The sequence below is a fragment of the Mauremys reevesii genome, linkage group 2, assembly GCF_016161935.1.
Source record: "Mauremys reevesii isolate NIE-2019 linkage group 2, ASM1616193v1, whole genome shotgun sequence".
Taxonomy (NCBI): Eukaryota; Metazoa; Chordata; order Testudines; family Geoemydidae; genus Mauremys; species Mauremys reevesii.
The window spans coordinates 54243910-55373860 of NC_052624.1; the positions used below are offsets into that span (position 1 = coordinate 54243910).

The window sequence follows — 1129951 nt, forward strand, 5'->3', positions numbered from 1 at the left end:
ACTCTTTTGAATCTATTGCAGGGGTCGGCAACCTCTAGTACGCGGCTCGCCAGGGTAAGCACCCTGGCAGGCCGGGCCAGTTTGTTTACCTGCCGCATCGGCAGGTTCGTCGGACCACAGCTCCCACTGGCTGCGGTTCGCCATCCCAGGCCAATGGAGGTGGCAGGAAGCCATGACCAGCACATCCCTCACCCACACCACTTCCTGCTGCGCCCATTGGCCTGGGACAGCGAACCGCAGCCAGGGGGAGCCGTGGTCGGCCAAACCTGCCGACACAGCAGGTAAACAAACTGGCCCTCACACTAGGGTGCTTACCCTGGTGAGCCGCATGCCAGAGGTTGCCGACCCCTGATCTATTGCCTCAATTCTCTATTGGAGTGGTAGTACTGAAATATATTTACAACAGAATTCATCAGAGCTAGTAGCTGCAGAGAAATCATAAGGATTTATTCCCGTTTGCTTTCTCTTTGCATAGGTGCACATGTGCTAATATAGGACTGTAGGGCGGGAGGGGGAGAGAAGTGTACTGCATGTAAGTTACAACACTCTACAACAAATCATTAGATAGAAATGTAAATAATCTCTATCTGAAACAAATTCATGTGTTTGAGGTTTGTCTTAATTCTGGCTGAAACATTCTTCAAATACTACAAAGCTTAAATAGAAAGGAAAAAGCATTCCAGAATCCAGGACCTCCCTACACTCTTCCTGTCCCCCATTCCATGTATCTTCTAGGGCTGAAGCAGTACCCAAGGCATTCTACCCAGCAGGAGATTAAACACAATGGACAGCCACACCCACACCCACCTAGCTGTGAGCACATTTTTGGTGTATGTGCTTATGAATTCCCTGTTCTCCCCCGCCCCTCACTTTAAAGATACTTTCCCCTACATGTATGATGTTTACCTCAGCATTACATAGGTACATTTGCATGGGTGTGGAACAAAAAAAAAATCTACTTATGAAAACTGAATTTATCTTTATTATTCTCTGTCACATGGTAGCTGCTGATAATTACATTCACTGGACAATAGCAATAGGTGAATGTGCATTGTTATAGTCAGGCACACACAGCAATCATTATGAGGTTCATAGCATGGTGCAAACAAAGTCAGGCTCAGCACACTACAGCAACACACATTACTGTGGCTCATTATTAAAATGCTCCTTCAAGGCCCCCTCAGCCGAATAGCCTCCCTGTTGATCTCCTCTTATAAAAAATAAATTAAATTAAATGTAGATATCCTATCTCTTAGAACCGGAAGGGACCTTGAAAGGTCATTGAGTCCAGCCCCCTGCCTCCACTACCAGGACCAAGTACTGATTTTTGCCCCAGATCCCTAGGTGGCCCCCTCAAGGATTGAACTCACAACCCTGAGTTTAGCAGGTCAATGCTCAAACCACTGAGCTATATCTCCCCTCTCTTATATCCTTGTGGTCATAATGCACAGCACAATACTGAAGAGCAGTGCAGGATCCATGCTTTGTGACAGATGGCTTGGCTTGCAGGTTACCAGGGCAGCTGAAAAGCAGCTGGATGCCCACAGAATGATGGGATTGAGAAACCTGCATCATGAGATGCTGAACCTGCCCTCATGAGGTTTTGCAAACCCTTCTCAAAACACCCTGCGGCCAGTTGAAAAATGGGATACCTCCCCACCGTGCACTGTTCTCTGTGTCCATGAAACAGCTGCTACTGTGGATGCGGTCCACCAACTCAAGGATCGTTGTGTGGACATGCAACCCTGGTTTACTTACAGCGTCAGCATAACTTAAGTTTACAACTTTGTAGTGTAGTCAAGGCATTAGTGTTACCTAAATGGCAAACTGTGTAGCACTATCATAAAATAACCAGTAACACTGTCTGTCCCTTTGTTACACAAGTGATAAAATGCATTGATTGATAAATAAATAAAGTGATTTATTTTACGGGTATCTAAGAACAAGAATAAGTATGTTAATAGCCCTAAACATGCTAATTTTCTATCTGAGGAAAGTTAGAAAAATAGGAACAAATGCCAAGAAGCTGCTATCTAAATAGCATAAAAGGGTGTTTTGTTTTATTTTCAATTGGGTTGTTTTTCCACCTGTGCTCAAGAAACAATGGTACAAATAATCTCTTCTTATGGAAAAACATTCAGGAGAATAAACATGCTCTAGAAACAGCACAAGTTTATCTATGAGCCGTTTCTTTTGTCTTTCAGGTTCGAAAGCAGCCATGGGTAGAGTGTATCTGTGCAGATTCTAGACTCTTCCAGAGATGGCTGGGAAATCTATACGGACTGCAGGATCCTCTCCCCAAAACCATCATGGTTCTCTTCATAGCCATGCTGCCATTGGCTGACTCCTTAGCCACCCCCGCCAGTTCACCATACAGAGGAGTTAATGCTCCAGCAACACTTACTCAAACACGGATTTCCCCATCAGAAACCAGCCACGTCCCAGGGGAACTTTGCTCCTGAGTGCATCTACTCCTTGGTCATTTTCCCTGCCCATCAAAATAGACCGACCAATTATTTGGAAATTTCAGCAGAGGGTCTTCATGACCCCTTGTTGCGGGAGGGTGAAGTGGGGGATACATATCTTCTCTGCTCATGTAACGCTGACAGTCCCTGGTCATCGGCAGGCGGGATCGAGCCTGAGACCTCTGGAGCTTAGTTCATGAGACTCTACCGCATGAACTAAAAGCCAACTGACCCTTAGCTAAGGCTGTAGAGCAGACTCTGACACACTCACACTTCACTACACTACACTTAGGAGGTATGTGGGTTACAGTCACACCCACGACAATATGCAATGGAAGATCAAGACAAGACAAGCGCAAAACCAACAGTATCCAGAATTGAGGCACTCTGGAGTAGAACATGTCCACAGGATGCAACTACTGATGCCAAATAACTAATATCCTAATCCTGAGTTTCTCAGCAGAACATTTTCAGACACAAAGGATTAGCAATATTGACTATATTGACATGCCTGCTTTTTGAAGCTGTAGCCAGTCTAAATCCTGCACAACACACTATACACAGAATAGTCTGAAAAGCCAAAGAAAACGAATTACAGTGAAGAAAGGCTAGCAGTGCCAAGAAAAAATGAATTAGTAGCTACTACAGTAGTGAAAGGAGAGCTTCTTGTTAGTGAAGTTGAAGGAATTGTTCATGCAAGCAAACAATATGCATTTCAATATGTTCAAATATAAAGTCATATCTAAGAACAAAGAATGCAGGCCATGCTTACCGAATCGAGATGTTATCCTGAGATGCAGTGACCAAAAAAACTTGGGGGAGGAGTGGTCATGGTGGATAATAGCTGAATATGAACACCCCAGGCAACACTGGGGCAAAAAGATGTATAAACTGGGCAATCTTGGCCAGGAGTAGAGAGAGAAAATTTAGGCTTGGACAGATTCAATTTAAATTGATAGCGATCGGTAAATTTTGATTTTGGCTAACACATTGCAATATCCATTGGTGGCAGCTGGTGGAAATGTAGCCTCATCTCACATCTGGCTTCTGCCGGGATTGCACTCCCCCAACCTTGTGGCCGAGCAAGGAGCCCTCTGCAGCCTTGCAGGGCCATGACAGCAGAGCTGCAGAGGACTCATTGCATGACCATGGGGCTGGTGACACTGGATCCATGCAGATGCAAGGAAGGCTGCGGTCCTGATAGGGCAGAGCAGAGACTGCTGGACCAGGGCAGAGCGAAGGACGAGCCCACTGCAGGGATCGGCTGTGACTAGCCCTGCAGCCATTTGGGGAGCCTTCTGCAGCTCCACTGTCACAACCCTGCTCACTCATTTACCAGCCAGGAGTGGGAGGGAAGGACATCCCTGGGCAGGAACCATTCAGCAGCAGAGTGGCCTCCCTTGTGGCTGGGGGGCCCATCCTCTTCTTTGCAGCCCTGGCCAGGTGTGTCTGCTCTACCGGACCAGAACCGCAGCCTCCCACACTTATGTTTAGATGTCTTGGGTTCCTCAGCCACAAAGGAAACCCCCTGCACCAACACTGTCAGTGCTGCCCTAACCCCAGTCCCCTGCAACTGTAAAAATAATTTTTAAAAAAATCTATATTAATCATCAATTTTTATATGCAACACCTCTATATTTTGCACTGGTGCAACCACTATGGGAATACATTATAGTTCTGGTGCTCACAATTAAAGAATGATGTGGAAAAATTGGAGTGGAAGAGGATTCAGCAAGAACCACGAGAATCATTAAAAGGACAGGAAAACATGCCTTATAGTGAAAGACTCAAGGAGCTCAATCTATTTAGCTTAACAAAGAGAAGGTGAAGAGGTGGCTTCATCAGTCTCTAACTACTTACATGGAAAATAGACAATAGGAAAAAAATCTCTTCAGTCTAGCAGACAAAAGGCAAAATGAGGTCCAGTCACTGGAAGCAGAAGCTAGACATATTCAGATTAGAAATAAGGCATACACTGCTAATAGTAAGGGGTAATTAACTAGTGTAACAACTTAGAAAGGGTTGTGGTGAATTCTCTATCACTGGAAATTTTTAAAATCAAGATTGTCTGTTTTTCTGAAAGATATACTGTAGTTCCAACAGGAATTAATCTGTGAAAGTCCTATAGCTTGTGTTATGATCACAATGGTCCCTTCATGCTTTATAAATTGATAAATCTGCAAAATATAGACTATTGATGTGGACATGGAAACAATGAGATACAAAGCTCATAGTATGGTTAAATGTAGAGGTGGCAACTTTATTTAAACCTATTACCTAACTTGGTTAGCCACCCCAAACTACATGGCACACTTGTTCCAGTGTGGTTCTCAGTGGGCACCAATCTAAGGCCACATATTAAGGCCAGGTCCCCATGTCGCCTTCCAATCTACCGAGGGATCCTGACTAGAAGCCAGAGTCCCAGCCCATTCCCCTCCTCCACGCTGGAGGTAGGAGAGATAAGTGGAGCCAAACACTATGTGAGGCACAGAAGCAATGCCATTTTCAGGACTATTAACCAAGCAGACTACTGGGTCACAGGACCTCAGACTGGACCCTTTCTAACCCGCCAACTGCACTGGAACCCTCCAAAGTTGTAACAATTGTAATTTAAACCCCACAAAAATCCAGCCCTCCTGGATGCCAGATGGATGGTTTGGCAGCAGCAGTTTGGCAATTTTGCCATATAGGAAAATCTCTTCCAGACCCCAAAACTGATAATCAGTCAGCATTACAGGAGATCAGATCCAGCAACTAGATTAAGGATGGGAAGGGTGGGGCTGAAACAGGGAGCCCACAATGGCTACTTCATCTAAGCAGCAGCACCCTCTCTTTCCGGCCACTCCAGACATTAGCCAAACTGCTACCAAACTTAATGGTAGCAGCAGTAGGTGTGAGAGATTCCAAAGTCTAGGCTCAGATGCAGCATGAGACACTCCCACACATACCCCTACACCATGCAGCACGAGGAAAGAGAAAAAGGGAGAAGAGAAAGAAGCAGTCCCCCTCCCTCATCCCATGCATGCTAAAAACAAACAGAAAACGGAGGGGCAAGCAGAGGAAGAACATGGAGCACTGTCCCAGCTGATCCCGATTGAGATATTCATTCTCTCTCCACTGCTCCTGGCCCCACCAAAGCTACACTCCTGTTAGTGAGGTGAGCATTTGTGCATGCATCAGGAATGAATCATGGCCATCTGATGAAAATAATAGTCATCTTTTTTCATGTAAATCTCTGCTTGGACTTCTCCCTTGTCCTGTTTAATTAAAAAACAGAATCAATACAGACCTTACAAATAAGACACATTAAAGATAGATTACTATGTTCATATTCTCAAATTAAAATAAAATATGGGATAGAAGTGAAAGAGACGGCACTAAAATGATGACTGAACAATAGGAAAGACTGGTTGGAGCAAGCACAGTGGAATGGAAAAATAGCAAAATAATTGTGGATGATGGCAGTTAATGGTGATTTATGTCAGCTCTCACAGAAGCCAGTGCTAGACAGTAATGAGTCGACTTCAATAGCAAAGAAAAGGGGAAGAACTACATTAGGCAGAACTGACATATCATCAAATAGCTACGATTCTAACTTGGGAACTTCAGTCGTTGTTTTATTTATGTCAAAAAATAACTAAGGTCATCAGGGAATTTTTCATTAAATTACAGACTGGTTCTGATTGATTAGGTTTTACTGAAGTCAGTTTTATTTTTAAATGGCTGATTCAATTAATTTACTATGCTGCTATCACTATCTTTTACATTACTGCTGGTATTCTGAATGATATGAAATTCTTCATCTGTACAAATTAACATTAGTGTATGCTATATAGTTGTAGCTTAGTTCAACTATTTAATAAAGATACTTAATTTGAAAAATCTGGCATTAGCATTAGTGCCCATGACAAGACAGTGACTAATCAGGGATCTTAACTAATTGCTCTGTCCCTGTGCAACTGGAATGACTTTGTAGTTGAACATTCTATGAAGGGGGAATCGTGTGCCCAGTCCATGTACGGGGGTATCCTTCACATACATACATATCCCACCTCACATGTGCAAGAGGGGGCTCTACCATCTCTGGGCAGGTCTACACTAAGGGCGGGGGTCGAACTAGGGTACGCAAGTTCAGCTACGTGAATAGCGTAGCTGAACTCGAAGTACCCTAGTTCGAACTACTACCGATCAGGCGCGCGAGGATCGAAGTCCGCGGCTCCAAGGTCGACTCCGCCACCGCCGTTTGCAGTGGTGGAGTACCGGAGTCGACCGGAGCGCGCAGGGAGTTCGAACTATCGCATCTAGATTAGACGCGATAGTTTGAACTCCGAGAAGTCGAACTCACCGCGTTGACCCGGCAGGTAAGTATAGACTAGCCCTCTGAGACAACATGCCATTCTCCCCAAACCCCTTGGAAGGCTCTCCATTGATCTGAAGACTAACAAGAGAGAAGAGGACAAGAACTGAGCAAGCATGGGGAGCCGTGGGCAGACCAGCTGTGGGGCCTGGGGGGAATGCACTTAGTGCCTGTCCTGGGGCCAGCAGAGTTTTCAAGGAAAAGCTTTTAGACTTTGGGGCTATATCTTTTCTACAAAGCCCTCTCTGATCTGTTTTAAGGAGAGGGTCCCTGAGGCAGCTAGGACCAATGAAACCAATTTGCATGGGTTGAGCGATGCTGGAGAGGCAACACAGAGGTGCAAGGTCCCTATAAGGGTGGCCCTGCCCTCCTGCTGATTCCTAACTTGGGGTCAGGTCTTACAGATTATCACATTGTGCAGCAGAATAACATGGAGGAACCTCTACAAGGGGAACCTCATGGAGATTTCCTCTCTCGGTCCTCTCACATGGGTTTTACTGCAGAAGGAGCAATCCAGCCCTATATAAGGAAAGGTAGCATTCCTGCCACACTTTTTTTTACACACACACAGTAGAGTCTTCCATTATATATAGATGATGTCACTATAAAAATCCTGTGTACCATAGATTATACAGGTAGTGGAAATATGCCAAATATTCATTGATGCACACTTATCCTCAGTTGTATAAGTCAGATCAGATATCATAAACATTCCCTTTCAACAAGAAAAACATTTCATACAAATGGGTTGGGTTTCAGTAACGTAAATTAAATGTTAATTTACATTAGCTTTCTTGATGAAGTTTCAACCAAAACACGTTCTTTGCACTTTGTTTTAATGTTGTTCCCCAAGGTATCTTATAGAAGTCATGCAATGAGAAAAATCTATCCTAGTTTACCAAGTAGAAAACCATCAGTGACACCACAACAACAAATGGGAAAAGAAAACAATCAAAGCATTAATCAAACATTCCCTGCTTGTTGGCAAGCAAAATACTGATTGCCTGCATTATACAGATATAAACAGTGCATTTACTTCTCCATGCAAAGGCAAATTACTTCAAAGAAAGCAATATGGTATACTCTTAAAATATACAGGACGTCAAGTACTAAACTCCACCGATCCTCTAAGAGTTTGACCTATTCCAGAATACATGGATCTCTGCCATCATTTTGTTCACATAAAATCTCTGTTTAGGTAACTTCCCAGTCCTCCTTGACTAAGAACTTAGAGACAAAGCAGATCCTACAAATAAGACAAACTGAAGTCCTAATATTACTAAGGCATCCATTTTATTACACTAAGAATACAAAAAACTTCTTCTGGTATCTCCTGGTCACAATGTATCTTAAATTATCAATCTCCAAGTAATAATATGTCCCAGAAATTGGCCCTTGAATCTACTCTGCTGAGTCTATGATTTTCCACTATAAGGAAAGTCTTTCCACCTTCCTATGGTGCAAACTCCCACGCACAACTTTATTCAAAAACTTTCCAGTCACTTACTCTCCAAAGGGGAGGGTGGGCTTGATGATAGAAGAAGAAAAACAAACATAAGAACAGCCATACTGGGTCAGACCAAAGGTCCATTTAGCTCAGTATCCTGTATTCTGACAGTGGCCAATGCCAGGTGCCCCAGAGGGAATGAACAGAACAGGTAATCATCAAGTGATCCATCCCGTCACCCATTCCCAGCTTCTGGCAAACAGAGGCTAGGGACACCATCCCTGCCCATCGTGGCTAATAGCCATTGATGGATCTATCCTCCATGAATTTATCTAGTTCTTTTTTGAACCCTGTTATAGTCTTGGGCTGAGTGAATGGTTCAGTCAAGAACATAAGATTTTACAACACAAAACCTGGGTTGTAAGTAGGCATCCTCCAAGTTATAGGAAAAGGAAAGCTGTGGGATGATCTAGGTCCTCTGCAAACTCATTCCTTCCCATTCCTGCCAACCACTGAGCCCCAACAATATCCCTCCCCCCACTAAAAAGAAAAATGACTCCCATTCATTTAGCCAATCATAGAAACCTATTCCAACTTTATGCTTTTGAAAGAAGAGAGAGAGAGAGAGAACACACACCACAGGGGGACAACAATTTCTCTCTATGGAAACAGTTACTCCCCCACAGCATGACTGATTGGTGGCTTTCCTTGAGTAACAGGATCAAAAGAGCTTTAAACTAGGTATTGGGGGGAGACGGTTGGGAGATGTCCAGGCATTCTCCATGCCAAATTTAGACATTGAGAGGGAGGACAACAGGATAAGAACGGATATAGCCAGAGGGAGGGGTTTGGACGTAAGGAAGAGTGGGAGGATGGATACTAGACCAATAGGTCATACTGGTGGTACTGTGTCCCTACCAAATCGGGTAACAAAGGTGAGAGAAGCCAAACAGCAAAAATTAGGAGGTTTGTTCACCAATGTGAGAAGCCTAGGTAACAAAATGGAGGAATTGGAGCTCCTGGTCCGAGAATTGAAACCGGATATCGTAGGAATAACCGAAACATGGTGGAACGGTAGTCATGACTGGAGTACAGGTATGGAAGGGTATGTGCTGTTTAGGAAAGACCGAAACAAAGGTAAAGGTGGGGGAGTAGCATTGTACGTCAATAATGAGGTAAACTGTAATGAAATAACTAGTAATGGAATGGATAATACGGAGTCTGTTTGGGCAATGGTCACATTAGGGAAGAAAACTATAGAGCCTCCCCTGGGATAGTGATTGGGGTGTGCTATAGACCGCCGGGATCTAGCCTGGATATGGATAGAGAACTCTTTAATGTTTTTAAGGAGGTAAATACTAATAGGAACTGTATGATCATGGGAGACTTTAACTTCCAGGATATAGATTGGGGAACAAATGCTAGTAATAATAATAGGGCTCAGCTTTTGCTAGACGTGATAGCTGATGAATTCCTTCATCAGGTAGTAGCTGAACCGACGAGGGGGGATGCCATTTTAGATTTGGTTTTGGTGAGTAGTGAGGACCTTGTTGAGGAAATGGTTGTAGGGGACAACCTTGGCTCGAGTGATCATGAGCTAATTCGGTTCAAAATAAATGGAAGGATAAACAAAATTGCATCTGAGACTAAGGTTTACGATTTCAAAAGAGCTAACTTTACTAAATTAAGGCGACTAGTTAGGGAAGTGGATTGGACTAACATATTTAGGGATCTAAAGGCGGAAGACGCCTGGGATTATTTCAGGTTGAAGTTGCAGGAGTTGTCAGAGGCCTGTATCCCGAGAAAGGGAAAACGGTCCTTAGGTAGCAGTTTTAGACCGAGCTGGATGAGCAAGCGTCTCAGAGGGGTGATTAAGAAAAAACAGAAAGCGTACAAGGAGTGGAAGATGGGAGGGATCAGCAAAGAAACCTACCTTATTGAGGTCAGAGGGTGTACGGATGCAGTGAGAAAGGCCAAAAGCCGGGTAGAGATGGACCTTACGAAGGGAATTAAAACCAATAGTAAAAGGTTTTTTAGCCATATAAATAGGAAGAAAACCAAGAAAGAAGAAGTGGGACCGCTTAAAACTGTAAACGGAGTGGAGATTAAGGATAAGCTAGGCATGGCACAATATCTAAATGAATATTTTGCCTCCGTCTTTAATGAGGCTAATGAAGGGCTTAGGAATAGTGGCAGAGTGACTGATGGGAATGAAGGTGCGGGGTTGGAAATTACAGTATCCGAGGTAGAAGCCAAACTTGAACAGCTTAACGGTAGTAAATCAGGCGGCCCGGATAATCTTCATCCTAGAATATTAAAGGAATTGGCGAGTGAAATTGCAAGCCCGTTAGCGATAATTTTTAACAAATCTCTAAACTCGGGGGTTGTACCGTTTGACTGGAGATTAGCTAATATAGTTCCTATTTTCAAGAAGGGAAAAAAAAGTGACCCAGGTAACTACAGGCCTGTTAGTTTAACATCTGTAGTATGTAAAGTCATGGAAAAAATATTAAAGGAGAGAGTAGTTACGGACCTTGAGGTCAATGGCAGTTGGGACAAATTACAACATGGTTTTACGAAAGGTAGATCGTGCCAAACCAACCTGATCTCCTTCTTTGAGAAAGTAACAGATTTTTTAGACAAGGGAAATGCGGTGGATCTAATATATCTTGATTTCAGTAAGGCGTTTGATACGGTACCGCATGAAGAATTACTGGTTAAATTGGAAAAGATGGGGATCGAAATGAAAATCCAGAGGTGGATAAGGAACTGGTTAAAGGGGAGACTGCAGCGGGTCATATTGAAAGGTGATCTGTCGGGTTGGAGGGAGGTTACCAGTGGAGTTCCTCAAGGTTCGGTTTTGGGTCCGATCTTATTCAATCTATTTATCACTGACCTTGGAACCAAAAGTAGGAGTGGGCTGATAAAGTTTGCGGATGACACGAAGTTGGGAGGTATTGCAAATTCGGAGAAGGATCGGGATATCCTCCAGGGAGATTTGGATGACCTTGTAAACTGGAGTATTAGTAATAGGATGAAATTCAATAGTGAGAACTGTAAGGTTATGCATTTAGGGATGACTAACAGGAATTTTAGTTATAAGCTGAGGACGCACCAGTTGGAAGTAACGGAAGAGGAGAAGGACCTCGGAGTCCTGGTTGATCGCAGGATGACTATGAGTCGGCAATGTGATGTGGCCGTTAAAAAAGCTAATGCGGTCTTGGGATGCATTAGGCGAGGTATTTCTAGTAGAGATAAGGAGGTGCTAGTCCCGTTATACAAGACGTTGGTGAGACCTCATTTGGAGTACTGTGTGCAGTTTTGGTCTCCCATGTTTAAGAAGGATGAATTCAAACTGGAACGGGTACAAAGAAGGGCCACTAGAATGATCCGAGGAATGGAAAGCCTGTCGTATGAAAGGAGACTTGAGGAGCTCAGTTTGTTTTCCTTAACCAAAAGAAGGTTGAGAGGAGATATGATTGCTCTCTTTAAATATATCAGAGGGATAAATATCAGGGAGGGAGAGGAATTATTTCAGCTCAGTACTAATGTGGACACGAGAACAAATGGATATAAATTGGCAGTCAGGAAGTTTAGGCTTGAAATTAGACGAAGGTTTCTAACCATCAGGGGAGTGAAATTCTGGAACAGCCTACCAAGGGAAACAGTGGGGGCGAAGGACCTCTCTGGCTTTAAGATTAAGCTTGATAAGTTTATGGAGGGAATGGTTTGATAGGATAACGTGATTTAGTCAACAGGTCAATAACGTGCGACCACTGGTAATTAGTACCGAGGGTCAACGTTGGGATATTGAAAGTCTTTTTCCTGAGTGTCTGGCTCGAGAGTCTTGCCCGCATGCTCGGGGTTCAGCTGATCGCCATATTTGGGGTCGGGAAGGAATTTTCCTCCAGGGTAGATTGGCAGTGGCCCTGGAGGTTTTTCGCCTTCCTCCGCAGCATGGGGCAGGGGTCACTTGCTGGAGGATTATCTGCTACCTGAAGTCTTTAAATCAGGATTTGGGGACTTCAACAGCTGAGTCAAGGGAGAGAATTATTTCTGGAGTGGGTGGGTCAGCTTTTGTGGCCTGCATCTTGCGGGAGGTCAGACTAGATGATCATAATGGTCCCTTCTGATCTTAAGTTCTATGAAATAATATATCAGCAGAACATTTCACCCCTTAATTGCTATGGAGGCTGAAACAATTATGCATTTCAAGAATTGGACTTCTTGAAACAGGGCTGACTCAAAGTTACTTGAGGCCCTCTGTGATACCCAGGGCCGCCTAGATGGGGGGGCAAGTGGGGCAATTTGCCCCAGGCCCCGAGCCCTGCAGGGGCCCCCACAAGTTTTTCGGGGCCCCTGGAGCAGGGTCCTTCACTCGCTCCGGGGGCCCTGGAAAATTCTCGCGGGGCCCAGGCCCCCGGAGCTTCTTCCACTCTGGGTCGTCATCAGCAATTCAGCAGCAGGGGGTCCTTCTGCCCCGGGACCCGCCCCCTGAATCCTCTTGGCGGCCCTGGTGATACCATTGTATTGGGCCCCCTAGCTTCACTGTCCAAGATTCAGTGTGAAACATTCTCATTCACATCCTACACATGCCTGCTGGGGGGCAGCTTTCCCATAGAGGCTGGGCTGTAGGGGATGGTTCCAAACTGATGTGTGTGTTTGTGAAGGAAGAGTCATAGAAACAGCAATCACATTTTTCTTGCTGCACAGGAGGAGACATGGGAGGGGAGAGGGGAAGGAGCAAGAGGGATGACGAACTTGTGATATGTCTCAGACAAGGCAACAATAAGGGGAAAGAAATCAAAATTCCCCCGTGGCTCAAAATTTTCACAACAGAACACTTGGTCAGCACAAAACAGCTCGTACTCCACGTCACACAGCAATGGAGCACAACCAACAAACATCACGCTGGTCTTTTAACCTGCTTGTAGGGCAGTGCACCTATGGCCTGGTAGTCCCTTTGCCTGCAGATTTGCCAGCATTGTCTGAACCAGCCAAACCTCTGTAGAGCGAGGCCCTGACTACACAAGGGTATTTGCAAAGTCTAAGAGTTTACAAAAACTTTTATTTGGGGCGAGAGGGAGCTGAAGTGCTTAAATGGACTCTTCAAAATAGTTTTCAATAACAGTTTAAGAATATCTATTGGCCAGCAGATGCTGGCACAGATACATTCAAGAAATTATCTTGTATACTATTTCAGGTAAGTTAGTTGAGAACACAGAGAATTTCCTTATACAGACAGCGTCTAAGCATCTTTCTTTAAGGAATCAACATTACCATTTGCAGGCCTGTCACACAATGAAAAATTGCATATATAATGAACAGCAGAGGAGTAATTTAGTCCTGAATTACTATAACTTCCAACCCTGTAGCACATTAAAAATGTTCAAGGTTACCAATCACATTTTTTCTGCTCTATTAATTAAACAATATTGATCAAAGTACATGGTATTGCCTGGGAATTAATGACCAGCTCAGAGGAGTTGATGCCTCACTATTAATCGTCTGTGCCCTACACTGAGGTTGTTAGTGCCATGGGAGCAGGGGGGGGGGGGGGGGGAGAATGTTAACAATCCTTTAAAAGTCCTAGGAATTCTTTCTGTATTTGTGTATGTGAAATCACTGATGAATGTATCACACCTTACATTTCATTTGGCAGTTTCTGGAAAATTCATGGCTACAATGTTGACTAGACTTCACCTGCCAATTAAGCTTATAGTTGATTAGTATTTCATTCAAAGTGCATAATGTAAAGGCATTTACTGCTCCTCTTTTTGAGGCCTGATTTTATTTGCTTTTTTTTTTTTTTTGTAGTCACAGTTTTCACAACCCCTAACTGAACACACAAATGTTAGAAGCTGCAACTTTTCTTATATAAATAACAAAAGAGAAACACATTCATTCATTTTAGTAATACATACCCAATGTACTGAGGTATGGCATGAGACACACAGCTGGTATAAATTGGCATTCCTCCACTGAAGTCTATGGAGCTTTGCTGATTTTTACCCACTGAGAATCTGAGCCATAAAATTTATCTGAATGCCTTTGACACAACTAAGAAATCTGCATATTGCCTGACAAATGTACACCCTGGATTGTGTTACTGAGCTTGTAAAAATGTCCATTTAAATTTTTAATATTACACAAAAAAACATCTAGTGTACTCCTCAGAGAGGCAATTACTCAAATGTTCTTTCTTAAATTATTTATTTGCAACATATCCAGTAACACTGGGGACACGTGACATAGAAAACACATGACACATTAAGAAGAACATTTAAATTGGGGAGAAAATATTGCAAGTTATAGTCCCCATGGTTAAGAGGAATACTAACCAGAGAGACCCTGATCCTCCACTCCAATATATCAAGTTTTATGCCAGTAAGAAGAATCAGACCTAGTGTGATGAATAAAATCATTTAACACTTAATTACATTTTAAATGTAGAGGTGCATATTTACAATGCATCTTTCCCACTATGATTACAATGAAATAACTTGTACACTACTGCACCCCAAATTTTGTCTCTCTAAGCTTCCAAATATTTTAAAAGCTACATAAGCCAGATCCTAAGGCCTGGTCTACACTACGCGTTTAAACCGGTTTTAGGAGCGTAAAACCGATTTAACGCCACACCCGTCCACACTAAGAGGCCCTTTATATCGGTATAAAGGGCTATTTAAACCGGTTTCTGTACTCCTCCCTAACGAGAGGAGTAGCGCTAATATCGGTATTAACATATCGGATTGGGGTTAGTGTGGCCGCAGATCGACGGTATTGGCCTCCGGGCGGTATCCCACAGTGCACCACTGACCGCTCTGGACAGCAATCTGAACTCAGATGCAGTGGCCAGGTAGACAGGAAAAGCCCCGCGAACTTTTGAATATTTCCTGTTTGCCCAGCGTGGAGCTCCGATCAGCACGGGTGGTGATGCAGTTAAAAATCAAAATAAAGAAAGAGCTCCAGCATGGACGATGCGGACGTGATCGCTGTAAGGGCAGGCAAATCTGTTCTATCAGCGCTCCATTACAGAAGACGAAATTCAAAATCATTTTTTAAATATCTCCAGACAGATGCCATAGCAGGGACTCAGCGCACTGCTGCGTGGCAAGCATAACGGAAAGCCAAAGAATCAAATGGACGCTCATGGACTGGAGGACTCAAGCTATCCCACAGTTCCTGCAGTCTCTGAAAAGCATTTGCATTCTTGGCTGAGCTCCAAATGCTTCTAGGGTCAAAAACAGTGTCCACGGTGGGTCAGGGCATAGCTAGGCAATTTACGCACCCCCCACCCCCACCCCCAGAAGTGAAAGGGAAAACAATCCTGTCTTGACTCTTTTACATGTCACCCTATCTTTACTGAATGCTGCAGATAGACGCGATGGTGCAGCACTCAACACCAACATCCTTGCTCCCCCCCCCCGCCATGGGTGGCTGATGGTACAATAAGACTGATACCCATCGTCATCATCAGCCTATTGGCACATGGGGCAGTGCAAAAGGACTGGTAACCATGCGTACTAGCATCCGTCAGGTCAATCAAGGGCGCCTGGCCCTAATTTTTCCTGGTAGATGGTACAATATGGCTGATAACCATCATCATCATAGCAACAGGGGGCTGAGCTTCATCAGCTCCCACCCTTCACGTGTAAAGAAAAGATTCAATTGCCCCTGGACTAGCAGCAGGATGCTGGGCTCCTCTCCTCCACACTCCTTAATGTCCTATGTGGACTATCATAGCAACTGGAGGCTGCCTTCCACTCATTTCTCACTAACAAGTCACTGTGTCTTATTCCTGCATTCTTTATTACTTCATCACACAAGTGGGGGGACAATGCTATGGTAGCCCAGGAAGGCTGGGGAAGAATGGAATGAACAGGTGGGGTTGTTGCAGGAGCACCCCCTGTGAATAGCATACAGCTCATAATCTATGCAGGATCTGACACAGAGCAGCTGTGCTCTCTGGTTCTCTGATACAGTGGTTCTCTAGTACACTTGCCCATATTCTAGGCAGGACTGATTCTATTTTTAGATACCAAAAAGGAGGGATTGACTCAGGGAGTCATTCCCAATTTTGGCTTTTGCGCCCCTGGCTAAGAGCAGCCAGGGGCACTTATGACAGCAACAGATGGTGCAGTGCAAAAGGACTGGTAACCATGATCATCTTTTTACCAATTTATGGATTGGTAGATGGTACAGTATGGCTGGTAACCATCTCTGCTGTCATGCAAAAGCAAAAGCAAAAGCATGCTGCTGTGTAGCGCTGCTGAATCGCCTCTGTCAGCGGCATCTAGTACACATACGGTGACAGTCACAAAAGGCAAAACAGGCTCCATGATTGCCATGCTATGGCATCTGCCAGGGCAATCCAGGGAAAAAAGCCACGAAATGCTTGTCTGCCGTTGCTTTCCCAGAGGAAGGAGTGACTGACGACATTTACCCAGAACCACCCGCGACAATGATTTTTGCCCCATCAGGCACTGGGATCTCAACCTGGAAATTCCAAGGGGCGGGGGAGGCTGCGGGAACTATGGGATAGCTATGGAATAGCTACCCACAGTGCAACGCTCCAGAAGTCGATGCTAGCCTTGGACCGTGGACGCACACCACCGATTTAATGTGTTTAGTGTGGCCGCGCGCACTCGATTTTATACAATCTGTTTTACAAAACCGGTTTATGCAAATTCGGAATAGTCCCGTAGTGTAGACGTACCCTAGGTCAGAAAGATTACATCTGAATGCCTAAGGGTTTCTCTGCTGCAGAAAAAGAAAAAATAAAATCAAAGGAGGAAACTTCAAAGGAATAAAATAGGCATATAAATGTATTAACATTGTTACAGGTTCACAAAGCCTCTCTTGTCCTTTGGTTGGTCTTCCTTTTAGACAACACAACTGACTCAAATAAATATAGATTGTCATCTTTCATGCTGGAATTAAATTCTCTCCCCCTCTCACCCCCGTTTTACAGGCAAACAATACTTGTTCAAAAGCTTTCCCAAATAAGCCTCAAGGGACTTGTTTCCCGGGAGTTCAAACTCCTGGATCAAAGTTTAAAAAAAATTTAAAAAAATAAATCACTCATTTAAATATGAAAAGTGAAAGCATGACATTTGAAGAGCAAGTCATTTTTTCTCCTATTTGTAAGCAAGTGCACGCGTACACAATGAGCAAAACTATCTGCAGTCCCATCAGAATGAGTACTGTTCACTATAGGCAGGGGTGGCTCCAGGCACCAACACGCCAAGCGCGTGCTTGGGGCAGCAAGCCACGGGGGGTGCTCTGCCAGTCACCATGAGGGCGGCAGGCAGGTTGCCTTCGCGGACCTCCCTCAGGTGTGCCGCCGAATCCGCAGGACTGGGGATCTCCCACAGGCAAGCCGCCGAAGGCAGCCTGCCTGCCATGCTTGGGGCGGCAAAATACCTAGAGCCGCCCCTGACTATAGGACAAAATTCTCTGCAATGGTGCTGTAGCTGTTTTGGTCCAAGGATATTAGAGAGACAAGGTGGCTGAGGTAATATCTTTTATGGGACCAACTTCTGTTGAGGAAAAAAGTTGGTCCAATAAAAGATATTACCTTACCCGCCTTGTTTCTAAAATTCTCTCTCTCACACACACGTTTTCTCTCTGTAGACCCACTGATTTTAACTTTTTATATGTAATCAGGAGAGAACACAATGGGATTCAATCTCACCAAATAGGGGGTAATAAATAATTTAGACCAAAATCTGTTAATATACTGCAAATGACCTATTTCAGAAATGTGGGATATGCTGGCTCAGTTTTAAGTTCAAATTACTCTTAAAATGAAAGATTGCTGAAGCAGAAAACTTATGACCCAGCCTCAGTTAATGAATGGCTGCAAGTGATTTCTGATTCGCCTGTTACCAACATAATTTGACAGATGTATTATGAAACTACAGAAAACAACACTGTTGGCATATAGAGTGCTTTGCACTGCAGAAATTAAACAAAACATTTTGCTGTATGGACCAATCAAAATTTTTTCTTTGTTATGAGTTTGTCACTCTTTCCCTAACCCTAAAAATAAAGTTTCAAAAGTGCAGAACACTGAGAAATAAACATCTTGAGTTCAAATTCTGCCTTCAGATGTATGTGCATAGCTATCCTTTAGGTAAAAAGGAGCTATCCATGCATACCCGGGGAAAGAATTAACCACACATGACAAAGGTTAGTTACACTCAGGGGTGAAAGTGAGCCGGTATGGGCCAGCACAGCGTACTGGTAAAAAGCCGATACCAGCTCAGACGCAGGCTACATTAAAGCGCTGCTGTGGCAGTGCTTTAATGTCCCTGCCCCTTTTGCCTCCCCTGTCAGTGGCCCTGCCAGTATAGATCCTACTGGCAGGGCCACCGACGGGGGGAGGGGAAGGAGCAGCACCATTAAAGCACTGCCACGGCAAAGGACTCTGCTTAAAGCGCTACCACTGCAGCGCTTTAATGTAGTTGCCCCTTTTGCCTCCCCTCCCCCCAACCTGGCCGCCGATGGGCGGGGGGGGAGGGGCAAAGGGAGCAGCTGCCCCAGGACCAGCGATTTAAAAGGGCCCGGGGCTCCAGCCACTGCTGTGGTAGCAGCAGTGGCGGCTGGAGCCCCGGGCCCTTTAAATTACAGCTGGAGCCTGGGGCGGCGTGGGCCAGGCGGCGTGGAAGAGCTGGCTAGGGGACGCTTACCCCCAGCCCTGCCCCTTCTGCCGAAGGCCTTGCCACTGGCCCCCATACCGGTAAGTCTTCAGAGTTACTTTCACCCCTAGTTACACTGCTTAACATACTACTATAAGGTGCTGAAAAACAACAGAATGTGGATGGCAGAAGAAGCTATACAGAATTCAATTTAAATGCCAAATTCTCTCACCCCTTCTCCCATCTCTTTCACAGGTGAAAGTGTGTGCAATGCAATATTTTGCTTCAGTAGGTTTTTGTTGGTAGTGGTTTTTTAGTTTGTTTGCTTGGTTTAATTTATTTTATATGTACACACTGCTGGGTGTTGAGAAAGCTAAGTTGAAGAAGTGTTCTTTGCACTTGGCAAGAAAAGTGGAGAGGTTTGTGATGGTTCTTAATTCCTGTGAGAGTTTGTTCCACAGTGTCAGACCAACCCTCAAAAAAACCCACCTCTGTCTCCTGCACAGCTGGGGTTGGTCCTGCTTTGAGCAGGGAGCTAGACTAGATGACCTTCTGAGGTCTCTTCCAAAACTAATTTTCTAGGATTCTATGATAGACAAGCTTCGCCCTTGCTGTAGAAAGTTCTGTTGTGCATGAGATGCCGTGTTGTTAACTACACTATTCATCCAAGAGCTTTCAGTGATCTTTTAGACATCCTGCGCCCAAGGTACTAAGTGCCTTGAGGATAAAACCTGAGACTTTGACCATGATTTTCTAATCAATGGGAAAACAGTGTAGTCAAAGGTAGCCCTTGTTGCAGAGGAGATGTGTGGCAATGTTCTGTAGTAGTTGGATTTTCCTAACGGGTGATGACTTCAAGTATACTGTATTGCTATAGTCCAGAGCCAAGATGTGTATCACTGAGGTCAGATCATTGTCTGTTGGGACAGAATGGAGTCTCAGACAGCTGGAGATGGTTGAATGTGTTACTCAGGGATGTTGCTATGACAGAGCTTAATGACAGTATAAACTGTATTAACTAATTGTGGGTGTGTATCTTCAACCCAAGGAGATGGCACTGTGACGGCAGCACCTCAAAGTGCTGTCCATTACCCATCAGCATAACTCAGTCTCTCTCAGATTCAGCTTCAACCAGTTGTTCTTCATCTGAGTTGATCTCATCCAATCAGGGGGTTATCTTGGTGAAAGTAATACGGCCATAGGTGGTGAAGACTAAGTTGAGCAGTGTCTCGTCTGCATATTCCTGGCACTTGAGTCCATGTCATCTTACCAGTTCACCTCTCTCTAGTTAGGATCTTTTAAATTCTTTTTTTTCCCCTATATGTTTTCCTACTTGTGTGTGTATTTATCTTAAAATTATCTTATGAGTGTTATTTTTTAATTTTCCCAGACAGACACAATGGAACTGCAGTTTAAGAATGTTGCAGGGCTGCCTTACCCAGTCTGGCTTCAGACTTTTTAAAAATGTCCACTGGCATTTTTAATATAGAAAACCACCCAGAGCATACTCCTCAGAGAGCTGCTGCCTCCATTTCCCTTCAATTCCAGCAGCTTAATCACCTGCTCACATCTCCACCACATGTACACTGCTGGCCTATCTCCTCAGCCCATGAAGGACTCACAGCTATGTTCAGAGTCTTTTTTCAGGTACAGTTTTATTCTCCAATCATAATAATTAGGCAAAATTTCAAACACCAAAACACTTCCTCAGCCCACCCTGGGCTATAGCTCCCAAGGGCTTTTCTCCTTTGCCTGTTAGTCCCTCCTATTGCAGCAGCCCATCTCCTTCCTGCATCTCCTGGATAATGGGATAAAATCATGGAGGTTAAATCCATTAACGGCTATTAGCCAGGAGCGGTAAGAAATGGTGTCCCTAGCCTCTGTTTGTCAGAGGGTGGTGATGGACGGCAGGAGAGAGATCACTTGATCATTACTTGTTAGGTTCACTCCCTCTGAGGCACCTGGCATTGGCCACTGTCGGTAGATGGGCTGGATGGACCTTTGGTCTGACCCAGTACGGCCGTTCTTATGTTCTCCTCCTGCCACTTGCCATCAACTGAGCGCTCTCAACTCATTTTAGGGATCACTTGTCTGTCCTTTTCCCAGCTGAGTCTGATAAATTGAACAGAGCTGGCTGGCCCCAGAACCCCAGACCCTTAAAGGGACAGACTCCCCGGATACAAAGAGCTAGTGCTTTCTGTTAGCAAGTGACACATATAAAATGCACCTCCCAGGCTGTTTTATGAGCCATCAATTGTACTAGTCTACTTCAGTATTTCTGCCACTATGCAGAACCTCTGTGGACCAGTGGAGAGATCTCTGTACTAAGAAAACATTCTTTCAAAATCCAGTGCACTTGGGAACCCTCATTTCACAACAGAAAAGTTTCAGTCCAACTCTACTACTATACTTTCATCAGCATAACTGCAACCATAAAGGATTAAACCAATAGCTGTTGTCAAAATGGCCAAATCAAGTCAATCCTAGCTGTTAAGATGGTGTACAACAGGGGTCCCCAACCCCCGGGCCGTGGACCGGTACCGGTCCGCGGCCTGTTAGGAACCGGGCCGCGAACCGACCCCTAGTACATCAAGCGGCGTGTCTCCGGCGGGGTGAGGGGGCGGGGCTGCGAGCTCCAGGCTGAGCTCAGCTGCCTCCGCTCGGCGTGGAGCTCCCAGCCCCGCTCCCTCACCATGCGGCTCTGAGTGGGACGGAGCTCAGGCCCCGCCGGAGATACGCTGCAGCTGTCGGGCGAGGCACTGAGGCTCCGGGTGAGGAGGGAGCCGGGGGTAAGAGGCTGCGGCCAGGGGGGTTGGCTACGGGGCAGGGAGTCCTGGGGACAGTCAGGGCACAGAGTGGGGGCGGTCAGGGGGCAGGGAATGGGGAGGGTTGGATTGTGGGTGTTCCAGGGGGTCTGTCAGGACTCAGCGGGGATAGGGGTTGGGGCAGTCAGGGGACAGGGAGCAGGGTGGGGTCCCAGGGTGGTGGGGGTCTCTGGGGATGGTGAGGGGACAAGGAGCAGGATGGGTCGGGGATTCTGAGGGGGGCGGGCAGTCAGGGGGGCAGGAAGTGGGTGGGGGTCAGATACGGGGCAGGGCTCCCACTAATTCTGCATTATGGTCAGTTGTATAATTATTTCATTATATATTACAATAATAATAGAAATAAAAAGTACAAAAATAAATGTGATGCGCTTGAATCGTCCCAAAACCATCCCACAGGTCCACGGAAATTTTTTTTTCTACGAAACCGGTCCCTGGTGCCAAAAAGGTTGGGGACCGCTGGTGTATAAGATCCACCCCACGTCCACCCCATCCTAACTCATTGTCCCTGGCTTCTTGTCTGTCAACTAATCATGAATTGACATGATCTCTCTCTATCTCATACAGACATATAGCTAGATCTTTCACAATACTTTCACACAGGTGAAATTCAGTTAGGTTCAGGTTAGAATATGGAAGTGAAGTGTGTGTGGGGGTGTGTGGAAGGTTACTAAAGATTTGGGCCTGCCTTTCATTGAAACCCAAACTGAAAGCATAAGGCATCTTGAGTCCAAAACGCAAAACAAAACTTTTCGTGGCTCCTGAATAGGCACACAGATTGAGAAACCAAGTTTTGTGGTTTGTTCTAGTTTCACTGTGAAACTTTGTGAAGGATGTCACATGGTGCAAGACACATGCTAGCTCCTCCTGATCCTTAATTGGCTGAGTCGACCATATATTATCAGGACAGCAGTAACAGTTGAATTTAGGCTAACACAGTGGGAGGCAGTGTTTAGAACACTTCTGTAATTCCACAGTACCCACAAGCACCAAAAAAGTCCCAATTTTAAATATTTGCAGTCATTGTCTTTGTACAGAAAGAAGGCAGGCATGTACTGGAAGTACAGAGGCAGAGGTTCTGACTGGAATTTGCCTCTGACAAAAATTGCAACACGTGAGTTAATGTTTTAAGAACACGTTAGGATCCTTGGATAAAAAGATGCTAGCAGTACAAAGTATTTACTTGTATGATTACTGGGCAGGCCTGAACTCAAGCTGTACAAAGCACTAAAATTTCAGTCTGTTAGGTTCTTTTTTCTAATCTTTTCATAACTCAGATAAAATTTAAGTGCTTAACGAGAACTTAAGTGTTTCAGCAGCTGCATGGGAAGCCCCTCACTCAAAAGCCATAATACTTTCCTCATAGAGAATTTATTTTGTGACTCAGTCAGATAAACAAAACTGACAAAAAGACAAATTAAGCTTTGTTGTATTTTGTGTGTTTTCAAAGTTGACATGCAGCATGATGCACCTACACACCATGATCATCACTTTTTGTAAAACTTTCAATGAGCTCAAAACTGGAATTTGGGACAGCTGTGACATCATAGAAAATGTAGGACTGGAAGGGATCTTGATAGGCCATCTAGTCTAGTCCCCTGAATGGAGGCAGGACTAAGTATTATCTAGACCATCCCTGAAAGATATTTGTCTAACATCCAGCAACAAAGATTTCACATAACCTGCCTAGGCAATTTGTTCCAGTGCTTGGATCTCCAGCATCCATCTCTCTAACAGGCAATTCTGGTATTTCCCCACAAAACATTCCAGAGTTACTGAAGAGAAGTTCAGTTTGAATTTGAAATCCTTGCCAGGAACAAAGCAGGGTCAGACTCAGCTAATGAACTGCTCAAGAGAGAAGCCGATGCTGACTCTGGTGACATTATGGTGTTGCTTGATGAGTGAAGCTGATGAGTAGACAGGCACAGAGGATACTAATAGTCAAGGTGGTAATAATGTGTGGCTAAAAATATGATTGCTCTCAGGAGGAAACAAGTGAACTGGCTACTCTTTATTGTACTATAATGTTTTACAATCTCTCTCTAGTCTGAAAGGAGAATAAGAGCAAGAGGAGGATGACACTAGGAACAGGTAAGATGCAAGGAAAGAAAAGAAGGATCGATGCTCCATTCTAAGATAATTGCTATCAGTATTGCATGCTGAAATAGGAGGCACAGCATACCCAAATCCTGCATCAGTGAACCTAAATACCAAAGCCAAGGAAGACATAATAGGCCCAGATTCTGCCATCCTTACTCCTGCTATGTTGTACCGTGCTCCACAATATTTCCATTGATTTCAGTTAGTAAATTCTACGCAAAAGAATAAATGGACACAAATCTGACATCAGGAATCATAACATTCAAAAAACAGTGGGAGAACACTTCAACCTCTCTAACCATTCAGTGACAAACTTGAAGGTGGCAATTTTGCAACAAAAAAAACCTTCAGAAACAGACTCCTAAGAGTGACTGCCGAACTCAAATTAATATGCAAATTAGATACAATTAACTTAGAGACTGGGAATGGTTGGGTCATTACATTAATTGAATCTATTTCCCTATGTTAAGTTCTCCTCATACCTTCTATGGGTCATCTCAATTATCACTTCAAAAGTTTTTTTTTCTCCTGCTGATGATAGCTCATCTCAATTGATTAGACTCTTCCTGTTGGTATGCATACTTCCATCTTTTCATGTTCTCTGTATGTATAAATATCTCCTGTCTATGTGTCCCATTCTATGCATCCGAAGAAGTGGGCTGTAGCCCATGAAAGCTTATGCTGAAATAAATTTGTTAGTCTCTAAGGTGCCACAAGTACTCCTGTTCTTTTTGCGGATACAGACTAACACAGCTGCTACTCTGAAACCAGTTAGTAAGTTATTACTTCGCCTGAGTAAGGATAGCAGAATCTGGCCCTTAATGATAATACCAAGTATCCAATCAAAGTGGTTGGTTGGTTGTGTCTGCCACAGATCAGCCAAGATGTAGATTAAGACTGTGCAGGGGCCTCATGTTTTAGTCAAAACTTATGGAGCACATATGCTGCTGCATGTTGGAACCCAGCAGAGAGATGAGGTCCTTGGAGAGGAGAACCTTGCTAATAGATAGGAGGGCTGGGACCAGCTGTAGAGGAGTGGGGGTCTGATGGCAGCTGGAAACTATTAAGGAAGGAATCATGACCTGCACTGGATGAGTTACTGCCGGTAGTTCCCAGATGAGATAAGTTAATAAAGTTGAGTCCTAATTAAACCACATCTTTTGCATCTTGACAATAGCATAACCACCACCAAATGTGTGGCAGTGTGATACTACTACACTGATTCTTTCGTTAAGTGAAGAATTATATAATTCACTCTTCTAGACCCAACTCCCACTCAAAGTATCAAGGATAAAAGAAATACCCAATTATTACTACATATATGCTACCTACACTTATTTGTGTATTTCTATATCAACAGCACTATGTACATTGCATAGCTGCAAGCACAAACTCATTTCTATTTCACTAGGACTATCATTTCTCTCTCTCTCAGGAAAAAAAAAGGGGGGGGGGGGGAGAACACAAAAAAAACCCACCACACCTTTCTGCTTCCAGTCTGGGCTCCATTTTCTTTTTAAGATGAAATGTTGGCATGTGTCCACTGCACTTGACACATCACATTTAACTACAAAAGTCATCATGACAGAAACGGAGCCTAGACCAACAGCAATTGATTCAGAGTCCCTGCTGACTCAGAAATAGCATGGCAGCTTTCATGCTTCAATTCATGACACACTAAACAAACTAAAATACAGAATTCTATTTTAATGAATGTCACAAAGTTTTTAAAGAGTGGTTTTGGGATTGGGGTTTTTTTTTCCTTGTTTGTTTCTTTTGTGGGATTGTTTTGTTTTACTAATTAAAAAGGTCCTATTATAGGAGATGGATTCTAAAGGGGTACTAGATAAGGCTTGTTAGAAAAGTCTAACATAACCAAACTTCCTTTTTACTGCACATTAGTTCAATAATTACATTCTTCCAAAATTCTACAAGAATAAGGCATTACTAGTTTTAGGAACTGGATCTTGAGCCCACTCCACATGAGAGCATCCAATCACTTTACGCTCATAAGAGTGATTAATAACATTTTCCACAGAAACATACATTGTTTCTTTTGCCTCACATTTCATTTTCACTGTAAGAATTTAGAATCATAGAAGATTAGGATTGGAAGAGATCTCAGGAGGTCTCTCTGTTATTTTACAGTTAAATTGTTTAGTACCAATGAAATAATAAAAATGACAAATGGACATTTATTTCTATTTTTTAAAAAGACCATTCAAGACGGGGGAGAGACTTTGGAAGGACATACTGGTGATTGAAGAAGCTGGTAGATACATGGCCCAGAAGGTTACAGAAGATTGGCTCAAATTATACTTTAGTGAATACTGTTTCATTGCACTGTATGTTATACATAGGGTTGTTGTTTACAAATTCTGTTTTGGTCTTTGTATCTAAAGAAAGATGCTAACAATGAAGACCTTGTTACTTCAAGGCTAGCTATTATACCAGTATATTGTATTTTATCCTTATTTGTTTTTCAAATTTTTCATGTTAATATTTTCTGTGTAGTTCAGACTATACTGAACACAGTTACCACGGTTGTGCTTCTCTCATTCCACCTCCATCAGGAAGTTACTAAAGGTTGAGGTGTGTAAGGAGAAGGCCATAACTGAATTGTACATTACAAATATTGTATATAATTGAAATCCTACAGAAGAAAATATAAATGACGTCTGAATATTTGTCATTTAACAAGCAGATTGGTTTATGAAAATTATTCTCTATTGTTTGTTCCTGACTGTATCCATAGTACTATGTCACTACAGAAGTTTTCAAATGAAATGATTCCTGAAAGGCCATTTGGATGGTCTGTTCGCTTATGAATGTGCATAAAATTGGCATGAATAACATCCCTTACAAATGACTTAGCCATGTGAAGCCCTTTTCCACCCATGGGAGAATAAACTCTCGTGTTCATTTATCATAACAATTAAAAGAGGGGTTTGGTTCTGCTTCATAAAATGATTTTTTTAGGAATCAAGGCTTCCATTTCTTTATTACATAGTGGAATATGCAGAGTGAATTTCTACTCTGTATAATAAAAGAAACATACTACTGTAGAGCTCCTTTTTCATTCTTTGTATTTTAGTGAAAATGAGGTCTGGGCAAAGAAACAGCAAGTTACTTATTTTATTAATATCACCACCTGTTCACAATTTGTGAACAAACATTATAATGCTCCCATATTTACTTATTTGAAACACTTGCCAAATAACTCTGATAAATAATTCTTGTCATGCAGATTGTGCACAAACTAGGGAGTACACAAAATATGAGCTATACAGAATACATAGGTCAAACCGTATGTTTCTTCTGCCTGACTGGATGCATGTAATTTCATTTTCTGTAAATGTTCTCCAAGATTCACTTAAAGTTTGCTGTTTTTGAAAGCATCCCTAAACTAAATATGTCTGCTATAAATGTTTCTGGAAAGCAGCCAAAAAAGGGACAAAGCACACAAAGTGAATTTGTTTAAAAAGTTCAAATGATTATTCACAGGAACTTTTTTGCTGAACTTGCCTAGCTGTGGTAATGAGCTCCCCTCTTTTTACTGGTATTTGAAATAAACAAAACAGAGGGGACACATGGAGCTAAGAGCCTGGAGGATTTCACTGTCTGAAAAACTGGAAATGGACATAGAGAGAGAGGAGCAGCCCAGGAGCATGAGCGTGGCACACAGGATGAGATGATGTGGATTATGAAGGACCAGACACATTGAGTCTGGTTGAACGTCACAAGAAGCAGCTTGAGGCAAGACTCCCTCTGTGGTCCCTGCAGAACAGCCTACAAACATGACTGTATTCCCCATTCCCCCAAATGTCCCAGGAGGTGCGGGGGGGGGGAAGGAAAAGGGGGGGGGGAGTTCAGTATTCCTTCCACTCAGCATCAGGGGAGGGTACAAAGAACAGAAGGTGGCCATTTGAAGACCTTTGACAAGCAAGAATACTGTGCTTTCATAGACAAGCTGACTTGGTTTTTCCCCTCCCAATGTTATCACAACATTTGCCCAAGATTAAAGAAACTGAAAGACCAGGGAAATAATTTATGTTTGTGCAATAAAATTCAGAGTATTTCATTTTCAAAACATTATTTATTCCAAGCATGAGGGCTTCGGTGGGAGGGGGGACAAAGGGAGATACAGGGAAACGATTCAATGGCGGGGATAGCATGGGTTATTATTGCCTTGGTATATGGCTGCTCAGCAGACAGTCTAACCGCCTCCATGCCCTACTCCTGCAGAAACTTCTCTCTTTGCCTCATAGATATTATGCAACAGACAAGCAGCAGCTATAACCATGGGGATAGTTCTTTCACCGAGGTCTAGCCTAGTAAGCAAAATGGGTCAGCAATCTTTTAAATGTCCAAAGGCACATTCCACCACCATTCTGCACTTGGTCAGACTATTGCTGAACCGCTCCTTCCTGCTGTCCAGGTGGCCAGTGTACAGCTTCATGTGCCATGCAAGCAAGGAGTAGGCTGGGACTCCCTGGATCACTATTGGCATTTCAACGTCACCAACGGTTATTTTGCAAACCGGAAAGAAAGTCCCTGCTTGCAGCTTTCTAAACAGATGTCTTCTGAAAGATGCGTGCGTCATGCACCTTTCCTGACCATCCCATGTTGATGTCAGTGAAATGCCCCCTGTGATCCACCAGCACTTGTAATACCATTGAAAAAGTACCCCTTTCTGTTTATGTACTCTTTGGCAAGGTGGTCTGGTACCAAGATAGGGATATGAGTGCCATCTATCATGCACCCTCCAGTTAGTGAACCCCAGTGTGGCAAAACCAACCACTATGTCCTGCACATTGCCCAGAGTCACCACCCTTCTTAGCAGAAGTCGATTAATGACCCTGCACATTTGGATCACAACAGCTCCCACAGTGGATTTACCGACTCCAGATTGATTCCCCACTGACCCATAGCAGTCTGGTGTTGCAAGATTCCACAAAGAGATCGCCACTCGCTTCTCCACTGTCAAAGTAGGTCTCATTTTAGTGTTGCTGTGCTTCAGGGCTGGGGAAAGCTCTGCACAGTTCCTGGAAAGTGGACTTCTGCTTTCAAAAGTTCTGCGGCCACTGTTCATCATCCCACAGCTGCATTATGATGTGATCCCACTACTTAGTGCTTGTTTCCCAGAACCAGAAAGGGCACTTCACTGTGTTCAACTGCTGAGCAACTGCCATCAGCACCCAGGAATTGTTTCATTCTATGGCTTGCAGCAGGGCTGCTTGATGGACATTGCAATGTTCTGCGCAGCAGCTCCTGCAGGATAAGGCACAAGGTGTTTGTAATGCTCACAAAAAGAGTGCACAGCTGAGCAGAGTTCATGCTTCTCAGGCTATGGTATATATGTGGCTAAGGCAGGCTTCTGAAAAAAGTATGGGTTGTTTGCTGTTGATATTAGGGGAGGGAGGAACATGCATCATGGGAGGTCAAAGCCATGTTCCCATTCCCCCCCTGCAACAATATTTTGGTCCCATGAGGCATTGCAAGCCCTTGCAAAGTAGGACAGCTATCAGCGGTGCACTGCTTTCTGCATCAATGCAAGCACTGCTAGCGAGGATGCACTCGGAGACAATGAGCATGGTGTGGACGTGTCCAACCAACTTAATTATGGTGGCAGCTGTATGTCAACTTAAATTAGGTCAACTTAACTTTGTAGTGTAGATATGCCCTTAGAATACATCTATACTGCAGCTGAGAGGGTGTTTCCCAGTTCAGGTAGCCAGACATGCATTAGCTCTGGTCAATCTAGCATGCTAAAAAATAGCTGTGAATAGCACAAGCAGTAGCTCAGGGAAGCCACCTCAGTACAAACCCTCCTGAATCCTTTGGTACACACTCAGGCATCTAGCCTGAGCAGACACTATGCTACCCTCTGCTACACTGCTACTTTTAGTGCACTAGTTCAAGTGGAGCTAGTGCATGTCCATCTACTTGAGCTGGAAAGCATATTTCCAGCTGCAGTGTAGACATACCTTTCCAGAGTTAATTGTATACAGTCAGCCCTAATATCACTTTGGAACTATGAAGATAACTGGCCTTCTACAATGAGTGCTGTTCTATAAAAACCGTAGACAGATTAAAAAGATATTGAATAACAAAGTGTGCTCTTCATCAGGGGCAGCTCTACCTTTTTGGCCGCCCCAAGCAGTCATGCGCGGGAGGCGCCCCGGAAGCAGCGGACCTCCCGCGGGCATGACTGCAGAGGGACCGCTGGTCCCGCGTGGCTCGGCTGGACCTCCCGCGGCTGCGGACGGTTCGCGGGTCCGGCGGCTCCGCTTGAGCTGCCGCAGTCATGCCTGCGGGAGGTCCAGCCGAGCCGCGGGATGAGCGCCCCCTCCGCAGTCATGCCTGCGGCAGGTCCAGTCGTCCCGGGGCCCGGTGGACCTCCCGCAGGCATGACTGCCACAGGTCCGCCGGCCCAGCCTGCCGCCCCCCCCCCGGCGACAGGAGACGGGCCGCTCCTCGGCTCGCAGCGGCAGGATGAGCTGGGGCCCCAGCCTTTTGCCGCCCCCTAGATTTTGCCGCCCTAGGCACCAGCTTGTTTTGCTGGTGCCTAGAGCCGCCCCTGCTCTTCATAAAATGCCAGAAGTGAGAAATAGATGGAACCTAGTTATTTGAGAAAAAGATAAATAATGGAAAAACTGTTTCCCCGCAATTTGTCAATTAATGGAAAAACTGTTTCCCCGCAATTTGTCAATTAAAGTACAACAGCTTCTAGGTACATGCACACCTTCATTTAGAGAGCCGAGGGTCAAATACTGTGCCCATTTAAGGCCTGATCCAAAGCCTACCGGAGTCAATGAGAGTCTTGCCATTGATTTCCAGGGCCCATCGGAGAACCCTTGCCTAGTCTGGCTAGGTTCAGGCCAGTCCCCTAGGCTCAGCCTGCCCACACTGACCTGTCCATGGTCCTGCTGCTCTTCCAGCCATCCAGACACCCCACCTTTGAGCTCCAGGCAGCAACTGACTGGTCTGCCTCTGCTCCTTTCTTTTATATGGCCTTTCTGGCCTTTGATTGGTTGCTCCAGCAGTACCTCTGATTGGCTGCTCCCCTGCAATCAGTTTGGGCTGCCTGGAGGACATCTCCACTGCTCTTTTCTAGGGCAGGGTGAGGCAGGGCCATGTGACCTCCAGCAAAGGGCCTCTAAAACTAGTCCACCCCATCACAGTACTTAAAAACTGAATAATCCCTTACAGAGAATAAAAATCATCATAGATTTGAAAATTTCTTCAGGATAATTATATCTAAAAACATCTTACTACAGTAGTTTCTTACATTGTTTGCATAGTCAGCATAATGGCCTCATTATTATTATTTCAGATAATAAAAAATATTACATTTTATGGATAGTTATTCCTGACAATCAAGTAACACCCAGCTGTCATAATTTATCACATAATCTTTTAGACAAAGGTCACTTTTAAGGATTAAAATACAATTGTGACACTAACTTATGGTTTTTTTGTATTATATGAGAAACAGTATGTGATTACATAATCAAATATTGTGTTGTAATGCACACACAATAAAAGCAGAATTAAGGTAGCAGATGTCACCTTACCATTAACATTTCCTGACTTTTGAATTTTTTACCATGAATCATAATCTCCTTTTAGCAGTTATTTGTGTAGAACACTATAATACAAAGATGAAACCTGTTAAAAATGCAAGCAACTGTGCAAGCATCTTCACACCATTTTACCGTTGTAAACCCAGTTCAGGAGTTACCACTTCTAAGGGGAAGAGAGTATTTGAGGACATGTGAACATTTAGATCTTGGCCTATCTGAGGATACTGCCAACAAAGAGGTAATTTAGTACCAATTGTAGTGGTGGCTTGCATGTCCAGTAGGAACTGAACTAAGACCACCAACTCATTTCACATGGGCCTGAGAAAGAGCAGTCAGATTGCAGTAACCTTCTCTCACTAGCTTTGTTACCAGTTCAGAGATGAACCGATGATCTAGAAGTGAAATGTTCTGGGCACTTTCAATCTTGAGTTCTCCATTGTTTAATTCTTTCATGAATTCAAACTAAAAAGATGCCACTCAGATCTCATGGTTGATGGTTAATATCTATAGCAGAAAATCCAGCATGACTAAACCTAAATTTGTAGGTGAAACTATTACAAGGTGATTTAAAAGGGTCGTTTCAACAGACTACTATGATACATGTAGCTGCCATTCTCTTAACCTTCAATAAACAAACCAGCAAAACAACAAGGAGCTATTTAAGGGGAAATAGCACATATTTCATTAGGTTATTTAACATAAAATCAACTTGATAACACGATGAAGAGGTTAAGTGAGCCTATTACCATTATATTATTCTTACTTATTACCCTTTATGGGAATACGGATGTGATTCATACACTTAACATGTATATTTCCATATCTACACCTGTATCACGTGGCCCCCAGGATTCAACAAAGTACTTAAACATGGACTTTATTTTAAATCTAGTGATATTGTCACAGGCATTTCCCTGCCTATCTTGCCTGTAGAGTCCACTCCAATAGGCATATTCCAAACACCCCTACAAAAGACAGCAGGTAGCAAGAGTATGTGTTTGTGGGTTGGGTTGTGGGAGTCCCAAGTTCAAGTATTAAATGGAGCTGGGGCTTGAACCAGACTGTCCCAGATTGCAGCTAAATGTCCTAACTACAGGTTACAGTCAATTCTCATCTTTCCTCTCTCTCTGACCCAAAGAATATTTATTCATTTGTTTGTACAAAGTGAAAAGCTTCACCAAAAGAGATTGAGAGAGCCCCATCCCAGAATACCCAACAGGCTGGGGTTAGGGCACTTAAGTGGGATGTGGGCCACCCGCTCCAAAGCAAGCAAAGCAGGGATTTGAAAACAAGTGTCCTACACTGCATGGGAGTGCCCCAAACACTGGGCTATTAGCTATAAAGAAGTTGGTCTCTCTCTGTTTTTTTTCTGTTTGTTTTTAGCAAGAACGGGATGAGGTGGCTTGGGCATATTACTCCATAAAAGGGTTCATAGCTGGGAGCCCTGAGCAGACATAGGTGCCTCCCTCCAGCCTATCATTCAGATGCCTAAGGCCCAGAACAATGGCACCTATATATCTTTAAAGATGTAAGCCCTACGCTCTACCCCCTTTCCTCTGCACTTCACTCTTGGCTATCTTGGGCAGCTCCTGCTCAGCTTGCTGACTTTGGAAAATCCAATCCTTAAGCACCTAACTCTCCCCCATATATAGCCTAGGAGCCTAACTCAAGGCTTCCCTGCTCCAATGCCCAAGATAGCTCAGATATGTCTACTATGCCAGGGTCAGGCCAGATGGCTACAGGAGAGTGTTAGAAGGCAGATTAGTCTCAGATTAAGTAGATCCCTTTTCCTTGGGTAAAGTAACAGGGGCAGTTCCAGAACAAGCAAGAACTTGCTGGAACCAATTAAGGTAGTCAGGCTAATTAGGACATCTGGAGCCACTTAAGACGAAACTGCTAGAATTAATTAGGACAGGCTGGCTAATCAGGGCACCTGAGTTTAAAAAGCACCTCACTTCGGTTTGTAGCATGAATGAGAGGAGCTGGGAGCAAGAGGTACTAGGAGCTAAGAGTGGGAAGGTGTATTGCTGGAGGATTGAAGAAGCTTTATCAGACACCAGGAGGAAGGTCCTGTGGTGAGGATAAAGAAGGTGTTGGGAGGAGGCCATGGGGAAGTAGCCCAGGGAGTTGTGGTTGTCGTGCAGTTGTTCCAGGAGGCACCCTAGACAGCTGCAGTCCACAGGGCCCTGGGCTGGAACCAGGAGTAGAGGGCAGGCCTTGGTTCCCCCCAAACCTCCCAACTCCTGATCAGACACAGGAGGAATTGACCTGGACTGTGGGCCCCACCAGAGGGGGAAGGTCTCTGGGCTGTTCCCTGACCCACATGGTGAATCTCTGAGGCGAATAAATCCACCAATAAGCACAGGACCCACCAAGATAGAGAAGGAACTTTTTCATACTACACAAACTGCACAGTATAGGCATATCCTAAGTGACCTACTTAAGGTCACTCAGGAAGTATGTCAGAGCATCTTGTGTTTTCTTAAATTGACTCCGTCGAACTACTGAAGTTAGGTTTTGCAGTGAACTGGAAGTATAGATCTTCCTTCAAAAAAAGTTAAACCACAGGTTTTGCATATCAGATTTCTTACATATTTGTAACAATTTTTAAATTCTTCCCCAATTTGCTACAACATATTTTATCACTATTAATATTTTACTAGAATGAGAATTTTTGTTCACATGTGTCATTTGGAGTGCATAACATTAAATGTTTACCAACTCTTCGTAAATAGTTACCTAACAAAATTTTATGATGCATAAACTTCCCTTTATATTCTTTATGCAGATCTCTTCTCCTTGTTTTTTAATGGACCTTGAAATTAACATGGGCTTTTGTTTAGTTATTTACGCACCAGTATCATTAATGTCAGGAGACTTCTGAGGCTTTGTCATTTAATTAATTACTGAGACAGAGGTAGCAAAGGGTACAAATGAGAACAAAATGTTATTTTTGTATTGATTCATATCAACAGACTAGTGGATTTTTAAAATAATTTTCAGACCCATAGGATATTCCACACCAACTATAAAAATTTAAAAAATTGTTGTTCTGAGCATAAATTGATAAAGTTCTATTAAGTGATGGTTACATGTTCAAATCAAGCCCAAATATTTCTCTCCAGTGGAAAAACCTACAGAAGAAAGCTCAGGGGAGGAAATCTCCATGAGGAACACTTTGTGAGGATCGGCCCTCATTTTCCCATTGGAGTGGCATGGTTTGATGCCCTCATCATGGCAGTAAGGCTCTGGGTGAGGCTCCATGGAAAAAAAATACAGTTCTGGGCACATCAAAATAAATAGAGCTGATTTGATGTACATAGTTTTATTTTTCTTGGGCTATACTTCGAGGTTAATTATTGCATTAAATGTTATTATTAAGTTAAACACTTCTCATGCATGGCAGTCCTATAGAATGAGAAATTAAATGCATACTGTAATAACAAAGTAAATTTATTACTTATGGTTTTAGAGCAAATCAGCAGCAGTAGCTGGAAGGATGCATCTAGTAGGTTCCCACAGGAGTAAGTACTGGGTCTCACACTAGTCAACATTTTCATTAATGACTTGGACAATGGAGTGGAGAGTAAACTTATAAAATCTGCAGATGACATCAGCCTGAAAGGGGTTGCAAGCACTTTGAAGGACAAAATAAGAATTCAAAACGACCCTGACAAATAAGTGAACTGGTCTGAAATCAACAAGATGAAATGCAATAAAGACAACTGCAAAGTACTACAGTTAAGAAGGAAAAATCAAATACAAAAAGGGGGAAAATAACTGTCAGTGGCATTTAAACTGCGGGTTGCGGCCCAGTACTGGGTCGTGGAATGTAAGGACTGGGTTACGGCAGCTCTGGTCAGTACTGCTGACTGGGCCATTAAAGGTCCTGTCAGTGGTCCTGTCCGGCTAAGGCAGGCTAGTCCCTACCATTCTGACACCGCGCTGCACTCTGGAAGTGGCCAGCAGCAGGTCCGGCTCCTAGGCAGGGACCACAGAGCTCCATGCACTGCCCCCGCCCCGAGCACCGGCTCCACACTCCCATTGGCCGGTTCCTAGTCAATGGGAGATTGGGGGGGGGGGGCAAGCCTGCAGGCAAGAGCCACGCGGAGCCACTTGCGCACCTAGGAGCCAGAACTGCTGCTGGCTGGTTCCGGGGTGCAGCGTGGTCTGTGGTTGCAGGACAGGCAGGAAGCCTGCCTTAGCACCCCCACTGGGCTGCTGACTGGGAGCTGCATGAGGTAAGCCTGCGCCCCAATCCCTGCCTCCAGCCCCACCCCAGAGCCTGCATCCCCAGCCCAGACCCCCTCCCACACCCCCAACTCCCTACCCCAGCCCAGAACCCACTCCCACACCCTGAACCCCTCATTCCCGGCCTCACGCTGCAGCCCTCACCCCCCTCATCCCCAGCTCTGTTGGGTCACAGGCTTCAACAATTTTCTTCAACTGAGTCACCAGAAAAAAAAAGTTTGAAAACCACTGCACTATGGCCAATAGAATTACAAGCTTCTTCGCACAAATGTGCTTCAGGTGAGGGCTAAAGAGACCCACTTTTAAAAAAGTGAGATAACACTTCAGTCTCCATGTCTATTTCTTGTTCCTTCTGCTGAGACTGATAATGAGGACAGCAACTGTGATGTTCATTTTTGTAACTATCCACTAAGGAAGGTGGTAAGAGCACTAACTTATTTTACACCAACCAACAAAAACTGCAGATGGCAACAATTTTTGATCACTAGTAATATGGTCTAAATTCAGTGACCAAGAGATGAATGATCTATATCCTTTGCCAGTTTCCCTAGTAGTCTGTCTCCCACCCCCCGCCAAAAAAAACACTGAAGAGAGAGCTGAATAGATTCAAATAATACCGGTATTTTATTAAGGCTATTTGCTCTACAACACTGACACAAAAATAAAAATTTGTCATCAAAATAAGTGAATAGCAAGATACAAAATGCCAAAAACAGTCTTAATTTACACCTGTGCATCTCCGCTGACTTCAATGGGGGTACCTGGTTAAAGACAAAAATAACATGTTTTACCCTGTAGTCTGTTCTCTGCTAAACTTACATTAACTAATACCTTTCCCCACCATTAGCCTCATTGAAATCAATGGGACTACTTGCATAGTAAGGTACAACAACAAAATAGATAAAGGTGGTAGACTTGAACTCTATCTTTGTAAAGTGCCATGCTTACTGATGTCCCAGTCACTGTTCCCTCTACTTTTTTCCGTCCGCGTGCAGAATGAATTTTGTTATGTGCACCGAGGCAATGTGTGGATGTGCACCACCAGTAGAAACAAAAAAACCCTAGATAAAATATATATATTTTTTAAAGTTACCATAAGGATAATTACTTCAGCCAGGGCAGGTTAGGTGTTTTAGAACTCACTACTAAAATAATTAAATTTAAGTGTAAGAGAAATAAAAAATATGAAATGCATAGACCAGTCAAAAAACTAAACCACCACTTGAAAGAATAAAATTACAGCCTTGTTCTGTCTCTCTTTAAGGCACTTACACCTCCTGGAAGGCTCATTCAAATCTCAGACCGCAGCAGCTCGCCTGCTCCTGAGCCCTGTCCCCCCTAGACATGGGGTACAGGAGGAGGGGGGACATGCTGATATCAGCACTCCGCTCCCCTCCGCACATCCAGCGGGAGGGTCCCAGGAGCAGCTGGCCAGGGGCTTCAAGGCAGAGGGCAGGAGTGATGTGCCTGCAAAGCACCAGGGGGAGGGACACCTGAACACATGGTGCCGGATGTGCGTGGCTCTACTCATCAAGTGCACGGCACTCAAATCGCTTCTGGGCAGCCACCTGACTGCACAGCTTAGAGGGAACACAGGTCCCAATATACCTTATAATGAATAATTAATGCAGTAGAAAGGTACCTTTTTTGTAAAGCACCATTTTTGTTGACATTCATACTTTAAAATAATCATTTTCAAAGGGCCCAATGTGTCTTCTTTCTACTTACAATCCCCACAAATGTTACATATTCATTCACTTTTAAAATTTAGATGTGCATTTTTTTCTGAACAACCAAAGCAATTAATATACAATTTACCCTATAGCCCCAAAAATACTCTAATGAAAACAACAGTACTTGTGGCACCTTAGAGATTAACAAATTTATTTGAGCATAAGCTTTCGTGGGCTACAGCAATGTGCTGTAGCCCACGAAAGCTTATGCTCAAATTTGTTAGTCTCTAAGGTGCCACAAGTACTCCTGTTCTTTTTGCGGATACAGACTAATACGGCTGCTCCTCTGAAGCCTTTTTTTTTAAGTTATAGATACTTCTAAAATATATCAAAAGTTGCAAAACATGGCCATGCTCTCTTATAAAAGATCAGGATTGCTTTGTTTGTGGTAAATTTGCCCTGAGACAAACCATTCAAACATTACGGCCCTTTGTAATGAAAGCAATGTGCCATTGGCTTTAAGCAGAATGACTTCAGAGGAGAATGTTATGCTTAAAACAGATGAAAAAATATGGCCCAAAGTAATTTCCCCCCTAAATTTAAATATTCTCGATATCTTGATCATGAAAGTTTAGCATTTAGAAAACATTGGCTAAAGCATAGCCCCTCAGCACTTCCCTTATTCTTCACATAGTCTAAAAGAGTGTGTACATTTATTACATTTAACAGGTAGGAGGAACAGGTGCAAACAGCTAAGAGTAACAGATAAACAAGGGTCCTCATAACTTATGGCTCTTAAAACAAGTTCCAGACTAACAGGTGAAATCAGTCCATTTAACATCCCCATTTATTCCTGGGTCCAGCAGCAACAATCCCTCTCTCCGTTACAAGGGGCTGAGATGGGACTAAGAGTAAGGACAAATACCTGCAACCTAACACAACTACTGAAGTTTAGAGTCCAATGGAATCCCTGTTTTTGACCCAGACCACCTCAACCCCATTCATGAGCTACATTGGGAACAGTGTTGGTGGCAACACCACAGGAGCCAATCAATTCCTTTTTTCACCCATTTTGGTCATCAAAGGAGTGAGTATATCCAGAAGGACTACATGTCTAGATCTGACCAGCCGTTTAGTATCATTGCTGTGGGACACATTTGGCCAAACTAGCTCCACTGTGCATCAAGGTAAGAAGCAGAGAGAGAGCTTTACTAAATTATAACTATTTGAGAAGATTCTCCCCCTCACACACACACTGATATCAATCTTTAAATTAGAGAGTTATTGTTTATCCTATTGTAGGAACACTTAAAGATGTTTCTCAGCCTTGACATGCAACTAAACTTCTGTGTGTCATGTAATATTGATAACTTTCCTCATTTATGCATAAATACTAAAGTAATCTTAAGGCTCTGATTTAAAACAAAAAATGGGGACCTTAAAGTTTAAGAGGAAACTATATCTACGTTGTACAAAGGCATCATTACAGCACATACATATAAAAGAATATTCACTGCAAGAGTCTGGACTTCCTCTGTAGAACAACAACCTACTCTGAGTGCAATACACATGTATGCCAACTGTTACGACAAAAAAAAAACAAAAACCACCTTTAGGCACTATTAGTTATTCTTTGTTGCACTAAAGCAGACCTAAGTAGAACAAATCCATTTGTGTCATCCATAATTAACTAAGGTTCCTCTTAGCTTCCTCATCATAAAGCCATTATCTAGGAATGTCCTGAGTTTTCATAACATTATCAATGCTCTTCTGCGTTTATCAGATTGTCTAGTTAATATATCCCCAGAAATTAATGCATAATTCATCTCACGTCTATTTCTTTTGGTATTGTAAATTTAGGAGATGCAACAAAAATGTATTCAGACATCCATAATAATTAAAAAAAATCCCTATACCACCACCCTTTTTGACGAGGTTGGCAAATCTGAACAAGCTGAACTTTTGCCATGCATATCATAGAAGGCACAGATTCTAAAATATTGTTGTTGGATGTTGTAGGTGTGCACAAGCTAAAAGATGGCAGAGTTGTTACTTGCTCAAAGACTCTGGTGAAGGATCTATCCTTGGCATCACTAAACAGCTTAGGCCCTTCATAAGGGAAGGTTCTTTACAATATTTTGTACCTCTCTGGGAAGGCCAGAGGATTGCAGCCATAAGGCTCGATGCATGACTATGGCAAATACTACAGAGCGCAAAGCTTTGTCCAATACATCAAGAAAAGCATGTGGGGAAACCTTTGTAATGAGAGCTTGAAACTGCTCTTTCTGGTCTTGAGGCAAATGATCAATAAAACGTGAAAAGATGCTGTAATTGAGTCATATTTTGCAATCAAGGCCTAATTGTTGGCAACCCTGAATTTGGTATAGCTTCAAAATAATAGCTTTTGCAGCCAAGAAGGTCCAGACACTAAAGTTCTTTATTGAAGGGAGTCGATCTGGATTTATACTATCTATTGCTTTCGTTGACAGCACTGATGACCAAAGAGTTAGGAGTAGGATGGGAGAAAAAGGTATTCTGCAACATGGCCTGTACATGATACTTGTATTAGCCCTTTGGGATTTGGGTGGGATGGTTGCCAGTGTTTGCCATGTCCTACTAGCTGGTGTTAGTAAGGAGTCATTGATGGGCAAGGCAATCTTGCTTCGAGGGGAAGTATGCAAAATACCCACCAGGGAATGTGGAGGTTCTTGTATTTCCATCAAGAGGATCTGCATGACCGCTACTATTCTTTTCATTAGATCTTGAAAGGTATTAAAGTCATCCACATAGAATGGTGGTGGAGGGGGCATAACTGCTTCATCTGGTGAGGAGGAGGAGGAGGAGGATTTGTTAGATGGTGGTGTCTCCTCTTCCTACTCTTAACTCCTGCTTCTCTGAAAGGTCTTCCTGAGGAAAAAGGTCTTAAAGTACCAGTGGTAGTTGATTTAGGCGGGTCCTCTTGATGAGGGCATCCTGTAGAATTAATTATAAAGGGCCCAAAGGTTCCAAAAAGCCCACTGTGGTGGGGCATAAAGAAAAGGAGAAGGCCCCCAAAAGATGTTCCTGCAAAGATTGACAGGTCTGTCAACTAGCTCCTGGGGTCTCATCCTTGGGAAATATCAAGGGAGGAAGGCTGGAATGGGAAGATGGTGGGATCCTGGACAGTGTTGTTGCCTTTATTCAAAGGAGGAGCTCCAGGGGTCACTACTGTTGGTACCAGCCGTCAAGACTGTGTGCAGGTGTCATAGCACCAAAGGATATGTTGGCTCCAGAGGGTATGTCAGTACCAGCAGGAAATCCCTCTTGCTCCTCAGCAGAAGGGATTCAGGCTCTTCTGTGACTTCAAGATCCTCACAGGAGAGGAACATAGTTAGTACCAGTGAACCTGGACCCTGTTCCTTAGGGTGAAGAGCATCGAGCAGTACCAGAGACTATATGGATTAACAATCTGTATGCTCTTTGTGGCCACAGCCTGAGGAAGAAGGTACCAGAGTAGCGGCCAAGGACTACTTCTTTGAGGAATCCTTGCTCTTCAGAGAGTTCTTGCATTTGGAGGGCTCTGATGGCTGCTTACTGAGAGACTTCTTGGTACACAATATGCTGGAAGTCTTTTTTGGTGGTACCTGCATCTCGGAACCAGAAGAGGCAGAAGCCTCAGTAATGCCTGTACGTGGACGCAAGGTCTCCTGGCTCCCTGGTCTTCTTAAAGGTGACTTTTCCATTCTTTTGGGTTTGCTCTCTCTCAGGGGAATGGAGTATGTTCCTCTTAGAAGGCTTTGAAGAGTCCAAAGCTGCCCCCGGGTCTTTGCTTACTGGAGCCCAAGCTGAAGACACTGCCAGAGCATACTAAGAGATTGGGGGGGGGGGGGAAAGAATCTCAGGGAGCACTCCCAACTTAACTTCTCTCAGCTTTCTGCATCTGCTCATGAAACCAGAGCAGACCTGACAATTGGAGAGGATGAGAGACTCTCCAAGGCAGCTGGAATGCCCATAGCTGAAGGGCAAGGACCTATGACAGTTCTGATAGGGTTTGAAACCTGAGTTTTTTGGCATAACCCATGTAGGAATGGCCACAAATAGACCGGCGCTGAGTGATGGAGGCCCTGACCACGAAAGAGGATGGGAACCCCATGAAAGCACAAGTCTGTGTTAGAAAACACTAAACAAAAATAAAAATAACCAAGGTAGCTAAGGCACACCACAACCCACTTTCTCAAGTCACAGATGGATGAGAAGGAACTGGAGTGGTGGCAGGTTTGTGGCACGCAGGTGAGGGCTGACAAATCTCCAGTCAAAAGTGCACAGGTGCACACATTCTGATGCAAAGCACTGATAATGACAATAATTTGTAGTAGTAGTCATGGATTCTATAATATTGTTGTAGGATGGGGTTTATATTTTATTTAGGTCGGCAGTATTTCCATGTCTCATTGAGTAGGTGGTTAGATATGATAATGACAAAGGAAGGAAGTATTTGTGTCGCAAAGTTAAACCATGAACTACATCTTTAGCTTTCTGTGGTATTTCTAATGTGCCTGTTGCCATAGTATCTATGCAGCATTTAAAAAGTGAACATATAATCACAGGTGGCTAATGATGTAAAACAGACTTCAGGGACAACATTGCAGCACAACAAATGACCAGACCTAAAGATTCACAGTGAGAATTTTAGTTCCCCCAGGAGGCTTGAGGTTCATTTCTAACCACTGTCCTTTTGGCTGTATAATAAAAACGTTATTGCTAGAAGTTGGGTTTGAAAAGACATATCCAGTACAGCAAGTTCTAAGTTAAAAACTAATCTTCTCTTGCCCAAACATGCATATTTTTCTTTTTATTTAGATCCAAAGTCTAGTACTGTTCTCAGGGGTGTACAGGCATCTCTCTAAAAAGTGACTTAGATGTCTATTTTGAGAAGAATCATTCAACTGCAGGATGTAAAAATGCTTAACACCACATCCACATATCTCTCTTGATGCTGGAACTCCAACAGTGATGTAGTTTGGACTAAAACAGGCATTTCAAGTACAACTCATTACTTATTTCCATGTTACTGCCTGAAAAAAAAAATTTACCATGCATGAATGGAATTCCCATTAACATCAATGGCAGTTCTGCATGAAGAACGAGGGCAATCTTTAGACCCTAGAGAATGATCTAATCCTGGTTTCAGGTGAAAATTTACTTTCTGTAGCTTCCTCAGATGTTTAGCAGGTTGAGAGCTGGCTGTTGAAGGGGTTTTACATATCTGCTAAGGTGAAGGCCTTAAGTTAAGGCAAACATCAGTTCTCAAGAACTTTATGTAGCGATGGGATAATCCACAGAACAAAAATAATGTTTTGGCTGTGAGTGACAGAAAAAAAAACCCTCATGCATATACATTTCATGCTATTTAGATCATTTCCAGCAGAAATTAAGCCTTAACTTAACCCTAGTGTGAAATTTTGTGACCGTCATAGTCCCCATGATATCCCGCACTTTATTGCCTGTAACTAAATGCATGTGCGAATGGACATCTATCCATTCATTTGCAGACTCAACATACCACCCACAAAAGTAAAGACCCCTTCTGAACATTTACACATTACAGGGTTTCAAGCTTTATATCAATTTTTCCTCAAATCAGCATTCTGAAAGTTCAAAATATAAGCATCACTCAGCATGAATAAATTCAAAAGTGAACTGAAAAACAATTGTACTTTGAAACAACGCTGGAACCAGCAGATTCTGAGTACTGTAATTTGATAGGGCTACAAAAACTCCTCACTTAACGTTGTAGTTATGTTCCTGAAAAATGTAACTTTAAGCGAAACGATGTTAAGCGAATCCAATTTCGCCATAAGAATTAATGTAAATGAGGGGGTTAGGTTCCAGGGAAATTTTTTTTCACCAGACAAAAAAGACTATATATATTACACACACAATATAAGTTTTAAACAATTTAATACTGGTACACAGTGATGATGATTGTGAAGTCTGGTTGAGGTGGAGGAGTCAGAGGGTGGGATAGTTCCCAGGAAATGCCTTACTGCTAAATGATGAACTAGCAATTGGCTGAGCCCTCAAGGGTTAACTCTCACAGTCTACAAGGCAGCAGGAAAGGAGGGCAGACAGAGGGCAGACAGAGACACGTGTGTGTGTAGGGGGGTGTGTGGGTGTGGGTGAGAGAGAGAGAGAGAGAGAAGGAGAGAGAGAGAGAGAGGTGCTTTTCCCTTTTAAGTATGAAGAGTGGGGTCAGAAGTACACTGCCTTGTTAATTAGATCAGCAAACTGGACCAGACCGCAGCTGCTGCTGCCTGGAAGCTCCCTCTGTCATGTGTCCCCCCTGCTCTATGGAAGATGGGGTAAGCGGGGTGCAGGAGTGGGGGGGGGGAAGGGGACACCCTGACATTAGCTCCCTTCTTCCCCCCCCCCCCCCGCCAGCAAGCAGGAGTCTCAGGGAGCAGCTCCAAGGCAGAGGGGGAAGGGACAGCTGCAATTGCTAGCCTGCTGGGCGGCTGCTGCACAGGGAACTTAGGGGAGCAAGGAGCTGATAGAGAGAGCTGATAGGGGGGCTGTCGGTCCACCCTGGTTCCAACCACCCACCAGCTAGCTCCACCAAGCTGCTCTCCCTGCAAGCAGAGGATAAAGCAGGCGGTTGCCAAAGGACGTTAGAAGGGAGCATTGCACATCTTTAAACGAGCATGTTCCCTAATTGATCAGCAACGTAACAAAACAACGTTAACTGGGACTACTTTAAGTGAGGAGTTACTGTATTTGTTTTCTTCACTGGTCCCATTCACCTGTCCATGGTTAGTGTCACAAGGTTAATATGTCATATGACAGAGGTCAGAATTCAATGAATGCAGTGGCTACTGGTGGATACGTTGATATTGTATGTATCTGAATTGCAGCATTTTATGGCTCTACATACATGTCGGTGTGATAATGCACAGAGCAGGTTGCAAGCTACAGCTGAAAAGTGGCAGATAAGCATTGTATTTCATAGCCATGCACACAACATGCCATTAAATTATATGACTCCTACTGAAAAGGTTAAAGATGTTATGTAATGGTAGATTACATGTGTTTTATTACTTACAATTAAAGGTGAGAGTGAATATTCCATAAAAAATAGTTTGAGACATTACTTTTTTGTCTTTTAGCTAATTGTGAGCAGATCAGTTTTCTCAAATGTATTAAATTATATGAAATGAAATTAAAATCCAAGTTATTTTGATTGGACAAATACAGGTAGGTATTTGTCTGTTCCTGAATGGAGAAGCATAACTCTTAGAATCAGACTTCCAGTAAGAATAGTCACATACATGAACGTTATTTTCTCCCAATAGTCTCTAAAATTCACTTTAAAATGTTTCTATAAAACAATCTTGCCAGTAACTCTTATTTGCTCAAATATCTGCAGAAAGTGAACACAAAAGGATACAAATACAGTCAAAGTGAATTTGTTTAAAATTACAAATTAAAATTAGTAGGTTGATTGTGTAGTATTCACTTAGCTCTATGTAAAAATATCCTAATTATCAGACGTTAAAAACAATGATGGGTCTCTGCACTGCTGTACTAGTTATATAAAAAATAATACCACCACCACATTTACTGCTTTATCTTCCTCAAGGTATTTTTTCAAATTCCTTAACCCCTGTAATTAATTACAGAGTAGCTTAAACTGTAAAAACTTTTAGGAAGTTATACATTTTAATCATGATAACAGTATATGATGCATGCTTGATGACATTCAGCCTCTAATCAACAATAAAAATTATACTTATCATAAAAATGTTTAATGACCATTTCAATTACTTTGGACTTGATTATGGTAGTTAGAGCATTGAAATATGTTTTAAAAGTAGCAAAAGAAAAAGTCTGAAACCCTTAAAAACAGTTGTTTTTAAACAAAATATTATGTTTTTTAAAAAGATTTTGAAAATAAAGAAGCTAATGATTTCTGCCAGGTAATACATGTTGATGTAATCATAGAAGGCTGCTTCTTTTTTTAAACCTGCCCTTGAAACTAGTTTGAGTCCATGGCATATTTTACCCAAGGAAAATTCTGTCTGTGACTTGCTCTGAATATGTAAGTACAAAAGTGAGATGCTTCTACTTCCCATGATCCACATACCAATGGATGTCAATTGTCACGTACAAAGGATGTCAATGAAAGTTTCATGTACAGAGCTAGCTTCATGTGTGACAGATACCAGTGTCTAAATTACCAGCTAGGATAGATACAGCAAGTTTAACACATGAACAAGTTACTCACCTTTCGCAGTAACAATGGTTCTTTGAGGGCTGTGTCCCTACATATGCTCCATTGTAGGTGTTTGTGCACCCCTGTGCTTTCGATCAGAGAATTTCAGTAGCAGCCCATCCCACACTCATGGCTCTGATAGCATGCAGGGTATTTCTCCCTCAGTTCCTTCTCTACCGCAGAGTCAACCAGTGGAAACTCTGAAGTAGAGGGGAGAAGGGAGGGTTGTGGAGGACCCATAGGAACACACACATCTCAAAGAGCCATCGTTACGGCACAAAGTGAGAAAATTCTTCAAGTAGCGTCCCTATGGGTGCTCCACTGTAGGCAACTCCCCAGCAGTACCTACCACTGGAGGCTGAGACTTCAGAGTCGAGGCTGATACAAATGAAAATACAGAGGCACCAAACTGAGCGTCTGAAGCCAAATTACTCAAAATGGCAAAGTGTTCTGTGAAGGTATGTGCAGATGCCCATGTAGCTGCTCTGTATGTCTCTGATATGGGGATAACAGACTCGAGAAAGCTATCAACAAGGAGACCGACCTTGTGGAATGCATGCATACTGAAGATGGGGGAGGGGGTGTTGCTCCACCCCCCTCCATACTTGGCAGCAGAGTTTAATGGAGCCAGAGACCCACTTGGAGAGTCTCTAAGCTGAGATCACCACACCTTTTGACCTATCCACAACTGAAAGGAAGAGCCCCGGAGATTTTTGGAAGGCCTTTGTTCTGTATAAGGCGGCCAAAGCTCTCCTCACATCGAACGTATGGAGGATGGCCTCTCTGTTATACATTTGATATTTTCGATAGAATGTTGGGAGTTGAATTAGTTGATTCATGTGAAATGCAGTAGTTATTTTGAGAGTCATCTTTGGGTGTGGTCTGAGCGTGACCTTGTCCGGAAAGACCACCATTTATGGGGAATGCGCCATCAAAGCTGCTAACTTCCCTATCCTTCCGGCAGAAGTGATGGCGATGAGGAATGCCGTCTTCATGGAAAGGTGAGTTAACCAACAAGTGGCCATGGGTTCGAATGGTGGTCTAGTCAGTCCTCTTAGCACTAGGTTGAGGTCCCATTGCAGAGTGGGGGTCCTGGGAAGAAGTTTTCTATACCTTTTAGAAACCTCTTTGTAGTCAGGTGAGAGACGATTGAGTTGCCTTCTATCTGCTAGTGGAAGGTTGCAATTGCTGCCAAGTGAACCTTCAGAGAGCTAATAGGGAGACCCAATTTCTTTAGGGATAACAGATAGTCCAGGATCACCAATAAGGTGGCTGAATTAGGGGTGACATCCTTGGATTAGCACCATATCTGAAATTTCTTCTATTTCTGTAGATAGGTGCGACAAGTAGCACCCTACTTACTGTTCAGTAGTACGTCTTGTACCTCCTCTGAGTAGGATGCCTCTATGTTCTGGAACCATGAAGGAGCCATGCTTTGAAATGTAGAACCCTGGATTGGTGTGAAGGGTGCAACCCTCATTCTGTGACAGGAGACAGGGAGTGATTGGTAGGGTCACCAGTGGACACAACGCCAGCTGAGACAGGTAAGAGTACCATACTTGTGTGGCCCAAGTGGGGGCAATCAGAATGATGTTTGTTTTTTTCCCTTTTTATCTTCAACAGAACCTTTAGCAATAGAGGGAATGGAGGAAAGGCATAAAGAAGGCCCTTACTTCCAAGGGAGGAGGAGAGCATCTCCCCTGAAGTGTCATCTGGTCCCCATCCTGGAGCAATACCATGGACATTTCTTGTTCTGGTAAGTAGCAAACAAGGCTATCTTTGGCAACACCCATTGCGGGCATATATCATGTAGAATGGTTGGCTCTACTTGCAATTCGTTGTCAAGCAGGAACATGTGGCTGAGACTGTTGGCCTTCATGTTGTGTATTCCTGATAAGCAGGCTGCTGATATTAGGACATTATGGAAGATGCATCAATTCCATAGCTTCAGAGCATCTATGCATAAGGAATGAGAGCTGGTACCTCCATGCCGGTTTATGTAGTACATACAGGCTATGTTGTCCATCATGACTTTTGTGTGGTTGTTCTTGATCAATGGGAGGAAATCAGCACACGCATTTCAGACCACTCAGAGCTCCAGCAGCTTGATATGGAGACATGTCTCAGATGGAGACGATTTGCCCTAAACAGTGCAGCCATTGAGATGCACTCCCCAGTGTACAAGGGATGCGTTGGTGGTCAGAAGAAGGGACAGGTAAGACTGAACGGGGATCCCATTCATTCAAACGTTCACTGGGTCCTTCTACCCAGTGGTGGGAGGGATAGCTCAGTGGTTTGAGCATTGGCCTGCTAAACCCAGGGTTGTGAGTTCAATCCTTGAGGGGGCCATTTAGGGATCTGGGGCAAAAATTGGTCCTGCTAGTGAAGGCAGGGGGCTGGACTTGATGACCTTTCAAGGTCCCTTCCAGTTCTAGGAGATTGGTACATCTCCTATTATTATTTATATTCAAGGATTGTTTCACTATGGTTGGCACCAACAGGATCTTGTTTACATTGTCTTCGTTTGGTCTGTATACTGAGCCAAACCATGCTTGGAGGCAACTCACGCATAACCTGGCATGAGCAATGACTGATGTGCCTGCAGCCACGTGCCCCAGAAGCTGAAGGCAGTGTCTGGCTGAGATGTGAAGGCTGGATTGTATTGTCTCTATTAATGAGAAGAGACTGAGAAATCTGTTATGTGGTAGGAGTGCCTTTGCCTGAACAGAGTCAAGGTCAACTCCTATGAACTCTAGTTTTTGAACCCGTGCTAAGGATGATTTTTTGTCCTTAATTTGTATGCCCAGTCTCAGAAATAAATCTTGTGTGATCTGAGCTATTTGTTGGGCCTCTGCAAAGGACCACGCCCTGAGAAGGCAATCGTCCAGGCAGGGAAAAATCATAATACCTTGAGAACATAGATGGGCCGCTACTACTAAAAAGGACCTTGGAGAACACCCAGTGGGCCGATGGAAAGCCGAAAGGGAGTACTCTGCCCTGGTAGTAGTCCTGGCCTAGCGTGAATCTGAGGTAACACCCGTAGTTCAATCTGAGAGATGTGAAAGTATGCATCTTGAAGACTGAGGGCCAAGAACCCTTTTTCTAACACCGAGATAATCATTTACAGCATAACCATCTTGAGTTTGTATGCTTTGGCCTACCTATTGAGAGCGCTAAGATCCAGTATAGGTCTCCAATCTCCCTTTTTCTTCGGTATCAGGAAGTAACAAGAGTAGAAGCCTTTGCCCCTGAGATGTGAGAGAACCAACTCTATAGCTCTTAGACTGAGGAGATGATTAACCTATTAGCATAGTAGACTCTCATGAGAAGGGTCCCTGAAGAGAGTCGAGGAAGGGTGTTTGGGATGGGGAAGGGAGAAGAAGTGGATGGCATATACAATCTGGACAATTTCCAGCATCCACTTGTCAAAGATTATCTGTTCCCAGGTGCTGCAAAATGGGGAAAGGTGATCTCCTAAAGAAGGAGTGGGGTTTTCTAGCAGGAGACTGTAAGAAGAATGTTCTACTGGCACCATAACCAACCCATCAAAAGTGTCACTTTGAAGTTGAGAGCTGAGACGTGGGCAGTTGTGGCCCTGATTGTTGGGCTTAGAAAATTTTGATTTCTTTCTCTGTTGCTCATACGATCTCTTTGATGAGTATTGAGGCAAGTACTGTGATGATCTCAGCTTGAACTGTGGTTGCGGACTGTATTTTCTTTTGTAGGCCACTGTGTATATTCCCAGGGATCTCAGAGTCGCTTGAGAATCCTTTAGCACGTGGAGGGACGCATGTGTCTTTTCAACGAATAGTTTTGGTCCCTCAAAAGGGAGGTCCTCTACTGTTGTCTGGACCTCCTTAGGGAAGCTGGACAAATGGAGCCAAGATGCCCTCCTCATAACCACCACGTGTGTAGACAGAGCACGCTGCTGTGTCGGCCACGTCCAATGTGCACTGCAGAGACATTTTCGCCACTACCTGGCCTTCATTAATGATAGCCATGAAGTGGTCTTTGTATCTGGGAGCTGCTCAATAAAGTTCAATTTTGTATAGTTCTGACAATCATATTTGGCTAGTAAAAGCCTAATAGTTCACTACCCAAATCTGGAGGGTGTTCCGACTGCCTCTGTCAGCTTGGTACCACATGTGCCCAATTCTAGATGGCTTTGACAGCATCGGTACTGAAGATAGAGCTAGAGAACATTTCAGCTTGATCTGGACTCACAGACCTCTTCTTACCAGTCTTTAGTGAGTGGTTCATTTCCTTAAAATCACCTGCTCTCAATATAGAAGGTTGCAGTGATGTCTCCATCTGGGACTCTGGAGGCTGAAGGGCTCACTCCATGACCAGGAGTTTTAGCCTTAACTCAGTCTTTCCTTGACCTGGGTTTTAGCTGTTAGCACCAACCACACTTCTGTGGATTGTGCTTCTCCCTGAGGCAGCAAATACATTGAAGGGTCATTCCATTACTGTGATGAAATCCATCTCTAGCTTAGGGCTGTTGAGAAGGAACTGAGGGAGAAATGCCCGTGCATGCTGGCTAGCCTCATGGCAGGTGGAGAGCTGTGCATGCACAGATGGGATGGACTGCTATTGAAATTCTCTGATCGACAGTGCAGGGGTGCACAGATACCTACAGTGGCACACCCATAGGGACCCTACTCAAAGAAGTGTAATTCTTATCAGCCCCAGTGGTGTTTCAGGAGGTGCTGCTGGTGCAGGATAAGACCCCAAAGAGCAAAAGTGGATATAAAAATGGACAAGGATTTTTTTTGCATCTGAAATAACACCTATTGTAAAGTTTTTGGCAACAGGCAATATATTTGTTCACCTGCAAGGGTATAGGACAACATATCTCCTTTAGACAGTATCTTTTAATATGTATAGCTTCCAAAAACAGCTGATTCACAACTAACAAGTATTCCACTTAGATCTAATATTAAACCTATGACTCTTGCTAACCATTGTAATGACATTGTCTTTAAAGCCTTAACAAGGAAAGGCATTTTAAAAAAGTGTATGGTACCAAATGGAATCTGCTTCAGAATCAACACAAATTATAATTACCGATAGTTGAGCCATATGATATGCCCCCACAGAAAATTCAAGGGAGAAGGATTGAGGGCCTACGAAATTAATCAAGGTTCACCTTCGGATGTTGCTTACACATGGTTCCTTCAGAGAAGGATTTAAGGAATTACAAAGGAAACAATGAGTATAAGGCTTCTGTCCCCGGCCCTGCTGGCTCTGGAGCCTATACATCCCCACTACCTTATTGATCCTCTTCTTTCCCCCTCCCACCTAGCCTGGCTTTCAAATCAGCAGCCACGAAGGTGACCCAATAGGAATTATCACTGAAATATGTGCAGGGGCTTAAGAGGTATGTGCAACAGAGTGTGGATGCTCATAGGTTCAACCCCTTCCCACAAGTGTTCACAAGACAGAGAGAATGTGTAGACATAGCACTTTCCCTCTTCCACTCCCCCTTTTGGATTAGTGTAAAGGAGAATATGGCCCCTTGTGTCCTCCTTCCCAGACTTATTTGATTCCCCATCTTTTCTCTTGTAGTGAACAGACAATTCGTTTGGTCACTTACCTTAATCCTTAGCAGTTCATATTGAATGTTCTGCAACGAGAGGAAAAAAAAAAAAAAACAAACACACCACAAACTTCAGTAACACAACAGGACTCAACCATCTCAAGTAGCACAGAAGAGTTCATACACTAATATCCTAATATGAATGTAGATGACTGAGGACAAATACAAATGGATTCTTTGCTCTGTCTTGTCTGAGACTTCTAATTAACTTAGAAACTGCAAATATCTTGCAGCATTAGAGTTAACACTTCCACCTTTTTAGTTTCTTTATCTCACCAAATGATGTAGTCAGAAATGAAAAACGCTCTTCCCACTCTATATATCAAAATCCATGCTATGGCCAAACTCAGTGAGTATAAAGCGATTAAAGAAAGGGGATTGTATTAAAGTATTATCATACCTTATACACTAAGTTTGCAGAAAGCACCCAATATATTGCTGAGTAGAAGGGGGCAGAGCCCTACAGATTTACTTCTGAAATCTCTGCAAGAATTAATTACTCCTGCCCTACACCTTCCACCTTACTCTGAGTTTTTTTTATTATTTGATAAATATGTAGATCACGTAATTAAAGAACATATCAATGCAATCAGATAAGGGAGAACAGCCTCTGTTCAATCTTAACTTTGCTTAAACACTTAAAGATTCAGAAATTTCATTGTTCAACCTTCAACTTTTTATATCCTATTTTATATGGAACATGCACTATAATTATATGCCTCCACAAAATGGCCTTTGAATTTATTTAATTAGCTATGAAATATGTAAAGAGATGCAATACATATTAATTAAAAATAATTCTTTAAAATAATTTCAGTTCTGTAAATATATGTACTGTGCTTTAGAGACGAAAACCACAATATATAGGTGTATGCTTATTATTGGCTTACTTTCTTCTCTAGACATCTATCAGCATGTTAATGTTAGAATATGATTTTTTTTCAATATTGCAGAGTTTAGAAAAGTCCATTTGTAAAGTTCAACAAATCCCTCTGTCAATGACAAAAGACATGCCTGTGACCTTATATTCATCCAACCTAAGTATGAATTCACAGAAATTCTTGGTAGCAAGGCTAGAATTTCCTCTTGTGCATTAGAAATACAACTGGAAATACTGGGTCATCCATCAAGATTATTTTTCTCATCACCAACCACAACAAGTAAAAACCTCCAAAGTTTACTAGTATGTTGTGTAATACAAACTGAGCTAGAAAAGTATCTTGACTGGTCATACAAATAACCATATGAGCTCCTTTTGTAGTCTCTGGATGCCTCAACTAAATTACAAGATATGGAGAAGTTTCTGTCTTTAGTACAGTTTTTAGTGATTTTTCAGAGTGACAATTTCACAAACTGATTATAATGTTTTACTTCTTTTTCAAGCATCAAACACTGAGTATTCATTTCATGTTGTTAGACAATAAGCACACTGTATCCACTGGTCATTCACCACTCTAGACTACCATTCATCTGGGATTTCTGTGCCCAGCCAGCCCTGCTGCAGGCTCCTCACATTTCTTTCCATCATGGCAATGAAGGGGGGCTATCCATGGCTCAAAGAGGGGCAGGAACAGATCAATTTGCATTTTAACAAACAATAACATGGAACCTCTCACCACGAGACCCCCATGGCTTCATCCTCACAGCTGGAAGGAGCTTTATATAGGAGTAACCCTCAGAAAAATGCATTTCAAATAGTAACTGGACCATAAAAGGGAGGGGCAAAAACATCCTAGGTTCTCTGTCTTTCCCCTGACAAAGAAAACAGACCATTGGACTTTGTGAGGGGCTCTGACCTGAGAATTTGGTCAATCCTGTTGCTGGGATCATATAGTAAGGATTTGACCTTGAACCAAGTTCAGTTTGTTAAGTTAAAAGCATTTACTCTTTATGTCTCTTGTAATCATTTCTGATTTTAATACCTTGTACTTGTATTACCTAATATCTATCGCTTGTAGTTAAGTAAACTTTTTTTTTCTTTAATCAACATTAATTCAGTATTGTGTTTAAACTGAATTGTTTGATAACGTCAAAGAAAGTAGCAAACTGTTGTACATTGCTCCTGTAAGGTGTCAATGAACCTCTAATTTCTGGACAGTCCAGAATAGGGCTGCACAGTGCAGAACACATGTTTTCTGAGGAAATTCCAGGACTGGGAGTGTGTTGAGGTCAGTCTGCCACTGGTAACCAAGGCTAGCGGATGCCAGAATGTGAATGGAGTGTGCTGGCAGGCTGCAGCTATACAAAGACACTCGGGGTGTGACCTGCATGCTGTTTGGCCCAGGTTGGGACCTACAGCAGCAATGCATTGTAAGGCACACAAGGTTGCACACAACCCTTCATTGGTCTGGATTGCACCCTGGAATGTTATACTCTTGTTGTGCCTACTCATGGCCACCACCTTTAGGTCCCAGAGGTATGGAAATAGACTTTTCTCCTTTCATAGATAGGCCCTGAAAAGACTGCCACCATCTTGTTGTGATTCTTTGGAGGGCTGAGCTACCTCAGTGCATGGCTTGCCACAGGCATTGCTCTCCTGCCATTTCCTGCCCCTAGTGTTTGAATTTAGGTCACTGTCATGGTATGACCCCCCATCCTGCAAGCACATAAGCATATGCAAAACCTTACTTATTTGAGTAGTCCCTTAGTGTACAATATGGTTACTCACATGCTCACTGGATTGAGGCTTTTGTATATGTTATGCAATACCTCAAATCACTGCTATAATACAAACACAAGCAGTAGCAGAGGTCAACTAGAGAGCCACTAGCCAGCCTGAATCCCCCATTCTGTGCTTTTGTACTCTACTCTTCTCCAGGGATGCCTTCCCATAATGGATCCCTGAAGCCCATTGTGAGCCTTGAAGAGCTGAAGACGAAAAATCCTGGTGACTCTTGCCAATTTCACAAGACAACTCTTGAACACCTAAACACTTATACATTTGTGGTAGAGGGGAAATTACTTGCATTAGTCAGTTTCCTTTGGCATTAAATTATTTAGATAGTAGAGGCTATCTGACATGATCAGGATTGCATAATCCTGCTAAGTTTCATTCACATCCTGTTCCCTGTATAAATCACCATTGCAACAGAACACTTAAACTCACACAGGAGAAATAACTGGGAAGTGGAGCAGTTTTTCATGGTGGGTGGCCCACAACATATGATGCAGACAGCATGACATATACTTTGGAGAAATTCGCTTTGGACAAATACACTGATTTTTTTTTCTTTTGGTCTCCTACTCATGTTGTACTCTGACCACAATAATAAATAAGTCTACAGGTGTGTGTGGGGAGGGGGGGGCTGGAGTCAAGAGAGAGCAAGAAAGAGCCATCCAAGTAGTCTTATTATGTATCTGTCCAAGGATCTGAGAGCACTTAAACATTCATTGAGTGAATTCTGCCTCATGTCATTCCTATGAGATAGGGTGCCATAAATCTTACCTTTCCAGCACTGGGATACGGTGTCCCTCAGTTTCCCCTGGTTCTTGTGTAGTTGGGCATTTAATGTGGTTACTCCCTCCAGCCAAAACTTGTAAAGCTTTCCTTTTCCAGGGTAGGAAGTCCAAATATGAAGCCAGACTGTGAACCCCTTACTAGCATTGATTAACTGTTAATCACACAAGTAGTCCCATTGAAGACAATAGTAAAACGCACAATGTTTTCAATGGGGCCAGGATTATATCCAGTGGGTCTACTCATGCCCATAACTGTTCATTAGTGGAACAAAAGAATTCATAACCTGGCCATGAACATGGGCTCTGACTAAATGCTCTACATGTACGTAAGTGCCAGCATTGCCCGTGTATCATGAAACTAGCCCACTTACCTCAAGTCAATTTCCCCTTCTATCTGTTTCATGGAAATTGCAGAATGGTGCAATCCAATTTTTTAGTATATACACAATGCTTTCAGCCTAATCTGCAAAAATACCATATACATTTCAATCTGACTACTTTAATAGCCAACATTACAAGCTTACAGTAGAACCTCAGGAGTTACAAATACCAGAGTTATGAACTGACCAGTCAACCACACACCTCATTTGGAACCGGAAGTACACAAACAGCATCACAAACCCAAAAGAGCAAATACAATACAGTGCTGTGTTAAATGTAAACTACTAAAAAATTAAGGTAAAGCAGCATTTTTCTTCTGCATAGTGAAATTTCAAAGCTGTATTAAGTCAATGTTCAGTTGTAAACTTTTGAAAGAACAACCATAATGTTTTGTTCAGAATTATGAACAATCTTCATTCCCAAGGTGTTCATAACTCTGAGGTTCTCCTCTAGTTATTTTACAGTATCTGCATAGTCATACCTTTTCAGTACAGCAGTAGGAAAAAATTATTAAGATGGGAATTTGAGCTTTTGGAAACTCTGATCAAAGTGAGGCACAAACTCTTTTGTGCTTAAATAAATTAGACATGAAAGGGAAAAAATGACTGATTTATAGCCTTATTTTTGCCCAAAAGTTGTCAGGTAGACCAAAATATAGGTCACCAAAAACTCTTAACAATTTTGACGACAACAACTTGCCCATATTCATACAGCTTCTGCAGAACTTTCTAATTTAAAAATAATAATAAAAAAAAAATTAAAACTGTATTACTACAAAAAGAAAAAAATTGTCAAAAAAATCCAAAGTCGCCAAATGAAGCTGAAAGGCTTTAAAAATATATATTTTTATAAAATTTGAAAATCCCTCTGCTATTATATACAGAAAATTTCATTTCTGCTCCATTTGAAGTTGCATGAAATTCAAAAGGATCAATACTGAGAAACTGAGAAACACTAAGAAACTGACATTTGTGTCACAAAAATGTTTTAAACACAAAAAAAGCTTACCTAGATGCTATTTTTCTAAAATGTATAGTTTATTAAATAGAAACACTATTTGAAACAGGATAACATTTATGTGCGGTGGGGGAAGTTACTGAATTCCACCAACTAGAACTCTAATTAGTAACACTAAAGTGACAGATGTGTTTGTAAATTCTCTCTTTTTTCCTGAAAAGTTTAGGACAGCACAATGGTGTCACAAGTTGTTTACTTTCATTCCAAACTGCTACTTATGGGTCAGTCACAGAATAATTAAGCAACCACAAAGTGCTTACATTCCTTAAAATTTCAAATGTGTGTAAAAGTAAATAAAGAAAATAATATCCCTCAGGCCCAATATTGTAAGCATTACTCAGACAAAGCCTCCATTATCTTCATATAAAGGCTAAAAATACTTCAAAGGGAAAAATGTTTGTTTTAGATTGTATAAAGCTGTTTTATTTGATGTTTTGGATCTATTATATACTGATTTAAAAAAAAGCATGCACACTGTATATATTCCTTTGAAAATGAGCAGACAGTGTACTCAGCAAGCCTGGCTGATACTATTATATTAAATCATTTATCTTCAGCAAATCATTTATTTTCATCACTGCATAATTAATCCATTAACAATATTGTTAAAAAATAGGTAAAATTAGACAAACAATATCAGTTTCAATGCCCAATATATTAATTTTCTGAGTGGCTTTTTCTCCCTGTCAGAGTATAAAAGTGAGGACACATGAAAAATAACTTTTTTTAAAAGTCACTTTCTAAACTTTTTCACAGAATTATTAATTGGTTTGTCCAGCTAGAAAGCTATCATATCATGGTAACCATTGTATAGAAAAATTACTGTGCTGAAGAACTATGTTACTACAAAAAATTTGACAGTATGTAGAGAATTATAATGAGAAAATTCCAGGTTACTAATAATAATATACACCACCACAACAGGTATTCCTGGAGCATTACAACGAATGTAAGAACGTTTCCAACCTTAAAGAGCTTACAACTAAAGAACCAAGTCATCCTACAATTGTGATTTTCCTGCATAAAGGACTACAATTTTTCTCCACTGCCTTTCATCTTGTGTAGTAATTTACTACTATCCAAAGTACAGTGTGTATATAAATTGCTAGCAATATGACTGGGTAGCACTTTAGACTACTTTGCACAGGTACACATTTTTTTCCCCACAAGGCTGAAGAGAATCAGTTCTATTGCTGCTTTTCTTTTTGAAGAGGGGAGATAGTGATTATCCCCACTGAGAACGGGAGTAGAGTTTAGTGGAACAGAAAAGGAGTTTGAGACTAAAACCAATTGATCTCAAGAGGCCATCAGAGGTCTGTGCCTCTGAACTGCCTCCTGTCCACCAGGGAGCCATATTCCTATGATGTCCCCCAAATGTTGTCAGCCTTCCACACTGCCCTTCAGGGGGATGGCATATCACAGTGAGGGAATGGGTCTGAATTCCATCTCCTTCCCATCTGTGAAGCTTGTTTGAGTTTCCTATGCTCCTGGACAGCATGCAACCAAGAAAAACTGCCCAAACTATGTCCCTCTCATCTCCCTGTACATATTTTATCCTGCTTGCTCTCTTTCACTTGTGGAAACAGTGGAGAACTGGCCACAGAGTAGACACAGCAGACCAAGGAATGACAAAAGGTAGGGAGATACAATATGTGTGGAGCTTTCATTATAAAATATGTTCTGTGTGACAAATTTAATTATAAAAACAGAGAAAATGCCAGAAATAATACCTGCTAAAAACAGACTTGTTAAAAGTATGTGTGGGGAGAATGTATATTTAACGCACTAATGCATTATAAAGGTCATGCCAATTCAAAGAGGAAATGAATGTTATACTAACATTCAAATAAGCTTCCGTCTAGTTCTTTGATTTCAAATAACTCGATTGCAAAAGTATAGTTTGTTTTAAAAGGGAAACTCAAAAGCATTTACAGATGCTACAATGTAAATATGCACTGAAAGCAGAAGTCCAGTTCTGTCATCCAGCTGACTATCTTTAAAGTTTTTAACAGTGTTGTCTTACTACCATAGGCTTAGCCAGCCTATTATAAGTTTGTTTGTAAAGATATCAATCAAATCTACTTCCTGTTTGGTGCACATGCTGCTCTAGCAGCTTTCCTACAGCTGTTTCACTATTCTCTTCATTCCTCCTCTAGTGATCTCAGCAATTGTCAAGAGCTGTCCACCTGCATCCTAAAAAGGCACCACATGGATGACATTTTGCCTCATAGGAGTGATGGTACAAAAATCCTTGTACATAGTAAAAATCACACAATACACTTTAATCTGCAATAGCTTTCCTACTCTCTGATTGTTTAAACTCTTAAAAAAAACAATCCATCCATCCATCTAGGTATTAATACTGACCCATTACTTCACCACCACTTCTCTCTAACATCCTGGGGCACACACAGCTACAACAAGCCCTGGCTGGGATGATTTAGTTGGGTTTGGTCCTGCTTTGAGCAGGGGGTTGGACTAGATGACCTCCTGAGATCCCTTCCAACCCTGAGATTCTATGATTCTATGAACAACACTGCAAATACCATATTCTATGAACTTATGAAACAGCCTCTGCAAGTAGCATCCTGCACGTATTTCCTCCTCCCAGACAAATAAGTATCTGTATTCTGTTACATGTGTGCAATCCTACTAATTCCAAAAGGATTAATAGTTCTGGCCCAAAATATTTAAAACTTGAGGGGGTGGGGGAGTTTACCCCTCTCTCCATTTTAGTCCCCTAATAAAGCATTGTTTGAGGACTTTTATTTCCTGATAAACAGCTGTTATTTTGCATGTTTATGTTGTTCCACCCCCACAAACGAACATGGGGCATCGTGACAACCCTGTAAGAGATTCTGCTTCTGGATGTCAGCTATTTCTTAGAAGCTGCTGTCATTCTGTACATCCTATCCTTTTAGCACACAATGCAGTATTTCTGGATTGTCATTTCTCTCTCACTCACACATACAAACAAAAATTGTCATTTCATCTGCAAAGCCTGGGAGGGGTCCAGGCATATTTTTCATAGGTCTAAGACACTCCTTGGAACCTACAGCACTTCCTAGAATTTTCAGAGACAATGGTGATCAGGTGGTTTCTGCATATGAAAAAAAATCCAACAAAACAGGGAGGAAAAAAAACAGGTTCTTAAACCTCAATAGGAGTGTGGCATTTCTCTTAAAAATAGCTGGGTTTTGAGTTATGGCTTCCCCCACCCCTGCCCCCATGTGCCTCCCCTCTCACTTGTGGAAATAATGCTACCTCTTTTCATTCTGTTGCCATGCCTTTTCTTTTTGCGGAAATATTTTTACAATGTTGGGCTGTTGGAAGCTATGCCAACTTGTTAAAATTGTTTTTTAAAGATGACTAAAACTTCTCCTTTTTTCCAATACTGCAAAAGGTCATTGGTTTTCCTGTATAAAACAATCTCCATGAGAATTACCACCAGAGGAACTGAAAGACTGCCTATTTGGAAGAGGAAGAATATTCATGATGTTGTAATGTTCTGAGGAAATCCCTAATCCACCTCAAAAACAGTGCACTTATAAGAAATTTAATGTGAACACTTCTGACATTTAAAAAAAACGTCACACTTCTTTAATACAACAAAATGAATCAAAGCACAACTGGACTTCGTAAAACATGAACGAACTGTAAATAAGTTGACCTCAGACATCTGAAAGTTTAGGCAAATACAACGTTGCAATATTTTTTATTCCTTCTTGGAAAGTCATTTAGACAAACAAGCTGCCACCTCAACAGAAAGTTTCAGGAGTTGGGCCTTCGCAGTTCAAGTTTCCGGTTGCATGTTTTGTTTCATCCACTCACTACTCTATTAGTCACAATGAATGCTTAAGAGACCATGTATATGGAATTTAACAATTGATGAAAAGCCAACAGGCAACATGACATTTGCTGTGGCATGAAAATGATATAGGTCAACGAGACAAATGGACTTGACATTAAGTAGGAACTGACTGAAGATTAATGAATCATGAAGCATCCAATGCACTCATGGCTGCTACAACTTTCTTCCTAACCGCTCCCATGTATATACGCACATATTCCCCTCAGCTAAGCTTTCAAGACTGCAATCAATCAATCTAAGCACCCGGTGATTTGCTAACTTACTGCAGTACGATGCAGAGCGAGCAAACGTGCACCTCTGGAGTGAGCCAGGGATCAGCACACCAGAGAGTAGCAGCATCTGGTCATCTTTCCTGATCACTGCAAATACACAGTCTCTGCCACCGTCACCTCTCTCGCAGGCTGCTGCAGCAGAGCCCCTAATCTGACTCCCCACTGAAGCAGCACAACACCGGCCTCCAGAACAACTGCTAACAGCAGCTTCTCTCCCTGCCCCGGCGGAAGATGGTCAGAGCTCTTCAGTCAACTGCGCTGCTCTTGTGCCAGGAATAGGCAACCCCAAGCCCTGCCGCGCATTGTATGCGGGCTTTGTACCAGCCAAACTCCCACCCCCTTTGGGGGAGGAGGGTCTCCCACAGACGCTCCCTATAAATCCCAGGCATTGCTCAGCGCCAGCCTGACACCAGCAAAGCGGCGGTACCTGTTGGCCAGCAGCGGCGTTTATCCTCCTGCGCTGCCTCAGTCCCGGGCCGCGGGCTGCGTCCGTGCTGGCTGGGCGCGCCCTGTGTGCGGGGGGGAGGCGAGCCAGCCCCGGCCCCGGCCCCGGCGTCTCCTGCTGCTGCTGGGTCTCCTCGGGAGGAGATGCGGGAAGGACTCCGCACAGCACCGCCGCCGCTGCTGCTGCTAGTGAGGAGGAGGCGGCAGCTGCTCAGGCCCCTCCCCCCACCCCCAGGTGAGAGGAGCGGCGGCGGCGGCGGTGGCTGCATGGGCAGCACTTACCTAAACTTCATCGGTTCTTGCCGCTGGGGGCTGTCGCTCCGCTCCAGGCGGGGGCGGCGGCGGCGGCAATAAACCCAGCGCCGGGCTCTCGCCTTGCCCCCTAGGTAGAGCCCGCGGACTGGCGCTGCCTCTCGCCGGGCATCTCAGCGGGTCGGCTGGCGCCCTGCGTCGGCGGGCAGCCCCGGGCGTGCGCCCAAGGCAGGGGGGTCAGCGTGCAGCGCCGGGCGTCGGCTGCCTGTGGGCACCAGGTATATCGGGCAGCGCCTGTGCGGGGGGCTCGGGCTGTGCGCCAGCAAACTGGGTGTCAGTCAGTGTGAGCTGCCTCTTCCTGGGTGGGTGGGTGTCACTCCCTTCCCCTCAGCTGCTCCGATCCTCCTCTCCCCCACACTGGGACCTCAGGCTCACCCCAGGCTCTGGCTACTGGCTGGCAGCCACCCTCAACATTTCACCAGTGCCTAAGGAACAGCTCAGGCACCAACTGTACATTCCCCTGCTACAAGACCCCTCTCAACCTACCCTCCCTTGCCCTTACCCTATGGGATTAGAGGAAGCTTCATGAAGGTGTCTAATCCAAATTCCGCTATGCACTGCCCCATGTATTCCCCCACTTCCTTCCCCAGACATAGGTCTCAAGTCAACATCCAACTGGGTATTTATTTATAGAGTTTATAAGAATTTGTGAATGAATAAAAAAAAAGTGGAACACTTTGCAAAAATTGGGCTTAAAGGCCAGTCTTGGCATCCCCACCCCCAGAGGCCTTCTTTCTTTTCTACCTACTTCATCATCTAACATCCTTATTTCCCCAACACACACCCCTTCCTCTGTTAGTGAAATAGAAGCTGTACAGAAAGTGTCTCTTCATTCATCCCAGAGCATTGTTTATTATTAAAACATCTCTTCCCCCATCCTCAGAACCAATGCCTAAACGACAGGAAATAGAGAAAGGTCAGATCTCACACTGAAGTTAATGAGAGTCTTTCCATAAAGGAGCTAGTGCTGGATTAAAGGACTTAATCTGAAAAGGTGTTGAGAGACCTCTGAGTGGTGCTAATACCCTGTTCTCCCACTTTAAGTAATTCCCACAACTCATTCAGAGCATAATAAGATCAGGCTGATGTAAGCAACCATTTCCAAAATGCCTGAACACCCCCATCACAAACATACACAACTGGGGGGTGGGGGGGAGTCTCAATGAATTTGGAGAAGCATTTCCAAGTGACAGTCTCAGTCAGACTAACTTTTCAACTGCAGCCAGTGATGCAGATAAAAGGTGGCAAAAACTGAAAGTAGACATTTCCTCCGTCCATGCAACAATTTACCTCAAGTACACTGATGGTCCCTATCACCTTCTAAATACAAGACATTGATTTCCCTTTTTAATGCACTATTTCAAGGAGATTTTTCTCACTCCAAAATGGAATTTGGCCCTGACATAAAGCAACAGAAAGGCAAGAAACCTAGCTTTAGACGAGCCGTATAATGAGTTGAACAAATGCCTTCAAACTTCTCAAAAAGAAAATGTATGCAATCATGCAGACAAGAAACAAACCAAAGGAAGACAGAGTGAACACACCACTTGTAAAAGATGCAGGGGGCAGACTGCTTGTGACAAAAAACAGTATGTAACTAATAGCACAAATACTATGTGGATCTACTTCATTGAAAACCCTTGAGAGACTGTGAATTGATTATAGATGTCGATGAGCTGAGGGAGTGTCAAGGCTGCACTGCTGAAGATGGCACTCGGAAAAGCAGCAGGTCCAGTCAAAATCATGGCAGAAGTGATCGAAGCCTTGACAGAGTTTGGCACATGCTGGTTCATGCAAGTCCTGCATGCAGTTCTTAAACAAAAGAAAAATCACAAGAGAAAGGAGAAAGTCCATACTGGTACCAATATACAAACAAAAGGGTAACTGTAATGAGACAGGTTGGCCTTCCTCCAAGCCCGAGAGCGTGGGACCACTACTCTCCCCCTGGACATAGCAGGAAGTATAAAAGGCAGGCCTTACAGCTCAGTTGGGCTTAAGCCAGATGTTTTCAGGCTGCTGCAGAACTCCAGAGCCAAAACTGCACTGTGCAGTACCAGGCCCCCAGGAGACTGACCAGGGAGAGGACATGTGCCAGTACTGTCATCAGCTGGGTATCCCAAGGAGACTGAGGACCGTTGGACTAGGGAGCCCTATACCCGGACTGTGGTAGGAAGTAGCCCAGGGAAACCAGCTTTTAGTTTGGTTTTGCTGCCAGAGAGTGATTCAGGGGGATCCTTGCTGACCCTGTGGTGGAACCATCCACTATTGTTAGTGCCCTGGGCTTGGACCAGGTCCCCCTACTGCCAATCCCGACCCTTGGGATGGCAGCCAACTCCCCATGGCTGGAAGGCCTGTAGTGTGTTTTTTGGCTTGTCCCAGCCAGAAAACTGTGGATCTCCAGACAGTGTTTGCTTGCTGCCTTAGCCAGGAGGCTTAGGCTCCCTTCTCTGCCCAGCCCAGAGGGCCAGATCCCAGACCCTGATTGCCACCTGCCCTGGCCCAGAGGCTTGGGCTAGAGACTGCTTACTGCTTTGCTCAGAGGGCCAGAGACTGCTAATTGACTTTGTTGCCTGACACAGTGAGACAGAGTGGCCTCCCTCCAAACCTGAGACTGGGGGATCACTACAGTAACGTACATGACTATTCAAAGTACTAAGAAATTAAGTGTTGTCCGACTGCATGCAACTATTGTAGAGTATTATAGTCACATTCACTGAATGAATAGCAGAGCCCATTTTAGGAAAGAAAGAGTTTGGTTTTAGAAAAGGAAAAAAAGGATAACATATCCTAGATAGTTGGTGGAAAAGAAGACAGAAGGAAACATCCAGCACAGTTGGGCTTCCCTCAATTTGGAAAAAGCATTTGACAAAGTACCTAGGTGACTGTTCATGCCTCTGTTACAATTGTATAGGGTACCAGAGGATCTTGTCCAGATGTATAATGGTTTTATGACAAAAAAATGTGGTTGCCCTTTGGTGTCACAGAGAGCTTGAGATAAAGGTTGGGCTCCACCAGGCACCAGCACTTAGCCCAATACTCATAATTGTGAGGGGCTTGATAAATAAACAAATCCAAATGATAGGCAATACGAAATTGATCTGTACACATGATATTACACTAATGACCCATAGTGAGGAAGATTTGGTCCAGGTAATGGATGCCTGGAACAAGGAACTAACAAACTATGGTCTCACAATGAGTAAAGAAAAGACTGAAGTGTTTGGGGCAGAACCAAGACAGATGAATATCAATATAAGAGCCAACATCTAACTTAAAACACAGAAATCTGATTATCTTGCAGGCTGGTTAGCAGCAAATGGAGAAAATTGACAGAGAACTGCAAGCAAGGCTGATGAACACCAGGGTGATTTATGATAAACAGACACCTACACTAACTTAAGGAACAACTATATGAAACTGTGGAAAAACAAGCTCTTCTGTAAGGATCAGAAACATGGGCAACCAAAGGGATACCTAAGACCTGAAGCCATAGAAATGAGAAGTTTGTGGGTAATGAGAGCAGTGACTTTGTGAACCACAAGAAGAATGTCGTTGTCATAAGTCAGACCAGGTGTAACAGCATGGCACCTACCTCTCACGATTGCCCCTTCTGGTCAGATGTGTCTGCAGTCTTTAACAGTCCCAGCCCTGGGATCAGGCCATACCACCTGAGGTTCCGTCCTGGAGGCAATGGTTTCATCCTCTCAGGGCCTTTCTGGCCCCAGCTCTGCAGCTGGGCCACTAAGTAGTTCAGCTCTCCTTCTCGGGGTTTATCACTGTCCAAAGGTAAGCCACTTCTCCAGTGGCCTATACGGGTGACCTAGGCCTGCCCATTACTGGGTCCCAGCCCAGGGACCCTAAGAATAACAGTCACATGACACTGTATCCCTTTAATGAAACTGCTTTCAGCTCCCTGGGCCACTTCCCTGCAGTCCTCACCTTCACTAAAGCTTCACTCTTACTTCAGGGCTCTTCTATATTCAGGCTCAGCAGCCAGCCAGGAGCATTCTCTCACTCCCCTGGTCCCTGCCAACACTGAGCTATCCAAGGTGCTGCAGTCCTTCAGCCCGCTAGGAACACTGCCTTCATGCTTCAGGCTTCAAGCAGCAACTGACTCTGATCTGCACTGCAGCTCCTTTTATCCTAGCCTGCAACCCTCTGACTGGCTAGCCCCAGACAGCCTCCCCTGATTGGCTGCTTCCTACGCGGTCTCTCTAAGCGGCTTGGAGGATTTAGTTCCACTGCTCCTTTCCTGAGATGGGTGTGTTGGGAACCTCTGGGCCTAGTCCACCATGTCACACAGGGTCTCTGGTATCATACATAAATTGCATGAGAAGAAGCTGATATGATATGAGCATGGATGAAGGGAATCCAATTTAAAAAAACTAACAGTAGCTTACGTCCAAATTATCATGACTTGATCACATTTATAATGTGCAAACAAAGTCCAGACCAATGAGAGAGAGAGAGAGAGAGATTTGGTGCTTTAAAATGGTCAATTTCACAAAACTGAAAACAATTATGAGCCATATTATCTGGGAGAAAGAGTTTAGCTTGGAGAAAGAATTTAATCAGTAAAAATGTTCATGATCATTAGTAAAGTTAATCAATTCCCAGATGCCCAAAGTCACAATCCTGCAATCAAAGAAGAAGGCTGTATTGGTTAAATAATTGACTTGGTTTAGAGGGAAAGTGAAGACAGCTATAAAAATAATATGTATAACAAATTAAACAAAGGAGAAGTTGATAGTAATGAATGTAAATCTGAGATTAGGAATTATAGAAAACTGATAAAAGCAGAAATCCATGGCCAGCAGAGTTAAGAAGAGTAAGCCAGAGATTTTTAATTTATTAGGAACAAAAAGAATCCTAGCAATGGTATGTGTCTCTTACTAGATGGAAAAGGTAGAACTATTAATAATAATGCAGATAGGGCAGAAGTGTTCAATGAATATTTCTGTTCTGTATTTTGGAGAAAAATGGAGGACAGAGTTCCATCAGATGATGATAACCTTCTTTCCATTCTACTAATATCTCTGGAGGATGTTAAACAGAAGCTACTAAATTCAGACATCTTTAAATCACCAACTCCAGATAACTTGCATCCAAGACTTTAAAAGAGCTGGCTGAAGAGCTAATTAATGCTGATTTTCAATAAATCTTGGAGGAATGGGGAGAGTCCAGAAGGAAGAAAGCTAATGTTGTGCCATTTTTTTAAAAGGATAAACAGGATGACCCAGGTGATTATAGGCCTGTCAGCCTGCTGTTGGTCCCAGGCAAGATAATGAACAGCTGATTTGGGACTTGATTAATAAACAACTAAGGAGGGTAATGTAGTAAAGGCAAATCAACACTGGTTTATGGAAAACAGATCCTGTCAAAACTCTTCATAAAAAGATATGAAGTTGATTACAGGTTTGGTTGATAAAGATAATAGTCTTCATATAATATACTTAGACTTCTGAGAGGCGTTGACTTGGTACCACGTGACGTTTTGATTTTAAAAACCTAGAAAGATATAAAATTAACATGGCACACAATTAAATGGATTAAAAATGGCTAACTGATAGGTTTCAAAATGTAATTGTAAACAGGAAATCATCAATGGGTTTGTTTCTAAAAGAGACCCATATGGCTGGGTTCTTAGCCCTACATTATTTAATATTTTTATTAATAATGTGGAACAAAACAAAGTCATCACTGATAAAGTTTGGAGATGTCACAAATATCTGGATCACCTGGTAAACTGTGTGCAAGCAAACACTATGCATTTTAATATGACAATGTAAATGTATGCATCTAGGAACAAAGAATGTAGGCCATACTTACATGATGGGAAACTATCCTGGGAAGCAGTGACTCTGAGAAAGATTTGGGGGTCATTTCTGGTTATCACCTGAACATCAGTTTCCAGTGTGGTGCTGTGACCAAAAAGGCAAATCCAATCCTTGGATCTATAAATGGGGAATCTGAAGTAGGAGTAGAGAGGTTATTTTACCTCTGTATTTGGCACTGGTGCAAGTGCTTCTGGAATACCATGTCCAGTTTTGGTGCCCGCAATTCAAGAAGCATGACGATAAATTGAAGAGTGTTGAGAGACGAGCCACAAGAATGATTAAAGTATTAGAAAACATGCCTTATATAGATAAATGCAAGGAGCTCAATCTGTTTAATTTAAGAAAAAGAAGGTTAAGGGGTGACTTGACTACAGGTAACTGCACGGGGAACAAATATTTAATAAATAGCAGAAAAGATATAACAAGATCTAGTGGTTGGAAGTTGAAGGTAGACAAATTTGACTGGAAAAAAGGCATACATTTTAAACAGTGAGCATAATTAACCACTGGGGCAACTTACTGAGGGTCGTGGTGGATTCTTCATTACTGATAATTTTAACTCAATATTGGATTTTTTTAGGGCTTCCAACTTAATCGCGATTAAAAAATTGTGATTAATCACACTGCTAAACAATAGACTACCATTTGAAATTTATTAAATATTTTTGGATTTTTTCCTAAATTTTCAAATATATTGATTTCAATTATAACACAGAATACAAAGTGTATAGTGCTCACATTATATTATTATTGATTACAAATATTTGCACTGTATAAAGATAAACAAAAGAAATAGTATTTGTCAATTCACCTCATACAGTAATGTAGTGAAATCTCTATCATGAAAGTTCAGCTTAGAAATATATATTTGTTTTGCTATATAACTGCACTCAAAAACAAAACAATGTAAAACTTTAGCACCTACAAGTCCACTCAGTCCTACTTCTTGTTCAGCCAATCACTCAGAAAAACAAGTTTGTTTACATTTACGGGAGATAATGCTGCCCACTTATTATTTACAATGTCACCTGAAATTGAGAACAGGTGTTCACAAGGCACTTTTGTAGCCAGCATTACAAGGTATTTCACCTTGAATGGCCCTTGAAATATGTGTTAAGTGGCCTGTTAACACCTATCCAGTCATACAGAGGAAAAGAGGGAGGGTGTTAGTGGGTTACAGATTATTGTAATAAGCCATAAATCCAGTGTCTCTATTAAGCCCATGATTTTTAGTGTCTAGCAAAGTTATGACTTTAAGCTCCCAGGGTCATCATTTGAAAGTGTTATGCTGGTTTCCTTTGAGGATAAGGACTGAAAGGCCAGATAGTAATTGATTTGTGAAATATGTTTACCCACAGGTAATATGGTGTTTTTGTCTTTTATCATATTCCTATGTAAGTTTATTTGAAAGTATAGCGATTGTCTGGTATCACCCATATAGTTGTTATTCAGTGCACTGGATGAGTTACACCACATGTTGTCATAGGCATGTGTTGGACTCATGGATCCTGTAAGGGAATAGCACAGTCAGCTATAATCTGGCTGTGGTTTTCAATGCAAAACTGTGTTCTAGAGTTCCGGAAGTGGTGTGCTGTATAAACTACACTCACTTCTGCCATCTAGTCTATCTGTTCATAGGTATACCATCTTGTGACAGGGGGACTCTGCTCACTGCTGGGATGGTGTCTCCACTTGGCCACTCAGGAGAATAGCTCACAAGGCTGACACCCCTTCACACAGTTGCATACCTTTCCTCCCCCTCTCTCCTTCTCTGCAGCCCCTCTCTCACACCAGGAGCTGCTGCAGCCTCTTCATGACTCAGGCTTCCAGTCACATCACTAAGTTGATTTCCCTTCTGGTGTAATCTTTCAAAGTCTCTTCTACCCATGTGTCATCAGGCAGTCTTCATTCCCACTCTCCTGACCCCTACCACTCCAACAGTGACTCAAGAAGTTTTCCTGTTCACTGCCCCCAAACAGTATCACTCTGTAGTGATTGGTAGGGGAACCCAGTCCTGTCCTCTACTCTGGGTTGTTATATCTTTTCTGCCTCCTTACTAGTCTCACCTCTGACCTCCTTCCTGCCAGGCATCTTCTCCCTTTTCTCAGGGAAGAGACTGCTGCCTTCCTCCTTACTACTTTCCACACTGTTGCTGGCCACTTGGCTTTGTAGAAGCCCCGCCTGTTCCCTCACAGGTGAGCCTTCATCTAATTAGCTTCCTCCAGTTTTTCTCCCTCGTTTGCAGCCTAATTGGGTGAATTCGCCTACTTGGCCTGATTTAGCCCTCTCAGGGCCAGTGTAAGGAGTACACCACACCAGACACCTGTAAATAAATTAGGCAAGATACAACAGCCCATTTCTTTGTTGGCAAGAAAAATAATCCAGTGGCCAAATTTTACAAACATGGGTGCCTAATGTTATACTCTTAAGTCTAGTTTTAGACATCTAAGGAAATAGTATTAAAGGCAGGTGCATGTTGCTCAGTATTTTTGAGACTGCTTATTTAGGTGCTTGTATATGGACTTCAGATACACATTTTAAATAAACTTTTCCCAAATCTTTTTTACTACTGAGAAGTTGTGACCATATATTCACCTGTAATTATGGTGAATTATGGATACTCTTAGAACCGTTAGGACAAATAGGCCCAATCCGGCTTGCCACAATCTCAGTGAAAGCATGATCAGGCTTAAAGAGGCAGATCTACAGCTGATGCAAACTATCAGAGCTCCATTGACTTCAGTGGAGCTATGACAAATGACAGTTAATACAAGCTAATGATCTGCCCCATAGTGTCTATTTATTAGAGCTTGGCATGTGCCACAAAACAATTTTTCATAAGTATATGATCACATTTTAAAGCTATTTAACTTTGGCCGTTCTTCCACACATTTTGTGTTCTTCTTCTGCAAACTTTCAAGCAATTGAGGTATACTCACACAACAGTTTTCAGAAAGTAGATGTTAAGCTTGTATGCTCAAGTATTCTCACCAGAAGTAGTGTATGGTATAGACTGAGTAAGGAAAGGAAGGAGTGAGAGCAGCAGAATAAGAACAATGGACTTAAAAAAAACCAGACTTTAACCGACACGGAGAACTGGTAGGTAAGGTCTCATAGGCAGAAAATCTAAGGGAGAAAGGAATTCAGGAGAGCTGGCAGTTTCTCAAGGAGACAATATTAAAGGCACAAATGCAAACTATGGGAAGGAAAGATCGGAAGGATAGTAAGAGGCCAGTATGACTCTATCAGGAGCTCTTTAATGACCTGAAAATCAAAAAGGAATCCTACAAAACATGGAAAGAAGATAAATTGCAAGGAGTACAAAAGAATAGCACATGTACATAGGGATGAAATCAGACAGGCTAAGGCACAAAGTGAGTTACACCTAGAAAGGGATATAAAAGGCAATAAGGCTATGGCTACACTACAAGGCTTTCAGCGACATGGCTGTGCTGCTACTACCGTGCAGCTAAAAGGCATTCAGTGTAGCTGCTGTTTGTCAGCAGGAGAGAGCTCTCCTGCTGAGAAAGCACTGTTCACACCGGTGCTTTTCATTGGTAAAACTTTTGTCATTGGGGGGAGGGGAGGAGGGTGTTTTTTAACACCCCTGAATGACAAAAGTTTTGCCAACAAAGCATCAGTGTAGACAAACCCTAAAAAGTGTTTATTTACATACACAGGAGCAAAAGACAGACAAAGGAAAGTGTAGGTCATCTGCTTATCAGGAAAAGAGAGCTAATAACTGATGACATTGAAATCAAGAGGTAGTCAATGCCTATTTTGCTTCAGTCTTCACTAAAAAAGTTAATGTAACCAGATACTTAACACAATATTAACAAAGGGAAAGAAAGCAAATCAGAGTAGGGAAAGAACAGGTTAAGGAATATGTAGATAAGTTAGAAGTATTCATGTTGGCAGGGCCTAATGAAATACATCCTAGGGTACTTAAGGACCTAGTTGAAGCAATCTCAGAACAATTAGCAATTATCTTTGATTACTCCTGGAGGATGGATGAGGTCCTTGAGAATTGGAGAAGGACATACATAGTACCTATCTTTGAAGAGGGGAATAAAGAAGACCTGGGGAATTATAGATCAGTCAGCTAACTTTGATACCTGGAAAGATACTGGAACAAATTATTGAACAGTTTGTAAGCACCCAGAAGATAAGAAGATTATAAGAAATACCCAGTATAGATCTGTCAAGAACAAATCATGCAAACCAACTCAATTTCCTTAATTGACAGGGTTATTGGCCTAGTGGATAGGGAGAAAGGAGCAGGCATGATATATCTTGATTTTTATAAGGCTTTTGACACAGTTCCATATAACATTTTCTTAAGCAAACTAGGGAACTGTGGTCTCCATGAAATTACTATAAGGTGGGTGCACCACTGGTTGAAAGAACGCAAGGGTCAGTCCTAGGTTTGGTACTATTCTATATTTTCATTAATGATTTGAATGATGGAGTGGAAAGCTTATAAAATCTGAAGGTGACACCAGAGAGGGAGTTCAATCCTTGAGGGGGCCACTTAGGGATCTGGAGCAAAAATTGGTCCTGCTAGTGAAGGCAGGGGGCTGGACTTGATGACCTTTCAAGGTCCCTTCCAGTTCTAGGAGATTGGTATATCTCCAATTATTACCTTTATTACCTTTAGGGATTGCAAGCATTTAGAAGGACAGAATTAGAATTCAAAATTACCCTGACAAATTGGAAACTTGCTCTGAAATCAACAAGATGAAAGTCAATAAAGACAAGTATAAAGTACTTCACTTACAAAAGAAAAATCAAATGCACAATTACAAAATAGGGAATAACTGTTCAGTTGATAGTACTGCTGAAAAGGGTCTGGAAGTTATAGTGGATCACAAACTCAACATGAATGAAATGTGATACAGTTACAAAAAAAGCCAATCTAATTCTGGAGTATATTAACAGGAATGTGTTCTATTAAGACATAGGAGGTGATTATCCTTCTCAACTCAACCGTGATGAGGCCTCATCTGGGGTACATTGTCCAATTCTGGGCACTACACTTTAGGAAATGTGGAAAAATTGGGGAGAGTCCAGAGGAGAACAATAAAAATGAAAAAAGTTTAGAAAACCTGACCTATAAAGAAAGGTTAAAAACATTTCACATATTTAATCTTGAGAAAAGATGACTGATGGGGGGCCTGATAAGTCTTCAGATATGTTAAGGGCTATGAAGAGGGCAGTGATCAATTTTTTCCTCCATGTCCACCGCAGGTAGGAGAAAAATTAATGAGTTTAATTTGCAGCAAGGGAGATTTAGTTTAGAAATAGGAAAAACTTTCTAACTATAAGGGAAATTAAGCTCTGGAATAGGCTTCCAAGAGAGGCTGTGTAATCCCCATCATTGGAGGTTTTTATGGAAAAGGTTGCGCACACAGTTGTCAGGGATGGTCTACGTTTACTTGCTTCTTCCTCAGCACAGGGGATTGGACTTCATTACTTTTCAAGGTCCCTTCCCAGCCCTATATTTCTATGAGTCTATACTTTAGTGGTGCTTTTCCCCACAAAATGCTTGATCCATGACATAAGCCAGACAAGAATCAGACCATTTTCTTCAGAACCAAGATCGCACACACAAATGCAATCATTTCTTGCTAATAGCTGTGGTAGATCAGTGAATACAATGCTGTTAGTATATTTATAGGGGATATATTACGGTGCTTAACACAGCAGGAGTACAGAAAAGTCCAAAAAAATCTTGCCAGAACAATGTACTTAATTAATTAATCAAGCTAGCTGAGACCTGCCTATTCTATTTGCAACTGGAGAAAGTAGGCAATTACTTTGTGTGACTATGATAAGGGGAAAAAAAGTAGAGCTTACCCAGCCAATTCATTTACCATAGCCTAAGCATTCAAGAAGTGGTCTTTTGGGTAAGAGCTAAGTGATCCGAAAGGTTTACAATTTTAGAAAACTCCCTAATCCTGCTTATCTGTTACCTCTGCCTGGATCATTAAAAACAAAATACCTTCAGACCCTCCAGTTTGTTAATCCAATCAGTGAACAAAATCAATAATATGTGACTTCTGACCAATCACACTTAAAAGCATATTTTGAATACTGATTATCAAATACTTATAGGGAACTGTTCTTAGATAAGGCCACAGAGGTGAGGGGGAAATTTGCAAAAAATTATATGTCTGCATTTGAGGAAATCATGACCTGCTAAAGGACATTCTGTAAGCCAGAAAAACATAATCTACATTCTCCAATTAATGTGTTGTGAATTATTTTTTCAACTTTATATGAAATAATTCTAATTGAATTCTTTAGATACACTTTGGATATTACAGTGAAGGTACAATACAAGAAGTGTTAAAAATCTGCAACTGTTGGGTTGTTACTGATATAAAAGCATGCGTGTTTGACTCCCTAGCTGGTCTTTACATTTTAAAATCAGCAGTAGTAGAACAGCTGTTTGATAGAAGCGATCGAGTAATAAGAGAGTTTGTGGGGAGGCAGTAGTGAAATTTCCATGCCTAATTACTGCCCATATAAACAAGAATTTAAAACAGATTTCTATCATTAAATTAATACAACTAAGTTATTGCTTTGTTTGGCAATACTCTGATTTGATAAACACTACAATGTTTTAAGGAAAAAATATGTTCACTATACAAATGGTCAAACTAAAATTCCTTTCAGATAAACTAGCTCTGGGGAGGAGCCAGAAGCTGGGAATGCACGATGGGATGTATCACTTGATGATTACCTGTTCTGTTCATTCCCTCTGGGGCACGTGGCATTGGCTAGATCGACCTTTGGTCTGATCCAGTATGGCTGTTCTTATGAAAAGGGTCATTCCCACTGAAATTTGTCTATGTTGTTTTCCTTTGTATCACTTCTCTTCTCCACTTTTAATTTTTTAACTTTCTCTCTGTTTATTGGTTTCATATGTATTTTGCCATCATGTTGCAGACACAGTGTGTACAGTAACTCCTCACTTAAAGTCATCCTGGTTAACGTTGTTTCATTGCTGATCAATTAGGGAATGTGCTCATGTAAAGTTGTGCAATGCTCCACTCTTACATTGTTTGGCTGCCTGCTTTCTCCACAGCTGGCAGCCTCCCTATGCCCCCCCTTCACCATAGTGCCTCCTGCCCCCCGGCAGACCCCACGGATCAGTGCCTTTCCCCTCCTCCCCCCGCCGTCTGCCTGTCGCAATTAGATGGCTTGTGGCATTTAGGAGGGAGGAGTGAGGACTCGATGCGCAGGCTCCCCCTCTCACCCCTGCCTCCTGAACACTGCAAACCAGCTGATTGCCCCAGGCAGAAGGTGGAGGGGGAGAGCCTGCGCACCAAGTCCTCACTCCTCTCCCCGCCCTCCCCTGCCTCCTGCCCATGGCAATCAGCTGGCTTGCAGCGTTCAGAAGGGAAGGGAGGGATGAACGAGGATGCAGCGTGCAAAGTAAGTGGGGAGAAGGTCGGGGAGAGAAGAGGCAGGTCAAGGATGGTGGCTTGGGGGGAAGGGGTGGAGTGGATGGGCCAAGGGTTGAGCCCCCAGCCGCCGGCAAAGTCAGTGCCTGTGCTTGCAAGAATAGCAAGAGGAGCAGCCGAACAATCCATCCTCTTCTACTCTTTGACTCCACCACCTCAACCAAGCTTCATACTCAGCAGTGATTATTGTAGAATTAAATTGTTTCTTTAAAATTATTTAAAACTTATACCTGTATCAAATTGCTTATTTAAAATTGTTTAAAATGTATATAATGCCTTTTGTCGGGCAAAAAAAAAATTCCCTGGAACCTAACCCCCCCCATTTACATTAATTCTTATGGGGAAATTGGATTTGCTTAACATCATTTCACTTAAAGTCGCATTTTTCAGGAACATAACTACAACGTTAAGTGAGGAGTTACTGTACTTACGTTCTGTCACTTGACTAACCATACAGGACTTGATTCTACTTGCAAGCCCCAATCCAATGGCCACTAAAGTCAATGGAAAGCCGTCCACCCACTTCAGTGGATCAGGACCATACTGAACTCCATGTTAAAACTTCCATAAGAATGTAAGAACATGAGAGCTGCCATATTGGGTCAGACAGAGATTTAGGATCTCTCCAAGCATGGGGTTGTATCCTTGACCATCTTGGCTACTAGCCACTGATGGATTTATCATCCTTGAATTTACAGGTTTTTTTGTTTTTTTTTTTAAACTCAGCTGTACTTTTGGCAATGAGTTCAACAGGTTAGTTGTGTGAAAAAGTACTTCTTGGTTGTATTAAACCTGCTGCCTCTTAATTTCATCAGGTGATCCCTGGTTTCTGTATTGTGTGCAAGGATAAATAACACTTCCCTATTCACTTTTTCCACACCAGTCATGATTTTATAGACCTCTGTCATGTCCCCCACCTCCCTTAGTCACCTCTTTTCTAAATTGAACACTTCTGATCTCTTTAGTCTCTCCTCCTTGTATGGAAACTCTTCCATACACTTGATCATCTTTGTTGCCTGTTTCTGAACCTTTTCCATTTACACTATATCCAGAACTGGATACAAAATTCAAGGTGTTGGCACACCATGGGTGTATATAGTGGCATTATGATATTTTCAGGCTTATTTTTTTCCTTTTCCTAATAGTTCCTAACATAGTGTTAACCTTTTTGACCACTGCTAAACATTGAGCAGAAGTTTTCAGAGAACTAGCCACAGTAACTCCAAGTTCTCATTCTTGGGTGGTAACAGCTAATTTAGAACCCACTCTTGTGTATATATATAGTTGGGATTATTTTTCCAATGTTGCATTTATCAACATTAAATTTCATCTGCCATTTTTTTGCCCATTCATCCAGTTTTGTGACATCTCTCTGTTAGTCTTTGCAGTCTGCTTTGGACTTACCTATCTTGAATAATTTTGTATCATCTGCAAACTTGGCCACTCTACTATTCACCGACTTTTCCAGGTCATTAATGAATATATGAACAACACAGGTCTCAGTACCAATCCTTGGGGGACCTCTCTCCATTGTGAAAAATGACCATTTATTTCTATCTTTTGTTTCCTATCTTTCAACCACTTATTGATCCATAAAAGGGCTTTCCTTCACATCCCATGGCAATTTAGTTTCCTTAAGAGCCTTTGGTGAGGAATCTTGTGAAAGGCTTTCTGAAAATCCTTGTCCACAAACTTGTTGACTCCCTCAAAGAATTCTAATAGGTTGATGAGGCACAATTTTTCTTTACAAAGCCGAGTTTACTCTTCCCCAAAAAATCATGCTTATCTATGTGTCAGATAATTTCTGTTCTTTACTATAGTTTTTACCAATTTGCCCAGTGCTGAGGGTAGGGTCATCAGCCTGTAATTGCCAGGATCTCCTCTGGATCCCTTTTTAAAAATCAGCATTCCATGAGCTACCTTACAGTCATCCGGAACAGAGGCTAATTTCAGTGGTAGGCTTATAGTTCTGTAATTTCATATCTGAGTTCCTTCAGAACCCTTGGGTAAATATCATCTGGTCCTAGTGACTTATTACTGTTTAGTTTATCAATTTGTTCTAAAACTTCTTCTACTGACACATCAATTTGGGACAGTACTTTAGATATGGCACCCCAAAAGAATACTTCTGATGTGGGCATTCCCACAAATCCTCTGCAGTGAAGAGTGAGGCAAAGAATTCATTTAACTTCTCTGCAATGGCCTTCCCTTCCCTGAGTGCTCTTTACCACCTTTGTCGTAGAGTGGACCCACTGCCTGTTTGGCAGGCTTCCTGCTCTGCTGTACGTCTTTTGTTAATTTTTGCATCTTTTGCAAGTTGCTTCTTAAATTCTTTCTTGGACTGCCTTATTATGCTTTTATATTTTACATGACAGAGTTTGTGCTCCTTCCTATTTTCCTCATTAGGATTTGACTTCCAACTTTTAAAGGATGCCTTTTTGCCTCTAATGCCCTCCATTTGTCTGCTGCTTAGCTGTGGTGGGATTCTTTTGGTTCTTCTACTGTCTTTTTTTTATTTGGGCTATACCTTTAGTCTGAGTCCCTATTATGGTAATTTTAAGTAGTCTCCATGCTTTCAGTTGATTTCAATGGGTGCAGGATTGAGTCCATAGTGGACTAAATTCAGAAGTGAGCAAATAGTGGGCACAAATTCATAAGTGCTGTGCCACAGCACAAGGCATTCTATGTGGCTTAAATTTACCTCAGAAGCAGATGGCTGATAGCTCCCCCATGTGAATGCTATGGGATAAAGACAGCAGAGTACTATCTCCGTATGTTCTTTAGCACTAGCTGCGCAGTAGGCAAAAGTGTAAATCACATTCACTATATATTTCTTGGTGTAGCATTATAACTTCCCCTTAGTGACCTGCAAGATTTTTTTTATTGCATACTATGTTTTCCTTCAGTATGTGCTACATAAAGGGCATATGGCCCACAGATTTTCCAAAAAAGTATTACATTTATGTGAAGTGTCTCAAATATGGTTCTAATGTATCATTTAAAATGGTCTTTTCAAATATAATTACCATCTGTATGTTTACTGAGGTATGACAACTATGTGACATCACTACAAACCTTTGTTGAACCTTAAGAAATATGTTCTTGGTAATCACTATTTTATTAACATTCAATAGCATATGTAATTTTGCAGCACGTAGTAACAACTGAAGCGCAATATATTTCCTGATAGTCAGTGATCATTTCAGAATTGTTGTTGGCCTGAAATATAGTCAAGGATCATTAAGCCCCAATCAGCTATTAATTCCCAGAAAGTGCCCTCTGCAGAGCTCATTCTTGCTATTATAAGAAGAACATACACAAACCTTTGAAAGGACCCTTTTTGTTGGTTGCCTTCTTTCCCTCCCTCCCTCCCACCTCCCACCCAAACAGTTTTCTTTTGAATTTTGGGATGTTTTGTGCATGATGTCATAGTCATATCACTGATAGTTTTGTGCTGTGTTCCTCAGAGTCTGTTTCAATGAGCCACAGGAAGAATGATACCTGCTGGAAGCTACCGTGGGCTATCCAGCAAAAGCATAATCCTATCTCTAAATCTAAATATGCAAGGAGAAACTGTTAACAGCCTGCCTTTTCCCCACTACTGATGAGTCCTTCACAAGGAAAGAGGAGCATGGTAGAACTGGGAGCATAGATTTTTTTACTCAGTGGTGTATTTTCTATTGGATAACAGAGTTTTTATAGATAATTATTATTAAGCAACTATATACTGCTGTGTATGTACCCAACATTTTAGAAGACACAGAATAAACATGCAGTGTTTATAATCTAACAGAGATAAGGCAAAACAGAGGACAACAGTTCAGAGATAACTGAAGGCACCAAGGTATCAATAGCAAGGAGATAAACCTAGGAAGTAGGGTTTAATTTGTGAATTTCAAGAACTTGTGCAGAGATTGGAAGATTTGTGGAAAACAACTAGGAGAATGTGTTACAAATTTCCAGGTTGTCATGGAGGAAGGCACAGAGCTGAGTGTAATAGGAGAAGACGAAGGGACCGGGACTGTGATTTCCCCCAACCTGTGTGGAACACCTAAAAATTATATGTTGGGGGAAAAGAACCATAAAGTTCTGATGAAATGAAATTTAAAAAAAAAAATCCCACACACCTATGTGGTTTGCTGCTTAAGTATCTCTCTTCATCAAACATAAAATGGTCATAAACAGAGTTCACAATAGAAGTTTGCAATTCTGTAAACAAAACACAAGAACACAAAAATTGGAGTCCTCAATCTACTAACTAATTGGTTTACTTAAATTGGGCTTTTTACAACCCTTGTCAGGAAATAAGATTTTTGGGAGAAGAAGGAGGATAGACAGAGGTGGAAGAGTAGGAAAAGAGGGCAGAGATATTCACTGAAGTTGGCACAGCAAGGTGTATCTGGCCAAGGGAGAATAGGAGAACTGTTAACAGCAATGGGGCCAAGATCAGGACCTTCGAGTGCTATCTTAATATAAATATTTATTACTGCTATTATACTAAGAGTGGGAAAGTGAAGAGTGTTTAAGAGTAAAGATAAGCAGCTCAGGTTTGGAAAGATGGATCTGAGAGAGCAGCATGACATTAAAGAGGAGATGCCTGAAGCACATCTAGAGAAAAGGGAGGAAGTCAGGAGTCAAAAGGCAGACGTTGGAATCATCCACATAGAAGAGCTGGAGAAGAGCAGAATGGATAAGGTTGCCTCAAGAAGAAAACAGACAGAAGAATGAAATCTAAGGGCAGAACCCTGATAATCATCAGTACACATAGGAGGACAAAGGTGTGGTCTGGAGTGGCTCACAACTGTGAGTGCCAATCTCAGCTCAGACCACCAGAAAACAGGGCAGATGCCTCAAGCTGGTGGTGTGTTCTATAATTAGATTTCACCAAGCCAGGAACAAATGTGAACTCTTGGATCACTATACTAGTTTTACCATGGAGTCACAGACAGTCCCCTTAGATTCTCCAATCTATGTTGCCACGCAAACTGGACTTAGTGATAATGGTCACATAAACCAAATATCATACCACATCAGGTTTCTCCCACTGGTCCCATGAGACCGATCACTCGCCCCAAATCAAGTAATACTCCAGATCTTATACTAAAGGCAACTCTGGCAACCAATTCTTTAGTAAACTAACTACAGGTTTATTAGCTAAGAAAAAAAGAATGAGAGTTATTGAGAGGTTGAAGCAGATAAAATATAACAGGTTAATCATAGTTTGTAACTCCAAATGGTGGCAACAATATAATAAACTGCCAGTTTACCAAACGTCCTTCAGGGCCACCCAGAATAACTCTGAGGAGCTCTGTCTTCTGGTTCAGTTATTCTGCCCTGTTAGAATCCAAACAATCCAGAGAGAAAAGATCTCTCTGAGAATCAGTACTTACAGCTTCTTTTCACAGACAACAATCTGACAAGTGTCTGTACCCATAAAACGGCCAATTACTTTGAATTTAGCACTCCTTCATTTGCATTCGATGAGTTATTTAGTTACAGAGATATACATAATGTAAATGCCTGCCATTACATTACAATAGGAATAGATAAGTGCAAAGAGCAGCAGACATTTAACCAAAAAGGAAATGCCTCTTTAAGTTGGTAAGGAAGAGGTAATTAGTGACTTTGTTAGTTAGTGATGCTGCCCGTGGAGTGGTGAGAGCAGAAGGTGAATGGAGGAGGAACAAGAATTAATGGGAAGGGTTGTCATAGAACAGCTGTCTCTGAGTGCCTACCCCACCTGGAATAGGGTATTTTACACCACTTTGGCCCATTTACTCAGTGTATAGGGACCAGAACTGGTCTGAGGATCTCTCCCATAATGTTTAAAGCCTTAAACCTGCAGTAGGCTGCATTCAGGTACCTGACTGTACATGCAGGCAATTCCAGATCAAGGCCTAAGTTTACACATCATAGGCCTGAACTTAAACCCTTACTTAAGTGGGTACCCCTACATGCTAGTTATATGCAGTCCCTGAACTTACTGTACATTCTATGGGCTAAACTGTGCAGTTTTATTCACAGTGACAAGCACTTTCTTGCATGAGTAATTTCATTTAAGACAGTAAAAGCAGCAAAGAGTCCTGTGGCACCTTATAGACTAACAGACATATTGGAGCATGAGCTTTCGTGGGTGAATGCCTACTTCGTCGGATGAGACGGTGGGACTAATCATGTGAGTAAGTGCTCACCAGTGTTAGTAAGGGTTGCATAATCTATTCTAGCCTTACATTATTGTAATAGTTTATTTTTAAATGATTTTTTTGTTTCATGGATACATATATGATCTGTAACTTAACTAAAAGATAATTAAAAAGGGAAACTGGAGCACTTATAAGTGCCAAACTAAAATTTCCTTATTGCTTAATTCCTGGTTTATTATTTTTTTAAAAACATACAATCAGAAACATTTACATTATTTCAAAAATACTTTGATTACATTTTATGTCCCCAAAAAGTCATATGGCTGTCCTCATGCCATCATAGTTATTTCTCTCCTCTCAAGAAATATGATGTCACTATTGCAACAACGTATTTAATTTTACAAAAGCTTTCAGCTCACCTTTAAAAGGTGACCAAATATTTCATGCAAAAATAATTACAAGGTTGATTTTAATGTCACAGAAACTAAAGCATAACAGATTCTTGATTAACTAATCTACATCTAATTTAGTGTGAAATGTTGTGCTTAAAATAATTGTCTGTAGTATTGCTATAAATCCACTTGTATTCCATTCTATGTTCTTTCCCCTGATGATACTGCAGTAACTGTTGATTTGCATTTGTATATTCCTCTCCATTTCATACTACTTTTTCTTAGTGCTTGTCTTTTTCAAACATCATAATGTGGTAAGGATTGTTCTACTGGAGCCCTCTGGGCTTTAGCACTATTGAGCACAATTGCTTTGACTATCTTCTTTTATATTAAAGTATTAGAAAATTGTTTCACAGTCTATTACGATCTGGGTGTGCAAATACAAGTACAGAATTTAGATTGCAATTCATAATATGATACAGGTACCATCCGTAGAGCTAATAGAACAGGAATGAAGAAAGATACAAAAGCTAAGGACTAGGTAGAATTAAAACAATCACATCCTGCTTCCTAGTTGCCCTGTATTCAGTTATCTACCTGGTAGATAACTGAATACAGGGCAGCTAGGAAGCAGGATGTGATTGTTTTAATTAGATATGTATGGGAATACCTTAGTGCAGTGTTTAAGATAATAAAATAGCTTAATACAATTAAGAGCCATATGCTCTTTGGTTCACACACGCATCTATCATTGTTTTCAGAAGAAGTTGCTTGTAGGGTTTAAAAGCAGTATATGGTTCTTTGGCTGTTCTGGAAGAACAATAATTGTACATAGCTTAAGTAGAACAGTGAGGTGTATATATTGTAAAGAGGGAATTTATGGACTTAATTGAAGAGATGTTTTTGTTTTTTTTAAATCAAGGGTAGCCTTATAAACAAAATCCTATTTGAATGGGATGTTCTGTGAATAAAATATCATTGACTTCACCTGCTAATCTGATCTAACAGTAACAGTATGCAGAGTGGGAGGGGTCTCTTTATTTAATAAACACTATCATTCAGGTTTGGGTTTGTTGTTGTTGGTTTGTTTTAATTTTTATTTTCTGGGCAAAAAAAAGTCCCCTCACAACCCTCCTGTGCCTATGTTTTTAAAATATTATGTTTGGAGAATGGACCAAATTAGGCTGTTTACTGCTTTTTATACCCTTTCTTTATAAACCAGCTGGGTAACAAAAGAAGCACCAATTTCCCACCAATGTTTAAACAAAATATCAAAGGAAAAGAAAACATTTATACAAGAAACAAAGAAAATATTATCAGGCTAACAAGCATTCAAACTTTACGCTGCTATCAACTAAACACAGAAGAGGCAAACTGCTTTTACATACTTTTACATACTCCAATATCAGTTTTTAGATGCTTGTACCTTCTCATAAGCTTTCCAAATTCAATCCACAGACTAAGACTTCTCCATGGGGATATCGCTTCTCCGTGCCTCTACCGAAACTATGAATATACTGATTACCAATTCCTGTCATTACAGCTCAATCTCCAAAATGTAAACAAAAATAAGATATCTGGAGTATAGTCAATATGCAGTGGCACATGAGAAGTTTAACTAAGACATTGGCTCCATTTCCCCCATTTTAGAACTTGCTCCCCCATGCAACCGTGATCTGAAATTGGGAGCACTGTAGAAATAATGCAGTTAACATTCTAGAGTTGATGGGCGAGAGTTGCATGCAGCTACCAATCATAGCTCAAATATTTGTATGTGAAACTCTAATTTTCAGTAGTATTCACAAGAATGCATGAATCTGATCTAGATACATTTTTTAAGGCTCAGATTGTATCAGACCCTTGTATGGGTGCTCAAGAGTGGGAAGAGCGTGCAACAAAACCTACCCATGCCATGAAGTGGGCAGCCACAGGGTGGCATTGGAGTGCAAGCCCTTCTCGCCCTTAGCATCTGCATCATTACTATACATACCTGAAAGAAAAGTTGAGGAAAGGGCTCTTTGCTACACCCTGGGGCCTGCCATGTTTGGGATGTGTGGGAAAGAGGTATAGGAGGACGGATAGATTGAAGGATTTACAAGGTGATATATCTATTATCATGCGAGCACTTGATGACAGAGTCCCTTGAGGAATTCTGATATTAAGATCATGGCTCTTCACACCTTCCAATGCCCCAAGGGTGTTAAAGACATAGCCTTGCCATAAATGGTGAAATTTTGCTTCAGACAATATGGAGGATTTTGGCAGACTAAGCCATGAGAAAAAAGAACGAGGAGTGCTTGTGGCACCTTAGAAACTAACAAATTTATTTGAGCATAAGCTTTTGTGGGCTAAAGCCCACTTCATCAGATGCATACAGTGGAAAATACAGAAGGAAGATATATATATATAGAGAGAGAGAGAGAGAGCATGCTTCTTTAGCCCATGAAAGCTTATGCTCAAATAAATTTGTTAGTCTCTAAGGTGCCACAAGTACTCCTTGTTCTTTTTGCTGATACAGACTAACACAGCTACCACTCTGAAACCTAAGCCATGAGAGAACACTTTCCATTTTAAATGTTGCCACAAACCAGCATTTTAGCGTGCAAAAAGGACATCTGATGGTCCCTTTGTGAAAAGGGTTTCTTCTTTATCTGGAAGCAAGAAAAATATTTTAAGTGAAACAGCTTTTCACAGAAAGCAGAGTATGATGTTTGTTCATGAGCTTTATTAGCAGTGATAATATGTAAGAGCTAATTCACAGGTGTACTCAGTAATCCATCCCGCCTGTAGAAAGTACTCAAGTGCCCCTCATCCATGAGAAGGGCAAGGATAGAAGTTTGGTCCTAACCTCACCACTATATAACGCCTAATATTGTCAAGCAAACCATATAAGGACATTAAGTCAATCCAGTCCCTTCAGCACACTCCTCAGGATTTTATTGTTCTGCCTAGCTGTGAAAGAATCCTATTAACCTTTTTTCCTTCCCTCTCAAAATGTAAAGAGAAGAGAAAGAGAGAAATTGGAAAAGGAAAGAGAACACTCTACTTCTTCTTAAAGTGTGGTTTTACTCTGTAGAAGTTAATCTGTAAAAAGGGGATTGCGGAGTTTCAATGTTCTTTGGCTCTTCATTATTTCCATATCAGCTGCGTTCATATTATAAGCATAGGGTTTTTGTTTTTTTTTTGTTACTGCAACCTCAGCTTTGGATCTGAGAATCAAATTAGGTTCATCCTTCTCATGCATCATTACCAGTAATAAATGTTCTGCAAGCAAAATTAGGCTTTCAGTTACACCTGTGTGACCCTGCTGTCTTCATTATATCCTCAGTGACACCCGCGTCATTCCAGTAGCCACAATAAGTTTACACAGATGTAACCCATTAGAAAAACAATACAGCACTATAGATGATACATAGGAAAGAAGAGAATCCAAGCTGATTCACTCTCAACTAACAGGAGTAAAGTAGTTTTAAAAAATTGTCACAAAAGGTAGCAGGCCTGAATTTGAGCACACAGGGAGCATAGCTGTTGATTTGAACTATGAAGGGACCATTTTTACAGTCACTTTTCAGAGCAGAAACACAAAAATGTATTTCCTTTTTTCTTGGAGAAGAAGCAGAGAAAAGCAGGGAAACAGAACTAAACAGAATACTAAATAAAGCACTGAAATATTGACTTCAGTGGGCATTTGATCAAGCTTTTAATTATTACACCAAGCACAATATGGTGTTGTAGAAGAGAAGGTAGACCCCCAAAACATTTTTTTTTATTTTTTTTTTTAAAGAAAAGACAGAAAGAAAATGACTTGTTTCAGCAATCAGTCTGGACTGTGCTTTGATTAAATCTGATGAGTTTAGCAATTATGAGGAACATCTAGAAGAGTTTTTGAAAAGCAAATAATACTGAGGAAAGCATACAACTAATGGTGTTCTTTGCTGTAGTTGGACCAAATAAGTGAAAGAAGTTTCCTTGGCTAACAAAGCTCATGGCACAGGGGGAAAAAGGGTGAAATTAAGTTTAATGTTCTCAGTGAAGTGTTGAGAGTTTTATTCACTTATGAAAATTGTCTTAACTGAAATTTATAGTTTCTGAAACAGCAGACAGCATCCAGGTGAAAAGTTGCCTGTATTTATAGCATGTTTTAAAGGTCTAGTTTCCCTGTGGAGGTTTGTACTTTGTTATGACAGCTGAGAGAGCAATTTGTGTATGAAATTAGCAGCAGGGAGAAACACAGCAAGTAATTAAGAGGTGCCTATTGAGAAAATGTGTTTTGGGAAAGAATCCTGGACATCATGAATAATTTTGAGATCACGACATGTTGCGTGAAATATTTTAACTGTTCTCAGACACTCCAGATTGACCACACGGCCACAAAGATTCAATTCAGGAGGGACAACAGGTAGCTGCATTAAAGGTTAAGAATAGCCAAGCTGTAAAGCAAGTGGAAATGTTCATGGTGTTTCTTCTATTGTTTCAGGATTATTAAGGGGAAGTGTATAGGATACCTCACTAGTAGTCAAAATACCTCGGTCCTGTTCCTGACTCTGACACTGCTGGGCAAGCCACTTCACTATTGTCTTCCTGCCTGTCTGTCTTGTCTACTTAGACTAAGTTCTATGGGGGCAGGGACTGTCTCTTACTATTTATAGGTACAGCGCCTAGCACAATTAGGTCCCAATCTAGGTACTATTTAATATACATAATAAATATAAACCTCCATTTCTGTGATGAAGGTTAAGAAATTCCAGAGTGACACATGTTCACACAGGAATCACGCTGGAAAAATCAGTGGGTTTAACTTTAGGCTTAAGCACTTGGTAAGCTACAAGGGGACATATGATAATGATACCACCCAGCACCTTTCATTAAGAAGTCTTGAAGCACTTTACAAAGGGGGTAAGCATCATTCTCCATTTTACAGATGGGGAAGGCAGGGCAAGGGACAGCAAAGTGAAGTGACTTGCCCAAGGTCACCTAGCAGGCTAGTAGTTGAGCCACTAATAGAACCTAGGTGTCCTGTGTCCCTGCTATCCACTATATACTGCCCCCATATGAGCTAATCAAATTGTCCTCCCTGACCACCTGCTCTCCCTCCACCCCCCCAGGATCTAAAGAGGTCATCTCTAACGTTATGTCTGCTGAGGAATTAAAGGTTGCTACTCAATTGGAGCATGCTATTATGTAACCACTTTTCCCTTTCAGGTAGGTTTCCAGACCAAATTGCCATGAGATTTTATGATTTCCATATAGTTGAGATTCTTTTCTGGGTAGGAAAGACAGAAAATATGTCATTAAAAACAGGAGAGAGGCAGAGAAGACCTTCACTCATCCTTTCCAGTAAATAATTAAAAGCTTTAACAATACAGCAAGATAAGAATTTAAAAATAAAAATGGATTCATGAATATACTTACTGGGGCTAGTAGCTTTGTTTTCAAAGGACCTTGTGCTTTATTGTACTTCAATACCCCTACATGGGCACTGAAGAAATTTCAATTTCTGAGGCCAGAGAAGGGCCTGTATACAAGAATTATAAAATACATTAGCTAGTGTCAGTGATTTGCTGCTTTTTAAAAAAAATATATTGTGTACACACACACACACCTCACAATAAAATGTAAGAAACGTGTCTAGTATTATTGAGGCAGTCTTAATTCCAGTAATCTCCTTTGTGTGTGTGTGTGTGTGTGTGTGTGTGTGTGTAATAAAACAGAAAGCGTTATCTTCTTTTAAGATGCCATGCTAAAAGACATCCACTCTCATTGTTCCACTTGTGTGCAGTGCTCTGACATTTTCTAATGTCTTGACAAGAGCCTTTCTTGTGTTATTCTGGTGTTCAGGCTTCCTCATAGAACCAGGAAGTGCAGAAACACTCCAACTAAATATCTCAGAAAAGACTATCTAAACTTTTGCAAAACCCCTTTGCAAAAGTTTGACTTGGGTTTAATTTTGAGCAAAAATTTGAGTTAGCTCTTATTTTACCCTATCAAGTCACCTATTCCTAGCTCCCAAATCTACTTAACTACAATAAAACACAAACTGAAGATTTGCAAATTAGATTTCCCAGAAGAGCTAACCAAACCAATATCTGTCAGAAAACCTCTAAGCAATCCAATCTCTTATTCTCTTTCCTCTCAGTTAAGAGTCTCCCAATTGTGCATCATCAAAATCATTAATATGCTGTTGATTAAGAGCATCAAACAACTTTCTTTGTGCCTAGGATTCAGTACCCATAATAAAGACAAGATATATTAACAACTTACATTTCCATTGAATCAGTCCGTGCTGTCAGTTGCCGCCTTCTTATCCAGAAGCAGTGTAGAGCACCCATACTGTAACAAGTTTCCTACCCAACCCCTGTGAAGTTAATTATGTGCATTCCCTCCAGCCCAGGCCCTGCCCCTCTTGTGGATTGCAAAACTCAATTAAGTTTCCCTACAAAGTGATGGTTATACAAAGGCAATGGGTCACCCATTCTCAGAGGCAAGGGAACAGCCATGGGGTGGATCACCAAAGCAAGATCTGGTTCTTTCTTTGTTTTTCCAGGTAGTATTAAGTATATATGCTTTGCCCTTACTCCTCCCATGTATACCTCTACCCTGATATAACGCGACCCGATACAACACAGGTTCGCATACAACGCGGTAAAGCTCTGACACGCTGCTCTGAGCAGTGTGTTACGGGTGCCAGGCTGGGGCCGAGGGGTTGGATAAGGGGCAGAGGGTCTCGGGCGGTCAGGGGCTCCCCCCGCCCATGCAGGGTCTAGGAGGCAGTAGCGATGGGGGGTAATTTTGGGGGGCCCACAGACCAGAGTGGCCCAGGGGATTAGCAGGAGGCCGGTAGCAGCCCGCTCCGCTTCCCTCACCCCAGCCCCAGCTGTGTCGCTCGGGGGAGGGGCTTGAGGGAAGGGATCCCCCTCCCCCACACTCACCGGCAGCAGTGGAAGCAGAGCAGCCTGGCCCCAGCCCACTCCACCAGCTCCCAGCCACGGCACTCGACTTCCTGCTGCAGGTGAGTGCGGGACCTTTCCCCAACTCCCCCACCCCCACCCTCCAGGGACACTGCTGTGGCTGGGGCAAGGAAAGCGGAGCGGGCTGGGGCCGCGTCAGTCCGCTTCCCACCGCAGGTGAGTGGATAGGGGTTAGAGCAGACAGGGAGCAGGGGGATTGGGTAGTGGGTGGGGTCCTGGGGGTGATTAGGGACATGGGTCTCTGGAGGGGATGGTCAGGGAACAAGGAACGGGTAGGGGGGGGCAAAGCAAGTTCGCTATAACGTGGTCTTACCTATAACGTGAGATATCGGGGTAGAGGTGTATATCCAAACCACACCTACTTTAGAAGAATTTATAAATAATATGCAGATCTTCTGCATAGATTTGTAATAAGTTGCTACTCTTTTCAGCATGCAAGTTATGAGAGCCTGTGGCTCACAGTGACCATAACAACATGCATTTTGTACTAGGTGAGAACATCAAGGAAATTTGATAATCTGTTTTACTTCAACCTCATTATCTCCCCATAACTGTTAAAATAATGTGTTCTCCAAAACAAATCCTCAGCCTAGCAGAATAAAGTCACTAGATGATCACAGTGGTCCCTTCTGGCCTTGGAATCTAATTGTGGGGTGTGGATAGGGCAAATTCTGGTCTTAGTGACACCTGTGTAAGTCAGGTATAAACAGAGTAATTTGAGCTGGATCCACGTCAGAATCAACAAGAACAGAATTTAGCCCCATATGCCTGAATTCAAGTCTGCTGGAGCTTTTAGGGTAGAGACTTTTATAAAATGAGGAGGTCTGGCTAGAGCCAGAATGATGGATGATAGTTGTTAATAATTTAGTCTCCTTTTTTATTTCTTCTCATTTTCTCTATTTTCTTTGAATGTATTAATTATTCATAAGTATATGGAGAATAATTTGGATGAATAATTTCAACATAATGGGGTGTCTGTGAACTTTTCTCTTAAACTTATTTTGTTATTCATGGTATGTGATTGGCCACCCATGTTACTTGGAATTGATATTGCTCCCCGATTGGATAACGGAAATGGCTCAAACAGGAAAATAACTAATCATGCATTTCTGGTAGGATTTTTTGTGGATGAATATCATTTGTGATTCATGAAACTTTAGCACTTTTCATTCATACTCAGCAATTCTCCTAATACTTGTAAATAATAATATTCCACAAAATCATAGAAACTGAACTGGATCCCTATATTTGCAAAGAAATAAAATATAAATGATTGTGATAGTAAAAATAAAAACCCTATGGGATTCCTATATAAGCACAAGATGTATTATTATTCAGGAATTAAAGCAGAGACACTTTAAAAGTTAACAAAGTTTAAAAAAAACCAGCATGTATAGCATCCCTAAGGAAGATGAATATTAGAGATGGAAGTATTCCTTTAATAATAGATTGTAAAGGTAGTAAGGCTATTACCCCGAATGGGCGGGGAAGATGTCCCTAGCCTCCATTTGCCAGAAGCTGGGAATGGGCAACAGGGGATGGATCACTTGATGATTACCTGTTCTGTTCATTCCCTCTGGGGCACCTGGCATTGGCCACGGTCAGAAGACAGGGTACTGGGCTAGATGGACCTTTGGTCTGACCTACTCTGGCCGTTCTTATGTAGTAAGAAAGGAGTGTTAGATTTGCTGCTTCTGTCTCAGAGCAGTATGCACATTACTGTGCATACAACTGTCAGTATAGTACTTTTGGAATATGGCATAATGACCCATATTCTGAAATAAGCAAGTGAATTTAATTTGAGTTTGAAGTTACTTTTTATTTAACCTCAGTGTTATCCCTGCAGTTCAAAATGGTAGATTACTCTCAATTCATGAATGAAAAATTGGGCCTAGATTGTGCACAACTCTTCCTGTGCATAACACAGGGCATAGAACTTCCCTGAAATAATTCCCAGAGCGCACCCTATTAGAACATCATCCAATCTTGATTTACAAATTGACACACAACCCTGGGTAAATTCTTCCAATGGTTCATTACCCTCACTGTTAAAAAAAAATGTTTTATTTCCAGTCTGAGTTTGTCTATCTTCAACTTCCAGCTATTGACTCATGTTATACCTTTCTCCACTTGAAGGAAGAGCCCATTATGCAATATTTGGTTCCCATATAGGTACTTATAAACTGATCAAGCACCCCTAAACCTTCTCTTCATTATGTAAAATAGATTGAGCTCTTTCAGTTTGTCATCATATGACAATCATTCTCATGGCTCTTCTCTGAATCCTCTCCAAAATATTAACATCCTTCAACTGTGAACACGAGAGCTGAACACAGTATTTTAGCATCAGTTGCACCATTCCTGAGGTAAAATAATCTCTCTATTCCTACACAAAATGCCCCTATTTATGCATCCAAGGATTGCATTAGCTCTTTTGGCCACAGCACTGCACTGGGAGCTCATGTTCAGCTGATTATTCAGCCAGATCCCCAAATCTTTTTCGGATCCCCTGCTGCCCAAGATAGAGTACCCCACTGTGTAAGTATGGCCTACGTTATTTGCTCCTAGTTGTATACATTGTTTGCTTGTGCCCAGCTCACCAAGTGATCCTGATTGCTCTCAATCACTGACTTGTCCTCTTCATTATTTACCACTCCCCAACTCCTCAAACTTTATCAGCAATGATTTTATTTTCTTCCAGGTCATTGGTAAAACTGCTAAAAAGCAAGGGCCAAGAACTGATCCCTGCAGGACTCTCCTGGAAACACACTTGCTCAATGACGAGTCCCCATTTACATTTTCAGACCTATCAGCAGGGGCGGCTCTAGGCACCAGCAGCGGGCAGCGGGCAGGCCATCCTGGGAGGGGCGCATTTGGCTCGGGTTCTGGCGCTCCGTATGCCCGCGGTGCGTCCGGCGGCGGGGCCGCCGCCGCCCCGGCGTGCCTGCTGCGCCGCGGGTCCGTCCGCCAGCGGCTCGGTTGAGCTCCGCGGAGCTGGGCTGCGCATGCCTCAGGCCGGCGGGCGGCGCAGCGGACCTGCGCCTGTCATGCCCGCGCGCCCCCCCCCTTTCCGCGGGCTCGTTGAGCCCCCGAGGCATGATGGCGCGGGTCGGTCCTGGGTCTGGGCCTGACCCGACGCAGGCATGGCATGCAGAGAGCCCTCGAGCCCAAAATGCCCTCCCCCCCCAGCCCAGAGAGGGGGGAGAGGGACCCGACCGGGGGGGGGAAGGCGGCGGGGCGCGCGCGCGCTGCTTGGGGCAGCCTACTTTGTAGAGCCGCCCCTGCCTATCAGATAGCTAGTTTTTAATCCATTTAGTGTGTGCCATGTTAATTTTCAAACACTATTACTATTATCAACCAAACTTGTAATCTCATTAAAAAAAGATATGAAGTTAGTTTGACAGGTTCTATTTCCATACACCTATGTTGACTGGAATCTCTTGAATGGAACTCGCCACTGTTCATTAATTATCTCGATTTCGAGAAGGCATTTGATAGTGTCCACCATCCAGCTCTCTGGAATATCTTAAAAATATATGGATTCCCTTCGAAAGTGATTAACATCTTCAAAGATATGTATGCCGGCAATAAGTGTTGTGTTCGCCATGAAGGACAGCAGAGCGAGTGGTTCCATGTGAGAAAGGGAGTTAGACAAGGGTGTGTTATTTCGCCCATTCTATTTCTTGCGGTCACAGATTGGGTGATGCGGAAAGCCACTGAAGATAGGCCAAGAGGGATTGCATGGGGACCCTCTGGTCATATTGAAGACTGTGACTTTGCGGATGACATCGCCCTGATTTCAAGCTCTCAGACGGATCTCCAAGAGAAGACTGATAGAGTAGCAAGGTGCGTAGGACTTAATATCCATGCCGGTAAGAGCAAAATAATGAAAGTAAAAACAGCCAGCTCGACGAAGACAGTGTTATGTGACGTAGAATTGGAGGAGGTGAACGACTTCAAATATCTTGGTAGTTACATATCGGCTGATGGCAATATTCAGAAGGAGATATCTACCAGAATCGGTCTTGCAGCAAATGCATTCTATAGACTTCAGAATATTTGGAGGTCAACCATCTTGCAAATGAAAACCAATGTAGAGATCTACAGGTCGAACGTCCGCTCTGTGTTGCTCTATGCGGCGGAAACATGGAGGACCAACAAGAAGATAGAAAGTCGGCTTCGGGGCTTTGAAGGAAGATGTCTTAGGCGAATTCTTAACATACATTGGCCGCAGCGTATCACCAATATTGAAGTGAGCCGATTAACGGGCATCAACAATATAGTGGATGAAGCCAAACAAAGAAGATGGAGGTGGCTGGGGCATGTGTTGAGAATGGATGCTGACAGACACCCTTGTATTGTCCTACAATGGACACCACAAGGAAGAAGGAGGAGAGGTAGACCATTGGGGACGTGGCGAAGGACCATTGAAGAGGAAATGAAAGGTATGGGAATGAAGTGGGATGAAATCTGCTGTCTCGCTCAAGAACAAAATGAATGGAGGAGACTGGTTGGCGCCTTATGCTCCACAGGGAGTGAAGAAGAAGAAGAAGATGATGATGTTGATTGACATTAATTATCCTCTTTTATTTCTTTATTAATCAAGTCCCATATCAGCTGCTCCATTATCTTGCCCAAGATCAATGCCAGACTGACAGGTCTATAAATATTGGCACAACAACATTTGCTTTCTTCCAGTCTTCTGGAACTTCCCCAGTGTTTCATGACTTACTGAAAATCAAGATTAAAGTTCCAGTTTGCTCCTCAGCCAGCTCTTTTAAAATTCTTGGAAGCAACTTATGTGGACCTGCTGATTTTAAAATGTCAGACTTCAGTAGCTGCTTAATAGTCACTTCCATTGATGTAAATCAGTCATAGCTCTCTCTAAGTCAATGGAGTTACATTGTCTACACTAGAGACCACTATGTAGTTATACTGGCAAACCTACTAGGTTAGACATATTTTATACAAAAGAAGAGAGTGTTTTTGCCAGTGCAGATTATACCATTTACCCAAAGGACACAAAATATATCAACAATAGCACTTTTTTGCCAGACTGCTTCTACACTAGGGCTTTTGCCCATATAGCTATGCTAGTTAGCAGTGTGACTTTCTCCACATTCCTAACCAACATAGCAATGCCAGTATAACTTTAAGTATAGCTCAGGCTGCTAGTATGAGATAGGTGTGGCTGTCAGGAGAATCAGACCCAACAAATCCCAAGCCCTTTGAGATACATTGACTTACCAAATGCTTGATTTACCTATGTATTCTGCATGGCCATCTGAACAACAGCACTCTGGAGAAGGAGAAAACCCTTCCAGTGGTTGTTTATTCAGACTATGCTTAAGATCAGTGTATATCTTATCTATATCTGAATATCTTCTATTCTTTTATAGCTATAGACACTCCAGTTATATCCTGAAGGCCAAAGAAATATTAGAATTACCTGTCAGATACGAGTTGGGCAGAGCAAGGTTTCAGTATGTTGTCCCTGTGTCTGGCTTCAACCTCCATTTCATCTGCAAGTGTTAAATTTAGATTAGAATGTCTAGAGCTCTCACCGAGGTGTAATGCTTTTACATATACAACGGTTTTGAAAACAGTTCAAAGCAAACATTGTTAACATTGTGAGTTTAAAACATTATCTCCTTAAACAAAAACAAATGCAGCTAAATTTACCTCTGGTGTAATCCCATTGAAATCAGTGTAGTTTCATCAGCTATTAATTTATTCCTGCCATTGATTAATAGCATGCATTGTTTGGGCTACATTTAGCCAAAAGCAGCCAGGACCAAATTCAGTGGTGTCTTAATTAGGTCATATAACAGCCATAAATGACAAATTAGAATAGATTACACCAATTTGTTATTCAATGGGTATACAAAATGAGTGTCCCAAGGGGAGACATAGCAGGAAAATCAATTAGCAGGAAGGTATGAGATACGAGTTCCTCCACCCCTAATTTAACTTATGCCCACACTATCCCCAACATTCCTGGAGTCATATTCAGCACTGCCATAAGAAGGCACAACTCCTATTAGATTTAATGGGAGCTGCACCTAGTTATGCTTTTTGCTAATTTTGATTCCACAGAATACCAAACCAGTTTCATTTTGTACAGCCACTGAATTACACATACACTATTTAACCACCATACTCTGGCTAATTTACACTTGATGTGTAATTTATGCTTCCATTTATGTCACAATTGATGTGACTCTGTCTTGCCTCTGAAAAGAAATGCTGTACCTCAAATCCACATTTGTACCTTAGATAAACCATTTGTAATGAATTCAGAAAGCTTTCATCCACTCACACATTTCTGGATAATTCATTTTAATTAAATACACACCCCTTTTTCTCTTCAGTAAGAAAAAGTTTACTCTGTGAAGATGATTTCACTACAAGAGTACTCCACAGCCAGTGTTTTGAGTGAACATCAATTGAACCATAAAAGCACAAAAACAAAGAGCTACAAGAGGTTATGTTTGCCGTAACTATAACTCTGTTTTACTGTTTTACATTACTTATTAGCTAATGATTCTTGTGGAATTTATTGCTTGTATTTTGCAGGTGGTCATCTTCAGTTTTTCAAAATGTATCCAATGAATTGTACTTTAAGAGTGTATAACAGGATCTCAATATGTGTTATCAATACAACAAGGTCCTCAACAGAGTTCTCAACTTTTTTAAAAAAAGTGTGAGCATTTGAGTGGATTGGAAAACTATTGAAGCTTTTACATCACTTTGAAGATATCAACTAACGAATGGTAGGTGAGCAATCTGCTTTGTGTGCACTAATGAGGCTACAAATAGCTTTCCAATTTAAAGTGGCCTCAGGAGCACTATTGATCCATGGACACAGGATATGTCTTGAAGTTAACTAAAGGGAAAGACTAGTAGCGAAGACATTTAACAATTTTTAAAACAAAAATCCACTTGAATGTGGCTGATATTTCTATTAATAAAACAATAGCCATTCTTTATAGCAATAAGAACAAATCATGTCCAAGTATGTGATTATGCTAAGAATGTAAGCTTTGCACATAAACAATATAGCTATGACATCTGAAGTACATCTATGATAAATAATTTTAAGAGTGATGAGAAAATGATCGTACTGTAGTTAATGACAGGAGTAAAATATTGTAAAGATTAAGGAACTACATTCTATCTTTGATACATTTATTTCCATTGATCTTTCTTGCACATTCCATTGCTAAGTATGAAAACAAAAAACAAACAAACTGTATCACACAGTAGCAGCATGAGGGACTTAAAATGCTGTACCCCTGGTCTCTCAGCCCCTTTCTGGTATCAGTTCAAAGGTCAAACAGCGTCATTTACCTAGTGGGCTATCAGTGGGCTCCAGACATGAAGCACTTTAATTAATTTTTAATGGAGTGATTTTGTATTTGTTTTTAATTGATTATTCAAGGTCACTTTCTGGGTGAATGGACAAGAATGAGATATGATTAAGGTCTCACTCTGTGTCATTACAGCCTCAGCCAGCCTCTCCTTTAACTTGATATCCCACCCCCTAATTACCTTGATTGGCCAAAAATCTCTGACTTAAGCAATAGCATCAGTGCCAATGAGGAATTGAATGAAGGAATCTTAAATTGCTGCATGAAGTGAACTCTTCGATAGAAAAGAAGTTTGTAAAGCTGCATTTTAAACCTTTGAAGCAAGAAGAGAAATCGTAACCCTTAGATCACAAAAAAGGAGGATTATGTGCTGAAGCTCAAGAAAATTCTTTCCATGGTCATGTCTGAACATCATCTAGCACAGTGGAGTCCTGTCTTGGAAAAGGCCTCTATAAGCTACTGTAACACAAATAAATAATCCCAATAAACGGCTAATATTCCTATATTAACAGTGTGATGGCTGAGTGAGTTAAACCCTTCACCACTCCACACACACACACACACACACACACACACACACACAGAGTCTGAAACTTATGGACATACCCTATAAAGCTTAGCATGCACCTGAGATTTCATGTAATGAAGTAGGTGCTAAGAAAACCTTCTTGTACCCTAATTGTGCATATAACACCAAAGAGAAATTTTTTAAGCTATAATTGCAAGAAACTTTCATACCTCTGCTACATTATTCTTTCATAATAAATTCTGCCTGATCAGTTTTTGCACAGGCCTACAGTAAAAGATATTCTATTATTGTTTATGGATAAAAGTGCATTTATTAGACAAGGCAGTGCCAAACTTTAAATGAAATAACTTATTAACAGTAACATACTAAATGGACTCTTTGTTACAAGTAGCTCCCTGTACACACACAGGCCAAACCTTGAGAATCACAAACCTCCACTCCTCAGTCAGACTGAACTCCTATGGAAGTCAACTGGAATTTGGTCTGAGTAAAGACTATAGGGTTTGACCATGAGTGAATAGAGACCCTTACACTTATATAACTGACTGATACACCATACAGTATTAAGCAGTGCTTTAAGAACCTTTGGCCTATAAGGGCTCTCCAAGGGATTAAATTTTGAGTGATGATACAACTTCAAAAGAACGGTATGATATATGGCCTTCCTAATTTTCCAGGCCGTATTTTAATTTCATGCTGTTTGATCCATGCCAAATAAGAAAACAGTGAGATGGGAATCCAATTAAGTGCATTATAGCTAAGGCTTGGTTTACACTCCAGAGTTAGGTTGACATAAGGCAGCTTACGTTGACCTAATTATGTCAATGTACACACTACAGACTTGCTCCCGCCGGTGTAAGTGCCCTACTACACCAACACAATTCCAGGTCCACAAGAGGCATAGGGCTTATGTTCGTGTAGTTAGGGCGATGCAGTTGCCTGTGGGTTACTCAGCGGCGGCAGGTGGAGCCCTCTCCTTCTACCCAAGGCTCCCCCCCCCCATGGCAGGAGGACCCCTGGGCCGGCTGCAGCCCCCCCAGCTGTGCAGCACCTCCCCTCCTGAGACTCCAATCCAGCCCGTGGGAACAATCTCATGTCTCTTCCCAAAAAACCTGACTTGATAAACCCAGGAAGCTGAGCAGCACATACTGCCTCCTCAGCCGCCCTGGAACCTGCCTGGTGCATAATAAGCAGCAAAATCTTCCCCTTGCAAACCCACAACTGGCGCCCGGTGGCCGCAGCTGCACCAGGGGAGGCTTAGCCTACCCTGGCCTATTACACCCACCGCCTATGGGGTTACTTACATCGGCTGTTGGCTGTCATTCTTCTCTGTGCTGGAGCCATGAAATCGACAAGAAAGCCAGACAGTCACCCGGGGGCGGGTAGGGGGCTCCAGCTAGAGCTGCCTACCCAGGCTGAGAAGAACCCTCCCAGCTGATGGGTAGACATACCCTAAGAATGTCAAACACCTTTTCTTCTGTATAAACAATTATAAACAATTACGGACCAGCAGAATCCTGATGCTGAAATGTATTCAGGGCATCTGCTGCTGCTATTTCAGAGGGAGATGGGGGTTTAGGTTATGCTTGGCTCCTTAGTCTTTGTCAGCCTTGATTTATTTTCACAGTAGAAAAATCTCCCCTTCACTATAGTTCATTTAAGGCCTGGTCCTGCAAGATGTCAAGTGTCTCCTGAGACTGTAGTTTGCAGGTTGAAAACTGTAGCCATAAAATTAGAGGTCATTGCTGAGTCATCTCTTGCTTTCATCCCAGTAGGGATGTGGATATGTGTGGTTATATTGAGAGTCTTTCCATTCCTGCCATTTGCAAAGGTTTTGATTGGAATTGGCTAACCACTTTTCAAAACTAACACATTTCTTTTAAGAGAGACAAAGTGGGTGAGGTAATATCTTTTATCACACCCACCTTGTCTCTCTAATATCCTGGGACTGACATGGCTTTAACTACACTGCATACATTTCTTTTGCCTATTTTAGTTACTGTGTGTGTATGTAAAGGAAAACTGATAAAACATGAGCTTACTAACATACATTTATCTGTAGAGCAGCAGCAACAAAACTTCTTACTAATCCTCAGTTTTCAGACAGTAGCAAAAGGAAAGCAGAGAATAGGCAATGCAAAATAAGAAACTAAAGTTTAGATTAAGTTAGTCTCTAATGGACACTTTGATATAGAGCAATTTTAAATTCTAATACCAGTGGAAACAAAACATCCATTTATGCCAATTCTCTTTGCTTAAATATTATCTTCAGTAGCTTTACTTCATTCTTTCTGGCTCATAACAAATATGATTATGGGACCTGTTATTTAAAAACCACTAACTCAATGTGTTTGATAAAGAGATGTTAATATTAAAAAAATATACAGTATTAGATTCTAAATGATTAATCTCTTTCGATTTCAGTTCACTGTGTGGTGCTGAGATGGGTGATCTCTGAACCAGGCTTCCCACACTAAGAGAAAAATCCCTGGTTCAGCTTCTCATTGTGTGCAGGAGTGGCACATGCCCTTAGGGTTAAATGTGCAACATGCTTCCATAGTTTACGAAATTTGCACTTATGGCAAACAGGGCCCAGCAGAAGAGATTCAACAATGTGGGCTCTTGGGTCGAGAAGCAGGGAGTGAAAGACGGTGGAACAGACTCTGTGCCATGGACTAGATTCATGAGGAGCACTTAGATGCCTAAAGCCAACCTTTGGTCACCACTGGCATTCACAAAACCACCACTCAACTTCACCTGAAGTCCCTAAGCACCTAAGTTTCCACTGATGAATCCTCTAAATTTCTGCTGGTGGGCACATGCACAACCACCTAAATTCTAACACAGCCTGGTTGTTTAGTGGCTAGCTCATGCCTAAGCCCTGCCTGGATTCATAAACTGGACATTTCCCTGCTTCTCTTACTTGATTTGGTAGCTGTGCTCTGAGCATGCCTAATACACATGTTATCGTACCATTGCTTATACCTAATAATCCAGTGGTTAGGGCACTTATCCAGCAGGTGGGAAACCCAGCTTTGAATCCCTGCTTTTCCTGAATTGGTGCAGTGATTACAGCTTGGGTCTCCCACCTTTCCGGCTTACTACTAGGCTGATGGGGGGGGGCGGGGTAGTACACTCTCAGTCTTTCCTGTTGAAGCTGTTCCACTTTGTATAAATAATTGAACTAGAGAAAGAAAGCCTCTTTCATCCCGTGAATATTTTTCTGCTTATGGACTTGAGCCTCCCTCCCCATCCCTTTTAAAAAAGGGGGGACTCTGTCCATCAACTGTACCTACTTTGTTGCAGTAATACTTTTACTGTACATGGAGGACAAAATGCAGAAAGCAACAATGAGTCCTGGGGCATGCGTCTGACGAAATGGGTATTCACCCATGAAAGCTTATGCTCCAATACATCTGTTAGTCTCTAAGGTGCCACAGGATTCGTTGCTTTTTACAGATCCAGACTAACATGGCTACCCCTCTGGTACTAACATGCAGAATGTACACTATCTGTAGTACAAATACAGTTCGTCTTGTTGGCCATATATTGTGAAAGCCGAATCCCACTGAAGTCAATGTCAAAAACTCCCATTGACTTCAAAGAGGCCAGGATTTCACCCATAATGTACATTTGTTACGCAGCCTTTACGTTTCTTGTTAAAGTTTGATAGCTTGCATGTGCATATCCTTATTGAGACTCTGTGTTGTACTGAAATCAATCACAGTCTGAAAGCTATCATTTTACACCACTTCCATAGCAAACCCTCAAGTGTAGAGCTGTGGAATAGTTTTTGGCACTGAGTGAGCACATTTGAGAATGGGGTATCTGCCAAAGGAACTGGCAGTGTATTTTCACAGCTGACTTCTTATTTAGCTGAAAACAGCTTGGGTAGCAAACATGTTTTCCAAACTTTTTTCCAAGAATATCAGCTTATTTTTGTTAACAGAGTTATTTAAATGATCCATTTTGTCAACCATTTGTGACTGACTACATCTCATTGCAGTTGCTCCATCTACATTCCCATGAGTGTCCTGTTTGGGAAGAGGGAGGAAATGGTATTGAGTTAAGCTTTTGCCAAACAACAGCAGGGAGCACTAGCGGTTTGGCATATGCCCCCAGACTGGGTACCGATTCAAATTCCTAGTTTTTTTGAGGATGCTGCTAATTGCTCGTGCTAGTGTAACGAGTGGAAACGAGTATTGTGTAAGTGGACAGAATGCTAGTAAAATCTGAGATTAGGAGTGTACTCCTTTTGGTTTTCTTTGAATTTTTAATTGTCAGGCTTACAGAAAATGTGCAAAATTGATACAGAACTATTAAGTGAACTGAGATGGTAGGGCGCATGGTTTTAGTTAATATAAAAACCCTGAGATGTTACTTGCACAGAATCAAACACCACAAAGATTGTATTTGTCAGAGATGGGTAATTCAAGTGAAGTACTGTATTAAAGGTTCCTGAAAGCCAAAACACACTCACAGCAACTCAGTACTTCAGTTAATGAGCCAAATCCTCAGATGGTATAAATCAGCATAGGTCCATTTACTTCAGTGGAGCTAGGCCATGCACATCAGCTGAGGATGTGGCATGTGGCCCAATGGGCTAGATTTTTAAAGCTGCTGAAAGATGCAGATAGGCGCTAGTAGGATTTTCAAAAGCACCTACCTCCCACTGAAATCAAATCTGGCCCCATCTCTTATTCTTAAGAAGTTTTAGAACGTGATCCAAAGCCTGTTGAAGTCAGCAGAATGACCCCCATATGCCCATTGACCTCAGTGGTCTTTTGATCAGGCCCTTAGACCATTCAGAGAAACAGTCCCATTTTGAAAACCAAATGGAATCTGTTAAAATGTTGAACTCCATGCATCCACTCAGGTGCAATCAGCTACTTCAATCACGTAGGGTTCAATCCTGCAAGGTGCCGAGCACTCTGGCCCCAATCCAGCATTGCACTTAAATATTTGTTTAATTTGGGTAGTTCTGTATAGTCAATGGGACTACACACATGCTGATAGCTAAGAGCTTTCCTAGATTGGAGGCAGACTGTTCAGCAGCTTACATGATCAAGCCCTCAGAACTAAATTTTGTCCCATGATATACAGACATGCAACTTGGATATAGGTAGAACAGTTAGATTCAATGTTAAAATTGTTTTCCTAAAACTTTAACAACAAATATATTTTTACTGAGTGAGACATCAAATCTAAAGTAATAAAACAGCTCTGAACCCATCTTTTGGCCCTTCTTGAACTTTCCCAAGTTATTCAAACTGCAAATGAAGATTTTACCCTTTATTTTTAAATTTTGAATGTTGTCATTAACATGTTCAAAAGAAAAACCCTTAAGTCCACAATTAATCGGTTTTTCCATTTTTATGGGGTCAAAGAGTCTCCATTACTCAACTGACCAATCCTTTTCATTTTCCAAGATCTATCCTAAAAAAACCAGGGTTAAACTTGTTATAACATTGAAAGCTAAACATTGTTTATGTTGGGGCAAAATGTCAGATGGTAACTACTTTGGATTGTTTCCTAATTTGATTTCTGAAATGGTGACCCACTGTCAAGATGAAAAGTTTTAGCCAATCCCTACACCATCCTGTCCCCCAGTGTGACTTTTATAATGCTAGCAAATGTTACCCCTTGATATGCCATATTAATGCATTTTTTTCTGGAATAATTCATGTTCTTAAACCTAACAATGATTATTTAATGTTTAAGCACATGCTGTCCCAGTTTGAGTTCTATATGTGTGCACATTGGTTCTGAGCCCACAATAAGATTTTTATGATAACATGTTATGTATGTCAACTATTGCTATTGTTTCTAGAAGCTTTAAAGATTTTTTGGTTAGTCTGGAAGTCTGTTCCAATTAAGAAATATTGTTATTTGGTGTCCAGAGGTAAGATCTTTTAAATTAAATTTTATTTGCTGTACTCTGGATAATAAAAAACTAATTTGTAAATAACAAATATGTTGCTAATCTATCTTTCTGGATCCAGTCAGTGAGGGGGATTTTCAAAAGCACCCAAGCATTGCTTAACTCTGTTGCCACTTTTACACACTGGGAATTTACCATTAACTTCACTGTGAGCAAAGAAGCTAATGTGGAGCATTTCTGAAAATGCCACACATGTAATATTTTCATTCAACAATATACTGAAGGGCTTGATACAATATATTGAAGGGCTTGATACAATACACTCCTATCTCCCCTCTACAGCTTTCTTCACACATACCTGCACAGGAACCAGATAGTCACCGGTTACATGAAAAAAGTTGCACAGGGAATCAGATGTGCCCCAAAATACATGAATGAACTTAACATTTTAGCTTCCCCTAAACCAATACTCAATAGCCCTAGCTAAGGTCGCAGTAGGCATGCCTAATAAAAATGCTTCATGGTTAGATAAGGTTAAAGGAGGTGATGGTACGGCAATAGACTGAACTCACAAGAAACATCCATGAAACACTACTGGTTAGAAGACCTGACATTAGCTTACAACAGCTGCAAGCCAAGAGATGAATACGGATGCAGTACTGAGGGTGTGGTAGTGCAGGACATCAGTGTGAAGGTAGTTTTGATCCAGAAGTCAGCACCCCTGCAGTACAGTAAGGAGGACGGTAGTTATGCCAACTGAAGGTGCACTTCCTAACATACTGGCATACAGTGCACTGTCCACACAATACCTGTCAGGCTACTTTATATGCAACTGTGTTAGACAGGGGATTCTGTCACAAATACGGATCCATAAACCCAATGAACAACATATACCAAGCATGCAAAAGTATGGATTGATACCAGCAGGTGCTCCTTAGAATCAAGTATATGACATATATATCAAGTCATCAACTGCTCCGCATAGCCTTATAGCATACTTTCCACATTCAGAGCAGCCTGTTTCAAACAGGATGCCATGTGCATTTTAGGCACCTCAGGGAGCCCACTTCAGTGTTTGATGGAAGAATGAAACTTTTTATTTAATGTCTTTTGTACTGCTGGGAAATGTAATGCATGTTTAGCCCTCAGGGTCTGAACCCAGAAATTTTAGTATCAAAACACCATCCTCTACCACTTGAGTTAAAGGAACAATTCCATTAATTGATAGAAAATAGAAAGTTATCCTCAAGTGGACCAGTCACTAGAGAGCAATGGGATATACATGATACTGGTGGAACAATCAAACACAAAGTGTGGAAAGTCTAGGGGACAGTATGAACCATGGGATTGAATTATGTATTGAGAAGGCATCACAGTAAAGACTTACATTTGTGAAAGAAATTTTCTTTTTGCCTTTCCTCCAAAGGAAATGTTTTATTTATTAATTTTTTTTAAGTTTCACCTATTATATACAATTCTAGGGAAAAAAGTTCATATGTTGATCAATTTTTTTTTCTAGAAGCATATTAGCTATGAATCCATCTGATTCTGACTATCATTGCTTGAAGATTTCATTAGATTTTGTAGACTAAACACCACTTTCATATTATCATGTAATTTATCTATTGAAATTGTGTTTGCTGTTGAAAATAGGCAGTGGAATATTATAAGAAAGATTTCAGGCAGGTGTTTCCCCACAACCCTCTATACTTTCACAAAATTATATGAAATATTTTAATGCAACTTGGGACACACACATCTCCAGTTTTTCAAATTTCCAATGATATTTCATCTTCACCATCACATTAACAACTTTCCATTATAATAAAAACACTGGATTTTCAGAAAATACCAGAAAGATTGATTTATATGAATGATCCAAATGTGTTGCTATTAAAGTAATATAAACAAAACAATTTTCCTTACCTGTGTGCCTGCCATCACCATAAGCTATCAAAATACAATTTATCTTTCAGTATTAAACCTATTTGTTTTCTTTTGCCATTTTGCCCTGCTTAGACACTGAAATTCGATATAGAATCTCACACTGGTTTTTAGTCTGTTTCCAATTCTCCCCTCTATGCTGTGGAATGCAGGGAGGTGTGTGGTTCATTCCATCTATAGAATTCTTTTTGTCTTTTCATAGCATTGTTTTTAATTATCCTTTCCTGCAACAACCTAGACTATTTGTCTTCCTTAATTTTGCCTGATCCTATAAATCCCGAGAGCTTTCCATTTATAAATGGGATGTGTCCACCACTCTGAAGAATCAATTCTTAAGGGAATGGATTTCTTTCATTTATTTTTTGTTAATTTTAGATGGACCTTCCCAAGCTCCCTTTCATTTTATCCCTACTTATTTTGTTCATGCTTGTGGCCACCCTCCTTCTGACTTAGAAAAATTGGGCACCATCTTTACTTAGCCAGCCAGTGTGGACCTGAAGGCCATCCAAAGTGGTCTCTTGAGAATGACTCAAGTATGAGAATGACTCTCCTTAAGGATGCTTTCTCTTGTAATGTACGAGCTAATGTGCATGTACAGTGCTGAATGTATACTACCATTTAGTGAGGTCGGCGGTAGCTCATGGAGCTTCTCATTCAGTCCCAGTGGTTTTGGAGGAGAAAGTCTCTATGCCACGTGTGCAGCTGACTGACATCTGTGGTGTGTGTAGATGTATGAAGTCCTTACACTCAGCAGTGCTCCCAGTTGTTGCTGTCCTGGGAAGCTTTGCTTTGGACCAAAAATTTAGACTCCTTGCATTCTATTATGCCATAAATACATTGTTGAATGAATCCTATATTTGTGTTAAAAAAAACAACACAATAGAACTCATTAAAGGATAAATTGTAATACACTGACATTGAGCAGTAATTTACTCTTCAAATAGTTCTATTGATTTTAATGGGATTAATCAAGGAGTAAGGTACTACTGAATGTGATTAAGGGCATCAGAATCTGAATTTAATATGAATATATTCATGATTTCTTCATTGGTCAACATTAACTAAACATAATGCACAACACTCACAATGGACAATTTTCACAATGCACATAAAATATGGAATGACAGTGTGAAAAAAAAAAGCAGAAGGTTTTTGTTTAAAAATAAAACCAGACTAAAAATCAATAAGTTCTAAAAATAAGTTAATTAATCAAGTAGTAATGGATCTAAGATTCCCTGTGGTTTTATTTATTTGGCTTTTTTTTTATTTAAATCATGAAAAGAAAGAGGTACAGCAAATTAAAAGAAGTCTAGTTAATTAACAAATCCAGTGGGAATAAAAAAAATCTAAATAAAACAGAATTAAAGATCAGATAGTGTTTAACCTGTTGCTGAATTTTAATTAGTGACTACTTAGAGTTTTAATTTCAATATCTATGCCTGAAATATCTACATTCTAATTTGATGGATATAAATAATCCAAACTTTCATTCTAATGAGTTTTTGAACCTTTTATAAATTTTGAATGAGAAATCAAAATGCTTCCAAAAATAACTGCATGTAATTGATTATTTATTGTTGTCATTTTCACATTTGGTAAACTGAAGCTGGTTTTTCTGTTGCATTATCAATATTACTCTAAAATAGAGAAAGATAAACATTGTGAGAGGCAGTGTGCTTATTGTTACATACAACACTAGGGCGGCTGACTGAAGGGAAAAGAATAATGGCTTTGTAGTGTGTCTTTGAAGCAGGCAAATATCTTTTTTTCTTTTTTTTTTTTGCTGTGTGTACTAGCTTTAGTGACTAACAGTAACTTGTACTATAGCAATGTACACGTGTGGTATTCTACGGTATATTCATACTCGATCAAACTAAAGAAAAATAAATATACATACTATTAGAACGAAGTATTCTTCTAATTCTTGAAACTCACAGTATAATCAATGTCACATCTGAAGAGAAGTGGTGATTTCAGGGGTAATTTTCTCTTGGAGAAATGACAGGGAAAAAAAACCTGTCCAGCTCAGCTTATCTGTTGAAAAGCAAATTCTGCAACATGCAACTTTGGGATCCAGGTTCAAGAAGACTTCATTGGATTGGACACATTTGGTAGAGCTGATCTTTTGGACCCATGGACCTCACAGCTGCAAGTACCACTTGTTTTGGGAGAAATTATCAGTTAAAACTCTTATTTTTTAACAGATCATGCTATCAGTCATCTACGAATAACTGTAAATACTGAGCAATTATTACTTAAGGATAATTTTGGGTTGATCTATATGATCTAATATAACACCTAGGCATAATTAATCACCCAGAGGAAATTTCTGTTGGCCTAATTCTCCACTTCCTTACACCACTTTTACATCAGCGAAACTCAAATTTTTAACTTTAACATAATTTATTTATGATTCTTAATAAGGCTCAAGTACCATTATATAGCCTATGAGTAAATTTTATGCGGCACTGAACGTAAAGTGGTACCATAAATATAGTAACTAACAAATGTTATGATGGATAGGTAGACAGATGGCTCTAGCTAGTTGGGTGTTTAGTATTTGTCTAAAGGAATCCTTGATGATCTTCTCCTGATTCCTTGGCTGCAGTTTTGTGACCCTGTTAAACAATAATACCTGGAGCCAAGTTTAGGATGTATGTAGTTAGGTCTTGCTCCCTTTCCTCATTCAGGGAAAATCTGTACAATTAAAAAAATAGATTTATTGTGTAACTCAGGAGATGGGCTTGCCACTGATAATAAAGTAACAAGTTGGTTAGAATTAAACAGTGTCTTTGTCCTGCACAACCAAGGTATGTGCTTATCCCAATTGGTCATCTTTGACTTTTACAATGAACAAACACTGGACTTAACTGACTGACTCATAACTAGAACTCATTTTCAGTCTCCATGCAATTCTCTTACCCACACTCTTTAGCACATGATCAGTTTGTACCAAAAGACACGCTGTCCACTAGCAGCTTATTTTACTTATTTCTTATAAACCAATCTTCAAAGGCCTACTTTAAGGAGATCCAATTGAGAACAAAGCTTTATTGAAAGAACAAACAAAACCAAACACCATTGTATGGATGATGTTGTATGGAGCTTTCCTGTATGTAAATAAGAGGCTGGCCAGTTTCTTTTTCTAAGTGCCCTTTTCTGACTTCATAGACTGTTCAAATATGAAAAAGGATTACAAATCATTCAGCCAAGCGTGCAGGGCAAGGGGTTGTGGTTGGATATATGACTTTATGAATTCTTGAAATTCTGATGCTCCGACCACAGTGGACTCTTCCCACTGACAAACTGCTATGATATACAATGTTTGCAGTGATGGTTCTAGGATATTAGAGACACAAGGTGGGTGAGGTAATATCTTTTATTGGATCAACTTCTGTGGGTGAGAGAAACAAGCTTTCGAGCTACACAGAGCTCTTCTTCAGGTGTGGCTGAAAAATACAATGGCTTGAAAAATGCATAGTACTTCACTGTTAAGCAAGATGTTGTTAATGATATTGCAGATATCTCTAGCTATTTTGAATAAACATAAAAAGCTACATTTGGCTCTGAAAAACATCCCCTGTAATCCATATGTAGGTGCTGCAGTGTTATTCTTAATCACTCACAAGGGTGGATTAAGATCTCATCTGGTGGTGCATTCAGCATCTACTCACGTACAGCCTTTGTCAAACTTTTGAGGTTTGGTTATCAGTGTTTAGCTGCCAAACTTTACCAATGCTCTCATCTGAGCTGTGCTTTGGACAAACTAAATGCTGCTCTTTGAGCTTTCTAGAGACGCCTGCTTGAATGCCCCATAGTATACACCCATCATGGATGTGAAGCTCCTCTTGCAAATTATAGAATGAAGAGAGAATACTTGTGTGTTCAATGCTCTGGACCCTCACAGTACCACATACCTAGTTGCTCTCTTGTGCTCAGTAGTAAAGTGTCTATTTGAGCTATATTGAAGCCATACACATAGTATACTCTGGAAGAAATGTTCTCACTAATCCAGCAGTAGTTGGCACAATCCGTCAACACTGAAATGCTTTGCCATGTTCTCATATTTAGTTGAGTATTGGTACCAACTATATTACAAAGCCCTGCATTGCAGACCAGCATCAGTTACTAGAGGAATATCTTTTCTGTGACTGAAGCTGTCAAAAGGATGATGATCTGTTTTTAAGAAAAAGCATCACCTTTAGAAATAAAGGAGATATTTCTTCAGCCATCACACCAAATTTTATCTACTTATGCATAATTATTTTCAGTGGTCAGTGAACGAGATGCAAATGAATCTGGTTTTTCACATCTGTCGGATAGAAGCAGTTATGTTGCATGTTCTATGAGAAAGAAGCATTAAAAGCCAGTTAAGTGACAGGTCATAATGCATGCACTCTCAATCAGAAGCTGTAAGTCCTTTTGACTTCCTTGCATATTTCTTCATATGCCTCTGTCCACTGATATTTTCTATTCTTCTGGAGGAGCACAGGGAGACTGGGCAGGATTAGTGTAACAAAGAGCTATACTACACAAGTCCTAAAAAAGAATATAGTTCAACACTTGTAGGATGAAGGACATTCTCTGCCACAGCAATTTTATCTTATGAGTTCTTGTCTATCACATGGACACAATATTCAACATTATTGTGAAATAATTCAACTTTGGCCTAGTTTGATTTTCTCTCGCAAGTCTTTGGCCTCAACAACACTTGGCTTAAATTTTATAAGTGGTTTGCCTCAGTTTTTGCTGTGATGATATCATGGAAATCATATCACATCACAGCCCTGGGCTCCAGGTATTCCATGATTCTTTGCTATACTGTAGGGATTAATGCAACTCTAACAGGAAGTCTGTTGGGCTGAGATTTTCTCTTATGAGCAGTGCATGAAATTCAAGGCCTACTTCCAATAAATAAAGATGAACTAACTTCACATCCTGATCTTCTGTCCAGCTGTTAATGTAGCAAACATAACCCTTGCCATGTATAAAAGATATTTCTCAACTTTTAAAACTGGATTAGTCATGATTTTGAAATTGCCACAAATTCTCACATCTTGATTTTTCTTAACAGATACAATTTGTGTTGCCGACTCTGTTTCATCTACCTTTACTAACAATTCTAAAAGTGCTGAGCAGCTAAAAATCCCAATGAATTCAATAGCAGCTGTTGGCACTCATCTTTGAAACAAATCAGATCACCTTTACTTACATGCCTGTATATGGAGTTAGCAACTTAACTTTATCTAAGAAGCATTCTGCCACCCCCCAGCATGCCGCCCCTCTTTATTTATGTGTCACTCCTGATCATTTGATCAAGAAATGCAAGAAAAGACGTGTACAGTCATATACTGTGAGTAGAATCTTGCTTTACTATTCCAGGTGGGTGGAGCTTGGTCTGTGAACGAACACGGGTGCATGGCATGAATTTGGAAGAGTACCGCTATCTCTTCTCCTCCCAAAATATTTGAACCCTGAGCACCCATCCTCTAGAATTTAAATTGTAAGGGATTGCTCCTTAAACACTAGATGGGTCACAGCACTTGTGTAGGAACATCAGACTAAGGCATGCCAGATAGTGAATAGTAGTGCCCACACCTGCTACTTCCCCCCTCCCCTGGGCATGGAATGGGCACAGCTTTGTCACCCTCTTCCCCCCACAAGCCACCAAGTTATCTAATCATCATCAACTGTAGGACTCATGTAGATGATTTTACAGCATAGGGAGGAAGTGGGAAGCCAATTGTAACTTGGGGTCACAATTTGGTTCTCAGCCTCCTACTGGGGCAGTGCAACAATGTGCTGCCCCTCTGTGGTGCTTCTGGTCAAGCCACAATTTTGTCCTATGTAATATTGCATGACAAACATGCAAAAAACAAGCAAATGATTTAAAAAAATCAAAACATCATCTAAAATGGGGTCTATGTGAATGATAATACAAATAAACTGTGACTGTTAGCAGAAAAATATGCTGCGATAAATGGGATTGGAGCTTAAATCATTTTAAGATCCATTTTCTTCCAGGACAATTGTATTAATCTAACACTACTGAACCTGGTATCAGCCAAAGAAAGTGTCAGGATTCTCAAAAGCAAAAGGATGGGCAATTCTACTGATTATTGGATCATGTCCTATTTAGAGATATAACCTTTTCAGCCCAAAAGAAAGGCAAACAAAGGCAGTTCAGTGTCACAGATACAACCCCCAAATTACAGTAATTTGGTGCTGTTATTGTATTTTGCTAATCACAGAGAATCAGCAAAGGCAGTCTGAGTCACCAGTAGTATGAACAACATTTTCTTATCAGGTTAAATGAACAAGCTATGGTTGAACACTAGTAAAGAACAGAAGTCTGAAAAAGCTTGTTTGGTTGGTTTGTGTTTTATCTGCAGTGGATAGACATCATTTGTTGCAGTAACTGTTTAAACAACAAGCTATACCACTATAAACACTAAACAGCGTATAAACCACATCTATTTAACATGAAATTATTGCCAATGTCAAAGGTAGTCAATTATAAATGAAAATGATCTCATGCATTTCTTCCCTAACTTCTATTCCATAAATTAAAAACTTCATTGAAAAGAGATAAAAAAAGTAAAGTAAATTTTTAAAGGCCATATATTTTAATTTACCTTATTCATGCACATGGAGTCAACCTGTGATCTAGCTATAAAGGACATCAGCATCCCCTTAGTCATGCATGCAGGCTACCTGTACCAGAGATTGCAGTGTACGGCAGGAGAGCCAGTTCTGCATAGCTGCTATTCACCTACCCTCAACATGGGTGGGTGACAATGAGCTGGCCCTTGCTCTGCATTCATAGCAAAGCCACAATTGAGCCCAAATAAAGTAACATTTATTTCCAACCGCCCCCCTCCACCTCCCAAAAATTCAATCTTTACCCAAAACTGATGTGCTGTAAATTTTGGTGAAGATACACTAGTTTCATCATCCGAAACAGAGAGCTTGAATCTCCACTTTAAGTGAAAAGCAACAGAGTCCTGTGGCACCTTATAGAGTAACAGACACATTGAAGCATAAGCCTTCGAGGGTGAATACCCACTTCGTCAGGTGCATGCGTCTGACGAAGTGGGTTTTCACCCATGAAAGCTTATGCTCCAATATGTCTGTTAGTCTATAAAGTGCCACAGGACTCTGTGGTTTTTTACAGATCCAGACTAACATGGCTACTCCTCTGATACTTGACACTTTAAGTGAAAAGCTGAAACCAGCCTTAACAGCAGAGGTGCCACCTCACCTTTTTCATGTCCTTAATTTAACACATGTATGATTATAATTCTTTAAAACAACACTTTAAGGAGTCTTGACAGAAAAATCAGGTCACTTGAATAGTACTAGATATTTAAATAATCACCTGTGTGTTGATTGCAAGCTATAAAATGCCTTCACTTTCCAAGCAGAAAAATGGTTTTATAGACAGCACCATTTTTACAAAGCTGCTTTATTAGCATAACATTTACTAGGGCTGCGTGCAAGAGGAGTACTCAGACTGTACGTAGTTGGAGTTCACAGGGTTTGGGGAAGTGAAATCCACTGCCCAGCCTACAACTGGGATGCAGAGATTCTGCTCAGTCAGTCCCGTGGCTACCAGGGGCGGCTCTAGGTATTTTGCCGCCCCAAGCATGGCAGGCAGGCTGCCTTCGGCAGCTTGCCTGCGGGAGGTCCCCGGTCCCGCGGATTCAGAGGCATGCCTGCGGGAGGTCCGCCGAAGCCGTGGGACCAGCGGACCGTCCGCAGGCATGCCGCCGAAGGCAACCTGCCTGCCGCCCTCGCAACCATCGGCAGAGCACCCCCTCTGGCTTGGCGCCCCAGGCATGCGCTTGGTGTGTTGGTGCCTGGAGCCGCCCCTGATGGCTACTATTCCAGCTTAGCATCTGCAGCCACTCTACACTGGTATCACAAATTGTCAGGGCCACCTACGTAATCCTGGCTATTCAGCCCCTCCTATGAGCCACCATATTATTGCAACTTTCATCACTGACTTAGGGGACCAGCACACAGACCCTTCCCTTGGCAGACAGGGTATGCATACAGGTATGCCTGAATAGCTGCTGAACCAACAAGTCCCTGAACTGCCCCTATGTGGAGGTAAAGAGGAGCAGAGGGCACTGTGCTGGCCCTTCCCACCATGAGAGATTTCCCCCTTAGCTAGACTGAATGGACCACAACTATGTGCACAAGTGCACATTTTTGGTACAGCTGTAAAGTAGAATGTGATAGATTTCAGAGTTTTAATCTACATTTCTTCATAACAGAGAAGCAGGAGCCCCTGCCGCAAGGGACTATATTGGTTTTCTTAACAGAGATCCTGCCATCTGATTCTGGAACAGCATTGAGTTCTAAAACAATGTCAGACCTGCTTGGCTAGAAATGATAGGTATATGATTTGGAGTTTCACTAGTTGAGAACGGGATGGTGTAAAAATGTGGGAGTGTGTTAGTGGAAACTTGATGGGGAGGTTACTCGGGGTTCCAACATGAATGCAGAGGACTCTGGAAAAAGTAGTTCTGACATACATAATATATTCTTTGAAAAATTTGTGGCAGTGAAATATAATCACAAACCGCATATACAAGTATATTCTCTAGGATAAACCCAATCCTCAATACTGTGCCTGCAGAACTATCATGGGAGTTCTATGCATGGATTGCTTACAGGATCCAACTCTCAGGGTAAGGATAAGCTATATAACATTTTGATTCACATAGTATAATTCCAAGAAAACATTTATCCTCTCAAGTCAGGTGAACACAAGAAACTAATCGTTGAATGTGTAGAGGAATAAATCACTTTACATTGGTATACAGAAAATGTCAAGGAATTATGCAAGGAAGTGTTTGTTTTATGTCAATGAATTAATCAATGTTTGAATACACTAAGAGTTGATCATGCAAACCATTACTCATGCTGGTGAGCACTTACTCACATGAGTAGTTCCATTGACTTCAGCGGATTTACATAACTTTTCAGTTTGTTATTGCAACAGGCTAAAAAGGCTTTGTTTTTAGCAACTGAGAACCTAGCAACAACTGGATTGTTCCATACAGGCTGCTCGTTATTTAAACAAACCTGTTTGTACAAAAGGTACAATATCTGTTTGACTATTATGAATCTTTTGACCACTTGTCCACTTGACCTGAAGTCCATTTATTTCACTGCAACTTTCTGCAAAGTGAAGACTGTTTATTGGCTCTGTTGTACACAAGTCCCTGATATCTTCATACAAAGATTGGCCTTGATCCCACTGAAGTACAGTACAGAAATCCCATTTGAATTCAAAGGGAGACCCTGTGCATGTTTGAAGACTATTGATTTAAAATGGGGGGGGGGAGGGAGAAATCCCTATTCACTTCTAAAATTAAATCTGTGAGATCTCATGACTAACTTTATACCAGCAATGTGCGCAGCTAAGTATAGTTTGCTTTTTTATTCCATTTCAGAAATGAACTCTGCATGTTGTGGATGCTTGAAAAAAATTAAACTGAAAATTAACCAGGGAAAATCTATGGCTGCAGGAAAATAAGATACAATGTGTGTGTATTCACACCCGACACACTATTGTAATAATCTTTGTACAAATATGCCTTGTGAGGTATCATCTGAAAACTAACTTTCTGGTCAATAATATCATAGTAAAATGTATGTAGCAACATTATATATAAAATGTACGGACATAAGCTGAAATTGTGACTGAAGTGTGTTTACCAGACAAGTGTGGGGAGTGGGTAGCCCTGTTTCTCAAAGACAAAGGACAAGTTGATGCTGGTGTCAAAACTGATGGGCCATCACCTATCAAGTGGCCATTCTTTGGCAAGGAAGGGTGGGGGCAGGACTAAACAGATCTGATCTAAGCAGACAACAGCATGAAACCTCTTCCCCACCTGACTTCATGTCTTTCTTCTTAGCTGGCGAGAACTTTATCAGGGTCACTCTCAGGAAAATACATTTCAAGGGGTGACTGAACTGTAAAAGCAAGGGGGCAAAAACACCCCAAGTTCTCTCCCTAGCCATCTCTCTCTTTTCACCTAAGACAAGAAAAGAAACAGGCTGCTGGACTTTGGGAGCAGGTCCTGGCCTGAGAGTTTGGCCAGCAACGTACTGAAAACATGTTGTAAGGGACTTCAACTTAAACCAACTCTAGTTAGTAAAGTTTAGAAAGGATTTTCTTTTTTTTCTTCTTGTCACCATTTCTGACTTAATGCCTCATTACTTGTGCTCACTTAAAACCTCTCTTTTTGTAGTTAAATAAACTTGATTTATTCTTTAGTCAAAACTAATCCAGTGTTGTGAACTGTGTGGGTAACTTCATTTAAAGTGGCAAACTGTTCTATCTTGATCCCCTGAGAAGGGCAATAGACCTATTATATCTGGATTTTCCAGGAGAGGGCTGGAATGTGCAGAGCACATGTATTTGGGGAAAAATCCAGGACTGGGAGTGTGTTGGGGTCACCCAGCAAGTAGTAAGCAAGGCTGCTGGAAACCCAGAGTGTGGCTCATGTTTGCTGGCAGGCTGCTGGCATCAATGCTACTGGACCAGCCTTGTGGCTATACTCAGGGTATGAACTGCATGCTGTTTGTGAGAAGCCCAGGTTGGGAGCTACAGCAGCAAGGCATTGTGAGGCACCTCAGGTTGCAGGGCAAGTAGTGACACATCGCCTTTCTGGTCTGGATTGCACCCCAGAATGTCATACTGTGCACATAAGGATCACTTTTTTTTTTTTTTTTTTTTTTTTACACACACACAGTAGGGCAGTTCTATGAAACCTGTACTCCACACATGTATAACAGAGAAATAATGAAAAATACATCCATCTTTTGTTTTCCTACCACAATGACAACTGATATTGTGTATTTCTACTATCACTACCGATTTTTCATCTGATCCCTTCCAAAGCAGCTGCGGACAGAGTGAGTCTCTGGTGGCACAGCTCCAATGGAACCACTCTGCCAGGGAGCTAAGGGCCCAAGTGGGCCCTTAAGCCAGCATGGAGGCGTAAGGGCTTGGCTGCCACAGAGATCTGAAGATCTACATGGATCCTTGAGGATCTCCCAGATTTGGTGGTAGGTTCCTTTGCTGAATTCGGATGGATGGTGTTGGAAAAGGAAGGAAACAAAGCTTGCCTAAAAGGAACAATGTGCATGGTGTCATTGCAAGGGGATATTCATAGAAAATTTATCCTAGGACAAGCCTCATAGGTTTTCTCCCCACTGGGGAACAGGGGTGACCACATCCTACACTTGCACCAGATCCTGCAAATGCATATTCACATGAATAATTCAATTAAACTGTACAATTGATTCCCTTATATAGTAATTCAGACCTTTCATCAAGTTACTTATTTTAATCCACATTACAAAGAATTGGAGGGTGAATTAAAAAATCTCTAAAAAGATGTAGCAAAATGACTATTTCTTAGTAAATTAAATTATTTCAAAGCAGCTAAACTCTCAAAATGCTGAAAGATGCTTGAAAAGAGAGACATCAAGGACATTAAAATGGGCTCCTCTCATTTTCAAACGAACAATTTGGGTTTGGAAACAAGAAATATTCTAGTTAATAATAGATCTTTGAGAACTATTTAAGTCCATCAGTGCTTTAAAACCTTAAATAATTATTCACATAGCAGCATAAGTCAGAAGGATATATCAATTTTTTCTCCATTCCATCTGACCAGCTGCAGCCCAGTAATTTCTTTTTCCTTAATGACAGGTAGAGAACTTGGGATGTTGAATGTAGGACAAGGAATAAATTAGAACATGTCCCTTCAACCGTATACACCAAGTGCTCATTTGATGACTCAGACACTTTGCAACTATTTTAGAGAAGTTTGTCTGTTCCTGCGGTCCCAAGGGATGTCACTATAAGGAAAAATTGTGCAAAAAAAGCCTTTCTATAGCAAAAGAAAGAAAAAAATCTATCATTAATAAAAATTAACAAGTTTTGAAGGTGTGTTACTTGTCTGGTTCTGTCTAAAAACAAACAAAAGCAGGGAACATTTTTACATACATTTCAATAAGTATAAAACCTCTAATAAGAGTCATTTGCAAGCATTGCTATGATAGTGGCTCAAGTTGACTAATAAATAAAGATGAGGCAATTAATTAGCTCAAACACTTCTGTATTGCAGACCACTCATTAGAGACTCTCCACTACCTTCTCTTTCATAGAATCATAGAATCTCAGGGTTGGAAGGGACCTCAGGAGGTCATCTAGTCCAACCCCCTGCTCAAAGCAGGACCAAACCCAACTAAATCATCCCAGCCAGGGCTTTGTCAAGCCTGACCTTAAAAACCTCTAAGGAAGGAGATTCCACTACCTCCCTAGGTAACCCATTCCAGTTCTTCACCACCCTACTAGTGAAAAAAAGTTTTTCCTAATATCCAACCTAAACCTCCCCCTCTGCAACTTGAGACCATTACTCCTTGTTCTGTCATCTTCTACCACTGAGAACAGTCTAGATCCATCCTCTTTGGAACCCCCTTTCAGGTAGTTGAAAGCAGCTATCAAATCCCCCCTCATTCTTCTCTTCTGCAGACTAAACAATCCCAGTTCCCTCAGCCTCTCCTCATAAGTCATGTGCTCCAGCCCCCTAATCATTTTTGTTGCCCTCCGCTGGACTCTCTCTAATTTATCCACATCCTTCTTGTAGTGTGGGGCCCAAAACTGGACACAGTACTCCAAATGAGGCCTCACCAGTGCTGAGTAGAGGGGAATGATCACATCCCTCGATCTGCTGGAAATGCCCCTACTTATACAACCCAAAATGCCATTAGCCTTCTTGGCAACAAGGGCACACTGTTGACTCATTCAGCTTTTCGTCCACCGTAACCCCTAGGTCCTTTTCTGCAGAACTGCTACCCAGCCATTCGGTCCCTAGTCTGTAGCAGTGCATGGGATTCTTCCGTCCTAAGTGCAGGACTCTGCACTTGTCCTTGTTGAACCTCATCATATTTCTTTTGGCCCAATCCTCTAATTTGTCTAGGTCCCTCTGTATCCTATCCCTACCCTCCAGCGTATCAACCACTCCTCCCAGTTTAGTGTCATCTGCAAACTTGCTAAGGGTGCAATCCACACCATCCTCCAGATCGTTAATGAAGATATTGAACAAAACCGGCCCCAGCACCGACCCTTGGGGCACTCCACTTGATACCGGCTGCCAACTAGACATGGAACCATTGATCACTACCCGTTGAGCCCGACCATCTAGCCAGTTTTCTATCCACCTTACCGTCCATTCATCCAGCCCAGACTTCTTTAACTTGCTGGCAAGAATACTGTGGGAGACTGTATCAAAAGCTTTGCTAAAGTCCAGAAATAGTACATCCACTGCTTTCCCCTCATCCTCAGAGCTGGTTATCTCGTCATAGAAGGCAATTAGGTTAGTCAGGCATGACTTGCCCTTGGTGAATCCATGCTGACTGTTCCTGATCACTTTCCCCTCCTTTAAGTGGTTCAGGACTGATTCCTTGAGGACCTGTTCCATGATTTTTCCAGGGACTGAGGTGAGACTGACTGGCCTGTAGTTCCCTGGATCTTCCTTCTTCCCTTTTTTAAAGATGGGCACTACATTAGCTTTTTTCCAGTCATCCGGGACCTCCCCCGATCGCCATGATTTTTCAAAGATAATGGCCAATGGCTCTGCAATCTCATCGGCCAACTCCTTTAGCACCCTCGGATGCAGCGCATCCGGCCCCATGGACTTGTGCTCGTCCAGCTTTCCTAAATAGCCCCGAACTACTTCTTTCTCCACAGAGAGCTGGTCACCTCCTCCCCATACCGTGCTGCAGAGTGCAGCTGTCTGGGAGCTGACCTTGTCTGTGAAGACAGAGGCAAAAAAAGCATTGAGTACACTAGTTTTCTCCACATCCTCTGTCACTAGGTTCCCTCCCTCATTCAGCAAGGGGCCCACACTTTCCTTGACTTTCTTCCTGTTGCTAACATACCTAAAGAAACCCTTCTTGTTACTCCTAACATCTCCGGCTAGCTGAAAGCTCTTTCAATAGAGCTTTCAGATTAACTACACAATGCACACCACCTAGTGAGCTAGCGAAGAATTTCAAGTTATCATGGGTTCTCTCAAGTCAAAGATGGGGGGTTCCTCCTTCTTCCTATTTTGACACTAGGTTTCTTCATCTCACACCAAAGCCCCTCCCAGGTTTTTTGTTTGAAAACTTTGATCAACCTGTAAGGGGAGGGTAGGAGGTGAGGAAGGTTGCAGGACCTGTAATTCCACCTCCTACTTTGGGCACCAGCCTCCCCTCGCTTACCATCTCTGGTGTGTCTGTCAGACTCTTTGGGACAAGGACGGTCTTTATTTTGTTTCTTATGTTGTACCTACTGCATGGTCAGTGGTTAACAGATATAAATTATACTAGAGATTTATGTCAAACCATGGAAGTACAGGAGGCTTACAAAGTACTAGTAGCTAATACTAATCTGGTTTTAGCATCGAGTTATTTTCTTCCCCAGTCCAACACAATAAAAAACATCTCTCTCTCTCACTCTCTCTCTCTCTCTCTCTCTCTCTCACACACACACACACACAAACACACACACCCCACCCCAAACATCTGCCAATACATTAATTGCTGGCGAACAGTTTGCATGAGGCTCAATACTCGTGGCTACAGGAGAATCAGAGAAAATGAACAACAAATCTAAGCAATCAAAGAGCTCAGTACAGTCTCCCTTTAAAAGCAAAGAAAAGTATATTCAGATAAGTTCCAGAACACTGGATGTTTCAGAGACACTGGAATTTTGAGTCACTCACCTCTCAGCCACTGGTTCAAATTGGACCCAAGTAGGCAGTGAAATTTGCTTCCATCTAACAGTTGATCAGGGATCTATATTAAAGTGAATGAGGGTTTCAGTGGCACGCTTCCTAGCATTATCAGCTGTGGTGTCAACAATTGACCATTCACAGACAGCACTACCCATTCTCCCTTCAAGGTGCCCCCTTCAGACTAAGGTTGGGACACACAGGCAAGGGAAGCCACAACACAGGGAAGCTTGCACAGAGTCTGCTCTATTATACTGCCAACCAGGCAGATATCATTCCCTCCAGCTGGTTCTCATCTCTGTGGGAGAGTCTTCATGAAACGTGGTTTCAGACCACAGACTATTGCACTGGTGTTTGCCAATCTTATTCAAATGTTGAAAGAACACAGAAGACAATGCTGTGGGGCACTAAATCCAGATAGTGTGCATGAGCTTCGTTAATGTGTAGTCTGCCTTCTTTACCCGCTGAGGCCAAAGCTAAGTGCTGTGTTTACTTTACATGTTATTTCCTTTTGTCAGCGAAGTGAATCAGTTTTACTAACTTGCCCCAGTCACTATTGACTCATCTGCTTCCCTTCCTCCCCTTAAATGGTGCCTTCTTCTCTTTCTCTCCTATGAGTGGTGTTCATGCTCTTACGTCCCCACACAGAGTGAGGCTGATGTTGCTTCGGAAGGAGGCGGGCAATAAAATAGAATATATTCCTTCATTCCATTCCTCTGTCCACCATGCTACCTCATCCCTCTTCTGGTGCTAAGAGTTTGGAGACAGGTTAGTGTTATTCCCCTGTAAATGCCAGAAACCAGCAGCTGAATCTGCTCCTTTATTTGAAATGGCCCCATGTGGCCAGAGGCCATGTTGACTTTTGTATTGAAAGACGACAAAAGCAGTGGTGACTAGGAGAGAACTTGCAACAGCTCTAGTACTGCTAGCAGAAGCCCAGGAAGCTTCCCATCAGCCAAAAAAGTCAGTCAGGGGACACCCTCTCATTAGAAAAAAAAGGGGGCCATGATTCCACTCTGAGCACCCCAATACGCACAGGAACAGGAGATGCACAGACTACAACATCCCTTCCCACATGAGCCAAACCCACTCCGCAGGCTGGTACTGATTGGTAGCAGTGCTAAGGACTCAAGCACAGCAGACAGTAATTTTAGCTGTGCCTTGGGCAGGTCACAGAATTATTGAGGCATGACCCTTCTGCTGCCCCCTGATGCATGGCCATGTAAGGGCAAGACATGATTTGGCCTTGAATATTTTAAGTGTCAGTTTGTGTTCAGTGTAAGAATTCAGGTCACACATGCATCTGCTCTGAGGTGAAAATACTGTATATAAAGGAAATGAAATTTAAAAGTATTTACTTACATAACCAGCAGTTTTTAGTGAACAGGTTTTTTGATCTAGAGAGCTCCCATATAGTTGGGTTAAACAGTTGGAAGCATTTGTCTTTAGGATGCTAGCATATCAATTACTATGTTTATGTTAAGACACTTACGCTCAAATCAATATATAGGCCCTAAAGTACCCAGGTCTTTCTTGTAGGCAGCACCTGAACCATCACTATTGTACTCCATAGCACAGTTAGAGCTGGAAAAGTTAATATTGTCATTTAATCAGATCTGCTTTAAAGCCTGTTACCTCTGGGCTCCTCTGTACACCAATGAAGTCTGTTTACACATGACATATGTATGTTTAAAGAGTAACTATCAATTATGGCCAGGCAGCAGTTTAGAAAGCAAACTGAGAACTAGAGCAGAAAACCCAGTTAAGTATACACCACTTCACTCCTTAGCTTTGGCCTCAGAGGGTAAAGAAGGCAGACTACACATTAACGAGGCTCATGCACACTATCTGGATTTAGTGCCCCACAGCATTGTCTTCTGTGTTCTTTCAACATTTGAATAAGATTGGCAAACACCAGTGCAATAGTCTGTGGTCACCTTTAAGTTCTGCCCTATTACTGTCTGTGACATTTATTGTTCGCTCACATGGCTGTACCCCAGTATATTTAATCAAATTGTTGGAAAAAATCATTGGCACTAAGTTGGTTATTAGCATCAGGATCATGCACTGCCAGTCCACCACTGAACAAACACCTCCTCTTAGTGCTGGTACACAGATTTCAGTGTCAGCATCCCAGATCATCACTGACTAGTTTAATTTGTTTTTTAAAATCATACATTTGGAAGGCCCAGGCTAGAAGTTCTTCCTCAGCCAAAACTCTCAAAGACTTCAGGATTGGGCCTTTAGAGCTGTCATTTATTGCTATTCAATTCCCTTGACTTTCAAAATAAATGTTTTTTTCAGCACACTGCATTCTCCAAGGAACCAGTTGCCACTCCAGTAGAGAGGCGAGGTAGGGTGGGGAGGAAAATAACATCTTTCCTAACATTTCTTTTGAGGGGCAAAGATTTTGTACTTTAATTGCCTTTGTGGCAATGTACTTTGAGCCCTTTGCAATTAATGGAACAATTCTCTAGGTACAGCTAGGGCTGGACAAAGAAATTATCTGTAACTAATTTAGCCAATTTTCCTGTTTGTGAACTACAGGTCTGTTGAATCTTATGCTGGGGTTACGTTCCACAGTCAGCGCGTAAAGCAAAAATCGAGTATAGTCAAAATTACATTGAGTGTAATGGCAGGCAGAATCACCCACAGTATTAAAATTGTTATTTTTCTCTCTTTTTTTTTGCCAACTGCATAAAGCTGAAATCGCGCATGTTAAATGCACGTAAGATGAGTCAGACCGGTATCCATAAAGTCAAAGGAATATTCATGAGTTGTTTCTGAATTATTCCCCTGTGCTAATTATAACCATTGTTTGGTACTCCAACAGTAATCAAACCTATTGTCAGCCCAGTTCAATCTTCCAAAATAGCAATTATATCCATTAGCAACCTAGTTGTCCTCCTGACCTCCTCTTTATGGTTTCTGCAAGACAATCCACCTTTCCAAAACCAGCAGTGCTCTTTTGCTGATCTTTTATGATGCTGATCAGTAGCTGATCATGAGCTCTCTCTCCATTTATGGTTATTTTCAGTCTAATTTTCTAGATCTTGAGGTTGAAACCCTTTGGGAAAGTGCCATACAGCATATAATTGTATTGCCTATAATTGTATTGTCTATAACAAGATCATACTATCTGTAAATCTGTGATGGGGTAAAACCATTTAAAGTCAACTCTGGTTTGTCTGAATCTGAATCCTTCCTATGCCATCAGACATCACTTAATTGCACAAACAAGCTCCACTATCCCTGTCTATCCTGGGCTGCTCTTTATATGTCCATTGGGTTAAGTCCCATACTTTTTCCCTCTGAGTATGTTTGAAGGAGGGATTCTTTTAGTCATCCCCCTTTGTGTGTTCTTCTAGCTGCCCAACTGCACATCTGGCATGGCAAACTGTGGCAGGGTCCCATCCCAGAGCGCACTCTCTTGTGGCACGGCATGGCCATACAGGCAAGACATCCTCAGTCACTTGCTTCTCCCTAACAACTTGTTCACAGCTCAGATAGTCCGTTTCCTGGAGTCCAATTTATTAAGTCTTTAAATAAAGATACTATCCCCTTCGGTCTCAGGCACTAACACTTTCTTCTTGTTAAGGGGTGCATAGCCCTGCTCTGTAGGGTTGTGCAGTGCTTCTCTCAGAGTAAGAAATTCCACAGCCCACCTTCCTGAGGCTGTACACTGCTTCTCCGTAGCCTTCCCTCATTGATGTGCAGTGGTTCAAACCAGCTCATCAGTAGCTGGGTTTCAACCCTGCTTCATGGAGCCTCCCTTCTCTCTCCTCCTGGCTCTCCAGAGGCTGAATTCCCACCACACCAGAAGGCCTGATTTTAGCCACATGAACTGCCTGTCATATGACTATTTTATCCACCTAGGAAGGCAAACCAAGTGTGTCACAGGTTGAGCTGGATCCATCACCCCTACAAGGGCCAGTCCCCCTTGGCGGGATTCACAAAGGGACTTAGACATTGCATCACGACACCTAACTTTTAGGCACCTACAAAGTCCCAGAAACAACACTGCAATTCACAAAGCCTGAGTTGGGTGCTGAAGCTCCCTCTACAATGAATAGGGAGACAGAGGCGCCTAAGAATGCAGTCTACGAAAGCCATCACAAATAGATGAGGAGTTGCCTAAGCTAGCCAATGGAGATGATGAAGAAAGGGGTATGTGCTAAGTCCCACCCCTCCCTTGGAAATAGACACCTATCTAGCTGCAGGAAGCTGCAGGAAGGTGCCTAGCTCTGTGTGAAATCTACAAATGGAAACCTTCTGCCTGGAATCAGATGGCTTAGGTGCCTAAACAGTTTCTTGCAGGAATGAGATAGGTGCCTGCCTCGCTGCATACAAAATGGCTGACAGAGGAGGAAGTGGTGGTGCCCATCTTATAACTTTAAGCCCAATAATTAGAGCTCTCACCTGGGATGTGAGAGACCCTGGTTCAGTGCCTGCATTCTCTTCCAGAGGGGAAAAAAGGATTGCCCAACTGTGAGGACAGTAGTCTAACTATTGCATTATGAGATATTTTGATGTGGGGCTCCCTTAATCTCTCCTGTTGAAGCTGATCCACCATGGATAAATGAGTGAGAGTCATTTGAGCAGGGGGACTGGACCTGGGGGGTCTCACATTTTTTCTCATGCTATTGCCCAATGACTAATGGTTTATTGTCATTGGGCTAGAGAGAGAAAGGACCCCCCACCAAAGGGGGAAATTGAATTTGGGTCTCCCACATCCCAGGTCAGTGCTCTAACCACAGAGCTAAGAGTTATAATATCGGCACCGCCTCATCCCGCCAGATTTTTAATGAGACCTGATTCAGTAGTTGTGCTTAGAGGCTGCCTACCGGATCAGGCCTTCCACAGGAGCTAGACTGCCACATGCCTGCCTGCCTTCCCTAGGTTTAAGATTAACTCTGGTGCTTTGGCAGGAGATAGGTATCTGGGCACCTAGCAGGAGGCAAGCATACGCATGCTCAGAGACAGAAACTTAGGCGCCAAGTGAGCTTAGGCACCTACAGGGTTTGGTGGGAGTTTTGTGGGACTTTGGTGCCTACGTGCCTTTATGAATCCCACTCCCTGTGACACACTTGCTCTGTTTTCCTCATCACCACATGTCCCAAATATTGCTATCTTCTCTTCTGGGTAACTTTAGAGATAAGAGGTTGTATGCTGTTATACATTCATTCCATTTAATGCCCAATATATTTAAGACATTTAGATGTCTGTCTATAACTTAGGTGGATTTTTAGCTTTCATATCCCTATGTTTACAGTCTGGCCTTTAGGTTGTATATTTTCTATGACCAAATCTTGTTGAAGCTGGTAAATGCAGCTGCCACCTTCCAAGTTTGACACATTATTTCCTTCTGGAATCTCCATTGGCATGAATGTTACGGTCACGGTGTGCAACTACATGTATTCTTTTGCAAAGTAATACTTAAGATGGGAGTTGCTCATTAGATTTTTTTCTTCACAACTGATTATAAACCACAGTCTTTCTTTACTTGTATGTTGGTTAAGCTGTCACTTAGCAGAGCTAGTTCATCAGCAAAATCTAGATCTTTTAGTGTTGTACTATTGAGCCATATGATGCCTGTGTTGTATCTACACTTTCTCATAATGAAGTCAATGGCAATGCCAGAGAGCAAAGGTGACACTGCATCCTTGTTTGATGCCCTCTATACTGGACTACTTTCCTAAGTCTGTCTTTACTTTAAGTGTGCATGCCGCACCTTGATATAAAAGCCTTAATTATGTTATTTATTTTTGTTGACATACCATAACACTTTGAGATGTTCCAGAGTGAATTGTGATTGGAGGATGTCATATGCTGTCTTGAAATCAATTAAGTTTATGACGAGGGGATTTTGCCATTCAGTGCTTGTTCTTAGGGTGAAAATCTGGCCAACATACGATCTTTTGGACCTAAATCCAGCCTGGTCTTCACTTAGATTCACCTCAACTGCTTCTTTTGTTCTGCTTAAGAGGATACTGCAGAAAACATTAGCTATCACTAGAAGTATAACAGCTTGCCAATTGTTGCAATCGCTTAGATCACCTGTTTTTTTGTATTTCGACTATACCGCAATGCCATTACCCCATTACTCTGGAGGCTTTTCCCGGTCCTATAATTTGTTGAAGTCGTCAATGATTTTAATCAATGGTCTCATAATTCTGGTTTTTACATTCTAGAATCTATTAAAAAGACAACAAAAGCATTGTTTCCATTTTGTCTGAATTTTACACTCTGGATTTAAAATTTAACCTCTTTATATTCTTTGGCTTATTACAGAATATTACTTTAAATACAAAGGGGTCCCTCCCAATTTCTACTGCTTAAAAAAAATTGTTAGTAAATATTCAGTGGAGAAATTATATATTTGGTTGTCCTTTATAGAAATAATTGATCATGTGTATGGAATTTGCCTTTCTTGTTGGCTGAGTGAATCAACTGAGTCAGTACCTTTGAGGAAGAGTCTTGTTGATTCACTTGTATTCCCTAAGTTTGTTTATCATTAAAAAGTTAAGCTTACCATCATACCCCTGGGAACAGTTCCTTAGCTTGTATAAATTTACAGTTTACACCAGCTGATGATTTCCTCCCAGGCATTCTCCTTCCTCTAACGTGAAAAGCTTTCCGCCTCTCAAACTAATAATGAAGTGAAAAAAATGTTTTAAAATTAATTTGAGGTTCATTTCATGCTCTGCCATTCCTCATTCCTCCATCTTCCTCTGTTTGTGATTTTTCTTTCCTCAAATGAATTTTAAAGTGATTTATCTGGCAAAAATCTAAGCCCTTCTCTCTTTTCTTTGTTCTTCAGTCTCTAGCTTTTAAAGAAGAGCATTTTAAAAGAGTTGTTTCCAATATTGTGGGGGCTTGTAATAGTCTCCACTTAAGATCTGGTTGGGAAGCGTGGCCTAGTGATCATGGCCACAACCTCAGACTGTCAAAGGAGTTGTGGGGAGGGGAGCCCGGGCTCTTCCACTCAGGGGCGGCTCTACGAATTCCGCCGCCCCAAGCAGGGCGGCGCGCCATGCTGCTCGCGCTGCCGGGCGCCGGTCCTGCGCCTCCGCGGGACCTCCCGCAGACGTGCCGCTGGTCCCGCGCCTACGGTGGAGCTTCCGCAGTCATGCCTGTGGGAGGTCCACACGAGCCGCGGGACCAGCGCACCCGCTGCAGTCATGCCTGCGGGAGGTCCGGTCATCCCGCAGCTCCGTTGGACCTCCCGCAGGCATGACTGCAGAAGGTCCGCTGGACCCGCCTGCCGCCCTCCAGTTAAAATGCCGCCCCACGCGCGCGCTTGGTGCGCTGGGGTCTGGAGCCGGCCCTGCTTCCACTCCACCAGGCTCCAACCCAGGGCCCTTTTGGCTACCAGTAGCCTGGAAACCAAGACTACTTAAGGCTGTCCTCCCTGGGCCTCTCCTCTCGTTTCCCCTCTTGGGGTCACCTCAGTCCAAGGCCTTCACCTGGTGGGAAAATCCAAATCACAAGGAAGCAAGAGGGAGGCGCCACTGTTCAGGACCACAGGATACTTCCCTCTCTGCTTGCCTCTGCAGAGGGTCCTCCCTTTCCTCACAGAGGGCCTCTTTGGGCAGCTGTGTCAGAGCCTTTAGGTTTCACTCTGCTCTGCTGGAGCTGTGGCCTGCAGGTCTGCTCACCTTCAGCACTGCTCTCCATCTGAGCTAATTTGATGCCTTTTAATTCCTCCAGCAGATGGAGCATTTGCTGCAGGTGTGGCAGGGCAGGGCTGGCTGAGCCCAAAATGAGCCCTTAAGTCCTTGTTGCTCAGTCTGGAGTTTGTACACCCATCACAGGCCTCAATGAGCATCTTTCCTTTTCTCTCTCTGAGCACCAGTTCATCACTGGCTTTCCTTCCTTCTATGGTGAGGAAGTCATCTTCAGAAGGAGCTCATGGGTCAATGAACTTTTTCTACACCTGATCATTATAGTCAGTGATTTCTTCATAATCCACACACTCAGAACTTTTTATCTCTGGGTAATCTGTGATTCAAACAGCATTTTCCTCAAGTCTTGTGCCTTGTGGCAAGCCTAAATGATACTGGCATGTTTGGCATGAAGTGTTTACCTTGAAGACAGGAAGTTAATATCATAAAGCTTTGATGGACCCATTGGTCTAGGCTTAGCATTGAGGCAGCCAAACTACTGCAAGCATGAAATCAAAACACTTTCTTCATTTGAACTTCTCAGTTCTCTTTTCAATTGATTTTCCTCGGTCACCTTTTGTATTTTGCTGCATTTGAAATCTACCTCATGTTTAGTTCCCTCCTCCAATGCTGAACATACTCAGATCTATCATTCCTTGGACACCATCTATCATGGAAGTCTGAATTTCAAGACAATCATCTTTGTTTCATTGTTTGGCTCTCTCAGGATTCTCTCTTTTGTTGAAGTATTCATGATTTCCTGTTTCTAACTAACAGCAATTCCTACCATCCTCTGTCCGCATATGCTGCCTGTTTCAGCTTGATTTGTCACTTTTTTGTCATTTCCATTTGCCCATTATGACATGGAACTCTTCTGTAATGGTTTTAGAGAGGATTTATTGACCATGTCAGAGTTTGTGCTGATCGTCATATTTTTCTCTCCCTCTTTTTCTGTCTGAACAGTTATTTACTGGTGCATAAAACCAGAATGATTCTCACTTTGAAACTCATGTTGGGTTCTCAATGACTTGGTCATATTTTGTCTGAAGGACTTTTAAAATCGTCCACTTTGAAGTCAAGATTATTTATGCATGTCCTTAGTGCTGAATTTCTTTTCCCAAGGTGACAAAGCATTTTATAATTTTAGAAGGGCTCTTTTCTTCCTCATTCAGTTAATCAAACTGCATTTCCTTCCCCGCATTTTGGATTGTTTACTTTCATCTCTGCTTGTTTACAGACGGCTGTCTGATGGTAATATAGTATGCAATATACTATGTCTAGAGGCAACAATATCATTTGCACTGTACCAGCAGAGGACGACATGATCCCTAGCTCAAAGAGCTTACCCTCTAAATTAAAAGACAATATAGTTACATGTCTCACAACAGATGAAGGCCCAATCTCAAATCATTGCAGATTTCTCCCCAGTTCCCACTCTGGTGGATTACCATTGAAAGGCTTCATGGAACTCTTTTAGAAGGACAGTGCTCTATGAAGAGAGAAATACCAATGAAGTTATAAAGTTGCTAACCCTCCAGGATTGTCCTGGAGTCTCCGGGAATTAAAGAATGATCTTGAATTAAAGATAATGTCTTGTGATAAAACCTCCAGGAATTCATCCAACTAAAGTTGGCAACTCTAATGAGGTACTAACATTCTGATCCTAGTGATTATTTGTCCTACATTTTTGTACAATCTTTCCTATATTCTTGTTCTCTCACACACCTCAAACAAGCCTTGGCTGAAATCAGCTCTATGGAATTTGAGTCTACAGGAGCTATCATCTGTACATCCTGTAAACAAACAGTGAGGATGGAGAATCGGCCCAGTGAGTTGCCATAAATAGGTGCAGTATGATTGCTTCAAATATTGATTTATTTGATCTCTCAACTGTTTTAGTCATTTGTATTTCTGTGTATAAAATAAAAGACATATTATATTGTATCTTTTACTTTGCACACAGATAGATCACAATTTTAAAGTTTGAACCAATCATGCTCACCTTAGTCATGAAATCAGTCCATTGAGTTTAACAGGACTAACTGCATGATTAGGTAAGCAGAATTTGACCCAGATTGGGCCATAATAGAATGCTCTTTTGGGGGTAACTGTATGCTAACAGGCTGGTCTGATTAGTTACTGGGCTAGAGTTTGTGAAGGTCAAAGTATCCCATAACTTTTCTCTTCAATATGGACAAGATACAGATACAATCACCCAGCACACCCCCTTTCACACAGCTAAACACCTATATCATGTTGAATATTAATACATCCCAGCAGCAGATGCCATATTTTAATTAGTTAACTCACTAATGAAAAACTACATATTTCTGTAATTTTATATCTGTATAAATTATACAACTTTAAGTAGATCCTGACATTATCTACATTATATAGCACATACCTTTGCAGTGAGACAGTTATTTGAAATGAAACAATTCAGTAATTTACCTGACAGCTGATGTTGGTTCAGAGCTGTTTATTTTTTTTTTTAAATAGGAAGTTCAAGTTGGTGTATAGTTTTGAAAGAAAAAATTAAACTCTGCAGGAAAAAAATCACTCAGGAAGTTAAAGCTGAAAGAAGCTTTCATTTACACAAATGAAGATAAGTAAACTCTTGATTACCTCTGCCACAAATATCTGAGAAGAATATGTTTCACAACTTAAGCCATATGTAATTTATTCCTACATGAAAACATTCTTAGCAGTTGAAGGGAAATTTAGTTGTAAAGATGAAAGAACATGGCACAGACTATGTGACAAGCTAGTTCACTTCTAAAACAGAAACCTTTAAAGCAGTGGCTCTCAAACTTTTCTACTGGTGACCCCTTTCACACAGCAAGCCACTGAGTGCGACCCCCCCCTTATACATTAAAAACACTTTTTAATGTATTTTTATGTATTTAACACTATTATAAATGTTGGAGGCAAAGCGAGGTTTGGGGTGGAGGCTGACAGCTCGCAACCCCCACCCCATGTAATAACCTCGCAACCCCCTCAGGGGTCCTGACACCCAGCTTGAAAACCCCCACTTTAAAGTTTGCAAGCTTTTGAAGCTAAGTAAAGTCAATGGAGAATTTTAAAGTCCAAAATAAATTAGCATACAAAGTCATTTAACGGGCTTGATAAAACTGAAAATAATGCATTAGTCTAGAAAGGCTTGTGTCCATCATTATTCATGTGCTATTAGGGGATATCAGTGAGGAAACTGTGGGAAGCAATAGTAGCCAACTCATCCTTCAAACAACAAAGCATAGATAATAACGTAGGCCAGGCTTGTGACTGATCACCTGCAACTAGCACTTAGTAGTAGAAGTGCTATAAATATTATAGGTATGAGTTTACTTACAGACCCCATTTTATCCCTTTGCAGCCGTGCTCACAACATACTTAAAATTATGAGTAAGGAATAATCAGAATTGGAAATCAGGTGCTCCCGAGCACTAATCTGGACTCCATCACTGACTAATTGTGTGGCCTCGGACAAGTCACTTGACCTCTCTGCCTCATTTTCCCTGCCTGTAATATAAGAATAATTCTTGCCAACCTATTTCACAGAGGTGCTATGAAGATTAGTTAGTGTTTGTACAGTGCTTTTAATGTGTAAAGCACTGTATAAATGCTACTGTCGTGGAGTCCCCAGGCGATGCTCTGGAACTGCTCCCTATGAAGCCAGTCAGGACTCTGGTGAAGTCTCCTCTCTGGGAGCAGACTGTCTTCAGGGCAAGAAGCTCACATGGCTTCCACCTTTCTGGGTTTGACCCCAGAGCATTCAGCATCCTCTGCCCTCCGTGCGCCTCCCACAGCGAGCCCGCCCAGGCGGGGTCCTGGGGAAGCCAGAGGTTCTGCACCCCCACTTCACAGTCAGATGTGACAATTAGCCAGCCAGTAAAACAGAGGTTTACGTAGATGACAGGAACAAGGTCTAAAACAGAGCTTGTAGGTACAGAGAAAGGACCCCTCAACTCAGTCTGCACCGCACTCCACATCCTCAGCCAGCCCCAAACTGACTCACTCTCTGGCCTCTCCTCCTCTGGGCTTTGTCCCTTTCCCAGGCCAGGAGGTCTCCTGATTGCTTTGTTCTCCAGCACCTTTAGCCATCTCCTTGCAGGGGGGAAGGGCCCAGGCCATTAGTTCCCAGGAGACAGAGTGTCGGCCATTTATGCACACTGGCCCTTTGCTCTGCAACAATCACACCCCCTTATCCCACCACCTAGAGACTTAAGAAATGCATAGGGGAAACTGAGGCACCCCTCCAGTATTCAGAGGAAACATTAAGAACAGTCCCACTTCATCACAGCTACATACCGACCAAACTATTTACATAGCAAACAACATAGTGAAGAGAAAAAAAAAACAACACTTTGTTTTGTTGTTTTAAGCAGTTGGACATTATATTGCTGTACGGATTACTCCCAATTTAGGTATGACAAGTACTGTATATATATTCTGAGGAATAGGAAAAAGATCAATGGAGAATGTCAAAATGAAGAAGTGAGGAAATAAAGGGGACAATTGGACAATGATCTTTACCATATGAGTGTTTTGTGGCATGTTCTGTATTGAATCAGTGGCAATGTCCCTGCTATACAAAAGTCTAATATTGAACTTGCTAGATTTGGGGGACTTAGAGACAGATTTTCAGTGAAAGAATTCTCCATATCCACTGAGACCAATAACAATCCATCATCATCAGGACTCCTTGCCTGAGCCTCAGTACCTGATTTATTATCTTATAGTAACTCAGTTACTATCTGATTTATTGGGACCAATTCCAGCTAATAGGTATGTGCTAACATTTGTGCCCTGCTTAGCTAGAACTTCCAAAGCTCATTTTGTACAGCTGCCGCATCCCCAGTGTTCTGGGACGAGGTTCATTTCAGCACATAACATCTGGATCCACTAAGATCCTTCCTCTAACGTGATTAAGTGATACTGCTGCCATTTGCAAATTGCATGGGCAACAGCGTGCTGGCAGGTCTTCATTAATATGCTCCCAAGTTAAAGACTGGGTTAAAATGCTCCCAAGAGAGTTAGATCAGAGTTTCAGCCTTTACCCACAAATAAGAACAGCATGAGGTGATTAATTTGGTAATAAAAGGGCAGACAAAGGTAAAAACTAATACTAATAGCAACACCTTCACATTGTTCACTATTTGAACGTGCTGGAACAGCTCTTGATAGTTGCACATTATTTCCTCAGTGAAGGAGGAAGAGTGGACAGCGAATCCTTAGCGATGTTAACTGGTAAATAAGTGTGTCATAGCAATAATAATGTGGATTCTGAACTTGCAACAGCTCACACTTCTTTAAGACAAAGCCAATCTGATATTCCAAAATGAAAATATGGAGCCAAAGAGTGGCTGGCATTGCACAAATGGCCTGCAATATGGTTGCAGAACAGAAATTTTCTATCCTATTCCAGCCCCCTATGTTCTTACAGTGACACTGCATCAATAGGCTGTCTGAAGGTATGTCGACACTACCCGCCGGATCGGCGGGTAGCGATCGATCTATCGGGGATCGATTTATCACGTGTAGTGTAGATGCGATAAATCGATCCCCAATCACTCTCCAGCAGTGCGAGAGGCAGAAGCAAAGTCGACGGGGGACCCGTGGCCATCAATCCAGTGCCGCAAGGACGCAAAGTAAGTAATTTTAATTCGATCTAAGATACATCGACTTCAGCAACGCTATTCTCGTAAGTGAAGTTGTGCATCTTAGATTGGAACCCCCTCTCCGCCCCACCCCACTGTAGACCAGGCTTGAGACAGGAGAAACAGAGTAATAGGGCACAGTAAAAGGGAAAGGAAACACAGCCTGCTTGTTAATACATATTTGCTCTCTGTGCATATTTGTCATTGTGAGACCAGACTCTTGGGCAAATTATTTCTGTTCTCAGTAGTAATGAATTGTGCAGGAACTGTGCAGAATGTGGGTGCATATTATCATCACCATCTGCACAGTGAGTAAGAGTTCCTTCTCTGAGAGGGACATTCACGTCTGTACTTGCCAGAATTTGACCATTTGATTTGCAGGGGCTTTTACTAAAGATTGAGGTAAGTGGAAGGGGCAGTCGATTGATATTCTTGCTACTTGCAGAGCATCAGGACACCACAGCTTTTACAGATATACAAAACAATAGATAACTTACCCATTATTAGATATTTTGCATCTCCCACCCCAAGCTTGAATCACTGAAATCTCATATTCAGCATAAAAAAAAAATCTTTCTTAAGCTATGTCTGCACTTGGAGCTGGGGATGGGAGGTGATTCCCAGCTCAAGCAAACATAGTTGTGCTAGCTCTGACCAAACTAGTGTGCTAAAAATGATAATAGCATAACTGCAGTAGCATGGGCAGCGACGAACGATGGCAGTCTTGCTACCCCAAGTTCATACCTATAGAATCCTGGTGGGTTTGTACTGAGGGCAGCTAGCCCATCACTAGGACCCTACCAAATTCAGGGCCATGAAAAATGCATCACGGATCGTGAAATCTGGTCTTATGTGCTTTTACCCTATATTATACAGATTTCACAGGGAGACCAGCATTTCTCAAATTGGGAGTCCTGACCCAAAATGCGGGGGGCGGGGGGGAGGTTATTTTAGGGCGGTTGCAGTATTGCCACCCTTACTTCTTCATTGCCTTCAGAGCTGGGTGACTGGAGGGCAGAGGCTGTTGACCAGGCACTCAGCTCTGAAGGCAGTGCCGCACCAGCTGCAGTGAAGTAGTAAGGGTGGCAATACCATACCATGCCATTCTTACTTCTGTGCTGCTGCTGCCGGCGGTGCTGCCTTCAGAACTGGGCTCCCGGCCAGCAGCCGCTGTTCTACAGCTGCCCAGCTCTGAAGGCAGCACCACCCCCAGCAGCAGAACAGAAGTAAGGGCAGCAGTACTGCAACCCCCCTACACAATAACCTTGCAATTCCCCCCCCCCAATTCCTTTTTGGGTCACTACAATTACAACACTGAAATTTCAGATTTAAATAGCTGAAATAATCAAATTTGCAATTTTAAAAATCCTATGACCACGAAATTGACTAAAATGGACTGTGAATTTGGTAGGGCCCTACCCGTGACGCTATCACAGCTACACTACTATTTCTTGTGTGCTAGTTCAATGACAACTAGTGGGTAGTTCTACACGAGCTGGGAGTCACCCCTCTAGATCCAAGTGTATGGAGCCTAAGTTTCACTTCACTCTCTGGCAGATCAAAGAATGAAATAAAACTCAAAGAATAACAGAAAATGTGCTTTCCTTTTCAGTCAGCCAACCTCTTTTGAAAATAAAAAACACTTAAAACCTAATTGAGCTCTCCTGTAGTTGTTACCTTTCTTCCCCAAACCCACAGCTCCAAAAACAACCAATCAACCAAACCACACGCACCATATCACCAACCAACCAAAAAACAGATTTTTTTAGCCCATTTGGAAATGTTTAGTTCAGCCGAGGCCTTGGCATTACAGTTGAATGGGAACTCAATGTGGGAGACAGCCTCCCTATTTGTTCCACAAGAGACAAGCCATTCTTTCCACCCCCCAAAAATTGATCAGAAGGAAACTCAAAGAAGGAAAACCACAGTTCTCTATCATCTTTGTGGGTTATTCCCCCATAGGGATTGATCTAAGAGTATATGAATACCATAGCAAAAGTTTAATTCATGTACAATTAAAGTCGTTACGGTAAATCAAAACTCTTATTTCAAAATATATAACACCTAGGATAAAAATTTTAAAAACTACTATGCCTTAAAAAGTATGAAAATGACCAGTTGAGGAGTTACATCAATATTTTATCCATACATCAGTTAATGATACCAGCTCACACACACAGAACATTTAAACTTACACATTCTAATAACCTTACCCTGTTATGTTTATTATCATGGATTTATAGATTCCAAGGCCAGAATGGACCACTTTCTAGTGCAACCTATATTCCTGGTTGAACTAGAGTATCTTTTTCTAAAAGATCCATTTTTGATCTAAATTGCCAGTGATGGAGAATGAACTAAAACTCTATAACATACTTTAACAAACAAAAAAGACATTCAAATTTTATTTTAAAACTACAAGTGGTAAAGAATCCACTATAAGCCTACTTACATTGTTATTAATTATCCTCACTGTTAAAATTTGTGCCTTGTTTCTAATCTAGATTTGTCTAGCTTCAGCTTCCAACCATTGGAATTTATGTCATTTTCTGCAAGATTAATGAGTTGTGGACTATCAGAAATCTCTTCCCCATGTAGATCATGGTTTACAAGTATCAAGTCACCTCTTAATCTTCCTCATGGATAAACTAAATATCGACTGAGGTTCAGTCTCTCCCTGCAAGATACATTTTCCAGAGCTCAAATAATTTTTGTAGCTTTTTTCTCAACCCTTTAGATTTTCCAACATTCTTTTTGGAGTGTAGGCATCACTTTATCCTATAAATATATGATTAATGCCACCTTCCCACTAGATATTCCAGGTATCACATTTGCCATCTTAACTACAGCACTACAGTGGAAGTTCATTTTGAATTGGTTATATACCCCAACCCCTGAGTCCCTTTCAGTCACTACTTTCCATGATACAGCCCCCTTTTTATGTAAGTGTCACCCACACTGTATTTTTAGATGTATGACCTTGCATTGTGTGTGATAAACCACCATACACAATGAATCTCTGAGCAGTAATTCACAGCAGAGGTACTTATCACCAATCTGCTTTGAATCATCTCTACACTCATAGGGATGCCTAATGAAAGTGAAAGCTCTGTTTGCATATCATATTGTATGTAAGAAAACAAAAGACATGCTTACCCCAATAATAGTGCCAATAAATATTTTTCTGTTGAGAGTGAATTTAGTGTTCATGGAAGTAAGGGATGAAATTACTCTTGTACAAGCTTCTCTATGCAATTCACCCCTAGCCTGCAACACTTCTAATAATGTGATGCTTATTTTCTTTTGAGAAAAATCTAGTAACTAGAGCCCTGCACAGATACAAAATTTGTATCTGCATCTAATCTGCGATCAGCAAACATGGTCCATGGATATCCACATCTGTGGATATAAAGTGGATATCCGCAGGTTTGCAGGGCTCTATTAGTAACTCTCTGGTTGCTTTGTGGATTGCATAAAGAAGAGCAGGATGAGATCCGCTCAGATTTACTTTTGCAAAATCAAGTCAGGATTTGGATTCAAGTTTAGAAGTATTTAGATTTTCAGCAAGTGCAAAACCCACCTCAGCACTTAGCCCCTAACAGTTAAGACCAGATCTACCAGTGATGTAAACCAGAATAGCTTCATTCAAGTCCATGCTCATTTACAGTAGCTCAGGATTCAGCTCAAAGAGTTCAGATCTAGGTGCCTGATTTGGGGCTGTGTGTAGAAAGTGGAATCCATCTCCCATTTGATTAGCAGCTGGCAGGGCTGCAAGCACAACTCCTGCAAGGCTGCTATTCAACCCTATGCAAGGGGAAAACAGTGTCTGTGTAACCCACACACCTCCTGGGTGTAGTGCTCTGTCCCATTTAGTGGCACTGCGACCGCTTAGCGATTAATGAGCCTGCTACAGACTTAGCTAAGGGTCATATGGCTTTTAGCTCATGCAGTAGAGACTCATGCATTTAGTTTCAGAGGTCTCAGGTTTGATCCTGCCCGCCGCCGACTGGGGTCTGTCGGTGTTACATCTGCTTCTCCACTTCTGCTATGTGAGGTGATTTCTTGATACTACATCCAAATATGTACTTCCCCTGTCCACTACTAGCCTATTCAGAACAGATGTAAAAGCTACCACTTGTGTGCATGGGGTGATAGCTCCCATCCCTACATGGCCTCTCTTCCCACTGCTAGCGTGGGTGTGCAAGCCTTCCAAGAGGGGAGGAATTTCACACTGCATTAATGATAGGGACCACTCCCAATAGGAAGGGGGTCCTTTTGGCTTCACTGAGAGTTTTCTGGGCTATGCAGCTATGGACACTGCTCCCAAGTCAAAGACAGCACTTCATTCTGGGCTTCTACGGCAAATGTGGAAAGGGCAGAAACCCCAGGAGCAGGGTCTATGACTCCATCCTGCCAAACCCTCAGGAATGACACTGGATTCAGGGAGATACAGAAGTGGGCTTCTAGGCAAGACCCTGTAAGTGTCCACATCCCAAAATCATCAGTATCTGCCAACAGCTCCATTCTGTCGACTAGGGAGAGGCCTATACCACCACAGCCAATAATGAGGGAAAGGCCTGCCCAGTGGACTGAGGATCAAGTCTGGGACTCCTTCAAAGCAGACTGACAAAGAGTAGACAGAAATTTTCCTCACAAACCCTGCCAGAATGCATTTTCTTTGTGGTGTGACCAAGCCAGAGAGCAAGTAGCAGCAAAGGTCATCAGTCTTACCTCACAGGGCTCTCTGTAAACGATCAAATTTCTCATATAGTTTATCCAGCTGTATGGCTGTAGTAACTTCCCTGTGCTTGCAATCCCCAGAATAGGAGAACCAAAACTAAAGTAGAAGGTGAATCATTTCCCCGGCACACTCCTACAGAGCCAGTTCCCCCTCCTCAGCAGCACGCTGACCTACCCTCTGGATAGGATGAGGCTCACTCGAACTTGGAAGTCAGCTGTTTTGTGATGCATAGGGCACTGTATATTTTAATATAGTGAATGATTTAGATGGACATTTTGCCTAAATAAGAAATGAAACACTGCTTACCTCATATACCACTAAGGACCCAATCAATTGTTAACCTCTTACCTGAGAAGATAAAAATCACTCATTAAGACTTGTAAATTTATAAAGACCTCAGTCTACTATCTAGCAATAAAAGAAAATCTGCTTGGCTGCCAACTTAATAAAACAAAGAATACATGCATTTCTAGCCACTATTTTGCTTGTTCAGCATGATACAGAAACACCTTAGCACAATGTAATAAAAAAAGAGAAAAAGTCAGACCTAATTCTAAGCAATACTGAACCCTTTATGCAGCGGCAGTGAATGATTTAACTTAAGATACTTGTGCTAGAGAATAAAAATGCATTATATCTAAAAAAAGACGGTTACTCACCTGTAGTAACTGGTGTTCTTCGAGATGTGTTGCTCCTATCCATTCCATGTAGGTGTGCGCGCCGCGCGTGCACGGCTCTTCAGAAGATTTTTACCCTAGCAACTCTGGCGGGCCGGCTGGGCGCCCCCTGGAGTGGCGCCACTATAGCGCAGGATATATACCCCAGCCGGCCCGTCCGCTCCTCAGTTCCTTCTTGCCGGCTACTCCGACAGTGGGGAATGAGGGCGGGTCTGGAATGGATAGGAGCAACACATCTCGAAGAACACCAGTTACTACAGGTGAGTAACCGTCTTTTCTTCTTCGAGTGATTGCTCCTATGCATTCCATGTAGGTGACTCCCAAGCCTTACCTAGGCGGTGGGGTCGGAGGTAGATGTCGCAGAATGCAAACTGCTAAGCCAAAGGCTGCATCAGCTCTGGACTGTTGGACCAAAGAGGCAATGGTCTGGATAGAGGACCAGGTAGTAGCACGACACATCCCCTGGAAGGGTATTGGAGCCAGGAAGGCAGCAGAGAAGCCTGAGCCCTGGTGGAATGTGCAGTAAGGTGGCGCTATGGAATATGGGCCAAAACACAGGAAGTGCGTATGCACAACATCATTGAAGATGAAACCCTCTAGGAGGAGACAGGTATGCCCTTCGTCCGGTATGCCGGTACGATGAAGGTTATGGGGGCGTTATGAGAGGGCTCTGTCCGCTAGATGTAGATTGCAGACGCCCTACGGATGTCAAAAGGAGGGCAATTGGTGCTCTCCACCGGAAGGAAGATATCCTGGTAGATATAAAAGGCAGACACCTCCGTAGGGAGGTAGGTCGGACGTGGTAATAACTGCCCTTGTCCTTGAGGAACACAGTATTTCAAGGAGCATGTTGACATTGGCTCGAATAGGGCAGTCGTAAAACTGGGCCGAACCAGAATGAAGAGCCAGTTTTATGGCGGGGCCCCACTGGGGGGGGTGTAGAAACGCTCCAAGCCCTGAGGAACCAGATGGAATGGAGCGGGATCTCGGCGGGAGAAACATTGCGCGTTTCGGAGCAGTATGAGAAACGCTTCCACGCGGCCAGATACTTGAACCGAATGGACGATTGACTACCACCCCGGAGAATCTCGCAGAACCGAGGCCGAACAACGTAACTCGGATCGGTTTAGCCACGCCGGAGTCCTGCTGTGAGGTGCCGGGATTACAAGACCGGGTGGTGAAGGTTGTCGTGATTCCGCGTCAAGGGGTCTGTGCCAAGAGGGTTGCTACCGACAGGTGTAGCAACATGGTGTGCAAGCGCTGCCCAGGTTACACTGGAGCGATCCCGATCAGGGGCGCTCTGTCCCTGCGGAGTTTGAGCAGGACCTCGTGAACCAGCGGGGACAGTGGACAGCGTACGGCAGATGGCTGATCCACGGCCTCAGGAAATCCTCCAAGACCGAGCCTGGGGAGAGGCCTTGGAACGAGGAGAGTCTCCCTCTCCCTTTCCGGTCTCGCGAGAGCGAGGAGGGCTATGCGGGGGAAGACCCACTTCTGGAAAACGGAATAGATAAAGACGGGAGGAAACCACCACTTGTGAGACAGGAAGGATCTGCTGAGACGATCCGCCAGCTGAATCGCCTGGTACACAAGGCAGACTGCTCTCAGCTCTCGGACATTGATGTGGAAGGCCAGGTCTTGCGCTGACCGAAGGCCGTGAGTGCGAAACTACACCAGGTGCGCACCCAGCCGAGAGATGGGCTGTCTGTCATGAGGGACCCCGAGGGGTGAATGAAACAGCAACCCCGGATGCACCGGGGAGGACGCCGACTCCCGGTTGAGGGAGCCTAGGCTGCTCGGGGGGAACGAGACGACCACGAGTATGCCACCTCTGCCCGGGTGGCACACCCAGGTGAGCCACGATTGAAGTGAACAGAGGCGAAGCCTGGTATGTTCGGCTGCAAACGTGTAGACAGCCATGTGACTCAGGAAACCGAGGCAAAGGCGAGCCCAAGCTGGCGGGAAGGTCCGTCGACCTTGTACAATTGTTACCCTCGCCTGAAACCAAGGCTGGTGAAAGCAGGCTCTGGCGAGTCTGGAGTCCGGGGCGGTCCCAATGAATTCCTTTCCCTGTATGGGAATCAGAGTGGATTTTACTATTGATTATCAGGCCTAGACACAGGAATAGGTTCGTGTCGATGCCCATATGACTGGTGCTTTGGGCCTGGGGGTTCTTCGAATGAGCCACTCGTCTAGACACGGGGAACGTGTATCAGACGGTGGTGAAGAAAGGTGGTGACTACAGCCATGCACCTTGAATACCCCTGGGCTGCATAGAGGCCAACCGGGAGGGCCGTATACTGGGAACAACGATGGTAGGCCCCAAACCGAGGGTACCTGCTGTGTGGAAGAGAAAAGGCAACGTGAAAAACACGTGCCCATCATATCGAGGGCGGCGTACCAGCCTCCGGGATCCCAGGATGGGATGACGGTCGCCCTGGGTACCATGCGGAACTCATCTGCATCGTGACCTGTTGAGTTCCTGCAGGCCTAGGATAGGTCTGAGACCTCCCTTCGCTTAGGGGAATAGGTTTCGCCCTTAGGCACCTCCTGTATAGCTCCGATGAGGAGGAGCGTCCGCACCTCTTGCCAGAGGAATCGCTCGTGAGAGGGGTCCTTAGGAGGGGCGAGGATGGGAAGGCTCTGCCCCATTGGTGGTCAGAAGGACCCTAATTCTGGCTCCTTTGGGGTGCGGATTGGTGGCCACGACCGTGTAAGCCACGCCCGCTGGCCATGTCCCGACCTTGTCAAGGCGTAGGGTAAGAGCGGAGGTTGGGGACGGAAACGTCGGCGCTGAATTACCGGCGTGTGCATGCCGAGAGAGAGCAAAGTGACCCTGCTGCCCTTTAAGTTCTGCAGACTAGGGCCAGCGTTGTCAGAGAACAGGCCTGTGCCATTGAAGGGCAAGATCTGTATAGCGTGCTGCAGCTGCGAGAAAAGGCTCGATAACTGGAGCCCGGAAACACGCCGCATGGCAACACCCGAGGCCAGAGTCATGGCAGCGGAGTCAGCTGCGTCCAACGAGGCCTGGAGGGAAGCTCTCTCCAGCTCCGTCTTTTGCTGCAGGAGGGTATCGAACTCGTGACGGGAGTTCCGAAGAACCGACTCTGAAAATTTGCCCACCGCCGCCCACAGTAGCGGATAAGCAGGGCTTGCTCGTGCGCTACACGAAGGTGCAGGGCCCCCTCCGGGTACATCGTATGGCCCAGTAAGACCACACGCCCAGCCTCTTTGGATTTAGGGGCTGGTTGCATTTCGATTAGAGGAGGGCCGGAGGGATATGTTCTTGCCCCCGCCTCATCTGGGGAGGAGGAAGAAGAAAGGCCCGGGACAAGCGGGTCCTGTGTGGGCTCGAGCTCCTGGACAACCTCCTGATCCGGTGGGATCTGGGAGCCTGGTGCTGAACCGGGGGTTGCTCTGTACTGGTCGGACGGGGACGACTAATTGTCACCTCTGGCCCCCAGAGCTCGGAGGGAATGGAGCGAGATGGGATCACCGGTATGCCTCTGGCGCGGTAGTACACCCACGGCGTCCAGACTGACCACTGATAGGTCTCCTGGAAGACCCTGGAGGGCACATCGGAAAACAGAGTGCTACGCATATGAAGTGTCTGCACGGGACGACACTGATGCGTGGCTGGATGGCCCTGGGGGAGCAGCAAGCTCTTGGTAGAGTCTCCGTCTGTAACTGACGGCGCTTGATGCGGCACCGGGGATCGGTACCGGTAGACCGACTGGTACCGAGAACAGGACCTGCCACCGAAGCTGGGCCGGGCGGTCGACCGAGGGTGCGAGGCTCGATGATCAGGAGTGGCCATGAGTGTCCCGGTGCCTGGGGCTTGATCGGTGCTGAGTGTCCCGGACCGGCGAACGGGATGCTGACCGGTGCCGCGAGCACTACTGGTACCAACATGGAGAACGGTGCCTAGACCTAGATCGGTGACGGGACCGAGAACATCTGCGGGACCGCGACCCTGAACGGTGCCGCTGTGCGGTGCCGAGGTAGGGTGGCCTGATCAAGGCAGGCTTGCCCATCGACTATGCAACCCCCACCGGCGGTGCCGGGGGTTGAGGCAGCGTAGAAGCTGTCGCTGCAATCAGCCCCCTCGCCGTGGACACTGTCTCCGGCGTGGAGGGAACAGTGAGCTCGACCATAGCTGGCACCACGGATGCAGCTTCATAGCGAGCTCCACCACGGTCCGTACCGTGGAGTGTTCCAGCACCAGACTCGACGGCCTTTGCCTGGCCGGAGTTAATGGTGCGGGCATTGTCGGTGCCGCGGTAGACATCAGTGCCAGGCGATCTGATGGAGCATAGCGCTCGGCTGCGGAGCAGGCGGCTCGGACGCAGCTTCAGGGTGAGCTCGACCACGGTCCGTACCGGGGAGCTTTCCGGCACCGGACTCGACGGCTCTTGCCTGGCCGGAGTTAATTGTGCAGACATTGACGGTGCCGCGGCAGACGTCGGTGCCAGCGGTCCCACTGAACATAGCGCTCGGCTGCGGAGCAGGCGGCACGGACGCAGCTTCCTAGCGAGCTCGACCACGGTCCGTACTGGGGAGCTTACCAGCACCGGACTCGACGGCTCTCGCCTGGCCGGAGCTAACGGTGTGGATACTGTCAGTGCCGCGGCAGACATCGGTGCCGGGCGATCCGACTGAACATCACGCTCGACTGCGGAGCAGGCGGCTCGGACGCAGCTTCCGGGCGAGCTCGACCACGGTGCGTACCGGGGAGCTTTCCGGCACCGGACTCAACGGCTCTTGCCTGGCCGGAGTTAACAGTGCGGATATTGTCGGTGCCGCGGCCGACATCGGTGCCGGGCGATCCGACGGAGCATAGCGCTCGGCTGCGGAGCAGGCGGCTCGGACGCAGCGTCAGAGCGAGCTCGACCACGGTCCGCACCGGGGAGCTTTCCAGCACCGGACTCAACGGCTCTTGCCTGGCCGGAGTGAAAGGTGCGGATATCGTCGGTGCCGCAGCAGACATCAGTGCCGGGCGATCCGACGGAGCATAGCGCTCGGCTGCGGAGCAGGCGGCTCGGACGCAGCGTCAGAGCGAGCTCGACCACGGTCCGTACCGGGGAGCTTTCCAGCACCGGACTCGACGGCGCTTGCCTGGCCGGAGTGAAAGGTGCGGATTTTGTCGGTGCCACGGCAGACATCGGCGCCGGGTGATCCGACGGAGCATAGTGCTCGGCTGCGGAGCAGGCAGCTCAGACGCAGCGTCAGAGCGAGCTCGACCACGGTCCGTACCGGGGAGCTGTCCAGCACCGGACTCGACGGCTCTTGCCTGGCCGGAGTGAAAGGTGCGGATATTGTCGGTGCCGCGGCAGACATCGGTGCCGGGCGATCCGACTGAGCGTAGCGCTCGGCTGCGGAGCAGGCGGCTCGGACGCAGCTTCCGGGCGAGCTCGACCACGGTGCATACCGGGGAGCTTTCCAGCACCGGACTCAACGGCTCTTGCCTGGCCGGAGTAACTCTTCATCCTCCAGGAGAGAGGTCCATGCCGAGGGTACGTCGGAGCCAGCGACGGTGGTGCCAGGAGGCCTTGGCGGCACCGGCGGTCCGGTGCCGAGGGAGCGCGCCGTGAAAACGAACTAGCGGTCGGCGCCGAGAGCGGAGGAGCAAGAGCTGCCTCCTCAGGAGCTGTTCAAAACGAAAGCCCCGCTCCCCTTTGTTCACGGATTAAGGGCCTCACAAACGCGGCACTTATCTGTGAGGTAAGATCCCTCGAGGCACTTAGGAGAAGATCTCTTGTCGGCAGCGGCTTGTGGCCGGCCGAGCAGTAGAAAACCCTGTGGACCGGGCACCGGGCCCGGCCCCGGGTGAGGGGAAGGGGATAAACCCCAACCCCTGTAAAATAAATACACTATTCTACAAACAAACAGATTTAACTACCACTATAAACAGAACGAGAGAAAACTACGAGTAGCTAGGGAAGTGGAGGACAGCTAAGCTGTGCTCCACTGTTCCAACGGCCGTCACGGGCGGAAAGAAGGAACTGAGGAGCGGACGGGCCGGCTGGGGTATATATCCTGCACTATAGCGGCGCCACTCCAGGGGGCGCCCAGCCGGCCCACCGGAGTTGCCAGGGTAAAAATCTTCCGAAGAGCCGTGCACGCGCGGCGCGCACACCTACATGGAATGCATAGGAGCAATCACTCGAAGAAGAACCTATGTTATTTGGCAAATAAGCATCGCATTATCAGAAGTGTTGCAGGCTAGGGGTGAATTGCATAGAGAAACTTGTACAATTTCATCCCTTACTTTCATGCAGAGCCAAAGTGCAACACCATTAAATATGTCAGAGATGAGGTTTTTTCTGCAGCTTACTTTAAATTTTCCTAGTTTGCCTGACTCCTGTTTGTGCTAAACATGCTCTTTGAAGTAGTTTCAGTTGACAAATTTAATTAAGTCAATCTTGATCTTCAGTCACGCAGCCTATCCACTTTCATTTATAATTAAATATTTTGTTCAATTTTCCAAGAAGTTAGAAATTACTCTTGCTACCACCTGACTTCTGTGTTTACATAACTTATTAGATGGTAATAGAAAATGCAAGGCAGATCTAGGCTGAGGTTTTTGGTAAACTGGGAAACATTTTGCCCCATTTTTCTTTTTAATGTTTTTAAGCGTTTTTTTTTTAAACAGAGGCTTAATTATTTGGTTTCTCCGTCAGTTTGTCCGTCCAATCAATGTTTCTGATATCAGATAAAATAGAGACATTACACTTTCAGAATAGATTTGTACATGACAGGTAGATGGTATTTCAGTCCAATTTCAAATAAAAATGCATTAAAAATGTTAATTATAATTTTTATTATTACAAATCCAAAATCATCCATTATGCTATCCTGCTTTAACTGCCATTACCACCACATCCAATATAGAAAGAAATAAGAAAACTCTTCAATGAACTTTAACCCGTATTTACAAAACACTCCGAATAAAAACACTGCGCTCTTAAAACATGACTTCACTTGCATTAAGTTTTGAAAATTCAGTCACTAGTTCTTTTAGATCCAGTTTTCCAGCTATTTTATGTTCTACTGACATTGTGGCAAGTCCAACAAGTCTTTCTTGCACCACTGTTGAACGCAGATATGTTTTTATCAATTTTGACTTTGAGAAGCTATATTCCCCACTAGCTACCAAAACTGTAAAAGTTAAAAGAATGCGTAGCGCTATAAAAATGTTTGGAAACTTGTCTGAGTTTATTTTCAAACAAACAAACTTCAGTACTCCTTCAGGAGTGGAATGCTTCTTAAGTCGTCTTGAAAAAGCCTGAAGCTCACTACACAAATCTGTAGCATCAATGTCTTTTGAATTTGCATGAGTCAATGCCAACTCCAGTTTTATACAACATTCTCTTATCTGTTTTGCTGTTTTCTTTTGAAAGCTGTGGATATCATATAGAAATCCAAATACTGATTCTAGCTGCTGCATCTGTTGAATTCTTCCGTCAGCCAAGTGAATAGCAGTATCAAGGACTGTGAAGCAGAAATTCACTTTGAGCCTTTGTTTTGGGTTCTGAATGGGTGCATCTCATCCTTCATACAAAAACCGCTGTTTCTTTTGCTGCATGCAAACTGGCTCTGGTATAAATTCTGTCAGAAAGTCTATTCCTTCAGCAAGCTCGAGATAATCTATCAGTGTCCCTTTGAACCCTTCATCACTTCTGAATTCCTCCAGAATATTTTTAGTTTGCTTCAGTTTTTGAATAGCAGAATGTATGTTCAAGTTCTTTTCCTGAAGCTGCTTACTAGTGATGTTAATCTCGAAAAGGCTATTATACCACAAAATGAGCGAAGTCACAAATTTGAACTTGGAAAAGCCATTTGCAAGAGCTTCTGCATCTGATCATGTCATATTGCCAGATGATCCAGTAAAGGTAGTATCATCAGAAATTTTAATTAGGGCATCATAAATGTTTCCAAGTTCATAGCTAAGAGGTTTCAAAGCATCAGTGCAACTCTCCCATCTTGTCTGACTAAGTGGTTTCACAGATAGAGAATTCACATGGCGAATCAGAACCTCCCAACGGCGTGTTGAGCCTGAGAAAAACACAAACATGTTGCACCAGGTCAAAGAAACTGCTTGCCTCCAAACAGCATCTAGCAGCCTCATTGACAACCAAATTCAGAGAATGTGCACTGCAAGGAACAAAAAAGGCCCTAGAATTGATTTCCATCATTCTCCTTTGCACACCATTGTCTTTACCTTTCATATTTCTTCCATTATCATAGCCTTGGCCACATAAGTGTTCAACTGACAATGACATTGTTTCAAGCTCTTGTAAAATAGTTACAGCCATACTTGCTCCAGTCATCTCCTTCAGTGGTACGAAACACAAAAAATTTTCCTTTATGAGCACTCCAACATTATCTACATCTGCAGACTTTTCCATATCCACAAAACAAAGGATCGTCATTTGTTCAACATGACTCAGATCTGGTGTACAGTCCAGTATTATTGAAAAGTATTTTGCAGAATGGGCAGCTTCTACAATTTTCTTTTTAATGGCATTTGCTAGGATTTGAATCAGTTCATTCTGCATATTTTTTCCTAAATAATGAACCTGTGTTTCATGTTCAGTTATTTTACGTAGATGCTCCTTCATGACTGGATCAATGCTAGGTATTCAACAAATTTTAAAAAGTTTCCATTACCTGGAGTGTATAATTTTTCATTTCTACTACGGCCGCGGAATGCTAAATTTTGCCCACCAAGGACTCTCACTAAAGCAATCAGATGCTCATTATTTTTGTTGCCAATATTCTTTTTTCCCTTGATCACACATAAATTTTCTTTGATAGTTTTTCCTTTTTTCAATCCTAATTCAAGTTCTTTCCAATTCTGAAAACATTCCGAATGTTCTATACTCTTCCATGTGAAGAGAGAATTGAAGATATGTTTTTCCAGTCCTTAGAACCATTTTCAGTAAGTGATGTACCAATTGCTTGATTTCTAAACAACTTGCAGCAAAAGCAAAACAGAGTCCTTTGACACTGAATATTGTAACCAGTTTCAATGAATTTCTTCCCCATTATTGAGTTTCCTCTTGCAATGCTGAGCAGAGAATTCTCTTTTATTTCCATCGTTAGGGAAGGGAAGTTTATGAACTTGTTCGAGTCCATGTTCCACCAGAATTTGCTGCACACTGCTGCACATCTGCGACATGAAGCTGGGTCCTCATACTGTAACTTGTTTGTAACTTCCTCATCCTTTCTTCCTTCTACTTCATTTACTTAAATTTCTGCAGGTCTCTCTGAAGGTGAATACATTGTCTCCACTTCCATATCAGTCTGATGCTGTGAGCTGCCTTCATCTAGAAATAAGTTTCCATCATCTTGATATTCCAAACTGCTTCCATGTGAATGTGAGCTAACCTCCTCTCCAAGTAAAATTCCTTCATCTGGATACTGTGAACTGCTTCCATCTTTAATTGGATTAAAGAGAAGATATATCAGGAAGGATCCCTGCTGTTTTTCTTGGTCCTTTTTACTTCTCAGCCTTTCATTTAAGATACTCAAGTCCTGAGGGTTTTCTTTTTCCTCTTTCTGCCATGGGGCATTTGAATATTGTTATGTACTGTGTTCCCAACTGCAAGCATTATAGCGTTAAGGACGGCTGACACACCACATGGTTGGCGATTTAAACCACATTGCAGCGATTCCAACACATCTTTTCACTGCTTAAAGATCCAATGATTAGTAACATACACTCACTTACCTATTAAAAGTTAGTTACAGCATTTACATGGAAACAAAATGACCTTTTTCGACATTATAACCCGACACCGGTTGTTTGGAAAGTAATCCCCTTCCTCATGGTTACCCACTTGGAGTGTGATATCATCACTTTTGTAGTCTATGAAGCATTAACACTGTTACTTTTCTTTTATGGACCTTATTTATTACATGTGAACCAGTTATAACAAAGAAGTTCATAATTATACAGCCTGATAATAATGCTAAGGTTTAATAATGCTTAAATATACTCACATTTTGGATTTATAATGCTGAAAGATGTTATTCTTTGACACCTAGAAACAATTTTCCACACTATTTGCTCAATTCTTAACCATCTACCTGCAACCTGTGTTAAAAAGACCATTTGACATGTATCAACTCGCGATATCTCCGCTCTACATGAATTGATGTATATTCGAGTTAGGTGTCACTAGCACTGCAGCTCTAGCCACTGGTGGATGTGTTTCATTGTGGCTGAGTTATTGCTTCTCAAAATTGCAGAGTGGGTCATCTTGACCCTACATCGCAAATTGAAATTTTTTTTTGCTAAAATATTTATTTTTGCAGTACATAAAAGATTTGATATATTAATAAATTCTCAGAAATGTAGAGAAATGAATTAAAATTCATATCCCCTCCATATGCGCACAGGAATTGAAATAATGACATCTTCGTTATTTGTATCTTTTTTCATCTTTTTCATTTTTTTTTAAATTTGATTTTTTTCCTCGAATTTGGCGCCCCATAACTTGGCACCCTAGGCGACCACCTAGTTTGCCTATATGGATGGGCCGCCCCAAACACAAATAAATGCAAGGGGTCACAACCAGCCTACTTTTCTTCATCCCAACATAGGAGTTACCATATTAAATCAGACCCATAGTCCATCTTCTCCAGTAGCCAACACCAACTGCTTCCGAGGAAGGTGCAAGAACCCCATTGTAAACAATCTGCCCCCACAGAGGTCTCATCCTAATCCTGAATCGTTAGAAATTAGTTTAAACCTGGAACATAAAGGTTTTTTTCTATTGCCTTCTGGATGAAGGGGAGTCCAGAAAGGTTTTTCTGGTGTAATATGTTTATTGTATAGAAGAGGCTGAGAGCCACTCACTAGACCATAGTTCAGTGGTGGGCGACCTGTGGCTCGTCAGGGTAATCCACTGGCAGGCCATGGGACAGTTTGTTTACATTGACCATCCACACGCCCGGCCACCCACAGCTCCCAGTGGCTGCAGCTCGCTGATCCTGGCCAATGTGAGCTGCAGGAAGCGGCGCGGGCTGCAGGGACATGCTGGCTGCTGCTTCCTGCAGCTGCCATTGGCCGGGAACAGCTAACTGCGGCCAGTGGGAGCTGTGGGCAGCCACACCTGCGGACGGTCAATATAAACAAACTGTCTCAAGGCCTGGGGATTACCAGGGTGGGCTGTATGTGGCCCACAGGCCGCAGGTTGCCCACCACTGCCATAATGCCTTTGTCCCAAGCATGTGGGAAGAAAAACAAGATACAAGGTTTGTGGTTTAATTAGTCTGCAATTTATTTATTTAACTCATCTGGGAATTATCCAGCAATAACTCATCAGTACACAACATGATTCCTTCCTTAGCCATTTCACCTGCCCAGCATCAGCTCCCCGCCCCTCTTCCCAGCCAGAGCCCCAGGGCCTTTAAATCTTGAAAGGCCCTGCCTCTTCCCATTGAGGCCATGCCTCTTCTGGTTGAGGCCATGCCTGCTCAGGACCCAAGCCCACCAGTAAGTCCTTTAAGTTACTTTCACCCCGGGTGCAAGGGGAACTAATGAAAAGTACTTAAGTCAGGCTTTATAAAGAAATTGAACTTATATTCTACCACGCTGGTACTTTAAGCTAATGATAGAGAACGCACAACTGTAGTTGGTTTCATGGAAAATGACATAGCGCTTTGAGTAATTTATTTTAGAAACAAGTATTCTTTATTTTCTGCAGTGCTTTTTGTGGAAAGCTTCTCCTCCCCATCCCCTCATCCTCCCCTTTCCCCTTTATTTTTTTAAAAGGGAAGAAGCAAATTTTTCAGGGCAGTAATTCATCTTTTTATCTTGCTCGAGAGAGATAATTTACTAGGATGCTTCTTCTAGTGCTTAAGATGTACTCTAGAACAGCAGTTTGGCCTGTCTGCATGCATTGCTAGACCTCAAAGACCTCTTTGGGAACATTTACAGCTTTATTTATTAAGTTTACTGCCAAGGTTTTAATCTCCTTTCCCCCCTTTATCTGTGTGGTGTTGTTTTTTTAAGACTGACCATTCATGTACATCCCCAAAGTCGAATTACACAGATATTGCTTAAATCATGTACATTGTTGAAGTTTCATTTCAATATGAATACGACATGAATGACAACATTTTTTGGCTTGTATTCCTTTCCCATTCACTTGAAATAACCTATCCTCCAAGGTAAAATAAAAGAAAAACTATGGATTCATGTAAAAAGCAATCCTATTAAATCTTAATCACAAATGTAATTGCTTTTGTTCCGGTAGGGATGTTTGAATAATGAGTGTCATATCGTTTCACTACTTATGCTGGTTTCATAGCAAAACTAAAGGAAGTCACTGTGAGCTGTCCACATTTAGAAATATTCTCCCATTGAACTTATGTAATAAATAAGTGAAATCAAGATGGAGCAAGCCAGTGCTATTGAATTAGGCTTGTGTGTTAAAGGACAGACAGAGACAACATACAAAGGATCCCCTTGAAGAGTTTTGGCTTTGGATCAGATTTAATAAGAACACAAACACTGACTGCTAGGGAAAATGCCATTTGGTTATATTTCTATGCCATTATTATGTAGTGTTATGTATTCCTAAACAGTTAATGTCATAATTTTGGCTCTGTGCTGTAGAAAATTGGAACAGCTGCAAAAATGTAACTCAGAAAGATTTTGCTAAACTTGTGATATTCCTAATGACTAAGATCTTCACAAGAAGCTTTTGCCAGCAGCAGTGTAATATTTCTGATGTGGGAAATGAGCATTTAAAAATATGAGATAGTGGAAGCCAAGTGATTTGAGAAAAAAATCTAGGATTATGGATTTTACAATATGACTGAAGTCCAGTACATCAAAGGCCCTGTGGCTAAAACTAACACGGCACAAAAAAATCTGAAAGTCATGCAGGAATAAAAAAAGGAAGAGATTGAAAGATTGTTTTAAATGACAAAGGTGAAAACAACTAAACAGAAAAACAAACTGAACTGCAATTATTTCAGTGCAAAAATGCTACGTACTTCCTCAAGTGCACACTCCTACTGTACTTGTAACAAATTTAACATGAAATTATTTTTCTGCATTAAAATAAAGTTATTTATACCAATACTAAGAAAATATTCCTTTTCTCTTTATTCTGATGGGCTGAAAAAGTAAAAGCATATACTGCTTGGATAATAAATTGTTCTTACCTTTCCTTTTATGTCAGGTTACCTTATCTTTGGCTTGAATACACCTTGATCCAATGTCTACATCAAATCATCCAACCTTACCATGACTAAAGGCTTGTACTAAGTGAGATGTTCTCATTTCTATTACTTTTTATACAAAAATATAGATGACAGATCCTTTTACAAGGTAGCCTAGAGTGTCTAGTTCTTGTCATAATGTTGTCATAGTGACAGTGACATCAATATACTTCATGACAATCAGTGCAGCAATTTATCTAAAGAAAACATCAGCATTGATTCCTCAGTGTATTTTATATTGATCTCCTTTTCGAGTCTTATTAGATTTTTACTATGCTGGTTCCTTATTTCTTAATTCAGATTATACTACACCAATTCTTCCAGTTGTAAACAAGCTCTCATTTTTTATATGCAAGAATATTTAAAACCTAAGTTTGTCCCTAAATTTCAAACATATCAAAAACTGAAACAGTTGTTTGTTAGTATAACAAAAACCGTCTGGGGCCTAATTCTACCACCCTGCCTCACAATACGTTACCTCTGCATATAATCCTATTCAAATCAACGGGGGCTGCTTACAAAGTAAAGCACTACTGAACATGAGTAAAAATAGCAAAAAAGGGTCCTTTATTAGGAGTTGATAGTTGAGACTGTATGTTTTTGCTCTGAAACGCTGCATATTAGCTAAATGGCCTTCTTCAAGACATAGTAATTCTTCACATCATAATTTTAAGTGAGTTTTTGACTTCATGAAAGGTGTCAGATTAGATGCTGAAAGCCCCTCTTTGTTGACAAAGAAAATGGAACATGGAGAGCAACAGTGAGAGTTTCCCATATAACGTTACCAATATGCCCTGCCTTTAGCCTGGAGAGACCACCTCTAAGATCAATGGTACAATATTCACATCCATGCGCATTTACAATTTGTGGTGTATGCAGAGTCTGCCATGACCAGTTAGCGCTGACCATGATCCTGGCTTTTGTAATTTGGGCAAATTTCAGTCCAAGTTGGTTTGAGACGCATTTCACCAAACGCCTCCTTCAAACTATGTGATTTTATAAATAAAGGCATATCTGTCTGATGATCTGAATGTGAAAGAGAAGACCACACTCAAAGAACTGAGCACTGATAGCATTTGAAATCCTGAGCCAGTCAAATTTGCTTTGGGCCTGGTCTACACTGCAAACTTAAGTATTGGGGATAGCCATGTTAGTCTATATCCACAAAAACAACAGGGAGTCTGGTGGCACCTTAAAGACTAACAGATTTATTTGGGCATAAGCTTTCGTGGGTAAAAAATCTGAAGTGAGGTTTTTTACCCATGAAAGCTTATGCCCAAATAAATCTGTTGGTCTTTAAGGTGCCACTGGACTCCTTGTTGTTTTACTGCAAACTTACATTGTTATAACTACGTCACTCAGGGTTGTGAAAAATCCACACGGTGAGCGACAAATTTATACCAACCCAGGGGTTCTCAAACTTTTTCATTCTGAGGCCCCCACAACATGCCATAATAACCTCCATGGCCCATCTGGGCCACAACAACTGTTTTTCTGCATATAAAAGCCAGGGCCAGTGTTAGGGGGTAGCAAGCAGGGCAATTGCCTATGCCCCCATGCCACAGGGGGCCCTTGCGAAGCGAAGTTGATTAGGCTTCGGCTTCAGCCCTGGGTGGCAGGGCTTGAAATCCCAGGCCTCAGCCCCATGCAGTGGGGCTTTGGCTTTCTGCCCTGGGCCCCAGCAAGTCTAATGCTGGCCCTGTTTGGCAGACCCCCTAAAACCTGCTTAGGGCCTGCCAGTTGGCCCCAAACCCCAGGTTGAGAACCACTGGTATACACAGCACTATGTCAAGGGGAGAGATTCTCCTGTTGACATAGCTACTGCCACTCATGGAGCTGGATTAACCACACTGACAGAAGAAGCTCTCCCTTTGGCATAGTAACATCTTCACTAAAGCGCTGCACTGGTGCAGCTGCTCTGCTGCAGCTTCTTAAGTGTAGAACTGCTTTTAGTGGCTTTTATCTGTTCTAAGTGGGGTATTTCCCCTTCTCAGTACCTGTCAGCGGCAATTCTGAGTTCTCAACCATACTTGCCTAAAGTCAGTTGCATAAGAATGACATCAAGGGAGCATGTTAATGAGGCTTCCCCTCACCCAACTGTCAAACCCAGGGCAGATTCTTTCATAGAAAGACAGACATGGAGAGGGATCCAAAGCAGCCTCTCTCTTGTTAACCTCCAAAATGGAGATATCAGCAAGGAACACAGACAACTACAGAGGCCTAAAGATTACCTTCTCTTCACTGTAAACCTGGTGGTTGCTCAAGAGCAGAGCAATCATTCATAAGTGACCACCACATTGCATTGTGGGCCTGTTTTTCAGAGGTGTTGGGCAGCTTTTATCTTCCAACAGAGTTATGGGTATTCAGCACCTCTGTAAATGCTCTCTGACTTATCTGGCCGGTATGTCTTGACAATATTAAATTATACAACATAAATTATCCTTTTTCTATATTTAGTGCACAAAATGAAGGTTATACAGGAACCTCAGAAAAGAAAAAAGTGGGAGATTAGAACTCACACAGGGAACCCAGAGAGGAAGAATAGGATTGGCTGGGCAAGGAGACTGGGATGGGATGAGAAACCTGAGGAGTGGAGACAGACTTGGTCTGCAAGGAGAATGGAACTGGGACTCAGAACCTGGGGTGGGGAAGAGACAGGATTGGGACAGACTGGAGATGATGGAGCGGGAGGAGTCAAAGCTCGGGAGAATGGGCAGAATAGTCAGCACCTGCTACAGCACTCTTCTCCCTCCCTCTTCCCAGAAAACAGAATGAAATCCAAGATTCTCAAGTGTCGTCATTCCTCTGCTGTCTGCAAATGTGTGAAACCTGCGGTCAAAGCAGGTGTCTCAGCCCCCACTTGCACTGCTGCTCATAAAGGATGATGACAATCTACCACCATCAGTTACTCCATTAGCTCAAGTCAGAGGTGGATCTAAAGGTTCCAACCTTGATGAACCACGTGGGTGTAAATATGATGCACCTGATGGAATTTATGTTTTTTTCCAGTTTCTGGAGGGGTTCTGTGAAAAAATGTGATCGTGTGTTTAAAGGTTGTTTCATAATATATATAGACAAAGAGGGGCAAATTAAGATTGCACAAATTAAGATTGCAAATTAAGCTGAAATTTCCCAAACAACTTTAACTCTGCTCTGAGGGACCCTACCTGCCTATGGGTCACAAGTTTCCCTGCTGAGGGCAGCCTAGCTTCTCTGCCAGTGGGAATAATGGGAGGTGGTAGCACTCTTAAAAGAGTGCACTTCTAATAATACTTGTGGCTTCAGGAGCCATCTTAAAGAAATTAGAAAGAAAGCAGTTCATTAAATTCTCTGAAGATTATTCATTAGTCCCAAATGAAGGAGAAATGTTTACTTAACAACAAAAATGACCATTAATCCTAAAAATATTTGTTCAAATATAACTATCCACAAGATTTCAGTGAGATTTAACAATATAGGAGTTTAAAGGGTCTGTGGTTTTTCATTGAGAAAATTAGTGGGGGGGAACTATGACACTCAATACTAAATTTCTTAATGGACCAATTAATTTTAACTCCTTAACTAATTAATGGATCTACTTGAGAATTCTCCACAAATTCATTCTGTATTCAAAGTACTGTAATTTTGAGGGAGAAATGTGCTGTATTTCCCCCTTACAATAGTATGGGGAATTCTGATTTTAATGGTAAAATTCTACTCAACCGTAACTATAGAGTTGTAACTGACACCTCCATAATGGAGACAAAATACAAGCAGTGGCAGTTTCCTCACATTGGCCTAGATGTACAATTTCTAAGACTGGAAGAGTTTAGTTGAGTCTTATTATGTAAGTTTAATCCTTGCCCTCTGGTGTGGCCAACTGTGATGGTCTGCATCATATATATCTATCTCAGACCATGTCTACCACTACCAGCTAAATCGGCACTGCTGCGATTGATGCAGCGGTGTCAATTTAGCGGATATGGTGAAGACTCGCTAAGTCGACACACTAAGTCAATGGGAGAGCACTCTTCTGTCAACATCTGTACTCTACTTCCCTGAGAGGCAAAAGCTATGTTGACGGAAAGTTATGTCAGCTTCACTTATGTAACTGAACTAATGTAACTTAGATCAACTTACAGCATTAGAGTACAACAGCCCTTAGTTGCTTATATGCCACCCGGTTATTGTAGGTTCTGAGCAGCTCACAATATTTAATGTATTTATTCTCACAACACCCCTCTGACAAAGGGAAAAGCTAGTCTCCATTTTACAAATTGAGAACTGAAACAGAGTTGTCCCAGGTGACCCAGAAAGTCCATGATAAAGCAGAGAATTGAATGCTGGTCTCTCAAGTGCTAAGCCAGTGCCCTAACCACTGCACCATCCTTTCTCTCATGCAGCTACCTTTCCACTAGTAACTGGATTGATACCACAAACTCAATTCTCAGGCACAGGATGGCAGTCATATTTGGTAGCTACAGAATTAGAAATAGGCCTGAGACACATCTGGTTGTGCGAATAGCAGTGCACACCGAAGTGCTGTGCTATTACTCCCTCATGTGGATGATGCAGGCACAAACTTAAAGGCAGGGGTGCTGGAACAATTTGTATAATGGGGGTGCTGGGAGCCATTAAACCAAACTGTAAACTCTGTATATGACTGAAACCACTTCAAGCCATGGAATGCAATGGCACCCCTAGTTCCAGCACCTATGCTTCAAGGTCCCTTTTTGGAGAGTACATTAGTACAAACTGGGGACCTGTAAGTTTGCACCCACAATATCCACATGGGGAGTTACAGCACAGCAGTTTGGCAGGCACTATTATCAGGGGTGAAAGTAACTCACAGGACTTACTGGTACGCCGGAGTCCTGGGGGTGTGTGGCCTCAACCAGAAGAGGTGAGGCCTCAATATTTAAAGGCCCTGGGGCGCCAGCTGTGGCTGGGAGTCCCAGGGCCTTTAAATCACCCAGGGGGCTCCCAGCTGCAGAGGTGGCTGGTAGCCCCAGAGGCGAACTAAAGGGCCCAAGGCTCCAGCTGCCATGGAGCTCCAGGCCCTTTTAATGCTGGTCCCAGCCCGCCCGCCAAAGCTGTGGGCGGGATTTAAAGGGCTCCTCCAGGCTTCCTGCCACAGCGGGGAGCTTGGAAGAGCCCTTTAAACCCTGGGCTCCAGCCCGGCTGCCGGAGCTGCAGGCCAGGGCTGGGGCTGGGATTTAAAGGGCTCCTCTGAGTTCCCCGCCGCCCGACCCAGCTGCCGTGGCGGGCCGGGGCTGGCATTTAAAGGGCTCCTCCAGGCTTCCCGCTGCAGCGGGAAGCTCGGAGGAGTGCTTTACATGCCAGCCCCAGCCTGGCCGCCAGAGCTGCGGGCTGGGATTTAAAGGGCTTAGGTCTCCCTGACCCAAGCCCTTTAAATCCCCACCACAGAAGCCGATGCAGTCCAGCACAGCATACTGGCTCTTGCCGGTACACCTTACTGTACCGTACCGGCTTACTTTCACCTCTGTTATGCACACCGCATAGTCCAAACTGTGTGACAATACAGGCATGCCCCTGATTTAAATCAGTGACCTAGAAGCTGAAAGATTATATCCACCATTCATCTTAGACATTTCATTCATTCATCTTTTGAATGTATTTCCCACTCTTCTCCCCCACAAGAAGTCTAAGTTTCCCTTCAAAGAATTGTTTTTCTTCTAAAACTATAGTGTAAGGGTTAGAATGGCATTGTCATAGGTATACAAATAGTGTAGTGGAAGATTTGTAGCCTGCTAATAATAAGTTCTGATAATTATAAACAGTAGAGCTGTATTTTCTCCTCCTGACATTTACTCTACCTCTATTTATGATAAAGATTGAGGCACTCAGCTCCCATTCAAAGTTGATGGAATTGGTTTCCTAACTGCCTCTTATGCCTTTGAAAAAGTCTTCCCCTGTGTTTGAAAACATTGGCCATGGACTATTTGACCAAAGTAATATTACAATGATGCAGAATAAATAATGGAAATCCTTAATCTTTTGATTAGATACTTATGCAAAGTCAAGTGATTTATACTGGTAACATATACTTACTGTAAACAAACACAAGTTTACTGATTCAGCTGTATAGAATGGTAATAAAACATGTCTTTTCCGTTATATACTTGAATCAAATGCAAATGTAATAAAATACTTTACAAAGGAGTAAGAGATGAAAAATTTGTAAGGTGACCTCTAACTAAAAAATATTTTTCAGCTATAAAACTAATAGAATATCTAACTGAATACATTTTTAAATGATCAGGTTATAATTGGTGTAACTTGGTGCCATATTTACAAATAGGACAGTCTCTGGGTTCTCAATAGAGACATCAGCTCTGATCAATATCCTTGAAAATGTAGATTAATGGATTGCTAAAAAAAAGCCACCTCACACACTGCAGCTATCAGCTGTTTCAATTAGCCATGTTAGGTTACATGCTTTATTCAAATGTGTACACTGATCTGCCTTTGAAAAATCCTTCGAACAGCAAAGCCTACCAGTGATTCAGTACTATTTGATCACGATTGAATTTGTTTAAGATCCATGGGAGGTTATCAAACATTTGTCTGAAATATCAGCAAAACATGTACATTTCTGCTGCTATTAAGTGATAATTTTTACCATCTCCTTAAAAAAAAAGAGCAGCACTGATTACCTAATCCCTATACCAAAGAGTCAGTTAACTCTTTTCTTAGAGATTTTGATCATAATAGATCCTATTAGTCTATGCCAAGAAAACCTGATTTCATGTGTCATAGGATCACAGCAAGAGTAAGTGACACCGGTGCTAGACTCTTGAGAATGTATTATGATGGCAGGTAAGAGACCCAAGTTAAGGACTAACTTTGGGCTATCCAGGCTATTTAAGAAGTGCATTAAAGTGGTTAAACTCAGTCTCCTTGGAATGGAAGAGTATGAACCACATAGCATCTCCCAACAAAGCTCTAGAGCAGTGATAGCAACCTGCGGCCCACGGGCCGCATGCAGCCCATCAGGGTAATCTGATTGCAGGCTGCAATACATTTTGCTGGTGTTGACTGTCCACAGGTATGGTCCCCTGCAGCTCCCAGTGGCCGCAGTTCGCAGTTCCCGGCCAATGGGAGCTGCAGGAAGCAGCTGGCTGCAGGTTGCTTACCACTGCTCTAGAGGCTTTGGAAGAAGATGCTCAAGTGTTAAAATGAGGTCAATGTGGAAAGGATGGATCGCTATATGGAAATATGCATCTTGTAAGCTCAGTACTGGGAACCAATCCCATAGGTCCAATAATGGTAGCATTGCTGCAAGTGTTATCATTTTGACCACCAGAAACCTATTGAAGAGCCTTAGATCTAGAATGGGTTTCCACACACTGTTGTTTTTTGGAACCAGGAAGTACCTGGAATAAAGCCCCTTATCTCTATGTTGTACAGGAACTAGTTCTAGAGCACGTAAGTTCAGGATGAAATCTATTTCCTGCTTTAGAAGATGCATGTGAGAGAGGTCCCTGAAGAAGGAAGTAAAGTGAATGGAGTATCCTACTGATATGATCTCCAAAACCCACTTGTCCATGATGTGATCCCCAGCTTGTTGGAAGTGAGAAAGAAGGTCCCCAAAGCAAGGAAGGCATGTGAACCATTGCAGCTGGTAAGGAGACAGAGGGAGGTAACTCAAAACCTTGACCATCCCATCAGAATTGATAGTTTTGATGAGAAGAATTGTGAGTTTGATGTCAGTGTAGCAAGTGGTTTCCTTTTCTGGAACCTCTGCCTCTTTCATTAGCATTCATAAGGTCTCTGGTAGCAGGAGAATAGGATAGGATGAGATCTCTGCCCTGTCTGGGATTTACTAAATTTCCTTTTATGTGCAGATTCCCAGAGAATGCAAAGTGGCCATGAAATGCTTTTAATGTATGGAGAGACTCATCTGTTTCCTTGAAAGGCTTCAAATTGTTTGTGGAGAAAGGTCCGGACTGTATTCTGGACTGCCCTTGGAAATCCTGAGAGTTGAAGCCCATCACATGACCACTGCTGTAGAAACAGAGCAAGCTGCTGTGTCAGCAGCATGCAGAGATACCTGTAAAGATATTCTGGCAAGGAGCTGACTCTGTAATGATTGCATGGAGTTGGTCCCTCTGCTCTGGAGGTAGATGCTCAAACAAATTGAACTTTGAGTAGTTGGTGTGATTATATCTCACCATCAATGCTTGATAGTTGGTGATTCTAACTGCAGAGTCGCCGATTAATAGGATTTGTGACCAAATAAATTGAGACACTTCTGATTTTTATCTTACAGCACTGATTTAGTGTGGTGCTGCCTTCCATGTCCATTTACAGCCTCGACAACTAGGGAGTTGGGCGAGGGATGAGTAAACAAATTCCAAAACTTTAGATGTAACATAATATTTCTTAGCAGCCCTTTTACAGGTGTTTAGTATTGTTGCTGGGGTATGCCAAATTACTTTTGCAGGATCCAGCAGAGCCTCATTAATAGGTAGCACAATCCAGGCAGACAAAGCTGTTTGCAGAATATTAAGCAGTTTATATTGTATGCAGTGTTGTAGCTGTACTGGTCCAAGGATGCAAGGTGGATGTCACAGCTAAATACAAGATCAAACAGATAGCACATATTCTATCTGTTCAATCTTGTATTTAGCTGTGACATTGAGTACCTTTTACAGACCTGAGGAAGAGCTCTGTGTAGCTCGAAAGATTGTGTCTCTCACCAACAGAAATTGGTCCAATAAAAAGTATTTTCACTCACCTTGTCTCTCTCTAAGCAGTTTATGTTTTGATTCCTTAACCTCTTCAAATGGAATTTGTAAGAAGTCCGCTATCCTTTTAGTGAGGTCCTGCAACTGTTTTAAGTCATCAGGCAGGGATGGTGGGGGAGGCTTGACTGCTTCATCAAGGGATGGAGAGGAGATGTTGGTTGGCAGGGTGACCTCTTTGTCCGCTCTCATCACCTGTTCCTCGAAGATCTCTTCTTGTGGATCAGGTTTTTTGGAGAGAGGGGATGGATGGGAGTGGGGGGAAACTCTCATGATAACGGTAGACAAATGATGAAAGGGGTCCTAGAGAATTGGTGGTTTGCCAGCAATGAATCCCAGTGTAGCTAATGAAAGGTCCCATGTGGTATAGATGGGGACACCTAAGAGTGCTCATACCACCAAAATGCAGCTTGAGGATGTTTTTCCGTAAATGTTTTAGTTCCCTAGAAATCTCTGGAAAAATATTCCTCTGATAGTGAGGAAGGGAGCAACTAAAATTTGAGAGAGAGGTGAGAAATCCCCATCATCTTAAATGTCACTTTGTAGAAGAGGAGCTCCAGTAAAAAAAAGGTGGTGACTTCATTGGTACTGGGTGAATGTTAGGAGACCTGCAGGATGGATCGGTACCAAACAAAGGGGAGTCAGGTATCTCTCTCTCACTGCAAGATCCCATGAAAAATCTCAACTCCTGTAGTACCAACATGGTGGTCGGTACCAAGGCAGCAGCCTGACCAGAGGGGACTGTGGCAGAGGAGCAGGCAGTACTAAAGGCTTTATGGTCTCTGGGGAATGTCTACTAACTGTTAGACTGATCTTCTGTGGTACTGAAATGTCAGGTATCGAGGCCCTGATAGATTCTACCGGTACTGACTTAGAAAAGGTATTCTTTTCCTGACATTGATCTCCTGACATTACTGATGATCTTCCAGAGCTGGAACTTTTAGATTTTTGGGTTTACTGGTGGTCAGAGTAAACCTGCAACCCCGTGGGTAAGTAAGGGACTAGTGGGCATTAAAGCAGTTGTCTTAATAAGCAACTGGGATTTCTTTGAGATAGGGAATCTATCTGGAGAACATGCTTCCTATTGTCTTTTTGAGAGGATTCTTGAGTCTTCCTCTTAGAAGCCCCAGGGGAACATTATTACCTCAGCCACTTTGGTGCAAACTTGCTCAGAGAACAACGTACAAGGGGCAAGAGGGCCCCCAGGCCTGAGTCAGAAGTCAAACAGAGGGAGCATTCCTTCATAAAAAGGCACAAGTTAATCTCCCAGTTCATTCTGGCTCTCGATTTTAAGGCCAGGCAAAAAATTACACTTTTGGGAGATATGAGGCCCCCCCAGGCAACAGACACCAGGATATTCTCCCAGCAGGAAAGGCAACATTTAAAACTGGGAGAGCCAAGCACACCTGCCCAGCAATCTGTAGTTCCCTGCAGGGAACAACTGAAATGACAACCATTCTTGCAAAAAAAATGTAAACTACTATCACTGATGATAGGCCAGATGCCAGCTCTTGCCCAGGCTGCAGGCATTAGCTAAGAACTGACAACTTCGTGGCTGGAGACCAGACTAGGTCACCTAAGTTCCCGCTAAGGTGTGCATCTGTGCGACCACACAGGACATCACCAAGGGCCATGAACTTAATTCCCCCAGCCCCAGGGCTGCGGCATGGGGAGGAGATGAGCCTCTCTCCCGCCCCAGCATTGCTGTGGCGGGTAGAGGAGCTTCTCCCCCTAGCCCAGGTGCTGCTGAAGGGAGAGAGAGGGCTGGGGGGAGTCCTCTCTTCCTGGCCCTACCCCAGAGCACCCCCAGCTGAAGCCCTCAACCCCCACACCCCAAGCCAGAGCCCGCTCCCACACTCCAAACCCCTTGGCCCCACCCCCTCCACACATCACCTCCATATTGGTGCACATAGCAAAATTCATTTTGCACATGGATGGGACAAAATTAGAGGGAACGTTGCAAGGTCACCTGTACATTAGTTTTGCTCAAAGCACGCATTAATCTTCTAAGAATGTATTTAGAGTTTAGATTCTATGAAATGCTTGTAAATTGCTACATGTATTAATCTCACTTACAATATGGTAATAGTTAAGTGTTTGTTCTATAATTATAACCCCCCTCTCTCATCAGGAGAGAAGCATTACCAATGTGAAGTACCGTTTTGTCACAGGAGGTGTTCTCCTGCCCAACACAAGAAGGCCCCTAGACAGCAGACAAGCCATTGTGGAACACTGGAGGACAAAATACTTTGCTGATTGTTTCTCTTACACCCATGAAGAGGAGACATGCACGTGAACTTGTCCCAGCATCTTGAAATCTGGGGGTAGGGATTAAAAGTCCCTGACAAAAAGAAGCTTCATCTTTTGTTGTTTGGACTCTGAAGGGCCAGAGACTCTAAACTGTATTTTAAAGAAGCCTTGCTGAACCATCCTTATGTTCAGAAAGAATAGCAAATATGGCAGGTGACCAGCTTGACTTAATAAATCTTCGATAAGCTTAAATACAAAAAGGAAGCTTACAAAAAGAGGAAACTTGGACAGATGACTAGGGAGGAGTATAAATATATTGTTCGAGCATGCAGGGGTGTAACCAGGAAGGCCAAAGCACAATTGGAGTTGCAGCTAGCAAGGGATGTCAAGGGTAACAAGAAGGGTTTCTACAGGTATGTTAGCAACAAGAAGGTCAGGGAAAGTGTGGAACCCATACTGAATGTGGGAGGCAACCTAGTGACAGATGATGTGGAAAAAACTGAAGTACTCAATGCTTTTTTTGCCTTGGTCTTCACAGACAAGGTCAGCTCCCAGACTGCTGCACTGGGCAGCACAGTATGGGGAGGAAGTGAGCAGCTCTCAGTCATGAAAGAACAGGTTAAGGACTAATTAGAAAATCTGGACATGCACCAGTCCATGGGGCTGGATGCATCCGAGGATTGCTGAGGGAGTTGGCTGATGTGATTGCAGGGCCATTGGCCATTATCTTGAAAAGTTGTGGCGATCGGGGGAGGATCTGGACAATTGAAAAAAGGCAAATATAGTGCCCATCTTTAAAAAAAGGAAAAAGGAGAATCCAGGGAACTACAGCCTCACCTCAGTCCCGGAAAAATCATGGAGCAGGTCCTCAAGGTGTCCATTTTGAAGCCCTTGGAGGAGAGGAAGGTGATCAGGAACAGTCAACATGGATTCACCAAGGGCAAGTCATGTCTGGCCAACCTGATTGCCTTCTATGATGAGATAAGTGGCTCTGTGGATATGGGGAAAGTGGTGGACGTGATATACCTTGGCTTTAAATATTGTCTCCCACAATGTTGTTGCCAGCAAGTTAAAGTAGTATGGATTGGATGAATAGACTATAAGGTGGATAGAAAGCTGGCTAGATTGTCAGGCTCAACAGGTAGTGATCAAAGGCTCGATGTCTACTTGGCAGCCAGTATCAAGTGGAGTGCCTCAAGGTTTGGTCCTGGGGCTGGTTTTGTTCAACATCTTCATTAATGATCTAGATGATGGGATGGATTGCACCCTCAGAAAGTTCACGGATGACACTAAGCTTGAGGGAGAGATAGATACGCTGGAGGGTAGGGATAGGGTTCAGAGTGACCTAGAAAAATTGGAGGATTGGGCCAAAAGAAATATGATGAGATTCAACAAGGACAAGCACAGAGTCCTGCACTTAGGATGGAAGAATCCTATGCACTGCTACAGAGTGGGGACCAAATGGTTAAGAGGCAGTAGTTTTGCAGAAAAGGACCTGGGGATTATAGTTGACGAGAAGCTGGATATGAGTCAGTGTGACCTTGTCTGTGAAGATGAGGCAAAAAAAGCATTGAGTACTTCAGCTTTTTCCACATCATCTGTCACTAGGTTGCCTCATTATGGGATATCTTTTCAAAATTAAAAAACAGGCAGCTGCTTAAGTGGGTGGGAGAAGGGAACTGTCCTTATAGCTGGTTGCTTCTTTGGGTCTCCATTTTAGAGAAGAATTTGTACAGTAGCCTTCAGTGGCTTGTTCTGGTCTCTTTTCTGTGCCCAGATGACTTTTCATGAATGGTCTATTGAGCTATCTACTTACACACATGCAATATCATTAGCTGAGTTTGTTATACTTTTAGTGTTATGTAGGTGACAAGTTGAAAAGTTAAGGAAGGGCTATATAATTAATTAAAGAAAAGGGCATTGAACAACATAGGTCCTGAGAGAGTGAGATCCAAGCTCTTATAGACTATAGAAACATCGTATTTGCTGCTCTGAAAGAGCTAAAGAGCTGCAAGACTCTGTTGATTCCATTAATTACTCTTATAATCCAGTATCTGGGTTTACAAGCATCCAGAGTATAATTTATATCTATAAGGAAACTAATGTGCTGAGTATGTGTGCTATACGATATGCAAATGGGCATACATTTATTTTCAGTGTAAGCAAAGTATGTATTCAGAATTAGAGTTGCAGCTATGCCAAGTGTGAAGTTTAAAAACAAAGTTGTCAGTGAAAAACAAACAACAAAAACTAAAAGATCAACATCTGAATATTTTTAAGAATGGGAAGGAGGATTTTATTTTCATACTAAGATGTCTGAAGAAAATTACTCTTTTTTTTCAGTTATACCATGAAGTCACAGACAGTCCCCTGAGAATCTCCAGTCTATCATGCCACCCAGACACGCTGGACTTAGTGATAATGATCACTTACACCAAAACCCACACCATATGTATGTTGCTTCCAGTCCCAAAAGACCAGTCACTAACCAAAGATAAATTGGTACTTTAGATCTACACCAACAGTGCCTGTAGCCAATCCTGTAATAAACTATCTAAAGCAGTGATACTCATATTGAGACGGGCAAGCCATGAGTGGCTTTTGAATGTGTCTCCTGTAGCTCTTTGCGGCACATGATATTAAAACACTGATTTAATTATTAACCAATCAGAATGCTTTACTATGATATTAACCAGTTATAGTTGATAAAATAATACTTCGTTAGTCATTTTGCTGTGACAATAATTATATATAAATAAACATAGTAAATGAAACAATTAATTTACACTTCTGTGGCTCTTTTGAGTTATCTTGATTGCTAATTTGGCTCCTGAACCGCTGAGGTCTGAGTATCACTGATCTAAAGATTTATTAACCAGGAAAAGGGAATTCGTTATTTACAGGTTAAAGCAAGCAAACATACACACAAACGAGTTATCAAACTAAATCCTAAGTGTGACAGAGTTGTAGTGATCTGTCACTTCAAAGTGTCTTTCAGGGCAGACACAGGAGGCAGCCCCTGGGGATCTCTGGCTTCAGTTTAGAATCATAGAAGATTTGGGTTGGAAGAGACCTCAGGAGGTCATCTAGTCCAACCCCCTGCTCAAAGCAGGACAAACCCCAATTAATCATCACAGCCAGAGCTTTGTCAAGCCAGGCCTTAAAAACCTCTAAAGATGGAGATTCCACCATATCCCTAAGTAATTCATTCCAGTGCTTCACCATCTTCCTACTAGGAGTTGGGTATCTGAGTGCTGGAGACAGGAGCACTTCTTAAGATGTTTTCAATTAAGCCTGCAGCTTTTGGTAGCCATAGTTCAGACCTGGGGCTGTGTTTGCAGCAGGCTAGCATGGCTGGCTCAAACAGGCAAGGTTCTGGAGTCCCAAGCTGGCAGGAAAAATGGGTCAGAAGTAGTCTCGGTGACAGTCCCAACAGGGTTTCTGTAATCCAACCCGTCACAGGCCCAATCCCTGAAATACTGACACTGTGCTATTTACTTCAAATGGGAGCAGGCCCTAACAGCCCAGTCCAGTCAAGTGTTATGTGACCTCAGCTCACACTATGCATCTGAAGAAGTGGGCTGTAGCCCACGAAAGCTTATGCTCAAATAAATTTGTTAGTCTCTAAGGTGCCACAAGTACTCCAGCTCACATTTAGTTCAGTGGACATTAGTGGCCTTTGTCACCTCTCAGGATCAGGCTCTTCAGCACAGAAAAAAATATTTTCAGATGCAGACATTTGATTTATGGGGAGAGAGGGAATAATGAGGAGTTACTTAGAGCTGTCAGTCTTTCTACCTTGAAGATTTTTCCAGGTATTAAAAGAGCAAATTTCTGAAGAGCTTGGACCTTTTAAACCAGCAGATTACTACTCAGTACATTTTATTTGGGACACCACCACACAGTTACGCCTTAATTTTTTTTACACTTGTATATAGCTTTAGCACTTCATAAACCACTAACAGTATTACAAGATTAGTAATGATATTGTAGCCATGTAAATGCATCCTGGGATTGATACCTGATATTTGAGTTTTTTTCTAGATTATAAGTGATTCCATTTAGGATATATGTCTATATTGCAGAGTTAACACAGGCTCTTACTCAGATGCTGCCCCAACCCTCTTCCTGGCCACACACAAAAAACCCTCTCACTTGAACTTGGTGGTGCTTTCCACCTGACCTCCCTGTCCTGGGGTATAGACTAAAGCCGTGGTGTTGCTTTTACGCAGGATGGTAGTATGCCCACTTTGCAGTGAGGACACAGGCTAAACCATTTCAGTGACAATAGTCCTCCAGTGCCTTCCCGTAGTTCCCCCTGTATGCCCAAAAGGACAGACACATGCTCCCTCATTTCACTGGGAAATAACACAGCAGCTCAGTTTAGTGCAGCTCAAAGACCCAAGGGTGTACCCCAGAAGTACTAGCAACACACATGGGTTAGCACAGCACCAGTGAGGACACAGGAACTCAGGTATGGCTTTGCAGTGTACCTGCTTACACTGGTCTAGGATAACCTGTTTAGGATTAGCAGAGTTAACTTTGAAAATCTCAGCCATTTTTCATTTCAAAAGGACTGTCCAGAGTTAACTGTCCAAATCCTATTGAATGACACTGGAATTTGGGAACCTAAGGGCTTGTCTACACTTGAAATACTAGAGTGGCACAGCTTCATCCCTGTAGCTCTGATACGTATGCTGATATCAGGGGTTCTTCCCTCAGCATGCATAGTCCACCTTCCTGAGAGGCAGTAGCTAGGCTGAAGGAAGAATTCTTCCATTGACCTAGCACTATCTACACAGGTTAGTTTGGCTTAACCATATCACTCAGGGGTGCTGATTTTTCACACCCCTATACGATGTAGTTAAACCCACTTAATTTTCTCGCTTATACTAGGCCTAACTATTTGGCCCCTTTGAAAAGCAACTATTTAATTGTGAAGGCTCATCCATCCCAATTAAGCAGACATCCTATTAAAATAAAGTTTTTCTAGGCCACAACTCATTTCATTCATCAAATGCTTTTGTGATCTTTAATTGCACATTAACACCTCTGATTTGAACTGATGACTATATCCTGGATACCCTCAGGTGAGACAAAGAAAAGCAACAGTCATGAGCAATTTCTGGCTTTTAACCATCATATTAACACCCCTAATTGTAAATGATAGAACAGTTAAGTCCCTCCCGCCCCCCCCCCAAATCTCCCTAATAAAGTGGCTTGAGAAATTGTCCCAGTACCACCACAGAAAGCTTATTCTGTTTGATGGGGGCAGGGAAATGATTTCCTGAGGCTTTCATGTGATTTACATCCCCTGGAAGTGGCACTGACTGTACATATTTCATGATAGCATGTTTTGAAAAGTGTTATATGTGTGGTATCTTGCCAGCTTAGCTAGTGGTAGTACCCTGCATTGCTACACGAGACCCGAGTTTGCCACCTCATCCTATTATCTTGCTCCCTTGTGCTTCAGTGAATATAAACTCAGACTGTAGCCATACCCCTGTGGGCTTTGAGCTAGTCAAATCTCACAGACTAAGGAAAATGTGGGCTACTGAATACTTGGATGGGAGAGAAAAGTATTAATATCTTCTTGTAAGCAAGAATTCTGCACTGGGCACCTAGTAATCCTCTCATATAGAACAATAAACTTTAACTGGAAGCCACTCCAGGAATATGTAACTGACTTATTCTAAGCACAAATTTCATAGGAACATTATAACTACCCTGTAGAATACTCCTCTTTTCTGGGCAAATGCCTTTTGACACAACTGCCTGTAGACCTGGAACCAACAAGGGCTCAAACATCAAAAGCCAGAGTCTACCCATTATAACAGTTTAAAGATGGGTCCTATAGGCAAGCATATTCTAGCTTCCCCAGAAATTCACACCTACCCCCTGGTCTGGCTCCTTTCCTCTTCTGCAGAAAGATCTTGTCCAGCTCCTTGTCTCTAGGCAACATCTGGTCCAGTCCTAGGCATCTGATTCCAGTGATTTTTCCCAATCTTTTAGATCCTATGGTATAGAAGACTATTAGGGGGAGCTCCACTCCTGCCTTCTTGCACTACAGAACACTACTGAGAGTTGTTATATCCTTGGGGGCAGCCGGTTTAGGAAGAAATCACTTGAGGCCAGACAGCAGACAGCTAACAAAACTACCATTTTATTTACAGATACAGAGCTCACCCAACCGGCCGAAACTGGCTGGGCTATCCCCTAATAATCTAACTCAGTTGCCATAGCAACAAAAACCATGACAACCAAATACACAACAAGAGTCCACTGGTTGGATAGCCTTACTGTGCTGTATATTTATGTTCCCTTCACCAACAACTTTACAGCTTCATGCAGCATGAGCCTGGAGCATTCTGCGCAGCCATTGGCCCTTCTCTTCCATAGCTGCTCAGCAGCTTCCTGGCTCGCTGCATGCTGTACTGCAGCCATGGAGAAAAGCAGTTCTTACTACTTCTGAGAAACCTAGGGAGAGCAGGACAGGCACTTCACTTGCTCTGCCTCAGCCAAGGAAAGGGCCTAACAAAAGATGTGGACGGTCCCCCACACAATTAGCCAGAACAGTCCAGGAGAGGAGAAACACTGAGAACCAATTGCAAATTATGGCTCCCTTCTCCTCTTCCCTGACCCTGGTGCAGGTTAGAGCAGCCTGGTGGTGCCAAGGGACCGTGTGCTAGATAGGAACATAGTATGCTCCATCTACATCCCCTCCTATTGAGCACCACCTTTGCCAGTGGTTGCAGTGAGGGAGGCAAAAGAGCTGGTTCTGATGGCTCTGCACCCACTGATGACTCCCCATACTAGGGAAATGCCTAGTATGGGGCTTAAAGGTGGTTTTGGCCCCCTTTGCACCACCTGAGAGGCTGAATGGCAGAAACTGTACCCCAAAGTATTGACTGTGACCCCTTGATCTTTCTATAACAACGTTTTAGTTCATCAGGATGAAAAAGTTGGCTATCACTGCTACAGTCTAAAACATTGTCATGTCCTTCAAAACCAAAAAAATTGGACTTTTCTGATAGTAAAAAAATGCCCACAATGTTTTTGAAGCAAATATTATTATTCCATATAATAGGTGTTAAACTCTGCCAGCAATGGGACAGATAAATCACCCCCTGGAAAGTGGGCAAGGAAGTACACGTGGCAGATGCTAGACATAGCACTTTATGCATTGCTCAGATACCACAGTATAAGCTCCTGAACAGGGATTCCAGCTATGAAATCTACAACACAAATTACTAAAGCTCAATCCTACAAACTTTTACTCAGCTGAGTAGTCCTTAAACACATGAGCCACCACATTGAAGTCCATTTGAAATCAATGGTACTAACCACAGGAGTGAGGATTTGTAGGTTCAAGTCCCAGGTTTATTCAGCTATATATAAAGCATTGTACATGATGTCTTTGTACACAGAGATCTCCAGCTCCCAGAGAAGCCTCTAACCTGGTTACTGATGTTAATCAAATCACTTTAAAAACAGCATAAATTGTACTTTCTTCCTCATTGCACTTAATTAGATGTGTCTGTCTTAATGTATCTGTCCAGCTTTAATATATCTGTCTTGTAGTGGGAATACACAATTTCCTGGTACTGCAACAGCTACACAAGCTTGATGAAAAAAAGTCATTAAGAGCTATCAAGTGAGGTCTAGTTAGAATAAAAATCCTGAAGTGTCAGATTCTTGGGCTAGGACTGTTTGTTACTTTATATGTCTGTAAAATCAATGCTGCTATATAAATAATGAGATTGGGGTAGAAGCACCAAGTAAAGAACAAATTGAGGCCCAAATCTGTGAAGTGTTAGGCTCCTTTGCACCAAGTAGCATCAGACCAATAATGTCCACAAATTGTTGTTTCCGGCCATTATGAGGAGTCATAATAAATTGTGGTCTTGTTAGAAGTAAAAGGGAAAAACTGAAGGAAAATTCACTTCAACTAGAAAATTATTTACAGGGACCTTCTAGGTTGATCTCCCCCTTTTAATCCCTCCCCCTCAACCATCGCTGCTTTCTGTGCCTTAATTCTATTTAGCATGAGAGTTTAGTAGTTGTAGCTTCAGTACAGCATAAAGATGACACTGATACTTAGTCTGTTGTACAGTCTTTGTTATAATTGTTTATGATATATAGAGGTTTTCTGTGATAAAAATTTGTTCCTTTATTATTTAATTTCTTTACAATTTATTTTGGACATTAGTAGAGTCTCAATTACAGGAAGGAGTAATTATTGGCTGCCCCTTTTGTCTTTAGATTTTGTACATTTGAAACCATCTTTTTTCCTACTTCTTTGGCTTACTCTGTATTATAAAATTAAGTAAAAACATGATACTGTTGCATCTTTTGCTCTTTACACAACAAAAACAATATGAAGTATCACAAGGAGACAGTTGGGTCCCGGGTAACTGTTTATATACAGGCATGCAAAACATAGGTACATACATACTGCTGCTCTAACTTGTTTCTGGGGGCTTCTGAAGTACAGATCGTAATGACCACCACTGGAAGCACACTTTAAAGGGATACTACCCTATTCCTATATACTATAAGTGTATACCAAAATTCATCTAACTAGCTTTTAAAAGATTATATAAAGATACTGCTCCAAGATAAACACTGGAGCCAACAGCATTATGGAGTTACAGGAAGGATAAATCTGGCTCTTAGTGTAAATTGGAACATCACTGTCTTAAAAAAATGCTGTGGGGAAAATCATCATTTCCTAACCAGCTCCATTTCAGATATACCTTAAAAAAAACTGAAAACTAGCCAAAGGTGAAACTGAGTTCTCCTGCCACACTCAGCTGTTGGGAAGGATAGTGCTAGGCTTCCTAGAAGGATGGCGTGAATAGCCACTGCCCAAAGTTCTTATCAGCATATGGCCCATCAACATCAGCTCTGAAGAGCTAGCCCCACTTCTTCTGAAAGAAAAGAAATATTTCTGTGTCTTCTCCCCACACCAGAGTCTCCTGGCTGTTGTGAAGGGGAAGGATGTCCAGTACTTTACCCCTCTCCTAGATCCTGTTGCTGCAAGGGAGTAGGCGAGACACTGGCTTCCCAACACCCCCTCAGCCTCATTTTTAAGGTTCTTCTCCCCATGAAAATGGATTTTAAGACCAGAAGGGACCATTATGGTCATCTACGCCATCTTCCTGCAAATAAATTCACTCAGTAATTTCTGCATTGATCTCAATAATTATGCCTGAGCTTGAACATATGTCATAGAAACAAACCCAGTCTTGATTTAAAGACCTCAAGTGAAGGAGAATCTACCACGTTCATGACTGATAACTCTTCCTGTTAAAAATTTGCAACATATTTCCAGTTAGATGTTTTTGAGCTTCAGCTTCCAGCCATTGGGTCTTGCTATACTTTTGTCTTCTAGATTAATGAGCCCTCTTCTATCAGATATGGTCTCCCCATGTAGGTCCTTATACATTGTGATCAAGTTGCTACTCCTCTTTCATAAGAAAGACTGAGCTTCGTAAGACTCTCCTGTAAAGCATCTTTTCAAGACTTTCAATCCTTCTTGTAGCCCTCTTCAGTTTTTCAGCATGGCTTGCAATATCTCCAGTGCCTGTCTCTGCTGCTGATCTTGTCTTCCCCAAGCAGATGCAGCATGAAATTGATGATTCTTGACAGCTTCCTTCCCACCTGGTTTTGACAAGCTAACTCGATGTTTTCTAGTTCACTCTACCGTTGTTTGGCAATGAATCTGTCTTAAGACCCAGCGAGACAACATTGCATTGGTTTACACTTTGTTCACGTGGAAGCAACTATAAGGATTAGTAACTTTTTTCCTAATAAAAATTTAATTCTGCACAAAATGATTATGTAGATACTGCCATATCTCCCACACTCAATAGGTGTGGACTTCATAGGCCCAGGTGACAGCAGCACAGTTATTTCTTTTTAAATTATGCAGAATAATAAGATGCAGTTGATGGGAAGTGTGACCAAACTACAGAGCCCTGTGATAAAACTTGCACCAGAGTTTTGAGATACAAACCTGCAAAGGAAGCAAAGACTGAAACCGATTCTCAAGGATTAATACAAGGCTGTCCGTCCTCCCTCCCACAAACTTGCCTCTTTTTTGGACAACTGAGAAGGGGCCTATGTCTTGTCAGATTGGGATCTGGTTCACTGAGCCATCTAGTAGGATTTAGCCGTCCTTGAAATCCATATCTAAATTACCGTTTAGTTTACTGATCCCTGTCCCTGAGCTGTGCTTCCTTGTAATAGGCCAAACAGAAAGTCACATACTGGAACCAGTAATAAGGAAAACATCAATTCACATAATCAATGTATGGGGATTTCCTCATTAAATTATATACAATGGGAAATAAAAGAACTGCATCATACAACATACAATCATAACTCTCAGACAGAGCCACATGGCAAACTTTCATTCTATCATTTTTTTATTCCAGATCTTTATGATTTGTATAGCTCATTATGATGAAACAAGAGTTACTAAAAAAGTGTGCTGGATTGGTTATGCTCGTATTCTAATGCCCTCTCCTCATCACTAACACAATTTACAGATGTTTTATCTCAGCCTTTTCCCTCAGTTGCAGTTTCTTTTAATGGTCTTTGTCCCTCCACTGGCTTTTTATCCATTGTTTTCCTCAGAGTCTCTCTTCCTTTCCTGACTGTAACTAACCTAGATTTCTCAGTTCCCACATTCTATCAAAGACGTGACCCAAATGCTTATTTACTGTCCATGCCTGAATTTCCAAGGCACTGACAATGTGCTGGTTTGAAGCCCAAATTGGCAAATCTTTTACAGCCAATCTATTTTTCTGCTTCCTAGTTTGAATCACTTCTATCCTGCTTCAGGTCACGAAAGTTAATTTCTTTTTATAAAGAGAGTATGTGTGACCATTCTTTAACAGCTAGTCACCCTGACTCCTGAATGTTAAGTTAAGAATGGGCAGAGTCCCTGCCTTCTCTCTCTTTCCAAATCTAACTGCCTCTGTTGCCTTTTATATATAGGTTCAGCAAGGTTGCACATTTGCTAGGTTGGCTGAAGCGTGGAAGTTTATGAATGGATATCTGGATCAAGCTTTGGTTTGTACTCTATCCTTCAGGCTAGTCTCACCACACTCGCATGCCAATTACTTGCCTTTTTTTTTTTAAACTCAGACTAGAGCAGCAGAGCACATTTTTCATGTTGAGAGAGCTCCTGGTTCAAAAGAGCCTTGAGTAGGAGGAGAAGGGTGCCTGTTACAAACCCAATACAGCATTTACACTCATTTCCTCTATCTTTTGCCACTGTGGGAAATAGGAAGCGTATATAAACATTGTGCATGCGGAACACTGGAGGAGCGCAAGGTGAATATGGAAACAGATCTTGTTTACATTCCACAGACCCCAGAACAGGAGATCCCAGCGCTGCTTAGGAGCATAGGAATTGCTATACCAGTTCAGCTCTGTAGTTCTCACAGCACCGTTGCCAAATTAGTCAGGGAAGGTGCAATAAACACGCTGCCCACAATGGAACTTGCTTCTTAACTCCCATCAGTTAGTGGTTGGTTTATGACCTTGTATTACTCCCCAGGGCACTCATAGCTGGGAGGCACTGCATCACCTGACAGGAATTGCTGTTACAAAAGAGTGAACCATTTTGCCAGCTAGCATCAAGGGGCTCTTAGGGTCGCAGTCCTGAAGCAGGATATATCCATTATATTTTTTCCCCTCATCTAATGTAACTGTGGATGCTCTCCTTGGCTATACAAAACGTTGAATCAGTTCTCTTAAGGTGCTTAACTCTGAATGCATGAGAGCTGAGAGGTATAAAGCCACTTGAAGTTAGGAAAAGGGGGTGGGAAATCAAGGATCAGATGAGGGTACATATCAAGGTGGGGCCGAAAGGAGGGCTAGGGTTCTTGCAGCTAGAAGCCTGGAGGGAATTTTACAATTGGATAGATTGGGGAAGGTTTGGTAGATAGCAAAGGACCGGGGCACTTGTTACTGAGCAGAAGGAAGTTTGGAGGAGGAGCGTGTCTTGTCACTACCATCTCTGAGAGCAGAGAGTTGGGCAGCTTGTCAGAGAGGAGAAGGTGATCTGGCTGATGGTGGGGATTCAGATCTCTTACTACATGGGGACTTAGGTTTGACAGCTGGGAAGTCAGTCTGGCATCTGTCATTGGGAGGGGAGCAGGAGCAATCTGGCCATAGGAAGGAAGAGTAGAGTAGAGTTTTTCTATGATATCTGCTTCCCTGTTCTCCTCTGACCTATTCTCTAGAAACAGTGCACCAGAGCACAGGCTCCACAATTACCTAATGCCCAGTGACCAGCCTTGTCCTACTGCCCACCTGCAAGAGTTGTACCACCATAGCAAGCCAGCCTTAAAAAACCCTAACCCCTACTGTGATATGTTGATATCTCAGTCCCACAGATCTCAGCACAGAATAATCAGCTTTTCAGTAGTATTGATTAATCCAGCATGCCTCAGCCTCCCTGACATACATTCCACAGACCCCAGAACAGGAGATCCCAGCGCTGCTTAGGAGCATAGGAATTGCTACACCAGTTTAGCCCTGTAGTTGTCTCACAGCACCATTGCCAAATTAGTCAGGGAAGGTGCAATAAACACGTTGCCCACAATGGAACTTGCTTCCTAACTCCCATCAGTTAGTGGTTGGTTTATGACCTTGTATTACTCCCCAGGGCACTCATAGCTGGGAGGCACTGCATCACCTGACAGGAGTTGCTGTTACAAAAGAGTGAATTATTTTGCCAGCTAGCATCAAGGGGCTCTTAGGGTCACAGTCCTGAAGCAGGATATATCCATTATATTTTTTCCCATCATCTAATGTAACTGTGGATGCTCTCATTGGCTACACAAAAGATTGAATCAGTTCTCTTAAGGTGCCTAACTCTGAATGCATGAGAGCTGAGAGGTATAAAGCTGTAGTTGGATCAGTAATATTTTACACCTTCTGATTCAACTCTTTTCACTATCAAATTTAAAGCTAAATAGCCTCCTGCAAGAAAGGAAACCACAAAGCAGGAGTTGAGGAGGTGGAAAACAGGTGGATACAAAAAGGAAAGCTAAACTAATTAAAACATATTCAGTGTTAAGATTTAAGCTTTCTTTATTTTTTAGGGACTTGTATGATGTTTGTTTACATTTTGTTTGGCACTATTTTCAGTGGTGTAAGAAAACCTTAACAAAAATGGAATAAATCTCTGTGTTCTTGGTAATAAAACTGATACAAAGATATAGCTCATAATCTGAAAATCCTGAGACTGTTGCTGTTTCGTACTAGGGTATTGCTTCTCTGCTTGGGAATTTGCGGCAACTGGGCTTCTACCTAACAACTCTATGTGGCTTGGTAATAGCTCAGAAAAACATGCACTCAGTTATGTTTTACTGCTTAATAAATAAAGTAACTTTATACTTCTATAACACCTTTCATCTGAAGATCTTAAAGCACTTTACAAACAAGATCAAACTTAAAAGGTTCTAGAAAAATTTCCTCCTACTAGCAACTAAAAGATCAACAGACGCCTTGCCTTTACTCACTAAGCACTCCAGGAATTGCAGCATACTATTAGCCACAACTCAGTCAATTTGTAGTGCCTAGAAAATGTTCTTTCAAAGGGGATAATTTGGGATTGGGTTTTAAAAATCTTGAGTAATCTCTCACAGTCTATGTGGACTCAAAATTAACTAATTAGTCTTCTTGGATATACCTTTTAATGGACTGTGTGTATTAATATATGCCAGTTGCAAGTATAACGTCAAATTAAAAGCGATTAGACAAGATTTGAAAAAAATAAATCCCAATGTGTACTTTAATTCACACACTGAAATTTCATTTCAGACTCTCTTTCTCAGTCCTGTGACCTCATTTGGCTGGGTGTGACTTAAGCTACTTAATTTTTTTTTGTCAGTTTAAAGTTTGTGATGCATTATCCTGCCTAGAGGTCTCAACATATTGCTGCAAAAATCTCAATGGACGCTTTCGATTTTCAGTGGCGTGATAGTGGGTTTTGCTCAAAGAATAGATTTATTCTTATTTTTCAAATGAATATGTTTCTTTGTGAGGCCACTATATAATGCATGTAAATTGCATAGTAATTGCTTTACCATTATAGAAATTAATTGCTATACAATACAGGATCTAGCATATAATTAGCCCCAGTAACATTAAACGTATTAACATACTCATAATGAGCGTCAAACAAAAGGGAAAGAGGACAAGCAACAGGGAGAAAGACAGTGATGGGGCAAAGGGGGAAAACTGAAGGGAAATAAAGAGAAAAATGAAAAGATGAGAGAAACGAGAACGGAACAAAGGATGTGAATCATAGGACTGGAAGGGACCTTGAGAGGTCATCTAGTTCAGTCCCCTGCACTCATGGTAGGACTAAGTATTATCTAGACCATCCCTAACAGGTATTTGTCTAACCTGCTCTTAGAAATCTCCAATGATGGAGATGGAGATTCTACAACCTCCACAGGCAATTTATTCCAGTGCTTAACTACCCTGACAGTTAGGAAGTTTTTCCTAATGTCCAACCTAAATCTCCCCTGCTGCAATTTAAGCTCATTGCTTCTTGTCCTATCCTCAGAGGTTAAGAGAAACAATTCTCCCTCCTCCTTGTAACAACCTTTTATGTACTTGAAAACCGTTATGTCCCCTCTCAATCTTCTCTTTTCCAGAATAAACAGATCCAGTTTTTTCAATCTTCCCTCATAGGTCATGTTTTCTAGACCCTTAATCATTTTTGTTGCTCTTCTCTGGACTTTCTCCAATTTCTCCACATCTTTCCTGAAGTGTGGCACCCAGAATTGGACATAATACTCCTGTTGAGGCCTAATCAGCACAGAGTAGAGCGGAAGAATTACTTCTCATGTCTTGCTTACAACACTTCTGCTAATACAACCCAGAATGATGTTCGCTTTTTTTTGCAACAGAGTTACACTGTTGACTCATATTTAGCTTGTGATCCACTTTGACCCCCAGATCCCTTTCCACAGTACTCCTTCCTAGGCAGTCCTTTCCCTTTTGCATGTGTCCAACTGATTGTTCCTTCCTAAGTGGAGTACTTTGCATTTGTCTTATTGAATTTCATCCTATTTACTTCAGACCATTTCTCCAGTTTGTCCAGATCATTTTGAATTATAATCCTATCCTCCAAAGCACTTGCAACCCCTCCCAGCTTGGTATCGTATGCAAACTTTATAAGTATACTCTCTATGCCATTATCTAAATCATTGATGAAGATATTGAACAGAATCAGACCCAGAACTAATCCCTGAGGGACCCCACTCATTATACCCTTCCAGCAGGACTATGAACCAATGATAACTACTCTCTGGGAATGGTTTTCAAACCAGTTCTGCACTCACCTATGCACATCAATCTAGCAACCTCCTCCTGTAGCTGTCCCTCCTGCTTCCTGAGAGATTGCACCAACAGGCACTTTTCACACTGGATGGACCCCCATCCTGGCTTTCTGTGAGTGGGAAATGCAGGCCACAGTCTCTGCAAATCCGCATCAGGATCTGGGTAGAGGCATCCATGGTTAGGCTGTGTGTCTGGATACAGGCGCAGGTGGAGGAGGCAGGAGCAGCTTTGGCATTGGCGATGTGGTCCTTCCTAACCATAATGATTATATTATGACTCCCTTTTACAAATTCCCTTTCAAGCTCCTCTTGGTTGCTTGGCCTCTAGTTTTTAAGGCCTTCTCTCCTAGGTCAGCCCCACCTCCCTCGTTAATCACACAGGGGGAGGGTGATCACAAGGCTGATCAAAGATGATCAAGGGAATAAAGGATCAAACAGTCCCCAGACACCATCTCAACTGACCCAGTAACTAAAATAACCCGAAAGAGAAAGCAAAATACAAACAGCCAAGCAAACTCACTCACCCCAAGGTTAGTACTCGCACCTTGTTCATTCAGGAGGGGAATCTTTTTCCCCCTCTCAAAGTCTCCTGTTTGCAGTCCCCTGTTCACTAACTAGAAAGAGGATGGGGGCGGGGGGGAAGGTGGGAAGGAAAGGAGTTTATAATTTTAAAAAATATTTAATAAAATAAAAACCAACTCATTCAGAGACTATCTGGTCTACACCAGGAAGATCCTTTTCCTTTTTAAAATAGACCACTGTATCTCTGGGTATCTGTTCTAAGCAGGCTAATAGTCTGATGCTGGACCCATTGACCTAAGTGCAGGATTGGACCCTACTGATACCAGTATCTCTTTGCAGTAGATTTCTACTGATTGGGTTAAAGCAGTCCAAGTGGCTTTGGCTTGCAAAATGCTATTTCACCTTATGATTATTATTTATTCCTGAAAATATGAAACCATGTAAAATGGGCCTCTAGCTCTGCTTGATAATTTTCCAGAGGTAAAAGCCTGCTGCTGGGCAAACCTTTGACTTTAAGCTGTTGGTTTACAAAGGCACCTACTGAATAGAATAATAGAAATGTAGGGCTGAAAATGACATCAGGACGTCATCTAGTCCAACCCTCTACACTGAGTCAGGATTAATTATACCTCCCTATCTTTCTGTTGGTTCCTGAGAAGGGCTGCACTCTGTGAGCTACTTTTCTGTCTTTCAAAAAGATCTAGAAGAGCAATGATCTCACCATTAGATTGGTGCAATAAACGCCAGTACAAATCCATCCCGTTTCATCTCACAGAAGCAGCTGGTATCTCACATGAACTTACTGCAGAGATGGCCCATATAAATTTTCTACATTTGTCTTAGAAAATGGTACCTCAGTAACTAGAGGATTCACTGTACAGCTGAATTTTCCTATCTGTAGTATAATATAATGTATTTTATAATTTGTATTGCAGATGTGCCCTCAACATGTTAGACATATTTCAAATATAAGGTAAATATAAGGCCCTGCTCCAAAGAGCTTACAAAAGCCACACAAAGAGTTGGTGCATGCAAGCAATGTGGTCATAATGAGAGGTGCATAGGCCCAGATCCTCCAAAGTATTTAGGTGCCTAACTCCATTGATTTCGATGGGCCACTTAAGTCCAATGAGAATCTATCCACAGACTCCAATGGACTTTGAATCAAGCCTTTAGCTTGTTCATTTCATACCCTCACCCCCAATTCCTGGGTTGCCCAAACATCCTCCCACATCCTGCTTTATTATTGTTTGCTTTAACGTTTTAAGTTTTGGCCAAGATTTAAAAAAATAGGAACCTAAAGTTATACTCCTAAACCAATACTTAAGCACCTAACAAGTGGCCCGATTTTCAAAAGTGCTGATTCCTCAACTGTTTCTATTGCTTTAATTTTCTTATATAGATTTTACATGCAGCTGGGCAAAATTTTTTGGCTGCAATTTTCCCCCCCCCCAAAAATAACACAGATTTGTGTTTAATTGTTTTGGGGGGGGGGGAAAGAAAAGAAAAGAAAAAAAAGAAGTTCCCCCAAACGTTTATTTCAACATCTGAAATGAAAAGTTGAGATTCTAAACTATCTTTTGAAATTTCCTTAAGTTTTATTTAAAAAAATTAAAAAGCTTTTAAAAAACGTCAGTGTTTCAATTAATCCAAATGAAATTATTTTGCCTTTTTGGTTTGCTAATTTTTTTTTTTTTTAATTATTACATTCTTGAATTTTTTTTTCCAGAAGTGCCAGGAAACCAAAAAAAATCAATTATTCACACAGCTCTAGTTTTAAGTCAAAGAGTGAGTGCTCATCACTTTTGAAAATCAGACCATTCAAGGTTGGGTTTAGGATCCTAATTTATGCTCTTACTTTTTAATATCCTTACTTTTAGTTTTAACAAAAAAATTAATCCTAGACAACACTTTGCTTTAATTCAGAAGTATTGGAGCATAAGCTTTCGTGGGTGAATACCCACTTCGTCAGACGCATGTAGCGGAAATTTCCAGAGGCAGGTATAAATATGCAGGCAAGAATCAGTCTAGAGAAAAGGAGGTTAGTTCAATCAGGGAGGATGAGGCCCTCTTCTAGCAGTTGAGGTGTGAACACCTAGAGAGGAAAAACTGGTTTTGTAGTTGGCTAGCCATTCACAGTCTTTGTTTAATCCTGAGCTGATGGTGTCAAATTTGCAAATGAACTGAAGTTCAGCAGTTTCTCTTTGGAGTCTGGTCCTGAAGGTTTTTTTTTTTTTTTTTTTTTGCTGCAGGCTACCTTTAAATCTGCTATTGTGTGTCCAGGGAGATTGACATGTTCTCTTACAGGTTTTTGTATATTGCCATTCCTAATATCTGACGTGTCCATTTATCCTTTTACGTAGGGATTGTCCAGTTTGGCCGATGTACTTAGCAGAGGGGCATTGCTGGCATATGATGGCATATATTACATTGGTGGACGTGCAGGTGAATGAACCAGTGATGGTTTGGCTGATCTGGTTAGGTCCTGTGATGGTGTCACTGGTGTAGATATGTGGGCAGAACTGGCATCGAGGTTTGTTGCATGTATTGGTTCCTGAGTTAGAGTTGCTATGGTGCGGTGTGTGGCTGCTGGTGAGAGTATGCTTAAGGTTGGTGGGTTGTCTGTGGGCGAGGACTGCCTCCCAAGGCCTGTGAAAGTGAGGGATTGTTGTCCAGGATGGGTTGTAGATCACTGATGATGCGTTGGAGAGGTTTTAGCGGAGGACTGTAGGTGATGGCCAGTGGAGTTCTGTTTGTTTCTTTCTTGGGCTTGTCTTGCAGCAGGAGGATTCTGGGTACACGTCTGGCTCTGTTGATTTGTTTCCTTATTTCCTCGTGCAGGTATCGTAGTTTTGAGAATGCTTGGTGAAAATCTTGGTGAAGATTTTCATCGCTGACACAAACAATCCATCATCTACAGCCAAGAGCTGAGGTATAACCGCATGTGCTCCAACCCCTCAGACAGAGACCAATGCCTACAAGATCTTCACCTAACCCCTGTGATAAACCTGGGGTGATGAACATGTGGGGCTGGCAGTCACACAAAGAAGCCACACGGTACCTCTGGTAGATAGTGAAGATGGGTTCATTACTGGTCCTAAGTAAGCCAGTAGATCAGGCCATGGAGGGCAAACTTGATAAAGGATCCCTGGATCCAAGCTTAGATCCAGTTGTGGAGGGACTGCAACTGAGATTCTAGTCCGTAAAGCTAAAATGTAGAGTGGACAGTTGCATTACAGATGAGCTCAGCAGCCTGCCCAGGGCCGGCTCCAGGTACCAGCTGAGCAAACTGGTGCTTGGGGCGGCAGATTCTAGGGGGCGACATTCCGCCCAATCCTAGGGCGGCACTGATGCTTTTTTGTTTGTTTGTTTGCTGCTCTGGCCACCCTGTAGGGGGCGGAGGAGGGGAGCACCCTGCAGCAAATTTGGCAGGGCAGCTCGCGTCCTTCCCTCCCCACTGACCGGAGCAGCTCTGAGCCCTCCCGGCAGGTGGCGTGGAGGTCGGGGCCGTGGGGTGAGCACCCCCCTGAAGCCCTGGCTGCCCCCTTTCTCTCTCTCCCCCCTCCCCACATTAGACCGGGCATGCACTCTGCAGCACAGGGAGTCCCCTGGCTCCAGCCGCCCTGTAGGGTTTTTTGTTTTGTTCTCCCCTGCTTTGCTGGCCGCGCCATTCCCCCACCCTGCTTTACCACTCCGGCTGTGCTGCAGGGTTTTTTTTTTCCCCTTCCCTGCTTTTGTAGGGATATTAAAGAAGGTTTATATTAGACATGGTTTATATGAAAAATGACTTATTGTTAATTGATGCCTTATAACTAAAGGTTTATGTTAAAAGACAATTTGTGATTCTAACCTGCAAGCCACCAGCTGTGTCTGTGTGAAGCCTGCTCAAAGAAATACTTTGTATAAAACTTGTTAAACATTAATTAACTCTAAGTAAGCCAAAACAGTAGCTGTTATAGTGTATAAATAGAGACCCCCACCCTCTGTAAGTTTTCATCTCACTTTATCTTTGCTTGTTAAAAGACAGGGAGTCTCACATAAATTGGTAACACCCCAAAAGGTAAAGAGACAGTGAAATAGATGTGATTAAGATAAAGAATGTATGTGACTGAATGGTTAGGGAGTCACCAGCCTGAAGAATTCAGTGTCGGCTGAAGAAGGTGTCAAGTGGGATCAACCAGATGACCCCCGGAGGGCAAACTGGAATCCACCCACCACACCTGAAAGGAAGGAAAAACAAAACATCTAATAACATGGAGCCAGCCATCTGCTGATTGATTTAGCAACAGCAGAATGAAGCAACTCCTATGAACTAACATAGGGAAAAATCCCTATAAAACTGGACTCTAAAGAATAAGAACTTTGAGTCTATGGTTCTGCTGCCAGCCTCCAGGAGCATCAGATGCATCTGACTCAGACTCGGCTCCATCCTCATGACCAAGATACCTGGCCAGTAACTTGGCATGAGCAATATCTAGGCTGGTAACTATAACATCTATACAGAACCTGAATGAATGATTGTGTGGATGAATATATCTATCTATCTATCTGTGTGTGTGTGTGTATAAGGAATAAGTAGTGATAGAAATAAGTAGTAAAACAACGTTGTTTGCTTTTGTCTTTTGCTGTCTTTTGTTTTCTTATGGTATTTACAATAAACGTGGCATCTTTGCCTTATCCCTCTTAATAAGATCCTGCTGGTTTTTATTATATTGGTATAACACTTTGCCGCTCTGGCTGCGCCGTGTTTTCTTTTTCTTTTTTTTCCCTTCACCTGCTTTGCCGCTACAGCGCCCTGTTCCCCTCCCGCTTTACCACTCCAGCCCCACTGTGGTTTTATGTTGTTGTTTTGGGTTTTTTTCCCCTGCTTTGCTGCTCCGGCTGTGCTGCAGTTTCCCCCCCCCCCCTTTGCCATTCCAGCCGCGCTGTTTTTTGGTCCCCTCCACCCCGCTTTGCCGCTCTGGCCCTGCTGTGGTTTTGTTTTTGTTTTTTCCCCTGCTTTGCCACTCCAGCGCCCCCCCCCCTTTTTTTCCTTGGGGCAGCAAAAAAGCCAGAGCCAGCCCTGAGCCTGCCCACACATTAACAAGATAGATTCTGTCCCTCCCACCCCACATTGAACCCCCTGCACAAGGCCTACCTATTCTAGCTTTGTGCAGGTGCAAGTGAATTTCATTCATAATATATAACTTTTAACATTCACAGCAATCAAAGAGTATACCTTATTTAAAGTTTTAGGTAACCAAAGGACTATGTCCTCATGATTATTTTACAAGCTGAATATGAAATTAGAATTATTCTTCAATTGGGTTGCGTACAGGTGGATGCTCAGAATAAAAGTGAATTTTTCTGGGGTGCTGAAGCAATAAAGATTAATTCAAAAGAGATGGCTGTTTACAAATAAAACAGTATTCCCTGTTTTTTTTTTGGCTTCCAGGCCTGCAAGCTGAACCTGACTCTTTATTAACAGCTTTTTGAAGTGTATCAGCTCTGGGGGGAAAACCCTACTTTCCATGTTGGTAGTTGAACTAATATTTAATATAACCGGAAGCTACATTTTCAGTGACTCTTTCACTAGTTTATGGCAGAGCACAATGTTCTATCACAGTTCAGTACAGTGTTTGTCCCTGTGTCCTGTAAACAGTTATCCATGTTACAGTATTAATCATGCTTGGAGCAGATCCTAATTGTCTGAACTACCATGTGACAGGCTTTGCTACCAGCAGTTAAAAAAAAAATATTTTGGAAACATATTGAGTTTGTCTGGTGGTAGTAATCTCAGCTGTGCAGACCTAGCAATATTGTAGGCATCCGTCCAAGAAATTTTCCATTTAGAATTAACACGCTGAACTTTTTTTTTTTAAATGACACTAGTTGGCAAGATTACAAAAAGCAGACCACTTTTACCACAAAATAGTAATCTCTTACTAAACTAATACATGATGACTACTTTCAATGGAGCTATACCTTTGGAAAACTGGAGTATAACAGTAGTGAATTACATTCACTAGGTTTATAGTGGGCAAATTAACATTACCATGAGAATCAAATTCCTGAGCTCTTGGGATTTAATTTCACAACAGACATTACATGGGCAAAGCTGTTCAAAAGACAAAAATCCAGCCAACATTCCAGCAAACATTTCTTATGCTGCTGATGAAAAGAGAAATATATAAATTAAGTGGAACTGCAGTTAACAGAAAATAGAATATTTGGTGTGGAAATATTTTTAGCAAGTCAGTTATCCAACCTCACATATGCATCAATCTTGAAGAAAAACAAGCAACAAAAGCACAGTTATGTTAAACCCAGTACAGATGGTTCTAACTGCGTAGAAAAGATGTTACTGACCATTAATTTGGGAGGATATAAGAGGGAAGATGAAATAAGAAATTCCATGGCATGTCATCATCATTAGCTTAGCCAGATGGCAAGGCAATATTATCCACCTGAGGACTATCAGGATGGCTTTTAAGCATGATTCATTTACAACTTTGAGAAGTGTATATAAAAAGACTTAAGAAATATTCATTCCTGACCCGTTATACCTTCTTCTTAGTCTTCAGGGAGTCAGCAGTTTTGCTGACCATTAACTCACAATTGATGATTTCTGTGCTTCAATAATGTGTAGACAGAAATATAACAAAAATAATGGCTGAAATTTAGTTCAATTATCTCCAAAAATTTGCAAAAAATCAACTACTACAATGAAGTTACATCAGGCATGAATTTGGCCCATATTATAATAATTGGGTTTTGTTAGCATTAGAACATGGTGCCAAACAATGACAATTATTAATCCCCAAGGAGAAATTTTCAAAGCACTTTATGGTAGATAAGTCCACAAATACTCAGTTTTGTTTGCCTGCTGTGAAAATGAATCCATATGTCTGTCTATAAACTCACGTTACTGTGTCTAACTGTGGTTCCTGGGATACTTTTAATCTAGTTTGTAGAGATTATGCAGTTTTATTCTCTGCAAATGTTTATTCAGATTTCATCTTTAAAACAATAATAAATTCTTTGGGTAAAATTCTGATCCCCACACAAAACCAGCTAACAGGTATTTGCACAGAGGACCAAAACGTGTGTGCAAGGGAGAAGTGATTCATCTGTTCTGTGGATATTACTGCATCTTACTGTAGCATCATCCATGCCTCCCTGACCTGTGTATATCCACCTACCCAAAATAATAGTGGGCAGTGGACCTATACATTTCAAACACCTTGGCTACACCACTGCTGCTGTTGTCCAAAATCCACTGCCTTCCATGCTCCTCTAGCACCCAAAGGGCTGCAGAATCCTCAGGCTGCAGAATCACTTCCCAACCCGCAATGCAGCACACTGCCACAGTGCATCCACGACATTATGGGCCTCTCACTGTGGCAAAGGGGCTTGGAGGACTTGGGCCTGACACTATTTCTACAGCCTATACAAAATTGCACTGATTTAGCTAGGAGACGCATAACAATAACTAGGTTTCTTTACGGCTAAGCAAAGATGCTGAAGATTGGACAAGCGCAAAAATAAGCTGAAAGTTTAGAAGGTGAATCCATTTAATTAAAAAATTCTGCTAGACCTTCCCTCAATACTTTTATTATTTGTAGCTACCAAAATTATGTCCTATGATGACTACTGAGTCCACACAGAGAATTATACTCTTGTATATTGAAATATTTTACAGGCTAGCAAGTATCCATGGCAGTCAAATGCTCAGACAAGAGAGACGTTCCCCCTAGACAAGAGATATTGAGTCAAGGTGTTAGCAAGTGTTGGTCCACTGACTGAGCCTAGCTGTAGAGATGCACCCCCTTATACCAAGACTGAATTTGACCCAATCTGCTTTTCTTTGACCTTCATTGTTCACAAAGCATCTCCAACCTTCTCTCAAGAAACTGGACAAGAGGGCAAATATTTAAAAACACATCATCAAATACCAGATACAACAAACAAATACAACATACAAAGGCACATTAAATAAAAATAAAAGCAACACAAATCCTGGCTTATAGCCTCATTAAAATATATATGGGGAAACCTTTTGCAAGTCAAATAAATGAGAGATTGTTTTCTTGCAACATGTGGTGCTTTGAAAAAAAACCCTGCAGATTTTGAAAAGTTGTTTTCGATTATGGTCTCAGTTGAATCAGCAAATAAAGGTCTCATTAGGGAACAGACTGTAGAACGCAATGCCTGATCTTGCATTTCTTTAGCACCTAAGACCTCCTGCTGACATGTATTTTCAATGCATACAGTTTGTGGGCTGAAATGTTCAAGTTTAGAGATGGTGCCACAACAAGAAAGAACCTCTCTGGTTTCAGACAAGTGTCAAGCATGGAAGGAGTGAGTGGGGAAAAAAGGTGGAGAGAACTAAACCATACTGAAAGTAGCCTCCACCATGTGGCAGTGGCTATTTTGTGTATCTAAAACTTAGACCATTTCAGGTTCAATATTGCTCAAGGATAATTTGTTCTGCTCCGGAGTGTGCATTTGTTACATCCCTCTATAAATAAAAAGCATTATTAAAATTTGAGCCAAAGAGTACTCATATTTAACCTAAAGAAAGTGGACTTCAGAATTATTAGTCTGACAGGTGACACCACTAATACAATTTACCAAATATCTCTCCAGACATTTTCTGATTATTGTGGAACCTTGGTCACTGTTTACACTAGGCACTCTCATAAATACTTCCCTGTACTTTGCATCCTACAGAATGCCTGGTTACTCATTAGGACCAAACCAGGAACCAGTAAAAAAACTTCCTTCCAAAGATTGGTTAAAAGATCAGGGTGCTGGATAATTTAACATAACCTGGTTATATGTGCATGATCTAAAATACAATTAAGTCAATGAAAGATTTCCATTGATTGCAATGGCCTTTGGATCAGGTACATACAGTAAAAAATTGTGGGTCAGATTCTGCCACCCTAATTCACATAGTACTTACTATACTTTAGTGGGGAATACTTTTTTGAAGTAGTGTAAGGGCATGTCTACACTTACCGGTAGATCAGCACTGCTGAAATTGATGCAACGAGTGTTGATTTAGCAGGTCTGGTGAAGACACACTAAATCGATGGAATAGCATTCTCCCATCAATTTGTGTACTTGACCTCCACAAGAAGCATAAAGGAAGTTGATGGGAGATGCTCTCCCATCAACACAGCGCAGTGTATCCACCACGGTAAGTGCATCTAACTACATCGACTTCAGTAACTGAAGTTGTGTAAGTTAGATTGATTTAACGCGGTAGTGTAGACCAGCCCTAAGAGTGAAACACTCTGGCCCTTTATTATGCAATCTCTTATAACCTGTTTGACAACAGATCACCATTTGCTTATCTTGTGCATTTTTGGAAGGGTGAAGCGACTGGCTGTGTTTTAAATTCTGACTACAATACTCTAGAGAGATTACCAGTTTGGTTTCAATGTGAAGAATTCTAAGGATACAACTTTTACTGGCAAATTTGGTAAGAGCATGTTTCCACATCAATATTACATCTTATACATATAAGCCCTGTCTCTCTGTTTTGCTAAGCATGTGAAGCACGTGTTTTACTGAATCCAGGCCTAAGACTATAAAAGGGTATAAATAGTAGAGTGGTTGCTATTCAAAGGTATTTACGATATTGTAGTGTTTTCCCATTCCTGCACCTATCACTGCATAGTCAATTCATTCCAAAAAAGTGTGTCGTCATTTGTGATGTGAAGAAATGGTAATTGGGAGAACAACATTTTTTTCATATGTGATAGAAGCCAGGACTTGAATGCAGGCATCAATATGTGAAAGCCACTGTGCTTAAAGTCCCCCTTTACTCCATATGTTTAAAAAAATTAAAGGACAGGTTAGTTCAAATAGCTCTAGAGAAGAAATCATTTGCAAGTCAGCAAGATAAAATAGGAAAGTAATACCCAGCATTTCAAACTGTTCTCCGATAGGAAGCATATACTTACCAGTTATGGATGTCTAGATCTCACTACACAGATGATACTGTATGTCCTGTATAATGTATTTGATCCATAATATTATAGTGCACATAAAAGAAAGCCAAGTTAGAAAGAAGAACAACTCAGCCACCCAGAGTAGTATGTGATAATAATGCGACAGAGTAATTAGAGTATATTTAGGGTAAATATTTAGAGCCAGGCATTCAAGACACATTATCTGAAACTTTAGAAAAAGATAAGAGGTAATCATACTTTAAAAAAACAAACCAATAAACTCTTATTACATCCTTGGAATAAAAGAGTGAATGAAGAACAGTGTATGTGGATAATGCAGCCTTAAATGCATCTGTGAAGCAGCAGCAGTCAAGTGAACAAACTGTGTGAATGAAAAGAAATGAGCTAGACTAGTGTAACGCTATTCTCTACGATAATCAATCTGATAGACCTACAGCTGAGAAGTGAAAACAGCTTGTAAATGCTTTTCATGATGTCTATTTGATAGTCACTTATAGATCGTAGGAAGGGAGTTAGGTAATGAAGACTTCAATATAAATCAATAGACCACTTAGTGCATTGCCATCTACTGCCGGCATTATTGCAGGAATCAACAGCCAGTTGTCATGAAGGAGATTACACCAAACATTAAGAATTTTCAAAATGTATGTTTATAGTAGCTTTAAAATCACTGATGAAAGCATGTTTGGGTTTTATTGACCTAGACAGAATTATTGTTTTTTTTCCTATTTAAGACCAAGTCCTATTTTTTAAAGGAAGAATATAATTAATAGTGATTGAAAACGAAGAAGCTGGATGTCCTCAGCTTCACAAGCAACAGATGTTTGGGAGAAGGCTCAACAGCAAAGGACATGGTGAAATCCTGGCCCCACTGAAGTAAATGACCATTTCCTTTGGAATGAGGTCAGGATTTCATTTCTCCCCAACACAGCCAATATTCTGGGGGGGAGAAGTTCTGTGCTTCTCTTCCAAAGCATCTAACTGCATTGGTAACATCAGGCCTAGAAACAAAGCCCAGCAGCCTCCACAATATGCCCAGCTTCTCCTCCACTTGTATCTCCTGCTCAGACTCTTCCCTGATGACGTCTCAAGTAGCACCACACCCAAGCCCCATGCAAGACAAATAGTTGCAGTTGGGCCACATAGAGAGACAGCAACAGCAAGAGATCAGCAAATGTAAGGCATGGTTATGGGATGGAGAAAGAAGAGAAACTGCATCATTCCCAAACCTCAAGAAAAGTTTGGGCTTGGGCAATAGGTAAAGGTTTGTGCCTGTTCTTATTTGGACTAACCCATTTTCCCCAGTACTTCAAGTGAACAACCATCTGAAGACAGCTGCTTTCCTGTCCTTGCTTGAGGGACACCATAGCAGAGGTCTAATTTATGAAAGATTGGATTGGAGAACCCTTACCAGAAGGCCAGGGCTGGGTCATGTCACTTGTGCATGATCCTGTAATGGGTAAACTGAATTTTTAGATATTTAGGTAGATATTTGTGGATCCCTATTTCATATAACTTAGATCATAATTGGAGGGATAGTCAAGTGCCACACAGAAGTTGTGTGGGGTTGGGGAGCTTCATAGGAGATGAAGAGTTCACTCCTGCTAAAATAGGACTAAAAGCTATTGTTTCTTAAAATGTACATTAATATGTTCTTTACACTATTTTTACCTTTTTCTGTTATGCAGTTTTCCAATATGACCATACAAAGGAAAGAGGTAATTAAAAATCTGCTTTGAGTTTTCTGGGCGGTAACTAAAGATATAGTATAAATTATTTAGGAAATCAAAGCAGTGGGAAATACAAACCTATAAATGAAGGAGCAGAGAGGGAAGGAAATTATTCATGTAGGAACAACAATCATAAAAGTGTCAGTGCTGGTAAATATACAGGTGGCTGTTGAAAATACTGTAAAGTTCCACTGAGAAAAAGACTATGTTTTCAGGGTCAAAGAAAAAAGTAGTAGCCTAAGGATTCAATTAAGTATGGGCCAATGTGTGCTGCAGTGGTGCCTGCTGAAGTAATTGCTGAGTAGCATGGGAAAGTGTTCTACTGCAGTGGAAAAGTAAGGCAGCCCTCTCAGAAACCTTTGGCAAAGGATTGCAGACTACCTCCAGGAAAGTTTCCTCGAGATCTCTGTGGAGGATTCATGGGACATCCCAGTGCACATAAACAAACTGTTCTGCAAGGTCCTCTCTGCCTAACTGTACAGAGGAATAAGAAGCAGATAGTTACTCTATTTCTACTGGTTATTTCACTACCTCTTCTAGCATGATTAAAGAAAGAGTAAATGAACAGATGTGTCCCTGCAATATCAAAACAAATGGTGTACTTACCTGAGGTTCCTTTCCCTGCATCAGGCTTGCCCATACTGGACCATAGGCTCGAATTCTCTGGAGTCGAAAACAGGTCCTGGCTCGCTGCGCCACTGGATCCAGTCGCCAGTCCTCCATACTCCTCCTCATCATCATCCAACACCTCCTTCTCACTGTTCACTCCAGGGGCCTTTGACTCCAGCTCCTCCAAAGTATCCCCAGGGCTCCTGGTGGCGGTGGGGTCTCTGCCTAGGATGGCATGCATTTTTTGTAAAAGTGGCATGTCTGAAGCTCTGCTCCAGAGCGACTGTTAGCCTCCCTTGCTAGATGGGAGCTGTGCTTGCACAGCCTCTTCTCCCCAAAGACCCAGAAGATCCACCACCTCCTGTGTTCTCCAGTCAGGAGCATGTCTGCAACATGAAGCCGGAATGGCCAGTTGCTAGGTGAGCTCACCATGCCAAGCAAACAGGAAATGGAATTTCAAAAATTCACAGGGCTTTAAAAGGGGAGTGGCATGTACCTGCATTCCTGGCCGCCCAGCAGTTCAAAACAGTGGCCAGAGTGGTCACAGTGGGGCATTGAGGGACAGCTCTCAGAGGCCACTAAAATCAATGTAAGCAACAGAGTGTCTACACTGACACTCCGTCAACCTAACTACATCAACCTAAGCAGAGGTGGAGTTAAGTCAGTGTGGCAGGCGAGTTACATCGTCAAAAGCAGCATTTTAGCATAGATGCTTAGAGAGTTAGGTTGACATAAGCTGGAGTGTAGACCAAGCTCTAGTCAAAGCCAAGAGATAGTGCCATAAGCATGATAAAGAGAGGGAGGGGTCAAGGTTTCTGTTTCTTTTAATTTTAGTGAGAGAAGAGACTACTCAGTGCTTTTTTGACATTACCCAAACTATCAGCATGATGACAAGGAGTCTAGGCTTGGAAGACAAAATTGATGTCTGTTAGAGGTACATAATGGAACAATAAGTTCTGGATGTTATAGGTTCTTTGTTGGTTATTGTTGTTAGGAGAATTAACCTAATTAGTTTTTAAAATAAATGTTTTGCAAAGCATATCTGATTTTCTATAAAAGCAGCAAAGATTCCTGTGGCACCTTATAGACTAACAGACGTATTGGAGCATGAGCTTTCGTGGGTGAAAACCCACTTCGTCAGATGCATGTAGTGGAAATTTCCAGAGGTAGGTATAAATATGCAAGCAAGAGTCAGGCTAGAGAACGAGGTTAATTCAATCAGGGAGGATGAGGGCCTCTTCTAGCAGCTGAGGTGTGAACACCAAGGGAGGAGAAACTGCTTTTGTAGCTGGTAGCCATTCAGTCTTTGTTTAATCCTGACCTGATGGTGTCAAATTTGCAGACGATTTTCTATGTGAGTGTGTTCAAATGCTTGGTCTACTTTTATGTGGTTTTTATTTGATATAATTAGATGAAAGGGTTACTTCCTTTTGTAAGTAATTATATGGTTCTTTTTATTCCCACAATGGTTAATATGTTTATCTTCCTCACAGCCTTGTGAGAGAGGTAAGTAGTATTATCCATATTCTACAGATGGAGAACTGAAGCTAAGTGACTTTCCCAAGTCACACAAGAAGTCTGGAGCAGGGACTCTTCCCTCTGTATTTGTTGCCATTATAACTCACATCTTAGTGAATCCCTCTCTGCTTCCAGTAGACTGAATGACCAGGAATCCCACCGTACTATGGTGATGGGCCCTATAGAAGCCCCAGAATGATAGACTAACTGCATACATCTCTATGCACATGAAAAGCTTTCGATTCCATTCCTAATCTCAGTTTTCCTACTCTTGAGCTCAACTTTGTTTCTTCAGATTGGGTAACCAGCACTTGACACTACACTCCAGATAAGTAAACTTTAAGTAAGGCTTAAAGTTCATTCTCTTAAATTTAACAGAATCAGAAGGGTTCTGTAGCTCACATACATTTCCACTCAGCCTGGGGGAGAAATCACTTTGAGCCTTTTTCAGTGCCAAATTTGGGGTTACTTTTAGTTTAGGTGGTTTGATGAGAGCAAATTAAAAGGAATTGGAGAACCATTTCAGCTACAAAATGACCTCTTCTCTTAGGGCCTGATTCTGTGTGAGCTGAGCCTCCACTGCAGTTGGCAGGAGTTGTGCACATGAGAGTGCTTGCAAGTTCAGGCCCTTGGCCATGGAACCTGCTTACTTTGCAGTGCCTAAACAACAAGATTCTCTACCTATTATTCACTCAGTATAAAGAAAATACAGAGAATGTTAACTCAGAATAATGGAATGATTTATTATAATTGAATATATGCTGGCACCGATAGAACCCTTTATTTGCAGCATGCAAGATCCCTCTTGTTCACAAGATGGGAGCAAGAACTACAGCTTTTCATTTATCTTATCCTCAATGGTATCAGTAAGGAGACAAGACAGTTATGCTCATAAGTCTGCACTCATTTCTAAAACAGATTTCACTAGTATTGCACACTGTCTCATTCGTATTTACTGTTTTACTTCCAGAGCTTTATCTACCATGCTGTACGCTACAAGGCATAATAATGTTAGAAGCAGAATTATTTCCAAAGGATCATACAGTCCCCTTCATTCTGAAGCTTGGAAGGAATCAAATACACATTAATCAGCATGGAGGGACACGTGGGCAGGTGGGGGGGGGGCAATGGAGTCAGGGAGCAACTGCTCTATGAAGCATGCTCCCATGGCAACCCACATTAATTTAGATGACAAATTACCACACCAGTTAATGTTGCATGTTCTTGTATTACCACCACCTCTTCTGGTCTTTGAATGCCACAGAAAGGAAAGGAGCTTACAGCAGGTGGCAGTTCAGCCAATGGCAGCATAGCAAGAAAAAGAGCAAATACTTGGGGAAGGGAGGGACTGATCTAAGTGGAAGACAGACATCCTTGGGATTTGGTCTTTGATGCACTGGCTCCATGCAGTTGGCAGGCTATGCCTTCTGCTCCTTCTGATAAATCAGGATGCGCTGTTGTTGTCCAAGGAGATGATATAGCAGGGGTAGGCAACCTATGGCACGCATGCCAAAGGCAGCACAGGAGCTGATTTTCAGGGGCACTCACACTGCCTGGGTCCTGGTCACCGGTCTGGGAGGCTCTGCATTTTAATTTAATTTTAAATTAAGGTTCTTAAACATTTTGAAACCTTATTTACTTCACATACAACAATAGTTTAGTTATATATTATAGACACAGAAAGAGACCTTCTAAAAAGGTTAAAATGTATTACTGGCACGAGAAACCTTAAATTACAGTGAATAAATGAAGACTCGGCACACCACTTCTGAAAGGTCGCCGACCCCTGTGATATAGCATAGTTTCCTCAGGACACTTGCTTAGAGCTCTCAGATCCTTGCATGCTACTTTTCACGGAAGGTAGAATCTGGGCCACAAAGTTTGTACACTTCTCATTATTGCAAGTGTGCTGAAATTTAGCCATGAAGAAAGGTACTGTTGCCCCTTTTCCACTCAAGGGGCTAGTCAAAGTTTGGGGATGTTGCAGTTGGGATTAGAAATTGGTATTAGTCAGACATTTCTTTGATACATTTTTGTTTATTTACAAAGAATGAACAAAGTCCTGCATCTCTGAATGCAAAAGGGATCAAATAGCAGCTCACAGGACCAAGAACGTTCTTCAGCCTGCATCCCTACCCCAAAAACCTCTCCCCAGGTTTCTTCCAGGGTCAAACACCATGCTCTCGGCTGTTCCTTCCATCTGTCTGTCTCTCCATATCTCCCAGCATCTGCCTGTTTCTCTCTCTCTCTCTCTCTCACACACCCCCCCCAATACTCAGCAAAACCCCTCTGTCCACTCAGCTCAATCTCTTGGGCAGGTTCAGGACCCCTTTTTTTCTTAGTTGTGGGGGGTGCTTCTGATGTTACTGTCAGGGTAAGTTAGTTAATTGAAGAATATTGGTCACACCCAGTCTCAGTGAGGATTGTGATCAAGCAGTCAGCAGTGCCTCTCAGCACAATTGTATTATATAGTATCCAAGGCATGGATGAGAGTTCTATTTTTAAAAAAAGCAAAACACAATGCTATGTGCTGGATATCAGGGGACCACTGTATGCTTCCCAATGTTTCTGATCTTAGCTACAAACAGATCCAGAAATACAGGTTTTTTTTTAGGACATCTGCAATCTAAAAAAAGAGCTGAGCCTGAAATATTGAGGCCTTGTCTACACTTACAGTGATGTAGCGGTAAAGCAGAGCCACTGTAGTGCGTAGTGAAGACACTACCAATGCCGATGGGAGAGTAGGTACTCCACCTCCCTGAGAGGCAGCAGCTCTGTCGACCGGAGAAGGCCTCCTGTCGACATAGTGCTGTCTACTCTGGGTGTTCAGTCGGTATAACTGCATCTTTCAGGGGCGTGGATTGGTAGTTATACCATCATAAGTTTGTAGTGTAGACCAGGGCATAGTTATTCCTAACTTTTATGGGAGTATTTACTGCTATCTTGAAAAGGAAAATAATAAAGATGATATATTAGTTTGTGTGTAGCAGGGTTCAGTCTGTGGAGCCCATGACCACCATTGTCACTAAAAGCACATATACAAGAAAAAGTACCTGCCCCAAAGAGTCCAATAGAAACAAAGTCTTGCACAAAATGGTGAATAAAAGAATTGCTGATCCATAAAAGTGAAACCTCTGCCTTCATCCTGCCCAGTGCCCAAACACTCGCTCAATAAGAAGTAGACGTTTGTATAATGATATCACATAAAACCAGCAGCATTTTGCCTGAACACTTCAGTAACCCTTTTGTACAGTGGAATACATGGGACCACTGCTGCACTCTAGGAAACTATAGCATTTTTAAAAGGAAGAATTTTTAATGGTGTCAACGTGCAAATCTTTGTTTATTCTCCTAACAGAAGGATAAATAAGAAGGGCTTCTGGCGCGCTCAGTCTCTGGGTGGAGAAAACCACACTAAAGAGAATTTATTTCAATGACTCAGTTTGAATAAGGGCTCTAAAGCCTTTATAGCAGGGGTCGGCAACCTTTCAGAAGTGGTGTGCCGAGTCTTCATTTATTCACTCTAATTTAAGGTTTCGTGTGCCAGTAATACATTTTAACGTTTTTAGAAGTTCTCTTTCTATAAGTCTATAATATATAACTAAACTATTGTTGTATGTAAAGTTAATAAGGTTTTTAAAATGTTTAAGAAGCTTAATTTAAAATTAAATTAAAATGCAGAGCCCTCCGGACCAGTGGCCAGGACCCGAGCAGTGTGAGTGCCACTGAAAATCAGCTCGCGTGCCGCCATCGGCATGCGTGCCATAGGTTGCCTACTCCTGCTTTATAGTAACAATTTATATTTATATATTACTTTTCATCAAAAGGCATTTCAAAATGGTTTTGAAAAGTAAGTAAGTATTAGCTCCACATTAAAGCATGGAAACCAGGGCATGGAGATGTTGTATAACTTATTTAAAGACCCAAAGGCAGTCTGTGTCTGTGACAGACAACAAAATAATGCATGTCTCCTGACTCCCCAGCCCAGGGTTCAAATGCAGCCTCAGGCCTAACCCTTCTCCATCTACACACAAATTGCACTAACCCCACAGGGATCGGAGAGGGGAGCGGGGAGGGTCTGAGCCTGAGTCAAGCAGAGACCCAGGGTTCAAGCCTCATTGCTTTTCAGTGTAGAGACAGCCCCTCCTGGACTTCTGCTGTGGGAGCCCACCAAAAGTAACCCACAATCCCATGGGCCAACTTTCTTTGTCATCTAGACAGTCAAGTTTCCATAACACTGCATCATGAACAAAGAGCTAGATAGGTCACATTTTGGGAGGTCTCTAGGAAGCCTGGGATATGGCTGGCTGGACTCGGACCCACATAATGCAGTGTAGATGCTGGAGCCCCAGGGTTCAGCAATTTCTAACCTAGGGTTACAAATGAGTGTTGATGCTCAAGCTCTAGGTTAACAAATCCAGGGACTGCTACTCAAGTTCTACTAGTCCTGGTCTTACATTGCACTGTAGACATACCCCAAGTCCTGTGCTCTAACCATCTGACCACATTGCATTCTTCCCAAATCCCTGAAAGGAAGCTAATGGCACCCTCAGGGTGTCTAACTTTCACCAGTCTAGCAGAAACAATTGTACTAAAGACTGAACCTCAAGTCTGAAGTGATCAACATGCTTAGGAAAGGCCAATAAATGAACCCTTATGGTCCTGATCTGTGATCCCAATGAAAGAGGGAGAGATTAAAAGGTGACATTCTTGGATCTCTTTTTTAAACACTTGCATAGTTTATAAGATTTCAGCCACACACGAGAATAGTTCTGGACTTTCTGAGTAACCTCCAGGCTTTCCTGAAGAATTTTATCTAGTTAAATGCCTCCTTTCTGCCTCTTACATAGGCAAATATTGATCTTTCAGAACACCAGAACCTAGGCTGAACCCTCAGGTACTCAGACACAATGCTAGTTCAACACACAATAGGAGGCATGGTCAAAATAACCTGAATAGAATCATATAGAACAACAACAATAACAACAATCATCTCTTCTCTAGAAGTGTTACCTCATGCAAGATGGGAGTTGTTAATGAGGGCTATAACACAATGCTATTCTAGAGAAAGAATGTATGTGACTACTGTCATGCTAACAGAAAAGGGAGAACACAATTGTATTGTAATATTGTCCTCTCTTCCCTGATATAGATAAGCCCTATCAAATTTAATAAATACTATACCTATAAAAATTACTTTTAAAATGTGCAGAATATAACAGAGAAGGGTAGTCTACCTATAGACTCATAGAATTTACTAGAGAATTATATCCCTGCCATAGAAATTCTAGAGTTCTATATGTTGGTTTAAACATCTTCTAGAAAGTTTATCAGCCTCTACTAAATTTTTATTGAGCTTTTCCATAAGCTTTACAGCAGGCTCTATTTCAAGGAGCCACTGACTCCTACTCAGAGAGTTGGATTCAGACAGCCTCACAAAAGAGTATGAAATAAATGCAACAATCTATACCCCCTTTAAGCACCAGTTGACCTTAGTGGGCATTGCTCTAAACATGGTCATCTTCATCTTTCTCAGCTGCACAAAGAAGCTAGATCTTTTTCTGCCACTCTTTTTAGCAGGGAACCTTCAAATTGTTAACTCAGGAACGTTACTGGGAAGTAGTTTAAAAAAAATGTTCTGCAGCCCTACTTTTTCCTGCATTATAAATGTAGAATCTTCTCAAAGCATCACTTCCAGTGGCAGCCTAGCCTCAGGCTGAACTTACCCTATTGCACAGGGAAAGATTAAGCGTTACTTGTATTACTGTTGCTAGAAGGCAACCGTATTATTATTCCTGCTGAGAGACTTATAGCAGTATGTAATGAATGCAAGTAAGCTTTGTTATCAGTCCATAACCATATGCAAAGGTAAAATTTGAGTTATATAAAGTGAAACTAATCCTAAATAACCTCTCAAAAGCCAAATATTAGCACTTGATTTCTGACAAGAAAAGCTGGCAGGGAGGGGAAGTAATCCTAGGCTGGGCTTCATAACACTGACATTAAAAAAACTTCTGCTTGTTATACAAATAAACCCTTTAGCCCCCAATGTTGCCCTTGTCATATATTATGAATTTCCCATGGAGTCCCCCTCTTTGGTGTAATTTGTGCCAGTGCTTTCCAGACTTCATCACATTTTATCGATAATTAGTTTCAGTAAAGCCTAAGAGATGGGATTGGGAAAGTAGGAGTTTGTGGAGGTAGCAATTAGAAGGCTACAGAAGGAATTCTGAGAAGTTTTTTTTAAAAAGAGTGATCTCCACAATACACATTATAAGGGAACCAGATTGGCTTATGTCAAAAAGTTGATCTCATTTCCTAGGTGAATTCTGGCTTTATGTTTACCTCAGGGTCTGAGCAGCTGAGGGAGAGCAGCACCCCATTCCTCTGAGGAATTGCAAAACAGCTTGCAGAGCTATTCTGGGCGCAAGTGGGTATGTCTTAATTAAAAGGTGTGATATATTAATTGCTTGGTTCTTGTAGGGTGGAAATTTGACTTTTGTTTCCCTATCTGATTTGGGAAGTCTATTGTTTTATGGATGTAGGTGTAATGTTCATATTTATAATAATAATAATATGGATGCCCAAATCAATTATTATATTAGAATTTCTAGTGTAAATTGACTATATCAGCTTGTCTGGGTACTTAGACCAGTGTACCATTCTGATATTTGCTTCTGATATACGTTTATTTATACATATATCTGTAAGCACACATCTTCACTGAAACAGTTATATTATATTCCACCTACAAAATGTGTTTATACAAAATGTGGCGCTTACTTTGCATTGTATCAGGTAGAAGTTGGTCTGAGCCACAGAGTTCAGATCTGGATTTGACTCCTAATCCAAATTTCTGAAAATATTTAATCCGATTATACCAGTGTTTTAGCTTGGCCCATTACAGTAATATAACCAAGTTGCAAGTTTTGGAGCTAAGTATAAATCTGAACTTTTGGATCTGGCATCCCAGTTTGAGAAAAAGGGATTGTTAAGATTTTTCCCTTGGATATCACACTGCTTCCTATCTAGGCATTTCTAGAGTGCCCAAAGTTCTCTACAGAACAACAAATTCAAGGAGAAGAGTTACTCTTGTTTACTACACAAATGATTATTTCATGCTTGGAAACACTGTGCCTACAATATTGTGTATAAGTAGTTCTAATTCAAACGGCACACAAGCCTTCTGGAAGTGTGAAACGTCCTGTATGAGAGCCTCTCAAATTCCATCAATCCTAGACACTCAAGTTAAACCTAAAAATGTTCTCTGAGTGAGCTGTTTAGTTAAGTGTTATGCAGGAGATGGGGTACAAACTCTGAATCTCATATACAGGCTAAAATTAGTACAATATATCAGCAGCTATTAGAGGAAGAAAGTATATTATAGTAAATAGGAAATTTTGTCTGTAAATAATGCTCTTTGTAAGAATCTTCTGGCTTCCATTCAATTTTTCATTTTCCATCTTTCTTCTCAAAATATTTTTGCTTAAGAAATATGGCAAAATATATTATATCTGGCATTTCTTTACGTCACGCCACCATATGTTGCAATGATATGAATGTAGCAGAAGGCAGCTTCTGCTTCAATATTAAACAAGACTCTACTTTGATTCCTCTCACTGACAGTGTGATCACTCATTTCATGAGCTAAAGAGGCTGATTTTTCAGAGTTAATTAGACACTGCCTACAAGCTCGCAGAAAGATGTGCTTCTTTGGGAAAGCCAGTTTGAGGCAAAACAAAACTCAGGATGTTGATCACAAAAAGAAGGATTTATATTGTTTAAACCACAAGATGAGATGCAGGGCCTTTCCCACGGACTAATGACAGGTTGGAAGAGCTGATTGCTAGAGGCCATTTAGTACAGCTGAGACTTAATTCTTTCAGGAAATGACCTGTGTTGGAAAAGTTGCTTGTACAATAAGGAAGAGGAACAAATGAAATTCCAAACACTCGTAAGACCTAATCTTCCCCTGCCCAGTCCCTTCAAAGCAGTTTGGCACTGACTGTATTTGTGTCACAACAGTATGTTCTCTCCTAGGTGGACATAAAATTGTTCTGTGAGTGATCATGGAGCAGATGGTTTATTAGCTGGAGGTTTTCTGGACAACTAAAAATTGCTTCATAAGTATATAAGAATGCCCATAGTGGGTCAGACCAAAGGTCCATCTAGCCCAATATCCTCTCTTCCAACAGTGGCCAATGCGAGGTATTTTAGAGGGAATCAACAGAATAGGTAATCAAGTGATCCATCCCCTGTGGCCCATTCCCAGCTTCTGGAAAACAGAGACTAGGAACACCATCCCTGCTCATCCTGGCTAATAGCAATTGATGGACCTATCCTCCATGAACTTATCTGGTTCTTTTTTTAACCCTGTTGTAGTCTTGGCCTTCATAACATCCTCTGGCAAGGAGTTCCACAGGTTGACTGAGCGTTGTGTGAAGAAATAGCTGCTTTTAAAGAAAAGGAAGTAAGAGTCCTGTGGCACCTTATAGACTAACAGATGTATCGGAGCATGAGCTTTCGTGGGTGAATGTGACATGCATCCGATGAAGTGGGTATTCAGCCACGAAAGCTCATGCTCCAATACATCTGTTAGTCTATAAGGTGACACAGGACTCTTTGCTGCTTTTACAGATCCAGACTAATACGGCTACTCCTCTGATTCCTTTTCTTTGTTTTATATCTGCTATTAATTTCATTAGGTGACCCCTAGTTCATGTGTTGAGAAGGAGTAAATAATGCTCCCTTATTTACTTTCTCTACACCAGTCATGATTTTATAGACCTCTATCATATCCCCCCTTAGTCATCTCTTTTCCAAGCTGAAAAATCCCAATGTTATTAATCTCTTATTAACAATATGGAAGCAGTCCCATATCCCTAATGATTATTGCTGCCCTTTTCTGTACCTTTCCCAATTCAAATATATATATTTTTTAAGATGGGGCAACCACATCTGCATACAGTATTCAAGATGTGAGCATATTGTAGGTTTATATAGAGGCAATATGATATTTTCTGTCTTATCTATCCCTTTCCAAATGATTCACAACATTCTGTTCGCTTTTTTGACTGCCGCTGCACATTGAGTAGACGTTTTCAGAGAACAATCCACAATGACTCCAAGATCTCTTTCTTGAGTGGTAACAGCTAATTTAGACACCATCATTTTATATGTACAGTTGGGATTATGTTTTCCAATGTGCACTGGATTTATCAACATTGAATTTCATATGCCATTTTATTGCCCAGTCACCCAGTTTTATGGGATCCCTTTGTAACTATTCGCAGTCTGCTTTGGACTTAACTATCTTGAGTAGTTTTGTATCCTCTGTAAATTTTGCAGCTGGTTTACCCCTTTTTCCAGATCATTTATGAATATGTTTAACAGTACTGGTCTCCGTGCAGGTCCCTCAGGGACACCCTATTTACCTCTCTCCATTTTGAAAACTGACCATTTATTCCCACCCTTTGTTTCCTATCTTTTAATAGTTACTGGTCCAGGAGAGGACATTCCCTTTTATCCCCTTTCTGAAATTAAATGCTACCATGGTGGGCTGCTGTGGTGTTTCCCGTCCCACCCCCACCCCAAAGGGGTGTTACATTTTATTATATTATGATCACTATTATCAAACGGTTCAGCTATATTCACTTCTTGGACCAGATCCAATGCTTTGCTTAGGACTAAATCAAAAATTGCCTCTCATGGGTTCCAAGAAGCAGTCATTTAAGATGGTCAAGAAACTTTGTGTCTACATCCCGTCCTGAGGTGACATGTACCCAGTCGATATGGGAATAGTTGAAATCCCCCATTATTATTGAGATTTTGTATTGCCTCTCTCATCTTCCTGAGCATTTCACAGTCCCTATCAGCATTCTGGTCAGGTAGTCAGTAATATATCCCTACTGCTATATTCTTATTGTTCAAGCATGGAATTACTATCCATAGAGATGCTATGGTACAGTTTGGTTAATTTAACTCTACATTTTCTTTCACATATAGTGCCACTCCCCGACCAGTATGACCTAGTCTGTCCTTCCGATATATTTTGTATCTGGTTTTATCTTGTCCCATTGATTATCATCATTCCACCAAGTTTCTGTGATGCCTATTATATCAATATCCTCATTTAATGAGGCACTCTAATTCACCCATCTAGGGTCTTAAATAGGAGTTGGGCACTCAGGAGATATTTTGAGCTGGTATTTGACTCTACTCAGGTTGTTAGAGAACACTGTCTTGAGCACTCAGTGTGTGGGTCAGGGCCTTGATCTGATAATGGCTGCCCAAACAGTAATTTCAGAAGCCTAGGGTGCTCAAAGTTAGTCATATCTGAGGCATGACTAAGTCACGAAATACAGCTAAGGTGGTCAAGCAGAAGTCCCTCATTGGTAGCTCAGACTACCGGGGTATGATCAAACACCAGCTGATCACCTAAAAACAGACACTACACAGAGTCAGTACTCTACTTCTCCCTCCCGCATCCCCAAACACAAGTAAGAGCGAGAAAGAGACTGATTAAAGGCATTGAGAGGGGAGGGAGGGGCGGGAATAGAAAGAGTTACAGATGCTATGGTGATGGGGGCAATTTAAATACCTAGAAAGAAATACAAAGAGGACTTATTGAGAGTTTGTGGAATTAGTATGGACAACAGGGTAGGCAGTTAGGATTAGAATAGGGAATAGGAAATGCAAGTGGTTAGAGGTGGAAGAAAGGGTTGGCAGCATACATTCTGCGTCCCAGAGGAGTGGTGGATGGAGGAACAGATTAGAAAAAGGCTCAAATACAGTCACTATCCCTGTTGGCTCCATACACCAGTTGTAATACATGTAAAAGACAAAAATGATGAACCAGGTCAAGGCTCAGAGGAGGAGATGACCTTATCTTTCTACTCTCACATAGGCACTGTCAGTCCCATGCTACCAGAACGCCTAATGGGGCCATAAGGAGCCTGACAGATTAGGATGTTTGGCTTTTCACTGGGGACCAGAGTGGCCCTCAGTGGGCTCCAAAATCAGGGGGCTGCATAGGTGGTAGAAAGACACTCTACCAATCTCCAGTCCTGTACTAAATACAGCTCAACTGAAAGAAGTTATGGTCCAATATTTTGTTTTCTCATTAGACTGTTAAACATATATCTTACTTTACAGAATGAGCAGTGTGTGAGTTAATGTTCCTATAAGATACTTCACTTTCATGCATCCTAAATGTTTTGTGATCCCATTTGTAACTTCATAATGAATTAATGTGCTTCTTGCATTTATTTATCACACTAGCCAACAAAAACAACCCACACAACACAGAGGAATTTTCTCCAAATAGGTATCCTTTGTGTACTTCAACACCCACAAGGACTTGATTTCTGAATGTTTGGTACATTTCTTGTTAGAAAAACAATCCCACCAACACCCAGTTTTCACTGTTTTTAGATGTGGGAAGATACTTACTTTTAAAGGAAATGTCAAGTAATTAAAAACAGAGTGGAGGCAAAATAGGGATTTTTTCCAGGCATTTATAAACTGATAAGTGAAGTCACATTTACCAGTAAGCAACAAATTGCCTTGTAAAGAAAAGAGTCAAGGCAACTTTGATCTTAACTCTATTATGAAATAATCCTGTAGAACAACGATCTGTGTACGTTTTTTAAAAAACCTTTCTATAGAAATTAACATTCTCCCTCTGATAGATTTAATCAGAGGATTAAAAACCACAGAGAAAAGGACATCTTCTTTTGTTAAATTCTTTAGCTTTTGAGAGTAATTTTCACAGACTCGTATTACATTTCTATAGAACCCTATTGGTTTCTTCTCTGTTAAATTCTGTTTGGTTTTCTTATCAGGGCTGCTTTTATTCTTAACTATCATGTTTAAATATAAGGTTGTTGTACACTATAAAAATAAATAGGTTTCCTCTGAAGAGGCAGAAAATGAAATATTTTTCTTCTTCTTCTGTTATATATTTAAATAGGTATTTCTAGTCATATTCTCAGCATTATGTCTTCTCTAGCAAATTTTATGTTTAAAATAGCAGATGATACCCACTATGGCTAGTTTATGAATATTCTCTGGGCCTTGCATCCACAGATACTAACCATGATTTACAGGAGAAATGCAATTTGTTAGGTATTATTTTATTTATCTGGATTTATAACAAAGCCAAAAAAATCCAACACACTCTACGTGCTCTTACAATATTTAAAAAAAATATCACAATACTGATGTTGATAAAGTCACAAACTGCCCCATGTCACCATTTCTTTGCTGCTAGCAAGATAATCCTAATCTCAACACATACATTTCTTAAATCCTCCAAGATATCTCCAATAAACTTTATCATGTCTCACCCCAGATGAAGAAATAAAATGTGCTTGTTAGGGAGTCTTGAAGGTTAAGAAGTCAGAATTCTGGAGAACCAGAAGGCAAGATCCAAAGTTAAAAGGCCTTCACAAAAAACTCCTTGCCAACAGTTCCCTCATGCTTTGGTTTGAGCACACCACTGAATTTAACTGAGCAAGTAGTAAACAAAAATGTCATCTCCCAGCTTTCAAGGTCCTAAATCACAACAGGCTTTATATTATGTAGGTTAAAACATAAAATTCCACCTGTAATTCAGAAGAAGCCAGTAAATTTTATAAGCACTGGTGTTATGTGCCAATTAAAAAGCAGGCAAATACACCATGCACCAATTTCAACTTCAGGAAGGGTGCACAATCCAGTCCCAGACAACATTACAGTTGTTGAATGTCAAAGTGACAAACATAAGGTCCTCATCCAAATTAAATGGTCTCTCTCTCTCTCTCTCTCACACACACACACACCCCTACCCCTTGTCAATTGGGGAGGGAAAATGTGCTGTTTACACCACCAAAATCTGAGCAATAAGTAGCAGCCCAAGATCAAGCAGAACTTCTGAAGCGTAAACCTGTGTCACAAATGACCCTCAGCCAGTGCTATTAACATTATCTGTGTCTCATCCAGACTAGGCCACAATCAGCTAGCATATGTAAAAGCCCCAATTTCTGCTATTCCACTGCCTCAGCAGGATCAAATGAGAAGGAAACAAAGGTTACGTGTTTATATTGGAGACTAACTCATGACTTCTCTGTAATCCTCCTAACAGTCTTAAACATGTATCAAATAGGAAAGGGGGGAAAAGATGGAATCTTTGATAGTCCACCTGTAAAACCTTTCTATGGGGTAGAAGAGTAATTTCCTGAAAGTCAGCATCTCTTACCTTCTATCTAAAAAGAAATGAAGTCACTCAAGAACTATTCTGTTCACTCCTGCCAGGGACTGCAACTCTGTCGATACTCACCACCTTTTGGTTAATGGCATTTGTTACAGCCCTGACTGAATGCCCCCTTGCCGATAGTCACCCATCTGCAGTATTGGACCCAACTCTTGGACCCCACTTGCTTTTAAGCCTGCTGGTTCTGAGCAATGTCCAAACAGAAGTCCAACTTCTCTGGAACACTTCTGGAATATAAATCCCCTGTTTAGTATCTCCTTCTTGGGTGTGGGATCCCACTGTCCAGCTGCCCTAGCACCAAAACCTGACTCCCAAGTCTCTCCAATATCTTAAGCACACCCTGCCCAGAGCTCCACCCTCCTGGTTATTCTGGTTTATTGTTAACTGCTTGGGGACCTCAAGATTAGAGGGAACATACAGATTCTACAAAGGAACATCTAAACCAGACACACACTGCTCATAGACAAAGCACACGAGTTACAGATCTATGGAAAAACAAACATCTGCACATAAATCCTCTTCCTCCAAGAGCTTTCTGGGTTTTAATGGTGTTTTCAGGTTTCCAGCACCTTCCTGCACTGCACTCCTCCTGCTTAGTCGTCTTGCTGTCAGCTGATGTCTGGCTGGTGAGAGAGCCCCAGGCCAGGAAAACGCATCCCTTAAATAGAGATCTGGTCTCCTTTATCAGGTGATCTCCTGCACAGCTTCAAAAACCCTGTCTGGTGACTTTTTGTTTAGCTCACCCCATGGAAAAAAATGGCTCCTTTGATTGCAGCAAGCCGATTGTCCTAAAGTAGTCCCATTTGAATGGAGCACCATCTAGATTGATGACTCTTTATGGCACTCTCAGTGTTGGCCTGTCTGTCTACTTAACACCTCCTTGGTATTCTTGCTCAAGATGGAAGCTACAATGCAAAAGTGAAGGGCACACACCAGTTTAAAATCAATAAGGTATTCACAGAACAGAATGGGGTTGGCTGATTGATATAGATATATACAGCCATATACTAACCTGTTAGAGTATCAAAGGCTGCTGACTGATTTTATTAAAGCATCACAAACATTGAATTGCTACCCATTTGCAAAGAGATAAGCAAGGAGACTCTAGGCCCAAGGTTAGGTAGCCAAGACAAGCATGGATCCAGCTCTCAGGATGTGGTCCGAAGAGAAATCAGTATCTCCAAAACCACAATGTATTACACTGGTGGAAACTCTCTGGGGCTGCATTTGTCTCCTCACAAACACCATAGCAGTAGGTTATGATCAACACACTCTATGAACCAACATGTACATTTCTGAAAATGTAAAATACTTGATTCTGTAAGGTAATGCCGGCACTCTGTGCTTTCCAGTTCTACCCCACCCCAGCAGACTGCTTTACTCTCCTTGTCCAGGTAATCAGTGTATTGAGAATTACATTAGCATTAAACTTCAATAAACAGATGCATAGAGTAATGGCAAGACATCAAATTAAGGTGTAGGTTCTTTCCAGACTGATTATCCAGAACTTTAAAGAGGTCACTGTCTTATCTTTTTTCTTGACATTTTCCCTCGTTAATACAGAGAGATTGCTTTTGCCAGCTGTAACAGTATCCTGTAATATCCTGGACAAACTTTATTGAATTGAGTTAAACCTTATTGAACTGAGTTTAATATCTTTGGTGTCCATTGTATTAAAAATGTGATTTTCTATGTGTTATTGAGGGACTGTATGTATTTCCATGGGAAGGGTAAATAGGAGAACAGCAGAGGGAGATTAAAACAAAATTCACTCAGGTTGTCACATCTCCAGAGAAACACCACCCCTGGAGAGGTTTGCATATACTAGTTCAAACTGGATTCTCCAGGGACTAACTGACAAAAAGGATAAATCGCCTGGTTTTAAACTGGCGCAGGGCCTCCTTTCTGATTCAGTGGATAGACAGGACTTCTGGTCAAGGTGGGGCCCAACCCTAAGGGAATGATTGGAAGGATTAATCACCAAGCAGAGGTCTTATCAGTGTGTGGGTGGGGGTGAGAGGGGTCTCGTGTGTAGGTTCTTATATTGTTAATGTTTTCTCTGAAGTGTTTTTACCCTTAGAATAAAAAAAGGCTTGCATAAAAAGAGCGCTGTGGTATCTATAACGGTGGGCAGTCACACTGTAAACAATTTCTGAAGAGAAAGCAAGCAGGTGTGCTTGGGCAGCCTGTGTCTGCTAGCAATAACAGTGAAGGCAGGGAACTGTGCAGCCTGGAAATACCCCAGTTAGAGGGCAGTGAGACATGGTTCTTCACTCAAGAAAAGCAACGGCTGGGAAGTTAGAAGCCTGAGAATAGGTGCCCTTGCTGGATCATAGAGGGGGAATACAGGTGCAGTTCCCCTGAACAGTGACATCAACCATTAACTTCCACCTCCTCTAGCACCCTTGGGGAAAGACATCAACTAACTAGAACAGGGTTAGTGGATGGATCTCCATACCAACCTCAGCAACAGCCCAGTCAGATAAAGTCAGAAAAGTGACCATGTAACCAATCAAACCAAATTAGCATTCAGGGATTCTTCCAGGTCTCAAACTGGTCTGAAACAAACATTACAGGCATTAGCTGAAAATAGAATTCCACTCATTCATAACAAAAAGCAGAGCACCTCAGCTTTTCTATATAAAACAGTGTTTCCTAGTTTTGTTAATTAATGATATAAGCATTTAAATATATTATTCAGGTTATGATCTTACAATGTCTATCTGGTGGGTCGTGTGCCTTTACAATAACATTTTGTCCTCTAACCAAGCCAGTCTACCACTAGATCTATTGGAAAGAAGTGGCCCTTCAAAATAAAGACAAGCAGGAAAAGAAGATATCAGAAACCAAGAAACAAAATGCATTCTCCCATTAGATACTGTACTCAAGAGCAATTGCACTGAATTCAATGCATCAGTGAGGAGGGAGAATTTGGTTCAATATCTCTAGACCTTTCTCTTGACATTCAGCTCCAAACAACATAATACCACACTCAGAAATAAATGTAAACCTTTCGATAGTAATTTAGGTGACTCATTCACTTAGGGTTTAATTTAACTTGAGCTATCAGTACTTGCTCAATGGCAGTTCTTGCTATCCTACAGCTCAGCTAATATACTTGTATACTACCAATTCTGACAAGCACATAACTCTCTCTTCTTTCTTCCCATCTGTCTCCTTAGTTTTTAGGGGGTGGGGGAAGGTTAATGGAGCAGATTTTTTGCTTTGGCAAGAGTTTTATTACAATGTATTTATTATTTAGATTGGGATAGCATCTAGAGGCCTCAAAGGATTGAGGTCCCATTGTGCTGGGCACTGTACAGTGATACAACAAAGAGATGGTCCCTACCCCAATAAGCTTGCAATCTCTGAGATGGCTTCAATAAACATATGGTAGGAGGTGGAGCACTAAAGGTAACAGTGAGACAAGTATGATCTGGGTAACAAGCAGCTTTCACAGCCCATCATCAGTAGTTCATGCTGGCTTGTTTGTGATGAGAAAATAAAACCTTGGGAGTGCTTGAGGAGGAAAAGAGTTACCATGATTTAACCCTGGCTGTTGCCCATGACTGTAGATCTGGACAAAGTGAAAAGTGAACTGTGAGGTGGGTCAGCAGCATGTCAGTACAGCTGAATTGCCATTGATGCAGTCAAGGTTGAATCTGAAATCATGTTTTACAACCAGCAGTTGGTTCTCAATATCTGCTATACTCACCAGGATGCCATCTAGCATTTTTTAATGTTATTGGTTTGTATTTAAACAATTTATGTTGGCCTGGTGATTTATAAGGTATAATTTCTTGAACTTGTCACTGGTTCATTGGACAAGAGGGAAAAAAACAACAAACTCAAAACAGGCCACCATAGGCTATTTACCAGATAAGCCAAGGTGCTTTCCAAGCATTCTGGATATATCCACTCCTGAATACACCATAGTGGCATTAGGTACAGCAATAAAACAGATTTCCTTACATTCCACTTACTTCCAAGGCAATAAGGTATTTTCCCTCCTCAGGAATGTGTTTCAAATAGTTTGGAGACATTTGTTTTAACTGATGAAGAACTTATTTCAGATTGCTTTGAAAACAAGCTCTTTTCAATATTCATTGCTCTTAATATGGTCTGATGTATTTGGCAGAGTAGTTAGTTGCTTGGAATTGAGTTTAGAATTTCATAACAACTTGGATAAAATCCCTTAAACCATGTTATCTTTCTAAACATTTGATTAAATAAAGGGTATTTTACTAAAGATAAAAAGATATACAGACATACCTCTGTGTTTGACCTGGAAAATGCTATACTGCTTCACTGACCAAGTTAATACAGAAATATGCATGGTTTACAGTAGGTAGTGTGATGGGGCAAGGCCAGATGGCTACAGTAAAGTAATAAGGAACAGGTATGTTAGCCCCAGGCTAACCAAATCCCTAGTACCATGGTAACCAAATGGCAGTTGCTCCAGGTTAATCAAGACACCTGGGGCCAATTAAGATTTTTCTAGAAGGCAGTGGACATAGCTACATTGATTGGGCCACCTGAAGCCAATCAAGGGCTGGCTGGAACTAGTTAAAAGCCTCCCAGTTAGTCAGTGAGATTCACATGTGAGGAGCTTGGAGCAATAGGCGCAAGGAGCTGAGAGTGAGAGTGAGAGAGTGTGCTGCTGGAGGATTGAGAAGTACAAGCATTATCAGACACCAGGAGGAAGGTCCTGTGGTGAGGCTAAAGAAGGTGTTTGGAGGAGGCCATGGGGAAGTAGCCCAGGGAATTGTAGCTGTCATGCAGCTGTTACAGGAGGCACTATAGACAGCTGCAGTCCACAGGGCCCTGGGCTGGAACCCGGGGTAGAGGGCGGGCCTGGGTTCCGCCCTATTACAGTAGCCTTCCTTGAAAAAGACTGTGCAAATCTATAATCCAATAAGCCTTTCCTCCCTATGACTGGAGAAGTGTTACCAGGCCACTTCACCTTGAATGACCCATTGAAATATGGGTTAACTACTTATGCTAAACAATCTGTTCCATCTTGTATTTAGCTGCAACACTCTGAGTCAGTTTCCCAGACCTGAAGAAGAGCTCTGTAAGCTCAAAAGCTTCTCTCTCTGACACACCAACAGATATTGTCCAATAAATATTACCTCATCCACCTTGTCTCTCTCAGACGGTGGTGGCCACATAACCATGAGGATAAAAGGTAAAATGTACTTAGCCATCCATAAATTTGACTTGCCCCTTGAAAAGACATGAATATATATTTATAAATAAATACATATTTAGGGAGGCAAGGGACGATAACGATGGGAGGAGTGAAGAGAAAAGCAAAGCTGGGCATGCACACTCATGCTCAAAGCCCCTTCCTTGTGCAGTAATGCTCTGTGACCTTTAAAGCTTTGCTGAAATGGTTTTACAGCTCTGCAGCAACAGGGGGTATTTTCCTCCCTTACTGTTGACATTTTAGTGCAGGATCAGTGCCTTTTGGGTCATTTATTGGAACTGGCAGGCTGATGGGGTAAGCAGCTAGAAGCTCTGAGCAATGTCGCTTGGATGAAAGCAGTTAGACCAAGCTGCACGCATGAAAGGCCTTGAGCACCAAGAAACCAGGGCCATCTGCAAAGCCAGCTCATGCTGTTAAATTCCTTCTCCAAAGAGCTTAAGACTAGCCGGCCACAATGGTGTAGAGTGGGGGGAGACAGTACATCATTGTGCAGATGGGCTGCATGCAGGAGCCCCTTAGACCTTCATGGGGCCTCTTACATTGCTGTGATTTCTCTCAAGTAGCCATTTCCTGAAGATTCCTTTTCTCCAGAGATCCTCTCCCTGCCAAGGGGACACTGAGGAGAGGGAGAGAAACAAAACAATAACAGCAACAGCTCTTGTCTTGAAAGAGAAAAAGGAGAGGTCTAGTCCAGTGGTTCTCAAACTTATTTTTCCACCCCCCACAGACCACTTGAAAATTGCTGCGGGTCTTGGCGGACCACTTAATGATCATTCCAAATGTTGTTTGCACCGTTAGCTAACTATTGTAAAGTGCTTTGGATAAAAGCGCTATATAAAAATGTTATCATAATTAAAGGTTTTTTTGTTCTACAGTTAAAAGCACACAACTCATTTTAATAGCAGTAGTCTTATTTTTCTAATGCCATGGGATGTGCCCTCTCGCCCCCACCACGGCAGCCCCTGAGCTGGGGCTGGGAAGGATGGGGGGGGTGTCTCTCCCCTGCCACAGCAGCCACAGAGTTGAGGCTGGGGGTCTCTCCCCAGCAGCCACAGCCCTGGAGCTGGGGAAAGTCAGCTCCTTCTCTGGCCTCCGCAGCCCTGCACATCCCAAATTCCACCCACCCCTCTTCCCCTCCCACCTACCTATTCCCCCCAAGGCCAGCCCCTCACCTTACATGTGTGTCTTTTCCAGGGTCCAGGCACCTAATAAGTAGAGCCACGCCTGCATGGCTCCATTAATTAGGTGGGTGGCCCTTCATTCTCTTTTGTGCAGCCGTCCAGGGGCACACCTTAGAGGGAACTATCTGCAGACCACCTGAATGGAGCTTGTGGACTACTGGTGGTTCACGGACCACAGTTTGAGAACCTCTGGTCTAGGGGAAACTCCTGCTTCTTTGAGCTGTGTTTGAAAAGCAGTCAGTTCTCTGAGCTGCTCCACCTTCTGGCAGTCCCTCAAGAACATTCAGACAACTTTAAATAAATAAATAAATTAATTAATTAAATTAAAAACCATGAGGCCCTCTATGCTGGAAGATGAGGCAGAATAGTCCAGTTTTAACAGATTGTGGAGCACCAGGGTGGGAGAAAAAATATTCAATGGCTTCCTCATTGACTGACCTCTGTGCATCCTGACTTCCTGTCAGACAGCCTTTGTGTCTCTACTGTCTCCACGGAAAGCCAGCTGGACCACTCCCCATACACTAGTCACTGAGCTGCATAATCTCTCACAGCTCATCAGCTGGTCCTAACTCCAGCTGTACTTGCCTTACTGCTGCATGATTCCAGAAACCTCCTGCCTCCACTTCCCACACATGTTGGCCTACTAGACCGCTAATTTGGTTCTAGATAAATTAGGGTATTTATCTTGTTGAAGGGGCAGCACAAGAGCACTGATGCCAGATGAACATTGTTCAAAGTAAATGATATTTTAAATGTACTATTATTTTATAGCAACCCAAAGATGTGCTAGGCTCTGTATAGAAATACATAAAGGACAAGGACTCTGTCCTAAATAACTTATTTTATTTCAGATGTGAAACAGCCAGGAAGTGATAATTTATAGGGGACACATTATTATATGCAAATCCTTGCAGGGTAGGCAGGATATACTGTCATTTGCAATAGTGCAAAACTCCACTTTGACACCACAGTAAACTGCACTGGTGAAAAATCACAGTTTACCTTATCTATCCTGTGGGTCTGCATGCAATAATTTGATAATTAACCAGGTTGTTATTAAAAAGTTCACATTTACCAACAGTTAGCTCACCACAATATGTGAGAAAGAACAGGAAAAAAAGCTGTTTCTTAGATTCTTAGATGTTGTGGTGGAGTAACTTAGTAAATATTGACTTTTTAAATACGCTGTGATAAATTGGAGGTTTCTTAAAGAAATGGTTCCATGGCTCAGGGGCAGGACATGTAATATATGCCACAAAGCTTACAATTTTAAGTATGCAATTTGCATTCAATACGGTTGAGAAATATTTAATTTGTATACAAAAGATTCTATGCCAGACCAGCACAGCCACTGCAGTGGCTGGCCACCCGTAGCTAGAATTGGGGCAAGAACCTGGTATAGACAAGATGTAGGGAGACTGAGTTCTACATAAAAGCTGAAGCAAGGCAGAATTGCTTAAAGACAGCTAGAGAGGAGTATGATTGAAGTTTTAAAAATGTGTATCTAAATATTTCACCAAACATAAAAACTATGGCTTTATGTATGATTTTTACTGAGGAAACACTTCACTCTCGCGGTTGTTTGAGCCACTATCCTTTGTCTTTAAAATTGTACTTTAATGCAGAAACAGAAGACACACAAATTAAACAAATTCTACAATCCTTTAAAGCTGATAAAGAGATTTAGACATTTACATGTAGTTGGATGAGTAGCAGCAAACAGGAAAAGTAATAGGATTTTTTTTGAGACATTTAAAATATTTTCCAATAAAACTATGTAGAAAAATGTGTATTCTGTATAGCATTGTGGTGGGGGGAGGGGGGCGCTGTTAATGAATAAACAACATGAACCAGAGCCAGCCAGTCTAATTTGCATAAATAGCCCCCTCTGTGAATGACTGAATTTTGCAAACAATGAAATGGCATCAAATATATTACTGACCAAAGTAATTCAGCTGCTAGAAATTCAGTTTTCTATCCTTAGGGGGGACTGCTGATGACAATCCCAAAGCTGATGTGTACTTTACTTCCCACATACGTTACACCAATATCATTGTGAATGTTCAGATGCAAATTAGTATAGTTTGTTGATAGATTACCTAATATATTAAACCTCTGAGCAAATGCCAGGCATTATTACTATTAGACTACAATATTATGTACCTGTAAAATTAATAAGGCTTTTTTAGTGCATTTGTATTTTATTTTTCATGTGCACACATCAAAGGTATTAAGTGTTCTGTGCTTGCTGACCTGTCTGTCACGTCTAAGATAATATTCTGGAAGTATTTAAAAATCTTTGCTGACCCAGCTTCTTTCAGCACTTCCTTTTGCAAGTATGTATTTTTGATACTGTTGTTCCCTGAGGCCTTCCCCCCTCCCCCCACCTTCACAAGTCTGGATGCACACAGGTAATTTTTTTTTTCAGGGAATCATGAAACACATGGGGTATTAACTGATCATAAATATTCATAAACTATTAATGAATTCCAGATAAGTTCATGATTATTCATCATCTGTTCATACTCTAGATTTTCAAATGAATTATTCATAAACTTTGTTTATGGCATGAACATCTTTAACTGGTTAATGACAAATCTTGGATGAATTTTTTTGAACTGTTCAGGACTGGCACATCCTTCATAATTAATTAAACCATACACTGCATTTCAGATTTATATGAGATGAACAGTTAAATCCAGAGGGGGGAAATAATTCAATTTGCAATTGTCTGGTTTGGATTTGAGAGCCTACATGTTATTAGCTATAAACTGAAAATCATCCTACAGATTAAATATTAACCATTCCAGTATTAAATTGAACAAAGTTGGAATGAATATAAAAATACTATAAACAAGTATAGGGTCTTTTTAATTCTGCATTTCTCTCTGTCCAAGTGGAAGCTTCAAAACATGAAAAGTGAATGTATCCTTTTTAAAATAATATACCTAAGTAAAAAAATTGCAATGACATCTAAAAATAGCTGTATTTGTCTTTCTAGAAAGTACAGATTGTCAGGGAACGTGGTGTGCTCACACAGCATGCAAGGTTCTCTCTGCTTATATTAAATCTGGGTTATTCTATTTTATTTCCAGAGACCATCAGTCGTGATTTACTTCCAACACACATGAGGACAGCAGGAGGAGGAAAAAAGTGGTCCCCCCTACACGCTATAAAGCTCCATATAAAACACACTATAACCTGAGAAAGGAAGGAATGCTTTAGCTACCTTAATACTAGGTAGTCTATTTCTCTGGGTTAGGTCTGTTTGATATAAAATGGATAGAAATTATCTGACTGAACTGTAAAATTAATGATGAAAGAACGTAGACCATGAGTTGTGAATGTATCTGGTAATGAAAAGGATTAATTAGTTTCTGAATATTGCCGGAGTGAATTAGGCCCTCATCCTCCAAGACAATGGGCTTGGCAACACATCTAATTATTTTACTATTTTCCTTATCATCAACTATTAACAAGCCTTTCCTTAATGGACTATTTGTCAGCTCAACTTTCCAGGTTCACTTCCTGTTTTGCCAGCCAAGTGGCTGATTAAATTCTCTCCCTTTTCCCCCCAAAATTATCTCCTGACTGAAACTGAGTCTAGAAATTATTGTTTTTATTGTGTAAATCTTCAACTTTATACAGACTGGAGTATGTGGCTCAATTTAGCATTGTTTTTCTCTCTATAATCTTAAAAATATACAGAAAGTAGTTCCTTTAGAATTCTTTTAGCAGTCACTCAAGGCTCTTCTGTATTCTGTAAAATTCTCTAGAATTTTAACAACAACGGTAATATTTTATGTTGAACATTTGAAGTTAATTGTTGGTGAGGAACTTTTTTAGTTAGTGAAGCTAGATAATTTTACAACTTTTGAAAGAAAGAGCAGTATGGATAGAAGATGTGAATAGTGTTGTGACAACTATGCAAAAATAGCAAGGTGGTTAGTCCTAAAATGCTGAACAAAGGGAAATCAACCTGACTCTAAACCATACTCTGATCTCTGTGGCTTGTATATTACTAGGTTTGGTCAATATTTACCCTGTATATCCTATGTCCTTTGCTATTAAATGTATTTCAAAAGGTGCCCAGACCTTGGGCGGACACTTTTTGGTATGGAGTTTGCATAAAACGAAAACCAAAATAAATAATCCTATAATATTGATTACGTAAAGTAGTTATGCACAAAGCAATAAATGTATGATAGGTATGTTTGGCAGAAACATCACAGTTTGTATCTCATATAATTAATGTAGACAATGTGATATATCAAGTTATAGGAAGAATATAACTAGAGAATTGCCATTAATAATCTGCTAATAGCAACTAGACACAGACAGTCAGACTGGTAACTCCTGCAATCTTTACTACTCAGATGTTTACAGATCCCAACTACCTATAATTACCCACATCAGAGCTACACAGAATATCCCTGCCTTGCAAACTTTGCCATTGCTACACACTCAAAGCTATAATTTTTCTCAATTCCATAATTATACCTTTCAATTTTAATCTTTCCCTCAAACCCACTTTATGATTGGTGAAATGTTACATAAAAGAAATCTAAAATTGCTCCCCAGGACTGTGAAAAATTCCTGATAGCCAGGTTAGAAATGTTATAGCATTTACAAATTACACTGTATATTTAGAGGTTGGAATTATTGATGGTGCATTGTAAGGACGGGAAAAACAGGTTCTGGGAATCTAAATGCTTCCAAGAGGGAGGAATGTTTAAAGCCTGGTGAATGGAGGTAAACTGCTAATCATACTTCCTCTAAAGAGCAATTTACATAGCTACCTGGGTATGTAAAGCTAAGCTAGCACAATTAGAGGCCACTTTTGAAATGTGTGCCTCACCACCCAGAGAGACAAGGTAGGTCAGGTTATATCTTTTATTGGACCAACTTCTGTTGGTGAAAAAGACAAGAAGCTTTCAAGCTACACAGGGCTCTTCTTCAGGTCTGTGAATGGCTCTCAGAAGTATATAAGGAATGAGCTCACTCCCAGCTAACTACAGCTTGTGATGCTGTACTAGGATTCCTTGGGGTTCCTTTTATAATAGGATTTACAACATGGCAATGCGAGATCCAGTCAAGGGTGAAATTTACCCCAGTGCAGAAAGCCAGCACAAGGCCTTCATGCACAACTTGAGTTCTATTTTGATGGGTTAGGTAGAATTTAAGTGGTTCATAGGCCTGATGGCATGGGTCCCCTCTTCATAAGGGTCAATTTCACCCTAGGACAGTTGTGGTTAGAGTACACATTCCATACACCAGCCTCCCTCTTTAGAGGCCTAATCTAGTTCCCATTGAAGTCCATTGGAAGATTCCCATGGACTACAACAGGCATTGGACAGGCCCCAGAAGTCCTTACTTTATCTGAAATTTTCTTGTCTATTTTGACATGGAGGGAACAAAAGAGAAGGAAAAATAGCCAAGATCTTTGTTTAACTTAAAGCTTGATCCTGAAAACCCTTACTTCTGTGACTAAGGAATTCGCCCATGTTGTAAGGGTTTGCAGAAATAGTCTTTTGGCACATAAGCTCTTGGAAGAGGCTGTGCTTTTTTTTTAATTGTCTGTCATGCAAAGACTAGTAATCTATTTCCACATGCAGACATGACTTCATTTCTGAAAGGTACTTTCTACATTGGATATTCATAGTACACTGTGCATGTAGACTGGTATGTAGGTAGGCAATTACCCATTATTTTGCATCTGACTGTTCTTGTATCCTGCAAATTTACACATGCAACTTTACACATCAGCAGTCCCATAAAACTCAGTGGGACATGCATGAGAGTTTATAGGACTGGGGTTTTAGACATTCATGTGTTCATAGTTTTCATCTAGATGGCTCTGTCTCTTACATATGCAAGTTCAGTGAAAAATGTAATCAGCAAGAACAGTCTACCCATGTATGGTAGAGACTGCTAAAAATGTTATGCTGCACTAAGGGATTTTGCAGGAGATCTGCAATATAGTCTCTCCATCCCCGCCCCACCAAAAATTAGGACAATCCTGCAATACAGAGAACAAAACAGTGGTCAAGAATTGCTACGTGTACAGTGATTGTTAACTTGTATATTTTATTTAAAGGTCTCTTGTGAAGCTGGCTAGTTTCAAAGCCCTATGACAGTGCAAAGATGAAACAAAGATGATATTCAAAGCTTTTGTTAGTTTGCCTGTTTTACTAATGAGGCATTTTCAGTTTGGTAACATCCTGGCAATCTTGTTACCTAACTAGCAAATCAGAGATAATTAAACAAAAAATGTCATTTTATTACTGGGTCATTATTGTTTCATAACATTTTCTATTCAAAATATTTTTTAAAAAAACTCTAAAACCAATGTCATTCTAGCAGGGAACTGAATTTAATTCCTGCTTGAAATAAATTGGAAAAATTGTGTATCATTAGATGTGAATTGATTTCTAATCACATTTGTGAACCTTTGTTTTATTGAGGTCTGAAAATCTAATAAGTCTATGGTACATTAAGGAAAACACAAAGGAGAATCTTACTTTCACCATTTGTTTCGTGTATAAATGAAATTTAATACCTTCTAGGGAAAGTAGATTAAATTAAGCAAAGAAAAAAAAAAGTTTGTCTCGTTTGTCTGGTACCACATACTAGAGGATATTTTAGCTCCACCAAGGGAGAAAACTGTTGGAGAAAAGTTCTTAGGGTAAAAAAAATGTACCACATAATATGCTCATTTCTGTATTATGCCTGACTATTGAGAAGAATTGAATTTTCTCCATCAAGCACAAATTTATGGATTTACTACAAACCGATTAAGTTTGCTTAGTTACTCTCTAGTATATGGACATTAGCTGATCTGTAAATAAAACAATAGTTACTGCTTCACTGCACTCTGAAATGGGTGTGAAACACTCCTTTACTTGCCAGAAATAATCCAAACAATACAAATCCACCAGTAAATCATAAATAATATTCACTCTTCCATTAAGGGGAGGCATCCAATACTAAAAGATTTCATAATACCTGAGGATGGAGGAACCAGAGAATCTTTCTGATCCTTTTAAGAGAGACTCGGAACATGAATCGGTTCACATTTAAGGCAGAACTTAATTATCAGTTATGCTCCCTATGAAAGAAATGTATTCCAGTGCAGAGGACTGGTGGAAGCCCTGTGCCTTACATAAGCCACTATTGGAGGGAAGCGTGGTTTTGTGCCACCTCAAAAAAAAAAAAAAGGCAGAGAGAAAAATTGGGGACTGGGGTAGGGAAAAAAGGAAAGAATATATGGCTAAGAGGATCCAGTGGCCCAAATCTCTTACACAGTGGTTCTGGATGGGCAGCAACCACTATTCTAATCCATAAACTGGAAAGACTGCACGACAACACCACAACCTCTTTTTAGATTAGGGGTGGGCAAACTCCATCCTGCCAACCAGGGCCGGCTCCAGACCCCAGCGCGCCAAGCGCGCGCTTGGGGCGGCGTTCCGCGGAAGGGCGGCAGGCGGCTCCGGCGGACCTCCCGCAGGCATGCCTGCAGAAGGTCCGCTGGTCCCGCAGCACCGGTGGAGCATCCGCAGGCGTGCCTGCGGGAGGTCCACCGGAGCCGTGTGACCAGTGGACCCTCCGCAGGCACGTCTGCGAGAGGTCCACCGGCGCCACGGGACCGGCGACCGGTAGAGCGCCCCCCGCGGTGCGCCGCCCTGCTTGGGGCGGCGGAAATCCTAGAGCCGCCCCTGCTGCCAACCACCCGTCCACATGGAATTCAAATTTCAATCAAATTCTGATTACTCCAAATAGGGAATTCAATTCAAATGCAGAAAAAGCTCATTTTGCTCCAAATGTGTCCCTTGCCACCTTTTGCACAAGGACAGACACCTTGGCCCAGTGAAGTCAATGATAAAACTCCTACTGGTTTCAAAGGAGCCAGGATTGCACCCAAGAGATATATTTGCCCCCTTTTCTTCCTTCACAGAACTGTAATTCATGATAATTATACTGTGCATCATTCAATTTAAATGTGTTTAAAACAGACAAAGTGGGGTAGGAGAAAGGAATATTTAAACTGTAATGAGAACTGAGAGAAACATTCTTAGTGAAACCCCAAACCAGGCCCAACTTACTTGGTTTCAACTTTCATGAAGGAGCTGACTTGGGCTAGGGTTTAGTAAATTTGGGCGGAAAATCATGCATAACTGGGAGCTCTCTCATGGTTTGGACTGAAAATCAAGCAGAAGCTGATGGTTTAAGCTGACTTCCCAGGTTCATTTGAACCCAAAACTCTCAGCAAATTTATGTTTGTGAACCAACGTGACCCTATATATTTGTATGTATGTTTCCCACAAATCCCTGTGAACTGAAGCCACAGATTTTCTCAAATATCTGGTTTCATAGCAAGATGTTGCCATCAGTGTTGTTTGACTAGGCAATGCTATTTCTGTGCAATCTACTCTTGCATTTGTACTGCAGGTTAAATAAGGGTATAACTACCAGAGCAACTGTATGGTGTAAAATGAATAGCAATGAGCAACCTTCCCCATGGATTAGCTTCCCTTTAAAACAGATAATTAAAGCCTAGCCTCATATTTTCTGTCTATGAATGTTTCTTTTAGTCATTTTTCCTACTTTATCTCCTTTTCACAAGCTGCCTCCCATATTGATCTTCTGGGGTACATTTACACTGCATCTGGGAGGTGTAATTCCCAGCTCAGGTAGATGGATATACCCTAACTTGGATCAAGCTAGCACACTAAAAATACCACCAGTGGGGTCACAGCAGCATAGGTGGCAGGTTGGGCTAGTCACAAAAGATATATTCCGACAGCTAGTCAGAGCTGTGATTGCCACACTGTTTTTTTTTTAACCTGATAGCTAGAACAAAACTCATTCATGTATGTCTACCCAAGCTGGGAATTACATCTCCGAGCTGCAATACAGGTGTACTCTTCGTGTGAAGGTATGGTCTATAAACCCAGCATGGTTGTGCAACTTCACACAAGGTGACAAAGACAATTCACACGGGCAAAACATTTAACAAAAAATTCTACCCCCAACTCTTGCTCATCAGCTAAGTACCTGTAGCCATTGGTGATGAAGATGCAAAAGGGGAGTCTAAACCCATAGTGGATTGGGCACTGAAAGGACGTGCATTTATGCAAGAACAGCCTTGCCTTCTTTAGGGCCAAATAAGTGGGCTTTGAGCACAGGATTTATGAGAGGTTTGCCAACGTAGGCCTCCCCTGAAGTTCCTGTATGCGACTTATATGGGTAGGCTTAGACCTATTGTTCTGTCCACTGGTTGGTCAACTGCCCCAACCATGGAGCCTAGCCCTTCCTCCACATTTCCACAGAGACAACATGCAGCTCCGCATTTCTCTCCTCTACATGGGGATGGCAGAGTATCCATAGCTGGCCTCTCCAGGGGCTGCCCCCTGTGTGCTGTACCCATAACATTTCCACTGCATTCCACAGAGGGACAGAAGAGGGTCTCAGCATTTGGCCCTAAAATAATGGTGTCCTTTTGTTAAGCTGTAGCAGATTTGGGAGCCTCATAGGTCAGTTTCTTACTTTGAGAAGAAATTGGTGATGCCGAGTTAGACATTTTCATAATGTAACTTGTTTATTTACAACATGTATGGAAGTCCTATTCCCTTAGCAGAAGTGGGGATAAAACACTTAATCAGTTTCCTATTCTAACTCCAGTCCCTGAACTTGAAAGCTAGGGAACCCTTTGTCATAGAGTAGAATTGGCCTGTTAAGAAGGAATAAATCAGTGCATGCATCAGCTGCCCCAATTGGGCTCATAAGAGGGTACCTGTGCCCTGTGAATCAGAGCTCCCTGAAGACATGTCTACACTGCAGCGTAAGCCATGCTTGAGCCCAGGCTCAACCCAACCCTCCCTCCCCGCTTGTGCCTATACTGCAATTGTGCTAACCCAGGGTCCCAGGACCCTGCTAGGATCCTAGCTCGAGTCAAACCAAGATCCAGGGTCTGTCCCTATTGCTTTTCAGTGTAGACACAGTCCTGCTTGACTTGGGTCCCGGGGGTCAGCCAGAAATATCCCACAAGGTCGATAATCTATATTGCAAATATTAAAGCAAATTCTAAAATTTATCATTAGCAAATGTTGAGGATTGTACAGTAGTTTTATTTTCAAGCGTTTACTTCTGCTCTCCAATATGGGAACCCTGGTTTGTAGCAATCTCTGATCATAGATTTTTTTAAAATGTTCAAATGGATGATTTCTCTGCATGCCCTTATTCATGCTCATTTTATATGATCCAATCCCCCCACACCCTATTGATAATTGAAATTAAACAAGATTGATTTGATTTCAGGATTTAATTTGCAACAATTAGAGCCAATTCAATTTCTTCTCTTTTGGTTTTGGAAAATAATCTAATTTAATACACCTTGCCTTATGTAGGGCACAAATGGCTCCAAGTGCTTCATGCAATCTAATAAAAATTGAGCTGTTTTGAAGGAAAAGTCAATCTTATAAATGTGTCAGCCTGCTAGCCTTAACCCTCTAAATGTTTCACATTCTGAATTGCATTCTCCTGAGAATCTAAAATGGTAGAGAACATAGCAACAGAAAGATTTTCATTCATAAGAGTTAAGCCATAAAATGAAGGCTGTTTAAAAATTATCCACCCTGATAGTGCCCATGATATAAAGTAGACATGGAGGATTGGTCATGATGGCAGCTTAATTATAAGGTATCAAATCAGTATGATGATATTTCTCAGGAAACCAGTTCAAGGACTTCTTAACACAGAGTGATGCAAAGGCTCTGGTTCGTTTTAGATAAGCAGAAATGTATAATAAAAGAATAACCTCTAGCAAACTAATGAATGAAGAACTGCGACTGCAAATTTCTACTGGTAGAAATTGCTCCAAAAGCTTGTATTAAAATGTTACTGTCCTCATAAGGTGGGATGGGGGGCTGTGAGGGAATATCAGCTTTAAATCTTTAACTATTTTTCACACTATTTAAAAGAATCTTGGAAACATTGTACAATGCCAACTGACTTCAGAAAAGACAACCAATATAAAACTAGGCCATGATTTCCACCTACTGCCTGATAAAATAGTAAAAGTTGTATTGGTAAAAGTGAAAATAGGTAGGGAGGAGATATCCCAAGAAATATTGTGTGCCAACTGCCCTGTAGCAGCATGACCTTCTCATTCCCAAACTTTTCAGACACTTAGCTATCATCTAAATAAGTACGTTTCACTAACACTGAAGAGATGACTCAAATCTGACTTTAGTATTGCCCAATGCAGCCAAGACTTTTGAGGCTGGAGATTTATTTAAGTACAGTCTGCTCCAGGCTAGCAGTACGGAGAGACATTTTAAATGATATATTTATTCAATAGTCAACCTCTCAGAGTGAAATGGCAACAACAAGATGCAGCAAGGCAAGAAAAGGAGACAGAATGGTCAGGCAAGGGGATGGAGCTAGAGAAGATACAAGCACAGTTAGCATTTTGTGCCCATAGATAGTATGGTTGGAGTAGCATGTCAGGAGGTGCGGCAGTACTAGTTAAGAGAATGAGCCAGATATAATAGGAAATGGATAATTAAAAAAAAAAAGGAGGTGGCTTCCTTTGTTCTCCATCTCATTACTACTCTTTCCCCCGCCCCCATCTTGCCTTCTGTTGGTCCCATCTATTCTCTTTTCCCCCTTCCCTCTATTCCCTAGCTTTTTACCATTAACTTTACCCTGCCCACACTTTCTCCCTTCATTCTCTGTCTACTTTACTTCAATCTCTTATTCCTATCCCATGTCTCTCTGTCTAGGCTCATCTACAAACATCTGTTTTGTTCCCTCCCATCTCTTAAGATTCTTGCCCACTCATGATGCTCTGCATATTTGAAAAAATCAAGCCACTTATTTAGGTGCCTAAACTTGAATTTAGGAGTCTGACTTTGTGCACTCAGGTTTGAAAATGTTGGCTTAAATTCATGTCATTTGACATTTTTATATTGTATCAGTGTTTTAAATACACAGAAACTAATACTAACTTCAGAAATATGGCTAACAAGAAGTAAGAAAAATGTAATGACTTACTACCTTATTAGCTTAAGTGAGCTATTTGAGACAAATCAATGTAATTTATTAATAAAAATAAAAGCAAGTGTTTCTAAAACTGACAAACTCCCCTTTTATTATATTTGCAGGAAAGATCATACAGTACCATGGACAGTAACCCATGAGCATCTAAATCAGTTAGTCTTAACCACTGTGGGCTGCATATGCAACTCTCTATGCATTATGTGGGCACACTTTATATATATTATACACACACACACACTACCTGTATGGCCCTGAGGATGTCACATGGGCCACAGCTGTGTGCTGATTGGGCCGCAAGTGTCTCACAGGCCATGGGTTGAGAACTACTTATCTAAAGCATCTGAAATATATTTACTCATGACAAGAATTCAGATGTGAAGATTAGGTTGCCACATTTCCCCAACAGGAACTTCTGATGGAGGATCAGAAATGACTCAGGACCTATGGAGCATTTCACCTCTAGAATGGTACCACTCCTAGAGTTTAAAATGCTCTAAGATATATTTGATTTAAACTACAAATTTAGCCTTGGTTCAGATTCACTTTCTTTTCACAAAGCAGCAATGCTTGATTAGAATTATTTTTTCATATGCTAACTCTTGACATTGTTTTGCTCTACCTAGGTATCTTCAGGGTTTTATGAAGCTCCTACTCACTGGTGTAGTATTTCAAGTTCAAACCACTTTCACCGGGAAAAGTCACAGAGGGCAGCTAAAAAAGAATTCTCCAATATCACTAATAGTCCTCTTTAAATTGCTGACAAAACCAGGCTTGTCTATAGGTTTGCAATGAGTTCCTCCCATGTTAAAAATAGCTTCTTCAAACCCAAACTTTTCAAGAACTTGGTCTCTTATTTGCTATGACAGAAAGTTTGAGAACATATTTTAGACATTTGGTGTAAATTCACATGAGATTTATTTAAAGGTCCATGGAACATGAAAGACCCGAATAAGAGAAGCTGTGCTGTTCTCAATTTCAACATGCAATTCAAGCAAACCACCTCATCTCCAGCCACTATGTTATGTGGGCTCTTTGCTGAGGATGTTCAATCACATGCCAAAAGGTTACTAGCTAAGATTTTCATTGATGGCATCTAACTAGCTTGCAAATAAAAGAGCTTAAAATTGGCTAATGAAGATCTGATGCAACCACTAAAGATGCTACTTGAGGTTTCATGCCTCAAGTGATACCCCAGCTTTGCAACAGCAAAGGAGACAGTCAAGGTCCTTCCAGCACCACCCGTAAGGAGCCCTTGCAACGAGTGTAAATATTTCTTAGAAATTAAAGCAACCCCTGAATCAATCAATATAAGAAATGCAACTGTAAAGCTCCAACTGATCATTCATTTAAACTCATTACTGTAAGCTGTGTATTAACTTTTTTTTTAACTCTTTAGAGATTAGTAGGGTGACCAGATGTCCCATTTTTAAAGGGACAGTCCTGTATTTAAGCCTTCCTGCAGGTGTCCCAACTTTTTCTTAAAAAAGGGCAAATTGTCCCATATTTTTTCTCCCTCTTCCCCACCAGTACTGGCAGGTCCTGCTGCTGGCCAGATCCCTGCTCGCCAGCCACCTGCGAGTGCAGGGGTCCAGTGGCCAACAAGGTGGTGAGTGTGCAAGCTGATGGCAGGGCTGGCCGCTCCCCCTGTTGCCAGCAGGCCCTGTCCCGTTTCCGGCTGGTGCTAGCTGTGTGCTGCGGTGGCTAGTGAGTGTGGGCAGACACCAGGAGGTGGCCAGTAATGTGTCACCTCTGCTGCCCACGCATCAGCCCTTTATCTGCTCCTCCTCTTGCTGTCCTCTCCCTGCTTTGCCCCTTCACACTTCCCAGCCCGGTTGCTACTCCATATCCTCCCCGACGGGGCATGTCCTGCTCCCAGCACTGTGCGGAGAACCTGCCCCTAGTCAGAGTGCTCAGCTCATCAGCAGCCTGGCTGACAGGCTCCTTCCTTTCCCCACTGCCTCCGGCTGGGCTAGCACCCTGGGAAAGGCCAAGACCCTCTGGCCCAGGGCGCTAGCCAGGAGGAGCTGAGCCCTGCATGTGACAAATCCCACACACAGTGCTGGCATTGGGAAAGCCTCTCCACCCCTCAGCTACGTTCTGGAGTGTGGGGGAGAAGCAATTTCCAGCCTGTTCGTGTCCCAAGCCTACAGGCTACACAGCAGCCCCCTGGGCAGGGGCTTAGCACCCTCTTCACCCGCCCCCCTCCACCTGTGCCCTGGGACCTGCCTCCAGAGGGCACAGGGCTGGCTCCATCCCCAGGCATCCTCGCCTGCTGAGCCATCTCTCTGGCCAGGTTCGCTGAAGCCCCTGCAGTCAGGTTCCCTGGGCCCTGGTGCAAAATGCATCCCTAGGGCTTAATCCCTTCCTGCCCACGCTGTAGCCAGGGGACAGGAAGAGGCTAGGTTATGTCCATGGCCAGCAGCAGCCTGGAGGTGTTGCTGCCTTTCAGCACTGGGCGGGCAGGAAGGGACAAGCTGCTTCCAGCCCCAGGAGAGCGGGTGGGAGGGGCAGGGGGAAGAGATGAGCTCTGCAAAGACACGGGCAAAGTCATCCCTTCCCACCCCACTCCTCCCCTGAGGCTGGAAGTAGCTCCTGTCCCTTCCCTCCCGCAGTGCTGAAAGGTTGCTACTGGACACATTCTGGTGTGAATCCTGGCAGAAATTTGGGAAAGTGGGGGCATGTTACCCTGGTGCCCCCTCCCGTGTTGCCTTAGGAAGACATGGCATCAGGTACCAGGAGAGGTGGGTCCATCCCAGGAGCCCAGCCAGGTATGGAGGGCAGAGCACACTGGGCAGGGAGGGTCGGGTCAGTCGGTCACCCACCTTGTGTAAGAGAGGCGTACGGGAGTGTGTGTGTGTCACCTCTCCCCAGGTGCGTGTGTAGTGGGGGGTAGGGGGGTGTGTGTGTGTCAACTCTCCCTGTGTCAATCCTAAAGCCTTAAAAGATAAGAAGGTAAATAAAAATAATCCAACTAGGCAGTATTTCTTTTTAATGGGGGCTCAGTCAACCTGATGTTAATTTGAACGTTTGTACTGCATAGTTCTGATTGCCACTGAACTCGCTTGAATATGAGTAATTTTATCAGATATCCCATATTCAACGTAGTGAAATATAGGCACCCTAGAGATGAGTGATTCTTATGCTTACATAACAGCACCAACTTCCACATAAAACTTGAAATCCCTCCCAAATTTTAAATCTGAAAACTAATATTTTTACCTACAAAAAAGTTGAAATTATTGTGCCATTATTTCATCTGTTTTTTTTTAAAAACCCTCACATTCCAAAACATACAAACCCTACAAACTGTCCCATACTGCTATTGTCTGAGTATCAATGCACACTTCCGGGGGGGGGGGGGGAACAGAACACCAAGCCTGATTATTATTAGGGGCCTAGAGAGCCCATATACAGGCCTTAGACACTTCTGTGACTCCCAGGTGAGGCATCTTTGCCCGTCTTGATTTAATGTTCATCTCATGACTATTGTAGCCTGTGTTCTGTTTCACAGTGGGTCCAGCAACATGAAAGACTGTGGTTAGACACATCAAGCCATGCTATATATGTGACTTGTGACCATCACAAGGAGCATGCGTAACTTCATATATAGGGGGGGTATTAAGAGTCTCTCCATGTGGAAACGTGACAGACAAGGGACAGAGAGGAAGATTCGTCGGTTTGCAACCAGGACGCCACGTCAGACCACCCAGCAGGGAGCAAGATTGTTTACTTTACTTGCTGTACTGTATCCTATGATCATTCATTTGGGTTCTATTGTGGTTTTCAATAAATGGTTAAAATCCACCTGGTCTCTCTCAAACTTAACTGAATTGTTCTAGGGGGAAGAGCAATTTGTAACATCAAGAACTGAACTTCCACACTAGTGACTAGTCTGAAAAGAGGAAACCCTATAACAACCAACCATGATTCTCCTTTAGTTCAAGTATCAGAGCCCTGCAGCTGAATGTATTATAGTATATCTTCAATACTGCATGGTACAGCTCACCAGGTGATGATAGCCATGTCTGATTAAATATATATCCACAGACCATTATTCCAAATCTAGTAGATCTATAATAGTTTTGCCATTCCCTTGAATTAGTTCTGCAATTTTTTTTTCAACTAAAACTGTAAACACTGTCTTTGCAGTAAATGGGCCATATTTAAGGCTGGACTCTGATGTTACATCAGGGAGAACAGGAATAATTCAACTGAAAACAATGGTGTTATATCGATGTAGAAACAGTGTAAAACCAAAATCAGACCTAGTTGGACTGAACAACTCTAGCAGGGAAAACAAATCATGAGACATGAGAGTTTGCAATGAGATTTGATCATGATTTAAAAGAGAATCTCTTCAAGCCCAACTGAAAATTTAGTTCTCACAGTGCCATTTCTCCCACATTGTCATCTGAAACCAACTCCACTTTCAATATTAATTATCTAGTCTTCCTGGTTAAATATACTCAATAAAAATACTATACTGAAAAAAGAGATTAAATTACTTGAAACTCCTACAACTAACTCTTTTATTACAAGAAGATCAGAATTCATATCTAAAAAAGCACTTCAGATGTTTATGACTATATCTTACTGGACCCTTATAATTTTGCTCAAATCTCCAACTAAAATCTTATACTATCATTTTGTCATTAATCCAACAGGCATAAAATCACCTCAATTATTTCTGAGAGCAAACCTCTGCAAATCTTTTCACAGTCCGTGTAATGCTGTTTTCTATCTGGGCCCTGTATGAAAATAACCAGAGGTTGATAATATTCCCCTACTGAGTAACAATTAAGACTAAATGCACATACATACATACACACACATATGTACCTCGGGAGACCATAGTGGGAATCAAGATTAAGCAATGTTTCTATATATTATATATATAAAAATAAAGCCCCTTATTCTCCCTACATCTCCATCTGAACAATACACTTCGTGCTAGCAGCATCCTGCAGCCTGCAATTCTAGGGAAGTACAGAAAGAGACGAGATTGTGCTTCTAAGCAGGGAGTGCGTGGGCGATGAATTCATCACGTTTAACAGCAGCAGCAGAGCTATTTTTAGTCTAAAATGGGCCAGACAGCCCCAGAAGTGCAAGAAGGCAAGAAGAAAAGAAAATAAGAGTGACTGTTGAGGTGTTATCACAGCATATATATAGCTGCTATTAATAGCTTGGAAAAGAGAGAATCTGCAGTTAACCCCCCCCCAAAGGCGCGGGGGGGGGGAAGGTATTTGGAGGAGATCAGTTTTCAGCAGACTTTTTATCATTTATTTACAGGAGCTATTCTCTCCCTCTGATAGGGTGACCAGATGTCCTGATTTTATAGGGACAGTCCTGATATTTGGGGCTTTGTCTAATGTAGGCAACTATTACCCCCTGTCCTGATTTTCCAACTATTGCTATCTGGCCACTCTACCCTCTGAGTCCTGAGTCCAATTCACACAAGTCATAACATTATCTTCTCCTTACCATAATGATTCTGGCCATAAATTCTATTTTATCTTTAATTGAAAATGTGAAAAACAAGACAAGAATTTCATCTTGTCATTTTGAGAAGCATCTATAGCAACTTTCAGGACAAATAAAAACCACTTGTCTATTTTTTTCAGCTGAATTTTGCAGTGAGAAAAACCTAAGAACATTCACACTACCCTTTCAATATTTTCTTCCTAATCTCAATGAAGTTGCCACAGATGTATCATCACAACACAGTTTTGAAGCAAACAACCTTGCAAACAACAAATGACCTGGCTGGTGATTTTTCTCCACCAAGAAAATAGACTAATTCAGAGGAAGTAACAGGAGCATCACTCTCACTATTAGAGCATCTTGGAGCAATAATAATAGCCAAAATTTACTCAGAATACTGTCTGTGCTTTCTACTCTTTAGAGATTTGAAAAGCTGCAGGATGTTTCTTTATAACTGCTTAGTTATGAGTATTACATTTTGCTGCAGAAATACAGGATGTGAGCCATCGACATCAATGGGCTTTGATCAGGCCCCAAATGGCTAAGGACTAGACTGTAATTTTATAGTCTGTGTGTAACAACACTGCCCCAAGAATAGGCCAGTGAGGAGATCCTTGTTTTGTCTATGTGATTGGCTTTAATACCTCTTCCTTTTATTTGAGGGTCTATTGAAAAAAAATATATATGTCTAGCGAATTATCCAAGGTAACTCCAAGATACATTAAAAGGCATTAGTTATGTCAATCTTCCATGCAATAGCAGAATATAAATCTCTGATTAAGACTATGTCAATAATTATGAATGTCATGTTTCTGCACAATTCAACAGTGTTGTCTTTAATATTCTAGAATCATGCTCACTTAAGAGGGGTCTCTATATGACTCAAGGAGGAGCTGGTGTGCCTCATTATAATAAAGACACTAAAGTAGAGCTTTCATTATATATATATATATATATATATATATATATATATATATATATATATATATATATATATATATATATATATATATATATAAAATTATACAAAGTGTCTTAATTTTTTTCATATCTTTTAAATCATAGAATATCAGGGTTGGAAGGGACCTCGGGAGGTCATCTAGTCCAACCCCCTGCTTGAAACAGGACCAATCCCCAGATTTTTTTTTTTAAACCCCAGTTCCCTAAATGGCCTCTCCAAGGATTGAGCTCACAGCCCTGGGTTTAGCAGGCCAATACTCAAAGCACTGAGCTATCCCCTCCCTGCCATGTCATGCTTAAAATTTGATTTACTGTCTGCACATGTGGATCCTCTCCCCAAATAAATTACGATTCCTATTGTGCTGCATAATTCAGGAACAACAGAAATAAAAGGATAGGCTTTGTCATCAATCATTTTATTCCTTTAATGCTTTCAGGATCCAAATGTATTTTCTATGGAACAATTGTATTTGCTTCCTTGCACGTTTTCATTTGACCTTCCATCTATTTATTTTATTTATGCTATAGTGGGGGTAAAACACATTTAATTGTGTCAAGTATCAGAGGGGTAGCCGTGTTAGTCTGGATCTGTAAAAGCAGTAGAGAGTCCTGTGGCACCTTACAGACTAACAGACGTATTGGAGCATGAGCTTTCGTGGGATCCGACGAAGTGGGTATTCACCCACGAAAGCTCATGCTCCAATACGTCTGTTAGTCTGTAAGATGCCACAGGATTCTTTGCATTTAATTGTGTGAATAAATCTAAGGTATATTCTTCAGTAAATTAAATACTGTACCTGTGTGGGGAAGACAGTTTGTTCAAAAGGCTCAGAATGTATGTAAATGAGTATCCAAGAGCCTTGTGTCCACACCAAAGATAGGGCAGAAGTAGGTAAGGATTTATACAATCAATCTCATCAACAAAGGATTATTTCATAGTTCCTTTGCTTGAGATTGAACAGTAATTATAGTACTTCCTCAATAGAGTTTCATCACATAAGAGACACTAAATATACATTTTTATGCCTCCAATAGAACATGTGCTTTGAAGGAGCAAATACCTATTGAATACGCCTTTCACGGTATTTCCCTATGTATCACAGTAATGTACATTACCATCAGCATTGTTTTTTAAAAAAAGTGTGTCGAGTTTTGAAAATAAATACGATTATTTTTCAGAAAAAAGAAAAGTTTCCTAAAGGATGTAGGTAGCATCTGCTGCAATGAAAACCTTTTTGTCTTTTTGAAATACCTAACACTTGCATTCCACTCACTTGCATTACAGAGCTTTAAGGTCCAGTAATAGATAAAGCCAAAAGAGACTGAAAGTTACTGAGAGGGGGAAAATGCTGCGAGTTGGGGGTGGGTGCCTGTGGAGTATTACTGGGGAAACGTACAAGTTGCTAGGACAAAGTACATAGAGGTCAGAGATATTTACATAGATATCTGTTACGCACAAACGCACATATCAGACACTAGGGGCCAGATCCCTGGGTTCAGCCATACCATGCTTGTCAAAGGACCCAAAGTAACTGGGAAAATTTTCTGTCTTGATTCCACAATCTAACCAGAGGTAAATGAACCCTGTTTAATGAAGAGCAGTCTAGAGACAGTTTTAAGTTACTAGAATGTTAATGGCTAGAGTGGTCCCTTAGACACTTCTCTACTGGCTGGAAATGGCACCCTCATGCCCCTAGCCATGTCCCTTAAGACTGGGAGATGGGTGGTGTACAGCCAGCAATGCTGGGTTTATACCCTTCTGTCAGGAGAAGTCCTGGCGCTGGCTGAATTTTCCTTTTAAGACAGTTCAGAGCAGCACAAATGGGCATTGAGCTGGGAGTCACATTACACACACATACACCACTGCTTTTGTCATCTGACATCCTCTAACTTAGTTCAGTGTGCCAGATGTGGCACAATCCCATTCAGATGTGACTAGGGATTAAGTACCAAGAAGAATTTCTAGAAGCATTCAGGAAGGATATTTTGGCACTGACCTAAACACAGTTTCATTCTGAAGATGTTATATCTTGGAAAAAATGGGGAAAGGGTATAAAATTGCAGATATGTATTTAGCAGTTTTATTTCTAAGGAGCCCCATTAATAGATTTTCTGTGGTTCTCACTGTGCTGGGAACTTTTGGTCTTGCTTGAGAATTACTATTGATTTATGTATTTGTTAGAAGTGCACAAAATATCTTATATTGAATTTCATGCTAGGAACTATTTTATTTTATACATGTATAACCAGTAGCTCACTAAACACAATGAATTATTCACCACTGCTCGAGGAAAACACAATAAAGTGAAGCCTGCACTAAAGGAAATGTCACCAAATACATAAATCAGGGAATACTAGTCTGAGGTATAAGAGCTTCTAGAAAAAGGGTGAGAAAAACACAATGAAAATGATCAGACTGATCCAAAAAGACGACTTCTAGAGAGCTGCATTATTCTTTTTCTTCTCTTGGGGCTCAGTCATGGCTTTACCATGAGAATCAGACCAGCTCGATACCTCCTACAATATGTTTTCCCTGGCAAGCTGGTAAGTATAGCTATGCTAGTGTACAATGGTGGCTGAGCCAAAGCTCTGTACACTCCTCACCCTCTTGCACTGTGTGGGGACAGGGCCACTGAAGCAGCACAGAGACTGTTGTCTTTCCCAAACTGCTGCATCATGATCTGATTAGCTTCTACTAGCGAGTAGAGGGCTGGCAAGTCTTAGAGCTACTGAGATGATGGAACCATCATCTTCCCGAGCCAGAGGAGTAATGTTGCTCAATAGCCACACCTGATATTGGAGAAGGGTTAAAAGGAAACCTAACAGGAATTCATTTAAGCCTTCCTCCTGCAAAATAATCAGTGATAAGAAGCCTATGTATGAATTAGGGATTTGTTACCTGGCTTCATGCTATGGATCACTGACTTTCCCCAGTATATATGGATGCACTAGTCTCCTGTTTGAGATTCAGGCTACAAAATGTATTTGGTACACTTAAAAAAAGTTTTAACAAACTATAACGAATTTCAGTAATTCGGGTCATGTCAGTTTGGTAAATTACGTTGCTCTCCCTTCTTGTCCAGTTGTGCTGAACTTAATATTACACTCCGCCATTAAAAAAATTCCAAGAGAGACTCTCTCAACTTACCTTTATGTGAAACCATCTTGAAACCAGGAGTCTCATTTATTACTCATGAATAATTACGCGACTTGTTACTTAAAGGCCTTGCGTATGCCCTTGATACAGGTATTTCTGATTTTGACATTCATTTTCAAAATGCGCCATTCTTCCAGACCTCCCTTTAGTGGATCAGCCAGGCACACAAACTCTCAGTTTTAATAAGGAATTGGCTACTTGACTGCGATTGGCTACTTGACATTTTTATCTAGTACATCTCTTCCCAATATTTTGGGCAAGCAAAGATATCAGTGTGATGTTTTGAGAGTTCTGTCAGCATCTACAACTCTTAGGCTGTGAGGCTTTGGCTCAGAACCCTGACACCAGCAGCCTGCTTACAGCACAAGAGTCTCATCCTGAGCTTCCACCAGCCCAATTACTCATTTAAGGGTGACCCCAACAACCTTTTCAGTCCCTCGTTGCCCCCAAACCATCTCCTAGGTAATGTCCATACCAACTTACTGAACACTCACCAAGGTAACACCAAGTTTGCTGCCTCCAAAGAACCTCCAAAGTAAAACTGAAGATAAATTTAACAAAGAACATATAGTCAGTGATTTCATGCAAGAGTGAAAGGCACGAAAGGTTTACAGACAACAACAACAAGCTTTCTGGTGTCTAAAACTTAATTCTAGCAAGATATAGCTTTGGTTAATCTATCTATCTATAGATATATATATATTTTTTTTACTCACACCAGCTGGTAGCATTCACCAGCCTTACTGTTCCAGCCAGGATCCAACCCTCACAGAATCAAAGTGCTGTTTTTTTGGTTCCCTCAGGAGATGGATACCCCCTGAGTCTGTCAGCAGTTCCTTATGTTCCCAAACTTCATTGTCCTAATGGCCAGAGCCAAGAAGAAGTCCGCTGTCCCCTGTTGAGCCAACACCATGTTAATTCTTGTCGTCCCCCACAGCCCCCGGGATCTCCAATGCAAATGTTTCCCTTGAAAATTCTGATGCAAAATGTCTCTGGCCTCTCTCTGCTCCCTTTGCATGGGAAATGTTTGTCTCACCCCTTTGCCTGGAAGGAAACCTATTTTGCCTCCATTGTCAGTTTACAGACTTCAAAATGTAATATCTAAGAGTATCCATAATTTCATATACAGCATTGTTACATACATTTCACTGTGATCGTAATGACAACCATGTAATTTATTTTCAAATGACATATTACAGGACACATTTAAAAGAAATGACAGCAGAGTGTAAGGTTGCCACAGGGTGTCATGGTTGGGGGTGGGGAGGCAATACAGACTAGTCAGGAGTTGTATCATAACTTGCATTGTGACCTTGGGTGCCTTACAATGGTTTGCTGTTGTAGCTCCCAACCTAGGCTGCTCACAGCATGCAGGTCACACCCTGAGTGTCTGTGTGCTACATAGCCCTGGGTCAGCAGCATCCTCAGGTTCGGCCGATCGCGGCTCCCAGTGGCCGCGATTCACTGCTCCAGGCCAATGGGAGCTGCTTGAAGCGGTGCGGGCCAAGGGACGTACTGGCCGCCGCTTCCAGCAGCTCCCATTGGCCTGGAGCAGCGAACCGCAGCCACTGGGAGCCGCTATCGGTCAAACCTGCAGACGCGGCAGGTAAACAAACCGGTCCAGACCGCCAGGGGCTTTCCCTGAACAAGCGGTGGAACAAGTTTGGGAACCACTGCTCTAACGATACAAAACCACGTCAGCTTATTAACTTGACTAGAGGGAATAAACCCTTCCCTTTAAACACCATACTGAGTTTATTTATAGTAAAATAAAACATTTATTTACAATAGGACACAAGTTAAGTGACTCCAAGTACAATGAATAAAGTTAGAAAAAATTACAAGCAAATAAAAGTGAAAATGTGCATTTAAAATCTAAAACTAGCAAAATACAGACTTTGCTCAAGATGGTTTCTCTAACCAGTCATTAGTTTTCCTAGCCATGGCTGACTTTCTCTCAGTCTGGACCTTCCACAAAAGTATGAGGTGCTGGCTTCCATTGTCGTCTTCAGTGAAAAATCTTTGCTTAAGCAGGTTTCTTACCTATTTTCAGTTCCAGAGATTCAACTCTTCTTTGACTGAAGTACCCAGCTTTAGGGTGACCAGATGTCCCGATTTTATAGGGACCGTCCCGATTTTTTGATCTTTTTCTTATATAGGCTCCTATTACCCCCCCAACCCCTGCCGCAGTTTTTCACACTTGCTGTCTAGTCACCCTACTCAGCTTGCAAGAACTCTGGCCTCTTGTATCTGCCTAGTGATGGATGCCAAATATGGCTTCTGTCCTTGCTTATCTCCCCCAAGTTCAATGACATTCCACCCCATCTGGGCAGATTGTACAGCCTAATACAAATGATACCCATAACTCTTTACATAGAGTTTTTACATGGTGTTAATACACACATTTCACAATGATATTAATCACCAGTGTGCCATTACCTTTTTCGGAAAAAGACCTCGATTCATACACTCTTATAATACAGTCATATTGTATACAATCAGCTGATTCACTTGCTTATCACTTGAAGTTCAGCCCCCCCTTTCTTTATAACCAGTAAACCATTGAAATGGATTATTTGAAAAGTAAAACCCAGACCAAGCGTCTCTCTCCTGTCTCTTCTGCCACTTGTTCGCTTGGTAACAAGTTGATAACTTTGTTTATCTTGCAGGCCCATATACCTTCATTGCCTGATGACCAAGCTGGTGCAGACATGCTGACCTCCAACCACCTTATGAGGTTTGATTATTGTGTTTACATAGGGTGACCAGATGTCCTGTTTTTAAAGGGACAATCCTATGTTTACAGCACATGTAAATTGCAATCCCACTGTCTCTGGTCAACCTTGCTTCATTTGTATTCAAGACCTGGACAGACCTGTTTACCAACTCCTTCTGGCATGCCTGGCTTAAACACATTTTAGTCATAATTTCAGCATACATTCCCAACTCTTAATACAAATTGTGTATGTACATCATGCAAGAATATTAATGACCAGTGAGTTATTAGTTTTCAAATGATACCTGCCAAGGCATATATTGTACAAAGATTATTACAATAATGTGTAGTATGTGTATACAGGCATGCTTAGTGTCAAAGAAGTGTATTGAGCTGGTCAGGCCTACTGAGGTTTACTTTTACATAACAGGGAGCCCTTTGCCATCTGACATTGTGAGCCAAGAGCACCCCAATTAGATTCTACATTTTTTGTTAAGCTGTTTTGTTTTGTTCTGGCAGCACAACGTAACCACAAAGCTGTCTTAAAGGCTTGTCCTTTAACTTTCATGAACACTAAATTCCCTCAATTTTGTTTCAGAAGGATATAAGTGATTTTTTTAGATCTCTTAAGCTCTGATGCTCTTGGGATTCTCTCACAGAGACTCACTTCCTAGCTCTAGCATATGCTAAATGACATAGTATCTCTGGCACTGATTTTGTAATTCCAGGAGTAAGTACAGGCGCTGAAACAGCTATGTTGCTCACCCTACTGGTGAAACAAAGGTTCTCTAACATGTTATTCTTTGTGCTGCAACTACAACTCTACATTTCTACCTATGAGTCATTAAATCCTAATACTGCATTACCATCAGCTGAAAAATGTTCTCTCTAACACCATTCATCAACCACATTAACCCTTTATACTATTGCACCATTTTTACAGTAGATTTTTTTCTTTCCAAGGTATTTTATCGTAAAACTGAGGTACTTATCAGCCACCCCTTAGCACTCCCTTTATCCACTCCACACAGGCTTGCAGGGATGGGGGGAAAACCTGAAGCAAATCCAGTCTGATGCCAGGGGCTTTTTGCCTCCCTTTCCTCCCCGCCAACCAATCACGGTCCACCCTCGTAACGGTCTGTGCAAAAGTTTGCTCTTTCAGCTCTAAGGAGCACTGTGATTAAGTGGGTGGGAAATAGTTCCATCACCACCATTTTACACTCCTCTTCTGCAGCCGCAAGGTTTTCCCAGCCACTCATTGGACCACAGGGCCGAAGGAAGCACATTATCCTCTGGACATTGTATTGCCATTTAATGTTGTAATGCTGACTAACCATGGTGTTATCGATTTTGTTCTGACCAAGTCTAAATCATGTTTGGTTTTCCAAACATTCCAGTATGTTTTGTCACAACTTTGGGGAAGATATAGTCTAAGCAGGGGTAAGTTGTTTGGGTTGGGATGGTAGGTAGAGGGGGCACATATCTCCCAGAATTGTGGTATTCATTGGATAGCTTGGACTAAGACACTCAATCGCAGAGTGTGCCTGGAGTCTCTCTCAATAGTGGCTCTAATCCTCTCTATGGGATGGATCACGGCCTTTGGTCTAGACAGCATGGCCAAGCCTACATCAGACAGTCCCTAGCTAAGTAGCCATTTTGACCTTGGGATCTGCCAATCCAAACATGCTTGGGCTGAGCAGCTAGAGCTATCCACTCCCCTTCTTTGTTCAATAAACATTAGGAATGGAAACACACAAATAAAATTGTGGCCTTTCTGCCAAAAACTATCCCTAGCTTGTGAAGTGTCCTTTGAACAACGGTTAAAGTAAAGAAGCTGCTATATAAGCCTCAAAGACAGTGCTACAAATGTACTTGAGGTACTGCTCTTCTATGTACATTTAGGAGTCTGAGGCAATTACCTATCTGTAAGAGGTGCAGCACAGAACTCGCAGCCTTGGTGTGTGTGTGTAGGTAACAGCCCTGGAGAACTGAAATGTACAGAAGCCTCCCGGGGCTGCTGCGTTGTCCAGAATATCTGCAGCACTGTGTGCTGCATCTCCTGCCTCAGCCACAGACGAATACACCTATTACACCACAGCTTGCAGAGTTGTCTTTAGGAGATAGACTTACAGCTCTCTACCGCAGTGACTATATTCTGAGAATCCTTCCCTAGCCTGCAATTGGGCCTTTAGGGCCAATTTATGGGGCTCAAGCCTTTTTTATATGGTGTAAAACAGGCCAGAGCAGGGGTTAGGGTCTTACCACTAGTGTATTATCACACGGCATCACTTAGTACTTTCAGCTTTTTTGGCCCAGTTCTGCTCTGCGCATTTACACATGTGCAGTGTGGGTGTAGAATGTTCCCCTTGTGATTTGATAGCCATTTATAGTCACTTTATACAGGTGTAAATAACTACACATCCTGCAAGGCAGAAACCATTATTGCCAGAGTAGCAGCAAAAATACATACAATATATGAATTATTGCCATGACACCATTGCTTTCTTATACGCATATTTTTACAGCGTATCTGGGGGTATTTAAAGGGACCGTTAGGTTATTCCATTTTCTACCCAGTCCTCTCTCTTTTAGCAGCAATCCAGCCTGCTGCATATGCAATTGTATTTTGTTTACTCTAACCTTAATCTTTGATGTCAGTCATTTTCCTAGTGTTTTACACCCATGCTGATTTTTAGCCATGGACCATGTATTAATTGGTTGATTGTAACTGAATCAGGAATCAGCAGATCTAGAATATCTAAAGATGTCTCCAATTTGGATTTAGCCTGCTAATATTCAACTGTACAGTGCCTAAAAGAATATTCTATAGCATTTTGGTTTTTCATATTTATGAAGATGTATAGTTAGATTTTTAAGATGGTGTAGGAGGATTTCGGCCTGTGAGTCACATCATCATCAACGGGAAATGCACAGCTAAATATCAGCAACCCCCTGAAAATGTAAACATTCCACACAATGCCCAGATCCTACAAACTCAATACACATGCTTAATTTTATTAATCTGAGTAGTTCCATCGAGCCTCATGTGTGTATTTAAGCACATATAGAAGTGTTTGCAGGACTTGGGTCCAAGTAAAGACAGATCTTCCTGACCACTGAATATTGTGAACACATGGACATTAAATGGTTAAGACACTTAAATACAGTTCTATTCTGAGAAGTGACCTTCTAGAAAGAGCATTGTTGAATCAAGAGGTGATTTGACCATGACCTTTCAGTAGCCACATGAGGAGAAGATTTCTGATAGAGAACTCTTTAATCTAGAAGACAACGGCATAACATCGAATAGCTGGAAGTTGAAGCTAGATATATTCACACTGGACAAATGTGCAAATGTTTAAGTCATGGTAATTACGTGTTTGGAATAGTTTACCAAGGGATGTAGTGGATTTTCCATTACTTGAAATTTAACTCAAGACTGAATGTCTGTCTAAAAATATGTTCTAGCTCAACCATAAGTTATGGGCTTGATGCAGTAATTATTAGATAACACTCTACTATATAGAACAGACAAAATGACCATAATGGTTTTCTTCTGACCTTAAAAATCGATGAATTCCACTTTTCTCCTCTTAGTGACTTCCTTTAATGTAATGATTTGAGAGCAAAATGGGTAGTTCCTTGGGACAAATGGTGCCTGCAGTATCTATGCCTTCAGAGTCTGTTTCGGTGTCACCAGTGTAGTCCTATTGCCAGGGGCAGCTCCAGGCCCCAGCAAGCCAAGCGCATGCTTGGGGCGGCATGCCGCGGGGGGTGCTCTGCTGGTCGCCGACCTCCTGCAGGTGTGCCTGCGGAGGGTCCGCTGGTCCCGCGGCTCCGGTGGAGCATCCACAGGCACGCCTGCAGGAGGTCCACCGGAGCCGCGGGACCAGCAGACCCTCCGCAGGCACGTCTGCGGGAGGTCCACTGGAGCCGCGGGACCGGCGACCAGCAGAGCACCCCCCGCAGCGTGCCGCAGTGCTTGGGGCAGCGAAATGGCTAGAGCCACCCCTGCCTATTGCCTATTAATGAGTTTTCACTAGTGTAACTGGAACTAAATTGTATGCAGTGTTATTGTAGCCATGTTGGTCTCAGAATATTAGAGAGACAAGGTGGGGGAGGCGATATATTTTATTAGACCAACTTCTACTTGTGAGACACGCTTTCAAGCTTACACAGAGCTCTTCTTGAGGGCTGGGAAAGGTACTCTGAGGGCTTGTCTACACTGGCAATTAACAGCGTTGCAACATTCTCACACAAGGGTGTGAAAAAACACCTCTGAGTGTAGCAAGTTGCAGTGCTGTAAAGCGCCAGTGTAAACAGTGCCCCAGCGCTGGTAGCTACGCCCCTCATTGAGGGTTTTTTTTTTTTTTTTTTTAAGAGCGCTACGAGAGCTCTTTCCCAGCACTGCGCCATGACCACACAAGGCACGTTAAAGCGCTGCCATGGCAGCGCTTCAGCATTGCCAGTGTAGACTAGCCCTGAGTGTCACAGCTAAATACAAGATGGAACAGATTGTTTAGCATAAGTAGTTAACACATTTCAAGGGACCATTCAAGGTGAAGTGACCCATTAACACATCTCCAGTCATAGGGGGAAAAGGGAAAAAAAGCTGTGGGGGAATGGATTATAGATTGTTGTAATAAATCATAAATCCAGTGTGTCTATTTAGTCCATGATTTTTAGTATTTAGCAATTTAAGCTAAAGTCAGGGTCATCTAATGAAGTTATTGTGGAGGTTTTCTTGGAGGATGAGGACTGAGAGGTGAAATATGGAGTTTAACTCACAAATGACCCCACACCACAATTTACTCAGGAATTTAAGACATCAAATCTTTCCCTAAACTCCAAAAGTAACTCTACAACCTCATCCCTCAAGAACCCACCCTATGGACCTTCTACATGCTTTCCAAGACACACAAACAAGGGAACCCAGGCAGATTCATCATATCTGGCCACAGCACTCTTACTGAAGGAATAGCGGGACTCATAGAAACCATCCTCAAACCATTCGCCACACAAAGGGCCAGCTTCCTCCACAAACTCTGCAACATTAACAACCTCCCTCAGAACACCATCCTTGCCACCATGGATGTCACCGCCCTGCACATCAACATCTTTCACAATGACGACATCACTGCTAGACTCAAATATTTACAAGATAATGAACAACCCTCATATATCCATCCTAAACACATTGCCAAACTCATCTATTTCATCCTCACCCATAATAGTGCCATTTGACAACAAAAACTTTGTCCAGAATATGCCAACTTCTTCTTTGGCCATCTTGAGAAAGTATTTCTGGGACAAATGCACCATGAAACCAATGACGTATCTGAGATACATCAATGAAATCAGCATCTGGGCACATGACCCAAACTCCCTCATAGATTTCCATCACAACTTTGTTGACATCCACCTATACATTAAACTCTCTCTAGAACTAGTATCAGCTTCCCAGACATCATGATGAGCTTTTACAACTTAATCCTACAGACAACCACATAGAAGAAACCCATGGATCACCAAACTTACCTTCACAGATCCAGTAGCCCCCCGCCCCACCACACAAAGAAAGCTGTTCTCTATAGTCAGGGTACTCACATATCACATAATATGCTCAGAGGAGAAAGTCCAGGATACACCTTTACACACTTAAAAACCATTCACTAAACAAGAACACTCCACCAAAGCAGTAGATAGCATCATGGAATGGACCACCCAAATACCCAAGAGAACCTGTTTCAATATGGAAATAAACCCCCTCCAACCACACCCCTCTAGCTGTCACCTACCACCACACACTGGGACCCATATGGGGTATTATCAAACAGTTACAACCTGTACTTGATGAGGACACCATCCTTTCCTGAACCCATCTTCCAGCCTTCAAACAACTCCCAAACTCCTCATCAGAAACAAGGTCCCACCAACCAGGACACACCAAATCAAAGCGGCACCAGACCCTGCCAAAACAACAGATGCAAAATCTGCAGACATATCTCCACCGCTTTGATGATCAACACCCCTCACAACGCATCTTTCAAGATCCACAGGTATCACAATATGTGGTGAACTTCATCCAGTGCAAATGCCCCAACAACTATGTAGGTGAACTCAATCACTATGCTTTCGAATTAACTCTCACAGAATAATGATAAGCATTCACTGAGTATCTGACCTCACAGTCCTCATTCTCAAAGAAAAGTTGCTCAACACATTTAAAAGACAATCCTGGGAACCTAAATTCATGGACTGAATAGAGATGCTGGATTTATGGCTTATTACAACAATCTATAACCCACTTAATGCCTCTCCAGTCATAGGGGAAAACGAAGGCAGGAAAAAACTTGGGGCAGGTGGTGTTAACAGGCCACTGTCCCTTGAAATATGGAGGCAGTGTTGTTGTAGCCATGTTGGTCACAGGAAATTAAACAGACAAGATGGGTGAGGTAATCTCTTTTATTTTAAGGGACCATTCAAGGTGAAGCAACCCATTAATATCTCTGTAGTCATAGTATAGGGGTATTAATGGGCCACTTCACCTTGAATATGTGCTAACTACTTATGCTGAACTATCTGCTCAATCTTGGCTTTAGCTGTGATGCTCTTAGCACCTTTGCCAGACCTGAAATAAAGCTCTGTGTAGCTCAGGGATCTCAAACTCAAATGACCCCGAGGACTGCATGAGGACTAGTGCATTGGCCCGAGGGCTGCATCACTGACACGCCCCCTTGCTGCCCCTGGCCCCACCCCCAATCCACCCCTTCCATGAGGCCCCGCCCCTGCCCTGTTTCTTCTCCACCTCCTCCCCTAAGTGCGCGGCTCCCCGCTCCTCCCCCCTCCCTCCTGGAAAGTGCTAAGCGCCACCAACAGCTGTTTGGCGGCGGGAAGCGCCTGGAGGTAGGCAGAAAAAAAATGAAGAGTAATATAGTAGTATAGTATTAAAATATAGTATGCTATTAAAGGTCAATTTATTAACTTTTTTATTAACTTCTTTAACTGTAATGTGAAACATCAATGCTAATTTTGACAGTCATTTCATTTTTGGCCACTTAGCTGGCAGCGTTTTGCATCAACCAGAGCATCAATATTAGGTTTGATATCCTGAGACGAAACCAATCTCAGTGTTGCTTGCAAATGTTCATCAGTGAGCCTTGACCTTAACACAGATTTGTTAATCTTCATGGAAGAGAAAAACTGTTCACATATATATGTACTTCCAAACATTGCCATTATCCTTGCAGAAGCAGAGAACAACATGGGAAATCTTTCTTGTGAAAGAAACCTGTAGAATTCTGGAATTCCAACATCTGTATACTTCTGCTTCAAAATCATGTCACACTGAAGCTCCACTAACTCCATCTGCATTTCCTCTGCAACATTGTCAATTTCAACAGCAAATGGTGTGGAAAAAAGTTGAAAATGTGGTTCAAGTGCCTTGAAAATCTTTAAACCGCACATCAAACTGTGTAAGTTAGAAATGATCTCTGCATATTCTTTCAAGGATTTGAGTTCAACTTTTCCTAAGGAATTCAGAGTTGAGAAATGGACCAAATTGCCAGCAGTCAGCTGTTTCCCCCATAAAGTAAGCTTGACTTTGAATGACTTAATACTGTCATACATTTGTGTTATGACCTGTTTTCTACCCTGAAGTTTCAAGTTCAATGCATTCAGGTGATCAGTTACATCTGTTAGAAAAGCAAGGTTGCAGATAAAAGTGGAATCAGCAAGCTGTGGAACCTCCTTGTTTTTCATTTTCATGAAGGAATCAATCTCCTCTTTAAGTGCAAAAAAACGCTTCAAAACATTTCCACGACTCAGCCATCTAACTTGAGTGTGATACAGAAGTTTCCCATATTCACTGTCCATACTTGCTAGAAAAGAAGTGAACTGTCTGTGATTCAGCCCTTGTGCACGTATACAATTAACAGTTTTAACAACTACATCCATAACTTCTTTCATTTGTAGACTTTTACTACACAGGGCTTCTTGGTGCAAAATACAATGTATACTGGTGAAGCTAATTCCTGGTATATTGAGGCTGTTCAGTTTGGTCTTCAGTAATCCAACCACACCAATGTTTTCAGAGCACATTGATGGCGCACCGTCTGTAGCCAAAGATACGAGTTTGTTCCATGGCAGCGCAGCTTTTTCAATGCACTCTTCCAATCCTTGAAATATGTCACGTCCCGTTGTGGTACCCTTCAGTGGCATTAAGTCTAGCAATTCTTCAGTTATATTCAAATTGCAGTCCACACCTCTAATGAACACTGCACACTGTGTGGTATCTGATACATCTGTACTCTCATCAAGAGCAATTGAAAATACTTCAAAGTCTTTTGCCATTTGAATCAATTGTTTTTGCACATTATCAGCTAAATCCGTTATCCTGCAGGCAACTGTATTTGCAGACAAGCTTATGCCTTCAAAAACTTTCTTCCTATCAGGACATAAAATTTCACTGGCCTTCATAAGACATTCTTTTATGAATAAGCCTTCTGTAAAAGGTCGCGATGATTTAGCTATCATTTTGCTTATCACAAAACTTGCTCTTACTGAATCTTCGCTAGACTTGTTAATCCCTGAAAATAAATTTCTTTGCTTGGCAAATGCTGCTTTAAGTTGCTGAACTTTTTCCTCTCGGATTTTTCCGGTGAATGCATCATATTTTTCACGGTGCATCGTGTCATAGTGCCGACGCACGTTATACTCCTTGGGAACAGCAATCGTTTGCTGACAAATAAGGCATTGAATTTTATCTTTTACCTCTGTGAAAAAATATAAATTCTCCCATTTGTCTTGGAAAACTCTCTTTTCTTCCATGAGTGTTCTTTTTTTGACGAAGTCATTTCCAAGCAGTTTTAATAAATATATACACTCAGTAATGCACCTCACTCAAAGGACAAAACACGCACTTAGATTTACTGCCTAAGGCTCTGGGAGGGAGTTTGGGTGGGGAAGGGGGTCTGGAGTACAGGCCCTGGGCTGGAGTTTGGGTGGGGGAGGGGGTCTGGAGTGCAGGCTCTGTGCTCGGTGCAGGCTCCAGGCTGCGGCAGGGGTGCAGGCTTTGGGACGGAGTTTGGGGATAGGAGGGGGTGTAGGGGTGAGGGCTGTGGGGCTGAGGGTGAGGGGTTTGAGGCATTGGAGAGGCTCGGGGCATTGGAGAGTCTCAGGACTAGGGCAGAAGGGCAGGGGAAGGGCAGCCTGCCCTGGCCCTAGTGAAGGGGGGCACTAGGACCCTGCGGCAGCAGGTGATGCCGGAAGCCGGCATAGCGGAGGAGTGGAGTCAGCGTGAGCTCCCGGGCAGGCTCCCGGGCAGTGAGGGGGCAGCAAGTGGGGGCCGGGAGACACTGGGGGGAGGCGCGTGGGGGCGGCAGGTGGGGCCATGGGAGAGACCCGGCCCCAAACATTGGGGAACAGCGTGCGTGGAGCTTAGGCACAGAAAATAACTCGGGGAGGGGGGCGGGGGTGAGGGGAGTTTGGCGGCGACAGGAAGTAACTGGGGGAGCTCTGCGGGCCGCAGGGAAGAGCTCCGCGGGCCGCATGTTTGAGACCCCTGGTGTAGCTTGAAAGCTTGTCTCTCTCACCCAACAGAAGTTGATCCAATAAAAGATATTACCTCACCCACCTGGAACTTAATTAACAATTCTGTTGATCATGCATATGAAGGAACAGTATCCAAGCCACAAGTGGATTGGCTCTGCAGAACTAACAAGAGCAACCACTAATAAAAGTGCTAAATAAAATAAGCACATGTGACCCTGATTACACACGCCAGATCTGCACAGTAAGAGAAGGCCATTTTTCCAAAGTAACTTGAAAGCAGAATGGTATTACACGTTTGTTTCTGCTACACACTGAGCTTGTTACCTAGATTCCTTCAGGGATGACAGTTGGAGCCAGGAAATTCTAAATACATCTGCCTATGGACTAAGCTAGTGTTATCATATTTCAGGTTCCCAAAAAGATGACACTGCTGGGGGAAGGGAGGGAGGGAAAGAGCTGGAGGGGAGGAGAGAGGGACCTGGAGAGGAGGGGAAGGGAGCTGGAGGAGGTACCTGTGGCGGGGGTACTCAGTGGAAGTGGGGAGCAGTGTTGCCCCATCACAATGGCAGGGCGGCTGGCGCAAGCCCAGGACGCAGCGACATCTATCAGTCAGTGCCTCCCTGCTGGGAGCTGGGGCCTGGGCAGGCATGATCTGGCAGCTGTGGCTTACAGGGGAATGGATCAATCAGCTGTGGATGCTAGGGAGGGACTAATTGGGAAGCGGATCAAGCCAGGCTCTTTCTGAGCCGCAGCTTGTCTGCTCTAGCAACACCCCAAACATTTCCTGTTATTTGAAAAATCTGCCAGGATAGAGAAAAGCAGCTCAAAAAAGAGGCTGTGTCTGGGAAAACCCAGACATATGGTAACCCTAGACTAAGCAATGTTAGGCAAATCTTAGAAGGTGCAGAGTGTCCGTTCAGTTTAGTTAATGAGCTATAAATTTGAATTTTTATCTAAACCTCTTGGGTGAGTGTCTCATCCTTGCTTCAGACCTTGTGCCCCAAGTAAAGGGGCTCTAAACACCCCAAATTTGGCTGGGGAATATTTCCCTGATTCAGGGACTGTGGAAGACATGCAGCCCCATGCAAACCCTGGCATAGGGAGTGCACTGAGGTAGAAGGGGGATGTTGGGGTTGGAGCTAAAACAGATTCAAGGCAGAATACCAACCTGTCCCTGCCTGCCTATGGGCAGCAGACAGCCCCTACTCCGGCCCCCAGAACAGCCAAAAATTGGAAGAGTGCAAAAGTAGTTGAAAACCATGTTAGTCTCCCTGTCCTTGTGCTATTAGCTCTCTGCTGGTACAGCACAAACTCTCACCCTATATGTCAGAAAAACTTGACTGGGAATTTTAAGAGCATAGACTTAGAGAGTTTTCCAGTAATTCCTATTCCCATTCAGGCTTCAAGAGTACTCCTCACGTTGTAATTCAGCATTTTCAATTTCTGGGCAGAAACTAGAAGTGAACATTTAAAAAAAAGTGTTTATCAAGGCTGAATCCCCACTCTGGCACTTCAAGTGCAGAAGGTGGGGGCCCACAAGGATTCTAAAAATTAATACTGGCCACTCCAGGCTTGTATTAAACTCCCAAGGTTAAAGCTTCTCTCTGACTTTGGATGGTAGATGCTGCCACCACACAAATGCAAAAACCTCCTTGGGACCCAGGAAGGCGCACTTGGGAATTCCTCCCTGTGGAGTACCTTCATGCCCTTTCAACCCCCACCCCCAGCCCAGGGAAAAGCTGAGAAAGAAAACAAAGGAAATTAGCTGTTGCACCCAGCTAATTAAACAACATATGCACAAACCGCTCAGGAACACAAAAAATCTAATCCTGTTCTTAAAAAAGGTAAATTTTATTAAAAACAAAAATAAAGAACACATCTGAAAACTCAGGCTATTGCTAGACTTCAAAAGAGCCATTCCAAAAATTAAGCACCCAAAATAGCTTTCTGGGAGGTTCAGCAAACACGCATCTGGGGTTAGCACAGAAGAAATAAACAGAAATAAATCTAATTGCGTCTTTCTAAACATTCCCGTTCTACTTACATATTTGGGTTGCTAAAAGTATTTCTAGATATGATCTGGATATGAAAATCATCAGCTTAAAGCTTCTCATAGCATAACTGCTCCCTGTTCCCCTCTTTCCCGGAGAACAACAACAGAGACAAAGGGGAAGTTCCCCCCCCCCATTTTAAAAAGTTCTAGCCTTCCCATTGGCTCTTTTGGTCAGGTGCCCACTCCCTTTCCTTTACCTGGGGGACTTTTTAACCCTTTACAGGTAAAGCAAGCAGAGAACAGCCACCAAGAGCAACTTTATAGATGGCTGGCTGGGTGTCCGTAAAAGGGAGCTACCCCTCTCCCCTTCATTTATCACAGGGTTAAAATGGAAATTTAAGAGCATTTCTGTTTGGGCTTAATTTGAGTTGAAGATTCATGCTGGTTCTTTATTGAACTCGATTCATCCATATATTACTTTAATTTTCTCTTCTTTAAAAAAAATAAAAAACCAACCTTTTTCCTATATGTTAATCTCACTGCATTAGTTTACAGAAAATTTGCCCCTGCGCCAGATAATTCTGGGGATCAATAAGACAAGTGGAGTTCGGACAGGCACATCAATGTGTTGTTGAGCCTGGTCTCTGAAGCTGGATTTTACTGTCAGCTGTTAAAATCCCTGGTTATTTGTCAGAGGGGCACTATTAGCTTTGAGGATGGATGTCTTCCTTATTGTGCTTACAGGACACTATATTTCACTTCTTTCTGTAACTATTTTTCCAATTCTTCATAGCTATGTATTTGACCTAAATACAGATCAAGTATATTTTTCTCCCCTCTGGTTAGCTAACTCCCAAGTGTGAGCATTTTTTTCCCTTTGAAATGAAAGCATTATAAATTGTTACACTGATTCAACTCTTATTCTGTTCTTGCACTATGATTTCTTTATTTTAAATTTCAGGTTCTATGTGTTGTATTTGCCTTAGGAGTTCCATCTACTTTCACAGGCTACAAATCTGAGCTGAAATAGACTAGAACAGAATTGGTATAAAATGTTTCACAAACATGAGTGAGAGACTGACAGGTGGTGATACAATATGTTGTGTGCAGTTGCAGTTATGATGTGATTAGGAGCACCACAAACTGCTAAAAAACACTTTATGCCTTTGCCAAAGGGAAAAAATTACAATTAGTCCTTGCACACAGTGCAAGCGCATGGTGTCTTCATTGCAAAGATGGGTTTTGGGATCCCCCTGCCCATGATACTGAAATTTCTCCATTATTTCAGTTTTCCTAGCTATTACCTCATTCAAACAGAGTTCTCTGAAATACTGATTAAAAAAAATCACCCCCTTCTCATCATAGCGGACATTTTGAGCAAAATCTTGCTTAGATAAGCCATCCCATTAAATTTACTGAGGCAGGCATGATGTGCCTCCTGAATACATGTACCAAATTTCACAATCAATATAAATAACTGTTTGGGGCATAAAAGATAATAAGCTTAGTTTTAAACCATGCAATACAAACCATAGTTTGACAAAATATTTCATACATTCAGAGCCTGATCCAAAGCCCACTGAAGTCTATCAGCTTTGAATCAAACCAATAAGGCCCTTTTCTTTTCTCTCTTTTTTTTCCGTAACAGAATCCTACTGACTTCCATAGGAGCAAAGCACATATGTAACATATGACAGAATTACATAAAGAGTAGATAATAGGGGGAAAACCACCACCACACAGTAAAATTAATTATAGGGAACGATCCTATATTTGCAGATGGACTGGATAAACGATTAGGTTTACTCCCTCTCTGACATCAACTATTTGTGAACAGAAACATATTTACATAATTATATAAAACATTTATAATATATTCTATATTACAGAATATAATATTACAGAGTAGACAGTAGAAGAACTAAAACTGATTGAAAAATGGGGGGAGAAAACAAGTTTGTTGTTGGTTTTCTTCAAAATTTTGATTTACATGGAAAGGTTCCAACCGGTTCTACGGACTACATATAGTCAATGGAAAAAGACACATTTTCAAGTGAGACTTGGAAAGACATGTAGAGTTGATAGTCTATTATTTTTCCAGAAGTTTCCACTTTTCTCTAGTCCAATTTAATTTCTATCACCCGAATAAATATTTATCCCAGTATTGCCCATTGGATAATTAGATAACTTTATGAAATATACAGATTTTACTAGGATCATTATAATACCTTGATAAAGTGCAAATGTGCAAGAAAATTCTTAACATCTTCCACAATAGTGCTTCACTGATGATAAAAATATTACATGCACTATAAACATTTGGAAAATTTGAGCTGCTTTACTCAGGAAATTGCAATCTTGAATAACTATAAAAATAAAGACTAACATTTAAATGAATTTCAAGATTCATGAATGCAAAGATTTACTTACAGAATTAGAAGTGTAAAAAAAACCAGAATTTTATCTTAGTAATTAGCTCTGAGTACACCATTCCCATCTCTACATGTGGCTTTTTTTTTTTTAAACAAAAGTTTTGTTATGTATGTTACTGAGCTGGCCTTGGAAAGGTGACAATAAATATTCAGATTTGAAATCAAACTTGGAAACCCTAGTTTCAAGATTAGAGATTTTTTATGTCATGCGATCTTGGCAGTCAATTGCAAATAATCCTATTTTAGTATCCCCATCGTAGGCAGTTAGCCAATCAATGAAGTAGTAATTTTTTAGGGTGAATTCAGGAGGCCTGTGAGTGTTGCACTCTGTTGGAGAAAAATAGAGTCTTATCTCATAAAACATTGCAATTAAGGAATTAAATGGGAGAAAGGGTTAAAGAGGAGTATTAAAGCTGGATATCTGACTGAGATCACAAAGTCAAAATGACGTAATTACAAAATTCACAAAATGTGGAAAAACTACTCAGCACTTATCAATAAATATCTTTTCATCCATCAACCTCAAAGGGCTTTAAAGATTGGTAAATCACCATCCCCACCATTTTACATATAGGGAAACCAAAGACCAGAATTTAAGAGACTTGTCCTAATCAGGAAGAAAGTTTTTGAGTGAACAAAAAATAGGACTCAAATCTTCACTCCCTGCTTAATCCAGTACCCTCAGTCCACAGGATCACATTGCACCAAAGATGACATCAAAATCAGAGACTGAATAAGCTTTCATATGATGGAAAATATAGGAACATAGCAAAATATTACAACATTGCCAAATGATAATTTCAGTTTGAGAGGAATTTTCAGAAAAGTGGTTATGCCCTTTCATTGTCATCTTAGATTCTTATCTATGTTATACATGGATGACTTTGGTAACCATACTCTTGCTAGTCATTCAACTAGTTTTCCAAATAGTACCTAAACTGACCAATTAGAGAGCTCCTCGATGCTGGCTTGGCACACATTACTGATTCAGCTAAATAAAAGTCTCTTTGCCCCAGGATGATTCCCTAACTCTAAATGAAGCCTATTTATATATGGTATCTGTCACACTAGGTGAGATTCTGTACTGCACCTCTTAGAGGCACACTACTGAAATCACAGCCCGGAGGGAAAGGTAGCTAGGGTGGCCTTAAGCCACCTTTTCACCTCCCAATCCTGAACTGTTCTCATGACTGGTGAGGTCCCCAGTTTAACCTCAACTTCCCTAGACACATGTGTAAGTTATGGTAGCCTCCCCAGTGTGCTGCAGCTACACAGCTCTCCTGGCCCCAGAACACCCCTATTGCAGGGCTTGCAAAGGGGTCCTTGAAGGGCAGCCTAATGGCTGCCTTCTTCAGTTATTGAACTGAATGAATTTATCCTCTACAGGATACAGAGCTGACAGGGCCCTTTCTGCCATTCTGGCCCTTTTGTGTAGCATAAAGGCACTAAAGCGAGGGTGAAGATCTCTGCATGTACAACCTACATATAATGCTTCGCCCATAAAACACCTTGAACACAATGAAGAGAGAACTTACAGTTCAGCAGTATCGAAGGGGCTGCTCAAAATTTGGAATAAGTGATAGAATAATAGAAATGTAGGGTTGGAAGGGACCTTGAAAGGTCTTCAAGTCCAGCACCCAGGGCTGAGGCACAACCAAGCAAACCTAGACCATCCCTGACAGGTGTGTGTTCAACCTCTTCTTAAAAACCTCCAGTGACAGGGATTCCAGTCCCCCGAGCTTTAAAAAGTTCCTATTTGTCATTTTAAAATAAAATATAAGTAAGTCTATAAAGTTCACAAGTCATATTAATACCAATATATTTTCACATAAGTAATATTTTTGTACTATACAAAATGTGTAAACAGCTTAGAGACATTTATCTTTTGAATATTCAAAGACAAGTGATGTAAGTTACAATATCTTAGCTAGGTAATGGTCTGTAGATAATAAGGAAAAGGGAAAGAAGAGAAAGACCAAGTTTGGAGGGATAATTACTTAGGATGGAGAAAGAAAGTGTTCAGGAAATGGGGTTGCTTCTTTCACAGAAGCATGTTACAAGGGGATAGATAAGTGCAGAGAATTCTCTTAAGATGTAAGGTCAAGGTGTCAATTACCATAGGTAACAAATAGAATCCATAATGTTTCAGACAATGGAATATTGGTGCACAAGCTGATAAGTGTACATACCAATGACATTTTGCACACATACTCATTGATGCATGAAATAACATGCACAAAGTTGTGTTTTAAATTAACTATTTCTGTCCCTGTTTGCAGATATATATGCATATTATGTAGTACAACTTTGGGACTTCTACTGGAAGATCGTTTACCAATAAATTAATGAATGTTCCTCTTAACTGGGTTATCAGCACATATTGCTGTTGTAGAGCTGAGGGGAGTTTGCATAAAGATTTACAGGCCAATTCTAAAGATTTGACTAAAATCTCTAGAAGCCAGGCAGCACTTGAGGTCGGGTAGAGACAAAGAGCAGACATTTAACACATACAATGTTCTCATATTTTGTTTCCTTAAAAAGAAGGAAGGTGGGCTTCATATAGTCAACTGTGAATCATGGTTCTGTAACTCACCCAGGTGCAGATTTACCGTAAACAGATTTACCATAAACAAACTCACCCATGTACATTCAGTTACATTCCCCTGCACAAAGCCTATGTACTCAGTCTTTGTGCAAGGAACTCCAAGGATCTTTTGAGAGAGGGAACTGAATCCACCATCCTCCAAACTACAAGCAGGCTCTGGGAATGCAACAGTCTCTCCTTACTGCTACAGCAGCCTACTGGCTGGAATACTAGCTGCTGACTGTCTGCACCCGCTAAAGTGACCAGACAGCAAACGTGAAAAATCTGGATGGGGGTAATAGGACCCTATATAAGAAAAAGACCCAAAAATCAGGACTGGCCCTATAAAATTGAGACATCTGGTCACCCTAGCACCCTCTACTATATATGAGGTTTGGACCACTAGAAGTATGCACTTAGCAGTCACTTATAGCATGACCTCCCAGTCCCCCCTCCCCCTGCTGATCTATTGGGGGATGGTGTAAAGTGCATAGCTGCTGTACCTATGCTAGTACCTCCATCCACTGTATGGCCATACGATTGCATAATTCCATACCATATTACAGAGTAAGTGGTATGGAGGACCTTGCATGAGGTGTTCCATTCTTGTATGAACTCCACCCAATATGTGTCTCCAGCTCACTTGTACCTTTTTTGTAAGGTGAGTGCTGTCTTTATATATTAATCATATCATTAAATAGAATGCAATTGGGGACAATAAAAGATCATCCAAAGATTATTTAGGCTCTGTAATGGTTAAAATGCATTTTATATGGAGCCTCAAAATGAAAATTCCCACCGTACAAAAATGCAACTTTTAAAAAAAGAAAGTCTACAATTTATAAGACAGACCAAACTGAAATAACTGATTCTCATTTTTGGCACTAAGGCTGACATATTGGCCAAATGTTACTGTAAGGAAAAGCCTTTCTGGAATGGAGCATAGTTTCAGTCATATGTGAATGAATAATTTTTTAAACAATACTTTTTTAAAGGTGCTACTATTTCAAGTCCCTTCCCCAGAACATAAGAGATTCCCTGGAGAAGCATGTGCAGTTTTATGGAGCTCTCTCACCATTATCTCTTTTAAAGCTCGATCCAGTCTGGAATAAAAATCCTTCTGGGCCTAATGGGTATTAAAAGGAATATGCTCATTTGGTCTAAATTTTCCTTACATTTTAGGGCAGAAGGTCTTTGGTTTCAATAGTCACTGGAACATTTCTTTTGAACTTCTTCCCAAATGGCTTTTATTTGTCCCATATGCACTGACAATGTATGCTATGAAGTATGTGTATATTTGCAAGACACTGTTTCTCAGCAACAGAGTCCAATTCCTTGCTGGACTTAACTATGGAAACCTCGTCATTATTAAAGCCAATTTCAAAATTTGCTGATTTAGCTTTCTAAAAACTGCATTAATGTTTTATTTAAATTGGCTTTGCAGGACTATCAGGGAAGTTGTATTAAATCAGTAATGTTCATTTAGCAATTACATATGTACAAAGTTGATTTCAGAAGTATCAATACATTTGATCCATAATGAAATCTTGTCCCTTCTAGTTAAAAGAAAACAATGTTTTAAAATTAAAATAGCTAATTTTATCCCCCAAGACAAAATTATGAATTTGTCCTAGGAAGTTCAGAGAAAATTGGTCTGCTGTTTGTGAAAAGACCTTGAATTGTCCCTGAAAGTATCTGGTAGAGATTAACAGGGAACAAAAAGTCAAATTTGAAGTTGTTTCCATTTCACATTGTTCAAAATGGAGCCATTTCTGTGAAAATTTTAAATTGAAAACATTGACTTTTTCAACAGTTGAAAATCTGGTCTTCAGGAAATGAAATATTCCAATAGCTATTTAAAATTATAGTTTCAGTAAAATTTTTGATAAAATACTACAAATAGAAAAAGTCAAGCATTTTTCCCCAAAAAAGTTTATAAGCAATTTTTAATTAATAAAAGCTTTTTATTCAGAAAATTTCACCGTAGCACCTGAATACCCAGAGAAGGAGAAAGCAAAATCTCTCTCACTAAGGCTGCAATCCTCAAAAAACTTACATACATTTACCTAACTTAATAAGTCAATGAGGGTACTCTCAGTTCATTAAATTAAGAACATTCAAAAGTCTTTGCAGGAAGAGGGCCTAAAGCTGTAAAAACATAGGATGTTCGGCGATAGCATTTATTCTTACACAGCTTTAGCCATGTGACGTTTGCATACAGATTGATTGCAACGTGTAATTTTAATTGATTTGAGAGGGCAGATGGTTAAAAAATGGAAGCAAATTGGTTGTGCGAGCATTCTTTGGAAACTGCATCTTTCAGACAAAAGCTTCCACATATGAAAAATCAACTGCAAATACTTATGAACTGTTCCTTAATGGTGAAAAAGAACAAGATTAATACATACTTTAATTAATCATTTGACTGATTAATTTCTACTCTTTTGAAAAACTAAGGGCCTAACTTTGAACAGAGACTCAATCCAGCCTTCATTTACATGCCCACAATTAAGTGTGGGTGCAAAAGTAGTAATTGGAATATCTGAATACAGAAGTACACATGCAAATCAGGTAGACAGACAGCTAAATTACATCAACTGCATCTGCAAATTATGGTCCAATTCAGCAAGGTACGTAAGCATGCAAGTAGCGTTTTATCTTGAGAAAAATGTGACACTGCGGCTCTCTCTGACTCATACAAGGAGCTGAAGAACTTTTTCACGTTTTGTCACTTGCTCGGAGTCACTCACAATAAAGGGTAATTAAAATTATGCCTGAATCATTATGTTTGCCTGTGGGTTGGTATTCCTAATTATTCTACAACTGTTGCTATGCTCCATGGGAGTGGAAATTCAAGGGCGGAAGATCTAGAATATTGGGTCATTTGTGATGCTACTGCCTCACAGTATTGGGTATTCAGCCTAACTTCCCATTGTTCCAGCCACATGACCGCTTCAGTACATTTTTACACACCTGCTCTGTCTAATTCTGTTAGTAAATGATCTGCCATACAGGCATTAGTATGAGTTGTTTCTCTCAGTATTTGGTATAACTTTAAACTTCAAACACCCATGAGATGTGTAGGGCAGGGCTGAAATAATCAACAGGTAAGCCAAACCATCTTGCATGATTGCAGTGTGGAAATAGTGTCTTCTCCAGATGCTTCAGTGCTCCAAACTGGGATTTCATTAGCCTATACAACCCACCTGCATTGGCCCCAACAGATTTCCAAATAGGATAATAGTTTGGCTATAAAGGGTCATTTTAACCCCACTAGACCACTAATACAGAATCTAATATCTCTTATTAAAATGAAGGCAACTTCTAATGGAAAATAACTTTCCATTCCCAGGTGGAATAAGAGCGGTTGAATAACGTCCACAGGCATAGAGGCTTTTGGCAGTTGAGAAGTGGCGTTGACACAGCTGCAGATGCTGGCAGCTAAGCCAGTTTTGCGTAGCTCTATTCTTTTGTTCTCTGAAAGGATTCAGAGAAGTATAGGGCAATTCCTCATCTGTTCTGTGAGGGATCTCCTGGGGGGGGGGGGGCAGTACAACAAGATTGTCACTTCCCTGTTCAATATGTATGCCAGGCTATTACGGGAGGAAATTAGGCAATTTGGGCTGAAATGTCTTCAACAGGCAGAATAAAGCAAGTTCAATATCTGTTTCCTGAACCCCAAAATGTGAGCTGATCAGTTTATCCAGTGTCTGGCTGGGATTAAGACTTGAACAGGGACAAACTAGCTGAGACAACACATAAGTAGGGTGCCCAGATAGCAAGCATGAAAAATAGGGACATAGTGTGTGTGTGTGGGGGGGGCGGGTAATAGGTGCCTATATAAGAAAAAGCCCTGAATATTGGACTCTCCCTATAAAATCGGGACATCTTGTCACCCTACATATAAGACAACACTGGTTGGCAGAGAGAGACAATGGGAAGTAGCAGTTAAGTTCATATTGGCTCATTTGGCTGAATGGCTGTGTTCACCTTTGGATGCCTTATTGGACTCGCAGCCTCTCCTATAAGTTCAGAAATTTTTGTGATGGCAGCAACAGCATGAACACAAAAAACCTGCAACATTTGCTGAGTGACAAACCAACATTTAGGTTTTGTGAAACAAACAACTGAGAATTTAATATATCAGACATGTATCACATCTAAAGATCTGACATCTTGTGAGTTGCTAGAATAGTGAAACACTTTGGCAGAGCAGGACAAATGCTTCCAGAACTAGTGATTTCAAGCAAACACCGTGTTTTTTCTGGAAGTGAACTGGATGAAAAGCAACTTCAAGAAATCACGTACACTGTTTATGAGAGTCACAAAAACCTTTTTTCATTAATTTTCGTCAGCAAAGAGTAGGATTTTGTTAGAGAGCTAAGCTTCAAGTCATATAAGAAAGAGTCAGACAGTCACAATCTTCTCAAGACATAATTATATAAGGGCTGCTTAACCATATTGTTAGAATTGCTCAAAAACTTTAAAACTTGCTCCTTTTCAATCATTTTGTGCTAGTGAGGAAGAATTTCTAGTAAGCACCTCCAGACTCTTCCTGTGAGAATACTGGGGGCGTTGTTCCGGCATCTTTTCTAGCTGAAAAGGAGAAGATTATTAAATTGGCTCTAGTGGAAGCTACTGTAAAATGTATTATAATTAAATGGAAGGAAACCCATCCTCCTACTTTTGAGGATTGGTTGATGAATTATCCATCTGCGCCCCACTGGAAAACAAATCCATTAGTATAATCAGCAGAAAGCAAATTTATATGAAGGGAATTGGAGAGTTTCTAGAACTAGTCCCTGCGTATAGAAATAAATAATTTGCTCTGTCAAGGGCACACTGAATGCCAATATTTTTTTTAACCATTATTTGGAATGCTTTTCCTTCCTCTCTCATTTGAGCTTTCTTAATATTGAAAAATAAAAACTTTAGTCAAGAATACCCTGGAAACCAGATGTATTGTAATAATAGCTACATTCATTCCTATATAGAGAATAATACAATTACACATTAGAAGTGATTTGAAGAGAGAAAGATAAATTGGGCTTCGACCTTTTTCTCTTCATGACGTCAATCCAGTAAGTTTGTTTTAAAAAATATATATTTTCTCCTTTTTTTACTTTAGAAATGTAGATCTTCGTAACCATTCAAGACTCTTTGATAACTGAAGAACTAGTCAAGTGACGACATCACAAATTTAAACACAATGTACACAGTTGAGAGGAGAAGGGATTTTGAATGTGACTGTTTAAAACTTTTGTTTTAATTTGTCTTTGTTAACAGCTATTTAACTGAAACAGACAATTAATATTTTGAATAAAGGATAAACATTCTGTGCTTCTGCCCAATAAATATACTCTCAGACATCTAACAAATTCCTTAGCAAAACTAGAAGGCCAGACTTGATCTTCTTGATATTCCCAAAGGTAAAAAATACAAGCAAAAAGCCCACCACTTTTCAAAGTTTCTATAAACACACCTTAAGGAAGGGAACAAAAAGCACAATCCTAAATAAGTCAGCCTTTGTAAAGTACCTTTAAATGCTCTTTTGCCAAGACTTACTTTGTATCAAACATACCTATGATCTCTAAATCTGTATGACAGAACAACTAACCACTAGGAAAGAGGAAGTCACTGAAGGCTTAATTCATATTACAATAAAAAACTCCCATTAAGCATTCATACAGTGTTTTCTACCTGCAATCTTAAGGGCTTTACTGAGCTAGGTATCATTATCCCTGTTACACATATTGGGAAACTGAAGCATAGGGAGGATTAATGGTATGATAGTTCAGAGAAGCTGAGCACCAACAGCTCCTATTGAACCTAGTTGGAGCTATGAGTGCCTAGTGCCTCCAAAAAAGCAGAACCTAAGTGATTTGCCCAAAATCACACAGGCTGTCACTAGCAGAGCCAGGAACAGAACACAGGTCTCCTGATACCTCATCTGATGCCCTCCCCATTGCACCTAATTACTTCAAACAGCTTCCATAAACTAGCTTAACATAGCCAGAGAGGCAGAGCTGAGCCCCTCCATCCACTTCCCCACTACTCTACAGAAAGTGGGTACACTCATATCTTAGAAAAATACTCCCCAAAGGGGGAATTACAACATTGCTAATCCCAGGTGTTTCAAAATCAGGAGTTAATTCTCCTCTCCCCATAATGAGATTAGTTTAAAACCATAGTTTATTTTAAACAAGCATTTGAGTTGGGGGTTCTTTGCGTGGTTTTTGAGCCTTAAATGTTCACATTTTCAGTCTTTTTTCCACAACGATGAGGTCTAGAAACTTACTTTTTTTTTAAATGAAAGTTGAGATTCTCATGTAACTCAATGAGCTCCACATAGCATGAGAGTTGGTAACACAGGAACTGCCTTCACTGTTTCAGATTTCCTCTGGATTCAGGAACAAAGAAGCCAGCAGCACCTGCTTATTGCTGGGAGACACCATTTTGAATCAGATAAATGGAGCTCTTAGTGAGATTGATTTATAGCCTTAGACAGCACCACAGTGGCAGACATGCAGTACTGCAGACTCATTGAGGTGAATGGGGAAACTACAAACACCTGGACAAGAGTATGATGATTCAATCCCCTTTATCAGAGCAATATTACAGGATTACAATGCAATCATTTACTAGCCACTTATAACATGGGGTACAGATTTTATAAGTGAGATTAATCCATGCAGCATCTTACAAGCCTTTCATAAAAAGTCTAAACACAAAACACATTATTGTAAACTTAACATATATTTTAACAATACCAACACACAGGTGAGCCAGACTGTTTTCCACCTATGTATTTGTCAGTATTCAGTTGAGACCTAAGGGCCTTGGCATGAGCTGGCACCAGATCTGCCAGCATCACAATTGCCTTACCCAGCCCGCCAGAAAAATGTAATTGAATACCACTGCTCTATGCCTTACATATAGATTTGTTTTAATGTTGAGCTTGTCTTTTAAAATATTTTAAAACAAAATTGAATGAAATTTCAAAACAAAAAATCATTTTGAATCCAAAGATTGAAATGTTTCATTTTGACATTTCCAAAATGTTTGATTTTTTTCAGTTTGTTTTGCTCAAAAAAAGGCAAATTTGACATACATTCTCAAAATATTGAATCTTGCGTTTTTTGCTAAAAAGACATTTCAGTCAAAGAATTTCACCCAGTTCTACCTCTATAGATCTTTGAGAGCGTTTCCCAGCTCTTTGGCCCCCTCTACCAGGCTGGGCGCTGCAGGTGTTAGAGCCCCTCCTATTGCCAAGATTAATTCCTCTCATGTCCGCTTCTCATTCATCATCAGAGCTCGCAGTTTCTGCACAAAAGGATCCACCTCAAGTGACATGGGCACACTAGTAGGGGATTTCTCTGGCCCTAGAATTTTCCAGGGGGTACTTCTCACTTGCACCTCTTTGGGCACTGTATCAAGATCTGCTTCCTTGGAGTAAGTACATACAGTTACCATGACTTTCACTATACAGCTGTAAATACAGGTGTGGATCTTCACTGTCTCCAGTATTCCTGCTGCATCTAGGCTCTCCTCAATTTCATTTGGTTCCATGTCTTCTGGTAACCCCACCACCAGCACAGCCTTGGTTACAGAGATCTGTGCTCCTTGGTACAGGTCTTCTAGTAATCCCCTCTCCATGGTTGTATTTTTTGTTTGTCTGTTTTTTTGACTGAGGGGAAAATCACTCAGATGTCTCTTTGCTCTGTGAAGGAGAGACCAAGGTGTGTGACATAGGTGTGTGCGTGTGTGTACTGCTTGTCCCCATATGGGCCACCAAGTGTAACTTTAGCACCCTTGTGGCCAAGATGGAGTGTGCTTTGCAGGCAGCTCTGGCCAAGAAAAGGCACAAGCAGGAACATGGCAGGGAAATTCTCTTCACACGCACACACTCACCAGAATAGTACAATGGAAATATTTATTCACAAAGAGATGAATGGAGAAAAAAGCAGCAGGGGAAATATAGAGGAAGCAGTAAAATGGGGTTACATCCAATATGAGGCTCCACAGACACAGTGGTACCACAATATGAAAGGGCAGACACCAAGCAACATGTCTACCCTCAGTGTCCAGGAATCCTGGGCAGAGTTCCAGTCGGTGGTGCTTGAGTGCTCCTTGTTGTCTTCGGCACCAGTACACTTTCAATCACAAACCCATCCAGTGCCCTCTTCTGCCACTATCTGCAAACCCACACAGAGTGACAACTTCCCCACTTAGCTAGCTACAGCCTCCTTCCTTATTCCTTGTTCTTTTTGTGTGATTTCTCCCTGACACAGTGCTCCTCCTGGCTCCTCTCCTGGGGCGTCCCCAGGAGGCCACTCTGTCCCTCCCAGGATTTGGGCACATTCTCAGCTGCTTCACTTTCCCTACGCCTCTATAACAAACAGCACTTCCTCTTCCTGGAACAATCAGCACGCCATCTGCCTCAGGACGAAGTTTTCAAGGAGCCATGCTCACTAAACCCCAAGGGAATTACATCCCCATTCCCATTATTTTCAAGTAGCCAGAAGCCACAGACTCCTCTCAGCTTAGGTGGGCACTATTTCCCTGAAAGCCTTTGTACAAGTAAGTGAAGCTGGTCCTATTACCAATGGCCACCATCTCCCATTATTTTCAATGAGACTGAAGCCAGTATACCCTAAGGGAAGATGGCTGCCCCTTGCGCACTATGGTTAAAAACCTTGAAAGGAACCTGAGGGAACAGTGGAATGTGGTATACAGAGAGAAAATAAGGAGGTGCAGAGGAATATGGGATAAAAGGAGGTAGTTGAGGAGAAAAGGAAAGGGGGGCAGAAAGGAAAAATGCAAAGTACTTGGACACTATGCTGGGAAAGTGGGAGAAAAAATGTGGAACAAGGGACTGTGCAGGAGCATAGATAATATTGTGAGAGGGCAATAGACTAAGGGTATGTCTTCACTACTGGCCGGATCGGCAGGCAGCGATTGATCCAGCGGGGATCAATTTATTGCATCTAGTCTAGATGCGATAAATCGATCACCAAGCGCTTTCCCCTCGACTCCTGTACTCCAGCTCAGCAAGAAGCACAGGCAGAGTTGACGGGGGAGCAGCAGTAGTCGACTCACTGTAGTGAAGACACCGCGGTAAGTAGATCTAAGTACATCAACTTCAGCTATGTTATTCACGTAGCTGAAGTTATGTAATTTAGATCGATTCCCCCCCCCCCCCCCCAGTGTAGATCAGGCCTTAGTGGGACAGGGAGGAAGTTGGGGAGGTTACAACAATAGATAAACTGAATGGCAGCTTCCCAAGTCCAGGAATTAGGGAAAGGTAAGTGGAGTCTCCCTTTACATTTGTGTACTTACACTTGAGTTTTGAACCTGGAATGATGACACACGAACTGGGGCCAGGCATCCTCCCCTGAAGTCTCACAACTCAGAAGCTAAAGTGAATGTGAGTTTTTAGTGGCAATATTTTTTGGATGTTACCTCACTTTTGGATGCTTAGATGGGTAATACTGCTACAGTTTTAAAGAAAGAGGACACATCCTCATACTGCCTTCTCACCTAGGCCACAATCCAGAAACACTTATACATTAGCTTAACTTTATTACCATGAGTAATCCCACTGAAATCAATGGGACTACTTATGGTAGTAAAGTTAAGCATGTGTATAAGTGCTGGCAGGATTGAGGGACTACTGTGAAATTCATCCCTCACAAAACCAAGCCTAAGTATTTGGGCACAATACTGGGAAGACTACATGAGTCTGGAGACATGAAAGCCAGTTCCTAACTTCCTAAGCTCCCCCACCAGCTTCACAAGCCTCTTGGTAGTTCAGAATGCTCAACAGGATTGAAACCTTAATCAAGGTACAATGCTGGGGTTTTTCACCTTTTAAGACATCTGGCACAGGCCATTTTCAGAAACTAATTGGCCTATTGGTCTATTACACTATGGTAATTACCAGAGATTTGATCTTATTTCTTGCAGTTGGGTGCTGAGCATCCTCCACTTCCACTGATTTCATTTCTAAAACTCTTCATTTTGGTATGCTGTATAGTATTTGCTGCTTTCACTAGATAAAACCATGATGCCAGCATCTCAGCTTAATCAAGGGTAATTTATGTGCAGTGAATGCATCAGATATTCTCTCTGTACCACTCTGATATTTTTATCTGGATATTCTGCTCTTAACCTGGAAACAGAGTAATTATGATGGTAATACTGTATATTTTATATTGGCAGGCATGCACACTGAGTGCAGATGTGTAACAGAAAAAAGGAAACCTCAACATGCTTGATATATTTCCTCTTCTTGTTAATATTCTCCTACTTTGTTTTTTATAGGAAATGTATCTTTACAATCTGATGAATCAAATGAATTGTTAAAATTTTAACATAATCCTACTTTTCATTTTTGAAGGATCTGGATAATTAGGACACAGTATGAGTAGCACTAAAAACCTCAGTCTAATTCTTCGAGTTGAGGTTGTTGTGAATGAGATACTTTCAATCTCTGGGGAAAGAAGTGGGTTATGAATTTTTTATTGCTGTTATGCATCTGCTAGCAGATGGATATGAGAGCATACTACTGCCTCAAAGGAGGTTTTTCATCCTCCTTCAGAGTGAAGACCATGTACAGCTTCAGTATGAGAGATGTACTTAGGAAGCAAACAGTAGTCTTTGCCTGTGACATTAACAGCACTGTATCTACAAATTGTACTAATTAGTATGGAGTACTGATGACTCAGGATCATAGACTCACTATCCCATGATCTTTATTATAACCCTTGTTCTTCCTTCCCAATAGCCTCCATCTTCTGCTATCACTTGTAAATTACATCTAAATTAGATTAAGTTCTTTGAGACAGTATCTGTTTCTGTTATAGTTATGTAAAGTGCCTACCACACTTTAGGCACTATGAGCCACATAACCCAAAGAGTTTAGAGTCAGATTTTTCAAGTGCTCAGTGTTAACAACTGGGACCAGATTTTCAGAAGAGCCGAGTTTCCATTTTGGCACCAAAATAAAGGTCACATTCTGAAAAATGTTTTTCACCCAGCACCTCCCATAGTGACGCTTCCAAATTTTCAAGAGTTTAGCATCCCACATGGAGAGCTCTTCTGCAAATCCAGCCACTTATTTTGGTGCTTAAATAGGACCTGAGTGTTTCTGAGAACTAGCCCCAACTGTGAAAGCTGAGCACGTTTGAAAATTCTAGCCTCTATAATAAACTACACACAAAAAACTATGATAAAACACAAAGGTTGCAAAGTCAAGTGCTCAAAAGTTAGGAAAAGCCAGAATTAAGATTGTGTTTGTGCTGATGCATTATGATGAAGTCTTTAGTTAGGTGATCACATACTATTTCTCCCTTCCCCCTCCCAGGACTCTTGCCCCTTTCAGTGCACAGGCTGGTCTCCCTTCTCCCAGCCCCCAGTCCCTCCCCCTTCCATCTCCCAGTTCCAGACTCCTTGCCTAGCCAGTCCCAGTCTCCCTCACCCCCACTTCAAGTTCTTGTTACTCTCCCATGCTCCCCCACCAGCTTCCAGTCCCAATTTCCACCCCTCCCCGCATATTTCTTGTCCCAATTTATCCCCGATTTGGTTCTTCTCCTTTCTGCATATAGGTCATATGGCTTCTGTCTCCATGCTGCCTGGGCACCAGCAGGAAAAGCATTAAGATCCCAGATCTTCCTTCTGGTGTTTGGCTCACAGCAGCTGGGAGCAGCAATTGCAGGGAAACTCCTGCTTAGCCCCTGTAGCCCTGGGCTGAAGCATACTCAGTGCAGACAGACAATCTCCCTGGCCACTCGATTACAGACCTAAAAGTCGCAATATTACAACAAAAAAACTTCAAAAACAAACTCCAACGAGAGACTACTGAATTGGAATTAATTTGCAAATTGGACACCATCAAACTAGGCTTGAATAAAGACTTGGAGTGGATGGGCCATTACACAAAGTAAAACTATTTCCCCATGCTTATTCCCCCACACCCCACCCCCAGTTCCCTACATCTCCTTTGCAATTGCTGGAAATGGGCCATTTTCATTACCACTATAAACAGTTCTTTTTCTCTCCTGCTGATAATAGCTCACTTTAACTGATCACTCTCCTTATAGTGTGTATGGTAACATCCATTCTTTCATGTTCTCTGTGTGTATATATATATCTTCCTACTGTATTTTCCTCTGCATGCATCCGATGAAGTGGGCTGTAGCCCATGAAAGCTTATGCTCAAATAAATTTGTTAATCTCTAAGGTGCCACAAGTATTCCTGTTCTTTCAGTGCAGACAGAATCTTTGAAGAATTTGGCTGCGAAGCTCTAGCCGGTCTCTGTAGATCATGTGTGAACCAAGATTTTTTCAAAGAATTATAACTTGTTTGAATTTGGGCAGATTTTCACAGGGATGGCAAAAGATACATCCCTGACACAAAAGGCCAAATTTCAATTCTCTGCTATAAAACATGGATGTGCTAGATTGTCTCAAAGAACAAGTCACCAGATTTTTATTTTATATGAGAAAAACGACATATATTTCTCTAATCTCATTCTCTGAAACAGCTTAATTTTTTTTTGCTGAAACTTAGTAAAACAATTCAGCCTGAGGTGGGATACCCGGCATTGAAAATTCAGCTCAAAATGGTAAAGGTATGACAAAGTTAGAAGCAACTGAAAACAGAGTCTTATAATGGGAAGTGTCAGGCAGACTTAACTATAACCTACTTATAAAAATGAAGTAAATGGATCAAACTATAATGAACAGATAAAATCACCATGCACTGCTATCATGCTGAATAAATAAGATAAGGCTATTTTAGGATATTAATGAGGATAACTGAAGGAAACTGAATTTACTGGAGAAAAATAGTAAATAAATGTTTAGATCAGAGTGGTAAATAAAGCACAAGATATTAAATAGGGTCATATTTTGTGTGACATGTAAAGTTAGGGATCAAATATTTGTGCTATTATTTCTGAGAAGTATTTTGATCCTGGAGAAGTAAATCAGATTAGAAAAGAGCTGGCATAGTCCTAATATATAAAACAGAAGTTCTAGGAAAAAGACTGAAAATTATAGACATATAAATCCAACATCCCTACTAAAGCGTGCAAGATGCTGAATGCCCTTAGCTCCTGTTGCCTGTAACCAGAGTTGAGGGTGCACAACACCTCACAGAAATCAGGCTCTTAAGTGAAGAAATGGTTTTGAGATGATATTTATAGACAGTTATAAAGTTACAGAAAAGTAAGTACAATTTAATAGTTGTGAGTCACAGATATGAGAAGGGCAAATCATGTCAGACAAATCTGATTACTTTTTAAAATGAAATAACTATTGGCTTAGGGAAACCAAAAGGTTTCATATATCTGGATATGAGAAAGTCTTAGACAAAATTTGAAATGATGGATCATATCAAAGTCCTTAAGCATGGGTTTGGTAATTAATTATTAAAATAGGTGACAGTACTAAAGATGGGCTTATGCTACTACATTCATATCAGAATATCAAGTTCTTTTCAATGTGAGGAGTGTTCAGATCTGTGCTTATCTCTTGTCCTTGACCTGGAATTGGTTGCGCATGCTCAGACATCTGTACCCTGTGTAGAGCCTCATTAGCTTCAGTTGTGCTCCCCAGGAATGCAGGAATCTGCCCAGAGAGTCACCTGCAGGATCAAGGTTCTAGTTAATGTGTAGAAAGTGGAGAGTTAGGGTTAAAGGTGGAAATACAGCTGGTGAGGAGTGGAGTCCCACAGGGCTCTAGATTAACACTGACAATCTTTAATATTTTATTCAGTGATTTAGACAAAGCTGTAATATGCTGGATCATTAAATTTACAGATGATACTAAAATTGGGGGAGTAGTTGAGACTCAGAGAGAAGTAGCTATTTTACAGGATAATCTTGAAAGATTAGGGAAATGGGCTCAAAGGCAGAATAGGAAATTAAATGAGTATTAATTTAATGTAATGAAAAGTGATGCGCTGGAGTAGAAATAATGCCCTAGACACATACAGTGAAGACATGCATAGTTTAAATTACCCTGAATTAGTTAATATGCAAGAGGAAAAAGAGATGTGTATTGATATTATAATTTAATATTTATCAAGTGCCAGTGACACTGGCAATAAGACATAGTCCTTATTCCAAAGAGATTACAGTCTAGAGCAGAGACATACAGAATAGTTCAGACACATACGGTACAGAATTATCCAATATGGTTAGAAGTAATGTTGGAATCTTGCAGGTCATTTTGAAAGACTAAAACTCTCATGGGCAGAGGATGTTACATCTACAGAGTTCTTGAACCCCATATGAATCATCTTGAAACCTGGCCCCAAGAGAAAAGGCTGAGGTACAGAGTAAAGGGTACCTATGAAAAGCTTGGGAGTAGGAGTTCATCAAAATCAATATTGGCTTGAAATTAATGTAAAATACCAGGAAATGTAAAGAACACTGAAGTCAATGATATTACTCCAGATTTACACCAGTGTAAACGATGAAAAAAATTAGCAACAAAAGCAAAGTTGTGCATAATACTTTCATTTCAAGGAGGCAGTACTCCCTTGCAGAGTAGTAGTTTGCTTTTTTCTAGGTCTGGCAAACCACCTCCATTTCAATTAACCAATGGAATGTTAACAGTCAGGAGGACTTACCCATTCAGCACACCTATACAGCAAATAGATGCACAAATAAATGAATCAAAAATGTGTTTTCAGTAAAATGAAACGCTGACAATTTTCCACAACATTCCATTTAAAAGTCTTTCTCTTTCCCCCCACATCCTTAAAACACTGAACAATCCAAATTCCTAGATAGAATTATATTTTTATTAGCACAGAAAAGACAAAAAGCTTAGCTTAAAAATATAGTCTCAGGACATTGCTGTAAGGTACTTATGTGGCCCCCATTAGCATAGTATCCGAACTATGCACAACACAATAAACACTCCTGTGAGATGGGGAACTGAGACACAGAAAGACTAAGTGACTTACCCAAGGTCATGCATGAAATCTGTGGTAGAGCAAAGAACTGAGTCCAGGTCTATCTGAGTCTTAAGCTAGTGCCCTAACAACTGGACCATCCTTTCTTGTTAATGATCTATAGAGATTTTTACATTTAGGTTATGGATTTGGATCTGACGAAAGTCAGTGATCAAGTGCTGTTAATATAAGGTAGGTGTTCAGATCATTATGCCAAATGAGCTGGGTGGTCCATCTTCCTCACAAAACCACTACCACAGTTCTGTCTACTCAGGCAGTCTCAGACATTCTTCACCATGGTGTCTGTGTACCTTTTTGTCAGTAATGAACTTTGATCTTGCTTGTAGAAGGGGTCCCATGACATGGCCCAGCTTGACAAATCATCCCAGCTTGGCTGGGATGATTTAGTTGGGGTTAGTCCTATTTTGAGCAGGGGGTTGGACTAGATGACCTCCTGAGGTCTCTTCCAACATGAATTTTCTGTTTCTATGATTAAGGCAGTGATGAAGTGGCCATAACTTTCCTTTCACTGGGTAGGTAAAGCATGGGGTTCAACAACCAACTTTTGGGCTTCTCTTAACCCCCAATGAAGTTACAACCCTTTAGGATGATGAAAAGTTGGTTGTATTGACTAGAAGAGGGGATGTCCAGGTTGTGCACAAACACCTCTGCACAGCAGTTCCTGCCTGCAGAGGTTCTGCAGAATTCCCAGCAGGTTTTAAAGATGCTCTACCTCACTGACACTAGTGAGAAGCCTGAGGGAGGACAGGTGTGGAAACACCAATTTCTCTCAGTTAAGGGGTAATTCTCCTTTCCTCAGTGAAAAGGACCTCTCTGGCTCGGGGGAGGTGAACCAAATGTTCTAAATCTAGTCCAACCTCTTCATTCAGACATCTAACCAGGGGCGGCTCTACCTTTTTGGCCGCCCCAAGCAGTCATGCACGGGAGGCGCCCCGGAGCCGCGGGAGCAGCGGACCTCCCGCAGGCATGACTGCAGAGGGACCGCTGGTCCCGCGTGGCTCGGCTGGACCTCCCGCGGCTGCGGACGGTTCGCGGGTCCGGCGGCTCCGCTTGAGCTGCCGCAGTCATGCCTGCGGGAGGTCCAGTCGTCCCGGGGCTCCGGTGGACCTCCCGCAGGCATGACTGCGGCAGGTCCGCCGGCCCAGCCTGCCGCCCCCCCCGGCCGCAGGGGACGGGCCGCTCCTCGGCTCGCAGCGGCAGGATGAGCTGGGGCCCCAGCCTTTTGCCGCCCCCTAGATTTTGCCGCCCTAGACACCAGCTTGTTTTGCTGGTGCCTAGAGCCGCCCCTGCATCTAACAGCTGAAATATTGTTCAAATGTGTTAGCTAAATTCATTGTCTGACCATACTATCGTTCTAAAAAAGAAGAATATTGCAGGAAAAAATAACAGTTTTAGTAGGAAGGAACTAACAAGGTCCTATGATTAATGTATCTAGCTGCTTAGCAACTAGAAAAAAGTGTCTAATACTGTGACAGCAATAAGCCAATGGATCAATGCATTATCAGGCAATGACTTGAAGAAGATCAAAGTAGCAGATACTCTGACAGGAAGAAGCCTCTGTCTAGGTTCTTAAGAGCATAAAAAAATAAATGAACTGCCAGCAACCAGCACATTTAACTCATTGCTAGCTGTGTCATAAAATAATACAAATTTGAAAATAAAAGGATACTAATATAAAGCTTTTAAATTTGTTTTTAACAGACATTAATATAAAACAACAAATTCTTAAACCTTTTTTATTCAAGCTGCATTATTTTTAGGTGCAAAAACAATGTGTTAAAAAAATTAAGAATCCGGTGTTTAAAAATCAACTACATCCTGAGAGATCTCAGTGAAAAGTAGAACACAATGTATAATTAAGCTACTGTTGAGATGCCTGGGGAAACTAAATCACTGGCATGACATTCCAAATACTGCAGAAAAATTGGGAGAAGGAAAGCAGTGAATCAGAGTATTTAGCAAATCTCCTAATTTCAGTGGTATATCAAAACTCAATGTGTCTGTGAAGGGAATACATTACAATAAATTTAACAACATAAACCAATTCAGAAGCTGTAAAAACAGTAGACTGCATCTAGAAGGATTAAACCACATAAATAAAATCCACACCCTATTGTGTGAACTGAGCAGTTGAAAAATAACAAGTTTTGAGTAGTCATGGAGTCAAGCGAGATCTGCTAGTCAAGAGAGATTTAGACAAGTTAATAAAGCCTCATTAATTTTAAACTTATCACTTATAAATGAAGAGTGTTCTGGATATTGGCATGCAAAATTCATAGTAAGTATCCTACTTTGCTTTGGCATATCTGCAGTGTATCTCTCTTAGCCATTATTGCAACAACAAGATTTTCAACTAGAGTAGATTTTACCCAGGTCTGATATGTTGTTAAAGAAACAAAAAATTAATTTCCCAACATAATGAATATAGATGCATAAAGTTGTTGCCATTAAAAAGTCTACATTTATCAATGCATACCTGTGCTATTTCCTATTCTATGTACATAAAAATAGGTGGTACCTTAGAAACCACTACACAGTAAATGTTGGCAATGCTGACTTTTTGATGGTGACCATGGTAAGAACTATCTCAGTTGCATCCGACAAAATGGGTATTCACCCACGAAAGCTCATGCTCCAATACGTCTGTTAGTCTATAAGGTGCCACAGGATTCTTTGCTGCTTTTACAGATCCAGACTAACAGGGCTACTCCTGTGATACTATCTCAGTTTAAATCACAAGATTTCAGTTGCCTACCTTACACATTTAAAAATCATGAGAGAGGCTCCAAAAACCAAGAAATTGTCTTAAAAATAATGCGATTTTGAAAAATGATTTGGGCACTTTTTTTGCCTTTTGGTTTTTGTGCCTCCAAGGATCACATTTGCAAGTTTTTCTTTGCAACTATAGGCCTAGAAACGTACTTTCTATAAATGAAAACTGTAATTCTCATGTAATAACATGACTCTAGGAATGGGGGCTTTAAGGCCAAGCCCAAATATTGTGAGACTTATGACAACCCAGGAGAGTTGACATAATTTCATGCAAACTTATGATTTTGCTGTAAATTGATGTGAAATGTATAGGTTTTCATGGTTTTTGGTGAGATACCAAGAGAAACTTGGCTCTGTTGACTGAGATTCACTTTTAAATTTTAATTCCATAAAACTGAAGCTCAAGAATTTAACTTTTCTCTCCTTTTGCTCCCAATCCTGGCTGTTGCTAATTGCTACTCTTTTTTTTCTTTATAACTGGGCAAATTCACTGTCTAAGTTTCACGAACTTCTTTAATTGGTAACTTGACTTGTTCTCCTGAAAAGCACCCACACAAAGGCTTCCACTAGACCTGTGTCTCCTGCATACAGCCTCAGGATTGCCCTCCAGGATATGGTGCTCTTACCCAAACTCAAGTGGGTGGAGGCCCTGTGAAGGAGGAATTGCAATGAATATTGGAACTGAAACCAGCTTTAATTTTTGGTTGCTTTTACATCAAGTGAGGATGAAGTTCTGAAGTTATCTGTCTGACTTACGAATCTTTCCATCTTTCCCATCTGAAATACAAATGTCCCTCAGTAATGCAGCTTGTAGCACGAACAAAGATCATAAATTTAAGTAACAGCCAATAATCTCGCTCCAACAGTTCTTTATTTTAATAAGTATGTGGGTTAAGGCTAGAAATGGCCTTGAATCAGAGCCCAAGAATGTGCACACCCTTGAACTTTGAAGGGTTTAGAATCTAAATCCAGATACTAACTTCATATTGCCCCTATATGTCTATAATGGGCTGAACAAAACACCTACCTACGTTTCTGGTGTGAGGGGTTCAAAATCCTATTTGAATTGTATAGTTTGGGCCTTCTTTAGTTAAGATTGTATTGTCATCTTCTGTAGATATCTATTGACATATGTAAAGACATATACATACATAAACAAATATTATTATCCATTTGATCAAATTCTATCACTGAAATGAATTTATTTGCTTTTGTTCTGCTTGGGATTTTTATTTTCCTTGGTATTTACTTTATGATCTGGAAAAAGATAAATATTTCAAAGAAATATTCTTCAAAGCTCCAATAGATGTCAGTATCAAAATAGAAAAGAGAGCCAGTTGTGTAATGCTGTCAAAGAGAAAGGCAGGGGGATAAGCCTTGTTTGCAGGCGTATTTCAGATTCCGATAAGACAAAGCAATTCAATGAGCTATAGATCAAAGTAAAGAGATGCAAACTACAAATGCAACACTATCCTGTTGCTTAAAACCTTACTATAGGAGCAGGAACTACAAATACGTAGGCTGGAATGAGACAGTAAAAAAATAGACCCAACAAGTGTTCAAAAATCAATTTCCCTCTAATCTCTCCATCTCTTTCCCACTTGTATTTGATTATAAAATCTGATCCTTCCTTTCTTTTAACCCATTTTTCAAGTTTGAGCACTATTGAATCATCTTTCCACTGCAGGGAGTAGTAGTGTTTTGTTTTGCTTTGCTGTTTTCAAGGATCCCTTTTTGGAAATCTGCTTTGTGGTTCACTGCAGTTTATGGGATTATTTAAGTGTTGTATCAATCAAGACACAACAGAGATAGCAGAAATAGGCAGGCTGGGGCAAAGCTGGCAAATAAAGTAAGTTCAAAGTCAGTTTACAAAACTGGCCAAGATTATACTGTTGCAGATTGAAAACAGAGTAAGTCAATGCTCCTCCTTTGAGACAGCCAACCCCCTCCTCTCTCTCTGGAAAATGTATATTCTCTCAAAAATCTCTTTCTGTTTCTCTCTCACCTATTTATTTTTGCATTTTTTAATTGGTTTGAGTGGGCTTCCGAATGATTATCTGGTGTCCCAATAACTTAACTTATGCCTCCTGGACTAGCCAACCCTTGAGATGATTTCATCAGCAACAACTGGCTGGGTACATGGGATGGGGAGGCCTGTGTGCACTTTTAATAATCCACAAAGAATAGCCAGCCCCTTACCCACTAACTCACCCTGTGGGAATATGCATGTCAACTTTTTCTGAAAATCTGCAAGTGCCCAAATATACGCTGAGTCCCATTAGGAGCAACCAGCAAGGCACTTGAGCCTGTGCAAACTTTGGAAAATTTGCCATGAGTGTGCTGATATCCATCAAAGTACAACAACACATCATGAGATCTTGGTGTTCAATGAAAACAGCTCATACCTGACATATGGTATGAGCTGTTTTCATACCACGGCTACCCCTCTGATACTTGATACCTGACATAGTGAAGACTCACAGTGAACCAAGCCTCAGAAGAAGGAATTTGGAAATAATTTTGAGTAACAAATACATTTGCAAAAAGTGTGCTCTGTTTGCAGACAGTTGGCCAACGGGAAAGAGACAAGGCTAGTTGAATAAGTTATTTGCTGTAAATTATTCGTCTAGCTCTGAAGCCCCAGAACAAACTTAGAAAGTCTGTCCCACCTACCTAACAGTCGGCAACTGTAAATGAAATTCAATAAATTACCAGCTGCACTCTGCATTCAGTCTGGTGACAGCTTTGGGGCTCCCCTTGAAGAGAACATTTGTTTTTTAATGTAGTTAATTTTATAAAAACACCTCTGAGTGCAAATATATGCTACAGTGCAGGTAGTTGTATGTTAAAACACATTATGATGATAATTTTGACTGTAACCATCATTTAAGGAACTGTAGGAAGTGAAACAATTTAATGAACCAAACTGAACAACAAACCAAACATTCAAGTCAATGGCACCATGCTAATTTACCCTTGGTGAGAATTTGGCCCATATCAGGAAAGCAGAACATTATGCACAATGTGTTCACTGCAACCTTCAGTGTGGGGGGCGGGGAGAGAAGGGGTAATCTGGCTGGCTGACCGGCAAAAAAAGGTCATTGCCCTTTTAAGGGTTCCTCCCTTAATGGGCGGGGGGAGAGAAGGGGGAAGGTTTAGATGGATGTACAGGAAGCAGCTGGAGCCAGGTCAGGAGCAGGTCACTTTACTGCCCTTCCAGCTGACTGCAAGAATGGAGGAATATTTATACCCCATGCAGCCCTGGAGAAGCCCTCTTTTACCAGGATCAGCTGGAAGCATGGCTTTGGCAGGTGTATTTCCTTCTCCTACACAAGGGAGAAGGACCAAGGCTAAAGCAACAAGATCTCAGTCAGTACAGGGTACACGGGCTGCCATCCAAAGGGTAAATGGGAAGGAAACCCAGAGGGGGACCCCTTTCCCCATGGTGCAGGACAGCAAGCATTAAGGCTTTGGGAAGCAGGCCAAGAATTGATCGAAGTTATGCATGTACATTGTTTCAGCAATAATTCATGGGTTACAAGGTGCTACAGGACAAGCGGAGCCAGAATTGGGAATGAGCTACCGCTAGGAGGCAGAGCATGAGACCAGCAAGAAACACAGCCACTTCTGGCAGGGGTGAGTTGGAATGACACCAAGGAGTGGTAGAGGTACAGTAGAGTTCAGGGGACAGAAGCGAAATGGGTGTGGCCAGGGAGAGCATGGAGCTGCATCTAGGAGAGAGTCTTGGGTATGAGTGCGACAGAATGGTGGATATGAGAATGGTGATTTTCACCCTCTCTCCTCCAGTGCTGCAGTTGGGGATCATAGAGGAAAGAATGGCATGACACAGGGAATGGCCTAGGCTCCCTACTGGGAAACAAGAAGGATGGGTGGGGGCAAGTGCTGTTAACTTTCCCCTGGGGCAGGAACTCCTGAAATATGTGGGCAACAGATTTAGTGACACGGCTCAGGAGGACCTGCTGTCTTGGAGGAAGGGCCCAGGGTTACTGGGATAAACACAGCAAACTCAGAGGTCAATGGCTTTTTGCACAACTTTTTCAGGCTAACTTTCAGTTGTTACAGAGGCTGGGGGCTTTCCTCAGAGGGGAGTCTGGTGGTTGTGGTCCCACTTACCCCACATAGGCTCAGGTTTGGGATGCAGGAGATAACTGGATGATGCAGTCCCCAAGCAATAAGGTAGGAGTCATTAATATAGAGGAGGAGAGGGAGAAAAATTCAGACCCCCTAGACAGGAAATGCTAATTCCTGGGATGGGGTCACCCAATGAGAGTGTACAGTCCCTCCAATACTAAAGTAACATATTGAGAGGTGAATATATTAGACGTTATATCACTGCACCTCAGGGAAGCTATGACAGTAAGATGGGACAGTACAAGTAAAGCAATGACAAATCCAAATGACCAAGGGTAGCTACAACCTAGGAAAATTGTGAAGCAGCCTTTTTAATCAATGTGGGTGTTATTTTGGAGCAATAACCAGAAAGAAGAAGAGTTATTGAAATATATGGACTTCCAGCAGGCATATAACACATTGGGGGGGCATGGCTTGGCTTAACAATGATGAGCAGTTTAGACTGAGAGCTGCAACACAGGCTGGAATTCATTGGGACATCTCGCAACACATGCTCTGGCTGTAGTGGTTGACACCATGGGGGCTAGGTGTTCACACTGACTGTGGCCTGTTTATTACTTGGCAAACCCAACAGAGACCCAGTGCTCTGAATAACATTTGCTGGGCTTTTAATGATGGTGGCCATTTTCAGAGCATCTGCAAATTTAAATATGTTTGTGAGATGTGCTTTGGGGCCCATTCGGCCTTGCAATTGCTATAGCTTTTAGGGAAGGCCCCAATAAGTGTAAAATGTTGGGGGATAAATCTGCCCATCCCCCAGCTTACCTCAGGGTACAGAGATGCATGTGTCTATCAAGGCATGGGAGAGAGGAGTGGATGTGCTGGTGGCAGGAGTATTGGAAAAAGCTTTGTCTCCGGTTAAGCTCAAAGTGTTACAGTTAAGCACTTGGAACGTCCCTAACAAGGCAGATGGGCCATATTTAAGCAAAGGGTTTAAGCATATGGTCAAATAATGTCCAAAACACTGATGTTCATACAGAGATTGGGGCACATTGTAAAGAAAAGGAGTGCACAGTAGATAAATGCTAACTGAGCTGCAAGGTCATTCAGTCATTGACCTATAAAGGGTTAATAAAAAAAGATATATTGGAATTGGAAATGGTTCAGAAAAGGGCAACAAAAATGATGGAGCATGGAACAGCTTCCATATGTGGAGAGATTAATAAGACTGGGACTTTTCAGCTTGGAAAAGAGACCACTAAGGGGGGATATAATAGAGGGCTATAAAAGCATGACTGGTGTGGAGAAAGTAAATAAGGAAGTGTTATTTACTCCTAATAATACAAGAACTAGGAGGTCACCAAATGAAATTAATAGTCAGCAGGTTTAAAACAAACAAAAGGAAGTATTTCTTCACACAACTCTCAGTCAACCTGTGGAACTCTTTGCCAGAGCATGTTGTGAAGGCCAAGACTATAACAAGGTTCAAAAAAGAACTAGATAAGTTCATGGAGGATAGGTCCATCAATGGCTATTAGCCAGGATGGCCAGAGATGGTGTCCCTATCCTCTGTTTGCCAGAAACTGGGAATGGGCGACAGGGGATGGCTCATTTAATGATTAACTGTTCTGTTCATTCCCTCTGAAGCACCTGGCATCGGCCACTGTTGGAAGACAGGATACTGGGCTAGATGGACCTTTGGTCTGATCCAGTATGGCCATTCTGATATTCTCTGGGTATCTCCCCTGGCCTTGGTTCCTAAAAAGGCTCCTGGTGAATACTGCTTGATCCACCACCTGTCATTGATATGATAGACCCTGAATTACCTTCAGTGCACTATTCCTCCTTCAATGAGGCTGTGCGCATGGTTAGGACCTGTCGCCTAGGGGCATTGTTGGCAAAATATACATTAATTTGGCTTTTCCGTTACTGCCAGAGTATCCTTCTGATTTTAACTTCTTTTGTTTCTGTTTTGAGGTCAGTTTTATTTTTATAACACACTTCGAATGGGATTAGCCATCTCCTGCTCAGTGTTTGAAAAATTCAACACAATGCTGCATGGGTGGCAGGAGTGTGGGAGTCTGGTTGACAGCAGGTGGTATACCATTTGGATGACTTCTTGTTTGCATGTAGGGCAGATTCTGAGGAGTGTGCCAGCCTACTGGCCACATTCCAGGTCCTGACTGGTAGGCTGAGGGTAGCTCTGGCTCATGAAAAAACAGACAGGCTCTCTATAAAGATGACTTATCTGAAGACTGAGTTAAATATGTGGGCTAGTATATCTAGACAATGTCCCAGCTAACTTGTGGGGTTGATTATCAAGGGTAGAGTGGGCAAGAAGGTTACACAGTGGGAGCTACAATCTATTATTGGCATCTTAACTTTGCATGCCGAATGGTGGCCCTGGGATGGGTATTTAGTATCCGACTGTCAGCTGCCACTGTGGAAATAGCCAAACTCAATCATTATATAATGATTAATAAAGAGAGGAGGAGGATTTGGGCATTTGGGAACAGTTTCTGAATCAATTTAATAGAGTATCTTTTTGGAGGGATGAATGGACAATAGAGGCAGATTTACAGGTTCAGATACATCGGAAGGAATATATTTTGGAGTATTTTACCAAGGCAGGTGGGTGTGCCCAGAAATGGCCCTCAGATTGGACACAAAAAGGTATAGTAAAGGATATAACATTCCTGGAATTCTTTCCCATTTTGGTAGCACTAACTATTTGGGGAACAAATTTTGAAAACAAGACTGGGTTTTTGGAGTGATAACATTGCTGGGATACATGTTACGAATTGCCAGTCTTCCAAATCCTGCAGGATGATGAGGTTGATAAGGACACTCGTATTACAGTGTTTAAATTTTAACATGCGTGTGGGTTGATAATGGCGTAGCTGATTCATTGTCTTGATTTTAGGTGGACAAATTTTGGGTCCTGGCACCAACAAGGAACTAGAACAGATGCCTGGAGCATGGGTGTATCATGGGATAGTACATAACTCAGTAGCACCACAATATTTAGGGCTTATGACATGTGTTTCAATAATTTTGTGCAATTTCAGGAGGAGGAAGAGCTTGTCCGTGTTATCACCTATTCTGGAAGACCAGATACTGCAATACATGGTGTCTCTGGAACCTGAGGGCTACATCTACCAGCTCCAGTCACCTATCAACCCTTATATTTGCCAGGAGGATGAATGGTTACCTAGATCCTTGTAGAGGTTCTTAGTCACTAGGTTTTTAGTATGTGGTCTAGGGACCTGGGCCCTAGAGAGGATTTACATCATCCCATCACTGTGAAGATGCTTAGGTATTTGGTGCCAATGTCTCAGCCAAATATGCAGAAGCGGATAGGAGGTAGCCTTGTTCAAGGCTGCATTCCTGGAAGCATGTTTTTAAGTTTTAGAGTCTGACTCTAGAACTAGCACCTGATACCTCAGAGAAGGGCTTTGGAGTGGAGGGTTTTACAATGGGAGGAACAATCAGTCATCTTAACCATGAATGATCTTGAAAACCAAGTGAGGAAGTAAGATGAGTCCATAATGCTGTAGGAGGGGGGCAGGGAAAGGATTTTCCCAGTAAGGGTATTAAGGACTTATATAGGATGAGACCCACAGGAGAGGGCCCCCTCTTTATTCATGGCGATGGGGCATACTAATTTGTTACATACTCACAACATATTAATGTATTACGGTTTCCAGAAAGGACTTTTTCAGAAAGTTGGGCCTACTGGCACAAGCATTTGGTTCCCACTCATTCCAGATAGGGGCTGCAACCACTGCCGTTGAACTAGGGCTACAGACCACAGTGATTCAGGCAATCAGCCAATGGCGTTCAACTGCATACAGTATGTAAATGAGACCCACAGTAGGGAATCAGAGAAAATTTTCTTGTTTTTCCACTGTCAGGATTGTGCAAACAAGTCAAGTGAGTGATGGTGTGGATCTGCAGGCGCATCACTGTATATTGGGCATATAAGCGGGCTTCTGGGTTGTTGGGGAATTCACAGTTGGGCATAGGGGGGTGAGGGAATTCTGAGCTGGCACAGAAAGAGGGGCATTGCTATGGGACCAGCTGATGCCCTGTGTGCACTCTTTGGCAGCCTGGGAGCAGACAATGCATGCAAATATTGCTCACCTCTGTGAAAAAGGCAGGTATCAATGAATATATGGGAACCCAGGATGGGGGTGGGGGAAGAAGCCAAGCATAATCGGTGGTGCTTTCTTGTGGCGGATGTCCAGTGCAGATTATCTGTATGGAAGGCATATGGTTTTCAGATAAAATGGACTGGAAAAGGATTTAAAGGAAAACATCCCTTAAGGGAGCTGAGGAAGGGGGGCTTGGGGTTCCTCTGTCCTTTTCTAGCCTCCTTTGACCTCATACAAGAGGAAGGCAGCAGTATCCCAACAGTGGGAGAACTGGGATCTGATAGGGAATTATGTGGAAATGATTAAGGAAATGATGATGATCTGCATCATACAATTTATTGCTGAGTGGTCCCAGATATTTTAAGTGAATGCAGTTGTGACCTAACTAAACCACATCCATTGCCTCCTGTCTGTCTTCCAGAGTAGCCGGACAATATGTTCTTTCTGTCCGTCTTTACCTGTGTCAGAAATTTCTTCCAACCCCAATTAGGAATCTCCAGATAGTGTAAGAAAGAGTATCAATTCTAAAGCTGGAGAAGCAAGCACAGACTGCTGAGAGCTGGTATTTTCCAACAAGAGGTAGACTTATACGTCTAGAATTAAGAGAATAAACTTAATTTTAGTTCTTAGAAGTGGAAGCTGAGGTCATGCAACACTGGGATCAGCTCTCTGGGAATGGAGCGACGAGCTTTCTCTTTTGTTTTTCACCTGCCACCTAACTTCAAAGAAGGAGCTTCTCTTTTCTTTCCCATCAATCCTCTCTGATATGTTGCTGCCAACAGGAGCTTTATCTTTGAGAATTCTCTTTTGTATTCAATCTATGAGAGAAAAGTAGGCATCCTATCCTTGAGTGATGGACAACATAACATAAAGAGTCTGCTTGGGTGACCTCCTTCAGTTGCATAGTAGATGCTTTGCACAAAGCATCTCCTTCATTGTTGAAATTGCACAGCCCTTGATGGAGCTCTTTCTCCATATCCAGCAGGAGAATCCTGTGGTCTGGCTGATTATCACATTTGTGTAGTTTTTCCACAAAAGATGTGAGAATGGTACCCAACCTTACAATAACACTAGTAATAAAGCATCAGGAACAGTGTGCTCCCAGCAGCCAACACACAGACGATCATTTGCTGCAGCACTGTAAAAGTCACAGAGAGAATGGAATTCGACCTGCTTTGTGCTTCCATCTGTATTACATTGGTGCAGGGGCACAACTTTGGGAAACCACAGTTGTCACAACTATAAGAAGCTGAAAAAGAAACAGCTGATAGGACTTCAGGCTGTAAATATAACATCCAATATATTTCTCTAGACAATCAAATAGTGTGACAGGAAACATGACTTGAGAACACATTTCCCTGCCTTTATGGCTCCTTCCCTTTCCCTTCTTAATCAGAAGGATAGACAGGAAGAAGAAAGACACTTAATGCTATTAACTACTGTGTGGAGTTTGTCAAAATATATATAGAATTTTGATTACCCATATATAATGGGCAAGAAATCAATGTCTTGTGGAGAACAAAAATATCATATATATAGAATTAAGAGAATAAACTTAATTCTAGTTCTTAGAAGTGGAAGCTGAGGTCATGCAACACTGGGATCAGCTCTTTGGGAATGGAGCATTGAGCTTTCTCTTTTGTTTTTCACGGGCCATATATAATAATTTTGTTCTCTGCAAGACACTGATTTCTTGCCCATTACCTAATATATGTGGGTAATCAGAATTCTACATATTAGATTTTCACAAACCGCAGTGGTGTATCTACTGGTCCACATATCAGGGCTCTGATGTAACTTCAGCCATACACTCTCAGCGATGCACGCACTGATGTTTTTCTTATTCTGAGATTCCCTTAGCAGAAAAGCAGACCCTAAGGTAGAATATTTAGCAGTGAATATCCTGCCACTTATTTAGATCTCTACAGAACTTTCTTTTCCAGAAAATCTCCAGGAAAAAAACAAAGATAGTGATGTATATTTTTGGCAATTATGACCGAGTACAGACTGTAGGATTGAATTTGGTATATTGTGTTACTCTTCTGAATACTTAATCAAGAATACAGTGGTCTACATTTGCTATTACTACACAGCAGTACTGGCTATTACTAGACTTTGCCCTCATGTTTAGAATAAAACACCTCTAATAACTGGGGGGCTATAATTGGCAAAGATTAACATTTTAATGGCTGCTATATCATACAGTACATCTGGTTGTATAGATTTACAAAATACTGTAAAATATAAAAATCCTGCTCTATATTTTTGTTATTTCTGTGCATCTGAAAACTCATCAAAATAAAATGTACAGCAATATTGTATTTCTCCTATTAGGCTACCTGGCAATGTTTGAAAGCACATTATTTAGTAATACTCGTGCTGGGAAAGGGCCTGGAGAAATTTGCTAGGTAATGCTCATCCTCAAAGCCATAATGGCCAGTGCTGTGGAGGCCCCAGCATATTGTCAGTAACATATTTACAAACCCAGTAGAGCAGAATCTGGCAGGAGCACAAGGAATTGCATTGCAAGTACTCGTAGACTCCCCAAAGCCACCAGTACATTTCATTTCCTTGACTTGAGTAAAAGTGGAAAATCCACGTAATATACCAGAAAAGCCATTTTCTTGTTTTGCAGAATGTGCAGTATATATCCACTCACCAATGAAATACAGCCAGCTGTGTGGTGGAACATGGTAGATTTTTAAACATGCACAGCAACATGATAATAATTAAGGTCAAGGAATAAAAAAAAAACAAAAAAAAACCCCTCACAACATATCAAGCTGAAATTGCATGGACAATTTAAGAGACAGAATGCTCCTAACCCAGATTTGGAAAGAGCACCAGGGTTAAATAGTTGTGTGCTGATGAAAAAGCACCAGGGGATTTTTAATGACCGCAAGTCTTATCTGACATGAGCAATTTGCTCAAGTGCTATTCTTCCTGCAGTGCCTGCTCTTTTTACATTACTTTCCTCTGCTAATGTTACCTTTAGTTTGAAGACACAGGCTTTGTCTACGCTACACTTTTGTTGGTATAACTTTTGTCATTCAGGGGTGTGAAAAAAATCCCCTGAATGAGAAAAGTTTTACCAATGAAAAGGCTGACAAAGCTTCTGTCTCTCCTTGGGAGTGGATTTTGTTGGCAAGAGAACTCTCTCCTGCCGACAAAGAGCAGCTACACTGCGCACCTTTTAGTGGCACGGCTGTGTCACTAAAAGGTGCATACTGTTGACATAGCCTAGATGTTCAGTGAAAAGGTAAACTGAAGTTTATGCTATTCACTTTTCTGCCTTTCTCTGTCTACTCCCAGTCCTACTGATGTAGTGGTCATCCTCCTACTCCTTTCCTCAGACAATCCTCTCTCCCCTAGGGCACTGCTGGTGGTCTGCTGCACACTATGCAGCTGTTTTTCCCATACTATGCAAAAATCCCCTGTCTCTGCATGCTTCCAAACCCCACCTGCCAGTTGCGATGTGTGGAAGTGTGGGGGAGAAGACTTGAAATTTCATTTTATTTAGGCTGTTTAGAATGATAGCAAATAAATCAGCAAAATTTAAGCCCATCAACTAAACCATGTTGTGCCTTTGCATGGGCAATATCTCAAGCTGGTTCTTAACGACCTCCTAACACTTCATGGAAAATATGAACAGCTGATAGAAAGAGCTGCAGAGACGGAGCAATTTGCAGTGCACAAGAAGTTTTATCAGACCTAAAAAATCCAAAACTAGTTATGTATTCTTCGGCACCATATGCTGGCACCTTATCTATTTCCTAATTATTTGCACAGATAGAAAGCCTCTTGCAACACAAAGTTTTTAAAAATCCACTATTGAGAAATAATTCTGCTTCTGTATGATAGGCTGTTATATTTACTCCATTGTTCTTTATTGTTAAGAACATATGCATGCAAATAATAAAATCTTTGTATGTTATGATGAAGATTCTGGCTGCCCCTCCAGGAGTGTGCAAAGGTAGGAAGGATAGAAAATGTCTAATTAACCCTCTGACCTCCCTGTAGAGGGGTTTGGCCGGGGCGTGTCCCTCTCTGGGGCGGCGGGGAACCACACCGCCTCGCTACTTCCTTTCAGTTGTGATGGGGAATTAGCCTGGCTGTGGGGGGTCTCTCGCCGTGGCAGCACTTGAGGCAAAACATAAAAGTTATTCAAACCCGGTAGGTGGGCAGTAGTGAGTCACGGGCTCAGGTCCTCAGACAGGAGCTGAGCAACTGTTATATAACGAGCAGGCCCTGACCCTGGGTTGGGGTGGGGCAACAAAGAGTCAGTGGCTCAGGCCCTCAGGCAGGGGCTGAGTAAACAGGTAAACAGCAAGTCCAGATTTCTGGCTCTGAAGGGCCTGGGAGAGGGGGAGACTGCCACCCACCAGTTGGGTGGCAGGGGGGATGCAGGCCTACCCACTCCACTGCATCCCAGTCCGGGGCCCTAGCAGCGGTAGAAGGCCTGCTGCTGTGTCAGTGGGGATCCTGCCCTCAACACACTGACAGGCTGTGGCGGTCTTGCAGCCAGACTAGGGTCGGCTGCCCCTGGGCTACTTCCTAACTCCCCCTCTGGAGGTACCTGGGTCCGGACGGTGTCCTCCAAGGGGTCAAGCACCATGGGCTCCTCAGGGTAACTGGCGAGGGGCAGGCTTGGCAGCTTCTCCAGGCTCTGGTCAGCATCAGGCATTGACCAGTCTTCAGGTTGGCTGCCGATTGCTGGTGTCTCCCAACCAGGAGCTAGGCCACAGGCATCTGGCCTCTCCGGTGGCTGTTCTTCTAGTGAGTTCTGGGGCTGGGCTTTTATACTTCCTGTCCTGCACTTTGACCTCTGGAAGGCGGGCACAGGATTCACTGGCTTCGCCCACTTTGGTGTCCAGAGAGGCTCATCCCTCTCTGGGGTGGCAGGGAATGGACACTGCCTCACGACACTCGCTTATTCACCTCAACAAGGGCGAGCTAGGATCCAGTTCTTGTTCTCTTTGGGTGAAATTCATCCCTATGCAGAGGGCCTGCACAAAGGCTCTCCATCACTTAAGTACTCAAAATAGGTCTTGAGTGGGAGAAGTGGTCCCTAGACCTTCTGCTGGCCCTTGGCACCTGGTGGTTTTTTCCCCTTGAGGGCAAGGTGTGAGTAAAGATTAGCTCTGCTAGTGGTCACCTGCTGCCTAGTTACTATGTTGAGTGGTGGATTGGAAATGCCAGTGGTACAGTGGGCCCACTTCATTTTTGCCATTCTGAAAGCTGGTCCCAGTTTGAAAGCTACTTATCCATCCACTGGGAATATTGGTAGAAACATTGCTTTGATAGGCAGGGCCTAGATATGTTTCCCCTTCTCTGTGCACCAATCTGAAGTTCTTAACTCAAGTTAAGACCACATGCTTTACTTAAAGGAGTTGCAGGAAAAAGCCAACCTAGGCCTGGTCTACACTAGGACTTTAATTCGAATTTAGCAGCGTTAATTCGAATTAACCGTGCACCCGTCCACACCAGGAAGCCATTTAATTTGACCTAGAGGGCTCTTTAGTTTGAATTCTGTACTCCTCCCCGACGAGGGGAGTAGCGCTAAATTCGACATGGCTATGTCGAATTAGGCTAGGTGTGGATGTAAATCGAACTTAGTAGCTCCGGGAGCTATCCCACAGTGCACCACTCTGTTGACGCTCTGGACAGCAGTCCGAGCTTCGATGTTCTGACCAGCCACACAGGAAAAGCCCCGGGAAAATTTGAATTCCTTTTCCTGTCTGGACAGTTTGAATCTCATTTCGTGGTTGGTCATCGGGGCGAGCTCAGCAGCACCGGCAGCAATGCAGAGCTCTCCAGCAGAGGAGTTTATGTAATCTCTGAATACAAAGAGGGACCCAGCATAGACTGACCGGGAAGTCTTGGATCTGATCAGTGTGTGGGGCGAGGAGTCTGTGCTTTCGGAGCTGCACTCCAAAAAACGGAATGCAAAGACCTACGAGAAGGTCTCCAAAGCCATGAGAGACAGAGGATACAGGCAGGATGCAACGCAGTGCCGCGTGAAAATCAAGGACCCCAGACAAGGCTACCAAAAAATCAAAGCGGCAAACGGACGCTACGGAGCCTGCCACCACTGCCCCACCAGTGACCATGGACTCTGACGATGGGACAGTGTCGATGGACAGTTCCTCGGCGATGTTCGTGGATGGGGAAGATGAGGGTTTGTGGAGGACGAGGCAGGCGACAGCGCTTACAACGCTGGTTTCCCCAACAGCCAGGATCTCTTCATCACCGTCACGGAGATCCCCTACCAACCCTCCCCGGCCGTTAACTCGGACCCTGAATCAGGGGAAGGATCACTCGGTAAGTGCTTTAAACATGTAAACTTTTATTCTTAATATAACAGGAATCTGAAGTATGTGAAAAGGAGGTCTCTATATATATGGGGATAAAACAGAAATCCTCCTGGGAGATCTCCACGAAGCTCTCCTGGAGGTAATTGAAAAGCCTCCGCAGGAGGTTCCTGGGGAGAGCTGCCTTATTGGGTGCTCCGTGATAGCACACTTTTCCGCGCCAGGCTTTCATGAGGTACTCAGGGAGCATTGCCTCCCCGAGCACGGCTGCATAGGCCCCTGGTTTGTGCTGGCTTTCACGCAGCATGCGCTCTCTATCTCCTTCAGTGACCCTCCTTAGGGCGATCTCGCTCGGCGACTCCTGCATCTAATTAGGAAAATTACCATAATGTTACGCCTGGTTCAAAGTATTTTAAAAAAATCTCCGGACAGACGGCGTAGCAGAGAGTCAGCACACTGCTGCGTGACAAGCGTAACAGGAAGCCAAAGAATCAAATGGACGCTCATGGAGGGAAGGAGGGGGGGGGGCTGAGGACGCAAGCTATCCCACAGTTCCCGCTGTGTCCGAAAATCATTTGCATTCTTGGCTGAGCTCCAAATGCTTCTAGGGTCAAACACAGGGTCCGCGGTGGTTCAGGGCATAGCTCGTCAATGTACAGCCACCCCCCACCCCCAGAAGGAAAAGGGAAAGAAATCGTCTCTTGACTCTTGTAAATGTCATCCTATGTGTACTGAATGCTGCTGGTAGACGCGATGCTGCGGCACGCTACGGTAGCATCCTCGCCCCCCCTCCCCCGCCTCATGGGTGACTGACGGTGCAAAATGACTGGTACCCGTCCTCATCATCAGCCTTGCGGTAGATGGTGTAGTGCAATAGGACTGCTACCTGTCCTCATCATCAGCCCATAAGTAGACGGCCTGCTAACCGTCTTCATCATAGCAACAGGGGGCTGAGCTCCATCAGTCCCCGCCCTTCATGTGCAAAGAAAAGATTCTGTACTGCCTGGACTATCATAGCAGCTGGAGGTTGCCTTACCCTCATTTCATTTCCCTAACAAGTCACTGTTTCTTATTCCTGCATTCCTTATTACTTCAGCATACAAATGGGGGGACACTACAATGGTAGCCCAGGAAGGCTGGAGGAGGAGGGAAGCAACAGGTGGGGTTGTTGCAGGGGCACCCCCTGTGAATGGCACGCAGCTCGTCATTCCTGTGGGATCTGACACAGAGCGGCTGTGCTCTGTAGTTCTCTGATACACTAAAACCCTAGTACAGTTGCCCCATATTCTAGGTGGGACTGTTTCTATTTTTAGATACCATAAAGGAGGGATTGACTCGGGGAGTCATTCCCAGTTTTGTCTTTTGCGCCCCCGGCTGATCTCGGCCAGGGGCACCTATGACAGCAGCAGAAGGTGTAGTGCAATAGGACAGCTACCCGTCATCACCTTGCCAATTTACATTGGCGTGGTTGATGGTGCAATATGTCTGATAACCATCTCTGCTGTCATGCAAAAGCAAATGAATGCTGCTGTGTAGCGCTGCTGAATCGCCTCTGTCCGCGGCATCTAGTACACATACGGTGACAGTGACAAAAGGCAAAACAGGCTCCATGGTTGCCACGCTATTGCGTATGCCAGGGCAATCCAGGGAAAACGGGCTCGAAATGATTGTCTGGCATTGCTTTCCCGGAGGAAGGAATGACTGACTACATTTACCCAGAACCACCCGCAACAATGAAATTTGCACCATCAGGCACTGGGATCTCAACCCAGAAGTGCAAGGGTCGGGGGGCACTGCGATGGGGTAGAACAGGGGCAGAGTTTATGCTTTCCGGATTGCCTGCTGCAGGAGTGCGGACGAGATAGGTGCTGTGCATGGTGTTGTTCACAGACACAGACTAGACTGTGTTCATTGTTCGCAGAAATGTATCTTTGCAAGGAATTCACTCCCTTTTTCCCATCACACAGCTTCGACTGTCTCCAGACCTGCCACAGCATCCCCCTCGCAGAGGCTGGCAAAGATTAGGCGGTGAAAGAGAAAGACACGGGACGAGATGATCGCTGAAGTTATGGGGTGCTCCCGAGCCGAGGTGGACCAGCAGAGCCAGTGGAGGGAGACCCTCTCTCTGTACCAGCGCTCACACAGCGAACGAGAGGAGAGGTGGCGTGAGGAAGACAAGCAGGTGACTCAAACGCTGCTTGGACTAATGAGGGAGCAAACGGACACGCTCCGGCGCCTTGTGGATGTTCTGCAGGACCGCAGCCAGGAGGAGGGAGCCCCCCCGCAGTGTATCTGCAACCGCCCTCCCCCGCCACAAAGTCCCATACCTCCCGTCACCCAAAGTAACCAGAAGGAGTGGCGCCAGGGGCCGTGAAAACTGTCACTGCACCCCAGCAGAGTGCTCAAGTACACAAAAGCTCTCATACCCTAATTTTTGAGAATTCCTTCCCTTCCTGACTCACCCTAGCCCCAATCCCAGTTTCATCCCCTGACTGTCTGGTTAATTATTAAAATTACTTTGCTGTTAATTACTGTTTCCGTCATGCTTTTTTACACAACGCTGTGTTTGAAGGGGTGGGTGGGGAAGGGGGTAGAGTATTGCATAGGAAAGTCACCTTTAGCAGGGTACAGAGACAGGGGCAGGATCAGCAGCAGGTCACACACACAGTGCAGTCAGTAGGCACCCTGGTCGGTATAGGAGGTGGTTTGCAGGTTCTGTGTGGGTCGGGGGGTACGTGACTTTGTAGCTGGGGAGGGGGGTTACAGATCTCATGCAACGGTCCCTGTCCTGGACCACAGAGCCGCGCAGCAGAGGAATCTGTATCCGTCCTCCCCCGCCACAAGGCCACATAGCCCCCGCACACAGAGTCCCAAAAAGGAGGGATGGCAGGCTCCATTGAAACAACCAGTCCGGCACTGCAGACCGCTCTGGGAGCAGGAGCCTGTCATTCCTTGAATTTAGAGGTGGTCTTTACATCACCGCACACCCTACCCAGCACAGTCTGCGTCCCAGTTTCAACCCTTTAATGCAAAGTCATCAATAAAGAAACCTTTGTAAAGTTACAGTGGAACATGTATTTTATTTTTAAACGTGTGAAGGTATTGGTGGAATCGGGGTGCACGGTGTATGTAACTGCAGATGCTGGTCAACAGTAACTTGGTAAAGAAACAGGGGCAGGTTCAGCTTCTCTGTAAAGAAACTGAACAGTCACAGGTCACGCTGCTCGCTGGTACTTGAAGAGTTCCTTGTCGCTGTGCAAGGTGCCTGCATAGGGCTTCACGAGGCAGGGCATTAGCGGGTAGGCTGGGTCCCCGAGGATCACTATAGGCATCTGCACATCCCCAAGAGTTATTTTGTGGTCCGGGAAGAAACTACCTTCCTGCAGGCATCTAAACAGAGCAGAGTTCCTGAATACACGCGCGTCATGAACTTTGCCTGGCAACCCGACATTGATGTTGGTAAAACGTCCCCCATGGTCCACCAGTGCTCGCAGCACCATTGAAAAGTAGCCCGATTTCTCAGCAGCTGACTGTGGAAGAGGTGGACGATAAAGTGCGAGGAGTTGACAACGGCCATAACTGCTGCGGGCTCCGTGCTTGCAGTGCTGTGGTGCCCGTGCTGTCACTGAGCAGAAAAGTGCACGAACAGATTGCCCGCAGGCGCTTTCGGGGAGGGAGGGAGGGCGTGATTGACGGTTCAATGATGACAGTTACCCAAAACCACCCTTGACACATTTTTTCCCCCAGCAGGCATTGGGGGGAAATCCCAGAATTCCAATGGGCAGCGGGGAGTGCGGGAACTGTGTGATAGCTTCCCACAGTGCACCGCTTCCAAATTCGACGCTGGCCCCGTTACTGTGGACTCACACAGTCGAATTAGTGTTTTTAGTGTGGATACACAAATTCGACTTCATAAGGTCGATTCCACAAATTCGACTTAAGTTGATTCGAAATAGTCTTGTAGTGTAGACATACCCCTAGTTTCAGTCATCTTCGCACCCAGCACCTCAAAAATACTACTTCCAATTCTCCCACCCACACCTCATCATCTTTCAGTCCTTCATTCAGACACCACAGAGCAAGCCATTTTACAATGGTGGGTAGAAAAAAGGCACAAGACTTGGCAAACTTGTTTTCCAAAATTAAGAGCTTTAATAAACATCTAAGCTGCTGCTCTGCATAACATCCCATCGCAAAAAAAATACTTTCCCCCATCGTGGGTACAATCAGAAATGAAATGAATTTGTTCTTTTAGAATGAATAGCTGTAACGAGTCCATGGCCACATAAATACCGACCCCAGTTAGGAGTGGACAGAGAATCCAGCACCCGCAAAACTAAAACCATAAGCTCCTATTACTTGAGCTAAAGTTAATTCATTATCTACAAAGGGCAGGCTTTTATCCTCCATGCATGGCAGATGCCAGAGAGAAACATGATCACATGCAATATGCTAACAGACAGTTCTTGAATCTAAAAATTGAACTTTAACTCTCTTTATATAGTTTTTTCCATTTCTGGCAAACTTTTTTGAAATTGCAATTTATGTGCTGATAAAGTGCTCACATTCAAGGACTGTGGAAAAATCTAAGTCATCAAACCACAAATTCTAGAGTTTGAAATTTAATCAGACACTATTGCAACTGGGTTGCCTGCCTTCCCTGCACTAATTCAGCATGTTCAAAGGTAGCATGGGAAGTATGTAGCAGTTCATCCTGAGGCATAGTGAAAACAGAGGTAATAGGGAAGGGAGAAGGACAGGATGAATAGGGAAAGGAACAGTGCTATAATACTCAGATGGAAATAAAGAAGGAATCATATGATGAAAACAGGCAGGCACATGTGAAGCGAAATTGTATGCAACATATGTGAACACTACAAGTAGCTTACTCTGTGTTTTTAATATTGGACATATTAGAGTATATATAGACTTATATGCACTATTGTGAAAGTGGCCATCTTTATTGTTGTAGTAAGCTCACATATGTAACATATATACAAAAAATAACATCTATGGATATGAAACACATGTTCTCATGCGTTTTCACACATGGGAAATCATAACAGGCAGAAGAGAACCAGTATATTTTATATACATATGTAAATATATACACACAATACACATAGATAGATAGATTAGATTAGATTAGATTAGATGAGAAGACAAGAAGGAATAGAGAAGGAAGTATTTAAAAATAGCAAGAGGTAGGGGAAAAAAGGATTAATTTTGTATTATTTTTCAATGCCAAACCATAAACACAAGGACACTCAGCAGATCATACTTAGTCAATGTTTCCATATTTTTCTGCTGTTTTCCATAGGTGGGGCAAGGATGACAAAGGTCTGAGCCAAGCTTTCCGTTGGCCCTGACTTTATAGAAGTGCTGATCCACTATACAAGATGTCTTATTTCGGCTTTACCTTCGTGCTTTGTATCTGCAGTTTAATTTTCAATATTTCTACACCTGCTTCCCATGTAGAAACTTAGAATGCAGAAGCCTACAGGCATCCAGATGAGCAGAAAGTGCCAGACTATAGAGACGTGATATAACAGATAATACAACATATTATGGCTCAGATTCTCTCCTGTGCTGAGATCTTGGAGGTCAGAGGTACTGGGAGACAGTTCTGTGGGCCAGTTTGTGCCAGCCCCAATCTAACGAGGTATTATGTGACCACGCAAAGCTACTGCTTCCCTTTCTAATGTGTGAGAGTGGTTTTCCCTGGCTGGCTGATTCATTTTCAGCGTTTGAATGGGTCTTGTTCTGCTCAGTGCTATTAGTCCATACCCAGAGAAAAAAATTCACTTAGAGTAATAAAAGAATATTTAAATATTTCCAAATAACTACAACACACTGCAATTTAAAGAGGAGTGGGGGAATGGTAGACATCTAATAATTTGACCTCAACTCTCAAACTCAGCTTTATATAGGAAGTAGGGGCCTGATTCTGGGCTCTGCAGCCACCCTCTTATGGTGATTTAGAGCAGGCAGCCCTACAGCAACCACCTCTCAGACTCCAGTATTTGGACATGCTCTGGGAATGGCTGCAAGTTGGAAGAGGTGGTGTAGGCAATTGCTGGAGTGTTTTGCATGAAACCACCTTTGCAGGATGAATTATCCAGGAGGCACAGCACAGAATACGGCCCTGGTATTCCACCATAAATTACTTTACTTTTTTATATTTCTGACTTTCTTTTCTTTGCATGACTGAATTTATTTTTGGATTCTCCCTGTGAATTCTGAAGATTTTCATGTAGAATGTGAAATAATTTGACAGTCCAAAGTCTTAACCTGTACTTACCTTAGGCATCATGTTCTTTTCACTATTATATATAAATAAATGACACTGGTTAGGATAATTTTAAAATTAATTTAATAAATTATAATCAGAATAAAATATCCATTAGGCTATTTCAATATTATACATATCAAATACAGATTTCTAGTGCACACAATGCATTCGGAAACATGGGAACCTGAAGATCGGATGCAACCTGCAGAGTTTTAGCTCAATCAGCCATTTTTTTCTTTTCCTTCCGGTGGTACCCCAATGAGATTATTCTGTTTATGGATCTTTGAAAGATTGCTACTAATGGGTGAATACATTTAAATATAAAATGTGTGTCATTTAGCAATAACAAAGCACACTCATCTCCATGGTACCTATCCACATCATTTAAATCAAACCTTGCAACACTCTTGTGAGGTAGGTACTTTTATCTCAATTTCAAAGATGGGGAAACTGAGGCACAGAGCAACTAAATTATGTGCCCAAGGTCAAAAACTGGGACTAAAATCTAGATTTGTTGGCTACTATGCCTGTGTTTTAACAACTAGATCACATTTCCACAATCTGAGTTAGAAATATATGATTTCATTTATCTAATCTCTTAATCAGATATAAGAATTCTACCAAAGTATGAATAAATTTATGAATTAAAGATTTAAGCAAAATATTTTTAATATGAATACTTCTAACATTTCCAAGGGACAATTTGTTCATCTTTTAATTATACAAATTAGAAAAGGGTCTGAATCAAAACCCTGGATTCAAACATTCCCACACTTTATGAAAGGTCTGAACCAGACATTGCATCTTAGACTCATCTCTACTCATACTGACATCTGCTTTCCCAATTAAACATATTTGAGGGATTTAGCATAGCCCTAAGTGATAGACACAGGCAATTTGACTTTCTAATTGACTGAAAATTTAGGCCTCAAATTTGGGTGCCTCAAGGGAGGCACCTAAAAGAAAAATAGGCCTGATGCTCAACACCACTGAAAATCAAGCCAATTTTATTTAAATATGGAGTTAGGTGGCCAATTGGAGGCATCCAACTTGTAAATGCTGGCGTCAATTCTCTGCTACAGCTAAGTCTAAAACTGTGGGTTGACTAAAATCAGGATATTTATGCATATCTAAGCTCTCTATTAATATCTTAGTACTGTAGAGAAAATGAAAAAACAAAAAACTACATTTTAATCCAGGTATTTTTACCAGTTTGAAGCTTGCAAGGCATCCTAAAGTTTTTTAGCTACTTGATTTTAAGTATTTTCTTTTTTTAGTCTTGGACCCACTAAAAGTTGGAAGAACATAAGGAAAGAAAAACAACCCAGCTCCTCTATTTTTGCTAATCTTGCTGTTTGGCGCCTCCCTTCTCTTCTCCCCCCCCCCATTTTCAAATATCAATAGAAATAATCAAAATAGCACCTCAAACAGGACAATAGATCCATCTCCCTCAGGATTACTTTGACGGGAGGAGTGGGGGGATTACTAGAAATTAACAACCTGATCCTGCAAACACTTTGTGACAGGAGTTTCTTCAGTCAATGGAGCAATGTTGGTGTTGGTGAGATCAGTCCTAAAGTTGTTGGCAAATGCAGGTATACTCCTTAAACAAATTAACATAAACTGCAAGCCTGCATTACACAACACATATATCATCTAGTTAATTGAAAACATTTCAATTAATGCAAGTCAGAGTTATTTTATCTTGTTGTTTGTAATAATTTTCCTGTCTCAACTACTCATCCTTATGTAACTGTATGTTATGAACACACAATTGGGCATGGCGTTGAGATTCTACTGTAATTCAATCAGTATGGAAAAATTTACATTCACATTCTTTTAGATTTAGTCTCTATGGAGATTACCAAGTTGCAACAAATATGATTTTAATTATTTCTATTGTAAAGAATGCTTTCCACATATGGTTACATGCTAATAAAGTGATTGAAAAATGCTATTATTTTTACATGCTTTTTAAGAATGTGATCCCTTGAATGTTTAAAAAAAAAATGCCGTGAAAGCACAAGAAAAAAAATAGAGGGATCCTTAATTTAACATGGGTAGGCAGGAGAATAAATATTTAAAAGGTCAAATAAAAACAGATTACTATTTTTAATGCATCTTTCAAACCTTCATAAAACATTATTCCTACCTAGCCTATGTGAAATGCTTGCATTTCAGAAAGAGGCACCGTCAACTTATTCCAAGAAACTTCGAAGCATATTCCAAAGGGCTCTTTCCATAATTCAGTGATATTTTGCTGTATTTGAGATCAGTGGCTTCATAATTTGTACTCCCCAGAATGCAATGCAGAGTGAAAATAAAACCTACAATATAAAGCACAGAGTGAAAAACATTATAGAAGCTTTCTTAATCAAAAATTATATAGTAATTATGGTAAATGGATAAAAAGCAGAACTCTCCCAAGAGACACATCTATATAAGAATTCCAGGCATATTGTTAAATTATGAAAAAATAGATGTTGGCGTCTACAGGCTTTAGGAATTCTATGGAAAGAGTTTTTCTCCCTTTCTCATAGTTACCACTTCCTTGACTTGTTACTAAACTTCTTTCAGTCCCCACCACTGAAAGAACACATCTATCCCTGGAAGATCCGTTAAATATAGAAACATTTTACTTAGAGAAGAAACATATTTAAGCAATAATGACTGAGGAACAGGGCATTTCTAGGGGATTAATGACCGGCTGGTAGATGATGATCATCTGAAGCACAGCCACAGGGTCATTAAGCCCCAGGAAATGTCCTCAGCTGAGATTGTTATTACTATAATAAGTTGGGGAAAAAATCACGGGCGTATTTTTTAAATGGGGTGATGCAGTTCCTTTTTCTCTTTTTTTAAATTAAACTCTTTATTGTGAGTTTGTTAAAGAATGCAACATATGCTCGTGGGGGAGTATTTCATATTATAGTTACTATATCCAGAATGAGAAATCACACTCTGCAGACTTAGTTTGGCTTCAGAGTTCTATAAAATTATTGATTCAATGCCTACTAAGTTCAGGGTTGCTAATATTAAATGCAAAGTACTGCATTCATGAAACAATAAGGCTGAATCAGTGGGAAAAAACTGCAGAGAATATAAATATAAAGGGGCCAAATCCACCCCTGCATCACAACAGTTCTGTGCTGCTCCACTGCCACAAAGCTGACCTAAAGCCAATTGAGAAACTGAGCAGAAGCCGGCTGCGTAATCATAGATCTTAATTTTCTCTGGATCCTCCAGTACATTCTGTGCAACAAAGCCTGAGAATTTTGAACGGATTGTGTGATCTAATGATCACACTAAAATAACACTAGAGAAGTTTGGGTAGAATAAAGGATGTGGACAACAGGACAGAGCATAAATGTACCTGACTCTACCTTTGAACATGTTTTGGAAAAATGTGCACTTCCTAAACTGTGCAGGCATGCATAGTGTGCCTCCCACATAGTAACCCCCTTGCAGCTTACTGACATTTTCTGCTGTATAAATTCAATATCTACTTTCCAGACTATTCACCTGGAAATTCCCATTCCCTGTCTAGACTCTTTATTCCTTGCGCCTCACTAAAAATTATTTACATGTCAATTTTCAAAGTTCAACCATTTTTGTCATAGTTTGATTAAAAGAATAGAAAAAAAAGCATGGTTAAGTTTTTTGTTTTTTTTTAAGCAATGGGAAAGTACTTTCCCCCCCCTTCTCCTAGAACAGCTGATAGTTTCACCAAATAAAAAAAAAAGTACTGTGGGCAGCAATCGTGCCTGGTACATTTTAGCCCAAAAGATGAATTTTTCAGAATGCTCTAGCCAGTGAAAACAGATTTATAATGGAAACTGTTTTACAATCTTAATTTTAGCAGTTGCTACCAGTGACTGCGGTAGTATTATTACCCAGCTAACTATGAAATTAAACTTCATATCTGTTATTTATCCTGATGGACGGGGGACACACTCTTTCAAACACGTCCATATTTTCATTAGGTTCTTTTCATATAAACTCTCTTACGTATTTAAATTGTCCACTTTAGTCTAAATAGAACTATTCATGCAGATAAGGACTGCTCATTTGACTAGGGCATTGCAGATTTGGGCTCTTAGTGCACATGAAATCTTGGGATGCTCCTGTTAAATCTCAATGCAGGATTAAGGCTTAAACTTGCAAGATTGTAAACTGTTCTAAAATCCTTAGTGGAAGTCAAGTTTCCCCTTTTGTACTATAATTTTGTTGCTGACAACTGATGCTTTAAATAGTCCATCATATTGCCTCTTGTTTACACTGATGAATGAGGAAAACTTATTTAATATAAATAGATGTGGTTTGCATGGCAGCTGAATCACAACAATAGTAACAAAAACAAAAAAAACCCTGTATATATTATGTCTCTCCAAGGCCTCTTACCAGAATGGTTTTAAAACCACAGTCCCATATTTAGCAATGTTTCTGTTTCTGCTATGCATTTTCAGGATTAGTTATCATTAATTATGTTATAACTATGTTTGCAGGGATCCAGACAATGTATAAAAGGTGGAGTTTGGGCTTTTTGGATGGGATAACTGTAGTCTCATATCCTCCCTAGGGTTTTTATTTCCTTTTTAGCGTTTGATCACACTGGCGCTGCATAGTCTGTGTCGGAAGATGTGCACCGTACTTGTTTTACAATTGCTAGATCTGTTTCGTTCTGGATTAGGTCTATGTCTATAATCACAGCATATATTGTCAGTAAATATCTCATTGCTTCGTGCTGAAATAATCTTCACTGCACATGCACAGGTAGGTTTGGTATGATACTAATGACCTATCCACATTAGGCAATTGACTTGATGCTGAAGCATTAGGTTCCACTTGAGCTGGTGCTGGCAATGGTTTAGCAGCTACAGTAGACAAGATAAAAGTTTTCTAAAAATCATTAAAGAAAGAATCCTTCAGATTTGCTTCTAACAGGTCTCAAAATGCTTTCTGCCAAGATGTTGAAAATGGCTTTGTTCTGTCTACACTAGTAATAAAGCCATTATTAGCATCTTTTTCAAGGGGGCCAGTTGCTTATAAACATGAGTGTAAATTTTCAAATAAATACCTAAGTGGTGGTATAAGTGTTCCACATTGATAAGAGAGTGTTTGTGCACAGTACTCCAGATTCCTCAAATACATGAGCTTATTGGTTGTGATACTAGCACTGATCACTAGTTTTACAGTATCGGGGGGTAGCCGTGTTAGTCTGTATCCACAAAAACAACAAGGTGTCCGGTGGCACCTTAAAGACTAACCAATTTATTTGGGCATAAGCTTTCGTAGGTTAAAAAACCTCAGATGCATCTGAAGAAGTGGTTTTTTTTACCCACAAAAGCTTATGCCCAAATAAATTTGTTAATCTTTAAGGTGCCACTGGACTCCTTGTTGTTTTTGTAGTTTTACAGAGATCTTCCTGTTTTTACATATAAATCAGTTGGAGGGGGCAGAGTTAGCTAGAAGAGAGAGAAGAGATGCAGGATACCTGCTGCAGCTCTGCTGGAAATCAGGATTTGGAAAGAATGTGCATGGGTCGGTACTTCCTGTGTGCTCTTTTGGGGCTGGGCAGCATCAGGGCAGCAGAGAAGCAGCCCAGCACTAGTAAATAAGCAACAATGCAGATTGAGCAGCCACTTCCCATGTGGAGGTGGAGTGCAGAGGCCTCAGACACTGCTGTGACTAAAAAGCTATAACAGTGCCTGTAGACCAACCGGGGGAGGAGGGGAATTCCTTCCACCCTTACGCTTCATCTCCTCAAAGCCCAGCCTGATTTCTCAGGCTATGTGCTGGCTACGGGGTTTGGAAGTGTATGGGGTGGGAAAGGAAGTAGAAGTTTCTTTTCTTTCTTTCTTTTGGTAGACCATGCATTCAGTTTTCACTGGCACTTTGATTTCTTTAAAGTTGTATTTCCCTTGCAATTCTTAGAAAGACAGTATAACTCCGATCGTACAGACTGGGCATTTCTAGAGAATGAGGGGTTAATCCTGTAAGGTGCTGCACACTCCTGCATGGTGCTAAGTGCCTTCAGCTCCCACCGATTTCAATAAGAACTAAGGCAGCTCACAGGAATGCTCAGCGTCCTGAAGGGCTAAGACATTTATAAAACCTATTAAAAATAACTTCAGTACATGGTCCAAGCTTATGCTTTACGGTTGTGCTAATTCATTCCAAGAACCCGATCTCTTTTGTAGCTGTAAATTGTCAGCCATCATTATAACTTACAAATCCCAGCCCCACACACACACATGGATTCATCCACCCACAAGCATTTCATCTTGGATTACAGTATTATCATCGAATTTTTTTCTATCAGGCCTTGCGACTGTCTTTTTTTCTAGAAAAACAGGGTGGAGCCCAACCCTGTAACTTTAGACACTAGTCTATAATTCTGCTGTTGGACAATGATTTATATCACAAAGTTGTCTCATCTTATATTCCTCTCACCTTTCAGAATGTTTAATTCTGGTAAACAAACTAACCAGAGATCCTGCTCTGATTGTAGTCACTGGCGAAACTCCCACTGGAGCAGCTTTGATCCCTTATTTTAACATGCAGGTAAAAAGTGTACTGCAAAAATATACTCTTTGACCTTGCTAACTCACTGGAATGGTCTGTCTAAAATTTCCTGTCTATACAAGGGAGATAGTATATATGACTTACTATACCTTTACTAGAATGGTATAGTACAGCAGTCTTTGCCCTGAAACAGACCCTGGTAGCCTGCTTTGTGCACCATGCCCTAATACCTGGTGGGTCCCATAAGTATTACCAACTCCAAGCTTTCAAAATCCATGAGAAAGCTCCCAAAAATCAGGAGAGTAGTTCAAAAATCATGTTTATTCTTCATTCATTAATTTGTGGGGTCATTTTATCTGCCTTCTGGTTTTTGAACTGTTTACATTTTCAAGTTTGCCTCCACAGCCATGAGGGCTAGAAATTTACTTTTTAAAAATGAAAGCTGAGATTCTGATGTAGCCACATCACTCCCAGAGCTGAGGCTTTAAGAGAAAACACCAAACATTAAGAGACTTGCAATAAAAATCCCAAGAGTTGGCAAGAACATACATTTTTCACCTGCTGCCATCATCCTTTACTGACACTATTATCCCTAGTGGGCAGAAAAGATGAGCAGCAGCGGCAGATTCATCCTACTGCCCTCAACTGACCTATTACTGCTTAGCAAATTCATCACATAGGATTGTTGGGAACATAAACTAGTTCATGCTCATTGGAGATGAAAAGTACTGAATGAGTGCTTTTAATATACTAACAAACCATTACTGGTAAGCAACTCTGAGAAACTTATAGGGTTTATATTTATAATCACAGCTCAGCAAAGGTAGCAAAGGCTGAACATCATATCTCATTTCTGTTTTAAAATCTTCTATTTTTTCATTCACTTAAAATTCTAAGATTAAGAAGTAAAGGAATGGATGACTGCTGCTAGTTCTCACAAATTTGACTTGATTTAAAATATTGTAAAATTAAAATATAAAGCTTTCATAGAAGCCAATTAGACAAAACCTTAAATGGTCTCAATTAATAAACATACTGGTTTAATCTGCTGTACATCAACAGGCCAAGTGAGATCGAAAGTTTTATTAGAAGCTGTTCATTGCAGAAATGTAATATTTGAAATAGCCCCATTCCATTTTGACTACAAAGACTGTGAAGTTTATTTTCTTAAATATTTTTTACAGGAAATGCACCCATTGAGAAGCAACATCTCATTTACTTTTATGTCTGTCAGCAGATGAAGCATAATTATATACACATCACTGCATCACTTATAACTCAAACACAAGAGAGAGGGTAAAACAGACACACCTGAGAAGAACTAAGTCATTTAATAAAATATTAACTAAATTATGTATGAAGAGCAGTTCTTCACCTTAAATGAAGACACATGGAGTTAATTTTAGTTTAATCAATAGTTTATTGCAGAGTTTTGATAGTTAATCAAGTTCAGAATTGTTTTTTGTGCAAGACTATATACAGGAAGTGCTGAATATGAACATTGCCAGGGACAGAGTTAGGGCTATTGGCCAGTTAGGTTTATGGGTTAAAAAAAAGTTTAAACACTACATTTCTTAATCCTCCTTTTCTGGGGAATGAACTTTTATTGGAATGATGGGACAAATTCACTTCAATGGATTGGCACCAAGGATGAATCCGTCCATATATCTATTGTTGCAATGATCACATCATATAACTCATACAATGAAATGACTTGCAGATAGCATACTCCGTTCAAGTGTCTGAACTTGTAAAATTACAGAATTATGGATTGGGTTCTACTCTCTGAATACTTAATATTTACTTAGCAACAGCTAAAGACCTAGGAGTAAATAAATCCCCTTGTTTCTCTTTCCAGCTACTACAATATTTCCCTAATAATATATGAAGAAGAGGAACCATTAGAAAAGAGAATGGTGTAAGTGTCCAATCTCACAATGAAAGGTTGCAGTATTAGCAGTAATAATATTTATGTAAATGTATTTTCATTTCAGAGTGGTGCCATTGTGACAGTACGTGAGATGGAAACGCAAAGTAAAGCTGGTGGACAAGACCAAGAACTAGCTATTTGGAATGGGATGGGGAGGAGAGGGGAAGGAGAATGACCCAAGATGCCTACAAAGCAAAATATCTCTACTCACTTAGTTACCCTGTTGAGAAAACGTTGTATGCCTCAAGTCCCAAAACAAGGTTATTCCTGGGTGGAAAAGAGTTCCCAAACCCAGATAATTGCTCCGAGACATTAGATCTCTGACAGAAAAACTCTGCTGCATATGTCAAAGAGAAATGGTGGAAAAGATCTGGCTACAGTGACTAAGGCAAAATGTGACCTAGGGATAGAATGTGAAGAAAGGGATAAAGCAATTGAGTGACAAGTTGAAGGGAGTTTCAGCACACTCAGTGAACACCAGAAAAGCTTTAAAAAAAGATTAGGGGAAACGAGGCCAGGAGAGAAGTTCATGTGAGACCACAATTGTTCTTAAATCCAAAATGCCACAGGAAGAAGTTAAACATTTCATTGAAAAATGGAAAAGATTAGCCAAAGTTGTCTACATTGCATAAAAAAGCCTTTTGGACAGGCAAAGGAAAGACAAACATGCTAATATTCACTGATGGTCTAAAGGGAAAATTTTGCCATCAACATTTTAGACAGACAAGACACATCCCAGCCTGCAGGCTAAACCCCTTTCAAGGCCAAGAACAGTAAATTGTGAGTAATTTTTAGTTCCAAGGCAGAGAAAATGTGTTTGGGTTAGTCCAGCCCTGCTGTTGGAAAAGCAGCTCCATTTTTGGCTTTGGGTCTCTCTTTCTTTCTGTCCTACTCTCAGCACATTGTTTGTTCTCATGTCCTGTCATGGCCCTTGTAACTCTCATTTGGGAAACTTCTCAGACCCAAAGTCACCTCTTCTTGATCACACCCCTGTTCTCGTTATTGAGCATACTACATTCAGATGGGCAAAGCTACTAACCCTTCTTTTGATCAGCTGCTTTGAAATGAGGCCTGATCAACACTCAGAAATTAGATCACCTAACTATGTTGCTCAGGGCTGTGAAAAATGTTGTGCCATGAGCACCTTAGTTAGATTGACCTAACCCCTAGTGTAGATGCAACTAGGTCAACAAAAGCATTCTTCCATTGACTGCCTCTCGGAGAGGTGGATTAACAACTACATTGATGTAAAAGCTCCTTCCATTGACATAGGAAATGTCTACACTACAAATGCTAGTGTTTATAGTGTAGACATAGTCTGAAAGGAAGTCCTCAACTCTAACAACTGGCCCCTGGGGTCAGCTTGTTCATGAGTCCCTGTCGAGAGAAATAAGAATGTTTACCCTAGACAACATTTCATAGTGACTATCTGGGTTTGGTTGCTGTAGCCAGCCTTTGTGGGGTGCTTTGGGCAAGGGTCTATGGTGTATTTAGCATAGCTGAGATGGGGAGACAATCTGGCTCTAATCTATTTTTTCTCCTTCCCCTGGGGATGGTCAAGGTTGAACCAGCCCCTGTCACAAGTTAGAGCAGCCCCTCCCTTGTCATGCCTCTGACATGTACTCTACACCAGTAAGAAGGGAGTGGGTGGTGAACAGACAGCTATCTACCACCCCCAGATTACACTAGGCCACGAGAATCCGCAGCTGCCCCTTTAAGTGGTACTCTGGGAGTTGCCAGACCTAGGTTCAATTTCCTGTTCTGCCACAGACTTTCTGTGTGACCACTGGCAAGTCACTTAGGTTAGGTCTATGTGTTGAGCTTTGAGCTGGGGGTGTATGTGTGATTCCCAGCTCACATAGCCATACCTGCCCTACCTCTCATTAAGCTAGCTAAAAATAGTAGCTTTGCTGTGGTAGCCTGGGCCATGGCAAGCTAGCACGGCTAGCTACATTGAGTATGTACTCAGAGGGTGCAGATGAATTTGTGTGCCAGGTGGCTAGCTTGCCCCACTGCTGCCCATGCTACCGGGGCTAAACTTCTATTGTTTGCATGCTAGTTTGATGAGAGCAAGAGTGAATATGTGTGCTCAAGCTGGGAATCACATCCCCTGCTCAAGTGTAAACACAGCCTAAATCTCCCCGTGCCTCAGTTCCTGATTTGTAGAATGGGGATAGCAGCACTTCCTTACTTCACAGGGGTGTTGTTGTGAGGATAAATACATTGAAGATTGTGAGGTGCTCATATACTACAGTAATGAACGGCATTGATGTACCTAAGATAGATAGATCTGGCTCTTTACATTTAACCCATTCTATGAAGAGCTTCATATAAATAATTCCTGACCAGCTTTTCATTATCAATTTTCCCATACTAATATATTATAATACAGTTTCCAATTACATGATCAATCAGTCACATCTTTACCAGCAAGCTGATCTTATGTATTTCTTACATTACTCCAGCCATTTAAGAATACCACTCCCACTAAATCATGCAAGACCTAAGAATGGTGTGAGAATCTGTTGGTATCTCATGATTAATTTTGTGTTTAAAAAAGTTACACCACTATATCATTAATGAATGTAAAAAGCTTAACAAAAAAAATCCAGGTTCTATTTTTGGAGAAATATATCATCTTTCCTATCGCAAGATTTTTTTCCAAATTGAATCCTAGATTTGAAAGGACACTATATCTGGAATATTCTTATGCTTTGGAAAGGTTACTTGGTATTGTTTTATTTGAATGTCAAAGGGATGCCTGAAGTCTCAACAATTGTTAACCTCTCCCATGGTGTGCTAATAAGAGGTCAGAGGCTCACATGTGGCTTGCAGCTTGGAGAATTTCTCTCAGCATTCTGCCAGGGATGGGACTGCCCAAATGGTTTCTCTCATAAGTTCTAAGCCATAAACTGCATCCTACTTGGCTAGCCACGCCAAAAGAGGACCCAAGGGTATACAGAGTCTTGGCTGATGGGAAAAAATGAGTGCTTCCTATGGAAGCCACAGCTGTTTTCCTGAGAGAGAGCACAGATGCCTGAATTTTTCCCTACTTTCCGTTTTTGACTACCTGTTCTGGCGGCAGTTCCAACAAAGGGGGAGGAAAGCAGCAGGCATCCAGCTGTTTTAAGTAAGCCTTGGCAACACGGGTACTGATTACATAAACATTGAAATTCAAAAGAATTTTTTCTGGCTTTCAAACTATAAAAAAAAAAAAAAGGTGTGAGCATGCCCTAACACTCCCTATCTCGAGCAGAAATTTAATGACCAGGATAAAGCCCTTCATTATGAAAGCAGAGGTTATTCCAAGAAAAATGACAGTACATATTACTGGAAAAGATCTCAAACTTATACAGAAAATTATTTTACATATATATCCTATCCACTTTGCATACAGAAGATTAGTTTATGTTAAATTGCAGGATGAAGGTCAAAATGTGCATTTAAATTTGAAATATTGAGCCTTATTTATTCCTAATCTAGCTCAGTGAAGACAATGAAGATACACTGATAGATACACCAGCTATGAATTTGGACCATTATATTTTACAGCACTAGCTACATCACTGATTTCAATGGAGTTACACAAGCTATGAATTTGGCTGTAATATTTTACTGCACTTACTTGGTTATTATTGTCATTTATTTATTAAGAGCTGAGAATCAGATGGGAGCTGTACAAGACACAAATATCAGCAGACTCCCTGATCCGGACAATTTACAACGTTCTCAGGTAATTTTATTCTAACTTTCCTCCACACACTTTTAAATTCCTCCTCCCCAAATAGTGTTATTTGACATCTAAAGTATTTTCAATATTAGATTTAATTAAACAAATTAAAGCAATGCATTGATAATTCATGAAAGGTCAGCCAAGATCGGACAGATTATAGTTATATCTTATGTGCATATAGCAGGATAGAATGTGAATAATGAAAATTAATTGATTTCAGATTTCTATATCAATTTGTGAACCAACAGAGATCACCCTGGCTGAAAATACATATGCTGTAGGGCAACATTTGAGAAAAGCAGGACTTTATCACCCACTTAAGCTTGCAACTCACCTTAAAGATTTTTTAAAAACTGCTCCTCTGTTGCACCTGGCTGCCATCCTGAAATGTTCATTTAGTCAACTTTTACCTTGCTGCCTCAGTTTCCCCATATGTAAAATGGAAAAAACACCTATCTACCGACTCACAGGCGTACTGTGAGGGCTAGTTAATGCTTGAAAAATGCTTTGAGTACAAAAAGTTCCATGAAAGTTCCACCATCAGAATGCACTGATCCAGGCATTTCATGTGCAGTGCTTCCAGAAGAGTTAGTTGCAAAGCAAGATGATGTGATTCAGCACCAGAGGTGCAACAGAAAATGTAAAATAATATAACACCAATGCCCTTGGGTAGGTCATCGGCAGCGAGGATCAAACATAGGACTTTTTGCTCTTAATGCATGAGCTGCTACTTCCTGAGCTAAAAGAGACCTCTCTGTTAGCCATAGCTGTAGAAGGCTCAGCAATCTCTATCTGGCTTATCACTAGAGGGGGACAGCATGCCACACCAAGCAGTCATGGCTTACTGTAACAACACTGATCAATGAAGGGGATGTTTGATCACAGCTCTCCCATTGCATGGGCTGAAGCACATTTTACTGGGGCCACAGGGAAGGGACCAAAAGATTCTTCTTCAAGTGAAGGGATCCTTCCTGCCTGAGGAGCTAAAGTCTCATGGTGCTCCCTCCTGGATATTGGTCCTGTGAGACTACTGGTTAGTGTCAAAGTGCTAGCTGTGAGCCAGACAAGGCACCCTCCAGGCAAGATGTCTTATGCTCATGTCTCATGGAGGTCTGCAACCGGCTATTTAAACAGCCACGGAGCAGTTTGTCCTTCCTTCTCCACAGCTCATGAAGACATTTTGTTCAAATAGGCTGTTGTGCAATGAAACTCCTGCTACTGCCAACCAAGACCAAGAGAGAGACACCTTCTCCACGTCTAGCTGACTCCAAGGCTGGAAAAGGATACCAGGGTACTTACACTTACAGCTTTGCTGCTGCTTTCCCAAGCTGGTACCCCAGTCCCAGAGCCTTGTCAAGATTCAGCTGCCAGAATTACAATTTTGATGACTTCCTTGCAGATGTCCTCTGAGAATTTGTCTGGATGGTCTACTCTGGGGGCTGTCCAGGGGAGTTTTTCAGCTATTGCGGTCATACCTAGAGTGGTATTTCTAGACCACAGGACAGCCAAATGTGAGGAACAGAACTGGGGCCAATTTGGCTCAACTTCTCCTAGCTGAGCTATGCAGCCTGGCACCACACCCTCACAGACAGAAGAAATCAAGCAGACGAAGCACAGAATTGTTACTGTAGGAATAGAGCATTAGGGAAAGGCTGCCGTCACTCCGGACAGAACCCCTAGGAGTGAGTGAATCTGGGCTGGGAAGGTACGTTTTTGGGGGGAAAAGGATGTAGGGATGGAGCTTGTAGTAATTTTCATTGTAATAGGCAACGATCTAGAGGAGGCAAAGGGGTTGATCATGTTGCTGTTAGATCAATGGCAGGGAAGCAAGAGGTGACTGTGATGTGTTAATTTGGTGTTTCGTGTTTCTGCATTTTGGTGTGCATTGTGACAACAGAATGTGCTTAAATTAAGACCTAAAGTTTCATTTACACTACGGCTCCGTTACACCACTCTCACAGTGTAAAGAGGCCTATGGTGTAAAGCAGCCTAGTGTAAATGAGAATAAGGCCCAAAATCTTTCTTCTTCAAATTTAAATTACTGTGCCACAATTTTCATCTATTACCAATATTCATTTATTAAGCTTCAAAATGGTTTTGCTGACATCTAATTAACAGGCATAGTATTATGCCTCTCTCTAGTTTCACTTATTTAAAAATACTCTCCAGTATTAATTCCTTTTATCTTCTAGCTGTCTTCTACTAAAACTTATCAGATCAGTAAGTCTTTTAAAGCTACACTTATTTTTAGGTCTTTTGTGCAATATCAGTGTGGGGACCTTCTGCAGTTATACATATATGTCAGCCAAAGCATATTTTTAGAAGTTTTATAACCTTACTTTTTTCCCCCTGAAAGCCTGCATATTTAAATCTTGAATCACAAAGAAAACTTGGAAATGAATTTGGTTGTGACAATCTGCTGAGGTTCCCAGAATTATGAGTTTCTGTGTTACCCCTCTCGGCATCAGCAAGTAAGATTTTTGCTTCTGCTAAGATGTGTGCTGCTCCTTGACACATCAGCTTGGCTGTCCTGCCAGCAAACTCTTCAGGACTCTTCCAGTCCAAACCTTGCCTTGCAAGTAACAAACAATGAACGCAAACACCCAAGTTCCCCGAAGCATCACAGTGGTATCATACATACCATCGACTTTGGGGGCGATGAGGATATACACACACCTCTGACAAAAATAGTATATTTGTAAAGTAGGGCCTGATACTGTAGGCCTTACTGAGACGAGGACCCACTGAAGTCTATGGAAGTACTGACCTAAAGGATATACAGGATCAGAACCCAGCCATTTAAAAATGAAAAAAATGAATATTGCATCAGAAACCAAATTATGTCCAGATGGGTAAAATGGCTTGGCAGGAAAGTAATCTTATATAATACTTTATAGCAATAATAGTGGTAACATAGTGATAACAGATGATGATTGAATCTGAGGAGAGAGTATTACAATCAGTTCAGAGCATGACCTCTGTGTCCTCTAATGATTGTTAAGGGAATTATTCTCAATTATTGATGGACAAGAGTGGTTCATCTCTGAAGGGATTTGTTACAGATATTGTAAAGACAGCATTAGAGGAAAAACATTTTGGAATAAAGGACAGGCAGGATGGTTTGAAAAAAATAGCATAGGAAATATTTGTAAAACAGAAAGGGCTTCCGTCTCACTTCACAAAGTAAGAAAAAAAATCACTAGGTTATAACACTGAGAAGGGGATGTCATAGGTTACCATGATATATATGTAAATTAAGGGAGAATGGATGATGAAGATAAAGACATACTATAGAAAAGGTTGGTCACAAATGGTAGTTAATAAATTGTTTTGGTTTATTAGTGAAAGTGATTTTTTTATTACTTAAATGTACACATTAACTTGTACATGTTTTAAGAGATTATACACAGGATTTTGAGCTGCAGCACTATGGGTTTGAATTCTTAATTTTTATGTCTTATTATGGGACTAATCATGATCCCACTGAAGTCAATGGGAGTCTTTCCTGCACTTCCCCAGAAGAAGGGCTGTGACTGGGAGAGGACCTTGCAAAGGGTGCAAAACTGAGCAGGAAGGATCTTGGTAAGATTCTCCTACCACAGAAGGAACAGTCCCAGTCCCGTAATGAATAATACAAAATAATGATTTACTCTTGCACAGACATTTGACATAGGCCTTTAAAGTGAACTGAAGTACTTCCTTTGGATTCAACTGCCTTTGGATTAGGCCTCACCTGTGGATACAATGGTTGGTTGGTTCCTTCAGATGAAACAACTTGAAGACTCTCTGGATACCTTGATTCAGTTCTATAATGATGGGTAAATTACGAATTATATGTGTGTGTGTGTATATATATATATAGAGAGAGAGAGAGAGAGAGAGAGAGAGAAAATTCAAAACTAATAAGCATTTGTTTATTGTCTTTCATATGGATAATCAAATCAGTTTTTGAAACAGTTCTAGACTGTGTAGTGGGACTATCAGTTTGATCAGCAGGCCCAGTGGTCAGGGCCTGCTGTCCCAATCTCTTTTCATCCTACATGTCCAGGATCCCCGGACAGCTGGGCTGGCTTCCTTGTCGATAAAGACCTGGTCCAGTCTGTCGCAGGGCTAGGTGTGGGGGAATCTAGGATGGGGAGGAGGGCCTGGGCCCTCCCTCTTCTCTGGGTCCTGGCCCAGTGTCCTGAAAGTATGACAGTGCAGGCTGGCCTACACTTGGCCTAGCTCCTGTTCATCTTCCTCTTACCCCACCTGATGTCTTAGTTCGGGGAGCGGCTGCTGTATGACTATAGTCCTTTTCTCCAAAACCCCAAAGTCTCAGGGTTGGTCTAGGCGACCCTCTGGTGCCACCACACGTAATTCTCCCTATCTCTGTGTAATGTCTCCAAGTGGGGTGGGGGAAGAATCACAGCCAGATTGCCTCGATAAAAGTTTCTTCTACTCCAGTCTCGGGGCATTGCTCCTCCTGGAAATGGCTTCTGTCCTCCCTCCTTGCCCCGTGCCTGAAGCTGGAGAAGTCAGAATCATCCAGAAATTGGGTGTGGTGTGCTCATTAACAATTTGAAGCTACTTTGGTGATTTCCACTGTGGGCAAAACAGCCCGGCAGGACATACCCAGAGTTACTCTCCAAGAGTGGAACTAGTAGGAACTCAAGAGGAGACTGAGAAATTTATATATAGGAGAGAAGTCAAAGCTAGACTAAAGAACTTAGTGGTGGAGTAGCTCAAGGAAGAGAAGGGTCTGCTGTAAGGATTATGTTCCAGGGACTTTATCTATTTGTTGGATTTAGATTGCAGGCTCTCACCACACTATAGAAGATGACGACAACTAGAATTTGCTGCAGGCTGTGAAAATTGCAGACTGATGTTGCAAAGACTCAAGGGGAGTTTGAAGGAGACCATGGGACTAGCACTCGTTTCCCAAATTTAAGAATCCGGCATGCCCTGAAGAGGAGGTTGGATACCATTCCACAGAGACCATGGCTATGTCCATACTGCACCTGGGAGATATAATTCCCCCGATGGGTAGATGTGGACACACTAACTCTGCTTGAGCTAGTGTGTAAGAACAGTGTCATGTCGTGACACGCACAGTGGCTCGAGCTAACCGCTCACCTGAATACAACCCCATCCGAGATCCTAGGAATATACTCGAGTGCCTAGACCAAGCTGCTGCGCATGCTGCCACGGCCACATTGCTGTTTTTGGCATGGTAGCTCAAGCAGAGGTAGGACATGTATGTCTGCCCAAGCCGGGAAAGCGGCAGTGTAAACGTATCCTGAGAAGGGACAGAGAAGAGACCTTGGGGAGCATATGTATGTGTCTGTGCATAATTATATTTTGCATTTGAACTTGTGGTAGTAACAAATACTAAAACTTTTCCCCTTGAAAGTATTATCTTTAAAAAGTTGTTATTGACAATATTCACAACACACACACACACACACACATACAGATATATACATTTAGTAAACTTTTTCCTTTAGAGATTTGTGTCACTTTTGTTCTCTTAGAGATTTAATTTGGAATAATATAGACAGAGGGACAGATATCTAAGTCCTGAAAAAACTAAACTATGGTCTGTACACCAACAGAGATATAAGCTGAGGTACAGCAAAGGGGAAAGAAATATCATGCCTAACATTAGCATAGTGATTTCCTCAAGCCTATTACGCAAGCAATTTAGAAATTATAATAAAGATTTTCCTCCACCACTGTAATTTTTTTGTTTATGAAGAATTGCAATGGGCTGTATTCATTAAAAAAGCAAATCGTGTGGGAGTTTCATCATGATGCTGTGGAAATTAAACTTGAGAGTCGTGAGGAGCGAGTGCTGGATTAAAAAGAAAATAAATTGTGTATTATGACACCTATTATAAATCTGTATATGTGGGATTTAGGTGAATGCATGTGCATCTATCATTATTCTGTCAAAAATGTACTTTGGGGTTCCTGTGTGGGCCTGATATGACAGGAGCCTTATTACACGTAGTAATGAGGATTTATAAACACAAAAGATAATAAAACTGTAGGCTCTGATTTTGCTTTCCACTTTTTTCTGCATAAATTCTTTGAAAATGTTGTACCTCTATGGGATAGTTTATAGCATCTCTATTACATATATTTACAATTATATTCAGAAGGAATACTTTATACAACAATTTTCCTCTTTTTCTGGGAACAAATTGAGCTCTCAAACTTATTCATTGTTCAAAATTACTTGTGAATCTCTTTAGTGAATAATTCTTGGCTTGCAAATCAAACTGTTCATTGCAAATATTTGATGTGCCAGAGTAGGGGTTGTCTGTATCAAATTATGAACTGCATTTTAAATTATATATTGAACATGTCTAAACTTGTCTGAGGGTAGCCTATTGTATTCCAGATAGCTGCCCTTCTCAGGAGGATGCTTGATACCTTGTTGAAGGCACTATCACTACGAAGCCATCAACACAGCAGTCTAGGGCCACAGACTCTGATTGTCTCTCAACTACAAGGAAGCCCTCCCCATGGAACAAGAAACTTTCTACAGGAGGGGGTGAGGAAGTGGGGGGAGAGAAAAGAGATACTATTTAAGAGCAGGTTTCTGTTCTGTACAGTGGGCCAATATCACGGCCATGTGGTGGGAGAGAGGGCAGAAAGGACTGTGCTTAACCTCAAACACTGACAAACCTCAGATTTACCTACAGTTACCAACTTCTAATCGCACAAAACCGAACACACTTGCCCTGCCCCTTCCCTGAGGCCCCACCCCTGCTCTGCCCCTTCTCCAAGGCCATGACCCCACTCACTTCATCCCCCACTCCCTCCATTGCTCACTCTCCCCCACCTTCACTCACTTTCACTGGGCTGGGATGTGAGAGGGAGTGACAGCTCCAGCTGCCAGTGTGGGCTCCAGGGTGGGGTCAGAAATGAGGTGTTCAGGGTGCGGGAGGGGGCTCCAGGCTGGGGCAGGTGGGGGTGCGGGAGGAGGCTCCGGGCTGGGCAGGGGGTTGGTGTGCAGGAGGGCTCCAGCTGAGGGTGTAGACTATGGGGTGGGGCTGGGGATGAGGAGTTTAGAGTGCAGGAGAGGGCTCCAACCTGGGGCTGAGGGGTTCGGAGTGCAGGAGGGGGCTCCATGCTGGGGAGGGGGGAGGGGTGTGGGCCCTGGGGTCGGGCTGGGGATGATGGGTTTGGGATGCAGGAGGGGGCTCAGGGTTGGGTGTGGGAAGGGATGTGGAATGCAGGCTCTGGGAGGAAGTTAGGGTGCGGAGAGGGGTTCTGATCTGGGGCAAGTGGTTGGGGTGCAGGAGGGAGTTTGAGATGCGGGCTCTGGCTGGGCGGTGCTTACCTCAGGTGGCTCCTGGAAGTGGCTGGCATGTCCAGCTCCTAGGTGGAAGTGCCAGGGGACCCTACGCCCTGCCTGTTCCCACAGGCACGGCTCCCGCAGGTGCTGCTCTCACAGGCCATGGTTCCCAGCCAATGGGAGCTGCAGAGCTGGCACTCGGGGCAGGGGTAGTGCGCGGAGCCCCCGTGGCAGCCTCTGCATCTAGAAGCTGGACATGGCTGCTTCTGGGAGCCGCGAGGTGCCAGGGCAGGGCAGGGAGTCTGCCTTAGCCCTGCTGCGCCACCAACTGGACTTTTAACGGCCCAGTCAGCAGTGCTGTCTGGAGACGCCAGGGTCCCTTTTTGACAGGGTGTTCTGGTCGAAAACCAGACACCTGGCAACCCTAGATTTACCTGGGATGTAGTCCGAGAGCTGGAAACAGTGACAAGACTCTACCCACACCCACGGGGCTTAGAAGCATGTGAGATCTCGTGATTGGGGCCACTTTCAACTGTACAGTGACTGTACAGTGGGTTACTGGACCAGATGTATCATCTGAAAGTCAAAATCTCTCCTGTCATCACTTAGTTATTTGAGTCATGTGTTACTGTTTCATTTACAGATTGGATAATCTAAGAAAGCAGCAAACAATAATACTTAATTTTAAATTGTGAATTCAGCTATAAAATTCCTAAGGTCAGTGATGTTCATTATATCATTTGAAATTACTGTTGGGAAATTTGAGTTTACAATTTGCTTTTTATAAGCATTTTTGCTTTTAAAATTCATTTGCACAAAAGGGACATAAATGCAGTCCAAGTGAGTTCATTAAAAATTTAGAATATTCCTGGAAAACTTTTTGCATTAATCACCCAACTCTATCCAACAGTACAGCATCTCTGTGAACTATATATTTTCTATATTAAAATAATATCAAGCAATAATTACTAAACCTAAACAAAAATGGTAACATCATACATCAAGGCTTTGCCTATCAGTGTTTTGCAACAGCTGTAGTATATTTAAACCAACCTTTTGTCATTGCAGTAGCAAGGATTGCCTTGTTTTATCAACCAATATGATCTTGCTAAAATTTCCAATAAAAAACAACCACCCAAATAATTAAAAAACACCCACTTTGGACTATGGCCTGACCTCACTTGCACTCTGAACGGAAGTACTATAATGAGAGTGCAGAAGCATGAGCACAATGTGTACATATATAACTAACAAATGTACAGAGCACCATAACTGCTCTGACTACCTCCACTCTCAATGTCACAGGCATAGGCCCCAACTTCAGGGGTGTTCTGGGGCTAGAGCACTCACAGAAAAAAAATAGCCACACCTGTTCCCCACACTGCTCATCAGCTGATGGGGGGCTGCTGCCACCGCCCAACAGCTGATGGGAGTGGAGGTGCCACCAAACAGCTGATAGGGGAGGTGGCGTAGTGGGGGTGGGAAGAGGTGGAGCGAGGGCAGGGCCTTGGGGGGAAGGGGCAGAGTGGGGCCTCAGGGTGAAGCGGGGGTTAAGAATCCCTGGGGAAAAGGAAAAGTCGGCACCTGTGGTCAGAGGAAAGGGGCTAGATTAACGAAGGGACAGCATCTAAATCCCTTTTTTAGGCTTCACTGCAATTTACAAAACTCCACCTTGGCTGCTGCCTAAGCCAGTAGGTGCCTACACCTGTTCAGCACCTACATTTTTTTCAGTAAAAGTCCCCTAGCCATTTAAGTTTCTGCCTCTGGGCATGTGCGCTGTTGCCTCGCTCTTGGCATCCAGGTGTCTATATTGCACCTCAGCCCCAGACTGATCCATAAGCCAGGAAAAGACAGGTGATCAGCTGCCAATGTCACATGTGGGGCCTGATCCAGTAGGTGGGCTTGGAGGCCACCTAACTCCACACCAACAGCTGGGGGGCTTTCCCTTATAACCTTTAGCCGAGTGGTTAGAGCAGTCATATGGGATGTGGAAAACCCCAGTTCAAGACACCCCCTCTGCCCATAGGCATAGATTGACTTCTATATTGGGGAGGGGGAAGCAGACCAGTATGCATGAGGTGCATCTTTCCCCTCCCCTCCTGACCCTGGCCCTTCAGTGACGCTCCAGAGCACACAGCCCATTCACTTGCCCTGCCTGACAGAGCCTGCATAGGAAAAGTAGTTGGGCCTCAACGGCTGGAGTCAGCAGGGGACCCCATACAACAGGGGGAGCTGGTGGCAGGGGGTGGTGGTGGTTGAGATCCCTTTGTGTTGCATGTCACCAGTGGCAGGTGTTACACATTCCTCCTGGGACTGCCACAGCACCAGCTGAGCCCTCGGGGCCCAGTTCTCATGCAGCAGGTGGGAGAGCACCCCCTCCAGCTGGGTAGAGACGGGGGGCAGAGAAAGGAGACAGAACCTATTACCCCAGCCAGAGCAGGAGTTCTTCCCCAGAGAACTCCAGCCTGGCCCTGAGGCAGAGGAGTGAGGGGTCGACACCAACACCAGTTTGGTCCAAGATGGAGGACACTGATGACAGATGACTCATGGGAAGATGAAGGAGGTGGGGTGGGCTGTGGCTTATGAAGAGTTAAGGGTGTTTTGGAAGGGGTGGGGCAGCCTTGTTGTGGGGAGGGAGTTGGGAGGTGGGGGAATCCCAAGTTTTGGGGGAATAGGGCAGGGGGACCCTGGGTTTGGCAGGGGAGCCCCCAGTGGGCAAAATGGCTGTGCGAGCCTGGCTGCTGGGGACAGGCTGAGGATGCGCCTGCGTGCAGCTTCATACTCCACCCTGGCGAGGGATAGGTGGCTGGGGTGGGCACCATGCACAGCCTGCAATGGATGGGGATGACTCCTAGCACAGAGAGCGGAGATGGGAGGGGGGAAAGCGACAGGCCAGTCTGCTTTGGTTAGGAAGGTAATCTTATATAATACTTTATAGCAATAATAGTGGTAACATAGTGATAACAGATGATGATTGAATCTGAGGAGAGAGTATTACAATCAGTTCAGAGCATGACCTCTGTGTCCTCTAATGATTGTTAAGGGAATTATTCTCAATTATTGATGGACAAGAGTGGTTCATCTCTGAAGGGATTTGTTACAGATATTGTAAAGACAGCATTAGAGGAAAAACATTTTGGAATAAAGGACAGGCAGGATGGTTTGAAAAAAATAGCATAGGAAATATTTGTAAAACAGAAAGGGCTTCCGTCTCACTTCACAAAGTAAGAAAAAAAATCACTAGGTTATAACACTGAGAAGGGGGTGTCATAGGTTACCATGATACTCCCTGTAGTAGAAAGAGAGAGCCTGAGGTCCTATGGTATGAGGGGCCCGGTATGATGCCTGAGGCCTAAACTAAAGTAGTGGTCAAGTCTTACTAATATAAAGCAAAGTGAGCAAAAGTCAGGCTGTGAGCAGAAGTCAGGCCCTGTTGTAAAACATGCCTGCTTGCAGTTCACAGAACTTGGCAAGAATAGGGCTGGTATTGCAAAAATACACATTCCTAAGAAGTACTAGCCAATGCAAGCTAGTACTAGCACTAGTACTAATGCAAGCACATTTCAGAAGGGTGGTACCAGAACTCCCCGATATCAAGTATGGTACAAACACACTCCCCAAAGATAATAGGAACATGTTGACCTCTCTTACAGAGAAAGTTACGATGACAGTGTGATGGATAGAGATGTACGAGGTAAAGAGTGGTAACTTACCACGTCAGAGGGGCAATATGTATCTTGTTCATATCGGTGCATAAAGAGGGGTGTCAGAAAGTGTCTTTGTGTGGCCAAGGGGGGAATGACAAGTCCTGCCTTTCACTGAGCTGATCCATTATTATGGGCATACAGGTATTAGTGGTCCAGTAGAGTCTGTGGATATCAGTACCGTGCTTCATCACCAATAAACCAGGCTGGGTGCCTTCGATACTAAACCACATCTGGAGGTCTCATTGGGCAGTTCGATCGAGGTCTGCTGTGTCAGCTATCTGCACAGAACTAGAACAGCTTACTGAGAGAACACTCACACTCAGCCAACATCTGACAACACTCCTCACTGCAAAATAGCAACCACCCTCCTCTCTGCCACCTGCAAGCCAGACACTGAGAAAGGGAGGAGGAGGAAACCTTCCAGCTGTGCCTCTGCTGCTCCCCCAACCCAGCTCCTCTCCCCCCCCCCCGCCACGAAAAACCCTACAGAACCACATGAAAACCCTTACACTCAACTTCAATGCTGAAACTCAATGGAGAGCCACATGGAGCGTTTTGACCGCTCAAAACAAACAGCTTGTTGTTGATCCTGCCGAGGAACCACCAGGTTTTGTTTATGTCGGAAAGATTGGTGCAGATTGATTTGCATCAGGACATCTCATGGGAGATGTGGACAAACCCTCTTTAAATGGAAAATGAGGCAAATGCCTGTATGCAACTGTGGTCACCAGGCACAAACAATGGAGCACATCAAATCTTAGTGTTCCCTTCATTCTTTCGCTGGGGGCCCGAAAGACATTCACCAGCTCACTGCTGCAGCGATGTTCTAGCTATAAATCTAGATATAAATTTGTAATTGTTGCTACCTACCCAAGCCATACAAAAGAAGAACAGGCCACTGGCTTGGGCCCCGGATAGAAGGGATGGAAAGGATCTGTATTCATCTACATCTTCCATCCTGGAAGTCTTATGTTTTGGTCACAATCCTTGTGGTTAGATAGCAGGAATCCTTTGGAAAGATAAGCTACAGTGAGGAGGGAAAGTAAAGACAAGTGTAAAGGAAAAGAAGGAGCAGCAGGGAAGGGAGGAGCCAAGAGGGGAGACATACATATCAGATAGAAAGAATGAAATAAAGTCAGAAGAGAGAGAGAGAGAGAGAGAGAGAGAGAGAAAAGAGATAAGTCAGATACAAAGAGAAGGAGGAGAGAAGAGGAGAGATTCATAGATTCCAAGGCCAGAAGGGACCACTGTGATAATTTAATCTGACCTCCTGTATAAAACAGACCACAGAATTTCCCTGAAATAATTCCTAGAGCATATCTGTTACAAAAACATCTAATCTTGATTTTAAAAGTGTGAGGAAGAGAGTAGATAAGGGATGGAATGGGATGAAAACAGAGAATCACAGAAAGATAGGAGGAGGGAAAAGTTAGGAAAGAGGGAAACAATAATAGTAGAGCCAAGAAAAAGGGAATAGATGGAAGGGGATAAAATAGTAATATGAAGGATTCCTATGGGCTTATAATAAAAGGTGGCCAAAAATGAAAAAGAAAAATAATTTAAAGACAACTCACATGCACATAAAAACTAGCATTACAATTGCTGACCCTTGCTCAATACCAGCTTTGATATTTACCATTTCTCTGTGTTCTCCCCAGTATGAGAGGCTTATTAGGGTTTATTCATTGTCACTGTAACTCAGCAATAGGCTTAGCCAATTGTAGTCATGAGAGTGAATTATGGGCCAAAAATAAATGTGATCCCCTCTAACGATGCTTTTGCTGTGAGCCCACCAAACTGTTTGGCTGCTATTGCATCAAACTACATTCATTTGCTCAAAAAAGGGTTAAATTTAATACAGCTGGACAGCTGAGCAGCTGCTTTCATGATTTAAATAAAAACAAGCTGGAATCCGTGCTGTCAACTCAGTGATATATGACTTGTAATGGGATGTTTCCAACCTCTTCTTCCATATGGTCGCCTACGTTAGGTAATGCACACAGCCTACAGTGCAACCAGCTTTCCCAAAAACATCTGGGTCCCATTCCTGTTCTGTTAGCTCTATTGTTACCTCCCACAAACCCAAATGATTCATAGGACAACATCTCTTTGCTTAAGGATCAAATTAGGACATTTCATTGATAATTTTATCATGGGCTCTAACTGGAGTTATGGGAAAATGGAACACATTCAAAAAGATATTTCTCCACACACATTTCTCTCACCCTCCTCCCCCCACACAGACTACTTGCAGTTGATAAAGTTCAGATTTCAGACAAGATTATATTAACTGAATTTGAAAACAAAATAGAACAAGTCCCTCTCTTGTGAGGACTGAATTTCAAGTTGATTTCATCTGTCTCCTTTGTTGTCTAATTTTAGAGGATTTTCTCCCTCCAAAAAAATGTGTTCACTGACAGGAAAGTAACAACAGACATTTATCTCTGGATGTTGAAATCAAAACCAATACATTCTGACGATAAGGAATTCAGATCAAACTGTAGCAAAATTCTTTAGGAATGCTAAAGAATCTAAAAGAGAATCTAAAACAGAATGGACACTTATTTGAAACATGCACAGTTTAGACAATGACACAAGCACTTCTCCAAGGATGGATTTAGAGACTAGACAAAGCTGACAAACGCCAACTGGGCCACTTCTGTGCTGGGCCCTTCCAGGTCCAGCAATTTACCAAAGCATTATGCTTTGCTGAATCAGGGCACTGGTGTGTGTATGTATATATATATATATATTTCCAACTGTGCCCTAACCTGCTGTCTCCCACCTCTCGGGGGACAGGCAGTCCTCAGTCCTTCCACTTGTATCAGTGGCCAACTGCTGTCTCTAGTCTAGCCCCTGGCTTCAGGGGCAAACTGCAGTCTGGACTTAGGCTACTCTCCTCACTGGCAAGTAGGGGTAAAGTGGCTGGGGCCGGGGGAGGAGATGGACCAGGCCCACACGCTACTCTGGGTCCCGGTCCAGGGATCCTATAGCTGGCAGCCACTTACTGCTCCTCCTCCTATTCCCACTGCCTATTTTCCTTAGGCCACTTTCCCCATAGCCCTAGCACCTTCCCTGCCTAGTCTGGCCATTGTCAGCCAAGAGCTCCCCTACTGGTCTGCTACCCTGCCCAGCACTGCAGTATCTCCAGTGCTGCTTGGCAGACAGTCCTTCCCCTTTGCCCTCCAGGAAAAGACTGCCCCTTTCACTGCTGAGCAGTCCTTTATATATCGGGTGCTCTAGCAAGTCTTCTCCTGATTGGCTTTCCCAATAAACTCTTTCCTGATTGGCTGGATTCTGCGCAGCCTCTCCAAGGCTGCCTCAATCCTTCTCCTGCCGGTATGGGGTAGCCACCCCATCACAAACATGGTTTGTTTTTGTCTGGTGTACTATGAATATTAGTTACAAACCAAACAGCTGAAGTGTGACACATTTTAAAGTAATAAACTGACAAAATGCTCCTTCTTTTCTCAGAATTATAACAAGAGACAAAGAAAGACACACACAGAGAGAATGTGCATTGTGGGGAGAATTTAATCACAATAATATTATTAAACAATGAGACAGTAGCTTGCATATGGATGTCTCCCGCATAACATAATATTAGTACTTAATTCCATTTTTCATATAAGCCAACATGATTAGGTAGACAGATATTTTACAGTACAGAATTAAGAACTTGTCTCATGACACTTCCACCTCTTTAGTAGATTTATATTATCCATCTGCACTAGCATAATGACAAAAATCATAGCGAGACCCCCCCCCCCATTCTATGCAAAAAATATCAGAGAAGTGTAAAGGGACTCTCAAAACCACATAAGAACGGCCATACTGGGTCAGTCCAAAGGTCCACTCAGCCCAGTATACTGTCTACCGACAGTGGCCAATGCCAGGTGCCCCAGAGGGAGTGAACCTAACAGGTAATGATCAAGTGATTTCTCTCTCCTGCCATCCATCTTCACCCTCTGACAAAGAGAGGGTAGGGACATCATTCCTTACCCATCCTGGCTAATAGCTATTAATGGACTTAACCTCCATGAATTTATCTAGTTCTCTTTTAAACCCTGTTATAATCCTAGCTTCACAACCTCCTCAGGCAAGGAGTTCCACAGGTTGACTGTGCATTGTGTGAAGAAGAACTTCCTTTTATTTGTTTTAAACCTGCTGCTCATTAATTTCATTTGGTGGCCCCTAGTTCTTATATTATAGGAACAAGTAAATAACTTTTCCTTATTCACTTTCTACACACGACTCATGATTTTATATACCTCTATCATATCCCCCCTTAGCATCCTCTTTTCCAAGCTGAAAAGTCCTAGCCTCTTTAATCTTTCCTCATATGGGACCCGTTCCAAACCCCTAATCATTTTAGTTGCTCTTCTCTGAACCTTTTCTAATGCAAGTATATCTTTTCTGAGATGAGGAGACCACATCTGTATGCAGTATTCAAGATCTGGGCATACCATGGATTTATATAAGGGCAATAAGATATTCTCCATCTTATTCTCTATTCCTTTATTAATGATTCCTAATATCCTGTTTGCTTTTTTGACTGCCGCTGCACACTGCGTGGATGTCTTCAGAGAACTATCCACGATGACTCCAAGATCTATTTCCTGATTACTTGTAGCTAAATTAGCCCCCATCATATTGTATGTGTAGTTGGGGTTATTTTTTGCCAATGTGCATTAGTTTACATTTATCCATATTAAATTTCATTTACCATTTTGTTGCCCAATCACTTAGTTTTGTGAGATCTTTTTGAAGTTCTTCACAGTCTGCTTTGGTCTTACTTATCTTGAGCAGTTTAGTATTATCTGCAAACTTTTCCACCTCACTGTTTACCCCTTTCTCTAGATCAGAGGTCGGCAACCTTTCAGAAGTGGTGTGCCGAGTCTTCATTTATTCACTCTAATTTAAGGTTTCACGTGCCAGTAATACATTTTAACGTTTTTAGAAGGTCTCTTTCTATAAGTCTATAATATATAACTAAACTATTGTTGTATGTAAAGTAAATAAGGTTTTTAAAATGTTTAAGAAACTTCACTTAAAATTAAATTAAAATGAAGAGCCCCCCGGACCGGTGGCCAGGACCCGGGCATTGTGAGTGCCACAGAAAATCAGCTTGCGTGCTGTCTTCGGCACACGTGCCATAGGTTGCCTACCCCTGCTCTAGATCATTTACGAATAAGTTGAATAGGATTGGTCCTAGGACTGACCCTTGGGGAATACCACTAGTTACCCCTCTCCATTCTGAAAATTTACTATTTATTCCTACACTTTGTTCCCTGTCTTTTAACCAGTTCTCAGTCCATTAAAGGATCTTCCCTCTTATCCATCACAACTTAATTTACATAAGAGCCTTTGGTGAGGGACTTTGTCAAAGGCTTTCTGGAAATCTAAGTACACCATGTCCACTGAATCCCCCTTGTCCACATGTTTATTGACCCTTTCAAAGAACTCTAATAGATTAGTAAGACATGATTTCCCTTTACAGAAACTATGCTGACTTTTGCCCAACAATTTATATTCTTCTATGTGTCTGACAATTTTATTCTTTACTATTGTTTCAACTAATTTGCCCTGTACTGATGTTAGACTTACCGGTCTGTAATTGCTGGGATCACCTCTAGAGCCCTTTTTAAATATTGGCGTTACATTAGCTATCTTCCAGTCATGGGTACAGAAGCTGATTTAAAGGACAGGTTACAAACCATAGTTAGTAGTTCCTCTATTTCACATCTGAGTTCTTTCAGAACTCTTGGGTGAATGCCATCTGGTCCTGGTGACTTGTTACTGTTAAATTTATCAATTAATTCCAAAACCTCCTCTAATGACACTTCAATCTGTGACAATTCCTTAGATTTGTCACCTACAAAGGACGGCTCAGGTTTGGGAATCTCCCCAACATCCTCAGCTGTGAAGACTGAAGCAAATAATTCAGTTTCAGCTGGAGTAGAATTTCCCCAGCTCAGGACCCCAAGACTCCCTGGGAAACCTGGCATATGGGGCATACCAATGGAATGTCTGGGGAGGTGGGGGGGAGTGTATCGAGGGCAAGGCTGTAGTAGGTAGCAGGGCAGAGATTCTGGGCTATGCTGCTGCCCAGAAGTAGGCAGAGACAGGCTGCTGTAATTTAGATCACCTCTCAGGACTGTATAAATTGCACTAGGGGCTGTTCTGGACAGCCTAGAATCAGAAGGGCTAAGGGTAACTTAAAGCAACCTTAGTCCTTCATCTGCCCAGCCTTAGATATGACTTTAAGGGTATGTCTACACTGTAATTAAAAACCTGCAGCTGGGCCAGCTGATTCATGACTACTTGGGCTGAGAGGATGCTTAACTTCAATGCAGATGTTCGGTCTCTGGCTGCAGCCAGAGGTGGATCTTCCCACCTTGCGGGGTCCTAAAGCCCATGCCCCAGCGCAAGCCTGAACTTCTACACTGCAATTAAACAGCCCATAGCCCAACCCACAAGCCCCAGTCAGCTGGCACAGGCTAGCCACAGGTTTTTAACTACAGTGTAGACATGCCCCAAGAAGCACAGAATAGACTGTCAACCAGTATGCTTTGGATGTTATTATTTCTCAGATTCTCTATGGCATGTTTACAAAAAACATGTTCTGAAAAAAGATTAGACACTGAGACTCAGACTCTGTAAATTCAGTCTATAACCTTAACTTTGGTCTTACTACTGCTAGACCTTCATAGAGCTAGTCAACAGTTTTGAAATTTCAATGGTTTTTTTGGTGACAATCTTTCTCATCATTTTTGACCCTCCCTATTTAGTTATACCATGGTAGCAACCAATGGCACAAAACAGGATCAACAGCACTAGAAAATATACTAATTGGAGATAAAAACCTAAATGTGTTTAATTATGTAGACAGTTACATCAAAGCCATGTGCAAATGTGCTAACTGCACATGTAAACAGCGAGTTAAATCATTAACTGGTGATTTGCATATGCAATGACTAAGCCCAAGAAAGTTATACATATGCATATTTCTGAAAATCTGGTTTTATAACTTGAACACATATACACATGTTCTATGAAAAAATGCCTTCATCAAATTAATTACAAATTTCAACACTAAGGGCTTCTCTTCACTACAGTGGTAAGTCGACCTAAGTTACAGTACTCCAGCTACGTGAATAATGTAGCTTAGGTTGACTGACTGCGGTGTCTTCACTGCACTGCGTCGACGGGAGACACTCTCCCATCACGTTACTGTAATCTTCTCGGGGAGCTGGAGTACCAGGGTCGACCGGAGAGCACTCTGCATCGATTGCAGCAGCGTCCATCTCCCCATAATGAAGACCAGCCTTAACACTTTCAGAATGCCAGTTTTTAGTAAGGTAACTTTCTGTATCCAAATTCACTAACATTGCAAGAGTGAATGTTGCTGGTGTTGTATACTCAATGGTGATGTTTTGAATGATGAATAAATTAGCTGCTAGTGGTGTTAATTAGTATTGCTTTACACAGCAAACCTCCCAGGATATGTTTGACAGATTGGGTCATATTTGTTCCTCGTGTAACTCTAGCTGAGTTACACTGGGGATAAATTTGACCCCTGGCTTTTCATTTGAGCTTTACAGGTTTCTAATTATTGTTTACAAATACAAGCCACACCTCTTCTAAGGCTTGTTGTTATTCAAACTTTACCATAACAAAAGGTACAATTTGTACTATCTATGATTACTACACTGTCATAAGAAGTGAGTCAGCTTGACAATATTTAGCCTTTACTAATATCATCTTTGGGACTCAAGTGATTGGAAAAAAAACAAACCCACAGATGAAAGCCCAGATAAGGTTTTTGTAAAACAGTTGTAATTACTTTTCTTTTAAGTTGTTTCCCTCCCACACACTTACACTATCTGCTCATCAGCTGAAGAGGTGTACTCCTAATGATGAAGTGTTATTTAAAAAAGATCACACTATGCTGAATCATACAGCATGTGTTCCAGAAGAGTTATTTTCAGAATGAACATAAACTGTTTCGGAGATTTTTATTACTGTTTATGTGGTGGTCTAATCAACAGGGTTTACTACAATTAAATGGTTTGCCATTTTAAAAAATATTGTTTGTCATATGTCAGATCAATCATCGTTCATGACTAAACCATCATTTAAATAGTTTGAATTCAAATTGGACATTCTATTATCTCAAAAGTCATAAAAGTTTGGACATATCTCAGACCTGAATTTAGTATAGCTCTTGTATGCAAGCAAAGTATCCTGCTGAAAGACAAACTAGATTTACCAAAATGTTATTTTTAATAACTTAGTGTTAAATAAATGCATTTCTATTAGTTAAAATTCAGAAGTAAATAAATGACACTAGTAATTCTAGCGATCATTACCAAGTTCCAATACTTCAGAAAACTGACACAGTTATTATCTAAAGTCAGCATGGATTACCATGCGAGTCCTAGAATGGAATTAAATGGGGACTTGTATATTAGTCACTCTGTTGCACTGTGAAGCCCCCCTCAATGAGCAGATCTTTTTATGAGTGTGGTATGACAGTGGATGATAGTGCTCAATTACTTTAAAATCCAAGTGGATGTCAAGCCTTCTGAATCAGTGCAGAATTTCATGCCAACTATAATGACCATGGGACAATCTCAGGTACTAGTTGGCTCAGTTTGTCTAGCTAGGCCACACCCTTGAGCTAGAGACTTAAGTGATGGAAATCAAATGTGGCTGATCAATTTTTTTTAATATCTTATGTCATAACCATGTAGGAGGTAGTTCCTTTGTTCTGTATCTGTCCCACAAATCTCCACAGAATTCCAAAGAGAAAATTTAGTTGGATTGAAGCAAGGGGTGTGTGTGATGGATGAGGGGATAATGATTACAGAAAGGGAGTACATCTCCTCTTTCCAGTACTTCCCTTAAGCTAGCTCCGCGAGATCTGGGCTTGCTTTGCTTGCAGAAGCGTAGAGGACAATCTGGGTTTACATGAGGTGCAGGCAGGGGCGGCTCCAGGCACCAGCAATTCGGCAGCAGGTACACCAAAGGCGCGGGACCAGAAGATCACCCGCAGAGCCGCCACCAAATCTGCGTGACCGGAGGACCTCCCACAGAAACGCCGCCAAAGGCTGCCTGACTGCCGTGCTTAGGGCGGCAAAAAACACAGAGCCGCCCCTGGGTGCAGGCCTAGGTGGGTCTTGCATGCAGCCCAGACAGCTGTGTGGAATTTCATGCCACCTGCCGGAAGTCCATTAGGCTTCTGAAGACTCCCAATGCTCTGTTGCCAGTTTAAGAAGCTCCTGCAGCATTCCCAACAAATGAATAGGTTCCTGGGGGACCCTCATTCTTCTCCATCTCACTCTTACTTTACAACTGCCATAGTGAAAACTACAGCTTCCTGCTCTACATTCAGATTTGCTTTTTCTTCAGGTCAAAATACAAATTGGGTCTGATATACTTTCTCGTCAAATCTGGGGGAAAAAAAAGGATTGAGGTTGTGTTCAGATCCAAATATGGAGAACGGACCCTAGTATCTGACAATTTTTTTGGCGTTTTCAACAGGAGGGTTCATTATAATACATTAGAGTGGGGCTGGTTCTCTGATCACACAGTATTTCAGAGTGTAGCTTTTTTATTTTCTCAGTACTTTTTCACTTGTAAGATAATGGCATTTAATAAGCCTGTTCCTCCTCTCCCCTCCACCCTGACTACTACTTCTTTTCTCCATCTGTTTTGCTTTTTACTGTCAGCATGTTTGTACTATCACTCCTGACTGAGGGCCTCTGAATGAAATACAGAGAAAATATGGAATACAGCAGCCAGAGATAACAAAAGAACAAGTAAGGGCATTTCTAAAAGTGTTTAATGTCAGAGAGGCCAGGCAAGTGGAGGAGTGTATATAACATCTAAGGTGTTATTAAAGGCAAGTATTCAGCTCACCAAAACGCAATTTCTGACAGAACTAGGGAAAAGGTGAGAAGTTCAACAGAATTGGAAAAAATCTGTGACTCAGAAGAAAGTCAACCGCTGACTTGATAATCAACTAGTTAGAGATCGGGAAAACAATTTATATAATCAATCCAATCCTCCTGCAAAGGTAAGATATCATTCCCAAACAAGAGTACACCAGAGAGAGTTTGCACAAACAAAGGCATTTTCCATGTTGTAAGAATGATTTAGCATTGCATTTCCAGTGCTGTAATTGATTTACCCTGAGCGAAGGAAAGTGGATTATCCAGAGGCAGGAAGATTTTCAGTGAAGACAATAAGATTATTTGTATCTATACAATACTTGAAAGATTATGCAACTAAAGGAGGAATGACAGATCTGTGATATTCTCTATGAGGTATATACACATCTGCAATCCTTTAAGGCCCAAATAGAGTCATGCACTTAAGCACGTGCAAATTAAGCATATGAGCATTGATTGGAATGTAGGAAGGCATTCAAAAGGAATAGCAAGAAACCAAATGGAGTGAAGGAATTTAATGTATCCTTATCCTGGGATAATGACGCTCTAGAGAAAGCAATCTGATCACTTTACTGCATCAGCATTAACAGAAACGCTGGTACAATGGATTTATGTAGAAAGAGCTAGCTAATTTGAAGAATTCTATTCTTGTCTTGTACAGCCTGCGCTGATAATTGAAATGTTCCTTGCTAACCTTCCATCGTTTTTTACCCTTAGAGAAAATAATTATTTTTTTCAAAAAGACATCATTCTTAGTTTTTCTTTAAGGCAGAGAAAGATTTAGTGATAATTTCTGTCCTTGACGCATTCTTTGAACCAAAATTTCATAATTAGTTGTTTGGCATCTTACGAACTTCGGGAGCAAGGCACAGACGTCCACAAACGAGATGTCCACCTTTATGCCGTTCCCCTACTAGTCTCTGGGCTGCCCCGCCCATTCTGAAGAGCAATTTATGGCAGTGTCAGCACTGCTGTAAATTAGATCAATTATAAAATCACCCGCAGGGTTATCCTGCCAGTCAGGGATCGCTAAGGTCCAGGGCATCCTGGCAATGGCCCCTTTTCTCTGACCACACCGCCAATATCTAGGTGATGGAGAGGAGCATGTTGGGTATCAGATACATCAGCTCTATGCCGGAATTCCCAAGTTAGGCTGTTCTTCAGACTGCTTTGCCCTGCTGGTGCAATATAAAGAAGCCTTAATGGGGCCAAGGATCTAGCCCCAGGTCTTCAACTCCATCAATTATAGGCCATCATCATAGCCTAATTCCCTGGTGTTCTTCTCTTTTTCTGTATCCTTTTTCTCTCTCAACGTGGGGATTCTCTCACTGGGTTATTGTGACTGAAACTGTAAGCATCCGAGTGGATCACTAGGAAATTCCTCCTTATAAAGAGTGAACATAGTAATGCTGCTCACCCCCTCAACTTAAATATACCACCATAACAATATAATCCTGCAAACACTATCTAAATTCCAGCAGGATGACACACAGAAACAGAAATGTGTATTAATGGCTGGGTTAGTGGGAGGAATCAGGAGCTGGGAGAACAGAGGTAGCACGACGCTTTCCTGGAGAGGAGATCTGTGGGAAGATCTGGAGCCTTGCTTAAGGGTGGGCTAGGGCAGAAAGGTCAGAAGGAAGCAGCTGGCAACTGGTAGGGGGATCATACATTTAACACCAAGAAAGTTTTAGAGCAATGGGTTTGGGTTGGAATTGAGGCTAGTTTTGAAACTTGCTAATGGGTTTGGTCATTGAGAGGGTTGTCCTGGTATGAGGCAGAGGGGTTTATGAGAAGGGGTGAGTATGCCCTTCTTCTGAACCTCAGAGCACTTTAAAGGTTTTAAGGACACAGGATGTATGAAACTACTAAGATAACCGCTGCAGTGAGTTTTTAAGTTAGCAGAGAAGAAAACGTACAGACGTTATTTGGCATCTACATGACAAAAGAGCCTTTTCCTACTGATCTGCAAAGAGGTCAAATGCAAGCACAGACACTTTTTGCACCACTGTTCAGTGGAACTGTGTTGAAAAATAGTGTTCAAACCTGGCTGTGATAAACCAGATTATAACATCATTTAATTTGTCATTGTAGATGGGGACAAACTGTGAAAAACTTATCTAAAACTGGTTTCAGAGTAGCTGCCGTGTACTTGTAGCAGAGGAGTACTTGTGGCACCTACTGACCGCTATACTTACCTACATGCCTCCAGCATTCATCCAAACCACACCACACAATCCATTGTCTACAGCTAAGCTCTATGATACAATCGCATTTGCTCCAACCCCTCAGACAGAGACAAATACCTACAAGACCTCTATCAAGCATTCTTACAACTACAATACCCACCTGCTGAAGGGAAGAAACAGATTAACACAGCCAGAAGAGTACCCAGAAGTCACCTACTACATGACAGACCCAACAAAGAAAGTAACAGAACACCACTCGCCATCACCTTCAGCCCCCAACTAAAACCTCCCCAGTGCATCATCAAGGATCTACAACCTATCCTGAAGAACGATCCCTCACTCTCACAGATCCTGGGAGACAGGCCAGTCCTTGCTTACAGACAGCCCCCCAACCTGAAGCAAATACTCACCAGCAACCACAGACCACACAACAAAAACACTAACCCAGGAACCTATCCTTGCAACAAAGCCCATTGCCAACTCTGTCCACATATCTATTCAGGGGACACCATCATAGGACCTAATCACATCAGCCACACTATCAGAGGCTCGTTCACCTGCACATCTACCAATGTAATATATGCCATCCTGTGCCAGCAATGCCCCTCTGCCATGTACATTGGCCAAACCGGACAGTTTCTACATAAAAAAAATAATGGACACAAATCAGACGTCAAGAATTATAACATTCACAAACCAGTCGGAGAACACTTCAATCTCCCTGATCACTCAATTACAGACCTAAAAGTCACAATATTACAACAACAAAATCTTCAAAAACAGACTCCAATAAGAGACTGCTGATTTGGAATTAATTTGCAAAATGGACACCATTAAATTAGGCTTGAATAAAGACTGGGAGTGGATGGGTCATTACACAAAGTAAAACTATTTCCCCATGTTTATTCCCCCCCTCCCCACACACACTGTTCCTCACAACTTCTTGTCAACTGCTGCAAATGGACCATTTTGATTACCACTACAAAAAGTTTTTTTCTCTCCTGCTGGTAATAGCTCACCTTAACTGATCACTCTCGTTAGAGCAGTGGTTCTCAAACTTTTTTTTACTGGTGACCCCTTTCACATAGCAAGTCTCTGAGTGCAACCCCCCCCCTATATATTTAAAACCACTTTTTTATATATTTAACACCATTATAAATGCTGGAGGCAAAGCGAGGTTTAGGATGGAGGTTGACAGTTCGTGACCCCCCATGTAATAACCTTGCTACCCCCAAGGGGTCCCAACCCCCAGTTTGAGAACCCCTGCGTTAGAGTGTGTATGGTAACACCCATTGTTTCATGTTCTCAATGTATAGATATATATACTTCCTACTGTATTTTCCACTGCATGCATCCGATGAAGTGGGCTGTAGTCCACGAAAGCTTATGCTCAAATAAGTTTGTTAGTGTCTAAGGTCCTACAAGTACTCCTGTTCTTTTATTTAAAACTATGATCTAGTCTTAAATATTGTTTTACCATGATTTGAACCCATTCACATAGGCCACCCAAATCAAATCAAATCAAATCAAATCATGTAATAAAGTAGTATTGCTGTTTCTGCAATTGTATTTTACTTCACAGCACTGTTCCACAACCAATGAAGAGGATACCCTAGAGGTGATGCCCTCCAAAGAAAAAAACAACAGAGTTAGATACTAGGTTAACTGATGATACCCTGGACTTCTAGGGATTGCATTGATAGGAAATGCACTTGAGTAACTTTAACAAAGTTAAACAAAGGGGCAGATATTTTAATAGTATTTAGGCACCTAAAGATGCACATAGGCACCTAATGGGATTTTCAAAAGTGCTTAGACATATATGCATCTAAATACCTTCAAAAATCTGTTCCAAAGTCTTTTGTGGAGGAACTATACTAGCCTGAAATAAGATGCTGTCATTAAGTGGAAAATTGAACCTTTAGTATTTATTCAGTCGCACTACTTATAATTATCGTTATGCCCAAAATGAACAAATTACTGCAATATTCACTGAAAGATAAGATTATACCCTTCAAATATATCTCAGGGAAAATTAATCCAGCAATAAAAGAAATTCTGAAAGAAAGTACTTCCAGTACTGACAATTTGGAGTTTGACATCTCTGAAATTAAGTTCTCATGGTTACTTGAGAAATAGGAAGTGATTGAAATATGAGTAACAGAGTATTTCTTGTATAATGAAGAGATGTCACTGATTTTTAATTATCTAAAAACCACATAAACAGTTTTTAAATCTTTTAAACAGTTGCATTGGTTGGTTACTACAGTGTTGGGGTTGGAACAGATCTATAGTAGACCCTAACATTTCACACAAGGGAAGTTATATTATATTTTGCATGCATAAAATCAATGGGAGCTGCATGCATATCACTTGGTAGAATTTGGCTCAAAGTTCATAAAAGAAGCCCTCTCTATAAAATACACAAAAGAAGAAGCATATTTAAATAAGTTTAAGATGTTTTCAGTCTATTATATTTTCTTCAAGGAGACATTTATTTCCTCTAAAAACATAGTAAAGGAGAACCATATTTAAATAAATTTAAGATGTTATCCAGGCTAGTCTATTTTCCTCCAGAAAAAGTGTAATTCATCTTTCCATGCATATATTTATGTTTCTCAAAGATTCGTTCAGTAAGAGTAACTAAAATACCATTCAGATCTGAGATATCAAAAAAGAAAAATTATTCTAGCATGATATGCAGACAAAGCCATTTTTTAAACTAACATTAAATGAAGAAGAAATATGATCACTTCATAGACCATACTGCCTGTAATACTGATGATAAAAAAATGTCAATTGAATACAACCAGTGGCTTTTTGATCTGCCATGTTCAAGTGCATAGTAAGAATATGAATCAGGAGTGTACTGCTCATTCCATTATCTAAAGTAAAATGCAAAGCTTCCATTTAACACCCTCCTCTGCCCAGTCACCCACACAACATTTTTTTCTATAGCTTCTTTCTCTGCAGCTAACCACAACTTGAAAGTTGAGTATATTATGTTGGCCTTTATGGTTTTCATGCTCCTTTTTTTAGCCGACCATTATAATGTTACTATCTTAACTTTCATTTTTCTCTGTTCCTGTCACTTCTGAACCTTGTGAGAGCTAGAAATGGAATAAAGGCTTTCTAATGAGATTTATATCACAACACTTTCTCCAAAAACTTAGGCTGCTCCCTCTGTTGTAGAATCAATGATGTCTCATTGTCCCTTGTCTCACACCTGGCAGTGCTGAGTATTTGTCATAATACCACTAGTCTGACAGTAATAAAATATTTTTGTACTATGGGGGAGGGGAGGTATTTTTAGCAGCTATAAACAAATTTCCTAAGGCTCAGAGGTTTAGTCTGGTTTAGTCTGGTTGTTTATTGGAACTTTGATTCTCTGAATCTACAGAGGTCCTACCCATTCATCAAGCCTACTAGATGTAACCTTCCAAATTGAACTACCTTTTCAAGGTAGTCATTGCCTATATCTCTCTCCACCATCACCCCTTCCTCCCAGGATTTTGGACCCCCACTTCCCAGTGATTCTGGCCTTTGGATCTCCTCTTCCTTTAAAGAGAATATGTGGTATCCAGAACCTCCATTTTGAAGGCATGTTAACTCTCTAGTGGGATTTTAAATTGGAGAGTCTAGTAGAGGCACAGTTGGGCACAACTCCTCTTCTTCAAAGCTTGAGATTGAGGTCAAGGGGAAGGTGTTTCCCTAAAGGAGTAAGAAACTGAGCTGAAGCAGTGAGCTTGGGAGAGGCATTTTACTGCCCAGCAAGACAAAGATCTGGAGACCTCAGGGAAAGGGTTCTTTACTGGAATCAATCTGAGCCCCATGTTTCTTCTAGATCTTTCATTTATATGTGTAAGATTAATTAATTAAAAAAAAGTCAACCAAAAGGCAACACGTGAACTAAACTTTTCCATTTTACCATTGGAACCATGCTAGCAAGCAACTATACTCAAGTAGGACAGTTGCTATCATAGTTCTAGTATGGCTTCCCTCATCAATGTTGGCAGGGATTACTTTTTCTAAGATGGGAGTGATATGGGAGCTTAAAAAATGATAGCTGACGTCACAGTGCAGCACTGGGGAGACATGGATTTTGTGGTCATGCCTGCAAAAATTGTACCTGGTGGATAACGCTGTGTTTGTTCTAGACAACAATTAAATGGATTGTAACATATCGGGCTACTCTGTGATTTGAACAGAACAATATTCTTGCATGCATCAGAGCAGTTGTTAAATGCAGAAGTCCTTGTAATAATTGTAAAGGAAAACTATGGCTAAAGGAATGCAAACCAGAGAGGTCACTGATAAAATTGAGGATACCTGCTATTTACCATTTGTGAAAGAATATATTACCATCACATATTGATTTTAAATGCTTACTTTATAGACATCTTTCTAGTACCCAGTGGATTAGGATTAAGATGATTTTATGTAGAATCTCAGTATCTTGACAAAGGTATGGAACCTCAAGCAGCACCAATAGCACTTCAGTTGTTTGGAAACAGTTTGATAGACTAAATGATATATTAGAAAGAAACATGCTTCTGCAGTGATGAATCAGGGAATGGTTTTGTTAAATAGGTATTTTTCTACTGTAAAAGCCTAATTTCATTCCAAAATAAGGGCCCATTTATGAACTCAGTTATATGGTCACAGACTCATTTCCTGTCTTTATATTTCCAGTTTGTGTTCAAAGTTATTCCCTTCTGTAATTTGCCTTTTAAAGGAGTATTCTGCTATTGAAACTGTGGGGGCAGAAAAATCACATTTCCTTCAATGCACTTGTGAATTTCATGAAATGTGAAAAGCAGTTTTTAGCTACAGAAAACCAATGTTGCTCAGAGGAAACTGAATGGAGGGGCAGCTGGAGGTGAAAGCCTTGCTTATGCATGTAATATAGAGTGCTCATTGACAATGGGGAAAGCCTAGAGTAGGTGGGAGGTTGTGCTGGTGTCGGAAAACCTTAGAGAATTAGCTGAAAACATTTGTAATCAATTGGCAAAGTCATCTGAGTTAGATTTATTTCTCATGATTGTGCTTTTAAAAAAGTGGTTTAAAAGTTTCCACCACCCCAACTCCAATGTTCTTGGCTGAGAGAAAAATGTTTTTATTCTGAAGATGGAGAAATTCATCTAATCACAAAAAACAAACAAAGCAAAAATATGGATGATAATTCAGAGAAAAGAAACTTATTCCAACGAGTCAAACCTGAAACTATTGTACGGTAGTTTCCTCTCTAAGCCCTTGATCCTATGCTCATTGAAGTCAATGACGAAGTTCCCATTGACTTCAGTCATGCAGGATCAGAGGCAAAACAATGGCATCAGACTTCTCCACTATCTACCCTCATGCATTTGGTGAACTGTACTATATGGAACATTATAAGTAGCAAGATCTATTGAGCTAGTTTTCCTTTCATTTTGAATAGGAGAACTGAGTCCTGATGCACAGAACCTACCTCCTGATAGGTTTGAGGTCTTTCATAGGAGATTTTGGGGGATTTTTTTTCTGGGTACCCTAAGCCTTACCACCAGTGGGTCCCACCCTTCTCTATATTGTCACTGTATTAGAGTTTTCTCTTCCATTTCTCCACTGTCTTTGCACGACAAAGACTACTGCATAAAATATAGTGACAACTCTCAATTCACAGAAATATTGACAAACCCCTCATATCTTGTATTGCATATAAAGATCCACATTCATGACCATTCTGGCATCAAAGGGACATAGATAAAACAAAATAATATACAACTGGGATATTAAAGACTAATGCAAGTTTATTATCTGACCCTGAAGGTAATGATATTTCTATTAAATATTTTTGCTAGTTAAGAAAAGTTTTCCTTCCATTTTGATGTAATCAGTTTTTTTATTTATTGGTTAGCTCAGGGGTTTTCAAACTTTTTTCCAAGGGTGGACTACAGCTTTATCATTGCTGAGGGACCTGAAATGAAGCATTAATTGAGGCTTGTGTGTGCCTTATATTTCAATGTATGTATGAGCCTTCTTAGACAGATGGCATTCTATCCCATAGCTATTCATTTCTTTATTTGTCCACTTTTTGATCAGACATGTTTGGAAATAGTTAGTCAAGGATTTGGGCCTCATTTTTGACTACTGCATTTACATGGAAAGCTTGACTTTTTTTTTTTAAAATCTGTGTATTTTGTGCAGGTTGTCCTCTTATTTAAAACCTGCCCTCATGCCTTTGAGGACTGACAACTTTATTCCTTCTTAAAGGATTCCAAGGGCTGGATCGTGAGCTCATCTAACATGACCATGACATATTAAATAGCTCAAGAACTTCTGTACTCAGCACACACAGGTGAGCATATTCCCCAACACAATGTCTGACACACTGTAAAATTAAGATGACATCTACAGAACTTCAAGAAATGTGTAAATAGGAACTAAGTTCCCCAAATTTCAAATTTAAAACTAGAATCTAACTGTATTATTTTGATAAATCAGTTTATGTATAAATATGCACGGCAAATGTTTTTCTGTTAAGAGAACCAGAGTTATTCATTGACTATATGCTTGTTGACTATACATCGTATTTGAAAACTTGGACGGAGCTGGCTAAATGACAAACTTCGTTCACAAATAATAATTCAATGAAAACATTTCAAAATATGTGGTGAACGTTATTCATAAAATAATTTGACCATTTCTACTTTTGACGGATTATACTTGTGTTATTAATGCCTCTGTGTGTCTGCAGATTCAGTGACTCACTTTTTCCACCCAGAATCAGTTTTCAGGTGTCTAGAAAATTGATGAGGTGAAACAAAGGCCTTGTAAGCATAAACATTTTGGAAATTTTCAGGTTTGTTTTATTAATTAAGATGAAATGCTCAATAGAGTTGGGAATGTCCACATTAGAGCCAACTCCACGCATTTGTTTGGTTGAATACACCCAGAGGTGTATGGCTATGGTCGGGGAACTAGTGCACAATGCATTTAATTATGTGGAAAAGACGCTAAGTGAAAATGCTCCTTGACTCTAACCTTAGGGGAAAAAACCTACGCACACAAGAAAATATAAAAAGTATATAAAAATGTTCAAAATAGGGCCAAAAGTGTCAGGTAATATAGCACCAACACACTTAGCAGATTTCTGACTACCAGTGTTTTGGACTAACTCCCAGCTTCAGAAGTTGGATCAAACTAATCTCTACTTTGCCAAAGCTGCTGGAAGCTGTAAAAATGAAATTCTGAGGTACAGTATAAAAATCAACAAATATTTCTTGTCTTACACATTTTTTCAGAGCATATAAATTTGGAAATGAAATGCAGTGGATCTTTGCTTGATTTGGACAATGCAACAGCAAAACAAAGTTACTGAATTAGTGGAAATTGAGGATAAGACAATTACTCACCTTTTTGTAACTGTTGTTCTTCAAGATCTGTTGTTCACGGCCATTCCAATCAAGTGTGCGTTTGCCATGTGCACGGTCGTTGAAACTTTTCCCCTAAGCAGCTCCCGTTGGGTCAGCTAGGAAGTCCCCTGGAGTGGTGCCTTCATGGCACTCAATATGTGACCCTGCCAACCTGACCCCACTTCAGTTCCTTCTTGCCGGCTTCTCCGACAGAGGGGAAGTAGGGTGGATATTGGAATGGACGTGAACAACACATCTCGAAGAAGAACAGTTACAAGAAGGTGAGTAACCATATTTTCTTCTTTGAGTGATTGTTCATATCGATTCCAATCAGGTTACTCCCAAGCTCTTCCATGGGGGTGGGGTTGGAGTTAAGGAATCACTGACAGAAGCATCGCTCTGCCAAAAGCTGCGTTGCCTCTAGCATGCTGGGTGATGGCATAGTGGTGGAAAATGTATGCACTGAGGACCAGGTCACCACTCTGCAGATCTCCTGGATGGGCATCTGGGTGAGGAAAGTGGTGGATGAGGCTTGAGTTCTTATCGAGTGGGCTGGGACCTTGACGAGGTCATAACAGGTACGGATGCAGTCCATAATACAGGAAGAAATGCATTGTGAGGAGACCGGAAGCCCCTTCATCTGGTCTGCCACTATTACAAACAGCTGGGCAGGAAGGCTGGGTGTGGCCTGAGCTGTACCTTGTCCTTGTGGAAGACTGTGTGTGGGGGGGGGCGGAGGTTAGCGCTTTTAACTCTGACACCCTCCTGGGTGATGTGATGGCAACCAGAAAGGCCACCTTCCATGAGAGAAACAGAAGGGAACATGTAGCCAGTGGCTCGAATGGGGTTCCCATTAGTCTAGCTTGGATTACGTTGAGGTCCCAGGCCAGTACCGGTGGGCGGGACTGTGGATATAGCCATTCCATGCCCTTAAGGAAACGGCCCACCATAGGGTTGGTGAACACTGAGCGCCCCGACTCTCCCGGGTGGAGTGCCCTCTGTCCCCCTTCTTATGGCACTTGTGGGGCACAGGGGATGTTGACTGGTGCTGGGTCGCCACTCCGTGCTGCGGTGCCGGGGATCTCTGGTACCGAGGGTCTCTAGCACTACAGTCCTTCCTCAGTACCAATTTGCAGACCAACGCTGGGACACTCCGCACTGAGCTTGGGCCCGGGACTTGGCGGTCGTGTACCACTGGACGGAGTGCGACTTCATTAACAGCTGCTTCAAACAGAAGCCACGTTCCTTCCTAGTCCTGGGCTTGAAAGCCTTACAAATCTTACTCAGACTGATGTGCCTTCTGTAGACACCTCAGGCACGAGTTCTCACTACTGGGCATAGGCTTCTTGCATCCACCGCAATATTTAAATCCTTGGGCTTGAGGCATGCCCCGAAGCCCAAGGCGGGGAGGGCAGAGAACGACCCACTCACCAAGTTTATCCTAACTACAGATAACAATAAACTAACTACAAAAAAAAAACCTGGATAGGACTAAGTAATAGGCTACGACAGTGTTTCCCAAACTTAGGACGCCGCTTGTGTAGGGAAAGCCCCAATATGTCCCTCGACCCATGTCACTTCCAGCAGCTCCCATTGGCCTGGAGCAGCGAACTGCAGCTAGTGGGAGCCGCGATCAGCTGAACCTGAGGACGTGGCAGGTAAACAAACCGACCTGCCAGGGGCTTTCTCTACACAGGCGGCGTCCCAAGTTTGGGAAACACTGGGCTAAGCGAACACTTGCAAGCAAGTGAAACACAGTTCCAATGCCATCACAGACGGTAAGGAACTGAAGTGGGGTTGGGTTGGCCGGGTTCTATATTGAGCACCATGAGGGCTCCACTCCATGGGGCTCCCTAGCCGACTCGATGGGAGCTGCTGAGGGAAAAAGTTTCCTCTGACCGTGCACATGGCACGCGCACACCTGATTGGAATCGACGTGAACAATCACGCGAAGAAGAACAGGCTCTTTCAGGATTACAATGTGATACAAGTGTGGGGACAACGTGATGATGTCTCTGTTGCTTCTCTAGGTATCTGCATTTCATTTCTTCACATTCAAAAGTTGCACACAGTTGTTCAATTTACAGATGTGCACAATCTCCTGCACTACTTACATTTTTATTAAATTGAACTATTTGCCAACTTACCCGTGCACCAACTATTATTTAACAAACCTATAATACCCCCAAACAATTTTGGTTTAAGATAATGCATTTTATTCTAAGATGGCAGATTTTCAGAATTAAACATGGGTGAATGTGATTTGTGAGACTTCGTCTCTGGTGTGGTTACAGAGAAATTATGGATATGTGCACTGTGAAGAACAGGGAGAAGATGAGCAACCTGTGCTCTACAGCAGTGTAATGCAGGAATTAATGTAATGCCGCCAGGGGCCCAAGGGGAATGCACATGCAGTGCCTCTTGCTACAGATACTGGTGCAACAGAACTGGGGCCATGAACCTGCCCCCTCAGACATACTATTCAATATTGCTGCAGACAATGCTACTCCCTACCCCCTCCTTGTAACCAATGCAGAGGTAAGCATAACTTGGCACTTAGGAAATAACATCTTGTATGATATTCTGCAGGTGTATATTTGAACATTATGTATAACAAGCTGCTGTCTGGGACCTCTTATCAGGATACAGCATGCTCATCTGTGCTGAATTTATGGCTCTTCCCACTCAGAAAAGTGGCTTAATTTAAAAGGGACAGATTGGTATAAGAATTTCCGAAACTCTTATTTCACATACACAAAAAACCTCACAGAAAACAGAAAAATGGGTGTGTCTGTCGGCATATGCAGTTTTGAGTACTCACATCCTATACACCGTTTCAGAGGCTCTTTTGAATGTTTGTCTCAGAGAATTGAAATAGTTCACTTGCATATGCCTGTTCTCAGGCTTCTGTGAAAGTGGCTTGCTGTTTGGTTTGGATCAAAGTATAGCAATTCTGTTGTACTTCTCATTGCCCAGCATCAGACTCACTCAGCTTCCTTTCTGCAACCACGAGGGCTAGAAACCTTGTTTTTTTAAACAAAAGCTGAGATTCTCACATAACAACATGACTCCAGGGACCGGGTTTTAAGGAAAAACAAAAAAAATATTGTGAGACTTGCAATAAAGTCATGAGAGTTGGCAACACTGATATATACAACACAACGTTAAAATCGGTGAATCAGAATCCTCTCTCAGTTACACCAATCTAAATTTAAATAACTCAATCAAAGTTAATGGAGTTACTCTGAATATGCACCACTGAAAATGAGAACAGGCTCTGGCCCTGTTAGAGGAGATTGAGAGAATGCTGTGTGTTGGAAGTTGAATCTTTGGCATTTTAAAAATAGTGTTTTCAAAGCGGAAATGCTAATTTTAGTTGGTCAGACCTGAGTATCTATTGAGTATGAAATTACACTGAAAGAAAGTGACAATGCTCAAATTTAACTCCAATGTAACAACAAAACATGGCTTCAGGACAAGCCATGAAAATGCTAAGACATGAGAGAGGCCCATGCAAAAGCCACAGAGATATGCTTTCAAAAGGAATTCACCTGTAACAGATCAGCATGCTGCATACATACGGTATAGTCATCACATAGACAGCATCTGAACCTGCCTGTTTCTACAACAAAAACTATTACTTGAACTAAAGGAGACTGTCCATTAGCTATAACACTATGTAATGTTAAAAAATCAGTCATGAAAAGGAACATTAGTAACAGATTCAGAGTCTAAGGTCAGAAGGAACCATTGTATCATCTAGTCTACTTCCTGTCCATAATAGGCCCTTAAATTTCACCCAGTTACCCCTGCACTGAGGCCAACAACTTGGGTTTGACTAAAGCATATCTGAACAAAACAGAAGCAGGCTCCTAAGCAAGCTCTGGGTGCCCTATCACGTAAGTGTACCTTTCATCCACTGTTGGGGTGGACTAGGACAAGAAATACATCATTCTTATCTTTACTTCCCTGAGGGAAAGTCATAGGTTTGCAGTGATGCTCCTCTTCTTAAAGCTTGACCAGCGAATTCATTAATGTGACATCAGGTCCATATTAACAATTATTTTTTAAAATAATCTTGAGAATTACAATAGTGGAAATATTCGTAACAATGTTTTTGCACAATTTAAAAAATGGCTCATTTTTTGGATAATGGATAATGGAAAATTGTGATGGATACAATTTCCCACCCCCTCCAGAAATGATTTAGCTTGAGTATCACGTTATTGGGCAAATATAGCTTTTATATATTAAAGCCATGCAACATTTAAAAATGAATAGCCGTTTAATTTTAAAAGTTGTAAATAAAACTATGTAGGGGTGTGACAAATGACCTGAAACATCAAAAGAAATATATCCTGTGAAATGCCACAGAACCAAACCAAAACATTCTGCAATTCACACAATTCTATTAAAAACAGAAGAGAATATTTTCACAATGGATCTTTCAAGTTTTTGCGAACATCAGGTGTAATGATGTTTAAGTGAAATGTTTGGATTAGTATCAAAACAGTGAAAGTAACAAGTAGGGCTAGTTTTGCAAACACGTCTTTGGTTATTTTGCAAGTTTACAGGAAAGATGAAGAAGTACCAACTAGCAACCTCTCTGCACAAGGAGTGGTGAGCATCTGGGGTTGTTTCCTCTGCATGAAAAATAAAAGGTCACATCCCACCCAGAGAGAAGAAATGACCCCCATAAAGAATGCAAGTGATCTTGCTTGACCTGTGACGCAAGCATGGTGCTGACCTCTGCTGTTTAACCGTTATGTGTGTTTCTTGTTAGAAAGAGTGAGCCAGCGGTGCACTGCCATAAAAGAATGTGAAGGATATGAATGGTGCTGAAAGTCAGAAGAATGAAATATAGCTTGTGTAAGTGAATGTCTGATGAGTGAAAGGGTGTTTGGCTGGCTATATGGAAGAGGTTTAAGAAAGGAGGAAGAAGGGTAAATGGAGGTAAAAACAAAGAAGACAAAATAAAACAAAACCTGAAGCTTTTCTTAATCAGTTTCCTTATTTCTACTGTAGGAACTAAGAAGTAACTAAGACTAACCTTTTTCTTCTCACACAAAAATTTCTTTCTTCAATAAACAAGTTAGAAGAGCTAATGGAAATAAAGTGAATTATCCTATTTTTGCCCCAGATAATAGTGTGACTACCAAAGTGTTCACTTACACCTTCTTTTCCATAATTGAGACATTTTAAAAATTACCATTGGCATATACTTCTCTGTGAGAACACTCAGTCTGATGTTAAACACCAACATTCTGAATCTCTTAGAATGATGAATTCTACCATATGTATTAGCATGTATTCACGAGAGCATGATTAACCATCCTTCCCCAGTAGCCATCTATTCCATCTGACCTTTGGCTGCTTCAGTTTTTCCAAAGATACCTGTTTAAAAAATCCAAACCAACCTAGTGCTCCTTGGAGATGAGTGTATAATAGATTTTGAACTGTCAGCTCTTCCACACAGTCATTTTAGCTTCACCTGCTCAATGAGGTGCATACCTGCAGTTTACAGGCAATGTTTTTACCAGCAGTGTGGGAAACTCACAGATTCAAAGCCAGCCCTGATTCTACATCATAAAATATTGTCTTCACTCTCTATGTGGATCTCAGAAGCAGTAATAATTATAAATATAACATGTATCTAGGCCTTCTGTCAACTATGATTAATTCATAAATTGAAAAGCTGAAGTTAAATTTAATCCAGTCAGAAGTCACAAGCCAATGCTTCTCGTTTGAGTTTAGCACTCAAGAGGAAGTATAATCCTGTGGTTAAACTACTGGCTGGGATTTAGGATACTTTGATTCAATCCCTAGGACTGACACCGACTCCTCTTGTTGCATTAGGCAGATCACTTATTCTCTGTGTGACTCAGTTATCCATCTGTAAAAAGGAGATACTAAGCCTTCCTTTCTTCCCCACTTTGTTTGGATTGTAAACTCTTCAGGGCAGGAACTGTGTCTTATTATGTGTATAAAAAGAGCTAGTACAATGGAGCCATGACTGAAGCATAACAATAATATAAAGTAATACTACTACTATTTTCATGGCTTGATTTATCTTTTCAAAGTGTAACAATTTTGAATGCAGCACTTGAAACTGAAAATCCAGGTTTAAGGCCCACTGCTCTTTCTGCATGTCTTATATGAAGTCTGTATATGCATTGTACTGAATCCACTCTACCTGAATATAATAATAAAACCCTACCACTTTCTTTTCCCCCAATGGATCCAGAAATGTTTCCTAGAAATTTTACTATTTCTCTGATATCTCAGTCTGGTGCTTCAGAGAGATTAATCTTGAAGCCACAATACCATTTTAAATTGAGTAATAAAATAACTACACCTCTATCCTGATATAACGCTGTCCTCGGGAGCCAAAAAATCTTACCCCGTTATAGGTGACACCGCGTTACATCGAACTTGCTTTGATCCACCGGAGTGCGCAGCTCCCCCCCCCCCCCCCGAGCACTGCTTTACCACGTTATATCCGAATTTATGTTTTATCGGGTTGCGTTATATCCAGGTAGAGGTGTAGCTCCCATAAATACTTGGCCACACTACTCTTTCAAATAAATGTCTATTCCACATCATCCTTTCATATAAGGTGAAGGGTGTGTTTACAGAAATTATACAAAATGTTCTGCTGGATACAAAGAGATGTAGCTGGTGGGCCTATAAAGGTTTCTTCTGTTCTAACCAAGTTCATCATTGTTCACACTTCTAAACCAAGTGCAGTATGTTTTTTTACACCATATTGTAGGGAACATTACATCTTCTACTTTCGGGACTTACTCAAATACCTCAGCCTGATCCTCAACAAATGCAATCAAAACTCTGGACATGTCCTGAGGTTGAATCCATTAAAGTTTAAAGGCTTTGACATTTTGGAGTAGCCCGTATAGGTTACGTGAACAAATAGAGGGGTTTCACTGGCTGAGGAGGAGTCAGGTTTTAGTTACTTGAACTAGGTTAACTTCTTTCATGGATCAAAAAAGACCTCTTGGGGCTTCCAAACTGTTAATTATTTTAGAGCTACAAGGAATGGTTGGAAGAGTTTTGGATAATGGGAAACATTCTTCTGGGATCACTTCACTTTGGGGAGCTTTTCAGCTGTGACACAGGATCTCAAACTTAAAAGCTCTCCAAAGATCTACTTGGTCCCAAGCCAAATTTCCCTATAACAAAAGATGACTTGTGAAGGAACTATTATACTATATGCAACAAACAACTGCAACACTAAAGATTTGAGAAGATTCATGACAACATTAAACATTGTTTAAATAGTTTTTAAAGGTCAGCTTCTCACGCTGAGAATCACAAAAATGTTCATTTTCGTATAATCACCTTAATTCCCCAAGTTAAAGTGACAATTATTTTATTATACTAGATGTAAAAGCAGGCTTAGTGGATATAAGAGACAATTAACTTAGTAAAATAAAAAAGAGCATAAGCACAACTCTGTTATAGATTAGACTGATAATCAGTAGGATTCTTTTTATTACAACAAGGTTGGGATAACTCATTCTAATAATCTTGAAAATTATTTAAATGGTGACAGTTTATTTATTTTTATTAATAAAAACATAATTAGGATATGTATTCAAAGCTCTGGGGGTCCTGACATCACTTAATGGCAGAAAAATATTTCAACACAATGCATTATCACTCACCACTTAAAATAAATACATACCAGCCCATATGATTGAAGAAAAGATGGGCCTTGCAGCACATCCTGGATATTCACAGGCCAGACTCTAGCAGACCATTATTAGGAGAGCAAATTACTCAGCTGAGAACTTCTTTCAAAAATGTCTTACCCATTTATGATGTGAACTCCACCTCAAGTGCCTCAAATTATATGCATCTGAAGAAGTGGGTATTGCATCTGAAGAAGTGGGTATTCACCCACGAAAGCTCATGCTGCAGAACGTCTGTTAGTCTATAAGGTGCCACAGGATTCTTTGTTGCTTTTACAGATCCAGACTAACACGGCTACCCCTCTGATACTCAAATTATATGATCTGTGGCACTGCGGCAGTGGGGTGGAGGGGGTGTTCTTTCACTTAAGTCTCAAACTATTTAGGGTAGTCAGCATGGTCTTAAACTCTGCTCCCAATGACATCAATGAGAGTTTTTCCACTGACATCAAGTATTTTTGAAAATCCATCCCTGAAGGTTTTATAGGATAAAATAAACACCTTGCATTCCACCCAGAAACATACTGGCAGCTTTCAGTTTGGCAACAGAACCCTTCAGTATAAAGAAACACAAGTTAGGCTCTGATTTAGTGGGGTTATTTTGTTGGTTTGTTTTGTTTTGTTTTTTGTATGCAGATCAAAATCCAATATATACTTGAATATGAGGGAGAAAAAACCCTGGTACATTTATGTACCCCTTCCCATTTAAAAGTGTTTTCTTTGTTTTTGTTGTTGTTTTTTAAAGACCCAGCCAACCTGGAACCATTCCACATCCATAGAAGTTACACAAACCATCAGCCATGCCCCACAAACCTTTACAGCTATGAGAAAAGTATACTCCAAGAGTGAAAGCCTGGCTTCATTGAAGTAAGTGGCAAAATTTCATTGGGACCAGGATTTTGCCCCCAGCAATCAAAGACTCAATTAGAAACTGGTAAAAGCTTTCCTGTAATAACCAAACAGAAACAACAAACATGACGACATCCTCTAGTCTTCTTCCAATAGAAGCCCGAATCAGGGTTCCACATCTGCTCTGTAAAAGTCAACCCCCCAAAAGGGTGCCACAATCTCTTAAAAGTAATGACTCAATAATATATGTAACTTTGAAAAAAATGGGTCCTGCTTAGATTCTCTCCTGATCCATCATGATCCTTATTTATAGCATCTCAGCCTTAGATTGCAGACTTTTTGGGGCAGGGACCATCTCTTTGTTAGATGTTTTTATGGTGACTATCATAGTCAGACTATGAGCACTGACCTAATGCAAAGAATAAATAACAACAGTAACAAATTCACAATCTCAACACCACTGTCTCATCACTCTGTGTTCACGTGGGCTATTCACGAGACTTCAAAAGGAGAAAGAGAGATGACAGAACAAGGAGTAATGGTCTCAAGTTGCAGTGGGGGAGGTTTAGGCTGGATATTAGGAAACACTTTTTCACTAGGAGGGTGGTGAAGCACTGGAATGGGTTACCTAGGGAGGTGGTAAAATCTCCTTCCTTAAAGGTTTTTAAGGTCAGGCTTGACAAAGCCTTGGCTGGGATGATTTAGTTGGGAATTGGTCCTGCTTTGAGCAGGGGGTTGGACTAGATGACCTCCTGAGGTCCCTTCCAACCCTGATATTCTATGATTCTATGAACTCAGGCCCAGATCTTGCAACAGTTATACACATTAATAATCCCATTGAACATTCTGTATTAAATATTTTAAAGCAAAAGATTTAGGAGAAGCACATTTCAATTAAGCAGAAAACATATATAACGATATATATACTTCATATATTTTATTAATTATAAAATTACCTTCACTCTGTGGAAAATGTCAGGGTTAATGGAACTATAATGTCATTATCTTCCTCCTCTCACTCTTAGGTCCCTATCCTGCAAACACTTATGACCCTGGGTATCTTTACACACAGGAGTAGTCCATTGTTAAAACCAGAAGAATTAGAGTAATGAAATTATGAGTTATGAGATGAAAAAGTCTCATCTCTCTATCAGTGAAGAGAAGTTTTCTATGCTACATTTCTTAGTGCCTTGTATAGTTATGTTTTAAATGTCCTAAGGGATGGAGCTTCTATTGCTACTCAAGGGAGACTATTTCACAAGCTAATAGATTTCACTGTCAATTGTTTCTGTAGAGTTTCTGGAGAATCATTTGCAGTGCTCTGCTCCAGCCTGTGCAATTTAAGAGTTCTGACCACTTTGCTGTTGGGTGCTGCTCCTATTCCCATGGAAACTCACAGTGTAGCACAGAAAACAGGACCACTTGCTTTAAGCTAATCACAGTTGCAAAGAAAGTACAAAAGAACAAATGGGCTTTAACTAGAAACCCTTTCAGAAAACTCACCCTACCCTCTTGAGACAAGCCAACAGCTGTTTCTATGGCAACATGAGGTGCATCTAGCAAACTGCATTATTGAAACTCTTATGTTGCAGATGGTGAGGTGGCCTGAGTGTGGTGCTTCTCCAACAAAACTGATAGCTTTATCCTTCAACAAGTTCCTGAATTTTGAAACGACTAATTGTGAGAAATAAAGTTTTGCAACTAAAAACAAAAACAAAACAAAAATGTCAAGAGTTTGTCTACATGACAAAGTTGCACTGGTTTAACTTATGGTGTGATTTAAAACTGGTTCAGTTAAAATGGCATGGACAACCATGTGAACATTCTTATTTTGGTTTAAACAGGTTTATTTCATTTTACTTTAAGTCAAGTGGGAACAAGTTTAAGCTAGCCTGCAATAAGCCATTCTTAAACTGGAGTATGTCTGCACAGGGATTTGCACCAATCTGAGTTAAACCAGTGCTACTTCTGCATGCAGACAAAGCTTGAATATTGTAGAGAGAGCCACAGTGAAGGAGCTGGTCATGGCTCCCTAATGTTCTCCCTAACCTCATGCACAAGCTATCATAGCTTAAGGGTTGCTCTAAAATGTACCAGGCCTAATGGCCTCATAACCATAATCATCTGGGGATTGCCAGCCTTGACGTGTCCCTTGCACTGGGGGCTGCAAGAGAGAGGAACAGGAATTACTTTAGGCCTTCTGGGGAGCTCCAGATTGCAAGTGTCCCCAGCAGGGGACTTGCAGAAGGTTCCCACTCCCTTTGTGCCACACAACTGAGAATCTGGCCCATTGTATTTCCCCCCCCACCATTTAGCGAACATCAATTAATTTGCTTTACTAAAGCTCTGACACCTCAGGGAGTGTAGTTATGTAAGATGACTGCATAACTCGGGCATGTGAAAGCAATCATGCACCCAAAAAGTGTGGATAACCAATATAATATATAACAACACATGTTTTCTGAGCTGTTTATCATTCTGTATAGCTATATCTTTTCTGTATGTGTGCACACACACATGTGACAAAAGGAAAGCGCTAGTGACAGAGAGAATTTGCACTGGTAAGCAATACAAAAAAATACACCCATAAAGAGCTCTATACTCCCACCACAAGCTAAGAATAACTCCCGCTGGAGTCATGCTTGGGAGTGTGGTTATACTGAACACTCACATGTCTTGGGTGTGTGAGTGCCTCCAACATAGACAACCATATGCACCCTTTATAGTCAAAAACATAAATCATGTACTGCAGTGAAATAAGTCATCACTCAACAGTAAATGTCATACCAAACTCTATCTTCCCACTCTCTCTGGGTAATTCTTTCAGGAGCAGCAGCTGCTGAGAGCAGATATGTAGCCATGTGAGCAACTTGGCTCACAACTAATGAATCAGGTTTGGTTTTCATTTAAAGAATATTTTAACTCAATTTTATTTAAAGAAACATTAAAAGCTTTCAAAAGGATTCAGCTGTAGTAAGTGATCAAAGCTGTGGGTATTTAGGCTCCTTATTTTATTGGAATGTTACAATTATGTTAGCAAAGGTTTCCATTCTTTTGTTATAATTTTATGGCACAGCCCCAGTAACTAAAGAGTGAGCTCACCTCTGCCCCAGCAGTCATGGCAGACAAAGCTTTCCTTTGCCCACGTATCCCCTCAGGGCAGTAATTGCTTGATTTTAGCCAGCATGGTATAGAGGGTCTTCTCTCAGATCTTCCCTTTTACTATGCCCTTACATGTCTCTCTAGACCTTGCTCCTTTTCACCAGACTTAATCACTGAACCTAACTTGGTGAACCTGAAAGATAGTTTCAAAAAAGTTTTTGTTTCTGGGTTTAAATTCTGAAACATACTGTACTCTGTTCTTCCACGTACAGAGAGAATTACTTTTGCAATATATCTTGGGACAGATAGACAGATAGGCCACCGAATCATATTTGAGGTTTATGCTCTCATGGAGTGTGACTGAAAGTCATCTCACATAAAGAGTGGAAAGTCTTTGGGGATATTCAAGAAAAGGTTATGTATAACCCTGAGCAGAAATGATGCACCGACAAAAGCAGTTGTGCAAAATGCAGGGGTCACTTTGGCAAATCCCAGAGATAGTTTCTGGCCCCACTTAATATTTACCGTAATTAACTATGTATTATTTATTTATTTATTTTGCACCCAAGTAATTTTTATTTAGAATGAATAGTTTAAAAATACAAAATAAAAGAAAATACCTTTCTGCCATTACTTACAGCATCTGGTACCGTATAATGTTTTATTCCTTTTGTTCAGGGAGGGGCAGAGTTCTTGAATGTTAGTGGTCATGAAAGCAAGTGATTATTAGCCTGGCTGCTGCAAAATATATTCCAGACTAGTGATGTATTGTGGAGAGCTTCTGGCATGGTGGCTGTTTTTGTGTTGCAAAAATCATTTTAGTTCAGTGGATAAAAGTATGCCAGTGAAGTTTATGAATTTTGTGGCATGAAACTGAAGTGCTTATGAATTACCTTGCACACTGAAGGAGACAACACTGTATGCCCCTTAAATTGACCTACAATATGTTTGTTGCTCCAGAGATGAGATAGTCAAGTACAGAAGATTTCTTTGTGGTATGATGACAAGTATACACAATGAAATTATACTCAGTACACTACATTTATATCACAGAAATACCTAGCAGGATTGGGCCTTTAGGAATTACTCACATGCATAACTTAAAAAAAATGTGTATGTCTTTGCAGGATCTGGGCCACAGTTTGCTACTATGTATATCACATATAGCAAATTGCAATATTCAAGTCTTAATTGTTTCTAGTATTAAATCACAGTTTCTTTCAGAATGCTATCACACTATTTTGTTTGTACCCAGTGTAGTCTCATAAACAGAGAGAGATTCATTTTTAATGAAACGCAGGCAAAGGTTATGCAATTCTACTGGGTTGCAATTTGTTTGATTCAATATGGAAAAAATCTAGCTAGATAAAAAAAAAAGATTTTGACTTCTGCCTTAGAAGGTCTGGCAAAATTCTTGGTTAACAGAATTTCTGCTGCCTGCTGTTTGTGTTCCAGGTAGCACAATACTTAAGAAGCTCCAAGAAATGTTGCCTTCTGGCTTAATAATTACTTTCTATGACCTTTCTGACAAATGCCAATTAATTGATTCTCATGTGAGTTAGTCCTTATTGCTTGTAATTTGTCATTCAAACTTAAGTTCAAAATCAGATGGCAACTAAGGTGTAATGAGTGATATTTTAATTACTGTAGTTTAATATGTAGATATAAGTTATGTCTACTGTAATAAACATAAATTATTTATGAATATTTGGGACATGTTAAAAACCACTGCCATGCTCAAGAAATCTTGAAAAAGGTGCTTGGTGATACCACATCTTCATAAATATTCTGTATTTCCTTTCCAATCCAGTTTAGCTTATGAGACTTGACAAAACCAAGCCCAGGTCATACAACCTATACTCAAAAGCTCTGCTGTCTTACTAAAAAAAATGGCAGGGGAGAATGCAATGTGTTGCTTGTAATCCTCACTCACCCACTATAGTAACTGTGCTTTTTAGGATTTTTTAAAAGTATAAACAGATTTTCTGACTTGACTGCAATTTTGGAAAGTTCATCTTTGATTTTTATTTTTTAAAGTAATCTGATCATAAATTTGTATTAAAAGACAGTACACTCTTCCCTCACTTGCTGTGTAGTAGTCCAATCCTTGCTTTCAATATTGGGGATTTTTTCTGAGGAGGGGATATTTTTTAATTTGTTCTAGGATGTAATAAGCCATGGAGAAATTAAGGCTATGTTAGTTTTGTAAGGCTTTTCAGAAGACAATAGAGATGGCTGTAGCAATAAGAAGTGGTAGAAAGTTTAAATGGCTGTAAAGTTTGCCAGTATGGACTATTGTCAATAGTGACTATCTTGGAAAAGCACCAAAATCCTGGGGGACAATAAATAAAAAAGTTAATGGGCGCTCATTAAAAAACTATGTCTAATCACAATGATTTCCAGGACTCTTTCAGATCTCAGAAGAGTTCAGCTGGCCAAAACAGATTCTCTGTTCATTTTCTGCTAGACGCAACAGACACAGAAAGCCAGAAATGGAGCTGTTTGTAGATCCCTGATTCTCTACTCCATCCGCAGTGCCCATTAGAGCAACCAAAGGACTCCTTTAATTTGTGTCAGCTGGCAACAGAACCCCTAAGGGATCATTTGACACCTGGGGATTCATAGATTTTGAGACCAGAAGGGACTATTATTAATGCTGCATATCTGTCGCTGAGGTCACGGATTCTATGACTTTCCATGACCTCTGTGATTTCTGTGGCGGCCAACGCAGCTGGCTCTGGGGCTGCCCGTGCAGATCAGGCAGTCCCTGCTGGGGCAGTTTGGGTGTGGGAAGGATCTATGGGCTGGGGCAGAGCTGGGGTGTGGGGTGGCGCTTACTTCAGGGGGGCTCCCCCGAAGCGGCTGGCATGTCCCTGCAGCTCTTAGGCAGAGGGGCCAGGGGGATCTGTGTGCTGCCACTGCCCACAGGTGCCACCCCACAGGTGCCACCCCGCAGCTCCCATTGGCTGCAGTTCCCGGCCAATGGGAGCTGTGGAGCCGGAGCTCGTGCCGGAGGCAATGCATGGAGCCCCCTGATCTTCCCTCCCCCTAGGAGCTGCACAGATATGCAGAACCGGGTAAGGAACCTGCCATGCCTGGCAGCCCTCCCCTGTCCCAGCAACCGCGGAGGTCCTGTGCTACACGCCGCCACCCACCTCCCCCCCCAGCACCTGCGGTGCCCTCAGCCTCTCCCCCTGCCCCCCGAGCACCCATGGCCCCCCAGCCCAAGTTTTTGTTAGGGGTAGATAGTACAAGTTATGGACAGGTAATGGGCCTTGAATTTTTGTTCACTGCCCGTGACCTGTTTGTGCCTTTTGCTAAAAATACCCATGACTAAAACGTAGCCTTAACTATTATGTTCATCTAGTCTGACCTCCTGCATAACACACACCAGAAAATTTTACCAGTGATTACTCATCGAGTCCATGAATACTGATTGAATTAGAGGATAATTTTCAAAAGACATCCAATCTTGATTTAAAGACTTCAAGTGGTAGAGAATCCACCACATCCTTTGGTAAACTTTTAACAATTTATTATTTCTTGTCTGAATTTGTCTACTTTCTGCTTCTGCTATGGATCTTGTATGTAGGTACGTATAGACCATGATCAAGTTATCTACTAATCTTCCATTTATTACGATAAATAGACTGATCTTTAGTCTCTGACTTTAAGAAAGGCTTTCCAAATCTTGAATCATTCTAATAGCAATTTTCTGAACTTTTTTTCAGATTCTCAACACCCTTTTACAAGTCCGAATAAGTTCATTGGGAAGCTTCCTATTTATATAAAACTTTCTGGAGTTCCTTGCTTTAGGAATACTCAATTTATATGCTTTTGACTCTGCTTCTAAAACTGTCAGTTTCCCAATGCCATATGCTTTGTTGACCCAGAAATGTCAAACATGTTTGAACTTGCAGATGTATTTAATATTCATATTCAATTGTGCACTTACTGGTAAATATTCCTAATAAGCAAACAGTTAAACTAAAAATCACTTTTCTGTCTGAAAAATCAGGTACTTACTGAACTTACAAAAAACAACAATAATGGTAATAAAGAAGTTAATGAAAAAATATATTGGTGTCTATCTTTTCTGCTTTGTTTTCGTTGTACAATTGACATCATCTGGAGAATGGTCAGTTGCACTGTTTCCAGGGCTTAGCCATTTAGTTTCTCCCTTGCTGAACAGCCCCTTTTAAAGGTAAACAAGAAATAAAATGTTTTTAAAAGGAAGTTCTATTAAAATGCCGGGCATGCTATTTCAAGGGTACTCATCAGAAATTAATTTTTTTAATTTATCAATTACAAAAAAACCCCAAACTTCTCAAGTTGAATGTTCCCTTAAAATAAATAATAATATTAATTTTAAAAAAGTATCATTATGTCTGTAGCTAATGGAAACAACTTATTTTTTACTGGCTACCACATAGAAGCTAGAGGCATCTAGACTTCCCAGTTGTTCTCAGTTAATGGGAAAACTAGGAAATCAATTATAGCCAAATGTCAGATATATCAATTATAATGTCAGTATGCCTACTTGGTACACTTTTGAAATTTGAGGGATACATTAATGAACCATGGGCCAAATTCAGGCCTGAAGCAGGGATAACTGCAGTTGATTTCAGAATGATGTACATGGTAACAAATAAAAATAAGTGCTCTTAAAGTTTAATAGAATGTTGAGTGGTCTTTAGAACTTTCACATGTGAAAGGCACTTTCTGTGGAGAGGAAAAAAAATCAAGGTTCTAGAGGGTTAACCTCACATCAAAAAATGTGCTTGTTTCTAACTTTCCAGATATATTGGTACTGACTCATGTCTGTTGATTTCTAATTTAAAACAGTTATTGGACTTTCAGTAGGCACAAGAAGCGTGTGAATGTCTTGATTTCATCATGTAGAGCGGAAATGTGATATTTTCTATTTCTAAATCATTTTAATGAAAATCTGATTTGGGAAAGCTCTCTAAGGGAAAAAAGCCAAATGTATTGGTATGATCATTTAAGTTTTCATGCTTTAGGATAGCACAATATAAGTGATGAACAATCCTCAAGATATTAGAATCTTTAGATATCCAAAGTCTATCCAAATTACATGAATAATGGATCTCATTCTGTACTGATTTCACAACCAGAGCTTCTATGGGTGGGAATTAAGCTATCAATTTGCAAAACTGAGCTAAAAATGTCACAAGAATGACATCTTTCTTATGTATCATAAGGGTAGCCATGTTAATCTGGATCTGTAAAAGCAGCAAAGAGTCTTGTGGCACCTTATAGACTAACAGACGTATTGGAGCATGAGCTTTCGTGGGGGAAAACCCACTTAGTCGGATGCTTTCTTATGCTGGTTTAGCACTTCCATTCCATGCCAGAATCTGGAGATATTTTTTTTTTTTTAAAGTATCTGAATATTTCAGAAACTTAGGGTTGATATGAGTGCAGTTCTTAAAAAAGGATTAAGTGCCTGCAAGATTTTTTTAAATTATATTATTTTATGCATACAGGCACAGGGTTAGTGACACAGGCCACATAGCATTGTATGTCAGTGCATATGGGGCTCAGTCCAAGCCCAATAACTTCAGTGCTCCTAAATCATGTAGATGCTTTAGAAATTTTCACCCTAGGGAGCCTAAAAATGGTTTTAGAGATCTAACTTTAGACTCCTATTTCTTGAAAATTTTGGCCTAAAATTTTTTAAAATATTTTTTTCCTGTGGTTTCCTCAGCCTTCTGCACCAGTGTGAAAGTCAGAATCTATTTTTCAGCTAAAACAATCCCCCCCTAAAACAGCTTAGAGAACAATTTAATTTTTTTATTCCCACATAATAGATTTTCTTCTAAATCAGCCATTAGCCAATCATTTCCAAGCTCCCTTCCTCTAACTGAGAAAAGCTAGTAGATGGTTTCCATTGAATACTGCTGCTGTCCATAGCTAAAGAGGCAGGTCAATCTTGCAGACCATTTCATGTCTGCTAGAGATTAACCACAGCACTTTTGACCATGTCGAGTGTTCTCTGGAAAATTTATATTTACAATGAAAAATCATTCACTTCTCTAAACCAGGATTACGATGTCTAACTTCCATCTCATTAGCACAATATTAATAAAAGATAATTTACTGTTAGATTTTGTTTTGTGCACAGTAACTATGGCACCTTTTTAGTTAGATTAAGTGATTCATCTCCCAAACTGGACCTAAGGATGATTACGGTATCAATGTGTGTGCAACTAAAATACCTTGATAATTAACAGTATCGTGCCACAGTGTTTTAATTATACCATTTTAATTATAGGCACAGTATTATTTTAAATCATGTTGGGTTGTTGGTTGAAAACAAAGTATACAGTACGACATGAAATTAAATACATACTTAATTGCATAATTTTGATCTAAAGTGTAAATTAATAAAAATATTGTTATGACAAGTAAACAAGAATGCCAAAAATAATTACAAGATGCTACACATGTCTCTAAAGCTATATAACTGTGTGATATAGTATGCTAGTTGAGAAATACTCCTAGATATGATCATGTAATTAAAGACTGTGTAATTATAATACATATACAGATGGGGATAAAGTTCTGTGTGCAACCTTGTATTTCTCATTCCCTGACTTAAAAGTGACTAACTCCTCTTCGTGTATTTTTGTTTTTAATTTGGAATAATTATTTAATGTTTCTAAAGAGATACATAAGTGCAAAACATTCTGGGCAGTCAGTGACAAATGGCTTAAAGCAATTGTTGACCTAACTGATTGGGAACATAAAATTTAAAGTTGGAAGTGTTAATGAAAATGGTCAATTGTTCAAAGACATCCTACTGGATGCCCAAAAAGCCATGATTCCACAAACATGAAAAGGGGACAATGGAAAAAAAAACATCCTTACCAAAAGGAGTTGTGAAAGCAGTTAAAATACATAGAAAATCAATATATAAAGAATGGAAAGAAGGGAAAGTTAATGGCAATGAATATAAATTACAAATTAAAAAAATGTAGGCAACTGATAAGGGAATGAAAGAAATTAATGAAATATCAATGGTCAATAGGATTAAAGACAATAAGATGACATTTTAAAAGCACATTAGGAACAAAACGAACCCTAGGTCTGGCACAGATCCATTGCTAGATGCAGATAGTAAAATCAGAAATAGTGGTGCAGAAAAGGCAAAAATGTTCAATGGATATTTCTGTTCTGTATTTGGAACAAAGCAGGAAGATCTATGCATTCCATATGATTTTGTGAATGGAAAACAAAGTTTACCATCTGTAACAAAGGAGGACATGAGGCAGCATCTGCTAAAATGAAGCATGTTCAAATAAGACACCGGTCCAAATAACTTACATAAAGGAACTAGCTAAGTTGCTCTCTGAACCATTAATGTTAATTTTGAACAAATCTGGGAAAATTTCAAAAGATCTGAGGACTGCAATGTAATTTCAATATTTAAAAAGAGCAAAGGAATGACAATAAATTATAGACTGGTTAGACTGATGTCAAAACTAGGCAAACGAATGGAATGGTTAATTTGGGATATCAACACAGAATTAAAAACTAAAAATATAATTAATGCCAGTCAACATGATTCTAACAGAAAGTAGGTCTTGTCAAATAAACCTATTATCTTTTTTCAACAAGATTCCAGGTCTGATTGATAAAGGAAAGTGTGTAGGGAGTGGGGTGTGGGTGGTCAGGCACTAAGCCGAAAGTCAGAGCCAGTGTCAGCTGCGGAGCCAAAGGTCAGATCCAGAGACAGCACCAGGGCGAGGGCATATGAGCAGGGAACTGGAGTGAGGCAGGAACACAGGAACTGGGAACATATGAGAGTGTTGGATAAGGAGGACAGGAATAGAAGGGGAGGCAGGGTTCAGGGGTCAGATAAGCAGGTCAGGTACACAGTATCAGCCAGCCAGGGATTCCTCTAGTTGCTCAGACAACTTCCTGTGCCTCTTTCTAGTTCAAACAGAGCTTCCCAGCCAATTGGCGGTGCTGGACATTCATGGATAGGGCCCTTTGTGAGGTAGTACTTTGCTGGCTCCCTTCTCCAGTTGTTCAGTTGAGCTGCTGGGTGGCAGCTCTGGTCTGAGCACAGCCTGGGTAGATGGATTTGAGGCCTGTGATCCTTCACATAACTCCCTTCCCTAGTGCGCCCTCAAGGCAGGTGTGGGCCAGGTTTTCCAGGGTGGTTTTGGTGAAAGGCGTTTATCAGGTAAGGAGCATAGACATTCTCCACCAGTTCCCAGCAGTGCTCTTCAGCACCATAGCTTTCCCAATCCACAAAATACTGGAGTCTACTTCATCTGATTTTGGTACCAAGGATCTCATGGATGATGGACACGTTGTGATCTTGAATATGTACCAGTGAGGTGGGTGGTTGGGAGCAGTGAAAGAATGGGTCTAGAAGCTGGGGCTTCAGGAGTGATATGTAGAAAACTGGGTGTATTTGGAGAGCAAGTCAAATTGAAAGGTAACTGGATTAATTTGGCAGTGAACTTGGTAGGTACCACGGATCTGATAGTCCAATTTGCGAGATGGCCTGTTCATGTATAGGCTTTTTATCGAGAGACATACCTTCTGGCCTACTGAAAGGGTGGGCCCCTCCTGTTGTCAGCAGTCTGCATATTGTTGGTATCTATTCTCTGTGTCCTTCAGGTGAACGTTTATGTCATATTGGGTTTGACTGGTCCAGGGCTGCTGGTTTGTGGAAAGTTGTGGGTTGCTATGGGTAGAATCGAAAGTGGAGCCCATAATTTAAAAAAAAAAAAAGTGGGGGCTCTGCCCCACTGACTCATGTTCTGCATTATTGTATACAAACTCAGCATGGGGCAGAAGTAAGGACCAATCGTTCTAGTGGAAGATTATTTAGCACTGAAGATACTGCTCTGGGATCTGGAAGGTTCTCTCTGCTTGACCATTAGTTCGAGGTGGTAGGTGGAGGAGAAGGAGGAGCAGATGCTCAAAATCTGGAAAGCTTCTCACCAGAAGTGGGAGATAAATTGTGCACCACCACTGGAGATGATGCGTTATTGGAGCCATGGTGGTGGACATCTTGGTCCACTCAGACCCAGCTGATTTCCTGGGAGGAGGGCAGGCCAGTGTAGGGGATGAGATGTGCCATCTTTGTGAGGCGGTCCACTACTGTCAGAATGGGTGTGAACCCATTGGACTTGGGTAGTTCTACTACAAAATCTGAGGCAATGGCTGTCCAGGGGCCAAGTGGAATCTTGAGGGGTCTAAGGGATTTATTGTGAGGCACCTTGGAGTAGGCACATACATTGCCTTAGGAGACCAGAGGAAAAGACAGTTACCTGTTCCATAACCGATGTTCTTTGTGAAGTGCTGCTCATGTCCATTCCACATTAGGTGCGTGGGCTTGCCACATGCACCAGTGCCGGAAGTTTTTCCCTCAGCAGTATCCATAGGGGAGTGGCTCTGGTGCCCTCTGGAGTGGCACCCACATGGCATGGTATAAGGGGCGCTGCTGGCTTCCCCCCACCCTCAGTTCCTTCTTGCCAAAAACTCCGACAATGGGGAAGGAGGATGGGTTGTGGAATGGACATGGGCAACACATCTTGAAGAACACCAGTTACGGAAAGGTAACTGTCTTTCCTTCTTAGAGTGCTTGCTCATGTCCATTCCACATTAGGTGACTCCCAGCAGTTCCCATGGAGGTGGGTTGGATTTCACAGCTGAGCAGATTGTAATACAGCTCTGCTGAACACAGCATCATCTCTGGCCTGCTGAGTGATGTCATAATGAGATGTGAACGTTGTGGACCAAGGACCATATTGAGGCTCTACAGATGTCCTGGATTGGGATGTGTGCCAGGAAGGCTGCCAAAGATGCCTGCACTCTAGTCGAATAGGCCCTGATGATCGGCAGCGGCAGGACCTTTGATAGCTCATAATAGGTCTCTATGCAAGAGGTGATCCAGTTGCAAATCTTCTTTGAAGAAACTGGAAGGCCCTTCATCCTATCCGCCGTAGTGATGAAGAGCTGGGTCGATTTACAGAAAGGCTTGGTACGCTCCAAGTAAAAAGTCAAGGCTCTCCAGACATCCAGCACGTGTGGCTGCCTCGCCTCAGCAGTCTCGTGCGGCTTAGGACAGAACACAGGCAGGAATACATCCTGGCTCATGTGGAAGGAAGAGACAGCCTTCGGCAGGAAGGCTGGGTGGGGCCGCAGCTGGACCTTGTCCTTATAAAACACTGCATAAGGCAGTTCCGTGGTCATGGCCTTATTCTCTGAAACTCAACTCACTGACGTCACCACCACCAGGAAAGCGACCTTCCAGGGCACGTAGGAAAGGGAGCAGGAGCCCAGCGGCTCCAACGGCGGGCCAGTGAGCCTGGAGAGGACCAGATTAGGGTCCCATTATGGGATAGGGGCCCGTACCTGTGGGTAAAGCCTCTTGAGGCCCCTCAGAAACCTGACAGTCATATCATGAGAAAAGACTGTCTGACCTTGGATTGGCTGGTGGAATGTAGAGATGGCCACAAAGTGCACTCTGATGGAAGAATGCACCAGACCCTGGTTCCTGAGCTGTGGTAAGTAGTCCAAGATGGACTGCACTGAAGAACATGAGGGAGAAATGCCATGATCCGACGCCCAGTGGAAAAACCTCATCCACTTGGACAAGTAAGTTAGTCTCGTGGATGGCTTCCTACTTCCCAGGAGGACCTGGAGCATGGAACATCCACGCCTAGAGGTGTAGACACTCAAAGTTGGGGTGTAGGAGCCAATCATGATCCTGTGACAGCAGGTCCGGCTGGTAGAGAAGGGGCCAGGGAGGGGCCACCGCCATGTTCATGAGCATGCCAAACCAGTGCTGGTGAGGCCATGCAGGGGTGATCACAATGGCCTGTGCCTTGTCCCTCTTGATTTTTACTAGAACCTGGCTGACCAGAGGGATCAGAGGGAATGCGTATTTCAGACCCTTGACCCACGACAGGAGGAAGGCATCGGCGAGGGAGCCCTGGCTCAGGCCCTGCTGGGAGCAAAACTGATGGCACTTTCTGTTTTCCCTGGTGGCAAACAGATCTACTTGGGGAGTTCCCCACCTCTGGAAGATCATGCAGGCCACCTCCATGTGGAGCGACCACTCGTGGTAAGAGGAGAAGTCCCTGCTGAGGTGATCTGCTAGGGCAATCCTGATGCTGGGGAGGTGACCAGCTTCCAGATGGATGCCGTGGCCAGTGCAGAAGTCCCAGAGATGGAGAGCCTCTTGGCAGATGAGTGTGCTCCTCCTTGCCTGTTGATGTAGAACATCAAGGCCATATTGTCTGTCAGGACTCTCACCACTTTTCCCAACAGGTGCAGCAGGAAGATCCCACAGGCCAGCCACTCTGAGCTCCTTGACATTTATGTGTAACGTTGTCTCCTCCAGGGTCCACATCCCCTGGGTCCAGAGATGTCCAAAGTGCGCACCCCAGCTGAGGTCCAAAGCATCCAATACTAGCTTGACAGATGGAGAGACTGTCCAATGGGACTCCTTTCAGGACCTTCTCATCATTCGTCCACCACCACAGTGAGGTGAGAACTGCTGGAGGACTATCTTTTCCAGATGGTCGCTGGATTGAGAATAGGTCGATGCCAGCCATTGCTGCAGGAGCCTCATGCAGAGCCTGGCATGGCGGACCACGTATGCGCAAGCTGCCATGTGGCCTAGCAGGCGCAGGCACACCCTGGCCGTTGTTAGGGTAAACGCAGACACTTATGCGATGAGGTCCATCAGGGTCTGAAACCTGTCTAATGGCAGGAACACTCTCGCCCGGGTCGAGTCGAGCACAGCCCCAATGCATTCTATACTTTGAACTGGAACTAACGTGGACTTTTTGTGGTTGACCAGTAGTCCCAAGGAGTGGCATGTGGCTTGTAGTACAATGACATCACATTGGACCTGAGCCTTGGAGTTGCCTTTGACCAGTCAGTCATTGAGGTACGGGTAAATCTGGATACCTCGACACCTGAGGTAGGCCATGACTACTGCCATGCACTTGGTAAACACCCTTAGTGCTATAGCCAGGCCAAATGGAAGGACCGAAAACTGGTACTGGGCCGAATCAATTATAAAACGGAGAAAGCATCTGTGTCCTGGGAAGATCGCTATGTGAAAGTATGCATCTTTCAGGTCGAGGGTGGCATAACAGTCTCCCAGATCCAGGGAGGCCAGGGAGACCATGCGAAACGTTAGCTTCTTTAGGTATCTGTTGAGGTCTCGCAGGTCCAGGATGGGACGCAGAGCACCCTTGGCTTTTGGAATCAGAAAATACCGGGAATAGAAAGCATTGTTCTGGTAAGGAGGCAGGATCTCCTCCACCACCCCTAGCTGTAAGAGCCCCTGAACCTCCTGCTTGAGAAGACTCTCGTGAGAAGGGTCCCTGAAGAGGGATGGGAAGGGAGGGTGGGGGGTGTGTGAAAATAAATTAGAGGGTGTAGTCGTGTGCACCGTACTGAGGACTCAGCAGACCGAAGTTATTGCTGACCATGCCGGGAGGAAAAAGGAAAGGCGGTTGCAAAAAATTGAGAAAATCAGATCTAGGAAATAGACTGATAGATTGCCCTCGGATGTATCCTCCAAATGAGTTTTTAGCTCCTTGCTTGGAGCAGGTCGAGCCCAACGGGGCAGAGGGTGGGGACAGGTGGTTCGTGCACTGTCTATAGTCCTTGGGCTTTTTGTGCAGTGGATCCTGCCAGGGTTAGCTCCCTTGCCACTGGCGAAGTTGCAGTTTGAACCACTTACATGCTGGGCCTGGAATGTAGAGCCCCAGCGTTTTTAGGGTGGTTTGGGAGTCCTTCAGCCAATGTAATTTTTTGTCTGTCTGCTAAGCAAACAGGGCCTGGCCATCGGAGGGGAGGTTATGAATCGACTGCTGAGCCTCAGAGGTCAACCCAGAGAAGAGCAGCGAAGATGCTCACTGCATGGAGATGGCGGACAACATGGTACCAGCGGCAGAGTCTGCCGCGTCAGATGCTGCTTGAAGGGCTGCCCTGGCAGCAGCTCTGTGCCCTTGTTGAGGATCACCCGGAATTCTTTACAGGAACCTTACGGGAGGGCATTCTCGAACTTGGCTGCGGACTACCACATATTAACGTCGTAGCAGCCAAGGAGGGCCTGGTGGTTGGTCACCCTCAATTGTAAGCTAGACGAGGAATAATTTTTTCCTCCAAACAAGTCCAGTCTCCTGAAGTCTTTATTTTTGGGAGTAGCTCCAGGTTGCCCCTGGAGTTCCCTGTCGTTAACTGCCTCAACCACTGGGGAATTTGGGAAATGATGGGAGTAAAGGTATTCATGCCCCAGGACAAAGTACTTATGCTCTGCCCATTTGGAAATGGGGGGCAGAGAGAAGGGGGTTTGCCACAAGGCGCTGGATATCTTCAATACCCCTTCGTGAAGGGGAAGGGCCACCCTAGCAGGGGCTGTGGAGGAGAGGACGTTGAACAGGGAGTCTGCTTGCTCGTCCAACTCCTCCGCCTGCAGGCCAAGGTTGGATGTGACCTTCTTCAACAACTCCTGGTGCACCTTAGCATCATCCTGAGGAACCGGGTGAGGGGGCTCTGTGATGGTCTTGTCCAGTGAGGAGGAGGAGGAGGCCAGTACCGCGGGTTCCACGGCACCCATGGGCTGTCCAGCAGGCTGTTCCCCTTGGTCCACATGGACTTGCAGAGTCTTATCCCCTGGGGCCTCAGGCACCCGAGGGAGTTGCGTTGTCGAGGCCCAGTCCTCCTGACACCAAGCGGGCAGGCTGGGAGGACTGGGTGAACCCCCACGGGTTCCAGGGGTACCACAGGGCCAGCCATGGAGCAGGTTTTGGCACCAACAATGCAGGCGGCACCAAGGATCTGGGAGGTTGCCCCGCTGATGTGGAGCCTTGCTCCGTACTGGAGCCATATCCAGAGCGATTGCTACTTGGTGACCCAGATCAACTGGAGTGGAGACTCTGTGCCTGGCGATAAACGTGGTCGTGTCTAGAGGAGGACTAGTCTGAGCAGGACATGTGCCTCTGTGGGGACCTCAATGACCAGCAGCAGTTGGAGGATCCGCACTGGGAGACTGGCGATCCATGCCTTGTGCTTCAAGACCAGTACCGGGATGAGGAGCAGGACCTAGAGGTATCGTGGGACAGGCGATCTCCCTGAATATGGTGATACCCATCTTGGGAATCATCGGCAAGGCCCATGGCTCTGGGCCTCCAATCATTCCCGGGATGTGTAACGGCATTCCTGTGACGCGAAGGGCTAGTCCCAACGTTCCTACTGGGGAGCGCATGCCTCCGTGAATCTGCGCCAGGTAACCGGCGAGGTCTGCCTCAAATCCCACTTCCGGTGCCCAAGATCCAGTGACTGTAGATGGCTCCAATGTATCTGCCTCTCTAACTCTGAGGCATGACAGCTTCGAGCAAGTGAATGGTGGCGGGACGTCCCCCGCAATGGGGAGCGGTACCTTTGGGGCGAGGGCAGATGAAAAAATCCCAAGGCCGGCTTACCCCAAGATCTGGGCACTGTTGGGGCCGGTGCGGGTGGCACTGGGAGCGTCAGGATCTCCTGTGCAGCCTGGAGCGCTTCAGGCATTGGCGGTACCTGAAGCTGATGAAGGCCTGCCTCTGTGTCCGGACTTCTAGGCAAGGAATGAGGTTGGCTGCATCGCTCAACATGAGCTGAGGCCCAACTTCCCAATGGGCGAGATAAGCTGCCTGGCACAGGGTCTTAACTCGCCCCCAGCCCAGTCCTTCCCCTTGTGGGGAGTAGGAGACCGTCCCCTACTGGCCTTCTTCAACTTTTTGACTGGGGCTGGGGATCAGTGCCGGCTCGTCAACGGCGCTGGCGGGGCGCTACGCACTGATGCCACGATGCTGTGTGCCAAGTTGCACCTTTGCTCTGGGGCCGGAGTGAGCACCGACTCCATTAGGAGCGCTTTGAGTCTGATCTCACACGCTTTCTTAGTCCTGGGTTTAAAGGACTTTCAGAGTCATCACTTATCACTTATGTGCCCTTCACCAAGGCCCCTGAGACAGCTACTATGCGGATCCCTCATGGGCATAGGCCATTTGCAGCGATTGCAGGGCTTAAAGCCTGGGGACTGGGACATACCCCATCCACCCACAAAGTCCCTGATGGGACTAACAAAACTTGAACCACTGCTAAGGGCTAACTAACTAAACTACTAACTATGTACACTAACTTCACAAGAACTCTAGTTTGTAAAGCCTAACAAACAAAGCCTAAGCAACACTCCATGCACCGTCACTTGCGACAAGAAGGAACTGAGGGTGGGGGGAGCTGGTGGCGCCCCTTATACATGCCATGCGGGTGCCACTCCAGAGGGCACCAGAGCTGCTCCCCTTCGGATACTGATGAGGGGAAAACTTCTGGCACCAGTGCATGTGGCGAACACACACACCTAATGTGGAATGGACAGGAGCAAGCATTTGAAGAAGAAGAAGAAGAAGAAGATGGTGTTTTTGCAGAGTAGGGCAACAAGAGGGGTAATCTGCTCAGAGAACTTCAGGATTAAGTCAACTGAAGTTTGTGAACCCATGAAGTGTGTAGTTCACAAACATTCCATGGTGCCACACACTTGAAGACTGCCTTTACCTTGCATGGGTCCATTGTAATACCAGCAAGAGATGGGATGAACCCTAGGAATTATATGGAGGACTGATCGAAAGCACATTTTTCTAGTTTAGCATAGATGCCATGTTGCATAGCCTCTTCAAAATGGAATAGACATGCATGGTGTTTTGTTGGGCATTGTCCAAAACAATAAGTATGTTTTACAGATATGCTATCACGTATTGGTCCAGGGTGTCCTAGAGTACATCATTAATAAAATGCTGGAATGTCACAGGTGCATTTGCCAACCCAAAGGGCACTATTAGATATTTGAAGTGACCATCACATGTTCAAAAGGTGGTTTTCCATTTGTCCCCAGCTATAACATGTACTATGTTGTATGCACCCTGGAGGTCTAAATTTGAGTAGAGCTGGGCAGTGGTCACATGATCCATTCGCTCTGGGATTAGTGATAATATGCATTGGTTTCTAATGGTGACCTAATTTAGGGCTCAATACGCAACACACAGTAGGAGACTTTTCATAAATAAAGGAGACTGGTGCCCCGGCAAGCAAAGTGGATTTAAAAATAAAGTCTTTGGCTAGGTTCTCCTGAAGACAGGAGTGCAGCACGGCTAGTTCAGGCTCTGAAATGGTGTATATACACCTGACTGGAACATTTTCCCTTGGTTATAGCTCAATTGGGCAATCACAGACTCTGTGTGGGGGCAAGGTGCCGTGCTTTTTTTCCTAAGATTTCTTTGTAGTCATTGTATTTGGATGGAAGTCGAGGACTGGAATCAGCAGGTGGCTTTGCTGGGACAGCTACCCTAGCATATAACTGTTGGAAAACTACTGCATGCTGCCCATTTCCTGGGGTCAAGCAGTGCTGCTGGCAGAATTCAGACAGGAATCCAAATTTTTGTTCACGCCTGCAGATAGGGGGTTTGCGGAGGGCGAGCCATGAGATACCCTGGATCAGAAGGAAGTGCAGTGAATGGATGACACTGAAACGTAGAGTCTCTAGATGCCCTTGGATAGTAACTTTGAAAGGAATAGTTTCCATGATCACTGGCCTGGATTATAGGAGGGACACATCGATCATTGCTACTAGGTTTGAAATGGGCTTGGGCTGCAGAGGAATCTTTAGTGCCTGGGCTACCTCTACATTGATAAAGTCTGCTGAGCCTGAGTCAATAATAACCTGCTGTGGAGGGAGTGGTGGGAATGCTCCAGGATTTGTAACTTGTAGGTGTGGTTTTGGTAAATGGGAGCTGGCGCATGTCTCCATCAAGACCTCAGTTGGAATTTCAGGGTGATGCTCTGTCAGGACACCCAAGCTATCCCCCTTCACCACGCCTGGACTGGCTCGTTTCCCAGATTCTTCAGGACTAGGTTCCTTGTGGGGCAAGTGGAGATAGCATGGCCCAGCTCGCCACAGTAGTAACACAAGTTAATATGGCACCAGCTCTCTCAAGTTGCCGGCAGGTTAGGCCTATCTGCATCAGCTCAACTGGTTGGGTACAATCTGACAGTGGGGGGCACAGTTGTGAAGCCCTTCTTCTTTCTGTCCATCACTCACATTGACAATTGTCAATACAGAAAACAAGGTCTATGAAGGCATTGAGACCTGTTTGGGTCTTGACTCAGACCAGTTCATCCTTAGCCTTGTCCCACAAGCCCCATCAAAACTGTTATAACTGGGCTACCTCATTCCATTCTGTGTCTGATACAAGATGGTGGGAGTGAACTACATAAGAAGGGGCTGAAAGAGAGTAGGAGACTCCCTGCTTGGGTGACAGTGCAGCTGGATGGCCCCCAAAACACCATTTTCTGGATGGAGTTGATGGACTTGGTCCCTCACGGCCTAACTCTCCGTGGCCAGCAATGACTCAGAGAAGGAGTTAGAGCTTATCTTAGATAACCACCTCAATGTGAGTTCTCAGTGTAATATTGAGGCTAAAAAGGCTTGGATGTATAAAAAGGGGAATATCAAGAGGAAGTAGGGAAGTGCTTTTGCATCTGTATAGAACATTGGTACAACTGTCACTAGAATGCTGTGTCCACACTTGAAGAAGGTTATGGAAATGCTGAAGATTGTTCAAAAGATGGCTGCAAAAATGACCAAGCAGTTGGAAACAAACTTTACTATGTGAGGCTTAAGGACTTAAATCTATTAAGTTTATTGAGAAGCACATGGAGAGGTGACTTGCTCACTGTGTCGACCAACATACATATGGAAAAGATATAGACAGTGAAGAGCTTTTCAGTCTTGCAGACAGGCATAACAAGATCCAATGGCTGGAAGTTGAAGTTGGATAAATTCAACCTTGAACTAAAACACAATTTCCTTGCAGGATACATAATTAAACATTGGGACAGTTTATCGGGGAGATGGTGGACTCAGTATTGCTTGGAGTCTTTGAAACAAGATTAGATATGTTTCTAAAATACATTATTTAATTGAACTTCTGGGAAAAATGTTATAGTGTATACAGGAGATCAGAATAGTTTATCATAGTGGTCCCTTTTGGGCTTAGAGATCTAAGAAAATATGGGCATATTACTCAGGATTTCCCAGCCCTATACCTAATCCATTGGGTCCTGTAACTTTTAGGAGGAAGCTCTTCCTTCAGTAGCCTTTTCAAAATTGACAAGTGTGACTATTTGTGCAAAAATGACATTCTGATTTGTTACAAACATCCAAGTATTGTAAAATATGATGCACCAAACGTCACTGTAAATTTTCAAAATTTTACAACATTGCTCCAGGTTTACAAACTTGAAAACAGGAGAATTTTGGTCAGAAAACAAACCTGAAATTAATTTTTCCCCATCTCTTATTATTTTCCTACTTTGATTTATTGTAGTTTGTTTGCCCCATCACTAAATGCAAGCATATGGTTCCATCTGTACTTCTACACGTCTGTCAACAGCTAGGTTAAAGGTGATTAAGGATGCATTTACAGTATCTCAGATATTACTGAATAAAATCTGTTCAAATGAACTGTATGGCAGAATGTTCCTTGAGAAGTAATTTTAGAACAAGAGATGAAGGCTCAAGTTTATTTCCTATCTGAACATTACTCTGGTATTTATTAAACTTACTGCAGTCAATAAATATAGCACATGGCAACATTGTGTGTTGGCAAAATCAGAAAATCAATTAGATTTACCAACAATTTGCTTTATGTATCTGCATTTAACACTTATGCAAATTCCCTCTTGGGTGGATTAAAGCAGGATCCATACATCCACAGAATCAAGTCCCATGCTGTCCTCAATGTTTGGATCCAAGAACACATGGTGGGGGCCCAAAGTCAGAGAGAGCTGGTGTCTACCCCAAGGACCAAGGAATAGGAGGGAGCACTGGCAGAAAAGAGCGTGTGCTACCATGAGTGCTACTACACTGTTGCTTGTTGGTTCCACTCCTGCTTCACAGCTTAACTGTTTGATGACTCTGATCCTGCCTGACCTAAGCTGCCATTGTTAGACTGGGTGCCAGCACACAGACGGAGCACCTACAGGAATCCCCCACCTTTCCCAGCCTAGTGGAGCATATCCCTTATTTCTGCTGGCCAGTCACACCAGAAGAAAAAGGTTTTAGCCTGGGGTAAAGTTTGATTTCCTCCAGCCTCAAATAATATTTCAGTAGTTACCTCATGTGACGCAGGTGACCCAAAGAAGTGGGGCATGCATCATAGGGCAGACAGCTCAGCCCACAAGATGACAAATCTGGGTGTGTCAGTCAAAGCGTATGCAGAGACTTTCTCTGCGCCTGCTGGTCCCTATTCTCTACAATCACAAGGCGTAACAGCCATCTGTCCACACAGTCCAAATCTCAACTGCAGCCCAGAACAGCAAAAGGAAAGTTCTGAAAAGGCTCAGGAGAAGAAAGTTTGTGTAGGGGCTCAAAGGAACAAGGAGAGATGGAAGAGGAAGGGCTCAGAGGGTTTGAAAGAGTACTTAGAATCAGGGCCGCCCAGAGGATTCCGGGGGCCCAGGGTCTTCGGCAGCGGGGGGCCCTTCCGTTCCAGGACCCGCCGCTGAAGTGCCCCGAAGACCCGCGGCGGGGCCCCCCCGCCGCCGCCGAATTACCGCCGAAGCGGGACCCGCCGCCGAAGTGCAGCCTGGTCTTCGGCGGTAATTCGGCAGCGGGGGGCCCCCGCCGCTGGTCTTCGGGGCACCGGCGCGGGTCCCGAACGGAAGGCCCCTCGCCGCCGATTACCAAGACCGAGCTGAACTCGGCGGCGGGTCCCGCTCCGTCTTCGGCGGTAATTCGCCAGCAGGGGGTCCTTCCGCCCCGGAGCGGAAGGACCCGCCGCCGGCGAAGACCGGGAGCAAAAGAAGCTCCTGCGCCCGGCCCCGCAAGAGTTTTCCGGGCCCCCCGGAGCGAGTGAGGGACCCCGCTCCAGGGGCCCCGAAAAACTCTGGTGGGGGCCCCTGTGGGGCTGGGGCCTGGGGCAAATTGCCCCCTCCTCTGGGCGGCCCTGCTTAGAATCTGACGGGCTCTTCAGGGTTTCCGATGGGGACAATGAAGAAGGAAGACAGGCCTCCAGAAATCTGAGGGTCCAAAGACAGGGAAGAGTAGTGTGAAGATCTTGGCTTGGGGTGAAGATGGAGAGAGAGGAGAATGTTGATTCAGTTTTCTCATGTGTTTTATATATGAGATTTTGGAAGGGAAGTTGAAGCTGTTTTGTCACATATTATATAAGTTTTGATGTGTAGCATATGCATTTTTAATGTCATTGCTTGGGTTGTGTGTGTTTTGTGTTTGTTGTTTTTCTTTTCCTTCTGTGGTAACAATTTATTTTGTGAATGTGTATTAGTGACAGATGTCATTAAGGACTACTCACTCCAGTAGAAAGCTGCTGCATTGGACCCTCTTGTCCATATATTTGATTTTTAAAATGATTCTTGGTGATTTAACAGATGACTCCCACCACACACACCAACTGAATGAGAAGGAGATGTGATTTGACTGATGATTTTTGTTGTCACTACATGCTGAAAGAAGATATCTGAATAATGTGTATTCCTGTGAATTAGTTTATAGTTTTATTCAGTATGTGCACTTTTAATTGCTAGCCCCAAGTATTGTTAAATCTTCCTGGCCAAATCATGTAAGAAGAGAAACAGAATTCATACTAAAAGGAGCTCATTTGTTTTCCATGGAAAAACTGTAATAGAACACATTTGAAAAGAATTTGGATTTAGCCTTGGATTTAGTCTGGATGCAATAACTCTCAAATGTTTACTGTATGCATTATGTTGCAACATTCATATAAAATTTAATAACAAGAAGTTTAAATAGAAAATTGTTTATCAGCAGAACGAGCAGTTCCTAGCCATTAATTAAAACTATACTCATTAAATTCAGAAAATAGTTTAACAGACGTTTTGGAGCATGAGCTTTCGTGGGTAAATACCCACTTCGTCGGATGCAAGGGATGACTTGCATCCGACGAAGTGGGTATTCACCCACGAAAGCTCATGCTCCAAAACGTCTGTTAGTCTATAAGGTGCCACAGGATTCTTTGCTGCTTTTACAGATCCAGACTAACACGGCTACCCCTCTGATACTAGAAAATAGTTTGTGAGAATCAGATAAGCAAATGCAAACAATGGACATACATTTCTCTGGGGAAGGAGGATCTTTCATTTGTATGGGAGGACCCTCTGGTTTCAATTGGATTAGATCCAGGTCCCATTTTGCCTTAATCAATCAACCACTGGTTGCACACCCTTTTACAACTAGAACATGATATATAATAAGAAATGATCTGGGCAAGCCTTGAGTAAGTCACTTGGTGTTTATTTTTTTAGCTAGAAATTGGGGATAATAATACATAACTACCTACTTTACAGGAGTGTTGGGAAACAATTATTGAGCAGTTTAATGGGGTTTCAATCGAGTAATTTGATTGGATGCTGGGAACAGAGCATTATGCTCAGTCAAATACCTCTGCAGGTCTTGTTTTTAGAGAGCAATACCAAGGGAATTGGCCTGAAGAGTGGACAGCACGGGGCATGCTTCTGGGAGTTCAGGCTTTTAGGGTCTGCAGCTCTGGGGAAGCCCCACCATGTGGAAAGGAGATAGGGACCTGGCTCCTCAGTTCTGTCTCATCTGCAACACTCAGGGCTTCTAGACTCCCAGAATGACAGTGATCTGGTAACCTGGACACCCTAGGAGCTCAGGTTGAGCTGGGAGACCTCACGACTTGGGTTCCCAGGAACAAAGTCATTCAGGAATATTATTTTTCTTGATTTTTTTCCCCTATACTGGTGAAAATCACTATTTGGGGTAAGGAATTCAGGAATAATTGGGTTGGTGCTTGGTGTCACAACCAGGCAGTGATTCACCTTATTAATTGACAGCAAAGTTGGCATGGATAATGAGACTGGGAAGGCCATTTGTGTTACACTGCCATCTGTTTAACATTCTTTTCTGTGCAGTACACATTCCTGGCATAACCCGGCTGCTACTCTGAAACCTGTCATTCCTGGCATAGACAGTGGCATTGCCGAGACTGCCAATTTGAGGGCAACAGATTCCCAGGGCCTATGATGTTCACTAGCTGAGTGCTGCAGGCAACACCTGACCAATTGTGGAAACATGGCTCCTGACAGCTTTAGGATAGGTAGGAAACTCCATTGTCACAAGTACATTCAGGGTTTACAAAACTGGTCCTGTCAAATTCATAGGATTTAGAATTAAGAAAGGATTCCTGATCTTCCTGTGATATGTGGTGTCTCTGGTGCACTGTGGATTGGCTTTGTCCATAGTATCTGATCCCCTTGCTGGGCTGCTATTTTGCTGCAGGCCGGCAGGATTTGCAGCTCTTTGTATAGGATTCTTTTAAGGAACCTTTGGAGGGATGATCCAGAAGTAATAGATGCAAGGACAATGCCCATAAACATAGAGGATTTTTTAGTGTTATTAGAAGATTTAATTAAGGTGTGCAGCTGTGAGATGGAGGCGGTTCTATTTAAAGATGCATTTAATGTTGACTTTTTTCATGCTTTCAGGGTTAGTGAGCTTGTGCAACAGGTGAGAGGACACAGCTCCAGGCATGTGTTTCCACAAGGAGCAATTTCTTGGAAAACAAAGTATTCCAGAACTGATCAAACCAGGAGAGGGGCCTTGGTGGATCTAAGGGAATGCTCAGATGAATGAGTATGTCTTGTGAAAGCAGTCAAAGCCTTTTAAGCCATACCAAACCAGGAGATAGGAACCTACCTGTACATGGTGGTGGCCACTACCTGAGCAGGTATCAATTTGCTGCTATAAAGACAAAGGCATTGGCTTACTTAGGTCTTAATCCAGCCAATTTTGGTACGTATTCCTGTAAGACTGGGGAAATGATATCAACAGCATTGGAAGGGTTGACCCTCAGAGGGTCCAGGAACTTGGCCAGTGGAAACTGGACTGTTACAGGACCGATGTTTGCCCCACTGATGGGTTACTGGGGCAGGCTAACAGTGTGAACTAACCTTGTCTGTCTGTGTTTACAGTAGATGACAGAAGCAAGGCTGATGCCTGGACCTACTGGAACCCTATAGTGCATTGGGACCACAAGGATCAGCCAGACTGGAAGGAGGATCACACCTGAGCTTCAAGATTGAAGCCATCTGTCTTCAATGGCTCGGCAGAAGGGGCAAATGGTGTTATCAGCTCATGCCTTTTCTGTTCTCACTGATGGGTGAACACAAACACCTAATGTCCTGGTTATTAATCTTGGGGCAAATGACCTCAGAGCCTGCACTGGAGTAAATTTGAGAGCTAGAATTCAGAGGGACATGGGAAGAATAAGGCAATTATGGGCGAACACAAGATTGGCTTGGTCTGAAATGCTTGTGAGGCGAGTCTGGCGGGGAGCCAACAAACCAGCTTGTATGGACAGGGCTTGGAACTAGAGCTGGTCAGGAATTTTCCAGCAAAACAAAGGTTTTGTCAGAAAGAGCCAATTTTTCCTAAACCTAAATGTTTCACAGAAATGTATCAGTTTCATCAAACTCCCAGTAAAACACAGCCAGGTTTCCACTGGAAACCTGCCTGGTTTCCTGCCAGCTTGCCTGAAATGCTTCTGGGAGTACAGGCTTTAGGGTCTGCAGATCTGGGGCAGCCCCACCCACTCTGAAAGGAGATGGGGCCTGGCTCCCAAGTTGTGAGGCATGTGGCTCAGCTGCAATACCCAGGGCTTCTAGACTCCCAGAATGACAGAGAGCCAGGGGCCTGGAAGCTTTGGAAGTGCAGCCTGAGCTGGGAGACCTCGTGACTTGGGTTCCCAGGCACAATGTCTTTCGGAAATGTTCAAAACAAAAATGTGTCAATTATTTACAGAACTTTTTTTTCCCCCTTCAGATTTTCCCTTCTGTGGGAAATTAGAAAACTCTACTTTTTTGTTCTGAAACAGAATTTTTTTTCAAGAACTTTGGCATCTCCTATTGAATGGAATTCCCACTTTTGACCAGCTCTACCCAAAAGAATGTGAACTGGAATGTTGCCGGTGATTTGGTGATAATACACACAGGGATAATCAATGATCTATAGCTTTTTAAGGATGATGGAGGGCACTTGTCAGATGCAAGGGGTGATATTTGGCGTTGGGATCTTAGGGACTGGATTAAGTGGGAAATAGAGACTAGGCAGTATGGATGGAAGTGGAGGTGCAACCAAAGTAATCACTGGTTCCCCCAGTATGGATAAAGGCTAAAAGGGCCAGTTCACAGAGGCAAATGAGACACTAAGGAGATGGGAAGGCCTGGAGACTTTGTAGACTGAAGTATCTTCTTGGTACTGTCTACTCCCTTCATGGGTAGGGAGAGGGTTAAAGGGACTCAGAAGTGAGCTGAGTCCTGAGTAGTAGGCTGAGAGGTCTACTTTGGGTTCTTGGTTATTTGGTGGTAACCCTGCACTGGACCCACTTAAGCGAGAAGGGTGAGCGTATACTGCCTCTACCCAGTATTAAGTGAATAAAAGTTGTGGCCTGATGCTTAAAATACATTCAAGTGTTAGTCTTTCTTTCACCTGCATGCCATAGATAGAGATACACTTAACTACCTACATTATAGGGTTGTTAAGAAAATTATGTAATGTTTGTGCAGTGCAAATACACAAGAAGAAAGAGGCTGTTCCTCATTGATGTACTTTGACCGAAAGGCAGATGACCTTCTTTCTAATAGCAAGAATAAGCAATGACAGCACGTTCCAGTGCTGGGTTCCACAACCAAAATACATGCATGCGCAGTTTATTAACTGTTGGTGAATGGAACTATTTGAATTATGCCATGACTGTACCTGTTTCTTTTTTGTGTATATTTACACTGTGTGTCAGTGACTATGTGTCACATTTAAAAGCATAAGTAAGTCTTTTCCTAGTGATCTAGGCTTCTGATTTTGGGATAACATACAAAATAGGTTTATTCTAGTAATGTCAAACAGTGCCGTAACCATAGAAGAATAGTATTTTTCAGCATTTTTTTTTTCATTTTGACTTAAAACCACTTTCACTCTTCTGCCTTTTGGCATCAGTATCTTTAACATTTCTCAACTTCCCATACGTCAACTCAGGCATCTCCAGCTAAATAAATAAATAGACGATTTCCTGTGAAATTGCTATGTTACCAGAATAAACATTGGAGTTTTGTAGTACTGTAAGTATTAGTATGCTAAGTACACATAAATACCTATTAGAGTGTGCAAGTTTGAAAACTGACATTGAATTTTTCTTTACATATAGAAATCTATTACATTCTCTACTGCATTTTCTGCCTTTCCAAATAGAGAACTTCTTTTCAGAGGTGCCCACCTTACACCTTATTTAGTCAGTTACACATGTGCAAACTGAGTGCCAACAGATGGAGGTAAGATGACAATTTCCTAATTCAAACAGTGTTGCAGCCAACATAGCGGAATTCTATACTAGATCTTGTCTTGACAGGTAAAGAGGAACTGATTACAGAACTAAAAATTAATGGCAGCTTAGGTACAAGTAATCTTGACTTGATCACATTTATAATGTACAGTCAGAATGCAGTCCAGACCTATGATATATATACTTGGTGCTTTAAAACAGCCCATAAAGCTGAAAACAATTATGAGCCAAATCATCTGGGAGGAAGAATGTAATCAATCTGAAAAATTTGAATGATAATTGGTAATTATTGAAGAATACTTTATTAGGTGCCCAAAAAGCCAAAATTGAGGAAGAAGGCCATACTGATTAAAAAACAACCTGGTTTAGAGGGAAAGTGAAGACAGCTATATATATATATATATATATATATATATCTCAGAGGCTAGGAACAGTAGAAAACTGATAAGAGAAGCAAAAGGACAAACAGAAATCTACAGCTAGCATTGTTAAGGACAATAAGGAGGTGTTTCTAAATATATTAGGAACAAAAATCCTAATTACTGGCTGGAAATGTTAGAATTTATCAAACAGAAAACTCAGATGTGTTAATAAATATTTCTGTTCTGTATTTGGGAAAAAATAGATGATGCAGTCATCTTAGATAATATCACTTTTTCCATTCCACTAGTATCTCTGGAGGATGTTAAACAGCAGCTACTAAAGTTAGACACTTTTAAATCATCATATCCAGATAACTTGCATAAAAAGAGCTGGCTGAGGAGCTTGCTGGACCATTAATGCTGATATTTTCAATGAGTCTTAGAACACTGGGGAAGTTCCAGAAGACTGGAAGAATGCTAATGTTGTGCCAATATTTTAAAAGGGTAAGTATAAGCAAGTCAGTGTAACATCAGGATAGTGGAGCAGCTGATATGGGCTTCGATTAATGAAGAATCATAGGAGGGTAATATAAATAATGCCAATTAACATGGGCTTGTGGTAACTAGATCCTGTCAAACCAACTTGATATCTTTTTTTGAGGAGATTACATGTGTGGCTAATAACTGTAAAAGTGTTGATGTAATATACTTAGATTACTGTAGGCATTTGACTTGGGACTGCATGACATTTTGTTTAAAAAAAAACCCTAGAAAAATACAAAATTAACATGACATATTAAATAGATAAAAACAGGCTGATACATCTCAAAATTTAATTATAGATGGAGAATTATCAAATGGATGTGTTTCTAGTGCTGGGCACAAGCAAATAATATGTATTTTAATATGGCTAAATGTAAGTGTATGCATCAAGGAACAAAGAATGTAGGCCACACTTAAAGAATGGAGGCTCCATCCTGGGAAGCAATGATTCTGAAAAAAGATCTGAGGGTCATGGTGGATTATCAGCTGAAAATGAACTAGTTCACAGTGTGATACTGTGGCCAAAATTGCCAATATGATCTTTGGTTACACAAACGGGAATCTCAAGTAGGAGTAGATAGGTGATTGTACTACTGTATTTGGCACCAGTGCGACTACTGTTGGAATACAGTGTCCAGTTCTGGTGCCTGCAATTCAAGAAAGATATTGATAAATTGGAGAGAGTTCAGAGGAGAGCAATGAGAATGATTAAAGGATTAGAAAACTTGACTTATAGTGATAGACTCCAGGAGCTCAATCTATTTAGTTTAACAAAGATGATGTTAAGGGGTGATTTGATTACAGTCTGTAAGTACCTACATGGGGAACAAATATTGAATAATGGGCTCTTCAGTATAGCAGAGGAAGATGTAATATGACTCAATGGCTGGAAGCTGAAGCTACACAAATTCAGACTAGAAATAAGGCATCATTTTTAATGGTGAGAGTAATTAAACATTGGAACAACTTACCACGGGTTGTGGTGGATTCTCCATCAGTAACAACTTTTAAATCAAGATTGGATGTTTTTCTAAAAGATCTGCTCTGGGAATTATTATGCCCTGTGTTATACATAAGATAGACTAGATGATCACAATGCCCCCTCTGTCTTGTAATCTATGAATCTATGAAATGTTACTAAACTGGAATGGTAGTAGTCTATACCCACATCACACAGGTGTAAATAGCTACACAAGGTGCAAGGAAAGAATCGGGACCCACAATTTAGTGTAGTATAAACAGCTGTAATGCTTTCCTTAACATTTGTAAGTATTGGGCGCTCTTCAGTCCACAGTACTACTACAAATCTCCCAGATTACTCAGCCAAAGAGAGCGCTCCCCTATCTGGAGTCCCTCCCCTCAGCAGCAGAATAAGGCTAAGTTTGCAGGTCCAAAAATGGGCCCTTTTTCCAGGGGCAAAGTATCAAATTTTGTCCTTTTTGAGTGCCATATTGCCTGTTTTAAGAGGGTCACATATCTAGGTTGAATAACCAGGAGACATAATTTTCTCCCATTTCTTCACCCTTAGGAATTTTCCCTCTTCATGCCCCTTTCTGTCACCCTTGTCACTTAGAGTAGTTTCTACCCCATGCCATTGTATGCTCTGCCATTTTGTTATTTGCCTCCTCCTCTCTCCAAGTTCAATGTTACTTATTGTTAAAACACGCCTAGGATACAAATATGGTCCTCCCCCTGGATGTTTTCTCCTCTCTCTGTCTCTCTCTCTCTTTTCTTTCTCTGGCTTGGTATTCTATTCCCCGCCTTTTCCTAGCTCCCTCCAACATAGGGCTGCCCTGGAAAGTGCTCCTTCATTGGTTCCTCTTTCCCCAAAGTCTCTCTCCCCCTTTTGCAAGCAGTCTGAACTGACCACTCCCTTTCCCCTTTCCTTCCCAGCTGGGTTCATTACATTTCACCCAACCCTTCCGCTGTACTCTAAAGGTCACTTGTTTTCTTTTGTTTAAAGTCTTCGACAAATTAAAAGTCTGAGTACAGAAAATTCCTTCATACTTGATCTTTCACTGTTACTGGCATGGAGAGATGTCATGCATTTGTGATTGATTATGGACATTTTTCCACAATTTTCTTCCACAAACACAGAAACACTTTAAAGATTTTAAACACTTTGCAACATATATCATTCATATTACTGAGCTTCTGCTCTGGTAAATAAATATATTAACCCATGGCTGTAGATCTGTACTGATTTTGACACTAACAACAGTAAACAGATGGACTAACAATATTGAAAGATAAAAGAGAAATACACTATTTACTCTCCAAAAAATTACATTTTCCACTTTGACCGTGCAATCAGGAAAGCAACAGCTATTAAGACCTTGGTCTCCATGGCCACTCTGTAACTTTAGTTCAGTGAGATTCCAAGGAATATGAGAAGATTTATTAATCCCACAGGGCCTGTAAACTGTCTACTTTTCCCTTCTTCAGCCTCCCTTGTAGGAGGAGTTCTTCATTCTCTAAAATCCTCTTAAGAGCTGAGGCAGTGGAATTTTAGGCCTCAGATTTAATAAAGGAATTATTTTCCCTTGGGTTTGCAACAGTGGGAAGATGTATAAGAAAGTTCAAAATCCAAAATGAATATAATCATTTCAGACTTTGTTGTTGTTTTTTAGGTGACCACAGAAAGCTGATGGTTAACTTAATGAAATGGTACCAGAACAAAAACAAACATATTTAAGTTACTGAAATTTTTTTATTATCTTTCTAATGAGAGTTTAATTTAAAATGACAATTTACTTCCACACTGCCAAAGTGTATTTCAAAGATTTATTTATACACCTAATGAACCATAACTTGGAGAACTGTACAAGAGCACATTACAATCTTAAGCTCCTTAGGGCTCTGCATCCCAATTTAACTTTTACTCCATTTGAAAGGTAATTAATTCCAGCCATTTGTTTTGACACCTCCTTGTCAGACAGCCAGGTTTATGCTACGGTATATATATAAAAGATACAACATTGAAACCCATAGCATCATGCTTATAAGACATTTAAAACAAAAAAAGTTAAATATACATCTGATTTACAATTGAAATGACACCAATATGGAGGTGTTTTTCCATGGACCTATACCTAAAACTCACCGACTTGGACTTATAACTGGCCCATATAATAAGATAGCAATGATTTTATTATGCATATCTAGGAAAATATAGCGCATCGAAAGGGGCTTGATCCAGTCTCCAGTTCCATAGCCATGGGTCTCTACTTGAAATTAGTTATAGATACAAAATTGCAGGCACAATAATTACAGGAGGAAATTCTAATATTGAATTATCTATCTGATATATGGTTATAAACATATAGTTAAATACAAAAACTTACACTCTCTTTTGCTCCTCTGATGTGTCTGGTACTAGCTACTGTCAGTCAGACACTGGTCTAGATGGCCTACTGTATCCCTAATGTTATGATACAGTATTTTGTAATTAGACATCTTATTGTATAAGTGCCATACCAGTTTCCATTTGTGTATCAGCTTACAAAGCACACTACGCTACACCCAGAACTACAGAACTGCACTACACCCAGAAAAATAGAAGTAATAAGTGTATATCATCAGATTCCTGCCCATACAGAAAAGCCTGTGTAGGAGAAAATGATCTCTGCATGATTCCTTGGTCAAAGCCTCCACCAGATCATTCCACGAGGAAGGCTGAATTTGGCCCCAGGGACTAGAAAGGGAGTTCAGGCCAATAACATATATTTCAGGTGCCAGAGGCCAATGCCATCCACATGGAAACCCTGTTCTGCCTCCTGTGCCTCTCTCCTATCCTTCTCAGAACAAATCCAATCAGCACCTCCCCTACCTGCAACTGCCTTCAGTACCCTCCCTAAAGTGAAGGTTCCGTAATACAGAAGAGCTCCACAGAAATGTTGATATAGCCATAGGCAGCAATAACTTTTGAGCTGATTCCCTGCTGATTTCCTGGGGAGAACGACAGGAACAACACACACTGTGCACCCATTACTCGCATCCTCTTCCAGCCCCAATGAAACATTCTCTGCATGGCCAATAGGATCAGGTTCAGTGGCACAGAGACTGCAATTCCCTTCGGAGACATTCTCAAGACATCTCCGTGTCATTAACTATGGAATGATCAGGGCCACAGGGATGAGCCTACTGCTACAGAATTGTAATATACTATTAAAATATAATTATTATATTACCATTAATAACATCATGGATATAATTTTATATTATAAATATACACTATTATATATTATATACTTATATAACGGTAGCTCCTAGAGGCCATGAGCAGGATCAGGCTCCCTTGTGGTAGGTATTATACAAACATTGAGGTAAATATGGTTCTCACCACCTGAGAGTTTATAACCTAAAATGCCAAACAATGTGCCCAAAAGACAGATAATTTTTATGTATAAGGTTTGTAATCAGATAACTGGTTATCAACTTTCCCTCAGCCTAGCCTTTCTACACTAGCTGATATATTTTAGGCATCATGACCAAAGTGGGTCTTGAAAAAGGATTTGGAGGAGTAGCTTTTGGGATTAGATCAGTGTCAGCATTCCTGTAAGGGCATCAAACATGCATCCATGGGCTCCCAAACAGCCATCACACACTGGCCACCAGTTCTAGGCAGCTCACTTAGAACTACTGGAAGTGAGGAGCTAGCACACCTCTGACCCCTCCTAGAGGCACTGCTCACAAGGATCCTGACTGAGGATGCTGACCGTTCCCACCAACTGGCCAGATCACACTATTTAAACCATACTATTTAAGGAGGCACAGGAAATTGTCTGAGCAACTTCCTGAGTGATTGCTGCACTAGATCGGACCTTGGCTTGGTTCCTGGACTCTGCTCCCTGGCTTGGACGCTGCCTCTGACCACTAGACATAACCACCCCTGGTCCATCCGCTAGGTCAGACTGTCCACATCTCAATCCTGACAATTCAGTGCATAAGTAGTGATGTGGGAAGGAAAGCACAAAGACATTTGTGGAAGGAGCATTCAAGCAGATACTGAAGGCCTGTTGATGGAGCAGAAGAAGCAGGAGTGATGCAGTAAGAGACAAGAGAGGATAAATAGGGAGGGGATTAGTTTTGAAAGGATTTGTAGATTAAGACAAGAAATTTTAACTTGATACAGCAGAACTAGGGAGTCAGAGGAAATACACAGGATAAGAATGATATGGTCACTTTCACTGGTATGGATCAGTAGTTTACAACTAGTTCCCTTAGAAAAAGTTAATATTTCAAAATCTTTTCTGGAACCAGGTTTTGGGCTTTTTTCTGTTTTACAGGAATGCAACCATGCAGGGAACATATCATCATCATCATCATCATCATAAGTATTCCTGCCTTTCCAGTTTCCTCATGCACAGCTGAAAAACAAGTATATATCCACTTTCAGCAGGAAAGGGAAATATTAACATACATATTTTCCAGCTCATCTCTTCTGATGGATTTATGTAATTACAAACATGTTTCTTTTGATATAGTGTAGTCATAGGGATACTTTTAATTACAACATATTCCAGTTCAACTTTCTCTAAACCCAGTTTAAAAGCATGATTTACCTACATATGGAACAGACAAATGTGGTTCAGTTTCCAGGTGAGATTCCTGTTGGAAACGAGTAAAGCAGTGATCATGTGCAATAACACAATTCCTACATTTAAGGCTAAATTGTTTCCTCAGATACATGCAGTTAACTCTCTCTGAAGTTAATAGGAGTTACCAGTGCATATCTATGGTCAGAATTTAGATGCTAGTAACTTCTACCCTTGAAGATGAGATAAATATTTAAAATGTTTTTCTTTATACATATTGTCCTGTACTCCCCTTTCTCTAATTTTGGCCCAATGTGCCATTACAGTTGGAGTTACAGAACCTATGAAAGTTCCACAGGCAGAGTACATGTTACACCGGGCCCAAATGATCCTTCAACTGGATATTAATATTTATAACTATAAAAATCAAAAGCATCCATTATTCTGGTATATGATAGATTTTGTATTTGTGATGTGTAGTATGGAAAATGTTAAAGATAGAAAATGCCCATAAAGTGTACAAAAATGGTTTAGAGGGAAAGAGTTAGGTTCTATGCGTAATAGGAAAAATAAATCCAGAAATATTTTATCATAATATTCTGTACTAATGTAGATGATACAGCTGACAAAATTTAGTGCGCGCCCCAATATTTGTTTCACAGTAGTGCTTTACAACCTGAAATGAAAACCACTGCTGGCAGGCGTCAAGACTCAATAGCAATGCACTTTGGAAGTCATGATGCAAATTACACGCTTAAATCCTACAAAGAAAACCCCCTCAGCTGTGAAATATGTAATGACTCCACTCTGTAGTTTGTTAGATCAACTTCCTGAAATATCAGGTTTACCCAGAATAACAAAGCCCTTATGACTGACAGGAACACAAAGTATACTTTCTTCAGTTTAAAGAGGGAGACAACAGTGATGCAGTTGACAAATTAAAAATAATCTTGATTCTTATTGTGGTTTAGAAACTTCCCTAGTTTACTTAGTAACTTACCTAGTAACTTCAAAGTTATCTTGTGACTAGGGAAATTTCAATTTCCCTTCACCTACATCAGGATTTGAGTAAAGTCCCTTTGTTATTTACATTCACATATTAAATACAGATTAATATAATTTTTTCTCCTGTAATAGAAACGGGAAACCCATGCCCAATCCTAAAAAAACACAGTACAAATGAACATTCATATGCAATTCCTTATTTTATTGCCTTGTTAAAGAAAGAAAGACTAGTATAAAAGTTAGTATGGTAGGGACTTTGATAAAATAAAAGACAACATAGGTTTTTATTTTTTAACTACTTTGTCAATTTTATAGAATGAATACAAATTTATTATTAACTATAAACAATTAAGAAACCGAGGGCAAAGATCAAAGCTTAGAGAAGATACAAGCGATGAGCTTGTACAAGCCACCTCAGAGAATTTTCAGTTCTTCAGGCTATAAACACATCATCTCCTCATGGGTGCCCCTCAGATCTGCTGGCAGCCTTGCATGGAGTCCTTGACTTTGTCATCCCCTACTGGGCTCTCCCTTGGACCTGCAATGGCCTGTCTCAACCTGCACCTACTCCACCTCTGGATGTTCTGTGGCTTTGCATAGAAGTCTAAAAAACAGCCCAAACAAACATTCGAAGTAATAGACCCCTGGCTTCACTGTAGTTCCCTTGTTGGCCTTACAACAGGAGCCTAACCTGCGCCTGTAATGTTCGTCCTCCATTGCTTCCTCTCTGTTAAACCTATCCCAGGGCTTCTCTCCACCAACAAGGCATGTGTCCTCTGCACATATACACACACCCTCTCCCACTGGGGTGCCTCAGTCTACTTACAAAGCATAGCTCTGCCTCTGGGAGACAATTAGTTAATCACCCCCAGAAGAAGGATCATGACTAACTGGGATTCTTTCCCTTGCTTTGCAGGTGATGGGGGTTAAGCCCCATCACACAAGCCAATATGAAAAAGGAGGATTTACGATTAAGATTAGAGGAGAGGATAATATACGGCCTGATTGTGCAAGGACTTACAAGAGGGAGGAAGAGGGGGTACTTACCGTACAGGGTGGGCTGTACCCCCTGCCCGCAGCCAGCCCCTGCTGCACCCCCTGCCCGCACCAGCCCCGCACCCGCTGCCCTGCCTGCAGCCAGCCCCGCACCCCGTGCCCTGTCTCCAGCCAACCCCTGCCGCACCCCCCTACCTGAAGCCAGCCAGTCCCGCACTGCCAACCCATGCTGCACCCCCCTGTGGCCCTGCCTGAAGCCAGCCAGCCCAGCCCACCCCACACACCGCTGTCTCCAGCCAGCCCTGCACCCCTTGCCCTGCCTGCAGCCAGATCCTACCTCCAGTCAGCCCCTGCCCTGCCTCCTGCCAGCCCCATGTCCACTGGTGCCCTGCAGTTCCCAGGGCAGTAACCCTGCACACCTGCTTCAAAGAGGGGGGCAGGGAGCAGTTGGGATCCACACATGTGCACACTCTAGAGTGACCAGACAGCAAGTGTGAAAAATCAGGACAGGGGGGTGAGGGTAATAGGATCCTATATAAGAAAAAGACCCCAAAATCGGGACTGTCCCTATAAAATCGGGACATCTGGTCACCCTAGCACACCCCCAGGGAGTGGCGGGGACCCACACATGTGAAATGGAGCTCATTTCTAGTTCAGGCCCATCTTTTTAAAAAAGAACTTTAGGTATGGTTAACATATATCCGTATTTTCCCGGACATGTCAGGCTTTTTGGTTCTTAAATCGCCATCTGGGAGGAAAATACGGACGTATGGTAATCCTATTGGTACAAAAAATACATATGTGGCACATCCCTTAAATCAGAACTTTTTATAGAGAACTCGTTGCTAAGAAATGAAAGGCTTTTTTTACATTTTTTTTTTAAAAGTCATCCCTGCCGGGGCCCCACTGAAAATGTTCGAATTGGGCCCCGCACTTCCTAAAGCCGGCCCTGACTCTAACAATCAGGCCATAGCGTCATTCTCATGCATGTACACTCTCTCTGGCCCAAATGACTCTTCGAATCAGTGGTCCTCAAACTGTGGGTGTGCCTGCCTATGGGGACACGGAGGAATGTTTGGGGGGCGGGGGTGCAACAGGGCCTGGGCCAGCTGCTGGCAGGGAGGGGGCACCTCCCAGCCCTGCTCTGCCTCCAGTTCAGCTCCGGCCCCAGCCTTGGCCCCCACTGAGGGGTGGGGAGGGAGCGCCACCCAGCTCCATTCTGGGTCTGGCCCTGACTGCGGCCCAGTTCCCGGTCATGTTCCCAGACATGGCTCCCGGCTTCTGGCCCAACTCTGGCTGTGGTTCCTGGCCCTGGCCAGCCACCATGGGGGAGCAGGGAGGGAGCACTACCCAGCTCCTCTCCGGTTCCAGCCCCAGCTCCTGGCCCTGACTGCAGCCTGGCCCCTGACTGTGACCCAGCTCCTGGCTGCAGTTCCTGGCCCCAGCCCTGGCTGCAGCTCTGCTCCTGGCTACAGCCCCAGACCCATCTCTGCCCCCAGGCCGGCTCATGGCCTCCGGGGGGTAAGGAGGATGGACAGATTACATTACGTCTTGTGGGGGCATGACATAAAAAGTTTGGAGACGACGGCTTTAAATATTTATTCACTGTGGAAGAGCTTCAATGGGAGAGACTGAGTAAGCCCTACATTTCATAGCCCAGTGGTCAGGGCATTCACCTGAAAGGTGGTAACTCCTTGAACTGCCTGGGTGAGTACTATTGTGCTAATTGGGCCTACAAATTTAACCTAATTGTAAGATCAAGTGTAAAAAAGTATATGAAAGATGTTACAATAACCTATAATAAGGAATGGTCATGGAAAGTAGTGAATGTTACAAACACATGCAAAAGAACCAAAGAGAGACTAAACTAGGGCTGGTCTACACTAAGGGGGAAAATCGATATAAGATACGCAACTTCAGCTACGTGAATAACGTAGCTGAAATTGAAGTATCTTATATCGATCACTTACCCGTCCTCACGGCGCGGGATCGATGTCCGGGGCTCTCCATGTCGACTCCGCCACCACCGTTCGCGGTGGTGGAGTTCCGGAATCGACAGGAGCGCGTTCGGGGATCGATATATCGCGTCTAGATGAGACACGATATATCGATCCCTGAAAAATCGATCGCTACCCGCCGATACGGCGGGTAGTGAAGACGTAGGCCCAGTCAAACAAAAAAGCCACATTGATATAACTCAATATCAATGATATCTTGAAATCATAAAGACAGAAGATGTGAAACTGGAAATTAATGAACCAAAGTTGAGGTGTCACATATTAGCCCTAACTGGTGGACAAAATATTGAGGAGATAGGAACTCTTTGTGGGTCCTTAAAAAAAGAGACATTGGGAAGAAAATAGTGAAGAACAGGCAGAAGCTACTGAAACAAGCACCATCATCCTCGTTGCCATCCCCACCATCTTCTGGGACCCTGGGCATTCGACATCCTAATCCTGAGGGACGTCCTGCTCAGCTCGGGACAGAGAGCGGGATCGAGATAACACTGCCACCCCTACCAACTCTGACTGAATCCCGACAAACACCCAAGATGAAACAGGACCAGACTTTAACAACAGCACCAACAATAACAGCTCCAGCTCACTCATCTCAACCAACTTTTCTTTTTCCCCAACAGACCATTAACACCATCTTTGATACTATGTAATAGGCTGTCAGACAAGGGATCTTTTTCTTTCTGAAACACTCTCCAGCTAAAGGGAAAGTGTGACACCTGTACCTTTAAGCAGCACCCTGGAACCCCCATTTTCACCACTGTCAGATCATTATGATATGTTTTGTACAAAGTATGCCTCGTGGGGTATCATTTTAAAAGTCTTGATCTGTTGAACATTAATATCCTATTGATTGCATGTGCTATCATTATATGTGAGGTTATGAATAATTGCTCTGTGTGTGTGAGGTTGGGAACACTCACAGACAGCCTTTCAGGTACAACAATGAAGTAGCCAGATGCACTGATGGCTCATCAATACCCATCAAGGAAAGAATCCACTATTCCAGTAACTGTACACAATGGAGATTCCTTGACCAATGGGAATTGACTGATTCACCTCACAGCAAAGACCTTTTCTGCAAGCTGGAAGAAACAATAAAAGAGGGGAAATAACACCATCAGTTGGCCTCAAACCCCCCCCCCCCACGTCTGGAGGACAAAGACTTTGAACTGGGGAGGGTGGTCCCAGGCTGGAAAAGAGTCCCAGCCTGTGTACTGAGGAACTATACCATCCGTCAGGGTGAGATGCTGCTTGATTCAAATCCTGTTTAGTTTGTAGAACTCAGACTGCAAAGTTACTTTTATTTCTTAGGTAACCAACTTTGATCTCTACGCTTGCTACTTATAATCACTTAAAATCAATCTTTCTGTAGTTAATAAACCTGTTTTATATTTTACCTAAAACAGTGTGTTTTGGTTGAAGTGCTTGCAAAATCTCAGCTCAATTTACAAAGGCTAGTGTCTCTCCTCTCCATATCAAGAGTGCAAAACAGTACAGTTCTGGGGTGCAAAGCTGGGAAACTGGGGGGAATTGACTGGAGCCTCTCTATTGTTTGTTCATGAGTGGCTGGGGAAAACATTCAGCTAACTCAGTTGGGTGTGTCCCTGTCTGTGGATGTCTGAGTAAGTGCAGCACCTGTCAGAGGTTTGTAGCTTAGTAACAGCATCCCAGAATGAGAAGGATACCCCATGCTGGTGGGACAGAGGGCTCAGTGGTCCCATAGTCAAGGAACTATCCGGGAACCCCATCATAGAAAGGGAACAAAAAAAATGTCATAAAAACAAAAATCTTATTTATTTTACATTTCAAATGCTTCAACTGTTTTTTCCATTTTTTTCTGTAACTTTAATAAAAAGTTAAAAGGATATTTAATGGTGTGGTTGCCATGGTACTAAGCAGGCTGAAATTCAGTATACCAAATCCCAAACCTTTTTAACACAGTTTAACATTGGACAGTAACTGGGTTATGTTAACATCTTTGGCCCATTTATTCCACCTAAATTAATACAACAGTACCCTAATCACTGGGCTAAAACGTATGAGGGAACTCCTCCTTCCCCTACTCCCCCGTCTTGAAGAAAACAGCTTGGGCTCCTAACTCCAAAGAAGGTTTACAGCTGAGAATTGCAAATAGAGATAGGTGTCTCCCTGCAGCCTGGAATTAGATGCTGAGGACGGGTCCCTCTGCCTAACATGCTGGCTTTTGTGGATCACATTCTAAGGCATCTATCCCTCAAAATTCATTGTGTAGGAGTCTAGACACCTAACTCAGGCATTGTGAATCACAGTGCATTCCTGTGAATTTCTAGTTGCCTAAAAGTTCCTAGGTTGTTTCTAGAATTTCTAGGTGTCTAAAAGTGCTCAGCATTACAAACTCTAAGTGCCTTTGTTAATCTAGCCCACAGTCACTTGATGCCATTTGGATGAATGTCCCCTCCTGTCTTAGCAGGGGATAGTGTTTGATCAGACCAGCATGGGGTGAAGTGCCCCTTATCTTTCACCTCCCCACCCAGAACATACTCCTGTGTGGGAGAGATTGTGGGTAAGGAGAGCCCAGCAGTCTCTGCCTCCAATGGGTTGGAGGAGATTTAGGATTATTCAGTGGCAATCCAATTGAAGTTGTCTTTAGGAAAAACTACAATATATCTTATGTTCTTATATATATCATTGCAGATCCAATGGTAGCATATGTATGTCAGGGATTTGGGGGCTGGCTTTAAGTTTAGTCTCCAAGAAGTTTTTGGTTTACACAATATTTTCTACCTCTTCAACAAAATGTACTGATTAATTTGGTGAATGTCCCTGTATTGATTTCCAAATGTATGTTGCAGTGTGTATAACACACCAAGCCTTACATATTCATTTTAATTTCTGATACCCTTCTAATCAAGATGAAGAAGAGGTACCGGGTATGCTTTCTGTAGATTAGCTTTGATTTATTTGTAGATTGGTGTTGAATGCCAACAACCCTTGTTGCATTTAAGATTCACCAATAAGAAATCAAGTGATTACAAAGCAGTTGTATAAAATCAAGTTATAGGGAATAGTTGAAGACCTACATTTAGGGCCTAATCATATAAGCCTGATTTAAAAGCTTCCTGGGGAATTTTCACTGCACGACTAAGGTAGTATGCAATAATCTCTGTGGTGGGATATATATGCCAAAGGGAACATGAAGATTTGTGTTGAACACAAATATGAGCATTGGAAATTTTTTCCTAACGCACCATGTCTTACACATATTGGTGCCTGTCATGTAAGAATCTAGAAGTTTTTTAAACAGTCATTAATTAAGCATAATAAACTCACTACAAGGTAGGCATTATCATACTCATTTCACAGGTAGTTAAACTGAAGTAAAAAAAGGTAAGATGACTTTCCAAAACAGTCACTAAACGAGTTAGTAGTAGAACCAGAAATAGTACCCCCCAAGTCCTTATTACCAGCCCCGTCTCTAGAGCTGTTAAAAAACATTCTGGGAAAATTTCCCCCCATTTTCACTGAAAATATTTTTTGATAAAAATATTTCAACTAGCTCTACTTATAACTAGTGGAGTATGGACTGACCTAAAAAGATATGACAGATAACCTTATATGCCAAAGGATAAACCCACTCATATTTCTTAAAATGAAAAATAAGTCAAAGCATATGAAATACAGCAGGAAAGCATATTCACCAAGCACCCAACAGAAGAGCACCAAGTATCTATGCTAGATCTGCCTGTCTAGCTAAATAACCATGAGGATTACTAGAGTGCAAATATTCAGTAGCTGAGCTAGAATTTTGTTAAAGTCAAAATGATCCCCATACAAAATAAATTGAAACATTCTTTGACAAATATTACTTAAATGTTTTTCTTAAGATTCCTTATAAAACTATATATACTGAGCGAACAAAAGTGAATTTCATTTATTTAAACGAGAAATTATTTTAAAATTAATGATTGACTCCTTGTACATAGTTGACTTAAAATCTAGCACTGTCAAGTTACAATTTGTGATAATTAATTTTCATATATTACTAGCATTACAGCTAATATCCCTTCCAGTTTTTATCACCTCATTATTCCCATTCTTTCCTTATGAAGTCATAGTGCCTAAAAAATACGTGACCAAAAAATTGCAGCCTTTACATACTTCAATTCCTGCCCTTCTTTAGGGGAGTGGATTAATGTATCATAATACATTGAGGTATCTGTTAGTTAGCGCTGTGGGCTTCACCCCACTTCAAAGCAGTGATGTTAAAGGGTCATTTTCCACTACAAGGCAGGTGTATTTTTATTAGCTCTTTTTCAAAATTGCTATGACTTCACTTGTGGATATCCCGCCAACAGCCATTATTGAAATCTGGACTATAATTGCTAAGGAACATGCAATGTCTGAACCACTGAACCAATGTTACTGCAATCCTCCAACTATTGACTGGAACCAAGTGTTACATCATTAAAGCTGAATTACAACACACCCATGGTGTGTTTTCCATGTGTGCTATTTTAAACAATAGTAGAGAAAACCCTGGCTATAAATTCACAGATCCCCAATTTGTTCAAAATTCATGAACAATGAGAGCTGTCTGACAGGCCCTGCTGGCTCTATTTTAGTCAGAAATGTCACGCATCATAATTAAATGTCTGTTTGGCTCTTATTGGAGATGGAAACACTATCGTTATGTTATAAATTTAAACAACCTGTCACAAGGGGAGACTCCACATTTATGTAGTTTGGGAAAGCATATTCAACTGTAATTGCTCCAGGAAAGGCAAATAAACTAATGGAAACTGCTCTATTTCTTAATTGGTTTTGCAAAGAAAAAAAAAACAAATCGGCTAATGTGGTTATGGTATGGCTTTCGTTTGGTTTGGCCTGGGGTTCTTTGCTTTGGTGGCAACTGATAATAAGTTACCAGTGCCTTCAGTTGCGGCATCTTGATTTTCTTTTGGAAATTAACTGAAGGAGAAGATAATTAAGTGATCGTGACCTGCTGTCTAAGAGAACACACCATTGACAAGTGATAATAAAATGCCATCAGCATTCAACAGAAATGTTCTTTTTAAGTCACTGCATTTAGCCCTGGTGTTGTCTAAGTGGAAATATTTTGCCGTCACGCTGGTATGCAGAGGCTATTATAGTTTAAGTAAGTCCTGCGATTCTTTCTATTCAGCTTCAGAAATTTTACAGTGCCCAGATTCCACTGGAAAATATTTGGTCACTCATATGCTTGGACCAAAATTTGTCACCTGGAATAGAAATCAAGGTAAACCTGCCAGCATCCTTATTCAGACAGGCTCTGGAAATATATTTTAGGCTAGATCTCTGCCAAATAACTTGTGTCTGGCCAACACAGCCTTTCAAATAGTCTATGAATAACAGTTGCCAATAAAGATTCATTATACCATGTATAGGTAAATATTTTTTTTAGCTTTCACATCTACAATTTTAAAATTATACAGTAGCAATTCATTTGCACTCCACATATTACCTGTCTGCAGGTTTAGGTGCAGTAGCCAATCACAACATTCACACTTCTCCTTAGTAACTTAGTAATATTTTTCTCTTTACTTAAAATAGATCCCTCCACACCAAATGCAAGAATTTCCAAAATATTTTTTTTAACTAATTCATGGAGAAACTACTACAGCTATTTTAACAGGTTCACATCATAAGAAAAACATCATAATAAATGTAACAAGTAATCCAAATGTCTGTTGGTGCTGCACCGCTCTACAAACAGCTAATAATTTTAGCTGGCTTTTTTTAATATTCCATCCCAATTTTAATCAACTACTATTCTCTTCTACCTATGTAAATTTTTGCATATAATATCAATTATGTAAAAATTACACCACACCTAATTTCTTAATCGTGAGAGTTTATGATTGATTCTTCAGGCACAGTAATTTCTGAATGGCTTGTGGCTCATCTTCCCCTTCAGATGCGATGGCATGAAGAGCATACCGCACCCTAGAAAAGAGTTGGCACATGGTGCTCTCATCATAAATAAATGTCCACCTAGTTCTCTCCCTTATTTAAGAAATCGCAAGCCAGCTGAGTCAAGCTTAAAATGGCACTTTACATTATCAAAATCACACCAAACTTGCCTATTTAAAAATACTCAAATCATTTCTGTGTTGTTTCAGTATTCATCTTAATCTTAATGCTGTCTTCATTTATCAGAAAAACTGCATGCTAGAAATCCTGTGGGTATCCATTGTTATCGAATTCCTGAAAGACTACTTGTTTACCCTCTCTTTCTGACTAGCAATATTTCACTTGTTTTTACAACCCTCCCTAGACATTTTCCAACCTACCCCACAAACTAGGATGTTGTCTTCTCCCCTTTCCTCTCCCTGTACTATGTCCCTTTTCACAATTTTATCATTTTTCCTCTTCCTCATCTGTTGCCATCGGGATTAGTCTTCTTGTACCCCTCTGCTTCATCAACATTGCATCCATTTTCAATCTCATCTGAAAACTTTTCTTCTGTGGCTATATTCTTCCTCCTAATTTCTTTGTAGTTGGTACTTTTTGTTTGTTATCTCTGTACATATTCTTGAAAGTATTTTGGGATACCATTGGTGTGAAAAATCTTTTTCAAAATAAATGGATATTGTAATGATTAAAGGCACATGTCCTGATCCTCAGCTGTATCAGCACTCCATTCAGGACTGCTAAGGAGTTGGAGGTGCATGGAGAAGCAAAGTCATCTTTGCAGTATCCTGCTCTCTAGAGCAGCTGGTTTTCCCCCAGCATTAATTAGAGCAGCCTCAGGGCTGCTCCAACTTCTGCCTGCATGTAGCACACTCCCCACAAAGAGTCATTATGCTATCTGGAGAATCTGCAGAGCAGAGTACCACAGAAATCCTCAGTTGACTCTTTAGAACTATATTAAAGTTCCTTTGTACTGACAAAGCAGCAAAATGGGATTTTAGCATAGGCCAGGTTCTGGCCTAGTCTCCAGAAAGCCTCATATCTATACTTTTGTACAAATACTCAGCAAACACAAATCAACATAGTCAATACGTATATGTATATTTAACCCAGCTGTGGATCTGGCAATTTCTCTTTATAGAAAAGAACATCATCCTTTTCAAAAAATAAATTATTTTTTTCTTTCCCTCAGAAGATTCTTGCTTGTTTTATTTAATTTTTTGTTTAAATTAACTGCTGAACTGAAGTCTTCAGTTAGTGAACTTTTGAAGCTTTTAATTGATAAAGAGGAAACAAAATTATTTTAAGCAGCATGTTGTAGTGCCATTGTACAAGGTATATCTCTCTAACTATCTTCTCATTTGTGGCCCAGTCCTCCAAAATGCCCATCAACCTCATTTCACACTGAGGTTCAGTAGTGACTTGTCAGCATGTAGCCACTGGACGCTGAGGTTACTTATAACCTCCTAGCATCACACCCCTAATAACAATAAGGATCAGGCCCCTAAGGCATCAAAGAAAAATAAATAAAAGAAAATGATAATTTTCCCCACTAAATATTTCTTACTCAGTACATGAGATATTTTCCACCACTGGTGACAAGTATTTTGCAAAACTGTTTTTTCTTGACATCTAGGTTGATTACACTAACTAGAAGGTTAACAACACTGTTTGGATTATAGATGGATTTATTTACAGAAAGAAAAAATGGTAAAGTCATCAGGTTGCTTTACTAGCCAAAAAACAGCAGGAAAAAATGGTTAATAAACTTCAGAGGAATCACTTAATTAACAAGGCAAACACTCTTCAATGAATATATGAAACCAAAGTTTTTCTAAAAGGTACATCTCTCATTAATGTAAAATGATGTGTTTCATGCAATACATAGCTTTCTTTCAAAGTTGAGCAGTCTGAAAATGCTGGCTGAAAAAATCACAGAACTCCTAGTAATGGAGAACTGGAAGGGACCTTGATAGATCACCAAGTCCAGTCCCCTGCAATGAGGCAGGAGTAAGTATTATCTAGACTCTCCCAGACAGGAGTTTGTCTAACCAGTTCTTAAAAACCTCCAGTGACGAAAATTCCACAACTTCCCCACGTAATTTGTTCCAGTGTTTAACTACCCTTACAGTTAGGAAGTTTTTCCTAATGTCTAACCTAAATCTCCCTGGCTGCAATTTAAGCCTATTACTTCTTGTCCTGTCCTCAGTAGTTAAGGATCAATAATTTATCACCCTCCTCTTTATAACAAGCTTTTATGTGCTTGAAGACTGTTATCATGCCCCGCCCCCCCTTCAGTCTACCCTTCCCTAGACTAAATAAACCCAGGTTTTTCAATTTTTCCAAATGGATCGTGTTTTCTAGACCTTTAATTATTTTTGTTGCTTTCCTCTGGACTTTATTCAATTTGTTCACATCTTTCCTGAAGTGTGGTGCCCAGAACTGGACACAATACTCCAGTTGAGGCCTTATCAATGCTGAGTGGAAGAATGATTTCTTATGTCTTGCTTACAACACTCTTGCTAATATATTCCAAAATGATGATCATTTTTTGTAATAATATTACATTGTTGATTCAGTTTGCAATCCACTATAACCCCCAGATGCTATTCTGCAGTACTCCTCTCTAGATAGTCATTTCCCATCCTATATTTGTGCAATTGATTATTCCTTCCTAAGTGTAGTACTTTGCATTTGTCTTTATTGAATTTTATTGTATTTATTTCAGACCATTTCTCCAGTTTGTCAAGATCATTTTGAATTCTAATCCTGTCCTCCAAGGTGCTTGCAACCTCTTCCATCTTGGTTTTGTCCGCAAACTTCATAAATTTACTTTCTGTGCCATTATCCAAATCATTTATGAAGATACTGACTAGAACCAGACCCGAACAGGTCCCTGTGGGACCTCACTCGATATGCCCTTCCAGCTTGACTGTGAAACATTAATAACTACTTTCTGAGCATGGTTTTCCAGCCAGCGGTTCACTCACCTTATGGTAGGTTTGTTTAGGTTACATTTCCCTAGTTTATTTATGAGAAGGTCATGCAAAACTGTATCAAAAGCCTAAGTCAAGATATATCACATCTACTGCTTTCCCCCTATCCACAAGGCTTGTTACCTTGTCAAAGAAGGCTATTAGGTTGGTTTGACACAATTTGTTCTTGACAAATACAGGTTGACAGTTACTTATCACCTTATGATCTTCTAGTTGCTTATAAATTTTTGGTTTGTTTTATTTATTTGCTCCATTATCTTTCTGGGTCCCAAAATTAAGCTGACTGGTTTATAATTCCCTGGGTTGTTCTTATTCCCCTTTTTATAAATAGACAATATATCTGCCCCTTTTTTGCAGTCCTCTGGGATCTTGCCTGCAAGAATGAGCTCTAGAAAGTTGGCACCACCTTAAAAACAGCAGTATGTGAACAGTCACACTTGCATAATTATATAATTACACTTGATGGCAGCAAAGCACATAGTGAAGACTACTAATAGTGTATGCAAGCTGCACAAATCTCACACAGGGTGGGTTTCCTTCTAATTTTTTTTTTACAAAAGCCAAAAGGTACTTGAGTGGAGAATATACTTTAATTATACATTTCATGGTGACAATTACTATGAAAGAAAGGATCGAAGTCTAATGGCACAGCTGGCAGTTTGAGAACAATTAAAGAGATAGACTAGCAATACCCATTTTGTTTCAATAAAATGGACTTCAGTAAGGCCTCAGAACTGTAACAGAGAAATGCCAGAGACGAAAACACTGTAAACTGGCATTAGTCAAAAATTAAGAGAAACTGTAGTTTTGGATGCTCCAAACAAATTTTGAGGAAAAGCCTTATTACTAATTAATATAATATAATAAAATAATAATACTAATAATACTTAATAGCATTGTCATCAAGCTGGGACAAAAACAAATGCTTATTAGACAAACTGCAAACCAAGGACCCAATTCAGGTTCTAACTGTTCAAAGCACAGACCACAGAAACATAGCAAGACAGCAAAAGTAATGTTAGAATGGGCCTAGAGTAAGACCAGCCATGGTCCATCACACTGCCCCCCAGCTCCAAGTGTGTTGTTTCTACAAGGACGTGAGTAATCGGTTTGCGGTGTGGGGCAACCAGGAGGAAAGTAAGTGATGTACACGATGCAGACAATGCTCTCCAAATCCAAGACACATCTCGAATGCCTCCTTTGTGGAGATGGCTGCAAGGTGTTAACTTTCCAGGATTTCAGGGAGCGGATCACAGAGGTAGCATCTCATTGGGCCTCTCCCACTCAGAAAAAGTGATAGCAGCAAGGGCTTACTGGGATGCACATGCCTTGTATGCCCCCACTCCTAATAATGGGCCTGATTGGCTCTCCATCCATGCGGCCCTCTACCAGACAGCAGCACAGACCTTTTTTTAATCGCCAGGTTTCAAAGTAGTAGCCGGGTTAGTCTGTATCCGTAAAAAGAACAGGAGTACTTGTGGCACCTTAAAGACTAACACATTTATTTTAAGCTCATGCTAAAATAAATTTGTTAGTCTTTAAGGTGCCACAAGTACTCCTGTTCTTTTAATCGCCAGTGTGCAATGAGTTGTTCATAATAAAGCCTGTATCTTTTCTGGTTTTGAGTGGTTACAGTTAAATTTAGAAACCTCAGCTTGTACAATTAGTTAGTCCCTCCAATGTGATTTGCCGTGTATTTGTTAATAGTAAATTTCACCTCCCATCATGCTGTTCATTTACCTAGCTTTGTTAAAGCCTTCTGGAGTTCTTCATTTCTTCAGTTTTGACTAACCTGAATTAAAAGTTTCACCAGCAAAATTTTGCCATTTCATTAGACATCCTTTTTCCAGATTATTAATGAATATATTAAACAGTCTCACTATGCATCCCTGATCCAACGCACTGTAAACCTTTTGCCATGCACAAAATTGACCACACTGCCCTGCAAATGGAATGACTTCTCAACCCCACTACACCTTTTCCCCATGACTCACTTCTTCCTCAAGGGGAATAAACACTAAAACTATGTCAGTCAAATGCATTCTCCACCCAACTTTCTATAAGATAGAACTCAACCAAAAAAAAAAACTGCTAACATTTTTCCCTGAATGTCCAAGTGTGTTGCCCTTTCTTATCTGCATCTTTCTTTTAAATAGCAAGATGCTTCTGGGTGGCGTTATGATAACTGAGCAAACAAATTTACCCTAATTGTGATCACCTGTAAACAGTACATGAAAGATCATAAAATGTTACAATAACCAATAACAAATGTCAATAGAAAGTAAGTCAAGTTGCTTTTAGTAAGGCAGTTATAAACAGCTGCAAAAGAACCAGACAGAGACTAAATTAGTCCAAACTAAAAGGCCACCTTGATATAGTTCAAGGACTATGTTGAAATCATAAAGACAGAAGATGTGGAACCAGAAATTAATGAACCCAAGTTGGTATGTTGGATATTAGACCTAACTGGGGACAAAATAATGAGGGGATGGGCTATTCCACCCACTGTTCCCTTTGTGGGTCCTTAACAGAAGAACAGATGGAAGAGAAGAACAGATGGAGGCTACTGAAGTGAGCTTCACCATTGTGACTACCACCCCCACTATCTCCTGTGACCCTGGACCTTCTTTATCCTAATCCTGGAGGATGTCCTGACCAGCTTGGGCCAGAGAGAGGGATCCAGATGACATTGCCACTCCTACCAACTCCAGCAGAATCCCATCCATCACCTGAGATGAAACAGGATTGGATTTTAACGACAGCAGCAACAATAATAGCTCCTGTCCATCTCAGGTAACGTCTTCTCTTTTCCTCAAAAAGACAGTTATTATAATGTCTTTGATACTATGTAAGACACTGTCAAACAAGGTGAGTTTTCCCCCCTTCTAAAACAGCAGCTAAAGGGAAAGGGAACAAGAAATGTTGTTAAAATGAAAGCCTTACTTCATACTTTACATTTCAAATGCTTATCTGTTTTTCCTTCTTTTCTGTATCTTTAATAAAAGGTTAAAATGATTTTAATGGTGTTTGCCAATGTATTGAGCAGGCAGAGGTCTCCATATACCAAACTCTGGACCTTATTTAACATTCTTTAATGTTGGATGGTGACTGTGTTAACACCTTTGGCCCAATATTTTCGTTGTCTTTTTTTTTTTGTCTTTTGTCAAGTACTAAGCATATCAGCAGCACTTTACAAATAAAATAATAATATGACACTCTTTCAAGCATAAGACTACATGCAGCCTGAAGCCTGAATTTGTCCCCAAATGAAAATCTCAGAACATTAAAATATCTCCATTGCCTGACTGCCAGTTATAACCTATGCTATCAGCACAGACTAGTAAATATGCCTCCACTCTGCCTTTTAAGAAACACTGTCTAATAAATGCAGTTTTTTCAGCTGTAGTTTGCTTTTGTATGGGGTTTTATGGTACAGATTACTGCACAGCAGAAAGCAAACTAAAATCATGAAGACCATGTAATTTCATCCATACAGGGATCAAAATATAACAGCAGAGGGTGAAGTAACTGATTGGGGAGGGTTCATGTGGACAAGCCAAGAAAGCAGACCAGTTTTGGTTGCATGCTGTTTTCACAGCTATAATTTTTGTTAGTTTTGCAATCTGATGCTTTTGATTTTTATTTGATGCTAATAGGTCCTGAAAGCTGGAGATATTTTACAAAGCCAAAAAAATAAACCTGGATCCACTAAAGATTCTGTTTTTCACTTTCCTAAATCTCCTTTAGCCAGGAGTTGGGCCTGCTGGCCTTTAGTGTTAGATCTACTGATGAAAAATAGTATATAATGGCTAGTTATTATAATCGTCCCTAGGAGGAACAGATGTGAGTCATATAGGGGTGCATTTTATAGGAATAATTTAATTGTAATTATTATAAGAACTTGGAAATTAGTAAATGCTTAAATACAGAGTAGGCTATAATTACTACAGCAAGACACTTGAAAACCTCATTAAGATTGCATAAGATTATATAACAAAATTGAAGACAAAACTATCTTCCTCTAAGGGGGCTAAAGTAGAACACCACAGGTTAAGGGAATGATAGCATGGAAAAAAATATTTTACGAAAATATATCATGTTATTGTTTGCTTTTCTGGTTGTTTATTTTGCAGAATTCACTGGTGGTAGTGCACCAAATACACAGAGCCTGATTCCCTCATAGGGTTTCATCCACCTCCTGTTCAAATTAGTGAGAGTCTTTCCATGGTCTTTAATAGGAGTTGGTTCAGGCTTACATAGAGAAGTGCTTAACTGTACAAGTCAGCCCACTGATTTCAAGGGGATTACTTCATGAGTAAAATTTTACTAGACATTAGTAGGGCCGATATTATAACAAAACAAATAATAATTGGGTGATCTTGAAAGCAGAGAGAGATTGAAGACATGGGGATATTCATTTTACAGTGAGTTATAAAAAGGAAGATAGGTTTCAGAGTAGCAGCCGTGTTAGTCTGTCTCCGCAAAAAGAACAGAACAGGAGTACTTGTGGCACCTTAGAGACTAACAAATTTATTTCAGCATAAGCTTTCATGGGCTACAGCTCACTTCTTCGGATGCATAGAATGGAACACACAGACAGGAGACATTTATACATACAGAGAACATGAAAAGGTGGAAGTACGCATACCAACTGGAAGAGTCCAATCAATTGAGATGAGCTATCATCAGCAGGAGAAAAAAAACCTTTGAAGTGATAATTGAGACGACCCATAGAAGGTGTGAGGAGAACTTAACATAGGGAAATAGATTCAATTAGTGTAATGACCCAACCATTCCCAGTCTCTGTTTAGACCTAAGTTAATTGTATCTAATTTGCATATTAATTTGAGTTCAGCAGTCTCTCTTTGGAGTCTGTTTTTGAAGTTTTTTTGTTGCAAAATTGCCACCTTCAAGTCTGTCACTGAGTGGTTAGAGAGGTTGAAGTGTTCTCCCGCTGGTTTTTGAATGTTATGATTCCTGATGTCAGATTTGTGTCCATTTATTCTTTCACATAGAAACTGTCCGGTTTGGCCAATGTACATGGCAGAGGGGCATTGCTGGCACATGATGGCATATATCACGTTGGTAGATGTGCAGGTGAACGAGCCCCTGATGGCGTGGCTGATGTGATTAGGTCCTGTGATGATGTCACTTGAATAGATATGTGGACAGAACTGGCATCGGGCTTTGTTGCAAGGATAAGTTAAGTTATGTTGTATGGTGTGCGGTTGCTGTGAGTATTTGCTTCAGGTTGGGAGGCTGTCTGTAAGTGAGGACTGGCCTGTCTCCCAAGATCTGAGAGAGTGAGGGATCATCTTTCAGGATAGGTTGTAGATCTTTGATGATGCGCTGGAGAGGTTTTAGTTGGGGGCTGTAGGTGATGGCTAGTGGCGTTATTTTCTTTGTTGGGCCTGTCCTGTAGTAGGTGGCTTCTGGGTACTCTTCTGGCTCTGTCAATCTGTTTTTTCACTTCAGCAGGTGGGTATTGTAGTTTTAAGAATGCTTGACAGAGATCTTGTAGGTGTTTATCTCTGTCTGAGGGATTGGAGCAAATACGGTTGTATCTTAGAACTTGGCTGTAGACAATGGATCGTGTGGTGTGTCCTGGATGGAAGCTGGAGGCATGTAGGTAAGTATAGCGGTCAGTGGGTTTCCGGTATAGGGTGGTGTTTATGTGACCATGGATAACTCGTGACCTCCAATATGCCATGGTACTTTGTAACCTTAGGAAGACCAGGCAATCAACCATTCCTTTCTGACAGTAGCGAAGTACACTACTCTTAAAGAAGAACCAATTTTTTAAATAGAGCTATAAATTAGACTCTAGTTTTCAGGGCAAAATTGACAGTTCTACCTGGATTAGTCATGCAGTATAAGATGTATTAAAAACTCCAAGAGTAAGTGGTGGAACTATGGATCAGGGAATCTTGGCTATCTCCTTCCAAATCTGTTTCCAAGAAAGTCAAGTGTAGAAGGTTTTACCCCTCCCTGCACATACCTTTTAATATCAATGTATTACTTCTCCTGGTGCTCAGTAACATGCCAAGTATGCTGGCAATCACCAACTGAGAAAAACTGATTAGAATTTCAGTCTCTGAAGTCTTGCCAAGGCTGAGGGTTGTCGGTCAGCTTGAAAATATTTTTTTACATAACTACCATGATTTTAACATAAGAAAGATATTACTAGACCTATTTCCTCACTACTAATGGGAACATTCTTGGTTCTCTTGGTCAGGCCATTATATCACTTGCTGACAATGAGGGCAAATATTCAGTGGGATCTTTCTCCTAGTTACCAAAGTCAAATAGGAAGGGTGCACAGAGCATTGGAACTTGACCATGACAGGGTGTGGATCTTGACTTGGCCAATTCAGACCATTGACATATGAGTAAGACAATGTACTGCCATGACTCTGCTACTTCCAACAGAGGCCCCAAGAGGGTAACAATAACTCAGTGGATCATAGTATGTTGGAGGTGCTTTGGCCATTTGATACCAGCATATACTTGCAGGTGAACCTCTCTGTCTCTACTACAAATGATTGAACATTTCTGTTCAAAAGTTTTTCAGTTAAAATGACCTATTTTTCAAATTTAAAGTTATGGTTTTTGAACTTTTCCAGTTTTTCAATGAAGACTTAAAAATTCAGTCCTCTCTGCCACTTTCGCTCTCTTTTTAAATTCCTTTTCCAGAGGTAACATGAAAGAAAAGTGTGTTTGGTGGGGGGGGAGGGGGAGGGAAATACAAAAAAGGGAGGAAAAGGTAAGAGAAAGTGGAAAAAATGAAATACTTCAAAAACTTGTGGGTTTTTTAAAAATGATTTTTATACATTTAAACTTACCAAAAAATACTTTCTATTTTTTCCCCAGCTCTAGACTCTGCAATCCTTGTGAATTTAAGAATTTGGGGAGATTTTATTCACTAGTTGCAGCAATATCTATCTCAGAGTGACAAACTCAAGGAGCTCAATGTATTTACCTTAATAAGAGAGGTTAAGGGGTAACTTGACAACAGTCTATAAGTATCTACAAGGGAAACAAATATTTAATAACAGGCTCTCAAATCTAGCAGAGAAAGGTATCACGTGATCCAACTGGTGGAAGTTGAAGCTAGATAAATTCAGACTGGAAGTAAGGCATAAACTTTTAATGGTGAGAATAATTAACCATTAGAACAATTTACCAAGGGATAGTTGATTTTCCATCACTGGCAATTTTTCAATCAAGACAATGTTTTTTTCTAAAAGATATGCTATAGAAAATATTTTTGGGGACGTTCTATGCCCTCTGTTATTGGGAGGTCAGACTAGATGATCACAAAGGTCCCTGCTGGCTTTAGAATCCAGGACTCTATCTGTTTATTCCATAATCCTTAAGTATTTGAAACTGTAGCCTGTCAATAATTCCCTGCCAAGATATTATTCTACCTGATAGATTAATCTATGGTATGTGATTAATCTATCAGGTAGAATAGATTCATGATTTAGCAGATCCAATTAAACAACTGGCTCTTTGTAAATTTGGCTTTAAGTGACACAGTGAAGGGGCAACCTGCCCCCTTAAGAGTAGTGCAACCTAGGTCAGCCCATCCCTGTCACATGACGTGGCTCCTTCGAGTTTTTGGTAGGTCTCATCTACAAAGATGGAAGAGATATTCGAAGATGGGAAAATGGGCCTGGGAATAAGTAGTGTTTGGGAGAAAATCAGTTACTATTTCCCAGATGCTTCAAGAGGGGCAGGAAGTGCCACCCACTCCATAGCTGGCAAAAAAAAAAAAAAAACGGTGAGGAACCACAAATGCAAGTCAAGGCTAGCAGAGTTTGCAGACCCAGTGAAGACATCTACCGGCAGGACAAAGGACAGAGCAGTCCAGGGTGGAGGGACTGAAGGCACAGTCCTTAGCCATGTAAACCAAGGTCGCTGGCTAGAACACAGAAGAGAGGGTGAGCCCAGGTTCCCCTACTTCTTCCCCAGAGCAAGAGAGGAGGTACAGGTATCAAGAGTGGAGTTTGAGGGCTGAGTGTAGAGGTCACTGGACGTTGGGTTTTCTTATTTTGGGACTTTTCTGTTAACCCTAGAAGGGGAATGGACTGAGAGATGACCATGCCAGAAGGCAAGCCACGGAAATGGCAGACCATCATGGAACTGGGATGGAAAAGAGGGCACTGCAGATCACTAACCTCTGCAACACCGCTTCTGTGCATGTGGGGTTTGCTCTGAGGCAAGACTCTATAACATGCACTAATAACACAAATGAATCAATTAATTGTCTATAATTGGAAATGTCACTGGGGAACCCATTAACACCAGTAGTGAATTTGACCTAACAAGTCTATGTCAGAGGTGGAGGTAGATCCAGGACCAAACCTCGCCTTCTATGTTATAGTGTACTTAGTTAAAACCCACAGAAAATTAAAATAAATAAATAAAACCATCCATGTGGATAAAAGGAGGTCAAGTCTTTCTAAACCTGGCAATCATTTGGTGGGCCACATTTGAGTGTAATAATCAGAGAGGCAGCCGTGTTAGTCTGGATCTGTAAAAAGCGACAAAGTCCTGTGGCACCTTATAGACTAACAGACGTATTGGAGCATGAGCTTTCGTGGGTGACTACCCACTCCGTCAGAGGCATGCATCTGACGAAGTGGGTATTCACCCACGCAAGGTAATAATAAAATAAATTAAAAAGACAAGCAGTTTGTGGAATTTAATTATGATGATGATTACTGCTCATTATTTATATAGCACTGCAAGTGTGCTAGGCATTTTTCATACATGCAAGAAGACACAATTCTGCCCCAAGGTTTTATAATCTAACTAGATTATTTGTAGGCAAAGGAGAAAAGGGAGAGAGAAAGAAAAATGTATCCTTTCTTTTCTTTTCTATTTATTATTAAATCACACATTTAACTGCCATTTTTTATTGTTACTTAATCTCTTCCTGTTTTCTGTAGCCAACATTCTGAAGCCAACAGTGGGGAAAAAACGAATCCATGCCAGGGATTTATAGTCATATGCAGATGTGCAGCAAATTCAGGTAATAGCTAAAGATAAAATATAGCATCCTCTTCTCCATAAAACCTAAAATTTCCAATCTAGAACCGAGCATTTCCAACTGTATATTAGCACTCAATCAGCAAAATAAACAATCTAATCTAAGCATTACACAGGCTCCACATGAAGATAAACCAAACCAATTCTGTCAGGACAGATGGGATCATTCTCAAACTCCATGGGGGTGATTCCATTGTTTTGCCTGTCTCAAGTGAGGTATTAGTAAATAACTAGGGCTTTGTATATTCTTTCCCCCTCAAAACACCTATTTCCAACTTTTAAACATACAAAGTGTTTTATGTATTCTGTGCTTGGGAACCAGTTGTTAAACACAACATTTGCTAATCTTCTTTCATCAGGCATTTTTTATTTGGCACTGGCAAGAAAAGGAAACTCTTTTAAACATTCTTTCTTCCTTGCGTAATATTCAAAACACAAAAATAAATACAGCATTGTTGTTTTCTTTATGTTTCCTGATTCTAAACATCATATCAAACAGATCTCCAGGAAAGGAATAACAAACATGGCAAGGCAATACATACAATTAATCACAGAAACTACAACAACTTGATTCTAGCTGATCGATCCATTGCCCACTTTAGACAAGAGGCATTTAGCTGGTTAGAAATCAGTATGCAGCTGACCAGATGTCATGAAACAGCTTTCATACTCAATGGTTATTTCAGGTGCTGCTCTTAGGCAAATAATTTAAAAGAGGAGTCATTCCCATTGTGTCTAAGATGTCATCTGCATTTTCAGTAACAACCTAATGGACATATCCCTTTTGATTAGAAGAATGTAATTACTAGCAACTATCAAACGTTATCTTTGTAGTTAAAATATACACTATGTTGTGGAAGTATTTTAAACTCACCCCTCCCCCCCAAAAAAACACCAACAACAATCTTCTTCTAAACTTGGGTGTTGATACTATATAAGTGCTCTGCTGTGGCTTGTTGCCATGTGAAGAGCCACACTAGCCTAGAAGGTCAGGGAACCTGACATACAGGGAACACACCGAAGGTGGCCACGCAGATTTGCTGGTTGCTGTAAAAGGAAAATTTCGCATGGGTGTGTGATGCTTCCCAGGGTTGTGAGGCATCTCACCACTACCTGCCCTTAGCGTGAAGCAGTCTTGTCCATGCCTGCTGTAGATCATCTCCTTGTAACTAACAACCTCTGGCAGCACAAGTACTACCTTGCTCTCTGTACAGATAGCGACAAGCATACATCAACCCCCAAATACTCAGAATGTACCCTGCAGTGTTCAGCCCCTTTATCCACTGAACACCCACAGAAGTACCAGGCCTGTGGTTCCCAAAGAAACAGTACATATCACCATCTAAGATTCAACTCAAAATAAGCACTTTGCCTAATTCCATAGCACTTAGATATTCACCTCTACCCCAATATAATGCGACCTGATATAACACGAATTCGGATATAACGCGGTAAAGCAGCACTCGGGGAGGGGAGGAGCTGCACACTGGCGGATCAAAGCAAGTTCAATATAACGCAGTTTCACTATAACACGGTCAGATTCTTTTGGCTCCTTAGAACAGCGTTATATTGGGGTAGAGGTGTATATAGTTAAAACATGCAGTTTTAAGTTTATTATCAAAGAACAGAGATTCAAGTAATAGTAAGAATCCTTGAAACAAATGATTATATATAAAACAAACTAACATGCTTTCTAAAGACTGAACTTAACAAACAAGTTACTCTCTTTAGTCTCTTGTCTAAAGAAGTTTATCTCACCCAAAGTTCTCTTGAGCCCCCTTTTTCATGAAGCCAAAACACTGTCCTTTTTATTCCTCCATGGAGGGTTCCTGGGCATCCTCTTTATCCCTCCCAAATATACATGATGGCTAAACATCTCTTGTCTGACAGAAAATCTATTTTCCACCTTTGCTGCTGACTAATGCTTTCATACAGCCTGTAAGAACATATTTTTGGTGTATATACAAACTCCTTAAATAGTATCTGTACATGTATTTGCAATGATATTGATGCCCATGACATTCTTCGTGAACCCAAATGTACACACTAAGATCATGAGATTCTTATAAGGTCTCTGCACACTCTTGCCAGTTGGCATTAAGAGATTCTTGTGTCAGAGGGTGGCAGGAGGCTTCTTGCCCCAACCTCTCCCCTTACACATCTTTGCAAGAGCCAGATACACTGAAGTAACCTAAATTTGCATTTCTCCCTTTCACACTCAAGTTTTCTTCATCTAATCATGAGGAAAGGACATCTAAAGTATCTCAAAACTGTCATGATTCATGGTGTCCAGCATCAGCAAAATCTTGCTTTATTATATGTGGAGAACAGTCAGCTGAATCCAGGCTGTCTTCTTCTGGGGGGTGATTCAAACATTCCATTGTGAGGAAACATCTTGTTGTTTTGAGGAGAAAATTCAGATCAAGTTAGCTACATCTATGATGGCAGAACATGATCTTGAGAGGACAGGGGAAAGTCTAATCTGCTTGAGTTTAAACCCAGTGTTCTTCACTGAGGGCTCTGGATATATTGGGAGAACTTTGCTCTACAGATGAACTTGGAAAGGCCAGTGGGGAAGTGTTGGCTCCTTTGATGATAGAGGTTTTCAATGTCTCCTTTAATGATGGCAGAGTGCTAAGCACTCTTAAGGAAGCACATGTAGCATATTTGATAAAGAAACTATGACTTGATGCTGACAATCTGGTCAACTGCTTCCAACCTTCCATTTTTGGCTAAAATTATGTACAAGGTTAATGTATGACAACTTTCAGCGTATCTAGATGCCTCAGAACCCCTTGGCCAGGTTCAGACCTGGTTATGGCATGGAGACTATACTGATTGATAATCTTACCGAGGTGCTAGCTAAGGGTCTAGACTGATACTGATAGCTCTATTGGCTGCCTTTCATACCGCTGAACAGGAAATTCTGTTAACTTGCTTGAGGACCTATGTGGGAGTAAATGGAGCTACTTTGCAATGGCTTTGTCATTTTTGTCTTGGAAAGTCACCAAGAGGGTAATTGCTTTTCTGCCTCAGAGCTCTTGTAGAGTGCTACAAGATTGCTCCCGAGATCATTCTTCCCATTTAATTTGTGTATGCTGCTGTTAGAAGAGGCAGTGAAGAGGCCTTAGGGCAGTACTTTCAATATTTAAATAAATATCTATGCTGATGACACTCAGGTCTATTTTGTCCAACCCAGGAATTACAGTCAGGTGTCTCCCTCCATTACAGGTGTGACTGGGGTGTGAATGAGTGTGAGCTAGCTGAGACACAATCCAGAGCAGGATGGCAGGTTGGCAGTAAGAGAAACAGATAGTAGCAGTGACCCCTTTTTGGGGAAAATATATTTCATTCGCATTAATGCCTTTGTCACTTACAGATTAGAGTACTGCAAAATTCTTTACATAGCATTGCAGTTTAAATCAACTCTAAAACTGAAGAAGATGCAGAGGGCAATAGCGTGATCATTAAGCAGTGTCTCAGTGTGAGTATGACACCAATGCCCCTGAATCTTCACTGACTATCTGTTGGTTCTGACCTATGGAGTCCACAATGGCCTGCAGTCTGCCTACTTGAGAGACTGCCCTGCTCCCCAAATGACTCTGGAACCCTGGTGAGGTCTGCCACAGCATGTGATGTGGAGCTCCATTTGCACACGAGAGAAGATGCTGTTGGTAGGGCACCCTTTGAGAGGGCCTTGATTTTGAAATGCACTCCTGCTGGGCCCAAAACAGACCATGCTTTTTGGGCATAACACAAAGGACCTTTGGGGATGTGAGTTCATGCTTTGTGGGGTTTCAAGTACAGATTTTCACTTGGAGAAAACAATGGTTTTGGGAAGCTGAGATAAGGAAATTTCAGTTTGGGCGACGCCAGCCTCTTCCTGGTGGGGAGCTGAGGTGGGCCAGCCAGAAAATTGGGGCAGTTGTGCCTGCACTCACCACGAGGCCCCATCTCCTCCATTGTCCTTCCCCCTTCTGTGGCCAGGTTGGAGACCAGAAACCAGAGCCAGGCACTGCGGGGTGCGGGCTGCTTGCAGCTGGTGAAAGGTGCCTGGGATGGGGGACCCGGCATGGCAGAGTCCTTGGGGAGCAGCAACTGTGAAGGGTGGTGGGCAGGAGCCCAGGCTGGAGCGGCTCACTCTGGGCCACTGTGGGGAGTCCTGGATCCTTCACTTGCCCTGGACACCAGGCAGGGACACATGCCGGGGGCTGCTTTCGGGCACCTCAGACCTCCCACCCAAGCGTACTTCTCTGCTGCTGCAGAGATGGGGGGCTGGAGAGCAGCAGTAGCTGCTACTGGGTGGCTAAAGCAAATTTGGGGATGACTATAGTCCCTGCAAACAACCCCCTCCCCAACCCACCTATGCTGTCTCTGATGGTGGACTCACTTTCACAAAGGTTGTTGTTTTGCTATTGCTATTTTAGTCTTAATTGGACTGTATTTTTAAAGTACCTGTCATAGGCAGCTAAAGCCTGAGAGAGGCAATCTTTTTATGTTTACATATTTAAATGAAATAAAACAGGCAACTTCTTACTTCAGCATATCTGCTCCCAATGTGAGAAACAAATGCTTCCTTTACTGACTCAAAGAAGTACTGCTAATGCACAATAGAGCTGGTTGAAATAATTTGTGGAGGTTATTTTTTTTGATGATTAAGAATAGCTTTTCAACCAAAACAAACATTTTGGTTACATTTTTTTTAATAAAAAATAAAAAAAATTCTGCAATTTATTTTGTATTTGGCAATTTTTTTTACCCAAAATAGTTTTCATAGAACAGAAAAACATCAGTAGTCAAGTTTTCATTAAAAAAAATATTGGGAAATTGGACAAAAAAAACCAAAAACAGAAAACTTAAAAACATGTCCTGGCATTTATCTACTAGCTCCAGGGCTTCAGAATCAATACAGCTGTGGAAGGACAAAATGGATTTGTGCATCCACTGCAAAATTGTCCGCCAAGGCTTCAGTCTTGCCAGTGTATCTGTACAGGTGCAAGGCTCCACCTGTGTAGGGGCAGTAGTACAACTGTGGTCTAAGTGCTGACTGCCAAATCTTTATTACTTGTGTGTTTTAAGAGGGAGAAAGGAAATACTGCTTGACTTTCAGAGCTGGCCAACAATTAGAACAATCATTCTTTGATTTATAAACCAAGCAAATCTGAAAGATAAATTATCAAGAGAATAAATGATGAAACTCCATAATGTCATTTTTTCAGAGACACTTTTTAAGAGGATACCTGTACTTCAATAACCCCCTTTTCCATGGTTGTTGACTTTGTAAACTTAACTGTACGTAAGGCCATCAGTCAACCACTAACTGTCTTGGGCTAAAGAAGGGCCACAAAATCCAGCTCACAAATAGAAAGGTACCATCAACCTTACTAATAATGGTTTTCACATATATTAGAGTAATTAAAAGTGAAATACATTTTTAAATGTATGTTGATAGCATTTATATCTTCAAATGTTTCTCTTGCCCCTCCCATTATATTTGACAACAGGGAAGAATCTACTTTTTTTTTCAATTTTTACACTAAGTTGCTGATTTCTATTAGCCCTGACTATCTCCTTAACTTGTCAAGCAATTAAAGTGACAAAAGTAATAGCAGATGCTTCTTTTACAGCTAAACCTATGGCAGGCAGGTCATACTTTGCAGTTTATTACAACCACTTGACACAATCTTGATTGTAAGGTAATTGAAAAGATCCTGATAATAAACCACTGGTTTACTTTTTTCAGATGAAATAAATATATAATCCAATTTCAACCTCATTTTAATGGCACATTAGATGGTCTCCAACTTGTCTTGATTTTTATTTTATTTGATGATTGTAAATAAACCCTGGAAAATTCCTTCCAAGATTTTACCACCTGAAACTGCAGCTGTTGGCTGACACTATCAAAGCCTCGCAATTCCAAACTCACGTGCAAATCTCATCAAGTGCAGACATTTCTAATTGGTTCCAGAAGTTTTTCTTTTTGCTAAGATCAGGGGGCAGAGGAAGAATAATGAGGAGCTTTTAAACAGAGGGGGGAAGGAGGGAGGGTGTTGAGCTTGGGGAGTGGAGATTTTAAAAAGCTCCAGCTTGGCTGCTCTGCCAGAAATGCGGAGCAATTTTATGGTCAATTGGCCAGAGCATCTGGAACCATATATCATAGTCTTTAGTTGACGGTGGTGAAGCCGACTCACACATTGGCTCAGGCTAAAACCAGTAATGACTCTGCTGTCACACCTAAATGGAAACTAACTTAATCTACTGCCAGGTTTAACTGTGACTTTTTCTAAGGGACATTATTCCTCTTAGGGCAGTTGTCAAGAATATTAAAAGTTCAGTCCACTGAATGTTCACGACACACTATGGTAGACTTTTATGAGCAAAGCTAACATATAAAATAAAGATTACAACTTGTGTTTGTTTAGCTCCATATGTGCTGACAAGGCTTTTTATCATGAGGCTGTTGGGTTTCCTCCCATCCCTCCTCCTTCCACCTTCGTTTTAAAAATATATTTCATATGCACCAGCCTACCTTGTTAGTGCATGGAGACTGCATAAATGCTGAAGTCATAAATCACAGCCTGGGGTATGGAGCATTCAACCTAATGGAAGCCAAATATGAGATGTACTGCATTTTGAAATGTGGCACAGATGATCATAATGAGGGGCAGAGCAAAAATTCCGCAGAGCAGAAAACTAAGGTTGATGTGGAAATAATTCCTTGTGAGTAAAGGTTTGTTTTAAGTCAATGGTCATAAGTCTCTGTTGCATTAACAAACAAGTGAGGTAACAGCAAGTCTCTGCATGATGTAAGAAGTCGCAAGTCAGCAGCATGGTAATACATCACATTCAGAGGGACTGGTATGAGGTAAGGAGTACAGTGCAAAGCAGTACTTTTAAATATATATCCATTCTATATTTTTATCCAGACAAATTAGTTAACATACTAGTTAGAAATGTAGGACTTGCACACTAGATCAGAATAGTGGTCCATCTAGTTCAGAATGCTGTCTCCAACAGCATTCTGCACCAGCTGCTTCTAAAGAAGATGCTAGAAAGATGCTGCAGAGGTTAGTTGTGGAATAAGCTGACCACAAGGAAGTTTCTCTCTAGCTTCATTAGTTAGAAGCTGGCTTATGCCCTGAAACATGAGGTTTTACATACCTTCCAAAACTCTTATTTCTCTTTAATCCTTATACAACCCATGCCAGAGTCAAATTGAAAAGAAAAGAAAAATACTTTATTTTAAAAGTGTTATTTGCAATATTGTTGTAGCCGTGTTGGCCCCAAGATATGAGACACACAAGGTGGGTGAGGTAATATCTTTTATTGGCTCAACTTCTGTTGGTAAAAGAGACAAGGAAGAAGATCTCTGTGGAGGTCAAAAGCAAGTCTCTTTCACCAACAGAAATTGACCCGGGATGTGAATTAGGCACCTTTTAGCTTGTGCCAGCAGCACCCACACTGAGCAGTTAAAGCGCAACTCTCTGATGTGGTGTGCAATTCACAGTGTAAACATAGCCAGAGTTTCTTAAAATTTAAAAGCCTGGCCTCCTATCTCAAGGTTTTGTTACCAATATTCTGTATCTATAAGAGCTAATAAAGCCCTCCATAGTCAGGTTGTTTGCAGGGAAGCATAGAGCTCATCATTAATTATATGAGCACTTGCATGAGTCAGTATGTTCAGCCTTCTGAAAACATTCCATTCACACTGGGCATGGTCAGAGGTTTTACACAGCTATTAATGGGCAAGTTTTGCATCAATGGCTCAAATGATCCCAATAAAACACAGTCAGGCTACCTTAAAATGTGGAGTGAGTATTTCAGTATTACTTTAATTTAATGTAGATCATTTAAGACCTCTCAGCTCAAGTCTAATACAGACAGCTTCAGTTGACTTTTGACTTTAATTTCTATTAGGTGTATCTTGCTCACAGAAAAACTTGCCTAAGTTTTTCAATATGTTCTGTTAGGTCCCTAACCCAAATTAAATTAGCGTCCATTATAACTTCAACATTGTCTAATCATTGATATTACTGCAATAACTCCTTGAAATACCCTGGGAGCAGTGCCAATACCAAACATCATTCATTTATATTTATAATTGTTTATTTAAAATCACTACCTTAGAACTCAGTGCACCCAATTTTACTAGCCAAAATGCCCTGCTCCTAATATGGAGAAGATACTTTTTTCTGAGAACTGATCTTCAATTGTTCAACAATTTTCATCAGATAATCTTCCTGTTTTATTTAATTGCATGGATCAAAGCAAATCTATACTTTATTTAACCTTTCAGTTACACTAGAATTAACACACAGGTTCAAGTCAACAATGTTGATTTAAAATCACCTTGAGAAAAAAGCCATAGCCTCCATAGTGTTTTATTCAGCCCAAATGAATATAGAATATGAATTTAGAAAATACTAGGGTCAGATTCTGTTTTGCTCTTATGCAGGTAGGCTGATGACATTCATAAAGAAACCTCCCTTACTCAGTCCGTATAAGGGCCTGCCAGAACTGTAGCTCTTACTCTCTGGGAAGAACAAGGGATGCTTCCTTCCTGCTCCGCCAGATACACACTGCTTCCCGAAGGCAGTGGAAAGTGATGGAAAGGAGGGAACATGTTTCTGTTACAAAAAAAAAGTGAACATCATTCTGAGATGTATTAGCAGGAGTGCTGTAAGCAAGACACGAGAAGTAATTCTTCTAATCTACTCTGCCCTAAGTACGCCTCAACTGGAGTAGTGTGTCCAATTCTGGGCATCACAGTTCAGGAAGGATGTGGACAAACTGGAGAGAGTCGTGAGAAGAACAACAAAAATGATTAAAGGTCTAGAAAACATGAACCTATGAGGGAAGATTGAAAAAAAATGGGTTTGTTTAGTCCGGAAAAGAGAAGACTGAGAAGGGGACATGATAACAGTTTTCAAGTATGTAAAGGTTGTTACAAGGAAGAGGGAGAAAAACTGTTTTTCTTAACCTCTAAGAATAGGACCAGAAGCAATGGGCTTAAATTGCAGCAAGGGAGGTTTAGGTTGGACATTAGGAAAAACTTTCTAACTGTCAAGGTGGTTAAGCACTGGAATAAATTGCTTAGGGAGGTTGTGGAATCTCCATCATTGGGGATTTTTAAGAGAAGATTAGACAACACCTGTCAGGAATGGTATATATAATACTTAGTCCTGCCATGAGTGCAGGGGACTGGACTAGATGACCTCTCAAGGTCCCTTCCAGTCCTATGATTCTATGATTCTTCTCCCCCATGCAATGGCCAGAAGAGCTGGTTGATCGGCCAGAAGATGTGTTCACCTACTGCACACTTGAGAATGCCAGAAGGCAAAGTGCCTGCCAATAAGTGACCATCTAGTCTATCTCTGAGGCAGAATGGTTCTGCACCACCCCAGAACAGGTATATGCCTACAAGACACAATCAGTCTCTAACAAGGGCACAAGGGGAGCCTAGGAGTAGGGATGTGTGTTTAGTCATAAAGGATATCAAGGAACAGGTATCAATTCCTCATTGCCGGATTGTTCTCTTCTGCTTTATCATTACAACTTCATGTTTGTTGTCCTTTATATATATATATATGTTTGTTGTCCTTTATATATATATATATGTTTGTTGTCCTTAATTTTATATATATATATATATATATATATATATATATATATATATATATATATATATATATATATATATAAAAAAATTAAGGACAACAAACATGAAGTTGTAATGGTAAAGCAGAAGAGAACAATTTGGCAATGAGGAATTGATACTTGTTCCAGTTTGTGATCCACCTCTTGACCACTCTAAAATCTCACAAATCTGACACATTTCAAGCAGAAACTCATAGTTTTTGTGTAATGCATATTTGACTACAATAGAATAAATATGAATAAGGTTTATACTTAACCAAGCACATTTCAAATTATTCAAGATAGTGCATAGCAAACAGAATCTGCCACAGAACTGGTCCAATGAGCACCATAAACTTATAAACTCTGGGACAGAATTAGCCACTACATTCTAGGTGCACAGAATATTGTTATCATAGATATTGCAATTTACACTAGCTTTCTTTATTTTCCTAAATCAGTGTCCAAAAAGACAACATACATACATATATCGACAAAGTGAGTTAATAGAAGTTGGAGTAAGAGAAATTTAAACTACCACCACAAAAATCTATAACTGGTACACAAATACATTTTGCAATGGTTATATTAGATGTGGGAAAGTAGAGAATGAGAAAGAGTGTGTGTGTATGTGTACTTCAGATTAAAAAGAGTGAATGAAAATGATTGAACTAATGTCTGTCTTGAATGGTGAATAAGACTGGTGTCTGTGTGCGGGAGAGCAAGGGAAAAAGGGATGTGTGGATGAGCAGATGAAAAATTGCAAGGACAAAGGTGGCAGAAGTAAGGATAATCATTTCACATACTAGACAGATTAATGTTTGCGTGTGTCACAATATATCATTGTACATGTATAACCAGGTTAAGTGAGTAGTTTTGATTGATCTCCCTTAGCTCTAACCTCAGGATCTGAGGAATTCTGGGAAAAGTTGTCTACATTTTTCACCTTTGGGTCACCGGTTTCAAATTCACCCAGATTAGTAACAACCAGAAACTATTACCATCTGAAATCTTTTTGACAGCTTTTTTGCATGAGTTGGTGATCTCAGTCCTTCTTTTTGGGTGATTGTCTGCATCCTAAAACCCACTATCACAAATTACCATCCTTTGTTAACAGTCCCAGCAAGGAGTCCAGAAACTGAATGTGAAGGTAGAATAAAATATCTTCTTACCCACGAAGGTAAACCTTCTAGATCATGGCACCCCAGAAGGGCAACATGAGGAACCGTGCTATATCTTTGGGGTGTCTACACTGAAATAAAACACTCATGGCTGGCCCATGTCAGCTGACTCGGACTTGTGGTGCTTGGGCTGAGGGACTAGAAAACTGTAGTACAGATGCTCAGGCTTGGGCTGGAGCCCAAGCTCTGGGACCCCACAATGGGGGAGGGGCTCCAGATCCCAGGCTTCCACCTGAGCCTAATGTCTACTCTGCAATTTTACAGACTTGCAGCCAAGCCCCAGGAGCCTGAGTCAGCTGACAGAGGCCAGCCTTGAGTGTTTAACTGCAGTGTAGACATACCCATAGTGTACCTGTTCTGTAGTAAACAGAGGACTTGATGTGTCCAGTGCTATCAGCCTGGCAATTTACAAGCCCTATATTAACTGCTGTTTCATATTCTGGTCTGTCCACTGGCAAATTACTTGGATGACACTTGCTCTTGCGATATTTTCAAAGAAAACTACCAATGATACTACCAATGATGACTAGCCAGCCAGTGCAAAATAAGAAGGGAGACAAAAAGAAAAGGGGCCAGGGAAGCAATCAAATGGGAAGGCCAAAATGAGGAAAAGAGAGAAAAAGACTGAAGAAAGAAGAAAGAAATAACCAAAAAGAAAAGAGGGAAGAAAGAAAGGAGGGGAAAAAGAGTTACAGAAGCAGTCAGAGACTGAAGGGGGTCAATACTTTAATGAAGAAAACAGATTAAGAAAAGAATAAGAAACAAAATGGATTTTTTTAAAAAAATAATATTAAGAGAAAATAATTGCATTTTGTTTATTGCATATTTTTATACAATGAAGTAGGAAACCATACGATTACTCCAGACCTACTTAGGACAATGTCCTGGAAACAAAGACAATGAATATTTTGTTGTTTTCCCTGAACCTTATCTTACTTATATTTTTACACACACACACACACACACACACACACACACACACACACACACACGCCTGCGAGAATGATAAGTGAAATATTCACATAAGTCAAGGCTATATTCATATAACTCCCATTGAGTTGCATGTGTATTTCAAATCAGTTGATAACCCTTGTGTGATAGGATGTCTACCCCACTAAGGCCCTGAATGGATTAATGTGTGCCTAAGAGGCCAATTTTGTTACTTAACTGCACCTGGAGGGAGAGACAGGCTTAACTGATCATGAAGCCCAGCTGAGCAGGAACAAGCTGGTTAGCATAAAGCAAGGAAGTTTATAGCAGAGGGGGCTGCAGGGAGAGAGTCTGATGTTACTATTTGGGCACTAGAAGATGGAGACATCTGCTCAAAGCAGAACCTAATCCCCAACTAAATCATCCCAGCTAGGGTTTTGTCAAGCCTGACCTTAAAAACTTCTAAGGAAGGAGATTCCACCACCTCCCTAGGCAACCCATTCCAGTGCTTCACCACCCTACTAGTGAAAAGTTTTTATTAATGTCCAACCTAAACCTCTCCCACTTCAACTTGAGACCATTACTCCTTGTTCTGTCATCTGCCACCACTGAGAACAGTCTAGATCCATCCTCTTTGGAACCCCCTTTCAGGTAGTTGAAAGCAGCTATCAAATTCCCCATCATTCTTGTCTTCTGCAGACTAAACAATTCCAGTTCTCTCAGCCCCCTAATCATTTTTGTTGCCCTCCACTGGACTCTTTCCAATTTTTCCACATCCTTCTTGTAGTGTGGGGCCCAAAACTGGACACAGTACTCCAGATGAGGCCTCACCAATGCCGAATAGAGGGGAATGATCACGTCCCTCGATCTGCTGGCAATGCTCCTACTTGTACAGCCCAAAACGCCGTTAGCCTTCTTGGCAACAAGGGCACACTGTTGACTCATATCCAGCTTCTTGTCCACGGTAACCCCTAGGTCCTTTTCTGCAGAACTGCTGCTAGCCGTTCAGTCCCTAGTCTGTAGCAGTGCATGGGATTCTTCCATCCTAAGTGCAGGACTCTGCACTTGTCCTTGTTGAACCCCATCAGATTTCTTTTGGCCCAATCGTCCAATTTGTCTAGGTCCTGTATCCTATCCCTACCCTCCAGCTTATCTAGCACTCCTCCCAGTTTAGTGTCATCTGCAAACTTGCTGAGAGTGCAATCCACGCCAGATCATTAATGAAGATATTGAAAAAACCTAGCCCCACGACCTACTCTTGGGGCACTCCGCCTGATATCAGCTGCCAACTAGACATGGAGCCATTGATCACTAGCCGTTGAGCCTGATGATCTAGTCAACTTTCTATCCAGGCTGGTATGTCCCCCTGGTGACTAAACAGCATAAACAGTCATCCAGACAACCTTCACCAAGTATTTTTATGATTGTTTCACCTTTGTGCTCCAGGTACAACACCACTATAGCAGCAACAGCTAGCAGGAGACCCCTCCTGCTGCCTTGTTCAGGCTTTTACCTACTTGCTGCCTTCTCCCAGTTATCCAGCTGGTAAGCTAATTACCTCATCCCCTTCTCCACACGTGCCAGTGATCCCTTCTAATTTTCGAAGCCAGTTCACTACCTAACTCCCTCCTACTCTAACCCTGAGTGCGCTAAGTGACCAGAGTCCTGGCTTCCAGAAAGCTCTATTTATAGCTGCTAAGAGTGCCCTATCACACCTTGGGAAGCAAAATAAACACAGGACAATTAATTCTATGTTTAAAATATATCTATTACACTAGTTTACTCAATGTACACTAATTTTTTTTCCCAAATACTAGGCCCTTCATACTTAAAACAAAAGCTATCATGAAATCCATAAAATGTGGGCTTTAACTCGGACACACACTGATTAAAAGAAAATAAGACACTTGTTGATTTTAAAATCAAGGTTATGACACTAATATAACAATTACCAAAAAGTTCAAAATAATTTGTAAGTAGTGGCGCTTTGCTAACCAGCTTTACATTTTGTCTAACAATTATTGTTTCCTGTCCTGGTGGGGGGAACACTAGAATTTATCCATGGTGATATTGCCTGCTGTCAAGGAAAAGGCAATAGAATTGGTACCATTTTCAGAAACACCCAATTAACAACGTCTTGCGGGGGGGGGGGGGTGTCAGATCTTTAATTGAGGTAAATTGGTGTAACTCCACTGAAGCTGACAGCTATGCCAATTTAGACAACTTCAGGATCTGGCCTTTGATCTTTCTGTTTCTAAACCAAAAGATACATATATGTCCTAGTCTTTTGCTCAGGGAAAGACATTTGAAACTGTTATTCTTAAAACCCCCACTATATTAAAAACACTAAGTTACTATGTTTAATTCATTCTTCTTAAATAACTCACTTATGCTAAATAGCTTGCTTCATGTTCACTTGGCACTTCATAAAGCTAACATACAGTCAAATGATTGCGTTGGACCCTTCAGATCATCATCCGGCCAAACCCAAAAGTAAACTTTATTTGTTAACCAATCTCTCAATAGTGCAGTGAGCCATTCATAAAACCAGACTTGCACAACCCTAATCCTCATCTGGAAACTAACCATAGATTCCTTAAGAATGTGGTGCAGTTTGGAGTCATATGAAAAGTATCATTTTAATGTAAAATACACACCTAGATTTTGGGAAACTCAAGTGCAGAGAAACCAAAAGTCATACACAGTAAACACAAACACGTCATAATGAGGGTGTGAAATCAGGCAACACAAAGTCAATCTCAACACAATGATAACTGAGCATGCCTCTTTGGGCTGTTGTCAAGTCCTGCAGAATAATTAAGATCCGGGAATAAATTAAATCTGGAGGTTGGGCAGCACGTGAGGGTATTTCTTTCAAAGTTTATGGCCAACAATATATTATTTTTGATTAGCAGGATAACACACATCGCTGTCTCTGACTTTTTTTGATTTGATACATTAGGTACCACCCACAATTAACAATTTCTCCTACAGCAAAGCCTCAAAACATGTAAGAAATATGATAAAAGGCTACGAAAAAAATTCCCAAATTCTGATCAATTGTACAGTCAAAAATATGTATCAGAAATATATACCTCTAAAGGCAACCCATAATCTTAAATTGGCAAAATGACTCATTTTCTGAAAAGGGGGGGGGATCTAGAGTCCCTAGGGTCTGCAAATTGCATGCAGTATTCTTAAAAATAAATATCTTACCTCGTAAGTAAATGCCAAAGAAGCAATGTATATTTTCAGGTAACTAAGTTTGTGCAGAGCTAGAAAGACTGAGCAGCGGACAGCTTCCAAACTAGCTGCTTTGGGCCTAGAATAAGAATTAAAATTAATGTTCAGTCTTTTCTCCTTTGCATGTAATCTGTTGAGTACTTCAGTGACAAATAGGAACACAGAACAAGGAACTGATGATATCCTGTAGTAATATGCAGTTGCAACTGAGTTTTCACTATAAATCTGATTTAAAGTTTACAATTTAAAACCTTAGCTCTGAATTTCCTGGATTAGTAAGCTTGATTTGGGAATCATTTTGAAATCTGGGTAATGTGTTCTACCTTAAATTACTGATATATATATACTCTCAATCTTAGTTCTATTTTAATGTAGTTTTTGCCTGGGAAACTCTGAATAAAGCTGTAACCTATTGGTGGAGTAAATTATTTATTATACAAGAGGTGAGGGTAAGAATGGGGCAAGGCAAAATTATGAAAAATTCCTAATGAATAATTTGAGCCTCTCTTTACACAATTCTAATTTTCCTTTATTTACACCCATCCACATTTTTTGCGGCATAAATTCTAAACTGCTCCTGTACATTGCCAAATTCTTTCTCTATGCTGAAATAAACAATTTAGCGTGTAAAGATCAAAGGTATTTACCTCTGTCTGAATAATGAATGTGAAACAGAGTAGGATTGTCACTGGAATGTTAAATGAAGACATAACCATTAATTAAATATAAATAATTTCTTCTGCATCATCTTCAGGCAGGCTGATTCCATTTCTCTCTACAGTTGTTTTCCATTATTTCTTAGGTCCTTACTCATGTTGAGTAGCCCTACAGTCGGGTACTATTTATAAGTGCATCACAATTTGGTCCATACATTGCAACGTGCAAGTAGGAAGTCCATGCATTTGATTAACATTATAGTCGTTTGATACTTTAATGGTTGCCATACTTTATAAGTAATTGTGGTAGCCAATGGACTTTTTTTTTTTTCACAGTCAGGAAACAAGAAAAGAAAGAAAATGTTTCATGTCTTGCCTTTGCTCCATAAGGAATCCAATGGAGGTCAATGTCAGGATAATGTAGCCAATCCTCAGGAGAAGAGTTACCTGTGATAATGTCTGTTAAAACAACAAAGAACAAATTACTCATTTAGGGTAGCTCTCTGAAGGGATATTGGGTTCTAAACATGACACTGGAGCAGCCCGAACTTTCACTCTCAATTATACATTAGTGTCTCCTTTTAAAGTAGTTTGATATTTTGAACTTTATATCTAAAAAAACCCATGCCAGATTCTCCAGCCCACTCCCTACATGTTTTTCTTTTTGCTTCTTGGAAGCTACAAGAATCAGATTTTTCCAAAAATAATTCTTATCATAGGATTAGTCTTCAAAATATTTTTTTAAAATTTTCATTACTGTTTTTCCCCTGAAATTATTTGAACCCTTCATACTGGTACCCAAAAGCAAACAGCTATTTTTTCTAAATAAATATGAAAGCCCAGCCTGCTCTTTTTCCTGTTCATAATGTCATTTCAGCTTTGCAAGGGTTCCCCAGAGGGTACAGGCAGTTGAAAACAATATTGCTTAAAAAAAAATGAAGAAGGTTAGTAACCATTTTTTCTTCTTCAAGTGCTTGCTCATGTCCATTCCATGCTAGGTGACTCACAAGCAGTACCGCTGGAGGTGGGCTCGGAGCTCATGCACATGCTGACTGCAACACTGTTTTCCCAAAGCTGGCATCGTCACAGTCCTGTTGGGCGATGGCGTAGTGAGAAGCGAAGGTATGAAACGACGACCAGTTTGCAGCTCTGTGGATGTCGTGGATTGTACCTGCATGAGGAACACTGCTGATGAAGCGTGGACTCTTGTGGTATGAGCGGTCATGATAACCAGAGGTGGAACCTTCACCTGCTTGCAGCAAGCTTGGATACAGGCGGTTATCCAGAATTAGATTTTTTCAGATGACACAAGTAGCCGTCTCATCCTTTCTGCTACTGCTAAAAAGAGTTGCGTGGAGCTGCGGAAGGGCTTAATTCTCTCAATCTAAAAGGCCTGGGCCCGCCTAACATCCAATATATGATGCTGATGTTCTTCAGTGGTCTTGTGAGGTTTTGGAAAGAAGATAGACAGAAAAATGTCCTGCTCTTCAGGGGTAAGCCATGCAGCAACCATGCAGTCAAGTGTAGGGAGGTGAGGTTTGGGTGAAGCAACCAGCCGTGGTCTTATTAATTCAAGTCTGGTTGGAGCGGGAGCACAAGTGGAGCTGCCACCAAGAGGTCCAGAAAAACACCAAACCAATGCTGGTGTTGCCACGCTAGTGCTATCAGGATATCAAATCCATTTGATTTTTAGGAGGACCTTGTAAACCAAGGAGATAGGTGGGAAGATGTACAGCAGGTGGTCTGTCCATAAGACCAGGAAGGCATTGGAGAGGGAACCCACGCTGTGCCTGAGCACTGAATAGAACTGATCGCATTTCCTGTTCTGTGTGGTGGTGAACAGGTCCACTTGGGGAGGCCCCCACTTCTGGAAGATGACACTGACGACCTCCGGTGAAGGGACCACCCATGGTGAGAGGTTTCAGGCTCCCAGGAAATGTGACATCTCGAGGTGAATGGCATGTTTCATGCAAAAGTCCCACAGCCAGAGGGCCTCCTAGCACAGGGCTGAAGATCAAGCCCTTTCCTGCTTGTTGATGTAAAACATTGATGCAGCATTGTCCTTCAAGACCTGCACCCCTTTGCCTGAGACCTGGGGAAGGAACATCTACCAAGCCAAGTGTGTTGCCCTCAGTTCCCTGAAGTTTATATACAGGGAGAGTTTTCCTGGGACCACAGGCCCTGAGATTGCTGAGGTGGGCTCCCCATCCCAGGTCTGACACATCCAAGACTAGGGTTATTGATGGTTGAGGGGCAGCAAACAGTACCCCCTCCATTACGGATCCTGGGTCTCTCCACCAGGTCAGTGAAGCAAGGACTGGAGGCAGGATCATAAGTATTGAGTCCAGGTGATGTCTGCTTGGGGAGTAGACTGATGCCAGTCACATCTATAGGAGTCTGAGGCATAGCCTTGCATACTGCACCATGTAGGTAAATATTGCCACATGACCCAATAGTTTGACGCAGACCCGAGCAGTCATTATTGGGTGGATCATGACCTTGGAAATCAGGTCGAACATAGCTCAGAATCAGGCCGCTGCCATAAAAAAGAATGGCCTTTGGCCGAATATCTCTATCCTTTCTCATGTAGGGTTTGAAGTCCCTGCAGATCTGGCACTTCTCTTTAATGCAGGCTCGTCCAGACACTTTAGACAGCTAGTGTGCAGGTCACTAATTGACATCGGCTTGCCACACAAGGCACATGGTTGAAGTCCGGGGAAAGGGGCATGCCCAGCCCCTGGGGCAAAAAGTCCCTTGACAACAGGGACAGCAACACTATAATATATAGTAACTCTAACTAAGAACTTTATACATCAACTACAATAACTATATAAATATGAACAGAGAAAGTCCAAACCACTGGGAAAGAAGACTTGCTACAGCAAGAGGCGTTGTTCCAGCAACTGTCACAGGTGGTAAGAAGGAACTGAGAGGGCGTGGGGCTCGCGGTACCCTTTATACCGGCACATATGTGAGTGACTCCAGTGGGCGCTAGAAATGGCCCAACAGATACCACGAAGGAAAAATCTCTGAGAACTGTGCATACAGCATGGAATGGATATGAGCAAGCACTCGAAGAAGAATAGAATTGTTAGCACACTGAGAATCAAGAGTCAATATATGTGTGTGTTTACTTCTCCTTTCTGATGTATAAAGATGTATAAACTTTTGCTTCCGCAAAAGAGAAAAAAATAAGTTCCACCCTGTTTATGGATCTGAAGTGTCAGGAATACCATATGAGGGTGTCCACATGAGAGCTGGTTGATTTTTTTTTAATTGCAATTCAGAGGGCTCAAAATGGAGGCATTTAAAAAAAATGTGTGACTTCTTTATCAAAATTATTATCAACATTGTTTGTTTACCAACACATAGTTTTCAATAGGCAAAGGGAAAATATTTTGGAAAAAAAATAAAATTTTAAAGATGTTAACAGTTTCCATGAAACCACTTTTCACTTGAAAAATTCTGACTAGTTCTAGTCCTCACTTGCCTCTGTTTGATGGACCTGACATGAGATAGAGAGGACCTAAATATAGGCGTCACCCAAGCTTGTAAACTAAACTGCAGATTTTGCTCCCCACCACTGGGGAAGGAGAAAATACTGAAATTCAGATGGCATCTTGTGAAGGTTTATACACATGCATAATATCACTCATGCGAATAGTCTTCTACACCGTGTGTGTAAATCTTTGCAGGATTGGGACTCAGTCATCCAAGAATTATCCTTCTGTTCTCCCTAATCTCAGTTTGCAAAGGGAGAATTAAAAGCAGTTTAACTTTAAACCTCTGTGACTGTTACGTTCCAGCAAAGAGAAGGGAGTATAGATATATTTCTAATGTAAAAACATAAAAGCAAGAAAAAGAACAGAGGCAGTCTTTATATAGACTCAAAGGTAACTAAGCTTTTAGCAGCTGGATTACAATGATATGAAGTTCACATATATAAAGCCCTTGCTCATATACAATGAGAAAGCAGGGGAAAAATAGGTGCAAACAGGGGCAGCTCCAGGCACCAGCACGCCAAGCGCGTGCTGGGGTGGCAAGCCACGGGGGGCGCTCTGCGCCGGTGGCCGCGAGGGCGGCAGGCAGATTGCCTTCGGCGGCATGCCTGTGGAGGGTCCGCTGGTCCTGCGACTTCGGTGGACCTCCCGCAGGCGTGCCGCTGAATCCGCGGGACCGGGGACCTCCCGCAGGCAAGCCGCTGAAGGCAGCCTGCCTGCTGTGCTTGGGGCAGCAAAATACCTAGAGCCGCCCCTGGGTGCAAACTGTCTACTTCACAGTTTCTGCTTCTTGGACCACTTTTTATTTCTTCTCAGCAACTCTGTCAATTGGGAAGTATAATTTGTAGTGGCACCTGTATCCTTTGTCAAACCTGATGCAGGTCCTACACTTGACAGAAGGAGGGCCTGTAGATCACCATTATTTACAAGTCAAACCTATTCTGACCCTCTTATGCTATGTAGACACGCTGAAAGGAAGAATATATACTGCATTACTTGTCTCCCACTCTCAAAGAGCTCTACTTTCTGAAATGGTGAAGGGTGAACCATGTGACTTTGTTGGCAGGTACAGGTGCAGTATGTGTAAATTATGTACAATATGTCACAGTAGATGGGGAAAGTGCCACATTCAAGCCATTTCGCATAGCAAAAATGCGTTCCCACATTTGTAGGCTGTTGCTGTGGGCTGTCTTTTAAACGTACAATAAACAAAGTAATCTGCATTCAAATATATTGTAATATAATAACAGATAATATATTGTGGTAACAGGAAACATTGAAAACATCAGCCCATAGTGTAAATGTGTTTATTATTTAACTACTATAGCTTTCTTTTTACAGTTCTAACACTGTAGTTACTCCCTAGCATGGTTCCTCAATTTACATTTCAAATTTGTTTCACAGTATCACCCCATAAAGTGGACCCTGGCATCTGAGCATCAGTTTCCTAAGCATTAATCTATCAAGACCAACAAAAAAGTCAGTAGATTATTTCACTAAACCAAGCATTATATATTAAATGTGTGCATTACAAGTTGCAGTGAGAAAGGAATGTGCCTTTTACAGCTTAGCATTACTGCTAGCATCCTCTTTCCACTCCAAAAATTATATGTATGCATAGCTAGATAAAATAAATGAGTATTTATATACTACAGTATTTGAATAAACAGAGAAGCCTGTGGGACCACAGCAGGGTCCCCAATTACAAGTCAGCCACAACTTTTGCAATGTGGTTATTGGCTGCAATCAAACAGAAAAAAATATTTCTGTTGGATTTTGATTTCATTGCAAGCTTTCAAATGTCACAAAGTTTAAGAAAAGGAGTTATGGAATTTGGGGAAGAAATTTACACTGCTTCCTAATCAACAGACTATTTTTTAATCAACAGACTATTTATTTGTAAAGAAGAAATAATTTACTCCAACCAAGTAAATACACCATTCAAAATGAATGTGTATTTAGATGAGAGTCAGTTTCCAAATTTACTTTTCGTTTCAAAGGATTTTAGATTATTTTATTTTTGTGAAGTGTCCCACAAAAGTATTTTTCATCCTGGCATGTTGCAGAGCTTCAGCCCCTATGAAAGGTGCTGGCACCTTTCAGAATTTACCAAATGCTAACAATCTGTACCACATTTTATGTTTCCTCATCTAGCAGCACTAATGCAGAAATCAGTTTCAGGGTTAAGGAGGTAGCTTTGTTAAGTTTCTCTATTTAGAGGCTTTTATCTGAAAATCCTTAAAACTTCCGTGAGTGCTTAAAAATACAGGATAATGTACACCACCCAATGATGTCCTGTTGCATTAGATTACGACTGTGTTCTCAGCCTTTGAGAGACATGTTCTTATCTTATCAAAACTGCTCACGTACTAACAATCTAACGAAAGTACACATATTATCATGTGCTACAGTGTCAATCATCAATAAGACACTCCAGAAAGTGTTGATTAAGATACACTTTGAGTGATTTTTGTAGTAGATGCAGTTATGAAACTGATGACTTTTGTTTTTAATGTACTTCAGTTTTACATTTCCAGCATTTTCTCTGGGACTGATCCAAAGCCCATTGTCTTCAGTGAACTTTCACTCAGATCTTGGTGTGCAGAGCTCAGCAGTAACTTTTATTCTCAGAATGTTGCGCAGACTGCTACGGAGAAAAGAAAGACAATGTGCTCTCTCTTGCAGAAAATTTATAATTTGTTCTTTCTTGTTTTGCTGTTTTCTTAAGTTAAATTAAAGGTCACTGAAGGTATATGGCTGCTCTTCGTGTATGGAAAAACTTAACACTTTTAAAGGACATGAAACCAAAGACTGAGTGACTATAATCACATGAGGAATGTAATAACTGTGTGCTGCTCCAGTGTCTGATTGCTATTATGAAATGGAACTTATTCCCCCAAAATTAGGAAAACAGTTAGCTCTTTCCATTTATGGAGCTATGCCATGGTTATGGCATAATTTGTAGCCAAGCAGAAAGTTCCAGTTTTGTCTACAACCATTCCATAACTCAATGTACAGGAAAACTGATACTAAATGAAGAATTTGCCAAGTTACGTTATTCATATATGTGCTCTCTTCTTGGGACAGTTTCCCCTCTGTATTTTTAAAAAGATCCAGGAACTTGGTCTTCTGTCCAGCACTGCTTTCTTCACCTTCTTTGGCATTTATTTCCTGAAGTATGGGCACTTCTCTTCCTGTTTTCTCTATTACCCCATTACCTCATGTTTTATGCAGGTCATTTTCTGCTCATTTTGCAACTTTAAATTTACAACAGTGAACCTTCAGGATGGTTCATTTGTGAAACTGTGGAGAATTTGAAAGAATAATGTTAAAGGGCTTGGGGTTTTATTTAAACTTCCTTTAATCCTTTGACAGCACTTCTTAAACAGCTGTAGTTGTAAATGATAGTACAAAAAATAGTTGGGGCCACATATTCCCCCATCCTGAGGGGAAAAAAAACAAAACCAGGGAGAAATTCATGTGCAATACACTATAGCTCTTGCTGCTGCAAAGACCCACTGTACGCACATCTAGGTCAATCAGATTTACTGGTGGCAGGGGACATGGCCTGAAAATCATTCATAGTCTGGAGAGCCACAATACATGACACCAGAAACTGATCTCTCTCTCATATGCACTGTAGCTCTAGTCCATGCCTTCAGAAATGGCACCACAGCCATGCACCATATTACCTTTGGATCCCCAAACCATGGAGACACATGTGACCTTCTGGTGAGGTCACAGGGTATGCAGAATAAGTTGATATTAGTTCAAGCAGAGTTAACTTTTTTCACTTAAATTATGCAGGGATGCTCTGTAAAATAGTTGTTCTTTAACTTCTCTCCACCAGAATGGTACAATCTCTATTTTGTGTGCTATTCAGACTTTACCTATTTGGTACTGAATGGCTTTGGGAGTCTATATGGTGCCATGGGATCATACCTTGTAGCTTGCCACCATGCAGGCCCCAGCTCATCGTTGCAGTTTCAGACCATCTTCCTGCCCTACATGTCATGTACTGGAGAAGGAGCATTCGAACCAGAGAACCAACACAAATATTTTGACCAAGATTTTTTGAAAAATGACTACTGATTTTGGAAGCCTACATTTTTGGGTGCCCAACTTCAGACATTTCAATAAGGACTGATTTTTAGAACGTGCCCAGCACTTATCCTCTAAAAAATCAGGCCTCTATGTTTCTACCATTGGGCAACCAGAAACTCAAGCACCCAAATTCATTTTTGAAAATGTTGATATTAATTCTTTTATCTGTAATTCCAATAAGTTGGCTTCATTCTACCTTTTTACTTGAATTATGCTAAACTTTATGCATTTATATAGCTATGTAACAATGCTAAAATCTGAAGAGCAGGCTGATAAATATCTGAATTAAAGGGGGAAAAAAGAAAATTCTTGGTATTGCAGAAAAAACTTAATCCCTAATTTGTTTGTGAAGGGGAAAAATATCATTCATATTATAGAGTTGTGATAAACTCAGGACAGACAGCTGTAAGGGCGGGGTAGAAAACAGTCCCAGAAGGTAAAAGGCCCTCTTCCCTATCAACTGGGGAGGAGTGGCTACAGGTCAATCAGGTTTAGCTGAAAAGGGGTTACCAGAGATCAATTAGGATCAGCTGAGAGAGAGTTACCTGAGGTCAATTAGGATCAGCTGATTCCAACTAAGGGCTGCCTGAGACCTTTTTAAACCCTCCCCAGGGAGGGGGAAGAGGGGGAGTCAAGCTGCCAGTAGGTGAGAAGCAGCAAGACAGCAAGCCTCACCAGGAGGGGAAACTACATTCCCTCCCATAAGGGAGAAAAACAAGCCTAAAAGACTGGCTGAGAGAAGGGTGGACTGCCCCTGTGCAGCCAAGAGGGGCTGTTTTACCCCAAGCCCGTCTTGCCAAGGCTAAAAACTGCTAAGGCTGGTGAGACCGAGACGGTGCCTTGCCACAGAGTATATTTTAGTTTCATCGTTATAGACACATTTCTTAGGCATGATTCCAATCTCTGTTGCACTGGTTTTAAACTGGTACAATTCTATTAACTTAAAAAATAAAAATAATATACAGAGATATACCTATCTCATAGAACTGGAAGGGACCCTGAAAGGTCATCCAGTCCAGCCCCCTGCCTTCACTAGCAGGACAAAGTACTGATTTTTTGCCCCAGATCACTAAGTAGCACCCTCAAGGACTGAACTCACAACCCTGGGTTTAGCAGGCCAATGCTCAAACCACTGAGCTATCCCTCCCCCTTCAGTAGAGTTACCCCGACTATAGCAACATAAGTGAGAATAGAATCAGGCCCTTACAGAGTCTGTTTTATTACTTCAATTTTAACATTAAAAACTTCTCACAACAGAAATTTTTTTGCTAACATCAAACACTTAATTTCACTAAAAGTGTGAATTACTTACAGCCTGGGTCTCAAACAGGTCCACATAAAAGCCCAGCATCAAGGCAAAATGTACTACTGCATAGACAGAAAGATATATTGGCAATCTGGGATTGAATGGAACCTCTTTTCCAGTGATCTAGATGCATCAAAACAGATAATAGTCTTCATTAGTAATCTATTTCATCATGTTATCCTTTAGTACCTAGGTTAATTGCAAATACCAAGTGATTAAGGGTCATATTTAATGGCACGTGACTAGTCACTTAGGAATATGGGGAAGAAAGGTAAAAGTGCGGTTATCAAAATATATACATAATCTATTGTAAGAAATAGATTAAGATAAAGATTTTTTTAAATGCTACTTTATGAAAAACATTTGAAAATATCTCTCAAATGAATGATGAAAAGATCTTTGACATATAAAAGTCTGTATGTGTCTACTCTTTTATTCAAATATAAAGGGAAAACACAGCTAAAACTTCCATTTCCTTAAGTCTCTGTTTCCCTCTTCTTTAATACTGCTAATTTAAGATGGTACAAGTAGAGTTTTTAACCTTGATCCACTAGCACTAATAGGGCAAGTGAATTATATGCAACTGAAAGCCTTCTATATATTCAATTACCACTGGGATTTCCTCAGGAAGGCCGAGTCTAGGTTTTCCTGGTCCCCAACCTGGGCCTTTGAATATTACAGAGAGCTTATTACTGAATCCAGGTGTGGCCCAAAATGTGCTCCATATATAAGCCAAGTGACATAACTGTGAAGACATAAGTAATTGTCCATATTTATTAATAAAAACAGCAATTTAGCAAAACATGTACTTTACCCTGCTTTACCAAGGGACATTCAGAGGTTCTGAGAACTCAAAATTCCAGTAAAAATGCAGAAATGTTTCATTAACAGTTCTGAATGGAATCTTCTACGTGTAACTATTTCTAGGTCTAAATGCCACTCACAAACCCCCATGTTTCACATCAAGTATCAGAATAATTTATTGGTAGAACACTGTTTTCTGGGCCAGGACGTGCGTTTAAGTTCCACAGCAGGACTCAGGCTCAGGGATCAGATTGCCATACAGTCATAAGGGGAACTGCAGTGTTAGAGACACTGGACCAGATTCTGTTCTGATTCTCATCCTGTGCATCCCCATTATCTTTTAAATGAGAATTGAAACAAGTGGAAGGTAAACAACCTTTTGGGTTTTGTGAAAAGAGGCAAGGATAATTGTCATCCCTTAGCCAACAATCTTCCTCAATTAAATAGATTCTAATGTTCAAACTGTACCTCAGCTTTTATTGAGCACATGTTGGCTGCTGCATTTACTGCCAACAGTATCATTAATTCATTGTTTAATAAATTATTCTGGGACATCCTGAATATCAAAGGTAATAAATATATGTGTTAAAAACAAATTATATAAGACATTAGATTGGGAATTGCTTCTAAAAGAGCAATATTTATAGCAGATATATGTAACAAATAAAATACACTTTGTATCTCTACCACCTGCTCATAAAGAAGGTTATCCTAACATAGCAGGGCAAAAGACTAATCACTACATGAACGTAACTCATCCCTTTTGTAAATCCACTGATTTCAGTGGCGTCACAACATGAATAATTTTCACTCACTGCATTTTCACCACCAGTGTGTACAGCTGAACCCTTCATCCTTATGAGAACACTGAAATATACTACAGCGAGAAATGAGAAGATAATAATTGAGATTTGCAGAAATATTTTATATGTGGTTTATATGAAATGGTTTAAACCACTAACGTGTGCCAGTGTTACAGTAAACACTTCAAATAATTACAAAACAATCTATAGTACAGTATAGTTTGCCTCCAGTCTTTCAAAAACGTACATTTCTTTTGAAAATAAGTTAATGTTAAAATATATAAGTTCAATAAGAAAAAATACATTACCTGGACCTTGACAGGTTCAAATGTATTTATTGGGTGTGTTAGGCCATATATAACTTTATCATTTTCTGCCACAAATGTTCCTGGAAGGAGGAAAAATAATCCATTTTAAGAGCATAAAACTTCCTGTTTGCAACATTAACATTAGCAACAGCAATTTATTCCACTTACCAAAAATTCTGTCCCAAATAATGAGGGTACCACCATAATTTTTGTCAATGCAGTAAGGATTTCTGCCTATAAAAAAATATTCAGTGCAATTATGAAAAATCTGTGAATTCTACAAACTTCAACTGAAGTAGTGAATCTCGTTTGTAAGTCTGATTTTCTTACCTACTAACCGAGATAAGAGATGGCTAACCTTTCATAGTTAACCAGCTATAACTTTTCTTATGCCTTACATCTGACTACTAAAATATAGCTCAGGGTAAAAACATATTCATGATTATTGCAATGTACCTGAAGTCAATGTAATTATGCCTGGGGTGGATTTACCCCAACATGTATGTACATACAAAAGTTAAAAAACAAACAAACAAACAAACAAACAAACAAACAGAAAAATCACCAAAAATTATCCAAACTGTAACTAACAAGATATATGCCAAATATGCACAAAATATGTACAGTGATCTCATGAATGACTTCCTGTTGCCTCCTGTACACCTCCCATATTATAGACCTGATCTCGCCCCCCACTTAAATTACGAGGAGCTCTGCTAATGACTTAATTGCGAGCAGGATCAATCTCTCTATCTAGTACAGGGCTCCACATCTTTAAGTTTTCCTCATGTGCAAGTAGTCCCATTAAAGTCAATGAGCTAAATTCTGCCCTCAGTTACCCCAACTGGATTACTCTGGTGAAGTCAATGGATTAAACCTGTGCATCACTTGTGTAAACCTGATTAGATTCAGGGTGGATAGGCTCACTCTGGATTTATAGCAGTGAAAATGAGACCACAATTTGGACTGTCAATACTTATGCAAATTTGCAAGATTGGACACTTACAGAACCCACTTTTTAAAATATCTGTACAGTGCCATAAACACTTAACACATAGCTATAATAAATAGCTACACATCCACGGTACATTTAGTTATATTTGAGCGCGATTCAAATTAGTAAATTAAGTTTCTCCATCTCCCTGTTATTGTTCTACTTATTATCTCTGCCCTTTACAAGATACTCAGTGAATGAGCCTTGCAAGTTGCCCAGTGGATGAGCCAGGGGCACCTCTGGAGCCCCCCCTTATTCAGTTCACATTTCCCAACACTCTTCATTATGCCATTAAATTAACCAATCACATATGTACACTACAGCCTACCCTTTCTCTGAATATCGCTGAAAATTATGAAAAAAAGTAATATCAGTTGTATTGCACATGTGCAAAATGGGCTTTTCAATAATGCAGTAGAATGAAAACTGGAACAGCTAAATGCAGTTCTTCTAAAACAGGGCCAATGCTATGCTGATATTGAGAGTTGGACTTTAAGGTGCAAGAACAGTTGAAAATGGGTTACCATATTTATTTATTTTTAACAATAGAGAAGGATTTGCTATTCCCATCACATTTCTCATATTCACAAATGCTGAATTGTTTTGCACAAACTGTACACAGTAATTCACATTTGGAAAGAAACCAATCTGAAAAATTTCAGTTTGACACACAAATATTTTGAAGTTATAACTCACTGATAAAAGGTTTTAATAAAAGTCCTTATGAAACCTTAGAGTGATTATTACTGTTCTCCCTATAATGTTTTTTTAAAAAAACACCAGCCACATTTCCTCCTTTCTGTACATTTTAAATATAATATAAATAATGACAGTTAGAAAACAAACAATGGAAAATCAGACAACATGGTATTGCTTACCATGGTGAACTCTGTGGTGACTGGGAGTATTAAGAATCAGCTCCAGAGGTCCAAGGGTGTTAACTACCTTTAAACAAAATTATCTTGTAAATGAATTGGCATGGACCGTGTAAAATCAAGCAAAAAGAGGAGGAAAAGTTGGCAGAGGGGACACACATAAGGAAGCTAATTTTCCCTTACAAAGAGAACTGCATCTGGGAAGGTTCTTACATAAAGGAACAGTGTACAAGTTAACATAACTTACTAAAACTGTTATATTCTATTGTCAACGACTACGTAATAGGAATTTTTATGAAACTTGTGTATAGTAAAATCACCATAATGCAAACTACAATTGGAATTGTTTTCTATGCTTAATCATTTAATATATAAAATAAATTGCTGGCCTATTTAAATGTTATTACATTGCTCATAATTCCATAGGGCTCTATTCATACATTTGCTACCTGTTCATGTAGCCTTTGTCACCCGAACCCCTCAGAGATTAAACGTAATTCTAGTCTAGGCTGCAAAATCACCTCCATTAGAGCCCGTTCCAGAAATGCTCACTCCCAGAAGTAAACCTACTCATCATCTAAGGAGAATGTATCAATCTTCAGAGCACATTCCAAAATAATACCCGTTTTCCATGACAGATCATTTGACATTGTGATTACTCGCCATTAGCAAAAAAAACCAAACCCACCAAGTAAAGTCTGTCTCTGGGTTAGTATAGACTAACAGGTCTGCTGCAGCAAGAAACAAAGTGTGTGAGCACCCTTCAGAGACTAGTGGTGTAGCAGCATGAGTCAGGTGAATGCCCATATGCAGATGTGCAACAAGCTTTATCAGATGTTAGTAGTTCAATCAGGGGGCAAGAGAGAGGTGTTCTAGCAGCTTCTGAGAGGAGAGAGAGAGAGCCTGAGGGAGAGAAATTTGTGTGTCATTGAGGAGGAGGTGAAAATCAAAGGTGATGAGAACTGATTTTCAAATTGTTTAATCCTGAGCTGATGGGCAGATGTTTGGCTGAGCTGAAGTTTTTTCATTTTTTCTCTTTGAAGTTTCCCTGAAGTTTTTTGTTGGAGCATGGCTGGTTTTTTATTGCCTGTGTGGCTAGGAGTTTTGTCCTCTAGTTTTTGTTTTTTCCATATTTGTGTCCATTGTATATTTTCTATTTTATTTGTGTTTTTTCTTCAGAGAGAGATAGAGCCATTATGCTGGCATGCACATGGCATGTGGGTGATGGGGTGCATGATGGGGGTGGGTGTACCGGTGATGGTGTGTGTGTGTGTTGGGTGTGTGTGCTGTGGGTGTTGGTGGGGGTGTGATGGTGTTACTGGTTGTGATATGTGTTGATGGTTGGGTGTCTAGTGTTGTGGGGTTGGTTGTCGAGCTAGAGTTACTGGGTGTGCAGTGTGGCTGTGAGAGGTGCACTGTGGGTTGGTGCCTGGCCTTGTGGGGAGGGCTGTGGGCTGCCCACTGCCTTGTAGTGAAGGCTGGGGATCATCCTTGATGATGGGACTGATGATGAGCTGATGGGCTGGAGGGGTTCTGTGTGGAGTCCTTGTTGTTTTCTTTCTGGGTTTTGGGTTTTCTCTTTCTTGGTTGTAGGGTCTGTCTCTTATTTCTACGTCTCTCGTCTACTCTGTTGATCTGTCTCTGTGTTTGAGGGTTTTGGTACTGTTGTTTTCTTGGTGTTGGGTGTTGGTTAGGTGTGTCTCTGTGTCTGTGGGTGTAGTGGTTGTTGTATGTGGTGGTTGTGTTGTGTGGCTTGGCTGGAAGAAATGGATGGGGTGGTGTGGGAAGGTAGGTAGGGGGGGGCGGGCATAGGGTGGTGTTAATGGTGGTATCAATTATGTTGTGTAGAGTGTTAGGGACGTGGACCTCCCGAAGTTGACCTCAGTTGGTTTGGCTGTGTGGGGTGGAAGCTGTGTGGTGGTGTGTGAATTTTTGTTGTCTCTTTCCCATGGGTCCAGATGATGAAGATGTCATCATGGGTATGTAGTAGAGAGGAGTGGTAGGGAAGGAGAGAGCGGAGAGGAGTTCAGGAGAAACCATAAAAATAATATTGGCATATTGGGGGGGGCGGGTGCCCATAAGCAGTGTGGCCACTCTATATGATATATATATCATCAATATATATTGTCATCAAATTTGAAATAGTTGTAGGCACAGATAAAGGCAAGGCTGTCAGCATCTGTGGCATCTGTGGATACTGTTCTCATCAGCTTGTATTCCATCAGGTGTTGGTGAGTGTTGGTGTGAGAGCATCCATGGTATGGTGGCCAGGGTGGTGTTTTCAGGGCACCATGCATTGCATTGTAGAAATCTCATCATCAGTGTGTCATGGATAGGTGTGGTGTGCTGGGTGGTGGGGGTCCAGAGAGTCCACATATCCACCACATATCCAGTCATTCATTCAATGCCCGAATGCCGATGATGATCCAGGTTTCAGGTTTTTGGGATTTTTGCAGTAATATAGTATATAGGGGTCGGAGGGGGGGGGCATCTAAGGGTATGTTGATTTGTTTGTGTGTTAGTGTAGTAGTGTAGAGAGTAGTAGTGTATTTTTGTCAGTCAGTGTGGGGGCCAGGGCTGAGGGCAGTGGTGGTGAGAGTTTGGTGTTGGCCTTTTGTCCTCCTTTTGACCTTGGTAGTCAGATGATGACAGCACCCAACAGCCCCTCCTTCCTCAGCTTTTTTCTTAGGATGGTTTCTGAGGCTGTGGATGGCATTGCATTGCTGCATGCACACTTAGGTTATGCAAGCGAGATGTGTTTTTTTTTTTTTTTTTCTGCTCTGCCTGCGCCGGGAAGAAATCAATGTATAGGTCCAGACTGTCATTTCGACCCTCAGGAGGAGTCCATGTGGAGTTCTTCTTTTTGTGCTGTTGGTGGGAAGCCACCAAGTAAAGCTTCCTAGAACCTAGGAAATGTGAAGAGCAGAATCTATCATGTCATCCTCTACGGATGTTTTCTGCGTGAACCTAATTACTGTATTTCCTGCTTAAATACTACAACGATCGGTGCTCTGTAATATTTTCATAATGATGGAGATGATAGAATCCAGATAAGATAGGGAGGCAGGCAGTCGTTGCCCATGAGAGTAGATACCCTCATTTCAATAGGTCTAACTGGGTAAGGTTTGCATGTAAGGTTACAGGATCAGCCCCTTAAACTTGAAAGCACCCCAATTCTGCTTACAGCCACTGCACCTGTGTAAGTGAAGATAAAATTCTGCTCAAAATGCATCAACTGAAGCTTTTGTGGACAGATTTCATCCTCCATCAGGAGACTGTCAACATGGGAAGAAGAGAATAATTTTATACTTATTTGTCTCTCCCTGGCTGAATATGTGGTGTAAAAATAAACACCAACAAAAACTGCTGTTGGCCAATGAATAGATTGGTATACAGCCAAAATTAAAGCAGTGTGGATATTGGCAGATTGGTTCAGGTGAAGAACACTCTAACTTTACTGTTTTTTTATCTGTCACAGCCTCGACCTTCCCCCACAGTTGTGAGGGGAAGTTCTGCATATGAAGGCTGGAATACTAAAGGGTTTTTTATTATTTTATATTTTATATTCACAAGCCAAGGACAATATAAGCAAGCACATTTGAATTTCCAAATGCTGTCTCCAAATAATTTCAAGCCTGAAAAGACCACCTAAGGGTGAGAAACAATTAATCATTCAGGCTAGCTCTGTTTCCATACTCTCTCAAGCAGCAAATCCCACTGTTTCAAACTATGTGAGATCTGACCACTAAATTAATATAATCTGAATCAAAGAACTGGCTTGCATTTCAGTCCAACACCTGAAAGATAAGTGATTTATCTACTAGACCACACCTAACTATGACCCACTTAGTTTCAATATGATTTAACTAAATATTTAAATATACATTTTTTTAAGCCAAACTTCAGAGTACCGTAGTGGGGAGCACAATGCAATGGGTTAGTGGTTTCAACTCTCAGTCTACAGGTAGGTTATAATAAGTCATTGACAACATAGATACCTTCACAGTTTTTAATGTCCAATTGATTAAATCTGTACACAAAAATTGCTAATAAAATTTATCCTCCGAAAGGCTGAACTGTACCTAAGTGTGCTGAAGTAACACTCCGTGTCTTCTCCCTCCCAGGGTATCTCAGGAATATGAGTAACATTTTAAATAAATACATTTGACTAATGTTAATGAGAGTATTTTCTTTGGAAAATGCAATCTCTCATGATAATAACCCTAAGCTGTAGAACAAGCTTGAGCAATGACATTTGCAAGTTTGCACTGTTAATGATTAATGCTTTAGAGTACCATTCTTCAATTTATTACTCAACCACACTCACCTCTACTGCAGAGAAACAGTAGTGACACACTAATGAAAATATTCTCTAAGATTGCAATCACAAGGGTTCTATTTTCACCCTGAAAAGCTCTTGAAGATTTGCAGACCCCGACCTAACAAATGCCTGACATGTTGAAAGTAGCAAAACATAAACCCAAGGTTCTGCCAAGATACAACAAAAAATACATTTTCACTTAATATCTAGAAGCAAAACTACACTCATTTTAGAAACTTAATTTGCTTTAAGTGATATTTCTACTTATTTTGTGAATTCTTACTAAATAATAAAATGACAATTACTTTATAAATATTATCCTCATGTACACTATATAGGGCTCTATTCCAGTGGAAAAACACACATCTGGAAAGCTCATTTTTCAAGGTTCCTGCAGTCGTGCATGGCAAAGAAGGCAGACATTTTTGCTGAATCGGATTCTAAGAGTGAAATCTTGCCATCCTTACTTTAGGCAAAACTCCCAGGGGCAGATCCTTGGGTGGAGTAAACTGTTTAGTTATGGAGCTTTGATAATTTACACAGTCTGAGGATCTGCTTCCCGCTTCATCAAATGAGATCAAGGGGAGTTTCACTTCAGTAAGGATAAAAGGATTTAACTTTACATGAATAAACGTGCAACAGTTTTAAACATGAACACATCAAGTTATAACGATCTCCTCGAAAATGAAGCAGGCGACAAACAGGAGAGGAGGAGTATGTGAACTAGTAGCAGTTACTTCACCTGTACAACAGGGGTAGCGTAATGTCTCTTTAGCAAAACCTTCAGCTCCTAGCACAGACATATTGCCACATCTTGATTCTGTACAGTTATGCCCCTTGTAAGACATTGATTGCTATTGGTAATATCAGTGGCAATAATCCCTTGCGCTCGTGTTATAGCTCTACCCTGCTGTAAAGGTAAAACTGTTGCTCTATCCCAATCACTAGAGTTGGCTGAAACTTTAAATAAAATATTTTTATTTTCAAAAATGGCCTTTTAAAGTTTTTTTTTCACAAAAAAAATTGCCACAATCTTGTTTTTTCACAAAAAACATCAATCATGTTCAATTTTTTTTAAATTTAAAGTGTTACCGTAATGGTTATCAATTTTTTTTATTTACCATAAATAGGATTTTCAGTAAACAAAAGATTTCAATATTGTTGTAGCCATGTTGGTCCCAGGCTATTAGGCAGACAAGGTGGGTGAGGTAATATCTTTTATTGAACCACCTTCTGTTGGTGAGAGAGACAAGCTTTCAAGCTTACACAGAGCTGAAGAAGAGCTGTGTGTAAACTCTAAAGCTTGTCTCTCTCACCAACAAAAGTTAGTCCAATAAAATATATGACCTCATCCACCTTGTCTCTCTAAAAGATTTCAATAACATTTAAGTTTTTTATTTAAAAACTTACTTTTTTTAAATGGTCGGTTTCAAACACTTTTAATTCAAATTTAGAATTTTTTTGTGAAAATAGATTTTCATTTTTCAATTTGCTCTATCAGTCATAAATGAGACAACCAGAATTTCCCCCAAAATTTCATTTTATTTAAGAGAAAAATGTTTTTTCCATGAAAGAAATTTTAAAAAAATATATTTGTAAGGAAAACGGATGAATGCCGCACAAGCAATTTTTTTGGTTTTTGATCTCTGTCTTTGAAAATTCATAATTTCTAAGCGTCAAAAGATTAGCTGGTACTAAAAAGAAACTTAAGGATGTAGGATATGGGGGAGAGAAAGTGTGTGTGCACACGCATGTGTGTGAGAGAGTGTATCTAAGTGTGAGTGAGTTTATATAAAACATGCCAGTTCACACATAAGGGTGTATATATAAAGCAAGCCTGTTCTCTGCAACATCCTTTTGCAGCTACTTTGGAAATGCAGCAAAACAATAGCTACTAATATGTTAAATAAAGTCCAATATGTTGCCCAACTGTGACCTCATCTCTATTTTGAACAAAATGGCTGTTTTCTTATGCCTGTGTTTTCCTTCTATGCACAACCACCTACTGTTCTAAATCAAGTCCTGTCTACAATTTTTCCTCTCTGAATTAGCACACCATGTGCATCTCAATTCCCCTATCAGCGACCCATAGATGAACTGCACGATTCCAATAAAAGTCCATTTTGCTTGTTACTTTGTTTTTTAAAAACCCACAGCCACAAAAAAGTCTCGTTTGACAGTCCTCTTGCAAATGGACTTTAGAAATAAACTGCTTATGACCCAAATGCACAGGTATCTTAAATGTGCCACTTACAAAAGCTCCATTCAGAATTCTTCACAAAACATGTATTCTGCATCTGATTTCTTTTTTAACAAACAGACTACCTCTCCGTTATTGTGCTTAGCTATTGCTACACAATGTAACAGAATTACAATTAAAATATTTTAAAGTAATTCCCCAATGCCAGTTTAATACACTTGACAGGTTCCAAGTTGTATCCTCAGAAACTCCTTCCACATATTATTAATCAAAATGTTTTGGCAATGAAATAAAGCTATGGTACATAACTGGAAATATATAATTTTTATATAGGAACATATTTATATAAAGATGTTTCCTTTGTGACAGCAAAACCTAGAGTGGAGGAAAAGAACATAAATGCAGCAAACTCTCTTGTGGCATGTAAGCACCTCCATTTGCGGTCTCAAGGTTTGTCAGCACCAAGGGAAATCTTTATTGCCTGGTACCTGCACCACTTCAATGCAGTTCTTGTTTAAATAATGAGAAAAAATCGTGACATGAAATCCAAGGGAAACTTTACATCTTGTGTAACAACTCCTCCTGTCACCACTACAACATGAATCTTTATTTCAGCTCTATTTCGACATGAATGTTAGAAAAGAATGTAGACTGAGTAAAACAGGCAATGTTACAGTAAAACCATTTGTGAAAAAAGGGAAATTTTCACCGTAAGTCTAGGAGAGAGTGCTTATAACTCAGTGATGGTTCAATTACCCCAGCATTACTGACCTACAGACAGCAAGGGTCAAATTCATCTTTGGTTCAATACCACTGCTGTCAGAGAAATTACACCATGGATGAATTTGAACCTAGGATTAGCTCATTTGCTGGGCTAACTGGTACTCAGGCACTTATTACTAGCAATTTCCTCACCAAAATCAAGATGATCAGGATTATTATTATTATTTGTAGATCAATTTACATTTGAGACCATCTGGTGTGGAAACGTTAAAATAAAAAAAATAATTGCATTCCCCACTAACACTGTTGTGTTAATTCAAGACAACACACCCATGTATTTATACAGATGGCCTTCGTGACCATATCTGCCATGTGAAATCTCTACAGGGAAGCTAGGGAAAGGCAGAACTCCTAGGATATGCGCTCGTCTGCCCAGTTTCACACTTTGAAATCCTCGGCAAACCCTGATTTATATACCACCAACTGTTTTCCTATCTGATTAGGCAGTTTTCTACTCCAGTAAGCATGTAATATGGAGGTAGCCAAATTTCCACACTGAGGAGTGAAAAAACAATATTTATAGTTTGGAAATAAAACAAGCTGAAGGAATCAGGCCTGTTGGGATCATAAAGAGTTTCATAGGGGGGTGAATTTCTGATAAATCTGTATTGTAGAAGGAGGTGAAAGCCTAGCTTTAATGGATAGTCAGGCTTAGGGTATGTTTATATAATAAACACACAGGCTTCAGAAATGTGTTTATAATAAATTATCTTGAAGGCAGATTGTTGTCACTCATAGTTGTTTTACCTCTCAACCAGGAGGTCAAGGTTTGAATCAAGTTGGCATCTGATGTGAATATTTCAGTTAACACTTTCAATAGGGGATTCTACTTCTCTTTGGAAAAAATGACTAATCCAGCCTTCTCTTAAGGGCAGAAGAGCATGTAAGTGTGTGTGTGTTATTTCAATCAATATAACCAACTAAAATGACAGAAAACCTACATTAATTGGTCATTTTAAGTGGAGCAACTAAGGGAGAGAGCGAGCACATGAGAACAGTCACTTTTTTCAGTACTACTATTTGAAGTTAAATGTTTCAAACAAACTCCATGAGAACTTGTGCTAGGCAGCTTGATTACCCCTCCTCAGCTTAATGAACACATCACATGAAATGTGAAAGATGTACTTGATCTGACTTTTTGGCTTTATGTACACTCAAGAAAGTGTTGCCTTCCAATATGACTGGGTGCTCTAGACACCTCTGACACAGTTTAAAAACACCCACATCAGACTAAGGTTCCAACCTAACTAAAGTGCAGTCCTTTGCACTTTGTATTTCTGTGTGGCACAGGATAACCTGGGACTTGCACTGGCAGCCCATTATGAAGGGCGTGCCTTTAAGTTCCCTATTTGGACTTAAAACCCTAACTAATATAAGCACAGTCTCCTTGAAGGGCTATCTGCTATCTTGTGTCTCATGGCAAGAACTAAGATTGTCTCATCAAACTATATCAAGAGGACAGAAGGTGGAGTTTTTTCTGGCAAGGACTTGGCCCTCTACCTTTCTCTCCAATGCTGTATCTGTCGTAGCTACGACAGCATAAATCTGTATATAGTACACTTGCAGTGGAAAAGCAATGTTTTTTTAGTTACTTTCAAGTTTTATGTGGACAGATGGTTGTTTTATTTATCATATCCTGGGAAATGGGATACTGGGGATTTGTTTTGTTGCATCCAGGATCTATTGAGATGTGTTGCCATTTTCATTAAGTAATGGTGTTAGTTATATTTGGCCAGGCATCTAAAACGCCTTTTGGAGATGGACACCATGGGAAAGCTTTTTGAAAGTCACTAATGATTTTGGGGGTCTCAGTTTTTGGGTGACCAGTTGGAGACACCGTAAAGAAACTGGATTTTCAGAAAATGTTGAGTACTTCCCTCTGAAAGTCAGGGCCCTCTAAGGTTTCTCAAGTTGGGCACCTGAAAACTGAGAGCACCAAAATCACATTTTACTACTCTCAATGACACAGGCTTCATTCCCCCGAATCACCTGATAGTACAGTAACCAAAAGGAAGATGAAAAGCACCCAGATGTTAATGGGGCCCCTCCACTTCACGGAGGTCTCTCTATGGAAAATTGATATAACATAGTGCAGAATTTAGTGTATATTGATGTAAGGATTTCTGCAAAGAGCCTGTTGCTGTCCCTCTTATCTCTTACACTGGTTATTGCTGTCATTAAAAAAAAAAAAGTATTGAATTCAAGAGACCAAACTCCAAACCCTGGTAAAAGAAAATATGTTCCCATATTAATTGCATTGTACATTGTCAATCTAACTTTATTCTCATTCAGCTCAAAACAAGAGTCGGTTTTCGAAAAAAGGCATTCATTAGAGTTGGTTGGACATTTCCAGTTGTTTTGCCATGAGAACGTTCGAACTTTTTTAGTTTACTGATTTTGTTTTTGTTTTTTTCTACCATAAACTGCAAATTTAAAAAAAAAGTTATTTTGAAAACCAAATAAATTGTAGTTTAGTTTTTCTTCCTCTGGCTTTTTTGCCCCTTTAACTTCCCCTCTTTTCCTTTTTTTCCTACTTTTTTTCCCAACAGCAAATTGGATAAAGCAAAAAGGGAGAGAAGCGGGGAGGACAGGAGAAAAGTAAGAAATAAATAAATAAAACTAAAAAAACCCACCACTTCTTGATAAATGTTCGTAGTTTGAAAAATGATACATTTCCATTTTTATCATTTTCCAGTTTGTTGAAAAATCACAAAAATTCAAATAAAATTATTTTTTTATATATGAAAAATGACTATTTTTTTCTCCAAAATATTTTAAATGGAAATTTTTCACCCATTCTAGCTTACAGTTAAGGATCTCTCTTTTCCAGCAGAAAAAGAATAAAGAAAACCAACAAAGGTCAATTAGGCAGAGAAATTCTGCCAGTTTCACTGTTTTCAAAAGAGGCCATGATTGAACGTCATTCTGATAAATACAATGTTTCCCTCTCCAGGAGGGAGAAAGCAGACTGCTCCTGACATCTCCTCATGTCTGGTTATCTCTGGAGTGATCAGGAGTGCACATTGCCATTACCAAGTTTGAATGGCCTGTCACTTGTACTCGTATAAACCAGGAGTAACACCACTGAAAACAATGGAGCTTCATTGCTGTAAAACCGGAGTAAACAAGGGGAGACTTAGGGTATGTCTACACTACCTGCCGGATCAGCAGGTAAGGATCGATCTATCGGGGATCGATTTATTGTGTCTAGCATAGATACGATAAAATTGATCCCCGATCCCTCTGCCGTTGACTCCAGAACTCCACTGTGGCGAGAGGCAGAAGCAGAGTCGACAGGGGAGCGGCAGCGGTCGTCTCGCCACCATCCTCACGGCCAGGTAACTCAACCTAAGATACGCCGACTTCAGCTACACTATTCGCGTAGCTGAAGTTGCATATTTTATGTCGACCCTCCCCTCCCCCCAGTGTAGACCTAGCCTTAGGCCCCACAACTGACAGCAGAGACATCTGTCATTTGAGGGGACTGAGTCTTCATCACTTTGCATCTTGTACAGCCATTTACACGTACGCAAAATGGGTTAAAAGTGCTATTGAATTGCAAGGTGAAGTGAAGAATCGGGGACTTTGGGCCAAATTCTGCTCTCAATTACACTGATGTAGTCCAGAGTCATAATTAACTAGAGTTAATATAGATTTTTCGTGGTGTAACAGTGTGTTCAGATGCAGCCTCCTACAATAGAGACATATTGTACTTTCTTATGGACATTTTATTTTTGTAATCTCTTGTTATGCTATTCTATTTTAAATTATGTTCATATAGCTCCCACCATACCCCCAAGTAGCAACAGGACCTGGTACAACCTTCTCCACCCATTCCCAAAGATTTCTGTTTAGTGATACACACTTTGCCAGTATTGCTCTTTTCAGCCTGCTGGCAAGAGCAATGGTTGCAAGGATTTTCATCTAGTTTGGATGGATTTACTGTATTGAAGCAGTTAGACCAAAATGCTTCTTGAAATGTTGGTTGTTGACATATCCTAGCAATCATTTTTTATCCTGTTTGCATAGGCATCAGTGTCCTGTCTGTGTTGTCTGGACCTACACAGACAACTATATTTTACATAAAATGTTTTTTTTTGTTTTTTAATTCTTTTTTTCCATATTAAAAATATAAGCTGTCGATTTGCTCTGACTGTGTGATGTGGCTGGGGTCTCTAAATATAAAATTGTAAAATGTCAGTGGGATTGGAGTTTAATTCTGTGAGCTTAGCATTTCTTTATGCAATTTGATGCCGGGCCAGCAAGGATTAAAAAATCAGCAAGCTGGGTGACTTGTAAGCAATTCTTAAGGACATATCAAAAGGGTATTGCAGTGGTAAACAGAGCCATTTCTTGCAGATAGTTATCAAAGCCATGTTAAGTAGCCTAGAATCTTTAACCCATTTGCCAGTATTGGTAGAGAATCAAGGAGTAAGTGCTAAATGCATCTATGCTTACCTGCATCCTATTAGAAATCTAAGAATGTGATCTAATTAGTTTGTGGATGCTAAATCCTGTTCCCATCTTATAATGCTTCATTGATTCTATAGACTCGGAGATCAAAAGGGGAAATTATCATTTAGATGGGACTTGTGGCATAATAATATTATTGTCCTCATCTCTCCTCAAAACTTGTACTTCCACATAGTAAACCACCTGTGAACTATCCTGGTAGCTTGAATGGCCCATTGAAAAGAGATCACAAACTGTCCGCTCACTTTCATCAAAGCCCATGTAGTAGAGGGGCCTGTCAGAGCCCAGTCTGCTTCAACTGTAAAAGAGAAGCCTCAGGCTTGAGCCTTTCATCGTAGGTGCGCTTAAATTTTAACAGGGAAGATCTCATAGGACCGAGGTCTTCAGGTAGTTACCCAGGCTATCCTGGAACTCTTATGGAAAACCTCTAACAGACTCTACACCGGAACTGCCTATTGTAATATAACCAATTGAACTGATTCCAGAGAGACTTTACAAGCCAGCAGATATAACATCATTGCTATAACCCTGATCTATGAACACTGAAAGTCATAGATCGATAGATAGATAGAGAGATAGATAGATAGATCTTTTAACCATTTATAACTCTCTTCTTTCTTTTTCCTTTTATTCATAAATCTTAGATTTAGTTATTAAGGATTGGCTGTAAGCGTGTATTTGGGTAAGATCTGAAATATTCATGATCTGGGGAGTAATGTGCTTGATACTTCGGGATTGGAAAAACTTGATTTACGGTGAACAGGGTTTTAATAACTTCTTACTATATTAGACTTGGTTGCCTAGATGGGAGCCAATGGCTGGAATGCCTAAAGGAGACTGTGTTTAGCTTCTTGTTAACCACTGTAATATTACAGAATCTCTTTTGTTACTGGCTTGGTGAATCTAATTATAGAATAAACCACCAGTCTGGGGGATTGTCTGCACTATTTCTTGCAGTCTGTCCTGAGTGTGGCATTCTCAGTGTGGTTCATCCATGCACCAAGGTCACAATAGTAATTAGTTTAATGTGCACTTGTTTGTTAAACTAATTTCCTGATGTTTTAAAAGATTGCGCAACACAATACAATTCCAAAATATTTACAGCAACTACAGCGTGATGTGGCCTGTTTATAAGAGGCCCAGTTAAATCATTTGGATCAATAAGGGTGAGAGAGGTACAACTTTAAACATCAAACTATAATAATGTCAATGTTTTCAGGCTCTAAATGACAGATACCATTAAATTATTCCAGTCTTAGTGACATTCTTTGCCTTTATCTGGTTTCTGTTGGGCATACCAAACAAAACTAGGCACACTATTTGCAGGACTTTCTTGTCCCACATCTTGAATTGTGGGGAAACAGGGACTTTCCCCCATGCTAAAGGAACTAACTTATTGAGACCAGACAAGAAGGAGAGCTCTCTTTACTAACTGTTCACCACATGAGTTCCATATTTCCCATTAGTAGCTAAATTTTATTCTTATACAATCTTAATTACACAAAAATTATCAGATTGATCCTTGGAATTTATCATTCTCTTTACTAATAATAAAATGTGTGGCCTTTTCAGGTGACAGTGGGAAACTGTCAAGTTAACAATGATATCTAAAATGTCCTTACAAATAACACTTTAGATTATTTTATGCAGGGTTGTTGTAACTATGTTGGTCCCAGGATATTAAAAAGACAAGGTGATTGAGGTAGTATCTTTTACTGGACCAACTTCAGCTGTTGAGAGAGAAAAGCTTTCAAACTACACAGATATTACCTCACCCACATTGTTACTTTAGACTATTTTTCACTGTTTATGTCCTATTTATTTTTGCATATTTCTCAACTTACACAATAAAACAGCCTCGTCAATTTCACTTTTGTTTTCAGTCAGTTTCATTCAATACCACTTGAAGGCCATGAACCTGTGAAGGTTTCTGCACGCTTAACTTTACTCACTGTCGGCAGTACCATTAACTTCACTGAGATAAACCACAGTGCATAGAGTTAAGACTTGTCTACACTTGAAAGTTAGTTTGGATTAAGGAAGGGTGTGAATAAAAAGTGCGATAGCTATTCCTGACTAGCTCCATGTGTGAACAAGTCCTAAGGCACATGCATAAGCCTTTGCAAGTTCATGCCCTCAGATTCTTACCTATTAGCATGGAACTTCAGTTTTGGGATTGCAAACATGACTGGGAAATTTTTATTATTATTTCATAGGAAATAGTTTTTTTTAAATTGAAACATTTGTGTTAGCCTAATGTTTTGTCAAAGCAATTTTTGTTTTTATTTATTTTATTTAGCAAATGCATTTCTGAATCAATTTGATCTGACAGTATTCCTTTAAGAAACTGATTACTTAAAACAATCTGTCAGATATGAATTATTAGTTATATACATGTCTGTTCGTGCAATTATTCTGCATATAAAATTTCCATTGACTTCAGTGGGAGTATCACAGACACAGTGGATAAGGAATGTATACATATGAAAAATAAAATTCACAAAGAAATTTTTAAGTGATCGCATTGACTGGGATCTAGGGATCAATAAATGAGTAATTTTTCTAATATCCGATGTTTTGTTACTGTTTTTCCATATGCTATTGCTGACTTCCAAGTCAGATGTTATGATTCTTTTCTGTGTTGACCATTAGATCTGTGTCCCAAATAGGTTTCCTGAGATATCATAACCAGTGTCTGCTTGCCTTAAACATACACCTCTCTCTCTCTCTCACACACACACACAAACACACACAAACTTTCAGCAATTACGTGCTAACTACTGGGTTGTTTGATGTAAGATTGTATTTCCTTTATCTAGCAGTGTGTATTTTACTTATGATCTGGGGGGGGGGGGGTTGTTGACCATATATTGTAATTTATTTTGGATTTAGAACTGTAAGAAAGTACACAGCTACCTCGATATAAGGCCACCCGATATAATAAGAATTTGGAGATAACATGGTAAAGCAGTGCTCTGGGGGGCAGGCTGCGCACTCTGGTGGATCAAAGCAAGTTCAATATAACATGGTTTCACCTATAACGCGGTAAGATTTTTTGGCTCCCAAGGACAGCGTTATATCGAGGTAGAGGTGTATTTCTGAATCTGGCCCTAGTTTCTTTTCATTTCAGACTCAAATGAGAGTTTACCCATGCAAGAACTTCAGGATTTCGCCACAGTTGTGCACCTGAACTCAAACAAGTTATGTACTATTCAGAGCTAGGATAATCAGCATGGGACATGGGGCTCGAGTTACTCAGGAGGCATACAACTTTAGCACATGCAGAACATGCCTACAGGCCCTGCTTTAGCACACCATCTCCTCTCTGCCCAAATAGAGCACATGCAGAAATACTATGGAATAGTCTATTGCACATTTTAAGGGAGCCATAACTATTCCCTCTGGCTGTACTTCTTTTAGTGGATTCATAGGTTCAAACACTGGCTACAATTTGGCCCCTAGAGACTAGAAAAGCACTAGAAGACATACTGTAGAGAAAAATGCTACAGTGCCAGGCAGGTGGCCTAGATCAGTGGTTCTCAAAGCCGGTCCACCGCTTGTTCAGGGAAAGCCCCTGCCAGGCTGGGCCGGTTTGTTTACCTGCCACATCCGCAGGTTCGGCTGATCGCAGCTCCCACTGGCTGCGGTTCGCCACTCCAGCCAATGGGGACTACAGGAAGCGGTGCGGGCTGAGGGATGTGCTGGTCGCCCTTCCTGCAGCCCCCATTGGCCTGGAGCAGCAAACCGCACCCAGTGGGAGCCGCGATTGGCCAAACCTGCGGACGCGGCAGGTAAAAAAACTGGCTCAACCCGGCAGGGGCTTTTCCTGAGCAAGCGGTGGACCGGCTTTGAGAACCACTGGCCTAGATGACCTGAAAAAAAAATCAGTTTTACAGCACAAATTTGCATACTGGAAAATATCAGCAAAATACAAAATATTTCCATTTGGAAATGCGCCATGATGCTTTATGGGAGTTATAATTTAGGTGCTTCATGCTACAATTCTCCTCTACAAGCCCTGGCTGAACTGCATTTTCTGTAAAGCACCATGGTCTCCCCTCTTGGAAAGGAGAGGTCGTGCTTCATGGGAGTCCCTGGCAATGGTGCATTATAGGAGATATAGTCCAGTTGGGTGGTGTGGCCCTTCAGGGACAATGGGGACATGAGGTACCTCAACTACAACTCCCATGAGGCACTGCAACAGCATTTCCAATCAAAACATTTTTTTGACCTAAATATTGCAGTTTGGGGCTGAAAGAGTTCAATTTTCAGGTATTCATTTTCAACAAAAGGGAAAATTTTGTGCAGAAAACAAATACTTTAGCCAAAATAAAATTGTTTAATCAATTTAGTCAATTTTCCTGTGAAAAACAGTTTTGACAGAACATTTTCAACTGATAAATCCAGTTCTAATTTCTATCAGTCTATGATTACATTTTTAATCATATCAGCTCCAAGGCAGGCAGTCATTAATCGATTCACAGATACCATGACCAGAAGGGACTACTTTGATCATCTTCTTTGGCCTCCTGTATAACACAGGCCATAGAACTTCCTCAAAAGAATTCCTACATCACATTTACAAAAACATCCAATCTTGATTTAAAAATGGTCAGTGATGGAGAATCCACCACTACCCTTGGTAAATTGTTCCAATGGTTAATTACTCTCACTGTTATTTCCATTCTGAATATGTCTAGCTTCAACTTCCAGCCATTAGATTGTGTTAGACCTTTCTCTGCTAGACTGATGAACCCATTATTAAATATTTGTTCCCCATGTAGATACTTGCAGACTGTAATCAAGTCACCCCTTAACATTCTCTCTGTTAATTTACAACTGGCAAATACCAGTAGCTGATTGCATCCCTTCCATGGCAGCCGGCACAGGGCAGAGTCAAGTTCCTTGCCATGCATGGGCCTCTCCCCACCCACCTGAAGCTAGTAGAAATGGCCCCATAAGTTTTCATTTCCCCCTCATGCAAACCAATGATGCAAGAAGACAGCACAGAGGATTAAGAGAGGCCTTAGGCAATTTTACTTCCATGCTAGGCTGTGTGGAGCAACTCACAATCTTTCCCCAAATTAGCAAATTAAGCAGAAACTAATGCATGTCAAAGATCAAACAGGCAAAGAATAATGTGTCACCACAATTACTATTAACAGGGATTAGTTCAGTTGCTGCTTTCCAAATACCATTTGACATCCATGGAGTTACAGCTAAACCCACAGAAACTAGCTTCTGCATTCCAGTCAGGTTATAAACAGGACTAATTTATTGGCTCAATTAAAGGCATAATGGAAGGATATAGTTTAATGTGAACCTTCTGAATCACCTGTGAAAATAAACTGAAATAAAGTATTTCTGTCTCTCAGTAGCTGGACAAACATTTTATGGCTATAGAAAAGTTATATTTTAATGCTTTTGGACCAAGGTAGGTAATTTCATTTTACTCTCTTCATTTCAGGAGAGAATGGTTTAATTGGATAGGCATCTCTACCAATTCATTAAGGAATTAATCTTAATCCTACTGAATGAGTTTCTCCATTGACTTAAAAGGAGCTAGATTGGGCCCTCTTTTTTCTTGACTCATTTTACCTATTCTTGTGCAACATTACAAAAATGTATTTTCACTCTTTCATCATTTGTCTTTAACATCTGTTAATGAATACTGGTTTAAACACACTATTATGAGATTTATTAAGAATCCTAGGAATGTGAGTGCCATCTATCTATTTACAAAGGCCTTCTTTAGGGACCTTCTGATAGCATTTCAGATAAGTATGCATATGTGATTTAACCTTGCAATAGAGATAACCCTCTGAAAAGAGATTCTTGTAATGGAATTACACAATTGAATACAAATATATAGTTCACAACTGTCACAGAGCAACAGCTGAATAAAATTACCTCCATTTCTGCCACTGTAACACCCGCACCCTTTCTTTATAAACAGCAAGAATCCTTTATTCATTGTAACAGCCTATTATGATTTTGGTACGAGGGTTTTTTTTTATTGTAACTAGCTGAACAGTTTAGTATAGTCTTCAGATTTATAATGCTTAAAAAACTGTAGGTATTTTAGATAAAAGGCCAAATGTAAGTGCCTACCTACTAGGTTGGAGGAATATGGACAGGAAATCGGAGGGCTGAGCTAGTCCAATTGGGATGCAAAGAGTGGACACTTTTAACCCTCGGGACTTTATATGTTGTTTTCACAGAAATACATGATCTGCGTGATTTAAAATAAAATAGATCCTGTTTGCTCTTCTGGTGGGAAAGCTGGACAGAAACTAGTACTACAGATAAGGAGAAAGTTGAAAGTTATGATGTTGACAGAAACCTCATTTATCAGGTGATGTAATAATGGAAACACTAAGTTCAAGTTTGGGGAAGCGTTGGAGTTTGTACTTCAGCTATAAACATTTGCTCCAGACTGAAACGTGGCATACAAAGTCTCAGTGCAGAAGGATCTCTTCTCTATTTTTTTTTAAATAACTGAATTTGAAAATAGACATTTAATCCTTTGTAAGTTATTAAAAAAACCTCCCATCAGAAGTCAGTTTCCTTCCTCTCTCCTATTAAAACTGAAATGATTTTTGAGTGTTTGTTTGACTAAAGATGAAATTGTTTGTCTTTAGTGCACAACCTGTACTAACATTTAGTGCATAACCTAAACTAATCTTTCAATGTTGTGGAACAAAACAGTATCAACAGATTGGACATATTTTGTTTTTCTTAAGGAGAAACAGCTAATATGCATGAACAAGAATTTTAAAATTAAGATTTCATAGTATTTTTGTCCATGTCACACTTAGGACCTAATCCTGCCTTTGCAGACATTTATGCATAATGTCTCTAAAAGCAAACTTTGGACTTGATAGTAGGGTGACCAGTTGTCCTGATTTTATAGGGACAGTCCCGATTTTTATTTTTTTTCTATTATCCCCCACCCCCTGTCCCGATTTTTCACATTTGCTGTCTGGTCACCCTACTTGATAGGGAAGTGCTCTACACTGGAGAATTGAACTGACTGAACTGTTATAATTTGCACTGGTGGAACAGGATTGGTGTATTAAGAGTACACTAGACCTGTACTTTCATGTGTACAGGTGACTACACACCAGACTCCTTCCAACCACTGCAGAAGAATTGCATGGGGATTACTTACCCCACAGTTTCCAGTACAGCTACTTGCAGCAGGTGCTTTATAGAACCATAGCTGACAACAATATTAGGCCCCGACTTTGTAATGAGAGGCCTGTACTCTCAACAGGCTCTGCATTCAGATGCAAAACCATTCAGATGCAAAACCATGAGATGGGGCTCTGCAAGGACACACCTGTCTGTTCATAGAGTTCTTATTGCAGTATCGGGACCTAAATTCATACTATATAATAAATCTTCTCATATAATTATATTCTATGTAAGATAATTACAATGGGTAAAAAAACAACAATAATTTTTCATGAAGATTCATGAAAATTATGAAAAAATATTTAAAAATTCAAAAATATAAAAATAAATCAGCTCTAATAGTTACTATTTATCACTAGTTAAGTCTATTATAACAGTTGTCACATAATTCAATATAGCAGGTAAAATACAAATAGTTTAAAAAATTATTGGCTACAATTTCCTTCCTAATTGCTTATAATTGGCTGCCAGCTCCATTGGTATAATGCAGTATTGCTTCCAGTTGTGTCTGCTCTGGTTGAAGATATGTGCATGTAGCCCCAAGTACTCCGCCTTTGTAAGCCACTGGTGGGTGTGTGTTTCAGACCTCCCCACTCCATGCCTGATCCTCAGAGGATACAAATCTGCTCTCACCTGGAGAGCCATGGACTTTTAGTTCAAGCCATAGAAGCTCATGTTTTCAGCTCTGGAGATCCCTGGTTCAACCCACAGTTTGTCAGACACAAAGGTGGCTGTCACACCTTCATATTGTCTCTGCAGAGGCTTCCTAGGTCAATCCTCTTCCTCCAATCAAATGTTGTCCTGCCACCCAGGAGCATATTACACATGTGGGTGTCAGTGCTTGAGAAAGAGAGCAAATTTTTCTCTATTTTAGGGGATGGTTTGTTAAATGTTTTTCCTGTGAAGTTTCTTGTTTTTCAAAATACAAAAAATACTTTTCTCTTTCTGTTTCTTCACGAGGATCCAGAGACAGGCACGGCATTATAATATAGCAACGGGAGAACCAACTGAAATGTTTCAGCTGCAGTCTTTGTCCTCTAAACTAGCACTGCAATGGTGCAGACTGACACAGCAGTGGCTGACATCGTGTTTAGCTTTGCTCAGTGCAGTACCAACAATGGCTGAACCTCTGCAAGTTTGGTAGTAATTCTGTGGGTGTAACTGGCATCATAAGTGTTTTGCAAGACCAAAGTTCTCTAGCACAGACAAGCATAGACATATAGAGCTCCCTCAGCTCTGGCCAATGTCAGGGAGAATTCAGAGCACTCCAAGCCTCACAGAAATAGCACCTTGCAGGACCATGCCCATAGTGTGTGTTCACAGCAATTACAGCAACATCTTAACAATATCCAGGGGCGGCTCCAGGCCCCAGCATGCCAAGCGCGTGCTTGGGACGGCAAGCCGTGAGGGGGCGCTCTGCCAGTCACCGGGAGGGCAGCAGGCAGGCTGCCTTCGGTGGCTTGCCTGCGGAGGGTCCGCTGGTCCCGCGGCTTCGATGGAGCCGCGGGACCAGCGGACCCTCCGCAGGCACACCTGCGGGAGGTCCACCAAAGCCACGGGACCGGCGACCAGCAGAGCGCCCCCCGCAGCATGCCGCCATGCTTGGGGTGGCGAAATATCTAGAGCCGCCCCTGACAATATCGTCATAGTTATAAATGAAGGAGACAATAGTCTATTGGTTACTGCATTTTTTCCCCTCCCTTTTTCTGTCTTGTCTGTTAAGGTCTTCAGGCCAGGGACTGTGTTTGTCTATTGCCTAGCACAACAGGGCTGTGAACAAAGCTGAAACGAAATGTAACACAAGTTATTAATTATTATTAATTATTGTTGTTATTAATAGTATCAATAATATATACATTAAACAGATCCAAGTATTTAAACAAAGAACTGTGACTATTCCAAAGGACTAACTAATTTTCTAGTGTCTCAATAATCTACTAATAAGGGGTCTAATTATTAAATAAGAGTGAAATTCACTCCTGTGCGGCGCGCCAACACAAAGCCAATGCACCATATAAATCCCTCTTAAATCTTATTAAGGGTTTAAGGGCTTAGTGGGATTTAAGTGATGCACAGACCTCTCAATTTCATTTTAAGAGCTTAAGAAACAAAATGCACCACAAGTACTGAGCCATGTGACTAATACCGGTCTATGGAATGCTGGCACTTCACAGAATGCTTCTGCCACACAGAAATGATGGCAGCCATCAGCAGGGAAATAGTATATCATATTTTTCCACTGACAATGTAACAGCAACAACTTACCAGTGATCCATCTCATGCACTTCAAGTAAACATAGTCTAATGTTAATCCTACACATGATCGTGAAACATTGCCGAAGCTGAGTGACAACGGCACAACAAAAGCCAGCATAACCAAAGAAGTGAAGTTAGTGATGGCAGAGACAATCAACAGCTCAACAAGGCAGCGTGCTACACATATGTGACACAGGATAGTCATAGACATCTAGGGTGTAGTGTGATAGAGAAGGCTTAAAGCCAAGACCTTTTCAACTACCTGAGAAGTGTGCGAATCTACTTACTAATTACAGTGGATTATTCCTTTTTTAAGTATGTAAAACATAGCTATAGTTCACATGAACATGTGCATGTGTTTATACATGCAAGTACATTGACACAAATATGGTGATCAGACAATCGCAGAATGTGTTTTTATTTGAGAATTTAGATGCGATCTGAGAAAGGCAGTATCTGACTTCAAGTCAAAACTAAATATTTAAGCAGTATTGTTTTTCTAACTGTTTTTACTGAAATATGTATCTTAGAAATGAAATCAGTTTCAATATCAGCCAGATATATTTAATAAGTTGTGAGATAGGAAAATATAGTATTAAAATAGTAAAAAGTTTTGATTCTTTACAGTTAATTTTTTTTAAATCTAATTGGGACCAACTGGCCTCATTGCTTCTTATAAACTTTGCAATATATATTCTGAAAAAGAAATAAAAATGAACAGATGTTTCTCCTTAAAGAAGTCAGACAAAGATTTTTCTTACATAATAAATCAGCTGCTAGTGGATTTCCAGGACACTGCTCCAGGCAAACTGTTTAGGTATGACTTAAAAACCTGATTTACCTCTGTATGTATCCAAAACTGGTAAAGGAGATTAAACTGGAGATGAACAGCATATACTGATGGAGGAATAAAAAGAGCCATAGGCAAGTAGAAAACCTGAAATATGAGAGAGAAAATATACATATGTTTATGATTCAAAATTTTTCATATACTATGAATACTTTCAATTATATATCATCTGAGATCTCAAAGGACTTTACAAACATTAATTGAACCTTACAACACCTCTGTGTGATATACATAATAGAAAAATAATAGATAGCAATTATTATTATTATATTACTATTAACAGTAGTAAAGTGAGACACAAAAACTTTACATAAATGACTTGTCAAAAGTCATACAACGAGAAAGTGGCAGTAAGAGAATCCAGGAATTCTGATTTCTAAATTCTTATTCTGATCACTAGACAGTACTCCTATAAGCACTTATTTGACATTAAGTACTATATATTCCTGACTCTAACGATTATAAAGATGTGTTATAACTAAAACAGCTGTCATGCTTTTAGTATTTGCTGATTTTAAATATCCCACTCTCTTTGTCATACTGCCATGAACTTAACTTTCCTACCTAGGAAATATACTACTGTCATACATGGAGAATAATCTCATGTTAGTTTTCACAATTAGGTGTTCAAATGGCTCTTTAAATAATGTCATCAAATGACAACTCTGGGACCCTCACACCCAAAAAATGTTCATAGTCTTCCTTCCTTGCAAATAGGGTTTACCTCGCTGTTTTTTTCACTTGACATAGGATGAAACAGCCACATGGAGTAATCAATCCTCCCTAGGGAGAGAAGTTTTTCTAGACAAAATAAAATCCAGGAGATGTATCTCAGAAAAAATGGGGGAATGGATAAGTGCATAGGTGAGAGACTTTTGGTGGCAAGACAGAAAGGCTCCCTAAGCATAGATTCCAAAGTCAAAAGGGACCATTGTGATCATCTAGTTTAACATCCTGAATAACACCACAGAACTTCCCTGAAATAATTCCTAGAGCATATCTGTGACGTAAGAACCTCTTAATGCTAACTTAATGCTAACTGGCAGGGGGGGCAGAGGAGTTACATGACATGAGATCTCATATGAAAGCCAGTGTCACACTCATCATAAAAATCATTGTGAAATGCATGTACGCATGTTGTGTAAGGAATTATGCGTATATTCTGAAAATATGTTCTTAAAGTCTCTGTCAAGGTATTAGTCACCAGGAAAGGTGAAAAACAGGTTTTCTGTCAGAAAAGAGTATTTAGCCATTTAACTGCTTACATGTTAATTGAGTACTGTCTCATTCACAGTGGGTCTCCTATCACTAGTCTGAAATTAATGCAAATAAAGGGTTTGAAGACTTCAGAAAGAAACTAACAGAAAGAGAAAAGTAGAGGGAGGGAGTGGTGGAGAACCCTATGGTGTACATCATAGGCTTAACCCACCCACCAATATCGTCAATCTATCCAGCCACACACTCAGCCCAGAAGAACAGTCTGTCCTATCTCGGGGACTCTCTTTCTGCCCTGCCACCCCCACCAACATGATACAGTTCTGCGGCGATCTGGAAGCCTACTTTCGCCGTCTCCAACTCAAAGAATACTTCCAGGACAACACTGAACAGCGCACTGATACACAGTTACCCTCCCACCAACAGCACAAGAAGAAGAACTCCACATGGACTCCTCCTGAGGGTCGAAATGACAGTCTGGACCTATACATTGAATGCTTCCGCCGACGTGCACAGGCAGAAATTGTGGAAAAACAACATCGCTTGCCTCACAACCTAAGTCGTGCAGAACGCAATGCCATCCACAGCCTCAGAAACCATCCTGACATTATAATCAAAGAGGCTGATAAAGGAGGTGCTGTCATCATGAACAGGTCTGACTACCAAAAGGAGGCCGCCAGACAACTCTCCGATACCAAATTTTACAGGCTACTTCCCTCAGATCCCACTGAGGAATACACTAAGAAACTGCACCATCTACTCAGGACACTCCCCACACTAACACCGGAACAAATCAACATACCCTTAGAACCCCGACCAGGGTTATTCTATCTACTACCCAAGATCCACAAACCCGGAAATCCTGGACGCCCCATCATCTCTGGCATTGGAACTCTCACTGAAGGACTGTCTGGATATGTGGACTCTCTACTCAGACCCTATGTTACCAGCACTCCCAGCTATCTCCGTGACACCACTGATTTCCTGAGGAAACTACAATGCATTGGTGACCTAACAGAAAACACCATCCTAGCCACCATGGATGTAGAGGCTCTCTACACAAACATCCCACACACTGATGGAATACAAGCTGTCAGGAACAGTATCCCTGATGATGCCACAGCACAACTGGTTGCTGAGCTCTGTGCCTTTATCCTCACACACAACTATTTCAAATTTAATGACAATATATATCTCCAGATCAGTGGGCACCCGCATGGCCCCACAATATGCCAATATTTTTATGGCCGACCTGGAACAAGGCTTCCTCAGCTCCCGTCCACTCACGCCCCTTCTCTACCTACGCTACATTGATGACATCTTCATCATCTGGACTCATGGGAAGGAGACTCTGGAAAAATTCCACCATGATTTCAACAGCTTCCACCCCTCCATCAACCTCAGCCTGGACCTATCTACACGGGAGGTCCACTTCCTAGACACCACGGTGCAAATAAGTGGTGGTCACATTAACACCACCCTATACCGAAAACCTACCGACCGCTATGCCTACCTTCATGCCTCCAGCTTCCATCCCGGGCACACCACAAGATCCATTGTCTACAGCCAAGCACTGAGGTACAACCGTATCTGCTCTAACCCCGCAGACAGAGACCAACACCTACAAAATCTCCACCAAGCATTCTCAAGACTACAGTACCCACACGAGGAAATAAGGAAACAGATCAACAGAGCCAGATGTGTACCCAGAAGCCTCCTACTGCAAGACAAACCCAAGAAAGAAACCAACAGGACTCCACTGGCCATCACATACAGTCCCCAGCTCAAACCCTTCCAACGCATCATCAGGGATCTACAACCCATCCTGGACAATGATCCCACACTTTCACAGGCCTTGGGTGGCAGGCCAGTCCTCGCCCACAGACAACCTGCCAACCTGAAGCATATTCTCACCAGCAACTGCACACCACACCATAGTAACTCTAGCTCAGGAACCAACCCATGCAACAAACCTCGATGCCAACTCTGCCCACATATCTACACCAGCAACACCATCACAGGACCTAACCAGATCAGCCACACCATCACCGGTTCATTGACCTGCACATCCACCAATGTAATATATGCCATCATATGCCAGCAATGCCCCTCTGCTATGTACATCGGCCAAACTGGACAGTCTCTAAGGAAAAGGATAAATGGACACAAATCAGACATTAGGAATGGCAATATACAAAAACCTGTAGGAGAACACTTCAACCTCCCTGGCCACACAATAGCAGATTTTAAGGTGGCCATCCTACAGCAAAAAAACTTTAGGACCAGACTTCAAAGAGAAACTGCTGAGCTCCAGTTCATCTGCAAATTTAACACCATCAGCTCAGGACTAAACAAAGACTGTGAATGGCTTGCCAATTACAGAACCAGTTTCTCCTCCCTTGGTTTTCACCCCTCAGCTGCTGGAACAGGGCCTCATCCTCCCTGATTGATCTAACCTCGTTATCTCTAGCTTGCTTCTTGCTTGCTTATATATACACCTGCCCCTGGAAATTTCCACTGCTTGCATCCGAAGAAGTGGGTATTCACTCACGAAAGCTCATGCTGCAAAACGTCTGTTAGTCTATAAGGTGCCACAGGATTCTTTGCTGCTTCTACAGAACCAGACTAACATGGCTACCCCTCTGATACATCACAGGCTTGTTAGAGTATATTTTGGGGGACAGAGGAGTCAACCTAGCACCTTCCACTGAGGAAGTAAAAGGACAGTGAATTTGCTTCATGAAAAAGGGTCTCAACCAGGCTTGGTTGAAAATGCTAGAGAACTCTCTTTCACTGATTTCTCTGAACTGTTTACTTCATGCACTTTTAAGAACCCATTTCCTTAAAAATAAATAAAAAGGGGCTAGAGGTGGCATTTTTACAGAGGAGTTGGATTCTTTGGGACATATTCTGTAATATTTCACATGTCATGCAAGAGGTTACACATGGTATAATTCAGTACAGAATTATGGCCTTTTATATATGCAACTTCTCGAAAGACACCTTATGCAAAGGTCACGAGAGGAGCAGCATGCAGGCAAGGTTTAGGTGAGCCCAGTGCCATGACACTGGTACAATCAACTGTATCATTCTAATGATGTTTCATTATCTCCTTTTGCCTGAAGGTAGCCTGGGTAATTTAGTGTATTTATAGATGATGTGGAGAGAAATTAAGGATCATCTTCATATTTATGAGTCTACTCTGAACTCCCTCTATGATGAGTATATGGATTTGCGTTGCAAGTAGTGAGCTAGGAAAAATCTTTATATAACTCTATGGGTATATTTAAGATTGACAACACAGCATGTTTCTTATGCTTCTTTGACATTTCAGCTATATCCAGTAAAAAATCTTTTTGTAAGGGTCACCTGCAGAAATGTCTGATGTGGGGACGGGTGAAAACTCCTCCCATACAGAAGAAACAGAGGATTTTGTTCCTAAAATCTGTCCTTCTTCCATGTCTTCTTCTCAGGGCAAGCCTCAAGACCATCCTCTCAGCCTAAGAAGAGATCTGCTTCTTTACTTCGAACCCACTGGACTAACACAAATGTTTTCTACACACATTACAAAGTTATAGGCATTTGATTCAAAGTTCAAGAATATGTTTCACACCACTGCTTGCACTTAAAGTATGTCTTTCTCCTCTCTTTCCCTTCATATCTTTTCAATCAGCCTGCACACAACCCACACAACACTCTCAACTCAGATTAATTTACAGATTTATCTTATAATGTTTAACTTAAAACACATACAGAGCTGGCAGCAGAACAGTCCCACAATCTCACATTAACCACCACAACATTCTCACATGCCTCTTCATATGCCTCAACAAAATGAGATGTCAAACTGCCTTCAACTGCATATGCTCAGAGACATCAGATATCACTCAGAGATTGACAATAACTCTTCACTAGATTATGTTAAAAGGCAAACGCACACACGATTCTTCGTCATGCAGGCAGTTGAGAAAATGGTAGTTCTTTAAGAATTAGCATGGGGTTCCTGGAGCATGGGTATTTACAAAACTTGTGCTCAAGTGATGGCTATGCTTCAGAAAGAGAAAATTTTCACCCTTGCTTTTACACAATCTAGACAATTTCACCTACAAGACAAACATTAAATTTCTATTTGCCTTTCTCAAATGTGAAAGAGCAATGCACACCATGATGTTAACTAGTTCTATTCTAGTCTTTATAGCTTTTTATATTACGTGTATCACCATCGTATCTGACTACCTGCCAGTAGAGCATTAAGCAACTTGACAATGCATTTGTCACTTATTATTTGTTTTCTCATCCTCTCCCCAGAGGGAGAAGCCTGCACAGTAGCTTGTTTTTGTAGGTGTAGGGGTTTGTTTTGTTTTTTAATATAAATATACCTGTTGCTATGTGTTTATGTAAAAGAAGGCAAGCTAGTATCATTATATCTTAGTTTGGTTTCCCATGGCTCCAGGCTAATATACCTTGTAATTTGGTTTGAAAGCTGGTACTAGCATCAACCTTGGGACTGTCTACAGCAGTAGTGGGCAACCTGCAGCCCACAGGCCACACAGGGCAAGCCGCTGGCGGGTTGCCAGACCATTTGTTTACAGGCCTGTGCAGCTTCCCACAGCTCCCATTGGCCAGGAATGGTGAACCGTGGCCACTGAGAGCTGCAGACGGCCGTGCAAATGTAACCAAATGGTCTGGTGGCCCGGCAGTGGCTTGCCCTGATGTGCCACTTGTTGCCCGCCACTAGTCTACAGAGTGCTTGCAAGCATTACTGTCCTCTTACAAACCCCCTAACCTCCCTGAGTTATCATCATTATGGCTTTCCACAGGAACTGTTTGGATATAACATGCTTATTCAGCCAGAACAAAGTGTTCACAGCTGTCCTTTTCTTCTCTCCCCTATCCAGGTGTTCTTTTTAGAAAACAGCATACCCACGGGTGAACAAGCATATAGAAACTTAAATCTTTAACATGGCAGTATTTGCATGGAAGAGGGACTCCTCACAAAAAAAGTCACTTGGTACCAATGTCCATCTAAATCTTGTGCCCCCTTACAAGGCTGTGAGGGGTACTTTATGAATCAACATCTTGACAATTAAAGAACGAGAATGGGTGCCTATAATAAACAAAACTATGAAGTGGTGCCAATACAAGAGTGTCCAGAAGACCTGATCAAGTTGTGGAAATGCATTCCATTGATTTATCTGAATTTAATATGTTTGGAAGATTTATTATTAACAAAAGGCCAGATTTGGTCTCAATTACATCAGTGTAAATCCAGACTAACTTCATTGAAGTTAAGGGCCAGAAGTACTTAACTCACAGGTCAGTTGCTGACTCAACAAAGAGCTATGGATTTGTTCTACATCTAACTGTAGATGTAGAACATTTTACATTGCTTTTCCTCTGTATATTATGGGAATCTGTATTTACGTCTATGAATGTATTCAGTATACTTGACATTTTTGTTTGTTTTAATACTCTGTGTGTGTGTATACATGTTTTCCCAACCTGTGAAATCTGGTTCGCAATGCAGTGGTTTTCCTTATGTGTATATAAAAATGCTGCAATACAATATAATTTTTCCAAATTTCCACTCTATAAAAATTTGGACTTTTCACTCCAGTTCAGAAGGAAAAGAAATTTCAAAATGTCAGAATTTCCTAGACAGAATTCTGACTGGCTCTAGAAATAAAAAACATTCACCGATATATAGATATTGTATCTAAATGTCATGCGATTTTTCCTTAAAAAAAAGACGGTTACTCACCATTGTAACTGTTGTTCTTCGAGATGTGTTGCTCATATCCATTCCATGTAGGTGTGTGCGCGCCGCGTGCACGTTCACCGGAAGACTTTTACCCTAGCAACTCAGTGGGTCAGCTGGGCGCCCCCTGGAGTGGCGCCACCATGGCGCCGGATATATACACCAGCCGACCCACCCACTCCTCAGTTCCTTCTTGCCGGCTACTCCAACAGTGGGGAAGGAGGGTGGGTTTGGAATGGATATGAGCAACACATCTCGAAGAACAACAGTTACAACGGTGAGTAACCGTCTTTTCTTCTTCGAGTGATTGCTCATATCCATTCCATGTAGGTGATTCCCAAGCGTTACGTAGGCGGTGGGGTCGGAGTGAGATGTTACAGAATGCAAACTGCTGAGCCAAAGGCTGCATCATCTCTGGACAGGAGACCAAAGAGCAAAGGCCTGGATCGAGGACCAGGTAGCAGTACGACATAGCCCGGGAAGGGTATGTGAGTCGGAAAGGCAGCAGAAGAAGCGTGAGCCCTGGTGAAACGAGCAGTAAGGTGGCTCGACGGAACATGGGCCAAGTCACAGGAGGTGCAAATGCATGATGTCACCCAAGATGGGAAGCCCTGGGAGGAGACAGGTAGGCCCTTCATTCGGTCTGCCAATACAACGAAGAGTTGGGGGCGTACAAAAAAGCTTGTCCGCTCGACATAAAAAGCGAGCGCCCTACGGACGTCTAGGGAGGGCAGATGTGCTCCCGTCGCGATGAATGGGCTTCGGAAAGAAGACCGGAAGGAAGATAACCTGGATGATATGAAAGGTCAACAGCACCTTAGGGAGGAAGGCCGGACGTGGTCACAACCGCCCCTTGTCCTTATGCAACATAGTGCACCGTGGGTCCACTGTGAGAGCCTCAAGCTCGGAGACTTGCCTAGCTGATGCAAAGGCTACAAGGAAAAACTGTCCCTCAGGACAGGTATCTCAGCGAGCATGTTGTCAGTGACTTGAATGGAGCAGGCATAAGTCTGCTTATAACCAGGTTGGAGACCCATGAGTTGGTGGGGCGGTGAACTCGGGGGCATAAATGCCCCAAGCCCTTGAGGAACGTAGAAACCACAGCGTGCGAGAACATAAAGCGGCCACTCTCCCTTGGAAGGAAGGTAGAGACGGCTGCCAAGTGCACCCTTAATGATGAACTGCACCAGGTGCTGCTGTTGGAAGATCACAGGCAATCCCAGAGGAAATAGATCGGAGCCTCTGTGGGGGAAACGTGTTTCGTAGCAGCAAGAGGAAGACTGCCAGTTGGGCAGATACGTTAACCGAGTGGAAGGCTTCCTACCACCCCGGGGAAGCCTGTAGGACCGAGGCCGAACAATGTAACTCGGATCGGTTTAGGCCCGCAGCAGGCATGCGGAGATGTGCAGGGATTGCAGGTCTAGGTGGTAAAGTTTGCCGTGATCCAGCATCATGAGGTCTGGGCAAAGAGGCAGGGGAATCGGATGGCTACCAACAGGTCTAGCAACTTGGTGTACCAGTGCTGCCGGGACCATGCTGGAGCGATCATGATCTGATGCGCTCTGTCCCTGCGGAGTGCTAGCAGGACCTTGTGAACCAGCGGGAGCGGTGGGAAAGCGGACGGCAGACGGCTCGTCTACAGCATCAGAAAAACAGCCAAGATCGAGTCCTGGGAGAGGCCTTGGCATGAGCAGAACTTATCTCTCGTTTCGTTCCCGCGAGAGCAAAGTTCCGGAAACGTAACGGATAACATCCAGAGGAATCAACCACTTGAGAGACCGGAAGGAACTGTTAAGGCGATCCGCCAGAGAGTTCCGGACCCTTAGGAGAAAGGGCGCTACCAGGTCCATCAATTGAGCTGTGCAGGAGTCCCGGAGCTGGCTAGCTCCCTGCAAAGAGAGGAGGACCGTGCTCCTCCGTGCTTGTTTATGCAACGGGCGTCCATTGTGTTGCCTGTGAACCCCGAGACACAAAAGCCTCATAGATGCTGCTGAAGCGCCTGGTAGACAAGGCAGACTGCTCTCAACTCCCGGACACTGATGTGCAAGGGCGGCTGATGAGCCAACCAAAGGTCTGGAGTGGGAAACTAACCCAAGTGAGCACCGCAGTCAAGAGATGGCGGCGTCCATCCTGAGGGACACCCAGGGTGAGGAGGATGGAACAGCACCCCTGTACACATCAGGGAGGGCGTAGACCCCCCAGTCGAGGGAGCCTAGGACGCTCGGGGGGATCGAGGCGACCATGACCATGCTGTCTCTGGCCGTGTGGTACACTGATGTGAGTCACGGTTAAAGTGTACGGAGGCGAAGCCTGGCATGTTCAGTTATGCACGTGCAGGCAGCCATGTGGCGCAGAAAACCTCGGCAAGTTCAAGCCAAACATTCCGGTAAGGTCCGTAAACCTTGTACAATGGTTACCATCGCGTGAAAGCAAGGCGTAGGTAAGCAGGCTGTGCGATACTGAAGTCCCGGGTGGCCTCAGTTAAGTGTATTCCCTAAGTGGGAATCCGGGTGGATTTCGCTATGTGGATTCTCAGGCCTAAACGCAGGAATAGGACCTCGTCGACGCCCACAGGAGTGGTAACTTGGGCCTCGGTGGTCCCTGGAATGAGCCAAGCGTCCAGACACGGAGAACGCATATCCGACGGTGGCGGAGTGGGCGGTGACTACAGGCAGACACCGTGAATACACATGGGGCTGTATAGAGGCCGACCGGGAGGACCGTAAACTGGAAATGACGGTTGGCCACAAACCGGAGGTACCTTCTGAGCGGAGGATAAATGGCGACGGGAAAATACGCGCCCTTCATATCGAGGGCGGCATACCAGTCTCCGGGATCCAAGGATGGGATGACGGTCCCCATGGATACCATGCGGAACTCCAGGTATATCATAACTGGTTGAGTTCCCGCAGGTCTAGGATAGGTCTGAGACCTCCCTTCACGTTGGGGGATCAGGAACTAGTGGGGCTAGAACCTATGCCCCTTTCGACCGTGGAACCTCCTCTATAGCTCCGATGGTGAGGAGCGCCCGCACCTCTTGCAAGAGGAATTGCTCGTGAGAGGGGTCCCTAAGAGGGAAGAGGAGGGATAGGCTTCTGCCCGATTGGCGGTTGGGAGGACTCTGATTTTGTGAGACATCGGCATGTACATGCCGAGAGGGAGTGCATAGTGACCTCGCTGTCCTTTGGGCCTTGCAGCCTAGGGCCAGTTTTGAGAACAGGCCTTTGTCACTGAAGGACAAGTCCTGTATAGTGTGCAGCAGCTGCGAGGGAAGGCTTGATAACTGGAGCCATGAAATGCGCCTCGTGGCAACACCCGAGGCCAGAGCCGTGGCTGTGGAGTCCGCTACATTCAACAAGGTGTGGAGGGAAGCTCTCGCCACTTTGAGCCCTTTTTCCAGGAGGGCATCAAACTCTTGACGGGAGATCTGAGAACCCGACTCCGTAAAGTCTCCCACTAGATGACAAGGGAGCAGGGGGAAAGACGCACATATAAGTGCCCGTCGCCCCTGGAGAATACCATGCACATGCATTCGACTCCCGTGCCTACGGGCGGGATAGTGGCCACTTGGAGATTCATAGTGAATGCCACCCGTCTCGGGAGGTCCTGATGGGCCCCCAGGCCGATTAGGGGAGGGCCCAAGGAGCACGCTTCTGCCACTGCCTCATCTGGGGAGGGGGCAGACGAAAAACCGGGGCAAGTGGGTCTTGTGTGGGCTCACGCTCCTGGACAACCTGCTGATCTGTTGGGATGTGGGAATCCGGTGGCAGAACCGGACTCCCGCTGTACCGGTCGGAGGGGGACGACTAACTGTCGCCCCTGGTACCCAGTGCTCTGACGGAACAGAGCGCGATGGGAGCACAGGTGGGCGCTCCCAAGATGTACAGGGCAGCCACTGATGGGGTTCAGGCTCCTGTCCTGGAACACCCGGAAGACTCTGGTGTGCACATCCGAATGGATGGCCATGGAGAAGTTAAAGCCCTGAGCGGAGTCTCCCTCTCCAGCTCATGGCGCTCGGCGCGGCACCGGGAATCGGTACCGTGAGGCCTACCGGTACCGGGAGCGAGAATGGGACCTGCGACTGGAGCAATGCCGAGAGGCTGGCCGAGATCTCGAGGCTCGACGCCGGGAGTGGTTACGTGAGTCCAGTGCCTGGAGCGGTGCCGGGAGCTGGATCTGCACCGAGTGTACCAGGTCGGGGAACGGGCCGCTGATTGGTGCCGCGGGTACGACCGGTACCGATATGGGGAACGGTGCCGGCACCGGCTTGGTGACAGGACCGAGAACATCTGCGGGACTGCTATCGTGAACGGTGCCGCTCTGTGGTGCCGACACTGGGTGGCGTGAGCAAGACAGGCTCACCAATAGACAATATAACCCGCACCGGCGGTACCGGGGGTCAAGGCAGCGCAGGTTCTGCCCTTGCCATTAACACCCTCGCTGTGGAAATGTGTCCTGCGTAGAGGGAGTAGTGAGCACAACCACAGCTCGCATCGGGGAGCGTTCAGGTGCTGAACTCAACGGCTCCTGCATGTCCGGAGTCTACAGTGCTGATAGTCGGTGCCGCAGCAGTTACCGGTGCCGGGTAGTGCGATGTAGTAGAGCACTCGGGCTGCGGAGCAGGCGGCTCGGACGCAGCAAGGATATTGTGCCTTTTCATCCTCCAGGCTGAGTGGACGTCGGAGCCAGCGACGGTCGGCGCCGAGAGGCCTTGGCGGTAACGGCGATCCGGTGCCGAGGGAGCGCTCCTTGAAGATTAACCGGCGCTCGGTGCCGAGAGCGGAGGAGCAAGAGCTGCCTCCCTCAGGAGCTGTTTGGGACGAAAGTCCTGCTCCCCTTTGTTCTCGGATTAAAGGCCTCACAAATGCGGCACTTATCCATGTGGTGAGATTCCTCAAGGCACTTAGGAGAGGATCTCTTGTCGGCATCGGCTTGTGGCCGGCCGAGCATTATAAAACCCTGTGGACCGGGCATCGGACCCGGCACCGGGTGAGGGAAAAGGGATAAACCCCGAACCCTGTGAAATAAATACACTATACTATACTACAAACAAATAAAGTTAACTACAACTATAAATGTCTGAACTATCTACTTAACAAGAGAAACTACGAGTAGCTAGGGAAGTGGAGGTCAGCTAAGCCGCGCTCCACTGTTCCAATGACCGACACGGGCAGTAAGAAGGAACTGAGGAGTGGGTGGGTCGGCTGGTGTATATATCCGGCGCCATGGTGGCGCCACTCCAGGGGACGCCCAGCCGACCCACTGAGTTGCTAGGGTAAAAGTCTTCCGGCGAACGTGCACGCGGTGCGCACACACCTACATGGAATGGATATGAGCAATCACTCGAAGAAGAACATGTAGTTTAAGAAACAAACTTTTCAATTTCTGAAGACACTGAGTACATTATTTTTTTAAAATAATTATAAAAATTAAACATTTAAATAAGCAATTTCTTATGGCGTTCTTATCTTTTATGTTTAAAATTTATAACTTTTAGAAAAACTGATGATGTATTTCAAATAAAAAATATTGAGTAATGGAAGAACCTTGGAGGATAACTGTGAGAGGCAATAATTACTTTGGGCCGAGCTCTGGGACACAACAAAATATATTAAAATTGTGACTTGTAGAAATAAGAATCATACAAAAAGTGGAAACTAGGTCAAATTACAAAGGATGAATATAAAAAACACACAAGAATGTAAGAACAAAATTATAAAGGACAAGGCACAAAATGAGATTAAACTAGCTAGGGATATAAAGGGTAACAAAAAAGCATTTTACAAATACACAAGAAGCAAGAGGAAGACCATGGACAGGGTAGGCCCATTACTCGATGAGGATGAAAAGACTATAACAGAAAAATGCAGTAATAGCCAAAGTGTTAAATGCCTTTTTTGCTTCAGTTTTCACCAAAAAAGTTAGCAGTGATTGGATGACTAACAAAGTGAACATCACTTTAAATGGTAGATCCTAGAATACTTAAGCAGCTGGCTGAAGAGATCTCTGAGCCATTAGCAATTATCTTTGAGAACTTGTGGAGGATGGAAAAAATACCAGAGGACTAGAAAAGGGCAAACATAGTACCTCTCTATAAAAAGGGGAATAAGGACAACCAGGGAATTATAGACCAGTCAGCTTAACATCAGTACCTATAAAGATAATGGAGCTAATCAATCAATCAATTTGTAAGCACCTAGCTGATAATAAGATGGTAAGTAACAGGCAACATGGATTTGTTAAGAACAAACTATGTCAAACCAACCTAATATCCTTCTTGACAGGATAACAAGGCTTGTGGACAGAGAGAAAGTAGTAGATGTGATTTAGCTTGACTTTAGTAAGGCTTTTGATTCAGTCTCACATGACCTTCTCATAAACAGCCAGGGAAATATAGCCTAGAGGAATCTACTATAAGGTGACTGGAAAACCATACCCAGAGAGTAGTCATCGATAGTTCACAATGGAATTGTAAGGAAATGTGGTGTCCTGCTGGAATCTATTCTGGGTTCGGTTCTATTCAATATCTTCATAAATGATTTATATAATGGTATAAAGATTTCACTTATAAAGCTGTGAGAGCAAGCACTATGGAGGACAGGATTAGAATTCAAAATGATCTGGACAAACTAGAGAAAGAGTCTGAAATATATAGGATGAAATTCAATAAGGACAAATGCAAAGTGCTACATTTAGGAAGCAATAATCAGTTGCACAAATACAGAATGGGAAATGACTGCCTAGGAAGCAGTACTACAGAAAAGCATCTGGGGTTATAGTGGATCACAAACTAAGTATGATCAAAAATGTAACACTGTTGCAAAAAAAGCAATCATTGTCTGGGACATATTAGCTGGGGTATTGTAAGCAAGACATGAGAAGTAATTCTTCCACTCTACTCAGCACAGATAAGACCTCAACTGGAGTAGTATGTCCAGTTCTGGGTACCACACTTCAGGAAAGATATGGACGAACTGGAGAAAGTTCAAAGGAGAGCAACAAAAAAGTTTAAAGGTCTAGAACACATGACCTACAAGGAAAGACTGAGGAAAAAAAGGGTTTGTTTAGTCTGGAGATGAGAAGACTGAGGGGGTACATGATAACAGTCTTCATGTACATAAATGGTTGTTACAAAGAGGAGGGTAATAAATTACTGATCTTTAACCACTGAGGACAGGGCAAGAAGTAATGGGCTTAAATTGCAGCCAGGAAGATTTAGGTTAGACATTAGGGAAAACTTCCTAACTGTAAGGGTAGTTAAACACTGGAACAAATTACCTAGGGAGGTGTAGATGGGTCGGACTCACCCCTGCGGTGCCTCCTGCTGGTGACTCCGGGAATTAGCTCGTTCCAGCGATGGAGCGCCCTCTGCAGGCCGGTGATCTGCCTGTCCTCTGGCCCCCGTGTCCCTCCCTGGACACGGTGCTCTTTCACATGGGGTGCTGCCCCTGGCAGTAACCCCTTTCTCTCTGGGGCTCCCCTCCTTGGGGAACCCCCACCCTCTATCCCCACCTTGCCTCAGTATTGGCTACTGCCAGTCATTGTCTAGCTCCACACTCTGGGGCAGACTGCAGTATCAGCCTACTCATCACAGGCAAAGGGGTTTGGACCTGCTGCTTTGGCCTACCCCTGGGCTGCCCTCTGCAACCCCCAGTACCTGTTAGCCCTTCGCTAGGCCGCAGCCTGGGGCTTTCCAGGCTGGAGCTCCCCAGCTCCGTAGCCTTTCCCCAGTCCTGCTTCACCCAGGTACCTTGTTTCTAGCTCCTTCAGCCAGGCCCATCTCCCTCTACATGCAGAGAGAGAGACTGTCTGTACTTCTGGCTTCCCTGGCCTTTTTTAGGGCCAGCTGTGGCCTGATTGGGGTGTGGCTCAGCTGCAGCCACTTCCCCAATCAGCCCAGCCTAAAGCCCCTTCCCAGGGCTGTTTTAAAGCCCCAAAGGGCAGGAGCGGGTAGCCACCCCGCTACAGGAGGTAATTGCCTCACTGCAGGGGACTGGACCAGTTGACCTATCAAGGTCCCTCCAAGTCCTACATTTCTTTGATTCTATGAAATTCATTCACAAAATCCATAGGTGAGCCCTCTTAGCAATTGATATTTGACAGGCACAGTGATCACCCTTCAAAAATGGCAATTTCCTTTAACCACTTTACGGAGTACTGCAGACACTAAGGTAACGCTTACCAACAGCATTTGGGTAAGAGCAGCCACTGGAGAGAAACAAATACACACATGGGCATCCCATCCAGTACTTTCACAGGTAATTCTCCTCCTGGTTCCAGTTAAGAACATAAGAACATAACAACAGCTGTACTGGGTCAGACCAAAGGTCCATCTAGCCCAGTATCATGTCTTCCGACAGCGGTCAATGTCAGGTGCCCCAGAGGGAACAAACAGAACAGGTAATCATCAAGGGATCACAGGTTGACTGTGTGTTGTGAAGAAATACTTCCTTTTGTTTGTTTTAAACCTGCTGCCTATTAATTTCATTTGGTGACGCCTAGTTCTTATGTTATGAGAAGCTGTAAATAACACTTCCTTATTTACTCTCTCCACACCCGTCATGATTTTATAGACCTCTAGCATATCCCCCCTTAGTTGTCTCTTTTCCAAATTAAAAAGTCCAAGTTTTATTAATCTCTCCTGGTACAGCAGCTGTTCCAATGCTACAGTGTTAGGCTGCTTTGGTGTTTTCCCCGCCACAGCAATGTTAAATTTAATATTATGGTCATTATTACCAAGCGGTCCAGCTATATTCACCTCTTGGACATGATCCGGTGTTCCACTTAGAACTAAATCAAGAATTGCCTCTCCTCTTGTGGGTTACAGGACTAGCTGCTCCAAGAAGCAGTTATTGAAGGTGTCAAGAAACTTTGTATCGACATCTCGTCCTGAGGTGATATGTACCCAGTCAACATGGGGATAGTTGAAATCCCCCATTATTATTGAGTTTTTATTTTAATAGCCTCTCTAATCTCCCTGAGCATTTCACAGTGACTATCACCATCCTGGTCAGGTGGTCGGTAATATATCCCTACTGCTATATTCTTCTTATTCGAGCATGGAATTACTATCCATAGAGATTCTATGGTACAGTTTGGTTCATTTAAGATTTTTACTTCATTTGATTCTATGCTTTCTTTCACATATAGTGTCACTCCCCACCAGCACAACATGTTCTGTGCTTCCATTATATTTTGTACCCTAGTATTATTGTGTACCATTGATTATCCTCATCCCACCAAGTTTCTGTGATGCCTATAATATCAATATCCTCATATGAGGCACTCTAGTTCACCCATCTTATTATTTAGACTTCTAGCATTGGTATATAAGCACTTTAAAAACGTGTCACTTTTTAGTGGTCTCCCATTACATGATGTAATTGAATGAGACTTTTTTTCATTTGACTGTTTCTCATCAGATCCTACCTGTATTTTATCTCCATACGCTCCTCCTAAGGGATGTCTGTGTCCGAACCACGTGCTTCTCCATACCTGTCGGCTTTCCCCATGCCTTCATTTACCCCAGCATAGATCCAGAGTAACTCCATTATCTGTTACTCTGTGTCTATGCTGGCATTATGAAGAAGAATATGTTGCATTAGGTTTAGAAAGTTATGATTGTGTGAAAGCCTGGGACTATAATTGGCCTTCTCAATGTTGACTTTATTTCTCCTTTTCACACATCCCAATGAGTGTGTAAGCGTACCTATTTTCGATTCTCAGGATGCCTCAAATTACCTTTCTGCACTGTGCTTTTCTTGACTTACATTTTATTTTCCTTCAGACAAAATTAAATAGCTGTCATTTTATATAGCAGTGATTTTTAATAAAGTTAAATTATATTATTGCATTTTGCATAACTTACCCAAGAAGTGTATCTCTGCAGTACAGATTGTCTCAGTGCTGTGGATAAGTTATAAGCTTCAGAACTATGATGTACTTGGTGTGCTGCCCACAATATATTAACCTCTGCAAAACACATAATTTCTAATGAGGCATGAAAGAAAGAAAGAAAGAACAAAGCCGCATTCGTCTCCCATGACTTTTTTTAACCTAAAAGCAAATGATTCCAAAATTTACATTTTGCTATTTTATCATAATATGGCAGGTAATAAAAACTAACCTTCAGATCTGAATTTAGAGATGATGAAGAGAATGGCATAGGTTAAACATTGGTAAGTGGACACGAGTGGGTGTAATTTACTTGCTGAGAGAGAGAAGAATGAGGTTACAAAAGAAAGTAGAAGGCTTTAAGAAAATGTGAGATGAAGGGTCAGGGGAAGGCAGCCTTGGTTAAATTATATTTTCATCAGGCATTTTGTCACTGACTTCAAGGGGACCAGAATTTGGTGTGGATTCCAGTATCATACTTCAGGTTTCCTTCAGACTTGGATACTAAAAATGTTTTAGTGCTTGATGAGTAAAGAAAAAATTTAAATAGTAACTTTCTGGGACACTTCAGTCTTCAAGCCCACCTGGAAACTCACACCACAAGGACATGGCCATTGTCTGCCTATTAACAAGAAATGGAAAAACAAAGCATTCAGGTATTACTGTCTGGGAACTTTGGATTCAGTCAAAATATAGTGACTGGGGCACTGTTTTATGGGTGAGGTTTGGGCGAGGCTGGTGTAGGTCACACGCCCCAAAGGCATGACACTTTTGATTTGCTGCATGTTTCAGAGCAAAACAGAGAAACACTAACTGTTTACCAAGGCATGTTTTTCTTTAAGTACCACTCTGGGTGGCCTTGTTGCTATGAAACTTTGAAAATCTAAAGATGTTTGGACAGTCTTAAGTGGGAGGTTATCAAGCAGAAAGGAAAGCCAAAAATCTTTCATGGCCATCAGATGTATTGCAAGAGGCTGTGAGGAAGGTCTTAATTACACTATAATGAGAAGGTGGGTGGTTAATATAGCCCCATAAGGTGCCTTTTCAGCTTGCAACTAAATTAAAGGTCACATATGTTTAAAGGGATGAAATTTACATAAAGTCTCAGCTGATACAGAATTTGAAAACTGATTGGCTGACAGCCAGTTAAATCCTCCCCACTAATGGCAATGTTTCACCGGAACAATTAGGAAACTGCCTTTGGCAGATATTCGGATCCCATCCACAAGAGTGATCTTACAAATGTGTATTCAAATGCCTTGAAATTATCTAGTGCCAAAACTATGTCAAATGGTTCAGGACTGACGATTAACACATAGTTGTAAAGTAAACGGATGCCAAATCAAACACCTTAATGAATCTCAAGGTGTCTTCATCATTTCAAGGGACTAGAGAAATAACAGAGTGCCTGTATGCTAGAAATTAGAATTTCTGTATCTAATGAACTGTGACAAGTTAGTAATTTATGAGGCAACTTCATCATTTCTGACTGTCCTCTAAGCCTTTGAAAATCCTTATGATAGTTGTCTTGAAACTACAATTTAAACTACCTATCACAAAACATATTTAACACTCAATCTGAGAAACCTTTATTCCTTAAATGTCTCTTCTCCTGAAGTAACAAGTGTGCACTCTATCTAACATTTGTCATCTGGGGGGGCGCGGGGGGTGGACATCTTAATGCATGCTGCCTTAATGAGCTCACTAGGAGATGAATTATTCAGGTGAGCTTCAATACTGTGTAATAATTTGTATTTGAAATGCTTCCCAAGACCTCTACAGAAGCTAAATGAGTGAACAAAGAATCTAAAAAGGTGGAGGTTAAAAACCTGTCGTCTTAGTTGTTTTAAAAGCATTTACTTCCTATCACAAACTGTGTGTAACACAAGCCTTCACTCAATGAAGTACAGCTGTACAAACAAGGTACAGTAACTGGATCTTCCTTATTTCCCTCAGTCATTTTTCAGCATTGTGAAAAGTTCAAGGAAGGGAATCTGTGATGATTTTTACAGTCTACATTCATTCTGGTTAAGGTCAAATGGTTTTCAAAACTAATTAATAAAATGACATTTTATTAACAGAGTTTAAAATTAAAAAAGCTTCTTAATCTAATGAGCAGGCTAACTGCATGTTAAAAATCTTCTCAAATGTGAGAATCGATTTGGAAGATCAGTAAGTTGAAAATATAGTAGAGCAGTATTAGAAAAAAACAAACAATACTGCCATGAGTAATTCAGTCTAAGAATATTTTCTGATCCTTATATTGTACTCCATTAAAGCTTTAATCCTGCTCTCACTGAAGTTAATGGAAAAACTCACCTGGAATTCACTGGGAGCAAGAGCTACCATGACTAGATGTCCTGACAATATCGGGATCACCCCAATATTAGGGGCTTTGTCTTATATACGCAAGTATTCCCACCCATCTTACCCCTGAAAAAAAAGTGTCCTTATTTTTAACACTTACTATCTAGTCACCATAGCAAAGGGCAGAGTCAGTAATTTGAAATTAATTTTATCCTGTTTTAGCTGAATAAACTGACCATCATTAATATTCATGCTATTTTTTAATTTGAAGCAGTTTAACATTACTGTCCCTGTGTGTACTGCAACAGATTTGGGTTTATAAAATCATCCAAAAGATCAAACTTGAAATTATCAGCATTTTAACAGTATTTTTTCTTATTTTTCAAATGTCACCTTTCACAGCATTTATTAGCTTTTACCTACATAAGAGTCAAAATCTGTCATTTATACTTTCCCAAACTATTACAGTGAAATTGGAGGAGATGCGATTTCATGGAAATTATTAGTTCTGTCATATTTTTGCAACATTTATTATGGTTTTGCAATCTGTTTTCATTTTGGGAAATAGTGCCAAACAACTTATATTGCTTGAGTATAGGCCTGATAAAAGGGAGTTTTGCCTAAGGACTTCAGGATTTGGCCTCAAAATTGAAGAAGAAAAAAAGGAACAAAATTATCAATATTTTCTGTCTCATCTGAACTGATAAATGGTAGCCAAGGCCGTGAAACTCCCCTTGAATTCAACTGAAGTTTTTATCCTGCTCTGGACTGCAGAATTGCATCTTCTGTAATACAGCAGGAAAGACCAGTAAGAAAAGAATAAATAGCAGCACTTACACTAACAATAGTTTATAACTGTGACTAAGAAGCCTGAATCTAGGCATCAATCTATTGTTATTATTATACAATATCCAGCTACAAATAATATGCTGTAAAATACAAAATATGTCTCAAAGGTAAAAAGCAGACTGACCAAGGAAAATAACATATTGTTCACTAATCAGCAGCATCAGGAACAGAAATTGAAGTGTCTCGAGAAAGCTTAGGTGGCAATATTTTTAAATTTCCATGAATCAAAGAGAAGACAAATTACTTATGAAAATATAATTGTAAAACATTGTCTTTCACCCTTCCTTAGGGTGGAAAGTAGAAGTGCACCCAATGCCTATTTTTAAAAAACAGATAATAAAATTAAAAAGATGGCCAAAATCTGTACCCTTTTCCTCTCCATCCCCATTCCCCAAAAGAACCAAGGAAAGTAGGCACTTATGGAATTTGAGGTGCTAGCTATATAAAGCTTAAAAAAAAACAACAACCCACAGTGTCATTTTTTCTTCGTCATGCATGATTAACAAGTGAACTGAAAAATTTAATTGAGCAGAACACAACAAAATTAGGAATAGGTATCAGAACAATGGTTATGATTTGAATTATTATATGCAACAGATGATGGATAATGTCTCAAAAAAACCCTAATTTTCCTCCTAAAATCTACTTATGAAAGGCCAAATCCAGAGGTCTGCTCAGGAAAACTCCCACTGAATTCAGTGGCTCTAACTCCCATGTAACTTCATGATGAATTATTGTGGGAACTAAGTGAAAACTAAATAAAAATTGAGGGTCAGATCACAACATTCCTCTCCCTCCCCAATCCACAGAAGGGTTCTTCACAGTACAGATTTCATCTCTCTTCCTTGGGGATGGGAGGTGGTCAACCATCTACATGACACCATAACCCCTTCTTGAGACCCCATGGAGGGCTGTCTCTGGGGTTAGGATCTACATGGGGCTGATGGTATAGAAGATGCACACATTGTCTCCCCATTGGCCCTACTGAAATTACTTCAGTAAAGTAATACCCTGGAGCTGTCCTACTCTTCAACATCAGGAAACAACTCCACAAAGTCCCACCTTATTAAATGACCCTGGGGTAATCCAAACCCACAGAAGGCCCTGGTAGATGGCAGGAATTTAGTTTATGGATTTCTCCCCAGGGCCATGTGGATATTAGGTTTGCAGCTACAGCCTGTTCTCTGCAGATAAATGACACTCGTCCAACAGTACAATCCAAAGGAACACTAAGACAATCTCTCAGAACTTCCCTCCATCTTTATCTTCTTCCCTGGGTTTTACTATGGGAGGGGGAAGATCTTGCCCCAAATAAGGGTATGCACCCCAATAAACCACTGTCATTAATACTGATATATAAACACCCACTTTCTACAGTGTTGGCATTATAGCTGATTCTTCTCCACTTTGAATTTCTCCTTGCACAAGTTTTACTTTTTGGCATCAATCAGCAAGTAGGCTGTTTTAGAGGTGGTAGTTGATGCTGGAACCCCATTGTAATAGCCCAAAATCAGATTCAACACTTTTGCTACCTGTTTTAAATTCAAATCAATTTCCCATGTGATGGTAGAAACTGCTCATCTCAGGCATAAGATTTCTCTTCAAAATACAAAACACAGTAAGTTCAAATTACCCTTTGTTCTTAATTTCCTTCTCCTTTCACCATGATACATAACTCACCATATTTTGTTTAACAACAGGAGAAAATGCATTTGCCAATAAAAACTGTTCAAGAAGCTATGTCAGTGAAAACAGAAATTTTCACAACACCCCAAGAACAGCAGCAAGGTAAAAATGTGTCAGTTCTGTTAAACAGATGAACAATTTCTTTTCAAGTTTTTTCACTCAGAGGGCTCAACCATAGGCTTTAGAATTAAAAAAAAAAGTGTGCAGACAATGTGGAACATATTTGTATTACCACTTAATGAAATACACTCCGAAGCATGGCTTTTGATTCTTTTTTCAGAAGTCATGGCTATGGACAAGTGAATGGCGGGGGGGGAGGGGTATTTGAATTCAAAATCTAATTTTAATCTAGCTATTTTTGTTATGTTTTGTGGGGTAAGGTGCATACGTTATTCAGTCAGAAACAGAAACATATGACTTATCTAACAGTACATACATTGAGAATATTTACAATTATGTGTACTACATCACAAAGGTACCACGTGATGAATGGCTTTGGCTAATGACCGCCCAGGTCAGTGGTGAGATATTTCCCTTCCTCCACCACCTAGTGTGGTCTCTGAGAGTCACCAGTACCTAATGAGGAGCAGTAACCTACAATGCTTTGGGTATCATTAAATATATTGCATTGCAATTACAAGGGAACAGGTCGATAAAATGGCTGGTCTCCTGACTCCACCCTCTCCCATGGCCTTGCTAAGCAGAGCCCCAACAGTGGTTGTTGAAGAGGAAGGTGGTGGGGAAGCAAACTTTGCAGCCACCTCTTCCATTTGTGAGCCCCTCCTCTGTGGGATTTAGACCCTTCTGCAAAGAGGCCCAAACAGAACAATTACAATTTGTTAGGGACTCCCATCTGTCTTCTGCATTCCCTATAGCTAATGGGTTTAAGATTACTTTGGTAAACAGAAAAAATCTTAGTATCTAGCTATTAGCTTTTGTTTATCAAATACTTATTCCACTGGAAAAACAAGATGGGTTTGATCCACTATCTACCTGCTCAGTTACAACTGATCTACTCTGCTACTTTGCTTTATGAATATATCTGCAGACTTTTTCAGAGATCCATGCTCCCTGCTGAGTGCCATATTTGCATAACAGCTGGATGAAGAAGCACACAGATAGAACACATTTGAGCTTTACCTTATAGCTTATACCTTATAGAGAGACAGTTATCTTATAGCAACAAAAGATGGGTATGGAGTGGAGGGAGGCTCCCAACTGCTCTGAAATCAAAACCCTCCTGAAGGCTCATTTCTTCTGCCCTACCAGCACACAGTAACCTGCATTAGTCATCAACCATCTCCACATCAACATTAGATTGGTGCGGAGGATGAGGGGGAGGGGAGAGAGAGAGTCAGTGCTCTAAATCAACATCCCTATCGATCTCCCTGTTTGTCTTGTCTGTCTTTGCCTATCTCTAAGACAGTGGTTCTCAAACTTTGGTACTGGTTACGCCTTTCACATAGCAAGCCTGAGTGCAACCCCCCTAATAAATTAAATACACTTTTAAAATATATTTAACACCATTATAAATGCTGGAGGCAAAGCAACGTTTGGGGTGGAGGCTGACACCTCGAGACCCCCATGTAATAACCTCATGACCAGGGCCGGCTCCAGACCCCAGCACGCCAAGCGCGCGCGTGGGGCAGCATTTTAACGGGAGGGTGGCAGGCGGGTCCGGCGGACCTTCCGCAGTCATGCCTGTGGGAGGTCCAACGGAGCCGCGGGACGACCGGACCTCCCACAGGCATGACTGCGGCGGGTGCGCTGGTCCCGCGGCTCGTGTGGACCTCCCGCAGGCATGCCTGCGGAAGCTCCACCATAGGCGCGGGACCAGCGGCATGTCTGCGGGAGGTCCCGCGGAGGCGCAGGACCAGCGCCCGACAGCGCGAGTGGCGGAATTTGTAGAGCCGCCCCTGCTCATGACCCCGAGGGGTCCCAATCCCCAGTTTGAGAACCGCTGCTCTAAGACTCTCAGAATGCATCTAAAATTGCATTTTAAAACCTGTGGCAGTGAGTCTCAGAGCCTGGTTCTACAGACTCGGGCTTGCGGGGCTCACACTACAGTGCTAAAAACAGCAGTGTTGATGCTGCAGCCTGGCCCACTCCTTGGACTTCAGAGCCCAAGCTCCAACACAAACCCAAACATCTGTTTTTAGCACCACAGCGTGAGCCCCGCAAGTCTGAGACTGTAGACCCAGTCTCTGTGATTCGCTGCTGTGGGCTTTAACATGTAGTGTAGACATACCCTTAGTTTCCCTGGGCTGGAACTGTTTCACAGTATTTGTGTCTTGTAAATTGTTGTTAAATAAATAACAATGCTAAAATACATTATTTACTGAGAGCCTCCACATCGTTCCTACCACAAATTTTATTCCCATGAGGTCAAATTCTTACCTCAGTTACACCACTACCACCAAAGGGCTGCACAGGTTTAAATGAGAGCAGGATTTGACCCAAGGAATTTATGTGGAAGAGTGTACTATATCCCACACCCAAAGGAGTATATGTATTATATATCTCCCCAGTGTATCCCAGCCTGTACAGCACTACATTAATCCGGGGGATGGAGGAGATGTGAGGTACATGGCATTTTAACCTGGTTATTTCTCTTTATGTTAAATCAGACACTTTTTCCCCCTACTCACAAGTTTAGTTTGATGGGTTTAATATCCTCAACATTTTTATGTTTAAATCATTTAACATTAACATTGTGTTTAACTCAAAGACTAAGAGTAAAGACTCAAGTTCTAATCCTTGCTCTTCTACTGAATCACTGTGTGGCCTCAAGCAAGTCATTTAACCTCTCTCAGTTTATATACCTGTAATAGAGTTTACAAACCCCATACTGAGCACAGGCAGAAGGGAGAGGAGAGTCTTCCCTGCTTACCGGCAATCAGGCTGATCACACCCCTCAGAGCTGCCAGAACTACTAATCATGGAGACATGCACCCACAACTGGGACTGATAAAGAAAACAAACCCAGATATAAAGGAGGGGGAACAGAGATGGAAAGGGAGGCAGAAGGCCTGGGATAGCAGAGGGGCAACAAGGAGACTGCAAGCCCTGGAGTTTAAGGGCTGACAGATTCAATGTAAAGTAAGAGTTTATGGAGTGATCTAATTAAAAACAAATAAAGTAATTTAAACAATTTAATTAATTAGTTTATGGACTGATCTAGTTACAAACAAACTGAAGAGGACCAGTTGGGAAAAAGCTGGAACCCCTAGAAAGAGTGCACCAAGAGCAGTTGACAGTGCCTCATAGGAACTTTATGAGGATAAATGAATTAGACCCAGCACTTGCATATGGTCCTGCATGGGTGCAAAAAAGAGGATGCAAGGAGTGTCCCATTCACCTTGTTCTCCTGAACAGGGCCAGACACAATCCCAGTCCTTGCATGTTGAAAGAAGGCAGACTTGTTACAGGCTAGTACTGAGGGTGATGCTCCTCTCAGTAGAAGATGGCATCAGTTAGCAAAGCTGAGCCTGCACGGCTTGATGAGAGGGAAGTGCACACTGCACTCTGGGAGAGCATGTAGCAGGGGCTGCACTGGCTTGAACTCCCAGAAGAATTGTGCCTGCAAAGGGAGGTGAGGTGGGGAAACTTCATACCCCCGCCCCTCCTCGCCACAGGCACAATTTAGCCTTCATTATATATACAGCATTTTGTAATACTGAGATGAAAGGTGCTTTACAAGTATATGTGCAAAGCAATATTCTTCTCTGAGAGAGTACAGTGGTGACACAAATTAATGTCCAGGTTACCGCATGCTATATCACACAATAACTCGTAGACTTTCAATAGTAAAGTTACTGTATGATGTCATGATAGAGCAGCACGAAGTAATTCTGCAATTAACTTTTGTCACCAATGTAATAAGCAAGTTTCATAAGACAATCAAATGCATGATTCTTTTGTGATGAGAAAAGAGGTGTTTTTTCTGCCCTTTTTTCCCTAAACTATCTCTGCTTTTTTCCCCTCTTCTTAAATTACTATATGTGGTCAGTAAAATATTCAGTGAGTGGGCTAACTTATAATCAAGTAGTACATTGGGCTATATGCTCCCATGGTTTACACGCCAAAAGCTGTAGCAACCTAGTACAAAACCTGTCTCCAAAAGCTGTGCACCAGCCAAAACCTCTTGCTTGATCTGCTGCCATACCAGTTGAAAACACAAATCCACTCCCACAGAAAAGATTTGCAAAACTCAAACCAGAAAGAATGGGCTGAGGAAACGTGGGAAGACTCAGGGAAAGCCAAAGTATTACATATACTACCCAAGGGGAAAAGGGGCAGATCATGTCCCCCTACAGCAAAATCTCAGGGGACTACAAGATATATTCAGAAAACTCAGATATAGTTTAAACCTGCAAAATTTCTGAAGTATAATGAGATCAGGGGAGCAGACTCTGGCCAGCTGCAAAACACTTAGAAGCAGTGGCCCGCCATATCATAAGATCTGTGGGGAATTCCTGCCATCCTTATAGGTTTAGGCTATTCATGCAAATCTACAATACTTCTCAGGGACCACTGTCTCTCCAATGCAGCGTAGCTCCCTCAGGAGGTCTGTGTCATCTTCAGGAGCCAGGCTGCCATGGTCAATCTACCTATGTCTGGTCCCAAATAGCTGAAGGCAAGAAGTGGAAGTCTGCATAAGTCAATTATGACAGGGTCAATATTAACTTATACTGTATGGAAGTCTCCATGTGGCTGCTGGAGGATAATGCTGCAGACTGCAGCTATCTCATAGTAACCCCCCACCCTGCCATGCTATCAACTCCACAAACCACAGCAGATGTTCAGTAAAGTCACTCAATATTGGCTCAATCTCCACTACCTCCAAGGCTAAATGAACAGATTTCCCCCTCTATGAGGAAGAAATTCAAAGGATAAATATTCCAAAGCAGCATTAACTTGCTATTGTCAGAAATCCATATTTCAGTTAGGAAAAATACAGAAGTTTTAGAGGATGGTAAAGCATGCAGAGGCCATGTGCACAGTGTTGAAGCTTCATATGCTTCATCTCAGATTTTGAGAGACTCAAAAAAGCTTGCTGCCTATTTCGGTATACTATGATCCCCTACTACAAATTCTCCCATATGCTGGAAGTGCAATATTTCAAATCCTCCCCAAGATAGTAGACCTGATTCTCTGGTACCTTGAAGCAGCTTTATACCATCCCAGGAGAATAAGTGTGTCCAAATGCTGGCTTATGTGAACCCCTAGACCTAGAGGATCTCCTCAGCATAAGGATGGATCTTCGGATGGTGAGGAGCCACCATAGCAGCCTATGCCACTCCCTATCCCAACTGCACGTACGGGGTATGGTTAGGTTATCCCTGCACTCCAGCAATCCCTGGTTGTCATAACAGCCCAGGGCCCCTTTGGCCACAACAGTCTGAAGTCTGCTTTGATTTATACCAGGGAATGGACTAGTGCCAGGGCAGCTTCAAGACTGACTTAATAGTGCCTTAATACTTCATTTTTGCCAACACTCTGATCTATTTTGAGCATTCCACAGTTGCAACCCAGGATCTGGCCCAAAATCTTCAGTTACTTCTCTCTTCAGTGGGAATTTCTAGCCACACCCACTGCTGGTTATTGCAAAGTTTATTTTTTCCCCTTTGAAGGAGTGATTTGGTACATATTAACTCATGCAGCTCATTTATGTAGCAATTTTTTTAGCTCTTAGCTCTTTCCACACCTTTTTACTACAAAGACGAGCATATGGCTCATTAATTGCATGCCCATAAATCAATTTAGCTGGTGAAGCCAGATTTATATATTAAAATAAATGCCTGCAAGAAGTTTCAGAGTAAAGGATAAAATTCCTAGCTAGTGAAAATTGGAAAAAACAAACATAGCTCCAGTGAAATCAAGGGAGCAACACCATTTTTTCCCCCAACTGAAAATCTGATTCAAAGCTTTTCCAAATATGGCTGCTGATTACTATACTGGCAACTCTGAATTTTGGAGTATCGCCAAGCTGCATAATATAACTTGGTGTTACTGAATACTAATGTCAAACTCTGTGGTATAAATGTGAGAAACATTAACTGTGACCAAATTAGCACTTTGCTCCATAGCCCAATGATATGAAGACCTGAAACTAAATTAAATGGATGTTAAAAATCAAATAATTGGGTATTTCAGTATGCCTACTTTTCTATCTCTTCAAGTTGCATTAAAAACTGAGCCACTGAAATGTCAGCATATGGAATTTGAGAACATATTCATCCTGAAGGATCTTAGAAGGAAACTGCTGGAATGAAATGGAAAAAGAGAAGATAATTCTCCTTTTGTTCTTTTCTGAGGGTTCTTATTTTCCTGTATTCTAGGCTGTCTCTATGAAAGATTGATGTCTGGTGTCACTGCTAGGAAGTGCAAACTGTTCAGCTTCATTGCAATCTATGTCCTCATCCTCTTGCTCTGCAGGATACCACATACTTTGGCAGCCGATATTCAGATGGGAAGCACTTTAATGGCAGGAATGGATGCCAGTGAATCCTTTTCCCACAATGTTTAAACCTCTGAATGTGCATACATTTAAAGCAACATAAACTTACAGGATATTAAGAAGGAAACAATGACTGATATTAACTCAAGTAACATTCATGTTTCTTATTTGTCCCCCTCCCCAAAGCACCACATTCAAGGAATGTTAGGAGATATTGCAAAAAATGACAAATTGTAGTGAATAATAGTCTGCCAATATTTAGACACAATGAGGGGTGTCAATCAGGGGAAATGTATATGGGTCATTCATATAGCAGAATTTACTCAGCTCTTCGTCTTTCCAGAATAGATAAATTGAGACTTAACATTGAAAAATCAGTCAATGGAGTTACAATGTGTAAAACCAGTGTGAGAAGAGAATCAGAGCCATGGATTCTATACAATTTCCTCTTTGGGAGTATTTTGCATGTCTTATTAAACCAAGTTCCTGTCTCCTATATATCAACATAAAGATAGAATTTTCAAAGGAGCCCACTGAAATTTACTGGAGTTTGGGTGCTTAAATCCCTTCCAAGCTTAAGATTCCAAGGCAGTTTTTGTAAAAGTAGGTGTTTGCCTCATTTTCCTTAGCCAAAATTTCACCTGTTCTTCAAACTTTCACTTCAAGCGCAGACTCTAGAGATCCTTTGGGATCTCATAATAATCTTTAATATTTACTTTTAATAACTCATGATTTATACATGACCCACAGTACAGTGAATCCTACGTGGACAAAAAATAGCTTGATTAGCATACATTTCAGGTAAACGGAAACATGGTACAGAGTTGAAATCCACATCCTGCACTAGTATCAGTTAGTGCAAACCCTGTGCCATTCATATATACATATTTTTCAAATATATTCTGAATTGCCAATATCATCCAGTGACTTCAATGGACTTCTGGATTTGGGCCTTTGTCAACATATCACATCCACTAATGGTTCTTATGCTCTAATCATAGGCATTAAAGGCTTACAACGTTTTGGATGGATTTAAAATTCCCTTCCATTTTTAAAAAATAAACTAATTTTCTACCTTTACATTCCCCCCACCGCTAAAATAGTTCAGTGGTCTGATAATTAATAAGGCAGGTGGCACATTTAAAAAATAATTAGCACAAAATACTTTAAATAATCAAAAATGTATTATTTTCTCTCTTTTTTCTCCTATTAAATGGACTTTTTTAATTACTTCAGATAAATCCATTTATGTTCAATATCAGGCCTCCTGGAGCTTTTAGATTGGTAAACCCTAGAAAAGTTAGACGGACTCTTAGGTGGAGCATCACAAATTCTGAGTTTTGTACTATATGCGCCTTATCCAAAGCCCATTTAATTCAACATAAAAAGACTCCCACTGACTGCAATGGGCTTTGGAACAAGCTCAATATACACAACTCCAACCAAAACAACAGGACTTTAACCTTCTGAACTCAAATATGACATTCAGTCATTTAATCAGATATACTGCAAGGGTCCTAAGTCACCCAAAAATATTTAAGGCGGCACTGTGCAAATGTCCCATAAATTATTCTTCCAAGAGAGAACATGAATCCAAACAACAATTATTCCTGCATTATACAGTTTGGTAGTCACACATAGCCCATTTACAGTATATTTCATGTACAAATGAACTTGCACCAGAGATATCGCTTTCTTTACTGTTACTGTCAATCCCTATACTCTACTCCCATTCCCAAAACCACATACACAACACCAGATTTTCTGTGTCATTCATTAAACTACTGACTGCTGCATCCTTCAGGCAACACACGGACTCCAGCCAGTATCAATTGCAGTGCAGCTGAGATTATCACTCAGACAACATGGTGATGAAAACCGTATTGACAGAAGGGCTAGATAAATGCACCAGATCTTCAGCTCCTGCCATGGAGTACACAGCCCAAGTGAGTAAAGCTGCCAGGGCAGTGTAAAGCTCACCTCTGTACTTCCCCAATCCTAGATCTGCTGCATTGGGTTAGTCCCAGATGTAAATTAGAACAGCCTGAAGGGCCGCCCTAATTTAATGATCCCAAATGGTTGAAGTGGTGGCTAAGGATCAGTAAAGCTTTGGGGCCATTCAAGCCACATCCCTTTTCTCAAACCACATCCCCTAAGTCTGCACTAGGGGCGTAAGAGCCCGCAGCCAGGTACACCAGCATTAAGATCAGCTGGCAACGGGGCATAAATTGGCACACCACACTAGAGGGCTTGGCCCAAAACCTTTTACTGGAGTGCTATGACTGCTGATATTATCTGGTCTCGCACTTCAATCATGAAAAAGTGGGGAGTGGTTAATAGTCTATTTTCCTAAAAACATAGTTAGGAAGGTACTGTAGGTGGAGTGGGTAAACAAGCATGCAGAGAAGTCTCAGGGGCAAATTCTACCCTGACTTACTCGCCAGATGGGTCTTGCACCAGAGATATAGACAGACTGCAGTTTGGCCACTATATTTCCAGGTTCAATACCACTTGCTGCCACTGGGGGAGTCCAGGGAATCCTGGAAACACTGGATTGTTCAGGCAGTAGAGGGAACGGGAGTGGTGCAGAGCAAGAAATACATACAAACTTCTGTGGGACTAATTCAGATTAACCACTCAGAGAAAGGGGATGGAGCTTCCCTTACATGTGCCAATCTGCTTGCACCTATAGCCCCATCCCCTAGTTTCTGTAGGCCTAGTAACTGGAGAGTGAATGGTGGGTGCAATGGGCAGGATGGAGCTGGGTTTCTGAGCCAGAAGGTATTTGGGGTGGGGGGAAGGGGAATGAGGGGTGTCAAGTAGTGCTGCCAATTTTGGTTGCACATATTCCTGGAGATTTCATCACATGACATAATCTTTAATTAAAAATTAATCTTTAATTCCTGGAGACTCCAGGCTAATCCTGCAGGGTTGGCAACTTTAATCAAGTGTGGAAAAGGGGCTTTTTGTGAACCAGTTGAGTAAAAACTTCCAATGTTTCATATTTAAATTACAGATTTTTTCCTCAAAGATAACCTGAGATTAGTGTTTCAGAGCAGGGATGGACTGTTACACTGGCTATATATTGAATAAGAAGAAACTTAACATTAAAGCTATGAAATGCAACATACAAAATGTGGGGAGGTCTTAACCTAAACAATGTTTATACTAAGCAGATCTTCTTGAGGAAAACAGCTCTTTATTTTATCAAGTATCATAGTTGTATTATTATATTGCTAGTGTATGACACTTTTATTATAAATGTTAAAATAGCTGTTTTGTTGCTCTGAGACGGCTGGCTCAGAACTGTCCAGCAGAATCTGTTGTTGCCCTCCTTAGGTGGACTGTGCCAATTAAAACTCCAGTATACACAAGACATAGTCTGTTATTCTACAGCCATTAATCTCCTCCCACAGTTGAAGAAAAAACCAAGTACCAAATCTTTTACTGAAAATGAAGAGGGTGGGGGTTGTGGGGCAGGGTGGTTAATAGGAAATATATTTGTAGAAAGTTTTACAATGTTTTAAAATGTCTTTCTCTGGATGGCAGTATATGTTGTCTGTGTACAGAGCATGGGAGCTATCAAGATTTATAATAAAAGTTAAACAACTTGTCCACATTCATCACAGGATCAAGCCTACCTTATGCTGGCAGAGGACCCCAATAGTGGAAAAAGACTCTCAGCACCCAACATGCTGCTTATCCAAAAAGAGTCACGTAAGGTGTCTAATAAAAGCTCATAGCATCCTGATCTTTATCATCATTGTGAGATGTATGTGTGGGTGATATTTAAGAAGTTGCGTAGAGGTAATAAACTTGCATGTTAAAACCAATGTCCCAGGCGGAGCTGACAAACAGGTTTCTTCCACAGAGGAGATAAGATATGTATCTCTCTTCCCCATATAAATTAAGCATTATAAATCAATACAATGGAAGCATATTTGCATATGGGACACACAGGAGTATAGGACAACACCTTGGAGCCAGAACCCTAGGAAAGGAATCACAGAGGTCATCCTGACTTCAGGGGCAAAAAGAGTGGACTTTCAGAGGAGTGCAAAAAGAACACCATTTTTATCCTCTATTTGAGGAGCTAATCAGGCAGTGCAATTATATTCATGAAAACAGGATCCTAAGCTGTCCTGGTTGGACAAATGCTGCAAGGAAGCCTTAGGGCAAAACTGCTGTAGATAAGGGTTTTAGCTTGTTAAAATTAAATTTAGACTCTAAGAACTGTGTTTGACTTTTTTTTAATAGTTGTAACCATTTTTGTTTCCATTATCCTTACTCAGTATCTCTTAAATCTCAGTCTTTAATAATAAATTTACAATTGTTTCACTATAAATACATCTCCATGCTGTAGTTATATAAAAGACCTGATCCTGAATTGTACTAATCAAGTTGTTTGTATACTGTTCCCTTAGGAACAACAAACCTGGCAATTACTGTGAGTGTCCAGTGACAAGGGTTGGACTCTACAGGGGGACTTTTCAGAGGAGCTCAGGGACTGGAGTACACCAAGTGTTAACCTGCAAGGAAAATAGGGGCTGGAAGAGCACTAAGGATATTGGTAAAAAGAACAGATGCATAGAATCCAATGAAGTGGGCTGTAGCCCACAAAAGCATATGTTCAAATAAATTTGTTAGTCTGTAAGGTGCCACAAGTACTCATGTTCTTTTACGGATACAGAATAACACGGCTGCTACTCTGAAACCTGTAAGGATATTGGGTGGCTAACCCACTGGGAGTGTCAGGGAGCTGACATCCATGTTAGCACCAGCAATTCTCTCTCATGCTAAGGCAGGGGGAACACAGCGACTCACAATCCTGGGCACCCCAAGAAAACTTTGTGCCTGTATACTGTGCACATGACTAGTCTATGCAATCATATGACTCAATCTTAATCCTCCATTCCTTCTGTTTATCTGTTACACTCACTTGTTGCATCTCTCTTAACCTAGAGGATAAATTCTTTGGGCAGGGATGTCTCTTGTTATGTTTCTACAGTTTGTACAGCACTTAATATAACTGGAGCCTGATATGATTGGAACCTTTGGGGATTACTGTGCTAGAAATAATAATACATATTATTCAGATTTTATGCAAAGTTATAAGGAAAGAGTGAGCTAGTGAAGCAAACAGTATAAAAGTTTTCAAGAGATAGATATACTTGTTTCTGGAATAGGATGGGACTGGGGAGAGGGCACAGTTAAAGTGCAGGTGGTTAAGATTATAATCAATCAAAAATGGCAGGAAAATTGCACCAGATGGCCTTTTTCTGTTACTAATATTACTTATGTTCTTATTCAGCTGCAAAAAGTTACAAATAGTTTATCTGTTCAGATTTTTCTGACTCAAATTACATAAGATCAATGTTCTCACTTCACCATCATACTAAAAGTTATCATGACACTGTAGCTGTATTTAATAAATTTACAATGCTGCTTACCCAGAGGAGAAATCTCTAGGTGTAACAGAAGAAGTCCTGTGTTTTATAACATAAATCATTGAAAAAGAAAGGGAAAAAAAAACATTAATCTACTGGATTAAGTGCCACTAGATACAAAGGAACATCTAAAGTTAAACCATACTTCCTGTATCAAACAAATTAATTTTGTCTCCTAAACTCTAGAAGTAAAGCTAACGGGCATGATTAATCTACAGTCACACAGATTGCATGACACATAACTACTCTACAATTGTGCCCACCATGTCTTAAATCTGTCCCTCATTTAACATGGGTCACTGACTAAAGAGTCTATAAATTCACCTTCAAGAAGGCATTTCACAGGTGCAAGAAGAAATTTAACATCTTGAAACTCCCCATTTGCATGAACTTCTTTCAAAAGACTACACAGTCACTCTCTCCTATATGAAAACAAAGCATATTTAAGAGTTCCGAAGCAGTAAGATAATTTTACACTGAAAAAGATGCCTAGGGGATCTATATTATAATTCATACAGTCCCACAAATATGTGATGCTTTAAAGAACCAATACAAAGCTTAGTCTAATGCTCTGAAGATCTTATAATCTACAATTAGATATGATGCAATGAGCAAGGGTAGCAAAAAGTCTGAGGAAAAAGTTGGGAGTCAGGGCAATGTGCATACTAATAGTATTACTGACTGCACTAGGTAGCTGATTGCTCCCATTTGTGCCTTTGAATATTCCCCTATAATTTTTACATTATCAGCAGTAATAAATAGGGTACAGGAAACTATTCCATCCTACCCCTTATAAAATGCTCTTCAATGCTCTATATATTCATTAACGAGTATCTACTGAGCAGATTAGATGCTGTAGCTAATGGGCTATTACCTGCATTCAGCATTCCCAGAAGTAGTTATTCCAGGTATAGGAACATGAGGCCCTGTTTCTATAATTGCCAAGCTCCCACCGATATGCACTGGTAGCAACAAAAGAGACTACACAAAACATGACTTTGATGTTTACGTGTGGGTGCTTCAAACACTCCAAAAACAGACAGGAAGTAACACCATCTCACATCCCAGACTCTAAGTGGTACATGCCTACTTCCAGCTCCTACTTATTAGTGAGGTATGAGGCAAAGAAGTGCCTTCAACTAATATTATCCTGTTACTGTATGCCACATCATTTTCATTGCTACTATATAATGGAAATATTTAAATATTTACCTAAAAAAATTTCTGGATATACCACCACTGCCATTATAAACCATAATTCAGCAAAGCTCCTAAGGAAGTCCTTAACTTTGACTCATCATTGATTTAAGCAGGACTTAAGCATTTGCTTAAATGCTTTAGTGTATGAGAATGTACTTATGCATTTGCTTAATTTTAAGCATATGCTTAAGTGCTCTGCTGAGTCAGAGCCATAAAATTAAAAGTGTTTTCATTATTCTCTCACACTGTGCACTGATGCTAGCTTTTGCACATATATTAACTGTAGCATTTCTTAATCTCACAGCTCACAAATGGGTTAGCATTTATCTGCTTTATGCACATTATATGAAATAATTTATATCTTGGTACCACAACAAAACACCACCAAACGTTTAAATGTGAGAAATCCAGTTGCAAATTTCATTATGTAGCAAAATATGCAGAAAGGTAATTTTTGAACATTTTTCTTAAAGGCTACATTTATAATCAGTATGTGATCACCTGACTAAATATTATGTTAGTATCCTGTATATGTTGTCTTATGCTGATTTGAGTCTGCCTTTGCATGTTTTAACAGTGCTATTTATTCTTGGCCACTTGCTTCTCCAAGAAGGAAGAAGTGGGACCGCTTAAAACTTTAAACGGAGTGGAGATTAGGGATAATCTTGGCATGGCACAATATCTGAACGAATATTTTGGCTCGGTCTTTAATGAGGCTAATGAAGGGCTAAGGAATAGTGATAGAGGGACTGATGGGAATGAAGATATGGGGGTAGGCATTACGGTATCTGAGGTGGAAGCCAAACTTGAACAGCTTAACGGAAGTAAATCGGGGGGCCCGGATAATCTTCATCCTAGAATATTAAGGGAATTGGCGAGTGAAATTGCAACCCCGTTAGCGATGATTTTTAATAAATCTCTAAACTCGGGGGTTGTACCGTTTGACTGGAGATTAGCTAATATAGTTCCTATATTCAAGAAGGGGAAAAAAAGTGACCCGGGTAACTACAGGCCTGTTAGTTTAACATCTGTAGTATGCAAAGTCATGGAAAAAATTTTAAAGGAGAGAGTGGTTACGGACCTTGAGGCCGATGGCAACTGGGACAAATTACAACATGGTTTTACGAAAGGTAGATCGTGCCAAACCAACCTGATCTCCTTCTTTGAGAAAGTAACAGATTTTTTAGACAAGGGAAATGCGGTGGATCTAATATATCTTGACTTCAGTAAGGCGTTTGATACGGTACCGCATGAGAAATTACTGGTTAAATTGGAAAAGATGGGGATCAAAATGAAAATCCAGAGGTGGATAAGGAGCTGGTTAAAGGGGAGACTGCAGAGGGTCGTATTGAAGGGTGATCTGTCGGGTTGGAGGGGGGTTACCAGTGGAGTTCCTCAAGGTTCGGTTTTGGGTCCGATTTTATTCAATCTATTTATCGCTGACCTCGGAACCAAAAGTAGGAGTGGGCTGATAAAGTTTGCGGATGACACAAAGTTGGGAGGTACTGCCAATTCGGAAAAGGATTGGGATATCCTCCAGGGAGATTTGGATGACCTTGTAAACTGGAGTATTAGTAACAGGATGAAATACAATAGTGAAAAGTGTAAGGTTATGCATTTAGGGATGACTAACAAGAATTTTAGTTATAAGCTGGGGACGCACCAGTTGGAAGTAACGGAGGAGGAGAAGGACCTAGGAGTCCTGGTTGATCGTAGGATGACTATGAGTAGGCAATGTGATGTGGCCGCTAAAAAAGCTAATGCGGTCTTGGGATGCATTAGGCGAGGTATTTCTAGTAGAGATAAGGAGGTGCTGGTCCCGTTATATAAGGCGTTGGTGAGACCTCATTTGGAGTATTGTGTGCAGTTTTGGTCTCCCATGTTTAAGAAGGATGAATTCAAACTGGAACGGGTACAAAGAAGGGCCACTAGAATGATCCGAGGAATGGAAAGCCTGTCGTATGAAAGGAGACTTGAGGAGCTCGGTTTGTTTTCCTTAACCAAAAGAAGGATAAGAGGAGATATGATTGCACTCTTTAAATATATCAGAGGGATAAATACCAGGGAAGGAGAGGAATTATTTCAGCTCAGTGCTAATGTGGACACGAGGACAAACGGATATAAATTGTCAGTCAGGAAATTTAGGCTTGAAATTAGACGAAGGTTTCTAACCATCAGAGGAGTTCAATTCTGGAACAGCCTACCGAGGGAAACAGTGGGGGCGAAGGACCTCCATGACTTTAAGATTAAGCTAGATAAGTTTATGGAGGGGATGGTATGATAGGATAACGGGTTTAGTCAATAGGTCAATAACATGCCACAATGGTAATTAGTACAAAGGGTCAATGATAGGATATTGTTAGCCTTTTTCCAGAGGGTCTGGCTGGAGAGTCTTGCCCGCATGCTCGGGGTTCAGCTGATCGCCATATTTGGGGTCGGGAAGGAATTTTCCTCCAGGGTAGATTGGCAGTGGCCCTGGAGGTTTTTCGCCTTCCTCCGAAGCATGGGGCAGGGTCGCTTGCTGGTGGATTATCTGCTACTAGAAGTCTTTAAATCATGATTTGGAGCATTCAACAGCAGAGTCAAGGGAGAGAATTATTTCAGGAGTGGGTGGATCGGCTTATGTGGCCTGCATCTTGCAGGAGGTCAGACTAGATGATCATAATGGTCCCTTCTGATCTTGAATTCTATGATTCTATGATTCTCTCGCTTGCACACAGCATACAGGACCAGAAAGTATCTCATGATGTGGAGGAGGCTCAGAATATTGGGAGGGAGAGATGAATAAAAGAGGAAAATGGAGAGGATCATGAGGCTCTGAAAAGATTCTATGCAGGGTTCCACTTTTTTTCTGTGTGGTCTTCTGAAGGAAGAAGTAAATATGGCCCGTTTAACATACATGTACAGGGCTGCAAATATTTCATTTGCCTTTAATATGTAAATGGATGAATGTGTAGGTTTAGTTTGTGTGTGAAAGGGAAATTACATAACAGAAACATTTTCTCATAATACTCTCAGTTAAGACTGGTCGACTTCAAGATCTTATTGTACTGTTTGTTCTTAAATTCAACTCACTTTTTGCATTAAGAACTGCAAAGGAATCAGATCAATAGTATCAAAAGCAAATTTAGGTCCTAATCCTGTAACTGTCACAGGCAGACCCCTCCCTCGAGCCATGCAGGTCCCCACTACAGTGAAGTTAGCTCAGTATGGCGGTCGGGAGTCTGTTTGTGCATGATGAGATCTCAGTTTGCACTGAACAATTTTCATTTTCCTTGTGTGAAATTTTTTCTAACAAACTTTGATGTCAGCCTTCTTTAAATTCAGATAAGGGGGTATCTTTTTCATTATTTTATTCTGTATTTATTCTGTACACTATATTATTGCCCTATATTTCACCATTGTTTTGAGGTTGCTTCAGCATTTCCGTCACAAACTGTTTCTTCAATCTAGCATTAGGAATCTGCTCTCAGCTGGGAGCTGGTCTAGGAGGTAAACTCAGGAACTATTTCCTCCCCCGTCTCCCAAGCTGTTCTTCAGATGGGACTTGATCCTGCAAGGCGCTGAGCACTCTGGCTCCAAAGCAGCAAAGCACTTAGGGACTACGCCCATGACAAATAAGAAGACCTGGCTTTTTTTCATTTTTTTCAAATGAACATGGACATAAGTTTAACACAAACTGGGTGTTTATAAACAGCATTTACATTGACATCCAGTTATTATTTTATATTAGGATTTTTAAAAGACAGACTAGCTACGTGTACTATTTTAAACACGAGGGTAGATATTTAAGGACTTACTCTGGGAAAGCTTCCATTTACCAAAGGTTTCCATGGAATACAAAGCCCATGTAGAATCATTATGCTTAATCAGAAAAATAATGCCAATTCTAGAAAATGTCTAAACTTATACCAGAATCTATATTGTGTCAGTGTGGACTCCCCTTTCATAGTTTTTTCCCCCATTTTGATATTTAAAAAAGACAAAATTTAACATAAAAGTGCATGACAGTGGCATTGACTTTTAGATTTTAAAAGGGAAGAAATCCAGGAATAGTGCAAAAATATGGCTAAAATTGGATCATTAGCTCATGCTGCTCTGCATAGCTATTGTGCAAACACGGTATGCTCTCCAAGGACCTCTACAAGAGCTAAGCACACCAGGGTGTATCAAGGACAACATTTGAACCTTACTCTGAACTTTATTTGTAATGCATAGCTAGACTATGGTAACATGAGGTAATAGAGCCAGTAAAATAATGGGTCTCTCTGGGAACCCCAAACACCGCTAGCAAACTTTCTTAAACTAAAATGTTGTATTGATTTCACAGCTTTGGGTATCCTATGGTGTTTGGTTGTTTGGACCTTGTCCACAGATTGTCAACTGCATGACCCTAAGGACATGTCCTCATGTTCCATGGAATTTTCACACACAAAGGTTTCCTGCTGCCCTGATTGTGCACCAAGTATGACACACTTGAAAATTAAGCTTTAAAAAGATGTAAAAGCTTCTTTGCATACAGGATTTTTTTCAAGCAATGTTCACATATATCCAGCATATCAAGGGCTGTGATTTGGCCAAAGAATCACTAGGACTGATCCTTGACCTCCCACTAGAAAGGTCATCTTTCAAAATACATGACATATTAATTTAACATTTTCTAGCAGAAGCTGGATCCCTTATAGCATACCAATGAAAAGAAAAGGAATGCCCTTTCCCCCAACTCTTTCTGGTACAGCAAAATGTTGGAGGAGTCATGATGGGAACAGGCCGGCTCCAGGGTTTTTGCCACCCCAAGCGGCAAAAAAAAAAAAGCAAGCCGTGATCGCGATCTGCAGCTCTACCGCCGCTGCTTCAGTCTTCAGCGGCAATTCAGCGGCTGGTCCTTCGCTCCGAGAGGGAGTGAGGAACCCGCCACCAAAGACCCGGATGTGCTGCCCCTCACAGTTGGCCGACCCCAGCAGCTGCTTACTTGGCTGGTGCTTGGAGCCGGCCCTGGATGGGAAAAGTTAATATATCAAAGATGGACACATCAAAAAAGATAAAAGATAGTTTGGAAATACAACTTCCCGTTATTGAGTTTTCTAACAAAAAGCACTCCAGTAACTGAGCCAACACATCTACAAATCCATTTTTGAATATGAAGGCTTAGGGACAGATCTCCAAGCCTGGCCCTTTTATAGCCTGCCAGAGCTGTAAATTATGAATGCTGGTAATGATCCCACAAAGGGCCATTATGGTAGTTAGGGACTGGACAGAAATAGCATCTCCATGGCCCTTTATACTGACAGGAAAAGGGGTTGATAAAGAGGCCACTATTCCAGCTCCATGTCGTTCAGGGATTCACTCGTGCCAGAAGAATCTGTCGGTAGCCAGAAAAGATGACTTAGCAGATGCTTTATGCCAGATGCATAGCACAAAACTACAATAGGTGGCAGAATCTGGCACACAGAAGACAGACAGGCAATAGGCAACAAACTGGGCAGATGCTTTGGGTGATTTTGATCCCACAACAGTGTAAATCAGAAGTTGCTCCTTTGAAGTCAATGAAGTCACACTAATGTGAAAGCAGTGTAAGTGAACTCAGCCTCATGTCTATTTTGGTCCATATGAATGATCTCCTGTATGCAAAAATATGTTATAATGGCTATGAACCATCATCTGATAATTTTTTCTTCCCCCAGTGGAATCCTACTTCTGTACATATGTCAAATTTGATTTTTTTTGTATTCTATGAAAACTGATTCCCATTTTACTTGTAAAGCAAGTGTATTTTATACAGAAATCAATGAGCTACAATGAACATATATCCCCAAAATCCCATTTTTACAAAGTCACTCTTCAGAGTACAACTTCACTTTAAAACTTCAAACGTATGTGTAGGGATTTGCCAACTGCCACTCTACTGGATTAATGAATGACCCCCAGAGCCTACTGCACATCTGATGAGAACACCAGCTGCAATATAAAATTTCAATGTATCATATAAAAGACCTGCTGGGTTCTGCTAGGAAACATTTTTAGAGTAGGGGAGCTGAAAGGGGAAGGGTCACAGGAAGGGGATGGCTGAGATAGCCTGTTAAGATTAAGGCAGCCTTTCACAACTGTCATGAAACACCTTCAAACCAAGCACAACATCTATGCACCCACCCTTATTATGACAATCGGGAACACACATGCGCGCGCGCGCACGCACACACACACACACACAAAGTACTTCCCCCACACAAGCAGAATTTTATAAGGCTGGATTGAGGGGTACGTTGTGAGAGAAATGGACAGGTTGTGATGGGCCATCATGGAGAAGTTGCAGTGGGCCATCTGAAGTGAGGATTAAGCCAAATGCTTTACATATAAACATGAACACACACAAATTGTGTATGTGTGGCCCCAACACTGCAAAAGGATCCATATGGGTGGATCCCTATGCCCAGGCAGAAAAATTTGCAAGATCAGAGCCTAAAGATTTAATCCAATAGTCCAGAACAAAGGACATATTAATACTAAAAATCAAAGGAAATATTAACTGGTTATCATGTTAAAAGTCAATTTTTATAATGTCTTATATTATTTACTTAAAACATTCAGTTACTGGGTTCAAAACTTCTTTGTTTTCTTTTTATCTGAAGGAAGTATGATGATCTCAGTTAAATATTTGGAGGTAAATAATCAGTGTGATGCAAGGGAACTAAGTTAGACAATTCCTAGTAAAATTAATTCTGCTGTATGTGGCCTGGATTGTGAAATTTTAAAAATACATACTATAAATACATACTGTAAATTCAGCCACATTGAAATGAATGAGAAATGAATGGTGCAATATGTCCTATGGTTCAGTAACACAAAAGATCTAACATTATTTATTAGTTTCTGAGAGCATGCATAGTATGCTTAGCCTGGTACTCATGAACCACACAGGGTTTTTCTATATTGATACTTAGTTCATGGTAAGCTGGGACATAAATCTACCCTCCACTAGCCCGCCAGTCACTAACTGTCCATGTGGATCCTGCTTCTGCACACTAAAAGGCACTTTAATCTAGTTCCATTTCAAAGTGGGGTAGATCAAGTGTACTAGGGAACTTTTAGAGCACAGCAGCAGGGTCCACATGGATAGTTAGCATGCAGCAGGCCAGTGCAGGATAGAATGACTCATATAGACAGGACCATACAGAAGCAATGGAATTCAAAAGGTAAGGCTGAAAATCTGCATTGACCTTGCAGCTTTAGCGTAAGTAAGGGTGGGCTACCAGACAGAACTTCCAGTCTTAAAATCTGTATTTTTTGGCTGAATATGATTAATCATGCATGGCAACTATAATACCGTCTGTAGCTGAAGAATATATTTCATGGCTCTGTGGATTCTGAATCAATGGAAGATCACAAATGTGTTCTTCCTTAGGAATATTTACTTATACGCCCCCTTCTGTGATAAATTTTGTTTGCAAATAAAAATAATAAATATACTTTAAATTTTATCCATGGTAACAGAGTACATGCATTAAAAAAGAAAAAAGAAAAAAAGTCTGCTGTTCTAGGACAGTAATGGAGAAAACTCAATTTGTGAAGCAGGAAGTAGAAAGCAAAGGAATTCCAAAAAGGCTCATTTACTCAGGGAATACTGTATCTCGGTTTTCTAAGTCAAGTGTGGGAAAATTCCACAGAAACATGTATGAACCTTTGTCCAAATCAGACAATTGATAACACATTTATCACATAAATCAAAGCCATGGGAATATGTTCTTCTCTTCTAAACTTCTTTTTATTTATTTGTATCACAGTAGTGCCTACAGGTCCCAACTGAGATTAATGCTCCAAGTGCTAATCTTCATGTACATATATGGAAATGTGGTTTAGATAAAATTACTATAAGGCGGATGCACAACTGGTTGAAAGATTGTATTCAAAGAATAGTTATCAGTGGACTGCGGAAGGGCATATACAGAGGGTTCCGTAGGGATCAGTCCTGGATGTGATACTATTCAATATTTTTATTAATTACTTGGATATTGGAGTAGAGAGTATGCTTTTAAATTTTCAGATGACACCATGCTGGGAGGGGTCACAAGCACTCTGGAGGACAGAATTACAATTCAACGTGACCTTGACAATTGGAGAATTGGTCTGAAAGCAACAAGATGAAATTCAATAAAGACGAGCACAAAGCACTTCACTCAGGAAGGAAAAATCAAATGCACAGCTATAAAATGGGGAATAACTGGCTAGGTCGTAGTATTGTTGAAAAGGATCTGGGGGCTATAGTGGATCACATATTGAATTTGAGTCAACAATGAGATGCAGTTGCAAAAAAGTATAATATTCTGAAGTGTATTAGGAGTAGTATCATGTAAGACACAAGAGGTGACTGTCCTGCTCTATTCAGCACTGGTGAAGTCTCAACTGGAGTACTGTGTCCAGTTCTGAGTGTCGCACTTTATGAAAGATATGGACAAACTAGAGAGAGTCAAGAGGAGAGCAACAAAAATGATAAAAGATTTAGCAAACCTGACCTGTGAGGAAAGCTTAAAAAAACTGAGCATGTTTAGTCTTGAGAAAAGAAGACTGAGTGAGACGTGATAAGTCTTCAACTACGTTAAGGGCTGTTATAAAGAGCATAGTGATCAATTCGTCTCCATGTCCACTGAAGGTAAGACAAGAAGTAATGGATTTAATATGCTACCAGGGAGATTTAGGTTAGATATTAGGAAAAACTGTCTAACTATAAGGTTAGTTAAGCTCTGAAATAAGCTTCCAAGGGAGGTTGTGGAATCGCCATCATTGGAGGTTTTTAGGAACTAGTTGGACAAACAGGGATGTCTAGGTTTACTTGGTCCTCTCACATCACAGGGGGCTGGACTTGATGACTTATCGAGCTCCCTTCCAGCCTTACATTTCTACAATTCTATACAAAGAGCAAGTCCACATCTTAAAGAAGTTACATACTAAGAATCTGATTCTAAGAAGACTTTACATCCTGTGAGTAGTCCCATTCACAGGGTTAAAGTGAAACAAAATAGATAAAGGAAGTATCATTATTCCCATACATACATACATATACACTTCAACTATGCTCCTCCTTCCCACATCAAAATGTCTTTGGTATTTTTCTAAAAAGTTAGAGGTAATGAGTTTAGTATGGTAGTACATTTAATTAGGCTCTGATCTTGAAATTGGCTCAGAGTCCCACTGATATAAAATTGGGCCTCTGTGCAGGAGCTGGGGTCTACATGCACAGAACCAGGTGCAGGATCAGGATTTTAGAATTTAACTGTTAGTATATGACTGTCCTACTGTATATGGTTGCAGATCCTGTCATTGCCTTAGCTACTTCCAAGTTTCTGTGCTTTTCTTTAGTCAACCTTACAAAAGTGTCATTTTCTTATTATTGTGTTGTAGACCCAACAGCTGTTTATATTCCCATTTTTAAAGGCCTCAATTTACCATATTCAACTGATAAATGAAAAGTAATGAACACTGGAAAACATAATCCCAACCACACGTATAAATAAAATGATGGGGTCTAAATTAGCTGTTACCACTCAAGAAACATCCACTCAATGTGCAGCAGCAGTCAAAAAAGCAAACAGAATGTTGGGAGGGAATCATCAAAAAAGGGATAGATAATAAGACAGAAAATATCATATTGCCTCTATATAAATCCATGGTACACCCACATCTTGAATATTGTGTGCAGATGTGGTCGCCCCATCTCAAAAAAGATATATTGGAATTGGAAAAGGCTCAGAAAAAGGCAACAAAAATGATTAGGGGTATAGAACAGCTTCTGTATGAGGAGAGATTAATAAGACTGGGACTTTTCAGTTTGGAAAAGAGACGACTAAGGGGGGGGGATATGATAGAGATCTATATAATCATGACTGGTGTGGAGAAAGTAAATAAGGAAATGTTATCTCATAAAACAATAACTGGGGGATCACCAAATGAAATTAATAGGCAGCAGGTTTAAAACAAACAAAAGGAAGTATTTCTTCACACAATGCAGTCAACCTGTGGAACTCTTTGCCAGAGGATGTTGTGAAGGCCAAGACTATAAACAGGGTTCAAAAAAGAACTAAATAAGTTCATGGATGATAGCTCCATCAATGGCTTTTTGGGATGATGTCCCTAGCCTCTGTTTGCCAGAAGCTGGGAATGGGCGACAGGGGATGGATCCTTGATGATTATCTGTTCTGTTCATTCTCTCTGGGGCACCTGGCATTGGCCACTGTCGGAAGACAGGATACTGAGCTAGATGGACCTTTGGTCTGACCCAGTGTGGCTGTTCTTATGTTCTTAACCCAATTTTAATTTCAGAGATCAGACTGCTGTTCAGATACTAGTGCTATATTAACCATGAATGGAAAAAGCTAAGGGATTTTGCCCTGTGCCCTACCTTTAGGTTTTTCTTCTTGAGCCCATGACAACATTAATTAAACCATACATATGTGCAATTTTTTTTCTCAGTGACAGCTACTCTCCACAATTTCCAAGAAACTGTTTCCAATAAAGTTTCTCTGTATCAGTTATTTTCCAACTCTACTTTAAAAAATCCTGACTCTATCTAATCAAAATTTTTGTTTTTCTTTGTGAAGATTCCTCCTTTTGGGTATTTTTTATTAAAAAAAATACCCAAGTAATTAAGGTGTTTTAATATTAAGCTTCTTGCTTCTTAAAGCTACAATAAAATATTTTGGAAGAGTTCTGTTTTCTCCAAAATCCTCCTTTCCCTAAACAAAAATTATTAGTGTTAGAATTCTGAATCCAATCCTAAATGACCATAGTGAGCTTGACTGACTATATACAGAAAAATGGCAGGAGGAGAACTTTGCTTTAATTAACAATTAATTAATCTGATCCCTGCACTCCAAAGGGGACGCTAGACACAGCATTTCCATCATGCATTATGGTACCTTTTAATGCTACAACAAAAATATCACATCAATGTAACACCACAATACAAACATACCATTACTTGAGCCTCTTATAGGCATCAAAGAGGCATCTTATAGGCATAATTCTCTGTAGGTAGTTGCAGCAATGAGAACATCATATTAGATTTTACTTGAGTCTTTTCTCATCAGACACGATGACACAAACTCTCTACTATCCTTGGCATGGCTTGCACTACAATTTGGAATCTTGAATATTGTTTTACTAGCTAAAGATAGATATTATCCAACAATAAAGCACCACTGTTCCTAATATATAACTTTTTGAACAATGAAGTGATGGATGAAGAATATCTATTTCCACATAAAACCCAGTGTAGGTTTTTGGTCTATGGCTTTTGGGGAGTGTATTTTTGCAATTCTGTTCTCAGACAAAACTTCAGCATTAATGAAGAGATTAACAGGTAATGATCCAACTGTGAATGGGGATCTTGACTGGGATTCAAGGTTTCCAAAAATTCCAGAAAGGAATGCCTGAGCCATCTGTTATTCATTATAGTCTTGTCTCCACTGAAGATCACCTGAGCCTCCATTTCTTTAAGCATTTTTCCCATCCTGGTGTAGTCTTCCTTGATGTGTTCCAGCATGAATATAGTTCTCACATGACGGACAATCAGTGGATTCTGTCCCGCTCCCGTTAGGATCCTCTTCAGATTCAGCTGTATCAGCCTTCAGCCACATCCTAAATTTTAGCTCCCAATGGACAACACATCCTAGCCATGCCCCCTTGCTTCCAGCTACAAAGGCTACTTGTTATTGAAGGATCTCCCTGAGCTGGTTAAAACGTCTTTAGGGCTAGATTATGTTGCCAGTGTGGCAGAAATCTGGTGCACTGGAGAATCGGACCTCTTCTGTTCATGATTATTTTTCTTCAATATTTTTTCTTTTAATTCAATGTTATAATGTCACCATTTTGACTAGCGATCAGAGTATAGTGTACTCCCAAGCCTGCATAACTGAATCCCTATTATTTTCCCCCTTTGAGAATTGCTAGTTTATTTGTTTTAAAATTTTGAAAGGAAAATTTGGCTTAATTTATGAACTATCCCTTCTGTGTGCACTTCTGGTTTCCCACATATAAGAAAGATTAATTTAAACTGCAACAGGTACAGAGAAGGATTACTAGAGTGATCAGAGGAATGGAGAACCTGCCTTATGAGAGGAGACTTAATGAGCTTGGCTTGTTTAACCTAACAAAACAAAGGCTAAGAGTAAATATGATTGCTCTCTATATCACAGGGATGAACACCAAGGAGGGAGATTATTTAAGTTAAGGACCAGTGCTGGCAAAAAACAAATGAATATAAACTGGCCATCAACAAGTTTACATTTGAAATTAGACAAAGGTTTCTAACCATCAGAGGAGTAAGGTTGTGAAACACGCTTCCAAGAGGAGTAGTGGGGGCAAAACCTAACTTGTTAGAAGACTGAGCCTGGTAATTTTTTGGAGGGGATGCTATGATTAGGTTGCTTACAGTGGCATATGGCCCATCCGCCTCTGCTACTAGCAAATATTTCCAATGGCTGGAAATGGGACAGTAGATGGGGAGGGCTCTAAGTTACTACAGAGAATTATTTCCCAAGTGTCTTGCCCATCTGCTCAGTGTCTAACTGATCACCCTATCTGGGGTTGGGATTCAGAAATCTTTCTCTAAAATCTCATGTCTGTGCACTTTATGGGCCAAATCCTGTAGTCCTCACTGATGGCTTTTAATAGGAGTTTTTTCCTGAAAACTGACTTGGTAATTACGGCAGAATATTGTTAGGCTAATGGGTGAATTAAACACTGACCCAAGTAAAGACCTGAGGAGTGACTGAAAATGAAAGCAAATAGGGAATACTAAATGTTGTCCACCCAGATATAAGCTAATCTGTGCAACTGCTGAAGAAAACTAGGAATAGTAGGAACCTGAATAGTAATCTCCTCTGTATGGTACTCAGGTGTGACCACTGAGATGTCAGGGCTCATGCAATCTCCTTTACAGCCACCTCTCTCCACAAGACATGTTAGTGACTTTAGAAAATATTACCATCCCTTCAACCATATTATGTGAAGAGAAGCAATAGATAAAAGTAAAGTCAGGTCACTTACTGCTTACAGAGACAATTACATTAAGCACTTTCCTGTGGATGTGAATATGAAATGACTACAACTACATCATAAGTAACAACACGTAGTGCATTTCTGTTCAGACGAGCAAAACAGAGCCTCAGAAACTGCATGAAGCCAGCAGATAGCAGCCATTGTCATGCAGTGCTTTTAATACAGTGAGTACTATATAAGCATTTTACCATATCTGATCCAGAAAGAAAAAGGAAAACCATGTGTAACCCATTAGCACTTGCTTTGGCATTGTGCTGGCCTGGCACAAACCATAGAAACTCTGAGAAGATAAACATAACCTCTGTTCAGACCAAGAATTTTCAAAACACAACTTGATATCAACCCTGGTCATCTAGCAGAGACAGTTGGTATATAAGAACTAGTGTTGGTAGTGCTGTTAAACTGACCCATAAGGGCACTGATATACTTCTTGAATAACTATGACAAAGACAAGGAGCAGAATCACATTTTGAGGCATTTCCTATTTCCTATTGGGAGAAGTTGAGGTTGTCCACTCAAGTGCTAGACTGATCTTTTCCTGGCTATTTCTAATCTGCTCTCAGATTAATGTTTGCTTTTTATAGGGGTATATTCACGCAAACCACTGTAACTGACTAGGACTTGTTCACCGGCACAATATCTGCAGATAAATCAGGATTTCAGATAGAGTACATTTGCAAAGACTTCCATAAATGTATTAATTTTTATCTTGCTGGCTGGAAATAACACAGGGCCAAAGTCATCCTCAGTATAACTTAACTGATTTCAATGGAGCTGCACCAGGGATACATATAATTTTGTCTGTGAAGTTTGCATTTAGCTTTCTAGTGCATGTCTGTTTTCTAGTGTACTGTACAATATAATTATTTTAAGCTTTAATATTGTCGCAAGGCGATGTATACTGTTTTACCTTTAGTTTTTGTTTTATTCCATGTAATGTAGTGTCAATTTAGCATTCAAGTACTATTACTGAAATGCTGAGTTTTGTATAATGGACTGCAAATGGAGACTCTTGACTCAATAGCACCTTTGTTAATTTATCCACAACTACAAAAATGCTATTCAGTGCCCAAAATCATGGTGTATGATGTACTTGGATTGTTTAAAAGAAAAAAACTGTGTAAGTATACTGGACAACATAGAGTGCAGTCAATTCTTATTACAGGCCAGCTGTGTGCGCTTGAGCTCTCATGGATTTTGGTAAACAACTGATCGTTTTCTTTGTTTTTTCTTTAAGAAAAAGCCTAAGTTGAACTAAAGCACCAGAAATGCCTGTATTAGTGCCAACTCTACTCCCCCTTCCTGACAAATGCACACTTTTTCACTTGCACATTCCACCAGAACAGGAGTTATGGTTGAGCAAGTTACACATTCCAGATGTGAGGTGATAGGAAAATCACAATGTGGAATTCAGGTTTGGGCTTTTTTCATGTCTTAAAAATTCTATTCTCATTAAGAAATTTTTCTGCATCTATATCTATGAACAATAAAAAAAGACTGCTATTAACGTTAGGGCCAACATTTTCAAATTACAAACAAGCATTAAAAACTTTATTTTTTATTGTCTGTCCATTAACTTTGGAACCTGGTGACTATAGGTCATACAGCTATTTCAAAACTCAGGGGAAAATCTGGGGAAGATCTTCTTTTATTAGAAATATTGCCCTGGGAGCTTTCCTTGGAAGTTCCACCAACAGGGGTTTAGGAGGTAATGGAGTTCAAAGTTCATGGGGTCTATACTGAGGTATGCTTATCTGGGCTGCTTTAACTTGCCAGATGTGATTTCTTTTCTTAATGTGGTTTCTATGGGCCTGATGCAAAGAAACATTGAAAACTTTATACTATATCTAGACATATAAACCTTTCAAACCTGGCAGCCTAAAATTAGGATCCTAAAGCTGCCATTGAGTATCTATGTAAAAGATGCTTGATTTTCAGCAGTACTGTGTGCCTGGGGCCTCTCGATGTTTTTACTGAGAATCACAGACTCATAGACTTTAAGGTCAGAAGCAGGGCTGGCTCCATGTTTTCTGCTGCCCCAAGCGGCAAAGAAAAAAAGAAAAAGATGAGTGGCGGCACTTTGGCGGCAGCTCAATTGCGCCACTTCTTCTGCAGCAATTCGGCGGTGGGTCCTCCCTCTCTTCCTCTTCGGCAGGAATTCGGTGGCAGCTCAAAGAGGAAAAGAGGGAATAAGGGACCCGCCACCGAATTCCCGCCGAAGACCCGGACGTGCCACTCCAATTGCGGACAGAGTGCTACCCCTTTAAATTGGCCACCCCAAGCACCAGCTTCCTACGCTGGTGCCTGGAGCCGGCCCTGCTCAGAAGGGACCATTATGATCTTCTAGTCTGACCTCTTGCACAACACAGGCCACAGAATCTCACCCACCCACTCCTGTAACAACCCCCTGACCTATGTCTGTGCTACTGAAGTCCTCAACTTGTGGTTTAAAGACTTCAAGGTGCAGAGAATCCTCCAGCAAGTGACCCGTGTCCCACGCTGCAGAGGAAGGCGAAAACCCCCAGGCCCTCTTCTGACGGTCCAGGGTTACACACATGAGGAATGGGACTAGGGCCATGTATTGTCCTTCCCCTACATTCCATAAGGAAGGATCTGCAAAAAAATTAATGCAGCCAGTCTCTCCTCTCTCCCTGCAGGTTGTCCTGCTCTACTCAGCACTGGTGAGGTCTTAGCCGGAGTACTGTGTCTAGTTCTGAGCACCATACTTTTACAAAAGATGTGGACAAATTGAAGAGGGTCAAAAGGAGAGCAACAAAAATGATAAAAGGTTTAGCAAACCTATGAGGAAAGGTTAAAAAATCTAGGCATATTTTCTTCCTATGTGAAGTACTTTGCACTTATCTTTACTGAATTTCATCTTGTTGATTTCAGACAAATTCTCCAATTTGTCAAGGTCATTTTGAATTCTAATTGTGTCCTCCTAATTACTAGCATGTAATCAGATTTTTCTGTTGCTCAGAAAGGTTACAAGAAGCAACAGAGGCAGGCATAGGCAGCAGGTTTGTATAATTTTTGGTGGGGCCCAAAATGGTGGTGCCCCCCCGCTCCCGCCCTGTAAGCCGATATAAAATGAAGCTACAACGCATCAGCACCACAAGATTACAAGGGTCAATTAAAAGTGGAAAGTCAGAAGCAGCACTTGCCTACTTCAATATACAGTATTATATTTTGTTGCACCTGTTGTGATGAAGTGGGAATGTTCTTAATATTTTCTCTGAATACTGTGTGGGTGCCTCAGTTTCCCCTGCAAGATGCCAACTGAAGGTGTTGGGGACAAAGAGATCAGAAGAGACACAGAGGCCAGAGGAGGGAGTGTCAGTTTGGAGCTGGCTGGGGAAATGGGGAGAGACTCAGAACTTGGTTCTGGGCTCCCCACCCCGCAAGATGGACCTGACAGAGGGGTTCTGTTTTCTGTACCAACAAGCTCTGTTTAAACTGTGTTCCCATCATCTAATAAACCTTCTGTTTTACAGTCTGGCTGAGAGTCACATCTGACTGCGGAGTTGGGGTGCAGGGACCTCTGGCTGCCCCAGGACCCCGCCTGGGCGGACTCACTGCGGAAAGTGCATGGTGTGGAAGGGCTGAATGCTCTGAGGTCAGACCCAGGAAGGTGTAAGCTTCTTGCCCTGGAGACAGTCTGCTCAGAGAGGAGGCTCCCCCAGAGTCCTGACTGGCTTTGAAGGAGTGGTTCCAGAGCATCCCAGCATCCCCTTCCACCCCATGCACTTCCCAGAAGTCCGCACAGGCACTAACACTCCCTCCTCTGGCCTTTGTCAAGAAGGCTAACAGCATTTTGGGCTGTATAAGTAGGGGCATTGCCAGCAGATCGAGGGACATGATCATTCTCCTCTATTCAACATTGGTGAGGCCTCATCTAGAGTACTACATGCAGTTTTGGGCCCCACATTGCAAGAAGGATGTGGAAAAATTGGAAAATCCAGTGGGGGGCAACAAAAATGATTAGGGGGCTAGAGCACATGACTTCTGAGGAGAGGCTGAGGGAACTGGGATGGTTTAGTCTGCAGAAGAGAAGAATGAGGGAGGATTTGATAGCTGCTTTCAGCTACCTGATAGGGGGTTACAAAGAGGATGGATCTAGACTGTTCTCAATGGTAGCAGAGGACAGAACAAGGAGTAATGGTCTCAAGTTGCAGTGGGGGAGGTTTAGGTTGGATATTAAGAAAAACTTTTTCACTAGGAGGGTGGTGAAACACTGGAATGGGTTACCTAGGGAGGTGGTGGAATCTCCTTCCTTAGAGGTTTTTAAGGCCCGGCTTGACAAAGCCCTGGCTGGGATGATTTAGTTGGGAATTGGTCCTGCTTTGAGCATGAGGTTGGACTAGATGACCTCCTGAGGCCCCTTCCAACCCTGATATTCTATGATACTCTAAACTGACCACCAAATTTAAGTTGTGTGTTTTTCGCGTCAGGTGAGGACTCTGGGGCAGGGCTGGGGATAAGGAACTTGGGATGCAGACAGGCTGCCCCAGGGCTAGGGCCAAAGAGGACTCCCCTCCACCCTCCCTGGCAGCAGCAAGCTCCAGGGGAGGGACCCCTCCTCTCCCCCGCAGTTCACTGCACATGCTCCTAGGTCCCTCTCAGGTCCAGAAAGGCCACTCGCCTCCCCTATGGTGGGTACCGAGGGGGGAGGTTGCCATCACGTGTGGCCTCCCCTGCTGCCACCCCTCACCATAGCCTCACTGGGGATGGGGCTGCCCCTTGCCCAGCATAGTGCAGGAGTGGGGACTGCAGGGTGGTAGCTGGGGAGGGGCACAGTATCACAAAATTCACCTAAGCCACAGCTGCACAGGTCTAGGAAGCTCCCCTCCCCAGTGGTGTAGCCAGGTTCTAACATCAGGGGGAGCGAACACGTAAAAAAAGATGCCAGCCAACATATCCAATTACTAATCAGGTAGTTCTATAACAGGCTATAACAGGCTGCCCTGGACCCCATCACACCCTGAAGCACAAGGTAGGGGTAGGCACCACCATGTTGTGCAACAAACACTTGACAAAATTACTGGACTTAGTGATGGACAATGCGGGCAGGTGGGTATTATGTCATTCAATCATTCAACCCATAAAATTGCACACATTTTGCCTCAGTGAAATTAAATATCCAGAGAATTACTGGGCCTGTGATGATGACCAGGGCTTGCTCACCTGTGGCTCCCCCTCCCTGTGCTGTGCAGGCACAGCCAGGCAGGTCTGCATCTGCATCTGCAGGCAGGCACCCTGCCTCATGTGCAGCTCCCGTGGGCCCTGATAGCCACTAGACTGGGAGCCTCCCAGCCTATGGAATGGGCTGGGCTGGGGGCGGAAGGCAAAAGGGGAGATTGTAGGGCGCTTTGGAGGAGGGGAGGCAGTGGGGGAGGGGAGTGGGCTGGCACAAACGGGAGGGCTCTCTGGAGAGGAGTGACAGGGGCACAGGGGTCATTGGGAGTCTCTCGAGGGGGCACAGGGTTTTGTGGGTCTCTGTGGGGCAGGGGGCTGTGATGGGCGGAGCCAGCTGCAACCTGGGTCTGCTCTGCGGGGGGTGTTGCTATAGTCCCCTCAGGAACCTCCCCCCACCCTGTGTATTTTATACCAGCCCCAGGGTGCCCATTGCTGCTCCCTTCCCCGCCCACGGCTCCATCTGTCTGTCCCCACAACCCCCCAGCTGTGTCCGTCTGTCTGTCCTCACAACCCCCCTGGCTGTGTCCTGGAGTGTGTCTGTCCCACAACCCCCAGCTGTGTCTGTCTGTCTGTCCCCACCATCCCCGGCTGTGTGTGTCTGTGCCACAACCCCCCTGGCTGTGTCCTTATGTCTGTCTGTCCCACAACCCCCGGCTGTGTCTGTCTGTCCCCCGCCACCCCCCCCCCCCGCTGTGTGTGTCTGTCCCACAACCACCTGGCTGTGTCCTTATGTCTGTCTGTCCAACAACCCCCGGCTGTGTCTGTCTGTCCCCCCCCCCCCACTGTGTGTGTCTGTCCCACAACCCCCTGGCTGTGTCTGTCTGGCTACCCCCACCACCCCCGGCTGTGTCTGTCTGTCTGTCCCCTCCCCCGCTGGGTGAGTCTGTCCCACAACCCCCTCCCCGCTGTGCCTGTTTGTCCCCACCAAACCCCCCTCCCCAGCTGTGTCTCTGTGTCTGGCTGCCCCCACAGCTCACCGGCTGAGTCTGTCTGATAGGGACAGACGCTGCTGCTGCTCTGCCCAGGGCTCAGACGCTGCCGGTGGCTCGCTCCCCCTCCCTGCTGTGGAGGCGTGGCCAGGCAGCTCCGGCACTGCCCCCGGCAGCTCCCATTGGCTGGGGTTCCCGGCCAATGGGCTGTGAGCCCAGTCGCTGCTGGGGCTCTCCCGGGAGCTGCCGCTGCGGTGAGAGCGCCCAGCATTGCGACACGGGGACCCCCGAAGCACAGGGCCTGGGGCCCAAACATTGCTGGAGCTGGGCCCAGCTTCAGGATTATTGGTGGGGCCTGGGCTCCACGGGCCCATAGAACTCACCGCCTATGGAGGCAGGCACACTGTACCTATTGATGGGGAAAGGCATTCCTGTCTTGAAAAGATCTAAAATAGCAGAGAATCCCCATCAACAGCCAAGACAATCTAGGAGGAGTAGAGTAACAGATCCACTCCAGCATACAGAAGGTTGCAGGTGGTGATGCTGGAGAACTGTTACAAGAGAAAATGTGCTTTCTTCCTTCCATTAACCAGGGAGTGGTTCAAATTTATCAGACACCTACTAGCAAAGATCTGATCTGATCAGAGTCCAGGGTCAGCACTCTCGTAAGAATTCCAGCATTTACCAGCACTCTTAATTAGCAGACCAGGGCTGGTCTTTTCATCAGGATTTTGCCCTTGTACCTTGGAGGTCTACAATATTTGCCTGTAACTAGTCATTTTAATCCTCTGGCTATGATACCTTACATATTAGAATAATTGTTAAAATACAGAGTGGCCTGATTAATGCAAAAGAATCAGCAGCATCAGCTAGGAAATTTGAAAAAAAATAATAATGCAGTTTTCTTTTTCTGAAAAAAGAGGCTGCAAGTTTCTTTTCAGCCTTAAATAAATAATAAAATAAAATAATAAATAATAATAATAGAAGTATTTTCCCCCTATTTGAATTTTTTTACTCAGTTAGTAGATGAATTAGTAACAAAAAGCAGATCCCACAGGTCCAGTAGAGGTGAGCACTGTAATTTTCTAATGTGGCATTTCTCTTACTACTAAAAGGAATATTATAACAGCACAACTTGGAACTCTAGAGTTAATCATCTACCAGTAATATAATCTCCTTGTGACAGGTTCGGTCACAGAGATCCCCTTGGGACTGTCACCTGATGTGCTGAAATCACCTCTGAGCCCATTTTCCCTGCCAGCTTGGGACTCCAGAACCCTATCTTATTGAGCCAGACACACCAGCCTGCTGCAACCCAGACCCAGGGTCTGGTCCACGCCTCCAAAGCTGCAGACTTAACTCAAAACAGCTCAGCAGATACCTATACAGGTATCTGCTTATACAGAGTAAACTCAAATTGTCCACCCTCTATAACACTGATAGAGAGACATGCACAGCTGTTTTCTCCCCCAGGTAATCACTTACTCTGGGTTTACTAATAAACAAAAGTGATTTTATTAAGTATAAAAAGTAGGATTTAAGTGGGTTTCAAGTAATAATAGACAGAACAAAGTAAGTCACCAAGCAAAATAAAACAAAACACGTAAGTCTAAGCCTAATACATTAAGAAACTGATTACTGGTAACATCTCACCCTCAGATGTTCCAATAAGCTTCTTTCACAGACTAGACTCCTTCCTAGTCTGGGCCCAATCCTTTCCCCTGGTACAGCCCTTGTTAGTTCCAGCAGACCTCTAGGTGGCAAGCAGGGGCTTTCACATGGCTAGGATACCCCACTGTCCTGCTCTACCCCCTTTAATAGCTTTGGCACAAGGGCGGGAATCCTTTATCTCTCTTGGTCCCCACTCCTCCTTCTAAATGGAAAAGCACCAGGTTTAAAATGGATTCCAGTATCAGGTGACATGTCACCATAAGACCTCATTCTTCATTACCCATGGGCTGGCCTACACATACACAGGAAGGCTTGCAGGTAAACAAGCCATTTACAACCATTTGTCCTAGTCAATGGGAGCCATCAAGATTCTAAACCACCATTAATTGTCCCCACTTTGCATAATTATAATAGGACCTCAGAGTTATACATCATATTTCTAGCTTCAGATACAAGAATGATACATGCATACAAATAGGAGGAATATATTCAATAGATCAGTAGTCCCCAACGTGATGCCCGCTGGTGCAATGGCGCCTGCTGGGGCATCTATGTGCACTCCCGTACTGGCCGGCGGACAAAAATCTGCCCAAATGCCGCCAAAAAGCAACATCACCAAGAGGCGTTGCCGCCGAAATGCCGCTGATTTTCGGTGGCATTTCGGCGGCGATGCCTCTTGACATTGCCGCTTCTCAGCGGCATTTCAGCGTATGCTTGTCCGCTGGCCATGGTCCTCAGTGGCTCGTCGTCCAGTGCCCGCCACCCAGAAAAGGTTGGAGACCACTGCAATAGATTATAACCTTTGTTATGATACCTTACAAGAGACCTTTTTGTATAAAGCATATTTTACATCATATTTACATTCATAAGCATATTTCCATAAAATACATGGATTGCAATGTCACACTTCTATTTGCATTACTTTTAAAATGTCCATTGTTTGTTTGTTTTTTCATATTTATGGGAGTACCAAGAAAACCCAAATCAGGATTGGTGCCCTTTTCTCCCAGCTGCTGGACTGAAGTAGAGAAGCCAAAAATTCCTGTTCCAAACATCTTACAGTTGACATTTGGAATATGGCATTTCAACCTGGGCTCAAACTACTTTTTGGAAGAAATGGGGGGGGGGAAATCTTTTCAGCTACTTGTGTTATAGGAAGGAATGCTGTTTGAGGCCCCAAGCATGTGCTTTATTTTACATAGGCCCATGTGGGACTACTCATTTCTTTTAAATAAAAATTTGCAAGTAAATAGATCATAATGCAGGCTAACTACCTTTGCTCTTTTAAAAAACCTCAAACATAATTAAACAAAGACAAACTCACAAATCAATGGAACTATGCATGTGCTTAAAGTTACACACAGGCTTACCTGCTTTGCTGGCTTTGGACAAAGGAAGGTATGTTGCTTCAGCTGCAAGAATTCTGTTTAAGACAGACACAGACAAACAGTGTAGTCTTAAACAGTCTTCACAAAGATGACTTATTTATTGGGGGGGGGTTATTTTTGTGTTGTTACTATTTATTTGAGAGTTAAAAATTTGGAGTCCCTAGGCCTAATTCCCCATTGAATTGCTCCAATTTTACACCAGCGTAACCCCTTAATAGGGGGTGAATCAGGCCCCCAGTTTGAATGTTCAGAAGCAGCTCTGAATTTCCTTGCTTTGGTGGGTTTAAGTCAGACCAGAAATATTACTTGGACATTGTTCTATGTAGCTGATATATTACAGAGCTGGTTGCTCAAACGTTTCATGTTAATTTGCAATACACTTTGCAGTACAAAACACTTTTCTAAATATACTTTTTCAAATGTTGAAATATCTTTCAAAATGTTGATCCTGCAGCACAGTACAAAGGAGGAAGGAATGCAGCAATGTATGTTCCGAGATGCCATTTTTCAGAAGCGATATTAATCTGAAATCCTTTCTGCGTATCTCTGGTAGGTAACCAAATGATGAGAGTTAAAGCTCAGTGACACTTTTTAAACAGAATAACAGAAAACTAACTTAAGTTCTCTCTCTCCTGTTCACTCTCAAAAAAAAAAAAAACCAGCTGAACAAACACAAAAACAAGAAAACTCCACAAATCCCAGATTTTAGTTGAAGCTGTGTAGAAAATGTTCATATCCAAAATAGAACGGGACAGTATTGATGGAAATATCTTCAAAAAATTACTGCAAATATTTTCAACAGTTTAATTTGCACAATGTTGCATCCATTACCTCCTTGAAACTGGGAATTTCACACCATTTCAAGGACTGAAGATTATTTGCAGCAAAGTGTGGGGAAAAACGCTACTTGTGCAAAAATTCACATTTTCAAAAAAGTAACAGAAGGAAGTTGTGTTGGGGATGCTAAAAACACAAGTCTTGTGGATTAATAACAGAAGTGGGAGACATGAAATTATACTTAGAATCATAGAATCATAGACTTTAAGGTCAGAAGGGACCATTATGATCATCTAGTCTGACCTCCTGCGCAATGCAGGCCACAAAATCTCACCCACCAACTCCTGTATCAAACCTGTGTCTGAGCCACTGAAGTCTTCAAATCATGGTTTAAAGACTTCAAAGTGCAGAGAACCTTCCAGAAAGTGACCCATGCCCAAGGCTAAAGAGGAAGGCGAAATCCCCCCAGGGCTTCTGTCAATCTAACCTGGAGAAAAATTCCTTCCCGACTCCAAATACTGTGATCAGCTAAACCCTGAGCATGTGGGCAAGACTCACCAGCCAGACACTCAGGAAAGAATTCTCTGTAGTAACTCAGATCCCACCCCACCTAACATCCCATCACAAGCCATTGGGAATATTTACCGCTAGTAGTCAAAGATGAATTAATTGCCAAAATTAGGCTATCCCATTATACCATCCCCTCCATAAACTTATCAAGCTTAGTCTCGAAGCCAGATATGTCTTTTGCCCCCACTACTCCCCTTGGAAGGCTGTTCCAGAACTTCACTCCTCTAATGGTTAGAAACCTTCGTCTAATTTCAAGTCTAAACTTCCTGATAGCCAGTTTATATCCATTTGTTCTTGTGTCCACATTGGTACTGAGCTTAAATAATTCCTCTCCCTCCCTGGTATTTATTCCTCTGATATATTTATAGAGACCAATCATATCTCCCCTCAGCCTTCTTTTGGTTAGGCTAAACAAGCCAAGCTCTTTGAGTCTCCTTTCATACGACAGGTTTTCCATTCCTCGGATCATCCTAGTAGCCCTTCTCTGAACCTGTTCCAGTCTGAATTCATCCTTTTTAAACATGGGAGACCAGAACTGCACACAGTATTCTAGATGAGGTCTCACCAGTGCCTTGTACAATGATATTAACACCTCCTTATCTCTACTGGAAATACCTCGCCTGATGCATCCCAAGACCGCATTAGCTTTTTTCACAGCCATATCACATTGGCGGCTCATAGTCATTCTGTGATCAACCAATACTCCGAGGTCCTTCTCCTCCTCTGTTACTTCCAACTGATGCCTCTCCAGCTTATAACAGTAGTTCTTGTTATTAATCCCTAAATGCATGACCTTGCACTTTTCACTATTAAATTTCATCCTATTACTATTACTCCAGTTTACAAGGTCATCCAGATCTTCCTGTATGATATCCCGGTCCTTCTCTGTATTAGCAATACCGCCAGCTTTGTGTCATCCACAAACTTTATTAGCACATTCCCACTTTTTGTGCCAAGGTCAGTAATAAAAAGATTAAATAAGATTGGTCCCAAAACCGATCCCTGAGGAACTCCACTAGTAACCTCCCTCCAGCCTGACAATTCACCTTTCAGTACGACCCGCTGTAGTCTCCCCTTTAACCAGTTCCTTATCCACCTTTCAATTTTCATATTGCTCCCCATCTTTTCTAATTTAACTAATAATTCCCCATGTGGAACTGTATCAAATGCCTTACTGAAATCGAGGTAAATTAGATCCACTGCATTTCCTTTGTCTAAAAAATCTGTTACCTTCTCAAAGAAGGAGATCAGGTTGGTTTGGCATGATCTACCTTTTGTAAAACCATGTTGTATTTTGTCCCAATTACCATTACCTCAATGTCCTTGACTACTTTTTCCTTCAAAATTTTTCCCAAGACCTTGCATACTACAGATGTCAAACTGACAGGCCTGTAGTTGCCCGGATCACATTTTTCCCCTTTCTTAGACATAGGAACTATGTTAGCAATTCTCCACTCATACGGTACAATGCCTGAGTTTACAGATTCATTAAAAATTCTTGCTAATGGGCTTGCAATTTCATGTGCCAGTTCCTTTAATATTCTTGGATGAAGATTATCTGGGCCCCCTGATCTCGTCCCATTAAGCTGTTCGAGTTTGGCTTCTACCTCGGATGTGGTAATATCTACTTCCATATCCTCATTCCTATTTGTCATCCTACCATTATCCCTAAGCTCCTCATTAGCCTCATTAAAGACTGAGGCAAAGTATTTGTTTAGATATTGGGCCATGCCTAGATTATCCTTAACCTCCACTCCATCCTCAGTGTTTAGCAGTCCCACTTCTTTCTTTGTTTTCTTCTTATTTATATGGCTATAGAACCTTTTACTATTGGTTTTAATTCCCTTTGCAAGGGAAAACTCTACATGGCTTTTGGCCTTTCTATCTTTATCCCTACATGTTCTGATCTCAATAAGGTAGCTTTCCTTGCTGATCACTCCCATCTTCCATTCCTTGTAGGCTTTCTGTTTTTTCTTAATCACCTCTTGAAGATGCTTGCTCATCCAGCTTGGTCTACAATTCCTGCCTATGAGTTTTTTCCCCTTTCTTGGGATGCAGGCTTCTGATAGTTTCTGCAACTTTGACTTGAAGTAATTCCAGGCTTCCTCCACCTTTAGATCCACAAGTTCTTCAGTCCAATCCACTTCCCTAATTTCCTTAATTCTTTAAATTTAGCCCTTTTGAAATCAAAAACCCTAGTCACAGATCTGTTTTTGTTTATCCTTCCATTTAGTTTAAACTGAATTAGCTCATGATCGCTCAAACCAAGGTTGTCCCCTATAACCATTTCTTCTATGAGGTCCTCACTACTCACCAAAACCAAATGTAAAATGGCATCCCCTCTTGTTGGTTCAGCAACTACTTGGTGAAGTAATCCAACAGCTATCGCATCTAGGAAAATCTGAGCCCTATTATTATTACTAGCACTTGTCTTCCAGTCTATATCTGGGAAGTTAAAGTCTCCCATGATCACACAATTCCCATTAGTATTTACTTTATTAAAAACATTTAAAAGGTCTATATCCATAGCCAAATCAAATCCTGGCGGTCTCTAGCACACCCCAAGCACTATCTCGGGGAGGGCTCTGGTAGCTTTCTTCCCCAATGTGATTTTTGCCCAGACAGACTCTGTCTTATCCATTCCACCCCTTCTTATTTCTTTATAGTCTACTTCATCATTGATATACAATGCTACTCCACCACCTTTGCCTTTATTTCTGTCTTTCCTAAACAGAACATAGCCTTCAATACCTGTACTTCAGTCATGATTACTATTCCACCATGTTTCTGTTATCCCTATAATATTCGGTTTGACTTCCTGCACCAGTAACTCTAGTTCCTCCATTTTGTTATCTAGGCTCCTCGCATTGATGTACAAACATCTTAATTCTCGTTGTTTGGCTTCACTCACATTCTTTACCTAATTAGGCCCAGAAGTTCTACTGCCGGTATCACCTATTAGAATTGTATCTACAGTACCCTTCCTTCGTATGTCCATTCTCCTACCCATGACAGTATCCTTTCTTGCTTTGTTTTCTTCCCTCTCAATGTTAAAATCTGGCATGGAGATTACCTGAACATCTCCCAACCATCTCCCCGCAATTCCTAGTTTAAAGCTCTCTTAATCAGTTGTGCCAGCTTCCATCCTATTAGTCTATTTCCCTACTCAGGTGAAGTCCATCCCGAGAGAACAGTCCTCTGTCCATGAATACCTCCCAGTGGCCATACATCCCAAAGCCCTCCTTATAGCACCACTGCCTGAGCCATCTGTTGATCACCATAATCTTGTCACACCTTTGTTGCCCTTCTCTAGGAACAGACAGAATCCCACTGAAGATCACCTGAGCCTCAATTTCCTTAAGTGTCTTCCTTAGCCTGGCATAGTCTCCCTTGATACGTTCCAGCGAGAATCTAGACGTACCATTCGTTCCCACATGAAGTGGGAGACATGAAATTATACTTCTACCTCTCCTCCTCACTGACCATAATACAATAGAGGAAAATCCAGACCCTTGCTCTGCACCCCTCCAGGTCTCTCTGGCAGTGTAACTAGTGCAGTTTCACTACAAACGAGGAGGTATCTGGATTTGCAGAGGGCCATACAAAGCTGCGCTGAGAGGTACTAAACTGAGTCTTCTACAGGAGCACTCCTTTACAGCTACGCTCAGGGGGAAGGTAGAGGCAGAACAGGGGAACTGACTCTCAGTAGATTGTCAAGTTCTAACCCCAGACTATTGATGTGATATTGCTGTAAGAGCTACTTCTATTATTGGATTGCAGCTGGTCTTGGCTGAATGGCTCTGAAGACTTTTTCCCCATATTTTTATCTGTAGACTATTAAGAAAAACCCTTCCCTATTGAGAGCAGGAGAATCTCCCTTTCCCTTCTGCAGATTACTTTGCCCAAGTTTGTAAGTCTCTTAATTCCTCTTTGAGATATCAGGCTCTGGCCTTGTGCAATTTTTCTCATGAGTAGAAGCTGTTACAAGCTCAATCCCCGCCCCCCGCCTTCCCACATTTGTACTCAACAGGTTTCACAGTAAATATTTAATGTTAGCTAATAATATAATAATGTTATGAAGAGAACATGTGGAAGCTGTCCCCCGTCTAGCTCATGATCAAAACTGCATTGCTGCCTATTGCTTAATGGCTGATGGGTTTTCTGTGGAATCTCAGAATTATAACTATGTGATTCAGTTGCTTAGAGACAGTGACCTATATGTTTGACTAGTGATTTCGGGTGCCTCATTTTCAGAAAGTTCTGGGCAAACAAAAACTGAAGCACCCACAATCACTACTCACTTTTGAACATTTAGGTTAGTGGATGTAGGACAGTATAAACTGTATTCTATTGGGCCATATAATTTTTAAATGTTATAATCCAAGATAACTATAAATTAAGTCATGCTGTATATATGAAAATAATTGTATAAATGAATAAATGGTCTCTGAGTGTAGCATGGCATCATTCCAGAAAAGGTTTGACTGATTGTGTGTGTTTCCTGTCTCCATCTGCTGGCAGGTCATACTACCTGCTGTCTGCTGGACTGGTATCCTGGAATGTTTGGAGAATGTTTTGTTTTCTTAATTGTATTGATTCATTTGTAAAGCCTCGGATGCCGAGAAAGTCTGTAGTATATCATTTTCCTGAGACAAAGGAAATAAATGCAGTTTCTCCTATTTCAACCATAAAAAAGGATATATTTTATAGATTAAGCCAAAAAAAAATTTACATTAAAAAGTTGATATCATTCTTATTTTGCTTCCTTTGAAATAGGGTAATTGCAAATTATACACATTGACTTCTGGAGATGAGATCTGGTGATTTTCTGAAAATATTATTCACTAAATCCAGAGAGGTTTGTTGGCTCAGATTCTGTTTTTCTTACTTTTTCTGCAGACCTCACTAACACCAGATCACTTTACATTGTCAATATTAAACTGCATCTCAGAGTTACCCATCTCTAACATGAAAGTCAGCAATACCAAGCTGAAACCTTCGGTAATTCAGAAGTCCCCCTCGAAACAGTGTCCAGCACTTCTTGGAAGACAAATGATCCTATTTCAATCTGTATAGAATAAATATACACATTAGTAGTCCATATATGTCTTTAATTGTGTGTTGCTACAGAACAGCTAGTAACTTTGGTATTGTGCCTACACACGCTTGAAGAAATACTTGTGAAATAACATAAATAATACCAGTAAGATAGAAGTCCTCTTAAAATTCATCACTGAGGAAGCCTCCCAGTGTCAACTGGAGTTGTGCAGTTAAAACTCCAGGCACCATTTTGAAAGTAATGGAAAAAGGTAACTTATTTGAAGCACATTAAAAAAGAAAAAAGAACAGGAGTACTTGTGGCACCTTAGAGACTAACAAATTTATTTGAGCATAAGCTTTCGTGGGCTACAGCCCACTTCATCGGATGCATGTAGATACTGTATTTTCCACTACATGCATCTGATGAAGTGGGCTGTAGCCCACTAAAGCTTATGCTCAAATAAATTTGTCAGTCTCTAAGGTGCCACAAGTACTCCTGTTCTTTTTGCGGATACAGACTAACACGGCTGCTACTCTGAAACCTGTCATTAAAAAAGGAGTTTGTCAGAGCCATGCATTTGTGCCCATGTTAAAGTGTTTGTACTGTCTGGCACTTTGTTTTGTTTTCTTTTCAAATTATTTGTGTGAGCACATATGTGCAGGTGTTTTAGTGATAATAATCAGTTCATTTGCCATTTGAGCAATGTGGCAGCTTCCTTGAGCCATCTTACCACACCTAAAAACCCACCCACTCTCCCACACTTTCCTTTGGCCACACTGTAGAGATACCAATTAATACTATTTTATGCACCCACACAAAGCCAAAGATTCCTTGCAACCAACAAAGTCAATTACCAGTGCCATTTAAAACAGCTCAGCAAGATCCGAATGTGACAACAATATGCTGTTGGAACACGATCTATACACACACCACCTATGTCCAAGGGATGACGTTTCTTGTAAAATCCAAACAGTGAAACTGATCAATTTAAGAACATTCTCTGGTCCTGAGTATAGCTTTTGGTGATTATTGAGAGAACAACTTTGGTGCACACTCTGTATGCTCACTAATTTTCACACACAAAATTTGCCCTAATCTTACCGTTCTACAATCCACCAAATTTTAGCTTAAGAGGGTGATCTTTTCCTATAGCAAATGTTTAAAAAGTACAGACTGTATAGGAAGTTTAAATATCTTATATAAAATTGTATTGCAGAAGAGAACCACTACTATTTGAATACTTTTTACAATTACAGGATTTTTTGGCGCAGCAATCTACAATCAGATATACTGCATATTTAAGAAAAAAGAACAGGAGTACTTGTGGCACCTTAGAGACTAACAAATTTATTTCAGCATGAACTTTCGTGAGCTACAGCTCACTTCTTCGGATGCACAGAATGGAACACACAGACAGGAGATATTTATGTCTGTGTATGTATAAATATCTCCTGTCTGTGTGTTCCATTCTATGCATCCGAAGAAGTGAGCTGTAGCTCACGAAATCTCATGCTGAAATAAACGTGTTAGTCTCTAAGGTGCCACAAGTACTCCTGTTCTTTTTGTGGATACAGACTAACACGGCTGCTACTTTGAAACCTGCATATTTAAGGAGTTTGCGTAGACTTCTATTTACCTGAAAAAAAAAGTTATGGGTTATATTTTAACAAAATATTCCACTAAAAGATATATTTACAATAATGCTATTTCTTCTTGTCTACAGTGTGTCCACAGGAATTTAAGAATATTTTTAATGTTGTTTGTGAGGTGCTGAGATACTGCAGTGGAGAGGTTCATACAAAGAGATTAGGATTAAGACTACAATTACAGTTAGCCAGCAATCTTACTTCTATAGAATTTAGCCATTTCCTGAACTAACCAAGTGAATTCCGTTCTAGATTTAGTACTCTCCTTTTTATAAGTTTATATACAGTAACTCTTATGCAACTGAGAATTCTTTGTGAGTATCAAGTGTCCTAGGATTTAAAGTGTGCATTAGACCATTTTCTAAGCCTTCAGAAACAAACTTTGTGCCAATGCTTAGCGGCAAAGAAAAAAGGAAACCTCTTATTTTATAGTGTAATATGAACAACTAAATGAGTGGCCTCTAAAGAAGGAAATTTAATATCTCAGTGAAACCAATTTTGTTTTTAAATCTAAGATAAGCTATTGAGAAATCATTAAAATCAATGCAGCTCAATAAACTTTCACATGCTTCTACTTATATACTCAGCTAAAAATTTTAAATGCAACATACAAACTTTTTTAAATTGGTTTCTGAACTTGTTCTGGATTAGGCAGTAAATATTTACTGTGAAAAATGAAAGCAGCTAATAAACTTTACAAAAAACGGTAGAGCCCAGCATATGCAAGTAATATGCCGAATAACTGTTCATTTTCTTTCTGCTGATTAACCTCAGATCTTCACCAGTAGTCAATGGGTACAAAATCCTGTGGAATTTGCTGCACTAAGCCGGCCAACCAAAACAACCATCGGATCCTATGACACTGGACATGTCATGAGCTGTCATCACTGATCACAATGCTGTTCTCACTCCTATGCCAGAAAAAGAGGCTTTTTTTTATATTAAATGCAGACTCTCACATCAATTTTAATAAAAAATTACTTCTGTGTAACAGCATTTAAATTTCAAGCAATTTTTTTGATTAAATCACAATGGTCTCTCTTTTAAGTTCACTACCTTATCATTAGATATAAAGTATACAAAAATCATCTTTATCTTACATCTATTATGGTTCCTCCTCCCTACTTAGTTACTTTATTCCTGAACAATGTATCGGGTGGGTCCAGGAAGTTTGATCCTGAAGTGCAGCCAGACTTATCTGGTATTTCATTTACTGAACATATGCGTCCTTGAAAACTGATGCTAGGATACCCTAACATCTCTGTTTAAGGGGTTAATTTATTTCATATAAAACCTCAATCAAATATGCAGTGTATAAAGGTGGAAGAAACAAAACTGCTGGCCATTCTCTCCAGGATACCTTGAAAATTAGTTCTTGTACATTTAATTCTTATATTTAAAAATGTAAGTCCCCAGAAGTCCATCTAAAGATAGACAGTTGATGGGATTTAGACTCAAGTGCCTAAATCCCTCTTGAAAATGAGATGTGGTCCCTAAATCAGTTTGGCATTGCAATGCTGAGCACTGAAATGCCTAAATAACTTTAAAAATCTGGGCCTGTGTGGCTAATTCTCTTCTGACTCACAGGTAATGAATATTTCTTATCAGGAATGCAGTTTGTGTAACTTGCACAATTTGCTGCAATGATGCCTTAACAAAGACACAGATACCGTGAAACCACGGGTGTTTGCTAAGTGATGTTTTCTGTTGAATTCCTCATTCCATTTCCTTCTTTTGGCAGAAGGAAAGAGAAATTGATTTTTCTAAGTTACTATGAACCAAAACGCAACTCAAACTGGCCCCAAGAACCTGAAAAGGTATAGCAACAAAAACACGTAAACACCCTATAACAGTCTGGGCATTGACACATAGAAATATGACTTGATATGAGGAACAGCCACAACTACCACATGATTTATTGATTATTACCCATCTTATGAAAGGTCCCCAGCTTCTTAAACAAGAAAATCCTACCTGCAGCATGAGAGTACCACACATGCTAGCAGGTGACAGAGAGCTGGATGACACACAGGATCACACAGTAGGCAAATTCCAATCATTGTTACATTAGTGCAAATCCAGAGTAACTCCACAGGGGCAAAAATCTGTGCTCAGATACACCAGTGTAAATCCAAAATAAGTCCATTCGAGTCAAAGGAGTTATTTTGTATTCATGCCAGTGTAAGAGAGATCAGAATTTGGCCAAATGCCTTGCATGTTACTAACATAACAACACTCTGGTATTCTTGTTCTTGTCTTCTGTCTTAAAGAACCAGTTAGTGTGAGTACAGTAACCTCATTTCATTTTGCATGTCACTAATCTTGCACTGTGCACGTACAAATAGTGAGTTTCTTGGTACAGACTGAAAAGCACAGGGCTGTAGTGATTCCTCTTATTGCTAAAAATTAGTGGGCCAAATTCTTTTCCCATGTATCCTCTATGAACTTTGATGTGAAGGTGGTGGCACAGGTATAAATTGGAAAAAAAATTGTCCCCGCTGCTTTGCAAAATATGCTACAGAATCTGTGGAGAATATTTACTAGTACATTATTAATAATCAAGAAAAAATTAAAACTTTACTTGTGAAACAAATGAAGCATTTTATCTAATGCATTACCCTTATTTAAAAAAAATTTGCATTTGTTCAATCGCTTGTTAATTTGCAAAACTTGTAATCTAAAGTGATTCTCTAAATCATGAATGCAGTTCTTTCAATAAAATTAGCAAGATTCTACTCACTTCATTTTATTGGTTCCATTCTGTTCCATTACTTCCATGTAGAGCTTTAACAAATTTATCTCCACATTTTTTCTGACATGTAACAACAGCATTTGTTACTTTGTGGAAGCAAATGTGGATTGACATCCAAGTTAATGGATGGATATGGATGATATCTCTAGAAAATATATCAATGACAAACAGCATACAAAGAATAACTGAAATGCCGAGAAAGGGCAACTCACACCTAAAAATAAGCCTATTTCACCAAAACAATCTTTTCTTGTCCTTTTTCTAAGATGGTTTGGCAAATGTTAATGTGTGAAATAAGACATGTCCATGTTTGTAAATACTGCGGCTATGAACTGTTAATGTTTCTGTTTAGAGCTATAGTATGTTCTGCCGCATACATAGTAGGTATTTACACTACTTATTTCTTCTTCTGTGGCAGTCCGCCCTTAAAAGGATGACTGAAATAGTTCCGACTATAATATGAGGCGATAGTAGTGTCAGGGGTATCAGTTTTGTCTCAGTCTTTCGCTTCTAAATACTGTATTTGTGGCAAAATATTGTTAGTGCCATAATGCAGATCATAAGTAGATATTAGCTAATTAGGGTGTTTTCAACACTATTTCTTTCCAAAGGTTCCTGTTATGTTTTCCTTTCCTCCCCCTCCTCCGACCATTGAGATATAAGACACAGAACAAGATCTCACTGACAATTGGCTTTCTGAAAGGGAATCCTAATGAAGTTTTATATCAATTTTATTTTATTTTTTATTAGCCCTGTGTGCATTTGCATTCTTGAGCAAAACTCTTGCAAGAACTCTAATTAAATTCCAAACAAGAGCTGCTTGTTTGTTTTCACTATGATTTACATGAAGGCAAAACATGTAAGTTCTGCATTCGTGGACTGATTGTGTGCTGAAACATTAAAATGGAAAGAAGAACTAGCCATAGCACAGCTATCGTACAAAAGGTCCCCCCACATGCTTCATGGGTCCAACCCAACGCCGGCTGAAAACAATGGGAGTCTTACCATTCACTTTAAATGCCCTTAAAGCAGGCTCTATGGCCCAGCTCCTCAAAGGCACCTAAATACCTTAGAGGATCTGGGCCTACATGCGCACCGTAAATAAAGCCATTTCATTTTTAAACTGCATTTAGATTCTGCATCAAGTGGTAGCATTTTCTAACGGTTAAAGGTGGTGAAGGACTTCTAGGGTCTTTTCCCAGACCTGCCGTCACAAGAGGCCCGATTCTAATTTCAATGACACCAGTGTGTAAATGAGGAGTAATTCAGATGAAATCAGTGGAAATACACCAGGATAAAATCGTTGTGGGCAAGCCCCTCTGTGTGATAAGTCCCACCAAGAAGCTGTAAGCTGCAGTGGGGGGTTGTTATCTGAAATTCAGAGAGCCTGTTTGAATCAAATGAAACCAACCGACTTCACTGCCTCCAAACTCAGCACTTTATTAATGAGAGCTCTCCTATTTATTTACAGATATGATACAATATCATCAACAACTTTATATTTGTTGTAGCGTTCTGAATCATTTCTTGAGAGGTGCTGAGATATCAAATGCATTCCATTAAGAGCTGCTCTAATTATCCTCATCCAAGCACTTCTCCTAATGGTAAGGAATATACAGCAAATGGGGGGGCCAGAGCTGGGGGATGAAAAAGAGATTGGACATAGGAGCAGATTCTGCACCATGCCTTGCAGGAGGCATAGCCCGTTATAAAGTCACCTTGGCTACCTTCCTAACACCTTTGTATTTCCAAAATTCTGGGCTTACCCAGGGACCAGAACAGCCCCTAATGTAAGTTAGAGAAGGCTTATTCTATCTAGTACTGTCTGCATTGACATCTCTGGGGCCATTTGTGATTCAGATTAGCCAGAGCACAGAGAATTCCAGGCACATCCCTATGTCATGTCTGGAGGAGGCAGTGTAGAACTAATTCAACAGCCCTATGCCACACAGAAAACCCCCCTGGCACCAGAGGTATTTGGTAACTAAGAGGACACACCTGGGTTCCCACTCCTATGTCCCACACGGAAAGGTGTAATGGGGATGGACTACAGCTCAGAATTAGGGACTATGTCGGCCTCTAGCTGGTGCCTGCAGCAAGGCAAAAACCCCACCCACCTCTGTGAGTTAACTGAATGGCCAAAGTCCTGTATTTGGAACTAAAAATTGTAAGTTCTGTTTGTGATGTCACCTGTTTGCAGCTGGCAAATGATTCTGCCTGCCAGTGGCTTCATTAGATGGACTAAGAGAGATTATATTTGTTCTGGGATCACTAGGTAGGTTACACAACTTGATTCTGGGCTATAAGGATGGTATTTCATCAGCTTCCTCCAAAAAAGGCTTCACCATTCACATTTCAGTAGCTACTGTACTGTAAATCTCCAAATAAATGATTAACAAACATTAACATGGGGATGATAAAACATCCACTGTAGACAGACTGATGTTACATTTTATGGAATTCTTTTCAACATGGGATAGTGGGAATCGCCTAAAATATGGAGAATCATACATGTCACCATCATTTATATTCCAGCCATTACCTCTTTTTATATTCTGGCCACCACTTCTTAATAGAGTTTCTTATTAAGTCAGAGAGGCTATAAAAGATTTCTGGGGCTTTCTTTAAAACTTTGAAAAGAACCAATATAACGTTGAGATTTTATGTAGAATAACATGAGGAATGTAAAATTAAAGCTGTTATTAGAAGCAGTTGAAAGCAAGCAGCGAACTGAAGCTGTGCCTTGCAATCTTGGCTATTGTTATATTATTGCAAAGTCCCATAGGTAATCCTCACATGTACAGTACAGAGACTTCACATCCTGGCTCTTTTGATTCTTTTGTCCACCCTCCAACCTGCACGGCCAGGAACTTTCAGTTGAGGAAGATTTATGAAGCCCCCACTAACAGGGTCAGCCCTGTTATATCACCAGAGGGCTTCTTCTTAAAAACAACAACATCTATCCACATCTCTGTAGGGCGGCCTCTCTTGGCAGAAGCATTTTGTGTTTGTCTTAACAACCAGAGCACACAAAAGCCCCCAGTTCCAGTGAGGGGTGTCCATCAATTCTGTTAGGCACAGTAGCTCTAACTCCTGCTATCTGTCAGCCCTATGTCATCTAAGATAACTGATATTTTCAAAGTGCCGCTCCAGACTTCTAAAGGGGAGCAAATTGCATCCTGAGAAGGTATACTAAGATTTAGAGATGCTTTAACCTCAGAAGATCTCATGCAGGAAAACCGTCAGTCTGACAAAGTTCCTAAAAAACCTACAGCACAGACATATTAAACCATTTCACAGGCTGTAACAAGTGAAATTTCACTGCAAGACCTTTTTATTTTTGAGAGATATTAATAATTTTAAATAACTACTTAGCACAATGAACTTGACTAAAAGTTCTCACAATTTCAAATAATGCAAGCTACTTTTCTTTAAAGTGGTCTACATCTGATCCAAGACTTTTTTGATACTGCCTTTGATTTAGTGTTTTAGTAAAAAAAAATACACACCACTTCTGGAAAAAAAATACATACAAGACTTCTCCCCAAAGGTGTAAAATGTAAAAATAAGTAAGAAAAAAAATTCTATGCAGTCATCATTTCCCTAGCAGTTCATGCTTAGAGATTCAGGCAAATCCTCAAATAAGGTGTCCTACTTTGTAATCACTCTTAAGAGAGATAAAAGGCTAGATTTGATTCCATTGCTCTCCTCCTGATCCAAAGAATATGCTCTTAAATTTATTTTATTTATTAAACTGTTCCTCTCACAGTGAGCATTCTTAACAAGTTTAGTCCCCTGTGTTGGGAGGAGAAAGAGTCTTTTCATGGGTACTTAGCCAAGGGTTCCTGAGAGTTAATACTCCCACTCTTCTTCCTTGAGTGTCAAGGGATTTTTAACATCCGCAAAACAGACAGGAACTTGGTTTTATGCCTTAAGAAAAGAATAGATTTTTTTTTCCACCACATCATAATCTGCAGTGCAATTACTAATAAAAAAGTAATATTCTGTGCTATAAACTGAACAATCTGCGAGGAACATTTAATGGTAAGGCACAGTTCTAAAAGCAAAAAGGCATAAGGAATTTAAATCAAGTTTTAATAAAGTGAATATAGAAATCAACAGCATTAAAAAATTTAAAAAAGAAAACAAGCACTTCATAATGCAAAACGCTCTATATGGTAAACAGAAGTCTGTAGTGTGCTCTCGTATCAAAACTTATCAAAATTATTTATTTTTTCTGACACATCAGTTTAAGTATTAGGTTGTATTCATTATATCAAACACGTTGGCCCTGACTCTACCATCATATCCTCATAGGTGAACCTTATGCACATACAGAGGACCATCAATTTCAATGGGGCTCCATGTGGGAGTGAGTGTCCACCTGCACAGATCCAACAGCATGATAGGGCCACAGCTTCTCATTTATTAAATAGAAAGTTATCTCCTATGACCCAGATAAAAACTGACTGAAGGAACTAAGGCTCCACCACTCTCTGCCCCCCTGGTGGGTGTCAGGAGGAGTAGAGAGGCCATGCAGGTATTTGGGGGGAGGTTACTTCCCTTATATCAAGGTTCTAATGTGCAATCTGTCCCATAGTTTGGCCTTATATGGATGCCCCTTGTAATTTTTTTAAAGGGGCCCTTATTCAGCTCAGAACTGCCTGAGGACTAGGAGCTGAAAAGTTGTTCCATATATTTTATAACTACAAAATGTTTGTTTGAGACTTATTGCCGCACTAAGCAGAATTTGCTCCACTTACCAGGAACAAAACAGTCCAACGGAACCAGTGCTCACTGTAATAAACAATGTTGTGGGGAAAAATAAGATGCGCATATAAGTTATCACAGCTATTCTCTAGCTTAAAGAGAATGGTAAGGATGCCTGAACATTTCACAGTGAACTAATTCTGAACACCAATGGCATGTCTAGACTGCAGCTGCGAGCAAGCCTGCCAGCCAGGGTAGACAGACTTGTGTTAGCGGGGCTTGCACTAGTGCACAAAAAATTGTTGTGTGGACATTGAGCTTGAGCTCGGACCTCCCTGCACCCTGGGTCCAAGCTTGGGTGGCTATCCCAAGCCTCTGCCAGAGCTGTAATGTCCACACAGCTATTTTGAGTCACTAGCACAAGCCCTGCTAGCACAAGTCTGTCTACTCAGGCTGGGACGCTCACTCCCAGCTTCAGTGTAAACATACAAGTTACTGGGAAAAGTCTTCCATTCTGAGATGTATGTACATGTTGCTGTTGAGACAGAAGCTGGTAGTAGCAACACAAGTGCTCATTGTTTAAAAAAAGTATACAAGTAATTCACTGCACAAAAATAAGTTGCCACTGCAGTATCTAGTGGTTTATTTTAGAAATATGGTCACATTTATAACAGACCATTGGGAATTAGACAGCCACCTACCTTAAATTATCACATTCCTAGAGGCACAATCAGGATTCTGTCCAAACACTTGAACAATGACATTGAAAAATGTGCTTGTCCTAACATGAGGCTGGGTTTCTTCCATAGCTGACAAAATATCAGTCACTGGGTATGGTTTTTAAAGGGGCTGTGCTTTCCAAAGGCATCTATATTTTCCTAGCTGACAGACTAATTTCTAGCAACCAGACCAAGACAAAGTAAGAGCCATCAGACTGAAGATTTTCCTACCTGCATCCCCAAATAAGAGGATGCAGGTAGGAAAAGATGGTGAAAAGATGGTGCTTACCTATCCTCCAGAGTCAAGAGCAGGAGCATCCCTCCTGTGACGGGTTAGATCACAGAACCCCCCCTTGGGAGCCGACACCTGATGTGCCAAGACTGCTTCTGCCCTCTGCTTTCCCTGCCAATTCGGGACCCCAGCACCCTGTCTTGCTGAGCCAGACACACCAGTCTGCGCCAACAAAGACCCAGGGTCTGAATTACTTGCCCCAAAGCTGCAGGTTTACCTGAAAGCAGCTAACAGAAGTGTTCCTGTCTTTAACACTCAGATGCCCAACTCCCAATGGGGTCTAAACACAAATAAATCCATTTTCCCTGTATGAAGCTTATAAAGGGTAAACTCATAAATTGTTCGCCCTCTATAACACTGATAGAGAGATATGCACAGTTGTTTGCTCCCCCAGGTATTAATACATACTCTGAGTTAACTTATAAGTAAAAAGTGATTTTATTAAATACAGAAAGTAGGATTTAAGTGGTTCCAAGTAGTAACAGACAGAACAAAGTAAGTCACCAAGCAAAATAAAATAAAATGAGCAAATCTATGTCTAATCAAACTGAATACAGATAATCTCACCAGTTCCAGAATGCTCCCTTTTACAGACTAATCTCCTTTCAGCCTGGGTCCAGCAATCACTCACACCCCTTGCAGTCTCTGTCCGTCGTTCCAGTTTCTTTCAGTATCCCAGTGTGGGTGGAGAGGCTCTCTCTTTAGCCTGCTGAAGACCAAATGGAGGGGTCTCCCAAGGGTTTAAATAGACTCTCTCTTTTGGGTAGACACCCCTCCCTCCCCCTATGTAGAATCCAGTCACAAAATGGAGATTCGGAATCACATGGGCAAGTCACATGCCCATGCATGACTCAGGACTTGCAGGTAGCGGCCATTACCCACATGCTACTTTGAACATCCTCAGGTGGACTTCTTATGTGGATTGGATTCTTCCAAACTCTTTTGTCTGTTAAATGCTTCCTGATTGAGCACTTAACTTGCACATTCCTTCCCCAAAAAGTGACCAAATGTTCTAACTAAGGCCATGGCTACACTTGCAAATTTGCAGCGCTGCAGCAGGGTGTCCAGCAGAAAACACACCCTCTCCAGCGCTGCAAATTGCGGCGCTGCAAAGCGCCAGTGTGGTCAAAGCCCCAGCACTGGGAGCGCGGCTCCCAGCGCTGTACATTATTCCCCACAGGGAGGTGGAGTACGGACAGCGCTGGGAGAGCTCTCTCCCAGCGCTGGCGCTTTGACTACACTTAGCGCTTCAAAGTGCTGCCGCGGCAGCGCTTTGAAGTGCAAATGTAGCCATAGCCAAAGGCTACTTAGAAATCAAGCAAGTATACCGCCAATGTTCACAACTTTGAACACACAAATGGTACCTGCATAAAACTAGGATGACCATAACCAATAGATCATAACCTTTATATAGTTGTGTTACATGGCATATGTATCAAAACCCTATTCCATTTATATCATACATACATTTATAAGCACCCCCCATAAAGCCTTATGGGGTACACTGTCACATACACTGTTCCAGTTATCAGAGCTGAGAAGGTGAAGCTCCCCTAAATCCACTTCAAAAAAAAACTTTCACATAGAAAATGGGCCCTCAGGTTGTACCCAGGTCCATGCATCTTCCTTTAGTACCTTAATTCTACTAGGCTGCATGGGATTAAGCACAGGGATTAAAGAGTGATGGGGACTTCTTTCTGGCCTAACTCAATGGACTGGCCTGTCTTCTGGATAGGTTATCAAGCCAGAGCGTCTTTTGTCTTCAGCCTTTCACAGAATGACCAGCTCAGAAATCCACAGGTATCCAAGATATACCCAAGACTCAAATATAATTTATCTTCAGGGTTAAAAAAAGAAAAAAAAAGTGTTTGGTTTTGTTTTCAACCAGTGTCTTCATGCTGAAGATATCACTAAGGTAATTATACAAATTACTTCATTACTAATTACAAAATAGGTTTGAGAATGACAGAGAAATATATTTTCTAACAAAGTCTTTATGCAAATCCCTGATAGTTAATGTATCTTAAACTATCACTCTAACTAAAAGTTGAACAAATTAACAAATACGTATTGAAAACATTGGTGATAGCATGAAGTGTTCACTACAAATGGCTGGTTGCCTGGCAGAAAGGGTTTTAGTGTAGGTTGATGTAATCATATACGTGATTTATACCTTAGCTTTTAAAGACACATCTGTGGACAATGATAAGCTTCCTATGGAACTCTACTGGCTTCAGACCTCCAAAATTATACAGGATTTTATTTGACTATGGTACACATTTTAAAATTGAAAATATGCCACATAAAAGGATTAATCCATTCAAGGTCTCAATGACTTGCCAGGTATTCTCTTCTAATATGGACAGATGTACAATAAAATATTTGTCCTATACGCCAAACTTTTGAACACAGTCTTTAAAAATTTTGCCAATGCATACGCATATAGTCTGCTAGAACTGAAAGTTCTCCCATTGTGTTTAAGTATTAATCATGACAGTCTTTGTTTTTGTTTTTGTTTACATTTGTCTCAGGTTCTTAATGTTTTTCAAATTAAAAGTTGTTCACAATTATTTGTTTTACTGTGCTACTCAACCTTTGGAAAAGCTTTAATTATGTGATTGCATTAAGAACATGAACATGGCATGAAGTCTTGCTACTGTATCACTATAAAATAATTATTGGACATTATTTTTTTTTAAATGGGGGATTTCAACATTATAGAAATTATAAATTAACAAAAATTACTTACCGAATTATTTTTACACATTATGCTGTAAAAATAAATGTCAATGACTACAGAATGTTCAGGATGTCACAAAAATAATTCACTATAGTAATTACTCACCATGTTCTGGTGTGGGATTAATGTTTCCAACAACCTACTGATGAGTGACTTATGAAACAAGCTTATTTATGCTACTTCAGTCACTTGCAGTCACTGACGAACCACAGAATGAATTTTCCATACTTTAGTTTCTGCAGTTTGTTAAAGATGAAAAACAGTTTCATTTCATATGCACTGTGTGGAGGTCAGGAGATAGCAAACCATGTTTGTACAAGATATTACTGCATCTCTCTAGTCATTTGGAAAATTAAATATACTAATGCACTCATTAAATTAAAACGTGCTACTTTCTCCCTCTAAAAATTTGCAGTTCCAACAGCAATTTAGTTTCTTATTTATTCATTTAAAAAAATCAGAGATTTGAAACAGTGAAAGGATCCACTGTGCTGGCAGATTATAAACGAGGAACAGATTTTCTGAAGACATCTACCATACATTTTTACAGCAATGCAAATGATGTTTTGAATATTTTTAACCTAGACCCCAACATGAAAGAGAGCTTTAAAACAAATTCTTCCCATATCTCTAGTTTAACATTTAATAATGAATATATTAACAAATATGAAAGAGTCTTCACACTGATATAAATGTATTAAATGCTACCATAAGATATGTGTAGTTAAAGCTTTTGCGAAATAAATGTGGGGTTTTTGTTTGTTTAAGAATTACAAGAACAAATCAGCACATTTCAAAATGAAATGTACCTTGCACTATTTTATGTTTTAATGAGGTCATTTGCAGATGAAGGATAAACACTTGTTGCAGACGTGCCTCAGTGTAATGGGCTGAGGACATTTCTGTTTGGTTCTAAAGGTTTTATTGTTTCTTCAGTGGATTCATACAACACACAGTAGCAAATTTCTGCTCAGTGTGACGTTGCCACTTGCGCAGTATTCGTTACATTCATCCACCTGGAGACTGCCTACAGTGAGAAGGTTTTATCTAATAACATTCCAATTTTAAATATTCCTTTTATTTTTCCTTCTCTATCTCTGTCTTTAATATTCTTGCTTTTACTGGACTTTATTAAAATGTTTTTGCCTTATTCTAATAGCTATACTGAGTTTGATATTGCCGTCGATTTATACACTGGGGCCAAATCAAGGGATCCAGAACCCAACCTTGGTAGCGGGCTGTGTGCCAAATCTTTCTGCAGAGGCCAGGAAATACATGGGAATCCTCCCCAAGGCAGAGGAGGAGATGCAGAATTGACCCAGGGAGGTCTTAAAGGTGCCTGTGCAACCAGTCTACCAGCAGTGCTCATCTGATGAGCCTCATTTGGCATATCAGAATGAGACTCTCTCCTAGTGCAGTTGTCTGAGGAGTCAGGTTAGTAGCTTGGTTGCTGAGACACATCTCCACATCACCCTTTTCCCCTCTCAACATAATGGGGCACACAGGGTGAAGGGAGAGGCGGAGATTTGTTTCTAAAGTTGCCTCAGGAGTAAAGCTACCAACCATGCTCCTTAGCCACTGTAATTGATAAGGATTTCAACATTATACTGTGCCAATTCCTGCCAGGGTAGGGCCTTTTAAGGTAAGACCTCTGAAGCAGCTTGGTAGCCATAGACGACAATTCTGGTGGGCATCTAAAGAGGACGAGTTTTAGATGATAACAGCTGCAGCAATGACATGAAAGAGGTTGAAAATCTATATCTTGATAGTTAACAAATGAAATAAAGGACAAGATATGAAAATATAGAAGGAGGGAGAACTAGGTCTGTCTTTTTTCCCTCTTGTGCAAGTGGTATAGAGGGAATCTCTCAGTCACTGTCCCCACTCTCCTACTACTATGCCAGGGGGTTCAAGACCTAAGCCTCAATGTCTACTGAAGTGTTCCTCTTACAATATACTGAAGCACAGTTTTACAGAGTATTCGTATTACAGTGTGGAGAAAGTAAATAAGGAAGTGTTATTTACTCCTTCTCAGAACACAAAAACTAATAGGCAGCAGGTTTAAAACAAACAAAAGGAAGTATTTCCTCATATAACACACAGTCAACCTGTGGAACTCTTTGCCAGAGGATGTTGTGAAGGCCAAAACTCTAACTAGGTTAAAAAAAAGAACTAGATAAATCCATGGAGGATAGGTCCATCAATTGTTATTAGCCAGGGTGGGCAGGGATGGTGTCCCTACCCTTTGTTTGCCAGAAGCTGGGAATGGGCGACAGGGGATGGATCACTTGATGTTTACCTGTTCTGTTCATTCCAACGGAAGTACCTGGGATTAACGTACCTGACCCAATATGGCCGTACTTATGTCCTTGTGTATAATTTTTTGACCTTGAAATTGCACAAGGCACTTTTCTCTAAAGATCATTGAGCCCTTTGTGAAATAATGAGACATTACTGAACTGTTTGATGTCTGCTCTCAGGTCCCTTCTGATCCCTCTGCAATCCCTTGTACCATGGCTGCTCGGCCACATTACAGCAGGAGCCTGGGATTTCTAACTGTCATGTGCCAATCCAAGAGGAAGCCTGGACTAGCTGCAATACCAAAGGGGAAAGGACTCACAGCAAGTGGAAAGGCACAGTGCATGAAGACAGAATTGCCACAGGCAAGGAGAGATGGGTAGCACAGTTTCTGGAGTAGGAATGTCAGTTGAGGGAAGAAGATAGAGCACAGCAGAAAGGCCTGTTTGAAAGGCCATGTGTGCTAGTGGCTGAAGGAGAACAGGATCCTGCTGGATTCGCACCGTGTCCTGAGTCCCCTCCATGGTATCACGTGCTGCAGACCAGGAAAAATTTGGACAATTCCACTTTGGAGTGGCCCATGCAACTGTGACTTAACTGTAGCAGGATTGGCCAAATGTACTCCCTGCAGTTCTTCACCCCTCCTGCAGGCCTCACCCTCCTGCAGCAGCAGCCCCAAGTGTGTACTAAATTCCCAGGAAAGTGAAAGGAGAATGGAGAGCCTGAGGATTTATTTGTTGGCACCAGGTTTCCCTTTTTGCACTGTTCAATGTTTGTTTTATTACTTGTTTTGTTATTGATTTATTATGTTGATGTTTTGGTGTTCTAATGGCACTGGCCTGCCTGGCAATACTTTTATGTTATTTTTTGTAATACAGCCATGTTCACAAATAACGACTTATTTTATCAAGAAAGTTTATTACCATCATTGCATCACATCATATAATGTGTATTTCAAATAATAAAGATAAACACGACACAGCACAACTGAGAAGTTGTTTGCAAACACAATTTCTCAATACATCTATGTACAACAATCCATAATGAAAATCCACAGTTCTTGCCACACAGTGCACCTCCCATTTCATAAGAAGTCATCTCATCCATAATTAAACATTATAACAATCAATCCTCCCCCCATTCACTGCGTACAGTGACAGTTCCTCATCTACAGTTAACTCTGCTGCACAAACACATTCATAAACATACTATTTTCCCTCTTCCATTTGTCCATGCAAGTCCATAATGTAGGAACATAGAGCATCCCTGTTTTCTGTCACCCAGGTGTATCCTGCTCCAGTTGTGATCAGAGCATTTTCAGCAATCCATCACTGTCATAGGTCCATTCAGGGGCAAATGGCTCACCTTTGGCTTCACAAACATCGTGAAGAGCACAGCAAGCCACGATAATGTGAACAGCATTGATGACACTGGAATCCAAATGGTTCTATAAACAGCACCAGCGGGATTTCAATCTGCCAAACACACATTCAACCACCATTCTACATCTGCTGAGAGTCTTTGCCAGGCCCTCTGAAATCAGAATATGGCTTCATAAGCCAAGGTGAAAGGGTGTACATGGGTCCCCTAGTATAACAGTGGGGACAGTAACTCCATTTATGACAATGTCATTTGCTGGGAATATTATCCTTGTCTGACCATGAAGGTAGACTTCCAATTTTCAGTACAGCCAATATCAGAATCCATAAATTGGCCTCTGTGGTCCACAAGGGTCTGCATAACAATGGACTATTTCCTTGGTTTATGTACTCATGTGCTCCTTGAGGAGGGCAAACTATGGGAATATGAGTCCCATCAATGACCCCAGCACAGTTTGGAAACCCCATTCTCTCAAAACTAGAAATTACTTCAGGGATATTTTTCATACCCACCATAGTCGGGTAAATCGCATGCCTCATCGGTGGTGAAGGTTTCTGAGGCACTCTATCTACAGTTGGCTTTCCAACATCAAAGTAGTTAACAATGGATCTGTAGCGGTCTGGGGTAGCCAGCTTCCAGGGTTAAAGGAACTGGCTTCTGAACCAACAAGGCTGCCCTCATGCATATGTTGAGTCTGCAGGATTGGAACGAGCTGCTCACAAAGCGCCAGGAACGTAGCTTTCTTCATGCAGAAATTTTGGACCCACTACTAGTCATCCCACATCTGCATGACAATGTGATCCCACCAGTCTATGGTTGTGGCCCTGCTCCAGATGCGCTGGTCTATGTAGGATTATCAGCAGCTATATAAGAGTCATGATCAGCATCAGCTAATCTGAGTCTCCTAGTGTGTATCATCCCTCTTCTCCTCCTCTGATAGGTCAAAAATGCTGCCATAACGTCCACTAGTGTCTTATGGATGCTCTGTCTGTTTCCTGAAATAGGAGTGAATGCTCAAGCAGGACAAGTTCTTCAAATGGTGAATCCTCCATGCTTCTGGCGCCAGTTGCATGCAGATCCAAAAGATAACTCAGCAGGCTGAGTGTAGGCAGGCTGAGACTACTTCCTGTAATGTGAAGGCTGGCTAGTCAGGTTTTCCCACACTGCACTACGAACAAAGGGCAAGAGTGGCTACAGCTGGGGAGGGTGCTAGAAAGCCTAGTGAGAGGCTTGTCTGACTAGGGATTGCGAAATGCAACATAGATGCCTGAGATCCAAGTTCAGAAATTCTAAACCTAGGGTCAATATTCACTGTGGAAGCTTAAATGCAGGCTTGCAAACGCTGAGCCAGTGGGCTCGAGTTCCATGGGTTTAACTGCAGTGTAGACATACCCTAAGATACAGTAGGTATACTAGCACTTTACATTCAGGTAATATTTTAAAATGTTTAAATGGGATTACAGCCTCACCCCTCTCGCTGCACGTAATGGGAGTCATGCAGCTCAGATCCCACATTATGCGTCGCAAGTATAGCCCTTAGAGCTAGATTCCACTTGTTATGAAGTCTTTTACTATCCATGTCACACCACTAGATTTATTTGGCACTAGCATAGCTGTGACATGTTCTTCTGGAGGAATTCTTCAGTAATTCAGCATCAGGTAAATACAGTTTCCATAAATTCAAAATAGATAACAGAACTTTCTAGCAACTGCTTTCTTAGATACAACTTTATTACCTAGACATATACGGAAACAATGATCGGTAAGAAATGTCTTTCCTTGTCTAGTTAAAAAAAAATAAAAAATGAGGTTAACAGAAAACATCCTGTCACCGCTCAGGAATGTTCTCAACCTGCAAACTGAAAAGAGGCCATTTTCTAGTGTCATCTCTTTTTTTAAAGTTTTGCATAATAATCAAACAACTACACATTTTCCAGTGTAACAGTGTGGTATCAAGTATCAGAGGGGTAGCCATGTTGGTCTGGATCTGTAAAAGCAGCAAAGAGTCTTGTGGCACCTTATAGACTAACAGACATTTTGGAGCATGAGCTTTCGTGGGTGAATACCCACTTCGTCAGATGTGTGGTATGTTTATCTGATAAGCAAGTGCCTACAGGATTGCTCTTTTAAATATTTTTTTTCCCCACAATCTGTTTCTTTTATTTTGGGATGTCAGTTCTAGTTTCAAGGTTATTAACAATGGCAAAAGTCCAGCCCACTGGTAGAAATATGCAGTGGGCATAAAGTGCTCTAGTTCCAAGCTTTACTCATGTTTCAGATGAGGAGTGGGCCTGTGCTGATGGACTGTTATGTATGATTTTTCCGTGAAAACACCAAGAGACTGCAATGAATGGACTCCTTTCATTATTCTCCAAGGGAAGAGGAAGAGTAAAAGGTTCATGGTGAATTGTGTCCTCATTCAAATGTCAGGACAAAGCAAGGCTCCTTGCAAAAACATTTTCTTTACAGGCTTGGCAAGTCTTACTTTAAGAAATACCATAGAATTGTGCTCATAATGTCAGGCATACTTTAGTGAGCATAAAGGATTAACATTTTGTAACTTGCTGCTAAACTTTTGTCCACCACATGAAGCCAAGCAGGCAGATGTTAGCTTTCTGTTATATTTCTTTAAAACAGGATATGGGTCTGTCACACTCTTACTCTAATTCAATATGCTATTTGATCAGAAGGACTGGCCAATGGACATCTGATGTAAACAACATTGCTTACTGGAATCCATGCTGATGTACATGTTAAAAGCTATATTAACCCTTAAAAGATCATTAAATAGGCAGAGTATTGATTGTTATTTCACCCTATATTACAAAATGTACCAATATAGTAAGGTCAGTTGAAGTACCATCAATCAATTTAACTAGTCATGGTTTTTTAAGTATCAGATTCAAACAAGTATTTACAGTACTAATTTTACATTAAACTGCATGAATCAATAAATTTCACATATATTGTTATTTTTTTTAATCTTTTGAATGATCTGCATTTTCAAAAGTACTTTATTAACCTGGCAGATCATAGTATTAAGGGAATATATTTAGATTATGATTAAAACAATAACCTGGAGAAAAAAGGAATCTAATATGGACTTTTAAAAAAAAAATCCAAATCTCAAAATTGCCAAATAAGATAATCTATCCAAAATATTAACATATGAGTGGGCTAATGAACTTTAAAAAATCTAATCTCATTGCAATCTACAAGATTAAAAACTAGAGGCACAAAATTATTTTAAATTTGGCAAGTCGCTGGTTAAATTGGACTTGCCTGAAGAAGAACATCAGGCTTAAAATTAATGTTTAAATACTAGGTGGCTGATGTATGGAAATCACTATTATACAATAGGGCTGCACTGTGGTTCATTTTGACCTTGTTAGTGTTAAATATTCAAAGGAGCTACCAATATAGCATTTACCTGAGTCAGACTTGTAGATTGCAATATTTTGATTTCAATTAACATTCCAAAGTTAAAGTGAGCTAAGTTTCCTTAGAACAAAACACAGATACAGCAAATTTCTGCCTGGAGTAGGCCTTATTCCCTGCATCCGGATTTTGACAGTCAATATTTAGTAGCTAGTCATGCTTGTTATTTCTTTGTCAGAAGTTAGATCTCTATTGTATTATTTCTTGAAACTTTAAAGTGTACATTTTCAACATAATGTGCAGAGTAACGGCCACATAATTACACCAATGTTAGGGTGAGTCAGATACTATTTTGAAACATTAGGGGACAAACATTTATCTCACTATTGGATTCAGTGATTGGCATATAGACCCAAATATACAACATATCAAAGGGAAAAATTTGGTCCTACCTTAGAGCACTGAATTAAAAATTCAGCAAATTTGGTCTGAGTAGCAAAACAGGCAAAGACTGAAAGAAACCCTGCAGCCAAACAGCTGTCAGCATGTCTTTGTGCCATGGAGACATAGTTAAAAGTGTTCTGCTTACATCAGAGGATCCAAATTTGGTGAAGTAATTTCCTATTTACCTTATTCAACCTGCAGCTACGTAACAACTGTGCTGTGATCGTGTTAGATCTGACAAGCTAATAAGGATTGGGTCGATATTTGGACAAGAGGCTTTCAAGTAAGTTAAACTGCATAAGGAAGTTTAGATCCTGTTTCCGTAGGATATATCTTTATCACTGAGTCAGAAATTAATCAATTCCTCAGCATAACATTAAAGCGCACCCTTCTGTTGCAAGTGCCATCATTTGGTTGATACGTAAAACCAACATCCTGACCATTTATAGCTATTAACAATCCTCTGGCACTTTTCAAAAGAGCAGGAAAGTTAATCCTGCTTCCTGACCAAGTTCTGCCTTCCATAATTACATTCTGACTACATAAATTCCCCTGCAATTTCAACTGATTAGAGTATTATTCTTCACTTCCTGTCCTAAAGTTTGTGTTGTAACTGTGCTCTGCTACAAAGGTAGATGAAATGATCATCTGCACATAGTTTCTGTATAAGTTTGGTACATTTGTAAAACATTGAGGTATCTTTCAGCGTGAAAGAAACTAAGTGCTATATGTTATTCCTATAGAAAAATGCATGATTCTCCTCAGAGCAGTATATTAATAATCAATAGTGCATCTGTTCAGGGATGTCTAAATGAAGCTAAAAAAGTTAAATATTTCTGAACGGATGCACTGCAAATAAGAAAACACTACATTGAACTCCTTCCTGAACACACACTATTGCCATGTCACCTATGAGAAGCAAAGTGGAGGATAAATTTGCTTGATCTTCTAGGCAGATACCCAGGAGTGCCAACTGCACACATTCAAAAATAATTCAACTGGCTTAAAATCATGAGGTTGCATTCAGGAGGACTCCACTTCCCAATACAGGCATATCAAAATCCCGGCTTCCTTGACTCCTATTGACTGAAACAGGCCGGGATTTCACCATTAATCTCTAGAGTACGGGAGCTGTGATTCTATCCATCCCCATCTCCTGTTGTTATCACTATCCGCGCCCTCCTCCTGCATCTCCCTCCCACTCCTCACATTCTGCCATTGCCCTTAGACTTCCTCCTAGGCCAGCATCATTCCCCTGCTCTGTCTCCTGCTCCTCCTCAAACCCTCAGTCGCCTCTTGATTCCCACATTCCTTTTCACCTTCAGTCCTCTTCTGCTCCACCACTAGACACATTTCCCTGGGCTTCTTTTAGTCTCCTCCTGCTTCCCCCAACTCTCTCAGTCTTTACTTCTGCTTCCAAAGCTACCAACCCTTCCAATTTTATCATGAGTCTCATGATATTTTGGCATTTCTCTTAAAGGCACAATTCCTGGAATCAACAGTTGCGTGAGATTCTCAGCTTTCATTTTTCAAAACAGGAAGTGAGTGTACTCTAATGGCTCAGACAGCGGAAAGCAAAGGAAAAATTCCCCATTAAAAAAATCAATCTAATTTTTAAGCCAACTCAGGATTTTTGAGCACTTCAAGTTGGTAACATTGTGCTTCTGCCACAAACATTCCCCCCATACTCTCCTGAGTCTCTCTTACTTCCCCCACATGTTGCCCTGTGAAGGCCTCACTGTCCTCTTGCACTTCTCTTCTGCCCTTCACCACATTGTCTCCTCAATGTCCTGTCTAGCAGCTTAACTGTATACTGACACTGATTTTCCCTAAGGGCAGTCTGGCTTCAGTCTCTTTGAAAACCAAAGGAGTTGACAGTCATCTTCACTAGGATCAGCCTCACTCTATATGCAGAGACCATAGGGACCAAAAGCCATTTTGCCTGGCCTCAACCCTAGTGAAAGTAATGGGAAATGGTGGCCATTTTGAAAATCAGCAAGGTGGGAGACAGGAGTAGGGAGATCACTTGAAGGTTTAAAAACCTCCAAATGATAAAATTGCAAATGACGGAGCTGGTGATACTGTCATTATATACTAGCTTTGTGAGCTGCCTCACACGTTATTGAGAATGCTTGAAAAATAAAACAATAGATGACTAATATCACAGTTCAACTGCAATCGGCATTTCACCATCCTCACCGATGTTGTCCAAACCAATATGTGTCATTTCACGTTTCAATCTCCACTCTTTCCATGCCCCTGCACAAGAGGAAACAGCAGCAAATGGGAGGAGTTTGCCAGGGGCAGACTCTGGAAATCCCCATATCCTTGGGAATCCTTCTCAATGCCAGCTACAACCAAGAGTGAAGAGGGTAGGGCTGGGCCTTCAACCCTCCTGTATTGCTTACCACCAAACCGTGAAGGACCCACATGGAGCACTCGGCCCAGCAGACTCTTCTCTCCTCCCCGACATGGAAGATAGCAGCTGCAACTCCCCCTGGCACTGGGAAGAACCATTACAGCCAGCCTTCAGTTCTCCATACAACTCTGAAAATTGGACTGTGGGTTATGTTTTCTCTCATTCACTGTATTGCTATTGGTGGTTGTTACCTTTTCATCCCACCCCACTTCTACCATTGCAGCTTCTTAGTGACTGTCCTCACTCTTCCCGTCCACTGTCCTCTCTCCTTATCTCTCAGTTTTCCTCTCCTTTTTCTTGTCTCTATATAAAGACATGGAACTAGTAAGGTGTGTGCCTGGTATTACCCTGATCACCTTACTTGTACACTGTATCCCTTTCTCTCGCCCTTTGTCTGTGTATAATATTCTTCGTAGCAGCATTACACAGGATTATACTGAAACTGAGGCACACTATTTTTATATGCTTACAGAGGCTGGAATTGGTGGCCTTTAGGTCATGCTATCTGTTCTCCCAGGGCTCTGGAGAGGAATAAGCTGGTGAGAGATTTTGGTTAGAAGAGTCTGTGGTTTTGAGCTGTGGAATTTTGGAAGGTCTGTTTTGAGGGGGAGACTGGGTCCTTATTTTAACTGAAGTTTTAATATTTTTATAATGTATGTACACAGCATAGGCTGGGCACATTTTCACATATAAATAAATAAAATAAATTACAAAACTAAGGGCTGTGTCCACCTGAAAGTGTGGGCCCTATGCAAGCCATGGAAGTTTGCGTGTTCTGGCAGTTGCAGTGGGACCTAGAGGTGGCTCCATGTATTTTGCTGCCCCAAGCACAGCAGTCAGGCAGCCTTCGGCAGCATGCCTGTGGGAGGTCTGCCGGTCCCGCGCCTTCAGCGTACCTGCCGCCGAATTCGCGGGACCGGCAGACCTCCCGCAGGCATGCCGCCAAAGGCGGCCTGACTGCCGCCCTCACAGCAACCCCAACCCCCTCCCCGCGACTTGGGGTGCTGGTGCCTGGAGCCGCCCCTGGTGGGACCACCTAGCCCAGAGAATGATCAACCCATGGCATAAGCCCAAAAAGAGAAAAAAGAGAAAAAAAAGATACAGATTTGCACATACTTGTTTTGGAGCTTCTCTGGGAGTGGGAACTTTGTATAAATGAGTTCATCACATCCCCTAAACTGTCAGTTCCTAACCAGGCTCTGATATTCACCCTTCTCTTGGGCCATGCAGGTCATGGGAGTTATTCCAGCCCTAGGAGGGAGGTTTGGGCAATAACAGCTTGCCTGCATTCTAGAAGGGGTCACTTTCACCTCAGTCTTACAATCATGACAAAGGCCTCTTGTTCCTGATCACCTACAGAGAAGTCTCCTCCACGTTATTAACTACCAAAAATGCCTGAGCAACCATTATTTGGTGTACATTTAGAGGCCACTTTTCAAAATTTATCTCTGGAAGTTTTTACGGAGTTGTTTTTCTTTGCCAATTTTAAGATATTTCTTCCCATATGGGAAAAATATTCCTCAAATCTAATATTGTTCATGGAGCTACTACATCTGGTTCATAAGTCCTAGCAGCTAACTTATTTACATGACTTACATGAGACTGTTCTTTCCTCTTTCCCTGAGTCTGAAAGCAAGCACAGACAGAGATGAGCTTTACTGCTGCATGTGCAGGGAACCACTTCTAACAATTTACTTGAAAAGAAACAGATCTGTGTGTTAGGTGGGAGAGGGAGAGAATCAGTGTAAGCAGGTGAAAGAGTGGTAAATGTCAAACTTTGAATTTTTGGTAAATAAATGGCTTGAAACATGGAAACAGAACGTAGATGGCACACCTATTTCCTTGTCCTGGAAAACCAAGACACTTTTGTAAGCTAGATATTCCCTGCATTAAAAACAATGCACCAAGGGTGTCAAATTAGCCTTACAGACATAATGATTATTTAAAAAAACAACAAAAAAAACCCAAACCCACAACTCTTGTACCGTATGGATTTATATTTGGAAGCTGGTTACAAATCTGTTCTCATGAAGCTATATTGTAAGTAAAAGAAAAAGAGATAACTTGAAGTTTTACTTTGAAACTCAAATTTTTCAGGACTGAAAAGATGAAGAGTTTGTATGTTTACTATTTACAACTTCCTCTCAGAAGACACAGGTATAGCATTCATGTCTTCCAAAATGTAAGCTTATACATCTGGCCAGCAAACATCTGGATATTTATCTTAGCTCATCATTTCCTTCTGTAAGTCCAAAAACTGTCAGTTATTTCAGCTGAGATTCATCCCAAGGGAGAACAGAAAAAGTTACATCCTTCTTTTGTCCAGGTTTTATAAACTGATCTTTACCTTTTTCCCTAGGATACCAGTAAGTATAAAAATAAGCAGTCTGGATTCCTTTGACTGTGGTTTTCAGTCTGTGAATATGTACTTCTGCAGCCACAGAGTGTATACATATGTGATTTTATTTATTATGTGATTGTATTTCCAATATATGGCAAAAGTTCCTAGATCCTAAAATAGGCCTTTTTATTAAAAAAAACACATTATGGATTAAAAATAAATATAGACAGTAAATTCAAGAATAAACTCCTCAGCTCCTAGACAACAAGAAAGACTAATTTCTGTACTTTATTAATATATTTGCAAAATCCTACATTAATGAAATATTAAGATTTCAAACACACAAAACAAGAAATTCAAATACTAAAATCACCACAAAAACATTAACTTGGTTCCACAGCATGTGTTGTAATCTAGATTACTTTTTAATTGATAGAATTTGGGAGAAGACAGTGTGGCCTACAGAAAAGAACCCTAAACTTGAACTCAGCAAATCTGGGTTCTATTCTCAGGTTTGCCACTGGCTTTGGGCAAATTACTTCACCTCCTTGTGTGTCAGTTTTCCCATCTGTAAAATGGTGATAATGATACTGACTTCCTTTGTAAAGCACTTTGAGATCTAATGATGAGAAGGGCTACATTAGAACTAAGCATTGTTTTCATTGTATTATTTAAAAAGTACATTAACTAGAGAAGAGTGCTAGTCAATTATTTCATAGTCAAAATTTAAGGCATCTTCCAAATTCAAGTTTATTTTTTTAACTAACTTCACTAAAGATAAGCCAATTCACCTGAAGTTTCACATGCTGATCTCCTAATACAGCTTTGTATTACTGCATATGAAAGTTCGCATCAGGAATATCTTCTCATAATAGCCTGCCTGTGTTCTGTTATGTTTTAAGCATGTGATTTGATTATAAAGGCTAAACAAACAATTTCACTTTTAAACCATTCAACAGTTGCCTTGATGAATTACTGACCCTTAGAAATGTAACTGAGAATTAATATAGATTACTTAAATTTCCTGTGTAGTTGGACTGGGATTGAAAAAACAGACTGTAAAACCTTAAAGTGACATCAAAACAAGTCTAATCATATTCCTTGCTATTAAACATACAGAAAAAAGGAAAAAATCTGGTTAAGTCATTTTTTCAGGTTACATCTTCCAACAATATACTTTCAGTTTATACAGTGTGTCCTGGGGAAAAGACTGCCTTTCCTGTGCTCAAAAAGCATTTTTGGCAGCTTTAAATATTTGTAATTAAGGCAATAAAGAAGCATTGGAAGAAACATACATGCAAAAAACATGGCCAAGAAGCAGCAATATTTTCTTTGCTCCGTACACATTTTAAATATTAATTGTCAATCTTAAAATGCATAACAAAAGATTCTAAGTGCCGATGGTCTCGCTAGAATTTTATCGAAGAAATGAAACCTTCACAGTCGCCCAACTTCTAAAAATCTGAGTAATATGCTGAAAGGAATTGCTTGCCATTTTAAAATAAAACAAATTGTGCGTGTATTCAATCACAAAGCTCATTCTATGATGCTTATTCATAGTAACAAGCACACATTTTTTATATTTACAAAGGCACTCATTAAGGTTTTATTATTACTCTTGCCCTTTATATTTATAACTGTAATGTAGACAAGTAAGTTATTAGCATGAGGTTCAAGCCACAGCCAGGCCAAATCATGTTTTAGGTAATTCTAATGTGATTTGGGTTCATACAGCCTCTTGAAAAGATTTCAGTTATTCAAACAATTTTTATACCAAAAAAAGGTCACAGTAACTTCCAATTCTATAAATATCTAGCAACACTGAAAAACTATCTGAAATCAGAGTAAATTTCAGATTCAAGTTTTCAGAGTAACTGAAAGAAAGGAACACAATATGTCCAATTTTGTTTCTAGTTTATCACATCTGCTCACTGGCATTAAACATAAGGATGTTTCTAATTTATGGATAAATCCTTGGCTCTGGTGCTGCAGAGATGGGAATTTCTACTTGTACACCTCTACCCCGATATAACACGAATTTGGATATAACGCGGTAAAGCAGTGCTCCGGGGAGGTGGGGGGGGGCGGGCTGCACACTCTGGTGAATGAAAGCAAATTCGATACAACGCGGTTTCACCTATAATGCAGTAAGATTTTTTGGCTCCCGAGGACAGCGTTATATCGAGGTAGAGGTGTATTACGCTTCAGTCTTCACGGTTGAAGATGTTAGGGAGATTCCCAAACCTGACCCAGCTTTTGTAGGTGACAAATCTGAGGAATTGTCACAGTTTGAGGTGTCACTAGAGGAGGATAAACTTAACAGTAACAAGTCACTGGGACCAGATGGCATTCACCCAAGAGTTCTGAAAGAACTCAAATGTGAAGTTGCGGAACTACTAACTATGGTTTGTAACCTGTCCTTTAAATCAGCTTCTGTACCCAATGACTGGAAGATAGCTAATGTAACATCAATATTTAAAAAGGGCTCTAGAGATGATCCCAGCAATTACAGACCGGTAAGTCTAACGTCAGTACTGAGCAAATTAGTTGAAACAATAGTAAAGAATAAAATTGTCAGACACACAGAACATACATTGTTCGGCAAAAGTCAACATGGTTTCTGTAAAGGGAAATCGTGTCTTACTAATCTATTAGAGTTCTTTAAAGAGGTCAACAAACATGTGGACAAGGGGGATCCAGTGGACATGGTGTACTTAGATTTCCAGAAAGCCTTTGACAAGGTCCCTCCCAAAGGCTCTTATGTAAATTAAGTTGTCATGGGATAAGAGGGAAGATCCTTTCATGGATTGAGAACTTGTTAAAAGACAGAGAACAAAGGGTAGGAATGGTAAATTTTCAGAATAGAGGGGGTAAGTAGTGGTGTTCCCCAAGGGTCAGTCCTAGGACCAATCCTATTCAACTTATTCATAAATGATCTGGAGAAAGGGGTGAAAAGTGAGGTGGCAAAGTTTGCAGATGATACTAAACTGCTCAAGATAGTTAAGACCAAAGCAGACTGTGAAGAACTTCAAAAAGATCTCACAAAACTAAGTGATTGGGCAACAAAATGGCAAATGAAATTTAATGTGGATAATGTAAAGTAATGCACACTGGGAAAAATAACCCCAACTATATATATGATGGGGGATACTTTAGCTACAACTAATAAGGAAAAAGATCGTGGAGTCATCATGGATAGTTCTCTGAAGACGTCCACGCAGTGAATAAGGAAAAGTTACTTACTTGTTCCCATAATATAAGAACTAGGGACCACCAAATGAAATTAATGGGCAGCAGGTTTAAAACAAATAAAAGGAAGTTCTTCTTCACACAGTGCACAGTCAACTTGTGGAACTCCTTGCCTAAGGAGGTTATGAAGGCTAGGACTATAACAGGGTTTAAAAGAGAACTGGATAAATTCATGGAGGTTAAGTCCATTAATGGCTATTAGCTAGGATGCGTAAAGAGCGGTGTCCCTAGCCTCTGTTTGTCAGAGGGTGGAGATGGATGGCAGGAGAGAGATGACTTGATCATTACCTGTTAGGTTCACTCCCTCTGGGGCACCTGGCATTGGCCACTGTTGGCAAACAGGCTACTGGGCTGGATGGACCTTTGGTCTGACCCAGTACGGCCATTCTTATGTTCTTATGTTCTAATACAAAATAAGACACAGAGTAAGGGCTAGTCTACACCGGCAACGCTAAACCACTGCCTTTACTGGCTTTTTACAGTGCTGAAACGTGCTGCGCTCAGGAGGGTGTTTTTCACACCCCTAAGCAAGAAAGTTGCAGTGTTGTAAAGTGTCAGTGTAGACAAGCCCTCAGAGCCTTCCTGAGGGAGGAATTTTGAGCCTTCTACAACAGCCCAACTCCTCACCAGAGTCCATGACTCTACCCCCTAGAACCTTTGAGAATGATGTAAAAGAGGCAATACACATCCAATCTGTTAACCAGGAATATTAATACATTCCTACCTATCTCACAAGAATGCTGCGAGGCTAAATTCAGCAATGTTTGTAAAGCACGTTTATAGAAATTTCAGAAGTGCAAAAGCATCGTTTATCATCATACCATATGTTAACTAACTGCTGCCACAGAGCAGTGGGGCTAACCAAGGTAAGGCTTCATTACTGTATATTTTCCATGCAAACTGGTGCTGCTGCAGCTATACAGACAGAGAAACAGAGCAGTTTTGCTAGTGCAACAGGAGAAAGACAGCATTTACTCATTTATCATTACAGAAAGCTTGAGTTCCTCAAAAGACCATCAGCTGTGATAAAGACAGACCCTTTCACTTCTCGAGGTCACCAGTCCTACTTGAGATTTGTTTAAACCAGAGGGGTTTCTTCTCAGTCTAATTCTTCTAAATTACCAAACCAGCAAAAAACCAGAAAAAGAAATGAGCAGCATGCAGCTGGCATAGCAAAGCTCCAGGTCAGGAGAGAGGCTGGTGTGCAGGAGAAGCTGCGTGCAGTGAGCTCAGTGGCTAAGAGTTCAGCAGCTGCCTGCTAAACCTAAGTGCTAGCCTCATAGGGGGCCACTGGGGATCTGGGGGGGGAAAAAAAAAGTAGGGTCAGGGACAGTACTTGGTCAGTACTTGGTCCTGCTACTGGAGGACGTCAATGACTCTTACTCCTTCTTTTTCAAGGTCTCTTCCTCTCTCTCTCTCTCTCTCTCTCTCTCTCTCTCTATATATATCCTCTCTCTCATCACTCATTTACTTAAAATAAGGCTTACTTTAAATAAGGCTTGAATTTGACATTTGTGTGGAAGGTTTGTTGAATGGACAGATTCATTTTTAGGTAAATATATAATAGAGAATATATAGATGATGAAATATGAAATGAACACAGCAATAATAGGTTTAAATGGGATCAAATAAAAAGGGCTTTTCAAACAATCACTTTTGGTTTCATTTTACACATTTTCCACACACTTTTTTGCAGAAATATGCATCACAGACAGAAAACAGACAGAAAAAAAGATAAGAAAGAGCTGTGTGTCTGTGACTGGGTAATTAGCTGAAATTCCAAAATACAAACTCTCCAGTATAGTTTTCTGATATTGCCTGTTTGAAAGAATGTTATAGGCATCATATCCCAGCTGAATAACATTTATATGAAATATATATAATAATAATATCATTTTAATTAAAATTTTTAAAAAAAACAAAAAAAAAAAAAAAAAAAAAAAAAAAAAAAAAAAAAAAAAAAAATCAGAAAAAATTCAGTTTTTGCTTTTTTTTGAAATAATTCAAATATCTACTAGTGTTACGCACACACACATTACACTTCAACAGCATACAATTCAAAGTAAAAAAATGAAAATGAACTGTTATGATAAGTTAGTTAGATGATTTCCCATGTCCCCATTCCCCCCCCAACTATTTTTTATTTTTTTTTTTTTTTTTTTTTTTAGAGACAGCACTAGAGCAAGTTTAGCTTTTTTTTTTTTTTTTTTTTATTTCATAAGTAATTTCAAATACGTAACCCACTATAGAGACCTGGGCAGATAGGACTAATCAGATGTCAGGCCAGTGTCAGCCAGGCCACCAAGCCACAAAGACAGTGTGAGAGATGTCAGAGAACCCATCAGCCACCAAGTCAAAAAGAGCTGGAGGAGAGAGGCAGGGAGGATAGGGAGCAGGGACCTGGGAGGGGAGCAGCAGCAGGGCAGGAAGGAACAGACAACAGCAGGGGAACAGCAGGCAGGCAGGAGGGGGGGGCAGTCAAGTAAGGGTCCATATTAGTAGCAGCCAGCTAGGGATCTCTCTGGTTACTTGGACAACTTCCTGTGCCTTTCTGGTTTAAACAGAGCTTCCCAGCCAATCAATGTTGGTGGATGTATTCCATGATGAGGAGTTTTGTGGGTAGGGTTGCCAACTTTCTAATTTCTGAAAACTGGATACTATAGCAGGGGCACTGGAACCTCTCCCCGCCCAACCTCTTCCCCTGAGGCCCCACCTCTGCCCCGCCTCTTCCCTCAAGGACCTGCCCCATTGCTCTCCCCCTCCCACTTCCTCTCCACCCTTCCACCCCCCCACCAAGCTGAGCTCCCTCTCCCAGCAGGGTCTGGCATGGGTTGATTACCCAGAGCCTCCCTCAATCATGATAACCAGACTTTTGGTGGTCTGTTCAGCACATCTGACCAGACACTATATCAGTCTCCCTTCAACCGGACTTTCCAGTCGAAAACTGGACCCCTCGGAACCCTATTAGTGGGCATTTGCAAGACAGCGTTTCAATGGCTCCCTTCCAGTGTTGCCAACTTAGCGACTTTGTCACTAGCTTTAGTGACTTTTTGGTTTCCCTAGCAAGAAAATAAGTGTCAAAGTGACCACTGACAAATCTAGTGACTTTCACTGCCAATTTCAGAGAAAGAAGTCACCAATATCTATAGTCACCAAATCATTCAGAAGCAGCTCAATAGTGTTAATAAAATCCATTCCATGCTCTTCTTTCTGTTGCACACCAAGTCAATGTCATTACCTCTCAATTGAGCATGTCCTCAGAAGGAATCACATTCCAGGGTTTCTTGGGCTGAGATCACTATAATCTGCAGGCGAGGAAAAGAAGTTTGTGGGGGCTAATTAAATACTTTGGTAAAGCCAGGCGCACTTTGGAGAGAGCAACACATTAGCCAGGGCATGTTTTTACCCAAATATGTTGTTTCTCACCGCTCCATAGTAGGTAGCGCACCCTGTGATGCAGGGAAAGATCGCTAAAGAAGTGGGCAGAGCAGAGGAGGCAGATTAGCCAGTGAGGAGAGGACTAGAAGGAAATCTCGGTCATATTTTGTATTAAATTTTCATTTATAAATTGTTTATAAAATGTTAATAAATGATTAATAGATATTATAAGCATGTGACAGACCCAAGTAGTACCTGTTATAGATAGTTATAAGCATATCAGAAGAAGTTATTATAGATCAGGGGTGGGCAATAATTTTCACAGGGGAGCCACTCCACTCACACCACCATGTTAGGAAAAAGTAGTGGATAGTGATATCATTGTCTATCACAACAAACTCAGCATCTTAGGTGAGTCAACCACTCTCAGAGCAGAGACTTTAACACTGTTACTGACACAATATAGGGAGCCACAGTCCTTCTTAAGCAACAGGCATATACTAGGAAGAACACTAACAAGCTACAAACAAAACAAGCTGGACTCTTATCTTTTTCTGTCATCACTCCCTTTCCGGAAGTCTCAGCACAGTGAAATATATTGGACAAACATTATAACTGCAAGTACATAGCATTACAGTTCTATCCTCTGTGTTGGAATGCTGACAGGGTAATATTTTGGCCTGTTAATACTGAACATGATCCTTTATAAAAGTTAAAATATTTCAAGCACATTTGCTTTGAAATTCATATTTGTCTATGCAGGGAGATTTCTGAAAAGGTAAAGAATTGCTAAAATGCACATATATTTCCCTTTATCATTGGGGATCAGTTGCCACTGCAATCAGAAGTTGTTCCCACTGTGCCCAGAAGAAGGAGAGCAGAATATTACCCAGATACTTTACACCTCACCATGTTTTCTATTTTTCTTTGGCTATGATAACACCTTTCTCAATCTGCATTATCTCAAGTATCACTCCTAAACTCAACTGCATTAAACTGGTGTTCATTCATGTGGTCAGTTTCATGTTATCATACTGTATAAAAAACAGACAATGTTTAAAATCTGGAGTTACTGCTATATACAAGAAAGTTGGCATGTTTTTGGATTTCGAGAGGAATGCAATTCTCTCCTGAGGAGAAAATATTCTTTTTTCTGACCACATTTCCAATCACAAAAGTCACATACCACTTTACATTGCTGTTTATCAAATTAACAGTCTCACAAATCGAAATGAATCCTTTAAATTTACTGTTCTTCCAATAGTCCATTAATTTTTATATCAGGACTTGCCTCACAAGCCATTCACATTATGCTGACTTCAGAGAATGTGAGAAGCCACAGATAAGAGGCAGCACATAAAGGCAAGAAAGGGTCTGATAAATAAATGCCATAGGATTGGACTATAAATTCCAAAGCAATAGAAGTGGCAAACGCATTCTGTTAAGTGTTGCACTTTTCTATCAAAAACTTGCAGTCCTCACTGATGCATAAAATAAAATATCCTTTAATGAACTTAGTACTAGACTTGGTATCCTTTAATCCTAGATTTAATCCTGAGTGGAGCGCAGGAGCTGGTCCAAGAGGTAACTATAGCAGGACCGCTTGGAAATAGTGACCATAATACAATAGCATTCAACATCCCTGTGGTGGGAAGAACACAACTGCCCAACACTGTGGCATTTAATTTCAAAAGGGGGAACTATACAAAAATGAGGGGGTTAGTTAGACAAAAGTTAAAAGGTACAGTGACTAAAGTGAAATCCCTGCAAGTTGCATGGGCCCTTTTTAAAGACACCATAATAGAGGCCCAACTTCAATGTATACCCCAAATTAAGAAAAACAGTAAAAGAACTAAAAAAGAGCCACCGTGGCTTGGCTTAACCATGTAAAAGAAGCAGTGAGAGATAAAAAGACTTCCTTTAAAAAGTGGAAGTCAAATCCTAGTGAGGCAAATAGAAAGGAGCACAAACACTGCCAACTTAAGTGTAAGAGTGTAATAAGAAAAGCCAAAGAGGAGTTTGAAGAACGGCTAGCCAAAAACTCCAAAGGTAATAACAAAATGTTTTTTAAGTACATCAGAAGCAGGAAGCCTGCTAAACAACCAGTGGGGCCCCTTGATGATCAAAATACAAAAGGAGCGCTTAAAGACGATAAAGTCATTGCGGAGAAACTAAATGGATTCTTTGCTTCAGTCTTCACGGCTGAAGATGTTAGAGAGATTCCCAAACCTGAGCTGGCTTTTGTAGGTGACAAATCTGAGGAACTGTCACAGATTGAAGTGTCACTAGAGGAGGTTTTGGAATTAATTGATAAACTCAACATTAACAAGTCACCGGGACCAGATGGCATTCACCCAAGAGTTCTGAAAGAACTCAAATGTGAAGTTGCGGAACTATTAACTAAGGTTTGTAACCTGTCCTTTAAATCGGCTTCAGTACCCAATGACTGGAAGTTAGCTAATGTAACGCCAATATTTAAAAAGGGCTCTAGGGGTGATCCCGGCAATTACAGACCGGTAAGTCTAACATCGGTACCGGGCAAATTAGTTGAAACAATAGTAAAGAATAAAATTGTCAGACACATAGAAAAACATAAACTCTTGAGCAATAGTCAACATGGTTTCTGTAAAGGGAAATCGTTTCTTACTAATCTATTAGAATTCTTTGAAGGGGTCAACAAACATGTGGACAAGGGGGATCCGGTGGACATAGTGTACTTGGATTTCCAGAAAGCCTTTGACAAGGTCCCTCACCAAAGGCTCTTACGTAAATTAAGCTGTCACGGGATAAGAGGGAAGGTCCTTTCATGGACTGAGAACTGGTTAAAGGACAGGGAACAAAGGGTAGGAATTAATGGTAAATTCTCAGAATGGAGAGGGGTAACTAGTGGTGTTCCCCAAGGGTCAGTCCTCGGACCAATCCTATTCAATTTATTCATAAATGATCTGGAGAAAGGGGTAAACAGTGAGGTGGCAAAGTTTGCAGATGATACTAAACTTCTCAACATAGTTAAGACCAAAGCAGATTGTGCAGAACTTCAAAAAGATCTCACAAAACTAAGTGATTGGGCAACAAAATGGCAAATGAAATTTAATGTGGATAAATGTAAAGTAATGCACATTGGAAAAAATAACCCCAACTATACATACAACATGATGGGGGCTAATTTAGCTACAACGAGTCAGGAAAAAGATCTTGGTGTCATCGTGGATAGTTCTCTGAAGATGTCCACGCAGTGTGCAGAGGCGGTCAAAAAAGCAAACAGGATGTTAGGAATCATTAAAAAGGGGATAGAGAATAAGACTGAGAATATATTATTGCCCTTATATAAATCCATGGTACGCCCACATCTCGAATACTGTGTACAGATGTGGTCTCCTCACCTCAAAAAAGATATTCTAGCACTAGAAAAGGTTCAGAAAAGGGCAACTAAAATGATTAGGGGTTTAGAGAGGGTCCCATTAAAGATTAAAGAGGCTAGGACTCTTCAGCTTGGAAAAGAGAAGACTAAGGGGGGACATGATAGAGGTATATAAAATCATGAGTGATGTTGAGAAAGTGGATAAGGAAAAGTTATTTACTTATTCCCATAATACAAGAACTAGGGGTCACCAAATGAAATTAATAGGCAGCAGGTTTGAAACAAATAAAAGGAAGTTCTTCTTCACGCAGCGCACAGTCAACTTGTGGAACTCCTTACCTGAGGAGGTTGTGAAGGCTAGGACTATAACAATGTTTAAAAGGGGACTGGATAAATTCATGGTGGCTAAGTCCATAAATGGCTATTAGCCAGAATGGGTAAGAATGGTGTCCCTAGCCTCTGTTCGTCAGAGGATGGAGATGGATGGCAGGAGAGAGATCACTTGATCATTGCCTGTTAGATTCACTCTCTCTGGGGCACCTGGCATTGGCCACTGTCGGTAGACAGATACTGGGCTAGATGGACCTTTGGTCTGACCCGGTACGGCCTTTCTTATGTTCTTATGTTCTTATCCTCTGTTGACTATTTATTAGGGACTGTTATTGTGGAATATTATTTATACAATAAGAGAAAGACGAACCCCAAAAGGGCACTGGTCCAGCTTTCACGGTTATCCATTCAGAATCCCCAATTCTCTCCCTGGGACAGAGTGTGACATACCACCTCCTTCAATCCACACACGGGTAACTCCTCTTTTTCAAAGAAGGCTGCAACAGCACTATCCCTTCGCCCACCCCAGTCAAGTCCTCTCCACGTGACCTAACATCCTTGCTGGGGGAGTGGGTGAAAATTGTGGGCTAAACAGACAAGCCAGGGCCACAGGGAATGCACATCATTCTTTCTCCAGCCCTGTGGAACTAAGCCAGAAAAGTTAATACTGCAGCAGCTGTACTACCCCTTCCATGTAACCATCATCCCTTAGGATCCACGGGGTGCTCCGTGGCCAGTATAAAGTCCCTGTTAGTATGATGTTCTATGGAGACATACTGCCAGAGAGCTTAATCCCTCAGAGAGCAGAAGCAGCAGGCCCTCTGAAAACCAAAGGTTTTGTAGTGTCTCTGGCTCTCCCACAGATCCTTGGTGAAAGCTCCAAGTGTGGGGCAGGCCTGATGGCCTTTTCTGAAGAGGTAGGAGAAGGGCAAACCTCTGCCCCTTTATGACCAGTCAATTTTGGGGAATCCCTACATAGGATTCCTCACATAACACTCCCCCAACCCCTTTTCATACGGAGGGGACAATCTGGCCCTGGATCCTTTACCTGGAAAAGCAAAATCAAAAGCAGAAAGCTACCAAAGGTCAATTTACAATTTAAGTTTGAAAGAAACTTTAAGGTTAAGCCTGTTCCAGGCTTTGAGATCAGAAACCGCTCTGAATGTCTGAATCATAAAGCATATTAGTAAATCAGATCTATATCTGAACTACCACAAAAGTGTATAATTTGGTGGGGATTTTAAAAATATCTAGTAATACAATCCCACACCTATCCTTCCCTGAAAACTGAAGCAGAAAATCTAGCAAACCTGGTTTCTAGGCCATAATCAGTAAGGTTATTGCACAAACAAAACAGGTCAAATTGATTCATAAATCCATTAAAAACAAAAAAAGAAAAACATCCACAGTTAGGAAATTATTCCCATTGACTTCAGTGGGCTTTGAATCAGGCCCCAGAAGAGGTCAATTAAGTAGTAAAAAAGATTATTTTCAAGCTCCTTGGTGAGTACTGCAAACAATGAAACACATACACATAAGCACACTTAGAGGAACACCATCCTTTGAAAACTAAGATCACATCAAAGAAATGCATCCTGTCCTTGCAGTACACATGTAAATTCAGTTTGTGATAATGGCTATTACACATACATAGGAAAGAGGAAAACAGCTTCTGATACACTAAGTCAAAGCTTGATTTTATTTCAAAGGCTGGGTTGTTTTTTTACAAGAGAAATATCTGAATTGCTAATTGTTTGGATTCTTTGCCCAAATAGTATGAATCCTAACAGAATTAATTTAAATCTTAATTCTAGGTGCAACTGTCTTATCTTAAACATCAATAATGAAACAACTTTAAAATGTAAGCAACTCATAGTCCTTTAGTGCCATCATTCATATCTTTTAAAATTCATACACTTTGCCTTGGGAATACACTTCCGACAACTGTTATCGCCATTTTAGGGTCCATTCCTGAATTCCATGGGGTCTCTGGCTACAGTTCTATTACAAGCAATAAGAGCTTTTGAACTCACAATTACACTTCAGTGCCCAAATATATCAAGGTGGTGAGTGTTTTTCTAGAAGGGTTTCTTTATTTTTAAAAAGTGCCTCTTTCATTAGATTTTGCTTAGCCAGTTCTGAAGTAATACATTGTTTAACAATCTTGCCATTATGATATTGAGTTTTTTCAAACACTCTTTGACAGTAGAGCAGTGTTGTTTAATCCATTGTCTATATGTAAAGTGGGTTTCTATAAGAATGTGGTGTCCGTTATGTGATTTGTAGCACAGAGCTGATATTGAGCAAGTTTACAGTACCTTCAAGGACAATGAACTTACTTATATAGCATGGTTCTATGACACCAATGTGCTTTGGACTAGACCGGTGTTTTGCAACAGAACAACTTTCTGAACTACATTTATGGACTATTATGTATGAACTGGATTTTTACATTTTAATTACAGGTGTGATCCATTTTGTGGCTACATCTACATGGCCCTGCAGTTTGGATTATGGGGGTCTGAACTGCAGCGCGCAATAGTGTGCTGCGGTGTAACTCCCCCATGCACATGTTGCTGGTGCGAACTAAAAAGGTACCTAGTTCACATTAATGTAGTTTTCTTTCAAGCCGGACCATGTTCATGTGAATTATGTACCTTTTAGTTTGTGCCCACAGTGCCCACATGGGAGAGTTGCAGTGTAACATGTAGTGCGCTCTGTGATCCTTGATAGTCTGAACTGTGGGGCTATATAGACAAATCCTAAAAATGTGGAATCACAAGCAGATATTAACACAAAACCTTTCTCCCTCTCTGCATAAACAGAAGCTGGATGACCTTCACAGCTAGGCTCAAAAAGAAATTAATGAAATTTGTTTAGAGATTTAGGGGCTGATCCTTTCCTCTTTTCTGTCAATGGGCGTTTTGCTACCAACTTCAATGGGAGCAAATTCAGATCCATTCATATGATTTTTCTAGTAATACTTTTCACTAAATAAAAATTTTATTTAAAAAGAAATGGGAGTGTCCTTTGAGTTTTTTCAGTCTTCAGCACTATGAGCTAATGCTCCAGGTACTGTTGATGTCATTTTTTGTGACGCATATTCCCAGCTTCCCACATACCAAACTCACCTACTCACGAAGAAGCAAGTTCTTCCTTCCCCTAGCATTGTTCCAACTCCCATCCACTTCCTCACTTACTTCTCTCCCCAATGAACTCCTGAGTTCCTCCCCATATCACTGTTGTCTGATTATCTTCTTCCCTTCCTAATTAAGCACCCACCCAGCATTGTGCTAATCCTGATTGGACCCCATTCCCCCACTCCATTAGCATGTTCCCCATCCTGATTGGAGACCATTCTTCACTCTCACTCAGTTCAGCCACTCAGATTAATTTCCTACCTGCTTCCATATTTTCCACTGATCTATTTGCACCAGTGTGCTTTCTCTGCATTCTAGAAAACTAACACCAGATGCATCAATGCTTTTATGTACTGAGGGGACTGTGCCTTACAGAGCACAGTTCAAAGTAGACAATAGACTGCTTCTCCTTTGACTTCAGTGGGATTTGGATCAGACCATATGTTAGGATTTCTATAAAACATTTTCAAATGTAGAAACAGAAAAGGTCAGGACAAAAATACTGTGGTTATTGGAGTCTCATAAGTAGATAGCTGGATAGATAGATATGTCTATATGTACTACATTTCCATAAAATATATGTACAGAAATACCTTTCTATCCAATTTTCCTAAGTGTTTATATGGTCTCCATCATGAGAGTAAAAAATAGCTTTATCCTTTTTAAACCTTACCTTCTCTTTTATAAGAGAGAGGGAATCTCGGATTAAGTATAAATTTAAAAAAAATAGAAATAGGCAAGGCTTAAATTAAAATTAAGAGTTTATACATTTAAGAGTATACATTTAAGAGTTTACTATAAACAAAACATTTTTTTAAAATGGGCATAAAATATTTTAACCTTTGCCCTTTCCTAAAAACTAGGTACAAACTGAATATATTTTTAAAAGATTAAACTAACAAGCTGTGTGCCTACCAGTACTTTGTTTACATGTTGCTTCTCATTCCCCCACCCTTTTTGTGAGTGTGTATGTGTCTTTTGAAATTATAAGCAAAGGCTCTGATTTACTGTACAGTGATTAACACAAGGAATCTGGCCCTGATGTGTGAATTACTGTAATAAAAAAGTATAATGAAGTATGCTGATACACTTTTTAGTCAACCCATTATACCACTCTATTCAGAATATTAAAGTAATCCCGGAAGCACAAATTAGAGCAATACATATAGGATTCACGTCCCACGTATATTTCCTCCCAAACTTTTCCTTCTGTGGTATTCTATGAGCATAGGAGCAATATTTTTAAAATTCTAGGTCTTACATTTTATTACATTCACATCTATATTATAAAAAACAAACTACAAAATCGGTTTTCCCCACTTAAAGTTCAAGTGAATCTTTGTGGACCCCTGAGAATATATAAATGGAATATGTATACAAGCAAATAAAATGAAAAATCTGTTCAAGTCCTACCATGGGCCATGCGATGGAACCAGTAGTATCCAAAGTCTACTCCTAGGAATGTCAAATACCATGTCCATGGTGAGTCCCACAGCAGTTCAAAGAGTCTGTAGTTATCCCACACATAGATGTAGGTAGTCAACTCGAGGCTTCTGGACACAACACTGAAATATACAACAAAACAGTTTTCTCAAGAACCTTTTGAATTAGGTAATAGATTTGTTGTATTGCATATTTGCACTTTTCAGTCTGAAGCTTTTTTTCCCTAACATATAAAGCCATTCGGCCAATCCTGCAGCCCTATTCTGGCAATATTACCATTGACTCCCATGCCACTATTGACTAAGGACTGTGAGCCAAGAGTGAAAAAATAGCACAGTCCCATCCTGTTTAACCTTTTTTCCATTGCAACCTGAGGTCTTCTTGTGTTTTTTATTTCTTAGAAGATCTCCAGTCCCTTCTTGGCTTCAAATTATCTAAAGCCTTTTAGACAGTTTCTTTGACCTCATTTATGGTACACAGAGATGTCAAGTATCAGAGGGGTAGCCGTGTTAGTCTGGTTCTGTAGAAGCAGCAAAGAATCCTGTGGCACCTTATAGACTGACGTTTTGCAGCATGAGCTTTCGTGGGTGAATACCCACTTCTTCGGATGCAAGGTATTCACGTGACTGGGAGATGTCAAGGTATTCACGTGACTGAGAGAAACTCATTTTTAATCTACAAGTTAGAAATACTTTTAGGATGCTACTAATTATTATTATTATTTGAATAATACCACGACAAATCTGAACACACCGAATATTTTCATTATACATTTAACATAGCCAGATGAAGGACTGAGGATGAAGAAGAAAGAATGTGTGTGGCAAGAAGAAAGTAGGAGGGGAAATGCTAGAAAGACTGATGGAAGGAGAAGTATTGCAGGACTGAAGGTTAGGGATAGAGAGAAAGGAGGGGGAAAGTGCAAAGGAGAAAGTGAGGGAAAAGGAAAAATGTGACAAAAATTGGCTGAAGAGTTCTTTTGTGTTGCTGGACAATGGCTAATTAAACTCTCAGACATTCCTGGCCTAACCCTCACTCAGTTCTGAGTACAAAAGAGTTGGTGTGGTTGAAGAAAGCACAGTTTTGGGCTCAGGGGTTTCTAGGCCATGGTTCAGGTATTGGGAGTCTACAAGGTTACAGGAAAATAAACTAGTGGCTAGTGGCTAAAAGGGCCCAAGACTGTGTGTTGTAGCTGAAACTGTCTCCGGGAAACTTTGCTGCTGTCTTTCTCATTTTTGTTCAAAGCAATCAGGACTTGTGAATATATTGTTACACCTTTGCTGAGTGGTACCAGACTTTTGGACCTTATAGGTCAGTTTCTTAGCTGGAGAAGAAATCAGTGATGCAAAACCAGGGTATTTTTGGTGTAATTAATTTACAAAATCTACACATTTTCTGTTTCCTTGAACAGAGGTGGGGTCACATAGGCAACTCCCTCTTGCAGAAATCTCAGTAAAAGCACTATTACTCTGTCACAAAGCAACAGCTGTCTTGGACCTAGGTCTTTCCTGGAATCTCCCCTGCCTAATACACATAGTTCATTTTTCCTCCCTCAGTTCCCAGGCTTTATACCTGGGAAAACCTTTAGTGCCATGGACAACAGCAGCACAGAAGTAAGGGTAGCAGTACTGCAACTCCCCTACAATAACCTTGCAACCTGCCCACAATTCCTTTATGGGTCCGGACCCCTACAATTACAACACCGTGTTCAGATTTCAATAGCTGAAATCATGAAATTTACTATTTTTAAAATACTATGACTGTGAAATTGATCAAAATAAACCGTGAATTTGGTAGGGCCTTAACACACCTGCACTTCACCTCTATCCCTGCAACAAGTGTCGTGTTTTCTCACTTCAAAAAGTCTGCTCACCCTCACTTTGGCAGCTGGTAGATTGAGAATTTCACTGGAAGCAGCAATGGCAGGTGTACCTGCCACTTTCCAAAACATTTTAGCTGTGCCCAGAAGTAGCAACAGATGCACCTGGAACGTGTTTAACTTTCATAAGAGCCATGTAACAAATATTTCTAAAGATGTTTTTATGTCTCAACCAGAATTTTGCAATTCACCTCATGAGGCATATGCAAGCTTTAGTATAAACTTTAATCACCTCCACAACAGGTCAGAAGGGAACTGATGCTATTCAAACACACACACACAAAAGGTATTTCTTAACATCTTTTAAGTGACCAGGAAATTTAAAACACCTCTTGCAACATTCAGTATCGATTATTACATACTGTTTTCTCACTTGATTCTTTGGCTTTTATTAACATATAATGCTTCTGCAATACATCCAAAGATATGTGAACTGATACATTTCCTCCATTTTTGATCAACTTTCAGCATTTCCCCTTGAGTCCTTTTGTTCCATGAGCTGAGGCCAAGGTGTAAAAACTCAAGCTAACCTTGCAACACATTTTTTTAATATACAACTCTCAGCACAAGTCAGAATCTGCTTATTTTTCCTTTATGCTCAAACCACAAATCTATAGCACATGACACTACTTGATTACCGTAATTAATGAAGAGTAATCCATCATATCAGTATATAATTCAGAAGAATCAGAAATTGCTTAGCTAAATATTTTTTATTTGTTCTTTTACAGTGTGATAAAAGAAAAGTCCAGACCTAGCATTCACTTCCAAAGCTCACTCAGAGTTTTTAAGATTTAATTCCTTTTTTCTGAAGCCTAAGTTCACTTCTTAAAATCACTGAAGACAGTTTAGTTCTCTTAGTTATATTACAGTTTTTAATCATAAATACAGTTGGAACTGAAGGCCAGGCATTTTGGGTCATCTTGTCTAGCCAGGCAGCATGAAACCCTGAGAGAGAGTCTTTCCTAACCTGTATATTCCATAGATTTATCTATTCTCATTTTGAGCACCTCTGCTTAATTTACCATTATAGACAAACTGTTATCTAATTACCCGAATCATCAGAGAGGTTTCATTGTTGTTGTTTTATTTTAAATTCCATTTGTCCTTTACTTTAAGCTACTGCTACTTGTTTTAATACTAGTGTCCACTCTAAACCACTGTGTCCCCATTGGGCTAGATAACAAAAGCAACATGGGAGAAAATTCTGGGGAATAAAGTCATAATGCAGATATGCAGATCCCCTCATAATGATATCCCTGTATTATTCAGTGGAAAATAGGGCCGGCTCCAGACCCCAGCGCGCCAAGCGCACGCTTGGGGCGGCATTTTGCCGGCAGGGCGGCAGGCGGCTTCGGCGGACCTTCCGCAGTCATGCCTGCGGGAGGTCCAGCGGAGCCGCGGGACCAGCGGACCTCCCGCAGGCATGACTGCGGAGGGTGCACTGGTCCCACGGCTCCGGTGGACCTCCCGCAGGCATGACTGCGGAGGGTTCGCTGTTCCCGCGGCCCGGGCGGGACCAGCGCGCCCTCCGCAGGCACGTCTGCAAGAGGTCCCCCAGAGCTGCGGGACCAGCGACCGGCAGCGCGCCCCCTGCGGCGTGCCGCCCTGCTTGGGGCGGCCAAATTTCTAGAGCCGCCCCTGGTGGAAAGACAGTCAGTTGGCTCCTTTCAAGAAGGTCAAGCAAGCACCATAGGACCAGGGGAGAGGATAATGTGCACCCTCTGCCCCCCTCCCCTTATCATGGGCCAGGTGGAACAACCTGTGTGGGGCCTGAAGCAGCAGGGTGTGTGTGGAGAGTAGAAGAAGCATACCATCTGAGCTGAAGAGGGAAATCCATGCACAGATATTCCCTTCCCAGTGCAGATCTCAAGGGGACAATCTAGGAAAATCCAGAGGGACAGCTACCATCTTGGTTGGTGGTAGGTATTGAACACGGGACCTTCAGAGACTTTATAGCTTGAACTAAAAAGCGAGGCTCTCAAGCTAAGAGTTGCAACAGATCCATAGCCTCTCAGCATTGGGCACAGAAGGTGACACAACACACACTGGCCATAAGTTCCATTAGCATTATAAATAAATTTATTGTGAATATCTTGTTTCTCAAGGCTTACTCAATTACTAAATTACCTATGCATTCTCCAGTTCCCCTTTTCCTTTCCCTTTTATGAACTTTTCCTAACTATTCGGTCCATTTTTTTAAGTCAGTGGTTCTCAAACATCATTGCACCACAACCCCCTTCTGACAACAATTACTACATGATCCCAGGGGAGAGGGGCTGAAACCCAAGCCCCGCCGCCCTAGACGTGGGGGGCTGAAGCCGAAGCCCTGCTGTCCCAGGCTGAAGCCTGAGCCCTGCCACCCAGGGCTGAAGCTCTTGGGCTTCGGCCCCAGGACAGTGGGACTCAGACTTCAATCCCAGCTTCCAGCAAATCTAATGCCAACCCAGGCAACCCCATTAAAAGGGAGGTCCCAACCCCCAGTTTGAGAACCACTAGAAGTGAAGGTAAAAAAAAAGCTGTGTACATTATTCTAGGGAAGGAGGACTTATCAGTATTGTTTAACTAGCATGGTCATCCCTTATCTTGCAAGATATCCCTCAATAACTACTAGTTTATTATATCATGAAACAAGCAATTTTGAAATCAATCATGGAGGCTGTATTAATATTTGTGGGGCTTTATTAGGATTCCTGTGCTTCTGTTGTGAAGATCAACCATGCAACTCAATTACAGGAAGAAACAAAGCCACGGCATTGCAGAATTTCAAAATGCAGGACAAAGACAATTTCTTTTAAATAAACTGCAATTACTCAGAGACGTATTATGCATCAGGATGCATGAATAATTAAAAGCCCACTAAGCCTTTGTTTTGGAGTGGAAAGGTTAGGGCTTTACATTTCAAAAGACACTATGGAGCTTTCTTTTCCAGATGAAAAACTGGCTCCAGTTCAAATTGGAATAAACATTTTAATAATATGACTTCACTAAAAGGGAGGGAGAGGGAGAAGCCTTGTGAAAACTTCCATTTGCAAAACAAAGTGAACCCGCCTGCAACTGAAATCCCCTTTTATTTCCTGTACAGGTGCCAGGGCTTGAACAGACACCCAATTTATTACCCTGTCAACTGACTTATTAGGGTTGACACAAATCGAGCTGAAATATGCCTGACATACTACAGTCAAGGCTTTTTTCACACTTTAGCACAAAGCCAAACTTTTTGCAAGGTGGAGGGAAGGGGAGAGGGAGTTATGGGAGTTCTATTCCCTGTTTTCTATCAGCAAGATTAATATGATTCTCTCCCATTCTTAATATGCGAAAACCAGTCATGAAATAACCCAAGGCTAAAAACAATTCACCAAAACGATACAGCTGGGAAATCACCATCAGAATCTGGAAAGCCCTTGATTACAGGAAATAGCACCCTACATTTTCAAAAAAATATTCCCACTAGACCCTGAATCTGAACCAAAGCCTCTTCTCCAATATGATTTTATTCCCTGGAATTTTAGCCTAAATAATCCAAATTCCCAATTCTCCTCAAAGGGAAAAAAATTTATCACAAAGCGAAACTAAGTAAAATATGTGGCAAATCTGAGTACTCATACAGATCTTCTATTTTATATTTTGTTTTCTTCCAGCACTGACCTCCATTCCACCATACCTATTCCTCTCAGACTTCACTCTATCAAACTGTTAATTTAATATATTAATATTAATCTATTTTAGAGAAAGAGGGAATAAAAACCAATAGGATATAAACTTTGGGGGAATAAGAAATAAAAGGTCCTCATGATCTCTTATAAAATTCATTCTTTCCACACACCTCTGTCATCTCTTGCTATCCCATGTATAACTTAATACCTAACTCTTAAAAACCTTATTCCTGCAAATCATCTTTATCCTCACAAATAGTCCCACTGACTTCAGTGTTGTTATTCATGTGAGCAAAGCTTACTGACATAAGTCTACACACAGTCTTTGTACTGGTATTACTGTCTCACTCTTTACCAATTCAGTTATGCTAGTACAGCCCTAGTGTAGACACAATTATACCACAATTATATATATATACACACACACACACACACAGAGTTATACAAGTATAGCTTATTCCCCTTCCTGTACGGAGTAAGCTCTACCAGTATAAGCTTATTTTTACCAATATTTCTGTGCCCACAATAGGACCATGTCTATACTACAGAATTAAGTCAACTTAAGTTACGTTGACAATCATAAGTCGCTTTAATAACATCAGTTGTGCATTTCCATGCAACACTCCTTGTGTCGGCAGATCATGTCGGCAGACCGTGTCCACAGCCATTGCTCTTGCATTGACAGAGAGCGTTTCATCATGTGTAGCTATCCCACTGTGCAAGTCGCCCACCTCTGTCAACCTCTGCCGCTGGGAGCTCTGGGAACAGATCACCATCCCATGACGCAGTTCTTTCTGTCTCATCATTCCCTCGGCTTCCTACTACATTTCATGCTCTTGCAAACTGTGCACCCACCATCTCTGCCTGACAGCATGGACCTGAGCTGCTCACCAGCCTGGTAATGAGTGTTATGAACACAACATGGCTGGTCCTGCGGTATTCCATGAGCTGTGAAAAAGAGGGTGAATCGGTGATGCCTGCTGTCTGCCATGGAAACAAATAATTCAAGATTAATGCTGGCATTCACAGAGCAGATGCACATGGTGGACTGTCGGTACTGGGCTTGGGAAACGAGCACCTAGTGGTGGGATCACATCATGATGCACATATGGGATGACGAGCAGTGGCTGCAGAACTTTTGGATGCACAAATCCAACTTCCTAGAACTGTGTACAGAGCTTACCCCTGCCCTACGGCGCAAGGACACCACAACGAAAGCTGCCCTCACAGTGGAAAAGTGAGTAGCAATCGATGTGTGGAAGCTGGCAACTCCAGACTGCTACCGGTCAGTCACAAATCAGTTTGGAGTTGGGAAGGCCATCATGGAGGTTGTGATGATGCAAGTATGCAGGGCCATTAATCGCCTTCTGCTATGAAGGAATGTGACTCTGGGTAATGTGCAGGACATAATCATTGGCTTTGAGGCAATAGGATTCCCTAACTGAGGAAGAGCAACAGATGGAACACATATCCCAATTTTGGCCCCCGACTATCTTTTGATGAAGTATATCATCTGAAAGAGTTACTTCTTCATGGTCTTGCAGGCAGATGGTCTTTCACTGACATCAGCGTGGGGTGGTGAGGGAACGGGCATGATGCACACACCTTTCAGAACACTGGTCTGTATAGAAAGCTGTACACTGGAATTTTCTTTCTGGAACAGAAGATTCCAGTGGGGGATGTGGAAATGCCATAGTGATCCTGGGAGACCCTGCCTACCTATGGCTCTGTGGCTCATGAAGCCTTACACTGGGAACCCTGACAACAGCAAAGAGCACTTCAACAACAGGCTCAGCACATGCCGAATGACCACTGAATTGGTTGATTAAAAGGTGGCTGGTTGGACCTCAATAAGGAAAATAAGCCAACGGTCATTGTGACCTGCTGTGCTCTGCATAATATTTGCGAAGCAAAGGGGGAAATATTTCCCCAGGGGTGGACCACTGAGGCTGATAGCTTGGCTGTTGATTTTGAGCAGCCAGATACAAAGGCAATTAGAGGGGTGCAGTAGAAAACTATTTGAATCAGAGAGGTTTTGAAGGAGTATTTTGACAATGATTCTCAGTAATGTGTCTTTATGTGATGCATTCGGCCACACAACGTTTACTTGCTATCTTGAATTACCCCATAGTGCTTGCTTTCTGAGTGTTAGTTGTACTACGTAAATATCCCTACCTCTAGCCACCATGTTTCAATGTTAGCAATGACTGATGTGTGTATGTGTAGCGAGCCGGTGTGGCTCCCCTCCTCCCCGGGAAGGGTTGAGCCCCGGACACAGGAAGAGGCGGGGCTACAGAGTGGTGAGCCCGCCCCTCAGAGGGTCAGGCAGCGACCCGGAAGGATAAAAGCCAACCCCTCCAGCTCAGTCAGGCCTCAGCCACCACGGGGAGCAGACCTGCCTGAGGGAGCTCCTGACGGGGAAGCCGCTGGAGCCCAGAGCCCTTGCCTGGACTGGCCGGAGATACCCCCGACTCGCTACTGGGAAGACCTGCCGGAGCTTCCCCGCGCCACCTACGAAGAGGAGCCGCTAGGAACCTCCCCACCACCGTGCTGTTACCCTGAGGAACCCCCGGAGCAGAGTTGGGGTGAGGAACCCATGCAGTGGGACTTCCCGGGACTGGACGCCGAGGACCCGGTAGGACCCGAGGGGGATATTGGAAGTGACCCGGGGGCAGCCGACCTCAGCCAGGCTGCTGACCAGGCAACCCCCATGTCAGTGTGTAGCGGTCAGGATCCCCACTGACCGTCAGCGGTAGCAGCCGCTGCTTAGGGCCCCAGGCCGGGACACAGTGGAGTGGGTGGGCCTGTGTCCCCCCTGCCACCCCACTCATGGATGGCAGTTATCCCCCTCACCTTACTGCTCAGCCCTGCTGCAAGAGGCCTGAGCTCCCCTGTACTGTTTAGTGCTCAGCCCTGCTACAAGAGGCCTGAGCCTTCCCTGAACTGTTTAGTGCTCAGCCCTGCTACAAGAGGCCTGAGCCTTCCCTGAACTGTTCATTGCTCAGCCCTGTTGCAAGAGGCCTGAGCTCCCTTGTACTGTTTAGTGCTCAGCCCTACCACCAGGGGCTTGAGCCCTCCTTCTACGGTTCACGGCCCCGCCTTGTGGCCCAAGGCCGGAGCCCCGGAGGCTCTGACTCTGTTACCTAGCCTTAAAGGGACAGGACAGAGCCCCCGTGAGACCAGAGGGCCGGTGTGGCTCCCCTTCTCCCCTCGGAGGGTTGAGCCCCGGACCCACCTGTCACAGTATGTCACAAATAAAAATTCATTTTATTTCAAAGACTTAAGTTTTTAATAACAGGACAAAACACAAATTTTTGGTCAAACTGGGGATGTGACAATGTGGAACAGTCTCATGATTAGAGCTCTCACAGCTGTGTGTACTCCAGCTTTCATTGGGAAACCAGTCCATAGCCGTGGAGTGCATGGGTAATGAGAGGAACCGGGAACACATGAGGAATGCAGTGAGGGAGTTTGGGGAGGGCATGGTGCGGAGTTCTGTAGTAGCTGCAAGGAGAGTTGTGCACGGATGTGTTAAGATTGCAGGGTAATAAGGGACTTCATCATCTCTGTCTGGCCCTCCAGGAGCTTTATCATCCACTCCTGCCCCTGTGTCCTTTTCAGGACAGCCAGCCTCAGTCTTTCATCAATTGTCTCCCTCCACTCTCTTGTCTCGGTATGTGCTGTATCAGTTGACTGCAGCACTTCACAAAACATATCCTGCTTACTCCTCCTGGTTCGCCACCTTATCTGACAAAGGCGCTCCACTGATGTGGAGGAGTGGGTCCTCAAGGGCACAGCTGCAGAAGACAATGAAACAATCAACAGAGACAGTTACACACACCTCTTTCTCACTGTCTCTTGACCTTCACACAGGTTGGCGTGAGTCCCAAATATGATGAGTTTTGGGCGGGAGTATTGGCAAGGGGGAATGGGCAAGAAAGGACAACGGGTGGTTTGCTAAGGCAGATACTACAAGCAGCTAGGGAAACTATTCTGAATATTGGTACCCTTTTCCACAGGCTAGGGTAATCAAACCCGGTATTTCACTCCTAAGGGTAACCCAGGATGCAAGGGTGCATCTTCTGCAAGAGTGTGGCTTCAGACAAGCTCCATACGCTGCTCACGTGTGTGGTGCTTTGATCCCTGCATAAATAATTGCCAGGTGGCATGGCAAAGTTTCCTACGGTGGGGTGAGAAATAAGGCAGCTCTTCCAAAGAACCTTCGGCAGAGGATTGCTGAGTACCCACAGGAAAGTTCCCTAGAGATCTCTATGGAGAATTCCCAGGACATCCCCGTGTACATTAACAAACTTCCACTGTGAAAATGGACAGGCTCTGTTCTTACTTTCTGTCCCTTATCCCTCCTCTACCATATAACAAAGTACATCAGAGCTCAATCTCCTCTCACCATGCAGTATCAAAGCAAAATGAGCACTTTCCAGACTCCCCTCTCCTGTATCCTATGTGCCAGAGCCAGAGTGAGGGGACTGGTTAGACCCCTCTGAAGTGAAAAGGAGGTCCTGACTTGCCACACCATCAGACGATCCAGCCACATGCCCCATGTCGTCTTCCAGTTCCATTTCCTCATCCACCGCTTCATCATTGGGGTTGAGTCCACTGGCCGCTGCCTCCAGTCCCCCCAGAGTATCCACAGGGCTCTTGGCAGTGGAGGTGGGGTCACCGCTGAGGATGGCGTGCAGCCTCCCTTGCCTGCTGGTGTGCCTGCCCCAGCTCCTTGATCTTAGCACGGCACTGCTGCATGTCCCTCTCGTGCCTCTTCTCCTTCATCCACTATAATCAGACTACAGGTATCAAAGTTCCAATAACTGGAACGAACCTGTAACTGCACAGCTTCCTCTCCCCATAGACTCAGCAGATCCAATAGCTCCAGTGTGTTCCAAGCGGGAGAGCAGTGTTGGCTGCGGAGAAGTGGCATGGTCAGTTGGGAAGATGCTGTGTGCACTGTGCACACCAAGCAAACAGGAAGAGGAATTTCAAAAATTCCTGGGGCTTTAAATGGGGGAGGGGTGCATACCTGTGTACCTTCCAGGCAGTGGAGTTCAAACTGTTGACCAGAGCGGTCAAGTTGGGCATCGTGGGACACCTCCTGGAGGCCTATTAGGGTGTGTCATCTGTGTCGGTTGGCCCACCGGCCTCTGTCACTGGGGAATTAGCAGAGGAAGGAGCGCCGGCAAGAGTCCATAGCGCGCCCCTCAGGCAGGGGAGCGCCGGCAAGAGTCCGTAGCGCCCCTCAGGCAGGGGAGCGCCGGCAAGAGTCCGTAGTGCGCCCCTCAGGCAGGGGAGCGCCGGCAAGGGCCCTGACAGTGGTGGGGCGAGGGTCCCATCACTGGGTCAGCGGGGATCCTTCCGCAACACGCTGACCAAATAGACTCACCGCACTGTGCAGGTCTGTCCCTGGACTACTCCATTCCCTCCAGCTCGTCCGGGTACTCAGCTGCTGGCAGCTCCAGCTCCCCCTCCACATCAGGTCCTTCAGTTCCTCTGGGTACTCGGCGGCGGGCAGTCCTGATAGCCCCAGTCCTTCCTCTAGGTCAGGTTTCTCCTGGTCCAGGGCCTCCCCTGGTGTGGCAGTAAGGTCTGGAGGGAACAGCCGGCAGTCTGTCTGCCTCCCTCCCTGGGGCTGGCCTAACTGAGCTAAGGGATTCGCCCTTTGTACTTCCTGTTCCACCCCTCCCCTTCCGGGGCCTGGAGTAAGCTTGTCCTGGCCCTGCCCACTCTGAGAGAGCAGCTCTTTACCCTCAGGTTCGGAGGGAAGCCACCCTGGCTCCCTACAGGGTGACATAACCAAGTGCAGTATCTACACTGATGCTGTGTTGCTTTACATCGCAAAAATCTCTATGCCACTTGTCGAGATGGTTTTATTATGTCAGCCTAGCAGGGGAGTTACATAGGCAGGAGGGGCTTTTCAGTGTGTAAATCTCCACTGTTTTGTCGACGAAAGCTGACTTTTGTAGACAAAACTGTGTAGGCCTAGGGAGGTTGCACTGCTTTAACTATACTGGCACAACTTGTATGTTTAGAAAAGGCTTTAGGATTTGCAGGATGGGTTCTTAGACTACAATCCCCCACCGAGAATTATCTTAATTGTATTTATATATGAGCTCCATATACATATGATGCTATAGAAATAGCAATGTTCATTCAGTATCTCTTTCAACATGGGGCCTGATTTTGATCTCTCACTATTGTAAATAAGTAGTGATTCCCACTGAGTCCAATGGGCTTCCAGTGCTTTGTAGGTGAGACCAGAATCAGGCACATGGCATTCGCCAGTATCATACCAGTTGGGAATGAGGGATGGACATGTACCATTCAGCCCAGAATAAATTCATGTGAATTTTCCGAGAACATAGAAAGGAGTAACAGCCCTTTAAAAATGTAAAGAAATAACTGTATTGAATCATTATTTTATGTCATATGGTGAAATCAGGAAAAAATATTTACATATTCATGTGGATTTTCTAAATCAACAGCTTGGGTCAGACTCCTGAGTCTTAAAAAGCCACAGTTCACTTTTTTCACACTATTATATGCAGCTCTGGAAGTCTATTATTTTAAAATTGTACTGTTTGATTTTAGAAATAATTAAGGAATCATTTTTTCTAGTTTCCAGAATTTCAGGATGTTGACTCAGCAAATTAGGCTGGCCTCTTTTAAAACTGCTGCTCCTGTACTCCATCTAGTGGAATACTGATTGTGCTTAATACATTATCTAGTAAATATATTGTGTCTTACACAATTAAGTACTCGACACACTGGTACAAAATATAGATATTACATTACATCTTTGCAGAATACACAAACTGAGCCAATTTATCTTAATGAAGAACAAGAAAACATGTAATATAATTCAGTGTGATATAACCTGGTTTGGGAACCGCATTTGGGGAGGAGGCGCTGGAATTTTTGAGCGGTAAAGGTTATTAAACAAATAAAAACCCATCTCAAATCCCAGTAAATATAGCTCACAATCTATGTTCCTACACACCCATGTGTGTGAACAAACCAGTCTAATGGCTTTCTTTCAAACACGAGGGCCAACTAGCAACTGCCAAGGTCAATGGAAAGAATGGGATAGAGTTCAATGGGTACAGAACTGGGCTAACCATGCAGTTACTCACAACGACTGATGTTCTAAGACATGGTCTCTGCAAAATGTTCCACTGGTTTAGCTAAGGGTATACTTCTAAATTGATTTAGTTAAACTGATGTAAACTTTTGCAGGCCCTTTTAATTCTAGCTTGTATCAATTTAGCTCAAGTCGACTCCTTGCTGACTTAAACTAGATCAGTAAAAGCCAGAGTTAAATCAAATTAAGCTTGTCTACACATCAGTTTAACTAGATCAATTTAGAAATAGGTCTTTAGTTAAACAGATGTAACTTTTGTGTGGAATCAGGGTAAAGCCAGTAAGTAGAGAAATGGAAACAAAGATATTAAGGAACTGCCAATTGCACATTTTCCTCTAGTAGGAGTGATCAATAAGTTAGGAGTTACAAATGTTTTAGAAACCAAATTCTGTTTAAGGTACCCTCTAAAACCAGGACATGCTTTTGCATGTGTACATGTATGTACACACCCTCTCTGCCTCTAAATCAATGGAAGCTTCTCAGGGCACAATGTCTACTCCATTTTGACCATTATGGCATGGAGTTTCACTTATTCACACTTTCAGATGACATCAATCGCCACTGTTGAAAGACTGGAGTAGAAACCCCACATGACACGTAAAAGTCTGGAAATTATGCTTGCTAGATTTTAAATTTTACATGAGAAAAGGAATGTGCACAATTTTGGTAAACAAACTCAATTAATTGCATTGGTTATGATATATGAAGAACTTTAGGAAATATAGCCCTACTATACCATGGATATTACTGCCACAAATAAGGTGCAAAAATCTTATGAAACACATAATGGTATGAAAAATCCAGAAGGCATTTTTCCTTTTTTTCTGGAAGTCAACAATATTTCAAATAACTTTAATTTCCTCTGTTTTAAAAAAAGAGTCTGATAAACCATAGCTTTCTCATTGGAATGGAAAATTCCATTGCAGACATGACCACCAAAACGTGTGTGTGTGTGTGTGTGTGTGTGTGTATGTGCGCGTGTGCGTGTACAGCAAATGGAGAGTTCTCCAACTAGTTTGAAAAGGTACCTACCTAACTTATCCCCCAAACACATTTTGAATTGATTTATATTCTGCTGCTTTAACAGAAGAAATGGACCAGTAAGAAATAATACACATACTTGTTCAGTAGATATTTATATCTGGAATAAGACTTCTCTTGGGAAAATATATTAAAAAAAACAGCAACATTTCAGGCATCCTGGCAACAGTTTGTTGGGGGAAATAATTATTTATAATAGAAGTTCTCAAAATATTTTTTACCCAACAACTTGTAAGTTAATGACAACATTTTGCATCTTCTATTCTCACTGAAATCAAGTTCAATAAGTCCATCCAGTTTACCCACAAAAAACTACTCTCCATCAAATATCATACTTAGTATAAGGAAACAATTGGGTTTTTTTTTAAAAAGTGTACAGGTTTTTTGGAAGTAGTAGTGTATCCACGACAAGCATTTCTATTACATGCGGCACAGTCTGGGGGGGCTTATAAGCAAGATGCACTCCCATGTTTGATAAGATTTTTCCCTTGTACACAAATTTCATATCTATCTCTCTATATATCTATATAGATATATAGCCTGTATATGGCATACTAATACCCACAATCTATGTTTTTCATTTTCTCTACCAATGAAGTACAAAACGCGGAATAAAAACTGTTTTCCCTCAGGTCTGCTACACTTCTGTTACCCAGATTGTGGAATGGAAAACTATGCTCAGAGACTAAATTTGGTTTTCACGACTTCTCATTTTCCCCATAATCCAAAAACCTCTTTGTGATGACGCATCTGAAGCTTCATTCTAACTAATGGATTAATAGGCTGAAGCACACCATTTTAGTTTCAACCACAGATTTTTTTAAGGAAGTGGCAAACCATTTCAGCTAGTTGAGAAAATGAAAATTAGTCCCTGGGAGAGGATACAATCAATGGTGTGTTAATCTAACCCTCAGCTGTTAATGATTTGCACTAGGATTTCCCCTGACTCTGTGGGTTCTGCTGAAATATTGTTTTAGCAGTTTCTGTGAGATTTCCCTACCCTTTTCTTGCTGAAAAGGGACTGACTGAAGGAGAAAGCTCAGCAACAAATTTGTGCTTTCTTTTTTTTTTAATCCCAATTCTTTTACACCACCAAAAGGTAGATGGGGAGGGAGAGAGAATGTTCTCTTTTTCAGTCCTGTCCTGTTTAGTCTATCTAGTGTCCATAGCTCCTTTAACTGATAAAAAACAGCGTTAGGCCAAGCATTCGTCATTAGAAACTGACAATTAACACTTTAATTCTATGATTTGTAACTGCTTTGTGAATGTACTCTCAGAAAGCTAAAAGCCTTTCACAGTTCTGGCTTGAAAAGACAACTGTGAAAAGAGCTAAAGTGTTCCCAGATCTCACATACTAGTATTAAAATAGTAGTGAGCTGGATGAGAAGGTTAATAGAGTATGCTCATTCATTTCAGTGCCAGCACCAAGGGCCAGATCCTGAAAAGTGCCGAGTGTCCTCAGTGATCATTCACTTCACCAAATTCTCCCATCCTTACAGAATAATATGTGCATAGCATTCACAGAGCCAAATCTTGCAAAATGTTGAGTGCCACTATGAGGAAAGCACTCAGCACCTCGCAAAATTGAGCTATATGCATACAATGCAATTTTTCTTGATAAATATTTTTGCAAGTATGTATGAATCTGGTGAATTTTAGTACTCTTAAAATAAAAATGAGACATAGTACCAAAACTGCTAACTTCCTTATACCATGGTGCCAAAACTGCTAACTTCCTTATACATCCTGACCTTCATCATAATCTGACCTGGCCTCTCCAGATCAGAAAGACGGTTACTTGATTTGGTAATTCTCTGATGTGTATGAATTTCTAGAAAACAACATTAATTCCAATTGAAAATATAGCATGATAAATAAGATCTGATTGAGGTTTCTCAATTGTACAGTCATTTTCACTACTCATCAATTACTGAAAGAATTTCTTGTTTATATAAAAACTGATACACAAAGCAGGTTGGATATAATTAGCATCTTCAAAAATAGTAATATGAAATAATCAAATAATTATCAATGAATTAAGCAAACTTCTTTTGAATATTTCTGATGTTGACAGTTCACATCTCTTATTTGTGTAGGCAGCGTTGGGAAAGAGCTAGCTGATATCTTTTATGTATCTGCTTAATTCTTTAAATGGTAACTTCTAAGGCTATTGCTCCTGAAAACTGAAATAAACCATCATATGTAGTCCATACTTTCTGGGGGCCTGATCCAAAACCATAGCCATAAATCTTGTCAAACTAACCAGATAGGTTTTTTTTTTATGAAACTACAAATTTGGTTTATAAAGCTAATAGTGTTGATAAAGTATATTTAGACTTCTGTAAGGTATTTGACTTGGTACTGCACAGCATTTTGATTAAGAAATTAAAACAATATGACATCAACATGGCACACATTGAAGGGATTAAAACTGTCTAACAATGTAACTGCCAACAGGGAATCTTCACTGAGCAGCTGTGTTTCTAGTGGGATCACCTAGAAATCAGTTCTTGGCCCTATGCTATTTAACATCTTTATCAACATGTGGGAAGAAAACATAAACTCAATAGTAATTAAGTTGGCAGATGACACAAAAAAGGGGGTGTTATAAATAATGAAGAGGACAGGTCACTGATACAGAATGATCTGGATTGCTTGGCCCATGTGCTTCCATACAGCCAAATGTAACTCGTACGTCTAGGACAGCGGTTCTCAAACTGTGGGTTGTGACCCCAAAGTGGGTTGTGATCCTATTTTAATGGAGTTGCCAGGGCTGGGGTAGACTTGCTGGGGCCTAGGGCTGAAGCCAAAGTCTGAGCCCCATTGCCTGGGGCCAAGTGTGGCTCAGGCTTCAGCTTCAGCCCTGGGCAGCAGGGCCAGGTTACAGGTCCCTCACCCGGGACTGAAGCCCTTGGACTTTGGCTTTGCGCCCCCCCAACCCGGGGCAGTGAGGCTTCGGTCCCCTCTCCTGGGGACATGTAGTAATTTTTGTTGTCAGAAGGGAGTTACAGTGCAATGAAGTTTGAGAAACCCTAATCTAGGAACAAAGAATGTAGGCCATACTGGCAGGATGGAGAAACTACTGTGGGAAGAAATGACTTGGGGTCATGGTGGATAATATATGGAGATATACCTATCTCACAGAACTGGAAGGGACCCTGAAAGGTCATTGAGTCCAGCCCCCTGCCTTCACTAGCAGGACCAACTACTGATTTTGCCCCAGATCCCTAAGTGGCCCCCTCAAAGGCTGAACTCATAACCCTGGGTTTAGGAGGCCGATGCTCAAACCACTGAGCTATCCTTCCCCCCAGTCAGCTGAATGTGAGTGCCCAGTGAGATACTGAGGCCAAAAGTGCTAATGCTGTCCTTGGATGTATAAATAGAGAAATATCAAGCAGGAGAAGAGGTTAAATCAACTCCGTACTTGACACTGATGTTAGTGGTATTACTGAAACACTGTATCCAGGTCTGGTGTCATCACCACAAGGATGTTGAAATATCAGAGGGTTCAGAGAAGACATGAGAGTGGTTAAAGAATTGAAAATAAGCCACAAAGAAAGACTGAAGGACTCAATCTATTTAGTTTATCAAAGAGAAGCTAAGAGTGACTTAAGCACAGTCTACAAGCAGTGGTGAGCTGGAGCCGGTTCGCACTGCGTCGCAGAAACCGGTTGTTAAATTTAGAAGTCCTTTTAGAACCAGTTGTTCCAGGACAACCAGTTCTATAAGGGCTTTATTTAACAAAATCTCTGGCACTCTGCCCGGGCCCCAGCTCACTGCCCCTCCTCTCGTGAATCAGATGTTCGCGGGAAGCCTGAAACAAGCAGCGGGCTGGTAAGCTGGGCCGCAGGGGGAGGGGAGATGCGGCCGGCTTAGCGGCTCCCACCAGCCTGGCACCCAGGGCCGAGCGCCTCCAGCCCCAGCCGAGTGCCCCTGGCTCTGGCCCCGTGGATACCTCCGGCCCGGCTCCTGGTCCTGGCCGAGCAGCCCCAGCCCGGGCCGGGCCGAGTGCCCCTAGCCCCGTCCTGTCCCGGCCCCAGCCGAGCGCTCCCAGCTTCGGCCCCGCAGCTCTGGCCCAGCCCCCGCAGCTCCTGCCCGGCCCCCGCGGCGCCGGTGCCAGCACCGATACTGGTCCCGGCCCCCGCGGCACCGGCCCGGCCCGGCCCCCGCGGCGCCGGCCCGGCGGGGCGGTCAGAGGGCAGGGAACAGGGGGATTGAATGGTGGCAAGGGTCCTGGGGGGGCAATCAGGAAGGAGCAGGGGTTGGATGGGGTGGCGGGGGGCAGTCGGGGCAGGGATTTCAGGGGCTGTCAGGGGACAGGGAGAAGGGGTGGTTGGATGGGGCAGGGATCCCGGGGGGGCAATCAGAAATGAGAGGAGGGGTTGGATGGGCGGCATGGGGTAGTCAGGGGACAGGGGTCCCGGGGAGGTGTCAAGGAACGTGGGGGGTTGGATGGGGCAGGAGTCCCGGGGGGGGCCACGACTCCCTCATGGGGTGAGGAGGAGGGAACCTGTTGTTAATATTTTGGCAGCTCATCACTGTCTACAAGTACTTACATAAGGAACAGAAATTAGATAAGAGATAGTTTCAGTCTAGAAGACAAAGATATAACAAGGTGCAACGGCTGGAAGTTGAAGCTAGGCAAATTCAGACTAGAACTAAGGTGCAAATTTTTAACAATGAGGGTAATCAATCATAGGAAACAACTTGAATATGGATACTCGAGATTCTCCAATATTGGGAATTTTTAAATCAAGATTGGATGTTTTTCTAAAAGATAGGGTCTAGTTCAATCATGGCTATTGAATTTAAAGCAGGAATTAATAAAAGGAAGTCCTATGGCCTGAGTTATGTAGGAGGTTGGATTAGCCTATCACAGTGGTCTTTTCTGGCCTTAAAAACCTATGAAAAACACACTGGAGTTAAACAAAAGACTCCCATTGATTTCAGTGGTCACTGGATCAGGTCCATGTTGAAAAATCTATCATCTATCCTTATTACTTCAACATAAGTTTCTTTTTAAAAAGACCACTAGAAACAAGATATGGGGTGGTTTTTTTGCTCTTGTCTGAGAGCTAACAGAAGAAAACAGATTTAAACATACATTGTATTGTAACACAAGAAGCAGTCTACCTAACCAAAGTCATAGATTCCTCAATAACTGAAGCCCCACAGATTTCAAGATGGAGTTGGATTTGGTTAATATCCTTTAAATATTAAATTTACATTTAATTTTTTACATTTAATTTACCTTTACGTGTTATATTTCAGAAAGAAATTTACATCTTGTTAATGCAAAATCAATTTTTGGCAAAGCTGCATCTACCTCTTGACTAATTCATTTGGGTTAACTATAACTTTTTAATATTTATAAGGTAATTCTTCCCCTTCCCTCCAAATAAGGAATGAATCAAGCCAATACAACAATCACACTTACTCTGGAAGTCGAGACAGGACTCCTGCAGAGAGAGAAGTTATGCTATCATTGATCCTCCCTGGTGCCTCATGCCTCCAAACCCAACTGACAACAAACTCCAACAGCATCAAGACAACGAAAAGCGGCGTCGCCTGAAAAGGGATTTGAGGAGAAGAGCAGTTACAACACAAACTGAATTCTGCATAAATTTCTGAACACTAAAGCAAGCAGGATACTCAGAATAGCGTCATATGTTAGAAGATACCACAATGACATTTTAGAATGGTCCTCCCCAAGCCTTTTCTTTTATTTATTATTTGTATTATTGTTGTGTCTAGAGCAGTGCTTCTCAAAGTCGGGCCGCCGCTTGTTCAGGCAAAGCCCCTGGCAGTCCGGGCTGGTTTGTTTACCTGCCGCATCTGCAGGTTCGGCCGATCGCAGCTCCCACTGGCCGCGGTTCGCTGCTCCAGGCCAATGGTGGCTGCGGGAAGGGCGGCCAGCACATCCCTCGGCCCATGACACTTCCCACAGCCCCCACTAGCTTGCAGCAGGGAACCGCAGCCAGTGGGAGCCGCGATCGGCCGAACCTGCGGATGCGGCAGGTAAACAAACCAGCCCGGACTGCCAGGGGCTTTGCCTGAACAAGCGGCAGACCAGCTTTGAGAAGCACTGGTCTAGAGGACATAAAGGGTTAAGGTGCGAAAAATCTTAACTACACTCATGGCAACAATGGATATGTAGAATAAAAAAAAATGAATTATACCTGGGAAAAGTTTAATAAATATATATTGATTTCATTTGTAAACAAATTTGAGTTGATTATTGCATGTCATCATGTACATATGAACACTTGATATACATTGTCACAAATTTTCCAGGTGGTCTCATTCTGGATGGCATTTCCATACAGGACATGGTTTCTCATTTAGTCTTTATGAATGGAGGTGGGAGAATAGTGCTGACTTTGGCTACAGGAACTTTTCCATAGATGATTTCAGCTGTACAAAACACTTTTCCAATCATACCAGCAGCATCTTCAGATTACAAGTGAATAAATGGGCATTTTATGTACTATGATTCACTGGGGAAAAAATAATGACCTCAAGACACCAAACACTGAAGAACTAAAAATTTACATTGGCATAGTTCCATTGATTTTAACTTGAATTTTAAGATAAACTTATGATTATGCTTGCTTATGTTTCTGTAGTCAACGTTTGAGTTCAAGGGTATGAAAAAAATCAGATCTGGTACCATCAGCTATTTCTGCCCCGGTTAAAAGACTTAATCCTGCAAACATTTAAATGAAACACAATATTTCCTACTGTTAAGGCAGAGTTTAATTCACAGCACCCGTTATTTATGTTTATATTGAATTCAATTTGTTTTATATTCTCCCCTCATTTCCAGTTTTCAGTGCACAGCAGATTTTTGTACTGCTGTACAAAATGTATATCTCCATTACTGATGCTGTCAGGAAGGAAACTGGAGGTTTGCACTGCTGGGAAGGGACATTTGAGGCTTTCGGCACTGGGGAGGCACAAGAGTCAGGCAGGGATTGTGGGATAAGCACAGTAGATGGGTGTCTCTGCCCAAAGGATCTGGTGTCAAATAGATAACAAGACAGACCTTTACACTTCCCTTATTAGGATACAGAATTAACCGCCAGCCGAGATGAATGTAGGTGGCTTAAACCACTCAGAAATATTGTTTCCTGCTGTGGGAAGTCTCAAAAAGGCAACGCAACACTTGGTCCCAATTTTAATATTATCTTCCCAAATTTGAGAGAAGGATGAATTATGTGACAAATTCCACAGTAGTGGAATATACAGATCTCGACTATGACCTGAGTTGTTGCAACGAAGTTTTTAAGTGTCCAGTGGAGCAGTGGAGGAGGGAGGACTGGATATTAAATGATTAAACCCTTTGGAAGGAATGATGATATAAAAAGCCAAAAAAAAGCTCAAAATCAAAAGTCTCCTTCCAAAAACAAAACAAAATAATACAATATTGATAAATTGGAAAATAAATAATATAAATAATATATAATAATTTTTATTTTTTGAAATAACAATCCTAGACAGTTCTCAATAAAACCATATCCCCTCTTTCCCCCCCCCCCCCACCCCCAATACTAAATCAATAGGAAACATGATTTTTGATTTTTTTGAAAAAAAATGTGCATTTTGTTAGAAAAAATAAAATATCAAAACATTCTCAATCCTTCTCCTCTCAGCAAAAAAACAAAAACAAATAAAAATGAGTACAGTAGGCGTAGGCGGCTCAGGAGGGGGCAGCGCCAGCGCCAGCCGCCGGCATGGCTGGGGGGAGAGGCGGCATTTGGTGGAGGCTGCTCCCGGCATATGCCTGGCAGGGTCCACGGAGCCGGGACGCGGACCTGCCGCAGTCATGACTGGCGGGTCCCGTCTTCCCGCGGCTCGGTTGAGCTCCCGCAGGCATGACTGCGGCAGGTCCGCTCGTCCCGGGCTCCGTGGACCTGCCGCAGGCATGCCGGCGAGCTCCATGGCCAAATGCCGCCCTCCCCAGGATGCCGGAGCCGCGGGAAGAGGGGACCCGCCGCGGGACTGGGGAAGGGCGGCGCAGTGCTCCGCGCTGCTTGGGGCAGCCTACTTTGTAGAGCCGCCCCTGACAGTAGGGAGATAAATTGGCTCATTAAAGGCCCAGGCCTTGTAAGGGATCATTGACCTCAATACTGGGAGCCAGATCTGGGCCTTCATACTACAGCATGGGACTGAGCTATGGAGCAGCAAGAGCGGCACTGCAAATTGCATAGACCCAGAGGAGGACACCAGTTTGGTGCCCTTTAAGGATGAAAGGAGAATGGTGAATAGGAAACATATGGTTATGTTGTGCATGGCTATTTGCTTTAAGCAGCATAGTTATTGGCAGGTAAAATATTTGACTTTTGTACACTCTTGTCACTACTGCAACTCTTTTACAACTAACTGCTTTTAGAATCTATATTTCCCATTGTGTGACTGTGTCACACGCAGCCATCTGACAGTGTTCCCTAGTTGTGAAACAGAGTGCTATGTCAGACAGGCAGAGGGGGCATCATTCATATTGTCTTACCCACTTGCCAATCAAGCAGCTTGCCAGTGAAACAGTTCTCATTTATGGATCTGAGTGTCTGAATCCAAGTCAACTGCTGTTCCTCTCCCACAAACCTTGTTGTCAAAAAGCAATTTGAAGAGATCAACTAATCTAGGTTTCAAACTCTAGAAGTGCTTTCCTCCCCCTCCATTTCCAATTCCCACATTTTTGCCCACCACACCACCAGAAATACTTTAAGTGGGTTTGAGATGGTGTTTGGGATTGATAAAAACTCCATTTAGCCTTAATCTGTAGCCTGAACAGCCCACTCTCAGCAGTGAGGAGGAAGCTATCTTTGTTGAGTGAGCGCTTAAATCATCAATTTCTGCAGATTGTAAAGTGTCATTTTAAAAAAGTGTCTACTCCTTCCGTATGCAAAATAATATTCTCAATATGACCCAAAAGTAAACCGATGCAATATTATTTTCACCGTGCAAACTCTCGTGATATTACTGAGAGAGTCTCACCGTATTTGGTGTTTTTTTAGTCTCAGCTCCTGTAAGTTTATTACATGAAAATTCCAGCTTTCACTCAAAATGAAATACAAGTTTCTAGCTCTCATGGTAGAGCAGAAAAGCCTGAAAACATGAACTGAGTGCATTCAACAGACACACAAACCAGAACGCAAATAAAAAGAAAACCACTTTTCAAAAAAACCCTCATGATTTTTCAAACCAATTTCATGATTGGGGGGGGGGCGGGGGCGACTCATGGTTTTTGAACACTTGAGACTAGCAATACTATGTATTCCGGAGACTGGACCCAGACATTCAGTGTCTCTGCTGCTGCTCATACCTTTTCAAAGTAGCAGAAGTAGAGTGAAACTGCTGCTGCCTGCTGTGAAAGCTATGAGCAGAAGCAGAGTCAAGCTTTAGAACTGCCCATTTGTGGAATCTGAGGAGGACCCAAGAAATAGAGTCTGGGAAGAAGCGTTGAGTAGCAGAGTCTACTCCATCTTCTTACACTCACATTAGACAGGAAGCTTCAGAGAGGGAGAAAGGAACCACCACTCCATATTGCAACATCCCAGATACTCTGAAATGAGGGAAGAAAGGTGCAGAGAATTTTCCCTTTTCCTTCTGGTAATTAAGAAGAGGGATTTCCAAATTCAGCTAGCTACAAACTGATATGGAAAAATGGATCCCTGAGTATGGTCGAGGGCCAGCATCCAAAATGGAATCCAAACACCCCTCCTTTTGCCGAAATTTTGGTGAGAAACAGGGGCTGGCTTCTCCACAAGGCACTGCTTTAGAATCCCACTATAGCCAGAGGCTGATATTAAAGGTAGGGGTAGCTAATAGGATTAGGCTTCATGTTCTATAAGGAACCCAGCACTCAGTTGTGCAGTTCTCCCTCTCTACTCATCAATAGCAGCAGTAGCACTGGAGATACTCAAGTGATTTAGAAGGCACTGCCAACTGGATGAGTCCCTCCCCCAGAAACACTTAAGTTGGTCTGATAAATTTTCCAAATCCTTGCATATAGCTTGCTTGTATTAAAGTACTTCATTTTGCACTCACTCCCCCAAAAATCCATTCGCTTAATCGCTTGCTGTCTCATCCACCTGTTATATTGTCCTTTAAATTGTAAGCTCTTTAAGGAAAGGCCTTGTCATTATTATATCCAGAATAGAAAATTTTGCCAGTATTGGTTGCAGGGTGTAATTTTTTTGCAAAAAATACTGGCAAAAGCCCTAGTTTAGCTGCAGTTTTAACATCATAAAAATGCTTTTGCCACTATAGTTTATTTTGCCAGCATAAACTGTGTCCATGGGTACATCTATACTACCCGCTGGATCGACAGATAGTGTTCGATGTATCGGGGATCGATTTATTGCATCTCATCTGGACACGATAAATTGATCCGCTAATCGACGCCAATACTCCACCTCTGCAGGAGGAGTAAGCGGAGTTGATGAGGGAGCCGCGGTAATCGACTCACCGCCGTGAGGATGGCCAGGTAAGTTGAACTAAGATACTTTTACTTCAGCTCCGCTATCAAGCTCCCTTCCCCCCCACTAGCATAGCCCAGGCCTATAGTAAGAGGGTTTAATGGTAGAGCTATATGGGTAAACTTTTTCTAGAGTATTCATGGCCTACATATTTGTAATGTCTTGCACAATGGGGCCCCATTCGAACTGAGGCTCCTAGGTGCTCCTGCCTTACAGATAGCAATAATAAAATAATAAAGAATCCATCCCTAGCATCTAGTACAGCAAGTCTTTGACTGGTTCTAGGGGTGGAACAGAATATCTAAAAGTTAACCAAAGCTGGGGTGTGCATGGCACAAAGTCTGAGCTGACTCTCCCAAAACGTCTTTTTCTCCTTCATTTTAACTACCATTATTTTAAATGGAAATAGTCACATTCTTTCTTCTTTGTCCCAGTCAGGTGGCAAGCTCTTCAGGGCAGAATTTTCTATCTGCATATTCTGGGAAGCAGGGTACAGTACTATCTCAAGCTCCTTAAGGGAAAATAATATCTGTTCCCCTTTTATTAAAGCTATCCATTTCAATTCTTCACCCATTATATCCAGCAGATTGTCAACCCTTGTGATGTTATCAACGGTCTCACAATATTTGAGGTTTCTCTTAAAACCTCAGCTGCTAGTACCGAGAGATAGCATGGAAATCTCAGATTTCATTTACAATAAAAGTTCCTAGTCCCCATGGTTGCAGAAAGCTTGAAAACCGGAAGCTAGTGCACCCTAAAGGCTCAGGAACTAGAAGGCAAATAAAAAGGCAGCATTTTAAAATCTCATGATTTTTATGGCAAACTCATTGGGGGAAGGGAGGTAGACTTATTTTGTAAACTCAGCTTGAGGTTCGTAATACTGAGGTGCAGGTGAAAGCCGGGCAGAGAGGGACAAGCAGAGAAAAGAGTGAAGGGTTGTAAAGCACAGCTGGTGTGTGAGAGGCAGACAGGCAAAGGAACATAGAGAGAGGGACACGGAAGGAGAGGCCAGGGGCCCAGAGACAGGGACAGGCATGGGGGTGTAAAGGGCACAGAGATGGGGAAGTGAGGCCAGGCAGGGGGGCCAGAGACAGGCACGGGGGTGCAAAGGGCACAGAGAGAAGGGCAGGCAGGGGGTGTAAAGGGCACAGAGCCAGGGGCAGGCAAGGGGGTGCAAGGGGCACAAAGGCAGAGAAGTGAGGGGCGGGGAGACGACAGCCAGAGCGAAATCTCCTGTCCCTAGCCCAGCTCCCCGCCATGCTCTCACCTTATTCACATAATCGGGCACCTCCTCGAGGCTGGCGAAGGAGCTTTCATTGGGCTGCAGGACGTAGAACATCGCGCGGACCTGCTGGGACACCGAGAGGCCTCCCTGCGGAGCTGCGGGGCCGTCCATTGCCGCGGCTGCCTGCCCCGCCACAGGGCGGGGAGAAAATCCCAGGGCGAAAGTTCGTCTGCGGGGAAGAGGCGGAAGCCAATCCGCTAAGCAGGTGAACACCGCAGCCCGCTCCCTTCCCCCTCCGCTTCAGCCTGAGCCTGCGGTTCGCGCATCCCTCCCCTTTCCTTCAGGCCAGCACACAGCCGGCGGCCTGCCCTGGGGAGCACGCCGGGCACGTTCCCCAAGGGCTCGGCTATAAAAGAGAAGAGACAAGGCAAAGTTTAGTTTCTCCGGTTTCTCCTTCCGCTCGGATTTGTTGTTTATTTTAGCGCCCCCTTTTAATGACAAGCCTTTAATTGCCCAGTTTAGTGTTTAGCTGCAGCTTTTTCTGTCGTTGCAAGTTTGGGGCACATTTTATAGCTACACTAAGCCACTTCCCTTCCTCTGGCTTCTGGATATCAGAGAGAGCCCAACACAACGCGGCTTACTAAATGAGCCTCCGGGCCCACTCGTTTCTCAAAAAGTCACGGACAGTACAGGTCCACTTCCCCCGTGTCTGCATTTTTGAGCTTTCGGCTACTTTTAAAGAAAATAAATCACACTATTTTGCAGGGGGTTGATCTGTTTATAGGGTGGACAACATATCTGGAAAATCAAAAAATGTCAATGAATATTTTTTTTATTAAAAATGTCATTTTTTTACTATCTCTAATCTCTGGACATATTTTGCTTTTCTGTTTCTGAGCTTGGCTGTATTTACCAGTCACACGCTTACTTTTTGATGTTTCATTTTTGCTTTTGAAGTGTGAGGAAGGTTTATCACAGCTCCACTTGATGAAACTCAGGCAAGACATGTCAGTCACTAAGGAGGATTAGAAGGGCTAGCCATTATGTTGTCATTTAGAAAGAAATTCCTTAAAATCAGAAAAATATCAGGAAGTAGTAAAACCAGGTATGGGCTAGAATAAAGCAGCACAGCTGCTGCTGACATTTCAAATCCACCCAGGGCCCATTTACCTGTAGCCCATTTACTGTAATGGTGCCTGCCAGGGTCATCGTGGACAGCGTGGGAAAGTATCCTTCGATAGAGGGAAGAATAAATCTGCCATCCCTAGAAACCTTTGGGAGAGGACAGCACAATGCCTCCATGAAAGTTTCATTGAGATCTCTCAGGAGGATTCAAGGGACATCCCTATGTACATAAATAAACTCCACACCCACTCCCTGCTTCCCTGCCTAACTCTTGTGAGGAACAATAACAACTCTACCTCTTTGTTATACTGATATTTCTTCTAGAATGAGTAACTTAATGAAAAGTCGATACATGTGTCCTGTTACGTTGGGGTCGAGCACCATCTGTACATTTAAACAGAGTAGCGCGAAATGCATTCACACACTTTACTGAAGGCTCCTTCCCCTACATCAGGCTTACCCAAGCTCAGCTACCAGGGCTGACTGGACTGGGATGGAATCTCAAACAGATCCCGGCTTGCAGCACAGCTGGAATCCCAAATTGTAAGTCCCCATCCTCCTCCTCTTCACTATTCACAGCAGAGTCCTCGGGCTTCTCAGAGTGAACTGCAGGGTGTTGGTGTGGTCTCTACCAAGTATGGCCTGCATCTCCTAGTAAAAGTGGCAGGACTGTGACTCAGCACCAGATCAACTATTTGTCACCTTGGCATTCTGATTTGCCTGCTGCATTTCCTTTGCTTTCACGCAGCACTGCTGCTGATCGCTGTCATACCCCTTCACCTGCCTCGCCCATGCAATCTGCTGGTAGATGTCCATGTTTCTATGACTGCGTGGTCTGCACAGCCTCTTCTACCCACAGGCCCAGAAGATCCAATACTTTCTGTCTACTCAGGCAGGAATGTGTCTGGAGTGTGTAGGTGGCACTGTCAGTTGAGCATGGGTGGTGGGTATCGTAGGCAAGGGGAGGCTCTGCCTCCTCAAACAGCCTAGCATTGCCCCACCCATGCTCCACCCCCAGGACAAGCCCCCTTCTGTTGTTCCCAGCATTCTGCCCTGGCTAGCCCAGGCTGGCTGGGGCAGACTGCCCTGCCTCCCTCAAGGACTCAGGGCTGGTGGCGGTACAGCCACGCTGCCTGGCGCTCTGGGCCTGGCTGCACTACTGGGAACACCAGGACTGGGCCGGGGGCTGTGGGGAGGTTGCTCTGGGCTCCTGCGGGGAGGGGGGTGCAGAAGGGGAGAAGTAGAGTAGAGTGACCAGATAGCAAGTGTGAAAAATCGGGACGGGGGTGAGGGGTAATAGGAGCGTATGTAAGAAAAAGCCCCAAATATTGGGCCTGTCCCTATAAAATCGGAACATCTGGTCACGCCAAGGGATGGGGGGCAGGGGCCTGGACACAAAGAGAGGGGCCGGGGGTTAGCCTCCCCCCCATGGTCGGGTCACTGGCCGCCCGTGCAATTGGGCAGTTTCCTGCAACAAGAGAGAGCTGCTAGGTGTTCACCAAGTGGGCAATTAGAAAAAGCCATTTCAAAAATATGCAGGGTTTTTAAAGGGCTGGATGGCTTCTGGTCATCATTACTCCTGGGCAGTGGCGTTCACAATTATGACCAGAGCAGTCCATGTCAGGCATTCTGGAACAGCTGCTGAAGGACTGTTAGGGTCAACATAAGTCACAGAGTATCTACACTAACACTGTGTCAACCACAGTAAGTTGACCAGAGCTCACTACTGTTCAGGGAGGTGGTTTTACTGCATTGCTATAACAGGGCATTTTCATTGGCAGGAGACAAATTTGAGTATAGACACATGCACAACTAAGTTGATACAAGATGGCTTACAGTGACCTAACTTTGTATTGTAGATCAGGCCTAAGGGAAAGAATTATGACTTGACTCTCCCTCTGTGGCAAAGGAGACACGTTGTGTTTTATAACCCACTTGTGACTAAGAATTCACTCCTTGAGGATGGGCAGGTGGTGGTACCACTATAGCCACCATCTTCCTCTGGTGGGAGGACAGAACATTTTCATTCTATCTGGAGTTCCCTGTACTACAGTAGTGGTCATGGAGTAGCTCTGGTGGACTCCAATGGACAAGGAAATGAAGGAAGATTCCATTCTCCAGATCATCATGGAGAATCTCTGGGTAAGGCCTGGGCTATGGGCAAGCACTGCTCTGTGAATGTAGCTGAATGCTCACTGCTTAAGATTTGAAACCTTGAAGCAAGAATTTCCAGTGATTTACGTGTAAAAGAGAGGAATGGTGGGGGAGGGGAATCTAATAATATTGCTATAGGAGAGGGCCTAACTCTCGTCCCAAACAATGACAAGTAAAGCTCACCTCAAACAATGGCTCTACAAAAAACTAAAATAGGAAACTAGATGTTTTCTATCCTTATGTTACCATCAAAAACATAGAAGTATTTTGTGTCTAAAGACTGGGATTCTATTGTTGACTAATAGATCATTCCAGGAACCAAGGTAACTAAAGCTTTTGGTCTACTTAGAAGAAATTAGGGAACTGGCCCAAGATTATCTGTAGGCAGATCATATTTTTCTTTTCTCTGAAGAACTTTGTTCCACCCATTCTATGAACAGAGCAGGCCCAGCCAGTTCCTGATTGGGTCTCTTTACAGTACTGCACCAGCACTAAATAATAAACTCTTAAAGGGAATTCAGACTGGTGGAAAGTGAGTTGGACACTACAGTCTGCCTTGGACCGAATTGTATCCAGCCCTGAGCTGGGGCTAGTTTGCTTTAATTATTTAATGCTATTCTTGAATATGGAAACAAGCTTTAAATCAGTGAATGATGAATAGTGGAGGGAAAAGATTTTTTATACATTGTTATACCAGCTATTCAATATATAGTTTTAAAGTGTTATATAGCATGACATTTGTTATTGGCCAGGTATTGCAAAGTAATTTAGAATCTCCCTTTGCCAATGAAAAGCTCCATTTTGGTCAGCACCTGCTTTAGTATTATTACTATTACAGCATTGGCACCTGGAGATTAGGAATATGCTTGATATTCGTCAGTCATCTTTGAGCCAAGTGGCCAGTAATGCATTGAAGTTGTTGCGAATCCAAGATCTAGTTTCATCTCTTTGTTCTGCCTGTGACTAGTTACCATAGAATGATGTTCAGGTACGACTTTTCATAGGTTATCAATTCAATGAGCCATTATTTGCATGGTAAGTTATACAAGTGTTGCTAAAGTGTTTAAAAAAAAAAAAAGATAGGACCACTCAGGTGTCTCTCAGGATTTGGTATGACCTATCCAGAATACAGGATATCTGGGGTTGTCTTCACTGTGCCCATTTATCATTACTGTCCATTCCTGATCTGGTGGCAAGTTGCTACATAGTGTGATGATATGTCTGCCAGTTCTGTCCTTTCGCTGAGGGTCAGACACAGTTTTTCCTCATTGATCTTTGATTACATATTTTACAATTTTTGATTCTTTCTTTGGGGAAATCTCTCTCATGCTTCTTGTACTTGGGACCTGGGTGTAGAAAGTGTGTATCTGTCTCAGTTTCTCCTCTATTTTGATGGCGGCGCAGTCTCTCCTTTCTGTCCAAGGGACTTACTGGCTGCCGCTTCCAGCAGCTCCCATTGGCCCAGAGCAGCGATGAATGGGAGCGGTGAATGGGAGCAGCGATCGGCTGGACCTGCGGACGGGGCAGGTAAACACACCGGCCTGGCCCACCAGGGGCTATCCCTACACAAGCAGCAACCCCTGTTTGAGAAACCCTGGTTTAGACTAAGATTAAGTCAAAAGCTTTTTTAGAGTCATAGAATCATAGAATCTCAGGGTTGGAAGGGACCTCAGGAGGTCATCTAGTCCAACCCCCTGCTCAAAGCAGGACCAAACCCAACTAAATCATCCCAGCCAGGGCTTTGTCAAGCCTGACCTTAAAAATCTCTAAGGAAGGAGATTCCACCACCTCCCTAGGTAACCCATTCCAGTTCTTCACCACCCTACTAGTGAAAAAGTTTTTCTAATGTCCAACCTAAACCTCCCACTCTGCAACTTGAGACCATTACTCCTTGTTCTGTCATCTTCTTCCACTGAGAACAGTCTAGATCCATCCTCTTTGGAACCCCCTTTCAGGTAGTTGAAAGCAGCTATCAAATCCCCCCCTCATTCTTCTCTTCTGCAGGCTAAACAATCTCAGTTCCCTCAGCCTCTCCTCATAAGTCATGTGCTCCAGCCCCCTAATCATTTTTGTTGCCCTCCGCTGGACTCTCTCCAATTTATCCACATCCTTCTTGTAGTGTGGGGCCCAAAACTGGACACAGTACTCCAAATGAGGCCTCACCAGTGCTGAATAGAGGGGAATGTTCACATCCCTCGATCTGCTGGAAATGCCCCTACTTATACAACCCAAAATGCCATTAGCCTTCTTGGCAACAAGGGCACACTGTTGACTCATATTCAGCTTTTCGTCCACCGTAACCCCTAGATCCTTTTCTGCAGATTATAACTGGTAAACAAGAAGAGAAAGGAACTTGATATTAATGGACCAAAATTGGTGTATTGGAAATTAAGCCTAACTGGTGGAAAAAATAATGAAGGGATGGGCTCTTGCATCCCTCACCCACTTTTGTAAGTCCTTAAAAAGGAGAGTTGGGATTAGGATCAAAATGCTGGTGATGGGGAGATGGGTGTATTGAAAGGGGCGAGCTTTCAAAATCATGGCTGCCACTCCCACCGTCTCTGGGACTCTGGAGTCCACCATGGCACATTGCCACTTCCACCGGCTCTGGCTAAATCCTGGGATATAAGACCTGGGTTCCTGCTATTATCTGCTCCTTCATGTGTCCTTTTCTTTCCACCACCTTATTTATTCTCTTTCCTATCTCTCTGATTTTGTCTTTTGTTTAATATGAGTCTGGCTTCTTCAGCCAAGACTGCATCTATTGCAATACAATTATTGTGAGCTTGTTGCCAGAAAGGCAGCTAAAAGCAATGCCTAACATTGCTACAAGTTTGCCAGGTCTCAGAGTGGCTGATAAGACCATATACCATGCCTATGTGTCTCCATCAGTGAGGTTAGAAGTAGGCGTCAGAGACAGAAGCTCCATTTTCTGTCTTTGCTAGTCTTTCCCTGCCCTTTTGTGTGTTTATCTTGGTTGTCTTCAAGAAAGTAGGATTAGACTTTAGCAACAGCAGCTGCAACCCATCTCAATTAACTGCTCTTTTCCCCAAAAAGCACAGTTAATACCACCTTTAATAGCATCTAAGAGACTGTCAGACAGGGATTTCCCCCCCATAACAACTCTGCTGTTAAAGGGAAAGGGAATAAATGATATCGTTAAAATTAAATGCTTACTTAATATTTTACATTTCAAATGTTTTAACAGTTTTTCCTTTCTTTTTTGTATCTTTAATAAAAGATTGATAAGTTTTTCAGTGGTGGCTTTTGCTATTGAACTAAGCAGGCTGTACTTGAAACACCAAACCATGTTTAACTGTTTGGTGTTGTACAGTGATAGGGTCACATTAATACCTTTTGATTCTCTGGGCTCATTTATTATTCCATTCAATTTAATGTAACAGTGGTTTGCTGACAGTCCACCAGGTAGCCTGGGAAACAAGCTGAAAAATTCATGTTTTGTGCTCCCAAAATGGATTTTTTTCAGAATTTTTCTCCACAAAAAGATTTGAATATTTGACTTTTTGTCCTGATTCAGAATTTTTTTAATTCATTTTTTTTCATAGGAGGGAAATTTCATTTTTCATCCAGTTCTATTAAATAGTTTTAGAAGAGGATACTTTGTATGCTCAGTGTTGTGTTTCAGCATCTCATTTGATATGTTGTCTGGGCCACTTTATTTCCTGGATTTGAGTTTCCTTAGGCTTTTCTTCAGTTTAATTTACTAGGAATGCCAAGATTTGAGGTGTTGTACCCTGTTACTATATTTTTGTGAGTATTGTATAGCACATGCTAGCACATTCTTCAAGAAAAAGGAAGCTATCTGGCACATCAAAGAAATTTACATTATTAAATAGTTAGAGAAGATGGACACAGCTAATTAACTGATGATTGTGACAATTTATGTTGTTATAACCAAAACAATATGTTTCACAAATTGGTATCCACATGGTTATGTTACTCATATTTGGAATTCTGTATTCAGATAGACTCTAATTCAACAAAATGTTTAAAGACATACTTAACTATAAGTACAATCTTATGCACTTTGCTGAATAGGAATGGACTACTGAATTGGGGCATTTTTAAAACTAGACAGAGCAAAGCACTTGAAAATTTACTGTAAAGAACAATCCTGGAAAGTTAGGGGGATGATTTAGTTACCCTCTGGGTCTTTTCCATCTTTGAACATATGAACAGCCATACTGGGTCAGACAATAGTCCTTCTAGCCCAGTATCCTGTCTTCCAGCAATGGCCAATGCCAGATGGTTCAAAGGGAATGAACAGAACAGGGCAATCATGAAGTGATCTATTCCCTGTCGTCCAGTCCCAGCCCTGAGCAGTCAGAGGATTAGGACACACAGAGCATACGGTTTTAGGTTTATTAGGAGGAAGGATGGGCTCCACCCAAACCAGAACAGAACCAGATTTCTGGCATGTAGAAATAAAAAGGTTGTAGAGGAGTTTTTAAACTAAAGCTGGGGAAAGACGACAGGTGTGAGGGAGCACACTGTTCAGACAGAGACATCCCATAATGGAGGACTAATTAATGGAGATTCTCTATAACCTAGTAAAAATGAGAGTATACAAGTTGATAAAGTACAGGTAGGAACTGAAGAGAAACAGTCAAATGAAAAAGAGTTCCACTCAATTACATCACATGAAGTCAGACAACTAAATATTGACAGATTTTATAAGTGCTTGTATACAAATGCTAGAAGTCTAAATACTAAGATGGGTGAACTAGAGTGCCTGATATTAAATGAGGATATCGATATAATAGGCTCCTCAGAATGTTGGTGGAATGATGACAATCAACAGGACACTGTAATACCGGGGCACAAGATATATAGAAATGAAAGAAAAGATCATGCTGATGGGAGAGTGGCACTATATGTGAAAGAAAGCATAGAGTCAAATATAGTAAAAATTTTAAATGAATCAAACTGTACCATAGAATCTCTATGGATAGAAATTCCATGCTTGAATAATAAGAGAATATCACTAGGAATATACTACCAGTCACCTGACCAGGATGGTGGTGGTGACTGTGAATTGCTCTGGGAGATTAAAGAGGCTATAAAAATAGAAAACTCAGTAATAATGGGGTCAAGTATCAGAGGGGTAGCCGTGTTAGTCTGGATCTGTAAAAGCAGCAAAGAGTCCTGTGGCACCTTATAGACTAACAGACATTTTGGAGCATGAACACCCACGAAAGCTCATGCTCCAAAACGTCTGTTAGTCTATAAGGTGCCACAGGACTCTTTGCTGCTTTTACAGTAATAATGGGGGATCTATCCCCATATTGACTGGGTACATGTCACCTTAGGATGGGATGCAGAAATCAAGTTTCTAGATACCTTTAGTTTAATGGGTGCTTTTTAGAGCACTTAGTCTGGAACCCACAAGTGGAAAGGCAATTCTTGATGTAGTCTTAAGCGGAGCACTGGATCTGGACCAAGAGGTGAATATAGCTGAACTGCTCAGTAATAGTGACTGTAATATACTGAAATTTAACATCCTTGTGAGGGGGAGGGAGAATATCAAAGAAGCCCACCACAGAAGCATTTAACATCTGAAAAGGGAACTACACAAAAATGAGGAACCTAGTTAAACAGAAAACAAGGGGAACAGTTACAAGAATGAACTGTCTTTGCAAGCTTCATGGAAACTTTTTAAACACCATAATAGATGTTCATATTAAACATATACCCCAATAAAAAAGAATAATAAGAGGACCAAAAAAATGCCACCATGGCAAAACAATAGAGTAAAAGAAGAGGTTAAAAGCAAAAATGCATCCTTTAAAAATTGGAAGTCAGATCCTACTGAGGAAAATAGAAAGGATCATAAACTCTGGCAAGTCAAGTGTAAAAGTATAATTAGGCAGGACAAAGAAGAATATGAAGAGCAACTAGCAAAAGACTCAAAAACTAACAGCAACATTTTTTTTAAGTACGTCAGAAACAGGAAGCCTGCCAAATAATCAGTGGGGCTACTGGATGATTGAGGTCCTAAAGGAGCACTCAATGAAGACAAGGAAGGCCATTGCAGAGAAACTAAATGAATTCTCTGCATCGATCTTCACTTCAGAGGATATAAGGGAGATTCCCACACCTGATCCATTCTTTTTAGGTGATAAATCTGAGGAACTGTCCCGGACTTAGGTGTAAGTAGAGTAGGTTTTGGAACAAATTGATAAATTAAACAGTAGTAAGTCATGAGGACCAGATAATATTCACCCAAAAGTTTTGAAAAAACCTCAGATATGAAATTGCAGAACTACTAAGTGTGGTATGTAACCTATCACTTAAATCACCTTCTGTACCAGATGACTGGAGGAGAGTGAATATGACTCCAATTTTTAAAAAAGGCGCCAGAAGTGATCATGGCAAATACAGGGCAGTAAGCCTAATTTCTGTACCAGGCAAATTGGTTGAAACCGAGTAAAGAACAGAATTACTAGACACATAGATCAACATGATTTGTTTGGGAAGGGTCAACACAGCTTTTGTAAAGGGAAATCATGCCTCACCAATCTATTAGAATTCACTGAGGGAATCAACAAACATGTGGACAAGGATGATCCAATGGATATACTGTACGTGGAGTTTCAGAAAGCCTTTGACATAGTCCCTCACAGAAGGCTGATGTTTAGACAAAAAAAGAAAATGTGGTTTTACCAAACATGAAATCGTTTTAAAACTATTATGAATTGATTACAAAGAAACCCAAATAAATACAGACATGAAATGGAACAACAGACTGTAATATAAAAAAGAACAGGAGTACTTGTGGCACCTTAGAGACTAACAAATTTATTTCAGCATAAGCTTTCGTGGGCTACAGCTCACTTCATCGGATGCATAGAATGGAACACACAGACAGGAGATGTTTATACATACAGAGAACATGAAAAGGTCTTCCAGTTGGTATGCATACTTCCACCTTTTCATGTTCTCTGTATGTATAAACATCTCCTGTCTGTGTGTTCCATTCTATGCATCCGATGAAGTGAGCTGTAGCCCACGAAAGCTTATGCTGAAATAAATTTGTTAGTCTCTAAGGTGCCACAAGTACTCCTGTTCTTTTTGCGGATACAGACTAACACGGCTGCTATTCTGAAATCAGACTGTAATATAGACACCTGGCTAGGGTCCTAAGAAAAGAAAAAGCATGTGATAAAGTAATCAAGACTTTATTGTAATGAACACACACAAAAGGGACAAATTAAAGTTGTACAAGCAACCTGAATTCTGGCATTTCCTAACTTTTGAATGTTTGACTTTGCAACCTTAATATTCCTTTAACATAGGTTTTTTGGGGGGACGTAATAGAAAAGAGACCAACACAGCCTTATAGTTATAAATGACTTAACTAAATATGACTGATGCAAGTTGCAAATACACTTTATGTCTCACATTAACAATGGGTAAGTTTTTTTTGTTTATTATTATTAACAAAATGAAAGGATAATAGAAATCACAACTGTATAAACATACATGCTTAAGTAAGATAATTAAATATTAAAAAACATACTTGTTATGAAATACATATTTTTATTCTTCATTTTAGTTCCAAAAATCATTAACAGGATTCCATCTATTCATGAATGTTTCTAATCTTGTTTTATGTTTGTGAAGCATGGAGACTTTCATAATGGAATGTCATAAGTATGGAATGTAGTCAGTGATATTTAGTTGTGAAGAATTCTTCTAATGCTGTAGAATAACTTTTACAGCAGCTGTGATCAAGATGTCTGTACATTTCTCTGTGTGATTTTATTTACCTGTTCCACAATGCTTACTGATTTAGCGCTTGATCCAAAACCTATTAAATCTTTCAGTTTGCTTCTGTGGGCTTTGGATTAGGCCTTTTAATATTAATCAATATACACTCACCAGTGAAGACCACCTCTTTGTGATGCCCCTTGCCTTCTGCTGAGCCCCCTGGAGCCATGCAGTTTGGGGTACCGCCTTGTAGCCAACTCTCAGCAGAGCAAACCGTGCTTCCTTTGAGGAAATGGTCAGGGAGAAGTCTCTGTGAGGAAAACCTCACAGGGACTTCCTCCCCTTTTGCTCCTCCTGCAGCAGGTGGCAATCAAGCCGCAGGGTTACGATACAAATCTGTGGTAACTCCACTAACTTTGGATATACCAGTGTAACCAATCAGAATCTAGTTACATAGGAGTTTTGCCTATAAAAAGATGTCATGGTTGGGCCCTAAAAAGATGTGCAAATAATATACAGTAGAATGTCAGAGTTATGAACATCTCGGGAATGGAGGTTGTTCATAACTCTGAAATGTTCGTAATGTTGAACAAAACGTTATGGTTGTTTTTTCAAAGGTTTACAGCTGAACATTGATTTAATACAGCTTTGAAACTTTACTATGCAGAAGAAAAATGCTGTTTTCCCTTTATTTTTAGTAGTTTATGTTTAACACAGTACTGTACTGTATTTGCTTTTTTTTTTTTTTTTTGATCTCTGCTGCTGCCTGATTGCATACTTCTGGTTCCAAATAAGGTGTGTGATTGACTGGTCAGTTCGTAACTTTGGTGTTTGAGATTCTGCTGTAATCAACATTGTTGATATATGTTGCCACAGCAATGTTGCCTGCACTATTTCTTACTGTGATTATGAAGTATGTCTTTGTATCGGCTACCCATAAATCATCCTTCCAGGTGCATCACAGACATATAAGATGTTTTTAATAGGCTAGTGTTAACTGTGACATATGAGCTTTCTTCCTAAGCATTGGTTCTGGAAGACGAAATATACACAAATGCAGAGTGTTGCCAGTTGTAGGGCCTGATCCAAAGCCACTTAAATCAATGAAAAGAGTCCCATTGGATCAGAATCTTATCAAAAAGAACAGTGGACTGCTGTAGTCACTATTGCTAAAATAAAATTAAGATTTCAAAAATTATAATGCAATATTACAGTAATATTGGCTGTAGCATTCTAAACCAGCTGCCAATTTCCTTCAGCTCTGGCACCTATTATGACACTGCGAGAATGCATGCTCTGATTGGAAAATAAGGTGAGCTGAAATATCTCAATCCCATGCTAGAAATGCAGCTCAATTTTTTAAAAACTACTACAGCAAAATAAGTACTTCATAAAACTAAGCAAACAAAGCAATGCATTGGGTCTAGAGCTGGTTGAAACTTTGTGTGTGAAAAGTGTTCCCACTGGAAAACAGTTTAATCTAAACCAAAATTTTGAATGGGAAAATATCAGTTCTAATGAAACATCTGGGTTTTCTGGCATGAAGTGTCTAAATGAAAAGTTTCATTTCAGATTGACATTTCAAAACCACAGTTTTCATTTCATTCTGATATTCAATGTCATTTTTTGTTTCTTGGTTTAAAAAACAAAACACAATGAAACAAGCTATGTCAAAATGTCAATTTGAAATTACACTTTTCATTTCAGTCAACATTTTATTTTGACATTTAGAATTGGATATTTTTTGCTTTACAAAATTTTTCAATATCTTTTTGCTGATTTGGAACAGAAACTAATTTTGAAATATCAAAATTTTCTGCAGGATAAAAATTCCATTTTCCAAACATCTCAAACTGGAACTAATAAAGATCTATGGCTGCTTATTCTTACTCATACTGAGTAGTGCTTTACTCCGTAAGTAGGCTGGTTGAACCGAATAAACTAATTTCAGAAGGTATGTATGTCTGCGCTGCAATAAAAGAAGCATGGTATGGCTGCAGCTGGCCCAGGTCAGATGATTGAGGCTGCAGGGCTATAAAACTGCAGTGTAGATGTTTACAGAGGAGCCCAGTTCTCTGAGACCTCACAACAGGAGAGGGACTCAGAGCCCAGACTCCAGCCCAAGCCCCAATAGATACACTGTTATATTTAGCCCCACAGCCCGAGCCCTGCAAACCCAAGTCTGATGACCCGGGCTCTGAGACTTGGTGCCAGCGGTGTTTTTATTGCAGTGTAGACATACCCAAAGGGACTATTAGCAGAATAACATACTACTTAATATTAGTAAAGATAGCTAGGTCTAGACCAGGGGTTGGCAACCTTTCAGAAGTGGTTTGCCGAGTCTTCATTTATTCACTCTAATTTAAGGTTTCGCTTGCCAGTAATACATTTTAATGTTTTTAGAAGGTCTCTTTCTATAAGTATATAATATATAACTAAACTTGTTGTATGTAAAGTAAATAAGGTTTTTAATTTAATTTTAAATGAAGCTTCTTAAAAATTTTAAAATGGAGAGCCTTCCGGACCAGTGGCCAGGACCTGGGCATTGTGAGTCCCACTGGTCTAGAGCAAGATGAGGGAACTGCACTCGCTTCATATGTCATGCAGGGTCAGACCATGCCAGTATTTGAATGGAAGGAGACCACTGGGGAAACTCTAGCTCAAGGGTAGACAACCTCTGGCACGCAGCTCGCCAGGGTAAGCACCCTGCCAGGCCAGGCCAGTTTGTTTATCTGCCGCATCGGCAGATTCAGCTGATCTGGGGTTGCAGTTTCTCTCTGGCTTCTCCGGGGCTGCAGGCTGCGGGCGCCGGCGTTCTCTGTCCCCGGCAGACGCCGGGCCGTGGCTTCTCTCCAGCGTGAAGCCGTGGCCCCACGCCTGTCGGGGACAGAGTACTCCAGGGCTGCAGGCTTCATTCTATGTTAAAGTAAGAATAATAAATATATTTGGACCAGCATTTCAACAATGTTTTACTTTTTTAAAATAAATAAGATGAAAACTGTTTATGATATTTATTTTGTAAAAACTCCTTAATTTTTCTTACAGGTAGATAAAAAAGAGCAAATTCACATGGTAAGGTGAAAGTAATTGCCAAATAATTTAAATAATACTTTTTTACATGTAAAATTACCCTTTTTATCTTATGGATTCATATATTATGTAATAGTAAATATGATTTTTTTTTATTATTTAATGTACAAATACAAAATAAGCCTTGAAAAATTGTTGGCGCCCGCCACACTCTTCTGAAAACATGAATGTGCTACTGGCCACAAAAAGGTTGGGGACCACTGTCCTAAACACATTTGAACTTACTCTGCGAACTGTTGAACAGTTACTGTGTTTCACCCTTGAGATGACTGCACTTCAGTATTGGGCAATGTTATTTATAGAATATTTGTGTAATCAATTTTATAAGAATTTGGGATTAATTTAGATTTAAGTTATATAAAAAGTATCAAAAACATTACTGCACTTCTCACTGATTTTTTTACTGCTGTTTATTGTAACTGTATTCCTGGGTCAATTTTTAAGAACTGACACTATCCTTTCATACCATATGTGGTGACCTTCTGATATCCGCTGAATGTCTTGCCTATGCTAGTTGCTAAGGTTCCGGGAATTTCTCAAAGGATGTTAACATACGTCATACAAAACTATTTCTTAAATGCTGATTTACACATTTGGGATGATACCATCACCTACAATTATAGACAGAACTTGTTTTGTATAGCTGCTCAATTAACCAATCACAGCCCACCAAATTTCCTAAATCTCCTAAAGAAGAGGATGTCATTGATTGATAGATTAGGCCAGAAGGGATCATTGTGATCATCTAATCTGACTTCCTGTATAACACAGGTGATAGAATTTCCCAGAATTATTTCCTGTTAAATATCCATCTTGATTTTCAAAAAATTCTAACAATGGAGAATCCATTATTACCCTTGATAAAGTGTTACAATGATTAATTATCCTCTCTTTAAAAAATGTCACCTTATTTCTAGACTGAATTTGTCTAGATTCAATTTCTAGACAGCGGATCTTGCCATACCTTTGTTTGCTAGATTGAAGAGCCCTTATGATAAGATAGCTATTCCCCAAATTTCTGTTCCCTACTTAGATTTACCAAGTCTCCTCTTACCCTCATCTTTGTTAAGCTAAACAGATTGAGTCTTTCACTCTAAGGCTTGTTTTCCAATCCTCTCAATCACTCTCAAGGCTCTTCTCTGAACCTTCTCCAAGTTATCAACATTTTTCTTAAATTGTCTCTAGAGAGACTATTTTGTTTATGACTGTTTTACATTTTACTCTTTGAACTGTAGCATGTGATTTCCCTGACGTTTCTAGGGTGCTGTTTACAATGGGAAGCAATCAAAATTCTAGATCCCTGTTCTTTCCCTCCCCTGCCCACATTCTACACATTTAACTAATCAGGCTTCAGCCCACTATAAACTGGTGCAGTTAAGAAAAATATCTGCACGGGAAAACCAGCAATAGTCACAGAATTATTGGTCCTATCATTGCATGTCTGACTCTAAAAATATATCCTGATCATAATTAAATTCTGTCTTTTCTTTTCTTTTTTTTTTAAATTAAATTTTCAAGGATCAATACAGTAATTCATATAAGAGAATATATATACAGCAAAGCACTGGAAACTTTAAAAGGAACACCAAAATTAAAACATGCAATACCTCAAGCCTGATAAAATCATGCAGGATCTATTACAAAATGGAAACAATATGCCCTAAATAAAAAAAAAAGAAATGGAGAAAAACAAAAAATGAACTTAACCTCCTTTATCCTTTCCCAGAGATGTAAATATATAACAGCACAATTCAGCCATATCAGTGTAATCTGCTGAGATGCTCACTTGGTTTATTCCAAATTTGGTGGACAATTTAAAGCTATTTTCTTTATAGTGACTTATTTTCCATAAAATCTGTGGTCTTCCATTTTGCTACTTTCTGGGCACAATCAGTGTCACTAAGGAACATTGCAGTTGCATTGGTTTCACTAAACTGGTTTCAAAACTCGGTGCATAATCTCCAATTTAAACTGGTTTGTATTAGTTTATGTTTAAACCCATTTAAGAACAGACACAGTTGTACTAGCTAAACCAGCACAACCGTTGTATATAGACAAAGCCTAACAGAAGCTTTTCTTTTAAACAGACTTAACAGTATTTGTAGCTCAAGATATCTCCTAAAAATACAGTTGATGGAAGGATACTTTTTATAACAGTATAGTATAAATATTTGTATTGTTCATGTTATAGTAGTCTTGCCCCTTAACCCAAATGGCTAGCCAATATTCCTGGCCTTGCCAGGTTGTTTCTCTTAGGATGAGAAATTGATTACAGGAGTCAGGTATTTATTTGGTGCAATCCTGTGTATTTACCTGAACACTGTAGGAACAAACAACAGGAGGTAGTTCCTTGTTCACAATTGCCAAGCCTGCCTTTCCAACCAGTTCTGTATCCCAACGAGCTCTGTCTTTGCCCCTTCTCAGGATCATTCATACTCACCACTGCTTCTCTGCCTTTGCGCCTCTTTCTGCATCTGACACACACAAAAATACACACATGCAACAAATCAATGCCCCAGTTTCTACATTTGCAATTAGGCCTCAGGGAAATCCCTCAGCACCCATAGCTTAGTTTTTGCTTAGGCCTGGTCATGTTGGCCAGTGTCTTGGGCAGAGGTATATATTGTTTCAGCTCTCACTTAACAAAAGGGCATTAAATTGCTCCTTCATTTAGCCTGAGTGAAGTGTGCTGAGTATACCCATTGACTGCACCCAAATCTGTGATTGATGGAAGACATTAACACCTTCCAACATCATAATAGTTTTGATTTAAATTCATTTTCCCACCCCTTGTTTCCACGTCTGCTTAACAATTATGTTATGTGTGACAAAGGCTACACTGGACTTTTGTCGGGAAAACTTTTGACATTCAGGGGTGTGAAAAAAAACACACACACACTTACCCCCCCCAAACGACAAAAATTTTTGCCGATGAAAAGCACCGGCGTGAACCATGCTTTGTCAGAGAGCTACCGCCGCTCGTTCAGGGTGGGAGTTTTTTGTTGTCAGGAGAGCTACACTGCACGTCTTTTAGTGGCATGACTGTAGCAGCACAGCTCTGTTGTTAAAAGTGCGTAGTGTAGATGTAGCCTAACTTTACTCATAAGAATTGCTCTGTTGAACGCTATCGTCTAATTCACATGTTCAAGTGTTTGCAGGATTAGGGCCTTCAATAGGTATAAAACTTGGAAGCAAAGTGATGTTTCTGGACTTTTTTTTTTTTTTTGGTTTGTTTAATGTAACATCACTGAGGTATTTTGACAAATTTTGCCTTGAGAAGTCTGGTTTTAATTCTAGTAGATCCTGGCTCCAGCCTCATCAAGGTTGTCTTAGTGCAGTTGTTGGGTCTTTAATTCTTCTTTTGCTAGTCTTTCAAGATTCCACAGTAACATTTAACAGGAGTTTGGCTCAGCCCGAAAGGAAACCTATAATAACGCAGCATACCAGTGTACAGCTCATTATCGCAAGATGCAAAGAAAGTCAGAGGCTAAGCATGATATTGAAAACACCAGGGGCAGTCCTTTATCAAAGTAAAACTGCTCTTCAGTGTTGAAGGTTGGTAATTCAAAATCCTCCATATGGATTAAGACTAGGCAAAAACTGAACAGTACTGTTTGTACAGTAGTTCACCATCACTGCTTCCTTACCATACCACTGTACCAGGCTATTGTAAGTATCACATTGAGTGTTCCATAAGAGATTGTGCAGAAAGTGAATCAAATTATTGAAGGAAGACAAAACAACCTGAAATCTCACTACCAAACATCAGGATAAACATTTGGTGAATGGGCCCCAAACTCCACCTAGCTTAATTATTTTAAAATGTATACCACCACCATTAACTGTAAGCTCTGAGACTTTGTGCTTATGCCGGTAAACATTTAACCCTTGATATAACACTCATCCTCTGGGGAGGAGCAAGTGTTGTAACATCTGGGTAACGAGGCCTCATCTCCTGTAGGAAGGGCTGATGCTAAGCGAGGGAGTCGGAGGAACCGGACTAGCTGTTGTAATTTCAGAGGCAGCAAGGTTGGTTGTCCTGGGTGTTGGGGCTCTTGTAGATCAGCTGAGTGGGGAAGCAGCGAGCTTCATCTCCTCCCTGAAGCTAGTATGGGGTGTGTGTTGATTCTGGCCCACCAAAAATCTTATTCATCCTCAAAAATACTTTAAAGTGTGGGTGTTTGCAGGGTGAGCATTTGTGAAGCTGAATTTACAGAGGTCATTCACACAATGCACATAATTCACACTATTATATGTTTGCATCTTCTCTTCCTTCTTCAACAAACAGTTTTCCCAGGCCATTAAAGCTCAGACAGAAATTCTCCCCCCACCCCCATCTTTTGCCCTGTCTGAAAAATGTGAGAATATCAGGAATTTTCTTAAGGTTACAGTGTACACTTAACAGAACTGCAATCGAGGATATAAGAGCCACGGAGAACATTTGTTTTAGGAAATTTACATGTGATTCAACTCACATACTTTAACCTTATTACAGGTTTTTGAATATGTCACCACAGTGTATACTGTCATCTGAATCCCATGAAAGCTCTATGCTGACCTACATTTAAATTCCTTTCAATTTCTGGTATGCTGTATTTTCCCAACAGAATATGGTAATTTTAGACAAGTCCAAGGTTATACCATGCTTGACACCTCACTTCACTTTGGTACCACCTGCCCAGAACATAATTAGCTGTCCACTTTTAAAGGAAGGACCTTCATACACCACAGATGGCATTTTTCATACCAGACAGGCAACGCTGTATGTTGGAAGCCAGCCAAACTGTCTGCAAAAACTGTGAGAAATTCAAGACAGACATCTGAGTGGAAGGAAAGTTTTTTTTCCTACCCATATATGAACATCTGTTAAAACTGCCCCTATATAATGTGCTTTACTATTTCTTATCTAATAATACACTAGATTATTGCTAAAGGAAACTCCAAGCACCATAGCACATTTATTTTATTTTGATTTTGACATCAATATTTCAATAATAAAGGATGACTTGCCAGCTATAGGAACCTAATATTATAAGACTCTCATCATAACCACGAGCAATAAAATTGCTTCTGAGCAAGTTTTTTCAAACATGACTAGTGATATTGGGTGCCCATTTTAAGGTACCATAAAGGGGCCCTGATTTTTCAGAGGATGGGTGCTCAGAACGTTCTGAAAACCAGGACCTTCAATTAAGGCACCCGAAGGCAGGAGGCACTTCTGAAACTCTTTGTCTGTGTTCTTAATTCTGTACTGTTCACTGAGTAGAAACTGGTTATGTATTTTGTGAATCTTTCCATTGACTTCAATAGGCTTTGCATCAGGCCCACTTTTTTCTTAGAAGAAATAGTTCTTCCTTGCTTATTGCAAAAGCATTACTTATAAAAGGAGTCTTTAATACTGTTGTCAGTATTCAACCATCAGAAATCAAACATTTTAAGCTAATATACTATATGGAGAAGCAACTCTAAATTGCAGTTGGCATGCTTTATGAGCTAAAAGAGTGTGCAAACATTTTCTCTCCACAATGTTTATGTGCAAGCATGTATAAGAATCATAGAAATACACATAAAAAATTATTCTTTATGGGTCATAGTTATATTTGGCATTTTTTCTCCTTGATGGATTATATATTTCTATGGTAGTGATATGCAATTTTTTGTAAGGGTACTATTCAAGATAAACTTTTACCTTGGCAAGTACACATTTAGATATTTTTTCAGCTGCATGTGTGACTTGCTTGGCAAATAATTTGGTAAATGTTCAAAACAGGCACACTTTTAAAAAACTGCTATCCATCAGCAAACAAAAATAGTGTATACTGTAGTAAATTGTGTCTGTACGTTCAACTATATTTTCTGGCAATACCAAAAAAAAAATCAATATTGGACATGGGTAGGTATAAAAATATCCAGAGAAATTAAATGTCTGCAGATATTAAAAATTACCTATGGTTAATGGATATTTGCCCTGCATATTACTCAAAACATTTTTTGATCTGATAGCTACCATGTGAATGAGTTTATACAGTGAACACAAAAAAGACACAGAAACCAGTCAGGCAGTCACAAGGCAGGCAAAACTCCCATAGAAATCAATCACAGGCCTGCTAGAGGACTGGAGAATTGAGTTCATAGCATTTGAAATCACTTAGACAACTCGCTGACAATATATCACACTACAATGTAAAAATAGAACTTAAATATCTTCTATTGGATCTGCAAATTTTGCTCTTGAAAAAACGGTTATAAAAATACTTAGGGCCAAACTCTAGCCCAGGTGTAAATGTATGGTGTCATGCCTGCTTATATCATGGCTAAGAATGCCCTTTTATTTTGTTAGCCATAATACTGTATACTTTTATATTTTAAAAAATGCAAACCTATAATATACAATACATTATATATGAAAATAATTATGTTGCATGCTATGCTACCATAATTGAACAAGATAAGCAGGTATGGTGCAATATAATATCAAAATAGTCTCTATAATTATCCTTCATTTTTTAAAAAGAAATACCATTTTCTACTGTTTAGCAGCAAAGGATATTAAAATACCATTTTATAATTCACTTTTACAACACAACATTTATATTAGTGAAACTTCTGTGGCTAATACATTTCTATATTGTTAGTAAAGCAAATACTTTATTTTTAACATAAGATCATGTTGTATTTGTTTAAGAATAAGGAAAAACATTGCTGGGTTGCTTAATCTCTAATATAATGACAAGCAAGGAGTGATCATAAATCACCTTCTAACATGCCAACAGGCCAGTAATTTTTTCACCAGGTGGGATTTCCTGTAAATTAAAAAGGGCCTCATCACCTTCCTCCATGGGTAAACCTGCTGGAATGAGTTTCACCATGAGGTTCTCCTTGTGGAGGCTTATCACTAATATTTTCATCGGATATGTGGTGTTTGTCCACAAATGCAGTGGATGCATATGGACTTGTCTACACGGGTGACATTTCCAGTTATACAAGTATAGTTAAACCACTATTGTTATGTCATTATAACTTTCCTTTGTGGACACTCCTATTCTTGGATAAGAGTGGCTTTCTTTTGGCTTAGCTTAAACTGTTGCCAAAGCACTCTAATCTAAACTGGCAAAAGGCCGCCTTATCCCAAAACAAGACTGTCTCCACAGTGAGCTATACTGGTATAACTACCACACTTTAAATTGACTCCCAATCTTAGACTGGTATAGTTTTCCTGGGTAGACAAGCCCTAAGAGCCATATGAATATTGAGGAATCAGTGGCAGGGTCAGGCCATGCATGCACAGGCTCCGGGCCCCAGAACACTCCTCCTCTCCCCCTCCCCATTTCTCCCTCACAGCTTGGTTCCCATTTGAATCTTGCTGTAAGGGCTCTATAAGCAGTGGCTAACCTGAGGCCCTATCTTTACAGGATGAACCCCACCACTCAAGTAATCTGGTGGAAAGATTGCACAGCTCAGCATTGCTATCTTACACCCTGAGCCTGCAGGGCCATAGCATGTATGAGAGTGGGGGTGATGTGCATCCTCCCGTGCACTCCACTCATTTCCCTCACTCTCCTCTTGTGTGAATCCCAAGTGCTCTCCAAGGGAAGGATGGATGCTGCCCAGAAAGGTGTGACCTAAGCAGGCTATCATCAAGGTCCAAGGGTGTTTATGGGTGTGGTGTGGGTATGAGAATGTTTAGAGCCACTATTGATGGTAGCCACTAGGATGCATATAGTAAGGAGGTAAGCATCTGTGTAAATTGAAAATAAAAAGAGTCTTGCATTCACCTCAGCCATGGTGTGCTGGGTCTCAATCATCTCTGCAAATGGTACATCAAAACCGAGTCAGTGTGGGCCAGTTAATAGGGCACTAGACTGAGAGCCAGGAGAGTACTGCCTCTGTTGCCAGGTACTACCTCTGTTGCCTTCAGCAAATCAATTTACCTCTCTAACCCTCAATTCCCCATCTGTAAAAGGAGGATAATGATACTTACCTTTCTTTTTAAAAGTACTTTGGGATCTGTAGAAGAAAAGCACTGTACAAAAGCTAATGATTATTATTTCCCTGTACAACATAAGTTCTTTACTTGGGTCATTCAACTGGACTTTCCATACATGTAGCTATTAAACAAAACATGTGCAATATCATTTTAAAAAAAAGCAACTGTTTCATAAAATGTCCAAAGATGACAATTATGTTATGGTATTTCAGATATCAGGGCAGGGATGTCTTCTTACTGGTGTAGACAGTGCTTAATGCATTGCGGGTGCTACTGGAATAGAAATAATAATTAGTAATTTATTCTGTGACATTAGGAAAAATTGTGTTTTTCTGTCACAAGCTTTATAAAATTACACACATCCTAAAAATCTTCCGCTGAGAATCAGCAGAGTTGATAGGTGTGTTTGAAAATCTGGATCTAAACTTTTAGACACTGTTTTGGACCCTTCTGAGGAAAAACTGAATAGGGTGTGCATGTGCGTGTGTGTGTGCGTGTGTGTGTGTGTGTGTGTGCGTGTGTGTGTGTGTGTGTGTCACAGCATAACCCTGCCAGCACACTTACATTCTCACTTGCAATACCCTTGATTAATTTAATACTGGGTCTCTCGACACAGACAGACAATTGTGTCAAAGTGGGTTGCAGATTTCTGGAATAAATGTGACCTGAGTGGATTGATTTACATCAAAATAATTTAAATCACTGATTTTAATCATGATTTAAATCAGCCAGCAGGAAACTTGATTTAAATCTTCAATTTTAATTGTGTTTTGAAATGTGTACTTTTTAGCTATTTTCCTAAAAAAAGGTTGATTCTTATTGGTTAGTAACCATTAAAACTTGTTGATTTGCAACTAAATATAGCCTTCACACTAAATTTGGTACTTCTTTTTGCTTACCAGAGGGGTATACTATATTTATTTAAACACACATGTAGTTTAATTTGCATTCATAGTCTTAATTTTAACATGTTTTTACTATGTTAGAAAATAGTGAATGATGCACTTCTTATTTACTAGGTGATTAATTTTTTACTTGTCATTTGTGTGAAACTATTTGGACAGAAATCCACAGTCAATTAAAATGCATAAAACCAGTGTTTTAATTGTTTTAAATGATTATTAAATATAACTACCTTAAATGTGCTGGATGCATAAGAGAAAAAAAGTTTCCAAAACATCTTCTGCATTTAAAACTAACTGATTTATTAAACAAAGGAAATGTTATCTATAGTTTCTGGTCACCATGTCCTTCATGATTTTAGAATTAGTAGATCTGGTCCTCTCATACCTAATTCACAGATTGGAAGAGTAATACCAGGCTTTCCTTTTTTTTCAACTCCCAACTGTTTTTTCAACTTTGAATGAACTATCCATTGAACAGAACTAGTTGAATAAACTAAAAAGAAGAAAAAATCTCCCTGCAACTGCTGAAGAGGCTACTGCTCAAAAGCTGGTTTAGCATGTCAGTTCCAGATGCTTAGCAAGTGACTTGCTCCAGTTCAGTGGGCTGATTTTTTTTTAAACTTGGCAGCAAACATGTACCACTTAATATATTTTGCATTTAATTTAAGTGATTTTAATAACTAATAAATGTACACCTTAACATAACCTGTACATTTCAAATTTAATTTAAATTTAAAAAGTTTTATATATATACACACACATACATACACACATACTTAGAATAATCAATTTTCATCCACCCTGAATGTAGCACAGATTATTTCTGAGTATTTTTGGGCATTTACCAATATTCTGAGAAGGAATGGCGAGTTAGTAGTGTGGTATAAATTTGATGGGAGAAGATACCATTATTTTCCTTAATACATTGATGTGGGTTTTTTAAAATAATGTAATAGGAGACTAACATTCCTTGAATATTTTTGTTGTACAGGTGATGCTGATAAGGTCTGATTGTGCTGTCCAATAACCCCGATTAACAGCCAGAAGATTCAAATTACTATTATATCTACCCCCCACTGTGCAGCCTTCACCAGTAAATGCCCTCAAAGCATGAAAAAACCCTATGTGGCCTAAACACAAAGTGAATTTAAATAAATATACCATAAAGCAAATGAATGCTAACCAAGATATTGAGCAATCTCTTATTCCTCTGAGCTAATAATATGCATCATCACTAAAGCCCTACACAAGCTAGTACAGTGTGTGTATATATCTATCTATACACACACACACACACACACACACACACACACACACACAATAGCACATACACCAAATGTGTACAAAATTCTTCCTTTCAAGCCATATAGCACATACCTGGTTAAATATCACTCTTAAAAATTTCCTGAATCTTATATCTTAAACACTGCATGTACTCTATTTATGCCAGCTTAAATACATGTTCACTCAAGAGACACAAGTTGCCTAAAGCCAAGAAATTTGAAAGGAGGCTCAAGCTGACATTTTGTCCTTAACTCATACCATGGCATCTCCCACAAACTATAAGAGTGAAATGTCTTCAGATTCAGGAAAGCTGATTAGTTAGTGGGTAGAGCCAGGGACAGAAAGCCAGTTCTGCTGGGTTCCATTCCTGATTCTGCCATTGAATGGCTGTGTGATCTTGGAAAAGTCACAATCTCTATGTGCTTCATCTTGTCCATCTGTAAAATAAAGACTTACCTCTCACACAGCAGCTGGAGCCCAGGGCCCTTTAAATAGCCTCCCGAGTTCCTCTGCTTGAGCCCCAGGGTAGTGGCAACAGGGCTCCATTGGCGATTTAAAGGTAGCAGTGGCCAGAGCCCTGGGCCCTTTAAATCACCCCTGAGCCCCTGGGTAGTTGCGGGGGTGATTTAAAGGCCCTGGGGATCCCAGCCGCAGCCAGAGCCCCGGGGGCCTTTAAATCTTGATTTAAAGGCCCCGCCTCTTCCGGTTGAGGCCACGCCCCTGCTCAGGACTCTGTCATACTGGTAAGTCCTTTAACTTACTTTCACCCCTGCACATACATGGTTAAAATGCTAAATGTACTTATTCGCCACCTGTGAACCAGTGGGCAGATACTCCCGCTAGGGAAGGTAAAATAAAACCTCAAATTAAGTTCAAACCAAAGCCCTGGTCTCAGGGCTGGCTTAATTAACACAAAAGAGCTCCATTCCTGCTAAGATTTACATACATAGTTAACTTTACGTACTGTTCGTAACCCCACTCACTTCAATGACCACATCTTTGCAAAACCAGGGGATTCAAAGAAAGAGCAAAGCAACTCAGTACACTTGTTCGCAGCCAGCAGAGGCCTTGCCGACCTTCAGCAACCCCTTTCCTGGGAGTTGTCACAACCACAAGCCTTGTGTTTTTACAGCACCACTCCAGATCAATGTGATAGGGAGGGAAGTTTGGATTCTCCTTGTAACCCCTTCTATGCTGGGGGCTCAAGAAGTACCTTAATCCTTGAATTGAAAGTACTGAGTAATGGCAGTGTATCTGTTCAATTGTTTTTAAAACATACAATGCAGGTTCTTTTGTTTGTTGCTCCCTATGATCATGGGGAAGTGTGCCTTTTAGTCTTCTCTTTTCCTAACTCTTCTCCTTCTGTTGTCATTATTGGATACTTGGAAGCTCTGGTGAATCATTCACAATAATTAATGATAGCTGTTATGGCGCAGTTTCGAAATGGCGGCTATGACATTGTAGTAATCTAAGTTGTACGGACAAATGTAGCATGGCTAGAAGTACATTTCTGTGGGTTTTCCAGTTGTTGCCAGTGATGTACTTCAGTCATTGTGGTGAACTCTGTGAATTGGGAAATAGGTTATTACAGAGGTTTTAGCCAGAATGTGCCTGGCCCTTGGGCAGGTGTGACTGGAGAAGGGTGCAAGGAACCTTCCCTATCTTTTTGTACCTTCTGTGCAATGGTATCAAGCTCTGCATTTGGTGAAGAGGAATGTTGGCCAATAACTTTATGTCTTGGACAACTTTATTTTATAAAGGCAAGTTTACATCACCTTCCTGGTCAGTTACCATTTTTTCTCCATTTTCACAACACATGACAAAATATCCCTTTAATATTTGCCTTAGATCTTGAAAAATGGTTGAATTGCCCTTGTTGTTCTTGGCTGAAGCCATCATTAGCTGAGGGTTGCTTTTTCCTGCTTAAGGAAGGAGTTTCCCAAATGGATCAAGGTAGAAGGTTTATCCAAGATCAAGTGTAAGTTTGAAATCATAGATTTATGTTGCCCAACGCAAAACAAAGGTTTAGAAGGATTTGTGAAGCTAGAGCTGCTTAGGACTTTTAAGGAACACTTTCAAGTTTCCCATTAAATCACTATAGGCAGAGCAGAATTATTTAAAAAGGATCATTTATTAAACATTTTTTCTTTACAAAGTACAATCAGTGTTTTGGTAAATTTGATTTTTGGTGTTCGCCTGTATTTACACACAAGTCTGTAACAGAAAATGTGTCTTGAATTTACACTTGGGACATAGTATCAGAGTTATCATCATAATTTTGATTTCTACCAACATAAGCAGCCAACTCAACTTATCCGCTGGTTTTAAAATCAGAAGATGAGAAAACAATACTTCTGCTGAGTGCTTCCCAATGTACTCAACTAGGATGTAGAAGTAACGTGTACATTTTTAGGGGTAGGGGTGGTGGAAATAAATTCCTAACACGAGTGGAACATGATGTTATTTCTGGCAGGTCACTGGACTATCCTTATGATCCTAAAAATCATTCTGGCAGTTATAAGATAAGAAGAATTGAGGAGCAAGGTAAGTTTAATAATACCCTATTAGCAGCAGTTGAAAGTAAATGCAACATAAGGTTTGTTTTGTCTGTGGTACAAGGACGTGCCCTATCAGACACTACAGTATTGTTCTTTACTTGAACACAATTGTTTACATGTATTGTCTGTTTTGGGGACAACAAAACAAAAATAAAGAGACAAGAAGCCGTTTATCATCATGAGTGATTATTGCCATCAGCTAATATTAATGCATTACTAAAATTAGTGAAGACAGGAAAATGCTGTAAGATAAATATTTACAGAGTTAAAATACATTTCTTATCCACTAGACAGTGATTTTGTGGCACTGTGGTTTTTTCAGAATATAACCTCTGTTGAAAGCAATGTAATTTTCAGTGCAAGCTAAAGCAAAAATACCTGCCCGCTGTCCATAAACATGACAAACAAATCTGGAATGTTCAAAGCAAGTTCATCTTCCGCTTCCCACTCTTGAGGAACCACTAAGACATGGCACTTACTGTAAACCATCTAAAAATCAAGAAAAGCAGACACAATAAGCTTGAATTTTTAATAACCATTTAAAAAAAAAATCACTGCCAGAGTCACTTGCATACGTAAACGATGCCCGTGGAAGGCATGCCATCATAGCATTTCTTTCCTGAGAACGGAGCTGGGATCCTCTTTGTGTATCATAAGTGTGCGTGCTCAGAGCTGTGATCACTATCATGGCTGTCATCGTTTGCTAGTGAGTCCCCCGTGTGCTGGAGGCCAGCTGCACCAATTCCAGAAAGCTCTGAGGGAAGCAGTGTGCCCTTTTTCACGTTCACCAGTTCCTTTTCCCGGGCTGCTGCCCCTTGCTGGCCCCCTTTTACCCGCTTCCATTTCATTCGTCTGTTCTGGAACCAAACTTTTACCTTAAAAATAAGAACAAAGACATGGTCACTGAGGGCGAATGATGTTATCTGTAACACAAATAATAGCATCATGTGTTATTTGTGTAGCACCCAACAGGATGCTAGTTTCTTTACAGAACAAATACAAAGGCAACTTGCCTTCGCCAATGACCTGACAGTCTAATTTTAGACTTGAAGTAATACGTGAGGGTAAGGAACAATAGGGGAAGGAACAGGACAGCGGTTTTAATGGGGTCACCAGGGCTTGCTTAGACTTGCTGTGGCTCGGATTGAAGCCCAAGCCCCGCCGCCTAGCCAAAGCCTGAGGGATTCAGCCCTGGGCGGCAGGGCTCAGGTTACCGGCCCCTGCCTGGGGCTGAAGCCCTTGGGCTTCAGCTTTGACCCCTTCCCCACCCAGGGCAGTGGGGCTCGGGCTTTGGCTTTGGCTCTGGCTCCAGCTTCCCCCCACCCAGGGCAGTGAATCAGGAGGACTTAGGCTTCAGTCCCCCCTCTTGGAGTCATGTAGTAATTTTTGTTGTCAGAAGGGGGTTGCGGTGCAATGAAGTTTGAGAACCCCTGGAATAAGATGATGAAATGCAAGAGTTACAGTAATAAGTTAATACGGTTATATGAAATACTTAGCACTACTAAAATGCCTTCCAGTGGAGGATTTCAAAGATCCTTAGAAACATTTATAAATTAACACTCTTGTGAGACATGTATTATCCCCATTTTGCAGATAAGGAAACTGAGGCATTTGGTCAGGGCAATGACATGCACACATTAATAGAGAGCTCAGAAAATAACCTTTTTCTTCTATCTAATTTACAGTCTTGTGCCTTAACACTGAACCATGCTTCTCCTTATTTTTTTTTTAGTCTTTTTCTAAGTATTTTTTCAGAATATGCTAAGTACTTGGAAAATGTACAATGAAACAAGAAATTTTCATTCAAAAACAAGAATGGAAGAATAAGAATAAGAAACAACTGTACAATTTTTTTACAGGTCAATTCCAATCTAAATGCACCCGCTCAAATCTTTTCCTGATATATGCAAGGCCATGTTAGAAATTTTTTTATAGTAAATTTTTATAATGACTTCCCTTTTTGGCTCAAATATGTGTTACTATAATTCCTGTTGTTGGTCTCCTTTTTGGTACGAGACAATTCTTGTCTCCTGCAAATTTGGTGTGCTACTAAGCACTGCAAACTGCAGGCAAGCTACTTTTCCAATTGCCCAAATTCTAAAAGAGACATTGGAACTCTTATACATATACCAGATCCTCAGCTGATTCTAAATCAGCATATGCTGTTGACATTGAAAGTAAATTTATTTTGTCAAAATGGAAGAAGAGAAAAAACAGTTATTTTAATGCCCTCAGGGTTACTGCTGTAATGGAGTGTCCCAAATGTATCTTTGTGTCTCTTTTAACATGAAAGTTCTACAGAAAATTCTACAGCATGAGGTAACTTCTCACTTGGAAAGGAACTGAGAGCTTGGAATGCTGATGTGTCCTCTGCAGTGATAAGTGGAATATATTTTAGAGCTTTAAAAGAAATGCCAAGGAGTTGTCACAGCAGGACTCATTGTACAACATCAGTAATAGAGCCACAAATGGATGTTTTGAAGAATTTATGTTGTATGTCCAGGAAATCTTACAGGCTTTAGCCTTTAACATTATTTTGAATGATACGTTAGAATTTTACAGCAACAGAATTGATGTTTAAAGTCACTTTTTTGGTATTTATTTACTGTACTCACAGTTGCTGTTAAAACTAATCGGAGCTCTTAAAGCCAATCATTTGGGAATATAGCAAAATGATTCTAGGTTGGTTAACAGCCTCAAATCTATGCACATCCTTTCCTTTAGACTACTCATCAAAGCCAAAAGAATCTGGCTAGTAAAATCAAATGAGCATAAAGGGAAGGTATTTATGACTGGCTGCTATGATGTTGGGAATTATCATACTTAGGCCATATATCAGAGACTTCTATGAAAGCAGTGTCTTCATAAAAACACAATATTTGTACTGTACTTACAGCTCTTTATGGGAAGTTACAGATGTCAATTTTTTACAGTGAAGTTCCCCTTTTAAAAGACACTACAGCACTGGTGCCAAACACTGTAATAAACCTGTAGTGTTTGGAGCTATGGAGCTGATCCAAAGCTCATTGAAGTCAATGGGAATCTTCCCATTGAGATATAAAAAAGATGCTCTCAGCAGATATAAAAAAGATGCTCCAGGCACCAGCACTCCAAGCGCATGCCTAGGGCGGCACGCTGCAGGAGGCGCCCTGCCGGTCCCTGCGAGGGCAGCAGTCAGGCAGCCTTTGGCGGCTTGCCTGTGGGAGGTCTGCTGGTCCCACAAATTCGGTGGCAATTCGCTGGCGAGTATGCCAAAGCCGCGGGACCGGCGGACCTCCTGCAGGCAAGCTGCCAAAGGCTGCCTGACTGCCATGCTTGGGGCGGCAAAAAAGCTAGAGCCGCCCCTGGTTCTCAGGGTATTTTTGCAGTTTGGCGAGATCAAGGAATATGCTATAGTGTCAAAAGTGTATCACAGTCAGGGGCGGCTCTAGACACCAGCGCGCCAAGCAGGCGCTTGGGGCGGCCGTTTCCCGGGGGGGGGCGGCATTTGGCTCCGGTTGAGCTCCCGCCGGCATGCCTGCGGCAGGTCCACCAGAGCCCAGGACGAGCGGACCTGCCGCAGGCATGACTGCGGCGGGTCCCGTCTTCCCGCGGCTCCGGTTGAGCTCCCGCAGGCATGACTGCGGCAGGTCCGCTTGTCCCGGGCTCCGGTGGACCTGCCGCAGGCATGCCGGCAGGAGCTCAACCGGAGCCGCGGGAAGAGGGGACCCGCCGCGGGACCGGGGAAGGGCAGCGCAGCGCTCCGCGCTGCTTGGGGCAGCCTACTTTCTAGAGCCGCCCCTGATCACAGTAATCACTTGTCACCTTATTTTGCAGAAACCACTCTTTGCATAATATCTTATCTATCTGCTTTGGGCAAAATCATTTACTATCCTGCACAGTTCAGTGTGTATGTGTGTAAAAAATTGTTGCAAGTAGACCATTGCCCTTTTGAAAATCCTAGTGCTATTTGAGAGGCCCAAAGTCCTAGGGGGAAATAATCAGTGAAGCTGAGGGTTCGACAAGACCCCCAGCTACTCTTGCAACATGCTGAGATCAGGAGCAGTCATTAAGGAGGGGGAAAATGTGTGTGGACAGATTGTTCCTTTTCAATTGTTCCCCATTGAACGTGTGGAGCATATTGCCACTAACTTTCCACCACCCATGATGTTCCTCTGCATGTAGTAGTTTTAGTAGTATGCATGGAACCAGGATTTGGTTCTTAGGACCAATGAAGACATTGTAAACATAGCTAGTGATAAAGAGCAGGTAAAGGAATACTTAGAATGACTTGATCCATACCAGATCATATGCACTTACAAAATTAACCAATTTCTGGAGTCACTGACAATTTTTTTAAAATGAAGAGTGACTGAAAACTTGGAAAGAACCAGAAGACTGAAGAAAAGCAAGTGAAGAACTAAACCTATCTTCAGAAAAGAAATGAGAGTGATCCTGGCAATTGCTACTACACAAGTCTAACTTCCATTGCTAACATCCCAGGACACATATTAAGAGGAAAGAACACTTAGCATTGTCAACTTAGAAGAAAACATACAAGAGAGATTTTGTATAATAAAAATCAGTCTGTGAAAATTAATTCAAATAGATTCAGATATTAATACAGTCATGTGAACTTAAAATGAGCAGAAGCAGAATAAAATAAACTAAAGTACTAATAAACATCAATATATCAAGCTGGGAGCAGGTGTCTAATAGGGTATCACAAAGTGTTAGATCCTGTCTTCTTTAATATTCTCAATAATGTTCTTGCAGAGCAAGAGAATGCCACATTAACAAGAATCAAAGATGAGTGGGAGGTGTTGGGAAAACTACTAATAACAGAAAAATTCAAACAGATTTAGAAGGAGATAAGTGCAGGATATAAATAAATGAAACTGAACTTGGAAAAACTCAAGCTAAAACTTCTGGGGAAAAACACTTCACAACACAGAAACATGGGAAGAAGTAATGCTGAAAGAGACCTAGGAGTGATAGTAGACAGCAAATTAGAGATGAGGTTGTCATAAGATGTAGCAGTTAAGGGGAAAAAAAAGCATAGATAGGCAACTATGTCACTAAGTAGAGAAATTATAGCTCTGTTCTGTCAGACTTTGGGATAATGCATTCATATTGGGGCACTTTGTTTCCAGAAAAAAAGAGAAATTTGAAGCTGTTTACAGACGTTCACCAATCAGTGATAAGGAGTGTGGAGAGACTGATTTATGAAAACAGATTAAAAAAGAGCCAAATAGCTACGCTTGGCTAAACAATGACTTGGAGTAGGCAGAGAGGGGAAAACATACATATAAAATTCTACAAATATCTGAAGCCTATTCACAGCAAGATATGAGAAGAATTATTTAGGAGAGTCTGAGGAAGTATAACTAGGAATAAGATGATGAAATTAAGAAAGTCTAAATAGCTGTGACATCTAAGCTAAGTGGTGGAAAGCCCTGTCTTGCGGGAAATGAAAACTTGACTGGACAAGCTGTTAGTAAATGTACTGTAGGGAGCTATCCTGTAACTTATTCATAAATGATCGGGAGAAAGGGGTAAACAGTGAGGTGGCAAAGTTTGCAGATGATACTAAACTGCTCAAAATAGGTAAGACCAAAGCAGACTGTGAAGAACTTCAAAAAGATCTCACAAAACTAAGCGATTGGGCAACAAAATGGCAAATGAAATTTAATGTGAATAAATGTAAGGTAATGCACATGGGAAAAATAACCCCAACTAACATACAATATTATGGGGGCTAATTTAGCTACAACGAGTCAAGAAAAGATCTTGGAGTCATCGTGGATAGTTCTCTGAAGATGTCCACGCAGTGTGCAGAGGCAGTCAAAAAAGCAAACAGGATGTTAGGAATCATTAAAAAGGGGATAGAGAATAAGACTGAGAATATATTATTGCCCTTATATAAATCCATGGTAGGCCCACATCTCAAATACTGCGTACAGATTTGGTCTCCTCATCTCAAAAAAGATATACTGGCGCTAGAAAAGGTTCAGAAAAGGGCAACCAAAATGATTAGGGGTTTGGAGAGGGTCCCATATGAGGAGAGATTAAAGAGGCTAGGACTCTTCATCTTGGAAAAGAGGAGACTAAGGGGGGATATGATAGAGGTATATAAAATCATGAGTGATGTGGAGAAAGTGGATAAGGAAAAGTTATTTACTTATTCCCATAATACAAGAACTAGGGGTCACCAAATGAAATTAATAGGCAGCAGGTTTAAAACAAATAAAAGGAAGTTCAGTGCACAGTCAACTTGTGGAACTCCTTGCCTGAGGAGGGTGTGAAGGCTAGGACTATAACAGCGTTTAAAAGAGAACTGGATAAATTCATGGTGGTTAAGTCCATAAATGGCTATTAGCCAGGATGGGTAAGGAATGGTGTCCCTAGCCATTGCTAGCAATGGCTATTAGCCAGAATGGGTAAGGAATGGTGTCAGAGGATGGAGATGGATGGCAGGAGAAAGATCACTTGATCATTGCCTGTTAGGTTCACTCCCTCTGGGGCACCTGGCATTGGCTATTGTCGGTAGACACTATACTGGGCTAGATGGACCTTTGGTCTGACCCGGTACGGCCGTTCTTATGTTAGAATTTTATTCTGAAAGTGAAGGGCAAACAATGGAAAGGCAAATACCTTCAAACATATTAGGACCAAATTGGTAAGTGGCTGTAAGACTAAGGAAATAAATATTCCTGAGGGAGTCTACATGAGTGTAACATACACATACAGAGGACTGGAAGAAAGTGCAAATTAAACCAATTGAGGCTGCCCTCTTTATCTGCCTTAAGGGAAAAATTCAGAGTTGATATACAAAGTCATGTAAATTGGCCCTACCCCGTCTATTCAGTTAATTTCCCTTAGGCCTGGTCTACACTGGGGGGGACGGGACTGGGGAGGGGAGACTCGATCTAAGATACGGCACTTCAGCTATGAGAATACCGTAGCTGAAGTCAACGTATCTTAGATCGACTTACCTCCCGTCCTCACGGCACGGGATCAACGGCTGCGGCTCCCCCGTCGACTCCGCTTCCGCCTCTCGCTCTGGTGGAGTTCCGGAGTCGATGGCAGAGCATTCGGGGATCGATTTATCGTGACTAGACGAGATAGATCGATCGCTATCCGCGGATCCAGTGGGTAGTGTGGACATTCACTTAGACCTACTTTATATCTGTTCCAGCAGTGAAAAGAGACTAAGAAGCTGCAATTTAACACCAAGCAGCTGGAAGAAAGTGGAAGTTAAAGTACAATTGAGGCAGTAAAATTACACCTCTTCTTCAAGCTTCTCAACTGGGTGAGATCTGGCCCAATTCTGATCTGGACTGTTGACTTCCATGGGAGAGCACTAGGCCCAATAACTAGTGAACACTAGCAAGTGGGACAGCAAAAGTCTATTCACCACTTATTATCCTATGTAAGCCCTCAAAATGCAATTTAAGTGGTGCTGGTCCTCTTTACAGGGGTGAATTTAATCCCCAGTGCTCCTGTGAGGTGAATATGTATTACTTTCTCCATTTTACAGGCCAAGTTTAACATCTGGTGCCAAATCTCTACTATTTAAGGCAGTCAGCTTTAAAAAAAAACAGATTTTTAACTATTTAAAACTGCAATAACTGTGTTAATGTTTCATTAATGATGATAATAAATAATCTGCATCTCTGAGGCAAATTTGCCTTGTTAAATGATTAACCCAGATAGCTTCAAATGTAGAAATATTTTTCTTATTTGGTAAAAAATAGTAATATATATATATGCTCAAACAAAGTGTATTGAGATACAGAACTAAAAAAAATTGCAATTCATTTTGATTTTGATTTTCTCAGTCTATTTACTACACAAAGTGCCATTGATCTCACTTGTTTTGCAAAATGAGAGAACACTTTATAACTGAAGACATTCAGACACAGAAAATACATATACTATTGAAAGGCCTTTAGGACCTGATCCAAAGCTCAGTGAGGACAATGTGAGTCTTTCCATTGACTTCACAGAATCATAGAAAATCAGGGTTGAAAGGGACCTCAGGAGGTCATCTAGTCCAACCCCCTGCTCAAAGCAGGACCAATCCCCAACTAAATCAGCCCAGCCAGGGCTTTGTCAAGCTTGACCTTAAAAACCTCTAAGAAAGGAGATTCCACCACATCCCTAGGTAACCCATTCCAGTGCTTCACCACCCTCCTAGTGAAAAAGTTTTTCCTAATAGCCAACCTAAACCTCCCCCACTGCAACTTGAGACCATTGCTCCTTATTCTGTCATCTGCCACCACTGAGAAAAGTCTAGATCCATCCTCTTTGGAACTCCCTTTCAGGTAGTTGAAAGCAGCTATCAAATCCCCCTACTTCTCTTCTGCAGACTAAACAATCCCAGTTCCCTCAGCCTCTCCTCACAAGTCATGTGTTCCAGCCCCCTAATAATTTTTGTTGTCCTCTGCTGGACTCTTTCCAATTTTTCCACATCCTTCTTGTAGTGTGGGACCCAAAACTGGACACAGTACTCCAGATTAGACCTCACCAATGTCGAATTGAGGGGAATGATTACGTCCCTCGATTCCCCCTACGTCCTTTTCTGCAGAACTGCTGCCTAGCCACTCAGTCCCTAGTCTGTAGCAGATTCTTCCGTCCTAAGTGCAGGAAGTGCACTTCTCCTTCTTGAACCTCATCAGATTTCTTTTGGCCCAATCACCTAATTTGTCTAGGTCCCTCTGTATCCTATCCCTACCCTCCAGCGTATCTACCACTCCTCCTAGTTTAGTGTCATCTGCAAACTTGCTGAGGGTGCAGTCCACACCATCCTCCAGATCATTAATAAAGATATTGAACAAAACTGGCCCCAGGACTGACCCTTGGGGCACTCTGCTTGATACCGACTGCCAACTAGACATGGAGCCATTGATCACTACCCGTTGAGCCCACTAATCTAGCCAGCTTTCTATCCACCTTATAGTCCATTTATCCAGCCCATACTTCAACTTGCCAGCAAGAATACCATGGGAGACCATATCAAAAGCTTTTCTAAAGTCAAGAAATAACATATCCACTGCTTTCCCCTCATCTACAAGGCCAGTTATCTCATCATAGAAGGCAATTAGGTTAGTCAGGCATGACTTGCCCTTGGTAAATCCATGCTGACTGTTCCTGATCACTTTCCTTTCCTCTAAGTGCTTCAGAATTGATTCCTTGAGGACCTGCTAGATGATTTTTCCAGGGACTGAGGTGAGGCTGACTGGCCTGTAGTTCCCCAGATCCTCCTCCTTCCCTTTTTTAAAGATGGGCACTACATTAGCCTTTTTCCAGTCATCTGGGACCTCCCCCGGTCGCCATGAGTTTTCAAAGATAATGGTCAATGGCTCTGCAATCTCATCTGCCAGCTCCTTTCGCACCCTCAATGCAGCACATCCGGCCCCATGGACTTGTGCTCATCGAGCTTTTCTAAATAGTCCTTCAACAGGTTATAGATCAGCCCTTTAATGCTCATGTGCTAATAATAATATGAGACAGGCTTTTCACATGCTATTTCCTCTCAAAGAAGAGATCAAATTCAGATATCTGAAATCTGAACTTCCTTTGGATTCTGTGAACAATAAATAATGGGAGGGAAATAGGTACTGATACATGATCCAACTACATTTTAGTACTAGGCAGGAAGTGTGAAGAATTTTGAGTGTCAATTCATTGTAATTCATGGAAGCCAATGCTTTTCAAACATACAGCACCTTCGAAAGTGTTAAGTGTCTTGCTTGAAATGTCATACTGGGTATACTGAAAAGGAAGGAGGGGGATGCGGGCAGTCAGAGCAAGCTGAAGTAAACCTTGCGGGGGGTGGAGGGGAAAGGGAGAAACTGGATAGAACTTCAGTAATTTAAAGCTACAGCGTTCAGTCTGTATGTTTGAAATAGCCTATTAACTGCAGAGTGTCCAAATATAATTATTAATACCTACTATTGTGAAGCTTGATCCTATAGGTTGCTGAGTATTCCTGTGAGGTGCCCTCAACTCCTAGTGACTTTAGAGGGAGTTGAGGGTAATTAGTACCACCCAGGAACATGTGCTTAAAAATATAAGACAAGATATTTTGTGTGTACTTTTCCCCTCTCTATCTTTCTCTATATATAACATAACTGCAAACAACATATATAATATACAACACACACATAGTATATAGTGTATATAGCACAATTTCATGTGTAGTGTGTGTGTGTATATATGAAGGGAAATGAATTCTATGATTAGTAATAGCATTAGTAACTATTTCTAAATCAGCAATTATGGGCCAGTCTATTAGGCACATCTGCTCATTGGCATGAAAGCCTTTCCATTAGTCGACAAGTTGTTTAGCATTTACGTCTCCCAGACTGATGATTAAGCTGTTGCTTAAATAGGTTGAGGACCATATGACCGTGTGTTGAGCAGACACCAAAGAGAAATGTTTTGCTATGGCTGATTTATTTTAAGGAATACTGTACAGTAATCAGGAGGCAGGATGCAGTATGAGGGGCTGGAAATCGATTTATTGTTTCAGTGGTGTAGGCACTATTTGTTAATAGCAAATACTTGTGACAGGCCAGAGTTTTACCTACTACCAAGGGCCAAATTCTCTGCTGTCTTCCACCCACACAACTTCAATAGGATTACGTGATGTGAAATTGGCATGGCTTTTAGGCCCCAGTTCAGCAAAGCATTTGAACATATGCTTAAGACCACCCCAATTCAGCAAAGCATTTGTATATGCTTACTTTAAGCAGGTGCCTAAGTTCTATTGACATCAGTAGGTCTTAAGCACATGCTTAAATGCTTTGCTTAATCAGGATGGATGGCTGAACTGGGGCTTGAACATTCTGTGTTGACACAGAAAAGTCTAACTGATGGTCTTTCCTTTAAAAAATGAACTTGGCAGAAAAATAATATTTTATCTTAGTTTCTGAAAAATAGTATGTGACTCTGCCTGTGATTAAACTGTATGACTGCCTTACCTGTACTCAGCCCACCCATATGTCTCCAGCACATAGCAACTTTTTCTTTAAAAAAAATGCTAGCTTCTCACTGGGATGCCCAACCCTGCTAGGTGCCACAATATTGGATTTTAAAGTTGGGACATTTTTATGTATAGAAAAGCAATTCTGAATCTGTCTATAATATATTAGTTAGGATTTTTCCTTTCCCTCAAAGTCTTGCACAGTTAGACTCATGGTAGCTAAGGCTTTACTGGTGCAGAGACATAGAAAGTAGTCACAATATTAAAAAGTTAAACATTTTAAAAACAGGTTTCTGCAAAATATGTGATGTATACAAACTACATGATAAGTGAGCTAAAGGTTTTACTGGCATTTGTTTGAGATGACCTGCATAACTTGTGAATGGCTTTGAGACTCATGAATAACGCACCTATCCCAAACACATACCAATAAAACCATTATGCCACACTGCCTCATCATTTCTTGTACACATACAACGCAAATGCACATCTCTCAGAACCCCAAATTCTGTGCGAAGCATTATACCTAACTTACATAGCAAGACCCCAGACTTACACAGTATAGTCCTTTCTCTTGTCATTAGCCCTCTCTGTGTCTCTTCAATTTATTTATTTTGATGGTTAATTCAGTTTATTTTACACTTTAGATTTTTGTACTGAATATTCAGAAGTGCATAGCAGCAACTGTGAGAAAAAGTTGGAGGTTTTGGCAGATGAATAATGGACAGGTGGGACTTTTGGCTCCCAGGAAAGTGTGGGAGTTGGTTTTGGTTTTTGTTACTCAAAGGCAGCTTTGGGTACAGGAAAGGTGACACATTCTGATCCTTCCCTCCTACGTTTCGGCAGGGATGGAGGGGACTTAACATTTCAGAGGATAGCAGAGATATGACTACTTCATTCCCAATGCCAGCAATCCTTGACAGCAGCCATCTACCCCGCTGCACTCCACCCTGATAAATGCCACTTCATCCAGCAATGATCTGCAACAATTAATTTCATAGCTTTGCTAAAATGATCATCAGCTAAATAGTTAATCTTGACTTTTTAAAATGTCCTAGTTAGACTTCAGTGTTACCCACACTGAACAGAATGGGGCAGTTCATGCGCTATTGTTTGCATTCACAGGCAGACGTTGTGGTGTGGGTTTTACATTGAGTTCCTTTTTTGTTGTTTGCAATCTTGGGGATCTTGGCTGCAGGTGTTGCCACAAGACAGCTGTCCCTGCCATCATGCATTTTCATCATGGTCTGTCACAATGCAGTCTGTATACTGTACTTCTGTATGTACAGTACTGTCACTACACTATATCAGGATTTGTTACATTAGTTGAAGTTGCAAGTTTGGTTTTCTGAAGTTACTATTGTTCATATTATGTCAAAATTGCTTACACATAATATGGAAAATCTGTTGGTGGGACAGAGTCATTTTAGCCAACATGGCACTGATTTGTCTTGCGCAGACATTTACACCTGAATGGAGTAAGTGTACAATAAAGCGCTTCTACAGGTGTAAGTGGAGAATTCCGGTTTGCTAGTATTTCACAGCCAGTTAGCACAGGTGCAAATGACTCATAAATCCAAGGCAATGGGGAATTAGGACTCAGTGGAGGAATATGCTCACTTCGCTCTATGACAACAGTTTAGTACTAAAGGAGGGAAGCTCCAAGAAACTTGACAACTTTGCAGACCTCTTAGGCTCCATAGCTTCAGAAGCCTTCGCATAGGCCACGAAAGAAGAATTCTAATTTTCATTCAGTTTAACCATCTCCACAGCTCAGGCCTTCAAAACTAGAAGAATTTTCTTGACTTCCAAAGCAGGCCAATCTTGTATCTTTGATAGTAAATTGGCTGCAGAGCCAACATCCGGTCTTTTACAGCTGGCGTGGCTCAGAAAGCTGCAGCTATTTTCAACTGGACCAGGTCCAAAGAATACAAATGACCCTCTAAATGGATGCTACATTTTATAAGTACCTAGCATAACAAGAACCCATGAGTGAATCTACAAAGTTTCAGAAATGTGTTGTTTCAGTTTTTGTTCTGTTTGATTTTTAGACTGACAAAATGTGTCACTTTTCTTAGAACTCAACTGTGATGTTAAGTCATCACTTTCCAAAGGTGCAATACAGAGCAATCACCTCTCCAGCTGGAACTCCTATGGAATGTAGCTTCTATGCCAACCTCAAAAAAAAGTACAGTTTGTCCTTCCTTTTGGTCCTGGCCAACTCTACTGAGAGACATGGGATTAGGTGGGAGGACTCCCATGGTCCTACCTCTTCCTCAACATGTGTGCACAATTTTGTTAAAGCTAGCTTTAACAGAAACATTGGCCGAACAATCCTTGAACTTTGGGCCAAATCCCATCATAACCTGATTGGCACAAGCAGATCACTCTGCTTGCCCAGAACCCCACTGAATTCAATTGGTTGCCGCACATACGTAAGAGTCTGTCCATGGCTAGCAGTTGGAACCTTTGAGCTCCACTGAAGCACTGGAATCTTTTAACATAAGGTCTCCCATTGTGAATGAATTATAACCAGTAACTCCACTCCCAATTTATAAAGCAAAAGTAGATTCATCATTTGAAGTTTTACCATCAACTTTTGTTTAAAAAGTAAATAATTACTCAAGTCAAAATGATGTATTAAATTACCCATTAGATATATTTTAGGTTTCCAGGAGCATTTCTTTCTACAGAAAAAAGAAACTATAGAATTACTGTAGCAATGCTCTTCTGTAATTATTTTACTCTAGACAAACATAAAAGTATCACTAGATTTTATTTTATTTTAAGGGTATTATTTTAAATAAAATGAACAATCCAGAGGAATGCAGGCCAACCCCGTTCCTAAACTTCAGAGCCCAGGCTCCAGCCCAAGTCGTAATGTCTATACAGCTATTTGTAAGTGCCGTAGCATGAGCCCTGCAAGCCCAAGTCTGTCGACCTGGGCTCGGAGACTCACTGGCATGGGCTGCTGCTCACCACACAGACTTACCCATAGACTCAATTTTTATAGCATATGTGAACATTGCTGAATAATTGGAAGTTTGGAATGAGCAGTTGACTTCCAGACAAGATTCGACAATACGGTATATCAGACTGATATTGATTAACTATGTTAAGGTGGTCCGTACTCCAGCAAATCAACCACTGACTTTGTTTGGAAAGGTTGTTTGGCCTGAGTAAGGACTGCAGGATTCATCACTCAGTCTTGAAATGCTGAAAACAATTTTAACCAAGTATAAACAGCCATTTGTGACTACAGAGTGAGGTGACCTTTGTTTGGAGGACACCTCTGTAATGGGGATTTTCTATGATTGTTTATTATTTGTATTGCAGTAGCACCAAAAAAGCATGAATCAGGACGACAGCCCCACTGTGCTAGATACTGTACATATACTGCCCCCATTTATATAATAATGCATTGTTCACCCACCTTTCCTGTAGAATTAAACATTAAAAAGGCACCTCTTTTGACATTCCTATTTATCTACTCATGGAACTACTGGCACCACTTCATAAACTGACAGACTAGAGACTTTCATTATGTAGAACTCAGACAAGGGAGCATAAAACCTTTCTTTATTTCAACAAACTGTTTTCCTCATCACCTACCAAGAAACACTGATTCTGGGTATTTTGTAAGTGATTGATGGATTTTGGGCAGATATTGGGACTTAAGGTTAACTAGCAAAAAATAAGCCCTCCTCAGTGGAATTTAATCTGACTAGGTGGGATTTTCTGTTTACATTGGCAAATAGAAGCATTACATATTTGAACTGTTTATTCCGGTAACCTTAGCTAGCTTGAAGAATTGCAACGTTGCTCCTTTGATTAGCTCTGTGCAAAAAAGATCTTGTGGGGTGGAAAGATCTCCCACTCTTTCTACATTTGGCAGGATCAACCCTATAAAAATGTCCATTTTGCCACACCTCTTATACCCCACTGCAGCTGCTTCCTCTCCTCATCCCACAGTGAGATATTAAAAGTTTGGATGGCGCCTTCTCCAAGTTTATCTGGATGGACAAAAAAGCCAAGAATGCGCTTGTCAAGGTTACAAATATCTAGGGACCTAAGAGATTTTTATACTAACTGGCTCTTCAGAATACTTAGAGTCCTGCCAGCTGAAAATTATTAGCTGCTGGCTGAGTAGGGGTTGGGAGTGCACTCTATAGGCGATGGAGCAGGAATTGTAGGCACCTATATTGCTGGAATTTTTACAGTGTGATGATAGAGCCACCATATGTGTTTGAAATGCTCTTGAAGTGCACTCTTAATATCTGAGACTTTGAGATGTCTAAGTAATTTTCTTTGATACTCCTCTCTTGTAATCCTCAATGATTTTTTTTTGTTAGGGTGCCATATAAATCATGCTCACTCCTGTTCCATGTTGACATTCTGAATAACCTAGCCTAACATGCAAACAACAAAAATCAGGACTTGGCTCCTTCACACATTTTTTTTCTGAACATGTCCTTCCACCAGGAATTTATATTTGTGCTGACCTTAGAAGTTGTTTGGAAATTCAGTTTGAGCCTCGCTTTGATGCTAGTAGGAAACTTGGCCACTCTTACATGGGCTCTTAAATACGGTAAAACATATGTTTTTCTATTGTTTGTTTTAAGTGCCAGAAAGGTAATTATGAAGTGTTGGGTGGTGATGTCCTGTTTAAGCTGTAACGTATGGTAGAAATTATCATCATGGTCAAGAGGAAGATTGAGCTTTCCTAAGATAATGGGTCCCATAATTTATCTCACATCTGCCACATCTTGGGAACTAACTGAAAGAGGTAACTTTAGGATGACTGACAATATCTTTCCGCTGTTTATTTTTGCCTCTCTGATGCTGTACAATAATTTGATGTTTGCTTTTTTACAGAATCTTAGTAAAAACAACATATGTAAAGTAATTAATTCCATCAGTGGTTAATTCTGTTCACAAACATAACTTCTTGGTGGAGATGTTTAATACAGCTAATACCCTCTGCTTTTTTTCTTTGCTGTATTATCCAACATTAACATTTGATTCTCTATTTGCATAAAGAATGTCATTCCTCCAAGGTCTGAAGACCTTTCAGATATAGATGAGTCTACAGCTGGGGTTGGCATAGGTATTATAACCCACATCTTATAACCCATATTATAACCTGGTCAGAGAGAGTGACTACCAGACATTGAACACCATTCTTGGTAAAAACAGCCTTTGGCAGAAGTTTTGGGAAATGATAGTTTATGCCACAAATGCCAATGCTCCAGCATGGTCACATCATTCTCAGAAGTACTGCTCTATGCCAAGATTACTTCTGGAAACCAGGCCAAATGAGCTGGGCTACATGAGAATGTCTAGCTTTTTATTTAGACTGGAGCCCTTTCTCTGAAGAGCTTATTTCCTAGTGTGTGTGTAAAGCACTCAGCACAATAGGCCCCGGATCTCAGTTGGGACTACTAGGTGCTACTGAGGTAATAATAACAACAATAATATGCTAGTGTGTGGATGCTAGTATGGTGTTAACATTCATTCAGTTAACAATGGAATGTATTTAAGAAACATTCTGATTCTGCACTGAAGAAGTGAATATTGATCTCACAGCAGTGTAATCCTGGAGTACGTTCACTGAAGTCGGTATGATGGGAAAATCAGGTCTGTTGACTCCCTGAATTCCACTCTTGGAGGCTTTCATACAATTTGGAAGTAGAAGGCCTGATTCTGGTCTTATTCACACCAGTTTTACACCAGGGTAATTCATCTGATTTCCATGAAGATGTTCCCAATGTACAACAGGGGCAGTGGCAGCAAAATTTGCCCCAATATATGCAATTTTCAGAAAGCAAATGGATACTGGAGTGTGCTGCTAGGTTTTCATCCACTTGCCAATCATCTTTTTGTTGTGGACAACAGAGGACATCTTCAGTGCAGTATATGGCCCCCTCTTTCTTTCTGACTGAAATGCATAAAGCTATAAGTCACGGTGCTGCTGTATATTTCCTTCATGCAGAATCTTTAAAAGCTTTCCTTCCTGATTGAAACTATCCAGGCCTTTGTGCTAAAATGCTAGGGAAGCACCAGCATTCCCAGCAGCCCAGGTGTCACATGTGATTAACAAGAAGGGTTATGCTCAGATGTTATGTGGATGGGTTCATTATAATTACCTAGAGGTGATCACAAGTATCAATGCCTAGTACTGACATTACACATCTGCTACAAAGTATCCCCTCACATTCCCCTCCATGACTGTGTAGCAAAGGAAGTCTGAGGTTTTTCTTTGACCTAGCTGTCTCGAAAGACTGCTTTTTCTCCCAATGAACTTCCAAAGACATATGTTCAGATCTAGCTTTCCCTGTACAGTATGTTGAAATAAAAACTAAATTTCCTTTGGAACACAGAATCATCTCATCATATGGTTGTGTCACTCCAGCCTATAATGCTGGGCTAATTCCACTGCTGTCGTAGGCACAACTTAATTGAAGTCAGTTGGTTTACCCTGCCAGTGGTAAACCAGTTAAAGGTCATCATGAATTATTATTATTCAATATTTTATTTGTTGTTACTTACGAGGAAAAATCCACTGTAATTGTCTACACTAAAAAGTTAGATCGACCCAACTTATGTCACTCATGGGTGTGAAAAATCCAAGCCTGACCCTGAAAAGGAATAGGTTGAGGCTCCCAACCTCAGGACATTTACCCGCACCTGTGTCCAGCACAGGGCAAGAGGGAGAGGAGTTGGCACAATATTTTATTCTGTAAACAAAATGAAACGTTGAGATTATTGAAGCAATCTGACTTGCTATTGTACAGGTGGTTAAATGTCTAGCCATGCTCTGCACATAGCATTTTAAACTGTATCAACCGTTAAGAAAAAACATACATCTATTTTTTTATTTACTTGTTTCCATTTTCCAGCTGATAATAGCAATTATGAACTCAGCTCAGGCTACTTCCTGGGGATTAGTTACTAGCTGAGATTTCTCCCATCTGATCATTAATCCTCAGGAAACACCCTGCATCTCCTTCATCCAGACCTCCAAACTATGGTGTGAATACAAAAAAAGGATTAAATACAAAGGGAAGTGTCATGGGGAAGTAATAAACATGTACTTATTGTATTAGTCTAACAAAAATAAATACACTGGCATTTGTTTCATACTAGTCTATGGAATCCAGCTATGATTTTTAATTTTAAGACATTCAAGTAGAATTCAGATTTAGATTCCACTGATTCTTTCTGTGCAATCAACTCAGTATTCCTAGTCTCAATTAGTCCAGTCCCTGGCTGGATGAAAGGCAATTTCTTGGAAAGTATATTCTTTTAAATTCCTAAGAGATAAGGAATTAAGGAAAGCGGATAATGCTGGATCTTTGAATGATCACATTACATAACAAACACAAATTACGGATCTGTCAGAAGACAAGTAGGGAACACTTTGCTACAGTTCTTACTAAAGACTATAATTGAAATCAAGTCTATTGAGTTCAATGGGTGTTTTGCTTGAGAAAGGATGGTAAGATTGAGCCTTTAGAGATCAATATTCCTATTTATTTTTCCCCACCATAATAAATTTCCCTTTGCATTTGATACTAAAGGACACAAGTTATAAATCTAACAAACATATTTAAATAACAGAAAGTAACTCCACTGGAATGACAATGTTTTTTTTTAAGTGCATGCTATTATATTTAGCAAAATTAATGCTATCTGGCATTATTATCTTCATGTTATAAACAAATTACTGACTTCTAGCTGATGTGATGAAATACTAGGTATGCATAATAAAGATGGAGAGGTTAACTTAGAATGCTATTTTATGTACATGTCTTTGAAGTGCCCAAAGAAAATCCTGTTTCACTTGCATGTATGCGCATGCATGTATAAAATGGGTCTAGTTTAAATGGAGAGGTACTATTTATAGAAAATGTAAATTAAGTTTTGAATAACTGACCAGTCTTTATTAGCCTCTCATGCTTAGAGTGTCATGAAGCATGGTCTTATTTCTGGGCAGACCACCAAAATTAGTTAGCATGAATGTTACATATTGTAAAATGTATATATATACATACATATATACATATATATATATATATATAACATCCCTGTACCCACTGTCTAATGCATTCCAGCTAGTGATCAGACATTTTGCATAGGATTGGGTCAGCCTGCTAATACCCTTAAGTTCTTATACTGCACACATCAGCACGCTATCTGAGTACCTATTGATTTTAATTTCAGATATAATTTAAATTATTCCTCAGGAGAGGAAGATTACTACAAACTCGGGTATGTAATCAGGCCAGGATAAAAGGTTTTCAGCTAACAATATTATTGTATGGAAGATTAGATTTAGTTGTGTCAGAACTTCTGGATGTTTCTGAAAATGTACACATTTAAACATTAATATGTTGGGCCTGGATGCTGCAAAAACTTAAGTGCATGCTTAACTAAAACACGTGACTAATTCCACTGAAGTCAATGTGACTACAGACAAAAAAGTTAAGTATGTGCTTAGGTATTTGCAGAATGAGGGCTTGGAGAGCAGGAAACTGAGAAGAATGATGAGAAATTCCACTGTCTCCTCCTACTTCACAGAACAGGGTAAGATGACAGGGTGATAAAAGTTTGTACACTGTCCATTCTGGTGCTCCCACGGGTGCTGTCACATTTGGAACTGCACTACTGGTAATGTGAGAATGGAAATTTCCCCCCCAGAAGTTTAGCATAGATACAGCCAGAATGTGGTGAATAGTTGGGTAAACTTCCAGTTGAGTTGATGGAGTTGAGCTTTTAAGCAAAAAGGGAATAACTAAATGAAGCTTTGTGTTTCAGGAGTATCAAAGCACCTTTTCTGGGAGTTAAGATGCAATTCCCACTGATTCTGTTTCCTTCTCAAACCTCTCATCCCTGCCTCAGAGACTGACAAAGGGGTTTTGCTCTCTTTTAAACAACTTTTTAAAGTTTTTTTTTAAATGTCATTTTTTCTTTTCATGAATAACTGTTAAAAGTGTATAGCTTGAAGAGAGCAGAGCTGTCATCAAAACATTGCCGGTGTGAAAAGTCACACACTGCTTACTATGCTTCAAATGGAAGCCTTAGTTATGGTTTGGCCATTCTGTGATGTCTTCCTTCCCATTCTAGTAGATTGTTCTGTGGTTTTTCACAGTTCAGAGAGCAGATAGTTGGTAGACAACTGTCACAATGCCTGTAAATATTTAGCCACAAACCAGAGAATAGAAGACTGGATGTATTTTAAGTAGAGATGCATTGGGCAACCTGAAAACCCATTTATTCCATTCTGGCAGATACACTACTTGACTCATTGATATTAAACGCCTGTTTCAATGGGCTAACTGAATTTATAAATATCTGTTTCACAGCAACACTGTCATTCAGTATAAATGTGTGTCATTTTACCATTATTTTATCCATTAGCATATCTATGGGCAAATCAGCTGGGGTGAGTGCCTGCTGCTGGTAGTTTTAAATATTAAACAAACACTTTAAAATCCATTACTTTCCATCAGTACCTGTCTTTCAGTGAGGTCCAGATTTACTGCTATCTCATATCTCCTCAGCCTGGTCAGGTAGTTATGATGGGCAAATTCTGCTTCTAGCTCTCTGATTTGCTCCTTGGTAAAGGCTGTCCTTTCCTTCCTAGGCTTACTGTTGACCTCTGATTTGTAATTTCCTTCCTGGGAATCTGAAACAAAGGAGAGATACAAGTGAAAGTTACGACAAGGGTGTGATTTATTAGGAACTAAACCCCACAGATTAAGGTTGTGCTCATCCCCTACATGAGTAACTCAAAAACTGCCCTGCCCTGGAATAGCAGAAGCACGCTGGCTTTGATACTAATGGACCCCCCACTGCCACAGAGCAGAGTAGCAGGTGTTTTCCCAAGAATCCTGAATGTAACTAAAGAACTAGCACTGAATAGGATGGATCTTCTGGCTAGTCACCTACTGGATGGCATGTCAAGGCTATTCTATTCTGCTATTCTATTATTTCACTAACATGTCAAATAAAGCTATCCCTATCAGTGGGGACATTTTCAATTTTATCCAATTACAGCTTGACAGAAATAAAATAAATAAGAGAAGAACATGCGAAATCCAGCCAACAGCATGATGATGAAATGGATGAGCACTGACTGCAGAATCATAGGGTGCTGCCCCCTAGCATGCCCAGAAGTAGACATTCCATGAACCCCTAAACTTTTAGATATGCAATAGAAAGTAGTGCTGCCACCATAGCCTATACCTTAAACTATTCTTGCTGCAGATGCAGGTAAATTATCATCTTTGCCATTATCACAACAGTGAAAATCCTCTCACAACCCTCATAGTTTCAGTTACTCTCACAGCAAAGTATCAGGGGTCTGATGCAAAGCTACTAAGTCAACGAGTCTTTCCATTGTCATCAATGGGCTTTGGACCAGGCCCTATTTGAATAAATACTATGATCTGATTGTCAACAGTCCTAAAGTTTTGTCCCATAAAATGTCTTTTGCTCTAGCTTTTTTTCAAATCTGGGCATGTCACAATACCTGCAAGTTCAACTTTAGTAGGCATGCAGCATGAGAATCATTGGTCAACTCCTGGCCTCATGAACCATCTCAAAAATGTCACAGATACATTCACATTTCAGCTGCTGATTTAAATAGAAACCTGCATCAATTTCCAAATGGACAGACGCATAAGCAGTCTCTCTATGATGTTTTATGTCAGATGAGTCATCAGCATGCTTGAAATAGCCTACCAGACCACTGAGCCCAATAACAAAACTACTAACAATTATGCAGGTTTATAAGAGTAGAATGAGGTGGGTTTGGGGTCATTATTACCCTGTTGCTTGAAAAAAAACAATCAGTGGCTTTTATGCAAATTAATGAGAAATCTTAATGAATGATTCAATGCTACAGTCACAGGTTTATGCTGCCAAAGGTGATAGGTTCAAATCCCAATGGAGTAATTTAAAGAACAAAACAAAACCCCAAATCAGTGATACCATGGTGGTGGCCAGGATATAAGAATGTAAACTGAATAGGGGAAAATGTTTTTATTTGATGCAAAACATAAATTTCCAGTACATCATGATGGATGAGACTGTGTCCTGTCCCTGTGCAGTTGAGAAGGTGAGAGTAGAGTGGAGAGAGGTAAAAAACACCCTTCTCCCACAGCTTCATTGCAAGCAAAAGAGCTGGACAAAACTTAAGTCTCTGTTCTCAGAGCAGCACAGCTCCTTTCTGATAACCCAGGGTGCAAATTACCTCAAAGATGGCAGGAAGGAACCTGAGTCATGTTCCTCTCTTCCTTATGTACTAGCCCGCGGAGTGTGTTGCATCAGCCAATTGGGGGCACCACCAGGAAGCATAATTCTCCCCAAAATTTTCAGCATGCTGGCACACACACTGCATTTCCTTCCTGGAGTTGCTCCTCAACTGCTGCAGCTCTGCCACACCCTAATTCAGGTCCATGTGTAATTTACAAATCTCATTCCATATGTTTGAATCCTTATATGAGCATTCTCCATGTATCAGTTTAGATGGAAACCTAAACCATCTTTTGAGGATTATAAGTGATAGTTACACTTAGAATCATAGAAATGTAGGACTGGAAGGGACCTCAAGAGGTCATCTAGTCCACTCCCTTGCACTCATGGCAGGACTAAGTATTATCAAGACGATCCCTGACGGGTGTTTGCCAGTCCTGCTCTTAAAAATCTCCAATATGGAGATTCCACAATCTCCCTGGGCAATTTATTCCAGTGCTTAACCACCCTGACAGTTAGGATTTTTTTCCTAATATCCAACCTAAACTGCTCTAGCTGCAATTTCAGCTCATTGTTTCTTGTCCTATCCTCAGAGGTTAAGGAGAACAATTTTTCTCCCTCCTCCTTGTAACAACCTTTTATGTACTTGAAAACTGTTATGTCCTTCTCAGTCTTCTCTTCTTCAGGCTAAACAAACCCATTTTTTTTTCAATCTTCCCTCATAGGTCACGTTTTCTAGACCTTTAATCATTTTTGTTGCTCTTCTCTTGACTTTCTCCAATTTTCTGAAATGTGGCACCCAGAACTGGACACAATACTCCAGTTGAGGCCTAATCAGCACAGAGTAGAGTGGAAGGATACTTCTCATATCTTGCTTACAACACTTCTGCTAATACATCCCAGAATGATGTTCACTTTTTTTGGCAACAGAATTACACTGTTGACTCATATTTAGCTTGTGATTGATTATGCCCCCCGATCACTTTTTGCAGTGCTCCTTCCTAGGTAGTCATTTCCCATTTTGTATGTATGCAGCTGATTGTTCCTTCCTAAGTGGAGTACTTTTCATTTGTCCTTATTGAATTTCATCCTATTTACTTCAGACCATTTCTCCAGTTTGTCCAGATCACTTTGAACTTTAATCCTACCCTCCCAACACTTGCAACCCCTCCCAGCTTGATATCATCCACAAACTTTATAAGTGTATTCTCTGTGCCACTATCTAAATCATTGAAGATATTGAACAGAACCAGACCCAGAACTGATCCCTGAGGGACCCCATTTGATATGCCCTTCCAGCTTGATTCTGAATCACTGATAACTACTCTCTGAGAACAGTTTTACAACCAGTTATGCACCCACCTTATAGTAGCTCCATCAAGGTTGTATTTCCCTAGTTTGTTTATGAGAAAGTCATGAGAGGCAGTATCAAAAGCCTTACTGAAGTTAGGATACGCAACATCTACCACTTCCCCTCTATCCAGAAGGCTTGTTACCCTGTCAAAGAAAGCTATTGGGTTGGTTTGACATGATTTGTTCTTGACAAATCCATGCTGACTGTTACTTATCACCTTATCATCATCTAGGTATTTGCAAATTGATTGCTTAATTATTTGCTCCATTATCTTTGCAGGTATGGAAGTTAAGCTGACTGGTCTGTAATTCACCAGGTTGTCCTTATTTCCCTTTTTATAGATTGGCACAGTATTTGCTCTTTTCCAGTCCTCTGGAATCTCTCGCATCTTCCATGACTTTTATAAGATAATCGCTAATAGCTCAGATGTTTTCTCAGTCAGTTCCTTGAGTATTCTAGGATGAATTTCATCAGGCCTTGGTGACTTGAAGACATCTTGCACAAGCATGAACTCTTTCCTTATATATCTCTGAATATACATTGACTCTGCATGAACAGCAGCAATGTTGTTCATAAGGCTGATAACCACAATGGTAGTTTGATTGGGGAGTATTTCAGTACTGCTTCATGCTTTAGTATTAAACACTGAGGATTGGTCTACACTAGAAAATTTATACTGACACAACTATATCAGTGGTGGGGTGTCATGTTTTTACTGATTCAGTTATAAGGCACTTTTATATTCGTATAACTGTGGCGATACTAGGGCTTATACCAGTATAGCTTATTTCAGACCTAAACCAGAATAAGTTATACTGGTATATGCACTTTTACACTGGTATGACTATGTCCACCTTAGGTGGGTTTTGGCACTTTAACTCTACCAGTATAGTTTAAATGGCAAAATTTCCAATGTAGAGAAGCCCTAATTCAAGGCAGTTAATAGTGACCTCCTGCAGAAGGGGTAATGCTCAGGACGTAAAGGCCATAAACAAGGTGTCTTTTCATCTTGATACATGCAGCATGTCTTCCAGTTAAGGTAAAAGGAATATTATGAGTCTAGAGAAAGGAGGCAATTCTAAGAGCACCCCCTAGTGTGCACACATATTAATAAGTAGGAAGAATCGTTTTGATTAAAATCCTTTGAATAACATTGAGTTCCTGTGAAAAAATATCCCTACCCTTTTGCAGGGCATGAGCTCTAAGATTGACAGAATGAAGAATGTGTCCAAAGTCTCTAAGACTTTTTTTATCCGAGAAGAATGCTTTGTAGTACCACCTATAGTTAAGCAGAAAACAACTCTTGGTGCCGTGGCAATTGGGAAAGACACTGCAAGCATATGGATCATCACAGAGAACAGTAAATGAACTAAGAATGCAGTACAACCTTAATGATAAAAAATACATCTCAGTGAGACAAGTCATTCTTTGGATAATGATATTTGTAGGTAAAGTCAAAGCAGTAGGTTTTAAACTTGTGAAAGTCAGGAATTCAGAATCTAAATCCCAAGCCCCTGGGATATTGGGGCACAAAGAGACAAATGTAACTGTAACACAAGCATGTAAGAAGTATTTGTCCTAATCATGCTTGCTAGCATGCAGCCTGAACGGGTGGATTTAAGACAGCCAGTAACATTAGCCCGTGTGAAACTAAAATTGCTGGGGCAACTTGTTATTTAGACGTTCCTACCATTACTGGATACTAGTAAATGTCACGCTGTACATTTTTGGCAGCAGTCATTCTGTCAGCAGTATGTTTTCATTGGCAGATTGGCACACTGGTAAAGTCTGCATTTTTGTGAGGGTTTTTTTTTTTTTTTTGGCATCTCACTGAGTGCTGATGTCATCAGGGTTCAGTGTTTGGCAAGGTATGCTTTAACTGGCCTCCACACTGGAAGCATCCAACATGGCGTGCAAATCAATGAATATGTTTCCATGGCTTGTCATGCACCTCTTTCTTTGGCTAGGCACAGCACTCTAGAGTCTGGACTGCCTTGTTTGGTGATTCTTCATGCACACACTGATTGATAGAGCACAGCCAAGCCTGTTTACATTTCATATAATGACAGTTATAATTATCTACCAGTAGGGCAGCTTAAATTAAATTTGCTTGGCTGCAGTACCAGCAGCAAAAACATTGCATCTTAAGGGAGAATTCAAATCACTTTTGCCACAGTTACTACAGTTACTAAGGGCTTTGGCTGCTTGGGGTTTTCTATGGTGCTTATCACAGTAATCTTTAGGTGCTACAGTCATACATTCTAGAGGTGAGAGATTAATTAATTCTTCTTTGTACTCATTGCTAGTAGCCATAAGAATGTTCAGTGAACACAAGGAAGGACCCCATCATGAACTTCTAGTTGCTAGTCTTTTCATTGTGCCAACATTTACCCTCTTCATGTCACTGGAAATGCTGAGAGAACTCAGACTAAATTATAATTTGTTATTAATAATCTGACTGAAGTATTTCATCTTTTGTATATTTCCTGATGAATCTGATTTCATAAACATAGGCATGAGAAAAATGTTAAATTGTGTTTAATTTATTTTAAACATTTATGTCTTCTGTAGCACCATGTGATGTTCAAAGAACCTTGAGAAAAAACACATGATAAATACAAATACAACTAAATGCTAAAATTGGAAAAGTACATAGAAACTTTAGACACCAAGCACGCTCCTCTTAGTAACTACATTTACACAACAGAATGATTAAACTTCTAGGGACTGTGTTGAAACAAGGGTTTGGATATCTCTCAAGTTTCAAATCCAACATCAACTAACTGTATTGCTTGATTCTGAAATTTGGTTAGTTAAACGCCCACCAGGTGTATATCAGTGTGTTTGTTTACAAGTAGTTTAAGATAATTACACAGCATAATAATTATGCTGGCAAAGAGTCAGTCAATGGGGTTTTGCGTAGCATTTTAAAATATCCAAAAAATAAATACTCAACAATTCAGGCATTGAAAATGTGGTGGATTTAGGTGGTGTCATGTCAATTATAAACTCCTATAGACATTTGATTTTCTCTCTGCTTCAGTGCTTTTTATTGTGGTTTATGCACAAATCTCTCTTTTTCTCCCTTTAATTTCAGGCTACTCAGAATAATGTTTTTTGGACTTGTTACTAATATAAACTTTGGTTGTTTTAATTTCCATAGTAGTAAATCTAGGGGTGTTTTTTTTTCTGGAATGCTTCTTTTTAACAGTCTCTAAAAAGGCAAGATTGGGAGATCCCATCTTTTTTGTTACCTTAAGGACCATGTTCATATCACCTGACTGGTTTCTCTTTGGTGGAAAATGGGTGGGAAACTTGGAAATGATTTTTGGCAGATTTCATGTCAGCTTCCATCTGTTTTGCAGCTGTTGCAATTGAGGCAAAAAAAAAAAACCACCCTCATTTTTCTTTTACTGGCTAGAGCCTATGCCAAATGGTAGGTATAGAGGCAGAGAACAAAGTCGAGTGGGAACCTAAATTCCCTCCAAAAACACAAAATATTTACATCTGGTTCATAACACGTTACGTAAAATACAGTAATCTATATTATGTGTCGACCCCACCCTCAAGCTCAGGCATACTTTCAGAAAATGTAGGCCAGTATTCAGATACTGGTTGGTTGACAGTCTTTCTTTTGTAAACTTTTTCTCTTTCGGACTATGCTAATACAAATACTGATACTATTGTGAAACATACAAATCACCCTCTAAGGATTGTTCCTGTCTGGTTTTTAGAACACCAGGTCTATAATTTCACCCAGTATAGTAGGATGTGTTGGTTCACTGGTGGCAGAATGTGCCATCTGGAATAATCTCATTAAGGCATGACTGATTGTACGGTGGCTTGCTTGAGGGTAGGGATGTTACCATGGTTAAAATTATTGGTATATTGTTTAACAAAGACTGGAAAAAAGATTATGAAAGATCATCTCTATCTGTGCTACTCTGACACAAAAGTTAGCTTTCTATTTTACTCTAAAGAAACATTGTTGTCAACCTCATTCGTACTGTACTACCAAAATTCCAGTCTCTCTTCCCAGCTGCATTACATCAGTGAAATAAATACTCATACCACATATACTTTAGACCTTGGTAAAAATGGAGTAATGTCGTCGTAAATCTGCCCCACAGTATGTAGAAAGCATATGAATTCCCTGTTGGCAATTTCTTCTCCATGAATAGCACCTACCTTGATATCCTTGCTTTTGAGGCGTAACTGTAAGAAGGCTACTAACACAAGACCAAATATTTACTTTGTGCCATGTTATTTATTTATTGCACTCCACCAGCATGCTCAACCCAGCAGTAATGTAAAAAGATCCTGCTCTAAAGAGGACAAAGTCAAAATCATATGTAAAAACTTAAAAAGTGTGCACCCTTTGCTTGGCTTTTTTCAGCAACTGGCCAAACGCTGGCTTTATGGATGGAAGTTAGTATTTGCAATACAAAGAATTCTGCATGCAAGAATAATCAAAACTAAATAAAACTGCTGGTTTTTCATTAGAGGTTTCATAGATAGTTGCCTGGCCAGCTAGGGTCAGATTGTGATACCGATACTCACACTGAGTAGTATGTTATTTCAATGGGACAACTCAAGGAGAAATGTACTTACTATTCAACAGGAAAAAGGCCCATCAGAATTTTCCCCCTAAAATTTTCTTTTTAAAGGGCTGGATTGTGTAACTTTTACTCATATTGATGAACATCTACTCCGGCAACTAGTCTCAGTGAAATTTGTGGGCTCTCTGGTGTTACAAAGCGCTTGCCAACACAAAAGTTGCACAATCTATTCCCACATGTATATTTCATTGTAACTGTATTGTGATGTTGTATAAACCAAATACTCTTAATTGCGTACTTTCTTATAATGGTCTTCAAGTGCTTGTAGAGTGCAACTACTACACACTGTTTACTTTAAAATGGAGCAATCTATACAAATATCTTATCATGACAATCTTGTAACTTAACATTGCATGAAGGAGTGTTTCTTTCTAGCTTAATTCCTCCACAGTCACTTAAACCATTATATTGTAAACAAGAGCTTTATAGATTCTAAACATCAACAGGACTCTACAGTGGTATGTCGTGCAGTGCCAAACACCTATTACTTTTTTCTAAGACATTAACCGCATAAAACAATGAAAATTTAGTTTGTCTCCTTGATAAATATATTCAAAAAATAATAAAATGGAAATACATTTTTCTTCCCCTAACAAATGTAAAGGACTGCACATTTTAGTGGCAGGTCTTTTTTTTTTTTTTTTTTTTACTCTGCATGGCCTGACCACTTCTGATATTTTAGCTTTGTACAGTTCCTGTCTACATGATAATATAAAATGCTCTATTTTTTCAGCATACAAGCAAAACATTGGCATATAGTCCCAGTTTAGACCCTATTGATTTACCAGTGACTACAACAGGAGCAGAACTAGGCCCACAGTTTGAAACTGACTGTTGCTGGTTGCATTATTTACACCATATGGGATGCCACGCACAAGGTTTATGGAAAGCGTAGGAGGCAGACTGAGTTCTTGTATGAGTTTTAAATAAAGGGCTAAACAATGCAAAAGCTGGTGGGTAAACCATTAGTTGCCCAGCAAACTTTCCCACTTTCCTATTGCAAGCAGGTTTACCAAACCCTACTATATCTCTGAATCTTGAGATACTAATTTAAAAACGAGCAAGCAACTTGCATTCCTTTTGAATACATCCACTCTATAGAAATAACAACTCATACTTTCACCTGGTGTAAATCAGTGTGGCTTCACTGAAGTTAATGGAGTTGCCCTGATTTATATTGCTGTGTACACGCAGTACAGACTAGCTGATCCGAGAGCATCATAAAAAGTATAAAGTCTCAAACTGGTCAATAATACTGACGACGTTGCTGGAGCAGCAATTTGCCACATACGTTCACAGAATTCTTCTTTGAAATATTTGAATAAACAACTTCTCCTCCATTACCATAATTCACAACCCTGCATGTGAAAATGGGCAGATCTGCTCAGTAGCATTTGTAGGACATCAAAATTCCATGTAATCTTCTTTTCATACTAATGAAAGCAAACACTTATTGGCTTATTGAGCTAATGCTTTCTAAACCAGCTTTACAATTTAAAAGACAGCCTCATATCCCTTCTCAATAAAACCATAAATCGACTCAGCAAAACATGAATATTTGGAAACATACTATAAGATGTCCTTTGCCCTTACCTACCTTCCAAGGATGCCAACATTTTTCATTATTAGTGCCTCCTGAAAATGGCAGTCCAGGAATTACATTAAAATATTGGAAACACCAATTCACTACCATTGTGATGTCTAAGCTTTTAGGAGTACCTGCAGTACCTATGTGGAATGGGTGTATTTCTGTGAGTTCAAGTTATCATCCAACTACATCCGTATATCACATAAATCAGGTGTGGCCAAACTGTGGCTTGTGAGCTACATGCAGCTCTTTTACAGTTATAGTGTGGCTTGTGGAGCCTCCCACGCCTCTCCCCATTCTCCACCTACCAGACATGTCGGGGGGAACTCGGGGTTTCTGCCTTGCGACAGGATGGTGGAGTTAGAGGCTTCTGCCACGCGGGGAGAAGGGAAGTCTCGGGGTTTTAGCCCTGCACCCCGGCAGGGGCCACCCCACGGGGCAGACTGTGTGTGTCTTTTGTCTCTCGAACTTCTGAAAATTATTGTATGTGGCTCGGAGGGTTAGTAAATTTGGCCACCCCTGACATATATGTTTTATCTATTGCTTCAATCCTGCAAACACTGAAGCCTGTGCTTGTGTAACCCATGCCTGCTTGATGTGGCACTCTGTCCCCCTCCAGTGGCATCTAGCCCAGCTAATGATTGATGAGGCTGCTACAGCCTTGGCTAAGAGCCATGTGGCTCATGCATTTAGCTCCGGAGGTCCCAGATTCAATCCAGCCCACTGAAGACCAGGGTCTGTCAGCATTACACATGACTTAACTCATGTGAGAAGCTCCATTGAAGTCAATTGGATTACTCACACGAGTGACATTACACACAAGCTTAACTGTTTGCAGGACTGGCGCTGATATTTGAAAAGTCTTGTAAATTAATGGAAACACATGTAGTTTGATTATAAAGGTTCTCTTTGCTCTCTCCCTCTCTTTTAAACACTGTGTGGACTGCATCTTAATAGGGAGATTGTATAGTGGAACCTCTAACTGCCATTTGGGATTGTGGGGACAACATTCTTCCCATTGACAATTGTATAATACCTGAGTCTCTGTGGAGATTGTTGATATTAAGATCATATTTATTTTGATTGTTAGTTGTCTTTAAAGTCAATTTAGCAGCTGGAAATAAGGAAAGCTAGTACTATGTGACCAACCATCTCTCCACCGACAACCAGGAAGTCCTAATGAGTAAAGATTGGTATAGCAGTGTATGTGAAATTAGAAAGGTTTGCTTAGGTGCACATGAAAGGCTGCACATGGAAGGCTTCCACAAGACAGACACATGACATAACATAACCTAGTTCTACAAAACATACAGACAGTATGAAGTAGAAAGATTTAAAAAATCATTCTAAGTATTCAAACCCTTTACCATTTTCTATTAGGAAAAGCTTCCTACTTAAAAACAAAATTATGGTGTATTTTACTGACGCTTCCTCTGAATAAACAAAAAAGATTTCTAAAGGGACAAATTGGTAGTTAAAATAGTATTTTCAATTATTTAAAGAACCAAAACATAAGGGAATAAAGGAAGATGTAAACTGTACAAACACAATAACTATATCCTGTTTTATACTGCTTTTTACCAACACTTGCATTCTTCATTTATGTTTACAGAGAATCTAAGTTTACATTATGCCAAGTCTGAAGGTTAAAACTGATTTTCCCTTATGGTGAATTTCTGGAACCAGTTCAAATCTTGCATTTCTTATTGTTATTTATTTTACACACACACACACACACACACACACACACACACACACACACACACACACACACACACACACACACACACCAAATGGATCTGTGTGAGCAAATCCTCATGCCCCTCCATCAAGTCCCACTGAAATCAGTGAGACTCCGGGGGGCTTAAGGAAATTCACTATCTGCAGGATCAGAAGCTTCTAGTGTGTGCATCGCTTTGACAGCTGGGATCTAGTAAATGGGCTTGAGGCAGGATACAGGTTACCCATGCAGCTACCCTACTGCTTCAGCGAATAGGTATAGCAATGGCTGCAGCCTGCTGCACCCATCTACTCAGGGTTTGTGGCCAGTTTATGGTCCTACTGACTAGTCTCCAGGCCTGTCCACACCCTATGCTCCTGCAGAGTTTTGACAAGAAGCTGAACTTCATGGCATGCAGGAGGGTGTGGAGCACCCCTGAGTCCCATCACCACACAGCAGAAACAATTAGACTGTTCTAACTTGAGCAGAAACACAAGAGACTGTTTCCTATCCAAAGGGGATACTTCCACCTTGAAAGGAGATTGGAAATGAAGAGGGGTACAATGACCCCAAAGATTATCCACACCTCACTAGACAAATTCAGCGGGTGCAGAAATGATGATGGCTGAAAGTGTCCTCCTTTAGTCTTCAGAGGAAAAAAATCCAATGAGATCTCTTTTGCAGGAGCCATACCAGCACTTTAAGGATCCTGCCTCACTCTCTGTACATTGAGGGCATCAGACTTTTCTCCAGCATGGCTCGTGGAGAATCTAGGGTACTATGACCCCTAGGGAGAGGTCTGGTCCCAGTTTAGAAAGAGAACAAAGTGTACGCTGCATAGAACTTGTTTACATGATCGCTCCTTCCTCTCAGCAATTCCACATCTCCCTGATGGAAAGCTGGGTTTTATTTTTTTCCATTTTGGGCTCACACAGCAGACAGACCTTTGTCCTGATAAAAATCCTACTGAGCAGGCAACATACGCTGTGGTCTGGGACTTGTGTTTGACAAAAGACCACATATTTTTCTTTTCATAGGGAAGGGACCTAAACTGTTCATGTAATAGAAAGTATATTGTATAAATTTTATAACTTCAGTCAGTGAGCTATACGATAATGTACTTTTTTTTCCCACAAGAGTAGGTAGATTCGCTTCTGTGTACTAGCCAAAAACACAGTTCAGATAATTTAATTTTATTTAAACTCTAGCAATCTGAATGTCTCTTGTAGCTTCAATTAGTTAATATATTGCCAGCAACAATTACAGCGTTTAAGACAGGGAGTAGAAGAAAAAATGCTGCACAGGCTTCCACCTGATGGAATGACGTTAGGTATAGACAGAATACATAGTGCAGTGAAATGAAAAGATTTTATCAGGATGCACTTTGGATGGGCATTTTATGCTCATAAATGGTGAAACCATAAGTGAATTATGTAGGTTATTCAAAATGAGTGCCAGTAAAAATTTACACACTGCCATCCCATCACGTATTTCATATATATTTTATATTAAAAAAATCTGACATTTTTAAAGTTTTATTGGAACTATTTTTCATATTGTTTTATCTGTCAAGTCAGGTTGCCTTACTATTAAGAGTCCAAAGTACAAGTGGAAAAAGGGAGAAGTTATAACCAATCCACTTTAGAATCCTCGAAAAATTACCTAACCTATCCTCTTGCTGTACATAAGTGGCCAAGAGTTTAAACTCCGGTATCTTGAAAAATAAAGGAGCTTTAAGCAAGTGTTACGTAATTCATTGAAAATCCAGGAAAATCCACTTTCCAATGGCATAAAGCTCTCATGCTGAACCCTGTTAGTTGGGAAATATCAGATATTATGGGCGGGATTTTCATGATGCAAAACACATGCATCTGCAGTGCCATTGTGTGTGCAAATTGGGTAACTGTGGATGTAACTTATCCTTTATATATGCATTCACCCCGGTATTCAGTTTCCAAATGCCAAAGTGGCAAATTTACCCATAGTTGCACTTTTCCGCATACATTTGGACTTCTATTTTTGGAAGCTGGGGGGGAAGTTTGGTCTCTAACAACTTGATTCTAAGCTGACTAATGTCAGTAGCTTTAGAACAAGACTGAAAGTGTAGTGTCCTCTCTTTCTTATTGGAAGATGCTGTATATAAATGTATGGTGGCGTTCTATAACAAGATAGTAAGAAAGCGAATACCTGTTGTAATAATTTTAGATCCCATTCATATACCAGATTGTACTACACAATGCATATACACTATAATAAGCAGACGTAAAACAATATCATTTTGCTAATTCCAGCAAATGGACCAAATTCCGCTCTCAGTTGCACTGATATAAATCTGGAGCAACTCCAATAACTTCAGTGAAACTATTCCTGAATTGCATCAGTGTAAGAGGTCTTCTGTTTGTTACAAACCCTGGTTTGCTTTCTGTAGGACTATGAGTGTGGTCTTGAATTGATTAAAATAGGTATTTTCTTAGAATCTTATTATACAGCGTTTTCCTCAAAAATGCATATTTCTAACAGGCATAGATCTTGTTGACTTTCAAGTTTGCCTTTTTATTTTTTTTTATTGTAAATGCATTAGCTCCCATTTGATCAAAAAATAAATAACTTGTACATAAGCCAAAGAATCCAGGCTTTAATTTTTCTACACTTTGTAAGTGTTTCAAATTTTATTGCTAAGTTTAACATGGTTAGAGTTTTGTTAGGGCTCCATATTGCCTAACTTGCTGTCTTGCAAAAGCCTGTCCTTGAGATATCATTACACAAAGGACAACAGAAAATTTGTATCAACAATTCTACTTTGTTTAACTCTTTCCAAGAATTACTTTGCACCCACAGGAAACCGGAAACCATTTCACTGTGACATTTTTAAATATAATTTTCCCCATGTGTGAAACTGGCTAAAAAGAAATTTTCCACTTATCATGGAATAGATTTTTGTTGAAACTTCTTAATGATGTAATGAAAATTTTATATATGCCAAGCATGTGACAGAATAAAAAGTCTGTTGCAGTGAATCTAGAATCCAACCTTTCTACTTGACATTAGCCTGCCCATTCCCCTTTCTTGTTGTAAGCAGTTTGCCTGAAGTGAGTTTTTTTTAAGCATTTTTTAAAAGGCTCATAACTTGCCTCAGAAGTGTATATGGTATCTAACTTAATCCTGCATTCACAAATCATGTTCTGTTTCATCGTCTAGACTCGAGTCTCTTGTTTCCCCCTTTGTGAATAGCACACGTTAATCTTCTGCCTTGCTGATTTCATTTGTTAGATATGGGCTACCTATTAGAATAGCATATTTTGGCATGAGACAAAAATGAAACCCCTCTCTGGTTTATCATGGAATGCCCTAGATTTGTGCACATGTGTGTCTGTGCATGTATGTGTTTTATTCACATGTTTTGTAAATCTTACTACCTCTCAGAAGGCATAAAATGTAGCCAAAAAGGCCAGCTGTGCTCATAAATGTACTTCAGTAAATGCCCAGACGTTATCTGTTTTTCTTTTTCAAAATCAATGGGGGTTGCCCGCATGTGTATATTCTACTATTTCATTCACAGTTTACTTTTACAGCATCGTGCTGAAGTGTAACACTAACCATAAAAATAATAATAATAAAAAAAGGAACAGTCAAAAGTACTTTCCCACATGTAAATAAATGGAATTACCCGTCTTTTAGGGGAACCCAAAATAAAAAGGATTATAAAATATCAATAGTTTAAACATCTGAAAAATATTTTACTATTAAGTATTAAGGTATTTGTTTGACACTTAAAACTACTAAAATAGCTGTTAGTATTTGATGGATATCAAATGAATACTTCAGAGTGTCCTGATTATCAGTTGTTTGATGTTAAGTTGCATGTCTTGATACTTTAAGACTGGTCACATTTTCTTTTTCTTTAATGATTAGTCTAAATGCCAGAATCCATTAGAAAAGAAACCCAGAGAAGTTTTCAGATGTTTGAAAAATACAACATGTAGGTTGGAAAAAAAATGCTTATGGCATTAAAAAAAATGGAGTTCTCTTAAAGAACTTTGGGTAAAAGAAATTCTGAAGATAAGAACTCAAACTAATAGTGCTCATTCAAAAGAAACTAAATTTTCTATTTTCCTAAAATAAGCCTACTTTATTACCTTCACAATCAGAAGTTCATTTTTATGTGAATTTTTCTCCTTGATTAGTAATAAAAGGAATGCTCATAATTTGTCATAACTGAAATCACCGGCAGCGTGCAATAAAAAAAAACCCTTTCAACTCTGATCTGAGTAAAAGCCACAGTGTAATTGTTCAGAGTACTTCCTATTGTTTTAAGAATATAACACAATAAAATGGTCACAATACATCTCAAACAGGGAAGGCTCATGCTAACTAAAAATTCAAGTATATCTAGTGATAATTTGATAATTATTTCACCTCTCTGTGCAGTATTTATACCATATGTATTTGCATTTACACAGTATCTGTCATCTAACAGAAGAACTGACTCGGGCCAAGATTGTCTTCAGTTATCTAAAACAGGTCACTAGGTAGAAGGACAGACTTCCACCTTTATTACTATTTAATGTGTTCCTAATTTTAAATATTTATAAAAGAGAAAGTACAGTAATAAGGACCTGATTCTTTACACACAAAGGCACTTGTGTAACAGTTTTGCAGGATCAGGCCTCAAAAGGACACTTTGATATCGAACATATTTGGGAACCAAAAACCTCAGAATGTGTAATAATTAGACTACATCTGAAGTCTTTAAATCAAATTGAAAGGCTGTTTCATCCACAGCTTTATTTCCAGCTTTTTTTCAGTAACAGAAAGTCTTTCCATGGTCTCAGTATTAATATGAAAGTAAAATCTAACTCTCTTTTCCCAAAGATATTTATTTATCCATTAGATTCCATTTGGCATGTGAATGTTAAGTAATAGAGTCTGACACTTCCTCTGTACCATTCTAACAGCATACAGTATCTAGGCTGCAGTAAGAAGGCCAATCTTCCTGGTAATGTAATGTGTTAGTGATGTATCCTGACAGCACATGTCAAATATAGTAAATCTTATATAATTTAACAATCCTGGACAGCATTTGCTATTCTTCCTTTAAATGTGTTCACTTTAAATTCAGAAGTCTAGTAGAAATAAGTTGTGAAGTTAGTATAAGAAAACTGTTCCTGCCTATAATGTTCTGTACATATCCTGCTACCACTGAAATGAAAGGTTTCATTATGTAAGACATGAGTTGTGAAGGCATTCTTTGATTTCTCTCCATATTAGATTTTAATATAATATTGGAAACAAGTACAAGGGGAATTTAATTCTTCACTAAAACCAATCCGGTTCAACCCCCAAAATTCTCATTTCTGAGGGGCTCCCTGCAAGGATGGCTGGCAAGTTAGGAACAAGTCTGCATTCAAATTTGACTCAGAAGTTCAGCACCTCTTGTGACTTTCTGTGAGAAAAAATAATAACAGTATTTTATTTCTTTGCTCTTTCTTCCATATGGGAAAAAAAATCTTATATTTATTTTTTAAAAATCTGGTCGTCCCCCCCCCCCCGCTCTGCAAAAAAGGAAGACTTTTTACCTTAGTACATAGAATCCCAGAAGTTAGAGACAAAGACAGCTAAGATCATCCAGCCCATCTGTTGACAATGTAGGATATTGTTCCCTAAAGGACATAACACTGAGGTTGCTGTGAAAACGTACCAAATATTATCAGCAACTCTATGGCCCTTTAGCTTTTAAGTTGCATCCTGCTTTGAAACAGAGTATACGGTTGTTCAAAAACTAAAGATTTAAAGTAAAAAGCGTGAGGATTCAGCACTATGGGAAAATACTACCACAGCATGGCAGTTGGGGAGGTAGGGGTATACAACTTACCATCTTGGAAACACAATGAATCATATGTTAGAGATGAAAGATCTAATAGGATTGTTTCTTACAATATAGAGCTTTGTCCAGCCCACTTTTAAATCACTACAGCAAAGAAGCTTCCACCCAATTAAAACAGTTGATTATATAATATTTTCCTGTTTATGTCTGTCTTATTTACTTTTAAGCTTCGTGGCTTTGATTTATCTTAGTGGTAATTTAGGAACTGTTTAAGATCTTCACCCCAAAATTTTCATCTACAGAAGAATAAAGCTAACATGAAAGAATAATGCAGTTCATTGGCCTAGTACTTTCTACTTTCTAATCTACAGTACCTTCATGCTGTACTAAGGGATAAACCTGTGAATGGTGCACTCTCTCTCCTGGTCATCCAACCTTACGACATTTGCATATTGCACTGGTATAGGATGAAACAGTCATGAGTCCAAACCAAATCTGAGACTAACTGGTGGTATCACATTAGGCTACTGCTGGAAATGGTCCTCATTAATGTTATTAGTGCACCTTGAGATGGACATAAAGATAAGGGTGGAAATGATGATGAATTACTGCTAGTGCCCAGTATTGATCAAAATTAGGAATGTTAGTTAAGAACAATATAGAATTCTCCTTAGATTCAGCTGCTTGATGCTAGAAGCCTGACATATTATTTGTAAAACTAGCAAAACCTGTATGTATTTCTTTCATTTGTTCAATCCCCAGAGACACCCAAGGAAGTAAAACAAAAGCAACTGGGGTTTAGGTTTCTTTTAGACCTTGGATTGAACATAGTTTGACTCTGATATAGCTTTCTCTTTCTACAAAAATGGTACTTGTTGAAAGATTGTACTGGGTTGTTTTACATTGTTACAGTGTTTTTCACAGGAATTATAGGCCTCTGAGGGACTGAAAATATGTAGCAACATCTCTTTTTTCAAATATAAACATGCGTCTGAGTAAACACTTAATCTATTCTGGTATTATAGCATTTATGACTGAGAACATCAGTTAAAGGAAGTGTTCCCCATTCTTAAAAAAAAAAAAGAACAGATTTTTCCATAGCCTCAAATCTTCAATTTAAAACAAATATTGAACTCAGTTTATTTCTCATCATTGACAAAAAAAAGTAAGAGAGTGAGTGTGTGTGTACAAACATTAACTCGTGTCTCTTTTCAAGGTAGATGCATGTCTACCAATGCTGAGAATGAGATCATTGGTCAAGTCAGTGGGCAGAACTGTTTTGGGCTTAAAATTGGTTGAAACACCAATACTCTCTGAGCCCACTGGTTGTCTAGCTCTGGAGTGAAAGAGTACAATTATTGTAGGGTTATGCACTGATAACTGCAAATGTTCTAAACTTATTATGTTTTATATGAAAATAATAAAAAATTGATTGATTCTTATTCACTTTGATGATGCAAGATCAGGCCCTTAAAAAGCTCAGTAGACAATTTGTGGGTGTAATCAGTTATCTAAAGCTCTAAGAAACCTACATGTAACAACTGCAGGTGCAAAATTTGCAAAATAGGAAGGTGAGGCTGAAAAGTAGGTCCAAAGACCTGACTGGGTATTGTATCCTAGACATTAATATAACAAGACTATTTGTGTGAATAACTGCTCACCAACAAGAGTACACAGGTCAATCAGAATAGGTGACTGAGTAACTGAAAAGGTCCACATTTGTTATTGTACATTTAATTACCATATTTTACACAAAATGATTTTAAATTAGTATATTTATTTGGGCATCTGAAGAAGTGAGGTTTTTTACCCATGAAAGCTTATGCCCAAACAAATCTGTCAGTCTTTAAGGTGCCACCAGACTCGTTGTTGTTTTTGTGGATACAGACTAACATGGCTACCCCCTGATATTTAAATTATTATGGAGCTAATTCTGTCATATCTGTTTTACTTCCAATACCATTTGTTTCATCATGATGCAACTGGTGAACATAACTTCCTGAAAACTAAAATTTTACATTGTAATTTTTTTCCCCTTAACAAACATGTCATATCAAGTGAAACAAATCCTTCTTGTTCTGGAAGCTGCACCCAGTTTGTCACTAATCTTTATGTAGGATGCAGATTTCCCAACACCGCATCCACTCATATCTGCAAAGATTTTTACTTCATGGTGTTTCACCACATTGCTTAGGGAAATAAAAAACTATCATGGATTTGGCAGTGTTTTTGTGTGAGGGAGCAGGTTTGTTTATTTTAAAGACATCTGGTGCTAACCCACTTCAGGACAGAATGGTTCATTTAATAGTGGACTAATGGTTGGGTTTTATGGAGTGCCCTTTTACAAATGCTGGGATAAGCACTTGATCTGATAAAGTAAGATTAGAAGACACTATATCAAGGGATATGAAAGGACTGAGTCTAAAATATAAAATAATACAGCATACAATTTATAGCTCAAATTCTGATCATCCTTCTCAGGCAAACAGGCCCATTAAACTCAATGGCAGTGCTCCTGTGAGTAAGGCAAGCAGGACTGGGCCTTATACTCTTTTTATCCTAAACAGGAATAATAATTATATTATGATATTAACTAGAGATAGGCTGGGACTAAAATACCTACATTGGCTGACTATTGACAAGCAGCCTTGCATTGCTAAGTAGCTTGACTTCTTGGGTACAAACATATATAATTAGGCAACATTTAGTGCCTGTACCCAATAATAAAAAATAAAGACTTCCATTGAAATGACTCAGCTCTTCTTAAATCGAATGTGGTTGAGCTACTTAGTAATACAGTATTATTATAATGTATAGCAATATTGCCTAGAGCCCCCAGCCGGTTATACTGGGCACATATACACATACAACAAAAGACGGTCCCTGCCTCAGAGAGCTTACATTCTAAGAATAAAATGAGAGGCAAGAGCTGGAGACAGACAGTGCAAAAATAATAAGTGAAATGTGCTGGGTTCACTGCTTACTATTTGCCTTGTCACTGTTGTGTGCAGTATGAGTGATAAGCAGGGGAAAGAAGATGTGTTTTCATTTGTAGGCTGGAACAAGATGGGGAAGAAAAAGGCAAGACAGACCCCAAAAAAACAAAAAAAACCCACACACATTGGGCCAGATTCTCAACTGGTGTAAATCAGTGATACTACATTGATTTTAGAAGTGCAACACCAATTGACACCAATTGAGGATCAGGCCCATTAAGCTCAAAAATAATCCAAAATTTCTTACATTTCTTTCAAAATCTGAAGACAGTAGTCCAGACTCTCAGTTGGCACAAATTAGCATAGATCTATTAAATTCAATGGTGAAGAACTGATTTATAGCAGCTCATTTTAATAAAGATAATTCAAAAATGGTGAAAAAGATCTTTTTCCTACTTCAAAATTTGATTCACCAAAAAAAGTGTATTTACTGGGGGAAGGGGTGGAAGTGCCAAGTCACCAAAAATTGGTGCTTAGACTGGAAACACTTTCTCAAATCATATAAGCATAATTGAAAGTGCAGGGCTATAACTGATCATTAATTTAATTGCTATTATTAGGGATTTATTTTTAGACAAATAATGTTTCTTTTTTTACGAATACAATTGTTTATCAACGTTTAGATGACTCTTTTCCTCGGAGTAGATACAAAAAATGGCCCTTTTTGAAGCCTCCAGTGTGGACAGGAGATATTTAGCAAGTAAACCATTTTAAAAACTGAGGAGGAAAAGGAACTGTAGTGAGTATTTTCTAAAACATGTTCTTATTTTTCTGTTTTTAGTGGGATTTTATATTTTTGAACCATATTTATAAAACCTAGTTACAATGAATAATACTTTCCACGTATACAGGCTAGATTAGGGGTTCTCAAACTGGGGGTCGGGACCGCTCAGGGGATCGCAAGGTTATTACATGAGGGGTCACGAGCTGTCAACCTCCACCCCAAATCCTGCTTTGCCTCCAGCATTTATAATGGTGTTAAATATATAAAAAAGTGTTTTTAATTTATAAGGGGGGTTGCAGTCAGAGGCTTGCTATGTGAAAGGGGTCACCAGTAAAAAAGTTTGAGAGACAGTGGGCTAGATTGTATCTAGCCCTTGCACAGCCTTGCAGCGCTTGCTCGCTCTGTGTAGGGGGAGGAGGAAGAGAACAGAGGGACAAGGAGAGCTCAGAGAACTCCCACACAGTGCATAACCTCCCTTTTCTAATAAGAAGCAATCTCCAGTCCCCTGTTATCTGCCAGGGGTCCTGGATCCTTCTCAGTCTGGATTCAGTTCTGGGCAAACTGGGAGTTCACTTGTTATTCTGACAAACAATCTCTTTTCCATTGACAAGGGAAAAAATATCCACATTCATCCTGCTGGACATCTCTGTAACATTTGATACCCTTGATCAAATTTACCTGACCAATCTCCAAGAAGCTGCTGGGTAAATGGAAACACTCTGAAATGGCTCAGGTCCTCCCCTGCTCAGACCAAACCTTGTGGGTCATTTAACATAAGTGTTTCTCCACCTCCAGATCCCTCAGTTGTTGATTCCCACAAGACCTACCCCATCTCCCACATATCATTTAACATTTCTGTGAAGCCATTGGGATAGCTGGTGAGACCACATAGGCTGGAGCTCCACAAATAATACTGAGCTCTTCATCTGCTTTCATCAACATGAAACAAGCAGTGCCATCTTCCAGCTTTTTCTGCCAAGCAGAAATCAGCACCTGGAGAAAGAGCAGCTGGTGAAAGCTGAGCCTAGGCACAAGTGAATGTTGCTGGCAGGAAGAAGGAAGCACTTTAAAAAACTTGCCTCCCCTATAACTTTCCCGACTATCAAAGGCATCTGCCCTCAGATAGTTAAGTCAGAGTACAGCCCTTGGGATCCTTCTAGACTCCTTGGTATTCTTGGTTGCCCAAACATCCATGTAGTAAACTCTCACTCTGATGTATGACTGGCCAGAATATTGTTCCCCATTTTATTGGGCACAGACCTGGCATTAGTAGTCCACATACTCATGACCTCTAGGTTTGACTTACTGCAACTCGTAGCTAGGAATGAAGCCACAAAAAACTATCTAGAACAATGCACAGAATTAGTCCATCTAGCAACAAAGATCACCATGAACATATCACCATTCTGCTCTCTGAATTGGCTCCCCGGTGTGTCTATTCAAGGTTTCTGTCCTGGTATCTTAAAACCCTCCACAGACCTAGCCCTATGTACCTGACAAATAGTCTCTCCCACCAAGATCATACCATCCCACAACAACACTGTCCCATTATAACAATTAAACTATTGAATAACACATGAGGCTCATGAATGCAGAAGACAGAACTGCATTTAGACAACCACAGAGCTCACCAGTTTCCAAACTAAATGCAAAACTAATTTCTCCAACTTAACTTGCCCTCAGTAGGTTTTATACACACATCACAAACAAGAAAAAAAGAGTTTATAAACTAGTCAAACCATTTCTCCTGCAGGCTGTGAAAGAACACAATCAGAGAAAGAGATTGTTATTGTTATAGTCTTAGTGTTCAAATAGTACAGGAGCAGTGCAATATAAATACCTAATATAACTAAGGATCATGACATCTTTTGATTTATTCCAAGTGTAATCAACACACCTTCTGGGTGTGGTGTTCTGTCCCAGGGGCGGGGGAGAAGAGAGAGAGAGAGACTTAGCTAACAGCCCTATGGCTTTTAGCTCATGCACTAAGCTCCAGAGGTCACAGGTTCAATCCTGCCCACTGAGAGACCCGGTTCAAACCCTGCTTACACAAGTTAACTTTGAAGTTATACTGTCACCACCATGTGCATGGCGGTTCAGTTCAGTTCTATTAATAGAAACAATTAATCAAACTCAAAAAATCTGGATACCAGGTTTGCTTTAAATAGCATCTGAAAAGCTTAGATGCTTACCTGAAGTTTATCTAACTCAGCCAGGCCCGTTAAGTCTGCATGGCTGGTCTAGTCCTTACCCCCCAAAACATCTTTCTTATGAGATTTCCAGCATTTATGCTGTCTGTTGGATATATGGTTAGATCAGCCTCTCTCTCACAGTATTTGCAGACTCTAGTTCCAGACCAGGCTGGACAACCTGTGTAAACAGACTGGTTCTAAATACGGTTCAAGGTACAAGGATGGAAGTTCTAGTATTATTTGAACTGGTTTGCTGATCCCTCCTCAGCACTAGTCCACCACACTACATAGATAGATGTTTGATCTGAAAATTAAGTGAATTTTCCCCTGGTGCATTGTTTATAAATTCAGAAATTTTACAGAGACAAGGTGGGTGAGATAATAACTTTTATTGGACCAACTTTGGTTGGTGATAAAGACAAGCTTCCAAGCTTACACAAAGCTCTCCTTCAGTGTAAGCTGGAAAGCTTGTCTCTCTCACCAACCAAAGTTGGTCCAATAAAAGATATCACTTTACCCACCCTGTCTCTCTAATATCCTGGGACCAACGCAGCTACAACACCGCATACAACTTTAGAGCTACTCAGCTAAGTCGATCAATGGTTAAAACGAACCCTTGGATGTTCAATGTTATGCAAGATTGAAAACTGTGAAAGTTTCTTGATAGTCATTGTTGGAGGGCCCTTCACCTCCTCCTCCGGTTCTTATCACACAGACAGAAAGCAGAAGACTAGAAGTCCCAAGTGCAGGCAGTGCAATGTTTATTGGGGTTAGTTCCAAACAAACATATCCATAGCTCTACACGCTGGCAGAGTCTGTTTCCCAGTGTTCGCTTCCCAGCTCTGACACTGCAGAGTGTTTACCCCGTGTCCCCCTTCCCAGCTCTGATGCTGCAGAGCCTTGCCTATGTCTCCATTCCCCTATTCTCATTTCCCATTCCCCCCTCCTCCTTCTTAGCAGACCCAGATATACCTGCAATGCATGCCCCTAGTCACACCCCTTACAACTTACGGTCATGTTCCATTTGGGAAGGTCATGAGTTGGGGTCTTCATTCCACCTCTTTTGTATCCCCTGGGAGGGGTAAGGAGTGAGGTTGTGCTGTGGTCAGGGACAGGCATTTATTTGGTCTTTTAGAGTTTTATACCTTCCTCGCCCCCTTTGCCCCTCCCAACTGGTTGCTTGACGTTGCCTTGAGATAGGGGTTGAGGCAATCTTACAAAGTAACAATTTAACCACTCTTATAGGTTCCCATTGTACTAATAAATCCACCTGACTAGGCAGAAGCAACATACACAGTCTTTGTCCTTTGTTTACACATATTAGTATAAGATATAAAAGTAAAAAAAAGTCAAACCCAAAATTCTATCCCAGGCTAACAAACAGACCTATATACTAACAGTCATCATATGGCTAAAACCCCACAAAGTTCATAAAAATGTAGGGCTAAGTGTTTAATAACCCTCAAATTTTCTTCCTTCCTGTAATGAGGTGATTTAGCAGTTACACAAATAAATCATCTAAGAACATACAGGAGATGCAAACGGCGTAGAGGAGCAGTTGCAGAGTAGCAGTTTTGGAGCCGGACCGAGAGCGCAGTAGAAAAAGAAAAAAAGATTAAGAAAAAGCAAAAAGCGGAGGGAGGATCAAAAGACCTAATTAATTGAGGGAGGAGGAGGCAGGTGTGAGAGAAAGGCACCTTGACAGTGGAGGAGGAATCTAAAGAAAGGGAAACCAAGAGCAGGGATTAAATAGGATAGCAAATAAAACCAAACCAAAGGAAGAAGAAAAAGAAATAAAAAAAAAGAAAGATAGAAAAGATTAGGGATAAAAATGGAGGAATGGCACAATATCTGGATAAAATTCTTTGCCTCTGTCTTTAATATCTTGCCTTTGCCTCTGTCTTGAATGGAGGAGAATGGAAATGAAGATATGAATGTAGGGCAGGGGGTAGGAGAGGTAGAGAGTAGTAGGAACAGCTTAAGCTGAAAAGAAATGGAAGTGGGGGCGCTGTAAATCTTCATCCAGGAAGGGATAGGAAGAGGGGATTGCTAGATAGTTAGCGATTAGCGATAATCTAGCTTAATATAATCTAAAATTGACTACCGAAAATATGGAGATTAATTTAGCTATGTAGTTCCTATAAAAAAGAAAAAAAGAAAAAAAAAGGGCTTATAATTATAGCTCTAACATCCAAAAGTCTCTAAAAAATGGAAAAGATCTAAAAAGAAAAATGAGAGATGGGCAACTGGATAGGCGATGGGCTGGGATTACAGCATGAGATCAGCAAAAATTAGATAGATAGGTAGACTTGAGAGTATTCTTTGATCTTTTAACAGATTTTGATTTCATCTTGGAAATCTGTGGATCTCATAATCTGATTGATCTGGATAATATTGATTGATGTTATTGGAAAAGAATTGAGAAATTCGAAAGAAAATTGGAAAGTGGAAAAATCAGTGATAATTGAGAGGAGAGGAAGGAGGAGACTGAGGAAGTAGAGGGGGAAGGAAGGGGGAACTGTCCGGTTGTTTAGGGGTGGAGTTCCTCAAGGCTCGTTTTCGGTTCGATTTTATTCAATCTATTTATTGCTGACCTGAGAACCAACCTGGGAGAGGGGAGATAAAGTTTTGCGATGACACCAAGTTGGGGGGGGGATATTCTCAGAAGGATGAGAGGGAGATCTCCAGAGTGGGAGGATTGGGATGTAAAAAGTACTAGTAAGAAGATAACAGTATGAAAGGATGTAGTGAGAGGTGATATGCATTACAGGATGTCTAACAAGAAACTTTGTTATAAGCTTTAGTTGGAAGTAAGGGGAGTAACGGAGGAGAGGAGGAGGAGAAGATGACTATGAGTAGGCAAAGATGGATATGAATGTGAAAAGGATGTGGAAAGCTAATAAAAAGGTCTTGGGTTGCATTTTTTGTATATATTAGGTAAGGACTAGTAGAGGTGCTAGTCATACTAGTCCCGTTATATAGACCGCTGGTGAGACCTCATTTTGAGTTTTGTCTCCTATGTTTTTTTCAAACTAGATGAATTCACAAAGAAGGTACAAAAGAGAGATCCGAGGAATGGAAGAATGGAATGGAAGGCCTTGAAAAGGAAAGGAGACTTGAGGGAGTTCGTTTTTTTCCTTAAAAGAAGGATGAGAGGAGAGAGATATGATTACACTCTATAAATATAGAGGGATAAATAAGAGGGAAGGAGAAGAATTATTTTCAGTCAGTGCTAAAGGTGGACGACGGACACGGAATCAGTCAGTCAGTCAATTCAGGAAAAATTGGATCCAAAGGTCTAACTTTCCACCATCAGCATACTGGAACAGTCTACGGAACACCGAAACGAGAAGTGGAGGGGGGAAGGGACTCCACGACTTTAAGATTAAGCTAGATAAGTTTATGGAGGGATGATGATAGGAGGCTTAGGGCTTAGTCAAATATGTGCCTGGGTATGTGTGATTTTTTCTTTCCAGAGGGTTTGGCTGAAGTCTTGCCCGCATGCGGGAGTTCAGCTTCAGCCATATTTGGGGGTTGGGGAAGGATTTCCAGGAAGATTGGCTATGGCTCTGGAGGTTTTTTTTTTTCCCCTCCGGCATGGGGGGGCAGGGTCACTTGCTGGAGTGTGTGTGTGGGCTTATGTGGCCTGCATCTTGCAGGAGGTCAGACTAGATGATCATAATGGTCCCTTCTGATCTTGAATTCTATGATTCTATGATTCTATGATTCTATACCTCAAGATCCCTGAAGAGATTTTTTTCGTACTTCCTGAAAGGTACACCTGTGCTTATTTAGATTTCTTTGTTCCTTCCACATTTTTAGCACATTTAAAAGTAGTAAAAATAGCTTCTGAAAACCCTACTGATTGATTCAGAAGGCCACACAGATGCCAAGTAATGAGATGGTGGAAACATTCACATGAGTGAGCAAACATACTTGCTCATAGGTATACTACTCAGTGATCATTTATTAATTGCTGGCTAAAGTTTTACATGGAAAGAGCTGGTTTAGGCAGTGACAGTGCAAATATGATAGAGAAGAGCTGAATCATTTGACTTAAGGTAGGAAAAAAAAGAAAAGAATAAAAAATAAAATGTCAAAACAGAAAGCAGCAAGAGAAAGGCATCATGTGGTACCAGATTGTCCCAGTTGTCATTCGTTTCCTCAAGTCTTCCCACTTACATTCCAGCCACCTGGATTTTAAGACTATCTGTAAATTCAGCTTCGTATCTTCATGTCTTCTTCTCTCTCCTTACTCCCACCCTTTCAGTCTGTATAAACTGAATTATTAGTCCCACTCAATGCCCAGGTTATGGCTCTGGATCCATTAGGGCCCATGCAAGCCTGAACCTTCACTCAAGCAATGTCACTCCTCACTGTCCTTTTAAAAATATTTCAGCAGGTGGGCTTGGAGCCACTGCACTTCCAAAATTACCTCGACACCACTTATTCAAAGCATGTGAGTATTCATTTTGAGAAAGGATTCTTGGGTGAATATTACAACTGGGAAGTAGTCCAAGCATTCTCATTGGTCAGTGGGCAAGTGGTATATTCTGTAGGTACTAAATGCCATGCCTTGCTCTTTCTCATTTTTGTTCTCTTATTGAAAAACACTATTAAAGATAGTTAAATGAAAGCCAAGCAATATATATTGATGACTGAAGCCCCAAGTTATTTCAAGCTTTTACAAGAGTTTTCCAAGCTTGGTCTGAGCACTGTAGAACATTCCTCAGCTTTTGAAGCACTCTTATGAGTTGGTTTTCTATCATCTTACCCTGGATCTATTTGTACTTCTAATGTGTTTTTTTCCCCTTCACTAGTACATCAGTTTTATACCTAGAGAACATGGCATGAGCACATTTAATAGGCAAGTGTGTTTAGGGACTGAAGCATGGGAGTCCAACCTAATAGTTAGAGTCAGGAGCCTGGAACCAGAGCCAGAGACAGGTGCCAAGCCAGGGGTGAAAGGAGGAGTAAGCAGTGGGGCATAAGAACAGGGACCTGGAGTGAGGCAAGAAAGCAGGAACTGGGAACAGACAGGAAGATGGGGCTCAGGAATCATGCGAGTAGGCAGTGTACATGGTAGCAAACAACCAAAAATTCCTCTAGCTCCTCAGACAACTTCCTGTGCTTCTTTCTGGTTTAAGAAGAAGCTTACCAGCCAATAGGTGGGGGCTGGTCATCTCCCCCAGTCAGGAGCTTCATGGGAGAGGCCCTTTGCAAGCTAAAACTTCATTGGGCCTCATTGCCACTCATAAGTCATTTGCACTGAAAGCCTAGTTTTCTTTTATTAGTAGTACTGATTTTTACGTGTGTTTTTAAAATTCTCCTTTACTAGGAGAAATTTCTAGTCATTTTTCATGTTCACAGATATTTGTACAAATCAAACATCAGCTTTCACTAATAAAAAACTCTGGCTATCATGTATTGGAAAATCTTGTGAAACGTCAACACAGACGTTCATTCACTTTTATGCAAAACCAGGAAAAAGGTGAAGTTCACTTAATCTGCAAAATGCATCACCCAGTTCTCGCAATAAGAATTTTTCTTAGAACATTGTGAGAGGGTCTGATTAGCTTATTTTCAAAAGGATATTATAAGAAATGAAGAAGGTACAGCAGAGAGAAACCAGACGTAAGGACTTAAGAGGCATTCAAAAATCAATATTCTTTACTAGAGAAGAGATAAAGAGGAAACCTTAGTTGCACAAAATTTTTGATGAACACAGAATACAAATGAAATACAGCTATCTTAGCTAGTTTCAAAAAGCTTGTACAAACTTACATGTGAAAGTGCCTGCCACTAACGGAAATTATTATTACACAGAGAAGTACTATTTGGAAGGAAATACCAAGAGAAGAAATAGGAGCAACTATTTGGTTTAAAACGGGAATCATAGAAATATTTGGAAGACAGAAATACGGTGACTCAATAGATGAGACAGACCTAGATGAGCTCCCTGGATTCTTTCCGTTTTCAAATTTCCTATGTTCCTATGAAATTAGCTCTTTAAAGTAGTTTCCAAGAGCCCGGCAATTCTTTTTTGGCTGGGCAAACTCACTTTCACTGAATGCAATGATCTGAGGTTTGTTTGAATTCCTGCTGTGTGGAAACCCACTGTACATTGTAGCAGGTGTGAGCACACTGAGGCTCCTTCAGTTGCAGTTCATTTCCACTTACTAACTACTTTATCTCACTGGACGAAGCAAAAGTGACTTTTGGGTTTCCTGGTAGTCTACTACTTCAAAGAACCTAAAAGTGATTTGTTTATTTCAGAGGAAATGGAGACCAGTCAGTGATGACAGATTTATTGGTTAAATGGACATCACAAAAAAATTTTCATGCTATACAGGCTGGGCTCTAACCACAGTACAGGAGTTCACAGTACAAGGTGATGCTGTGCATTCCAGAAATGCAGTCCCATTTAATCCACTCCCCTCTAATCTGTACATTTATACAGCCCAGGGGTGGCCACATACCGACCCTCCGAGCCGCATACGACAATCTCCAGAAGTTCCAGAGATTGTCTGGAAGCCCTAGCAGGCACCTCCTGACCCACAGGGCTGAAGCCAGAGGCAATGTGTGAGGGGGACATGTGGGGTCACATGCCCCCCCAGATTTTTGCCAGGGTTTGCTGGCCCCACTCAGTCACATGATGCTGTTGGGCCCCTCCCTGCACATCAGCTGCTGGAGCCAGCAAGATGGGGGCTGTGCCTTGGGTAGAGGCAGCTACAAACAGCTGGGAGCTGCAGGGAGATCCACTACTTTTTATGCTGCCTTTCCCCAAGGAGCTCAAGCTACCTTTCCATGCAGAGCTAACACCTGGGAGCTGAAGGGAGGGGCAGCTGAGGGAAAGAGGAGGGGTGTGATTGGGGAGAGATGACTCAAGCTATGGGGGGGGCCTTTAAATTGTGCCCCCCTCTCGGCAGGCTTCAGTCATTTCTCGCAAAAGCCCCTAGCCCTGACACCCCACCGCAGGGCAGAAGCTCCAAGCTCCTCGCTCCTCAGTCTGGTAGACAGAGAATGGGATTATGGGAGGGGCTTGGAGACCACACTTTAACTGTAAAAGAGCTGCATGCAGCTCACGAGTCATAGTTTGGCCACCCCGATATAGTCTCTTCACACATTTTCCCAACGTGCTATACAGAAATCCAATAACCACTGTACCAAGCTACATTAATACATCTAGACTTGAAATCACAGCAAGAGAAATCAGTTGCTGAATATCTCCTGGCAAAGGGTCAGTCAGTGATAAAGACAAAAGACACCTAGGTGTCTGATCCCTTCCAATTAAATCTCGGGATACAAGATTTGTTCTTAGTTCCTGGAGAGAGATTTCACAATATGGCATAAGCACCAATAGTTCCCATAGCTAGGAAACTAGACAGTGGAGATTTTTACGTAGGAGCAATAAAACATGAATATTAATATTAAACTTCAGTGGGAACCAATGGAAGTTGTATAATATGGCTGATCAAACTTAGTCCAATGAGAAGGCAAGCAGCAGAGTTTTCAACAGTTGGGAGGCTCTGAATGTATGAAGACCCATTGAAACAGAACTGCACATTCTAAATCGGAAAAAAAAATCAGACAAAGAAAGTCCACAGTTCTAAATCCAGATACTACTGGTATAATTTTGCTATAATCTTCTAATGACCACAGATCAGTCATGTTTACATCACTTGAAAAAGGCAATGAAGAGCTAAGGATAACATCGGGGATTTTCAAAACAGGCTCCTCTGCAAACTGGCAACTGCCCACTTACAACAGGAGTGAAGAATGTTGATCAAGCCAGGCAATGAGATCCAATCAATGGGGAATGCTACTTGATCTGGATTCAATTTTAGAAAAAATGTGTGGCTGGAACTGTGCACCAGCCAAACAAACTGACATTTGGAAAGAAACTGTAATATTTGTAGAGGCAGAGAAATATAGCTCTGCATCACCTCTATACATATGGTTGGTTAGACCAAGCCTGCCAATAATGGGCTCAAAATTATCAAAAGGATAATATGTAGGTAATTATAGGCCTATTTTATAATAAATGGAAAGAGTTTATTTCTTACAGTCACACCCCCACAAAGCTACTGTGGCTAACAATTCAGAAATTGAAACTATTTATCTTTCATGATTAACATCATTTATATTATGGCCTCACCTAGCTGACCAAACCCAGATCAGGGCCTTATTGTGCTTGGTCCTGTATCTACATACAGTAAGAGATGTAAGTGAGTATTATCCCCTTGTACAGATAGGGAAGGCAAAGGGTGACTAAATACCTCGGCTAAGAAGTCTGTGTCAGAGCTGGGAATTGAACTCACATTTTCTGAATCCTAGACCCCAGCCTTAAACTCAGGAGCATCTAATTTTGTCTTTAATACCAATATGGCTTATTCATTTAAGTATGTCTCTTTTCAATCCACCTATTAAATCTTTGATTAACTTGACTTGAAAATTTGCCCATACTATTAGAATTTCTTTTAAAAAGTGTTTTAACAATGAAGCCCTAAGGAAAATACAGTCTTATAAGCAAGCTTTTTGGCCCAAGCACCATGCTTTCCCATGTGTTTGTACAACATTTTAGCACAATGGAACACCAATCGCAATTGGGACCTCTAGCACTACTGTCACATAAATGTTTGCAATGCTAACACATCTAACAGTATATGTGAAAACTAAGAGTCAGATGTCATTTGAGTGTGTACTATATTTTTATGTGATCTTGATTTAACCCCAATCTTACAAACACTAACACATGCTAAGGTTTATGCACTATGTGTAGTCCTATTGAGTTCAATGTATTGACCTCAGTAAGAACAGATCATAAAGTTAAGCATGTGCTTAGTCTTTGGAGGACAGGGGCCTCAGTATAACCATTAATGACATAGGTAGGAATCATTTATAAATCAAAGAAAAAAAATCAGCAATACCAGAGATCACATAAATAGGCAAGTGTTTTGGTGTGGTAGTTAGTGCAAAATATGTTCTCTGTCAAATCTTTTGACCACACTGCACTCTTAAGGTAACTTCTTGAAGGCACATTAGAGGATGGAATTGTTGGTCCTCATTAACCAGGACTGGCATCAAACTGGAGTGTTTTTAAACTGCCTAAGAGGTGCTCTTGCTTTAAATTCAAAGGCAAGCTGTTGGGATTGCACTGAATGTCTATTAAAAATTTCAGGCCATTACAAGAGCAAATACATAAAGGATATAGGAGTGAGGCAACTGGGAAAGAAGTCTGTGACAATGAGAAAGTACTTATGGATCATAAACTTATAATCATGAACAGAAAGATTGGAGTCTGAAAGCTGCCTTAGCACACGAGAGCTCAACACCCAGAAGTACCCATTTAGGCACCTGCAAAGAAGAACAACTGTTGCTGCAAAGTCGTGCTTTTTTTGATCATCTGCCCAAATTCTTTCCTTCCATATGAATCTAAATGATATTTCAGCTACCAACTTTCCATTGCTTTCAGTTTACTGCCAGCTTTTTCTAGCTTTTCAAATCCTTAAAAAAATACTAACAACAATACTACTACTACTACTACTACTAATGATAAGGCAAATCAAGTACTAATTAAACAAAATGTTCATTCAGGGACTATTTACAACATTTTCTATCACTTGATTATTAGCAGACATAAAGACAAATTAGTCATTATAAAAAGAAAAGCAATAACTAATTTTTCAGACCATGTTTGGGCTAACATATAAAGAAGTATAAATCCAGCTTATTTGGCACTGAAGAAGTCAAATACTCACAGATTATAGGATGAAGTGAGTAGACTGAAAATCAACATACAGTGAAAATGCAGAGAAAGAAGAAGACTGCACATCAAGTGAATAAATGAAATCAAGAACATGTGAACCTTTAGAACCAGATCCTGCCATTAGGACACAGACCACTGTTTAGTGTTATGTGACGCCACACCACCCTAACAGGAGTTTTTTGAGGCATTGTGCCCAAGAGAAACACAGTGCTGCCCCGGAGTTCCCTGGTGCATAGAATAGCACTGTGTGTTTCCTTCCCCTGGAAGGCTTCAGAAGGTCCCTTCTAGCTGGGTATAGTTGCAGGACTGTGACACCTGCGGACAGTAACAGGGCTCAGTTCCTGAGCTCAAGAGAACACATGGATTGTAACTGTGCCTAGACCCAGCATGGGGCTGCAAAGAAGAATAGAGGTTTCTTGTGCTATCCACCCCTTTGTGTAGTTATGCAAAGGCCATGCACAATGTGTCCTAAAGTGGGTAGAGGACAAGTAGTGAAAGAGAAACAAGTTCAAAATTGTTAAGAATTCCTGCAGGGAAAATATGCAAGTGAATATTAAAGTCTCCTAGGATAAGCACCTTCTAGCAGGTTAGTGACAAATCAAACTAATTTGGAGAAACCTGTAAGAAAACAACGTAACTTTCATCTCAGAAAGCCTAAAGACCAATAAAGCTGAAGATGATTTATAGTTCAGTAATCAGTGAAAATCAAGAACCCAGACAACTGGTGGAAGTCTGATTTTCAGACTGGAATGAAAGAAAGCTGCTTTGAGAAATGTATAAATATTACTGGCAGAACATTCTTTAATTCACATATGGTAATTTAGCGACATTTTGGGGATGGAAAGAGGCAGATAGCCAACCTAGAGCTCTTCATATATCCTTTTAGCATTTGTACCATGCAGTACTTTTCCCTTCTAGTTGCAGGTCTATTTTTTTAAAAAAATATTCACAGTTTCAGCTTCTATTGGTCTTTGTTTCATATATAAATTAACCTATTTAAAGGATTTTTTTCTTCTGAATTGCCTTGGTGCCAAGTCCTTTCTTAGCTTCATGCTCAGATAAATTGGACAGTGTTAGGTTAAAAAGGAACAAAAATTATTAGACAGCTGGATGACTGAGGCAGTAGGAAAAACTAAAAATGTAGAAATCAGTAGCCCATCGCTTAACTAAATGAGGTTAGGGGAGGGAGCACATATCAACTGCCTGCAAATATCTAGAGGGTGCACATAGAGGAGTAATTATTTAGGATAGTCCTAGAGCATAAAACTAGCAGCAATGGGATAAAACCAGGAACACTTTAAGATTAACATAAGGAAAAAATTCCTGAAGGCGAGATCTATTACACTGTGGAACAGTTTCCTATGGATATTCATCAATGCAAGCTATTTTTAAAAATCAAAATGAATATTTCATAATCAGAACCATACTGTTTAACCTGATACATTAGCCTTTTTGTAGTACTGTACTGAAAACCACCCTGAACTCTGTTCTTTAAAACTACTGCTTCATTCCTGCCTGTCACTTATTTAAATGAATTATTCAAGTTTGTTAAATATTACAATCCTTGTGTAAATGGGTGCCATGGCTTTTCCAAACCATTTTGTACTCATGAAAATGTTTTCTATTTTCCTTGATCAGTGACACTTGACTCAAACCCACTATGAAAACCAGACCTTCATATTTATACAGTAGCTAGAGTTCTTCTCCTGTTCTATTTTCACTTAGCTATCTTAGGTTTTGTCCTCTTGCCCGCTATCACTATAGTATCTGAGTACCTTCCATGTTAATTAGACTGGAAATAATGAAATCCCTAGTGGACCTCATGGCGGCTCTGGCTCTTCTCCCTTTTTGGTTTACAGAAAGCTTTGCTTGGACTACAGTTAAAGAATGGGGAAGAAGGTTGGTGTTTGGATATCATTCTGGTATGGCCAGATGGGGGAGAGGATGCTGATTGGATAGCATTCCTCAGCTCCCAGAATTTAGCCCAAATGTGGAGCCTCATTTGGCTCCATTCTAGCAGTCCACACTATCCACCTGAACTAGGAATGGGAACCTGGCCTAGCAGATGCTACAGGTCTAGCCAATCACCTGTTTAGGGAGTAGGGAAGGATTTTTTCCCCCCATAGGCCAATTGGCAGAGGATCAGGGAGTTTTTTGCCTTCCTCACAGAACCTTCACGTGGGTTAAGTAGGAATGCACTTAGTACCCAACAGAGGTACCGGGGTTGAGTTGTTTATTTGTTGCAACTTGCGGATGGTTTGCAATGTGGTTAAGAGAATAAAATGAACAGTTCCAGAGGTAAAAGACCTGGGATTTTGGTGTTGGGCCTTAAGCATATAGGATTGTGGCCTTCATGGGCTGAGGTCAGACCTTGTGGCCCTCGCAGGCTAAGATCCCCACCCTGCTGCACCCTCTGTCCCCCCTCCCTTACAGTGGGGAGGGTGCTAGGACTCAGAGAGAGCTGAGTCCAGGGGGTAACTGAGGAGATCATACCCTACATGGTGAGTTATATGGTAAGGAGCCCTGTAACTGCCACACTGGAACCAATTAAATGCCTGGTATGAGTGATGGGCAGGTAGCGCCCCTCCCTTGTGTTAAGGTTTAATAAATCTTGCAACCTGTTGCTTAATTCCATCCTCATTTTGCAGCTGTGTCGACATCAAATTAGGCAATGGTGTTGGTTTCTATGCTTGTTAAATAGATTAAAATTACTACTCATCAAAATTAAGAGATGCATCATTAGCCAGAGGCAGGTAAAGTTCAGACAAAAGCTGTAAATGTGTCTTCACACTGCTCTACAAATGCACCTCAATCCTGGCATGCAGCAAACTAGCTATTTCAGTCCTGGAACAGAATCCTCTTGACTGAGCCTAAAAGTTGTACCAAATTGTGTGGTGGTTTTGTGACTTGGAAAAAAGCCCAATGGGGACTAGCTGGACCACAGCCAATTTTGTGTTCTTGTGATCTACTCCCCTGAGAATTTAGGTCTCCAGAGTTTCAATTCTAATACATTTTTTCTACAAGCCCACCTTACAGCCAGTTCAGTGATATGGGCAGACAAATAAACAGTGACAAGTTTTTAAAGTGCTTGTACACAAATGCTAGAAGTCTAAATAATAAGATGGGTGAACTAGAGTGCCTCATGATAAAAGAGGATATTGATATAATAGGCATCACAGAAACCTGATGGACTGAGGACAATCAATGGGACACAATCATTCCAGGGTACAAAATATATCAGGACAGAACAAGTCATGCGGGGGTGGGAGGGAGAGGCACTATATGTGAAAGAAAATGTAGAATCAAATGAAGTAAAAATCTTAAGTGAATCCACATGTTCCATAGAATCTCTATGGATAATAATTTCATGCTCTAATAAGAATATAACATTAGGGATCATCAACAACCTGACCAGGACAGTGATAGTGATGATGAAATGCTAAGGGAAATTAGAGAGGCTATCAAAATTAAGAACTCAATAATAGTGGGGGCTTCCAATTATCCCCATATTGACTGGGAACATGTCACCTCAGGACGAAATGTAGAGACAAAATTTCTCGATACTTTAAATGACTGCTTCTTGGAGCAGCTGGTACAGGAACCCACAAGGGGAGAGGCAACTCTAGATTTGGTCCTGAGTGGAACGCAGGAGCTGGTCCAAGAGGTAACTATAACAGGACCGCTTGGAAATAGTGACCATAATATAATAACATTTAACGTCCCTGTGGTGGAAAGAACATCTCAACGGCCCAACACTGTGGCATTTAATTTCAAAAAGGGGAACTATGCAAAAATAAGGGGTTAGTTAAACAGAAATTAAAAGGTACAGTGACTAAAGTGAAATCCCTGCAAGCTGCATGGGTACTTTTTAAAGACACCATAATAGAGGCCCAACTTAAATGTATACCCCAATTTAAGAAACAGAGTAAAATAACTAAAAAAGAGCCACCGTGGCTTAACAAGCATGTAAAAGAAGGAGTGAGAGATAAAAAGACTTCCTTTAAAAAGTGGAAGTCAAATCCTAGTGAGGTAAATACAAAGGAGCATAAACGCTGCCAAATTAAGTGTAAAAATCTAATAAGAAAAGCCAAAGAGGAGTCTGAAGAACGGCTAGCCAAAAACTCAAAAAGGTAATAAAATGTTTTTAAGTACATCAGAAGCAAGAAGCTTGCTAAACAACCAGTGGGGCCCCTCAATGATCAAGATACAAAAGGAGCGCTTAAAGACGATAAAGTCATTGCAGAGAAACTAAATGGATTCTTTGCTTCAGTCTTCACAGCTGAGGATGTTAGGAAGATTCCCAAACCTGAGCCGGCTTTTGTAGGTGACAAATCTGAGGAACTGTCACAGATTGAAGTGTCACTAGAGGAGGTTTTGGAATTAATTGATAAACTTAACATTAACAAGTCACCGGGACCGGATGGCATTCACCCAAGAGTTCTGAAGGAACTCAAATGTGAAGTTTGCAGAACTACTAACTAGGGTTTCAAGTATCAGAGGGGTAGCTCTGTTAGTCTGGATCTGTAAAAGCAGCAAAGAGTCCTGTGGCACCTTATAGACTAACAGACGTATTGGAGATTGAGCTTTCGTGCATCCGACGAAGTGGGTATTCACCCACGAAAGCTCATGCTCCAATATGTCTGTTAGTCTATAAGGTGCCACAGGACTCTTTGCTGCTTTAACTAAGGTTTGTAACCTGTCCTTTAAATCGGCCTCTGTACCCAACGACTGGAAGATAGCTAATGTAACGCCAATATTTAAAAGGGGCTCTAGAGGTTATCCCGGCAATTACAGACCAGTAAGTCTAACGTCAGTATCGGGCAAATTAGTCAAAACAATAGTAAAGAATAAAATTGTCAGACACATAGAAGAACATAAATTGTTGGGCAAAAGTCAACATGGTTTCTGTAAAGGGAAATTGTGTCTTACTAATCCATTAGAGTTCTTTGAAGGGGTCAACAAACATGTGGACAAGGGGGATCCAGTGGACATATTGTACTTAGATTTCCAGAAAGCCTTTGACAAGGTCCCTCACCAAAGGCTCTCACTCCCTCTGGGGCACCTGGCATTGGCCACTGTCGGTAGACAGGATAATGGGCTAGATGGACCTTTGGTGTGACCCAGTATGGCCGTTCTTATGATATTGCAATGAAACTTTCTGAACATTTAATGCAAATGCTGAATTGACAACCCTAAGCATTCAAATTTCATGAGGAAGTTTCTCCAAAACTGAATTGCTCTGCAAGCATACGAAAATGGAATACTATAATGGAACCTGATTATTGCCCAATTAGATACAGTGGACAGACTGACCAAAGTTATCTGTGCATTTGTAATGTGCCCATCCCCACAGTACATAAGTGGAGCTGTGAAATTATTTACTTTATTCAAGTTGTGAAACTCCACCTACAGAGTAATGGAGTAGAAGACCATTAGTTAAACAAATTCTCATTCCACCTATAGTGAAGCTTCATTCTTCTCCATGCAGGTTCCCCCTTCCTACTCCTAGAATGCAGGAATTATCACCTAACAGGCTGGAGTTAAAGGCTGAATTTCAGGGAGATTATAACTCCCACGTTTGCACCACTGGCTCCATGAAGAATGAAAAAAGAAGTTGCAAACATTTTTCTTCTGAACATTGTACATCTCTAAGCACATTAACAGCACTAACTATTAATCATCATCATTGTCTCTAGCTCATAATCCTACTGTAGCTACTTCGACAAACACCACCTTCCATAGTGCTATACAAGATTAACTGTCTCTACCATGAAGAGCTTGAAATATAGAAGAGAGACAAGACAACACAAATGGCAGATGTACACGTGTTGACTTTTTTTGTGTGTTACTTTCTCTTTCTTATACAATGTTGAGGTGCAGGAGACATTTGACTAACCTGGGATTGTAAGATCCCATGAAAGATATGAGGATTTAGGAAGGGCTGAATGAGAGAGGATGGTATACTGGAATTGGGAGTTCATTTCAGGCATATGGACAGTACAGAAGAAGGCATAAGAATGGGAGTGGGAAAAGGAAGTGAGCGTACAAGATGGAGCAAAGAAGGTGAGATAGGATTAGATGAGAAACAATATCAGAGATGTAGACTGAGGTGCAGTTGTGCAGAGTCCTACAGGTGAGGATGTGACATTTACCATTGATTAGTTAAGCAAGTGAGAGCCAGTAGAATTCTAAGGGGGACGTAATCTGGTCTGATCAACGGATAGGATCATTTTAGCAGGAACAATGTGGAATTCAGTGCTGTGTTGATAACTTAGCAATTTTATCGCTAGATTTAGTGACTTTTTGGTTTACCTAGTGAGCAAATAAGCGTCAAAGCGACCAGTGACTTTCACTGACAATTATAGTGATATTCAGAGAAAGAAGTCACCAATTTGTATGGTCACAAAATCATTCATGAGCAGCTCAGTAGTGTTAATAAAATCCATTCAACGCTCTTCTTACCACATTCTGTTGTACACCAAGTCAATGTAATTACGTCTACACAACCTTAACCAGATGCGACGTGAGCGGCACCCGTCTGATGATGACAGTGTACTGTTCTCCTCCCTTGGTTTTCACACCTCAGCTGCTGGAACAGGGCCTCATCCTCCCTGATTGATCTAACCTCGTTATCTCTAGCTTGCTTCTTGCTTGCTTATATATACACCTGCCCCTGGAAATTTCCACTGCTTGCATCCGAAGAAGTGGGTATTCACCCACGAAAGCTCATGCTGCAAAACGTCTGTTAGTCTATAAGGTGCCACAGGATTCTTTGCTGCTTGTACTGTTGTAGTTGCTTGTAGGCAGCAGTGGCAATTATGGAAAGTAATGTGCAAAAAGCAAAGGGAGGCCTGGAGGTACAGCCAAATGCCAGATTAAAAGAAGTGGGGGGGACCCCAGCCCTGCCCCATGTAACCAGGATAGCCATGAAACCCCTTGCCAGCCCCCTACCAACTGAGAGACACCAATGGAGCTGGTAAATGATAACAAAATAAACTCAGCTGCCAAGACTATCCAGCCGGAGAGGGAGCACCCAGCATTGCTGCTGCTTTCTGTTCAGCAGCTGGGAGCGTCCTCTCACTCGGGCAGGGTGAGCGCAGAAGCTAGTAATGGGGGCAGGTTCAGCAGAGTCACAAGGAATCGCCCAGATAGACAAGCCAGCTCCCTACTTCTTGGAGGAGATTTTAATCAGTTAACATTTCAGTGGCCAAAGGTTCAAAGATCTGTTGTCAACATTTTTTTCCTGCATCACCCTCGCCCAGGGAGTGGCGCCCTGGTCACTATTTTTTTTTACTAAGCAGAAGATCGTAACTTTTCCTCCCCTGCTCCACCTCCCCTCCCCATTAGCTCTGGCTTTTTACCCCCTCTCCACCAGCAAGGAATTGAAGCTGTACCCCAGTTACTTGCTAAGCATTTATTCTGCCACCAGGAGCTCAAGTCAAACCCTTCCTCTCATTCACAGCCTCGCAGCACAAGCCCTGGAATGCGCTTCCTTCCAAGGACATGCCCAGTTATGCACTTAAAAACTCTATGACAAACTCCTATTAGAATACGAATTACAGTCTAAAAACATTTTCAGGGATTAGTGTGTATAGAAATTCTATAATGCATTATTTCAGTATTGTGTGTGTAATGAAAATTTACCATTCCGTGTATATACATATAATTTGCTGTTGAATTTTGTGGAAATTGGTTAGTGACATTTTTGACACATTTTGAAAGCTTAAATAGCAACTTTTCAGGGTTTCTCAGATAACTTCCTACTATGTGGAGGTGGCAACACTGGAGTCAGGGAGGAAATTATAGTAATCAAGACAGAGATGCCCAGAGCATGGACAAGATGACAGAAAAGAAGGGTTGGATTTTTGATATCACATGAAGGAAGAAGCAGCAAAACAGCCTGGATGTGTGTGGGAGAAGGAGAGGAGAAGTCAAAGATGATCCCACATTGCATACTTGAGTGGCAGATAATATCTTCCAATCCACAGCTTCAACCATGCTCAAAGTAAGAGGTATTACATAGCCTTGGATTAGGGAACCAATGGCAAAGCTGCTACAGAGCTAGAGGACAGGAGGGCTGCGGTATCAGCATAGATCCTCTAACCATGAAGTCATGCCCTCGCCATACAGTTAATTCCTCCTTCCCCTGTAAGGAGAATGCTTTAGGTTTCCCCACACATCCATTTTGTATTGTTTTGTGAGTACTTCTTCCTCCTTCTGTAAGTTTTTCCACAGGAAAGGATGAAATGCTGTATTCATTTCATATTACACTCTACCCAGATAAAGCCTGACTATTTGAGCTCTGTAGAGGATGGAAAAATTGGGCAGGTTAAATTCAACACTCTCATACTCAAGGCTGAAGGCAGACTAGTGGCAGCATTCCCCAATGACAGTTACACAAGATACTGCAGGTTCTCCCCGGCCTGTCCCAGTGTGGTCATCCATGGGGGCTTATGCAGATTTTGCAGAGAGATCTTTCCTGTAGAACATAGGAAATGCACAAGTGTCCCAGGACACTACTCATCCAGCAGACTCCCATACAGTCCTGCATAGGGTCTGTGCCTTTTGGACCCAGATGAATTTCACCCCAATCCATTTTAGGTGCTTATTGGTATATAAACAAGGTGCTATTGTCAGATATGGGCACAGGGCAGGCATGATGGGCAGCATTAAAACTATCACCCTTGCTACATCCCGTTGCATGTTTAGCTGCATGCTTTTCACTTCTCTGTACATAAGAAAGTCAATCATGTTTCAGTGGTAACATGAATGCAGCCTCCATATTTATATATTTTGTGAATTAAGACTACAAATTAGTTTTTGAGGCAGACTTGAAAAACACAAAATGAAATAAGGTCCTGCATAAAGAATATTTTTGTCTGAGATCCACCCATAGGCAGTATAATTGGAAAAGTTTCTTGGCCAAAAAGTTAAAGTCAACAACAGAACAGCCACAGATACAGGCTCAAATCCTGCAATCACTTACGCATGTGCTTAACTTTATTACTGTGAGTAGTCCCACTGGGTCTATGTGTAACCCCCTTATCTCTTTTTGCCTCCACCCTTTTTCTCGTGTTCAGTCAAAAGTCTTATTGCTATAATTACAGCTGCTGTTTCTACTTGCTCTGAGTGGAGATGGAAACATTCCCAGACAAGAGGGCAGTATAGAGGCTTGAGTCATTTCAAACAAAAAGTTGCTATTTCAGCACTAGAGGGAGTGCAGGAAGCTAATCATGCTCCGAAACTTGCATGGAAGTTTTCAATAAAGGCAGACGTTCCAGTACACACATTACACACTTAGTTAGAAGCTGGAAGCTCCTGTCCAGTCAGTAGTGAATTCTGTCAGGGGTACATAACTGGCAGCCATTTTGATTTGTGCACCAGTCAGACAGATACAGCCCAGCCGCACATGGAAAAGATACAGCTATGGGGGGTAACCCAGACTGAATCTGTAGGTTGGACCTCAATATAGTTTCCGGTAATTTTACAGAAGTCATTGGGATTAAGACTGGGAAAACACCACAAAGTAGAAATCATAGACTGGAGGCTTAATGTCTTTGTGAGTCGTATCACACCACTGAACCGAACAGCTGCAGCTGTGGAAATTTGATGTTGTGTTTGTGCTCAGTATCATGCATGCTGAAAAAACTGGTTCTGTGATACAAATAAATGTCTATACCTAGTTGTCATGACCTACGTGAAAGCAGAAGATCTCCGATTGGCAAAAGTCCTAATCCATTTACTTATTTTGTGAGGTTTAGATGTATATATTTTAGGGGTTGGCTCTGCTTCAGATTTTTCATTTTAAAGGAAAATAGCAAATCTCTAGTTAATTATGTTAATCTAGCAGTCTGTGAGTAATGATTTATTTTTGGAGAGTCATTCAATAAAAAGAGGGGAAAAAAGTTGACACTGCAAATTGTGAGTGTGTGTGTCTTATGATAAAGACTGGTATTGGATTCCTAAGAAGAAGAAGAGAAAAGTGAATCAACTTTTTAGATGGTTCCTATAGAAAAAACAACTGTAGCCTCTCTTAAGGATATGAATTCATGGTCTCTGCAAGTCAGAGAGAGGATTTCTATAGCACAGAATTGGTAAGTAGATCACATCCAATACAAGCTTAGACTTATTTCCCTTCTATGTACGTTACATATGCATGACAGTAAAGCTAAGGGCACTGTTAAATGTTTTCAGGATTAGGGCTTTACAGGAGCAGGAATGCAGTTCAGTTTACAAAAGGCCCAATCCAACACAGGGCTGAGTGATTTCAGTAGGACTTGAAGGCCTCACCATCTCCAAGTGTAGGATCAGGCCTGTCTATAAATGATATTTCACTAAACATAGTCAAGCTGTTGAACACATTTAGCCACTGTACTTGAAACATATTAGCGCCATCCAAAAAGACGTGTTTGTTTGGGTGTCATGTCTGGCAAAGCCCTGGTGATATGTTTGCAAAAAACAAAAAAGTTAAATTCCTGCAAAGTCTGTTGGCATGGAAAATACCTATCTCAAATGAGACCTTCCTTATGTCTAAATTTCAGTTTGGAACCCATGAAATATGAGGTTTCATAGTATTAGATTTCTCTGCATTCCCACATATTAAAGCAATAAGGATGTTTGTTCTTATAAACCTGTAATAACATATTAAAATATAAAAAGAGTTGGGGGTGGGGGAACAAGGGAAGTAAAATTCAAAATACAAAACATACAAGGGAGTTTGGCAGATTAGTCCGTCAATCCCTAAATATTCAGATTTGGTTTAAATTATGATTTCCAGCTTTTCTTCTGTGTTTTTTCACACCAATATTTTAATTACGTTTAAAGATATTTGATCTACCAACATTTTAAAATAATAATTCCATAAATGTGGATGACTTAATATAGTCTTTTAAAAAACCAATTATAGACGTGATTACTAAATTCCACGTTATCACTAGCATACAAAATGCTAACTTTAAGAGAATACTTTGTATTTATAGAGTTCAAAGAACTTTGCGTGCACTAATTAATCCTCCTATTTTCCTCACTTATGCTGTCTATACATAGCTAATTTTGTTTCATCTTGTATTCATTGACACACATTTACATAGTCCTACATAGTCTCTGGTCTCTCCATTTCTTTATTTATTTTAGGTCAGTATCACATAAACATTACCCTTTAAGAGAAACTGTAATGTAAAGGCAATGTTCCCTGAGTGGATGAAAAAGGTGCTAAATTCTCTAAGGCATAAAAAACCAAAACAATCTCCCTCAAACATTAAAAACAAAAAACAAACAAAAAAAAATAGAAAACACACAGTAAGGGCCTGATTCCTGAAGTCCTTCAGAAGGCTAAATTAAGTTCCTGCAGGATTAGGCCTTAGCTGCAGCACAAATCCAATTTTTTTCTGAAACAAGACTATAGTCAATAATATAACTGCATCAGCATGTTACTTTCAATTTTGTAATAGTAGCAAGACTTTACTACTAATTATAGACTAGAGCTTGCAGTGCTCTTGCTTCCCATTAACTTCAGCAAGAGGGGAGTGCTCGGAGCACCTTGCAGAATTTCTATTCGGTTTTTTTGAAGATTGATTTTCAAGAACATACGTTTTAGTGGGTTAAGAGCTAAGGACCCTTAGCTCATACTGACATATTTTAATTATAAGTTGTGGTACTGCTATTTTCTTTCAATGGAAAACATTTTGTACAGTTCATCACTAAGAAACTGTCACACAGCTAGGGTAAATCAGTGTAGCAATACTGAGTCCAATGGAGGTGTGCCAATTTACACCAGCTGAGAAGCTAGCTCAGTATAGTTGTTCTCAAACTCTTATTTAACAGTCACTTTGAGCTTTATATATTTTACCTAAAGAAATATAATCAGTTTGTCCTAAATTTTATTTTTAAAAAGTCTGTTCATTAGGAAGGAAAAAGACAAGAGAAAAAATTCTTTATTTGTAACTTGATTTTTGTAGTATGTACTATATGTTAGCTGAAAAAGAAAAAATGTGTATATGTTTAATACGTGTGTAAGGAATGATGTGTGCATTTTCAGTCACTAGTGTCATGGGGCCAAATAGTTATGTAGACAGATAGGAGAAATGCTTAAAGCTTACAGAAGAATTAGGAATCAACACAAGGAGTTACTCAGACTGGATCAGGTCTAAACACATCTAAATATCTGCTTAAGGGTTTTGCTGGGTCAAAACCATAGATTATTATGTATCCATCTTGGATATTTTGCCTGCACAAAATGGGCCCAGTTATTTGCCCTGATCTGTATGAAAAGGGGGTACCACCATGACTGAAAGTCTCCTAGCCCACAGGGAAGTGGCAGGAGCAGTGACGTCGGCCACCTCCTCACCAGTGTCCCCTCTCCCAACACCTTATGCAGAGATTTCTGAGAGATCTGGGATCCACGTGTGGGCAGGGCATGGGATTGGCGCTTGTGAGGGTGGGGAATATGCTTCATTCCATACAAACACCCCAAAGAATGCATGAAAATGTAGTAGAGCCCCAAGCTATGTTGTCTTCCGCATGGAGCCCCACTGTGCTAGGGAACTGGAATCCCCTTTACGGGAAGAGACAGCTGGTTGTACAGGATTCCCTAACAGCATCCATTAGAGTCCCATCCTCAAAAGAAACATTTGTGAGAATCTACATTAAGGGAACCGCATGGAATTTTCCTGTCTATAGGGATCCTTTCCAGAGTTGTTGTTTTGGATTGGTTTGGTTTTGGTTCCCACTTAAAAAGGCAGGACAAAAATCCCACCACTTTTTCTTCAACTTTCTTTAGGTTTTCAGCTGTATAGTCAGATCACATGTCCAACTTTATTTTCAGGGTCAAAGAATAAAACAGTTTCTTTTTGGAAATTTAAGACAGAGATAAAGCCCCAATTCACCAAAACATTTAAGCACATGCTTAATTCCAGGCCAGTAAGTAGAGCTATCAAAGTCAGTGCAGCTGCTAACAGGAAGAAACCCTGGTCCCACTGAAGTCAATAGCTAAACTTCCATTTAATTCAAAGGGGCCAGGATTTCACTTGCAATGTGTGAAGTTAAGCATCTACTTAAATCTTCGTAGGATGAAGGCCTTCAGCACTAAAAATATTAGCTACAGTGGTGATGGATAAATTTCCAAGTGTGTGTTACGGAGATGCTGCATGGCAGTATTTGTTAAAGCTCAGTTACTAAAATTAAAAATAGCTATTGTAGAACAGAGAGAGTGGGGACAGAAAAAAGGAACACCACACCTAGATTGCAGCACAACCTGCAGTAATCTGTTTCAAATCTAATTTTTCATACTTTACTTGCCATAAATAATATTAGTGAACCAATTTTTTCTTCCAGTCCAAGAAGCAGCTTTTCCAAAAAAAAAAAAAAAAAAAAAAGGATCCTTTGGCTCTCCTTTGGAGTTTCATAATCCACTGGATTTTATTGGTTTAGTAAAATGATGCTCTTCCATAGTAATTGAATGATTTGAATCATTCCTCTGAGACTTATTTCGTCCTCTGTTGGGCCAACTATTTTGTTTCATCAGTTAAAGAGAAATGTAAACGGTAATGTAGGTTCAATCTACAAAAGAACTTTTCTTTCAACTGAGTTTAAATATCCTTAGCGTCTTGTTATTTTTCATATACTTAAGGGTCCCGTTTTCCAATACCCCAAGGCCTATGTGTAAGTAGTTATCAATAAGATATCGAAGCTGGACTTACTCCCTGTGAATTGAAGTGCAAGTCCCACTGACTTCAATGCATGTAGGATTGGATCACTAAGTTTACTCAGTTGTTAAGAACTAAAACATTTAGCTTCTGATTTTCAGAAGCAGCCTGTTTTTTGCACCTGCACATAATTGCAGGCATATTATATACCACTTGCACCTTCAAATCAGGTTGTATAAGTGCTATAAAATGCATCCAAAATTATTTTCTGGCGGAAAGTCTCAGGCCCTTCCAAAACTCAGAGCAAAATCCTGACTATTAAAGTCAATGAGGGTTTTGCTGTTGACTGTAATGAGGCCAACATTTTACCCTCAGGTCCTATTCTTTGATCTATAATGAGTATTATGATAATGTACTGGCTTTAAAATTAAGAGGACTTTGACATTTGTACATTGACATAATGGTCAAAGTTATTTAGAAGCAATCTACATTCATAAAAGTAAAGGATAAACAGCACGGTAATTTACACCATTATTATAAAGTATGTATTATGAATTGTTTTACTCTACTGAATCACTCTGTGAATCTTAATATACTATTATGCAGCTGTCTACACAATACCAGTGACATTTTAGATAAGTTTTGTAAAAAACCCAGCAACGAATGAAAAGTATCTAAATGATTCACATCTTGGCTATGAAAGCAATATTTTTAAAGAGATATGATCATGTCAAATTTGTCCCAAAATGTAGATTATGTAATATGTATTTATAAATTCTAAGTAAATAAATGTTTCTATAAAATTAAAACAGTCCAGTTTTTCTTTTGTGAAATAAACATTCCTCTGTAACATTTGTCAAAGGTGTCTAGTGCTAGCATGCAAGAATCAGAAAATGACCATAGCTATAACAGTAAGAGAGAATAATCAGTCTATTTTCCTTGCCTGACCTGAGTCATGTGTATAAAGTAAACACATAGAGTGAAATCTTGCCCCTACTGAAGTCAATGAGAGTTTTGTCATTGACTTTAGTGGAGGCAGGATTTCACCCACAATATATAAAGAGACACATAAATTAGATTTTTAAAAATTCACCAGTTTGAATAATCAGAGATGTTGGTCCCCAATACTACAAACATGCACAACAATAACTTTCTGGTAAGGAGCAGTCCCACTGATTTCCGTAAATAAATAAAAACTTAGAGGAGTAGAACAAAGATGCAGACCTGTGGAGAACTCTTCCCGCAAAAAAAACCCTTATTAAGTTGATGACTCTTTGATGAATTTTTAGCTTTGCTCACTCTAGCAAACTAAGGCATACTGTTAAAGCGCCACATTTGGACATGGAAAACTGCTTGTACAGGACATCTTACCAAAGGAGAAAAAAACGATATAGGAAACACTCACACTGTACACAAAACCAGTGATTCTCAAGTGAGACCATCGTGAACTTTATGTCTGGCCACCATGACTTTTGAGCCACAGCAAAAATTTGTTTGGGACCCATTGCTAAGTTTATAAGAGATAATACGGAGGAATGTTCCGTGAGTAATAAAGGACAGTATAAAATGCATGATTCTTAAAGGGCAGTATAAAAGTGAATGTGATCACCTTGCCTTGAATTTCAAGATGAAGGACCTGATCCCACTCCCATTGATTTCAAAGGGGGAGAATCAAGTGCATGAAGACCAATGAATTATAAAAATGTAAAAAATGAAGATTCCAAAATGGCTAATTGAATTCAGATGAACGAGTGCACTTAAAACACCCTGGAGATTACAAACTAGTTGCTATTTTATGTCTAAAAAGGAAAACTATATGAAAGAAAAAATCCTAAGGCACATGTTCGCTTCTCAGGTGCTATTGTAAGAACTATGAACATTAGAATTACACTCTAAATAGGATCTGTTAGTTTGGGTCTTATTCTCTAGTGCTAAAAACCACAACATTAAATACAATTGTAGGTAATTTCAGATTAGCATCTGTTCAAACCATTAGGTGATACCTAAATTGATATCCACTCTATTGCTGTAATGTGTGTTTCAGTTATGCAACTGGCACTCTTCCCTTCCTCCCCTCCCCCACTTTCCAATAAATTTAAAATCCTAAAAATAATGTATTGTTGTGATTTTTAAATGGAATTTTCAGTGGTTTGGTTTTTGTAAAATTTCCAGTTCTTCATATATTTTCACACTTCCTGTATCTCTTTGTGTATAAGTGTATCTCTCTCTGCCTCTATGATGGATCCTAATATTGCACTCCTTCTGTAGACAAAATTTTCAGTGACTTTACTTGTAAGTCTGGGTACTGGCTAATATAAAGTAGGACAGAATTATATAGTTCTGTTGGTGTATCAGAAAAACTGGGCTTGATCCAGCAATGCAGCAATGGAACAACTCAGAAAGTTAAGCACATGCTTAAATGTTTTTCTGGATTGAGGCCTTGATATCTTTGTTTTTTTAATAGGGGACTGAGGAGGGTGTAAATGTTTGTAGCTACAAATGAATCTCATTACATCTAAACAGATAGCAATTCAAATTAGATGGTATGACTATGCTATTTTCCATCCATGGTTAATGCAAAGAGATGTGATAAAATAATTCAAACCTATCATTTTGCTAAGAGCAAGGAGTTTTATATTGTACAAATTAAAATATAATTTAGTATCTATGAAAGATACAGTTCTGTTTTGTTAATTATACTTGCTGTGAGCAAAATGAACATATTACTGTAAATTTTGTCCAATAAAACAATCCACTAAGTAATGCAATATGCAACACTAGTCTCTGATAAGGAATCATCTGTATTGTATTTCTCTTTAAAATACCATGATCATTCAATTTGACTTCAACACATTTGGTACATACCTCTCTGATTTGTATAACCTACATATTTTGACATTTTCCCTTCATGATAAGTGATGTTTTGATATTACATCCCAAACATAATTAACAAATTAACTCTTTCCAGAGAAAGAGTTCAACCAATAACATGTATTTCTCTTGCTTCCATTATAGCCACGCTGAAAAGTATAGACATATTGATGAATCAGTTACACAGTCTTTTTGATTATGCGGGTGCAGCTCATTTTTCTTACTGAAATGTTTTAGAAAGCAATCAGAAGTCATTGAAACCAATGAATTCACACTATTTATAGTCATTTATCAAAATGACTTGCTTTGAAGTGATCATTTTAGACAGTACATTTATAGTATTTAGGTTTTAAAAGCAGTTTCTTTTAAGGCACATCACAGACTACATGTATGATGGCATTTTATGTTCATTTAAAAAAATATAAATGGACATATAGCTATATTTACATACATCAACCTCTCTGCATATCTCTGCACTCTATACAGTCTTTATGTGTCAGATGTAAAAATATTTTTCATACTTAATACAGTAGTATTTTTAAATGGCATTAGTATTCAATACACAGTAGCATATCTTTATGTATTCACTTTTAATATATATTCATCTAGCCTAATAGATATCCCAACCCATTTAGATTGTTGCATATCTAATAGTTATGCTGTGAAGTTCTCCCCTGAATAGTAGGAGCTTTTCAGATTTTTCCCATTGAAATTCAGACTTCCTAAAATACTCAGAAAGTTAATTGCTTTCACATGAAATCCAGATTACACTTTGTCTCTCCAAGGTGCGTCTGGGCTCACATCTTTCCTAAAATCATGGATGTTTTAAGAAAATTTAGACACAAATAAGCTGACTTAGACAACCATTATAATAGCTTTGCATTTGTTACTTGTTTTATATCCTCTGTAAACAACACCTGTTATTTTACAATGGTGAAATTAAATGGCTTCAGAAGTCACAGGCAATTTATGAGAGGAAAAAAAATCCAAATTATACCTCATGAAAGAACTCGTACCATATAAAGCAACAACACATTTTAAGGATATTTTTCTTATTCATTGAATATGGTTTCATCTACCTCTCATTAACACTCAAATATCTTGGCTGTTACTGCATTTTAAAATAAATACATTTGTTTGCAGAATACATCATAATGTCGTGCCATCTTATTTTTATTACTGTTGTTGACATCAGAAATGTTTATTTGAAAGAAATGAACTCACAATGTTTAAAGGTCTGTGTGTATATCCCCTCATGCTGGTTTACGGTCCCACATTTGGGCCCAGGCAGGTTGACCTGCTGCATCCAGGAAGAGATGACTAAGAGGCATTTCCCACTCATCATATAATTCACAAATCTTTTATACAGAGTTGACAGTTTCTCCATGTTTATGCAGCAGTTTACTGAACATTATCTTCAGAAGTTATTTCCTAGCCTGCTCAGGCCCCAGTGTGGGATCCAAAATCAGTCATTCTACCTAAATAATTTCTATGGCACATTTAACCTTATTTTCTAAGCAAGGAACAAACTTATGACAAAGTATATAAAAAAAAGTTATTCCCCCTCTCCATTCACCTGTGTACAGGAGTATGAGACTTTAAAGAGTAATTTTTTTGGTGGACAAATAAAATAGCGTTAGTGTTCTTTTCCTCATTATTGTCATGGTAAAGATAAACATGAAAAATGCATGTCTTCACTGGGAAACTTTCATGACAATATTATAAGGGTGAATAAATATAGCATTTTTGGGAAATAAAAATAATGCATGTAGCTTTAATTGATGTGTTGGTTTCTTTAGAATAGACAATTGTCAAAACTCAACTTTATGAGTTAACATTTCTGATGTCAACAGTTTATATTAATGAAAGCTGGATACCGCAAAACTGGATTGGCCCCAAGGCTTATTTAGTTCAAAAACTGGGGACATGTTCAGAGCATAGGAATAGCTCCAAAATATTCGGTTGTCTTAAGTGGTAAATAGAGGTAAGAAAGTATCTCTCTAAATATGCACTAGTGCTTAATTAGCTAGTTTCTGATACTGCTGATGCTATACCAGAACAGCCTCTTTGTTTACTTATTAGCTATTTACTCTAAATTTATAATTAATTGTAAACATTTACTAGAGAAGTTTAAAAGTGGGGAAGGTGACTAAAAGTTCTCTAAATGATGAGTATTAAATAAAAAAGTCAGTTATGTTTTAAAAACATATGGCAATTTGATTCAGGAAACAAAAAGCATGATCCATCACATACATTCCTTGTTAAATATAGTAAAACGAACAGCAATTGCCGCCGGTAACGGCAGAAATACACTGACTGCCCTAAAAAATGAGATTTGCTGCCATAAATTACACTGATATCAAATATTCAGCACAAAAGTTCAGATTAAAACAAAAGAATGGGGTGGTAAAATATTGTGGTCTGAAAACAATATTATTCTAAAATAATGAAAATATGGTGACTATTGTGTCATTGTCTAAAGAGGCTTGTTAGATCAAGCCATTCAGAATACATGAACATAGCTGATATTTTTTCGGGGACGGGGAGGGGAAGTTGTATGCTGTACTATGATTATGGGGCTGTGTACAGGCATTGTCTTAGAAAGTTAACTCCAGACTATGTTGTTATATCAGCATGATCATGATTAAGGGTTCAACCTAATGCCCATTAAAGTCAATGGAAAGATTCCATTGACTTCAACAGAATCCCACCTAATGCCCATGGATTTGTGTGTTTGCATTGCAAAATACGGAAAGCAAAATCAACATTTCCTAGTATTGTGAAGCACAGATGTGCTTTCTTCTAATTTTCTACATTTGTAAATGACTGACAAGTTTACTGATCCCCCTGACAACCCAGCATAAAATTACTTCCCTTCAAAAACTCAGGTTAAAAAAAAAAATCTAATATTCCTCAGACCTCACATGATCAAGATGCAAGTTTGCTTTAAAAACACAGTGAAGGTATAATTGCAAATAAAACTGTAAGTGTCTGTGAATGACAGATTTTTATATTTCAGAGAACTTATTTCAGCCTATATAGTAACAGTAAGTAAAATGCTACAAACCTATCTTGATTTATTGTAAAACTTTCCTAGTGTAACTGACATGGAGAACTGCAAAGAAGAAAATATAATGTAACTGCAAAAAGAAGTTTAAAAATGAGCAAACTTTCTATAACTTTTAAAAATCTGATTAATGACATTTCAAGTGAATCAAGATCATGGTTCCAATTGTCAACTTTGGCAAATATCTGGAAAATCCTTTTATTTTCTCTTCACGAGTAGAAAACAGCTTTGTTGATATGTCTGCTCTTGCATTTTCAATATTTTGAATGTACAATAAAAATGTCATCAATTGTAACTATCGTATTGCCCCTTGATCATTGTCTTTGTTAGTATGGGATTTTGTGACAGTTTCTTTCCCTACTTTGAGAACCCAAATCTGTTCAGCTGTGGGATATAAAACTCAAAGTATAATAAAGCTTCACCCTTCTGTATAGGCTGAATATACCCATATCCCAGGTCCCCTTCTTAAAAAAACAAAAACAGTGAATCAAAAGTCCAGCAAAATCTTCCTCAAAGCCCAAGCACATGAAATGAAATACTAAGCGTTGTAAAAATGGGATGCACTGCAGGGTGATTTATAAATTCCAACTCATGTCCCATAATGAATTATATTCTATATTATACACACGCTCTATACAGGACACGCACCCTAGAATGCAACACATACTTAGCATTCATGAGAAAAGTTCCAGTTCTAAGAAAAAGTTTCCAAGGATTGTGCAAGCGTTCAGAAGTATGTTTCACTGGCTCAAAAGGGGAATGGGGGTGGGAAAGAGCAGGGCTATCTTGAAACAGAGGGGAAGGAGGGAGGAACCACAATACCAGATGCTAAATACTAATCAAACCTACAAACGTTTCCCCTCCTGACCGTAGGCAACTGCTCACAATTGATTTCACGGTCTATCACGTGCTCACTCTGTTCCATGCTCCCGCTAAACTTGCGTTATGATGGAGACATCGAGCGCAGGCTTTAGTGACTCTCTGAAGCCTGCTGTCCTCAGAGACCGGCTTGGAAGAAAGGGGCCTTAAGGCGGGGAAGCGCAGTCCCCCCATCAAGCCCAGGGTTTCTCTCCAGACCCCCGCTCCCCCGGAGCAGCCCCCCGCGCGCGCCCCGCACCCGCACCCGCACGAATAGCAAAGGACGAGCCTTTACCTGAGCTGTCGCTTTTCCTTTTGCCGGACCTCTTCTCTGTTTCCACTGGGGACAGCGCCTGCCTGCCATAGTCCCCGGGAGCACAGGCAGCCCCCGTCGGGGTATTCGTGCCCAGGCTGGAGGAGTTTGAACACAGGACTGGGGGGCTACTGCCCAGCTCCGGGGGACCTCCTGAGTCGGGCTGCAGGCAGAGGCTGTGCCTGGCAGCGGCGGGGGGAGAAGACATCTGAGGAATGTGCCAGTTCGTCTGCAACGCCTGGTGGTGCTGCTGCTGCTGCTGGTGGTGATGGTGGTGGTGGTGGTGGTGATGGTGGTGCCCTCTGTGATGCTGGCTGGCAAACATGCCCTCTTCATTGGGGTATCCCGCTATGATGCACGAGGAGGAAGAAGTAGACAGCTCGGGGTAGGACATATGGTCAGTTCTTCCATGCAGGGCGAGAGAAGACTGTGAGAACGGGTGCAAGCCCTGTGCGGTGGCATGAGGGCTGCGCAGGCAGCCAAAGAGTGTGTGATCCATGGCATGCAAGTCTCAGGTTCCAGGCAGGAGAGTTTAGGAAGGATCCAACTCCACCACCCTTTGTCAACTTGCACTGTAAACAGATAGAGCTTGGTTGGGGATTTTTTTTTCCAAAACGGCAACGACACACTTTTCAGCAGCAGAGCTCAGATAATCCAGGTCTTTAGCCCTAGTGGCCAGTCTCCGTTGCATTAAAAACACATACACACACACACACACACACACACACACTCGACCTCGATGAGCTTTCTCAGAGCTACTCAGATGTCAAGAAGTGGGAGAGGTTAAAGCCAATAGAAGGTGGTCCCAGAGAACTGCTTGCAGGGGGAAGCGGCTCGGAGAGGTTATAAATACAGTAGTGTGTAATGTGAGCTGGGGGCTGGCTTAGCAACACAGCGACTGACCACATGCACAAACTCCCTCCAAAACTCCAGCACAGTCAGCGAGCCGAGCCCTTTGCAGCAAGACGCTGCAGCCCTGACGGGCAGCTCATCCCTGCCTGACACAGGCGGCGGGAGAAGACGTTCCCGGCGGGGCCTGGGGCGCGCAGCACATGAAAAGCCGCAGCTCCGGAGAAGTAAAAGTGACACTTCATTGCACGGCCCAGCCCCACCCCCACTGTTTTCTCCGTACATCTGTGAACACGCGGCCCGGTTTCAAACGGGCAGGGGGTCGCCCTCTGATGTAGGCTCCATGCAGGGCTGGCGCCCCGATGCTTCCTCAGCTCCTCCTCCCCATCAATTGCACTTCGCAGCCGGATTTGGCCCCCCTCTGGTCCTGATCACGGGCTGGCGCTCTCTTTAATGAGTGTTTCCTTACGAGCCGTGGTGTTTATGGGGAAGGGCAGGTGGAGTTCAGGACCTGCAGGGGATTGTCCTTCTCCACAATAAAGCGGCCCCTTTCCCCAGGGGGAAGGGGGTGTTTGAGGGGAGAGGAGCACGACAAGGGGTATAGGAGGAGGCAGCTTCAAATCCAAACCTCCAGGCATCCTCACCTGCAGTCCCAGGTGTACTGTCAACAAACGTCCCCCTTGATTTCCTTTGGAAGTTCCTCTGTAAACAGGATTTTTTTCCCCCTAAAACGACCAGAAAGTATCTTGTTTCGGCACTAGAGCAATGATCAGTCCCCCGCAAGGAACTAAGCGCAGATGGGAATAGCAGCCGGGTTATCATTGATAAAATGAAACTGCTGCAAATAACCACACTGGCTGCTGGCACTTCAATTCCCTCTGATTAATAAATTACAGCAAGAGACGTGTCACTCACTTCTTCCGCTCACATGGCGCATCTTCAGCTGCAAATATGATGTCTTAAAATATTAAAAGTATTAAGCACAGATACTTCTGCACTTGCGCTTGGTGCAACGAGATCTGAAAGGTTAGGGCGTTTGTTTTAAAATGAAATGACCGGCAGTTAATGAGCTGCAGAAACAGGTCAATGAAAGACAACAGTTCCCTGCTTTCTGCCATTTCAAAACAGGATCTCAAACCACTTTCTAGTCTCTGCATCTGGAAGTTTGTTTTGTTTCACTTGGTTGTTGTTTTCATTGTCTCAGGTGTCTGGAAAATTTTAAATATGCTTTTGAAATGGCTCATGGAATTAATGGTGACAGCAAACATGACAGTCAGTTGGTTTAAATTAAAGTGTTATTGATCAACAATCAAGTGATGATCGGTACCATAAATATTTCCCTTTCTTAAACCCTCGTTCTTCCCCCCCTAAATTCCGAGACCATTTGGTTCCTGCAATTTAAGTCTAAATTCTTAGGTCCATGTGTGAAAGATAAAATGAATGTCAATTGCTATTGGAAAAAATCAGGAATTGAATGAGATTTGCAAGACCTAGTTTCTTAAACGGAAATTGAGCCCTATTTTGTGGGAAATTAGTTTTGCAGACTTTCTTAAAAAAAAACCTAAAACTTTTGTTCAGCAGCTGCTCCACTTTTCCCTGCAGTTTCAGAGTGAGCTGGAACCTGCAGCAGTCTTTAAACGGTAAGATTTTCCCCTCCCCCTTTTTAAAAATCTGATGTTTTAAAAAATTGTTCTTAAGTCAGTTTTCTCTGTAACAAAGAAACGTGTTTTAAACGTGTGGTGTCCAGAACGTGAGCGTTGCTGTGGCTGTGACTTTCCAAAACTTGCTATTTCTTCAGAAAAAAAAATACACAGTTACCACACCGATGAAGGATTTTGTGCTCTTCATTGTGCTTATCGTTTCAATGTGTGCGCTAATATTAAAGGAAGAGTACAAAGAAAATGCAATGGCTGCACTATTATTTGTTTTGTTAGTTCCCAGTGCTGGGAAAACAGACGTGTTGTCCATAAGGAATATCCTCAGATATCTCAGTTATTATTTAATGAGTCTATTTACAAAGTACTGTGCTTTGAGTTTTAGGTTGTTTTGCGAGATAAATCCAAGTTGCTAGAATAGGCACTTTATTGATAAAAACAAAAAACCGCAGAGGCAGTTTTTGTTTTTTACATTAAAACGGTCTCTCCTGAAATAAACAGCTGAGGATAGATGAGTTTTGTTTCAGGTAACTTGTAAATAACGATTAAGCACAGTTCCTTTCATTTCTAATAGGTGCAACTTCCCTTTACGTGGCCAGTGATTGGGCTGAGTTCTCTTCCACAGTGTCAGATGTTAACATGTCCTGAAGTTTCTTACCAACCTGTTCCTGTCAATCAGTCTCTGGAAATGTGGAACAAGGAGTCTTGGAGGGGAAAAAATAGAAATGCAGAGAGGGAGACCGACACAGTTTGAGCCATAAAATATCCAAGCAGTTGAAAAGGGGTTAGAAAAATTATTGTTCCAGATCAAATGCAATAAGAAAAATGTTTTTTTAATTCTAGACGTTTGAGGGACACTGGTACAATTTCTCTACAATAAAAAGCAAATAAGTGAAGCACAATGAGAGGAAGTGGGGGGGAAAAAAGGAAGATTAAATTTCCAAAAGAAACACAAGTCAGAGCCAAATAGCATGGGGGGGGGGGTGTAAAAGAAGAGGATCCCAAAGGTGAAAAGAAGAGGGAATAATTGAAAACTCTTTAGTTGTCATGCAATTACTCCTGCTGTATTTCAGAATCAATTATGATTACTGGTGACTAAACTTTAGCTGGTTCTACCTCTCCTAATCAAAACATGAGTTCTAAAACAAAGTGTTGCAATTTTTTCAAGTTTTTAATGGCAGCAAACAAGAATGTGCTTGCTCCATATGAAAATATAAAATATTTTCGAGGCCATTATGCTTCACTTTTAAACAATGAAAGCAAACACAAACATATGTAGCCAACTTTAAAACAAATTAGTAATTTACAACATTTACTGAAATTTACAAGAATTAAGGCATTACCAGATATGATAAATAATGTATAGATTTATTACAGTCACTCGCACAATCTTCCAGTTTCAGTTAATTAAGAAAAAATAGTTTTAAATGAAGAGAATTCTAATACAAAACTTTTTATTGAAGTAATTCTGCAAAGAAATGTGCCTGGTCATTGGACTTCTACATTATTGGTTGGATCCATGTTATAGTTTCTATAATACCTAGCTGATCTACATATCTGAGAAAATCATGAGTTAAGTCAGTGCAACCAAATTTGCCCAAAGCTTCTAATGCCCAGGGAAAAAAATAGAATGTTTTAGAGATATGAAAACAGCAAACCATCTAGCTCATAAAACAGTTGGACCCAGCACCATTTTAGATGTCATTTATGCTCTTCTAAAGTAGGTTAATGCTTGCATCTGTTTTTTTAATTTTAGTTTGATTTATTGTAAAAAAAAAAAAAGGATATGAAAAATGACCCAAATGTAAAATTTCTTTTGCATCAACTTCTGAACTGCAGTTCAGCCTCTCATATCAGAGGTTATATCCATTATCTCCCTGAATATTTAGGCTACACTGATAACTTTTTTAATGATGATAGCTCTGCTGTTAATTGGGAAAGTTACACAATTGTGTGGGGCTGCAGTCTAGTCATACATCTGTATTACAGTAAAATCAGATAAATGGAAACATTATAGGGCCAGATCCTCACTTGGTGTAACTTGTCCTGGCTTCATTAAAGTCAGTGCAGCTATGACAATTTTCACCGGCTGAGGATCTGACCCTTAATGTCTAAATGTAAAGCTTAAGAATTATTTGTTTATTTTAGTAATAGATTTCATTGTACCCAAGGGTTATCAAAGTGAAATGACTTTTTATTGTGCTGTATATGTTTAATGATCATCAATGTATTTTTTCACAGTAGCTTGGTCAAACCAGGCACCATTATTTTAACATTGCAGCTAATACAGATGTTTCACAACAGATGTTTATTTTCGGGGGGCAGGGAGGAGATTCTGCTTAACTCCCCCAGAGGCAATATTTATTTGCTTATATTGATCCCTGTCCTGCAACAAAGAGCAACAGATATAATGGTTGAAGTAATATTGCCATTGATTAATACATAAAGATGCTGTGTTGCCTATAACTGAATCTTTGCCCATAAAATGAATAATTTGTTGACCTGAGAACCAATGAATCCCTTTGTAGAGTTAAAAGGGGATAAAGATCCCATTTAGCATTCATAAATCTAGAATATGCTTTAAAATTTTCATTGTAGCTAATTGTAAAAGCAATTTTTTGGTAAGAAAATGCCAGCTCCATAAACCATAACACACAACCTAAACATTGTATTTTTGGGGAGTATTATTGGGATGTATTACCATTAATATTTGCATGTGCCATAGTATAATGCTTGTCAGACAATTTTTTGGGGGGAAGCAAACAAAAACTCTCTACAGAATATCTATAAAACCATGGAGCATGGATCTGTATTTACTAATCCATCTTCCAAATAGACTTGAATTTTGTTCTAATTTTCATGATCTCCAAGCATTAAAATTGTTACGCTATGACAATACTTTAGCATTTTTCATAAAAGTTGTGCTAAACTGTAAGGCCCTCACTGAAAGTGATTTACAAGTATGTATTAAATCATTAAAGTTTATTACAGGACAATCCATTCAGTAAAGCAAAATATCTTATTTTTTATTTAAAATACATTTCCTATTTTTTAAAAACATGTTCATGATATATAAGGCTTCCCATCTTCACTTTGAAGTTTGTCATTTCTTTGGAGTTTAAATCGTCACCTTTTGTCACACATCGGATGTTCAAACCTCAAAACTAATTCTTTTAAAAACAGGGATGGGGAGTTTTATTTTATTTTAATTTTTTTTGGTTTTTAAGTGAATAATTTATTGGTGCCAACATTATTGTCTTGTACAATATCCTCTTATTTCCAGATCTATACATTATATTGCAATTTACTGCTTGATTTTCTCTTTAGCATCATCTCAGGTCTGTAAATTTTGTGTATTTTAGTTTGTATAATACTATACAGCCTTGTTAATATTTAGACATGTATTCAATATGCATGTATAGGCAAGTGAATGATTCATTAAAACAATATTTTTGATAACTGCATATTTTGACACAGTATATACACATTTAATGCTTTTGCTGAAACTATATTACTGAGGAACTCAAAGTAATTTTGTATATTATGCAGTTTTTTTATTCGTCTGCTTGGGTTTGGGATTTCAGTTTTTACAGCTTTTGAAAAAGACATTTTATTGGAGCCCTCATTTAAAAAAAAATATTGAATCATGGTGGATAACTCAATGTATTTTGAACACATTGTATGTGAACCAGTACTTATTGCATTGTGCATTTAGTGTATATTTTGTATCACAAGAAATTAACAAAAATCTAAATTACAGATGGCTGTTATGATAAATATTTGTATGTCAAATATTTTGACATGAGATATATATATCTCTTTAATGGATAAAATATGCAGTTTACCCAAGTTACATATATAAGCTTAACTACAGAGGAACATTATCAGTATTTAAAAGTTTCTGGTGCTGTTGTTCAGCTGATTTTTTTTCAGGCATTGTGGGACCAAGGACGGGGCACATTTCATAATTTGCTTCTCTCAGTTAGGGGAATTTAGCAGTGCAATGTGTGAGTGACCTTATGCCACTAATCTCATACATTGCTTACAGGCTAAAGAGAAGTACTATAGCCCCTACCTTGTGTCTTCCTGCTCATTCACACTGTTAATTGCAGGAGTTTGAGAAAGGAGAAATATGGACCAAGAATAAATAAGTAAAATACCTAAATGTTACCAGCTATTGGTTAGATTGTGAACTCTTCAAATACAATTATCACTAGCTGCACAGGGGTATTTTATTATTCGTATCACTGTAGCATCTAAGAGCCCTAGTCATGGACCAGTACCCCACTGTGCGAGGTGCTGTAAAAGCACAGGACAAAGATTTTGGCCCATAAGAGCTTATGCTCTGATCCTGCAATCTGCTCTGCATGGGCAGATCCCTGGGGCCTCCTGGAGCTCCACTGGAGTTTTTACTAAGTGGAGTCAATTGTGGGATTGGAACCTAACTAATAATCACTACAGGGAATAAATTCCGAACAAGGGTATGTGTGTTTTTACACATACTTGCCTCATCTATTCCAACACCAATGTCTCTATGTTAGCTGCAGACATTGGATGGGGGAAACACATTATGAACAATAGTTTGTTTAAACATATAGCATATACATTAACTTTTGAAGATACAGCCTATGCCTAACTGCATGCAAGATTCTTATTGCCTTGAGCACTAATTGTTCATAGTCTCATTAACTTGGGAACCAATAACATGAGCTTAATTACATTACATTACTTTTTTTAATGTTATTTTTAGATACTCTGGTGATGGTTTGCTAAGGTAAAAAGTTAGAGCTGGATGCCATTTCCCTAAGAAATGCATGGCAGAACTTTCTTCTGTTTCTAGGACATCTAATATGAGGTGTGCAAAAAGAGCTCAATCTGCAAATGCCAGAATTCTAAATCATCTCTGCATTTTGGAGGTTCTGATGCAGCAAAGCTCTTTAAGCACATGAGGTGTCCCATTGGAACCAAATAGACTACTAGTCTTTGTAAGTTCTGACTTCAGTACTGGGCAAACTGGTTGAAACTATAGTAAAGAACAAAATTGTCAGACACATGGATGAATGTAATTTGTTGGAGAAGAGTCAACATGGTTTTTGTAAAGGGAAATCATGCCTCACCAATCTATTAGAATTCTTTGAGGGGGTGGACAAGCATGTGGACAAGGAGGATCCAGTGAATATAGTGTATTTAGATTTTCAGAAAGCCTTTGAGGAGGTCCCTCACCAAAGGCTCTTAAGCAAAGTAAGCTGTCATGGATAAGAGGGAAGGTCTTCTTATGGATTGGAAACTGTTTAAAAGATAGGAAACAAAGGGTAGGAATAAGTGGTCAGTTTTCAGAATGGAGAGAGGTAAATACAGGTTTCCCCTGGGGTCTGTACTGGAACCAGTACTGTTAAACATATTTATAAATGAGCTAGAAAAAGGGGTAAAGAGTGAGGTGGCAAAATTTGCAGATGATACAAAACTACTCAAGATAGTTAAGTCCCAGGCAGACTGCAAAAAGCTAGAAAAGGATGTCTCAAAACTGGGTGACTGGGCAACAAAACGGCAGATAAAATTAAGTGTTGATAAATGTAAAGTAATGCACATTGGAAAATGTAATCCCAACTATACATATAAAATGATGGGGTCTAAGTTAGCTATTACCACTCAAGAAAGAAATCTTGGAGTCATTTTGGATAGTTCTCTGAAAACATCCACTCAATGTGCAGCGACAGTCAAAAAAGCAAACAGAATGTTGGGAATCATTAAGAAAGAAATAGATAAAAAGATAGAAAATATTGCTTCTGTATAAATCCATGGTATGCCCACATCTTGAACATTGTGTGCAGATGTGGTCGTCCCATCTCAAAAAAAAAAGATATATTGGAATTGGAAAAGGTTCAGAAAAGGGCAACAAAAATGATTAGTGGTATGGAAAGGCTGCCATATTAGGAGAGATTAATAAGACTGGGACTTTTGAGCTAGGAAAAGAGACGACTAAGGGGGGATAAGATTGAGGTCTATAAAATCATGACTGGTGTGGAGAAAGTAAATAAGGACATGTTATTTAATCCTTCTCATAACACAAAACTAGGAGTCACCAAAGGAAATTAATAGGCAGCAGTTTTAAAACAAAAGGAAGGATTTTTTTTTCACACAACGCACAGTCAACCCGTGGAACTCCTTGCCAGAGGATGTTGTGAAGGTCAATACTATAAATCGTTTTTTTAAAAAAAAACCCAGATAAATTAATGCCCAGGATGGGCAGGGATGGTGTCCCTAGCCTCTGTTTGCTAGAAGCTGGGAATGGGCAACAAGGAATGGATCACTTGATGATTACCTGTTCTGTTCATTCCCTCTGGTGCACCTGGCATTGGCCACGGTCAGAAGACAGGATACTGGGCTAGATGGACCTTTGGTGTGACCCAGTATGGCCGTTCTTATATTTAAGTTAGGCATGTGCTTTTGTGTCTTGACTTGAGTCCTAAATTTGTTGATCCTTTGGAGGAGTACCTATATCCTCCAGAAATGTATTTTTTAGATTATTCCCACATTGTCCCTAAATAGACTATTGTTCACTCAAAACTTTGAATAGATAGTAATGCATATACTCTACTAGCACCTGAAATGGACACACTATGATATCTGTGTCACTTCTTTTGCTTTAATAGTCAGTGCACTTGGACATCCTCAGAGGGAACATCAACAGGCATGACTCTGGTTTATGTAAGCTATTTGGGTCAGGCATTGTTTATATATGCTGATGTACATATATGTACAGTGCCAGCATCAGGGCATAATGATCCTATCTGGGGCCTTTAGGCACAACTGTAATACAAATAACATGATTCTACACAAATTTCAGATACTTTGGGACTCAAATGCAAAACCCAACACTTAGGGACATTGTCCAGATTTGTGCAATTCCCTTGAGCACTGTGTGTCCATGGGGTCATTCATACATATTGTTGTAGCACATATATAACAGATTTAATTTCTCATTAATAAGTAATCAGAGGATATTTCAATATAAGCTACTAAAATACAGCAAACTAAAAATATTTTCCATGTATTTAACTGTTTCAAAATGCCATGTGCAAGAGAGAACAACAAAAAGGAACTAACTCATAACATATGCAACTCCTGTTTGTGCAAGATTAGTATATGCCCCTAAATCTAGATTGCAGCATCTGGTGGTGCATAACATGCCTCTAATGAAAGGAAAAGGCATGAGAAACACCAGCATTTTGGCTATGTTGTACTGAATGCTGTGGCATTTGCTTCATGTCACCAAATACTGCAGCTCTTTCTATAAAAGTAATATAGCACACCGGTCAAGTAAATTGCTTTGAGGGCATTTGGGATTTCCCCACCAACAAACTTGTTATAAGCAGCAGGAACTGGCTGCAATATGGTGGTAAATTATTATTTACAGTAAAATCTTGTTTATCTAACCTCTTAATTTGAAACAAGAATTTGAATTAAAATGTCCAATAATTGGATGCATTATTCTTATACAAACTCCCAGGTGTACAAATAATTTTTGCTGTCACCAAAACTTTTCAGATAAAATTTGCGCTGTATATTTGCTAATCCTTCATTGGGTTAAGTTCTTTGGATCCTACAGTGTCCTAGAATTACTTATTCTCAAAATTCTACTAAATCTCCATTACTAGCCTACTGTATACTATGAGTAAAATCTAAAATAATTCAGCCCTGAAATGTCTTCTATTATAAAATGTCTTAAACTTGACCCTGCAAAGTGCTGAGCCCTTTCTACTCACATTCATTTCACAGGAGACCCTCAGCCCTTTAAAGTGTCAGCCCCATAGTTAAAGTGTAATAGAAATTTAAAAAAAATCAATTAAACATAATTACTATTTCAGAGTGATTTGAAGACACATACTGAAAACTGCATTTTAACATGAAAATGTTAATAAAAAGTCCAGCAGCTAAGCTGCTTTTATTAATACATTAAAGAAGTGATCCTGAATTTCCTGCACACCACAAAATCCCAGTGAGGTCTTATTGCTGATATCAGATTTATGGACGTGCAAAGGTTTGCAGGATCAGATCTCTAATTTTGGCATTTTCTTTAAATTTACCTTTATTAATCAACTCAATTCTATGACCCTATAGAGAAAAGCATTACGGAAAGGGAGTATCCATGTATGCTACTGATTTCTATTTATAGAAAATGCAAATGCCTAATTAATCTTTGAAAATCACATTGTTAAATTGTATATATAAAATCACACACACACACACACAAGTGTTCACACATACAAAAAATATGCCAGCATCTCACTCTCTTAAAAAACCTATTGTATGATTAAAACAAACTATGTTGGGTCTATTCTCTTCTTAATAGTAATGAGTTGTTACATAGGCACACTGTGCAGCAGAAAACAAACCTTCTGAAATTAAAAATGTTACTCTGTACCTTCAAGTATGGGAACTGTCAGAGTAAGCACAGAGTAAGTATACAGGTTACCCAGGAAAAGCAACTCTCACTTACTCTGTGAAGCATTATCCAAATTATCTAATGTAACATCCTGTAAAACTGTACACTGGTCCCTAGCATAGCACTGAACTGTCGAAGATAAAAGATTACAGATAAGGTGCAACAAACTTCCAAGATTCCAGACTGTAACAAAGAGAAGTTCAAAACTGTTTGACATTTTAACCTGCTAAATGTCGAGTTTGGCACTCGTTTTCAGGGGTTTAGATCTAGCCTTCTCTTATGCATGTAGAGTCCTTCATTGTATATGACACACTGCAGCTATGGTAACAAGATTCTTTTTTTAAAATATACCTTGATGTTGAGAGTATTTGGTTCTAAAAATAAGTCATACATCTCATTTCTGATATGTGAGGCATGGCATGGATCCAGAGGTGAGTGCAATAAATTTACCCTGTACAATCTGTAGTCAACCAAACCTTTCCAGACTAGGTCCCATAAATATGAACCTGCATTGTTTGTTTGTTTTATATTTTTTTTAAAGTTTCCTTTATTGGTATTCATAATACTTCATACCAAATGTAAGGAAATAGCCATATCACATTAAACTCAGGGATATGCTTTCACAGTCATTTATTGTGTAAAGCTAGCAAACATTTCCTGGCTAACAATTTAGAGTCCATAAATTCCACCCTAACACTACTTCCGTAGCTAGATGCAATGCACCATACACGAGGGTATTAGCTCAGTCTCTCTCATCCGGAATGGGTGGATTAGAATTGAAAAGTCCTCATCCCGCATTATAGCACCACGTATCTTGAAAGTCTATCCAATATGCTTCTCTCAGATCTGTTTGGTGGATCACAACTCAAATGCTGCTGTCTCTGGCTATTTAATCTAGCAATATTTCTGAAGTGTCTACCAAGAGAGCATGATGTGCCAATATCTCTTTGGTATCAAAGGGAGTTCCACACACATACAGAAGGGAGAATGGAATATCAGAAACAAGGTCTACCATGCAAAGCAGATTTGTGGGGGACATTTTACTCTTAGGTTGAAGGTGGGGAAGAAAGGAAAGGGTAAAATTTCAACTTTAGAGGAACTAATTCTATTCATGATTCCCAGGTTTCCTATATAACTAGTTAACCATTGTTATTGAACCAGCTCAGCAACATCTTCAAAGGTATTGGGTCTGTTAGTATTTCCAGTAATTTTTCTCTAGTCCTCTTGTTTAGGTGTTTATAGAATGAGGGATTATTAAGGGAACAGTTGACCTATAAAGATTATTGGAGGGTCGAATTTTCTCTCTAGTTCTCGCAATGTGTGTATGTTGATGTATACTGGAGGAAAAAAATCTTAGACTAAATAAAAATCATATAAACTATTTGAGTTTGAAGAATTGTCATCAAGTGGCCACATTCAAAACACAAATAGCTTGCATGAAAGGGTTAGTATATCATATGGTGAGCTAGTAGTTTCCCCATTACAGGTACTGTAAATATTATTATTATTATTATTCACATTACAGCAACATTTTCCAGACTTTCTGATTGAAAACAAAGAGTTAGCAAAAAGTGTGGATTGTTGCCAAGGTTTCAAAGAGTGACTTGAAAGGGTTCAGTCACCATTAGCTTTACCGTTTTCAGAGATTTGGGGTTTTTAATTTGTTTGTTTCCACCCTGACCCCAAGAATTCTCTGTCCTAGAAGGTATTTTCCGGTGCAGGATCTTTACTTTTTTTCTGGCTAGATATTGCAGCTTTGGTGAGAATTATCAAAATATTTTTTTTGGAAACACTAGATCTTGGCTTGCATGAGAGGGGAGAGGCTCGAAAAAAGAAGGATTTTATTCTCCTGATACTGAATATCTTGCTTTTTCCTTGCTGCTTTTAGAAAGTCTCCCTCCTTATATCAGACATGGCTTCTATAAATGTGCACTGGCTTTGTTCACTGCTCTCCATATAGACATTCCACAGCCCCTTTCCAAAAATAAACAAAGCTTTTTTTTTTTTAATCACCAAGGTTTCTAGGAACAAAAGCAACTATGTCCACCTTTCAGTGCTAGGAGATGATCAGGTTAATTTTTAGGATTGCATCTGATTTTTCTCTCCAAATTCTCCATTGTCATAGTGCTTATCAACACACATCACAAGAGATCTTCATCTCGTATACCTAAAGACGCCACTCCACAACCTCATTCTGCACCGCTCCTGCATCTGTCAGCCATTGGAACTGGCCAAGAGTCTTTCTATATTATTCTCAAGAGAGGTAATTTGTGGCCTGCGATTTGTTCTACTTAATGTGTAGTGATAAAGGCCTAGAGCCAGAAAAAGACTTGAGAACATTTTTAACTTATGTAGTTCAGTCCTTTGCTGGCTCTGGGTCCTAGTCTGCTTCCCTTCAGTTTGCTCATGAGGAAAGAAAGAACAAAGATTTATACCCAAATTGTTCAGCACAGATCCAATATGTCTCAGTCAATGTCTCAAGGACCGTCTTCACTGGTGAGAGGGTATTTTACTAGCCATGGCCCTGAACCACAAAGGGACTTAGGCACTGCAGTGCTAAATTTACGCCCCTAGAAAATCATTGGAACAATATTGGGATCCACAAATCCTGAATTAGGCACCTAGGTTCCCTATATAATGCATGGAGAAAGATAGATGCCTGAGAATAGGCTCCACAAAAGACAGCATGCTAGGTGGCTGCCTGCCTATGGCTAACCAATGGCAAATAACGAGTGGGATGGGTCCTAAGCCCCATCCCTCTCATGGAGTTAGGCACCTTATTCTTGGAGTCAGACAGCTTAGATGCCTAAGCTGTTTCTTGCAATAATGTGTTATGTGCCTGCCTCGCCTCATCTCAGCTCACACAAAAAAAGGGGGGGGGAGGGGGCTGGTGGTGGTGCTAGGGTGACCAGATGTCCCAATTTTATAGGGACAGTCCTGATTTTTGGGTCTTTTTCTTACATAGGCTCCTATTATCCCCCACCCCCTGTCCTGATTGTTCACACTTGCTGTCTGGTCACCCTAGGTGGTGCCTACCTTATAATGATTAAGACCAGTGGCTAGAGCACTTGAATATGGGAGACCTGGGTTCAGTTCCCGCCACTGCTTGCTAGGAGACCTCTGTTCAAATCCCTTCTTCCCATCTCTCAGGAGATATTGGGATATTCTGATATGGGTTTCCCTCAGTCTTTCTTGTTTAAGCTGTTTAACTCTGTATAAATACTTAATTAAATCATTGAGCAAGAGAGAGAATGATTCATAGCATGGGCGTTAGGGACCACACTCGATAGGTAGGAGACCACTGTTCAAATCTTTTCTGCCCATCAGGCAGTCTCCATCCTCCCAGATTGCACAGGCTATCAAAGCCACCTCGCACCTGTACACTAACCTTACAATCCAAATGAGACCAAAGTATTCCCATCTACAGGAGACTAGACTATTATGTGCCACGGGCACAGAAGAGGAGGGACTGAGGTGTACCAGTGCCCCAGGCCCCCGCAATGGCAGGGAACTGATTAAGTGAGAGACACCCAGATAATCCTGGCAAGTGACTCAAACCCACACCCTATAAAGGAAGGCAAGAACCCCTCCCAGGGTCACTGCCAATCTGACCTGGGGGGAAAAGTCCTGCCTGACTCCACATAGGGCGATCAGTTAGACACTAAACATGTTGGCAAGAACTAGCCAGCCAAGAGAATACTCAATGCCACTTCAGAGCCGTGGCCCACTCCACCCCCAATATCCCATCTCCAACTGTAGTCATGTCCTGATACATCAGAGGAAAGAGATAGAAAACCCTTCCCGAAAACCCTTCCCTCCTGGTGCCTGGCTGAAACTCTGAAGCATGAGCTTTAGGAACCCAGGATATAGGCCAGAAGTGAGCCCCACGGCTGCTGAGCCCTCCCATCACAAACAACCGTTATACAGTTGCACTCCAATTTTTTTCCAGCGCTCTTAAAACTAATTAAGTTGTTTACCCCCACAGCTCCCACTGGGAGGCTATTCCAGAACCACACCCCTCTGATGATTAGAAACCTTCTAATTTCCAGCCTGAATTTGTTCATGGCCAGTTGATATTCATTTGTTCTTGGGTCAACACTATTCTTGAGCTTAAATAGCTCTTCACCCTCCCTGGTATTCACCCCCCTAATGTATTTATAGAGAGCAATCATATCCCCTCTCAGCTAGACTAAACAAAGCAAGATCTTCCAGTCTCCTCTCATAAGACCCTCCATTCCCCTGATCATCCTAGGGTGAGGCACTAGTGCACATGCCCAGAGGCAGAAAGTTAGGTGCTTTGGGAACCCTTACCATTGAAATTTAAACACTGAGTGAGTTTAGGCACCTACAGGGTTAGGTGGTAGCTTAGTGGGGGTTTTGTGGATCACAGTGGTGCCTAAAACTGGAACACAGGCACCTAAATTTCAGATTTAGGTGTCTAAATCCCTCTGTGGATGTGGGCCCATGTCCATTCAATCCTGGGTTTCTCAAAGTGTTCCGAGTAGTATGAATGTTCTCTGTAAGTGTTTTTGCTGTTTACATTTAGGCATCATTATGCTGATTTTTCCATCTCTCTTTCAGTTTGAGTAATCCCAGGACCCAATAAGAAATGCAACCAATGTATTTCATGCACATTAAATGGTAGGAAACGTTTCTGCTTACAAAATGCAACTAGTTCCTGTCCACTCAGGCTCCCTCTCACTTTATCATTTTAAAGCCAAATATATTGATAATTCATTAATGTCTCAACATGTCTTTACTCCCTTTCAAAAGTGTCACACATACCTCTGGCTTTATTCACAATTGATTATTACCAAAAAAAAAAAAAGGTTGTTGGCATAGGATCAGTATAAGTGGGCAATATACCATACAGTGGAAGATTAACACCTGTATTCTTATTAATTTATTTTAGTGTTAGAGATTTAATATTTATTATTTGTAGTATTTCAGTAGTATTGAAATTGTGCTATGTGTGTGTACAGTAAGACAGTTCCACCACAATGAGCTTTTAGTCAAAATATATTTTTACCCTCTGTCCTGTAAAGTCCTTTCTCTTTCATTATGCATTTTATAATGTGACTGTACATAAAGATGGTAAACATACTCACGTACCCCAAAACATTCAGTTCAGATTATATTAAGAATAGGGCTGTCGATTAATTGCAGTTAACTCACGCGATTAACTAAAAAATGAATTGTGATTAATTGCAATTAAATTTTTAATCACAGTTTTAATCACAATGTTAAACAATATAATACCAATTGAAATTTATTAAATATTTTGGATGTTTTTCTACATTTTCTAATATATATTGTTTCAATTACAACACAGAATACAAAGTGTACAGTGCTCACTTTATATTATTTTTATTACAAATATTTGCATTGTAAAAATGGTAAACAAAAGAAATCGTATTTTTCAATTCACCTTGTATAAGTACCGTAATGCATTCTCTTTATCGTGAAAGTGCAACTTACAAATGTATATTTACATGGTTTTGTTTTTGTGTAGTTATGTAACAAAAAAAACTTTAGAGCCTACAAGTCCACTAAGTCCTACTTCTTTTTCAGCCAATCGCTAGGACAAAAAAAGCTTGTTTACATTTGCAGCAGATAATGCTGCCTGCTTCTTATTTACAATGTCACCTGAAAGTGAGAACAGGTATTCGTATGGCACTTTTGTAGCAGGCATTGCAAGGTATTTATGTGCCAGATATGCTAAACATTTGTATACCCCTTCATACTTCGGTCACAATTCCAGAGGACACGCTCGTTAAAAAAAACAACACGTTAGTTAAATTTTGACTGAACTGCTTGGGGGAGAATTGTATGTCCCTGGCTCTATTTTACCCGCATTCTGTCATGTATTTCATATTATACCAGTCTTGGATGATGACCCAGCACATGCTTTTCATTTTAAGAACACTTTCACTGCAGATTTGACAAAACGCAAAGAAGGTACCAATGTGAGATTTCTAAAGATAGCTACAGCACTCGACCCAAGGTTTAAGAATCTGAACTGTCTTCCAAAATCTGAGAGGGATGAGGTGTGGAGGATGCTTTCAGAAGTCTTAAAAGAGCTACACTCCGATGCGGAAACTACAAACCACCAAAAAAGAAAACCAAACTTCTACTCAGGTGACTCAGGTGATGAAAGTGAACATGCATTGGTCTGCACTGCTTTGGATCATAATTGAGCAGACCCCATCATGAGCATGGACATATGTCCTCTGGAATGGTAGTTGATGCATGAAGGGACATATGACTCCTTAGCACATCTGTCACGTAAATATATTGCAACGCCGGCTACAATGGTGCCATGTGAATGCCTGTTCTCAAGTTCAGGTGACATTGTAAACAAGAAGCAGGCAGCATTATATCCTGCAAAGTTCAACTTTCATGTTAAAGAAATTGCATGACAGTACTTGTCTGAGTTGAATTGAAAAATACTAATTTTTTTACAGCACAAATATTTGTAATAAAACAAATATAAAGTGAGCACTGTGTTCTGTGTTGTAATTGAAATCAATATTTGAAAATGTATAAAACATCCAAAAATATTTAAATGGTATTCTATTACTAACAGTGCAATTAATCATGATTAATTTTTTTAATCATTTGACAGCCCTAATTAGGAATGATTTGCTTGCAAATAAATATTTGTTCAATATTTTTCTGTTTCAAACCATATTTAGGGATTATTTTCTGTCAAGTATTGTAACAAAAATTGATATAAAATAATACACTAAGTGAAATACCTTTGTTCAAGTCAGTTTTTCAGCTGTTCACTGTCTCTCCAAAGACATGATTAAATGCAGGGGGTGGATAACTTGGAGTCATGGCCCAGGAACTGAATTTTTTAGTGAGTCTCGTGTGGAGTGAAGTCACTATATTGGACTTGCTTTTGTCAGAGAAGCTGCTGGATGTCTGAAGATTTGAACATACTTGAGGTCAAATCCTGGCCCTAATGATTTCACTGATTTTGCTGTGAAATATTTTAACTACTGTAAATGCAAATGCATTAATGTATTACAGTAAATCTGAATACTGTTTATATATTTTAATATTCTCATGCTGTACACATGAATCCAAGGATCTATACATTTTACTTTAAAGGTCAATAAGAAGACGTACTTGCATGTCTAGGGCCGAATCCAGATCCTATTAAAATAAAGAGAAAGATGCCAAGACTGATCCTGAGCTAATGTAAATTGTCCTAGCTTCACTGACATAAAACCAACAAAAAAAGTGAGGATGAAAGGGGCAACAAATTATCACTCATTGACAACAAAGTCAAGGTAAAGAACAAAATTAACCAAAGCACCAAGGAGCATGAAAAGAAATTATTTAATTGTCTTTACACCTATGCTAGGAATGTAATAAATAAGAGGCAAGGAATCAACCATTTATGAGCACAAATTCTACGTAGGTGATATTACTCAAACCTGTTGTGAAGATTTGCATAACTGGAATACAGAATCAATGGCTAGAACCTATTTAGGAAGGATCACGGAGGCAAAAGGGGAGGAGGGGAAGTAGGACACTCCAAAATGGCCATAGTAATTTCTGAGTCACTGACAGCTCTGAAGCAAATGATCTAGGTCCTTGCCCTGCTCCATTTAACATTTTCATCAGTGGTCTGGAAGAAAATAAAATAATTACAGATAACACAAACATTGGGGAAAGTGGTAAAAAATTAACAGGACGGGTCACTGATACAGAGCAATCTGGTTTGCTTGGTAAACTGGGCACATGCAAAACAATATGCATTTCAATCTGGCTAAATGTAAAGTCATGCCTCTAGTAACAAAAATGTAGGCCAGACATCCTTACAGGACGGAGATGCTATCCTGGGAAGCAGGGACTCAGAAAATTAAAAAAAATAAAAAATTAAATGATCATGGTGGATGGTGAGCTGAACATGAGTGCCTAGTGCGACACTACAGCCAAAAGGGCTAATGTGATCCTTGGATGTATAAATGGGAATATCAAGTAGTAGGCAGGTCGTATTACCTCTCTACTTGGCACTGGCATAGCTGCTACTGGAATAATATGTCCAGTTCTGGTGTCCAGAATTGAAGTAAATTGGAGAGGGTTCAGAGAAGAGTGATGAAATGACTAAAGGATTAGAAAACATGCTTTATAGTGATAGACTCAAGGAGTTCAATCCATTCAATTTATTAAAGAAAAGGTTAAGGGGTGATTTGATCACTCTCTAGAAGTACCTACACAGGGAATAGATGTGTGATAGTAGAAGGCACTTCAGTGTAGCAGACAAAGCATAACAAGATGCAATGGCTGGAAGTTGAAGCTAGATGCATTCAGAATTCAGACTAGAAAAGAAATAAGGTGCTTTTTTTTTTAAGTGAGGGTAATTAACCATTGTAATGTCTTACTAAGAGCTGTGGTGGAGTCTTCATCACTGGAACATTTTATATTGAGATTAGATGCTGTCTCTAAAATATTCTCTAGTTCAGAGAGAAACTAATTCAGGGAAGTCCTTTGGCCTGTGTTACACAGGAGGACAGACTAGAGGATCACAGTGGTCCCTTCTGGCCTTCTAATCCATGATGACTTCAATTGCAGACCTCCTTTTCTGCCTTCTAGGGCAGACTCAACCAGTTCAGGATCAATCAACTGCATGCGGGGCCTGGTTTTGCTGCATAAAGGGGGTCTCTCTTTAATGTCACCTTGCATATGACCAGGATTTTTCCTGTACTATGGGAACTAATACAGTTTGAACGTATGTCTCATCATGCCATCTAGCATTAGTAAGTATTACAGACTAGTGATATGCGAGTGAATTTAAAAGACTTGTCTTGTGATGTGAAATATTATAAATTTTACAGCTAAGTAAATTTAAAACACCCTCTGGACTCCAGAGAAATGAAAGGAAATAGAAAATTATGCACTAATACACACTGTACTGTTTAACTGAAACAGAGTATTATAGGGATAGGTAATTTATTTTGCCCAATTTTTGTACCTTCAGGAAAACCATGAGTCTGAAAGCTTGACTGCAACCATGAAAGTTTCTGAAATCACATTTTGGATAGGAAAGACTGAAAAAAAATGGTACAAGGGAAAGAGAAAATGTATCTCATCTAAACATACCATACATGAAGCACTCACTATGGCAGTCTACCTTTTCTGAGGGTAGCAGTTTTCTGCTATCCCTATTATAGTCCAATAATTCCAATCTGCTAGTAAAACAAGGATTGTTTAAAAGCTGAATCTCCAAGAAAAAAATGTGTGTTTAAGTCACAGGGATTTACACCAGCTGCAAGGCCAGATCCTCAGCTGGTGTAAATCAGCATAGCACCATTGAAGTGAATGGAGCTTTGCCCAGTTATACCAGCTGAGGATTTGGCCCTCATACTAATTTTGCAAACCCAATAGTTTGAGAATTTTGCAAAATTCTCAAACTCCTTGAATTTCACCTGGCCCTGCTGTGCCCAGAGCACACATTTTCGTAACATTCAGAAAGTGAGATTTTTCAGCTGAAGTCCATACAAAAACTCGAGGGTGGGGGAAGAGAGTAAAAAAAGGGCAGAAGAGTACCAGAAAATAAAAACAGATTAGAACGGATTTTGTTCTCAGTTACACTGTGCATAAACCCAGAATAATTCCTATAGAATCAGTGGAATTAAACTTGTGAATAGTTGATATGAGAATAGAATGAGACCAAACAAACAACCGAGAATAATTTGACTTGTAGAGGAAGTCTCTCACTTCTAGTCCTACAGTCTTCCACAAATAGATATTTCATTACAAAAATTCTAAATACTATGGCTACCACATCAGCTGCTAAGGACCACTAGAAATTTATCATATGGTAATGCAGCACTCTGAGCTAAGCAAAGCACGTGAATCCAACTATGGTACAAGCTAGGTAGTTTCACTACAACACTTTTGTGTAAATATTGTTGAAAGACAGCGAAGAGAGAGAAGGAAACTCTGCATCTTAAATATAGGGTCTTTAATGCTGACATCTATCAAAATGCTGTGTATACTTCTGGAACCCTTCTGTAAAAATGTCTCTAACTCTAGGGACTCATTGTGTAAGTTAGTTATGCACCATTTAAATGTGAAAAATGCACACTTTACTTGGAAAAAGATGTGTGATGTGAAGTGTTTTTAAGAATAATTGAATGATTTTGTGATTCATTAAATGCTTTTTCCTCCACACGCAAGTAATGACTTTTCCACTATGCACCCAAAGGGGGAAAAGTCAAGAGAGCGAGAGGGGGTGAAGAGTCTATAGGAAAAGGATCATTTTCAGAGTTTTTTTATTTCATTCTTTATCTCTTTCTGATCCAAGAGTAACAGAACAATGAGCAAAAATGTGAGTGGCAGCATTTAGAAAATAAAATAAAAATCAACATCCCTCAACACCAGAAATAGAAGTATTAGGTTGCAAGTTGTCTATTTTTTGTTTTAAGGTGGATAACAAAAAATTGTGGCACCTAAAGTTGATTGAATATGGCTTCTCCCGCATATCCTTGCTGTGACCAAGGGATCATATACCCAATATGTCTTTACGCCAAAGTGTAAATCTTCAGTTTCCTTCTCTCTCTCTCTCTTTTTTAAACTAGGGAAACAATATACACCTTGACTCCTGCAAAAAAGATCTCTGGCAAAATCACAAAACGCCTGCTTAAATAATACCCAAAAGGTAACTCTGTACATTCCACTGGCCAGAAATAACTCTCAGCTAGGCGAATCCAGGAGAAAGTTAAAAGGATATTGTAACACTCTTAGGGGAGCTGTAGCACTATAAGAGCAATATGAGGCAATGTCCTAACATGAGCTATCACTCATCTACACTAGCATGAATTATATTACAACATTTGGCACACTATAGCTTTTGATCTGTTTTGACTTATGACCTATGTCCTATTGTGACCTTTATGGCTGAACCTGTAGAGAATAGTTCAAACAATAGGTATACATGATAGATGACAGATAGGATATAAACACATAGTGCATTAGCCAGCCAAAACACTGCATGAAACTAAGATGAAACTTCCCCTACCAGCAGGATATGATGAGTTTTCTCACACCTTCCTCTGAAGCATCTGGAGCCAGGATACCCAGCCTAGATGGACTACTGGTCTGATCAGGTATGGCAGTTCTCATATTCCTGGGAATATATGCTACTGTGGAAAAAATATGGGTATAGAGTTAATAAGTTTTGTGAGATGGCAAAGTTAAAATCACTGCAGACCATTCCAGCTGCAAAGTTGGCTGAACTAGATGGAATTACTATAAATTCATCTCTCTTAGCCAGATACAATAGCTCTATCTACAAACTCAGGCAGACATTCCTGCATTGATTTGAACTCAGGTCACATTTTCAAGGTTATTTCCACAACCATAAAAGCTAGAAACATTTTTTTCCTAAATGAAAACTGTGGGCTTGTTTACAAAACAAGCAAAATATCTCTGGTGCAAAAGGCTGTCTGGACACACTTATTTGGGTTCAAACTAGGTTTATTTCAGTGTAAGCCAAGTTAAACAGCAATAGATTAAGCTAAACAAAAATAAACCACTGAAACTGAAATAACTGTCTACCAAGACAAGGGGTTTATACTGGTTTAACCAAAAGCAGTTTAAAAACTGATTATAGTTAAACCAGTGCAACTCCTGCATGTAGACAAAGCCTAAGATTCTGCAGCACAATCCCTGTTTTCTTTTACATTGTAAAATTATTCTACATCAGCAGAATACATAGAACCCCATCCACAGTTGGGAATTAACATGACACAAGTAGGGTCTGAGTCTTCTTTTATTTACATTGCTGTAAATTAGGACACACTCCATTTAATTTAATGGAGTTACACTGATGAAAAAATGGTGTAGGAGAGAAGGGAATCAACAGTCTTCAAAGAGGTGTCAGCAAAATGGGTGCTTTAATACCTGATGGTGAGTTTACACACACTCAAATTATTAGTTTAGTCCATATTTGCTGCAAGACACCTGACACCAGCCCAACGGGGATGGGTCTCCAACTTCAGTTGACCCCTACAATACATGGACATATAGAAATTCTTAATGTGCTGGGAACATGGTTAAATACTGGATTGTTGGAGCAATAGCTCAACTGACCTTTGCCGTATTCCAAGTGTGCTGGCTGCCATTTGTGGATGCACAGATCCAAAGTCTGCTGGGCTTGCTCTGTATTATCACGTTCAAAGGTATATTTTGCAGAAGCTGTACATAATGTGAATAAAGGTTGCCTGGGATCATTGATTAAATTGTTTGATTAACCATTTTTCTTGTAAAGAATAAACAGGAGCCAAAATTTTCTTCTTGACTTTGTAGTAGTGCCATTAAAACCAGCATAAATGGAAAGAGGGTTAAGAATCTTTCTACCTGACTACATTCCTGACTTTTATGTATTATCTTCTTTAAATGGAGTCTGTATCCTTACCACCTGTTTGTCAACCCTACCCCTTCTTGTTTATCCAAAATCCCTCTACACCGGTGCCATTCTTCTGTCCCACTGCTCTATGTTGTCCCAATCCATCCCCGGCTTCCTGGAGTCCCATTATTGGCTTAGTCCTTCTCCTCACCTTTGAAACACTACAATAATTCACCCTCCCTTACCTCTCTGCTCTCACTTCTCACTATGTGCGTTGCTTTGTAACTCCTTCTCCCAGTCCTGACTTTACACCTTTGGGGAAAAACAAAGGGTTTACAGTGTTACAAAAAGTGGAAGAGAGGAGATGAGATGGATTCCACAGTACAGTAAGCCTCCACATCCTAATGCCATGCCATGCCAAATGACAATTGGCTTCAGATGCAACTGACGGCCCAGGCGGTGCCAAGTTAAATCCAATTCACTATTTAATATGTAGCCAGGGTTAAGGGCCACATGATGGTCATAAAAGTTGGATCAAAATAGTATCCAACTCAGTGAAAATTGTGCCTCTGCATTCTAAACAAACTGCAAGCAAGAGACCCTACTAAAAGCTATTGGAGGGCATTGCAATAATTATAACTTAAATGGTTAGTTTAGATTGTGAAAAATACGATAATTTAACTGAAAAGTGTCACATGCAACCTGTTTAGGATGCTAAGAGACATAGTCTTGACTGTCCCAACTAGCGCTAGGGACAGAAAACTAGTTGAAGAGGGAGTTCCCATCCACCCTGCTCTAGGAGCCCCACTTTCATTAGGGACTCCCAGAAAACAAAATCCCTTCTCTCCCTGTAACAAGTGTGCACAGTACTCAGACCACATGTTAATACTTAAATGCCCCTTACTCTCCTCTACTTCCTTCCTAGGCAATGGACTCTTTCTTCTACTATATAACCATATACAATATTAGAACATCTGCAGGACATGCCAGTCTATTTCAGGTAATGTGGGAGGGGACTCTATTGTCCATAGAAAGTTGACACCAGTACAATTTGTACTTCACGTACCACTTCGGGTGAATCTAACCCCATGGCTTTATCTTTTTTTCTTGCAACTTCTTTCACATTGCCCCTGTGTTTCAAACATCCCTCTCCTTTTCCAAATTCCTTCCCAAAATCCTAGCTTTTTGGACTGGGAAATAACACTACTCTAACCTGTTATTTTTTATCACTGTTTTCCTCTTTTCCTTCACAGGAATGCAGATGGTAAATTCCTCAAGAATTGGACCTGACTTCTCACATGTTTCTTCTGATTCTTTCTCACTGCTCTCCTTTTCTTTTCTCCATATCTGAGTTTCCATGCCAATGGCTCTGGCTGCTGCTAAGTCAATACTTGATACAACATCATTTTATGTATGGAAGGGAGAGCGCAAAGGTTTTGAGGCAAACTTTTTGGATAGCCGTTGAGTCAGGTTTCCTAAATAACCATGTGACATTACGCAGCGTACAATCTGGACTGTTGAACAGCTTTGACCTCTGAATTCTCCATTCTGGATTGCCTTTTACAGTGCTTCGCTGTGAGATCAACCACTCCTGGTCTGCTCACACACAACCTCCAGCATGTAAATCACTCCCAGCTATACGGTCTGACTGCTATAGCTAACCACTCAGGAAATACACTGCAGAGCAACACCAGCAAATTCCCATTCCCAGACTTTCCTCAAAAAATGTGTGTCTTGTACTGCCCAACCCTCTCCTGGACAACACAAGCTCATATAAAGTCTGTCATTTTATTAATAGAAAATGATATGCATAAATCCTGTTATCTTAAATGTAGTTTCCCAAACATTTCAATCCAAGCACACTGGTTTAGGTAAAGCAATAAAACAAGTTGACTAACTACAGAAAGCTAGATTTTAAGTGATTACAAGTAATGAGGCATAAAAGTCAGAATTGGTTACAACAAAATAAAAGGTGAAATGCAAACTAATACCTAACTCAACAAGCTAAGTGAATTCAAAGTGAATTCTCTCTCGCCACATGTTCTAGTAGTCTAACTGGCTGAATTTCTTTCTGCCAGGATCAAGTGTTGTCGATGCGGTGAGTAGAGCAGAGGGGCATCTTTTGGGGCATCTGTTCCCCTTTCTTATAGTTCTCTTTTTATTTGAAAATCACCTCCAGCTAATTTTCAAGAGACAGCAAGTCTGTGGGGATGGGACCCTCCTGCTGTTTCTTTGCCAAAATGTAGGTCTCATTCACACCCTTTTTCCTGCCAAAGAATGGCCACCTGACTGAGGTGTCAGTTTGCCTTTTGTATCTGAGGAAGTGGTTTGTGGCTGCTTCCCAAGCGTTGGAATATGTCTTAGTAACATCATAGAGTAGAATCTTATAACTTTGCATACAATGTTGCCACACATATTTTACCAGGATAATAAACATCTGCAAATAACGAGTTTTCAAATGACACCTCACAATGAATACTTTGTACAAAGTTTATCGTAGTCTTGTAAAAAGGAATACAGATTGTCACAAACTGTAAATATTTTTCTAATGCCCAGCAATGCTCCATTCTTAACTCACACCACTGTGCCCATTGTGAGTATAGCAGGAACATACCAGCATGATATTTTAAATGTTATGCTCTATAGTACCCAGGTACAGTAGCCTTCGTAATTAATAGAGTGAGAAGATTTAACAATGTGTTTTTCTGGGTGTTGACAATTAAAGTTGACAATTAAATTATGCCTCTTGAGAGTCAGATGCATGCTGGAGAGGGAAAGAGGAGTTGCACTGGGGGGTGCTTTTAAAAGATGCAGCATGCCCTCCCCTGAGTTTTGCTCTGCTCACTCCACTCAGATACACCCCGTTGGGTTACTTCCCTTATGCAGCAGCAGCCCAACAATCACAGAAATGTGGAGCTGGAAGGGACCTTGAGAAGTCATCAAGTCCAACCCACGGTGCTGCAGCGGGACCAAATAAACTGTGGCTACCCTTGCAGTTGGGTTTTAGAGCAGGGTAAAAAGACTCCTATCCCACCCCTTCCAACTACCCTATCTGCACTGGAGTGGGCATATTTTGGCCCTTAAAGTATTTTAGTGTACTCTGAGGGGCTTGCAGTTGATATACTTAGATTTATAGCATTGTAATATACCAAACTACCAAGCATGCTGGGTTGTTTTTTGAATTCCAGTGATATGTTATAAAGCATTGCACAAATAGAAAAAGTATAGATCTTTCTAGAAATTCAACAAGCTGGTGTTTGCTGAAAATGGCCTTCAAATGATTTACTTTTTTACAAAGAGAGATGAAGGGTGGGAGGAGAACAGATTTTTTAAATTATATTAAAACTCACTACCAGCAAAAGCATTTGCAGAGTTACCTAAATCTCTTGTGGGCATTTCAGCAAAAGTCCAATACAGAAATATACCGGAAAGAAATGACTAGTTGATTGGGCTACAAGCCAATCTTAGGTGCAACTGTATGGTATCATAAAACAGCTTGGCCCCTTTCACAAGAAATAATCAAGTCTCTATGACACTGTGTTCCTGAGGAATTTGCTTTAGTCCTATGTGTATATGGCACTTTGGTTACTCACAAAGGATAAAAGAGCTGGAAGGTCAGGAAGAGAGAGAAGTGAAATCTTAAAAACAATTATTTGCTGAAAAAGATCTCATGGTGCATTAAGATTTATAGTTGCTCAGCTCTTCTTAAAGAACTAAATTCAATCCACTAGCTCAGGAGATGCTAAGTTCTATGTTTCCACACCACACTCTTCTGTGGTTCCTCTTCAGGAAGGATGCTTTGGCTTCCACTGAGATTTCAAGAGCAGTTAATTGGCAGGCAGTTCAGCGAGCATGTGTTGAATTAGTGCATCCCTTGGCCTCCCTTTGGGGGCAGTGCTTGTTGCTTATTGGCCTCCCTCTGTGGAAATGACACTACAAGTGACTTGTACCACAATCTCCTTCCAAGCGGACCTGGGCCTCCTCCGGGGTCTGCACCAGTGGTAATGAACGTGGCACTGCATCACTAAAATTATTGCCTTACAAGTTACAGCCAGGGCTACTGCAAATGTTTCCTCTAAATGGCCTGGCCTAACACACAAAGCTGCCATGAAAAAAAAAAGACCCATTAACAGAGAGTAATTTCATCACAATAAAATTATGAATTAAACCTGCATTCATTTTTAATTACATTACTATAAATGGGAGCAGAATTATCTTCGCTACATTATAATAAGCAATAGTTCAGTGTTTAACAACATTTACGGTATGTTGGAATGATATTCATGATCTGGGGGTTAGAAGCCACACTCCCCTGTGCCTTGACACCGTGGGAGAAATAAAGCACAGTCATTTAAACAAGGGACTTCTGTGTCAGAGACCTCGAACAACATGACATCACAGATTGCTAACAGAATCTCAGAGGTCTGGATATTTCTGGAGCTTGGAACTTTTCAGGAAACAATTGTTTGACTTGTTATGGATTTACTTTGGACTGGACCAATGGGCTGAGGTATGCCATTAAAATGAAGGAATACAACTTGAAAGATTTATATGGCTGCGTCCGCTAGCCATGTTCATTTATTAATCTTCATTCACTAAGCTATGCATGAACCTGCCACACACATGAATTATTCAGCATAGATGATTATCTACCATATGAAAGTAGGTGAGAACAAGATACTTCTTACCTTTCTGATCCCCTTGCTGGTGAGGCAAGGGTGCAGGTTCCTCCTGCTTGATAGGTAACAGCCATAAAGGGGGCCATGTCCCTTGAACTGCACAGCTGACTGACAGCTCTGAAACAGAACCAGTTGCCAGGAGAAATTAAGGGCTCTAATAGACAAAAGAATCCTCCAGTGTAGAACAGGAGAAGCAGGAACACTCTCCACAATCCCCTTCCAGATCCCCAAAAGGTACTAAATTTGTCCTGGGGGTGCGGAAAGAGAAGTCAGTTCAGAATCCAGATCCAGAAAAATGCTCCCTCATGGCAACTCCATAACATCCACTGGCCTCCCATTGGGAGGAGGGGAGCAGTACTACAGAGAGCTGCTTGGATGATTTATTGTCAAGACTGAAATGCCCTCAAAACTGTGGTATACAGGGCACAGAGACCCTTGTGCACCAGGCCCAGTCTGTTCAGAAATAGTCACGGTTGGTGTGGAGCAGTTTACTTGGAAGTAAGTACCCAAATTCTCTCAATTAAATTAGCAGTTTATATGCCCCATATTCCCAACTAACCAAGCACTAGAATGACCAAACAGTTTCCATGCTAATAAAACTAACATAGCAGAAAAAGGTAGTTCAACCCATGATCACAGAAAGTAATTGTTTCCTGAAAAGTTCCAAGCTCCAGAAGTATCCTAAATCCAGCAAAACTTTGACAGGCACCAAGCATTGGCAAGGACGGGGAGGAAGCACAGAGGAGATCAAGAGATGTAAATAATAAAAGCTTTCAGGAACAGCCCTGAGAGATGGTATACCTAGTTGAAGAAGCAGCCTTAAGGACATAAAAAATAGATGGCACTATGTATCTGTAACCAGAGAGCTGAAGAGTTCAGTTTCTTAGTAAAAACCTCTAGGAGGGTGAGAATGTGTTAATAAGAAGGGTTGAAATATAAACAGAGGCATATTCTTATAATAAAGATGAGCATAAAACTAAATGTATTTATCTATCTATTATAACTAAAAAGGCAGAGGCCTGCCTGTGGCTGCAATAATGAGAAAACCGTGTTTTAGATTATATTATAGATGAACGTGAGTCCTGCACTCTATTGCAGGTAGATCAAATCTATGTGGTTTTGCATCTGTTTCTAGTTTTTCCACTGACATTCTGGTAATAGGGTCTGGGTTCATGTTTGCATTTTTGACCCCTTTCTACAGAACATAAAATACTATTAACACCAAGTTTCATAACAGGTATTCCCAAATATTATTACATGATACTGACAACCTAACACGACATTTACACTTGGAACTGGGGGTGATTCCCAACTTGAGTAGACTTTACTTGTGCTAGCTCTCATCAAACTACTGTGCTAAAAATAGTGTAGCTGTGGTACCATGGGTGGTGGCATGAGCCGATAAGTACTTTGGCTGACTAGCCTGTGCCACCACTCTCATCTGCCCTTACTCATGGCTAAGCTACTATTTTTAGTACACTAGCTCAATGAGAGCTAGCACGAGTATGTCGACTCGAGTTGTGAACCACACCCCTAGTTCCCAGTGTAGATGTAGTCTTAGTTTTCTTAATGAATAAATATGTTCTTTGCACTTACATAGTATTTTCTGACACTCTTCTCAGCTGGGTTCATTCATTAATTTGTTTCTATAGTGGGTCCAGGACATTTTAGGATTCTTGAAAAATTATAATAATTTATGTGCCTAATTTGCACATACATTTAATCCAATTGCACATGCAAATCCTGTATTTGAGTACACAATTGGCCATTTAGGTGTTTGACCTTTGTGAAAACATGTCTGATTTTTGCAGTACCCGGATCGGCGGGTAGTGAGCGATCTATCAGGGATCGATGTATTGTGTCTCATCTAGATGCAATAAATCGATCCCTGAATGCGCTCCCCATCGACTCTGGAACTCAACCAGGGTGAGAGGCGGAAGCGGAGTTGACAGGGGAGTGGTGGCCGTCGATCCTGCGCCATGAGGACGTGAAGTAAGTCAATCTAAGTCGATCTAAGATATGTCGACTTCAGCTACGCTATTCTCGTAGCTGAAGTTGCGTATCTTAGATCGATCCCCCCCAGTGTAGACCAGGCCTATGATAGCATAAGAAGTCTGTAACAGATGAGATCTTCTCATTGTCAGTCCTGTGTCTTAACCACAGTGCCATCCTTCCTTCTGTCTTTCATTACAAAAAAAATTCTAGTCCTTCTGATTGTGTTAGTTTATACTGTAAAGGCTACCATTACAATGTCTTTCATATACAGTATTTATCAGTTTTAAAGCTAAATGGGGCCATTATGATCATCTGATCTGATCGCCTGTACAATAAGGCTACAGAAACTCATCCAATAACTTCTACATCAGCCCATAACTTCTCTTTGGGCTATAGCATATCTTTTAGAAAGACACCCAGTTACAGATGGTTAGTATGGAGAATCCACCACATCTCTAGGTAAGTTGTCTCACTTAAAATTTATGTTTTATTTCTAGTCTGAATATGTCTAGGTTTAGCTTCCAACCACTAGATCTTGCTATAATTTTTCTGCTAGATTAAAGAGGTGTGTACTATCAGAATTCTTTCACATATAAGTACTTGTAGACCATAATCAAGTCACCTTTTAAACTGAACAAAACAGTCTGAGCTTTTTCAGTCTCTCAGTATAAGGCAAGCTTTCCAGACCTCAAATCATTCTTCTAGTTCTTTTCTAAACCCCTCCCAATTTGGCAGCTGGAACTGGCCATGTACAGTACTCCAGTAATAGTCTGGCTAATTATGTATACAGAGGTAATACCACTTCCCTAATCCCATTTGATATTCCCCTGCTTATGCAATCAAGCTACATTTGCCCTCTTAGCTACAGCATTGCATTGACAATTCATGTTCAGTTTGTTATTTGCTATGCCCGTTAAATGCTTTTGAGAGTCACTGCTTTCCAGAATAGAGTCCCTCTCCTAATAAATGTGACCTACACATGTATTCCTAGATGTATAGCCTTGCATTTGGCTGTATTAAAATGCATGTTGTTCAAACGAGCGCACCTTTTAGCCCAAGCCCAGGTCAGCCTATATAATGGACCTGCCTTCATCATTATTTACCATTCCACCAATGTTTGTGTCACCTGAAAATTTTACTAGCAATAATTTTATATTTTCTTCCAGATCATTATAGCATTGGGCAGAGAACAGATACCTGCAGAACCCCTCTAGAAACACCCTCATTGGATGATGATATCACATCTACAAATTTAATTTTCCAATCTGCCAGTTAACTAGTTTTTAACCCATTGATAGACTGTATTGATTTAGTATAGTGCTGATTGTTTTTTTTAATCAGAGTGACATTAGAATAAGTAACCACTGCAGCCTTTCCTGATTTTGCCTGAGACGTATGTCAGGCTAATCCTCCTATAATTTCCTTTGCCGTCTCATATACCCTATTCAAATATCAGTACATTGGCTTCCCCACCGCCCCCTCAGTCCTCTAGAATTTCCTCAGGGTTCCTCTGGAACTTCTTCAGTGTTTCAAGATTCAAAAAATCAACATTAATGGTTCAGGGGAACTCCCCAGACAATTCTCTTAACATGCTTGGATCCAAGTTATCTGGTCCTGCTGATTTGAAAGTGTTTAACTTTAGGAGTTGCAGTTTAGTATCCTTCCAAGTTAGTGATGAAAAGGAATTATTTTATTATCCCTATAAGATATGAATACATCCTCCTCCTCCTTTCTGAATGCAGAACAGAAATATTTATTGAATATTTGCCTTTTCTCAATCATGACTGATAATTTCACCATCCTTGTTTAGTATCAGACCTATACATTGATAGGATTTTGATTATTCCTAGTATATTTAGAGAATTCCTTCTTATTGTCCTTAACCCTACTGGCCACAGATTTTTTTCATTGATTCTTTTAGCTTCCCTTATCAATTGTCTGCATTTCCTAACTGCTGCTTCCCCATTTTTCCTTTTGTTATTTATTATTGCTGCCTTCACTTTCTTAGTCAGGATATATTTTTTAACCAAAAGACAACTTCTTTTGTGATTGTGGAATTGTTTCTTTTTGGGCATCTAATAAAGCATACTTAAACAATTCTCAATTATAATTCAATTTTTTATGTTATATGTTTCCTCCTACTCAATTTTATACAGTTGTTTACAGTTTTGGGAAACTGTCCTTTTTTAAAGCACCACATATATCAAACTTTCCTATTTTACAGGGCTGTTGTAAAGATAAATATATTAAAAACCATGAGCAGCTCAGAAACTACAGTAATGGGAACCATGTTAGTACCTTGGATAAAAATTTGCAGCTGTGGAGACCTGTGAAATGTGAAAACAATGAGGAGTCCTTGTGGCACCTTAGAGACTAACAAATTTATTTGGGCATAAGCTTTCGTGGGCTAGAAGTGGATGAAAGCTTATGCCCAAATAAATTTGTTAGTCTCTAAGGTGCCACAAGGACTCCTCATTGTTTTTGCTGATACAAACTAACACGGCTACCACTCTGAAATCTGAAATGTGAGTGTTTCAGTTTTGAAAGGGAAGATTTTTACTGGTGATGGATCTGACCCAGTACCACAGATCCAGGCACAAGTCAGAGATGCTGCTCAAAACCTCTCTCTCTCTCTACAGTGCACAGAATTCAAAACACCAAATCCAAACATCCCTGACTGTAAAGTCAGACCCAGATTTTGACTGAAAAAATCTCTTTGAATTCTGGCTCGCTAAAACCTTACCCAACTGTAATTTGACCTAGTTTGAGTAGCTCTACTTAAACTGGTGTTATGTTTTCAGTACTAAAGTCTGATGACTTGATAGCTCCCCAGGGTTTTTTGGTTACAGTTTAAGTACAGAGCTGACATTACATGCTATTTTTCTGAAATCCCAGAGGTAATATTACAGATGAGATACAGGTAAGTAGAGATGTATACGATGATTAAGATAGAGTGTGGATATCTTCAAAAAACAGTGACATAGTTACTATCCTGCAGGTTCATTCATTCTCAGATCACTTTAGTCTTGTTAAAAAAGTAAAAGCTAGAAATTCAGGAATTTGTTCATGTTTGTTTTTTGTTTGAGCTCAATAGGACAACTTGGGGAATACGGTACAATTCAGTGTGGGTAAAGGTACCAGAATTTGGTCCTTAGTTAGCAATTATATTACAGTGCTTCATGCCTAGCTCTCAGAACACTTCACAAAAAGTGGGTGAGCCTCATCCTCCTCATTTCCAGGGGCCAAACTGAGGCACAGTTAAGTTAAGTGATTTATCCTATGTTACATAGCAAGTAAGAGGCAGATCCAAGAACAGAACCAAAGCCCTCTCCTTCCTATCCTGTGCCAACTTCACTGGACCAGGATAACATGCAATAAAAGCACCGCTACTAATAATAACCACTGCTACTTTTTTCTGAGGATTACACTTAGAAGGAAAAATGCCTACTTTATTTTTCTTTTCGTAGGAGGAGATGTGATGTCTTTATCAGCCAATCAGTGGAAATCATGCTGTAGTCTGGTCAAAATATCTCAGAACCTGGGAAATTGAAAAACTGCAGGGGTAGCAAATTTATGAATCCCAAAGATTTAGGATCTTTATGAGGAATAGTCAAGGGTTCTATTCTATTTCCCAGAATTTATGCCTTTGTTTTCTTGTAATAAAGGAAGTTTCTAGCTTCTGTTTGGGAAGATAACCTTGACAATATAAACCAACGTACTTTCATCTTGTGGAGTCCTCATCCTTACCGGCTAAAAACAATAGCATCAAGAGATATTAACTTCCTCCATTCATCTTAAAAGTGTGTCAGCTTTGAAGCATAAAATATGAACAATTAAGTGCCAACACAGTTAACCAATTCACTACTCATTGTCAAATTAGAAACATCCAGTAAACATGATTATCCTGTGGCTGGATGTTCCTGGTGTGCTTATTCAGTTGAAAGGATGTTACATGAGAATAAGACTGCACATTATGAATATGCAAAGAGAGTGAAACCTGCTTGGCGTGTGTGTTTTTTTAAGTACTAGCAAAGGGCCTGCTGTTTTCTGGCCACTATAATAGGTGGCTGCATAATGCAGTGTGTTTAATGCAAGGTCTGAAAAGCTTTCCAATCACCTCGTGCCTCACTGCAGGCAACAACTGTGAGATCTCTCACCTGATCTCCACCTCTAACTTCTCTACAAGACCCCTCATCCCATCCTGTTTTGGCTGTTAGCCTCCTTTCCCCCTGACACCCATTTCCTTATTTGTAATCTGTCTCTTTTCTTGCACCGTCCGCTGCAAGTACAAGCACACTCCTAGTCCCATTCTGCCAAAACAACTCTTGAACTTCTTCACAGGCCTCACTACTGTAGCATAGTTTCCATCTGGTGATTTTTAGGGGCACATAGGATACCAGACTCCTCTTGGTGAATTTATTGAGGGAATTGTTTGTCTTATGAAGTGTTAAGGGAATATTAAGGGGAGGGGAGTACTTTATATGGGCCCAGGAACACACAACCAAACCCTGGTCTAAGCTGGCCGCAGCTTGTGTTTGGTTGGCAGCATGACCATGTGAGCGATACCTTCATGCACTCTCTTCCAGAGCAACATTGCAAAGCATAACAAATCTCTACTATGTAGCACTTTTCACTATAGACCTCACAGAACATTACAAAGGAGGGTAAGTATCATTACCTCCATTGTACTGGTAAGGAAATGGAGGCAGGGGAAGTGTTGACTTGCCTAAGGTCACCCAGCAGGCTAGTGGCAGAGACAGAAATAGAACCTAGCTCTCCTGAGTCCTAGTCCAGTGCCCTGTCCATACTAGCTCCCTCTAACACAGGGGTGGGCAAACTTTTTGGCCCAAGGGGCCACATCTGGGTATGGAAATTATATGGTGGGCCATGAATGCTCATGAAATTGGGGTTGTAGTGCGGGATGGGGTGAGGGCTCTGGCTGGGCGTGCAGGCTCTGGGGTAGGGCCAGAAATGAGGAGTTCAGAGTGAGGGAGGGAGCTCTGGGCTGGGGCAGGGAAGGTGAGGTGTGGAGGGGGGGGTTTGAGGGCTCCAGCTGTGGAGCGCTGGTGGCACAGCGAGCTGAGGCTGCGGGGAAGGAGGGACAGCAGGGGAGGAGCTGAGGGCTAGCCTCCCCGGAAGGGAGCTCAAGGGCCGGGCAGGACGGGCCCTTGGGCTGGATGTGGCCCGCGGGCCATAGTTTGCCCACCTCTGCTTTATGGACATTGTCAGGCAATTGCTAGGCCAGATCATTGAAATAACCCTCTGTCCTCATCACTCATCCCCACACCACCGTAGACACTAATGTTTGAATGACACTTTCCTCCAGCATCTACCACCACCACAAATTGTTCGTTGAATCAACACCTTACTTGTTGCATCAACCCCCAAGTGACTAGCCCATGACCCACCCCGGCACCTTTGTTTCCCACCTTTAATCCTTACACTGAATCTCCAGATTCTATCCTGAACCTAGACCATCCTATAGTCAGGGGCGGCACTAGCTTTTTTGCCGCCCAAAGCACAGCAGGCAGGCTGCCTTCGGTGGCGCGCCTGCGGGAGGTCCTCGGTCCCGTGGATTCAGCGTACCCGCCGCTGAATCCGCAGGACCGGCGGACCTCTTGCAGGCAAGTCACCGAAGGCAGCCTGACTGCTGCCCTCACAGCGACCGGCAGGCCACCTCCCGTGGCTTGCTGCCCCAGGCACACGCGAAGAGTGCTGGTGCCTGGAGCCGCCGCTGTCTATAGTCACAGCATCAAGCACAACCAGCATAGAACAGCAATGTCCTGCCTTCAACAGGAGCAAGTGAGCTTCTCTGAACTTAATAATGCCAACGTGCTTATGCACGGTACCAGGACAGGAAACCCACAAGGAAAGCAACTGCTTTCGTAAGTGGTTGATAAGATCCAAATGACAAGGGACAGCCCTTAACAGGAACCAAATCCCTCACTCATTCCCCTTTCTCTGTGACATCATTCAATCAGTCTGTCTATTTTTGTTTTGATCAGAGGCCAGTTATAATTAATATGCACAGTAACAGCCCAGTCATGGAAGTGTTACTATGTCTAATATTAGGGATTCTTTATTTTCTATTCATCTGCAAAGTTGTTTCCAATCAGTTGGTCACTAATTGTCTTGGGGTCTGTTGGCTTCTTGCCTCAATGGTTTCTTCCACCAGCATTTTTCTGGTCCTGCTTCTTCCTCCACACCAACTCTTACTAATCTTTCTACGTTGTAATAATTTAAAATCAGTTTTTAAAAATTAAAAACAATCTGCTGTGCTCTGAGGAGGTATGTTCTTGACATAGGACAGTTAGGACCCCTTAAAGTCGTGTTTTTCTTTTCTGACACTCTCTGTGAAGAACACCCGTGCTGCTCCATACCATATACATTAATTCAGCAGCCGTCACTGAAGCATTTAATTACTTCCATTGTGGCTTTAAATCAAGGGAGGCTTCAAAACAAGGCCAGTTTCTAGTAATTGTAATTACTTTCCTCTGGCAAACAATGGCTATTATTTCAGGATGGCTTCTCTACAAATATCTAGCATTGAGAGGGCACTTTTCACTTTCAAAGGAGTTTACAAACATTCAATTAAATATAATACATACAAGTTGCATGGTTTATTGTTTATGAATTTATATTTAGCATAGCACAGAATAGTGCTTAGAAGGGACACCATCTATGCTTTAAGAGAAAACATCATAGGAAGGGGAAGAAGATATAAGATTAGCTGTGGTCCAGGTGTCTCCTGCATTGACATTGAAGGCACCACAAGGACAGATGAAAGTATGAGTCTACATGTGTGGAGGGATGGTTGACAATTCCACATTCTGTTACATGCAGCTGTTTATCACGCTAGGAGAGCACTGCATCTCAGCTGGATTTTTAGGCTTGAGGCCCAAGACTGAATGCAGCAGTAACTCAGAAAGAGGCCACATTACAGCTGTAATTGTAGATCTTTTACGGTGTCTCTGGAGTGCTGTGGTACCAAATCTTGTCTCATAGTCCTTGGCACCACTCTAGGTGCGTCACAGCTGAGGGTGCTTCAGATACTAAGGCTTTAAGACGGGGTTCTCAAACTGGGGGGGTCATCACCCACTCAGGGGATCGCAAGGTTATTATGAGTGGGGGGGTAGCAAGCCATCAGCCTCCACCCCCAAAACACCGCTTCGCCTCCAGCATTTATAATAGTGTTAAATATATAAAAAGAGGGGGGGGGCACACTCAGAGGCTTGCTGTATGAAAGGGGTCACCAATGCAAAAGTTTGGTGGTGAACCACTGCTCTAAGACTTCAGCAGCTGGTACATTCCAATGTGCAGTTGCTGACTGCCTTCAAATCCCATGCTTCTCCCAGGGCCCCAGGCCCAGGGCCACTGTGAGCCACTCCTTCCAACTGCCCCAGAATCCCCTTCTGCTGGCAACTCACCATGCTACCTAACTAAAGGAAAAGAGCAGTAGCAGATTGTCTGCTTACTGGTTGCTGCTCAAGCAAATTTCTATTTAAACTATAAGTTCTTCTGGGCAGAGACTATATCTATGTACTGTTTCTAGCACAATGGAATCAGATCTTGGATGAGGCCTCTAGGCACTATAGTAATACAAATGATCACTAAATAAATAAATAAATAATAATTTAAGTATATCAGCTAGTATTCAACTATTGTCTCCCGTTGACTACAGAGCCAGCTTCAAGGGTTTAGCCATGATATTCAAAGCCGTCCGTAGCTACCTATTAAAGCATGTGTCTTTTTTGAACCATCCTATCGATTTCTACAGCAGGAACTCCCTACTATGTTCTATTGGATGTTTAAAATGTTTATGTTAACATTTCCTATTAAAATCTGTACACGTTACCAATAAGGCAGGGGTCGGCAACCTCTGGCATGCGGCTCGCCAGGGCAGGCTGAGGGATGTGCTGGCTGCAGCTTCCCGCCGCCCCCATTGGCCTGGAACGATGAACCGCGGCCAGAGGGAGCTGCGATCGGCCGAACCTGCGGACATGGCAGGTAAACAAACCGGCCCAGCCCGCCAGGGTGCTTACCATGGCAAGTCACATGCCAGAGGGTGCCGACCCCTGCCATAAGGCATACTCACCCTAACTTCATCATCATAACGAAGAGAAAATTTGTCATCTCAGTTTGTTAAACATTAATCTGTAACAATACAGAAGAGTCTGGCAGCATTAGGCCATACTGGTGTTTCTCCAGCATCGGACATTTTAAAATAGATTTTTAACATTTTTTAAAGTCAGTTTATTGAAAAACAGTTGCTTTCTGTAATATCACAGCTTTCTGAAAAGTTTACAATACAATCAGTGCTGCTTGCTAGTGAGGAATGATTTATTTGGCCAATTTTGGCCTTCGTTCCAAAAGGCTGAATGCCAAGTCATTACAGTATATCTGGTGTTCTGTTGTCAAAAATATGATCTAGCATTAGGATACTATTCAGAGACTCTAAGAACTAGAGAGAATAATTGTGGTAAATTAAAATCTCATAAAGTTGTTTTTAATGTCCATCTTGATGTACGGCAAAAAAGTAGCAATTTATGTACCATGAGAACACTTTGATTTTGAGCCTCCTTCCCATCTACATTATAAAACAATATTAAATTCTATTCCTTGTAGGACTTGAAAAAATTTACATTAAGTATTTGTTGTCACATTATACTTTCTGGTACTACTGTATTTTTAATAAGTCAGAAGAACAGCTCAAACCTTGTGTACAAACCTATTTTCAAGTATTGATTTAAAACTATGAAACTTCGAACAAAAAAAAAGAAAAGAAAAAGGCAGCAACAAACTGAAGTGTTGGGAGACACACATGGGGATCTGAAACTAAAGCTACAGTCCTGCAAAGACACACACATTGGGCATAACTTTACACACTTAAAGAAAATACATGCTTCAGTCTTTGCAGCAGCTGGGCCTATGCTTTGGCCTTGATACTGTGTGTAAAGTTGAACATGTATGTGTAGAATGGAATGGACTCTGGTCAACACTTCTGGAACATGGCAGTATTTCACTGGGGAAAAAACTACTCGTGCCTTTCAAAACTACTTGGCCAATAACTTCGTGTCATTTCCCAGAACCCTGCCTGCAAATAAACGTATGTTCCTGAGCATCACATCACTGTCAAACAACAGTGATTGCCAGAAGCGATGAGTTACTTTCTGGAAGTAGCAAAGAGTCCTGTGGCACCTTATAGACTAATAGACGTATTGGAGCATGAGCTTTTGTGGGTGAATACCCACTTCGTCGGATGCATGCTCCAATACATCTGTTCGTCTATAAGGTGCCACAGGACTCTCTGCTGCTTTTACAGATCCAGACTAATACGGCTACCCCTCTGATACTTTCTGGAAGTAGTATTTCTCGTACTGATAGTAAGGCTAGTACGCCCATAAGTACGGCAAGACTGATGTGGAGATTGGAAGTGAGATTTATGCAAATACCATATCCATGTCCTACAGGGGCGGCTCCAGACCCCAGCACGCCAAGCGCGTGCTTGGGGCAGCATGCCACGGGGAGCGCTCTGCCGGTCACCGGGAGGGCGGCAGGCGGCTCCAGTGGACCTCCCGCAGACGTGCCTGCGGAGGGTCCGCTGGTCCCGCGGCTCCAGTGGACCTCCCGCAGGCGTGCCTGCAGAGGATCCGGTGGAGCCACGGGACCAGCAGACCCTCCGCAGGCACACCTGCGGGAGGTCCACCGGAGCCGCAGGACCGGCGACTGGCAGAGCGCCCCCCATGGCATGCCGCCCTGCTTGGGGCGGAGAAATGTCTAGAGCCGCCCCTGATGTCCTACTCTTTAAATATTCACCACTTATTTTTATAGCAACAGAAATCATTCACCTTTTACAAGTTGAAAACGTAATAAACGGGGGACCAATGTAGCTGCTACCTCAGATGATAGAGGTGTGCACTGTCTACAAGTAAGTTCACAATAGCAGCAGTAGTATGCACTAGTGCTTTTGCAAAAAGGAAACCACAGGAGCCAGTAAGGAGCATTCAATTGAGAAGAAAGGATGTGCTCAGAGGTACAGCTCAGCCTGGTCTGAATCAGCTGACAATGAACAGTTAAAATCATGTCTATGTTCACAAGCAAGAGGGAATTGAGATGGTTTTAATCACTAGCATTCACCTCCGTGTATGTGCATGCATGTGTGCATATGTCCAATGGAGGTGGGGGAATACTCCAATTTGCCAAATCCCAAGGCTCCATCTAGTAAACCATAGGAGTGACAGCAATACTGTCCAGCACTTCTTCAATCAGGTCTTGTCTACACAGCGAGTTAGCGTGCAGCAAGCCAGAGTATGAATCTTCAGCACACCAGCTTGCCACACATTAATTTGCTGTGTGGACAGGCCCTTACTGTGAGAGGAAACAAAACCGATCTGAATTTTCAGAACTGACGAGTAACTTGGGGTGCCATCTCAGAGGGGCCTGATTTTCAGAGGGTGGACACTGAGAACTTTCTGGAAGCCAGGCCCCTTTATGGAATTTCAAATTGGCACCCAAAAGTTAATATACTCAAAATCACTAGTCAGTTTTGAAAAATTTGGTCACTATCTATGTTCCGGTGACAGAAAGAGGTTTGGGGAGCCCATGATGGAGGCATGAGACACATCCAGCAGAGCTTCTGGCCATATCCCAATCAATACTCAATCATTACTCATTTAAAAATAATTCAGGTCCTCTCCTGAAATTACTGGCTCTGCAGCATTCATGTCCTTTTTTGAATCCCCAAAATGTAGTAACTAGCAGGTTTGATATCAAAACTAACGCTCTGACACAACTGGGTCTGGACCAAAGACATCCCGCCGCAACATACCTGCACCGTGCAGTGCAACAGAAGAAACTGACAGTGAAATTATGCAAAGGATTACTCAAGATTTTACTAGGATTATAGATTCCAAAATTTCTGCAATGGAATATTCTCTCCAACAGGCCTTAAGTGCCATCACAGTAAGATTATATGACTATGGTATAAAATACAAACTTACTAGTAGTGAAAAAGGGGGAAGTGCTACAAAAGGGAAAAAACAAACAAACAAAAAAACCCAAACCCAACTATATTCCAGCACCAATTCTTAAATAAAGCATTGTACCAAGAGCAGCAAGCAGAAGATGCAGAAAATAACTCTTAATATAACTTCCTATAATACATATTATACATAAAACACCCTATGTTAAAAGAATATTCAAGTTGTAAAGTCAAGCACTCAAAAGTTAGGAAATACCAGAATTAAAGCTGCCTGTGCAACTTTAATTCAGCCTCCTTGGGCATATGGTACAATCCTTAATTAGATAATCACATGATATTTTTTCCACAGGACTGCTGCCTCATTGAGTGCTATGAATGGACAATGCTCACTTAATTCAATATTTTGTTTTCTCTTTGTTGTTCAATGTGTGGCTATGTGCTGTATTTGCTGCTGTATTCAAGCTGTGTTCTGAAGACAGAATTGTTAATTTCCTCATGGACTTTTCTATCTCTAAGTCTTAGTGCTTCATGAAGATTACTAATTTATCTTCTCAGCACCCCTGTGGGATCAGTTTTAGCTCCATTTTACTGTGGGGATCTGAGGCAGAGAGAAATTAAGATCAAAAGTAGCTACTAGTTTTGGATGTCCAATTTTAGACATCTAGGACCTGATTTTTCAAAATACTTAGCACTATATAGCATTTTATGTGCTCAAAGCACATATCATTGACTCTAATTGTAGCTGTGTGAATGCTCAGTATGTCTGCCAACCAGACCCTAGGGTCTCAAGTCAGAAAATGAAGAATATACCTCTAAAAAGCTTGGTTTAAGTAATTTGACTAGGATCACATAGGAATTCTAAGGCAGGGATAGAACAAAATTCTCTAGGACAATATTCAACTGCCTGAACTATGAGACTGCCCTCTCTTCCTCTAGTCCCCTGCCTCATTCGTTATGCACCTTCTAACTTCTGCAACAAATGAAACATGAGTCCTAGAGACAATCTTCTTCATAAGGCTGATTCATTCCAAGAGCAGGTCCATTCTATGCATTGAATGAGGTCGTAGTTTCAAAGAAAAAAAAGTCTTTAATTTCATGATCACAAGTGTAAGTGGAGCTGGGCAGGAACTGGGTTTTCTGTTTAACATGAAAAACATTCATTTCAGGTCAATCAAGCTGTTTTGTTTTGATACAATCAAAACATTTAGTTTAAATTTTGGCAATTAAAATATATGGAATAAACAAAGAAAATTTTAAATAAAGAGTAATTTCAAAGTAAAAATAAAATAGTTCCATTTTGACATAATTGGACACTTTTTAAATCCCCCCCAAAAAACAAAATGTCATCACAATTTACATGTTTGTACTTAAAGGTTTTGCTTTTGATGAATCTGAATTTTCCAACAGAAAAACATCCCATCAGAAAATTTCCAACCTGCTCTAATCATAATGTCTGCACACAGGGGGGGCTGAATTAAGGTTGCACACACAAGAGCTACAAGCAGCAAAAATTACTCAGGACAATCAATATTTCAGAAATAACCTGTTGGAAATACTGCACCATCCCACATATCCTTAAAAATGAAAAATATACTCTGACATGGCATGCTAGTAATAGTTGGCTAACAGGATAAGAGGCAGTTTGTATCGCTCCCTGTAACAGCCACACCTATGTATCAAGTGCCCTCTAGAAAGATTCTGGTATCTACGAACTGGAGAATACTAAACAACCCATGAATATTGAAGGTAATTATTCTGAAACTGTTAAGAGTTCATACCTTGTCAGACTGCATGTGAAATTCACATTTATGTCACTGAGTTCAGCATACCGTTGGATGGAAGAGTGTGGCAATATTCATACACACAAAGCTCCCTTCACCCATCCCTGAATGGGTATTTCTCATTTAATCATTTCCCGGCCATTGCAGGGGCCTCAAGCACTGCTGCACCTCAGTCTCTCCTAGCCTCTGCCTGTGGCACCTAATAGTCTAGTCTCCTGTGGGTCTCATTCACTTTGGTCTCATTTCCATTTCTGGGTTTAGTGTGCGAAAGCTGGGTGGTGTTGGTGGACTGTGATGTACAGCAGTTCAGACTGGATGATCTAGTGGTCCTTTCTGGCTTTAAAGTCTACGACTCTAGTAGGAACCCTACCTGAGGTGGATGGCACAGTGCACAGCGTTACTATGCAAAGCTTTCTTCACTTTCTGTCTTGAGCCCATCCAAAGGGCAATTGGGGGAGTGGGGGGTAGGGTAAGTACTAGGGCTGGCTGAAAATTTTCCATCAAAACTGTTTTTCCAAGGAGAAATTGAGGTCTGATGAGTGTCTGCTTCCTATGGAAAATTTCAGTTTTTGTCAAAGTATTTCAGATGAAAGCTGAAAGATTTCAACCAAAATATGGGAGTTTTGGTGTTTCATGTTGTAGTTTGCTCCTTGTGTTCCCATTTTCCTCTATGGGCTGCGATCTGGACTACTTGTCCCAAAATGCACCATGGCTGTGGACCCCCTACTGTACAACTTGTCTTATCAAAGGGGAACCCATAGTGCTTCACGGGAGATGTAGTCCAATGAGGGATCTGGCCCATAGGAGATCGGGAACGCGAGGTGCAAACTGCAACTCTCATATTTGGCCAAAATCGTTTGTTTTCTGGCCAGAATCTGTGAGTTTCGAGTTTACACCAAAAACTCAAGATGAAAGTTTTGGTTGAAAATTTGAGTGGGAAACAAAATATTTCGGACCGACTCTAATAAGTACCTGATTCCAGTTTGACCAGAAAACTAGGGTTCCCACCTCAATTTTTGTGCCAAGTGACATAGGATTTTTTTTAATGACCCAGTGTAGTCAGGATCTTGACTTTAAATCTTACAATAACAGTAAGACCCCCTTCCAAAATACCACGTACCGACTTCTGAATCACTACATTTTCCTACAGCATTTGGGTTTTCCTTAGTGGCCTTCTATCCAAGAACTGACAAGACCCTTATGAAACAATATCACAATCCATGGCAGTATGAATGCAAACATATGCAGTGATATTTGTTTCATATGATATTTGGAAACCTAACAATTATTGTGTAAATATATATTTAGAGTCATTATAACACTTTATGGAACATTGTGTCAATGAATTTTCAGGAACTCTTCAGTTTACACACTATTTGCCTGGGAAAAGTCCCCTGTCCAGGTCCTAGAAAGTAAGATGGCACGTTCGTTGGAAAAAAAGTGACAAAACAGTATGCTTACTGCACATGGATTATGTTTCAGAACTATATTATCTGTTCAGTTTTATTTTAATTTTCCTCCAAAATATCCAAAGGCATTATTCAAATTATAGAATAGTTGCCTACAACAATCCAGTTTAAAAACAGAACTGAATTGATGGAGGAATGAAATATGTCCACAATCACTAACTTTTTAATTATTGTATGCAGTGTTGTTGAAGCCATGTCAGTCCCAGGATATTAGACAAGGTGGGTGAGGTAATATCTTGTATTGGACCAACTTTTGTTGGTGAAAGAGACAAGCTTTTGACAAGCTGTGACACTCAGAGTAACTTTCCCAGACCTAAGGAAGAGTTCTGTATAGCTCAAAAGCATTTCTCTCTGACCATCAGAAGAAAAGTTATTACCTCGCCCACCTTGTCTCTCTAACTTTTTGTTTTTTAACTTTTTCTCCTAGAAGTATTGGTACAAAATTTAACGGAAGAAAAAAATTGCAATGATCCCTTAAAATTACATCCAACAAGAACAGGGTATATTTAGAACTCTGAAATAATAATACTACAACCTTAAAAGAATGTGTTCCACAAGTAGGTTAACAAACCTCTGTGTAGGCTAATGGTAATCCATACGGTAGAAGATCAGCAGGCTTTTCACATCAACAAACAAGCTGAATAGCAGTCTCAATAGTCCATGCACTATATACTCAGAGCAAAACTGGTAAAATGTCAGTTCCCCTGAGTAATTTATTCTCAGCATTCAAAAATTAGAAAGATGCTGTGGAAGGTCAAATTCAGAATTAGATTTAATAACAATTCAGCTAAATTACAAATAGCTGATGCTCTGACTTCCCACTTATTTACGATTTTTTCTCCACAGCAAAAGTTATCCTTTCCATCCTTTTACAGCTAGTAACTAGGATACCTTCCCAAAGAGGTGTTTCTCTACCTCAGATCATCCGACGAAGTGGGTATTCACCCACGAAAGCTCATGCTCCAAAACGTCTGTTAGTCTATAAGGTGCCACAGGATCCTTTGCTGCTTTTACATATTATCCATATTATCCATCATCCTCTTGCTAAATTTCTTGTTCATCTTAACACTCATTTTATTTGGAAACAAACAAAAATGAGCACATACATTCACAGTCAATTTTAATTGCCAATAAGAAAATGGAAGGAAGAGGTAAAGGTGGGACCTAGTATCCAGCGGTAATGGTAACTGTGTGAAACAGGTGAAAGTGAATTAAGAGCATTTTCTTTTAATTTTCCCTTGACGTGAGAAATGCATCTGAGCTGGACACTAGCCATATTGGGCCAGATTCACAGCGTAAATCAGTGTAGCTCTTCTAGGCCAATGAAACTATTTCTGCTTACACCACCTGGGCATCTGGCCCATTGTTGAGTTTGAGTAGCTAAACACTACAGCAGACTCAATAAACAGGTGGTGTGCTAGACCCCACTCCCTCTCAAAGGGACCAGTCACCTTGTGACACACAGACAGATGTTGAAAACAAATAAAGGGAAGAAAAGAAGAAAACTATTTTTGGTGGTGTTTTTATTTTTGTTTGTGTATATCACATTTGTTCCTGTTAATGTGGGAAGGAAAGCTATCTAACCTGGTATCATTTGAGAAATTCTCAAAATGTTGCAAGGAAAACAATGTTTATAATGTATGACAAAATCTGCTATAATCTACTTTTTGGTAATTTGATTTTTAAAGGTCAAATATAACAAAGCTTAGATACTGTACTAAGACAAGTTGTAGTATTTATAACAGAGGCTATTAACTTCTATTCTCCCTAACAAGAAAAATACAGCAGAAGAGAAAATAAAACAACATTTTGCTGTAGGTGAAATCTTGCAAGACAGAACAGAATTATTATAATCATCACTTCATTTTGTCTGCTGACAGAAAGCATCACCAGACGTGGAATCACTAGTTTTTGGTGTTCAGGGCCAAACATAGCCACAAAGATCCTGAAATGGCTGCCAACTCATCTCTCCTTTTCTGATGCTGCAGCCCACTATCTGAATATTGGTTTTCCGGACATGCTTATAGTCTTACCTGTTTATTTTTTCAGCCCTTATTCCTCCATATTTTCCCAAGTGTACTGCCTATCTCTGCACCCTCTGATCAGGTAATTAGATATTTACAGCCACATTTTCCAGTATCCACTAATTTTGGTTGCCCAATTTGACATTCCTAAGGCTTGATTATCACAGATGCTGAGCATACTTGATTTCAGCTGAAGGCATTGAAACCTGGAGTGCTCAGCATGTGCAAACAAAGATTCAAGGTGTTTCAAGTGAGCAGCCAAAAACAGAGGTACCTATAAGTAGCAGACACCTTTGAAAATGTTGGTTCCAACTGCCAGCCTTTGCACAAACAACACTGAAGAGTGAGTTGAGGTTCTTTTAAAAATTGGCTCAAGAGAAGCAAATTATGTTTAAAAAAACCAACCAAACAAAAAAACAATTTGAAGCACCTTTAGTACTACAGTTCACTGTGTTTTAAACTATTCCTCTAAACTATAATGCGCACCAACATCAATGTTTAAAATATAATTTTTCTAACTTTTACACTGTGCAAAAGGAAAGAAGATAAGAATTCTAAAGGAAGTTGCCTTATTCTCATGTTCCCTATTTATTAATACTCCCTGAGCTAGAAAGCAGAGTTCTACCTTTATCACAATTATTTATTTGATCTAAGAGGTAAAGGACAAATTCTGTCCTCATATACACATGCCTGGTTCCCAACTAACTCAATGAGAATTGCACACATGTAACTAAGGACAGAAATTTGGCCACATGAAAGGTATTATACATTTCTGGGAATGAGTCTGAGCAGGAAGGTGGTACTCTCTAACCCAGAATGCAAAGTGACTTCATGGTGTTTCTTCTTTTTTATACTTAGTTATGCAGCAAGCTAGGGAAGGCATCGATCAGTGTTTTCACACAAATCCAGTGCAACTACTATCACTAGAATCTTAGTAGTGCATTACATGTCATATTTGTCTATATGTTATATAGAGTTCAGGGTGCAAATATCTTTTCCTTTCTCCTATATCAGGTCCTCAACTGTTACTGACATATGGTTTGCAGAATGCCTGCAACTGCTCCAGTTTGGACACTTCAAATGCAGGAAGTAATATGTTCTTTGTCTATTCTCCTAGGGCCCAACGCAAAGCCCACTGAAGTCAATTGGCTTTGGGTCAGGATCTTAAACTCTCTCCTGATTGGTCTACCTTGTCTCCAGCTCTGCAACAGTACTTTATCTAGAAAGTTTTCAAAAGATAGCTTTAGCACTGCTATACTATTGAACTTTTATATTAATGCTTCTTCTGGATCCTTTGTTTTTGCCCTGCTATTTTGTTGCAACTCATTTTTTTTGTTAAACCCAAGCCAGGCCTGTGCTCACTGCAGTCAATAGGAATCTTTCTATTGGTTTTAATGGAAGTATGATCAAGCCCTCAGAGTAAGTCAAGATTATTCCCTTTTAGACAACAAAATATAGATAATATTTTTTTCCTTAGGTCCATGAAGCAAATTGTATCATCTGATGCCTTATAGGCACAAATCCATGTGAGTACATTTTACTGCCTACCATACTCTACTAGCTGAGTGCTTGGAAAGAAAGCTACAGATGTGCTGCATCAGCACATCATGCAGCAATGCTTTTAACAAGACATAACATGAAAACATGCAACTTGGTTGTATTTTCCCAGACTTAGAGCATCAACAATTTATATTGTTTAAATTAGTGTACTTCTCCCACAACCTTATTTCTAATATGATAGCCTAAGAATGCTGGCAAAGGTGATCCCTTGTAATCTAACTAATCACAAAGAGTTCAAAATATTACATACATTGTTTAATCTTTCTACACAGTGAGCATTTGTTTGGTCATTTTTTCCTTTGCCAAAGAACACTTTTTTCTGCTGTCTTCCAAGATCTACAGTAAGGTCTTTTTCTAGGAAGAAAACAGGTTAATAAATAATATCAAGTCTGAGGTTTATTGGTCTTTTTTGTCATTCACCTCCAGTGGGAATTATAGCAAGGAACAGTTGCCCTTGTTAACCTGCAAACATTTTTCACTCAGTTAGGTCATTGACTCTGGCTCAAGGGTCCAATTTTCCTTTCATTCATTAAGCACATAGGGAAGCGGAGTTCCTAACCCTTTCCAGTCTAAATGTGGAACAATCACATCCCCTCACAATCAAATTCCAATGTGCTGGGACTTTACGTTTCACTGTGATCTCTCAGTGACGCAAGTTTTTAACAATTGAAGGATATTAAGTCAAAAAGTTGTTTTCTAATTGGAGGAGCTCAGGGGATTTCTTATAAACTGGAAGCTGGTACATGTGCCTTTCCAATTATTTTTGTTTAAATCAGGGGAGAGGGCACTGCTAATCTCAGTAAGCAGATTCCAGAAGCTCTGTTTGGGAATTTGGGCTGCTAAGCATAACAGATCTGAGCATATGCAAACATTATCGCTTTGCAGAGATGAAATGACAGTCTAATATGTCATTTTACCAGATGGTATAATATTTACAAAACAATATTATTGCAATTAAAAAAAACCTAGGTAGTATAGCTAATACATTATTACCCCTTTAGTAAAAGGAGGGAGAGCTATTGTTTCCTATTCAGTAAGGGCTTATGTTGTATGACGCTCTGTTGCATTACTTTGACGGATATGATTTGAAATTTTTAAAACTACACATTTTATTATATATTTATTTAAAACTCTGTATATGTGGCAGAGATAGGATTGGCTGTGCAAAACACAGTTCAAACCTTCCACCTTGAAGATCTAACAGCCTTCGGGTTTGAGTTAGAACAGTACCATACCATGCAGGATAAACAACAAGTACTGCTCTTTTCAGGTTGACTACATGGGTGAATCTTTTGAATATTTGTGAAGAGGAAGGAGAGGATGCCTGATGTATGTTGATTGAGAGGTGGGTCTGTGAATATAGGATGATGTGGAAGAATGAAAGATGCTGAAATGAAACAAAGTACCAAAAAGAGGTACTCAGCAGAAGCTTTAGTGGAGAAAAGGCCCTGGGATATGGTATGGGAGAAGAAAAAATAGCAAAACTGTAGGGGAAAAAGAAAAACTTGAACTTCACTTGAACTCAGTAGAAGCCAGCATAGAAATGTGGTCAAGAGAAGGACAAGATAATTTTTGCAGCAGATGGACTTGAGAGGAGGACTGGAAAGGAGATTACAAATAGTCAAGGCAGGAGAACCAGAATTTTGGCAGTGGAGGAAAAAGAGGACAGGGGTCATTTTGGATATGGAGCAGTGAGAGAAATAATAGTATTTACTGGATGTGTGGCGAGAAGTCATTATATATGATGACTCAGTTGCAAACCTCAGAGACGGGAAGGCTGCTGGTGCTGTTGCCAGTAACAGAAAATGGGGAAGAGGTGAGAGTGCGGGGTGGGTGCAGCAAAGGGAGACAAATGGTGCTCCAGAGGGAATGAACAGAAGAGGTAATCCTCAAGTGATCAAGTGATCCATCTTCTGTCACCCATTCCCTGCTTCTGGGAAACAGAGGACGGGGACACTTCAGAGCATGGTTTTGCATCCCTGCCCATCTTGGCTAATAGCCTATCCTCCATGAACTTATCTAGTTCTTTTTTGAACCCTGTTATAGTCTTGGCCTTCACAACGTCCTCTGGCAAAGAGTTCCACAGGTTGACTGCGCATTGTGTGAAAAAATACTTCTTTTCAACCTCATGGCTATGCATTTCATTAGGTGACCCCTAGTTCTTGTGTTATGAGGAGTAAATAACACTTCCTTATTTACTTTCTCTACACCAGTCAGGATTTTATAGACCTCTATCATATTATATCTTAGTCATCTCTTTTCTAAGATGAAAAGACCCAGTCTTATTAATCTCTCCTCATATGGAAGCTGTTCCATATCCCTAATCATTTTTGTTGCCCTTTTCTGCACCTTTTCAATTTCCAATATATCTTTTTTGAGAGAGGGTGCCCAGGTGTGCACACAGTATTCAAGATGCGGGTTTACCATGGATTTATATAGAGGCAATATGATATTTTCTGTCTTATTAGTTATACCTTTCCTAATGATTCCCAACATGGTTTGCTTTTTTGACTGCTCCTGCAGATTGAGTGGCTGTTTCCAGAGAACTATCCACAATGACTCCAAGATCTCTTTCTTGAGTGGTAACAGCTAGTTTAGACCCCATCATTTTATATGTATAGTTGGGATTATGTTTTCCAATGTGCATTACTTTGCATTTATCAACATTGAATTTAACCTGCTATTTTGTTCCCAGTCACCCAGTTTTGTGAGATCCCTTTGTAACTCTTTGCAGTCTGCTTTGGACTTAACTATCTTGAGTAGCTTTGTATCGTCTGCAAATTTTTCCACTGTTTCTCTCTTTTCCCAGATCATTTATGAATATGTTGAATAGCAGTGGTCCCAGTACAGACCCTTGGGGGAACACCAATATTTACCTCTTTCCATTCTGAAAACTGACCATTTATCCTACCCTTTGTTTCCTATCTTTTAACCAGTTACTGACCCCAGAGAGGACCTTGTCTCTTACCCCATAACCGCTTACTTTGCTTAAGAGCCTTTGGTGAGGGACCTTTCTGAAAATTTAAGTACACTGGATCACCCTTGCCCACATGCTTTTTAACTACTTCAAAGAATGCTGATAGATTGGTGAAGCATGATTTCCCTTAACAAAAGCCATGTTGATTCTTCCCCAACAAATCATGTTAATTTATGTGTCTGATAATTCTGTTCTTTACTATAGTTTCAACCAATTTGCCTGGTATTGAAGTTAGACTTCCCAGCCTGTAATTGCTGCAATCGCCTCTGGAGCCTTTTTTAACAAATTGGCATCACCTTAGCTATCTTCCAGTCATCTGGTAGAGAAGCTGATTTAAGTGATGGGTTACATAACACACTTAGAAGTTCTGCAATTTCACATTTGAGTTCCTTCAGAATTCTTGGGTGAATACCATCTGGTCCTGGTGACTTATTATGGCTTAATCTATCAGTTTGTTCCAAAACCTCCTCAAATGACACCTCAATCTGGGACAGTTCCTCAGATTTGTCACCTAAAAAGAATAGCTCAGGTTTGGGAGCCTGTGACGATCGATGCAAAGAATTCATTTACTTTCTCCTCAATGGTGTGATCATCCTTGAGTGCTCCTTTACATGTCGATCATCAAGTGGCCCCACTGGTTTTTTTTAGCAGGCTTCCTGCTTCTGATGAACTTAAAATAGTTTTTGCTGTTACTTTTTGAGTCTTTGGCTAGCTGTTCTTCAAATTCATTTTTGGCCTTCCTAATTATATTTGTACATGTCACTTGACAGAGTTTGTGCTCCTTTCTATTTTCCTAAATAGGATTTAACTTTCACTTTTTAAAGGATGCCTTTTTGCCTCTACCTGCTTCTTTTACTGTGTTGTTTAGCCATGGCGGAACTTTTTTGGTCCTCTATGTTTTGTTTTAATTTGTGGGTATACATTTCAATTGAGCCTCTATTATGGTGTCTTTAAAAAGTTTCTATGCAGCTTGGAGGGATTTCACTTTTGGCACTGTATCTTTTAATTTCTAACTTTTAACTAACATCCTCATATTTGTGTAGTTCCCCTTTCTGTAATTAAATGCTACCGGGGTGAGCTACTTTGGCACCATCCCCCAGACAGGGTGTTAAATTTTATTATGTTATGGTCAGTATTACTAAGCAGTTCAGCTATATTCATCTCTTGGACCTGATCCTGTGCTCCACGTAGGAGTAAATCAAGAACTGCCTCTCCCCTTGGGGTTTCCAGCACTAGCTGCTCCAAGAAGCAGTTATTGAAGGTGTTAAGAAACTTTACCTCTGCATCTCATCCTGAGGTGACGTCCCCCCCATGTTTTGCCCAGGTCTACATTCCAGGAAGCCCAGAGCCTAGGCAGCTGCCTTGGAGCCAGGGCTCCCAACAGAGCTGGAAGGGTCACAATAATTCCATTTCATGGAGAACTGCCTAATTTTTTTATTTTTGTTCCGAATCGGAACAAAGCCATATTTAGAAATCTCAAAATCCTCTGTGAAACAGTATTACTGTAAAAGCAGCAAAGAGTCCTGTGGCACCTTATAGACTAACAGATGTATTGGAGCATGAGCTTTCGTGGGTGAATACTTCATCGGATGCAGCACGAATTCACCCACGAAAGCTCATGCTCCAATACGTCTATTAGTCTATAAGGTGCCACAGGACTCTTTGCTGCTTTTACAGATCCAGACTAACATGGCTACCCCTCTGATAGTATTACTGTACTCTCCTCAGCTGTAGTCACAAATACAGGAGTTATAGTGAGCTCAATGGACTTGACAGAAGAATAATAAGACCTAACTCATGAAAGGTGTTGGGGTCGCTGGGTCTCAAAAGCTGTAACTTTTGGCTATAGGCTACGTATTTTTCAATATTACCAACTCATGCCATTTTATTTTGAGTCCTGGGAGCTCAATGGTCCTGTTAAAGCTCCAGCCTGTTGGAGTCCTAGGCAGACATGAGAATCTCAGCTTTCATTTTTTCTAAAGTTTTAAGCCCTCATACTTGCAGAGGAAAAGGTTAAAAATATGAACCCTAAAGGTGCGTACACCAGATGGTAAATCAAAAGAACTCCTTATTTATTTGCCTTAACTCATGAGATTTAAAAACTATTTCATGAATTTTTGGGGGCCTTACATGATTTTTGAATAGTCACTGTTGCAAGTATAGGGTTTTATCACAAGCTGACAAAAGCCAGTCACTCATTAACTGAAGGACTGAATGCTGTTAGCTGTAAGGAGCCACTGGACTTTTGTTTGCACCTTTTTGAAGGTGTAATGCTTTCCAAAAATTTCAGAAAAGACAGCAAAAAGTTAAACTCGAGGTGCAGGAAAACGGCATAACTGATAACAGTGATAGCCCTGCCGGCTACACTTCGCTTCATGCCCCAGGTCTGTGCAGGGGAAAGCCATAGATTCATAGAGTCTGTGAAACTACTCAACATATTCTTCAGTTAAAACAGGTTTTAACTGTGAAAGTTACTATGAAAACCTACTCTCCCAGACTTTAGCATGATGTTTGATGAAAATGAAGAGCGATCTTTCTTGGCCATCAAAATTCATTGCACTTGCCTGAGGAAATTGAGAGCAGAATTTTGCACAGCTGATTTCTTTCCTGTAGCATTTGAAGGGGGAAAAAAATCAAATTCCACAACCCTATGCCTGGAGATGTAGCCAGATTTTTGATATACATGTAGTGACCTTCAGATTGGCTCTGAAGCCCTGTCTTCACTTTAAAAAAAAAAAAAGTTGCATTCCTAACTCAAAGGCTCCCCCACTAATTTAACTTGACTTGTTAACTCATATGAAAGGTACAAACTACTTTGTCTTCATTAGGATTGTACCATGAGTTAGTTAATTTGCATTAGCTAACTTGAGTTAGGGACATACCTGTTTTTGTAGTGACAATAAGGCCTCAGATGCCATGCTGTAAAGGATGCAAAATTGATTATAGGTTTTAAGCTTAAACAAACTGTTTGCTTTATCAGGTTTTACAGTCTCACACAGGTTTGGAAGAAACTTCAGGTTTACTAGCAGGGAAATTACTTTTTGTTTTGGCTTATATTATTCAAAAGCTCTCTCTTTTGCCTTTATTTCATTTCCATTTCTAGCAACTGTTAGCTCTCTCTGAACTGTGGATATGCCTTGAGAGACTAGGTTTCTGTGTTCTAACTAAGCTAGACTGTATACTGGTTGCTCTCTTCCCAGTACAAGAGGAATGAACAGTCTACTACACACAGCAGACTCTCAAAGAGCCCACAGGTAAATACCCATGGATCATTACAATAGCTCTGTTTATGTGGTCCCAACATCATTCCCACTCTTCTAGAGTCAGGGAGTTTTGATTTTCCATTTTGGTTCCAGATCTATGTAAACATATAAAAAAAGAGCAAAAAGAGATTTTTAGGGTCAAATTCTGTAACAACTTCCACGTTTATAATTGCTATTTTGTACCTAGAGTTAGTTGTGAGCACAGATTTACAGATGTAAAGGAGAGTATTTGCATGTCTAACTGCAAACAAGGTAGATGGGCTTCCAAATGCCATCATTTGTACCACTTATTAATTGCACCTGCAAACTTGAAGGCTCTTTTACAAATTTAGCCCTTAAAACTAGCTTGTGGCACTATAGCTACTCTTTGGAAGCTTCCCACCCACCCCTATCCACTTACATTTTTTGTTAAACTAAATTAAGATTAGTCTCCTTTTTCCTGTATATTTGTCTCCTGTATAATATTTGTTTTCTCTGTCTTTTGTGTTTGCATAAAAATCCTGTAGCACTCAAGTATGCAGATAGAAAAATAAAAAGATTAATAATGTAAACTGAAAACTCAAAAGAAAAACAACTGTGCTGAAAACTTTGAGAGCCCTGTAAGGGTTTAAAAGGTTACAAACTGAAAGGACAAGGGTTTCTGGAAGCAGACTTATGAGTAAACAACTTCATCATGACCTCATGCTCATATAAGGAGTGAAGAGGAGGAGATGGACCTGTTAGTCAGGCAGGAAGTTACGAGAACTCAGAGCTAAAAAACAGCAAAGAAAGGCAATATTTGAATGTCTGCACTTGAAGCTGAAGAGGAGGAATCTCTAAGGACTAACTGGAGGGAAGAAACTGCATTACAACATTTTCCTGGCCTGTATGCCTCAGAGGGGAAGTAAGCAGAACTCAGACCAGTGCCAAATCACCAGGACTCACTGAAGCTGACTGCCTGCCAGAACATCCTCCAAACTGAACAAGAGGGAACAGAGGCAACAATGACCCTCTTTTTGTAATCTTTGTTAAATGGAGGCTGAAAAGCAGCAAGACCTAGGGACTGACCTGGAGATGATCCATGTGAAATTGCCGAGTTGTTCACAGGAAAAACAAACACTTTGAACATTGCATGAGAAGACAGGACTGTAAGGGATCTGAACACTCAACTGACACCTAAAAGTAGAAACAGGTATGGAAGTCTCCCACCAGGCAGGATAATTAGCAATGTTAGAAAGGAACTGCTGCTAACTGACCTCAGAGGGAGTCACATTATTATTATTGTTCAAGCACCCAGAAATGTGCTAAGCACCTAATTAATGAGTAAAGACATGATTCCTGTCCCAGAGACTACAGGGACTAAGTCTTACATGACAGCACAGGAAGGTTGTAAACAGGTCAGAAGAGAAAGGGAATCCACACCAATCAGTATTGAACCAGCATGAAATAGGGTCCAAGAAGCTACCTAGAACACATTAACTGAAAAAGTTTTATGGCAAAGTCAAAAGGACATAGAGTCAGGTTCAGAAAGAATAGGAGCTATGAGTCAGTAAAAAAAAAGCCTTCAGGGAGAAAGTGTTGTTGCAAGCAGCAAAGGGTGTTTATTCTAGAGAACAAACTAGGGGCCAAACACAGGAGATTCAATAACAGATCCAGTGACTCTTTCAGGATGCCATAAATCCCATGGCATATGACCCTATACATAATTAAAATTATCGAATAAACTCACTCTCCTCAGAGTAATGGATTGCTTTCACATGGCAACCAAAACACTTACTAGTAGGTATACTGTGGAGCCCACTAAGAAATCTATACTTGCAAGTGGCAATGTTTTGGGGAATGAAATAAAGAAATTATGACCTCTTCCTCCCTCATCCCAAAAGGCAGAGCTGGGGTTCAGGAGCAAGCCATGAATATTGGGTATTATTTATATATTAACTTGCCTCCATTGGAAGTCCTGTCTTTCAATATAAGTTCAAAGAGGGGTCCTGTGCTTAGAGAATATATAAGAACAGCATTTCTGCCCTGCAAACCCCCCAGAAAAGGTTCTTCTGACCTTGTGTTGGTTTGTAGAAATAATTGCTCCACGTGAACATTTGCCTCATACACTTGTCCTTGCTTGTCACATGTTTTTGCTCAAAGGCTTCATTTCTCATTTCATGCTATTAATAAAATGTTTTCCTTTAATATAAAATATAAATATAAAAGCCTAAAAGGCATCTGCGTATATGATCATACAGAATTGCTTTTCCATTCTTGAGCTGTCAAGTGTTACCCCCATCATGGCACCTATATAGAAAGAAGACAGAGAAAGAAAGCATATTCCTGGGACACTAAACACCATCAGAGCTAGTGAGTATGAATGGACAATAGCAGATCGAAGTGGAACCAATAACCTTCCTCATATAGATCAAGCACATTGTAATGGGGATACAGAGGATTAAAAGAAACATTGCAGTGAAGCTAAACAGGGTGTTAAAAGGGTAGCAGGTTAAAAGGCTTATACAGTAAAGGGTGCGCAGAGCTGTATGTTTATTTATTGTGGATAAAGAAAGAGATTGAATTCCAAGCTCTGCATCCCAAACTAAAGAAAAGTTGATCTCATAATAGTTATCTGTGGAGCAGTCTTTGCTGCACACGCGACATCAATGATTTGGGTTCTAAATGGCTGAAAAATGAGAGCCAAAAGCCTGTTCTGGACCAGGTTTCCAAGTCTCTTGCCATACATACCAACCCAGAGACCTGCTTCTATGCCAGTACACACAGAAAAGCTCAGTATGCACATTTGTATGATTGCAACAAGTCTAACCTAAGTAAAATAATGCACTGAGGGAAGACAGCGATGCAATGCCAAAGCCATCGCAGAGAACTCAGATTTCTTGGGGATGCACTTGTAAGAGTCTTCATCTTAAAAAGGACATTATGATGATAGAATTGTACAAGAATATGTAACTGTTAGGCTAATATAGTTGTAATGATATGGTTTTAAAATATAATTACACTAAAAAAATCATTTGGTGCTTATTCTGCATTTTTGGTAGGTGAATGCACAGCAATCAAGCCTATTGTGAGGAACCATAAAAACACTGAATTTTGTAAAAGCAGCAAAGAATCCTGTGGCACCTTATAGACTAACAGATGTTTTAGAGCATGAGCTTTCGAAGTGGGTATTCACGCATGAAAGCTCATGCTCTAAAACGTCTGTTAGTCTATAAGGTGCCACAGGACTCTTTGCTGCTTTTACAGATCCAGACGAACACGGCTACCCCTCTGATAACTGAATTTTGTATCATTACTGTGCATACTTTACCCCATTCATTCTTTTCAAAAGTGTTGTCAGGCAATTGGCTCTACTACAAGAACACTATGAGCTATGGAAAGACATGTGAGCTCAAGCCTGAAATGGCATTTAAAGGGAAACAGACTATAGAAAAGACCAAGGCTTGTGGTGGGATGGAAAAAACACATACAAATTTAGGGGGAATTGGCTAATCACAGAGAAAGGATTTTCTGTAGATGAAATAGACTCCAGTCATATAATTAATGTTATGAGTTCATTCTGTTGCATCCTTTGTATCAACTGTGCCTAGCATTCTCACTTCATGGACAGGTCAATTAAAAAGACTAACAACTGCCAGCTTTAAAATGCTAAGGGAAAACAGTTGTTAAAGTAGAGAATAGCAGCAATCCATATCAGACCACCACAATGTTGCACAACTCTTGAAATCTTTGTCTACTGAGACCCAGTCCAGCCCACACACAGAGCTTGAATTAGAAAACAAATCATTAAAAATTTAAAAGTAATAATGATAAAAAAAGATGGTATGTCTACATGTGGCCTGGAGACCTTTCAATGTAGTTGGTTGCTCTGCCATTTCTATAGGACAGAGCTGATGAAAAAAAATGGAATTTTCATCTTATAGGAAATGCTGCTATTTCAACATTTGTCTTCATCAGGAACTGGGACCAAAAAAATTTGTTTAAAAATTACAACAAACATTTCCAAATGATACATTTTCAGAATTCCTGAATCAAGAGGTTGTGTCATGTTTGTCAACTTGAAATGAAATAAGAAAACATATTCTATTGGAGTCCTGCCAAGCAAGGCCATCTCCTAAGATGCACCATGAGGACTACATCTTTCGGAGACAGACTATGATGCATTATGGGAGACACAGTTCAGACAGGGAGCAAAGCCCATAGGAGAGAACAGAGGCATGAAGGATCCATAACTGCATCTCCCAGGAGGCAATGTGGTGGCTTGAGGAGATGCAAAGAAATAAAATATTTTTTCCCCTTCCCTACACCAAAAGATTTATTTTGGTGGAGTTTCCTCCTCCTCTCCCCCCATGGAAAATTTCTATTTCAACAAAACCAAAAAATGGGGGGAAAAGTTTTGTTTGAAGTTAGACTATCCCTGCCAACCCATCAATTAAAAACACTGTTTACCCTATGTCAATATAAATAATAAGCACCCAAAATATATGTTTTTATATATACATACACAACTTACAATAAAATGCATGTACATTAAAAATATTAAGGATTCAAAGTCAAGCACTGAAAATTTAGGAAATGCCAGTATTAAGGTCAACCTTACTTTAACCCCACTGTGCATGTGTTATGATACCGTATTTAATTCCTTGATCACCTATGATTTTTTCCACAGGATGCTTAGCTTTATTCAGTACTCAGGATGGAAGGTGCTCTGGAAATGGAACAGTGTTCCATAATGAATAACCTCACCCTCACTCATTGCAGAAGTCGCAGTTGGCTTAGTGAATTAGACTGGGGACTGCCAGAAAAGAAAGAGTGGTCACATAGTTTAGGCAGTTAAATGGTACTTAGAGCTTTGGATTCTATCCTTGCCTCTTCCACAGAATTCCTATGTGATTCTGGGAAAATTACTTAACACAACATTTTTACAGGTGGCTCCTAACTGTGTTCCTCATTTTCTGGGTGCCCAACTTGAGACCTCTGGGTCTCATTTTCAGTGTTCTGAAAAATCAGGCCACAAGTGTCAAGTTGGGCACCCAAAACTAGTGGTGATTTTTGGAAATTCTGGCTTTAATCTCTTGGGGCTTCAGCGCCTCATCCATACAAATCCCTGCCTGCCTCAGAGGTGTTGAAAAAGATAATCTCATTCGTTCATGTTTATGAGGCTCATATAGTATGCTAACAAGCGCTGTAGAAGAGCCTGTAATGAAGTTAATAATTCCATATTCAGTGCAGTGTTTGAATGGTGTGCAGTAAATAAAGTACGGGACCACACCCTGAATGATGAAGAGAAATATTCAACAGCTGCCTCATTCCCTGAGAACTGTCCCTCCTGCGTTCCTATGGAAAAAGCAATATGTGATATTGTAATTAAAGACTGTGTCACAATGTGTACGCAGAACAAGACTGCATGGGCAACTTAAATTCTAGCATTTCCTAACTTTTGAGTGGTTGCCTATTCAACCTTAATGTTCTTTTAAAAGAACATTGTGTGTACACATTGTGATACAGTTTTTAATTACACAATACATAAACTGTGGTGTATATGCTGTAGTAAGCTCAAAGGGGGCTCTGGAATTGATCGCACACTTAAATTGATATGCATTCTCTCCTGCGTGACATACCATACCATACATTGACATACCATATACAGGTCAATCCAATTCTTAAAAAAAAGTAGAATAATTCCTTAAAATATTCAGAAGGAAAGTTACGCAGATCTTAAAGAAATGAAATAAAGTTTGTACCATTGCTGTTATGAAGAACACTATTAATTTTAGTTTCAGAAGGCTTGTTATATTGTGTCAAACTGACTTTGAAGACTACTGCAGTGTTGATATGTGAATCTAATTTGGAGGATTTGCAAGCTGTGGAACTAGCAAGATCACAGGTAACAGAGGGGTGAATCTATTACATAATCTCTCTGGTTACATCGTGACATAATGCTTAAAAAAAATAAAAAAATCAAATGCAGAGAATTGGCACCAATCCAGGCATACCAGGGTGTCAAGGAAAAAAAGTCATCTAAACAGATGTGGAATCAAACCAGATTCTTTTAAAAATTATTTAGTATTCAAAATGAATTTAATGACTATGCATGTAGCTTAATCAAACAAGACTGAAGGTTAAAATTGTCTAGTTTTCCATACAACAAGTAGGGTTGCCAGACCTCTGGTTTTCAACCGGAATGACCAGTCAAAAAGGGACCCTGGCAGCTCCGGTCAGCACTGCTGACCAGGCCATTAAAAGTCCAGTTAGCGGCGCAGCGGGGCTAAGGCAGGCTCCCTGCCTGCCCTGGCTCTGTGCAGCTCCTGGAAATGGCTGGCATGACCGACCCCTAGGCAGAGGGGCTGCCAGGAAAGCTCCGTGTGCTTCCCCTGGGGGCGGCGCCTCTGAGCATGGCAGTGCGCACTGTGCAAAGCCGCCTGGCCACGCCTCCACCTAGAGGCTTGACACACCGGCTGCTTCTGGTAGCAGTGCGGAGCCAGGGAGTCTGCCTTAGCCCTGGTGCACTGCCGATTGGGAGCCGCCTGAGGTAAGCACTCCAAATCCCCTGCCCCAGGTTGGAACCCTCTCCTGTACCCTAACTCCTTCCCAGAGTCCACACCTCGAACCCCCTGCCCCAGGTTGGAAACCTCTCCCACACCCTAACTCCCTCCCAGAGCCTGCACCCCAACCCCCTGCCCCAGCACTGACTCCGCCTCCTGCAACCAAACTCCCTCCTGGAGCCCACACTCCAACCTGCTGCCCCAGGTCGGAACCCCACCCCATACCCTAACTCCCTCCTGGAGCCCGCACCCCAGCTCCTTGCCCAAGCCCTGAGCCCCCATCCCAGAGTCCACACTCCCTCTCATACCCCAATCCCTGAGCTCCCTCCTGGACCCAAACTCCCTCCCGGGGCCCACGACCCCTCCCAACCTCCTGCCCCAGACCTGAGCCCCTTCCCACATTCCAAACATCTTAGCTCTAGCCCAGAGTCCCCTCCTGCACCCCAAACCCCTCATCCCCGGCCCCACCCCAGAGCCCACACCCCCTCCCACCCACTCACCCCTTGTCCCAGCCCTCAGCCCACATCTGCACTCCAAACCGCTTGGCTTCAGTCTGGAGCCCCCTTCCGCACCCTGAACCTCTCATTTCTGGCCCCACCAGAACTTCAATATCACTGGAATGCCTTTTAACACCTTTGTTACCAGTTATATAATAACATTTCATTAGCCAATTCAGCATAAAGCAAGATGGTTTTGGAAGCACAAATGGCAGTTAGGCACTCAGGTCCTATTCATTTTTAATATAGTTGGAGGACTAATTGTCCATTGTGCCACTGAATATTTCCCTCAAAGCTTTCTCCTCACTATCCCCTCACAAGCCCCAAGCAGTTGATGTAAGACACCCTGTAACCGCTCAGATCACTTTGCTCAACACAACCCATGCTCATGATCCTTTATTTAATTTGAAACACTGCCTTGGATTTGTGCTTAACTTTAGCCACACCTTAAACCTTCATAAATGGTTAAAGAAACATGGCCGCATTCGCCCACTCACCTTTTTTTAAGTAAAACATGCATTTGTCACAATTGTGTGGCAAATCTGGTAGTTGTGCACACACAGACAGGCAGTTAGTTACCCAACTATCTAAATCTGTATGAAATTGCACAGACTTCCACCTCGCCAATTTAAACTTTTAGTCTGTTCTGTCTCTGCATGAATGTTCACAGGACCGGGTACCCTGAATCACCCCATTACACTGTCCTCTGGTCACTATCATAGCAGCTATGATCCTTCCACTCTTTCAAGTTATTCATTTTAGTTTAATGTCTATTTGTCATTTCACATCATTTCTCTCTTATTTAACACTGCTACTTTAAGTGGATTAATTTTCATTTTTACTTATTGTTGCAAACAGTGTATTTGGGAAGATGGACTAAATCTTCAATTGAAATGTCCTCTGCAATTCAATGTCCCATTGGTTTTCTCCTCCTCTGTTTACCCTTCTAACTTGCTTCTATTTATTTGTAGAGGTCACCCAATCCACGTCTGTTAGAGGCTGTTTGTATTTTTAAAACATTTTGTGCTTGTTGTCTACACTAATCTTTACATCCCCACTTAACTACATTGGCCTCCATTGCCCTTTTCCATGTTTAGATTTAATGAGGATGAATTTCCATTACAGACTCTTGAATGAGTTTAACTGATTCTGGAGGAAATTTTCTGCTGTATCGTGATCAAAAATTTCTTAGTACTTGTAATGTTTCCTTTAATCTGTCTTTTCTAAATTAAAAAACCTCCTAATTTTTTTCCTGAAAATTAACTTTTATGATTACATTTATGTGCTGAATATAGAAAAATGTGCTCACTGCTCTATAAGCATAACAAGATACATTCCTTGTCTCAAAGAGTGTACTATCTTGGCACCAAAAATAAGGTCATCAGATTCTGGGCCTTTGAGACACTATAGGAGACTCTGTTGGGTATGGAACAAGTCTTGATTCATGCAAAATTCCCAATGATTTCAAACACACCTTGGATTCAGCAATAGTATTCATAGGGTAATTAAGAGTGTCCCCATGGGAATTATTAGTACGTCTGAAGTGATCCTATCTTTAACCACATTTATAATGTTTGACCTTTCACCTCTAGATCAAAGTTCTGAATAGTCTGTTTTACAAGTTTCCAAAGAAAGCAATTCCACAATACATATTGTAAACAAGTGGCCTCCTCCTGGGCACCCCCTCATGGTCTCAGGACAGCCCTGCAAGTGGCCCCTCACTTCAGTTTCCCTCTTAGGTCTCCAGTAACTCTATGGAAACTCATCCTGCAGTTTATCAACAGTTTGTTAACAAAACACAGTGCAAAAGTCCCTCAGCATAATCTCTATCACTCCAGTGCAAGCAGTCCTTAAAAAAACCAACAACATCGCCTTTTGGCCACATACCACGTTGTGGCATCTTCCACCACACCTGAACTCTTTGTCAATCCTCCTCTGTCCCTCTGCCAGAACACTCTTTGCTTCTGGGGTGCAACCCTGCTCTTCCCAGCAGGGGCTCCCCCAGTAACTCTGCTGGGAGCATCCTTGCCTGGAGAGCTTCCTTCATTTCCCCTGGTCCTCTCACTGTTCCTCAGGGTTCAGCTCTCCAGTAAGGTGATGCTAGCAGGTAAGCCCCTCCATTGCTCTGCCTTCTTTCAGCCCTGTCTGGCCCTAGGCTGCAGCTCAGACCCAGCAGGTGTCTCCCTTTCCACCTTCAGCCCTCACTGTCTAGCTTAGCAAACCCCTCTTGTTTCTCTCCTGCCATCAGTCTTCTCCCAGGACCAATCTTCTCTCTGTAGCATCTCTCATCATCTGCTTTTCCTGCCTACCCTTCCTTTCGTAGCAGGCTTCTGATAGCCCCCTACATGTTTCCTCACCCTCTTAATTGGCTCAAGTGGGAGCACCTGGACTGGAACAGGAGTGCTGAACCCAATTTCATTTAATCAGCCAGCTTCCCTGTTGCACATATGGAAATACATTCCCCTTAGTTTTTGCACTGATAACTCTCATTCAATTCATATTCCCATATGAATAGCCATTCATATTCCCCAGGATGAGACTATTAGCTTTCTTACCCTTTTACCTATATAATCACTGCCTGATATTTTTCTTACTGGATGTGGAGTTTAAAAAAAAGAGTTATTGTTTGCAGTATTGTTGTAGCTGTGTTGGTCCCAGGATATGAGAGAGATGAGGTAGGTGAGGTAATAACAGAAGTTGGTCCAATAAAAGATATTACCTCACCTACCTTGCCTCTCTCACACCCTTTCTTGGAACTTACAAAATCTTACACCTGACTTGGAACAGATTTAACAGGCAAAATTATTATATCACTACCACCTAAAGATTCATCTCTCTCACTAGCAGCATAAGCCCACCTGCTTCATTTGACTTATTCCTTTGATTTTCTATTGTGGTGTTTTAAATCCCCTGTCATTTTCAGCCACATGTCCACCACATGTATTGCATAAAATTAATGGCTATTTTTCCACCACCCATCTATAATAAAGACTGCTCAGCAACAAAAGTGTGCTGGAAATTCTGTCTGGGGGGTTCACTGTAAACTCAACATGTCCATTCTTTGAAATTTCAGGAAACACATTAAGGTCCTAAGAAATTGGTGAACAGACTAGTGCACTAAACCATCATATTAGAGCAGGAGAAGCTATTTGCAATGAACAATTTATTCAGTGTATTTAGCCCTTCTTTCTCTTCACTAGTTATCCATGAGCAGACCGTGGGTGAGACCCCACACTCATTCTGCTTCCCTTTACACCTGCATTATGGTTTGTTGGCCCTTTAGGGGACCTACAAGCCTCAAATCCAGCTGGGGGAAGATTCCTCTGGTGAAGGAACTGATGAAGACACCAATAAGGTTGCCCTCTGAGGACTCACTCACAAACTTCGGGGAAGGGGTAATGCTGGGGGTGAGGACAAGTTTGGGGCAGATCTGTAGCACACAGTGCTCCTGAGATTCCAGAATGCCCTGTGGCCCATAGACAGGCTAGTGAGGCTGCCATAATTTAGGCCCCTGGGGCAGTTTAAATTACATTGGGGGCCCCAGGGAAGCCCAAGCTCAGAGGATATAAAGTGGCTTATACTTGTTAACCATTTGCCCTGGGCTGCAAGTTCCATGCTATCGCTGGTGTAAATGTGATAAAGAAGTTACAGTGAACATACTGTAATTTAGATACTGTACATTAAAATTGTTTCAAAATGGTTAATTTCAACTCAACATTTTTGAAACATGCATTTCTATTTTTTTCTAAAAGAAGCGTTCTGACATTTCTGAAAATTGTGTTTTCAAGTTTTTTCAGCTAAACTAGTTGCTGAATTTGACAGGAATTCGCAAATAGTTTGTGTCCTGAAAAATGATTTTTTTTTTGGCAAACTTACTATTCTCCAAAAAAATCTCATCTGGCTCTATGGTTTCTTTTTGTGATGAATTCCTGTCTGATAGCTGGCAGAATTAAATAGACTTTCAGTTCCAAGAAAGTGTTTGTGTTGATTGTGTTGTCTAATAGCCATCAGCTCAAGGCATTTCCAGACGTCAGATGTGGAGAACACTGCTCTCTTCACCAAATGGGGAGTTTGAAATTGGTGCAAGAGAAAGGGCTTCCAAGTAAGTTTTAAATCTTTCCCAGATCTACATGAGAGTTATTTTGAGGTCAGTTTCTCAGTCAGTTTCTTCTCTTGACCGCATAAGATTCCCTGTTAGAGACATCTGAGTCTTATCGCTTGTTTTTTTTTTTTTGGCTTCATTTGAGACTGTTTATACTATTCAATGTGGGAGATTGAACTCTTGACAAGGAACAGGATAAATTTTCTTAATCAAAGTGGGTATCAAGAGGTGGTCTGTCATAATTTTCCTTTTGTTGCACTGTGAAAGAAAGCAAATAAGAGGCATCCAATGTGATCCCCAATTCTGTGTCTGCTCTTCCCACCAAGTCATTAAACATCCTCTGGTCTTTGTCAACAGCCTGGTAAACATCCAGAGAAAGAATCAGAATAAAATAGTTTATTTAACATTCCTCTCCTCCAACTGCTGATTAGGATAAATGGTTTGGATATAAAGCCTATCTGATCCAACAATCACAAAAAGAAAGGATTCAGCTATCAGCAAAGTTTAGATTTGGTTTCAAATATTTTTAAACAACAGAAGAGTTTTTTGCACTCTGATATTTTCTCCATCCTCAGCACATCATGTTAGCATAATGTCAAAGTAAAACATCAGCATCAAATGATCACTGGGCGCACTCCAGTGAACTGGAGTGAAAGGTTATAGTCTGAAATTTCAGGCACAACACAGGATTTGAAAATAATCGAAATAAATCTCTGTTTAAACTGCCTAAAAAGCCTAGGAATTGATATCTGGCATAATAGTTTAAGAACTACCATCTCAGATCAGACCAATAGGCCATTTAATCATAGAATCTCAGGGTTGGAAGGGACCTCAGGAGGTCATCTAGTCCAACCCCCGGCTCAAAGCAGGACCAATCCCCAACTAAATCAACCCAGCCAGGGCTTTGTCAAGCCTGACCTTAAAAACCTCTAAGGAAGGAGATTCCACCACCTCCCTAGGTAACCCATTCCAGTGCTTCACCACCCTCCTAGTGAAAAAGTTTTTCCTAATATCCAAGCTAAACCTCCCACACAGTAACTTGAGACCATTGCTCCTTGTTCTGTCATCTTCTACCACTGAGAACAGTCTAGAGCCATCCTCTTTGGAACCCCCTTTCAGGTAGTTGAAAGCAGCTATCAAATCCCCCCTCATTCTTCTCTTCTGCAGACTAAACAATCCCAGTTCCCTCAGCCTCTCCTCATAAGTCATGTGCTCCAGGCCCCTAATCATTTTTGTTACCCTCTGCTGGACTTTCTAATTTTTTCACATCCTTCTTGTAGTGTGGGGCCGAAAACTGTACAGTACTCCAGATGAGGCCTCACCAATGTTGAATAGAGGGGAATGATCACATGCCTCGATCTGCTGGCAATGCCCCATCTTATACAGCCCAAAATGCCAGTAGCCTTCTTGGCAACAAGGGCACACTGTCGACTCATATCCAGCTTCTCATCCACTGTAACCCCTAGGTCCTTTTCTGCAGAACTGCTGCCTAGCCATTCAGCCCCTAGTCTGTAGCAGTGCATGGGATTCTTCCATCCTATGTGCAGGACTCTGCACTCGTCCTTGTTGAACCTCATCAGGTTTCTTTTGGCCCAGTCCTCTAATTTGTCTAGGTCCCTCTGTATCCTATCCCTACCCTCCAGCATATCTACCACTCATCCCAGTTTAGTGTCATCTGCAAACTTGCTGAGGGTGCAGTCCACACCATCCTCCAGATCGTTAATGAAGATATTGAACAAAACCAGCCCCAGGACTGACCCTTGGGGCACTCCGCTTGATACCGGCTGCCGACTAGACATGGAACCATTGATCACTACCCGTTGAGCCCGATGATCTAGCCAGCTTTCTATCCACCTTATAGTCCATTCATCCAACCCATACTGCTTTAACTTGCCGGCAGTTATCCTTTCTCTGACAGTGGACAGTGTCATATACTTTAGAGGAAATTTCTTCCTCCCACCCCCATCCTGCTGCATAATGGGTAATTAAACAATACTAAACTTATGGGAAACTTTCTACAAAACCTGGGGCAGTTTGTGTGAACTCATGTCCTGAAGCATGAGGAATGATGCCAGTTGTATGTTTTTATCCTAGGTCAGGGGTGGCCAACCTGTGGTTCTGTAGCCACATGCGGCTCTTCAGAAGTTAATATGTGGCTCCTTGTATAGGCACTGACTCCGGGGCTGGAGCTACAGGCGCCAACTTTCCAATGTGCTGGGGGGAGCTCGCTGTTCAACCTCTAGCTCTGCCATAGGCCCTGCCCCCACTCCACCCCTTCCCATGCCCTATTCTGAGTCTGCCATGCCCTCGCTCCTCCTCCACACCCCCAGAGCCTCTTGCATGCCATGAAACAGCTGATCAACCTGGGAGCAGGGGGGTGGGACAGGAGGGGAAGAGTGTGGAGCTGATGGGGGCTGCTGACGTATTACTGTGGCTCTTTGGCAATGTACACTGGTAAATTCTGGCTCCTTCTCAGGCTCAGATTGGCCACCTGTCCTAGACTGTATAACTGAAGTTATTTTTAATATCCAGAGAAATGTCAAATCCTTTTTTGAATCCTACTCCCTTTCCATCCAAAATATTTTGTGGCAGTATGTCCCACGGGTTAATTATGGGCTCTGTAAAAGAGTATTCCTTTTTACCTATTACAAATTTGCTGCTATTTCATTTTGTTAGTTGTCCCTTTGCTTGTGTTATAAAAAAAGTAAACAATCACCCAGATGATCTCAATAGCATTCATTACTATACAAGGTCAGATGCTTAGCTGGTGTAAATCAGCAGAGCTCCATTGCCATCAATCATCACTTAAAATGTTGACCTTGCTCACAAAGCTGAAGTACCCTCTCCTCCATATTTTGAGCTGTCCAGGAAACACATGATCCAATATATTTTTCATCATATGCTTGATATATTTATTATGCTTTAAGCACTGGATGTGATCATCAGTCAGCATAAATCAGCATAGCTGAAGTCAATGGACCTGTGCCAAATTATACCAGATGAGGATCTTGCCCAGGTCTTCTCATTCATAAAAAAATTACAACACGGACCCATTTTGGCTGAGATTTGCAACCTGCCAAAAGGATGTGTGTGTCTACTTCTCTTTAAATTAATGGGAATTGGGAATAATCTCAGCCTTTCTGTTTAATCTGTGTATTTGTAAAACTTCAGAAATTCTCTGCAACCTATGGGTTGAGAAACCCTGATTAAAGGAGAAGACTGTGGAAGTCCAAGGAGTAAGCATGGACAGGTGGGGATTCTGGTACAAGTGTTAGAATATATTTTGTATGTTAACAAACCAAATTCCAGGAAAGGAGTCTTTGTTTCTGGATCTTGAGTCATTGTATGTGATTACTAAAGCGATTTAAAAAACCCCAGAATTTCCATTCCACAGGAAATTCCGATATTTTGACATTTATATTTGTCCCAATTTGGAATGGAAAGTTGAGATGGCCACTTTCCATGGAATGAAAAATTCTCAAGGATGTTGATTCAAAATCCACAACTCTAATGAGCAACCATAGTGGTTCAATCACAGAGAGAAAGTTAGTGCTTAATTTGTGCCAGGGCTTGTCATGGCTGAGCCCCGACTTGTCTAGGCATGGCACCTCTGGGCTTGCTGCATCAGTTATGAAAATAAATTTTAAAAAAATCGCTTGAGCACCAGCACCTCTTTGATTACAAATTAAGCCCTGGAGAAAGCATAGTACATGATGGGAGATAGCCCATAGTGGACCTGGAGGTAGGAAGGACATGGAACTATAGCTCCGATGATGCAGCACAGTGGCTCAGGTGAAACAAATATTTAATATGGGTCAGGGTCAACTTTTCTCAATAACTTTTCTCAATAACGGATGACTGCTTGCATCCGAAGAAGTGGGTATTCACCCACGAAAGCTCATGCTGCAAAACTTCTGTTAGTCTATAAGGTGCCACAGGATTCTTTGCTGCTTCTACAGAACCAGACTAACACGGCTACCCCTCTGATACTTTTCTCAATAAAACATTTCAGTTTGATTTTCCCAATAGAAAATACTGGCAGAATCAGTCCTTTCCCAGTTTTGACAGAACACAGTTTTCCACCAGGAAAATGTTTCAAACAATCTTTTTGACCCGTTCTATTGATTACATCAGACCCAAAAAGAAACTCCATAGCTACACTATGAAGCTTGCAGCTGCACTGGTGTAAACTCTCTAGTAGAGCCACTTAGCTCTCCTGTCTACTTAATTACTCCACCCCAACGAGCCCTCACGATGACACAGTACTGTTCACACTGGTGCTTACTTTGGTTAACTTATGTTGCTCCAGGAGTCAGTTATTCACAGTCCTGAGCGATGTAAGTTATATTGACATAAACGGTAGTGTAGACATAGCCTGAGACAGTTGCTGCTTTCTGTCACTGAAAGTGAGGCCCACTACAACACACTATTAGAGTATGGGTAGCAGCGAAAGAGAAACTCATTAGCTCTCACTTATCTATAACTCTCAGCCTGGAGCTGAATCTCCCAGAGTGCACTGAGAAAGCAGTTCTGAGCCCTTTCAGAGCGGCAATGCTGTTTGATCAACAGGAAAATAAAGAATTTTGGAAGGGCAATAGAAAAAGAGCTTCTTAGAACAGCATTATAGAGACAAGGTGGGTGAGGTAATATCTTATACTGAACCAACTTCTGTTGGTGAGAGAGACTGCATTATGTTAGTTTGGAACCAATAGCTTGGAAGGGCTTGTTTCAAATTGTTCTACGCTTTCTGATAAACGATTCATTATGCATAATACAACTTTTGACAAAAGGGCTAATGTGGTTGACTTTCTTGTAAAACTATGTGCAAATAATATTGATGTTTAAACACAAACCAATTTTTTTTAAAAAGACAGGAAATTCTAACTTGAGACTGACAACTCCATCCTGAACTAAAACTGTTGAGAAAAATAAAAGGAACAATCCTGAGATTTCAGAACAGAACTTCAGCTTTAAATATATTTCCTGGATCTCCCCATTTGTACAAAAGCATTTAATTATTTAAATACAACAACTTAATTACTTAAATATTATCATTGCTCTTAATGAGTATTTAAGTTTTGCTACTGCACTTAGATTGTTTTGGAGAAGTTAATTTGCACTGACCCAAATAGAAGGTTTAAACACTCTTCATTATGTATTCTTCTGCAAACAGAATTTCACTGGACTTTTACAAATGATCTGTTTCTACGGTAGCATTGTAATATTTTGTACTTTGCATAAATAAACACTGATTCCTTTATTTTCCCTGCTAGGATGATGCTTTATTCTTAATTTAACAATAAAACATTGTAAGAATTTTACTTGTCTCCAGACATGACTTTTGCTGATCATTGGCCCTTAGCATCATGGCAGCTGATTTGTGCAGTTATTAGTAAGAGTCCTGTGTTCAGTTCTTGGCTCTGCTACCAATTCACTGTCTGATCTTGGGCAAGTTGTTACAGAATATCTCTGGTCCTCAATTTCCCCATCTGCAAAATGTTATTAACTAAGGCTATGATTTAGTCATGGGTATTTTTAGTAAAAGTCATGGACAGGTCACAAGCAATACACAAAAGTGTATGGACCTGTGACCTGTCCATGACTTGTACTATAAATACCCCAACTAAATTTTAGATGCTGCAGGATGCTGCAAGTGCTCTGGAGTGCGGGGGGAGAGTGTACATTGCTGCAGCTGCTCTGGATAGGGGGAACTCCAGTGCACCCCCACTGATGCTGGAGGGGGGCGGCCCAAGGCCCCTCCCACTGCTGCTTCGGCTGGGAGGCAGACCCAGGGCCACCCAGAGGGGGGGGCAAGAGGGGCCATTTGCCCCAGGCCCCGAGCCCCACAGGGGCCCCCACGAGAGTTTTTCGGGGCCCCTGGAGCGAGGTCCCTCACTCGCTCCAGGGGGCCCAGAAAACTCTTGCGGGGCCGGGCGCAGGAGCTTCTTCGCTCCCGGTCTTTGCCGGCGGGGGGTCCTTCCGCTCCGGGGCGGAAGGACCCCCCGCTGGCGAATTACCGCCGAAGACGGAGCGGGACCCACCGCCGAAGTTCAGCTTGGTCTTCGGCGGTAATTCGGCAGCGGGGGGCCCTTCCGTTCCGGGACCCACCGCCGAAGTGCCCCAAAGACCCACGGCAGGGGCCCCCCGCTGCTGAATTACCGCCGAAGACCGGGCTGCACTTCGGCGGCAATTCGGCGACGGGGGGGACCCCCGCCACGGGTCTTCGGGGCACTTCGGCGGCGGGTCCCAGAACGGAAGGGCCCCCCACCGCCGAAGACCCCAGCCCCCGGAATCCTCTGGGCGGCCCTGGGCAGACCGGGGCACCTCTGCTGCTGCTGGACTGCTGTTCCATCACAGGATTCAATCTAACACTATTAAAACACAAAAAAAGAGAGGGGGGGAAAAGATTGCCTGTGTCACCTTCCCTCCATCATCTTTGAGCAATGCCTAGACATGCATATGCACATACTCTCACTGTTCCTTGGCAGTGTAAGATTCATGAGATTCCAGATTTTGGTGTACACACCTACTCAGCCAACTCTCCAGAAAGAATACTACATATGTACAATATAAGAAACATTTCACAGCCTTTTACAACTTCCTTACACTTACTCACATGATACCATCTCACTTTCATTTAACCACATTATAACATTAGATCTTCTCATATTCCACCTCACTGCTGACAATACCCCTGTATAATAAAAGCCCTATGCCCTGCTGTTGACATAACCTACACAATTCTGATTAAAAATTATGGCTACTGCATCCTGAAGGCACATATGTACCTCTTCCCTTTCCTCAAAAACATACGAGAGTGGAAAACAGATCTCCTCATATCAGTCACAATTCTGTCACACACTTCAAAGTAATCTATACATCTCCTGATATCACACACATTTATCAAGCAGGCCCAATTACTGCCACCATCATTTACACCTAACACCTCTATCTTGGCAACCATCTCTCACAGAGGGCAGACATAGACATCGAGATTCAGCACAGAATTTGCTTTGCCAGCCTTGCTTTTGGTGGACTGTTCAACAATCACAACATCAGAAGACATACTGGACCTTTAGTTTATATAGCAGTGGTAATCCCAACTCTCCTTTACAGCTGTGAGACTTGGGTGACCTACAGAAAACGTCTGGAAAACCTGGAATGCCAGCAGCCCAGGATAGTGATAACTGGCAAAGACTTGTCAGAGAGGGAACGTCCACTTTTGAGGAAAATCGCCTTGCCCTGATCACAGAAAAACACCAGAAAAGAAAGAAAAAACAACTGTCATGCAGCAATCGTGGCCCAACCTTGTCTTCCAACACCACCTGCAAAATGAGCCTCAGTCACCAAAAGACCCATGAAAAATAAACCCTGTGAAAGAGATCATCCTTGACCTCAAGGGATCACCAACGACCTAAAACCTCTCACACTGACTGCATCTGGAATGTATGCAAATAATTCCCATTGGCTACTGCTAGCTCCTGGGGAGAAGAGGGAAGGTGGTTTGGGGAAATCTTTTTTGTTTGTTTTTTTATTTCCTCTTTTTGTTTATTTCACAGTGTTAGATGGAATCCTTTCAGTGAAAGTGAATGGGCCGCAAAAAGAGGTAAAGAGCTTGTGCATTTCAGCAACTATGGAGTTGGCAGACTAAAGGTATGTATGTTAACGGAGTGTATTGGGGACACTGCTGTAAGAGGGCAGAGTTAAAGTTGCATTTCCTGATGTTCAGAATATTGAGTTTTGCTTAACTCAGCATTCTGCAAGGGGATGACCTACCATAAAACAAACTTAATTCTAGATTAACAGGTTTTTTGCAACTGAATTTTATAAAGGAAGGTATGATGTTTTTAGGTGTTAGTAGTCATTTTGGTAGTCTGCAATTAGCATACAGAATCAGCCATTCCCTCCGCCCATTCCCAACACCAGACTCCCCAGTCCTGCTTTGGAACACCTGGACCATTAACTGCATTCCCCCTTCAAACCTAGCCCCCTCCCTATTACTGTACCTAGGCTTCCCCATCACAAGCAGGGAACTCACCTCCCTGAAGACTTGACTCCCTGGTATACAAATGTTTCTGTTGCCATTACTTCCTCCTCCTATAATCTGACTCATATGCGGTGCCTGGAGCAAAGGACAACTAGGTTACAGTGAAATGGTATTGGGATGACCCCAAATTTGGATCACAAATGATACCCTACACTCCTATGCGACTTATCAAAGCAATCCAATTAACCATTTGGATTTTAGAGCACTTACAAAAATTGAACTTTAAAGCATATAAAAGGGCAGGAACTGAAACCTTCTAGCTGTTTTTCTGCATATGCACTGTAAAAATGTACACTTGTCTTAAATACTGTTCTCACTTTGGATCACACAAAGATTTAGTGAGTCCCTTCTAGTACCTTGGGTAACACTTGAGTGAGTCAGTTTTGATCCATAACTCATCAATAGTTTGATCTCTAGATCTGAGCAAAAACACCAAACCATACTACAGCAAAACCAAACCAACCAAACAAATAAAAAACCTTAGAAACTTTTTTTTCTGGGGAATCTGTCTCTGGAACCTTACTCATATGACTCCAGATTTGGGTCCCTAACTCTACTCTGCACACCTTATGAGGCAGAACCAAATTTTGGAGAAATCCAACTAAGCATGTCAAATTTAGACAACTTACAAATTTTGACATTTAAACATATGTCATGACACAACCTTAATTATAGTGGCATGCCTGCACCTCTATAATGCTTTGTGACTCTTTTACCAGTCACAAATAAGCAACACGTAGCTTCAATTTTACATAGAAAAACACAGATTTGATTTTAAAATTTCATGAAATGAATAAATTTGATTTAAAAAAATCACGATATCTCTTTGGATATTCTGAATACAGAAAAATAGGCAAACAATTAATCAGCTAATTTATTTGCTATGAATCATTCCCTTAGAGCTAGTTGATACCAGATTCCTTCCCCAAAATGAAAAAATGTTGGTGTATTTACAAGGCATAGAACTCTTTATTAGTCTTCTTCCCTCAACACACAGGGGTACACATCCAAACCAATATTAGAAGGTTCCTTATGCAACACTGAAGCACCTGAAGTTTAATAAAGTTTAACTTTGTGGTTGTGAGTTGAATATGTGTTACTCACTATATTTCAGTAACATTTTTCTTTCTAACCTGGCCATAGTTTACTTCTATGCTGAGCACAGTGTAAAGATCTCAGTAGACAAATAACAGTAACAGGCAACATACTGCTGGCTGACAGAACTGGGTGTTGGAAGTGTATCTTCTGCATTTCATAGGTGCAGAATAGAAGATGAGCATATGGAAAATAGAACATGTTTTCAGACACAGGGTGGGGAGAGAGTGCTATAACACACAAGCACAATGTCATGGTGCTAAACATATTCCACAATTCTTTTTGAGGGAATAGGTTTTAATCAGGAGGGGATTAGCTAAATAGAAAGAAGAGAAAGGGGATAGGGAAGGGAAGGGGGGCTGAGGTGAATAGACCGCAAAGGAGGGGGCTGGAGAGGGTTGAAGCAAACAGCCAATTGATAGAGTAGAGAAAGTCCAGTCAAAACTGTAGAAAGTTTGATGAGCCATAATTATCTGTTTTATTAATATTCCAATAAGTACAAAAAACAGTGTTATATGTTACTTTCAAGGAAATGTATTAGTCACCTCCAAAGTTTGTGCACCTTGAGCATATCTATTGACCTTCCAGGGCCCAAATGTGGGACACAATGTGTGAAAAGGTTCAAAACAAGAGAGAGAAAAAAATTATACATGCGGGAAATTCAAAATGTATTGGGATTCATGCCTTTAGTGTAAATAACTCTCTCTATAATCTCAGTGATATACTTTTGTATTTCTGATGTAAATAATTGTTATTAATAAATATTAAGGGGTCTCCAAGCTTGCCTGGAATCTAGGTAACTTGGGGACTAAAACACAGAACATGCAAGAGTTATATAACCAAACACCATTTTCTTTCATTAAACAAATGAATTCAGTGAGTTTTAATCTGTTTTCATTAGAAGGAAATTTCAGTATGGTATTTGGATATTAAAACAACCAACAAAATAATCCACAGGTGTTGAAAACCCCTCCAATAATCAGAAGTTGCAGCCTACCAAAAAGATTAATATTTAGATTGCAAGATAATCAAGGAAGTAAAAACATTCCAGCTCCACATCAAGTCTGCTCTTCCAACAAATAAAACAAGAAATAAAATACAAGCTGGAAAATAAGTCCGCCCACCAGCTCCCCCTCCACATTCCCACTGATCTGTTTTAGTAATTTCTTTCTACCTACATACAAAATGCGATGTTTTTGTAATGATCAAAATAAGTGACTCTCCTATGCCATGATTTGGCAACTGCTGCCCCATGTTGGATGATTTTGGAACTCTAACTGCAACATATAAATTATATACAGTCCAAGTTGCCCTGGGAAATAACAACAGACCTTAATAAAAGATATATAGATATTAGTGGAATAGATTGTAAGATCTTCCTGGAATATTTTCAAGGACCATTCTATATTTCTTCCTCCAATTGCCAAAACCTCAAAATAAATGTGTACACAGTCTCAGATTTATAGCTGAACTACAGGATTGGCTTCTTCTGTAAACTAGGTAGTGGAGCTGCATATTTCCTCACTATAGTGGTTATCCACCTTTGAACATTTGTAGTTCATGAAATACAAACCTGAAGAAATGCTCAGTCTTTCCCAGAACATTTAGGCCTACTAACAGATCTCTCTCTCTCTCTCCCCTCTGTACGAGTCTCCTTCTGTCCAAACTAAAATCTCATCCTGTCTCTCTTACATCTCATGGATATCTAGCCTCCAGCTCTGGCTAAGCATGGCTAAAAGAGAGCTCTTAATCTAACTGAGCTATTGATACTTGCCTCTGATCAGCCCATGATGCCAGCCTCCAGTGCCCACTTGCTAATTTTTGAACAAACACCTTCATATTTTCTCCCATGCTGTCTCACACACTTGGGTAGGAGCTCCCCATAGCCATTCCCCTCATTATCCACCTTCATATCTCTCCTCAAAACTCTCCTTTGCCATGACCTTACGAAAAACATAACAATGATGTGGCTGCAAGTGTGCAGAGACCACTGCCGCCCATGCTGGCCAATATTGTCACATTATTTCCTTGTATTCCTCTGTCTATATCCAACTGGATTTTTTCATTTTATATTTACATAGTAAGCCCCCTTGGGGCAAGGGCTGTTTTTTTGTTCCTTGTTTCTAAAGTGCCTATCACAATGGGATTCTGGTTCATGAGTAGGGCTCATAGATGATATGGTAATACAAATAAATAATTATTAAATAAATAAATAAATAGAACTACTTTGCCTGTAGCAGGTCATTTGGAAATAATCTAGCTACCTACATGCCTTTCGGCCCCAACACATTCACTGCTTGCTGGTATTGTACATGTGCCGCAGGAAAAGAGGGCACCCAATGTACAGAGAGGGCACAGCACAGTGCAAGACCATTTAATTTGCATGCTAGAAATGGTCATGTGTCTAGAGTTACTTGACCTTCAGATAAGGCATAAATTCTCTTCTGCTGTTACTTTGATAGGGGCCTAAAATTAGGTAAAGCAGAATAATATCATAAGAGCAGCTTGGTTTCAGCATTGGCCTGCTAAACCTAGGGTTATGAGCTCAATCCTTGAAGGGGCCATTTAGGGATCTGAGGGGAAAAAAAAACCCCGTTGGGGATGGGTCCTGATTTGAGCAGGGGGTTGGACTAGATGACCTCCTGAGGTCCCTTCCAACCCTGATATTCTATATCAATTACCTTGCACTTTCTAGGTGCTGTCCAGGATCTCTAGGTAATAAACAAACATTACAAAGTTTAGTCTCACCTCTGTGAGCTAGGTATTAGTATCTCCATTTTATAGATGAGGATACTGAGTCACAGAGAGGTTAAGTGACTTGATTGAGGACTCTCAGGAAGTCTTTGGCAAAGCCAGTTCTCAGGCCTCTGTGCTTGTATACAAGCATATGACAGCTGTGGACTTGGCTTTCTGTCTGAACCATAGGTGCTGGAACTAGGGGTGCAAGGGGTGCTGCAGCCCCCCTCCCCCGGCTTGAAGTGGTTTCCATTGCATATGGGATTTACAATTTGGTTCAATGGTTCACAGCACTCACACTATTAAAATTGTTCCAGCACCTCTGGTCTGAACTAGCTCTGTGGCATATTTTATCCTAAGTTTAAATTTTTATTTTTGTTTTACCTCGTCCCTCATGTCTACCAGATCCCTGTCCTCCTTGAAGAATCACTTCTTCTGTAAATAAAACAAATAAGTAGGTATTTATTACAAAACAACCCAAAGCAAATTAAGTTACCTCCTGTTTTGCCATCGTTTTGCCAAAACTCTAAATTCTTGCTCTAACCCCATTGCTTCAAACCCCAGGCCTTGGCTAGTAATTGGTACAAAATGTACCACATGTGAGGGACTGCACATCTACATACAACTTGGGAAGGTCTGACATAGCCAGTTGCACAAATAAGTTTTTCATTTTCTGGATTTTTTTTAAACTGTGTAGGATGGAGAGTAAAATCACAGGTTGTTAATGAGATTAGGCTTTATCTGTCCTATGTAGGAAGCTTTAACATATTCCCAAGTGCAATGGGGGACCCTATATGTATAATATTGTGTCTTGAACTGCACTTCTATTTCATGGATGAAATGCTGGCCCTAGTGAAGTCAATGGGAAGTTTTGCCACCCACGTCAGTGGGGCCAGCTTTTCACCCTAAAACAAATGCAAATGAAACACACCAAGTCATCAAAGAAAATAGCTAAAAAGCCTCTTCCTTTTTATTGCCTAGGTAGCAGTTTTGCAATCTGTGGGGGTCATAACACACTTGGAGTTCACAGAAGAACCTTCCTGCATTATGAACATAGCACCCCAATTGTTGTTTCTAGAAAATGTTTATATTCAATTTACCCTGATTTGTCCTCATATATACTGTCAATCACGAAAACTAAATTTTACTACTGGCATCCCTGGCAGAGGTTTAAACAGTTACATTAACAGTCTTAATTAACACTAATATGATGGAAACTTGGTAGAGATAAGATATGCATTATCATAGATGCCTGTTATTTACCATGAGAAAAATTAGTCTTGCTGTAATAAGATAATATGTATTTGCAGACTTAGAACTACGCCAGTGTAGGGTGCAGGGATATATACTTGTGGGGCCAGACTTCAAAGGGATCAGTGTTACATTCACAGAATACAAACAGAGAAGTTAGATAAAAGCATAGAATATTCTTTCTGGAAGGTTGCAATGTAACATTAATTTATTTCTTAAAATCCAGACCCTTAACACTGAAGAACCAAAAACAGAGAAAGAGAAAGCAGGCTGCTCCCTAAGGGCAGAGTGACAAAACCCACTCCACCTTGCTCTAGGCTGGCTCTTTGCAGATTGACTGTTGGAAGACAAGATAACACGCTTCCCTACCCTGCAAGCTGGATCTGGAAAACCTCTAAGAATTTAAAATGATAGCTTATCTTTACACTGTTGTCAATACACTAGACTTGGCATCCAAATTGGTTTTCAGAAGAGCTCCTCTCTCCATTTAAGCATCTATATTAGGACCAGATTTTCAGCAGTGCTCTGCACTCAGCAACTGCCAGTATCACATTTACGGTTAGATTTTTCAAAAGAGCTCTGCACCCAATATGCACTGAACCCGCTGAACAATTTTGAACATTTAGCTCCAGCTGTGAGTACTGAGTTCTTTTGAAAAATCTGGTCAATAGCGTAAGTATGCATTGATGGACAAGGTGAGAGACGGCACAAAGAACCATGGTCTACAACCCCCAGATCTTTTCTAACTTGCCCAGGGGGCCAGCCACATTCTTAGTCCTTGTGCACTCTGGGCCTAATCCTGAGTCTTTCCCTCATGTTTATCTCAATCTTTATTCAAGAAAAATTTCCAGTGCCTAAGTGGAAGTTTTGCCTGAGTTAGGACTGAGTTAAAATACAGTAAGGATTTCAGGTACCCTGTGCGGGAGGTGTGGAAACAGCACTACTGCTAGGCTGCTCAATGGGGGGAAGGAAGGCACAGGCAAGGCAGTGCTATGAGATCCTTCTGTAGTGGTCAGCAGAGTAGGGCCAGGTGGGGAAAAGCAAGTGCTGCCTCCTTTTTAAGGGTGGTACAAAACTCCTGGTGCAGCATGACTCACCCAGGGCCCTGGAGTCATTCTGGTTGAAGCCAGCATGCCTCTGAGATTTCTTTCCGCTGTGCAGCCTCTCCTCAGCCCTGTTTCCTCCACAGCATCAACCACTAAACATAGTCCATCATTCATGGAAACTGGAGATGGCAAGATCTACTGAGTCAGCCATCCATGTCTTTGTCCATGCAGTAGCAAACCAATGGACACTGAAAGGAAAGAAAGTTATGTCACCGAAACAGTAGGCTCTAGGCTGTGTTTAGTCTTCACTTGGTATTGAAGCCAGTGGTGGCTCCCTGATTTTCAAGTTCATGCTATGCTAATTTATAGTAGCCCCAGGCTATCCCTTAGGGACCAAGCACCAGCTGACACTAGTCCCCTCTGAACTGCTGTCCTCTGCGAGGGCTGAGGAGGTGGAGTTGGGGGTGTGTATAGTAGCTGGCTATGCCAGCTCAGACCCCACCCAGTCTGGGGAATTCTCAGCTGTTGTGATATAGCCGGCTTCCAGCACCTTTGCACTGCTGGAGTGTTCCAGTAAATCTGGACCATAGTTTGGATTCTGTCCAAAGACACCAGACCCCCAAGTGCTCTCATTCCAACCCAGGACAGAACTGAGGGCATGATAATATTCTGAGATAGTAAATGGCACAAGCAAACAGTTTTATGCTTCCATAAATACCTTTGTTCCAAATATTTTCTATTAAAACAAAACAATCATGAGGAAGTGATGCTATAGTTCTAACTTAAATCCACAAAAGAAGGAAATTGAGAGTTAAGGTTTCTTCCATCACTGGCACCCTTCTGCGGGGTCCCGTTAGGCATTGCAGGGGTTTGAAATCAGTATGTGGTATTAAGTACTATACCACATGGACTGTATTACTTAGGCAAAATTAAGCGAGTTCCACAATGAAAATATTAAGGTTACTTTAACACAGGTTTTTTTCCCCCCTCATCTAATTCCCTGTTTCTTTAAATGTTAAAAGGAAAAAAATCACGATGGAGGTGTAACAGACTCCCATGAGCCATAGATCTTTGACAACAATCACAGTATGTCATGGGAAGGCATAGAATTTGGAATCCTTGATCCAAGAGCTGACACCTGGAAACACGTGTATAAGAAGCAGTGCTGTTGAGAAAGATGCAGGAGTGTGCCTGTTATGCTCCTTCCCCTTCTTGCCACCCCCCTGCCCACACACACTTTATTCATTTATTTTGCATGCTGTTTTCTCACATAGAGTTAAATGCCTCCTTCCCACTCTCTTAAGACCGGGAGCATGGATGTCTTGGAAAACCCTTCTGCTCAGAGGGTCATCCAGGAAGGAGGTCACCAGCCAGACCAGGTGTCAATTCCCCTACTCTGTTCAAAGCACAGGATAACATTTCCATTAATAGATGTCTTAGCTATGGCATAGTTTAATGATACCCCTTTGTCTCACTCCCTGCAATTTTTCCTTTTCCTCTCACTTTCTTTAAAGTAAGTTTTTCTGAATGGGACACCATATCTGGACCAACATGGATGTTTTACACAACCAGATCTCAGATTTGGACATAAGCTCAGGTTTAGCAAAATAAACAAACAGGCTTTTACAGAAACTAAAACCTTTAGAAACGCTCCCATGAACACAAACTCGCAGTGTTTGCAACACAAAACTTTGTACTGCATGAGCACAAAATAGCAAAATCGACTAGAAAACTAACTAGCAATAAAAATGGCTAAGAGCAGTCTATGCCAAGCAGTTTCATCATCCAAGTTCAAACACAGAAAGGAAACAGACAGCATAAACAATTCTAATAATCTAAGGTGTTATTTGTAACAAAAGGTAACCAATATTTGTATTACATGATTTTTACCTTTTGAGAGACAATATTACTTCAGGAAATAAGGGAAATATTTTGACACTAGGGATACAATCCCAGAGGCCATCCCCATACAATACAATTAATTAGGTGTTAATTCAAAACAAGTGTGGAAATCAAGATTACTGTCTACAAAGATTTAATGACTAAACACTAACTGAGGGTCGGATTGTCCTCCCCAGGTTAAATGATTGACCTCCACTTCATGAGTAGAAGTGGGGGATCAAACACCTCCGTCGCATTGCCTGCCCACTCATGCAGGTCCCAAGTTAGAGGTGGAAGGACTGAGAAAGGAGTGGGTAAATCAGGGTCATAGCTATGGTGAGGAAGAACATTATTCCCCTCAGGCTCCATGGAGTTTATCCCCACAATCTTTTCTATTGATTACCCACAGGGTTGCCCAGCAGCAGTTATGGTGATGGGAATCTGAGGCAATGTTCCTTTAGGGGGCCTGGGCTGACAGAGAGGGGCATGCTGGGTGTAGAGCCCATTCACATTCCCAAGGTGTCTGCATAGATGGATCTGGTCTTCAAAGGGATGTGCCAAGTTTTATGACTTTATCTATAGGATGAGGGAGTGGTGGTGGTGACCACTTGAGGGGATGATCTAGCCTAGAGAGAGGAATTATGTGAGGTACATAGGGTTTTATGTGGGAGTAATAGGATAGAATTCAGAAAGTAACAATTTTGGGTAAATTTCTAAGAAAGAGGACTGTGACAAGGCAGCCCTGCTTGGATCCTCTCCAGTGGAAGGCTGGGGTATGACAGGTGCAAGTGCCTCAGTTTCCTCTTTAAAAAAAAAAAAGAGTCCCCAGTAACTTCACACATGCTTGACACATAGATGTAGTCCTTTGTGAGGTTAATTTATTTTGAATAAATTACAATAATCCAGCAACCTCCAGAACAGTTCAAATAGCACATTCACTGTTTCAAACCCCAATAGTCCATCAACACAAGCACAGGTCTCACCATGCTCCAGCTTTCTAATACAGTTCTTGCTTCTCTCACCACACTCAGGCTCTCAGGTACGGCTCCAGTGGCTTCACCATGCCTCACCCCAGTCCCCCGAGCTGGGGTACTTCTGCCTCGTTTCCTTCCCGGGTATGGTTTCAGCTCCGACCCAGAGACACCAGCAGGCTACTCCTCCATCATATCCCAGCTTTCAGCCCTCTCTGGCCCTCCAGGTTCAGCTCTCTGGCTCGGAAAGCCAGCAGGCCCTCTGCTGCTTTGTGCTTTCAGCCCTCCCTAGCCATGGCTGTCTGGTCTGGGAAAGTTTGTAGGTGACCCCCCCAACTGTCTTCCTGCTTTCAATTTTCACCAGCCTGAGTTGGCTCCACTGCTCAACCAGGGAACTCTTAATGCTCCCGCCTTCAGGAGCATCCCCTGCCTGAAGTTCTCAGCCCACCTCTGCTCTTCCTCTGAGTTCTCTCTACTCTTCTACTCTCACTTATAACTCCCAGGGGCAGTCCCAGCTCCTCATTACACCAAATTAGGGTGTAACTGGACCAGAACAGGAGAGCTGGATCTGACTTCATTAGGGGACAACTTCTCTGTTACAAGGACATAGAACTTGGGATTCAAACCTAGAGCGTGAGATTTATTATGCTCTAGTGGACCAGCCTCTAGACTGGAACTCAGGAGATCTACCTTCTATTTCCGGCTCTGCCACTAACCTACTGGGTGATTTTAGCCAACTAACTTCACCTCTGGCTACCTCAGTTTCTCCATCTGTACAACAGAGATAACGATACTGATTCCTTCCTTGGAAAACAGTTTTGACACCTATGTATGAAAAGTGCTAAATAATATGTAGTTATTATTACTCTCTTTATTAGACAAAAACAGTAGGGGTATCAAATCCAACGGGATCAAGATGTGAGCCCCATGATTTTAAGACATAGCGAGCGATACTGCCTTTGCAGGAGTGGATGGATTAAGAATTCTTTTTGTGCTGTAACTTCCACCTTTCACTTCTGTTTATTGTAAGGGAAACAGATCATGCTGGACCAGGCCCAGAAGATGTATTAACTGGCATATGCCTTTGCTATTGAAGTAATAAATTATCAAACTTTTACATCAGTTTTACTAAAGAGGCAACTCAATCTCAAGCTTTTGAACACATGATACATTGTTCCATAGAAGGGGGTCTGAAGCCAAATTTCATTGCTGCATACCGATAGGAGCAATACTTTCCTCCTAGGAGTATCACTTTGTGCAACTATAGAGAGAAAACAATACATACAGTCATTGGTTTCATTAGAGACACCAACACAGAACAAATCGGAAATGGTTGGAATATCTACGTTTCTAAGGCTGCTATCCTTCATTATTTAATCCTAAAATAAATCTTCCCATTAGTGTTATATTTAGATACTCTGGCAATGAGACTGGCATTCAAAAAAGTTGCTGTTTGCTTGCTCTGAAATCTTAAGCAAAATCAGTTATAGCTCCCACACATTGATAACAAGTATTTTCCCCTCTCACTCTTTAGCCTATCCCACTTGATTTCCAGGCTAAGAATTTGGCCCTTTAGTGCATTACAAAGAATCCAAAGAACTAACCTTTTACTGCTGGGAAACAGCTAATGTTCCTGCCAGTGAGCTAAAGCTGGAGTATCCCTTTGTCATGGCCAAATTTATGACATGGATCAAAAACTATAAAAAGCTGTGTTGCATCCTGCCATTAAGGAGAATTAATATTTTCAGTGGTATGTTAACCAACGTTTTTCCAGTGTCTCTCGTTAAAAGCAGATTGTTGACTTTTCGTCATAGCGTGCCAAACGTTTTCATTGAAAGACGACTTTCATCTTATAACCATTATTTCTTAATGGACTTGGATACGGGTAGCGTACAGGAATGGATTTCCTTTTTAGCTCAGTGCAATGGCCCATCATTAGCGTGCTGGGTCTTGCAGAACCATTACACATGCAAACATTTAAAGCATTTCCAGGGTGACTATTCCCCTGCACTTGAAATGCAATTCATGTTTTATCTATTATGTTTAAGTAACTTTTAATCACATTTCACCTTTCAAGTATCTCTGCTATGATCACTTCTCATTCTGCTATACAGTAAAAGTCATAATGAATGAGATCATACACAAATGGGTTTTTTTTATGGAGTGCATTTTGTAGAACTTTCCCCTCATCGTGTGCAATAAATCTGTCTTTGAAAAACCACAAAGCCCAAACATTGACCATTTGACAAGAATACTCTATGATGACATCACTCACCACTTATTTCTCATTATTGGGTAGATTAGAGGCTTCATATTTGGCAACAAAATATCTACTATTTTCCTTTTTAATACATTTCTATTTTTAGCAATTTTCTATTCATTCCTGCTTTCCTCTTGACATCTGTCATCTGTCGCAGAACAACACGTGCCTGCTTTGCAGGAGTGTAATTTGTTCAGCTGACACAGCCAATGTATCAAATGTCTTCAGAGTTGCCCATTACTCTGGTTAAACCCTATCATTCCTAGTATATACTTCTAAAGATTCCTTAAAAATTACATAGGCAGATGCAGTTTTGGAAACTTTCAACCTTTGATGGTATTTTGAATCACATCCCTATTGGCAGCAAACAAACTCAAAGTAACAACCCCAGAGTATGATGCCATCAGTTCTAAGAAGCTCTGTACTATTACTGTGTCTTCGTTCAGACTTTATATCCAGCGTAACAGACTTTGCAAATTTCATTAAGAAAAACTGGCACCATATGTTCCTTTTTAAAAAACTTGTGTTTAAGTGCAGATGTATATTTATTTTTCCACTTTACAATCCTCTCTAAACTGTTCTTACTGTGAAGCTAATGAAGCCATTGCTTTAATCCCCACCAGTGTGCATCATATGGCACTTTCTATTTGAATCCATTTTTCTAGTGTGCTTCCATAGACTCATAGATTTTAACTATTTCCTTTTTATTCTGCTGTGGTGTTCATTACATTCTTGGTCAAGAGGCTTCACCTCTTCAAAGGGCGGTGAAAGAAATCAGAGTGCAATGCTAAGAGTGGAACTGAAGCCAATTCCACCTTGGTCAGGTGCAGTCCAAGGTTAGATGGACTACTGAAGCCAATTTTAACTTATTTAATAGAAATCATATTAAAAACTTTTGAGTCTGGCTACTTCTGGCTCAGATCTAGAGACTCTTCTAATGTTCCAGCTATTTCTCAATTATACAGAGCAGCTTCTGTGTATGTCCTGATTTGAACCTAAGTATTTTTAAAATCTTTATTATGAAAATACTAGCCTTAAGAAGAGACCCACATTCTTGATAGATTAAAGTAATGTCTGAGACGTCTACTACTGTGGTTTATATTTTGTAATGTTTCCCAAATAGACTTGGGCCTGATCCAAAGCCCATTAAGGTCGATGAAAAAATTCCCATTTGAATCAGGCCCTTCATTCTCAAAGAAAATTTTCCAATTTCTTTCTTTAAACTATGGGCCCCATTCTGCAACCCTTACTCTAGTAACCCTTACTCACCTGAGACATGTCAATGAAGGTCATGTGGGAAGCAACAGGACTACTCCAGTGAGTAAGGGGTATAGATTTGGCCCCTATTTATTTTTTTCACCTCTGTACTGAATGTTTAGCTAAAGGTGACTTCATCTGTGATTGGTACTAGTCTATAAGATTAGGCTTTTATACTTGAGAAAATCCCACTGAACTCATTCTGTTTTATGCTCCTTCTTAGAGGAGACTATTATATGTAAGCTGAATCTCTTAACTATATCAAATCCAATATAAACACCCTCTTTATAAGACACACCTCACTTGAATGTGCAGTGTGGAGCTCCTAACAAAAATTATAAATGGAGTGCTGTGTTCAGGCATTTAACTCCTTCATACCTAATGTTAAATCACAATGCGTAAGCTGTTTTTATTTTGCACTTGAAAATAAATGGGAAACCATAACTTAACCCATATGATGCATTAGAGCAAATGTGGGAGAATGTTTTGACTAGGAAAATAAAATTATGAAATGACTAAACTAAGTTATTTTAAATTCATTTTTTTTAATTGGGGGGGGGAGGAGGAAAGAGGCCTGGGAGGGGGAAGGGGAATGTGCTAAAACTTGCTAATTGTTGCAGAGTTCAAACCTGTTTTCATTTATTTGAAATTATTACATAATGGAAGTGGGATGCTATAATTCAACCCAAATGGGCGACTTCAATAAGCGGGTGGAAATGATTCAGGACATTAAAGAGAAGCTGTTTCAATAACAAATCTTTACTATAATCAGGAGTGAAGTGGTTAATTTAAGTTTTTACTGAAAAACAGGCTGGCAAAAATGTTTCCAGGGATGTGGGGATTTTTTTCCTTTTAGTCAGTAGGGGTTTGGAGAGGAGGTTTGGAAGGGAAGGAGGGCTTCGGTTCCAGGATCCCTGCATTCCCACGAGCTCCATTAAGGAAGGGGGAAGGGCTTCCTGCTGAGGCAGCCATCTGCAGCATTCTGTGAACAGCAGGAACCAAAGGCCTGGTAAAAGGAGAGCAAAGCCAGGGTGACAATTCTGTCTGGATTCAAAGTCAGAGTGGCTGACTTTCTTTATTATTATTATTAAAGGGGAGGGTTCCTCCAGCATGGATTATCAGATATATAATGGAATTTTAATTGTGACAAAACAATAGCGTTACAGGCAGCAAAGTGGCTAGCGCAAACACACACCCTGACAGCCCCTCCTGGAATGTGCTGACAGCAAGCTGGGATTGTCATCATCCAAGCTACTGTCACACTGCAACAAACTATGTGGAATCCATAGATGCGTGCTGAGGTTCCCTTAAGTTATTGCTTTCTAGGCTAGAGTAAATTAGATCTGGATTTTTGTAAAGTGCTGTCACTTAATATCTATTTTATTAATGTTATTTTTATGCCTATCATTTGAGGCTAACACATCTGTTATTTCCTCCACTGCCTGGCTTTAGTGAATGTTGCCTATGGAAAGTAGCAAAGAGTGACACCGGGGGAAAAAAAACAAGGGTGTTTTAACTTCCAACATCTGGATAAAACAATATTAAGGAAACAGGAACAAATAGGTACAGTAGCTTACAAAGCAAAAGTCCACTTTAAAAAAAGAAAAAAAAGCAACAAGGGTGCACAGTGTATTTTTATATAAATTTAGTCTAATACAATAAAATAAGATTGAAAAAAAACCACCTCATTAAAGAAGAGGCTGCTCTAGCTGCGGCTATAGATCATCTAAATACTAACCCCGTGAAGCACTCAGGTACAAAGGAGAAAAAAATATAAATATACATTCCCTCCCAGCAAAGTCTCAGAATTCACAAAAACTTCATGTTATGTAGTTTTCAATAAAGTTTTATCACCGCTACATATAATTCCCTAGAGAGATGAAGTAAACTCTACTGTATTATATGCAACTTCAAAACTGAATTAAGCATTGCAATGGAGTGATAAATATCAGGATGAAGAGTGTGGTGGTAGTTTTACTGAGTGAAAAAGGGACAAATGTAACTTTTGAGCCCCGAGGACTGTAATGACTTAACAAAAAAACTTCAAGGAAAAGTAAACCTGAGAAGGAAATATCTACAGCAGAAATAGCTACATGAAAATACCACATTTCAATACTACAGTTTTCCTTCTTTTGACTTTGATAGATTTATTTTTACAACATACATTCCTAAACACTCCCATTTGTTGTCTGAATTCCTGTTTGTGACCTTAGAATTCCAAATTTATTATGTCACCATCTGCCTCTTTTTTCAAGGGCATTGTATTAAAAAATGAAAACAGTATGAAAATACTTCATGCTCTCCCCACACCCTCCACTTTTCTCCTTTTAATAAGCATAGCCTTGGCATCGATTAAACATTTTAAATGGAACACGCTAACAACGATATCCAGTATTATAAAGGACATTTTTATTTCACAAAATTGGATGACACTGCTAACAGAGGTTTCCATTATGCCAAGATTTAATTGTGTGTGTGTGTGTGTGTGTGTGTGTGTGTGTGTGTGTGTGTGTGTGTGTGAGGAAAGACTTTTAATTTAATTTTAATGCTTTGTGCATTTGCTATCAACTCATACCCAGTGCAACAGCTTTTCTTTGAGAAAAGTGAAGGGCAGCTGCAGTTCCTCTGACTTTTTTACCCAATTGGGAAAGCTGTTGTCTGTGTCTCATGAAAGCTTAATTCTGTATACCAATACAAGTCACATATGCCCCAACTCAAACATTAAACAAGTGAATAGTCTACAATGTTAAAGGTACGCATGTGTTCAAGGACTTTGCTGAATTGGGGCCATAGTCCATACACATGACAAAGTGTGCAGCCACAGGTTAGGGACACTATTAATTAGTACAGTCTACTATACTGGTCAGCAGACAATACCACATGCACAACTACATGAATCTTTACAATGGTGCAACATAGCAGGAACTCAGACAGACCAGAGAGACTGTACATTCGCAAATGATATCTGACTAAGACCAAACTGTAGCATGAAGATTGACATAGTAAATAATTAGTCTGATCCTAAAAGTTGCTGAGAATCCCCCTGGTTTCAATGGGAGTTGCAGATGCTCTGCTCTTTCCAGGATCAGGCTCAAAGTTAGCATTTCAAACAAACATAGCTCACAAACCATAGCAGTAATTTTCCTGAAGGAACTCTGGGGTCCAAACCCACATGAACCAAATCCAAAAATAAATAAATGGTCCGTCTGAAACGCTGAGACCACTGAGTTTTGCACAGCTCTAGGAGGAGGAGGAGGACTTTTTCTCCCTTAATCTCATAAAAGATTCTTTTTCTCCTAAGGGGTTTGCGGATATAATACAGATTCCCAACACTGAAACCAAACTGCTGAAGCAATATTAACTGCTATACAGTTTTGCAAAATCTGAAAACTCATATCTTTGTTTTATTAATTTTACATTTTAAAAGGTTCAGTGGGCCAATATGATTATTCCAAAGTAAAAAGTTTTTCATACATTTTTAAAAAAATGTCTGTAACTGGAGTTATGAGATCATTCCCATGTGGCAACCCACTGGACACTCTTAAGTATCTTCCATATATTTAACAATGTTACAGCCTACACTGTTTCTCATATTACTTTATATGCATTTACATCTGCATCAGCCATGACTAGCTGATATCACTAGTACAGAAAATACTATGTACTATGTGTCTGCAAAGGATTAAAAAACAGAGGGTGCCATTGATGAAAAATATTTTCATCTGTTTACATGAAAAAGAAGTTGCACAGGGTGATTGATTATTTGCATCAGTTAATACAAGGAATAATTATAGACTAAAATATAGGGGAAAGTGAGCAACACAGTGGGAAGTACTTTATATCAACAAGATCAAGTCAATAGCAGAATAAGCTAGCAAAGACAGTCGTGCAACTACCATCACTGCAGCTATATGGGATGTGTATTCACAGTAACTGAAATTCATCACCCCAATTATAGGGCCACCATGAAGTCTATCTACCACTTACATCCTCAAAATATGGCACAAGTGGTATTTGAGAGATGCATAGCCTATTTCTGGCACTACGCACAGAAATAAATTTCACCTACTGAGGCTAAGAAGAAAACTAATGGAGACTAGAAACCAGTTGATACTATCCCTCAGGAGTGTGAGAAATAAAGTAGAATCTCAGGGTTTCTCAAACTTCATTGCATCGTGACTCCCTTCTGACAACAAAAATTATTACGCAACCCCAGGAGGGTGGACTGAAGCCTGAACCCAGCTGCCCTGTGTGGCTGGGCCAAAGCCCGAGCCACACCATCCTGGGTGGAGAGGCCAAAGCCAAAGTCCAAGGGCTTCAGCTCCATGAAGGGGGCTGTAACCTGAACCCACCACCCAGGGCTGAAGCCCTTGGGCTTTGGCTTCAGTCCCGGGCAGGGCTTGGGCTTCAGCTTTGGTCCCAGGTGGTGGGGCTCGGGGTTTGGCTTTAGCCCCAGCAAGTCTTAGCAATCCCTGGGGAGCCCATTAAAATGGGGTCCCGACCCACTTTGGGGTCCCGACCCAAAGTGTGAGAACCGCTGAAGTAAGATTATTTAAGAGGTCCTTTTTTAACATATTAGCTATGGAATCTCCCAAAATAGTTAAAGATGGATATTCAAAGAACAAGATTTCCATCTGTATTAAAAAAATCAGATTGTAGGCAGCAGTGGTAAAATGCTTTTATATACGACTTAGCAATACTTGCCCAGAATAATGGATGGGTGTATTTTACAGTAAATCAAAATAAATGAAAATAAAAATAAGTGCTTTTTGAATAGGGATACATTTAAGCACTAGCTTAAGTTAAAACCCAGGTTTAAGTGTTTGCTGCCTCATGATCTCACACTCTGCATAAGTGAATTGTGATTGCAATGCAATGCGGTTGTATTATATCCTATTTAGGTTCTTAAACCTTCCCATCTGATGACTTTCAAGAGTTAGAAAATTAGAGACAATATCAATTGGAGTTTGGGATAAAATCTGGACTATTGATTGCAATGGGGTTGCAGTGTTATAAAAGACTATGAACTGGGCTAATTTCTCAAAACTTCACAAGCAAGAAAGCCATTGCACCTGAGAACATTAGGCCAAGCATTGGAAAAGAGTGGAGTTAGAGACAGAGCTTGAGCTGAGACATAAAACCTTCCAAGTAAACTGCAAAAAGAAAATCAAATAGCATCGACTTAATAGTTGTCCCTCAGTTTGGAGCTGAGAGAGCTGCATCTGAGGGACACCTGTGATGTTACCATACGGAGCCTTCAGAGAGGGACAAAAACAGAGAGAAGGGACAGGATTCTGCTATTTCCAAATTAGACAAAATGATCATTCTTGAGGACATCCTTATCCATCAAATGGATGGGACAGAGGGACAATTTTTTTTTTGCTTTGCCTTTTATCTCTGAAGGAAAGAGACATGAACCAAGTTTCAGAAGAAAGGTTAAAAGGAAGATTCTGAGCTGTACTGGAGGGAATGAACTCCAAGAACGAACCAAGGAGATTTCTCAAGAACTGTTCCCTACCTGCAGGAATGTACAGCTGTAAACAAAAATTGATCAGGATTATTTATTATCCTCGTGTCTGCAGACACATAATTCTCTAAAAATAACTCACTTCTCATGTTCAATGCACTAACTACTCAGAGAATATACTACCATAGGCAAAGAATCCATTACTTCTATATTAATGTTAGACCTGATTTTTGTGATCTTGAAACAAATCATTTGTCCTGTGTGAAGGGATGGTTTTTACATAGCAAAATAAAAGGCTGTTTTTGTGGTATTAGTTGTGAATGTTTAGAGTGATCACTAGGGGTCATGGAGCAAGGAGGTAAGAGTCTGTGTAAACAAAAAATAAAATCAGTTGCATTTGCCCCCAACCATGGTATGCTGGGTCTCTGTAATCCCTATATGGTGTCAGAGTGTGATTGACTAAAGACCCAACAGGTCACAGAACACCCCTTGGAAAAAAGGGAAAAGAAGACAGACAGGCAAGCCCCCCAGCCCAGCCTAAAAACACTGACAGACCCCAGTCATCAGTGGGCAGGAATGAACCTAGGACCTCTAAAGCTTAATGCACGAGCCTCTACTGCAGTGGTGGGTAACCTACAGCCTATCAGGGTAATCCACTGGTGCACCGTGAGACAGTTTGTTTACATTGACCATCCGCAGGCAAAACTGCCCACAGCTCCCAGTGGCCGCGGTTCACTATTCCTGGCCAATGGGAGCTGTGGGGTGGCGCAGGTTGCCCATCACTGCTCTACTGCATGAGATAAAAATATTATATATTTTTTGGCACACTGCTTGGGGTGGCAAAAACACTAGAGCCAGCCCTGGCTGCCCTGCAGATCTCTGCTGTGGAAGCACAAGCTCCTTCTGCCCACAAAGTCACCACAGATCTTGTGGTATGTGCCTTGATGCTGTCTGGAACAGAACTTGATGCCTTGGATGCCTCTGTGATGCATAGTTGATCCATATAGGTAGCAATAGTTTGGATACCCTGATCACTTGGCACTTCAGAAGAAAAGGAAACAAGAAGCCCAGTCTTCTTGTTAATCTGGTGCGATTGATATAGATCTTAGTGCTCTTTGAACATCTAAAGTGTGCCATGGCTTTTCTGTTGGGACCTGTGGCTTTGGAGAGAGTGAAGAGAGGATGATCTCCTTTAAGACATGGAAAAATGAATTCACTTAGGCAAGAACAATTTTGGGATTCTTAGCCCCACCCTATCATCATGGAACGCACAGTGGCATTCCTGCTGGATAAAGCAGCCAGTTCAGAAACTCATCTAGCAGACATTATGGCAACCAGAAAACAGGTTTTAATGGATAGGTAGAATGGAAATATTGATTTCAGTGGCTCAAAAGAGTAGTGGCTAGGGTTTTCAACACCAGTGGTTGGTCCTACTTAGGAAACAGGTTTAGCCAGTCTGTTCACTCTGAGAAATCTGGATCCTGATGGTTCTCTGGCGTGTCATATCATCAGAAAGGAGATGGAGGATCCTGCAAATATGACACTCTTATAGCTGATACCTGATGCACTATGGTGCTGAGCTGACGTCCCCATCTATGCAGTCCTCAAGAAAATCCAGGATAATTGGGATGCCAGGAAACTTGGGATTTTTGTTGTGTTCTTGACATCATGATCTAAACGTAGCCTAGACAAAGACGTAGTCCTTTAGAATTGAAGGGTGGAGAGTCGAGTCTCAGGTTGCTGGGAGGACAGGAGAGTTCCAATCATTTTGGACGATAGCATGGCTAACACTTCCTTCTCAATAGCTAGGCTGTCAGCTGTAGATGGTCGCAGTTTGGATGGAGGAATGGGCCTTGGTAAAGGATGTCTGGTCTCACTTGAAGCTGCAATGGTGGTTCCAATTTCAATTCTATCATATCAGAGAACCATAACCAGTGGAGTCACCTTATCTTCTGGATAACCTTCCTAGAAGTGGAAAGGGCAGGAATGGGTATAGCAAGCCTCGTGGTCATCTGTGCGAAAAATCGTCCATCGTCAGGGTTTAAGAGTCTGCTTCCCTGGTGGAGTCTTCATTCGATTTTTGTTCTTGCAATTGGCAAATCATTTGACTGACAGAAGGCAAATTTTCTGCAAAATCAGAGTGACGACTCCCTGATTTAGGCATTATTCTGAATTGTTGACTGTGCATCTGCTGAACCAGTCTGCCTTTTGGTGCAACTCCCCTTTTATATGTGTTGTCCTCTCTCCCATTCCATTATCTTCATTCTTCATAAAAAGTTACACTCCTTGTTCCCCCTTGGTTGTTGATATATCCCACAGTAGTCATATTGTATGCCTGGACCAGAAAATGTTCACCCTCTAGGTAATTCTGGAACCTCAGTAGGGTTAGCTTGACAACTGTGAAGCTCCGATAAGTTAATGCTTTGATTCCTTTCCCTGGGGTTCCAAGCACTTTACACTGTCCTGTGCTCCCTGTCCTGTCAAACTGGCATGGGTTGTGAGTACCTGTGCTTTTGGAAAACATAAGAGAAGACCTTTGCAAACATTCTGTGAGATTGTCCACCATCTGAGAGAGTTCAGAACCTGGTTCAGAACCAATACCTGATCTTGCATGCATTCTGGCTTCATATTTTCAAGAGAAAGACCTGGAGGAACCTGATATGGGACCTTGCCCCTGGGGTGATTCCATACATAAAACCAGAAGACATTGAACTATGGTTGGCCTTGCACACTTTATCAGCATGGATATCAGGTTCTGGATCGTGTGGAATCTATCCAGTAATGGTAGACCTTTCCCACAGAAGTGTCTATTTCCACTCGCAGGTGAACTATCTTTGTGGAGGGTGTCAAGGAACTCTTTTTGGAGTTTATCACAAATCCATGTGCTTGAAGTAGATCCACTGTCCAGATTGTGGCACTGTGTGCTGCTGCTTGGGTTGGAGCTCTGATGAAGATGTCATCTAAGAAGGAATATAGGTGAGTGTGTGGAGACCTGAGTCCTTTTCTTACCACCAGCATATTGGTAAAAGCTGTGGGGGCTGACAAAAGGCCAAAAAGCGAGCATTTGGTACTGGTAGTGGACTGTGCAGTATGCAAATCTCAGTGGTATGCAGTGGCATAGTCACATGGGAATGTGGAGATATGCATCTGCTGGATCCACACAAGCAAGGAAGTCCTCTTAAACCATGAATGTTACCATTTAAAGTAGGGTCTCCATCTGGAATCTTGTTTACTTCATTCATTTGTTGAGCTGCTTGAGATCCAGAACAGCTCTGACCCCTTCTCATGTGTTTCTGGGCAAGAAAGAAAATGGAGTATAGTCCCAAGACTCTTCAGAGGGAAACCTTTCTGTTGCTCCAATATCCATAAGATACATTTAACACTAGGATGAATTTGATGGGGTCTCTTGAGATGAGGGACTGGATGAAGAACAGAGCCCTTAGTTTGAAGGAGTATCTGTGACTCCCTATCTCTCTCACCCATTTTTCTGTGGTCAATTGAGACCATTCTTCTAAAAAGTGGGAAATTCTGTATCCTAGATTAAGATCTGGGCAGAGGCCATTTTGTTGTCATAGCAGGCTCTTGAGGTGGTGGACCCACCTCTGGGATTTTTTTTTTACAGATCCCTGATTCCACAGTTTTCCCCTGACTACCCTGTTGTCATTCCTCTGGTACCTTTTTGAGGAGGATGGACAAAAAGGAGCATTTTTGTCTGCTGTTTGGTTTGTAGTACCTATTCAGAGCACTGAGTGGGGCAGGGAGAGGGACTGTTTCAGTTCAGCAGAACTTTCTGCCATTATTTTTTCTAGTTTTTCCCCCCACAGAGGAGAGAATTTACATGAGCATAGAATTTGTTTGCAGTGAGAGTCAACCTTCCACGGGTAATGCCAGATGTGACATCTGACTGCTGAGCTGGATGCCATGGTTGAAAATCTCACTGCATCCATTGAAGCATCTGCCACAAAGGCTGTTGCTGGGGAAATTTTCTTAAGTACAGACTGAAAGTCAGGATGGGCCCTGTCCTTTATGGCTGTAAGATCATCCAGTCAGGATATTGTGGCCCTTACAAAGGACATAGCCACTAGGGCCAACAAAACCTCAGAGTCCCTTCTATCAGTTGACTCTTTGGGAAAGACAGACAAGATCATCATATATTTTTCTAGGAGATACCATTGCAGCATTGATCTTTGGTATATCCATAACGGCATTTTTTGACGCTTGCAACTTGCAGTATCTAAGTACATGCCTGCTTTTATGTGTTTACCCTGGTCAGGGTTTCCTATTCCTCTCTGATCACATCAAAGGATGGGGGCTGCAGGATTGCTGTTTCAGGGGACAATTTAGAAGGCAGATATTTGCCTTTAGGATTGTCCTCTAGCTCCCTCTCTCAGGTTGGATCCGCATAGTGGATGCAACCTTTTTTTGCACATGGTTTCAAATATTTATGAGGATATAAAAACTTTGTTGTATTTTTTTCACATCCTGAATTTGAGAGATCCACTCAGGAAGATGTGCCTGAGTCAGAGGATGAATACCTTTTAGGTTTTTTATATCTTTTCCTTTTTGGATTGTTTTAGCCTTTTTGTCCCTCATTGCAGGCATTGTGGCCCGGCTGCAACCAAGGCATTGTCTTTTATGGTTTGCTTTACGTAGCACATTGAACTCTCTGGATATGTCTCCCTTAGTGTCCTCCCCCTCATGTCCACTCTCCCTGCCCAGGAGGTGGCATTTCATTGAGGGAGTTCCCCGATTTGAGCTAGGAACAAGGGGAGCTGAGCATGAGCCCTGCTTTTCTCTCTAAGGAACTTAAGACCCACTTTAGGGAAGGGAGGCAGGAATTGGAGCCTCTTAAGGGATTCTTTTCTTTCCAGTCCTGTTCTGCAGTTTCCTTGCAGATCCTTCTGGTGCAGGGCAGGGGGACAGGATCCAACATGCCTGTCCAAATCAGAGCCCCATGCCCTAACACTTCAAGCTCATACATATCAGCATTGTGGGAGACGCTGAGCTGCAGAAGACCAGAAGTAACTTCACCTAGTATCACTGGGGGACTTTAAATTCAGGGTGTATAAATTCTTTTACTGTACTGCTCATAGTAAATGGTTAAGAAGTAGATTACTAAAGGGAATTACCTGGAGGAGCAAGTCTTCTTGTAACACCATTTCGTTCCAGTCATATAATTTCCTAGTGGCCCTATTTCTTTTTTTATGTATGCAGAAAGAAATCATTTGGGAGCAAATCCTAACCCAGGGCCCATCCATAACATGGAAACCCCAGGAATCTTGCTGAAACTAAAATACTGAGCGGGACACACTCCCAAATGTATAGCCACATACCCACAATACAGCTTCCAATCCCCACTCCTACAGATGTTGAATAATAGACCATATGTCGTACTGCAGCTGCAATGTGGGAAAGCTTCCCAGATGTCACAGCATTGAGATGTGTCGTGGAACCTCTTCAGCTAAGTGACAGCTAGGGAGAGAATGAAATGTCCACAGAGGAAGAACAGGGCTGAGTGGCAAGTCTGAAACATAGCTGAGATTTTATATGCATTATACTTTCTGGGTCATAAAATTGTCTTTTATGTAACTCAGGAATATCTTTGCTGCTGTATGTTTATTACTCAACACTGGGTAGTTAAAATCCCCCATAGTTATGGTATCCTGTATTCCACGTATCCCAAGAGTTGGTCTGGGAAATTTTTGTTCTCACTGACCCACTGTCTTGCTCTTCTGTAGTAGATGTCCACTGTCATTTCTCCTTTATTTTTCATTACTTGTATCCTAATCTGAAAAGTTTCACCTCTTGTGTTTTGTTGTTTAATTGAATCTCCCTAGGGTTTAAATACTTTTGACAAATGTCTCCCTCTGCTATTTTCTTTTCCTTTTCTAAGGAGTGACACCACCTATAGTATAATATTCCAATTATGAAAATCATCTTATCAAGCTTCAGTTTTGCCCTTTAGATCATAAAATGCATTAGTACTCTTAGTGCTTTTTGCTTGGTTTCTGTGCTTCTGCAATTATGCACAGATACTTTTAATAATAAACTCCATCTTCTGCATGAGGAAAGTCCCTGGCAGATTTTAGTTAGATCAAAGGTCCTCTTCTGTTCTTGTCCCACCTACTTAAAATAATATTTAACAAACCCTGTTAGTTTTGAAACTAGAAAGGTGGTGGCCCTTCTGCTTGAGCAGAGATCCTCAAGTCCAAGCACATTCTATTCAGAAAACTTGCAATGTTCTGTGAATCAGAAGTTCTGTTTATGACAATGACTGGTTTCTAGCACCAGTCTTCTCCTTTCTTCATATGCTAGAAAGATCTGTGAGAAGATTTGCATTGTGCCATTTCCTGTTTTCTTGTCAGGTTCTTCAGGTGAGCCATGATCACCTCAAAGCTTCCTTTGCTGTTGGCATGTGTAAATGGTAAGAATATCCTAACCTTCTGTAAGTTAATTTATCCTATACCCTGGAGAAAATATACCATCCTGGTTTCTTTATATGGACCACAGATGTCTTGGCCTAGCTTCCTCACTACTGAGTCACCAATCAGGTTCATTTGCCTCTTTCTTTCTAATGACTCATGTTCCTGGCTTGGATCGTGGTCAAAAAGTTGGCAATGAATGGCTTCAGCTGGTTGCTTCTGTGTCTTTTCCTCCTCAGTTTCATCCATAGTTATATCTGTTGTAGGTATCAACATTAAAAGGCTCTCTTAGTCTTCCTTCTGCTCTACTTATTGCTTTTAGTTTTAACTAATGTCACTTTCCTCACCTCTATCTTGTCTGCTGTTCCAATATCGTGACTTTCTTTCCAGTTGCTCCCGAATTCCTGTACAAATGGAAATCCAGGTTAGCTTTCTTTGTTGCTTCCAGCAATATTAACTGATATACAGAACCCTACCTACCCTTTTCTCCTGTGGAGATGTCAACTTGCATTAAATACACATGACTTTCATCCTTTTCATTCATAAACAGGAACACTGGACTCTTCAGAAGCCATTCTTTACAGTAGTTGCCTCTTTCCACATGATGCCTCTCCTCATTTGTTGGATCTTGAGCTATTACAAAAACTCCGCTCTTCGCATTATTTATTCCCTGGAAAGTTCACTTTATGAATGTTCTGTATTTATTAATTCATTCCTTTGCTAATCACTATGGTTAGTATGTCCACTCAGCACCTAACTTCCACTTAGATCTAAACTCTCTGCAATCAGTTGTTGGCTGGGCTCCCAGAGTTGGTCAGATTAATTTTCTGTTTGTAGCAGTTTCACCTTCAGATTTTCATGCAATAGCACAATGTTATTATGTTGCGGTTTTCAAAACTGCAGAGTAATGCTTACATTTTAAAAAATTGTTTTCATTGAATTAATTTAATTTGACATAATTTTTTTTTCTGTTTTTTATTGTGTTATGTTTTTCAAAACTTAAAAAAAAATAACAGGGAATAAATTGCTTGATAGTGTCCCTCTAAAAGACTTTCACAATCTCAGTTTCTAAAGTGATGTTTGCCTTGTCACATAAGAAGAGTTTAACACAACTAATTTGTGAGAGGTAAAGTATTGCCATTAATTAGAAACAGGTTACGAGACAGAAAACAGGGAATAGGAATTAATGGTCAATGTTTACCAAAGCAAGGAATTAACATTAAAAAGTGAACAGATCCAAAGACAGTTTTCCAGGTGAGGTCATAACATCAATTTATATAAAAGCATTATAATGTTTTTATTATTATTAAAAGGAGTGAAAATAAATCACACAAAAGTGTTTGTACCCAAGTTTACACAAACACATATAAAGCCTCCTACATTGATTTGGTCACTGACTTTCAGCATGGAATCTGGATCTAACTCACACTTTAACTTTTTTTGGATCAGCACTTACCCTTATCTTTAAGGTTTGGTCTTGATGGCTTCTGCCAAGGGTACAATGATTCTGAAGGCTCACAAATCCACAAGCATCAAAATCCACAACCAAAGTCATTACTTAATTCTTCAAATTTGTGTGCAGAACATAGCTGAAATTTCTCCAATCAAACCTAAAATGTTGTTATTGTTGTACCCTTGAGTACCAGTTGGAATTCATGTGTCATAGGCCACGCACATGATGATGTTTATTTTTAAACCAATCTAGGTAAACAAATCCTTCCATCTTTCATTCCTATGTTTCTCTTGTTTGATATAATTAATCCTCTGAGAAGTTACAAATTAAACAGCACTTACTGAACCAAATGGTAACTTCTTCTTATAATGGTTTCTTTCATAAAGCATGGATTAAATATAAATTCACATCTTTCTGAATATGGAAATACTCTTAGTGATGAAAGTTATACTTCGTAAATGTGGAATGTGTGCTTCATGTTTTAAGTACTTTTTTAAAATAATTACGATGCCAGTGAACTTCAAGATGATGCAGTATAATGGACCCTGGAGTCTGCTCTGAACTAACTGCCTGAATCCAAATGTTAACGTGCAGTCAGAACTGTGAACAGAATATCTTTGAGTCTGAAAGAGTCATTACCCTGGTGGGAAATATTAGTTGTGCCAGTGAGAGGTGCCAGTGAGATGCTTTAAGTGATTGAAGGATTGAGAACATTGGCACACATGAAGTGTAACTTGGTCCTAGATGGGATTCCACTACGAAATTTTCATTGACATTATGGTGGTTTTTAGTTGAGGCCAAGAATAGCACTATTTGTATTGCTTGAGCTGCCTGAGGTAAGAATAATGAAAGCAATAAACACTGTTCTGGATTACAAAGGTGTAGAATGATCTAATATGAAATTTTCTATTCAGACATTGGACCCCATTTCTATGCTTTTCCCAAGGAGATGGTGGGTGAGGGAACAACAGTTATACTAGTTAGCTATCTGTACTCTCTGATGCACATACCCATAAGAGAAAGCAGACTAATACTGGTTTGAAACAGCCAATATCCCAAATGCTGTAGTTCTCAATTAAGCTGCCATTCAGCCAGGTTCTAAATATATTCCTGCCTTAGGAGAACTGGAATATTGTATCCTGACACTCTAATGCCATACATTTATTTAACATAAATCTTTAACACATTTAAAGGAAAGGGCATATATTTTGCTGTGGGTCTTGCTTATCTATGACAATATACAGCAGGATAGATTATACTTTAAGTTTTAGTCTGCTCTGCCCACATTTCTCAACAATGAAACCTGCCAGTGTGCGATACAAGCTGTGGCGGGGAGATGACTCACCAGCACGGTGCCTCCTGCTGGTCGTCCTGGGAATTAGCTCTTCCAGCCCAGAGCGCCCTCTGCAGGCTGGTGTCTCGCCTGCCGCTGGCCACTGTGTCCCTCCCAGACCCCGGTGCCCTTCTACGTCAGGGTTATGCCCCCAGAAGTAAGCCACAACCTGGGTCTCCCCACTAGGGTGACCAGATAGCAAGTGTGAAAAATCGGGATGGGGGTGGGAGGTAATAGGAGCCTATGTAAGAAAAAGCCCCAAATATCAGGACTGTCCCTACAAAATCGGAACATCTGGTCACCCTACTCCCCACCCAGGGGAACCCCCAATCCTCTATCCCCACCTTGCCTCAGTGGCTACTGCCAGTCACCATCTAGCCCCCACTCCCTGGGGCAGACTGCAGTCTATAAACCACCCATCATCAGCAAGGGGGGTTGGACCAGCTGCCTCTGCCTATCTCTGGGCTGCCCCCCTGCAGCTCCAGTACCTTTTGGAGGCCTTTAACAAGGCCTGCAGCCTGGGGTTTTACTAGGCTGGAGCTCCCCTGCTCCATCTGCCCTTCCCCAGCACTTCTCCACCCTAGGTACCCTGCTCAGCTCCCAGGCAGCCAGGTCCTTCTCTCTGTGAAGCTAGAGAGAGTGTTCTTTTGAGCTCCTGGCTCACAGCCCTTTTATAGGGCCAGCTGTTGCCTGATTGGGACATGGCCCCAGCTGTGGCTCCTTCCCCAATCAGCCTTTCCCTGCTGCAGCCCTCTCCAGGGCTGCTTCTAACCCCCTTTCGTCAGGTTACTGCCCTGCTACACAAGCCATCAAAAATAAATGTCCAAAATATAGGACATCTGTGTATTGTTGAGTGTTTCACCATAATTTTAACTGAGAAACATCTTTTGGGTGTTTTCTCACTTAGTGAATTAAATAAATCAGTGTATTAAAAACAAACTGGAAAAACAGTTCATTTGAGTTCAGATGAAAGAAACTCCCATCCTGGATCATGAGTAGGGTCTGAACTCTGCACATTCTGATATCTAGCATAGACCTCTATCACTTGAACTAAAGGAGTAACTCCTAGTGTCTATGTACACCAGGCTACATAAGGGAGCATTGACACAACTATATGTTGAACATCAGTAGGATGCTGGGGAACAGGATTCCAGTCTTGGCCCTCATGGGGAGTGTAGTCGAGTGGTTAGAACATTGAATACACACTGCATAGCTGAGCATGCGGATTTGACACATTCCCTCTAAAAGGCAGAGTAGATGATACTTGAGTCTGGCATGTGAGAGCCCTGGATCATAGCCTCCATGTTACTAATGGTGACCTTTTGTGACCTGTCAGTCAACACTTTTGTAAAATAGGAGTAGGAATAATACTTGACTGCTTTCTGGTGAAGGGGGATGAAGGGCTGCGAAATACAAATAACTCTCGATAGAGGTGAGATGAACTAATGAGTACTCGGCTTGCAGCCCAGTACACCTTCCACTAGGCTAAAGGTATTTTGTTGAGAGGTAGAGTCCGCCTCTCTTCTAACCTACCTGATTCAGCTAAAATGTTGAAAATCTATCCATTAAATCCAGTACACTTGAGAGCTCTGACACTGACAAAAGGAATTCATAGGCCAAAATGTTCAAACCTGATTACAAAAAACTAGACTCCATGTTTAGTCACCTAAGAGGCCTGAAGTGAAATGCTGAACACCAACAACTCACATTGAAGTCAGTCATTAAAAATGGCATCAGGAGGCTAACTGTCAGCACCCTCATTTGAGAATTTTGGCTATCGCCTTAAAGATTTTTCCTTATCCCTGGCTTATTTTCATAGATTTCAAGTCCAGAAGGGACCAGTTTGATCATCTTCTCTGATCTCCTGTATAAGAGAGGAAACAGAATTTCCCCCAAAATAATTCCTGGAGCATATCTTTTAGAAAAAACTGCCAATATTGATTTTAAAATTGTCATTGATTGAGAATCCACCATGAACCTTAGTAAGTTTGTTTTCAAAATAGCCAGCCTGAGACCTTAACTCATCAGCATTAAGCCAGACATATATATTAGTTTTACAGCTAAGTCTTTATAGGGAGCAAATGTCTCATAACACCTTGTTTGGGATAAATGAGGCTGGCTATGTTTAGCAAAGCAAAGATTTGTAGACTCAGAGGGAAAGACTTGCACTTAAAGCAAAACAGAATTGTGACAATTTTCCTTGTCTGTGCATGGTATGAGAGACTTATGAAGACTTTAGCACAGAGATGAGGCAAAAGATAGAGTATGGTGGCCACCAACTTATCAGAAGAGTTGCCAGAAGCTATCAGCAACTCTGTGACACACTGCAGAAGAAACTATCTTAAAACAAATTGCATCAATAGTAAAAACACATAATGCAACTGGCTAATTTTTATGCAGCTCATGAAGGAAAAAAATCATTCCCATTCGATGAAGTGACATGCTTAGGCCCTATCATCTTAACATTTTTCTGTGTTTAATCCATTCAATAGGTCTAAATAAAAGATTCTGGATGTGAAGTGTGGGTTTTCATTTGAACTCCTCAAGAAGTTCAGAGCAGTTGACCTCCTGGATCTTACATTGCTAAATCCAAGTGAAGTTGGAGTCCCTTCAAGATAGAGACAATTCTTTAATAAACAGTGGATTTAAAGACTGGAACCATGTTCTAGTGCTCACTTTTTCTGCTCCTTTACTTTGCAGCTCTTTAGTTCTGCAAACTGAATTCATTCAATGGCAAGAAAGCAAACCCAAGTTTAGTAAATCAGTTCAAAAGTGGATTACATCCTTTAATACATTATTACTATACTGCTTCAATAAGGCCTTAGTTTACCAAAAAAGAGCTATACTATAAACATGGTATTAGAACCAGCTGCATCACATTTATGCAAAAAGAAAACATATTGGATTGTTTAGATGGAGAGATGTACTATAGTGGCAATTGCCTTTCCCTATATAGCTGAATTAAGAGTTTGAAATACTGGCCTTGGAGTCCCATAAGGCCTGGTATGCCTTGGGAAAAGCACTCCAGGCTTAATTTAGGCCAGGCTTCTTTCCACTTTGAAGGAACAAAATGAGGCTTTAACCTTTCCAGGAGCCTCTAAATAGTTGTGGACTGGGGACTTCTAAAGTGATCATGTCTGCAAAGTTCGGCCTATAGTTAGTGTAAAAGATACTTTAGGAAGGCTAACTGTATGAAATTTGCCACTGTCTCCTACCATCCACCCAGAAATGAAAACAAACTGCTTCCCTAGCATCACTTGCATGTCCCCCATATGACTTAAGCATCACCAGGCCTTTTTACAGAAATAAATGCAAGTGAATCATGCAACTCTGAGTCATGTCATTTAGAAGCATTAATGACTCATAAGGAGTTCAAGAGGATGAACCCTCACAGAATATAGTACAAGGAAGTAAGAGTGAAAACAAGTTTCATAACGGAACTTCAGGGAATTAAGGGATATTTTAAGTAGAGTGGATATTTTTTCCCCCAGAAAGCTAATGCTTGTGGTTTCAATTTCTGAAGTAGGGTAGTTTGATAGACTGTGTCTCGTAAGTTATGCAGCTTAGGGTTTTTAGGCAGGACGTTCTGCAAATTTGTCCTCATATTAAATGGTGCCATGCAAACCAACCACACTGCAGCCTTATTCTGAATGCTTAGACTTGGCAATGACTCAGAATGAAAATGTCTTGTATTTTTGGCTCCTGCAGAGTTTGTGCTAGAAAAACATTTTGGCACAATTGGCATCTACAGTTTAATCTCTTGAAGGGCAAAGGAAATGAAAACCCTTTTAATTACATTTAGGTATGCTCATGTCTTCTGGAAGATTGAAAACTATATCTAGCTTAAGGTACAATGTTTACAGACTGGATCAACTTCCGGTCCAGTCAAGATGGTCTAAATCAAAGATGGGGATGCAGAGAAAATGTAGTAAAGGTTGTGTAGAAAAAGGAAGCTTACTGACAATCTAGCATTCCATGCATGGTATCTAAGAGCCCCATTCTCCAAAGACTGCCAGTGCTAGAGAGAATTTACTACCCTATGTACATCACATTTGGTAAATAAAGTGTTTTTAAAAAATAATTAACTGGTTCTTTTTGTGCAATTTTAACTCATAAGGCATCAATACGACAAAGCTATTGAGCCCCCATCCTTATCATACCTACAGCAAACCTTTAAAATCTCTGAACGCTCATAACAGTTTCTAAGACTCTCTCTCAAAGGTAGTATTTAGAAAAAGTTCCCATGCTGGGTTTTTTCATGAGTGATTTCAAAGGAGAGTTTAGACATGTACTTCCTTAGCTGACTATATCTATAGACTTAAAAACAACCCTGAAAACTTGGAATAATAGTACTTGCTTGCCTCAACAGACCCACCCATGATTGTGTGCTTTAATTTTTCAACAAGATGTGGAGGTAGAGCCTGAGGAAACCCATAAAAATGTTTGGTTTGGCTTTCTGGCAGGTCTCACCAGTTAGAATGCATGAAAAGCACTGAGGATGCAGGATCCTGTTAAGTTTCCATAGAGCTACTGACTCAGACACCACAGAACATTCTGTACATCCTGATGTGTAAGATCATGTTGCAGAGCTCACTCTGGGGACAGCAACCAGCAGCAGGAGGTCATCTATTGGGAACTGGAAAGCTGCCATCTTTTAATTAGTTACTCTGTGCTTTGCAGTAAGCCTACTTAAATCCTATAGACCCCAGGTCATATTTACTGTGCAGCCAATGAAAGCCAAATCTAATTTTTAATTATGTATTTAACCAACAACACATTTGCAGATATTGCAATCATATGCCCATAATATTTAGTTACAATTAGATAAAAGGAGTAAAAAATGGATGTTTTATTTTTCCTGTTCTTAGTCATTGACTGACTCAGCAGAAATGTGCCTCAACTGACTATATAGTGGAGCACCCGCTCATTTTAACTGGAAGCAATTGAAATCCAGAAATTTAGCAGTTAATGTTAGGTGTCTCATATCCCAGGCGTACAAAGTGTTTTACAATTGCATACAAAATTCTGACCCCACTTGCACCCCATGCAAACCTCCTGACTTCAGTCGCTTTTATTTCAGTTATCCATTCCTAACCCCACTGATTTGTACAATATTGCTGTGTTTATTTTAAAAACAAGTATCTCTGCCTCACACACACATAAAATCTTTCATTCAAGGATTTCATAGAATACAACTGTCTCTGTAAAATGCTAAATTTGGAGTTGCAAAACTGAAGCAGAGAGAGAGAGATTGAGTGACTCACCCTAAGTGACTTTTGCCAGAGCCCACATGGTGAGTTAATGCCAAAAGTAGGTATAGAACCCAGATTTCTTGACTACTAGTCCATTGTGGCAAATTCTGCCCTCATTTGGGGTTGAACTGAGTGCGGGACAAATTTCTTATATCTGGTCCCTACCATGCATCTATCAACCTACTGACTTGCTACTTGAGCTAAGTGCTGGTTTACCCCCTTACTCTTTAAATAAAAGACCAGTAATTTTCAATGGGTGGGCCCAACTCTAGTATAAATTAGTAAGGTTCTTCTGTAAATATACTGCAGTATATTTTGTAACATATTCCTAGTAATAGAAGAGCTCACTACAGCGCTCTCCTATTAAATCTTTGCTACGAAGTGGGGAGAAGCTGTCAAACTTCTGTGTGAAGTGTGTGGATTTCACAAGATTCTACTCTATTGAAAAAAGTATGACTTTTCTTGAAATGACTAATTTAAATAACTGATTCCTTTAAAGATGTTTATTTTATTTTGCAGGTGTCATCTGTTTAGACAGGAAATTATCTTTTCAGCCAGTGGTCTTTTTCACTACGTCTCTTAACATGATTTTTTAATGGATTGTAGTGAAGACTGGTCTACTCCTAAAATATAGGGCAACATTGCTCAGGGCTGTGTAAAAGTTCACTCCCCATGCCATGTAGTTAGGTTGACGTAACTACAGACTAACTGTAGACAGGTCAAAGAAATTTTCTGTTGACCTAATTACCACCTCTTGGAGAGGTTACTCCTGGGGGAATTCTGCACTCTGTGCATGTGCAGAATTCATGTCCTGCACAGATTTCTTTACTTCTCCACAGAAATATGACTTTCTGACAGGGAAGCAAATGGAAGCTGCAAGAATGGTCATGCATCCTTTCACAGCAGCACAGGAGCATCATTTCAGGTGCCTGGAGCAGCCAGTGGAGAGGTAAATCACTAGGGGGGGGAGCTTGGGATGCCCTGGCCGGTGCCGGGTCAGACACACTTCAGTCCACCCAAACTCCATGCAGCTGGACCTCCCCAATGCCCAGATCCCCGTGCCGAGCCTCATCTCCCCACACACCCAGAGCCCCTCTACTGAGCCCCCCGCGCCTAAACGCCCACCCTGCTGAGTCTCACCCTCCTGCATCCAGAACCCCGCCGAACGCTATCTCCCCACATCCCGTGCCTCCCCAGCCCCACCCCGGCTCCTATCCTGCACTGGGCCTAGCTGCTAGTCCCAGCTGGGCTGGGAGTGGGGGAGGAGACACTTCCCCTGCGTGGAGTGGAAGTGGCTCAGATCCACACCCAGAAACCTACCCCAGCTCCACCCCCTCCCCATTTCCTGCCCACATCACTCCACATTTATTTATTGACAAATAAAATTCGCAGAATTTTAAAAATTCTGCACACAATATTTTTGTGTGTGCAGAATTCCCTCAGAAATAAGACGTGCATTGCCTATAGCAACAGAAAAGCCCCTTTCATAGATGTAGGAAGCATCTACACTGTAATGCTACAGTAGCACAGCTGCAGTGCTGTAACTGTGCCGCTGTAGCATAGATATACCTAAGAGTAGCTCTGTACAAACACACCCCAAAAATAATGTTACAATGCTTGACTTTGTTAAGACAATACCTCAAATATTCCAGTAGGTGCAGTGCATATAGAAAGTGTAGGGCTCTGTTTCAGCTTGGCATGGAGTCAGAAACTCTAAGTCACAACATATATAATCACAAAACACTTTAGAGTTGCATACAGGATTTGGCAGGCAGCCAGTCTTTCCAGAGCCACCCAGGACTGCTGTAGAATTCACCTAAAATCTCCTGAATCTCAGTCTATCACTTAGCCACAAAATTGTCCTGCCTTTCTGATGGACTTTATTCTAATGGAAGATTTTGAGGCACTCTGCTCTTACAGTCACACAAAGCTTTCCTCCTCACCATTGCCCCTATTTGTAGTTGTAATTTTTCACCCACCCCCATCCCCTGGATGGGCCAGCAGCAGCAGAGAGTGAAATTGGGATCTCTAGATTTGAGGACTTCCTAAAAAAACCCAGGTCTGTTAGCCAATGCTGTAGTAGGCTCATCAATCTCTATATGTAGAGGGAAACAGGGGACCATGCTGAATGAGTGAGAGTTTGGGTTACATATTTCACCTGTTCCCAGATAGGGGCCAGTTTCCATGCTGCCCCTTTGCCTGGAAATGGTTCTGTGTTCTCACATGCCAAATGATCCCCTTTCAGTTTAGGTCCTTTCAGGGACTACTTAGTTTCCACTTCTTTCATGAAGCTGTTCAGTGCTGATTACCTTGCTGATAAGGTCAGCATGCCCTTGTATTTGAAGTGTTCTCTGTATACAGTAGGAATCTGAATTACCTTGCATGTATCTGAACAAGATTGTAAACTCAGGGCACAGACCTTAACATCTGTGTGGGTTTGCACAGTGCACTTGGCAGCACCGCTATTTTTTTCCATTGAAGAATGGCTTTTCAACCAAAGTTAAAATATTCATGGTAAATTTTTATTTGTGGTCAGCAATTTCTGATTTTTGTCACATTACCAAAAACCTAAACCTTTTGGTAAACATTGTCAGTTTTTAATTTTAGAAAACCGATTATTTTCCCACTAATAGTTTCTACAACAGGCGAACAGTGTTTTTAAAGTTTGTGGGAAATTAAAGTGAGTTATTTTCTTTGTTTGAAGTTTCCACAAAAAATTAGTATTTGTTTACCAGCTCCAATTGTCAGACGTCCCCTTCTCATTATTAACCAAGAACAGCTGTGGGGGAGGCTTGTAAGAATTCTGTATGCCTCAGTGGAGATTGACACCTTTGGGCCTAACACAAACACAACATGGTTTATGTCAGACAAAGTCCACATTAGAGGTATAAAGATCTGGCTTGTTTCAGCCAAGTTCCAGAGAAGAAGAAAGACCCTCTCTTCTGAGCACCGACACACTCTCCCTGACTCTTACTGCTGACCTCAGGTCCAACTGCCCCCAGCACCTCCTTCTTATACTGTGCTGGAGAATTATGTAATTCCGCAGAGCTGCTTCTGGAGTGTGTTTTTTAATCTGACTCATGACAAGGTGATGAAAGGCTGCAACTCATGAATTTTCCCTTATTCAAAATGGCCTCCATCTCCCATTACTATCGATGAAGCTGAAGTAGGCATGATGGTCACCACTTCCCTCGAGCTGGAACTGAGGCTGCCACTAATAAAGATGGCTGCTACCTCCTAGTGTTTTCAGTGACACTGAAGGCATTCTCACAGACAAAATGGTTGCCTCTCTAAGGTTGAGTGGGGCTAGATAGGATGCTATAAGGACACCAGGACTGTGAGGAGCCTTGGAAACACCAGGAAAGGTGCATGTGGACCAGAGTTAGGGGCTGCTCGGGCAGGAGGAGATGAACTGGAAATGGTTTATGTGAGGACCAAGAGGACGCTGGTGGGTGCAAAGGATAGTGATGGGGATGGGAGATGGAGGGATAAGACTGCACCCCCCCCCAACTCTTGGGATAGCAAGGGTCAAGGGAACACTCCCTACCCCAAGCAGCAAGTGAGAAGAACATATTTTTGCATATGTATTTAAGGCTGAATTTTGACCCTTAAAAGGTCTCACACACACTGGGAGCAGGCAGATTCCCCCCTCAAGCTTCAAAAAAACAGTAGGCAAATTGCCTCCCCAAAATTATTTTAGGGAAAAACCTCCAAGGAGGTGGGGAAGGATTGGCAGTACTAGTATCCAATGTAACCAGTTCCCTTGGTTCTGTGAAAGTCTCAGTACTCAAGGTAGGTGACTGAGAGGGAGGGTTAACCCCTTCCCTGCTAGCTTCTGGATAGTGTTGACACACAGAGTCACAAACAACAAACAATTGTTGTGTGATTTTGTTGCTTTTTTTGCTAAGGCAAATCATATATTGTACTTTGCATGATTAAATAAAAAATTATTAAAGACATTAAATAAACCTAAGCCAAACATGAGATTCAGAAACAAGAAAGAAAAATGGAATATATGAAAAAAGAATATATGAAATAAGGTAAGCAGAGAATGAGGTGTGATCTCAGTGAAGGTTCAGGTGACCTGTTAAAGAGATGGGGCTGGAGATGCAATGTAAGTGCCCAGTTTTATACTTACACTTTAGTGGAAAAATGTTAGCAGTGTTTTAGCTATTTAGCCAACTCATAGGTCTGCACTACAAACCCTCTGAGCTAGGTATGGTTATTTCCCCCTTTTAAACCTATATAAAGAAAAGTGCAAATTAAGCCAAGATCACTGCCTGGATTGAAAGAATCATTTGAAGGGAACACCACCTGGTAATACAGGGATTCCTAGTCTGCCACCCCAGTAACTATTGCTGTTTTTTAATTTTATTCCACCAGCGTTTTCTGTGATATAGAGCTGATCAACTTAACATTTGCCCAAATTAGAAACCTGGTTCATTTCAAGAGTGTCAACCAGTAAGTCGGAACACAACACAAGGAGGACAGAATCTATAAAAAAAGTAAAAAATGCCATGACTGCTTGAAAGTGCCCCTACATCCTGCCCAAAGACTGTACATTTAAGATTGCAGCTGCAGCACTGTCTAGTTCTTTCATATACTTTCTGACCAGCTCTACAATTGCTACCTGGTTGTCGGTTTTTTTAAACTCATTCTTTTAGACATTGTGTCATACAAAACAGATACATCAAAAGCTTATTACTAAAAAAAAATAGTGATGATGGGCTCTAACTTATGGCTATATCATTGAAAATAAGTCTGTGACCTTAAAGCTGGGAAAGAAAGAGCTGGCTTCACTTCACAAACATTTGTCCAGACATTTTCTTTCATTTTGATTCAAATAGTTTCACACAAGCTAAGTTTCACTTTGACTTTCAGATTCAAGCAAAGCTAAAATTTCACTCTGCAACTCAGCCAATGTAAATGGGGCAAAATATTGACTGCAGGAGAGTTAAATCATTTACATCAACTGAGAATCTGATCCTGGTCAAAGTGAAACTCAGCTGAAATTTCTGAGTTTCACCTGGTCTCTATTTGCACCTTGCATCAAAACCATGCAAAGATGTGAATTTCACATGATGTAAAGCCACAAACTAGCCCATATAGGCTTAAAAGACTTCAAGTCCATGCAGGAGTTCTGCAAATCTTTTGATGAATATGGTCTTCATTACTCGTTTGTAACAAAACCCCAAAGCAGGTGACTTTTGTGTTGCCTGGTGTTCCATTGCAAACATTTTTTTTTAGGAGTAGGAAGAAATTGCGGGGTGGGCAGCATTTTAACCAATAGTTCTACAATCAGTACATGAACTGTACCCAAAATATTCAAACTTTGGTGTCTAAAATTTTGATCCTAAATCCTCATTTACGTGCTTAAACAAAAGAGGCCTGATATTTTAAAGGTACTGAGCCTTTCAGTTCCCATTGACTTCAGGAAGAGGTATTGGTTCCTGGCACATTGAAAAGTCAAAACACTTATTTACCTGCCTTAGTATGGACTTCAGCTAGGATTTAAAAATCAGCCTAAGGGAGCTAGGGCCAGATTTGTAAAGGTATTTAGGCACCTAAAGATGCAGATAGGTACTTAGTGGGATGTTCAAGAGAGCCTATGCACCTATCTCCATTGCAAATCCCTGTCTAAAATACCTACATTAAATCCATAAGAGACAGGCACCTAGGGTGGGATCCATGAAGGGACTTAGGCGTTGCAATGCTGAGCATCATGGTGCCTTAAAAAAACCCAAACAAACTAGTCATAGGAACTAAACTGAAATCCACAGAGGTGAGTTAGGCACCTAAGCACCCAATGAATGGGGAGAGAGAAGTGCCTAAGAATGCGATCCCCAAATGGGCAGAGAGCTGACTAAGCTAGCCAAAAAGAGATGCCGACAAGAGAGGTATGTGCTAAGCCCTGCCACTCTCTTGGATATAGGCACCTAAATTGGAGGTTGTGTTGCCTGCCTTATAACTATTAGCCCAGCAGTTAGAGAACTCGCTGGGATGTGAGAGACCGACATTCAATTGCCACCTTTCTGTCAAAAGGGGAGGAGAAAGAAACCCCTGTTCAAATCTCTCAGGAGAGTGCTTTAACCATTGGACTATTGAGTCATTCTCACACTCTCTCTCTGGTCCAATGACTGTTCCACTGCCACTAGGCCAGAGACAGCAAGAGACTCAGTACTCCAATGGTTAGGGCTGCCACCTGGGAGGTGGGAGACCCAGGGTCCAGTTCCCCTGCTCCTGTCAGTCTTTCATTATTTATCCACAGTGGAACCGCTGCAACAGCTGTTGGACCCCCACATCAGAATCTCTCATAGCCTAGTGATAAGAGCCCTCTCCTGAGATGGGGGTGACCCCTGTACAAACCCTCTCTTCCCCTCTGGCAGAGAAGGGGGAAATGAACCCGTCTCTCCCACATTCCAGGTGAGTGCTCCAACCACTGGCCTAAATATTATACAGTGGGCACCACAGTCTCCTCTTACTGTGGCTGGATTTTGAATGGGACCCAGTGCAATAGGCAGCCTCCGAGTTTACCTACCAGATAGAGTTCTGCACATGACTTAGGCGGCCAAATGCTCCTCTTCCCCTGGATCATGAATCACTCTGAGGTTTAGGCCAGATATTGGCATCTGCATGCCTAGAAAAAGAGACAGCAGTGCACATACTGAGAGGCAGAAACATCAACACCTACGGAACTTTTAGTCTGCAAAATGTAGATGCTGAGTGAGTTTAGCCAGCTACAGTTAGGCAGTTTTGTGGATTTCAGTGGAGCCAAAACAAGGGCCTAGCTGTCTAAACTCAGGATTTAGGCACCTAAGTGTCTTTGCAGATCCCATCTCTAGGCGCTTTTAAATATCCCCTATGCACCTATCTGCATCTTAAGGTGCCTAAATACCTTTAGAAATCTGGGTGTTAAGGGTTCAGTTGAATTCCATTGAAAATCCCTGGCTTAAGTGCCTAAAAGGTAGGGACTTAAGTTTTGGGTTATATATTGATTAGTTGTTATTTTACTCCTAATATCACAATATCTCCAACAAACAATGAGCTGATTATATCAAATTGTAAAGTAGATAAACTAGGCAGATTGGAGTAGCATAATTCCAGTATGAAGAAGGCTTGCTACTGGCATGATTCATCAGGCATTAAGATGGGACTGAATTACACTCAACGACTATCGAGATGCCTTGACACAAAATTACAATATGCCAGTTATTTCCCTTGGAAAACATTTAGTGCTGATTGGCCCTGAGCCACACTGGTACTTGAACGCTAACTGTTGCTTCTTTTCACAGAAGAATGTGATGCAGTCACACTGGGAAACTGAAAGATAAAAACAGCTGCAAGCCTACTGCTGAAATTTCAAAACGTGTAAGAAACTAGAGGATACTTCTCTAACCCATGGAAGATTAATGCTTATACCAATATGACCAAAGACAACAAATTTGCTGTGGTCTTGTGTAATATTGTTTTCTTGATAAAAACTGACTCATAAGTGTTGTCATTTCCAAAAGTTTCCTGTTCTTGCTATGGATTGGGTCCATTTACAGAGCAGGAGCACCCTAAAACTATCGCAAAGAAATACTTTTAATTTTACTTAGGCTAGCGTCCCCTCCCGTTTCCCATAAAAAGTTTTACGTGCACTAGATCATAAAGAGCACAACTAAAGACAAAGACTTATACAATAGTGCTGAGGTAATCTTTTGTGCTCTGCACATACTGGTGCAATACAAAATCTGAGGAAAAGCACAATAAACTATTTCAGACATCTGTTTTTAAGGTTGCAAAGAGTCAGAATGCTGCAATGTAAAAAGCAGACACTACAAGCATTCACATTTCCACAGACTTCAAATGCTCCTGGAAACTTTAACACAGCCTGCCATATTGGATACCTGCTCTCTAAACTGACAACAATAACAATGCATGATGTCAAATGAGCTGGATTCTCATGCACATTGTATGCTTCCACCATGTAGCACTGGCATGATTTTTTGCTGTCAATATGATGAAATAGGGGTCAAGCAGCTTTTTTGCCTTATCATGCTTGATGTTAATTCCACTGTTAAGTAAATTATCAAATTTCAGTTTACTGCTGCAAAAGGTATAGCATCTGCAGATCAGACTTTATGCAGCTGTCTTAAGTCAATAGGCAGCATACATTCTAAATAAAAAAGTGCCCTTTATATCTATGCCCTGTGATTTCTTCCAACATATTAGATACTCTATCAAAAATCAATTCGGGGATCATGTCATAATGAACCAGGAAAAAAAAGCAATCCCAGCTTTTTGGCAGCTCTTTCAACATTCCTCTTTTTGCCTTGTTTTTCTAGTCTCTAAATGGAAGGAAACAAAGGTTCCTGTTTGTTCTCTAGAGCTCCTGTCCACAGCACAGTATCCTTCATAGTGAGACAGAGTACTGCAGCTATCAATAATATATCTGGGCTTTGGTTAAAGGCAGTGGTTCATTCCAGCTGAGCATTTGCACTCATTGTGCCTTCTGATGCAGAGGGAATGTCATAAAGTAAATTTATTATTTCATCTTGTTTATTGTCAAGATGGGCTGAGATGCTATATCATGTATGTCTTAAACAGGGTGCTGAAAAAGCCTCAATGCTCCACACCAGGCACACTGAAGAAATTCTGCACATTCTGGCGAACACATCAAGGTAACAATTACTTCCACATTTTCCCCTTGTAAGGTTCTGATCCTGCTAAGTGCTGAGGTGCTATCGCTAGGTGTTGAGGGCTATCACTACCTGTGTAGATCTTGCCCTAAGTGCCATATTCTCTACTATCTTACACAGTCAGGTTCATGCATAACTAGAAGTAAAGCATAGCAGAAGCACACCCGTTTCATATACAAGGTCTTTGTGCAGCCACCCTCATGGCTACAAATGATACATATTCCTGTGGCTATATGCAGTATGTTTCTCTGCAATGGGCTCGCTTCCAGGATTCTATACACTGAACTTACAGCACCCCAGACCCCACTATGGAAAAGTATTTTTTCCCAAAGGGCTTCTAATGTATAATCATGAAAGTGTACTGGTTTATGTTTAATCTACTCACAGGAAGTGTATGGAAAAAGCAGGAAAATATTAGAAAAAGAAAAGTGGCAGCCAATGTTTATCTAGTCAAATGAAAAACATTTTTCTTTATTTTATTTTCCAACTTTTGGTATCAAGGAATTCCTTTCAGTTTTCCTCCTTGTGCACTAAGAAAATCAACCAGGTGCTGTTAGCATGCTAGGTCACACAAAAGCCTCACCCTGTACAATAAGGTCTTGCACATTAGAGTTATTTCAGTTGATGGCATCCCTTTCCCATCCCCGTGACTACGACCTTTGTGTTTTCATAGTGTTTGAGGTAATGGCCTTGATTCATTCCAGCTGCTAGGGCAGGAAGGTGCTAGTTGTACCTCCTTGAGCTAGCAAATGCCACGGCACCACAAGGGAAATTGGCGGGGCAGAGGAAAGTAAAGCTTGTCTGCATTGCTGCCTGCTCTCAGGGATTCCCTCTCTGGAAGAGGGATTTAAATTAGGTGCGGCTTCATAGGTGCCCTGTCTGTGTAGTTTGCCCAGAAAGTCTGCCCAGAAAATGTGCTGAATCAATTAATCCAATGTGCTGACCACAATATTTACCTAGTTAGTGCTAGGCTCTTTTGGGGATGGCCGCAGCAACTTTTATAACCCCCTTGTGGAGAGGAATTACGGGCACTTGATGTCACTGCAACCCTTCTCCAGGCAGACTTTGCACTATTGGGAGCTTTTGTTCAGATGACCAAAGTCTGGAACCCTCTGTCTTTCTGATCAATTGAAGATCCTTGTTTTGGTAGCAAGGGGTTTGGTAATATCCATCTTTAAAGGGAGGGTGTACTTTTTTTGTATGATTTGCTTTCTGTATTGTATCTTTTTTTCCTGTGTTCTCTCTTTTCCAGGTTCTGTTTGCGTCTCCATTCTTTCTTGGAGAATATCCCATTTTTACTTCATTTCTTGTCCTTAGAACAGCTGACCATTTATGAAGGTGTTGGGAAATCTCTAGTTTTACAGAAGTATTGTCTGTTCCCTTGTCTACTTTGAAAGAGAGCATATGAATGAGATTACAAACTGGAGCAGACTGCATGTCAAATGCAAAGTACCAGCTAGCCATATATTCAATCATTCCAAAAATATATGAAAGTAAGGTTAGGGCATTTGGAGTCACAGTTTGTTTAATTATAGAGATACATATATAGAGAGATTCTTTCCTCTATCGCGCATGCTGTGTATTCATTTAGTTCTGTGCCAAGTGCGTGTAAAATGCTAATCTTTTGATATTTCATATTACACCTGCCTTGCACACTTATAAATGACTATAAAGGGAGGGGAGACTCAGGCCCTGTCAGGCACTGCAACAAAGTGCCTATAATTTGGATCCAGGTTTTTAGTTTGTACCCATACCTAGGTCTTTTGTATTGATATGGTAGAGTGGGCAACATCATGATCTTTTGGGCTTACAGTAGTTTTGTTGTGTTGTATTAATTTAGATGGAATATATGAGCCCACAGAGTCAAAAGTGTGAACATAAGCCAGTCACTGTCCAACATTAAAAAGTTTTAAGCAAGGTTTGGTATACAGAGACATCAGGCTGCTTAGTATCATGGCAAACATACCACTGAAAATCCTTTTAACCTGTTATTAAAGATACAGAAAAGAAGGGGTGTGGGGATGTTAAAGTGTTTTAATGTAAAATACTAAGTAAAGCTTTCACATTCACCATATCTCATGTTCCTTTAGCTGGAAAAAGTCTTTAGAAGGAAAAAATACCTTATTTGACAGTCTCTTAGACTGTATTAAAGACAGGGATGGCTCTAGACATTTCACTGCCCCAAGCACAGCGGCATGCTGCTGGGGGCGCTCTGTCGGTCACTGGTCCCACGGCTCCGGTGGGCCTCCCGCAGACGTTCCTGCGGAAGGTCCACCGGAGCCCTGCCTGCCGCCCTCCCGGCGACCGGCAGAGCGTCCCCCGCGGCATGCCGCCCCAAGGACGCACTTGGCGTGCTGAGGCCTGGAGCCGCCCCTGATTAAAGATGGTAATAACTGTCCTTTTGGGAAAAAGAGAAAAAGTTGGTTCAAACAGGCTGAAGTCATTAGTGTTGCTTAAAGTCCAACACCATGTCTTAAGATGACAAAACAAGATGAACACACACAAAAGGGAAGAGGAAAGCATAGCGAACAAAGAAAAATGCAGCTTTTGTCTCTGGGCTTGTTTTTCAGACTCACTACTGGTAAAGCACAGCACCATGCACAGTCTTATCAGCCACTCAGAGACCTGGCAAACTTGCACCACCATCAGGATTTTCAGATCATTGCTTTTAGCTGCCTCTTTCTGGTTACAGCAGTGTTGCAAAATATACAGCTTGGGCCAGCTAAGCCAGACTCTTGTTAGACAGCAGGAAAAAGGAGAGGGATAGGAAGTGGGGGGTGGGGGAAAGGTAGGGAAGGAAAAGAACACACCAAGGAGAGGGTTGTGTGTGTCAAAGTCTCACATCCCAGGTGGGATTTGAGATTTAACCAGAGCTGGTGGAGAAGGCGATGTCACTTGGCTCCCTGTCTCTGGCCCAGTCTAGTCAGGACATCTCTCAGGGTTAGCCTACAGAAAGTCCAGGAGCCCAGGAAATGGTGATGGTGGCAGCCATAATGGTGAAGCTTGCTCCTTCCCCTTCTCTGGTCTTTCAGTCAGCCAGCATTTCAGTAGCCAGGAGAGATGGGTAGAATAGCCCATCCTCTCATTATCTTGTTCACCAATAAGGCCTAATTTCTGTTAACCAGGCAGAATTGTAACACAGTCCTTGAATTATATCAATAGGCCATTCTACTTGGACTAATTCAGTTTGTCTTGCTTTTTCACCTTCTCCCACCAATATTTGTTTTTATAGATGATTGTAATACTTTATAAAAAAAACTTTCACTCACTTTTTACAGTTGAGCTCACAATTAGGGTAAATTTGTAGGCCCAATTACCTCAACAGTTACAACACTTACATATGAATATAAACAACAAGAAGGCAGTTCATTTCCATGTCCACTTTGCAAACAGAAGGAAACTTACCGGCTACAAAATGTTTTTCAGTTCATGTCTTTATTTCAATTTGGGAAGTGTTTGAGCTTACTTAGACTACAAACTCTTTGGGGCCGGGAGCATTTATCATTACACATATGTATAGCACCAAACACAATGGAACTCTGATACTGCTGAGATCACTAGGCACTAACTGAAATACAGTAGCAGACATGTACATCTCACTAAAAGGAGTAGTAAGTACAAATGTAGGGGAGAATAGACTTCTGTGATAATAATTTTCCCCAACTATAGATCAATGTAAACAGGGCTGAGATGCCAATAACTCATTGAAAACAGAAATCTCTCATCTGACAATATTAACTATTTGATGAATACTTGCCTATAAAGGACACATATGTAGAAATTACATTCTGTTCCTGTATAATTACATCCAAGAAAATTAATTGATAAATTAATTCCAACAAGTAAGTCATCCATGCTCTAGTATTTGTACATATCTGCCAAGACGTTATGATCTCATTTCCATCTGAGGCCTGATCGGAAGTGCTTTACAAGCACTGGTCGATATAATTGTCTCAACACAGATATCATCCATTGTAAGTGTTTAACATCCAATCAAATTACAGTACTTTCTTCAAATTATCAGTTATTAAAGAACATTTAAAAAAGTAATTCAGAAATAGGGGTTTCTTACAAGGAAGATTATTGCCTGATGTCGAAGTTCTACATCTCTAGAAAGGGCCAAAGCTACTGTGTTACGGAAAACTGACATTGAGACCTTAGCATGAAATTTCAGCTACACCACTAAGTAACTTAACCTTCTTTTGTGTATTGCAATTATTTAAAGCCAGTGCAATCTGTGCAGGTGGTAGAATACCATAAAACAGTGCTCGGAAACATTCTGAATGGCCTTTTGCTTTGGTTATGTTTATGTTTATGGTTCCTTGTTATTTCACTCAAAAAAGGTTTATGTTCACATGGAAGCTTGAAGAATGACTTTCTTCCTACACACGTGCATATTCACATATAAACAACAATACTCATTCTCCTCTTTAAAAAGTTTCATCCATCCAATCAGGGAACAAGAATAATACCATACGACTTAGGTTAGCATCCATGCAGTTCAAATAATGGAGAGCAATGGTCAAAGTGAACAGCTTAATAAAAATACTGAGAGAAATAAATATTGTTCAATATAACATTGAACAGAGGAATAAACATCAAAGTCTGTTCCTGAATGATTCATAGGCAGGAAAAAAAGGGGCAAAATTCACAATAAATATGATTCTCAGGAAGTATATGACCAGCTGTAGTAGTGTGTTCAAAACATCACTGGCAAGAGTGCAGGGGCAGACTTTGGAAATGTAAAACAGAGGGGAAAAGTTATATTAATGAAAAATTGAGTGAGGGAGAGGATTCCATGCCACCCCTTCCTTGTACTTCCTTTAAATTTACCCTAACCTTTCTCATATGCCTGGGGGAAATGCTGGGTTTGAGAAGTGGTCTGTGAGAATAAAGCAGTTTAAAAACCATTATATTAGACTGTGCAATAATCAGCCAAATAAAGTAATGGAAGCTGCATCACCTGAGTCACTTAAAAACTGGACTGAATGAAACACTCAAGATTATGCTGAAGGAAACAATTCTGCACTGGCAGAAGCATGGGCAAGATGATTTAGTAGGACTCTAATAAATCTAATGTCTATGCACCAAATCCTGAGGTCAGGATTATTCAGTTTTTATTACTCCATCCTTACTTCAGCTAAACTCCAATTAATATTAATGGGAGTTTGCCTCAGGACTGAGTACAATCTGATTTAGGTCTTCAGAACCTGGCCCTATTGATCTAGGAAGCACTAAGATTCCCCTAAATCAAAGTTCAATGCCTTTCCCACATATTTAAAAAAATGCACATTGTATACAGTATGAGGCAGACTGTTTGAGCACAGAAATACCATTTACAGGTATAATACACTGAATTGCTTCTAAAGGCTCCTGGAACAGCCACAAGAGTTTATTCAGATATTTTCAGTTTAACCTGCTAGGAACCACAGAATCTTAGACAATTTGAAACTTTACCATTCACATGAATTATAGGTGTGCACATTTGTTATTTAGCTCCTAAAAAAGGTGAAAAGATACTAACTAGGGCTGTCAAGCAATTAATTGTGATTAATCGTGTGATTAAAAAAAGTAATAGTGATTAAATGCACTGTTAAACTATAATAGAATACCATTTAATTATTTTTGATGTTTTCTACATTTTCAAATATATTGATTTAAATTACAACACAGAATAAAGTATCAGAGGGATAGCCGTGTTAGTCTGGATCTGTAAAAAGCAACAATGAGTCCTGACAAAGTGGGTATTCACCCATGAAAGCTTATGCTCCAATACATCTGTTAGTCTTTAAGGTGCCACAGGACAGAATAAAGTGTACAGTGCTCACTTTATATTTATTTTTTATTACAAGTACTTGCACTGTGAAAAAAACAACAGTATATTTCACTTCACCTAATGCAAGTACTGTAGTGCAATATATATCATGAAAGCTGAACTTACGAATGTAGAATTATGTACAAAAAAACTGCATTCAAAATAAAACAATGTAAAATTTTAGAGCCTGCAAGTTCACTCAGTCCTACTTCTTGTTCAGCCAATCGCTCAGACAAACAAGTTTGTTTACATTTGCAGGAGTTAATGCTGCTCGCTTCTTGTTTAAAATGTCACCTGAAAGTTCTCATGGCACTATTGTAGCCAGCATCGCAAGATATTTACATGCTAGATACACTAAAGATTCATATGTCTCTTCATGTTTCAACCACAATTCCAGAGGACATGCGTCCATGCTGCTGTCGGGTTCTGCTCGATAACCATTCAAAGCAGCGTGGACTGGCACATGTTCATTTTCATTACCTGAGTCAGATGCCACCAGCAGATGGTTGATTTTCTTTTTTGGTGGTTCAGGTTCTGTAGTTTCCGTATCAGAGTGTTGCTCTTTTAAGACTTCTGAAAGCATGCTCCACACCTCGTCCCTCTCAGATTTTGGAAGGCACTTCAGATTCTTAAACCTTGAGTCGAGTGCTGTAGCTATCTTTAGAAATCTCACATTGGTACCTTCTTTGTGTTTTGTCAAATCTGCAGTGAAAGTGTTCTTAAAATGAAAAACATGTGCTGGGTCATCATCCGAGATTGCTATAACATGAAATATATGGCAGAATATGGGTAAAACAGAGCAGGGGACATTCAATTCTCTCCCAAGGAGTTCAGACACAAATTTAATTAACACATTATTTTTTACTGAGTGTCATCAGTATGGAAGCATGTCCTCTGGAATGGTGGCTGAAGAATGAAGAAACATATGAATGTTTAGCATATCTTGCATGTAAATACCCTGCAATGCCAGCTACAAAAGTACCATGCAAATGTCTGTTCTCACATTCTGGTGATACTGTAAATAAGAAGAGATCAGCATTATCTCCTGTAAATGTAGATGAACTTGTTTGTAAATTGCACTTTCATGACAAAGAGATTGCACTACAGTACTTGTATGACGTGAATTGAAAAATACTATTTCTTTTGTTTATCGTTTTTACAGTGCAAATATTTATAATAAAAAATATAAACTTTGATTTCAACTACATCACAGAATACAATATATATGAAAATGTAGAAAAACTTCCAAAATATTTAATAAATTTCAGTTGGTATTCTATTGTTTAACAGTGCAATTAAAACTGATTAATCACGATTAATTTTTTTAATCACAATTAATTATTTTTAGTTAATCACATGAGTTAACTGCAATTAATCAACAGCCCTAATATTAACATCTCTGAATAAAACATTGTTAAATCCATATTTATATATGCTTCACTATTAAAAAGTATTTTAGTGAAAACTTTTAGAAATTGTCATTAAGATAATAGAGTCTATATAATATGATTCCAGGAATGTCACTGTGTGTCACTCTGAAGCCTAAAATGTCTTTTGAGTCAGTATGAAGCTCTGAAAACAGCTAAAATCATGGTTTTGTTTAGAAAATTACAAAGATGAATCATCCGGTAGTTTCGCAGGCTGTTACTGTCCAATTTTTAAGTTCTCAGCCATTTTGTGTTTATGAATTATACCTGTATGATGTACAGATATAGTAAGGCCATGCCAAGAGAGAGGTAACTCATCAAATCATCGCCCTTACTCTAAAGCTAATTTGCATGCAACAATTTCATTGGTAATATGAAGGAGACTACACGGATGGTGGATTACTTGGCCCAACTGACACCCATGCACCCAACTGCCAGCCACACAAATCAACACAAATCTCCCAGCACAACCCACCCTAGACACAAATCAATACAACCACCCAAACAAGACTACACCCAGCCCACACAATAACCCCAACCATCACTCTGTAATCTAGAAAGTCTGTTGAATTAGTGTGGAGTGATGGAAACAGCTACAAAGGTGGTTGCAAGTTCTTTTTGTTTAGAATATCTCCAGGCTCAATCATCACTGGGATTTGCTGTCTCTTACCTTCCAATTTTGTGTTAAAAATTACCCTCACACACTGTAAAGATAAGTAAGGTGATATACACACACAGAATGGGAAAAGCTGATGACCGATCTAATAATTTCATACCTTACTCTTTTCTTTGGCTGAGTTATGTATGGGAAATTCAATACAAATTGCTTAAAACATAAAAAAGTAAAACTATTTACTAAACAGATCCACCACTGGCCCTGCAGGCTACCACAGAAAGGACAACAACCATATTGTAGTTATAGCAAAGATAGTGGAGTTGGATTAAACTTGCAGGTATTTGAAGTTTGACTACACCTGTTAAAAATATTGTGGAGGAAGCATGATAAATAAACAGCCTGAACCTGGCCTCTGCTCCATCCTCATTGTGCTGACATCTGGAAATTCCCCTTGTGGAGAGGAAACCCTGGATGGCATAGCCAGCTCTGTGCCATTTGCTCTTGATCTCCATTTCCCTAGCATACAGGTTTCCCTGGGAGTGGCAGGGAGGGAGGTGCCAGGGATGGCAGTGAGTATGGCACCCCAGGCTGGCAGAACAGACTCTAGGGAGCTATTATTCATGTCACAAGTTAGAGGAGCCCTGCAGCTGCTTTAACATGCACCTAAAACTGAACCAGCCCTTAGCTAGGATGCGGGGGTGAGACAATGTTTGCAGAAAGTCACACATTATTTACATTACAGGAGTGCTTAGGTGTCCCAGTCATGGACAAGGACTCCATTTTGCTTTACAAACGCAAAATAAAAGGATTGGTTTTTTCCCCAAGAAGCTTAGGCCTGGATCCACAAAGGGACTTAGGGGGACATCTAGCTTTTAGGCACTTAGAAAATTCACTGAAATCCACAAAGTCTGAATTAGGTGCCTAGGCTCCCGATATATTGCATGGGGAGAGACAGGCACTTGAGAATGGGATCCACGAAGCCTACCACACTAAGGTGGGGAGACAAGAAAGGCATCATTTTCACTGAGATTCATCTTGGGCTGCATTTAAGTGAACTAAGCTGAACAACACACTATGCAAGTAATACAAAAAAACTTTTACTTTTCATTTCAATCGCCCGGGTATGAGTAATGTTAGGGCTTACTACTTTTATTTTATTTGGAGGGACTCGTTTTTTTAAAAAAACCAGAAGCAGGAAGCAGTCTTTGGACACAGTAAGTCACAATGTATAAATAGCTCTACTCGGAGCATAACAAAGGCTCTATTGTGCTACTACACTAGCACAGCCAATAATCTATGCAATTTAGGAATATAAACATTCTTCATCCTTACTTATGACATCTCTAACTTCAAATAAAAGATTACAAAATCCACTGTAGAAATTCTACCAAAAGCACATTATTTTTGATGTTCTGTGTAGAAGATATTGGACAATAATTGGACTAATTTAATTTCTTTTTAAATGTTTTTCATAGATACTTAAGAAATTTGCTGTTTTGTGATCATTAAATGAGGTCACGGTTAATTCATCTTGAATCATACTACACTTATGAAAATATAAAGTCTTCTCCATATGGTTTAATATTTATTTCTGCAAGGTGAATATGACTGGAAAATGTTTTTTTTTAAAAACTACACACACACACACACACACACACACACACACATAAATAAAAACCAGAAGATTTCCTACTAAGCAAAGAATTCTCGGCGTTATTCCCAGCCAGTTGAAGGAGGTCTGAAATATATTGGCTTAAGTACATCCATCTTTCTAGCCAAGGCCCTTTAAAGAATGGTTTAATCTGTTTTATTTACATTCAGGAATTCCATCTTTCACATGCCAGGACTGTCAAATCCTTGGGCTGCTCATTCTTATCATATATAACCATTAGGAAATGTTTTTTGGGAGATTTTTAGCCAAGTACCATTTTCAAATCCAACTCAGCTTATATAAACAGGCCAATTTTGTGCAATAAAAAGTAGCTAGTTTAGTTTTCCAAGGTAACAAGTATAAATGTGTGTCAATTCGTTAACTGTTTTAAAAAGGGAAATAAGGACAACCCAGGGAATTACAGACCAGTCAGGTTAACTTCTGTACCCAGAAAGATAATGCAGCAAATAATTAAGCAATCAATTTGCAAACATCTAGAAGATAATAAGGTGATAAGTAACAGATAGCATGGATTTGTCAAAAACAAATTGTGTCAAACCAACCTGATATCTTTCTTTGACAGGGTAGCAAGCCTTGTGGATAGGGGAGAAGCAGTAGACATGATATATCTTGACTTTAGTAAAGCTTTTGATACTGTCTCACATGACCTTCTCATAAACAAAACTATGGAAATGCAACCTAGATGGAGCTACTATAAGGTGGGTGCAAAACTGGTTGGAAAACTGTTCTGAGAGAGTAGTTATCAGTGGTTCACTGTCATGCTGGAAGGGTATAATAAGTGGGGTCCTGCAGGGATCAGTTCTGGGTCTGGTTGTGTTCAATATCTTCATCAATGATTTAGATAATGGCATACAGAGTAATTTATAAAGTTTGTGGATGATATCAAGCTGGGAGGGGTTGCAAGTGCTTTGGAGGATAGGATTAAAATTCAAAATGATCTGGACAAACTGGAGAAATAGTCTGAAGTAAATGGGATGAAATTCAATGGACAAATGCAAAGTACTCCATTTAAGGAAGGAACAATCAATTACACACATACAAAATGGGAAATGACTGCCTAGGAAGGAGTACTGTGGAAAAGGATCTAGGGGTCATAGTGGACCACAAGCTAAATATAACAGTGTAACTCTGTTGCAAAAAAAAGCAAACCTCATTCTGGGATGTATTAGCAGGAGTGTTGTAAGCAAGACATGAGAAGTACTTCTTCTGCTCTACTCCACTCTGATTAGGCCTCAACTGGAGTATTGTGTCCAGTTCTGGGCACCGCATTTCAGGAAAGATGTGGACAAATTGGAGAGAGTCCAGAGAAGAGCAACAAAAATGATTAAAGGTCTAGAAAACATGACCTATGAGCGAAGATTAAACAAACCCAATTTTTTCAGTCTGGAAAAGAGAAGACTGAGAGTGGACATGTTTTCAAGTATGTAAAAGGTTGTTACAAGAAAGAGGAAGAATTTTTTTTTCTTAACCTTTGAGGATTGGACAAGAAGCAATGGGCTTAAATTGCAGCAAGGGAGGTTTAGGTTGGACATTAGGAAAAACTTCCTATCAGGGTGGGTAAGCACTGGAATAAATTGCCTAGGGAGGTTGTAAAGTCTCCATCATAGGAGATATTTAAGAGCAGGTTAGACAAACACCTGTCAGGAATGGTCTAGAAAATACTTAGTTCTGCCACAAGTGCAGGGGACTGGACTAGATGACCTCTCGAGGTCACTTCAGTTCTATGGTTCTATGATTTTATGCCTGTGATTTGTCATTGAGTTGTGGGCTGGGTAAGGACCCACATTGGCTATTGAAGCCAGGGGCTGCAGGAGCTGCCACTGGGCAGCTCTGCAGCTTCTCTACTAGAGCTGTGTGAATAAACAACAAAAAAGTGTGTGTGTGTGTGGTGGGGAATTCATTCTGAGCTGACCCAAAATAAAAATTTATTTTTACTTTTTGGTTTGCAAAAATAAAAATAAAAAATGTTTGGGGGGTGAAAATGTTTCATTCAATCAGAAATAAAACATTCCATTTACTTTTCAGGAGACTTTTAAATAAAATTTAAGTAAAATTAAAAATTAAATGTCATTTTGAATTGGAAAAATCACAATGTTTTGTTTCAAAATGTTGGAACAAAACATCTAGATTTTTTTCAGAATCGTTTTTCTGACAAAGAATTCACAAATAATTACATGAATTCAAAAAGTGCCTTGGCAAACCTGGGTCTGCATTTTTCACCTGATAAAAGTTTCAGATGAAAAATGTCACCCAGCTCTATTCTCTGTAGCTTTGGGCAGAGACTTTCCACTATTTATGACAATTGATGGATTAGTCCCATGTTGCCAAAAGTGTGCTAAGGCACTTTATTGCAGCCTATTGGTAGTGACTAGATAACTAATCAAGAGACAAATCTCAGCACTTCATTTTTCTCTGCCTAGTAAAATAAGCCTTTTCCTATTTGGCAAGAAGCAACAGAGCATTGATCCAGGCTTCTACATAAGGTGTTGATTTGCATTTCCAGGTCAATGAGTATTATTTTTTTAGCTGTCATTATGGCTTTTGGGAAGCATTTCTTTCTTCCTGTATTTAGAAAATGTGAAGCACTATTATTTCCAAGTTTAAGAGCAAACAAATCTCAAACCACACTAATCCATGAAGTCAAGAAAAGTCTAACTTCTTAGAAATAGTGCTAAGAGTATCAATGACTTTCTTCCTCTGCTTAGAATGATGCAGATTGATAGACTGATGACAGTTGCTTCTGTTTTCTTTTTGTGACTGAATTAATGACCAAAATGAGCATTATGCCAAAATTGAATTATGGGCTTAGCATAGTACTCTACATGTCAGTACATTTACATTTTTAAATGGATAAAATATTTATATACTTCTTGAACTAAGTAAAAAACAAGTCAGTCTTTAAGACCACTGAAGGCTCTAATAGGGCCTCTGTCTAACCAATCTACAATTTTCATACTTTGCAGTGATTTTCTTTAAATATAGTTAATGAAGTTCTGAGGTAGAATATGCTGATGGAACTGTTTCTGGAAGACAGTGAAAGGGTCTACGAACTTCCTATCATTTAGATAGGAAGACTATTTGAAAATGGTTTGTGGGTTAATATATTTTGGGGAATCACATCAAATGAGGGTGTTTCTTAGGGGGGCTCCCACAAGGAATTGGTACTAGGGCCGATGCCATTCAACATTTTCATCAATGATTCGGAAGCAAATATCAAATGTGTAGATGACAGAAAATTTTGCAAAGTGGTAAATAATGATGAGGACAGGGCTGTTATTTAGAGCAATTTGGATCACTTGCTAAGTCGGAGCCACACAAAATGTGTCTGAATGCAGTCAGACACAGAAACAAAGAATGTAGGCCATACTTCAGAATGAGGATTGTATCCTGAAAAGCAGGGACTCTAAAGAATTTAGGGATCATAGAGGACAAGCAACTCAACAAGCTCCCAGGAGGCTGTTGTGGCTAAAAGTCTTAATGTGATCTTTGGATGTATAAACAGATGAGTAGGAATAGGTGATTTTACCTCTGTATACACCATTGGTGAGACCCCTATTGGAAAACTGGGTATAGTTCTGGTATCAACATTTCATAAAGAATGTTGAAAAACTGGAGAGGGCACAGAATATTGTAACAGTAAGGGTGATTAACCAGCCGTACAAACTGCCAAGAGAAGTGATATCTTCAGATCAAGACTGAATGCTTTTCTTGAGATATGCTTTAGCAAAAACACAAAAGTTATTGGGCTCAAGGCAAAGCTAACTGGGTTAAATTTGATGGCCTGTGATATTCCGGAGGTTAGACTAGATGATCCAATGATCTCTTCTGGCCTTAAACTCTCAATCTATTACTCTACTTGGAAAAACCTGTCTTTTAGACCACCAAATCCCCTTTCTCCTATCAGGAATTGATTGCTTATGGAATTCATTCCCTTGCAAATGATTGTACTGGATATCAAAACTAAATCATTTACCAGTTTACATGTATTAGTGTTTCAAATACAGAGATGTCTTAGTTGAAGTGCTGCATCACCACATTTCTCACTGCTTATTAAGCAAATGGCCCATACTTATTCTTGCCCATAATCGAACTGAAGGATATAAAAGCTCCTATAAATAAGGCATACTGGACTACTACTTATAGCAGGGGTAGGCAACCTATCGCACGGGTGCCGAAGGCAGCATGTGAGCTGATTTTCAGTGGCACTCACACTGCCCGGGTCCTGGCCACTGGTCCAGGGGGCTCTGCATTTTAATTTAGTTTTAAATGAATCTTCTTAAACATTTTAAAAAACTTATTTACTTTACATACAACAATAGTTTAGTTATATATTATAGACTTATAGACAGAGACCTTCTAAAAATGTTAAAATATATTACTGGCACGCGAAACCTTAAATTAGAGTGAATAAATGAAGACTCGGCACACCACTTCTGAAAGGTTGCCGACCCCTGACTTATAGGATTATGGCAATGAGATCTCAGAGGTCTAGATTGTGCCCTTAGGCACAGCTCTGTGCAAGAAGCAGCTTATAGCAGCGTTACCATAGGAGGAGCCCAGAGAAGGAACTGTGATTCAAAAATTCTTCCCTCCCCCCGTCCACTTCTTGCTCCCATTGGGAAGTAACCAGCTTCTTGCCCTTACCAGACAGAAGATTACAAAAACTCACATTGGTTCCGCTGTATTGCCAGTATGTTATTGGGGCCGTGGAGCCAAGTCTTTGTCCACTCCTCAGCGGTCTGTAGCACTGCTCAGGGGCAGAGCAAGCATTGTGTGCCTACCCCATGCTTCCCCACTCTCTCCTGCATCTGCCGTGTAGGTGTTGGGAGGCCACACAACAGAGTAAGATTACCCCATGACCCTGTATGGCCACAATCTTTCTCAGAGTCAACATCATTTAGACAGCATGGAATAATTTTATGTCTTCAGAGACAATGGACCAACACGTATGAAAGGTATCTGGTAAAAACTAGCACACCGAATGTTCTGGACCCATTCGCACTTGTGCGGAATAATCATGTCAACAAATAGAGATAGACACAAAGCATATGGCTTGGGACTATACTCTAGCTTCTTTCTAGAGAAAGATTTTGCAAGTTTTATAAAACTGAATACACAGGAGACAAAGAATGCATGGCTAGAGTAGTTCGTAATTAATCAACGGTAATAACTTCATTCTCCAAAAAAAGTTAATTTAAAGAATCCATTTTACTAAATACGAATCACTGAGGAGTTCAGCAATATTGTAATGAAAAAGAACATTCCTCCCCAACCCATACACACTTCAGTGCTCCTGACTACAAGCTGGGACTAAAACTCTTCATGACTGTTATTTATATTACAGTAGCACCTACATGCTCCAACTGACATCAGCACATGTATGTCCTGTATATACTTAGCAAGAGGCATTCCCTGCTCCCAAACAGTTTACAATTTAAATAGACAAGACAAAGAACAGAGGCATGCAGAAATTAAGTGACTTGCCTAAGGTCACACAGTGACAGTGGCCATAGCAGGAACAGAACCCAGGCCTCCTAACTCCCAGTCTAGGACCACACTGCCTAAAAATGAGCCTGTGATTAAGCATAGCTCCAGAAGCTATCTACCCCCACAAGAGTGGAGAATAAGCAAAAAATTCTTCACTGTATTCCATGATATCTTCACTTCCATCAGAGAGTAAATAAGAAACTTCTTACATTCACATTTGAAATATTGTTGTCTGTCCAATTAAAACAGAAGCTGAAGCCCTACTGAAGAGTACTTTTCATTTGATAGAGTCTCTGAAATGTCTGGGAAAATCTGCTGTCTATGAATGACTGCATAAATCCTGCTGTTGCTTTGTACAGTACAGCAAAAAGAAAGTTACCCAGCATCATTCACAGCAGGAAATACTTTCAACCTATTCCTACCCACAGTCAATAATTCATAAGTTAGTATCTGGTGGGCCCCTCCAGGCATTTCAAATTGTATTCTTTATGTGGTGGTCTAGTAAGAAATGTGTAACCTCCAGAAATGGACTATATGATCTGTACCACCTCTTCAGGAACTGTTTTCCTTTTCCTATTGATCTTGTTTTCTATAGCATAGATGGATGTTTGGATTAAAAAAACTCTCTATTTTATTATGGTTAAAGGAGATTTTCTTGAATCTCCTTTTTAACTTGATTTTTTTTAAGCAAGCAAAGACAGAAATATCCCATGCACCCACTAGCTTATCTCCACTCCAACCTTACTCAAATCCATCCAATCCACCCAGACTCAATCGTCAGACACTGATGCCATTCATTGGTTATGTGAATAGACATCTATTGACATCACGTGGCTATAGAACAAAGGGGTGGAATTTTCAAAAACTCTGAGCACTACCCTAACTTTGCTCCAACTGAAGATTACCATTGACTTCAATGGAAGAAGAGATAATCCACCACTGAGCACTTTGAAAAAAATCTCACTGGAGCTATTTATCAAATGTGCCATACAAGGTTGGGTTAAAGATACTTTTGTCCTAACAAAACATGAAATACAAGTTGTACCAACATTCCACCAGTCATCTTTAGTTTCTCACAGGTGTATGATTAGCAGATAGTCAATGGGACCAATGTATATTTATATGGTGCGTGTGTATTATATACACACCCACACCGAGACATACATTTCACATATTTGGTAGCGAAAAGTGCATTTATCATCCACATTTGACCACCTCACTTTCATTCTACCTACTAATCCATCTTTACCAGGCCTACTTCTAACATACAATAGCCAAATCCTGATGTGACTAAATGGAGCTATGACAGTTTACTCCAGCTGAGGGTCTGGCCCCAAATCTCTAAACAGTTCAAAAAGTTGTCATTTAAAACTTACCAGAGAAATATCCATGCGTTAAGCATGAATATAATGAAAAATGCATTAGATAGTTTGTAAGTACTTTTGGATTCTTTGGGATGAAATGTGCAATATAAACGATAGAAGATATTTTTATTTATTACAGTGTACTTTCTCTGTGAACTTTGTAAGACCCCTCAAAGACAACACAAAAACCACAGGCTAAAAGATAGAACATTAAAGTCTCTTGATGCTATACATTTGAGTTTTTTAGACGATTATGCTAAAAATGACATTTGAAATAATGTTTTGCACTTTACATTTTAACATGAGTTTAAGGATTGTGCACATCAGGAGCAGACAATATCTACTCAGAAAGAGATCATCATAAAGTCTTTTACATGAAAAACTGGGGAGAAGTATGAACGTTAAGCTCAAAGCTATGTCTATTTTAATGGTGCTGACCCAATCTGTGCTTAGTGCATCTAGGCTGAAAGCCTTGTTGGATTTGAAAGGTCAGAAAGTGTAGGAGTTATTCTTTATGGATTGTTTTGTTGCTGTGGGATGTTTGATCATACAAACTAGACGTTGAAACTGCTCTAGCAAATAGACCTGAGAGTTTTAATATTTAAAATCATATACTCTGACTTTAAAAAAAGTATCGCAATCTGTAATAGAACTCTCCAAGTATGATATTCCCTAATTTGTTCAGATTTTGAGTGACTGCATGTTTGATTCAGCCCAAGCAGCCACCACTCCCAGTTCCTGGGCCATGGCCAGAAGTCTCAGGCTCATTCACAATTCCAGCACTAACTTTCCACAATTATTTTATTTCCTTAATATTCTCAATTGCTGGTTCTGCCCCAGGTGGCCTCCCTCTACTCCAAGTTCAATAAGACAGAGTCTCTTAGTCCCTCAGGTCTCCATCTCCTCCAGTTCTGACTTTTGCTGGCTGCCTCATGGTATCTTTTCTCTTTCTTTCTCACACACCCACCCACCCACATCGGAAATATCACTATAATTTGCAAAAGATCAGCAAAAAAGATAGTTCTCCCACAGCTAGCAAAGGGGGAAAAGTAAAACAGAAGATGCAGTAAAAAGGAGATATCAGGGAGAAGGCAAGAGCAAAAGAAATGAGGAGTGGAGGGAAAAAAAAGTAGAAGGGTGCAAATCAGGAAGCCAGTAAACATTGACAAAGCGTCCCCAAACAGACTGGGAGCAGGAGGAAGGGAGCAGGGGATAATAGAAAGGGACAGAAAAATCTAAGGCTGCGTAAAAAAACCCCAAAATGGATGAATATAGCTATTGCTTTTTCTATTATCCATCCACCCTGCAGTAGTTATTTCAAGTAGTACTTAAATCTTTTGTTGGCTAGCTTTGTTATCTTGTAATTTAATAATTTGTATCTACATATGAACTTATGATAGTTTCTTTTCAGTTTGTTTCACAGTTTTGTAACAGTCCAAAAAATTAAGCATTGGGCTTTTTTCCCCACAATATGTAAACCTCAAATGTGATGTTTGTAATTATGCAAATGTGCGTAAGGGTTAGTCTATCAGGCCTCAGCTCAGCAAGATATTTAAGTAGGTGGCTCACTTGAAGCCAGTGGGACAAACTGTGTCCTAAAATTAGACTCATGCTCAAGTGCCTGGCTTGCTGAATCAAAGCCTTGATAAGAGACAAATTATAGCCTCTCATATTATTTTGTGCATCCAACTTTTTACAATATTATCTATTAAAAAAGTTGTAGTGGTAAGAGAAGCAATAATGTTAGATATTGCAAGAAGAAGTAAGGTCACTTAATTTAAAAATAAATTTTAATCTAATGTGGCATACTTAAAAGAGAATGGAATTACAACAGGAAAAAATGGTAAATGACACCTAGGACTGTTAATAACAGCAAGAGCATTTATGTGCTCAAATCACCATGTACTGTGCTGGAAACGTATTTCTAGGTGTCACTAGTTTATGCACGGCCATCTGTATTTTGTCAACAATAGTAACTCACTTTTTAATGAACATTTAAACTCTCAACTCTCACAGGAGCAACAGCTATTGAGAACATCAGCTATTACTGAAAGAACTAAAATTCAAGGAATAAACTAAATATTCCAGAGTGGTAAACTGGAATCAGTGACCTCATTACTCTGGAAAATATCTCCTTTTGAACCAGAAGGAAATTTGACAAAGTGGAAAGATTTGATCTTGAACAATGGTGTTTCAAAGAAATACTGTTCTCAATTCTGTATTGTATAACATCATCTTATGCTTGGCTTTAGCTTGGTTGACTCTTTATTAGAAAAGGGCCAGAAATAAAACAAATATAAAAACATACCAGAACTTCCAAGACATTTGGGTCCAGATATGAAATATGCAGCTCAAACCGATTACTAATATGTCTAGTTCTTGAAGTTGTATATGCCTCCCCTTTCTCCTTTTCTTGGGGTCATTTTTTTAAAGGAAAATATTTAAAATGGCAAATAAAATCTCAGTCTTAAAATATTTATTAGCTGATTTTGTTTGCTTTTGTTTAAAAGGACAATGTGAAGTAGGTTATCTCTCAAATTATCCCCGTCTTTAAAGTTATTTTCTTAGCCATAATTATTCCTTTATCTGCCAAATAAACGTTTACTTTATCAAAATCAATACAAAGTTTTGTGCTATAGACTTTATAACACTATGGATACATGTTATGCTCTTGTCCTAAAGTGAAGAGATTTCCTTTTTTTTTGGCATGAATTATAGTTTAGTGTCTTGGTGCCAGACATTGTGAGCTGCACAGGATTCCTGAATTGTTGGACACAAAACCATATAAAGCAGGATATGTCATTATTCTAGTGACAATGGAGGAGAAAATATCCAGTGCTGACAGGCCTACTCACTCACAAGTCCATTGGTGTCAACATGCATAGCAGTAGAGACAGAACAGCTTAGGAAAAGTTTGCTACATCTGGTAAAAAGGAAAATGTAAGAGCTAAAAGGGAACAAAATACTGTATGTCAATATTTGCCCTACCTAGGAACAGCAGACTCACACTGGATCTGAAAGATACCATATATAAAGTAGTAACTAACCACATGTATTATTTCAGCCTTGTGCCCCAGCTGTAAAACATTATTTGAAGTTATAATGGTTGCACAGCTGTGGGAAGGGTGGGGGTCAGCCATTGTACATATTCTAATTAGGAATGCAGTGCTCCTGGCCCAGAGCAGCAGCACAGCCGTGGTGTGGCCTCAGAAGTAGGCATGAAAGAAAAGCCAGTCATGGGAACTAATGGAGCTCCTTTCCTAATTGCTCTTAACTTTTTAAGACACTTGATTACCCAGAGATTTTCACTCCTTAATTGGTGGGTCCTCAGCCTCTGCAGATGTAATTCTATATTGCATCCTATTGTGGTAGAGGAGACAACAGGAGGCACTAGAGGCCTTTAAAATGGTAAATACTACCTTAAAAATGGGCGAGAGAAAATTCAATATTGTCATATCAAAATTAACTGCAAATAATGAAGGATAGAGTCTCCCACTCTTATGCGGGCTGAGCACTCCCTTACTCAGAAGTAGAAGTTTTCCCCTCCATTAAGATGTCACCGAGACTACTTGGAGAGTAAAGGGCTACTCAACCTGAGTAATGGGACATAATCTGGTCTCAATTTTTTTATATTAAACTAACAGTGCATCTTTTTGTAAAATATCAATACATTAGAGAATCATGAACTTGGAGCTCCTGAGTCCAGTTTCAGGGAGGGAGCATTGGCAGTCATAGCCTTGTAAAAAGAAAAGGAAAGGTTTTTTTGTTGCCTAAAGTAAACAGTTAACAGTAAAATTGTGTGAGGTGTGATCCTTTCTGAATAGTTTTTGTTCTAAAAGGAGCATAGTGTTGTTACTTGTTCTAATGAGATGACAGGTGATGGTTCGAGCTTCACAATTCTCCTGGTAACTACCCTTTAATAGCTTTGGTAAAGTTGGTAATTAACCTATGAAGTTACCTGGTGTTCATATTGACAAAACGTTTACCACCTATAGAAAACTGTAACACCTAGGACGTAGCAAAATAAATGGTCACTGAGATTGGCTCTAGCCCATTCACCTTTGGAAATAAAAAAAGAACCTTGAAACTGACTCAGTTGATGATAATTAATGTATAGTAAAACGCAAAGACCTCTGGAGATGTGCTCATATTGCTTAGAAGCTCATTTGTATGTGCAAATACTTACATAGATTCATAGACTCTAGGACTGGAAGGGACCTCGAGAGGTCATCGAGTCCAGTCCCCTGCCCTCATAGCAGGACCAAATACTGTCTAGACCATCCCTGATAGACATTTATCTAACCTACTCTTAAATATCTCCAGAGATGGAGATTCCACAACCTCCCTAGGCGATTTATTCCAGTGTTTAACTACCCTGACAGTTAGGAACTTTTTCCTAATGTCCAACCTAAATCTCCCTTGCTGCAGTTTAAGCCCATTGCTTCTTGTTCTATCATTAGAGGCTAAGGTGAACAAGTTTTCTCCCTCCTCCTGATGACACCTTTTTAGATACCTGAAAACTGCTATCATGTTCCCTCTTGGTCTTCTCTTTTCCAAACTAAATAAACCCAATTCTTTCAGCCTTCCTTCGTAGGTCATGTTCTCAAGACCGTTAATCATTCTTGTTGCTCTTCTCTGGACCCTCTCCAATGTCTCCACATCTTTCCTGAAATGCGGTGCCCAGAACTGGACACAATACTCCAGTTGAGGCCTAACCAGCGCAGAGTAGAGCGGAAGAATGACTTCTCGTGTCTTGCTCACAACATACCTGTTAATGCATCCCAGAATCACGTTTGCCTTTTTTGCAACAGCATCACATTGTTGACTCATATTTAGTTCTACATGTAAATGTATGACCTGTATGTACTATTTTAAATACCTGTTCTCGCTAGATTCATAGTTGAATACTTTTATGCTGTACGGTGTTAATGGCTGCCATCAGTCGGGTCTTTGATCTATAGACAGTCAAGGATCAATGTGTGTTCTAAACACTGTTCTTTCAAGCTAAATGGAAGGAGCAGTTAAGCCTTCTTATGTAGCAAGATATCTGGAAATAGTGGAAGTCACCATCCAAGACAATGGGCCTCATAGCAAGATCTGATCAAAAACTAAGCCATGTGGCCTAAGAGGATCCCTGAATGCCAATATAAGGGTTGGCAGATTGACAAATTATGTGGGTTAGGGGCAGAAAAGCCTGGAGAAAGTCAGCAGATAACAAGAGAAGTAGTCATGACTGTGGCCCTGAGAAGGAGCAGAGGGAGAGAGCACCTCAGGAAACAGAGCTGACTGGAGGAGAAGACTTGGAGACCATGAGCACGGACTGCTGCTTTTCCTACTGTGTTCATGGAAACAGAACTTAATGTACAATCTTTAAAAATAATCACGATTGCACCAAAAATACACCTTATATTGGACATCCTCTTCCTAATGGGAACAAACCTTCAAGGTCCCATGCTCCAATATTAGCTAACCACTCTGGGCAAAGAGGCAACAATACTGAAGGTTTATGAGGTTCAGACATAGATAAAGGGTGAAATCCAGACCCACTATCCAGTCTTTTAGGTTCTTATCCAAAACAAAACTCCAAACTTTTTGATATTTGTCTATCTGACCCAGAATCACAAGAGATTAGAAAGGAAAGGTGTGTGTGAGATAATATTTCTTATTGGTCCAACTTCTGTTGGTAAAAGGGACAATCTTCCATGCTTACGTAGAGCGCACAGGCCCAGAAGCAAATAGTTAACTAAGAAGATTACTCAAAACTTCTAGCCCACAAGGGAGAAGCAGGACAGCCAGAAAAGGCACCATATGAATGGGTGGTTTGCAGGCTATTGTCAGGTAGGGAAGCCATACATAAAAAAGGAGAAAGAATTATAATTTTATGACCAATTAAATTACATTCTATACAGCTGGGTGGGAAATGGTTTTCCTGACCTGCAAAAGGTTTAAGATGTCAAAAATTTTCCTGTTTCATATTGGGATGAAATCAAGACCTTTGCAAGTTCTGTTGTTTTTTTTTGGAGGGGGGGGTTGCACAAAAAGTTAGTGATAGAGAGAGAGAGAGAGGAGTTAGGGATGTGGGAGACCCAGGTTCAAGTCCTTGCTCTGCCATTCTCCCACATGCCAGATGAATGTCCTAATCACTAAGCTACTGTATTGGCTATTCTGAGAGGAACAGTGATCTCTTTGTATAAATAGTTAAATATTCATTGGAGCAGGTACTTGAATCTGGGTCTCCTGCATCCCAGGTGAGTACCCTAACCACTGGGTTACATAGTCAGTCAGTTTCCCTCTTGCAGGCTTTGTGAATATTAAATTATGTATACATAGTGGAAGAGCTCCAGCAGGAGAGATTGAGCATGACTGATTGTGATGCCATAGCCTGCTAGTTAGGACACTCATCTAAGATATGGGGGATGTACTGGCTGATTCAGAGCAGCGACTTGACGCGTTTACATCCCAGCTGAGTGCTCTAATCACCTCTCTGTCAGCTATTCCATGTGGGAGTTCTCTATCTCCTGTCCTCCAACCCAAGAAGGTCCACACTGTAACTGAGAAACCCACCCAATGAAATTCTGTCAAAATTCATACAGTCCAGTTGAAAGTTTGTTTTGTCAAAAAAATTCCCCAAACCATTCCAATACTGTAAACGATAAACTGAAGTAACCATCTCATAGTTCAAACAGATGATTACTGCAGGAGCCAGAAACCAATCTCCCTTCCCACATGAAGTACATTATTGACTGAACTGACCAGGGCACCTTCTGTTTACCACTCATCGGCAACCAGCTCCTCCCCTGCCCCCCCCCCCAGTGCCTCCCACCCCTCCGTGATCAGCTGGGTGGGGAGGAGCGGGGATGGGGCCCAGTCAGGGAAGGGGGTGGAATTGGTTGGGAAGAGGCGGGCGGAGGAGCATGGGGGGTAGAGTGGGGCCAGGCCTGAGCTGGAACAAGGTTTGAGCACCCTCGGGGCAAGGAGGAAGCCAGCACCTGTGCCTTCTGGGATTATTTTTAACCTTCTAAAGCATAAAATTATAGACCACTGCCAGAAAAATATGTCAGGACTGGTAGACTATTGAGCCAATCTAGTATGGAAAAAATTGGGTTTTTTAAACAATAAGGAGTTTGTCTGTTTTAATAAGCCCTGAAAGCCCATGCTTCTGGCGAGTTTTTGCCATAAATGAAGAGTTTCATTTTTAAAAAGACCAAAAAAATCTCAATTTTGAAAAATTAGTTGAAAAGTTTAAAAAATAGAGAGGTTTCATTCATTTGGGTAGAATGCGTGTAAAGATCTCACAGCTCTAACCAGCACTAGTTCTTAAGTCTAATGACTAGTACCTAAAGGCTCCTGAACTTACTGGGGGGTTCAGAATGAAAAACAAAGCAGTAGTTGGGGGAGGGAAATACAGAAGAAAGCCGCACTACCTGACCAGCAGGAAATTCAAAGTGCATCAATTGTAAGAGTCCAAAGAGCTGTTGAAATGTAAGATAAGGTTCAGAAGGGGATTACTGTGTCCTGAATGTGATTTTTTTATTGAGAGGGCAGAGTTTAAATTACATTTTTATGAGCCAGCGTGGCATACCATCACTTTTTCATTTTACTGGGAAGCTTGCTGGGACGTCTCTGGTTCACAGCTGCAGAACAACTTAATTTTATCCTCTCTTAAATGAGAGGTTCAGTCCTACCATGGCTTCTAACTAGGAAACAGCTTGTTAGGTTACTTTGAGGCCCTAATGATTACATCATCAAATTGAGAGGAAGAGAAGAGTGGGCAAGAGTGGACCACGCACTAAGGTGTTAATTCAGCAAAGCAAACACTTAAGCATAGGCTTAACTTTAAACATATCTATTCAGCAAAATACTAATGGAGGACCAGATTTACAATGATGTAACTCCACTGACTTGCACCAAGGATGAATTTGGCTCCGTGTTTGGGCCCTGATTTAGCACAGCACTTAAGCACGTGTTAAAGATAAGCACATGCGTAAGTCCAATTAACTTCAATTGAAGTTAAGCATCCTTAACGCTAAACATTTGCTTAACTTTAATTATGGTCAATGGGACTGTAAGCACAAGCTTAAGTGCTGTGATAAATCAGGGTTCAAACACAGCCAAATTCATCAGTGGTGCAACTTCAACACTGTAAAACTGTTCTAGCCCCATAAATCTGGCCCTCTTATTTATTTTGGGTATGCATTATTCAAAGCATGTAAAGACGCGTGTGAAGAGAGGTATGAGTTAAATGTGAATTGAGCCTTAAAACAAACACTTTGTTTAACAGAAACGTCTAACAGGCTCAGAGTCTCTTTCAGTGTACAATCAGGGGCAATTACCTGATTATCAATCAGGTTCTAGAGAAGGGAGTTTTCTAAAAAGTACTGACAAAATGGAGGAAGGAATTAAAAATGGAGAATGAGTCCCCAAAGAATGTGATAAATGATGATGAGTTAGAAAATACAGACCTGCTTCCAAGAGAGACTGTCCTCACTCAAGAGTAGATTTAATGCCATGAAATTAATTTATTCCTCCGAGAGCTTCAAGAGCATCAAACAGATACTTAAAAGGAAAGGTCACATTGCCACTGAGGACAGATGACTACATCCCTTCCTGCAGACACAGAGAATCAGAAGAATGCTGGTGAAGCAACTAAAAATGCAGTGTTTCCAAAGTCAAATCTGTCTATGAGGTGTCTATAGTCACACTAGCTTTTTTAGCCTTTCCTTTCTACTCCAAAATTACTCTCATTCAATCCCTGTGTCTCTGGTGCAGCTTTTCTACAGTGTTCAGCAGAACAATCCCTATAACAAACCTGACCTTTGTGACAAGATTATCCCAAGCCACTTTGATGTGTCAGCAGCAAAGAATCCTGTGGCATCTTATAGACTAACAGACGTTTTGCAGCATGAGCTTTCGTGGGTGAATACCCACTTCAGTGGGTATTCACTCACAAAAGCTCATGCTGCAAAACGTCTGTTAGTCTATAAGGTGCCACAGGATTCTTTGCTGCTTCTACAGAACCAGACTAACACGGCTACCCCTCTGATATTTGATGTGTCAGACTACCAAAACCTGGGTGGTTACTGCAGAATTGTAGAAGGTGGCTATAATTTAAGAGCAGGGATTTTTCTGCCCCACCCCCACTGTAGTGGTTCAATGTGTGTTATGTAAGCATGTGTGCATCAGTGCAGATGGAGATTCAGATGAATATCAGACTCTTTGGTGTGAGTTCAAATTTCCTGAGGTGTTGGAATGTCTGTAAAACATCAGATGCCCTTTAGGTTGTTGCTGGGGTTTTTTTGTAAATACATTTGAATTCTCTGCTGATTTGACATTTCACTTTATTGAGGGGGGGAGGGGGAAGGGACACATGACAGCATACTAAAAAAGCTATCGTGGAAAAAAAGACTGAGTATCTGGCAGCTACCTGCCTTTCTTATATAAACCCACCTAAGTTTTCTATAGCCATGAAAGAGCCAGGTTTTCTTTGTGCTCTCTCCAGAAAGTAAGGTCAAAATATGTACTTTAAAAAGGAAAAAAGCTTTGGAGTAAACAAAGATTTTCGGTGGGAGTAGATGACCATTGTCATCTTTCTTAAGTTTTCCCCTAATCTTCAGGAATCCTTTATGTAAGCAGAGTCAGGATGAGCCCCACCCTGACATCTGGTGGTAAATTATGGGGAGTGCGGAAAGAAGTTTAAAGTGTTGCATTGGTATTTCGGTTATTTGCATCAGCACTCCCACCCCACTTAGCATACCGCAAAGCAGCATGGGATGGTTATTTTCACAGCTGTGGGAGCCCCAATTTCATTGTTATTGAGGCAGGAGCAATAAAATGTTGTCACCCCGATTAAGTGAATGAGGAACTACAAAACTGTCTTATGATAGAGGGTTTCATTATCAATTAAATAGCACATGCTAGACAAGGGACATGGGTTCCAAAACCCAGTCAAGGGAGAGAGGCTGGGGACAGATATCTGTACTAGGTGGTGCAGACTTCTTGTGTGAGCCAGAAGCACCAGTTCCACCTGTGCCTCTCTCCACTGTGGAATGTCAGAGTTAATTTTTGATTCCCTTAAGAATCTAGATACAGGTTACTGAGCTGAGCTCACTGGCACTGGGGCTCCCCTACTATGAGCTGGAATCACTAAGAGCTGAAATCACTGAAGAGCTGGACTTGCTGAGCTGAGAGCACTGAGTACTGTGCTTATGAGTGGGGGAGCCTGAAGCAATACCGTGGAGCAGAGCAGCTGGCAGAGCGGAGTGGAGCAGTTTGTGCAGCCCTGGGTGAGTGGAGCCAAGCAGCTCGTGAGGACGGCCAGAGCAGATCACAGGACAGCTGGTGGACCAGAGCAGCTGGCAGAGCGGAGCAGCCCACAGAGCCAGCGGAGCTGAGCGTTTGCGGGGACGGCTGGTGGAAGCAGAACCCCATGAAGAGGCAGGGCAGTTGGCCCCGAACCATGTAAGGTGCCCCTTTTCTACCCAGGCTGGGGAGGGGGACCTCTGCAAAGAGACTCTTGAACTCTGGGGCTGCACTGACCCGGGACAGCGACTTTTGGATTGTGGGACTTTTGGGACTGTGGGTGATTTGGGGGGTTGCTGGACTCAAGAACCCAGAAAGAAGGACACGGCCCAATTTGCTGGGGTGGGTCTTTGCTCACGGTTTGACCTATGATCTCTAGTTAAGGTATTTTCCAAATTTAATGCTTGTTGTTGTTTATCTTATGTAATTAAACCTTTTCTGCTACACCAAGAGCCTGTGCTTGCGAGAGGGGAAGTATTGCCTCCTTGAGGCGCCCAGGGGTGTGTGTAAGATTTTCCCAGGTCACTGGGTGGGGGCTCGAGCTGGTTTGCATTACGTTGTGGGGAAGGGACCCCTAGGTATCGAACCTGGCCCTTGCTGCTATCGTTTCAGCCTGGCAGAGGGGTTACATTTACATAAAGACTGAGGATAGTCACCCCCTTTAGTGACTAAAAAAGTAGTTAGTTACCCTGTAACTGATTTGGTTTTGTATGAATTACGTCTGTTTCTGAAGAATAAAGGAAACCTTCCTGGCCTGTTGTACTTATAGCAGGGAACAACCTGCTTTGGTTGCTGCCAGCTGCCTTCGTCCCAAACCTGAGGTGTAGTGTGGAATTGGCCAGTCAGCATCCTTCCTTCCACCGCTGGCCATCAGGTGCCAGAGACTCCAAGTGGAGGGAGAGTGCTGAGCTACCTAGAGTTCCTCACCAAGTGTCTCCCTCCCTCACTGCTGGGATTGTCCCCTTTCACCACCAGCCCCATCAAGTTACCCCACCTGCCTCAGGTTTTTGTTTGTTTGTTTGTTTGTTGGTAGATTTTCTTCCTACTATGTTTTTGAACTACCAGGAAAAAGACGGTTATCTAACTAAGGGCTTGTCTATATGTGAGAGTACCATTTTCACTAAATTGGTTTTAAACCAACCTAATTAAACTGGTGCAAACTCCGGAATTAGATGCACTTGAGCCAGTTCAAATCAGTTTTGACCAATTCAGTAATCAAAGCGAGGTTTAAACTGGTTTAAGTGAGTCTACATTAGAGTTTTGCATCAAGATTTATTTAAATCTGGTTAAACCAGTGTAGTTGTCTAAAGTAACCCAGACCTAAAATTCTGCATTCCTGCTTGTTTCCAACAGATGCACAAATGAAAAAATAAAACATTTTATACATAATGTGAGCAAAGCCAATGCTGAACAAACCTTTGTCTTGAATTTATTGATTTTTTTAGGAATATTTCTATCTATCAATACATATATAAACCAAATATGTGTCTTTCTACAAAATATACTTTTAAACTCATTTTGTCTGAGAAAATACTCATTTTCCAGTATCACATATTTCGTTTGCTACAAAAGATGATTGACTGTAATGTAAAGAGAGTGGCTTCTCTAGAAGAAAGAAAAGCAATTTAACATGGTAGATCTATCATTCCTCTGCAATATCTAATTAATCCCTACATTTTCAAAAGGATGCATTGGAATTTAATCATGTGCTTCAATTAAAGCCATCAGTGTCTGCTCTGATGGTTCATGAGGTCACCAGAACTTCTTGGTGGACTTATACCTAGTGTTGCATGGTTGGTTGGTAATTTCAATCTGCTTTAGACCAGGTCTTGATTGTGGATGTATAGGTATTTGGATGGAAGGAAAGATGAAATAAATAATTACTAAATTGGTGCTAATTTAATGGCATATCATAGTTTTTAGTTTACTTCATATTTCCTGCATAGGTATCTTGGTGGAAATAATTTCTTCTGTTGGCATCATCTGGTGGATGGGACAAACACTAGGGAATGTTCTTTGGAGAAAGAACAGGACTTGCTGTGAGAATGCAATCTCAAAGTAATTCTTTAGAGTTCTGGACCCATTACACAGTGTATGATATACAGTATGCTTGAGAAATAAATGTTTTCCAGTGCACTATTATCTGTATATTTAGATTATTTGTGTATTCACTGGGACAAATACTTGAATATCCATCAGATGCCAATGATCATCTGAAGAAAGGCACTCATTTTAAGAACATAAGAACAGCCATATTGGATAAGACCAAAGGTTCATCGAGCCCAGTATCCTGCCTTCTGACAGTGGCCAATGCCAGGTGCCCCAGAGGGAATGAACAGAACAAGTAATCATCAAGTGATTCATCCCCTGTCGCTCATTCCCAGCTTCTGGCAAACAGAGGCTAGGAACACTTTCCCTGCCCATCCTGCTAATAGCCAACCTGGCTAATATTTGATTAAATAAGTTGAAAATGCCATATTTTAAAGTGACCTGTCATAGATATATCTGCAGGACATATTGATTTTAATAACTATTTCATAGCTTGAATATAAAAGTTTACTTTAGAGATACACTAAACACACTTAAAAAGTTCATGGTAGTTCTAGAGATTACTAGTAGTATTCCTAGTGCAACTTTAGAGAATATCTCTAAAACAGGAATAAAATTTTAAGTGCCCCCATTGTATGCTTATTAAAACTGGATTTATTAGTCAAAAGTACCCCTTTCCTAAGTGACGAACAGCAATTTTAGTTATTAAAATAAGAAACTGATTTTCAGTACATTTTTAGGGGTGTATGTGTATGCTTGTTTGATTTTGAGCAAGTGTTTGAGTGGAGTTCCGCCGATGACACCTTGTGTGAACTGGGTGACAGGCAAACCTAAATCTCTTGGTAAGCCATGTAGTTAAGTAATATGGAAGTGTAGTAGTTGACATGGAAGGATAATTTGCAACTGAGATGCAAATATATATTCCAGTTATATTTATATTCTAAGGTCCTATTACTTAGATGTTGTTCAGACACTTAAATACAAATCTTTGAATATTAAACATATGCAGTAATATATTATGTTTTTCGCCTGATTTATAGACCAGAGAGATTCAAATAAGCACCAGAACTTTGGATATTCTTCAAACATTCAAGCCTTCTTAGTATCGTTCTTTACAGAAATTTAGCTGTGACATCATTGTGAGATTTAGTCACATACCAGTATAGGGTTGTTTTTTTTATGCAGACACATTTTTTCATCAATTCTGATGGGCTGAAATATCAAGGCATCATGTGATCCGCAAATAGTTTTCATTAATATTTAGTGTGGGGCTGGGGGTAGTATTTAACAAAACAGGCATTTGATACCCTTGACTGAAATGACATGTGACCAGCTAGAAATCTTACAAGTATAGGATTGGCTGAAACCAGGAGGCACAGAGTTAAACAAATATTAGCTGTTAGTAGATAGCTGGCTCTTATCCTTGCTGAGACCAACCACAAGAGGGAGACATGATCATCACTTTCTATTCAAGCCAGTGTGTATTACAACAACAAGATGTGGGAGAGGACATAGGAAAGGGACATTTTTCTATATGTCACAGTCTACATACCATTTTTTTTTTACGTACTGGATGGTCCTACTATAAATACAGTATGGGCTGTATTAACAAACATCAGTATGGAGGACAGGCTGATAACCATTCAAATATAAATTGTTTTAGGAGAAAATAAATACTCAGACAATGAATCTTGGACAAGAATATGGAAATTCAAAGTCATTGCTGTGGTTATCACATTTAAGCTACTCAAAATGAACTTCAGTTTGCAAATGCATGCAACCTACATGCTGAAAGAAAAATTACTCCATAACTTGCAAGAGGCAGAAAAAAGTAGAGATAGAAGACTCCTTTTCTATTATTCCAAGTCTACATTTCCCCATAAAATACAGCTACTTTCTTTTTATTGAATATTTTTAGTTAATTGCATTTCTGATTAATTAGCAGCTCAGAATAATGTGTATGTGGAAAAAAGACATGCATGATGTTCTAGAGAGAGTGAAAATAGAGCTGATTTTTCCTAGTCAGTCTTAGAATACTAGTGGAGAAGAAAATATTATTCTTAAAAGTACTGTAAATGTGGGGGAACCATAGCCTAGATCAGTGGTTCCCAAAACTTGTTCCACTGCTGGCGGGCTGGGCCAGTTTGTGTACCTGCCACGTCCGCAGGTTTGGGAGCAATTGTGGCTCCCAGTGGCTCTGGCCCGCGCCGCTTCCAGCAGCTCCCATTGGCTGGAGCAGTGAACCGCGGCCACTGGGACCCGCGATCGGCCAAACCTGCAGATGCGGCAGGTATGCAAACCAGCCCAGCCCACCAAGGGCATCCCCTGCACAAGCAGCAGAACAAGTTTGGGAACCACTGGACTAGATCTTTATATGTTAAGTTTGAATTTGTTCTACAGCATTTTGAACTTCTAGACTGTAGTAGTTATAGTGGGCTTTGATCCTGGAGAGGTTGACAGACAGAAGCAGAGGAGTGAATTGAGAGGAATATAATAACAAGTGATAAAATAATCCATTGTTATGGGTTTATTGATTAGAAATTTGAACCCCAAGAGACAGGAAGCAGGAAAGTGGAGCCAGGAAGTGGCAGGGATTGGTTCCAAATACTGATTGATATGCCTACTTGTGATGTTCTTCCTGTAGCTGAGCCATAACCAATGTTCTAATAAAATTGATGTTTTGTTTTAAGATCAAGTTCTGTTTTCTCCCAGCACAGCAAAGAACACAAACACCACTTGTAAGCTGGTTGAAAAGACTCAGGCTATTGATTAGTGTAACATCTTTCTCCATCACATGTGTTTGCTATACACCTCTACTGCCTTGGTCAGCAATTTTGTAAATTTACTCTCCTCGAATATACTGTTTCTGAAACAGACACTTGTAAGGCTTTTGAGTCCACAGATTAGCTAACTTTTACTTTCTGTAAAAAGCGACAAAGAGTCCTGTGGCACCTTATAGGCTAACAGACGTATTGGAGCATGAGCTTTCGTGGGTGAATACCCACTTCGTCAGATGCATGTAGTGGAAATTTCCAGATGCAGGTATAAATATGCAAGCAAGAATCAGTCTAGAGATAATGAGGTTAGTTCAATAAGGGACTTCTAGCAGTTGAGGTGTGAACACCAAGGGAGGAGAAACTGCTTTTGTAGTTGGCAAGCCATTCACAGTCTTTGTTCAAACCTGAGCTGATGGTGTCAAATTTGCAAATGAACTGAAGCTCAGCAGTTTCTCTTTGGAGTCTGGTCCTGAAGTTTTTTTGCTGCAAGATGGCTACCTTTAAATCTTTAATTCTGGAAATTTCCACTACATGCATCCGATGAAGTGGGTATTCACCCACGAAAGCTTATGCTCCAATACGTCTGTCAGTCTATAAGGTGCCACAAGACTCTGTCGCTTTTTACAGATCCAGACTAACACGGCTACCCCTCTGATACTTTTACTTTCTGGAGTTCGCTCCTCTGTCCTACCATCAACCACCACCAACTTGTTTCTCTGATTCTATTTTGAAAAGTATTAATAGCAAGCATTCATAACATGCGGAATCGCTGTCTTCCTTATATGAGATGTGTTTAGTAAACAAAAAACACTGCAACCTCTACAGACACAAATAAAATTACTTCTATACTCCTTGAAAATTACTTCTATACTTCCCAGCTTTGTCTCTTATTTACCAAATACTGCACCTTGTCTATATAACAGACACCTAGTGATTGAGTAATACACTGTACACAAAAGATATGTTACCAAAAGAACAGGCAAAACATACAGCATACATGACACAATGACAGTAGACTGAGAAGTAAAATAAATTGATAATCTAAATAATACCATAATGTTTTTATGTCAAAAGAACAAGTCCATTGATTTTCATACAGGTTTAAGAGCTGAGATGTTGGGGCAGATGCTGATATTTTCCCCTTGTGCTACAACTGCAAAATATCTGAAAGATATACTTCATGTGATTGCATATAGAGTAAAGAAGAGGAGCTCTCCCTAGTCTTTCTGCAGCATATGCAATAGAACTCATTGAAAAAGCTTCTCAATATTGTGTAGTATAGACATCAAATCAATGTAATCTGCATTTCTGCAGTAGCAGGAAACTTTCAAATGATTGCTGTAAATGGAGCACACCTTTTACGTATAGGTTACTATGTTTGGCAATTCATCAAACCTATTTGATCCGTATACAATGGGGTTTTATCCAGTGAACAGGATAAGAATAAGAGGCCCAGATTCTCTCCTGTGCCAAGATCCATTCAGAACAGGAGAGAGGAAGCCAGTTACAGTCCCCCAATTTCCTGGTTGCTCCAGTGTCAGCCTGAGCCCTGGCATAAGTTAAAGAAGTTTAGGGGATTCTTGGCTACTCTAATTTATGCCAGCTGGTTATGGTTCCTGAGATACATCAGTTAAAATTTGCAGAGTGCAATTACACTCTGTCCCACATCCTAGCCATTCCCATATGCTTCTGACTGACCCCATGTGCCAGGAGAGGGAGATCAGTTGGAGCAGGAGCCGTTTATGCCACTTTACACCAGTTGAAAGGTTCCCTGAGCAGGGAGGATTCTCAGTTGGCCAGTTAATCCAGCACTTTGCAACACTTTAGCAATACAAAGTGATGGAAGAGGAGGAGAGGATCTGGCCCAAGAGTCTTCAAAATGGAGAGGGGAGGATGAAAAAATGGAAAACCAGGTGGCACGCTAAGATTAGAAAGAAAAGACCAGAAAGAAAATCCATAAAATAGAGTAGGTAACTTCCTGGCTGCAAGGGGAGCGGAATTCTAAAACTCTAGTTGGTTCAGAATACTGCTGAGCAAGACAGACCAGGGAGAGCATTTCACCCAAGTGCCAGCTCTCCGCACTGACTTCTCACTGAATACAAGATTGAAGTCAAGAGCTGGGTCTTCATCTTCAAAGCACTTTGAAGGCTTAAGTGAGACGTTCAGTGGAGTATAATCCATGGGCTGGCCTTCTGTAAAACAGTGAATTTCAGCCTCAGTGCACAAAGAGAATGACCACAGTTAGCTGCATTTACATTTGGGGTAGTGCACCAGGATCCATAAAGTCAATTTGATCACTGCAGAAAAGTCTCTTTTGGCAAAGAGAATTTCAAATATCTAATTTGCCTACTAAGATCTCATTGCAAAGTCACCTTTCTCACTCTGAAATGCATTACATTTGTGGCACATTTATAAAATGCCTTTTCATTAGCCCTCCTTCAAATTATTCAGATTCTGAAATCTCTCCATTGTCCAGAGTGACACAGTCATGCTCAGGAATAACTGTTGTAGAGGTGTCTGGCTGCTGAACATGAAAGTATGGGTGCTGTTTGCTGGCTGGCAGCTAGCCCAGCATTTAACCCTGCTGTTTTAGAAAGTCATAAAATAAGCAGTTTAATCTTTTGAAACCTTTTGGTCAGGGACTGATTTCCACAGAAAAATGACTTCAAAGAAAAGACAGGCACTTTTGTTGATACCTTTTTAAGCAGTCATGAGGTCCAAAGTATTTTTTTAAAGGAAGCAGAAACCTCAAATTTTATAACACCTCCTTGGGATTAGATGCTGAAGCAATATGTAGACAGGGCTTTAAAAGCCAGAAACCCATGATCCTGCACTAGTGATGAGCTCAGAGTGATATAATTAAGAAATAATGTCAATGGAAAAGAACATCACCACAGGTCTCCTGATGCCACATAAATGACAAAGGCCATATTTATGAAAAAATAGCAAGATATTTTCAAGGCAGGCTGTATGGAAAGCATTCAGTTACAATTGCTGTATTTCCACTTTGTCAGGGGACAGATGTAGATTTAACATTTGTACCTTGATGTATCAGTGTAGTAGAATAGGGGGTCAAAATGCCACTGTACATTTGATGAATCCTGCTTGAACTATTAAAAAGACAGCTTGTCTGTGAGAGTGCTGTTCATTAAAAGTACATTAAACTTTTATTAATGAGCTTCAGGTTTATAACTTGCTGAAGAAGTGCTGGTTGAAGTTTAATTTGTGGGCAACTGTCAGTCATTTGATGGTTTGACAGAGATTTCATTTGACCTAAATCAGGGACCATGGAAATATCTATGTATCAGTCTGCCAAGGGAGAAAATGACTTCTTAACTCTCTGTCAGTTCCAATGGCATTATATCATATAGAGTAGAACCTCAGAGCAGGGCTGCCCAGAGTGGGGGGGCAATTTGCCCCAGGCAGGGGCGCCGCGAGCCGCTCCGGGTTTTCGGCGGCACTTCCACGGCGGGCCCTTCACTCGCTCCGGGTCTTCGGCGGCGGGTCCTTCAGTGCAGCGGAAGACTCAGAGGGAGTGAAGGACCCGCCACTGAAGTGCTGTCAAAGCCTCTGAGTGCCGCCCGGTGAGTACAAGTGCTGCAAGTGGTGGGGGAAAAAAAAGCCGCAATCAGTGGCACTTAGGCTGCTCTACTGCTGCCTCTTCATTCTTCGGCTGCATTTGGCGGCGGGTTCTTTCCTCCGAGAGGGACCCGCCGCTGAATTGCCACCGAAGACCCGGCCCTGCCCCAAGTCCCCTGAATCCTCGGGGTGGCCCTGCCTCAGTGTTACGAACACCTTAGGAATGGAGGCTGTTGGTAACTCTGAAATGTTTGCAACTCTGAACGAAATGTTCTGGCTGTTCTTTCAAAAGTTTACAATGGAACGTTGACTTAATAAAGCTTTGAAATTTTACTATGCAGAAGAAAAATGCTGCTTTCCTTTTTTTTTTTAGTAGTTTATGTTTAATACAGTACTGTACTTGCTTTTTTGGAGGGGAGGGAGGCGGGGGGTGATCTCTGCTGCTGCCTGATAGAGTATTTCCAGTTCAAAATGAGGTGTGTGGTTGACTGGTCAGTTTGCAACTCTGAGGTTTCTACTGTAGCAAGAAATAATCATAACGAGTTTTTCAAAGTGGAATCAGGGAAAGTAAGATACTCTGAAAAATTAAAAGTTGTTCCCATTTCTGGGAACTGATTTTTTTTTTTTTAAAAAGCACAACACATATTAAAATGTCTTTTGTTTGTTTGGACTAGAAGACAGAAGACATGACAGCTTGGTTTGACCCTGGCAAAACAAAGCAATATGAACTGAGATACAGATAAGCCATAACCTATCTTCCAATACTGCAAAGAACTGTTCGCAACTTCATGGCAGAGTTTTTCTGTTGTTTCACATAAGCATGAAATCTCAAATTATCTTTTTGCCTCTGGAATTGTGGTCTCATTCCCTTTGAACATTCGTAGTGTATTCCTTTGAATTCTGCCCTTTCACCCAAGCATTCTCTTGGTGGAGCGGTTGACAATGAGTGATTGGAGGGAAGGATATAACTGCTAAGTAAAGCAGCTCCCTAAAGAAATAATCAGGAGGCAGAGCTCAATATGTAACAATCTCATGTAACCATGAAACTGGGTTAGCCAAGTGGAATTTGTTTGCGGCAATTCCTTGAGAATTGGTATGATGTTCTGCCATTGAGTAAGGTTCATTGGGCCAGAATTTCAGCTGGTATAAATTGGGTAGCTCTTTGAAATCAATAGAGTTATACCAACTAAGAATCTTGCCTGCTATTTTTAAAGTTCATTCCAAACCTAGAAGAAACAATATCAATAATATCACTCAAATAATATCTGACATCTTCACCCTGGGGTACTGGTTATCTTTATCACGGCTTCTGATCCAGTCACCATCACTTTCTACTAGGTGACCCAATCACAAACTTAAAGGTAATTACTCTAATAGAAACCACAATAAAAAAATACCATTATTGTAGAATATTGTAATATTATTTGTAAGCACAGCTGTAATTCACTAGGCTCAGTGCAGAGCTCTTCATCTCACTTCAAGGGACAAATCCTGCTCTTAGCAGGCCACTCGCACCTCCCTTTCCATGAAGGGCATGATCCAATTCCCATTGCAGTCAACAGAAGGACTCATGTAGACTTAAACGCGTTGGATCAGACGCTAAAACGAGAATCATGTGCTTCCTTAGGCAGAACAGCTACTAGTATTTATTTAGAGGGCCTTCTAGTCATGTTCCGCTACTAGCACCACTAACTGACAAATAACATGCCTGATGAAGTCCCCCAGAACAGCTTAAAGTCCTCATCCTCACCCAATTCTTCCTAACAGTTCTGCAAAGGTGATATTTACCCCTATGCAGAAGGCCAGCACAATTCTCATACACCATTTAAGTAACTGAACTGGTTATTTGGAAAGTCAATAGATTTCTGAGAGCTGACAGAAAGAATGACATGTTTAATATAGACTAAAAGGAGAACAGTAATCAGTAAAGGAATAAGCCTTTCAGGATTCTGGTCATATCTTCTTGTCTCCTTGAGCTCTGCTCATGAGGTCATGAAAGCAACTGGCATATCTATTACATTGAATCTATACACTTGTGAATTAGGGGGTGGTAGTTAGTGTCTGAACATTACTAATAAGCCTCTAACAGAAGGATTGGGAAGCAGCGATAGTTGATTATTAACTACTGGCTAACAATGCCTCGTGCATTATCCAACTCTCAGATATACTGTGGGTTTTTTCTTTTCTCTTTTTTTAAAAACAAAATAACTTTAAAATAAAAAAAAGTTACAATGTTCTATAGTAATAGCAACAGTGTTACTGTAGATCATGGGGCCAATAGTGTAGGGTTTTGTTGAAAAATAAGTGTTATTACTTTTAAACATTTAGACTAAGAAACATACCAAGAAGTGCTAATGATGTGCGATGTGGTGAGCACCTCGGTCTTCATGACAGACTGCCACAGTTACAGTAAACAGGGGAACCAGAACCAGATCCCCCTCACTATAAAAGAGAGGAGGGGGATGGCTGGCAAGGCATTATCAGAGGGCTCCTAGACTTTGGAACGCGCTCCCTCCCATTGTCCATAATAACCCAAATTTGGTGACCTCCTGGGCATGGTGCAAAAAGGTTAGAGAGGGGTTTTGGAGAGGGCTGAGAGTGTGCTTGCGACAGTGATAAAGGGTAGGAAATTAGCTTCTGTAAGTGTCAGGCTGGCTGAGGTTCCTGTTGGAATGACCATGCAGTGCCGTTGGATTTGACTATATCGTTAGTGAAGGTGTTGGGGTACAGAGAGCCTTTGATAGGTGCCTTTTTAATCATTTTAAATCTAAATTAAAAATGTTAAAAATAATCTTAGGTGTTAAGTAGAAAATATGGTTTGCATGGAGACAGTGTGGCCTACCATTGGGGACTCAAGAGACCTGGGTACTGTTCCCAGCTCTGACACATTTGGGCCAGTCACTTCACTACTCTGTAAATCCCTGAGAGCTATGCATGAAAAGCACTATTGCTAATGAATAACCCTGTAACAATGTATATTATGAGGGTAACACTATATAACTGACAGTATTCTTATCATTATTTTTGTACATACACATTATTGTAAATCCACAAAGCCATCTCTTTCCTAAACTGAAGCCCGACCCAAAGCCTATTGAAATCCATTGAAAAGATATCTACAGACTTCCATGGACTTTGGCTCAGGTACCTGATGACAGGAAGCAGAAGATTACTTCTACACCAGAGTCTGTCCACTCTGAGTTTAGAAGAGGAAGGGCTGTCCCTGCCTTTGGTTTGGCCAGTTTTTTAATTTTAAAAAGGTTTCCCTTTTATTTTCCAGGTACAGGTTCCCCCCCACCAACGTTTTACAAGAAAATACTGAATGTCCTTATTAGCTTCAGGCCATAAATGCCACAAAACAGGTTTGTACACTGAAATAAGCCCAACATGAATGCTTACTGTTGGCGAATATAAGGCCATACAAAACAGAGCAGTAAACTCACCATACAATATCAGGAAAACCATTAAAAAAAATCTGGAAAAGCATCAAGATGGCTGGCCTCTTTGTAGTTTCAGCACAAAAATTTAGCCTTATTTCTAAATATTTTCCCTAGTGGGAAATAACAGCTTGAAAATAATCCCAGATGTATTCATTTGTGTAACATTGTGCTGCTTGCAACATATAGGCATGGAAAAATTATTGAAGGTTTCAATTCTGGACTTGTATTTTAAAAATGTCAAGCTTTTGAAAAAACAGCATATTTTTTTCTTTAAAAGCTATTCATTTACCTGGAATGTTGGCCAGAAGGCATACATTATGGACTTGGTTTAGCTAAAATTGAAAAATTGCCCAAAGGCAAAAAAAAATGAAGTAGGCACTTTTTGTGGATCAAGCTAAATACTAACTCCAAATACAGCTGAGTAGATTTCTGCACTAGGGTATAAAACATTTCCACAAGTATGGGAGCCTAAAAGTGTCCAAAAGCTATCTGAATTCTGTAAATAAAAAGATTGATTTTAAAAAAGACAATAGAAACAAAATCTCTACCTTCAGATAGAAACAGTTAGCAAGCTTTTTTAAATGGCTACTGAAAACAATACAAAGATACAAGAAGTGCCTAGAATATCTAAATAGTAGTTTGCATACAGGGTCAGCTGAAAATACGTTTCTATTTTCTTTATAGAGAAATTCTTTTCTAAAATATTTCTGGTTTTTTTTCTTTGTTTTTTTGAATAAAAATGCTAGAAGCTGCAGGAAGATTTTTTGCTATAGGAAACATATTTTTCGTTTGTATCATACTGTCTTGACTGTGGGGCTTGAAAAGCTATTTGGCTGTGTGATATTTACAGTCCACTATTTTCCATGACTCATTTTCTATGATATACGGTAAGTGGTCTTATCATAATATAGGCTATTATAAATCACGTTAATGGGAAGGACCTATCAGTTTCTTTTCCTGCTGTGTGTGTGTGTGAAGTCTTTTAAATAAATTAAATAAATAAAAAATTAGAGCAAAATTCTGGCTTCATAAGCCAGGGGCTTAGTGGGAGTAAGCAGAGTAAGGAGTAATTGTGCACATGGCAACTTGAGAGGACTCAAAGTCGGCACATTCACCAGTTGCCTTTGTACCCTTTGAGGCCCTGATTCAGCAAAGCATTTAGGCACATGCTTAAGTCCATCCCTGTTCAGCAAAGCACATAGGTAAGTGCTTATTCTTAAACTTGTACTTAAGACCTATTGAAGGTTTTTGCTGAATTGGAGGACCTAAGGCCTGCTTCTGCTGCCACTGAGATCAATGGTAAAATTTCCATTTATTTCAAATGGAACACGATCAAGCCTTAAAACAAACACAAAACAAAAACACCCCAAAGCCATACAAACAATGTGCTCTCTCCTCTTGACATCTAGCATGCACACAGATAGCAGGACCCTTGTAATGCTTCTATGGTAGATGGTCATGCTCTCTTTGGGGTGTTGAGCAGAGTTGGCCACACTATCCAGCACCCTCCTTGCACTCAGAGGGCTAACACAAGATCTGGTTGCTATTTAAGTTCTGGAAAGAGAGTTTATGAGTGGCTCATAGGGCTTTTGGTGGCCCCCTACTGAAGGGTGAATTTCACCCAGACAGAACAGTCACGTTCTGGCTGCCGACCACTCTTGTGCACAAGCTCTGTGTGCACTTATGTGTGCATACATCTGCATGTAACGATTCCCTGCCCTCTAACCCCACATCACACCTGCATAGGGGCAGCCACAATTTTGCCCTGAAGGTTTTTAAAACTGTTTAAAAGTTTCTGCCTTCTCTGTTCTCTAGTGAACAGGGCGTTAACTGCAGTTCAGCTTCCCCTTGACTCACACAGGGGCGTAGGAAAAGGTAGATAAGAAGTGGACTGCTTGTTAGGCAAAGTAGGAAGAATGTCTTTAGGAACAGATGGGGCTACACTCCTAGGACTGAGTACTTTTTCTGTTTATGCTAAACTATTTTATCTACTTACTGGAAACATCACTTTAAACCCTCAGGAATAAATCTGAGGAGGAAAGCTTGCTCGTTCCTTTCCTGCTGAATTATTTCTCTGTCTTACACACAATTAATTGGGGGGGGGGGGGGAAATGTAGTAAAATGATGTAGCTATTAAGGGATTGATCTAGTGCCCGCCAAGGCCAATGGGAAGACTCCCACTGACTTCAATGGGCATTGGATCATTTTTAGGGGTGCTGAGTGCCCACAGTTCCCATTGATTTGAATGGAATATGCAGGTGATGAGTGCCTCTGAAAAATAAAAAATTAGACCAATAAATGTTCTAGACAGTATATTAAAAATGAAATTGATTTACAAAGTATTTTTGCCCCTCTGCTGAGCACTAGCAGATATGTGGGCTCTTGCAGGTCAGTTTCTCAGTGCAAGAGAAGTCAGTTACATGAAGTCTAGCTATATTCTAAGTGTAATTCATTTCACTTAGACATAAAACACCAGCCCCAGAACAAAGGTGGTCAGACAGCATGCAGACAATCCCTACTTTCAGGAATCTCAGCTCAACACCAGTACCTAGATCCTAGGGTGCAATTCTGCTTCAAAAATTGACTCTATTCAGACCAAGGTACAGAGCAAATTCTCCTGTCAACACACAAAACCTTGCATAGCCAAAACTAACAGCACACGTTCTCCCAAGACAGAACATTGGCTTACATACTAATAATAAGAACTTGGAAGACTCTAATAGCACCAAATGGTGCCACTTGGCATAACAATATAAGTGGATGCATCCTGCAGTCTCTCTGATAATGAGGCTGCATTTCTTTTGACTTTATGTGGAGTAGGCCAATGTCGGATAATAAAATAATCTAAGAAAAAAGTACAGCCTTGATTAGACCAGCAATTTTTCATTCTGTTTACATTATCTGCCATGAAGATAGTGTAGAATGCAATGCAATTTGGCTTATTCTTGAAATTTCTGAACGAAGTTATATATGAGACTTTCCTTGCTCAAATTTATAGCTCAGTTCAGACGATTGAGCTTACAAGTAAAATTTACGGGGAAAGAGCAATAAATTAGAATTGGATAGAAACATAATTTTAATCCTCCAGCTGCTTGTACAGTTAGATTTAACACAAAAAAATTGAGTAGAATACTAACTTGTTAATAAAATGAGTACAGTGCTGACATGTAAAAACAGTTTTATAATTGGTTGGTCCACTCCGTTAGCCTTGTTGACAACAATAAATTTTCAAAACGCTACCTTGGTAACATTAAGCTAACATTATAAATGCAGAAAGCTCATAAATGCATACAACAGAAATTCATTTGGTCTTTGATTTTGTGTGTCTGTCTTTAAAGTGAAAACTGTAAAATTACCACGTCATAAAAGCCAGTACACTGAACGCTAATTGCCCATTTATAAAAAGCTCTTTTCCTACCATCATGAAGGTGTGAAGCATAAACTTCTTGGATTTTACTGAGCTGCTATTTATATTTTCAGTTCTACTTCTCTCCATTGCATTTCATCTTAAGCATATAAAATAAGAATTTGATTTTATTAATCTTCATCAGCATTCACTGGACATTAAATCTATGAAGATCCCTGCAGGGTTTTAATTGTGACTGAATTGCCAACAATAATTGGGCCTCCTCCTAGCCACTGAGACCAGCCCACCCTGACTGCTGGGCACAAATGCTAGTTTTAAAAAGCTAAACCCAGCCACGATAGCCCAGTTTGTCAGCTGCCTGGAGGGAAGTTGTCAAGTATGGGATCCTGCTGCTTTATTCCTATAACTATGTTTTAGAAACACCTCACAAGTGGAATTGTGGTTGCCTCATCCAGAAAATGTGGAAAGGATTAATGTGGCATGTAAAACAAATCACTCCTGAGCTCAGCTGAGAAAGTGGGTATTAAAAGCACTCCAGTCAAAAGAGCTTTAGTGAAAGGGTCATGGTGATATACAGTCAGCACATGTTGTGCTGGTAAAGCTGCAGGGTGTTTGGAAATGGTAATGGTCCATGGGTGTAAATTCTTTCAAGACCTCTTAAAGGCACATGTGTTTCTTGAGCATGTTCTCCAAACAAGGACCTGTTATGGGTTAGATTCACTGGAGCTTTTAAACTTTATTGATTGGTTTGTGGTATTCCAAGTTCACTTTTTTTTTTTAATGCTGTTGATAAACACAAGAAAAGATCCTGGTTTAATCTAACTCTTATAAAAATTGATAAGTATGTGGAATGTAGCCTTATTCTAATAGTTTTTTTCCCCTTAATGGTAGTAATCACTGGCTTCACTAGAGTTAAGAATTTATCAATATTTCATTTATGAGTGTAGGTTGAAGCTTTTTTGCTTTTGAGGTTAAAAAAAAAAGGCAGATCCTTAACTTTAAGATCATTGTTGGCTGTTTATGTTGGCTTTAAACACACAATATTTTGTAGCATTATTAAAAAATGGTTTGAGGCAGCTTTTCTTATGAAGTTGAGATGCCCTAAAGTGCTTAATTAAAAGCTTTATTTTACAAATCGCACTATTTCTTGCAAAACTATCTGGCACTCCATCTACTTTCTTCAGTAGGAACTTCATTGCTATTTAGTATTATTATACAAGTGTTCAATTTTTATTACTGTATAGCTCCGTTCTTCCCAAAGAAACCATGATGCATCGTGTTCATGATTATCAAAGGTGCTGAGCAACTGCAGCTGTTATTGACTTTTATTGGAGTTGGGGACACTCAATGATTTTGAGAACTATACTCTGGATGTAGGATGTGCTTTACCCAAAACTGAAATGCAGACACTTTTGAGTAGAGCTGGTCATTTTTTTGTTTGTTTTGATCAAAACTCCCATCTCGCCCTGTCAAATTAAGCGTTTTGCAGAAATGTTTTGGTTTTCACTAAAGTGTCATTGGGAAAGTTTCTCAGGTATACAATAGAATTTCTGATTTAAACAAGAGTAAAGAGACCAACGAATAGCTTGGAGGTTAGGGCATTTGCCTGGGAGGTAGAAATCCCTGCTCCAAATCTGGCACAGCAGAACTTCAACTTGGGTCTTCCATTTCCAGGCAAGTGTCCTAACAATCTGGCTCTCAGGGGAGAGGAGTATCTCCCTCTTCCCCTTCCTCCCCAGTGATAAATTTGGAAAGGTCTCATTTTTGTTCCACACTGGAATGAAAACAAATTTGAAAATGGTGAAGTTGTTGTGAAACGGAACTGTTTTTTTTCCAGCCAGCCCTAATTCAGAAGCTGTGTGTGCCAGGTGTTTAACAGCACACAGCAATAGTTTTGGCCAGTGGTTGAGAAGTGGAAGTGAAAAAAGAACACTGTGTCCAGTTATTCATTATGTAAGAGCAAAAAATGTGAGGTCACATTACAGTTCCCTCCATACACTAGTTATTTAGAGAAAAATGCATCCCCATTACAACTGGCCCAAATTCTGATCCCACTGAAGTCAATGAGAGGTCTGGCACTAACTTCAGTGGGATCAGGATTTGGCTCGCAGTGTGCGGCTCAGAGTAAGCACGTTACAGACTTATTTCATTTTTCAACCTTATTTATGAGCATCTGCAGTACTGCATCTATACAATGCAGGTAAAAGCCATTTACCTGTCCACTTAATTCATGCTCACATTAACATACATCTACGTCAAGGGCCTTGAGAAATTTGTACGAGGGAATGTGAAAGTATGAGCAAAGGCTGCAGTTAGATGAGGTAGGTGGCAAACGTATTTGTATTTAAAAATCACTGATGAGTTGTTCTTATTTTTGTTTTCTTGTAGACCCACAGGACTGTCAAGCATTCAAGCTGCAGTTAAATGATCAAAAAACCACTCAGTCATGTTAAAAACAAAATAAACAAAAATGTATGAACATGGAAAAAAGTTTGGGTTCTCTGTGAGTTCTCTGTAGGTTCCAGTTCAGTGCCTGGGAGTTTGGCTCCAACTACAACCCTGACTACAAATATTTTTTCACCAGCTTCAGCAATGACACCATTTGTTACCTCTGCTTTACTACAGTGCTGGCAAAAGTTTAAATCAATCATCCTCCTGCAACATTTCCACGATGCAGTGAAGTTACAGTCATAAAGGGATGGGACATATGGCAGATATGATGTCACTGTCTGGCACCTATGTAAAATATCATAAAATATTGGAAATGCTGCATTTCAATCCTGAGCTTCCTGTCCTCTTCCCTCCAGGAAGGTAGAATGCCGGTGTGTTTGTAATATTTTTTAACAGATGTCCTGTGGCTAGTTGGGTAAATGGCCAAGACACTTTTTAAATGGACTGTGGAAAGAGCTATACATGAAGTGTCTGAAAGGGACACAAAAATGGGTGGAAGGCTAATAAGAGGTTTGTTGTTATAATGTCATTGTTCCACTTTACAAAAATGCACAGGAAACTGGACAACATTGTAATCTCTAAATCAAATTATTGGTTTTCTGCCCAAACATTTTAAACTCAACTACCTGATAGGAGCAGCCAAATATGCTAAACAGAAGTTTAGTTCTCCCATTTTACCTTTTTTTTTTTAAATTAAAGCTGAGACATAGGAGATGATTGAGTCTAACATGAAGAAAAGATTTTGAAGAAAGAATTTAAATTATTCCTATTAAGCATTACTCTTTTAATCGAAACATAAAATGTTTTCTGACCTTGTTTCCACTTTGGTTTTCATTTTGTAACAGTTATAGCCAATGTTACTATTACAATGGCTTATTAAATGGCCACTTGGAAGCATCAAAGACAACTGGGGGAAAGTGGATTTAATTCAGGTCATAATTTGCTCTGACTAAAATGACAAGGGAGCAAATTCTGGCCTGATGCAGGAAAGAGGTTCTAGAAAGTTTAGATTCAGATTTAAAAAAGTCATGCCAGTAAAAATCTGCTATGCCAGTTAAAGGCTGAAACTGGGCTAAGAGGTAAAGAATCCTAGCTTTCATTTTTAATGATGTAAGAATCTGCATTACACTAATTTAACACAGAATAACTTGATGGAGGCCATATGTAACTTTCTCTTGTGACAATAACTCTAAATATGTACAACTATAAAATGATGTATACAGGTCAGTGGAACTGAACATTTGTTGATTCTTTCCCCCTAAAAATCATCTCTCTCTTATCCCTGGAGAACATATTACATTCATAACATCAGAGTTCTTAACAGGGCAGGGCCATCTGGATTAATAACTGTACACTACCTAAGAGAGTTCATTTGACAGTTCCTCATTCACAACTCTTCTGTGCACAAGACTAGACAGATGGCTGGGGAGCCCCGTGAATTCTGATCATTTTCTTTACAAGATTTTTTTCTGCACAGAAGAGGTCACTGTTAAACCTCAATGGGCATGTAGAGCAGGGTATGGCAAGGAGTTAGGAAAGCTAGAGCCTCCTCTAATTTATTTATATTGTGGTATTGCTCAATAGACCCAATCAGGAATAGGGCCTCCCATTATGTTAATCACCCTACAAACTCATGATAAGAAGTGGTCCTTGCATGGAAGAGCTTGCAGTTTTAACATCTAATAGTAGTAGTTACTGAGCTGATTGACCCCTAACTGGAAAAGGAACTCAAATGAGGAGACCAGACAATGTCATGGGGTTTGTTAGTCTCCTAAGCAAGTAACAGACTGACTGCAACTCTGTAAATGTAGAATGGCCCTTGTATTGACTTGTACGAGATGAGGATCAGTGTACCAAGAGATTGAGATCAGTTTCTGAAATATTCAGACAAGACCCCAGAACAAAGTTGAGTGGGTGGCTAGCCTAACAAGCACAGAGGTGTATGGTATTCAAAGGGAGAAAGATATGTCAAAGAGAAATGGTAGAAGAAAGGAGACAAAACTGCAGGCCTTCAGGCTGAGAACTTACTATGGGTGAGGGGAAGACATAATTAAGAAGGTGGCTGGAAAGACAAGGAAAAGAATAGTGTTGCTCATATGTTTTCTGACTGAACAGTTTATCAGAAAATGCTGATTTGCTGAAATCAATACATCTCAAAGGAACATATCGATTTAGTGAAAGTTTTCAACGAAAAATGATTGAAACCTTTCATTTTGATAAGGTCAAAGTGCTTTGTTTCACTAAGGTCACAGCATGTCAGTTTGACTTTTATATAATAATATAAATTCAAAACAAAATTTAATATTGTGTTTATATATTCTCCCCACCCCAATTTTCTTTTTCCCTAAGCAAAAAGTAAAAGGGAGAAAAAGTGTGTGTGTGTGTGGGGGGGGGGGAAACACCTCAAAACCTTAATTCTTCAAAAAACAAAACAATTAAAATTTTAACGTTCAATAAAACAAATCTTTGCGTTTATTTTGGTTAGATTTGTGGACAAAAAATGAAAAAAAATTATGTTCCTTTTAAAATCTTTCATAAAATATCCTTACCGCTTTCTGACCATTTCTCTTATAGATCCAAGCAATCCAGGACACAAGAACATCATTGCCCAGTCTTTCTTCAGAGACCTCACATTTTCTTTAACATCCCTTGTTAAAAGCTGCCACATGATAGGACTGCAGTGTCAGGATGCCTAATCTCAACAGTGATAATGTGCCAGGGCCACACAGAAAAATAATTGTAGCTCCCCTTCTTTTATCTCCTCAACCATAAACCATCATATCTTGGGCTGACAGTGAATGGTTGAACCACTGTCAGGTAGATCAATGGACTACTCATACTTAGGACTGGGCACTTACTTAAGTACTTTGCTGAATCAGTGCCTCAGTCATGACAGTGGATGCGATAAGCATTTTACAGACGTTGTTTGATTGTTTGGGGTGTTGGTGGGTAGTACTTTACTATTCTCACTAGTCCCTGGGAAGAAAGTTTAGAAGAGGAGGTGTGTGTGGGGGGGGGAAGTCTTGGTTCTCCCATTCCAACCCCAAAAAACCCAACTACCACAAATTCAAATCCTTTTTATAAATAAGATTTTCATTGTTTTGTCATGAGAGAGAAGCCACCAACCTCTGCTGCAGTGCTAGTGCAGAAAGTGTAATATTTGGAATGCCCTCTAATGATAACTCATTATAATTCTTCTTAGTACAAGAAATGTGTATTAGATTATATTATCCCGATTCCTTGAGAGGGAGTAGGTGGTATCCACATTTGGACAGGGAACAATGGATTTTTAGCAACACCAAACTTACAGACTCTTTCCTTATTAAAAAAATAACCCCTGCATATACAATATGCTATATTGGGAACTGTGTGTGTGTGTGGCAACAAAGATAAAAATCAAACCTATCCAGAAGAGTTCTGAAATTTTTCAGATTCTATGCTAGGGCTGTCTAAATCTCTATGCCATTTCATGAAGGATATAGACACTCATACTGGGCCTGATCCAAAACCCACTGAAATGAAAGGGAGTCTCCCTGTTGACTTTCATGGGCTTCTGGTCAGGCACAAAAAGGGCAAGGCAGATCTTCATGTTCTCCTCCTCTCTGCCTTCTCTTTTGATGCTGCTGTCACTGCTCACTTTCTGAACATTTTCAGTGAGCGCTGCTTTTTGCTTTGCATTTGCAGAGCTCTGCTCACCCAGGGTCTCATGAAAAATACTAGTACACATCATTTAATAAAATAATCACCGTTCTACTCTTTGGTCTGCCTACTTTTGCCATACTGATAATCTTCCTCATTCTTTTCCCCATCAGACTTCATGTTTACCTGACCAGTGCTCATATTTCTGAATATTCCCCAACTAACAAGACCTGAGAATTTGACTAATCACAATCCAAATGTGCGCATGAAACTCTCAAAATGGTATTCCCTACATCTCATTAGCTATGGATTTTCTCATTGTAAGGGCTAAGAAGTCATCCAAAACTAAGATTAAAATATTACACAAAACAGAAGCATACTATTACACAAATGTTTTAAATTAGCACATTAATTGTAAAGCATTCAGAATCACAATTTCTATTCCTCCAGTCCCAGTTTTATATTTAAAACCCTCTTTTATTAGATGGCTGTTATCAAGTCACCTGAACATGAGATTCATCTTTAAAGGGCAAATCAATAACTTCATTAATCCATTGACATGATATTATTTGGTCAGCTGTACTAATCTCCCTACAGTTCTAAAGTTACAGTATCGATTCACAGAAACCTGGTAAATGTGATGGAAAGAAAGTGCAATATGTGCACACCTGTACAGCAGATGACTAAGTTATAAAGCGATTAAGCAGAAACAAGCATTTATTCCAGCTTGTTTTAGTTTTGCATCTTACTTCTTTATATGTCTGCTAGAAAATCTTTAGGGCCAGAATCTCACTAATCATACTGATTTGCAGCAGTGTGCCTACTTTAAAATTTAGCAGTGGTCATTATTAACTTCAAACACCTTTAAATTCCAGGCTATTCTTATCATAAAACTTTCCCCCTCTGTTTGTTCAAATGAGATCTAATATGAAAACATTTTTTGTGCTGGCTGATATTTAAAGTACAGTCCAATGCAAATTGTGCTTGGGAGTGTAAATATTAAGATGAAAATCTGCATTGTTAAATTGAGATGGAATCAGGTTTATAGCCTAGAGGCAAGTTGTGAATCCCATAAAGCATTGTTTAAGGGACCTGGTTAGTGTTCTGTACACCTGCTTAATGTTTTTTTCCCCTTCCATAGTCACAAATGTCAAACTGCTCAGTAACGCATTGGGGTTTGAATGACAGCCACGCACTAGTGCAGCAGTTATGTTTTTTCACTACCAAATTAGACCATAAATGATGAAAAAGAGGTTAGAAAGGAAGTATGGAAGAATACAAATTTGAAAGGGGAAACTGCTAATAGCCATAAACCCTGTGCAATCAAAGGACTGGCAAGTCATTGTGAATTACCTGCTCCATGAATTATTGTTCTAACTGCATTATGATATGGACATTTTCTAACTCCTTTCATCTGTGGTACCATGTTTTTTAACAACTCCCAGATCAAAAGAAAGGCTCTGCCAGCAAAATTCTGGGGAAAAAAAATCCACTGAGTTACATTAAAATACCCTATTTGTTAAAAATGTATATGCAGGATTTGTTATTTATTGATTGGATGTACTGTAAATATGGTGCTTATCAAAGTTGAAGTAACAAAATAAAATGGGTTGCTTTTGCATACAATACATACATGTAAATATTGATGGCTTAAGATAGCTGCACAAGCAGCAAGATACAGAATAAACTTTGGGATGATATAATCTCTTTTTCACTTCCAAAGTATTAAATTATTTATAAAGTATATACAATGAATAGCACTACCAGTATAAGGATGATAGGACAGTGTGTACTTAACAATAGGTGCAAGATTAAAGACTATTGATTTCTATGAGTATCCAGTATATGCACCTGTGAACCGAATTTGGCCCATAGATTCAATGTCACAACATAAATATTATTGATAAACTGAAAACAAAAAATGTTGGCCTGAGCACCAAATATTAAGAGAAATTCTCACCACCAACCAAACTCTTGAAAAATCTGGTTTTGTGGCTTTGTGGAAAGAAAAAAAAATGAAGCAAGCTTTGTTATTGCCTCAATAATTTTGCAAAAATTAAATGCATTTTTTTCAGGCAGATCACTATTTTTCTTTAAAAGAAAGTTAATTTCTATTTGGGACAAGTTCATGATTTTGCTCAGAGGTGGAATTGTGAGCTCATTTCGATGTGGTGACAGAATGAACAATGAACGTCTCCTCCATACCTGTCATAGAAAAATGTAGTTAGAAATAAACATTGTGTCTGACAGTTTGTAAATGCTCTATACACAACTAACCCCAAAGCAAAGATTATATATGAAATTACCAACCAGCGTATTGTTAACTTCACCTAAGCATCCCTCAGAGATGCAACAGAAGGACTTAAATTTAGCCTTCCATCTGAAAGACAGTGAGCCAAGTTCTTCCCTGGCTTGTCGTCTATACAACAAACATGGGCTTAGCTGGGGATGTTTGGGATACTGAAAGTATCTAGTTTCTCTTGAAAATGGCCTATGTTTCTGCCAAGTTGGAGGAACAGCTTTTAAAAGTTTTAAAAGTTTAGTATCTCATGAACCACCAGGATAAAAGTGAATGGTAGGGACCATTGGAAAGTGAGGAATTCCAGAAATCTGACTCTGGCAGGAGGTAAGACTAGATGGTCATAATGGTCCTTTCTGGCCTTAGAATCTATTAATCTAATAACCGGCAGGGGACGTCTGGGGTGGGTGTAGGACTGGAGATGGCTTATAAATTCAGTGTTCGCACTGACTGGATTTCAAACTGATCATGTCTAACTTTTCAATTTTATGAAATGATTGTGATTTTGCATAACAAACATTCAACAAGTATCTTACTTCACAAGCGCTTTCAGTTTCAGTGTGACTGCTTACGAAGTGTGCTATTAGTCAACATGGGAAAGGGCAGCAGGATTGGGCCCTAAATTATTCCTTCAATATTTGTTTATGTTGCATGTTAATTATGCAAATGCAGGCTTTAATAGGTGCTTTTAGGTCCAAATGTGCTTTCTAGCTCTGTAAGCTTTTTACTAAGTATTGATCCTAAATTCAGTGCTTATGGACCAGCAGTCCCACCCATCTGCATCCACAGAGCAGCACTAGAGCGATAAAGCGCCCAGCAGTGACAGTCCTTACCACTATCATCCCTCTGCAGTGAGTACCACCCACCACTGCCAGCTGATGAGCTGGGTGACCTGTCTAAAGGAAGGAAGGAGAATGTTTGACCAGTGGCCAGAGCATGTTGCATGGCTCGCTGGCCAGCTTGTGAGTGGCTGGCACAAGGGGATGGAGGGGAAAAGGAAGAACAGAAAGGGGGACAAAAGGAGAGACTTGCAGAAAGGAAAGAGGGAAAAGAGGTCATGAAAAAAACGAGGGGAAGAGGAAATAGAAAACACCAGTGTAGGAAGAGCCAAAACAATATAGAGAACCGCCAAGCCCCCTCAACACTATATTATAGTAAAAGTTATAGAACCAAAGCAGACCATCCCCTCCATCATCACAGAATCTAGAGTCTGGCCTGAAACAAACCCCAAATTACCAGTGCCCAATGTTTGGGGGTAGTTGGATCTGAATTTTGCACATGGCACTGCTCTAATTGCCTGAGCAGAGACCCCAGATGTAAACACCCTCAGAACTACCTTTGACAGGAACACTGGGTGCCCAGCTCACCTCTTATTCATTGCAAGGTCTTCCAAGTACCTCAGCCTAAAACACATTCTTGTACAATATACCATATATCACATATATAACATACATCCAACATACAATGTCAAGCATTTTGTACTGTGCATGTTTTTGTAACAATTTGGCACCAAGAATTTCATAAAACAATTTTAAAAAATTAACTTGACCTCTCCTGGTTTTTGCTCTGCTCTTTCTCTATCTTCACTTGACTTTTCTACTTCCTTTTTGGCTACTGGTCTATTCCCCCACCCCCCTTTTGCATGATCTGTTTTTCCTCTAATTAATGTTTCTTTTCCACTCTTCTCCCCTCTGTAAAAATCCCAGGTAGCCTCACCTTTTTGTCAAAAAAAACTTTGGGGGGGTTTAAATGTTTTTAAAATAGTCTAAAATTCAGGAAACGACACACACTGTTTTAAAGTTTCCCCAAGGGAGACCCCACAACCTAGTTCTCTCACATGATAGCGATACCTGCACACATATGTGCCTCTCTATTTTGCCTTGGATATCTCTGTGCCTGAATCTGTAATGTGTGTGACACTGTTCTTGGAAAGTAATATAAATTCACACATGCAAATAATTGTGCTAGAAGTGCCTGCACAATCATTAAATCGGGAAACAGAAATAACTTCCTGTGAGATTTATCTGACCAATCACAACTAAGAACTCCCTCATTTCCTTTGCTTTTTTATTTTTTAGTCTCTGCCTATCTTCCCCCACCCCCAAACCTTGACAAGCTCTCTTTCCTGATTCAGTGTTGCTCAGTGAGGAGTCATAGGGTATATTTACACAAGCTGGAAGTTTCATTTCTGGCTCAGGTAGATGTAGGCATGCTAAGTTAGATTGAGCTAAAAATAGAGTACCCATGGTGGCACAGGCTAGCTGCCTGAGAATGCACCTAGGGTCCCAGGCTGGATCATATTTATTCGCTAACGTAGGCCACAACTACACTTCTATTTTAAGCCAACTAGCCAGGATCAGGTTTGCACCTTACACGCCCGTAGGCACAGCATCTTCAGTGCCCCCACCCTCTGCCTACAGCTGACCTTCATGTTGCACACATTTTGAGAGAGATAAGGCACCCCTAGGCATGCACCTACTGTGCCTAATTGGAAATCCAGCCCTGCAACTAGCTCCATCACAGTGTATGAATGACTACTCAAGCTAGACTTTACACCTCCAGCTCAAGTGTAGACATACTCTGCCTGTAAGGGGAAGGTCAGAAGGGACCATCAGATCATGTACTCTGATCCCCTGCCTATCAGACCACTAAATCCCATCGAGTTACCTCTGTATTGACCCCAAATTACCTGAATTAGAGTAAAATATTGCAGCCCTCACGATTCTAACCGAGCATGTGCCACAGTTGAACAGTAATATTTATGTTTAACATTGAAGCTATGGGCCAAATTCTGTTCTCAGGTTGACATGCTGGATACTCATATCAATAGTCTTTAATCTTGCACCTACTGTTAAGTACACAGTGATTGTCTTTGTAACCTTATATAAATGAATAGCACTACCAGTATATATTTAAAATTGTTTATAAAGTACTTTGGCTGACTTGAAGTCAAGGTCACACTACCAAGAGGCAGCCATTTTGTAGATCGAAATGGCAGACTTCTGGTGCATTAGTGGAGCAGGTTGTGTGGAGGTGGCTGTGTGAACACCAATTTTGGCCATTTGCACCATCCAACTATGCAAGCATCTGGCTGAAGGGCTTTCATGAAGAAGACCCATATCTGTGGGCAGCAGCCTCATCAACAAAGCATCCTCTATGCTCAAGCTACTAGGAGCCTGTGATAGCCTTTTCGGAGATAGGAATCTGCAGTGGCTTGTGCGTCCCTTAAGGCAGGGCCCATAACTTCTTTTATGTCATCCTGAGTACCCTGTTGGTACTTAAGGATAAGAATCATTGCAAGTCACAGTCTCTGTTCTGCCCTAGTATCATAACACAGGGCCTTCCTAAGTCCTGGCCTCATTTGCTTAACAGTGAATTCTTCCGACTTGTTATAAGAGGCACAATGGACTCATTTTTACACAGTGTCTGCTTCAACTGCTTAGCAGTGAGTCTAATGATGCAGTTATGAGCAAAAACACACCACAAACAAGAGCCCAAGAAATGTGCTCACAAGTATGACGAGGCTTTCTTAGATTATGGCTTCACCAGTGTTCTGGTCAAGGACGAAGAAAGCAGCATTTTGGCCTATATCACATGGTGTTATCTAGCAAAAGCATGAAGCTTAGTAAACTTAATGAGACCTGGAACCTCTTCACAAGGAATACAGAGGAAAACCAACACCAGCAAGAAGAACTTTACCATCAACAATTGCAATTCATGAGAGCCATGTCCATCTCTGACCAAGCTCAAAAGGCATCATTTAAGGTAAGTTGCCACATTGCACAGGCCAAGAAACCTCATACAGTAAGACAGACTGTGATTTTGCCATCTGCAATTGATATAGTGAACATAATTGTTGGGAAACTGAGGCAAACAAGCTCAAACCAATACTACTCTCCTGCTTTCTTGCATAGGCACTGACTCTGGGAGCTCTGGGGCTGGAGTACCCATGGGAAAAAAATTGTGGTTGTTCAGCACCCACCAGTCACAGCTGTTTGGCAGCTGATTAGTGGGGCCAATGCTCAGCTGTTTGGCAGATGGGGGAGCGGCTTGGGGAGGGGAGAGAGCAGTGAGTAGCAAGCGAGGACTTTGGGGAGGGGGCAGAGTGGGAGCATGGCCTTGGGGAGGGGTGTGGAGTATCCCTGGTGAAAAGTACAAGTCAACGCCTATGCCTTCTTGCCTATGTCAGACATATCTGGGAAACTGAATACAAGTCTTCAAGGAAAGAACACCCACATCCTTCAGCAAAGTGATCAAATCACAGGCTTCATGAAGAAAATTGTTTTCTGGAAGAATAATCTATTGAAGACAAACTCTGAATCCTTCCCACAGCCTTGCAAATTCCTGGCCGACAAAGAAGTTATTCAGCCTCCCACACAGGTGATCTCAGTCAACTGGAGGAACAGTTTGCATCCTTCCCCTCCTCCCCCCACTCCAAGCTGGACATGACAAAGTATGATTGGGTGCAAAAATCCCTTTAAGTGTAAGCCGCATGCCATGGATTGGCCAGCAGCTGAAATCAAGCAGCTCATAGAAATTTCCTGCAATCAATTCTTGCAAGAAACATCTGCCGAACTTTCTCTCCCAGAATTCTGATTCACTATAAAGATTCAATATCTTGCACTCAACACAAGCCTTGAAACTGATGGAGCCATTCATGAGCATGTACTTGTGTGAAGCTGGATTCAGTGCAGTTTTGTCCATCAAGTTTTGGTATCAATGTACTATTGATATCACAGAGATTAGATGTGCACTGGACTTTTGAGAAGGTGTGTTGCAACACACAAGTCCATGTGTCACATTAGAGCACATTAAATAATGTAATTAATGTGTAAATTCCTTGGTCACTATGTTGATTTGTTGCTGCCTGGAGTCACAGGAAACAGTAAATCTCAAAATGGGTACATGCATGAGAAAAGTTTGGGATCCCCCGAATTAGACCTTGAGCATACGACCAAGAACCACCAACCAAGCATCTGAGAATATGTTATTTCTCAATTGCCACACACAGATTGTTAGGATTCTACGCTGTTAGAATCCTGTTTTGATACAAAGACCATGGAAATTGTTACATCTTTGTACAAATCCACCTCATCTTATTATAAGCACTTTCCTTCCGTACAAATTCTAAAGAAGATACAGAGAAGAGCTATCAAAAGGAAGATCACTGATAAACATCTATGTGAATAAAGGAATAGGAAAATATGGACACTCCTTGAATAAAAAAAATGAAACTGGCTAGACTCAAAAATAAATCCACCTGTCAAAAGATGACTCCAACTAGAATTGCTCAGGGGAACTCAGTTACCACCCATACTGCAGAAAGCTAAAAGATGCAAGATGAACCCATCAAAACAGACCTGATCATGACCTCCCAGTCCTAACACTCCCTTTGGCAGACTCCCTCTTCACCCTACTCAACCACCATTTGCTATCTTACATGAATTCACCCCCCCCAAAAGGTTACATGACTATGACCTCTTCAGTTCAATTCCACTTATGCAAGCACAATTTAAAAAAAAATACAATCAGGCCATTTTGATCAAGCAGAAGAGAGTTATTCACCTGCTGGATTGCTTAATGTTTCTTTTGTTGAAATCATAGATCTCAGAGTACAGAATTTTTCCTTAAGTGTGCAGATGATCTCTGTTGTGCAGCAGTAAGTCTGGAGTAACTCCATTTACCTTAATGGAGTTAATCCATATTTACCATTCCAACGGATATTGGAATATGGTCCCTAGCATGAGGTGTACCAGACCCTTCACAGCACACTCCAATTAAGAGAACCCTGGGCAGATAACCAAAAGAAGTTTAGCATGGTCTTTTAAGCACTGTCAACAGAAAATCCAAGTGTCTTCTCCATGTGCCTCTAGAAATTGGTGTGCATTTGCAAGTTCCATTTTAATTTGAGGTGCTGGACCAAATTGTATACAGCCCTGTCATCTGCAAACACACACAGAAGGAAAAATAAAAGTAGTGAAGTGAATATGCCTTGCACTCAAACTTACGAAGTGTTTTCTTATTGCCTGTCACATATTTGATTTGTAGAAACAAATACATTATCCATGTTTTTCTAGCACAAACATTATTTTCCACATGAGACCAGACTTAAAAGCGCTTTTAAAAAGGAGATGCAATAATCAGTCTTGAAACTTTCACTTGAAATTCAAAACAGAACCTGGAATAAGTCTTCTGGGATATTCCTACATGCTAAGGAATGTGCACCTGCTGTTACCTAAAGCAACCAATGAATGGCACCGTTACATCACAGAAATGTAATAGAAGCACCTTTATTTTTTCTTTGCTGTAGAAAATTGTAAGGCCAAAAAAGTTTAATACTGCACTGGATTTGAAAACAAAAATAGCAAAAAACAAAAAGCCCCTGTGCTTTCATTTCTTTCTCGAATTAAGTCCATGGACAACAGTAATGGCCACACCTCTCAGCCATCCCTCTTTTCTAGGGATGTCACTCATTTTAGTCTCAAAGTTCCACACAAATTTTGTGTCCTCTCATGCTTATGGTTGAAGACTATTTACATCAGAAATACAGAATCATGAAACGGGGATTACAGAAAGCATCACTCAGGCCTGGTCTACACTAGGGGGCGGTATTGATGTAAGATATACAACTTCAGCTACGGGAAGAGCGTAGCTGAAGTCGAAGTATCTTATTTCGACTTACTTCGAAATCAACGGCCGCGGCTCCCCTTGTCGACTCCGCTACCGCCGCTCGCCCTGGTGGAGTTCTGGAGTCAATGGGCATGCGTTCGGGGATCGATATATCGCATCTAGATGAGATGCAATATATCGATCCCCGATAAACCGATCGCGACCCACCGATCCGGTGGGTAGTGTAGACATACCCTTAGACTCCTTCCTTTAGATGTAACAACATTTTAAATTTCCTACAAAATTAATTTTTTCATCTCTCTCATTTTGGGCCTTTATCATACATTGCACCTCACAACTGGGGCTTAGTAGAATGAGAGGGACAGAGCTGGCTAAGAAGTACACATGTGGCCAATGAAGAAAGAAGAGTTGAACCCGCAGTACTGCGGGTTCTTCATTAGTTTTCCCATTTTATGTTGCCACTTTGTGTTAACACCTCGTACCTCCCCATCTCTCACCTCCCTAACTCATAGACTTAAGGTCAGAAGGGACCATTATGATAATCTAATCTGACCTCCTGCACAATGCAGGCCACAGAATCTCACCCACCCACTCTTGTAACAAACCCCTAACCTATGTCCAAGTTATTGAAGTCCTCAAATCATGGTTTAAAAACCTCAAGGTGCAGAGAACCCTCCAGCAAGTGACCCGCACCCCACGCTGCAGAGGAAGGCAAAAAACCTCCAAGGCCTCTGCCAATCTTCCCTGGAAGAAAATTCCTTCCCGACCCCAAATATGGTGATCAGCTAAACCCAGAGCATGTGGGCAAGACTCACCAGCCAGACACCCAGGAAAGAATTCTCTGTAGTAACTCAGATCCCACCCCATCTGATATCCCATCACAGACCATTGGGCCTATTTACCTGCTAATAAAGATCAATTAATTGCCAAAATTAGGCTATCCCATCATACCATCCCCTCCATAAACTTATCAAGCTTAGTCTTGAAGCCAGATATATTTTTTGCCCCCACTACTCCCCTTGGAAGGCTGTTCCAGAACTTCACTCCTCTGATGATTAGAAACCTTCGTCTAATTTCAAGCCTAAACTTCCTAGTGTCCAGCTTATATCCATTTGTTCTTGTGTCCACATTCGTACTAAGCTTAAATAATTCCTCCCCCTCCCTGATATTTATCCCTCTGATATGTTTATAAAGAACAATCATATCTCCTCTCAGCCTTCTTTTGGTTAGCTAAACAAGCCAAGCTCTTTCAGTCTCCTTTCATAAGACAGGTTTTCCATTCCTCGGATCATCCTGGTAGCCCATCTCTGTACCTGTTCCAGTTTGAATTCATCCTTCTTAAACACGGGAGACCAGAACTGCACACAATATTCCAGATGAGGTCTCACCAGTGCCTTGTATAACGGTACTAACACTGGAAATCTTATCTTTACTGGAAACACCTCGCCTGATGCATCCCAAAACCGCATTAGCTTTTTTTAAACCGCCATAACACTGGTGTCCTTTGGGAAACTTCTGGTAAACCAGTCTCCATTGGGACCAAACAAGTACCTAAGTCACAGCACTGGACCTTCAGAACATTCTACAATATCCCAGGGTCTGAAAGAGAGTTCAACTCCAAGGAAGAGAGTAGGGCAAACAGGTAGTATGAAAACGCAGAGGCAAAACTCTCAAAGAAGCACAGATACTAGTAACTTTTTGTTCTTCTTTGAGGCAGCCTTTGTATATTCCCATTTGTGGGAGTCTAGTTAGCAGTATAACACAAAGGGAGGTAAACTGAGGAGTGCTAATTAAACCAGTACTTTTATATAGGGTCCCAGATGGAAAGGAGCTAGGTGAAATCTTTACCTACCACACTACTTGGATTGAAACACATCATTAGTCACCACCTCAAGAGCACAAGACACCCATCTTGGTTCTTGATCTCATCAGATCCAGACAAAGGGGTAGGAAGAAGGAAGGGGAGGACATGCATCAAGGGCTCCTTGGCCATAACTTCCAACCAAGGAGTAACTGCAGAAGTTTTGTCTCGTATAAACCTCCATCTGCAGCATTGAGATGTTAAAAATCATTGGGGATTGTTTTAGCAATGTGTCACAGCAAGGGCTCTGATAACAACCCCCCGAACCTGCATGTGCCCTCATCTTACAGTGACCTCAATGGGAGACAAATTTGCTCAGCACTTTGGACAATCAGTCCCTAAGTGAGGCTGAATAGTTCCATCTACATAACTGTAGTCACCATTAAACAAGCATCATTCATTGCGCTACGGTATTTGACTTCAGTGCTGTGTTTCCTATAGGAGTAGCAGAGCTGGGAACATCTAGAGTGCTGTCAGTTCTCATTGTAGACCCTGATTCAGCAGAGCACATAAGCACATACTGAACTTTAAGCATGGTTTTAGTCCCAGTGGGGTTAAGCATGTGCTTTAAAGTTTGTCTACACCTAGTGACAGGTGCAATTAAAGTAGAGTTAGAATGGTAGAAGGGTGACAAGAGAAATGCCTTGCTTAATTTTGATCTGCCCTCTCTTCCCCTAATTAATTATCTTGCAAAAGGAACAATATTGCCCCAGACCCTTTTAGCTCAAGCTACATATAAAATAAATAACCTCATTTTTTGTTATGATTCTTTTAGAGTGAAAATAAATGAATTAAGAGCTCAATGGGCCAGGTTCTGTCGTTATTTGAAGTGGTGCAAATCTAAATCCAAATTAACTCCCTTAGCCTCACTAGATTTGCACCAGCATGGATGAGATTAGAATTTAGTCCAAGATTTACAAATTCAATTTTCATATATCTGTTATGCTGTAGCTGAACTCAAATGATGATTTTTTTTAAGTATCATTATTGCATTCAGCTAACAAAAAAATCTGGATAATCTGTTCCCTTTAATTGTTTGTCTTGACTATATTGAGATCGTTTCTTTCAAAACCCCCATGAACTACTTTTGCAGTCACCTTCATAGATAATTTGAATGTGTGAATCGAGTCACAGTGCAGATTAAAAAGTAAAGCAAGTTCCCATGGTGTATATATGTGTGTGTCACAATCACCACCATAGCTGGTCACCTTTTTGACAGGCTCAACAGAGGAATGTCATGGAAACAAACCTCACAAGGATGAGAGGCTTGGTTTAGAGAAGTACATTTATTATATAACGTAATATTGCCATAACATTCCACCTTTGATCTCTCCATGTAGATATAGATTATATGCGAATCTGGGAGTACTGCTTATTAAGGTGGCCCAACACTTTCCATTATCAAACCCTGTTTTTAGTTGCTTGTAACTCTGCCAACTGTTTGGGCTGAAATTTTCCATCTTGAGTGTTTTCCTCAGGTTGAATGGTTTTGGAAAATTTCAGTCAAAACACTGCAGCTGTTTCTGAGAACAAAGCTAGAAAGAGATACATTGTTCTGCCCATGTTAAAAAATTATTGCGATCTTTCTTTGAAAAAGCTCTAGCACCGGTGTGTTTTGAAGCAGGGGCTTGACAGGTTGCAAGAGGTTGGACTTTGTGTCAGGGATCTGTCTATTCCTGCTCTCATGAAAATCTGCCCAAATTATAAAACTGGGGGTGCGGGGGGAGAAAGAGAAAAATCAGCTTGCACATGCTCAGTAGAGACTTAGATTATAGCAGCTAAATTCCCTGAATATTCCATTCCCACCAGGCATGCTCCAGTCTGGGGTGAAGCAACTGAACTAGAAGCAAGGACACTATGTCCTGTGCTCTCAGTGACACACGCACACACTGGGCCCAGGCAGCATGGAGGCTGAAACTACCCAATTCAACTGCACAGGGGACAAGAGCCAGAGCTGGAAGGGGAATGAGGGGCAGGGTGGAAGAAGTAGACTGGAACAAGAGTCTGGAAGGGGCAGAGAATGAGAGTTGGAGGCAAGATTGGGACTGACTGGTCAAGAAGACTGGGGCTTGGGGAAAATGAGGACTGACTGGGAAAGGAAATTGGGGCTCTCATTTGGTGGGGAAGCCTGCAACTGGATGGGCAAGGAGTCAGAGTTTAAGGCCAGAAACGACCACTAGATTGTCTAGTCCTACCTCCCATCACAGGCCACGAACACCTGCACATGAAACTCAACAACCAAAATAAGACTGGGACAAGGAGACGTGAGTGGAGAAGAGATGTGGGACAAAGATAGGTTGGAGAGGATGAGGCAGAAGGGGTCACACTTGGAGGAATAGGCAGAATAGTCACTTGAATACACTGCCCTCTGCAGCCTGCAACGATGGGACGTTACACTTCATATTTTTATGGAAATATTTTTATACTATGGATATGACATAACTGAGATATACTTTATGCAAGATGGGTCTTGTAAGGTATTATTGGAAAGGTTATAATTTACTGAATGTGATTATCCAATTTGTATGCATGTGTCATTTCTGTATCTAAAGTTAGGAATATGGACTATGTAATAACAACAACTGGTGTGTATTGGGAAGACACCCTCAAGAGGACAGGCCATCAGATTTGATGGGCTATCAGGAAGGAACAACAAGACCATGAAGATACTAATCTCTCTCCCTCCTGGGAGGTGTCCAGGGATGTAGCTGTAACACTACTATGTCAGGTGGTCTTGTCACCTGATACTAAACATTATCTGGGACTTCTTGTAACTTTCCACTGGAAGGGAAGGAGGGGTCAAGTTTGGGAAACAAAGGATTCCCGCCTTATGTAAGTCTTATTTAAGGGTGAGGAGGAAGGCAAACGGGACTCCTCTCCATGGCCTGTCTGTCCAAGAAGAAAGACTGCTAAAAACACCTGAAGAGAAGGTGGGTGAGTGGGGGAGGAGGGAGAAAGAGTCCAGACTGAGACAGAGGTCCAGTCAGAAAAGGAATATAACTGGAAACATAAGCCACAGAGACTTTGCAACCTGCCTAAAATAACATTAAGGTAAGAAATTACATTTTGTAACCTGTTTCTTAAGTATATTCAGCTTAGCTTGCGTATTTTGTTTTGTTTGCTCAGTAATCTGAAAATCTGTTGTCTGTTATCACTTATAGTCACTTAAAATTCACCTTTTGTAGTTAATAAACTTATTTCTTGTTTGTAACATAACCCCGTGTGTACAATTCATAATTGGGATGGAGTAAGAGGCTGTGCATACCTTCCTTCACATTGAGGGAGGAGATGGATTTCAGAATACACCTTTGGGTCTGCGCTCTAAGGGAGGTGGACACCTGAGTGCTGGGGGCAAGTCCCTTAAGGTGAGTCTTTCCAAAACTTATCTTAGTTTCTTTTTCATTCTGCAGTTGGGTGTGGCCCTGCCAGTGTGTGCACTAGAGGAGGCTTAATAGCTTGGCTCAGCAAGGCAGGGTAAAGGGGGCCCAGGATGGTATAACTGACAAGCTCAGTGGTATCTCAACACATCAGGTGACATCCTAAGAGGGGCAACCCAACACAAACAGAACCTAAGATTCCTGAGTCTCACCATTCCTCTGCTGTGGATTTTTTCCAAGTTGCTTTTTAAAAAATATGAAATTATGCACCAAAAACCTACTAAATAACATTACTAAAGTTGCAAAGTCAAGTACTAACAAAATAAGTAGTGTCAGAACTAAAGTTTTCTGCACTTCACTGTCCAGTGCACTCAGACCTTGAGCACTAAATTCACAAACAAAAAATATTCAAAAGCCATTTCACCAAGATCTCTAAGGTCACTTCATAAATATGGATAATAATGTAGGAGATCCAAGGAGGGTGAAATGCTCATAGTAGAAAGATAGCAGCAATGAAGGCGAGGAACAGTACTTCTCTTTTCCATTATCCGTACATCCCTTGAGTGAAAATGGACACATTTTGGAGCATTTTATGCATCTGATATTCCCCTGAAGCAAATTATGTCTTCTACCATTAGACATTCTACACTGTGGAAGACAGGCATCCACTTTACTGCCCTGACCTCCAGAAATCACTACATTTTAATGGTCTAGACCCTTGCAGCCCTTTCCCTAAGCCAGCAATTAAAGCCTAATTTGAAGCTGCACTTGTGAATTTGGACCGTCCATGGTATCATTTTTGAAAGCAGAGAGGTGTGGAATTGTAAAAATTCTACTTTTGAGGCCATATAAAGCACATAAAACAATAAGAAACTACTGCCCCAAATTGAGATAAATACAATCCGCAAATAAAGGAAGAAAGGAGAAGCAACAATAATTCACTCTTCTCTCGGAAGTTTGGCACTCTGGCTCTGAGCACATGGAACAAGCTGAACAGGAAAACAAAACTAGAGAATATGGAAAGCGGGAGATGAGATCATCCCTCAACAACACTTCAAATTCATAGACACTTGTGGATTCATGAGGTGAGAATGACCAGCACTGAGGACTGTAAAATTCATTTGTAGCTTTTGAATTTGTTAACATACATTCACAACCTGTCTATCTTTTAGAAGGGAGAACATGAGCTGCACTGGTAAACAGGGACTGAGCAAAGTATCCTTTCCAAAAAACACTTCTTCAAAGTGTGACAATAGTTTGCATCCAGACAGTCTCTTTCATAGCAAGCTACACCAGGCTAGATAAAAGTTACCCCTATTTTTTAAACTGGTCACCAGTGTATTATTATTTTGTAAAGTTCAGATCCTGCAAATGGTTACTCCCATGTGTATCGATATTCACATGTGGAGCCCATTGAAGAGAATGGAATTCGGTGAATGAGTAACTATTTGAAGGACTGAGCTCTGAAATAGTTTCTGCACATGAGAGGGGAGTTGCACATTTGTGAATATATTTCACTTACATGTAGGCAGATTATTTTGTTCACACACACAAAATGGCGAAAGGCCTATGCCAAGATTTCTGTAAAGAACACCCTGAACTTTGAAGGTGATTGAAAGCCAAACCCGATCCAGATCCAAGTTTTGCAAATGAGCTCTGTTTGTGTAATAGACTGGACTTAAATCCCGCATCCAGAAATCACCAATTGTTTCAAATATGGTAGTGAATTTTGCCTTTTGAATCATCCCTAAATAAAAGCAGTAGAAGAAATAGCTAATTACTATACAATGCAGCATTCACCTCCACACACACAAATCTGTCCTTGTAAAAATAAACACCAAGAATTTGAAAAATGACAAATGATTTTGGATACTTCAGTTTTTGGAAGCCCACCTGTAACACCTTAAATGGGCCTAATTATTAGAGAATGAATGCTGTATGTTTTCTAAAAATCAGGCACCTTTAAAATGTCTTGGGCATCATCCTGGTCCTCTCTCTTTTCTAACCACAAGCTACTAAGAGACCTTCTCCTGGTCAAACACCTCATGATTTTTTTCACCCTGTTCTCCCCATCACCCTTACAAACTTGTGCAACTCCGTATTTACAATAGCATACACCCCTTAGCTCACCCCAAGGAGGGGAGAAAGAGTAGGTATTTTCCCCCTGAGAGCGCTGTCCTGGCTCTGACTCTCAAAAGCCAGCTGGTCTCCAGCACTTCCTTTCTGTGCCTTTTCTACTTTCTGGGCTAATGGGTTAGTTAGGCTAGAGGAAGTTACAAGGCTATCCCCAATCTATTAATTAGGCACAGCTTTGTCTCTCAGGTTTACTCCAGGGCAATTTAATAGGGATCAGAGTGCTGGTGAAGCAGTTCTTGCCCAGTCATATCTATCTCGAGTGCACCAGGTTGCGGCTCCTCCAGAATCTTCTCCTCAGGTTCTGGTTGCACTTTTCCATTCCCCTCCTTATTTATGCACACCCTGTCCATGGCCCCATGAAGTCATGAAACTTCCTTGTCATCTTCCTCCTGGCGCTGGCCACGATGGCCATCCACCATACCATTAGGAGGGCATTGGATGGGGAGGTGCTCTGCAATTGTGGAAGCTATTTCCGCTCCTCCCTTTGATCATGTATCCAGTCTGAGTTCCTCTCTGCCACGTCTGCTGACTCCCTAGACACCTTCAAAGAGTAGTGGGCACTGTCTGGGGTTCTCTGCTTGGTGTCCTCCTGTGGCCTCCTGCTTATAACCCTCACTTCTGTCCCTGTTTTATCATTTGTTGCCCCCGACACTTGCTTGAGGTCTGGGTTCAGAAGCTCCTCCCCTTAAGCTGGGGAAGGGCCTTCAGACATGGGCGGTCTTGTGCCCACCTGCTCACCTCCCCCAGATATCAATAGGTGCTATTGCCCAGCACTCTGGCACACACCTCCCACCCTCACCAAAGTTTTTTCTTACGCCATGCTTTCCCTCCCTTACTGGAGGTGCTTCCTTGTGGGGTTCTCCCTCTGTCTCCAAGGTGATCATCTTGGCCCTCCTTATATGGTCCACCCATTCTCCACCTGCACAAATCATACTTTGTGTGTGGAGGTTGCCCCCACAATTCTTTTTTGGAAAATAGGTCCTCACAACATGGGTACCTGGGACTAGTGGCCTCTCCCCATGCTCCTGCTCACTTGGAGTTCCTGGTTCTCCTAACCATATGAACCTTGCCTGAGCTTTTTCCCCTTGATGCACAAATGGGGGAGGAAGGAGATGCTTCAGAGGGCCACTCAACCCCCATTAACAAGTTCAGGTTATCCTTATTTTCCTTTCTCTCCCCCTCAGCCTCTCTGGGTTCTTCCCTTCCATCTTGGCTTGGATTCTCCCGTCTAGTAGTATCCAAACCTTCTACCTTGTTTTCCTTACTCTCCCCCTCAGTACCTTGGGGAATTCTCTTTTCTTACTTCTCATTTGGCTTGTGTCTTCTTGTCTAGAGGCATCTACCTCAGGTTTGTCCCTTCCTTTCCCCTTTTTCTTCACTTGAGACCCCCCCCAACACCAATTTGTTTTCCCAATGGGAAGGGCCTCTAGTTGGTGCCCAACACAAAGGAGTAGGGTAACCTATCCATTCCCCTTACCTCAGAGATTCCAAGTGAGCCTCCCCTGGACGTCTAGGAGTACCTCTGCCATCGGGCGGTGCTTTGTCTCCATAGACATACTTTAATTTCAAAATTGCTCCTGGAATCATCCAGAATTTACCAACTCCCACTATAACAGAGAGCAAGTGGAGGTCATGTCTATCAAGCTCCTTTGACACTTCCTCCTGCCATCACAGAAATGGTAGACAGTTCCTTTCTTTCCCCAGCCCACAAGTCCTGGCCCAACTGCTGACTTCAGCAAAACTCTACTCCATATAAGGACAGTCTCTTTTTATGCATCCCTCTCACCCACACTGGTAGTAGGTAAGGGTAGAAGTTTCTGTTGGAGCTCCTCTTCCCTATGCCCTTCCCACTGGAGAAGAAGTCTGGTCTGGATTTGACCAATCTGCTATCCTGAATGGTCAGCCCTCTTTCCTGGGAAGGTCCACCTATGTGTATTCCTTTGTCAGTTTAACTAAGTTACATGGCTGATGCCACCTGACCCATATGTTCTTGAGGAGGCTCTGGAGGAACTGCTCCAGAATCAAAGTGTTAATCTTCCCCAGTTGGGGTGTCCAGTCTCAGCCACCAGATGGACAAATCTATCAGGTTTTGGGTAAATGTCCAGGACTGCAAACTCCTACTCCATCTCATGGCTCAGAACTTCTGTCCACACTGTTCAGTGGGCAGAATCACCCAATCCAAGATGGCCACCTTAACCTCCTGCTCATCATTTAGAGCCATATAGGCAGAGGTGAAAGTAAGCTGGTACAGACCGGTACGGAGGACCGGTAAGAAAAGGAGACTGGCTGAAGGAGGGAGAGAGAAGCCTGCTCCCTACATAAGAATAGTTTAAACTCAGCTGTTCCCTGATGGTTCAGCCCCCAGAACTAGGTTTCTGGCATCCTTGTTAATTTCACTCACAGTAGCTGGGGGGAGAGGTTGAGGGGAGGGTGTGTTTGACCATGGCAGGGACAGTCCTTTTCTGCCCCTAGGGATGAGGGGATCTCTATCCAATACTAATATACACAACAAATTCAAGCATTTGGCTGCACAGCTTAAATCCAGAGCTAATAAAAGCAGGTGGAAGGGGAAACTCACTGTCACATTGGTTTCTCGGCTCCTCCCTCCCCCTCCTCCAGCCAGGCTGCAGACAAGGCTCTGCATTCCCCCCCACCCCCCAGCAGGGGTTCTCCTCTAGGCTCTAGCTTGCAGTAGGGACACTGGCTGAGATGCCTGCTGCTGCTGCCTGCAAAAGAACAGTTTAAACTCAGCTGTTCCCTGTGCAGTTCAGTGCCCAGAGTTAGGAGCCGTTTCTAGCATCCTTGTTAATTTCACTCCCAGTTGTTGTTGGGTGTGTGTGACCATGGCAGGGGCAGTTCTTTTCTGCCCCCGGGATGAGGGGATCTCCTAAACACAATCAAAATCAGGAACCATTTCCAAGTTCAAATCTATCCCATTCCCTCCCCAGCAAAGGATCTTGGTTGTGATGTCGAAACTACTTGCAGATCCTCTTTGAAATGCTACTGTTTAAAAAAACAACACAAAAACACGGAGAACATAGTGGAAAGATGTGTCATGATGATTAGGGTTTATTTTGGGCAAAGCAATTTTGCTAAAGCAACTAAAGATTCACAGGGAAAGCAAATAACCCCCCATAGACAAAACCACAAAGGGATTGGAGCGGAAAACTGAATATTCAGGGAAATTATTGTGCCTCCTTTGAAAGAAATAGTAGTTTTCATTCCAATCCACCCTCTTTATATATTGATTTAAACACCTGAAATGTCCTTAGGACATGAGTGCAATCTCAGATCTCTTTTTGTTTTGTCCTGCCTGCAGAGTGCGTAGGCTGAAATTGACAAAACTTTCTCCAAATATCTTGTATATTTCATGAAGGCTATTCCAGTTGTCCTTCATTCACTCCTGAGTTCCCCTCCCCCCACCCACCCCGTTCCCTCCCTGGTTGGCTGGCTGTGGTTTTTGCCTTGGTTACTTACTCCTTGGCAGACCCAGCCCAGTGGCACCTGCTGGCTCTCTGCAGGCAGCAGCCCACAGGGGCCGGTTGCTGGGGTTGCTGCTGGTCGGTGGCAGGCTGCAGCTGCATTGTTTGTGACACATTCATACACATACACATACATACAGTCAGAGGTAAAAGTAAGCCGGTCCGGTCCGGCGTACCAGCAAGAGCCAGTACGCCATGCTGGACTGCATCGACTTCCACTGCACGGATTGAAAGGGCTCTGGGTTGCCCGCGGCTGTGGGCAGCCCTGAGCCCTTTCAATCCTGGCCGCGGCTGAGATTTAAAGGGCTCAGAGCTCCCCACCGCTGCGGGCAGCCCAGAGCCCTTTGAATCCCGGCCATGGCTCTGGCAGCCGGGCTGGGGCCAGGATTTAAAGGGCTCCGGGCTTCCCTCAGCGGCAGGAGCTCTGGGCCCTTTAAATCCCTGCCCCAGCCCCGCAAAGCTCGGGGTTCCCCCTGGCGGCCAGAGCCCTGGGCCCTTTAATTTGCCCCTGAGCCCCGAGGGGCTCCCAGCCACCTCTGCAGCTGGGAGCCCCTGGTTGATTTAAAGGCCCTGGGTCTCCCAGCCACAGCTGGTTCCCCAGGGCCTTTAAATCTTGAGAGGCCACGCCTCTTCCGGATGAGGCCATGCCCCCCTCAGGACTCCAGCAGTACCGGTAAGTCCTGTAAGTTACTTTCACCCCTGCATATAGGCTTGGGCTTCACCGGTCAGATAGGGGGCTGGCCACAGTGCCCAGGCTCCCAGTCCCAGCCTGCAGTCATAGCCACCCTCTTGAAGGTACCCAGGAATGCCTCAGGATTATCCGTAGGGCCTATCTTACAGAGGCCCAGTCCCTGGGCCCAATTACCCTTCCCCGCCACGAGACTCACCACCCTTTGTAGTAACTGCTGCTGCTGCATATTTGCTTGCGCTCACATGAACTTCTGCAGGCCCTTTTGCTGTGCCACCTGCCAGGCACACAGCTACTGCCAGTCCAGGTGGTGTGGCTGCTGGAAACTTTGCAGAGTCATCTTGCTGTTTCACCAGGAACTGTAGGGTCTCCTCCATAGTCCAGGCCCCCAAACTCTTGCACCAGCTGTGATCCCAGACAAGCTCCCACATGCAGTTTGTTTACATTTGCTCTTCCCATCACCTTTCTGATCCATACACCATAATTATTTACAGTTTTAGTTTCTCTTCCGTCCTCTGAGGAGGGAAGAGAAGAGATCGCTCTACCCAGAGAGCTTTCCTGCTTCTCTATCTCCTGCGCTTCCTTCCTGTACCTTTCCTACTTTCTGGGCTAATGGATTAATTAGCCTTGTAACTTCCTCCAACCCATCCCCAATCTATCAATTAGGCACAGCTTTGCCCCTCTGGTTTACTCTGGGCCAATTTAATTGATGATCCAGTAATCAAGGTGCTGGTACAGCTGCTGCCCAGCTATCTGTCACAGCATTCAAAAATTGAAGCATCCAAAATCACTAATCACTTTTGAAAATCTTGGCCTAAAACAATATTTAAATAAAAATAAACCCAATGGTGCAGAAATCAGCTGTTCTTACACAAAGAAAAAGGACAAACAAAAAAAAAGAAAAGAAACAAGCCAAAAGAGGATTGTTTGGGGGAAAGAGGCTAATGCAGTCAGACAAATTCACCAGAATAGAATAGTTATGCCCGGCCTTGAAAACGAGTGGATTCTAGTGGACATGGTAAGACAATGAGGAAGTTCTGTATATAGAACTCCTAAGTTAAAAAAAAATCTGCCTACGCTAGATAGAACATCCTAATAATCAATCCAGTCTTCATCTTGGAAAAACATAAAGGAAGGGATTTGTCCAAGTGCATTGAATGTTTCTTTTATAAATTTCTAGAAGACAACTATGTAGTGGCTTAATCTTTCATTTTCATTTTCTTCAAATGAAAAATTAATCAACATAGAAGAGGGAGGTGCCATAGAGACAGCACATACATAAAGTATTTACAGTTTTACTCCTGACAATGGTCAAACCCAAGGCTTCCTGGTTCCTCCAGTCTGGCTGAACTGTGTTCAATGCATGATTGTGGGCAGAGTAGGGGCTTTATTCCATCTTTGTGTCTTCTCCATCCTGGGGCTAGCCACGGGGGATGATTTCAGCCCCTACTGTAGCCTCTGTCCAGCAACTGAGGCTTATGGATATGTAGAGGGGCCTATGCTGTGCCTCCTTTTCCTTGAACAAGGACCCTAAACATATTCCAGCTACCGCTCAGGAATTTCCCTCTATACTTTAAGAATTCTCAATGCACAGGTTAAGCCTCATTAACCCCCTGTACCATCAGAGTACCAGGGTCAAAAGTCCAGTCCACATTCCAATAGGTTGAGACTTGGTCAATATGCAGCTGGTCAATTTTTTTGCACCCACTAAATTGGATATGGCCTTGATCCAAAGCCCACTGAAGTTTGATGAATGTTACCACTGACATCAATAGGCTTTGGCTCAGGCCCCAAGTGATATGTAGCCCTTCTCCTCTCCCTCTTCCTATTCTTCCTCCTCAGTCAGCAGCCCTTTCCCTTCCCTTTTTTTAAAGTGACTAATATTTCTCTCCCTTCCTTTTCTTTACGTATAGGGCTAATTTTGGAGCGGATGCTAATTTATACCAACTAAGGATACCAGTTGAAGATACCAACAAAACTGCCTCACATACAGGTGTCCTTTGGTGACCCCTTTGTGACTTGTTGTCTTTGTAAGTTGGAACATCAGGTTTTATCTTTGTCTGCAAGAGTCATGCTCTACAAAGGAAGATTATTTGCAGAACCTATTAATTCATTCTCATAGTGACTGCAGAAGGCTGATGTCTCTACTGAGAAGCCGTGGACTCGTCTGAGGGGTTAGTTTGTTTTTAATTTGAAAGGGAATCCAAATAGACTTTTATAAAGCACAATTTGCTTTTATGTTTTGGCATTATGCTGACAACTGTTTATAAAATCATGCAAGGAAATAATCTCTCTTAACCAATATGGTTCGGACATATTTGCCATGTTAATTACGCTGTTGGTCTGACATTTCAATGACAGTCCTTCATTGTAATCAGCTGAGAGATGGTTCTTTAACTTACTCAGTGCAGGTATAAACCCCTCCAAAGTGAATGTAACAAGTCTGGAAATTATAAACATAGCAAGCAGTCATTTCCCCAGAGATTTTGGATTCTGACTTTCACAATGAGCTCTCGCTTATAGCAATAAAATTCTGGAATTCTACAGGGCAATTATCACTAAATTATAATTACAATAATGGATGCGCTAGTCACTCTAGCAAGACCAATATCCTGAAAACAATCACCTAAAAGGACACAAGGCAATTTTTACTTTGACACACTGAAAATGTTCAAATATGCCTGTGATTTTTTTTTCAAACAGTAATATGCATTTTTGGTATTTACTACAGAAGTGCTTGTTAACCCAATAATAACCAAATGCTTGTTATTCTATGAATCTTTAGTATACTGCAGCATGGCCCTGTGCACTGGAATCTCATCTCTGAAGTCCTTAGCTGCCTGGTGATCAGTTGCATGATGGCTTTTCAAAAATATATTTTTGGAAGTAAATTTCCCAACATGAAAACAGCTGTCATAAAATGTGTTGTGACAAAAATAGCCCTGTGTAATGATTTTTAATAAATATTCCAGGCAGCGTGGGAAGTACTGGAGTGATCAGTTTTAGTCTAGCCCATGTCACATTGCAGTTTATATCCTTTATGTTTAGGCTGTCCATGTGTCATTCAATTTTTCCTATTCCTGTGCATATTCTAGTTTTGTGCACATTTGAACACTAGGGGCTCACTAGATGCTCTCCTTGGCTATGCTACGGCAGATTCAGTGGTGGATTGAACAGTTTAACCAAATCCCAGTTTGCGGGTGACCTCCTGCAGGCAGCATTAAACAGTGTGCCATGCAGTGTCCCATGCACCTTCCACTCTGAAACCTATAAGGCTTCTCATCCAGCAGTTACTGAGGAATGAAACTGGAGAGTTACATCATATTCAGGGGCTCTCCTGAATTCCTTTCACCCCGGTGCAATCCTCTCTTGATCTTTCGAAGGAGGCAGAGATGACAGCCAGCTGAGACAGTTTCAGAGAAAAAATAGATGTCACAAAAATATTTAAATTAGACCAGAGAGAGGACAAGGACAACAGGGCTGTTCTCAAACCATTCCAGGCATAAAGATCCTTCTTCCAGATCTTCACATCTATCAATGTTTTCTGCTCTGACTTAGACCAGTTTTAAGCGGGTGTAACTCCTTTGACTTCAAATGAGTTACATCTGTTTTATACCAGTATGAGTCTAAAAGAGTCAGAGAGTCTGAAAATTGTAACAAAAGGCAAACAACCCTTCAACAGATGGGAAAATGACCTCCTTGTCAAGAAGCAATGTTTGGTACTAAAAAGATTTTGTATTTGGGCCACCAAACCTAGACCCTGTTCTGGTAGCTGCACAGAGTAATTGCCAGAGCTAAAAAAAATTTGATACACTGCTCTGGAACACCCATTAAACTGTCTGTTGATTCAGGTATAATGCTAAACAGGCTAAGGGGATCTTATCATTCAGATTAATGCAACCCAGACTTACAACCCCCCAAAAGTGTCTTCTGGAGGCTGGCCAATCTTGATGCTAAATACGTTTATTTGCTAGAAAGCCAAGATTTGAGAGGACTCGACACAAACAGACGTCCATGGCTATTTCTGCTGGATTGAGTCACATTGTAAGCATGTAACAAAATGGATACCACCAGTAAAAACCAAGGAAAACTGCACGAATTTGTACCACCAAGTTAATATCTTAGCAACATGAGAAAAAGCTGTTGCGAGGTTGACCACTTTTTGGTGACCATTTTTAAAAATAAGTGTGACTGTTGATGCAATCACCATCTATTCTAATCAATGAGCACTTAAGCAACTAACTCTGTAATTGCCTGAAAAAAATCACCACAGCTGTTTATTATCTGAATTAATTAGCATAGAGTCATAGTTTAAGGCCAGAAGTGACCACCAGATCAACTATTCTGCCCTCCTGTATATCACAGACCACCAACACCCTCAAGCACCTGCACACTAAACCCAACAAGTGAGGGTAGATCAAAGTATTACAGCCCTTGGGAGACTAGCCAACAACTTCACTAGTATTGGCATTCAATTAACAAATGTTTAGCAAACATAAAAGTATTTTTAAAAAGTTGGGGTGAGTGTAGCTTTGCATAAAAATTCAAGGAAATCATCTCTTAGCTGAAGGATATTACAGATTTAGGGTATGCACTCAGAGGTGTGACTGTGCCACATATAGACACGCCTGAGCCACTTTTGGCCTAATTAGCTCAAATAACAATAGCAGTGAAGCCATGGCAGCATAGACAGAAACATGGGTTAGCTGCTCAAGTATATACCCAAGGTTTCCGGTCAAATTGTACAGCCCATGCCACATCCAGTATTGCCGTGGATTCACTGCTATTGTTATGCGAGCTACATCAAAGCTAGCTACAGTCTGTCTACACGTGCTGCACTCACACCTCTGATTGCAGTGTGGACATACCCTGATCGAGTTTAAGGCCAGAAGGGACCTCTGGCACATCTAGTCTGATGGGCATCATTTAGACAAAAGGAAGGGATCAAGACATTAACTAAGGGGCTGTGTTACTCCATTACAAAGATCATTCAGGAGGAAAAAAGTCTGACAGTGCTATAGTTATTAATTTTAGTTTGTAAATTAACTAACTGATTTACTTGTAAATTCTCAGAAGATTCATTCTGTACTCCAAGAGTATGTGCTATAATTTTAGGGAGGACACACTGTATGCTTCATACTTAACCAAGGGTTGAATCACTGCTTTAAGTCCAAAACTCATCTCAACCTTAACTCTTCAACCACCATTGGTGTAGTCCTGATGCACCATTCCAGGCTTCTGTTAGACTTACTTGCTCAACACCTCAGTGGCATGTGGTGCATAAGCCTGATAAGCTTAGTGAAACGTGGGAACACATTTCACAGTGTTTGGCCCATCTCTGTGTGACAGGCTATAGAACTACTATTTTCTTCAGAATTATTTTTATGCTTGCTCTGAAGAATACTGTGGGATGTATTCTTACCCCTTTGTACACAGTGTTAATTGCGTCTCTCACTTCCAAGTATGTTAGAAAGACATCCAGACATGGGCATGTACTGTAGCTTATAGTAAGTGCAAATTTATGCCCTTGGAATCCATATAGTTTCTGTGCTACTCTATATCTCACTGCCAAATTCATCCCTTAGGAACTGGAAGTGTTATCTACAGATAATGTTTCAACTGTTGAGACAGTGAGGAAAAAACTTACCCCTCTGCTCTGCTAAAGAAAAACAAAACAAAAACAAAGACAAAAAAACAACCTAAACCAAACATGGCCATAAGCAGCAACAACCCCCAGTGGATATTCACTGCTAAGGACATCCATCAAACAAGCAGCAGTGAAGTACGTGAACAGATTGTTTTTATGACACATCCTTCCTGGCACCAAAAGTAAGAAGTCTTCATCAGATTGTGGAACTATTTGTTTTAAACTGCAGCTAAAATAGTTAAATGGAGTTTAAAGTGATAGGTCAAAAAAGAAAAAGAAAAAAAGGCCCCTGTGTGTGTGATTTGTAGGCTTAGCATAGTAAGGGGTAAACATAAAGGCCATTTGTCAACCAGCATGTGGAATCACTTACATGAGATCCAGTCATCTACTCTAAATGGAAAGCACTATCCTCACACTTTCTGAATTACACTCAAATTGCAAACGCATGCACATGGAGGAGATAAATAGACAGCAGCAAACACTAGACCTGTTCCTCTTTCATCAACTCCTACATTTACACCTACAGCTCCAGCAGAACACAAGGCTTCCCCAGTTACACCGCCACACCAGAGAGTCAGGAGTCAGACTAAGAAACACCTATCGCTGGACTACAGTTGTTTCAGTGTCAGCGGACAGCAAGTTCCACTTTCTCAGTTGCCAGAAAACTGAGTGACCTCTCCTGATGGAAGTGATAGCCAGAAATTTACAAGCCATTTCCTTTTGGCTGACAATTTTGTTTCCAGCCATCTTCTGCAGTGACTGACAATACTGTTTTACTGCTTTGAACTGATTTCCGCCGTAGTAAGTTCCCAATCATGTAGGAGAGGTTAGAAAAATTAAATCCAGCCTTTACCAGTAGTTGAAAAGTGGTTTGTTGCTGACAACTAGAGAAACATTAATACAGATACTTCATAGCTGCCCTTAAATAGGATACTATCAGAAACAGATATTCAGGGTTCTCACAGAGGGGGAATAAAGGAGGATTCAGTTCCTGTCAGGAAAAGATTTGATACAATAAATTCTTTTAATATATCTAAGGAGAGGACAGAAAAGGTGAATTCTCTCTGTTAGTTGTTTATTGTTTGAGCCTATCAAATGTGTTGGTTCTTTCATATTTGAACATAGGATGTTTTGCTACATGCTTCTGAATGTATGTAGTGATGAATAAACAATTGTGCTTTTTAATAATGTTCTCTCTTAAGACTCTTCCTCTTACAGACTTCAAGATTGTTGATCAACGATGCCCCATTATAATGACCCTTGCATATGTAACTCACTGGGCTCAATGTGTATTATGTGTTCCCCTCTAATGGTTCAGCTAAATAATAAAGTAATTACCTCTATTGCTACCAGCTAACGGAATTGTTCCTTGAGCTCAAATGGTTGAGGCCTTTCTTTTTAGTGCTGAAGGTCTAGAATTCAATCCCCACTGATGATCCATGATGGGGACCATTATGGACCATCTATTTGCAGTGTGTACAGTTTATAAGCATAGTGTTACAGAATGCATGTAACCAAACTGGATGCTCTCTGGATGTCTTAAAAGTGTAATTTTTCACTAACAGTCACATTCTTGAAAATCACAACATATCAGAGGTGCTGGAACTAGAGGTTCTGGGTGTGCTGCCGCACCCGCTGGCTTGAAGTGGTTTCCATCATATACAGGGTTTACAGTTTGATTCAATGGCTCTCAGCAACCCCACTATACCAATTTTTTCAGCACCCCTCCAACATATTGTCATATCCTGCAAATACAGCAAGCCTCATTTGTCCACATTGTGTTTAGGTACTCAGTCAAGTCAATCAGAAACAAAGAAGATGCAGACTTCCTAAAAAGCCCCTGAAAGAGGATGCCATGTCCTAAGAATCAACACCATTAATTTAAAGCACGTGCTGTGACATATATATATACCGCCAAATAAGATCTATTAAACACTACACCGCCTGTTTTGGGATGCCAATGATGCAAAACAAGGAAAATAAATCATATAGCTTGCTTGTTTCTTGAGACTTTTAGATGAGACAACTAGGGAGCCCAGGGCAACATTAACTCATACCAAGAGTCTGCAACTATACTACCGTGGAACAATTCTAAAGCAGAATTATATGCCAAGAAATAGTGTCTATAAATTCCATGGTGTTTTTAGCAGCAATATACCTGTAGTTTAAATGTATTTTTCAAGCCCAAGTGCTATGTTACTGCCACACTGCTGGCATATTATTTACAATCTTTACCTTAACTGATGTTTTTTTTTAATCTGTCATATGAGGCCAGGAAATGATGGGTAATAAATCAGGGAACTAAACAAAAGCAGCCAGAAGCGTTTGACTTTTTGAGAAAGACACTGAAGCCAACTCATGTTTGCATCAGAACAACTCAATTAAAACCTGTTTCAACCATTTGAAATAATTCAATACGCTACATGGTCAGTTATGCTGAATGATCACATAGCAACCCTCTTCTTGCACTCCCATTTCATTGCTTTTTTGGCATTACCCCATCACTGTATCACATATGATATTAGATTGTGAGCAACTGGGGGAAGAGATTTTTGTTGTGATTTTAATGTGCTGAAAAGTGCCCGGCACAATTTTGGCTGCTGTAAAATTACAAGCTAAGTACTCTTATGTTATTCAACTCATCCATTGATGAATGGATTCTTTTTTGGTGAGATTTTATTGTCCTTGCTCCCTCACTGCTCCACATCTCTGATCAGACTGCACATTAATGCTCACTCTGATAGCAACTTTTGTGATGTAGAGTAGGAACTGGATAGATTCCACCACCTTACTGCAAGCAAGCCTCTGAACAGCAATCAAATAGTAATGACTTTTGGCTACTGTTCATCTGATGTAGAGATGAAATGACTCTTGAGTCATCAAGTCCCCCGCCGCTAAAAGATTTTAATTTAATTTTCCAAAACAATGTGCGTCTTTCCAAACACAAATTCATATCTGCACAGAGTTTCAGAACACTCTTCAACTACTAATACTGTAAGGACAAGCGCCTGCACTCCCACCGGCAATGCAGAAAACAAAGGGCCAGACTCTTGTAGGAACTTCATTGAGTCCTGTTTGAATATTAATACCCAGTTCCTCTTTTGTTACCCATCCAAATGCCAGTAAAAAGAAGGTACCAGCAAAAATTCAAAACATAATAATCAAGTTAAAAATACAATAAAAACACTTGTTTGCATAAAAATAAAATACTTGCTTTAATTTAGCCAAATAATTGCAGTAAAATACGTAATTGCTGAATAGTTTTTAAACACTGTCCATTAATATCCTTGATCCCACTTATACGTACATTGGGACAAATTCCTCTTTAGTGTTACTCCACTGATGTTGATGGAATTTCATTAGGGATGTATTTGTCCCCTGCTCTTTTCCTTGGGAGCAGTTTTACGGCTGGGCACATAAGTTCATAAAATTGTGTATGGTTCTTAAGTTATCACTCACTATTAATAATACTTAGTGATATATCAGTGCACATCTTCAAAGCACTCTGCAAATGTTAGTCCTCACAGCATCAGTATAAAGTGGGTATACATTACAGTATTAAGACCATGTTACAGTTGAAGCCGGGAGATTAAGTGAATTACTCAAGGTCACAGAGGAAGTCAGTTCTACTTTAGCTATATGCATATATAGCTCATTGCCATAGGGTCTGACCCTATTGTAGCAGGGCATGTTCCGCTCTCACTTTTTAGCATTACAGAGGCAGCCCAGACTCTATTGATTAGGTGAGCACACCATGCTGTTTATTTATGTTCCCTCCACCCACACCTTTACCCTTCCATGCAGCAATGCTATTTACAAAATCCCTTGTATCCTCTGCCCTTCTGCCAGGGCCAACAAGGAGAAGAGGTCTCCCTTCCTGGAGATTGGTCTGTCTCTGAGCTCAACTAACCTTGTTCCTCTACCTTGTGCTTCCTTTCTGTGCCTTTCTAACCAGTCCTCAGCTGATAGGCTAATTAATCCTTTAGCTCACCCAGCCTGCTATCCTGAGCAGCTGATTACATTTCATTCCCCAGTCAACCCTCTCTGAGGGAAGCTAAGTAGTGTCAGAATGATCAGAATGAAGGCTCAACCTGTTAACTCCCTGAACTCTGTCACAACCATACATTAAAAATGGATTTGTAATTCTCATATCACCGTAGTGTAGCAGAGAAGTAGGATGGTCATTTTACAGATGAGAAACCGAGGCACAGGATAAACTAAGTGATTTACCCAAGGTCATACAGAAAGTCTGACTGAGCTAGGTACTGAACCTACATCTCTTTTGGCCTTCTTCAGTGCTGTTCTATTGGCCCAGAGTAGAACTCAAAAGTTGCTGGCTAAGAGTCCCGTGCTGGTTGCTTACACCTGGCCCTCACAAAACTAGCTTGTTGTCCCTGGAGAGTTGGCTGGTCACATAGTGCCGACTCTGTGCCTTGCTTCTAGCTACTCAAAACACCTAAAAATAAATCCTTTCTGAAATTATTTTTTTCATGGAAGCAATTGTTGCCGTTTCCAGAGGGATGTTGTACAATTGCAAATGGGAGAAGAGGTAGTTTGTGTGGTTATGAATAGCAGGAGAAACGGTCCACAAGAGCAGCTCTCTATTAAGTTGTGCTCCACACTATGATACAGTGAAGAACCCACAGCTTTCTCACAGGATATTCCTAGTCATGGCTTTTGTTACGTTCGTGACATACAAACAGGGAAGTTAGATAAAATCATAAAATACTTTTTTCAGAAGTTTGCAGAGTAACCCTGCTTTATTTCTTAGACTCCAGAACCCTAACATACAAGAACCCCAAAGCAGAGAGGCTCAACTTACCCCACCTTGCTCTAAGCTGTCTCTTTGCAGAAGGGCTGTTGAAGAACCAGATTGCATCAGTTTGCATGCTTCCCTACAAATCCCCCTAGCCTGCAAGCAGGACCCAGAAACTCCTTACACTTAAAGTGATAGCTTGTAGTTTTAACACAGTTTTCACTACACCCCAGCTTTCAATGTTGTTATTTTCCAAAAGCCTCTGTTAATCATTATAGGACTCATGCTATCATGCATTTGAGAAATATAACATTGTAGTCCCACTCTTTATGAATGAAGGTAGATCCCAACATGCAATTTCACCTGATCCGAATTTTACCAAATCTTACCAAATTTGACAGACAGCTGTAGCCTTATGGTTAGTCCTACAAACTGAGAGCTCTAAGGTGCCTCTCAGTGCTACCCCTTTTGTAATTTGTTTGCAGAGTTACAACTGGTTGCTGCTGTGGCTGTTCTTCAACCAACAGTATGTGTGGAATCAAGCAGTGGGTACCTTTGTCAACAGGCTTTCATAATCAGTTTATCTGGTTGTGTCTCCCTTCTGCTCCATGCTCACTCTTGCAAGGTGCTGCACTCCAGCACTAGCCCTGCTCCACCAAAGCATTTCAGCATACAGGGAGAAAGGATGGTCTAATGCACAAGATACTGTACTGGGATTGGGAGACCTCTATTCAATTCCCACCTCTGCCAAAAACTTCCTGTGTGACCTTGTGCAAGTCATTTACCCTCTATCTCTGCCTCAGTTCCCCATATGTAAATTGGGAAAATACTTCCCTACCCTGGTAGGACATAGTGGATGAAAATCCATTAATGATTAGGAGGATCACATATGAACAGACAGTTAGGCTTGATGGGAGTACTCATGTGTCTAAATACTGTGCTGGATTGGAGCCAGAGTGCTTAGCGTCTTACAAAATCAAGCCATTAGATTCCTTTCAAGGGGTTCTAAATTTCCTTAGAGGGAGGCAAAGAGTTTGTTAATTCTCTCTTTCTGTGGTTTTCATGTAACTGCATCTCTGTTACACCCTATCCACTTTTTGGGAGGAGCAGAACTCAAACTCCCCCTGCATTGCAAACACTATCCAGAGGAAGCTAGAAATAGAGAAGAGGGCTCTCTAAACTCACAGTGGAAGTGGTGAACCCATGTTTCCCATCTCTGTTGGCTTTCTCTTTCAGCCTGGCAGCATTTCTTCTTCATTTGTACCTCCCTGAAGCAATAGAGAGAACAAATATTCTGCTCCACCCAGGGAAGGAGATTTAATGAATTACAAAGCTGTTCACTTTACAAGGAAAGTTCCCTGTAGTAAAAAATTATGTACTTTTTAGATATTATATCAAAATGCATTCAGATCTGCTTTTTGTCAAAATATAGGGCCAAATCATTCCTTCCACCTTTATGTGCAGAAACCACAAAAATCAAGGCCCTCCACAGATTTGTGGTCACCTGGTCAGAGGCTGATCTAGAAGCAGGAAGACCTAGAATTGATAAGTATTGACTTCTAACAAACCCTGCAAGAAACCTAAGTGGCAGTCACTATTTTATTATGGGGGAAGGAAAAGAAAATTGAATATTTGATTTATTTGTAAGGCATGCATAGAAATAGATATAGATATAGATATATATTTCTACCCATAAGCCTCCTCTATTTGAAAGGTGAATTAGAGAAAAGCATTAATCCTGTTTACTTGCTGGAGGGAATAAGTAGGGGCAGGAACACATTTTTCATGCATGGTGGAACTGTGATGTTGTCCAGTGCTTCTGGAATCATACTTTAAATGTGACAGAGTAGGTGACTGGAGTGTCCCTAGAGACAGATCAAAAGATTCAGCTGATGGAACTGGATGGTGACCTGCAACCAGTTCCTTTAAGGAGAATATAAATGTGGTTGCTCAGAAGGCCCACTCAGCATAACACACCATTGCTATAGTCTAGATATTGGTATCAGGGGACAATCAGTGGATTAGACAATTTTATTACTGTAAATGGTATTTATTTCAATGGATAATGTCAATCTCTACTTGAATGGAGTTTTGTTCACATCACATTGGAACAGGCTTGAGTAACCAAAGGAACAGCAGAATGTTTGAGCAGCAACACAAATTGCCTCAAGGTCCCTGTTGGCTTCCCCAACATGAATCCCACAGCACTTACTATAAAGGGAAATATTTACAAGCTGGGAGGAGGGAGACATCTGGGTGAAATGAAATTTATAACAGGAATAAGTGCCTTAGTCAAGCTTAGTTACAGTGAAAATCTTTTATCCAGAAAGTCCAAACGATAAGACATTAATAGAAACTGTGCTCACGAGATTTCCCTCATGAAAATGGCAATAAAACAGAAAGACAACAAATGGTAGAGTATTAGAGATTGATTCTGAAAAAATACCATTTACAAGTAAGAAATGTTAGGTGAGATTCTCATACCTGCTCCAGCCTCTTTATATGGGTATAGATTCACAGAATATCAGGGTTGGAAGGGACCTCAGAAGGTCATATAGTCCACCCCCCCTGCTCAAAGCAGGACCAATCCCCAACTAAATCATCACAGCCAGGGCTTTGTCAAGCCTGACCTTAAAGGCCTCTAAGGAAGGAGATTCCACCACCTCCCTAGGTAACCCATAAGGACAGAGAAGTTTAAAGGGGCTCTAAAAGCTCCAAATCTGACTAGGGGAGGATCCCCCTATGTAGGCACTGCAGAGACAGCCCCAGACTGTCCTTCCAAGGACCTCCTTAGAAGCCCAGATGTAAGATATATACCAGTGGTAGGGCGGCAGCACATACCATTGTGAAAATCTGGGCAGTGCTGTGGCCCATAGACCAGACAACCATTAGATAGGGTTCCAGGGCTGTGTAAATTAATCTGGATGCTGCTTCAGTCCTTGGAGCATCTCCAGATTGGGAGGGCAGAAAAGTGGATTAAAATGGCATTAGCCCCCTCCCGGTGGGCTGTCAGTTTGGTGCTGCAACTCTCAGAGGTGAAGCTTAGGGGATCTCACCCACTGTTTATTCTCCAGACAGGCAAAGTCAGACTCTGAGTAGATGTGGTCTCTACAGGGAGTCCTCAGACTTATGATGCCCAATTTACATCGGATGCCACTTATGACGCTTTTCAATTGACTGTCTGTTTCACTGCTAGGATGCTCGATTTGCATAAAGTTCGCTTGAAATCAATTCCTGGTTGCATTATACTGCTATGGAGCTGGAAGGGGTCGCTTCTGATTGGCTTCGAGGCAACAGGGCAGCTTGTTTCCGAGTAGGGTTGCTGCTTGTTTTTGATTGGCTCCCGGCCCAGGCCCCGGGCTCAGCTAATCAGAAAACTTGAACAGAAAGCTTGAGGCTTAGCATGTGTGCCATTCTCCCTGACTTTCTGAGCCTGTGTTGCCGGCATTATGAGCAGCATATGTAAGTTTATATGTTCATTTGAATGCTGTTTACAAAATACAGTGTACAGTAAATACATTGATGTTGCAACATTAGTCATCTATAATTCATTTAGTACAAAAATCTGGGTTATTGTGGTGAAAATAGTGTATCAAGCCTTGGTTCAGGAACCAATCCCCTGTTCATACCATTGATTCCTATGGGAAAAGCAGTTTCGACTTACAACCTTTTGACATACAACGCAATTCTAAGGAAGGAATTGTGCCATAAATCCAACTCCCTGTATAGCGTTTCCTTTAAATTAGAAGCAGCAAAGAATCCTGTGGCACCTTATAGACTAACAGACGTTTTGCAGCATGAGCTTTCATGGGTGAATACCCACTTCTTCGGATGCAAGTAGTGGAAATTTCCAGGGGCAGGTTTATACATACTACACAGACCACAGTGAGAGATTATGCCATACTCTATCAAAGAAACTGAGGAACCACCTGATCAGCATCCTTTACAGCAAACAGGAAAACATCAAAAAAGAGCTCTCCAACCTGGAGACTCTCATCAATAACCAAACTTCCATACAAACGGACTTCACTAAAATAAGACAGGAGATCTACATTACTCACTTCACCTCTCTACAAAGGAAAAAGGACTGTAAGCTGTCTAAACTCCTACCTGCTACATGGGGCCACAACCGTGGTACCCCTAACCCACCCAGCAATATCGTCAATCTATCCAACCACACACTCAGCCCAGAAGAAACGTCTGTCCTATCTCGGGGACTCTCTTTCTGCCCTGCCACCCCCACCAACATGATACAGTTCTGCGGCGATCTGGAAGCCTACTTTCGCCGTCTCCGACTCAAATAATACTTTCAGGACAACACTGAACAGCTCACTGATACACAGTTACCCTCCCACCAACAGCACAAAAAGAAGAACTCCACATGGACTCCTCCTGAGGGTCGAAATGACAGTCTGGACCTATACATTGAATGCTTCCGCCGACGTGCACAGGCAGAAATTGTGGAAAAACAACATCGCTTGCCTCATAACCTAAGTCGTGCAGAACGCAATGCCATCCACAGCCTCAGAAACCATCCTGACATTATAATCAAAGAGGCTGATAAAGGAGGTGCTGTTGTCATCATGAACAGGTCTGACTACCAAAAGGAGGCTGCCAGACAACTCTCCAACACCAAATTCTACAGGCCACTTCCCTCAGATCCCACTGAGGAATACACTAAGAAACTGCACCATCTACTCAGGACACTCCCTACACCAACACCGGAACAAATCAACATACCCTTAGAGCCCCGACCAGGGCTATTCTATCTACTGCCCAAAATCCACAAACCTGGAAATCCTGGATGCCCCATCATCTCTGGCATTGGAACTCTCACTGAAGGACTGTCTGGATATGTGGACTCTCTACTCAGATCCTATGCCACCACCACTCCCAGCTATCTCCGTGACACCACTGATTTCCTGAGGAAACGACAATGCATTGGTGACCTTCCAGAAAACACCATCCTAGCCACCATGGATGTAGAGGCTCTCTACACAAACATCCCACACGCTGATGGAATACAAGCTGTCAGGAACAGTATTCCTGATGATGCCACAGCACAACTGGTTGCTGAGCTCTGTGCCTTTATCCTCACACACAACTATTTCAAATTTGATGACAATATATATCTCCAGATCAGTGGCACCACTATGGGCACCCGCATGGCCCCACAATATGCCAATATTTTTATGGCTGACCTGGAACAACGCTTCCTCAGCTCCCGTCCACTCACGCCCCTTCTCTACCTACGCTACATTGATGACATCTTCATCATCTGGACCCATTGGAAGGAGACTCTGGAAAAATTCCACCACGATTTCAACAGCTTCCACCCCACCATCAACCTCAGCCTGGACCAATCTACACGGGAGGTCCACTTCCTAGACACTACGGTGCAAATAATCGATGGTCACATTAACACCACCCTATACCGAAAACCTACCGACCGCTATGCCCACCTTCATGCCTCCAGCTTCCATCCCAGGCACACCACAAGATCCATTGTCTACAGCCAAGCACTGAGGTACAACTGCATCTGCTCTAACCCCACAGACAGAGACCAACACCTACAAAATCTCCTCGAAGCATTCTCAAATCTACAGTACCCGCACGAGGAAATAAGGAAACAGATCAACAGAGCCAGACGTGTACCCAGAAGCCTCCTACTGCAAGACAAACCCAAGAAAGAAACCAACAGGACTCCACTGGCCATCACATACAGTCCCCAGCTAAAACCCCTCCAGCGCATCATCAGGGAACTACAACCCATCCTGGACAATGATCCCACACTTTCACAGGCCTTGGGTGGCAGGCCAGTCCTCGCCCACAGACAACCTGCCAACCTGAAGCATATTCTCACCAGTAACTGCACACCGCACCATAGTAACTCTAACTCAGGAACCAATCCATGCAACAAACCTCGATGCCAACTCTGCCCACATATCTACACCAGCGACACCATCACAGGACCTAACCAGATCAGCCACACCATCACCGGTTCATTCACCTGCACGTCCACCAATGTAATATATGCCATCATATGCCAGCAATGCCCCTCTGCTAAGTACATCGGCCAAACTGGACAGTCTCTAAGGAAAAGGATAAATGGACACAAATCAGATATTAGGAATGGCAATATACAAAAACCTGTAGGAGAACACTTCAACCTCCCTGGGCGCACAATAGCAGATCTTAAGGTGGCCATCCTGCAGCAAAAAAACTTCAGGACCAGACTTCAAAGAGAAACTGCTGAGCTCCAGTTCATCTGCAAATTTGACACCATCAGCTCAGGATTAAACAAAGACTGTAAATGGTTTGCCAACTACAGAACCAGTTTCTCCTCCCTTGGTTTTCACTCAACTGCTAGAACAGGGCCTCATCCTCCCTGATTGAACTAACCTCGTTATCTCTAGCTTGCTTCTTGCTTGCATATATAAACCTGCCCCTGGAAATTTCCACTACTTGCATCCGAAGAAGTGGGTATTCACCCACGAAAGCTCATGCTGCAAAATGTCTGTTAGTCTATAAGGTGCCACAGGATTCTTTGCTGCTTCTACAGAACCAGACTAACACGGCTACCCCTCTTTAAATTAAAGAGTGGGACTACTTCTTAAGAACAGAGACTAGAATAGTTGGGCCAGAAGCTACACATGCAAAGGAATATGTGTCCATATTCTAACAGCCTGTGCAAGTGTAGTGTGCAGGTGTGAGTCATCTGCTTAGTAGGGATGTGTGTAAGTCTAACTAGAACTCAAAAGAACTGCATAGCCAGAGAAATGATGCTGACCAACAGTGTATGCTGACACCTCAGGGAACTGGTGATGTCTTCTCCAGAACCTTGCTGGAAAACTAAGTCCTTAGAAAAAATTTGGTAGAACAGTAGAAATTCTTCTAACCCATGCTTCAATAGAAAAGGGATCTGGAAGAGCCTCAGGGTTTTAACAGAGTCTCCTGGAATGCAAACAGGGCCATTCTTTTAGTTCTAGAATGTTTGTATGAAACCATAACTCAGCAAACATTCCCCTGTGCTCTACCATCAGACAGACTTGCATCTGTCGTTATAACAGTCCAGTCACACAAAGCCCCCCTTTAAATGATTCACGTCTTGAAGCCACTGTGACAGAAAGCTTTACTTAGAGAAGAATACCTATCAGTTTGTCCCGGCTGGTTCTGAGATATTACAGTGATGAGCTCAACTGTTGCCTAAAACAAAAAGAGAGGGAGATGGATTTGCTATGGTTGACTCTCACTTGCAGAAAAAAGAGTTGTGAATCTGAAGCCAGAAGCAAGCCAAGGGGAGAGCCTGGAAGCAGGATATAAGAAGACTAAGCACCTATATTTCCTGTCGGTCCTTGAGCACGGGGGGATTTTTCCAAGGCGTATCTGCTGGAACAACGGAACACAGTTATTTCGTTGAGTGCTGTTCACCAAATCAAGACTTTTGTAAGATTACTTGGTGTGCTACTGTTAGCAAAGCCATAATTCTAATTAAAAGTTGGAGAAAATCTTTGGCTATGTATTGTAGATATTTGGATACATACATTATCTAATAATATGAAGGGATTGTAAGAGAAAGCTTGTGTGGAAGATAAAAATACTCAAAGGTCATTTTATAAGTGTTATAGACTATGCCAGGTGAAAACAGAATTTGTAGAACATCACCAGCCGTGCATACATTTTCCCCCAAGGCATGTGTTGTTGCCCTGTGTTGGAACAATGATTTTCCTGGAAAACTTAAGTTTAGCCTAATTCATCACAGGGGCTTTAGGTCCTTTGTAGAAAGTGAGGGCATTAGCTTGAGCTGCTCAGTCACATTTCAGCATGTCACAGGTAGAGCTCTGAGAGCCAAATGCCAAGCCTGGCAAGGTACTTCCTCTTGTGGGCAGTCTGGTCTACATATTCAGGCTCATTTTGACCCATATTAGGAGTGGTAATTACAGATGAATGTGAGGTAACCAGCAGATCCAGGTTAGTGGGATATGGAAATCTCTCAGCGGGCTGATTAAAGAGTTGCTTTAAAGCATGAAGACGTCCGTAAGAGCTTTTCCTCTGACTTCTGTGGGCTTTGGATCGGGCCATCAAATAGTAGTCCATAATATTTCTGGAAACAATAGAAGATAGGGGAATTATTTGTTTATTATTAATTAGCCCAGCAGCTGCAATTAGGATCAAGAGCCTGTTGTGCTAGCTGCTGTACAGTACATATGAAGACATGCTCCATACACTGAAGAGCTTACAATTTAAGAAAGAAAAGTAGGAACAACTTTAGCTTTGACTGGTGGTGAGAAACAGACTTTACCCTTTACAGTCATCTTCTTTTAATCAAATGCCTCCTTAAACTGCCTCCCCCTTTCATCTAGATACGTTACACTTGGTGCTGGTATCACTTTTTCAGATAAGCCAGACAAGCCTATACTACTGAAGACCAGAGGCAGGCAGGCAACATGTGCTGACAGGTTACACCAATGATAATAATTATCACAACCACAATATTGTTAAGCTAGTGAAGTTAATCTGACATTATCAAGGATAGTTTGTGCAGTGTTAGTATGACATATAATCCAAGAGAATCATACCATATTATAAACTTTATGTATGCAGCACTAGGAAAACCTCTTTGCAACCTTCTAATCCAAGTTTACTATTAGTGTGGTGATCCTTTTCTCCAGAGTTATGTTATAGTGTGAATATATTGTAGCAGCAGTAAGGCTGATCTGGTAGGATGTGTACTTGTTGGCTTGGATTTTTTTCTATTCATTTTGTAGGACAGGCTTTTGTATGTATTTAACAATAACACCACCTTTTAGATTTCTGCAGTGGCTGAGATAGTGTCTCAGGCAAAGACCTATAGGATTAAAATAAAAATAGAAAAGGGTTCAAAATGACATCATGTTTTATGCACTCAAGACGTGACCACAAATAACCTACAATAACCTTTAAAATTAGTTTTTTCCTGACTTCATAAAACAATATTTCATTTGGCAGGCGTTTGCTGGCAAGCACTTTGAACAGTTCTATTTGTTTTCTGTAACCAGGAAGACACAACCAGTGTTTTCACATAGGCTTCCTTCAGAACTGTGGTTTTGCCATTTTCTGCCTCTTTATTACTGCCTGCTGCTGTAGAATGTTTTTCTTTGGGATGTTTATTAAGAACAAGACTCTGAATAAAACCACCCATCCATATAACAATACTAGTGGGTCTCTCCCACTGTAATATTGCTGTACTGAAAACACAGAAATTGATACTATGATCTAGAACGATCTGATTGCTTTATTCTGAAGTTATGTAACAACATACAACTGGGTACATGTATGTTATGAGAAACTGGTGGAAATAGGGACATATGTTCTTTGATGCATTAACCAAAACCAAGATTTAGAAATCCAGCATAATTTACAGTACTGTATGAACTGCAGAAAAAAGGTTATATCTAGTCACTGAACTGAAACACAAAATAAATAATAGGAGCTTGATTTAAAGAAAATTAGGACGGTCACAAATAGTCTAATGCATTCCAATCTATAATTAGTTAATATTTTGAATTGCCACCAATGGTTGTCCTTATAATAAGAACCATAGATGGAAGGCTGTGTGTTTGATAGTGCCTGCTGTTAATAAACATGTTTGCATACCCATGGATGAGGATGCTCTGAATTTCATTATTGCGAGCTCTGAGGCTGAGGGGAATTTCACAATTAGCTGAGGAGGTGTCCCACTTTTGCGCGTGCTCTGGGTATTTTATTTTTTTAAATTTCACACAATATTTTTATTCACTACATTTTGAGATATTAAATAATTAGCATGTTCCAGTATAAATCCCATAATATAGCAAACATTTCCCCAAAAATATTATACTTACGAAAAGAGGGGCTATATTTAGTAAGGAATATCAAATCCATCCATTTACTAAGGATGAAAATTTCAGCTACTGTACACAGTTCTGACTTCCTAGTAATTTCTCTTTCTGATGTACAGTATGCAGCTTGAGCGAAAAAGGAAAGTTCCAATAATTAAACTTGCTCTATTGACCTCACCAAAATTAACTGGTTATGCAACAATGTAGCTGTCCATGTAAAAACAGGAAGTCAGATTTCCCCAAGTAATCCTTATTCACCATGAGAAAAACAGCTGGTGCTCTCCCTTTACATGCAAGTCAGTAGGGCATGGATAAAAAGATGTATACTTCTGATATCCTCTTTTTTAAATGGGTGGTTTTTTTCCAATGGAAGTTTTCCAGAACTCAGTTCCTGAGAGGTAGGGCCCCAAGACAGTCTGGTCAAAATATTTGGAGTTATATCATTGTAAGGAGAAGGCTGTGAAAATGAACAAAGAAGCCACATCAGTGTAACATGAATAACACTCCCCCACCTCCAAAAAGAAAAATAATAAAGGAAGCATATGCTTTTTTCCCCCTAAGAAGGATTAATAAGAAAAATACTCCCTTAAAAGCAACAATATCCACCATTTCGGAATCAGAGCTTTTGTGTCACTGTTTTTCAGTAGTTATGCTACATTTCCCCCAGTCCACTGCTGGGATTTTTTATTTTTTATTTTGCTACGCATGCTCGCACATCTGCTCCACATGTGTGATCAGCGACTAGATTTTTTGAGCTGAACGTCCTGTTAAATGGACAGAGTGGGCAGATCAGTCCTTTGAGAGCAGAGAATCTGCCTCTGGTGGATTGCCGCCAAATGCAATGGTGTAATAAAGAAAAGAAATCTGCTTATTCGAATTGCTCTGAAATGAGCTGTGTCCTCTCCTAAAATACCATATGGTTATGATCCCTGGAGGCATAGTCCATAACACCTAGGTCTGGCAGACTATGTTTGATGGCTGTAAATGTCTCTGCAGTCAGACTGCGGGGAAGGCAAGATAATTAAAGAGAATGAGAGGTGAAACAATTGCACTCTTCTACTCTTTAACCAAGTGAAATCTCATTGTTATAGAGGAGGTGACTGATCATTTTGTTGTAATTGACAAATACATCTCTGCTATTATTTAAAAAACTGTCTCAGGTGTGAACTACAAAATAATGTCTTGGTGCCCAATCCTCAGCGGGTATAAACTGGCCGAGAGCCACTGAACTCAGTGGAGTTATGCTGAGTGCACCACTGAGGATCTGGCTCTTTATGTTTTATTTTAAGTAGCAGGAGGAGATGCTTTGTAGTAAGTTGTGTAAAAAAGACCGAATTGTACTGTGCAGTACATACGCAAGGCAAAATACAGGTTCCTTAATCAAACCACACAAATGTCTGCTAACAGATGTATAAAGTAACAAGAGAAATTAACAGCTGCGTCTCAGTTTTGGCCATTATACCAATAAATATCATAATCTCATATGGTCCATTGGCCATGCTAAAGAGTCTGTGCAGAAGAATAAGGTTATTTTATGGTGTTGCATTAAAAATATAAAATAATGTAATGTTTTTGTGAACTGCTCTGCTACTATCCTGTTCTAGACAGAGAAGGAGAAAAGTGGATAGCTAGTTTTATAAGCAAAGAGCACAGCATTGATATCACCAGTTTAATTCAATTCATCTATCCTATTGTTCATCAGAGCTGTAAAGGAACAAATACCACTAGTCAGCTCTAGATAAACACAGTGTTTCATTTTAATTTTCTTTTAAAACTTTCAAATATATCTTTAACTGAGGTCAGTTTGTTTGGACAGATACAAATCCTACCACTTTCTGAGGCAGGGCTTTGTGAGGGCCCTGCTTTTGGAAAGTGCCTATCATTTTTGAGTGCTACTAAAATAATAGTAATAACTGGTGATCACGATAAGCATGAACTTCAGTCAGCTTGCATTCTAATATAAATATGGCTTCACTGAGCTTTGAAATTGACCTTGAATTTTGCAAATTCAGGATTGCCATAAAAGATACACTGACTAAAGTTATAATAGAGTGATGTACATGCATACAAAGCATTTTGCAGAGATTATCTGATTGAGACTGATAACAGCTCTGTGTGGTAGGTATTTAGGTAAGTAATTATTAGAGCTGCCAAGAGGATGACAATTATGTTTCATGGCAACTTTCAAGGTTTTGACATTTGTTTTCATTCATTCAAAAACAAAATCTTTCTAATGTTTTCACAAAATGGTACTGGGTCAAAATGTCCATTTTTGGATCGAAAACCGAAGCTTTTTGACTCTCTCTCACGCACCCTAGATCAAAAAATCATTGCTAATGAACATGCCCAAAGCCAAATTAAAAGTCAATATTAAAGCTGGGATAAGAACTCGGGAACTTGCTGATCCTAGTTCTGTGCTTAGGTCATTTGATCCTGACTCTCTAAAACAATTCCCATTCCTCAGATGTATTCTTATCATAATGAACTGATAAGGGGCAGGATCCAAAAACCAATCAAGTCAATGGGAGTTTTTCCACTATTTCTGGTGGGCTTTAGATCAGGCCCAAGATGAGACTGGACTGAACTACAAATTCATAGGAGTGGAATAATGATCTCCTGCATTGGTTGAGAATGATGGTGTCTGCCTTGAGAGTCCATTCAGTAGGTAAATTGGGTGTAATAAATAGCTGGCTAATGCGAGGAACAGAGGCTCTCTGAGAAACTCTGGACAGAAAGTTTTCAGTCTTGGTCTGATTCAGTGTGTTGTTAATAGTAATGTAACTGGGTAATACCCAGAGATGAGCAAAGCAGTTCAGATAAAGAACTGACTCAACTCACATCTTGAACTAAACCCCGTTTAGTTGATGGTTTTCATTATTTTCCATTTCTCATGCTTGCATTCCTGTCTATGCTCAGCCCTCTCACCTGGATAGGGTTACCCACATTTCTACCACTGCAGGAACATTCGTTCCCTTTATTCCTGAGCCCCACTGTTAATTAGCACACACTTGGTTCCTGCTGCTATGGAGATGCTGCATTGCCACACACTCAGCATCCACAACAGAGTCTGTTCCTAACATCCTCCCGCTCCAAGCCCCGTCAGAGTCTAAACCAGAGGGCAAGGGAGGATTTTAAAAGGAAAGAGAGGGTGTTAGAACATGTTGTTAATTAGGATATAAATGATCTTATTTGGCTTCCCTGATTTAGCAAATCATAGCTGGGACTAGGCATACTGATTACGTCAGTCCACAAGACCATGATATAACCCTACTTGATACAAATTTTTTCAATGTTGCAAAAACACAAAACAAATGAAAACCAAGTAATTCCTTCTACAGCGTGATTCGGGTCAGTTGCTTAATGCTAAATATTCTCTCAGTTAAAAATCAGCTTCCATCTCTTCCATCCACGGACCTGCTGATTCAATGCCCATTGAAGTCGATGGGTGTCTTTCCATTGGGTTGAATGGAAACTTCAGCCTGACAAAGTTGCATGTATTTGAATTACTTGAATTTTCTTATTTCTTTTTAAATATATTTAATAATAATAATTAAATACTTAGCCCTGGGAGCACTTTTCATCTCTAATCTAACAGCACCTTAGCAAGCTGGTTAATAAAATTTTACCTTCATTTCACAAATGGGAAAATTGATCTAGAGAGAGGTTAAGTGGCCGAGCAAGGTAATGGCAGAGCCAGGAACAAAATCCATGTCTCTTGACTCAGTCTGCCCACTGCACGGTGATGTGCTAGTAGAGGCAGGCCCATGATAGAAAGAGCTTTAGAAAAAGGAGGTGGGAGGGGGAAGGAGGAAAGCCTACAATGGTTTCTTAACTGCTTGGCAAATTTAGGTAAAAGATAATAGCTTAACAGACCTGGGGAGTGAAGGCGTCTGTTAATCTGCCCACAGAAAATATACTGCAAAGGAACCAATAGAGCAAGATTCTCCACATTGCTTGGGCAGTGTGAATCTGTCTTAACCTGGGGGACCTCTGCTTTAAGACCTTCCAGATCCTGGCATCCGCACATTTGTTCTTGTCTCTGTGAATCCACCCTTCCCCCGCTCTTGTGTGCTTCAACAGCTGGCTTACTGAGACTTAGGCTATTGTTATTGTTTTCAACAGGTCTGGGGAAGCAGCATCTTTTATTGCTCACCTGAAACCTGGTTTTAACTGTTAACATTTTAAAGAACAAGTTAACAGATTTGGTTTTCATATATACACAGAGAGAGAGAGAGAGAGAGAGAGAATAGGAACATATAAACACATAAATGTATTTAACACAGATCAGGTGGCAGATTCCAATATTTCTTTGGTTTTACATACCAGCTTTTACTAATTGATCATTACTGTCGGCTGAAGGGCAGAATGTTTCTCAGGGAATGCAGAAGGGCTTTTTTGCTCTCTTGGAATTTAGAAGAAAGATTCAGAACTTTAGCAACAGTTTACTCTTTCAGTAAGTACAAAAAGGACATGAATGCTGTGCTCTTTTCCACCAGCTAAATATGGAGAAATTACATGGTCTTCAACACAGTCAACTCTAATTATTCTCTGGAGCAGCTGGGATAAAACCTGACCTTGGTTTTTTTAATGCTGCCCATTTCTAGGTAGGAACCTAAGACAATGCAGTTATAAAAGTTCAAAACCAGAATGAGATATTTACACAGTATACATGGAAGATAGGGGCCAACCCATTAAAGAAGCTTCCTGGTGCTTCTTTACCAGGCCTCATTTAGCTGCAGATAAATGGATGTTAAAGAATGTCATTTTTTTTCTTTTTCTTTGTCTGTCTGAAAAATGGGGATAACTGTCTTAAGCTACTTCTCAGGGTTGTTGTCACCATTAATGAATTAATGTTTTCATTAATGAACATTTGTAAAGTATCTTGGGATCATCAGATGAAAAATGTTGCTTAAGTGCAATTGATAATTACATCTTTTATTATGTGCATCGTTGAGCCAATACTAATAGTTAACTGTGGAAAACTTCATTCTCCATGTCTCAGAAAGGTCAGAATAACTGGAAAGCAAGGAACTATCTGGCTAAAATATGTGAAATCTGAGAAAATTGTCTGAACAGTGTTAGGTGTCTTGAGAAATGGATGGGGAATGGATGTTCACGAACATTTACATTTCTATTTACCTATAATCTGATACAATAAGAGCATTTTCAGCATTACCCACCTAAATGTAGGCAATGTTTATAGACATAGTCATCTAAATTGGGCAGCAGGATCCTGCCTCACAGGGGCGTGTAGGTATTCAAATGAGGGATTTTGATATATGATTAAGCAGATATTTATGAAAATTGGGTTCCCACTGAAGGAGGCACGATTTATTACTTACGACATTGTTTTTATACTGCTAACAGTCCAGTTTAAGACAAAATACTATGAGTGTAATGAACAATAGAGGGCAAGAGCATGAAAGAATAAAGACAACAGTGATAATTTATTGGTTCAAAGACATTACTTATAAACTATATATATGCGTGTGCGCGCGCACACACACACACACACACACACAAAAGTCGATATGCTGATTGGAACAGCAGGGTGTGGAGGGCCCTTCCAGGGCTCTGTTACAGTTCCATAATTCTCTGGCTGGCCCTGGTAGAGTTTGGAAACTGGTAACAGTTACCAAAGAACCAGCTGGAGCGCTGGGGATGGGTGCAAGAGGCATACCCTGGCTCTACATTGCTAGGCACTCCCCTATGCCAGGTGAGTCTCCAGGGGGGGAGATGCAGCATGTTTCTGCTTCTTTTTGTGCAGCTTGAGTGGCAAAAAGGGAAAGGTGATGACCAGAGAATAAGCCCCAGAAACTATTAAATAAATATATATCAACAATCCCTGCTGGCCCTCTATCTAGCAATTAACCTATGATTACACGCCTTGTTTACATAGTATTACTGTGAACTGCGTTTCAAAAAATCCATCTGATTAAAAATTGGCTGAACAGTGAACAGCCTTGTTCCTACAGACTTTGAATTGCATACAGCTACTGTATCAAACCTGGATTCCATTCCCAGCTAAATCCTTTAGTTAAGAATGCTGTTGTTATAACAACATGATAGGTCCAATTTTTACCTACACTGGAGGCCCAGATCCTTCATTTGGATAGGCACATATAAACACATGGCCATGCCTTAATTCTCCTCTCCACACAGTTTCACTATACATAATTTATTCAATACTGTATGTTTCTTGCTCTCCAGGTTCCATCTCATTAACTAACTTTTATTATATATATGGGACAATTTGATCATGTTGCTAAATGATTCAATAACATTAGAAAATGTATACTAGAGACCTAAGTGGTGAATAAAAGGCACGCACTGTAAAACATCTTCTGGAATAAAGGCTTTTGGCTGACTAGATTCGTTTCCAAGCACCAAGCGTCCGTTCAGCATCCATCATTTATAATGTTATACTCCCTCTGCTGGACAAATGAGAAACTGAAGCAGGCTTGGAAACTGGAAAATACATTTGTTTTAGAGATTCTTCATCCTTAGCCTTTCCTTTTCTTTTCTTTTAAATGTTTAAACTGAGTGAGGCTGTGCACTAATAATTTAAAAAAAAACAACAAGTATCCACTGGAATTTTATATTTATCCTTCAACAAAGAAAAAGACATTATAATCCCTCCCTCACTTTCCCTCTCTCGCTCACCTCCTCTTCACAGTACCAAATGTTCCCTCTTTCCTGGCAGTTTCCTGCTTCAGTGACCTCCCACCCACTGTTCCTAGAAGCAGAATCCTCCATATTCTGGGTGCCTGTTTTCTGAGATCCCCTTCCCTCCATCCACCTCATGCTCAGCTCCAGAATCTTCCTCCTCCCTCATTCCACTAAGGGCTAAATTCACAAAGGGACTTAGGAGCCTAACTGCCACTTTAGGCACCCAAGTCCAACATTTAGGCAGCCTGGCATTCACCCCCCCCCCCCCCCCGAGCTTCTGCCTAACCCTAAATGTAGGTGCCTAAATTTCCTAGGTATATTTCCACCACTAAAGTCCCCTAGGTCTCTAAATTTCTGCCGGTGGGCTTGCACACTGCCACCCATATCTTGATACCTTGGAGCAGCTCAATGCCTAGCTCATGCCTAAGCCCTGGCAGGATTTACAGACTAAGCATTTCTCAACCTATCTCACAGGCTGGGTCCAATCTGATAGACCTGCTCTGAGCAGGCCTAATCACCGCAAGAGACAACAGATGTGACAGTCCTGTGATTGGAATACTCACCCAGTCTGTGGGAGACCCAGGTTCAAATCCCCCTCCTCCCTCACCCCCGCCCCGAACTGGAGCAGGGACTTGAATCCAGGTCTCTCACCACCAGGCCATATAGCCACTGTCTCTCTGGTCTAATGATTATATAATTATTCATACGCAGTGGAACTGTTCCAACAGGAGAGATTGACACAGCCCCACCCCAGAATAACCCTATATCTGACTGGTTAGGGCCCTCTGCTGGGAGGTGGGAGAGGTCAAATCCCTGCTCCAAATCAGGCAAAGTGGGGATATGAACTTGGGTCTCCTACGTCCTAGGTAAGGGTTCTGATCACTGGGGTATTATGAGTAAGGCAGAGGGGTTCCTCCTCTGATTTTGTGAAACGCTGACTGACCTGGCTTAGATGCCCACATTCCTTTGACAGGCAGGGTTTTGGACACACCCCATCCTTGGCATTTCCAACCAGCTAGATAAGGAGTCTCCTCACTCATCTTACTGCCTTCTCTGAAGCCGTAGTTTAGGCACCCAACTCTTTCGATGCACTGCATGGGGAGCCTGGCTGCCTAATCTGGGACTGTGGATTTCACAAGGTGGCAAGGTGCCTAAAAGTTGGATGTTGCAACACCTAAGTACCCCTTGTGAACTTTCTACCTCATCCCCAGGGAAGGACAGAGAATTAGAGAGGGAATTACAGCAAATAAGCCATTCCACTCCCACTCTGTGGGAGAACAACAGGTGGGGGTGGAACGCAAGTGTAATGTGATGCCCCTGAATGGATCACTGACAGTGTGGAGGGAAGCTGGCCTCTCTGATTCTAAAAGCCTGTGCATCTACTGCCTGAGTTAAAACACTCAGCCTAAGCTCTAGCAGGCTCATCAACCTCAGTTGGTAGCCGAGCCAGGGGACAGAACACCACCCTGAGTGGGTGTGGGTTACCCACAAAATGGCAAGATTGTTCCAATCCAGAATTGGTGAGGTAGGTGAGCAAAGGTAATGGGGGGAGCAGTTAATCAGCATTTGCTGACTACCCACGCTAACTAGTGGCTAAATACTGAAACTTTATCCCTTAAATTATGGCATGTTTCTAATCTGTTGTGTTTTCTCTACTACTGGTTTATTTTTGGTACATCTTAGAGTGGTAAACTTAACAGTCATACAAATCGGTTTGAACAAAATGTTCAGTGCTGTTTTACACACACAATGTACCAGCTCTTTGCCATTGTCTTCAAAGGCCTCCACAATTTAGCCCCTACTTTTCTGCTTTAACCTCTTATGCTTCCCCATATACTCTGCCCAAGCCATTCAACCATCAGAAATATTTGTACAGCACAAACCAGAAGCGTATTTTCCTTGAAGAATGTTTTCAAGAAAATATACTTGCCAACAGCAATGGAGTTAATACGAATAATGATTGTGGGCCTGTCCAAGAGTGTTATCCTTTCAGTTCAGCTCATGTTCTTAGTACAGAACACAACTATGAACATACCACCATTAACCTATTGCATTGCACAGTCATGTAAAAGACACCGCTGGATAATTTTAATATGTTGACAAAACAACTGATTTACAAGCACTGCTAATATTCCAGATATATGAGCCATATCATCTACTTTCTCTACAGTTACTGAAAAGCAAAATCCATACCGGAAAGGATTCAGCTAGGAATTCAAGGAGTTTCCAATATACACTATTGAATTGTTTTCAGCACCGTGGTATGTTGTAAATAATACCAAAGATATTGACTGAGCATTGATGTAGTCCCATTTGAAACAGTACCATGTTAACATCCCCGAGGAACCTTTTAGCATGTGGCAGCAGCGTCTACACAGGGCAGTTTGAGCACTTTACAATTTACATCCCTCTGGTGCACACTGTGGCACGGTATAGACAAACCCTACCTTGCCAAGAATCACAGAATTGATCTTTAGCAGAGCTGGGAAGAGAGCCCAGGATGCCTGGTTCACAGTCCTGTGTTTTAAATACCGGACCATGCTTCCTCACCTCATCACAGAAAAACTGCACCTTGTTGACCCCTGCAGACAAGCCAAATCAATATTTATACAGAAGGAGACAGTGTAGGCTAGTAGCTATGGTGCTGGACTTGGAGTTGGGAGACCTAGGTTCTGGTCACAGTGCTGTCACTTACTTGCTGTGTGATTCTGGTCATGTCATTGCCTTTCCCTATGGTTCTGTTTCCACCTCCACCCTGTGCCTCTCATGTCTATTTAGACTGTAAGCTCTTTGGGGCAGAGACAATCTCTTACTCTGTATTTGTACAGTGCCTGACACAATGGAGCTGTGATCTTCATTAGGGCCTCTAGTGCTACCATCATGCAAAATAATTAATAATTATTCATCAATTTTTATTTAGCTTAAAATTATTTGTAATAATGCAGCACCTTGAGTCCCCAACAGAGTTTGCGGGCTCATTGCAATAGGCCAGGGGTTGGCAACCTTCAGCACGTGGCCCACCAGGGTAATCCGCTGGTGGGCTACAAGACATTGTGTTTACATTGACCGTCCATAGGCACGGCCCCACAGCTCCCAGTGGCTGCAGTTTGCCTTTCCCGGCCAATAGGAGCTGCGGGAAGCAGCAGCCAGCTAGTCCCTGCGACCTGTGCTGCTTCCCACAGCTCCCAGTGGCCGGGAACAGTGAACAGTGAGCCACTGGGAGCTGTGGGAGGCTGTGCCTGTGGACAGTCAATGTAAACAAAATGTCTCACGGCCAATGGTGGATTACCCTGATGGGCTGCGTGCTGAAGGTTGCCGACCCCTGCAATAGGTGCTGAACACACACAATAATAAGAAACCATGCCTGCCCCAAAGAGCTTGCCAGACAAAATTGGCAAAGGGCATGAGAAAGAAAGTTTTATTATTCCCATTTTACAAATGGGAAACTGAGGTACAGACTAAGTATCCTGTCAAGGTAACACAGGAAGTCTGTAACAGAGCCAAGATTTAAATCGTAGTCTCCCAAGTCACAATCCAGCGCCTTACACTTGAGATCCTCTCCTTCTTTTATGTGGTCCCACATGCCTGGAATCCCCTCCCTGGCCTGAGCTGTACGCCTCTACCATCTCTGGCACTGTACAAACATACTGAAAAATCTATTTCCAAGATATTACAATCCAGCAAAGCAAACAAATAGTCAAGAGGGACTTCTCACATGCTTTTAGTGAGCTATACGCTTAAATCTTTGCTGGATCAGGCCCTGAAATCATTTTCATATTCCCATTATTGTCATTTATTATTCTACTTCCAAGGGACTATTCTTATTTTTAATGAATGATTAAAGAACTTCCTCTTAATTCATACACAAGCAATTTAGTTTATACTAATTTAGATGATTAATTTAATGATACTTTTGTGTGAATGTGAGCAGCAATGATTGAATCTGACACACATTTTTAAAACTAATCATTAATAAAATGAAATGTATAATAACAGCTCTATCCATAGCCCTACTTATTTCAAAGCAGTTTGGACAGTTATTTATATTCAAGATCTGCAATTTTCATTCAGCTTTGAATACTGCATGTATATGTTAACCAGTGGACAGATAATTGCATGTGCAGTGACGTGCAAACTTGTGAAAAGTTAGTCATGCCATCAAACAGTACGTGCAATAATGTGCTTGTATTTCAGTGCTCTGAACTACTCCTATGAATTAGACTAGGTACAGTACAACCTTATTCTACTCTATAGCATTGCTTGTCAGTGGCAGGTGTGAGTAACAGAAGCCACAACAGCATTACTCCCCTGATGTACTGGTATTTACCCTAGGTAAATTGCATTAGCAGGAAAAACAACAGATCTTAATTTGACAGCACATACCCAAGAAACAGAGTTAACTGCAGAGGGCATGAAAGAGCTGCTGAACGGTTATGTATCTTACTTATAAAATATTCTTTCAACTGTAGCAGCTTCTACAATAAAGTTTAAATAAGACTGATTTATTCTGTGCTGTCTGCCTAACATTCTACATTAGTTGTGAGTGATCCTCCAAGGAACAATATCCAGTCTGGTTTTCTGTGTTTTCTTGACCCCCCCCCCCCCCCCAAACACACACAATAAATGCGACTCCAAAGAACACAAAGCACCAGATTTACACAATGGTAAAGGTCATTTCTTAACGATAATCATGGTAGGAAATTCAAATTTATTTTGTTGCAGAGTTGAGTCTAATAAATATCTCGCTTTGTGGAAAATCTGTCCTTGTGGCGATTTCCACCCCCCACCCATAGACAAAACTCTTTCCCACCAATTAAGTACAATTGTGCTAATTTAATATCAACTTATATTAATAAATTTCTCATTTAATGTCAATTTGAAAATCACCAGTTTCTTGTGATAAATAGCATGGAATACCATTTGACTGCATGCAGCCCTCTGCATTGCAAGCTGTGTTTCTAAAGACACTCTGCTGTTCAGAAACCTTTCAGTGAACTCAGGCTCAATTTCAAGAAAGCCCAGGCAGATTTTTGCAAGAAATTACACCTATTTAAGCTGTTGGCTGTAAGCCATGCAGAACTCTATGGTTTCAACCCACATTCAGGCAAAACTTTGGCCAGTTATTGGGGTTTGTTCAAGCCTGAAAAAAATGAAACTTGAGGTCTGCACTGACAGAAGCTGAAAAAAGTCTGAATGAAACCCTGGGAACTGCAGAGAAACTGGCTCAAAGACTATACATGTCAGCCAAGATAATCCATTGTATACTAGCCAATAGATATTGCATTTACATTGCCCACCCACATGGACTGTTTGATTAACATATCTGGCAGCTTGTCACTACCCAATGGGCTAAAAATATTACTGAGCATATTTTCCAGCACTCTCTGTAAACTATAGTTTACAGTAATGATTGTACTTTTCCTTTTTACATTTTAGTAACTGTGAATGATGCTGGATTGACAGCTCTGGAGCCGAATGCTTTCCTGTATTTTTTCAGTCTTGCCACATTGTCCAAACAGGTACCCCCATTTCTCACCAATCTCGTGGAGTTGTGTTGCTAAGAAAGCGATTGGGAATCAGTGATGTTTGAGATCAAGGTGATGATTTAAAGTCTTTGTGAAAGAGGATTGTCATAGTGAGCAATCACTGCACAGCCAAGCTATTCATCAGTAGTACTAGCCTTCTGATCAACTTTAGAAAGGATTTTTTTTGCTAGAAATTCATAAGGCAACACCACCAGGTGGGGCTTTGCTGCCACTGTATTTTGTCTTTTTTTGGTGCAGGAAGTATACTCCAATATTGTGAAGTTTTGAACAAACCCTGCACCCTCAGTTTCTATTTGGCTGCCTACACAAAGATACACAAGGAAGGCTGGTGTTTTTTAAACAATAAGAGACTGCCTTTTGTGATGTACACTCAAGGCATTTTGAAGCTTTTGTTTAAATACACATCATAAAAGAACTTCTTTGATCTGGTGTTAAACAACCACTCCCAAAATGGTTTACAGATATTTCCCTCCCACCCCCGCCATATTAGAACACAGTTCAGTCTCTGAGAATTTTGAGAGAGATTATTTTCATAGAAGACTTGCATTGTACACAAGGCATGGATGATTTCAGTGCCTATGTTTTAAAAGTCGCACATGTAGCCAAGGGCCTCGAGTTCAATAAATGTACATGAATTCACTACTTCTTTACTTACACACAGAAGCCATTCTGAAGGTCTGCATCAAAAACAGTATTATTTATAAGCGTCCTCCTCAACAAATGGTGAAATACGTGGGTGCTGCATAAACACACACCTCAGAATGTAGCATAAGTGAAAACAGCCAAAACTAAGCAGTGTGGTTATGTGTAATGTTAACAGAACATGGCAGAAGGGAGTAGATGCATACTTAAGGACCCAGGAAGCATTGATTTCAGTGGCTTTTGGATCAGGCCCTAGATGGAGTTTTGCTATGAAAAAGGGACTAACACGGCACAGTGACTCCAAATCTGCTGTTTTTATACATAAACATTTTTCCAGTCGCCAGAGCCCTGGAAGCTCTCCCTGAATTCTGAGAGTCAAGCTGGGTTCTTTCTGGCTCATGCAATCTGGCTGCTTATTTGCCTAACTTTATTCACCCAAGTTTGCTTATTTTGGCCTATCTGACCTGGAAGGAGATCAGTTTCCATGTGACAAGGAGCTTGAGGCTTTTCTCGGTTAACTAGTGGGGCTCAGTGTTGCTCTTAGCAGCTATCCATGCAGAAAGTCTGTCCATTCAGGCAGCTACTGCTTAAATGTGCTCAGCTACCAATGGAGCACAATGGAAGGGGAGAAGGTCTTTGCATGCTAATTCATGTCAAGTTTTTATATTAGCTTAATATGCGAGGGATTACAGGTAGTTAGCTGCATCTGGTTCGGTAGAACCAAAGGCTGCAGCTATGGAAGTGACAGCTGCTCTCAGGCCCAGCTGTGAAGAGCACAGAGGAGCAGAAGAATGACTGCCTTAGTTCTTGATCCAGGCAGGCAAGGAAGGCATTCGTGTGCAAGCCCACAGCCTGGCTTTGGGGAGGAGGGAATGGATTGTCTCCTTCAACCATGATTGTCTGGGAGGAAAAGAAGGATATTGACAAATAGAGAGAGACAGAAGAGAGACAGCGAGGAGGAGGAGAAGACAAAAGAGGGGGAGAAGGGGAAAGAAATGTATCACACACCTCCTGGGTGCGGCGTTCTGTCCCCTCTAGTGGCCCGAAGACCACTTAGAGATTAATGAGTCTGCTCTACAGCCTTAGCTAAGTGCCATGTGCCTTTTAGCTCATGCAGTAGAGGCTCATGCATTTAGCTCTAGAGGTCCCAGGTTTGATCTCGCCTGCACTGACAGACCCTGGGAGCTGTGTGGGTTACAGAAAGATAAGATTCAAAATGTGACAGAGTTGAGATATGATGATATAAAATAGAAGGAAAGAGGAAGTACCATGAAAGAGGAAGAGATGAAGTGATGTGAAGAAGGAACAAGTAATTAAGAGAAATAAAATTAACTACCGGGAAACGGGAAACACACCTTCCACTGCTGCAGCCTGTGGCTCCATTGACCTAGATGCAAGTAACTAACCATAATCCCTCGCATATTAAGCTACTGTAAAAACTTGAAATGAATCAGCATCCAAAGAGCTTCTTCCCTGCCAGGGGCGGCTCTAGGGATTTTGCCGCCCCAAGCACGGCAGGCAGGCTGCCTCCAGCGGCGGGACCAGCGGACCCTCCGCAGGCAGGGTGCCTGCCACCCTCGCGGCACCGGCAGAGCGTCCCCCACGGCTTGCCGCCCCAAGCACGTGCTTGGCGTGCTGGGGCCTGGAGCCACCCCTGTTCCCTGCAGCTCCTGCCATCTGGAGGAGCTTTCCTATATCTCAGTCTTACTGCCTCTCGCTCATAGCGATTTGCCCCTATCTATGCCTCTTCATTTCTCTCTCCATCTGCTTTTGTCTTTTATTTTATTGCTTTTATTTCTCTCTGTAACAGTGTTATTTAACTCTGTGAAACATTCTGATACTGAGAGTATGTGACAGATGATATAACAGATACAATTGTGTTCTATGGTTTAATTCATGTGGGGGATAAATGCATCAAGGAATGCCATGCCTCCTCAGGCTGGTATATGTAATCAAACAGTCGACTCTGCCATAAACTTATTTGTGAGACAGGGACTCTAGAGTCAGCACTGGTACAGAAATTGCATTTTTCAGGCCTCAACTCAATTTACAAAAGTTATCATTATTAATTAACATTCATATTGTGGGAGTGTCTAGAAGCCAGCAGGGTTGAGGCCCTATTGTGCAAGGCCAAATCTAAAGTAAATCCCAGCCTCGAAGAGCTTACACTCTAAAGGACAGAACAAGGGGGCTGAGGTGGGAGTTGAGGACATGGGGTAATAAAAATAATAGTAAGTTACAAGCCTAAAGATGGAGTCACAGCTCCAATATTGTCCACACAGATATCCATGCACAAGAACCGTACTGACCACCTAGAAATCAGGTAGCTACACATCTAACTGGGCAATTGCAAGAGCAAGTTATTTTTTTTAAATAATAGAGCTACAATATGTCATAATTTGGACTTACCACGAGGTGCAAAAACCTGAGTGATCAAATGAATGGGCCAATAGTCAAGTTTTGTTTTGGGGTATCTCATTCCTGATCTATCTAGTTACTGCACCAAGACTGGTAGCTAAACAACAGATTTATAGTGGAGTCTTTTGCATCACAGCAAATATCAACATCTTAGCATTTCATAACTAATTACCCTAAGGGGGGCACTTAAATATTCAATTCTTTTTACAAGTCTCAGCATCTCTCCAAGTTTAAGTGAACAGTCAAAGAGTTAATTGTGGCTTTTGTAAGTGATTCTTGAGACAAACAAGAGGAAATGCCTTTGAATAGCATTCTTTCACTACCAAGTCATACAGAAAAACTTCTATTTAGTGAACCATGTATTTGAATTCCTGAGTTGGAAAGATCCCAATAACACATTATAAAAAAGTAAGATGGGGATTAGGGGTACTGATTTCCTTGTCAAAAGAAGCATAGAACAGTCAGGTAGGTGTCTTTAAAAGGATGAGCAAACAAAATCCCTCTGAACTGCTACATGAATCTCTGCAACAAATTTTGTTTCACAACCGTTTATCTCCTGCATTGGGCCAAATCCTGGCTCTACTGAATTTAGTGGAAGTTTTATCAATCAATTGAATTCATTTAAATTCACCCATTTAGATGTGTGTTCAATCCATCTAAATCCAGCGCTTCCATTTTTAATTCAAACAAAGTATTCTTAATCACAGATAAAATATGATGACATGAATTATTCAAATCACTTGTTTTAAAAACATAATTTTCAGTAAGAGGTGACATACAATAGGAGAGCACAAACTAGCAACGGGGAACCTCAAATGGTTTTTGAAGCTTCTGTTTGGATAAGCACCAAAAAGTCTATTTTCATGCGGATATAACGCTGAATGTGCCCAAACCTTAAAGGTTTTTGGATGCAGAGTTTTGTTGTTCAGTCCATTATAGTGAGAGGGTCAGCCGCAACCTTCATGGGTGAAATCCTGGTCCCCGAGGGCAAAATGGGAGTTTTGCATTGATTCAATAGGGCTAGAATTCCCCCTATCTGGATGTTTCTTTATTATGTTGCCTTCTGTGCTTTTTTATTCATGTAATTTTTTTCAGGGAAGCAACCAAATGTAATTTTCAAGCCAGATGGCCTGGAAATATAATGCAGATCAGGGTAGAATTTTTTCTACCAAATGACCTAGCAGACCTCAAGTTTTTACTTTATTTTCAATTGTGACAAGTAGGTTTGTTTCACTGTACAGATATATTACTATTATTCCGTCAACTTTGCAATCATTATAATGATTACTAGGGTCAGATTCTGAAACCCTTATTCACATTAAATAGCATTTTACCCAAGAAATATCATTGGTTATTACTTGAGGGGTAAGGTGAGTAGAAGTGGCTGAATTTGGTTAGTGTATTATCTCTGTCTAGATATTCAAAGCAATGTGGGTTGCGACTGATTCACTAGTTAAACTCAAACAGCATGTGTACATATGCCAAACTATTTGTGAGCTGCTGTGTGTAGATAAAAAACAATCAACCAGTTTCTTAATTTCACCATACCTATTTATTCGTACTTTAGATATTAACATTCATGAAAAAGGCACCACTTAGATTTTTTGTTTCATTCATTCCTACAGAGCTTACTATTTTACCGTCTGTCTCAATAGCTTTGCTTTTGTAATTTTTACTTTCTCCATGCTAGTTTACTGGCTGTTTATGGATTGTTTAAAGAGAAACACAGCAATAATATAGTAATTGCGCATCAGGGAAACCTGTTATTTTATCCTGCATTTCAATTTAAATAAACATTAAATCTATACTGAGAACCTGAAACTTAATTTACATTGTTTATTTTCTTTTCAAGTGCTGCTCCCAAGTTTATTGCATGAGAAATTTTCAACTGTATCAAACCCTGTTTAAATTAAATAATTAGGTAAAAATTACAACTGAATAAAAGTGAAAGTGACATAATTGACAATTTTATAAGTCGTCAGTTTGCTTACTACAGTGCTTGAATTTAAGCACAGTAGCTGTAATTACTGTACATGTAAAACATAAAGGACTTTTTCTTTGCTTGCTTGTTAGTCCTGGGGAAACACATCATATATTTTGTGTTAGAGCCTTTCTACATATTATAGTGAAGAAGCAGCAAAATAAGAAGACACTAGTAATTTAGGTGTTTGCAATCCAACTAATAACTTATATCACATCTTTTGCAAGCCTGAGAGATGAATTACTGCATCAAACTCAATCTATTAGTGTCAGATAAAAGTGAATTTGAAAAGCTTATTCATAAGTGAATGCTAATAATGTAAGTTCTCGAGTTTCTCATTTGTCTAACTAAACTGCATAAGTATTCTATAGCCATATATGGTGCTAACACAAATGGATTTGTTGTACAGATTTGTACAGATTTGTTGTATGGTATAATGTCAAAGAAGGACAAATGATTCATATGTGATAATTATAGAGAGAGTTTATACTGACTGCATGAGAAGCATATAGCTCTTTTATACAGGTTTCTGTATCGAAAGAAAATGTCTGCTCTGGATGAAAAACAGGCAGTCATAACTATTTGTTGTACCTTGTAATGGAGGAAAATTTGGATCAACATCAATTTCTTAGCAGGATTTTAAAGCAGAGACATGTGTAGTTCATCCGGTGTCTCAGAGTACTCATTCGCAGAGCAAACCCACAGTAAATTCAGATTATTATAAGACCTTATCTAATGCAACAGATGAGATCTTCTGGAGCACCTAAGCCTCAGAAGACTGTGCTTGGGCCTTCACATTAGGCCAATCTTCTCTTGCACCAGGTTTATTGCAAGGGCAAAATAAACCCACCATCAACCCATGCTCCGTGGCCAGGACTGCACGTATAGCAAGTGAGCAGAAAGTATGCAGATTTTACCTGCTGAGACATGAAGATTGTATTTAACATTCACCTTCGCCATGCAAGACTGCATCCTCTTCTCGACCAAACCTTCTCCCACTCACAGGGGGCCATGCAGACAGTTGAATTTATTACAGCCTTAAGACTGCAGTAAGCTCTTTACTTGGCACTGCTGGGACTCCGCAGGGAGAGAGGAGGAAGGGTAGTAGGCAGGGATTGTTTTATTTTTTGTAAACAATTGTGTTGGCTATCTCTCAATGGGCTGTTGCGCTGGGGAAGGGAGACATCCAACAGTCAATGATGGGTGTTTTGAGGGCTCTTTTTTATCAAAATTGGGGGCCCCCTTCTTCACAGGTTGTGAGGTTTGCTTAATACAGAAGGGGAGATCACCACACTTCCCACCTGAATGCCATTGAGGCAGGGAAATCTTTGATGCAATGGGGTCTCCTGTCTCCTTTTTCTGGCTGAGACCCTTGAAAAAAATTCCCCGTATGCCTGTAAGTCAAGGAACAATCTTCCCCCTTGTATGACCTCAGAGGTGCAGGGCAATTCTCCAGCATTATGCCAAGGCCCAATTGCCTTGCTGACAGACTTCATCCCTGGGAAGATTGCAGTGACAGGTCAGCAGCAAAATGCATTGCATGGCTGATTTCAAGGGGAAATTTCCCCTGGAATAGGAGCCATCTCTAAGCTCAGAGGTGGTGGGAGGTTCGTGGGAGCACATGTGGGGCAGCCACTTATGTGCTGAATATTTCACAAAGTTCTTGTTCCAATTACAAGGAAGTCAACAAGAGTTCCTAAGAATGTAATCTAACCTATTCACAAATTAGGGAAACACAGTACCAAAAAAACATGAAGACTGCAGAGGGTTATATATTTATGCTGCCAGAAGCAGTAGAGAAATGTACATTTTAAGCTAGTGGAACACTTGAAAATATTCAACACAGATAAGTGAAAACTTATTCTACCCTCCTCCCTAAGCCACCTTCATTTAAATGTCAAAACACCCTCCATGCATTAGCAGTTATAATATTCCAGATGATGGTGTAACAAACACATATATCAAACAGAAAATCAGAGTGACACAAAAACTGAAGAGGCAGCTCAATTACTTAAGAAGAGAGTCTTTCTTCTGTCTTTTTTCTCCACTACCATCAGAATTGATAACCTTTCAAACTTTAAAAAGAATTATTTCCCACCACAATGAATTCCTAATTCTGCACCCCCAGGATAGGCTATTACATCTCATATGGTATGTTCAAATGTATTTTTTAAATTTAATCTTCATTCTCTGGGGAATGAGGACCAGATCCTGAAAACACTACCAGGATACTTTCATTAAAGTCAAAGGGACTATGCCTTGTATTAAAATCTAAACCCAATAGTAAATGCAGGATCAATCCCGCAATCATTTTCATGTAAAGAGCACCCTTTGTCCTTTAATATCATATATGTTATCTGGTTGAAAAGAAATTTGTGCTTAGAACAAGTGTTTTGGACATGAAAGGACAAAATAGCACCATTCAGTTGTAGTTTTTGAAATGATTAGTACCTCACATATAATGCCTCAATATAAACACTTCAAAGTATAATACCTGGTGCACCTCACAGCACCTTCTATTTCATTTCCACTTGCATCTCAACACAAGGTCAGACTTACATTTTATGCCGATAAAAGATTCTAATAGCAAACGTTGTAAGTCTAGTGATTTTGTCACAGAGTAAAATGTTTCAAGAACACTGGTAAACACATGATGAAAAAGAAATACTTCTGATAGCTACAAATGATTTAGTAATTCATGCAACCAACAGCTGGCCAATCAGCTCTGGGTTTCTGTCCTTTATTAATGCAGAGATAATGGCAGCAGCAGAATTTATTGTCTCCTGAAGCTTTGGATCATCCTGAAAGAAAAAGGAATGGCCTGTGAGCAATTAAGAAAAAAGTTAATCGCACTTAACACCCATTTTAAAATATGCACAATCAGCTTATGACTTCTGACACAAATTCAAAATGTGTTGCATTTACTAGTACAAAAACCTTCCAAAAATGTTGATTGTTTATAAAAGAAAATGTCGTACTAAAGTCAGTTCTCCAATCTATACCTTAAAAAAAATCTGTAGACAGAAATAGAATGTAAACAAACGGTAATGCAATGCATCTTAATTGTTTCAGATTAATGGCATGAGATTGTCTCAATTAAGAGATGATCCAAAATGAAACCTTGTTTCCAGACCCCCTCTTCCCAACTTCTGTTTGAAAACTGAACATAACTACAAATTCTGTACACAGCTTCCCAATAGGCAGAAGCAAAACCCAGAATCCTAATACCCTCACACTTTTGGATCCAAACTTAGGTTTAAATTAAACAATGCATTTAAGCACATACTTAACTTTAAGCATATGCTTACATCCAGTCCTATTCAGCAAAGCACTTAAACATGTGACTTCAATGAGATTTAAACATTGGGACCTTAGTGATTTGAGTCTATCTTTGTTCAATCAAAGAAGTTAATTTGTTCTTGGTAGGCAAGTATAAAGGCCAAAAAAGGATGGTACAACATAACTGGCACTCTAGTACAATATGAAGTGCCTTAACAGGAGGTGGAGATCAGTTTTTCAAAGGGAAAACTTTCAGTCTGGCTTCCAAGTGTTCCTAATTATATGCAGATAAAAAGCCTAATCTGTATGGGCAATTAGTATCTCCACCTGCACACTGATTAGATGTCAATAGATGTAGCCGGCAGGAAGTCATTGGTGGGAGTGATATGCGCGCAGCCAAGACCAGCCCTAGACCAAATGGTGCCCTAGGCAAGGAGCATGTTCAGCACCACCCTTCCATTTATTAAACTTTTGAATACCTTATTTTTATTGTATTTGTAGCCCATTTCATGACTTTGATTCATGATTTGCATGTATGATTTATGCATACAAGACGATAAATTTGCATGCTAGAATCTGTAAATCTGTATTTATTCATGCCTCATATGCCATGCAAATTAAAAAAACCTGTTTCCTCTAAGCGTGTAGAAACTTTTTAGTTTTAAGAATATCTGAAATGTACCAACATCAAAAAATTGAACCAACATTGAGTGGACCAGTATTAAATAGTGTTACAGAAGTGAAAACAGACAGTGAGAGCAAAAGTCTATGTTCTGCAGTCTTAGAAAGTCAAACATTACATGCAAAGTATGGCAAAAGTAGTAAAAATATTTCTTTTATATTGTTTCGTAGATAGGGGTTCAGTAGATATCTCTGGCATTAAATATGTCCTTTATTAATCGCTACTTACACTCTTCAAGCAAGTCCTAAAACACAAAAATACTCTCACAATTACACAGCAAGGAGAAATGCAGAATGAGTATACAAGTATAGGAGTTAGAAGTTAAAAGTAAAAGGCCTTGAAGTCTAACTGGGAGTGAAAGGAAAATGGATATTGGGCAGGGGGGGAGGGGAGAAGCTCACTGTCTTATGCTCATTTTTGAGAAAATGATGAGAACCAGGGCAGAGAGGGAAGTTGGAAGAACTGGAAGAGAGGGTTTAAAGAGAGGACTGAAGTTAGAGAAGGGGTGCTGGGGGTTGTAGTTTTAAGTAGGGTTGTCAAGTGATTTAAAAAATTAATCATGATTAATTGCAGTGTTAAAGATGTTTTCTACATTTTCAGATATATTGATTTCAATTACCACACAAAATACAACGTTTACAGTGCTCACTTTATATCATTATTTTTATTACAAATATTTGCACAGTAAAAAAACAAAAGAAATAGTATTTTTCAATTCAACTAATACAAATAAAGTAGTGCAATCTCTTTATCATAAAAGCTGAACTTACACATGTAGAATTATGTACAAAAAAAATAACCACTCAAAAATAAAACAATGTAAAACATTAGAGCCTACACGTCCACTTAGTCCTACTTCTTGTTCAGCCAACTGCTAAAACAAGTTTGTTTACATTTGCAGGAGATAATGTTGCCTACTTCTTGTTTACAATGTCACCTGAAAGTGACAACAGGTGTTCTCATGGCACTGCTGTAGCCAGCGAAGCAAGATATTTACGTGCCAGATTCACTAAAATTCATATATCAGAGGGCAGCCGTGTTAGTCTGGATCTGTAAAAAGCTGCATCTGACGAAGTGGGTATTCACCCACGAAAGCTTATGCTCCAATACATCTGTTAGTCTATAAAGTGCCACAGGACTCTTTATTGCTTTTTACTAAAATTCATATGTCCCTTCATGCTTCAACCACCATTCCATGCGTCCATGCCGATGATGGGTTCTGCTTGATAACGATCCAAAGCAGTGAAGCCAGATGCATGGTCATTTTCATCATCTGAGTCAGATGCTACCAGCAGAATGTTGATTTTCTTTTTTGGTGGTTGAGGTTCTGTAGTTTCCGTATCAGAGTGTTGCTCTTTTAAGACTTCTGAAAGCATGCTCCAAAGCTCATCCCTCTCAGATTTTGGAAGGCACTTAAGATTCTTACACCTTGGATGGAGTGTTGTAGCTATCTTTAGAAATCTCATATTGGTACCTTCTTTGCATTTTGTCAAATCCGCAGTGAAAGTGTTCTTAAAATGAACAACATGTGCTGGGTCATCATCCGAGACTGCTGTAACATGAAATATATCACAGAATGCAGGAAACATGCAATTCTCCCCCAAGAAGTTCTCTCACAAATTTAATTAACACATTTTTTTAACAAGTGTCATCAGCATGGAAGCACATCCTCTGGAATGGTGGCTGACACATGAAGGGGCATATGAACGTTTAGCATATCTGGCACGTAAATACCTTGCAATGCCAGCTATAAAAGTGCCATGCAAATACCTGTTCTCACTTTCAGGTGACATTGTAAATAAGAAGCGGGCAGCATTATGTCTTGTAAATGTACACAAACTTGTTTGTCTTAGCGATTGGCTGAACAAGAAGTGGGACTGAGTGGACTTGTAGGCTCTAAAGTTTTACATTGTTTTGTTTTTTTAGTGCAGTTTATGTAACAAAAACAATCTACATTTGTAAGTTACACTTTCACAATAAAGAGCTTGCACGACAGTACTTGTATGAGGTGAACTGAAAAATGCTATTTCTTTTGTTTATCATTTTTACATTGCAAATATTTGTAATAAAAATAATAATATGAAATGAGCACTGTACACTTTGTATTCTGTTTTGCAACTGAAATCAATATATTTGAAAATGTAGAAAAATATCCAAAATATTTAATTAATTTCAATTGGTATTATACTGTTTAACAGTGAGATTAAAAGTTCAATCATTTTTTAAAATCGTGATTAATTTTTTGAGTTAATCATGTGAGATAACTGCGATTAATCAACAGCCCTAGTTTTAAGATGATAAGGGAATAAAGCAGAGCTATTCTGTTGCACATTGGCTCATCCCAGGTAAGTCACTTTATCTGCTGCTTATCTGAGATGCACAGTTTACACATGAGCCTTTAGTCATTAGTTTGGAAATATGAATAATTGGGTCAGACTAGAAATTTGCCCTAAAATTACATTTTTGAAAACAGTTGTTGTGTATATAGAGAAAATATGGTAATCCCTTTTTTTATTTTATTTTTGATACCTAGCAGGGTTAGTCAATGTTATTTATTAGTAGTCTGCAAAATTCTCTGAGTTAAAAATAACAATCACAGCCATTGAGAACACAGATGTTTAATGTTCACTTTACAGGTTAAATCCTGTACTTCTTATTCAGACAAAACTCCCAATTAGCACAGGGGAGTTCTGGGTAAACAAGAAGTGCAGAATTGGCCTCCTGGGGCCTGATTCTCCATTGTCTTTCATCTTGTGTAGAAATTTACACACTTAGGCAAAGTAGGTGTCAGAAGATGCCATTCTGTTTTTTGCCCACTTTGCACAGGTGTAAATGACGACACAAGGTGCAACGGATGGGGAATCAGGCCCATAGGGCCATACAAACATTTTAATTGTTTTCCAGATTTAGTAACACACTTCTTGAAATTCAGCAGGAACAACCTCCGGTCTCCACTTTGTTTAATTTGTGGTTCACAATTACAGACATTACGTTTTCTAAATGGGCTTCTAGCCATATCTGAAGTTGGCCAAAGTTGTATACTCTTTTTTTTTTTTTAAAAGGAGAAAAAAAATACACCTGGCCAGGAATGCTCTTAATGTTTCTCCTAATAAATCTTTCCACATCCTCTGTTGGTTACTGAATTCTATACACATTCCTTTGTTGTAATAAATTATTTCAGTTTTTGAACATGAAAGGAAGCAAGAGAGGAAAATTTAGCTTCCACTATTTTAAAGCAAGGGACTTAAAGTGACATTGTGAGGTCCAATTTGACTGAAAAAATAGTTTTAATAAAAGCTTTTACCAAACCTACAGCCGACTGAAAGATTTTTCTGATTATTTTAAAATTCCATGGGAAAGATTTGAAAAAGGAAATCCTCTGGGGTATTTGCAACCCACTCACTGAAGCAGTGTGGTGTGTAGAGGAAGCTGAAACAAGAACCTAATTAGAAACTGAGGAGTCTATTCTTCTTTGTGTAGAAGGAAAGAACTACAAAACCTAAACAGCATAAATAATTAAAAGTAATATTGATTTTTAAAATTCTTTCACTCTTAATAACCTAAACTGTAACACAATTAAGGAAATCAGTTGGTTCCTTTTTAATACGTTTAGCCTAACAATTTCCTTTTAAAATCAATCTTTGAGAACTATTGGAACATTTGAGCTGCCATTCCCGTTCAGACCATTATTCCATCCAGTCTGGTATCCTGTCTTTGACCATGACCAGCAGCAGATGTATTATAAGAATATGTAATACTCAGTGATAAGTCTGGGTATATTCTAATATTAACTTGTTTTATTTACACACCTATACCAGTTCTAGAATGAGATGGTAAAAGCATGCAGGATAATACCTTCTTTCAGGAATTTCAGACCGACACTCATGCCTGGTTCCCAGGGAGAAACTCTGCCTCAAGCATAGACTCTAATCAGAGCTCAAGGCAGACAAACTCTCCTGCTGTTTGCACAGTTCCCACTTTCCTAAAGCTGTCTCTATACAGAAACTCAAATAGTTCAAAACTAACAACACAGTATGCTTTTCCAAAAGTCAAAACTAGCTTGCACACAAAGAATCAGTACTGTGGTATCTGACTGTCTTGGTATCTCCAGGAATAATCCTTTCTATTGCTCTTCCCTGGGCCTTTTCTATTTCTGCTATAACTTTTTTATAGTTACAGTGGTTAACTTTTTGGTAGCCAACCCTGAATATGGTATTCATAACACTGACTTGTGGAACCATAGGACTGGAAGGGACCTCGAGAGGTCATCTAGTCCAGTCCCCTGCACTTATGGCAGGACTGTTATCAAGACCAAACACGACAGGTGTTTGTCTAGCCTGCTCTTAAAAATCTTCAATGATGGAGAGTCCACAACCTCGCTAGGTAATTTATTCCAGTGTTTAACCATGGCACAAAATAGGATGTAAGAACAAAACACTCAATAGAGATCTTGTATGCAGCCCTCAATAGTTATCTCACATTATTGCCCACCCACTGTTCAGTTCAGTACATTTAGAGGATAAAATGTACTACTCATTCAATGCTTATAGATTAAGCAAGACTAGTTCTTTTACTTAACAAAAGTCTTCAAAGTCTGATTCATAGGCAGAAATACCTTTATGAATTAATACGATTAACTTTCTACTCACAGTGGCAGATTAGTCACTGGGCCAACGGGGCCTGTGCCCAGGGGCCCCAGACGACTGGGGTCCCCCCCGGAAAAGATCTGCCACCACTGGAAGGCTGGAGCCCCAGCCGCCAGGGCAAAGGAAGCCCCCATGCCCTGACTCTGCTCTGTGGCAGCAGCTGCCAGATGGGAGAAGCCCTCACCCAGTGGTCCCTGAGCCCGTCCCCAGCAGAAGCTATGAGACAGGGACCCCATCCCTGGCAGAAGCTGCGGGGCGGCAGGGCAAGGCCCTCCCCTCAATGGCCCCCGACCCCATCCTCGGCAGACGCCACAGGGTGGCAGGGAAAACTCCCATGCCCCACCCACTCTCTGGCAGAAGCGCCAGGCAGGCAGGGTGGGAGAAACCCTAGTACCCCAACCCTGGTTCCCTGCAGAACCGCAGGGAGTGGCAGAGGAAGCCTCAGCACCCAGACGCCTGTGCAGCACTGGGACTGGAGGAGCTTTCACTCCCCACTGCAGCCTCAGGGCTGTGGCGTGGGGACAGAGCTTCTCCGGTCCTGGGGCTGCAGTGAACGGGGGGAGGGGGGCAGGCAGAAAGGAGCAGAAGGGGTTGCGGAGCTGCAGTGGGAGAGAGAACCTGGGTGGAACAGGGTCAGCCCCAGGGAAAGGGCAGAAAGGGGCTGTGGGTACAGCCGCAGGCAGAAGGGGCAAAATGGGGGCAGGGCTGCATTTGGAAGGGGTGGGGAAGGGCCCTCACTTGTGCAGGTCCAGGGCCCCAGGGAAACCTTAATCTGCTTCTGTCCTACTCATTTCATCTGGTTGATTTAAGCGAGTCTCTTGTAAAAACCCTTTTCTTGGCCCTTAATAAAAGGATTTGTTTATTGTTGAAATAACTACATTTATATACCAAGAACAAAACTTTTATCACTTTATTTTTTAGTACATTGAAAAAGAAAGAATCATAGAATATCAGGTTTGGAAGGGACCTCAGGAGGTCATCTAGTCTAACCCCCTGCTCAAAGCAGGACCAATGCCCAGACAGATTTTTGCTCTGGATCCCTTGGGGGCCCCCTCAAGGACTGAACTCACAACCCTGGATTTAACAGGCCAATGCTCAAACTACTGAGCTATCCCTGCCTCCCTCCCTTAAAACATTGCCAACTTTATAAATCATAAATCCATATCACAAAACTTTGATTCCAAAATAATATCCACTTTCTGTACATTGTTAAATAGTGAAAAATTCCAAACACAGTACTATCATATAATGATTGTCATTCACATTCATAATGTACATGATGTAGAGTTGTTAGGTTTAAGAGATTTCCAGTCTACAGATGAGGCTGATAAGGGATACAGCAGCAGAGTTAAAAGTAGTGTTTGGAATGTGCAATGAGATATTTCACCCCTGTGCATTTATTTAAGAACTGAGAGGATATTATAAAATGTATTGACATTCTCTTAACTGTTTATTCCCATACTTTAACATGTTTAGGACTTTTTTTTTTAACTGGAATTGATTTACCTTTTTTTTTTTTTTTACTGCTTGATATATATGGTAATATTGAGATGAAATATATGTATATTCGTTCATTAGCCCGTTCATTTATAAGCTGACCCCCCAAAATGGATAGGTAAAAATAGCAAAAATTGTATGACCCTTTCATAAGCCAACCCTCTATTTCAGGGGTTGGAAAACTTTGGCTCCCGGACAATAAGGGTAAGCCGCTGACGGGTTGGCATGTTTTGTTTACCTGGAGCATTCACAGCCATGGAGCCCCTCAGCTCCCAGTGGACGCGGTATCCTGTTCCCAGCCAATGGGAGCTGCAGGAAGTGGCGCCACTTCCCGCAGCTCCCATTGGGTGGGAACGGCGAACCGCGGCCACAGGGAGCTGAGGGGCTCCATGCCTGTGAGTGCTCCAGGTAAACGAAATGACAATGTATTAGATATTCAATTCAATGATTCCATAGAGTTTAAAATCATCAAATTTTGGTGTAGACCATTTATAATATAATATTCGGCTTATGAACGAGTATATATGGTAACTAGCTAATTTAAAGCATAGCGTGAGAAATGTATCTGACACCCATAAACCTGGACTAAGCCTGCTATTCCCAGTGAAAAATATCTGTGCAGGTATCCTCCCTGTCTTTCAATATGACAGGGGTTCTTAAATTTCATTGCATCACGACCCCCTTTGGACAACAAAGTTACTACATGATCTCAGGAGGGGAGGGGGCTGCAGCCCAAGCCCCGCTGCTCTGAGTGTGAGGGGGAGGGGGCCGCAGCCGAGCCCCTCCGCTCTAAGTGGGGGGGAGGGGCCCGCAGCCCGAGCCCTGCTGCACTGAGTGGGGGAGGAGGGGGCCGCAGCCCGAGCCCTGCCGCACTGAGTGGGGGAGGAGGGGGCCGCAGCCCGAGCCCTGCTGCACTGAGTGGGGGAGGAGCTCGGGCTTTGGCTTCAGCTCTGGGTCCCAGTAAGTCTAATGCCGGCCCTGGAGAGACGATTAAAATGGGGTCACAACTCGCTCTGGAGTCCCGACCCACAGTCTGAGACCCACTGATCTAATCTGATGGCCTATCTCCCCTTAAGATGCTTCCATGCTACATTTTTATTCATGCCACTTGCCAAAGGACCTACTGAGCAATGACATTTCAGACATAATACCAATGCAATTGTTTACCTCAGTAAGAAGATATTTAAGCAGCTAATTTAGAGAGAAAATAAAATTTTTACTGAACATCTTTAGTTTTCCTTTCAAATAATACACAACAAATTAATGTAGCATTTGGGTTCAAATATAAAGTACAATAGGGTAGGATCAGAACACAAATAGTACACAGGCGACAGACTGCAGGCAATGAACTTTCGGTCCAATCGAGTACTTTTTCACTTCCACACTAACATTAGATCATTATTCATTATATCATAACTTGATACTTATTCTTACACGAACTACAGTGCATACAGGTATTGTCTGTCATGAGTAACTGGCAAGCCATCAACTTTTGAACTTACTGACTGTTTACAAAGTAGCAGAAAATAAAACTAAGCAGGACAATAATTCCATTTATTGATTCTTGGAAGCTTCTAGGGTAGATGGTAATACAAGAGAAAATATTGTTCAACCCCAAAGCTTCAATACTGCTTATCCTGGCAAGGTCTATGTGACTTCCCTGCCCTCATTCTTTTCATGTCTCTCTAGTTTTTGTAAAAGCGTTGTTATAGTAATTACTTTTTTAAAAGTTCTATGGCAAACAAAACAAAACAAAACACACCTTCCACAACAACAACAACAAAGGAGTGTCTTGTAAAGTACAGTTTCCTAACGCCCGCTCTTTGTGGTTCAGGCAGAGAATGAGAGTCAGGAGGGTTTGGTGCTTTCATTCCCCATTTACTATCCTCAGCTCTACTACGCACATGGCTTCACCAACTGTGCTAGCAGTCATACCAGGAGCTACCATCCATTCCTCTTCCTGTGTTCAATAAAGTGACCTTATGCTTGAATTGGCAGCCAATTCTCCCACTTGTATGTGACTAGTACAAAAGTATTGTCAAAAATCAGTTGTTTACAGACGTGTTTGTTTAATAAAAGTGGAAGAATATTGTATACAGTATATGTGAGGAGTCTGTGGGGTGGATTCTTATTGCCTACTAAAGGTGGTGTATTATTAATTATTGTTTTTTAAAAGTGTTATGGTAGTGTATACAGGCTGCATCCAAAATCAGGGTCCCACAGTGCTAGGCACTCTGAAACCATATTGTAAGCTTTTTAGGAGCAAGGACTGTTTTTTATTATCAAAACAGACACGATGAGAGTTGAAGAAAAAAAAAGTATAAATCTGAGGCACAGCAGAGTCCCTTTCTTCTCCCCATGAGGTATGAATGTTACCTCAACAGTGCTGCAAATCTTTAAAATCTGAGCCTGGGACAAAGCCTATAGAAATTAATGAGTCTTTCCACTGACTTCAGTGGGCTTTGGATCAGGCCCATAGGCACTGACAAATTCACATGGGATTTCAATGCAGGTCTCCCACAGAGTAGTGCATAGTAGTGTTTCCTTCTGCAAAACTTCTGTTGACTGATGGACTGCGTTAGTCTGTAAATGATTTCAATTGCTGGGATGTTATGTTTTGTGGGAGGCCAGAAATGCCTCGCAGACCCACCTCACACATGCATTCAGAGAAACCTGCTACTCATTCCTGGCCTCTCACTACACATAAACACCCCAGTCATCCAAATCATTTACAGACTGCTATAGTACAACTGGCCCCATTAGAAGCCTGAGTTACTGTATGGCTCATGTAAGGAAGTTCCTGACACATGGAGCTAGCAGCACAGTGAAATCTGCTTAACACAATCCTAGGCAGTTTCCCTTTATAGGTAAAACCATGTGTAAAGTACATCAGAGATCAGCATTACTTGATGACTGTAGCTCTCCCTACTAGACAGACAGAGAGAGCCAGCAGAACACAGGAAGGAGAAAGTGGGAAGAAGTGGGGAAAGAGAGAGATTACCAGAGAAAGAAGAAAAGATAGAGGCAACAGAAGTGTTCTAATATTGTTTTACTCAGACAGTTTTTAAAAAAAAAGTGAACAAAACTTACGTTTTGGTACCCAAGTAGACTTCCATATAATAAAACACCCCCCGTCCCTTCCTGATAAGCAATCTAAGGAGATTTGGGAGATATCAAGGGGGGAGTTATTTTATTTTAAAAAATCCTGGGAATGAGAGAGAGAAATATTCCTACTTCCTACTTATTTTCTAGTGGCCAGGATGATACTGACTCCCAATCTCACACTATTTAAAATCTATTGGGGATCTTTTCTAGATAACCAAACTAGCCAGTCTGTTTTCTAATACATGATTTAATTTCATATTCATCATCTTTCAGCTTGTTCTAAACAATTATTTCTGCTACTGAGTGAGAACACAGAGATGCTATTATGGCAGTCAAATACACCCTATAGTAACAACAGACTAATATACAAGGAGGGAACAGACATATATGAACTCACACTTCTTAAGCAGTTACCGTTCCTAGATTCTACAGGAGAAGGGACCATTGTGATCATCTAGTCTGACCTCTTGTACAACACAGGCCATAGCACGTCCCCAAAATAATTCCTGGAGCAGATCCAATCAGAATTTAAAAATTGTCAGTAAGGGAGAATCCACCACTACCTTTGGTAAATTGTTCCAATGGTTAATTACTCTCACAGTTAAACATTTGAGACTTATTTCCAGTCTGAATTTATCTAGTTTCAACTTTCAGCCATCGGGTCATATTATACCTTTCTCTGCTAGGCTGAAGAGCCCATTATTGAATATTTGTTCCCATGTAGGTACTATAGGCTGAAATTAAGTCACCCCTTAACCGTCTCTTTGTTAAGCTAAATAGATTGAGCTCCTTCAGTCTATCACTATAAGGCATGTTTTCTAGTACTTTAATGATTCTCATGGCTTTTCTCTGAACCTTTCCAATTTTCCAATACCCTTCTTGAATTGTGGGCACCAAAACTGAACACAGTATTCCAGCAGCAATCACAACAGTCATAAAACCTTCATACTTTAACAGTAAAACAATCTCTCTAGTCCTATTCAAGATTTCTGTTTATGTATCCCAGATCCCATTAGCTCTTTGGCCACAGCTCACTTTGGGAGCTCATGTTTAGCTGATTATCCACCACAAGCCCCAAATCTTTTTTTCATTTACATTTAGCCATATTAAAATGCATATTGTTCATTTTTGCACAGTATACCAAGCAATCCAGATTGCCCTAAATCAGTGAACTGTCCTTTTCATTATTTACCACTCCTCCAATTTTTGTATCATCTGCACAAAATCAGTGATGGTTTATATTTTCTTCCAGGTCATTGATAAAAATATTAAATAGAGTAGGGCCAAGAACCAATCCTTGCAGAACCCCACTGAAAACAGACCTGCTAGATGATGATTCCCCGTTTACAGTTACATATGAGACTATCAATTAAGCTAGTTTTTAATCCATTTAATGTGTGCCATGTTAACTTTATATCGGTCTAGATTTTTAATCCGAATGTTGTGTAGTATCCAGTCAAATGCATTCCAGATGTCTAAGTATATTACATCAACACTATTACCTTGTAAGAATAATCAATCTCTTGTTCGTATATCTACTGTAGAAGGATCCTTATAAAGACTTGTAATTAGGAAATGCTATACAAATAGAAACATTTAATTTTTAGACCAATTTGTAAGAAAACCATAACTTGCAGAATCCGTGCAAAATGCCAAAATATGAAACAGTGGTCTTCTAATATAAATAGAGCAGAACTGTACTTGGGAGTCAGGGTCATAATGCAGGAGGGTACCTAAATAAAGGAGGTCAGACTAGATGATCACAATGGTCCCTTCTGGCCTTATAATCTGTGAATGAAAAGGCATTTTCAGGTTATGGTGATTATAACAGAAAAATTATATAAATTGTAGCAATTTTGAATACATCAGTCTGATTTTTCACTTTTATTTTTGTACAAACACTCAACATGTGGTTGTTCTGTTGTCAGTTTAAAAAAAATGACTATAATAGAGTGCACACACCTAGAATCAAGTTGTTAAAACAAAAAAGTACAGACTATGAAATACTTTAGTTGTTGTGGATAATAGACTCTGGCATATAAAAGTAAAAGCTCTGTTTTATACTGAAAACGTATGGACATTTGTTTTGTGATCTTAACATTATTAGCAGTATGAAGAAACACTGAGCAACATTTAATTATTATTGTACCAAAATGGAAAGATCTTTGCTGAGAGTGAGCAATGCATAAGAATCTCCTGTGGGGCACTGAAAAATAGTGCAGAGGAAATGTTAGCATTTTTTCCATTCCCTCAGCCTAATGCAAACTTCTTTGGTTTCCTGAATGTACTGATTTCATAAAGAATAATCTAAATGTTAAAACAGAACACCTTCCCCTCTAAAAATAGAAAAGAAAAGAAGGCTACAAAACTTGTATACATTTTAATTTACTTATTTTTAATTAGTTGTTAAAATCTGCATTAAATACAACTCCTGTCGGCTGTAAGTAATTTGAAATACTAGCATAAGGTTGCGGTAATTACTTAATTGATTAGAAACATTCCTCTTGATTATAGGTAATTTGTTTAAGATGGTTCACAGGAAATGCTGTACGGTATGTAACAAAACAAAATGAAAAAGTCTCCTCTGGGGAGAATAATAAACTGAACACAAGAGACTCTGAGGGGCAAACCACACGTGAGTGCATCCTCTGGGCTATTGTTTATGTTGCCCTTTGCTGTGGTGCTCAATCGTTTTGGGCAACAATACCAGGTTAGTAGATTAGAGGCCAGATTCCAATCTTGCATCCGAAGAAGTGGGTATTCACCCACGAAAGCTCATGCTGCAAAACGTCTGTTAGTCTATAAGGCGCCACAGGATTCTTTGTTGCTTTTACAGATCCAGACTAACACGGCTACCCCTCTGATACATTCCAATCTCAGTTACCCAGTGTAAACTAAAGTAACTACATTGCCATCAACAGAGTTACTCTAGTATTACACTGGTATAACTGAGAAAGGGCCTAACCCCAAGTCTTCAATTACACGCACATGCTTGCTGCACACTACACTATGTGCTCTAATTTCCTGTGGTGTCGATTGCTCTCTCATGATGTCAAGATCAAGGTTTGGAGCAGCCCAAGGTTTACTGTGTGCTTGTGTGCAGAAAACAATGAGATGTGGGCAGTAGCAGGCACAGTATATACTACACTGCAGCTGGAAGCAAGCCTTCCAGCACGGGTGGACAGACTTGTGCCAGTGATGCTTAAGCTAGCGAGCTAAAAATAGAGGTAGATATTGCAGCTTGAGCTATCAAGCCCACCTGACCTTTGAGTCTGAGCTCGGGTGGCTACCCTGAACCTCCACTGGAGCCGCAATGTCCACACTTCCTTTTATTCAAGTGGAGCTAGTGTGAGTTTGTCTATCAGGGCTGGGAGGTTCACTCCCGGCTGCAGTATAGAAATACCACAGAGACTCACCGTTAAGGGTTTGGTGCCGCAAAATGCCCTAGACAGATAGTTTCAGTGGGAGTTGAGTGCCCTAAGCACAGTTCTCTGCACTTTGCAGCATCAGGCCCTAATGTAAAAAGGGACAGGCTAGTGAACAAGTCATAAAACCTTCATACTTTAATTGTATTTTGAAGTCAATGGCGCTACTTTGACTTACGCCAACCGAATTGCAGCTTAATATTTAAAATTAAACATCTAGTCAAGTAACTTTCATCTTATCATTCACATCCCTCTTTAATGATAATATCAAAGTATGAAGCACCATATATTTATTTTAAATTTTGGAAAAGTATGAAAAAATAAGCTCCAGTTACCAGTATTTACAATAAGATAAAATAGCTGATTATTGTCATGTTTGTAGCCTCCAATACCATCACGTTAGCTGGCAAACAAAGGAAGAGAGAGGAATTAAAAAAGGCATATAGCAGATTTGGTTTAGGTTAGTGTTTCTGTGGCATCTCACACCGTCATACAGCCGTTCCCCCCATCCTACCAACAGGAACAGTCAAGGACATACAGTATTATGGCTCCACCTACTGGAAAGCAAGTAAACAAAAGAATCAAGACAATAAAGGCAAAGCCAAGAGCTGTCTGTAGGGCCTCAGGATGGCCTACTTTCCAAGAGAATGAGAAGACTTCCAGAGTGAGGAAGGAGTTAATGAGTTGAGAAATGGGATAAAGAGTTGTAAAGATATAAGATGGTACCTCTCCACAAGAGGAAAGGGGATGCTGAATGGAAGAAGGGAGAACTACAATGAAAGAAATTAACAGAGAGTAATTTTCCTGTCTGTGTCTCTCTTATACCAATAGGATGCTAATTTTAAAAATTATTAATATAATGGTAGTGCTGAGAGGCGCTGATTGTGCTAGGGCTCCACTGTGGTAGACAGTATACAAACAGCTGTAGACATAATCCCTGCCCAAAGAGCTTACATCCCAAGATGTGCATTGGATGTAGCTAGCAGGAAGGGACCTGACTTTACAGTGAGACTTGAATAACTCAGTGACCAGAGCAGGCATCCACCAATGTAGATAGATCCAAATGATAGAAACTGGGGGTGTGGAATGACTACACTGAGGTATTACACACTTCGGAAGTCAAAGTCTCTGCTCGCACGTGGCCCAGGGAGCCATGACCTCTTTGGCAGAATGACATTTGACCATCTATGAATGCAGGCACTGACTTTCTCATAGGTAAGTAAGATGCAATCCTTTACTCATCTGGCATTCCTCAAAACAGACCAAGTGCATAATGTTTCTGAGCTCTTGTGAACAAGAACTTCAATACATGTTTAACCCTCTAGAAAGAGTGTAAGGAATAATAGGTTTGTTCACTAATTCCATGTTCATCTTCCTGATGAATTCTGGTAAGAGAGGGAAGTCCACATTTTCAGGAAAGGACTGAAGATTCAGGCATGTGTATGTAACAAAGTTCATTTCTCTCACCCATCTGGTGATGTCATAGAAACTAAAAAAGGTCCACCTCTAAAGACAGGGGTTTGAGGGGGACCTCTCCAAGGGATTTGAAGAGGAAACCTGTGAGCACTTGCAAAATGAGAAACAGGTCTCATTGACGAATCACTGGATGATGTCGTATTCTCAAACAAAATAAATGAATGAGATCTCTGGGATACCAACATCACTGCTCCCAATATGACTCCTTGTAACTCTACTCTACAGTTATCTTAACAGAAATGTGATTGTTACATAACCCTCCAGGATCCATTTTCAGTGTTCCAAGCTGAAGTATTTGAGGTTGGCAGAGTACGTTTCCATATGGTATCTCTGATTTGAACGTCAAATGGATGTTATGCAAACAAATATATGATAGCCATGGTATAATAGCTGCATGCAAATTAAGTGATTAAAATAGCATTTCCAATATGCTTAAATTGAAAAGGTCAAATATCCCTTTTGAGAATAATCAATTTTATTATCCTTAAGGGGAAAGATATCCTTATTTTTACATTCAAGTTCTTTTCTAGACTGTGTTATTTCAGTCAGATAAATATGGATGTCACTGATGTTCTCTTAAATAAAATCTATAGTTTGTCAAGATAGGTAGTTCATGTATTTCTGCCAGCTAATATCAATCATCAATCCAAACCCATTAACACAATAATCTGTTCATATACAAACACCTACACTCAAATTGAAATTAACTTCAAAAGATAAAACACTTGTAAAATAACCAGGACTTTTAAAAAAAACTGTTTGAAATGACAAATTAAAGGAAAAGAAAATGAAGAACCAATTATAAAAATTAAAGGAACAAACTAATTTTGCAGTAACCGTTTAAGGATGAATTAACAGTACTCAGTAATTACAGTATTTTAATGAAAATGAAAACAGATGAGTAGTTCATGACCTATGAAGGCATCCAGAACTTTTTATCCACGCTAGTACTCAATACTAACCTACACCTTCAGATATGTTATATGTTAAGCTGTATAATAAAAGCAGCAAAAAATGCCTACCCCTGGGAAGTTTCTATGCTGTGTAGTCTTTAACTACTATTGAACTGTTACCACAGTCTCCTTTCAAAATATCTTCAAAACCTCAGTCACTTTCCTATGGATACTTGCAGCTTTAACTGTCCCCAAAGACCAATTCAATTTTTCCTTGTACTTTCCTGTAATAGGAATTCAAATAAGGAAATGATTCTTAGAAAAATCAAAACACATTTCCCATTATGATGATTAAAACAAGTTCTATTATAAGAGTGAAATTCACTCAAGCACTGCATGCCTCACAGCACTTAAGCCCCATGGTAGCACATGGTTTGATCCAAAGTCATTTGAAATCAATGGGCACCAAAGACTTCCACAGATTTGAATGGGAGTTGGCTCTGACCCTCTGTGAGCAGCTCTACCACCTACACGAATTGTGGAAGGTCACTCCACACCAGCCTCAAAGCTACTGGAGCTATTTTTACACAGATCCAGTGGCCCTAACTCCAGCCATAAGAGCAGTGGCCAATATTCTAACCCAGGGGTGGGCAAACTTTTTGGCCTGAGGGCCACATCTGGGTATGGAAATTGTATTGCAGGCTATGAATGCTCGCGAAATTGGGGTTGGGGTGCAGGAAGGGGTGAGGGCTCCGGCTGGGGGTGCAGGTTCTGGGGTGGGGACAGAAATGAGGGGTTCAAGGTGCAGGAGGGGGCTGTGGGCTGGGGCAGGAGGTTAGGGTGTGTGGGGGAGGTGAGGGCTCCAGCTGGAGGTGCGGGCTCTGGGGTGGTGTTGGGGATGAGGGGTTTGGGGTGTAGGAAGGTGTTCCAGGCTGGGACCAAGGGGTTTGGAGTGTGGAAGGGGTCTCCAGGCTGGGGCAGGGGATTGGGGCACAGGGGTGTGTGAAGGCTCTGGCTGGGGGTGCAGGCTCTGGGGTGGGGCTGGGGATGAGGGGTTTGGGGTGTGGGAGGATGCTCCAGGCTGGGATCAAAAGGTTCAGAGGGCAGGAGGGGGATCTGAGCTGGGGCAGGGGATTGGGGCACGAGAGGGGCTCAGGGGTGCAGGCTCCAGGCGGCGCTTACCTCAAGCAGCTCCTGGAAGCAGCAGCATGTCCCTTCTCTGACTCCTACGTGGAGGCGCAGCCAGGCAGCTCTGCGCACTGCCCCATCTGCAGGCGCTGCACTGCAGTTCCCGGCCAATGGGAGCTGCAGGGGCAGCGCTTGGGGTGGGGGCAGCGCATGGAGCCCCCTGGCTTCCCTTATGCTGGGCAAGCCCCAGACCCTGCTTCCCCGCGGGAGCTCAAGGGCCAGATTAAATCGGCTGGCAGGCCGGATGTGGCCAGCAGGCCATAGTTTGCCCACTCCTGTTCTAACCCATAAGATGGAAGAATTGCCAGGAAGAGGCTGCATTTTTGCCCTACAGCCTTACTGCAGGTTGGTGTGGGTGATTTCCCCCCTCAGATTCCTCTTCCCTTCCACAGAGTTTCCCACACAATGTTCAGTTATGTGGGTATGGTGCAAGGAGCGAGCTGCACTCTAAATAAATACTAGTTCCCTTACTACATATATTGAATGTTTCTTAAAAATAAAGATGAACTGAACTTAACATTGCAAATAGGCTCACAAAATATTTATAAGATTCAACGTATTTCCTGAGGTTATTTGCTGGCTATAACTGTCTAAAATGGAAGAGTAAGCAAAATCCTCTATTTTCCCCATTTCCTGGCCATTTTTTATGTTATAGAAATGGGACACAATTTTTAGACCTATGGAGAAAGTTTAAGTTGTACCTTTAATACAAATTGTGTTACGATTACACTTGTGTGAATAACCGATTTTTCAGTTCAGTGGCAATTATGAAAAATGAAAACAAAAATGGTCCAACCTGTATCAAAAAAAGCTGAAAAATGTCAGCAAATCAAAAAAGTCGACACATTTTGTTTCAAGTCAAATGGGATATTTCATTCAATCTACAATGAACTGCTTTGATTTGTTGCCAGGCATTTTTTAACATAAAAGCGAAGGAAATGAAGGGCTAGACTCACACAAAGGGAAGAGGAGGAAGTAGTGGTGAATAATGATCCAGAGAAAGCAAGTAAGGATGACTCTATAGCCAGGTGATTAGGGCACACCCTGGGAGGTGAGAAGATCCAAGTTCATGTCCCTCTCCACAGACTATTTTCTATACCCAGTAGAACAGCTTCAGCAGGAGAGATTGAGAAAGACTCACAGCACAATTTCCCATGGCCTAGTGGCCAGGGTACTCTCCTACACTTGGAGAGACCCCCGCTCAAAGCCCTACTCCACCTGAGGCAGAGCAGGGAATAAATTTGGGTCACATCACAGGTAACTGCCCTAACCACTGGATCAACAGTTGAAAAGGAGGCAACGGGACCACCTCTTTCTCCTCCTGCAGATATCCTAAAAATTCCCAATTATCCTCAGTCATACTGTCAAGCTGTCTAGGCTGGCTCACAACTGTGAGTGTCAACCTCAGGGCAGATTGTCAAAAAAAAAAAAGGGCACAAACCCTAAACTGGTTGTGAGTTCTATACTTAGATTTCACCAACCAAGTAACAAGCGTGGACTCCTCAAGCACCATAATAACCTTAATATGGAGTCAAAGTCAGTCCCCTTGGGAACGCCACTCTATCTTGCCACCCAGGCAAGTCTGCCTTTGGGATAGATGGTGCCTTACACTACAAATCACAACAATATTCAGGTTACTCCCAGTCTCAAAATACCAGTCACTTACCCCAGATCAATTGTACCTCAGATCTCAAACCAAAGACAATGCTTGTAGCCAATCCTAACTAACTAAATATTTATTAATAAAGAAAAAGAAATTAGAGTTAAAGTAGGTAAAAATACACACACAAATGAGTTTACAGTCCGAGGTTCCAAAAGGTAATAGTGGCTGCTATAATGTACAAGCGTTCTCTCTCTCTCTATATATATGTATGTATGTATGTATGTATGTCTTTCTTTTAGGGCTAACCCAAACAAAGTACTATAGGGATCCCTTGCTTATGCTTAGAAATATTGTCCTCTATGAATTCCAAGCAACAGAGTGATAACAATTTTCTTCTGGTAAGGCATTTTTATTCCCTTCCCCTAGAGTTCAAACAGTGATGGGACAAGGGCTTGTGCACATACCCTCCTCCTGGGTATGGGAGAAGCAATCAACAAAGTTTTTTGTCCACAGATATTCCACAATGGCTTGTCTGATGTCTATAGGCCTTTTATTGATCAGGAGTGCTGAACTAGTATTTCACACTTGGTAATGCTTTTCTCCTGACTGTGGCGATTTCTAGTTTCATATTTTCTGGTTTCACTTTTATAGTTACAGAGCAAATATTTAAATATAACCTATTATACAGATATTATAAATGAGATTAATGCATGCAGCAATTTACAAGCATTTCATAATGTCTAAACTCATTCTTATAACTGTAATATCTATTTTAACAATACCAACACACAGGTGAGTTAGACTGGCATTTGTGAGTGTTCAGTGAGGTCTAGGGGCCTTGGCATGAGCTGGCACCTGGTCTCCCAGCATGACACATACGTTCGCCTCATATCTTGACTACTGACATCCCCTTTTCTATGGTCTCCTCAAGGTTTACCCTTCTCAAGGTTTACCCTTACTCCTCAAGATTTACCTCAAGGTTTACCCTCAGTGTGCACAATGCTACTGAATGTCTTCTCATATGTACTTAGAAGTGGGACCACATCACACCCATCATCAAACAATTCATTGTTGCAGTTCTCCATTCCCTTCAAGATCCAATTCCAAAACACCCACCGCCTTTTATTTTAAGCCCAAAATGGACTAGTTCCTGTCTACAGGTGTGATTTGTAAATACATACACTCGCTCTCTCTCTGTTCCCCTCCCCACTCATGTATCAATGGTTTCCACATGGCTTTTTCTTCAACAGAGTCTGGTTACTATTGATGCAAAACACTTTCTGTATTCTTCTGCCTTGACTATCGATCTCAGCTCAAACCTCAGCTGAAAATGTAGGTTTTCTTTCTTGCCTATGCCTCATTTCTGTCTTATTGTGTTATTTATTACTGTAATTTCATTACTGAACTCCGCAAAGCATTTTTTTTCATACAAAGTATATGCATGACACTACACAAATTAAACTTCTACTGTAAAAATATTTACTTTCTTCCACTCCCTGAAGGCTTTGGATATTTTCCAAGACTTATGCCTTACCCTTTCCCAGCTCCTTAACAATTGACTAGCAATGTTCTTCCCAGAAGACCACATCTGGTGAATCCCTCATAACAGGGGGACTTTTAATTCTTCCTTCAAAAAATTTTCCAGATTCAGATTTGTTTTAAATAAGTAGAATCATGCCCTAAATAGCAAGTAAAGTAATTCTTACTGGCAGTGCTGATCCAGCATATTACCAAGGATACTAGCTAATCTGACTGTGGCAGATTAAAGATCAAAGGTGGCAATCTTTTTATTTTCCCAAATAAATACAAAATTGTAATATCTAGAATTTGTTCAAACAACTTTGGATTTTTATGCTGCTGAAACACACATTGTCCTGAAACATACATTTTATTCTGGGGTCATTTTATGACTAGTCCCACAATTCTATGGAGAAAATTCAAGCATGAATCATTTTATTTAACCACAATTAAAAATAAAAGTGTGGTTCCACCAGCTTGATAAAAGGTCTGATTACATTCATGCATCATAAACTTCAATGAGGAACAATATAAATAAAATTGTCATTTGTTCTTACAATAAAGACAAATTAAAAATGTTTTCAGACACCAAAACACAAACGAAAGAAAAAGAAAATGTCACTTTTTAATTGCACAAAGACATTTACCAAAGCAAATGTAGCTTCAGGGCAAATTCCTCTTTTCTTAAGCATAGTTAGTTTAATAAAATACATGCCATCTCATTGGAACTCTCTTTGGAAGCTCACTATTTTAAACAGTTTTTAAAAGAAGCTTTGTTTTTACAGCTATTATCATCATGGGGTGGAAGTGGAAGCCAACAATAGTTGTGTAACCCATATTCTGCAGTCTGCAAACACTTGGCACTCCAGAACCAAGTCAATCAAAAGAAACAATCCCTTAATATGGATTTACTTGATAATGGTTCTGAGAGAGCCATTGCAGACAACTGCATCAATGCAGACAATTTTGAAAGCCTGGGTATAGGCACTTGCTCGCTGAGGCTATTACCATCTACTGTGTCAATAATATACATTTTAAGTGATTAAATTCATAGTTACACAATAGATAGTATTTAAGACATAATAAGTCATGACAGGCAGTGTATATCAAGGCAATTATAACTTGCCTCAGGTAGCATTATAAGGCATGAGACTAATACCTAGTGAGTTTAACCACCCAAGAAGTGCTGTGAATCTTGAACTGAAGTATCTGAATTGTATTGCCATTATAAAATATAAAACAAACATAAAAACATGGAAAACAGGTCCATTTATTTACTAGGCATCATGTATTTGGAAATAACATAATTGGTAGACATTCTCAGAGCACTAATTTTATACAGAGCTGTGAAACTATTTTATAATGACAGTTGCAGTCTATCAGATTAGTTCCTGTTTCTTAACCTACTGGAGAAACAAAAACACAATTCAGACAGAAACAAATGTAAAAGATGTTAAGGTTTCTCAACCAACATTATGAAGCACAGGTATTGTGAGATTCCTCCAGTACATGATATGTGTTGTAATACTTATACTTTCATTGGATGTTTAAGGGCTATATGTTAGCCTTCACTCTGAATTTTCTCATGTGTGGGTTACCTTTATGCTTGGGACATTATTTCCAACAGGCTTTTGTGTGTCTACATATGTGTTCTGAGCAACTCAAAATTAAAAACTTGAAATTAGTATTGTGAAGAGGTCTGTAACAGGGTGCTGGCCAGAAGACCTGGCCAGGCCCGTTAGTCCCAGCTCCCATTAAGGGGAATTAATGGGAGCTGGCAGGGTGTGGCTCATTGCCGGGCTAAAGAAGAAACACCTGTGGGTTTTATGGGCCAGGGGGCTGTATAAAGCTCACAGGAAGGAAGCGGGGTGGGCTGGGGGAAACAGGAAGGGAAGAGCCTTAGGCTGGAGTTCCCAGCTAGCTACAGGAGCTAGCTGGCCCCAAGGGGCTACCTGGATCGAACTGAACTGTATATAAAAGGTGGTGGGAACAAACACTGAAAATAAAAGAGCACTGGTGTTTGCACAGAGAGGTCTCTGGTTGGTTTTTGAGAGGAGTGGTGAAGTGCACTGCTATACATGGGGGCTTGTCTGGGATCCTTGAAGTCAGCGCAGGTGGTTGGCGACCTGGCGATGGAGGAGACCCTGAAATGGCTTGTAGAGCAGCAAAAACAGACCCAGCAGGCCCTGCAGACTTTCCAGCAAGCCAGAGATTATGAGACCGTAAGAGCAGCCATTCTGGATCGGGTCGGCCTGTCAGTGGAGCGGTACCGGAAGAAGTTCCGGTCGGCCCGGTGGACATCGGTATTACAGCCCTGCACATTTACCCAGAGGCTGAGGGACTGGGCCACGCGCTGGCTGAGGCCAGAGGTGTGGACCCTTAAGGAAATCCTGGATACCTGATCCTTGAGCAGTTATTACAGAGCCTCCCAGAGACCATACACATATGGGTGAGACGACACCAGCCAGGCACCGTCGAGGCGGCCGTCAGACTCACGGAAGAGTATATAGAGGCCGAGGGTCCCCGGAGGACCGACCCTGGAAGGACAGGGAGACGGAGGGGGGGGGAGACAGTCAACCCAGTTTCCCAGGGAAGGACAAGAGAAGAAAGGGGAGCCCCACAGAGCGCCCGAAAGGCCCGCCTGGCTAACATGCTGGCAGTATGGGAGACTGGGTCACACAAAGCGGGATTGCGCAGATATGGAGTACAGGTCGGTGGACTTTTGTGGATGGACTGAAGTCAAAGGGCAAAACAAGGGGCCAAACTTGTCCACCATTCCCGTGAAGGTGGGAAGAAGACCCCAAATGGGCCTGGTCGACACAGCATCCAGCTGTCCGCTAGTGCAAAAGGCCCTGGTGAAGCCGCACTGGCTCATCACGGGGGCAAGGATGGCCTCGGATGTATACATCAGGACAGAAGGTCCTGCCCAGTAGCCCAGGTACCCCTGGAGGTGAAATGTTGCTTCAGGTGGAAGCAGGTGGGGGTACTGGAAAGGCTACTGTACCCAGTAGTGTTGGGCTGGGACTGGCAGGAAGTGGTGGGATACCCCGGGAGCAAAGGGGGATACCCTAAGACCGAGGATCCCAAGACAGGGGGACGGGTGTAGTCCCGTTGACAGTGAAAAAAATCCTAGACAACAAAGCCCAGAGTGGGTGGACCCGCAGGAAGTGTATATGGGGGAGCAAGTGGGGCAGGGTCCACCAGATGAGGAGATGGACCCAGGGAAAGAACCCATAATACCCCTCTCCATAGAGGAGGCCCCGAGCCTGCAGGGAGATACTGGGGAAACTGAGGCAACCTGAGATACAGAAGGGGCTGGGGATAGGGTGTCAGCCAGGCTGTGACGACCTACAGGCAGAGGAGGAATTAGGGGGGGCACCCTTCCCGAGCGGTGTACATTCTGTGGGAGAGGGATTGGGGTACCACCAACCAAGGTGGCCGCAGGGTACCCGGTCCGGAGTGGGGAGCCTTCCCCGAAAGGACTCCCCCGGGTAAAAAGCAAAATGGCCGAGGGGCCAAAGGGCCAAAGTAGTGGCAAACTGGAAATGCTACAGCACAAAAATTGAGTGTTTCACTATATTAAATAACAAACGTTGCTACAGTATATCTTGTGTTATTGATTTGGATACTCTATTCAATGTATTTTAGAGTGCCCTCATATCTTCAGTTTGTAGACGTTCTGAGTATTGAACATGCATATGTGCAATTTAAAGGTGGTTGGCTGAAACATGAAGTTTTGGCATCTAGGTAAGGAACAACTGGAACTTTGACACCCAGAAAAGAGGAGGGAGATTATTTGAATCTTTGGCACCCGTTAGGCAGCTGAGGATTTTGACAATGGTAGTGAGATGCATCTCCTCCACTGTTCCTTGTGGGCAGGGTCAGAAGTCACTTTGAACAATTTGTTCCCCACCTCAGCAAACCCCAACCTCAACTGCAAACTGTCCAAATACCCAGTACTCCATCTCCCTCAATTCTGATACATATGGGCTATTTCCCTCCTGTCTGCAGTTTCTGGAGGCAGTTCCAATCTGCAGCACAGCCTGCACTAGCCACGCCCTCTTCTCCTACTTGCTGCCAGATGATTCATTCCAAAGCTGTGAAAAAACTAGAAGAAAATTATTAGTAACAAATACTTCAGTGCCAACTAACTAACTGGACAGTAGGCCACTGACCATGCAGTAACTATCCAAGTAAACTTCTGACCATTAACTGTGAAGCTATCCAGGATGGGTAGAATTGTGGGAGAAACTGCTAGCAGAAGAGAAATTACTGGGGAAGAAATTTTCCATTCTGCAGTGCAACGTCTCCCACGATTCTGATATATATCGGAGGTGGCAAGCAATGAATAGGAGTAGGGAGGGACAGAAAAGTGAACATAAGAAATAGGAAATACCTCACTTTTTTAATTGCTCAAATGTTAAGACCATCTGTATGCAGTAGTGTTGTAGCTGTGTCAGTCCCATGTTGAACCTGAGGAAGAGCTCTGTGTAACTCAAAGGCTTGTCTCTCTCACCAACAGATGTTGGTCCAATAAAAGGTATTACCTCACCTACCTTGTCTCTCCAAGACTATGTCTGGACCACTGCCTGCAGCATCTTCCTGTCAAAGGAGGTCTATGCGGAGACAGAAAGTCCACTTTATAGTGTCTGATAGAGGCAATACTCAATGACCATGTGGCTGCACTGCAGATCTCTCTGGTGGAAGCGCACACTTTTTGACCTATGTGGTCGCCATGGATCTTGTAGAATGCACCTTGATTCCTTCTTGAATAGGTGTGCCAGATGGCTTATATGCCTCAACAATGCATAGTCTGGTAAGGGATAGCTTGGATACTCTAAGCCCATGGCACTTTGGGATGAAAGGAAATGAACAGGGAGCCAGAACTTCTTGTGGATTCTGTATGCTAGATATGTCTTTTGTGCTCTTCTGACACTTAGGCTGTGCCACTGATTCTCACTTGGGTGCTGTGGCCATGGCTAGAATGAAAGAAATCAGAGGCTCAAACACATGGGAGGCTAGGGCTTTTGACACCGGTGATAGTTCCCACTTAGGGAAGATGGTCTGACTGCTGGTCTGACCAGTCTGATTTCTCTGAGAAATCTGGATACCTGTGGGTTCTGCCTAGGAAATAGTACATTACTTGGGGCAGATATCTAGTGCATTATGGTGCTGAGCTGAAATTCCAAATCCATACCTTCCTGAAGCCAGTCCAGAGTGGTGGGACTTTTAGGATCCCATGGATGTGCATTGTGCACCATGAACTGAACTTGCTCTCATTGAGGAGTAGGTTTTTAGTGTGAAAACTCTCCTGAATGAGAGCACTGTCCCAATCACTTTGGCTGATGGGCCAAATGCAGCAAATGCCTCCCTTTCAATAACCAGGCTGTGAGTTGAAGTGACCTGCGTTTGAATGGAAGAGTGGGCCTTGGAAAAAAGTTGTCTGGTCTTGTCAGAAGCTGAATTGGTGGTTCCAGCTTCAATTCTATCAGACCAAAGAATTAGGGTCTCATTGGCCAGTACAGAAGAGGTAGCACTGTGACCCTTGCTTCTTCTCTCCTTGTCTTTTGGATCACCTTCCCCAGGAGAGGGCAGGATGGAAAAAGGTATAGCAGGCCCTGTGCCCATCTGTGCAACAGAGCATCTTTCCCCATTGACTTGGGTCTGCTTTCCAGGTGAAGAATTCTGGATGTTTTGCATTCTTGCAACTGTCAAACAAGTGGACTAAGGGAAGACCAAACATGTGCAAGATCAGAGTGAAGACTTCCTGGTTCAGGCATCACTCCAAGTAGTTGACTTTTCTGCTTTTTCTATCCTGAGATTTTAGGACTCACTGGGGGGCAAGGAGCCCAGAAAGGGTCTTATCTTTACAGTCCTTGGTTGCCCAGGACTTTCCCCTTGGGTTAGCTGGATGAAGTTCTCCTGATCCTCAGAGCCTCTTCCTGATCTTCTCTGTGTCTCCTAGTCAGGTTTTTCCTTGGTGGAGTTGTGGGTTCTTGGGGGAAAAGGGACCCCAACATCCCCATCCTACTTAGACCCACATGCCCTAGCAGAGACAGGGTCAGATAGCTGGCCATTTTTTACTTTCTGCCAAGTCTGAGAAAGCTGCCTCACACCCAGAGCACCTTTTGGAATTTGCCCAGTGCTTGCACAGCTGTTTGGAAGGGGGCAGAGGAGCTTGGCAGGGAGGAGCTGCTGCAGCAGCTCAGGCTGGGTGTGAGCACCATGCTGCTCGCATCCCAGGCCAGAGGAGGTGAGGAGTCTTGAAAACAAACAAAAACACAGTAGCTTGCCCCAAAACAGCTCTAAATAACAAATCTAAAAGAAAAGAGTGGGAATGAAACAAGCCACCACTTGACTGCTGCCATGGAGCCAGACTATCTCGGCAGCAAGCATGGGCTGTGCTGCAGCTTTGAACAACCTTCAGAACCTGCAGACAGGAGGGAAATAATATGTTTCAGAATTATGGGAGATACTGGGCTGCAGAATGGAACAGTTCATACATCTAAGACATATTGATTCAAGCTGTTGGTTTTCAAATACAGAAAGACGACACTGTGTAGATTTACATTCAGTTTGCATTTGGAATTATTTATTTATAACTAAAGTGGCTAGAAACTTTTTAAAATGACACCTTCGATTTTACTACATTATTCTTCATCTGGCTAGATTCTATAATACTTGACTCTTCTAACTGTGCAGTAGGTATTCATATCACTATTAAGCTTTTCCATTGTTTCCAAAGTTCATAGCTGTCCCTCAACGCCTACATATAGGTCCATGCTTCCTCTCAATCTGCAGTGCATACTCAACTAAATTAGTGCATTTCCTATGTCTCTTACTCCCACCCACTCCACAGCTAGCCCTGTCCACTTTGCTGCCATTTGTGGCTCCAAGGGCAGAAAAGATATTGTAAGAGACCTGTGCAGCTGCACCCCTCTTGGCAGACTTTCCACTGCTAGAGATCAGGCCCATAGTATCTTGTTGGCCTTTAATTTCTCCATATATTTATAGATTCAAAAGTAGTCAGACATTATATTCTTGAAGAAATAGTTGCAGAGCATCTAACTTTCACTCTCTCCTGTTGTTCCTGGAGAATGTTCAGGCCTTAATTATAAGGTTGTAATACAATTTCAGCTTTCACTTTGAGACTTTTTCCCATGCCATATTTTCATTTATTAAATACTTTGATTTAATATATGGAGGACAAACTGTATCATATTACACAGCACATCACAAAAATGCCAGACTACTGGAAGGTAGAGTTACTTAATTCATGCAAGATAAACAGTGAAACAGCAAATGAATGACACTGTATGTTGTACACCTGGCAACTATCAGACATGTTTACTTGAAAGTTCATTTTAACATAATAAACAATAGAACTCTGAACAAAGTTTCTATTGTATTAGCTGTAACCACATGTGTATATTCTGGTCACAAGCCCCACCTGTCTCACCAACTCAATGAAGGAAAGACTATATTGTTATTGAACAAATGTGCTCTTGCTCAATCTCTACCCAAATCCCTCAACAAAGCATCTTTACTCAATAGGACACTTCCACTTTGCCTCAACTCTGTCATTCAAATCCCACATGCCCACACCCACAATGAATTTCAAGAACTGAAGGAGGGAAACTTCAATTGTTTTGCAGCTGCTAAGTTCCTTATACTCTTTCCGTGCTTTTCTACCGTGGTTCCCCATGTTTCAGTGTCGGAACCACTTTCTAATATAAAGTGTCTTTTGTGGACCATCTCCCTCCCATCCCTCAATCTCACACTGCTTGATTTTTAAAAAGTTTAATTCTGTGGACTACTTGTGCTTCATGGACCAGTTTGAGAGCCACTGCTATGCTATATTCCATTTTGTGTTAGATGGGACATTTTGCCCTATGGTCTAAAATTTTTTTTTAAATGACCAAGTCCTTACAAGACTAATGATTAGCTAATGCTTTTAACAATAACAATATTGCTGAAAAAACGTTTTCCTGTTTAAAGTTCTGAATTAGATACATAATTCTAGTCATTCAGCAGTTAGTAAAAAGAAAAATACTGTGGAGTAGCAGTATTTTTTATCAAGCAATATCAAGCAATTTCACTTTTTTCTTTCATAGGACAAGGTTTCATGCTGATTTATTGTGTAACTGACAAAAAAAAGTGAACTAACATCCAAGTTCTTAATATGACACAAAACCAATGAAATATATATCTGTTGAAAGGGATTATGCTTCAGGTAAATTTCTTGAATCCTGTAGCAAGGGAGCCAGCTCTAGATGGAGTAATACTTGCTTATAGGATGACAGAGATTTATTGTCTGTCTACTTTTTATATTAAAGTCTATATTATAGTCTACTTTTTATATTAAAAACACATTTTTACTAATTTTTGTTCTCCCAATTACAGTATAAAAATTGTATTGATTCTAATACAAAATCAATAGAGAATATTCTCATTTACCAGACAGCGCTTATGTTTTTTACCACCTGCAGAATGATGAAAGTAACAACAAATGCATGCTTATTACTAGCGCAAATCACTAGTTGAGGAAGGCCTGTGCTCATCAGCGGAATCTGTCTATTTTCAAATAATAATTATGGAAGGATCCTGTTTATTCACTTTTACAGGAACTCCATATACCCTTTAGATTTACTATTCGGAGACTGTGTGCCCTGACATATGCAGTGGAGAATAGGTACATACCTTTATTTATCAGGCTGGATTCTGTGGTCTCAGTGTGAGGTTCCCCTGGTGTTATCTGGACTGGTGATCTGCTAGGTCACTCGAATCCTTGACTCTGGGAGCCAGCCTTATCCTGCTCTGCTGTGAGAACCCCCACTTCCAGACTGTTCACACACAGCCTCTAGCATGTAAGCTACTCCCAGTTACGTGAGTGAGCACTTTTGGCCAGCCGCTGCTTGGACTGTGCAACTGAATGACGCTAGCCATTATTTCCGGTCCCAGATACAACCCTAAGAACCTCCATCTTGCAGTGTCTAGTTATGCCTGCTGGATGCTGCAAGCTTGTATGAGATTATCAATTTAACAAAGAAATTGATATGTACCAGGCTTCGTATCCCAAGGGGAGTCTCTGACACGCTTCAAACCAAACGCACTACTTCAGGTAGAATAAACAAACAGATTTATTAACTACAAAAGGTAGATTTTAAGTGATTATAAGTCAAAGCACAACAAGCAGATGACAGAACAAGGAGTAATGATCTCAAGTTGCAGTGTGGGAGGTCTAGGTTGGATATTAGGAAAAACTTTTTCACTAGGAGGATGGTGAAGCACTGGAATGGGTTACCTAGGGAGGTGGTGGAATCTCCTTCCTTAGAGGTTTTTAAGGTCAGGCTTGATGAAGTCCTGGCTGGGATGATTTAGTTGGAGATTGGTCCTGCTTTGAGCAGGGGGTTGGACTAGATGACCTCCTGAGGTCCCTTCCAACCCTGATATTCTATGATTCTAAGTCAGAAATGGTCAAATTAAATAAAAGCAAAACACATTCTAAGCTGATCTTAACACTGTCAGTGCCCTTACAAACTTAGATGTTTCTCACCACAGGCTGGCTGGTTGCCCTTCAGCCAAGCTCTCCCCTTTGATCAGCACTTCAGTTGCTTGGTGTTGTGTCTGTAGATGGAGGTGGAAGAGAGAGCATGGCAAATGTCTCCCTTTTATCATATTCTTTCTTCCCTCTTGGCTTTGCCCCCCCCACCTCAGAGTCAGGTGAGCATTACCTCATCATAGTCCCAAACTGACCAAGGGAAGGGGGGTGACTCACTTGAGAGTCCAACAGATCTTTTGTTGCTGCTTAGGCCAGTGTCCTTTGTTCCTGTGACGCTGGGCTGGGTTTGTCCCATACATGCCCTGATGAGGTGTGAACTGCCCCTCTGCTCCTAAAGAGTTTTGCCTGGGTTTGTTTTAAGCCATGAGGACACATTTTCATGTACTTATATACATGAAATAGTTTCATAACTATATACAGGAAATTACAACCTATAACACCAATGCTCAGTGCATCCTGAGCCTTCCGAAGACACCCAACATAACAAACTATGCATTGCATACCACACAAGTCTCCAGCTTTTTTAAGCACAAGATCACTTTTTGAATTTAAGTGCAACCCAGGATCTACCATGCCCCTTCCCTGAGGCCCCACCCTTCTCACGCCATCCCCCCTCCCTCCGTTGCTTGCTCTCCCCCACCCTCACTCACTTTCACCAGGTTGGGGCTTGGAGTGCGGGAGGGACTGCAGGCTCTGTGCTGGGGCCAAGGGGTTCGGAGTGTCTGAGGGGGCTCTGGGCTGAGCCTGGGACAGGGGGTTGCAGTGCAGGAGGGGGTGAGGGGTGCAAGCTCTGGGAGGGAATTTGGGTACAGAAAGGGGCTCAGGGCTGGGGCAGGGGTTTGGGGTGTGGGAGGGGGTTCAAGGTTCAGGAGGAGGTATGGGGTGCTGGCTCTGGGAGGGGGATCAGGGCTGGGGCAGGGAGCTGGGATGCTGGAGGGGGTTCGGGATGCAGGAGGACAAATTAACTGAAAGGCATTGTATTTAAACTGCTTAAAACTGTTTTCACTTAGATTAAATTTTACATATGAGTCCAATAACTTTCAGATTATCTAGTAGTACATTTTAATATTCAAATAATATAAAGTATATTTAAAACAGAAATGGCAACAAGATATTTAATGGCAGGAAAGACAGTACCAAATGGAAATATTTAAAGGTGAGGATTTAAAGGAGGTAAGTAAAGGAAAAAGAGACAGCAATTTCAAGGATCCCTAGATGTAGCATCATCATCACCATAAGCATGAACAGTGAAGACACACAAATCAGTGAATAATAAAATAATAAAAAATAAAAAGATTTGAACAGGCAGCATCTCTATTAAATGAAATTAAATTAGACAGCCCAGGCAGAACTCCTAGCAGCTCCTAAAAGGCGGAAGGTGACAGATATCTTCTGAGGTGCAGATTGAGCAGGAATGTGGCCATCTTTGTCCCTTTACTGCAGTGTTAGCTCGAGTTACAACTCAAATGTTGTCTTTAATCCATCCCAGTGTACACAGGCGAGTCTCTAGCTCTAGTTAAGTGGTACTTTAAACTTGAGCTAGCTAGCCCATCAGGGGATGGAGCCACTTAGAGCAGAGAGGAATCAGTTATTCTGCACTGCTACTACAAACACTCTGTGCTGTTCAGTGTTTCGTGGTGTGACTTTTCTTATGTGAACTATTCTGAGGGCTTGGCTACACTTGAAAGTTGCAGCGCTGGGAGTTACAGCGCTGGTCATGCAGCTGTGCAGGAACAGCGCTGGTGTGTGGCCACACTCACAGCTACCAGCGCTGGTGTGTGGCCACATTTGCAGCATTTACAGCGCTGTTGGGAGTGCTGCATTATGGGCAGCTATACCAGCATTCAAGTGGCAACAACGTGCTTTTCAAAAGAGGGGGGTGGAGGGTGGTGTACTGTGACAGGGAGCGGGGAAGATAGAGAGAGTGGATTTTTGGAGCCAACACTGTGTGTTAGCTTCCTGGATTGAAAAATCACAAAATGTTCGCGAACCCTTAGTCTTAACTCTTAATTGCAAACAGCCTGCCTCCAACACGGACTCCCCCGCTGTTTCACTCACTCCCTGTGGTGTACTGTGACAGGGAGCGGGGAAGAGAGAGAGAGTGGATTTTTGGAGCCAACACTGTGTGTTAGCTTCCTGGATTGAAAAATCACAAAATGTTCGCGAACCCTTAGTCTTAATTGCAAACAGCCTGCATCCAATGCTGTTTCTCTGTCAAGCAAACATTCACTCCCTGCCTCTCATTTGATCATTCACAGCCAGGTACAGATAGCTCCTGTTTGCTGTGATCAGTGTTTGTTTTTTTAGATAAGCAGTTCAACGGAGCTCCGATCGGAGTTCACAACAAAACAAAGAGAGGCTGCATAACAAAACAAAGAGAGTAATTTAGCTAAAAGCATTCTGGGATATCTCCTTATTCCCTGGAAGCCAATAAAAGTGCTGGTGTGTGTCCACACTTGATGAGCAGCGCTGGATCACCAGCGCTGCAATCGCTACACCCCAACCTGACCAGGTGTACAGCCAGTGCTGCAGCCAGGGAGTTGCAGCGCTGGATGTGCCTTGCAGGTGTGGACGGTTACTAATTGCAGCGCTGGAAAGCCTCTACCAGCGCTGCAACTTGCAAGTGTAGCCAAGCCCTGAGAGGAGTTAACTCAAGTGTAGATTGATCAAACAAATACTGCAGTGAAGACAAGCCCTAAGACTAATTCCTGAGTATGAGAGAAGCAGCCAGGATTTGGCAATGACAGTCTGCTTTTGTGAAATGGTGAATTCCACTAACTAGTAGGAAAATTCCGTGCAGCATCTTCCTCAATTTCCTGTACTGGTCTGTTGCATCTTACGCTGGGGTTACGTTCTGCAGTCAGCGCGTAAAGCAAAAATCACGTATAGTCAACATTACATTGAGTGTAACGGCGGGCAGAATCACCTGCACTACAGGTACAGTATTAAAATTATTTTTCTCTTTTTTTTTGGTTTTTCCTGACCACGTAAAGCTGAAATCGCGCATGTTAAATGCGCATAAGATGCAACAGACCTGTAATATCAAGCAGTTCATACAAACGAAGAAGCTACCTCTCTGTTGATCAATATAATGTTCGGTGCTAAATTGGTGAAGAGGCACGAGTTCCAGGATATAATTTAAAACATAAATTTCAGTGTCTGAAATCCATGTACAGTAAAATGGTTGACAACAATCTTACCCAATTACCATCATATGGTCACACATTATGCTCTTTTTGCTTGAAACAAATTGGCTAGTGCATCCATCTGCTACTAAAGATGTAAAATTCAGAAAAGTCTCTATTAATTCACTGTTGGCTGAAATATACTCGTGTGGAGTACAAAATTAGAATGTTTCAGAAATATCAAAGCTGCCTTTCATACAAACTTATATAGACTTAACATCCATGATAGCCGGAGGCCAAATAAATTCTTAATAGCCTTTGAGACTATGAAATGTGTATCACCACAAAACCTAAATGTTTCAGAAGCTGACACTGAATGAAGAGCTGTATTAAAAAACACAGCAGAGTGTTTTTTAACACTCAAAAGTAGTACTATATATGAAGCACAACTATGAAAATGTTGAAGATTAACACTTTAAATAAAGATTTCTCACCAAGGTCAATTTTACCACAAAACTGCCAAGAAATCTGGTACAGAATAAAAACACGGTACAAGCTTCATTACTTTACATATTAAAAAAAAAGTTAGATATTTGAGATCGGGGTGTATTTTCTGATCATGTAAATTGCACAGTTCAGCATGAAATTTAAATTTTTAAAAACATATTGATAAAGAATGATTCAGGAAAACAATATAATTTATTTCTTTTAAAATAACAATCACCTCATATTTCCTGGTAAACAAGGAAATACTGGTCATAGTTCAGTAGTAGTTTTTAACATATTCAAAGCTTTCTAGTATATATTCACACTTTTTTTAAAAATGAGATTTAGTACAACACGAGTTATAATATTTCCATTAACTTTCATATCAGATAGGTATTACTCCAGGTAGATTAAGCTTACTTATACTACTATAACTAAAATACGGCAATACAAATAGTAAGGGTGAAAATCTTGTATAATTGTATCCAGAGGATATTTTCCCATTATATACATACTTGATACCAAAATTACACGATCAAGCATTGTGACTGCAGACATCTATACATATGCTGAAATCCCATTGAAAGGGGCCTGGATTTCATCCTTAAATTCTGATACACTTTATCATGTAGGACAGTGCATTACTTACAAATTTAACTATGGCTTGCTGCTGAAAGTCACTTAATTATATTTGCTCAAAACAACACTAATGTTGTTAAACTACATTAATGTTCTTGATGATAAGAACGAAATGTCTTGGCAATACATTAAATACAACAGGCAACTTATTACAATAACGTTAGGGCTCTAATATCTCATGAAAGCACGAAAATTCTGAGTTGAGGCTGCTAAAGCACTATTAACTGTATGTTAACTATACCTAACAAACACAGTACTAATGGTGGCTGATGATTTGGAGGAGATGGATTCTTTGCAGTAATCCAGCCCCTTTGATCGGCAAATGATCTGGAAGCAGACAGGTTCAGCTAGGATCAGTTTGGCACAACTGAGAACATGGCCCAAGATCTCTGTTAAATGGTCTCAGAACAAGATACTATATTTTGCTGTAAATATATACAACAGGGGTAAATTAGGAGAGCTGCTGGAGCCTTAACAGGGGATATTTTTACTCTATGTATTTATAGTAGAACCCTAAGGTTATTTTAACTGGGTTTAAGATTTGAGAGTTTTGGAGGTATTTTTGAGGGTTGAAGAGCATAAATTGTACTGAGATTATGATACTGAAAGAAAACCAGGGCTGGCTCCAGCTTTTTTGAAAAGGAAAAAAAAAAAAAAAGATAAAGCTGTGATCAGCGGCACACTTCGGCAGCAGCTCTTCTGCACCGCTTCATTCTTTGGCGGCAATTCGGCGGCCGGTCCTTCCCTCAGAGAAGGATCGAGAGACCCGCTGCTGAATTGCCGCCAAAGACCCGGATGTGCCGCCCCTTTCCATGGGCCGCCCCAAGCACCTGCTTCCTGAGCTGGTGCCTGGAGCCAGCCCTGAAGAAAACAATCATAATGCTGTCATTTATAATAATGAGTTATCTATGCTCTTGCATTTTAACAATTTTGCTGTGCTCATCTCAGCCTAGAAGCACAGCAGATTTTTGCTCTTCAAACAAGACATAACTGCATTGTCATCGGTCCCTGGCTAACTAACACTGAGATTATTTTGCCATCATTATCTCACATTGTAACTGGGTCTCCATAGAGAGGTGCCATCAGTCATGGGAGAACTGCATATTACCATGTATGCACTGTGCAAAATAACTTCTCTGGCTCAGTTTTCAGATTTAAAACTGAGCCAGAGTTTTCTCAAATAAGAACATAAGAATGGACACTGAGGGAGCAGGAACAAACCATCCTGATATGCAGAAAGAAAAGCAAATATGGCAGGCGATCAGCTTGGATTAACAGTAAAATCTTCGGTGAGCTTAAACACAAAAAGGAAGCTTACAAGAAGTGGAAACTTGGACAGGTGACTAGCTCGAGCATGCAGGGGTGTAATCAGGAAGGCCAAAACACAATTGGAGTTACAGCTAGCAAGGGATGTGAAGGGTAACAAGAAGAGTTTCTACAGGTATGTTAGCAACAAGAAAAAGGTCAGAGAAACTGTGGGACCCTTAATGAATGGGGGAGGCAACCTGGTGACAGATGATGTGGAAAAAGCTGCAGTACTCAATGCTTTTTTAGCCTCAGTCTTCACAGACAAGGTCAGCTCCCACACTGCTGTCCTGGGCAACACAGTATGGGGAGGAGATGAGAAGCTCTCAGTGGTGAAAAAACAGGTTAAGGACTATTTAGAAAAGCTAGACATACACAATTCCATGGGTGCAGATCTAATGCATTCAAGGGTGCTGAGGGAGTTGGATGATGTGATTCCAGAGCAATTAGCCATTATCTTTGAAAACTCGTGGTGATCAGGGGAGGCCCCGGACAATTGGAAAAAGGCAAATATTGTGCTGATCTTTAAAAAAGGGAAGAAGGACAACCTGGGGAACTACAGACCAGTCAGCCTAACCTCAGTCCCTGGAAAAATCATGGCGCAGGTCCTCAAGAAACCATTTTGAAGCACTTGGAGGAGAAGAAAGTGATCAGGAACAGTCAACATGGATTCACCAAGGGCAAGTCATAACTGACCGATCTGATTGCCTTCTATGATGAGATAACTGGCTTTGTGGATATGGGAAAAGCAGTGGACATGATATATCTTAACTTTAGCAAAGCTTTAGATACGGTCTCCCATAGTATTGTTGCCAGCTAGTTAAAAAAGTATGGATTGGATCAATGGACTATAAGGTGGATAGAAAGCTGTCTAAATTGTCGGGCTCAATGGGTAGTGATCAATGGCTCGATGTCTAGTTGGCAGCTGGTGTCAAGCGGAGTTGGCAGCTGGTATCAAGCTGGTATCAAGCTGGGTCAGTCCTGGGGCTGGTTTTGTTCAACATCTTTATTAATGATCTAGATGATGGGATGGATTGCATCCTCAGCAAGTTCGCAAATGACACTAAGCCGGTGGGAGAGCGAGATACAATGGAGGATAGGGATAGGATCCACAGTGACCTAGACAAATTGGAGGATTGGGCCAAAGGAAATATGATGAGGTTCAATAAGGACCAGTGCAGAGTCCTGCACTTAGGACGGAAGAATCCCATGCACTGCTACAGGTTGGGAACCGACTGGCTAAGCAGCAGGTCTGCAAAAAAGGACCTGAGGATTACAGTGGATGAGAAGCTGGATATGAGTTAGCAGTGTGCCCTTGTTGCCAAGAAGGCTAGTGGCATATTGGGCTGCATTAATAGGAGCATTGCCAGCAGACTGAGGGAGGTGATTATTCCCCTCTATTCGGCACTGGTGAGGCCACATGCGGAGTACTGCATCCAGTTTTGGGCCCCTGACTACAGAAAGGATGTGGACAAATTGGAGGGAGTCCAGCTGATCAGGGGGCTGAGGCACATGACTTATGAGGAGAGGCTGAGGGAACTGGGCTTGTTTAGTCTGCAGAAGACAAGAGTGAGGGGAGATTTGATAGCAGCCTTCAACTACCTGAGGCCCGCCTTCAGGTAGTTGAAGGCTGCTATCAAATCTCTCCTCACTCTTGTCTTCTGCAGACTAAACAAGCCCAGTTCCCTCAGCCTCTCCTCATAAGTCATGTGCTCCAGGCCCCTAATCAAGAGATTGGAGTTCGGCTGTTCTTAGTGGTGGCAGATGACAGAACAAGGAGAAATGTTAAGAAAAGTTAAGAAAAGTTAAGGTCTCAAGTTGCAGTAGGGGAGGTCTATGTTGGATATTAGGAAACACTATTTCACTAGAAGGGTGGTGAAGCACTGGAATGGGTTACCTAGGGAGATGGTGGAATCTGCAAATTTAGAGGTTTTTCAGGCCCAGCTTGTCAAAGACCTGTCTGGGATGATTTAGTTGGTGTTGGTCCTGCTTTGAGCAGGGGGTTGGACTAGATGACCTCCTGAGATCTCTTCCAACCCTAATCTTCTATGAGTCTATAACATACAGAAAATGTAAATAAATCTAAGAATACAAATAACAGTAATCCAAAAGATTATTCCTGTTTGTAAAGATGAATTCTTACCACATGGGTAACCAAAAAGGGCTATTTACTATGCTCAGTTTCATGTGCCCAACTGAAGGAAAATCTAACAGGACTAAATGATGGAAAATCTGGAAGGAGTAAAAACTAGCATAGGCACACGAGATACACCTAAGGCCTGGTCTACACGAGGCGTTTAAACCGGTTTTAGAAGTGTAAAACCGATTTAACGCCACACCCGTCCACACTGAGAGGCCCTTTATATCGGTATAAAGGGCTCTTTAAACCGGTTTCTGTACTCCTCCCTAACGAGAGGAGTAGCGCTAATATCGGTATTACCATATCGGATTAGGGTTAGTGTGGCCGCAGATCGACGGTATTGGCCTCCGGGCGGTATCCCACAGTGCACCACTGACCGCTTTGGACAGCAATCTGAACTCGGATGCAGTGGCCAGGTAGACAGGAAAAGCCCCGCGAACTTTTGAATATTTCCTGTTTGCCCAGCTTGGAGCTCCGATCAGCACGTGTGGTGATGCAGTTAAAAATCAAAATAAAGAAAGAGCTCCTGCATGGACCATGCGGATGTGATTGCTGTAAGGGCAGGCAAATCTGTTCTATCAGCGCTCCGTTACAGAAGACGAAATTCAAAATCATTTTTAAAAAATCTCCAGACAGACGCCATAGCAGGGACTCAGCGCACTGCTGCGTGACAAGCGTAACGGAAAGCCAAAGAATCAAATGGACGCTCATGGACTGGAGGACTCAAGCTATCCCATAGTTCCTGCAGTCTCTGAAAAGCATTTGCATTCTTGGCTGAGCTCCAAATGCTTCTAGGGTCAAACACAGTGTCCGCGGTGGGTCTGGGCATAGCTCGGCAATTTACGCACCCCCCCACCCACCCCCAGAAGTGAAAGGGAAAACAATCCTCTCTTGACTCTTTTACATGTCACCCTATCTTTACTGAATGCTGCAGATAGACGCGATGCTGCAGCACTCAACACCAACATCCTTGCTCCCCCCACGCCATGGGTGGCTGATGGTGCAATAAGACTGATATCCATTGTCATCATCAGCCTATTGGCACATGGGGCAGTGCAAAAGGACTGGTAACCATGATCATCTTTTTACCAATTTATGGATTGGTAGATGGTACAGTATGGCTGGTAACCATCTCTGCTGTCATGCAAAGGCAAAAGCATGCTGCTGTGTAGCGCTGCTGAATCGCCTCTGTCAGCGGCATCTAGTACACATACGGTGACAGTCACAAAAGGCAAAACAGGCTCCATGATTGCCATGCTATGGCATCTGCCAGGGCAATCCAGGGAAAAAAGCTGCGAAATGCTTGTCTGCCGTTGCTTTCCCAGAGGAAGGAGTGACTGATGACATTTACCCAGAACCACCCGCGACAATGATTTTTGCCCCATCAGGCACTGGGATCTCAACCCGGAAATTCCAAGGGGCGGGGGAGGCTGCGGGAACTATGAGATAGCTACGGAATAGCTACCCACAGTGCAACGCTCCAGAAGTCGACGCTAGCCTCGGACCGTGGACGCACACCACCGATTTAATGTGTTTAGTGTGGCCGCATGCACTCGATTTTATACAATCTGTTTTACAAAACCAGTTTATGCAAATTCGGAATAATCCCGTAGTGTAGACGTACCTTAAGAGATGTAAAATATCAGAGCAGCAGTGATGCCAATTCAGATATATTTCGGGGGAGGGTTACAAAATTTTCAGATCAGAATTTAAATGTACAATAAAATATACTTAACTAGGCTCTCTGCTGCCCTCTTTTCCTCCCCTGAGCAGACATAGAATACACACCCCACCTTCTGCAGGGACATAGTCTCCTCAGAGACTCCCCACCACAGCAGGGATGCAGCAACTGGTGCAGAGACCCTGGGGAAGGGGAGGATGATTCATGCACCTACTGAGGCTGGGTAGGGGTAGGGGTGTTTTGAGGTCCCTGCACCTCCTCCTCTCCGATGTCACTGCATGACCCCCCTTCCCCTAGACTGGGGAGAGAGCTCCCTGTGCTATTATCTGCCTGGGGGCAGGGATGGATTACCCAATAGGCAGACTAAGCACATGCTTAGGGCACCAGCAAAGCAGGGGGCACCAAAAAAAAAAGATTTTTTTGAAAAAAATTGATATTTGATATTTCAAAAAAAGCATTGAAGTAGTCATCATGGGAAAAATCAGAACTTTGTTAGACTTCCTTACACTCCACTAGACACTTTTCCTCTGTTTTTCTGTTCTCTTTTTATTACTTATCCCCACTTAACCAGGGAGGCATCCTACTAACGTAGATCAAACCAATGCAAGAAAATCAGAGACTGTCATGTATTGCAATAAATTTATGTTTTATTATTGATATATTCTTCTGAGTTATACATACTTGATTAATTTTTTTCTTTCATATATATATATATTTAAATAGAGTACATTGTGTAATTTGTGGGGTTTTTTAAGTTCAGATAACTGAGATAAGGGGCAGGATGAAACATATGCGAGTGGAGCACAGAAATGTAAACTGGTTGAAGAAAAGAAACAAAAAACTAGTGGAATTTTCCAAAATCTTCCAAAGCTGACATCATTTTTCAAAGCGAATCCATCAGAAGCAACATCTTCTCGCAGTAGCACAGACATTGTTCCAAAACCTGTAGGTGTTTCAGAGACTGACCCTTCTTCTACTGGTGAAACAAACACCATTCCGGAACATGTGGATGTGTCAGAGACTGTAACTGATCATCCTACTCCTGGTGGTAAAACAGATGTTGTTCTAGAAGGAGTGGATGTGTCAGAGACTGAACCTGCTCATGCTGTATATAATAGGAGAAAAGATCCTGGTATGTGGGTTGATTTCAGTACCGATGATGTAGCTTATTGGATAGATCATGGACCAAATGACTGTCAATACCACACTGGGCCATTTGAGAAATCACGTCAGACTTTTGCCAATGGCAAACAAACAGGATACTGTCCACACACAAAAAATTTTGGCATGAAAGCGAATGGTGAGAAATACACTCGAGAATGGCTACTGTATTCACCATCAACAGGATCTGTGTACTGTTTTGTTTGCAAACTTTTTGCATATAAACCTTCAACATCCCGGTTTGCTGCAGATGGATTTAGTGACTGGCAGAATACTGTTTTAATTGAACAACATGGAAATAGCACTACTCACAGAGATTCAATGTCGACATATTTAAATTGATGACAGGGCTTTGGATTGACACAAAAATTGGAAGAACAAATTAAAGGGGAGCGTGAATACTGGCAACATGTCTTGCAGCATGTTATAGCTGTTATTCAAACATTAGCTGAACGTGGTCTGCCTTTCCGGGGATCAAATGACACATTTGGATCATTACAGAATGGAAATTTCTTGGGATTGTTGGAGCTTGTGGCTCAGTTTGACCCATTTTTAGCAGGCCATATCTCACAATATGGGAATGCTGGCAAAGGTAACCCATCATACTTATCTAAGAAAATATGTGATGAACTCATTGGTCTAATGAGTGACAAAGTTCGTTCAGCTATTGTGGATAAAATAAGTACTGCTGGGTACTTCAGTTTATCTGTCGACTCTACAACTGATCTTTCACATATTGATCAATTGAGTATTGTACTAAGATATGTCTCCCCTCAGATGGAAAACCAGTTGAACGATTTAGAACATTCCTCGATTTGAAAAGCCACACTGGTGAAGAAATGGCAAATCAAGTACTGCATTATCTGTGCCAAGTTTGCAAAATAGATTTCTCAAAGTGCAGAAGTCAATCTTATGCCAACGCTGCCAACATGTCAGGGCGTTATCAAGGAATGCAGAAGCTTTTAGAACAGAACAAATATGCCCTATTCATACCATGTGCTGCACACTCTCCCAATCTTGTTGGCTGCAGTGCTGTTGATTGTTGTCCGGTGGCAGTAAGATTTTTCTCAACAGTCCTGTTACTTTATACATTTTTCTCTGCCTCAACACACTGATGGGCAGTTTTTAAAACATATTTGGGCAATGATCGTGTGTTGAAATCTCTTTCTAATACTCGCTGGGAGGCACATGCAGTGGCAACAAGTGCAATTCTGGAGTCCTACTCTAAGACTGTGGATGCATTAGAAAGTATAGCTAAAGACCAATCACAAAACGGAGAAACTATATGAGAGGCAGAAAACATTGCAAACAAGATGCAAGAACTAGCGTTTGTATTCATGTTGACCATGTGGAATGAAATTTTACAACACTTTTACCACACAAGTCAAGTTCTCCAAGAAAAAGTATTGGATTTGAAAACGTGCAGATCACTGTCAATCATTAGCAGACGACTTACACACTTTGACGAATTATTTCAAAAGATCTGAAGACATATCAAAAGATATCTTGCCTGATACTAACTACAAAGAAGCCCAGTCCCGCTAGTGAATCAGGAAAAAACAAGTAAATGATAGCAGTGCAGTAGAAACAGCATTGAATCCTAGAGACAAATTTCGGGTATCTACTTATTATGCTATAATTTATACACTTGAAGCTTATATGAAGAGGAGAAGTGAAGTGTACAAAGAAGTATCAAGTAGATTTTCTTTTCTAAATTATATGGACTTATCTGACAAACAATATTCACAAGGTTCCCAAAAGCTAGTTGACTCATACCCTGTTGACTTGAACATGAATCTCTGTGGAGAAGTACGGCAGTTCCACTGTTATATGCACGCAAAGTTTAATGAAACAGGAAAAATGAAATGCAGTCACACTGATCTTCATGACACAATATTGAAAGACGGAATACAATGTGTATTTCCAAATGTAGAGATCACACTACACATTTTTCTAACATTGATGATTACTAACTGCTCCGCAGAATGCACTTTTTCTCAGCTGAAAAGAATAAAAACCCCTCAGAGAACAACAATGTGTCAGGACAGACTTGATTCACTTTCCCTATTGTGTATGAAAGTAGACATGTTTCATCAGGTCAGCTTTGATAAACTTATCCAGAATTTTGCAATCAGAAAATCTAGAAAGAAGCTATTTTAATTTCAGCATACATGTAAGTTTTGTGTCATTTCAAAAAATAAAATTTTATTTTATGGTATAGTACTGTTTTTATTTTGAATTACATGGGGGGGACACCATAATCTTTTCAGTGCTTAGGGCCTCTAAAGGTCTTAATCCGGTCCTGCCTAGGAGGGAGACACCACTGGTCTTGGAGGTGGGACTACATAGCTCCCTCTGCCAATGCTGGTGCCTGGGTGGGGAGGAGAAACAAAATGGTGGAAGGGGGCTGCTGGGTCATGTCACCCAGACCAGCCACAGAATCCCACCCATTCAAGGGCATTCACACAGGATCAGATCTGGGTGGGCCTGGGTGCTAATTGGGTGGCCATCCTACTTTGAGCAAGCGCAAAATCCTTGCTCCCCACTAGCCCCACTAATTGGCATCCCTGCAGTGGAGGAGAATGCAGGATCTCAATAAAAACAATTAACAGTTCCTAGAATTCAAGTGAAGTGTCTGATGGCTTGAAAAAAGCATTTCAGTGTTTGAAAGCAGGCGCGAGAGAGAGACACCCTGTAATCTATGAACCAGGTTAGTCTGGCTCAAAAATGAATTTCAGTGAGAAAACAATTTTTGTTGTGGCCCACCCTTTACAGGTCCTTTCTGATGCTTTCACTTTTTAGTAAAGTTTTTCTCCCCTTGTTTTTGTACATGAGAAATATCACATCCTGGCTTCCTTGTCTTCCTGGAGGACTCTGACAATCTCTAGTGATCTCTGGCATCATTAGAAACTAATTTCAGTTACATGCCTAGTAGCCCGGTTGAGTAGCCCAATGGGATCTAGGAGCAGTAAGGAGCAATTCTGAGGTTGCTCCTAAGCTGCAATTAAGTGGTTCATCTTTATTGATATTGTTAATTTCTTAATATTTCAACATTGTAACGTGCAGAATAATCCTAGCTGAAAAGTGAGAGGGGGTTCATTTGTAGGTTAGTCTGGCTCAAAAATGAATTTCAGTGAGAAAACAATTTTTGTTGTGGCCCACCCTTTACAGGTCCTTTTTGATGCTTTCACTTTTTAGTAAAGTTTTTCTCCCCTTGTTTTTGTACATGAGAAATATCACATCCTGGCTTCCTTGTCTTCCTGGAGGACTCTGACAATCTCTAGTGATCTCTGGCATCATTAGAAACTAATTTCAGTTACATGCCTAGTAGCCCGGTTGAGTAGCCCAATGGGATCTAGGAGCAGTAAGGAGCAATTCTGAGGTTGCTCCTAAGCTGCAATTAAGTGGTTCATCTTTATTGATATTGTTAATTTCTTAATATTTCAACATTGTAACGTGCAGAATAATCCTAGCTGAAAAGTGAGAGGGGGTTCATTTGTAGAACATCAATGTATCATATTTCTTCCGTAAAATGCACATTCCAAGTCCACAATAACCCTCTATATGTATGTGCATGCACAAGCATGCATGGGAATGTCTTGTGTCGATATAAAAATTAGAAACTTGGGCAATACATTTATAATTATCACCAGGATAAAACCAGGCTCTGTTGCTTGCTACTGTAATTATATTAATGAAAGCACTGCTGAATGATGAAGAAATATGATATTTATGCTCGAGGGATTAAAAATCACCATTCATTTACAGTCTAGCAGTTAAGAAATCCAGTCTTTTACCACAGATAATAGAGTTACTAAAATATATTTTAAATATAGGTAAAACAATGCCTCAGTAAGTTAGACTGACTATATTCAAACGTGTCCACAAGGTTCAATCCTCAGAAACTTCAAATCTCATTTTAAAATCATGTCTTTAATCTTACTTTGCTCAGTATATCCCCAGAGTGCATATTAAAAAGGAGGCCAATTTTATTACAGCCAAATGGGAATTCAGATGCTTTAGATGTTCTAGAAAGATGAGTAAAAATGTGACTGGTGTTTTAATCTATATTTATGAACTTGTTGATATAGAGTTTCCAAAATCTGCCAGTGAGGTTGTATCGACATAGGTTAGGCAGAATTCGATGTATATGGTTGAGGAAAATTATGTGGGGAGGATGAGACAATGGATAGGTTCAGGCTGTTATTTAATGGCAGCAGACATTGAGAGTCAAAAAGTTAAAGCTTTATAACTCTTAAAACAAACTGCGAGCATCAAATACCAAAATAAATGAAGTAAACATCCTTAAATCAAACCCTAATAAGTTCTTAAGCAGCATTTTTCTTACTTTTACTATCTGCAAATTTTGATTATTACCAATGGAAATATTTTTCCATTCGTTTGTGTGGGCATGGTGAAATCGTCATTTACCCATAAAGACCTAATCCTTCCAAGCTTACTCTTGGATAAGAGAGCCAAAATGGACACAGAAACCCAGTGTGGATATAGAGAAACATGACCATCTTTCCAACACTTAGTGGTAAAGTTATGGGGAAGGGTCAGCAGTTAACTGAGCAACTTCCTCTAGAATTATGATAATTAATTTCACTTTAGGTTTACTTTTAAAGCCTTAAAAACAAGCATGGAGAAGTACTGTTTATTCAGATTACATTAAAAAAAACTATGTTAAAGAACAATAGATTTGCAAAGCCTAACATCAAAAGTTGGGAAATGTCAGAATTAAGACTGCCCATACAACCTTAATTCAGCCCCCTTGTGCACTTGCACTATGATACAGTCTCCAAATACATGTTCACCTACTTTTTTTCCCCTCACTAGGATCCTAGCTTCATTCAGTGAACGGGTAGTTTATTCACTATTTCTTTTTATTCACATTCAATGTATGGCCCAGACCTTTATCCAAACCTTGCACTGAATACAAAATTACTCATTTCCCCGTGGGTGTTTCTCTGTTGCTCTCCCCATAGCTTCTGAGCACTTCACAAACATTAATGAATGTATCCTCAAAACAATCCAGTGACATTAAGTTTTACATTTTACAGCTGGGGAACTGAGATACACAGAGATTTAGGCCAAAATAATCAAAAGTGTTCACTAATTTTGGACACCAACTGGTAACACTTAGAATCTGATTTTTCAAAGTACTTACCATTTTCATCAAACTTTTATCTGTTCTAAATACAATGCTAACTGACTTCACTTGCAGTTAGAGAGATCATAGATTATTAGGGTTGGAAGGGAACTCAGGAGATCATCTAGCCCAACCCCCCTGCTCAAAGCAGGACCAATCCCCAAATGGCCCCCTCAAGGATTGAACTCACAAGCCTGGGTTTAGCAGGCCAATGCACAAACCACTGAGCTGTGAGGTAATAACTTTAATTAGACCACTTTTTGTTGGTGAGAGAGACTAGCTTTTAAACTTTTACAGAGCTCTTCTTCAGGTCAGTTACAGTTGTGAGTGCTCAATACTCCTGCAAAAAAGATTCCAGGTGTCTCACAGTGGGCACCCAGAAAATCAGGAACATACAATTAGTGGCAAAGGTGAACATTTTGGGTTAAGTGACTTGCCCAGCATCACATAGGAACCTGGCAGAGGAAGGAAAAAATCCAGTTCTCCAGGGCAACATTCAAGTCTCTTAACCATGAGACAATTCTCCCTCTTCCTGCAATCTCCTGTCTTATTCTCTACACACCTTGCAGCTTTTACCACAAATAAAGCCGGGATCCTACAGACAATAGCCTCCTTTACTACACAGCCTTGATTCATCCCCAGAGCACTGTCCATCCTTTGCACTCAATGAACCAGACGCCCTGTGCACTTATCGAGTCCCCTCCAAAGCTGGCTCCTGCCCCGCACCATCTCCTAAAACGCCTATCCAGCACCCTCTCTTCCTTACCCCTCTGCATTTAAATCAGGTTGCTACCTCCTCCTTGCTTCCTTCTGGGGCATCAGCAGGGGGAACACCCAGTATACAGGAGAGTCAGACTCAATGTATTCCGTTCCTGTGCCTGGTGTCACAATGGCCCCTCATCAGTTGGGAGGAGTAATTGCAGGGGAAGTTCTGCTAAGCCCTCCAAAAATGTGCTGGAGCTTGCTGGCTTGCTTTGCAGGGATGACATACACGCAATCTGGTCACACATAGGAGCTGAGAGAGGGCGAAGCATGCTTAGTGCAGACAGAATCTTTGGATTATAACTGCAGTGTTAAACTCTACCAAGTTTCTACTGAGCATGTATGAACTGTGATTTTTAAGAGGCTCATAACTCATAACAAATTTGGGTGAATATTCATAGGGCGGGGGAAAGACAATGCGTTTTCCCCTAATCTTGCTTTTGGAAATGGCCGGGTTTTTTTTTTTCTTGAAACTTTCAAAAAAAAAAAAAGTTCAGCCTGAGGCAGGCAACTTGCATCATCACAAATTCCAGTCTAGAAAGTTAAAGTCTGGCAAAGTTATAAGCTACTGACAACAGGAAAGTGTCAAGCAACTTTAATTTTAGGTGATGCTAACAGCTCCACCTATCAGGCTAGATTTGGACTTTGGCCAGATTGACTCCCATTGACTGCAAAGGCGCTGTATTTCATCCTTTGTGTCTAGTCCTGTCTAAGGAGTGGTAGCTTCGCTGCCACAGGAGGAGCCCAGGGAAGAATTTGTGACTCAGTAAGGTACAGCTGGTTTTTACAGGCTGCAGTTTACTTCCTGTCTTGGGTCAGTTCAGCTGGCCATTTATTTGTGGGAAAGGGAGCTACAGGGGTGCAAACAAAGCTCCATTCACTCCCTGCCCCTCTCCAACCCCTTCCTGTCCTCCTGCTCACGTAGGGTGGTCGTGGCACCGTGGACTCTATTCTCCCTCTACACCTGGACTCTATTAGGATAGACAGGTGCAGAGGACTAAGTACCCTTCTTCCATGTGGGCTGCAGAGGCCTAGGTTATAATCTTGCCTTTAAAGGGTATAAAATAATAATAGAAGAATTGAATTCTGTTCAGCTCTCATGAAAATAAAAAAATAGGGCAAAACAAAAATACCTGTTAAGTCAGTATAAAAAGCCACCCAAGTAGCCATTGAATAGAAGCACATTGTGTACTACAGGGAATTCTACTGTCATCTGCCTGAAGCTACACAGATGAGAACATTCCTTTCTTATGTGTAGTACCACTTTAATATCTCTCTATAATATTCTTCCTATTCTATCTTCTAAAAGGAATAGTTTATTGATGTGTTATGGTCAGTCAGCTTCACAAGTATCTATGAAGGTCTTCTGGGGCTTTTTTGCAGTAGAACCTAATATTATTTAGTAGACAAAAATATCTTCACAACCAGTGAAGGAACATAATACTACATGCATGCAAAGAAGTAATTCTTCCACTGTACTCTGCACTGATTAGATCTCAACTAGAGTATTGTGTCCAGTCCTGAGCGTCATATTTCAGGAAAGATGTGGACAAATTGGAGAAAGTCCAGAGAAGAGGAACAAAAATGATTAAAGCTCTAGAAATGACTTGTGAGGGAAAATTGAAAGAATTGGGTTTGTTTAGTCTGGAGAAGAGAAGACTGAGGGGGAACACACATTTTTAAAGTACATAAATGATTGTTACAAGGAGGAGGGAGAAAAAGTTGTTCTTTTTAACCTCTGAGGATAGGACAAGAAGCAATGGACTTAAATTGCAGCCAGGGAGATTTAGGTTGGACAGTAGAAAAAACTTCCTGTCAGGGTGGTTAAGCACTGGAATAAATTGTGTACCCAGGTTGTGGAATCTCCATCACTGGAGATTTTTTAAGAGCAGGTTAGACAAACACCTGTCAGGAATGGTCTAGATAATACTTAGTCCTGCCTTGAGTGGAGGGGACTGGACTAAGTGACCTCTCAAGGTTCCTTCCAGTCTTACAATTCTGTGATTCTGTCAAGTCTGTCCAGCTATGCCCTTTTTATCTTGCAAATTCCGAGTCACCTCCATAACTGTTGGCATATTTTGTCACTGTTTAATAAATAATTATAATCATGATATCAGTCCATTGTGGCATATGGTTTCCAATGTGAATAGAAGAAAGTAGGACATTCTTTATCACAGGCACTCTGGAATTAATGCCCTACAGAAATACACTTAAGCACACATCTAACCACTTTTAGAAAAAGTTGCAAGGATGCATTTTTCTCAGATCATCTCAAATTATTAGACTTCCAGCTGGCTTAGCTGAAAGTTGTTTGTAGCACAGTGTTAACTCTGATATTAAGATTGCCATTATCTCCATGTAACCTGCATAAGAGGTATCCAGATACTATAGTTATGTAAATGTATAATGGGTTCACAGTGTTCTTCTGTTTATACACCTCATTGGCCGATGCTGGAACCACCCTCTTTGTCGGATTTGCTGCTTTTACAGATCCAGACTAACACGGCTACCCCTCTGATACCTTCTTTGAAAAGGATGATTATGGGGTTGGAACAATGCTCTAGTACTTTTTCCTTAGGTATAATGCTGTTCTGAATCCAAACCTTACCCTGTCTCTGCCTGCAATGTGGGAGAGTTATTCAAACTACTCCTATACTTCCAGGTCTGTTCCAGCAGAACTCCCTCTATTTTGTTTTTTATTTCCCACTACACCTGCGGAATGCGCTGATCACAGAATGGTTCACAAATCCAATGAACATCTGGAGGAATGAATTAGTATTCTTGGAACAGCATGAAGAACATTCCTAAAAATATGAACTAGTATCCTGTAGATGGCTGGGACAGAGGACTGTACAGCAAATGGGAGACTCACTAGCAGGCACCATAAACATCTTTGTGTGTCTGAACTGATGAGTGTCACACTTAAAAAGGAACAAGTGGCCAATTAAATTACACACCTTATTAGGCACCATTCCAGGTGCTGGCGAGCCTCTTATTGTGCAGTAATATTTATTAAGACAAAAATGTATTTGCTGGATAGCAGGTGAAAGAGACCTAATTAGGAATAAAAACTGTTAACTCTGAATGGATATTTTTCTTCCTTTAATTGAATAAACGTCTACCAAAAAATAAAACTGAAATTCGGAGAAATAATACTGTTCAAAGAGAAGTAAGTGCCTTTCAGGAGTTGTATAGCATCAAAAATATATCAGATGCATTAGAACACCAAAACCACCAGTACTTTTTGTTATGTAATAAAAATATAACAAAAAGTACTGTAAGGAACAATCCTTCCCTGGGAAGGAGATGGAATGGATGGTCTATTAAGGTTTTTCCATCTCTGACTTGTGTGATTCAGTGTACAAGGAAGGAGGTTTGTCCATCACAGAACTATCAAAATCTGACTTTTATACAAATAGACAAAGTCAGGCTCTAACAAGACAGAATCTATTTAATATTCTCATAATAATAATAATAATAATAAGGTGGTGTCCACTGGTGGGATTATTTTTAGGAACAGATGCTATTGGTCCTCCAGAATGCCTCATCACTCCCCACTCGCCCACAGAGCTGAGGAAAAGGAAGAAATGCACCAGATCATCAGGCCTGTTTTTTTTAAAGATATCTAGAAACTAATTAATGGTGGCTGAATAATTTCTATTGAAATGCACTCTCTTCCATCACTGGGTTGAACAGATATAAGCTTTACATCATCTAAAATTTCACTAGAGATATATGAAAGTTAAGATGTAACACCTGCACATAAAATATTGTTCGCTAGCTATTGCAGAAGGTATCATCAATTAAACTATATCAGTTGTCTTCTTTTCCCAGGATATAACGACATCAATTACCCTTGATTCAACCATTAAATTCTGACATCAAGAAATGTTTAAGTACAGCATTTACACAAACATTTGGTATTTGATCACAAAGTAACAATGTGATTTAAATTAGCTTTATCATGAATTTCAATAAGTAAGTCTCTGACATAGCAAACATGTTTACTAAGCTCTAGAAACTCCCAAACAATACAAACGCACAATCAATACATTTTGGAACCGTCTGCACCAATCAGAAATCAACTTCTCCTTACAGAATTAGGAAACAAAGAGATTCAGAACGAGAGTTTCACATTAACTCTCTGTAACACATTTAATTTAAATGTTATTCCATCAAAACATACACTGGAATGTTACTTCATTGGGATGGGTATGAGGGGAGCAGAAGAAGTAGTTTAAATAGCAACAAATCTTTAATTGATTATAAAATTCATATTAAGTCTCCCAATGGAGAAATGGGAATTTTATTTTTAAATCACCATTTGGAGTGCCTTTATGAAGGACTTGTACATCCCTCTTGCAAACAGCAAAAATGCCTTTGCGAGGCCCAGGCTCGGCAAAGAAGACATTGAAGCAGTTAATTTTTAGGAGATATTTTAGAGTCCTTCCTCCACTGTATGTTTGATGTTTAGAGACTCTTAAATTAGTTCAGTTTCAAACAATACAACTTTTAAACCACTTAAGTCCCTAAAATATTTCAAATGTAAAGCAACTGAGCATTTCTATTTAGTTCAATAGTAGACTAACACCCTCATATCATCAGTTGTACTGGTTGTAATTACTTAAATGTGTTCATCAGAGTTATAGTTATCTTCATTAAAATTGAAGTTATTTTCAGTAAAATTAAAGGGTTTATTTGTTTCTAACTTGCACATGATGGTAATTAATCTACCAGAGCAATTACAATTACAAACTTCTGCATTGCTTTAGTATGTGCAAGGTATTACACAAGTAGAATGATCTGTGATGCAACAGAATCTCTTATTCTTTATCATCTTATTTGCCACTTCCCTATTCAGGGTGGGCAATATTTATAGCCTTTATCCAAAACTCATGATCATACAGAGGTATGCACATCGGTCTCCCTGAGATACTGAGTCTTTGGTCTCCCCGTTGCTCATCTTCCATCCACAATCGTTGCAAGAGACATCCTAATGATATGGCTCTCCCTCAACTTGTCTTCAATTGGAGCACATGCATTACATCCCATACAGCTTCTTTTTGTTTCCTATCACATTTGACCATCTCAACAACTTCATTTCTGTGGTGGAGAGCATACTTATTTCCCTCCATGTGACTGGCCAAGTCTCTGCTCCATATATTAAGGTGAGTCAAATTACAATTTTATATACTGAACCAGAATCTAAACTGTTTTATTTCTCTTGAAGCATGCTGGCTCTGAAAAATGAGCATTCTGAGAGACAGAAGCAACTCTGATAGAGGAATATATCCAAGGCTTGCAGGAAGGTTACTGGCAGTCAGGAGATGAGTCAGGTCAAGTTCTCAATCTGAAGGTTGCAACCAACCTGCTTCTCCCATTTTGCTAAATGGTAGGGAGGGACAAGCTAGATGGGAAAGGGGTTCTGGTCTGAATAAAAGGGTTTTGATATGAAAAAATTGAGAACCACTGCACCTAAGGCAAGTTAGCTGCTAGAAATCTTCCCTACTCCCTAAGCCAGGGTTCTCACTTTTTTTTCATATCAGACCCCTTTATTCAGATCAGAACCCTCCCTCCCATCTAGCTGGGACCTCCTTCCCCTATAGCAATATGGGAAAAACAGGTTGGTTGCAACCTCCAGGTTGCAAACCCATGCATTAGATTACGAAACGAGAACCTCTCACCCCCTTCACTAAACAGGTACCAGAAGGGAAGGGGGTGAATTTTGGCAACTGAAAGACCTTAAGTGGGAGGATAATCAGGTTACAGACTATTTTTGGAAGAAAGCAGTGGAGAATACTGACAAATAGCAACATCCAAAAGCTCAAACTCATGAACGTAAGTCTTCTTAAAACCAAAACTTTCATCTTTCTGGATCCAAATGAGGATGAAACTTCCTCTTGAGTACTATGCCCTCTCCTCTTGTCTCTCTCACACAAATCAGTACATGTACCAACAGCTGTGGGGGAGATAGAGGTGCCTAATGTGAAAGGTCAGTTGTTTCCTCCTCACCATACAGAAACTATAAAAGGTAATAAAAGGTTCTGGACAAATGGGATCCAGTTAGCAGACTCTTCTGTTCTCCTCTAGAGTACTGTCACTGAGGGCTTGTCTACACTTATAGTGCTGCTGTGGCACTTAATGAAGACTCTAGCACCACTGACAGGAGAGCGTCTCCCACTGCTGTAAGGCAATACACTCCACACTCTGGATTAGGTTAGATTTTCCACATCCCTAAGGGATGCAGTTATACCAACTTAAATCTATAGTGTAGACCCGGGATCAGTGATATAGGAGCCACTGATCTCCCTTGCAGAACAAGAGGCGGCACTGTTGCTACCTCCATCACTCTCTTCTGCTCCAAGAGGTGCCACTGCATTGGATGAGAAGGCACTACACATCAAATAAAACTAGTCCTCAAAACTTTTTCATTCGTCATAAATATGTGGAAGCTAATATAACTTTACAGTACACAGTTTAACACTATGAGTAAAATTTTCAAAGGAGTCGCTGTCCCATTTTCAAATGCGACAGGCCCTTAAGAGCATAAGTCCCATTGACCTTCAGCGAAACTTATGTCTTCACTACAAGCACTACAGCAGTACAGCTGCAATGATGCCATTGTAGCGCTGTAGTGTAGACACTTGCTACTGCAACAGAAAGGGTTTTTTCCATCACTATAGTAAATCCACCCCCTTGAGAGATGGTAGCTAGATCAATGGAAGAATTATTTTGTCAATCTACCAGTGTCTACACTGGGGCTTAGATCAGCCTAACCATCTCTCTCAGGGGTGTGATCTTTCCACATCTATGAGCAACATAGTTAGGTTGACCTACATTTTACATGTAAAGCAGGCCTTAGGCTCCTAAGTTGCTTCTGAAAATGGGACTTAGGTGCTTTTCAAAATTCTAACCTGTATCACTAATATGTCTGCTGCATTTTATGTTCTATAAATGTTTTGTGATTTTGGTACTTCATTATAAATAAACCTATTACTATCCATAGGTTTCATACAGTATTTACTATCATAAATTTAAGTTCCAAGAAGTCAAGGCACATTTAGCAGCATACACTGTGTGCATAGTCTTTACTTATATCCTTTGTCAGTAGATAGTAAGAACCATTTAAAATATTGTAGGTATTCTTACACTTCACCATGTCAATTACTAAAATAAATTCTTTTCTATGAAAATATGGTAGAGAAACACTTTTAGCCTTCATTTTAAAGAACGTTTATTTATTCTCCAGGAAAGACTGTATAACAATTTATATAAAAGAAAATGAAAAGGGAAAAATCACTTCTTTTTAAATGTCACAAAAGGTAATGTCATAAGAACATAAAGAATGTCCATACTGTCCATCTAGCACAGTATCCTGTCTTCCGACAGTGGCCAGCACCACATGCTTTAGAGGGAATAACAGAACAGGGCAATTATTGAATGATCCATTCTCTGTCATCCAGTCCCAGCTTTTGGACTGGATGACAGAGGATGCACCTCTCCTCTAGGAACTTATCTAATTCTTTTTAACCCATTTGTACTTTTGGCCTTCACAACATCCTCTGGCAAGAAGTTCCACAGGTTGATGGTATGCTGTTTGAAGAAATAATTCCTTCTGTTTGTTTTAAACCTGCTGCCTATTAATTTAATTGGGTGACCCTGGTTCTTGTGTTATGTGAAGGGGTAAATAACACTTCCCTATTCATCTTCTCAAACCATTCATGATTATATAGATCTCGATCAGACCCCTTATTAGTTGTTTCTTTTCTAAACTGAGCAATCCTGGTCTTTTTAATCTCCCCTCATATGGAAGCTGCTGTTCCATATGAACCCCTCATCATTTTTGTTGCCCTTCTCCATATGTTTTCCAATTCTAATATATCTCTTTTGAGATGGGGCAACCAGAACTGCATCACAATATTCAAGCGATGCATACCATGTGGGCATACCATGGCTATATATAGTTGTATTATGACGTTTTCTGTCTTCTTATCTATCCCTTTCCTAATGATTCCTAACATTGTTCGCTTTTTTGACTGCTGCTTCACATTGAGCAGATGTTTTCAGAGAACTATCCACAATGACTCCAAGATATCTGTCTTGAGTGGGAACAGTTAATTTAGACCTCATCATTTTGTATATACAGTTGGGATTATGTTTTCCAATGTGCATTATTTTGCATTTATCACCCTTGAATTTCATCCACCATTTTGTTGCCCACTCACCAAGTTTTGTGAGATCCCTTTGCAACTCTTCAGTCAGCTTTGGACTTGACTATCTTGAGTAATTTAGTATTATCTCTACACTTTGTCAACTGTTTACCACCTTTTCTGGATCATTTATGAATGTGATGAACAGCAGAGGTTCTAGTACAAATCCTTGGAGGACCCCACACTCTACCTCTCTTCATTGTGAATTTATTCCTACTCTTTGCAGTTTTCTTTTTCTTTATGGCATAAAGGATCTTTTATTAGCATTTCACATTAGCAAACTAATCCAGACTAGTGTAGGTATTTTAGCAATGCAAACATAGGAAATGAGGAATTTCCGTCTGCCCTTTTCAAGCATCATTCTCTGTTTATGTAAGACATACTAAAATCTCATTACTTATTATGTTTGTACTGTGACCCATGTATTCATATTGCTGTCTCCCCTTAAGATTATGCAGCACAATAGCTCTACAAACAGGAAGACTTGTATATTCACTCTTTTCATTAAAAAGAACAAAAATGAGTTGTCATCAGTATCTTGTTAACCATTTTAAAAGGGCCATCAACTTGCACAAATTAATATTTAATTTATAGAAATGGAAGCATACAGAAAGCATTTGTTCTACATAGCTGTTAGGAACAGTCTTAGGTTATGTTCTTTGCTAATTCGGTTTGGAAAACAGAACTATAATGTTGGCACATTCTGGAATATTTTCTATTTTGATTTGACACAAGGACGCAGTAGCATACCTCAACATCTTCCACAAAGGAGATAAACAAATACTAAGCCCTTAACCATTAATCTGTCCATGAGCCAACACTACTGATGTTGGCTCAGGTGCCTTTAATAAATATAAACAAACAAGCCAACCCCCTCTCCCCCAAAAAACCCAAACAAACAAAACAAAACAAAACTATGGGAGTCTTGGAGCAACCCAATGGTCTGATTCTACAAACCTTCACTCCTGTGCATCATCTTATTTACTTCCCTGACTCCACTGGGACCACTTATGAGACTATGGGCTTACCAGACTGGGCTCCAAACATTGTCATCCTCTGATATCTTCCTTCGGTTTCCTCAAAATGTACATGTGAAACTAATTCTTGAGATATTAATCTCTTTCTTATACCGTAGCCAATATAATAAATAACAATTAATAAAAGCTTGGGGGAAAATACATTTTCCTGAGCTATTTTTGTTCCTGATTTCTAATACAGCCCTCTTAACATTCATAAACATTCATAGTATGACACATTTACCCACTTCAGAGGTGTGTTCTTAAATAATTTCATCACCACAAAGTAGATGGAGTATAATTTGCACCACTTTAGTCATTCTGAAGTTATTTACACTCAAGTTTTTCATTAGGAACTACTTCTATTAATATTTTCAGGTCAACAGAATCTTCACATTAACTATTGGTAAATTTAATTAACTGAACTTTGAGCACCACGACAGACATTCATAATTTCCAATATTTATTTGAAGATATATGTACCTACTTGAACTTTGTATTTTAATCTCACTGAGGAAATACTACAGGTCAAAATCATTTTCAGTGTCCCATCTATCCCTGATAAATCAAAACAATAATTGTTCCATCCATCATCTCAGTGTGCCAGGATCTCATTATGGTTGGTTCTTAAAATCATTTTAAAAAAAAACAACAGTGCTAGCTCTCTATTTAAAAAAAAATGTTCCATCTGCTTCAATTGTTTCTTGTAGATGCAGTGATGCAGCCTCAGTAATGACCATTCATCCAACTGAGGAATGATAGTGACAAATGCCAAAAAGAATCCTGCTATTATGGACTGAAAAGTAGGCAGTCTGGCCTAGTAGTCAGCACAAGAGTCAGCTCTAGTGGGCAGAACACGCAGCCAGGTTGGGGAACAAAGCCAAGGGTTAGCACCTGAGTCCACTACCAATTAACAGAGCCAGGGGTCAAGCCAGAGTCAGAACCAGGAAACAAAGCTGCGGGTCAAAGCCAAGGTCAGATACCAAATGCCAGAACCAAGGTTCAAGCCAGAGTCAGGGTCAGTAGTCAGAACTCCAGGTCAGACCCAGGAATGGTAAATGACGATTGGAGATGAGATGTAAGGGAAGGAAGTGGAGGAGAGGCCAGGATCAGGCAAAGAGCAGGAGTAGCGTGGGGACAGGAGTGAAACCAGGAGTGAGGCAGGAGCCAAGAGTGGAGCTGAAATGAGGAACATGATTGGGTGCAGGAAGTGGGCACAAGCAGGGTCCGATGCAGCCACAACCGGAAATCACCTTGTTGCTCGACAGCTTCCTGTACCTCCTTATGGCTTAAACAGAGTGGTTGGACCAATCAGTGGAGCCGGGTGAGCCTCCAATCAGGGCTCCTGTGGGTGGTGCCTTGGCTGAGGCTATAATCCTACTAGCTTCTCCGCCCACTAGGTTTCAGCAGACACTGGGTGGAGGCCAGCAGCTGTCAGCGGTTGTCTAGATCACGATAACTGTATGGCCACTTTATCTAGAAGGATAGTGGCTGTGGCCAGATTCTGAGTAGTACCTTACAGTAGTTCAATTGATTTAAATTATGCTATGTTTGCAGAGTCAGGGTAGAAGAATCTGACCCTGGATAGAAACCCTTGAGAATGGAAGATTGGGGTTAGCAGGGTTAAAATGAGCATGGGGTTAGCAGGGTTAAAATAAGTGAGTATGTGTTATGGGAAGAGGTGGAGGGGAGGGTAGCGTAGATAATCTTCATGTCTTCAGTAGAGATGCAGAGTAGACCCTATTCATTCAGGAATTCATTTAAACTACAATACCGAAACATATCTCCTGCACACCTCAGAAGCAGTGCAAAGGCTTGGGGAAGTCAAGGGGAACAAAGCAGCTGAGGGAGAGGGAAGGAGTCTGGGAGAGAATCGAAAGGGTTGTTGGATATGGGTACAAGTATGGAACAGGTTTTTTGGTGGGGAGGGAGGGATCATTGAGTAAGAGATACTGTGCAAGTACATGCATATGTATGGAAATACTGAATAAGCAACAAAGCCAAAGGCAAAAGCTCTGCCAAAAAATGAATATGCATGTTGTTGCCAGTACCACACAGGTTGAATCAAATTCAAATGTAAACAATTTACTTTTATTCTTTTACCAAAAAGAGAAAAAGATATTCTTCTTGGTGGAAATTCAAAGATCAAAACACAGTCACAGTTATAAATCAAGTATATTTACTTAGCACATTGCAAAGTAATGAGTCTGTGCCTCTTAACTCTAGAAAGAATTACTTTTCTGAACTGGTGGGAAAGTACATTACAAGGAATAATATATAGTAAACATTATTTAAAAGTATGGATAAAATTGGCCAAAACAAATATCAGTTCATAAGAATGTTTTAAAATCAATATAATTAGTTGAGACTGTGAATGTTGGAAATTCTATAAATGATCATGAAATACACCTCTACCTCGATATAACGCTGTCCTCGGGAGCCAAAAAATCTTATTGTGTTCTAGGTGAAACTGCGTTATATCGAACTTGCTTTGATCCACCGGAGTGTGCAGCCCTGCCCCCCCCGGAGCACTGCTTTACCACGTTATATCCAAATTCGTGTTATATTGGGTCACGTTATATCGGGGTAGAGGTGTATTTCCATTTTTTTTTAATCCAAGCATCTGGTAGGAAATAACTTAAAAGAAATTTGTTCATATTGAAATGCAACTGAAAATGTCCTAACCAATATCCTTTTCTTCTATAAAAACTATACAGAAATTTCTGAACACTGAAGTAATTTTAAATTAAATTGTCTTTGTTACAAATATAACAATACATATTTTATACCTAATAATATAGCAAAGCTGTCTAAATTACAGCAGCACATCGCTCCCTGCTTAGGGACAGCAGCACTGCTCAGAATCTCCGAAGTGCTACAAGCTGCAGCCCAGCTCCCACCACACTCTTCCCACCCCCACAGGAGTGCCCTCGATGCCAGAGCTTGCAAGGGAGTCTCCTGAAGACAACCTGATGCTCCTCCTCAGTTTCCAAAGGGAGGAGTTGACAAAAGCCAGGTGGAACCGCTACAGTGTAAATCTGATGACCACTGTCCTCTATGCAGGAGTTTCAAGAGCTACCATAGATTTACAGCTGCAGTAACAGCCACACTGCCACTACATAGTTTGGTGGGGGATTTGTTCCTATCCATTTAAATGGTTGAAGCATTTCACAAGCTTTGTAGTTAGACATAGGAAATATGACAACAAAAACCCTCATGATAAAAACTAAGAAATATGTATTAAAAAAGGGGGTATATGGCACAGTATAAACTTTAAAAACATATTTAATACATTAAGTGTTTGGTACAATGAAATCAATGGAGAATTATTATTAATTCTGCTTGAAACAAATCAAGATTGCATAGGCATGCTACAGTAAAATCAGTGCAGAAATTCAACTGCATCCAGAAGGAAACCGAAAATTTCCCTAAAAATTCACATTAAGACATGAAAACTCAATTTTAAAATGACTAGAGTGGTGAAAATTTACTAGTTACGGATTAAACACGGTATCATCTATAATATTCTCTCCCTAGCTATGCCCAGATTTTAGAGAATGATGGGTTTATTAGCAAAAGGATGTTTAGATGAGATATCACGTACACTGAGTCTGACTATCTCAACATAACTAACCATTACTCTTCACCACGAAGCTGATCGTAAACTCCCCCTGCAACTGAGAAAAATCGTCATTGTTATGAATAGTATTTTTATCTGTAACCAGTCGGTGAGGCAATAAAGTTACTAAAATACTCTGAACTGTGAATATAAATTTCAATTTCAATACAGTTTAATGTGCAATCTATAGGGTAGAGAATTTAAGTACTAGAATCCAAATAAAGCTTTATAATCTGATCAAAATGTTAACTGCTATATAAAAGCAGAGAAAAAAGAGTGATTCATCTCAAGTTAGTGAGGAAAAAGTGTGTTACAAACAGGCTCTCTTACATTTATGTGGATATAAAAAAAGACATTCAGTATAAGACATAGATTTCAGTAATAGTCTATCAATCAAAAATACAGACAGTAAAGATAAAAATACCATATCCAAAATTGAGGATTCTTCCCACTTACAGAACATATTTACATAAAGATATAAATAACAAAGAAATCTGTATATTGTATTAGTTTAAGTACTTGGTTCAGTGTATACAGCTATTGATTGGTTAAAAAAAAAAAAAGTCTGCCACAACCAAATAGTTCACCTGTAAATTTAGTTTGGGTTCAATAAACTGATTTGTTTTTAATCTTCCTAGTCTGGTCCCTATGTACCTCCAGTATTGAAGGAGCACAAATGAAGGTTTAAGCCAAACACTACAGCACCAACAATCTGAAGTGAAAGTGCCCATGAACAAGTGAGACTGACATCACTGGATTCCGTTGTTCATGCTGAGCAAAATGCAAAAAAACAACATAGGTAAAAATAATTTGTTGGCAACAGGTGATTTTTTTCTCTGAGTCTCTGTTATTTTAAATATATATATATATATATATATCTGTTATTAAGAGGTAACAGTCCAATACTAAAACCTTTCAGTGTACTGAAAATATTTCAGAGTAACTAGTTACAGATTTGAAGATGAAACAGCTCAAATTTGATACTCCGATTATTTGTTTTCACAAACTGTTCCAATTCAGTGTTTATTTCCTATCTCATTAAACTATCAAACATAATTACAACAGACACATTTTTGCAGCTTACCATCTTTATGTGCTGTATATTTTCCTTTCCACTATTTATCCTGGAATTACAGCTCTCCAAAGCATTTTTTTCCACATTTCCTACTCTAAAAATCACAACGAACGCTATAAAAAAAATCTAGGTAGCATAACCTTGTTTAAACTTCATGAGTAAGAAAGCAAGTTTATAAACTAGTTAGTCACAACATTTTTATGACAAGTCTATACGCCTTGATGATTTTGGCTGACAAGGTGGTGGGAGAATTCTCAATTGGCAATTAAAAGTTTGATAGTTGAAACAAGTCTAAAAAGGTCATGTGTAGAGACATAAAATAGTAATCTCATCATTTTCTATAGAAACTCCTAGAAACCCTAATAGTGGAGACAAATTGAGTAATTCTCTGACCTTTCCGAGCCAAAAAAATTGGATAATTATTTAGTGAAAACCTAAAAGGTTACCAATTATTTCTCTCAACAGCTCATCTTAGCCCTGGTCTACATTGGCGGAGGGAATCTATCTAAGTTACACAACTTCAGCTATGTGAATAACGTAGCTGAAGTCGACGTACTTAGATCGACTTACTGCGGTATCTTCACCCCGCGGTGTGTCGACTGCTGCCACTCCCTTGTCTCCCTTCTCTCCCTCTCTCTCACCAGAAGAGGGGTTTTTAAAGGTCACAGGCAGCCCTTAATTGGACTCAGGCATCCTAGGACTGATATACCCACCCTCTACCAGTTTTTGGTGGCTGTCCAGTCTGACTTTGTCACAGTCTGGTTTATTTAACCATCTGGCTTAAGTGTACCACTTAATACAAATTCAGGATGTTCTCAAATAATTAATGTCTTATAAATATACTTAATTATATTTGTTAAAACTTCCTGTTATTACAGGACCCCTTCATCATTTTTCTTTATTAGTATCAAAATTATAATTAACAGTCTACATTTTTTCCCCAAATAATGCAAAGCTCTCTTTTAAAGACTATACTTACTGACACATTTAAATCCTTTAACTGCATGTAAACAGTCCCAAATTTGAAGTTTAAAAAATGATTAAGAAAGAAAGCTGTGTAATTCAATATAAACTCTCCTAACTTTAGTTAAATTGGTCTTTTCTGCTCTACAATTGTTATATAAAGAAATAAACTAAATGCTTTTCCACTTTGAACCGAAAGTTTGTGTTTGTCAATCATATCTTCCTTTTATACAAGAAGAATTGTGTTCAAGAAATTATCTGTGTTTGAACCAGCAATGTTTGGAAACTAAGAGTTAAGGTTAAGAGTCTTCCTTTATTATCTCAATTCTATCTAAGTATTCAACAGACTGGGTATATAACTTCGTGTCCTGATCTGAGACTTCTGTAACACCTTAACACAATGGGACAAGAGAAGAATGTACAATATTATCCATAAGTTTGAATCTTTAGTTTTATCAGTTCATGTCATTTTAGGCCCCAAATCCAACTTACTACCCCTTACTCACACATGCATCCCATTGATTTCAATTAGGTTAGCCACGTGAACAAGTCAACCTGGATTTGGTCTATTTATCTTGCATTCTTTTAAGGAAAAATGCAACTCATTCTGCCACCTCCTACTCCCCACTCATTTCTCCAGGATTTCTTGACAAAATAGCAATTACAATCTGTGGTATCAGGGTTACTTAGAAATTAAATTTGTGGTCATCTGAAATAATTTAGTTCATTGATATGATCATCAGTAAAGGCTTCTGTGAAGATGTGTAGACTTTCAGGTTCATTACAATCTAGCATGTTACTGGAGCTGTTATGTAGACATACAAAAGTCTTTCATCTTAATAAGAGATACATGGCTATGTACTGTCCCAGTTAATTACACCCAATGGACCAAATTCTGGCCATGGTTGCAATTAATTCAGTATGGTTGCACAGGTGTCACTAAGGGCAAAGTTTGCCTTAATGTCTATTTACAAAACAGTTCTTAGGGATTTTTTGCTGAAAAAAGAAGCTATTGTACCTTTGCTGCTTTTCTAAATAAGAAACTATTTTTCCCTATTAGTATAGGATATTTCTCCATCAGGGAAGGTCAGTTTTGATTAAACTCTCTTCTTCAAAAAGCACAGAAGACCAGTTGCGGAATTCTGGATACGCTTACGCCTCATTTTAGCATCCCAACTTAGATGCCACACCACTACAGTGGTGGTTTGGACACGTGGTTGATGCAAACCATTCTTCAGGGAAATGGGAAATTCTGCTCCCTAGTTTCAGCTCTGAGCAGAGGTCTATGCGATCTTTGTCATAAAGTGACTTTTATGGGCTTTCTTCCCAAACCTCGGATCTGTGACTTTCCTTTGGATAATCTATTGTCCCTTCGCTGGTACTTCTGTGAGGATGAGGCCTGAAAGTGTCTCCTGGGGGCACTTCATGACAATGGGAGGGACTGCGCAGATTTTGTGACATTATCAGTCACTACCTTGTTTAGCTTTTCTCTGAAAAGGAAGGAACCTGTATACTTGGCAAAGAATAGGACCTGCTTAGAATGAGTATCCAACTTCCAGGGTCAGAACCATAGATGACACCTGGTTTCTGAGCTGGAAGCCAGGGCCCTGTCTGAGAACTTCATTGCATTCATTGAGGCATCAGCTGTGAATACTGTTGCTAGGGAGACTTTCTTTAAAATGGAGTCAAAGTCAGGATGATCCCTGTCCTTTAGGGCTCTGAGATCTTCCAGCCAGGAAAGAGATACCTTGCAAAGCAGGTAGCTACTACAGACACTCTGAGGAAGACCAAGGAGGACTCAGAGTCCTTCCTGAGAGTGGCCTGCACTTCTCTATCTATTGGGTCCTTAGGACAGAATTCTCCTTCTGAGGGAATGACCATATCCCTTGCTAGAAATACTAAAGTGGCATCTACCTGAGGTACCTCAGTGACAGAGGCTTTGGGTTCCTGTATCTTTATAGAATAGGCCATTTTTGTTAATGTGCTCACCCTAATCAGGCTTGTTCCATTCATCCCTGACCTTGTCCTCAAAGGCAGACTGCAAGGGAATTGCAGTCTCAAGGAAGGATTTTGAGGGGCAAAATTTACCCTGAGGCTTGCTCTCAAGAACCTGTTCAGGTTGGATCTGAATCGTGGACACAGCCCTTCTGCACATGGCCTCAAATTTCTCGGGGGAAAAAAGCTCTTGTGTTTTTTCCCCCAGTCCTGTTTGGATTCAGAGTCCCATAGTTTGCCTTCCTCAGTGGAGGAGAAAAAAGAGGAGCCAGAGGGCTCATACCACCAAGATTTTCTGCAATTTTTCTTTCTCTTTTTCTTCCTTTTTTGATTTCTTTGCTCTTTGCATGCTTTGCAGGTGTAGGAGCTCTGCTGTGGCTTTGAGACCTTTTGCAGCTTGCCTTCTATAGAGCCAGAAGCCCTCAGGAAAGTCCTCTCTCCGATTCCTCCCCATCCTTGGTCCCATGAGGGTGGAACTCATTACCCTTCAGAGCCCTTCTGTTCAAATTGGGAAGGATGGGGGTTGTTTAAGAGCACTTCAACTTTTCCCAGACCACTCAGGACCCACTTTAAGACTTGGGGGGGGAAGGATTTTTGGTCCCACAAGCCTTCCTCTTTATGCACTGGGGACTCACCCCCTGAGTTGGGTGTCCTTGTCTTTAGAGCCTTTCCCTGATCTGTTCTTCCTGGTCCTTTTTTTCCATGTTGGAGCCATAGCTGCTTTGATGAGTATGTGGTCCCACCTACCTGTCCCTCTCAGAGCCCTGAGACCTAAAGCAGTTAGGGTCAGCTGGCTGGGTGCAGGCTGGACACCATCTGCTGAGCTCGGGAAGGATGCCTGACAAATGGAGCACTTCTTGGATCTGACCTGGTGCTTTCTTGGTTGCTCTGCCATGCCTGTACAGGGGCAGAGGAGCAGGCAGAGAGATGCTGCAGTGGAGGCTCAGAGAGAATTGAACCATCGGGCTGCGTAAGACCAACCCAGGGAAGAAGAAAGAAGCCTGAAATAGAGAAACTGATCACCACTGCCCCCCACCCCCAAAAAGGGAGAAAAATAAAGATAGAAATAAAAGAAGTAGGAACAGTATAACTGCCAACTGACCACAGCCGCAGAGAATGGGGGAAGCAGAAGCAAAGGGAGCGTGGCCAGGCTGTGAAATACCAAATCTCTGATCGCTTCTGTGAGCTGCAGAGTAGAGGGGAGCAAACCAGACATCCAGAATTGTGGGAGACACTGGGGTGCAGAAAAAAAAGACTCAGGGAACCATGTTCCTCTGTGAGGAAATGTGAAGAATTGTCTCTCCATACATCTCCCCAAATTCTACTGAGTGCCAGTTCCTTGGGCTCTGAGGATTGCTGGCCATGTCGCTGTCCTACACCATGAACCTGCAAACTCCCTTAATTCTACCTCCACAAGCTCAGACCACTGGAATCTTCTCACTACCGCCTTTTCCTGCCCTCATCTATTGTTCTACAGGTCAGGACTATTTGACCCTAAATATAAAATGAACAAATTTACTAATTAACAATGTGACTTTTTAAAAAAATCATTTCCTTTGGGGGGAAAAAGGGTTAAATTAAACATTATATTGTGGATTTCAGTAAACAAGATTTAATTTGTGTTTGCCCATGTTCCACAAGATTGTGTCTTGGAAAATATGTGTTTGGTAAGTAGTGAAGGAATAAATTCCATGTAATCACTCAGAACACAAACAAGAGTTCTTGCTAAATGAATCCAACCTTTGTTTCAATATTATTATTTTAAAATTTCATACAAAGTTACATTGATAGAGGTCACCCTTTGTTTACAAGCACATGCTCTTCTTGAATGATTGACACAGTATTTACAGTATACAGTACAGATCATTTGTACCAATTATAGAGGCCTTTAGTTTTGCTTCACTTTTCTGAGTAACTCCCTAGAAACCTTTTGTCCATAAAAATATAATGCTTTAGTAAATCAAAAAAATTCTCAGCATCACTTTATAATTAGTAAACAAAAACTATACTCAGTAGCTGCAGGATACAGTCCATTCATCCAAAACCCTGGTTCAGCAGCTGTTCAACTCTCTGGGATTAAAATCAATTCAGATGTGTTGTGGTTGTTATGATCTTTGCTTTAGCAGACATACATACAACTATTCTTAACTTTAAAAGGATACACTTGGTATGCTCATTTCCCATATTTGATCTATCTATATATAAGAAAGGGCACTTTGATATATCCTCTAACAGGAAACTATAACCTGTACTTGAAGGATGATGGTCTAATAGGTCCCTATTAGACTTATTAATTATTTTAGTGCGTACTGCCTGCCTGAACTCCTCCAAACTACATTTCAGCTGTTACACGAGGGTTTCCTGACCCAAGGATGCCAAAGTCTACTCTGGAAGAAGCACTGCTTAGATAAGGACAGGAGGAATTTAGAAAGCTTTATGACACCTGATCTTCCCCTCTCTCTGATCTCCCCCACTCCTCCCATTAAAAGTGTGTTGTCACAACAAAGCAGAATGTGGTTATCTGCAAGCCACCCATATTCTGTCCCCACAACCACATTTTGCTTAATCCAGACAGCCATAGGAACAACTACATGGGTGCAGGTTCATACCATATATGGCCCAAAATTCTCTCCACCTGCTTCCACGGCACTCAGCTACACTGCAAGAGCATATAAGGGAAATCTTCATGTGGCAATGAATTGATAATCCTGTGCTAAGCACCATGTAGCCTCTGCTGAGTAAGGAAGAGGTTTCAGAGAGCAAAAATTGACAAAAACTCCAAACCAACACTCTCACCTTTCCATACGCCATATAAATACATAAATAAATAAATAAATACATACATACATATACCAAAACCCTAAACAACCCAAGATAGGGGAGAAGATACTGGTAGACACGGCAGAGAGGTAAGAGAAGAACCAAGTGAAGACAGATCCACAGAAGCCAAAGTAAACAATCATTAACAATGCTTGTAATGCTTAGAGATTTCAGCACACCACATATATCATCATACATTAATCTGATATCCTTGCTACATAAAAGGTAGAAAGGGAAGACAAGGCTAGCAGTAAAACTATCGGTAAATTTCTTGCCCCTTAATAGTTACATTTATTTAAAAATCAGTCAGAAAGAGTGTAGAAGGAGCAACAACCAACTATATTACTGGTAAAAGCTGGTATATTACACTGGAATTTATAAACTTCTTAAAATGAAGATCTGCTGCACTGTTTTGGCTCTATAGGAATCATTATGATCATTCATGTAAATGTAAGTAAAATTATTTTAAAATTCCCTTATGTTATAAGTAGTAAGAGATCAACAGAGATATTATGTTTTATTTTGTAATACAGATTTAGGGATTTTTAATATGCAGATTAGTGATTTGAGACCTTTCTGGATCTCAAGGTCCTCAAGGAAACCATTTTGAAGCACTTGGAGGAGAAGAAGGTGATCAGGAACAGTCAACATGGATTCACCAAGGGCAAGTCATGCCTGACCAATCTGATTGCCTTCTAGGATGAGATAACTGGCTCTGTGAATATGGGAAAAGCAGTGGATGTGATATATCTTGACTTTAGCAAAGCTTTTGATACGGTCTCCCACAGTATTCTTGCCAGCAAGTTAAAAAAGTATGGATTGGAAGAATGGACTATAAGGTGGATAGAAAGCTGCCTAGATTGTCGGGCTTAATGGGTAGATATCAATAGCTCGATGTCTAGTTGGCAGACGGTATCAAGCAGAGTACCCCAGGGGTCGGTCCTGGGGCTGGTTTTGTTCAACATCTTTATTAATGATCTGGATGATGGGATGAATTGCACCCTCCACAAGTTTGCAGATGACACTAAGCTGTGGGAAGAGGTCGATAGGCTGGAGGGTAGGGATAGGGTCTAGAGTGACCTAGACAAATTGGAGGATTGGGCCAAAAGAAATCTGATGAGGTTCAACAAGGACAAGTGCAGAGTCCTGCATTTAGGACGGAAGAATACCATGCACCGCTACAGGCTGGGGACTGACTGGCTAAGCAGCAGGTCTGCAGAAAAGAACCTGGGGGTTATTGTGGATGAGAAGCTGGATATGAGTCAGCAGTGTGCCCTTGTTGCCAAGAAGGCTAACGGCACACTGGGTTGCATTAGTAGGAGCATTGCCAGTAGATCGAGGGAAGTGATTATTCCCCTCTATTCAGCACTGGTGAGGCCGCATCTGGAGTATTGCATCCAGTTTTGGGCCCCCCACTACAGAAAGGATGTAAACAAATTGGAGAGAATCCAATGGAGGGCAATGAAAATGATCAGGGGGATGGGGCACATGACTTACGAGGAGAGGCTGAAGGAACTGGGCTTGTTTAGTCTGCAGAAGAGAAGAGTAAGGAGGGATTTGATGGCAGCCTTCAACTACCTGAAGGGGGGTTCCAAAGAGGATGGAGCTCGGCTGTTCTCAATGGTGGCAGATGACAGAACAAGGAGCAATGGTCTCAAGTTGCAGTGGGGGGGTCTAGGTTGGATATTAGGAAGCACTATTTCACTAGGAGGTGATGAAGCACTGGAATGGGTTACCTAGGGAGGTGGTGGAATCTCCATCCATGGAGGTTTTTAAGGCCCAGCTTGGTGTTGGTCCTGCTTTGAGCAGGGGGTTGGACTAGATGACCTCCTGAGGTCTCTTCCGACCCTAATCTTCTATGATTCTATGATCTGTTTCAGTAAGTCTATGTAAATCCTTTTCATCTTGTGAATTACAGAACCAGTAGACAGAAAAGATCTTACAGACCTATCTTGCCTAAATAGCCTCCATGTAAAGAATGAATGATAGGGAAGTTTATAATTTCGGGGCGGGGAGCGGGGTAATCACTCAAGGCTTAAATCTAGCATTCAAGTTATGCAAGTAGTATAGTTGGTTTATAATAGATGAGTCAGTGTAGACACACACACCAAAACGCAAGATCAAGATTTAGTCTTTGAGAGTCTGCTAAATATCTTCAACTTTTCAGTTAAAAAAAGTAATGCACAGTAGTCACTTTCTAAGCAAAACAGTTTATGAGATTTAATTTTTATTTGCCAGCATATGTAAAGGTACCCTTTCATATCACATTTTGAAAGCCTAAGTCATTTTGAAGCCCTACATGCAAAAGGTGTTTGAAACCACTAAATTATTTTATTTCTGGTTGTATAATTTAATAAGGGCTATCTTGATTTTTTCACTCCAAATTTGATTTCAAAATAACTTTTGACCTTCATCTGAGACTTTGAATTTTAAATTTCATCTTAGAAAGATTATATAATCTGAAAATATACATCTGAATAAAATACATCCCTCTACACAGTGGTTTATAATAGAAGTTAACAGAAGGAGAATTACAGTTATTTATAACTGTATTCCTATAATATTATTAATAAGTTTTTAAATATTAGTGACCTGATTTTCAAAGATATTAAGTATCCACAACTGTCATTAAAATCAATGGGATTTTTGAGGCCTCAGCACTTTTGGAATAAAGGTTAAAATGTTATGAACTATAGTTGTGATTAGTCAGCCACATGTAACTCTAAATAACTACCATATTCCAAAAATTTAGTAAAAATTACATTTATTCCACTTCTTTAAACATCAGTTCAATATTTAATATTTGCCGCTTTTAACAACTGGCTCTATGAAGCTATAAAGCTGCCTGCACAATGAAAACTATATATGCACTAGTGGCAAAGTAGTCTACTGTGTTTTATAAGCAGAACATATCCCCAAACAAAAAGGTTTATTTTAAGTAGCTTTTCTAAGTACAAAGATGCTGCAGATTGCCTTGGCATGAATACTGGAATGGAATACATTTGAAAAATCAATTTTGATTACAAATAGTTTTAATATTTTTCATTTTTAAAAGCTTCAAATGCCAAGTTTTAAAAGTTAACAACAGGAAAAGAAAGGCTCAAGCATGTTCACAATTTTTTATTCTTTTTTACTATTTACCATTTTTTCTCTCTAATCAAATCACTTACATTTTTGCCTGTAACCAGAGGCTCTACTGAATATTGAACATGAACAGGCAAGAATCTTTTCAACAAAACTTTACCTTGTCATATTTATTTCCCTTTGATTTTTTAAAATGAAGAAGATTTTTATCATTAATCATATAGTTTACAAAAGTAGATAATTTGCAGGTATAAAGAGAATTACATACCTTATTGTAATGGATGAGAAGACCATAAACCAAAATATTTTTCTTTTTCACTTCCCTTGCAAATTCCTTTATCCCAGCCAGTTCTTCCATTCCACTGCTGAAAGACATATTTTCTGAAACATTCAAATGGACCTGCAAAGGGGTGCAAAAGCAAACCATTACTACATTATATTACAAAATATATTCCGTTAGATGTCCAGTTTTTAAAAAAAAATAGTTAGATAAACACAAAAATAATATAAGATGGCAAAGGATTTATTTATAAATTTGTATTAATGTCATGCTCCATGACTTAAATATTTAATAAGTGGAAAACTTTTTCAAAATCTAGATAAACCAACACACCAGAAGTGAGCAGGACATGTGCTCTCTACATTTAAAAAATTATTAATTTAAAAAAAATCTCTAATCTCTGATCCATCTTTCATGCAATTGTTTAGTATCAATGCAGTCACAAATCAAATCCTCAACTGAAGAAATCAGAGAAGAGTACAGATGTTTTCCTTTAACAACTTTTAGTTTTTCAACGTGGAATCACATTTTCAAGAATATTTGCTGTGTCTGTTCTCTGTCTGGGACATTGCATTTGTAAGTTGCATTCTGTACTATGTTGCACATCAGCATTGTAAAGAGAAGTACGGTAACTAGTTCTTACATTTGACTCAGGCTTGACAACAATCCAACTATTTTGATCTTTATCTCTTCACAAAGTTTCTATTAAGCTCAGAAAACCAAGATTTAAGAAGGACATTTCTTCATATAATGTTTTTCATATGATGCCATGGCTATGCTACTGGATAGTTAAAATGAGTCTCATAAAACACAAAAATAAAAAGCTACTTTGTAGAAAATTAAAGTCCCTAAAATCTTAATGGGATTTTGTGTTTTTGAAATACTTTGATTTGAGATTGAGTTTTGTCATTGCCAGTCCTGCCTCACTTTCCTGATGGAGGCAAAAGCTAGTGAGTCATGCCTTGACAACAACACTTGTGCCTTATATAGCACTTTTTATCAGTAGATCTCAAAGCGCTCTACAAAGGAAGTCAGTATCATTATCTCCATTTTACAGATGGGGAAACCGAAGTACAGGGAGGTGAAGCAACTAGCCCAAGGTTACCCAATAGGCAATGGCAGAGCCAAGAATAGAACTCAGGTCTCCGTCGCAGTCCAGTGCTCTATCCACCACTTCAAACAGAGGGGCATTGGCAAGGTAGACGATGAACATGGCTTAAAGCCTGGAGAAGTTCCGTGGTGAAGTCCCAGCCAGGACTCCAACTACTAAAACTATTATTTAACACTTAACTTAATGGTCCATACCTAACAACTAACTACAAAGGAGACAGAACAATGGGTCTGAAAGATTCGCTAACGCTCTTGCGATGCAAGACAAGGCATTCCGACCAGCCACCACAGGCGGTAAGAAGGAACTGAGAGGGCGTAGGGTCGGTGGCACTCAAGGGGGCACCGCAGCCAACATTATGGATACCACTAAGACAAAAGTCTCTGACGATTGTGCATGTAGGCACGCAAGCACCTAGAATGGAATCAACATAAGCAAGCACTCGTCGAAGAATTTGTGCCTTTGTAAACTATTGCAGCTGCCTGTGTACCTGCCTGCTCTCAACTTTCTGTTCTGACTGGAACAATCAAGCCAATAGTCTATGGTGAGTAACTACCTCTTAACATGTCTTTAAAAATTAACACTTTCCACACTGTGTATGCATGTCCAGCATATATGTATGGAAATGTGCACCAGACCACAATATTTTGTTGTGCATGCTAAGAATGCAATTTTCAAACCACTCATAACTTTGTTAAATATAAATAAATTCTTTTAAAAATGTAGCTGAGGCACTACTCTTTAATGACAATTTACAAACAAATTTTAAAACTTTTTGAGACTCCAGGCAAGATAATGTATAGTCAAAAGCTATAAATTTTAGTCACATTCACAAAATTCATAAGATGCAGAAGAGATTTTCCTCAAACTTACCTTTGAACTAAGAGCAAATATTGGACATTTCCTCTCCCAAGTACCCCACTGTCCTCCCCCTCACAAAAAAAAGTTGTGTGCGAGTGAAAATTGAGTTAAAATAGCAATCTTAACCACAGCATTCGATACTAGCAAAGGCTATAATCCATTAATAGTGAAAATACAGGAAATGCATTATAACAGGTTTAAGCACAATACATTTGTCCAGTGAAACATATACCTACAAGTTTATACAGCGTTTAGAGCAGCTGTGTTAGTGTGGGAATAGAGATACAGGGTCCGAAGCTGGAGCTTAGCTGTTCAGCAGAGAGCTCATGTTTGGTGTAGGAGAGGTGCAAAAACTGTTGTACTGGGGTTATAGCAAGCCAATCAGTGTTCACTTATGCTGGTTACAAAAGGATCCAATGGGCCAAAAAGGTACTCAGGAATCAGTATGATATAGTGACATCCTGGCCACACCCTGCTACAGTATCAGTAAGGAGGGCAAGTGATGTAGGAGTCCCTATATTGGCTGTATGCCACTAGAGGGTCACCCTTATACTGCAGTGATCCTCCCCTCACTAGCTAAATTAGTGGTTTGGTGCAAAGCAGTGCAATGCACCAGAGAATCCGGCCCATTACATTTACAATACAAAAAGTTAAACACTAAAAAAAAAAAATAGCAAAGTAATACAAAACAGATTCTGCCAGTGATCTGATTCTTTTTTATCAGAGAAGATGTTCTGAAATAAGTGCAGAGCGTGTGAGAACTTTCTACTTATGCAAAAAGGAAATAAAAAGCTTGTCAGGGCTGAAGGAAAAACACTTAATACAGGTTTTTCTAGGTTAGATTAGAGGAAGTCTGCTGCTTCTTTTCGCCTCTCTCTTCCTGGCTCCATAGCAAGGAATAAGTTTACTTCTGGACTCAAAAAGGGAAATGTTCATCAGTCAACCAGTATCTAAAAAAACATAATGACCAAATGTGCCAACATCCTCATAATACCTTAAGTTTTGACATTTATTTATCTGAGAAATGTAAGTATCCACTTTTACATCAAAAGAGCAATGTTATACTGAACAGTTTTCTAACAATTCACTCAGGCTCTATAAGTTGAATTTATTTATTTTTAAAAATAAAAACTTTAAACTGAGAAGAATTCCACTACAGTCATTATTTAGGAGTACACCCAACACTGAGTAATTAAAGACTGATGAAAGAAATTTCTATCCCCCCAGTTATAACATCTGTAGTGAATTTTAGGGATCGGAAGTTTAAAGGACTTAAATAGTTCCCAGTGATTAATATGAGACAATGATTTGTTTATCTAACTCTATTAATTAAAAACATATTTTTCAGACCTCTTTCCATTTTCTATTTGCTCTATTTCTGAAAATAATGTGGAAGCTCCATAAACTGAGAAGATGAATAGGTAGCAATAAGAATTCTAGACAAATAATTCTATACAAACCTTTTTTTTTAGCTTAGCATGAGATCTATTTATTTTAGGGCATTGCTCTACTTTTAAGAGAGACTTCATATGAATCAAAAATATGTTTCATAAACAGGCAATTCTTTGCATCTGTTATTAAGGTTATTCCCAGGCTATCTAGGTCAGAGAGATTTAGAATGTACTGGGAGAATAATTTAACAGATGAATCAGATCCCGTAGTTTCAAAACATATATATTGCTAAACAGAACATATTAAATGTATCTTATTCTTCTTAGAAGGTATTAACAGTTTAACAATTTGGGATTGGGAGGCAGGGCAGAGAAACAGGGCTTCTGTAAAGATGGTGCTGCACCGCAGGCAGATGTCAAGATCTGTGTAGTTTGAGGGCAGAACCCTGACAGAAGTTTCCTTAGTGAGCTCTTGTAAGGAATTTGTGTTCTCTTATATTTTTCTTGAAACACTGACATGAGTCTGGTATGTTTTATTATTGCTACTATCAATCCTTACCCCTTTCATTTTACACCCCAGACAAGAAAGAATTTAATACCCATCCAATAACAGACAACAGCCATGACATCTACTGCAAAAGATTTTAAAGTTATAGTGTTATCCTGGCTGATTGATAATTCTATAAAGATTTGCTCCTCCTTGGGCTTTATATGTAGAGAAAGTGATTAAAGCAGTTATTCAAGGGATAATGCAAACAATATTCTGACCCAGAGGGAAAGTATTTTGTGTTACCACATAGCTGAATAGTGGCAAGAAAGAAGAGTCTTTTATGGAGGCCCCTAAACATTGGGTGCAGGAGTGAGAAATCTGGATTTTTCTCTATTACTCATAGGTAAACAGAGGAAGCCCACCTAAAACTTATGAGGTTGGTACACACGGAGTTCCCTACTGAATTTCCTCATAAATGTACATAAACAAGTAAAGACTAAATTCTCAGGTGCCAAGGATCAGCATTCAGACCAGCCTCACTGTCTGCAGGGAACACTTGGATCAGATATTCACTTGGAAAGTGTTTTATAAACATTAACTAATAAATATTCACACCTCCTTTGTTAGTTGGTAATGGATAAGTGACTTGTTCTGGGTACAGAGAAAGTGACTGTTAGGGCTGAGACTAGAACTCAAGAGTTCTTGACTCCTAGCCAATGCAATCCTCTCAGACTAGCTGAGATTCTACTGCCAGTGGCTTCATGTATAACATCAACCTATATGTTGACAAGTACCTTACTCAAAGAATAAAATAACAGTCAGTTCTGATGCACTATTGCTTCCAAAAGGTTTAAGTACAATACAGCAGCATAATCCTTGGGACTGGATAGAACTGGTAACTCCCCTTTCTCCATGCTCTCAGCAAGGCAGAAAACTAGTACAGAGAATTATGCACAGCTGTTCAGCAGAAGGAGAGGCTTACAGAGCTGCTCAGCTGCATGGAAAATTCTTGTCTCATATTTTGTGTGGATATGAATCCCTCTACCCCTCTAGGTGTAGAAGCAGCATTCAGCCCAAACTCTGAAGATATCCTCAGCAGCAGCAGCAGCAAATGACCCATGTGACTAGAATGTAAGCCACATACAGATTGATAATATATACACTTAGAAAGACTGATACTTTAATGAAAGTTTACCCATAGCTGAATTAATTAGGTCTTAAGAGATCCAGGTAGGTAAATGACATTTTTAAATTATATTGTACTCAGTTTTTCTAATTTCCTGGTAATACATGTAGCAGAAAATGATCATAATTTTAAAACCGATAAAACCACACAACATAACTTAAAATGCCATTTACCTGACACCCGATTGGCTGGTTCCACACTCTTACAGAGCTCAATGCAATCCACAGCATCACCAGAATGAATAGGGCATAATAAAGCAGTGGGAACTAAAAATCCAACTAGGACTAGACACCATGAAACCTTAAAGAAAATAAAGTACATTTTCAAGTAATGCTGTACCTTTTATCTGTCTCAGATTGACTCCTGGCAACATTAAGTACATATTGCTGAAGTGCAATGACTTTTTATAATCTCATTTACAGTTCGCCATTTAAAAATACTTAAAATCCAAGGGTGCATCACATGAAATATTTTATAAATTATACAGATTCTAAGAAAACCATTTTATATTTGATTAGAGGTTTATTACATTCAACTTATATAAGTTAACCTACCGAAATGAGAACAACTGGATGCAAGACAGAAATTCTTGAATTTTCAAGTATATCAACTAGTTGCTGGGTTTCTTTAACGTCAGATTTTTCAGCCTAAATAAAAACAAATTTTAAAGTTACCAAAAGAAAATAAAGCAAAGCCTAATTCACAAAGTGCACTGAAAGGTTCTTTTATCCACTGGAAAGGGAAATACACCCTTAATATACCTCTTATATTTGTAATGCTTTGGATTGGTGAAATTATAGTCATATACAGCACGTTGTCATGAATTCTGCTACATTCTAAGGCATATAAGTGACAAAACTGGAATCTAGACATGGTTCAACTTAAACCCTTCCTGCTCCAGTACAGGATCCTAGCCAGAGGTTTAGTGGAATGGACTTGTCAGAGCCAGTAGGTACCAGCACAGACTATGTGATGGATGCTGAATTTGATGGCCACAACAACATTTTGAACAAGTCACATTGCCACATGAGGCAATCTCAGTGGACTACAATCTCTGTGGAAGCATGCATTGCAGGGAGTCTCAAATTTACTCAAATTTATTTTAGCATGAGCTTTCGTGAGCTAAAGCTCACTTCTTCGGATGCATAGAATGGAACACACAGACAGGAGATATTTATACATACAGAGAACATGAAAAGGTGGAAGTATGCATACCAACAGGCAGAGTCTAATCAATTGAGATGAGCTATCGTTAGCAGGAGGAAAAAAAACTTTTTGAAGTGATAATTAAGATGGCCCATAGAAGGTGTGAGGAGAACTTAACATAGGGAAATAGATTCAATTTTTTGCGGATACAGACTAACATGGCTGATACTCTGAAACCTGTCAAATTTATTCCTGGCCCTGCCCTCTACCACCAGCCAAACCATACCTACATATATGTTAATTCATATACTCTGTCTGTATGTCATCTTCTCTGTGTGTAATATCTTCTGTGTGTGTGTTCCATTCTCTGCAAAGAAGAAAGCTGCTGTAGCCTACAAAAGCTTAGTAGAATTTGTCTCTCTGTAAATCTCCACATTTTTCTCTTGTTCTTTTAAGGCGGCAGACTACTCTGGCTGCTACTCTGAAAATGTGTTGTTCCCATAGTTAACTGTCTCATTCTCCCAGGACCATAAAACCTGTGAAAGTTGTGAAAGGGTGAGTGGAGTGTGGGAGTCTCACCCTCTCCCTCTTCCTGGGACTCAGACTGACCACCAGACCAGCCAGTAATTGTTGGACAGGAGGACAACAGGACAGCAGGAAGCAGCAGCAACAGCCAGCCAGGACAGGACCCTCCATCCAGGTTCAGGGAGCTTAGTCCACTCCAGCCATCCCCCACAATTCCCCAGCCCCCCCCCCCAACCCCCCAAGCCCCAGAACCCAGCACCCCAGCCCTTTCTTCCTCCAGCTTCCCAGCTTCCCCGCCCCCCCACCCTGCCCTGCCCCCAGCAGGCTCAGGCTGCAGCACCCCCCCTCAAGTCCTCCCCCTCCCTTCCTCCCCCAGTCCCCCACACAGACAGTCACACAAAGTTTCAAAGTTTTTATGCCCCTATATTGCCAGAGTGATGTAAAGGCCTTATTATAAATGACAGTAAGAAGGAATCTTCTCAGCGAGCTTCTTTTCTTTTTTTTTTTTTTCCAAGTGGCACAATGCACATGTATTACAGCTCAGGATTTATTTTTTTTTTTTTTAAAAAAAAAAAAAAAAAACTTTAAGGGCAAATAAAACATTTACCAAGCAGTCAATAAAATGTCAGGACAACTAGAACCAACCACTTCTCAAAGTACCCAGCCAGGCCCAGGATAATGATTAGCAAAACTGTATGACTTTAATGTGTGAACGTCTGAGCAATTTAAAACGACATTACACTTTTTTTTTCTTTTCTTTCTTTTTTTTCCTGTTTGGTGTTCTGTGATGTAATTTAAATGAAAATCCAGGATTATAACTGGAATGCAGGGTATTAGTTACCAAGTGTTTGTAACTTATCTTTTATGTGTTTAGGAAATGCTGAATAGTTATTGTGACTTTTTTCTGTATTGTAGTTTAAATATATTACCAAAACAATTGAAACTGCTGTGATTATACTGCATTATTTTGACAAATAAAATATGCAGAACTTTGCAGAATTTTGAATTTTTTGGCACAGAATTTTGAAATGTTTGGTGTAGAATCCCCCGAGGAGTACAAATTGTATTCCAATGATAACTTCCATCTGTTTTTGAGATAGCACAACAAGAATCAAATATACACTATCAACCCTATGATCCTTTGCAGTTTATTTGTTTCAACTGGTGATTTATAAGAATTCTTTATCCCTCCTACACAATAATTTACTGGCTGCTTTACAAGGTGCTTGTGATTGGAGTGAGTGCAAGAATGGGGGTAGGAAGGGCGCATATTCAACTACAAGTGTCTCAATGGTCTATGACTCTTGAAATATAAGGGAATTTCTGGGCCTGTCACACACTAGAAATACAAACCTCAGGAGTGAGAGTCCCATGTGGCAATACTGATTTTACTATTGTTCAGAATACATTACCCACAAAAACTTATTGTGAGTTGTTGATTTATTTTAAAAATCAATAAATATCTTAAATGTGAAGTGCATAATTAGCATATTTGTCCATAATACTCACATTTATGCAAATAAAATTGTAGCATTGTCCTAAAAAGATGTTCTGTAGATGATTATCATTTTTACATAGAAACACTGATATGCCTTTAACCTGCTGAAAAAGCAAACATATATTGTATCACTATACAAACTCAGAATAGTATTACTACTCACTCTTCTAAAGCCGCCACCACTATGGTGTCTGTGAGCATTTTACATGGCTTAAAATTCACAATTAACATTCTAAATACGCAACTCAAAAACACTCCCTGCAGCTTAAGAGAGAGGGCAGAGCGAGATCTGCTGAGACAACTAAAAGCCAGGACACTGTATCAGTTAAAAACAACGGGACAAAAAGGTATATCCTTCAAATATTTATCATCATGGCCAGATTCACATTTAAGTGGTATTGCTGGAAAGAGCAAGTCCAGAGATACAGGCCTGCTACTGAGAATGCCTTGCCCTCAACCCCTGTAAGCTTCAGCCTTGGAATGGCAAGTTCCATTGTTTCCGATAGACAGATGGAGGGGTGGAGATGGAGAGGCTGTTTTTAGGGTCAAGGTTTTTAAAGTTTCTATATACAGTGATTAACACTTTCAATTTCTCCTGAGGACCATTTTTTCAATAAATACTTTAAAATCTGCATTCTATCATTCTTTTTTTCTCCTCCCTGTCCCTCCCAGAATCATAGAATATCAGGGTTGGAAGGGACCTCAGGAGGTCATCTAGTCCAACCCCCTGCTCAAAGCAGGACCAATTCCCGACTAAATCATCCCAGCCAGGACTTTCTCAAGCCTGACCTTAAAAACCTCTAAGGAAGGAGATTCCACCACCTCCCTAGGTAACCCATTCCAGTGCTTCACCACCCTCCTAGTGAAATAGTTTGTTCTTAATATCCAACCTAAACCTCCCCCACTGCAACTTGAGACCATTACTCCTTGTTCTGTCCCAATTCATGGCCAAGACAGCACTCAAGGCAGGCAGGAAAGATGAGACAAACTGAGCATCGAACCTTGGAGACTGAGAACATTACGTTAAGAATCCCATAGGGTTCAGCTCTTGTGCAACTTTAACATTTTTATTGATGATCTGGAAGAAATCTGGAAGATAAAGTTTTCTATGACCCAAAGATTAGTTAGGTGATAGATAAGGACAGGTCAGTTACAGACAATCTGAATGCTGGTAAGCTGGGATCAAACAACATGTAGTTCAACATGGACAAATATAGGGTCATACATCTATGAACAAATAATGCAGGCCAACCACATGGGATGGGGAACTGTATCCTGGAAAGCATTTATTCTGAAAAGGACTTAGGGGTTAAAGAGGCTAAGCAAGACAATATGAGTTCCCAGTGAGATACTTTTGCCAAAAGAGCTGTTGTGATACTTGAGTGTATGAACGTGAACATCAAATAGCAGTAGGCGGGTTATATTACTGCTGTATATGCGTAAGAGAATGGGGCCCGTCCTATAACATCCTCTTCCTGCTGGACCCTGGCTTGCTCATGCTGAACCAGTGCCCTCCCTGGGGAAATTCTGCCTGGAACCTTCTCACCAAGCCCAGACAACGTAGTTTCCAGTCTTCTCAACAACGAGATCAAAACTTCCCCAAGTCTGTCCCTCACTCCTCCTAAGTTCCTCAACCCAAAGTTCTTGGCTCTTACCTAAGAGCCTTTTTGATAACAGGATTTCCCAGTCTTCCTTCTGTCCATTTTTTATTTCTGGGAACAGTTCCTCATGCCAGTAGCTCCAGCCTATGGCAGCTCCTCCTCTCCATTTCCTGTTCCTCCTGTTATGAGGATCAACCAGTTAAGCTGCAGGTCTTTTCCCAGGTGCAGCAGCCAGTTGCTGGCCTTTCACCTCAGTCAAATGGTATCCCTTATACCTTCACAATATGACACTGATGAAATTACTACTGAAATATCATGTACAGTTTTGATGTCCACACTTGAAAAAATGGAATTTGAAAAATTGAAGAGGTCTCAGAGAAGAGCCACAAGAATGATTTACGAACTGGAAAACATATCTGAAAATGAGACTTAGGAGATCAATCTATTTAGCTTATCGAAAAGAAGGTTAAGAGGTTACTTGGTTACAGTCTAAACACTTACATGAAGAGAAATTATCTGATAGAAAAGCATGTGTCAGCCTAGCAGACAAGAGCATAACAAGATCCAATGGCTGGAAATTGATGTTAGACTTTCAAAATAGAAAACCATTTTTTAAACAGTAGGTAACTAACCATCAGAACAAATTACCAAAAGATATGGTGGATTCTCCATCTTTGAAATCTTTATATCAAGACTGGATGCTTTTCTAAAAGATATCCTGCAGTTCACCCACAAGTTACTGAGCTACCCACAAAAGCAGGAATCTAAGTGTTATTGACTCTTAGGTTTCCAGTTCAGCAGCAAATAAGAAATGCAGCAACCAAAGGGAGCTGATTTTCAGTCTGTGTGCCAGTATTTTGAATAAAAATGTTTTTAAAAATTCTGAGGGATATAAGCTGGTGTTTTGAGCTAAGCTTTGATAACACTTGGTCAGTAAACAACATGCAGAAATAACACCTGATGAATAGAGTATGCTTATGTGACTAAGAGGTAAGAGGTCTTGCCAAATCATTACTGGATTTAGGAGCAATTAGCTTTCAGTTATAGAAAATGGTTACAAACGTGACATTTTGATTCATAAGATGGAAATTTTAAACTACCTTGATATTTTCTAATATAAAATGAATAAATTGTATAGAAAACACTATTTTTAACGAAAACACATTTTTCCTACTTACCTTGCCACCTATGTTATGATTTCAACTTTCTTCAATTTCCGATTTATAAAAAAACATTAATACTCATGCACCAGGCATCCATAAAAACTAGCTAAAATACTACAGTTGAACTTTATTAAATATAGACATAATTAATACCATTCCAGGGGACTAAATAGTGCTGTGATTAATGCACTAGCCCGTCACCCCTGAAAGGCTAATTAGTGAACCTGGCCTACATCACAAGTGAAATGAATTTAATAGTTTCAATCCAGTCCCTTGTGGATATTTATTTAATCACAAAACTAGTATACAACTTAGCCATATTCATCACAATTGGCAATCTTTGCATAGGAGAGGCCCAGGACTGAGGAACCAACGGTGCATAATTTTCAAGCACAAAGAGGGAAACATCTTTAGTCTCCTTATAAATTTACTTGTTTTAACAAGGCAATGAATAAAGTAACAATTGCAATGAATAGGAAAGGTTGTTGACTTAGTTCTTTTACAGTAATAATACGTGAAAGATGCCTACTGGTGGAATCTCTCAGGCAGCAGGTGGGAGAGCTACAGGAGGAGGTGGCTAGGTTGAGGAGCATCCAAATCCACGAGCAATTCCTGGACAGTGTCCATGTGAAGACAGCTGAGGTAGCTGTCCCACTACACAGGACTGCTGACACACCACTGGTGGAGGAGGAGATGGCTCAAGGTGGACACTGGCAGCTGGTTACTTCTGGCAGCGAACAGTGCTCCACCCCTGCTCCGAACCCTCCCGCCGTGGTAATAGGTAACCGTTATGCTCTTCTTGATACAGGAGAGAAGGAATCACCCCCTACAGTAAAGGAGGAGAAGCCTCATACCCCTAAGGCTGGGAGGTCTCCTGCCACCACTGCGAATAGGAAACGTAGGGTAGTGGTGGTCGGAGACTCTCTGCTGAGGGGGACGGAGGCGCCCATCTGTCGCCCTGACATTTCATCTCGGGAGGTATGCTGCCTGCCGGGGGCCCGTATCCAAGATGTTACAGAGGCATTGTTGAGGATTATCCAGCCCTTTGACTACTACCCCATGCTACTCATCCATGTGGGCACAAATGATACTGCGAGGTGTGACACTGAGTGGATCAAGAGTGACTACAGGGCTCTGGGAGTACGGGTGAAGGAGTTTGGAGCGCAGGTGGTATTCTCTTCGATTCTTCCTGTCAAAGATAGGGGCCCGGGCAGAGACAGAAGCATCATGGAGGTGAATGCCTGGCTGCGAAGATGGTGTCGCCAGGAGGGCTTTGGCTTCCTCGACCACGGGATGCTATTCGAGGAAGGAATGCTAGGCAGAGATGGCGTTCACCTTTTGAGGAGGGGAAAGACCCTATTTGCACACAGACTGGCTAACCTAGTGAGGAGGGCTTTAAACTAGGTTCAAAGGGGACAGGTGAGCAAAGCCCACAGGTAAGTGGGGAACATGGAGACCTGGAAGATGGGTCAGAAACAAGAGGGAGCATGGGCTATAGTGGCAGAGAGAAAGGAGGGTCAGGGCAAAACTGGGAGGCAAGATCAAAACAGTATCTTAGATGCCTATATACAAATGCGAGAAGTATGGGTAATAAGCAGGAAGAACTGGAAGTGCTAATAAATAAATACAACTATGACATTGTTGGCATCACTGAAACTTGGTGGGATAATACACATGATTGGAATGTTGGTGTGGATGGGTACAGCTTGCTCAGGAAGGCTAGACAGGGGGAAACGAGAGGAGGTGTTGCCTTATATATTAAAAATGTACACACTTGGACTGAGGTGGAGATGGACATAGGAGACGGAAGTGTTGAGAGTCTCTGGGTTAGGTTAAAAGGGGTAAAAAACAAGGGTGATGTCATGCTAGGAGTCTACTACAGGCCACCTAACCAGGTGGAAGAGGTGGATGAGGCTTTTTTTAAACAACTAACAAAATCATCCAAAGCCCAAGATTTGGTGGTGATAGGGGACTTCAATTATCCAGATATATGTTGGGAAAATAACACCGCAGGGCACAGACTATCCAATAAGTTCTTGGACTGCATTGCAGACAACTTTTTATTTCAGAAGGTTGAAAAAGCTACTGGAGGGATTTTAGACTTGATTTTAACAAATAAGGAGGAACTCGTTGAGAATTTGAAAGTAGAAGGCAGCTTGGGTGAAAGTGATCATGAAATCATAAAGTTTGCAATTCTAAGGAAGGGTAGAAGGGAGTGCAGCAAAATAGAGACAATGGATTTCAGGAAGGCAGATTTTGGTAAGCTCGGAGAACTGACAGGTAAGGTCCCATGGGAATCAAGACTGAGGGGAAAAACAACTGAGGAGAGTTGGCAGTTTTTCAAAGGGACACTATTAAGGGCCCAAAAGCAAGCTATTCCGCTGGGTAGGAAAGATAGAAAATGTGGCAAAAGACCATGTTGGCTTAACCACAAGATCTTGCATGATCTAAAAAATAAAAAGGAGTCATATAAAAAATGGAAACTAAGTCAGATTACAAAGGATGAATATAGGCAAACAACACAGGAATGCAGGGGCAAGATTAAAAGGCAAAGGCACAAAATGAGCTCAAACTAGCTATGGGAATAAAGGGAAACAAGAAGACTTTTTATCAATACATTAGAAGCAAGAGGAAGACCAAGGACAGGGTAGGCCCACTGCTCAGTGAGGAGGGAGAAACAGTAACAGGAAACTTGGAAATGGCAGAGATGCTTAATGACTTCTTTGTTTCAGTCTTCATTGAGAAGTCTGAAGGAATGCCTAACATAATGAATGCTTATGGGAAGGGGGTAGGTTTAGAAGATAAAATAAAAAAAGAACAAGTTAAAAATCACTTAGAAAAGTTAGATGCCTGCAAGTCACCAGGGCCTGATGAAATGCATCCTAGAATACTCAAGGAGCTAATGGAGGAGGTATCTGAGCCTCTAGCTATTATCTTTGGAAAATCATGGGGGACGGGAGAGATTCCAGAAGACTGGAAAAGGGCAAATATAGTGCCCATCTATAAAAAGGGAAATAAAAACAACCCAGGAAACTACAGACCAGTTAGTTTAACTTCTGTGCCAGGGAAGATAATGGAGCAAGTAATTAAGGAAATCATCTGCAAACACTTGGAAGGTGGTAAGGTGATAGGGAATAGTCAGCATGGATTTGTAAAGAACAAATCATGTCAAACCAATCTGATAGCTTTTTTGATAGGATAACGAGTCTTGTGGATAAGGGAGAAGCGGTGGATGTGGTATGCCTAGACTTTAGTAAGGCATTTGATACGGTCTCGCATGATATTCTTATCGATAAACTAGGCAAATACAATTTAGATGGGGCTACTATAAGGTGGGTGCATAACTGGCTGGATAACCATACTCAGAGAGTAGTTATTAATGGTTCCCAATCCTGCTGGAAAGGTATAACAAGTGGGGTTCCACGGGGGCCTGTTTTGGGACCGGCTCTGTTCAATATCTTCATCAACGACTTAGATGTTGGCATAGAAAGTACGCTTATTAAGTTTGCAGATGATACCAAACTGGGAGGGATTGCAACTGCTTTGGAGGACAGGGTCATAATTCAAAATGATCTGGACAAATTGGAGAAATGGTCTGAGGTAAACTGGATGAAGTTTAATAAAGACAAATGCAAAGTGCTCCACTTAGGAAGGAACAATCAGTTTCACACATACAGAATGGGAAGAGACTCTCTAGGAAGGAGTACGGCAGAAAGGGATCTAGGGGTTATAGTGGACCACAAGCTAAATATGAGTCAACAGTGTGATGCTGTTGCAAAAAAAAGCATACGTAATTCTGGGATGCATTAACAGCTGTGTTGTGAGCAAGACATGAGAAGTCATTCTTCCGCTCTACTCTGTGCTGGTTAGGCCTCAAATGGAGTATTGTGTCCAGTTCTGGGCACTGCATTTCAAGAAAGATGTGGAGAAACTGGAGAGGGTCCAAAGAAGAGCAACAAGAATGATTAACGGTCTTGAGAACATGACCTATGAAGGAAGGCTGAAAGAATTGGGTTTGTTTAGTTTGGAAAAGAGAAGACTGAGAGGGGACATTATAGCAGTTTTCAGGTATCTAAAAGGGTGTCATCAGGAGGAGGGAGAAAACTTGTTCACCTTAGCCTCTAATGATAGAACAAGAAGCAATGGGCTTAAACTGCAGCAAGGGAGATTTAGGTTGGACATTAGGAAAAAGTTCCTAATGGTCAGGGTGGTTAAACACTGGAATAAATTACCTAGGGAGGTTGTGGAATCTCCATCTCTGGAGATATTTAAGGGTAGGTTAGATAAATGTCTATCAGGGATGGTCTAGACAGTATTTGGTCCTGCCATGAGGGCAGGGGACTGGACTCGATGACCTCTCGAGGTCCCTTCCAGTCCTAGAGTCTATGAATCTATGTGTGTAGTGAAAAGTGTATTTCAGTAACAACATTAATTTATTGGTCACATATTTTATTATAAAGTTCTGGTTAAAAATCACTGTGGGAGGTGCTACTTTGCATGAGATGAAGTAATTGTTGGAATTCTCTCAGAAAAGTTGTTGTTTGCATTTCCTTCAGTTCATTGATATCATTTTTGAGTTGTTTTTTCTGTTGGTATTGGGTTTTGGAATCTCTCATCACAATCTGTCCTCTGGAGAGGTGAATTACTGGAATAATCAGATAAATCTATCAACAATAGTGTACCCAATGATTCTTTAGACTTTGCATGTAGAAGTGAGCACAAATGCTAAGTGAATCCTAACGTGTTTGCTATTATGGACTAGAGTGGCAAAGCTGCCTGAAACAAACTGAGGATATATTTCTCAAGTGCTGAGTGCCGGTAACACACTTTTCAAAGTTTTGGCAAGACATGTTTGAAACTGGAGGCAGAATAGCTGATTAGTTTCCTTTCCCCATTTAAATTATTCTAGTGGCAGAGGGCTTTGGATACTATCTTTAACACAATGGTGACATTTGGCCCATTTCCTTAAGAGTTGATGGCAACCAGAAACAGGCTATTAGTAAGATTACTAACACATATGCTATGTACAAGTACTTACTTTTACTTCGCTTTTCAGAGTTTCATGAAGGAGAAAACCAAACTGCACAGCATCTTCTTTCATATCAGTGGTAACACAAACTTGTTGTGATAGATTGTCTGTGATCAAGAGAAAACAAGAACTGAATGTTTCATATAAAGAATATATCAAACAAAATTATTAATCTGCTGAACTCTACTTTCAACTTCCTCAGCTGCTGTTTTTTAATATAGCCTTTTCAACAGTTGAAAGTCTCATTTTAAGAGGCCTTACTCCAAGGCAAGTCAGCACAATTAACATAAATCAGAAAATCAAATTAGCAGTTTATTCCCTATTTCCTACTTCTGCAGAATTTTGAAAAATCTCACACATAGGGCCTGATCTAAAGATCACTGAAATCAATGGAAAGATTCCTAAATGACTTCAATGGGTTTTGGATGAACCCCACATACTTACATTTAATGAATATCAAGAAAGTATATAATTTCCTGGTATACTGATTTCATACAAGCTTAATTCCTCTCCACCCCAACTTCCAAGTGGGCACTAAATACATTATTAGCAATGCTGCAAAAGGTATATTATGAAATGGGCAAGAAGCAGATGGGACAAAGATGCAGTCAGATAAATTAAGGTCTGAACCAAACAACCAGCTCCATGTGGGTTTTGGGCACAGGGAGCTACCCACATGGAGCAAGTTGTAGAATCAGGTCAAATCCATCTGATTATGAGACAACAACCTCACACGTGGGAACTCATTACTAAACACATTGGTCTAGGAGAGAATAACAAATTTACTACTAAAAATAAAAATAATACAGTTAATACCCAGTCAGTTCCATATACCAACATTTCAAAGCAGGAACTCTGTCTCTAATTTTAAGATTCAACAAGATTTTTCCTGGTGGGTTGTTTTTGTTGTTGTTATTTTTTAACAATTGTTTAAATCCAACTCTTCTTATTTAATGCAATTTTTTGTCCTTTTGATGCTCAATTAACATGCATACTGACATGTATGGTTTGTATTGTCTTCTGGGTGTCCATTCTACAAGCAGCTAAAAGATAATAAATGTGCAGTATAATTATACTGAAAACAGATCTGGACTACACTTCAAGGACAAAAATAAACAAACCTAAAAAATTAAATTAGCATGAGGGATTTAAAAGAAATTATAAAAATATGTCCTGAATGCTCATCAAAACAACCTTGGATATAAAAATATATACTGGCTTCATGTGGAAAGTTTTTAAATATTTAAACACCAAATGATAAATTCATTCAGATATCTTTATCATTGTCAAAGAAAACTCCCCCCCCCTTCTCTATGGCATATGATCAAGCATCTCTGTATAAAAGGTAACAAATACAGAACAAAAATAAATTTTAAAACTGCTTATTGCTATGGAGTTAGTGTTTTTGGAAAATGAATGAGATTTTTGATAATTTTCAAGCAATTTTTTTATGAACATTAAAACTAAATTAATGGCCAAAAAGCTTTAAAGAAAAGGTGGAAGGGTGTTGCTATAATTTACATTATTTACAATGCCACCAAAGCACAAATTGACAGTGAAGAGAATGGTGGTGAAATTATTTGACAGCGAAGAGAATGGTACTGAAGTTTGTTGGATTAGGCTACAAAGAAAAAAAATAAATAAGAAACAACAAGCATCTGCTTACAGACTACAAGGACCAGATGAAAATGAGAATGACAAATTTATGGCCCAATTCTCAGGCAACTGGAAACCATGGCATTGTAAATAATGTAAATTATAGCAACACCCTTCCACCTTTTCTTTAAAGCTTTTTGGCCATTAATTTAGTTTTAATGTTCATAAAACATTATTCTCTTATGGGAGAATTTATATTTCTATAGATTTGTTGGGCAGAAAGTGAAGTCAAACATGCATCAAAGCTGTCTTCTACATAAAAAGGAACAATTTTATGATGTAAAAAGTGGGACCTGTAATTACAGGAGAAGCATCCTGTGTTTACAGCAGAGAGGAACTGATTGAGAATGGTAGAGAAGCTTGAAACCAGAAACCACGGATCAAGTCAATTTAGCATAGTACAAGGAATGGCGCAGTACAAGATATTTGTACATAATGGAGCAATTCAAAGGTAGTAGATTTCAAAAAATGAAGTGTTGAGAACTAAGTATTTGAGTAAAGTCAGATTAGAGCAATTATGAAAAGCAACATGTGGAATAAGGCTGTGGAATCCTAAAAGGCAGCAGAACTAAGACACAATAGACAATTTCTCTGAAAGAGGAGTCTGCAAACAAATAGCATCCAATGTAACTTCACAAGGGGCTGCTCAAAGATCTCAGTTTAAAAAGTCAACTCCCCACCTCTCAAAAATCTCCTATCCCCTGGAATCCAAGGGGTAAAGGAAGAAGAATACAAAAAGACAATTAAGATTTGTAGGTTAACCTTAATAGAGAAGAGTAAAACATCTTAATGCTATACAAAACAGTTAGAAGGAATAACAAGTCATTTTATAAAAAATAGCAGGTGAGGGAGTAGTATTACAGAGAAAGTCCATAAGTGAGGAGAGTAATAAAATTAATGATAATTCAAACACAGATGGGATACTGAAATCATTTTTAAAATATGGCTTCAAGAAGAAAAATAAAGAAAAGCAGTTTGGACAATTAGATTTTATAGAAACATCTAAAGAGGTAATGGATTGTTTGGAAAACTTGATGATACACAAAGTCAATTGGTTTGCTGATATGCATCTCTTCATACAAACTTATTGTACCACTAACGATGCCTCTCCTCTCCCTTCTCCCCATGCCCTATCTTCCCCTTTAACTGCCAGTTGGGCTGTTTTTCTTCCCTTTTCTTGATCACTGTTATATTGCCTCCCTCCACCTTTCTACTGCTTTGGACTCCCCTTCCCTATGCGCACATGACACTCCTCAATCTCTCTCTGGAACACTACCCAGCCTCTCTCCCATCTACCCTTGACTTCCTTCGCTTTAATGTCCTTGAGCATGGAGTAAATTGTAGCTGTGGTGGGATTAAACCTCCAAGTGCTGCTTCCTTTTTAACCTGTAGTCCTATCAGAAAGTCTCTGTCCATTCCATAACCACAGCTAAAGCTCTCCATGCTGCCAAAATATAATGGGCCAAATCCTGATTCCTTAAATCAGTGAAGTCAGGGAGTTTGTTAGAGTAAAATTAAAAAGAAAAAATTTTTACTCAGGACTTGCTCTAGTATGTTTAACCCTTCTCTCCAACATAGTAAGACTCCTTTGTTTGAATCCTAAGGCAGCCCAGAGGTCACCCCAACCCATTTTCTGAATCTTGCCATGTCCCAATTGTATCATTGCCTAGTCTTGCCACATCTTAATTTTGTCAAGCTTCATACAAGGAACTGCCCTGATAATTTCTGACACTGGGTGTTTTCTTAGGCACTTGCCAATTAATCCAACTTGTTACCTGCGTGGGACTGTCTTCTGCACCAGTCCTAACACTTCCTTGGGACATTCTTTTCTTTTCCACTCACAGTAACATGAAATAAAGGTAAGCGTCATATCTTCCTCAATTTTGCCTTAGTACCATTTCTGCTTAGTAAGGCATTCTCACTTCAAATTAAAGATTTCTTATCATTGCCATTGAGAAAGACATGACAATTTCCTGCAATATCCTTGGAAGACCTTATTGATTAAATTTTTAAGTATCCTTGGGGTCCATTGTATGAAATTAATGGTCTATTATTATCTGGATATAACAAAAGAAGGAAAGGAGACACTTGACAGAGAATTTAATCAGGCCGCAACTTTACTATATAGATGTCTGGGACTACCTGGCAGATAAAGTGTACAGTGCAGGCAAATCCATGTTTACTCAAATCATTATCTGGGGTTTCCACCAGCCCCTCTTCATTTTTCATCCTGGTTCCCCCAGCCAACCCATGGCTTGGAATTTACCATCCATCCCCCTCATAGGAGGGTTAAGGTGGCTATGAGAACGGGGGGAGGGGTTGGCTCCCTGCCGTACCAATCATAGAAGTCTCCAACTTCCCTCCCCCATTCTGTTCCTTTATCCAGCACTTCCTTTTAAGTCCTTTACTAGGCCATTTCTCTGGTCACTGGATGCCTTCCCTATGGAGAACCTGCACTGGACTTTTGCCAGGAGGCACCAGTAATTTGCTTGGTTCCCAAACATCTCCCAATGGCCTCTTGTATAGCAGCCCCAAGAGGTGAAGCCGCATTCTCCCGGAAGAACCCATTGTCCCTTGCACCATGCCAGGATCATCAAGGGGCGCCAGCAGCTGAGTTGTCCTCAACCAGGTACCGCAACAACCACCATCCATGGTGGGCAGTATAGGTGACCATCGCCCTGGATCCTTAAATTGAAAGAACTCATTAAAAAACAATGTCTTGCATAGCTCAGCTGTGTGCCCAGAGCCATGAATCTCCATGCCACTGACTACATCATATGCTGAGGTTCCATAGAGCAAGCGGCATCTGCTCAGATTCGTTGCTAGCTCCTGGTGCAAGCTCATGAAATCTATCAAACTGGAAACAAGACAAAGCATCTGCTATGCCATTAGCCATGCCCGGCACGTGTTTGGAAGAAAAACAGATGCTGAGGTTTAAACTTTGTAGAACAAATGCCCTCACCAACTTTATAACCCTATGCGATCTGGAAGTTTGGCGATTGATAACCTGTACCACTGCCATGTTGTCACACCAGAAGCATACCCTTTTATTAGCCAGCTCTGGTCCCCCAATAACCACAACAAAAATGGTAAAAAATTCCAAAGAAGTCATATAACGCACCACCCCGTTTTGTGTCCAGATGGCAGGCTTTTTCTGGGCACACCACCTGCCTTGATAAAACACCTCAAAACCTGTACCCCCTGCAGCATCCGAATGGATTTTTAAACCCCTTGTAATAGCCATTCTGCCCGCCACGATACCCCATTAAAGTGACTCAAAAAACGTTCCCACACCTTCAAATCCTCCTTCATCTCTCTAGCGACTCATATGTAATGGTGTGACCTGGCTATGCCCACTCTTGCCACTGCCATCCAGGCACAAAATGCCCTCCCCAGGGCAACAACCCTGCAGGCAAAGTTCAGGTGCCCCAGAATAGGTTGCAGATCTCACAGTGTGAGTTTCTTGGCTCCTACTGCTCTCCTGAACAATCCCAATAGCTCGTCAAGCTTATCCTGAGGGAGCCACGATATGCCCTCCCCGGTGTCCAGTTCGATCCCCAAGTAGGTCAATGTAGTAGAAGGGCCCTCTGTTTTTACTTCCACTAGGGGTACCCCCAACTGTTTAGCCAGGACCTGGTGAACACGCTCATTTGACCCGGGTTATCCTGCAAACAAAAAATCATCCAAATAATGTACTATTTGGTGTAGTCCCACTGCCCACACCAATGCCCAGTGCAACATTGTACTAAATTTTTCAAATGCTGAACAGGATACCACACAGCCCATGGGTATAGCCTGGACAAAATAAAATTGTCTCTCAAAAAAGAAACCCAAGAGCTCAAACTCCAATGGGCAAACTGGCAGCAGTTGAAAAGCAGATTTGATATCGCACTTAGCCATTAGTGCCCCGGGCCACAAGCCCTAACCATACAAAATGCTTTGTCAATGGAGGAATAACGCATGGAACATAGTGCCAGGTCTATCCCATCATTAACAGAGCCACCTCTGGTGGTGAATGAATTAATTGGTATGTCCCTCAAGTCTTCTTGGGGACCAAACCCAGAAGGGAAACCCTCAAGTTTTCTATGGGTAATTGGTCAATTGGCCCAGCCACCCTGCCTTCCTTTAATTCCTGTAAAATCTTCTCTTGAACAATATGTCCCATCCCAGTTACTGACTTTAATTTTTTTGACATCACATGAGTCCTACTCCCCACAAAGGGGAGCCGAAATCCCACAGTAAACCCCTCCCACAAATATGTCCCATCTGCCTTGTTAGGGTAATCCCATAGGAGAACCCTTAACACCTCTGGCCTAACTGGCATTGGTGCCCATGCTCACTGCACTGCCCCCAGTTCGTTCCCCTCCCCAGCTTGTGTTTTGTGTCCCAGACCCTGTTCCAACCGAGACAGACCTGCAGTTGGCACTTAAGCCACCCCCAGTCCTGTTTCCTCCTTGTGATCGTCCCTTACTTCTCTCTGGCAGGAACGGGCTGAATGGGTCCCAAAACATGCCTCACAAACGTGCCTGAATTTACAGGTGCTGCAAAAACAACCACCATCATTAAATGCCCAGCAAATATTATTACATGACTTAGGCCCCTCCAGAGCTTGCTGTGGTATGAACAAGCGCGGGAGGGGCCTGAGTCATGTAAGAACTCCTGGCCCCCTTGGCGTTATCCAGCCCAACCAGAGTGTGTGATGAGGTATGTCCAACCTTATCCCAGTTTGTGTTGCTGGCCTTAATCAAAACTGCCCATCCCATTTTAAGTGTGGTGCAGTCATTACTGTGGGCCTGGATTGTATGTAATCTCTTGATGGGGAATATGTGACAGATGTGACACCTGGTGGTTCAAAGGACTGTATTGACCAATGTGCCAGGCAATAATGGACTTTTGAAACAAAAATTGTTGGGTTTTCCCAAGGAATATTAAGGAGAGGTGAATGCGAATTCCCCACCTCTGGTTATGCAGAAACTCAGTCTTTTGAAGCTACATCCTGAGAAGGGGGGGCTTTGTCTGCTGATCACCTATTACATGAGGCCCAGCTCAAAGGCCCAAGCTATATAAAGGAAAGACTGAACTATTCTTTGTTGTTCTGATTCTGACAGTTATGAACTTGTAACCACAGGAAAAAATGACATACATTTTGAAAGACTGACACCTACCAGAGCCTGAGACTGGAATTAAGGTGACCTCTAGTAAGCTTTTTCGCATGCATGTAGGTTCTCCTATTGTTTTAATATGTTTTCTCTGTAATATTTTCACCTTAAGAATAAATGTGCTTGCTTATTAGTAGCTGTGTGGTAACTTATAACATCAGGCAATATACTGGGCATAGCCTCTGGAGAGAAATCTAAATGCAGATGGTGGCCTTTTAGGCAGTCTGGCTTGCTGGGGATATCGCAATGTAGGTAGGAAAAACCCCAGTCAGGAGGGAGAGAGATACGGGAGACAAAACCTAAAAGTGCATGTCCTTGGCAGACCATAGGGAAGCAATACAGGTGCAGTTGCCCTAAACTGTGAAAGCTACAAAGTACAACACAAAGGTATCATTATAAATGCAAAGAAAAGAAATTTGCAGCACTATGGTTCACCTGTCTACAATGTATTAGGGATGGAACTGAATAAAATAGTAAAAAAATTGTATACAAATGTATGATTCACTCAAAATAAATGCCAGTTCCACTCCCACATTCTTCTAACAGCAACTGTAAGTAAAATAAGAATTCACAGAAATACACCTGCATTTATACAGGAGTGTTTACACACATCAAGAATGACAATTTCCCCTTCCCTGCAAAGATGTCATTACAGGGTTATGAATTAACAGTGACTTTTGTTTGTATTACCCAAATGCTGAGAAATCTGAGCTGCAAACTTCCTAGTTTCACTGCCCTAGACATATCAACATTACGAGAATCCATAGTTCATGCTGGAACAGTATGTAATGCAGCATATTAGGCATTTAAGATCATTCAGTGTTCAATTAACTTCACAGCAAATAGAATTCATACAGATTTATTTTTAAAACTTGCTGTGAAAAAATATATGCAATCTTTGTTTTCACTAAAAATGATGCTTTCAGCAACTTGAAAGAACATCTTGTGAAGTGTTTAGGAAAGTGTGAAAAAATTATGGAAATTATAGCCTGCGGACTGAGGTATATGAAGTGTGAAAAATTAAAAAGGAGGGAAAAATTAAATAATTTACAAAGGCAAAAAATCTAGAAAAGCAAAAAAATCTAGGTTAACACTGAAACTTCATTCTGAACCTGACCCCTTTGCGCTGAGGTACTGTCATTGATAGAATGCTTCGGCTCACATTATTCAGTGACATCTCTCATCGCCTCCTCTCTAGAATCATACCCAATCTTTAAAAAAAAAATGTGTACACACACACACACACACACACAGACTCATGGCACTCTATCATTTGAGCACTGGCTAAATCAAGTGTCAAGGTAAAGTTGGTAAAAACTAGTTAGATTCTTGCAAACCTACAAACAAACAAACAAAAAACCTATAAAGGTTTTTTTTGGCTTCATTACCTGAATGAAGATTAATACCTCATCAAGGTCCTAGAAAGTTACCTTTTTAACGGCAAACAGCAGTCTACAGCTTTTAAGCATAACATTTTTTTAATTACACACACACACACTTTCTTTTGTAAAATATTTGAATGGCATGGCCCCCCTCAAAGCATCATTGAAATGCTTCCCCTTTACAAGCACATATGGTTAGCTGACCTGTGTTCTACTCTCAATTCTACAATGAATTCAACAGAATGTCCATGCTGTGGCTGCAACACGTCAAGCTAATTTCTTATGTGTTTTCTCTTACCACAGAAAAGCACACAAGAGTGGATAAACTACTCTGGAAACTTGGTCTGGTTCATCGTGCAGAATGTCCAAGGTATCACTCTCTCACAGAAGAAGGGTTTCTATCTGTGCAGACGGAGAGGGGAGGATGGGGACGGAATGACTGCCATTAGGTGTCCAGTCTGTGGATATAAACTTTCTTCAAAGCTCCATAGTTCTTCATAGAACACAACAAACCAAACCAACCTGCGATTGCCCACTTAACACACACATAACTATGCACACAAAAACAATCATAAAACTCAACATTGTGCATACTATCATTAGCATATACAGAAGAGAGGGATCAATATTTGTGGTGGCAGACAAGGAAGAGTTTGCTTCCATTCAGCAGTGATTATTATGGGCACCCATTGCCACATAGTGGAAACATGCCATTTGTTAAGGTCTGCCCTGCCTTCCTAGCCCTGACTGATAATCATGCATCATCTACATATGCCCTTTGATAAACACAGAACGCACAGAAGTGTTTTTCAGAACCTTTCATATGTACTCTCCATATAATATGGAATATAATTCCTGATTTCCATAAACTGAGGCTGGAAGTCTGTCACTACATTTGTACATGCCTCAAAAATTGGGATTTGTCCCCATACATGGATAAGCAGGTGTCTATCCAGCCAACTGTGCATATGGAATGCCCAATCTGCATGTGCACATTGATAAGCATGCATGCAAAAGTAGTTACAGAAGCAGGGCTCTGCTAATTAAAAAACATTCATGCTCTAAATTACAAAATTCTTGTTGAGAAGCTACTTTTAAAGTTTACATGTTTGAACTAGAGTTCAAAGATACTTACCCTAGGGGCAATAGTCCTAATAGAGATTTTTTAGGATATTTTTTATTATCCAGATTTCATTTCTAAATGAATCAGCCTGACTACAAGACGAGGTTTCCTTACTTATAGGCTATTAAAAAATAGACATGTGCCACCTTGTCTGCATACTCTGCAAGTTCATACCTGCTGAACTAAAGAAATGCATTAATGTTACTGTTATAAAATGAATGATACTGGGGTTTTGTGACTTAAGGAAGTGAGAAAATAAATAAGTATGTTTTAAGAAAACAGTTTCAGAAGAGAGTGACTCATTAAGCTATTTATATATTGCACTGCACTGCTCTGAATATGTTATATTTGTGTTTTCCTTACCTACATCAGAGTTCAGTTTGGTGGGCTGGAATTTGTCTATCATCAAGTCTCATTTAGCCAGCAGCTGAAAACCTAGTTCTGCTCTTCTGAAGCATTTAGGACTTGTTAGCTTTTCTTGCATAGGTAGAATTACATTTGTAATGTGGATGACTAAGAAATAAGTCACCTAATTACTGTCAGATGATGAATTGTGACTTCTTTCACACAGTATTCTACAGCCAAGTACTTATCTTTACAACAAATTTTCTTTTATTTAATTATATTAAATTACAATTAGTCAATTAATCAAAGAAAACTTATAGAAATGCAAGAATATCCTGTAATAAATAAAACAGCAAAATAAATCATTGTCCAGAAAATCCATGAGACCATCACTGGAAAAGTGTAGTAAAAAGAAAACTATTCCTTAGACAAGCTGTACACAGCCATAAGTATAAATGTGACATTTTGGCTCATAAAGAATAAACTCTTTAAAGATTTGTTTATCCAAGATCATAACTCAAAGCAAAAAGATACCATCTACAGTCAGAAAATGAAGACTTCTCCAGTGTGTCAGGTGGTGTGCATTGCACTGGATCTGGATCTGGATCAGGTGCAGTTTGATCCCGCCCAGAGAACCACAGAAAATCATTGTCTTCTTCTGGGTTGCTCAACAGTGTGCTGCCTCTTACTCTGGGCTTATGGTAAAGCCATGATTTAGCACAAAATTATTCAATATTCTTTAGCCACAAATCACAAAACATCACAAAAGTCGCTGAAAGAAAATTAATGCTATCTTTTATAATTCAATAGGGTTATATTTTTAACTGTATTTAAAAAACTTTTAAACATTTTGGTAGATCCTGAAAACCCTCACTCAAACTAGTAGCTCTAAGTCATATAAGTAGTCCCATTGATGCAGTACAACACGCTGGCCCTACATGTTCAATTAAAAAAATAAAGTATAGTTCACTTTAAAATTATGTTAAAGGCAGTAAAAATGAAGACAGACATAATTTAAGGTGACAGTTTTTGGATAAATTACCATTATACGTTTGTGATAGATGAGATAGTTAAGGGTGAAATGGTGCAGGATGAGTGGAAAATGAGAAAAACATAATATAGAGACTTGGGTATGGTGGGTTTTTAAAACTAAATATTGATCCTTTAGCCAAGATATGGTCCGCCTATTAAATTAAGTATGGTTTTGGACTGTTTGCATTGTTTATGTAAATCTAGTTCAGCTATGTTACTCTTGGCATTTCTAACCACTTAAATAATTTATGTCAGTCTGAGCACGCAGAGCAGCCTTGGGTGGGCTCAACAAGTTTGAGTGACAAAAGTACAATGCTGCTTTGTTAAGTGGATGTTTATAAATTCAGTATCAAAACAAAACATGTTAACCTAAAAATCATGAGCCCTGTACTATACACACTCTATTGATTTTAATGTGAATTCCTCTCATGGAGGCTCTGTCTGTGGCCAGCTTCTCAGCTGGCATAAATTGGCATAGCTCCATTCACATCAACAGAACTCTGCCACCTTATGCCAGCTGAGGATGTGACCACTAATTATATAATCCTTAAATACTGTTCTGTTACCAGTTTATTGCCCCAGTTTGACTTTGATCCCACAAACACACCTGTTCTTAACTGCAAGCATATGAGAACTCCCGCTAAAGTCAGTGGGCGTACTCATATACTTAAAGTTAAGCATGTGCACAAGGGCTTGTGGGATTTGGACCTATATTATTCAAATTGAAAATAAAATCTAACTACTTTTCAGTATTATATCATCTGGTTAATTTTTGCATTTCTGTTAGCACAGACACCTCATTTTTATTACTTTCTATCTTTGAATTTATAGTATAAGCATAAACATTATACCTAGGCACAAAATACAGGAATTAAAAGGAATATTGTTATCTAGTTATATCGTCTGATCTTCTTCCTGATTCTACCAAGTCACAAATTCCAGTTAATTTGACATTAAAGTTCTCATGCACTAATACAGTGCAGCAATATTTTAGGCATAAACCATACATTGTTATTTATTTTTCAAAAACAATAAAATTTTAAACAAAATTTGTGGAACCATTCCTAATGGACTGAGATTTTGCAAATTCTTGTTTTTACAAAAATCTGGGTTTCACTTTAAATGTTACCTGTCAGTTTCCCTTTAAATATTGGTGGCAAGAAAGAGGGAAAAAATAGAGTAATCATAGAAGAGTCAAGCAGGGCAGTTTGTACTACTAATAATAGTACAAACTATTGTCTGTACAGTATAAAGCACTAAATATACAAAAATATATGCCAACATTCTATAAATTTTAAACTGACCTTTGTGTGTACTCAATATAAAAGTTATAAATGAACTATCTTGCTAGTATAATAAATAGCCATATTTTTACAACATTTTCACCTCTAAAGTCACAAATATTTTTTCAAATATTCTACATATTCTTTATAGTCTAAATATTCTTTAATCTTTACAAATATGAGTAACATATATATATATGTATATATAAACATTACAACCATATAAATAATAAATAATAGAAAGTTGGTATTTTTAAAAGAACTAACCAGAGCAGTTGTATGGTTATTGTTTCTTATGGTGATACATTTAAAATAGTGTTATTCTAAATTCTGGGTTTGATTTGAGAATTATCTGAATTGACAGTCACAAGGAAAAACACATACCCTTAATAATTGATTCAGCAGCATACAGATCCCGTTTGTAGGTCACCTAAAGGACAGAAAAACCTCATTAGACTTAACAGAGCAAGAAGGAATGTAAAACCAATAAAATAGTGCCCTGAAGGCAATTCTTTATATTAGAAGTACCATAAACAAATGATATAGTCAATTTCTTAATTATAGTAAATACCATTGGCATATGTGAGAACATAAGTTACAAAAATCACAAGAGATGCTATAGAATCACACTTCGTTGTTAAATATATAAATGTGTTTAGAGCTAATTTAAAACTATCACATGTTTTGTAACTCTTTAGGGAGCCATAACAAGCATGTTATCCTCTAGATCAGGGTTGGGCAACCTGCGGCACACGAGCTGATTTTCAGTGGCACTCATACTGCCTGGGTCCTGGCCACTGGTCCGGGGGGCTCTGCATTTTAATTTAATTTTAAATGAAGCTTCTTAAACATTTAAAAAACCTTATTTACTTTACATACAACAATAGTTTAGTTACATATTATAGACTTATAGAAAGAGACCTTCTAAAAATGTTAAAATTTATTACTGGCACGCGAAACCTTAAATTAGAGTGAATAAATGAAGACTCGGCACACCACTTCTGAAAGGTTATTGTCCTGCTCTATTAGGCACTGGTGAGGCCTCAGCTGCAGTACTGTGTCCAGTTATGGGCACCACACTTTAGGAAAGATGTGAACAAATTGGAGAGAGTCCAGAGGAAAGCAACAAAGATGATAAAAGATTTAGAAAACCTGAGCTATGAGGAAAGGTTAAAAAACTGGGCATGTTTAGTCTTGAGAAAAGAAGACTGAGAAACAACCTGATAACATCCTTTAAATATGTTAATGGCTGTTATAAAGAGGATGGTCATCTATTGTTCTCCATGTCCACTGAAGATAGGAGAAGTAGTAATGGGCTTAATCTGCAGCAAGAGAGATTTAGGTTAGACATTAAGAAAAACTTTTTAACTATAAGGATAGTTAAATACTGAAATAGGTTATCAAGAGAGGTTGTGGAATCTCCATCACAAATACACAGTCTAGGTTTTCTTGGTCCTTCTGCACTGCAGGGGCTAGACTTGATAACCTCCAAAGGTCCATTCCAGTTCTACAATTCTATGAAAGTGATCTATTGCCCATACATCCATGTTGATTTCCATTCATTATATTACCCTCCTTTAATTCTGTATTAATAGAGCACTCTATCAGCCATTGTGTTATTTTGTTCAGGACTAATGTCAGGATAATTAATCTATAATTACCAGGGTCATCCCATTTACCCTTTTTTAAATATTGGCACAATATTTGCTTTCTTCCAGTTCTCTGGAACTTCCTCAGTGATCCAAGACTTATTGAAAAATAAATATTAATGTTCCAGAGATCTTCTCGGCCAGCTCTGTTAAAGCTTGCAAATGCAAGTTATCCAGTTCTGATTTTAAAATGTCTAGCTATAATAGCTGCAGTTTAGTAACCTCAGTTGCTGTAAGAGTGAAAAATATGTCATCATCATCTGATATGTTTACATCATTTGGCTTTTAACCAAATACAGAACAGAAATGTTATTGAACATTTTTGCCTTTTCTGTATTATTACTGATAATTCTACCTTTTCCATCTAATAATAGACCAATATCATTGCTAAGATCCTTAGTGTTCTTAATATACTTTAAAAACTCCTCCTTATTGCCTTTAACTCTGCTGGCCATAGATTTCTCCTTGTGTCCTTTGCATCCCTTATGAACTTTTTACAATTCCTAGCTTCTCATTTATATGAATTACTATCAACTTTCCCTTTCTTCCATTGGTTTTATACATATAATTCTTCATAGCTGCCTTCACTTGACCTTTAAGCCAGGTCGGTTTTAAAACCAGCATGGTGGTCTTCTCTAATTGTGGATTTGTGGCCTTTTGGGCATCTAGTAAAATGTTCTTAAGCAATTCCCAATATAATTCACATTTTTCTGATTAAATTCTTTCGCTCTGCTGATTTCTCTCGTAATTGTTTTCAGCTTTGTGAATGATTATCACTCCAAAAATGAGTATGTCACAAACTTGAAAATAAAATTAATAATACATAAAGCATTCATAGAACCAGGGCCGGCGCTTTCATTAGGCGACCCTAGGCGGTCTCCTAGGGCACGAGGATTCGGGCAGCGGCATTTTGTGCGTTCCCCATGGGGCGCACAGGAGCTTCTGGTTCCGCTCCCGTCGCGCCACTGAAGAAGGACCTTCTGCCGACGTGCCACGGAAAACAGCGGCAGGCAATGGAGCAGCTCAATGACTGCCGCTGTCACCTGCGGCATTTTGGCAGAGGGTCCTACTTCGGCAGCGCAATGGGAGTGGAACCGGAAGCTCTCACGCGCCCCGTGGAGAGCGCACAAAATGCCGCCCCCTGAATTCTGCCTAGAGCGCCAGAAACTCTGGCGCCGCTCCTGCATAGAACAAAGGTAGCAAAAAGGCAGTGCTCACATTTAAAAGTGTTGCCATGAGTAGTTATTAAACATAAGCAATTATGATATAGATAACAGTCAGGTGAAATGACCTGAAGTAATTAAAAGGAACAGTACTACATGCATGTAAAAATCACCTTTTCTGTGATTGCATCAGGTTAAGCCATACTTAATGGGAGGTAGATAGCATTCCAAATAAGTAAAGGATGATGGCAAGATGGAAGAACTGCTCTGAGGCAACAACAGATGAGGAATCTTCCTGAGGGCTTTTAGATTCAGTCACCCTGATCTCAAGAGGTGGGATGGAAGAGATGGCTTACTAATGGACCTCTCTATGTTAGTAGCAGCTCTATATTTCATCATCTGTTTAGTGTAGCAGCCTTTGGGTGAGTACCTTGAGATTGGCCCACACTACTACAAATGTCTTGGCAAGAATTAAAGAATGGAAAAAGGACAATTTCTCTCAGACAGAATCCAAAGATAGATACTGAAGATTATGGCAAAAGAAAGGTGATCTGAAGGAATATCAGTTGATGGATTGTGGTTTAACTAAGGACCTAGAAACCGCTACAAAAAAATGTGTGGAGCAGAGAGAGAGAGAGAGAGAGAGAGAGACTGCCTCCACATTTTTAATTACTTTTAAAACTGTTTCCCATCGTAGGAGGGATAATAGGCTGAAGATATTCTATTCCAAATACTCTGAAATTTCAAGAACCCTTTGAAGCCTCATTATTGTGTCAGTTCTCCTTCATTAGGGTGGAGTTCTTTTCCTCTGTTGGAAGTAAGAAGACTGGATGTTGATCTCTCTGGAGACATATGAGTTCTTGGCATGTGTGATATAACTCATCAGAGCACCAAAAAGCTTCAGAGAAAAGCCAGTAACCATAATAAAATAAACATTCACTGTGTGTAACAGGCTAATGTAGATCTTAATATATAGCTGAGGACAATTCTGCAAGATGATGAGTACAATGCAGGACTGAGCCTGAAGTATGGCAGAATCTGTTCTTTAGAGAGGATTAATAAGAAAACAAATGGAAGAGATTTTGTGCTTCTGAAAAAATATTCTCCCTAAAAATTATTTTAATATTTTTTTTATTTTATGCAGCCAATGCACAAGGAATGGCTTAAATTCTGCTGTTAATTTGTTAGGAAAGTTTGTGCTCTAAAAATGGTAGAGTTGTACAAGTAGTGCTGAAGGTTCAACAAATCACCTTTTCATCTCAGACTTACTACTATCTTATTAGAAATGTGTTTTGAACTGGCTCCAGACCTAGCAATGTACTTATGAATCCTAAAATAATACAGACTGCTGAAAATTGCAACATACAAAAATACAATAGAGAGACAAAAAGACTCCAGGAATAATGCCTCACAAACCCAAAACCAACAATGATATCTTTAAGCTGCAGGGGCACAGTCTTGGACATCTGAATCGACACCAACCTTGACAATAGCAAAGGATCTACAGTCATCATCAGACATGGTAAACAGTGGGTTTCACAATAGAATAAGTGTTTGAAGAGATCTCAATCAAAGAAGTTTCAGATCTTGCTGAATGCAGTGCAGGGCATGCTTGATTCACCCTCCACTAAAACCCAGATATCAGAGCAGGAGAAAATAATTGAGGTGCTAAAAGAAAATGGGGAAACTTAAACAAAAGGATACAGAATTATCAAAATCACCAAAGTAATAATTATGTTTACTATTGTCAAGGCTGAATCCCCACTCTGGGACTTCGAGCGCAGAAGGTGGGGGCCTGAAAGGATTCTAAAAATTAATACTGACCACTCCAGGCTTGTATTAAACTCCTAAGGTTACAGCTTCTCTCTGACCTTGGATGGGTAGATGCTGCCACCACTCAAATGCAAAAACCCCCTTGGGACACAGGAAGGCGCACTTGGGAATTCCTCCCTGTGGAGTACCCTCAAGCCCTCCCCCCCCTCCCCCCAAGGGAAGAGCTGAGAAAGAAAACAAAGGAAATTAGCTGTTGCCACCAGCTAATTAAACAACATATGCACAAACCTCTTAGGACACCAAAAATGCAATCCTGTTCTTAAAAAAAGGTAAATTTTATTAAAAACAAAAAGAAAGAAAATATATCTGGAACTTAGGCTTTTGCTAGATTTTAAAAGAGCAATTCCAAAAATTCCAAAATACCTTTCTTGGGGGTTCATCTTAAATATTACAAGCAAACAAAAGCATCTGGGGTTAGCACAGGGGAGGCCACTAGCCATAAGAAATAAACAGAAATAAATCTAATTCCGTCTTTCTAAACATTTCTGATCTACTTACATATCTGGGGGTTCCAAATAAGTAGTTTTAGGTATGATCTGATGATTTATGATCATACCTGGCTTAAAGCTTTTCATAGCATAACTGCTCCCTGTTCCTCTCTTTCCTGGAGAACAACAACAGAGACAAAGGGGTAGCTTCCCCGCCCCCATTTGAAAAAGTTCTAACCTTCCCATTGGCTCTTTTGGTCAGGTGCCCACTCCCTTTCCAATACCTGTGGTATTTAACAACCCTTTACAGGTAAAGCAAGCAGAGAACAGCCACCAAGAGGGACTTTATAGCTAACTGGCTGGCTGGGTGTCCCTAAAAGGGAGCTACCTCTCCCTTCATTTATCATAACTATGAAGATGGTTTTGGTGGAAATCATAAGATGACAACATAAGAACAGACAACAAAGTAACCCTATTAACTTTGTAGAGTGGTTTCTAACAAGTCAATCAACTTGGATGTTAAAAGGTCCCTATAAATTACACAGAGCTCAAGTTGGTGACTCAAAAGAACAGGTACACCATGCCACCACCTCTTTTAAGATGTCATCTTGTTCTCCAGATTCTCAGATTTCATTTTTTTAAAAACTAAATCTTTAATCTTTATGGTTGCAAAGAAATCTCCAAAAAGTAACCCATGTGTCACCAAAGCAGCGACATCTGTCAGAGATTGTAGGGAGCCTAAAACAATAGCGCCAAAAGGCATGATTTGCTCCTCTTCAACTCAAGGAGATAGTAACTCAATAGATGCCAAATAATAATAATTTGAAGGTCAGAATTATTAACCATATCACTGCTGGTCAAAGCATGTATGAAAGCAGAGGGAGGATCATATTATGAATATCTACTGTGAGTGACCTCTCTTTTTGGCACCATAAATGGATGGTGTGCTTGGGCAAGTTCCCCTAGTCAAAATGAAGTCAAGACCAAGGAGCCTAGAAGGGCATCTGAGCTCCTTCAATGGGGAACCAAGCCCAATGAGCCCATATTATCTATGAATGAATACTAACTGCATCTGTTCAAAAGAAAAAAAAAGAAAAAATCTGAGGACTCCTAAATGTTCATAAATCTATTGGGTTTTATTGGTACTTTGTGGCAGCAAAGGCTTCTCTTTCCCATGTTACGTTGCTTGTGTCAATCATTTCTTGGTGACTTTAAGACTAGATTATAATGGTATAGTTGGGACTGCATCTTAACTCAAAGTGACAGAATGCATGTTTAAGCAGGGAACCTTGCTGTTAGGGTGACCAGATGTCCCTGGTTTTATAGGGACAGTCCCGATATTCAGGGCTTTTTCTTATATAGGCTCCTATTACCCCCCACGACATCCCGATTTTTCACACTTCCTATCAGGTCACCCTACTTGCTGTTAACATTGGTGCTATGTGGTCTGCACTGGCTGCCTGTTGGTTTCTGAGTGAGTTTAAGGAGTTTGCATTTACCTATAAAGCCTTAAATGGCCTGATATTTGACTGAGAGACAACTTCTCTCCTCATGCTACACTGCGAAGGTTGTGATCGATTGAGGCAGGCAAAATCGAGTCCCTTTGATATAAAGGAGGTTGCGGTCAACGAGTTATCCAAAAGACCCTATAGCTTTGGAACTTGTTTCTCACTTATGTGAAATAGCTCAAATGTGTTGACCTTCAGTGTCTTTTTATTGGGTTTTTGTGGATGAAGACCTTTTTGGGGGGACAGTATTTAAGGAGGCTGAGATACTTTTCCCTCATCTTACTGTCCTGTTTAATTAGTTACTACTATATATTATAGGGCTGCTACATTTTAAATAGCTGTTAAGGGCACCTAGAGTTTGGGACAGCTACTGTTTTATTCCACCTATATACCCAAATAAACACAGAGAGCCACTACCTGGAGCTCAATCCCCATCATTATGCAGCTTTGCTATCTTAATATGGTTTCCAAATCTGATGCTTACTTCTGGGAGTGCAGTCCCAGTCACTGTTCAGTACCCACTGAAGTCAACTGGAATCTCTCCACTGAGTTTAATGGGCACTGGATCAGGCCCCAAGTTTCCTCCTCAAAACCAGCTCCTTAGACAGTTGTTTCTGCTTATCAATTTCCTAAGGATGGGAATCTGTATTGGCAATAAAGTAAGCAGAAAGAAGCAACCCATCTTAAATGGAACTCTTTGAAGTTCCTTGTTGGCACAAATTCACACTCACCAGCTTCCATCCCCACTCTTGTGGAGTCTACTCAAGATTCTGAAGAATTAAAAGGACACAAGGTTGCATCTGGGGGTCACACCTCTTGATATGATGACCTCTCATGGAATGTTGCAAAGCTTAAGGTGAACTCCATAAAGCCTCACAATATTCAGAACTTTCCAAAGGGTTCCAAGCCAGCAGACCTCAAGAGTGTGACTCTATATTGACAATCTACACGAAGAACTGCAAATACAGGAATAACTTCTTTCTACAACCCTTAATTGGGTAAGAATTATTTCTTTAAATACCTCCAATCTTTATATTTATACATTACTCATCAACTGTTATAAACCATTCCCAAGTTTTTAGACTTTTTAAACTTGTAAAACAAAGGCATAATTACTGTAACATCTTAAGGAATTTTAATATTTTGTAATTATCTGATATTTTAGCTGGTGTGGTGTTTTTACTAAAAAACATAAATAAAAGAAAATCAATATTGCTCTTACCTTCCAGAGGTCAGGCGATCCTTCAATAAGTTTGGCATTTGTTTTACAGTATTTTAGAGCCAAGTGCAAACATTCTGTCCCATAATCCAGGTCATAATCACTACACTGTAGCAATTAAAACAAGAACAAATTTGTTTTTATTATATTTAAGAGTATAATTAACATATTAATGGTCTAAACAACAAAATATTTTGTCTAGTTTAACCACATTTTGCGTCCTTACAATCCAATTCACAGTTCTGGCACCTTAATAGTCGTGTAGGTTAGGACTGAGGCGCTTTGGCACAATTATTCTGGGAAGCCTACCTTGTTCACACTATGCCAGACTCCAGTAAGTTATGGACTTTCATGAGTCTAGACAGACTTGCCACACCATTAGGTACTGAACTTTGATGATCAGAAGTTATGAAAAGTTGCTGATAAGGCCTTGATTTCTAAAGGGAATTATGGAAATAGTTTAACAGTAAACTTCAAAAGGACGTGGAGCTGGTTACCTAGCAGTGGAAGAATTGGCATTTTCACTGAAATACATTTTCCCTTTTGTCTTTTGACGTGTGGGAGATGGAGGGCAAGGGAATTAAATGAGATTTTCCATATTCTTTATAGCTCTGTGCATCTCCCACTTATTAGTTCCCATTTTTACACACATACAGAACCCTACAGTAACAAAGCTCCATGTTATATCCACAAGTTTTCAGATGAAAACAAGTGACTAGAATTCCATTTGCTTTCCTATCAGCATGAAACGGCACTCTCCCAAAACACCCTTCTTCTCCCCTCATACCCTCCAAGCAGCTGAGCACATCTAATTATTGAGGACTTGAAAGGCAAGAATATTAGGACTGGAAAGCAAAATTAGGGGACAGATTCTCCCCTGAGCCAAGCTACACTCATCACAAAGCATGGACTGAGGTTTATGACTCCCTGAATTTCAAGCTGTACTGGCCCTGATGTAAGTTAAGCAGCCCTTAGGCTATATTACACTCCCTAAAGGACCACAAACCAGCTCAGAATTGTGTTAGAACTCTGCACCATCTTCCAGCACAGGGATGCAAGGGGTGAGGATGGCATAGGAGACAGCACTGCAGGGGAAATTCCCATGCGGCTAGATTATGTTCTACTTGTACTGCTCATGCAGCACAAAGTGTCCAAACCTCTAGAATCTAGCAGGCCTCCTATACACAAATTTCACTATTAAATTATTCTTCCTTGAATTTGGTGGGCATTGCAAAGGTGCCAGGCTTAGTGTAGAGAAGTTGTTTATCATGTTCAGTTTAGGAACATATAGTTAACATAAATGGTTCTAAATTCTGACCTAGGGTATGACTCATACCATGCAAATGCTCCGGAATAACTCTGAAGATATTATTTAAAAATAAGAGTTCACATGTAAAATACTTAGGAAAAAGTTTTCTTCTTCCAAGCTCTGAGTAGTTAAAATTACACAATTAAATGTAGCAGACAGCAATTTAGAAGAGGAAAACCAAACCAGAACACTGTAACACAGCAGTGGGCAGGAGGTAAACCCAAACTATTTATACTCATATACCTGAGTACTGACATATAAGCACCATAAGCAGGAGTATGAAATTGAGAATTTTATGGGCAACAGAGAAAGTTAACCTGATACAATAATTTTAGATTCCCCCCTTCACTTTCTTTTCTTTCTTGTTCAATTTAGGAAAGGAAAAAAACAACAAAGCATAACATGTCAGCTGTGAGACTTCTTTAAAGTCTATTAGGCTGATTACAGAAGATAGGAGCAACAATGCTATAATGCAGGGTTCGGCAACCTTTGGCACGTGGCCTGCCAGGGTAAGCCCCCTGGCGGGCCGGGCCGGTTTGTTTACCGGCTGTGTCTGCCGATCGAGGCTCCCACTGGCTGCGGTTCACCGCTCCAGGCCAACAGGGGCTGCAGGAAGTGGCACGGGTCGAGGAATGTGCTGGCTGCCACTTCCCAGTGAGAGCCACGATTGGCCGAACCTGTAGACGCAGCAGGTAAACAAACTGGCCCAGCCCACCAGGGTGCTTACCCTTGCGGGCCATGTGCCAAAGGTTGCCGATCACTGCTATAATGTGACTCACAATAGTTTTGTATTTCCTCAGTAAGTTTAAGTGTAAGGGTATGTCTACACTTAAAATGCTACAGTGGCGCAGCTGTAACAGCTTCATTGTAGACACTCACTACAGCAACAGGAGCATTCTCCCATTGCTGTAGTTAACCCACCTCCCTGAGAGGCAGTAGCTAGGTTAATGGAAGAATTCTTCCATAGGCCTAGCACTGTCTACACTAGGGGTTAAGTCAGCATAGCTATCTCTCTCCAGCTGTGGATTTTTCACACCCCTCAGAGACATAACTAGGCCAATCTAAGTTCCCAATGTAGAATAGCCCTCTAACAAATAACAACATGATGTAAGAGTCCCTTGGTTCCAGTCTATCTCTTGCAAGGTATCTGTGAAATGCCTGAAGGAATATATCAGATAAAGAAAACAGAACTGTATGGAATTCTAATTGTCTCTTAGCATAATATTTAAATGAATAATAATAACTGGTTTTCCAGTCTGTCATCATCTTGCAACCAGCAAGAAAAGCTTTTCATCCCTCCAATTTTTTTTTTAAAAAGATGAATTTTAGCAGCATATTTCCACAGCCATTTTTAATAGCTTTAGGTAAGAAAATAAAACAGGAGCATGAAATAAGGTGTAACACAACTAAAAAGAAAAGGAACTTGATTCAGAAAATATTCAAGACCCACCAGTCAGACGCATAGGAAAGAATTCTCTGTAGTAACTCAGAGAATAGGAGATAGGACCCCATCTCCTGTCCTATCTATGTCACTGGAGATATTTGCGGATGGGTCACATGCCATTGTAGGCAACCTCATCATACCATCCTCTCCATAAACTTATCAAGCTCAGTCTCGAAACAAGTTAGGATTTTGTTCCACTACTCCCCTCGGAAAGCTGTTCCAAAACTTCATGCCTCTGATGGTTAGAAATCTTCTTCTAATTACAAGCGTAAACATATTGATGGCTAGTTGATATCTACATGTTCTTGGGCCAACATTGATCCTTAACTTAAATAAAACTCTTCTCCCTCCCTAGTGTTTATCCTTCTGTTGTATTTATACAGAGCAATCATATCTCCCGTCAACCTTCATTTGTTAGGCTAAACAAGCCAAGCTCCTTAAGTCTCCTCTTGTACAGTAGGTTCTCCATTCTTCTGATCATTCTAATAGCCCTTCTCTGCACCTGTTCCATTTTGAGCTCATCTTTTGTAAACATGGGAGATCAGAATTGCACACAGTATTCCATATTAGGTCTCACCAGTTCCTGGTATAGTGGTAATAACACTTCTCTATCTCTACCAGAAATACATCACCTCATGCATCTTAGGAGTGCATTCACCTTTTTCTTATTGCTAGTCCCTAAGTGCATGACTTTGCACTTTGCACTATTACATTTCATCCCATTTCTATTACTCCAGTTTTCAAGGTCATTCAAATCTTCTTGTATGATATTCCAGTCCTCCTCTGTTATTAGCAATACCTCCCAACTTTGTGTCATCCACAAATTTAATTTGCACACTCCCACTTTTTGTGCCAAGGTCATTAATGAAAATATTCAATAAGATTGGCGCCCCAAGACTGATCCTTGGGGAACTCCATTGGTAACCTCCCTCCAGTCTGACAGTTCACCTTTTCGTATGACCCATCACAGTCTCCCCTTTAACCAGTTCCTTACCTACTTTTCACTTCTTGTATTAGATCCCCATCTTCTCCAATTTAACTAATAATTTCCCATGTGGAACTGTATCAATGCTTTACTGAAATCCAGGTAGATTAGATCTACTAAATTTCCATTGTCCAGATTAGAAAATCAGTTAATCTTCTCAAAGAAAGAGATCCGGTTGGTCTGACATGATCTTTCATAAAATCGTGCTGCATTTTATCCCAATTACTGTTCACCTCTATGTCTTTAATTACTCTCTCTTTCACAATTTGTTCTAAGACTTTGCATACAGTCGCGGTCAAGCTAACAGGCCTGTAGTTTCCCAGATCACTTTTTTTTTCCTTTCTTAAATATAGATACTATATATTTGCAGTTCTCCAGTCATAGGGTACAACCTCTGATTTTGAAGATTTGTTAAAACCTCGTTGTTGGCCATACCAGGATTATCTTTTATCCCCACCTCAGCTTCAGTCCTTAGCAGTCCCACTTTTCTTTCCCTGTTTTCTTTAAATTTATCTGGTTAAATAACATTTTACTATTGGTTTTAATTGCCTTTGTAAACTCCAGCTCTGCCCGGCTTTTGGCAGTTCTCACTTTATCCCGACACATTCTGCCCTCCAAGAGGTAGCTTTCCTTGCTGATCCATCCCTTGTAGGCTTTTTGCTTTCTCTTAGTAACCCGTTTGAGATGTTTGTTTATCCAATTTGGTCTGTAGCCTTTCCTTACAAATTGTTTCCTCTTGCTTGGGATAAAGGCTTCAGATAGTTTCTGCAAGTTTGACAAAGTAATTCCAAGTCTCCTCCATATTCAGATTCTGGATTTCTTCAGTCCAATCTACTTCCCTGATTCCCCCCCCCCCCGCCCTTTTTTTTTTTTTTTTTAAGTTTGCCTTTTAGAAATCAAAGGCCCTGTTTGCAGACCTACTTTTGTTTATCCTTCCATTTAGTTTAAACTGAATTAACTCATGATCATTCTATCCAAGGTTGTCTTCTACAACCAGTTGTTCTATGGAGGTCCTTGCTACTTACCAACACTAAATCACTTTGTTAGTCCAGTGACTATTTGGTGAAGAAATCCATCCTATCCAGGAATATCTGGGCCCTATAATTATAAATAGTACTTGCCCTCCAATCAATATCTGGGAAATTAAGGTCTCCCATTATCACACAATTCCCAGTAGTCTTTATTTCATTAAAAATATGACAAAGTGCTCTCTATATATCCAAATAGGATCCTGGAGATCTGTAGCAGATCCCAAGCACTGTCCCACTGGAGCCTCTGTATACATTCTTCCCCAAAGTTATTTGACCCAAATAGATTCTGTTTTATCCATTTCATCACTTCTCATTTCTCTGCAGTCTACTTTGGCATTAATGTACAATGCTACTCCACCATCTTTACCTGTATTTCTATCTTTCCTGAACAGCACATATCCATCAAAACCCATACTCCAGTCACAACTACTATTCCATCATGTTTCCCATATCTCTATAATATCTGGTTTCACTTCCTGCACCAGTTTTTTTAGTTCTTCTATTTTGTTACACAGGCTCCTTGCACTGGTGTACAGACATCTGAGTTGTTTCTTCTTGGCTTCACCCATATTCCTTGCCCAATTAGGTACAATCATTTCACTGCCAGTATCACCTACCTGTTACTGCTAGTGGTACTGGCACTATCATTCCTCTTGTTGTCCACTCTCTTACACTCTTTTGTTCCTTTCTCCATTGCTATATCCTCTTTACTTGATTTTCCTCCTGTTCAATATTCGAATCAGACATGGAGATTGCATGAGCATCTCTCAACTGTCTCCCCCAAATTCCTAGTTTAAGGCTCTTTTAATAAGTTGTACCAACCTCTATCTCAGAAGTGTATTACCCTCCCTATTCAAGTGCAGTCCACCCTATGAGAACAGTCCTCTGTCCATGAATGCCTCCCAGTGGTCAAACATCCCAAAGCCCTCCTTATAACACCACTGCCTGAGCCATCTGTTGATAGTCATAATCTTGTCTTACCTTCGCTCTCCTATATACAATCACAGATCAGAAAGATGTAAACCTTCCTATTGTCTTAAAATAGATGAAGGAGTTTGAGGAAGGAACATTTTTGAAATCACTAGCTTACAATTAAAATTAAATTTTATTTTTATTTTAGCAGTGTATTAATTAAACATCATAATGGGGGGAATTTAATCTATGGGATAAACCATCTTTAGGGTATGGCTGAATTCAATAAATTAAATATGACACAAGTATAGTAATAATTAAAAACATATTTCACTAACATGTACTCCGTGACATTTACCACTCTGTTCACTACCTGTAATTGTTTAAACATAAAAACAGGGGGGTTGTTTTGTTTTTTTAATAATAGACTCCTTTGCAAGTCTATGGAGATGATGCACTGATGCCAGGTGAGAAAAAGTCAAATGAAAAGAACATATTTTAAGGACAGCTCAGATTCATTTTGTATATAAGTGAATTTTTAAGTCTATTTTTAAAGTGCTGCTTTTGGAAGCTTTGCTACTTCTTTGAGAAATTCAGATAATGAGATTCAGCCCTAACCATGAAATGTCTATAATTCATAAAAGCAGGACATTTATAAACAAAATTTTCAGTGACCCATGAATCCCAAACACCATTATTCTAATTCCTACATGTTTCTTGCCCTGAATAGCCAAAGCCTCAAAAAGATAGGCTGTCCAGATAGATTATAATATAGTTTCAGTTTGATCAAAACTTTTCACATAATGCCTGACATAGTACAGTTGGCCATAACAGTTATGGATACCAAGCTCGATGAAATTATTGGCAGAGTTTAAATTTTGGAGCAGAGATTTGAGTTGGTGGAAACACAGCTGTGAACTCTGGCGCCAAACACATCCACAACAGAAAGAAACCAGATGGGTTTGACATCAGCAATAATAAAGAAGAAAAACAGTTATTTAAAGATGCTTTTGAGCTGTTAGATAATCAGGAAAGTAAAATGTGTATATTTGGGGTTTTCAGAATGGCTTGAAGATGACCGCACCCTATATTTGTATTTTATTGTATTCTGTGTCAAGATACATACACCGCTTAGCAACAGTGAACAGACTAAAGTTTACTAAATTGTGTATGTTTTTTATTGTGTTTTGAGACGTACCCACAGTTTTGTAGTGATTCATTCCCAGATGGTTTGCAATAGATTTCACTGTAGAACATTACAGTCTGGTCTCCATGCTAGCACAAAGTTAAGCAATTTTCAAATTCTGTTTAATCCACATAACCAAGTTAAATGAAATCACATTTGCAACAATTATATGGCATCTACCCTACTACTTTAGAAGCCTAGTGAGATATGCTTTGCAAGATGAGACAAAGAATGGTATTGTAGTATCGCAGTGTTGCTGACTATTTACGCCAACATACAACAAATCTGAATAAGGTGTAATCGGCTGAGTAGGCTCCAGACCTTATCATTTACATTTGTAACTTACATACACCAACTTTGGAGTTTTTTATGCACATTTTTTCCTTTGGATTTTTTTGAAAACATAGCACAAATGAGTGGAGTATCCTAAAAAATTAGCTCTACTGAGATTCCCTAACATAAAAACTAGGAAACTGAGTTTCTCCACAACAACAGCTGCAGGTTACACCTTAGCATCTTCCTCCTCTGCTTGTTATTTGCTGAAAACCATAAAGTTGTTTCCAGTATATCTCTTTTAACAATTCAAAAAAGAAAAGCTTTGAGTTTATTCTTATTTTTATTTTAATAGCCATTAACCCTTTTGGTCCCATATCACTGATTTTGAATGTATCTGTGAGATGACATTTCATGGGTAGTTAGTACAGTAAGTCTATTACATTTACAGTATCAGAAATTCTCAGCAGTTTATTGTTTCATCAGCCTTGAAATAGGATATTTACTGTTTTTCACATATACGTTAATATTTAAAAGTATTCTTGCTTCAGAGCTGCTTCTTTATGTGTCTGTCTATCCTACCTAGTTCTGTGGTACATTTTTACTCTATTTTTTGACTACAGAATTACCAAACATGTCATAAAGAATCATTCCCCTGGGGCCTTTCTGCACTGACACAAATAAATCTTGCATTTTAACTGCAAAACCAATTAGCTACAGGCAAGGGCTATAGGTTATGGTTTTTGTTCTTGTCCCTTGCAAACCGAGCAAGTTTCCCTTGCTGATGTGCCAGAGGCAATAATTACTAAAGACAGTTATTCGGTGTCAAAAACAGATTAATAAATTCAAAAAAATCAATGCAGACACCCAGGTTCTTGCCCTGTGGCTTATACTTCCTTTCTCTCAAACACAAACCTACAGTATATGGGCATGGTAAAGCATTTGCAGTCCCCTGCCCACAGACATATCCCTACATCTCCTGCTGATTCATAGATTTAACCCCTGGCTTCTCTCAATGGGTTCATTGTTAGTTGATTGTCTTTGATAGGCCATCAAGCAAGCCGGACAGTGCTGATACTAATCTGTGTGGGTGTGTCACCCAGATACACAAGTTTGAAATACAAATATACTACATTTATTTATAACTCACAATACAAAGATTATACATACATATAACCATGATTATCATATTTAGGCACTGATCCCTTACTTGGCATATCTTGTAAGATTCATTGCAATTCTGCAATATTATTATAAATGGTCATCCATCTTCCATACAGCGTCACAACTTGTTCTTCACACCAGCTGCACAAAAGAGAACATCTTACAGAATAATTACTTTTGATGGTTCCATACCATCAGAGCAGAATGAGGGATAACTCTTCACCCAATAGGAAACAATTGTTCCCTTGCACTTGCAGTTTCATTCACTTCCTGGGCCAGCCAGTTTTAGTACTTCCCAAACATATAACATCATAATAGAGTTAAACTTCCCAAACTGAAGGAAACAGTGTTGCTGAGTCTCATGATATTTCGCATTATACTTACTTGTTCTTGGGGCACACGTGGCTAAATAAATAAATAAATAGAAACCATAACTTACAAAAAGGTAAGGTTCCAGTTAACTGAATCTTCAAGACCTTTATACAGTTATCCAATTTTGATTGGAGTGGGTACTCAATTTTCAGGATCTAATGGGTTGTTTCCATTTGAAGGAAAGATTGGTGATGGAGTCAGGTATTTCTTTTATACAGTCCTGTTTATTTACAAAGAATGTTCAAAGTCTTGTTTCCCTCAACACAATAAAACTCAAACAGTTCAAAGCCTCTTCCAGCCAACACTTTACCCAACAGCTCTGTCTCTCTCTCTCAGCTTCTTTTTCCTCAAGGTCAGGCTACTCAGGCTTCTCTGGCTGCATCTGGAACTTTCTTTGTTCTTTCTCTGTGTCCTGTGTGCTTCTGCTGTTTCTCTCACACTAAGGTTACAGCTATACTAACAACTATACATGTGTCCATGCATGTGGTTGTGCCATAACCCCCCTGTTGTCCACATCTAAACTCCAGAAGCACATGTCTGGAGGCAAACAGAGGACAAGTAAATTAGCACAGACTGAGGATGTGGGTAAGTACACACCATGTTGGTTGGGCAGAGGTCAGGGATGTGTACCAGGTCTCAAGTTTCAGTCGTCCTTCCCCCATTCCCACAATGCCCTGAACGCTTTTCTTCCTGACCCTTAAACAATATATAAAGATCCCTGTCCCCACTTTCACCAGTAGTAATGAGCTGCACTTCTTCTTTCATATGGCTTGGGTAAGTAGCAATGATTACAAATTTATATCTAGATTTGATAGCCAGCATGTTGCTGCAGCAGTGAGATGGTGAATGTCCTTCAAGCCTCCAGTGAAAAAATGAAGGGGATACTCAGATATGATGTATGACTTGATCATTTATGCTGTAGAACGTACCGAGGCTATTGTTGCGGTTTGTAGGGTCCATGGACTGGAGCCCCATGATGTTCCAGCTAGTTTCATTATAAGTGACATGAGACCTAGCCTTATCGTGGGTGGTGTTCTCAAGGTATTGTCGAAAGATCAAGTGTAATGCCAAGATACTTTGGGTTAGCCTCATGGCTGACACTCTCATCGCAGAACTGCACATTAAGTTTGGTATTAGCCATTTTATTGTTCAGATGGAAAGCTGTCACTGGATTTTTTTTTCATGTTAGGCCTAAGTTTCCAGCACTGGAAATAATCAGTCATTTTGCTAAGATCTTGGGTTAGGGTGCAGCTGATCGTATGCAGACTTGTATGCTGAGCAGCTAGGACAATGTCATCAGCATACACGAATTTTCTCAACTCTGTTGCTGCTATATATCGGGGCCAGGACAGGGCCCTGAGGGATGCCTGAGTTAAGAGTTCCTGGTCTACTGATCTGGCCATTAAGGTGTACCTTAAAGTGGCGGTCCCTGATCACATCGCCACCAAGAGACAGATCGCTCGCCAGCAGTGAATGACGTGGGAGATCTTGAGGAGGAAGGTGTGTCTCCAGACGGTATCACATGCTGAGGACAAATCAACAAAGGCAGTCCCTGTCTTCAACTTATGGTGGAATCCTGCCTCAATGTGGTCGGTGAGTGAAGCTATTTGGTCACAGCTGTTCCTCATCAGGCGAAATCCTACCTGCTCCACTGGGAGGATGTCTTCGATAATGTCAGACAGACGGCGGAGCAGTGCCCCTTCCATGAGCTTGCTGGTGGTTGAGAGGACAGAGATTGGGCAGTAGCTGGCTGCATCCTCTGGGAGTTTCCTAGACATCAGTAGGGCAACCACTGTTGCCTGTCGCCAGCTTGTTGGTAAGCTGCACTGAATAATTCAGAACAGCTTTCAGCTTTATGAATCCTGCTCTGAGAGCAGCTGCTTGGCTTGCTGACCCGGGTACTGATCAATGTGTGGGTGGAGTACATCACTCTCCATGACTTCACGTGGAGCAGCAGAAAAACATCTCTAACAGGAAATTTCATGGAGACTAAAGCAGTCATTCAGCAGACTCCAGCCCAGTGCCAGGAACACACCAAGCACTTACGGCTCCTATATAGGAGGTGAAAAGACTCCAACTCAGGAGATCTTGTTGTACATGCCCCTTCTACAAGATGGACCAGGAGCTGCCAAGGGGGGGGGCCCAGTAGAGAACATGAAGTGGCTCGCAACCCCCTCCTCACCTCTGCCAGCTTCACTATCCAACAGGATGCTGATGAGGTTAGGGCAAGTAGGGACCTGGAGGATGCTGTGGAAGACTTGGTGGATGAGGAGCATGTGACTCTGCACTGCTACTCAGAAGATCCAGTTGAGGAAGCCCCCTCAATGAACCAAAGGATGAACACTGGAAAAAGACCGGCACAGAACATGATTTTATCAAATCTGAGATCTGGCAAACTCATACCAGCATAGGGTTGCTTAGGGCATTGCTTTTAGCTTTAGCCTCTTTCTGGTCTAGGGTTGCTAGCCCTCCAGGAATTAAAGATTAATCTTTTATTAAAATATGTCATGTGATGAAACCTCCAGGAATATGTCCAACCAAAACTGGCAACCCTATTCTGGTTACAGACTTACAGCAGTGTTGTAAAATATACAGTCTTGGATGGCTAAGTCAGACCCTTTTTAGAGAGAAGGAAAAAGGATAATAAATAAGGTAAGTCAGGAAAAGAACACACTAAAGCATTTGTGAAAAAGTCTTACATCTCAGGTGGTGTTTGGGATTCTGCTGGAGCTGATAGAAGTGGCAGTGTCATCTTGGTCCCTTTGTGTGGCCCGCTCTAGCCATCTGTCAAGGATAACAAATGACTGGTGTCCCAAGAGACAGTGTGGGTGGCAGCCTTAATGATAAAGCTCATGCCAATAATCAGCTTTAATTCCCAAAGCCTTTTTAAGGACCCACAAAGGGAATGGTGGGTGGAATAGTCCATCCCCTCATTATTTTGTCCACCAATTGGGCCTAGTTTCGAACACATCAATATTGGTTCACTGATTTCTGGTTCCGCACTTCTCTTGTTTATCAAGCATGATTTTAACACAATCCTTGAGTTATATTAGTAGACATTTTTGTGTGGACTAGTTCAGTCTGTCTCCCTTTTATACTTTGACATTAACATTCTTTATTATACATTATTGTGACATCTCATGAACTTTCATGTACTTTATACAGTTGAGCTCACAATTAGAATAAATTTGTAGGCCCAATTATCACAACAGTACCAGGACTATGTGTTTTTTCCTGCCTCCACACTTGGAAAGATTGGCATCCAGCATGATACAGATACTGTATGGATCCTGAATGGGGAATTCCCTGAAAGTTTCCTCCTATCCAGCCACCAGATAAGAGATTCCCTGACTAGCTAAGGAGTGAGAGAAGATATGGAGTTTACAGATTGTCATCATCTACCCATCATCTATCTCACTGGAAGTGTTTAAGATTGAAGTAGGATCAGGAGATCAGATCCTAATATAACACTCTGATATACCAAGGACACCTGGAGAGCACTCTAAGAACTGAGAGAGATTCTGGAAAATAGAAATACAGATCTCATTTTAGGATTCTTTTCAGAGAGTAGAAGACAATCCTCTTCTGTGTCTCAGAGTATCCTGGGGGGGGGGCGGTGTGTGAATACATTCTTGTCCCTTTTTGTCCAAGAAAAACCCAAACAAACAAAAAAACCCACAACAACAATCTGAAATTTTAGCCATAACCTGGCTGCTTCTTGTTCTGTCTGCAAAGGAAGTGGTCCAGATGAACCAGTCATGAAGATAAAGAAATACACCAGACCACTTAAGGATGCCACAACCACCAATATTATCTTTGTGAAAGTCCAGAGGGCTACTGCAAAGCTAAAGAGAGACCTCTGACTCCTGTATACCCAGAGATCAACACCTCCACAATTCTGTCTCTTTCCAGTCCAAATCATTGCTGTACTGTGGAAAGGAAAATAAATAAATTTGCTGCTAAAGAGCTGTCATATGATGCTGAGTGACTGGGGCAGTCTAACATAGCAAAGGGTGGTAGTGGGCACCATAAAAGCGGGGGAGCTCAGTGTGGATGCAGATAGGGCTGAGAGGAGGCTTTCAGCAGACTGACTGACACAATGAAAGTCAGGATGCAAACTGGTTGGCATAAGATGTGAATTTGGGTATTATTAGTAGATGGTTTATTGCCTTACCTAGGAGGAGGAGTAGTTACCCATCAGTTGTCCCTGGTAAAATGGAATTCAAAACAATCTACTACTGTTCTCTGAAGAACTTCAGAGGCATGTTGAATAATCAACTGAACATGAGCTCCTAGTGCAATGCAGTGACTAAGAGAGCAAAGGCAATTTTTGGCTACATAAGCAAAGGAAAATCAAGTAGAAATAGGTAGGGGCCATCACCATTGTACATGACAGTAATGATAATGGCATACTGTGTCCAGTTCTGGTGCCCACTCGTTAAAAAGGATGTTGACAAATTGGAAAAGATTCAGAAGAGAGGTACAAGAATGATTCCAGGTCTGAAAGCCTGCCTTCCAGTGAGAGACTAAAGAAGCTCAATCTGTTTATGTTTATCTAAGCAAAGATTAAGAGGTGAATTGATCACAGTCTACAAATGGGGAATAGATTTCTGAAAATAGAGGGCTCATTAATTTAGCAATCAAAAGCATAACAAGAGGCAATGGTTGGAAGCTGAAGCCAGACAAATTCAGATCAGAACAGAATGCCTTTTTAACAGCGAGGATAATTCACCATTGGAACAATTTACCTAGGGAAGCATTCAGTGAAATTCTATGGCCTGTGATATTTAGGAGGATAGATTAGAATAGATGATCCTAATAGTCCCTTCTGGCCTTAAAATCTATGAATCTATTAATTAATGGATTTGAACTACTGACCAAAAAGTGAAAAGCTCATTGTTCTGGAATCATCTCAGAAGCTAAGCAGTATAGCCAGAACAGAATTTGGATGAGGGGAGGATTCCTGCATGACTTGATGTGGATTCAGTGGCTAGCATTCTTCCCTCTGAGTTAGTACCAAAAAAATCAATGGTTAGGAGAGGCACTATGCTGTTGGAGGCAGGGGCGGCTCTAGAAAGTAGGCTGCCCCAAGCAGCGCGGAGCGCTGCGCCGCCCTTCCCCAGTCCCGCGGCGGGTCCCCTCTTCCCGCGGCTCCGGTTGAGCTCCTGCCGGCATGCCTGCGGCAGGTCCACCGGAGCCCGGGACCAGCGGACCTGCCGCAGTCATGCCTGCGGGAGCTCAACCGGAGCCGCGGGAAGACGGGACCCGCCGCAGTCATGCCTGCTCGTTCCGGGCTCCGGTGGACCTGCCGCAGGCATGCCGGCGGGAGCTCAACCGGAGCCAAATGCCGCCCCCCCGGGAAACGGCCGCCCCAAGCGCCTGCTTGGCGCGCTGGGGTCTAGAGCGCCCCTGGTTGGAGGTACAGTCTACTGTTGACTTCTCAGGACATACTTGTGAAAAGCGTGCCAGTTTCCAAGTGCATAATTATAGTACGTCTTCCTAAATTATCACCCACCAAGTTCCACTTGAATACAGTATTCCTCTGCAAATACTGCCCTGTATGAAGTGTGCTATTAAGCAGCTGCCAAGTTTCATACAAGATGTGGTATCTTTTCACTGTGGAGCAATAATGTCACAATATAAAGAGTTAGTATATGAGCCTGTACAGTGTTTTGGGATCCTACAAGACAAGGAGTGCCATAAAATGCGAGTAATTAGTTCATTAGCAAAATGTTTTGGGTTTTTGTTTTTGTTTTTTTTTTGGTAAATGGTTCATACAACTTCTCTGAAAAATTCCCCAATTTATCCTAATTAATTTCCATCACAGGATTCACACAATATCCTGGGTCTATTACTGTGCCAAAAAACTAATTAAGAACAGAACTTTCTAAAATAATCAAGGTTACTCAACAGACCACCAATCTTGCTTCAAATTTTGAATAAATTAAAACATTATTGAGCTAACGTCAGATTAAAATATAATTCTTCTGAAAACAGATTAGCAAGACTCAGTTGTTTCCGGATGGGAAAAATCCTATTACTCAACAGCCCAGGACAAAGAGAAAAGCTGCGTGGGCAAAACATGTCAGGGGTGGCAACTGTAAAATCTCTTAGGAAAGTGTCAAAAATGCATACTAAAGGTTAGATTTATTATCAAGCCTGCCGATGGGCTATATTTGAGCAGGAGTCAGTGTGTATCAGACAAGAACTGGATGGAGAAAGGCCTGTTTTGTGAAGAATTCATGTTGTTCAAAATCTGGTTTTATTCTGATTTGGAATGTAAAACAAAAATTTCAAAATTCTCCATGAAAAGAATGGAACCTGGGGCAGTCCAAACAGAGACGTCTGAGTGAGTTGCATTAAACACACACAAAAACAAGAAAACCCTGAACACAAACAGAACAAGCAGAACGCAGAAAATGCTTTTAGATAAATCAGCAACCCTATTTCATATGAGAGAATGAGCCTTACAGCCCCGAAACAGAAAAACTATGTTTTCTTGTCAAACAATCATATCTGAAGTCCTAGCTGCCCATGGACAACTGATCACAGAACTAAAAATTAATAGTAGCTTAGGTATAAGTGATCATGTCTTGATCACATTTATAAAGTGCAAGTAGAATAAAACCAAAATCAATAATATTATAAGGCCAATTTCACAAAGCTGAAAACAATTATGAGCCAAATCAGCTGTGAGGAAACATTTAATCAGAAAAATGCAAATGATAATTGGGAATCATTTAAGAACACCTTACTAGATGCTCAAAAACCCACAATAGTGGAAGCAGGCTATGCCGGTTAAAACACGACCTGGGCTTCAAGGGTAGTGATGGCAGCTGTAATATAAAATAACAAATGGAAGAAGAGAGAAGTTGTTAGTAATTAATATAAATCAGAAGTTAGGAATTGTAGAAAAATGATTAGGGAAGCCAAGGGACACAAGGAGAAATTTATGGCCAGTAGAGTTAAAAACAGTAAAAAGGAGTTTTTAAAAAATATATTAGGAACAAAAGGAACAATACCTGACAATAGTACTGGTCTATTACTATATGGAAATGGTATAATTATCAATAATAAACCAGAAAAGGCAAAAATGTTCAATAAATATTTCTGTTCTGTATTAGGGGGGAAAAAAACAGATGCTATAGTTTCATCATATGGTGATGATAACACTCTTTCCATCCCACTAGTATCCCTGGACAATGTTAAGCAGAAGCTACTAAAGGTATACATTTTTAAATCAGATAACTTGCAAACAAGAGTTTTATAAGACCTGGCTGAGGAGCTCGCTGGACCATTAATGTTGATTTTCAATAAGTTTTGGAGCATTGGGAAAGTTTCAGAAGACTGGAAGAAAGCTAATGTTGTGATAATTTTTAAAAGGGTAAACAGGATGACTCGGGTAATTACAGATGGCAGTCTGACATCAAAGCCAGGCAAGACAATGGAGCAGCTGATATGAGATTTGAATAATGAATAACTAAATAAGGGTCATGTAATTAATGCAAATCAACATGCATTTATGGAGAACAGATCCTTGAAACTATTTGATATCTATTTTTGATGAGATTACAAGTTTGATTGATTAAAGGTAGTCGTGTTGACATCATATACTTAGACCTTTGTAGGCAGTCAACTTGGTACCACAGAACATTTTGATTAAAACACTGAAACTATATAAAATTAACATAGCACACATTAAATAGATTAAAAGCTTTCTAACTGATAGGTCTCTAAATGCAACTATGAACAGGGAATCATCCAGGAGCAGGTCTGTTTCTAGTGGTGCCTTGCAGGGACTGGTTCTTGGCCTATACTATTTAACTGTTTTATAAATGACCTGGAAGAAAACACGAAATCATCACTGATAAAGTTTGCAGATGACACAAAAATTGGCTGAGTAGTAAATAATGATTCAGAGTGATCTGGATCACTTGGTAAACTGGGCGCAAGCAAATGATGTATGTTTTAATATAGCTAAATGTAAATGTATATATCTAGGAACAAAGAATGTACACCATTCTTACAGGATGGAGGCTCTAGCATGGAAGCAATTACTCTGAAAAAGAATTGGGGGTTATACGGTGGATAATCAACAGAACATGAGCTCCAGCTCAAAAGAACTTATACAATTCTAGGATGCATGAGCATAAACATGGGAATTTTGAGGAGGAGGAGGAGAGGTTATTTTTACCTCTATATTTGGCACTAGTGCGATCGCTGCTGGAATACTGTGTCCAGTTCTAGTGTCCGCAAATCAAGAAGGATGCTGATAAATTGGAAAGAGAAGAGCCACAAGAATGATTAAAGGATTAGAAAACATGTGTTTTAGTGACAGACTCAAGGAGCTCAATCTATTTAATAACAAAGAGAGTAAAAGGCAACAATTTCAGCCTATAAGTACCTCATTGGGAAGAAATATTTAGTAATGAGCTCTTCAATCTAACAGAGAAAGGTACAACAAGATCCCATGGCTGGAAGTTGAAGCTAGACTGGAAGTAAGGCATACATTTTTAATGGTAAGAGTAATTAACCACTGGAACAGCTTACCAGGCATCGTGGTGGATTCTCCATCACTGGCAATTTTAAAATCAAGATTGGATGTTTTTCTAAAAGATATACTTGAGGAATTATTTTGGGGAAATTCTATGGCCTCTGTTATTCAAGAGTTCAGGCTAAATGATCACAATGTTCCCTTCTGACCTTACAATCTATGAATTTATGAACTGATCAGAATTTTCTTCCCCTTTGTCACATTGGTTTTATGTTTAGATTACACATAATTTTAAAATTTCAACTATACATATTTCCCAACTTTACATTATCATGCCACTAAATGTTATAATCTATACAGATTCTCATGTTTGTAAACAATCCAGTGATGCGGGATACTTTTGCAAACTCAAATGCCCCCATGCTACTTTACTATACCACTAAGTATCAATGCTTCTGTTTTAGAGAGAAAATGAATACTTCGATATTCTAAAAACACCTTTGAGAGAGCAAGGATTAAAATCCAGCACTTTATTAACGTAAGAGGCAAAAAGTGTTACACACATAATAACCCTCTGAGATGCTTCAGAAAACTTGAAAAGCAGCCAGAAACTTAACACATAAATATAAGTATAGCAATAAAAATAAAATTAAGTTTTTCAAACATAACAGTATAACTACTGATTATATTTTGTAGGCAGGTGGAAGTAGTCTGCATCAAGGACTCCATGTTAGAAAGAATCCAGCATCACTCTGTTTGTTATTTGGTTGGCTTGTACAACTATATTGAGTATATTTCTAAAACTATTAGCTGATTTTACCCAGTTCCTGGCCAATTCATTAGTAATTTTTTGATGCACTATCATTGTGTTCCATAATAGTGTTGAGGAGAGGCAGGACAGCTCACACACACATATTAGTGTAGTAAAAGAAAAGTGCAATTATAATCTAAATTTTGAGCTACAGGTGTAAATTCCAGCTCAAGGAGACATACCCACAACTAGCGCTGACTGAGACAGCACACTAAAAATAATGTGTGACTGCAGGAGCATGAGCGGCCGTAGGGCTTAGCTATCACAGTATGTACTCATCCAAGATGCTAGGTTCGTACTCAAGGCAGCCACTGCTCATGCCATGATGGCTATACTCTACTTTTAATGAAGTAGCTCAATCAGAGGTAATGCAGATATGTCTACCTGAGCTGAACTTTACACCTCCAGCTCAAAATGCACATGTACTCTAAGCTGTAACACAACATACAGTGATTCTCAAATACATATGGGATGGATTCATAGAGGTTGACTGACATCACTACTGTAGCAGATCATCCTTATGGAGATAATATGTTTGCTATAAATATCTGTCCAAGTCATCCTTGAAAAAAATCAAACGGTTTGCATCATAACTCATTATGGACTATGGTTAGATCTGTCCATCTACCTCACCTTAAGTATAACTTAATGTGATTCAACACTATTTTCAGTGCTTTTACAAACATCTATACTCCACACAATCAATTCATAACCAAAGGATTTCAAGCAAAGATTTAAGTATCCTTTTTGTCTGAATGGAGTCAACATCCAGCCCAATGGATCACATCTGAATAGGCATGAGTGACCAATGGAGCTACAGAATGTTTGAAATGTGAATCTGAAGACTCCATTTAGCACCACAATCTCACAAAAAGTGTGAGCAGCACTGACTTCTGAGCTCCCACATACCCTTTCCAGAATTTTTCTTAGCTTGCTTTTCCTAATTTAGTTAAACCATTCCTATTTTTTTTAAAGGAACAACAAAAACAAATAGAAAAAGACTAAGAAGAAGACTAAGAAAATCAGTAACTGTTTCCCATGATGAAGCAGTGTAACCTTGTTAGTCTTGTTAGTCTGTAATTTATGCCAGGTCTCTGAACCATTATCTGCAACAGTCTGACATGTTATAATCCTTAGCAACTACACAGCCACAACTTCAGGTGACAAGGAGAATGTCAGCAGTTCAAGGTTCTTCAGAAAGGCCACAATGAATAACAAAATGTCTACATACAGGGAAGTGGGTTTCTCCATTATCCACAACTTCAGTTCTGTCACACTCCACCTCCTTAGTGACCATGAATGGATGTTAATACCTCCCTTCCAGACAGTTACATTAAAAACAACAAAACGAGCTTATTACGTCTGCCATCAATGCTTCCCTCCAGTAATGATTAAATATATTTCCACTTACTTCAGCTCCTACTGACAGTATTACCCTAAATGTTATGGGCCTTTGGAGTACCTAAGTACCAAGGTCTTAGTTAACAATTCGTTTACTACTTTCACTTAATCTCAATTGTTGCAGACAATGTTAATTTAACAAACATTGATTCCTCAGCAAAGACGGCACCCACTGAAAGTCCCAGGATCAATCTAGATATTTTGCCTGAAAGGACCTGCCTGACCTATGTTAAAATATTAGTAAACTGCTGGAGCTGACTTCACTTCCTACTAGAGGATACTAAAATGCTTCATAACCCTAAGAGAGAAAGACCCTAATGACGATATTCCCCTTCAAGATGTACTTTGGAAGTTTACAAATCCCACATACATAGCTCCCTATACTCATTTATGTGCTGAAAAGGCAAATCTATGAGTAACTACGACTGCAGTGGACCTAGCAATAGCCAACTTCCTTTCATATTTCCAGCCAACTCTTCCCTGCATAAGCCCCAGAGATCTGCTACACATGAAAATTGTTAGTCTTTGAAAAGAATGTTTGAGCTGATTGAACAGTTTGCAGAATTTCTCTTCTCTCCATCCCATCCCCAAATTCTGTGGACACCCTTGTAATGGTTCTACTGTTCCAAAAGAACATCTGCTTCTCAGGATATGGCATTTAAGTATTTGCATGATTCTTCCTGACATTATATTATTTTGTCTGCTTATAATTAAAGGTCCTCATCTATGCAGGCAGGTTTTGCAAACTCTCCTCAGCCAGGTTTGCCACCACTGCCTGAAAAGTGTGGTTGTGCTGGCTGGAAGAGGGGCATGAACAGGAGACATATTAATTTAGTACATCCCTGAAGAAGCCTCCAAAAAAGAGAGAGCACACAATCTGACCTCTCTAGGGCTGAATTCTGGAAACTCATTTTGCTCCCCACTGCTGTTTACAAGGGTCTTGTGGGCAGGCTTGAGAGCAACACTCCTAAACAGGCAGGAGCGCCGCCAGCTTTTTTGGCGCCCTAGGCGGCGGAAGGTCCCGCCCCTGAAATGGCACCTCCGGCAGAGGAAGTAGAAGGTCCTGCCCCCGAAATACCACCGACGACCGCGGCAGCCGGACATCCAGCCGCCGCGGTCGCCGCCCTCCAAATATTAGTGCCCTAGGTGACCACCTAGGTCGCCTAATGGGTTGCGCCAGCCCTGTAAACAGGCTCAGGGCTAACCCCTTCTCAGTGTACACTCCTACCTCTTGGTTGGTCTATTTCAGCTTCACTTTCAGCTTTGCTGTTGTGATCACTGTTAAAAACCCTCTTGCAGTGCCAGGGAAATGTCTACCATGAACAAAACAGTCAAATTGACTATACATAAGTAGAGTCAAATGCACTAAGTATAAACACCAAAAAATAGAGAAGCTGTTTTTACTTAAAGCTCTTTCAGGTATAGTAAATAATCGGGATTACTTGTAAAACAGATACAGCCTTTTCACATGGAAGTATGATTTTTAAATAGAAATTGTCTCCTTAAAAAAGGAACATATTATTTAACCTCCACTACTCCCCTTTATTGGAGAGAAGAGGCTTCTCTATACAAAAAACATTGCAGTGTTCTTAAACTACAACCCTCTGAAATCTGCTGCTCCCCATCATCTGCATGTACTTCCTGCCTCCTAGAAGGCACTCAGCTTGTCAGTGCTGGTCCACTAGCAGTTAGCTGTGTCTTCTCCCAATGTCTTATTGCAGACACCTCTCTAGACTCTGATCAGGCTCTCCTGCTATTCCACTTCTGTTCTTAGCTGTCCACTTGCCAGGAAAGCAAGGCTCTGTAACTGTTTACAACTGTCCCACCTTGGTAAATATACCTAGATAATGAACACCTAATCTTGACACCACATACAGTATGAAATGTGTATTTCAGCCTTTTCTACATAATGTTCTGCTACTTTGTTACAATAATGTGACATGACATAACATGATGTTTTATATTACTACTAAATACAAAGGGCTTCTATGCATTGCACAATCTGTCAGGATCAGGTCTGTATAGAAATCAGCCCTAACATAATCTGATGGAAGGAAACAGATAGTCTACTTGACTTCCTGATACTCTAATTCCTCTTAAGATATTGCTCTAGGGAATGCCTAACTTTCCACTAAATGATGTAACCTGTCTTTCTTTTCAGACTTCAGGAGGATTCTTTGGATATAGGCTCCTAGTTTAATTTAAAAATCTGAACGGAAACCTGAAACTACCTTAGGCAAAAAAGAACAAGTCTGGTCTAAGAAATAAGACTTCTTTGGCTATTCCTTGAAAGGGCGGATTTATAATTAACACTTCTAGTTTTTTGATTTCCCTGGGGGCTGATATGGATAGAATAAAAACAGGAATTCCATTTATATTAACCTAATATGTTAGGAAATGCCAGAGTTAAGGATGCCTGTGCAACAATAATTCAGTCCCCTTGCATGTATGCATTACAGTATAGTGTCTTACCCAACATCACAGAGGATGTCTAAGTCAGAGCAAAGAATTTAACCCAGTTGGTCCTGAGTCCCTGTCCAGTGTTGCAAACACAAAAGCAAGTTCTTTCTCTTTTTCTAATTCTCTGCCTCAAGTCACTGATCTCCAAGTGCACTGAATGAAAAAAAAAGTATATGATACTGTAGCTAACGACTGTATCTACTAATATGGAAAGGGCACAAGAACCTATGATCTAGTCCGTGGCGATAATGCACTTGGAGGGGAGGAAGTCATTGTATTTCTGCCCCATCTAGAACTCTAACTCTGCACCATGCAGAAAGCTGATTGAGTCCTGAGAGCATACCCAGCGCAGTGGGCATACTATGACTGGAGCAAAAAGCTCCACTGACTATATGTACATGATGATACGAAGAGGCTTCTAATTTAGCCAACTCTCAGTGGATTTTCATTAGGGCAGCAAAAGATACCTCCCTGACAAATTTCAAGTTCCAGCTATAAGGGATGGTTACATTAGAACACTTCAATAAAGCAGATGGAATTTTTTAAACAAATAAAACATACATATTTTCCCCTAACCTTGTTTTCAGAAATGGCTAAGCTATTTTTGCTGAAACTTCGCAAAATAAATTCACTCTGAGGCAGAGAGCTAACATGTAAAATTTCAGACCAAATGGCTAGCACTTGGCAAAGCTATAAACAACCGAAAACAGAGGCTTATACTGGAAAATGTTAAGTAATCTTAACTGTAGCTGTTGCTGCCTCTTTCACCTATAATATATGAATAGGTATAATGGGATTATGACAAAATATTGTATATAACTCAGTTATGTCAAATCTGTGGTCTTTGAGGGCAACTGTGTTAAGAATAAATGGATGACTCTCCTCCCCAAAACAAGGCACTTAAGGGGAAAGGGTGCAAAGGGAGAAGAACAGGACAGAAAATATGCCCCAAAGCATTGATTGTAACCTTTTGACCTTTCAGAAATATGTTTTGCCCAGAGGCTCAGAAATTTGGACACCACTCATACAGCTGTTTGTATTGTCATAATTTTTAAAAGAAATATTTACATTATTTTCCCAGGAGACTAAGCAGTTCTTTTTCAATAATTTGCATTCCTCTTGTAAAAATGTGAAAGACTCAAATGTCTTCTCTCTTTGAGATGTGGGTGCAGACGTGTATTCCACGACCCACCTTTCACCCGTCTGTATCGGGGTCTCTACTCTTAACATTCAGTGCAAAGGAACTGAAAGTGGGGGTTGGCATGTCGCTGCAGCGCTACCTTTAAATAGTCACGGGAGGAGCTAAGGGCCGTAGGGCACAAGTGGCATCCCTATGGATATTGCTAAGCAAAAATTTTCCAGTTTCAGTCAGCACTGGGCATGCGCACATCTGAGTGGAATGCACGTCTGCAGCCACATGAAGAATAGCTCTTTTTTCCAAAATACAAATTAAATATCTGAAACCCTAGCCATCATTCCTATAAATGTTCAATAGCAAGCCAGTCAGAGTACTGTTTGTTGGCATTTCTAGTTATTAATTTTGTTTCAAATATATTTATTTCTTTAGGGATTGGTGGGTTAGAGCCAATCTCATTTAATGATCTAGAAGGGCAAGTAAAACAGCCTATTAATGAGATTCACATATTACAAGTTGAGAGAAGATGCAAATACCTCTGCGGACAGAACAGTAATAGAAAATGGACCTAGAGAAATGAGAGACGTGAGAAAACACTAAAATGAGATCCTACATGCAAAAATGTGATGTGCAATATCAGACAAAAAATAAAACAAACGCACATATATTCAACTGGGAAACCTGGGGAAGCAGTAAAGGTGAAAGTGGCCTTCAACTGGTCCCCGGTGTTATGTCATAAAGGTCACTATTGTGTTTTCTACGCAGAGTAAGAGCATAGTCTAGTATGCACAGAAGAGCTGGACTCCATTCCCAGCTTTGCCATATGACCTGCTATGTGATCTTGGACAAGACATTTAATTTCTCTTTCTGTATCTGTAAAATGCTGTAATGATGCCAATGTTCTTCATGAGATTTTTGTGAAGATTAGTTAAGGTGTGCAAAGCACTTTTATCTATCTTCTTTCCACCTCCAGTCCCTACAAAAAGCTCTTCTGCAGTTAGATTGTAAGGTTTTCAGGGCAGCAGCTATCTTTTTGTTATCTGTTTGTATAGTTCCTAGCACAAGCAGGGCGCTGAACCTTGATTGGAGCCTTTAGGTGCTATTGCAGTAAAATAAATAATAACAACCACTACTACCTGTGACCAGAAACATTTAAGAAGTTTTAGTGAAGTGAATTCTTTTCCAGAGCTCCAAAGCATAGAGCGTTTGTGCATGTTGCATCATCCCTTCGGATGAACAGCATATAGCCAATGCAACGGGTGTGGGGAAGCGACCATAGCCCTGGTTCCTCAATGGCCCCTTTTGGAGTTTTGCTCCTACAGAGGGAGAGAAGTGCACACTCTAGGTGGGAGCATTTCCTGTACTCAGCGGAACACAGGGATTGCAAATATCGCTGGCCATTGAACAATGCAGTGGAGGGACAGCAGAGCTCCTTTATACCCTTCCCAGCTCTCTAGTGTACCTGCACATGGGGTATCCACAGTCTAACCCTAGAAAAATAGAGTACAGTATTATACAGTATTTTTTTAGAAATAGTATATGGCCATGCAATTAAAAAGAGTCACAACAGATACTCATGAGGCGGGGAGTGACATCTCCTGAATGTTGAGAGCGTACCAATGCAATAGTAACATCCTTTTCATGTAGATTTCATGTGGAATAAATACTTTATTTCATTCATAGTAGATAAATGGGAGTGATGATATAGGGGGTAAGCTTCAGCTAAGACTCAAAAGATTTCACAACACAGGTTGTTATTCTTCCAAAGGATTTGTAACAGCTTCTGCTTTTCAACCATAGGGTACCATGCTTTACACACTAGTGCACTGAAAGAATTCCTGCCAAGTGGCAAGTGAAGTAATTTCATGCTCCCAGGCACCAACCTTGGAGATCGCTGGATGATAGGCTACTCCCCACAAGTTGATGTGTGAAGAGGAAGTGAAGCCTGAAGATTAGAATTTGGAGTGCTTCCAGTAAGCTCTGAGTGTAGGGTGAGGCAAATGAAAGAAAACATCAACGGAGATAATGGTGAAACTATTAAGGTTTCATTAGAATCTCCTGCCCCAAATTTTTCAGTTCAATAAAGATGGTGTTAATTAATGGAAAGTTAAAACAGATTGTATTCACATATGTATCATGATCAGTCATTAATCAATGTATCTAGTGAATCTAATAATTTACTACGATGCATGGAATATTTTATAGTTTCACATACATTAACTGATATTTGCAAAATTAGTATCTTCCAATATTTTAGCATATGCCACTGTCCATTATTACACTACTCACACACTGGATTGCCTCCACAAAGTCCTGCCACTTACTGCACTGATAAGATACTTAACATTACTTCATTAAGATACTTAACATATATCTAACTTTAAGCATGTTAATCCACTATCTTATGTATTTTGTTGAATCGAGACCTAAACTCTAAATCACTGGGAATCTTTCCAATGGGCTGTGGATCAGGACCTTAATCCTCGAGTAGAGGAGTGCTTTGCTTGAGTCATCTTCACCCATGAAGTGGAAGAGGTCAATGTGTCATGGGAAAAGAGGAAAATAAGGCACAAAGATTACCGCCAAGCTAGAGAGAAAGTAAGAGGACATGAAATTAAATAATTGTAATTGCTAATTTTCTGACTTTTGTGAGTTTTCTGGGTTATTGGAATCTTAATTCAAAGTCAGGCTTGTAGCATTAATTTTAACAGGTTTAATGATACATTAATGCACAAAGGTATTGGTAAAATACATGAATGGCTAAATTATCTCTGGTATAATTCCATTGACTATAATGGAATTACACCATCAAAGAATATGGCTCATAATACACAAAATACATATTTCATCATGTACCATTAGGCATAGATATTGATTTTTTTGTCACCTAAAACCCAGGAATCACATTTGTATTTGGCAGTTTGATAACAGTATAAATTGATTATAAGAATTGTCACTAGTACGCAGATCATAGTAAAAAAATTATAAAATATTATTATAAAACATTGTCATTAGGAGACTACACTGAAATGATTTACATGCAATCTCATATAATCTGGGATAGATTTATAGAAATTTCAACTGTAATTTTCAGAAAAACCAAACAAGGTGAATTATTTTCCTTTAACAGACATTGAGGGTGGGGAAAGGGAGCTTCTGTCTTGAAAAGCCCAAAATCTTACCTGATGATATGCTTGATAGATTATATCAAATAGGAAAGCCTGAGGCATTTCACTTGCTCTGTACCTGGCACGTTCTAGTGAATGGTCTAAAGAACCATCTGCAGAGGAAGCAACAACAGTAGAGACGAGAGGACGGATTGCTCCTGCTGCCTAGGGAACAAAAAAAAATCTTAAATATATACTTTATCTTAGCTAATTTCTGCACAGAGAACAAGCCAAAACAAATTTAACATATTAACCTCTATACACTCTAGGCAAGCCTAGTGCTGCCAGGTGTTAAGCTCTTCTTGAGAGATACTGAGCATCCCCCATTCCCAGTGACTTTAGAGCACAGCTGGTGCAGTTTTGCTCTGCAGAGGTGGAGCAACCTATTACTGAAAAAATAGTGGTATTTGCCTTAATCGCCTTGACCTTCCATTACATGAGTTATCATAAAGAAATTTACTTAGTTCACTATTTTATGTGCACAGAGGAAAGACACATAATTGAGGTGAACCCCCAGTGCTTGAAGCCAGGTCCCTGTGCATAAGTTTACCAGGAGCAGCTCAAGGGGAAGGGACCGGAGGATCCAAATAACAGAAAAAGGATCTGAACAATTTTCCTGTGTGAAGAGCTTCCCTTCTTCATGAGAACAGGGAAGACGGGGCCCACAAAGTTCTGCCTGGAGTAACAGAAAGCCATTTTCTCACATCCCAGGGCAGAAAATGGCACCAGAACGTCAGTAAGTTAGCGATTTTCATCCTTAATCAATTAATCAGTAGGCTACAAAATCAACTCAGAAATAAAGCATTAGCAGATGTACTGAAGGGAACAATCCTGTTGAGATAGATGGCCCAGATGATCTATGGCACTGGGTCTTTTCCATCTCTAATTTCTGATTCTAGGGTGCTGGATCATTATTCCTATGTCCCAGCTGCTGGACATTTGGATAATGTTATTTGATTTGTCATGTTTTAATTGTCAACATACAAAAAAAATTATAAAATTCAAAGGTCATGGGGAAAAAGTCATATACAACCCACAACTTTTCCATGATTAGTTAAGTCTATTTAAATGTCTAATACAAGTTTTTCTGAAACAGTAATACCAGAAAAAAAACTTATTTTGTCAAATAAGATTTCCCAGGCTCATGCAATATTATGTTATAATCTCTTTGTCAATCATGCAAGATTACATTCTAACCATAGGAACATAGGACTAGAAGGGATCTCATGGGTCACATCCTGTCCCCTGCTAGTGCAGGCAACTCCATCATACAATGCTGTTCATAAACGTATCAAGCTCTATCTTGACCAGTTAGGCTGATGCCCCCAGTACTCCTATTGGAAGGCCATTCCAGAACCTTACTCCTCTGAGGCTACAAACTTTGTTCTAACTTCCAGTCTACATTTGTTTGTGGCCAGTTTGTGCCAACAGTGTCCGTTACCTTAAACAGCTCTTCTTCTCTTCCTCCTTATCCCCCCAAGGTATTTATAGAGAGCAATCACATCCTCTCTCAGCTTTCATTTTGCTAGGCTAACGGAGCAAGATTTTTTAGTTTCCTCTCCATTCCCCTGATCATCCTAGCAGCTCTTCTCTATACCTGCTCCATTTTGAATTCATTTTTCTTGAACATGGGTGACCAGGATTATACACAGTATTCCAGACCATTTTACCAATGCTTTGGACAATGGGATTAATTCTTCCCTATCTCAACTGGAAATACCTTGACTAACACATCCTGGGATTGCATTTGCCTTTTTCACAGCATCATCACAAAACCAGACCAATGTAATGCAATGTGGTTTACATAATCAGATCTCATAATCAGACACACACTGAAAAAACAAACGACTGCGTAAAAAATTAAAACTGTATTCTTAAAAGCACTTTGAAACACTATTTTAACAACTGTTTTGTAAACAGTATAAATTCATATTTAGCATCTATATATGACAATCTAATTCATTAATTCTAAAACCAAAAAATTACCAATATGATCATGTAGTCTGATCTGAATAGCAGAAGCCAAAGAACTTCCCCAAAATAATTCAACAGTGAACCGCATCTACCATCTACCCAGTACCTAAAGTGGGACTGCTGTAGGTGGACAGTCTAGTTGATTCATATTTTCACTCAGCTACAGAGCCAAGTATTATTCCCCGCAAGGAATTTTCAAGTTCTTGTGTGGATATAAATTGCTCAGATCTAGACTGCCTCCATATCAGCAAGAAAAAAAAACATGAATTTCAGCTCACTGCAGTTCTAGAAGTTCTCAGCTAATGTGAACTGGACTCATCTTCTTCCTGGCTGAAGATCAGTTAAGAAGCACTGGTCTGCACTTTGTGGAAACTTTCAACGTTTGCCTTCAGGAGGACAGGCTGCCTTCTATCCTTAAAGAATCCATTAAGAAGTTACTGCTCAGGATGACTGTCTCGATGCTAACAGTCTTACTAATTATAAATGTGTCTATCCCCTCTTTTGGGGGAAAGATGGTGAAGAAGGTTGCAGCGGGGCAATTGATAAAGTGTCTTGACCCTAGCCCATTGGATTTTGATCTGAGTACGTTCCAGAAACTGCAATGGTAGTACTGGTTTGGAGATGGATGATGATAATGGAGTCTTATATGTCACAGAATCATAGAATATTAGGGTTGGAAGAGACCTCAGGAGTCGAATCCCCTGCTCAAAGCAGGACCAACTAAATCATCCCAGCCAAGGCTTTGTCAAGCCAGCCCTTAAAAACCTCTAAGGATGGAGATTCCACTGCCTCCCTAGGTAACCCCTTCCAGTGCTTCATCACCCTCCCAGAGAAACAGTGTTTCTTAATATCCAACCTAGACCTCCCCCACTGCAACTTGAGACCATTGCTCCTTGTTCTGTCATCTGCCACCACTGAGAACAGCTTAGCTCAATCCTCTTTGGAACCCCCCTTCAGGTAATTGAAGGCTGCTATCAAATCCCCCCTCACTCTTCTCTTCTGCAGACTAAATAACCCCAGTTCCCTCAGCCTCTCCTCGTAAGTCATGTGCCCCAGCCCCCTAATCATTTTTGTTGCCCTCTGCTGGACTCTCTTCAATTTGTCCACATCCCGTCTGTAGTCGGGGGGGGGGGGACCAAAACTGGACACAATACTCCAGGTGTGGCCTCACCAGTGCCAAATAGAGAAGAATAATCACTTCCCTCGATCTGCTGGATATGCTCCTACTAATACAACCCAATATGCCATTGGCCTTCATGTCTGTCAATTGCTTACAATATTATTTATCAAAATGTATTATGGGCATATTTTTGATCCTTAAAAGGGTTTGGTGGAGTCACTCAAGGCTCTTTTCTTTTTCTTTGCCAGAGATCCTAGAGGTAGTGTGGGAAATTGCTAGTCTGCTTTAAGAGTTCTTTTATGTGCTTCACATATCCTGCTCCACAAAGACAAGAAACTAATAGGAAGGGCTGTAAAAGATAAACTGAGGAGACCCAGCTTCACATCTTGTCTGACGCAGATGGTACAGTGGACCAATTCATCCCAACAGTTTACTCAAATTGGGGTGTGTTTAAGGCTTAGTCTCTGCAAAATTGACGTTGAGTTAGTAGACAGAACAAAAGCAACTAGAAGTGATGACAGAAACCATATCAGCACCTCTGATTTGCTACCTCGGTTACCAATTTGTGAGTGTTTGGCCTGGCTTCTTAGGTAGTAGGTTTGGCCAAGAGCACTTTAAATACATAAGTAAATAAATAATGGTCTTGGTGAAAATAGTGTGACCTTTACTTTCAAGGGGGAACCTTGATACAGTTTCCCAAGTCTTTTTAGTAGTCTAAAGTCATAAATAGGCAGCCACTTACTTTAAAATGGAAAGGAATCTTGTGCCAGCATGTTTTCTGTGCAGGGTCATTAACTCAAACTCATTATTCCCTTGGATCCAACAGAGCCTGAATTTGTTAACCTTTAGAACACTATGCAACACTGATCTACATTCTTGGGCTTTTAATGAAGGCAGGGTTTGAGTTTTGAGGTGGTTAGTCATTCACATTATTAATAATTATTAGTCAAGTACTATTTACTAGTTGAGTTGATTTGTATGGGAAGTTTGCTTGACTTTCTTTAGCTTTTATTCTTTGTTTTTTCTGTATTTAAAATATTTGTTAAAGCACTTACAGTTACCAGGGGCAGGCACTTGAAAATAATCTAAATAAATAGATTTCTTGGTTTCACATAAGTATTGTTTTTCCTTTACATTAATTACGTTTTTTAAGAAGTTTTTCTTGGTCAAATCATTAAAAAAAAAAGAAGAAGAAGAAGCCTGACCCTTTAATCTCTCTTAGATCCAACCATTCACTTGGAATAATTCTAAATGTGCAGAACACCTGCAATTTTCACTGACTTCAGTGGGAGTGAGTACTCAGTCTCTCTCAGCATCAAGCCCTATTTGTCTTCATACAGTGCATCTGCTGACTAAACAAAAGATCAATCTGTCTTTGGGTAGTTCTATAATTAATAGCCTCATACCCAAAATTCATTTAAAATTTGCACATTTAAAATTTGCACTAATCCAAAACATTTATGGTCAAACTTTAAGGTCCATGTTCAGTATTTACTTCGTTGGAGTTTGAGTGAAAACAGAAGACAATAGCACATCTACAATATCCAAAGATACAATGGTGAATTAAGGGAGGGTAGGGAAGGATATGTACATCACATAGTCCAATGTAAACAAGGTACTGTAAGTATTCTCATTGATTCACGCTACATCCTTCCATGAAACAACCACACAGTATCTGTCCCTTTTAAATGTTGTTATACTGCAAGCCAGAGCAGCTGAACATTTAGATATGCGTATTCATATCAAATAATTACATGCATGGATTTTATATTATCTTGAAATGTTATTCAATTCATGCACCAAATTAACATAGGGTATGGGTGAGTGCACCATAAAGTCTTCCATCTTCCTAGCATCTATTTCAAACCGTGGGCCTCAATCTTAGACCAACCCCAGACTTGCGTAGTTCTGCAGTGGTATCAACATTCAGTACAGGCAATATTTTTTATACATTTGTTTTTCTGGGATCTCATCTCCCAGCAAATAAATAGTTCTGCCTAGCTATCCTTCTCAAGATTTCCCCCAGAATTTGTTTCTAAGCTTCCTTTCTTATTTCAAGCAGCACGAGTGGAATACTGATCAGACCTGCATATTCCACAAGAGCTACATGCTAGAGTCTGAAAACATACACATTAGCACAATCAGTCTTGAGCAATAATAATAACACCATATACTAAGAAAGTGATACAAAAGGAAGGAAAGGAATTTGTGACACAATGCAAAATAACTTATATTTTTATAAAATATACATATTGAAAAGCCATATATTATTTTTTAAAAAGAATTAATCTACCACTCATAGCCTGGTTTGCTTACCTGTATGAGTAGCTACTTTAAATAGGTATTAATTTATTTATTTGGATGTATACTACCAAAAAAATTTTAAAAGAGAGAGAGAGATATCAGCCATCCATCCAAGGCTGTGGGTGCCCTCGGCACTCTGTACACATTAAACACAGATTCCAAGACATAGCTGTTCTCAGAAAAATATACCCTAGCCAGAGCAAGTTATCCAAAAAAAAAAAAACAAAAAAAACCCTCCCAAAAATCAAAACAAAAACATAACATCCAAACCGCCAGAGTCCTCTCTACTACCCTGCCTCACAATCTGTCCCTTCCTCATAGCCAGAGTAAAAATGGAACCCTTCAGCACATCCTGAAGGTTAACAACTTTGAGTGATATGAACCAAGGAAGGAGTGAATTCCAAAGGCACAAAGCCCTAAGAGAAGACACCAACTGCCAGGCCCAGAATAAAGAATTTGGGGGGGGTGGGCACTGTGCACAATGCTTTAAAGAGGGTGCCCCCACACCCTCTTTAAAGCATCTACGACCCATATATATTCCACCCCACACATACCTCCGAATACCCCTCCACTCCACATATGCCTCAAAAACTCTCCACCACCCCCAATTATCCTGACAGCCCACACACACAATCCAGAGCCCGGACATATACCCTGCTCACTGCAGCCCCCAACACCCCAACTCCATTGGCCACAGTTCCACAAATCCCCCACTCACCTTGAACATCCTGGTCCCCAACCCCACCATCCCTAATGCCCCCACAGCTCTCACAACTCACCCTGTAAACCTCAACACCACATTCTCCGCCAGCTCCTCAATTCCCGCCCCCCCAATACTCCCCACTCACCACATAGCCCAACAACAACTTTCCCCAGTCCCCCTCCCTACCCCGAGGACCTTCCTGACCACTCACTGGCAACCTGCCCTCCCCACCCACCCCAGCTCAGCTCAGTTCTTCATTCCCATCCTGCGCTAGGGTGGCTCCTCCCAATCCTGGCTGCCCACCTCCACTTTATCCTATCGCCTGCCCTGCACTCACAGGGCCCTACATTGCTCAGGTTTGGCCCATCTGCCCATCCATCATGACAGAGGGGCAGTTGGGCCAAATCTGAGTGAGTGTTATTACAACCTGGTGCTAGGGATTGCAGCACCACTAAGGTTTTATTTTGTTTTTTTGCCGGTGGTTATAGGTCCTCCTGAGATGGGAGTCCTGAGCAAGTGCACACTGTTTAATCCAAGCCTGACAGCTGCAGCAGCTTGGCCTCAAAAGAGAGGCAGTATCTTAGGCCCTGATCCTGCAAGCGGACCATAGATGCCCATGCAGAGTCTCACTGAAGTCCACCTGTACAAATCAGCTAGTTGTATTGGGGCCTTAGATAGGTGGCTCACAGGCCATTTAGGCCTGTTAGCTTGCAGCATCAGACACTAAAGAGAGAACTTTTCTGATTCTCTATTCCGATACCCTTCCTCTCCTTTTTCCTGCTAGCAATTGTTTCCACTCTACTATCTAGCTTCATATCTCCTAGCACTCATTCTCCTTCCACCTTAAATCTCCCTCGGCTAGATCTACCAACCCAAAGCATATCTTATATATATTTTAATCATGTTTTAATATTTAATAATAGGCTCTTCAATCTACCAAAGAAGTATAACACGATTCAATGGCCAGAAGTTGTCTGAATTACACAAATTCAGACTAGAAATAAGGTGCACATTTTTAATACTGAAAGTAATTAATCTTTGGAACAAATTTACCAAGGGTTGCAGTAGATTCTTCATCACTGATCATTTTAAAATCCAGATTGGATGTTTTGCCAAAAGAGCTGCTCTAGGAATTATTTTGGAGAAGTTCTATAGCATGTCTTATAGGGAAGGTCAAACTAGATGATCACAAAGGTGCCTTCTGGCCTTGGAATACATAAATCTATGTTAATAGATGAGTTTCAGATTTGTAATACACAGAGTAGGTCTGAGGTCAGATTCATGTATACCAAGGCTATGAATGACAATTTAACAACAAGAAAACTTTAACCATCTCTACATTTCTTAGTGTTAGCGTATCTTAATATTAACATTTTTAGCAGAACATGCTGATTTCTTTAATCAGAGAGTTATTCTCTGCTCTGACAAGTGCTGTAGCATGGAAACAGAGTTCTGAAAATTTTGTATTACATTGCCTTAAAAAGAAATAAACTTTCTGTCTTCATATATGCAGACCCAGAATTTAGAAGTATATTTAAATTACTTAAAATGAGATAATCTCTTTGAAGCTTTATACTGAAATCAGCTGGGACAGTCAGACACAAGACAAATACAGTAACTCCTCACTTAACGTTGTGGCTATGTACCTGAACAATGTGACTTTAAGCGAAACAATGTTAAGCGAATCCAATTTCCCCATAAGAATTAATGTAAATGAGGGGGTTAGGTTCCAGGGAAATTACACACACACACACACACACACACACACACACACACACACACACACACTCTATGTTTTAAACAAACGATTTAATACTGGTACACAGTGATGATGATTGTGAAGCTTGGTTGAGGTGGAGGAGTCAGAGAGTGGGATATTTCCCTTACTGCTAAATGATGAACTAGCAATTGCCTGAGCCCCCAAGGGTTAACCCTCTCACTCTGTAAGACAGCAGGAATGGAGGGAGATATGCGCATTTCCCATAAGTACACTGCCTTGTTAATTAGATCAGCTTGCTGAGACCACAGCTGCTGCAAGCTCCCTCCATCCTGAGCCCTGCTCTATGGAAGATGGGGTAAGTGGGGTGCAGGAGCGGGGCAGAGGGGACACCCTGACATTAGCCCCCCCTTCCTTCCCTCCCCCCGCTGGCACGCAAGCAGGAGTCTCAGGGAGCAGCTCGAAGGCAGAGGGCAGGAGCAGCACATGGCAGTGGAGGGAGGGACACAGCTGAACTGCAGGCAGCCGCTGCACAGGGAACTTAGGGGAGCAGGGAGCTGATGGGGGAAGCTGCGGGTCCACCCTGGTTCCAAACCCCCACCAGCTAGCTGCAAGGGGCTGCTCTTCCTGCAAGCAGTAGACAAAGCAGGCGGCTGCCAAACAATGTTAGAAGGGAGCATTACACAGCTTTAAATGAGCATGTTCCCTAATTGATCAGCAACATAACAACGAACCATTAACTGGGACAACTTTAAGTGAGGAGTTATTGTAAATTCATGGTGCAATATCACTGAAGTCAGTGGAACAGTGTTGAGGGTGAATTTGGCCCAGTATGTCCACTAAGCTTAAAAAAGCTTAATTTAGTAGAAATGCAAGTGACTTTATTTTAGTCTTCAGTGAATATAAGAGTCACATAAAAATGCTGTTCAAATAAAGAGCTCAGATTAATAACATACATGAATGTAGATGGGCTAGATATATATCCAACAATTTACAAAGCTGTGGTAAAATTTTTGATTAGGTGAAAGATTATTTGCAAATTATTAAATACTTCTGTCTCTTTGGGATTTAGCCTAAATTAGTTTTGGATATGAGCCCAGATGAAACTGCTCAAAATCACTGTGATTAATTTCTTCTCAACCTAATCTATCAAACTGTTTCCACATGTTAATACATGGAAAATATTATTTTACACAAATCAAATGACTTGCAATGGCGGGCATTCACAGCTACATACACTTTCAAAAACAGAAATGAAAGCAATACTTGTGGATCTATGCATGACACAGGTAAAAACATGCACATCTATTCAGACATCTGCACTCAAGATAATTATATCTGTAGTAATCAACATGCTTCAGCCACATACAGTAATTACTATTCCAGTTAGCAGGGCTGTCTTCAGTGAATGACTGCTTACTCCAAATTTATAGAATAGCATCTTCAAAGCTAAACCAAGCACTGGTAATTATGAGATTAAAATATTTCACATATTTAATGGACTATTCCTTTTAAACCTTCTGTGTTTGTGAACCTGAAATGGAGACTGTATTAATGAAACAGAGTCCTATAACTAGCTTTGGAAGAATGCCTCTAATCACTTTATTACACACAGCTGGTTGGTTTACAGTAATTTAAGATATCGGGTCTCATTGTATCATATTTTATGCTTCTTTTTCTTAAAAGCACTTTCCCCAAATTCTATCCAGTTGTTGTTAGTTGTTATTAAGGGTAACATCCTACTTCATCTGCAGACTCAAGACCATGACCTAGCAGAAATGGCACAGTTCCACTGCAGAAAAGTAGAAGAGCATGATTTTGGGAATCCTACTGAAGGGATCCTTGCTCTTGCGCTATTGCGGCTCCATGTACCCCAGTGTATAGGTGAGGTTAGGGAATATGGTTCAGGTAGAAGATATGACTGCACTAATTCTCCCAGCCACTCTCCTCCTTGAAGTGCACCAGCTGCTGGGGCTACTACAACCGTAAGACTGCAGCAGCTGGTATGGAACAGAAGATTAGAGCTGTGCAAATAACTGATTTTTTGGTTTGCTGGCAGTTCTGAATTTTTTAAATTGCTTCAGGTCAAACTAAACAATTAATTCAATCCAAAATGAAATGTGTCACTTCAGTTACATAGAATATCAGGGTTAGTAGGGACCTCAGGAGGTCATCTAATCCAATCCCCTGCTCAAAGCAGGACCAATCCCCAGACAGATTTTTGCCACAGATCCCTAAATGCCCCCCTTAAGGATTGAACTCAGAACCTTGGGTTTAGCAAGCCAATGCTCAAACCACTGAGCTATCCCTCCCCTTTTCAATTTTTTAAATAAAATTGAAGACATTTTTTGAAAGTCATTTTGAATTACAAAATTCTAAACATTTTGTTGCAAAAACATCAAGATGAAACTTCTAACTTTTTCCTGGAAATTATTTTTGCTCCCTCCCTTTTCCTTCAGACATGAACAATTCAATGAAACCAACACACATTAGCAACACACTTCAGTTTTGCTGAATCTGAATGTTTAGTCAAAAAGTGCTGGCTGAAAAGTTTTGCCCTGCTCTACATATTCTTTTCCCTGCAGAGAAGTCTAATGCCAGGTTAAGAATTCAGTTTTAGTAAAGATTTGACTGAGAGGAGCCACGAGCTTTATTTTTATTTTAAAAACGGAAGAAAAATCTTAATTGCCCTCTGTTAAATATGTGAGTTTCTAACTGAAATTTAATATGAGACTGTAGAGCAGAATATCAATTATTCACATTAATGACAGGAAGAGCCACTGTTAATTTCAGAATTTTATGAAACAGTGTGGCATGTCCAGTTCTAGTTTTACCTGATATATGTGTATTGACCACTTTTATCTATTAATCGAGAACCCAGGGACTGGATTGTTAGAAAAAATGGCATGAAACTGGTTTGAAACATTGAGTGTGCTCCGAGAAAGACACTAAACATACCCTTTAGTCAGACAAAGATAGGGTCCACTAGAACATGTGGAGTTTTGAACAGTAGGCGAATGGTTTGTATGCTAAAATGTACATAATTTCCTTAAAGTCTGTTTATCCAGCTGGGTAAGGACAATGGTGGAACTCACTGAAACTGGACGAATGTGAATCTTAAACCAACATCAGGAAGGAAGAAGTTATAATTGTGTTTATTCCTAACTGCAAAAGAGGTCTGTTTAATCAGAAACTTAATATACACTTTGATCCAATACTACTCAGCTGACAGGATGGCTTAAACAAATGTAATGTATATTTATGACACCATAAGTCTTCTAATGAGGTCACCTTTATCACTGCATTATACTGAATTGAGTAATTGAGGAAAGGACACCTATATCAAGAGATGTCAGAACCCACATTAGTTCTGACAAGCTGGGAATTAAGAAGACTAGCAGGAACTGATGATCCTTAATTGAGTTTCCTTAGCTTTCTTCTTGTACATAGTTATATATTAAAGTCATAAGAATAAAAACTAACATTTCTTATTATCTCTCCCTGTAAAGTGCCAGTAAATAGCACTATGATTTATTCTAAAATACACCAGATTCTGAATGTTTAATCTGAGAAATAAGGGTGTGAAGATGGGGGTGGGGAGAGCTGTCTGTACAACTTATAAATTCTACTTGATATTATGACGTTGTTACTATGAAAATTGCTATCACTTAATACCCTATGTAAATGTGGAATCCACCATTGCTGGCAGGCCTGCAACAGGTACACACCAGGCTGAGGACAATGGGGAGTACTTAACTTTAACAATTGTGCTTTTACCTGACAATAGCTATGCTAAGGGAGTTTGCTCCAGCTGGGAGCACTTTCTGGGTGTCTCTCTCAGAGTCCATTTATAACCTTTTGCTTTGGTCATCTGTCTCTTTGTTCATGCTCTCTATTCCTCCTCCTATCTTAAGGGTGAGCTGGGGAGGAATCAGAAGGCTAACACTTTTGGGTGTAGTTCTCTGAGATGGTGTGTTTAAGCTACCAGTGGAGCAGGAGGGGCAGAGGTAGAGTTGCCAACCCTCCAGGATTGGCCTGGAGTGTCCCAGAATTGGCATTGATCTCCCAGTGACTGTTGAAAGCAATCCAGGAGATTTTAACAGGATATTTAAAGAAAATGACATTACATCATGTTGGGGAAAAAAATCTCCCGGAATAGCTTCAGTCACAGTTGGCAACCCTAGGCAGAGGGGGAAGTGTCAGCATTGTTCCAAGTCTCCATGCAGAAGACCACATGGCTGCAGCTGTCAGTACAAGGTGCTGCATGGGGGATCTGTACCCAGAGACACCTGGCGAGTGTACCAAAGGACCCTAAAACAGGGACAGTAACTAAGCTCTGTTCAGATGCCAGAGGCTTAAAACCCAAGGATTCAATGACTGGATCACCTCACAGCAGTCTGGTGAGCTGCATCTGTGACAATGGGTTTTCAAAAAAAATGGAAACTGCATTCAAAAAAGGCAAGGAAAGGAGAGAGAGAGAGTGAAAGAGATAATGTTCCAATATGTTTGTTAGTCTATAAGGTGCCACAGGACTCTTTGTTGCTTTCTGAGTGAAAGAGAATGTGTGTGTGTAAACCACAAAACCAATTTTTCAGCATCCAAAGAGGGCCTGAGGATACCAGCGCAGGCAAAGGAGGATCAAACAACCACCAGGAATGATATGGCTGGAATGCTAAATATCCATTTGGGCATTTTCTATCTTTCATGTTATTCTTTCAAGTGAGTCGACTGTGCACAAAATCTAATTTTAGAAGACATCAGAAAAAAACCTCAAAAAGCCATTTCAAACACAGGGATCCCTGCCCTATGACGGAGTATTCTCTTTTCTCTTGGGAACAGCTTTCTACTCTTATTGTTTCACATCTTCAGATCTGTTCCTGACCCAGTCTTGCACCTGTTTGCAGTTATAGTTTCCAAAAGCCCAGATTCTATACAATAGGAGAAGAACAGAAGCACTTCTTCATCTCTATAAATTCTGAGTTTCCTACCTTATCATGGACTCTCCGGTTTGACTCCCATCCTAAACAAGGGCTTGGAACAGAAGGGAGTTCTAATGCTTTTAAGCAGCTCTGTGAATCTCATCAGCTGTCTCTTCACCTTCTGAAGTCTCACAGCCTCTTCTCATACCCTTTGGTCTCCTTGTCTCTTCTCTTTGTAGATTCTCATTGCCTTTCTCCTTTCCGGCTTCTTTCTCCTAAACTGCCTGTGTCAACACGCACTGTGTGAGTTCTGTGCACGTACTCTATGCACATGGAATTGGAGAGACCTCCTTCATCAGGCCTATCCTAATTCCTACTCACCTCTCCCCTGTGTACACTACCTTATTTATGGGAGACCCAAGTATAAAAACCAAAGAAAGGCTTGATTCTACATTCTAATACTGTACATGAAATCTATTGGTTTGACTTTCAGGAAATGGCCTACTACTCATTTTTGTACAAACGCTGCAGCTCATTTTTATGAGACAGAATGAGAAGCAATGCAGATCAGAAGGCAATTTCAAGCCCTAAAGCTGATAAACTCTTGAACAATGGAGTTGCACCTGTTGATAAAATGACAAACTTCAGAGAAACTTTCAGCTGGTCCCCGGAGCCTTCTTTAATGGTTCCAGAAGGAGCCCTAAACCTGCTCTTCCACAAGACAGAATACAGCAGAAGAATTTACAAATTATTTTATTATCCTTGTTCCACTCACTAAACACACACTGTATCCAGAAGTATAGTCAAGCCATCATGAGCTGCTATTTAAAGTGGTCACTATCACCAACTAAATAACTGACAGCAATTATTACACATTGGTATGACCTATGCTGCCACACAGGGATATAAGACCCCACTATGTCCCTGCATGGCCTCCCCCACTGGGTGCAGAAGAGTACGGAGGGGCTCTGCAATACAGTATTTCCCCAGCCACACAAACAGGAAGTGGAAGTGAAAGGGCATAGCCTTGACTCCATTCCTCAAATGCTCTGGCAAGCCCAGATGAGCCAACTCTCTGAAATAGTAATCTCCTAGTGATATGGGCAGCTTACTACCTCCAGGAGCAAAGGGGCAGTAAGAAAGGAACCAAGCCATATGCATCGAACACATGCCTAAGTGCAGGGCTTGGACAATTTACCTGGCACCACTATTCCAAAGGCTAAGCCTATTAGTCAGGAGTGAAAACTCTCTCTGAGGCCACTCCACTTTTTCCTAAAGGCCACATTCCCTTCTATTTAAAAGAATAAAAGAGTTTTGTGGGTGTGTTTTTTTGGGGGGCGGGGGGTGCAAGAGGGTAGGAGACTGAATTGTAACATACTGTTCATTTACTTTCCACTTAATAAATGTTAAAAGGATGTAACTTCCTTCTAAGGCTGACTGAATAGCAGGAAAAAATGTCAAAAACATTGTTCAACCATTTTTCCACTAACTGTCTAATTAGTTATTTGCTGAGTAGTATTTTACCAGCCATGTCAATTTAAAAACTTGATTCATGAGGCACATACATTGTCAATATGGCATCAGGCTCTAGGAAGTTAGTGGAGAGATGCTATGGTGCTGTGTACTTCCTCAGGTGCAGAGCAGTGGAGCTCCTCTCCTGTACATATGTGAAGTTCCACAAGGGGAGAAAAGGAGGTGGTCACTTCACAGCAACTTAGGAGGTGCTCAGAAGCTTTGCTCCTCTCCTGCAAGGAACAACTGGCTGGCAGTTGGAGGCAGGTTTGAAAGCTCGAAGCCTCTGGTAATTGGCTGAGCCTTAATCAGTGGGCGGGGCATTCACTCAGGCCAGGGCTTTATAAAGCCGCGACCAGGAGCTTTGTGAACAGGGGCTGCTAACAGGAAAACCTATAAACCGAACCACATTCCAAAACTACTTTCCACCCTTTCACTAACTAGGAGACAATGCCACATTCCAAAACTACTAAACCACCCTTTCACTAACTAGGAGACAATGCAGGCAGAAACCCAGCAGCAGAGTGGGGGCTATCCAGTTTATTGCACTGACTGTCGCATGTATGATTACCTGCCCTGTGGGCGGGTGGCGTATGTGTGCAGTCAGTGCAAGGAGCTCCTGGCCCTCAGAGACCATGTACGGACTTTGGAGGCCAGGGTGGCGGAACTGGAGGAGCTGAGAGAGGCATGTTGATCAGGCTTTCCGGGACACTGTAGAATTGTCCCACCTCCGCTTAGACAGCTCCTGTGCTGTTGAGGAGGAAGAAGGGCCCAGGGAAGTAGAGCAGTCAATGGGAGCAGAGGGAAACCTTCCCGTAGTTGGGACCCTCCTTCCAGATGGTGCTGGGGTTGCCTCTCGCACTGAGGTTGCCTCTCAACTCCAGTTTCTAGGAAAAGGCAGGTGTTAGTAATGGGAGATTCGATTATTAGAAATGTAGATAGCTGGGTCTGTGATGACCGGGAGAACAGTATGGTGACTTGCCTGCCTGGTGCGAAGGTTGCGGTTGCGGTTGCAGTCTTCACGGCTGAGGATGTTAAGGAGATTCCCAAACCTGAGCTGGCTTTTGTAGGTGACAAATCTGAGGAACTGTCACAGATTGAAGTGTCACTAGAGGAGGTTTTGGAATTAATTGATAAACTCAAATTAACAAGTCACCGGGACCAGATAGCATTCACCCAAGAGTTCTGAAAGAACTCAAATGTGAAGTTGCGGAACTATTAACCAAGGTTTGTAACCTGTCCTTTATACCCAATGACTGGAAGTTAGCTAATGTAACGCCAATATTTAAAAAGGGCTCTAGGGGTGATCCTGGCAATTACAGACCGGTAAGTCTAATGTCAAATTAGTTGAAACAATAGTAAAGAATAAAATTGTCAGACACATAGAAAAACAAACTCTTGAGCAATAGTCAACATGGTTTCTGTAAAGGGAAATCGTGTCTTACTAATCTATTAGAGTTCTTTGAAGGTCAACAAACATGTGGACAAGGGGATCTGGACATAGTGTACTTAGATTTCAGAAAGCCTTTGACAAGGTCCTCACCAAAGGCTCTTACGTAAATTAAGCTGTCATGGGATAAAAGGAAAGGTCCTTTCATGGATTGAGAACTGGTTAAAGGACAGGGAACAAAGGGTAGGAATTAATGGTAAATTCTCAGAATGGAGAGGGGTAACTAGTGGTGTTCCCCAAGGGTCAGTCCTAGGATCAATCCTATTCAATTTATTCATAAATGATCTGGAGAAAGGGGTAAACAGTGAGGTGGCAAAGTTTGCAGATGATACTAAACTACTCAAGATAGTTAAGACCAAAGCAGATTGTGAAGAACTTCAGAAAGATCTCACAAAACTAAGTGATTGGGCAACAAAATGGCAAATGAAATTTAATGTGGATAAATGTAAAGTAATGCACATTGGAAAAAATAACCCCAACTATACATACAACATGATGGGGGCTAATTTAGCTACAACGAGTCAGGAAAAGGTCTTGGAGTTATCGTGGATAGTTCTCTGAAGAGAGTGTGCAGAGGCGGTCAAAAAGCAAACAGGATGTTAGGAATCATTAAAGGGATAGAGAATAAGACTGAGAAAATATTATTGCCCTTATATAAATCCATGGTACGCCCACATCTCGAATACTGTGTACAGATGTGGTCTCCTCACCTCAAAAAAGATATTCTAGCACTAGAAAAGGTTCAGAAAAGAGCAACTAAAATGATTAGGGGTTTAGAGAGGGTCCCATATGAGGAAAGATTAAAGAGGCTAGGACTCTTCAGCTTGGAAAAGAGGAGACTAAGGGGGGACATGATAGAGGTATATAAAATCATGAGTGATGTTGAGAAAGTGGATAAGGAAAAGTTATTTACTTATTCCCATAATACAAGAACTAGGGGTCACCAAATGAAATTAATAGGCAGCAGGTTTAAAACAAATAAAAGGAAGTTCTTCTTCACGCAGCGCACAGTCAACTTGTGAAACTCCTTACCTGAGGAGGTTGTGAAGGCTAGGACTATAACAATGTTTAAAAGGGGACTGGATAAATTCATGGTGGCTAAGTCCATAAATGGCTATTAGCCAGGATGGGTAAGAATGGTGTCCCTAGCCTCTGTTCGTCAGAGGATGGAGATGGATGGCAGGAGAGAGATCACTTGATCATTGCCTGTTAGGTTCACTCCCTCAGGGGCACCTGGCATTGGCCACTGTCGGTAGACAGATACTGGGCTAGATGGACCTTTGGTCTGACCCGGTACGGCCTTTCTTATGTTCTTATGTTCTTAACAATCTTTTTGCACCTTGGGCCTGACAGAAAACCAACTGAGGTTAATTAAGACTCTTTACATACAATGTATGCAGTAGAAGTTCCCACAGACCTGGGCTCCTTGAGTGATGTGTGAGTAGGCTCCCTACATGAATACTATCCAACAAGGTATTGAGATCCAACTTTTTCCACTGCCTATATATAAAGCAACAATTGTCATCAAGCATTTTATTAAGCATATAATTTTCCCAAAAATCCTAGTTTTTTCAGTGTGTCACGGTGGCCGCTGCTGAAAATTCATCCCTCAGCATACGTTTGTCCTTCAATTGATTCAACTTGTTCTCTGACAAATTCATCTTATCTTCAGACTCTTGCTAATTATGAACAGAAGGATCTTTTTCTTTGAAGACTATTGAAAACTACAGTTATTCATTAAATTAATTACAGTCCACCTTCCAATTCTGAGAATGAACCTTCTACTTTGAGTTACAGAAGGGATGAAAATCAGGTTTATAATCAAATCTAGTTGCAAATTTAACTACAGACAGAGGGACAAAGAGAGACTCTTTCTCACTGTAATAAGATTTTTCCAATAATAGAACTGACAGGTTTTTCCTTTTATTTTAATTTTAAACATTTTTTGGTGATACTGTTTAAAACATCGGCAATGAAATACTGCTAGGGGCTTTGGATTGCTGCCTTCTTCAGCTTCTACCATCCCCAGCTTTTATTGGCAATGAAGAATTTGTTTCTAGAAACGTATCATTTTACTTATAAATTGCCCCCAAAAACATAAATGGATTTAATTTGTTACAAAGCTACATAGTGAAGGGATTGTTTCAGAGAATTAATTTATTAAGACATAATTTATTATTTTTGGATAAGCTGAACATTTTGAATCCTACAGGCAAATAACAAACTGATTAGTAAATGTAATAAAGTAATTTATTTGTCTGACAAGTAGAATTAAGGAGTGCAATCCCCTATTTGATCAATTGCCATTTTAAGAACATTAAAACTTCATGCAATTACACTATCTATATGGTATGCAGATGAACAACAGTGTAGTATTATCCTTATTGCATTACTGATTTAATGTTTCTGCCAGATTTTGTATCAGAAAAGCTTTTACACATAATGTAAGAGGAAATAATTACATCTGTTATGAAACACTGAGGAGTTGACTCCTGTAGATATGGTAAGAACGTGATTACAAGAGAGAACAGGAGAGGGTAACTTCTCTCTGATATTCTGAAACTAGGACAATTTTGAGATGGAGAATCCATCACTGTCCAGTGATTTCCTCAAAATGAAGTGTAGCTGTTCAAGGAAGATAACTTCCCACCCCATTCCCAACTAGGAGAGTTTGCCAACTTCTATTACAAAGGCTTCTGTTACACAATTTGAAGGTCCTTTCAGGTCCTCAGATGCTTCTATGCTGACAGGTAGCAAGGGAAGCCAAGAGTTTCTTCGGTCAAATTCTCTGCTGGCATAACTCGACTGAGTTAAGTGAAGCTATGCCAGTAGAGCAAGTAGCTGTTTTATCATTTGTTCCTGGTCAGGAGGCATATATTTAGAAACATACAGAAATTAAATACACCTCTACCCCGATATAACGCTGTCCTCGGGAGCCAAAAAAGCTTAACACGTTATAGGTGAAACTGCGTTATATCGAACTTGCTTTGATCTGCCGGAGTGCGCAGCCCCGCCTCCCTGGAGCACTGCTTTACCGCGTTATATCCGAGTTCATGCTATATCGGGTCACGTTATATCGGGGTAGAGGTGTATATGAAAGTGGGCCAAAACAACTCCTCTTCCTTGCTGCTCCAAACAAAGAACATAAGAACAGCTATACTGGGTCAGACCAAAGGTCCATCTAGCCCAGTAACCTGTCTTCTGATAGTGGCCAATGCCAGGTGCCCCATGCCAGGTGCCCCAGAAGGAAAGAACAGCACAGCAAGTGATCCACACGCTGTTGCCGATTTCCAGTTTCTGACAAACATCCCTGCCCATCCTGGCTAATAGCCATTGATGGACTTAACCGCCATGAATTTATCTAGTTATTTTGTTATAGTCTTGGCCTTCACAACATCCTCTGGCAAAGAGTTCCATAGGTTAACTGTGTGTTATGTGAAAATATACTTCCTTTTGTTTCTTTTAAACCTGCTGCCTATTAAAAGACACTAGACAGCCAAGGAGCGAATTATAAATACCTAAAATAGCTTGGATATACATTAGAAAAGGAAGACTATGTCAGACACGGGAAACAGATTATTACATGGGCTAGCCCAGAGCAGTAGCAAATTGGGGATTGGTTATCTCCTGTCAGGGGATGATCAGACAAACCAGGTCACATTGACTGGTGAAGAAAACGTTTATAAAGGTTGCCTTTGTCCTGTACCCAACTTATTTGGAATAATTATGCAGCTAGATTCTATAATCACCCTAGAAAAAAAATCAGTGAGGAAAAAAAAATCATTCACTGGATTACAAACATAATATTACTCAGTTGCAGTTGAAGTGTCTGAGTTTATGTCCTTTAGCATTAAGTGGGAATTTAAACATTCAAAACAGTAAGAGTATGAGAGATGACAGGACAGAATAGATCCAAAAATATCCTTCAGATAAGTAAACACAAACACATTTAGAAAACAAAAATGCTAGTCTCATTGCGACATCAATCTTATCTGAAAGTTCACATCAACATAAATAATCTCATGCTTCTATCACTATTAGAAAGAACCTTATGTTAAAATAGCAGATTTACAAAAACACTATATTAATTATGTGATCAGGGTCTGAATAATCATTGATGCTCATTTTAAAAGACATTTTAATTTATAATGGAAAATTATTTTTCAGGAAGAAAAGGAGAATTTACCATGAAAGGACCCCTGTGATGAATCACTTCATTTGGTGGTTAAAGCTCATTTAAAGGGATCAGACTCTCCAGAACAAAGACTGAGACATATTTTCCACTATATTCTAACACACATTTGCCTCCTTCCCCCTAAAATTGTTACAGAAGACTATTTTTCCACTTAAATTTTGACACGTGCAAGGTGGCCAGCAAGCAATATTTTCCCAAGTTTGAGATGATTAGGAAAATTATGTTGAGATATGGGACTCAAGAACAAAGTGACAATCATATTTGGAAAGTTCTACTGCTTTTTGTCATCACCTATCTCAAAAATGGCTTGTGTTAGAAATTTCAAATTAGATACATTTGAAAGACCTTGGAAGCTCTAATGGACAGGAACATTTCTGGAAATATATTTACTAGCAAATCAGGTAAGCCAGCTGGAATGTAAGGTTCCAGCAGACTTTAAAAGTCCCCAAATAATTGGAGCAGCTCCTGAACTGTCACTAAAGCAAAAGTAGTAGAGTCTGTTTCATTTCTTACTAATGAAGACCATTGACCAAAGTATAAGACAATTGCTATGGAACTCTATGTATTTGGATTTATAATCATAAATATTCTTGGGAAGCCCTTACATCATGTAATGTTCATAATACATATTTTAACATTTGGCTCATCCCACTCCTACAAGTTAAGAAATGTCACAACTCACTCCTGCCGTACACTATAGTTCCAAATACAGCTACTGCTTCATGACTTCTTCTCCTTTACCCCACTCCACAAAGTGGACAGGCACCAGGGGAATTTTATTCCCAATATACTCCTGCCACTCTAGTATCTAAGTGCCTCAGAGTCATAAACAGATTTTATCCTCATAACAGCCCTTTAAGATCGGAAAGTTATCATTTCCTGTTGTACTCATGAGGAACTGAGGCATGGGGTTGATTTTCCCAAGGAAGTGTGTGGTAAAATCAGGAACTGAACACAGATCTCCAGAGTCCCAGTTCAATACCCTACCTACTACACCAACCTTCCCACCTGCGGCAGTGCTGTCAATGCCCTTGCCCTACTACCTGAGTCAACACAGTTTTCATCAATTACTTCCTGAGGAAATGAAGTCTCAGTAAGGGGAAGTCTCTAAGATCTTTGTGGAAACTCCAAAAAAAATGACCCTCTCTTTGTGAGAATCTGAGACATTGCCATTTCCACGTCACTGAGTCTGACGCATTAGGCCTCATCCTCTTTTCAGCAGTAGCCTTGTCTCAGTGGAAAAGACAGAAACATACTGATGCTGCTGACCTTCTACTGTAATGTTCCCTGAAGGGAACAGGTTGAACATACGACAGTTTTGTCTTCAGCCACCAGAATGGGGAGGGCTGCTAGCAATAAAACTTTACAACTTCCCAAGCTGGGTGTAGGAATCTAAAATATCACATGCACCCAACTCATGAAGTATATGCTTTCCTGTGTTGATGGGACTTGATCCCAGCAGTGGAGAAAGAAAAGGAAAGTAATCAGGGTCAAGAAAATTAAGAATAATAGAATATATGATTTTCATAAATTTACAAAATTTCTATTCTGTCTCATGCACAATTTAGATACTGTAGGATTTAAACATTTGGGTTTCTGTTTTGTTTAACCTGAACTCTGAATTTCTTAGGTGAGTGATTTTTTAAAATTATATTCTTGTAACAACTGTATTATTATATTATTTAAAACCATTAAGTTACTGATATTTATTCTTCTCAACTTCAGTTCAAGACTTTTTTTGCCTATACAATATACAAATATTTAGAATTTTACACTATAATCCTGCAATCTGTTATGCATGTGAGGTTAGTGAGGCTCCACCTGAATACAGCAGTCTACCCATGTGCAATGAGTTGCAGGTCTAGGACCTTAATTTGGTAAAGAAAAAGTCCTGATCCTGCTAAGTGCTGAAATCAATGGCAGTTGAGATCACTGAGCACCTCTCAGAATCAGTGATCAAAAGAATAAAGCAATGACCCAAGATGGTTAAATATAGCGGTATGTAAACATGCATTTTGATTTCCCCCAAGTGTAACACTTAAACCACAGAACATGTAAAATCAGTTATTTCAGAAGGTTACACTATGCTAATAATCCCATATTAAAGTAAATGGTACACAAGTGAAACAAATCATAGCAACGTATGCAGGGGCACACACCCTCACAGTGACAGAAAGGAGACTAACAAGCTCCTCTGGGCCTGTTCAATTCCAATGAGGAGCACCTGAAAGGCTGGTGGGGACTTGAGGGGCTTCAAGGGAAAAGCTGCCACAGAAAGGAGTGGTGAACAGGAAGAGGCTACCCTACCTTAGATAGATTTGCTGAAAGGAAGATAGCAACAATCCTCTCTACTCCCGAAGCTGCAAGACCCCGCCACAGAGCAGTACACCCCATAAGGAGAGGCTGGAGGTAGACCCCATTTAGACTAAGATCAAAGGATAGATGCAAGAAGACTGCATGAGTTCCAAGCTACCCTTACCGCTGTTTACTTTCCCATCAACTCCCCTCTCCCATAAGGGAAGAGATGGGAGAAGATTCTTCTTTTGTTTGTTTGCGCCAAGAACCCGCTTGGGGGAAGGACAAAAAGACGGCATAAAGACCTGAAATGGAGCCTGGAGGGGACTTGAGGGGACCCCAGCCCCCCCAAACAAGTGGTAATAAAATGTGTTCACAGGTAGAACTTTATGTAGCAATGCGGAAAATATAGAACTTAAATACTTTTCAGATGCATAATTGAATATAAGTTTTACTATATGACTGCTGAATAATGATGTTAGGAGTTTCCTTAAAAATACAAAGCCAAGTCCTGCTCACCTTACTCACACTCCCCAATAATTCCACTGAGATTACTTACCAAATTACTGATCATTTCCTCCATGCTTTATCTGTGCATCAGTTTAAGTTCAAAGTAACTGTCATATTTTGATGCCATTTAACTGATATTTATAAGATGTCTCCTATAAATCCTAACAGCATTCAGACATATCTTGTTTTTAATTTACCAATGACTAGGGACTAGGAAAACACAGGTACTGCAAACAAAAACTGTAACAACAGCATCAGACAAAGCTCAAGACAACAAACACAAAAACCTATTTTATAATGGAAAACAATAGAAATAATGATCTCAATAACAGGCATTTCTTGGCAGTTAATGACCAGGTGTGATTAGGGCTTGCGGCTGATCATTAACTAACTGTTAGCTAACCTCTGTGCCATTTATTACTTAATGATTCCCATCAGAATAAGATTACAATTTCATTGTATCCACACAAAACAGCAAACATTGATCTACAAGACTTGTATGTAATTTGGTACAATATGTTAATGTTTAAGGGTTTTAAGGAAATCAAGTCATATAATAGGAACAGTACTTTTGCCACTTACTTTGTTAAGGAATTCGCGATGAAAGGTGAGATGGAAAAGTATAATAGCAAAGCTCTTTGTTATGCCACAAAAATATTACTCTCTCTTCTAGATATCTATAAAGTATGCATCACTGGAGTATCTAGGTATTGGTCAACAGAATTTTGCATTATAAAGGCCAGCAGGATCAACCATACACAGTAAATTCTCATCAGGCTGGTAACTTCCTACCTTACAAGTTGCATATTAATTCCATATCTTAGTTATATATTATTCTGTATGGCAAATAAGGCCCTTATCCTGTAAGCACATCCACCCAAGCTGACCTGCTTACATGACTTGGATCCTGTATTTGTTCCACTTAAAATGTATGGTACTATGTTGGGTATTAATACAGTTCCTATTTTACTTTGTACCATGTAAGAGCTTTCCAGAGTTCAGTTGTTGTGCTGTACATACCCCATGTTCTTTCGCAGCCAAAACCACTTTAAGAAGAATATCTTCCTCGACAAACGGCCTCACAGCATCATGGATAATCACTACTTCTGGTTTCTGGAGTGAACAGCTGGAAAGCTTGCTCTCTGGAAAGATTTTCAGTCCATTGAAAATTGACCGGTGGCGAGTCATTCCACCTTCTACAACCGTAATTCGTTTGTGGCCATATTTTTCAATGATAGACTTCATTGTTTCAATGTTCTCTAGAGACACCACCACAACAATATCTGAGATCCAGTTTATTCTGTAAGAAATTGTAGAGATGCATAAATATTGTTTGCATGTATTCTTAAATTAAACTTTGAGTATCTGGATTAAAAATGAATAAATTATTGTAGCAAGAAACTTAATTATCAGTAAAAATTATAGCGTAATGAAGCACCTCCCAACATTTTAAAGTTGCTATACCAGTTTGCTACTTTAAGGTTCTGAACCTGAAAAAAGAGCCAGATGGGTGGACCCCTCCATCTACATGGAGCCCCAATGAAGTCAACGGGATTCTGTGCAGGAGTCTGCCCACACACAACAAATTGCAGGACTAGGGAGTAAAACTTCAGATATACCAACCAGAAATCTCCTTGTCAACCAGCCTTATCACCTAAATGAGTCCAATTCCATTCTGGGTCCCAATGACCTGTCACTTCCTTTTTAAATCTGTGTGCACTCTAACCAACAGTTAGAGTCTCACTGCTCTTAATCTCAATCTCATATCATTTGGTACACAGAATTTTGGACTATTCCAAGTTCTACTGCATGTCAGAGCACATAGAACTGAATGAGAGTCAGACAGCAAAGAGGCTCTGGACCAGTGGTCCCCAACGCGGTGCCCGCGGGTGCCATGGCGCCCACCAGGGCATCTATGTGCGCCTGCGTACTGGCCGGCGGACAAGCATCCACCAAAATGCTGCCGAAAAGCGGCGTCATCAAGAGCCGTCGCCACCAAAATGCCGCCGAAAAGCGGCATCAACAAGAGGCATCGCCACCGAAATGCCACTGATTTTCGGCAGCATTTCTGCGGTGACGCCTCTTGACGTTGCCGCTTCTCAGCAGCATTTCGTCGGATGCTTGTCCACCAGCCACGGTCCTTGGTGGCTTGTAGTCCGGCGTCCGCCACCTGGAAAAGGTTGGGGACCACTGCTCTGGACAGATGCTAGAACAGGGGTTGGCAACCTTTGGCATGTGGCTTGCCAGGGTAAGCACCCTGACGAGCCAGGCCAGTTTCTTTACCTGCCGTGTCCACAGGTTCGTCTGATCATGGCTCCCACTGGCCATGGTTCGCCGTTCCAGGCCAATGGGGGCAGCGGGAAGCAGCGCGGGCTGAGGGATGTGCTGGCCGCCGCTTCCTGCCACTCCCATAGGCCTGGGATGGCGAACCGTGGTCAGTGGGAGCTGCGATCGGCCAAACCTGTGGATGCAGCAGGTAAAGAAACCAGCCCAGCCCGGCCCACCAGGGTGCTTACCCTGGCAAGCCGCATGCCAAAGGTTGCCAACCCCTATGCTAGAAAGTGAATCATTGTCAAGATAGAGAAGGACAGTAATATGGAGGCTGCAATATGAGTCAAACAACCGTGGTAGAAGCTAGATGTTAAAACATTGTTATAATGTAGTATTGTAACAGTGGTCTGGAAATAGTGGTATTCTGCATATATAGTGGTATTCTGCACATATATTTATGTATTTCATGAACTGAGTTATTGCTGCTTTGTCCAAAACTAAAAGAGCTGATGAAGGACAGGTGAGGGGGGAGAAAGGAGGATATACCTATTTCTGGAAGGGAAAATCTATAGATGAACCCCAATTGCATGGAGTGGGCTTTGCTATAAAGAACAAGCTCATAAGGTGCCTCTCTGAGGTACCAGTTGGCATCAATGAGTGGTTTATGACACTCAGATTGAGGCTCATCAAAAATCAACAGGCAACTATTGTGAGCACCTATGCACCAACACTGGATGCTGATGAGAATGTAAAGGAAGATTTTTATTCTCAGCAGGAAACCATTTTATCAGAGACCCCTACAGAAGACAAGATCATCCTTCTGGGGGATTTCAATGCATGTGTGGGACGAGACTCACACCTGTGGAAGGGAACAATTGGGAAAGAAGGAGTTGGCAAAAGCAATTCAAATGGAATTCTGCTCATGACCAAGTGTGTTGAACATGAACTTATTATTACGAACTCTCTCTTCCGACAAAAGGAAAAGTTCAAAACATCTTGGAGACACCCACGATCAAAGCACTGGCATCTCCTTGACTACATTATAGTTCGTGCCCGAGATCATAGTTATGTACTTCTCACAAGAGCAATGACAAGTACTGATGACTGTTGCACTGATCATCGCCTTATTCGATCCACGATGAAAATTAAGATCGCTCCCAATTGCAGGCTGCAAAAGAAGCAGGTCAGGCGCAAGCTGAAGATTCAAGATTTGAAGGACCCTATTAAGCACGACCGCTTCCAAGCAGTCTTAGAAGAAAAGCTCCCATCACAGTTCCCGGAAGAAATGGTGGAACACTGGAGCCAGTTGAAAGCAGTAATCATCAATGCCTGTGAGGAAACCATAGGTTACCAAACCAGAAAATATCAGGACAGAAAATATCTGCCAAGGCAAGGGCAGAAGTCCAATGTAAAACCAGAGAACTCAAGAACAAATGGTGGACTGAGAAAGCGCAAGAACTCCAGCATCTCGCAGACATCCATAATACATGTGGTTTCTTTAGTGCCACCAAGGGTGTTTATGGGTCAATTTGCCATGATATGAATCCTCTTCAGAACCACAGTTCTGAAGGACAACGAACCATCAATTCTCACTGGAAAGAACATTTTGAAGATCTCCTTAGCCGTAATTCTATAATTGCAGATGAAGTCCTTGAGCAAATCCCTCAACGACCATTTAGGGATGAGCTCAGAGACCCTCCTTATTTGTATGAGGTACACAATGCCACCAAGTAGATGAAGAACAACAAGGCAGCAGGTATAGATGGGATCCCTGCTGAAATCTTTAAAGATGATGGACCAAAACTAATTCGGCAGCTTTACCTGCTTATCCTTAAAATCTGGATAAAGGAGATACCCAGTGAAATGAAGGATGCCCTGATTGTCACCTTCTTCAAGATTGTGGAAATTATTTTGGTATCTCCATCCTAGCTATTGCAGGCAAAGTTCTGGTGCGGATCCTTGCAACTCGCCTTCTGCCCCGTCAGAAGAAATTTTACCGGAGTTACAGAGTGGTTTCCAACCATGTTGTGGAACTGTGGATATGACCTTCACAGCACGGCAGCTGCAAGAAAAGTGTCAGGAGCAAAACGAACCACTAGACATGGATTTTATTGATTTAACTAAAGCCTTTGATTCAGTGAATCACTATGCCTTCTGGACTGTACTATCTAAGACTGGATGTCCTGATAAATACATCAATGTCCTAACATTGCTTCATGATAACATAAAAGCGACTGTTCTGAGCAGCACTGGCTTCCAGAGTGAACCTTTCAGAGTACAAACAGGAGTAAAACAGGGCTATATCATCGCTCCAACTATGTTTGCGGTTTTTATCGCCATCATTCTTTACCTAGTTGCTGGGAAGTTTACAGCTGGCATTGAAATCATTTACAGAATGGACGGAAAGCTGTTCAGGCTTAGCAGGCTGAAAGCCAAGAGTAAGATCTCCACATCTATTGTGGAACTTCAGTATGCTGATGACAACGCAATCTTTGCCCACTCTGAGAAAGATCTTCAAACTATCCTGAATGTGTTTGACGATGCTTACACATCTTGGTCTCACTCTTAATATCACGAAGACTAAAGCGCTCTATCAGCCCTCTCCAAATGAGGTATTACATACCCCATCTATCAAAATCAACGAAGTGGCACTGGAGAATGTCAATCATTTCCTCTACCTTGGAAGTCATCTTTCATCCAAGGCAGATATTGATGCAGAAATTCAATGTCGCCTGAGCTGTGCCAGTGTAGCTTTTTCTCATTTACGGCACAGGGTTTTTGAAGAGCATAACATTCGAACACCAAGCTTCTTGTTTATCAAGCCATTAGTCTCCCAACACTGTTGTATGGGTCCAAAACTTGGACAGCCTATAGACACCATTTGAAAGGCGCACCAATATTAGTGTCCTGAAAGAGGCAAAGACCACCAGTATCGAGGCAACGATCATCCATCAGCAATTCCGCTGGACAGGTCACGTTGTCCAGATGCCAGATCACCACCTCCCAAAACAGGTCCTGTTCTCTCAGCTGAAAGAAGGGTACCATAACGTGAGTGGACAATGGAAGTGTTATAAGGACTTACTGAAGGACAACCTAAAAAAGTGTAATATTGACATTGACACTTGGGAGACACATGCCCAGGATCGCTTAAAATGGAGTGAAGTCCTACGTGATGGTTCCCTGCATTTTGAACTTGCTCGCCGATAAGCTAAAGAGGACAAGATGTGCAGAAGGAAGGAGATACTGACTTCCAGTCATGGTCAACAGCTGAGCCTGAAAACATCTGCCCTCATTGCAATAGAACATGTGGTTCAAGGATTGGCCTTATTAGCCACCTGAGGACCCATAACTCCCATGGAAGATGATCATACTCAGTAACGAGTGATTGCCCATCATCATCATCATCATCAATTTACCTTTTTATAAAGCTACTTTCACAAAATGTAAAAACATTCATGTCCCATAATATTGTTTTGACCATGAAGACAATAATCTAGTGGTCCTTACCACCACCATTATATAGATAAACTTTTTTGGGGGGTGGGGTGGTTTGCTAAATCTGCTGACCCCACAAATAGCACTGTGATGGGCACAGAAAAGAACCTATCTAGATTAGATTAAAAAAATACACTAATCTGAACTGGTTGAAGTGCTGAATGAAGTAACATTATTTATATCTTGGTTATGTTCTACATATGCTCAGAAAATAAAGATTGTGTTCATGTACTGCATTTCAAAATATTTAACAGCACAGTCCAAATATATTCATAAAACTCTATGCAGGCAGTAACTTAAAAAAAAATCAGTATATCATTTCTACATGTACAACAATTATTTTTAAAAGTGGAAAAATACATGAATCTAGCCAACTGTGGAATGATTATAAAAGGCACATACTTTACTACCCGCAGTACCCATCTGGATAATAATAAGCTACAAAGCAAAGAATGGTGTATTTTCAAAATAAGATTAAAATATAGCTCTATTCTTGAACCTAATTCTGCGCACAGAAAAATAAGAGGATCACTCTAATCATCATCCAATACAGGCATCATTTAAAAAAAAGGAGGAAAGAGTTTTGGTCCTCTCTAAGGAATACCTAGCTCCAAAGCTAGGAGGTATAACACCCTCAAACTGCTGTAATGCCTGAGAAGGAATTCTCTCCAGCACCCTCCTTACACAAAAATAGGCAAACCAAAAAATAGCCCCACTGAAACTATGCAGTAACTAGGTGGTTCCAGAGAGAATTTGAGGCAGCAGGGAGAGCAGTAGCCAAAGCAACTGCCCAAGCTCTGATCTACCGCTCCCTCCTGCTGAATTTGAGCATATTCAACACAAATAACAAGTTAACGATACTTTTTGTTGGGACCATATATTTTGTCATACCTGATTCTTTGGATTGTTAAGAATGGCCATACTGGGCCAGACCAAAGGTCCATCTAGCCCAGTGTCCTGTCTTCCAACAGTGGCAATGCCAGGTGCCCCAGAGGGAATTAACAGAACAGGTAGTCATCACGTGATCCATCCCCTGTTGCCCATTCCCACCTTCTGGCAAATAGCAATTGATGGACCTATCCTCCATGAATTTATCTAGTTCTTTTTTTGAACCCTCCTATAGTCTTGGCAGAACATCCTCTGGCAAAGAGTTCCACAGGTTGACCGACTCTTGTGTGAAGAAATACTTCCTTCTGTTTGTTTTAAACCTGCTTGTTTGTTTTAAACGTGCTGCCTATTCATTTCATTTGGTGGTCCCTGGTTCTTGTGTTATGAGAAGGAGTAAATAACACTTCCTTATTTACTTTCTCCACACCAGTCATGACTTTATAGACCTTTATTATATCCCCCTTTAGTCATCTCTTTTCCAAGCTGAAAAGTCCCAGATTTATTACTCTCTCCTCGTATGGCAGCTGTTCCATACCTCTAATAATTTTTGTTGCCCTTTTCTGAATCTTTTCCAATTCTAATATATCTTTTTTGAGATGGGGTGACCAGATCTGCACACAGTATTTAAGATGTGGGCATACCATGAAATATGGTAGTTTCTTTCTTATTATCTATCCCTTTCTTAATGATTCCCAACATTCTGTTAACTTTTTTGACTGCCACTGAACACTGAGTGGATGTTTTAAGAGAACTATCCACAGTGACTCCATGATCTCTTTCCTGAGTGTTAACAGCTAATTTAGACCCCATCATTTTATACGTAAGTTAGGATTATGTTTTCCAATGTGCATTACTTTGCATGTATCAACACTGAATTTCATCTGACATTTTGTTGCCCAGTCACTCAGTTTTGAGCGATCCTTTTGTTGCTCTTCACAGTCTGCCTGGGACTTTACTATCTTGAGTAGTTTTGTATCATCTGCAAATTTTGCCACCTCACTGTTTATTTACCCCTTTTTCCAGATCATTTATGAATATGTTGAATAGGACTGGGCCCAATACAGAGCCCTGGGGACACCACTATTTACCTCTCTCCATTCTGAAAACTGACCATTTATTCATACCCTTTGTTTCCTATCTTTTAACCAGTTACCAATCCATGAGAGGACCTTCCCTCTTATCCCATAACTGCTTTACTTTGCAAAGAGCCTTTGGAGAGGGACCTTCTCAAAGGCTTTCTGAAAATCTAAATACACTATATCCACTGGATCCCTCGTGTCCACATGCTTGTTGACCCCCTCAAAGAATTCTAGTAGATTGGTGAGGCATGATCATGTTGACTCTTCCCCAACAAATTATGTTCATATATGTGTCTGACAATTTTGTTCTTTATATAGCTTCAACCAGTTTGCCCGGCACTGAAGTCAGGCTTATCGGCCTGTAATTGCTGGAGTCACCTCTGGACCCCTTTTTAAAAATTGGCGTCACATTAGCTATCCTCCACTCATTTGATATAGAAGCAGATTTAAATGATTTGTTACAGACTACAATTAGTAGTCCTGCAATTTCACATTTCTTCAGAACTCTTGGGTGAATATCATCTGGTCCTGGTGACTTATTACTGTTTAGTTTTTCAATTTGTTCCAAAACTTCCACTAATAAACCTCAATCTGGGACAGTGCCTCAGATTTATCACCTAATAAGAATGGCTCAGGTTTGGGAATCTCCCTCACATTCTCAACCGTAAAGACCAATGCAAAGAATTTATTTAGTTTCTCCGCAATGGCCTTATCATCCTTGAGTGCTCCTTTAGCATCTCGATCATCCAGTGGCCTCACTGATTGTTTAGCAGGCTTCCTGCTTCTGATGTACTTAAAAAAAAAACTGCTATTAGTTTTTGAGTCTTTGGCTAGCTGTACTCCAAATTCTTTTTTGGCCTTCCTAATTATATTTTTACACTTCATTTGCCAGAGTTTATGCTCCTTTCTATTTTCCTCAATATGATTTAACTTCCACATTTTAAAAGATTCCTTTTTGCCTCTCACAGCTTCTTTTACTTTGTTGTTTCACTTTTTTGGTTCCCTTACTCTGTTTTTTAATTTGGCATATACATTTAAGTTGAGCCTCTATTGTGGTCTTTAAAAAGTTTGCATGCAGCTTGCAGGGATTTTACTTTTGGTGCTGTACCATTTAATTTCTGTTTAACTAACCTCCTCATTTTTGTGTAGTTCCCCTTCTGAAATTAAATGCTACAGTGTTGGGCCACTGTGGTGTTTTCTCCACCACAGGGATGTTAAATTTAATTATATTATGGTCATTATTACCAAGTGGTCCAGCTATAGTCACCTCTTAGAACTGATCCTGTGCTCCACTTAGGACTAAATCAAGAATTGCCTCTCCTCTTGTGGGTTAGCTGCTCCAAGAAGCAGTCATTTAAGTTGTCAAGATACTTTATCTCTGCATCCCGTCCTGCGGTGACATGTACCTAGTCAATATGGGGATAGTTTAAATCCTCCATTATTATTGAGGTTTTTATTTTAATAGCCTCTCTAATCTCCCTGAGCATTTCACAGTCACTATCACCACCCTGGTCAGGGGGTCGGTAATATATCCCTACGTTTATATTCTTTTTATTAGAGAATGGTATTACTGTCCATATAGATTCTATGGTACAGCTTGGTTCATTTAAGATTTTTACTTCCTGTGATTCTATGCTCTTTCATATATAGTGCCACTCCCCCACCAGTATGACCTGTTCTGGCCTTCCAATATATTTTGTACCCTGGTATTACTGTGTCCCATTGATTATCCTCATTCCACCAAGTTTCTGTGATGCCTATTATATCAATATCCTCATTTAATATGAGGCACTCTAGTTCACTCATCTTATTATTTAGACTTCTAGCATTGGTATATAAGCACTTTAAAATCTTGTCACTTTTAGCTGTTTCCCATTAAATGATGTAATTGAATGATACTTTTCTTCATTTGACTGTTTCTCATCAGATCCTACCTGTATTTATCAACTACCATACTCTCCTCCTTACTAGGACACAGACAATCTCCATTAGTAGGTCCTCCCCTAAGGGACATCTCTGTCCAAACCACGTGCTCCTCCGCACCTGTCAGCTTTCCCCCAGCCCTTAGTTTAAAAACTGCTCTACAACCTTTTTAATTTTAAGTGCCAGTAATCTGGTTCCATTTTGGCTTAGGTAGAGCCCATTCTTCCTGTATGGCTCCCCCTTTCCTGAAAGTTTCCCCAGTTCCTAATAAATCTAAACCCCTCCTCCCTAGACCACCATCTCATCCACGCATTGAGACCCTGCAGTTCTGCTTGTCTAACTGGCCCTGCATGTGGAACTGGAAGCATTTCAGAGAATACTACCATGGTGGTCCTGGACATCAATCTCTTACCTAGCAGACTAAAGTTGGCCTACAGGACATCTCTCCTATCCTTCCCTAAGTCACTGGTACCTACATATACCACGGCCACCAGCTCCTCCCCAGTACTATACATAAGTCTATCTAGATGTCTCGAGAGATCTGCAACCTTTGTTAAATGTGCAATCTTAACATTGTAATAGCATAAGAGTTTTGTACTGAAAAATCAGACATGATCCTCGGCACCAAGCCCCCTTTGCTCAGACTGACAGCTGAGGATTCTCTTATTACAATACCACCCACCCCACCCTTTGGGCATAAGGGGTTCACTGGAGGCAGAGGCAAAGCACAAGTGCTCTGGTTAATCCTCAGTAGGCTAGTGTCGTATAGCGAAACCCCTAGACTCAGTGCTGAAAGTACTCTGAAAAAAAGTGGGAAGGCTTATCATAACACCAGCTGAAAATTTTCATGCACTTAATACAGACATTTCACAATTTCTTTTATATAACTATTACATAATTACATGCAACTTAACTCATTATGGCCTGGTCTACACTAGGACTTTAAGTCGAATTTAGCAGCGTTAATTCGAACTAACTGGTCAACCGTCCACACCAGGAAGCCATTTAATTCGAACTAGAGGGCTCTTTAGTTCGAATTTGGTACTCCACCCCGGCAGGTGGAGTAGCGCTAAATTCGACATGGCTAGCTCGAATTAGGCTAGGTGTGGATGCTAATCGAACTTAGTAGCTCCGGGAGCTATCCCACACTGCACCACTCTGTTGACGCTCTGGACAGCAGTCCGAGCTTCGATGCTCTGACCAGCCACACAGGAAATGACCCGGGAAAATTTGAATTCCTTTTCCTTTCTGGACAGTTAGAATCTCATTTTGTGGTTGGACATCGGGGCAAGCTCAGCAGCACCGGCAGCAATGCAGAGCTCTCCAGCAGAGGAGTCCGGGCAATCCAAGAATAGAAAGAGGAACCCGGCATAAACTGACCGGGAACTCTTCGATCTGATCGGTGTGTGGGGCGAGGAGTCTGTGCTTTCGGAGCTGCGCTCCAAAGCATGGAATGCAAAGACCTACGAGAAGGTCTCCAAAGCAATGATACAGAGAGAGGATTCAGCCAGGATGCAACGCAGTTCCGCGTGAAAATCAAGGACCCCAGACAAGGCTACGAAAAAATCAAAGCGGCAAACGGACGCTACAGAGCCTGCCACCAGTGGCCCACCAGTGACCATGGACTCTGATGATGGGACAGTGTCAACGGACAGTTCCTCGACGATGTTCACGGACGGGGAAGATGAGGAAGGGTTTGTGGAGGACGAGGCAGGCGACAGCGCTTACAACGCTGGTTTCCCGGAGAGCCAGGATCTCTTCATCACCGTCACGGAGATCCCCTACCAACCCTCCCCGGCCATGAACCCGGATCCTGAATCAGGGGAAGGAGCAGTCGGTAAGTGCTTTAACCATGTTAACTTTTATTATTAATGTAACATGAATCTTAAGTGTGTGAAAAGGAGGTCTCTCTATATATGGGGATAGAACAGAAATCCTCCAGGGAGATCTCCACGAAGCTCTCCTGGGGTTACTCGAAAAGCATCAGCAGGAGGTTCCTGGGGAGAGCTGCCTTATTGGGTGCTCCGTGGTAGCACACTTTTCCGCGCGAGGCTTTCATTAATTACTCATGGAGCACTGCCTCCCCGAGCACGGCTGCATCAGGCCCTGGTTCGTGCTAGCTTTCACACAGCATGCGCTCTCTATCTCCTTCAGTGACCGTCCTCAGGGCGATCTCGCTCGGAGACTCCTGCATCTATTTAGGGTAATTACTGTAATTTTACGCCTGGTCCAAAGTATGTTTAAAAAATCTCCAGACAGACGGCATAGCAGAGACTCAGCACGCAGCTGCGTGACGAGCGTAACGGAAAGCCAAAGAATATCATGGACGCTCATGGAGGGAGGGGGGAATGAGGACGCAAGGTATCCCACAGTTCCTGCTGTCTCTGCTAAGCATTTGCATTCTTGGCTGAGCTCCAAATGCTTCTAGGGTCTAACACAGTGTCCGCGGTGGCTCAGGGCATAGTTCGGCAATTTACGCACCCCCCCCCCACCCCCAGAAGTGAAAGGGGAAATGGTCCTGTGTTGACTCTGTTACATGTCACCGTATCCGTAATGAATGCTGCAGATACATGCGATGCTGCAGCACTGAACAACGACATCCTCACTCCCCCCCCGCCATGGGTGGCTGACGGTGCAGTACGACTGATATCCATCGTCATCCTCGGCCCATTGGCACATGGGGCAGTGCAAAAGGACTGGTAACCATGCGTACTAGCATCGGTCAGGTCGATCAAGGGCGCCTGGCCCTAATTTTTCCTGGTAGATGGTGCAGTATGGCTGGTAACTGTCCTCATCATAGCAACAGGGGGCTGAGCTTCATCAGCCCGCACCCTTCATGTGTAAAGAAAAGATTCAATTGCCCCTGGACTAGCAGCAGGATGATGGTCTCCTTCATCCACAGTAATTAATGTCCTGCCTGGACTATCATTGCAGCTGGAGGCTTCCTTCCACTCATTTCTCACAAACAAGTCCCTGTGTCTTATTCCTGCACTCTTTATGACTTCATCACACAAGTGGTGGGACAATGGTATGGTAGCCCAGGAAGGCTGCGGGAAGGCCGGAATGAGCAGGTGGGGTTGTTTCAGGATCACCCACTGTGAATAGCATACAGCTCAAAATGTATGTATTATCGGACACAGAGCAGCTGTGCTCTCTGGTTCTATGATACAGTGGTTCTCTAGTACACTTGCCCATATTCTAGGCAGGACTGATTCTATTTTTAGATACCAAAAAGGAGGGATTGACTCAGGGAGTCATTCCCAATTTAACTGCGCCCCTGGCTGATCGGCCAGGGGCACTTATGACAGCACCACATGGTGCAGTGCAAAAGGACAGGTAACCATGAGCATCTTATTACCATCTTCTTACCAATTCATGGTATGGTGGACGGTGCAGTATGCCTGGTAACCATCCCTGCTGTCATGCAAAAGCAAAAGCATGCTGCTGTGTAGCGCTGCTGGCCCGCCTCTGTCAGCGGCATCTAGTACACATACGGTGACATACACAAAAGGCAAAACAGGGTCCATGGTTGCCACGCTATGGCGTGTGCAAGGGCAATTCCGGGAAAAGGGGCTCGATAAGATTGTCTGCCGTTGCTTTCCCAGAGGAAGGACTGAATCGCGACATTTACCCAGAATTCATCGCGAAAATGATTTGTGCCCCACCAGGCACAGGGGTCTCAACACAGAATTCACAGAGACAGCCTAGACTCAGTTATTTGTTCGCAAAAATGTATCTTTGCAAGGAATTCACTCGCTGTTTCCCATCTCACAGCTTCCACTGTCTCCAGACCTGCCACAGCATCCACCTCGCAGAGGCTGGCAAAGATTAGGCGGAGAAAGAAAAAGACAAGGGACAAGATAATCGATGAACGTATGGGCTGCTACCTAGCCAAGGCAGACCAGCAGAGCCAGTGGAGGGAGACCGTCTCTCAGTACCAGCGATCACACAGTGAACGGGAGGAGAGGTGGCATGAGGAACACAATCAGGCGACTCAAACGCTGCTTGGACTAGTGAGGGAGCAAACGGACACGCTCCGGCGCCTTGTGGATGTTCTGCAGAACCGCAGGAGGACAGAGCCCCCCTGCAGTGTATCTTCAACCGCCCTCCCCCGCCACAAAGTCACATACCCCCCTCACCCAAAATAACCAGGAGGAGGGGCGCCCGGGGCCGTCAATACTGTCAGTGCACCCCAGCAGAGTGCTCAAGTACCCAAAAGCTCTCATACCCTACATTTTCAGAAGTCCTTCCCTTCCTGACTCTCACAAGTCCCAATCCCAGTCCCATCACCTAACTGTCTACTTAAGTAATAAAAATACTTTGCTGTTAATTAATGTTTCCGATTTTTTTTTCACAGAAGACTGTGTTTGAATGGGGGGCGGGGGAAAGGGGGTTGTTAATTGCATAGGACAGGCACCTTTCCCACGGTACAGACACGGGGGAAGGATCAGCAGCGGGTCACACACACAGTGCAGTCAGTAGGCACCATGGTCGGTATGGGAGGTGGTTTCCAGGTTCTGAGTGAGCGGTGGGGATGTGACTTTGTAGCGGGGGAGGGCGGTTACAGATCTTATACAGCGGTCCTTGTCCTGGACCGCAGAGTCACGCAGCAGAGGAATCTGTATCCGTCCTCCTCCGCCACAAGGTCACATATCCCCCCGCACACAGAATTCGAAAAAGAGGGATGGCAGGCTCCGTTGAAAGAAGCATTCCGGCACTGCGGACCACTGTAGGAGCAGGAGCCTGTCATTTCTTGAGTTTAGAGGCGGTCTTTACATCAGCGCACACCCTACCCAACACAGTCTGCGTCCCAGTGTCAAGCCTTTAACGAAAAGTCATGAATAAAGAAACCTCTCTTAAGTAACAGTGTGACATGTATTTTATTTTTACACGTGTGTTGGAAGTGGGGGAAACGGGGTGAACGGGGTATGTAACCGAAGAGGAGAGTCAACAGTAACTGGGTAAAGAAACAGGGGCACGTTCAGCTTCTCTGTAAAAAAACTGACCAGCCACAGGTCACGCTGCTCGCTGGGATTAGAAGAGTTCCTTGTCGCTGTCCCAGGCGCCTGTATAGGGCTTCATGAGCAAGTGCATTAGCGGGCAGGCTGGGTCACCTAGGATGACTATAGGCAAATGCACATCCACAACAGTTATTTCGTGGTACGGGAAGAAACTACCTTCCTGCAGGCGTATGCGCAGCCCACAGTTCCTGAGAACACACGCATGACGAACCTTGCCCGGCCACCCGACATTCATGTTGGTAAAACGTCCCCTATGGTCCCCCAGTGCTTGCAGCACCATTGAAAAGTAGCCCAATTGCTCAGCAGCTGACTGTGGAAGAGGTGGACGATAAAGTGCGAGGAGGAGAAAACGGCGATGATAGCAGCGGGCTCCATGCTTGCAGTGATGTGGCGTCCGCGCTATCACTGACCAGAACAGTGCACGAAGAGATTGCCCGCAGGCGCTTTAAGGGAGGGAGGGAGGGATGGCGTGATTGACGGTTCAATGACGACAGTTACCCAAAACCACCCTCGACACATTTCTCCCCCCAGCAGGCATTGGGGGCTATACCCAGCATTCCAATGGGCAGCGGGGACTGCGTGAACTGTGGGATAGCTTCCCACAGTGCACCACTTCCAAAGTCGACGCCAGCCCCGTTAATGTGGACTCAGAAATTCGAATTACTGTATTTAGTGTGGATACACAAATTCGACTTCATAAGGTCGAATCCACAAATTCGACTTAAGTAGATTCGAAATAGTCTTGTAGTATAGACAAGGCCTACGCTATTTATACTTATTTATTGTTATTGTTTTTAAATGACTCGACAGGCCTCATACAAATTCTTAAAATATATCCTGGGGAGTTGGGGCATCGGGGGTGCAGCGAAATTCAGTGGGGTTGAAGTCTCCCTCTTGGGCTAGGGCGCTGCAGTAACATTCAGTAAGGTCTGGAGTCTCTCTGGGAATAGGGCGTTGAGGGGTGCAGTGAGATTCAGTGGAGTTGATGGTCTCTCTAGGGACAGGGGGAGAAGTGACAGTTGAGGTTGGGGGTCTCACTGAGGGGTGAAATGACAGTAGGTTGAGGGGGTCTCTAGGACTGGGAAGATGGGGTCACCAAATGAAATTAATAGGCAGCAGGTTTAAAACAAATAAAAAGAAGTTCTTCTTCATGCAGCGCACAGTCAACTTGTGGAACTCCTTACCTGAGGAGGTTGTGAAGGCTAGGACTATAACAGCATTTAAAAGAGAACTGGATAAATTCATGGAGGTTAAGTCCATAAATGGCTATTAGCCAGGATGGGTAAGGAATGGTGTCCCTAGCCTCTGTTTGTCAGAGGATGGAGATGGATGGCAGGAGAGAGATCACTTGATCATTGCCTGTTAGGTTCACTCCCTCTGGGGCACCTGGCATTGGCCACTGTCGGCAGACAGATACTGGACTAGATGTACCTTTGGTCTGACCCGATATGGCCGTTCTCATGGAGTACAGTGACAGTGGGGTTGGGGGGTCTCTCTCAGGGGTCAAGGTGCAGTGACAATAGTGGAGTTGGGGTCTCTCTAAAGCTGGAAGGGTGCAGTAACATTCAGGGAATGAGGTTGGGGGGTGCAGTGAGAGCAGGACTGGGGTGAAGTGACAGAGAGTTGGGGGTCCCTCTCGGGCCAGGCAGGGCATAATGACAGTCAGTGGAGTTGACACACACACACACACTTTAAGTACTGCTTAATCTGCATTACCATATCCTGTAAAGGCCAGGATAGGGGGAACAGAAAGGTGGCCCCACTAGGCCAAGTGTAAGAATCTACTTCTAAATTTGCAGATTATCTAAAATGATTTCAGTATTAGTTTTTTATAACTAAGGAAACACCATTAATATTTTTAGCAATAATTTTTAAAAATTAGTTTCTGCTTAAAACAAAGAAATAAATAGGAACACAATTATTAAAATTCTGCAACATAAAAAATATTTTCTACTTATATGTAATCAATCTGCTTTACTGTCAGAAAAAGAAAAGACCTCCACACTCCCTAGTATTAAATCTGTGCAAAAATTGTTACAAAATCTGAAATCATCTGACACCTTGGTTTCCAATTTCATTTCATACTTGTCACTCACCGCAGGTTCAGGAATCCTTCAAGTGTACTTCAGTATAATCATACATCTAGCCATAAAAATCTTGCGCTTTTGCATGATTTTGACTCAAACCTAGGGCAAACTAATTGAACTCAACTCAACTCTTCTTTGCATATTTCAAGTTAAAATTAAAGCAAAACTCATGGAGAAAGGCATATTCGCATTAACAGAAACTAAAGAAGAGATTTGTGCTATCCCTTGCTAAACTGCAGAACTCCCCACAGTTGTGAGATGGTACAAAAGCAAAATCTGGTCTGCATTTTCACTAGTGACAGATTGATACAAGAACTGCATTCAAATTCCTTCTTCTGAAGCCAAATGAAACTGACCACACTGCAGCTAACATGTGCACAATGTTTTATGGAGAGGTAGGCAGAATGGTATCTTAAGTATCTTTTGCACCATCTAACGATAAAAGATTAAACTCAATAAAAGTAAATGAAAGTAACTTCACTTAGGAAGGAAAAATCAAATGCACAACTACAAAATGGGGAATAAGTTTCTAGTTGGTAGTACTGCTGAAAAGGATCTGGGGGCTATAGTGGATCACAAATTGAATATGAGTCAACAATGTGATGCAGCTCCAAAAAAAAAAAAAACCTAACAACATTCTGGAGTGTATTAACAGGAAAGTCGTATGGGAAACATGGGGATTATTGTCCCACTCTACTCAGCACTGGTGAGGCCTCATCAGGAGTACTGTGTCCTATTCCGGACGCTACACTTTAGGAAAGATGTGGACAAATTGGAGAGAGTCCAGAGGAGAGCAACAAAAATGATTAAAGGTTTAGAAAACCTGACCTATAAGGAAAGGTTAAAAAACTGGATATGTTTAGTCTGAGGAGGGGATCTGATAACAGTCTTCAAATATGATAAGGGCTGCTATAAAGAGAACTGCAGACAATTATTCTCCATGTGCACTGAAGTAATGGACAATCTGCAGCCAGGGAGATTTAGGTTAGATACAGTATAAGGAAAAACTTTCTAACTGTCAGAGTAGTTAACAGGCTTCTAAGGTTGGGGAATCCCCATTACTGGGGGTTTTAAATATAGGTTAGACAAACATGTCAGGCATGGTCTAGGAGGTTTACTTGGTCCTGCCAGTGCACAGAGGGCTGAACTAGATGACCTCTCGAGGTCCTTTCCAGCCCTACATTTCTATCATTCTTTGATAATGGTAGAGAAGGACAGTATCAGGGCAGACCATGATCAGACATTGCACGTAGGGTGTAGGATGGCTCAAGGCCTCCACTGGTGCAATCCACAACAAAGTTGCCAGAAGGGGTCACAGCTCCACCCTACCTCTGCACAAACCCTGTATACGGCTGAGTGCACCCCTCTCCACCGAGATCAAGGACAATCTCTTCTTGAGCTTACCCTGGGCTGGTGTGGCTCTACTTAGGGTAGGGGTGCCAGTTTTGGTTGGACATATTCCTGGATGTTTCATCACATGACATAATCTTTAATTAAATATTACTCTTTAATTCCTAGAGACTCCAAGATAATCCTGGAGGGTTGGCAAATCTAATTTAGGGCTGTGCCTTAAGGACACAATCTAGTTCTATAAGAACATAGGTAGTCCAGAATGATTAGAAAGGAAAGAGTCCATGCTTTGATCCATACAATGGCCCCACATCAAAGTGATTTATAAGAATGAGGGAAAATATTAATATATTACTGTTTTAGTACACTGCAGATTTCTCATTAACAGGAATTCCATGTCACACAGCTGCATTGACTGTTGAGGATCTGATTATAGACATATTTCAAAATTATTTAGTGACTCTATATGGAATGTCAACAGACAGTCAATATAGCAGCAGAGTGATTAATTCTTTCCTGAAACTGTTCAACTTCTATCTTTTGATGGTAAACTTCACCAATTTTAAAAAAACATCAAAATCAGCTTGAAAATTTTGTTTTAAAATGTCAAATATCATTCTTCCCTTCTTTTCAACTATAAAAAACTCTTAAGCAGAAGCTTTTAGTCTGGTCTGATCACATATAATATGGAAAAGAATCTGTAAAATGCACTAACTGAGAAATAGATCTATTCTGAGCTCCCAAAATGCTTTATAGTCTGCCATATATACACACACACACACACACACACACAAATCAAAATTGTTATAGAACGGGATAATCCCCAGACAGTATAGACATGAATCCTAGTTTGGAAAACAACTTCCAAATGAGTAAACAAGAGATCAAAATAATGGGCCCCCAACTCTGATCATAGCGAAAATCTAGAGTAACTTCTTTGAAACCACTTCAAAACTGAGATCACTGAAGTGCAGAGGATTGATTTTTTTTTGACAGATTTCTGATGGTCACCTCTTAATGCAGTTCAATCATTCTTATAGTTATAGCAAGCCATATCCTCAGCTGGTGGAAATCAGCAAAGTTCCACTCAATCTCAATGGAACTACTCCCATTTATATCAGTTGATGATTTGGCCCAACATATTTGACCAGTAATTTTGCAGGTCTTTATTTGGCTATATGAAAAATATTTATTCTTCAATAAGTTTAACACCACCAAAAAAATGTTTTTCTGCTAAATTTACCATAAACAAAACTGATGAATTAGTGTTACTGACAACATTATCCAAACCCAATGTTTAGATTTTTCTCTCCATATTGTTACTTGCAGAGTGAATGCGTTCTTGCTTAAATGAAGAATTTGTGTCAGGTTTCCCTTTTCTTAAGAAATAAAGGAAGAGAAACACTGGTGTTTAAATAAATCAAGTCTTCGAGCAATGGTAAATGATAGAATCTGACACTAGCCTGAAATCATCTTAAAAACATCTCTGCTAGAAAGAGTAATTCCAGAGGAAACCTCTCTCTGTTAAAGTTGGATATCACAAGAACTTTACCATAAGAAACCTGGACAAAAACTGGATGAACTGACATCCTAATAAAGATGGTCAGTATTGTGACAAATATGGCAATATCCTGCAATACCTTTGGGAGATCTTACTATGTTAAGTTTGTGTATCATTATGGGCCAGGGATTGTTTGTAATGTCATGGGAGAAGATATCAGGGGCAGAGGTGGCTCTCAGCCTGGTCACAAGGCAACCCAGCAAGCTCAGCTGGGCCCAAAAAGCCCTTACCCCGCACTTCCTGATTGGGCAGGGGAGCCATCAGGCTGCTATCTGAGCCTTGCAGCAACACCACCCCAGTGGCTGCTCAATATGTACCATGCCTGCAGCCAGAGGCGGCTCCAGGCACCAGCGCACCAAGCGCATGCCTGGGGCAGCAAGCCGCAGGGGGGGCAGCCTGCCGGTCGCTGTGAGGGCGGGAGTGAGGCTGCCTTTGGCAACATGCCTGCAGGAGGTCCGACAGTCCCGTGGTTTTGGCAGCAATTTGGCGGCAGGTACACCGAAGGCGCGGGACCAGCGGACCTCCCACAGGCATGCCGCCGAATCCGCGTTACCAGCGGACCTCCCACAGGCACGCTGCCAAATCTGCGTTACCAGCGAACCTCCCGCAGGCATGCTGCCAAAAGCCGCCTGACTGCCGTGCTTGGGGCAGCAAAATATATAGAGCCGCCTCTGCCTGCAGCTGTGTTTATCCTGCTCTCACTACGGCTTCAGTCCTTTCTCCAAGCCCTGCTCTAGGGTGACTTTGACTCCGGCTTACCCTTTAGCTTAGATGTGATTGCTGACTCCTGGCTCTGACTGTGACATTGGTTTATCCTTTGGCTTTTGATTCCAGTTCTGACTTTTGGCTTGGCCCCTCAACCATCACTCCAATGTCACCTTTGGACTGGAGCCTGAACCCTGGATCTTTGCCTGCCATTACCCAAACTACCACCATAACCACCAGGCTAGGTTCTGCTCCACTTGCAAGGTAAGCTGCCTATACCCTGGCAGATTACAGTAGGTGACCACAGCTCTCCAGGAACTAACAACAGTTGCGGCTGATTAGGCAAATCTAGTCAATTTATAACACTTCTACAGAGGTACCACCACCGAGAGAAACTCACATAGAGTGGTTCAAACTGGATTCTCCAGAGACCAACAAAGAGAGGATTTTAGGATAAATAACTTGAATTTAAACTGACACAGATCCTTCTTTCTGATCCAGCAAACACACCAGACCCACTGCCCCACTCCTTAGGGACAGGTTTGAAGGACTGGCCACCTACCAGAGCCCGTGTTGGAGTTAGGGTAGTCTTCAGTAAGCTTATTAGCATGCATGAAGGGTCTATCACTGTTCTTCATGTTTTCTCTGTAATGGTTTTAAGAATAAACTTGCTTGCTTAGAAAGAGCTGGGTGGTACCTTTATAACAGTAGGCAATTACACTGCTTATAGCCTCAGAGAAGAAAAGCAAAGCAGGCCTGCTTAGGCAGTCTCACTTGCTGGGCCACTAACCAGGGAGGGAGAATATAGGTGCAGTAGTTCTCAACTGTGACAAGTGTGCTTAGGAAACCATCCTAGTGCAGGAAAGCAGGGATGTCTACCTATCAGTGCATATATTAAGCTAGGAGTTAGGGCTTCTGGGCTTTATTCCTCAGCGCTTTTCATTGGCTTGCTCTGAGACATATGGCAAGTCGCTTAATTACATTGTATCTCCATTTACTCATCTAGAAAAGGGGGACAGTAGCAGCATTTAACCTTAAGCCTGTCATGAGACTTAATAACTCAGAATTAGTCAGTTGCCCATATTCGCATTGAACAGTGATAACACTTTATTCCACACACAACTGCAGTGAAATCAGTGGGGCTATACTAGCAAAGTAAGGTATGGTTAACGTCAGGTAAAAATTTGGCCCCTAATGCTGTTTAAAAAACACAGAGATTCAGTTAATATATACCACTTCTGAAATAGTCTTATGTGATACCAACACACAAGTCTGCCAATGGAATTTGGCATGTGAGATTTCAAGTCAAGTAAGAATACGTTACGGGAAGCCACAATACAATATGTGAAGGACATAACCGACAAGCCTCAAGAGAAATTTATTGTAGCAGATTCTTGGCAGGATGAAATCCTGTTCATGTTTCAACTGAGCAACTAGCTGGAGTTCAGCTTCCTAATCTTTGACAACAGAGGTTTTTCTGCAAGATTGAAAATGTATGGAAGGGTATATTCCCTCCTTTCTTTAGAATTGGAAAGTCTGCCTCCTGCCACTAGGTATATGTCAACAGATAAGACACTCTAGAGGCACTGAAACCAGAAGGTCTTGAATCATTGCAAAGTCTCTTCAAGGAAAGCGCTTTTTTGTGTATACTTTGAATATTGAATCCGTAAATCAAACAGCAAAGAGTCCTGTGGCACCTTATAGACTAATAGACGAATTGGAGCATGAGCTTTCGTGGGTGAATACCCACTTCGTCAGTTGCATTCAGCCACGAAAGCTCGTGCTCCAATACGTCTGTTAGTCTATAAGGTGCCACAGGACTCTTTGCTGCTTTTACAGATCCAGACTAACACAGCTACCCCTCTGATAAATCAAATAGGTGATGTAAATCAAATGAGAAAAAAAGTTGCAATTTTATTTTTGGATAATATACAGCAAATATTGGTCCACTAACTACATTCTGTTGCATTTGACTAAACAGAATGATTGCCAATGAGTTTCTTAGCCTAGGACAGGGGTGGGCAAACTTTTTGGCCTGAGGGCCACATCTGGGAATAGAAATTGTATGGCAGGCCATGAATGCTCACAAAATTAGGGTTGGGGTGTGGGAGAGGATGAGGGCTCTGGTTGGGGGGTGCGGGCTCTGGGGTGCAGCCTGAAATGAGGAATTCAGGGTGTGGGAAAGGGGCTCTGGGCTGGGACAGAGGAGTGGGGTGCGAGGAGGGGGTGAGGGCTCCACCTGGGAGTGTAGACTCCAGGGTGGGGCTGGGGATGAGGAGTTTGAGGTGTAGGATGGTAGTCCAGGCTGGGATTGAGAGGTTCTGAGGGCAGGAGGGGGATCAGGGCTAGGGCAGGGGGTTGGGGTGCTGGAAGGGGTGCAGGCTCTGGGGTGAGGCTGGGGATCGGGGGTTTAGGGTGCAGGAGGGTGCTCTGGGCTGGGATCGAGGGGTGCAGGAGGGTGCGAGGGGGATCAGGACTAGGGCAGGAGGTTACGGCGCAGGCTCAGGGGTGCAGGCTCCAGGCAGTGCTTAGCTCAAGCGGCTCCCAGAATCAGCAGCATGCTCCTTCTCTGGCTCCTCCGCAGGCACCGCCCACATTGGCTGTGGTTCCCGGCCAATGGGAGCTGTGGGGGAAGTATGCAGAGTAAAGGCCCCTGGCTGCTCCTACGCATAGGAGCCGGGGGAAGGGGCATGCCACTGCTTCTGGGAGCCACATAGAGCAGCCCCTGACCCTGCTCCCCGGCTGGAGCACCTGAGTAGGGCAAGCCCCAGATACCACTCCCCAGTTGGAGCTCAAGGGCCAGATTAAAACTGCTGGCAGGCCAAAGTTTGCTCACGCCTGGTCTATAGTATGTGTCTCCCACATTTTAAATTACCCAAGGGCCAGGCCTGTATAGTATGTTAACATTTGAGACTATAAATTAAAGATTTATTACCCATCCACAGACAGTCACATGTCTAAAATCCAGCAACCTTGTAAAATGGAAAAAATATTAACTGCTGAAGTGTCCCAATACTTGAATTCTTTGCTTCAGCATAAAAAAAAAAAGAAGAGCCACAGATGCAGCCTTGCATTATGTTAGGTATCAATTTCCAATTCAACTGAACTTTAATTAAATCCACAAGACAGTTCATGTTTTCTGTAAAGGCAGGGTTTTAATGCATATGTGATGCCAGAGGCAGGCATAAGGGAGGCCGGCAGTGATTTCTGCACTGGAGGATGTGATTTCTCCCTCTCTCTCAGGAACGTCAATCAACACTTAACCACACCTTCACTGCCAAAAGCTTTGGCTATGGGCAGAAAAGTTAATTCAGGAGAATCATATTAGGAACAGTCAGAAGTGACTTGTTTGATTTAACTGGATCTGATTAATATATAAATATTTTGATATCAGAGAGAAACACTTGCTTATCCCAAGCTGGTAATTCTAACAATAGCTATATTGTCGTAGAAACAGAGCCAAATTCACCCATCATATAAGTGGGTGCAGCTCACGCTCACCTCATCAGAAGTTGCACTTGTTTTACTCCAGCCCTCAGTAAAACCCATGGATTTTTTTCAGGAGTAGAAATAGAATTGGTTATGATTCTGAGTCCAGGCAGGGTGGGGGGTTCCCAACTTTGCCAAGTGTATTTGGGAGTGGGCATGCAACAAGTGACAACAGCTCCAGGGATATGAAACAGCAGGCAGACAAGCCCAAGGGAGAAGAGGGACGGGGGTGGGGCGGGGGGGGGCAATAAACGAGCAGAGTATGCAAGAGCTGGGGGAGCAGGAACTCAGCAGGTGACAAGTCCTGGAGCAAGAAGCCAGTGGCAAAGCACCTCAGAATGGTGGGCAGCAGCAGCAGGAATAGGGTGACCAAATGTCCCAATTTTATAGGGACATTCCCGATTTTGGGGGCTTTTTGTTATATAGGTACCTATTACCCTCCACCACCACCCCGTCCTGATTTTTTACACTTGCTGTCTGGTCACCCTATGGAGGAGACAAGCTTGTGCCAGAACCCCAGGGAGGGATCTGGGGTTCTGAGGGTGGCAGCTGGGCTAGCTAGGGTGAAAGGGGCCGAGCCCCCAGGCTGCACAGGGCAGGCTGCGGCAGGCAGGTGGCACTGGCTCGAGGTGAAGGGAGCAATAGGGAGTTTAACCCCAGAGGGTGGGGTGCGCAGTCGGGTGGGGGGGGGGCTATAGGAGGGGCTGCTGGGAGGAAGAGGGTGGAGGCGGGGCCGTGTCCCGGGGTGTAGGAGGGGCGGAAAGGAGGCGGCAGACGGGGCTGTGGGAGAGGGGGGTTAGGGGAGCCATGTCCCGGGGGTGGGGCGGCTCTTTACCTCTCCAGCGCCCGCACCGTGTAGCTGATGAGCGGCCTGCCCAACAGGGCGCAAAACTGCTTCGGGGTGGCGCTCCCCAGGCGCTCCCCGCTCCCGCCCGCTGGCAGCACCGCGGCCACCGAGGCTGCGCCGCTCAGGAGAGTCCCGGCCTCCATAACGGGCCTAGGGCTGGAGCGTCCGCTCCCGAGCTCCCGCTGGAATCCCCCAGCCCGGGGCAGGCGAGATCCCGGCGGGGGCGCAGGGCAAGCAGCCGCTTCGCCTGCCCGCCCGCGTCGTTTATCTCCCCTGGAATGTCCGCGATCCAGAGAATCCAGCCCACCCGCCCCGGACTAGCCCTACGCGTCCAGGCTGAGGGGGCGGCCGCTCCCCGCCTGGGCCTGGCGCGTCACTCCCGCCTGCCCTGGGGTGGCCGGCTCCTCGCCCAGCGTGCAGAGAGGACCCTGGGGCAGCCCGGTAGGGCCCCCGGCAGCTGGCCCTTTAAATCCCCGCGGGGGCGGAGGGCGCAGGGCCGGCTTCCGCAATGCGCTTGCGCAGGCCGGCTGCGGGCGTGTGATCTCGGTCTTTGCTGCCTGCTCCCGCAGGCGGGGCGGCGCGGCCCCGGACCCCTCTACGTGCCCCCGCCCCAAAGCTACAGAGCCGCTGTTCGCAGCGCCCCATCCGCTGAGGTCTACGCTGGCCTGGCCTTGGTGTAATTCAGCGCAGCCCCAGGGCTACTGTATCCCTAGCGCCCGACTAGCGCCTGCAGTGGCCAGTGTGCAGCGGTGCCTGGCCCCCGCGGGCGGTGAGTCACTGGCCTGGTTTTGCAGGTGCGGAGGGGGGCAGATCCGATCTGGGCCACAAGTACAAGGTAGTGGAGAATTAGCCCTACCTGACTGGTGCTAGACCACTGTGGTGATAGAGACCCTAGAAAAGCATGTCCCAGTGCTTAACTCATTTTTCATCTTCAGATAGGGTTGCCAGGTGTCTGGTTTTTGACCGAAAGGCACGGTCCAAAAGGGACCCTGGTGGCTCCGGTCAGCACCATGGACTGGTCTGCTAAAAGGCCAATGGGCGGTGTCAAGGCAGGATCCCTGGCTCCCAGAAGCGACGGGCATATCTGGCTCCTAGGCACAGGGGTGGCTACAGGTGCTCCACTAGCTGCCTCCGCCCCAAGCCGCAGCTCTCATTGGCCAGGAACCGCAACCAATGGGAGCTGTGAGGGCAGTGCCTGCGGGGGGGGGTCTGCTGGTGTGGGCATTGCACAGAGCACCTGGCCACTCTGCCTAGCAGGCAGACATGCCAGCCGCTTCTGGGAGCTGCCTGAGATAAGTGCTGCCCAGCCGGAGCCACACCACAAATCCCCTCCCATACCCCAACCCCCTGCCCCAGGTTGGAATCCCCTCCCACACCCTCACTTTCTCCTAGAGTCCACACCTCAGCCCTGAGCCCCCTCCTACACTCCAAACCCCTGCCCCAGCCCTGAACTCCCTCCCACACCCTAATTCAGGGTGGGATAGCTCCGTGGTTTGAGCATTGGCCTGCTAAAACCAAGGCTATGAGTTCAATCCTTGAGGGGGCCACTTAGGGATCTGGGGTAAAAATCAGTACTTGGTCCTGCTAGTGAAGGCAGGGGGCTGGACTCAATGACCTTCCAAGGTCCCTTCTAGTTCTAAGAGATAGGTATATCCCCAATTATTTATAACTCCATCCTGGTGCCCCAGTCCTGAGCCCCCTCCTGTACCCCAAACCCTTCATCCAAGTCCCCATCCCAGATCCCACACCCCCAGCTGGAGCCTGCACCTCCTCCTGCACCCTCAACCCCTTGGCCCCAGCCCTGAGCCACACCCTGAACCCCTCATCTTGGAGCATGTACCCCCTCCCAATCCACCACCCCAACCTGGTGAGAGTGGGGGAGAGCACGCAACTGGGTGGGGGGATGGAGTGAGGCAGGGACTGGGCTTCAGGGCGGGGGTGTTCAGTTTTGTGTGATTAGAAAGTTGGCAACCCTATCTTCAGAGCACTTTTTAACTATAGTCTTCACAGTATTCAGCATGGTAAGATGTGGCATTTCTTTATTTAACACACTCATCTCAGTTATGTGATTCAGCATTTATGAAATAAATAATTTACTGTCTGTAAAAGGATAAAACCTGTTTTTTTGAGGCCTATCGTTTAGATCCAAATTTCCCAGCATAAATGGAGCAGAAGGAAGGACTTCAAACTGCCCTGCTAACGGGAAAGTCAGCCATTGCTACCCTCTATGGCAGGGTGGGAAAACTTACTGACCTTCTCAGCCGCATACAACAATTTTCAGAAGTTCAAGAGCCTGGGCATGGGGAGCTTCAGCCCCACAAGAGGCACCTGCCAGGGCTCAAGGCTTCAGCCTCGCTCTTGCTGAAACCCCAGTTCCCAGCAGGGTATGCCCTGTAGGGCTGAAGCCCTGAGATCCTCCTAGCCACTGGGCAGAAGCCCTTACCCCACTACAATACAGAGGTTCCAAGCTCAACCCCCCAGCCTGGTAGGTGAAGAAGGGGTGGGGTGGGAGGCCTCCATGAGCTGCACTTTAACTGTAAAAGAACTGCATGCAGCTTGAGAGCCATGGTTTGGCCGCCCCTGCTCTATGATTTTTCAGTTGTGGCCCAATTCTGCCCGCATTCAAGACGATGGGAGTTTTACGATTGACTTCAATGGAAAAGAACTGAGCCTTTGGAGAACAGACTGAATTTGGCAGCACTGCATCCTAATGTGAACAGAGGCTTACTACAGTGAGAGAAAGAATATTACTTTTTAGCACCCCATTTTAGTCCACAAAAGTGTTGGTTCATTCCCACTGACCCCAGAAGAGAGATGCTAGAAGAGCAGCCATTGCATGAAGTTCAGATGTATTGGTTCATGTTATGACATGCTGTGCTATATATAGTAGCTGATACAGTTTATCCTTATGAATCTATAGGACCATGTTCTGGCTTCCATGAGGTTACATGAGGAAAAATGAATGAAGTAGAGGGGAGCTGGGCCATTTGTTAAAGTTGCATCTAGGTAACAGACAAAATGCAGCATAAATTGATGCGCATAACTTCTTTACTCACACTCCCTGCCGTGCAGTCTGGGTGGGTTTGAATGTCAGTACAAATATCTGGCTTCATTTTAAAGTTTCTAGTACATTTCACTGTAAAGACAGGCTATGATTGTAAGCTTTTTATGGTGATTTTTTCCTAAACAATTCTTATTTATGGTCCACCCTACAATGACCCAGAAACTTTAGAGCCCATGAAGCCCAAAGGTCTCATTATTATTATTATTTTATTTTATTTGAGAACCTCTGACCAATTTCTAGGTGTCATGCTACAAACTGAGCCAGTTCCTCTTCTGAGCAACCAGTGTGGCCTCAAGTGAAGGGAAGTTCAACAGAGGTGCTGTGTTGAATTGAGATTTCTCTACTGACTCATAAAAAATGGAGATGTTCATTAGTGATATTCAACCAAATTGAAGGAAGGAATAGAATGCACCTAAAGGAGTGCAGAGACGGGATGAGGTAGCAGGCAGAAAATGTGTATGGCACTGATGTACAATAAGACAAGAATGAGAACAGTACTAACGAACAGAAAAGAGTTATGGTAACAATGGAGCTAGGAAGGTCTTAGAAAGCCATAGATGCAAAACCACAGTGAACCATTAGCCATAATGAGGATGGAGGACATTCAAATTCAGAGAGGCCCTCACAGCTAGGGTAATGAAAAGAAATCACATCAGGACTGTTGGGAAACAAAGGAAGAGATTTTAAAGGAGAAAAGACAGAGTATGGTCTTTGCTCGGGGAGCAGTGTGGGTACGTCCAGACTACCCGCCCTATCGGCGGGTAGCGATCGATTTATCGGGGATCGATATATCGTGTCTCATCTAGACGCGATATATCGATCCCCGAACGCGCTCCCCGTCGACTCCGGAACTCCACCAGAGCGAGCGGCGGTAGCGGAGTCGATGGGGGAGCCGCGGACGTCGATCCCGCGCCGTGAGGACGGGAGGCAAGTCGGAATAAGATACTTCAGCTTCAGCTACGGTATTCCCGTAGCTGAAGTTGCGTATCTTGCATCGACCCCCCCTCCCCCCAGTGTAGACCAGGCCTTAGGGGAAGAATGCATTGACAGAAGCAATTCCAGGAGACTGAAGAGGGCTGTTGGGATTGTTGTAACAGAAAAACAGGCTAAGCTGGGTTGAGGAAGAAGGTGAGTAATGAGAGTATGAGGAACACTTTGCTACAGAGTCTGTGGAATTGATGGTTATACCTTGACACCAAAGAGCACTGAAAATAGATTTTCTTGCTAGAAATAGGAATGCTCTCTTTCTAGGCAAGTCTTGAGATCTCTTTGGTATACTCATACTTCTCAATCTGTCCGCCATCTTCAGCACTGTTGATCACTTCCTCTTTTCAGAAATTTCTTGCCTTTTCCCTCTTTCTGTAGGATCTCTTAGTGCTGTGTCCTCTTCCTCTACATTTTATTCCTGGTTGACTTCAGTAGCTGCACCAGCTTTCTTTGCTGTCTTTATGTTGAGACTTTCAGATCTATCTTTCCAGCCTGACCTTTTCCCCTTCCATAGTGTCTCTGAATGTCTGTTCAACATCTCTTCTTGGAGGTCAGCTGTCAACTCAAGCTCAAAATGATTAGAACCCAAAGTCCTCATCTTTCCTCTTCTCTTTAATAAAATAGGCAACTTGCCATCCTCTCCGACCCTAAAGCTTGTAAGCCAAATTTTTTCTTTTTACTTTACTCTCAACTTCTTTCCCTACATCAGTGCTGTACCTGAAAATGTGCTGATTTTTTTTCTGAGGCATCCTCAAATGCATCTGTTTTTTTTTTGTTTCCACTACCAAAACCCACACTTATGCCCTGATCATCTATAGCAATCTCTCTGTGACCTCCTGACTCTTGCTTCAGTCCATCTTCAGTCCATCCAAAATGCAGTTGTAAAGAGTATCTCTTGCTCACTAGTCCAGTCATGTCCATATGCTGCTCATCAGGTCTTTTCACTAGTATTCCTTTGTTCTTTGTAGCAAACTAAAGCTCCTTTTCCTCCCCTTCATTGCTCCTGCATATCACTCTTCTCTCTGGTTATGAGTTTGTTTGGTGGGTTTTTTTTGCACTCTCCCTTCAATTCCTTTGACTTATCCAAACCACAAGACTAGTTGTTCCCTTGTGTTCTTCTTTCCCTTTTGTTTCTATCTCTTCTTCCATGCAGTACACTATGCCTAGATTCCCTTCCCCAATGTAATCCACTGTACCACCACTCTTTCCTCTTCAAAAACTCAGTTCTTCCATGAGGGCTACAAACCCTAGTGTTTCCCTGAAAAACCTACAGGAACTAAAGAGATACGTGTTAAATGATGTGACCACACGTTTATTTGCTTTTATTTTGCAGCTGATTCCCCAACTTTATCATAATTTTAGATGAATGAGGTAACGTAGGGCAGGAAAAGAAATAGCTAAGGAGGCATTAACTCTGACTTAAAAGGTCATATGGCATGTCAGCTATTAATATGTTGTATATTTAGGTCCAGTTTTTTCCAGTCCAGCCAACCAATGCTTTGAGTTTCTTTTAAGTTGCACAGACTGGCACCTATGTGTCTTAGGTACTTAAGTAGTACTGAACATCTCCTGATCTGTAATGCTTTTGTCTTCACAGCACCCTTCTGAGGTAGGAAAGCACTTCAAAATCCCCATTTTAGAGATGGGGAAATGAGGCCCAGAAAGACTGAGTGACTTAGCCAAGGTCACACAAGAAGGCTGTAGCAGAGCAGGAAAATGCGCACAAATTTCCAAAGTGCTAGGCTTGCTCCCTAACAACAGGACCCTGCTTTCTCTTCCTAACTGGTCTTAGGATAATGGAACCACAAAGGTGGTGTGAAGCTACCTTTGCCTCTCCACCTCTCGCAGTGCTCCAAGTGCAGCACATGGATGGTTATGGATAGGTCTGTGTTCTGTAGGGTTAGTCTCTAGGCCACCTGAAAGCTGAAGAAAGCAGTTCTGAACACCTCAGGTATTTGGATGTCCATATGTAGTGATGGTTTGAAAAAGACTTCAAGGTTATGCAGTCACAGCACTTGTTAGTTCCTCAGAATTATTTTCTTTGCCTTGGTCTTGACTGGATTGAGCTTGATGCAGCTGTTTTTCATCTTAGTTCCTATTTCTTATAGGCCTGGATCCACAATGGAATCTAGGCACCTAAACTGCAAATGTATGCACATATGTACCCTTTTTAGGCACCACTTAGATCCACAAAACCCCCACTTGGCTCCAGCCTAACTCTGTAGGTGCCTAAACTCACTTGGTGCCTAAGTTTATGCACTAAAAGTTGCCTGACAGCTTAAGTTTCTGCCCCTGGGCATGTGCACTTCTGTGTCACTCTAGGCGTCACGTCAGGCCACGTTTCTCCCACTTGAGCCCCAGCATGATTCACGAACTGGGGAGAAGATAGTTGCTTCTCCACCTAAGTCACATGCAGGGCCTGATCCAGTAGGTGTGCTAAGAGGCCGTCTAACTCTACAGAAAGAAGCCAGAGTGGGGAGGACCTCCCTTACTACCTTTATCCCAGTGGTTAGAGCACTCACCAGTATGTCGAAGACCCCTGGTTTAAGTCTCCCCTACACATACCTGATGAGAAGGGAATGGAAGCTCCCACCACTCTGGTGAGTGCACAGACCATGGGCTATGGGACATTCTGATGTGGATTTCCCTCAATCTCTCTTAGAAGTTGTTCCTCTTTAATTAAATAAATGAATAATTAAAGTATTTTTAAAAATCTTTAAAGAATCCCCAAACTGCCCACTATATAAATATAAAACGCAAGAATCATAAAAATACATTAAACTAAAAATGCCTAAAATCCACAGAGCATGACTGTGGCTAAACAATACTTCAGCATTTTCAGCAGCAAAGGAGGCATTCAGCCCAAATCCTAAGATGCAGGATTTTTTTCGCTGGTTTTATCCAGTTTCATAACACAGTGATATTTTTTTTAATGATGACAAGCAGTAAAATAACCCTCCTGAGATATAAATTAGCAAGTGTAATATCAAGTACAATTCATTTTGAAGAGAAGGAGGGTTTTTTCAGCTCTCCTAAGTTTGCCATCTTGTCTTTCTACTGGTCACCAGTACAGATATTTGTAATTTTAGAGACAACAATTTATTGTGTAATGGGGCAGGGACTTTTTCTTTATCTGTACTTGTACAGCGCACAGCATGAATCTGAAAAGAGAATCCTTTGGGCTTACCTTCCTGCCTGCCAAATGCAATCTATAGTGCATTTCATCAAAGGATCTCAAAGCACTAAGCCTTTATCATCAGTTCTCTCTCTAATTCTGAATGGAAAAAATACTTATCTTTGCCACGATAATTGTAAAAAAACAGATTTTCATCTGTGCGCCCATTGGATTCGTCATTAGAATAAAACATAAGGTAAATATTTGTCTTTTACAGCCCTCAGGATACCAAGACTTTTCATTGCTGATATAAGAAAGGATTAAACTATTCTTTGTGCTTCTCTTTCAAACTTATTTGCTGCAGTGTTCTTTCAGTCTTTATTAATTTAATATCAGAGTTCTCTGTAAAGGCTCGTAGAGCTCAGTCTGTCATGATCCTGGTAAGCCTCACTCTCTATATGGGCATGGGTATAGTGTGGCTTGAGGCTGTGCAGTGACAGGGAAATGTTGAAGAAGCCATGACATTTTGTTCTACAGTTCCAATAACAAATAATATCGTTATGTGCTGAATCGAAATTGGCTATATATATTTACACTTCTGATTTAAAAGGGTTTGTGACTTCATACTCCAAGATCTTTTGGTGAAAGGTGCTATAGATGTGAAAATTATCAGTAGTGGTTCACTCATTTAAATAAATTGTTGTCCTGTTTCGGTCTACTTTAAGGGTCTGTGCAGTAGAGGTCACAGTGACCCTCATTCAGGTATTTAAACATCTTCAATCTAGCAGAGAAAGGTATAACACGATTCAATGGCTGGAAGTTTAAGCAAGACAAATTCACAATGGAAATAAGTAAATTTGTAATAGTGAGAATAATTAGCCATTGAACAATTTACCAATGTTTATGGCAGATTCTTCATCACTGACCATTTTAAAGTCAAGATTGGATGTTTTTCTAAAAGATATACTCTAGGAATTATTATGTGGGAGTTCTGTGGTCTGTTATACATGAGGTCACACTGAATGATCACAAATGGTGGCCCTTCTGGCCCTGGAATCTATGAATCTGAGTAGTTCTGCTGATGTCACATGCTTAAAGTTAATACATGCATGAATATTTGTAGGATTAGGTCTTTAAAGGGAATTTTAGGTACACACGTAATGCAGGATCTGCCCCTCTGTGTATAGCACATTACCTCACCTTCATTTTACTTTACATATTATATTTTTGCATGCCCAACAGATCTTACATATTTTACTATGTGATTATAATTTTTGTCCACCAAACTAAATGGTAGTGTAGGTACTGAATTTTGGTTAATTGGGGGAAAAAAAATTTCAACTGTTTTTTAAAAAGAATTCACCAACTAGAGTGTAAATAGAGAACATAAAGTATTCTGACACAAATAGAAAGGAAAGTGTGAAATGTGGCATCTGTGCACAGTGGAGTTTTTTTCATAACTACTTGCACTTCACTGTGCATAAGTGTTGAATGACATATGGCAAGTTCACCCATTGTGTTGCATTTATTTTATATCTCACCGTTAACTTTGTTTTAATTAGTTGTGGTAGATAAATTAAATTTGTTCTGGAGACAAACAAGGCTTACTGATATTTTATGCAAATATTCGAAAAAATAAGCAACCTGTTCATTTTATGTTTGACCTAAAATTACAAACATTTTAAAATCTGAACCCAAAGTGGTGCATTATGATTTAAATACCTTTTCAACTCCAATGGAAATTTTACACATTTACATCAAAATAATGTATTTACAATTTTAAGGTATAGATTTCAAGATGAAGTTGCTTTAAACTGAATTATTTTAAAATAAGACACTTTTTAGCATGTGTTCATCCAAGTTATCTTGACTTTCTAAGGTTTAAGACCTTAAACTTTCTTATTGTTTGTGTTTCGAGAGAGAGCTTGTGGGGTAGACCAGATCTTCCGAACACTTTTGGTCTTTTCAATTCAACATCCTAAAAATGTTCTTAAAATTTATCTTCTTTTGCTTGATATTACCCTGATACATAACACAGCATGGAATATACCAATGAAATCAAGCAGTAATAGGTTGCTTATATGGAGATGATGGAAACACTGTCACCTTTCACTAAATTTTGTTAAATCTCACTGTGCCTCAGGTCCCCATCTGTAACCTTATCCCCTGTTTTAAAGATTGTAATGTATTTCAAGCACTAGACTGGGACTCAGGAAATCTGAGTTAAATTTCTGACTTTGCCACAGACTTTTTTTTTTTTAAACAACTTTGGGCAAGTCACTTGTAATTAGAAGTGGTTGCAAAACCTCAGCTTTTTAGTTTTTTGATGGAACAGATTTTTCACAACATTTTTTTCCCTGTTTTTTCAACTCTCTCTCCTTAAAATCCCTGTTTGTGAAATTCACCCTGGTGCTGATGGCTGATACCAGGAATGTCACATCACTTAATTCCTGCATAGGGGTTTCATGAGGATCAGTCAACTGAGCAGATGCATAGGTACCTGCATATTCCTGTGCCCTGCTAAACTGGTCTCTGTGACAGCCTGTGCCAGGCCAGTGTGGAAAGCTGCTTTTGCCTGGATTGAGTAGCCCTAGTAATCCAAGCAACTATGCAAAGGGGATATGAACACTATTCTAGTTTATATGATGGAATAGCAGCCACGGGGGCTGGGGTAAGAGGAAGTTGTGAAAAACTCAGCCCTGTGGCTCTGGGTTGTGGGGTGGTAAGTTTCGCTTCACCACTCTAGGGAGGAAGGATGAGATAATGAAGGCACTGAACAGGGACTCAGGAAACCTAGGTTCAACTTCTGGTTCTGCTGCAGACTAGCCAGGTTACTCTGTGCCTAATTCTGTAGGGCTAGGCCCTATTCTCTAGGCCAGATGTGTTCTGAACAGTAAAACTTCCTTTGCCTTTTTAGATCATAAGCTTTTCAGGGATGGGACTGTCTCTTACTATGTGTTTGTAAAGCACCTAGAACAATGGTGCATCTAGACACTGCCATCATATAGGTAATTATAATGAAATAATCTCAATGTTTTGTATATATCCAAACAGTTTCTCCTCTTTGTTTTTATATCCTCCAAGTTTAGATAGCCTTGCAAAAATGTTGCAAGTTGCTTGTGTTGTGTTTTTTGTGTATTGATAACTTGCTTAAGAATCCTTTGTTCACATTGTAATTTACTGAATTTGTTAAAATGTCAGATTCTTTTCTGCATCTTCCTACTTTGAACCCTTTAAACAATGCTTATAAAGAATAAAAAAAATCATGTAAGCTACTAAATACCCATGCAAGTCTCTGGGCTCAATCCTTGTCCGTTTCAGAGCTATGCTCAGGCAGCAAAGAAACTGAGGGGGCCAAGGGCAAAAATGTCTTTATACCATCTTTATATCCTTCAACAATCCTGGGGCTGTCAGGGAACCAGTTTGACCCCAGTATAATCTAAAGAAGCCTTAGTGATGCGTTAAGTTATGTCTTGTTTCAATGGCCCCCCCAAAATGGGTAGTTCCAGCAGCCAGTAATCACTAGGGCATCATTTGCTCCAGTTGTGACCCTGTCCTTCAACACAGCCTCTACCAACTACATTGACTTTACACAACTGGAGGATTCTCCTACCCACCTCTGCAAATTCTTGGTTGATCGCTAGTCTCTTAGGGATCATAGCCAGCTGTCATAAATGCAAGCAGCATTTAAACCAGGGGGCAGCAGCCTTTCAGAAGTGATATGCCGAGTCTTCATTTATTCACTCTAATTTAAGGTTTCGCGTGCCAGTAATACATTTTAACATTTTTAGAAGGTCTTTTTCTATAATAAGTCTAGAATATATAATTAAACTATTGTTGCATGTAAAACAAATAAGGTTTTTAAAATGTTTAAGAAGCTTCATTTAAAATTAAATTAAAATGCAGAGGCCCCCGGACCGGTGGCCAGGACCCAGGCAGTGTGAGTGACACTGAAAATCAGCTTGTGTGCTGCCTTTGGCACACGTGCCATAGGTTGCCAACCCCTGATTTAGACTATTATAACTTACATTTGGGCTGAAACTACTGTGGCTTGAGAAGCAGGAAACCAGTTATGGTGTTCTAATGACCCTTCTCTCCTGTGCAGAGCAGATCTCACAAGAATCTTGAAAAATCCTGCCTTTCTCTTCCTCAGTTTTGTGGTCATATGGGGATTGATCTGACATTTTAGAAAATATTTCCTTCCCTTTGGCAAGGAAGAGCTTTTAGGGAATCTTCATGGCAAAAAAAAGGGTCTGTCTCCTTCACCTTGTTTTTATTTTTTTGTGGCGCCGGTAGAGCCGCCTTCCTGGAAGAGGAAGATAAAAGCTCCATTCTTTCCCTCCTTCAAGGCACCGAGGATGTTCTCCTTCAGCTTCTAGTCCCTTTTCTTTGTACTAAGACTCCTTTCTTCTGTTTGTGCACTCATCAACATGAATGTTATTTTTAGGAACTAACTTTATTTCCCCTCCCTGTCTTTCCTTTCTCAGAACATCAGGGAAACAATTGTGGTGTTTGTCCCTCATTACAGGGTTAAATTGATGACTGCATGCTGTAGTGTGGTCACAGCTCAGTTAAAGATGGGAGAAGAGTCAAACTGGACAGATCCTTTGTCCCAGCACATCTACTCCAACCGCACAAAACAGGCTTAAAGCCAGTTGAAATGGCCAGTTACGGATTCCATTCGTATAGGGGAATCTTCAATGGTGTGGAGCTGGCATACCTGGCTATACCTAAGGAGAAAGCCTATGTTAAATTTAATCTCCTCCCACTCTCCTTTCGGCTCATGAACAATCACCTCTGATTAAAATAGGGTTTTTCTTTCCGTAAATGGATACAGAGAGAGAACAGGTTTGTTAAGAGCAATCAAGCCAGACTCCTGAAAAAGACTGGCAGGACTTGGGAGGCACCAGCCGGCCCAGTGAAGATGCATTTAAAGAGTCACAGGTACAACAATAGCACTTTTTATGGAATAAGCTGCGCAATATAAATGATTATAGCACTGCCCTGGCAAGTGTCACTTGAGCCATGAGCTGCACCAACATAGGTTAATGCAGAGACAAGATTCCAGTTAAATTTCAGGAGCTAAAGTGAGAGATTTGGGATGTGTGCAGGATTTTGAAAGTTCTAATTCTTGTGTGCTTTCTTTTTCTGTATTTAATAAAAGTTTGGTTTTATGCATGGCCCCATAACATGCTCTGAGTCATTTCTTCACAGAATTACCAAGGTGCTCATGATTGAGGATACTGCTACTTACCTATGAGGGTATTGTAAAACTCAACTAATGTAAAAAAACTTTTGTAGAGTCTTGGATGCAAGACCCCACAGAAGTGGGAAGTATTATTGGTATTTATTATTACATTGATAATATTGCTTCTAAGACTCTTGTTATATTAATAGTGTTCCTTATTCACCCTTAGTGTGCCAGAAATGTTCATCTGGGCTTCTTGGGGAATGCAGGAGGGATCATACTTGATTGGCCAGGAGGCACAAAAGGGATAACATTAATGTATAGAATCATAGAATCATAGAATCATAGAATTCAAGATCAGAAGGGACCATTATGATCATCTAGTCTGACCTCCTGCAAGATGCAGGCCACATAAGCCGATCCACCCACTCCTTAGCAAGTGAACCCTGCCCCATGCCCTCCAGGGCCATAGCCAATCTTCCAGCATGCGGGCAAGACTCTCCAGCCAAACCCAGTATAAAGTTACTACACAACAAACATGCTGGTCGCAACTAAATTGTCAGGGATCTAAAATGGCATCAGGTAAGGTGAGATTACAGCCAGAAGCAAACTGAGGCTGTATTCACCAGTCAGAGATGTGTTTGGTATGCTTTAAACAAAAGGGGGTATGTGGGTTTCTTTTACACTGTAACCCTTTTAACAGGTGCCTTGGGCAAAGTGAATTGACATAATGCCTGCCTTGTACATCTCTGATTTGTGAACCTTTTAATCTCTTTTAAAAATGTTATTTTGGAGCTAACAAAGTGCTGGAATGACACTCCTAAAGACGGATAAACACAGCATAGACAGAAGCCGTGCTCTGCCCTGCCACTGCATCTCAGCCCTTTCTAGATGGTCCACTTCTAGTGGTGAAAGGGGGAGTTCAGTCTTTCAATCCTTTTTGGTCCTAGGCTTGTCTGCCAAGAGTTTCAACAAGTTACCAATTTTTCCCAATTTCAGTGGCTAACTGTCCCTAGCAGTTGTACAGAGATTGTGACCCATATCCCGGAAAGTATTTTTGGACTCCTAACATCCATTGAAATCTGTGGAAATTAGCCTAAATACATTTCAGGATCTGGGCCTATGAACTTATTTAACACAGACTCCACAGAACAACCATCAGATAATTACTTTTATTCACTATTGATCTGCTAGAAACAAACCAATGACTTAGTGAGAAATGCTCTGTATCCTATTACCAGTTCTCTGAGATATCCAGTCCCCTATTCTTCCATTTTATGCACTTAAAACATTTTTTTATATTCATCTCTATCTGTATCTCCTGCTTCCATTTAAGTTCTGGCTTTTGAAACATTAAACATTTTTGAGAATACAGGATCCAGTTTTTCTTCAATACAATTTAGAAACTTGTTAATCTGTTTAGACAGAGTGGAGGAATGTGTAAATTTTCCACTACATTGAACGAGAATCCAAATGGCAAGCCAATGATGGGGGCATCTGTCAAGAAAGAAGGGGGAAATTTTGTCATCAGCAGCTACTTGTAAAAATGTGGAGGTGGTCAGATTTGTAGGATGTCTGCAGTATTTGAATAGATTAAAAATCCCAACAAATGTTAAGTTTTAAGGGACGTTCCAGACAGCTATGTAGATGGATTATATAATTAAGGCTTTTTGTGTTTAAAAAAATAATAATCAGAGAATAATTAAGCAAATAAAAACTGGAATGTTATACTTAACACTTGCCCTAATCTTGGCAGTGGATCTTGCAAACACATTTTGTTTCCTTGGGAAGGGGTATCAAGATACATGAGTATAGATATGAAACACATGAAAGAAAGAGAGAGCATGGTTTATAGAACTTGAAGATTTTCTGTGGATGATTTCCTAATCACCGTTCCTAATAAAACTTGGTCACAAAATTTTATTATGAATTTATAATTTTGTAAGGGTAGCACTGATCTTTTTGATAAACATCACTACATTCCTCTGGATGAGTATGGGCTAAATTTTCCCATGGGAAAAACCTGGGTATGAGGTAGAGTGACAGGGTTCTGAGAACTCTGTAAATATGAACTTGCAGAGTTTCTGCTGTGTTCTCCCCTTAGGGAGAGAGGTGTATGGCCACATGGAGGAGGCAGGGGATGTGTCTTTGCAACAGGGTGGTACATGATCTGTGGAGATATCAGATCCCAGTGGCTCCTTGGCTTTCTCCATAGCATTGTAACATGGCTGAGTTGGACTCCATGCTTGGCATACATGCTGTGGCTATGCACTGCCCTCCATGTCAAGGTGCGGGGGGGAGGGGGGTAGAAGTTGTAGAGATAGAACTAGGAGCAGGATTAATTCCTGTGTATATTTCCACCTGAAAATCCACAGGGTCCTGAGGAGAGCATAACATGTACATTGGCTGCACTCTGGTTCTGCCACCTGCTGGTCAGCACCCTCAAAATCCAGTGGAGCCTCAGTTTCTCAGTGTTCAAGTGAAGAAGTTCTGATGGTCTTGGAAAAGGGAAGGAACATACAATGTAGCTCCTGCAGTCCTCCATGTATTGTGCTTGGGCCCTTCCTGACACAATTTCCACTCCTTTCCTCTGCTCTGTGACATGTCAGTGGAGAAACATCTCACCAAGTCAAGTTTTTAAACTTACAACACTGTGATATTAAAGAAAATGGCCTTGTTAAAGTTTCTCCAGCAGTATCGCTTCTCGGCCTTCTGGCTGGGGAAGCATTATCTAAAGTTGTATCTGTTGGCCAAATAGCAGGACCATATATAAGAAAGTGATAATGGGTCATCAGAAGGTGCTCTGGGAGCACAAAATTGGATTGAAAATCCAACTTCAAAACAGGGTGTTTTTATGCAAGAATATTCAAAAGATCGCTGCAGGCCTGTTTTCAAAATTCTGTAGAGTGAACATTTGGTGGTACCAAATACTGATGATGACATCCTCACATTAGTGTTGGAAATGCAAGGAGTCCTTTGGTGCATGATTGGGAGTGCCCAATGGTATGTACACTTTGGAATGAGGTAGTATTATGTGTCTTTTTCAGCTTATACTCTGATGGTAGACTGATTTAGTGGGCAAGGTAACTCATTCTCACAAGACATTGGTTCTTTAAGATTTATGACTGCACCTGAGAATTTTTGCTCAATGGAAAGAGCAACAGCACCAAATGTGAGTGTGCTGCTGCAATAGTCTTTTGGGAATCACAACATTTGAGAATGTAGCATTTTCAAGATATTTTAAACATTTATTGTTATTTACAAAACAAAAAACAACACATTACTGATAAGAGTTAATATTGAAACTGTGTTGCAATAGACTCCAGATAACACTCCAAAGCAATATTAGTTTCCTTACAAAAATTCTACTTTTCTTAACAAAATCAAACATGATCATATCTGGAAACAAACAGTGAAGAGATTCAAACTGTTCCCTGCTGCTACATAATCCTTCATCGCTTCCTATGACTCCACCCAAATTGCCCTCTAAAATTTGAAAAATGTATGTGCAAGGGTCAAAAACACAAATGCATGCCTGAGATCAATTTATATTTATAAATATTTAAAACAATTTAAAACTAAGCATGTTACACATGTGAAAACTACTATGTATAAATGTGGGCAGTTATAGAAAACAGATAAGTGCTGGGGAAGAAAGGAAAAAAACAAGTAATCCCTCCCTGTGCCAAAACAAAACACTGCATCTTGCCATTTTAGAAACAGTTGCCATGGTTCAGAGCATTTCTCCATCCCAGCTTAATGCCCAGGGAGTCTGAACAAGAGCTTCTTCAACTTGTCAGATATATAGGCAACAAATAGCTTAATCTTGCTTCAGACGGGGTTAAAAACAACAGTCCTCACTTTACAAAATCTCTCAATATATAATCCTTCACATTGCTTCCTGTTCCTGTGGTCCTGCTGGACAAGCACTTCTTGTTCTTCCTAAGCCTCTTCCTTCAAGTTTCCACAGTTTCCATGTGTAAAGCACAGTTTCCATGATTCAGTGAACCCGTCTTTTGCCTACTTTAGCATGGGATAGCACAGGGGTCGGCAACCTTTCAGAAGTTCTGTGCTGAGTCTTCATTTATTCACTCTAATTTAAGGTTTCGTGTGCCAGTAATACATTTTAACATTTTCAGAAGGTCTCTTTCTATAAGTCTATAATATATAACTAAACTATTGTTGTATGTAAAGTAAATAAGGCTTTAAAAATGTTTAAGAAGCTTCATTTAAAATTAAATTAAAATGCAGAGCCCCCCGGACTGGTGGCCAGGACCCAGGCAGTGTGAGTGCCACTGAAAATCAGCTCGTGCGCCACCTTCGGCACGCGTGCCATAGGTTGCCTACCCCGGGATAGCACAAACTGGTTTATGTTTTTATTAGGTATCTTTGTAATTTCCCCACTAACTGCCCCCCCCCAAATCACTCCTCACTAACATAAATCAGATATGGAACTTCTAGGCCAAACTAGATAATGAGTTCTCATCTCAGTTACCATAATTAAAAAAATAATAATGTATTCACTCTACTGAAAAGGAGACTGAAATATCTCCAAGCAGAAAAATATGAACCAGGGTGCTTTAGTGAATATGGCTCAAAAGAGCTAAGTGCTTTAGCCATGGGAGAAACAGGTGTCTTTATCTGAAAGGCAATAATACAGTTACTGTAGGATTACTGAAACATAGCAATAGAATTCAAAATGGAACAAGAAAAAATACATAGACAAGGTAATCAAGAACATAAAATTAAAGTTTTATTTTATATAATATTATTCCTTAATAGGTAATATTGTTGATGTGACAGCAAGTGGCTTCCTCAATGCCTAGTAAGCGCAGCAAGTTTATAGAATATTCTGGTATAAATCTCTCTTACAGTGAAGCAGATATTGATACCTATCTGTATATTGTGTAGTACTTTATTCCACAAACAGCTCCACTGAAATCAATAGAACTGGTTCTCATTTACACGAAGACATCTTTACACCACTCTGGCAGTTTAAAGAATCCTTAAAATGGGTATAAATTACATTTACCCATTGTTACATGTATGCAGTGTTACATTACCTATTAAAGTTTTATGTGTGTGTCAACTATGTGTTTTTAAAAATGAATTATATATTTACATGTTTGTGGAGATTTTTTCAGAAATTTGGTAATACATTTAGAAATATTTCAAGTAATAGTTTGTGCTGTATTGCATGATCAGCATTAATTAAGAAGGGAAAGTAGAATAATTACTTGTAACTGGAAGTCTTGAAGAAAATGTTCCAGGTGGTTGGCAATATAACTTACAAAAACGGTCAGAGTAGGGAGGAACTAATGTGTCAAGACAGCTCAGATGTGAAATGATCTGAATGGTTGGATGTCTTTCAGAAAGGTGCTCAGGCAGGTTTCTTGTTGTGGGGATGATGTGCAAGTAAAATGAACAAATCTAGTGACAGAATGTCTGCTTGACTCATAAATCTGTAGACAACTTCCAATTTTAACCCGGAGCTATATTTACATGTATGTCAATGAAATTAAAATCAAAGCCCCCTGCTTGGCCTACGGGAAAGGAAATGCATCATGAGAAGAGAATGCTTTCCAGCACTGAAGGCTCCATATAATTTTCCACTAAACACCTCCAGGTTAATACTGTAGCAACAAGAATCCCACAGTGGAATGTGTTGAACAGTCCCTTTGTGATTAATGCTGTACCTCTTCAGGAAGGATGTAAAGGTCAAGTTTAGGAGGACTACAGTGATTTACTAACAGAAATCTGGCAGCTATTTCCAGGGGTACTATTCAAAAGTCTGCTTTATTTCCAAATAACTGACTGAACTTGGATTTGGCACTTCTGATTTCAAGGCTGCTGGCGAGGAAGGAACAATGGGTATGTGACTATTACTAAAAAGTGAATAAATAGACTTCTTAAAGGCCTTTCTAATCTTTGACCCACAAGAGTCATACACTTTTGACCTCCAAAATGGAGAATGCACTAATGACACCCCCACGTCACCCCTGCAATTCCACAGCATTCCTTTTCCTCTGAGTAGTTACAGTGCTATCAAAACAATCAACATCTGGTTTCTAATGATGTCTGTGGAAAATTGATTCTCATTCATTATAAATCAATTTGCCCCTTTGCTGTGGGCTACTGTCATCAACAGGAAAGTAATGAAATAATGATCTATCTTACCCAATTGTACTGAACTTGTTCAGTTTTAATTTTCAAAAGATGAAAATATCAGGCTTTTTAAAAATGTTTTTTTGAAAATACTAGATTTTAAATGTAAAACACTTGCTTTTTCTAGAGATTGGATTGCAGAGGACCCACATTTCATCAGAATGGAGATATCTTCCTTTGTCTTGTGACTGGTTGTCCATCAATCAGGAGGGCAGACACAAATATTTATTTACCCTCTGAATAGAAGGCACTGAGATGAAAGATATCACTTTACACTATAGGCTGATGTTACAATAACTACAGAGAAACACTATTTTCAGAAGCCCCGGGCCTCCGCACACCACCCATTGAGGAGAATATTATATAGACAGGTTCTATATGTTCTGTAGAAGAAAATTCACTATCTATTCATGTAACAATCTGCCTTTACATTGTATTTATTCAAGACATTTACAAGTTTCTTTTGTCTGTTTACATTACTTAGTTTTCAATGAAAATATTCAAGGTCTGTCCTAAAGCAACAGAGACTGAATGAATCTGACTTAATATAATATTATTTATCAGCTATTAAATTATGTCAATTCCATTTTTGAACGTCAGTATTTGTTTCATTTAACTATAACAGCATGGCTTCAAGAGCTAAATATCAACAGAGTGGCCCAGATCATACCACTGCATCCTCACAGGGAGGGGAATCTCCATATCTGGAAGAGGGAAAACGCTGACTCTACATCATTGTTTCCTCCTCATCTGAAACCTATGGATTGGGCTCTGTGCATTCAAGTTCAGCATGAGGAGAAGGGACTGAAACTATATAGGCCAGAGGGAGATGCAGGCAGGCTGGAGCCAAGAGGTGGGTGGGAATGACACACATTGCCCTGTATAGCCCCATGAATGGTGATTCCCCAGAAAAAGTGAATACAGCTCAGGTCTCTAGTTATTCTTTCCTCAGAACTCCCATGGCTAAGGGAGATGCAATGCCAGAGAGCAAAGGAGGGCCTGCAATGCTCAGAGGTGAAAGTAAGCCGGCGCGGCCCGGTACGGCATACTGGCTCCGCACAAGCCCGGCTGGTGATTTAAAGGGCCCAGGGAATTTAAAGGCCTCGCCTCTTCGAGTTGAGGCCACACCCCCTGCTCAGGACTCCAGAGTACCAGTAAGTCCTTTGTTACTTTCACCCCTGGCAACGCCAGAGCCACTGCAGATACACAGAGACTCTACTAGGATGTCATTGGCCTCCCTCAGGTTCCTGGAGATCTACCAAATTTGAGGGTAGACCCCATTGTCTTTTCTCGGAGGAGAGGAGCCAAACCACATTTCCCTCAGCAAGACACTGTGAAGGGATCCTCATAGAAATTTCTCTGTTCAGAATCATCCATCCCTCTAAGCCCCCTGTACATGTTACTGCAAGAACAGATGATCTGGTGTAAAGTTACTAACAGTATTCTTAAGAATAGAATCATTACTAAAGTTATCTTTTATTTTTACAACTAAAATTCACTGTGCTTAAAGGGGAGCTAAGACTAGGACATGATAGTCATGCCCTTTTTTATTATTATTATGGGCATTGTACTCCAATCAGGTTAGAGTCAAACTCACTGCATGTGTAAGTGGACATGCTTCCATTGAGTAACTCCAGACTTCGACTGAGTTCAAAAGAGTTGTGCCAGTTTATACGGCAGTTGAAGTTAGTTAATTATCTTAATCCTCGGTGCTTTTTCATCTTGAGTGATGGCTTGTCTACATCATGCGACAATGCACACTAGAGGAGTGTGAATTCTAAATCACATCAACGTGTTGCACACTAACTGGCTTATGTAGACTTTGCTGGTGTGCACTAAAAGTTCAGGGTCTACACAGGACAGTTAGTGCACAATACATCAGTGTGCTTTAGAAATCATGCTCTTCTAGAGTGGATTGCTGTGCCATGTAGACAAGCTCTAAATGTCTAAAGATTAGTTTGAAGAATGGATACATTTGTTGGCATTTGGAATAGCCTTACTCATAAAAATGAAAGAAGATAAATTCTGTATTATGTTAAAGACTTGGATTTGATCTATCAGTGGGGTTGTAATCTATGAGAGCCCCTTCTGCATATTTATAGATTTGTCATACAACATTCCTGTGAGATAGGAAAAGAATATAATTCCCATTTTACAGAAGGTCCAGATTTTCCCACCCTCACTCATGTTGAGTAGCATTTTGTCTCTTGATTAGTCACATTGACTTAATTGATGAGTAAAGTACCATTCAACCTGAATGAAGGTGGCAGAATTGCCCTTGCTCACACCAGATTCTGTAATTCTAAAACCTGGAATTGACCTTTGATTGCTAGAATCCCAGCCCAGTTTCAACCACAAGACCATCCTTCTTCCGTTTAATGGATTAGTAACTCAATTGATGAGGGAATAGGTAATAGAACACACACAGCCTGTTTGTGTTGGCTGCACGTAGTGATTGATGGCTATTTTGTGTCCCCTGTGAAATGTGTTGATGGTTTTCGTTTAGTTCCTAGTCTCAACATGACCAAAAACTGTGCAATAACAAAAAACACTTAACTTTTTGGTCCTGTCTACACAAGACCTCCTTGTCTTCCCCTAAACTGGTCCTGAAAATAGTTTAGCTGCAGCGTAAAGAGAATAAAATAATTTTCAACATCATTACAAAAAGGGTGTTAGAAACTTGATAGACCATAATGCCAGACATTTGCTGGGTACGGTTTTTCCTGTCTATACATTTTAAGCATCAATTGGGTAGGACCCAAGGGAGATCAGTTGCTGACAACACTGTCAGCAAAGAGCTATTGTCCTTGTGTAGACATGGTGAAGAAGACAAAGACTGAATTTGAATGGAGACTGAACTGCCCTCTCAGTGCTAGAGGTAGTTCTTCCTAATAAGGTTGAGACCCCTTAGCAGGAAGGCACGGTGAATGAAGCATGATATAATGCTGCCCAGGCTATATGTGTTTTGTGGAAAAACATTTTGTCATTTACATTAAAACCCATTCTTCATGCCATTCTTGTAGTGTGTACGGGCCTTAAACTGGATGTAAATGAAGGATTATTTAAACTGCCAGAGTGGTGTGCAGAGATTTTGGTATAAATGAGATTCAGGCCCTCAGTCTCCAGGCCAATTAGTCTGGCATTTCCATGATCTCCCAAAATTAGTTTAAAGAAAACAATGTGAGTTATTAATTTATGTATTTTTTCCTTAAATATATAACACTGTGTGTTCTATAGGATGATAGATTTCATCTTTTTCTCTTTCCATTTCCAAAGTTAAGGTGATAACACCATAGGAAGAAAAGCACAACTACAAGAACATTTTCCCTTTTTTTTTTCATACATAATATTACTTTCATATGTGTTCTTAAAAAAATTAGATAAGGGGAAGCAGATGTAATTAGAAAGACTTTTGCAATGTGTCATTAAAATCTGGTTTCCTAGCTGCCAAATTGTGGCATGCATTTTTAAACAGAGCTCTTCATTAATAACCAGTGAGGAGTTCTGCTTTAAAAATGGTGGCACAATACAGTTCTTGGGCCTTATTAATTTAAAATGTAAGGTGGACTGATAGAAATATTCTGTCAAAGAGGAGTTTTGTACAGCATACTTTATTAGGGCCAGATTCTCCATTGTTCTGTTCCTTGGGTAGCCATTTACATCAGTGCTAAGAGGGTGTAAAATGCTACCAGTTAAGAATGATGCAGCAAGTTGGGGAATCTAGCCCTTACTGTTTACCCCAGTACAGAGTAACCATTGAGTACAAGTACTGATGAAAATCATCTCAATCTTAATACAGTCTGAATGATGAACAACAGATGATTCCCAGTCTATGTTGAAAAATTGACTGCTTACAACACATTTCACAACATTTGGTGAATAATGTGTAGGATTAAATTGTGTTTAGAAGAAAGATTATATTGATTACTATTTTAACCATAAGTTTGTAACTTGATAATCATTAATGGAAAAATATAAATAAATTGGGGTGGTTTTATTAGCTTGTAAAACCTCCCAAATATATATTTCTTTTCTATAATGTACACATTGAGAATTGTTAAATATGAGCCTGGTTTGGACCACTAATAAGCACCAGCTGTTAGATGGTCACATAAGACTTCTACAAGCCAACCACTGAAAGGTTATTTTTATGCTAAATATTGCTGCCAGACTTTTTATGGCACTTGCCTTAAATCAAGTAGTGTAAAACATCCCACTTTATTAGATTGCATGCCATGATTGGTCAAAAATGTGTCTTTTCATACATGTTAGAACCCCAAAGACAATACATCTTTATAGCAGTTTATTTTGAAAAAAAAAAAAGAGAGAGAGAGAGAAATGGATTAATTTGAAAGGAAGTCGGATCTATCTTTCGATTGCACACTTTAAACAAAAATAATACAGAGCTTATGATGTACAAAATTGTTTTTAAAATGTTACTTGCAAAATAAAACCCCAAACTATTAATGTTCAGAATGAAATATATATATATGTACCAAGAATGCGAAAACATCTATTTTACATTATCTTCAAAATGTATATTCTAATCCAGTCACAAATCATAGGAAAATACTTTGATACATGGAAAAAGCTATAAAACATAAGATGAACATTTTGAAAAAAAAATACATGTAAAAAGCTCATTAAATAACTACAGTGACAAATAAATAGTTTATTCAGTTTTACTTTTCAATTGCTGCCATGCATATTTTAGTTTTTGGTAGACAGAAGAAAAAGATCAGCATGCAAGATATTGTTTTGTTAGAATGAAACTGACAACAGTTACTGGTTGCTGCTTTTAAGCAGATGTGTCAAAAGTTCATAAAATATTATTCGGAAGGCAAGAGACATTTGCTAATCAACTGTTCCTGTGAAAACTCACAACAAAGCACCTTTCTAAAAAATAAAATTTCAGTGAATGTTCATGGGAACAATTCTTTGCCTCCACACCTCAAAAAAATGTAAGACTTCATTGTGTGAGGTTGGAAGGCTTGTGGTACTGCCCATCTGGAGCATTTGGAAAATCACCAAAAAGGTCCATATGCACAGAATGCCGTTTTGAGCTTGGTCAAAGCAATGCACTGTCAAGTGAGAACACAGAAATGGCAGACTTGTCTTTTAAGCAGTCAGATCTGTAAAGAAGATGGTTACAGATGAGTTCAGTTTTGGGGGAAGGGTTGCCTGACTTCTAACTTGAGCTGTGCTTGCTGGATTTACTGGCTCTTTTTCTCTCTTTGTGATGCTGGGTGGTCTTTGCCTGAGAGGTTCCCTCAAAATTGTGGCTGGACTCGTTGTGCTGTCTGGTGTACCTCTTGCATTTGCAGGCTGTGACCACGGTTATTTTGTAGGTTCTTGTACTTCCATCTTGACACTGGAGCTGGATCCTCTGTGTGCGAGTTTTGTCATTGACACATCTCCACTCTTGGGAGCTCCTTCTGCTCCAGTACTTGGTTCCATAACCTCCCCCAATCCAGTTGGGAAGCACTGGCAAAGGGAGGCACTCACCAGCACACACAAGCTCTTTCAAAGGATTTATGCTGGTACACTGCCCATCTGAAATGTACTTGGTGGATCTCAGTTCCCGGCAGCCAACTTGAACGCGATCTGCAGAACGCACAGAACAATGAACATTGAGACTCATAAAGAAAAGATTTCCCATGCCAACCTTCAGACTCCAACTCATTTTCAAATGATCACAGCATGCATAGTAATTGATGACAGAGGCTTAGACTATAAGCTTTTGGGGATGACCTTTAATTATATATGTATAAAGTGCCTAACACAACAGGGCCTTGATCCATGATGGGGGCCTCTAGGTGCTATCACAATACAAATAATGATATTTATGTCATAGCACTGCAGGAGCTATATAGTCACAGTAGAGGAGGCAATTTCATTCTAAACCTCCTTGGTCAGGTGCATGGAGGAAAAAAATGCCCTGGGGCTGAAATGTCTCTTGCTTGTTCTTAGAAGGAATTTGCTCTGGGATGTTTGGTAAAACTCTGTTTGACCATTAGTGTGAAAAATAGTGGGTTTGGGATTTTAGAAAATATTCTAATGCATTTGAATAAAGAATTGTTTTATTTAAATCTTTATATTTGTTATGGATTTAGTATCCAGTGAAGGCTAGTGTTCTGAAGAAAAACTTTTATAAATAATAAAAGTTGTAAGTGTTTGAAAAATATGTTTTGCACATGATGTTCAAATTTTTAACCATGTACACTGGTCATTTTGCCTTAAGGATAACATATGAGTCTGTGCAGTATTCCTTATACAGTACTTCTTATACCTAACAGAGGTAATGCTGCAAATCCTGAGGCAACTGTTTAGTTGTCTAGGTAAGCTAACATGGTATAAAGGTGCAGAGCTGCAAATATAGGCATGTTTGTACCTGCTATTATGTGCAGCTCTGCTCACTGCAATAAACACAACTGTTTAGTTCAGTAATTACACTTAGACATGAAGGTAATATAATATGCAACCCTTCACTGGCTCTTCCCTTCCTCTTTCTCAAGGAAATGTACAGTGGAGATTGTACACATATTATACAAGAGGGTGGGCTCACAATTGATGCTTTTAAAAATAGAAGTAATAATCACTAGAATGATACCTTAGAGTACAAATAAAAGGGTGTGAAGGTACCTCACCCCATTAGTTACAAGATACTTCTGTTTTGGTTTGGTTTTTGAATCATCAGAGACAGTGAGTTAAGACAACAATCTCTCCTTGTCCCTTTCCCCACTGCTTGCAAGGTGCACAGTCCAGGGGGATTAGGAATTTGAAGACTGTTCTGGATAGATGATTTACAAAAGGACTGGTTTCTGGACTGCTTGACTCGCCTGAATGATTCAAGCTTGCCTTCTTCCCTGCAGCTGCGCTCAGGAATGTACCTGGAAGCAGCTGATCACAGCTTTGATTTGTCTTGCCTTCTGTTTTTATGTATATACAGGTTCAGCTTTTCCGTAGTGACAGTTCATTGACAATGAATACCTACTGGGCTGCTCCAGTAATCTCATAATGAGGATACATTTCCCGTGCAGTTAAACCACCCATATTCATAAAAACTGACACGTCTTGGCTTTGCTGAAGGATATTGCCATCAGTTTTTGCCTTTGCTTTCCAGCAATGATGCTGTTCTTACTGAATGAATGTGGGTCGGTTTTTCATTTTAGCTTAATGAAGTGGGGATGGGAGGGAACGGATCAAGCCAGAAAAAGGTTTCCACATCCGCAGAGTATCTATCGGACCCTTTATACATATACTTCACCAGGGATGAAAAAAATCCCATAACATTAAAAAAAAAGTAAGTTGGAGCAGAGATCACAGGTAGGTTGTGAACTTGTTTGTTTACTTTTGCTAGAGGCGTTAAGCAGGTAAGTGCTAAACCAGGAAGTGAAAAACAAAAATCTGGAACAAAATCAAAAGCTTTTTGTCTGGAAGAGTTACATTTCTGAAGTAGCCCAGAGAGGGCTACTACACTGAAAGCCAGAGTGAGTGAGCTAAGAACGTGAGCACATTTAAAATGTCATTTCCCCCATTTTCTTTACCTTCCTCCTCTTTTCTACTGCAGCAGCATCAAAAACTGAGTTCCCAGTTTAAATGACTGCATCTGAGATACAGTTAATCACGTGATGCCCCAGACAAGTTGAGAGTGAAGTTGGTCGCTGTGTGTCCGGAGGGAGTAAAGAACTAACAGAACATATGTTCCTTGAATCCCTAGATTTAAGTTTAGATTTTATTTTCCTTGACGTATCGCCAGAGTGATGGAACCTGCAGGGATAAAGCGTGTTCAGGCAAAGCCAGAATGCCATGCTGCGTGTGTAGCTCTGGGTAGTAACAAATCCAGCGGGTTTTTGTTCAATTACCCCTAGGAAAACGTGCTCATTGACAAATGCGCGGTGCTTCCTGAAAACTGGACATGGGTTCGAAAAGAAAAGCAGGGCTACATTGGTTAGGCATAACCCCACCCTACAATAGGTGAAGCAAGGGATGGGAAACGCTACAAGTGAAACACTTACTGTTACGATCTAATCCAGTGCTGCCGTAATGCCTGCCTCCGTTTCTGGCTTGGTTCAGCGTGCTGTTGCTGCTGGGGCTCGCTGGAACAGGTTTGACCACATGTGTATAAAGGATCTCTGTGGCATCATTCTTGAAAGCCAAACAGCTTTTCATGAAGACGCAGGCTAGGAGAAAGCCGGAGAAGTGAATGGCAGGGAGAATCATGGTTGGTTCGGTTTCTGTCTGACCGCGCTGGGTGAATTCCTTTTCTTCAGCTTCTTCCCTGTAACTCTGAAATGCCTCTTGAAGGTTTCCCTTATATATCCGCAGAGGCTTGGCACTCAGGCAGGTGTAAAATTGTGGATTGATTCGGAATGAAAACATAGAGAAGGGGTGGGATCCCTACCCGAGCCCTCAGAGACATTTTACCAATCGAAAAGAAGACTGCAGTAAAGGAGGAGTCTGCTTACACTAATTGCAGGATTCCTAGTTGGGGCTTTGAGGGTGTCAGGAAACTGTATGGCAGCAGGCAGACTGAGGTAGAGACTGCAGGCTCTGTTCTGCCATTCCAAGTCCTCTGCATATCTGGGATTTTTGTGTGATGCGATTGAAACAAAGTGTAACTGGGTGTCTGCTGTCTTTTTCCTCAAAGTTGCTATTCCCTCTCCCACAATGTGCCTTTGGGAGAATGGGCCAGCTATGTAAAGAATAAAAATATTACACAAAATATACAAGTTACACACATTTTAGCTTATTAAGAATAAGTCTTTACATTTTCCACAGTATATTTTTTGAAAAGTTCTCTCCAGATAGATTTAAATAATGCAGCTTTTATCAACATGGACCATTGCTAGATAAACTACTTGTGTTAGGGGAGTATTGGCTTCTCTGTGTGCAGAGAGTTACAAGTATATAGTTCTGTGTCACTACCGGTAATAAGAAGTTCCTCCAGGCTTCTCAGTACAACCATCTATAGTCATAGACCTGCATTATACTCATTCACCAGACTCACCTCATTTTGTTCAGTAGACTGTCTAGAAGAGTAAAACATTTTTTTAAATGTAAATATATTTTTCATATAATAATACATTATTACACAGAGGAAAGAATAATCATTATTTCGACACATACATTTTGCTTGTATCTTATACTTACTCAATATTTCATAAAATCCTGAACATAAAGCTATGGCCCAAACTCAACTGCCTGTATAAACTGGATAATTCCAATGAAACCAATTCCTGTTTACATCAGTGGTGAATTTGGCATTCGTTATAAATAAAACTAGAGTTACTGATATTTAAAACCTAGAATATTTTACTAGCAAACTTTTTCTAGAGGGAAATAACACAACAGCCCCACAGGAAGTCAGATCACACAAATGGTAACACATTAGTGGTCAGATTCTTAACTCACACTCAGGAGCGGATTTACCATGAATCACCCCAAAAAGCAGGACAAATCTCATCTGATAATTTGCCCCGGAGTCCCAGCTGGTGGTGCAGCAGGGCTCAGGCAAGCAGGCTGTCTGCATGCTGTGGCCCGTGGCCCCATGCTGCTCCGGGAAGCAGCCGGTTCCCAGCAAGTCTCTGCGTGCCCCCTGGCGGGGGCGGGGGGGCTGGCTCTGCGCACTGCCTCTGCCCTGGGCAGCGCATGGAGATCCACTGCCTCCCTCCCCCCTGGGGTGTGTGTGCGTCTCCACGTGCTGCCCCCACCCCTAGCACCAACTCCGCAGCTTCCATTGGCTGGAAACTGCAACCAATGGGAGCTGCAGGGGCGGCGCTTGTGGGCAACTGAGCATGGAGACCCCTTTAAAGACCTGGGTTAAAACCAAAGTAACTCACAAAGAAACGAGTTCATCTCATCCTCATTCCCAATGGACATTTTTCTACATCTCCCAGACCTTGATCCTGCACCACTGAAATCAATGGGGACTTTACCATTGACTTCAATAACAGGAGCAGGTCCAAAATCACCACTCACCTGACAGCCTATGCCTGAGAGACAGAGGAATAACTGGAGTGTTGCAAGCCAGAAGTGAGGTGTATTGGCAGAGCTGTGTGCAAGGAAGCTTGATTAATATCTGCTTGTATTATGACGAGACCCACCCAAACCTGGAATAATAGGAATGTTGGAAGATCTACTAGCAGACCTATGTTTGGAGAAGCGTGGTTAGTACTTGACTCTATTATGACTAACCCCAATCAAGGCTATCAGTTTCTTGTTGTAATGAACATTAAATTCATCCACAAAAATACAGACATCATTAAATCATCTTCCTTTCTAAAAACCAGTTATAAAGTAAAGGTTCCTTTAAGGCAGGGGTTCTCAAACTGGGGGTCGGGACCCCTCAGGGGGTCGTGAGGTTATTACATGGGGAGTCACGAGCTGTCAGCCTCCATCCCAAACCCTGCTTTTCCTCCAGCATTTATAATGGTGTTAAATATATAAAAATGTTTTTAATTTATAAGGAGGGGTCACACTCAGAGACTTGCTATGTGAAAGGGGTCACCAGTACAAAAGTTTGACAGCCACTGCTTTAAGGTATTCAAGAAAGTATGTACATTATGAAATTAGTAATATTAGTAAAGGATTTTTCTGTATTTGTGGCAAACCAAATATATGCTTTTTTGTGTTTTATAAATTTTATCTTAATTTTTCTCCCCAACTGAAGATTATACAGAGCCTCACATGCTTTTCCCATAATATATTTTCTGGACTGGTATGGCCCGAACATCATTATACAAATTTTAAAAAGTACTGTGTCTATTGTGCAGTTATCCCTGGTATGGAGGACAGGGTACCTCTTTTTAGAAGGAAGTTGGGTTGGGTAGGGAACTGTTTTCTCTGATAATGGCCCCTTTTTGTAAGAGGAATGCTGGGAATTTTCTTTCTAGGGACTATGGGGCCAATCCTGTAAAGTGCTAAGAAACTCTCAACTCCTGCTGACTTCAATAGAAGTTGAGGGTGCCCGCTCAGCACCTTGCAAGATGGGGATACATGAAACCTCCTAGAACTGCCTAGGACTTTCTGCTGGGCTTAGTGAAGACAGACCTAAGACAGGCCTCCTGAAAACATGGAGTACTAGTTCAGCTCACTCTTGAAATTGGTGGTGATGGGAAAGATCCCATCTCCCCCATGTGCCAGCTGATTGTAGATAGTTTGTTCTGTTTTTATTATTTTAAGCCCATCTTTACACCTTGATTTTCCATATGTTCAAAATATTTCATGAAAATCTGTCCCAAGAGCTCTCTCCTGTGATGTTCCACAGGATTTGATTCATTCAGCCCTGCTGTGTGACATGGATTTGAGGGTTTTCAGGAGATGGTGAGATCATTTGAACCACAGTGTTGTAAGTATGTGGATAATTGTCTTTCATCACTTCCAGATGATGCACTCTCTTTGCATTTTTAGTGCTTGGATGAGATGGGGTATATGTATAAGGGTCAGTGTCATGAAGTTCACAGTTTGGAGGTGTTTCTTGATGCCCAACTCTTCATAGATTCCCAGAATTAAATATCTTTTGCCATTTTTGATCAGATGATTCTGATCATTCCTTTCTCATGTGGATGTAGATAAATGTATCCATTCTTTTGTGACCTCCAGACTGGACTACTGCAATGTGCTCTACTCTGGCTACCCTTCTCCAGATCAGCAGCTATGGCTTCTATAAAACATTGCTCCCTGCTTAATTAGCAGTGTTGGCCTTAGGTATATTACAGAAGCCTGTACTGGCTTCCTATTTGCCTCCAGGTAGGATTCAAGCTATTCCTATTGATCTATAAAGCCCGATCCGTTTTGAGTCCTGAGTGATAAATCCCCTACTCTTTATGTGCCATTTGACAGTTGAGATCAGCCGGAGCACACACTTAGGGTTGAATGTTTGGGAATTTGAGCTCGGCTGTTTAGAGTGACCAGCATTGCCTCTGGAATCCACTTCCACCATTGGTTCATCAGATCCTGAATCTATTGACATCAGGGCATGGTATAAGGCCCATCTGTTTGCTCAGACTTTTCCTTGAAAGGGGTAATTGTGGAGAAAGTACAAAGCTTTACCTTGGGGCAAGGTGTGAATCTACTAGGTGGTTTGTTTTAAATGTTTGTACATGTGCCCATAGATTGTATGATAAATAAATTACATACATCTCAAAATAATTAAATAAAGGTAGTGTTGGGGCCTACAGATACATGCTTTTTGCTGCCTGACTACTTTTTGCATCTGAATAGTCACACTTCTGAATGATCTCACAATTTACTGATCATATCATTCATCATATGTACATGTTCTTGCAAAGAAGGGTGGTCACAGTTATTCACACATTAAATCTTGATTCCTGCAACTTCTGGAATAGAAAAATATACACACTTTCTTCTCATTGTGTGCAGAATAATTCAATGTGTACATTCTGTAAACCTCATAAAAGAGAATTCCCTTGATACTATATGATTTTATGGTCATTTATTGTCTGTCAGGATCCTGTTCCCCTTTTGTCCCACATGTTATGATGATGTCTAACGTGCAAAATTTTGTGTAGAGCACAAGCCCGTCTAGTGGCACAGAACATCCACAGAGAAAGGGAGGATATGCATAGACAAGTACAAATGAGTAGACCAAAGCAGTAGCGTTGCAACCTCCACATTAAATGTACATTCAAAAAGTAATGAGTAATTCCCAATGTTTAGTAAACCTTGGAAAGCATTTAAAAAGAGGTTCACAGTAGAAAAGAGCCCACCTAATTACAGTACTGACAGGAAAAGCAATGTTTATAATTAGAGGCGTGAGTTGAAATGAAAGCAGCAGGGAACAAATACATTTTTTTAATAATTCAAGTCATGTAGACAATTAGTATATTACACCTTTAACTTGTTTCAAAATGCAGGCATTTTGAGGAGAAATAGAAGTTCAGACAAGTGACTGCAAAAAAAACTCCATGTTGACATTTATTGCTTTATGCCTTGAAACAGCAGCGAACACCAGGCTATTTTCTGTTAAGCAATAAGTATATTAGTAACATACTTCAAAGCAGCATAAAACGTGATTTGGAGCATGATAAGAGAACAAGTCCAAAAGCAACATAAAATTGTAATAAATGTGAAACTGTTGAGAACTTAAAAGAGTTGTTGTGCAATAAGGGTGCATGGTTTGAAAGCTTATAAGGAAAACAGAGATGCAAAACAAAACTCAGACTGAAGAGTCATTTCTAAATAAAATGGCATTTTCATTTTCCGGGAACTTTTAATCTATTCAAACATTTTGAGGATTTAATAGGAAACAGGAGCATATGTTTTCATTACTGAGAATGAATAATCAGTTCTGATTTATGTTTCCTTCCATTTTTGCATATGTATTTTTATTTCATTCTACTTTCTTTCAAACATAATGTAGACAGAATAAATTAGGGTGGGTTTTCACTGTAGGCTCATATTGTTACTAAAGAATCAGTTTATGACTTTTATTGAAAAAGACATTAAATGTTGACTGGAAAGTCAAATTATTTATTTAGAAATCCTGGGAACATTTACTGTACAATGAAGCGTTCCTTGTATTAACTATGACTGCAACCTTTTCTTCAGCTGTTGCAATGGACTTTTAGGGTCATAACTGAGGGAGCTGAAATGTTCTTGTTTTCAGTCAATCATGTTCTTTATACATCCTCATCATTCAAAATGTATTTTACAATCAACTATTACTTTCTGTATGAATTAGAAAAAAACAGAAGAAATAGTAAGAGATCTTATTACAGTGTGATCAATTTAGGTTTCCAAGCTACCAGTCCCTTGGTTTAAATGGAAGCATCATGGCTTTCTTAGTGAAAAGTCCTCAACTGTGGAATGCACTCCCCCAATCTACATCACAGGTCATGCTTCAAGTCATATGTTTTTCTCCCAGTCTCTTTCTAGAAGGGCGAGTTAAACGGACTAGAACATTCATAGATTCAGTAATGTCGATTCTGAGTTTAGGGAGTTTTGAAGGGTCTTTTTGGTTTTGGACACTGCTCCAGTTACAGGAGGGTGTAGAGAAAAGAATGTTGAGTTTGATGAAGGCTTTTAATTTTTTGATAATGAACCAATGTGTACGTATTTCTTTGTTAATATTGTGTACATGCAGTTAGAGTTTTGGATGGGTGCATTTTAATTAAATATAACTACATTAATTTTGTACTAGCTTTTGTAATGATTCTATTCTGGCTCACACATCATCAGCCAAATTGTTAACAAATTTCTGATTGCCCAATCTTTACTACTGGTGATGATGCATGAGCCAGAAAGAACACCACTAGAAACTCAGATCCAAGGCTGTGTTTGCCATGCTGGTAATTAGGATAATATAAAGCTTTTTTTCACTTTTCTTTTTGTCAAGTAAGCAATTACTGTAATAAATAAATAAATAAATAAATATGGAACCTCACAATACCATTTTTATGCTCTTTTCCAGACTAGAACCCCAGTTTAACAAGCTATAGATTGCTACTGGAAGATTGTGTTACCCCCAGATTTGACTTCAGAGAATTAAAAACATATCCTTTCCTGAAACCCAGACACCGAATTTGTCTCTGTGGGTCTCCAGAGAAAGGCCTGATATTTCCACTTCTAAAAAGAAGAGATTATTTTATCTGAATAAAAGTGCGTTCTGAGGCAAAGGATAGCAAGTATCTTGCTCTGGAACTCTGTAATTTTCAATTACATTACAATTATTAAAATTCTAATTTGTGGACTCTGCCCTTAGATACTTTCCCTCAGTGGGAATTTGTGCCTATGTATCCAATTGAAGAATTTGGCCCTTAAGGTCCTGCATTCTTTGTGCGGACATTTTCTTTTCTTTAACAAAGGACACACATGCAGTAGCTGAATCCTGAATATATTATAATTAAGTTGGAAACTCAAGGTAGAAGGTGTTTTGGGTTCTGATGCGGTAAAGTGGTTTCCCTGTAGGGATAAAGGGTGGGAGGTGGTAGAAGGAGAGAGAGCTTTCATTACAGATTCCTTATTAGCCTTGTTTTTAATTTATGACTATATTGCTGGATCACAGAACAGGTTTGGCAAATGTTTGCTTAGAACACTCTACAACTTTGCCAGATTTTCTTCACTGATTTTTTGAAAAGTGTGTATTTCTTTAAAAGCACTCCACACAACCACTTAAACAATTATAAACACAAAGTAGTGTACTGAGACACAATTAATGAGATATTATATTAAGAGTTCAATTAATAAAATGCAAACTAATATGAATAGACTTGAAGGTCCTTACTTAGTTTCTACTACATCTGTTATCCAATATCAGGACAAGTCCCATTGAACTTGATGGTGGTTTGTCTGATAAAAGAATGAGTACTATACATCCATACTGTGTGGAATCAGGATCTGCAGCAGAGCCTGTCTCTGGATAACCTAATGAGTGCCACTGGCCTGTATTTACCAGTTACAGCCACTGGACTGCCTGATTGGCTACACTGACTGATTGGTTGTCAACAGCATTATCCGTAACAGCAGTGCAGCAGCTGCTTAAAAGCATTTGCCCATGGCTGCAATAGCTCCTGTTACTGCCTTGTTCCAAACCCAGCTATAGGTGCTGATTCCATGGGTGCTCCAGCCCTGGAGCACTCCACTCACAGAGAAAAATTAGCAGCTACTTAGCACCCACTGGCAGCCAAGCTCTCCTCTTTCCCCCCCACTCCCACCCACTGCCAGCCCCCGCCGACCAACTCCCTTCTTCCCTCCCAGTGCCTCCTGCATGCCTTGGAACAGCTGGGAGGGAGGGGGAAGAGCGGGGATGGGGCATGCTGGAGGGAGGGGGCGGAAAGAGGCGGGGAAGAGGCAGGTGGGGGAGGAGTGGGCACAGGAAGAGGTGGGTCCTTGGCGGAAGGGGTGGAGTGGGGGTGGGGGCTGAGAGGGAGTTGAGCACCCCCCAGGGAAAATTAGAAGACAGCACCTGTGAGCCCAGCTCCTGCCTGGCCTCATTCCAGGTATCCTGGCTCTGACCCTTGGCTCTGCCATCTGGCCTCTTACTCCAGCTCTGACCTTGGGCACCTATTCCTGGACTTCTGCTCCAACCACCAGGCATGACTGCCCACATCCTGGTATCTGACACAGACTTGTATCTGCTTTTTACATGCACTGTACAGTATTTACATGGGTTATATATTAGAAATTGTGCAGGAGACACACCTCTTTTGCTCCTTCTGAATATAATATGGACAGCATCAAATAGAGATGTCCTCCCCAGTATCCACATGAAGTAAAACTTTTTGTTTTTAGCAGACCAGCATGTAATTCATGTCATTACCCAGTACCATTATAATGTAATAAAATATTACAATGAGCTACAGGAATTAATTTACTTGAGCATTTAATTACCTTTTTCGTTCTTAACTGATGCAAGGACAGTAATTATTTCATTATTGTTCATCATCTTGTCAACAAGTGTAAACTGCAATGAATGAACATGTCATTTAAATATTATACACAGAACAGAAGAGGTGTGTGAAAGTGAGAACGTAGTTTTTTTTCCTGCATGCTGGGAAATCCACATTTTTTAAAATGTTCCTTAGAAGTTTGGTATTCAGTGATGAAATATTTAAGGTAGATACAATATGTCACAATGGGACAGAAGGAAGATCTATCTATCTGTGTTTTTTCTAAGACAGTCACCGCCTTGGTGTCTAAGGATTTGATCCAAACCCTATTGAAAGCCTATTGAGTCTCTGGATCAGGCTCTCAGTGATGTAAAACAAAAGCAAAGCGTATGCCTTAAATAGCAATATTCCCATAGTCTCTCTTGTTCATAGTGTGCATGTTAAACTGACTTAAAACCTCTGTCCAGTAGATGGCATATGAGATCTAAAAGGCTTAAACATAAATAAAAGCATATTACCACTGACAAGGGAAAATAATCTTTTACCAGTTGCAGCAAGAATATATTATAACCTGATATCCAATGTCATCTTTTTACTGACTTTTATTTAATTAGCATTATTGGATTCAGATTTCCCTGTAAAAAAGATCTTGACACATTTATTAGTATTATGCTCATAAAGTATCTGATTAATCCAACTGTTTAAAATATTTGACATTTTTGGGGGTTTCTGCATAACTTTGTTTTTTGCTACTCATGTCAGCACAGTGATGCCTTTTATGTGGTGGTAGTAGTCCCTCCTAAACCCTCATTCCAATTATCTGAATTGGTTTTCTCTCATTACGCTTAACAGAAGGTTAGTGTCCTATGGTCCAACTCATTCCTTCATTATCTAGTAGCCTATATCCCTTCCAGCAAATACTCTTTCCTATGAACATTTGTTTCTGAGACTATATTCCTATGTGTAAGAAGACAAGAGAGCATTCTATGGGACACTATGAAGTCACTACATCTCAGTGCTGATGCGTCAAGCAGTTGTTGCTGTCTTTGCTGCAGTGCCAGTCTAAGGAATTTGGGGCCTCCCCTGAAATTTAGTCTTGGGAATGACCTCCATCCCATCCCATTCCTATTTGTAATATTGCATGCTGAAGACTCAACATCACCTTGTCATGTTACCTCAAGATGCTGCAATACCTGAAACTAACTCAGGACTCATTAACTGTCCTACAAGCAAGGATTAAAGGAAGCAGGACATTCCCAGGAGCAGGGCCGGCTCCAGACCCCAGCGCGCCAAGCGCGCGCTTGGGGCAGCGTGCCGCGGGAGGGCGGCAGGCGGCTCCAGTGGACATCCCACAGGCACGCCTGTGGAGGGTCCGTTGGTCCTGCGGCTTTGGTGAAGCATCCGCAGGCGTGCCTGCGGGAGGTCCACCGGAGCCATGGGACCAGCGGACCCTCCACAGGCATGTCTGCAGGAGGTCCACCGGAGCCGCGGGACCGGCGACCGCCTGCTTGGGGCGGCGCAATTCCTAGAGCCGCCCCTGCCCAGGAGACTCAAGACTGTCCTTTGTGTTTCTGTCTGGGTGGCTACCCCTCACAGTTTATTAAAGGCCCCTTATGACAACAAGTGTTGCGGCTTACCAAAACCACTCTGGTTCCTAGCTGAAACACCTTCTTTATGTACCGTGTTACCTTCAGCATCTTGAGGAGCAAGAAAACTTGAGTTTGCTCCCAAAATCTAGCCTTTCAGTTTTCAGGCAAGCACAATATTTGTATTGGGTGGCCCCCCTCTTCCACATGACAGCACCCGTGCTGTGAAAGGGCAGGCTCTGTCCCCTAAGATGTAATTGGCTAGCGTTCCAACACCAGATGACAGATAAAAGGAATCCTGCATTTATTAATTTTTTTAATCTCAGCATTCTTAAATCATTATCATGATGTTTTGGGCTTGACTCAGAACTTTTAAATGCTTGGGGTTGGCAGGCCTGAGCCTGGTAGGGAGACAATTATTGTTCTCTGGCCCAAGGTGTGTGGGTTGGACTTTGGGGAAAATCTAGTAATGTAGGTCACTTTCAACTCTGAAATATGACTGTGGCCAGTCATGCCCTTTTAAATGGGGGTGGGGATCTTCCTATCTTCTAAATTTGGCAGTTATGATTTAAGATTAATAGTTTGAGTCTCCAGTGACTTCAGTTTGGAAACCAAATTAAACTCAGTAAATTTCTCTAAACTGTCTTTCCAAACATTCTGCTAAACACATCCTTTCTCATGGAGGCAGCTGTAATAATATAACATTTTACATTTACATCCTGAAAGATCCCAACCGGCATTGCAAACTACATGCATTTGTGTGAAGAGCAGTAACAGGGCATGGACAGGGCCGGTGCAAGGATGTTTCGCGCCCTAGGCGAAACTTCCACCTTGCGCCCACCCCGCACCCCTGCCCTGAGGCGCCCCCCCGCGGCAGCTCCCCCCTCCGCCCTGAGGTGCCCCCCTTGCGGCTGATTGGCACTGCAAGTCTGGGAGGCGGGAGAAGTGAAGCAGCCACGGCGTGCTCGGGGAGGAGGTGGGGCAGGGGTGAGCTGGGGCGGGGAGTTCTCCTGCATGCCGCCTCCCCCCTTACTTGCTACAGGCTGCCCTCCCCGCGCTCCCCTGCCCCAGTTCCCTCTGCCTAAACGCCGGCAGCGACCAGGGAGGCCGAAGATCCGGCCACCGCGGTCGCTGCAAAAGAAAATGGCGCCCCCCCCAATCCTAGTGCCCTAGGCGACCGCCTAGGTCGCCTAAATGGTTGCATCGGCCCTGGGCATGGAGCACAACAGGCATCGTTACGGGTAGGTGAAGTTTTGGCCAAGGACCCAGGAGTAAACCCTTAGCCTCACAGACAGTACCATGGGTCTTTGATATCTGGGTGGAGCGGACGTGATCTTGGTTTTAAGGTATCCCTCAGAAAGACACCATGCACAATTTCATGATAAACTTATGGGTTCAATTAGTACATTGGCAGGTTGAAGTTCTGAATAGTCTCTATTAAGATTTGAAGCTTTGGTTAAGGGAGTCTGGTATCCTAAAACTGATGCTTAGACCATTAAGCCATCCCCTCCAGATGTATACGGATGTAGGTCTCAATCCTGAAATGTGTTGCATGATGATGATCTGTTGCTCCTGGGCAGAGCCTGTATACATCTGTGGGGTTCCATCCAGGGCACACAGTCTGCCTCCCACATGACCATTGAAGTTGGTGGGTCTCCCCAGGCTAAGTAGTCTGCCCAAATACAATGTTTTGCAGGATTGGATCTTAAATTGTTAACTACTACTGATGAGATCTAGCATTTTTCTGTATGAATATAAAACAATAACCATATAAATAATGTAACAATATATATATAATCAAAAAATAATTGTGCATAAGAAATTTTATCATAGTAATAACGTCTACTTTATGTATGTAACAGTGGTGGGTTTTTTATTATTGTGGAAAGAAAGCAGAGGATGTAATAGGTGCTTATTTCTGTAGTCTACAAAATTGTCATGTACAGGAAAATATTATACTGTACATTTATGTGTGTGTATCAAGCATACTGAAAAATCTAAAGCACATGACACCACCTTGTTCTCCTTTTTTTGTGAATGGTGCCTGAATCTAGCCCAAAAAATCCAAATGTTTTGTTTGAATTCATTTTGGTGTTCTGAGATTTTCTTTTTTTCATTTCAAGGGAAACGATTCAGCAAAATTGACATGATTTTCTGAGCTGTTTTGGTTAACTTGAATCTGTATTTTTTTGGCAAAAAAAGTAATGGATAAAAAAATCTGATCTGGCTCTACTACACACAACTTGATTTTCTAGTTCTTCAGAGCAAAGATCTTCCACTGACTTCAATTGAAGTTATATTAGCATAAATATGGCAGGATGTAGTATATTCAGGAACTGTTTCACCCATCACTGAAGTGCTGCCAACTCTGGGATGGAATTTGGCAGCTGTGTAAGAGTGCATAATAAATGAGTTTAGGATAGGAAATTAAGAATGCCATATCCAATAGAAACTGCATTTTTATGTATTGAGACAAGCGTTTCAGTTATGACATTTTCAATCTAACTTTTTTTAAGCACTGATAATCACTTTTAAGGAGGAAATGGATGACAGCTGTCTCATACTTGCCAATTAGTCAATCCTTTTCTAAGTATTGTAACTCATTATCAATATAACACCTACGCTTCAAACACAACTCATACAGTACAGATCACAGAATTTATAAAAATTTAATTAATTTCTTTTTTTTTAAAAGCCTTTCATTCCTTGTTTTTTTCTTATGTATGGCAAATTCCACTCTTAACAAGGCTTGTGCTTTTTGTATTCTTTTTTAAAGTCTGTGGCAAGAAATCTATTTTAATTTTAAAAGGTTGCAATGATAATGACATCTCTGGGGATGCTTTGTACACAGGGCCGGCTCCAGGCACCAGCTTATCAAGCAGGTGCTTGGGGCTGCAACTCCGGAGCAGGGCGGCACTTTCAGGTATTCGGCGGCAATTCGGCGGAGGGTCCCTCACTCCCGCTCCGAGCGAAGGACCTCCCGCTGGATTGCCGCAGATCGCGATCGCGTCTTTTTTTTTTTTTTTTTTTGGCTGCTTGGGGCGGCAAAACCCCTGGAGACGGCCCTGTTTGTGCAAGAAAATCTACTTGTCATTCTTTTCCCCACAAAGTCTATTGACTGAGTAGTGAGTTTTTTATTAATGTTTTAGACCATTTGTGTCTTAAAGCTTTTACACGACATGTCTTTGTTTTTAGAGCATTTGTCTAGGAAATGGGAAAACACAGGAAAACAGCTTGTGCTGTATCTATTTGTTTTGTCGAGAAAAAGCGAATTTCTCTTGTTTCTGGGACGATAGTTGCGGTAGGAGCATGCAATCAGTTGGGATTTTCTCAGGATTCTAAGGGAGTTAGGTGTCCAATTCCCACAGAGTTTAATGAGAGTCTAGAGTCTAATTCCCTTAGGCTTCTTTGCAAATCCCAGCCTGTTGGCTATGCAAGACATTAATGGATTTATTTTCTTGGGACAACTGAGCAAGTAAGGCAAAATACCGGAAACCACAGGTTTATGTTAATTGCAATTTCTGGTTGGAAAATTTAAGGTGGGGTATAGAAGGAAAATGACAAATTTAGCAGACTGCCAAAAAATGTTAAAGCTACTACACCTCTACCCCAATATAACGCAACCCGATATAACATGAATTCGGATATAACGTGGTAAAGCAGCGCTCCGGAGGGGCAGAGCTGTGTGCTCCGGTGGATCAAAGCAAGTTAGATATAACGCGGTTTCACCTATAACATGGTAAGATTTTTTGGCTCCCGAGGACAGCGTTATATCGAGGTGGAGGTGTATTTGTAATTCTTTTCTTTATGGAACAATACAGAGAGGGTGGGATCCTGTTTCTCCTGAGTTCCTGAGGATTTTTCTCATAGATCCATAGATTTTAAGGACAGAGGTGACCATTAGGTCATCTAGCTTGACCTCCAGTATATACCAGGCTATAGAATTTCATCCAGTTACCTGGTATTGGGCCCAATAACTTGTGTTTGACTAAAGCAGGGGTAGGCAACCTATGGCACATGTGCCAAAGGTGGCACGTGAGCTGATTTTCAGTGGCACTCACACTGCCCGGGTCCTGGCCACCCGTTCGGGGGCTCTGCATTTTAATTTAATTTTAAATGAAGTTTCTTAAACATTTAAAAAACCTTATTTACTTTACATACAACAATAGTTTAGTTATATATTATAGACTTATAGAAAGAGACCTTCTAAAAACATTAAAATGTATTACTGGCACGCGAAACCTTAAATTAGAGTGAATAAATGAAGACTCGGCACATCACTTCTGAAAGGTTGCCGACCCCTGGTCCATAGGATTGCTAGGACTCAAAGTGACTATATGAGCAGTATTTTCCTATAACACAGTGGGTCTCAACCTTTCCAGACTACTGTATCCCTTTCAGGAATTTGATTTGTCTTGCGTACCGCAAGTTTCACCTCATTTAAAAACAGACATAAAAATACAAAAGTGTCACAGCACACTATTACTGAAAAATTGCTTATGTTCTCATTTTTACCATATAATTATAAAATAAATCAATTGGAATATAAATATTGTATTTATATTTCAGTGTATAGTATATAGAGCAGTATAAACATGTTGTCTGTATGAAATTTTAGTTTGTACTGACTTTGCTAGTGCTTTTTATGTAGCCTGTTGTAAAACTAGGCAAATATCTAGATGAGTTGATGTACCCTCTAGAAGATCTCTGTGTGTGCCCAGGGGTATGCATACCCCTGATTGAGAACCCTGCTATAACATATTTAGAGTGGAACAGAAGAGAGACTTCCTACAGAAGAGATAGCGTATCCTTCTAAAGTCTTTACTATTTAGCCTGTGGAAAGGATTTGAACAACACATGAGTAGGCACAATGCCATTCTAACAGAAGGCCATGACTCTAAATTGTCAAGACATTAAGTGTATGATTCAGGTGTATTATGAAATATGAAATATGAAATAATAATACAAAATCCATCTGTTCTCTCTGTCATCATCAAAAAAAAAAAAGAAAATATGCCATTTTTTTTTTGATTTCTGAGTTTGCTTAAGAAAGAAAGAAAAAAAAAGGTTTTTTTGTCCAAAAAAAAGTTTTTTGATTTTTTTTTAAAGTGGAGTGGTGCTATGTAGGGCGATGAGCATAATGAGTTTTCCTTTTTCAAATATTTTGTCTTTATGGGAGACCCCCAGTGTAGCTCTCAACAACAAGATTCCTTGATGCTGCTGAGTTTCATATGAATAGGTTGGCAGGGCACACACTTTGGCAGAATTGTCCATGTCTGTTGAAGAGACTAGAACTAGAATAGCAGGGATGGCAGAGGTCAGGATAGAGCTGCACTGACTGAATTGTGGATGGGATTTTGCAGAGTACTTGTCCACAATATGTGCTGACTCTCTCACTTTCATGAGCACCACAGGGTACACACAAATGCTGCAAAAGCACTATTGAATGTCTAGGATTTCAGATTTGAGGCATAACACTTGTGACACATCACAGTTTATAAGTACCTACATGGGGAACAAATATTTTGATAATGGGCTTTTCAGTCTAGCAGTCTAAAGTATAACAAGCTCCAATAGCTTGAAGTTGAAGCAAGACAAATTCCGACTGGAAATAAGGCATACATTTTTAACAGTGCGGGTAATAACCCTTGGAACAATTTACTAAGGATTGTGGTAGATTTGCCATTACTAGCAATATTTAAATCAAGATTAGATGTTTTTTTTAAAAAATACTATGCTCTAGGAATTATTTTGGGGAAATTCTATGACTTGTTTTATACAGGAGGACAGAGTAGATGATGATGGTCCTTTCTGGCCCTGGAAGCTATAGTGGCATGAGACATAAACTTTACATATGTGCATTTCACTTGAGAGTTAATAATGCCTGTCAGACTGAAAACTGCCTTTAGATCAGGGGTAGGCAACCTATGGCACATATGCCAAAGGTGGCACGCGAGTTGATTTTCAGTGGCACTCACGCTGCCCAGGTCCTGGCCACCAGTCCGGGGGGGTTCTGCATTTTAATTTAATTTTAAATGAATTTTCTTAAGGTTTTTAAAATGTTTATTTACTTTACATACAACAATAATTTAGTTATATATTATAGACTTATAGAAAGAGACCTTCTAAAAATGTTAAAATGTATTACTGGCATGCGAAACCTTAAATTAGAGTGAATAAATGAAGACTCGGCACACCACTTCTGAAAGGTTGCTGACCCCTGCTATAGATAGACCTATCAACTCTTAATTAGAGTGCTACACAGCATTTTTTCATTTTTAAATAGTTGCACCACGTTCAATATACACACCCGTTTTCTAAAGTGCCTCTTTTAATACCCAACTAAGTTTCACAACCCATAAGACAGAAGTGTGAAAATTATAGAGCAGATATTCCCATGCTAGCTATGGGTGGGATTGCAGTTTATCTTAAAGTAATTAAAGAGAAACAATGACATATTTCATATGTATCTGTGAGGTACATACAGTTCACGATAGAACATGTTTTCAGTCCCAGTGCCAGAATAACCTAGCCAGTGGGGATAATTGATCGGTTTTATGCACTAACACACATTGTCTAACAGCACTCATAATCTATGGTTGATTGCACTGTGAGCATTGCCAAAATGCCACACAATCCCCTTACTGTTGAACAAGTTCATAATATTTATATTGACAATTGAGTGTTGAAGACAAAGTCCCATCAGTCATTCTCCAGAGTTAATAATCTTTTAATGTCCAAAATCAACACGAGTCTGCACAATCCAGACATTCAGATTTTCATTACTTACTTCTTTAAAAATTCCCATTTTATATGTTGTGCCTTTTTCACCTAAATATGAAAATATTTGAATATGTGAAAATATGTTCCTAAAATATAGCCCAACTTCCAGTTTGTCTTCTGTTTTCTATATTACTTTACTACATACTTCTTCCATAACAAAACATCTGCATTTTCAAAAATGAGATGCAAAGCATGTTTTTGAGGTGGAGAAAATATCACCATGTTCTATTATAAAATAATGTTCTTCACTTTAGCTCAAAATTCAGGGTTAGAGAATCATGGAAACAGCTTTAGAATTAATGCTGAAATGGCATTTCCCTTCTACATATTGATTTTCAGTCACTGATAACTGTCTCAAAAAATTACTTTTGGGGCTCAAATTTCTTAGGATACATCACAACCTAAAAGCTTTTTTTTTTTTTTTTTTTTTAAGAAATCACAGAAGGCAGTGCTGTTTGGGCATTGGACTGGGAGTCAGGACACTTTAGGTTTTTTGGGGCTTTTTTTTTGGCTTTGCCATTGACCTAATGTGAGATCTTGGACAAATTACTTCAGCTTTCTGGGCTTTGATTTCTCCATCTATAAAATGGAGATTAAAATACCTTCCTCTGTAAAATACTTTGAGCTGTGTAGAAGAAACTTTCTCTGTATAGTAAGAGCTAAGTAAAAGTATTAATCTTTTAGGTCAGAAAAAAAATCCTCCAATTTTGAATTGATCCTATCCTAGTATCGTATCATTATGTCTGAGGCAGGGGCGGCTCTAGGCACCAGCAAAACAAGCTGGTGCCTAGGGCGGCAAAATGTAGGGGGCGTTCCCTGCCGCCGGGGAGGGCGGGAGGCTGGGCTGGCGGACCTGCCGCAGTCATGCCTGCGGGAGGTCCACCGGAGCCCGGGACGAGCGGACCTACTGCAGGCATGACTGCGGCGGGTCCCCTCTTCCCGCAGCTCTGGTTGAGCTCCCGCAGGCATGCCCGCGGCAGGTCAACCGGAGCCGCGGGACCACGGCACTCGCCGCAGTCATGCCTGCGGCAGGTCCGCTCCTCCCGGGCTCCGGTTGACCTGCCGCAGGCATGCCTGCGGGAGCTTAACCGGAGCCGCGGGAAGAGAGAACCCGCCGCAGGACCGGGGAAGGGCGGCGCAGCGCACCACGCTGCTTGGGGCAGCCTGATTTCTAGAGCCGCCCGTGGTCTGAGGCCCTCTCTACTAACAACATTTTGTTTTAAAGAAGTGGAGTAGAACAAATAAAAAGAAAGGAGAGGGAAAGCATTAGTGGAATAGCAGGAAGAGCAGATGAGGAGACAGCAGAGCAGGGAAGGCATTAGCAAAAAACAGTGTTGGTATAATAAGGGATTAAATCCTGAACCCATTTAAGTCAATGGAAGTTTTTCCACTTACTTTATTGGGCTCTGGATTTCACCTGACCTCTTTTCCCCAGAGCACCAGGCTAAAGGGAAAGTATCCTTTATGGGGCAAAGAATGTCACTGAAGGAAGGTGCTGCTTTCTCTCATTTACCTAAAGCTGAATTTCTGTGCTGGAGTTATAAAGCCAGGAGCACTATTTCCTCTTATCAATGACTTTTTAAAACTGCCCTTCTCCATGTTATGTTTCTTTCTCTTTCTCCTAATAAAAATGCTATGGTCCCTAAAACTGATGATGTTTGAATGCAGCTACCAGTTTGAGGTTCAAGGAGTTCAGTCCGGGCCTACATAGGAAAGGGCTTTTCAGACAAACTGTGCAACACAGAAGGCCATCAGAGCACTGAAAGAAGAATTGTCTAGTTGTGCTGTTGTCTGGAAGGCAGGCTGCAGGCATATTTGTCTTCACCCTCTGTTCCATGAGAACTATGAATTATGACTGCTTTGTTTGTATGGCTGAGCTGCTTTGAAGTGTTGTAAAGCCTTTTTTTTTTAATTTTAGTTGGGGCTACCTGAGACTGTGTGTGCTTGGTAACCCTGCAGGTTAAACTCATAATTTGCTGATCAAAAATATCATGGCAAAATACACATAGCAGCATATAAACATAAGTTATAAACATAAGCTGAGATCATGACTAAAAGTATGTTTGCCAGATAAGTCTGTGGGGAGAGTGGCTAAACTGTTCCTCAGACACAAAGGGCAAACTGACACTTCAGCCAGGTGTAAACAAGGCTAATGGACCATTACTGCTAAGTGGCTATTCTTTGTCAGGAAAGCAAGCAAGGGCAAAAATTCCTATGTTTTAGCAAAGAAACAACATTGAGTTTCCTTCCACACAGATTGCCTGTCGCCTTGCTCCCAACTGGAAATGCTTCTCAAAGTGGGAACAGAACTATAATAAGAAGACACTGCATCCTAAGACACTGCTCTCTCTTTCCCTGCCCATTGCATTTTCTGCACCTGAAAAGACAAAGGAAGCAGCCATTAGACTGTGGGGGAGAGTCCTCCTAACCTAAAGAGTTTGGTTAGTGACTGCTGAAAGCATGCTGTGAGAAAACTTTGCTTTGAATCTAACATAGTTATTAGGCTCCACTAAGCATTTTATCTTTATTTGTCTTGTAACCATTTTTTACTTTGATGCTTCATTAATTGTACTCACTTAAAATCTCTTTGTAACTAATAAATTTGTTTTACTGTTTTGTCTAATCCAGTGTGTTTAAATTGAAGTGTCTGAATAACTGTTTAAAATAATAAACTGGTATATCATTCCCTTAAAGAAATAACGGACTTAATATATTTGTACTATCTAGGAGAGGGCTGGGCAGTATAGGACATATATTTCTGGGAATGGGGCACTGGGGTCACCCTGCAGCATAACCAAAGCTGGTCTGAACCAAGGTGTGGCTGGCTGGCTGCTGCACACACAGATATAGCTGAGAGTGACTTACATACTGGAGGCTGTTTGTGAGCAGTTCAGGTTGGAGGCCATATCAGCAGGGCATAGTAAAGGGCACTCCAGATTACAGGGCAGGGGTGACCAGGAGTGAAAGTAACTGAAAGGACTTGCCGGAGTCCTGAGTCGGGGCGTGACCTCAACCGGAAGAGGCGTGGCCTTTAAATCACCCCGGAGCTACCAGCTGCAGAGGCGGCCAGGAGCCCCGGGGCTGTGGGGTGAAATAAAGGGCCACCCGAGCCCCGCTGCCGGAGCTCCGACAGTGATTTAAAGGGCCTGGGGCTCCCCGCAGAGGCCGGAGCACCAGGCCTTTTGCATTCCCGCCCAAGCCTGACAGCCGGGCTCTGGTGGGGATTTAAAGGGCCAGAGGCTCCGGCCGCTGTGGGGAGCCCCAGGCCCTTTAAAGCGCTGCCCAAGTCTTGCTGCCGGAGCTCCGGTGGTGGTACTTTAAAGGGCCCGGGGCTTCCCGCAGCGGCTGGAGCTCTGGGCTCTTTAAATCCCCACCCGAGCCCGGCTGCCAGAGCTCCGGTAGCAGCGCTTTAAAGGGCCTGGGGCTTCCTGCAGCAGCAGGAGCCCCAGACCTTTTAAATCCCCGCCCAAGCCTAGCTGCTGGGCTCCGGTGGGTATTTAAAGGGCCAGATGCTCCAGCTGCTGTGGGGAGCCCCAGGCTCTTTAAAGCGCTGCCCAAACCTTGCTGCCAGAGCTCTGGTGGTGGTGCTTTAAAGGGCCCAGGGCTTCCCACAGCGGCTGGAGCCCTGGGCCCTTTAAATCACCACCAGGGAAGCCGGTCCAGTCCAACACAGTGTACCAGCTCTTGCCGGTATGCCGTACCAGACCGTACCGGCTTACTTTCACCTCTGGGGGGTGACACAGCTATTCATTAGTTTGGATTGTCCTCCGCCCGGTATGTCAAACACCCATCACAACTGTTACACTGGTACCGTGCTTCACTGCTCATACTACTCTTTGGAAAAATGGAGCAGAGCGGAAGTTAATGCTGTTGGATAATGGTACTGTTAAGAGGGGACATTGTATGGCTTGTTGTTGCAGCTGTATATTAACATAAAAACAGATATAAACCCTCACCTTACATTTCAAAATACAACAAAAGTGGTCATTTAATAGCACCCACAACTGTGTTAAACATTTACCACAATACACATAAATAACAAGTCACATCCATGAACATCTTAAAATGTAAGTGATGGATCCAACAATAGAGGAAAAAAACATCCAAAGGGAAGGGGCCAGGCAGGTAATGGTTGTAAGAGGTAAGATTATATGTACACTCCTTATTTAAAATACTTGATTTGTTTTTAAAAGTGTAAATATACTCTTTTCAAGTTCTATTTGCCTAAGTGGGAGCCTGAATAAGGACTTCAAGATCCAGGCTGGAATAACTAATTCTCCTTAGATTAGCATCTTCACATTAAAAGTGTGTTAAAAAATTCAGCTGCTGGAAATTTCATTTTACCATTATAGATGAAAGCATGGTTCCCAGTTTTGACTGCCCTTCTCCCTTTACAGAGTTCCAAAACAATAGCTTTGTTGTGTTTATTTAAAGCTTGTTCTTCTGTGAAATCTAAAATGAATAGATTGTCTTTCTATATTCCTGTTTGCCTCTCAAGCATTTCCTCATCAGCAGTAAAGCACCATTTCAATCCAAGTCCCAAGAGGTATTTTAGCAGTTAAAATGAGTGATTAAAGACTTTCCTGCTGTTATTTATATAGTCTTAAGAAATCTAATTTTTCTTATTTAAGATTTTGAGTTGTCTAAAGCCACCTGGCTGGAATGGAAGCTACTTTCACAACTTTTCTATGACAGCTTCATTCATGCAATATATTTGTAGCTCCACCCGTCCACCACACACACATTCCATCCATTTTTTTAGTGGTCTGAACATCATTAATTCCATGAGTGGTAGTTTATTTATGTATTTGAATGTACAATTCTTATTCTTTATTAATTGCACATGGTCTGTAACACCTATTTCTGTTAACTCCATATAACTGAAATTCTAAATATAATTCCAAGTCTTCACACAGATTTTTATTGCAGCTAGATCATTTTCCATTGTGCCATATATATATATATATATATATATATATATATATATATATATATATATATATATTCGGTCTCTGGAAATGGCCTTATGCTATTTTTCACTCAATCTATGTAGCATAAATGGTAGTACAAATAACGGCAACAGCTGCTTGTACATGTGGAATTCATAAATATTTTGAGTTGGTTTAAAGCCTGTGTTCAATTGAATGCATTTTATTTCACAGTAAAGTACGTGTTGAAGGAACTGGACACAGAATACGTGTATTAAGGTGTGAAGGTGATTTGTAAGTTGCATATCAGTACTGTAAGTGGTATAAATTTGTTGTACATTAAAGTTCAGAAATATTTGCCTAACTGCCAAGAACACCTATGGTTGCTACTCAAATAATGACAGAAATACAGGGCCGTCAAAAAGATCCTGTCTTTCCAGTTCATAAATCAGCAAGACCAAGTAAAGCCAAAGATGACTTCAAGCTTTTTCTGTTGCTCTCAGGTTTTCCCTTCCCTGAGGTCTCATACCAGGGCATACTGACTTTAATATCACCCTTTTTTCTTTCTCCTCAACACTCAAACAATGAATTCAGAGAGTTCAGATGTTGGGGCAGAGGCTCCATCCAGGAACATAACTATAACTAAGGGCTCGTCTACACTGGCAACATTAAAGTGCTGCCGCAGCTTGTGTAGTAGAGCTCTTCCAGTGCTCTAAGGCCTTGGCTACACTTGAGAGTTACAGCGCTGGGGGTGGCTTTACAGCGCTGTAACTCACTCCCCGTCCACAGTGGCAAGGCACATACAGCGCTGTATCTCCCTGGTTACAGCGCTGCATGTACTCCACCTCGAAGAGAGGAATAAAGAGAACAGCACTGCTGCTGCAGCGCTGGAGTGCCAGTGTAAACAGTGATTAATCTTACTATGCTGTAACTGACCTCCGGAAGTTTCCCATAATGCTTTTAAGTAAAGATTACTCTTTGTTTTGTTGTGAATTCGGGGCTCCCGGAGCTGCTTATCTAAAACAAACACAGCTACTGTTTGCTCAAGCAGAGGCAGGCAGGGGGATCCCTTTGGAACGTCCACAGCTAGTGTTTGCTAGAGGAGAGAAGCAGCACGGCGAGCAGGGGCGGGGGTCCGCTTCGGAGCAGCTGCTTATCTGGTCTGTGAGGAAAAAAACAAAGAAGGCTATTTGCATTTAGTGAATGAGAGAGGGGTGGGGGTAGGGGTCAGAACTTGCAAGGCAGGGAGCTGACAGTGTCAGCTCCAAAAATCCACTCTCTCTCTCTCTCTCCCCCACGCTCCTTGTCACACTCCACCCCACCCCCCCTCTTTTGAAAAGCACGTTGCAGACACTTGAACACTGGGATAGCTGCCCATAATACACCAGTCCCAACACCGCTGCAAATGCAGCCACGACAGTGCACTGGTAGCTGTCAGCATGGCCACA

General features: G+C 41.1%; 4 protein-coding genes and 4 long non-coding RNA genes across 32 annotated transcripts; 3 read left to right on the forward strand and 5 right to left on the reverse strand.

Annotated features, from left to right (window-relative positions):
- Window positions 1–62418: 62418 nt before the first annotated feature.
- AGMO (alkylglycerol monooxygenase) lies at window positions 62419–578306 on the reverse strand. 6 transcript variants are annotated; one of them, XR_005593863.1, is made up of 15 exons: window positions 577762–578306; window positions 571451–571581; window positions 552258–552409; window positions 465668–465771; window positions 448818–448913; window positions 426750–426816; window positions 425046–425111; window positions 424878–424957; window positions 423573–423707; window positions 422969–423085; window positions 414429–414511; window positions 413370–413475; window positions 292308–292482; window positions 93206–93278; window positions 62419–62759 (listed from the first exon to the last, which is right to left on the reverse strand). XR_005593863.1 is itself a non-coding variant. In XM_039523587.1 (14 exons), the coding sequence occupies exons 1-13, from the start codon at window positions 577888–577890 to the stop codon at window positions 404940–404942; spliced, it is 1332 nt and encodes a 443-aa protein (XP_039379521.1). In that variant the 5' UTR covers window positions 577891–578306; the 3' UTR covers window positions 292430–292482; window positions 404936–404939. The 6 variants fall into 6 exon arrangements, 4 of the variants coding, with proteins under 4 accessions (XP_039379521.1, XP_039379522.1, XP_039379520.1 ...); XR_005593864.1 differs by lacking the exons at window positions 62419–62759; window positions 93206–93278 and adding an exon at window positions 270344–270427; XM_039523587.1 differs by lacking the exons at window positions 62419–62759; window positions 93206–93278 and adding an exon at window positions 404936–405005 and having other exon boundaries at window positions 292430–292482.
- A 25822-nt stretch (window positions 578307–604128) lies between these two features.
- Window positions 604129–680149, reverse strand: MEOX2 (mesenchyme homeobox 2). Of its 3 annotated transcripts, none has more exons than XM_039528094.1 (4): window positions 680084–680149; window positions 678302–678891; window positions 625038–625210; window positions 604129–605428 (listed from the first exon to the last, which is right to left on the reverse strand). In XM_039528094.1, exons 2-4 carry the CDS (start codon window positions 678816–678818, stop codon window positions 605204–605206), a joined length of 915 nt encoding a protein of 304 aa, XP_039384028.1. In that variant the 5' UTR covers window positions 678819–678891; window positions 680084–680149; the 3' UTR covers window positions 604129–605203. The 3 variants fall into 3 exon arrangements, with proteins under 3 accessions (XP_039384028.1, XP_039384025.1, XP_039384027.1); XM_039528091.1 differs by lacking the exon at window positions 680084–680149 and adding an exon at window positions 679813–679915; XM_039528093.1 differs by lacking the exon at window positions 680084–680149 and adding an exon at window positions 679452–679797.
- Window positions 680150–680547: 398 nt separating this feature from the next.
- LOC120399642 lies at window positions 680548–699078 on the forward strand. Its single transcript, XR_005595267.1, has 4 exons — window positions 680548–680808; window positions 691395–691532; window positions 693851–693910; window positions 698262–699078. It is a non-coding gene; the product is annotated as an uncharacterized LOC120399642 (long non-coding RNA).
- A 57253-nt stretch (window positions 699079–756331) lies between these two features.
- Window positions 756332–861647, reverse strand: LOC120399643. Its single transcript, XR_005595268.1, has 3 exons — window positions 861292–861647; window positions 790495–790593; window positions 756332–757908 (listed from the first exon to the last, which is right to left on the reverse strand). It is a non-coding gene; the product is annotated as an uncharacterized LOC120399643 (long non-coding RNA).
- On the forward strand, window positions 861017–864054 carry LOC120399644. The gene is made up of 3 exons (XR_005595269.1): window positions 861017–861077; window positions 863006–863122; window positions 863878–864054. It is a non-coding gene; the product is annotated as an uncharacterized LOC120399644 (long non-coding RNA).
- Window positions 864055–901298: 37244 nt separating this feature from the next.
- Window positions 901299–1080907, reverse strand: CRPPA (CDP-L-ribitol pyrophosphorylase A). Of its 14 annotated transcripts, XR_005594039.1 has the most exons (12): window positions 1080324–1080903; window positions 1056640–1056919; window positions 1032936–1033085; window positions 1006780–1006884; window positions 999361–999406; window positions 987006–987103; window positions 979215–979307; window positions 976589–976681; window positions 976208–976334; window positions 970987–971118; window positions 915237–915333; window positions 901390–901412 (listed from the first exon to the last, which is right to left on the reverse strand). XR_005594039.1 is itself a non-coding variant. In XM_039524446.1 (11 exons), exons 1-10 carry the CDS (start codon window positions 1080476–1080478, stop codon window positions 970988–970990), a joined length of 1275 nt encoding a protein of 424 aa, XP_039380380.1. In that variant the 5' UTR covers window positions 1080479–1080907; the 3' UTR covers window positions 901299–901412; window position 970987. The 14 variants fall into 14 exon arrangements, 12 of the variants coding, with proteins under 12 accessions (XP_039380380.1, XP_039380375.1, XP_039380382.1 ...); XM_039524446.1 differs by lacking the exon at window positions 915237–915333 and having other exon boundaries at window positions 901299–901412; window positions 979215–979304; window positions 1080324–1080907; XM_039524441.1 differs by lacking the exon at window positions 915237–915333 and having other exon boundaries at window positions 901299–901412; window positions 1080324–1080896.
- LOC120397864 lies at window positions 1006453–1056774 on the forward strand. 5 transcript variants are annotated; one of them, XR_005594050.1, is made up of 5 exons: window positions 1006458–1006555; window positions 1032178–1032351; window positions 1033406–1033656; window positions 1052787–1053215; window positions 1056657–1056774. It is a non-coding gene; the product is annotated as an uncharacterized LOC120397864 (long non-coding RNA). The 5 variants fall into 5 exon arrangements; XR_005594048.1 differs by lacking the exon at window positions 1056657–1056774 and adding an exon at window positions 1056293–1056645; XR_005594049.1 differs by lacking the exon at window positions 1056657–1056774 and adding an exon at window positions 1031554–1031726 and having other exon boundaries at window positions 1006473–1006555; window positions 1052787–1054369.
- A 22634-nt stretch (window positions 1080908–1103541) lies between the features above and the next one.
- SOSTDC1 (sclerostin domain containing 1) lies at window positions 1103542–1107206 on the reverse strand. Its single transcript, XM_039524463.1, has 2 exons — window positions 1106873–1107206; window positions 1103542–1104458 (listed from the first exon to the last, which is right to left on the reverse strand). The coding sequence occupies exons 1-2, from the start codon at window positions 1107075–1107077 to the stop codon at window positions 1104043–1104045; spliced, it is 621 nt and encodes a 206-aa protein (XP_039380397.1). The 5' UTR covers window positions 1107078–1107206; the 3' UTR covers window positions 1103542–1104042.
- Between the last annotated feature and the right edge of the window lie 22745 nt (window positions 1107207–1129951).

Coding starts and splice junctions, on each gene's coding strand:
- MEOX2 (XM_039528094.1), bottom strand. CDS start 678,818: ATGGATCACACACTCTTTGGCTGCCTGCGCAGCCCTCATGCCACCGCA. Junction 625,211..678,301: donor AAGGAAAAGCGACAGCTCAG/GTAAAGGCTCGT, acceptor CCTTTGTTTCAG/ATTCCCAGGAAGGAAATTAC. Junction 605,429..625,037: donor TGGACCTCACTGAAAGACAG/GTACTGATGGAA, acceptor CTTATTTTTAAG/GTAAAAGTTTGGTTCCAGAA.
- CRPPA (XM_039524441.1), bottom strand. CDS start 1,080,478: ATGGAGGCCGGGACTCTCCTGAGCGGCGCAGCCTCGGTGGCCGCGGTG. Junction 1,056,920..1,080,323: donor ACGGTGCGGGCGCTGGAGAG/GTAAAGAGCCGC, acceptor AATTTCTTACAG/AATAAACTGGATCTCAGATA. Junction 999,407..1,006,779: donor GATCGCCTGACCTCTGGAAG/GTAAGAGCAATA, acceptor TCTGTCCTTTAG/GTGACCTACAAACGGGATCT.
- SOSTDC1 (XM_039524463.1), bottom strand. CDS start 1,107,077: ATGATTCTCCCTGCCATTCACTTCTCCGGCTTTCTCCTAGCCTGCGTC. Junction 1,104,459..1,106,872: donor CACTGGATTAGATCGTAACA/GTAAGTGTTTCA, acceptor TGCGTTCTGCAG/ATCGCGTTCAAGTTGGCTGC.
- AGMO (XM_039523586.1), bottom strand. CDS start 577,890: ATGGACGGCCCCGCAGCTCCGCAGGGAGGCCTCTCGGTGTCCCAGCAG. Junction 571,582..577,761: donor TGCCCGATTATGTGAATAAG/GTGAGAGCATGG, acceptor ATCCCTTTTCAG/GCGACGCCGCTTTTCGTTGT. Junction 423,708..424,877: donor TTGAACCTGTCAAGGTCCAG/GTAATGTATTTT, acceptor ATGTCTTCACAG/TTATGTCACTTGGCTTATAT.